This window comes from Engystomops pustulosus, chromosome 3 (genome assembly GCF_040894005.1).
Source record: "Engystomops pustulosus chromosome 3, aEngPut4.maternal, whole genome shotgun sequence".
In the NCBI taxonomy this organism is placed as follows: domain Eukaryota; kingdom Metazoa; phylum Chordata; class Amphibia; order Anura; family Leptodactylidae; genus Engystomops; species Engystomops pustulosus.
Window position 1 is genome coordinate 84,679,940 of NC_092413.1, and position 1,153,433 is coordinate 85,833,372.

At 41.0% G+C, this 1,153,433-nt stretch overlaps 2 protein-coding genes and 3 long non-coding RNA genes across 14 annotated transcripts; 3 read left to right on the forward strand and 2 right to left on the reverse strand.

Moving 5' to 3' along the window:
* Positions 1 to 100,645: 100,645 nt before the first annotated feature.
* On the reverse strand, positions 100,646 to 194,443 carry QKI (QKI, KH domain containing RNA binding). Of its 10 annotated transcripts, none has more exons than XR_011854127.1 (9): positions 193,862 to 194,442; positions 165,416 to 165,564; positions 153,144 to 153,260; positions 152,252 to 152,296; positions 134,471 to 134,614; positions 114,439 to 114,526; positions 110,553 to 110,852; positions 107,564 to 108,437; positions 100,646 to 104,207 (listed from the first exon to the last, which is right to left on the reverse strand). XR_011854127.1 is itself a non-coding variant. In XM_072141296.1 (9 exons), the coding sequence occupies exons 1-9, from the start codon at positions 194,001 to 194,003 to the stop codon at positions 104,191 to 104,193; spliced, it is 1,053 nt and encodes a 350-aa protein (XP_071997397.1). In that variant the 5' UTR covers positions 194,004 to 194,443; the 3' UTR covers positions 100,646 to 104,190. The 10 variants fall into 10 exon arrangements, 9 of the variants coding, with proteins under 9 accessions (XP_071997397.1, XP_071997396.1, XP_071997395.1 ...); XM_072141296.1 differs by having other exon boundaries at positions 107,564 to 107,638; positions 110,553 to 110,828; positions 193,862 to 194,443; XM_072141295.1 differs by having other exon boundaries at positions 107,564 to 107,638; positions 110,553 to 110,849; positions 193,862 to 194,443.
* On the forward strand, positions 128,460 to 134,476 carry LOC140121570 (uncharacterized). The gene is made up of 3 exons (XR_011854128.1): positions 128,460 to 128,790; positions 133,160 to 133,223; positions 134,315 to 134,476. It is a non-coding gene; the product is annotated as an uncharacterized lncRNA (long non-coding RNA).
* Positions 138,966 to 140,717, forward strand: LOC140121571 (uncharacterized). The gene is made up of 2 exons (XR_011854129.1): positions 138,966 to 139,126; positions 140,570 to 140,717. It is a non-coding gene; the product is annotated as an uncharacterized lncRNA (long non-coding RNA).
* A 9,156-nt stretch (positions 194,444 to 203,599) lies between the features above and the next one.
* Positions 203,600 to 241,028, forward strand: LOC140120494 (uncharacterized). Its single transcript, XR_011853824.1, has 4 exons — positions 203,600 to 203,717; positions 237,557 to 237,721; positions 239,461 to 239,555; positions 240,134 to 241,028. It is a non-coding gene; the product is annotated as an uncharacterized lncRNA (long non-coding RNA).
* A 229,908-nt stretch (positions 241,029 to 470,936) lies between these two features.
* Positions 470,937 to 953,540, reverse strand: PACRG (parkin coregulated). Its single transcript, XM_072141304.1, has 5 exons — positions 953,260 to 953,540; positions 858,962 to 859,096; positions 651,239 to 651,410; positions 639,143 to 639,292; positions 470,937 to 471,282 (listed from the first exon to the last, which is right to left on the reverse strand). The coding sequence occupies exons 1-5, from the start codon at positions 953,374 to 953,376 to the stop codon at positions 471,122 to 471,124; spliced, it is 735 nt and encodes a 244-aa protein (XP_071997405.1). The 5' UTR covers positions 953,377 to 953,540; the 3' UTR covers positions 470,937 to 471,121.
* Between the last annotated feature and the right edge of the window lie 199,893 nt (positions 953,541 to 1,153,433).

Sequence of the window (1,153,433 nt, forward strand, 5' to 3'; positions counted from 1 at the left end):
TTGGATTAATCTAACTGAGCCACTTTTGTGCAATCCTTTGCCTTGCTTGAGCTAGTATATGTGTTTGTTTGCACAAGCTGTTTTTACTATCATTTATTTTTTGATCATTTTTATTTTTTGGTTGTGCTAATCTGTCTTTATTACTATATGTAATCTCTTGATTACATGTGCTGAGATATACGTTCTGCTGAGAAGAATGTCAAGACTGATGCCCTCTCTCGTGCCTCTGATGTCAATGGGGAAGAACCGGCTCCTCGGCATATAATTTCTCCCAAGCAACTGGTTATTGCTGCTCCTCAGTGGATCCTCGACAGCTTCATCCCGGCAAGACTTATGTCCGACCTGCACTTTGAAATAGGATATTGACTTTGGGACATTGCTCTCGGGTGGCTGGGCACCCTGGAGTGCAACACTCTGTAGCCCTCATTTCCTGTTTCTATTGGTGGCCTGATCTTGTCAAAGATGTACAGGATTTTGTGGGTTCCTGCACTTCCTGGGCTCTTAATAATACATATTACCTCAACGCAGCTGGTCTACTACTGCTGTTACCAATACCCAGCAGCCCATGTTCTCACGTTGGCAATGAATTTCATCATGAATCTTCCATCTTCCTCTGGGAATACCATCATCTGGGTGGTAACTAACCGGTTCTCTAAGATGTCCCATTTTGTGTCTCTGCCTGGTCTGCTACCTGTTCTCCACACACATCTTCCGGCTACATGGACTTCCTGAGCACATCATCTCAGGTCCAGTATGTTTCCCGCTTCTGGCGTTCTCTCTGTATTCAACTGGAAGTAGAGCTGGATTTCTCCTCTGCGTACCACCCTCAGTCCAATGGACAAGTAGAGAGAGTTAACCAGACTCTGGATTGCTATGTCTGTCATTTTGTTTCTGCCCATCAGGACGACTGGTCCACACTGTTGCCATGGGCAGAGTTTTCTTATAACTCTCCAGATTCAGCGTCTGCCGACTCTGCTCCATTTTTTATCAACTGTCATAGTATCATAGTATCATAGTATATAAGGCTGGAAGGAGACGCAAGTCCATCAAGTCCAACCTTCAAGAATTAAATAAATGTTTTATCCCCATAACCTTTTTTCTCTCCAGAAAGTCATCCAGGCCTCTCTTGAACATGTACATAGAGTCGGCCATAACAACCTCCTGCGGCAGAGAGTTCCATAGTCTCACTGCTCTTACAGTAAAGAACCTTTGTCTATGGTGATGGTAAAATCGCCTCTCCTCTAGGCGTAGAGGATGCCCCCTTGTCCTGGTCACAGGCCTAGGTATAAAAAGATCTTTGGAGAGATCCTTGTACTGTCCGTTCAGGTATTTGTACATTGTAATGAGGTCTCCCCTCAGTCGTCTTTTTTCTAAACTGAATAATCCCAAATTTTGTAATCTGTCAGTGTATTCTAATCCCCCCATTCCCCTAATAATCCTGGTTGCTCTCCTCTGCACCCGTTCCAGCTCTATTATATCCTTTTTATACACTGGTGCCCAAAACTGTACACAATATTCCATGTGTGGTCTGACCAGGGATTTGTATAAGGGCAAAACTATGTCTTTATCATGAGAATCTATTCCTCTCTTGATACATCCCATTATTTTATTTGCTTTAGCAGCAGCCGCCTGGCTCTGGTCACTAAAATTAAGTTTACCATCCACCAATACCCCCAAGTCCTTTTCAGCTTCAGTTTTACTAAGTAATTGACCGTTTAGAACATAATTATACTTTTTGTTTCCATGGCCCAAGTGCATAACTTTACATTTATCTACATTAAACCTCATCAACCATTTCTCTGCCCATCCCTCAAGCTTCCACAAATCCCTCTGTAATGCTAAACTATCGACCTCAGTATTTATTACTTTACACAGCTTAGTATCATCTGCAAATATTGAAACTTGACTGTGTAAACCCACTACAAGGTCATTAATAAAAATATTAAAAAGAAGTGGCCCCAATACTGACCCCTGTGGCACTCCACTGGTAACATCAACCCAATCTGAGAATGTGCCATTAATGACCACCCTCTGTTTTCTATCACTAAGCCAATTACTTACCCAGATACACAGATTTTCTCCTATTCCCAGCAGTCTCATTTTATATACCAACCTTTTATGTGGCACGGTGTCAAATGCCTTTGAGAAGTCCAGATATACAACATCCACAGCGTCCCCCAGATCCAGTCTTGAACTTACCTCCTCGTAGAAACCAATCAGATTAGTCTGACAGGACCGATCTCTCATAAACCCATGCTGACGCTGGGTTATAAGGTTGTGCACAGTGAGATACTCCAGGATAGCATCTCTAATAAACCCCTCAAATATTTTCCCCACCACAGCAGTTAGACTTACGGGTCTGTAGTTTCCAGGATCGCTATCTGATCCTTTTTTGTATATTGGTACCACATTTGCTATGCGCCATTCCTGTGGAACATAACCAGTCCTTAGTGAATCTTCAAATATTAAAAATAATGGTCTGTCTATCACCGTACATAATTCATGCAGAACCCGGGGGTGTATGCCATCTGGCCCCGGTGATTTATCTATCTTAGTGGTTGCGAGGCGGCGCCGTACCTCTTCCTGGGTTAAACTGTTGACATTATAAAAATAATTAACATTATTCCTCATTGTGTCTTCCACCAGGGGATTTTCCTGGGTAAAGACAGTTGAGAAGGCGACATTCAGTAGATTGGCCCTTTCCTCATCTCCTTCCACCATGACCCCCATGTTATTTCTAAGGGGACCCACACTCTCTGTTTTTAGTTTCTTATCATTTATATACTTGAAAAATAATTTGGGATTATTTTTGCTCTCCCTGGCAATATTTCTCTCAGTCTCTATTTTTGCGGCCTTTATCTGCTTTTTACAGGATTTATTTTTCTCTCTATAATCCTGTAATGCCTCATCACTACCTTCACGTTTTAGCACCTTAAATGCTTTATCTTTCTCGCTTATTGCTTTCCTTACAAGACTAGTTAGCCACATAGGGTTTTTCTTGTTCCTTTTATGCTTTTTCCCATAAGGTATGTGTTTCTCACAGGACTTTTTCAGAATATATGAGAAAAAGTCCCATTTTTTGGGGGGGCTTTTGTCCTTGAGAGCATTATCCCAGTCTATGCCTTTAAGGTCTTCCCTTAGTTGCTGAAAATTTGCCCTCCTGAAGTTTAGAGTGTTGGTTGCCCCTTCACTAACGCTCTTAGTAAAGCGTAATACAAAATCAATGATATTATGATCACTATTCCCCAGGTTCCCCCCAACCTGTAGTTTTGATATCCTATCAGGTCTGTTGGTAAGGATAAGGTCCAGCAGTGCCCCCCCTCTTGTTGGCTCCAGGACTAGTTGCAACAGGTAATTGTCTTTTGTTGTTGACAAGAACCTGCTACCTTTGAAGGACCTGCAGGTTTCTGCCCCCCAGTCAATATCTGGGTAATTGAAGTCCCCCATGATAAGTACTTCACCATGCTTTGAAGCCGCATCCATTTCACTTATCAGCATTTCCTCTGCTGCCTCCATTATATTTGGAGCCTTATAACAAACCCCTAGTAATATTTTATTATTCTTTTTCCCTCCCCTTATCTCCACCCATAGGGACTCCACATTTGCATTTGCGTTACTGATGTCATCTCGCAGGACGGGCTTGAGGCAAGAATTCACATATAAACAAACCCCTCCCCCTTTTTTATTTATACGATCCTTTCTAAAAAGACTATAACCATCTCTAGTAACAGCCCAGTCATAGCTACTGTCCAGCCATGTCTCGCTGATACCCACTATATCATATTTCCGTTCCAACATCAAGAGTTCCAGTTAATCCATTTTGTTTGTGAGGCTTCTGGCATTTGTGTACATACACTTTATATGGTTTTCCCTCTCCCTATTCCTTTTGTCCTTATTCCCCAATCTCATTCCAGCCCCCCTTCCTCCCCCATGGACTATGACCCTTCCCAGCTCTCTATGTACACCGTCTATTTGCCCTGCACAAGTGTAATTGCCCTCCCCCCAGGTCTCTAGTTTAAACACTCCTCCAACCTTCTAGCCATTTTTTCCCCTAAAACAGCGGCCCCCTCCCCATTGAGGTGCAGCCCATCCCTACTGTAGAGCCTGTAGCCCACAGAAAAGTCATCCCAGTTCTCCATGAACCCAAACCCCTCCTTCCTACACCAACTTTTGAGCCACTTATTTACCTCCTTGATCTCCCGCTGCCTTTCTGGTGTGGCACGTGGTACAGGCAGTATTTCGGAGAAAATTACCTTTGAGGTCCTTGCCCTGAGCTTATGGCCTAAATCCCTGAAATCATTTTTAAGGACTTTCCACCTACCTGTTACTTTGTCATTAGTGCCAATGTGGACCATGACCGCTGGTTCCTCACCAGCCCCTCCCAGTAATCCGTCAACCCGATCCGCAACATGCCGAACCCGAGCACCCGGCAAACAACACACTGTTCGGTATGCACGGTCTTTGTGACAGATTGTCGATTACATCCATGCCCTCCTCTTCCTCTGCCTATGTCCTCAGACGTCCCTGCTGTTGAGGAGTTTGTATGGGATCTGAAGTCCATTTAGGAACAGACACGCCTTTCCTTCTTACAAGCTTCTGCCCAAACCAAGCTCCAGGCTGACAAGAAACTTAGGCCTCCTCCTAGCTTCTCTTCAGGTAACAAAGTCTAGTTGTCATCCAGGTATGTCTAACTAAAGATTCCTGGCTATAAACTTGGTCCACGATTCCTGGTTCCTTTCGAGGTGCTCAGCCGCATCAATCCTGTGGCCTACAAGCTGCGCCTTCCTCCCACCATGCAGCATCCAGCAAGTTCCTCCTCCTGCTCCTGATGCTTGACTCTACTCATGTCTTCAAGGTAAAGGAGAGCTAAGCGGTTCTTCTTGGTAGACTGGAAGGGGTTTGGGCCCGAGGAGAGATCTTGGGAGCCTGAGGACAATATCCTGGACCATGATCTCCTGCAGAGATTTCTTTGGTGCTAGTGTCCCTGCCTTGTGCCTGTGTATTTATTTCCCGTTGTGACCCCGGTGTTGTATTTGACTTTGATCCTGTTCCACCTCTCGCAACCTGTTGCTTCGCCTCCAACTCTGATCCCGAGCTGCTTGTTCTGACCTTCTGCCTGTCCCCAACTATGATCCTGCTTAAGGTCTGTTTACCTCGCCTTGGCTGCCACCAGGGACAAATTCGCATCTGTGGAACGACCTGGTGGTACCACGCCGCAGCACATCCAACCCGCTTTGCAGTGGGCTCTGGTGAAAACTGGGTGCAACTTAGATTCTGGTCCCAGGTGTCGGCTTACGTCATCGTCCGCTGTGGTCCAGTGGGTCAACTGCCCCTGGAGCCTGACAGTAATGGAAAAGGAAAATGACTATGGTGTTAATGGGTTTATGACCTAACGGTTTATACAAATGTTTTATTTTTTATTATCTTTATTTACAAGTGGAGAACAGAATTGTACTATACATGTGTTGTACAAAGTACAGACCAAAAGTTTGGACACACCTTCTCATTAAAAGAGTTTTCTGTATTTTCATGACTATAAAAATTGTAGATTCTCATTGAAGGCATCAAAACTATGAATTAATACATGTGGAATTATATCATATTATATACTGAAAATATGTCTTATATTCTAGGTTCTTCAAAGTAGCCACATTTTGCTTCGACTATTGCTTTGCACACTTCTGGCATTCTCTTGTTGAGCCTTAAGAGGTAGTCACCGAAAAAGGTTTACACATCACAGGTGTGCCCAGTCAAGTTTAATAAATAGGATTTCTTACCTTATAAATAGGGTTGGGACCATCAGTTGTGTTGTGCAGAAGTCAGGTGGATACACATCACGGGCGTACGTTCGCCGTGAAGGAGAGGAGGAGTGGTGACAACTTCTCTCTCCATTGCGATGCACTCCATGCGCCCATTGCCAGCCAGCAGCTTTCATGGCAAAATAGCTGCTAGGAAACTGTTAAGGACACTGCTAAGGACAGGCAACATGCAGGAGAGACTTGTTTGGGCTAAAGAACACAAGGAATGGAAATCTGTGCTTTGGGATCTCTGGTTCCAACCACCCAAGTCAGCTCTACTTACTCCAATTCCATAGACCGGTGAGTTGCAGACACCGAATGCCCCAAACAAGGGCAAGGTGCAATCCAATTAAGAAAGATTTCTAGCGCAAACTCTCCAACGATCTAAAAATGTTCTTTATTAGTCCATCAGTAAATCGGGCAGAGTGCAGTGAAGAAAACTATCGTTTCGGCTATTCAGCCTTAGTCATGATCTTTTGAGACAAATGAAATCTTGCACTTTATATAGAACTAACAAAGATGGTCACATGACAGAAACAAAGAGGGGAACAAAGGGGAAATGTGGAACAAAGAGGGGGGGGGTGAAGGCTTAACCCCTTGCATGAAGACGTACTACAGACTAATATGGTGAATATTCTAAGAAATCATGAAAGGCTTATCACAATGTATAATACATACATTAAATGCAGAGTTAAAGGGGTTATGCCGCAAAACAAATTACTCCAAAAAGCTCTCAAAGAAGTTAAAATATTTCAAAAATCTATATGAAATGGTTACCTGGAATTAAAGATACCTTTCTATGTGTTATTATGATGCTTGTTCAGCCTCTATTCTGCTCCACACAGAAGCAGATGTGGGAGGGGCCAGGCCAGGCACATGCACAGCACTGACAGCGGCTGTTATTGCACAACTCATTGGCCTCACCTTTGTGAATCATGGCAGATGTGTATTGTAGTCGGACAATGCACTTTTGGGGATCTCCAGCTACTTGGTTGCACTAACCTTGCTCTACTTGTATAAATTTATTGTACCATTGAGTCAGAGATCTTTCTGATTTCATGTATTTCTCATACCATTTATTCTGAAGGTCCAGTATCATGTTTGATTATATTTGACACTTGGCAGGAGTAAGGGGTGTTTTCAGGGAAACTGTTTTGTACTTCTCTATCCCTGAAATAAGGTGCATTAACATGGTTTTTATCATTTTTATTAATAAACATTTGCATTTTCGTATGTTACTTTGGGGCAGTTAATTGCTTCTCTTGTGTATTTTGTAAGGAATTGTGATTAAATCACAGCTTGTATGCCTGCTTTTTGGTGCACAAGCTGTAATAAATGTGTCCCTATCTATTGTGATAAGATTGCTAGATAGAAGCTAGATAGGAAAGGTGATAGATAGATATGATATAGATAAATAGATAGAAAGACAGATATGAGACAGATAGATAGATGATATATAAATAGGTAAGAGATGGATAGATAGAAGATAGATAGTAAATAGATGACAGATGATAGATAATAGGACTTAGATAGGACCTACTTCCCTGCTAGTCAGGCCCCTTTGCAGGACAGCAGTGTAGCATGGAGGGACAGTGAATGGTGGAGAGTACAGGAGGAGGACTGCATCAGGAGAGATCAGAGCTCAGCATGTTACTTGTGTTATCTCTGCAGCCTCCTGTGTGACCTGACTAATGGTGGAGGGAGGAGAGGGCTGCTACATTGCCATGATCCATGTTAGAAGACCTCTGTCCTCTGTGTATCAGATACCCAGGTCTGGCTGCATTTACCTGGCATGTGATGCAGGAAGCCCTGGTGGAGCAGAGGCTTGAAATAAGCAGTGGAGATCACAGGCATCACTCGTATCACTATACAGCTAAGCTCTCTGCCCCTCCTCCTCTCTCACCTCCTATTGGCTGGACTGTGTCAGCTGATCTCTCAGTGTGGAGAGGAGCTGTGAGCCTGTGGAGGAGTATGCAGCAGCTGGCTGACTCCTTGTGCGCAGACTCGGCCAGATCAGCTGTTGCTCAGGACGGGACACAGCTACCACTAGAGGGCGCCAGCAACCAGGACAAAAGGAGTTATCTCAGTAAGGCTGCAGATTTTGTAACAAGTGTAAATGGTGAAAGTACTTGTCACAATGCACTGGGCTCAATTACAGCCATTTGCTATGGTGACACAACCCCTTTAAACATACAGATAAGTTATAACATTCTGTCCTTCAATAAATGGTAATCAAAACTTGCCTGTGGTTCATACCTTTTGGTTGCCGTGTATCGGGAACGATAATCCAATAGGATTCTCTATTCAAGAGCTTTTTTTTGAAAATCTCTACCTCTCACTGGTTTGGATACCTTTTCTATGCCTATCTATCTGAGGCTAGAGACGTCACCTTTGTGAATATCTCTGAAGTGTCGAGTGAGGGAGGAAACATTAAAGGAGTCATTGACGACATCTGAGATGTGTCGTCTTATACGAACTTATACAAACTTGACCGGGCAAGTGGTGCATCCTACGTACTGGACATTACAAGAAACACAGAAATCCAAATAAATGATGTACGAAGTGTTGCAATTAATTTAGGATTTTATGTTATATGTACATTGTGTCTTGTACGAGGTAAATGAGTTGCCTCGCAGGATAAATTCACAAGCTTTGCAACTCTTATGTCCACATTTGTGGCAACCTGGAAAGTCCAACCAAGTTCTTTTTTCTACCTCAGGTCTATCACTGATAAAAAGGCTAGGAGACAGGCTGAATAGCCAAAACGCATTGATAGTTTTCTTCACTGTACTCTGCCCGATTTACTGATGCACTAATATAAAACATTTTTAGACCGTTGGAGAGTTTGCGCTGGAAATCTTTCTTAACCCCTTATCACCGACACTAGTTTTCAGCTCAATGACCAGACTCGATTTTTCAAATCTGACATGTCTCACGATAATTGGTTATAACTTCGTAACGCTTTAACATATCCTGGTGATTTTGAGAATGTTTTCTCGTGACACATTGTACTTCATGTTAGTTATAAAATTTAAGTGATAAGTTTTGCGTTTCGTTCTGAAAAAAAGTGAAAATTTGGCAAAAGTTTGTAAAAATTCTTCATTTTCCAAGTTTGAAATGTTCTGGTTTCCAGACAGGAAGTAAAACTACCCAAAAAGTTTGATAATTAACATTTACAGAATATCTGCTTTATGTTGGGATGATATTTTATGCTTCCGGTCATTTTTCTAGGATGTTATGAGGTGCAGAACTTTAGGTGCGATTTTTCTTATTTTCATGAAAATTGCCAAAACTCACATTTTGAGGGACAACTCAGCTTTCAAGTGACTTTGAGAGGCCTAAATAATAGTAAAACCCCATAAATTACCCCACTATAGAAAGTTCACCCCTCAACATATGTAAAACAACTTCTATTAAGTCCATTAACCCTTTAAGTGTTTCACATCGGTCAAAAAATATGGACCTGCAATTTAGAAACTATGGAATTTTTTTGGAAAATACATTCATTTAGGCCAAAACTGACATTTTCAGAATAAATTAAATGATGAAACGCACTGCAACGCTTGATGCCCAATTCCTCCCGAGTGTACTGATACCCCATATGTGGTGGTGTCCTGCTGTACGGGCGCACGGCCGAGTATAGAATGAATGGAGGCGCCATTCACAGCAGATTTGTATTGTCACATTGTACTACCTATACATTTTTATTTTTTTTGGTAATGCGAACATATGAGGGCTTATTTTTTATGGGATGAGATACAATGTATAAATAATTTATTTTGGGAGTCTAAAGCTTATTCATGAGATTTTATTAACTATTTCAAGGGGGACACAAATAAAATCATCAATTTTTATTTTGGATTTTTAGCATTTTTTCCCCCCCGCTCACCGTAACGTAAAAATAATATTTTATCTTTATTCTCTGGTTCACTACGATTGCGGTGATACCTCATTTATATAGTTTTTCTTATTTTTGCTCAATTTTCCTGAGCAAAACCAATATTGGAGAAAATCGCATTGTTTTTACTATTGACAACTTTTCAGGGCCATAACTTCTGTATTTTTCTGTTGTCAGATCTGGTTGAGGGCTTATTTTTTGCGAAAACAGTTGTTCTTTTCAGTCGTATCATATTAGGTAACGTAACTTTTTTTGATCACTTTTTAGAACATTTTTTGTGATGGTGTTTGATGAAAAATTGTATATTATGGGAAGTTTTTCGAGTTTTTTTTTTAGGTAGTTCACCGAGCGGGTTCAATATTGATTTAGATTTATTGTACAGATTAATACGGACGCGGTGATACCAAATATGTATGTGTTTTTGTGTTTTATTTACTTTATTTGCATTTTATGTGTTACTGGGGAGATTATGGGACTTTTATTTTATTTATTTATTTATTTAATTATATTCTAAAAAGATTTAATTTTTTTTCTTTACTTTTTTACATTTTCTACTTCTTGGCTTGAATAAGCGATCATCCGATCGCTTATTCAAGCCTTTACACTGCAATACACTTGTATTGCAGTGTATAGTGAAAGTAACCCGGGGCAGCGGCAGGAGGGATCGGATCCCCCGGTAAGCACACCGGGGGGGTCCGATCCACGGGGGACACACTTGCACGCCGCGGTCATGCTTGACCGCGGCGTGCAAGGGGTTAAACAGCCGGTATCGGAGTTTTTCCGATCCCGGGTGTTAGTGCCGGGTCTGGGCTGTGATATCACAGCCCGACACCGGCACCAGCGAGACCCGGTGTCCCGAAAACTTCTTCTGATGCGCCGCTGTAGAAAGGCGTCGCATCAGAAGAAGTACCCTTAATGACCGCCGTAAAAACCCGATAGGGCGGTCATTAAGGGGTTAATTGGATTGCACCTTGCCCGTGCCTGGGGCGTTCCGTGTCTGCAACTCACCGGTCTATGGAATTGGAGTAAGTAGAGGTGACTTGGACTTTTACTTTGTGCTCTAAAGCATTGTCGTGCTCCTTCTCCACACGTTATTTGTGACAATTTGTGCACAGTTCCTCTTTACTCGGCCATATTTAATGAAGATACAACAGTGTGTATTCCGTCTAAAGACTCTACAGCTTATAAAGAAGAATTGATGAAACTTCATGAACGGGAACTCAGAATCTGGTGGGATTCGAAAACATTGACCACATATGTTGACAAGCGAATGATTCCACTCGGTTTGCGGATTAAGAAAATCCCAACTACAATATACAGCGCTGATTTCTTAGGTGAGTGGAACGATTTACTCAGTGAATGTTCTACTAAATTGATGAATTTGATAATACAATATGAAAAAATGTAAAAACATTTTTAAAGAAATTGATAAGGACATTGACATTTAAAAAAAAATAAATTGTAGAAACAGAACCCTCTACTAACATGGACAACATCATGACGGACATTAGGAATAACTTGGCTAAATTAGAGAACACCAGCAGTATGGACTACAAAAACAATAGAGTGTATGATTGGAAGGACCGCACTAGTTTTTCCAGTACCTCTGGACCTAAATCTATCCTTAAGAAACGGCACCACAAAAAAAGATCCAACTCTAGGGTTGGTTTCTCTGATACAGATGACAGCTCGTCTATGGGTCTGGCAGAGGATACTGCCACTACAAGTGTATTCAACTTTAATTTGAATAAAACTACCTCCACACCCGATACACAAAAGACTAATTTTTCAAAAAACGGGGGAGACAGTCTGGCAAACAAGAACCCAAAGAAAAATCCAAAAAATGATTACCAGACAGGAAGGAAAGACCAACAGCAAAAAATTACTGTGACAAACATTTCCAGTTACATCCTAAATGAAGATGAAATATCGCTGCTAAGTAAGGGGCTAGGATTTGCTCCTACACAAGACTTTAACCTTTTTAATATGATTCTAGATGTAAATAAGTTTGTACACAATTTAACTATAAAGAAACACTTTGCAGATAAAGACTTTGTCTGTAATAATGATGATGATGACGACAATGGGGTAGGCTGTCAATGTGACTGCGTTAATGAAATAGATAGCCTGTGTGTGAACTATAGTGAATACAAACTAATGTTAACCCTTAGACAGTTGGAAACTGAATCAAAACCTATGTGCAACCAGGTTCCTAAGCCTTTCCAACCTGGAAATTCTGGATTTTACCCACTTACATCCAGAACAACAGAGTTGGATAGGTTTCAGGAACTGGTTGAGCAAGAGCTCACACAATTAAAGAACTCCATTCACAATACTAATATACATTCTAACTTGACACACAAGGAACAAAGAGCTCTTAACAACCTAAAAAATAGGAAAGATCTACTGGTGAGACTGGCAGATAAAGGGGTCTCAATCATAGTCATGAACGCGACACTTTATAAAACATTAAATCAAGAATTACTTAATGACCCCCTTACCTATCGTAAACTTCCTAACTGCTAGTGAGATCAAGTTACCTGGATAGGGGAACTCAGAGGAACTCCGGATGGCCCCGTTGGGAGAGAGTGAAGGAAGAAAGACGGAGGAACGCAACCTCGTGTAATACAGTAAATTCAGTTGAATGTGTGCACTACTACATCAGCAGACTCTCACCTGATGACTGATTCGGTACAGCATGTCATATATCTTATATATGAGGATCAGAGCAGCCGGTCTCGATGAACCACGCTTCCCATCACAGGACCAGGATCCTGGAAGCATGTATACGATAATGCTAGGCGGGTCCCGAGGGATGAGGGAATTGTAGACCGGCGCTTCTATTATAATAGTATTTTGCACAACTCAATGCGTTTTAAATAAATATCTTTTATTCCTAAAAAGTTAGCTAACTAGCTTTTTTATCAGTGATAGACCTGAGGTAGAAAGAAGAACTTGGTTGGACTTTCCAGGTTACCACAAATGTGGACATAAGAGTTGCAAAGCTTGTGAATTTATCCTGTGAGGCAACTCATTTACCTCGTACAAGACACAATGTACATATAACATAAAATCCTACATTAATTGCAACACTTCGTACATCATTTATTTGGCTTCCTGTGTTTCTTGTAATGTCCAGCACCACTTACCCGGTCAAAGTTGGTATAAGATGACACATCTCAGATGTAGTCAATGACTCCTTTAACCCCATAGCGCAATAAGACGTACCCTTACGTCTTGCTGCGCATGGGGGATCATGAAGAGGGCTCACGGGCTGAGCTCTCTTCATACTCACCGGGCATTTGCTTGTTAACCCTTTGATCGCCGCCAGCAAAGCTGCCCATGGCATTAAAGAGCCGGCAGCGCGGGGGCGCCGCCATCTTGGCTCCGATTGCCACTCCCCATGACGTCACCTAGGAGCGGCAATCTGTTGTCATGACAGCCTCGGATCACACAAAGGTCCGAGGCTATGATGCTTGAGGCTATCTATTAGAATGTGCGTAAAAAAAAAATTATATTAAAAAAAACATAAAAATTAAACTTACCCCCCTTCCTCTTTCCCTACTGTTTATTTTTAAATAAACAGTAAAAATCATAAACAAATTAGGTATCGCCGTGTCCGAAAATGCCCAATCTATCAAAATATAATGTAAATATAATTTTTCACTGCGTTTCACCCCGTAGCGGAAAATAGCGCCCGAAATCGCAAATGGCATTTTTTGCCTTTTTGAAAAATAGAAAAAATTCTATAAAAAGTGATCAAAAGGTCACACAGTTCTAAAAATACAAGCATTGAAAACGTCATCAGAAGTTGCAAAAAATGACACCACTCACAGCTCCGTACACTAAAGTATGAAAAAGTTATTAGCGCAAGAACACAGCAAAATGAAGAATTTTTTTTCCTGTACAGGAGGTTTTAAGTTTTGTAAATGTATGAAAACATTATAAAACCTATGCAAATTTGGTATCCCCGTGATCGTATTGACCCAGTGAATGAATAAGACCTGTCATTTGGGGCGCACAGTGAAAGCTGTAAAATCCAAGCCCACAAGAAATGGTGCAAATCATCATTTTCACTGCATTTAGAATTTTGTTCCCGCTTCCCAGTACATGGCATGGAATATTTAATACCATCACTACGAAGTGCAATTTGTTACGAAGAAAATAAGACATCACACAGCTCTGCACATGGGAAAATAAAAAAGTTATAGATTTTTGAAGGTGGGGAGTGAAAAATAAAAACGCAAAAACGAAAAAGGGCCTGGTCCTTAAGGGGTTAATGTTTCCTCCCTCACTCGCCACTTCAGAGATGTTCACAAAGGTGAAGTCTCTAGCCTCAGATAGGCATAGAAAAGGTATCCAAACCAGTGAGAGGTGGAGATTTTTAAAAAAAGCTCTTGAATAGAGAATCCTATTGGATTATCGTTCCCGATACAAGGCAACCGCAAGGTATGAACCACAGGCAAGATTTTATTACCATTTATTGAAGGACAGAATGTTATAGCTTACCTGTATGTTTAACTCTGCATTTAATATATGTATTATACATTGTGATAAGCCTTTTATTTCATGATTTCTTAGAATATTCACCATATTAGTCTGTAGTACGTCTTCATACAAGGGGTTAAGCCTTCACCCCTCCTCTTTGTTCTGCAATTTCAGTCATGTGACCGTCTTTGTTAGTTTTATATAAAGTGCAAGATTTCATTTGTCTCAAAAGATCATGACTAAGGCTGAATAGCCGAAACGCCTTGATAGTTTTCTTCACTGCACTCTGCCCGATTTACTGATGCACTAATAAAGAACATTTTTAGACTGTTGGAGAGTTAGCGCTGGAAATCTTTCTTATTTGGATTACACTTTTTTGTTAGGTATATAACTCCACATGTGTTAATTTATAATTTTGATGCCTTCATTGTGATTCTACATTCTTTATAGCCATGAAAATAAAGAAAACTCATTGAATGAGAAGATGTGTCTAAACTTTTGGTCTGTACTGTACTTGTTAACAGGTGCACTATATATAGCTGCTGTCACCTTCCAGGTCGCAAGCACATCCGTGCCCCTCTCCGCTGCTCCGGTCCCTCGACAGTTCACTTACGTCGTCATGAACCAGCGCTGACTCCGGCAGCATCGGCTTCCTAAAATTTAAAAGGGCAGCACACCGATAATTGGTGCTGGCCAGCCGGTCTATTTAAATTACAGCCCCTTGCTGTGTCACCTGCAGGATCTTCATGCCTTGTGCCATAGAGCCCATCTGCTGCCTGCCTTAACCCTTTGCTATGTCCCCGACTCTGATCTCCCCGACTCGAGCTGACAGTCCTGACCTCCTGCCTGTCCCCGACTATGATTTTGCTCAATGTCTTTGTTCCTCGCCTTGGCTCCCACCATGGACAAAGTCGCACCTGTGTACCTGCTTTGTGGCGGGCTCTGGTGAAAAGCGGGTGCCACTTAGATTCCAGTCCCAGGTGTTGGCTTACATCATCATCCGCGGTGGTCCAGTGTGTCCACTACCCCAGAAGCCTGACAGCTGCTTGTGATCACCATGACTGGTTCTTTACTGTAATCAATATTGGGTTGATTAAGGAAAGAACCAATCAGGTAATCACAGGGAAAGTATAGAGTAAGTAACATCATCAATCACAGCTCAGTCTCTGTCCTCAAGCACCCGGCCTGTCTCTCTATCCCTCCTGCAGGGGGGCCTACAGATGGGAATTTGTTACTCCAGGTCCCGATAAGACAGCAGCCTCCTCTCCTGTGCACTGCACTTTGCACTTTGTAGACTGGTGTCACAGTGTGTAAATGACATGTGTCCTTCTGCACTCTGGGTGAAAAATGCCATGCCACAGTCTTTGTGTGCTGAGTTCCTGGGCAGTAGCAGGCAAAGTTATGGCTATGGGCTGACCACTGCACCTTGCTACCCTCTTACATTTTCTGCAGGGTGATTGGGGCTTCCTGACCACCACCTCTTTGTCGAGACTATCACTGCCTTCAATCCATGTTGAGTCTAGGACCTCATCACTCCTAGCATCTTCTACCACTGAGCTCTCAGCTGCCCTCCTTCTCCATCTGCAGATTGCAGAAAGCCACAGCTGTTGGCAGTTTCGTCATCATCATAGATTTCTTGTGATGGTTCACCATCCATATCCTCATCCTTCAACACAACTTCTTGTGATTCTTGCAAATCTATGGCCCAGATTTATCAAAAGTAGTGCATCTGCACTAAGCAGATTGCTTTCCGATTGTGCAGGATGCACCTGATTATTGAATACTGGTGCAGGATCTTCAATTATCTGGCTTAGCCTGCACTGCTCTAGAAGTGTGCAGCATTTTATTTTTGGTGTACCTTTAACATACAAGTGACACAATTCACAAGTCACTGGTAAGGGGTAGACCTGGACCTATGTATGCAACTGGGATAGGTGAATGGGCCACTGAATCCCAGTTAGGAGAATCAACATGCAGTATGAGTGGCTGCTGCATGACATAGAAAAAAAAATAGTCCACACAACTTCCTTTTAATTTCATTGCACTTTTAGTAATTCCATAAACATATACAAAGACAACAGCATTCACCACTGTGGCTAGTTATACACATTGCACCGAAAATTCAAAATGCACAGCACACATCTTAATACAAAATCTAATCTTATATATATAAAGCTGAGTGTATGTGTGTATATATGTATGTATGTATGTATGTATGTCCGCTACAGGAATCTGTACCGTCACATTTACAATCACCATCAGGGAACGTCATAGAACAGGTTTTGAACCAAATTTTTCACCCCACAATTTTCAAAATCTTTACCCACCGTACACAGGAGCCATTTTCTGCTGCTGCTGTGGCAGTTAGAAGCTGAGCAGTGATTGGTTGCTATTCTGCCACAGGTCATTAATATGAACTTTGAGCTTTGATTGCTTACTACAGTAAATAAGACACTTATATGTGAAGTAAGCTGGATAGAGACAGAAAGACATGCAAGGAGAGTTAGTGACAGAGATACAGGCAGGGAGATTGAGTGACAGACAGAGAGTGAGTGACAAAGAGACAGACAGGGAGTGTGAGTGATAGAGAGAAAGACAGGTAGTGTGAGTGAGTGAGTGAGTGAGTGAGTGAGTGAGTGACAGAGACAGACAGGGTGTGTGAGTGATAGAGAGACAGACAGGCAGTGTGAGTGACAGAGAGACAGACAGGGAGAGTGAGTGACAGAGAGACAGGCAGGGAGAGTGAGTGACAATGAGACCAACAGGGAGAGTGAGTGTCAGAGAGACAGACAGGGAGTGTGAGTGATAGAGTGGACAGGAAAGTAGAGTGAGTGAGAGACAGACTGGGAGAGTGAATGAGAGACAGCCAGAGTGTGAGTGAGAGACAGAGAGACAGGCAGGGATACTGAATGAGTGACTGACAGACACAGATGTATATATAACGAATGGAAAAGGCAGGCAGCACTCCAAGGTTCAACTCAGTGATTTTTATTGAAACGGGTAGCGACGTTTCGTTGTTGGACACCTTTTTCAAGCAATTTGACAAGTGAACCACACAGGGTATATAAAGGAAACATGGTGTGCAATGCAGATAAGGGGGTGTGTCCTTAAAGTGCAAGTGCTGTTGAGATCATGAACATACATTGTTATTTCATCATAAAATTCATATACAATAAAGTGCATAAGTAGTACAAATGTATATAAACATCTCCATATGTTATACATACAATAATAAAGTGCATCATAGTTAGAACAAAGTGCAAGTGTTGTGCTACTGAGTGTACATAAAAGGGTTAAAATTACCCAGTATACTTGTGGGAGAGATCACCCGGGGTGGAAGTGTTGATTGGATATCCGGGTCAAGATCACACCGCACGTGCGCCAAAAACGGAGCGCATGCCCAGAAGTGACTGTGGACCCGCAAAAAAGTGGCTCATATGTATTAATGTTTGGCAAGTGCCAAACAAAAATGTTTGCAATGTTTACAAATATTTTGTTAACAAAAATGTAAAGAATTGAATAAAAAATATATAAGTAAGGAAATATGAATGAACAACAGAATGTCCGTGACAATGTTTGAGGAGTACTTGTATTTAGAGTGAGGCACCACGGTGTTGGTCCTCTGGCAGTCTATGCAACTGCTAGTGGTATCGTCGCCTCCCCAGCAACACGGAGTAAAGATGGTCAATTGATGTGCAAAATACATTAGGAGGTGTGTCCTTAAAGTGCAAGTGCATCTTATACAAAGGACATATATCTTCATCTTAGTACAAAACATGATATTTGATACAGTGCATACATAGTCTAAAAAAGCATATCTATATACATATATTGCGTGCATATATTACTTATGTGTCCCGTGTCTCAAAATGGATAAAACATCAGTGCAGAATTCAGTTGTGAAGAGGTTAAAATTACCCAGTGAGCTGCAGGACTCTCTCTCCAACATGAGGATATCACTATCCCATAGGTGGCTATGCGGCGTCTGAGCAATATCACCGCGCATTCGCCAGAATTTGGCGCACGCACCGTTCATCTCTATGACTACCGGGTGGCCATGTTTAGTTGGGGCCGCAGGACTTAGGAAAAAATGTGTAAAATTCTGGCGAATGCGCGGTGATATTGCTCAGACACCGCATAGCCACCTATTGGATAGTGAGATCCCCATGTAGGAGAGAGAGTCCGGCAGCTCACTGGGTAATTTTAACCTCTTCACAACTGAATTCTGCACTGATGTTTTATCCATTTTGAGACACGTGACACATAAGTAATATATGCACGCAATATAACCAATTCTACAGCTAGAATGTATATATTATTTGTGCAACATGCATAACATCAATCTTAATATTACACAACTAAAATACAAAGACAGCACTATCAGCTGACTAGATAATGATATATACATGGTTGTTATAGTAATAATAATATTCTTTATATAACAATATCATATTTTGTAGCACTTTAGCAAATAATAGGGGACATATACAAATAATAATAGAGACAGCTGGGAGGCAATCACTGAAGTAAGGCAGGGCTGATGTTATGTGTAAAAGTATTGAGTTGGGTATCATCAGCATAGAGATAATACCGGAAAACAAATCTGCTGAAGGCTTATCCAATGGGGCACTATAGATGGAAAAGAGAAGAGGACCTAGGACTGAGCCATGAGGAAGCCTGTCAATGAAAGAAAGATGAGAAAAGAGCGATCCAGAAAAGGAGACACTGAAAGTGCGGGCAGAAAGATAGGAAGAAAACCAAAAGGGTACAGCGTCCTTCAGGCCCAGGGAGTGAAGCTTACTGAGGAGCAGCTACTGGCCCACAATATCAAACACTGCAGAGAGATCCAGAATAATAAGGTCACCTTAAGAATAGCTACCTTGAGATTTAGCAGTATGGAGATTATTGGAGACTTTAGAAAGAGCAGTTTCAGTGAAGTGCATATTATGAATACAGGCGTACGGGTTACGTACAAGATAGGCTCTGTAGGTTTGTTGGTAAGTTGAATTTGTATTTTAGTCGGAGCTGGATATTTTATAATTGGAACACCAGCCAAATTTTTTTTGGTCTCTGTGACAATTGGATTTAAAAAATGTTGGATTGTCATAAGAACCAGGATTAACAATAATGCTTAAAGGGGTATTATCATCTGGGCATTTACATTCAGTTTCATTAATCTGCCATATATAAACATTTCTTCAATTGGATGTTATTTAAAAAAATGTTCCTGTGTGAATAAAATTTCTCATTAATGTAGCTATGTTGTCCCTTAGAAACGAGATGGCTTCCTCGGTTACGACCACCTCACACTCCAGGAGCAGTGGCCAGACATGTGCTTTTCATTACTGCCTGACCACCTGGCTTCAGCAATCATTACTACAGGACAGCTGCGGAACACGCAGTAACTCCCAGACATTTCATATACAAAACCTTTTTATTTATTTGTTCAATCCCTCCAGCAGAGGTGGCCGTATCTAGGGACACAGTCTTGTTTCTAAGGGACCATATTACTACACTTATGAGAAATTATCTTCACACAGGAACATTTTTTTTAATAACATCTAATTGAAGAAATGTTTATATATGGCAGATTAATTAATCTGGATGTGAATGCCCAGATGAGAATACCCCTTTAATTGCAGAGTCCTTTGATAACTGGTATAGCTCATCATTGTAGCCTGGGACTAAAGTACAGTAAATTAACAACTTCCAGAGGGCCGTTTGTAACTAGGGGTCGTCTGTAAGTTGGGTGACTGCCTGTACCAGATTGTAGTGGTTATGGAGGGAGTTAGCAGAGAGATGATAGATAAGTCGAAAATAGGCCTGGCATTCATGGAGTTTGGAGAATTTGGAATTTTTTTCCTGATGCTTTAAATGCAAATAGTACTAAGACTGGTCCATTAGGTATTTACTATATGATGGTGTAAATGGAAACTGTACTAAGACTGGTCCTATACTATAGATACCTATGATTAGCATTTCATCAGAGATCCCTAAAAAGTGTAATTGCATCAGATTTCCACCTGACCCAGGGTTCACAGCATGTTCGTTTCAGGCCCAAATTTGCAGTTCAGATCCACTCAACACTATTACTACTCAATATACCTTATAACCAGTAAATAAACACTGGTGAAATTTAGTTGATGGGTGCTAGGATTTATGCTTCCTTTGTCCAGGGCAAAATACAATACAGAATACAATATAGCCAATTCCTGGGATGGTTGGAATTTACAGTATATGCAGTCCAGACTATTTGCAATTCAAAGAGCTTAATCACACACTTTTCTAATCTGATCCTGTAATGGTGTCTAGTGACATAGTATTTTGAACTGAACTCTGTGGTGAACTTTGAAACCATAAATCCCACTACTCTTTCATTTAACCCTATGTAAAATCTCAGCACTGTGATTAATTAATCCTGTATTGTGTATTTTGTACAAAATAATGTAATATAAATTCTAGAACCCACTGGTTTATGTGAGCTTTCTAATCCTCTGATGTAGCCAGTTATATTTTCAATTTCTCTTGGAAAGAGACGCTATAATTCTATTAAGCCTCAATTTAATTTTGTATTGTAATTGACTACATTACATTTGTAAATGCATTTTAAATAGGACACAGCCATAAAAACCTCCTTACCTGCAAAAGAATCCTGGCATATCATATAATAAATCTTATATGATGTCAATAGAAACCTAAATGCTCTACACAGACAATGCAATAGGTCAATGACATTAATATCACATGACATTCACCCCTTATCTGTTGTCCATTTTTATGAACAAGCTATTTTTTTTTTTCATTAATGCCTTTTACAAGCTATGCCTTTTTTATTTTTTGGTCACTAAAGCTGTTTGGGGTCCTGTTTTTTTCAGGACAAAAACTATTTTTAAACAGCACAATTTTGGGTTTCATGTACACTACTGTTGAACTATTATATTTAAAATATATATAAAAGAACACTAATCTGAAGTTTTCTCTAATTACCGTATTTTCCGGGCCATTAGGCGCACCGGAATATTAGTCCGATGCGCCTTATATATGTAATAATTCCATATATAAGGCGCATCGGACTATAAGGCGCAGGGTCGGGGGCGTGGCGGAGGTCCGGGGGCGGAGCGGAGACCCGACGGGACGAGACGCGGCGCCGAGATGCGACGCGGAACGCGGGGAAGGTGAGCGGGGAAGGTGAGGGGGAGGTGGAGGATGGCAGCGGACCATACTTACATAGGTCCCCGCTACCGGAGACAGCAGATCTCCAGCGGGAACTGCAGACCGACGCGGCAGAAGTTGTTCGTGCCGCGTGGTCTGCAGTTCCCGCTGGAGATCTGCTGTCTCCGGTAGCGGGGACCTATGTAAGTAGGTCCGCTGCCCTCCTATAGGGCGCACCGGACTATAAGGCGCACTTTGGATTTCCAAGGAAATCCAAGGCTTTTATGTGCGCCTTATAGTCCGGAAAATACGGTAAAAGTTTCCGCATTTATTGTTCAACCTAAATAACATAAACCTTTTTTCTTAGGGTCAATACGCACATAATTGCAGCTCTGAAACCCAGAGTCTTACCAAAATGTTAGATTGAAAAGACTTAAAAGTTGTGGCTTTCTCCATAAACTTGCATGATCCACATAGATTACACCACATTTATATGACCCACTGTCCTTTAGCCAGTTGTTCATGCTATAATTATTTGTCGGAAATAATAAAGGAGAAACAGAGTTTCCCACGGTCTCTGGGAATTTTGGTTGCCCCTGGACCCAACCCTGGATCTCTCATCTCTGATCTGTCTCATCTCTCCTTTTATGTATCAGATACTAGTAGAATGTTCAGAACCTAAATGAAAGTGTATATAAACCTGTACCCTGATAATCTATCCACATTGTCAGCACACAGAACTAGATGGATCATAATGGGGCTTATTTACTTATTTATGCGGACTGCATTTTCGTTGGACTGTACGCCGTTTTCAGGGATTACACGGCCTGGACAGGTATTTAACAGGTACCAGTGCAGGTGTCTGCGCTGGGACGCTTGCCATCAGACGATCTGACTGATTCGAACTGAGTGCAGGATTTAAAAGGGTTGTCCACTTTTAGCAAATAATTTATATGGTTTGTGTAGGGGTATTATTCAATTTGCCAATATACTTTCTGTATAAATTCCTTCTAGATCTTTCTAGATCTTTGCTTGCTGGCCTTCTATAGAAAGTTTCTATGTTTGCTACAGTGGATAGAAATCTGTCCATGGTCATGTGATGGACAGGCAGGTGCACTGCTCATTATATCACAGGGAGTAATAGGAGCTGTGTGATACTAACAGCTCGTGCAACTGGTGTCCATCACATGACTATGGACAGATTTCTATTCACTGCAGTAAACATAGAAGCTAGGAGGATAGAAAGCAGAGATCTAGAAAACCATGAGGAACTGATATAGAAAGTATATTGGAAAATTGTATACATTTTCATTACACAAACCATATCAAATATTTGCAGAGAGTGGACAACCCCTTTAACTTTCGAATTGTATCGCAAGCCATACATGTACCTTGAAAAAGAAGGTGAACTCCGGTGGACATAAGCGGGAAGCAACATATGCAGTATATTGAGCGCATGATCTTAGTGAATCGTGGCACAGTGCATAATTGTTGGACAATGCACTTTTGGTGAACTCAGTCGATGGGTAAGTAAATGTGCCCTAAGGGGTTACAAATTATCTTTACTGTGTAAACATCACTAGGGGGTTAAAATTTGAGAATTTTCTTTCTAGGGCAAACCCCTTTAAAGCCTAATATGGCCTTCAGGACACATCACTTTTTTACATTTTTCCCTGTTCAAATTTTGAAAGATATAACTTTTTTATTTTTTATCTGACATGGGCATATGAGCACTTGTTTTTTTGCAGGTAGATTTGTATTTTCATTTTTATGGTAAAAATAGCATAGTGATTCAAATTTATTAACTATTTCCTGCAGCGAAAGAGAATAAAATAGCTGTTTTGCCACTTGTTTTTTTTTTATTAAATCTTTTGCACAGTTGATTTACACAGTAGTATAATAAACATGATAACATTATCCTGTAGGTTAGTACAATTAAGAAGACACCAAACATGTGCCAGGGCTTGATAAAGGCTCCCTAGAGCCGAAACGTCGCTGTTGTATCCTGCTGTACTCCTAAACATGGAATAAAATCACCTAATGCACCTTTTGACTTCTGACGTCCTGGAGTGCTGCTTACCTTTCGTATTACTTACCTGGAGGATCTGGAGCCCGATCCTAGTGAGCGTGCACCCATCCATCTCTTATTTCTGTGTGCTGTTTTGAAATTTCTACAAATATATATATATATATATATATATATATATATATATATATATATATATATATATATATATATCTATATATATATATATATATATATATATATATATATATATATACCGTATATACTCGAGTATAAGCCGACCCGAGTATAAGCCGAGGCCCCTAATTTTACCACAAAATACTGGGAAAACCTATTGACTCGAGTATAAGCCGAGGGTGGGAAATGCATTGGTCACAGCCTCCCCAGTATATAGCCAGCCAGCCCCTGCCCCAGTGTATATAGCCAGCCAGCCCCTGCCCCAGTGTATATAGCCAGCCAGCCCCTGCCCCAGTGTATATAGCCTGCCAGACCCTGCCCCAGTGTATATAGCCTGCCAGACCCTGCCCCAGTGTATATAGCCTGCCAGCCCCTGCCCCAGTATATATAGCCTGCCAGCCCCTGCCCCAGTGTATATAGCCTGCCAGCCCCTGCCCCAGTGTATATAGCCTGCCAGACCCTGCCCCAGTGTATATAGCCTGCCAGCCCCTGCCCCAGTGTATATAGCCTGCCAGCCCCTCCCCCAGTGTATATAGCCTGACAGGCCCTGTCCCAGTGTATATTGCCTGCCAGACCCTGCCCCAGTGTATATAGCCTGCCGCCGCTGCCGGACAGATCGCACAGAAGATATACAGGGGTCGCCGGAAAGGTGAGTTTAGATATATTTATTTTTTTGAATCGAGTATAAGCCGAGTTTGGGTTTTTCAGCACATTTTTTGTGCTGAAAAACTAGGCTTATAATCGAGTATATAAGGTATATAGATATATATTAATTTTTATAGAACTGGAATGCTACCACTGGTGTTTCTCCCACCTACAGGGGCTTATTTATTTACCGGTCTGGAGGAGTTCACAGAGGGTCACATTTACTTACCCGGTCCATTCGCAATCCCGCAGCGCGTTGCCGACGTTGATTTGGAGCTTGCCGGGATTCACTAAGGTCGTGCGCCCAATATCCACTAGGTGTCGCTGCTGCGCCGAGGTCCGCCGGAGTTCACCTTCTTCGTCCCGGTGTATGTGAGTGCTATTATTGCGACAAAAATTGTTTTTTTTAATTTTTAAATTAAATTGTTTTGGATAGCAGGCTCTATGAACAAGTTATTGTGGATATGTTAAGAGCTCAAGATGTAAATAAACATCTAGACCAGTGATGGCGAACCTTTTAGAGACAGAGTGCCCATACTACAACCAAAATCCACTTATTTACCGCAAAGTGCCAATGTGGCATTTTAAGCAGTAACTTATTGCTACCTGTTGTTCCACATCTTTTAATTGTATCGGCAACCTGAGGCCACCAATAAAGTTGAAAGAAAGAGGGCAAATTGAGACTATCATTGTAGCTCCTCTCCAGGGTATTTTGTACAGGAAGAATGGTGGGTCCAGCAGGATGACCTCCAAAGATAACTTCTTTCAACACCTTCACTTTTCAAGCAGTTCCAAACAGTCAAAGAAGTGTTGCTTTAAAATAGCGCTGAGAGCAGCATGTCTTAAAGGGGTATTCTCACCTCACCTACTACAGCTAATTCAATCCCTTACCCCCAAAAACTTTTCTTCAATTCATTGTTATTTTTCATAATATACTGTAAATAGGGATTATCTCCCCTAGTAAAAGCCTTTTGTTGACACTAGATGCAGCCACTGCCGCTCGCCAGCAGCGGTAGCTGCGCAGTCGCTTAGAATGAGGCTTCTCTGAATCTGCCGGGAATATATGAACATGCATAGCTAGTGCATGCGCAGTTTACATATACCTCGCTCACTAGATCAGGACGGCTGTAGTGCAGTAGCTTCACAGCTTTCATGCTTATTCAAGCCTTTCCGCAGGACAGCTGTAAAGCTACTGCGCATGCCTGGCAGTTTTCCTGATCTAGCGGATGCGGAGGCCAGGAATATGTGAACTGCGCATCCGCTAGCTATGTACGTTCACATATTCCCAGCAGGTTCAGAGAAGCCTCATTCTAAGCACCTGCGCAGCCACCGCTGCTGACGAGCGGAAGTGGCCGTATCTAGTTTCAACAGAGGGCCCATTTACAGTATATTATGGGAATATAGGTCATTTTAAAAAAAATAGCAATGAATTGAAAAAATGTTTTTGAGTGGTTAGGGATTGAATTAACTGTAGTAGGTGAGGTGGAAATACCCCTTAAAGTTGCCTGGGACTGCAGAAAGATTTGGTGGATTTGTTCCTGTTTGATGAACTCTGTCCTGGGGCAATGGCCTGAGTGCCCAAAGAAAGAGCTCTGAGTGCCACCTCTGGCACCTGCGCCATAGGTTTGCCACCACTGATCTAGATAATAACCCCCTAAAAAAGTATAAAGAAGAAATTATCAGATTTATTGAAGTGGGGTGGTGATTTGAATAGCATTAGTCAGAGAGAGAGCAAGGTTTTCAGCCAGAATTCCCATATGTCCAATTATGCATACCTTGCCAATGGTACATAAAGACAATGGGGCTCATTTACTAAGGGTCCGAACACTGCACTTTCGTCGGGTTTCCTGAATCTTTCAGTTTTGCGCCAAATTACCCCAGGATTTTGGCGCACGCGATGCTTGCACCGGGGGGGGGCGGGCCTTCAGACAACCCGATGGATTCAGACAAACCTCAGAATTTAAAAAAGGATTTGTGTTGCAAGATCAAGCACTCACCTGCAGGAAGAAGCAGGTGAACTCCGGCGGACCTCTGGCGCACCAGCGACACATGCAGGAACTGGTCCCAGCACATCTACCCCCCAGTAGATAGGTATCTACAGCACATACTCCCAGTAAATAGGAAGCCACAGCACATGCCCCCAAGTAAATAGGTAGCCACAGAACATGCCCCCAGTACATAGGTAGCCACAGCACATGCTTCCTAGGAAATAGGTAGTCACAGCACATGCCTCCCTGTATATAGGTAGCTCCAGCACATACCCCCAGTAGATGGGTAGCCATAGCACATACTCCCAGTAAATAGGTAGCCCCAGCACATGACCACAAATAGATAGGTAGCCATAGCAAATTTCCCCCAGTATATAGGGAGCCACAGCACATGCTCCCAAGTAGATAGGTAGCCACAGCACATGCCCCCAGTATATAGGTAGCCACAGCACATACTCCCATTAGATAGGTAGCCCCAGCACATACTCCCAGTAGATAGGTAGCCACAGCACATACTACCAGTAGATAGGCAGCCACAGCACATACTCCCATTAGATAGGTAGCAACAGCACAGGTTGCTCTCAGCTTGACTCCCACCTTCCGCCACCGGGATCCATAGAAAAAAAGCAGTGCAAATTCCTCATGCCCCTGATTGCACCACAGAAGCAGAGTCCATACTTCACTAGGGTCAAGCAAGAACTAAAGAATGAAGAGGGAGGGCCTTTTTTTTTAAATAAAACTCCCAAATTTTTTTGATTTTCACATAGGCAGAGTGTAACAGGTATTTTCTTTAATATCGTTACAACATTTCTTAACACAAAGCAGACCAACACAATTAATCATTGTTTTTTGATAATCGAAAGAAAATCTGAAAAGGGTTTATAACAATAATTTGTAACCATATAACAGAAATATAACTGTTATAGGACGCTGGTAGTTCTATAAATTGCTATGCACTATAACGATTAATATCACTACCTTCCTCGTTGTACTGTTTACTATATCTTATATCTTCTGTTTCTAGTCTCTGTATTGCACACTATAATTTACCACACTCAGGGTTAATACCAATAATATTTATTAACACGCTAGAAGTATACAATGTTAATCACAATACCCACAAACCCACAGAATCCAACCCACCACAATGCATATAAACACACACACACAATATAATAATCCTTACACCTAACTATCCCTATTATTACAGAGAACGAAAGGGGACAGGGAGATTGACAGGAAAGCAGGGGTACAGAGATAGGTTAATAGATGGAAACAGGGGAGCAGGGGTACAGAGATAGGTTAATAGATGGAAACAGGGAAGTAGGGGTACAGAGATAGGTTAATAGTTGGAAACAGGGAAGCTGGGGTACAGAGATAGGTTCTGGGGTACAGAGATAGGTTAATAGATGGAAACAGGGAAGCAGGGGTACAGAGATACAGGTACTCAGCCCAATCCGGGAAGGTGATATAGTCTGTGGGGTGATCCTCCTAGCTCCTTCTCCCTTCCTTGCTGGTATTCAGGGCAGATTCCTTCTCCTTTCCTAGTTGGTCTGTAGGGAAGATTTTCCTTCTTCCTTTCCTAGCTGGTCTCCATGGAAGATTTCCTCCTCTGTCCTCCACTATCATCCCCTTATAAGTCTCTCCTCTGTCCCTTCCCCCTAGATGGTGGACAACAGATGTATAACCCTTCCTATCCTGTATTTCCAATACAGGATGTGTATTTAGTCACCCATCCAGACCCCCTCAGGTAGGAATAACAGAGATCCTGGATTCCCATACTGGCATAGAGGTGTGAAGCATCTCTAGATAACTGGCCCTGGAGAGTTTGAGTGACATTCCCATAATAAAAGGGGGTTGACATCCTGCTGTCCAAGGATACAGATATGTGAGATTGCCCTCACCACATCCTGAGTAAGAAAGCAGCTGTGTTCTTTCCCAGGGGAATGGAATATGACAGATGGACATTTTATACATATATATATATATACACAAATACCTATGTACATGAATAGACACTTCCCTTTACAATCGCCCTGTTGTCGGGGACTCGACAATTAAAATTTGAGGGAAGTGTTGTGTTGAACCGTATTTGCCTATTCAACCATATTTATCCCTGGTAATGATTCAGGATGGAATGAAGTATAATTTTGCATTTAGGCACCAAGACATCACTTTCCCACAGAGCCACCTTCCTGCCCGTCACTGTAACCCAGTATCCTCTGCCCACAGAGAACGTCATCTGCTTCTTGTCTCTTCCTCTCTGAATCACAGTCCTTTACTATGGTATGAGTCTCTTTGGTTGACCTTGTCTGTGTTGCCAGTCTCTTTCTGTAGCCAATCTCAATTGTCATCCTGAGCAATATAGGACTTCTTTAATACTTCCCACAGGCAGGTTTGAGAGAAAGGCCATTTAGCACATGCAGCACCACCCTTGATCTGGTGTTATGGTCATGTAGAGTCATCATCCAATCTGTCACACAGGCAGCAACTTTTCATCAGAGGTGTTAAACGAAGAACAACGAAGAACCTTGATTGAAGTGGTATCCATGGACAGAGAACCTGGATCTTTACCAAGGCAAAACAGCTGACTAGAATGGGAGGCGATGTCTCAGAACCTAAGGTCAAATTGTGAGGAGGGGCATTGCCTCCCGTGTCCCCAATACCTGACATTCAATCCATCCTGTTATTAGTCATACCATATATAAGGTTAAAAGGCAATTACTCACCATCGTGTGGGGATACCTTACCTGTCCCTAAGGTCCCTACACATATAAATAACACAGGCACACTCTAAATATTGTGTCACCCTTATCCACAAAACACACAAATTCCCATCATTAAAATATAAAAATTAACCCGATTAGGGTAAGGACTGTAGTCTGTAGTCATCAAGTTATCTTAACGTCTGACCTCTTATGAGTCCATGATGCTCTTTCTGTCTCTGTTGTGAGCGTTGATCAGTCCTCTCTAATTTTAACTTGAAAATAGTCCATTATACATAACAGAGACCAGGAATAGAAGAATCACTGTCATTGGGCAAATTAGCATATCAAAGAACAAAGTTGCTTTGGAGCTGTATCCAAACAGTCTCTCCGAGCAGGACACCGCAGAGCCTTTTTTCCATGGCATGGACAATCCCTGCAATCTTTATCTGGTCAAAGTCCTTGATTTTCATTTGGACAGATATCCACACACTTTTCAGGGTTAATTGATGTTCTTTCCTTCAGATCTGCTACATCAATACCTAAAAATAAATAAAAGGAACAATGGCCTCCTGGGAGGAGTTCTCCTCCTTTTGAGCAGTTAGTTTCATCCTGTGTTACTAGGTTCCAAATTAGCTTACATTTGACAAGATAAATCCACTGAGTAAACATCCAGCACCCTTCTCAATGTCTGTAACAGCAATTTAAACAAACCATCTATATTGATGCTAAAGTTAATGTATCTGCCTCTGGGACACTTCCCACCAGGAGATTTATATCTACCACAGTATACCTCAGTCATAGTGGTCCCTACCATACAACAACTATTGGAGAATCCACTCCATTACATATTAGTATCTGCCATTACCATTACAGTATCTAATACCCATTGTGCATAGACGACAAAGTAGTGTTATGCCACCTCCTGTACACAACTGTCCCCATAATGATTAACATAAATAATTGTATGGAAGAAGATCCCTCTATTTAATACATCTGATCTAGTCCATCAGCCTGTACCTTCAAACTGCTGATTTATATAAGCTATCCAGTTTTACTAGGCTGCAGATCATTTCATAGTATTCTAGCAGAGTTGTTGCAGTTTAACTTTAACATTTTAATTGGTCTTTAAATTGTCTGAGGCCTACATCCCCCTGAATCCCTCGGCATACAATGTGCCTACAGGGTGCAGTTTACATATAAGGATCTATCACAAGAAAACAAACATTACACATACAAGTTACACATAAAACCAAAGACAACAGGTAATCACAAGCAGACACCACATAGACAGGACCACAGAATGTAATTTAGGGCCTACTTGTGATTGTCCTACTCAGTTTTAATTGGTCACTTTGAATCATCAGCACATGGTGGGGCACATGTGGCTGGGAAGAAACCCTTTTATAACCATTTTCTTTGTGCCACACAGATGAATTTTCTATGGTGATGTTGCTAGACACCTTACAGTTACTTGCACACGAGCAATGTCTAGCAAAATGACCAAAGCTGCCACATTTAAAACATTTCACACAGCAGTGTTTCTTCTGCCTTTCACTATTTGCCAATTTACAATCCTTAGCTATATGACCTAAGCCACCACAAGAAAAACATGTAATACCTTTCATGCTTGGCTTAGGACAGTTTAGATTGTCTCTACATCTTCTAAACTTCTCCATAGCTAGGGATGCACTTCTGACAATCCTACTTTTGCAGGTCCTTACTATACCAGAAAGCAATGTTTTACCTTTACCTTTCTGGCTAGGATCACTGTTGGGGATGTTTAATCTGTTGCCAGCTCTACTCCCCCCTTTTTGCCCTGCAGAGGGCAAAACTTCTGAGGACTCTAGCCTTGACTTTAAGGTATAAGACAAGGCTGGCACAATTTTGGAAAAATTACTAATGATGTCTTGCAAGCTAGATATCAGTTGAGACCTGGCTGCAAGTTCATCATTGAGCTTAGCAATCACTACATCAGTAGATGCTGCCTGATCCTTAAATCTTTTGACCTCAGTATAGGACTGAGTCAACTGTGCCTCAATATCAGCATTGTGCTTTCCAATTTCTATCAGTTTTGACTCCAGATTCACACTCTCTGCCAGTTGTGTCTGTAAAGCACAAACCTGCTCAGCGTTATAGACACAACATTTGCAGTGAGAGTCTGGGCATTTATTACTTGACACCAGAACCCTATGTTCTGGCCTCTGCAGCGTCTCATTATAAACATAAATAAGTTTCGCCAGCATGTGGAGCCGTTTAGTAGCCTTATTTAATATTGACTGCTTCTTCATATATTCCTTATCATAATTCTGCATTTGTTCAAACAAATCAGACCACAGCGTTTCAGCTGACTTGTATGATGTGGGTGGCTCTGGGTTAAATTTACTATTCTTAGATAACTTCAACAATGTGGAAAGATCCATACTTACTTGTTCCATGGCCATCTCCGCTGTTGGTGCTGTCCTCTTTGTCTGTGCTGCTTGAAAAAGGTCCTTTATCTTCCGGAACACCTTTTCCCGACCAGCTGGACTTCAACCGTATAAGATGAACACCAACATTGATGCAGTGGAACGACACCCTGATGGATTTCTCTTCCAACTACTCCTTGTCAAAGAGCCTCACACAGATTTGCAAAGAAAACAGAAAATTATTAATAATCATAAAACAGTACACAAAAAAATTAAAATAGGTTCTCTGTTATTAATTCTTCCTTGTCCTCTCAAGCACAGCTGTGATACCTGTCCGAACTTCAAGGCCTTGCACACAGTATAACACGACACTACACCGTGTACCAATGTTACCTGTCCGTGCTTCTACCTATCTTAGTTCACAGTATAAAACAGCTTAACTTAATGAACACATAAGAACAAATTAATTAACAGTTGGGCCTGGCTCGCCAATGTTATAGGACGCTGGTAGTTCTATAAATTGCTATGCACTATAACGATTAATATCACTACCTTCCTCGTTGTACTGTTTACTATATCTTATATCTTCTGTTTCTAGTCTCTGTATTGCACACTATAATTTACCACACTCAGGGTTAATACCAATAATATTTATTAACACGCTAGAAGTATACAATGTTAATCACAATACCCACAAACCCACAGAATCCAACCCACCACAATGCATATAAACACACACACACAATATAATAATCCTTACACCTAACTATCCCTATTATTACAGAGAACGAAGGGGGACAGGGAGATTGACAGGAAAGCAGGGGTACAGAGATAGGTTAATAGATGGAAACAGGGGAGCAGGGGTACAGAGATAGGTTAATAGATGGAAACAGGGAAGTAGGGGTACAGAGATAGGTTAATAGTTGGAAACAGGGAAGCTGGGGTACAGAGATAGGTTCTGGGGTACAGAGATAGGTTAATAGATGGAAACAGGGAAGCAGGGGTACAGAGATACAGGTACTCCGCCCAATCCGGGAAGGTGATATAGTCTGTGGGGTGATCCTCCTAGCTCCTTCTCCCTTCCTTGCTGGTATTCAGGGCAGATTCCTTCTCCTTTCCTAGTTGGTCTGTAGGGAAGATTTTCCTTCTTCCTTTCCTAGCTGGTCTCCATGGAAGATTTCCTCCTCTGTCCTCCACTATCATCCCCTTATAAGTCTCTCCTCTGTCCCTTCCCCCTAGATGGTGGACAACAGATGTATAACCCTTCCTATCCTGTATTTCCAATACAGGATGTGTATTTAGTCACCCATCCAGACCCCCTCAGGTAGGAATAACAGAGATCCTGGATTCCCATACTGGCATAGAGGTGTGAAGCATCTCTAGATAACTGGCCCTGGAGAGTTTGAGTGACATTCCCATAATAAAAGGGGGTTGACATCCTGCTGTCCAAGGATACAGATATGTGAGATTGCCCTCACCACATCCTGAGTAAGAAAGCAGCTGTGTTCTTTCCCAGGGGAATGGAATATGACAGATGGACATTTTATACATATATATATATATACACAAATACCTATGTACATGAATAGACACTTCCCTTTACAATAACAATACAAGAGAATATAAAAAGAGCACTTCTAACAGCATCTAGATTTCAGAATGGAGGATAGTGAACTTATCTTCTTTTTTTGCTACCTCAGCCTCTAACACTTATTTTCTTTTTCCTTTTGACAAAAGCCATATCTACTACAATAAACTTGCAAATCACTTTAGTTATTATTTTTCAATTCATACCTCCAATATACTACAATGTGCAGTATAAAGGATCAGCAACTCTGGGGGAGGAGACGTTAGACCTTTTTCATTTCTATGATAATCTTCACTTGTGGCAGAAATCCTATCACATTGCATTTTCTATATAAATGTTTCACATTACCCCTCAATGCTACTTGCCTTTTATGGTCTCCATGGTATTGCTGGAATCCCAGGGATATGTCACAGATTGTAAAAATCTGTATTTTGCTTTGTATGTATGATTGAAGAGAATCATATGCATTTGTATGATTCACTGTAGGATTAGCCGGCTGCTTCAGATTATAGAGGTTTTTCTACGGGGAAATGCAGTAGTTGTAGTATGTTGTCATTTGGACTTGAATAGGTTATTTTACAAAAAATTGGAAACAACTAGCGTTTTGTTGTCCTCCGGATTTAAAGTAGTATCCGAACAGCAGAATAAAATTTGCTCTCAGATGCTGAGAGATGCTAATCGTTTGCTTTGTCATGACTATCCTGACACTGTACAACTACTACACCTAAACTACAATTAAAGAAAATCTACCAGACAGTGTAACAGTATGTAAAGCCAGATCATAGTGGGGCTAAGGTAGCCCTTCAGGCTCATTAGCATAATTTTTAAATGGAATAAGGCCATGGATTAAAAATATTAGAAGATTATTATTGTAATACCATTCTATTAATCTTATATAGAGAATGCTGTAATAAAAAGAACCTGTGTTTTTTTTAAACCTGAAAATAACAAGAATGAATCATTAACAAATTCATCCTTACTGGTCTGTATGTTATATGTACTCCAAAATGGCAATATGCTCCTAGCTCCAGTACCAGGCCCAGCAACCATGTCAAACAGATAATCATATACCATATATTATTCATATTATAATCATCATTTTAAAAAAATTATCACAAGAGAGGGGTGAGATGGTCAAAATTCTGGTTCGTTGGTGTTTGACGACAAAATTCAGTTTGGGACCCAGACTTCAGGCCAAACTTTGACCCGAACAGGAAAGCCATTGGTCAATGTCAATGGATACCCGAATTTTAATACCCTAAAATGGCTGTTAAATGGGGCTTGAAGGGGCTAGAGGGCTGAAAAATGGTAGGAATAACAGGGCTTCTGGGAGTACTTAACCTCTTAATGACCGCCCAATCGGCTTTTTACGGTGGTCATAAAGGGTACTTCTTCTGATGCGGCGACCTAGAAAGAAGATTGCAGGACATCGGGTCCTCCACGAGTCGTTGTCCGGCTGTGACATTACACCCCAGACCTGGCACTAACACCCTGGATCGAAAAAACTCAGATACCAGGTGTTTAACCCCTTACACGCTGCAATACAATCCCTCCCACCGCAGCCCCGGGGTTCGGCGTGTGCCCCAAGGCTGCTGACTCCTCTCCACTACGGGTTCCGCCTCCTGACAGGACCCAGCTGTAAGTAACTGAGCATGCTTAGTTGCTTACAATGTACACTGTAATACATGTGTAAGAGCTTAAACAAGCGATCGGATGAACGTTTGTTCAAACTCAAGTCTGGAAAAATTAAAAAAAAGTCCCATAATTATTCCAATTACATATAAAATCCAAATAAAGTACTGCATATAAAACACAAAAAAGTACATATTTGGTATCACCGCGTCCGTATCAATCTGTACAATAAATCTAAAACAATATTGAGCCCACTCGGTGAGCGACATAAAAATAAACATGAAAAACTTCCCAGTATTTTAATCAAATACCCTCATAAAAATGTTGTAAAATGTTATGTAATATGATATGCCTGATGCCCCTAAAGTTCTGCCCCTTAAAAGTTGTCAATAGTAAAAAAAAAATAGATTTTCTCCAATATAGGTTTTGCTCAGTAAAATTGAGCAAAGATAAAAAAAAAACATATAAATAGGGTGTCATCGTAATCATTGTCAACCATAGAATAAACATAAAATAATAATAATTTTGTTTGTATCCCCCCTGAAATAGTTAATAAAATCTGAGCTATAGACCCTCAAAATTAAATATCTGAACATTGTATCTCACCCCGCAAATAATAAGCCCTCATATGTTTGCATTACCAAAACATTTTTAATTTTATAGCCTGTATAATGTGACATTACAAATCTGCTCTTAATGGCGCTAATCTCATTCTATGCCCGGCCATGCGCCTATACAGAAGTTTACCACCACATATGGGGTATTGATACACTCGGGAGAAATTGGGCATCAAACTTTGCAGAGCATTCCATCATTTTATTTATTATAAAAGTGTTATTTGTGGCCTAAATGAATGTATTCTTTCCAACATAATGCAGATATTCCGGAAATGTTAGTTATCTAGCTGAACACTAAACTTATCACTTCAATTTAACAACTAACATGAAGTACAAATTGTCTCGATAAAGTGTCTGGTTAAGTGTCTGGATATGTTGAAGCAATCCAAAGTTATAAACAATTATTATGACACATGTCAGATTTGAAAAATCGAGTCTGGTCATTAACCCCTTCCCGAGTCCCGGTGCAAGCCAGGTCCCGGTGCATGGAGAAGGCTCACGGGCCGAGCCCTCTCCATAGCCATTAAGTCTTTGCTGTATATTGCAGCAAAGGCTTACCAGTAAGGCCCGTTCCACACTTGCGAGTGTGATGCGATGAACTCGCATCACACTCGCAACACAAGCTGTTGCGGTGCAGCGTTCGGGCCATGCGTTCCCGGCAGCTTGTGTTGCAAGTGTGATGCGAGTTCATCGAATCACACTCGCAAGTGTGGAACGGGCCTAACACCGATCAGTGTTTTCCTGACGATCGCTGCCGGCTATGGTGCCAGAGGCTTCAAAAAGATGGTGGCGCATGGGCATCATCGGGGAGCGGCGATCCATCGCCATGGTAGCCTCGGGTCTTCCAAAGAACCGAGTCTACTTCGTTTTAACTCATCCAATACAATACTGTAGTATGGCAGGATATGATAGGGTCGATCAGACAAACTAGGGTTAATGTACCCTAAGGAGTCTGAAAAATAGTAAAAGTAAAAATAAAAAAAGGTTAAAAAAAAAATAAAAAATAAATAAAAAACCCTAAAAATTCAAATCACCCCCCTTTCCCTAGAACTGATATAAATATAAATAAACAGTAAAAATCATAAACACATTAGGTATCGCCGCAGCCAAAAATGCCCAATCTATCAAAATATAATAATCTTTTTCACTGCATTTTACCCCATAGCAGAAAATAGCGCCCAAAGTAAAAAATTGCACTCTTTTGCCAAAATTTGGAAAAATTCGCAATTTTCGAAATTGAAAATGTTCTACTTTTTTCACACATCAGTCATAACACCAAAAAACGTAATAACTAACATTCACCGGATGTCTACTTTATGCCTCCGTGGTTTTTTGTACATACTATCATTTTTGTAAGATGTTAAGGGGCTTTGAACACCAGGTGCAATTTTTCACATTTTCATAAAAAAAGCAAAATCCTGCTATTGAGGGACCTGCTCAGGTTTGAAGTCACTTTGAGAGGCCTAAATAAAAGTAAAACTCCATAAATTACTCCATTATAGAAACTACACCCCTCAACAACTTTTATGAAGTTTGTTAACCCTTTTGGTATGCAGGGGTTAAAACAAAATCGGATGTAATTTTGAAATTGCATTTTTTTTGGATAAATTAATGTGTTTTTTGTAAAATGTACAAATTCTCAGTGGATAAAATACCAAAACAATCCACAAAATTTGATACCCTATCCCTCCCGCGTATAACAATACCCCATATGTGGTGGTAACCTGCTGTATGGGCACACGCCAGGGCATTGATGGGGGAGCTGCGCCGTTCAGAGCAGATTATGCATTGTCACTTTATAATGGCTATACAATCTTTATTTTTTTGGCAATTTGGACATATAAGGGCTTATTTTTTGCGACATGAGATGCACTTTACAAATACTTCATTTTAGTGGGTCTGTAGCTTTTTGATGAGATTTTATTAACTCTTTAATGGATGGAGGAAAAGAAAATTGTCAATTTGGGGTTTCTTTTTTTTTGTATATTTTGGGGGTCATACACTGTACACTAAAAATACTATAATATTTTTATTCTATAGATCACTACGATTACGCTGATACCTCATTTATATAGTTTTTTAAATATATTTTACAATTTTACAGGAAAAAAAGAATATAAAGAAAATCTTATTTCTTTTTGCATCTTTTCGGAGATATAACTTTAATATTTTTTGGTTGACAGAGCTGGTTTAAGGCTTATTTTTTACGTGTTGAGTTGTCCTTTTTGGTGGTACCATTTTGGTGCACATAACTTTTTTTTGATCACTTTTCGGAACATTTTTATGAAGGGATTTTAATGAAAATCGCGTTTTGTTTTTACGGCGTTCACCATACGGGTCCAATAATGTTTCTGACTTAATGTACAGATTGTTACGGACGCGGCGATACCAAATATGTGGGGTATTGGTGATTTTCAGGGTTTTTTTTACTTTATTAGATGTGTATAGGGATTGTTTGTGTTTAGGGGACTTTAACTTTATTAAATTAATTCTTTTTATTAAAAAGTGTGTTTATTTAGTGTTTTTCACTTTTTTCTTTACTTTAACAGGTTAGCTTGAACAAGCAATCCACTGATCGCTTGTTCAAGCTATTCTTCACCTAATACAGTGTAATACAGGTGTATTACACTGCATTATGTGACACACTGAGCTGCGCATGCTCAGTGTGTTACACCCGGGTCCTTTCAAAAGGCAGGACCCAGCTCCTGGAGAAGGATCGCGCAGCCCCGGGTACCGGCAGTCCCAGGGCTGCGATCGGAGCAGCCCCCCCCGGTAAGCACCACGGGGGTGGGGTGCGGCTTCCAATTCCAGCTAAATGCCCCTTGCACGCAGTGGTCAGCGCGACTGCGGCATGTTAGGGGTTAACACCCGCGATCGGAGAAATCTCCGATCGCGGGTGTTAGAGACGGGTGTTGGCTATAGTATATATCATTTAGATTTTTTCTTAAATGTTTTGGTTGCGTTTTGGTTGCTTTTTGAAACAAATTACAAAAGCCGAGTGATTTTCCTAATTACATTACTGTTAACATTTGCATTTATAAAACGCAATGTAAACGTGACATTAACGTATACATTAACATCACCTTTACTATGCGTTTTGTAAATTAGGCAAATCACCTCTCCTCAGCTGTTGTAATGTGTTTCAAAACGCAATCAAAACGCAACGTGTGACCTCACCCTTAACATCATGGGGCACATTTACTTACCTGGTCCTGCGCATTGCCCGATCCCGAGTGTCCGACGAGAAGGAACTCTGCCGTGATTCACTAAGATCGTGTGCCCGATTTCCTGCATGTGTGCCTTCTCCGCTCAGGTCCCCGGAGTTCACCTTCTTCTTCCTGGTGCATGTAAGTGCTCGATGTTGCAACACAATTTTAAAGTTAAATCCCTTGTTCGGTTCAAATCCGTCGGATCGTCCGACGGTCCTCCCCCGATTTCTGTTGCATGAAAGCCAGCGGCGATGCGCCAAAATCCGAAAAGTCAGAAAACCCAACGGAAATGCGGCCGAGGGACCCTTAGTAAATAAGCCCCTTTGTGTGACCGCAGCCTCATATGTCATAATCTCCCTGGGGTGTGAATACAATGCTTAAAAATGCAAGACACTGCCTCAAATCCCAAATTAACAGTAGTGTCCACTCCTGCATATAACCCCCTCATGTGGCTTGTGTCCATGTGGATTTGAGATATTTGCAACAAAAAGTCTCAAAAAGAAGCAAAAATTTGTGCCTGCCAGGATAGGAAAAACTGTACATGTATCACAAGTAAAAAGACATGATCATACATAATGTGGCTTATTTACTAAGGGTCGTGTATTGCACTTTTGTCATACTGTTCGCCGGTTTTGGGATTTGCGCAGCTTTGACAGGTATTTAACAGGGGTTTGCGCTGGAATTGTGTCACACGCGATCAGATTTTGGCGCACCTGCGCTGGCTTTTGTGCGACAGGAATGGGTGGGATGGGCCGTCGGACAATCCGTCTGATTCGGACTGAGTAGGGGATGTAAGATTCAATTAGTCTCGCAAGACAGTGCACTTACATGCACCAGGAAGACGGTGAACTCTGTGGGACCTGAGCGGGGAAGCAACACATGCAGGATATCGGGCGTACAATCTTAGTGAATCGTGGCAGAGTGCATTATTGGCAGACATTGGGCTCTCTGTGAGCTCCACGTGACTGGGTAAGTAAATGTGCCCCAATGTGCAAAAAAGAGCTGCCAAATGTCTCAAAAATTCACCAAAGAAAGAAAAAACTATGTTACATGTCAACCAATGATTCCCTAAATTCTATTATAGACATGTAGTAAGATTGCAGATACTAAAATATTAAGCATTTACATCAGTTTTATTTCTTGGTACTGACGTGGAGTTAGGGAGAATCTAAATATTAGGTAGACTGCTGCCATCTTGTGTGTTTTTTTGGAAATGCAAAATTCTAGAAAAGTGAAAATTATTTCTTTAATCAAGATTTCTTTAACAGAGATATACACATGTTATCAGGGGTGTAACAATGCAAAGGGGAGAGGCCTGCATCTGCCTATAGCCCTCTGTAGAAGTCGGGAAAGAAGAGGAAGCCGTGGAATTATCGATATCGAGGAGGTAAGTACTGATTTACATTTTTTCACTGCCCACCAATGGAGGGAGCTGCTATGAAGTGACCGTGCTACTATTAAAAATGAGGGGAGCTACTATAAAATATATGAGGGGTTATGCTACGAAATATAGAAGGAGTGACTCTATCAAATATATTACGGATGCTACTATGAAATATACATATGAGTGGTGCTGCTGTGGTATTTATATAAAATACTTTATATAAAATAGTGGCTATGGTATAAATATTTTTAGTGGGTAAAATATATATTTATGCATGGGGTACTATATCATGGAATATAGTATTTACTATTATATATTAAGGTGGTAACAGCGTATTATTTAATAAGTATAATTTACCGTATATACTCAAGTATAACCCAAGTTTTTCAGCACAAAGAATGTGCTGAAAAATCCTAACTCTGCTTATACTTTAGTCAATAAAAAAACAAACACCTTTCTAAAGCCCTGGCTATATAGTGGTGGCAGGGGCCCAGTATAAAGCTATTCAGCCACAGTATATAGTCATACTGTGGCTGAATGGCTATATACTGGGGGCAGGGGCTGCTGGCTATATATTTGGGGGCAGGGGCATCTGGCTATATACTGAAGGCAAGGGGCTACTGGCTGTTTACTAGGCTGTCAGGGTAAATACTGGAAGGGGGGCATGTACTAGCTGGCTGTATATTGGGGGCATAGACTAGATGGCTGCACTGCGGGCAGGGAGACAGTGGCTTCTGGCTATATACTGGGAGACAGGGGGTTGGCTGACTATATACTGGAGGCAGGGGCTTACTGGCTATACTGGGGAACAGGGGGCTGGCTATATACTGGGGACAGTGGCTGCTGGCTATATACTGGGGAACAGGGGGCTGGCTGGAGGCTGTGACAAATGCATTTCCCACTCGAATCCTATACTAGGCTTATGCAGTCAATGGGTTTTCCCAGTTTTGGAGTTAAAATTAGGGACACGGCTTATACTCGGGTCGGCTTATACTTGACGATATAAGTATAAGTATAGTATTATAAGTAAGGTGCAGCATTTTCAGTTGTTCTTTCTATCCAGGAGACATTATAATGTGAGTAACTGGGATATTTTTAGAGGATGTATAGTTGTGCGACAAGGAACTGATAACACCTTGCTGGCAAATCCTGCATCGAAGGCCTCAAAAAGTCATAGTAAGGTACTATATGTGATGGAGCCCATCTGGATACAGACTAGGAGGGACCAGGCCAGCACAGAGAGAGAAGGCTGCTCCTGTCACTACTGAAGTCAGAGCTATTGTGCATGTGCAGAGCTCCAAAGAAGCCAAGGATGACGTGCAGGTAGAGAGGCTTTGCTGCAGTTGCTTTTGATCCCGTTCCCTTGAGAGGCTACTCCACAGTTCAGTAACCCCTTGGCGAAATTGAGCATATTTGTTAAAGTGTAATTTAGCATGGAAACTATAATAGGATTAGGTAAAAGACTGGGGTTTAGAAGGTTACAAGGTTCTTTTAATTGCATTTTCCCTTCATGAAAGGTGGCCCCACAGGTAAGAGTAGCCCCTCCTGCATAAGCGCCAAGTGTCAGCATCTGCCAGGGCTTCACTTCCAGGCTTGCGCAGAAGCTCAGAATATAACAAGCATGCACAGTAGATAGGGCTACACACCAGTTTATTTTCTTATGGATTCCTGATCCCGAGTGGGGTAATTATAACAAACATATGAATTGTACACTGTCTCTCTTCGAATTGTAGAAATATGTATATGCACTTTGAGTCTCTATTTAGTTAAAGATGAGATATAATGGGGCTCATTTACTAAAGGCTGTAGTATATAGCCAACCTGCCCCCTGTAGTATATAGCCAGCCTGCCTCTCAGTAGTGTAAAGTCTTCCTGTCCCCATAGTATGTAGCCTGCCCCCTCCTCTGTACTGAACTTGGAGAAGTAGGTTTTGTTTTGGGTTGTGGTGAAGAAAGGTTGTGTTTTGTGAATTTTTTATAAATACAGGCGGTCCCCTACTTAAGAACACTCGACTTACATACGACCCATAGTTACAAACGGACCACTGGATATTGGTAATTTATTGTACTTTAGTCCTAGACTACAATAAACAACTGTAACAGTTATCAAATGTGTCTGTAATGAAGCTTTATTATCAATCTTGATTCTTATGATAACCCAACATTTTTGAAAACCAATAGTCACAGAGACCAAAAAAGTTCTGGCTGGGATTACAATGATAAAATATACAGTTCGACTTACATTTAACTTAAAGGGGTATTCTCATCTGGGCACTTACATTCAGTTTGATAAATCTGACATATATAAACATTTCTTCAATTGGATGTTATTAAAAAAAATGTTCCTGTGTGAAGATAATTTCTCATAAATGTAACCATGTCGTCCCTTAGAAACGAGATGGCTTCCTCGGATACGGCCACGTCTGCTGGAGAGATTGCACAAAGAAACAAAAGGTTATTGTATATAAAATGTTCAGGAGTTACTACATGTCGCACAGCTGTCCTGTGGTAATGATCGCTGAATCCTGGTGGTTTGGCAGGACTCAAAACTGCATGTCTGGCCACCGCTGCCAGAGTGTGACGTGGTCGTATCCGAGGAAAGTATCTCGTTTCTAAGGGACAGAATAACTACATTTTATGAGAAATTATCTTCACACAGGAACATTTTTTTAATAACATCCAATTGAAGAAATGTTTACATATGGCAAATGAATTTAATTAAATGTAAATGCCCTGATGAGAATACCCCTTTAAGAACACACCTACAGACACTATCTTGTATGTAACCCGGGGACTGCCTGTAGTCCTATTTTTGGAATATTTTGATGTCTGTATCCCTGTTTCAATCTGTTAACCCCTTAAGGAGGCAGCCATTTTACAGCTTAAGGCTCAGCCCGATTTTCTGGATTCTGACATGCGTTGCTTTATATGGTTATAACTTTTGAACACTGTTACTTATCAAAACGATTTTGTTTTGTTTTTCCCCCACATGTTGTACTTCATTTTAGTGGTAAATTTTGGCTGATAGGTTATTCGTTTATTTACAAAAAGAAAAAATGATGAATTTTTTGAAAATCTTGCCATTTTCGAAATTCTAAATCATTGTGTTATCAGGCAGATAGATTTACCACCTAAATAAATTTCCCATATGTCTACTTTACATTTTCATCATTTTTGAAATGTCTGGATAATTTATTTTGATGTCACGCGGCTTACAAATTGAATATTGCTTTTCCGGATTTAAATAATTGACTATTTTGCGGATAAATACAGTTTTGAATGAAATTTTACATATTTAGAATTAAAACCACCCTATATAACCAACCCATTTTCAAATCTGCACCCCTCAAGCTATCAGAAACAGCTTTTAGGAAGATTGTTAACCCCTTGAGATAATAATTGAATCAAAATGTTGTCAAAATTTTGTCGGTTATACGCTCATTTAGCCCTAAAATTGACACATTTCCAAAAGATAAAAAGAGAAAAACCACCATACAATTTGTTCTATAATTTCTCCTGAGTACAGAGACCCACCACATGTGGACGTTACTTGTTTTATGGGGGCACAGCGAGGTGCAGAAAGGAAGGAGGGACCTGCAGCTGCCAGGATTTTAGTTTCCTCATTGGCCCCTTTTGAAGGCTATAAAATTTTCGCTTATTGGTTTATGCAATGTGATGGCATTTTTGGTGGGGGGGTGAGATGCTTTTTCCAGTGTTACAATTTTGGGGTTGGTCTCACCTATTGTTGAAAATTTAGGAACTTGTTTTTGAGGGCAGGAGTAGAAAAGCATAAATTCTGTACCGGATTTTGTACTTTTTTGTTTTGGTGTTCACCGTTTATCCCAATAATCATGTTATCTTTATTTTAAGGGTCGATACGATTACAAGGATACCATACATGAATATTTTTTCTTACGTTTTACTAAATTTGTCAAATAAAACCGTAATGTGGGGAAAAATCTATCATTTTTGTATTGTTGTCTTCCACGTGGCATAACATTGTAACCTTTTTGGCTACGGAGCTGATTGATGGCTTGTTTTTTGCGGGACATGTTGTACTTTGCACCAGTATAATTCTGGAGTACCTAGGTTTTTTTTATCACTTTTTATAGCATTTTTTGTGGGATTGAATAGGTAAAAATCATAATTTTTGGAGGATTTATAACAGTTTTTTTACAGCGTTTATCGTGCGGGTTCAATAATTATTTACTTTTATTCTACGGGTTGTTACAGACGTGGTGATACTATATATGTAGGGTTTGTGTTATGATTTAGACTTTTTTTTTGTTATATGTCTCTTTATATGTTTTGGGGCTTTTGGGCATTTTTATTGATTTCTTTTTTTATTTTTTATTGAATAACTTTTTTTTTTTTTTTACTTTTTCACTTCTTCCACCATGGGACATGAACAAGCAATCATTTGATTGCTTGTTCATGATAATATTCTGCAATAATCATGTATTGCAGAGTATTAGCAGTGTTAGCCTATGCACTTGCATAGGCTGGCACTCTGCCATTAAGATGACATCTTAGATACCATCTTACCGGCAGTTCTTTCAGGCAACACTGGGGTCCAGATCGGACCCCAGTGATGCCACAGAAACGATCGGCGCCCCCCAAAAACGGTTTTGGGGGGGGCCAATTGTGGGGGAAAGATCCCCCACCGCGGCATTAAACGGGTTAAGCACCCGCAATCGGAGCCCACACCGATCGTGGGTGTTACACTGGGGTGCCGGCTATTAGTTACAGCCAGAACCCTGTGTTTCCCGATGCTGGTTCGGCTCAGATCTTGAGCTGAACTGGCATCGGGTCAGCATCCAATATATCAGACGCTGAGCGCTAAGTCACTGCTGAGCCTTCAGAGTTTAAAGTCCATTTACCTGCCTCTACTTAAAGGGGTTATCCGGGTGTTAAAAATTACTTAGGGCAGGGTTGGGGTGGGCAATTTAAAAATAATAAACATGTACTTACCTCCTCCGGCGCCGCCGATGGCCCACGCGCGGTCCGTTCATCAGTGCACCTTTTTGCTTACAGGGGCACAGAAGGCGCGCACAAGGAGCTTCCGGCCGGCGATGTGGCCGGCTCCTCCCATCCATCCCTATCTCTCAGCGTTGTAAGCGCTGGGAGATGGTGTCAGATGGGAGCTTCCCTGTGCGCCCTTGTAATCAAATCGGCACACAGAGGAGACGGACCGCGGCGTGGGACATCAGCAGCGCCGGACAAGGTAAGTACATGTCTATTATTTTTAAATAGCCCGCCCCAGCCTGAAACTAAGTAATTTTTAACACCCGGATAACCCCTTTAAGATAATCCATGTGGTATTTGAATACAGGAAACAGCTTTAACCCCTTAACGACTTGGCCTTTTTTAGTTTTTTCCCTTCCATTTGTCTCTCCCCACCTTCAAAAATCTTTTTTATTTTTCCACATAAAGAGCTCTGTTATGGCTTATTTTCTGCGTAACAAATTGCACTTCGTAGTGACGGTATTTAATATTCCATGGTGTGTACTGGGAAGCGGGAAAAAAATTCCGAATGCAGTGAAAATGGTGAAAAAACACATTTGCGACGTTTTCTTGTGGGCTTGGATTTTACAGCTTTCACTGTGTGCCCCAAATGACATGTCTACTTTATTCTTTGGGTTGCTATGATTATGTGGATATCAAATTTGTATAGGTTTTATAATGTTTTCATACATTTAAAAAAATTAAAACCTCCTGTACAAAATTTTTTTTTTTGATTTTGCCATCTTCTGGCGGCAATAACTTTTTCATACTTTGGTGTACGGAGCTGTGGGTGGTGTCATTTTTTGCGACTTTTGATGTCGTTTTCATTGCTATCATTTTTAGGACTGTGAAACCTTTTGATCACTTTTTATTCTTTTTTTTATATTTTCCAAAATGGCAAAAAAAATGTCATTTTTGACTTTGTACGCTATTTTCCGTTACGGGGTTAAACGCAGTGAAAAACCATTATTATATTTTGATAGATCGGACATTTTCGGATGCGGCGATACCTAATGTGTTTATGATTTTTACTGTTTATTAATATTAATATCAGTTCTAGGGAAAGGGGGTGATTTGAATTTTTTTTACCTTTTTTAACTTTTACTTTTACCATTTTTCAGACTCCCCAGGGTACTTTAACCCTAGGTTGTCTGATCGATCCTACCATATACTGCCATACTGCAATATGGCAGTATATGGGGATTTTACTCCTCATTCATTACAATGTGCTGATAGCACATTGTAATGAATGGGTTGAAACGAGACAGCTTCGGGCCTTCGCGAGACCCGAAGCTGTCATGGCAATGGATCACCGCTCCCCGTGACGTCATCGGGGAGCGTCGATCCGCGGCAAGATGGCGGCGCCCATGCGGCGCCATCTTTTTGAAGCCTCCGGCAGCATTGCCATGAAAGCACCTGCGATCGGTGCTAGCACCGATCGCGGGTGTTACTGGTAAGCCTTTGCTGCAATATGCAGCAAAGACTTACCGGCTATGGAGAGGGCTCGGCCCGCGAGCCCTCTCCATGCACCGGGACCCGGCGCGCGTCGGGAAGGGGTTAAAGAGACATACACATTTAAAAGACTGTGCTGTAGTGTACTAAAATGTGCAAATTTTCTGAGTTATGAAAAGACCAGAGAGTGCATATTACAGTCCTGACCAGAATGGCACCTCACTGCTCCTATGACACATTTTGGTGATCCTCTGGTCCCATTGCCTTATAATCAGATCACTATTGAACACATTGAAATGGATCTTAAATCTGCAAGAGGGTACCAGTACATCATAGTAGTGCTGGATTATGTATATATATATAAACACATGTATGTATTTAAACACTATCCTGAGGCCATCCCTTTAAGGAATACTGCAAACAAGACCATTACAAAAGTTATTAAACATATTCACTCACATTGGCATACCTAAAGAAATCCTAACAGACTAGGGAACACCTCTCATGTCAAGACCTTAAAGAGCATGTTAAAGAGGTTTGTGAGATGGAACAGATGGAAAAGATTGGATCTGTCTATTTCCCTACCTTATGTTTGCTAAACATGAAGTTCCCCAATTGTCAAAGGAGTTCTCTCTTGTTGAGCTAGTATATGGTAGACACCCACGTTGTTAGAAAAATTGGAGGATATTTATCAGGGTCTTTGCGCCACGTCAGTGAAGGGGGGGGCACTACCAGGTGTGCGGAGGGCATGACATGCCGGGGTGTTATCGGGGTGGGCCAGCGACGGGAGCAGGAGTCCAGTAGTCAGGTAAGGCAGAGGGGGCTGCAGAAGCAGTCTTGAACAGGAGTGTAGAGACCAGAGTAATAGTCTGTTGTATCTCAGGAGCTGAAGGCGCAGTATAGACAACTTGCAGTGAGAAAAACACATTTACCCTCCAATTGGAGAGAGAAAAGAGGACAAACTAGAAGAATATATACAAATTGTGAGTCTTTATTTATAGCACACATGCACAGTAACATAGGCGATGCCACCACCAGGTGGCACCGTCATAAAAATGACAAAAACAAACAGTAAAATGATGTTAAGAACATGGGTGGTATGGTACAGAACAGAAGGAGCGGCTGACTCCAGACAGATGGGATGATAGGTAAGTAGAAACCTGTTTGGTTTAAACAATAGACTGGGTAGGTGTGAGCCTGAGCACTGCTATAGAAACATGTGTTCTAAACAGGACTAGTACCAGTGATAGCTTTAAGAAAGAGTAAGTTTTTTATGAATAGTGATAACGCTATCTTGTGAGCTGCATAGCCAGAATGGCTATGATGTGTGAAGGCAAGGTCTTACCCAGTCATCTGTAGAATCACTGTCCTGGAGTAGCCGTGTCCCCGACGTACGTTTCGGCTCAGAGCGAGCCTTCGAAGGCTCGTCAGGATATAATGGGGCACATTTACTTACCCGGTCCCTGCGTGATCCCCAATCCGGATGAACTCTGCAGCGATTCATGAAGATCATGTGCTCAATTTCCTGCATGTGTCGCTTCCCCGATCAGGTCCGTCGGAGTTCACCTTTTTCTTCCTGGTGCATGTAAGTGCATGGCTTCCAGCCATGTATACAGCCACTTACCCTTCTCTACGTGTAGTTTTTTATCACAGCACAGCTTCTCTACTTCCTTCCAGCTGGTGGGGGCCCCAGGATCCCCACCTATAATCCGGCCCTGTATAACACTACATATACAGCAAACTGAACAGTCTGTTACACACATGGACAAAGTATTGTGCAGGATATACTGTAACACTGTGTACACGGCACACTTAAAAGTGGTTTTGGGGGGCATTGGATGATGGGAGTGATTACAAAGGTTGAGACACAGGATCATGAAAGTTATCACACAGGAGAGAGGACAGAGAGTAATGGTATTATAGGCATGGTCAGCCACACAGTCCCATGTAACATACACCTCAGCCCGCTCCGGACACACAGTCCCTTGTAACATTCACCTCAGCCCGCCCCAGACACACAGTCCCATGTAACATACACCTCAGCCCACACCAGCCATACAGTCCCATGTAACATACACCTCAGCCCACACCAGCCACAGATATTTGTTGCACACCCTCTGTTGAACGTGCACCAAAAAAAAGTGGTGCACTATGACGGAGCAGTGCAGACGGCACCAGATTCATGAAGAATGTGCACCAGAAATCCTGAATTTGGCACCCTCTGCACAGTACACAGGCAAACTGCACATAGTACCGACTGCACTATTCTTAGAAAATGTGGGCCAATATCTTGTGTCTGACCTCACTATGCAGTGCCACAATAACATTTCAAACTCATTTTTATCTATATCTCTGTCTTTTGCTGTAAACAATTATCAACAAATCCTGAGCTCTGGTGATTGTTACTTTTCTCATCTACACATTAGAGCATTTTCCGGAGGTTTCCATTTATTTCTTTTATTAATGAGCCATTTAATGATCCTAAGAAACTCAAACTGTGACACAGTGATATTAATTATCATCTTTATCACATACTGTTTTATGACTCTGCAGAGATTTATGGAAGATGTTAATGTAAAGGCAACAAATGTAAAAACATCAGGAGCCTTATTTCAGGTGCACAATGAAAGTGAATATGAGAAATGTGTTCATATGCAAAATAGATGAACACAACTAATAACAGATGAAATGACAATGAATGATTATATATTGCAAACCTAGTCACAAAAGGGGATAATACATTGCAATAAATAAGTATTGCAGGGTATTATAATGAATAAGCAATGCTTTTAAATAAAAAAAATAAACAAAATGAATTGCCTCCCCCCCAAAAAAAAAATGCCATCAAAGCCACACACAATATAAAATCTACATATAACATAAAAAAGGGGAAAACACCAATTGGCCGTTAATTGGCCCATACAAACATCTTTAAAGACCCATACAGTAAAACAAAGTCATTATTGAACCCACATGAAGAGCGGCTTAAACATTTTAAAACCCGTTAAAAGATATGCTTACATCCAAAACAAAATGCAATAAAACGCGATCAAAAAAACGTATCGATATGAAAATTGTACTGTTGTAAAGCACAACATGTCCGGCAAAAAAAAGCTCTTAAGCAGCTATATAGACTAAAAATGAAAAGTGTTATGCCACTTGGAAAACGGCATTGCAAAAGTTATAGATTTTTCCCACATTAGGTTTTATTGCACAAAATAAATAAAATGTGAGCAAAAATATAGAAATTTGGTATTAAAGCAATTATAAGAGCCAATGAATAACATGTTACTTGGGGTATACGGTGAGCAACAAAAAAAAAAAGAAAAAAATCTATCAAAGAATTGAATTTTTTCTACAACCCCCTCACAAAAAAGTTAATAAATTGTAATCAATAGGGTATAGCCACCCCATAATATTATCACTGAAAAATGCATCTAAACCATTCCAAACATCAACGGAAAAAAGACATTTTATAGCTCACAAAAGCTCCCATGAACCAAATAAAAACACTAAATTCCAAAGGGCAAACTGGCTAAAGCATGACCCTCTTTCCCTTCTGCTGCCTGCTGTGCACCCATACAACAACTAACGTCCACCTGTGGGGTGTCTCCGTAGTCAGGGGAAATTGCATTAGAAATTTTCTCTTTATCTTTTGAGAATGTGAAAATTTTAGGGATAAATGAATGTATTACTGACAAAATCAGACTATGCAAAATTTTACCTCCATTTTCTTACTATGAAAATCTCAAAGGGTTAACAATTTTTCCAAAAGTTGTTTCTACTAGTTTGAGGGGTACAAAATTTAAAATGAAGTGATATATAGGGGCTTTTTTAATATATATTATAAAGGACAAAAAATTGCCATTTTTTAAACTTTTTTTTCTATAAATAAGACGTAAAATAGCTTGTGTATTGGTCCAGCCATTCTTTATAAGGGAACAATATAAAACAATTTAACAAATAATTTAATAAGTTCAAATTCTGCTGCTTGAACCAGCCATCAGCCACCATCTTATTTACAGAGTTCAAGTTGAAAGTGACTGCAGAGAAGCCTGGAGCTTGGTAAATATCTGCTGTTTGCCAGATGACAGAATGGGAGATAGGACATAGGATGGATTAGTAAAGGGAGTTGATGTTTCATGCAGTTAGCGAGTGTGATAGGCCTGTCTAAAGAGATGGGTTCTAAGAGTATGTTGGAAACTTTGGAGGTTAAAGTGTTAATGTTAGTTACATGATACCCTGGCATATACAGTATAATGCCTATTACAAACAAAATATTAGCAGTGTTGCTTTTCCTTTTTGTGACCGTATATAATAAACACATTTATTAACATGCACCCACCCTTGCTTTTACATATTAGACATTAGGTCTTTCATATTGATGAACAAACCCCCAGGAGCTCTACATTCATTTAGGGGCTGATCTGAAGTGTAACTAGAAGAGGCTGGGCTCCATAGCAGACTTCTTTATGGTGCCACCTTTCCCTTTAACCCCATAATTCAATAAGACATACCCTTAAGTCTTGTTGCACATGGGGGAGAATGAAGAGGGCTCACGGGCTGAGTCCTCATCATACTCACCGGGCGTTTGCTTCAAAATGAAGCAAACACCCGTAGCTAACACTCGCGGTCGGTGCTAGCACTGTAGTATGGCAGTATATGGTAGGACCAATCAGACAAACTAGGGTTAAAGTACCCTAGGGAGTCTGAAAAATAGTAAAAAATAAAAATAAAATAAAAAAGTTAAAAAAAATTATATTAAAAAACCAAAAAATTCAAATCACCTCTCTTTTCCTAGAAGTCATCAAATAAATATAAATAAACAGTAAAAATCATAAACACATTACGTATTGCCGCGTCGCGAAAATGCCCGATCTATCAAAATATAATAAAAAGTGATTGAAAGGTCGTGCAGTCCTAAAAGTAGAAGCATTGAAAACGGGGCGCACAGTGAGAACCGTAAAATCCAAACCCACAAGAAATGGCGCAAATGTGTTTTTTCATCATTTTCACTGCATTCAGAATTTTTTTACCACTTTCCAGTATACAGCATATACAGCATATACAGTATACAGAATATTAAATATCACCACTATGAAGTGCAATTTGTTAAACAGAAAACAAGCCCATACACAGCTCTTTACATGGAAAAATAAAAAAGTTATAGCTTTTTTAGCTAAATGGGCATGAGCACAGCATGTTACATGGGGCAGAGAACTCTGGGAAGGAGAAAGGGACACCCTTGATGTCCTCTGCAGAGCTGTTAGCCAATCAGCGACCGGCAGGCTCATGTGATGTCACACAGCGTGTCAAATCCACGTAGTTTATAGAGTGATTTTCGCTCCAATTACACGTTGTCCATTGTGGGGTATCTGTATAACCCAAATTACAATTCTTTTTTGTTGCTAAAGTTAAGAGAAAAATACGTGTCAAATTCACATAGTTTATAGAGTGATTTTCGCTCCAATTACAGGGTGTCCGTTGTGGGGTATCTGTATAAAGCAAATTCCAATACTTTTTTGTTGCTAAAGTTGAAAGCAAGAAATATGTGTCAGTTAATTAACCACTATGTCAGACAGAAAGGTGGCAGGTGGAGCAGGCAGAGGTTGCAGCACAGTAATGGGACGTCGCAGCAGGGGAAACTCTGTGAGGCCAGAACTGCCGTTGTCATCTAGCGGCAGTGTGTTGATCAACAACCCAAAGGTTGATACCTCAAATATAACATCTGACAACCCCAACCAAGAGTCCGTGGGTTCGTCAGATACAACAATTAGTTGACATGGCCCAGGAGCAGGTCAGCAGCCCTCATCCTTCCTCAATCAGCCCCTGTCCTGTTAATTTTCCTCAGCCAGAGAACTACTAGGTGGTCTGGGCTCAGCGCCACTATTCAGCGAGGACGAAGTGTTTGAGGACAGTCAGCAGCTGCTTGGAAGTGAAGAGGTGGGGCAGACATCCGCTGTTTTCTGCAGTTGGCAGGCTCTTCATACTGACACCGTTGAGGAGAATAAAAAGAGAAAGAGAAGCGCAAATTGATGATGATGTAGCTGATCACACTTGGGAGCCGGGTGTAGCAAGGGATTCATCATCGTCGGGCGAAGAGAGTGTCAGCTTGCGCGTCAGGCAGCGGAGCAGGCAGCATGTTGATACTGTGGCAGTCAGCAGGGTGGTAGCAGTGCAAGGATGGGAGCCAAACAGAGGCACAGGTGCTCTGTGAGGCAGCGGCGGTAGTAGTCACTCAGTTGGCTGTAAAATTACCATCTCGGCAGTGTGGCAGTTTTTTGTTAAGACACCAGAGGAGCTGAGCGTGTGTATATATCGAATCTGCGGGCAGAAAGTGAAGCGTGGGTACGGAGCTAACCTTGGCACCATGGCCCTGCGTCAACACATGCAGCGTCACCATCTAATGGCCTGGGAGAAACAGGTCTCACATGTGGTCCATCCTGCTAGAAGAATATAGTGGCACACATGCCGTTTCAGCAAGTCAAGGCTCCAGCACCTCGGCTGAAGAGAGCTGTTTGTCTTTGACATGATCTCCCAGTCCAGATGCTCCTGTTCCTCGCTACGCATGGCATTAGTAGTCATTGAGCGAGGCGATTATAAAGAGACAACTGTATGTGTCCGGCCATTCTAAGGTGCAGAATCTGACCATGCTCCTGTCCAAGTTGTTGGTACTACTGTCCCTCCATTTCCAAGTTGTGGACTCTGCACCCTTCATAGAACTAATGGCTTGTGACGAACAGAGGTGGAGAGTTCCAAGCTGAAATTTCTTTTCCAAAAAGGCAGTACCAGCCCTTCACAAATATGTACAACAGAAGGTAGGCCAGTCCTCGAGCTTATCTTTTTCTTCCAAGGTGCATGGCAGCGCAGATGTGTGGAGCTGTAACTACGGTCAGGGCCAGTACATGTCTTTTACAAAAGAAAAGTCTATGCGGCAAGTGTGTTTTGAAGGAAATCCTTACACCCGTGAGCATTTGGTGATCCTCCCCGTCCTCTCGAAAATGCAAAAGGATACACCCTTTGGTTGCGGGATTTTGCAGACAATGAAAAAGATTCAAATGATCCAGCACTTTCTAAATCAAAACTTCTTGCTTCTTTATTGAATCATCATATAAAATTGATCAGCACATAGTGGTATCCACAAACAGCAACATGTCCTTTACGAACCACTGGGTGAATGTACTTCCCGCTGAGCCACACCAACAACTTGAACAGGAGATGCTGCTTTCTCCTCCATGTTGTCAAACTGCTGCTCCTGCGCCAATGTCCACCTCTTCTTCCCCCTTCTCTACAACCAACTCAGCCTCCACAAGTCTAAGTGCTGCTCCATCATACCACATGTGCATGGCACAGCGGTGTCTCGCAAATTCTACACCTGGTTTGTCTGGGCGAATGAGGTCACACAGGGGAGGAACTGCTCAGCGTCATGCAATTGAAAAGAAATCAATGTGTGGCTTTCTCCACGACAACTGCAAATCGGAACCATGGTGACAGACAATGGGAGGAACAGGGTGTCCACACTGCACTGAAGAGGGATGGTCCATGCGCCCTTCATGGCGCACGTCTTCAATCTGGTAGTCAACAGGTTACTGAAGTCTTCCACCCATCTGCAAGACATTCTAAAAATGGCCAGGAAGCTGTGCATTCATTTCAGCCATTCTTACAAAGCCAAGCACACCCTCCTCAAGTTGCAGCCACTGGCAGCTCATGCATGACACCTGCCGTTTGCTCAGGCCCTTTGAAGAGGCCACGTTATTTGTCAGTCACCAGGACTGCGGGATGAATAACGGCATTACACTGCTTCATATTCTGTAACCGATGCTGCAAAATCTGTCTGGTCAGGGCACTGTAGAAGTGGCGACTACATCCCATGACCACATGAGTCCGGTGGGGGTTGAACTGGAGGAGGACATTGGAGCACAAGCAGAGTCTGGTGCAATTTGTGGATTTTCTACTCAGGTGACAGGAGTGGAGGAGCAGGAGCATCCGAAGGAGGTAGAAGATGAGGCAGATGACCCAGAAGCACTGTGGCAGTGTACAGTGGAGATGGAGGCTGGGAGTCCCTCAGGGTCACTTGTGCAGATTGCCCGCAGCATGCTTCTTCGCCTAACTAGTGACAGCCGAATAGTCAACATCTGGCATAGGGATGACTTTTGGCTCTCAACCCTCTTGGGCCCTCACTACCAGTCAAAAATGGGTGCCTTTTATCCAGCTGGGGAGGAATAACTGGTATACTATAGAGATATACTGTGCAGACAGTTGGCCACTGCCTATGTGTGCCATTGTCCATCCTCTGTCAGGTCTGACCGGGGGATTCCTGGCAGTCATCACTCTACTACTGCCACGGCTGCTGTGGGGAGATTGGGGGGTAGGAGCAGTAGCAGCTCCATCAGCAGCAGCTTAAGTCTGGAGTCCTTAATGAGCAGCTTCCTTCATTCATCTAGTGAGGAGGGCAGCTGCCACCAGCAGCAGTAGGACATGGAACAGACCCTGCTGCTGTTGCTGCCACTGCTGCATCCACGCTCTAACATTGTGCCACACTGTAGCCTACCATGTTGCTGCCATCTGCCAAATTTTTCATTGTGCCACTCTCTGACCTCATGCTGCTCCTGCCACTGCCGCCTCCACACTCTCACATTGTGCCACACTGTGGCCTACCATGTTGCTGCCCCCTCCCGAATTTTTCATTGTGCCACTCTCTGACCTCATGCTGCTGCTGCTACTGCCACTGCTGCCTCCATGCTCTAACATTGTGCCACACTCCCACCTAAAGAATTGGTCATCATGCCACTCTCTGACCTCATGCCGATGCTGTTGCCACTGCCACCTTTGAAGTTTATTTTTTGCAAAGAAATTGTAATGGATGATGCATTTGGCATCTCTAATTTTCAAATTTCAAATTAAAAATTTCCACTTCAAATTCATTTCAAACTTCAAATTCATTGTGCCACTCTGTGGCCAACGATGTTGCTGCCACCTCCATAATTTGTCAATGTGCCACTTTGTGGCCTACTCATGCAGCTGCCAACTGACCGCTGTCTCCCTGGAACACTCTGTGATTTCCATAATGCTGTTTTCACCCTCCACCACTCTATGACATTGCCACTATGTTTGGTTTTCCCCTTCATTTCATTTGTCAAAAGGAATGAAAAGTTTCAGGATTGAAAGCCAAAAGCATGAGTGGATACAGAACACAGAGGACATGCAAATATCCCATGTACTGCTCATCTCTATTCTGGATTAACTCATGTTTGTTTTTGGCTTTAGCAATACTGATGGATTAATGAGCGATTGAAAGTGGACACTGTGGGGAATTGCTCAGGTAGATGCCTGGTAGTAGTGCAGGAAGCAAGGACACATGCAGGGTTAAAGTCCAAATAAAGTGTTTTATTCACACTTCAAAAACAACATAAATTCAGCCATGGTTTTGGCACATATAAAGCAACACAAAATAAACCCTTCTAGGCACTGCCTAATACAATAGCAGATCCTTGTGTAGCATGTACTCTCCTTAGTTTAAAGAGCTGCATGACAATGGGGCAGATTTACTTACCCGTCCTGTTGCGATCCCCCGGTGCGTTGTCCAATTCAGGTCTGCCGCTATTCACTAAGATCCCGAGTTCCTGCACCGGAGTTCACCTGCTTATTCCTGGTACTTGTAAGTGCGTGTCTTGTGACACAATTCTAAATGTTAAATCTTGGGCGTTGTCCAAATCCGTCGGGTTGTCCGACGGCTATGCCCCCCCGATTTCTGCCGCGTGTAAGCCGACATCGATGCGCCAAAATCTGATCGCATGCACCAAAATCCCGGGGCAATTTGGCGCAAAATGGAAAGCGTTGGGAAACCCAACGAAAATGTGCTCCACGGACACTTCACCATCCAGAATTTGCTGGAAGCATCTACACACTGTGCCCCTAAAAACCCATAGGCACCTGGATAACACTGCACCCCTAATCTATATATGCCCCTCACAAAATAAGTAACTATACTGTGCCCCTTACTTGTATCACATACAATAATGTATACCCCCACAGAACATGTCCATTCACTATGCCTCTGCAGTATAAAAAAAATGCTATTCTATTCTATATATAATGCAATCATCTATATTCCACTATATTGTATGGATATGAAATATTCAATAAAAGTAATAATGTAATCCCCCAATTAATAACATGAATTCAAGTGCCTCCATGCAAACAATAAGTGATATACAGGGCCAGAATATTAATATATCATACCCCCAACTAATGATTGAAGTACTGCCCTCTAATAAATTATTTATTGTCCTCCCCACAATAATTGGTCCCCCATCACTAAATATAAACAGGGACCCCCCATACAAATTATATACAGGGCACAATTAATAATAAAAATGGATATAGATAGTCACATCCTTAAAGGAAACCTACCACTATCGCGGTTTAAACACATTTTGATTTACAGCCCCGAGGTAGCTTCGGCGCTGCGCGCGGCCATGTGTTTTAAACAACGATATAGCGGTTTAAAACACTAGCTAAGGTAACATCCGGCACCAGCTCACCCTGAGCTGGTGCCCGGTGTTTACATCTAATACCTACCATCAGAAGGGGTAGGTTTCCTTTAATGATAAATTACACACAGGGGCCCGTTAATAAATTATATACAGGACCCCCTAAATAATTACAATATAACATTAGTTATAATTATAGTAATATTTATTAAGGGGGTGGTTGCACAATTGATTGAACGGGGGTATTAGTAAATAATTTACTTTGACGTAGATTCATCTGTTGGTTAAAATGAAAATATTCTCTTAATAAAGTGGATTTCATGTGAGACTTGTAAGTGCTGGTGCATTTTTCATTTCTGGTGGACGGTGGAGATGTCCTTGCCATGTACTCCCAGTGAGCTGATATTCTCATTGTTTATTACCCTCTCCTTTTACTATACACTGTAGGAAACTGTACTACTTAGGAACATAATGGATAAAACAACTGCACATATTTGCAATGTTTATTACTTTAACATTATGGCTCACGGAATAACCACATTTGTTAGCCTTGCTCTTAGATTCTCACATTCAAAAAAATGGCAATTTTTAACTAATACAATTCAAAGATACTGATAGAATATTTGAAACTGCACTCTAGACAGCACTGAGGGGCTATCCATTACTTCCTAAGATATTTAATAAAATCTGACTAAGCACACAAAACAGGTAAATTGAAATGTCAAAGAAACCGATAAACATCTCTATCTCTCAGTTGTTTAATGAATAGACTTTAACATATATGATCTCTATATCTGCTTACAGCAAAAATTTGCATGCAATGCATGTATAAATTATTTCTAAAGATTTCTACATCACAAGTAAATTAATAATGGTTTCCAATATCTTACATAAGGAAGAAATGCAAGCTGCTGCAAACCCAGGTTACTTTCTACTTATTAAATATACACTAACTGTCATAAATTATGGATTTGAGTGCCCCCTCTTTGCCAGTCATCTATTATGGGGAGATCAACTTGGCCCTATGAGATAACGTTATTAGCACCTGGTCCATAGATGAACTTCTCCCACCCCCCTCTGTGATTCCCATGTCCCTTAGAAATGGTAATTGGTTTTCTCTGTCCCTTCAATAGAATTGACCCAGACATCATGACTCCAATGTCCATGAGTTTGCGCCATGTGTCTTAAATGGCTACTTAAGGATATGGAAAAATTGAAATCAAATATATTTCAATTTCTGGTCAACAAATCTGTGATCCTGTGATGTCGAGCACCTAGGATTTCTGAGATTGGGAGCCAAGAAAATGGCTATTAGACAATTGGACCAACATTTCATATTGGTATTGTTACTGTATATTTGTTAATACATGTTGGGAAATGTGGTGGGTATCTTCTTCTCAGGAGACCCATGTGAGAAGATAATACATGATTTGGAAATATGTCCCCAACTTTCCACCTTGATACAGGTGTAGCCACACCCCTCTCACATGACCAAGGAGGCGGATTAGGTGGTTAGTTAAAAGTAACATGCCACTATCAATTCTTGTTAGTCTACGGAGATGCATTAAGCTTCCAGGAGTTTCCATGGTTTCTCCGCCGCGGATCTCTATGCCAATCCAATTAGTAAGAGGTCTGTCATTTCGTTTTTTTTATCCATTTTTATTGTACTTTTTGCTTTTATGTATTTCTGTTATTTCACCATTTTTGTAACTAGTAAGTATTGTGCCTATTTTGCATATTAAATAGTCCTTTAATAAGTTTTTCCTGATGTGCGCCTCTCGTGAGCCATAATTACAAGTGGTGGAAGCTGTAAAAAGGGTGAATGGGTGACGGTGCAGAGTGGCTCCATTCAGTAGCCTTCCATAGGCATATAAGTTGTAGGGGGGGATACATAGTGTGGTTTGCACTCCCTTGGTTGTGCGTGCTTGGGGTGTAGTGTCTGGGATTCGGATGCGTTTGGTTTCTCTGACATGAGAATTGAGTTGACTGGGTGTACTGTGTGCAAGGGGAGTAGGAATTAGCGTAAAGATGCCATTTTGTGTGAGTGGGCAAAGCTTAAGGGCTAATTTGAGTGGTTCCCTGGCATAAGTGCACCCCGTGTTTGGGATCTGAAGTAGGGTTCGTGACAGTACCTCTTATTTACAAACTGAACTTAAAGGAAACCTACCACTTTAAAATGCCAGTTATAACCCTCAAATACCTTGTACCAGCTCAGGGTGAGCTGATGCCAGAGCATTTCTTCATTATTTGCAGAAACCGCCGTATCCCTTTCTAAACTGTTTTATTCTTTATATCCCAACCATGCTTTAGCGCACCATGATATGTGCTCAGCGCACCATGCGCGCGACCATGCATCCACCTGATTAGGAAGTGCCGGAGAGCCGGTGACGTCACCGAGCTCTCGGCACACTCACACCTGCGCAACTTCAAATTTTTATACTGGCCGGCTTCGCACGCAAAGTTGCGCAGGCGCAAGTGTGCTCGAGTACTCAATGATGTCACCGGCTCTCCGGCAATTCCTATTCAGACGCACGCGTGGTCGTGCGCATGGTACGCCGAGGGCATATCGTGTTTAAGAATAAAACAGTTTAAAAAGCAATACGGTGGTTTCTGCAAATAATGAAGATATGCTCCAGCATGAGCTCACCCTGAGCTGGTGCAAAGTATTTGAGGGTTATAACTGGCATTTTAAAGTGGTAGGTTTTAGAGATGAGCGAGTATACTCGTCCGAGCTTGATGCTCGTTCGAGTATTAAGGTACTCGAAACGGCTAGTTGCTCGGACGAGTATTTCCCCTGCTCGAGTTCGAGCATTTAATTAAAAAAACACAGTGAAGAACAATGAAGAATAGAATAAAAACAGTGAACACAGTGAACACAGGATCATTTAAGTGAAAAAGACAGTGAAGAACACAGTGAAGAATAGATTACAGATGTTCGGCACATCTGCTTACTTGTCGGAAGATACGCGCGGAACGGCAGCAGGGAGACATCAAGCAGCAGGGAGACATCAAGCAGCACGGGGGAGACATCGGGCAGCACAGGGAGACATCGGGCAGCACGGGGGAGACATCGGGCAGCACGGGGGAGACATCGGGCAGCACGGGGAGACATCGGTCAGCACGGGGGAGACATCGGGCAGCACGGAGAGACATCGGGCAGCACGGGGAGACTTCAGTGGAAGAAGAGGAGCGGATCCCGGGACAGCGTATCACCCCGACAAGTAAGCAGATGTGCCGAACATCTGTAATCTATTCTTCACTGTGTTTTTCACTGCGTTTTTCACTTAAATGATCCTGTGTTCACTGTTTTTATTCTATTCTTCACTGTTCTTCACATCTGTTAACTTGTCGGGAGATAATATACGCGCGGAACAGTGAAGAATAGATTGCAGATGTTTGCATACATCTGCTAACTTATCAGAAGACATTCTTTTTCAATTAAATAACACATTTTATTCCTGAACCATGGTCCCTTTGAAAAATGCTCGGGTCTCCCATTGACTTCAATGGGGCTCGTTATTCGAGACGAGCACTCGAGCATCTGGAAAAGTTCGTCTCGAATAACGAGCACCCGAGCATTTTAGTGCTCGCTCATCTCTAGTAGGTTTCCTTTAAGAACAAACCTGACTGTATATATCTGGCAGACATACAGTGCAAGTTTTTTTGTATTGTAACAATAGGGCACATGTGTCAAACTTTTCGCTTGCCTTTTTCTTTAATTTTTGAGACCTTTCATGGTGTTTGTGCTTATTGCCCCTAAAACAGTCTCCTTTCAAAGTTCCTGTTTGCTTTGTATTCTGTAGTGTTTCCTGAGTTATCACCAAAATCCAGATGTGAAAGTTTGGCGTGTTAAAAGTCGCAAATTTTGTAGCAATTCTATCCCTGCCCCTGACCAGACGTAGAAATTAGCTTTGAACTGTTTTGTGACTTTTGGAAACATTTTGTGACTTTTGTTTTAAAAAGACCAAATGCCACATCATCAATAAGGAAAAACCACTAAGATGACCAGCAGAAAAGCCAAGAAAAGTCCCAAAAAGCAAAGTCAGACTTATGACACATGTTCCCCATAGACTTATACTTTCTTATGTGATTCACATGCGCGAAGAAATAGAACATGTTTTATAATTTTTTTCCATGGTCAACGGATTAGTGAAAAAATAAGCCGATGTGAAAGCACCCATTGAAAACAAAGACTTTGTGAGTCCTCTATGGAAATCACTGAACAATGGATGAGAAAAACAAGAACAATGTGAAAGAGCCCTTAGTATTCCTAAGTGTGTGTATGGTTTTTCTTTTATTTTGCATATAGAATAGTTGATTATTTTTACTAAATTATATCTGAATAACACAATTAATTAAGTATACTTAACAAAAATAGTACAAAAAAGTATCATCTGAAGATCCGAAGCACAACTTAATCATGCATGACTGAGGTTTCTTCTCAGAGCTTATTACAAAAAGAGTTTCTTGTTTGAATTGCAGATAAAGGAGTCAATAAATATTTCAGGAAAAACAAGTGGCACAAACCAGATCTAAAATTTATGAACATCCACTTGGGATAGTCACAAGTTTTTAAACTTGAAGAGATAAAAATATCAGCCTTTGTATTTAAAGTAAAGTGGAAATACCACCCAGATGTTTTCGTGTTGATGCTCATTAAAATCCCAGTTCATCACTGGTATTGCAGCCTGGGGAAAAACAGCCATCTGGGTTAGAAAAAAAATCACTTAGTTTTGTGGGCCTTAAAATGCTTTCTTTGCAGACTGGAAATAAATGTTGCAGGAGAGATTCCATTGACTGCAGCACAGTAACATGACACAGATTTACTTTAGCTTATTAATGGCTATTCATGACTCTATCTTTGAAATCCTTATGGTATTTTATTCTAGTTTTGGTCCATAGATTTACATAAAGACATTTGGGTATTCAAAAGGAAAAGGCATTTATGTATGTAAGAACAATTCACTGATCTGTTCTTTTACGTTGTATGCAAAATCCGCAATAAAGTGACAGTCCCTGGCAGATGGGTGGAGCATGTGAGTCTGTAGGGGATCCTGCTCTCCCGTGGGCATGATAACTGCCATAAACAATGACGCATTGATGGCCTGGAAAATGCATTCCTGACTGGCGACTTACTGACTACTTACAGGACTTGGGGGAAAAGTGAATAGGAAATTTGGGTTTAACATCCCTCCTGTGAAAGTTGGCTGATATGGAGCGGTGCAGACAGCTGAGTGTGCAGTACCCATTGGGTAAAAGTGTTGGCTTTCAGCCTGTGCTGGAGGAGATTGCCCTTTTTTGTGGAGAGCATGGTGTATGAGCAAATTGAGGTGCTAGGCTTCTGTGGAGGCAACACCGTTTTAAACAAAGACCAGAGGGCAGGGAAATGCTGTACCTGTGCGCTTGTGGATACCCTTAGAAAATTTAATTGGGAACATTCCACCACAATAATCCTCACCACCACAAATTTGCACAGTGAGGCTCATTTACTGAGGGTCAAGCGCCAGTTTCCTGTCAGACTTTGCACAATCTTTTTTGCTGTTTTTACTGATTTATTAAACAAGAAAACCTGAAATATAACATGACCATAAGTATTCAGACCCTTTGCTCAGTATTGAGTACCTTTTGAGGTAGTAGAGCCATGAGTCTAATTGGGAATGATGCAACAAGTTTTTCACATCTGGATTTGGGGATCCTCTGCCACACATACCATTTACAATTAATACCAAAAACTTCAATCTCATCAGCCCAGGGAATCTTATTTCTCATAGTCTAGGAGTCCTGCATGTGTTTTTTTGCAAATTGTACACAGGATTTCAAATGCCTTGCTTTGAGGAGAGGCTTCTGTAGGTACACTCTTCCAAAGAGCACCAACTGGTGGAGGGCTGCATTGATAGTTGACATTGTGGAACTTTCTCCCTACTGCATTTATGGAGCTCGGCCACAGTAATCTTGGGGTTTTTCTTTACCTCTGTCACCAAGCCCCCTGTACTCCTAGGAACCTTGAGTATTGCAGAAATTCTTTTGTAACCTTGCCCAGATGTGTGCCTTGCCACAATTCTGTCTGAGCTCCTTTGGCAGTTTCTTAGACCTCATGATTCTCATGTTCTCCTACATGCACAGTGAGCAGTGAGGTGTGTGCCTTTCCTAATCAAGTTTTATCAGTTTAATCAGATGCAACTGGACTCTATTGAAGGAGTAGAACCATTTCAAGTAGGATCAGAAGGAAATGGACAGCATATTAGTTAAATAGAGTGTCACAGCAAAGGGTGTGAATACATATGACCATGTGAAATTTCCAGTCTTCTAAATATCTAAATTTCATTTTTTTCTGTCAAGATGGGATGCAGAGAGTGTACATTAATGGGCACTTGACCTTACAAATTGGCTGCAATGAAACAAAGAGTGAAAAAGTTAAAGGAGTCTGAATACTTTCCCGTTATATGTATATCATGATTCTATGTTCAATTTCTTCTTTATAGAGAAGGCTCATTGGATTCCTTTTAGCCTTCCCTCAGCTGTTTATAAGATGAAACCTGAGCACTGACCTGTTGCCATGGGCAACTAAAACATGTCTGCTCTCTGAAACTTCTGATAAATCTCACCCAACGTACTAAGGAAAACAAGAAAGATGGTAGAAATTAAATTTCCAGATGCAATTATACCTATTTTCCAAGACCTCCCTATGGAGACTAGAAAAGAAGACACAAATTCTGGTATATAAGATAGGTTAAGATCTGCAAAAGTACAATATTCAATGCTGTTCCTAGCAAAATTAAGAATTTTGTTTCAGGGCAAAGTAATTTATTTTCACAGATCCTAAAGAGGCACAGGAGTGGCTAGAAGGTTCTATGAATAACATTATTAGCACTAAGGGTCAGCTACCACCTGCATGGGTGGGGAGGAAGTTATGCTAGTAGAATAGTTAGGTTCTTTTATTTAGGGACCTGACATCTAGGGGTTCTAGGGGGATGGCAGAGGACAGGGGGCATGGAAGCACTACAAAATAACTTTTTTCCTTTTTATTAAGTTTATACATGCCCAAGTAGAATGTCTGAAATAAGATTTTTTTTTTCATGAAATGTCTGAGTATTGCTTTACCAGTAGTAATATGTCTACAAGAGACCCATTTCAGACACATTAAGCATTATTCATAAAAGGTGGATAGGGAAATCAATACACTGTGTTTTCTCAATTTTACTCCATAAACGTATAGAAATAGATATTCTCAATGAACAGATCGATAGGATTGGGAGATGTATATTTCTATATTGCATATTAAAAAATTCACTTGCATACTGTACAAGCAGGGAGTCATATACCACCTCACTGGAGGTGTTGACAAAACTTAATGGATTTTGTTTAGGTCACCTGAGGTGTCTTTTGATTGCACAGAGGAACAATCAATGCCATTTTAGTGAACACTGGGATAGCTCTAGAATCAGAACATCATATGTTATATCTCATATTAAAAGTACCTCAAATTTTTGACATAGTTTGGATGGTGTGAAATTTGGAGAGGGAAGCACCCACTTGATAGATCACCAATACATGTACACTTTTAATGGTTTCAGAAATTAAAAAAACACTAGGCATAGAATAAATTCTGGAATTGATAGAAAGATCTTGATTGGAGATGAGCAAGCACTAAAATGTTATTCGAGACAAACTTTTCCAGATGCTCGAGTGCTCGTCTCGAATATCGAGCCCCATTGAAGTCAATGGGAGACTCGAGCATTTTTCAAGGGGACCAAGGGTCTGCACAGGGAAGCTTGGCCAAACACCTGGAAACCTCAGAAAATGATGTAAACACCACGGAAATGGACAGGAAACAGCAGGGGCAGCATGCATGGATGTCTCTGAGGCTGCTTAATCGCACCATTATGCCAAAATTATGGGCAACAGCATGGCGATGACAGAGTGACAGAATGAGGCTAGATAGCATCTAAAACATCCAATACTTGACCCTGACACTATAGAAGACGGCATGCAGAGGCAGCGGCAGCACCGGCAGGCTAGAGAGTGGCATGGCAACATACCCCAAATGGACTCAGGCTTCAAACCAATTTAAAAAATTCCTTTTGGCGAGGATAACGTGTAGCACTGTATGTATGAGTATTTTGCCTGGTTAAGGCGGCAGAGAGGAACCAAAGGAGGTGAGCAAGAAGCGCTGAAATGATTTCCTATGTGAACAAAAGGTTGATGGTATATTTAGTCGATAACACAGCATGGTGGGGACATAGTGACCAAGTTCCATAACGTATCTGGTGAAACACCCAAAAAATGAGCCTGACACAGCTCGTTTGATAAGGGTACAACATGTGGAGGCAGCCATGGAGACGACTTCCATGATTAAGAGCGACAGTATGGGGCATCCATATTGCGCTGCTATGATTGAAACTTCAGGTATCCAGCATGGCGGGGACAGATGGGCTGAGTTCCATTATGTATCTGGTGAAACACCCGAAAATTCTGCCTGACACAGCTCGTTTGATAAGGGGATGATGTGCTGTATTTCCTCTCGCACTCCAGTGTCTGGGGTATAGACAGTTGAAAGTTGCGCATGGAGACATTGGTGGACGCTGTGGAGGATCGTGGAGGCGAAATGGACAGGAAACAGCAGGGGCAGCATGCATGGATGCCTCTGAGGCTGCCTAATCTTGGGATGGAGCTGGCGGTCCGCTGCCAGGCGAGCTTTCGCCTGTCCAAGCCCCTGTCTCTCAGCTCCTCCCCACCCAAAATTGGCCTGGGGGCCAGAAGCGTTTACTTTGAAAAAATTATAATTTTCAAAGCAGGCGGGGTCGTTTGAATATTTCATCTAGGAATAATGGAATAGCATAGCGGTTCTATTTTTAATTGTTTTTTCGGAAATGGTTCCATGATTAAGAGCGAAAGTATGGGGCATGCATATTGCGCTGCTATGATTGAAACTTCAGGTCTCCAGCATGGCGGCACCAGATGGCCGAGTTCTATTATGTATCTGGTGAAACACCCGAAAATTCTGCCTGACACAGCTCGTTTGCTAAGGGGAAGATGTATGGAGGCAGTAAGCTAGTAGTAGATTAAAGGTGCTGCAGTTAAAACTATGTTAGTTGGATCTTGGGATGGAGCTGGCTGTCCGCTGCCAGGCGAGCTTTTTCCTGTCCAAGCCCCTGCCTCTCGGGTCCTCCCCACCCAAAATGTTCCTGGTGGCCAGAAGCGTTTACTTTTTTTTTTTTTTTTCATTTTTAAAATATCTTTATTCTTTTTTTCCAAATTCATAGTACAATAATTTCTTCTACAATCATTTCATTGAAAACAATAGGATATCTTAGTCAGCATTATTATTACATTTCCATTCCCCCCACCCCCCATTTCTTAGTACTTAATCCATTATCATAATGCTTTTTAGTAACCGATAGCATGACAAAAACATATGATCCAGCCAAATTGTGGTCTCCCACCCAGCCCCAGCCCCTTAAATAATAATCAATTATTAAATCCTCATACTTATGCAGTGTTAATCAACCACCTATATAACATAAATACCCCCCCCCTCTAATACCCCTCCCACCCATATAACCCATGAACCATTCTGGGAATACCATCATTTTATTACAGACATTAAAGTATATGATCAAGATTATTATTATTACATAACCACCCCTCACCCCCCTCATAGTACCTATGCAAAGGTAATCCGACACATATATAACAAAAAGCAAAAAAAAAAAACATCCTGTCCAATACCCCCCTTCTCCCACCCATATAGCCCATTAACCCATGCTGGAGATAGTCAGGTAGAAAAGAAAAGAGAGAAAAAAGAAAAGAAGAAAAAGAAGAAAAAAAAAAAAACCTTTATTCAACTCCTCTATCCTATATTCCCCTCCTTCCTCATAAATTCCATTGATTCCACAGTTCCTTTAGACCTCTTCCCCTTCTGTAACGTTTTTCATATGCACATTCATATACCTTAACCTGTTCCACTGTATTATGCCACTGCTTTACTGCTGGAGCTTTATCGTCTTTCCAATGTTTAATCAGGACCAGTCTCGCCAAAAACAAAACCTTTAACACCAAATCTATTTTATATCTCGAGCCTATATTAGTTGGAGTTGCTCCCAGAACACCTAGGGTAGCTGTACGTGGTAGAGAACATACTACCCCTGCTTCAACACACCCAAAAACCTCACTCCAGTATTCCCCGATCCTCGGGCAATCCCAAAGGACATGGAGAATGTCCGCATTATGTGTCTTACACCTCATACAATTATTCTTCAACCCGATCTTAAACATAAGTTGTGGAGAAAATAGTGTCCTGTATAATATATTTAATTGTGTACATCTATGATTTAGATTAATAGTGCTCCTAATAACATTCTTATAAACCTCCCCCCATTTTAGTTCAGTAATCACTCCAATCTGATTGGACCACCTAACTTGGCTAATGTGACCTATTGTCTTATCGATATTATTACGGAAAAAACGATATATCCTAGCCAAATTTTTCGACATTACTCCTAACTCTATCAGTGATGTAAAGTTACTACTACCCTCCACCTTAAATACGACCCGATTTTTTTCACTTCTATATGCGTGTGCAAACTGCCAATATCTGAATAAGTCCCCTTCTTTAAGAATACCTTTATCCACCCAATATTGAAACAACGGTAATTCCCCATTTAGTCCCAAGTGCTCCAAGTACATAATATTCCTCTTTTCCCAGAATACGATATCCTCGATTTTATGTAACTCTGGCATATTGAGGTTACCCCATAAGGGTGTAAAATTGAAACCACCCTCAATCCCTAGGATCCTCTTAGCCTCTTTCCAAGTATTCACCATCAATGCTACTATTGGGAGTTCCTTCTTAATGAGGATCTTTAACTGTCCTGACTCTAATAAGGCAAAAATAGATTTATATCTCTTCCCTACAATACTCGAGAGTAGCCCAAACAATGTACTATTTTTATTTTCAATTAGAAACTGAATCTGAGCGGCCAAAAAATAATGAAAAAAAGACGGGATAAAGAGTCCTTCTTTACCGTTATCCCTCATCAGATTTTCTTGTTTGATACATACTTTTTTCCTCCCCCATAATAGTTTATTAATAATGGCGCGTATAAATCCAAACCATTTCTTATCAATCCAGCATGGGCAGTTACACAGCCCATATAGCAATTGTGGCAATAGAATACTTTTTGTTAAAACCACCCTCTCTGCTCGATTCAATGGCAGGGAGCTCCACGTATTAACTTTGCACTTCAGCTTAGTCAATAAGGGGACTAAGTTCAGTACTATGTAATCGCCCACTTTGGAACTGGTCTTTAAACCTAAATACTCCAGTGTTGGGGAGACCTTCAGCTCTATTTGTCCTAAATTAATTAGTGAATCTTTATCAAGGGGCATCAATATAAATTTTTGTACATTAATCTCAATGCCGACGGAACGGACTCCCCAGAGTCTTTAAGACAGAGAAGAATATCGTCAGCATAGAGCATAATCTTATCTTCTGGGCCTCCTGCTCCTGCCCCTCCGATCTCTCTACTAGTCCTGATTTTAATTGCCAGAGGTTCAATGAACATGGCAAATAATAAGGGGGACAGGGGACACCCCTGTCTAGTACCTCTTGTTAAGGAAAAAAAGGAGGAATAGTCTCTATTTACTTTAATACAGGCTCTGGGGTCAATATAGAACAGTTTAACCCACTCCACAAATTGATCACCCAGTCCAAACCTATCCAATACTTCCCAGAGGAAGTCCCACTCCACCCTGTCGAAGGCCTTAGACGCGTCCAACGACAGGATGGAGCGGGAACCCCCTTTACTCATCTGCAAGCTCATAAAGAGCCGCCTAATATTTGTACTAATGTGGCGCCCTCCCACAAAACCACATTGATCTTGATGTACTAAAAATGGGACCACCATTTTCAATCTATTGGACAGCAATTTGGCCATCAATTTTGTATCAACGTTCAATAGCGATATTGGACAGTAAGATTCTCTTTCCACTGGATCTTTATTCTTTTTACCAATCAGGGCAATACCTGCCTCATACCTCAGGGAGTCGTCCCACAACCTGTGCATTCTCCCATACCTCTACCATAAGAGGAAGGAGTATAGCACCAAATCTTTCATATATTTCTAATGGTAACCCGTCTAAACCTGGTAAGGCACGTCTTGTGGAGGATATTGTCTCTTCTAACTCTTTAACCGAGATTGGGGAGGAGAGTTGGTCTTTCTTATCCAATTGCAATTTAGGGACATCAATGCTGTCCAGGTATGTCTTTATGTTAGCCGTAGTAGCCTCCAGATCCGAAGTATATACTCCTTGAAAGAATTGTAAAAAAGCCTCTTTAATCTCACTCTGACTAAGTACTGTTTCCCCAGCATTATTCTTAATTGTCTGTATTCTATTTACCTCCTGCTGTTTTTTAACTTTCTGTAGAAGCCTTTTAGAAGATAGCCCGCTATCGCAGTGTGCTGTTTGCTTCAAAAAAAAAAGTTTTTGCATTGCTTTATCAGAAATAAGTTTGCTATACTGCTCTTGTACCTGCTTATAAATGTCTAGGGTACTTTGTGATCTATCCCCCTTCTCACACTTTCTAATCTGTTCCTTCAGTAGCCTTTCCTGTTTTGCAAATTGTTTTCGTAAAAATATCGTTTCTGAATTAAGAACACCCCTCAAAAAAGATTTTAGTGAGTCCCACAACAGACCAAGATTATTAACAGTTTTATTCACTTCAATAAAATGGCCCATTTCTTTCTGAATTTTATCTTCGTTCGATATCAGAGTTAGCCAGTGTGGATTAAGTTTCCAAAATCGACACGGTGGAATCATAGAGCCAAATAACTCCAGAACCATCGGCGAATGATCTGAGATCGAACGATTATCGTATCTCATTTTTTTTATCCAGGCCACTGCTGATTCATTCGCAAGGGCAAGGTCTATCCTAGACAGAGAGTCATGAGAACGATTGAAGCAAGAGTAGGCAGGTGGAAAACCTGGAAATCGGTAAAGAGCTCAGCACCAACCAGACAAGTGGTTTGGGAAGGGTCCAGAAAACAGTTCCTCAGAGTATGCCGGTTCAAATGCCAAATTTTCCTGGGAAGGGGCAGACTGGGGGGAAGGAGGCTGAGGTGGAGGAGCTGGAGGAGTGCTAAGTGGTGGACTGTGTGGAAGACTGACTGGTGGACAAATGGCTAGAAGCATTGTCCGCAATCCACGACATCACCTGTTTGCACTGTTCTGGCCTCAACAGTGCTCTACCACGAGTCCCAGTAACTTGAGACATGAACCTGCTATGGCTATGGCTATGCTATGGCTAGTTTCTAACCTACACTGACAGCACACAACAGGATTTTGTGCTGTGCCTGTGATGACTTTCAGTTTTTAAAAAAATAAATAAATCGCAGACTGTGCCTAATTCAATCAAACCCCTAATAAATTGTCCCACTTAGGTGTTTTCCAGCAAGGCCAGCCACAAGCAAATAAAAAAAATATATATATAACGCTATTGTACCCCTAAGAAGACCTGTTGGGTTCTTGTATGGCTAGTTTCTAACCTACACTGACAGCACACAACTGGATTTTGTGCTGTGACTGTGACTTTCAGTTTTGAAAAAAAACTGAAAAAAAGCGGCAGACTGTGCCTAATTCAATCAAACCCCTAATAAATTGTCCCACTTAGGTGTTTGAGATGGATATGTGTGTCACTAAGAGCTAAATAGAACGTTCGCAAGTCTCCCTGCAAATTTGTCACAATATGGTACTAGCTGCACTACTAGTGCCAGCAAGCCCAGCCACAAGCAGACTCACTCCTGCCTAACAGTAAGCTAATATAACACCCTAATGCTATTGATAACCCCATCCCTCTATCAATGCAACTAGAAATAGACAGGGAATAATTATAATGCAAAATCCTTTCACCCAATACACTTAATAAACTAGAACATTAAATCGGTAGCCAAAGTTTTGACAGAAAGCTAAAATGTTGAATGTGTTGCAAGTGTTTGGCATCTATAGCAGATTAAAAATAACTTGAAAAGTATCTTTGATTCTAACACTGAATGATACCATAAATTTTCTAGATCATCTATTCTCCTGACTAATGTTTTATTTAAATATTTCAGTATTAGAATAGCTGGTGAAGTCTATAGTTTTAAGGTTCTAAACTTGATCTCTTCATCCTAACATTATGAAAAAAAAAACCACCCTTTGCAGTTTAATGCTAGAATTAGCTTGATAAATATGGTTATCTTGCCCTAGGTTCTGTACTTCCATGTAAATACACTAGTTTAGATACAACTTGTTTTTACATATGATCGAACAACTCATTAATGAGTTTATATGGTCACGTAAACAAGTTAGACTCAAACTAAAAATTGTACAATTTCCTCAGCTCTGTGCAGCATCTCCATCCAGCGTCCCTAAATATACCACTGTCAGTTACAGTATGAAGTCTCCTGGATAACAACACTGTGTTCCTAAATATTATATACCCCTCACAATACAACTGACCTCACACTCCACACATATAAAACACCCCTTCATTATATATATTCTACTGTAATTATAGCATGCACAGCACCAATCAATATACAACACCTCTAATTTATTAATACAGACCCCCCAACATTTGGTTTGCATGATGCAGAGTAATCTATTGTATACTATAACTAATATATCCTACCATTATTATGTTACATGATTTTACATTCAGTGCTACCCTGACCAAATATATAGCACCCCCTAATGAATATATACTATATATATATATATATATATATACATATATATATATATATATATATATATATATATATATATATATATATATACACACCGGCCACTTTATCACACAGAATCAGTGTTACTGCTTGTACATAGTTCTAGCGTAGAGCAAGGCAGAGAAGCACATAGCGTTGGAGCTCTGCATCATAGTAAGAAATGATCATGCAGTAATCTATACCACAAAGAAATATATATTAAAACATGTCCACCTACACTATAAAACACCCATATAGGAATAAAAAGATGAACACATGGCAACATCACAGTATGTGTACATATAAATATGTACATAGTGAAAGACAACCTCTATAAGAAGTCCCCTCTCTAAAACACTTTTTTTTATTTCTTTGAATTTTCATTTTTATTTTTTTGCTATTATACTCACTGGAAGCTGCCCCCTACCTGCAGACCACCCCTTTCCTGTGCAAAGAGGTTTTACTGTATATACCATGGTGTGTGTGTGCATGATCTGGTAGCCATGCATTAGAATTGATGGGTATCCTGAGCTTTGTCTTTATTTGTGCATGCATTCAAACTTTCACACACAAGCAGCTCGGCTACCATTCCTGAGGAAGTATGCAGAGATTCCTCCTTGTAATTGGATGGATACTAAGGACTGATATTCTCCTGCACTAATCGGCAGTACATCTCTCCTAAAATCCAAAATCCACCGACCCTACTCTTATCTCCAGTGTACGGATACAGATGCCCATGGCAACCAATCCAAACAAAGGCAGGGAGAGCAGTTGGGGAACAAGGCAAAACCCCTGCTAGGAGGCAAACGGCTGCAGATTGCTTATATTAGCTTACTGCAGAGTTTTTATACTTAACAGTTTTTCTTTAACATTGGAAGCTAACATTTGACTTTATATGGTAACAAGATCTAATGAAATGTTCTGCGGTTACCTCTGATTTGGCAACTGTTCCAATGCCTGCAAAATATCTTCCTGGGAATATTTTTCGTTTATGTGGTGAATGCAATAAATATGAATGTGAAAGGAAGAACTGTCGAGCATTCTATGGTTCTATGCTTCCAAATGAGCTATGCACATAATAAAAAGTAATAGATACGACATATTAGACACTTGAAGACTACAAAGTTATGTTTTATTGTATAACAGATAATGAAAGCAGGAAGAATAATAGTCATGTCCTCCAACATTTAGTCTAGTGTCTGACCTTACAAGGTGAGAAGCTTCTAGTACATTGAACAATTAGCAGATGCAGAGCAATACTGGCTTAGGAAGAAATAGAAAATGGATATTGACACACAGAAATGAAACTAACACTCTACTAAAAATAAAAAATAGCCATTATATCCTTTATATATGTTCCAGGCCAGTAATTGTGTCAGCAGTATGTAAATTACCTATAATTACATAACTATCGATGGATGAGGCAAATAACTAGGCCCCTCCCGAATTTGTAAAAAATTGAAAAGTTCATGGATCACATCAGACTGATTAAGCTGAGGTAATTTAACATTATCCAAGCCTCATCTGTCTTGTTACTATCCCACTGGAGGGTAATCTATAAATACTGTGGGTGTATATTTTTTATAAGGACCCACAAGTGGCTAGGGACATCACTGCTCTGGTGTTATGGCATCAGAAATGTCCTCTCAGTAAAAGGAAGAATGACACTGAATAAGTTTTCAAACTAACAAAAAACACTGCCTTGAAGAATCAGGAAACTGGGGTCAACACTTCTGATCCAGAAGATCAGATAGAATCTTTCAGAATGATCATACAACCAGCATGATGGAAACAGGAAGTTGGTTCACTTGAGCTTAGGGAAAGTAGATAATGTGCTGCTTAAAGATTTTTTTGATGGTAGTATTGTTATCTTTAAAAGTAGAAGCCAACTTCAGACATTCAGGTGACATTCAGACATTAGGAATCCACTCCACGTAGTGGACTGCACAGCCAACATATGTTGATCCACTTCTTTAGCAGACATTAAACCATGGAAGGTTCTAGCTACTGTTAAAGGGAACCTGCCAGCAGAAATTGACCTAATGAAGACTTAGCAGTATTTTGTCAAGCAGCCTAACACCTTTCAGATCATGTCTCAGCATGTGTTTAGCACTGATGTAAAGCTCACACCACTTAAAATTCCTTTCTACTGTATTTAAAACCTTTATTTTCAGGATCTCCGCTAACTGACTCTTTGTATCATTCTGCGACAAAGAAAACTTAGAGGTTGGTCACTTTACCTCATGTTTTATGTATTGAGATATCAGGTAATATCATAGTATCATAGTAAAAATAGTTAGAAAAAGACATCAATCCATCAAGTCCAACCTATACATTACATAGTGTAAAAACCCTGCAAGGCTGATGTCAACTGGCCAAAAGCAGGGAAAAATTCCTTCCCGAACCCTAGTATGGTAGTCAGAATAGCTCCCTGGATCAATAGCGCACTAGTAACAAAAACTTTTATTCCCATATGATGTGATATTATTGCTCTCCCGAAAAGGCATCCAGGCCCCTCTTTTGAACATATTCAAATTATCAGCCATTACCACATCTTGTGGCAGAGAGTTCTATAGTCTCACTGCTCGCACAGTAAAGAGCCATCTATACATCTATTAAAAGTTATGCACCTCTTTTTTGATATGTAAAGTGAAGTCTTTTGTCTTTTACTTCATCATTCAGGCATTCCTGTCAATAAAATGGCTGCAGATGGAGGGTCATGTGATCTCTAACTGTCCAATCGCCTTGCCAGGACATTATGACAGTATTCATGAATATAAGATTAAGGTCTTGGCAATGTGATGCCTCATTGACACCCCTTTTTTCTTCCTCATCCAGCCGCATGCTCGCCTGGGTTACAGCCTGGGCGACCACACGTCCAGCACAAGGGCAATACACACACATTACAAAAACATGAGTTAAAGTGGCCAATCCCTTTGCCTTCAGTACTGATCTCTTCATTTTCGCTACTTTATACAACCAATTTAAAGTGCACATCAATGTTGATTTTCTGGATAATGCCATGCTTGGCCGTGAAAGAAACAATGGGGCTCATTTACTAACGGTCCGTCGGACGCATTTTCATCAGGTTTCCCGCTGATTTCCATTTTGTGCCGAATTGGTCCGGGATTTTGGCTCACACGATCGGATTTTGGCGCATTTGCACCGGCTTGCACGCAACAGAAATCGGGGGGCGTGGCCGCCGGACAACCCGACGGATTCAGACAAAGTGAAGAATTTAACATTTAGAACTGCGTTGCAAGACACGCACTTACAAGCACCAGGAAGAAGAAGGCGAACTCAGGCGCGCCTTGGCGCAGAAGCGGCAGATGCAGGAACTCTGGCGCACAATCTTAGTGAATTACGGCAGACCCAGATCCTCGTCGGAAAACGCACGGCGGGATCGCGACAGGACATGGTAAGTAAATCTGCCCCATTATCTTAAAGGTGTTTGGGCATAACGGAAGTGATTTTATTATGGGAGTGATTTATTAGGTCAATTTCTGCTGGCAGGTTCCCTTCCAATATTAGACATGATGTATGTCACAAGCAGTCGTCATGGTCCTGGATTCTATTGGGTTAGCTGAAGGACTGTGAGACCTTCATATTGTTGGCTTCTTTGAAATACATGTTTGGTAAGTCGTATGCATATTTTTTATTTTTAATTCTTACTTAGTCCTTGTTTTGAGAGCAGTTGTGTGTTGTTGTATGCCTTACCTGATAAATAAGAGAATTTGTTGCTGTAGACATTGAGGTTAGCAATTTATTTATGTGACATGTGATCAGCAGTTTCAGACTAGTAAGTGGCTGCCTGATGTGTACTTATTCTTGAAAAAAAGTGTTTTTTTCCAAGATTACTATCCTATTTTAAATAAAACCCAAGATATAAAGGGACACTCTCCATTCAGCTGTGGAGCAGATTTTTTTTATAGGTAAACTGGTGAGATTTCACATAAAAGAGGGAATTCTAGAGAGGACATACCCTACCTGAGGGTGCTGGTGGATTAGTGGGGTAAAACTTGCTAAAAGTTTCCCTTTAAAGGCACATCATTTAGACACAGCTGACAAAAAACAACTTTAAGGGCAGCAAAGCATTTCCCATGTGTATACTTTGTAGTAAAGATAGCACTGTCCAATTGGGAAAGAACTCTGTTAGTAAGATGTGTGTACTTGTACTAAGCACAAATTTACACCAGGGGGGGATGATGATCTGTTTGAATATGTAACAATCAATATCATCAGTTCTTGTTATAGACTTACATTAATAAGCAAAAAAACATGTAAAAGTAGGAAAGTAACGTAGATATAAGAAACCATATTGTTACATTAAAGAGGGGAAGTTCATCTTTTCAGTTACTTGATCCTACAAAACACATACAGCATAAATTGGTGAAATCATTTGCAGCTCAAAAATGACTAAACCAATGAGATAATACTCTAAGTTGTTTTCATGCTGTTTATTATAATACAGTAGAATACTGTTTTACTGTCACTTTTAAGTGGCAATGGTTACATTAATCACATTTATAACATGACACCTCTGCCTGTAGCACATACAAATAATTGAAGTGACACATAGGGGAAGTGCCAACGTATGACAATAGCCACGACCCACCAGAAACCACAAGAGGCTTAGGCCGATAACTTGCAGGTGGCCACAGGGAAAAACTACACCAGGTCCGACCATATGTAGTTTTGCATAAAAATTACTAACCTGCGCATGCTTGGTGCGGAACGCCCACTCTGCCAGCCGACAACCCTCTGCGCCCCCATGAATTACAAATTCACAAGAATCGGAAGAATTAGCAATTCTTTCTATGCTTCTTCGCCAGATAACTGCAGGGTCTGCTCCAGGGTCTGCTCCATGTCCTGCTGCTACTGGTGGCAGCTACCCTCCTCACTGGGCGGGTGAAGGAAGATGCTCATTAAAGATTAGACACAGATTTATTGATATCTACTTTAGCAATAAGAAAGGTTTGAAATTTGGGGAATACAGAACCCCAGAAACTGACACTCTAGACTTTGAGCAAAAATCACTCCATCAACTAAATGGATTTGACACAGATTTCTTGATATCAACTTTAGCAACAAAAAAGAATTGAAATTTGGGGTATGCAGATCCCCTAAAAGGTTTAAACAAGGGGAACGGACCAGCACTACCCAATATAACAAGAAAAAGGCCACAACATGCCAAAAACATGCAACATTATATTATGAAAAGAACAGAGGCATGCAATCAAGGCAAAATAATCAAAATGCTTTATTGGAAAAATATATATCACAACAAAAAAGACACACAATAAAAACATTTTAAAATGTGACCCATTTCACAAATACAGTAATCCTCAGGGCAGTGCAAGGCGCATGATGATACCCACTGTCCTGATACTCCAGCTCCCCATACTGACCAAACTTAGATATTACAAGGTGAACCACAAAGTGTGAATGGCATAAACAGGTGAAAATACTTAACACAATACCTAAATAAATAAATAAATAAAAGCCCATATAACTACCATGCCAAAAAATAAATCAAAACATTACATGTTTCTACCTGTCAAAAAAGGCCCAAGAAAGAAGGGGAGCTGGGGATGAAGGCCCCATGCGTATCGCTACCCGCCAGTAGCTTCCTCAGGGGTAATGTATTTGTGTGATATGTCCATATAAATACCCCCCTCTCTACAAGCAAAAATCACTCCAGCAACTATGTGGATTTGACACGGATTTCCTGATTTCTACTTTAGCACCAAAAAGAATTGAAAATTGGGGAATACAGAACCCCAAAAACTGACACCCTGGACTTTGAGCAAAAATCACTCCAGCAACTATGTTGATTTGAAACGGATTTCTTGATATCAACTTTAACAACAAAAAAATAATTGAAATTTGGGGTATACAGATCCCCAAAATGGACACCCTGGACTTTGAGCAAAAATCACTCCATCAGCTACTGATTACAAGCAGCTAGACACTAGAGACCGCACATGAAGTGTGAAATAACGGGATTGCAAATGGCCGTCTGTTTTTTTTAGGGCTGTGACATGGTCCAATCTAGGACCCCATGGCTGTACATAGTAAATACCTGTAAGATTATGTCACAGATAGACTGACACAGTGCCTGTGAGGTCCTATGTAATTGCATATTCATTAGGCTATATGGTAAACGCTAAAGAAAAATTGTCAAAAATCCATTCGAGTATTAATTTTTTTTCTACTCCCCCCATAAAAAGTTAATAAACCTTTATCAATAGAGCATAGCCAGCCCAAAATACTAAAAAAAATGCATTTCTTTCCACAGAATGTTTCCTTACATGACAACATTAACTAAAAAAAACAAATACTTTATAGCTCACAAAAATGATCCATTGAAGAAACTAAAAACCACTGAATCTTGTGGAGAGAGACTAGCTAATAAATGGCCCTTCCGTACCTTGATGTGCGCCCATACATATCTATATGTGGGTTGTCTTTCTACTTGGCAGAAATTGCATAACAACTTGTTGAATGTGTAAATTTTAGGGCTAAATGAACATATTACTGATAAAATAGACCATTCTAAATTGCACCTCCATTTTTGTTTTAATTGCTTTGAAGTTCTCAATTGCTTTAATTGCTATGAAGTTTATCTTCCTAATCTCATTAAAAACAAAAATGATCCCCAAAAACTTATATTACAAAATTTTGATTTGCAAGCTGTCTAGTAATATTTTTTTAAAAAGCACATTTTAAAAATTATGAAAATATAAAGCAGATATGTGGGAAACATTACTTAGCTAATTTGTGGTTCAAAAAATTGCAGAAATTTCTGTTCTTTTATAAATGAATACAAAACATAACCAAAATTTCCGTACTTCGTTGTACGGAGCTGTGGGTGGTGCCATTTTTTGAGAATTTTGATAACATTTCCAATGCAATTATTTCTGGAACTGTGTGACTGTTTGATCACTTTGTATAGAATTTTTTTATTTTACAAAATGGCAAAAAAAGTGCCATTTTCGTCATTGGGCGCTATTTTCCGTTAAATGCAGTGAAAAACCGTTATTATATTTTGATAGATCGGGCATTTTTGGAGACGGCAGTACCTAATGTGTTTTTTATTTATATCAGTTCTAGGGAAAGGGAGGTGATTACAATTTTTATGTTTTAATAGTAGAATTTTTTTTAACTTTTTTTTATTTTAATTTTTACTATTTTTCAGACTCCCTACGATACTTTAAAACTAGGTTTTCTGATGGATCTTACCATATACTGCCATACTACATTGTAATGAATGGGTTAAAAGGACACAGTCTCGGGTCTTCGGAAGACCCAAGGCTGTCATAGCAACGGATTGCTGCTCCCCGGTGACGGCGTGGGGGGTGACGATCCTCGGCAAGATTGCGGCGCCCATATGCTGCCATCTTTTTGATCGACGGGATAATAGCAATATGCAGCAAAAGCAGCAATATGCAGCAAAGACTTACAGGCTATAGAGAAGGCTCAGCCCGTCAGCCCTCTCCATGTACCCGACGCATGCCGTACTATTACAGTACACGTCGGTAAAGGGTTAAAGTGTTCAAAAGCTAAACTCTTTAAATTCGCATGTCATATTACAAAAAAAAGAGGCTGAGCCTTAAGTCAAAAAGTGGCTGCGTTCTTAAGGGGTTAAGTGACAAAAGCAGCATTAACCACTGGCCTACCACTGTACAACTTTATGTTACAGTGATAGGTATCTAACTGTGAGCCACTGTTTATATATATATATAGGGCAGCTCATTAAGACCTGCACATGTGCTAAGGAAGGAGAACTGCAGTGTGATTGTGATGTCTACAAACAGCTCAGGCTGCACATCTCCCGATGTTATAGGGCAGTGGTGACGAACCTATGGCACGCGTGCCACAGAGGGCACGCAGAGCCTTCTCTGTGGGAACGCGTGCTGTTGCTACCATGAGGTCCAGATTTATTACTGGAGGAGCTCCAGCCTGGCAGGAGTAGCTGCTGCAGGTCGGGAGCTCCAGTGATTCATCAGCGTCCCTGCAGGCTGAGCTGCACTCAGACTAGTTTCTGAAGCAGCAGCAAAACAGTGCCAGCCCCTCGGCTCACTCCCCCTCAGTCTCACAGATCAGTTTGCAGTCTTGGAAGAGAGATTCAGCAGCTATCCAGGGTATACAACAGTGCATGCAGTTCCTGTGTATGGGCGAAGAAAGGTCAGTATGGGTGAAGGAAGGTCACTGATGCCGATGTCCGATGCTTCCTATAGCAGCCCCGGGGTCTAGTGGCTTTCCCAGAGGGCTGCCGCTGCCTCTGTCCGTGTGTGAGCTGGGTCTGCTTAATGCAGGACCCGGCTGTAAGTGACTGAGCATGGGTCAGCATGTTGAGTCACTTACATTACACTCTGTAATACATGTGTACTTCAGTGTGTAGAGGCATGAACAAGTGTTCCAATGAACGTTTGTACATGCCCAAGTCAAATTTTTTTTTAAAAAAAGTTAAAAATAAAGTTAAAAGCATTTTTTAATATTAAATAAATAAATAAAACCCTCTCCAAAACATGACATTTTACATTACATAACTTAATAAAGTTTAAAAAAAACACATATTTGGTATCACTGCATCCGCAGCAAGCAGTACAGTAAGAATGAAGCATTATTTGACCCCACACTGAACGCTGTAAAAAAAAAAACACCAAAAAATAGATTTTTCATTAACGCCCTTCACCAAAATTGTTATAAAAAGTGATCCAAAAAAACCTATGTGCCCCAAAATGATTGCAGTAAAAAGAACAAATTGTCTCGCAAAAAATAACCCCTCAAACATCTTTCAAAAAAAAAAATTATGCCTCATGCCTCTGAAAATATGACTGCTAAAAAAATAAGATTTTTTCAAATACATTTCTTTTTAGCAAAATAGGGAAAAATAAAAATAATATATGTAAATTAGGCATCCCCATAGTCGCATTGACCCAAGAGATAATGATTAAAAAAAATTATGGTACAATAAACACAAAAACCTAAAAAAAAAAAAAAAAAAAACTAAAAAAAATTGTATACTGTTCAACATGACAAAGCAATTCTGCTCTTAATGGCGCACCCTCCCTTCAATGCCCTGTCGTGTGCCCATATAGCAGCTGACCACCACATGTGAGATATTGGCAAACTTTGTGGTGCATATTGGCATTAAATCCATTGTAAATGTGTAATGTTGGGGCCAAAATCAATGTATTTTCCAAAAATAATTAAATTCCTAGATCGCACAAACTTCTTAAAAGTTCTATAAAGGGGTAATTAATGAAGTTTTACTATTATTTCAGCATATTTAAGTCACTTGAAAGCTAAGCAGGACCTTCAAAACTTAAGATTTGGCGTTTTCATGAAAATGTGAAAAATCGCACCAAAAGTTAGAAGGCTCATAACATCGTAGAAAAATGAGAGGATGTTTAAAAAACCATGCCAACATGAAGCAGACATTTGGTAAATGTTTCTTATTAAATTGTTTGGGGTATATAACTATCTGTTTGGAAAGAAGAACATTTTGAAATTTGAAAATGGCCAATTTTAAACCTTTTTTGCCAAATTTCTTTTTTTTTCACAAATGATCATAAAACATATCGCCCAAATTTTTCATTTTACTTGAAGAACAATGTGTCATGATAAAACAATCTTAAAATCACCTACAAATGTGAAAGCGTTCCAAAGTTATAACGAATTATAGTGACACATGTCAGATTCTAAAAAATATGGCTGTGTCTGGAAGGTGAAAAGTGGTTTTGGCTGCAAGGGACAGTGCCCCTAATTTTTTATATAATTGCTCTCACAAAGTCTTCTGATGTAGGGTTTACAACTAACGTGCAGTTTCTTTAGTTAAAGAGGACCTGTCAGGGTGATTTGGGACACTAAACCTCCCACAGATCTTTATGCACCAATGTTTTAGTGTCCCAAATTGCCGTTTATTAAGTCCCACCATGGAAACAATGAAAATAAAAGACTTTATACTTACCTAATGAGTGTGTCTCATCGGACCTCTCGCTGTACAGCTGGTGTGTGTACAGTAGTGCGATGGAAGCCGGTGTACTACACCCTGGCTTCCCTGCGCATGCGTCATTGTACTGCTTACTGCACAGGCATGGGGAGCACCAGACATGGGTCTGATATGCCTCATCTGACCCATCTTTGGGTTTTATTTTTTTTATTGCAGCCACGGAGGGACTTGCCGTGAGGACCTGTGGGTGGTCTAGGTCCACCTTACGATACATAAAAATGTATATAGGTGGGTTTAACCTTCTTCAGTTGTTCTTTCCAGACTTAAATATAGAGTTCAATGGTGTCTGCAGTATTGTTTGGCCTTATTTACCACATTGGCACTTTGCAAAAGATAAATGGGTCTTGGTTCGCAGTTTGGGCACTTGGTCTCTAAAAGGTTGGCGATCACTGTTATAGGGAATCCCCGTTCTGACTTCAAGCTGCTAGGTTCCCTTAATCACTGAGCTAGGGTTCCCCAGTGATTTAGATATAGAATTCCCGTTACAACTGTTTAAAGGAATTCCTCTCCTTCGATGTCAGCTGCTGGGGTTTTCTAGCCAGAGGGGAACCCTTCATCAGTCCTAATATAGTCACTGTCCATGTAAGTGAGGGTTTCCTCTGAAACAAGGTTATTTATTATAATTTAATTTGTCTTAGATGGGATTCAAATCCTCCAGTTTGAACTCACAGACATGTGATTTGTAAAGCACTACAGAATTTGATGGTGCTGTATAAATAAAGATTATTATTATCTACTCTATTGGCTATGGAAGGATTTAGTAACTCAGAGCTTCATTACAGTTCACTACTACAAGTTGGATAGTACTATGAACCCCTTTGGGTGTCAACCTTTTTGAAATTAGTCACTTTGAGGATGAGTCTAATGTTTTGTTGCACTACAACATGTGCACTGGCAGTGTAGTGCCAGAAAACCAGCAATAGGAAAAGCCTCCAAAATCAAAAATGTGCTCCTGTCATTTCACATCATTTCACTGACATGGTTCAGAGGCCCTGATAAATGTGCCCCAATAGATCTTTTTTAGACATACTTTTATTTATTGCTGTGCATCTGCCTTGCTTTGCGTCCAAAGTAAAGCATGTCCTACTTTGATGCAAGTCTGAGTAAAGTCTATGGAAGAGTGAAAAAAAAATTGACAGTCTTAGTTTGCATACTAGTGCTGTAAGTTGTCCCTTTGTTAAGTTCCAGGAAGTAGCTGAGAGCAGAGAGAATCTGACCCAGGTAAAAGGTGACTTGTGCTACAAAAGAAAAAAGAAACTCTGAACACATTCTGATGAAACTCGCACTATTTTCACTGAGCAAAGTCATGATAGGATGAACAGTTGAGGGAAGCAGTCAGTCCGACAAATTTTTCTTAGTGTGTGTAGACTTACAGCCATTGATGCTCCACTAGATGATTTTGGGAAATATGCTAATAAGTTTTACAGGATGGGACAAGGAAGACCACACCTCTTTTTGCTACCTTCCAAGGCAGCCCTCTAGCCATCAAGCATGATTTTTAGGAAGCCTAATGACATATGGTGGGATTAAAGCCACACCAGTACAGGCTGTCCCCTACTTAAGAAAACCTGACTTACATACGACCGCTAGTTACAAACGGACCTATGGATTTTGGTAATTTCTGTACTTTAGTGCTAGGCTACAATAAACAGCTATAACAGTTCAATGGTGCCTGTAATTAAGATTTATTGTTTATCCTGGTTCCATTTTTTAAATCCAATTGTCACAGATCCCAAAAATTTTTTGACTGGGGTTACAATAATAAAGTATATGGTTCCGACGTACATACAAACTCAACTTAAGAACAAACCTACATAACCTATCTTGTATGTTGAATTCAATGCCTGCCGAAGCAATCCGTTATAGTCTGTGCTAGGATCCTGGAACACACTATAGCAAATAGGTCAGACCGGTGCATCCCCCACCTCGCATGGGGATGTAATATGGGTAAAAAAAAAAAACGGTGCTGACACAGGAAAGAGAGAAAAATACATTATACATTCTGGTATTTTTCTATTTAGTTATGAAAACGTATGTTAAGAAATTGTACATTAGGCTTGGAAAGTACGCCCACCTGAGAGTACTTTCTCTGTGTATGCATTTTATAGAACATTTTACTGTAATAATGCAGTGGGTGCGAAGGGAAAGAAATAACTCACAATTGCCGCAAAACTGATTGCTTTTAGATCAGTGGCGTAACTACCGACATATCAACCATTGCGGCAGCCACGGATCCCAGGTGGAGAGGCGTCCGGCAGGCTGTTCTGTGACTACCAACTCCCAAAGTTTAGTTTATTTCTAAAGTTGAAGATGCTGAGCGTGGGGCAGTTTATATATGTGCATATGTAAATATATATGCAGGGCACATTACTGGGGCCCAGCAGAGCCCCTGCATGTAGCCAGCCACTTACACATATTGGGGCAGATTTATCAAGCAGTCTGAAAGTCAGAATATTTCCAATTGCCCATGGCAACCAATCACAGCTCCCCTTTAAAATATTCATGAGCACTGGTGAAATGAAAGCTGAGCTGTGATTGGTTGCCATGGGCAACTGGAAATATTCTGACTTTCAGACTGCTTGATAAATCTGCCCCATTATCTACAGCACGGTTACCTTCTTCAGTGATTCGTCTGCCTCTGGAGCAGTACTGAGCCCGTCCTCACAGCTTCCTGTTTCTGTGTTCCCAGCTGCTGTGAGAACCTCCCACTCACCCTGTTTAGCCAGAGGAGGGAGAGAACAGGTAGATTAAAGGAAATCTAGTATCAAGTATCAATCCCTTACTCACAGATCCAGGCACTGTGACTGTGGGATATCTTCTCATATTTATTATCCATCAGTCAACTTTTAAATGTATTCTATTTAGGCTGAGGGGCTTCTGGGGGTGTTACCAGAGCCACTTCATGCTGTAACTTCACTGGCTGTTACACTGTGCAAGAACACTTTGCCCTCCCACTGTGTACTCCTCTGTTGCTGTGAGATTACATCAGAAAGAGGGTGGGGGAAGTGCCAAGGGAACAGGAGGGATGGGAGACAGAGTAACAGCCTGTGAAGCTGCAGCATATGTAATGTTAACAGCAATGTAATTATGGAAATCTCCTCTTCTCCAAGGTGTGTGTAAGTCACAAATGAAGGATCCAAGGAAGCAGCACTCCACTGAAGTATAAATGGTTTATTCACCAAGAGAGACATACAATGTTTCAGTCCCTCCATGGAGCCATTTTAAAAATGCAATGTAAACGGAAAGTGTGAACATAGCCTAAGCCATTAAACTTAAATAGCATTTCAAATGCATCAGCAATAACGCCTCCCAAATGTATATGTGCTCTAACCTAAATGCTTTCCTTCAAGAAGTTTACCATTTAACACAACTAAATAGATGTTGCTACGTCCAGAAAACTATTATATAGGGTTAAATGCAATTACTATCGATGTGCTTGAAATGCCTTTTAAGACACCGGGCACATTTACTAAAGTCCGTGCACCAGTTTTCTGGCGGACTTTGCAAACTGCTTTTTTATTTAAGAAGTGCCTGCACTACATTTGTGTCGATTGCAAATGTTTTGTTGCAAGGCTGCACTATGCTTCACGCAAAACAAAGTTTGGCACTGAAGATAGCACCGATTGCGTGTGTTACCAGTGGATGCTTGCTGTAATATGCAGCAAACGCCACCGGCTATGGAGAGGCCTCAGGTCGTGAGCCCTCTTTAAACTCCTGTAGCCAACGCATGAAGTAAGGAGTTAAAAACAAAAATTATCCCCAAAAAAATGTAACTCAGAAATCTAGGGTACTTTATCGTGATCCTACCATATACTGCCAGACATAGTATGGCGGTACATGGGAATTTTCACCCTCATACATTACAGTGGGTTAAAATGAGACAGCTTCGGGTCTTCAGAAGACCGAGGCTTTCATAGCAATGGATCGCAGCTCCCCGATGACATCACGGGAAGTGGTGACCTTTGGCAAGATGGCGGTGCCATCTTTTTTAAGCTGTCGGTAGCTTTGCCGGCGGCGATTGACAAGATAACACCGGTTGTTACCGGTAAGTCTTTGCTGCAATATGCAGCAAAAACTTACTGGCTATGGAGAGGGTGCCGGTGAACCCCCTTTCACCGGCACCCAACGGTCGCCGTACTATTACATATGGGGTTAAGGTCCTGTTACATCTGCAACATCTACCCCATGTGTGTATCTGATCACATGAAATCACAGCATACCTCCAGGGAGGCATGGGGTGGTGTAGAGGCCCATGGAGGCATGGAGAGGAGTATAAATACATGAATGCATGCTGCGATTTCATGTGATCAGATACATAAATGGGGTAGATATTGCAAATCCAACAGGACCTTAGATAACATCACTCTGGCCACATGACTTTAAGTGCCCAATGATATAACAGAGCACTCTCTTAAGCGTTTCTATTGTTTGGTGCATTTTTGTAGCATTGTGGCTTTAATAAAGATTCAGATTAAGTATTTTACATCCATCTCTTTGTTTTTTTGTGTGCATCATTCTTTTTCCTGTTTCTTGAATACATTATTACTTATTACAGAATACATTAAATTGAGAACGTATATTAAAAAGGTTGATTTTGTTTGCTTAACACAGGTGGGTTTCGCTGCATATTGCAGCAAACACCCCGCTAATACCCGCGGTATGTGCTAATACCCGCGGTATGTGCTAATACCCGGTGGCATTTAAAAGATGGTGGCATGTGGTGATTGGTTGTCAGGTTGTTGTAGTATTGCAGTATATGGTAACAGTCAGACCCTCTAGGTTAATGTACCCTAGAGGGTCTAAGAAATAAAAAAAAAAAAAAGGTAAAAAAAAGGTAAAAAAATGATAAAAGTTCAAATCATCCCGCTTTCCCTAGAACAGATATAAAACATAATAAACAGTACAAATCATGAACACGTTAAGTATTGGCGCGTCTCAAAAGGCCTGATCTATCAAAATGTAAAAATGATTATTGCCAGCGGTGAACCCCATAACAGAAAATAGCGCTCAAATGTCGGAAACTCAACATTTACACCATTTTACATCACATAAAAAATGTAATAAAAAGTGATCAAAATGTTGCACTGTCCTCAAAATGGTAGCAATGAAAATTTCAGCTCATTTTGCAAAAAATTACCCATAGACCATACACCATAGTATGAAAAAGTTATTAGCTCCAGAAGTTTAATTTTTGAAAATGTATTTAAACACAATAAAACTTGTGTTTTATACCAAAATAAATTTGGTATAACTGTAACCGTATTGAACCAAAGAATAAAGCAGTTATTTGGAGTGTTATTTGGAGCACTCAGTAAAAGTCGTAAAACTGAGCCCACAAGAAAGTGACGACAATGCATATTTTTTGCCAATTTTACCACATTTGGAATTTTTTTTCAGCTTCCCAGTACACGGCATGGAATAATAAATAATGTCACTGAGCAGTAAAAAATTTTTACGCACAAAATAAGACCTCACACAGCTCCATATAAGAACAAATTTAAAAGTTATGGCTTTTTGAAGGTGGAGAGCGAGAAATGAGAGAAAAAACCCTCTGCCCTTATGGAGTTAACTGAACACCTGAACACAAGTACAACCGCAACATATTTTAAAACAATAGATGAATACATATATTCATAATGATGCTGATTAGGTTACTGCTTGTCAACACAACTTCTCTATTATACTTAGGATCAAGAAGGCATACTTGGGAATATTTACTATTAGCTGTAGTCCTACTGTAAACATCACCATGCAGAGGAGTGCCATGACTGTTTGCCACCCATAGATGTTGACTGTGTCTGCCCTCACTGCAGTTCTGATATTCTATTTATAAATTACTAAGCTTGGAATAAATACTCCCTATCAACTTCTCATTCTTTAGCAAGGAATTGTGGGAAAGAATTCAACAAGTACTTGGAGATGTGACTATAGTATCAGACATGATATAATGATAGATCGATACGCCAGTCACATCCTGAACTGCAGTCATCTGAGATGATATAACAATAGAAATATGATATGACTGTAGTATCAAAAATGATCTGATAGCAAGGATAAATCTATTGCTTTTAAGATGACTGGATTATCAAGGTTAAGACTGCAGCTCTGGATGTTAGTGGAGTATCAGGGATGATATAATGGCAAGGATAACTCTGCAGCTTTGCATATGACTGAACCTATTTTCCACCTTAATGCCCAGGCCATTTTTCATGTTTTTCCATCAATGCATTCTACAAGCTACAACTTATTGATTTTTGCGATCACCATAGATGCATGGTGTTTTTTTTTTCGGGATGAAATGTAGTCTTTCTTTCTGTGCAGTACAGTATTTTTCGGACTATAAGGCGCACTAAAAATCCTTTTATTTTCTCAGAAATCAAAGGTGCGCCTTATAGTCTAGTGTGCCTTATATATAAACCGTACTTACAGACAACAGCTGCCTTGAACTGTGCACAGGTCTGCCACCTGCTGGTCATTCATTATAACCTGGTCATAATGTCCTTATAACCAGGTGCGCCTTATAATCCGGTGTGCCTTATATGTGATCCTAGACGTTTTAGCAGGCATTTATTGATGGTGCACCTTATAGTCCAGTCCAAAAAATACTGTATATTAAAAAAAATCTGACATTGCTTTTTCTAATAAATATTTTCTGCATTTATTGTGGAACCTACATAACATAAAACTTTTTTCATACAGAGATAATTTATAGCGTTTTTTGCATAATGAAATACTTTTCCATCTTCGCCTTTCAAGTGCCATTTAGGTTGCCCACAGTTCCCATGCCTTGTGTTTTCTCATTAAGGCATTTAGAAGTTAATCAGGTGAGATTCCTACAGGTAAATCCTCTGAACACTGCATGGTGTACATGAAGGATTTAAATGGACAAGCCTGGTACGTTTCTTCACATGGAGGACCATGCAGCATGTAATACATAATAAAGACCAGCAATGAAAACGTTATATGAAGTGAATTGTTCAGAACAAGTCTTTATATCCCTGAAAATAACTATTTGGAAGGGCAACTAAAACAAGGTCCACTCTCAAAAAAATCCTTTTCCATCATCGCCTTCCAAGTGCCATTACTTTTGAAATTTGTTGTCAATGTGGCTTGTGGAGAGAACTTAATTTTTGCATAAAGACCGGTAGTTTTTGTTCACATTTGGAGTTCACAAAATTTTTTAATAGCGTTTAATATACTTTTTTGTGTGATTAATTAAAAAATGTCAATTTGGAAATAATTGTTCATTTATTTGAATTCATAGATACTACAGGCAGCCTAGAATGCCTGTGATGCAATCAGTGGGGTGACGCTGGGTCAGAGAGAGCGCATTCCCTTTGTTCCTACTTACACATGCTGGTCCATGTTTAACTGTTGTGTCTAAGGGGTGAAAAACCCAGGATCGAAACTGTTCCAATCCTGGGTGTTAGTGCCAGATCTGGGAGAATATTAATGGTTAGCTGCTAGGCTCCAGGGCAGTTATTCCCTGTACAAAAAGTAAGTTACAGATGACCTTGAAACCCATGAAATACATGTCGGAAGGTATGCAATAATTGCATGTAGGTATAGATATATGTATATAACTTATACAGTACTGTACATACTAATGTTTGCTCCAAGAGCTTTGTATTTAATGTGATAAGGGGAGAAATTGCATCTTCTTTTATATCCTTTGGAGTCATTGGTGGTTATTTTCAAACTTATATAAATTAATTTCTATTTTCCTCATTTGGTACCAAAATAAACATTTTAGGGCTATTTAATTAACATTATTACATATATTTCAATACTATTAATAAAATAAAAACTGAAACACACAACAGTATTTCAGACGGCCTTTAGCTGCAGCATAGCTTATCAGTATACCACACCTTTACATTGAATTTAGTATCATTGCTACAATATTTACCAGTGCATGAAGCATAAATAATATTATGTGTTCCTATTACTTATGAAATCATAGTTATATTTCATATCGCAGTACAGTTTTATTTCTAGTATATCTAAGTCCATAACATTTTAATTACAAATGAAGTATGGAGAGTTACGCTTCTGGAAATGAAGCTGTAATTGGCTGCAAAAATTTTATGTGCGTGTGTGTTGTTTATTGAACAATGCACATAGCTGGGTGGAAATTCATCACATACCAACTACAGCAGAGCTTGCTGAATAACATATTAAAGGAGAAGTCAACACTTTTTGCCTATTTGATTTTATAGGCAAGCGAGGATTATTATGCTGTACATTACCAGCATGTGAGTAGTTGTATTGTTCCACAGTATAGCCAGAGGTAAAGGTCACCCTGTCAAACACAATTTATTTGTTTCTTCCTTGTGTATTCACACATATTAAAATGTTTTCCTTCACAAGGTGCTAGCCTCTTGTTTGCTCTAAATAATGAAACGCATGTTTGCCTAAACTATTACTGAAACTGCAAGGAGAATAATTTCTCTTCAGAAACAGGAGTAATTTACATAACACATACAGATTAATTTGATAAAGTACCATTTCTACAACACTTTAATAATTGTCCAATAACAAAATTTATAGTATTTTTACACCTTAAAGTATTATATTATAATGATTTTACCAAAGTGTAATATGTGAGTCCCTCAAACACAATGATACCTATATTGTGCTATTTTTCAGCAGCCGTGAAGTAGGTGGAAACTGACATGTTTCTTTTAGGTTGCCAACAGTTTCCATGCCTTGTATTTTCTCATTAAGCAATATAGCAGTTAGGTGAGATTTCTACAGGAAAATCCACTGAACACTGCGTGGTGTACATAATGGATCTATATGTTGAGGTGACTAGCCAGTTTCATCACATGCGGCATGTAATAAGTAGTAGAAACCAGCAGTGAAACAGATTCATGAAGTGTATAGTGCTAAACCTGTGTATTGCTGGAGGAGCACCTAATGCAAGGTCTGCTCTCAAAGAACCAAAACCATGTACAAACAAGATAAAATGCTAGTGCTCACTCCTACAAGTCTCCAGAGCATGATTTTAAAAAAAGTCTACTTCACCAGTTCTATTTTTACTAGGAGAACTAATACATTGTTTTTAACTTCTTATCTAAGAGATTTTTGTGGGATTATTGGAAGTTTCAGTTGAGTTCAATCGAATATTGATTTTTCCGTATATTCAGAACTTGCTATTTTGCAGATAGATACAGTTTTGAATGAAACAGCTTTTAGGAAGATTGTTAACCCCTTGAGATCTTCATAGTAATTGAATCAAAATTGGAGGTGAAATTTATATAGTTATACGTTTATTTATTCCTAAAATGTACACATTTCCAAAAGATAAAAAGAGAAAACCCACCATACAATTTGTTCTGCAATTTCATCCTTAGTACAGCGACCCCCCCACATGTGGCTGTTACTTGTTTTATGGGGGCACAGCGAGGCTCAAAAGGGAAGGAGGGACCTGCAGCTGCTAGGATTTTAGTTTCCTTATTGGCCCCTTTTGTAGGCTATAAAATTTTCGCTTTTTCGTTATTTGGGGCCATGTTATGGCATTTTTTTAGGGGATGAGATGCTTTTTCTAGTGTTACCATTTTGGGGTTGGTATTCCCTATTGATGAAAATTTAGCCCTTTTTTGAGGGCAAGAGTAGAAAAGCATCAATTCTTTACTGGATTTTTTACTTTTTTGTTGTTGTGTTATCTTTATTCTATGGGTCAATACGATTACAGGGATACCATACATGAATATTTTTTCTTACGTTTTACTAAATTTCTCAAATAAAACCCTAATGTGGGAAAAATCTATAATTTTTGCATTGCCGTCTTCCAATTGTCATAACATTTTTAATTTTTTGGCTATGGAGCTGGTTGATGGCTTGTTTTTTTTGCGGGACATGTTGTACTTTGCAACAGTATCATTTTGGAGTACATATTTTTGATCACTTTTTATTGCATTTTTTGTGGGATTGAATAGGTAAAAATCATAATTTTTGGGCGGTTTTTAACAGTTTTTTTTACGGCATTTATCGTGAGGGTTCAATAATTACTGACATTTATTCTACGGATTGTTACAGATGCGGTGATGCTATATATGTGGGGTTTTTGTTATGATTTAGACCTTTTTTGTGTTATATGTCTCTTTATATGTTCTGGGGCTTATGGGCATTTTATTGATTTATTACTTCATTTTTTATTGAATAACTTTTTTTTTTTTTTTTTTTTTTTTTTTTTTTACTTTTTTACTTTTTCCACCATGAGACATGAAGAAGCAGTCATCTGATCGCTTGTTCATGATAATACTCTACAATACTTATGTATTGCAGGGCATTAGCAGTGTCAGAATAAGCACTTGATCGTAGGTGAAAGACCTCCCAAAGGCAGATTAAATGCAGTGGTTGCATTGACCGTGACATCTAATGGGTTAAACTCCCGCGATTGGAGCCCACTCCGACCGCGGGTGTTACACTGGCGTGTCGGCTATTAGTTACAGCCGGCACCCTGTGTTTCCCGATGCCGGTTCGGCTCCGATCCAGATATATCCGCCACCGGACGCTAAGGGGTTAATCTACCTCCAAAGAGTTATTGATTCATGAAAAACAAAATATTGGATCACACCTTTAAGGATACAGCCTAAAATGGCCTTCTGGACAGGCATATGAAGGCTTGTTTTTTGCAGTAAAAGTTGTAAAATAACAGTTTAATTGATAATGTTTTGAGGTACATCCAGTTTTATTAGATCTTTGTGGAGGTAAAAAGAACTAAAATTGCAATTTTTAAAGTTTTTTAGTTTCATTGTTTATACCCTTCACTGTATGGGTATAATGACATAATATATACTTAGACAAGGTCACTATAGACACAGGAATATCCATATTGTTTTTTCAGAATATATGTATACTTGTGAGGAAAAAGGCTACTTTATTATATTTTTTTAACGTTTAACTCTGTTTTACTGTCACACTGTGGGATGTAGAGAATGGGTAGAAGCGTGTTCACACTATACAGAGCAAACACCCACGATGTGCACCACCAAAGGATTAAAGTGTATATGAAGGGGGATTTTAGGGGAAGAGGGAAAAGTTGTGAGTGTATCACTTTAAAATGTAACTTTTATTTGTTCTTATATTAAAATAACCAAGACTCGTGTGCGTCTACATACACCATGAGGTTCTGTGTGGCAATACAAACCACACTTAATCAATGTCACCTTGGCTATATACTGTAAGCCTGGGAGAGTAATACAGGAGGAGGTCCCGTTAGTTTGAACAGTCCTCCTGTAGTCCAATGTCACGTCCTCTTAATAAGAGGACAAGAGGAGACAGTGGTATATTGTTTGCATCATCCAGCGGCAGTTGCCAATATTCTGCAGGCCGCCTGAGAGCACAATGCTTCTATGTGTGAATAGAGACACAGTGCCGCGCTGTGTCAGATTCCTTGCTGGTATCGATGCGCTGTGCCGCATGTGTCAAGACACAGTGCGGCAGCAGCTTGCTGTAGCTAGTCTCCGTGCACACACACGGTATGAATTGTATCAGCCGCAGGAACCCAGCGCTGCACTGGATCACTATTGGTATGTATGCTAGCACTGTCCCTCAGTTAATTGTCCCTATTCTGTGAGCATTGATTAGTGAAGAGTGTCCCGACACGTATTTCGCCAGGTCACCCTGGCTTCTTCCCACACTGTGGGATGTACTCTGGAAACCGAAAGTATACAGACCAATTCAAATTTTTTACTCTTTGTTTCATTACAGCCAATAGGTAAGATCATCTTTCTGCATGTAGATATTTTTCTAATTTATTGAACAAGAAAAACTGAAATATAACATGGTCATAAGTATTGGCAGAGGATCCCCCAGGTATGAAAAACTTGTTGACGACTCATGGCTCTACTAGCTCAAAAGGTGCTTCTACTCAATACTGAGCAAAGGGTCTAAATACTTATGACCATGTGATATTTCAGGTTTTCTCGCTTAATAAATTAGCAAACATATCCACATTTCTGTTTTCCTCACGTGTTCATAAATGAGCAAAAAAAAACAAAAACATTTTTGATCTTACCAATTGACTGCAATGAAACAAATGTAAAGAGGTCTGAATACTTTCCCACTGTATACCTGCAATACCATGATTCCTCATGTAACACACTGCAGTACTTCTGTAGCTTCAGTCTCTTAATGACATTCTTACAAATATTAACTGTGCATATATTATTTTTGGAGAGGAATACATTAGCCTTTAGAGGAAATACATAAAATGTACCCAGGATTTTCCACTCCTTGAAATTCAGTTTTACTTTTATAAAGTAAGTATATGTATATAATGTAACCCCTTTTCTCATAGTAGCTAATGAGTGTTAACCAAATTATTTACATTACAGGTAATTAACTGTAACAGGATAAATGCCTCCTTTACAAATATGTAATTTAGGCTATTTTTCATTATGTACAGATTTTGACATCTCATTTCAAAGGTTGAGGTTCTCAGATGCTTCATTGTACTGCAGCAATCTTGCTGTATGGCATCTACGGCTCCCAGCTTGCCCTTTCCTAGCAGGATCATCCATCTATAAAACTGGACATGTGGTGACAAATCAAAGGCGTGTGAAAGAAATCAACACAATAGGCCTGTGAAACAAGCACTCAACAAATTCCTAGAGAAAGAAAGTGGACTGCAAATGGATATATTATGTATGAATTACAATCGCTTTACTCACATTCCTCTTTTTGAGCTGAGGACTGAACATGAATGAATTTCAATGGCTACACAGACTATCACTTGTTGTCCTAAATAAATAACGGTGAACATTTTTTTTAATCTAGATCTTTGGTGGGGCAGATTTCTCTATTCATTGGTACAAAATGAGATCAAATGTTTCACGACCAGCCTAGTTTTGGGAAAAGCATTTTTATTTTACATTTTTTTCATTGTCACCATCTCAACATAACTTACATTTTATCGTTGCCATCACTGTATGAGGGATTTTCTTTTTTTCTTTTTGATGGACCAGTTAAAGGACATGTACCACCAGGATGAAGGATTGTAAACCAAGCACACTGATATTCTGGTGTGTGCCCGCTCTGGCAGGATCTGCTCTTCTCTTAGCTTCTTATGCCCTGGATTTTTTTTAAAAAAAAGGGCTTTTAAATTATGCGAATGAGCTTTAGGGGTTTTATAGATGTTAATGGAGCCTGGTGTCCCTCAGGCTCATTCGCATAATTTTTGAAGCCTATGCTTCTTAAAAACAAGGGCATAGGAAGTTTAAAGTGGAGCAGATTTTGCCAGAGGGGGCACACACCAGCATGTCAGTGGTTTGGTTTGTCCCCTCTTTGGGGACAGAAAAGGCGATTTTTTTTTACTGTTTTTGTGTTTTAAATGTTGTTACAAAAATTACCCATATTACCATTTGTCTATATGTCACTAAAATTTCAGTGATTCAAAATACACAAGTTGTATAACATTTTGATTTTATGTAACTACCTTTTGAGTCCCAATATATTTTACATATTTTAATATTAAAAGGATTACTCCAGTCCAAGTTAATTCATTCAATAATACATGGTGCCTGAAGGGAGGAGCATGGGTTATTTTAATTGTATTCCTAGAACCTAGAGTCATGCTCCTCCCTTCAGAGGAAGGTATAACTCAACGAATCAGCTTTGAATGGATTGTTCCTTTAAAACTGATGACTGTATACTTATAAGAGGAACATCGCCCAACAGGAGAAAGTCCAGCAATTCATTCAAATACAGTCTGTGCTGAACTCCTTAATTTTCCAAAGAATAAGAAATGTAGGGAATAGTGGAAACAGAAGATATCCCTGTGTTCACACCCTCCGAAGTTTTTTTCAGATGCCCAGGAAGGGCTTTAGGATCCCCGTGTAGATGGTAACATTAGATTTAATTCATTGAGTGTTTGGGAAGCAGTATTGGCGTCTTCTATGTAGTGTAAAGGCGATCCGGATACAGATTCATTTATGCAATGCTTTGGTAGATTTGACTTTTGATCAAGAAATATTAGAAATGCTATACTTTGTGGTAGAAAGTGAGCAAGAAAATATTATAGATGCCACACCAAACCCTCATTCCTAATCAAATGAATTCAATAAAAAGAATCCGTGTTAAACTCAACAATTTGTAAAATGTCACCACTTGTATAAATTAAAAAAAAATTTAAAAAGTGTAAATCTATATCTGCTCCATTGACCCAGGCGTCGGTTATTTCATAACATTAGGTAGCTGTTGGACTCTAGTAGCAGGGAACTCTACCTCAACCAACACTCACCTTAGCCAGTTTTCTATAGATACAACTGGCTGTAAGCTCCAGCAAGTCCAGATGTATGGAGCACTGCAGTTCCCAGCAGCACCATTTGCAATGTCTGATATATTTTACTTATTTAGGGGCATAATGTATTTTATATTTTAATCAAGGACTACTGTATATGTTATACCGGGGGTCACAGTGCATGCTTTATATGCAGAGGGAACAGCATGGTCATTGTGTTGAAATGAGGCATAGAATGGAAAATTCTGTGCAAGGAACATTGAACTGTGACTAGTATTTTTGGGGGCACAGTGTGCTTCTAAAGAAAGTAGTGTGGAGAATTCTGGGTGTCAAATTGTTCCAAAAAAAAAAAAAAAAGGCAATGACCTGTATTAATCCCATACATTCCAGGTCAACAGTTTCATGGGGAAACAGTCAAACAACCTGTGTCCAGTCACATTGTCCACACGAGAGCCATTATGGATGAGGGAAGATTATTTGTAGACTGATAATTAGGCAGTTTAAGTCAAATGCTCAAGACACACAATGGGCCGCAAAATGAAATAAAGTACAAACCAACCTGTTTCTGAAAAGGATGCTTTATTCTTTGTTACACTAATAGAAAATAAAAGTTCAAAAGATATTTCTTTAAAAAAATGTGTCCATGTTTCTCAAAAGTCTTTGGGGTGTCAGCTAAATAAAAACTTTGTGAAATGATAGAATTTTTCTCCAATTTTTTCTTCACCTGGTTTGCAGATGTCTTATTACAAAACTATTGTAACAGCTGAGACCGTGGCATTTAGCAAAAAGCAGAGGTTCCCAACCTTTCATACTTTAAACTCAAAAATAGAAACTATTAAATATATAAAAACCTCAAGCATAAATTTGCAAACATTATCTGAAACGTCAGTGTGTTAGTTGACAGTAGAATTGTACCATTACACTATATTTCCAGTGTCCTATGTATTTGTAATAGTGCTGGAGAATGTTATGCTTCTTTGGTGGGAGGGCACATGTGGCTCTTGATCTATACATTGGAGATCGGAGGCATAGACAGTGGGAGGGGTGGTGAGGTTGATGGGGTTTAATAGAAGTATTTCAAACAACTCAATTGAAAAATTATTTTAAATACTATTATTTTTTTCAGGTGTGATTGTTTATTCTCAATTTTCTATTTGAATCCCTTCCCCAAAAACACTACAAAGAAATAAGCCATAGCGTATCCATTATAAAATCACAGCATTTGCCATTTTACAGCTGCAAATAGCACACCTATACAGGTTGTAGTGGATGTACTTTCTTTCCTTACATTTATAGTAATAAATACAAAAAAATTACATACTGGGCTCTGACAATTTATGATTAAACCAGAATGAAGCCAGAATGTCCTGTAGTAACTTGATGAGAGTAAAGATATATCCACAAATGGAATTACAAACACTCTGCATACATGACATGCAGTATTGATGGTGTATAATTTTACAATGCTATTACTTTGTAGAAATGTAACTACAATGACAGAAATGTTAAAATGCAGCTATCACATCTTAAATGTGGTGTACTCTGTAGGCAGCATCTCACAGAACATGAAGGCTAAACTGATACTTAACATTATGAGAAATGTGTCAATACAACTTATTTTTGCTTTCTTATTCTTTATAGGTCTTGTCCTTTACCATTGCATACTGACTGATACAGGGAAGACTCTAATCACCGAGTAGAACTAGTCACATCACCTTATTGGTACACATGAAGGACTTGAAAGTCCTATTGCATCTTTTCACATGAAACTATTTTCAAGCTTCCTTTATTTTCAGCAGTACTCCAATTTTCACCATGAAATGTGCTACTGGTATATGATAAGAGACGCTCCGGATGTAACCAGCTTTTTTGGTGTATACTCTTTGGTTTGATGCAGATGCCAACAAGGTTTCAAAACATGTGTCCTTGAGCACTTTAGAAATTGTGTTGCATCCAATAACCCATTTGTTATGTTACTGGTCTCTAACCTGCACCAGCTTCTATAAAAACTGCCTTTTGGTTCCTTCACTCCCATTCTACTATAGATTACAAAATTTGGGGTTACTCATCTAAGAACAAAAGACAGCTAACAAGGATCTCTCCAAAGATCTTTTTATACCTCGGCCTGTGACCAGGACAAGGGTGCATCCTCTATGCCTAGAGGAGAGGCGATTCTACCATCAACATAGACAAAGGCTCTTTACTGTATGAGCAGTGAGACTGTGGAACTCTGCCGCAGGAGGTTGTTATGGCGGACTCTATGTACATGTTCAAGAGAGGCCTGGGTGACTTTCTAGAGAACAAATGGTAACAATTGTGTTTAATCTCACAGTAGATAAGATTGGAAAAAGACGTAGGTCCATTAAATCCAACCTATAAGATATATTCTGTTCATCAAATATCCTCAAAGTATGTTGGAAGATATATGAAAGGGCTTCCTTCCACTTTTTGTTAATAGTAAATGATACCCTTTGATAATTGATTAGGGAGAATCATGGCAACATAACCTCTTCTTGTGCAGGTAACCTTCAACAACTAGGTCAGAGAAAACGGAAAGTCAGATAAATCAGAGCGGGGAAACTACATACAAGCCATACAACTGCCAAATATATTGATGCTCCACATGGACAAAAGTGTACCTTATATCCTAAAATGTGAAATGAAATCTTAGCATCAACTCCTAAATAGAGCTTTTAGTTTTTAGAGGAGAATGCTTTTGAAAGTATATTATATGTATAAAATATATATATGTTAAAATGGCAATTGAAAATGTGATTAAAACAGCGTAAAAACAGGTTTTATAACCCAATGTAATTTTGAAAACTCTTGTACCGGTTTGGGTATTTGGCCCACTGCAAAAGGTGTTTACCAGCTGGATGGAAAAGCTTTTATTCCTTTGCTTCCTTAACTCTTTTTTATTAACAAAACTCAGCATCACATCAACATTTTGGTAATGAAACAAGGCAACATTTTTGTTTTATTTTTGACCATTTTCATACAATATAGTCCAGTAACAGCAGGCTCATGACCATGTAAAACACTTTCCCCCCTTGAAAAATGTGTGCATTACACAAAAGGAAACCATACAATTTATGTAATACTTACAGTACACGCAAATAAGGAGCACATTATATTAGTTCATACTTGCTGCTTGGTAGGTAAATGAATATTATGGCTCCTCTTCTGAGGCAGCTAGGGAGCCATATAGCGGGTTGTATCTGTGGGTGCTTTCTTAGAGTTACAGCCTAGGAGACCTCTAATGGTGGTTATTACTGGATAAAGTTAGAGCGGTATTTAGGGGGGAACTGCACGTTATAAAGCTGGCAAATGTCAGAATACACAAAAGTGCTGGGATTTGCAGATATGTGAAGTTTGAATGCTGCTCAATTTTTATACATTGATCAAAGGTAAACGATGGACAAACATTTGAAACAAATGAGGATCTGTGTCACATTTGTACACTAGAAAACACTTAAATTGTCTCCTGCTGATTTGCCCAAAAATGTGCTGCTTTCTTTGCAACATTTCCCAACCTACTCCACTTTCTACCTTATCCTACTTATGCCAGATTTATCAAGTGCCAATACATAAATATGGTAGTCTTCACTCTGACATCTTGGATCTCAAATACATGGCAAAACTATCAGATTTTTTTTATTTATTGGAACGGTCTGAAGCATTGTGGGACTGCTGCTGCTATAGTTCCCCAGCTCAGTTTAATATGCTGACACTGCTGATGCATTGACTTGATTGTCAGCCCATTTAAATTTGATTCATCAAGTGATTTAGTCCTCTCCTGCTATAAGAAATATAGGAATTAGTTTTGTGACATCCATATCGTAGCCAAAAAGTCTCCAACTCAATGCAGACATTAACAACTCCAATGCTACATTTATCCAGATGTCTACGCTAACCGGAGCAGCCAAATGTGTATGCGTCAGCTGCTCTATTAATGTATATGGTGCAGGTGGATAGCACAGAGCACAAATAAAGCAGAGACAAATAAAGCAGCATGCGCCACAGGCTGCTTTATTCATTTGGGGTACAGTGTGATCCCATAACTGAGCCCCCCCCCCCCTCCCGAAAAGGAAGTAAGCTCCCTTTTCTCATTTAGACAAAGTTGGAAACAACTTTGTATTTTTAGCCCAGCTACATCCCTGATGTATTTGCTATTAGGGTATAGAATCCTGTGGATACAAAAGGTCTCTGTAGTTGGATCCAGTAGAAACCACCCCCTTTCATTTCCCAGCCAAAGACTTTTCTTACAGCTGCTGCCTCTTCTCTCCGAGCTCAGAGGAGTAGACTATAGTGACTGAGAGCCATCTTAGCAGCAAGATGAAAAGTAGAAGCGAGAAGATGCCATCAGCTAGGTAGCCTTCATGAGCAGTGTTAGGAAGAAGAGGTTTCCATGTACCTTGATAGAGCAAACTCACAGCAGAGGAGGTGAAGAGACAATGAAAGCAAGAGAGAGGGAAGTGTTTGACCTATTAGTGTGATTTTTAACAGATCTAGGTTTGAAATTGAAAGTTTTCACAATGCATCAGATTGCCTTTCCATTGTGCTGCTCCTATATAGGAACGTAAGGATGGTGCTCTAGGATCTAACCAGGAATAGCAACACCCATATCCATGGACAGTGTTTGAACTAGCAGCTTATTCCTAGTCATGTGAAAAGACCAGGGCTCCAATACCAGAAACAGCTTGTGGACTTCTTCATGAAGGAAATAATGATCCATGTAATTTAGGTCTTCTCACAATTGCACTGTAAAACCTTGAAGAATTGTCTAAGGACCAAGTAGTTAAGAGTCCCTCCAAATGTTGCAGTTATCGTAGTACAGAATTGTAAATTGAAATAATATAGCTTAAATATTTTGATAATGATAAATGCAACCACAATTTCTTCTTTATGTCATATTCCAGTTTTTTTTCCAATAATTTAAAAAAGAAAAACTATCCTGAGCAAACCTGAATTTGTGGAAACACAAGGTCACTTTATATTTTGCAGATATGGACAAATGGTTGTACATGAAAATTATGATTAATTCCCTAGTTGTGATCTAGGGAGAGAACAATATTTCAGGTATATGTTTTTGAGAGAACATACATGTAAGTGCATACAGATGACAAAACCCAAATGATTACCGAATACAACAGGGATGTGACAACCATGTTTATGCCATGGAGAGAAATTTTTATATGTAGTGTACAGTAAAAGTTATCCTTGACCTTTAAAATCATTTTTTTCATGGACTTTGAGAGTTTACATGTTTTTATCACCATTAAAGATTCCAGTTAGTAAAAGTATTCAGGTCAAGTACCACAATAATCATTAGCTAAAATAAAACATATGAATACGTATGGAAAGACAAGTCTTCAGTGACTGGAAGTGTGCAATATATTAGGGCCAAGCAGAATGATTCCAGTGTCAGCTATCACTTATATGAAAAATAAAACCTAGTTTCAGGAGCTAGAAAGTACTACAGTGAGTGTGTTATTTGGAAGGAAACACAAATCCTTACTGTATACTGGCAGAGAGCTGAGTATTTAGAGAACAAGGAAGGAGAGTGTGGCATTAGTAATGCAGAGGCTGGAAAGGCAAGTGGCAAGACACTATGCCCAGTGACAAACATTTTGTTCCCATCTCTACTGGCACATAAGGCTTAAGGCCATGTTGAAAAAGCTAAAATTTAAAGTAATGTGCAGAATTTCAGCCGACAAACAATATTAAAACAAGTAACGCAGAGTTATGTGTGGTCACGCTCTTCAGTGTTAGTGTTTAACTCAAGACTTTACATTCTTGTTGTTTCTAGATCTTATAATAAAACATACAATGTTAATAAACAGACAAAGTCCAGAGTTAGTATCTTGGTATTATAACATTTATTAAAATAATGCTATGAGGTTAATAGAAACAGCAAAGAACCAAAGAATTAAAATGCAAGCCATGTAAAAACCCAACTAAAACCCAAGATGTCTAATGTCATCCAGTCGCTAACTAGAAGCCAAAAGAGACAACACTCCCAATATAATAAAGTACTGCAAAACAATTGGCAATTTTCGTTATCAAAATGTGGGTTTTGCATTTTGTATCCTTTTTCTCAATCAGGAAAAAATCCATTTGAATGTTATATAACATACATATAAAACAAGATAGAAAAATACATTATAAACTTGTAACAATGGCTGTAAATACATTATTTTACATTTTTTTAGGCAATAGGTTGGTTATGATACATACATAGCATGAAACTACTAAGGTTATAAAGAATAGACAAATACGTTTCATCTGTACGGTTACATATCAGCGACACTCCCATCTAAAACATTCTAAAAAATAAAATATATAATACTGTCAAAGAAAAAAAACCTACCTAATTATAAAGAATAAAAACATAAAAATCATAATACTGAGATCAAAGGCATTCAGAGATTTCAAAGTCATGCTTTTTTCTTAAAGTTGACCCATTTGTTCTAAGTTTGTTCATAGCAAATCATATCTTACATATGTCTATTCAATAGACCTGCATTTCATCCACCACATCAGGAGAAAAAAAAAAAAAATCATTGAAAAATAAAAAGGTCCAGGTTTATCACAACTGAGATGAATCTGGATCAAATACTGTTTTTTTCTAAACGGTTTGATCTCTCTAAATGCAAAAGTGTTTTAAAACGATTCAAAACCCCAACCCTATAAAGGGAGGAAACTAAAACTAAACTTCTCTACTGTATAAACCAGGAAGACAAAGCTGGTGGCATGGGATGCTGACTAGGAAAGCATGAATGTCTGTTGCATAGTAAATCAACTGATAATTTGTTCCAGTGAGTCGGCATGGCAGACAAGCTCACCATAAAGGTGCTTACACTCCAAGAGCTCTGACCAGGCCTACGTAACACGCTGCACACTGGGCAGACTAGACTGGCAAGAAAGCCCAGGACATTGCCACAAGAAAAACAAAGGTTCTATACGCAGCAAATTTATAATAAAACTGCTCATTGTACACACAAGTTGGCAATATGCTGGCAAAAGATAGTTGGCATGATGTAACAATGTTCAGGGAAAAAGTCGTGACTCCTACTAAAGCTATTTTAGTGGCAACCACACATGATAATACTGGGCTGGGCGACTGACTTCTAGAGCTTAACGGATACTAGAATTTCTCGTACTGCTAAGAAACTTGAGGCCTATCAAAACTTGCTTGGCAACATGCTGCAGGCCATGTGACCTTGACATACATAAAAGGAACAAACTTATACAAAACCACGGGGGACTAATGATCGTGGAGAAAAATAAGGCACTTTCTTTTCTTTAGACTTACACCGATATTGAAACTAAAGAAAGAAAACAGGTGAAAGGGGAAAAAAAGAAGACAAAAAGGCTCTTTTTTGGTCTTATTCCTTGACAACCACCAAAACAAAAGCAATTCAATGAAAGAAGGGTTTTTTTTTTTGATTTTCCTTTTTTTTTTTATAACACTTGAAAGTATAAAATGCTACATTTCCAAAAATATATTTTTTTTCTGCACCAGCACCCTTGTATAGTAAAAGTTTCTACTTTTTGTTCATGTTTTCAATGCACTACACTTGTATCTACAATTTCAATACAATTATACAGCAAATAGGCAAGCATGGCTTTTACATCCTTAAATGTTTTTTTTTCTATACAGGGAGGTCTAAAACATATTTGAACAGTTTGCCCAGTAATGTGATACATAATGCATGTACCTTGTTCCAATATTTCAATACGTGAGGCTTTGCGTCTACCATTTTACTATCTGCGTCACAATATCTGTGTGCAGAGAACGCTGTTGCAGTAACAATTTGTGTAGCGGGGTAAAGGATTAATACTCAGAATGTCATGGCACCCTTATCAATGTAACCAATTTGGCAGGAGAAATCACAAATAAAACAGATTGTTGACGTGGACCCTGGGAGGGTACTGTAGTGACTAAAGTCAATTCTAATTTTAATATTTGTTCGTTTCAATATATAAACTCACTTCACCAGTGAAATCCCTGACTGATCAGGTTCATGCATGATGCATCATCACAACACAGTACATTCAAGCTTTTTACTTCACTATACGAGAGGAAAAAACAAAAAACAAAAAAGAGTTCCCTAGAAGTCTCTCACAGTAACTGCCTCTGTCATTGGTAGTTGAGGATCAGCTGTCTTGCCAGTACTGTAGGTGAAGCCTTTATACCGTTCGTTTGGTTAGGACACTAGAATATGATCAGTGCGAAGGGTTGAATTGGACCTTATTGCTTTACTACAATTCAGTGCAGATACTAAAATCACTTTCACCCAGTCAGGGAAAGAAAAACAAATGCAAAAAATGTTGAGTTGGAAGATAACCATTTCTCTGTGTCTTTTGTTAGATGGTAAGACGAACGGACAAGTGCCTCAGCTCGCTGCACTGAAGACAGGCAAGCAGAGGCGTTTACCAGTTAACTGATCAGCAGGCAGGCATGGTCAGGTCATCATTGGGTGAAGAATTCAGAGGTCAGAAGGTCATAGGTTAGTTGCCGGTGGCGGCTGGGTGGTTAGAAACAAAAAAAAAAAAAAAAAAAAAAAAAAATGAAAAAAAAAAAAAGAAAGAAAAGATAGAGAAGAGATTAGTTTCAGCTAGTGACTGCTTAATGACAACATGAAAAACTAATCACAACTAATAAAAAAAACAAGCATGTTTAATACTGACATACTGATTGACACCATCTACAGAATGCAACAAAATCATGACACCAGGTATCATGATTCGAATGTGTGAAGGAGGAGCCCACGCCCAAAAAACTGGTTAACAAATAGAAAAAAATGGAAATAAAACACGACTAAGGGCTAATGGTTAGTAGCAGTCGGAAATTGAAGACAATAATGAATCAGCTTAGAACTCAGGAAGAAATTCTCACAGTCAGTGCACACAATCAGTATCTGACTGCTATTAAGCATTAGTACTCCCCAATGGTGCAAGCATTGAAGCATCTAATATTAATGATGATGTGATTATTAACTTGGATTAGAGTAATGGATCTAAAGGTTTGGAATTTTTTTAAAGCAAAAATTGGAGTGGAAAAAAAAACATCAATGTTTTAATATAAACTATGGGCCAAACAAGATCGTTTTTGTTCAATAAAATTTTATTGCTCATTTCTATTTACAAACACAAAATATCTTGGCCTCATAATACAAAGCAATAATAAACTCTGGTCTAGCACAGTAAGCGTCATCATGTGAACCAGGAATGGCTAACACTATAGCTACTGGCAGCATTTCCAGTTGAAAATACTAATTTACACAATATAGGACACATATAAAATGCATTTGTATGTAAACACTGTAAAAGTCCTGGCTTTTTTATATCTAGACTCAAAAATTTTGAAGTACATAAAAAAACCAAAACAATATAATCTAATATGCCAATAAAGCATTTATAACTACAAACCGCCCTCTACTTTCAAAGCTAATACTCTGCAAATACAATAAATTCTGACATTTCATATACATTCCTGCATTATATTTTTATATTTCTTACGCCATCTGTAAATACTATTTTCTTTTTTTTTCAGAAAAAAATTAAAATAAAAATACAGTAAAACATAAAAAGTTCTCAAGTGGAAAGTTAACATTCCCAATGTTCTTGAGCTCTTCCTTCCTCAGTAACTCACAATCTCCTTCACTAAACTTGGTCCACTTAACAGTAGTATGTTTTAAGACTCTTTCAACAGCTTTACTATATATATTATGAGGTTCCATATGCGTATACTGTACTGCTGCCATCATGACTAAAGCAGAGGAGATGTTGATGAGAAGTTTTCAGTGCAAAGTCAGATTTGTGGCATTTCGTAAAATGAAATCCAGTAGATTCACAGATAGCTTAGCCATAAAGACGATATATCGCTTGGTCAACTTCAGAAATGGAAATACATAAGATTTGGTGTTTAGGAGATTCCCCATTGCTTAGGGAAATTAAAACCTAACCGTGTTCTCAACTATGGCGCTTACTTAAAAAGTTGTTTCTATTAAAGGACATCTACCATCAGGATGAAGGACGGTATGCAAATAAGCCTGAAGGGTTCCAGGCTCCATAGGTGTTAATGGAGCCTGGGGCCCCTAGGCTCATTTGCATACAGTATTTGATCATGGTGGTAGATGTCCTTAAAGCAGATTTGTACATTGATCAAGAGACGTGGTTACGAAGTTATACTGTGATATCAGTCGGTGCGACTTACTGGCATAGTTGGGACACATCCTCTGCCAAGTCTATGGCCAAATGCAGTACACACAGGTTTAATAACTGTGCAACATTATTAACAGATTATAACAAGTATTTCAGGCGCTCTGTTACAACAATGAAAGAACATTATATAGGATACAAATGTAGCCATGGAAAAATCATTGAAATGACTGCCCTTCAAGTCAAGAATGCTTAACCACAAAAGAGATCTTTTCAGGACTGAAACAAGTCACATTTGTAACTCCAGCCAGAGAGGAATCTGGAAAATCTGAAATTCACTTGTCTAAACCGTATAAAGACCATTTTTGCTGATGCCAGGATGGTTACTAATGTTTTGTCCATTACCCAAACATCTTTGGGATAAAAATCTAGCATTCTTGATATACTACAACAAGGTGTTGTGCTAAATCAGAGTCAACTAGAGACAACAGGCCCTAAAGACCAAGTTTCCCTTCTGGTAGTTCCAATGTTAGGAGAATACCCTGTGCAATGGAGAGTAAATGAGGCAGAATACTGCATATTTCCCCTTTCATGAACGTGTGCATTCCTGGTCCCTAAACACAAGTCATGTCCCGCCCACTGCTATTGACAACTTTTAAAAAAATAATTTCTACTGTAGGAAATGCCATCCGATCTCTATTAAGCTTGTTCCCCTTTTTACAAGTTAAAGGTTTTGTGTTCCTGTCATCTCTGCAAAGTCGAATTTGGGTCAGCCGAACATTGAACATGCATACATCTTAGCCTCAGACTGTTGTGAAAATGTGAAAGTGACAGAAGATGCAGACATAGAACCTGAAGACAAAAAAAAAAACACCTAAAAACTAGCCCCATTACTGATGCCTTTTAATTTGCCTAGAGGGCCCAGTTTCTGTGCCAAGAGGGAGTCCATTATGCCTAGCAGAAGGTTTTACCATCCCAAAGACAGGGGATTCTATGGAATTTTCTGCCACAAGATATTGTACAAATTCTAGAGGGATCTAAAAACCTTTCTTGGAAATAAAATGATCATATTATTTATGAGATTTATGAGATTTATTCAGAGATTTAAGGCCCCGAAGGTCTTTTTTCTTTACTATGGACCAATTGGCCTTAGCCTTATGGTTGTTTTTAAGCTGTCTTTGAATCTACACTATAAGTTGTACCAGTGTCTTTATTATCCCCCCCCCCCTCCCCAAGGGGGATCTTGGTAATACCACCATTCAGGATAGAGAAACTCTAGGATATAAATAGAAAGGTTCATTTATAAAACCATGAATTTAGCACATCATGCTAGAGATGTTACAATGATTCAATCACCAAAAATGGCATCTGCAAAAATGAGTCACAGTAAGAGTTAAAAAGCCTGTATATTCTACTTTTATATTTAAGCATTCATTTGTCCTGCTTTGCAACACCAACATAAATTCTGCATACCAACATAGAGCAGGGCATCCCCCTTGTAAGCTTACTGATAAAGTACAGTATAAAAAAAAAAGTTTTCTGGACCCCTTTGAAGGAAGTGATAAACAACCAATGGGAGACCAGCATGTTCTAACCATCTGCTGTACGTAGTTGGGCTGCATATTAGGTGTGGTGTTGAAAAGCAAATCTACAGACATCGTAACAAGAGGAAAAAAAAAAACAAAAAAAAAGAAAAAACAAACTACACAGCTAAACTAACCTCTGTCTGCGGTCACAATCCTTTGGTAAGGATGGACTCGCATATCATGCCTTCGAACTTTAGTTGCCACCGCACCTAGTTAAATTGCAATTACCAAAACAACGTTAGAAACACAACATTCATGTAAAAGTACACACAATACATTAACAGGCTTCATCAAAACGGGATTTTACAGGAGGGTTTGCTACAAAAAAAGACTTATAATTAAGAAAGCAACACGTTAAGGCACAGTAGTTTGGAGTCATTGTTATATAAAAGATACATGTGCAGATTAATATTGCATTTAATATCATCACACGCCTGGCCTTAACCTGCTCAGCCCTGTGAGTTCACTTGGTGTCTGCAAGCACCCGTGACACTGAAGGGCATCATAATGCATTTACTTCCAGTGGATCTTGAAATCTGTTAGACCCAAGAATAACAAAGCTTTACTAGTCACGTAATTATTGAAGTGCTTTAACGTAATAGTTTTATTTGCCTTTAATACTGATATGAGTTGTATTATAAAAATCCAGTTGTCAGGGTATTGAGTATCCATTCTAGGTAGAAACCACATGAATTAGGTGATTAGTAAAGCGCACAGAGTAGGTAACTTAGCAGTCAGCATTCTACTACACACTCACTCACTGCTACGTAAAACGTTTAGACTAAATCAAATATTGATCAACATTAAAAAAAAAAGTTTATTTTATCTATGTGCAAAATAAAAAATAAGTGCAAGTAAGTCACTGACTGCTAGGCAAACTGTATTTCCTTATATATCTAATGTTCAAGAATGCTGAAACTAGGCAATGGCTACATTTCAATCTGATGATCAGTGAAGGGTCATATAAGATTTTCTTGTATTCTTAGCCTTTCGTGGGGAAAGCCATACCTGAAGATAAAAGGAAGGGAATTGAAAAGTAATTAGCATATTTACTACTTTGTGCGATTTTACAGTTTGACTTAATTTCAGGGCCCCATCTTACACCTTAAAAATCTGCAAAAGGTCTTATGTATAAGGTCTGATTGGGGGGCGGCTGTGCCCCCAATTTAGGTTAGGGGTTAACAGTTTTGTTGCAGATTTTTGAAGGAAAGTTGGAAGGTTATTCAGGAGGATGGAGAAGTACAAGTCTTCCACTATTTCCTTCATTCCCATGCTACCCAGGGAAACTGCCTTTAGTGCAGTTGGCACAATGTTTTAAAGCTCCACTGCCGCTTCAGTTTAGTAACTGTGAGCAGAAGGAATGGTGAAAGGTGCATATGCCTTTATGAGAGGACAACAATTCAGTTCACATGGAAACTATTAATATGTAACCTTCCATGGTTACACAGTTTAAAAGAGGATCCAAATGTTTTGGGTAGGCTGCATGGACATCAGGTTTTTTTATATGAAAGAGCATCTACTGCTAAGGTCATTCATATAAATAGATACTTATCATCCAAAAGATACTTAACAAAAATTTATGTCATAATACCAATCTTTGTTTGGAAAGTAGTAGTCCATAGCTCATAATCGCAGTGCATTATCGGCTTCACTGAAACCACGAATGCTCAAGCTGTGTGACGTTTTGGAGTTAACTCCTCCTTCATGTCCAAATGAAGATTGGCGATGTACCAATATTATATTACATATAAATGATTTTTTTGCAAGTATCTTTTGGATGGTCTTCAATATTTTCTAGACTTCATATAAATAATTAAGATTGAGAGTCTTCAATCTTAGACCAGCGTTTACACTGCATTACAAATGGAGCAGATTTCTCTTTTTAATAATTGAAGGTCATTGAAGGGAACATAACTTCTATACAAGGCCAGTGCCAGAGTTGGGTGTGCATGGCAACCAGAGTTATTAAATCTAGTAGTGTTATGTATTTTATTTATTCTGCATAGACAAATTTTGCTATAAAATTTTAAATTCTAATCAGATTGCTTGAGACATTGAGGCCCTCTGTTCAGAGTTCCACCTTGTGCTGTTCCTCTGTTATTTCTGACAAATTGATGTTACCAATTGAGCAGGTCTCCTTACAGAGTTCAACACTGTCCAATCAGCATAGAGATCATACTTTGTAACAACAAAGTAAAGTATGCGGCACAGTAGAGGTATGGATACAGATATTATTCCACTGGTATTCTTAGGGTACATTCCTGTAAATAATCTTCATGGATTTAAATAAAGGAAAACCTTTTTTTAACCCCTTCATGACAGATGGTCATTGGTGCCTGAATATCCAAGTCAATTTCTGACGTTCTGCTATGCGCTTCTTCAAATGATACTCTCTCTGGAAAAGCTTTACATATCATAACAATTTTTACTTTACAGTTTTTTTTTCATGACTAAATTCAATATTTCTACTACAAATGTGAAAAAGCTTGTCATTTTTCCAAGCTTTTAAATAAGTAGTAACTTTTACTAAAAGAGGTTATAAATATGTACAGCATTATTCCATTAACCTTTCCCAGCTTCAGCTACAGATGCAGAGGGTGCATGTACTTCTGCAAAGTGATTCTCCAGCAGCTTCTTCTATATTCTGCCTTCAGCTGATAGGCTGAAGGGGGCTCACTTCAAACGCCTATATCTCCTGAACCCTTGCTCGTAGACAATTCTTGTGTAATATTAAATAGGAGAGTATCATATGATGTATGGATGCTTAAGAGATATTCACTCTTCAAGTTACAGTCGGGACTACAAAGCTGTACAAAAAAATAATTTTTTGTAGTACAGCTTTAAGGGTGGATATCTCCGGTTCTGTTAAGCATCCAGACACAACCCTTACATCCTATTAAAGGGTATAAAAGGGAGATTCTTTTGTTTAAAATAACATAAAAGTATGTTTCTATGTGCCAGGGTTCAGGAGATATGGTTGTTTGAAGTGTGTCACTTAGTAGGTTTGGTTCACTAACTAACATAACTTTATCCTTACCAAAGTTCCTATAAAGAAGCAACAAACATTTTAAGGAAATACAAAGTGAGCATAAGCCAAATGTTTCGAACATGCTTCAAGCTTACCTAATACCCCGCTTGTTTCAATAGGATACTCAAGAATTGACGTTGCTGGGGCCAGTGCATAAGGGTATTCATACGGTGTGTAGATCAAGCCAGCTTCCGGTGCCTGTTGGACTAGTGTAGCAGTCGGATGAGGGGTTCCATTTGGCATGACAGCAGCTGTCTGTATTTGTCTGATCAAAGGCATTAAGGTAGGGCCAGCTGGCGTAGGTGTACGCAGAGCAGCTGGTGGCAGTACAGGCGCAGGCCCGGTTATAATCCGTGGGGCCTGAGCTGTTGCTGCAAGAGAAAAGGCAAGGGCTGCTACAGTAAGCAAAGAAAAATTAGAAAGAAGTGTAGAGGTGGCAGTATGAAAATAGGATAAAGAACAGATAAAAGGAAAGGATGGAGGAGTAGAAAAAAAGCAGGAAGGAAGGAAGGAAAGGGGAAAAAAGGAGAATCATTAGTTCATGCGCTAATCACGTAAAGTGCCAAAGCACACCAATCAGAAGCTACCCCCAAGTACTAGTGTGATTAAATGCCAACATGCTTCAAATCAAAGCAAACACCCTAAGAGGAGGGCAGTACATTACTCAAATCAAAGCTTCACAAAGAAAATAAATGAGAGCATAGACTGATTTTTAAAAAGTAAATGTCCAAAATGCACAGGACAAAGCAGCATTTTTATTTCTTGTAATTATCACAAAGAAACAAAAAACAGTGAACAAGCATAAGGAGGAGCAGTGCAGTATACCATAGCTAAATGTGTGGCCTGAAGAAAGGCTTATACTGCCACTAACTAGCAAGATTTTCAGTTCTCAATTCCTATTGTTCTGCTCAAGGACCCATTCTGTAGGAACTCTGCAGTTGTGTCAATGTGAAATAGCTGTAAGGACAACTTACAAATCTCAAATGAACATTGTGATGTTATATGTGGAAAGTGACATGCATGCGCCAATGTGTGTGGTACATATAGAATCCTGCAGCACAAGCAAATCATTAATTATCGTATTGGTGAGCTGTATACTGTAGTAAGCGGCTTGCACACAGATTACACAATGAATACAAAGCATGCAACAAAAAGATGGAGAAACAGCATGGTATATTACATGTAAAAGCATGAGGGACATAAATGATGGAAAACCTAACATTCACATGACCTGCAAATATCTGACAATGCTTGGACCTGGAGGGTTAAAAGAAAACCCCAGGAAAAACAAATCTAATGTATTGATTGATTATGGAGTTCTTTTAACTGCATGCCCAGAAGAATGTCTGCATGTGCTGACATCACTAGCAGTGCCAGTCCTATCCAACAGGGGTATGTCATTTTATAGGGGTATGAGTGAGAGGCACCAGCAAGGGAACTGTTGAGTCCTTGTCAGCAGAGGTCGCACTAACATTTTTCCAGAAGGGTAAAAATACTCCTCTCACCATTTTTGAGGAGTATTTTTACCCGAGGAGGAGTATGAAAATTTCGGTAAAACACAGCACGCACAACACTACACACAGCACGCACACCACTACACTACACTCACACAGCACGCACACCACTACACTACACTCACACAGCACGCACACCACTACACTACACTCACACAGCACACACACCACTACACTATACTCACACAGCACGCACACCACTACACTCCACTCACACAGCACGCACACCACTACACTCCACTCACACAGCACGCACACCACTACACTACACTCCACTCACACAGCACGCACACCACTACACTACACTCACACAGCACGCACACCACTACACTACACTCACACAGCACGCACACCACTACACTACACTCCACTCACACAGCACGCACACCACTACACTACACTCCACTCACACAGCACGCACACCACTACACTACACTCACACAGCACGCACACAACACTACACTACACTCACACAGCACACACACCACTACACTCCACTCACACAGCACGCACAACACTACACTCCACTCACACAGCACGCACAACACTACACTACACTACACTCACACAGCGCACACACACCACTACACTACACTCACACAGCACACACAGCACACACACCACTACACTCCACTCACACAGCACACACACCACTACACTCCACTCCACTCACACAGCACGCACACCACTACACTCCACTCACACAGCACGCACACCACTACACTCCACTCACACAGCACGCACACCACTACACTACACTCACACAGCACGCACACCACTACACTACACTCACACAGCACGCACACCACTACACTACACTCACACAGCACGCACACCACTACACTACACTCACACAGCACGCACACCACTACACTACACTCACACAGCACGCACACCACTACACTACACTCCACTCACACAGCACGCACACCACTACACTACACTCCACTCACACAGCACGCACACCACTACACTACACTCCACTCACACAGCACGCACACCACTACACTACACTCCACTCACACAGCACGCACAACACTACACTACACTCCACTCCACTCACACAGCACGCACAACACTACACTACACTCACACAGCACGCACAACACTACACTACACTCACACAGCACGCACAACACTACACTACACTCACACAGCACGCACAACACTACACTACACTCACACAGCACGCACAACACTACACTACACTCACACAGCACGCACAACACTACACTACACTCACACAGCACGCACAACACTACACTCCACTCACACAGCACGCACAACACTACACTACACTCACACAGCACGCACAACACTACACTACACTCCACTCACACAGCACGCACAACACTACACTCCACTCCACTCACACAGCACGCACAACACTACACTCCACTCACACAGCACGCACAACACTACACTACACTCCACTCACACAGCACGCACAACACTACACTCCACTCACACAGCACGCACAACACTACACTACACTCCACTCACACAGCACGCACAACACTACAGTACACTCAGCACGCACAACACTACAGTACACTACTCACACAGCACACACAAGACTACACTGACACAGCACACTACACTCACCCGGCCTTGATCTTAAGTCCCGTCGCGGGGACAGCCCCTCTGTCCACATGTCTCCCCTGTGGCCGGTGCTCTCACTCCGGGTCTCTCCGGCACGCCCCTTAGTCACGTGCCCCGCTGAGCGGCCCGGCACGCGCTGCGATCGCGCTAGTGGCATTTCCCTCTTTTGCAGCGCGCGCCGGGCCACTCAGCCTGTGCGCTACAGGGAATAATTGCCATGCGTTCTTTTACGCATGGCAATTATTTTGGGGGGTAATGGCGCCTCATCACGCGTCTATGACGCGTGGTGAGGCGTTAATGCGACCTCTGCTTGTCAGGTTTTTTTTCTATAAACATTTTAAAATGTATATTAAAATTAGTGAAAAAAATTGCAATTCTTCTAGGGCTGCAACTATGGAGATTTATTCAATAGGTTGTAGGATGAACCAAGCAGTGACATATACACGCAGTCCCCGGGTTACATACAAGATAGGTTCTTCAGGTGTTCTGAAGCTAAATTTGTATGCAAGTCAGAACAGGTATACTTTATATTTGTAAGGCTACATTCACACAATGTATGCCCGTAATACGGCGGGCATACATTGGCGCTGGGGAGAGGAGGTGGGGTCCCCTACTTAAGAACACCTGACTTACATGCGACCCCTGGTTACAAACGGACCTCTGGATTTGGGTAATTTACTGTACTTTAGTCCTAGGCTACAATAAACAGCTTTAACAGTTATCAATGGTGCCTGTTAAGTCGGGTGTCCTTAAGTTGGGGACTGCCTGTATTTGTATAGAGCCTCTAAAACAGAGTGATTTTAGTATATGTCCACCTCAAACAAGCATCATAAATACAAAGCAAAAATGAAGACTAGAAGCTTACGTGATTTTAAGTTGGCGTCTCTGTACGTGCCGTTCAGGATGGCCAGTTCCATCAACTGCATTTTTTTTAAACTGTCTTCTCCTTCAGCCTGAAAGAAGAAAAAGCATTAAATGACAATTTCTAACAAGCAGAAAATAAGATATGTACAAAAAAGTATCAGATATTGAGGGGGTTTCCCCATTAAGTGCTTGGATTAAGAGGCTAAGGCTAGTAAAGTTCCTTCAACATGATGGATCCGCGACTTTCTTCTGGATGATTAAGCAGCATTAGGAAGGGTAGATCCATGCTATAACATTTTCTGATAGATTTACACCTTCACAGGTGGTTTCCCTATTAGGAGGATGTCCCGTTTCCTTCCTTTCACAGTGTCCATATGCAAGTTTAAGCATGTGGTAAGGAGAGGTCTAATCACATAACAGCCTGCAGGCTGATCTTGGACCAAGTGTCAAAATCCGCAGGGGGCATGCTAAAGTGTAAAGGCCTGTTATAAAGAGGTCCTATTAAGTAGAATAGGAAGGACTGTCTGGGTGTTGTTGGCCTAGCAGCTGCAGAATCTCACACAAATGTTATATAGTATCTGAATAATTTGGTTTGACCAGCATTTATGGCTTTAAAAGACTAAAATGTTATTAAATGTTTTGGTTGGAATAGTGAAAAGTTATACAGAAAGTACAGTACATTGGAAAACTATAAGTTCCTCACGGTTTTCTAGATTTCTGCTTGTTGTCCAGTGGGTAGAAATCTGTTGCTGGTCATGTGATGTCACACAGGTGCACAAGCAGTAATCAGAGCCGTGTGTTATAATGAGCTGTGCACCTGTGTGACATCACTGATTTAGAAAACCATAAGGAATGGATAGCAATAGTATAATGAAAAACTGTACCGTTTTCAATATACAGACATTATTTGTGAAAACTGCACAACCCCTTTAAATTGTAATAAATCAACTATTCCCAGATAGATACATACACATGACAAAAAGTTCTAAAAGCAGATCCCCCCCCATTGTGTATAAGAAAATTTTAAGCAAATGTACCAACAGAAGACTCCTTTTCAACATGCTGGAAAGTGAAAACAATAGCGAACATGAAGTTTCAATTAGAAGTACAATGGTTCAACTAAAATATTGTATTCCCAGCAAACATGTAAACAAATTATACAGCTTAAAAATTACCACAATAAAGTGACATTTATCTCACAGAAGCTACAAGAATATGAAATGGAATATAATTTCTAAAAAGTGCTGTTATTTCCCTTCAGGGAACGTGAAATGGTAAGCAGATGGCTTACTTGGAGTGCACTATTATTCTCCTAAATGCAGTGCCGAGCGCTGTGCTCTGCCTATAAATCACTGACGATAATACACTGCTGGACCAGTTGTTCACTTGTGGTTTTTTCCACGCGCTTGTCTTAACACCCGCTTCATTATTTTAATCAATTGCTGTCAAGTCCCAGCAAGTCATGAGCTGTACATTAAGTGTGTAAAAATCTGCACTGCAAGATGACAGTATTTACATGACGCGCTGCCGTGGCGTTGTCACTTTTTCATTAACCCTTGTATTTTATGTTATGTCTAGAATTGAGGGGTGTTGGTTCACCATTACATTGTTCAAATGACGCAACCAGAACAGGACAGACACTTCCGGAGCCAAGTCCACCGACAATCTGGTACTCAGCAACCTTGTATCAGCACCAGCATTACAGCACCTACTGCTGAGGTTTATAATGGTAGTAAGCACCTTGGGACTTCTCAAACGCCTACTGACCGCAACCTTCTGGTCGAAGTTGGTCACAGATTGGCTTTAAACTTTGGGCAATAACTCAGAATCCATTGAGGTGCTATTTTACTTGCTCTTGCAGTCATTCAGCATCCACAATGGGATTGCAGGACCCCAATGGTCTAAACTTCTCCCCTGATGAGCCCTTATTCTCAAGGGCGAAAGACGTCATGTAGGGACATCTGGCCTAGCTTTACCTTGCATAACTTGAGTTAGGAATACATACCTGATACTTTCTACGTTGTGGGGACTGTCTGCATGGCACACAATATCTGTTCCTTGGACCAATGAACACTGTTAGTAGTCCCACCAGCGTTTCCCTCTCCCCATTCCTGAATAGCACAGGGCCAGCTGCCCTACAGTAGGGAAAGGTTCCAGTCGGGGTCATGTAGGGCTGCGGCCCTGAGTAAAGGCTCTATAGGGTGAAATAGTGCCCTATCCCAGCCCTGACAGGGCGCAATAGGGACTCCTGTACTCCACCCCTCAGAGTGCTATATACCTCTCCCTCCTGCTCATTCCTCTCCTTGCACATCTGCCAAGCCCACCGAGAGGACTTCTCTACACCCAGAATATTGGAAGAAACGGTTCACAATGTCCACTTGATGCATTGCAGTTACCTACCATCACGACTTTCTGATCATCCGGTCAGGTACGCGGCCTCTGCTTATGTGGACTTGCGACATTTCCCATGAGGGTGTAGGACGCTTAGGGAGCCCTTTGGTATGAATGTAGTCTCCTGGTGACGGTATGCCGCTTTTTATAGAATTTGTAGTTGGCCTTTGACTACGCATTTTAATAGTATTTATTAAAGGTTATATTTTATATTTGGTCTATCCGCCAATTGTACTTCACGCTCACAACCAGAACAGGAGCTGTAAGTTCAGTTTTTTTTTTTTTAAGCTGGAAAATGGGAGATCATCGACTCACTTGAGTCATGACTCATTAACTCACAGTGCGTGGCCCATTGCCGACTAACCGTAGAAGTAACATGCCACTTAGAGATGACCACAATATCACGGCCCAGCTTTGGGTATGAACCAGAAGCTAAAATGTGTAAGTTTATTTTTACATATTTGTATGTACTTGAAAGGATAAACTAAGGGTTATGTCAGGTCTAGGAAGCAATACCGTAAGAAACAAGACAACCAACCATTTCCAAGTCCTCAACTAGGATTGTCAAGTAGAGAAGTTTAGACTACACGGCTTTTGGGTAGTGAGTGAATAACACCACTGTCAGCATGCAATGGCTGATGGACAATGAGAGATGATCTGGAATGATGGCCAGAGATTACCAATAAAAAAGGTCAATGTTAATATCAAGTTGATAAAGAGACACAAAGCATGAGCAGAGCGCTCCTTTTGCACATGATAAATGTGTAATTATTGCACATTGAGCTATGCTTTATTGTTTAGGAAGTAGTAGGATGGATCTGAAAAGTAACCTAGCAACTAAGATTGTGCTCTGAAATATAATAATCCCCTGTCCTATAGACTCCTCAGTGAGGGGTTTTTCATCTGAGGAAATTGCTAGCACTGCCGAGTCTAGGATCCTGGAAGATGGCTCGATACCATGGAGTGGTTCTTTAATAAGAGTGCTGCTGGTGTCCAGTAATTGGTACTACTCCATGCACTTAGCCATCACTGCATTGAGATACCTGAAGCAACAAGGTAGGAAAACACTGGCAAAGAGCATCAATTCAGCAACATTTCTTCCAAGTGATAAAAAATTCTTTTGATTCTTAGCCTGAGCGCAGCATATACTTAGTATCAACAAATTCATACTCTATGGTTTCACAACAAGGTTTGTGAAAGGTCCAGCGTTCAGGAGATGAGCTATTTTACGTCTGACCAGAAGATGGTGCTACTCTCACAGCAGGATAAATGAGAGAGAATTGTTGTGCAGCTCCTTATCTTCTATTACAAGATGCCAACTATAACCAGCAGAAGACTGTAAAAGTAGCCATCCATGCCACTGACCCATTTAGATGTAGGAAGCCATTTTGGACAGGTTGTTATTTGACCTGTCCTCTGGCCAGCTGACAGCACATAAAACAGGTGCCGTTCAGGGAATCTCGCCTAGCTGCAGGCATTTCTGGAGGCTTTTGCTGTCTAAGTGCGGATGCACATGGGATACATAGGCAGTCTGCAGCGGGACACATCACTACCTGTACAGAACTGCAACAAAGCTCCGTCATTTGTACTAGGAGGAAGCTGCTTTAAGCAAACATCAATAGGGTCACTTAAAGCCGGATTTGCATTGCTTAGTTTAAGCCCGAGCGATTGACTCAAGCCTTTCATCCTCTTAATTCTTCAACGTTCCCCTTGTATTCTGTATGTACACTATAAAAAACAGATTAATAAAAAGAAAACCCTGTGCTGTAACAAGTGCCTAGACAAATGTGACGTTACACCACGGAGAGCGCATGGTCTTAGAGGAGAAGCAGAAAATGCAATGTTCACATCATGCTAGTTCCTCTTTGTAGAAGCAAACAGGAGCCAAAATATCTACTGCTGACACAATCAGTGCACACCAGCCAGGCCTGAGGGCCCTGAGGGATGCATAGGCCCGCACATTCAATGCACAGCCGACTTTTCTTCCTCCCTCTAGGGCCCCCAAAGGATGTCATGCATGGCAACAGCTGCAACCTCCAGGCCCTGCCCTGACAGAGCATGCTGTGGAATGCTTTTATCCTGCTGACAATGAAGAAACCTTCCCCATTCCACATATACTATGCGCCAGTCACATATCCTTTACACATGAATGTCCCTATTCACTGCCGGGAAGCTCTCATTCATAACTAATGGAGAAATGTCCTCACTGCAAGCACAGATTCCTAGACACCCACGTAGGGATGGGAAGCACTTCATGCAGACTGAAGGGCTCTGCAGTAGTCACCAGGTGCCATCACTACCCAGCCCTGGTCTCCCATTAAGCAGAGTGTGTGAGGTTTTACCAATTACTGACATAGCAATGTGTGGTTACTCTGTGCCATTTTCTATACATACATGAAACATGTGACCACCATTTAGCAGGAAAGACCTAGTCAATCATTCTCTTGATTCACTATTCAGATTAAAGAAAGCCCTTTCACTTTAAGAATCCTGCACTCCAGGCGCCATACTGGACAAGAAAACAGGATGTGACCTGCACGGAGACCAGGCGTTCATCCAGAAACCTTCAAGAGAATGGTATTTATATCCACAAGCTAACAAGATGTATAGAAACATCTACATGACACTTCCAGCAAACGTCCAAAGGCAGAATGCTAGACATAACATGAAAGAAACTATGTGGAATATGTATGGAAAAATGATAGAGGCCGCGAAAACAGGACACCACTTGGCTGTAAATCGCCTTGAGGGCCAATTTACAATAGTTCTCCCCACAGCAGAAGGCGGCCCTCACCCTGATATGCACAATGTTACAAAACTAGACACGTATTGGTCCTAGATGAAAACCATGAACTGTATTTACCCAGGATTTCTATACGAGAGGCCTCAGAAACAGGAAACGTTCTAATTCCTGTGACTGCTTCACATGACTGCTCAGAAGATAGCAGACAAATAACCTGCAGAGAGCTCTATACAGCAAACTGTAGTAACAATCACAGCCAATTATACAAGAATAATGCATTAAAAGGTGATAGCATGAGATCCACCCCTGCCCAGGGATTGTGCAGCAATACACATCAGCTCATGACTAGAATATTTACAGGAGGTATTATTTCTTTTCCCACCTAAAACATGTCAAGTCTAAAAGGGGGTCCGCCTCTCATACCTGCAGCGCTATATAGTCAGAGATCAGGCTGAGCTTATGGAACTAGGTCTCATGGAGGTACAGCCTAGAAGGCTTTATATCCAATTTGTACAATATTTACAGAACTATTTTTTTTTTTTCTCCCGACGACCCCATCAATGTTGATCCTAAAAAGCAAGCAACGATCCCAGCTGACAGCCATTTTAGAGTTTTGAAAACCATAGCGGAAAAATAAAGTGAAAGAAATTGCACAGCATGGCTCAGTTATTTCTCAATTTCCTTTCCGAATGCCTTGCCGTGCTTTTTCCTCTCCTAGGTGGACTGGCAAAGATAAATTAGCATCATTATTTCTCTGGAGCAACATAGCCTGCTTATCTTCTTCAAAGTACAGCCGCGGTTCAAATGATATGCAAAGATGACTCTGCTATTTCACTTGACAAATTTGTGGGTCATAATGTTAAAGATACACTGGGGAAACATCTTGGCATTATCTTTTTACATTGCCCATCACCCTATCCGACATGATCCCATTTAATCATGATACTCTCCAAGTAGCGCCTTTTACATTCAGGTGTTTGCTTTATTTCTGTCATGTGGTACCGAGGCGAGAGGAAAAATACTGAGCGGAGCGGTCTTCAGTGAGAAACACACAAGACACTGGGAAGAATGTGCTGGAGGTTGGAGTAAAGGAATATAGTTCCCCCATTGTTAGGCTACATGCACACAAATGTCATTTTCCTCAACGCGCGCTGTTTATTTAACCAGTGGCTCAACGACACCTTCATTACAATGGACCCATGAACATGTTTTTTGGAGATCCACGTGGAGAGACGCTTATTTTCTGCCCAAATTTGCGGCTCGAGTCTATCCATAAAATTGTATGGGATTGTGAAAAATACAGATGCCACAAGGATGCCGTCCATATTTGTGGAGCAGTTGCTAGGTAGCGCAATCGTGTGGCCCTTCCAGAGGCAAGTGAACCCTTACTTTTTTATTTTGTGGATCCTTTTGTTTTCTGAATCTGGCTGACTAGAAGAGGGTGAGGCTTAATGCATTGTCCTACTGCAGACACTACACAGAGTGAGGCCCCTGCTCCAGCTGGTTATCTTACAGCTAGACACAGAACATTACAAGGGGTGGACTGTACATTTATTGAAACGGATGACCTATCCACAGGACATGCATGGTGATCAGCTTAGGTTCATTAGAATAAGAGAAAAAATAAAACCAAGGCAAATAAGGGGATGGAGGGAGAAAGGTCTTTAATATTGTTTTGTCCCAGCGTCTACCTAAAATATCATTGGTATAACTTGGTGGGGAATTAGTAGTGAATTTTGATGCAAGAGCAAGTTTGTCTATTCCAGTGTGTCTTGTGGCTTGAGTACATTGTGTAGCTTCTGGCTGTGTTGCTGTTCCAAGACAGAATACTGCAAGATTAGCTTCCAAACATGGCTCTACCACCTGGCATCAAACTGGGCGAGAGGGTAGGAAGGGGAAACCTTGGTGCAAGCAAAGAGGTTTTTTTATCACACACATTTTATCAGTAAGAATATAATTACAATTGATTTTTACGCAATTTACAGGGGGGGAAAAAATGCAGTTTCCAGTTAATTTTTAAATGCATTTTCCCCCACATTTATTTCGGTTGTGAATCTTGTGACATTGGCACTACAATAAATTTTTCTGCTTGATAGAAACAAATGTGAAGAGAGCCCATTTAGAAATAGGACTGTTTAGGCTAGCCAGTCACAGCTTGTCTTACAGCCAGCTCAGCCCTGCATTCATTCTTGAAAGACTGGAATGAATTGAAAGAGCCCTCTATGGGGACAAATGTGTCAATCACATGACCTATTTAGAAGCCGGAGGCACAGCGTTGCCTGGGAGAAAGCTCTACTGTTTACTGTGCTCGCTTCTAGGCCCCTTCTCTCCAGCCAGTGGTTATTTTTCATAGCACGGAGAAGTACTTTAGTGTGGAGCATGGAGCTGCTAGGCTGAGACGGCAAACAAAAAGCCTTTGACTGAGAAGTCTTTGAAAATGACTGCAGAACATGTGAGCGGCTACCTAATACTCAGCTACATTTGGATAGATTGTTACATGCACATATTTACAAGCCAGTTAAAGATTTGCTATACAACAACTCATTGCAATTAACTTTCTAATAAGAGACTACATCTCTGCTTAATAACCATTGACTTGCTGTACGCAGAGGAAGACCACTAAATGTAATCATATCAAGTGGATCAACCATTGCTAATTTTTTTTTTGTATGTTGCCAATAATCGCCACATTTCCATTCATATTGATCACTACCTTAGGATCATTACCAGCATCAAAGTGACACGTACAGTAGCTACAGCACCTATGCTGCAAGTCAGAATTTAGGTTCAGAATGGTACCATAGCATATCCATAGTTAAATCCATATAGTTAAAACGTGTGCCTTAAAAAACTCAACAGTAAATAAACAAATATGAAATGGGGCACACAAGACCATAACACAGGACTGATCTGAAATAACTAAACTGACTTGTAGAAACTGTATATTTTAGGAAGCAAGGGCATGACCATCTGAAGGCATCAGACATCCTCGCTGCCACTTATGTGTGAATAGATATGTGGTTTCAAAGATTAATGCTTCAGGGGCAAACCAAAACCTGTTTGGAGATATGGCATTAGTAATTCAGCAAAAAGCAATTAAATACCGATAATGTATGAAAGGAAGACGAGCCCTAACCACAGAGGAATGCAATGACAATATATCCTTGCTGTGCTTCTAAAGGAACAATTATCCGCACCTCCTTCCGACTATACACCGCTTCCATAGGGGGAATAATGACCTAAGGATTCTCACTCTCATCCAGGTAACCGTATGCATATCCAGTTACTGGACTGATAACAGTTGTTTCCAGTCATTCTTATATTACCCTAAGGGCAAAATTTATCATTTTAGTAGCAGAGGAGCCTTTTCCGCAATATTATTTTAGACGGGAAGAGGGGGTGAAAGTAAGTAGCTGGTGACCTTTTTAGTTTTGTTTGGTACAGACCAAAACTTATCTTCATGGACAATTATGACGAGGGCGGCCGCGGCCTGGCAGTAACTATGTGCAGTACAAACTGATAGTTTTTAAGAAGGCCCAGAAAGTGGTAAAAAAAAAAAACACCCATAAGGAACATGGATTTCATACCAATATCAGTGCAATACAATTCCTATTGCGGGACGTTGAAACATTCTAGTGTACAATAACTTAACCTATCCAAATGCTCCACGAAAATGAACAAGCTGACAGGCCTACACAAACGTCTACAGCTACTTACACTGCGTGACAACTCATGTAACTAAATAAGTTGTCTGCAAAATACAGTACTTCATTCTCAGCAGAAAATAAAACCACTTATTGAGAGCCGACAGGAAATCTGTAATTTTGGGAGAGAAAAACAAATGAAAGTGGAATGAGAAGAAGGAATCACACTTCCTCTTTGAGCTGTGGGAATGCAGCGTCTACTGTAAGTAAATAGGGCCAAAGCCAAGATGTGACCGTTTCCATATATCTGAAACACATAGCACCAACCTTACAGGCTAGCAATTACGCTCTTATTAAGATCAAACACATCAATTTACATCCTTTCCTGTACAACATATTTTCTAATTTATTGTTCCTACATTGGCTTCTATCATCGGAGACACCTGCTAGGAAGTGAATGGCTTTTACACTAAAGATAAGACAGGGCATTACAGGAGACTGCTAGTTTGGGCAGTGTCTTGTGGCTTCAGTTGTTGGGTTTTGTCCACCCCGTCCATTACAGCTGGCCGCTTACCACTGAGCTTTATCACATTTTAATGGAATCTTTTCCACCAGCTGTTCCCACATGCTCCAACCTCTCAAATCTTGAATGCAAGTGAAAAAAAGAACTAAACAACAGACCGGACCAGTTGTAAAAAGAAGAGCTGAAGACACCAGAACGTTAAAATATAAAAACAAACTTGAACGTAAAAACATCTGAAAATCATAAAGTAGGTTCTGCACCTACTCTCAACAAGGAGAGAGGATAAGGTTCTCCAACAGTGGCTTAACTCCTTCTACAACACAAGGTTTCGGTGAGGATATGAGGTTACCCATTATCTGCCATTAGGGTAAGCTCTAGATTGATAGACAGATAGATATATCTATATATCTCTATCTATCCATCTATCTATATCTGGATACATTAGATGGTAGGCCAACACTCAACTAAACTGCATTTTTACAATAAAAACAATGCCACCAAAAGTGCCAGCTGGTGCTTTGCTCACTTGATTGGTCACGGGAGGGGTTCTTGTAAGGAGGGGGTTCTAGTAATAAAAGTACAACCAAGTTATTAGATTTGTTACAATTATGAATTAAGTGCTGCATCACAATACATCTTTCATGTGTGCATATGAGGAGCTATCACCTAATAAACATGTGATAGTTGCCATGTAGAAAGCACCAGAACATCGGTATGGATCGCTACATTGTACTCCTTGAAGGTTAAACAAGCATAAGTGATGTTCATCACTTTAGGCATTTGTGAAAGCACAGAGTCCATTTTCTCACATTTCATCAGCATCCGAGTCGGAGAACAAGTCAGCAGGTCAGTGCTCTGACTCCTCAAAATCCAACGTGTGTTTCAATTGATACCATATTACTGCATGACCTAACTGAACCCAAGTCCGGAAGCCACCAACCTCACAAATTCTTGTTTTATTTAAGCTGATTCCTGGCACATTGTGCGCGTAGCACTCTGCTCCGTCAAGCATAGCGCTTAACATTGCATACACACGAGTTCCAAATCAATACCAGCATAATGTATACCGAGACAATACAAGGCACCCATGTTTAGCAGGATTACTCCAAAACAGATCTAATCTACCAAAAGGGTATTCAATCTGTGCTCGGAACAATGCCCTTGTTATTTCATCTTCTCAAACTCTGGAGATTTCATGCAAACTGTCTCCTGAAATGTGCTTACTGTACTGTACTTAGCCTTAATAAGCGGGAGCATGGATGAACTCCTCCTCATTAGGAATGGAAGCAGCTTCCTGGCTGCTCAGCCTGGGCCACATGAAGAAGGAATCTTACCTTTCAGACCCGTAATTTATAGCTTTATGCAAACTCACCAAACTGCTTTCAAGAAACGCCTCTTAGGTTTAGAAATTCCCTTGGTAACTCATTTAGCGTGGAAGACAGGCAGGTCTATAGCAAGGCTTCTTATCCTACGGCTAAAGCATCATAATGACAATTCTGCTCTGACAGTCAGGAGAGATCGCTAATTACTCGAGTCTTAGTCCCCAGACAGATTGCTCCTTCATGAGGGAAAACGCAGGCAACACCTTCCTGCGTTCTTATAGCGCACTTCATTACTGCGGATAATGAAGGAATCTGAGAACCAAACATACAGTCTTTACTCGTAATACTTTACAAATGGTTTAACCAACACCATGTGTATACTTATGGCTCCCAGTAATGTACCCCGCACCAGTGCACCCACTATAACACCATTTACTGTGACTTGTGAGGCTAGAACAAGACAGAACAGAAGACCGTGCAGGGAAAGATGGTACCAAATCATTTTTACCTTTTGCTGGAACAACCTTTTAACAAAAAAACAAAACAAAACATTAGATTGTATAAGAAAAAAATGACATAACTTCAGGAGACTTCTGTTAAATACATAGTTCAGACTATTCACTATGTCATTACAAGACAGAAGCCAGCGGCTTATACACTATTGTGATCCCTTTATAAAAGGTACAACTAACAGTTTGCTCTATTCTTAGCTTAGGAGAAGATACTGGAATTAGGAGAAGTAATTCTTGGAGCCCTGGGCATACGCATAGGATATGCTGGAGAGAGACTAGGAAAAGAGATTCAGCCTAATGCACTGGCAATGTGTTTCATGGTGCAATACAAATGCTTATAGCATGCAGCAGATTGCTGTAAGATTGTAAATCTGTGCCAGATTAGCCATTGCCATCTAGATCGTAATTACATATTGCTATAAACAAAAGCTCAAAATTTGTAGCTAAACCTGGAAGTAACAGCTTTCCATATAGCTGGTCCAGACTATTCCTACCCATGGCTTAATCCATAGCCTCTCTCTACATGGTAATTTAGCCGACAATTCGGCATCAATCTATTTTACGAGCCCTGTGCCATTAGACCTGCTGAACACACACAAGCTTAATTAAAAAAAAGATGACCGTATTGCTGTATCCGAGAGAGAGAGAGAGAGAGAGGAGCTGCCGACCTTCTCTAGAGGCCAGAAACTGCTCATATACATATATATGTGACCACAGTCCAGATCAGACTAGCTTAAATAGGGCAGGCTATGTTCATCATTGTAGAGGTAAAGCGGTCACCAGTGTCAAGCCTCACTGCCAGGGTTATTAATAGGGCCCAATAAGAGCAGACACAGAGGCTGCCAGTCTTCCTACAATCCATGGAAGCCTACCCTGGAGATAGCTCCGCTTCCCTCTCCCCACCTCCACATGCCGCTCTTATATTGCACTAAATTCTCATTATGACACTTAGAACAGATTATAGGAAGCAGAAGTCCAAATGCCTGTTATAGTCTCAGTCTTGTGATTGACTGGATTAGGACGACTGCCACAGGCATTTGAAAGACAGTGTGTAAAATAATTATTGAACTTGGGAAGATTACAATCATCTAAGGATTCAATGTTCCCTTTTACACAAATCCTCAAAGTTTGGGCTTATTTGCTTAGTATTGTATTTTAAAGTACTTCCCAAACTCAAACAGTGACGTCTGAGGTAAGTATTTGTACAATCTAATAGCTTCAGCGACAGTATGTATTTAGCGCCTCTGCACATAAAACACATGGTAAACAGGCCAAAGACCCTTCCATACATTTACACAAAAGTCCAAGTAATTTATTAGGTGGCCCAATGTGCTTCCCACTTTAAATCTGGGCACAGAATGATTTAAAGGATCACTCCGGGCACGTAGTAGGTACTCATGAAATGAGGCTTATATCTGGCCACATTACCACAACAATTACCAAAAAAAATAATGTTTCAATATTCAATTTACCTCGACATATCAAATTACTTTGATTTTAGCTGCATCCTTATAGTTCTCTGGGGAGCGAAACTGGGCGGACCATATGTAATGACAATGGGGGTAATGGAGATTAAGGGCATTCACTTTACATGTACGCCCTACAAGGAGCACTGACCCGGAAGTTGTTTGCAAGGATATTGTAGTGGAGTATGTACAACCCTGAGCCCTTATATGATTGGCTAGTTTGAGAGAGAAGATTTATGGGAGGTCTCAGGTACAATGACACATCAGTAGACACCGCCCTCTGGGCCAGTGGATGGCAGGACAATGACTCAATTTTGCTCTGAAGCCATCGGAAATATCAACTCATGGACAAGCAGGAACGGTTATGCCATAAAGGCCTGGTTTCAATTTTGAGAACAGTGTAAGCAAGTCTCTAGATTAGCGTGCATCGAGACGCAATATTAGTTTCGCTTTAGGACCAGAGTAACCCTTTAAAGGACAATCTTTCAGGGGTTACCCCTTAAAGGGAACATCTGATCGCAGGCAGGTAAGGAAATGAAGTTCATAAACTCCTGTCACAATCACCATAACTGGGGACGTAAGGCCTAAGAGGAAACCCCAGGATATATCAGTGCAAAACATGATATGAAAATTACCAAGCATATAAAAAGAAACATTTTCTCCTACAAAATATGATGCAAAAAAAGAAGACAAGCTGCATTAAAAATCCTTAGAAGAAATGGCAGCGGCTATAAAAAGTCTTCAAGACTGATAAGGCTGAAGATAGGGAACAGCAGCATGCACTGAAGTGGAGAAGTCATGTGCAGTTTTGTCTTAATGGATTATATTATCCATCCATACGACAGCAATAAACAGGACAATATTTTAACACAATGTTCTTTTAAAAGACAAAACTATGATTTTAGAGAACACAGCACTGGTACTCCAAACCAGAAGGCTGATAAGACTGCATGCCCAGCCTCCAGTAAGGACCACACAATATCTGCAGATGAAGTCAATTCACTACAGGGAGGAAGTGGATCTTGGCTTCCCAACTCTTTTGCCTTAGGCCTTTTGTATTAAAGTGCCTGGAGCAGTGGATTTCACTTCAGCTGACTTCACCGCTCTTGACAATAAGGCCCTGAGGGGCTAGAGACTGGGTCTTCCATTCTCCTCCATGCTTCAGCTGCACAGCATCCATGTAAATCAGTGCTGCTCCTGGAGGAGCAAGCTGGAACATGCAAAACATGTCCCTTCCAGAATTAATCCGTGTTAAATTGAATAATGTTATAAATAAGTCAGAGCACCGGCAACAAATTTACTGTCAAAAATCAATTCCATCCAGAAATCTCATTTTCATGCTTAGTTTCTGTTGGTTTCCTGATGGACAGGGTCGCCTCACACACTGCTGACCTGCGAGACTATTCCACTATGTCAGCACAGAAGGTGCAGTGTCGAGCTGTAAAGAACATCATGTAACATTTCCGAGAAATGCAGATGACCATGCCATGCTACAGTCTAGCTGTGTTATCAATGTGCCCAGGATTGTGACACAGAGGGGACCTTGTACTGCGCTGCAGAATGTGCTGCCGTTATAGTAACCGCCTCTTACTAATCCCAGCACATCCAATACCCAGACTGATATTTACCAGTCCGCTCAACATTGCAAGGCAGCACCTTCAAGGTCAAGTGTATTTATGAGTGAACAAACCTTTCTCCAAGCAGTCATAGCTGAGTGAAAGCAGAGCTGAAGCCATTTTTTCTACACTACAGGTCAGACAGCTGTGTCCTTGTTGTCCCGTGATAGTTGCTCTGGAAATATCACATGCATAGGGCTTGTACAACCTCTAAACTGGCAAAAATAGATCATAAACTGGTACAGTTTGATCAATACAGAATTGCTAAATAATTTTTCATAAGAATTTGGGAAAAATATGAAATTTTCTTTAAATGTTTATTCTAATCCTGATCTAAGGATTTAAGTCTGGGGGAACATCTTTTATTGGTCCGAGGGTCATATTGTCATACAGCTCAAATTTTAAAGGGGTCCGCACAACTAGCACCTTAGATGCACAAACAACCACAGTATAATCACAAAATGTCACCACAGAAATGATAAATACCACACTACATTAACAAATATCATCCCAGTAACCAAAGACTGCAGAGTGAAGTCCGCAGAGCAGGTAACACTGGGGACCCAAGAGCAGACAACGAGAATAATTAACGAGAGTAGACCATAATAATAATAATAATAATAATAATAATAATAATAATAAAAGGTGTCTTCAAAATTCACATTTTGACCAATTAATTTATAACCAGTCTTGTCTGCATTGTACAGAGCAAATGCTATTCAACCCTGTCAAAAAGAAGCAGATTCTGGATGTGTGAAGGGGTGGGGGCCGTGCAAAATAGTCAGCAGGTGATGGATTCCCAGAATTCTGACGACCTCATTCGGAATTCTACAAGGCCTAGACACACATACAAATAAATAAATAAATATATCATATTATATTATATAATATGACTGTATGAGTAATCTGTATGTAGAGGAAGATGATGAAAGAAAGATTTATCTACGCTACAAAACATAGAAAAGACCAAATGAGCGAAGGTTACACTAAGGTTGTCCTATAAATCAAGAGTGCCACCCTGCTGTGCTCATGATGCACCTCAGCCTGCTTCATGCTGTGTTCGGGTGATGTCGATCTTGTACATTTTTAGCATAATGCCATTTAAGTAAAGAAAATTAGAATATAAGAGGCCATTTCCCACACTCAGGATTTACTTGTGCCAGGACGAATCTCGTATCTTCACTGGAGGTATGAAGCAAACGCATTGACAAGATGAAATACAAGGCTTCTGTAGACTTCCAGATAACAACACATCATTTAGACATGTTGTCATCTGTATTAAAGACACAACCAATCCCCTACACAACAAAATATACCAGCTTATTTCCTCCCAAAAACGATGGCAGACGTATCTTGTTTTAGCCAAAAGCAGAGCAGACGCCCACTTCCCAGATTCCAGCTCCAGGGGCAATTGAAGATTTTTATATTTATAAACATACACTATTTACCTCTATAAAAAGAAGGCTCCAGCCATCATACAAGCCCAAACTTGTAGCAGTCTAGAGGAATGTGTATGGACGTGGTACGAAGAGGTTTACAGGTTCCAATAAAAATGTGATCAATGATCAGTAGTAATCCATATATAGCATTACAAAAAGCCTTTCAATAGTTGCCAAACAGATATGTGTGACAGATGCCGGCGGCCCAGGAAACAAAAAGATCCCGCATAATATTTCCACACACCTGGTACTTCATCATGCACTGAACGAACATCGGGGGAGTTGGGAAGATGTTAAACTACATATAGACACTTTAAAAAGGTAGAGAATAGGAGGAGCTACATATTTAGGGGACATGATTAAGTTTAACTTGTCTGTTGGGAGTCCAGAAAGGTGGTCCTACTTAATAACTGACAACAAACTCTGTATGCACATTGATGTAAGGAAGTAATAGACAATAACTACAACTAACATAGTCTAAATAATAGATCTAAATAAAAACTAAATATTTTCCCACTAACTTTTTTTTTTATTGCTAAAATGGTCAATTTCAGTTAAAAAGGAGTTATCCATTTTACACAACTAATATCAATTATGTGCTGAATGAAAAGTTATACAATTTTCCAATCTACTTTCTGTATCAATGCCCCATGGATCTCTACTTGCTTCAGCAGGAAGCTTAATTGTTTACTTCCATGTCATGTGGAGCACACAGGAGCATGGCTCGTTACAACACACAGCTCTGATTACTATAATGAGCCGTGCACCTGTGTGACATCACATGAATTAAACTAAAAAGCCAGCTCATGCACTCTCAAATGCCTGGTTCTCATTCAGCACTGAAACCCCCCTGTTGGGGTGTAAATGCCAGTCAAAGAGTCATGAGCTGGAAAACATTATTTTTGGGCGATATCAAATGACCATGTACAGATATACGTCCAGAGGAAGTAAACATAGAAGATTCCTGTTGAATATCAGAAATGTGTGAAAACCGGCAAGCGAGAGATCTAGAACACAGTGATGAATTGATACAGAATGTAAATTTGTACAACTTTTCATTACACAAACAATTTATTAATAATACTGCCCTTGTGATCTGGCCCCAGCATTGCCATTGTCCTTGGTTCATCAGATTAGGGATCTGGCGTCCATTTCTTCTTAAATTTGAGAACATTCATTTCATGGTGATTTGCAATTTTAGTGTCTTCTTGCTCCTCCTGAAGTAACGGTTATAATAGGAAAGTAATGGGTAAGAAGATGGGCTGTGGTAACCCAAGTGTTAAAAAATACCTAATGAATAGTGCGCTGATCACGCACAACGTTTAATGTAATCCAGTAAAGTGATCCGATCAGACTAAATGTAGAACAGTCCAACAGTGCAGAAAATGCCAGAGTATAAACTCCTGCATTCCCTCCCACGTATATATTTTGCTGGCAGGCACACAATATGCCCAAGCGTTTGAGCGGTGGCGCTCCTAGACAGAAAATCATATGCTTCAGCTTAGGGTAAACAGCAAAGCATTCAGCTTCTAATCACCCTTCACCAGGACCAGGTGGATGAGATAAGTCATGATCAAGGCAAATCACAAGACGGGGAGGGGGTCAATCACTTCCCTCCACCCCCATTATATTACCAATATGTTATCCTAGTTAGAAACACCTACACATAGTATATGCATAATATACAAACACACTGCTATAGAAAACTATACAATTATACCCATTATTTCTCACAACATGACAACTATGTCTGCCAAGAATCCAAAATCGACACAAAATCATAGTCGAAACGCACAGAAATTAATACTTTGTGCCGCTCTGTGTGATGAGATATTGGGCACCACGAACAGTTAACTACATTTGAGCAACGGCAAAGGAAATACTATGCCATTATCCTTGATATTTTTGCAGCCTAAATCTCTTCAAAGAATACTCTTTCAGCCCGGCAAAGCAGCGGCTCAATCTCACTGTGTTGATACATTAATCTGTAGGTGTGTGAGCTCTAATTTCACATTTCTACTATCGGTGAAATACCAGTGTGTCATGTCTATATTGCTGGGATAGAAAAAGAAATTGCCTTTCTTTCTCACACTCTGAAAAAGAAAAGCTGAAAAGAAAAAAACAATTTAGCAGATGTCACCGTCTTGGGCTTATGGACAAAGTATAGCATTAGAACCTGTGAGATTGAATATACGTTGCAATGAAAATGGCTGTCATTTGAAACGTCTACATAGTTTCTCCATAAAAGTGGCTTTTAGGTTTTTCTGGTACACCCTATAACAAAGACGCTAAAGCCTTCTAAAAAGGGGGAAAATATAAAAATCAATATAAAATTAACTGAAGCACATGTACATAAGTAATATTAAAAAATATGTGGTAAACAAAAAAACACGGATTTCAAAACCCTAAAAACGTAGCAAAGTTTGATAAAAGTATATATAATAAAAGATGACATTGAGTGCATAATCCTGATCCTAGTAGAAATTCTCAGAAGTAAATCTACTGCACATCCAGTGGCAGCTTAGATCTTTTGCAATGTACAATTTCAGGTGGTGGTTATACGTTCATAACAGGGGGCGGGGGAGGTTGGGAATAGAAAAACATGGTTGAAGATCTTTAACAACCAAATAAACATGACAAAGCTGTAGTACTGCATACAACCCGTGGACTCATGAGGTGCCATTTGTGTGCTCTACTCTACCTACTCTCACAGAAGATAGTCTGCCAAATTATCATTTGTGGGGTAAGTGGGAAGGTCCAAAACACATTATAAAGTTAACCGAAGGAAAAGCTTAAAAAAAAAAAAAAAGGGGGGGGGGGGGGGGACTAACATATGGGGGAAAGGGCCCTAAATGGAAATTACCACTAACTATAAGTATAATTACACTGAACACACTCTCCTATTGTCCCATTCATCTTGATTCTAGCACTTCAAACATGACACGCCAGGACCAACTGAAGAAAACAACCCGAAGCAAGGGCCGCAATGTCCAGTGCTCCGGGCTGCTAAATATTCAGTGTGTCCCTGTGCTCTAGGCCGCTTTTTATAAAGGTTTTTTTTTCCAGGAAATTCCATCGAGTAAAGCTCGATGACAAGAGCAGAGATCAAGATGAAGAGGACAATGGGCGAGTGTGTTCAGTGTAATTTTACTTCTAGGTAGTGGTAGATTTCCTTTAAGAATCATATTAATAACCTTTGTAATCTACTAGAGTGAAGTGCTTCCTTGCCCACTTAATCTTATCCCCCTCCTAATCTGCTTTTTAATAGATCAAACTGCGTTCTATCCTGCTAGCAAGAGGACAGAAGGTCACTGAGGTGTCAGATTACATTTACTTCTATGGAGGTGGGAGGCAGAACAGGTCGGGTAATATGGCCAGCTGTATAATAAAGAACAGATAGAATAAAAACTGAAAAACAAGTTTCAGTATCTTGTTTTGATTAAGCGCAGCTTTTTTTTTTTTTTTTACAAATTATCAGCTACACTAGTCAAACTTCCCGAGTTGTTGGGCAGACTAGGGGAAAAAAAAATCTGAAAAGAGATAAAAAAAACTCTTAGGATTCCATGTTAAGTGATAGTGCCAAGTGTACAGTTTTTGAAGACAGAACTGCTTACATAAACATTACACAGAATTGGTTGATAGGCCTGGGGCCCATGAGACACTTTACACCACACTGTAGGAAAAAATAGCACCTGAAGCTCCTGTTAGCTGATATATATCCACTGAACCTGAACATGCTGCTTCAAAAATGTAGCATTACTTTAACGGCTTGCTCCAGGCCCCTTGGAATTTCTCCATCATCCTTCACACCGCTCTTTAAAGGGTGTTTAGTTTGCAAAAGGCTGCAGGAACGTACACACACAGACAGAGGCTGAATGGACAATCAATAAAATCTGACTTGCGAGCTGCTCTGTAGTGGCTCGCCACATAACATGACCTTTGTATTCCAGTAACACAGCCGTTACTTAATTCTATAACCCCGATTATGTATGAAAGGGTAGCAAAGGTATATAGAGAGAAAACAATGTACGTCCAGAAGAATGGGCTATGCACAGGATATAGTAATGCCCATACACCTTTATGTTATATAGAAAAGCCTATAGTACTGAAAAACAGCAACAATTTCCAAAATACAATATTGTAACACCTTTTAATAAGCCACAGAAACAAGAAGAGAGTTCTAGGTGAACAGAAGATCCATTCTGCATTGTATTTTTACAGAACACCAGCAGTCCTATCCAGTGAGCCAACCTAATCAGAACCCGATCTAAAGCCAAGATATCAAGGACCACACATGCACAGACTGGGCACCAATAATGCTGAAAAAGGGGGCAGCTTTGTTATACATGTGTATAATAAAAACTATTGCCTACTTACTGCTGGGACCAGCAATTTTTTCACTTCTTCCACTGCTCTTCTTAATTTAATTTCTGCTCGGTTTTGGGAATCTTCCACTGTGATCAGTACATGAAGGTCTTCGTTCAGATGCTCCCAGTTTGGTTTTCCTCTATTTTGTTCCTCCTGTAAGAAAAAAAATAAAAAACACTTTAAAAAAAAAAGGTTCTTTTAAATCAGCTCTCCAGAACATATTGCACATGTTAAGATAGAACTGAAAACAAAAAAAAAAAAAAAAAAAAAAACAGGTAAATTCCTGAAGCGAAGGCTAACCCCCTTACCGGGCCTTTACGATTACTGTAGGCTCGAGCATGGAGAAAAAAAAACCACAGCTTCACTAATAAGAAATTTTAAAAACATGAATTTGCTCATTCTATTCATTGATACAAGGTCTGTTAAAATATTTACCATTTTATGGTAAGAGGAAGCAAATAATTAGAAAACAGGTGCAATATAATCCTCCCTCCATCTATGACCACAAACAAACAGAACAGCCATGTAGTCTTCTCACCACTAGAAGCTAGTGATCCACGCATTGGCAGTGTGCACTGTATCCACCGACAGGCTTCGGTTTATTTGTATACAGAAAGAATTGTATTCAGTAGAATCACCGGAGAGCCGCCGTCATCCATAACCTCAGCGGACATAAGATGAGGCGTCTAAACAAGACATGCTTTATTTGATGTAAAGTGATCACTATTGATCGGTACCGTGAGCCCCGCTCATTCATTTATTATTACAAATGTCTGTCTGTCCCTGGAGAGTCCCTTGTGAAGGCTATTACTTGTATCCCCTGTGTCCTGAAGCCGGACAATGCAATTTGATAAGAAAAGCAAGAGTTTTAGTCTGTTTACCAGAAGTGGTAAAGAGAATGGATTAGGCATGCTAAATAGTAAGTAATGTGCACACAGTCACAAGTTAATCTTCTGCTATGAAACATTTCTTAGACACATTCACGTACTCAGCTTATCTTTTGTGGTTGAATGCAGAATTACCTCTATTGGTGTAGGAGTTATCAATCTAAGGAACATATTTAAGAAAAAAAAAAGCTGACCCACCAGCTCATCCAATCCCATCTCTTCCTTGGTTGAACTTGATGGACAGGAGTCTTTTTTTAACCGTATTAACTATGAAACTAACTATGAAACCACCCCTGTAGTTCTGATCCTCCAAGAGCACCCCACTGTACCTCGTGTGTGCTCCAGACACAGTCATGTGACTACATAAGGCAATCCCTTGCAACGCTGCTGACCTGATATAGCCAGTCATTGGGTTGTGTGGAGGGGAAGCAGGGGACACAGGAAACATCAGTGAGGAGAGGACGGCACTTGTTACTTTAGAACAAGCTCAGCGGGGTGTTTTTTTGTTTGTTTTTTTTAATTAAATACTCTACTTTATGTTAAACCTTTTATGGAAAATAGAATCCCTAGAATACAAAAGATACATAACATCATGTTTAGACTTCTAATAAATGCATAAAATTAAACAATTGGTCCATGAAGTAACCTGCCTTCTGTCCCCCTGCTGAACTCTTGCATAATGTATCACCAGGCATACAAGCCACATTTTTGAGAAAATGATGAAAAAGCAGATTTGTCTCTTATCGCAGCACTTCAGACGTCCTACATGGAGCTGGGTTTTGCAATCTTTGGTGTACAATGGCTGAAAAAGGTTACACTTGGCGACAGAAAAGAGGCTGGATAGCTTGACTGTAGCCACGGCCAAATGTGGGATAGTGAGTGGAGGCACACAGGCTGCCGGTGCTGCAGTATTATCTTTCTGTGCCTCAGGCTGGATTCACACGGCCGGTGCACGCCGTACCATAGCACGGCGGGCATACAGCAGTGCGCGGGGAGAGGAGGAGGGGGAGAGCGCTGCTCACCCCGCCCCTCTCCATAAGGATACATGGCGCACGGCGCTGTATGCCCTGAAAAAATAGGACGGGTGCGGCACCGTACCGCTCCCGTAGGGCGCCGCGCGCCCATTGCTGTCTATGGGGGACGTATATCGGCCGTATATACGTCGACCGTATATATATGTCCCCCTTGCGGTAGTGTGAATGCAGCCTCAGTATGGTTTCCAATGGTTTGTCCAAGATGGAACAATTTTCTTTTATTTAACAGCATCAGAATCAGACATAAAGGAGGTATTAGGACTCCTGCACACAACCATACTTCAGGGCACCCAATGACTTCTATCATGCAGGCTCACAATGAGGTGAGAAAGCTAAATATGGACCAGGACCTATTCGTGCTCGGATTTGCAGTGCGTCGTTTGCAGCCCAGATATTGCACATGGTGGTGTGCATCGGCATAAGAATGTATGGATCTCTGATTTATCCATGTATAGGCGGTCTAATGAAGGTTTGTTTGAAGTCAATTTTTAAGAATTTTAAAGGATTAGGAAAAAAAATTAGTGTTTCACCCAAAACAGTGTTACTCCAGTGGATAGGTTGTGTAAGCAATTATAGTTCAGCCACTAACTAAAATCGAGTTGAGTTTTTTTTTTCTACAAAAAAGGAGCCTGGTTTTTGTAACCTTAAAGGGGTGTTCTCATTTCAGCAAAAAAAGTAATTGTTTGAATAATGAAAGGTTATGAGGAATTGATGTAAAAGATATTAGAAAATTGTATGATTCTCTAGATCTCTGCTTGCTGTCATTCTATAGAAAGCTTCATTGTTTATTTCCAGTGGAGAGAAATTTGACCTTGGTCACACAGCTGCACGGCTCGTTATAACACATGGCTCTAAATACTCTCTCTGATACTAACGAGCTGCAAGTAAACAGAATCTTTCTATAGAATGACAGAAAGCACAGAGAAAAAAAAACAAAACTGTGGAATTGATACAAAAAGTACATTGGAAATTTGTGCAATTTTTAATAATACAAACAACATTACTTTGCAAAATGGGAATACCCCTTTAAACAACCTCTTCAACTCAAATCTGCTTGGTCAAAATAACACCTTGAAAGGTAACAAATCATGGGCTTTAAAGCAGTTATCCATCATTACAATGATGTCCTATATTCTAGGAGACATCTGCTTTATGCTGAAAGATTACATATCATTTGCATGCAGTCCTCAAGTTAAGAGTCATGGGGGTGGAGAAGTGTCACACGGTCCCAAAGAGCTTAGAGCAGTCTACATGAGCTACCTTGTGCATTCATCAGCCTGAATTGTGGCGATATACTTGGCCATGGGTGATGGCCACGATATGCCAGCGAGACTCTACTTACATTATGCCTCATTACTCCTAAAAGTAGAGTGTTCACAATTACAAATCCCCCAGAAACCAAAAAAAAGACAAACTGTGATCCTGTCACTACTGTGGATAACAGGCTGGTAGGGTTTGTAGGTCTAAATCCTCAGCACAGGTCCCCTTGAAATATTCATGTGGTCACCAGCTTGACTGATCAATAAAGTTTATGCCAAGTTGACAAACTTGTAAATGCTAATGTGCATTTAGGTAAAGCACACACAAAAAAAAGTTTTAGGTTTCTTAAATCCATTTAACCTAAGCTATAGGGTGATCTGGGTAAAAATATTTTAAATATTTAGATTTTGACATGTAAGAGAAATGCCTCGTACAACCAACAATAAATGTCAATACAAAGCACGAGGAAGGTGTAAAGACACATTTTAAAATTTTGGGGGGGGGGGCGGTAGCAGGGCTCATTTTTAAACTTGCATTAAAACATTATTTGATGTTGCCAACGGAGGACTGAATAGTTGCAAGTTGCTTCTTTGATGGAGCATTGCAATCTGAGAAAACATCAAACAACAGGTAATCGGACCAAGCTTCGCTCAGCAGAGCTGGTGACATTGGAGAATTCCAGGTAAATTCCCAGAATAACTCAATGACAGAGGCAAATACGATTATCACTAGCAGGTAGTTCCCTGCACATAAGGGAATATTGAAGAATTATTAACCTAATTAACAGGAGTTAAGGAGAGAGTGGAGCTGCCTAATTGCCTGCCAGTGTGATGTGTCCAGCACAGGGGACCAGAAATCATGGATGAGGAAATGGAAAATTGAAAAGTGATTTCTTTACAGCTCATAGAGATGTAGTCTAAGCTGAACACAGATCCTTCCATACCCAGGATTTCTTATATACAATCAGGCCGTTTATGTTCATCTCTACTCACTATCTGGATAAGTTTCACTTTCTATTCTAGATTTGCTTTTGGGTAACATGCAGCTGGATTTGTCCATAGCATTCCATGGAAAGATGACAGATCACGTATTCTGATATGTTTTCTTTGAGAGTTGTGGATCTGGCGTTAGCAATGGCGTAGGAAGAACCAGTCACTGGTCGGCGCTGGAAATAGGTTTAGAATGACACTAATTATCTATGTGAACAGCAGCAGCAATTCTAGAAGAACTCAGTGATTGTCCTGACCCCTGCTGATGCACAGTTTTAATTGTACATTTATAGCCAGGGAAATTAGCAAAGACTTTTGCTCCCACTGTGTTTCTAATAGCAAGAGTTCACACAGAAGAAGCTGTGTAGCAAAGAATGCCCAGGAAAGAAAATCAGGGCAAGTTTGCAAACATGTTACAGTGTATGGAATGGCTACTGTGGAGCAACAAAACGAGATAAAACAAAGCCATGAAACTTTAGGAAAGCGAAGGCACAGGTAACTCACAGAATTTATGATCCACAGGGGATCTTTGGCTTAGTTTACATATGAATAAATATGTGAGGCACATGTAGCGCAGAATGTATATCGTACTAATCGCACAATGTGAACCAAGATGCACTAAAGGTTATATGGGTTTACCAAGGCCTGCTCTCCTTACACTTCCCGTCCTTCTGCCTTCTGTAATCTCACTGAGGGGGAAGAGGGTGGACGAGACACTAAAAAGCATGTGAAGCTACAGCATGGATGAACTCTGGTAAAGCCCCCAGAACGCTTCTGGCTTATTAGCATAATTTCAAAAGCCGAGTTTCGAAGGAAGAAAGTCATACATGACAAATTTAAGAAGAGTACCACGGTCACAAAGTGTCTGGATCTTTTTGTAAGTATCCTGGGTTTATCATGCTTGATTTTGATGTAAGATTTCCTTTATCAATGAAGGGGTTTTATCAGAATTCATTAAATATATTTCTGTTCAAGCCATTATAACCCATCATGGCTCTATAACAATAACAAGAGGGCAATAGCCAGAAGTAAGGGGCATTATAATACCACCAAGGGAATTCCAGCAATTGTCTACCAGAGCACATGGACATCAAAGGCTGGTCCACTCACCACCCTTCCCCATCACTCAGAAGTTACAGACAAAGCACTTCATGACTGGATCTTAAAGCTAAATGTATACAAATATATGGTCAGGTACAGGAATGCCTGGTGATGATACACAAGATGGACTAACAGCAGTGTACTCATTGGCAGGTAGCTTCTGTTGGGACATCTACAAAATGCATACTGGTCTTTCCCACTAGATAAAGATTTATACAAAATATAAAGGTAATAACAGGGCCCAATACTGTATTATTTTCCTATGCTGTAGTTTATCCAGGTCCTCATTAGTAGACAACGGAAATTTAGAGAATTTCCTCTATGTATTATACCAAATTTTATTTTGTACATGCAAAGCAAAATGGTGTCTAAATAAAGGTCCATTATTCCATAAGATCTACACGTCAGAGTCCAATATTTATAATAAATATTTCATAAAAAGTGAAAAACTGAAGAATTAACACATTCCTACAGATAGACAGTAAGTTCTTGGAAGTAGAGTCCTCCCCTCCCATTGTTTCAACAGTTTTTACTCTAATGTCAGATTGTTTGTATATGTCCCCCATAATCTGTAAAGTGCTGTATTTTATGATGGCGTTATACAACTTTAGTTTTATTATTAATAAAGAAAATAGATATTTGGTAGTTTGCCTATACACAGCAGGCACACTACATTTTGAAGGATAAGAACACAAGCAGAGCCATGATACAAGTCTGTGATAGTAAATAGTTCACCCTGTGCCATCTTTCATTAGTATTCTCCATATGTTACACTGAGAGCTACAGAGAGATTGATGCTTTCTTTAAATGTTATCCATTTTATTTTAATCTTTATAGTGTACAACCCTGACCTGAGGATTCATCTGCATCTGTCAAAACTGTAGTCATCACTCAGGGATACAAGACCGAAATCAAAAACGGCACACTATTGAAAAAAAGTTACTTGTAGACACAGCTGAAGAATTATAAAACAAAGGGAAATTTATAGTCTGAATCTGTGCATTATTCTCTCCTGTCCAAGTTAACTGTTCATATTGGCTCCAGACAAGACATCGCTGCCTGGAGACTTTTATCCTTCCTAGTCAGAGGTGTTGTCTGGAATATAAAAATTATTAATAATGCAACAAGTACAATTATTTATCTAACAGTTACCAGACAAGAAAAATAAATATATCTAAAAGAGCACAGATCACAATGTACCAAGAAAAACCTACTAGCACTATACTGACAATAGCAACTACCAAAAGACCTCTGACCACACTGCCATATGCATTCCCTAGGCTCCCAGAAGACAAAAACTACTATGAGATCTTCCAGAACCTACATATGTGATTGGACGGCAAGGTAATAACCTTGTTCTGCCAGTGATAATAGATGGTATAGGCCCTGACAAAGTCATGCACATCATGGGATTGATAAACACAAGATGGTGTGTTATCAGAGGCTGCACTGCAGGGCAATGAGCGTTTCTCATACTTTGCTCCTATATTATGTAGGGGTGCAGGAATGGATGATGTCCCGGCCGGGCGGGCATACATTAGTGTGAATGTAGCCCAACTATAAGCAGTTGTGTAGATGTGTATATTATCTGCTCCCAAGCAAAGACACAGTCACGGCCTCATTGCTTCTAGAATGAAACAAAAGGGTTTCATTTTAGTTTATAATGTAAAAAAATATTACTGACCAGATTTATTACAGCTGGGAAGCACATAAGCCATTAAAATACTGCAGGGTGTATCTCCTCATGAGACTACATCAATTATGAAGTGCGCTTCAGCTTTGTTAAAATGCTACATGAAGATCCCTCGGAGATGTACTTAACCTACATGATAGTAGAGAAGGGGTTTGGGAAAGATAAAGAAATGTGTGAAAGGCTACCTGCTGAAATATAGCAATCCTGAGCTCTGAATTGCTACAAGTGAATTGCCTCCACATGATATCACTATGCAGCCACAATAAGAGGAAATTAATTACGGAATATAATGGTGAACTAACAGCTAGTGATCTGCAGTCTGCATCTACTTCAATGAAAGGAACGACACGTCTACATTATTTAGGGTCAGTCCAGCCGATTAACTGGCACAGCACGAGACCTGCAGTTACGAGATGGACAATATTACCACACACAGATAATGGCCTCATAAGGAAATATATGCCGGGGACTAATGTAAAACTCTGTTGTAAAAGGAAAACTATGGTAAGTGCCGGGATATTTTCTTAGATTAGGTCACATGTACCCTCTATAGACTGCCAAAGTCCCTGGATAACATCCTATGCTGGTAAGTTATTACCTAAAAAAAGTAATGGGGCACAACTTTTCCATTATCTTCCTATTTCCATGAATATATTTCCACTGGATGCTACTAGGAAAGACCTGCTGACAAGTAATAAGGAAAGTATTAAACTTCTAATACTAATGACAGACTAGTAAAATATCTAGGTCATCAATGACATGACCTGGGACCTGAGCCATCAGATGTTAAGTTTGGTACAAAAAGCAGTTAAACACCCAAAATGTGAAAATTGCATCCAATAAAGATTTTTTTTTTTATTTAAATCAAAACACAATGTTAATGTAGCAGACAATTTCCATGCATCACAGTAGTCTCATCAGGTAGCAGGATGGGAAAAGGCAGCAATTCATTCCATCATACCCTCCTCTCTCATATTGTATCTGAAGATGCAGTAGTCACTGACCTGTAATAAACAGATGAGGAATTCTTCTACATGTGTACCAGAAAGCTAACAGTTCCCCTTCTGTCCCCCACACTGCAGAAATACATAGAATAAGGCTGACTGCATAAGAATGCACTCACTGCATGGAAACAAACCCGTGTGCAGGTAAGCTCTCATGTACCAGGCACAGTAATGTGGATGGGGGTCCTTGCATCATGGTAATTTATAAAACAAGGAATCCCTGCCTGAGGAACAGCAGCGCTGGCTATGTTAGATTGTATGAAAGACAGTGACTCCTTGCATCATTTTCTATGATGCAAGGATTCCCATTCCCTGGGCTCGCTCTGTGGGTTCTGTTTAACACACAAGTCCTTTCATGAACTGAGTGCAAGAAGGATTTCCCTTTAATATCCAACATTTCCTGTTCAGAAAAATGAAAGCTGCCTGTATGGAAATGAGCCCGAATGTGCTGGGGACTGGAATCTTTATTAGCACTATGCATTAGCATTTGCAGCACATCTCTCCCCACAAGCACTGGATTGAGGAAGGAGTATCACTTGACAATACAAGTTTGAACTGAATCTGGAAACTGGTGGAGAAGAGAACGGATCCATTTTTTTCCTACATCAAACAAAAGTAGCTAATTAACAGCTATTCTGGCACCAACCATTATCACTGAAACGCACAATGCAGCTAAGTTCTCTCAACGCCAGTACTTAACAACAACAAAGCCCGGCTGATATTTCAGGGTCACTTTCAGAAATTCTGTGCTCAGCCAGCCACCTATAATTAAACACAGAAAGGAAAATAATTCCAATATTCGAGGATGCTTACATGTGAACGCATTTCCCGCTTTTTGTTTAGATGATTGCCTTTCATTTTATGGCTTCAAGTAGTTACAGTGTTTTTGATTGCGTAGCAATTATACATGCCAAGAACCCAGATGGGAGAAAAAAAAAAGGAAAAAAACAATGCCCCAAAATCATCAAATTGCAAGCAATCAGGGCTACTGTCTTCCCTACACAAGCGGCTCATTACCAGCCATTGTCTAGATGTGGCTGGAACAGGATTGGTTCTTACATGTTGATACAACAACACTATTAGATCCAATTTCCCTTCATACTTTCTCAGTGTTTTACCAGGTGAGCAAGTGAATGCAAAAGTTTAGGAATTTTATAGAAAAATGGAAATTCTGAATCCTAGAAATGCCAAACTATTTATATATTGTGCACGGATGTGAGATTTTGTTCGATGATCTCCAAATATGCTGATCACCAGAGCACAGGCAAGATGGAAGCCCCCATAATCATGTACAGAGACATGGATCTACAATCAGAAGTTACAGATTAGGAAAGTGATATTTTGTTATCTGGTTGTCATGAGCAACAGACTTTATAATTCAGAACAATGACAAGATTTCTACATCTAAAAAACAGTCCTTCCTTCAGCACAAACATTGCTAAAATATCCCATCAGTTTCCATTGCCTGAAGATCCAAGGACCTCTGCAAATTGCTAAAGTGACATGACGGCAGCTGTAGGAAGGAGGTTATGTAGATTTTTCTGGAGGCCTCTAACTACCGGCCCTGATGTAGAACATTTCCACTAGGCACATATACTAGCCAGCTGCAAAGACAGTCGGTCATTCTGGAGAAGCAGCGACGCAGCATTTTCACTTCCTCTCACAGGCATCTGTGCACTGTTACACAATGATACCTCTCCTTCCCAAATTCTTTCACATGTATTTGTAAAATACAATAAAATTGCTTACTTCAGCATTATGTAGCCCGACAGCATCAGAAATCAGCAACCAGCGTTAGACAATCTGCACTGTCTGGCCTACAGTCCACCATACAGCTCAATAACTACCCCCATAGGGTGAAAACAAAACAAATGCTGCAAGTAATTCTTGTGGAAAGCAGAGAGATGGACCCCCTTACTCCACACAAACAATATCACCTCATGGAGGAAAGGGATCAATGGGAGCAGTGAACTCAGTTTTGCCCTGCTCCCTAGTCTCCTAAATTTTTGAGCGATTCGCCTCGTATGCCTGAAGCAAATAGCATAGTTATTTTACGTCAGCGCAAACTAATGTGCTCCATGCCATACAGGGCTTCTACAGCACAATAGGTGCCATCGCACTATAGCTAAAAAATATCCACTATCCAGGGAAACGCATTCACCCATCCACTGCTTCCTCTGGCTGTCCTGTGCCTTCCTTCAGTGCTCACACATGAGATACCTGGGTGGACAGTGACCCTCAAATGTAGAGGGGAAGTTACTTTTAAGCTCAAATGTAGAGGTATCTACATTAACACAACATTTCACAATATAATCATTTTTTTATTACGGTTTATGAGGGACTTGGCACATAGTGTATGTCTAAATGGAGGCAGAAGGATAGGTGGGATGGCACTACTTCATATAATTAAATGTCCATTTTTATAAATGTCAGATTTATGTACAGGATAAGCCAGACTCAGTGGATAAGCAGGTGGTGCTCTTATTCAACAGAAACAGTAAACTCTTCAAAATGGAAACAACAGTAGAATGGCACTCACCACGGTTCTTCCTTATTTCATTTGAACATTTAGTGTGTAACTTCACTACCATAGATCAGCTACTGCCAATCTTGCCCTGAGCTCAGGAACTTTTATAGCAATCAGCAGGGCACAGGAGCTCACCCCTTACTCCTACCACCTCATCCATTAAAGCATGTGGTTTAATATAGTTATATCTCTGGTAGACCACATAGCATTCTGAAGATGAAAGAAAAGCCACTTTAGAATGTAAAAAAACATTCAACTGTATTTTTAAAAAAAAGCCTCAGTAAAACCGTTTAACTTGAGAACCAACTCTGCAGTGGGGGCAAAGAACAGGGCATGTTAAGATCTGCCATTAACAGCACATTAAAGGGCTCCAAAAACATCGGGTAGTTCCACAAGCCTATGCAGTAAGCTGTTTTGAAGAATTATGCCCATGGTGTGCCTTAAAGGGGCTGGCCTCATGTTTTTTTTATAATGTGTATATAGGTGTGCAGGGCAGGATATTAGGTAATTTACCAATACTGTATTCATTAATAGTTCTGCATCGCTTTATGAATATGCAGGCTTCCATCTTTTACCTCAGTCAGTCATTCTTGTATACAAAATGGCTGCAGATGGATGGTCATGTGATCTCTAACAGGCGATTGGTCATGGACAGATCACATTTTATGGTCAGGAATGTCTGGCTGATGAGTTAAAACACTGGAGGCTTCACTTCACATATCCAGAAAGCAGTGCCAAACTATTAATAAATGTATATTGGTAAATCAGCCCCACATGTGCACACATATTACAGAAAAACATGAGGTAAAGCGGCCGGCCCCTTTAAAACCCCTTAACTTTGGCTTTGAAGGAGGAGCCATCAGAAATCTGTGCCAAAAGTGCCAAAAGAAAACATCTTCATAGTATGAAGAAAAAGGTACATTTACAGTGATAAAGGAGGGTACTATACATCTGTACTTATATTGAGTTTATGACTACTCTCAGGGCTGCTTACAGGTAAACCGGGCCTGGTTTCTATCTATATCTATATCTATTAATAGAAAGCTGCAAAATCTCTCACTATGAGGTTTCCAACAAATGCTGAGAGTATAAGTCAAAAGAAATGCAGTGGCACTGATTGAGAAGTCAATATTCAGTGGGACAAGAATGGTTTCTCTCAGTTGCTACAACATCAGACGGCCTCTCATATTTGTATACACTGCAGAACCGGAGCACATCGTCCATGCATTACCACTCCCCCCGGAATTACAATGCCAGATTCATGAATTATTCCAAGCTAAAGGAATGACAAAAGGCACATACTATCTACATACTATGCAAAGAAAGAAACCATTATCTGGTGGCATCCCCAGTTATTTGTAGCAAAAATGATCCATTTATAGAGGTTATCTCACAAATAAAAGGTCAGCAAGATATAAATACACACACGGTCACATGGAGAGGGACACCATCTCTGGTAACTATTTTAAGAACCAAATCATAAGGATAAGCAGTAAGTCCCAATACAGAGATAGTATTGGGAACAAAGGCATGCATTATGTAGAATTGAGGTCTAAGTACACGACAATTGCGACATCACAGAAGACCCGCATTTTGGCAGTATGGGGCCATAGCAGTATAGTGCATGCCCATTTTTCTAACAAAGTATTATTCTTGAAAAGATTACTTGAACACAGACTGGTGAAGATAGCAATTTTTCATTATGCTTTCTGCAGCCTGAAACGTAATATATATATGAAAGGGTGTGATGTCATAGTTCTGCTGTTGATCTCTGTACAAGTCAAAAATGGTCATAAAATGTGACATTAGGTTATAAACATTTGCCTGCTCCAAAGCACCAGACCATGCCAGCATAGTAAGTGCCTAAGATTTCCAAATTCAGGGCTGCATCTGCCATGAGGCGAGATGAAAATCTCTCCTCTGGCGGCAGAATGCGGATCCCTTTAAAGAGCGGCGAAATTTGCCGCTCTAAAGTGGGCGATTTGGGCACCCATTCATGCCCGAATTGCCCACCAGCTAAATAAATAGCGCCTGTCTCTAAGACACAGGCACGATTTATATGCAGAGCGACGCAGCACCTTCCCGGCCGCTGGCGTCACTCCATTCTAGGTAGTGACACAGGCGTCATGAAGTCACGCCGCCTGTGTCAATGTGCGGAGCCGCGGCTCACAGAAGAGCCGCGCAACAAGGAAGTAGCTGCCTGCAAGCGAGTATGATTTTTATTATTTCTCATATACTTTCATTAATTACATGTGGCTCATAAGTGGGTGTGGAGGTGTCATGTTATACTGGGAGGGGGGTACTGTATGTATTATATGGGGCTAGAAAACGTTTAATACTGGGGGGGGGAATACTGTATATATTATATGGGACCATAATTATTTTATACTGGGGGGGGGGGGGGATACTATATATATTATTTGGGGCCAGAATCATTTTATACCAGGGGGGGTGTTGTATATATTATATGGGGCCAGAAATGTTTTGTAGATATATATATACAGTATATTACCAAGCTGGGGGGCTGTATATGGGATACAGTATATTACCAAGCTGGGGGGCTGTATATGGGATACAGTATATTACCAAGCTGTGGGGCTGTATATGGGATACAGTATATTACTAAGCTGGGGGCTGTATATGGGATACAGTATATTACCAAGCTGGGGGGCTGTATATGGGATACAGTATATTACTAAGCTGGCGGGGGGGGGCTGTATATGGGATACAGTATATTACTAAGCTGGGGGGGGGCTGTATATGGGATACAGTATATTACTAAGCTGGGGGGGGGCTGTATATGGGATACAGTATATTACTAAGCTGGGGGGGCTGTATATGGGATACAGTATATTACTAAGCTGGGGGGGCTGTATATGGGATACAGTATATTACTAAGCAGGGGGGCTGTATATGTGGGGCAAGGTTTTATTTAAGCTGTAGGGGATCTGTATATAATTAAATTTGGGGGGGGGGGGTGTGAAATATAATACTCACCTCAGGCAGCAAATATGCTAGAATGGGCCCTGTCCAAATCACTCCATTGGGGTGTGTGCTCAATGCCATGAGTTTCCTGGATCAGTTTAAAGTAAACGTTTTACTGGGGGGCCAAAGTAGATTCCTTATGTCAGAAATCAATGGTGTGGGTGATTAACCCCTTAACGCTCTGCGCCGTAGCTCTATGGCGCAGGGGTATAAGGGATGTATGAAGAGGGCTCACGGGCTGAGTCCTCTTCATACAGAGGTGGGGGTTGTTGCATATTGCAGCAAACCACCACCACTAATAACCGCGGTCGGTGCTTGCACCCAAAATGCTCGATCTATCAAAATATAAAACCGGTTACGGGTGGCGGTGACCTCCGAGGCGGGAAATGGCGCCCAAATGTCCGAAATGCGACTTTTACACCTTTTTACATAACATAAAAAATGAAATAAAAAATGATCAAAATGTCGTACAGACCTCAAAATGGGAGCAATGAAAACGTCGCCTCATTTCGCAAAAAATGACCCTCACACATCTCCGTGCGCCAAAGTATGAAAAAGTTATTAGCGTCAGAAGATGGCAAAAAAATTTTTTTCTTTTTTGTACACATTAGTTTAATTTTTGAAAATGTATTAAAACAATAAAACCTATATAAATTTGGTATCACCGCGATCGCACCAAACCAAAGAATAAAGTAGGCGTGTTATTTGGAGCGAAGAGTGAAAGTCGTAAAAACTGAGCCCACAACAACGTGAAATTTTTTAAATTTTTCCACATTTTGAATTTTTTTTCAGCTTCGCAGTACACGGCATGTTAAAATAGATAACATTACGGGAAAGTAAAATTTGTTACGCACAAAATAAGCCCTCACACACATCTGTACACGGAAAAATGAAAAAGTTATGGATTTTTGAAGTTGGAGAGCGAGAAATGAGCCAGAAAACCCTGCGTCCTTAAGGGGTTATAGTAAACTTTGTGAGATGCTTCATTAAGTAAAAGCAGCTTTATTTTTTCTGCTTTTTCTCCTGTAGTGAACAGTGTGTGAAAAACCTTATAAGATCCATTCACTTTAAGAGTGATTAGGAGGCAAATGATTATCTCCATAAATATCTAGAGAATAATATAGTGTCTGTATAGAGTTGTTATTTATCTCAGCCAACAGTGGACAGAAAGCTGCTTAAATAAGGAAGAAAGGCAGGGGAAAATGGTGACAAAAACACACTTTTCTCCACAGCGCCGTATTCCGTATAAACATAGGATCCGTCCTAACTTTCTACAGGCTATGGAACGGTCGCCATGAGGTCATTGTGATGTAGGGGGGACTTGTATACGCCATATACATGCCGCCCATACCTTCGTGTGAATGTAGCCTACACATAGTATAAATGAAAAGTACTATTCTGAAAGCAAAAACCAGGCTAAAAAGGGAAAGAAGGGAAAAACAAGCAATGACTTGTCACCGTTATCTCTTCACACCTGACATTTAAATGTCAGATAACATGAAAATACTTTGTGGAGTTCAGGAGTTATTTGAGCCAGCCGGGAAGACCTCAAAGAGTGGCTGTTTGTAAGTAAGATATCACAGCTGCACCACACGCTCTGGCATTTTTTGCTAACTGGGGGCAATGAAGACTGTCTGAATTAAGACACTCATCGTCTGTTTTTCTGGGCCTTAAGGTTCCATCTCATCTTTAGCATACAGCTTGTGGCCACATATTTTTCCCTTTCATCACTTCCAAAATACTTCATCAGCTCACATTACTTCTGCCCCAACTTCTCCCTGATTGCCATTTGTCTTTCAAGCTCCATGTGGCAGGAGAATCAATGAATGCAGGGCAGCCATTTTTACTCAGCTAAATGAGGTTATGCCAGGTGTTTCTTAGACGCTGTGCACATTAACATTCCATCATGTCTCGTCTCTTCTACATGGCTGTCTGGGGATCATACAATATTAAAAGACAAGTCAGATTTCACTTACAATACAACGCTATAATAGCTAATAATCTGGATTGCTTTCTTCTTATTCCCCGTGGTCTCCAAAACTCTGTGTCCATGTTCTTTCTGGCAGAGTTTAATGCACAGAAAACAAAATTGTGCATACAAATGGACAATGTCTTACAATCCCTGAAGAGATACTGCAGGTCCTTAACTGACTGATATAACACTGGCATGAAGCACAAAGGACTGTATTTTTGGACTCTCTCAGAAATCAAAAGGTGCGTTTTATATATAAACCGTACTTACAGACAACACGTACTGTATAATGTTTTAGAGCTCCGCGCCAGCAATATTCTGCACCAGCCCACACTGTACACTCGGCACAATACCCCACACTGGCAGGGCCGGCAGTACCAGCGCTATAGTGCCAGCCACATAGCAATCCTCATTGGCCGCCTGAGTAAGCAATTTTTCTTCTATACCTGCCAGCCCTGTAACAGGGGAAAGAGGGAGCCACAGGGAACCCCACAGGACTAACACCCTGCCTGAGGAGGGAAAGAGAAGGGGCAGAGGGAGACAGCTTAACCCCTGCAGCATCACCCTTGCAACATCAACACCTAACAGCCCATACCTCTGAGATCCAAGCTCTGTGCACTTGAGACACGTTTAGCCTGGAACTGCAGCTGCCTTGGACTTTCACAGGTCTGCCACCTGCTTGTCATTCATCGTTATAATCCGGTGCACTCAATATATGAACCTAGACGTTCTAGCAGGCATTTATTGATGGTGCGCCTTATAATCCAGTGCGCCTTATAGTCCAAAAAAACATGGTAATCCAGGACCACGCGACTACCATCAAACAGTTCACACTGTCTACACCGTTAAGTTCCTGTGTCATTCCTCTTGGGTGGTACTAGTTGGGCTGTGTCACTGTACTAGTTGCTGATTTAGGCCACTTGCCCAGGAGCAAGTGCAGTCAGAGAAAAACACTATGCACCAGAGAGTTTTCCCATATTACTGGACTGAATGGTCATTTCAATGTTCAGTGCTAAGAGGTTCAGGCTGGGAAATCCCTACAGAACACGGAGCGGTTTTCTCTGAGTGCACACTCGAGTGAGCAAAAGGCTTTATTCAAATGATAAAAAAAATGTTATTAGAAAAGTATTCTCCATACTTTATTGCATGTGGACTACATGAATGTTATGTACCAAAAAATATTGCTGTGTTAGTAACCAGTGATTTAACATTACCAATTCATAGTTTATTTTGATTTATACAATTAAGTTTATTTGCTCAGTTTTTGAAGCAAAAGCCATAAGTGCATTAAAAAAAGAAGAAGCAACCCCATCTGCGCTTAAAAGGGGTTAAGAGGTTGAAAACCATGGCTGCTTTCTTTAAAAAACAGTGCCACACCTGCCCATGATGTGTCCCTACATTGCAAATTGGTTCTAAAGAAATGAGTGGAGCCTAGTTGTAATACAATGCACAATCCACAGTCAAGAGGAGTTGTTTTTGGAATGCAGGTTTTAACACTTAACCCCTTATCGGATGCCAGAAATCGGAGCTAGGTCGGCATCGGAATACACTGGGTGTCAGCTGTAACAAATAGCTGACATCACAGTGTAACAACCACGATCGGAGCGTGACCGCAGCATTCAACTGTCCAACAGGGGCCTTTCCCTCACGATCTGGGGGTACGTCGATCGCTGTCATGGCAGCCCCGAGGTCCGATCAGAAGCCCTGGGCTGTCCTCAGGCAGTGCCTGTAAGATCCCATCATTATTGCAGGGTGATGAACACCAAAAAAAAAAAAAAAAATTTAAAAACTTTGACCAATTTCATCCCTCAAAAAAATGCAATAAAAAGTGATCATAAAACATATGTACTCCAGAATGATGTTGCAAAATACAACACGTCCCGCAAAAACAAGCCATCAACCAGCTCCATAGCCAAAAAAGTAAAAATGTATTGCCACTTGGAAGATGGCGTAAGAAAAAAAATTATCTTAAAAAAAAAAAAAAAAAAGTAGAATCCAGTACAGAATTCTACTCCTGCCTTAAAACAAAGTTCTTAAATTTTCAACAATAGGGGATACCAACCCCAAGATTATAACATTGGAAAAAACATTTCCAACCAAAAAAAAATGCAGTCAAAGGACATTTTTGATCTTTATCTGGTGAAAAAGGCAGACAAAGTTCACGTGCAGTCTGCACCTAGCTTTATAGGATTAATAAGCTTATGTAAATAGTCTTGAGAACTATACAATACAGGTTTTCTATGGCACAATATAAGTCAATGGACTTTATCTAATCATCACCAAGACAATCTTAATAAATAAGAAAGCTTTATGCAAGGATGTTATTTGGTTTGCTTACCTTGTTAAGAGCCAACATACTGCATTCCAGTATATTGGTAACAGCCTGAGTGCAGCATGTGAAAACAGTAATAATGGCTGGTTAGGAAGGAATATTACCAAGAACACACATACATTAGAAGGTAAGTGACAATTGACCTCAGATATATATTCCCTTAAAGAGTACCAGAGTTCCATTTGGGACCCTAAACCAACTAGAGGTCCTTATAGACCTGTAGTGAAGAGTCCCAAATCATCCTGTAGAAAGAAAAACTTTTACACGCACAGAGATGCAGATCCAAAGCTGGCACCTCCTCTCACATTGTGGCTTCATAACCTGGCTTCATTGTGCATGCGCCATGCCTACAGTGCTTGCGCAGTGAAACTGGGGTGCACTACTCTACTTTTACTAGCAGGAAAGGGTTTTTCTTAAGTGTCCCACATTACCCTGTAGGAATTTTCTAAATGAGCTGCACATAAGGGCCTGTGAGTGGTTTAGTGTCCTAAATCGCCACAATCTTAAACCTATACACATATTTCCCAAGATTATGGACAAGGATGATGATGAAAATGATGACAAGAAGTATTCAGCCTAATGCTTGTTCACAGATGTCTCTTATTTCCATTTTAAAGGGATACTGACTATTCCAAGTAATGGAATATTGCATTTTTGCAGTATTAATTACATGCATTATGACATTTTCTTTTCATTTCTAGATGGAACTTTCTCTTACTACGTGCTACAGTGACAATTACTGGCTGCACCAATTTTCATGTAGAGGTGCACGAGGCCCGCAGAAATGCTAGGCACATGCATGCACAAAGGCAAACTCTGTTTTTAAGTCCTGGAGGTGGTTCTACGAATGACTGACATTTTCATAGTGTTGGGGCCCCTTTAATGAAGGGAGACGTACCTTTTTCTTATCTCTCATTGAGCCTTTGCCTCGAACCATAATCTTGCATCCAGTTTCTGCTTCCAATTGCTTAGCAGTTAGTCCTCGGGGTCCCAGGATACGTCCAACAAAATTGAACTAAAAGAAGAGAAAGCCACTGTAAGTCTGGGCAGTTATCTTAAATTCTCAGCTAAAGAGAGTCACAATAGTAACAAGTTACTCAGACTTATTATAAATTTACAAACAATAAAACATAATTTAAGGCATCCAGGTGAATTTCACTGCTCCACAGCTTACATGACCATACAAGTAAACTGGTTTGGTAAGGAGTGGCAGTGAAATACAATAGAAGCACACTAAAATACTAGCAAAAAATCTGAGGAATGGGAGCACAAGAACCCCATCTAGATTGCACTGGTTATCAGGGTCTCTATAGAGTTAGGGGCCCCAGAGAGTAAATGAGTGGCACATAGCCTACACAGGAATTACTTGCTGGTGGAAAACTTGTTGCAGAAATATGCAATATCTGTACTAAACATATGGCAGCTTGCAGTCAGTCGCCGGGTTACATATAAGATAAGAACGAACCTGCAGAGCCTAAGTTGAATTTGTATAACTTGGAACTGTATACTTTATAATTGTAACCCCAGTCAAATTTTTTTTGGTCTCTGTGACAATTGGATTTTAAAAAAGTTGAATTGTCATCAGAAACGGTATTAAACAATAAAGCTTATTTGCAGACATCTGTGATAACTGTTAAAGCTGTTTATTGTAGACTAGGGCCAATGTACAGAACATTACCAATATCCAGAGGTCCGTTCTTAACTTGGGGTCGTCTGTTAGTTGGGTGTTCTTAAGTAGGGGACCGTCTGTACATGGCTAGGAATATTTATACATATCCTACACAATGATCTTACTGCATGAATAAGTTGCACAGGAAGCAGACTCGCTATTCTGTAACCTCTGCTTTGTGCAGACTGTGTGAGCAGCGTCTAAATATAAGTCAATATTGTATGACCATTTTGGTTTTTAATTACACACGGGATATAGTCATCATTAACACTGTGAACCTGTAGTGTCCCTCAGACAAGGGCACTCAGACCACATCCTTCTCTTCTCAAGAGATTGACTGGTTCTAGACAAAGAACGATGATAACTAGGATATATTGCTACATAAGCTTTTCATGTTTATGTTTGGACAAGGAATGCTAATTTCACAGCCTCAATAGACCTGGACACGGATTTACTTAGACAAGGCCAGATCAAAAGATTTTGTCCTAAAACAGAAGTGCACTTCAAGAAGTTTTTATCCTTGTGCCATTGTCTACTGTCATTTTCACATAACTTTACTTTGATTGCCATCTAGTTTTACCAAAAACAGATGTCACCATCTATATGGATGCCTTAAGCTATTGCACATTTTGCCCTGAACATTCAGCTCATCACTCCCTCCCCTCTGGATAGCCTGAGCGTACAACGATCACTGCCCAATGATTCCACGTATGATGGTGGTTAAGCCCTCACAGAGATCCTCCGTTTACAACCCACAATGATGAGCCACAAGGATGTGGATTGTGTCCCTTTCTGCTCTATTCAATACTGACCGATGTGTCCATTAGACCCACGGAAGGTCATCATAATATCTGGATTTTCACAACTATGGGAATCCCAGTATTCAGTCCACCTCCCTGATCCAACATTTATGGAATACCCCTTTAACTCCTGAACTGGTCATCAGCCTAAAATGTCAAAGCTATCTTTTTTCCCTGATGTTTGGGATTAAGTGAACAAAAACTTGGGCATTTTGGACTACATATGTAGAATGTTTTTATATAATACCATTTATTATTCAAGAATAAAATACTAAAGAAATCCACACGCTGCAAGAGAAAAATTACATTTCTAAATAAAAGTTGAAAAAGATTTCTGTAAGCAGAGACACAAATGAACAGAATATCACGTAGATGGAAAATATTATAAGCAAATTGCAAACATGTACATGATGAGCAGTCACATAAAAGCATATAATCTTTTCCTTTATTATGGCAATGCTTCAGTAAATATTCATAGGGTGGAATAGATGTAAAAGAGCATGCTTATTCCCTGCGTGGCTTAGGAAGGAACTGTCTGATTGCTGAAGAGCCGGCACGTAAATCAACACTGATCAGAATCAATCAAGACGAGGTGAACACAGACAGAGTCCTCCAATCCAAGTCACACTCACAAAGCGAGTGCTTAACATTTAAGGGTGACCCACGAAATACAGACCAGGCTCCTGCTATTCCAAGTCATTATTCCGTCAACCAGGGACACTGATTCCTTAGGACAAAACAACGGAAGCGAGCGACTCATCTATAACGTGACATTACTCCACATGATTTAATGCTGAGCATAACGAGACAGTGCAGGGTGTAACGCTCAATATCCGAGTCAGTGAAATCAGAAATATTACAGGCTATAAACCTCTGCTGGGAAGGACGCACTATCTGCTACATTGTATGTAGCCATAGCTGATGCTGCAGTACATGACAGATCCAGCTGCAGAAATAAAACCAGCTCATGAAGAGGGATCCATTGCATTTACATAGCGATTGCAAAGCCTAATCTGTATTGAACAATGGCTAAAGCCCTGCCTTGCGTCTGTTGCTGAATGTGAATAATGTAGATTTAGGGGATTTAAGAGGCTTGTCTGATCAGGGCTGCATTATTGTTAGATGCATTTTTATTTCTAAAGCCTCCATGCACCTGTTCGGTACTGTCGCCGTGGCCGGCATTGGCCCGTTTTGGCCAGATTATCTGCGTGTTGATAAGACAATCATTCCGAGCCTCAGAAACAGACTGGGTGACCTTTCAACAAGAGTGTAATACGAATGAAAATTATTTTTCTAATCCTTAGGGATTCTGTACAATTATTTGCAGGCGTTTGACTCTAGAATATAAAAGGGATACAGAAAAAAAAAGATGAAACTGTAAATGCAATATCAGGGATTCTTTTTCGGTCTGCTCTGATCCTACAGCAAATTGTGACTGCTCTTGACCTTCCCAATCATCAGAAATTGAACTCATTACAGCCTCATAGACTGGGGACTCCTCGTGCTTTCAGTTTTTACTACTACTGCTGCAGTGTCTATGTATGCAAGGTGTGTATATAAGGTATACAAGTAAATGCATAGAATGTAGCAAATGCATGTATAGAATGGGGGAAGGTACAGACAGATAAACAGAGTACTTTTGTACACACGCAACTAGAATCCAATACACAAACAACTGCAGATTGTAACGCGCAAGAAACCAACTACAGATTTGGATACACAATTACAGACTAAAAGAGATAGCAAGCACTGCTGTTCTGTACACCTGATATTGTGCTTCACAACTGAACCCTTCCTTTAGTGCACACTCTAGAACAGTGATGGCGAACCTTTTAGAGACGGAGTGCCCAAACTACAACCAAGACCCACTTATTTATCGCAAAGTGCCAACACAGAAATTTTATTTGTGATTTACTCCCTGCTCTGTCACAGTTTTCATTGATACCAGCCCCTGAGGACACCAATAAAGCCGAAAATAGAAGAAATTTGGATGATCATTGTAGATTCCCTCCAGGGTTCCATAAAAAGGAAGAATTGCCAGGGCCAGAGCAGGAGCTACAATGATAATTCAGATCTGTCCACACCTTCCCACTCCTCCAGTAGTCCCAGGTAGAGCTGTCACTATAAAATAGCTCTGTGCACAGCAAGTCCTGGGCTGTCTGGGACTGCAGGAAGATACCTGGAGTCCTCTCGGGTGATTGCCTGGGTGCCCACTGAAAGGGCTCCGAGTGCCACCTCTGGCACCAATGCCATAAGTTCGCCACCACTGCTCTAGAACTTCAGTGATTAAGACATTTATGCGTCACTCCCACATAGATCAAATTAAGGAAATCTACCAACACTTATACGTGTGTATGATCAATTGCAGTCCTGTTCTTTGTTTTTTATATCCTGGAATGCCTGCAATTTATAGTCGAGTGAGTTTTAGAACATATGTAAACGAATCTGAGGGGCTCTGTGGGAGTCTACTCCTCTAGTCGCTGGCCAGCCACCTTACCCCCTATTGAAGGGTTTCCTTGCACAGCTGCAGTACTAGCCAACCGGTTGTGCAAGGAAGATTATAAACGCTCATGTGCGAGATTTGCAGAGAGCGAGGTGACGTCACCGGATCTCTACATAGGGTAGGGTCGGTAAGGAGGCGGCCAGCCAAGGACTAGAGGAACGAACGAGTAAATTAAAAAATGAAATTAATGCATAGGGGCTCTGGAAAGAGCCCTAAGTATAAGAGGTCTACCATGAGTGATGCTGATGGTAAATTTCCTTTAAGCACATTCTTTCAGATGAATCCTTCAAAAGGGTTATCCCCAAAAATGAAGGTTATAATGAAAAAAAAACACTACTCATTTACCATTCCTGGTATGTGCAAATGCTTTTACCAACCTTTGATTGGCTGCAAGGGTCACCTGCTGACAGTTTTTTTTTAACAAACGAGGTAAGCACTAGTTTTCATATTTTTATAAAACAATTTACCCCTTTAAGTTTAGTTCATTGTAATTCTAGGCATATAGGAATGGTGTGTTAGGATCAAAGGACCTTTAGCTAGGGTGCCATTTGCTGGCCTAGAAGTAATGGCTGCAATCTTTTCTGATAGCATTCTCAAGGCATCTCTAAACTAATAATGTGATCATGCAAATAAAGGAACAAAGAGCAGAGACAATTATGGTAAATTCATTTGCATGTGTTATCTACACTGTCAATACTTGGAATGCTTGGAAGTCTTAGAGAAGCAGGTAAACATTTGCATTTCAATGAGAAGAAAGAAAGGCAGGTCTCTGTATCAGCCAATTACCATTAACAAATTTCCCTTTAAGAAACCAAATCCAGAGTAAATACAGAAGTGGTGGATGGATTAATGCTTGAGCAGGGCAAATAAAGAGGATGGTAGCCATCTAAGAGATAAGGAAATGCCTCCCTCAAAGCCAGCGGTCCAGGCCCTGGAAACACTGAGTAAGAGCATTGTCTTTCTGAGCAAATGCTTGTCCTTCCAAACATGTGACCTTCGCTGTCAGCGGCCAGTGATGAGACCACCAGCTGCTTGTTTTTCTCCTACAGCTACAATACATTCTCTTCCTTTTTTAGGGCACTGCACCCCAGCAACAAACAGAAGAGCTCACAACAGCTGCTAGAATGTCACAAACCTATATATTTAGCTCTGAGGTCATTTCTCGCCATGCTCAGAGACAAACGCCTAATGTCCCCTATTTACTTCCCTCTGTAAACATTTCTGCCTAAACAGATAAAAAGTGAATAAGCAAGTAGCCATCAGAATAAGCCATCCAGAAAGAGCAAACATAAAAAGGTCCATCCATTCTCACTGATCTGCAGACGTGTGAACTGGAAAGAGTCGTGTTGACACACGAGTTTCTGTATCCACAGATTTATGCCTGACAATTGCTTCTGTCACTATGTCTAAGACCTACTCAATATTTGTCATCAGCACCAGAGCATTAAACAGAGGGGGCTGGGGACGCAGCGTGAATGTGGAAGGAAACAGTTACAGGTCACCAATGAAGGGCACAAGTTATACTACACATTACAATAATCAGCTGATCATTCCCATGCACAACCAGCTCTAAAATTTACCTCCTGGGCAAGATCCCACAGACAGAGCCTATCCAGGCTCAGGCACATGGCATCACCACATGAAGAAAGTGTGGTATTAATTCATTGTCGTGTAAAGCGGTGGTAAATTAGAGGCCATAACAAGGCTTTGTGACCAGGACTCATTTGTTAGGCCATTTTAGTATAATGTATAAGTTCAGTATGTGTATTGGGAAAGCTAGCAGGGAAAATATTGGACAGAATTCTTAAAAGTACTATAATCTGCATATATGGAAACTCAGAGCCCTCCATCACAGGTATATACTCTCAATATATCCCTCTGATAAAAGCCTCTAACACAATTTACAGTCTTAAATGGAAATGGCCATCTAAAGCATTTATGGCAAGTCCACATGGTGTGTCATAAAACCAGATTTCAAGGCATATTAGATCCAAAGAAATTTACTACCAATTTGCCATGTTCCTTGTTTTGTCCTCTTTGGAAATTCTTACTACAAGAGTCACTTACATTCTGACACTTTTTGTGTAAGTCTCACCCTGGAGCACATCTACCTTAGGGCATATTCAATCAGAGAATAGATCACCAGCAGCCACGCAAAACGTGGAAACCTATGTATGCGACTCCTTTGACCTTGCTTTGTTTTATCCTCTAACTCTCCATCCTTATAGGGCTTTCAGCCATTTGTGAACCTCAGGAGAAACAGACATAAATTCCTTACGTTTCGACAAGTGATGACAAATTTGCTCAGGTCATTTACATGTGCAACACAAGTAAAATGTAAGGAATTAGAGATATGTATAAACAAGTAGAGCACGGAAGAGAGCCTACGGGGGCAAGCAAACATTAACCGTGTCATAGCATAAGGGGGAGGGGGAATTCAGTTTCTCATTTTTTTGCTTTTTGTCCCCAGTCATAAATTGAGTAGCCTAATTTTTATTCTTCCCATCTTTATGCCTGTGAAATTCCTCATTCTCAGTAAGTGACTGTCATGGAGCAGGCCTAGAAATCCATGTCTAAAGTCTACAGTAGTTTGCTCTAAAGCTGTTAAGAATACTGAAGAAAAAAAATATATAATTATATTCCATACATTCAAATGTACTGCTCAAAATAAATAGAATAAGAGTCCAAGTTTAAATGACGCCCCTCCAAAAATTATAATAATATATTGGAGTGGGATATTTTCCCCCTTATGTTAACCAGAGCACAGCTTGTATTCTGTCAGCTCTATAGAGGCAACGCCATAACAAAGCAGTAAACTTCTCTCCTGGATGAGATTTCTGCAGCTAAACCAGTATAGTAACAGGGAGCCCTGTGTAATTTCTATAACACTGGCAGAAAAATTCTGAATTGTACAAAATAACAATCTCCGTCGTGGCAGCAAATTATATAGTGAGAGCAGTCAGGCGTTAAGACCTTCAACACTGGCATTTCACAATCTGCCAACAATCAAGGCTGGCAAGGCAGTTTCTTCCAATTGTATATATAAAGGTGGGTGGATGTGCTCCTATCAGCTGCTTTGTCTACTGTATCGGAAATTTCCTGCGTGTTGATTTATTATGCCAGTGTTGTTCCACTTAATTAAAATGATGTCACACAAAACGCGCTGGCAAAATGATTTCAAACAGTATTAGCTACAGGACACTGGAAAGGCCAAGAGGAAGAGGGGAGAATACATTCATTAACCCCGCTGTTCAGCTGCCGCCCTTCACTACCCGCCGCAATTATAAATCTGTCAAGTAAGACTTGTTTATGGGAATTAACTTTAGGGGTCGCATGCTGGAGGATATGAATTGCAACGTATAAAATGTCATAGGACTCTGCAACCATAACATTGTACAAATCATCAATCTACAGGAAAACATGGCCGCCACACACTATAGACAGCTGTCGGAAAACACATGCTGGGGATAGTGTGGACCCAAGATGCAGCCCCCACCCATATTCCACTGGGAGACAGAAGGTCTCTATTGTTTAATTGTGCAATAAAAATAAAAACTTATTTAGAAGCATATTTTTAAATAATAAAGGAGCAGTGTCAGCAGTAAACAGTTTTAAATACTTCTTTAAATAAAAGTAGGCCTCCACTTTCTCTACTTTCTTCTCCTTTAGAGAGCAGTGTACCGTAACTGAAAGCTTCCCAATGGGAGCAAAAAACTGGATAAAGAAAGGTTTCTGTTTAAAAAGGTATTGTACTTCTCATCAGCATTACTGAGAGAGAATCAGCCGATTGTGCCTGGGTCGGACCCCTGAGGAAGCCAGTTGGTTGGCGATACACGTGGGGCTTTGTGCCCCAGCTTCCCCTACCCTCTCCTTTGTTTGGATCCTTTACATGACAGGTAGATACCCTTATTGACCTATCAGCATTTTTTCATGCTATTTATTTTCAAATAGCGATTTGGCTCTATTGTCAATTGAGTACTTCATACCTTCATACAGTTGTTTGTTTGGGTTTTGCCATCTTGGTTTTATGTATTGCCATCATTTTTCAGTTTATACTGTTATGATATACATGTAGTTAGGAGAGGTCGCTGAGAGTAGGGGGAGCTGGCGGCTGTCAGGAGGACCAGCATCACCATATGCTAGGTCTTCCTGCTGCATTGTGTTTGTGTGTTTTCCACACTTTTTAATTGTTTTTATATGTGTTTTTGTGTTGTGGTGTACCACAGTACAAATAAATTTGTTTATACTTTGAATTTGGGTCTTATAGCATACTTCTTTCGAATATATTATTGGTTTGTTTGTGTATGACTTTTGACCCTGACCATATATATTTAAGGAGTGCTATTCCCACCCCTTTTGTTTCTCAGGTGACCTGGATATGCACCACTCACTTAGATGGTGTTCGTTAACCTGAAAAAAAAAAAACCTCACTTAAGAGCTGTAGACACACTGCCAATATAGAAGCAGGTCTAGCTGCTCTCCAAATGACAGATGACAAACACAAGAGAACCAATGAATTTGCATAGTGGTTATGGTTTGCAAACATGGAAGGCAACTAACAGTTCTGACTTGTGACCATGCTACAAAGGTTTCCCTGTTTAACCTCAAACCTGAGCCACAATTCTTTCATATAATGCTGCTCACACATGTATTCCCACCACAACATCTGATGTTGCTAATATTCTGGTATCTGATAGTATACGTGGAAAGATTAGGTTTAATGTTTTTGGTTAGTTTATACCATTTGCAGCCTCACATTGCCTTGAACACAATAGGAAAAGCACAGCTTCACAAGCGTTGACCATGGATTGCATCCACATACTTCACCTTACACCACTACGTCTTACACCTTACGTCAATATAGTAAAATAGGTTTAAAAATATTCATTTTAGATTTTGTAGGAATATGGATATTGTAGATCAATTTGATGACAATGGAAACATACGGTATGTTCTTAATATTCCACCTACATCCAGCACACAGTCTACTAGCACCTCTCACATGGAAATAAACCTATCTATATCATTGCAGCATTTTAATATTCGGTGATGATGAGATGTTATTTAGTTAGTAAGCTCCCTTAAGTACAATTAATCCCCAGGTTCATCATTTTGTTGCACTAATTAAACATTTTAACGAAAATGGTCAAAAAGTAGGCACAGGCTGTTTATCACTGCTGCCCTTTGAGCTCAGCAATCCTCCGAGGACACAATGCTTTAGATGTGATAATTATTGAGTTCTCGAGTTTGACTAAGAAGCCACAGAGGAAAACCAGTAGTGAATTTCACATTAATCAGAGTTAACATTTTTTTTTTCATATTAAAGCTGGAATTATAATTTAAAAACATTTATTCATTTGGAGGATAAGGGAGAGCAGTTTTACAGTGAAGTACATTCAGATGAAAGACGTCGATTAAGTCAATTTTGTTAAATACTCTTCAATTAACAATTCAACAGAGGTTTTCCAAAAGAGAAAAGGAAGTGGTAACAGAAAACTTTGTCAAGTGAAGAGTTGGTTTTTTTTTAAAATTTCATTAAGCCTTCAATAAGCTGAATGCGACATGATTTCAAGGGAAGAAAATGAAAAAAAAAAAAAAAAAAAAAAAAAATCGGAATTTAAGACTTTCGTGGGTCACAAGTTCCAAAAGGTCAACTCTATACATTGCAGGGAAATTTTAAAGATGTTTCCAGAGCATTCCGACATGGACTTAATGTAAGGAAATATAGTGCAAGACTTGTTGAATCCTTTGGAGGTCATAAATCCAGGATAGGTACAGGTCCCATTGTTGGGACCAGGTGAATGGAGAGTTTGCTGCTCAAGCCTAGCCACTCCTTCCTCTTAAGTACGACTGTGCCGCACTCCTCCCTACGGAGGCTGCAAGCTCACCCGCATAGGATTGTGTGAAAGAAGCCTAACTGGATGAACACCACTTATGGGATCCCACCTTCTAAATTCCCTGTTTACAGTGACAAAAAGACAACTACTCCATTCATCCCTATGGAACCGAGTAAGAAAGCATACCCCAATAGTACTATACAAGTGAACCCAAGGGAAATGGTATGTAAGCTTCAGGCCAGTGCAAAATGACTCCTATGGTCACTACATCAGGCCAGACCGCAGATGGTCATCAAAATTTATAATGGGTGATAATTAGTGCAATGTCACTATTTAGGGGAGTAGACTAAACAATCACTGTATATTTTTTATATCATCCTTTTCTTTTTATTTTCAGTCACAGCAGGAAAAAAAAATTCCAGGTTTAAGAATTCTCATATTGCATATAAATTTAAAAATGAATTCCAACAACAGAAACCTATTTCATGCTTGGAAAATTCTATCCCAAATCTATTTTGGGGAAGCTTTAAATGGACACATTATCGCAGGGATGCAATTCTGTCGCCTTTCCTGAAATATTATTTGTCAATGTCAAGAGCCGGCAGTAACCTTTAGCTGCTAGGTTCAGTGATTGCAGTGTCCCAGTGATTGCCACTTTTGTACGAATATAATTTATATTATGTACTAATATAATGGGAATCATATTAATGAAATCCTTGTACTTAGTACACAAACACACTCATATATTACAGGACATCACAGGCCCTCAAACCAACCAATAAAATTCAATGGCAGATCGACACAAAAAAAAATAATAGAAACTTTCAAACATCAGACATTAGTCAACAATATCTGATTGGTCCTGGCCCTCCAGCTTAGGGCTCCCCTTTAGATGAGTGGCAAGCCAACATAAGGACTAGGCAGAATACAGACACTAAAAATCTACCAAAAAAGGGTCAGTTTTCCTATGGAAGAACCACAAGGGGCTCGTCAATGAAAAGTAAAAGGGTTCTAACAGTGATTTTATTCCTATAAGGAGCAGAAGGCAACAATCTGCAGAATCTTAGCATCTTATCACAGACTGAAGTATCCAGTGGAGCAGAGAAAAGACTGTCAGGCAGTTTTGATAGCAGAGGCCCCCCACTGACTCCTTATAAGATGAACCAAGAGCCCTGCACTGGTGATCTGTCATTCAGAACCACCGTTTGACATCATTCATTGACGACTGTCACCCATTTTACTTGGGCATTGACCATGGCAACAAGACTTCTGTTAAAAATCTCAAATGTATTGTGACTTTTTCCAGGCATTAGTAATATTTGTCAAGTTGTTAGTGCCCATTCTGTTCAGCAGCAAAGCAGAAGTACAGGTCACCAATTTCTCTTTTTTAAAAAGGAAATATACCATCAAAATTCATATTAGATCTCATAGATCTAGGCATAGTGACTGTGTTAAACATATATCTTCATTCTAATTTAACTTTTCAAATTATGCTAATTGGACCAGAAGGGGGCGTTAGCAGAGCTACTCCATGCTGCAACTTCACAGGCTGTTGAACCATCTCTCCCTCTACTCCCTCAGCACTTCATACCTCCCTGTGCCTGATGTAATCTCACAGCTGCAGCGGAAGTTTCAGCACACTAAAAGCCTATGAAGCTGCAGCACTGAGGGGCTCTGTTAACACCCCCCAGAACCCTTCGGGCTCATTGCCATAATTTTAAATGTTGATTTTGGAATGAAGGACACCATGGATAACAAATATAAGATTACCACATCCACAGTAATTGGGTTTATGAGTAAGTGTCCCTGGTTTATCCTGTTTGATTACCTTTAAGGAATTTTTCAAGAAACATTTATTTATATAGATTATGAGATATATATTTTAATATTCTTTGGATATGTAATACATGGGGTGCTTTGATAGAACACCCACTTTAACTTAGAGTTAACATCCATGTGTACTGTGGATGAAAAGGTCAGAACACTAAAATCTGTAGTGTAAGGCCAGTTTAAGGCATTTTGACCTACCCCTGACCTGTCAACAACTTACCAGTAGTTCCTGATCTACTGGTTCAATTGAATGATCTTTTAAGGTTGAGACACAAAGTTAGGGAAAGGTGAGACAGACACTAAAAAAAAGAACATTTACTTCAGTGCCTGAATATTATTCTTAAAATAAACAAGATTAAACCAGAAATACATCCAATATGCCTCCATAGAGCACCATTATTACTACACATAGCATATATGATTATAGATGAAATGTAGTTATACATCATGAGATACATCGCGTATCCCTCCATAGAGTGCTACACATTACTACACCTAGCATATATGATTATAGATGAAACATATACTTACATCTGGATATTCTTTTACAGGCACATATAGTTTTTCTTGTAACTGGACAATAGGTCCAATTCCATCTGGCAGTTCTGCACTTCGCCTTTCAAGGTTGCCACTGCCATTTAATGTGTCGTTGTACATGTCTTTCCGTACTCTGCTGATCTCTGCTCGGAAACAAAAGAAAATTACAATAAATAACTGATCTCTCTATAGTTGGTACAGTTCTTACAATATAGAATGAATGGGAACTGACAGGTGAGTGTTCAAAACCACAGAATCCTATAGCTATGGTTATAGTTGTAGTTAGTGTGATCTGCAATACTTTAATATTTTGTGTTGAACTAGGAGGCTTCAGACTTCTTGGACAAGTAGGGAAATGTATATGCGCCTTTTGCATTGACTACTTGACTTCCATCTTTACATTGGAGGCAGAATGTAACCACATAGCTGGGATTGTATGACAGAGCTGAGCATCTTTTAACGCCCCTCGTGCCTGGTAGGAGGCTTTTATCAGCAGGCAGCAGCTTACAATGCCTCAGCTATCCCTCAGAGCAGAGGGGGAGGTACAATGGAAGTGTTCAGGGCACATGAATGCACCTCCTGCTGGGCAGTAGCATTGAAGGACTCTCCTATTTACTTCTAATTGTGTTTTATATAAACCCAGTCTTTATATTTGTGTAAGGATAAGAAGATAATAGAAATATAAATGTACTAAATTGCCAGTTATAAGTGTACCTTTATTATATTTAGTATGAAAACTAAGAATTGTGCACGCTGCAGTAATGATCCATCAACACAATGAAACAGCTGGGCTGGAAAAAAATGGTTAACCTCCCAAAGTCAGCCTTCACTGTTTTTACATGGCCTAATAATGATTGTTAATGTAATACAAGTGGTCAAGGCTTCATAGCCACTTTGGAGTTGCTGCACATACAACTTGGGCTCTACATCGATCGCACATATTGTTCTCTCTCTCTCTCTCAAGGCATTTCTGTGCTGGGAAAGTGCACAGGTCAAGGGTCTCCTAGAGAAACCAATAAGATGGTGCAAAGTTTTAGTAGCAATAAAAAAAAAAAAAGAAAACCTATAAATAAAAAGAAACTTTTTTTATGTTCTCAGTTGTGTTTCAAGGATTGAAAAATGTTAAGAGCACCCGTGTTTGGGGTCTATACATGAAAGAGTGATGGATAGCAGCTAAAATAGAAATGCTAAAGAAAAAAGAGCAGCAAGCACCTAACATGCTCTTTTAATTTGAAAGGTCATTCTAATAAAACACTGTAAGAAATATATCAAGTGTGTCAAGTAAATTGAAAGGGCAACAACATAATGGACCTGAGAGACCAGGGAAAAATGCTGCCCCAAGCATGTAAGCAAAAGCGGCTCCCAGGGTAGAAGGCACATATTCGGCCTAGTTTGTTTTACATAATCAGCTGGTTGATGGTAAAAATGATAAGCAAATCCCTAGCAATGCAGGAGATTACTCAGGATTAGGGGGTTGTACTCACTGGCTATTGTATCAGTCTTTACATTATTATGTTTCCTCTCTGGCCACAAGGTTATATTCAGCCGACATAGGCGAAATGTGGAGATTACTGTACCCTTGGCAAAACGCTCATCTATTTCACTTCGCTTGTAAAAAAGTTCAGCCTACAACAGGAACCTCACAAAGTAAATAGATACAATTACCGTGAACACCACAGGAAAACAAGGACAAAAGGAAAATTTAAAGAATACTAGACACAGGCAACATACTAACAAATAAAATGGCCTTGATCCTAGTTTATTAAAAAAAAAGTTCTTTTTGTGGGTCCAGGCACTCGGCCGCATCTCTCCTCATCATCACTGTGCTGTGTTTGGCTGTAAGACAACTGTCTGTAGTCATTACCTCCTGCTGTGCCCCTTCTACAGCAGGACAAATTCGATGCTAAACTCCAACCCCTGACTAAGCCCCTCCCTTTTCACTACCTCTCCAGCCAAAGCGTGAGCAGATCAGACCGGGATTAATCCTTGTCATCTGTGTGGGCTTTCGACAAGTATGTTTTTGTTGGGATATTACCATTTATAGAGCACCAATAATTCAATGCAATACTTGCAGGAAACAACACTTGACTGAACTGGAAGGATGGCTCACTACCTGGGATCAAGTAACAACAATGCTGCCGACTAGCAAACCATGAGGACAACTATTTCCAGTTTATTTTTGTCACAGAGTTCTAGATTTAGTGTTCCTAACAGCAAGTTATTGACAAAATTTTCCACAAGTGTCAGAGATAGATGGGCAAGATATAGATACACATATATGTTCTGTATCTTCATTAAGTCCATGAAGGATTAGTACATCACTAATGTCAAGTGGGTTTCGGCATGTCAGCTGCAGGGGAGAGCGGTGGTGCTGGGGTGATGGAAGCCCTGCAGCAGAACCAGGGAGGTAGGACTACTCCAGGCCTGCAGGCTTCTCTCTCCACACAAAAGAAAATGATTGAATTCTGAAATTGAGAGAGCTGACAAATCAGCAAAAGCTCTGTCCATTAATCACTAGCGTGACAGTTTAATCATCCTAAGTACTTTTATAAATAGTGCTCACAGGAGAAAACCACATTTCATTTTAACCCCATGTGAACAGGGCCGGCTAGCCAACTGTTGAGAAATGAGCTACACGTCATCCATCTGAGCCCGGCCAGCTCACAGCTCCTCTCTGCATCCTACTCCGCACTGACCTGTGACACTGAGTCAAGTGTTTTGCATGTAGATTGTAATTGCTGGGCGTATGTGTATCCACAAAATCATAGAAAGCTTCCAAAATGTTAAAAAAAAAAGTCTATAAATCCAAAAATGACCCATCGTGTCTACAAAATGTCTCAGACTGACACCCTCATCATGAGTAATCTGGGAGTATAGCGGAAGCAAAGGAGTAACCAATGGAAAAAAAAAAAAAAAAATCAGGAAGCAAAATCCCACAACAAAGACTAGTCTAATCCAATATCTGACCAAATAAACAACATTTTAGAAAAACTGTTTGTAAACAGATGTTTCAGTCAAAAACAGATGGTTGGAAAGGGTTTCTGGGAATAGTTGCCTGTATCTCTGCGTGACACAAAGACAGAAAAAAAATTCCCTATAATGGAAGCAGTCACGTAGCAAACCCACACATTCATTGCTTGTACAGCTACAGAGGGTTAAAAATAATCCAGCATTTAATGTAAAGAGCTGGACTAGGGAGGCAACAATGTGCAGAGAGCAGGGCTGAACCAGGCCCTGTATTAACCATTACTTGTCTGGTGTACATGCTGGGAATAACGCCTCCATGTGACTTACATCACATGACAACAGGAAAGGCTTCAGAAGTAATAAATGACAATGTATCATGACTTACACACAACCCATATTCACCTATGTGGCAACTCCAGTACCCAGATCACAAGAACATAAGGGCATGATGGGAGCTCTCGTCTATACCTCCATATGTTGTAGTAGCTATAGATTACACTAGGCCCCGGGTTACGCTGTAATGAGGGTGGGATTGACAAGGAAGCATCACAGTCCTCGCCAATTCCATGGCTGACATGTATGCTATTTTTATTTTTCTGCCAGCTCCCTCAGACAAAGAGTGACCTTGAGAGCGGGAAGCCTTGAAGCAGACAGCAGCAAATGCTGGATTATTTTACAATGTTCAGCAACAAAAGCTTTGCTGTTGTTTCTAAATAGACTGGTAAAGCTCATGCGCCACTTCATATTTTCCACAGAATAAAATCCCAGGTCACAATGGAGTCTGGGACAATACCCCTCACACAGAGGTCGCATTAACGCCTCACCACGCGTCATAGACGCGTGATGAGGCGCCATTACCCCCCAAAATAATTGCCATGCGTAAAAGAACGCATGGCAATTATTCCCTGTAGCGCACAGGCTGAGCGGCCTGGCGCGCGCTGCAAAAGAGGGAAATGTCACTAGCGCGATCGCAGCGCGCGCCGGGCCGCTCAGCGGGGCACGTGACTAAGGGGCGTGCCGGAGAGACCCGGAGTGAGAGCACCGGCCACAGGGGAGACATGTGGACAGAGGGGCGACTGGACTTAAGATCAAGGCCGGGTGAGTGTAGTGTGCTGTGTGAGTGTAGTCTTGTGTGTGCTGTGTGAGTGTAGTGTTGTGTGAGTAGTGTACTGTAGTGTTGTGCGTGCTGAGTGTACTGTAGTGTTGTGCGTGCTGTGTATTGTGTGAGTGTAGTGTTGTGTGAGTAGTGTACTGTAGTGTTGTGCGTGCTGTGTGTAGTGTTGTGCGTGCTGTGTGTTGTGTTGTGTAGTGTAGTGTTGTGTGTGCATACCTCCCAACATTTGGGAAAAGGAAAGAGGGACAAAATGGCGGCACGCGTAGCGTGCCGAGGCGAACCCCCTAAGCCACACCCCCAATCACTCCCTGGCCACGCCCCAAATTTTAGCCATATTAAAAATAATAAAAATCATAATTTAAAAAAAAAAAAAAATATTATCCTCATTGGGATTTGAACCCAGAACCTGCAGTGTCCATGTACAATAATAACACAGCGCCTCAACCCACTGAGCTATAACCTCTGTGATTAACAAGAGGAGAATTTTGGTAACTAAGAACTATATACTGCCTTGGTATATAGGGAGGGATCTTCTCAGATTATTGTAATTATTGAGACTATTATTATTATTATTATTATTATTATTATTATTATTATTATTGAGATGATTATTATTATTTTTACCATTATTAATAATCATCTCCATAATAATAAAATTTATAATAATATTATTATTATTATTATTATTATTATTATTAATAGTCTCAATAATTACAATAATAATCTCTGAGAAGATCCCTCTCTATATATCAGTGCATTAGTCTGTGTCACAGTGTAAATGGCAGATAACACTTCTTACTTACCAGAAATCCTCAGCTCTGTATCACTGGGCTTATAGCTCAGTTAGTTAAGCTCCTGTCTATGGTGCAGAGGGTCCCAGGTTCGAATCTCAGCCTGGCCAAAACTTTATTTAATTTAATTATATAAAGAGCTTGTGTCTGGGGAAGACCTGGAGACCATATATGGACAGATAGAGATCTGAGCTGATGACGTGGTCCCTGCTCTCTCCACTAAGCCGACACTTCTCTGAAAAGGATTCCCTGCCCGATGTCTGCTCTGGGGAACCCTAGGAGATACAGTGACCATATATGGACAGATCTGAAGCTGATGACGTGGTCCCTGCTCTGCGCTAAGCCCGACACTTCTCTGAAAAGGATTCCCTCCCGATGTCTGTAGAAGCCATTCTGTACTGTGAGTTCAGACTTTCAAAGTATTTACTATGCGGACACAGCAGCGGGACACAGCGGGACCTGGGGGGAGAATCCGTGACAATATCATAGCTGCCCGTGACGCGGGGCAGAGGTACGAAAAACGGGAAAGTCCCGTCAAAATCGGGACGGTTGGGAGCTATGTGTGTGCTGTGTGAGTGTAGTGTAGTGTAGTGTTGTGTGTGCTGTGTGAGTGTAGTGTAGTGTAGTGTTGTGTGTGCTGTGTGAGTGTAGTGTAGTGTAGTGTTGTGCGTGCTGTGTGAGTGTAGTGTAGTGTAGTGTTGTGCGTGCTGTGTGAGTGTAGTGTAGTGTAGTGTTGTGCGTGCTGTGTGAGTGTAGTGTAGTGTAGTGTTGTGCGTGCTGTGTGAGTGTAGTGTAGTGTAGTGTTGTGCGTGCTGTGTGAGTGTAGTGTTGTGCGTGTTGTGTGAGTGTAGTGTTGTGCGTGCTGTGTGTTGTGTGAGTGTAGTGTAGTGTTGTGCGTGCTGTGTGTTGTGTGAGTGTAGTGTAGTGTTGTGCGTGCTGTGTGTTGTGTGAGTGTAGTGTAGTGTAGTGTTGTGTGTGCTGTGTGAGTGTAGTGTAGTGGTGTGCGTGCTGTGTGAGTGTAGTGTAGTGTAGTGTAGTGTTGTGTGAGTGTAGTGTAGTGTAGTGTTGTGTGTGCTTTGTGAGTGTAGTGTAGTGTAGTGGTGTGCGTGCTGTGTGAGTGTAGTGTAGTGGTGTGCGTGCTGTGTGAGTGTAGTGTAGTGTAGTGGTGTGCGTAGTGTAGTGTAGTGTAGTGGTGTGCGTAGTGTAGTGTAGTGTAGTGGTGTGCGTGCTGTGTGAGTGTAGTGTAGTGTAGTGGTGTGCGTGCTGTGTGAGTGTAGTGTAGTGTAGTGGTGTGCGTGCTGTGTGAGTGTAGTGTAGTGTAGTGGTGTGAGTGTAGTGTAGTGTAGTGGTGTGCGTGCTGTGTGAGTGTAGTGTAGTGTAGTGGTGTGCGTGCTGTGTAGTGTAGTGGTGTGCGTGCTGTGTAGTGTAGTGGTGTGCGTGCTGTGTAGTGTAGTGGTGTGCGTGCTGTGTAGTGTAGTGGTGTGCGTGCTGTGTAGTGTAGTGGTGTGCGTGCTGTGTAGTGTAGTGTATTGTAGTGGTGTGCGTGCTGTGTGAGTGTAGTGTATTGTAGTGTAGTGGTGTGCGTGCTGTGTGAGTGTAGTGTAGTGGTGTGCGTGCTGTGTGAGTGTAGTGTAGTGGTGTGCGTGCTGTGTGAGTGTAGTGTAGTGGTGTGCGTGCTGTGTGAGTGTAGTGTAGTGTAGTGGTGTGCGTAGTGTAGTGTAGTGTAGTGGTGTGCGTAGTGTAGTGTAGTGTAGTGGTGTGCGTGCTGTGTGAGTGTAGTGTAGTGTAGTGGTGTGCGTGCTGTGTGAGTGTAGTGTAGTGTAGTGGTGTGCGTGCTGTGTGAGTGTAGTGTAGTGTAGTGGTGTGCGTGCTGTGTGAGTGTAGTGTAGTGTAGTGGTGTGCGTGCTGTGTGAGTGTAGTGTAGTGTAGTGGTGTGCGTGCTGTGTGAGTGTAGTGTAGTGTAGTGGTGTGCGTGCTGTGTGAGTGTAGTGTAGTGGTGTGCGTGCTGTGTGAGTGTAGTGTAGTGTAGTGGTGTGCGTGCTGTGTAGTGTAGTGGTGTGCGTGCTGTGTAGTGTAGTGGTGTGCGTGCTGTGTGAGTGTAGTGTAGTGTAGTGGTGTGCGTGCTGTGTGAGTGTAGTGTATTGTAGTGTAGTGGTGTGCGTGCTGTGTGAGTGTAGTGTATTGTAGTGTAGTGGTGTGCGTGCTGTGTGAGTGTAGTGTAGTGGTGTGCGTGCTGTGTGAGTGTAGTGTAGTGGTGTGCGTGCTGTGTGAGTGTAGTGTAGTGTAGTGGTGTGCGTGCTGTGTGAGTGTAGTGTAGTGGTGTGCGTGCTGTGTGAGTGTAGTGTAGTGTAGTGGTGTGCGTGCTGTGTGAGTGTAGTGTAGTGTTGTGTGTGTGCTGTGTGAGTGTAGTGTAGTGTAGTGGTGTGCGTGCTGTGTGAGTGTAGTGTAGTGTAGTGGTGTGCGTGCTGTGTGAGTGTAGTGTAGTGGTGTGCGTGCTGTGTGAGTGTAGAGTAGTGTAGTGGTGTGCGTGCTGTGTGAGTGTAGTGTACTGTAGTGTTGTGTGTAGTGGTGTGCGTGCTGTGTGAGTGTAGTGTAGTGTAGTGTTGTGTGTGCGTGCTGTGTGAGTGTAGTGTAGTGTAGTGGTGTGTGAGTGTAGAGTAGTGTAGTGGTGTGCGTGCTGTGTGAGTGTAGTGTACTGTAGTGTTGTGTGTAGTGGTGTGCGTGCTGTGTGAGTGTAGTGTAGTGTTGTGTGTGCGTGCTGTGTGAGTGTAGTGTAGTGGTGTGCGTGCTGTGTGAGTGTAGTGTAGTGTAGTGGTGTGTGAGTGTAGTGTAGTGTAGTGGTGTGTGAGTGTAGTGTAGTGTAGTGGTGTGCGTGCTGTGTGAGTGTAGTGTAGTGTAGTGGTGTGCGTGCTGTGTGAGTGTAGTGTAGTGTAGTGGTGTGTGTGCTGTGTGAGTGTAGTGTAGTGGTGTGCGTGCTGTGTGAGTGTAGTGTAGTGTAGTGGTGTGCGTGCTGTGTGAGTGTAGTGTAGTGTAGTGGTGTGAGTGTAGTGTAGTGTAGTGGTGTGCGTGCTGTGTGAGTGTAGTGTAGTGTAGTGGTGTGCGTGCTGTGTGAGTGTAGTGTAGTGTAGTGTAGTGGTGTGCGTGCTGTGTGAGTGTAGTGTAGTGGTGTGCGTGCTGTGTGAGTGTAGTGTAGTGGTGTGCGTGCTGTGTGAGTGTAGTGTAGTGTAGTGGTGTGCGTGCATGCTGTGTGAGTGTAGTGTAGTGGTGTGCGTGCGTGCTGTGTGAGTGTAGTGTAGTGGTGTGCGTGCGTGCTGTGTGAGTGTAGTGTAGTGTAGTGGTGTGTGTGCGTGCTGTGTGAGTGTAGTGTAGTGTAGTGGTGTGCGTGCGTGTAGTGTAGTGGTGTGCGTGCTGTGTTTTACCGAAATTTTCATACTCCTCCTCGGGTAAAAATACTCCTCAAAAATGGTGAGAGGAGTATTTTTACCCTTCTGGAAAAATGTTAGTGCGACCTCTGCCCTCACATCACTACAATATCAGCGTGCCTGCCACATACAGCAGCGGTGCTCAGGCCTGCCACACAAGGCTACCCAGCAAGTATAACTCACACAGAGTAGCCATTTATCACAACTCATGTCACCGCACAAACAAATCAGAAATTCAGACACTACACGTTTGTTTGCCTCCAGTCTTTCATTGGAGGGCAGAGGTAAAATACTGGATGGCCGGGAATGACGGTACCCACACTGTTTTCAGAGAGGTGAGGCATTTTATCTTCCCTCATGTTCTTGCAATTCTCTTTAAAGAGAACCTATCAGCAGGTTTTATAGGTTTCTGAATTCGCTCTTCAGAAAATTGCCACCTGTTTACATCTGTCTATAAAACCAAAAAACTCCCATAAAGAATAGCAAAATATGACTCTTCTCATCCCATTTTCACATGAGTCAAATTTAGTAGTTAGTAGGGGTGGTGTCCTTTGGGAAGCTCTGAACTTCTGTTCTATGGGACCTATAAAGAGGCTATCATATTAAAAAAAAAATCATATCTCATCTTTCAGATCACATCAAGTTCTGTGAACTGCAGAACTGGACATACAGGTATTTAAAAGATAAGCGGGAACTGGATCTTCATCTCAGGCTTATATTTCTAACCATGTATTTAACCACCTGCATCTCTGGTTCAGTAGCTCACAGAACCATAAGCCTGATCTAAAAGATTAGATCTGGATATTGAATATATTACACCAGGGGCATGTTTCGAGGTACTTTAGAACAGAACTTTGGGGCTTCTCAAATGACACTATCCCTGCAAGCACTTGACTGAGCTCATGTGAAAGTGGGAGAAGAGTCATTTTTGCCTGACATATGTAAATGGGTGAGATTCCACATGAAAGAGGAAATTCTAGGAAGGACATTTCATACCCTACTTGAGGGGCTAGTAGTTTAGCAGGGTAAAACCTGGTGCACAGAATTATTTTGACACAGTTAAAATGTTTTTTTTTTTAAAGAAAATTTTAGAACCCTATGAAAATACAGGTAAATACTGTATACAAGGGGATTGTGAGAAGAGTGTGAATACAGGTTCTGCGACATCTTCTGTGGCTTTCTGTGATTTAGGGGAGTCATTGCTGCACTGTAGCACACAAATTATTCTCCTGTGGTATATTACCACAACCATGTAACTAGACACCAGACTTCTGGTCTTGAAAACCAAAACAACCACAAGTGCCTGTGGGTCCAGATTATCCTACTAGATGAGTTATCCATAGGTGCTGATAGAAGCTTAAATACCATCAGCATACAAGTAATCAGGCCGCAGACTGCCAGGTGGTGTATATGGGGTATGCCCGACTCCTTGGACTAAAAATCGTATATCTCCATGCCAAGCGGTGGGCCTTTCCCTTCTTCCAGCTCATGTTATCAATAGGGAACATCACTCATGTTCCACGCTCCCCCATTTCTCGAATATCTGACCATACAAAGGGCGCCACTTCCGCAAAGCAGCAGAACATTTTGCATATTCTTACAAGTCCAATTTATATTCCGCATTTGTTGAGATCTCTATGAAAGCTAATTTATTAGCATCATTATGATCGCTCAACTTGCTGCGCGGATGCCATAGATATGCAAAGCTGAATCTCTGCGTCCATCTGTTTTCTCTTTGTGCATCACTAGTCATCTAAAGCTGCAGTCAAGATCAGTCACACACACATACACTCACAAAATATCATAATTATACTACAACTGGATGGGGGAGGGGAGCCGCTACACAGCAAGTCCATAAGAGAGAATTCACCAAAATGTTCTATATCCTCTATGTGCAGGGCAAGGCAGGCTGACAGCTCCTAATGTCTCACATCTCACCATCCTAATCCATTTACCAAACACATTTTATTCTGAATCTAATCCCACTCTATACAGACACAGGATTAATAATCTACTTACTGTACAGTGTAGTTATACAGTATGCATGATTACACTATACATTGCTGTTTGCCTGAGTTGTGTGTGTAAAGCATTAGCCAGGCACTTGTCAGAAAGCTGACAGACATTACACTGTTCTGAGACATCTACGTTTCATTAGACGGAGCCTGACAATTCTCAACTATGCAGCGCTTTGACTCCTCAAAGACACAGTATGTGTATGACAGGGCTGCCAGCAAACCACACAGCGGCTGCTCCATCTATGAGGAGAGGAATAGGAGGAGACAGCCAAGTACATGAGCACCTTACATCAAACAGCAGCCAGTCCGTGACAAACAGCAAGATCCGGACGTGTCATCATTAGGGACAACGTCTCCCCATGACACATCATAGCTCAAGGAGGAGTCATACAACAAGATAAGAATGGCCACAATGACGCAGGGGGAATAATAAAGAGACAAGACCACATTGAGGGACAAATTATTAATCTAGAATTGGAAAGCACCGCACCATTATCTGGTCAGATATAGAAAGATTTAAAATCCCATCCCATCATTAAGACAACAAATATGGTCTAAGGTCCGGAAATAAGACGACCAAAATGTAAAAAGGTAAAAATACTAATACATACTGATCTACGCTCAGACTCCTTCCAAAACAGGTACTGATCCTTAAGCTCCCCCATACACATTCAATAGAAAGTGCCAGGGTCTAGGGATTTTGACAGGCAAATTCTCTCTCCTATTCTATTTCCTAGAATTCAGTGAGAACACTAGTGTAAGAGGGGAGGGAGAACGAGCTGTCAGACCTTCTCATGGTGGGGTAGGAGGTCTAATATAATATTTAACAATACAAAGCAGATCTGAGGATCTGCCCCTGGAAATTTAGTATGAACAAGGGGCCGGGAGAAGTTGCTGCATTATATAATTACTGGAATGCCTGGATGTAATAGCACATGGGTGATTGCCTTTACTAGTACTACATGAGAAGAGTGGAGACCTAGCTGGTCTGAGCAGGTGCAGACCCCACAGCAGGTAAAGTACAAAGATACTTAGAGACTAGTAAAGCGCCTAAGGTGATGAATAACAGCTCAGCGCCTGCCTGCCGTCCATGAGAGAAGTGATTTATGTAGTAGGTGATTATTATCTCACAAGGTGCTACAGAGTCTTGTGATATACGTCCAGGAGAGATAACCTCTGCACCAGTTAACTAGACAAGAAGCACATATCTCTTTAGGAGTAGAACATTCATCTTCCCTTTTCTGCAGGTTCCAACTCATTGAGACCAAATCAAAATGTAAATCTCACAAGAAATCTGCAGGCTGAGGGAAAAGCATGAGAAGCCAGCAACTGCTTATACATAGACAGGAAGCCTAGGAGCATGTGCACACTGTACTTCATGTACCACGCTGTGCCAGCTCAGCAAACATTTCCTCTGTCACATGGCTACTGTCCTCTAGTTCTCCTTGTAAAGCTGGGTCAATGGCCAGTGCTAGGAAGTTGTCATATCCTTGCACACGTTACAGGAAATGTCAGCTTGCTCTTGTAGTTTAAAAAAAAAAAACTGCCCTATACTACATGCAATGGTTAAAGACCTGTTCACATGCGGCAGACTGTATTGAGTGAGTGCCCTGACAATGCTGCTATTCAATGGATACAGTGGACGGTACTAACCACAAGAATCAAGGATAAAGAATAATGACACATCAGGGAAGTATTAGTACAACCAGTTATGTGGGATCATCTTAAATAGGAATGGATCACAAGAGAATATCCCAAAAAAGTTTTTCCTGTTAAAACATATGATTTTCCCATTCAGAATGAATGAAAATGAACACTATAGCCTACAATTTCTCCTCTGCACTTGTGTCTACTGGCCCCAAAACAAGCAGAATTCACAATACAACATCACCACAACTACTGACAATAGACAAGCTTATACCCCATCTGTACACCATGCCTAAAAAAAACTCTCCATAGACCTCAATGAGTACTACCGTACTGCACAAGGCCATGAGTCTCCCATAAAGCACATCACTAAATGCTGTTAATAGAGCCAAGATGGCAGCATCATTGACAAAAGAAAATCTATACAAGTACGAGTTGGAAAAAGCTGTAAAAATGCAGCCATAGACAGAGGGTACTTGCTGCCTTGAATGGCAGTGATATGCCCACAATATAATACAGTTGTAACAGGCTTTATATGAGGTTTTATCAGGGAGAAAATTCTAAAATTCAGGAATGCATAGTGAGTGTACAGTGTGACTTCTTGTACCATGGCTTTCCAGGTGTAGTTCACTGGTACCCATGGACAGATGGATATTTGTTTTACATCCAATGCCACCCCCCCCCCCCCATTTTGTGCTTATTCTTCCATCTAAATTCATTAGCGTCTCCCGATCCATCATGCTGTTGTGATCGCTCCTAACAGCTGGCTGGAGTTAATTTTAATGCATTCCTCCCAGCCAGGTAAATTAAAGACTAGAGGTTTCCTTCCCCCTCACACATATAATCAAATGTAATTACTACAGTTTTAACAATTCTTTCCTCAATCACATTCTACAAGTAAGCAGAATGAAGAGGAGATAAACAACTAGGTAGCACAGCGGGTTCATCTGCACATCAACATTAATTAACAAATGTATTAACGCCAAGTGACACTCACAGGTGCCGCATCCACCACCGGAAGCATCTAGATACTGCGCTAGGAATCGCAACGGCCAATACAAGACAGTGGGAGCAGAAACAAGGCATGTCATTATGCCAGCTTCTCTATGCCCAGATGTTACATAGGTGCGCCTCCATCACAGAACGGAAATACAGGCAGGCAGTGTGAGGAATGGTCCATGTGACTATATACACACATACTCTTCTTACATCACTACATACGTATCTTGATACCAATACAGATTTACTGCTGTTGGCACACAATGTTTATTTCTCAACTACCCAGACATGCCATGTTAAGAGATGGGTACAACAAGCCAACATAAGATAGGACCTTTACTAAGCTACTTCTACAGCATGGATGCATGATGAAAAAGGATCAGGTGGGTGAGAAGAAGGATTAAGGTGGAAGACCGATGTATCCGATACTCACAGTATGGACCTTCCTACTCAAATATTGGGCATCACCAAGATACTATTGAAGCTTGGATACTGGGAAGGGGTTTAATGCCTCCTACCCTTACAAAAACTTTGATATTCCATCCTAAGGGTATCTGCACACGTTGCGGATTGAAAGGTGGGAAATCTGCACAGTTTTTAATCTGCGTCTTAAAAGAGAACCGGTCTTCAGAAATTGGCCCAATAAACCCCAACCAGCACGTCGTCAAGCTATTTAATATCTTCTAGATGAGGTTTCTTTCATGACCCAGCATGGTGACAACTTTGAAGTTAGATGTATAAGGTCAGGGAGGTGGAGAGTTTAACATTGAAGTCAAGCTGAAGTTCTACTGCAGGGAAAGCTTGACTTCAGTGTTAACCCCACTACCTCCTTTATTTCATAAAACAATTTTACATCTAAACGCAAAGTTGACTTTCTGGATGATGCCACCACACCAGGCCATGAAAGAAACAACATAGAAGCTGCTTGACAACATACTGCTAGTGGTATATTATTTCTAATGACAGGTTCCCTTTAATGATTATTTGTAGTATGTGTAGTGCTTTTTACCCAATATAATTTCAAGCAATAATCTACATGAAATCTGCAGATCCAGATTGGATACAGGTTATCCCTATTCCATAAACTCCACTGCAAAAATGTGCAAAGACTAAGAAAAGTGACATGATAATTATCTTATTTTCTGTATTGAGCAACTATTTCCATGGAGAAAAAAAGGACATGGTCTACATTATTTTCTCCAAATACCATTCATTTTAATGCTAATATTTTACGCTGAAGATTTTCTGCAACAAAATTCACATGGAATGTGCCAAATGTGCAGGTGCCCTAATAGTCCACATTATGTGTCACATTTCAGCCCCATATCCAACCTACTTACTGGCGAAATTACACTATACACACACACACCAATATATAAATGGGCAGGTCCTAGATTAGCAAAGAAATTGGTTTTACCTGAAAGTTCAGCTACATAAAATAATTTCTGTTCTGTATAGAAGAGTGTTGTATTACTCCCCTAAATAATTCTTACATTGCCGTATATGGTCAAATCCTTAGCTATCCGGTGAGAATTGCTCCAGAATGCAGTGTATTGGACGGTAGATAGAATGCCCTACTGTACTGGCAAAAAAAAAAAAAAAATGAGGGGAAAAAAAATGTATTTCTATTTGTTATTGGAACAGTACAGTGTACAGATGGCATCCATCGTACATGAGCTTTCAGGAATGCACAAATCTCTTCTTCATATGCTAAATAAGGGATCTGTGTGGTATGAAGGGCTCATGCACAATACCATCTGTATACAATTTTGCTGTTGGCCCAATAGGAAGAAATAAAATCAACCAAAACGAATGTAAAAACAACAATCATTCAAGAATCTGATAATATGAGAGAAGATAAATGTGTGCACCAGAATGCTTGTATCCTTCATATAACACCATATGTACATCACAGACAGTATACATAGGAGGAGATTTATCACTATATCTGAAACTTTCTAAATTTTTTCCCCTATGGTGAAGACAAATCTCCAAGACTTCACATAATTAGAAACAGTCGCTTACCTAGACTTAATATAACCCTTTTGGGGGACAACCTTATTGAAGACCCAAACCTCCTGTACTGTCCATATAGACAGTGCCGCATGGTGTGCATGCCTAATAGCAGCAGAAAGTAATGGGGTACATGCCACTTGCACTTGTGCCAAAAAAGGATTGTAAAACCACGCCTGGTCCAAGGCATTTAACCATGTGTTACCTCATTGCTGCTTACAAATTCTTATAAGTGAGAAGTACCTGTACCTGAATACGGTATACCCCTGGTCCTTGCATTAAAGCATTCTGGTTTTATCTGACAAAAACAAAACATGATGTTCTGTACAAGGAGTTAATAGCGGATTTCTTTTATGCTCCATACTCCAGGGATGCTGCTTTTATATAAATAAAAAACCTCTTTAAGGCCATTCATCTGAACTAAGTAGGCCAAAATATCCTCCTATTCCCGTGTTCTTCTCAATGTCGAAATGGGTGGATAAATTTAAAGCCTGCTCTCTGAAGAGTTGCTTTATAGGCAATTTTCTACCAGTATCAAGGTCTGCAATTTCCATTTGGCTGCCAGTTTGCGATTAAATTCATCACCTTTATTATAAAAATGCGCTTCACTCCATGGCCTGCTGCACAAGCATTGTAAGGAAGACATTTTTCACTGCTAACGGCTGCATCATTCTCCGGCAGCCACCACATCCATTCAGGCATTAGCTGCTCCAACTTGATGCAGGAGGCCTATCACTCATAGCAGACAAATCCTTAACAATTGTATACCCTGGAGAAACCAAATTCTGCACAGGCGGCATCTTTCAGCTCAGCCTTTTGGAGCCCAGCCACAAACAAGCCTCTCCTAAAAAAATAAAACTGGAAAAAGCATTTGCATCAGGCACCACTACACACAAAAACATGATAAAATTAATATTCACTCATTAAGCCTTACAGATCTATCCTGTACTCATCGTAAGTCCCACGTCAGTCATGAGGTGACATCAAATTAGGAAAAAAAAAAAAATCTTCTCAAGATGTGGATTTGCTTCATAAAACGCCCACTTGGGGTCATTCAAGAATGCTGGACAATCCTGAATAACCCAAAAATCAGTACATGAAAGCTGAAGGTCCTCATCCTACAATCAGCATGGCAATACAGTATCTTTACAATTTATCCTCCACCTAAAACATTCTACATCACTGCTAACTGCAGGGAATGGCACCCAAGCCCAATTCACTTCAGATGAATAGATTATGAATCAGTTGGTATGCAAGAAAACAAAAAAAGGAATGGGGCTCCTATGTTGTCTTTCCACTGCCTGTGGTGTCAGAGGGCTCTAAACAATTAAGTGCTGCTGACATCTTGGATCACTATATAAAGATTAATATTTCCCACTTTATTTTCGGTACTAAATAGAAATGGTTATTTTTAGTTTAATTTCCTGGTGAATTCTCTATAGGCTTTTCCAATGTTCCTTACCATAAATAAATCAATGCTTTAAAAAAAAAATAAAAAAAAAAAGCAGCATCAGGTCTGATGAACATATCGGCACTAATATCTACAAGTTGATATGTTAAATGTCAAATTTGTCACAGATGGATAAAATATTAGCACCACACAGCAAGAAATCAACAACTTTACACAGAACCTTCTGAAAAGTATTCCACAACTTGTGACTCAACTTCTTGGAAGACATTACAACCGGATACATGGATGGTGAAAAGGTATTTATACACCACAAGTAGTGACATCACAAGAAAGACATCATATGCTCTGGTCTTGTGAGATATCTGTGCCAGAGGTTCTGATATGTCACAACTGAATTATGTGTTAATAGGGAAACATTATGTATGCTGTGTACAATAACCAAGCAGAGACAATCCATTTCCTACTATTGAATTGAGACGCAGGATAGAACCATTCATGTACAATGTCTTGGTCTCCCAAGACAGACTGCAGATCTCCATAGAAGTCTGTAAGGATAGACACATGCACATGCAGATGAGCTCAACTTTTTTCAGATTAGTACTATATATAACCTCCATTATATAATATCAAGCGAGGGAGAAATCTACAGCTGATCCCCAGGCTATTTTTTTATCAATCATCTACCCTTAAAATTCATACAGGGCTCCTGTCAGGATACCATAAGATGGCAACAGAAAAATAAGAACTGGGCACATACATGTAGCCCTACACTGCTCTATTGTGCAAGTTAAAACTGTATTTTTTTTTTCCCCATGAGAACTGCAATTTTTTTTGTCCCAGTGACAATTGGATTTTCAAAATTTTGTGCTGCCATGGGAACAAGGACTATCAACAAAGCTTCATCTTACAGCTGATCATTGCAGCCTGGCACTATAAAACATCCGTCACAGAGAGGTCCGTCTGTAAGTAGGGGTTGTCTGTAAGTCCGGTGTCCTGAAGTCAGGACCACCTGTACTGTTGATTCCTGCTGTCTTATCAAACACCGATTGTAGTATCATGGTTCCATACGTAGAACTTCCCTTTGTATTTATACAATGCTAAATTCTTTATTAAGAGGATGAATTATGCTGGAACAAATCCATCTAGTCTTGTATATTACATGGAATAGAAATTTACATACAGCATGATAATATATGCGTTGGAAAGAGCACAATTCACTTCCTACATATTGCACAATCCAGTGCAAGTCGGGAACAGAGTAAATAGTTTCATTCCTTAACACCACACAGGTAGAACGAAATAGGTCTTCATAACTTTCTCACTAGCAAAAGTGGAAGAAGGTCCATAAAAACTCCTGTCAGGAGCCAGAGGCTTATCTGAGTGAGGTGTATATGATAGCCTGGAAGTGTTTGCACAGTGAATCAGGAGATAAGAATTTATGGCGGTAATTCCTCGGCTGAGCGCAGCTTCACGCCAAAGGAGAGCATAGACGCTTTACCGTACAATACAGTGTACACTACGCAGTCTTGCATCTTCTTCTATGTAAATCAGGTATTACGGCTTATCATCCAGCCTACTATTCAACTCCATTCACATGTGGCAGATAAGTTGAAAACCAGTTTCATACATGTGAATGGGGTTTTCTACAAGTTACATTCTGATGAATAACACAGCATCGGTTCAGCAACAAATCATTGATGTGTAAATATGCCACTATAGAGCTTTACGCATGCAGTCTTGCCCTCCAAACAAAAATCACATGTAAGCTAGTTGTCTGCAGCAGGATTTTAAAACCAAAAACCGATCCTTCAGGGAAGGCATCAATAGTAGATTGGTGGGGCTCTCAGTCCCGTGATCAGATGCTGGAAGAGATTGTAGACACTCCCATGTCAATGGTGCTCCATGGCCAACAAATAGTCTCTTTTACATATTTTCCAATTCATACGCCCAGTGGTTATTTGAGGAAAATAAAGGTGCCTACTATTTCCATCCAAGTAACTGGCAGCATCGGGAGAAGTACAACAAAGGAACATTCACCAAAGCGGTTACATATCAGGATGTGCCCAAATTAAAACCAAGAGTACAACCTCCTCTGCTATACAGCCAGGATACACACCAGACATTTCCAGCACGTTTGGGGTTTGTTTTTTTTTGTTTTTTTAATCCAGGATGCCATCCCGTTCTTTTGTGGCACTAAGTGCACTGCATAGGCTGGCAAAAAAAATCTGTAACTCACCGACTGAGGTCACCAGAGAATGGAAACCAGAAAATGATTTACGGCATTTTGGGGGAAGGGAGACACTTGCACAAAGAGGTACTGTTAAAAAAAAAAAACTAATATTTTGTATTTGTGGATTTTATTGCCTGAAGAATATTAGATTTATTTATTCCAAGCACATCCACCTGCCCCAAGGGAAGAGAAACACACAGCGCTTTATTACCAGTCATGTTTAGATCCACAATATCGCTGGGGATAATTAATCGCCTACATACCAATAGGAAGACATGAAGGGGAAACACGCTTAACGTTTCTGAAGGAAAACATGTGAAAGGTTTTGTCATGTGTCACAATCTATTAAATGGAACAATGCTGTGCACATTGGGTAAAGGTATGTTCCCATACAACTTCATTACAAGCGATCTGCACAGGCTTTACTAAAGAACACCAAGTTGCAAATGTTACATTGATTTTTTTTTTTTTCTATATGCAAGATGATCACATCTACATCCCTTGGATCAAGAGCTGCCAATTGGGAAGACATTATCCCAGTAACTCTCCCAGAATGATTTTGGAACATGGAACACTTGACATATGTGTATTATGGATAGATGATTAGCCTGACTTCACATGCCTTACACAGCATAGCACTGCCTCTGCCTACAGGCATGTTGCCTTGGTAGATGCCAGTTCATTTGCGTTATTTATGGGTTAAATACTTACAATTTTTGACTCCACATACAAAGAGGTCAAGTCTCACCGAAGGCTATGCCTTTAAACACATCACTAATGAGAGCCAATATTCCACTAGACCTAGATAGAAAAGTTAACCATTTAAAGAAGTGAAGCAGAGGAAGGGTCAAAGTGTAATGATGAGGGCAATTATTATTATTATGAATGTTACTGCAGGTACATGGGATGATGCAGCATGCAGTACTAGGCACAGCCACTGATAGATGTATAGCACTGTGTCTTACTGCAGAGTACCTTGACTTCCACAAGCAGCTGATAAGGAGAGGAGTGCTTACCGAGGGTAGGTGTGATCACAGAACCGCACGTATAAACTATATGTTATACTGGGAAAAACTACCACAACCAACTCATGGACATGTGTGGCGCTCTTTTTTTTTTTTAAAGAAAGCAGTCCTTTTCTTCTGCCTCTTGCCAACCTAATTATATTTAGAGATAACAGCCATCATAATGATAATTGTGGGAAGAATAAAAAAAAAAAAAAAGACTACAGCAACATTATATAGCAACAAATGTGACTCTGATATCATAACCAGGGTGTCAACATGGCATTAACCACTTAAATCTCTGTACCATGGAAATAGTGGGGTCAAGGACAAGTGAAAAAACCTCCTGAAGGAAGTGAGGCAGAAAAGCATTTGCAGGGGGCTGATGAGATCCTTGCACCTTTGGTAGCGCAGTGACATCTGCACACAGCCCCCCTTCCATGTAACATGCTTCTACTGTCCATCTGCTGGTTAAATCTGTTAAAGTCACTAAAATTTGTGAAGTGGAAAGGGACTGGCGCCTCTCTCCAGCTCTTCCTCCTCACTTAATTACCCTGCGTCTAACCTAAATATCAGCTGCCACCCAGAAGCACCTCCAGCCTAAGTGGTGGGACACTGCGGCCCCCTACTCGCCAGCCCATTCCCCTCCAATTTATCATAGTCAGCCTTCTTGCTGACACTCTTCAGGGCTGCCTGCTTGATAAATGGCTCTGTTATTCACCCTATGTTAATCAGAGGCTGAGGCAAGTCTACCTTCTCCACTCTAGACACTTGGCTATATGAAAGCACAGCACTAGCAGTCTGCCACACTGTGCATTAAACCTCCCACTTGGAACAAACCACTTTCCTCATGAATAGTTATGAAAAGTGTACAGTCAGTAAATCAATAGGCAGTAGGTTTACGCACCCCATTATCCAAGTAGCACGGGTTCAATTTTTTCCCTCCCTAGAAGTCTCACTTGAATGGTAAGGAGCTATTACAAGTACAAGCGATAAATGCACATAAGAAGCCATAACCTGAGACCAAGTTTGGGTTTCCATGTACATAGTAACAATTGCTATATTATACTCATCACAGTACAACCCAATCATATATATAGTGCCTGGATATTACACATGAAGAAACAATTATGCTACCATTGTACTGAAGAACAGACATGTAAAGATCAGCTGCTGTATAGGAAACATTTCCTGGCCAGACGTGGTGTAATGTTCATCCAGGTCCTATAGCTGTAATACACAGAGCTGCCAGTATTGGGGGAATGTGCACTTCTACTCCCAGGACATGTGTAACAATGTAATCTGCCACTAGTAGACACATTGCAAGGAAGGAAGAGAAACAATGCAGGACAAGCTTCAAAGTATCTCCATCCACGATCTGTCTCATATTCAGGGCTCTTCACACCAACAAGTACAATGGTTCCTATAAAGAGCCTGCAGCATTTTTCAACATTAGACATTTGTGTAAAGGCAAGACTTTAGAACACACAACACAGGAAAGGATTGGACTGATTGGATTTCAACATGCACAATCAAATCTTAGAAGCCCACAACTGCTAGAAATCTGGTCTCTTCCTGTGTGTACTTATGTAAAGTATTGAACAACAAAGCCCTACACAGGAAAAAAACCTGATGATTCTTGAGTCATCCGCTATTAGGCTATTTTATAAGCCTTGTGGTGTGACATGTTTAGCAGGGCTGTAACAGAGAGGCAGGGCCCCATAGCAGGCTTCTGAAAGGGGCCCCCTTAAAAATGTACACACACATACACTTATAAACATACAGTTCTTCAATTATACAATCATTTATACACACACAGAGCATAAACACATCACATACAATGCCATATACCCCCCCCCCCCCCCGACACTGCAGTTACTCCCTGATGTTCAATGTACCGTAATGCATATGTCCTGTGCCACACATGTGCAGAAGGAAAAATTGTCATCTATGCATTACCTAAAAGCATGTCAGGGCTTGATTCTGCATGTGGGGCTTTATGTTTTTCTCCATGGGTCTCTCTAGAAACTTTATAAATTATATGACCAATTTAAAAAAAACCCTGTTTTAAGAAAAACCACTTTAAAACAAAAGGCTTGTATTTTGTTTTAAAGGATTGTATACATACATGTTAGGAAGGTTTAGTCAGTATGGGTCCTTGCACATACAAATACAGTAACACAGAATAATAAAGCCCAGGCTTAGTGTAGCAGCATAGGGGATGGTAATTAAACAAAGGTTATCCACAAACCAAGTGAAAAATATAACATCACTCAACAGACTTTTCAGTATTTGTACAAGCTGTGTATTATTAGGCACTTTTTAAGCCTTTGTACTGCATAGTTCGAGCTATCATTTTTGGAGAGGCCTAAGCAAATCTAACTTGTACCGGGCATAAAGCATTGGACGTAATGGCCAAACATGCCAGCAAGCCATCTGCTGCAGTGTACAGTTATTGTGCCATGGTTAAAAATATCAAAGTGGACATTTTCAAAGGGTTTCCCCTTTGATAATGCATCTTCTTTCCTGTAGATAAGTGTTATCACTAACTGCTCAGACCCTCACAAGTCTGTGTGTGGATGCCTGGCCCCCATTTCCTTTCCGCATGGGATGTAGAGAACTGCCAGGTAAAATCTAAATTTCCAATTGAGGTATGTGGCAGAGGGACCCAGTGAACCCTCTTTTCAACAGAAGCCACACAAAACCTTTTAAGCAATGCAAAAGGTCTGCAATAAGTAAGGTTGGTATTTACAACTTCACATTTTTTGCAAACCTATGGGACACAGTGTAACAGAAAAAGAATATATATATACCATACGCAGCTAGTTAGGGTTACGGTTTTGCCATTTTCATCCACAGTAGTAATCTGTGAAAGTTGAAAGGAAACTGATGTCTGCTCTAAGTAAACATGTTTAGATCTAAATACTGCCACCATATGAAGCAAACACACCGCTGATCTGACTCATGTTATAAAAACAATACATATACCTTATGCTCCAACATATCCCTTAGAAAACAATACAAGGAAACGAGAGCAGGAAAAGACCCCCTTCCTGTCAGTTTGCTCCCAGCTGATAAGACCAGCAGCTTCCTGGTTCTCCTACTGTCTCTTGTGACAACCCCTTTAACAGTGATTAAGAGCAAACTAGAATACAAAAGCCAAGTATGGCCACCTTCACGCATGGCTGTTGTGTTGATTTGGTTGCAGTTTCCACAATTTTGTAGTCATAATTTACATTAGAAACTGCACTTCAGACTACAAGTAGGCCTTGTCGGCTTTTGTAGAAGTTACATAGCGTATTTACATACAACCAACAAACCAGAAATTAACGGAATACAATGACAAATCGCCAGATCCTGAGAACCCAAATCTTACCACTATCGTCATGCCAGATACTTGGTGTAGTAATAAACGTTATAGACTACAACTACATGCAGCAAACCTAACACCCTGCTCACTACACAATGACACCCCAACTTCTCTACTGAGCATAGATGGGACACTGGAGGGTCTCCATTACTACTAGGTTAGCGATATCACAGTGCACACAAGCAGCATAGCTTTCACACTGCCAATAGATTTCTCCAAGGGAATGGTGGTCATTGTAGATGGGTAGGATACATTAGATTGTAAGGAGCTTTGGAGTTAGGCACTTCAGCAGTAATGTGGCATAGTGTGCAAAAATCTTATAGTGCTAAGGTCTTAGGTACTTACTGTTCAATACAGCTTAGTATTGAATTATTTGCATCTCTGAAGTACTGAAATTGTATCGAAAATAGGATATTTTGTGCAACCCTGCTGAACACCATAATATGCGGACACAGAAGCATCTGGTTCGCGGCCTGGGGACTGATTTTGTGTATCTCCTCCATATAAAATCATTAATAGAGATGGCCAGAGCCAAAAACAATATCACCCCAAGGCCTTATTGGCACATCTACTTTTAACAGACTGCAGCATGCTGTGTTTTGCCCTTTCTGGAAGACTACTAGCCTCCCAAAGCACCTCTCAAGTAAGAACTTTATAGACTGTAAGCTCTTGTGAGCAGGACCCTCACTGCTGTCATTTAAATTCTATACATTTTCCCACTTAGTAAATCTGCTTCATAGTGCACCAGAGGCAGGGCTAAACTTCCAGGTGCACCCATTTTCTTCTAAATGAAATCATTTTATGGTAAAGTAAGTTCTAGAGGGTGTAAAAGAAAGACTATGGGTGCACCCAGTTGCTTGCATACACCATATACAGAAAAAAATGGAGTACCCTCTAGAACAGATCGCTGTATGGAAAGCTTTTAAAGTGCTTTATACAATGGTGGTTATACTTGTGGGTTGATTAGGGAGCTGGTAAGGCAATGGACATCACAAGGCTCATTCCGGTGCTTAAGGGTACAGTAGTTCCTTATATAGATTGGAAATTATTACCTTACATTCCTGATGATCTGTAAGGTTCCAGAGAATATGTTACATGAACTAGTGGAATGTACAACCCATATCGCGAATTCTCTATATAGGCCTTTATCTGGCAACTGTAACACTAGAGATTACCCCAACAGCAACACTAGTGTCACAGGCCCTTATGGCAGATCTATGGCACCTCCAGTCTGAGCTCCATACACAAGCAGCCAGCACTCAATGCATTAGCATAAGAAAGCCTGTTATTTTATGAGCATCTTCCCGAGCAAATGGGGGCACAAAGAGACAAAGGTGGTGGTGTTCTTTATATATCAGCATAAATTCCAATTCTCTTGTGACTGGATTGCTTTAACATTTCTTCTAGTAGGGGTTATTGAAACCGGTTCATGTCCCAAAACCTGCTCATCTAAATTACAATTGCTGGTCATTAATGCCAACAGATAATGCCCAGCAGAGAGTGGATCCTAAATGAAGTACTGTGCCAAGGCTGATGCATTAATCTAAAACCCACGACGACCAACGCCCATGCTGCTGTGATCAGGACAGACAAAAAAAACTAAAATCTCAACATTACGTAGAAAAACGAAGGGATCGTAAAATCACTTAGTCACAAAACATTGCAAGGAGAAAACAGCCGCTCAGCGGGAGGAGTCCATGTCTTACAGCAGGATATAAGTTTTACCTTATATTTCAATTCCCAGTTGATGCAAGTTGTTGCTCCCTGTCACCATCCATGTCATATGTCTGCTTTTCCTTCTTTTCAATGCCAAATGCTCGTATCCACGGTCAACATTTTTCCCCATAGTCTTTTATACAGGAGGAATCTTCCCAAATATTAACAGCAAAGCATGGGAAGGGTTTTAGTGTACCCCATTCATGCGGAATAACAACTGCCGCTCAGATGGCGTCATTTACATCAGGTCTATTAACCCTGCAGCGCCCAAACTGAAAAGCCAAATATTGGCATTTGTGAACTTGGCAGAAATCCCCATATTGCGCTGGGATTATGTAACAATTTCAGGTCTTAGAATTAGTAGGTCTCTACAGACAAAGCACATCTGGGTTCAGGCCTAGTCTTCTATCAGACGTATCCCATAAACCAGCTTTCCCTTGGTTTTCCTCCCATATGCCTCTTCATATTTTGAGTATTACGATCACAGCGACAGCTACAAATTTGGAGAAATTTGGAGAATCCAAGAAGTAAATCTTTAAAAAGAGAATTTTGGGCTCCCTGTCCTGAACTGTAGCGTTCCCCAGTCCTTCTACGAATTTCACTTTCTTTAAAAAATGTCATAGTCTTTACTATGGATCTCTGCGAGCATCAAATAATAAAAATAAACAAAAACCAGAGAAAAACGGGTAAAGCCAATTCTCCTGAGTGAGGCGTTTAGAGAAGCTGCTCGCTGCCTGAATAATTCACCAGGCAGGAGGAACAAGGCTGTGTTGTTGTTTTTTGTTTGTTTTATCATTTTGATTCCAAGATGAAATGAGCGTTTAAAGCCTTTGAAAATTCCACAGCGTTTCAGAACATCATGGATCTAGGAGGCTTTAGGGGCTTTGTCTTCTGTTTTTTTTTTTTTTTTTTTAATAGAACAATTTTCTTTTAATGAACATTCAGCAAACCTGGCTGGTATAATATTCTAGATTTTTTATGTGTGCATATTTTACAGCTCAAGTGTTACTTGCTTTCAGCAGTGCCCAATTCGCTCTTAACCACCACAGGGAAACAGAACTAGCCAGCATAATGTGTCTTTGTATGAGCTACAGTCAGTCAGTGTTTTTTTCCCACAACAAAAATCACATTGATGTGAACTGGTAGAGAAGTAGGGGCGCCCCTTAGTGGTTTAGAACCCAAAGCTTTTAAATAAAGTTGAGTTCCATGCAGGGATTTTTCCTGCCTCCATCCAGCAGTGTTATTGTTGCACATTCCTGGAAGTTTTAAGTTCCCCCTCCTTTTACACATACAGATTCCTCCAGCCTGCACAGGCCAAATGCGCAAAAACAGGAAGAGCAACCAAGCCCTTTAAACAGAGCTAGCCTGAAGCATCAGGTTACAGGGACTACGGCAACAGCTGATCCCTACACTGTAAGGAAGTTACTACTACACTGCAAAAGAATCCGGACCATATTACTCCCCGAGAGGGGGCTATATACACTCTGCACAACACTGTCCTGTTACAACATTATCTGCTGTCCAGGCCCAGTGATATAACGATAGACAATTGCCAGTGACTAGCACTCGTCTCTGGTATACCCACTCAGCATGCCATCACACTGATGAATCTAGCTGTAGCAGAAGCTAAGAACACCATACGGCTCCTCTGCCCACGTTCAGGCCTTGTGTAACAGTACAGTCCAATGTGTTCTGTTTGCTCACAACATTTGCTTTGTTGGATCAATAGGCTCCTGAATACAAAGCCTGGAGTGGTAGCATCTCTGGAAAGACAGCTGTAAATCCACGGAGAGAAGAATTCCTCCCCAGGCCATGTCTACTTCCTTGTAAAGTAGCACAATGGAGGTAACTGCTCATTTAGTTTACAGCATTTCTAATATCCAGGCGGCTCTCTCCTTGATTCCTGCCTCCATGGGGCAGTGACATGAAAGCTCTAATGCAATGTTTGCCAGGCAAATATTTACACACTGGCATTTGTCTGTCCAACAGCTGCAACAACAACAAAGTGCCCACCCCCTGCTCAGGCGGTAAGTGCCTGCTAGAGGAAATAGCAAGAAGAAATAAAAGTCCGGTTATGTGAAGGAATTCCTACTTCCCTGCACTTGTAGTTATACCCAGTGACCCCTGAATGTCGCTACTTACACCCTCTTATCTACTGGGAGCAGGACACAGTGGACAGATCTGCCTGCTGCTTATTACGCTGTAACCCTTCATGGACTGAACTGTTTACAGCTACAACCAAAAAGGAGCGAGGAGGAAACTGGAAACGCACAATCCAACTACTGAAATGGAATCAATAGAGGAAGCAAGAGCCTCATCACATCCATAGATTTAGCCACTACAGACATGTGTGCTGCTCTAACCTCCCCAAGTACATCACAAGCTCTGCCCCCTGCCTGTCTGCCGGATCAATACCAATCCTCTATTTCTATACATCCATAAACCAATACAAAGGCTGTCCTCAGAAGACATGTGGAAGCGGCTGCTCTCACTAATAATGTTATCGCATAGCTGTAGAGCCCCTTCATATGCCACATGTTCTGATGCCAACTAAGGGCAGACAAATCACACATGGGCTATAGTTAGTCCTCCATCCTATTTTGCTAGCAAAGCTATGTGCCTGAACTGCAATCCAGGCTCAGCTATGGCATCTAGAGGGGCTCAGATGTGGGCACTATCCTGCTGCCACCCAGCTATTTGTAAATAATACTGGATTAAGAGATTCCTGGTATAGAGCTCTCATCCTGGGAACAGATATAGCCCTGACATATAATACCAGACAGAAGAGAGCTGCCTCCCCCCACCCTCATGTGTGTACAGGCCACTGTACTGAGGTCCCACCGGCACCTACATACATGCAGGTCACAGAACTGAGATCACCCCAGTCACCTACATACACGCCACTGTACTGAGGACCCCCGTGATTCACCGACATACACACAGGCCACTGCACCGAGGTCGCCCCAGTCACCTACATACAGGCCACTGCACTGAGGACCCCCCCGATTCACTGACATACACATCAGCCACTGTACTGTGGTCGCCCCAGTAAACCTACATACAGGCCACTGTACTGAGGTCTCCCCCGATTCACCAATATGCACACAGGCCACTGCACTGAGGACCCCCCCCGATTCACTGACATACACATCGGCCACTGTACTGTGGTCGCCCCAGTCACCTACATACACACAGGCCACTGTACTGAGGTTGCCCCAGTCCCCTACATACACACAGGCCACTGCCCTAAGGTCCCTACAGTCACCTACGTACATACAGGCCACTGTCCTAAGGTCCCCGCAGTCACCTACATACAAAACAGGCCACTGTACTGAGGTCCCCGCAGTCACCTACGTACACATGGGCTACTGTCCTATATAGACGCCCCTCTATAAAGCACCCTTAGCGTCCTCACCCCCTACTAGTATACAGGTCACTGCTCAGGGAGCACATATCCCTAATCCACTTCAAGGCCTCTATAAAGTCCATTAAGCCAGCAGAGTCCCATAAACTTCCCCTCTATATGGAGGCCTTGTGTACACATTCCAGTAAGGAGAACCCTAACCTATATACCATCCACAGGAAAAGTTCCCCCACCTTATCCCATATATACATAGACCTATATATAGTGCTCTCACCCTAACCAGCCCCCTATGTGTCCCCCTGATTACATCACAAGTTTGGTGCGGGTCACATGGCAGCCCCCGGGGTGCTCTATGGGTGGGGGGCCTGATGTACCTTCGTCCAGGAGCCGCTCCAGGTGGTTGAATATCCCGCAGAAGTTGGGCAGGCTGCTCATGAGCTTCTTGTCGTTCATCAGCTGCATCAGATAGTCTGGGGTCGGCTTGGGCTTCTCCTTTGTTTCCATTTCCCCCACCATTATCCAATCTCTCCGGAGCGCAGGGCACTAATCACAAGAAGGAGAGGACGAGGCTGCAGCCCCAGCACAAAGCCCAAACTTCAGCGGAGCCCAGAGCCCGAGAGCCGCACTTTCCTTCTGCCGCCCCCGGGTGTCCACACACATGAAGGGCAGGGGCCGTGCTCCCCCTGGTGCGCTCTCCCGCGCAGTCTATGGGCAATGGGAGGGCACAGGCTGCGGAGCACACTGGCCGGGCTGCCGTCTGCTCACCACCACCGCCGCCGTCTCCTCCGCCTCCCGCCGCTGGGCTCCCGCCTCTGCCCGGTAAGCACAATGCCGCCTCTCTTCTCCCTGTGTGGATACGTCCCTATAGCCGGCTCTCAGGCTGCGCTCTGTCTGCCGCTTCTCCTCTATACGAGTTTGCTTCAGTTGAGGCAACAGAGAGAGGAAGAGGCGGCGGGGCGGGGAGTGCAGGGGATAGGAGGACACGAGGGGGAGGAGCTGGGGAGGAGTCACAGGCGGAGGAAGGGGGAGCCCGCCACGGTCACCGGGAGGAGGAGGGCGCCCCGGCGCCTGCCCGGAGCGGTGTGCTTATAGCCCCTCCGTGCTCACATGTATACCTCACATCACAGGTGCCCAGGAGGTGGCAGGAATGGCACCGCCACCCTCCTTATTACCGGGGAATGACGGCGTTACACGGCGTCTCCTTCCCTCAGCCGTCACATGATTCCGTTATCGGGGTTTATGCTTTTAACGATGGAATTTGGGGGGGGGGGGATAAAACTTCAAATTCTATTAACCCCTACAGAGCAGATTAAAGAAGAATGCGAATAGGAAGCATCTCTGCGACATTTCTAAGCTGAGCCCTTCTCGACAAGAATTTCATGTTTGTTAAAGAGAAAACCTTAACATGTTGACTGCACTTTTTCCATGACACATGGGATAGTCACAAATTTAAGGACCTTTTTGTTCATTTTTTGTGGGTTAAAGTTACAAAAAACTGAGAAATGTTATATTTTTTATATAATGTATAGTGTATATACAGTTTCCCCTAATGTATGAAGGTCGTTTTGATATATATTATATGTAAAGTCGACTATCGCAATGTTTTTTGTAGTGTAAAGAGGGGTTCTTTTTTAGTTTATTGGGAAATATTCATGTTTATTTTTGAATATTTATTCATTTTTTTTTAACTTTATATGTCCCCCATGAGGTCATAAACAACCCCTGGGAGACATTTCCACAGATTTTTTTTTTTTTAATCTTTGTTTTCTTTTAGGTGGCTAGGAGAAACTACCCCTGAGTTTGATGAGAGCTGTACTGGACATGATTAACCCCTGCAGACCCACAATCGCATGACCGTCCGGTCCCATAGTGCCGGCAGCACCGCTGGGCCCTGCATTTACTACATAGTGCTACTTCAATGCAGTGAAGAAAGGAAGAGGCAGAGGTGGAGACCTGGCCCTGCTTCTGCACTAGTCGCTGCAACTGCCCCCCACCCCCCGACATCTTTTTTTCCAGTGTGGGTACAGGGAAGAGTCAAAGTAAATGAGAAATGTAAACAAAAAAAATCTGATATTCTGACATTTGTTTTTTGTTATCCATAATTCCATTTTTATATAACTTTTTGTAATGTTCCATTATTTTTTTTACACTATTTCTATGTCTACAGAAGGGCCAGATGCATCTTCTGAGCACTTGTATAATTTACCACAATACACATTATTAGATCCCGTCGCTTTTGGCCCAGGACCTATACAGCCATTGTAAGGAGGCATCAGCACCCAGTAGTCCTGAAATCATGACACCTTGCTCTGATGGTACTGACCCAGCTGTTGGTGCCACCTTCATGATGCAATGGCAATGGTGATGGCAATGAGATAAGCAGCACTCTTATCTGACCTAATAACTACTTCGCTATGTGAAGTAATACTATGTAGAATTGATCCATTTAACAAGAGCTTTAAGACTATGTTCACATGCAGCAGGTTTGATGCAGAGAGTCAGGCATATACAGCAGCTACAGTCTCCTTTCTTTGCATGGAAATCATTTTCTCAAGCTGACATTCTCTAACAATCCTGCCACGTGTGGAAATGCTTCCTTACAAGTTACCACAAGAAGTAGGCTAACATCTCCAAGCAATCTATTAAAAAAACAGTTTACTGTATCCAATATTATTTGGAAAAATAGCATTATACGAAATCCTGTAGGGAAGATACATTGCTTGGCATCCATTATGGGTATATTAAACATAAAATAGTCATAACGAGTGGATGTTTGGTCTTACAGAAGTTCTGCCTAGGGCAGGTTTTTGCATCTGGTCTCTTGGGAAACCTGTCTATAGAAATCAGTGCCTACCATAAAGCACATTCAAATAGGGGTTGGCCACAGAGCCATGGTGTTGTCTGACCACTGGGCACCCACTGGCCATCAGATTAGAGGCTTATTTCTCAATGGAGCAGCAGATCAAGCATGTGCACTGCTACTTCATTCTTTGCGAGACATGTGGGGAGAGCCATCCACTGCACTAGCAGTCCCTATGATGGTGAATAGACTAGCAGAGAGAAGTTTTTTATTGTTTATATTAAAGGGGTTGTCCAATACAGCGCCGGGAATAGGGACGGCTGGCCGGAACCTGAACTCCACACAGCTTCCGTGCTGCGTGAAGCAAACAGGGACACGGACCAGAGTGACGGTAGTGCGGGATGACCAGGGTGACTGCAGAGGTAAATCCAGGCAGTCCCAGGATTACATACAAGGTTCCATAGGTTTGTTCTTAAGTTGAATTTGTATGTAAGTCGAAACTGTATATTTTATAATTGTTGATCCAGACAAAATATTTTTTGCCCCAGTGAGAATTTTTTGCTGTAATGGGAACAAGAATTATCAATAAAGCTTCATTACAGACACCTTACAGCTGATTATTGCAGTCTAGAACTAAAGTACAGCATCCAGAGAGCTTCACCAGAGGTCACAGTGGGCACAGGGGTTTGTCTTTAACTAGGGGTCATCTGTAAGTCCTTAAGTAGGGGACCGCCTGTAAATGTTTATTTTGTTAAGCAGCCCCCTACTCTTGGACTACCCCTATAAAGAAGTGATATGGTATAATGATTTTACTCTCCCTTTCATTACTTCCATCAGACACCCAGTGGATTTTTTACTGTTTTGGAGATGCATGTGCCTGCTTGGACTGGACATCTTGTCCACACAAACAGAGAAGCTATGGGTAGTTTACATCTGCCCTAAACAATTCAGTCTTTGTATCAGCTGGCACACTATAAACACGAGAATCAGACCTAAATGTTGCACATTGCTGATGATTTGATCTACTAACGAGTTAGAAACAAAGATTTGACAATTTTCCAGCAATCACATTGATATTCAGCATTAATTCTCTGCATTCACATCTCTAAAACTTGATGCCTGAGACAGCTGTCTCAGTGTGACTTATTATGAGCACACAACTGTTTGAGTGTAGCATAGCAGTGTCAATATGGTGTCAGTTCTTCACTAACCTCTTTTTCTTCTTGTAAGGGCCTAGCTTTTGTTTTTAGTATAAACTTGTTTGACACAATTTTTTTTTAATCAAGTAATTTTTATTGACATTTACATTTTTTTTAAACATATACAACAAGTAACAGTGTACCTACGTATATAAAACCCAACTCAGATGAAAGGTTCCCTGTAAAAAAAAAAAAACTTTGGACATAAGATTTCCTTTCAATGTCTACCACATTGGGGCACATTTACTTACCCGTCCCGTTGAGGCCGCCGATCTGGAATGTCCGACGAGGATTCGGAGTTGCCGCGATTCACTAACATCGTGCGTCCAATTTCCTGCATGTGTCGCTGGTCCGCCGGAGTTCACCATTCCCGGTGCATGTAAGTGCTGATCTTGCGAAACAATTTTGAAAGTTAAATTCTGCGGTTTGTCCGAATCAGTCGGATCACGCCCCTGATTTGTGTCGCATGAAAGCGGACGCTGATGCGCCACAATCTGATCGCGTGCGCCAAAAACCCAGGGCAATTAAGGGCAAATCGGAAAAAATTGCAAAACCCAACAGAAATACGTCCGACGGATCCTTAGTAAATGTGCCCCATTGTGTATGATCAATATCATACAGAAGCATGATGCATCCCTCCCCCGCTTTATAGATGTTATCTGTCTGTAGCTTTTAGATTTAGTTTCCTCCTGATGCTGCTTGCCGGCAGGACATGGACAATGGACATGTGAGCGTCTGTGTTTGAGCTTGTTTTGGAATGCAGGGGTGGGGGCCGCTGCATGGAGCAGACAGGAGAAACTATTCATGAGAAGAATCTGCCATGCCTGACCCTAGTCATCAGACGATTGGGGGTCGGATCCAGGGGCAACCAAAATTGTGGAATTATATATGTGAAATGATGTATTTTTGTCAATAACAATATAATATAATCTTTTTTTGTTTACAACAAAAGCATGGGGCACAGTATGACTATACTATCTTTAGGTTTAATGGGGAAAACCTGCTGACCAGGTTCCCTTTAAGGCAATTTTGTTTTAATAGTAAACATTTTTTTATTTTTGCTATGCTGACTTATTCTTGAGGGTGAATGATTTTAAAGGCAGAATAGTTAAGGCTACAACACCAATGGTTTCAAGGAGATTGGATGACAATCCCATGTGTATAGTGCCTCCTAACAATTTTTTGTCAGACATCAGAGAATAAGGATCAGACAGTTTGGTATTTAACTCTTATTCTGGCATCGACACATAGGAGAGTTGTTGCTCAAATGAGACAGTGTTGATTGGGGGATGAAGATTAATTCTGCTGATGTATTTTGGCTGGTCCAATGTGTACATATGCGTCATATTACAAAGTGAAGAATCACCAGAAGTGCTAGAAGACTTTACTAGATCCATTCCTGAATATTGGTTCGTTTGCAAGAGCTATTTGTGTTTGTAGAGTTTCACAGTATCTAGGGAAGGCATCAATAAAAAAAGAATATTTGCATGAATAATTCCCTCCCACTCTCCTTAGAATGAAGAGAGCACCATACACATTGAAGAGAAAGAGTTTTCTCGCTATAATTTTCCAGCACACTGATCATTTTATTAAAAGATTTTTTTTTTGCAAAATTGCAGCATATACAAGTTTAAAGGAAATCCAAAATAATTGACAGAAAAATAATCTTTATTTAAAGTTGGATAGCTGTAGTAACCAGTTCTGCTGGTGTCCCACGTATGTTATAAAAATTCAGGCTTAGGCCGGTTACACATGTACGTGTGCAGCCCATGTATTTGTGCCGTATGGTGGCACAATCCCATTGGCTGCACACAGTACAGGGGACAGGAATCCCTGCATTATACAGAAATATAATGCAGGGACGTTCCCTCTGCCGGCCGAGCAGCTGCCCTGGAACTGTAATATTTCATACTGTTCAGGGAACGTCCCTGCATTATATTCCTATATAACGCAGGGAATCCCAGCCCCTGGGATTGTGCCACCATACAGCAAGTATACACAGGCTGCACACGTTCATGTGAAATAGACCTTACTAATTAACTAAATATTTTGTACTGGAACCTGTAGTGTTTGTGACTGTGGAGAGAAAGGCTGTATCTCATGTAGTGTGATTGACAGCCCTGTTATAGAACCTGTTATACCACAGTCCTGTGCTGAGAGCAATCTGTACCTCTGTTACCTTTCCTTTACATACTGGCCTTTTAACCTGCTATATTCCTCAAAATAAATTACCATGTTCTTCTGGTAAAACTGATAATATTATCTATGACCTGCCTTTTACATAGCACGGTAGCACAGTAGCACATTATTTTTACATGATGGAAAGTAGTTTTTCAATACAATACAAGTTTATACCCCCAAAAAGGAGAGAATTTTTTTTTTTTAAAAAAACTGATTTTTCATACAAAGCACTCACTTGTTACATTTTCCTTACGATCCTTGTTGATTACATAATTTCCTATCACATTGCACAATACCATCCGCTCTTACTACTCAATCTACTACTGTTGGAAAAGAAGTTGAAATCTATTTTCCAAATATCAAGTCTTGCTAGAAATATATTCCCTTTGCAACAGGGTTAATCTCAAATTATTTTTTTAATATCTAGGAATAATTATTTTTGATTCCATTGCAAAGTTAAAAATAAATAACCCAATATCTAACCAATTTAGGACACTTCCACAGAAGGCAGAGATGGCCTGCATTATGGATACGACTAAGGTACCCAATAGAGCCTAAATCCCAGATTCTGTATGAAATGCTGGAATATTTTGTCTAGTTACATTAATTTGAAACCTAATAAACCCCACTGTATGGTAGTTAGTTGAGTCTTTTGCACACTTTCGGGTGTTATGCCATCTGGAAATATAACCTCCTATATGGACAACACACATGCTTTTATTTGGATACTATTTATTCAATATTGAGCTGATACTGGGAGAGCAGATATTTGAAGACTAATATTTAAAATTTTAAAATGTTATGTTAAATTGTACTCCAGTACCATTCTAAATCTCCAGTTTGCACAATTTTGATTCCTCTTTCACTAAGGCTCAGTTGTAGGAAATAGGAGGTTGCAGTATTGTGAATTCAGGTTACAGATTTACTGTGCCGTTAAATAATCATAATCCTTTAATACTCAAGTGTTCACCCCTCTAGTACCATCAGCTTGTGGTTACCCATTGAGACATGTTTTGGTTGAGACATGTCCATAATAACGTAATGTTGGAGAAGGTTATCATTGCTTTGTGGATTATAAATCTTTAACATCTCTCAGCACTTATTGAAGTATGACAAAGCTGGTGATGCTGGAGTGGATGAAAAGGTACATATATTTACCCCTTACCGATATGTGACATAGTATTACGCCACATGCCAACTGGGGGTATGGAGAGGGCTCACGGGCTGAGCCCTCTCCATACAAGGTGGGCGTTTTCTGCATATTAGGGGGCCATCTTGGATCCGATCTTGGACCTGTTAAAGAGGTTTTCCTGGGATTGCTTTTATTAAAATAAAGAATGCATAATACAGACAACTAAAACTTTGCAGTATGCACCTGTATTAGTATACTTTACCTACAGGTAGATTAAAATAGAGCTGATGGGACACTTTTAGGTTTCTTCTACTGATGCTAGTGATCATTTGACATACATTGTGCACGTTTCACCAGCAGTGGCTTCATGTGAAGTGCTATTCATCACTTCATATACAAAGCTCTATCCAATATGTAAGAGACTTTTATAAGCCTTTCACAGATATTGCTATTAAATGCGCAAGAGTTGTACTTCACAAATTTGTCATGTACAGTGTAATGCAATGAAATATTTAGTGTTTAATCTACAAATATGTAAGGCAGTGTACATACAGTATTCCTCCCACATATGAATATATAGGTTGTAACCGTTCCACTTGTCTAAGGGATGTTTTGGCACTTGGAGTATATTCATACAGAGACTGACAAAGGACAAGTTTTAACACCCACTTTATTTGTACTCTTCTGTGAGCAGTAGTAAAGGAAGGACACAATGTGACATTCAAATCAAACAATGCTACTGCCTTACAATTTCATGAAGAATGAGAGTAAGTTTACAGATATGTTAGGAGAAGATGCAAGTCCTCCTCAACTGTACAAACACCTTAACATTCAGTTTTCAAGCCTCAACAAGATATTGAATTGTTGAATGATTCCAGCACCTTAACTTTACAATGAACTGCTACTGTGATTCCATATCAGATAATAATCCTCCGTCTATGTTGACACTTATATCCTTGCTATTATTGAGAAATAAGAGAGTGAAAACCCTTATGTGATGCCTGCTCACTTTAAAGAGCTCTTTTTGTGTCATAGTAGAATACCATCATGATTAATAATGTTCCTCTTCCGCAATGATCACTGCTAGACATGCATGCTGGTATTCTTTGGTGCGCCCAAAGCAAATCTCAAGTGTGGCTATGTCTGTGAACATTGTGATGTGCAGCGAGATGACTGGAAGAAACTGGTGAGCCTCTCTGTGTGCCAGACTGACTAATTGTGACTGTTGTAATACAGACAAAGGGAGAAGACAAGATGAGGACTAAAATCCCAAGCATATTGTCTATCAGCTATGACGGTATTTGCCGCTTTACAGGTTGAACATACAGAGATCATTTGCTTGGGTGTCCTCTGTGATTAATTTCTTGTTCTATGATTAATTGTATAATAGTGATATATGTATTTAGTTCATGACATATGTCTATTTATAAAACATCTTAGCAATTTATCTTATCTTTAGATGGTAGATTGGGCAGACTTTATATCAAAGAAATCTTTACCCAAATTTCTGTAAAATGATGATATTACTGGGACATACTGACACGACTGTTTATCTAGTATTACAAGGGGAAAATGTCACCTTCAATGTCTGTGAATGAAAGATTCTTGATGCAGGGATCATTTACCTGTCATAATTCTCAACTAATTATATTTAATGGAATCAATTTGCATTAATTGTATTTATTCTTGTGTAACATATGCTTACTGTACTATATAAAGAACTCTGGATTACACCAAATAGCTTCTTTCAATTTGAAGAAACAAAGTCCTTCACTTGAAAACTACTTGACAGGACAATGGATTATATTTGTAATATTTTTGTACAGACTAAAGATTCTTTGGATTTTATGATGAAACTTTTAATTACCACATATAAAACTAGCTGCCATATACCAAACTATTAGTGATAGATATCAACCAGCAAGGTAGCGGAAGCATGGGGCAATCTTTCATGCCTCTCAAATGTCCGCCACCAGCATTGCCTGTAAACAACATGAGAGATTCAGCTAGTGATTGTGCAAAAAATCCATTCCCTACCTTATTTTCCACCCCTCCCCTTAGTTGTTACCTTCATTCCTGCTGTGATTATATGTCATGATGAAGAATGTGCAGTGACATGTGTGGTCAGAAGGAAAAAGATATGTGGCATGATCTAGAGCCCTCTACACGGCCTATGGTTGACACTGGTGATCTCTGTCATAAGGTGAGTTAATAGGTACTGTAGCAAAACTATGAATTATCTAACAGAAAATATATGTAAAGATCCATATATGAAATACACGGGGGGAATGATGAAACTAAGAAAAAACTGACTTTGTTGCCAATTGCAACCATGCACAATTTTTTTTAAAAGAGCGCTATAAAGAATAAAAGGTGTGCTGCGATTGGTTACTATGAGTAATAATATCAATGTTCATTTCAGAGCGAAATATTTATCTCATCATGGAAGACTTTTGTATCGCCTTTATGGATATAAGGGGAATTTATTGCCACCAAAGTACCATTTAATGGCGATTACTTTTGTGCAAATATTTTGCTCATGGTCATTTATGTGCCAGATAAGTGACTTGGAGGCAAGTGGACATGTCAAGGGTGGCACTTAGCAGAAGTGTTTGGCCCTTTCATTGTCAGATTTAATATAACTTACTTCAGATATTGCCATAAATTATATCTCAAATTGATCCCAGCATCTCCATAGAGAGGTGTTTTTGAGTTTTTCACATTTCCATTTTTTGCTTCCCTTGTTCCAATAGTATTAACTTTTTATTTTTATTTATTTTTATTTTTTGTGATGTACAGGGAAACTGGAAAACAATCCAAATAGAATTGACAGAAAAACACAGTTGCGCCATTTTCTAGCTAGCTTTTCGGCTTACACTGTGTGGCGCAGATGGCATCTCCACTTCTTTATTCTTTATGTAAGTACTATCATGGAGTTATCATTGTTTTGTTATGCCTGACTAGCTGTAGAAAGCATTAAAAAAACTCAACAAAAAATTATTTTATTTTCTTATGTATACAGAGATAGAAAAAAGGCTGATTGGAGTCTACTGTTTAACAAAATGTTATATATCTTTTTTTTTTTTTAATTGTATTCTTTTTCTGTACTACATTTTTTTAGGCCACATAAGGTGGGAGGATCTAAAGTGGCAGTCTTCATAAATCTCGCCCATTATGTTCTTGGGCCTGTATGTGTTGTGCCATTCAAGTTGAACAATAGACAAAAGCATCTAGTGTGCATAGGACTGTATGCATTACTAGAATTTACATTAAACTTAGATTTCTTTTTTCAGGCTGCATTTTCAAAACTTTCGTTTTTCTGACAAATGAAAAAGTTGTTGACATTTTTTCTTTTTGATTTGTCCTTATTGATTTTTTTTGACTACCTACAAAGGCTTTTTTTCGTTCATCCTTGAAATCTCGCCTTTGTTTGTTATTTGATGAAAGGAAAATGGCACATAGATGCAGAATGTAGGGTTCAGGAGAGAACGATCTGTACTTTCGTAGGCGAGGGAAAAGGAAATAAGTCCATCTTTTATTTGTGAGCAATAGATTGCTGTTTTAATTTCACTCAGCTACCAGTAGAGAATCTAATTTCAGCTTGCAGTTTACAAGTATTGCTGGGCCTTACAGATCCATGTTACTTTGTTTGTATTCGCATGGCAAGATATTATAATCTTTGTTTATATAGCGCTATCATATTCCATAACCCTTTACACATTTTTTGTTGTTGTTTCTTTAGTACTATTACTTTGTTTTTAATTGAAAATTAAAAAAAAAAAATTAAAATTAAATTTAAAAAAATTCCCTATTTGGGATAAAAACTGGATTTTGTATTTAAAAACTGATCTATTTCTAGGACATATCTGCAAATTCCCAATACCCCTGTTGAACTGTTGTTTAAAGCTGACCTGTCACCAGGATTGTGAATCTGACATGATTCAGAATGCTGATAAAGGCATTTTTAAAATCAGCATAGCATACGCTATTGGAACCTGTCACCAGCTGAAAATGACATTCCTGGTGACAAGTTCTCTTTAAATCATTGTGGTGCTCTAGTGATCAATGCATCTGCTTTACAGGAGAAGGACTTCAGTTCTTTTTTTTAGCACTTGTCAAGGGTGCAACTACCCAGGGAGGGGAAAATATGAACTTATGCCCACCTCAATAGTAGTCCATGTGGCCAGTACAGAACACTAGTATTATTGCATTTAGTTTAAAACTCACCAGTGTTGACATCTTTCAAGAAAATATACCATTAAAATAGAGCATGATGAACCAGGGACACTTGCTCATAGATCCGAACATCCGAATATTTGTTATCCATGGCCTCCTTTCTATCTACTTTTAGGCAACCCTAGCCCCTCTGTGATCTGGCTTTACAGACGGTTACACTGTCTCACCCTCCCTTCTACACGGTCAGCACAGTGTTGAGTCATGTGAACATCAAACAGTAGAATAATGAATACATTATATAATACTAGATGTACTTTAGGATCAGTGTCATTTACATAGTAACAACTAGTAATTACCAAAGTAAATTAACATTATATGTAGATAGCATCTAGATGAAAATGCTAAATAGTTGTCAAAGGTGATCATTTTGTTGAAGTTCTCATTTTACAAATGCATCTCCAAGCAGCCTAAATAACTTTAACTCTTACTACAAATATGTCTGAAAAAAGCCAAAAGTCTCTCCAAGGTTTTTTTTTGTAAATTTCCTCCGATTCTCTTTGTTACGATCCACATATTCATTAAATATAATGCTGTGCCCCTTTTATTATCATGTTATCAACTGACCTGGATTAGGAAATGATATGACTCTTGCTAATACACTGGTTGAGTTCATGTCTTTGACCTGTTAAAGTTACAAAACTGCACCTAAAAGCACTTCAAAACTGATTTAAGGAAATGTATTAACTAGTTTTCTCTCATTAACTGGAACATTTTCCACATTTTTATTGATTTTTTTAATGATCAATTAATAGTAGTCGGGGCAAAGTAACTGGAGAACAAGAAATGGCCTCTATCCCAAATAAACCAACCTACATTAATTAAAAATTGTTATACGCAAATCTAGAGTAAAATGTAATGTTATTGAAATCAAATAAAAGGTGGTACAGAGAGAGAAAGGGAAAGAACACACTCACCACCCATAGTCCCTTATGCCAATTCATAGTATTGCACAAAAGCCAATAATTACCCAGAAAAAAAGGTTATAACCAAGATTATGGACACCAGGAACAGGGTGAAATCCATCATGTGTTTTGCTCTAAGGCTATCTCCTGTGGTATATGCTGATATTAGTACACGTGTGTTTTTATATACTGATGGACCAATCGTAGGAGATATATACACTCACCGGCCACTTTATTAGGTACACCATGCTAGTAACGGGTTGGACACCCGTTTGCCTTCAGAACTGCCTCAATTCTTTGTGGCATAGATTCAACAAGGTGCTGGAAGCATTCCTCAGAGATTTTGGTCCATATTGACATGATGGCATCACACAATTGCCGCAGATTTGTTGGCCACACATCCATGATGCGAATCTCCCGTTCCACCACATCCCAGAGATGCTCTATTGGATTGAGATCTGGTGACTGTGGAGGCCATTTGAGTACAGTGAACTCATTGTCATGTTCAAGAAACCAGTCTGAGATGATTCCAGCTTTATGACATGGCGCATTATCCTGCTGAAAGTAGCCATCAGATGTTGGGTACATTATGGTCATAAAGGGATGGACATGGTCAGCAACAATACTCAGGTAGGCTGTGGTGTTGCAACAATGCTCAATTGGTACCAAGGGGCCCAAAGAGTGCCAAGAAAATATTCCCCACACCATGACAACACCACCACCAGCCTGAACCGTTTATACAAGGCAGGATGGATCCATGCTTTCATGTTGTTGATGCCAAATTCTGACCCTACCATCCGAATGTCGCAGCAGAAATCGAGACTCATCAGACCGGGCAACGTTTTTCCAATCTTCTACTGTCCAATTTCGATGAGCTTGTGCAAATTGTAGCCTCAGTTTCCTGTTCTTAGCTGAAAGGAGTGGCACCCGGTGTGGTCTTCTGCTGCTGTAGCCCATCTGCCTCAAAGTTCGACGTACTGTGCATTCAGAGATGCTCTTCGGCCTACCTTGGTTGTAACGGGTGGCGATTAGAGTCACTGTTGCCTTTCTATCAGTCAAACCAGTCTGCCCATTCTCCTCTGACCTCTGGCATCAACAAGGCATTTCCGCCCACAGAACTGCCGCTCACTGGATGTTTTTTCTTTTTCGGACCATTCTCTGTAAACCCTAGAGATGGTTGTGCGTGAAAATCCCAGTAGATCAGCAGTTTCTGAAATACTCAGACCAGCCCTTCTGGCACCAACAACCATGCCACGTTCAAAGGCACTCAAATCACTTTTCTTCCCCATACTGATGCTCGGTTTGAACTGCAGGAGATTGTCTTGACCATGTCTACTTGCCTAAATGCACTGAGTTGCCGCCATGTGATTGGCTGATTAGAAATTAAGTGTTAACGAGCAGTTGGACAGGTGTACCTAATAAAGTGGCCGGTGAGTGTACACCTGAGAGTGCACTATTAACCTCATATGAGTACATTATGGGACTAGAATCATCCTGTGTTAGGGGCAGTACTATCCGCTTTTGTGCTACGACTTTATAGTGCACATGCGCATGCGAGTTCCCACCTGGCAGTCACATAACAACTGACCAGAAGCCCCAGCGAAAGGCCATGAGAGCCTTTGCATAAGCGCCAGCTTGTGTCATGGTTACGTCGGTCACATGACAGCTGGTCAGAGTCTCCATCGTGTAACCATTGACTAATCATGTTAATGTCTTTGAATAAAAAATACAGAAAAGTAAGTTGGTACAAATGGCAAATGGTTGCAGACACAATTTTTGGTGGTACAGCAGGATGAGGGGATGATCCACAGACCAAAACTGGACATGAGATGAATGACACTTTAAAGAATATGCTCCACCGCAGAAATCAAAACCAAAAATGTCAAACTGCAAGTGGCTTGACATGAATCCAATGGGCAGGAGTGGCACCTCCATATCCTACTCATCAGGGGGAACGAGATCGGTAACATTGAATAGTGGCAAAGAAAGCTGCTTTTCCAGATCACAGAAAGGGAAATTTTAACCACATTGACATCCTGATTCAAAGAGACATACTGGGAATATGGAGAGAAGAGAAAAGAATACTTCTTCTCTGAAGATAATTAACCTGTCTATTACCCAGCTGTCTAAAGCACAAATTGAAGTATTGTAATTGGGAATGAATTTTGTTCTGACAGATATTATTGCTTTACAGTAATAAAGGATCTTCACTTATCTGCTCATAAGTTCACTTTGAAGAAAATTTACCATAGAGATTGACAGTTTTTATAGCACATCATGAACAGGAAGCAATACAGGTGGTCCCCAAATAAAGGACACCCGACTTACAGATGATCCCTAGTTACAGATGACCTCTCTGTCCACTGTGACCTCTGGTGAAACTCTCTGGAAGCTTTACTAAAGTCCCAGGCTTCAATGGTCAGCTGTAAGGTGTCTGTAATGAAGCTTTATTGCTAATCTTTGAAATTGTCTCCGTGAAAAAAATGTTTTGCCTTTTGTTCCCCCGGGACTACCTGGCGGGAAGAGATGGGCACGGGTGAGCCCACAACAAAATATTTTATAAGGTAAGAGTATTATCACTAAAAAACAACTATATGGCTTACTGCCTATATGCCTGAATATATATATATATATATATATATACACTAGCTGTAGCTCCTCGCATTGCCCAGGATAGTAAATAACTTATCTTAGCTGTAATAAAATAGAATGAGGCCTCCTTTGCCTCCTTTGCCCCCATGGTTAAATGTTGGAGCCTCTAGCCAACTGTCATGTGACCACTGGCTGGAGACTCTGACATAACCATAAAACGACTTGGCTTGTCCACAAAGGGCACCCTGCTCTTTTACTGGAGGTTCCGGTTGTCTATCAGGTGGTCACTGGGTGGGAACTGTAGTGCGGCCATAACATACTCATATGAGATAGAGATTACAATCTCAGGTGTGTATGTCTCCTGCCATTGGTCTATCTGCATTTTAAAACATCTCTGAGCCACTATCAGCCTATCCCCCTGACAGAAGCCTAAAAGCGAAACACGTGGTGGGTGTTTGTACCCCTTTCCTCCCCGTTCTCCATACTCTGCCGTTTTAAACTGGTATTGTTCATGCCTCACTGTTCTATCTGTATATGGCTATGCATATGGCTGTTGTATGCTATGTAATATTATGTGGGTTATTTTGGGGCCAGTATTTGCTTTTATGCAATATCATGAATTAGGATAAGGGACTATGGGATGTTGAACGATCTTTCCCTTTATCTGTTTGTACCCCCTTTTTTTTTACAAATAATTTCCATACATTTAAGTTTTAACATTAGATTTGTGTTTTGCGATTTCTAATCAATGTATATTGGTTTAGGAGAGCCATCTTAAACTGCACTTTACAATAGCCTTTACAAAAGATTTAGGAGTTTCTGTCTAGGTTACTCATTTTCTTCTGTAGGAGAGTATTCTAGATGCTTTATCGTATCCAGGGTCACCTCCAGTTTTCAGTGAGCTCCTGGGTGACAGAGCATCAGTGGGCTATACGGTGGCTTAGTGGTTAACATTACAGCCTTCTAGTGCTGGGGACCTGGGTTCAAGTCAACATATGCAAAGAGTTTGTATGTTCTCTCCGTGTTTGCGTGGGGGTCCTCTGGTTTCCTCCCACATTCACTGATTACATTGTGAGAATTATTGGGGACAGGGACCGAATTGGCAATGCTGCGTAATCTGTATGTACTATATAAATAAAGAATTTTTATTATTATTAGGCCCAGCCTCACATGGCGGCATAAAAAAGTTGGAAACTTAAAGGGAACCTACCACCACGATTCTACCTATAAAGGTAGGTGGATGAATGGGACGTGAGGATAGCCCTTTTTTGGGTTATCTTTAAGAAAACTTTAATCGACGGATATGTAAATATTTTTAAGCGGCTACTGGGCGTGGAGTAGCCGGACATGAGGCTACAAGTCGCAGCTACTACACGCCCCAGTAGCCACTTAAAAAAATGTACATATCCGCCGATTAAAGTTTTCTTAAAGATAGCTGAGACGTGAGGATTAGCCCAAAAAAGGTCTATCCTCACGTCCCATTCATCCACCTACCACCTGATCTACCTTTATAGGTAGAATCGTGGTGGTAGGTTCGCTTTAAACAGTCTTCTGTCCCATAAAATATTCTCTAGGTTTTTTTTATACCAATCAGCCCTCCCATGATTATTTTATATAAAGCCCCCTCACCCCCTATGGAATCATTGATTGCAGCCCCCCTCACCCACATGGACTCCTCATGTACAGCCCTACGTGGGCCCCCCCTGCAGCTCTTGCCAGGCACGCCCAGTGCTAGTGCCAGCCCTAGCTATATCCTATGTGCAAAGTTTACTATAAGTAGGAGGGCAGAGTGAGCTCTAACCATCACCTATTGTTACGTGTGAGTCTGTCTTCTCTGCCTCCAGCTTGATAATAACAGTAACATTTTATTTAAATGACTGCAGAAAAATGATTTCTACAGAACAGTAAGGCTTTATTGTTAGACTCATTAGGGAATGCTAAGAGTTTTGACTGTAAGATTTTTGTAGCTTACTTGTTTACTTTGGATTTAACCTGCATCTTTTGCTTCTGTTTGATACGTTGTTCAGAACTCTAATGTAGCCATTAAACATTAGCCATTAGGTTACTTAAAGGACACCTGTCATCAGGTCTGTGTCACTTGTCCTGTCACCTCTACCTGTTGGAGCTGCTCACATGGATCCCATCCCAGCCTTTATCTAGTTATTTCATACATTAATCATTATAAAATCATCTATTTTTTATCATGTAAATGAGGCTGGTCACATGGTCAGAGGCAGTGATGTCACCCCTGTTACCCCTCCCCTCTCCTCCCCCTGCTCATGTCTGTGTGTAATGTATAGTAAAGCATGGCTAGTGTGTGTGCTGCATCTGCTGACATGCTGCATCCTCCTAATACACAGAGACACAGACAGTGGCGTAACTAGGAGAGACAGGGCCCCCTAGCAGGCTACTGCTAGGGGGCCCCCCTTCCCACTTATAAAATATATATATATATATATTAGTATACTCACATATGCAAGATACAATCACATATAAATACACATGTGCATATACACACACATACAGTGCCATATTCAACATTCACATACAGTGTATACAGACACCATATATACATCCCAGATACTACATATATACATCACAGTATATGTTATATACATATTATGCTGGACATGTGCAGTACAATATAGATATAATGGTGCACATCCTCCATTCTTTATTGTGTCAAGTCAGATGACGGGGCCCCCTGACACTGCGGGCCCCATAGCGGCTGCTATGGCTGCTACCGCTGTAGTTACGCCCCTGGACACAGACATCAGCTACACATGAATCTGACATGTTCTGCTGTAACATGGCTGCAGCCTGGAGCTGCTGTATCTCTCCTAAACACACATGCATGCACACACAGGCTGCAGGGGGTGCCAGTACCAGGAAGCACATCATTATACAGCCTCACACCATTATACAGGCTGTCAGTCAAGCACTGGGGGTGTGGCTGTGCCTCCCACTCATGAATAGAGTGGACAGCTTGAATATGCTAATGCTTCATTGGACATTTCACAGGTCATTTGCATACAGCTTTCGGACCTCATTGTTAGGTTTACAGGCATGTAGAGGGACAATGAAGGGATAGAGGCAATGCTCTCTAATGGCAGTTTATGAAAATATATTTAGTTTAGGGGGGTTATTTTGCCTGACGGGTTCTCTTTAAGAATTTGTATATGTTTCACATCCATAGTGAGCATCATTTGTAAATATTTAGTGAGAAACATGCACTTTAACACCTTGCTTCAAACCAACTTAATACTATGCTTGCGTGCATTAAGGGGTGTGTGAAGAGGGCTCACGGACTGAGCCCTCCATACAGACTTGTTTTTTTCTGCATATTGCAGCAAACACAAAGCATTAACACCTGTGATCGATGCTAGCTAAATCTTCCATATGCTGAAATACAACCTCCTTTATTAAGGGCAATTTTATTTCTCAAGAATCCCCATTTGAGAAACTACACCCCTTAAATGATTCAAAACATATTTTAGGAGCTTTATTAACCCTATGTGAGCTGTGTCCCCTATCTGCAAAAACTCTCGAGCACTGGATGTAGTGTGATGTTTACACCTGTGATGCACTTTAGCTCCCCCCACTGCCCTCTCCATCTTTCAAGCAGGTCACGGTGACACTGGAGACAAAACCATAGGGGCTCTGCTTACACCCCTGGAGCACTTTAGTTTCATTGCATATTTGTTAAGATACATATTTTCATGGAAAACTGGCCTTTTAACAGTGATATAAAGGTATGGCTGCACTATGTATGCCACAGGTTACAAGGCAGTGCTTACTGTGGTGCCATGAAATTTTGCCTTTAAAGGAAACCTACCACTTGTAGTGGCAGGTTTCCGATGGAAATACCGGGCACCAGCTCAGGGTGAGCTGGTGCCGGAGTTTATTTTAGTTAGTGTTTTAAACCGCGGTATCGAATTCACTTCCTATGTAGCCGCGCGCACGGTAAGCGCCGAGCGCGTACCTGCCTGCGCCGGCTATAACGTTTAAAAAGTGTTTTAAACCGCGATACCGCGATAAAATAAGCTCCGGCACCAGCTCACCCTGAGCTGGTGCCCGGTATTTCCATCGGAAACCTGCCACTACAAGTGGTAGGTTTCCTTTAAGACTAGGTTTGCACCAGATTCTTAGTATAGTGTTGAGAGATGCTTTTTATATTAAAAAAAAAAAAAATAAGGACAATAGGATGTAACTGTACAGGCAGCCTGTTGCATCATATATTCCCATTTGTGCTATACAATTTTTACCCAGTTTACCTCAAATTTACAGTAAAGACTACTGATATGTAAATTAATTGACAGCACATATTATTTGTCATTTTACTGCTCAACATTTGTGAATGGGGTTATATACTAAACTTAGCTCACAAATATGGAATTGGTTAACATATTTGCATGGGGCAATAATGATGAAAGACCATTTACTTGACTAGTGAAGAAGAGATATTACAGTCCTATTGAAATCAGTGGGACTGTAATAAGATAGCAGTCCTTTGTTGTGGTTATCTAGGGGGTGGGTTACAGCTCATAGACACGATAGATAACATCTTCTGACATGTCTCACTTACTTGTCAGAATATGTTTTGAGCTTTATATTCTATTTCAACAAGCTTAGAAACATAGTTGGTAAATCTGGAATAAAGGAGCTTTACTGTAAAAATATTTTTTACATGTTTTATTTATAATAAGAACTTTTGCGGCAGCAGTACATTGGGCTGCAGTATAAAAATAACCCATTTACATAATTACTTATTATTTGCAGTATCCCTCTGATGCATTCGTATGGTTACTTGTGGTTTTCCATCATATTGTTCATTCTCTGGGCTGCCCATTCATCTACTCCTATCTAAAACATGAGTAACTGGAAATGACTTATCTTATTTGAATGAATTACAACTTAGAATGAATGCATGCATTTACTATTGTTAGTAAGTTGTAGCTGATTTAAAACATATACTTGTGCTTTCTAAATACATTGTGAACACTGACATTGCACTGGGTGTTTAGTATTCTATCTAATATATACAGATCAGTGTATTTGTGTGTGTGTGTGTTTGTATGTCTGCTAAAGGAATCTGCACCTTTGCATTTACAATCACCAAATTTTGCACTGCCGCCCTCTGTTACTCAGGGAACCTCATAGACTAGATATAGAGTTAAAATTTTCACCCCACGTATTGGTGCAGAAAAGGCACAAAATGCATCAAAAGTGGCACCACATACAACAACAGGGGGCTGGAGTGACTATGCAACTTTTTTAAGCTTGCTTCATGAATTTGGCTTTACACAGCATTGCACTAGCAGTAGTTCTACGTTTACGCCAGAATAGTGAAGTGGCGGGAATAGTCCTGTGCGACTCTTGAGGAATGAAAAGTCCTCTATGCTACTTTTATACTTCAAAAAAGCCCAGCAAAACTAATGATGAATCTCCCCCAATAAGTATAAGACAGCGCATGTGTGAGGTAATATGGATAGGGAAACAGAGATATTGATAATACAGAGAAGTGTCTGAGGTAAATCTCTTCCAGTTGCACATGGAAACCAATCAGAGATCAGTTGAAATTTTATAAACAGCTATGGGAAAATAAAACTTGAGCACTAAATGGTTGCCACGGGCAACTAGATCAGTTCTACTCTCAGCCACTTCTGATAAATCTCCCCACAGAAAAAGTGACAGTCAGAGACAAATACAGAGACAGTCACAGTTAGAGACAGTCTGAGACAGATAGACATAGAAAAACAGATTCAGATACTGAGATAGACAAAGGCAGTCAGAGACAGAGAGAGACAAAGACAGTCAGAGTAAAAAAACTGGAGTCAGGGACAGTTAGCGACAGGCAGAGACAGTCAGGGACAGACAAAGACAGAGATTGTCTCTTACTGTCTTTGTTTCTGACTATCAGAGTAGGAGACAGGCAGATATAGTCAGAGAAAGACAGATATAGTTAGGGACAGACAGTCAGAGACATACAGAGATAGTCAGAGACAGACTTAGACAGCCAGAGATAGAAAGAAAGAAAGTCAGATGCAGACAGAAGCACTCAGAGACAGAAACGGTCTGAGAAAGACAGAGACAGCAAAGACAGACAGAAACGGTCAGAGACAGAAACGGTTACAGAGACAGTCGGAGACACAGAGACAGTCAGAGAGAGAGATACATTTAAAATATTTTTTGTTAACCCATTCTATTATGTTAAAGCAAAGAACAGTTATTTACTATCCTGGGCAGCGCCGGGAGCTACAGCTAGTTTATATATATATATGTTTGTTCCAAAATGCTTCTGTAACCAGGCAAGAAGCACATTGGCCTTACAAAACATGAATCTTAACAATGTGACTTTTCTTATTTTTTTTGTCTTTCATTCTCCATCCGCACCATGCTTGCCCCAGGTTAACCAACTATGTTAAAGATTATAGTGGGGACCAGAACCCAACAATCAAATGGTAAATTTGTAGAAATTAAAGAGGTATTCCCATTGCAGGCATTCACAGTGTGTGCCATGCTCATATAGTTAAATCTGGCTGTTCTACACTGTTTTTGTCATTTGCTTAGTGGGGAATAGGATTCAAAGAACAGGTGTAGCACAATGAAATGCTGGTTCTGTAACTCCCAAAGAAATGGAAACTTAATGGCTTGAGCTGCAACACTGTTTTGTTAGTCCAGTGAACCTCTATGGGAGCTAAGGAAATAGCAACAGCTGTGTTTGTCTGTTTCCACAACCACAAAATTGTTATTCCTCAAATCGTATCTCAGTGTGTGAACAGGGCTGTTCTCGTCTCAGCCTCAAATGCCTGAGATGGGAATACCGTGTGAAATTTGAAAGATATAACGATTCCTCAGGTTCTTAATCCCTTACCGACATGTGACGTACACACTTCGGGTTTGGGTGCATGGAGAGGGCTCATGGGCTGTGCCCTCTCCATAGCCAGTAAGTCTTTGCTGTATATTGCACCAAAGGATTACCGTTAACACCGGCGATCAGTTCTAGCACTGAATTTGGGTGTTAACCCGCCGATTGACGCTGACAAAGCGTGGGTGTTTCTTAAATTTTATTACCTAAAAACAATAATAGTAAAAATGGTCTAAAGAGATCAGACATATTTATACAACCTAACTAGCTTCTAATGCATTATGCATTTAATTCACCTTTTTCGAATTAATAATAATAATAGCAGTATTGCAAATAATGATAATAGTGATGAACGGACCGGAACCGAAAAGTTTGACTTCATACTGAACTTTGTAGGTCTGGGTTGCCCGGACCTGATCCCAAACTTCACTGCCATTAACACCCGCGGTGTGTTCATATACGTTGACACTGGAAGCCAGTGGCATGTAATTGGAATATTGGGAAATATTGTCACTCCTCGATGATCTCATAGGGAGTGACGATCCTCCCCAAAATGGCAGCGCACAGATCTGCCACAATGTGTGGTGTGTGTGGCCAGAGTTATTTTTAGTGGCGCTTGCCTAAATCTTCTAATATTAACGCTCTTTGTAAAAAAAAAACTAATACATTTAGCTCTATGTCAGTGTCTGTTTTTATTGTCTATATTTAACAATGTATGTTTCTTTCTGAAGGATGTATATTACAAAAATAGTAGCAGAAAAGAAGATACTGTATGCTTATAACCTACTGATTCATATGGAGGCCAAGTTGATTTAGATTTTGCTATGTTGCCAATGAATGCAGCTGCAGTCATGGCACCAATACAATTGAAAAATTGTACAAAAGGTCACGAGGCCCTGCCTGTACAACCAATGCATCTGTTCTCTTTTTTGCCATCACAGCTGGGTACAACAGTGAATTTAACTGCATTAAATATCAAGCATGATCTTCTTATTCACAGTAAGTCAGCTGTCTTAATCATTAAATACAAATAGCAATGCAATATATTTCTTATCTCTTCATCAAGCAATTGCTCAAAGATGAGGTTTGAAAGTACCTAACACATGCACTTACTATATGTAACTCCTTTAACTGGTTCAGGACCAGGGCAATTCACACCTTCATAAATACTTTATGCCACAAATTTTTTAATATGTTATTCCTGTTTAAGGGTAACTTGGTGTCACATAGGGTGAGATTTGTGACTAAAGGTGTGAACATATTTTGGGGTATATCTTTTAATGCATTTTTTAATTTATGCATTTTTTTCTTTTCTTTTTTACTTTTAATTTATATCTTTCTGATCTGATATTAAACCTTTGGAGACTTTATTTTTTCAATTAGATTTTTTTTTACCATAGTGGTCCATATTTACTAAGCAATCTGAGCCAGTATGTGCGTTCCGGTGCGGTCTTCTCATGAATAGCTTATCTTGTTTGCACATTGCAGTGCTCTCTGCCTTCTGCCCCTATCCCTTGCATTACAAGACCAGCTCAGACACAGGCAGTTCCCGCCAACAAGCAACAGTGTGCAGAGACTAGCTGCAGACAGACAAGGTCTTTATCCGGTAGGAAGGCTAATAACAGGCTGAATCTGTGTGTGTTATAGGTGAGTTAGCAGAGCTGACAGTGTCATTGTGTTTAATATCCATTTAATGGATCTCATCATCTCTCTTTTTCTGTGTCAGATACTAGTAGAATGTTCAGAAGCTAAATAAAAGTGTAGATAAACCCTACATCTTGATAATGTAGGCACATTTTGAGCACACAGCATTTTATAGCACAGAGAGACCATGAAGTGTCTGCTTATAGAGTCTCTGCCCACACTCTAAAATTTTACAATGACCATCACTATGACCATCACTGAGAGAACTTTCTTCCATAGGAAAACCCCTTTAAGGCCATGTTCACAAGATTTGACTGAAACGCACCTCAAGCACTTCCAGTATAACTTCTTTTTTAGTGACGAGGTATTTAAATCTAAACACTTGTGCTTGGTAAGCAGCGACATGTTTTAGCATGTTGAAGAAACCATATCAATATGGTAAAATGTATCCCAGAATTACAACTGCTTATACCTACGTTCTGTCTAGCAGATGATGCATGTAATGTTATATTTTCAAATCCAGGTGTCTACCATTAGGGTACAAAGAGGCCCGGGTCAATCACCCCTTAAGGAAGATAAATCAGATGTAACTTAGTGCATTTTACTTTTTGTGTGCTACATCTAACTAAAGATGTCTTAAGTTAGCTCAGGTTTATGTTTTTACAGCTCCGAAGTAATGATTCAACCTATTGGTCAGGTAAAATACAAAGATTTTATGCTTTCACTATAGATTTTTAGTGCTTACTTCTTGTAATAATTGAAGGCAGAAGAAAGTTGCTTTTACTGTACCCAGAGTCTTAATTTAATAAAAGTAGAAATTCATTCAATATCACTTCTGATAAAATTTTTCCAGGGTCGTCTTGAATAGAACTGACACATGACAGACCAAGACATGACTTTGCATCAGGCATTTTCATTGATGCTCCACATTTGACTTGGTGCTATTTCGGAACAATAAATTCATATTGATTTATTGTACAGATTTTCAACACACTCATTTTTTCAAGACAATGAGCACATGTTCACCTGGTGGCATGAGAAAACAATATATGTTCTAGCTTATTGTACACTTGTCATATCATAGAAATAGATGAATTATTTTATGGATTTTTTGAGAGAAAATTCTACAATGGGTAGAAAAAAGTTGTTTTTATGTAGCGTTTTTCCTACAATTTTGTCTATGGGTTTGATGTTGTGGCTCATTTGAATGGAGCTGAGACACTATACTGTACTCTCACCATTAACAAGACTGAAAAGTGGGGGGAAATAATTAAAATTGCAATTTTTAATGCTAATTTTAAAATCCCCCCTGCCGTCGGTCCTGCGTCAGTAATCACTAAGAGGCTCTGGCCTTTTAGTAAATGCGGGCCCAAACTCCCCCAGTTTGGAACTGTAGACCAGATCTGAATTGACAGTATGGTGTACCGTCTCAGCAGGTTTTTCAGCATAGACCAAAGTAAATGTGCCCATCTGCCCGCCCCACTCCCCTCCTTCTCTGCACACTGACACGCCCAAAGTGGTGTGCGGGTTGGAGAAGCCATAAAACTGTCCGGGAGAGGGAGATTAACGTGCTGTCTCTGCCAGAAGAAAGGCATGGCGCGGAAGGCATAAATCTCTCATAGTGTGTTTAGTTGGAAATAATTAACAAATTGTACAAATGCTGTAACAATAAAGGTTAGTTGTAGAGTAGAAATGCATGAAACATTAACATTTCTGCATGCAGGCCTACACACAGTTGAGAATGTCTACTTTCCAAAATCTTGCTGGGGTTTTCTTATCTCATGCATTTATGTCATATCCTGTCTTAAAGATTTATAATACATGATGGACCCCCAATCTCGAGCCAGGTATTGAAAAATAATATTTGGCTGATCCTTGGACCCTTGAAATGAAACCCACCCCCAAGTTAGCATAAATCAACCTTTCCTCATGTAAACTGTCATAAGCTTATAAGGAAAATATCAGTATGAGAAACAAATCAAGTTAATTATTTCTTGAGTGAATTATTCAGATATGTAATCCTTTAATAACTCATTTATGCATATAATGGGTGTTGACATCCATCTGCAGTTCTAATGCATAAAAAAAGTCAGGGAGGCAGCTAGTGAACAGGTTATTTTTAGTAGCATGTTCTGTGAATAAACTTTCTTATAATCAGAACTATGATTCACTTTTTATGAGATGACTTGGTACTACATTCTACATGCCTTTCTAGAGAGATAATACTGATATATTTCATTGATATCTTGTGTCTTGGACTACTGTGTCCCAGTGACATATGGATAATAGGTGTAAAATGTCACTGGCAGCAGTAATGAATGGAATCCAGCTGACTATCTGTCCAAAAACGGATGTGTTAGACATTTTTGTCAATGTTGCTTGCAAAAAAAAGAATGGTAGAAGCGACCATTTACAGCCATTTGACTAACATATACAACATTCAAGGTATCATAAATGCAGTATTTTTTGTGTATGCACTTTGCATCTCCTGACTATTCAAGTAGGAGGGAACATGTCAGGGAGACTCTACTCATTCAGTCAAAAGTCACTATGGAAGATATAGAAAGGGGGACATTATAAGTCTAAGCATTATAAGGAAGGGCTAAAGAAAAGGGGCATTATATGTGGGGATGTCACAGGAGGAATGGGGAAATACATAGAGTGGGCTCCCGTAACAGGGGGTGTTACTATACACTGTGAGTACATTAAGGGGTGGGGTTAGGTATATGAGGCGTCGTTAATTAGAAAAAACTCAGGGAGAAAAAAATTTGATTGTAGTTGGACCCTGGTTAAAAAATAATTCAGGGACTATGCTAAAGAATTATATATGTTTGCATACAATTTTTATTAGATATAACAGCCCTATGCTAGTATAGCAAAGGGTTGTGTCTGTCCATTTCATACAAGGTCCAATGCCTTTAACCCTCATTTTGAGGGCTCCTTGAGGTATACAGATTAATGTTCATACAGGATAGATAAAATGAAGTATACATAATGTGATAGTGTATGACCAAAGTTCTTCATAAATATCCCAAAAGCATGACTGTTGCAGTTAGGGGGGTTGTTAAGTTAATTTGGAGAAGAAAGTAATTCAGATCTTACAAATTCTTATATTTCCAGACTGTGTAAATACACTCATATCATTACTCTTACACACGTGTTTAATGGAAACAATGTGACTTTTATGGAAAAATTGGTGAACCATTTGATGGCTGTATTTGGCATCTTCTTATATTCTTATGTTCGACTTGCTGTCTGGGTTCTTTTTGAAAATATGCAAAGAACGTTCTAGCACATACGCCAGCAGGGGACTGGATTGACTTTGCATCTTTTTATGCAATCTTTTTAAAAAGTTGCAAATCATGAATCTGGCTTTGCACGCTTTGCACTAGCATTAGTTCTGTGTTTACGCCAGTTAAAAAGTTGCATAAAACCTCAATGCAATGTTTTTGAGACTTTCTTATGCCAAAAGCCAAGCAAAACCAATGATAAATAACTCCATATGACTATAGGGATATGTGTCTAAATATAGAGACATGTTGGCAACGAGTAGCAGGCCTCCAGCCCTGCTCTGGCTGTGCACACATATATGCGCTTGGGGCACTACAAGGGTTTACCCTATCAATCAGAGGTCAAATGCCCTCACAAGTCAGTGTTTATTAGGCTCACGGGCTGTGAGACTTGGCTGCAAAATATAGAGCATGTGACTCCTTGCATTATATGATACAATGCATTCCATCTGCAGCCATGTAATCTTGTCTGCGCATTGTCCTTTTCTAATAATGGAATGGAAAATTCTAAATCCGAACAAGACAGAAAAGGTTGCCTAGTTGACTAACTCACTTTTCAAGTCAAGAAAAATACATCCAAAAATCGGTAAGAAATATACTAGTACCATAAGTAAAATGTAACTTTAAATAATTACTGATAAAATAAGTTCACAGTGAACCACAATAGTATGCACATCAACCATCTAGTCAGCAAAAACACATCAAAAAGGGAGCTCGTTCAGACCTCCAATAAGTCTCGTATGACACGGTCCCCATTAATACCTCACCGTGTCTTAGTGCATTCCTGTATAACATATGACAGGGTGCATCATCTCAAAACCACGGACCAACATTAAACCGGACAGTAAGGAATAATAGGGTGGATCTCAACACTCTTCGATGCGCAGTCTCCTGGCCCATGCCAATACATCTAGCCACCATACTAGTATAACTTGTATTATACGTGCCACTGCTCGTTTTTGATTCATTTTAACCCCTTGATGTGGAGCTTTTGCAGCCATACTTAGCATCAAGACTGCAGAGTCCATTACATTACTTTATTCCCCTGATGAGTGCGTCAAACGACGTATGAAACGCGTAGGGATTACATATTAGGGACTAACAGGGTATGTAAGGGACAGTACTGGGACCGTCCTTGTCAGGGTGGGAGCAATATTGTGGGGTCAGGATACTAATCGATCGTAGGGCTTAGTAGGTCCTGTACCTCCGGACCAGTCCCGCTCGACCAGGAGACTGCGCATCGAAGACTGGTGAGATCCACCCTATTATTCCTTACTGTCCGGATTAATGTTGGTCCGTGGTTTTGAGATGATGCACCCTGTCATATGCTATACAGGAATGCACTAAGGCACAGTAAGGTATTAATGGGGACCGTGTCAGACGAGACTTATTGGAGGTCTGAACGAGCTCCCTTTCTGATGTGTTTTTGCTGCCTAGATGGTTGATGTGCATACTATTGTGATTCACTGTGAATAATGGAATGGACAATAATTAAAAGCTAACCCCACTCTAGGGTTGTAGGTAAAGAGGTTGTCAGTGGATAAACTGGCGCTTAAAAAAAACAATAAGCTACTTAATCGCACCCATTCTCCTGGGTCTCTGTTTGTATACAAAGGCCATCGGTGCTGTCCCGACCACTTCCAGGCACCTACTACTGCCTGAATTCCAGTGATGGGTAACACTGCAGGAGACCAGAATCACTGGAGTATTTTTTTAAGCCCCACATCCAGCCACATATCAATTTTTAATTTGCAAAAAACAGGAATGAAATCCAGCATCCAGGCATAGAAAAAATTATTTTCTTTGTATATAAAATTCCACTTTATTAACCCCTTCCCGACATTTGACGTAATAGTACTGCATGGCGGGAGGTGACTTCCCGCAAAATGCAGTACTATTACGTCAAGCTTCTGGCGCCGGCTCCTGAACGGAGCCGGCGCCAGAAGCTGCGGGTGTCGGCTATATATTATAGCTGACACCCGCCTCTAACACCCGCGATCGGAGATTTCTCCGATCGCGGGTGTTAACCCCTAACACGCCGCGGTCGCGCTGACCGTGGCGTGTTAGAGGCATTTAAATTCAATTACATGTCAATCGGACCCCCCCGCGGCGCTTACCGGGGGGGTCCGCAGCTCCGATCGCAGCCCCGGGACTGCCGGTGCCCGGGGCTGCGCGATCTTCATCCGGAAGCCGGGTCCCTGCCTTCTGGCAGGACCCGGCTGTAAGACACTGAGCATGCGCAGCATGCTCAGTGTCTTACATTACACAGTGCAATACATCTGTATTGCACTGTGTAAGCTGTAAAAGAGCTTGAACAAGTGATCAGAAGATCACTTGTTCAAGCTAAAATGTTAGTAACTGTAAAAAAAGTAAAAAAAATAAATAAAGCTTTTTTTTAAATAAAAAGAAATAATAAAAGAAAGTGAAAGTCCCTCCAAACACCACATTTCCCTTTACACAAGTAATAAACTATAAAAACACTAAATCACAAAAAAAAACCACTTATTTGGTATCGCTGCGTCCGTAACAATCTGTACAATAAATCCTAATCATAATTGGACCCGCTCGGTGAACGTGGTAAAAAAAAAAACCCAAAAACTTGCCAAAAATTAAAACTTTTTATCAAATTGCTTTACAAAAAATGTTCTAAAAAGTGATCCGAAAAAGTTACAATCACAAAAATGATACCAAATGGCAATACTAAAACAAATGCAATTTTTTCTATTCTAGTTTTCCTTCAATAAAATTGGACAAATATAAAATAAACTATATAAATGAGGTATCACCGTAATCGTAGTGATCCGTAGAATAAAGATAATATATTATTGTTATGCTACAGTGAACACCCCCCCAAAAAAATGCTAAAAATCCAAAACAAGAATTGATGATTTTATTTTCCTCCACACGTAAAAAGTTAATAAAATTGCTTCAATAAGCTAAATACCCACTAAAATGAAGTTTTTTTACAGTGCATCTCGTCTCGCAAAAAATAAGCCCTTATTTGTCTAAATTGCTTAAAGGGGTTATCCGGGTTTAATTTTTTTTTTATGGCCGGGCTGGGGAGGGATAGTTAAACATAATAAACATGGACTTACCTCCTCCGGCGCCGCCGATGTCCCGCGCCGCGGTCACTTCGTTCCGTGCCCCTGTAAACAAACAGGGGCACGGAACCCGCGCACAGGGAGCTTCCGGTCCGCGTTGTGGACGGCTCCTCCCATCCGTCCCTATCTCTCAGCGTTGTAAGCGCTGGGAGATGGTGCGCATGGGAGCTTCCGGCCGGCCGGAAGCTCCCTGTGCGCACTGTTAGTGAAGCCGGCGCACGGAGAAGACGGGCCGCGGCGCGGGACATCGGCAGCACCGGAGGAGGTAAGTACATGTTTATTATGTTTAAATAGCCCTCCCCAGCCTGGCCATAAAAAAAAAATTATACCCGGATAACCCCTTTAAAAAATAAAGATTGAAAAGCCTATTCCCAACGTGCGTTATAGAACGGTGCGGCGGGTAGTGACTTGCCAACACGGTTCAGACACAGTGATCGGGGCAAGATGGCGGCTGTTCCTGACGGCCATCCATCCTGCCCCATGGAACAGAAGGGTTACGTCCCACCCACATGATCGCTGCTATTGGCTCATCAATTCAGACCAGCCAATAGCAGCGAATTTACTTATGACGTCAGTAATACCGATCACCATGTCTGTAGACACGGTGATCGGGGCAGGGTGGCGACTGTTCCTGACAGCCACCAATTGTGCTTTGCGGTCCAGAGGGGTTTTGTTTCCCCCCTCTGTCCATGTTTGCCGCTATTGGCTGGTCGATTTGGTCCAGCCAAAAGCAGCAGTATTCGTCACAATGGGCATCGCTAGGGTGAATAAGAGCAACACTTGGCGATAATTTCCCTACGAAAAACGAAGATTTGGTACAAAAGTGCTGGCCGTACACATTGTAGAGATGATGCTGTACAACTCTTACGAGCTGTTCCAATGTGCAGGTCCTGCCTTATCATTTCTCCGTTTTCAAGAGGAAGATATTAGGAAACTAATATTGGGACAAGAAGATCGGGGCCCCAGTACCTCTGGTTTAGATGTTCCTGTGTTTTGCCAGGACAGCATTTTCCCGGTGAATTCTGCTGCTTGTAAAGGTAGGACTCACTAAAGAGTCTGTTCCAAAAGAGGAGTTAGGATGGACACTACATACTACTAAGAGACCTGCGACACCTCCAGAGTGACAAAAGTTTAGTTGGTCCCCTGGTATATTCTACCTCCTTATACGCAACACATTCACAATTCACGCCCAACCTGTTGTGAATTAATTTTCGGTAAAATTAATAATTGTAACAACTGTTAGGTCCCATTGCTCCCTATACCCCTCCATTATTTCATAAGGGGCGCCATATAACGGGCACTGAACTCTCCAGAAATAATTGCAATTTCCATCTTGGACTGCATTGCACATCATATTTGGAAACCACCTATATGTTCAAATGCTCATTTCACCACGTGTATTACCCTACACCACATATTACACCTTGCTAAATTCCCCAAGGGGTGTACATTCAACAATTAGGGTCACTTTTTGGGTTTTCCTCTCTTTTGGTACCACTACGGCTCTCCAAATGTATCCTGACACATGTGAAGGATTTCTGTCAAATTTGGCCTCTAAAAGACAAACATCCCTCTTTTCCTCTACTGTGCGCCCATAAAGCATTTTATATGCACATGTGGGGTACTTCTACACTCGGGAGAAATAGTTTTACACCTTTTTTGGGGTTATTTAATATATTATCCCTTGTGGCTTACAAAAATTAGGGGTAAAGTGACATTTATAGGAAAATTTTCACCTTTTTAATGTTTAGGGCCTAATTGGATCATTTACCTGTATGGGCAAATACATATATAACACATTGCAAAATTCTCTAAGGGGTGTACATTCAAAAATTAGGGACACTTTTTCGGATTCTTATCCGTCTTATACCACTAGGGTTCTCCAAATGCATGTCAAACATTTGTCAAATTTGGCTTCTAAAAGGCAAACATCCCCCTTTCCTTTTACTGTGCGCCCATACAACATTTTATATACACATGTGGGGTACTTCTACACTCGAGAGAAATAGGTTTACACATTTTGAGGGGTTATTATATTTTTTTATCCCTTGTGGCTTACAAAAATTAGGGGTAAAATGACCTTTATAGGAAAATTTTTACCTTTTTCCTATTTAAGTCCTAATGAAATTAAACACCTTTACGGACAAATACACATATTACACCTTGCTAAATTCTCTAAGGGGTGTGTCTTCCAAAATGGTGACACTTGTTTGGGTTCCCCTCTGTCTTGGTACCACTACAGCTCTCTAAATGCATCCTGACACATGTAAAGGATGTCTGTCAAATTTGGCTTCTAAAAGGCCAACGCCCCTCTTTCCCTTCTGAGCCTCACTGCGTACCCATACAACATTTTATTTGCATGTGTGGGGCAATTTTATACTCGGGAGAAATGCTAGTACACATTTTTGGGGGTTGTTTCATCTTTAATGCCTTATGGGATACAAAAATTAGCCGTAAAAGTGACTTTTTTGGGAAAATGTTCATCTTTTTCCTTTTAGGGACCTAATTGAAACAAACACCTGTAGGGGAAAATACACATATTACACCTTGCTAAATTCTCCAAAGGGTGCACTTTCCAAAATGGTGACACTTGTTGGGGTTCCCCTCTGTTTTGGTACCACTAGGGCTTTCCAAATGCCTCCTGACACATGTAAAGGATGATTGTCAAATCTGGCTTCTAAAAGGCCAAAGCCCCTCTTTCCCTTCTGAGCTTCACTGTGTACCCATACAACACTTTATATGCAAAAGTGGTGCAGTTCTGTGCTTAGGAGAAATAGTTTTACACATTTATGGGGGTTGTTTCATCTTTTATCCCTTGTGGCTTACAAAAATTTGGGGTAAAAGTGACTTTTTTGAGAAAATTTTCACCTTTTTTCCCTTTTGGGGCCTAATTGAATCAAACACCTGTTGGGGGAAATACACAAATTACACCTTGCTAAACTCTCCAAGGGGTGTACTTTCCAAAATGGTGTCTCATGTTGGGGCTTTCCTCTGTTTTGGTACCATTATGGCTCTCCAAATGCATCCTGTCACATGAAAACTTTTTCAGCCATATTTGCCCTCCAAAAACGAAACAACGCTCTTTCCATTCCAAGTGCCCCCCTGTGCCCGTACAGCAGGGTACAGTGACAAAATGGGTATTGGCATGCTCAGGAGGAATTGCCCTAAACATTGTAAAATGCATTTTCCTTTTTAACCCATTGTGAAGGTGCAAATTTTAGTGTTCAATGAATCTATAGTAAGATAAAATTACATTTCTGTAATTTCACTTTCATTTATCTTTCACCCTCATGAAACGTTCATAGGGTTAACAAAATTCCCAAAGGTTGTTTTGAATATTTTGAGGGGTGTAGTTTCTAAAATGGTGTCATTTGTGGGGGTTTCTTGTCATGTGGGCCTTATAAAGTCACTTCTAACTAAATTGACCCTCCAAAAGTAGGTTTTGATGATTTTCGTGAAAATCTGAAAAATTGCACCTAAAGTTATAAGCCTCCTAACATCCTAAAAAAAGGAAAAGATTTTTGAAAAATGATGCCAAGTTAAAGCAGACATATGGAAAATGTTAGTTATCAAGTTATTTTAGTGATATGACCAACTTTCCAAAAAGTAGAAAATTTTGAATTTGGAAAACATTGTTTTTTTCAAAATTTTTGCCAAATTTCCATTTATTTCATAAATAAATACTAAACATATTGATTAAATTTCTCAACCAACATGAAGTACAATGTGTCACGAAAAAACAATCTCAAAATCAACTGGATATGTTAAAGTTTTCCAAAGTTATAACCACTTAAATAGACACATGTCAGATTTTAAAAAATGGGCCGTGTCAGGAAGGTGAAAAGTGGCTTCACCGTTAAGGGGTTAAAGCATATTTAAAAATGATAGGACATCTCTATTGTTTTTAAATATGCTTTAATAAAGTGGAATTTTATATACAAAGAAAATAATTTTTTCTATCCCTGGATGTTGGATTTCATTCCTGTTTTTTGCAAGTTATTCCTGGTCCCAGCACAGCACGTCCGAGCACCGGCTGAGAAATCAAGGCAGTCATCTAAGAGTGGTCAGATAAAAATTCAAATTTTTATCTATATATCAATTTTTAATATCCACAGAAAACCCCTTTAATCATAAGCTTACCCTATCCTAAAGTATACACAAGCACACACAAAAGCACACGCATGGAATATAATATTTACTGCAACAGGCATCCAGGATTGGTGACAAGTTCTCTTGCAAGTCCTTTTACTAAAAACTCTGTTTTTACCAATGTTTCTTGTGGTAAAGAAGAGTTTCAGCTTTGAGTATTAATTCCAGCCTCAAGAACTCATTCATATATTCAGTTACTGCTGATGGGATGCAGAAATTCTCCAGGCACAGTATCAGAGAATGATGGCAGGACCATGGTAGATATACTGTAAGTATGGAGTTATTATTATGATTGGAATATTCAGTGTAAAGCGAGGTGATACCTATACATAATTGCTGACACCATGAATTGAGCTCACCAGCAATTAGATGTCTTATGTATTTATCGAATTTCATAGATTTTATTTGTTAAACCATTAAATACATTCAGTTAAAAGAGACACAGACTGACCACCCTGTCCCTTTTATTTTTGTTCAGTGCAGTAAAGACTAGCAGGTCTATAATTAGGAACATGTTTTTATAGTATTTCTCAGACATACCATGTGCAGGATGTCAGCTGAAATATTTTAACTTTGAAATAGAGGAAGAAAAATTATAAACGGTGATAGCTGCTTTAGATATTCGGTAATATAAAGAATAAAATATGATTTTATTATCCTGCATTACCCTGATTATAAGTGAGAAAAAAAATCAATATGCGTATGATCGACACTAGACCTAATATTTCATGAAATATAAAGGTCTGAGAATATGAGGTAGTAAGCTTTTCCCTACATCACTCTAAGATGTATCTCTATCTGACATGTCGATACTTCCGAGTCAAGTACGTAAACTGGTGGATCTCAATGGTGGCTTCCAAACACACTCGTCCAGATTTATCAATAGTGACTAGTGAGGCAATATATGTACATATGTGCAGGGTGCGCCAGGTTATTGTAATACAGCCACATGCTCTTCAATTATAAGACACACCTTGCACTGCTTAGGAAGTGTGCAATTCAATTCTATGGAGTCGCTGTATTAAATGTATCACAAACTCTGACTAAGCACTAAGACGCCCCTTTTTTTTCTTGTCGGACACAGTACAGCCGCGACACAGAATTTGTGCAGACACTTTATAAATACATGTGCAAGCTCCAAAGACGTTCTTACCAGCGCAGAATACAACAGAAAACTGGCACAGCCAGAATAGTAGATCTGGCCCTCTATTTGCAGAAACCCAAAGCATCAGTGAAGAGTGTCCAATTTTTTATCTGCGGTCTGTATATGGCAGTCTGAACCAATAGCAGATTCTTATCGGTGGGCTATAAACTCATCTCCATTAAAGGACAATCTTTTTAAATGCTAAAGAAGTCAGTATGATATCTAGGCGATTGCTAGTTTTTGCCCATTCTGCTTTGAAATCATTCCTCATAAATGTCATGTGGGTTAACCTAAAGTAATTTTACACATGGCTTAAGCTAACCTTAAGTGTATCATATTGTATCATATAGTGTATCATATTGTACTCCATTTAGTTTTTGTGCTGCATTCTGCATTACAACTACCTACAGAAAAATGTATATACTTTGCTCACCAATGACACAGTATAAGATCCGGATTCAGCCCTATATGTTTTAAGACTGGCGTGTTGCGTGCCAGTGTTCATGAAAGAGGAACCTGGTAAGCAACATTTGATTTGTTAAGCACTAAGGCATTTGATGGCGCTATTTAAATAAAGATTATTATTATGCCAGAATAACCAAGAGGTTCTGACTTCCAATGATTCCAGTGCAGTAGTCCTATGCCAGAATTGAGATCTATTCTAGGTAAGACCCTTTGGTGTAGGTTATAGTCAATTTGGCTGAGTAGGGCATAAAAGGGGCAACTTGGGGCAACTTGTCGAGATTTGCTACCTTTTCATGTTTTGTTCTCCAGAAAACTCAATGGATGATATGTTAGGCGTATTTGCCTAAGATTCTGAGATGGAAAACCCTGATGTTTATACGCTCAACTGTCACTGTAACGTCAGCATTTCTTCTATAAATTTTCGGAATAAATGTTTTCATTTGTATTCTTTGGTGACTTAAGTGTTTGACTCTTGTTCTTGACATTAACTTATAACATTAGCTAGCTCATGACTATGTTAGCTAGAAACGTCCAGATATTTCTATAGAGATTGAAGAGTAAATACCAGGAAATCCTTAAAGGGGTTCTTCCCACAAACTAAAGTTAGGCCCTACCCACGGGATAGAGCCTAACTTGCTAATCAGTGCTGAGACCCCTACTGATCTCAAGAACAAGGGGTCCGCCAGCTCCATAAACATTAATTGAGCGGAACTTTCATGTGTGGACGTCTGCTCCATTAATCTGATGGAGCGACAAGGGGACACCTCATTCTCGCGATCTGTGGGGGTCTTAGCACTGAGACCCCTACTGATCAGCAAGTTAGGCCCTATCCTGTGGATAGGTCGTAACTTTAGTTTGTGGAAAATCCCCTTTAAAGGGGTTCTTCTACAAAACAAGTTAGGCCCTATCCTGTGGATAGGGCCTAACTTGTTGATCAGTGGTGGTCTCAGCGATGAGACCCCCACCGATAAGCAAGTTAGTGTGGATAACCTGTGGAACATGTTTTGTGGGAACACCCTTTTAATGCTCTGTCCAATGATTTAGTTATTGTTGCTTAGAGGATCTGTTTCCAAATCTTTACTTTAACTGTATCAGCAGGTCAGGGGTCCCAGAAGTATGGCAGCTTCTATACTGTTATCATTAAATATTTGTTAATAAGTTGGTGTCATAATGTCAGACTCAGCTTACCCAAGACCTAGGCATTATGTGACTATGTTATGACCTTTGGACAAGGATTCCAGTTGGAAATCTTCCTTTCCTTCTGCATTTTTCTGCTATTTTAAAAGGAAGAATGAATCATTACAACATATGGTGACATGGATAAAGGAACAGCAGTAAATATCTCCATCTATTACAGAATTGTTCAAACCATCCATGGGGCCCAATACTTTCCCATGCATGATCTTTGTAGAGTGTATAATTGAATCTGGATAAAGCATGGGTAAAAATGAAAGGCCTCTTTCAATACCTGGGATAGCTCTTGGTCTATGTAATTCTCCAGCTGTCTTCCTTAATGATATTTTCCTATAGTAGTACACCTTGATGACATCTGGATTTTTTTCAAAATTGTGTCAGCTAATGGGCTGCACATTCATTCTGTCATGCTCAGTCTTATGAAAATCATTTGACAAAGTGCCAATTTAAGCAAAACTGTTTTTACAGTGGCCTATGGATAATATCTGCTCAATGGTCATATGATGTCACACAATAGCTTTCACAAATTTCTAGTGGCAGTTCAGCCAAAACTACTGTGGTTGCGCCTCAGGACTCAGTTTTGACTGGCTTTGGCATAGGTATTTAAAGGAGTTTAAGTCCCCCCAGAAGTAAAAACATAGAGTAAGGCATTATTATTTCAAGCATACCATTCCGGTTTCTACTGCTATGTACTTCACGCTATGTTCACGCTATGTTTTTAATATGTGAGTTACGCTACCCAGCTCATCTGCTTCAGATGAAATGACATGCTTTTCCTATCCCACGACAAAACACTTATGTCAGATAGGCGTATGTCTGTTTTCCATTGAGACACCTTTTATTTCATATACCACACATTCCCTGTAGATTGACCTGTAATAAAAACAAACCTTTATATAGTGGTCATCGTGTTCCACAGCGCTTTTTAACCCCTTATCACCGACATTAGTTTTCAGCTCAATGACCAGACTCGATTTTTCAAATCTGACATGTCTCACGATAATTGGTTATAACTTCGGAACGCTTTAACATATCCTGGTGATTTTGAGAATGTTTTCTCGTGACACATTGTACTTCATGTTAGTTATAAAATTTAAGTGATAAGTTTTGTGTTTCGTTCTGAAAAAAAGTGAAAATTTGGCAAAAGTTTGTAAAAATTCTTCATTTTCCAAGTTTGAAATGTTCTGGTTTCCAGACAGGAAGAAAAACTACCCAAAAAGTTTGATAATTAACATTTACAGAATATCTGCTTTATGTTGTGATGATATTTTATGCTTCCGGTCATTTTTCTAGGATGTTATGAGGTGCAGAACTTTAGGTGCGATTTTTATTTTCATGAAAATTGCCATAACTCACATTTTGAGGGACAACTCAGCTTTCAAGTGACTTTGAGAGGCCTAAATAATAGTAAAACCCCATAAATTACCCCACTATAGAAACTTCACCCCTCAACATATGTAAAACAACTTCTATTAAGTCCATTAACCCTTTAAGTGTTTCACATGGGTTAAAAAATATGGACCTGCGATTTAGAAACTATGGAATTTTTTTGGAAATACATTCATTTAGGCCAAAACTGACATTTTCAGAATAAATTAAATGATGAAACGCACTGCAACGCTTGATGCCCAATTCCTCCCGAGTGTACTGATACCACATATGTGGTGGTAAACTGCTGTACGGGTGCACGGTCGAGCATAGAATGAATGGAGACGCCATGTACAGCAGATTTGTATTGTCACATTGTACGACCTATAAATTTTTATTTTTTTTGGTAATGCGATCATATGAGGGCTTATTTTTTATGGGATGAGATACAATGTATAAATAATTTATTTTGGGAGTCTAAAGCTTATTCATGAGATTTTATTAACTATTTCAAGGGGGACACAAACAAAATCATCAATTTTTATTTTGGATTGTGAGCATTCCCCCCCCCCCCCCCCGCTCACCGTAACGTAAAAATAATATTTTATCTTTATTCTCTGGTTCACTACGATTGCGGTGATACCTCATTTATATAGTTTTTCTTATTTTGCTCAATTTTCCTGAGCAAAACCAATATTGGAGAAAATCGCATTGTTTTTACTATTGACAACTTTTCAGGGCCATAACTTCTGTATTTTTCTGTTGTCAGATCTGGTTGAGGGCTTATTTTTTGCAAAAACAGTTGTTCTTTTCAGTCGTATCATATTAGGTACCGTAACTTTTTTTGATCACTTTTTAGAACATTTTTTGTGATGGTGTTTGATGAAAAATTGTATATTATGGGAAGTTTTTCGAGTTTTTTTTTTACGTAGTTCACCGAGCGGGTTCAATATTGATTTAGATTTATTGTACAGATTAATACGGACGCGTTGATACCAAATATGTACGTGTTTTGTGTTTTATATACTTTATTTGCATTTTATGTGTTACTGGGGAGATTATGGGTCTTTTATTTTATTTATTTATTTAATTATATTATAAAAAGATTTAATTTTTTTTTTTTTACTTTTTTACATTTTCTACTTCTTGGCTTGAATAAGCGATCATCCGATCGCTTATTCAAGCCTTTACACTGCAATACACTTGTATTGCAGTGTATAGTGAAAGTAACTGAGCATGCTGCGCATGCTCAGTTACTTACAGCCGGGTCCTGCCAGGAAGGCAGGACCCGGTGAGAAGAGGAGCCGACAGCCCCGGGTCACTCGTCGGAACCCGGGGCAGCGGCAGGAGGGATCGGATCCCCCGGTAAGCACACCGGGGGGGTCCGATCCACGGGGGACACACTTGCACGCCGCGGTCATGCTTGACCGCGGCGTGCAAGGGGTTAAACACCCGGGATCTGAGTTTTTCCGATCCCGGGTGTTAGTGCCGGGTGCCGGTGATTTGCTTGTGGAACTTGTGGTAAGCTGGGTTAATATTTCTTCAGAGTCTATCTACAATGGGCCCACGGGCCATTTGTTAACCCTTTAGTGCTTGTTAAAATATAACTTTTAAATTCTCATCTAAAATTAAATAAATTGCGTGCTCTTTCTTTGACTCAGTGTCTATTTTAAAATTATCAGGGATCCGTGGTCAGTCCTCTTATTTGTCTATCTTTCCTCTGTCAGTTCTAGCTGTATTTCTTAGTGCTATCCACTATTGTTCAATTTTAACCTATAGTTGCACATTCAGCAGTCTGACATGGGATGTTTATAGGGTTGGGGAAGATTTAGGATTGGGGTAGGGTAACTCTCATCATTCATTCCATCAATTCATTCATTCCCTTCACCTCCTCTATTCCCTTAGAAAAGTCTATTTTTCCTTCTAGTCCTCTTTGTCTTGAACTAGACTGATTCACTGATCGGCTGATCTCGTTCCCTGTTCTAAAATCCTAGCGTCGCCCCCCGACATGTTTCGCCACCTAACGTGGCGTCCTCAGGGGTTCGGGGCAATGGTGATATCACAGCCCGACACCGGCACCAGCGAGACCCGGTGACCCGAAAACTTCTTCTGATGCGCCGCCGTAGAAAGGCGTCGCATCAGAAGAAGTACCCTTAATGACCGCCGTAAAAACCCGATAGGGCGGTCATTAAGGGGTTAATATTATGGAGTACATATACAAAACAAATAAATTATTGTATATGTAAATATTACTGCCTGAATGTAAAGAACGTTTAAAATCAACTTTTATTAATTTTGTTGAAAAGTGGGCCTAATATATCCCAAAAACACACTTAGATCGAAATTTATTTTTATTTTATTTAAATGTATTTATTTATTGTATCTGTAAACAATCAATACTCATTTCCCCCAAAATAGGTCTCTTTCCCCTGGTAACTTAGTCATAACAATTAAAGTGTAACTCCGATTTCATAATAATTTTTACCAGATTGTTATATGTGATATTCCTCTTTCAAAACCAAAAAACATATTGTGTTGCTCTCCTTTAGAGGTTGGTTCAGGTCCCAGAGGTGGGACCCCATCTAACCCCAACCCTTCATGAGCCCTCTCTATACTACTCTTCACGACCGCCAAGCGTATATTTACGGTGGGCGGACGTGAATGGGTTAAGCATGTAGATAGCTTTGATAAAGCTATCTACATGAGGAATATAGTGACTATAGATCACTGCATGCTTTTCTGAATAATGTCTCATAAAAATTGACTGGTCACAATAATTGTTACATTATTTTTTATTGATTGTTAATTGCTGTGTTAAAGATGTTTCATTGTGAGCTACATTAAAGATACAGGCATTGATTCCGAATCAATTTTCAACTTGATAATCATTCTTATTGTTATAAAAAACATTTTTCCCCAGGACTGTCTGATCTACATTTACCTAGATATACAGTAGATATTTGTTCTTGGTGCCATGAAAGCTAGGTGGATGTGCTTCAATGTGAATATTGAATGTGAATCAAAGGGGTTATACTATCTTGCAAAATACTTTCTGTAAGAATTCTGCGCTGTTTTCTAGATCTCTGCTTGCTGACATCCATACATGGTCATGTGATGTCAAATGGGTGTACAAATTATTATATCACACAGCTCTGATGACCCTCTGTGATACTAACCAGTCATGCACCCATGTGACATCACATGACCATGGACTGTTTATTATCCTCGGGAAGTAAACAATGATAGCTAGTGGAGATAACAGTGAGGAAATGATACAGAAAGAATATTGGATAATTTGCTGAAAGTGGACAATCCCTTTAAAGATGTAACCAAGCTCATTAAAATATGAAGAGAAAGGTATGAAGATGCATCGCAATACTGATAATATGCTTTATGGAAAACATGCAGTCTTTATAGATATTGATAATATCTTCATATTTTAATGAGCTTGGTTATATCTTTAAAGGGATTGTCCACTTTTAGGACATTTTCCAATATACTTTCTGTATTATTCCCTCACTATTATCTAGATCTCTACTAGCTATCGTTACATACTTCCCGTGGATAATAACCAGTCCATGGTCATGTGATAGCCTCAGTTCACCCACAGAAAAATCATTTTTTGGCAAACTATGAAAAATCAAAATCTCTTTGAAAATCTCCTTTGAAATAATGACATTTTATTCATTGTATTTTGTAACTGTCAACATAGTGCCACTAAAAAGTGACCTGGGGTGTATAAGACATAAATCCAAGGCATAGACAGACAAATAAAAGTTGGTTATCAGTGTCTGAGATGTTTGACTAGCAGGGTTTCACAGCTATGCAGACAGCACAATAAGCACAGCTGTCAGCTCTGCATGCCATTAAAACTGATGACATTTTTGTGCACAATGTTAAAAGTCCCTAATTCTCACATCAATTATGTGGTAAGAAAAAAGTGATTAAAGAAGGAAATGATCTTATTTGCTACTTAACAGATTTCCCATAACCTAATTATGTTTCAGTGTCTTGGTTACTGAATAGTTACAATGAATTCCTAGAATATACATTCATAACTTGACTGTGCACATTCTTCTTATTGTAGAAAATATCAACATAAAGAAATGTTTCCTGTTTACATTGTCATGTTCCAGGTCATTGGACACTTGCTATTTTCCTTGATAGTGAAATGTTGTATATTGATGTCACCATAGAGGGATATGAACACATATATACTTGGTATAATTACGGCATATTTCTTTTAACTTTCTTATTACAGTATTTGCTTATCCTTATGTGCAGTCTACTTGCTTTCCTCAGTTTTTTTCTTGGAGAAATGTGAAGAATGTGTATACCACTAAAATCCTTTAGATTTGTTACACTGTGAACAATTTATGGTACAAACTTGAACGGGGAAAATGTTAATACCCTTAGCATTAATGCTCGCTGTGACCTTTCTGCCGTGGGAATCATACTCAAGTTATCTGCTTATCGAAGTCCACAACCTCATCCGCACACACACAAAAATCAGAACAAACTGCTATATTTTCAAGTTAATGCAAAGGAAATAGTCACTGGTCACATAGGCGGCTGTTCTGTACACAATAAATATTTATCCCTATGAAGGCTTCTTTCTGCCCAAGGCAGCTGCAATCTGCAATGGAATCCACTCCTCCTTCTCCACCCCCAACATTCTTCCCAGCATTTCTTTAATCATCCATACTCTAGTAATGGAAACACAGGAGCCTTGTATACAGGCGGTTATGAATCCTTCTTTATGTTTAGAAGTTCAAGTTTTTTTTTTCTAGAAGAAGCAAACCGCAGTGAAACATACAAAATGATTATTTGCAATGCTTTTGTTGAATACTGAACAGAATGCATGATTATTCTTGTTTACCAAACATTAGTAATGAGTCTATAAAAAATATAACAAAAAAATCCATCATGATAAACCAGGGACACTTACTGATAGATCCAGGCACTGTGACTGTGAGTATGCTAATGAGTCTGAGGGGTTCTGGGGGGTGTTACCAGAGACCCTCAGTGCTGCAGATTCACAGGCTGCTAAAATGAGCAGAACATGTCTCTCCCTCCCCCAGCTTTTTCCTCCCTCTGCCTTTGTAATCTATCAGCAGCAGGACGTGCAGGCAGAGGGGAGGCCTGCTCTGCTTATTGTAGCACCATGTGAAATTACAGCCCTCAGGGGCTCTGAAATGCCCACCCAAATCCCTTAAAAGAATACTCCAGTCAAAGGTAATTCATTGAATAATGCATGGTGCATGACCTTAAGCAGTGTCGGACTTGGTTTCCTGGGCCCACCAAAGAAAATCAATTTGGGGGCCCACTCTTCATTATACCCCAGGAAATATACTCCAAATTGTGATATTTCCGGGGTTCAGTATTGAGTTGAGGCAGGGCGCACCAGAGGATCCTCTGGTACTCTGGTGGGCTAGTCCAACACTGGCCTTAAGGGAGGAGCATGTCTCATTTTCATTGCATTCCTAGAATCTTGCTAGAACCTAGAGTCATGCTCCTGCACAAGGTATAATTCAATAAATCAGAAGGAAGGAGGCCATGGATAAGAAATATAAGAAGATTACCTTAGTCACGGTGCCTGGATCTTTGATGAAGTGTCCCTGGTTTATCATGATAGATTTTGGTTGAAGATTTTCTTTAAATATTGGTTTTGGATCTCTCAATACTTCTATTATTCTGTGTGCTGGTGAATGCTGCCATTTATTAGAAATGGAGAAAGAATGTTTATATTTATTTTATACCAGGCAGGATCATTAATTTTATGATGTTTCTTTTTATTCTTCAAGGACAACTTAGTTCCAGCAAGATAATAATTTAAGAAAATCACCAACATTATCTCTATGATCTCCAGGAAAATGAGATGCAACTGTAAATGAGAAAAATGCATTAAGAACACACATTGACTGTAGTAAATCAGAGATAGTACGGGAGTTCTGAAGGTGATTCTGTCCGTAAGTATGAAGTCATGTTCTTAATAAAATGTTGTTTCCTTGTCTATAGGACATATTAAAATCTTGCCTCCAAGGCTCATGCCAGGAGCTAGGAAAAAAGATCTACTTTCAAAAGTGCAGAGTTAAAGAGGACCTGTCACCCTGAAAAACGGCACTAGGAGCTACTTACTAAAGTAAGCAGCTGCGAGTGCTAAAACAAACGATGCAGTGTTACAATGAAAGCGTTATCGGAAACCTCCGGTAACACTAACAAACACTGCTGCGCTGTACACTACAAACTGCGCGTCATGCGGCAGTCACCACCCTTAATCCCGCCCCCTCATGAATAATGTTTGTAATTTACAGCACAGCAGTGTTAGCGTAATCAGAGGTTTCCGATAACGCTATCATTGTAACACTGCTGCGTCTGTTTTAGCACTTTAGTAAGCAGCTCCTAGGGCCGATTTTCACGGTGACAGGTCCTCTTTAAGGATTTGAAGCTTTTTATTTTACTGTTCCTCTTTCTGCCCCGATGATGAATGCAATATGTATTTGTAGGTCTGACCCATCACATAGTTTAGTGTTAGTCACACAGATATGACTGTACAGTAGGTTACATAGTTATTGTGAAGTAACCCGCAGTTGACTTTGTGTACATATGTTTTCCTAACCTCTAGAAACTGTCTTAATGATATAACATAGCTATTTAATTACTGAGGAATTAAGAAGCAAGCAACAGAGGTGTAAATAAGACAATCTAGTTGAATAGATCTGTCTTTAGAGGGCACTCAGGAAAAATGTGAAATGTAAGTAAAAGATAACTCTATTCTGCACAAATCCATGACATGTTTATTAAACCAAATAGCAAAATGGGATAGGACAGACATTCTGAAGTACAGCTGAAGAAAAATTGAGCCATATTTTATTTTGTACATTGTTATACTTTTAAAATAGCAATTTTAATAAAATGACAACAAACTAGGCACAAAAATCCTTGAATTTTATTATTTAACATAGATCTTCGTTAAGAAATACAAAATCTCTGATACAGAATACAGGCTCTCATAAACATTGTCTATATTCTGCTGTTAATGGCCCAGATTTACTTTTAGTGAGGCAAACTATGCTACGTGTGCTACGTGCAGTGTGACTCACTTGTGTGCAGAGTGTACAAGACTAATGAAGACCTGTGCACAGTCGCACCCTGCAAGCGCCAATAACGGTTAGAGTGCACCAGATAAAATCTGGTAAAATCTACTAGAATTTAATGTGCTTGTGCCACAATTATAACGCACTTGCCGACATAAATGAGGCGGCCGGTTGCGAATATGCACCGGAACGCCCTTTTAGGTGCACAGTGTGGTGTCATGGCGCATATAGTGCAGCCGCGATACAGTAGTGGCGGAAATGCTGAATAAGTACATGTTCAAGCAGTTTTCACATGTATTTATGTGCAAACTTTGTGAGACTACTCGCGCAAACAGATTAATACATCTGAGCCAATGTGTTCAGGGTTAAAAAGGGGAACTTTATTTTCTACAGCCATGCTGTGTACCACTGTAGAGGGATCATAACCCATAGGTATCTAACTGATGCATCCAATAAAAATGATTGAGTGAATTATTTCATATTTTTAAAATACACTGAATATAAAAAAAATGTATGTCACTCAAGTCTATCACTGTATATAAAAAAATGTATGTCACTCAAGTCTATCAATTAAATTAACTCTGTACTCACCTTTCTGACGCCACCTGCAGGTCCTCTTCTTTCTTCGGCTACTTTGGTTCTGTCTCCATTACCCTATGACGCCAGCCGCTTGCTGACATCGGCAATGCACAGGGGCATCGGAAAGGTGAATACAGACTTCATATTTTTTATAGGGGGTTGGGGGGTGAATAGCTATATACTGGGTGGAGGCTATGACCTATGCGTTTCCCACCCTAGGCTTATAGTTTGAGAGTGTCAGAAAACACCAATATTGGGGCACCTATACTTATAAATTAAGGCGTAGGTGGTGCAAAAAGGAATAAAATAAACAACGTCAGTTTTCCGTTTGAAAACGATAATAAATGACCCCCATTGTTTTTAACTCACTAACCTCTTCTAATAAGCTTGGTGTAAAGAACACTACATGATACACTAAGCATTTGATATAGAGCCTTTATTTAAATATAGAGTAATCATTTGTCTTTTGACAAAGTGTAAATATAAAACCTATATGACATGGTACAAATGTTCCCAATAGCCAGCAGATTACAAGAGAAAGAATTCTGGATATTCCTCTGTAAGTGTAAGGAAGTGCTCCTCCCACCTCAAAGAGAAGTGGTAGGGCAGTGGACACTTTGCTCCATGGTTATTGGGAATACTACTCTTGAGTAAATTTTGGTCTGAAGTATGACATAACTCCTATATGTCATATTTTTTTGCTAGATTTTCCAGTTATGCATGCTGTCAGGATTCGGGATGTGTGATTCCACTGGACCACCGCGGGAGGCGGTACTTGCCAACACGTGGAACCAGGTCTTCACCAGAGCCCGTTGCAAAGAGGGATGGACCGAGGTCGAGGCACCTTAGCAGAAGACTCGTGGTCAGGTCCAGGCACAGGGTCAGGGCAGGCAGCAGAGATGCAATGTCAAGTTCAATCCGGGGTCAGCAACGGGAGGTCCAGGCAGATGGGAACAGGAACACAGGCACACGGGACACAGGAACACAGCAACGCAGGAACACAGAAACACGGAGGAACTCTGGTAACATAGGAACACGGAGGGACTCTGGCAACACGGCAACACAGGACTCAGGAGAAGGAACACACGGGAGCAGGAACACATGATACACAGGAACACACAGGAACGCTGGAGGCACAGTAATGCAGGAGACACAGGAACGCAGGAGACACAGTAATGCAGGATAATCGCTAGGGAGCTTTTTCTAAGGCTGTGAGGCACGAAGATCCATCAGGGGACATAGGAAGGGGCTGTGAATTTAACTGGGAAGGTGGCAGGTCAGCGCCAATTATTGGGTGCCACAGTGACCGCCGCTGGAACCAGGAGAGGTGAGTTCTTTTGTGGATAGCGTCCGGGGGCACAAAGAGGTACACGGGTGCGCCTGCGACGCATATGGGTTGCAGGGGCACCCGTGACACATGTGTATAAGTGCTCCGTGGTCCACCATGTGATTTTTGTGGTAGATGCCTACCCTTTGGAGATAGACACAGCAGATTATGACCTCTCAAATCAAAGAGGATATTAGTCATATATGACACATATTTGATACACGAGGTCCCTAACAAGGTCAAAGTTTTTCTTGAGAAAGTTATTGCCCTGAATAAGAGGAGAAAGTTACTGCACAAGGCTTAATTGTAAGACTGTATAAATGTAACTCCTTAAAGGGGTTTTCCACTTTCAGAAAATAATTGATATGGTTTGTGTAATTAAAAGTTATACAATTTTCCAATTTACTTTCGGTATCTATTCCACATGGTTTTCTAGATCTCTGCTTGCAGCCCTTTTCCCCACTCTCTGTTTCATTCCTTCCATTTTTTAATGCCTGATTATAAATGTGTCCCCTCTTGTTTTGATAGTTCTGTTAGACATTTCCTTGACACAGACACAGAGAATGTGCATACAAATACACAGATGGTTTTTCTCATGGAATTTGGGGTGATCCATCGCAAGATGATAAAGGCAGATTCCATCATATGTTTTATTTGTATATTTTTTTTTTTATAAAAGAAAGATCACAACATGTCATAAGGCACCATGTAGTAATTCTGTGTGCCCTTATACCGGCTCTGTATACATGGAACCATAAAGCTAAATAACCCACCAGAATGAGGCTATCCAGTTCTAATGCTTGAATAGAGATAGCTTTTAGACATCATGACATTAACCTGGAAGAGATTTCTATCAGTCTACCTATACCCTGTTATAATGGAGTATATTGTTAGGCAATCAATTTCTTTTTAATATGTATGATGTGCAATATATTTGTGTAATGTAGGTAATAATTTTCTTACCATAGATTTATTTTTTTACTTGATGTCTTAACACAGTGGTATTTAATGTGTCAGATTTGAAATATTTTAGGGTCTGTCATGACATAGAATATTGCTGTAGTGAAAAACTACAGTTGTTGCTATAGGAACTCTCAGTTTAAACATAATCACCATATTCCAACAGAAACATTCTATTGTCCTAGAGGACTAAAAAGTGGTCCTTTTGTGCCGGGGAGCCCTGTGCCAACAGCTCTTTGTGAAACGAAGAGCATGTGGTGCTAATTTGTTTCCATGGAGGCTCAAACTATTAATCTTTCGAGGGTGTAAAGATGTGAATTTTCTACACAGTGTTTCAAAAATCTTTAAAGAGGTTGAATCTCTCTCAGGGACTATCTTTGTAAGGGTAGACATTTGTTTATTAATTCTGAAGTTGTTCACTATTTCTTCCGCTGCCATTATACCGAATCCTTTTTTATTTGGTTGAATGGAAACACTATAATTAACATCACTGACTTTTAGTAATACAATGTAAATGATGCTATTAAAGTTGCTTTTATATTGTAATATTTTCTAGAATATTGCACTTGACAAATCTAAAATAAAATGCATGAAGTAAGTATTTGTATATTCTTAAACACTTTTTAATGTATTTTCAGCTGCAATATACCTGGCTGCATTTAGTGGGTTATCTTGACAACAAGCACTTCCCCTGCTGCACCTCCAGTGAGAAAGCATTACATAATTACAATAAAAATCAATGGGCCATGATGGCTGTGAAGAATCTGTACTCATTACAACCAGTTATGATCAGATTAGATCTGTTGTTTTCTCCATAGACATATAATAGAGTCTGCCACCCAATAGCTAATGCAAGCGTGAACTGAGCAAAAAGATGCTCTTTGTAGTCTAATCTCGTGTCTTGACCATAATAGTTTCATACATAAAATATTAAATTTTTTTGCTCATAACTTCATAGTAGGGGGAACCTAAACCAGACAACCCCTTTAAACAAAACTTATGACCGTAGAATTGCTGTCATTTAGACACCTTGGGAGCCTTGATGTAGCTATGGTTATTCCTGGACCCCCAACAGATTGTTGGATATTTTCCAGATGTGGATTAATAAGATTGAAACCATGAGAACATCCAGCATAATTTTATACTTATAGGATCTATCAATAGATTTTCCATCCAGTAGAATTCCATCATTGACTGTTCAACCACAGCCTGATTTGCAGAAGCAGTAAGTTAAATCAACACCTGTCATAGTCAGGAGAGTAGTAAGTTACATACACAGAGATGATGGATCACTGCACAGTCAAGAGGGCTTGTCCACAATGTATCAACTCTTGTTTGCTAACGAAAAAAAGAAAAGAACTTTGTGTTAGTTTTATTGTGATTATTTAAATTTAAATTTATTACATTATATTCTTTTTAATTGTAGATTAAATGCATTTTCATAGTGACAGGCTGGGATTGACCATGACCTAAAACCATGTCCCGGTAAAGTTTAAAAATATAAATTGGTGAAGGTGGTGAGGCTTCTTTGCAGTCAGTCAATGGCCTCAGCAGTCAGACATGCGAGAACGCTGATGTCACTGCTGATACCGCAATGTTCTTGTACATGTGACTGCTGAGGTCAACAATTATCCACAGGGGTCATGGGAGCTGTGCCTCTTCTGGTCCTGCAGAGACTAGAGGCTAAGGAAATGGATATGTTTTAGAGAAATGGAGTGCTGTGAGTATGAGTATATGCCTTATTTTTTTAAAATGTGCTCCCACCTAAGCCAACGTATCTGGATAGTCTGAAAAAACTATTTAACACTTCATAATGAGGGGCTTGAAATTTGTTGAAGATTTTTTAATGCAGAATCTATGTCCTTTATGGGCATATCCTGTAAAAAGGGGATTCCCATTACAGCAAATTAATGTTATTGAATGTACAATTTTGTAAGTTATACAATTTTCCAATATACTTTCTGTATCAATTCCTGATTGTTTTCTTGATCTGTACTTGCTGTCCTTCTATAGAAAGCTTCTATGTTTACCTCGAGTGGACAAAAATCTGACCACGGTCACGCAGGTGCATGGCTCGTTAGTATTATAGAGTAATCAGAGCAGTGGGATATAATGAGCAGCGCACCTGTGTGACCATGGTCAGATTTCTGTCCACTGGAAGTAAACACAGAAGCTTTCTATTTTTCTAGGTTTTTAACCCCTTAATGACCGCCCTATCGGGATTCTACGGCGGTCATTAAGGGTACTTCTTCTGATGCGACGCCTTTCTACGGCGGCGCATCAGAAGAAGATTTCGGGACATCGGGTTATTATAGTGCCGGTGTCGGGCTGTGATATTACAGCCCAGACCCGGCACTAACACCCGGGATCGGAAAAACTCCGATCCCGGGTGTTTAACCCCTTGCACGCCGCGGTCAAGCATGACCGCGGCGTGCAAGTGTGTCCCCCGTGGATCGGACCCCCCCGGTGTGCTTACCGGGGGATCCGATCCCTCCTGCCGCTGCCCCGGGTTCCGACGAGTGACCCGGGGCTGTCGGCTCCTCTTCTCACCGGGTCCTGCCTTCCTGGCAGGACCCGGCTGTAAGTAACTGAGCATGCGCGGCATGCTCAGTTACTTACACTATACACTGCAATACAAGTGTATTGCAGTGTAAAGGCTTGAATAAGCGATCGGATGATCGCTTATTCAAGCCAAGAAGTAGAAAATGTAAAAAAGTAAAAAAAAAAAAAAAAATCTTTTTATAATATAATTAAATAAATAAATAAAATAAAAGTCCCATAATCTCCCCAGTAACACATAAAATGCAAATAAAGTATATAAAACACAAAACACGTACATATTTGGTATCACCGCGTCCGTATTAATCTGTACAATAAATCTAAATCAATATTGAACCCGCTCGGTGAACTACGTAAAAAAAAAACTCGAAAAACTTCCCATAATATACAATTTTTCATCAAACACCGTCACAAAAAATGTTCTAAAAAGTGATCAAAAAAAGTTACGGTACCTAATATGATACGACTGAAAAGAACAACTGTTTTCGCAAAAAATAAGCCCTCAACCAGATCTGACAAAAGAAAAATACAGAAGTTATGGCCCTGAAAAGTTGTCAATAGTAAAAACAATGCGATTTTCTCCAATATTGGTTTTGCTCAGGAAAATTGAGCAAAATAAGAAAAACTATATAAATGAGGTATCACCGCGTCCGTATTAATCTGTACAATATATCTAAATCAATATTGAACCCGCTCGGTGAACTACGTAAAAAAAAAACTCGAAAAACTTCCCATAATATACAATTTTTCATCAAACACCATCACAAAAAATGTTCTAAAAAGTGATCAAAAAAAGTTACGGTACCTAATATGATACGACTGAAAAGAACAACTGTTTTCGCAAAAAATAAGCCCTCAACCAGATCTGACAACAGAAAAATACAGAAGTTATGGCCCTGAAAAGTTGTCAATAGTAAAAACAATGCGATTTTCTCCAATATTGGTTTTGCTCAGGAAAATTGAGCAAAATAAGAAAAACTATATAAATGAGGTATCACCGCAATCGTAGTGAACCAGAGAATAAAGATAAAATATTATTTTTACGTTACGGTGAGCGGGGGGGGGGGGGATGCTCACAATCCAAAATAAAAATTGATGATTTTGTTTGTGTCCCCCTTGAAATAGTTAATAAAATCTCATGAATAAGCTTTAGACTCCCAAAATAAATTATTTATACATTGTATCTCATCCCATAAAAAATAAGCCCTCATATGATCGCATTATCAAAAAAAATAAAAATTTATAGGTCGTACAATGTGACAATATAAATCTGCTGTGGACGGCGCCTCCATTCATTCTATGCTCGGCCGTGCGCCCGTACAGCAGTTTACCACCACATATGGGGTATCAGTAAACTCGGGAGGAATTGGGCATCAAGCGTTGCAGTGCGTTTCATCATTTAATTTATTCTGAAAATGTCAGTTTTGGCCTAAATGAATGTATTTCCAAAAAAATTCCATAGTTTCTAAATCGCAGGTCCATATTTTTTAACCCATGTGAAACACTTAAAGGGTTAATGAGCTTAATAGAAGTTGTTTTACATATGTTGAGGGGTGAAGTTTCTATAGTGGGGTAATTTATGAGGTTTTACTATTATTTAGGCCTCTCAAAGTCACTTGGAAGCCGAGTTGTCCCTCAAAATGTGAGTTATGGCAATTTTCATGAAAATAAGAAAAATCGCACCTAAAGTTCTGCGCCTCATAACATCCTAGAAAAATGACCGGAAGCATAAAATATCATCCCAACATAAAGCAGATATTCTGTAAATGTTAATTATCAAACTTTTTGGGTAGTTTTACTTCCTGTCTGGAAACCAGAACATTTCAAACTTGGAAAATGAAGAATTTTTACAAACTTTTGCCAAATTTTCACTTTTTTTCAGAACGAAACGCAAAACTTATCACTTAAATTTTATAACTAACATGAAGTACAATGTGTCACGAGAAAACATTCTCAAAATCACCAGGATATGTTAAAGCGTTCCGAAGTTATAACCAATTATCGTGAGACATGTCAGATTTGAAAAATCGAGTCTGGTCATTGAGCTGAAAACTAGTGTCGGTGATAAGGGGTTAATGACAGCAAGCAGAGATCTGAAAACTGAGGAGTTGATACAGAAAGTATATTAGAAAATTGTAGAACTTTTTATTATACAAACAATAACATTAATTTGCTGTAATGGGAATACCCCTTTAAGAAAAGAGAAGCTGTTTCAAATCCACAGATATAGGATTCATAATGTGAATTATACATTTTCAGCAAATTAAACTGTTACAAAAGGAGCATAATTCACTATGCAAACGTACAAAAGCAAAGTCACTGAAAATAGTTATGCCACCCAGATTTTCCAGTAGTGCACCTGTGCATGTCATTTCATTAGTAATGATCATCCTTTCCCGGCCCAGTTGTGCTTTCCATTTTTTGATATTTTTGCTGATAGCCTGAGAATTGTGTTGGTTTTTTAAATACATTTTCTCACGAGCGTCAGGACTCCAATACATTTAATGAATGATTAATGATATTGCCTCTGAAGAAACAAATGGCTACACACCAGGTGCATTATAAGAGTGGAAATTTCTCTCTTATCTTAGCATAAACTAACACATAGCAGTGTATGTCTATGTTGTACTGCATAAGCCCAGCATCCAGAATGAAATATAATTATGCCTTTTGGATTCTCTATGCATTAAAATGCTAAATTGCTATTCATCTTGCATATATAAAACAAATAGCTGCAGAGATTTTCCGTAATGAATTGTATGCAACACAGGAATGCATATGTAACAAGATTACAAGTGTGGATTGTTCTTGCGGGCTTCTTATGAATATGCTGAGTCTATCACTGCATTGTGCTGCAGCTATATTTCAGAGGCTACGTTATTACAGCGTCTGTGAGGTTGTTGCTTTAAAAATAAGATCTTCATAAGCAATCACGAATCTCAGACATTAAGCTGCAATTTAGTTACAAAGCTTACTGATTACATTTGGGTTCTGCCTTCCTGCGGTGTACAGAAACACTTTAAAAGCAGTTGTACACCACTTGCAGGCACTGATTTTATAGCAGCTCCCCCTGGCAACCAATGTGCCTTGAAAACTTATGAATATGATAGTTTAGAAAAGGGAAAGTTACTCCTGATGAGTATTAGATACTTTGTAGGTATCCAACTCTAGTGAATATATCTTAATTCAGTGTACACATATCAAAAACATCTGATCTATAGCAGTGTCCAGAATGACCCTTCATTAGATAAGAACAGGTCTTGCAATCCTCTGTCTATCTTGCTATTACCATTGCTATTACTATATTGGTTTCAGAAAGAATTAGGTTTCAACAATTAGAAATGAATCTGGAACTGCGGCTAGTTGTTGGAAACCATGGTGTTTGGGAGTTATGCAGTAAGCAAGCACGGATTTCGCCAGCATTAAGAAATGTCTTTCAGAGCTTGGGACAGGATGGCCGCTCCTGATTGGATAATGATGATCTCATGCCCATGCCAATTACGTCCAGCACAGACAGCTCATTTACATCTAAAAGTGGCAGAACATTCAGAGGCCCAATCAATTGAAAATCCATGCTTAAAAAATGACCGTGATTCATGCAAAGTTATTTCCTACAAGCAGTGGAACAATCCTGACAGTGTTTTCACCCAAACATTTGAACTTCTCGCTTTTGGCAGAGATCCCCAAGAAACAAAGAAGTGATCTGTCAAAAAATATCTTTCACTGTATTATGCTTCAAAATGACAAATTTGAGCACAGTGTGATGGGTTTTAGAAGTTTATATAAAATAGACACTTTGTATACAGTGTTTACAAGGCTTTAACATGCTTATACCTCACCACTGCTGATATCATCATTTTTTGCATGGCTATATTTTTGATGTATTACAATGTAGATAATACAATTAGTGTATCTTAATGTGAAATATTTCACATTCTCATGTCTGTTCAGTGAAGACTGAAATGTAGAAGATAAATGGCCATAAACCTGAATTGCATGGATTTAAAGGGAGATTAGCTGCTTTGGTTATTGATTTTTTTTTTACATCACAAAAACTTTATTAAGCAGACTCATCATTATACAAAATGCATCCCCCATAGACGGCTATAGTGCACGGGCTCGGTATGGTGAGCGCAACAAGCCTGCTCTATCTTTGGCCATATCCACAGCTTCTACTTTCTAAGAAGAGGGGCGGGGTGAGTAGCACTCACCCCTCCATCTCTCCTGCGCGCCGTCGTGTGCCCGTCATGGTGGGCATGCGTTAGTGTGCTTGAGCCCTAAGTGTTCTATATTGATCATAGCATTGTCATGTATTAGCATGTTTCTATTCAGCTATGAAGATAGGATAACATTTTATAAAGAGTTTTGTGATGTGAAAGTCTTAACTTCTTGCTTATTATTTTGTATCTACTTTATACATTATCCACCGTTTTAGTAGTGATTTTAAAGCATATCAATAAATTTGGCTACTAAGTACCTGCATTTACAGTATACATATAGTTACATTAGATGTTCTGAACTTTTTATAGTGCTTAAAGGGAACCTATTACCACCTTTTTCCTGCCTCACTCCCTTACACTCCATCTCATTGTCGACGCCATCTGGTTGGCTGGAGAATGGGGTGGAGTGTATCTGAGTGAGGACAGGAGGGGTTGCCGGCCTTGGCCGAGAAAGCCATGCCTTCCCTGACTTGCTGCTGGATCTAGTTGTATGCCAGGTAAGAGTACAAAGTTACTTTTATGGGGTTGTGAGGCAAACATATTTCAGCTGAAAGAAAAGTTCCATTGTGTGAAAGGGCTCTATAGGAGTCTGTCTCTAGGTGGTGAGTACATAGTACACATTGGTCAATTCTCTTTGGATATTAATACAAGTAGTGATAAAGAATATTCTACCACTGGAATGTCCTATAAAGAATATAATTACCCCCTTGGTTGCTATAGTCCAGAAGCATGTCCATCACTTCAAATTTGTATTTTGGATCCACTAATGACTTAAGTGCATGTAACTATGTAACATGCAGTAGAACATAACTCATTGACCACAATGTTAAAAACTATACGTAATCTTTTTTTCTAGGTATTGGCTGACTTTGTAACAAAACACAGCCTTAAAAAGGTTTGGCAGTGGGGAATGAATAGGAGACTGACCTATGGCTATGTTTGGGATATGTACTAGAACCTTGTCCGAAACTTGTCTTAAAAATATGTGAACAAACCCTACCCAGTACTTTTACACTGTGCGATATGGACCCCATCTATTCTTCATTTCAAATAACATATGCATATATTTTAAAAATACAGCATATGATATTTATATCCATTTGTCAGGTACATCCTAGGGTTTCACTTACATCACAGACAAGATTAAAATGGATGAAAAGTAATGATGAACAGATTTGAAAATTCTGAACCTGGATCTAAACCCCCTCCAGTAATATCCGTGATTGATGCTGACACTGATCTTGTGTGTTAACTCTTTAAATAGTGGCGGCTGAGTTGCAGCATTCAATGTATAACATCTGTGTTGGCACTTGCATGGATGCGGCCCGTGCACCCTGCCGTGTGGGGTAAATGTGCACATGCCAGTGGAATTTAAAGAGTTTATACCTGCAATTGGTGTCAATCCTGATCACAGGTGTTATTGGCAGGTGTTAAAAATAAAACCTCTTTCATTGCATGCACTACTAACAATAGATTATGTTACAACTAGAGATGAGCGAACACTAAAATGCTCGGGTACTCGTTATTCGAGACGAACTTTTCCCGATGCTCGAGTGCTCGTCTCGAATAACGAACCCCATTGAAGTCAATGGGAGACTCGAGCATTTTTCAAGGGGACCAAGGCTCTGCACAGGGAAGCTTGGCCAAACACCTGGGAACCTCAGAAAAGGATGGAAACACCACGGAAATGGACAGGAAACAGCAGGGGCAGCATGCATGGATGCCTCTGAGGCTGCTTAATCGCACCATTATGCCGAAATTATGGGCAACAGCATGGCCATGACAGAGTGACAGAATGAAGCTAGATAGCATGTAAAACATCCAATAATTGACCCTGACACTATAGGGGACGGCATGCAGAGGCAGAGGCAGCGGCAGCAGGCTAGAGAGTGGCATGGCGACATACCCTAATTGGACTCAGGCTTCAAACCAATGGGTGTCAGAGAGGAACCAAAGGAGGTGAGCAAGAAGCGCTCAAATAATATCGGTACATGATAAAAGTTTGCCAGTATATTTTGTGGATTACACAGCAGGGTGGCGACAAAGTTAACATGGAAGCCATGAAAACAACCCAAAATTCTGCCTGACACAGCTCGTTTGATAAGGGGACCATGTATGCTTACAGTTCATGCCAGTCGCTGCACTGGCTGCCAGTCTCCTTTCGAATACAGTTTAAAATAATAATAACCCTCATCCATAAAGCTCTGTATAATGCTGCACCCCCCTACCTCTCCTCTCTTATCTCAGTCTATCGCCCAACCCGTGCTCTTAGATCCGCCAGTGATCTTAGATTAACCTCTACCTTAGTGCGGACCTCCCACTCGCGTCTCCAAGACTTCTCTAGAGCTGCACCAATTCTATGGAATGCTCTGCCCTGGACTATCAGACTAATACCTAACCTCCAAAGTTTCAAACGTGCTCTTAAAACCCATTTCTTTAGGCAAGCCTATAACACTCATTAACTGCATGAAGTTTTAACTTTTCTACTAACCCGTCCTGTGTCGTCCTCCCATCTGTTATCCAGCAACCAACAGGCACCAGACTTCTCTGCAGTCCCATTCACCCTGGACCTGGTATATAAGATGACGGCTGAGTGGTTCAAGCGACAGCAATTCCATTTATTATATTTTTTTCTATTCCCTAAGAAGAATGGCTTGACCATTAAATATTCTTTTACCTCGTGTTACCCCATCATCTTCATAAACCGTAAGCTCTGGCGAGCAGGGACCTCACTCCTGTTGTTCCATACAAATGTTGTGCTCTGTTACATTACATTTGTATTTGTTTCCTATGATTTGTAAAGCGCTACAGAATATGATGACGCTATATAAATAAAGATTATTATTATTATTATTATGGAGGCAGTGAACTAGTAGTAGATTAAAGGTGCTGCAACTATGTTAGTTGGATCTTGGGATGGAGCTGGCGCTCTGCAGCCAGGCGAGCTTTTGCCAATCCAAGCCCCTGTCTCTAGGCTACTCCCCAAACAGCACTTCTAAGAACCTTTTGTATAAGATCAAGTGTAGTAGCGTTCTTATAAGTTTAGGATATGGCGGGTGAGGGGAATGTAAACAGATGCGCAAGAAGCGCTGAAATAATATCCCTAAATGGTAAAAGTTTGCAAGTATATTTTGTGGATTACACAGCAGGGTGGCGACAAAGTTAACAACTTTGATGTGGAATGCCCTGTAATAGCTCTTGGGCGGTGTGCCTTTTATCGCTTAGGCTCAGCAGTTTCAGCACCGCCTGCTGTCGCTTAGCGACGGCACTGCTGCTGTGCCTAGAGCTACCGACTGATGGCGCCATGCCCACGGATGGTAATTCGGAGGAGGAGGAGGTGGAGGAGGGGTGGGAGGAGGTATAGTAGGCCTTTGAGACCTGGACCGAGGTAGGCCCCGCAATTCTCTGCGTCGGCAGTATATGACCAGCCCCAGGGTCAGACTCGGTCCCAGCCTGCACCAAGTTAAGTGTAGTAGCGTTCTTATAAGTTTGGGATATGGCGGGTGAGGGGAATGTAAACAGATGCGCAAGAAGCGCATGATGCGCATGGAGCTGGCGCTCCGCTGCCAGGCGAGCTTTCGCCAATTCAAGCCCCTGTCTCTAGGCTACTCCCCAAACAGCACTTCTAAGAACCTTTTGTATAAGATCAAGTGTAGTAGCGTTCTTATAAGTTTAGGATATGCCGGGTGAGGGGAATGTAAACAGATGCGCAAGAAGCGCATGATGCGCATGGAGCTGGCGCTCCGCTGCCAGGCGAGCTTTCGCCAATTCAAGCCCCTGTCTCTAGGCTACTCCCCAAACAGCACTTCTAAGAACCTTTTGTATAAGATCAAGTGTAGTAGCGTTCTTATAAGTTTAGGATATGCCGGGTGAGGGGAATGTAAACAGATGCGCAAGAAGCGCTGAAATAATATCCCTAAATGGTAAAAGTTTGCCAGTATATTTTGTGGATAACACAGCAGGGTGGCGACAAAGTTAACAACTTTGATGTGGAATCCATGAAAACAACCCAAATTTCTGCCTGACACACCTCGTTTGATAAAGGGACGATGTATGGAGGCAGCTATATGGACGACTTTTGGAGGTAGCAATGGAGACAACGTGTGGAGGCTGCTATGGAGACAATTTAATTTGGATAGTGCCTGTATGTGGCAGTCCCAAACATTTTTCAAACCAGAGGAGCAGGTAGGTGGCCCTCCAGTAAAATGGAATAGATTGAGTGCCTGTATGTGGCAGTCCCAAAAATGTTTCAAACCAGAGGAGCAGGTAGGTGGCCCTGCAGTAAAATGGAATAGATTGAGTGCCTGTATGTGGCAGTCCCAAAAATTTTTCAAACCAGAGGAGCAGGTAGGTGGCCCTCCAGTAAAATGGAATAGATTGAGTGCCTGTATGTGGCAGTCCCAAAAATGTTTCAAACCAGAGGAGCAGGTAGGTGGCCCTGCAGTAAAATGGAATAGATTGAGTGCCTGTATGTGGCACTCCCAAAAATTGTTTCAAACAGAGGACCGGGTAGGTGGCCCTCCAGAAAAATTAAATGCATGAAGTACTATAGCAAGAGCCAGTGGGCCCTGTCAAAAAATAGCCATTTTCCTCTGCTTTACTGTACAAAGAGGAGGAGAAGGAGGAAAATGAGGAGGAGGAGGAGTGGATCAATTATTCAGGTTGAGCTTCCTTCACCTGGTGGAGATTGGAAATTCTGAGAAATCCAGCCTTTATTCATTTTAATAAGCGTCAGCCTGTCAGCGCTGTCAGTCGACAGGCGTGTACGCTTATCGGTGATGATGCCACCAGCTGCACTGAAAACCCGCTCGGACAAGACGCTAGCGGCAGGGCAGGCAAGAACCTCCAAGGCGTACAGCGCCAGTTCGTGCCACATGTCCAGCTTTGAAACCCAGTAGTTGTAGGGAGCTGTGTGATCATTTAGGACGATGGTATGGTCAGCTACGTACTCCCTCACCATCTTTCTGTAAAGATCAGCCCTACTCTGCCGAGACTGGGGACAGGTGACAGTGTCTTGCTGGGGTGACATAAAGCTGGCAAAAGCCTTGTAAAGCGTACCCTTGCCAGTGCTGGACAAGCTGCCTGCTCGCCTACTCTCCCTCGCTACTTGTCCCGCAGAACTACGCACTCTGCCGCTAGCGCTGTCAGAAGGGAAATACTGTTTCAGCTTGTGCACCAGGGCCTGCTGGTATTCATGCATTCTCACACTCCTTTCCTCTGCAGGGATGAGAGTGGAAAGATTTTGCTTGTACCGTGGGTCCAGGAGAGTGAACACCCAGTAATCGGTGCTGGAATAAATTCTTTGAACGCGAGGGTCACGGGATAGGCAGCCTAGCATGAAATCTGCCATATGCGCCAGAGTACCAACGCGTAAGAATTCACTCCCCTCACTGGCCTGACTGTCCATTTCCTCCTCCTCCAACTCCTCCAACTCCTCTTCTTCTGCCCATACACGCTGAACAGTAAAGGACTCAACAATGGTCCCCTCTTGTGTCTCACCAACATTCTCCTCCTCTTCCTCCTCATCCTCCTCCACCTCCACCTCCTCCGATATGCGCTGAGAAACAGACCTGAGGGTGCTTTGGCTATCAACAAGGGAATATTCTTCCCCTGTCTCTTGTGACGAGCGCAAAGCTTCCGACTTCATGCTGACCAGAGAGTTTTTCAACAGGCCAAGCAGCGGGATGGTGAGGCTGATGATGGCGGCATCGCCACTGACCATCTGTGTTGACTCCTCAAAGTTACTCAGCACCTGACAGATATCAGACATCCACGTCCACTCCTCATTGTAGACTTGAGGAAGCTGACTGACCTGACTACCAGTTCTGGTGGAAGTTGACATCTGGCAGTCTACAATCGCTCTGCGCTGCTGGTAAACTCTGGATAACATGGTCAGTGTTGAATTCCACCTCGTGGGCACGTCGCACAACAGTCGGTGAGCGGGCAGTTGGAGGCGGCGCTGCGCTGCCCTGAGAGTGGCAGCATCTGGGCTGGACTTCCTGAAATGCGCACAGATGCGGCGCACCTTCGTGAGCAAATCAGACAGATTGGGGTATGTCTTGAGGAAACGCTGAACTATCAGATTTAACACATGGGCCAGGCATGGCACATGTGTCAGTCTGCCGAGTTGCAGAGCCGCCACCAGGTTACGGCCGTTGTCACACACAACCATTCCCGGCTTGAGGTTCAGCGGTGCCAGCCACAGATCAGTCTGCGCCGTGATGCCCTGTAATAGCTCTTGGGCGGTGTGCCTTTTGTCGCCTAGGCTCAGCAGTTTGAGCACCGCCTGCTGTCGCTTAGCGACGGCACTGCTGCTGTGCCTAGAGCTACCGACTGATGGCGCCGTGCCCACGGATGGTAGTTCGGAGGAGGAGGTGGAGGAGGGGTGGGAGGAGGAGGAGGCATAGTAGGCCTGAAACACCTGGACCGAGGTAGGCCCCGCAATCCTCGGCGTCGGCAGTATATGAGCAGCCCCAGTGTCAGACTCGGTCCCAGCCTCCACCAAGTTAACCCAATGTGCCGTCAGCGATATATAGTGGCCCTGCCCGGCAGCACTCGTCCACGTGTCCGTGGTCAGGTGGACCTTGTCAGAAACGGCGTTGGTCAGGGCACGGATGATGTTGTCTGACACGTGCTGGTGCAGGGCTGGGACGGCACATCGGGAAAAGTAGTGGCGGCTGGGGACCGAATACCGAGGGGCGGCCGCCGCCATGAGGTTGCGAAAGGCCTCGGTCTCTACTAGCCTATAGGGCAGCATCTCCAGGCTAAGCAATCTGGAGATGTGCACATTAAGGGCTTGGGCGTGCGGGTGGGTTGCACTATATTTGCGTTTCCGCTCCAGCGTCTGGGGTATGGAGAGCTGAACGCTGGTGGATGCTGTGGAGGATCGTGGAGGCGACGATGGGGTTTTTGTGGCAGGGTCCTGGGCAGGGGGCTGACTAGCAGCTGACACAGGGGAAGTAGCAGTGGTGTGCACGGCCGGAGGTGAACGGGCTTGTTGCCACTGAGTGGGGTGTTTAGCATTCATATGCCTGCGCATACTGGTGGTAGTTAAGCTAGTAGTGGTGGAACCCCTGCTGAGCCTGGTTTGGCAAATGTTGCACACCACAGTCCGTCGGTCATCCGGTGTTTCCTTAAAGAACCTCCAGACTTCTGAAGATCTAGCCCTCGCCGCAGGAGCCCTCGCCACGGGAGCTTCACTAGTTGACACATTTGGCGCTGATGCACCAGCTCTGGCCCTGCCTCTCCGTCTGGCCCCACCACTGCCTCTTCCAACCTGTTCTGGTCGAGGACTCTCCTCCGTCTCAGAAGCACTGTGTTCACCCGGCCTCTCAACCCAGCTTGGGTCTGTCACCTCATCATCCTCCGATCCCTCAGTCTGCTCCCCCCTCGGACTTCCTGCCCTGACAACAACTTCCCCACTGTCTGACAACCGTGTCTCCTCATCGTCGGACACCTCTTTACACACTTCCACTACGTCAAGAAGGTCATCATCACCCACAGACTGTGACTGTTGGAAAACCTGGGCATCGGAAAATTGCTCAGCAGCAACCGGACAAGTGGTTTGTGACTGTGGGAAGGGTCCAGAAAACAGTTCCTCAGAGTATGCCGGTTCAAATGCCAAATTTTCCTGGGAGGGGGCAGACTGGGGGGGAGGAGGCTGAGGTGCAGGAGCTGGAGGAGTGGCGATTTCGGTGACATGGGTGGACTGCGTGGAAGACTGACTGGTGGTGGACAAATTGCTCGAAGCATTGTCAGCAATCCACGACATCACCTGTTCGCACTGTTCTGGCCTCAACAGTGCTCTACCACGAGTCCCAGTAACTTCAGACATGAACCTAGGGAGTGTAGCTCTGCGGCGTTCCCCTGCTCCCTCATCAGCAGGTGGTGTCTCACCCCGCCCAGGACCACGGCCTCTGACCCCTGCAGTAGTTGGACGCCCACGTCCCCGCCCTCGTCCTCTACCCCTAGCCCTCGGGTTAAACATTTTTAAAATGAGAGTTATAACTTTATTTTTTTTTTTACTTTTTTTTGGTTTTTTTTGTGTTTTTTTTTTTTTTTGTGTTTTTTTTTTTTTTTTGAGTTTTTAAAACCAAACAATGCTATCCTATTGCTATGGCTATTTTCTAGCCAAGTATCAAAGCACACTACTATGCCAGATGAGATGACACTGAGTTAGTGCCTAATTGAAATCCAACCCCTACTAAATTTTCCCACTTCGGTCTTTGCTATGGATATGTGCGTCACTAAGCGCAGAACACAGCGGTCGCAAGTCTCACTACAAATTGCTCAGAATTGGCTAGTACATGCACTGCAGAAAGTACAGCCACCAGCAGATCAACCAGAAATCAAATATATAGAACGCTACTGTATGCGTAAGTAAGCTCTTTGTATTCTCCTATGGCTATTTTCTAGCCAAGTATCAAAGCACACTACTATGCCAGATGAGATGACACTGAGTTAGTGCCTAATTGAAATCCAACCCCTACTAAATTTTCCCACTTCGGTCTTTGCTATGGATATGTGCGTCACTAAGCGCAGAACACAGCGGTCGCAAGTCTCACTACAAATTGCTCAGAATTGGCTAGTACATGCACTGCAGAAAGTACAGCCACCAGCAGATCAACCAGAAATCAAATATATAGAACGCTACTGTATGCGTAAGTAAGCTCTTTGTATTCTCCTATGGCTATTTTCTAGCCAAGTATCAAAGCACACTACTATGCCAGATGAGATGACACTGAGTTAGTGCCTAATTGAAATCCAACCCCTACTAAATTTTCCCACTTCGGTCTTTGCTATGGATATGTGCGTCACTAAGCGCAGAACACAGCGGTCGCAAGTCTCACTACAAATTGCTCAGAATTGGCTAGTACATGCACTGCAGAAAGTACAGCCACCAGCAGATCAACCAGAAATCAAATATATAGAACGCTACTGTATGCGTAAGTAAGCTCTTTGTATTCTCCTATGGCTATTTTCTAGCCAAGTATCAAAGCACACTACTATGCCAGATGAGATGACACTGAGTTAGTGCCTAATTGAAATCCAACCCCTACTAAATTTTCCCACTTCGGTCTTTGCTATGGATATGTGCGTCACTAAGCGCAGAACACAGCGGTCGCAAGTCTCACTACAAATTGCTCAGAATTGGCTAGTACATGCACTGCAGAAAGTACAGCCACCAGCAGATCAACCAGAAATCAAATATATAGAACGCTACTGTATGCGTAAGTAAGCTCTTTGTATTCTCCTATGGCTATTTTCTAGCCAAGTATCAAAGCACACTACTATGCCAGATGAGATGACACTGAGTTAGTGCCTAATTGAAATCCAACCCCTACTAAATTTTCCCACTTCGGTCTTTGCTATGGATATGTGCGTCACTAAGCGCAGAACACAGCGGTCGCAAGTCTCACTACAAATTGCTCAGAATTGGCTAGTACATGCACTGCAGAAAGTACAGCCACCAGCAGATCAACCAGAAATCAAATATATAGAACGCTACTGTATGCGTAAGTAAGCTCTTTGTATTCTCCTATGGCTATTTTCTAGCCAAGTATCAAAGCACACTACTATGCCAGATGAGATGACACTGAGTTAGTGCCTAATTGAAATCCAACCCCTACTAAATTTTCCCACTTCGGTCTTTGCTATGGATATGTGCGTCACTAAGCGCAGAACACAGCGGTCGCAAGTCTCACTACAAATTGCTCAGAATTGGCTAGTACATGCACTGCAGAAAGTACAGCCACCAGCAGATCAACCAGAAATCAAATATATAGAACGCTACTGTATGCGTAAGTAAGCTCTTTGTATTCTCCTATGGCTATTTTCTAGCCAAGTATCAAAGCACACTACTATGCCAGATGAGATGACACTGAGTTAGTGCCTAATTGAAATCCAACCCCTACTAAATTTTCCCACTTCGGTCTTTGCTATGGATATGTGCGTCACTAAGCGCAGAACACAGCGGTCGCAAGTCTCACTACAAATTGCTCAGAATTGGCTAGTACATGCACTGCAGAAAGTACAGCCACCAGCAGATCAACCAGAAATCAAATATATAGAACGCTACTGTATGCGTAAGTAAGCTCTTTGTATTCTCCTATGGCTATTTTCTAGCCAAGTATCAAAGCACACTACTATGCCAGATGAGATGACACTGAGTTAGTGCCTAATTGAAATCCAACCCCTACTAAATTTTCCCACTTCGGTCTTTGCTATGGATATGTGTGCCACTAAGAGCTAAACACAACGGTAGCAAGTCCCCCTGCTAATTCCTCACAAAATGGTACTAGATGCAAATTAAAATAAAAAAAGTAGAACGTTATTGTAGCCCTAAGAAGGGCTGTTGGGTTCTTTGAGAATCACTCCTGCCTAACAGTAAGCTAATAGAACACCCTAACGCTTTCCCTGACCAGCAGCAGCTCTCTCCCTAGCGGCATCCAGACACAGAATGATCCGAGCAGCGCGGGCAGCGGCTAGTCTATCCCAGGGTCACCTGATCTGGCCAGCCAACCACTGCTATCGACGTGTAAGGGTACCACGTCATGCTGGGTGGAGTGCAGAGTCTCCTGGCTTGTGATTGGCTCTGTTTCTGGCCGCCAAAAAGCAAAACGGCGGGAGCTGCCATTTTCTCGAGCGGGCGAAGTATTCGTCCGAGCAACGAGCAGTTTCGAGTACCCTAATGCTCGACCGAGCATCAAGCTCGGACGAGCATGTTCGCTCATCTCTAGTTACAACCTATTTGCTCATCCTAACTACAAAGTTACTAGTCTAGAGAACTCTAAATAGACATAAGTGAGTTGGCTCCAGAATACTGCTACCTATGCCCATGAGGCTGCAGAAGAGCATATTGCTAAATACTATTGCTAGATGACAGACCCCATAATCATTTTAAGAAAATTCAAGAAAAAAAATCTACAGTCGGGAATTTAGATGACATTGCAAAAAGTTTCAAATTTCACTGTTTTAAGGAAAAACAACGGTAATACATTATCTTTAATAGAAGTGAAATGCAATGCAACCCATTTTTGTTATGTCTTTTTCTATGATTATATATTTACCATAAATAGGGGTAAGCTGTAGTACCAGACATGGCCCATGCCCAAGCAAAGTCTGATATCTGCAAAAAAGGCAAAATATTTTTCTGGTTATAAAGATCCCTTTACAATTTGCGCCTAAAAGAGAGCAATGTAACCAGTTTTAGTAGACAAACATTGCAGGACATGGAAGAACAGCAATTTTAGAGCTGTTTGGAGACCTATTTTGGGAAATAAATTTTTATAGCTTGAGAGGGTGTATGCGGCATTATTTGGAGAAAAGGAAATGTGGTCAAAATGATGGATGTACAAAATCAAAATCAAGGTGAACTTGAGTTTCTGTCTCTGTCACTTTGTCTTAAATGCTTATTAGAGTGTTTCCTATTTGAATAAAACATGGAAATGTAAATCAGGAAGCAACCCCTTATGTGACACAGAACACATTTAATAGCTTTTGACGTCTGGATGAGAAGCAGCGTATTCCAGAGCCTTGCACTGTCTTCTGCACTCCCTTTATTTTCCCTCCTTTTCCCATTGCTAACATTAGTTTCTTATTTAGAGAACACTTCTTTGTGAGCAACTGATCTGAAACATTTCTTTATCATAAAATTAGGTCATATACAGATCTGGCGAATATGGACTTTTAATGAGTTTTGCCTGATATTTCTTAGTAACATAAGGTAATTATCGTGCAGGATAAGGATCCTAAGCTCCATAATTTTTACTGTTTTCCATTAAGGATGCAAAATAATACAGCAACATGCAAAGAAAGTGAAGATAATGCAATGAGAGGCGCCTTTTTGTTTACTTGAAATTATTATTTAACTAAAATAGGTTACTTAAAATGTACATGTAAATTATACATATAATGTGTAGTAAACATCAGCTCTCATGTGTAGTGATTCCACCAGTAATGCGTTACAATTAGAGATGAGCGAACACTAAAATGCTCGGGTACTCGTTATTCGAGACGAACTTTTCCCGATGCTCGAGTGCTCGTCTCGAATAACGAACCCCATTGAAGTCAATGGGAGACTCGAGCATTTTTCAAGGGGACCAAGGCTCTGCACAGGGAAGCTTGGCCAAACACCTGGGAACCTCAGAAAAGGATGGAAACACCACGGAAATGGACAGGAAACAGCAGGGGCAGCATGCATGGATGCCTCTGAGGCTGCATAATCGCACCATTATGCCAAAATTATGGGCAACAGCATGGCCATGACAGAGTGACAGAATGAAGCTAGATAGCATCTAAAACATCCAATAATTGACCCTGACACTATAGGGGACGGCATGCAGAGGCAGCGGCAGCAGGCTAGAGAGTGGCATGGCGACATACCCTAAATGGACTCAGGCTTCAAACCAATGGGTGGCAGAGAGGAACCAAAGGAGGTGAGCAAGAAGCGCTCAAATAATATCGGTACATGATAAAAGTTTGCCAGTATATTTTGTGGATTACACAGCAGGGTGGCGACAAAGTTAACATGGAAGCCATGAAAACAACCCAAAATTCTGCCTGACACAGCTCGTTTGATAAGGGGACCATGTATGGAGGCAGTGAACTAGTAGTAGATTAAAGGTGCTGCAGTTAAAACTATGTTAGTTGGATCTTGGCATGGAGCTGGCGCTCCGCTGCCAGGCGAGCTTTCGCCAATCCAAGCCCCTGTCTCTAGGCTACTCCCCAAACAGCACTTCTAAGAACCTTTTGTATAAGATCAAGTGTAGTAGCGTTCTTATAAGTTTAGGATATGCCGGGTGAGGGGAATGTAAACAGATGCGCAAGAAGCGCTGAAATAATATCCCTAAATGGTAAAAGTTTGCAAGTATATTTTGGGGATTACACAGCAGGGTGGCGACAAAGTTAACAACTTTGATGTGGAATGCCCTGTAATAGCTCTTGGGCGGTGTGCCTTTTATCGCCTAGGCTCAGCAGTTTCAGCACCGCCTGCTGTCGCTTAGCGACGGCACTGCTGCTGTGCCTAGAGCTACCGACTGATGGCGCCATGCCCACGGATGGTAATTCGGAGGAGGAGGAGGTGGAGGAGGGGTGGGAGGAGGTATAGTAGGCCTTTGAGACCTGGACCGAGGTAGGCCCCGCAATTCTCTGCGTCGGCAGTATATGACCAGCCCCAGGGTCAGACTCGGTCCCAGCCTGCACCAAGTTAAGTGTAGTAGCGTTCTTATAAGTTTGGGATATGGCGGGTGAGGGGAATGTAAACAGATGCGCAAGAAGCGCATGATGCGCATGGAGCTGGCGTTCCGCTGCCAGGCGAGCTTTCGCCAATCCAAGCCCCTGTCTCTAGGCTACTCCCCAAACAGCACTTCTAAGAACCTTTTGTATAAGATCAAGTGTAGTAGCGTTCTTATAAGTTTAGGATATGCCGGGTGAGGGGAATGTAAACAGATGCGCAAGAAGCGCTGAAATAATATCCCTAAATGGTAAAAGTTTGCCAGTATATTTTGGGGATTACACAGCAGGGTGGTGACAAAGTTAACAACTTTGATGTGGAATCCATGAAAACAACCCAAATTTCTGCCTGACACACCTCGTTTGATAAAGGGACGATGTATGGAGGCAGCTATATGGACGACTTTTGGAGGTAGCAATGGAGACAACGTGTGGAGGCTGCTATGGAGACAATTTAATTTGGATAGTGCCTGTATGTGGCAGTCCCAAACATTTTTCAAACCAGAGGAGCAGGTAGGTGGCCCTCCAGTAAAATGGGATAGATTGAGTGCCTGTATGTGGCAGTCCCAAAAATGTTTCAAACCAGAGGAGCAGGTAGGTGGCCCTCCAGTAAAATGGAATAGATTGAGTGCCTGTATGTGGCAGTCCCAAAAATTGTTCAAACCAGAGGAGCAGGTAGGTGGCCCTGCAGTAAAATGGAATAGATTGAGTGCCTGTATGTGGCAGTCCCAAAAATGTTTCAAACCAGAGGAGCAGGTAGGTGGCCCTCCAGTAAAATGGAATAGATTGAGTGCCTGTATGTGGCAGTCCCAAAAATTGTTCAAACCAGAGGAGCAGGTAGGTGGCCCTGCAGTAAAATGGAATAGATTGAGTGCCTGTATGTGGCAGTCCCAAAAATTTTTTAAAACAGAGGACCGGGTAGGTGGCCCTCCAGAAAAATGGAATAGATTGAGTGCCTGTATGTGGCACTCACAAAAATTGTTTCAAACAGAGGACCGGGTAGGTGGCCCTCCAGAAAAATTAAATGCATGAAGTACTATAGCAAGAGCCAGTGGGCCCTGTCAAAAAATAGCCATTTTCCTCTGCTTTACTGTACAAAGAGGAGGAGAAGGAGGAAAATGAGGAGGAGGAGGAGGAGTGGATCAATTATTCAGGTTGAGCTTCCTTCACCTGGTGGAGATTGGAAATTCTGAGAAATCCAGCCTTTATTCATTTTAATAAGCGTCAGCCTGTCAGCGCTGTCAGTCGACAGGCGTGTACGCTTATCGGTGATGATGCCACCAGCTGCACTGAAAACCCGCTCGGACAAGACGCTAGCGGCAGGGCAGGCAAGAACCTCCAAGGCGTACAGCGCCAGTTCGTGCCACATGTCCAGCTTTGAAACCCAGTAGTTGTAGGGAGCTGTGTGATCATTTAGGACGATGGTATGGTCAGCTACGTACTCCCTCACCATCTTTCTGTAAAGATCAGCCCTACTCTGCCGAGACTGGGGACAGGTGACAGTGTCTTGCTGGGGTGACATAAAGCTGGCAAAAGCCTTGTAAAGCGTACCCTTGCCAGTGCTGGACAAGCTGCCTGCTCGCCTACTCTCCCTCGCTACTTGTCCCGCAGAACTACGCACTCTGCCGCTAGCGCTGTCAGAAGGGAAATACTGTTTCAGCTTGTGCACCAGGGCCTGCTGGTATTCATGCATTCTCACACTCCTTTCCTCTCCAGGGATGAGAGTGGGAAGATTTTGCTTGTACCGTGGGTCCAGGAGAGTGAACACCCAGTAATCGGTGCTGGAATAAATTCTTTGAACGCGAGGGTCACGGGATAGGCAGCCTAGCATGAAATCTGCCATATGCGCCAGAGTACCAACGCGTAAGAATTCACTCCCCTCACTGGCCTGACTGTCCATTTCCTCCTCCTCCAACTCCTCCAACTCCTCTTCTTCTGCCCATACACGCTGAACAGTGAAGGACTCAACAATGGTCCCCTCTTGTGTCTCGCCAACATTCTCCTCCTCTTCCTCCTCATCCTCCTCCACCTCCACCTCCTCCGATATGCGCTGAGAAACAGACCTCAGGGTGCTTTGGCTATCAACAAGGGAATATTCTTCCCCCGTCTCTTGTGACGAGCGCAAAGCTTCCGACTTCATGCTGACCAGAGAGTTTTTCAACAGGCCAAGCAGCGGGATGGTGAGGCTGATGATGGCGGCATCGCCACTGACCATCTGTGTTGACTCCTCAAAGTTACTCAGCACCTGACAGATATCAGACATCCACGTCCACTCCTCATTGTAGACTTGAGGAAGCTGACTGACCTGACTACCAGTTCTGGTGGAAGTTGACATCTGGCAGTCTACAATCGCTCTGCGCTGCTGGTAAACTCTGGATAACATGGTCAGTGTTGAATTCCACCTCGTGGGCACGTCGCACAACAGTCGGTGAGCGGGCAGTTGGAGGCGGCGCTGCGCTGCCCTGAGAGTGGCAGCATCTGGGCTGGACTTCCTGAAATGCGCACAGATGCGGCGCACCTTCGTGAGCAAATCAGACAGATTGGGGTATGTCTTGAGGAAACGCTGCACTATCAGATTTAACACATGGGCCAGGCATGGCACATGTGTCAGTCTGCCGAGTTGCAGAGCCGCCACCAGGTTACGGCCGTTGTCACACACAACCATTCCCGGCTTGAGGTTCAGCGGTGCCAGCCACAGATCAGTCTGCGCCGTGATGCCCTGTAATAGCTCTTGGGCGGTGTGCCTTTTGTCGCCTAGGCTCAGCAGTTTGAGCACCGCCTGCTGTCGCTTAGCGACGGCACTGCTGCTGTGCCTAGAGCTACCGACTGATGGCGCCGTGCCCACGGATGGTAGTTCGGAGGAGGAGGTGGAGGAGGGGTGGGAGGAGGAGGAGGCATAGTAGGCCTGAAACACCTGGACCGAGGTAGGCCCCGCAATCCTCGGCGTCGGCAGTATATGAGCAGCCCCAGGGTCAGACTCGGTCCCAGCCTCCACCAAGTTAACCCAATGTGCCGTCAGCGATATATAGTGGCCCTGCCCGGCAGCACTCGTCCACGTGTCCGTGGTCAGGTGGACCTTGTCAGAAACGGCGTTGGTCAGGGCACGGATGATGTTGTCTGACACGTGCTGGTGCAGGGCTGGGACGGCACATCGGGAAAAGTAGTGGCGGCTGGGGACCGAATACCGAGGGGCGGCCGCCGCCATGAGGTTGCGAAAGGCCTCGGTCTCTACTAGCCTATAGGGCAGCATCTCCAGGCTAAGCAATCTGGAGATGTGCACATTAAGGGCTTGGGCGTGCGGGTGGGTTGCACTATATTTGCGTTTCCGCTCCAGCGTCTGGGGTATGGAGAGCTGAACGCTGGTGGATGCTGTGGAGGATCGTGGAGGCGACGATGGGGTTTTTGTGCCAGGGTCCTGGGCAGGGGGCTGACTAGCAGCTGACACAGGGGAAGGAGCAGTGGTGTGCACGGCCGGAGGTGAACGGGCTTGTTGCCACTGAGTGGGGTGCTTAGCATTCATATGCCTGCGCATACTGGTGGTAGTTAAGCTAGTAGTGGTGGAACCCCTGCTGAGCCTGGTTTGGCAAATGTTGCACACCACAGTCCGTCGGTCATCCGGTGTTTCCTTAAAGAACCTCCACACTTCTGAAGATCTAGCCCTCGCCGCAAGAGCCCTCACCACGGGAGCTTCACTAGTTGACAGTGGCGCTGATGCACCAGCTCTGGCCCTGCCTCTCCGTCTGGCCCCACCACTGCCTCTTCCAACCTGTTCAGGTCGAGGACTCTCCTCCGTCTCAGAAGCACTGTGTTCACCCGGCCTCTCAACCCAGCTTGGGTCTGTCACCTCATCATCCTCCGATCCCTCAGTCTGCTCCCCCCTCGGACTTCCTGCCCTGACAACAACTTCCCCACTGTCTGACAACCGTGTCTCCTCATCGTCGGACACCTCTTTACACACTTCCACTACGTCAAGAAGGTCATCATCACCCACAGACTGTGACTGGTGGAAAACCTGGGCATCGGAAAATTGCTCAGCAGCAACCGGACAAGTGGTTTGTGACTGTGGGAAGGGTCCAGAAAACAGTTCCTCAGAGTATGCCGGTTCAAATGCCAAATTTTCCTGGGAGGGGGCAGACTGGGGGGGAGGAGGCTGAGGTGCAGGAGCTGGAGGAGTGGCGATTTCGGTGACATGGGTGGACTGCGTGGAAGACTGACTGGTGGTGGACAAATTGCTCGAAGCATTGTCAGCAATCCACGACATCACCTGTTCGCACTGTTCTGGCCTCAACAGTGCTCTACCACGAGTCCCAGTAACTTCAGACATGAACCTAGGGAGTGTAGCTCTGCGGCGTTCCCCTGCTCCCTCATCAGCAGGTGGTGTCTCACCCCGCCCAGGACCACGGCCTCTGACCCCTGCCGTAGTTGGACGCCCACGTCCCCGCCCTCGTCCTCTACCCCTAGCCCTCGGGTTAAACATTTTTAAAATGAGAGTTATAACTTTATTTTTTTTTTTACTTTTTTTTTTTTTTTTTGTGTTTTTTTTTTTTTTTGTGTTTTTTGTTTTTTTTTGAGTTTTTAAAACCAAACAATGCTATCCTATTGCTATGGCTATTTTCTAGCCAAGTATCAAAGGAAGCACAGTGCCAGATGAGATGACACTGAGTTATTGCCTAATAGAAATCCAACCCCTACTGAATTTTGCCACTTCGGCCTTTGCTATGGATATGTGCGCCACTAAGCGCAGAACACAGCGGTCGCAAGTCCCACTACAAATTGCTCAGAATTGGCAAGTACATGCACTGCAGAAACTACAGCCACCAGCAGATCAACCAGAAATCAAATATATAGAACGCTACTGTAGGCTTCAAGATCAAGAAGCTGTTTGTATTCTCCTATGGCTATTTTCTAGCCAAGTATCAAAGGAAGCACAGTACTATGCCGGATGAGATGACACTGAGTTATTGCCTAATAGAAATCCAACCCCTACTGAATTTTGCCACTTCGGCCTTTGCTATGGATATGTGCGCCACTAAGCGCAGAACACAGCGGTCGCAAGTCCCACTACAAATTGCTCAGAATTGGCAAGTACATGCACTGCAGAAACTACAGCCACCAGCAGATCAACCAGAAATCAAATATATAGAACGCTACTGTAGGCTTCAAGATCAAGAAGCTGTTTGTATTCTCCTATGGCTATTTTCTAGCCAAGTATCAAAGGAAGCACAGTACTATGCCGGATGAGATGACACTGAGTTATTGCCTAATAGAAATCCAACCCCTACTGAATTTTGCCACTTCAGCCTTTGCTATGGATATGTGCGCCACTAAGCGCAGAACACAGCGGTCGCAAGTCTCACTACAAATTGCTCAGAATTGGCAAGTACATGCACTGCAGAAACTACAGCCACCAGCAGATCAACCAGAAATCAAATATATAGAACGCTACTGTAGGCTTCAAGAAGCTGTTTGTATTCTCCTATGGCTATTTTCTAGCCAAGTATCAAAGGAAGCACAGTACTATGCCAGATGAGATGACACTGAGTTATTGCCTAATAGAAATCCAACCCCTACTGAATTTTCCCACTTCGGTCTTTGCTATGGATATGTGTGCCACTAAGAGCTAAACACAACGGTAGCAAGTCCCCCTGCTAATTCCTCACAAAATGGTAAAAGATGCAAATTAAAATAAAAAAAGTAGAACGTTATTGTAGCCCTAAGAAGGGCTGTTGGGTTCTTTGAGAATCACTCCTGCCTAACAGTAAGCTAATAGAACACCCTAACGCTTTCCCTGAGCAGCAGCAGCTCTCTCCCTAGCGGCATCCAGAGACAAAATGATCCGAGCAGCGCGGCCAGCGGCTAGTCTATCCCAGGGTCACCTGATCTGGCCAGCCAACCACTGCTATCGACGTGTAAGGGTACCACGTCATGCTGGGTGGAGTGCAGAGTCTCCTGGCTTGTGATTGGCTCTGTTTCTGGCCGCCAAAAAGCAAAACGGCGGGAGCTGCCATTTTCTCGAGCGGGCGAAGTATTCGTCCGAGTAACGAGCAGTTTCGAGTACCCTAATGCTCGACCGAGCATCAAGCTCGGACGAGCATGTTCGCTCATCTCTAGTTACAATACATTGCATACTTCCTTTATCCATGGTGGTAGTGGTTTTGTACGTCTTATTCATCATTCATTTTTGGCATTTATTTTTGGCATTCATTTTTATGGCATTAGTTACCCTTGCCATTCTGGCATTAAAAGGGCATGAAGTGCCTTTATACGATCTATTGCCCCTATCAAGCCATTTTAGTTGTTGATAATAAATTGGATAGCGATTTGCACGCCACACATGTACCCTGGAGATGACACTGAACCAAATAAAAATAAAATAGGCAGCGATAAATAAAAGATATTTCATGACGTCATAGTAAAAGGCATTTCCTTATCTTCCTTTTTGTAACTTAAAAATATAACAGTGGTGAAATTTGAAAAAGGCAACATGTAGATACAAGTTCATTGTTGCGCTAGAAAACTAAACTTTGTGGTTGGATTCCGCCATAGTTTTTAGACCGATTTTCAATGAGGCTTACCATCTTTTACCATGTGCATTTCAGTGATTGAATTCCATGCCTCAAAGAGTGCCTCAAAGATCAGCATGGGTATCTTTACTTTCACCATATCAATACCAATATCAATATCATATCAATATCAGCATGAGTATGTTTACTTTCACTTCAAAACGACTGTTCCCCTGATATACTTGATTTTCATTTATTCACACCAGTGCCATAATACAGATGAATTATAAACACATTTTATTTCTCCGTATGCACGTTGCTTATCGCAGTATATATTTATTTAATTATTCAATTATTTAAGTGCATGTGAGCTCCAACCCTCCGCATGACAAAGTAAGCCTGTCATCAGTCAGGTCATTTTTATATGATGACCAGTTCCAATAGCCTCTGGCATGTTGATTTACAAATGCCATTGTCGTGCATCTGGATAATTCCAGTGATTTTTAATAGTATCTTTAACATTACCTGACTCCTGGCTGTCCCAGTGAGGGGGGGGGGGGTTGGATTAGTTCAAGTGGCTTGAGTAATCTTTTCCTCCAAGCCTCGCCCATCATCACTTTCTGACAGAGGGGAAAAGTAAAATGGAAAGATGTACACTAACGTCATTCCTGGTTTTGGCTTGTATGTTGATACAAAATGATGACCAGAATCCATGGAACAGGTGACAAGTACTAATTCTTTAAGGTATTGGTCAAACGTCTGTGCATCAGGGATGTGTGATGTTTGTGTTCAACACCAAAAAAATTGGTCCTGGTAATATCATGAACATGTATGGCTTAGGCCGCATTTACACGAACACAAGGGGAACATATGCCTCCCATAGACAGCAATGGAGCATGGAGCGATGTGGTGCCACACGTGTGGCACTGTACCTCTCTGTACACAAAGAAAGGATAGGACATGTCTTATCTTTCCCTGTGTTCACGGCCGTTTGCTGTGCATCTCTATGGAGAGGGGTTTCTGCTACTCTTCTCCAGCACGCCGGACGTATGCCCACCCGGCTATTGCTGGGCGAGCTTACATCCTTGTAAATGCAGCCTAACAATGCTGTAAATGCTTGTTTTTTTTGTATATTGTGTTCCTGAAATTCATCACTGTTTCATGGAGGTTTTTCCTAAACTATGAAAAATAATTAAAATCTGAAAATGCCACCAGAGGTCATATTGTCAATGGTGATCACAGATTTAACAAATAGCGTTCTGTCTTTATAATGGTTAATGCAAGGTCTTCATCCTTTAGACCACAAAAAGAAAAGTAAGATGTGTGCCAGACGGAAATAACACTTGTGTCTATATAATTATACTTCCAGTTTCTCTTTTCAACTGAATGTCAACCTCTGCAAAGTGTTTGAAAATGATGAGTTTGCATGATGCCAAATGTCTCTGCATGTTTGCGAGTACAAATTAAGAATCTTACATTAGTCTTCTAAAGAATGACAAATCTAATAAACTGAAGATTTCCTTGACATAAAAAGTGCCAGGAACACACAGGACTTTTAAAAATGAACTGCAGGTATAACATAAAACACATTTTTTATTACCCTTGGAAAAATGTATGCTATTAAAGCTGTTTAATGGAACCCTGCATAGCAGAATTAAGCAGCAACAAACTGAGATCATCATTTGCAACACTGCACAGTGTTTCTATTTGGCCATGCGCAGAAAATAGCCAAGAGTAAGACTGAGATTGTATTGACAAGAACAAGATGAATGACCCCCTAGAGAATATAGGATTTGTATTCTACTTTGCACCACCTTTTCATCCTTTTGAACCCCCCCCCTCCCTTGAATTCACATGCAGATGAAGTTAGAGCGAGGCCCTAGTAAATACTGCCTTTTTCCCACTTTGGTTTGAAAGGTAGGTCGGGGAATCTAAATATTTATGAGGGTTTTCTCCCCTCTCCTCCATGGTTTATGATACGTTCTTTTTGAATGTTGAGGAATTACATTAATGAATGCATGCCTGCACACACAGACACAGAAACCAGGCAGGAAAAAACACACACAAAGCTTTGTCAGCTCTGATGTCGGCACTTACCAAACAGTTCCCATGAAAAAAAGACAGGCAAAGAGATTTAAAATCTGTTGCCAGGATGAAAATAAATTGTACAGCTGAGCTGAAAAGAAAGAACAAAGTTGAATCTTTTCTTCTTTTAACAGCAGAGCAGTTCCTGTTTTATAATGCTCACATTTCAAATGGAATAAAGCAAGTTCATTTTCACAACCGAGATGGAGAGTTATAGATGTCACTTATCTACGAGGTTCTTTAAGGACACAGTAAACAAACAGATATTAATCCATGTTAAAACTGTGAAATGCCTTTAGAAGGTGTGGCTACCGGGGCTCTATGTGGACAAAATCGTGTGTAGAACTAAAAATGGAGTCCTTTTTATAAAACTTTTGTTTCAGGCCAGAACTATACACTAAAAATCACCACCATACTGGTGGTGAAGAGCAATCTCAAGCTATATGTGGTACAACAGACTAGAATGAAAATAGAAGCATTATTCCACTAAGCAGAAGTCTATGAATAAACCAGGCCATGATCAAATCTCACCATCCAGCTCTAATAATGGGAGGACTAACTGCAGCCTACTGCCATTTCAGTAATACATACATGTTCAGTCTGAAACATGACTTACAAAGCTGTCCATAACCTGTCCTCTCCATAAATCTCTGAACTAATCAGCCAGTACTGTCCTACACATGCCCCGTAAATACTCGTGTATAAGCCAAGTTTTTCAGCACAAAAAATGGACAAAAAAGGCTCATATTTATTTGAGCAAAAATAAACAAAACCTAAACAACAAAATGGTGAAAACATAGGGGACCGTTGCAGCTACCTTTCAACAAGCTGCTTCCATATGGCCAACTCAGAAACTGTGAACTAGAGCCAATCTATTTGGGACATGTATCTTAGTTTGTTTTTTCTTGGTATAATTGATACTTTTGGTAGGTCTTTTTTGCACCCCTATGTACACAAATGTGTCATTAAATACTGAACCCATTAAATCCCATAATCTTAAAGGGATAGACCAGGAAAGCCACTGCTTGCCAACTCCTTGCATTGCTCAGAAAAATGGCATAGAAGCACTGGTAAATGTCCCTCATATAGTTTGGCTAACCTCAACACACTCAGGTAATATGCAGGTAATGTTTAGTGATAAATGCTGAATCAGTTTGTTTGTAGAAATAATAGTGGGTATAGACAAAGGTTTATATGTCCAGCAGAAGAAGAGAAGCAGAGAAAGATAAAGGGAACCTGTCACCACATTTACACATATACAGCCAGTGATAGGTTCCTAAAGAGCTCTAATAACTAACTGACCCCTTCTTTTAGCTAAAGATAGTTTAGCTTACATCCACATAAATCACCTTTTTATCTTATATTACCAAGGGGTCGTGTCCTCCTTGGTCAGTCTCTCCCATCTACTCCTCCCCATGCCTTATGCCTTCTTACTGGTCACAGATCATGTCATGTGACCGGAGTGACATCATCCCGGCTCCTTTTGACTCTTAATAATAGCAAACTGTACCCCATGCATGTATCTGAGCGCATGAAGTCACAGTATTTTATGTAATCACATACACGGTGTACAGTTTGCTATTCACATGTCATGACTGCAACATAAGGCACAGTGTAAAAAGAAAAAATTACACAATATTGCCCATTTGCACATTGGGGAACATTTACTTACCTGTCCGAGTCGTGTTCCCGGACGATCCTGCACTGTGCCGCAATCCAGGTAGATCCACTTGTGCCCGATATCCTGCACGTGTCACTTCCCCGCTTAGGTCTGCCGGAGTTCACCTTCTTCTCCTGGTGCATGTAACTGCTTGGCTTGCGACACAAATTTGAATGCTAAATCCTGCGCTTGGTCCGATTCTGTCCCATCGTCCGACGGCCCGCCCCCGATTTCTGTCACATGAAAGCCGGCGACGAAGCGCCAAAATCCGATTGCGTGCAGCAAAAACCCTTCTAAATGCGGCGCATTTTGGAAATCATCGGATATTCCCGACGATAGTGTGGTCCGCGGCCCCTTAGTAAATAAGCCCCATAGAGTTTTATATGTCTGTAGTTGAATATTAACAGACAGTCACTAAGTACAAGGAGGCAGAGCAGGGATTTGAAGAGACACAGAGCTGTCAGTCACAATAATGGGATGTAGTTCCCAGGTATCTCTGACTCTTCTCCTCTCTCAGGCTGCTAGAGATGAGTAAGAAAAGCTAATATGCATATTAGAAAAATGGCTGTAATTAAGGTAAAGTGCCCCACTGGCAGCTAATTTTAGGTGATATAGGGAGGACTTTTAATTCCTCAGCAGGCATTGTTAGTCAGGGGCATCAAAATCTGCTGACAAGTCCTCTTTAACCCTTTAACAATCTGTGACATAATAGCACATCACTGGTCAGCTGCGGGTGCATGAAGAGGGCTCACAGGCTGAGCCCTCTCCATAACTGGTAAGTATTTGCTGCATATCGCAGCAAAGACTTACTGGTAACACCCGCGATTGGTGTTATCCCACACATCGTCACCTGCAAAGCTGCCGGCGGCTTCAAGGATCTTATTGTTGAAGAGCGTCGCTCCCCGTGACGTCATCGGGGAGCGGAGATGGGTTGATATGACAGCCTTGGGTCTTCCGAAGACCCGATGCCGTCTTGTTTTAACCCATTGATTGTATATATATGTTAAAGAGTTACAAATGTATAACCTCCTATAATGACAAAGGGCAAATCTAAAAAATCAGGCTTGGTCCTAAAGCCCTAAAATGGCTTAGATCTGAAGGGGTTAAAGTGTCTACTTCTAGGTCTTACCACTCATCAGGAGTGCCCCTTTTCGTTTGAAAATATGTTTTGTGCCTACATTGTCTAAAGAAAATTCTCAAAATTCAATCCCCTAGTGATGGTTACACAATAAAGATCTTTAATCTCTAAAGATATTTAATCCCTTACTTTACAATTTTACCCAGTTCTATTCCTGCTTTAGCTCCTATCATTTACAGAGATGGTCAGTGTAAAATCCCAGGGTCTGGGCGGGGACTTTCTAAGCAGACACTTCATGATCCCTCTAGTGCTGTGTGCTGACAATGTGGATAGATTATCAGGTTACAGGTTTATGTACACTTTAATTTAGCTTCTGAACATTCTATTAGTATCTGACACATAGAAAGAGAGATTAGACTGATCAGAGTTGAGAGATGGTGAGATCCATGATATGCATATTATTCATGACTACTATCACAGCCATAACATACACAGCTCAGCTATATTTCAGCTATAACACATACTGTTAGATCTGCTGTGCCCCCCCCACCCTACCCCCCGGATAAAGATCTTATCTGTCTGTAGCTTTACTCTCCTCATCAGCTGACGGCAGGAAGTATCTGTTTCTGTGTGAGCTTGTCCTGAAATGCAAGGGTGGGGGCTAGAGGCAGAGGGCAGCTCAGCGTCAGACAGGAGAGCAAGATGTCTACCTGTCTCTAAACTCAGGAGATACAGGATTGGGTCTAGGGGCTACCCACATTGTGTACACCAGGATTGATAGAGACAGGTTGGAATTATATCTGTGAAATACTGTATTTTTAATAACATGGAATTAGAGAATGTGTTATTTTGTCATCCTGAGTTCATTTAAGAAACTTGTCTTTGTAGAAATATCTCTTTAATCTTTATTATTTGAACCAGGCTGTATAGGTTTGTTTTTGAGTTGAATTTGAATGCAAGTCAGAAAAGTTACAATTGTTTTTTTCTGCCTGTGAACAAAAGATTTTAAAAATTTTGGGTTGTCATGGGAATAAGGTTTAGCTATAAAGCTGCATTATAGTCAATCATTGTAGCCTGGGGTCTGAAGTTTTGTAAATTACCAGTGTCACGGGTGCTCCCGCGATCCCTGTCTCGGATCGCAGACGCATCCGTGCTCTTCCGTGTGCCCCCGCTGCTGCCCGGTCTCACTCACCTCTTCCGGCTCCTGCTCTTGCCCGGACTGCCGTGCGCGCACGTCACCCGCCTCCTAGGGCGCGCGTGCAGCTCCTTCCGAAAATTTAAAGGGCCAGCGCACCGCTAATTGGTGCACTGGCTGAACACCTCACCTTTAAGAATCCTGCCTCTTCCTGTGTTCCCTGCCGGATCTTTGTGCCTCACAGCCTAAGAGAAAGCTTCCTGGTGATTATCTGTGTTCCTGTGTATTCCTGCGTTCCTGTGTAGTCCTGCGTTCCTGTGTATTCCTGCGTTCCTGTGTGTCTCCGCTCTCGAGTCCTGTGTTCCCGTGTTACCCGAGTTTCTCTGTGTTGCTGTTTTCCGTGTGCCTGTGTTCCCGTTCCCACCTTCCAGGACCTCTTGTTGCTGACCCCGGATTTGGATTTGACCTCGCATCTCTGACACCTGCCCTGACCCCGAGTCTGGACCTGACCCGAGTCCCGGCAGATTGCAGCACAGCGGAACCAGCTAGAGCAAGTCACCGCCATGCTACAACAGCTACTAGCTGCCCAGCATCAGCAACAGTCTCCTGAAGCGGCCGCTGCGACTCCTGCTACCCCGGCTTATCTTCCTGCTGCTGGACCAAGGCTACGCCTCTCATTGCCCGGCAAGTATGATGGAGATCCCAAGATGTGCAGGGGCTTCATAACCCAGTGCTCCTTGCACATAGAACTCATGCTGTCGCAATTTGCCACAGAGCGGTCCAAGGTGGCATTTGTCCTCAGCTTTCTTATATAAATAAAGAATTATTATTATTATTATTTCCGGGAAAGCCCTGGCCTGGGCTACTCCGCTTTGGGACAGAGACAACCCAGTTATGTCTAGCCTCACCGCGTTTCTGTCAGAGTTCCGGTCAGTCTTCGAGGAACCAGCACGAGCCTCCTCTGCGGAGTCTACATTGTTTTTTTAAAAGTATTTATTTTTGCAAATTTTTTGGAAAAATTTTTTTTTAACAATTGCAATAAACAAACCAAAGAACAAGATTGTCTGTTACATACTTTCTTCCCCACAATACAGAATTATTGAATAGCATCCGTGGTAATGAACAGGATCTTATTGCGTTCCAATATTAACTAAGGGATATACCGCGATAAGTGACAGCAGATATTGTAACCAGACATCTTGATACAACACAAATAACTATTGACACAGGGACAATCAGTCACACACACACACACACCAGCACGCTCAGTCTCCGTCATCATGGAGAGGAGTATATATCACATGTGATTATAAGGCTGTATGGGGAGTCTCACACCATCTGGACCAGATGCGGTCAAACTTCTGGGGACACTTCCTGTTGACATACAGGGACCGGTAGTGGGGAATGACGCTGTTAATAAGTAATATCCATCTTTTTAATGGAGGGGGCTCCTGGTCCTTCCAGGTCATCACCACCACTTTTCGGGCGTAGTATAATACAAACCTAAAGAAGATTTTGTCATAGTGGCCATTGATGACTTCATTTATGATACCGAGGAGACACACAGAGGGAGACAGTAATCGTGGGAAATCAAAGTGTACATTTAGGAACTCCAGCACTTCGGACCAGAAGACATGAACCCTAGGGCAGGACCAGACACAATGCAGGAAGGATCCGACTTCAGCCTGACAGCGAAAGCAAAGATCATTGGGCATTGCTCCCATGCGGAATAGTCTAGCAGGGGTGAAGTATACTCGATGAAGGAATTTAGATTGGATCAGGAACGGAGTCTACATTGTTGAACTTGCATTAGGGCAACTCATCTGCGGGAGAGTACGCAGTTCAATTCCGCACCCAGGCTTCCGAACTTGCTTGGAACAATGCAGCCGTCATCGCTACATTTAAGAAAGGGCTCTCTGCGCAGGTCAACGACGCACTGGCAGCTCGGGACCTTCCATCTACCCTGAGTGACCTCATCACCTTGGCTACTCGAGTTGACGTTCGAGGAGCGCGCTGAGGAACTGCGCTCTGAGTATCCCCAAGGCCGTGTTAGACGCTTTCCTCGCCTGGCACCAGTCTTCCAAAGGCCGCTCCAGCTCCCGCCTGAATCTTCTGCTGAGGTATGCAGGTTGACCGAAGCCGGCTCACTCTACAAGAGCGTTCCAGACGATGTCAGGAGAACTTGTGCATGTATTGTGCCAGCCCACAGCACTTCGTCGGGACTTGTCCTGTACATCCCCAACGCCCGGGAAACGCCAGCACCTAGGCTTCTCAGGAGAAGCGTCCCTAGGTGTGAATAAAGCTTCTCCACGCTTGATTCTCCCCGTGCTCCTCAGCATTGGCACCGGTACTCCGGTCCAGGTTTCCGCTTTCCTGGATTCGGGCTCCACAGCGAACTTTGTAGATGCTGCACTGGTCACCCTGCATCACTTCCCGGTGGTTCGCCTTGAGAAGCCCTTGTCCATTGCCTCAGTCAGTGGCCAGATTCTCTCCGTGCCCATCTGGTTTCGCACTGAACCCCTGCTCCTTCAAGTTGGTGCATTACATAAAGAGAGACTCTCATTTTTTGTGCTGCCACAGTGCACTTCCACTCTCCTGCTGGGTCTCCCCTGGTTGCAGCATCATGCCCCTGTTCTGGACTGGTCTTCTGGGGACATTCTCCGTTGGGGTCCGGATTGTTCCTCACGCTGCATGACGGTTCCACTTCCGCTCCCTGTCAGGACTGCTACCTTGTCTCCCAAGCCTCTGGAGGGACTTCCAGCTGCGTACCGGGACTTTGCAGATGTGTTTTCTAAAAAACAAGCCGAGACCCTTCCTCCACATCGTCCCTATGATTGCCCCATTGACCTGCTGCCTGGATCTTCTCCACCACGGGGTCGGGTGTATCCGCTCTCGGTTCCTGATACAGCCGCCATATCCGAATATGTTAAGGAAAATCTGCAAAGAGGTTTCATCCGCAAATCCTCCTCACCAGCTGGCGCTGGTTTCTTTTTTGTCTCCAAAAAGGATGGCTCTCTCCGCCCCTGTATAGACTATTGCGGTCTTAACAAGGTCACCGTTAAGAATCGCTATCCTCTGCCGCTTATCATGGAGCTATTTGATTGTCTGCGGGGTGCAAGAATTTTTTCCAAATTGGATCTTCGTGGGGCCTACAACCTCATCCGCATCAGGAAGGGTGACGAGTGGAAGACCGCCTTTAACTAGATATTCAAAATGATGGGCATTTTGAATATCTAGTTATGCCCTTCGGACTTTGTAATGCGCCAGCCGTTTTCCAGGACTTTGTGAATGATATTTTCCGGGACTTATTGTACAGTTGTGTTGTGGTTTATCTGGATGACATCCTCGGCCTCCTCTTCCGTTACCCATGTCTGCAGATGTTCCTGCGGTGGAGGACCTGGTACGTGATCTGAAAGCCATCTGGGAGCAAGTCCACACCTCATTGCTCCAAGCTACAGCTCAGTCCAAGCGTCAAGCAGACAAAAGACGCCGACCATTTCCTGTTTTAGCTCCTGGTGACAGGGTCTGCCTGTCCGCCAAGTATGTTCGGCTGAAGATCCCGAGCTACAAATTGGGACCACGGTTCTTGGGTCCATTTGAAATTCTCAGCCGCATCAACCCGGTGGCTTACAAGTTGCGTCTGCCTCCCAGCATGCGCATTCCTAACTCTTTTCACGTTTCTCTCCTTAAGCTAGTCATCTTCAACCGCTTCAACCGACAAATTACTCCTCCTCCGGCACCACAAGCTGATTCCACCGATGTCTTCGAGGTGAAGGAGATCCTGGATACTAAGACAGTGAGAGGTAGGCGTTTTTTTCTGGTAGACTGGAAAGGATTTGGTCCTGAGGAGAGATCTTGGGAGCCAGAGAATAACATCCTGGACAAGAGCCTTCTCCAACGTTTTCTTGGGCCCAAGAAGAGAGGGAGGCGGAAAGGGGGGGGGGTACTGTCACGGGTGCTCCCGCGATCCCTGTCTCGGATCGCGGTTTCATCCGTGCTCCTCCGTGTGCCCCCGCTGCTGCCCGGTCTCACTTACCTCTCCCAGCTCCTGCTCTTGCCCGGACTGCGCGCACCCTAGGAGGCGGGGACGCGCGCGCACGGCTCCTTCCGAAAATTTAAGGGCCAGCGCACCGCTAATTGGTGCACTGGCTGAACACCTCTTTTGTTGGCTGGCTGATCACTGCCATGTTAACACAGACATCTTCTAGAATAAAAACATTTTTGTGCTTTTGTAAAGGTCCATTTGATAACTGCTAATCTTAAAAAAAAAGTAGTTAATAGGTTAAGACTGCTGAAATGTAGGAAAAGTTAGGGCAATGGCGATGGCAGGATGCTGATAATTAGTGACGTAGCTAAGATCCAGGGCTGGGAACACAAATAGTATAGCTGAAGCTCTGCCTATAACTAAATTTTTTATTAAGTTTATTGCCTTACATTAAATTGATAGAGTACATATTAGATCAGGATTGTTTTTAAATATTTAATAATAGGCGTCTATTATTGTACAACACAGAGAATATTTTCATAGTCCTGTAAACAACATAAATATTTTAGCTACAGTAATATGAGAGTGAGAAAAACTTATGGTGAGAACTTCATATACGCTATATGAATACTGTAAATTCAAAAAGATGTACACCTTGTGCTAGACATAAGTGACAGGCATCATGAGTACCATGTGGCAATAAACTACTCAGTAAATAAGGCTTCAGGAATCTGAATACATTCACATCATAAATAATTAATGCAATTTTTAAAACCAAATATAAATGTTATCTCTCAGTGTTAATCAACAATGTGGTGATTGAAAGTATTCCGTTTCTGCAATAAATCTTTCCTTAATTCAAGGTTTGCTATATCTTTCAGTGAATGGTAGACTTGCATAAGTCATGAGAATCCTAATCAATGCCGTTATGTGTTTTTCATATTTGGATGGTTTTGATGAAAAAGACATCGGCAATGGCCAGAATGACTCATTCATCAGTATAATTTATATGTGCACTGTGAAGGTCACTTCTAATGTCAAGTTGTGATTTAGCTTTCTTTTCTAAATAGTTGTAAAATTATTTATGAAATTTCATGTAAAATAAGGTTGTTATTTTATTTTTATTAGTAAAATCAGAAAAAAAAATCAGGGAAAAAAATCACTGTATTGACTGATGCACACGACATGGAAATGAGTTATTTTATAAAGCTAACATGTTCCTGTGCATAAACCAACGGCCAGAGATGCAAAATATAGATATCTCCCCTGTACTAAACTCATTGAGGCACATTTACTTACCCGGTCCAGTCGCGATCCAGCGGCGGGTTCTCCGTCGCTGATTCGGGTTCTGCCGGGATTCACTAAGGTCCGTGCACCGATATTCACCATGTTTCGCTGCTGCGCCGAGGTCCGCTGGAGTTCACCTGCTTTTTTCTGGTGTATGTGAGTGCTTGATCTTGCGACACAAATGGCTTTTTAAATTCCGCGGTTTTTCCGAATCCTTCGGGTTGTCCGGCGGCCACGCCCCCCGATTTCTGTCGCGTGAAAATCGGCGCAATTGCGCCAAAAATCGATCGCGTGCGCCACAATCCCGTGAAATACAGCGCAAAGCAGAAATATTCGGGAAAAACCCAACGGATTTACGGCTGCGGACCCTTAGTAAATGTGCCCCATTGTGTGCAGGTAGCCTACATATGAGGTGTCATCTAGTATTAAACTTAAAGTGACATGCTGTTTCTTAGGGTGCACCCCACTTCTAGGGTTTCCAGTATGCCAAGTACACATCCATTATAGAGGTTACCAGGCTAACTAGTGCTTACACAGATACGATAGGTAGAGAAAAAGGGAAAACAACACCGGACGGCGCCTCGGGTAATAACGTCAGGAATCAGCGGGTAGATGCAAAGATTAAAGATGCTCACCTTCGTTCTTCTTGGTGTCAAGGCATATAGTGAAAGTCCACGTCCACGTTGGGTAGGTACAAGGCTCCTGGATTAATGTGGGTTGAGTGGAAGGGCAGGCAACTGATCAGCAGCTCACACAAACTCCAAAATAACCCGGATTCCCACAGGGGCCGGTAACAATATAGAAGAGGAAAAAGGAGACCGGAGTGCACGCGGAGCGCTTGTAGTGCCAGTGCCCAAAGAAATCCACAAACCCAATGTAGTATGAGTTTTTAGAAATAGCAATCTTTTAATGCTTGAAGAAGAATTAAAATAATTAAAAAATGTCCAATATGACGCGTTTCGGGTTCAACACCCTTTCTCAAATAGCGGACAGAATGGTAAAATAACAATACAGTACAGTACATTTGTCATATAAATAGGAGAATGATAAGGACTTACATGTGAGCAGGTATGTTGCCTCTCTGTTGGGCGCGCGCCTTCTCAGCGTTTCGGAAGAGTCGCAAGTGCCGGAGAGGTCATGCGCATGCGCAATGGCTTCAGTGGTATTACGCGCATGCGCAGAAGGCACATAGTTCGTCCGAGGTTTTTCGCGCATGCGCTGTAGTCCCGACGGGCCGTACGGAACTGGCGCATGCGTGATGGACACTAGACAGTGAACAGATACGATCCTAGAGATGGTATACCTGTGTATCGTTATGAAATAACTGGATCGCAAATATGCGCGCTTTGTTACGGGGAACATTAGTCTGGGACTGGCACAGTACGCCCTGATCATATCATAGATTTTAAAATACAGGCTACTGGATAAGAATTCATTAGGAAAAGAATAAAATATAAATATAAATATAAATATAAATATAAATGGATGTAAATATGACAATAAATAGATATGATACTGGAGGCACATAAGAACAATAACACTTGGTTAAAACGTTAAATAATAAATGATAGATAATAGTGCAATAGAATAAAACATACTGACATAATTACAGAATAAATGGGGGCTTATAAAACGGGAGAGGGGGGAGGGGGGGGGGGAAAGAGACATCAGAACACATTTTCTAAACTTTCATTCAAACCTAGAGGAGTCAGGCATTGCAGTTTAAAAATCCAAAACATTTCTCTTCTTTTTAAATGAGCAAATCTTTGCGGTGTTGATGGAGGGATACATTCTATCGGTATGATATTAAAATCTTTCATGTTGCAGTTGTGATGAGTCGCCGCATGACGAGAGACACTATGCAGGGCATAACCATTTTCTATATTGTGCCTATGTTTATTTAATCTCTCTCGAAGTGGTAAAATTGTGCGACCAATGTACTGTAACATACACTTACACTCCATCAGATAGATAATATACTTAGAGCTACAATTCATAAAACTTTTTATTTGGAAGGTCTCTCTAGTTGTATGAGACATGAATGTGCTCTGTCTATGCCTGATGGAGTCACAACATTTGCAACGATGGTGCCCACATTTAAAGCTTCCTATCATTTTAGGGAAAAATGAAGAAGAGGGTTGGTTGTTTTTCATTTTGATTGAACGTAATCTGCTAGGCGCTAAGATGTTTTTAAGTGTTTGGGACCTTCGGAATGTAAGTCTTGGATTTTTGGGAATGATCTCCCTTAGGTAAGGATCATGTAATAATACCTCCCAATGTTTTTTCAGGATGCTCCGTATTTGTGGATTATCCGAGGAGAAGGTAGTTATGAAGTTGACATCAAACTCCTCTTTATTAGTTTCTCTTATACTGGGTTGGAGACATGCTTCTTGTGACAGAGCCCCTGCTCTTTTAGCTGCCTCCTGAATAAGATTAGAGGGGTATTTTTTAGCTTTGAATCTTTTGGTTAGGATGTCACTTTGTTGTAAGTATTCTGAGTCATCGGTGCAATTTCTCCGAATCCTTTTGTATTGCCCGTATGGCACATTTGTTAGCCATTTCTTATAGTGGCTACTACCAAAATCTAGATAGCTATTGCTATCGACCGGTTTGAAGTATGTTTTTGTCTTGATGGTGCCATCTAAGGTATGGTAGATTATTACATCCAAGAATTCAGCATGATTTTTAGTGATATTACACGTGAATGTAAGGCCCCATTCGTTTTCGTTAATGTCTTTCACAAATCTATTGGCTTCAAGTTCGCTACCTTCCCAAATTATGAAAATGTCATCTATAAACCTCTTGTAAAAGTGACATTGCTTGAATCCCTCATGTTTATAGATAATCTGTTCCTCAAAGAGGCCCACAAATAAGTTCGCAAAGCTGGGTGCAAATTTGCTACCCATAGCGGTACCTCTTTTTTGCAAGAAAATGTTATTTAGAAATGAGAAATAATTGTGTTGTAGGATGAATTTTATTGCTCTTAGGAGGAAATTGGTTTGGTGATCACCAATATTGGGGTCTTTATTGAGGAAATGTGACACAGCATGTATTCCAAGGTCATGTGGGATGTTAGTGTATAATGCGGTGATGTCCATAGTAATGAACATAAAGGATTCCTCCCACTTATGTGTAATGACCTGTCTAATTAAATCCGCAGTATCTAGAAGGAAGGCGTCTAAAGATCTCACGTATTTCTGGAGGAATACGTCCACATAATGGGATAAATTAGATGTCAGGGAGTTTATCCCGGAAATAATGGGTCTACCCGGTGGGTTGGTTGAGCTTTTATGGATTTTCGGTAGGTGGTAGTATAATGCTGTTGCTGGTTCCTCGATTTTTAGATACAAGTACTCTTTTTTGTTAAGTATTCCCAACCTGAGTCCCTCTTCCAACAGCGTATATAGTTCTGTCTTAAACTTGTTGGTTGGGTCAGAGTCTAATTTTAAATAGAATTCTGTGTCTGATAATAGGCGGTTCGCTTCTAGGATATAGTCAGCCCTATTTTGAATGACTATACCCCCCCCCTTGTCGGCTGATTTGATAATTATATCTTCTTTAGTAGTCAAGTTTTTTAGTGCTATTCTCTCCTTCATATTGAGGTTATTTTTCTTAGCCGTATTAAGCTTAGTATGATTTTGTGAGAACATATTATGAAATTCAGTTGACACTAAGGTGTAGAACGTTTCTACAAAATTTCCTTTGTGGTGTGATGGATAAAATGTTGATTTTGGCTTTAAATGGGTATGCGTCTGAACCAGCTCTGGCTTGTCTTGGCCCAGGTCTAGAGTAACATCATTAGGAGTAACATCATTATGAGCCCCTAAGTTTTTAGATCCAGTCGTGTCTAAAAGGTTGAAATGTCTTTTGAGAGTTATTTTCCTGATGAATTTATTTAAATCTATAAATAAATCAAACTCATTGGAACGTTTCGTCGGACAATAAGATAGTCCTTTTTCAAGGAGCTTGATTTCATAAGGGGAAAGGGTATGGGATGATAAATTAAAAATTTTCACCAGGTTATTGTTATTAGATTCTGTTTCTACTCTAGATGCCTTGGTGGATATTCTCGCTGGATTATCTTGGGTGCTCTTTATTTGGTTCTCTTGTTCCTTGGTGTTTCTATTAGAGAGTCCTCCTGTGAGGATGGTGTGTCTGAATCTTTTTCTACCACTTCTTTTTCCTCTCTTGTGATGTTTTTTCTTTTTAAGCTTAAGGGGGGAGCTGGAAACACTGTCTCTTTCAGAACTGGGTTGAAGGTGTATTGTTGTATAGGATGATTTGATATCTCCCCGGGTAACCCTAAAAAAGACACAGAGTCGTTGAAGGATGGTGCCTCTGGATTGCGTGTATATTCAATGGGGGCTTCCTTTGGTATGTTATTATGCGTGTTTAATGGTGTAAAGAATTGGAGGATTGTTTCTTCATAAGGACTTGAGGATGTGTGACTGGTATTGTGTACTGTAAAGATAGATGTGTTTGGGTCTGAATCAACAAATTTGCCTGAGGGGAGTGGTGGTGGGGGTCCAACCGCCCCTCGCAGCTCCAGTTCCACCTCCAAAGGTGGGGGTGATTTTGGAGGAGCAGAGCGAAATGAGCTAGAAGCATTCGCCCCAGTTTTCCCAGTGGCTGCTGGATTGTTATTTTTGGGAAGGTAGCGAACTTGAAGCCAATAGATTTGTGAAAGACATTAACGAAAACGAATGGGGCCTTACATTCACGTGTAATATCACTAAAAATCATGCTGAATTCTTGGATGTAATAATCTACCATACCTTAGATGGCACCATCAAGACAAAAACATACTTCAAACCGGTCGATAGCAATAGCTATCTAGATTTTGGTAGTAGCCACTATAAGAAATGGCTAACAAATGTGCCATACGGGCAATACAAAAGGATTCGGAGAAATTGCACCGATGACTCAGAATACTTACAACAAAGTGACATCCTAACCAAAAGATTCAAAGCTAAAAAATACCCCTCTAATCTTATTCAGGAGGCAGCTAAAAGAGCAGGGGCTCTGTCACAAGAAGCATGTCTCCAACCCAGTATAAGAGAAACTAATAAAGAGGAGTTTGATGTCAACTTCATAACTACCTTCTCCTCGGATAATCCACAAATACGGAGCATCCTGAAAAAACATTGGGAGGTATTATTACATGATCCTTACCTAAGGGAGATCATTCCCAAAAATCCAAGACTTACATTCCGAAGGTCCCAAACACTTAAAAACATCTTAGCGCCTAGCAGATTACGTTCAATCAAAATGAAAAACAACCAACCCTCTTCTTCATTTTTCCCTAAAATGATAGGAAGCTTTAAATGTGGGCACCATCGTTGCAAATGTTGTGACTCCATCAGGCATAGACAGAGCACATTCATGTCTCATACAACTAGAGAGACCTTCCAAATAAAAAGTTTTATGAATTGTAGCTCTAAGTATATTATCTATCTGATGGAGTGTAAGTGTATGTTACAGTACATTGGTCGCACAATTTTACCACTTCGAGAGAGATTAAATAAACATAGGCACAATATAGAAAATGGTTATGCCCTGCATAGTGTCTCTCGTCATGCGGCGACTCATCACAACTGCAACATGAAAGATTTTAATATCATACCGATAGAATGTATCCCTCCATCAACACCGCAAAGATTTGCTCATTTAAAAAGAAGAGAAATGTTTTGGATTTTTAAACTGCAATGCCTGACTCCTCTAGGTTTGAATGAAAGTTTAGAAAATGTGTTCTGATGTCTCTTTCCCCCCCCCCCTCCCCCCTCTCCCGTTTTATAAGCCCCCATTTATTCTGTAATTATGTCAGTATGTTTTATTCTATTGCACTATTATCTATCATTTATTATTTAACGTTTTAACCAAGTGTTATTGTTCTTATGTGCCTCCAGTATCATATCTATTTATTGTCATATTTACATCCATTTATATTTATATTTATATTTATATTTATATTTTATTCTTTTCCTAATGAATTCTTATCCAGTAGCCTGTATTTTAAAATCTATGATATGATCAGGGCGTACTGTGCCAGTCCCAGACTAATGTTCCCCGTAACAAAGCGCGCATATTTGCGATCCAGTTATTTCATAACGATACACAGGTATACCATCTCTAGGATCGTATCTGTTCACTGTCTAGTGTCCATCACGCATGCGCCAGTTCCGTACGGCCCGTCGGGACTACAGCGCATGCGCGAAAAACCTCGGACGAACTATGTGCCTTCTGCGCATGCGCGTAATACCACTGAAGCCATTGCGCATGCGCATGACCTCTCCGGCACTTGCGACTCTTCCGAAACGCTGAGAAGGCGCGCGCCCAACAGAGAGGCAACATACCTGCTCACATGTAAGTCCTTATCATTCTCCTATTTATATGACAAATGTACTGTACTGTATTGTTATTTTACCATTCTGTCCGCTATTTGAGAAAGGGTGTTGAACCCGAAACGCGTCATATTGGACATTTTTTAATTATTTTAATTCTTCTTCAAGCATTAAAAGATTGCTATTTCTAAAAACTCATACTACATTGGGTTTGTGGATTTCTTTGGGCACTGGCACTACAAGCGCTCCGCGTGCACTCCGGTCTCCTTTTTCCTCTTCTATAGTGCTTACACAGTCAGGAAAAGTCAGCCCCTATTTGTATTCTACAGTTTAAATTATCAATACTTATAAAAAAAACCCAACAAATTAGGGAAATAAAACCTCAGATGATCAACACCATGTTAGAAATTACACCATGTTATAATCTGTTTTGTTTTCCATTTATCTGAGGTCTATTTCTCATTTTAAGGTTTGTTGAAATCTTCTTTATGCATTCTTTAAGAACAGAAGTGGATTCCAGAAAAAGAAAAAAAAAATAAGTTTCCGATATATTCTCTCTGTTTTTAAGGTCCAATTCTGGCTTTACCTTAAAAAATGGTTGTGTGAAGCCTCAAGAACTAAGGAAGCCATATATTTACGACCAGACACGGCCTTTATTTGATCTGTAGTTTATGGACTGAAGCTAATATTGGGGCAGATGCACATGACTTTGTGTCATCCTTTTTCTGAGCACACAGCTACATTAAATGCAATACTTTTCAATGAATCCACATGCCCATGGACTGTGTGACCTATCCGGTAGAGAATTCAGTGGAGAATTCCCTAGTCAGAACTATTTTTATGTGGATCACTCAGATTATAGTTGATGAGGATCTGTGAAACGCAGGTGCCAGAAGGATTGTTGCCAGGAATGTTAAAGTCGTGAGCAGGTAATTTTTTTTATCATGCACTTCTGATTGTCACTGAAAAATTTTAAAAATGTTTATTTCCTATAACTGAGCTATAGTAAATACTGTAGATCTGTAATGTAATTTTGCCCTGGCTCAACAAGAAAAATGGAGACTTCTAATGCCTGTAGAGAATTTCGACACTGACAGAATTTTACTTCATAGCCTGCTAAATGCTATGTGATTTCATTACTGAATCATATATATCATTTATAATGTGTCTATCAGGAGTTTGGAACACATTACTTTAATAAATACATTCCGCTTCTTATAATCCTTTGTTTTCCGGATGTTCAATTTGAGATGTAATTGAATCCAATAAAGCCATCTCGCCTTCATTTATTCAAGCCCCATCATTTATGTCCATAGCTAAATTGACACTGCTATTTCTAGTGACCTGCCATATATGTACGACCAGCTTGAATACTAATTTATATTTCAGTTTGATCTTTGACCAATCACTTGTTAGGATATGTTTGCTAGCTCGCCTTCTCATTACCGAATGGATGGAGATGGAAAGTCAGCTCTATTAATATGGGAGAAGTGAAGTGACATTCATCAAAAAATATTCCTACCACAAAAACAAAAAGTCATAGTTTATTACTGCTGCTGTCTGGCGCCATTTTCATTTTAGTTAGGGCTTTAATTGAAATTGCATTCTGCTGTGGATGGAGCCACCTAATTTTTCGAGGTATTCTAGAATTATTGAACAGGGAGCAAACATAGAAGTAAGCTTTAATCAGATGACAATGTTCTGTATAATTTTCCCAAAAATCATCCCTGTATCCTAAATGATGGGAATTGAATTAGTTTGCATAAATGTAGTGCACATACATTTTCCTACAGTGGAGGGTTATTGAAATAACGCAATCTCATTCCGGTGTCTCTCTTAAGCCACTGCTTGAATGCATTCGTCTTTGTTTCTATTCTCTCCTCTATTTTTTCTAAAGACCTGTTCTTTTTCCTTTTTCACTCCATGGCGTCAAAATAGGAGCAGACTTGTTATTATGTAGTAACATTCTGGGACAGAGTAAATTATACAGGTGTTCATTTAGAAAAGCAGTGCTTGCCTCAAGGATTTCAGAATATGGATATTTTATATGCATGAAGCAAATTTGAATGGAATGCATATTACATGTGTCTACTTCTGTTGCAGATCTAAAATTGGTCCAGTTTTGTCATTTTTACCTATAGGAGAAAATATCTATCTATTTATCTATCTAATCCTTCTTTTACTGTTAACCTAAAATGTTGTAATTTTTTAAATTTACTTGTGCACCCTGCTTCTTCAGTCAACTGGTGCCCCTGGTAATTTTTCCAATTTCTATCTATCTGTCTGTCTATCTATCTCGAGCAAGATATCCAAGGCAGCAACGTGTGAGGTTACCCGGTAATATCAGGAGGTTTTGGCTAAACCTCTTCAATGAGCATTGGAAAAGCAGGCAGCACTCCAGACTTTGAAATATGATCCAAGGTGAAATTTATTTCAAGAGGCAACGTTTCGGTGGCATACACCTTTCTCAAGAAACAAGTGAGTGATTCCAACACACATCCAAATGCATCATGGAAGATTAGCATCTCATTAAATATCCAAAACGTGAGAAAGTGCATGAATCTTTTCATCATAGATATCAACTTCAATCATAATATGCAGTGAAATGCAATGTATTAATGTATAAGAAAGTTATTTAAAAATTTACATTTACACATTGGGGGGCATTCATCAGTGCTTCTATGTCAGAAACTGGCGTAGGGGCACTGAAATAATCCCAATTTTTTGCACGATTATTTTTGTGGCTATGCCACCTCCACGCCGTGTGGCATCCCTACAGATACATCAAGAGGCCTATGCCGATAGATGCATCTATCCATGCCTATATATCTGTCTTTATTTTAACATTTAAAGGTGTTTTAGATGTTTAGATTTTTTCCATTTTTTTTATTTTACTTTTACTATTTAAAAGTGAATTTTTAATTTTTAGTTTACATAGCTGAATAAGGCATTTTTGTAAATATTAAAAACCCTATTTAATATTCCACATAATGCATTGGTAAGCAGAATTGGAATTGGCAAATAGCACATAGCACCATTGTTTAACCCCTTAAGGACGGAGGGTTTTTCGTCTCATTTCTCGCTCTCCAACTTCAAAAATCCATAACTTTTTCATTTTTCCGTGTACAGACCTGTGTGAGGGCTTATTTTGTGCGTAACAAATTTTACTTTCCCGTAATGATATTTATTTTAACATGCCATGTACTGCAAAGCTGAAAAAAAATTCCAAATGTGGAAAAATTGAAAAAAAACCGCACGTGCGTCACGTTCTTGTGGGCTCAGTTTTTACGACTTTCACTCTTCGCTCCAAATAACACGCCTACTTTATTCTTTGGTTCGGTGCGATCGCGGTGATACCAAATTTATACAGGTTTTATTGTGTTTTAATACATTTTCAAAAATTAAACGAATGTGTACAAAAAAGAAAAAAATTTTTTTGCCATCTTCTGACGCTAATAACTTTTTCATACTTTGGCGCACGGAGATGTGTGAGGGGTCATTTTTTGCAAAATGAGGCGACGTTTTCATTGCTACCATTTTGAGGTCTGTGCGACATTTTGATCATTTTTTATTTCATTTTTTATGTTATGTAAAAAGGTGTAAAAGTCGCATTTCGGACATTTGGGCGCCATTTCCCGCCTCGGAGGTCACCGCCGGCCGTAACCGTTTTTATATTTTGATAGATCGGGCATTTTGGGACGCGGCGATACCTAATATGTCTGTGATTTTTACTGTTTGTTATGTTTTATATCCGTTCTAGGGAAAGGGGGGTGATTTGAACTTTTAATATTTTATTAATTTTTTTTATTTTTTAAACTTTTTTTTTTCTTTTTTTTTTCACTATCTTTTAGACCATCTAGGGTACATTAACCCTAGATAGTCAGATCGCTGCTACCATATACTGCAATACTTCTGTATTGCAATATATGGCATTTTTGCAGCACATTCATTACAATGAGCCACTGGCTCATTGTAACGAATATGCAGCTGCCAGATAGCCTCGTGTCAAAAGAAGACACGAGGCTACCATAGCAACTGATCGCCGCCCCCCGATGACGTTCGGGGGCGTGGCGATCGAAAAAAAGATGGCGGCGCCCACGCGCCGCCGTCTTTTAAACGCCGCCGGCGACTTTGCCGGCGGCGTTTAGGGGGTTAATAGCCGCGATCGGTGCAAGCACCGACCGCGGTTATTAGCGGTGGGGGTTTTGTGCAAAATGCAAAAACCCCCACCTTTGTATGAAGAGGACTCAGCCCGTGAGCCCTCTTCATACATCCCTTATACCTCTGCGCCGTAGAGCTACGGCGCAGAGCGTTAAGGGGTTAACAAGTTACATTTTTACAGAATTAACTGTACACTAAAATTGACATTACCTGGCTGGCCAGTATGAGAACAAGCAATGATTGATATCTACTTTTAAAACTCATGTGCGTCACCAGTAATGTCTAAATAGCCACAGGGCCCCCCACCCTGCATTCACATCCAAGTTGCAGGACTAGGTAAATATGTTATACTGTATTTGTTACTATTGACTTCTTGGTGTAGGGTGTACTGAACAAAGTGCAACAGTAAGAAAAATGTAATTTGAAAGCCTTTAACCACTTAACTATTTTGTACCTTCCTGACACAAACCATCTTTGCAAATCTGAGGTATCACTTTGGGACACGTTGAGATAGTTTTTTTTAGATCTTTTTTTTAAGACACATGGCACTTTAAGACACATGTCTTAATTGATAAGTTTGGGTAATATGTTTGAGTTTGTTTATGAAATAAATGTGTATTTGACGAAAATTCTCAAAAATTAAATATTTTCAAAATTCAAAATTTTTTGCTTTCCTGACTGATAGTCATACAACCAAAATAACTTGATAACTAACATACACCCAATGTCTGCTGTATGTTGACATTGTTTGTTATGTGTTCTTTCATTTTTGAAGGATGTTATGAGGCTTAGAACTTTAGGTGCAATTTTTCACATTTTCGTGAAACTTACTTTGAGAGGTCTAAATAATGGGAAAAGCTCCAAAATTACCCCATTATAGAAATTATATGCCTAAATGTATGTAAAACCAGTTCAATGAAGATTGCTAACCCGTAAAGTGTTTCATGGGGTAGAACAAAAAGGAGGTGCGATTTTAAAAATTTTCATTTTTTTTTGGCTAAATGAAAGTATTTTTCAAATTACATATATATTTACAATGGACAAATATACCAGAACACTCCACAAAGTTTAATACAAAGTTTCTCCAGAGTATGCCAAAATGTCATACTTGGTGGTAAACTGCTGTATAAGTAGATATAAGGTATTGAAGGGAAGCTGTGGCATTTAAAGCAGATTTGCATTGTATAAAGGCTATACAATCTTTATTTCTTTGGCAATTTGGACCTCCGAGGGCTTATTTTTTGAGGGATTAGATATATTTTAAAAATACTACATTTTCTGGTTTGTTTTTTTGGCCATTCATCATACCATAGAAAAAATATGTTTTCTTTATTCTATGGATCACTTTGATTATGGCAATATCTTATTTATAGTGGTGGAAATATGGCCAATTTTGCAAATTTTCCCAGCTACAAAGAATGTAGAAATCTGTCTTTTTTATTGTTGTTACACTAAAACTAGGGGAGACAGAATCTAAAAAAATTCAATGCATTAAATAAGTATTTGATACCATATAGAAACAGAACATAATATTTGGTACAGAAATAAATTACAGAGGTCAGATGTTTCTTGTATTTCTTGATTGAGTTTGCACACATTGCAGCAGGGGTTTTGTCCATCCATGTCCTCCATACAGATTTTCTCCGGGTCTTTCAGGTTTCGAGGCTGTCGTTGGGCAACATTGAGATTCATCTCCTTCCAAAGATTTCTGATTGGGATTAGGTCTGGAGATTGGCTAGACCATTCTAGGACCTTGAAATGCTCCTTACTGAGCCACTCCTTAGTTGCCCTTGTTATGTGTTTTTGGTCATTTTCATTCTGACCCATCTTCAATGCTCTTTCTAGGAGAAGGAGGTTTTTTTCCAAAATCAGTCCCCTTTGCAGAAAACCACCCCCAAAGTATGATGTTTCCACCCACATGCTTCATGTTTGAGACATGTTCTTAGGGTTGTGCTCATTCTTCTTCCTCTAAACCCAGCAAGTAGAGTAGATACTAAAAAGTTTGCATTGCATTGACCACATGGCCATACCATGACAACCCCCTGATATCCTGCAATCCCTCTGTATAAATTCTTAGCAGTTAAGGTGTAAATCTGCCCTGCAGACACAGCCTGTCTCCTTATGCTGATCACACTGGCACTTTGACAGGACCAATGCAATCAACAGGACAAGAATGCTTCAGGATTCTTGGAAAACCCCTTTAAGAGAATGTTTAATTAGTTATATTCCAGACCTAAACAAAACCTCTTAAGCAGCTTTTATTAATGGTATACCATGTTTTTACATATGACCCTTAATCAAGCATGAATGAATTAGAAAAAAAAGGATCGAAGTGAAGGTTTGACATTTGGGCTTTCACTTCTCATCCACTCATCTCCAATTAGACTAGAATGTTTAAAAATGACGCATTATTAGATAGATTATTAAAAATTGGGTCTATCCATTAAAAAATGCCAAAAAATACTTTGTTTTCAAGCTACCAATGTTTTCCACTAATTACGATGCGATACCAATTTATTTGTATGGGGGGAAATTATTTTTACATAGTGTTCCGGTGATTGTTACACAGCTAGAGAAAGGCTTAACGATACAAATACATAAATACTTTGAGTGGCGCGTTCTTATATGTTGCCAGTTCCTTGGCTGCATAAAAACAGTTACAGGACTTTGCAATACCGCGAAAAACAGGTTGCATTAACACATTACAATTCCTATAGGGAAGCAATTACAGTATGAAAACATACCAGTCACATTAACAAATACACACAGACTAGATAGACATGTATAGGGGATACAACAGTGGGGGTGGGGGTGCGGTGCTAACAGTGTTTTGGTGAACTAGTAGTGTGCTGCTGGTGTTGGTTTGGCAAAAGAAACACTGTCCATAGCTCCAATTTTGCCAGGTACTGGCATTTCAAGACAAGATAGGGTTTATCTAGGCAAGTATGGCTGCACAGTGAAACTAGCAAAGTCTTAGGATGAGCTGGTGTGTTCTGGCGCTAGTGTGGCCATGACTAATTTTCATCCCAATTTTTAACAATGTATGTAATAAAGTGTGATTTGTAAACATTCTAATAATATAATAATAATAATAATTCCTTTATTTATACAGCACACACAGATTACCAGCACTGTACAGAGTTTGCCAAATTAGTTCCATTCTTAAGCAGTTTCATTTTATTTGATACTTGTAAGATACACATTATCCATCTATGGAAAATTCCTTTCATAAATGAGTTTTATTCTTTTTTAATGAAAAAGAAAACAGTTTGTGGAATAATCCTGCATAACAATAGTCCTATTTTACCTGATGTTATATCCCAAACCGTGTAAACATGCATTAGAGGAGTGGTGCATAAAGTTATATTACTTTCATTTAGAGAACATGGTGATTAATTCTGTTTCTTGCTTTATCAAATAATGTTTTAATGATGTTCTGCCAGTTTATCCATCTATGCAATACAAAAAGGTGTGCTTGCTAGTTCAACAATATGTAGTACGTAGACTTTAGGTTAATAATGACTAACTGGAAATAAATTAGCATGTGAGAAAATTAAGAGAGAGACCGATCCAGAAGCTGAAAGCACTGATTTAGCCAAATTGAATACTGATTAAATAAATTATCCCTCAGAGACCTTTACACAAACATAACATTTTATGCTGTATAGCAGGTAAACTGTAAATGCCTTGTGGAAGAAAAGAATAAATAACACTTGAAACAAATTGATCATTTATTTTCCAAACAATAATGGAACAAATTGAATGTGTGTTCTTTGATAGAAGCTAAAAAATTTAGCTTTTATTGCTTTTACTAGTCCTTAAAATGGCTAGTACCTTATAAAACTGTAAAAATCCCCCAGTGTAAATCACTCCAAACAACTGCAAACTTTGATCTTGATGAATTGAGCAGAGACACAAAGGTGGTTAGGGGTCCTTGTAGCACAGATTAAAATTAATATCTGCTTATTAAAATAAGATAGGCATTCACAGCTTGAAATCATGGGTTGTGGGCCTTTAGTTAGGTTAAAAGCTTTTGAGAAGGGTTTGGTAGGTTGAATAATAGGATGTTGTCTGGAGAAGGCCAGCTAAGACCAGACCTCTGTTTGCTCCACTGTAAGAAGGCCCCTTGGATCAGGTAATATTCATGTCTACAGGGCAAAAAAGTGTTTTTTCAGATGTTGACTGGAACCAAATGTTCTGTCAACTTGCCCGTGGTTGAACTGTTTTAAAGATTGCTTCATATTTAGAAGGTAGAGACAGGACACTCCAAAGTCAAATTCACAGCAATGTTGTTCAAGAAATTGAAGAGTTAAAGGCACATTAGGAAACCTGTATGTAAGCTGTTAGTCTATGTGTGCTCGTGGGGAGGGAGTATCTAAGCAGACAGGAAAGTATGCTGTTTATAATGTTACAGTTTTTGTGTAACCTGATATTCCAAAAGGCTCTCGTTTTTTTCAGGAGACAATTTTTGGGGTCAAATGCTATATAGACACTAATATTGCTGGAACTCTGTCAAGAATATTTGCATGTTTTTCTGTGGTGCTCAAGAAATGTGACATATGTGCAAGCTTGCATGTCAAAACATAGTTTTTTCTCCTCTGAAGATGGTGTGTGATAGATTGTGAAATAAAATCAATCATGGTAAAAAAAAATTGTCACCAAAATATGGCCCATAAATACTGTAGATGTATGGCATATACACCTATCAAGCAAATCACAATATACACAATATACAAAATATATACACAAATCAAGCATGTTCTACAGTTGCAGTATGTGCAATTTAAACTCTGCTACTTGCAGGGTAAAGGAAACATTTGTTGAACTTATGTAAAGAAAATATGGCATCAAAATCCATCATGATAAACCAAGGACACTTAAATTATCAATGGCTTCCTTCCTTTAAAATTGTTCTAATGAGCCTGAAGCCAGAACCCTTGTTTCCCCTACCCCTCTGATCCCTTCACCCTTTCATCTACCTGATGTAATCCCACTGCAGCAGAGGAAGTTTCAGCACACAATGGGAGGGAGGAAGTGCTCCTTGCTCATTGTACTAGCCTATGAAGCTTCAGCAAGGAGTTGCTCTAGTAGTGCCCCAGGAACCATTCAGGCTTGTTAGCATAATTGTAAAAGTTGATTTTAGAAGGAGGCCATGGATAACAATATTACCACAAGCTTGATAATAGCTCTATGGTTGAGCTGAAACGTTGCACCTTATTTTGCCATGGGTGATTAAAGATCACCCTTATACTTAGTGGAGTGCTGCCTCATTGCATTTTTTTGAATATCTGATCTTACAAAACGGTGGATCGGGTTTGTTGGAGGTGTGCACCCACCATTGGACTTGATCCATTACACTTGCTGTGTTGCTCCACAATTGGACTGTTTGAGAATATTACCACAGTCACAGTGCCCAAATCTATGGGTAAGTGTCCCCAGTTCATCATGCTTGATTTTGATAGTAGATTAATTTAAACTTTACTGGAAATAACCCTAAATCCATAGGCTAATTTAAAGCGTAACTGCAAAGTTATAATAATTTTACTCAATTCTCATGTGTGATCTCCCCCCTTTTCCTATTTTGTGCTGATCGCCTTTTTCTTTCCAAAGATATGGCATTTCTCACCAGAGGTGAAGTGGGTGCAGACTAACCTCTTCCTGTATCTTCCCTAAAGAGTCCAATTTACTTTTCACACAGATCCCATGATGCCTTGTGTTCTATCTCAAAGTAATTTAGCAGAAAATCCAGTGAGATGCCAAAGGTAAATCCACTGTACACTGCACAGTGCACATACAGGATGTATATGGTGACCAGCCTGGCAGCTTTCATTACATGGAGGAGGATGAAACATGTAATAAATGGTAATAAAACAGTTAGATGAAGTGTATAGTCTGTGCTATGTGAGCACAGTGCATAGAGTATAAAGTGGGGGAGGAGTGCAGCGTGAGGTGAAGAGAAAGTTCTGTAGAATCACAGACATCTCAGTCTGTGATTCTACAGAAGGGATTGATACGGAACAAGGGAGATCTTGTACCTCACTATTCTGTGCAGGAGATATCTGTATCTACAGCACTGAACATGCTGAGCTCTGCTACACACAAAGAGAGCACTGTGATATGACCTCATCCTCTGTGAGCAGGGAGCAGCAGCCCTTCCTATGAGTCCATAGAGTTGTTGTAGAGTTGTTTATAGTACAGCCTCCAGGGCTTATCAGCACAAGCAGGGGAAGGAGCTACTGCAGCACTAAAACAATCTGAAGAGTAATAAAACTAAAAGGCAAAGTTGTTCTATACCACAAGAGCTATTGATCTGTGGAAAAAAAAATGTACAGTTATTCTTTAAATTGGCCTCAAATGTATGACAATTATGTAACGGACAAACACTAAGCCATACCAAAAAATGCCTTAGTATTAATTCAGACCTCACACCAGATTCCAAAGTAAATTGATCGTGCAGACTCCAAAATGCAGTCAGATCTCAGACCAGTCATTTTGCTTGATAGAACCTAGAACTGACCCCCAGATTTATCAGACGCAAGATCAGGCACAAAAATAAAGTTCCAAAAATAAAAATAAAGACCAAAACCTAAAATTAATTCAGACACTCCAATTGATTCAGACCAAACCATGAAATAGTTTAGGATTTAATATTTAATTCAGTGCTTCTTCTAGTTGGCCAGGTCAACCAAAGACTGCTGTGACCACTCCTCATTCCGGAGAACCATTTAACTACGCCAACAGACATCAGGACATCTGGAGTTGTGGAACTTACTGGTTTGTCCGAGACACTGTAGCGTGGAGAGACTTGTGTTTCTTCCATAATCTAACCATAATCTAAAAATCAATAGATCACTCAAGTGGTATACTATGTTAATAAGGTTATATAACAGTGAATAAAATTAGCATACTGTGACAAATTACATTTAAAGATTCAATGTCCAACAAACCATAGCAAGATACTGATATCTTCAATCCAATCAGTGGATTTTCTGATAACCAAATGTCGATGGGAACATGGAAATTTTCTGTACTAATTTAAACATGTATCTAATACGCTTGGTTTAAAGTGGATGTCTGAGCCCTTATGTATTTTTGATACTGTATGTTTAGTGTACAATGATGGTATAGCATTCTTCTTCTGGTACTGTCCCCTATCTCTCTTGTTATTCTAATACTAGGGGCTGATGGAATTAGCTGATCATTATGGATTCCGAGTGTTAGATCCCCACTGATCTATTACTATCAACTATCAACTATCAATAATTATTGGTGCTAAAGCCTCTAAGAAAGCTGTAAAAAAATATTGTATGCCTTAGTGTGTATTCAAAACCATTTATAGGCCCAGTACCATGGATTCCTTTATTGCTATTGTAATACTGGTAATTACGTAAAGGACACAGTCCATATTCATATCACATCCTTGTCTAAGATCTTAAAGGGGCATTAACTAGAAGACAAGATTCTTAAATAAATATACTCAGGATAACAAAATAACACATTCTCTAATTCATTGTTATTAATGGCAATACAGCATTTCACAGATATAATTCCATCTTCTCTTTATCAGTCCTGGTCTACAAAATTCCAGTTGCCCCCGGTTTCTGACACTTTATCTCCTGACTTTGGGGTTGCCTTGTCTGATGCTGTGTTGTCTGATGCTGTGGAGCTAAGCTATTCTCTGCTCCCTAGAGCACACCCCCCTGCCTCCCGCTTCACAGGACGAGCTCACACTGATACACACTAACTTTCTACCAGCAAACAACAGCAGCAGCAGCAGCGAGAGGAGAGCTACGAGCAACAGGCAGATAAATTCCGGGGAGGGGGAGGGAGGGACATCAGATCTAACAGTACAATAGAGCAGGTATTTAGCAAAGCTGACTGTGTCATTATGTGTAATATGCATCTGATGGTTCTCATTATCTCATTTCTGATCTGTCTCATCTCTCTTTATATGTGTCAGAGACTAGTAAAATATTCAGAAGGAAAATGAAAGTGTATATAAACCTTTACCCTGATAATCTAACAACATTGTCAGCACAAAATGATCTTTATTGTGTAAACACCACTAAGGGATTTAAATTTGAGAATTTTCTTTCATGGGCAAACCCCTTTAAGTAAAATTTTAAAGCCTATAACTTCAGATGTTTACCAAGCTTAATTTTATATTCCCCTTTAAAAATAGGTAACTTAGGAGGGAAACAGAGTTGTAAATTAGTTGGTTTAACTGTTGTGCTGTGGAATACTATCATGATGATTGGCCCAAGATAACAAAAAAATGAAAGTATAGAGAAATTACACATATTGCGACTATGTTTAGTTACTGTTTCCTGAAAACAAAAACTTCTTTTGATGGCATATGCTTTATTTTGGAGAAATTCACTTTAATGCAAATAAAATTTGATTCAAATTGTATCATTTTAATTATTGATCATCTGTTTCAAGGCAATCATTACATTTTTGTGTTTCGCTTTTCACATTTGAAAATGCAATTAGGAGTATTAAATAAAGCAATAGAAGCAGTTAAACAACCTCCCAGATAATGGACTAATTCTACAACAGGAAAACCTGTACAAAGTCAAGTTTAATTAACGCTCAGTGTTAATATTTTAAAGCTTTGGAGGTTGAGTATTAGTCTGATAGACCGGGGTAGAATTCCAGAGAATTGGTGCAGCTTAGAAGAAGTTTTGGAGATGTGAGTTGGAGGTTTGAATAAGGGAAAAGAATGATCTAAGATCACTGGCAGATCAAAGAGCACAGGTTGTGCGATAAACTTAGATGAGAGAGGAAAGGTAGGGAGGCTCTGCATTTTGCAGAGGAGGGTGATTCATTTAAAGGAAACCTACCATTTGATTTGATGCATTATGAACCAAACATACTTTGAGACTGCTATAGTTACACTGATGCCGAATCATATCTTGTTTAATCCCTGGGCTGAGTGGTTTTGCTTATAAAACAATTATAAAATTATGATAATAATGAAGCTGACTCGCTTCTGTGGCTTGCTCTGCGCTTCTCCTTTCACATTAGTTATGCACTGCTCACAGGATGATGTAATCCCTGGGTTGTGCTTGAAGACAGAAAAATAAATTGCGGCACCATCCCTCTGCTGCTGTGCATGAGTCAACCAGTTCAGGTTGATTAGTCATGTCTTGACTAATACAAGCTCTGTGTGTAATGTAGACAGCTAGCCTAACCCAGCGTTCCCAAGGTCCTGAATATTATAATTTTTTCAGCATAACCACTCAACTCAGGGATGAACCAAGATTTGATCCTGCATCGGTGTAGCTACAGCATTCTCAAGGTATGTTTGGTTCATAATGCATCAAATCGAATGGTAGATTTTCTTTAAACTGCTTTACGGAAGCAACCAATTAGAGTTAATGAAAGTAACAATTAGCATTTTAAACAGCCCCGTTGCCGCAGCTTGTACCCTCCCTGCTTGTATCACTGACAATAAAGGATATAATTTTGCATGTTTATCTGTGAGTGCTGCAATTTTATCTTTACATTATTACATGAACTGACTTATTTCTACTGAGCAACACCGATAGTGCTACTGCCTGATCAATGCATTGTGCCTGCCCTGGAAGGCACTTTCTTCTATGTTTTAGATAGTGTGCATAGTTTCACCCATTTGTACACAGCCCCCCCAGTATGCAAAGCCTCGCAGTATGCACAGCCTTCTCCAGTATGCACAACCTACCCCAGTATACACAGCCTCCCCCAGTAATACACCGGCCCTCAGTATGCGCAGCCACCCCAGTAATGCACAGTCTTCTCCAGCCAAGAGGCCAACAGGCTTGCACCACTATGTATATTTATGGTGTCGGTGTTCTTAAACAAACAGACACAATTAATTTCATGGTGGGTGATTTGGGCGGCAATGGGCACCAGAATCGCCCACATTATATTCACCCAGGCTGTCTCCCCCATCAGACCTCAAACATCTGCCGCCTGGGACATGATTCTCATCTCGCCTCATGGCAGATGCGCCCTGGCAGGTTAGTTTTTTTCTCTTATACTACACATACTGAAAAGAATTTAAATAATGAATCCTACAGGAGACATCTGTAAACTGATCTGGAGTATCTCAGCACTATACAAGAAAGATAAATAAGGTTCTGTTTATACAAAAAATAGTAATTTAATAAGAAAAGTGTTACCATTTTTTAAGCAAAAAGTGATGGTTCATTTTAACCTTTAGACAATTTTACACTAGTTTTACAGGTCTACGTTCATAGATACCTGTACTTCACATACCGTCTTGATACTGTAGTTTTTATTTGAGCTGTGCTCCAACAGATAACACACATACTCTTTGCGCGTTTGCATGTAGCCTAATTTATGTGTTGCTCCTCACATCTTTTCTCCATGTGCAGGGAAATTAGAAATGCTACAGGATCTAGCCTTGAAGTTGTCGACAAAAACTGGGCAGTATCTGGTAAATATAGAGAGAGGACACACTTCAAATAAGGGAAGCATGATAATATCTTTATTTTTAGATGAACAACTTCAATGTTGTCTGAGAATTTTCCCATTGTCCTTAGCAGAGGACAAATGTCTAAAAGGGAAGCAGTATTTCATGCATGTCATTTAAGACATATCCACAGGTTAAGTCATACATGATTGATGGCTGCAATACCCTCTTGTCTGATTATTTAAACCTATATCAAGAATTGTGCCCCAACCCTACTAATTGGGTGGCTGCTGGCCACCACATTCAAGTGGAAAATGAGTACAGAGATGGCTGTACATGTGGAAATAATTTATGCTCAGCCAGAATGTGGTAGCTAGTAGCCACCTGAGGAGGTGAGACGGGTGCCTGCGGATCGTTACTATCAACAAAGGTCCTGGAGGTGTAGTTTCCACTTCGTCTTTCTAGTCCTTATGCTGTTATCAATCTGCAGTATATTTTCATACTGAGTTTATAATATTAAATAAGTTAGTGTAATCAGCTAATACATTTTACTCTTCGCAGCCATGTCAATTCCATTAATAAACAAATTAAAAAGCATTGGACCAATAAATGAACTTTCAGATAGAAACACTCACAACAGTCTTGTATTTCCCATATTTGCACCATTTTTTCTAGTTTTTTATTTAGAGTTGATAAATTGTCTAAAATATATTTCCAATATTAAAACAAAAGCAAAACAACCTCCGGAAATGTATTTTTCATTTACTAGTGTTATTATAATGTGTATAACAGAGAATATTATTTTACACCCATGTTTTATTTACTATAGCTCTGTGTTTGTTATATCTATGTAGTTCTTAAGAAATGTATTCTGATATATTATGAGTTATACTGTTATTCTATCCTTTATAATTATACTAATATTTGAAATTAAATCTTAAAATGATATAATGCAGTGATCAAAACTCCTTTCTATTTGTATTTTTGAAATAATTTTTCAGCCAAGGGATGAAGAATGAGAGTAATGTGCATAAGGTGACACTTACATACTGCATATTAAACAGTTGTGTGTAAAAAGTCTATTTCAGTAAACTAAAGGGGCTGTCTTAGTTAAGAAGAAAGGCCTCTCCTTTTTTTGTTTAATATGGCCTATAGCATGTTTCGCACATATATCCTTATTCACCTAAATACCGTATATACTAGAGTAAAAGCCGACCCAAGTATAAGTCGAGAACCCTAATTTTTCCACCAAAAACTGGGAAAACCTATTGACTCAAGTATACAACCAGCCAGCCCCCTGTAGTATATAGCCAGCCCCCAGTAGTATAAAGCCAGCTCCCATTAGTATACAGCCAGGCCCCATTAGTATACAGCCAGCCCCCAGTAGTATACAGCCAGCCTGCCCCAAGTAGTATACAGCCAGCCAGCCCCAGTGAAGTGAAAGCCCTCTGTGTTCCTGTGTTCCAGTTCCCTCTCCTGTGTTCCTGTGATTCTGCTCCTGTGTTCCTGTTCCTGTGTTCCAGTGATCCTGCTCCTGTGTTCCGTTCCTGTGTTCCTGTTCCCGTGTTCCTGTCTGTTCCTGTGTTCCTGCTCTTTGTTCCTGCCATGAGTTCCAGTGTTTTTTCTTATGCTGTACTCCCGCTGTCACCCCAGGCTTGGACTGTGTTCCACCAAGCCTAGTACCATCTCCCGGAGTGGTCCAGAGGGTCCACAGACCCAGAACCCTGACAGTAATCACACGATCTGTATCTTCTGCATCCCAGATAGCGGCACGGTCAGAGCTGAGAAGACCTGCTGCACCATCCTGATCTTAAAGGCATGGATATAATTCATTATGTTGGGCACCAGAAGCATGATAATTCAGTGGCCAGTTCTTGCTGCCGAGAGGGGCGAGAAATTGTGAGCTCTGTAATATAGCTACACCATAGCTCCCCCACTGTGCTGATGTGCTGTTTGATTTTCATCAAATGTGGCCCTGTGTGTTAAGGTTAAAAATCGTCACTTTGATCACAGCTTCCCACAGTATATTGTTACAGAAAAATTGTTGTTTGTTGAAATGAAACTTACTGACCATCCCAAGCTGGTTTTCTGCTTCAACTGGGCCCTGGCCAAGTTGCCAATTAACAATGCACCCAATATGCGAAAACCAGTTTTACCTTTTATTTTTGAGAGAAACTAAAAGTCATTCTAATGGGGCGAATGAGGAAACATGCTTACAGTTCAAAGTTTTGTTTTTTTAACTTCTTTAAGGATTGCACAGTATGAACTTGGAGTGAACATACTATGAGTATTCCTGGAAATATTATCAACTGCCTTGAATATTTCTCACTTCCCACAAAAATTTTCATTGTAGAATGATGCGCATGGAAATGGCCTTATAATCCATAACTCCTCCCAGATTAATGGGGAGCATTTCCTTCAGTCAGACCATTGCTGATATCTTCACTCTGTGGCCTTGTGTAAACACACACCATGAAGGTGAAAAAAACCATAAAATGTGATAATTTAAAATCTTCTGCTGGTCACATTTTCTGATGGTCGGTCCAGTCAATTTGATTTAAAGCCTATAGAATTAGTGAACATCTGCTTTATTTTTAACACTGTATGGTGCAGAATCTCAGAACGGACATATGACACAGATAGATACAATGGGCCCTGGAACTAAACCCCCATCCAGCTGTCAACGCTCTGTGCCTGCACCAAGATGCAAAACACAGAGACAAAGGAAAGACAATACAAATACACAAGTATGGTCTCCAAAACTGGGTCAGAACCAAGAGGACAAACACAGTACAAATTTACAGGGAAACAAGCGGTAGCTAGCATTTGGATAACGTCCACAAAAACTTTGGAGATCTGGAAGGTACCCTCCCCCATCACAAATATCGGAGGCATAGATGACACACATTGGCTCCTACCGCAATTAACAATGGGTAATAAAACAGTTTGTGACATTTCACTGGATGATTCCTTCCCACTCTTCGCTGACTTCCATAAAGTATTCGCCAGGTCCAACAGAAGAATTTCTGTCCACTACCTCATCGCTCCCCAAACTCACATCCACAATTTACAAAAAACTAATAGCCATGGGCAACACTACCAACCCACAATAAATTGTAGCATGGAAAAAGGAGCTCCAGAAGAAATCAAACACATCCTTAAAACGAGCTGTGGCCCCTCAAAGTGCATCATGCAAGAAACAATCTTTAAATTCACATCAATATGGTACAAAACACTGTGCACCATTCACAAGTTCAAATGTGACATCCCAGACACTTGCTGGAGATGTGACTCGGATTTGGGTCATGCTCATATCTAGTGGGAGTGCGAAAAAATAAAACCTTTCTGGTCTGCAGTGGAATCTATAATACATAAAATGTGTCAAAAGGCTCCACACATCACTCCCAAGCTTATCTTCCTCAATATCAGCCTGAACACACACCCCAAAAATCATCCAGTAAAGCTTTTCCACTTTCTTCTGCTAACGGCCCAATCCTTTATCCCACTCTTCTGGAAACACACACTCCAAAAATCATCCAGTAAAGCTTTTCCACTTTCTTCTGCTAATGGCCCAATCCCTTATCCCACTCTTCTGGAAACACATACCCCAAAAATCATCCAGGAATGCTTTCTCACTTTCTTCTGCTAATGCCCAATCCTTTATCCCACTCTTCTGGAAACAACCTAGGCCCCCTTCTTTAAAACAATGGATTAACAAAATTGCCCAACTAGCTAGATTGGAACTAAGAACTAAGTGCCTATGACTGTAGAAAACACGGCAATTACAAAAAACTTTGGGTCCCCTGGTTTTCATTCTATGAATCTGATCTATGAATCAAATTTCACCTGAGAGAGGATTTGGGAGAAGATGCTGAGACCCTCCATGACCACTAAAGCAACCCCGCTCCCTTATCCTACTCATCCGATATGTTTACCAGTTGCAAGGTAAAACAAATAATGAAAAATGCCTTCAGGGGAGTCCATTTCTTTTCTCATTACTCCAGGCATCTCCCCCTCCCCCCTTCCCTTTTCTTCTCTAGAGATAAGGTCAACCCCCACCCGCCCATCCTCCCTACCCAATACATTGCACCTGGCTGAGGCCGTATAGGTCACTCTCAGGCCCCTTACCCCCATTACCCTCATTCCACACCTGTTTTCTTATTGTTATGTTATTGATCTCTGTACTTCCTCGCAAATGATTCCCCTGTTTGTAGCCATTTTTCTCTAGAAAATGGTAATTGACTTGGATGGTTTTCATACGATGTCTGTAATTCATTCAACTGTTATATGGATACCATGTTAAAGCCTGTGATATGCTTTTTAAAATGAACAAATCATTAAAAATAATTTACAAACAAATTCACAGGGAAAAAAATATAGTCGGAATACAAGCAAAGGATTAAAATACGAGGATACAGAGTTCAGAATAATAGGAGGTTACCAAGTACCAATACTATAGTGGACAAAGAATCTAGAGCAGGTAGACCTCTTATCTGAGTCCTGGGCCCAGGAAGTGATTGGACCAGAACTCTGAAATCTAGGCAAGACTGAACAGCATGGAATAATGTAATTAGAGGGAGTTTCACTCAGTAACTATGGGTTAACTAATAATGAGCTGGAGCATAGCTGCCGGAGACTGCTGGTTGTTGTCTACATCAATCAAGACTGTAAGGGAAAGGAATACACCAGTGTTCACACAAAACAAAAATACAGCATGAACATACTGACATATTAGTGCTGACAGAGGATGACATAGGCACAGATGTAATACACTGCTTATGCATTTATCTAAGATTATATTTACTTAGTTTCAAGTACTTGCAAGGGACCAATGTTTTTTTTTATATTGTCCTGAGATATAAAAACTGGGAATTCAAAAGGTGTCATTTCTTTTTTCCATGACTGTATATCAGCTATGTCAGTTAAGAATCCAAAAAGTAACCTATTATATTTATGAGACTAATCAATTAATCATACTAAACAGATTTAGAATTAGGAGGGGTATTTACAGGCTTTGTATTGTAAATGTCATCACCTGTTGACTCCTTATATCTCAATGTAGTGCAGTGATCTCTGATAATATTGATATCCGCATATGTTGCATGAAACAGATGTTATTTATAATAATTAGACCTAGAATTTCCTTTCTGCGTTTTTTTGCCATAAACTTGAACTTTAGAAATTAAACTGTTACAGATTATATCACTAATGACATGTTTTTCTAACTAGTGATATTTATTTCAAAAGTAATGAAATGCAATGTAGATTAACTTCACTGATGCTAGGAAATGTGTGAGGCAAATGATGTACAACAAATAATAATTTTGCTTAACATATATATGATGTGAAGTTTTTCTTCCATAATTTTAATGAACTTTTCAGGATTCAATCATGTTTAAGAATTTGAGATCAATTGTACATCAATAATTCAATTATTTAAAACCCTCGATATAATTTACCATTAGATAGCCCTTTTTCATGGCACTATAGTATCTGGTATTACTCCCTATCTGTAAAGAATAGAGATGAGCGAACATACTCGTCCGAGCTTGATGCTCGATCGAGCATTAGCGTACTCGTAACTGCTCGTTGCTCGGACGAGTATTTCGCCCGCTCGAGAAAATGGCAGCTCCCGCCGTTTTGCTTTTTGGCGGCCAGAAACAGAGCCAATCACAAGCCAGGAGACTCTGCACTCCACCCAGCATGACGTGGTACCCTTACACGTCGATAGCAGTGGTTGGCTGGCCAGATCAGGTGACCCTGGGATAGACTAGCCGCTGCCCGCGCTGCTCGGATCATTCTCTGTCTGGATGCCGCTAGGGAGAGAGCTGCTGCTGGTCAGGGAAAGCGTTAGGGTGTTCTATTAGCTTACTGTTAGGCAGGAGTGATTCTACAACAACCCAACAGCCCTTCTTAGGGCTACAATAACGTTATACTTTTTTTTTTTATTTGCTTGTGGCTGGGCTTGCTGGCACTAGTAGTGCAGCTAGTACCATATTGTGAGGAATTAGCAGGGGGACTTGCTACCGTTGTGTTTAGCTCTTAGTGACACACATATCCACCTCAAACACCAAAGTGGGAAAATTTATTAGGGGTTTGATTTCAATTAGGCACATTCTGCCAGTTTCTTTTTATTTTACGTTTATTTTTTTAATAACTCAGTGTCATCTCATCTGGCATAGTAGTGTGCTTTAATACTTGGCTAGAAAATAGCCATAGGAGAATCCAAACGGCTTACTTACGCCTACAGTAGCGTTATATATATTTGATTTCTGGTTGATCTGCTGGTGGCTGTAGTTGCTGCAGTGCATCTACTAGCAAATTGTGAGCAATTTGGAGTGAGACTTGCGACCACTGTGTTTTGCGCTTAGTGACGCACATATCCATCGCAAAGACCGAAGTGGGAAAATTTATTAGGGCCCGGGGTTGGATTTCAATTAGGCACAGTCTGCCATTTCCTTTTTTATTTTACGTTTATTTTTTTCATAACTCAGCGTCATCTCATCTGGCATAGTAGTGTGCTTTAATACTTGGCTAGAAAATAGCCATAGGAGAATCCAAACGGCTTACTTACGCCTACAGTAGCGTTATATATATTTGATTTCTGGTTGATCTGCTGGTGGCTGTAGTTGCTGCAGTGCATCTACTAGCAAATTGTGAGCAATTTGGAGTGAGACTTGCGACCACTGTGTTTTGCGCTTAGTGACACACATATCCATCGCAAAGACCGAAGTGGGAAAATTTATTAGGGCCCGGGGTTGGATTTCAATTAGGCACAGTCTGCCATTTCCTTTTTTATTTTACGTTTATTTTTTTCATAACTCAGCGTCATCTCATCTGGCATAGTAGTGTGCTTTAATACTTGGCTAGAAAATAGCCATAGGAGAATCCAAACGGCTTACTTACGCCTACAGTAGCGTTATATATATTTGATTTCTGGTTGATCTGCTGGTGGCTGTAGTTGCTGCAGTGCATCTACTAGCAAATTGTGAGCAATTTGGAGTGAGACTTGCGACCACTGTGTTTTGCGCTTAGTGACGCACATATCCATCGCAAAGACCGAAGTGGGAAAATTTATTAGGGCCCGGGGTTGGATTTCAATTAGGCACAGTCTGCCATTTCCTTTTTTATTTTACGTTTATTTTTTTCATAACTCAGCGTCATCTCATCTGGCATAGTAGTGTGCTTTAATACTTGGCTAGAAAATAGCCATAGGAGAATCCAAACGGCTTACTTACGCCTACAGTAGCGTTATATATATTTGATTTCTGGTTGATCTGCTGGTGGCTGTAGTTGCTGCAGTGCATCTACTAGCAAATTGTGAGCAATTTGGAGTGAGACTTGCGACCACTGTGTTTTGCACTTAGTGACGCACATATCCATCGCAAAGACCGAAGTGGGAAAATTTATTAGGGCCCGGGGTTGGATTTCAATTAGGCACAGTCTGCCATTTCCTTTTTTATTTTACGTTTATTTTTTTCATAACTCAGCGTCATCTCATCTGGCATAGTAGTGTGCTTTAATACTTGGCTAGAAAATAGCCATAGGAGAATCCAAACGGCTTACTTACGCCTACAGTAGCGTTATATATATTTGATTTCTGGTTGATCTGCTGGTGGCTGTAGTTGCTGCAGTGCATCTACTAGCAAATTGTGAGCAATTTGGAGTGAGACTTGCGACCACTGTGTTTTGCGCTTAGTGACGCACATATCCATCGCAAAGACCGAAGTGGGAAAATTTATTAGGGCCCGGGGTTGGATTTCAATTAGGCACAGTCTGCCATTTCCTTTTTTATTTTACGTTTATTTTTTTCATAACTCAGCGTCATCTCATCTGGCATAGTAGTGTGCTTTAATACTTGGCTAGAAAATAGCCATAGGAGAATCCAAACGGCTTACTTACGCCTACAGTAGCGTTATATATATTTGATTTCTGGTTGATCTGCTGGTGGCTGTAGTTGCTGCAGTGCATCTACTAGCAAATTGTGAGCAATTTGGAGTGAGACTTGCGACCACTGTGTTTTGCGCTTAGTGACGCACATATCCATCGCAAAGACCGAAGTGGGAAAATTTATTAGGGCCCGGGGTTGGATTTCAATTAGGCACAGTCTGCCATTTCCTTTTTTATTTTACGTTTATTTTTTTCATAACTCAGCGTCATCTCATCTGGCATAGTAGTGTGCTTTAATACTTGGCTAGAAAATAGCCATAGGAGAATCCAAACGGCTTACTTACGCCTACAGTAGCGTTATATATATTTGATTTCTGGTTGATCTGCTGGTGGCTGTAGTTGCTGCAGTGCATCTACTAGCAAATTGTGAGCAATTTGGAGTGAGACTTGCGACCACTGTGTTTTGCGCTTAGTGACGCACATATCCATCGCAAAGACCGAAGTGGGAAAATTTATTAGGGCCCGGGGTTGGATTTCAATTAGGCACAGTCTGCCATTTCCTTTTTTATTTTACGTTTATTTTTTTCATAACTCAGCGTCATCTCATCTGGCATAGTAGTGTGCTTTAATACTTGGCTAGAAAATAGCCATAGGAGAATCCAAACGGCTTACTTACGCCTACAGTAGCGTTATATATATTTGATTTCTGGTTGATCTGCTGGTGGCTGTAGTTGCTGCAGTGCATCTACTAGCAAATTGTGAGCAATTTGGAGTGAGACTTGCGACCACTGTGTTTTGCGCTTAGTGACGCACATATCCATCGCAAAGACCGAAGTGGGAAAATTTATTAGGGCCCGGGGTTGGATTTCAATTAGGCACAGTCTGCCATTTCCTTTTTTTATTTTACGTTTATTTTTTTCATAACTCAGCGTCATCTCATCTGGCATAGTAGTGTGCTTTAATACTTGGCTAGAAAATAGCCATAGGAGAATCCAAACGGCTTACTTACGCCTACAGTAGCGTTATATATATTTGATTTCTGGTTGATCTGCTGGTGGCTGTAGTTGCTGCAGTGCATCTACTAGCAAATTGTGAGCAATTTGGAGTGAGACTTGCGACCACTGTGTTTTGCGCTTAGTGACGCACATATCCATCGCAAAGACCGAAGTGGGAAAATTTATTAGGGCCCGGGGTTGGATTTCAATTAGGCACAGTCTGCCATTTCCTTTTTTATTTTACGTTTATTTTTTTCATAACTCAGCGTCATCTCATCTGGCATTATAGTGTGCTTTAATACTTGGCTAGAAAATATCCATAGCAATAGGATAGCATCGTTTGGTTTTAAAAACTAAAAAACACACAAAAAAAAAAAACAAAAAAAAGTTAAAAAAAAAATTAAAGTTATAACTCTCATTTTCAAAATGTTTAACCCGAGGGCTAGGGGTAGAGGACGAGGGCGGGGACGTGGGCGTCCAACTACTGCAGGGGTCAGAGGCCGTGGTCCTGGGTGGGGTGAGACACCACCTGCTTATGAGGGAGCAGGGGAACGCCGCAGAGCTACACTCCCTAGGTTCATGTCTGAAGTTACTGGGACTCGTGGTAGAGCACTGTTGAGGCCAGAACAGTGCGAACAGGTGATGTCGTGGATTGCCGACAATGCTTCGAGCAATTTGTCCACCAGTCAGTCTTCCACGCAGTCCACCCATGTCACCGAAATCGGCACTCCTCCAGCTCCTGCACCTCAGCCTCCTCCCCCCCAGTCTGCCCCCTCCCAGCAAAATTTGCCATTTGAACCGGCATACTCTGAGGAACTGTTTTCTGGACCCTTCCCACAGTCACAAACCACTTGTCCGGTTGCTGATGAGCAATTTTCCGATGCCCAGGTTTTCCACCAGTCGCAGTCTGTGGGTGATGATGACCTTGTTGACGTACTGGAAGAAGTGTGTAAAGAGGTGTCCGACGATGAGGAGACATGGTTGTGAGACAGTGGGGAAGTTGTTGTCAGGGCAGGAAGTCCGAGGGGGGAGCAGACTGAGGGATCGGAGGATGATGAGGTGACAGACCCAAGCTGGGTTGAGAGGCCGGGTGAAAACAGTGCTTCTGAGACGGAGGAGAGTCCTCGACCAGAACAGGTTGGAAGAGGCAGTGGTGGGGCCAGACGGAGAGGCAGGGCCAGAGCTGGTGCATCAGCGCCAAATGTGTCAACTAGTGAAGCTCCCGTGGCGAGGGCTCCTGCGGCGAGGGCTAGATTTTCAGAAGTCTGGAGGTTCTTTAAGGAAACACCGGATGACCGACGGACTGTGGTGTGCCACATTTGCCAAACCAGGATCAGCAGGGGTTCCACCACTAATAGCTTAACTACCACCAGTATGCGCAGGCATATGAATGCTAAACACCCCACTCAGTGGCAACAAGCGCGTTCACCTCCGGCCGTGCACACCACTGCTCCTTCCCCTGTGTCAGCTGATAGTCAGCCCCCTGCCCAGGACCCTGCCACAAAAACCCCATCGTCGCCTCCACGATCCTCCACAGCATCCACCAGCGTTCAGCTCTCCATACCCCAGACGCTGGAGCGGAAACGCAAATATAGTGCAACCCACCCGCACGCCCAAGCCCTTAATGTGCACATCTCCAGATTGCTAAGCCTGGAGATGCTGCCCTATAGGCTAGTAGAGACCGAGGCCTTTCGCAGCCTCATGGCGGCGGCCGCCCCTCGGTATTCGGTCCCCAGCCGCCACTACTTTTCCCGATGTGCCGTCCCAGCCCTGCACCAGCACGTGTCAGACAACATAATCCGTGCCCTGACCAACGCCGTTTCTGACAAGGTCCACCTGACCACGGACACGTGGACGAGTGCTGCCGGGCAGGGCCACTATATATCGCTGTCGGCACATTGGGTTAACTTGGTGGAGGCTGGGACCGAGTCTGACCCTGCGGCTGGTCATATACTGCCGACGCCGAGGATTGCGGGGCCTACCTCGGTCCAGGTGTTTCAGGCCTACTATGCCTCCTCCTCCTCCCACCCCTCCTCCACCTCCTCCTCCGAACGACCATCCGTGGGCATGGCGCCATCAGTCGGTAGCTCTAGGCACAGCAGCAGTGCCGTCGCTAAGCGACAGCAGGCGGTGCTCAAACTGCTGAGCCTAGGCGATAAAAGGCACACCGCCCAAGAACTATTACAGGGCATCACGGCGCAGGCTGATCTGTGGCTGGCACCTCTGAACCTGAAGCCAGGCATGGTTGTGTGTGACAACGGCCGTAACCTGGTGGCGGCTCTGCAACTCGGCAGACTGACACATGTGCCATGCCTGGCCCATGTGTTAAATCTGATAGTTCAGCGTTTCCTCAAGACATACCCCAATCTGTCTGATTTGCTCACGAAGGTGCGCCGCATCTGTGCGCATTTCAGGAAGTCCAGCACAGATGCTGCCACTCTCAGGGCAGCGCAGCGCCGCCTCCAACTGCCCGCTCACCGACTGTTGTGCGACGTGCCCACGAGGTGGAATTCAACACTGACCATGTTATCCAGAGTTTACCAGCAGCGCCGAGCGATTGTAGACTGCCAGATGTCAACTTCCACCAGAACTGGTAGTCAGGTCAGTCAGCTTCCTCAAGTCTACAATGAGGAGTGGACGTGGATGTCTGATATCTGTCAGGTGCTGAGTAACTTTGAGGAGTCAACACAGATGGTCAGTGGCGATGCCGCCATCATCAGCCTCACCATCCCGCTGCTTGGCCTGTTGAAAAACTCTCTGGTCAGCATGAAGTCGGAAGCTTTGCGCTCCTCACAAGAGACGGGGGAAGAAGATTCCCTTGTTGATAGCCAAAGCAACCTTAGGTCTGTTTCTCAGCGCATATCGGAGGAGGTGGAGGTGGAGGAGGATGAGGAGGAAGAGGAGGAGAATGTTGGCGAGACACAAGAGGGGACCATTGTTGAGTCCTTCACTGTTGAGCGTGTATGGGCAGAAGAAGAGGAGTTGGAGGAGTTGGAGGAGGAGGAAATGGACAGTCAGGCCAGTGAGGGGAGTGAATTCTTACGCGTTGGTACTCTGGCGCATATGGCAGATTTCATGCTAGGCTGCCTATCCCGTGACCCTCGCGTTCAAAGAATTTATTCCAGCACCGATTACTGGGTGTTCACTCTCCTGGACCCACGGTACAAGCAAAATCTTTCCACTCTCATCCCTGGAGAGGAAAGGAGTGTGAGAATGCATGAATACCAGCAGGCCCTGGTGCACAAGCTGAAACAGTATTTCCCTTCTGACAGCGCTAGCGGCAGAGTGCGTAGTTCTGCGGGACAAGTAGCGAGGGAGAGTAGGCGAGCAGGCAGCTTGTCCAGCACTGGCAAGGGTACGCTTTACAAGGCTTTTGCCAGCTTTATGTCACCCCAGCAAGACACTGTCACCTGTCCCCAGTCTCGGCAGGGTAGGGCTGATCTTTACAGAAAGATGGTGAGGGAGTACGTAGCTGACCATACCATCGTCCTAAATGATCACACAGCTCCCTACAACTACTGGGTTTCAAAGCTGGACATGTCGCACGAACTGGCGCTGTACGCCTTGGAGGTTCTTGCCTGCCCTGCCGCTAGCGTCTTGTCCGAGCTGGTTTTCAGTGCAGCTGGTGGCATCATCACCGATAAGCGTACACGCCTGTCGACTGACAGCGCTGACAGGCTGACGCTTATCAAGATGAATAAAGCCTGGATTTCTCCTAATTTCCAATCTCCACCAGGTGAAGGAAGCTCAACCTGAATAATTTATCCACTCCTCCTCCTCCTCATTTTCCTCCTTCTCCTCCTCTTTGTACAGTAAAGCAGAGGAAACTGGCTATTTTTTGACAGGGCCCACTGGCTCTAGCTATAGTACTTTATGCATTTAATTTTTATGGAGGGCCATCGACCCGGTCCTCTGTTTTAAACAATTTTTGGGAGTGCCACATACAGGCACTCAATCTATTCAATTTTTCTGGAGGGCCACCTACCTGCTCCTCTGGTTTGAAAACTTTTTTGGACTGCCACATACAGGCACTCAATCTATTCCATTTTTCTGGAGGGCCACCTACCTGCTCCTCTGGTTTGAAAACTTTTTTGGACTGCCACATACAGGCACTCAATCTATTCCATTTTTCTGGAGGGCCACCTACCTGCTCCTCTGGTTTGAAAACTTTTTTGGACTGCCACATACAGGCACTCAATCTATTCCATTTTTCTGGAGGGCCACCTACCTGCTCCTCTGGTTTGAAAACTTTTTTGGACTGCCACATACAGGCACTAAATCTATTCCATTTTTCTGGAGGGCCACCTACCTGCTCCTCTGGTTTGAAAACTTTTTTGGACTGCCACATACAGGCACTCAATCTATTCCATTTTTCTGGAGGGCCACCTACCTGCTCCTCTGGTTTGAAAACTTTTTTGGACTGCCACATACAGGCACTCAATCTATTCCATTTTTCTGGAGGGCCACCTACCTGCTCCTCTGGTTTGAAAACTTTTTTGGACTGCCACATACAGGCACTCAATCTATTCCATTTTTCTGGAGGGCCACCTACCTGTTCCTCTGGTTTGAAAACTTTTTTGGACTGCCACATACAGGCACTATCCAAATTGAATTGTCTCCATAGCAGCCTCCACACGTTGTCTCCATTGCTACCTCCAAAAGTCGTCCATATAGCTGCCTCCATACATCGTCCCTTTATCAAACGAGGTGTGTCAGGCCGAAATTTGGGTTGTTTTCATGGATTCCACATCAAAGTTGTTAACTTTGTCGCCACCCTGCTGTGTTATCCACAAAATACACTGGCAAACTTTTACCATTTACGGATATTATTTCAGCGCTTCTTGCGCATCTGTTTACATTCCCCTCACCCGCCATATCCTAAACTTATAAGAACGCTACTACACTTGATCTTATACAAAAGGTTCTTAGAAGTGCTGTTTGGGGAGTAGCCTAGAGACAGGGCCTTGGATTGGCGAAAGCTCGCCTGGCAGCGGAGCGCCAGCTCCATGCCAAGAACCAACTAACATAGTTTTAACTGCAGCACCTTTAATCTACTACTAGTTCACTGCCTCCATACATGGCCGCCTTATCAAACGTGCTGTGTCAGGCAGAATTTTGGGTTGTTTTCATGGCTTCCACAACAAACTTGTTAACTTTGTCGCCACCCTGCTGTGTAATCCTCAAAATATACTGGCAAACTTTTACCATTTACGGATATTATTTCAGCGCTTCTTGCGCATCTGTTTACATTCCCCTCACCCGCCATATTCCAAACTTATAAGAACGCTACTACACTTAACTTGGTGCAGGCTGGGACCGAGTCTGACCCTGGGGCTGGTCATATACTGCCGACGCAGAGGATTGCGGGGCCTACCTCGGTCCAGGTGTTTCAGGCCTACTATGCCTCCTCCCACCCCTCCTCCACCTCCTCCGAATTACCATCCGTGGGCATGGCGCCATCAGTCGGTAGCTCTAGGCACAGCAGCAGTGCCGTCGCTAAGCGACAGCAGGCGGTGCTCAAACTGCTGAGCCTAGGTGATAAAAGGCACACCGCCCAAGAGCTATTACAGGGCATTCCACATCAAACTTGTTAACTTTGTCGCCACCGTGCTGTGTAAGCCACAAAATATACTGGAAAACTTTTTTCATTTACGGATATTATTTCAGCGCTTCTTGCGCAGATGTTTACATTCCCCTCACCCGCCATATCCCAAACTTATAAGAACGCTACTACACTTGATCTTATACAAAAGGTTCTTAGAAGTGCTGTTTGGGGAGTAGCCTAGAGACAGGGGCTTGGATTGGCGAAAGCTCGCCTGGCAGCGGAGCGCCAGCTCCATGCCAAGATCCAACTAACATAGTTTTAACTGCAGCACCTTTAATCTACTACTAGTTCACTGCCTCCATACATGGTCCCCTTATCAAACGAGCTGTGTCAGGCAGAATTTTGGATTGTTTTCATGGCTTCCATGTTAACTTTGTCGCCACCCTGCTGTGTAATCCACAAAATATACTGGCAAACTTTTATCATGTACCGATATTATTTGAGCGCTTCTTGCTCACCTCCTTTGGTTCCTCTCTGCCACCCATTGGTTTGAAGCCTGAGTCCATTTAGGGTATGTTGCCATGACACTCTCTAGCCTGCCGCTGCTGCCGCTGCCTCTGCATGCCGTCCCCTATAGTGTCAGGGTCAATTATTTGATGTTTTAGATGCTATCTAGCCTCATTCGGTCACTCTGTCATGGCCATGCTGTTGCCCATAATTTTGGCATAATGGTGCGATTAAGCAGCCTCAGAGGCATCCATGCATGCTGCCCCTGCTGTTTCCTGTCCATTTCCGTGGTGTTTCCATCCTTTTCTGAGGTTCCCAGGTGTTTGGCCAAGCTTCCCTGTGCAGAGCCTTGGTCCCCTTGAAAAATGCTCGAGTCTCCCATTGACTTCAATGGGGCTCGTTACTCGAAACGAGCACTCGAGCATCGGGAAAAGTTCGTCTCGAATAACGAGTACCCGAGCATTTTAGTGCTTGCTCATCTCTAGTAAAGAACCCTCTGTTTTATTGATGGCTGTATTTCGTACACTGAATGCCCCATGGTCTTTTGTGTATTCTTTGTATATGTGCTAGTTTCTGATAACTCTGAACATTGATTACAAATTTTCCTTTTAACTTCCAGTAGTTATTGTAATGTACATTGTTATACATGCTATAGTTCAAAGTGATGTGTCTTTAGACATATCCATTATAATTCTTTTAGGATTATCCAACATCTTAGTAGTTTTCTTACTAAACATAAAGGGTATTTCTGTCCGTAGCATCCAGTATCTTGTGGGGTCCTATAATGTTATTATGAAACACCCTCTGATTGAAAGAGTACCTGAAAAATGTGCTTATTCTAACTGTTGTAAACTGTGTGGGCACTCATACCTACACTTCTTTCCTCAAAGAAGTCAATTGAAAAAAATAATACTACAGGACCCCCCTTCCCCCACCACCACCATAAGGCTTTCACCTGGAAGGTTGGAATTCTTATATGTAAGCCTACATATAAATTAAAAAACATTTTATTCAAACAAGTCAGATTGTCAAAACAAACCTGTCATCAAGATTACCACCTATTGACAGTTTCCTATCAATTTTTTATACTAATTCCCAATCTGCTTTTATAATTAACATTACTGTTTCCACTTAATTTTAAAAGTTGCATTGAGTCAATTTCTCTCTGTATAGGGCATGATGTATCATACATACTCATGTATAAGCCAAGTATAAGTGTACCTAATTAAAAAATAAAACTGGGACTCGAGTATAAGCCTAGGGTGGTAAATGCATTGGTCAAAGCCCTCTCCCAATACATAGCCTGTCAGCCCCGTGACATCATCAAGCCAGCCGCTTGCTGACATCATAATGTGTGCCGATGGTGACGCACACACTACGATGTCAGCAAGTGGCTGACGTCATAGTATTTGAGATGGCAGCGTGCAGGGACATGGAGACAGAGTGGGAGCATTGGAAGAAATGAAAGGACATGCAGGCTGAGGAGGGGCGTCGGAAAGGTGAGTACAGAGTTTCTTTTTATCAGCACATTTGTTGTGCTGAAAAACTTGTCTTATACTCGAGTATACATTGTTATCTTCAGGTGGCAGTTGCATTAGCAACCTATCATCAAAAAGCTTCCAAAATAAGAGGTGGATCCCAATACTGAAGGGCCACTGTGAGATCTGATTCCAAAGCAAGGACAGGGGAAACAACTGTCTACCAGACAAGAAGTTTGCCTGCAGGAACTGTTTCTGCTCACCAAGGACAGTGCTGCAACCGTTTGTAGAGTGTAACAAATAATGTAATCTCAATGTCTAGATTCTGGTTGACTTTCCAGAAGTACATTAAACAATACAGCAAAAGAAAAAAACAATAGTTTATAGAAGGCATTGAGGAACAGATAAACAAAGTGAACTGTACTGTAGTTAGGGGTTAACTTGGCCATTTGAAGTTGAATTTAATTCTTCTGAATTAGCAGGCTATATACCACAGGGGGATATCTGGCTATATACCAAAGGGGTCTGGCTGGCGATTTACCTCAGAAGCCCGGCTATGTACAACAGCTGGCTGGTTGGCTGTATACCACAGGAGGTTGGCAGGCTATATACTACAGGGGGCTGGCTGGCTATATACTGGGAGGCTGTGACCAATGCATTTCCCACTCTCAGCTTATACTCAAGTCAATAGGTTTTCCCAGTTTTTTGGTGGTAAAATTAGGGGCCTCGGCTTATACTCGGGTCAGCTTATACTCGAGTATATAAGGTAGATATGTGAATATAGTCCAGGTTTCCAGTAAGTTACACATTGCCATTTTTAGTTAAATCAGACAATAGACTACTGGTGTAGTTGCACCTGATGAATGCAAATGAACCGTAAAGCTTCTGGTTCAATAACAACAAATAAGCATAAATTACATTACAATAGAAGAAAACCTTTCTGGTGTGTATTATTTATTTATTTATCTATTTAATTATTGTAATTATTAAAATATCAAGGCTGTAGAAGGTCACATCCGAGAAAAGGAGCTGAGTTTATTATGAATTTTCCAGAATATATTTAGGGACATTTCTAGCAATAACATCAGAACTGAGTGCAATCAAAATTAGATTTGAAAAATATCAAACTTTCCAATTTTACCTAGCATAGTGTGTCTTTTTCCAGTTCTTATGTGTAGATCAACATATCATACAGATCGACTTATTGAGATGAAAAATGTATTTCTGTCTTCATGGCATGTGTTACTGTTCATTAGCATACACTTAAGAAATATTTTAACATTAGAGTGGCCTCAGACCTTATAACATCTTCTGTGTGTGACAGAATTGTACATGTACTTGTGCTTTAAAATACAGGGGGTCCCCTACTTAAGGACACCTGACTTACAGACAACCCATAGCTACAGACGGACCCCTCTGCCCACTGTGACCCCTGGTGAAGCTCTCTGTATGTTTTACTATAGTCCCAGATTGCAATAATCAGCTGTAAGGTGTCTGTAATGAAGCTTTATTGATAACCCTTGGTCCCATTACAGCAAAAAATGTTTAAACTCCAATAGTCACTGGGAGCCAAAACATTTTTTTGTCTGGATCTACAATTATAAAATATACAGTTTCGACTTACATACAAATTCAACTTAAGAACAAACCTCCGGACCCTATCTTGTACATAACCCGAGGACTGCCTGTATTTTCCAATTTAAATAAATCCTTAGGGTAAGTCATCAGTATCAGATCAGTCCAACAACTGGCATTCTTACAGTGTAGTATATGTGCTGGGTAACTGCAGCTTAACTCCATTCATTAAAGGTCTCATGCACATGACAATTTGTTTTAAATGGTCACCGCATGTTTTATCTGGTCAGACCGAAACTTAAAAAAGAGAACATATCCTATTTTTTGTACTTTCCATAGATGTCTATGGGAGTACAAAAGTATTACAGAAAGTGGTGTCCACCATATAGTGCCCTTTTTACAGTGAGTTCCCTAGGAGACCAGGTCACGTTCATGTCAGCCTACCTTTTTTTGGCAGATATAGCCAGTTTAGGGTCACAAAAAATGGCCACAAAAAAGGGACCTCAAAATGCATATGGTAGTGTGCATTAGGCCTACATGGGTTTGAAATGCAAATAGCCAGCCTGGAACACTATATAGAGAACAGTGGTGTTCTTCTGGATGTGTTCTAACTATTGTCTCTGGAGCCGATCAGTAACTATGGTAAGTTTTCGACCTCCAAATTGTAGCCTGCTTATGTGCATAACCCCATTTTTATTGAAGTGGCATCAATCAACAGTTATCAATTGTTGGTTATCATTATTCTGAGCATCAGTCTCCTCTTTCCTTTTATTTATGAAGCTCTTATATACAGAATAAATAAGACCTTGGACACAGACCAGTTTATTATCATACAGCAGTCTTCTTCTATGCAGTGTTTAGAACTGATTATGAGTTTGGGAGTTTGAGATTCTTACACAACCTGTGATAAATGGACTCTAAGCTCAGTCATATATTTTCATTTACAAATGATGAAACTCATTGCATGCAGTATATTTTCTACTTATTTTCTACATATTTGCACAATTACGGCTGGCTTTAGTTTCTGCTCTTAGTTGCGGCACCATTTTGGCAGGGTATACTGTACAAAGGTCTGAACCATACAGAAAATGCTTGTTTATTTCAAATCTGAACACCATTATGTATTGGGCATCTACCACAATCCTAACACGTTTACATGTTGGCCAAAATATGCATGTCAAAGGTAACTTATAGTCAATCACTGGCCTCAGCTGTCAAATGCCATATGTATTTATTGTACATTTTATATTCAGATTCTGTACATAATTATTGTGGTAGGCATCTTGCCTGAACTGTTGTTTAGAGCATTAGAGAAAACAATAGGAATGAGAGTTTAAAGTCTATGGGGATGAAGAGATAAAATAATTAAAGAAATAAATGGATAAATAATGATGAAGAACCAGTCACAGTTAACGATATTTATAGAAACCAGGGTGCATTGGTCTGCAGGGAAACCTATTTAATGGTATCAAATGCGAGATTATGTAGACAGTTTAAGTGAAAAGAAAGGGAAGTAAGAGTATCACATTCCACATTAGGGAATGTGAGAGGCCTGCCTGAAAAGATGGACTTTTAGCACATGTTTGAAAGTTTGGTAGTTGGGTATTAACCTAATAGTTTGAGGTAGTGCATTCCAGAGAATAGGTACAGCTCGGGATAAGTCCTGGAGATGTGAGTGGGAGGTTTAAGGTTTAAGGATGATAGACTAAGATGAGGGCAGTAAAGGAAAGAGGTGCAGCACTGTGCAAAGCTTTGGGGATGGGGGTGATTTATTAGAATTGAATACAGAAGGTGATGGGTAGCCGTGAAGTGAATGGCACAGACTGTGTCTGGACTGAAAGACCATTCTGGCTAATGCATACAAAATAAAATGTAGAGGAGTTAGTTTAGTAAGTGGAAGACCGATTAGTAGGGAGTTATAGTAGTCCAACCGAAAGTGAATCAGTGCAACAATTAGAAATGTTTTAGAGGTGCAAGTAGCAGTACCCTGCAAGTGATTGTATGTAAGGTTGCATGTATCTTTATTCTGAATGGAAAATCTTTATTCTCCGAACAGTGGCATCCATCTGGAGCAGCAAAATAGTTAACTTGCTAAGACTTTCCCACTGCTGCCTTAATTTTCTCATTTGTATATGTCAGTTTTACAATTTGAGCAATCCATTCCAGACTCTGTCAATACCCTGTTTTCATATGGAAAGCCAGTTATTAAATAGCTGTCTTTGTTTGCAACATAGAAGAAACAGATTGTGTAATTTACAGAGAAAAAAAGATGATGAAGTACTTTGCCTGCATTCTGTTTTGATAATTGAAATAAGGTCCCAAGACCAATAGACTTCACTGTAAACACATGCACAGAGATACACAAAGGATGAAAAAGCATGATACTAAAATGATAAATTACAGCAAAATCTTCAGTGGCTACATAACAGGAAAAATGGTTTGTGCATAAAAAACATAAATAAACTAAAAATATTCATTCACTTCCCAAGCACAGCAGGAAGAGCATCTGTCATAGTATGTGCTGCCATGAACAAAGGCAATTACATGCATAGTAAAAGATACCATATGTACAACATAAATAGGCAAAATTAGGTAATAGATTACTGTATATTCTTTTGTTTTTGGTAAACTGGTGTCATAACTATGCCACTAACAAAGACCCAAGCTTCAATATACTTAAATGGAAATGAAGGAATACATAATACACTCCTCAATAAAATAATGGGAACACTTAAACAGCACACTATAGCATAAAGTAAATCAAACTTCTGTGAAATCAAACTGTCAACTCAATAATCAATCTCACAGGCAATTAACAAGATACGCTCAATAAAGTAGTGGCTCTGTAGGTAGGGCCCACAGGCCACTTCTCAGTACCAATGTTTTCTGGCTAATGTTTTGGTCAACTTTGAATGTTGGTTGTGCATTCACACTCTTGGTAGCAAGAGATAGACTCTACAGCCCACACATGTGCCTCAGTTAATGCAGCTCATCCAGGATGGCACATAAATGCGAGCTGTGGCCAGAAGGTTTGCAGTGTCAGAGTAGTGTCCAGAGGCTGGAGGCGCTACCATGAGACATGCCAGTACACCTGGAGACGTGGAGGGGGTTTTAAGAGGCCAATAACCCAGCAGCAGAACTGCTACCTCTGCCTTTGTTCAACGACAAACAGGAGGACCACTGTCAGAGCCCTGCACAAATGTGCATGTGTCTGCACAAATGATTAGAAACTGCCTCCATGAGGATGGTATGAGGGCCCGACATACACAGATGGGGGTTGTGCTCACAGCCCAAAACCATGCAGGACTTTTGGCATTTGCCAGAAATGGTGATTGATAAATGTACCACTGGCACCCTGTGCTCTTCACAGATGAAATCAAGTTTAGACGGAGGACATTTGACAGAGGTGTGAGTCTGGAGATGCCGTGAACCTGCAGCATCCTGGAGCATGGTGACAGAAAACTCATTTACACAAGCTGCTTAAATAAGGAAGAAGAGCAGGGGGAAAAAGAAGGAGACAGGAGCATATTTATTTAAGGTATATTACAAAGTTTAGTATTTTACCTGCACTATGCAATTTTGTAAAAGTTTCATTACGCTTTGAAAATAAAAAGCAACATCATCTATCTTTACATGGACTCCCATTACACTACATTCAACTGGCAAAATCTGCTTAGAAAAAGTCATTTCTAGTTTCCTGACAATTTTTATTTATTAAAAAAATCCTTTTTCTTTTCTTAATATAAAAGAAAAATTACCATCAAAACTCATCCTGATAAATCAGGGAGACTTACTCAGACTTTGACTGTGGTAATCTTCTTATATTTGTTTTCCATGACCTCCTTCCTTCTAAAATCAACTTTTATAATTATACTAAGTAACATGACATCAATAACATCAATAGAGGGGCTCTGAAAACACCTAGCAGAGCCCCTCTATTGATGTTTTTTCACTTGCTGTTACAAGGAGCAGAGCCGGTCTCCCTGCAGTTCCTGCTGCTGCTACATTACAAGGGCAGAGGGAGGAGGGTGAGAGCAACCTGTGACAACATTGATCTCTGGAAACACCATCCAAAGCTCCTCAGGCTCATTAGCGTAATTTTAAAAGTTTATATAAGAAGGAAGGAGGATCTATGAGTAAGTGTCCCTGGTCTATCATGCTTGAATTTGATTGTAGCAAAGTGGGTGGATAGAAAACAAATATCATAGAATTGCAGAGCAAAAACCTGCAACCTCAATGTTAACAAATTCTCAATAAATCAAATGCACCTGGAATATACAGGCAGTCCCCAGGTTACATACAAGATAGGTTCTGTAGGTGTGTTCTTAAGTTTGTATGTAAGTTGGAACCGTATACTTAATTATTGTAACCCCAGTCAAAATGTTTTTGGTCTCTGTGACAATTGGAATTTAAAATTGTTCGATTGTCATAAGAATCGGGATTAACAATAAAGCTTAATTGCCAACATCTGTGATAACTGTTATAGCTGATTATTGTAGCCTAGGACTAAAGTACAATAAATTACCAATATCCAGAGGTCCGTTTGTAACTAGGGGTCATATGTAAGTCAGCTGTTCTTAAGTAGGGGACTGCCTGTATTAAATGGTATAAACAATTACTGGTGCTTACAATTAAAGAGCCAGCGGTCCCTGGGAAAGACATGCAAATGAGCTCTCCTCCAAGAGGAAGGAAACTGTGTCTCAAGCTTCCTATAGGTGGTAAAAGAGACGCTTTTCTTTGGTCAAAATGAGAGATAATTTACATATTCCTATCTTTGGAATGCATATATTATAAATGAACACATGTGCTGTAGGCTGTGGTTATTATTTCCTTTACAATATAGCCATTGTCTATGATGAAGAGACTTAACAAAGGAAAACAATGAATCAGAAGGAGTAAGAATTTCTGAATAGTCATTTTTAAGCCTTATTATCTTCATAAGTGAATACCACATACCGCTCAATGAGACAAGACCAAGACAGATTAAATAAACAACATTTTGAAGAATTTGACAAAGGATACGTCCATAGGTAAAGTAGTTTCATGGAGGATTTGAAGTGCAAATGCATTATACAGAGACAGAATAACATCCTCTATTGCAATATCTAGATGTTAATCGAATACAAACATCACTGCTAGTTTTGCATGCGGTTTCAATGTAGGGGAATTTTCTCATAGCTTCCCAGGTCTCTCTGTTCAGGTAGAATGTATCTATATTCTCATGGGTAATGCTCTTAAAGGTCAATTGGATGCCAATTAATTAGATGCTTAGTCCCTGAGCTCTAATCCCATCTCTTAGCTGTACTAATACACTGAAGTGTGTCTACTAAGGAAATAGAATGACTTGTACATGTTTTAAGCATTTCCTTAACTTTTTATGGTTTGTCCACTGAGACATGAATATGTAAATGTATGTCAGTGGATTGGAAGCACACAATTGTATCTAAGCCAAGAATATTTAGGGTGGTTCCACTGTATTATCATAGTACACAAAAAATGTTGCTCAAGAATAAATTAATCTTCTGGATTAAGCATCATATGTCCTTGAAAAGGAGTCTGCTACTTCCCCGCTCTCTATTGTTTTTATTAAATTGCCAAAATAAAGAAATGACAAATTGGTGAGTACTGTGGACTACTTATTTCTTTATGCTTGAGAAACATTAATGTAATTATTGAAGAGGAAGTACTGTATATCCTTGAGTATAAGCCAAGTTTTTCAGCAAAAAATTTGTGCTGAGAAACCCTAACTCGGCTTGGGTTCCCTCACGATGCCTGCCGATCACAAACAATGATGTCAGCAAGCGGCTGACGTCATTCGTGTGCCGGCCGAGCACGAAGACCCGAAGTGAATTGGAACATCCCAAAGTGGAGCCGAAGAGGAGCAGAAGAACATGAAAAAGACCAAAGGACTTAAAGCAGCACCAGAAGCAGAAGAGGACCTACGGGGGATGTCAGAAAGGTGAGTACAGTGCTATTTTTTTTTTTTACCACAGGGGCTGGATGGCTATATATAACAGGGGCTGGCAGGCTGTATACTACAGGGGCTGGCAGGCTATATACTACGGGGGCTGGCTGGCTATATACTACAGAGGCTGGCAGGCTATATACTACAGGGGGCTGGCACACTAAATACTGGGAGGCTGTGACCAATGCATTTTCCACCCTCAGCTTATACTCAAGTATATACAGTAGTCACAGACATGACCCCAACTCTAGGGAACCTATGGATTTCCTAGGTTGGAAACATTTTATAGTAACATCTTAAGTAAACATACATACACTGGAGATCAAAATTGGCCATTTTATAGTCCTATGTGACTATATCCTAACATGAGTAAAATAGCTGAATTTTAAGCTTATTTTATACATTGTATATTTTCTAAAGCACACAAAATAAAAATGTAAACCAGATAATTGTAAAAGAAGACTAAACTAAATTAGAGAACAATTTCAGATACCTGCAAGTTATTGGTTTTATTCTGGCATCTAGTTCTAATTTCCTGGTCACCTAACAAACTCTATTTACCTGGCAGCCCGATTTTCCAGTTTTATCTGATTTTACAAAAATGGTGTGCCATTCCAAAGTGATTGAAGGTTGTCCAGATGAAGGGCAAAGAGGGGACCCTGTCAGCCATAACAAGAGAAGTTGATACGTCCAAGCCTGTAATCTCTAGAATATTTCATCTTTACACATCACAAACTCATTCGACTCCGTCAAGAAGGCTGATTACCATTGAAAGACAAATTCAAGAGGAAAGGACAATGCAGAGAATCTCCATGGGTAATAGTTTCAGAGCTGGCGCCAGTACACGGCATACAAGGGACCAGAGCTGCTGGGGGGGGGGGGGCACATAAGGCTGTACATAGGAAATCCATGGGGGTGAGAGACTGTATCTAATGCATCCATAGGGGATGAGAGGGGCTTTTTATAAAATTACCATAAGGGGGCTGGTATGATAAGCTAGGGAATATTTTAGGAAACAGGAGACTGTTTTAATTTCTTAATTTTTCGGACTTTTATGTAAGTTCACTGTGAAGGGTCTTACTGAGACTCTGTCAACCAGGGGCCTATTGAAACCTGGAGCCAACCCTGAATTGGTTCAACACTGCAGCTGGAATTGCTTGTCAGTTCAGCAATAAAGAGGGTAAGGATGTGTCTTGTCTCTCTTGTCTTGATGTTTAAGAGGGTCTGGACTGAAAGCCCACTCTGTAGTGTCAAAACCTCTAATAAACAGAGAGAATTAAATGGCTCATGGCTCATCGCATGGGAAACATTATGTTTGCCAACAAACTGGAGAAAAATGAATCCAAAATATGTAAAGAAAACAGTGAAATGTGATGGAGGAAATGTCGTAGTTTGGGAAATGTTTTCTGCGGCAGGATTTTGGCCTCTCATACAGCTGCATGTTAGATACAGTATTTTTCGTACTATAAGGCGCACCGGAGAATAAGACGCACCATCAATAAATGCCTGCTAAAATGTCTAGGTTCATATATAAGGCACACTGGACTATAAGGCGCACCTGATTATAAAAATGAATGACGAGCAGGTGGCAGACCTGTGCACAGTTCAAGGCAGCTGTTGTCTGTAAGTAAGGTTTGTATATAAGGCGCACTGGACTATAAGGCGCACTTTTGATTTCTGAGAAAATCAAAGGATTTTTTGTGCGCCTTATAGTCCAAAAAAATATGGTACATGCAATTGTGTATAAGTGTCTTCTTCAATAACACATGGTTCTTTCCTTGCATTATTCACTCAATGAAACAGCAATGCCCTCCATTAGTGTTAGAAACTAGTGTTTTCCTGTGGCCAGAGATGTGTCAGAGTCATTCAAAGCAAAGGTCTGTACACTTCCTAATGATTGGCGACTGTTGTAACCTTCAGAAAATGTAATTGTAATCATTCTCTAAAATCCATCAAATGTTGATCAGTGAAGATAACATTATTTCTAAAAAAAATCAAATAATCATACATTGTTCTCTCATTTTGATTTCCAGTGTAGATATTTATGATGTGTCTTCTGGAAAGCAAATGGATGTGTTTCACCAGTGTGTCTTATTTTTTATTTGGGTTTCTCAATGATACGTCAGAAGAGATACTAAGACATTTATACTACCACAGCTTTTATAGATTTCTGCTTAAAATGTGAATTTCATTTATTAATCTGTATTTTGCTATACGTTCACATTCCCTACGTGGCATCTTCAGCAGCCAGATAGCCAGATGGTTTTAATCCATCTGCATCAAGCACACCAGCTGTACTTCCTTAGGAATCCTTAGATGTTCTTCAGTATTAAATATAGTACCTTCCATCTAAAGAAACAGAGCTTAAGATTTTTATTCAATAAGTATGGCATGTTGATATGATGTTCAAAGTATAATCTCAGAGGTTATACGTCGGCTTCATAATTTTGAAGTGTTGTACATACTGATTGATAGAAACATATGGACAGTTTTGTTTACATTGCATTTATAATGTGAGTTCTATTTTTTGATGGGGCATTTGACTTTTATAGTAAATCGGGGCCACTTTCGAACTTCAGTTTTGCACAAATATATTACATGTTTAGTCTTGCACCATTTTCAAATCAACAAACCTAAAAGATAGAAGAAAAGAATTGGTTAAACCCCTTTACACACACATACGCATATTGTGCCTGTACCAACTGCAACTGCATTATGTACCTTTTATATCGCCAAGAATTTTATACAACAGTCATATATGAAACACAATAAGGGTCATTTATATTATCTCTGTTTGTTTTGGCTAGTTTTTGCCTGTCTTTTTTCCATCTGCTTCTTTTATAATTTATCATTCTCACTTTATCCTTGCGTTAAATTTTTTTTTCAGATCTCTTTTTGCAACATTTGTTATAAATGTCTTTTAAAACTGTCGCACAAATGTCTAGAGCAGTGATGGCAAACCTTTTAGAGACCGAGTGCCCAAACTACAACAAAGACCCACTTATTTATCGCAAAGTGCCAACACAGAAATTTCATTTGTGATTTATGCTCCCTTCTCTGTCACAGTTTTCATTGATAGCAGCACACTGAGGACACCAATAAAGCAGAAAGTAGTCCCAGGTACAGCTGTCACTTTAAAATGGCTCTGTGCACAGCAAGTCCTGGGCTGTCTGGGGCTGCAGGAAGATACCTGGAGTCCTCTCTGGTGATGGCCTGGGTGCCCACAGAAAGGGCTCTGAGTGCCACCTCTGGCACCAGTGCCATAGGTTAGCCATCACTGGTCTAGAGTAACTTCTTTCAATTTTCTACATTTTCCTTATGGTATGATTTCATCTGGAGTTTTTTGCATAAATAAATGTTGTAAATTTGAGACGATTTGAAAAGATAAATGTCATTTGCGACATTTAGAACATCTGGAATATAAGATAAATGAGCCTTACTGACAATAAACTAATGTCTGACGGACTTTTCAAAAAGTTGAGCACACGCTGTATGTGCTAACACAATACAGTCAAAAAGGGCAAACAAATTATTATTTAATACCTGAAAAGAGCAGGGGTCAAAAGTTACCTACACCAAGGTAAGTGAAAAGGAAAAGGGAATGGCAGGAAGAAGGGGGGATTAGATGAAGGGACTAGGTGTGCAAACACACCAGAGAGGCATCTACTCATGGAAATCTCTGCTCACTTTTTTCTTTAATTTCAACTTTCCCTAAGACTCCTTGAATCTTTAGTAAAAACAGAGAACTCTAAATGGAAAAAAAAATCCTTTACATTGTTTATTTTAATGTGCAATCATGAGGTTATTTAGTGTTAAACCCTAACATTCCTGATATTTCTTTCCCTTAACATCTCCCATTAATGGATGATTCAGGCACACTAATAAACACTGGATTGTTGGAAAGTCCTCCTCTAATCAGGTGGTTGAACCAACAATTTTTGAAAGCCATTCATTTTTAAACTCAATCCTTTGTCAAGTTATGTCTGCGTTTTATTTTAATTAACAGAAATCATAATCTTTAACTACATAACTGAAAAACACAACACTATTCATGATCTTAAGAGAGTAAAATAATGTTTTCCTTTGTTCAATTACTTTATAGATTATCTTTACAGTACTAATCTGAAAGAGTTATCTGGTTCTTGTCAGCTTATTCAAGCTGGATAAGACCCATTAGAAATGCTTTCCAAGTAGAAATTGCCTAATTCAATTAAGAATGGGTAAAGCCTTTTATTTGATCAATAACTAGCAGCTCAACTGATAAGCAGAGTAACCCATGTCCTGCATTTCAGCTGTAGACAATAGGAGGTTGTCAGCTGTCACTTATATGCTAAACTATGGGTTGCTATTGTTAGCCCTGAGCTTTAAATATCTGTCATTAATGAAGTAAAGTTTAGATAGAGGTTACATAGAAGAAAATATATTCTGCTTAGAGATATTTTCCTATTGGATAAGTGATGTGTGTAACCAAATACATTTATAAACATATTATTTCATATAAAGTTTATGTATTAATTTGTATTATATTAATCTTAAAAGTTTTGATTAATTTTCAGGTAGTTTTTCTTTCTTCCTGTTCTCATTTCATGGTATTAAAGGCAGTATAACATCACTTATCCTCTATTCACAGAGGAGACTCTGTTCTCATTCTTGAATGGATTGTAGCAGTTGGATCTCAACAGTTATCGGACACAGCCTTTTCCTCATTGCTTCTCTCTCTGTCTGGGACCAAATGCTACTAGAGCTGTTAGGAGTGGGAAGAAGTAACTTACTGTGCCATAACCCCTTTAATTAGATGTCCATCATAAATAAAAAACTATAGGATTTTAAGGTCCAACATTCTACACAATTTTCACTGTAAAATAACATATTGGCTATGACATATTTTCTTTTCTGAAACTACCACAGCTGCAAGAAGAGGATAGGGATTAATTCTCATCTTTGCCCTAGTGCGGAATCCTTTATATATTACCTTCACTTCTTCTAATGCCTGTTATCATCCAATGAAGGAGCTCATTATCTTATTGTAACACTAGCCTTGGTAACAGACAGGGACACAGACAGTGGGACCTGATGCTAAACCCACTTCCCCATTACATATCCTTCCTAAGTAAGGGGTAATTAATTAACTAAGAGACACTCCCTCTCTATGCCAAAGTGAAACATGAAACAAGACCAGCTAGGTCACAAATTGTCCAATAGGGGCACACAAACCCATTGGTCACTAAAATGTAACAGATAGCAGATGGCAAGTACTTTTTCAGATAACTAAATATACTAAACAGGGTTAACACCTATCTTAAGGTGGAGTGAGTGTGCACTTGATTTTTGATTTCTTTAGTGTGTTTAACATCATGAAACCTGAACTCCTATGTCATCCTTGCCAGGATGATCAGCTGATTTAATAAATTGGATTTGTAATTATTTGATTGGTCACCTGCAATGTGTAAAAACTTGGGTCAAGTCTATCAGAGGCTGTTGTAAGTAATGTTGTTTTTTTAGGGGTTCTCAGTGAGTCATGTCATTTGCAGAAATTTTCTGATGAGACTGGTGGTTGGTCAGGTGAAGATGAATATTGAGGAGTTATTTAAAAGTTTGTTTAGTGGAGTGAAAATAATGGTTTAAAATTAAACATATTTAAGACTAAGGAGATGATTGTAAGATCAGGTAAAAATAATAAGTCAATTGATGTTGTGAAAATTGGAGGTAAAGTGGTTGAGTTTGTAAGTACTTATTAAGTATTTGGGTGTTCATTTATATAGCAACCTAAACTGGAAATGTCATGCGGAAAATGTAAGAAGGAAGAAACTATCTAGATAATTTTTGTTCAGGAAATTGAAATTGTTGAATGTCTTCAATAAAATGTTAATTATGTTTTAAGAGACAATGATTGCTAGCACAATTTATTTTGGGGCAACCTGTTTTGGGGCTGCAATAAGTGTATGGGATAGGCAAGGTATTGAAAAAGTTATCCATTAATCAAGTAGGATAGTTGGAGTAGAAGTTGCAAATTTAGTATCAGTGGTTGAAAAACGATCGGAAGTGCCGCGATCTCTCCTGTTCACTGGTTGAAAAACGGTGTACGTTTAGCTCTATAGCTAAAAAGTCGAATCATCCTCTCTATGAGCATATAAGCAATCAGAAGAGAACTTTCAGTGGGAGGTATTTACAGTTGAAAATTAACAAGGAGACATACAGACTTTCATTTATCCCTATGACAATCCACTTGTACAATAATAAATTAAATGTTTAGTATGTATCTATCATGTACAGTTTGTTTCTTTTACCTTTTGATGTTCTGTTAAGTATGTATTTTGTTGGACTATTGCAACCAAGTAATTTTCCCTTGGGGATAAACAAAGTTTTATTGTTATCATATTATCTGATGAGAAGTTAAAAAGCAAAACTACTGCTCTCCATATAATCTTTAATACAGGATCTATATAGTGTACTAGCCTGACAGCTTTTATCATGTGGAAGAGCAGCTTCACTACATGGTATTGGGCAACTGTGAACACCAGCAGGGAAATAATTACATTGCATGTAATCTAAAGCTTAACAGCTTCAATGTGTAGATAAAGTGTAGGGGAGCGGGCTGCCAATGGTGAAGCAGTTTAGGTGCAGGCCAAGTGTGAAACACAAAAAGTTTCTACTATTCTATGAAAGAGACTTCTGGACTCACAGAACTTCTCAGACTCAAGGCTTTCTTTTTATTTATACAGAGGGCAGCTGTCAAATGGAATGAGAACCCATGTCAAATGTTGCAACATGTCCAACACGTTGCCCTGGAACAAGCATGCAGACATGTCAACAAAGTTTCGAGGGACCTTCCCCCTTCCTCGAGCACTGGCATGTCTGTGGGCTTGTTTTGAGTTAATGTTTTTGTTGAACTAATAATGGATTTTGTCTGATCGGACTTCATTTAAAAGGTAATCCTGTACCTAATTTATGGTGTTTGTTCCATAATGAAAAGGACTGGAGAAATATACCGTATATTGTTGCAATACAATTATTTTCAGCATCATTTTTCTATAGCTACAAGTATTTTTGTTGGATCCAAGAAGTAACAATAACCTGGTGCTCTTTATATCAATAAAATTCATAAACTAATCCTATAAGAAATTTTGTTTAAATGCTTTGACCATAGAAGGAATTTGAGAAAAAATTTGTGGAATTTATTTTGCTTTATTGGCTGTTTGAAGTAGAAATGTAGTCTTCATCTACATGAATATTATTTTTCAAGACTGTGTACTTCAAGTCTATATTGCATAAAACAATACCCAGACAGATGGCATTTAATGTGTACAAATTATTTGTACAGAAGTTGATCAAAAATAAACAACCAAGGAAAATGTGATCAGAAACCACATCTTCATTCTGCCTTCGCAATGGGACCGATCCGGATGATGGCGCATGCGCATTAGACGTCTCTGGCTGGCTGGCATCCCCCGATGTCTTGGGCGCACTGCGCATGACCGGAATTCCGATAGCGCTGTCGGGTTCCGAGCGTGCGCACTAGCTCCCGGGCACCGGAAGTGGGGCATGTTGACACGCCGGAGATTGGTCCGAGGCGCATGCGCACTAAAACTCATCCGGTCAGGGAAAACATTTAAATTCCGGCTCCCCAGCGTTTGTTTCGTACCCCCTGAGGAAGCGTGGGCGAAACGCGCGTTGGGGTGTCTGATAGCTGTCCCTACCTACACCACATTATGGGTAAGACACTGCTCTTATACTTAAAGTTTCACCAAGATTAAGCATTAGACTTAGTAGATGTTTTTCTAGGCAAATCTGCACTTTATTAAAATACTGAGGAAACAAGTAAATAACTGTGATATGTCTATGGTGAATATACCCTTTGTGCTAGTAGGGAGGACTGCTTATTCAGACCATTAGTATTGGATATCCTCCATTTAACATCCAATGTAATTAATTTTAAATATGTTAATGAAATAAAATTTCTATATAATTTTATTGGAGAATTGAGTGACTCCTTATTTTTCCTGTGGTATTGAATCAAGGAAAATGTGAGCTGCTGAAATTCAGTTTCTATTCTCATTGTACCCGGCTCTTAAAGTTTTTATAACTTATTGTTTATTGGTACATACGCTTTTTGGCCACACACAGCTGTTTTCTACATTTGTAGAGGAACCAAATAAATGACTAAAGCATTTTACCTCCTGCATATCTAACTATATTATGCAAAGACATGTATATTATATGACAGGTTTTATTTGTCTTTTTTTTATGTAAAGTAATTATTGCTGATGCATAATGCAGATTTACATATATATTTATACAAGAATGAAATGTAAATATGGTCAAGTCAAGTATTACTGCAGAAAAGAATCTACAATAATTCATTTTCTTTTCTTTACATTGTATGCTAGGAGATAGTACAATATGATTTTTTTAGAATTCAAAAGGTACGTTCCATAAATTTAAGATAACTTAAATTATATATCAAAATATAGAAAAAAAGCACTGCTATTGTATTTCATATATTTTTTGGTAAGTTATCAATTTTCTGAATATGGTTTTTTAGTTTTTTTTTCTTATTTTTGGGTAGAGGCTAAGGGTCTTTCAGGACTATTTTTCTTACTTGGCTTATTCCAAAAGCCATAACTTTTTTAATTTTTCATTTAAAGAGATGTATGAGATGTATTCCTTACTCTTGTAGTACTTTCTTGTGGGTTCTGTTTGTATGGATTTCATTGTGCTCTCCAAATGACACCTCCCCTTGATTCATTGGGTCAGTACGATCACAGTATGATCACTGGGGGGGCTGTATATATTTATTAATGGGGGGAGTGTATTTACTTATTGTTGTCAACATCTACTTTATTGTAAAAAAAATTATGTGGAGAGCCCCCACCAGTCGCACCAAGGGGCCTCGGCCTCAATCCGACAGGGCACCTCATTGCTATTTTTTTTTAATAAGCCCCTTTCTATGAATTAGTCATTTACACGGAATAAGTGCCATGTGTGTCCCTAATATTGGTTTCTTAGAGAAACTTGGACATTCTAGATTAAGTTAGGATAAGCACTAAGGGATGGTCTTGCTGAGGCTGGATGCCACCAGGTCGTTCCACATGTGCGACCAGCCCATGGTGGCAGCCAATGTAGGTATGCATGACACAGTCCGAGCTTAGGATGACAGCATGAGAACAGCGCTGAAAGGATAACTGGAACTCACGGCAGGAACAAGAGAGCAGGCACATGGAACAGGAACGCAGGAACAGACTGGAACTCAGGAACAGGAACACAGGAGTGGGAACTGGAATGCAGGAACAGGAACACGGGAAGACTCAGGAGCACAGGAACACTGAAATGCAGGAGGGCTTTCACAGGGAATGGCTTGAAGATCCGGGAATGATGGGAGCCCCTGGATTATATAGCAGACCCGTAAGTGGCCGGCGCCAATCACCTGTGTGCTTGCCCTTTAAATCTGTCACTAGTGGTAGCGTGGAGAAGTAAGTTAGAAGAGGGGCCCGGGGCAGCGCCACAGAGAGGGGCACGGGGGCACTTGTGACAGCCATTGTTTTTAATGGATGTTTTCCCATTGGCTTGTTGTTTCACTGATCCGTTGTCCATGGAAAAACTAATGAAATGTTAAACCTTCAGGGTTTTTTGCAGAGACAAAACGGAAGCAGAACAGAGACACAAATTAGACAAAATGAAACAAATGCTAATATGAAAGAGCCCTCACATGGGGTAATTGATGCCTACTTCATAAAGGGTCCTGCCTTTGTCTGGGTCAACACTGCAGAATTGTAGGTTGACCATCATATTTTTTTTACTGTCAGAATGGAAAAAGCAAGATCACTCAAGTGTTCCTCTTGATACCCTAATTTCTGTTGTAGGCGTACGGTACATTCCCCTTTTATGGGTTAAATTTTTGTCAAAAACAATCTTTGAAACATGCTATTGAGCCAGATGTGCTTTGGGGGTTGTCACCAGAGCCAGAACCTCTGCCAGAAGACGATTGGATCAGTTCTCTGACATCAGATAGGGCAGCGTGGTGATATTAGGGCACAATTACTTACATTGCTGCTGGAGCTCACTGAAAGTGCATTGCCCGTCTATAATGCTGCGATCAGCGATTCACTACGATTGTGCACCTGAAATCATGAATCTGTTGCTTCCCCTCTTAGGTCAGACAGAGATCACCATCTTTTTTGTGGTGCATCATTAACATAAGGCATGAAACACAATTTCAAAGTACGGCGTCAGTCCGAATCAGTCACAAAGACCAACAGCATGCCCCCTAATTTGTGACGCATGGAGGCCAGCGCAGCTGCGCCACAAAAGGATTGCGTGTGCCACAATCGCAGTGCACACACTTCTTAAATACCTGTACAAGCCCTTTTAGCCATGAAGAACAGGAACAGTCCAACCAAGGTGCAGTGCAAGGTCATTAGTAAATGTGCCCCATTGTGTCCATTACAGTGGAATTAATTGTTAGTAAATGAGAGCAGAGTTCGCAGTAGAAAGAAGGGTGAGGTGGAAACCAATCATGACAGCTAGGAAATACACCAATGTTCAGACTAGTAAAAACATAATGGAATAAAATGACTTATAAACGCATCCTCAGACGTACTTTATGGTACAGGCACAGATATTACGTCACACGTGAACAAATGGCACATGGCCACAGTGGCTAACAGTTATCTAAAGACATGATCTCATCACTTCTGACTTAATTGCACCAGAAGCCCCAGGCACCAAAGAGTCAGCAGTGGAACCAGAGGACTTTAACCGCGGTCGCGTCGCGCTGCATGGAGAGGGCTCACGGGCTGAGCCCTTTCCATAGCCGGTAAGTCTTTGCTGCATATTGCAGCAAAGGCTTACCGGTAACATCCGCGATCGGTGCTAGCACCGATCGCGGGTGTTTTCACAGCGTGGGCTGCCGGCAAAGCTGCCGGCAGCCTCAAACAGATAGCGGCGCATGGGCGCCGCCATCTTACCTGGGATCGCCGCTCCCCGTGATCCGTCTCCATGGTAGCCTCAGGTCTTCGGAAGACCCAAGGCTATTTCGTTTTAACCCCTTCCTTACAATGTGCTGATAGCACATTGTAATGATGAGGAAGAAAATCCCCATATACTGCCATACTGTAGGATCGATCAGACAACCTAGGGTTAAAGTACCCTAGGGAGTCTGAAAAATAGTATAAATAAAAATAAAAAAAAGTTTTCAAATCACCCCCCTTTCCCTAGAACTGACATAAATATAAATAAACAGTAAAAATCATAAATACATCAGGTATCGACGCATCCGAAAATGCCCAATCTATCAAAATGTGATAACGGTTTTGCAATGCGTTTAACCCCGTAACGGAAAATAGCGCCCAAAGTCGAAAATGGCACTTTTTTGCCATTTTGAAAAATCTAAAAAAATCTATAAAAAGTGATCAAAAGGTCGTACAGTCCTAAAAATGATATCATTGAAAAGATTATCAAATTTCGCAAAAAATGACACCACCCACAGCTTCGTACACCAAAGTCTAAAAAGGTTATTAGCGCCAGAAGTTGGCAAAGTCAAAAAAATTATTTTTGTACAGGAGGTTTTAATTTTTGTAAATGTATGAAAACATTATAAAACCTATACAAATTTGGTATCTCCTTAATCGTACCGACCCAAAGAATAAAGTAGACATGTCATTTGGGGCGCTCAGTGAAAGACGTAATATCCAAGCCCACAAGAAAATGGCGCAAATGCGTTTTTTCACCATTTTCATTGCATTTGGAATTTTTTTCCCGCTTCCGAGTACATGGCATGGAATATTTAATACCATCATTATGAAGTGCAATTTGTTACGCAGAAAACAAGCCGTCACACAGCTCTTTACGTGTAAAAATAAAAAAGTTATAGATTTTTGAAGGTGGGGAGTGAAAAATGGACATAAAAAAAACAGGAAAGGGCCCGGTCCTTAACCGGTTAAAGAGGTGAGCATGTTTTTCTTTATTCTAAATCCATCCATGGACAGTTTTCAATAACATGTGTAGGGATTCACTCAAATGGTAGCCTTTAGAGAAGCGCCAGGCAGCAGTCTTTCAGGTGAACAAAACAGGTGTCTTTATTTAGACATAAAAATAACAGGGAAAAGGGCTTGCTCCAGCCGGCAAAACAAAATGCATAGTCCATATGATAAATCTCAGTCCATGTTATCAAGCACAGTTCACATTCACAGACACAGTACCGTACTTCACCCTCCTGTGTTAGGAGCACCTTTTCAGTCCTCAGACTTCCCCACACAGCAAGGCTCAGCTCTTGCTCTGCTATTCCCTGTGTTCCACTCAGCTACACACAGGTAGGGAACCACCCACCCTTCTCCTGACACAGGTGGCTTTACATAGGGCTGTAGGCCCTGGCCTGGAACGTGGGAGCAGCCATCCCACCAAGCACTGTGACTGCTCCAGAAAAAACCCGTCCCGGATTGCAGCTATGCTAAAATAACAAAAGTGTGTCAGTGGCCGAACGCCGCTGACACCAGCAATACTGGTTTTTACTTCACCGAGGCCAGGCACCACGGTGACACGTCCACCACAACACTACAACACCTTGTGCCTTTCTACATATGGTAAAAAAAAATCTTTTAAACATAATGTGGGCTAAAATAACAGGGATATTTTCATAACATTTGAAGTTTGTTCATAATGTATTTTGTCAATATGAACAATGAAGTTCTCTTGTTTCTTCTCCTCTAAGGATTTTTTAGATCAAAATAAATCAGTTTGTAAAAATGTAAATATTTGAATGAGCCCCAGGGAGCAACAAGGCTCTTATCAACAGCCCTCTTTCTTGATTGAAGGATGGCTTGACAAAGATAGCAGAAACAATCGAAGATTTATTGTTAGAGAACATGTGACCTGAAGAACCAGGGTTTGCTTGAGAGATACGATAATATGGAAAGTAATAGAGTGAATAAATTGGTCAAGAATGCAGTGTAGAAAATACAACACGCAGGACACACTGTTATCTCACTTCATTTTCTTTATCTTAGATAAACCAGATAATTACATTGCTCTTCTTGTCTTTTTTGTGACCACAATAAATAAATAATGGTTTTCTGCAATGTAATGATATAATGCTATATATGTGTATATATATATATATATATATATATATATATATATATATATATATGTATATATATATATATATATATATATATATATATATATATATATATATATATATATATTAAAATCTTTAACCTCTTGCTGCTCATCAACTGTTCTGACTGATACTTCACTGAGTTACATATTCACATAGTTAGTTACATAATTAGTACGGTTGATAAAAGACATTTATCCATTATGTTCAACCAAGAAAGAAAAGGAATGTAAGGAAAACAATTTTATAACATAACCATCAATGTTATTTTGATGTAAAAAGGCATCTTGACCCTTTTTGAAGCTCACTGCATTTCCTACTGTGACCAGCTCTTGAGGCAGGCTATTCCACATATTTACAGTTTTTACAGTAAAGAAGCATTGTCTCCTCTGGCGATTAAACCTTGTTTTCTGATACAGTGCCCTCTTGTCTTGTGATCTGGAACAACTTTGCTTTGCTTCTTTTTTGTATTAATCATTCATATATGTAAATAAATGATTTGCGCCAAATATCCTTCATGTGTCGTTTCCCCACTTAGGTTCACCTTCTTCTTCCTGGTGCATGTAAGTGCTTGATCTTGTGACACAATTTGAAAGTTAAATTCCGTGCTCAGTCCGAATCAGTCAGATCGTCCGACGGCCCGCCCCCACCCCGTTACTGTCGCATGAAAGACAGCGCAGCTGCCCCAAAATCCGATTGGGTGCAACACAATCCCCTGTTAAAAACCTGTCACAGCCGTTCAAAACACAAAAGCGTTGGAAATTCTGACGAAAGTCCGGCTGCGGACCCCTAGTAAATAAGCCGCAATAAATCTAATTCTTTTAATCTTTCCTCATAACTGAGATCCTCCATAACCCTTATTATTTTTTGGCTATTCATTGTACCCTCTCCAGCTCCAGGGCATCTTTTTTATGGACTGGTGCCCAGAACTGGATGGCAAATTCCAGGGGAAGCCGAACCACGGCTTTGTACAGTGGTAATATTGCATCCCTATTCTTAGAGTCAATACCACTTTTGATATATGACAAGATCAGGCTGGCTTTAGAGGCAGCGGATTGACATTGCGTGCTGTTATTTAATCTATGATCTACTATTACACCCAGGTCCTTCTCAATAAGGGACTCTCCCAGATTTACTGGATCTCCCTTCTCTGTATTGTGATATTATACATTAGTATTAGAGTATTATTAACATTTTACCTTCACTTTTACATGTATTTATTTTATATTTTCTTCCACTTGAAAGACAAGAACATAACAGAGGTGGTGGCCATTCTACAGTCTTTTCAGCACAATGTAGGCTCTAAAGATAGTAGCTTTATAGGATTCTTTCTTCTGCAATAGCTACTGCACAGTAGCATAATTGATCTTGACGTGTAGACACCAGAGCAATAACAGCATCTAATTTCTATACTGAAATGAAAGCAAACTTCTAAGGTAAATGCACTTCTGCTTCTTCAATGGCGTTATTTGTATTCCAGAAGAGTTGTGTCTGATGCAAACAGCAGGCCATTTATTTACTATTCCTAGAACGTAAGAGGTGATATTTAATAATCAAAGACATGATTATACATGACTGTGTTTTATTATCAGGCTTCTCACTCTATGATTTTCCATTCGGGGACTCTGTTCTTTAAATATGTTCATTTGGTTTGAAGCAAGTAGAGAATTCATCTGTGTCCTCATTTTTTTTTCAACCTTAGTGCAGAAAAAAAAACCCAAGCAAATGGAAGATTTTTTTAAAGCAGGAAGTTATGCTTAGCATATTTTATTTTTAGGCTTTACTCTGTTTTTCATTATATATTACCTGTTTAAACACCACTTGTATTCAGCTGTATACCGTACATTTAAGAAGTGCTATCTTATATCAACAATATTCCAACCTTATTATCATGCCGGAATCCCTGAAGGTTTTTTCACACCCTATTTACATTTCCAATTGCAAAGATGTTTTGTATACAGGCTAAACAACAAGCTTTCTCTCATACTTTGCAATACAGGTGACAAATTTCAGTCAAAGCATAGCATTTGACAACATCTTTCAGTAGATTGAGATAATTTCAACATCCCCACATTACTCTAAAAGGTTTAGGATGTCTTCATTTTTCCTAGGAGGATTCATTCTCCTACTAATATAACTGCAAGCAATGTTTAGTTGAATGTAGAAGATGAAAAAAAAATCTAAAAAACTGTGAGAAACAACAGGGTTTGAGGAGATTCTTATGTAGATTGGTATGAGTAAAATCTGTAAAATCAAAGCAACTTGTACTACATGCCATGTCATGTGCATTTTCCCTTGGACATCTGGTAATGCACTTACTTAAAAAGTTCATATATTCTCACTTCCAGCACATACAGGGGGCATTTATCAATTTGGTGGTGCGCAGGGTGGTGCAGAAAGTATGCTATAATTTTCAGTGGGATATAAGTTACTGGCACGAGGGATTAATGATAAGGTGCATAGACAAAAAGATTCAGGAGAGTCTGCACATTCATGACGGTGAAATAGAGTTCCATAGACTTGCTTTAGCTGCTCTCTTTTTGCACCACAAATTACGGCACAATACTGTAGAGGCTATACTATACTTTACTATATAAAATAGAGACAGCAGAAAGGTCTCAGATTCACAGACGGCAACACAATTTTGTGCTCAAAATCAGAAAAAGTCGTTAGTGATGGAAAAGCACCAATATTGTGGCACTGCCTCTTCATAAATAACCCATATGCAAGAGGCGCACCAAGAGAAAAATAAATTATCGCCAGTTTTCCAAAGAAAGTCGATAATAAATTCCCCCCACAGTATTCAAACATCAACAACAGGAATCCATATTCTGGGACAGTGAATGGAGAAATATTTTATTATGTACCTTTCTGCTATAAGTATGCACAGGGCTCCAATGGTCACACCTGTTTCGTGCCATTAGCAATCCAAATTCAGGAAACCATGGCTCTGTGGAGTTGCAGCTTTGGATTGTACCATTCCTAGGTGCACTACAAGGGTAAGAAATAATAAAGTGTGCATGTCCATAGCATAATGTTTATGGAGGACCACCCCAGTATGTGGGCATATAGAGATTTGTTATGTAGTCAACAAAAATGGCACTTAGTTTTCAAGGTTAAGACTTCCATAAATAAGTAAAAGCAGCAATAGACTGTAGTTATAGGATATAGCAGTTGGTTAAATGTGGTACCTGATGCAACCCTTAGGTGATTGATTTCTCTTTCTAAGGCTGCATTATAAGTCTAATGTATTTTAAGACTGCCCAGTCTAACTTTGGGCTACAGTTGGCAACATTTACTCCAATTTTGACCCATTTTCATTATTTTTGGATCACATCTCTATTTCAATGAAACAACACACCCATGCCTCTTTTTTGTACTAAGGTGTCTGAAACAACCTAAACCCTTTGATAAAGTGTAATAATCACATTGAAAATGCTGCAACCAAACTTTCTTACAATTCTTGTACTGTTCATAATGGGAGGAGGACACAACACTAGGACATGACAAAACTATTCCATCTTCCAAAGATAATGTGAATGTACCAGAAGTAAAAACTGAAACTACTATCTAGGACTTTGCTCACACTTGCCCTTGTTGCTGATGAATCCATAAGAAACATTTTTTTATAAAGTTATATCAGAAGCATAATTAATTCTAACCATATCTACTATGAGTCAGAACCAGGGGCGCACCAGCCATGAGGCGAGTTGAGACTTTCACCTCAGGGCGGTGCGCCTCCTGCTGGTGGAGAGGCGGCATTTTGCAGGCTGCTATGCTGCGCCGCTACTACTAACAATAGTACTTGCATCATTCAGATGCAAGTACCATTGCTGACAGCACCGCGCAGGACTTCCTGTGCGGTGCTGCTGTGACATAGGAAGCGCTTACTAGCGCTTCCTGTGTCACTAGCACAGAGGCAGCCTGGAGGAGCGAGGGGGAGGAGCCAGGGGGAGGAGGAGGAGGGGGAGTGGGAGCGCCACATTCAAAGATGTGGCTGATCTCCCTGGAGGTGCAGCCCGGGCAGAGCTGACAGGAGAGGCCCCGCCCACCAGCCCGGGCCTGCAGCACAGAGGAGACAGCTCCATAGGCCTCCCTGATGTATCCACTGCCTGACCTGGACCTGCTGCTGTATACCAGGTAACTGTAATGTATATGTGTGTGTGTTCTCTGTTTATATGTGTTTTGTCATATGTATATGTGTGTAAAACATGTCATGTGTGTGTATTTAGAGGTATAACATGTAAACATGTAACAGGTATGACATGTAATAGCTGTATATATAGGTGTAATCCGTATGTATGTAGAGGTATGACATGTAATAGCTGTATATATATAGATGTAATGCATGTATATATAGAGGTATGACATGTAATAGCTGTGTGTGTATATATATATATATGTAATGCTTGTGTATATAGAGGTTTAACATGTAATAGCTGTATATATAGGTGTAATGTGTATGACATGTAATAGCTGTATATATAGGTGTAATGTGTATGACATGTAATAGCTGTATGTATATAGGTGTAATGCGTGTGTATATAGAAGTATGACTTGTAATAGCTGTATATATAGGTGTAATGTATTATATGTATGTGTGTATATAGTGGTATAACATGTAATAGGTGTGTGTATATATAGGTGCCATGTATGTGTATATGCAGGTATACCATGTAAAGGGTGTAGATATAGGTGTAATGCGTGTATACTGTATATACAGGTATAACATGAAATAGGTTTATGTATATGTGTGTGTAATTTGTGATGTGTGTGTGATATATATATGTATACAGTAATTGCTTTCTTTTGGGGGGAGCTGTATACAGTCATTGCTGGCGTGGGGGGTATATTACTCTTCCCTGTCTGGACTACATTCAATGGGGGCCCTGGCTGTTTATGTTTTCTACTACATGACGGTACTCTATGAATTTTATACTACATGGCTGTACACTGTATCTATCTTGTACTACATGGCGGTACTCTGTATGTATTTGCACACCAAACCAATATGATGGATCTGGTCCTGACATTCCCTTATAAATGGCGGGGGGGGGGGGCGTCTCTCTATGGCTCGCCTCAGGCAGCAGACAGGCTTGGTACACCCCTGGTCAGAACTATCTTATAACTTTCCATCTTCCCGGAATTGACATAACAGGATAACATGGTTAGATTTGCAACATCTCAACTAACTATGCACACAGCTCAACTAACATACAAAACATGTCATTTACAGGGGTCTGTCATAGGGAATCCATATTAAGGTGTTTCCCATGACTGATTTCGTTGGACACCAGCAATTGTATTGATGGAGCTAAGCTTCAATACCATGTACAACTGCCATTCAGTGCTTACTCTGCTTGGTAAGCAGTGAGAAAGGCTATAGAACCCATTAAAACCCAGAGGTCTTTTCAAACAACTGAACTGTGGGTGCATTGTTGCTAATTTGATATTAATGGCATATCCCAATAATAGAGCATCAGTCCTTTACTCCCAGTAAACCATTTTAAGGTAACAGCTGTGAACCTTTAAAATAAACTTGCACTTTTTAACTTATTTTACACAATTTTATAGAAGAATAAAAAAGCTTTGATGCACGTTTGTTCCATGTATGTATTGCATGGTTAGAAATGTTCACCATTATGTTATGTAAAGGGACTCCCAATTTTACACCACCAAGCTAACAGCACTCTCAGTAGGTTACAGTATAGTGTGAAATATCCTTTTTGGAATTCCTGCTTACCTTATATACTCGAATATAAGCCTAGTTTTTCACCCAATAAAATTTGCTGAAAACCCAAACTCGGCTTATACTCGAGTAAAAATATATAGGTTTTATCGGGTTTTTGTGGTAAAATTAGGGGCCTCGGCTTATACTTGGGTCGGCTTATACTCGAGTATATACAGTAATTTTTTTATAAAACATCTTAGCACCTAGAATAATGTTTTTACAAGATAAGAATCTTATTAAACCATCATGTTTGTCACTGTGAATGCTGCTGGTTTGGAGATCAGATCTTTAACTGCAGCTCACTTTATAAACTGCGTTGTGTATCGATAAAGGCCACACCATCTGCTGTAGTGGAGGATACATCAAGAGGCATAAGCCACTTGATGTATCCCTGGGGAGGCTGCGCTGCAAGGCAACATTACACCCGGTCTGAGCTTGTGTAGTTTTGTTTATAAACTGCAAACAAATTTCAAGTTTTTTTAAAAGCATGCAAGTATGGGCCAGGAATGCCCCGTGCCTCCCCACTCTGCCGGCTCCCTACACCTCCACATCTCCTCCACGCTCAGATGAGTTTACCTGCACATAATTGGTTGCTATTCTTAGGCTTAGGCTGCAAACAATGAACTGGTTTAATGATTTAAGTGTATGGGGGATATTTATCAGGACCTCTGCACAACGACAGTAGCGCAGAGGCCCTGAAATAATCGTAAATGCTAGCTTATTGCTAGCTTTTGGGATTATTTTCCCCGATCCGCCACCTTCATGCCAGTGGGGCATGAAGGGGCGTGAAGGGTGGGCGCGGCCCGCCGAGCGGAGGGCACGGCTGGACAGGAGTGGGCCGGCACGGGGCGTTACTGTCCCCGCACCTGCGCACTTGCTGCTGCCGGTGATTTTTCATACGTGAAAAGTCACCGGCTGTGGTTTTTTCTACGAAAGGCCCTGCATGGCGTAGGATAAGCGCTTCGCAGCCGCCCACTCCAATACTTCAACAGGTAGAAGTGTCAGCGTATGATAAATATCCCCCTATGTCTGCATAAATAGTCAGTGTATCATCCAATATTGTAAATATGAAGAGATTATGCTTATAGGGGTATTTCCACAGAGACAAGATTCTTTAATATACTCAAGATAACAAAATAATACATTCTCTAATTCACTGTTATTAACAAAAACTGATATAATTTCAACCTCTCTCTATTAGACCTGTTTTTTACAATTTTGGTTGTCCCTGGATACAGCCGTAAATCTTCTGACTATGGTTGGATTCTTCTCATAAATAGCTTTTATTCTCTGCACAGTACAGTGCTCTCTGCCTCCTGCCCTCCCTGCATTACATGTCCAGCTCAGACACAGGCACTTCCTGTCAGCAAGTGTGAAGTGAGACTTACTCTACACGCTACAGACAGATAAGGTCTTTATAGCAGAGCTGGCTGTGTATTTTATTGATTAGGTGAGGGAGTGGTGCTGACTCTGATTAGGTTAGCTAGCAGAGCTGAGAGGGTCAGTATGTTTTATGTCCATCTCATGGATCTCATCATCTTTTATCTGTCTAATGTCTCTTTCTATTTATCAGCTGCTAGTAGAATGCTCATAAGTTAAATCAATGTGTAGCTAAACCCTAAACCTAATAATCTAAGCATATTGTCAGCACACAGCATCTCATAGAACAGATGGATTTTGAAGTGTCTGCTTAGAGAGTCCCTGCCCACACTCACTACCACTCATTTATAGGAGCTAAAACAGCAATGAAACTGTATTAAATTGTAATGGGAAGGGGTTAAAATTATATTTATCATGTAAACTTTACTAGAGGGTTAAAATAATAACTTTCTTTCATAGGCAAACCCCTATACAGGCAGTCCCCGGGTTACATACAAGATAGGGTCCGGAGGATTGTTCTTAAGTTGAATTTGTATGTAAGTCGAAACTGTATATTTTATAATGGAAGTTCTAGACAATCTTTTTTCTTTTGCCCCAGTGACAATTGGAGTTTCAAAATTTTTGGTGTAATTGGACCAAGAATTATCAATAAAGCTTCATTTCAGACATCTTACAGCTGATCATTACAGTATGGCACTAAAGTAACATCCAGAGAGCTTCACCAGAGGTCACAGTGGGCAGAGGGGTCCGTCTGTAACTATGGGTTGTCTGTAAGTTGGGTGTCCTTAAGTAGGGGACCGCCTGTAAAATAGTATTTAATATGCTTCCAGCTGCTATTTTCATGGTGTAAAAGAAAGAAAACAAAATAAACACTGAAATTAATTTATTATTAAAGAGATTTACCAAATCATGTTATCCACTATTGAGTAACTGTTAAGGTCTTGGGTTTCAACAACTGCAGGCAAAAATAATAAGTTGGTAAAGTGCTTTAAGTTCTAATTGAAAAGAATATGAAAATGAACAATAAAATGTCATTTGAGTTAGCTCGCGATTTTTTAAATTTATTTCCATGTGTTTGCTATTGAGAGTTTTTAAAAAATTTTTACAATACAATAAAGTTATGATAAGATGACAATAAACATGAAGCTTCAGGCCTGGCAAGTACCGGCTTGGGAAACTGGCTGTGAATCCCAGGTATAATATACAATAGACCATAGCTCTTGTGAGCAGGGCCCTCAATTCTATTGTTCCAAGTTTTTACTCTATATTGTCTTATTGTATTTGTATATGTCACTCATCATTTATAAAGAATATGTTGAAATCCCTGTTGCTAAAATGTACAAATGTGTCATCATAGCAAATAAAATGCCCATGAGACTTGGCTTGTACAAAGTATCAAAATAACCTTACCATTAAAAGATGTTTATTGATTTCATGAAATTATTTGTTTAAACCAGTGGAAAAAATCCCAAATGTAGATACAGGTAGGTGCTAATTTAACATGGTGATGAGGTAAAAGCTGTACACATGCTAGTTCCAACATCAGAGGATTGGAATGCATTCTATTTAGCATGGAAGTCAAACAATCCATTGGCAATAGATTGCTTTTCACTTCAAGATCTGCTAAATAAATAGAAAACTAATTAACAGTGTGGTACGACTGATGTCACTGAGTTGAATTTCATTAGAGCAAATCCAGGAACTGAAGACTCAAGAAACAATTTTCAAATAAAACATCTTTGATTTATTTTTTCCATATCCTCCTTTTAACTTGTAGAAAAAAACATTGTACTCTGACACTTATTTTATAAATTATTTGCATGGTTTTACTTCCTTTTCAAAGACTTTTGCCTCTCTGTAAAAGTAGCTTAAAATCACACAAAACCAAGCTCTTGAAATAATTCCAATATAAAGAATTCCTTTCATTTTTCAGTTGTATTTTTTTTTTAGCTGACGGCTTAAGCAGTTCTAGTAACTGTTAAAGATTTCTTAGAATTAATCCGATTTCTTTCATTGTTATGTCCCACATTGCGAATGTGTTTTAATAAAAAAAATAGTTGTGTTCCTTTTCTACAAAAAAAAAAGGATTATAAAATAATACAGACATAACATCAAATATTGCTAATTGCTTTGGAAAAATGTATTTATGTCACTAAATTATTTTAAGATAATATTATTTTTCAATCCACTTACAGACCACACAGCTTTTACAGACATCAAACATATCCATTTCTCTCAGTGTCTGATTCACCTGTCCGCATCAGGCAAAATGTAATAATAATAATAGCATTCTATTCAGCACAGTTGCTTCATATTCTATTAACCCTTTTCCATTCATATTAATCAGCTTCATTATCTATTTATACTGTAAAATTTTAGCAAAGTAAACAAATTGTGATTTATCTTCTGCCCCAAAAATTATCTAGTTAAACCAATTGTTGGCTCAAGTTCAGGATGCCAATTCATTATTATAGCTACTGTTGCTTTATACCACTTGGTTTCCATCTTAAAGGAAATCTACCACCAGGATGAAGGATTGAAAACCAAGCACACTGACATACTGGTGTGTGCATCCTCTTGCAGGATCTGCTCTTCTTTAAGCTTCTTATGCCCTGCTTTTAAAGAAAAAAATGGATTTAAAATGATGCAAAAGAGCCTAAGGGGCTCCAGGCTCTATTAACACATATGGAGCCCGGAACCCCACAGACTCATTAGCAAAATTTTGAAAGCCTTTTTTTGTGAAAACCAGGGTATAAAAAGCTGAAAAGCAGATCATGTCAGCGGGGGCACCCAACAGTATATTAGTGTGCTTGGTTTATAATCCTTCATCCTGGTGGTAGATGTCCTTTAATATTATGCATTGTACTATGTGGCAGAATCCCAATTGGCAGGCCTGGAGGTCTTCAGAAAGCTTCTAGCCACCAAAGCAACTAAATGACTAGTGCCATCACCCCAAGGGAGAGCCATTCCATAATAGTCAAATGTTACCACGGTCTCATATGAGCATTAATATAGAGAAGCCAGTTTTGTTATGCTGCTTGATCCCTGTAAAACATAAACTAAAAAATCCTCATTAGACTTTTCACCCTCAAATAGCTTAATTATGTAAAAGAAATCTATCTATAAAGAGATCTACAAATATGATGAAAACATTCCTTATCCCACATGATGAATGCCATTAAAACATACCCAAAAAGTAGAAAAGCACCTCAAACATAATGGAATAAAAGATAATCAAAAATGAATATTTGCAAATGGAAAGTAAATCTTGCCTCAAATAAACAAGCTCTGTCGAGAAAAAGTAATTAAAAAGACATAAAATGTTTATTTGAGGTATTTAAAAATAAATACAAAGTTTCCATTTTAATGAAAAAAGGTTTTATTGGGAGTACAAAGATAAAAAATAAAGGACATTTAGTTTTGTGTTAATCGTACTGACCCAGATAATAAACTACATGATTTCTAGATGGAGATTCCTTGACCATAACTTCACTGAGAGTCAACTGGAAATAACCCCTCATACTTCTGTTGAAAATGTGTTTCGTTGTCTTTGGAGAGAGTTCATCCAACCATGTCAAACCTTTCAAACGTGTATTACTACTTGTTGTAGAATGTACTTTTTATTGGTTTGACATTGCTTTTTACAGAGTACCTGTCACTAAATGCAAAATGCTGAATGGCTTGGCATTTAATTGCCTCGGTGTCCCTCATCAATTTTGTGTTGTTTTTAATCTTTCCACCTGTTAAAAAGATACGGTCCTGGAATTCAATGTTTTAGTTAACTCACACAAGCCAAGGGGACTGTAAATTTACATTTTCACTGGGAAGTGTATCTGTGCCCTGTAGGAAAATAAAAGTTATTGCCACCTTGGTTACTATGATCTCATTCATATAAACTTTGGGAGCCATAATGGTGAACAGATTTAAATAAAATAATGGCAAACTAATCAAGGGCGTATTGACAATAAAATTAACTATGTACATTAGCATCTTGTGTTACATGACAGGTCCTCTTTAACCTCTTAATGACAAGGCCTTTAAGAGGCAGCACATTTATTGAAGTTTCAGACGTAGGGCCACAACTTTACATTACAGCTTTTTTCCCCCTGCCATAATGGCTATATGCATAATATTTTTACATACCCTATGCAGAAAGGAGATATATAAACTTCCTGGCAGGGGCCACATTCATTGTGCTCAAGAGATATAGGGGTTTGAAGTGTGTCCCCTCCAGCCCGTCAGCTGGAGGCAAAATGTTGAAGCTGCCGGAAAGACTTAGCTTAAAGTTTTTCACTGTACTTATAGAGGTAAATGAACCCCTGGGAGCAGATGTCTAGGACAGAGCTGTAGTGGGTCTGATCAGACCCAGCTGGTTTGCTTAAACCTTTCAGAAAAGGCGATCACGTGGTTCTATAGAGATGCTGGATCTATGTCTATAACTATGGTGCCTCTACCAACTACATAGCACTACTTTGGTCCTATGTAATGTTGACAGAAAAATACAGAAATGGTAATAAACTGCTTCTACCTTTTACCCAGGATCTCCTGCTGTCTTTGCCACAAATCTCTGCAAAAAAAACTGGTGTAGGAGAAAGTGACAAGAGAAACATCTAAAGTCTGTGGCAGCCATAAATGCGTTAAAAGGGTTGTCCCATCGTAGCAATTTAGGCCCTATCCACAGAAAAGGGCCTAATTTGCTGATCGGTGGAGGTCTCAGTGATTGGCCCCCCACTGATCACGAGAATAGGGGTCCACTGCCGGTCGCACATTCGTGGGCTACCTATTCATCTCTATGGAGCTGACGGAGATAGCCGAGCCCGTTCATCCTCATTGATACCTTCACAGATCAGCAAGCTTGCCCCTATCCTGTGGATAGGGCCTAACTTGCTATGATGGGACAACCTCTTTAAGGGAGCCACGAAAGATTTGCAAAGAAAACACTTTGCCTTTTATTGCCACTTTTATGCCAAACAGTCAATGATATGGCAATAAAATATATCTACCTCAAATCTGGCTTCATGTAAGATATATATGATATAAGATATATAATAATTATTAAGCTTTATTAAATATAAGCACATTTGAAAGTAATTTATTAAAATAATATTTTTTTTTAGCTTTGCAGCAAACCTACAAACATATCTAAGGAAGCATTCTTTGAGAACTTTAATATGTGTTTTTCATTTTATTCTACTATGAATGTGATAAATAAAATGGAGGAGGTAAGTAACTTCCAAGTTGTAGTCAGATTATCTCTAAAACTATACTAAGTGCTCCATATTTCAGCTGCATTTGGAGGATTCAATAACTTGCAGAGGAATTTTATCTAGTCTGCATTCCATGGCTGGTACGTGTTTTACAAGTTATATGTACATTAGGCTGCACATAATTTAGCAATGCATATTAGAATGTGGCCATTTGTGTATGTAAAAAAAATATTTACATTTATGAGAATTTGACATTCCAGCCTCCTTACTTTATGCCATTGGAAGTGCTGTAAGAACAGTTTTATCTTGGATGGCATCTTTCTTTCATGCGGGTACATAACAATCTACAAAATGGTCTATTGAAAAGTAGGAATTTGCTGACTCTGTTGGTGGTGTGGGTACAATGCTAGCAATTACATTGATTTAATGGTTACATTAAACAATACAATATTACAAGTATTATATGGATGCTTACTGTAGCTCACTGTCTACGGAAGACTACAGAGGTCTTTATTAGAGATGAGCGAGCACTAAAATGCTCGGGTACTCGTTATTCGAGACGAACTTTTCCCGATGCTCGAGTGCTCGTTTCGAGTAACGAGCCCCATTGAAGTCAATGGGAGACTCGAGCATTTTTCAAGGGGACCAAGGCTCTGCACAGGGAAGCTTGGCCAAACACCTGGGAACCTCAGAAAAGGATGGAAACACTACGGAAATGGACAGGAAACAGCAGGGGCAGCATGCATGGATGCCTCTGAGGCTGCTTAAATGCACCATTATGCCAAAATTATGGGCAACAGCATGGCCATGACAGAGTGACAGAATGAAGCTAGATAGCATCTAAAACATCCAATAATTGACCCTGACACTATAGGGGACGGCATGCAGAGGCAGCGGCAGCAGCGGAAGGCTAGAGAGTGGCATGGCGACATACCCTAAATGGACTCAGGCTTCAAACCAATGGGTAGCAGAGAGGAACCAAAGGAGGTGAGCAAGAAGCGCTCAAATAATATTGGTACATGATAAAAGTTTGCCAGTATATTTTGTGGATTACACAGCAGGGTGGCGACAAAGTTAACATGGAAGCCATGAAAACAATCCAAAATTCTGCCTGACACAGCTCGTTTGATAAGGGGACGATGTATGGAGGCAGTGAACTAGTAGTAGATTAAAGGTGCTGCAGTTAAAACTATGTTAGTTGGTTCTTGGCATGGAGCTGGCGCTCCGCTGCCAGGCGAGCTTTCGCCAATCCAAGCCCCTGTCTCTAGGCTACTCCCCAAACAGCACTTCTAAGAACCTTTCGGATAAGATCAAGTGTAGTAGCGTTCTTATAAGTTTGGGATATGGCGGGTGAGGGGAATGTAAACATCTGCGCAAGAAGCGCTGAAATAATATCCGTAAATGAAAAAAGTTTTCCAGTATATTTTGTGGCTTACACAGCAGGGTGGCGACAAAGTTAACAAGTTTGATGTGGAATGCCCTGCAATAGCTCTTGGGCGGTGTGCCTTTTATCACCTAGGCTCAGCAGTTTGAGCACCGCCTGCTGTCGCTTAGCAACGGCACTGCTGCTGTGCCTAGAGCTACCGACTGATGGCGCCATGCCCACGGATGGTAATTCGGAGGAGGAGGAGGTGGAGGAGGGGTGGGAGGATTTGGAGGTATAGTAGGCCTTTGAGACCTGGACGGAGGTAGGCCCCGCAATCCTCTGCGTCGGCAGTATATGACCAGCCCCAGGGTCAGACTCGGTCCCAGCCTGCACCAAGTTAAGTGTAGTAGCGTTCTTATAAGTTTGGGATATGGCGGGTGAGGGGAATGTAAACAGATGCGCAAGAAGCGCATGATGCGCATGGAGCTGGCGCTCCGCTGCTAGGCGAGCTTTCGCCAATCCAAGCCCCTGTCTCTAGGCTACTCCCCAAACAGCACTTCTAAGAACCTTTTGTATAAGATCAAGTGTAGTAGCGTTCTTATAAGTTTAGGATATGGCGGGTGAGGGGAATGTAAACAGATGCGCAAGAAGCGCTGAAATAATATCCGTAAATGGTAAAAGTTTGCCAGTGTATTTTGTGGATAACACAGCAGGGTGGCGACAAAGTTAACAACTTTGATGTGGAATCCATGAAAACAACCCAAATTTCGGCCTGACAAACCTCGTTTGATAAAGGGACGATGTATGGAGGCAGCTATATGGACGACTTTTGGAGGTAGCAATGGAGACAACGTGTGGAGGCTGCTATGGAGACAATTCAATTTGGATAGTGCCTGTATGTGGCAGTCCAAAAAATTTTTCAAACCAGAGGAGCAGGTAGGTGGCCCTCCAGAAAAATGGAATAGATTGAGTGCCTGTATGTGGCAGTCCAAAAAATTTTTCAAACCAGAGGAGCAGGTAGGTGGCCCTCCAGAAAAATGGAATAGATTGAGTGCCTGTATGTGGCAGTCCAAAAAATTTTTCAAACCAGAGGAGCAGGTAGGTGGCCCTCCAGAAAAATGGAATAGATTGAGTGCCTGTATGTGGCAGTCCAAAAAAGTTTTTAAACCAGAGGAGCAGGTAGGTGGCCCTCCAGAAAAATGGAATAGATTGAGTGCCTGTATGTGGCAGTCCAAAAAAGTTTTTAAACCAGAGGAGCAGGTAGGTGGCCCTCCAGAAAAATGGAATAGATTGAGTGCCTGTATGTGGCAGTCCCAAAAAATTGTTTAAAACAGAGGACCGGAAAGGTGGCCCTCCAGAAAAATTGAATAGATTGAGTGCCTGTATGTGGCACTCCCAAAAATTGTTTAAAACAGAGGACCGTGTCGGTGGCCCTCCAGAAAAATTAAATGCATAAAGTACTATACCTAGAGCCAGTGGGCCCTGTCAAAAAACAGCCAGTTTCCTCTGCTTTACTGTAGAAAGAGGAGGAGAAGGAGGAAAATGAGGAGGAGGAGGAGTGGATAAATTATTCAGGTTGAGCTTCCTTCACCTGCTGGAGATTTGAAATTAGGAGAAATCCATGCTTTATTCATCTTGATAAGCGTCAGCCTGTCAGCGCTGTCAGTCGACAGGCGTGTACGCTTATCGGTGATGATGCCACCAGCTGCACTGAAAACCCGCTCTGACAAGACGCTAGCGGCAGGGCAGGCAAGAACCTCCAAGGCGTAGAGCGCCAGTTCGTGCCACATGTCCAGCTTTGAAACCCAGTAGTTGTAGGGAGCTGTGTGATCATTTAGGACGATGGTATGGTCAGCTACGTACTCCCTCACCATCTTTCTGTAAAGATCAGCCCTACTCTGCCGAGACTGGGGACAGGTGACAGTGTCTTGCTGGGGTGACATAAAGCTGGCAAAAGCCTTGTAAAGCGTACCCTTGCCAGTGCTGGACAAGCTGCCTGCTCGCCTACTCTCCCTCGCTACTTGTCCCGCAGAACTACGCACTCTGCCGCTAGCGCTGTCAGAAGGGAAATACTGTTTCAGCTTGTGCACCAGGGCCTGCTGGTATTCATGCATTCTCACACTCCTTTCCTCTCCAGGGATGAGAGTGGAAAGATTTTGCTTGTACCGTGGGTCCAGGAGAGTGAACACCCAGTAATCGGTGCTGGAATAAATTCTTTGAACGCGAGGGTCACGGGATAGGCAGCCTAGCATGAAATCTGCCATATGCGCCAGAGTACCAACGCGTAAGAATTCACTCCCCTCACTGGCCTGACTGTCCATTTCCTCCTCCTCCAACTCCTCCAACTCCTCTTCTTCTGCCCATACACGCTCAACAGTGTAGGACTCAACAATGGTCCCCTCTTGTGTCTCGCCAACATTCTCCTCCTCTTCCTCCTCATCCTCCTCCACCTCCACCTCCTCCGATATGCGCTGAGAAACAGACCTAAGGGTGCTTTGGCTATCAACAAGGGAATCTTCTTCCCCTGTCTCTTGTGAGGAGCGCAAAGCTTCCAACTTCATGCTGACCAGAGAGTTTTTCAACAGGCCAAGCAGCGGGATGGTGAGGCTGATGATGGCGGCATCGCCACTGACCATCTGTGTTGACTCCTCAAAGTTACTCAGCACCTGACAGATATCAGACATCCACGTCCACTCCTCATTGTAGACTTGAGGAAGCTGACTGACCTGACTACCAGTTCTGGTGGAAGTTGACATCTGGCAGTCTACAATCGCTCGGCGCTGCTGGTAAACTCTGGATAACATGGTCAGTGTTGAATTCCACCTCGTGGGCACGTCGCACAACAGTCGGTGAGTGGGCAGTTGGAGGCGGCGCTGCGCTGCCCTGAGAGTGGCAGCATTTGTGCTGGACTTCCTGAAATGCGCACAGATGCGGCGCACCTTCGTGAGCAAATCAGACAGATTGGGGTATGTCTTGAGGAAACGCTGAACTATCAGATTTAACACATGGGCCAGGCATGGCACATGTGTCAGTCTGCCGAGTTGCAGAGCCGCCACCAGGTTACGGCCGTTGTCACACACAACCATGCCTGGCTTCAGGTTCAGCGGTGCCAGCCACAGATCAGTCTGCGCCGTGATGCCCTGTAATAGTTCTTGGGCGGCGTGCCTTTTATCGCCTAGGCTCAGCAGTTTGAGCACCGCCTGCTGTCGCTTAGCGACGGCACTGCTGCTGTGCCTAGAGCTACCGACTGATGGCGCCATGCCCACGGATGGTCGTTCGGAGGAGGAGGTGGAGGAGGGGTGGGAGGAGGAGGAGGCATAGTAGGCCTTAAACACCTGGACCGAGGTAGGCCCCGCAATCCTCGGCGTCGGCAGTATATGACCAGCCGCAGGGTCACACTCGGTCCCAGCCTCCACCAAGTTAACCCAATGTGCCGTCAGAGATATATAGTGGCCCTGCCCGGCAGCACTCGTCCACGTGTCCGTGGTCAGGTGGACCTTGTCAGAAACGGCGTTGGTCAGGGCACGGATTATGTTGTCTGACACGTGCTGGTGCAGGGCTGGGACGGCACATCGGGAAAAGTAGTGGCGGCTGGGGACCGAATACCGAGGGGCGGCCGCCGCCATGAGGCTGCGAAAGGCCTCGGTCTCTACTAGCCTATAGGGCAGCATCTCCAGGCTTAGCAATCTGGAGATGTGCACATTAAGGGCTTGGGCGTGCGGGTGGGTTGCACTATATTTGCGTTTCCGCTCCAGCGTCTGGGGTATGGAGAGCTGAACGCTGGTGGATGCTGTGGAGGATCGTGGAGGTGACGATGGGGTTTTTGTGGCAGGGTCCTGGGCAGGGGGCTGACTATCAGCTGACACAGGGGAAGGAGCAGTGGTGTGCACGGCCGGAGGTGAACGCGCTTGTTGCCACTGAGTGGGGTGTTTAGCATTCATATGCCTGCGCATACTGGTGGTAGTTAAGCTAGTAGTGGTGGAACCCCTGCTGATCCTGGTTTGGCAAATGTGGCACACCACAGTCCGTCGGTCATCCGGTGTTTCCTTAAAGAACCTCCAGACTTCTGAAAATCTAGCCCTCGCCGCAGGAGCCCTCGCCACGGGAGCTTCACTAGTTGACACATTTGGCGCTGATGCACCAGCTCTGGCCCTGCCTCTCCGTCTGGCCCCACCACTGCCTCTTCCAACCTGTTCTGGTCGAGGACTCTCCTCCGTCTCAGAAGCACTGTGTTCACCCGGCCTCTCAACCCAGCTTGGGTCTGTCACCTCATCATCCTCCGATCCCTCAGTCTGCTCCCCCCTCGGACTTCCTGCCCTGACAACAACTTCCCCACTGTCTGACAACCGTGTCTCCTCATCGTCGGACACCTCTTTACACACTTCTTCCACTACGTCAACAAGGTCATCATCACCCACAGACTGCGACTGGTGGAAAACCTGGGCATCGGAAAATTGCTCATCAGCAACCGGACAAGTGGTTTGTGACTGTGGGAAGGGTCCAGAAAACAGTTCCTCAGAGTATGCCGGTTCAAATGGCAAATTTTGCTGGGAGGGGGCAGACTGGGGGGGAGGAGGCTGAGGTGCAGGAGCTGGAGGAGTGCCGATTTCGGTGACATGGGTGGACTGCGTGGAAGACTGACTGGTGGACAAATTGCTCGAAGCATTGTCGGCAATCCACGACATCACCTGTTCGCACTGTTCTGGCCTCAACAGTGCTCTACCACGATTCCCAGTAACTTCAGACATGAACCTAGGGAGTGTAGCTCTGCGGCGTTCCCCTGCTCCCTCATAAGCAGGTGGTGTCTCACCCCGCCCAGGACCACGGCCTCTGACCCCTGCAGTAGTTGGACGCCCACGTCCCCGCCCTCGTCCTCTACCCCTAGCCCTCGGGTTAAACATTTTGAAAATGAGAGTTATAACTTGTATTTTTTTTTTAACTTTTTTTTTTTTTTTTGTTTTTTAGTTTTTAAAACCAAACGATGCTATCCTATTGCTATGGCTATTTTCTAGCCAAGTATTACAGCACACTACTATGCCAGATGAGATGACGCTGAGTTATGAAAAAAATAAACGTAAAATAAAAAAGGAAATGGCAGACTGTGCCTAGTTGAAATACAACCCTGGGCCCTAATAAATTTTCCCACTTCGGTCTTTGCGATGGATATGTGCGTCACTAAAACACAGTGGTCGCAAGTCTGACTCCAAATTGCTCCCAATTTGATAGTAGATGCACTGCAGCAAGTACAGCCACCAGCAGATCAACCAGAAATCAAATATATATAACGCTACTGTAGGCGTAATTAAGACGTTTGTATTCTCCTATGGCTATTTTCTAGCCAAGTATTACAGCACACTACTATGCCAGATGAGATGACGCTGAGTTATGAAAAAAATAAACGTAAAATAAAAAGAAACTGGCAGACTGTGCCTAATTGAAATACAACCCCGGGCCCTAATAAATTTTCCCACTTCGGTCTTTGCGATGGATATGTGCGTCACTAAAACACAGTGGTCGCAAGTCTGACTCCAAATTGCTCCCAATTTGATAGTAGATGCACTGCAGCAAGTACAGCCACCAGCAGATCAACCAGAAATCAAATATATATAACGCTACTGTAGGCGTAATTAAGACGTTTGTATTCTCCTATGGCTATTTTCTAGCCAAGTATTACAGCACACTACTATGCCAGATGAGATGACGCTGAGTTATGAAAAAAATAAACGTAAAATAAAAAGAAACTGGCAGACTGTGCCTAATTGAAATACAACCCCGGGCCCTAATAAATTTTCCCACTTCGGTCTTTGCGATGGATATGTGCGTCACTAAAACACAGTGGTCGCAAGTCTGACTCCAAATTGCTCCCAATTTGATAGTAGATGCACTGCAGCAAGTACAGCCACCAGCAGATCAACCAGAAATCAAATATATATAACGCTACTGTAGGCGTAATTAAGCCGTTTGTATTCTCCTATGGCTATTTTCTAGCCAAGTATTACAGCACACTACTATGCCAGATGAGATGACGCTGAGTTATGAAAAAAATAAACGTAAAATAAAAAGAAACTGGCAGACTGTGCCTAATTGAAATACAACCCCGGGCCCTAATAGATTTTCCCACTTCGGTCTTTGCGATGGATATGTGCGTCACTAAAACACAGTGGTCGCAAGTCTGACTCCAAATTGCTCCCAATTTGATAGTAGATGCACTGCAGCAAGTACAGCCACCAGCAGATCAACCAGAAATCAAATATATATAACGCTACTGTAGGCGTAATTAAGACGTTTGTATTCTCCTATGGCTATTTTCTAGCCAAGTATTACAGCACACTACTATGAAAAAAATAAACGTAAAATAAAAAGAAACTGGCAGACTGTGCCTAATTGAAATACAACCCCGGGCCCTAATAAATTTTCCCACTTCGGTCTTTGCGATGGATATGTGCGTCACTAAAACACAGTGGTCGCAAGTCTGACTCCAAATTGCTCCCAATTTGATAGTAGATGCACTGCAGCAAGTACAGCCACCAGCAGATCAACCAGAAATCAAATATATATAACGCTACTGTAGGCGTAATTAAGACGTTTGTATTCTCCTATGGCTATTTTCTAGCCAAGTATTACAGCACACTACTATGCCAGATGAGATGACGCTGAGTTATGAAAAAAATAAACGTAAAATAAAAAGAAACTGGCAGACTGTGCCTAATTGAAATACAACCCCGGGCCCTAATAAATTTTCCCACTTCGGTCTTTGCGATGGATATGTGCGTCACTAAAACACAGTGGTCGCAAGTCTGACTCCAAATTGCTCCCAATTTGATAGTAGATGCACTGCAGCAAGTACAGCCACCAGCAGATCAACCAGAAATCAAATATATATAACGCTACTGTAGGCGTAATTAAGACGTTTGTATTCTCCTATGGCTATTTTCTAGCCAAGTATTACAGCACACTACTATGCCAGATGAGATGACGCTGAGTTATGAAAAAAATAAACGTAAAATAAAAAGAAACTGGCAGACTGTGCCTAATTGAAATACAACCCCGGGCCCTAATAAATTTTCCCACTTCGGTCTTTGCGATGGATATGTGCGTCACTAAAACACAGTGGTCGCAAGTCTGACTCCAAATTGCTCCCAATTTGATAGTAGATGCACTGCAGCAAGTACAGCCACCAGCAGATCAACCAGAAATCAAATATATATAACGCTACTGTAGGCGTAATTAAGACGTTTGTATTCTCCTATGGCTATTTTCTAGCCAAGTATTACAGCACACTACTATGCCAGATGAGATGACGCTGAGTTATGAAAAAAATAAACGTAAAATAAAAAGAAACTGGCAGACTGTGCCTAATTGAAATACAACCCCGGGCCCTAATAAATTTTCCCACTTCGGTCTTTGCGATGGATATGTGCGTCACTAAAACACAGTGGTCGCAAGTCTGACTCCAAATTGCTCCCAATTTGATAGTAGATGCACTGCAGCAAGTACAGCCACCAGCAGATCAACCAGAAATCAAATATATATAACGCTACTGTAGGCGTAATTAAGACGTTTGTATTCTCCTATGGCTATTTTCTAGCCAAGTATTACAGCACACTACTATGCCAGATGAGATGACGCTGAGTTATGAAAAAAATAAACGTAAAATAAAAAGAAACTGGCAGACTGTGCCTAATTCTACTCAAACCCCTAATAAATTTTCCCACTTTGGTGTTTGAGGTGGATATGTGTGTCACTAAGAGCTAAACACAACGGTAGCAAGTCCCCCTGCTAATTCCTCACAATATGGTACTAGCTGCAAATAAAAAAAAAAAAAAATTATAACGTTATTGTAGCCCTAAGAAGGGCTGTTGGGTTCTTTTAGAATCACTCCTGCCTAACAGTAAGCTAATAGAACACCCTAACGCTTTCCCTGAGCAGCAGCAGCTCTCTCCCTAGCGGCATCCAGACAGAGAATGATCCGAGCAGCGCGGGCAGCGGCTAGTCTATCCCAGGGTCACCTGATCTGGCCAGCCAACCACTGCTATCTACGTGTAAGGGTACCACGTCATGCTGGGTGGAGTGCAGAGTCTCCTGGCTTGTGATTGGCTCTGTTTCTGGCCGCCAAAAAGCAAAACGGCGGGAGCTGCCATTTTCTCGAGCAGGCAAAATACTCGTCCGAGCAACGAGCAGTTACGAGTACGCTAATGCTCGATCGAGCATCAAGCTCGGACGAGTATGTTCGCTCATCTCTAGTCTTTATCATAGCCTGTTCTGCACTTATAATGTGCTGTGCCATTATTTTCTAGGGCAGGGCTGTCCACATTCCTAAACAGTCACATACTGAGCTGTGAACATATTTTCACCATGATATGAACTGTATTTCTAGATTTGCTTTTTCCTGATGTGACTGCTTAGCATTCCTTCATGGAGCACTTTTTCTCTACTTAGCTCTGTTCACTAGGGTACAATCTATCAACAGAACAAAAATTGTACGCTGCTATCTTCAAGGCACTGGTTTCAATGGCCAATCAGCTACAAGTAAACCTTAAAGAACAATGTCCACCATCACTGGATTCAGGATGAAGAATCTTTCTAAGGAAATAGAAAGTTAAGAGGAAGGGAGATAATGGTATAGGGTTGTCTTTAACAGTTTGACCTAGGTGCCATAGTTCACTTAAATGAAATCTACCATTAGGATCAAGGATTTTAAACCCAGCACATTTACATGCTTGTTTTTGCCCTATCTGTCAGAATTTGCTGTTCTTTTAGCTTTTTATGCCCTTTTTTTTTTCCAAAAAAGGCTTTAAAAATTATGCAAATGAGCCTTAAGGGCTCCAGGCTCCATAGATGTTAATGGAGCCCCGGAGCCCCTGATGCTCATTTACATATATTTTAAAGCCTTGTTTTTGTAAAGGGCATATGAAGCTAAAAAAAGAGCAGATCCCTCCAACGGGGGCACATACCAGTATGTAAGTATGCTGTGTTTAAAATCCTTGATCCTAACGGTAGATTTCCTTTAAATGAAATCTTACAAGGAATCTATCATTTTTTAAAATTTATTACTAGCAAAACAATTGTTTTTTAATGTTTTTATTTCACAATTTTAGCCTCTGTTTTTTATTTTATATATATGATTATATGAGCTGCCATCTTACCTGGGCATTTCCTCTGCTCTAGTAAGCATAATATGTGAATACGTTTTCTAGGATGGGATAAGGAAAACCACAGCTCTTGTAAGGCAGCTCCCTCGATATCAGGCCTGACCCTTAGGAAGCCTTATGACAAGATGCAGGATTAAAACCAAACCAGAATACCCTTACATAGACTTACTTCCTGACCCAAGTCAAAAGCCTCTCACTCCAGTTCCAAACCAAACCAGTCCTCAGCGCTATACTGAGGACACCCAACCAAGTTGAAACAGTGCTGTCTAAAGTTGGGAATCTGTTCCTTCTGGAATAGATATACTGCTTTGATTCAAATCCCACATCATGTCTTAAGGCTTCCTTAAGGTCATGCTTGATCTCAAAAAGCTGCCTTATAAGAGCTAAAAGAGACCTGTTTTTCCGTATCCCATCCTAGAAAACTTATTTGCATATTTCCCCAGAATCCCCCTAGGCTATAAGTCTCATAGAAGTTTATTACTCTTAAAGGGGCAGAATGACATTTAAAGATGTTAAATTCCCATACAGATTAAACTAGTCATGGATGAACTAATTAGGAAATAGCATGACAATGGTTCTGTTACCTGGGCACAACATGGAAAGTCCTGTCATTTAAAGGAAAACTACCAGCATAATCAAGCATCAAGGGGAACTTACTGAAAGAACCAAGCACCATGACTGTGGTAATCTTGTTATATTTTTTATCCATGGCCAATGAGCCAGAAGGGTTTAGGGGAGCTTTACCAGAGTTGCAGCTTCACAGGATGTTACACAGGTTGCACCTGCTGTAATCTCACACAGTGGGAGCGAGAAGTGCCATTTCACCAGATGAAACTGTCTTAAGGCAGCAAAATGGCCGTAGGTTTTACTAGGCCATAATCTACAAATGTTTTTGCGGAGGGAAAGTTTAGGAAACTGAAGGTAGCTTGCTACATCCATAACAAAAGTTAATACCTTACTATTAATTTACTAATCAGCCTTGCACTTGGTCATATCGATTGGAGAGTAAGTTCAATTTACACTGCAGCACGGCAGAGTTGCGAGACGCTGCACCCTGCTGCTAATGACAGACAGTGTTGTGTAAAGCAAGAGGATAGCTGAATACCACAGTAGACTAGTATCTAAAGCATAACTAATTCCCTAGTGTGTGACGGTTGTATATAATATGTAAAGTCTTGGGGAAAAAGGGCAACTATGGTGATTTCTTTGTTATAGTGTAGTGGGGGATTTTTTATTTTATTGGTGAATATTAATGTTTATTTTTAAATATTTATTAATATGTAATGTGTCTGTGTGTCTTCTTTATATGTCCCCCATGAGGTCATAGAAGGTTTTACCTTTTATAATAGCCCTAGATACAGGGGGAAACCGCCCCCTGGGGGGGCTGATGTTTGATCAGAGCTGGACTGAGTCAATCCAGCCCCAGCAGCTCTGATTAACTCCTACAGACCCACGATCACATGACAGCTGGGTCTGTAGAGCACCATGATGTGAGAATTGGATAAGGAAAAAGTGGTAATAAACCGCATTTCCCTCCCCCTTAGGGTTTACAGCTTTCACAGAGACCCATCCTGCTCCCGCGATTATCGTGGAAGCAAAAAAAACCAGCAGCGACGTTGCTGCAAACTCGAGACTCACGCTGCTGATGTTTAACATCAGTGGGCAGTCAGGATTGAGTTAATCTTGTTACTCCATATGCTTCAAGGACATGATTTCATTCATTCTGTGCTACAAATGATAACGAAGAATGATACATTGTTGGAGTTTTATATTTGATGGTTTATATGGATGAATTATTTCATCACCTGTAACAACTACATGATAAGTATAGTTTACAAACATTTTAACACCTTACAAGTTGAGAATTGACTGCACACTATAAAGTGATTTGTGCATTTCCATCTCTTTTTTATCTGATATGCATTCAGTATACTGTGAGCAAGGGCCCACCACACTATAGTTGATTTATGAATCCCAGATCTTTGATGATTTTTTCTATAAATTATGTGATGCCTTTTATATATTTAATTTTAATTTTGCATTGATTAGAATTTTACTAGTGGGAACTAGTATGAACACTGGTCTATCTCAGTATTCCGATTACCTGTTCGCTCCACTATCCAGCAGCTGCCATACAAAGTAAGTCTTTCCTGTCACCTTGTGTGGTCACTCAAGGACTGTGAGTTAGGTTCCAGATAGCGGGTTTTCCCTTGTCAGGGCGGTCATATCTGCTGCAGGCAGGGCCTTAGCCCGCAGGGATGTTTCAGGGTCAGTTTGCCACCACTTATCCGATCTGACAGCTAGGGCACTGACCTGTCTAACTTCACTACCTTAAAAAAAATAAAAATTCTAGTTAAATTTAAAAAACAAACAAATATATTTTGGATATAAAATGCTTTATTACGACACATCAAAAGTTTAGTAAATTTAGACAAACAACTGTCTTTTGGCTGCATTATGCAGACAATATAACCAAAATCATTATATAAAGAAAGGGGGAGATTTATTGGACAAAAATGTGCAAGTTTTAAAAAAAAAACGCATCCTCCACACCAGGGAGTAATGCTAGACTAACTGGCACAGGTGCAATTTAATACAAGGGGAATCCACAAATAAGACTAAGAAACTAGACAAAAAGGAACTAGACAACTAGAAAACTAGAAATAAAAGATAAAGTTCCCCCCATGCTTCACTAGAAGCAATGTTTTTAGGAGAGAATACCTTCATAATATGATGTAATTATACATATGTATGCACATTTTGTGGCAGAAATTTCTGCAACTGGAAATCAGTTTCATTTATCAGAATGAGGATTGGAGAAATCCAAGTTCTAGCCACCAAAGTAACATCAGATAAAGTTTAGATAAAAGTGCTCATTTTCAGTCACTGATATTCCTACAACAAAATCTGTGTGTGAACCTAAAAGAGAATAGCAAAATGCTTTAACGGAAGAAAAAACAGTGAATGCCTTCAAGTATTTATTTGCATCGTGTCTGAAGTTTCAAGTAAAATGAATCCTTTTTTTCGAACCTAGCTTGATGGTCAAGAATAACTGCGTTTATGAAAAATACATACATCTCCAAGAAAACAGATACCACAAATTTAAAAAAGATTGGGACTTATGGATAGCGAGCCCTTACCACCAAGAGTAAATTTTGAGTTTTCTCAGGTCACTGTTGTTATGGTTACTGTTTTTGTGTTTTTACGACGGTTTACATGTTAACCTATGTCCAATATGCCTTTGAATGATATGCAATAAAATATTCGATTGTATTATTAATGCCAGCTTTAACATACAGAACATATCTATGCAAACTAAACCTGTACCAAAGCAGAAAGAAATCAAGCCACAAGACTCAAGGTGATGGACTGTAAATAAAATTAAAACAACCTGCTTTGGCTAAGACAACAATCCCAATGTACACATTTTTATGTTGGAATATTATATGTATGTTTATGAAAAAAAAAATAAAAAAAAAATAAATAAAAAAAAAAAAAAAGAATATTTAGCTTTGAACATACCCCCCCCCCATAGACGGCAATGGCCGCATGGAGAAACACGTGCCGCTCTGTACACGGGAAAAAGATAGGGCATGTCCTGTGTTTACCGTGTTACAGCCCGTACGCAGTGCATTGCTATGGATAGGGGAGAAGTCACTCCTCCTCATCTCCATCGCATGTAGACGTATGCCCGCTCGGCCGTAGCCGTGGGGGCTTACGTCAGTGTGCCTGCAGCCTTAGGATGATCAGAGAAGGGCTTAGAGGTTGGAACCAAGAACAGACCTTTATTGTCTTCTTATTAAATCTTTTTTCATATAGATTACTAGCCCAAATAAGAGAAATAGTATGCCTACATAAAAGGTCTAAGATATAAGTAATAAGTAATTGTGTCAACCCTAACTGGGTGTATTTGATAATGTGACGCCTAATGTCTTTCTCTAGACTGTTAGGAATGATGAATAACAAACCTAACTAAACTAAAAATAACCCGGTATTTATATAATTCTACAATTATCAAGTGAATTGGAACTGTGATCCACCACATCACATGGAGAGGGGTTGTCATGGATATAAAATTCCAACTAGAAATTTATTTTAATGTTCAAAAAATTCCAAATAATTTTTAAAAAATGTATAGCTAAGAATTTTTTTTATAAAAGATGAAACATTGTACATGTTAAAATCTAATATTAGACTTTTCTCCCAGCAATGACTGTTGTAGTGAATATGCATGAGAAGGAACGAATGAAACAGAAATATCTCTTGTAGAATTTAAATTAGAATCTTCATGTTATAAAATTCCTGTTACAATCTTATTTATTACTCTCCATAATTGCATATCTTGCAATTTGGGTGGGACCTGCAGTATGACACTGTTGACTCCAAGCCTCCTGGTTCATCAATATTATACCGGTTGTTAGAAGCCAATTAAATCCTAGTTTTATGCCCAAATTATATGCCTTTCCCCTAGAACTGTGATTCTAATGACCCAAACTAATAGCACTCAAAGGGGGTCATTTATCTTAGTTTTTCTTTATTTCTTTTATATTTGCATCTTTTTGGGGCACAAGATTTGCACTCAACCAGCAAAGTTTGCTGCAACAGTTTTTCAGATTTAACATTAGAATTTAGTTTGGCATGTTTAAAAAAGTTTACATTTTTACAATTTTCCCAAAATCCGATGGCGTGTGGCACAATCCCAGCGCAGACCCCTGCTAAATACCTTTAGGAAGGAACGTAGCACTCATCCTGTGTTGAGTTTTACATTTTCATTTATTTCATATATATTTTATAGTTACAGCTCCACCACTAGGTTTATGGAAATCAAATATTTTACAACAACAGATCATAGAGTTTCCTTGGCGACGTTTCGGTCTTAATCAACCTTTGTCAAGCACGATCTGAAACTAATGTAAAGAGTCGAGCAAAAATTAGCATATGTTATATTGCTATATATAATATAATATATTAAACAATATTTGTGGACACGAAAGTGTCAAAACAGACCTTTTTAGCAACTCCCAGAAAAGAAACTTTTCCGTGTCTAGAATGCAACCAGTGCTCTTCAGTGATTAAGGGTGAACACTTCAACCACCCCAGAACTGGACAACGTTACCCTATCAAGGGTTACTATACATGTAAATTCCAATTTGTGGTATATTTGTTGAAGTGCCCATGTGGACTAGGGTATGTGGGTGAAACAATTACCCCAATTAAAGACAGAATAAGCAAACATAAGTCCACCATTCGTACGAACCAAAATCTACTCCCTGTACCAGCTCACTTCAACTCCCACCACCACCATCCGTCACAGTTACGATTTCAGGTAATTGAAGAAGTCGAGTTGCCAAGAAGAGGAGGTAATCAGGCGGCCTTACTATGCCAAAGAGAAGCCTACTACACTCTTGAACCGAAGGGACTTAATCGTGACTATGATAGATCATTTTCGTAAAATAATGCTTTGTAATGTTATGTATATCTGTTGACTATTTTGAAGGATTCTGTTTCTAATTCACCTTATTTTTTGCTTTACAGAAAAAATAGATTATTACGTGGATATGATTTTATGGGACTGAACCCTACACATAGACTCGCGGTTTATGGTAACTGTATACACAAATTATAGCTATGCTAACTTCATTCATTACTCATCCACCGTACAAAACTGTTTTTTACATGTCCTTAACTATCTCCTAAGAGGTTTTTCCCTCATAATAATTCTACATCTCCTTATCTATACATCTCTGTATATAATTCCCCTATACGACTTACATATTCCATACCAGATACACATACTATTACACTGTCTCATTATCCCTCAACTTAGTCCCATCACAACACACTCATTCCTCATCTATTATTCACACATAATCCATACTATGTCATGCTCCCGATTGGCCAACGCAGATACATAACACTTCAACCTTACACTTCTTCTACACAGTCGGGCCAAGCAGGGGACGCGGTTATGCAAATACCCCGATGCTAGGGGCGCTGACCGCGGCTCCTGTGCTGCGCATGCGCGCCTTTTGGCTCGTCCCCACAGCAACCCGATGCTTCGGGTGGTGGATCGCCCCCTCGGCGCGCGTGCGCGGTATAGCTGACCTTCCGGTCTTGCGGCCGCTCACTGGCTCGACCACAATCAGTCCGTGCTTATAAGCACGCGACCTACAGGCACTGGCCCTCCTCTCTCCACCAGAGAAAGAACACAGCTACCCTCAATAGTAAGTATCCTTCCACGTTACCTCCCTCCTCACTGTGTTTGTATTTTCCTTTACTAGACTACCTCATCCCTCCTACCTTCTACCTACCCTACGGACATTGGATATTATGTGACTACACCTCTTGGACTCTCAGAATCACTTATTCACATGCATATTCATTCTACCATACACGTCTATTATAGATTCATACCTCTTGTCACACTTATGAAAAAATTTCTTTCCCCTAGATATGATTACTTATGATGTCCACAAATATTGTTTAATGTATTATATTATATATAGCAATATAACATATGCTAATTTTTGCTATACTCTCTAAATTAGTTTCAGATCGTGCTTGACAAAGGTTGATTAAGACCGAAACGTCACCAAGGAAACTCTATGATCTGTTGTTGTAAAATATTTGATTTCCATAAACCTAGTGGTGGAGCTGTAACTATAAAATATATGATATGAAATAACACAGGATGAGTGCTACGTTCCTTCCTACTGTCTATTGGGGCTGAGTACCCGACGTAAGCACCATCCGTATTTTATAAGGAGTGCGGTACCCCTGTTTCCTGGACTAAACCCTGCTAAATACCTGTCACAGCCATGCAAAACCCGAATCTGTCGGAAAGTCTGATGAAAGTGTGCACGCAGACCCTTAGTAAATAAGCCCCAATGTGATACTCTCTGTGTAGCTTGCAGATTATGCTCGAGTCTGTGCAGCTCTGTGGTCTACTGCAAAGAATCAGTTGTCATTTTCTATCACCTCCTTCACCCCAATCTGTGATGTCTGCATTTCAGGATGCACTACAGACAATTTCCCTCCTCTCCAGCCCTCTTTCCAAGGCTTTCTCTCCAGACATTACTACATTTAGAGGACAATTTACATGATGTACATCAATAGAAACAGCAAGCATAAAGGGGGAGCAGAAACACAGCTAATATAGTATTCTTAATGGTGGCAAGTCCAAATGCCAACGCTAACACCTTTCACCCCACAATGGGAAATAAGCATACAACATATTTCTAAATGAAAAGCAAAAGAAAGGCATTAGATATCAAGAATACATCATATAATATTTCCAGAACTGTGTCTTATGCATTACCATATATATACAAATTGTAGGAATGACTTGTATTTTCTACTGTATCTTAATATTAATACATTCTATTCTGTTTGTGCTCTTGTAATGACCATGATCTAATCCCGTTCTGGTGCTCCTCTAATGTAGATGTGCTTTTTTTCAAGGATAACTGCGAAGCTGTCAAGTGTCTTATTCTTTGTACATGAGGACGTCTCACCTACTGTGTTACCTTGCTGCCAACAAGGAAATAAGAGCTTGGCGGATATAATTAGTTAATTATAAACACTTCAGTTATGTTGTGTATATGATTTATCTAAGTGGTACACACAGCCTTTGAAATACCTTAATGCCAACCAGTGCCTTCACGGGAGCTGTGATATTATCTAAACTTTATCTGGGTTATATCCTCATTATCCACTTATTAGATATAAAAGGAAACCATTTAGTATCACTAACTCGCATAGATGCTGTGATCACACATATTTAGAAAAGGGTTTGCTTTGAAAAGCCATGGAAGTGGAATTCTGGAAGATATTGCACACATTTATCTGTTCTCACTAAGCTATGTTGTGCATTGTGTTTAATATTCAGTGTTAAAATGTCCCTTGAGCCAAAAAAAAATTCCTGAAGATGAAATAACAAAACTTTGTACAAAACAAAATATGTACAATGAAATAAAATATAAGGAGAACAGAAGGTAAAAATGCTGTAACTCCAGGGAGTGTCTTCTTCACTGGGAAACATAAACCATATGTCCAATGATATTTCACTGCAGGACTCCTGCTGCTTTCTTTTGTGTTGTATCGGAAAGGACTGAGCTGATAATAACAGCACCACCCAAAGTAAGAGCCATAGCCAATAACAAGGAAGCGATGATGTCACCTTTATTACACACAACTTGTATGTCAATTGCTTAAACTCTTTATATCTTTCTAGTCTTATGTATATGCTTAATGTGTACTATGTTGTTCCTTAATATATGTATACCTTTTACTATGAGTACTGAGTTAAGAGTAAAAGAGCACTGTATACCTTAAAGGGGCTTTCCAGATGAAATGGTAATGCAAAGGGTTCAGTTGGGGGCTAGTAATGTAATAAAACTGTGCATACCAATGCCCCAGTTGAACCCTTTCCAGTCTCTGCAGCACTGCACCGCCTGGATGTCTATTGATTAGTGATTGGCTGTGCAGCCTCCTCTAGTATAGTACAGTAGGGTTTACTACTGTACTGACCCCCGGATGGTGGCTAACCCACAGCCATTTATGTTAGCACTAATATAACTACAAATTAATGCTATTATTTACTTCCAGGTGCAGAGTTCAATCCAATGTAGAGCTTTGCCTTATCAATGAGTGTCATGGACCTTTATGTAGAACGCCAGGAATCTCCTCTTATGTTTGTAAAATCTTGTGAATAGTAGTACAGGCAATAATTAACAGGTAATGTAATACAGAAGTAGATCATGGAGCACATAATTCAGAAGTTTAGCACTCAACAGGATTATTGCCTCTACTACATTTTACAAAATGTACTTAATATAAGTAACATGTGTGTACAAAAAGGCCAATAAAACTAACTACCATAAATCAGGTGCACTGGCAAAATTTTTACATTTCTGAATGTATTTTCAATGAATTAGATAAAGATGTATTTATTAGGGTTTTTTTTATATTAGAACTCTTGTTGTTTTTTAATTTAATAATATTTTATAGATCCCCCATAACCCCATTAGAACTGTCACTTTAGAAATTTCTATAATAAAGTAACCATTAAAAAAGACACATTAAGACACATTCATTTTGAACAGGAAAGTAAACTTGTACAAATTGTCATACCAATTATCTAAAGGGATTTTTCAGGATTCTTGGAAAAAATCCTGGGGAGGGGTCCAATGTAAGCAAACTTACCCAGCTCTAGTTCCCGGTTCCAGTGGTCTCAGGTTGTATAGCACTGCTGGCAATGGCAGGTCAGCCAATAAGTGGCCTCAACGGGTCCTCTAACTCTCGGCACTTCTGGCCCACAAGGCCACAAAGCTGGAAACAGGAGGGCAAGTACACATTTTTTTTTTTATAAAGTGGAAAACCCTTTTAATGATATAGCATGGCACCCTAAAAGACTTTCTGTGGAAATACTCACAGAACAAGAAAAAAAGTGTCTGTTTAAAGTTTTTGAAAAAAATCATTAATACGTATAGTATTGGTCACCAGTAATCTATGGTCTCTGTACAAGATATACAACAAAGTTTAATAAATTCACATTTATTACTGATTGATATGATTTATGTAGGGCTCTATGAATGCTACAAACTGTACTAGCTTCATTAATACACATGACAGCTTCATTGATGTCTATGTACAACGTACAGTATATATAGGTGCATGTGCATATACAGCTACAAATTCCTTACAAAATAATACTTGGACACAGTAGTCAGATTTTGCTGGCAATCTGTTTTTTCCATATTACATGCTTTGGGACTGCTTTATAGATTTATTCAGATTTTAAACATTTCCAAAATGCAGTCCCTGAAAATAAAATGTGCTCATTGATCTGGCAGGGCATGCATTGATTTCCATGAAATGTTGCCCATTGGCAACAAGTAAATTCCCACTAAGAAAATTCCCTTGCTTTTTCTTTATGTCTTTATTTTACAAAGCCAAAGGCGGATGAAATGGAAACCAGAAATAACACCTCTCTTCACAGCGAGTATGTTACGCTATTTCTCAGATGAGCTGCGCATTGAAAAAAGACGACCTTTTCTGCACATGCAAAAATGTAAAAATGTGAGGGAAAAGAATATTTTCATCAACTATGAGATTGCTTCTTGGAACATGAAAATAAGCAGTAACAAATAAGCACAAACAAGTGCAAGAAAGCTGTAAATATTGTTGCTCCTGATCTGCACCCTAGTAAATTGAAAATCACATTTCATATATAGAAAATAGAGGAGCAGCTAAAGTTGAAAACTGTGAATTAGATGAAAGGGGAAAGGCGAACTCTGTATGGGGAAATATGTGATGCAAAAATGGAGCTTACTTTCTGAAACGTGAAAGACACAGGCAGCAGTGTATCTTTTACTTGGGATGAAAATTATCTTAAGACCCCAAAGTCACTTTTGCGTGTCTATTCAGGATCTGAATTTATAGCAGTTTTCCAATATACCTGAGTTATCCATCTCTTTCATAGATTAAAAGTAAGTCAATTATGGCAGGTTCAGCACAGTATATCAGTAGTAGTCAGTGAGCAGATTCCGGGTGCTTCCTGTCCTAACGTCATTTTTAATGTACAAGTGTTCATTATTATGCCTCCTGTGTTGTGTCACTGCTAAAGGGATTTCAGATACAGTGAGGGGAATTTATAGAGCGCAGGCATATAGTGGTAGCCCAGCCCTCCTGCAAAAACCAGCAAGCATTCAATGGGGAGCGTTCGCAGGCTATAGAGAGTGCACGGACATGGGGCAGGAACACCCTGTATTTTCCCACTTTGCCGCCGACCGCGCAGCCTTCATGCACATCCTCTTAAAAAGTAATCACAGTCACTGGTGATTCGCAAGTAATTGCGATTATTTCAGGGCTTGTACACCAGAAACACATATGTACAAGTCCTAATAATTCTCACCCAGTGAAACTATTGCTACTGCATTGTATTACTATATGACTAAAATTTGCTTGGATATGGAGTGATTTTGGTCTAAATAATAATAATTCATCCATTTATTTCCCATTATTTCACTATGAAATCTATGATAAGTGCTTTCCACCTTCCATCAAGTGGATACTTTTTAATCAATTCCATCCTATTGTATACATTTCGGATGATGTGAATTTTTTTCATACTGTGATAAGTTTTTAGAATAAATGTATATTTTTCCTTTTTCCATCAGCACCAGGCCAACAGCAGCAGGTAGGTATAAGCTGACTCAAAATCAAGTGAACCGAAGGAAATTGCCAAAAAATTTAACAAAAACAGCAAGAAAACAAAATGCTTGCCTGTCCGACGCTGACTATACACTGTCCAGCACTGACTATACACAGTATGGCACTAACAGCTGTAGGGTTTCTCCCTGATAGCCAACAAAACAGCCACACTTGTATATGGCTCCCATTCAGACAGGTGGGAGCCACTTTACGTCCTCAAAAAACAACTTCTTAATCAGTTCTATCTTAACTCTATAGGGGATCCTATAGATCTAGGATGGAATTGATAAAAAAGTTGTTTTTTGGGCACAGAAAGTAATTTTATGTAAATGGATTAAGACTGAGCCATCATATTAAGTGAGTGGGAGAAGTATGTAAAGAAAGTATAAACCCTCTTCATACAGAGATGGGCTTTGCAGCATATTGCAGCAAAAGACCTCTCGCTAACAACCGCAGTCGGTGCTTGCACCAATTGCGGGTGTTAACCTCCTGTATGCCATCGGCAAAGACGCCGCCGGCATGGGCGCCGCCATCTTTCTTGCGATCGTCGCTCCCCCGAACGCCATCAGCTGACATCATAGTTTGTGAGCCAGCAATGACAGGTGATGGTGGCACACGCATTATAATGTTAGCAGGCGGCTGATGTCATAGTGTATGTGCGGCCGATGTGCAAAGGGGGTGTCACACACAGTTCTAATAGGATCACAGTTAGCCTACATGCACACTGCCGTGTGCCCGCCTCAAAGTAGCACGGAGGTCACACGGCAGAGCGCGGGGAGAGGAGGTGAGCGCTGCTCACCCCCGCCCCACTCCATAGCGATGTGTGGCCGCGGCGCCGTAATACGGGAAAAGATAAGACATGTCCTATCTTTTCCTGCGCTACGGAGCGGTATGGTGCCGCATGTGTGCAGCACCGTACCGCTCCCGTATGGTGCCGTGAGCCCATAGAAGTGTATGGGGGACGTATATCGGCCGCATATATGTCGGCCGTATATATGTCCCCCATACATGTGTGTGAATGCATCCTTACAGTGCTGAAATCTACTCTCAGTGTAGATCTTCTCATTTACTCTCCTGTCTATTTAATCTCTGTATAGATCCTTTCATTATCTTGAGTGTTTGGTGTTAGGTCTCTGTGTCTAAGAGTCCCATCTGCATCTCAGCCTCTCGCTGACAAATGAGGCTACCAGGCAACTTTATATATAGGTTACAACTCATGGTCTTTTCTTTATTGTTAATAGTTTGCTATTGCTTTCTATCATCCTGTGTCCTGTTGTCTGTTACTGTTCTGTTTATTCTGTCATGACACCTGCTTGGGACTTTTGAGTGATGGCTTGGTTAGACTCCTGGTAGCTCTGTCCTTTTAACCCATACCCTGCATGAATTCTATTATTTTTCCCCCTAGGCTAACTAAACATAATAGGAGACAAGACTGGTAGTAAGACTGGTGCTTTGTGAAAATGTTTCCTGCCCCACTACTTGTTTAAAAAGTGCTATGAATGCCACAAAAGGAGCCACAATTGTGTGATCAAGGCCTGCACAACCTTGCAGCGCTGGGGACCTGGGTTCAAGTCCCATGGTCCTCCGGTTTCCTCCCACACTCCAAAGCATACTGACTGGTAGGTTGATTAGATTGTGAGCCCCATTGGGGACAGGGACCAATTTGACAAGCTATGTGCAGTGCTGCGTAATCTGTGTGCGCTATATAAATAAAGAATTATCATATACATCAGCACCTGTGTGTTTTTATCTGGCTGGAGAGTTCTGCTAACTAGTGATTAAGATGATACCTATGATGAAAAATTAGTTTTATTCATAATTCTTAGTAATTCCACTTCCGGATTATAAGGGGGAGCTGGATTAGCCAGCACCAATCAGAGGGACAGTGGCCCTTTAAATCCTAATAGACAACGCGTGCGCGCCCTTGAGACCGGGTACGCGCGCGGCCAGAAGCACTGGGAAGCAGGCTAGTAAACAGGTTAGTCTGAGTCCGGGGTAGGCACACCACAGCGGAGCACGGGTGTACCCGAGATCCGAGACATGGATTGTTAGCTGTGACAATGGGACAGTAGTGCTATGAGGAAGTGGTGACCCCAATCATTATAGATTGCCATGGTGCTGTATGTTTAGCACCCTGCACAGGGTTTGGGAATATGGCTGGCACACATGTTTTATAGAAAGTAATTCTAGTGTGGGTTGTGAAAATGTTGCTGTATACAATGTAAAAAAATCGTATGGTCGTATTTTTTTCACATTTTCTAAATTCATATTGACATTATATTAAAAAAATCAATAGTGGAAACAGAATAAATTGAAAAAGATCTGATAAATAATAAATGGGGGATTCCTCCTCCAAGCATTCAACTCTATACTGAATGAATCATGTTTCTGCAACTTGGAGAAGTATTCCAGGGTAAACCATACTATTCATATGGGTATCTTTTTTATTTAAAGGGAATCCTCCACTTTAAATACAATTTTTATGTACTACATATAAATCTGAAGGGAATTACTTTGTAAATACTTGATCCAAATCTGTGATCAAACCTATATTATAGCCTACAGCTGCATTCATAATTTGATTTTCTTTTCCTGTTTTGCCTCGTGGACAATAATAAATGATCAGGATGGAAATAAGTCTTTAAATTAAAAACATTAACCCCTTAATGCAGCAAAAATCCACCACTAACACCCATGGTAGGTGGTGGCACCAATGACGGTTGTGAACCTTTTACATGCCACCTGCAAACCTTCCAGTGGCATATAACACTTGACAGCTAGTGGGCACTGCCAACTTGGTTGTGATTGTCGCTCCCCATGACGTCATTGGGGAGCAACAATGACGTTGCCATTTTTGAAGATCTTTTACAATGTACCAGTGGTGCATTGTAACAGATCATGTGCAAAGTACAGTGTCCTTTAGGCCAATATAGTGAAGCATCCTGAGGAGGAGCTGGTTGTCCACAGTATCAAACATTGGTCAGTAGTTAGTACTACTGGATGGTTCCATGGAGGGTTTTGTTAGTAATGGGGTAACAACCATATATTTGAAAGAGGGAATGACACCAGAAGAGAGAGGTTGAATATTCCACGCAATCAATTTTATTTATAGAGTAGGTGGCCAGATCTGCAGCCTCAAGGCCTATGACCGGTGGCTGCACCTTTAGTGTTACTAAAGAGTGAAGAGTATTGAAAAGCCTTTTGGTATTGTTAGAGGGAAAGGATATTAGATTAGTAAAATAGACCTGTTTAGCAAGTTTTTAGCATAAATCTTGCACATGTGCAAGATTTTCTCCACAGACGTTCAGCAATCCTGGAGCACTGCCAAAGGAAATGGGTTTTGTCCATGTGCCAAGGTTACCTGCATATTTGTTGAAAATTTTGGATAGAAAGTGGTGCATTCTTATCTAAGGCACCTCTGACAGTATGATTATAATGGTTAGTAGCCAGGTTTGATGTTTTTTTTTTACTGCCTACCCAGCCACCAAGAAGGTTATACATTTTCATTGATAGGGAATAGCCACCCCAAAGTACTGAAAAATGCATCTCATCTTGCAAAATGTAAGCCCCCACATTAACTGAAAAACAAATATTTTACAGCTTACTAAAAACTGTTACATGTGAGGTGTCTTTGTACTCGTGAGAAATAGTTCACCAAATAGTTCACAATCCTTGTGCAAAAATCAAGGGGATATTTCACCATAACCGTGTTTCTAGGTACAAGAAGAGCCATTGTAATTAGAATTTATTTTTAAATATAGTTCGTTATCACCTGTATTTGTGATTGAAACACATAAACAAATCGGTAATAGTGAGGAGGGTTGTATATAGCCAAAAGTGATATTGAATATGGATGTAGAGAATTCCAGGTACATATAATACATCAATTAAGGCTGTAAAATCTAAGATTGCATTATAATACATTACATCGCACATGAAATAAATAGTGCCAATAAATACCTGCTGCAATGACAAACAAAGTTGATGTGTAATGTATATTTTAAATGTAAAATAACCAATAAATATGTGTTTATACATTTTTTCACTGGACACATTCTTTAGAGGCTAATAAAAGATAGATGTCGGTTATCACTGAAAGATCATGTAAAGGACATACTAGAACCGAAAGCCTCTTGTTAAACCTAAGCAAAATAAAAGAACCGACAGCTGCCATTAGTTATAATCCTCCCCCCTCCAGCTTTGGTGACATTCCATAATCCACAAGAGCAAAGCACTGCATGTCACTGGTTCTCTTGATGGAATGGTAGCATTGTAATATGCAGCTGCCCATCTATTATTCTATTTATACTGTAGACCCCTGGCACCAACACTGATCAGAAGCTGCTGAATACCTCTCACTAACACATTGTATCTGACATATCTGGACCACAAGTCACAGAAGTCTAATACTGTGTCAGAAGATTAAGGAATTTTATGCATTGCAATTGTAGACAAATGCTTCTGTTACTTATAACCATAACCAAAATGTTTAAAAGAAAACTATATTTAGAATAAATTAGTGTGTGAGTTTATTATACTGTATACGTTTTATCAAATCTATTACTCTGTTTTTTCAAGACTCTTAAATATCACTTGCTATAACTTTCAGTAGAATAAAAATAATGATACAGTTTGGGAAAGGCCTTTTACTTCCCCTTCCTGCTTGATCCACTTCTTTCATAATTTTTCCTGGGGTGAGTTTAAGGGAAAATAGAAGGGTACTATAGAAGGAAGACTTTAATTTTCAACCCCATGCGGTGTGACCCTGTTGTGTCTGGTTCCAGATCAACTAAAAGGGAATACATTTACAGTGGGTACGGAAAGTATTCAGACCCCTTCACATTTTCACTCTTTATTTTATTTCAGCCAATTGGTAAGATCAAAAAATGTCTTTATTTTTTGCTCATTAGTGTATACTCTGCTCCCCAGTCAAGGACCAGTCAAGAATGATCACAGAGTTGATCTGAAGCCACTGCTTTGTTATTTTAGCTGTGTGCTTAGGGTCATTACATTGTTGGAAGGTGAACCATCGGCCCAGTCTGAGGTCCAGAGTACTCTGGAAGAGGTTTTCATCTAAGATCCATCTCTGTACTTGGTCTCATTCATCTTTTCTTCAATTGCAACCAGTCGTCCTGTCCCTGTGGCTGATAAACACCCCCATAGCATGATGCTGCCACCCTTACGGTTCACTGTTGGGATTGTATTTGGCAGGTGATATTTCAGTTTTTCTTGTGTTATAAATTTGCAAATATATCAACATTTTAGTTTTTCTGTCAAGATGGGATGCAAAGTGTACATTAATGATAAAAAAAGAACTTTTATGATCCTACAATTGGCTGCAGTGAAACAAAGAGTGAAATATTTAAAGGGGTCTGAATGCCTGTTGTACCCACTATATAGGTTACCTTGCATGTGGGTTCAGTGGGTTTTCTTTGGCTTGACAGTCTGGTGGAGGACTATGATCTAATAATCATAATTCCTGACTAGCACAAGGCATTACTTCTTTCTGGCATAGAAACCCTGATGTCTCCCCTGGAATGTGGTACATACTTAATTTTTTGTTGCCCCAATCCAGCCACCCAAGGGTCTCTCGATATAATGGTAAATCCTTTATATCCATGTGTGTAACATTTATATGATAGGGAACATTTAAAAACACACTGTAAACGCCAAGTAAATTACAATTCTGTGAAATCAACCTGGACCAGTTATGAATCAACACTGATCCATTTCTCCTGCTGCTGTTGGGAAAATAGATCAGACAACAGGTGATTGATAAAGGAGTGCTTCTGTAGGTGGTGACCACAGACAATTTCTCTATTCTTATTATTATTTTGCTCACTTTTGAATTTTGCAATTGCTCTGATCCCTACAGATATCATACAGAAGGTATTGCAGCTCCTCCAGGATAGCATATCAATGTGAGCTGTGGCAAGAAAATTAATTGTGTCCAGCATAGAGTCCAGAGCATGGAATGTTCTGCTTCCTGCAACATGCTCCAGCATCACCAGTTTGGCAGTAATGGTGTGAGAAGGCATCTCTTGATATGCCAGAGGTGCTCTGCCATTAGGTGCCATTATGAGATTCTCAAAGCCATCGTGAGACCATATACAGGTGGATGTCATTTCTAGGCCTGATGTGGCCTGTCCATTCCCCAGTCCTGGATCCAATCAAACACCTCTGGGACATTATGTCTTGTTCCATCCACCAACACCACATTGCACATCATAACTGTCCAATTATTGGCTGATGCTGTAATCCAGGTCTGGTAGGCAATCCCTAAGGAGAACATCCACTGCCTCATCAGGAGAATGCCCTTACATTGTAGGGAGGTCATACATGCACATGGACACAGCACACACTACTGAGCCTAATTTCTTTGTCTGGTTGCATTGCCACTGAAATTGGATCAGCTAGAGTGTTCCCTGTACTTTTTGTGCAGCGTATATAGTTTCAGCGCCACAATCTAGAGCACTTTATTGGGCGTTTAATATATGGGCAGATCAGATAAGTCAGACCCTTTCCTTAGCGCTGGGGCCAGGCCCTTCACTGCAGTACTGCTGGTATTACCCTGAAGGCGGTCCAGCTTATGAGTGAATGTTTTAAATACAAGGTGAAAAAGAATAATGATTATGCAGCCTGGTAATTTTAACAATGTTTTTTTTTCTGTTTATGTGATTAATTCTTTTTGGCAAGTCTGGAAATAAAATCATCTTTCTCAAATGATTAATTAGAGGTTGTTTGTAATCATTTGTCAAATAATTAATAATTTAACACTGACAGTATCTAGGTCATTTTCAATATGAGTTTCTTATTGTCTGTTCCTTACATGTACTGTAGCTGATCCTGTCATACTTAAAGGAAATCTACCACCAAGGACTCATAGATCCAGGTACTGTAACTGTGGTAATCTTCTTATATTTGTTCCTTCTAAAATCAATTTTTTAAATTATGCTATGGTGTCTGAAAGGCTCCTGGAGGTGTTACCAGAGTCCCCCTGTGCTGCAGATTCATAGGCTGTTACAGTGAGTAACTGAGTGCTGAACCTTCCTCTGCTGCAGTGAGATTACATCAGGCAGAGAGAGGGGGGTGTGCTGAGGGAGTAGGGCAGAGGAGTAGACAGTATAACAGCCTATGAAGTTATAGTATGGATTGGCACTGGTAATGCCCCTGGATTGTTCATTAGCATATTTTTAAAAGTTGATTTTAGAAGAAAGGAGGCCATGGATAACCACAGAGGATAAGCACAGTTGCAGTACCTGGCTCTATGAGTAAGTGTCCCTGGTTTGTCATGTATAATTGTATGATGGTATACTTCCTTTAAAAGGAATCTACCAACCTTGAAGATCTCTGTATTAATAATGTTCTGTGTGTTGTTAGTTGCAGAAGGAAGAAATTCACATTCCAGGATTGAAGCTGGAATTGGTACACTTTGGTGCACAATGCAGCCCTTCCTTTCTGCTCTAAGTAAGAGCAGTCTCGGGTTTACATATTAATACATATACTGCGTCATGAACTCTCCTTGTCTTCTCCAATTTGGCAATATGGGTTATATATTTGGCAATATAAGTCAGTTTGCCATCTTCATGCTAAACTCTGCCTCATTCTGCTCTTTTCAATTAGTCAGTGGGAAAGAGAATAGACAGAGAGGAAAGAAATTGGATTGACATCAGGAGGAGGAGGATAGTGTCATATAATAAGAGGGGAATAGGGAGGATCCATGTTTTTATCCCACTCCTCCCTGGTCTGGTGAGCTGCAATCTCATTACTTTGTGCAGACCCCTAGTCTATAAAGTCCCAAGTAGTTGTGGGGGATGGATTACAGCAATATCTGCCCCTTTCTGCCGCACTGTAAATGTGTGTGTTTTGGGAGAGGCAGCACATGTATGAAATCTTGTTGTGATCTTGTTGAATAAGGGAGTAGAAAAAACCAAACACTAGAGGGAACATTACTTAATAAAAGCAGCCGAGAGGAAGGGTCTGGGGGTAAGGCCTGTGACCTGGGTCAACACATCGGTTATACCAGGCTGTATATCTGCTTTAGTGAATAAAGGTTATTTTTCCATTTACACTATTACTGTAACAAGCTATAACTTCATCATATCATATCTGCAACAGCCTGTAAGTCACCACTATATCAACAGGTAGAAATGGAGCTTGTAGTCTGTTGCCAAGGAGCATCCGAAATGTTTAAGATGACCACAGCCAAGCTGTAATGCTGTCTAGTGTAGTTACAGGCAATCTTGTCGCCCATAATTATAGACCGTTCTATCATTAAAGTTAATTACGGTTGCATACTAGATAAAACTAGTTTATTGCAGAAGCAGATTTCAATTTCCCATGGTAATTTTTTTTCATCTTTTCAGCTAAGTTGTATTTATATCATATAATTCTTGTATTACTTTGGGGAACTGGTTTACTTAGAACTAAATGGAAGTTTTCTTTCCAGGGCATCTGTAAAACAGAATAAGCCAGACCAATTAATCTATATTGCATTACTGGGTGTTATTGTCTGTCCAATATTTCATCTTTCTCATATTGATTCAGCGTGGATATATTTTAGACAGAAATCTCCCAGTCCCATGTTCTTTTAATACTGTGCACGGAATAGATTCTCATTATTTCTTTTTATGTTTTTATTTTGTGCCAAAAATGACTCAAGGATCACAGCACATTACAGCCTGTAGCTACTTTATGAGGTAATGCTTTCTGCATCATTATACAGTCTGGAACTTGTACGTTTGGCTGGAATATCATTATAGACTAAGTCTGAAAACTCTAATGCTACATTTTAACTACTTCATGACTCAAGGGTTTCAACTCTGCAATGTTAACGGCAATTCAAACCATTTCTACAGGTCAAGACAGTATTTATCTAGGTATTTGACAGAGCATAGCATATTTGTTTGATTCATTAGTGTCATCTACACCAAATTTGAAATTCAAAATTAGACCTTTTTGTAAATATATTCCAAGGGTTTGTCCAGTTTCAGCAAATTATTTATATTATTTGCACAGTGTAAAGTTATACAATTTTCCAGTATAGTTTATCAATCAATTTCTCACAGTTTTCTAGATCTCTGCTCCATGTTTTAAGCACAGGAAGTAAACAATGAATCTTCCTATAGAACGACAGCAAGCAGAGATATAAAAAACTTGAAAGTACATTGGAAAACTGTATAACTCATTTAATATATAAATAATGACATATATTTGCTGAAACTGAAACTCCCCTTTAAATGAGTTACATCAAGGTCTCTTTTTTGTGATACAGAACTGCACAAAATGCAACAAAATCCAATGAAGATTTTAACAGGAAGATCTCTAATAGAAAATTTGTGATCCATGATTACTTCTCCCATCCAGTTGCCTATCAAGCTCTGGACTTTTAGGTATACCTGTATTTTATATGCTTCCTGTAACTTAATACTCTTTTTCTCAAAACTAACTCATGATGTTGTAGCATAGCATCATATGAGCAGGGGGAGCCAGTACAGTTATTCTCGTAGGTATTGTATAGGTTTTATAGGTATGGAGAACCGGAGAAAGAATTAACAAACTGCTCAATGTAACTGGGTGAAATTAGTAAATCTAATTCACAGCAGTAACTATAGAAGTTTGGGTTCTATTCTGGGGATCAATTCATATAACTATATTTCACAGAAATGTTTATGTGCAAGATGTTATAAGATGGGGGGGGCAAAATGTAATATAAACATGTAATTCCGTGTTGGATATGTATAGAAGAGTCTTAGTTAAGACCCTGTTTCCCTATAAGACTATGGTGCTCATTTACTAAGGGTCGCATGCTGCTCTTTTGTCGGACTCTGTACCGACAAAAAAACAGCTTGCACAGGTATTTAAGAAGTGTCTGCACTGGCATTGTGGTTCAGCTGCGCTGGCCTCCGTGCGACACAAACTATCGGACAGTCCGACTGATTCAAACCAAGCACCGTATTTAACTTTTACATTGTGTTGCGCTCCCTATGTTTTTTTTACAAAAAAGATGGTGAACTCTGTCGGACCTGTGTGGGGAAGCAACACATTCATGATTCCAGGCGCACAATCTTAGTGAATCGTTGCACCAAGCATTATAGTCGGACAATGCACTTTTTGTGTACTCTGGTGACCCTGTAAGTAAATGTGCCCCAATGTAGTTTTACTGCTGTCAGTTTCTGTATCTTCTTTAAATAGGCAAACTTTTCATTGTACTGTGGGTAGCATCCTCCCCATAGCATATATTGCAATTCTTATTTAAAGACATATGGAGACAAACCATAAATATGGAACATATAGGACGCGCTGTGATTTTTTTTCAAACAAGTAACAGTGTCAATCTCCAAAAACATCATGTTTTCGGCATGCAAAGTGTAATATTTTCCCCTGCTGTTATTTACATTGGTGTCTGGCATTTCCCTACTGTAGTATTTCCAATGCAAATACATGTAGTGGAACTGAATGAATGAAAGAGAAACACAAATTGTTAAAATCTTAATAGGATCGAGATGGGCAGACACAATATGGACACAATTTTTGGTAGATTTAAAGTGTAGTGTATGTGTAGTCTGTTTGACAAAGCTACATTTTTTTTTACATTGATTATCAGCAAGTTTATTGCTTTGGTTTTAAGGGATATTTTTTTTAAAGCACATGTACAATTATTCTACACACATAACAATCTATTCTATACACTGTTAAAAAATATCTTCATTCTATTCATTGATATCTAGGATGTGCTATTTTAATGTTCCCTTAATTTTTGTTGCAATGTAGTATGATTTCCTTAATGCAATATCTGAAATCTCAGTACATGTCAAATTAAATCTTAAATATCTGTATATTCAGTATTCATGATAGAAATAGACAATCCTGATGTTTGCAGTCCATATCTGGGACATGATATAGACTGCTATACAGGCGGTCCCCTACTTAAGAACACTCGACTTACATACGACCCCTAGTTACAAACGGACCTCTGGATTTTGGTATTTTGCTGTACTGTAGTCCTAGGCTACAATAAACAATCTGTAACAGTTATCAGAGGTGTCTGCAATTAAGATTTATTGTTAATCCTGGTTCTTATGAGAACCCAACATTTTTAAAATCCAATTGTCACAGAGACCAAAAAAGTTCTGGCTGGGATTACAATTATAAAATATACAGTTCCCACTTACATACAAATTCGACTTAAGAACAAACCCACAGACCCTATCTTGTATGTAACCCGCAGGACTGCCTGTATTTCTAAAGATCAGAAGTTATACTTTTTATATATATTAACAACAGTTATAGAATGTTTCATGCAGCTAAGATCAAGGTCTATCCCATTTAATAATAATAATAATCATAATTCCTTTATTTATATAGTGCACACAGATTATGCAGTGCTGCACAGAGCTAGCCAAATCAGTCCTTATTCCCCACGAGGACCCCACACAAACATGGAAAGAACATACAAACTTTTTGCAGATGTTGACCTGGATGGGACTTGAGCCCAGGACCCCAGCCCTGCAAGGCTGTAGTGCTAACCACTGAGCCACTATGCTGCTCCATATGCCCCATAACAACTACTCATTTGATTCTGTGCACTAGCGATCCTTACTAATAATTTCAATTGTCATAGGTGGAAAAAGTCCAATATTCACAAAGTGCTAGACAGCAAACAAGATGATGTTTTTATCTTCCAGCCATCTATACACCATGGTTGAATAAAAGCAATAAACAATTAATATTCTAGGAAAATAATAATAATCTAATGCATGTCCTGTACAGTCTGATCATGAATTATTTGGACTATCATTGAAGAATTCTCTACAAAATATATTTCAGGTTTTGGGTTGACCACAATAGAGATGTACCATATATACACTCACCGGCCACTTTATTAGGTACACCATGCTAGTAACGGGTTGGACCCCCTTTTGCCTTCAGAACTGCCTCAATTCTTCGTGGCATAGATTCAACAAGGTGCTGGAAGCATTCCTCAGAGATTTTGACATGATGGCATCACACAGTTGCCGCAGATTTGACGGCTGCGAATCTCCCGTTGCACCACATCCCAAAGATGCTTTATTGGATTGAGATCTGGTGACTGTGGAGGCCATTTGAGTACAGTGAACTCATTGTCATGTTCAAGAAACCAGTCTGAGATGATTCCAACTTTATGACATGGCGCATTATCCTGCTGAAAGTAGCCATCAGATGTTGGGTACATTGTGGTCATAAAGGGATGGACATGGTCAGCAACAATACTTAGGTAGGCTGTGGCGTTGCAACGATGCTTAATTGGTACCAAGGGACCCAAAGAGTGCCAAGAAAATATTCCCCACACCATGACACCACCACCACCAGCCTGAACCCTTGATACAAGGCAGGATGGATCCATGCTTTCATGTTGTTGACGCCCAATTCTGACCCTACCATCCGAATGTCGCAGCAGAAATCGAGACTCATCAGACCAGGCAACGTTTTTCCAATCTTCTACTGTCCAATTTCGATGAGCTTGTGCAAATTGTAGCAACAGTTTCCTGTTCTTAGCTGAAAGGAGTGGCACCCGGTGTGGTCTTCTGCTGCTGTAGCCCATCTGCCTCAAAGTTCGACGTACTGTGCGTCCAGAGATGCTCTTCTGCCTACCTTGGTTGTAACGGGTGGTGATTTGATTCACTGTTGCCTTTCTATCAGCTCGAACCAGTCTGCCCATTCTCCTCTGACCTCTGGCATCAACAAGGCATTTCTGCCCACAGAACTGCTGCTCCCTGGATGTTTTTTCTTTTTCAGACCATTCTCTGTAAACCCTAGAGATGGTTATGCGTGAAAATCCCAGTAGATCAGCGGTTTCTGAAATACTCAGACCAGCCCTTCTGGCACCAACAACCATGCCATGTTCAAAGGCACTCAAATCACCTTTCTTCCCCATACTGATGCTCGGTTTGAACTGCAGGAGATTGTCTTGATCATGTCTACATGCCTAAATGCACTGAGTTGCCGCCATGTGATTAGCTGATTTGAAATTAAGTGTTAACGAGCAGTTGGACAGGTGTATCTAATAAAGTGGCCGGTGAGTGTATATGTATATATATATATATATATATATATATATATATATATATATATCCTATATAAGGTATGTAAAGCATAGCTCATGCGACTTCAAAGTTTTTCATATTATACATGTAAGAGATTAAACCTCAAGCATAGAAATCTACTTTGTAAGGTTAGGGAATCTTTACTGCAGGAGCAGTGAGACTGTGGAACCCTCTTTTAGCAGGTTGTTATGGCGGACTCTATGTCCATGTTCAAGAGAGGCATGGACTCCTCTTTTGACAACAGAAACATCACTGGTTATGGAGGAAAAACATTGACAGCAACATCCAGGGATAAATTCTGACTGGCTAATTTGGATTTTTATACTAAGGCCCCATTGGTATATATCTTAATTTTTTGTCTTCCTCTTTATCAATACTGGAGGATTACTGGTTGGACTAAACAAAAGTTCATCTTTATTTAAGCAAATTATTTTGATACATAAAGGTCATTTAAGGTATTAGAAATACCTCAATAGGAAAATGAATGGAGTTTGTGTAGTAGCTGCCGGGGGATATTTAAAGCTAACACTGCCCTGGGCATTGAGTTTGGGGAGGTCCCATTAAGAGTTCCTTTATACTTAACCATTATCACAATTATTGTTTCCATAATTATATTATTATAATACTTTTTGGGGCACTTTTCTTTTAGTTTATAATACCTTCAGTCAGTGGCAGTAATCTGGCCATGTATAAATAAAAATAAATGAAAGCCCTTAGGCCTCTTCTACACTTTTGTTTTTCACATGCATTATATGCACGTGGAAAACACTTGAAAATGCATTGAAAAAGCGCTTGAAAAACTGAGACATTGAACAAACTGACTGAAAACTGATTGAACTGATTCAAAATGTCAGTTTTTCACTGACCAAACCCTGATCGCACCCTGATCAGACTCTGACGTGATATGCAACGCAAGTGTGGAAGGGGCCTTAACTTAGTTGGTCACTTTACCATGCTTGTTGTAATGTGTGTGTAAGGCCCCTTTCACACTTGCGTTGCAGATCACATCAGAGTCTGATCAGGGAGCGATCAGTGTTTGGTCAGTGAAAAACTGACATCAGAGTTCAGTCAGTTTTCAGTCAGAGTTTGTTCAGTGTCTCAGGAAAAGGACTCAGGACTGCGGTTTATCTTTTGTATGGCAATTGATGCAAAAAACGATGCATCTCCATAGACTTGTATGGTGCGCATGTGACTTGCAAAAGTAGAGCATACTGAGATTTAAACATGCACTAAAAAAAACGTGCATGTGTGCGTGAAAAAAAAATGCAAGTCTGAAAAAACCCATTGATTACAATGGGTCAGAGGGCAATGCAAGTTCTGCGCGTCAAAAGCACGCACAGAACATCTATTAATAGTTCTGCACTGCTTTCTTGATATGTAAAGGGAAGTCTCCTGTGTTTTACCTTATCATCCAGACAGTCTTGTCCATAAAATGGCCGCAGATGGAGGATCACGTGATCTCTATCTGTCTTTGAGCAAAGGTCCTGCCAGCACCTTATGATAGTATTCATAAATACAGGCAGTCCCCGGGTTACGTACAAGATAGGGTCTGTAGGTTTGTTCTTAAGTTGAATTTGTATGTAAGTCGGAACTGTATACTTTATAATTGTAAACCCAGCCAATATTTTTTGGGTCTCTGTGACAATTGAATTTTAAAAATGTTGGACTGCCATAAGAATCAGGATTAACAATAAAGCTTCATTGCAGACATCATTTATAACTGTTACAGCTGTTTATTTTAGCCTAGGACTAAAGTATAGTAAATTACCAAATTCCAGGGGTCCGTTTGTAACTAGGGGTTGTCTGTAAGTCGGGTGTTCTTAAGTAGGGGACCGCCTGTATAAGATAAAGGTCCTGGCAGGTCCATCACATGACCCTCCATCTGAGGCTTCACTTAACACAGCAGGAAAGCAAAGCAAAACTATTAATAGATGTATATTGGTAAATTACTTTCTGTCCCCCACACTTACACACTCATTACAAAAACATGAGGTAAAGTAGCCAACCCCTTTGCCTAAAGGCAGTGGCGTAACTGGAAGCTGATGGGCCCCAGTGCTAAGTCTGCCGGGCCCCCCGACTCTAATGTATGGTTTAGAGTGATAGTCTTCTCATATGGGAAAGTGACACCATAAGGGCCTCCTAAACCTCTTGGGCCCGGCTGCGATCGCAACCTCTGCACCCCCCAAAGTTACACCCCTGCCTAAAGTTAAAAACGCCCCTGCAGTTAAGAGCTATTCCTTCTCTCCATCTGTGCTGCATCCTATATGGTAGAACTATATCTTGCCAGCAGCATTTCATTGCACATTATAGGTTTTACAGGTTTATACTTATTTCTGGCTTCAACAATTCTCAAATGCTCCAGATATTCTTTAGCAGGTTCTAAATATATTAAGAATGTAGATGTGTGATATAATATCTACTTTAGTCTATATTATTTAAAACAAGCGGTGACTCATCTTTAGATTCTATAAAAGGAAGAAGGAAAATGTCAACCATATCAAAAGAAGGCCATCCTGATTATGTTCATGGAAAGAAAATGTACAGTATCCAATGCATCTATATAAACTCCAGTATGGAGTTAGAGAAGTGTATTAACTAAACTATAGCACTGCAGAATATTAAACCAAGCGCTGTGCTGCATTTGGAGACAGAATGAGTCTGCTTGTTTCTGAATTACAAGGACAGATGTAATAGCAGATTTGGCATTTTCTGAAACATTCTACAATTTATAGAATTTCGAATCAGCAATCGTTGAATTAGAAATTCATGCAAAACATGTTTCATTAAGACTCTTCTGACACCTGCTTTTAAAAATTCAAGACATGTGCCATGCATACTGGTTTGCTTTATTCCACCAAATGATATCTTATTCAATCACCGACATAATCAAGTTTAGTTTATTTTATTTATTTATTTATTTCTGCTCGGAATAATGTCGCTTTCTGTTTATCAGTGATGTGAAACTACCTAAATACACTTCAACATTCAGCAACGGGAGAAGCAGCACAATTACTCAGCTTAATGTACTTGGAGAGTGTTGTTTTATGATGATATAGTAAAAGCTTCCAACAGATCACATTCTCTAATAAATCAACATATAGTATTATCCATAAAAGATACTGTTTCCAAGTGAGGTAATACTTGATGTACTTTTTTCACAAAGCAAACAAGAGATGCAGAGGCTGCGTTATAGTGTATGGATGATATTCACTCTTACTTTGAATGTCACTAGAAGTGTTCTCTAAGCTGTAACAGGACACACATATCAGCTAATGACATGACCCCATTATTTATACTGATGACTTTCACAGCACTAAAAAAAGGAAATCCGGATTGTGCGAAACATTCCATATCTGAAAGATCTATGCATCTTTTTGTTTTTGTGTCTCAATGAAGGGTTTATTGACAAGGATGCGTCCTGAATTCTAATCCCTGTTTTACATTATTCCTTACACCATAAGTGGCTGAAATTTATGAAGCTGTGACATAAACTGTAAAATGTGTGTGCTAATGGCTTAATACTAAGGTCTAAATGCACAGGCAGTGTTTGGTGCTGATGGGTTGATATGGAGGAAACCTTGGTCTGCACTGATTTATAAAGATGTTTGCGCCTCATTCAGGAGAAAATTTGAGCCCATATATTAAGACAGGTGCTTTGTGCCTGAGATGAAAGGGATCCTGTCACCAGGGACCTCATTTTAACTAAAGACAGATTGTAAAAACCCATGACACCTGTAGTGCAAAAGTGCCTCTCTGCCTTTACTAAGCATTTGCATTACAATATAATTTTGTGTTATAACTTACTCTTGCATCCTGACAAAATCCTGGGGTAGTCACAGGGGCTGGGCTTTGGTTTGGATGCATTTAAAAAAACAAGATGGGGCTAAGCTCTGAGGAATGAGTAACACCGACAAGGCACATGTTGTTTTCTAAAATGCATCCATATATCCAGACCCTGGGACTACCCCAGGATTTTGTTATAACACACAATTATACTGTAATGCAAATGCTTATAAAAGGCAGAAAGGCATATTTGCTCTGCAGGTGTAATACGCTTATGCAACCTGTGAAAATGAGGTCCCTGGTGACAGGTTCCCTTTAAAAATTATTTCCTCTTAATTTTGTCTCATTATGAGCACCAGAATTGTAAACTATAACTGCCAGGTTTTCTGGTATAACCTCTTCCAGTTTTATGGGGAAAGTAATAATTTTCTTGGGTTCAGCTTTCAGTTTCCTGGCCCCCTTGTTCTCCACCCTGCTCAAATGACTTTTTGAAAAGTGGTGAGAAGGGCACAAAATTAAACCAAGACAAGATACTGTATATTGTCACTTATGGGCATTATATATATTGAAAACAAAGTACCCAAACTTCACTTATCTTTTGCAGACAACTATTGTGTGTTTCACAGAAGTATTCTGGTCATTTTGTTTGCATTAGTATTTAGAAGCCAAGACCAATTGTAGTTCCTATAGAGAAAAAGTAGAAAGGAAATCCATGTACCTCTTCTGTGTTTAGGATCCATTTCTGAGTTTGACTTCTAGATATTAGTGTAAGCAGAATAATGGTGTGTACAACTGGTTTAAAAGAAATTACAAGCATCATTTTAATTTGTATTCAATTTGCTACAAAAAGTTACCAATATAAACTCGAAGAGTAAATAGTCCATTTTGACATGGAAGTATTCTGCTCAGTAGTTTGTCAAAGTGGGTGTAAGTTATCATAAGCTGACCTGATGTTCTCCCTGCCCCTCTGGCAAACCAGATATATTAGGAGGCTCCGGCCCCTTTATGTATCTGGTGGGTCCATGTGCATGCGGTTGCACCCGCCACCTCTCCTGCACCACTATCATATAGATCCCTTAATGTAATTTTCCAGAACATGTCCCAAGGGTAATAGCTTACTACTGGACAGTGCAACATACTGGAATAATGGGGCACATTTACTATGGGCTTTGCACCAGTTTTCTGGTGGATTTTGCACATTCTTTTAGGTGTAAACTGCTTGCACAGGTATTTAAGAAGTGTCCGTGCCGCAAATATGTCGCACACTCTGTTTTGTGGTGCAGCTACACTAGGCACCCCTATGTTAATGGAGCAAAAAAAAAGTTGGACCAGTGCAGAGAAGCGCCAGATTCATGATTTCTGGTGCACGTTCTTAATGATTCTGGCGCACCAAGCATTATATAAAGGCAGAGCACTTTTAGTGCAGTTTCCTACATTCTTAGTACATGTGCCCCAATATATTGCTTATTCTAGTGTTCCACTGTTTACACTGGATAAAGTGTGAACTCTACAGAGTGTTAAGTTCTGCCCTACCAGCATGCTTACTCTACTTATTTTAAGGAATTAGTTATCCGGCTGGTCTTCCAAATGAAATGTCCTTCAACAGACCTCACTGTCCAAGCAATGGCTCTAAAAGTTCTTCAATCTCTGATTACTCCTCTGAATATGTCCTGCTATTTGCCAATTCATTCATGGCAATGATGTGGCAAACTGTTTAGTGAATTGGTTAAAGCCCTGCAAAAAACTGTGCAGATACCTGGCTTCTCCTGCTGTAACTTTTTTTTCCCATAACCAATGACTAAGTACATGCGACTAAGACATGCGACTTTAATGATGGGGATAAAGAGAGGGAAACAGACACACTGACTAATTTGGAAGACATTTAGATAAGATCAGTCTTGACTCCTACCCCCAAATTGACAGTACTCCCTCCTCCCCTTGTGTCAGTTTTAGTTTAATCCAGATTCAATAGGTGTTATTGTTTGTATTGTACTGTATTAGCCGGTATACCGGCAATGGCACTATTCTGTAAATATGTTATTATTGTGTGTTACAGTTACTCTTGGCTACTAACTGTCTTATCATTCATGCTGTTTTCATTAGAGGAAATAAATGAATATTCCCCATGGATAAGTAAAACCTTCAATTATGCTATTAATGCATGATGAGCTTTAATTATATTCATTTTCAGGAGTATTTGGACCACCTAAAGGAAATGGAGAGTGTTTCCATGTGCATGATTGCATCATTCAGTGAGTCACCCTGCATTTGTTTTTATTTTAAAGGCTATAAAGTACAGCACAACATTTCCAGCTGCTTGATAAAAGATAGAAATTGACCATCATGGAGATTATTATTCAGCTCCATATTATGTGTTTAGTAGCAAGTTTTGGCTGCAATGGATGCAATGCAGTGGATGCTATTCTTACTTTCATAATGAGGTGATAAACACATAACACATAACAACATGTAAATACATTCCTTTCAACAAAGGAGCGGGCTAATAAGGAAGTGTATAATAATATGTCTGATAATGGCTTTTGCTGGCTGACTATAGTAATGGTCTAAAAAGGTTTACAATAAATTCATATGCATGACGTCCCTGGACCTGATGATTTATATCCTTGTGTTCTCAAATAACTAAGCTATAAGATAGCCAATCATTCCCTACATTCCAACTAGGGTCAGCTTGACGGGCAAAAGGTAAATTTTTTACATATATTCAGAAATGGGTCAACAGCAAATATAATCTGGTTAATTTAATGGCTGGAAATGGATAAATATAAAACTGTATGCTATGGATAACAGTATTACTAATGGTAAGCAGCATGTCAAACAAATGTGCTTGTTTTTCATGAAAGAGCAGGAAGCTGGAAAAAGTGTTTAGGGAATTTCATATAGTTCGATATTTTTATTGTTTTTCACTTGTGGTTATCATACAAGTATAATTCTAATACTTTGGAAACTAACACTGGTGTTTGGATCCCAAAACTCTTTGAAGACTATATAACCCAACACAGTCACCAATAGGTAACCAATAGTAAAGCCAGCTCACCCCAAATAGAATCACCAATCAGTAGATCCACCGACATCTGTGGTGTATAAAATCCTCAATCCACAGCCGTTGGACCCACAATGACTAATGATAAAACACTCTGTACATGAAGTACATTCGATCAACTAGTTTAGATGCAAAGGGTCTTACTCATGAGTCCAGAACTGTAGCGTCTTCCTCATGGACCATGAGTAAGACTCCACTTATTTTTATAGTGGAATAAAGTAGTTGCATCAAATGATCCCCGATTTGTCCTGCGAGTGCTGAGCATTTTTTCTTTTACTTTTAAAGACTGTATAACAGAGAATAGTCTTAGAATCCCAATGATCTGGACTAGGCCTACTACTGTTTAATTTGTTAAAGTTGCACAAAATAGAACTTTCTCAGTGTCTGCAGATAACACAAAGCCCTCCGATACAATATACTGTAGATCTAGGCCAGCCTCAATGACTCTCAAACACTGTCCCAGTGGGCAGTAGATTTGTAGAAGAAGCTCAGAGTTGATAAATGTAAGGTTATACATTTTGAGTAAAAAATAAATATGCCATATTTGTACCGCAGATAAATCACCAGTGTAGAAGTATACAATGGGTTAAGATTTGGCAGTAGTAATTGATGATAAACTAAATTATAGAAACAAATGCCAGTCTTCTGCAGCAAAAGTCAACAAAATGTTGTCCTGTGTAAGGCAAGGCTTCAAGAGAAGAATGTACAGTATTATTTTCCTCTTTATAAAGCACTTGTGAAATCGCATTAGGTTGTGGGTACCAGTCCTCAAAAACAGATTGACTAATGCAAATACATTTAATCTTATCCAATTTACTGTAAGAAAACCGTATTGCAGTATATTGCATGCTGTAAAAGATTGAGCTCCCAGTCTTGTCATTCTGCACAGAGAGACAACTGATCGGCTACCCCAGCTGATGTCACAGGGGCACTGACTGGTTATATGGCAGCGCCCATGCGCCACTGTTGTTTAGGTTTTATGGTTGGGTTTGACTGACCTAACAACTTACTGCGAATGGTGCCAGCGCTGATTGATTCCGTTTATTGCAGTTTTCTTCTGTATAATACAGCAGACACCAGCACTTCAGTCTATTTCTACAAATCCTTAGCCACACAATGACATAAAAAGTTATATGGCGGTAATAATTCCACTGCAATAATTGATTTGTTCTTCGGAGAGAATAGAGAACATTGAGGCTCATTTACTAAGGAACCGCACTATTGTTGGAATATCCCACGATTTCCGATGTGTGCTACAATTAGAAGGGTTTTTGGCACAAGCAATCGGATTTTGGCACATTGGCACCGGCTTTCATGCGACAGAAAAAGGGGGGCGGGCCGTCGGACGATCCCACGGATTCAGACTAAGCGAGGGACTTAACATTCAAATTTGTGTTGCAGGCCAAGCACATACATGCACCAGGAAGAAGAAGGTGAACTCCGGCGGACCTGAGCATGGAGCGACACATGTAGTATATCAGGTGCAGGATCTACGTGGATTGTGGCACAGTGCAGAATCATCGGGGAACGCACCTCAAGGATTGGGACTAGGACCGGAAGTAAATGTGCCCCATTGAGTTATTTTCAAAAACTACACCGTATTACTCCACAGTGTGAACTGTCAAATATATACTAGAATATTATTAGCAGTACTAGCAGTATAAATACTAGCAGTATTTGGTAATGTGTGGTGAGGGTTAAATATCCGCCATCCATTTCAGATTTTCAGATTTTGTTGCTTTGGATTTTGCTGCAGAAAAATCCTCAATATATGGTCTTACATTTATACAACGATTTCTTTCACACAATTCAGTTCTGTGAATTTTTCAACATTTGTATGGAGCCTTCGTTAGGATCAGTATAATGAAATATCATCATAATTACAAGTAATTTGCTTCTTACAACTCACTAGCTGCTATCTAAAAAGAGGCTCTCAGAGACTGAAAAGGTCAGCTAGTGACATCACCAATTTGCCCTTGAGTTTGTGGAATATTTTTGTCACAGAACGCTATCACATGCGTCTACTTTGTCCCTCTGTGATAGTCAATGCTGCTGTTATATGACAGTGATAGTTGCTTGCATAACATGGTTTACCTTCTTGCACACTATTAAACATGACAGCTTTCTTGATTCTAAGTAGCAATTTGAAATATTTTTTTTTCAACTATACTTTAGCAACAAATCTTTTGACTTGTACATAGGCGATCAGTATATAACAGTCATCAAATGCATCGGTTCTGTATATTCTTGTTTGCTACTGTGTGAGGCTTTAATAGGCTCTCTAATTGAAAGTACAATGTCTTGCAATGAAAGCAAAATAGATGTGGAGATTTGATGTAGTCTGCACACACATCGTTCACCATTTCCATGCTTCGGGCAGGATACGCTTGATTGAGAAACCTAGTAGAAGACTGTACAAGATGAGTATTGTATACATAAAAGTATGTTACCTGCCAAAAGGGCTATTTCATCCTGACACAATATACCCTCATTAATGTCATGTTTTGATATAATTTAATACATCTCACTTCCAGCAATCATATTAAATAGATGGACTACCTTATGTATAATGGTCACACATGATTGCCCATGCACAATTTGCTGTGTAGCAGGATGACTTATCTAAAGAGAAACACATTACCTTTCCCTTGCAGAGACCACTTAGAAATTGATATTTGGTCGAGCAACAATAACAAAGAAAATAGATCACTTTTCTTTCCAATACGGAGTAGTGTTTTACAGTTTGGTTTATTTGGCCAGAGAGGAGATTCTTAAGGTTGGTATTAAACAGTATGTTTCATTACTGCAACAAGCTCACACTGACCCAGACTTCTCTCTGTAGCAGATAGATAAAAATGACATATCTTTAGGCACAGTCTTCTTTCTGCTAAGGCAAAGGAAAAAAAAAACTTTGTCTCTTTCTGCAAATTGTTGCGATGTGTTTCTCAATATAATATTTTTTGACCTGTGAAAGCCCTTGAATTGTGTCTAAACTACTAAGAGACGGTTTTGCAACAAACAAGACACTTGGGATTACAGTTTTACTGTTTATTTCAAGTGATATCTGTCTGCGTTTTATGGTTCATATAAACCCTGATCCAGTACTTATTATATTCTCAGCATTAGTCAAATCTGATCTTTCAGTACATACATTTATGGTTCATTCTATTTGAGAGGGCAGCACTATGACAAAACACAGAGTGAACCTGTCAAAGGAAAGAATATGCAAGTGTTGTGATCATTGACCCGAGTGGCTGAACACTTTTACCTGCTCATAAAAAAAGCACTGCAGTGTAACGGATAAGTTCTGCTATATAAAACCAAAGACATCCGGATAACCAGTAAAGTGAGTGGGGGAAACTGGAAAGTACAGAATTGTATTTACATCTCTATCACACTTTTATCAAAACTTCCTAATTATTCTGGTATAACAACACTATTGAATACTCTTTTATCTAGTGGAAGAAATAGCTATTCTATACCAGGGTACCCTAGGCCAACAACCTATTTCTATTACCAACATGGGGAGAGAAAAAAACACGGGGACCCGGTGCCACGGGGCTATGCCTGCCAGTGTGGGTGCTGGGGGGGCAACCGGGTCTTGGTCCCTGCTATTGCTCTGCTGCAGCCACGGTGGATGCCATGTGATGCTGCACACAGTAGCGTAGGGACCCTGCAATGAGGTCACTGTGAAGTGTTTAATGGGCTTATACAATTTGATCAAAATGTAACTAAGAACCTTGAGTTTGTTGGACATGGATATAAATTAATAATATAGCAAAGCAGGGAGCCACCAGTTTCTTGTCTTACTATTTACCCTCATGGTACAATGAACACTTGGTTGCAGCCTACAAGTTTCTTGAACCTTATAATTGTAATGTCATCACACCTATCTGCAATATGTCACGGACAGTATCCTAATTATTGAAGATTACTTGGGGTACCCTATTTCTAAATGAGGTGCTTGAAAGGGATGATCATGTTTTGGGTCAGAAGACATTATAAGGTGGTGGGTATTTTCACATAGAATAGATTTTACTTATAAGTGGAAAACAAAGACTAGCAAGATGGAGCACTATTTGGCAGTATTTTTGAACGGCCACAAAATGAAGCTATGGTTTTTGGAGTACAGTGTTTGGGGACTTTTTTTTGGGGGGGGGGGGGGAACTTTGCTAGTCATCCATCATCAAGAACTGTAGACTACGGCCCCTCAGTAGGTCTACTATTATCAGAATATGCAGTTTACACAGTGCAATACAGATGTATTGTACTGTGTAATGTAAGACACTGAGCATGCTGGCAGGGACCTGGCATCGGGAGGAAGATCGTGCAGCCCCAGGCACTGGCAGTCCTGGGGCTGCGATCGGAGCTGCACCCCCCCCCCCCGGTAAGCGCCGCGGGGGGAGGGGGGGCTGGCGATTGACTTTAAATGCCTCTAACACGCTGTTAGGGGTTAACACCCGCAATCGGAGAAATCTCCGATCGTGGGTGTTAGAGGCGGGTGTCGGATAGCCGACACCCACAGCTTCTGGCGCTAGCTCCGTTCAGGAGCCGGCGCCAGAAGCTTGACATAATAATACTGCATTACGCATCTCCCGCCATGCAGTACTATTACGTCAAATGTCGGGAAGGGGTTAAACTATTTATTTCACTTGTGTTACAGTGACACTGCAGTGATTCACCTCCATGCATTACATTCCAAATTCCTGATAGAAACAAGTCAGTGATTACCTTAATTAGTTAACTTAAACTTGTGATCACATTGTGACCTGCTCAGAATAGCGTATTTTTCTTTACTCAGCCAGAGCTTTGTAACTGTCTGGACCACATAGGCTCTCTCGCCAGGGGGTTAACATACTCCTATACCTGCTATTGTTTATGGTTAGACTGTAAGTTATAATGATGGAAAGTACAATGTAGGCCTCTTACACATTGGGGCACATTTACTAAGAACAGGGCAAACTGCACGAAATGCAGTTTGCCTGTGTGATAATCAGGGTGCACTTTTATGTGATGTAAAATGGTATAAAAGTGGTGTTTCGGGAATTTGGGCCCTATTTTCTGTTGTGGGCTTCACCGTCAGCAATAACTGTTTATATATTTTTAGAGATCTGGCATTTTGAGATGCGGCAATAGCTAACTTACTTGTGATTCTTACTGTTTACGTTTTATATCAGTTCTAGGGAAAGGGGGGTGATTTGAACTTTTAGGTTCTCTAAATTTTTTATTTTTTTTTAAACTTTTTTTTGTTTGATGGTCTGGTCTGATCGTTTTTTGCACAGTATTCATTACAATGAAAACCAGAAAGAAAAACCAGGAAGAAGCCAGACAGCTTCGGGTCTGACAAAGACCTGCGGCTGTCATGACAACCAATTTCCCATGCGCCGTTGTCTTTTAAATGCTGCTGGCGGTTCTGCCGCCGGCATCAGCTGGTTTAATACCCATGATCAGCACTGGCCGCGGGTATTAGCAGTGGGTGTTTGGTGCAATATGCAGCAAAACCCACCTCTGTATGAAGAGGATTCAGCCTGTGAGCCCTCTTCATACACCCCGGACCTCTGCGCCGTACATGCGGAGTGTATCAAAGCGTGAAGGGATTTAGGATAAAATAAACTGTATCCAACAGGAATTTCCCAATCCAGTAACTCCATTAATCCACTTACTTCCAGTCCCTCACCCTGTTTACTCTCTTCCTGTGTCCAGGCTGCTTTCATCGCCCCACTACCTGCATCTATTACCCAATCCCCTCACATCTTGTTCATTCCCTCTCCCCAGCAGTCACTTCTCTCTTCACTAAAATGTTCAGCCTTTCTTTCTTCTGGTGTCCTTCCCTCTCCTTTTAAGCATGCTGGTGTAACCCCATTATTAAAGAAACCTGCCCTGGACCCGTCCAGTGCTGTTAACTTCCTATCTTCTGTATCTCTTATCTCCCTTTCATCTCCAAACTCCTGAAATGTCTAGTCTATTCTGGTCTGACCTGTTTTCTCTCTGTTATCTCCTTCCTTGACCCTGTAAAATCTGGCTTTTGCACCATGTACATATACCATGAATATTCTTTCCTCATTCTTATGTGCTCTCTTGGTTCTATTCCTATCTCTCTGAGAAATATATCTCTCAGTGTCTCCTTTTCTGGATTTCTCTCTTTCCTTTTCTGGGTCCTCTTCTCTTTGACCTCTATCCTGCTCCCATTAGTCAAACCATCAGCAGATTTGGTTTTCAGTATCATCTTTATGCTGATAATACCCAACTTTATAAACTTTTCCACCATCTACTAAAAGACCCGACCCTTACCTTTCCATTTCTGTCTGTGGTGTCACCATAACCCAGAGGCAGCAGGCCTGCTGCAACGGGTTGTGCCGGACTCTGACCTCTTTTTTGCATCATATATTCAGTCTGTTGCTCATTTTTGTTGCATGCATATCAGAAACATCTCCATATCTGCCCATTTCTTACAATTGAAATCTGTCAAACAATAATTGTTGCCCTGATTTATTCTTGTCTATACTACTACAACTCCATACTAATCAGTCTTCCACTCACTAAGCTGTCTCATCTACAATATATTCATGATTCCGCATACCCCAATCAATCAGACTAATACCTAAGACGCAAAGCTTCAGATGTGCTCTTAACACCCATCTCTTTATTAACCCCTTCCCGACATTTGACGTAATAGTACTGCATCGCAGGAGGTGCGTTCCCACAAAATGCAGTACTATTACGTCATGCTTCTGGCACCAGAAGCTGTGGGTGTCAGCTATATATATATTATAGCCGACACCTGCCTCTAACACCCACGATCGGAGATTTTAAATGCAGGGGGCATTTAAGAAGAATCTGACCCCCCCGCGGTGCTTACCGGAGGGGGTCCGTGGCTCCGATCGCAGCCCTGGGACTGCCAGTGCCCGGGGCTGCACGATCCTCCTCCGTGTGTCCCGGGTCCTTCCTTCTGGCAGGACCCGGCTGTAACACACTGAGCATGCACAGTGTTTTACACTACACAGTGTAATACATCTGTACTACACTGTGTAATGTGAAGAAGAGCTTGAACAAGTGATCAGTGGATCGCTTGTTCAAGCTAACCTGTAAAAGTTAATAAAAAAGTTAAAAACATTAAATAAAATCATTTTTTAATAAAAATAATTAATTAAATAAAGTTAAAGGTCCCTAAACACAAATATTCCCTATACACATGCAATAAAGTGAAAAAAAGCACAAAATCGCCAAAAAAGCCCACATATTTGGTTTTGCCGCGTCCATAACAATCCGTACAATAACTCAGAGCCATTATTGGACCTGCTTGGTGAACGCCGTAAAAACAAAACCCGAAAAACACGCCAAAAATTTACATTTTTCGTAAAATCTGTACACAAAAATGTTCTAAAAAGTGATCAAAAAGAGTTATGTGCACCAAAATAGTACCACTGAAAAGAACAACTCAACATGTAAAAAATAAGCCCAAAACTAGCTCTGTCTACCAAAAATATTACAGTTACATCTCCGAAAAGATGGCGATGCAAAAACAAATGAGATTTCCTCTATATTAGTTTTTATCCAGTAAAATTGTAAAAATAAATGAAAAACTATATAAGTGAGGTATTACTGTAATCATAGTGATCTGTAGAATAAAGATAATATAGTATTTTTAGTGAACGGTGTACGACCCCCAAAAAATGCGAAAAGAAAGTAAACCAGAATTGACAATTTTCTTTTCACCCATACATTCAAGAGTTAATAAAATCTCATCAATTAGATAATGACCCACTAAAGTGAAGTATTTGTAAAGTGCATCTCATGTTGCAAAAAATAAGCCCTTATATGTCCAAATTGCCAAAAAAATAAAGATTGTATAGCCAATTAAAAGTAACAATGCATAATCTGCTCTGAATGGCGCAGCTTCCCTTTGATGCCCTGGCGTGTGCCCATACAGCAGGTTACCGCCACATATGGGGTATTGTTATACGCGGGAGGGATTGGGTATCAAATTTTGTGGAGCGTTTTGGTATTTTATCCACTGAGAATTTGTACATTTTTTGAAAAACACATTCATTTAGCCAAAAAAATTTTACTTTCAAAATGGCATCCGATTTTGTTTCAACCCCTGTAAAACAATTAAAGGGTTAACAAACTTCATAAAAGTTGTTTTACGCACATTGAGGGGTGTAGTTTCTATAATGGGGTAATTTATGGGGTTTTACTTTTATATAGGCCTCTCAAAGCGATTTGAAACCTGAGCAGGTCCCTCAATAGAAGGATTTTGCGTTTTTTATGAAAATGTGAATAATCGCACCTAACATTCAAAGGCCCATAGCATCCTACAAAAATAAGAGTATGCATAAAAAAACCATGCCCACATAAAGAAGACATTCGGTGAATGTTAGTTATTAAGTTTTTTTGCGGTTATGACTATGTATGGAAAAAGTAGAATATTTTGAAGTTCGAAAATCAAGAATTTTCCCAAATTTTCACCAAATATCTGATTTTCTCATAAATAAATGCAAAACATACCACCAACATTTTTCAACTAACATGAAGTACAAAGTGTCACGAGAAAACAATTTTAAAATCACTTGGATATGTTAAAGCGTTCCGGAGTTACCACTTGTAGTGACACAGGGCAGATTTGAAAAAATGGTCCGTGTCAGGAAGGTGAAAAGTGGCTTCGGCGTTAAGGGGTTAAACCTATCATATTCCCTAACTGCATGAAACTTCAACTCTCTTTATTAACCTATCCTTTGTCCTCCTCCCATCTGTCATCCGGTAGACACCAAACAAGCTCCAGGCTTCTCTGCACTCCCATTGACCTGTGTACAAGATGATGGCTGATGACTGGTTTAAGAAGCAGCATTTTTAAATTATTACATTATTTTTTCTTGTATAGAATGGCTAGACCACATTTTGGCCCACATTTTGATAAATGTGGGCCTATATATTCTTCAACTATAATACTCTATGCAGTTGGCTGGTGGCTAGTCCTGTGTTATGTCATTTTGTGTTGTACATAGATAATGGGACACATTTACTTACCCAGTCACTGAAAGTGCATTGTCCGTCTATAATGTTGTGTGTGGCCTGAAATCATGAATGTTGCTTCCCCTCTCAGTTCCGACAGAGTTCATCATCTTTTTTGTGGTGCATCTTAAACATAGTGCTTGCGACAAAATTTAAAAGTTAAATACGGCGCTCAGTCCGAATCAGTCGTACCATCCGACGGTACACCCCCTAATTTATGTTGCATGGAAGCCAGTGCAGCTGCACCACAAAAAGAGTCGCGTGCGATACAATCCAAGCACACACACTTCTTAAATACCTGTGCAAGCCGTTTTAGCCCCGAAAAAGGTGCACAGTCCGACAAAATAGTGCAGCACAACCCTTAGTAAATGTGCCCCAATAACGTGTTCCTTTGGCACATGGGCTGGGAAGATACAATGTAATGTGTTTGGAAACCAACATAAGTGCCACACTTCTTCTGTACAAGACAGAAAGTTCAATGGGTGGAGTGTTGCATTGTAGCATTACATGTCCTGAGTTTCCTGAGTTGCAATAGCAAGCTTATCACTCCTGATACCATGGACCTGTTCTAGACTGCTGCATTGCATTGGTCTAGCTCAGGGGTCCCCAAACTTTTTACATAGGGGGCCGCTCACTGTCCCCCTCAGACCGTTGGAGGGCCGGACTAAAGTCTAAAAATAAATAGCGGTACATGTGACCGCATCCGTAATACACTGGCACCCCCCCCTCAATTAATTATTTAATATACCGGTACTGCACCCCCTTGTGAACTATTTTATATATTGGCCCAATTAATTAATTAATATACTGGGACCTCTCTCCATTAATTATTGAATATGCCTCCCCCCCATTAATTACTAAACTGCCCCTCATAATTAATTATTTCCTATACCCGCACCATTAATTATTTCCTATACTGCGCCTCATAATTAATTATTTCCTATTCTACCCCTCATAATTAATTATTTCCTGTGCTGCCCCTCATAATTAATTATTTCCTAAGCTGCCCCTCATAATTAATTATTTCCTATACTGCCCCTCATAATTAATTATTTCCTGTGCTGCCCCTCATAATTAATTATTTCCTAAGCTGCCCCTCATAATTAATTATTTCCTAAGCTGCCCCTCATAATTAATTATTTCCTATTCTACCCCTCATTATTAATTATTTCCTATACTGCCCCTCATAATTAATTATTTCCTATGCTGCCCCTTATAATTAATTATTTCCTATACTGCCCCTTATAATTAATTATTTCCTATACTGCCCCTCATAATTAATTATTTCCTATACTGCCCCTTATAATTAATTATTTCCTATTCTACCCCTCATAATTAATTATTTCCTATACTGCCCCTTATAATTAATTATTTCCTATACTGCCCCTCATAATTAATTATTTCCTATACTGCCCCTTATAATTAATTATTTCCTATTCTACCCCTCATAATTAATTATTTCCTATACTGCCCCTCATAATTAATTATTTCCTAAGCTGCCCCTCATAATTAATTATTTCCTATTCTACCCCTCATAATTAATTATTTCCTATGCTGCCCCTCATAATTAATTATTTCCTATTCTACCCCTCATAATTAATTATTGCCTATGCTGCCCCTCATAATTAATTATTTCCTATACTGCCCCTCATAATTAATTATTTCCTATGCTGACCCTCATAATTAATTATTTCCTATACTGCCCCTTATAATTAATTATTTCCTATTCTACCCCTCATAATTAATTATTTCCTATGCTGCCCCTCATAATTAATTATTTCCTATTCTACCCCTCATAATTATTTCCTATTCTACCCCTCATAATTAATTATTTCCTAAGCTGCCCTTTATAATTAATTATTTCTTATTCTGCCCCTCATAACTAACTATGCTAGTCCCCAGTCACCACAATCTTTTTACTGCCCTTTAATAAAAAAAAAATAAAACCCTGTACTCACCTAAGTCTTCTATCTTCTTGCCGCGTCCGGGCAGGAAGGGGTGCGCGGCCGCGTGATGACGTCATCGCGCGGCCGCGCAGCCTAGTTCATGGAGCGATGTGCGCCGGGGTTGTATTCCGGCCACATCGCTCCAATAATAGTGCTCGAGCGGCCGTTTCCGGCCGCATCGAGCACTATACAGTGACGGGCAGGAGCTTCCTGTCCGGACGGACGGAGGCTCCTGCCCGACTGTTGCAGGCCGCGAGGGCCCGGCGCTGGCGCGCAAAGTGTCGGGGGACGGCCCGCATGTGGCCCGCGGGCCGTAGTTTGGGGAACCCTGGTCTAGCTAGTGTGACCTTACTTATTTTGCATAAATATTTGTAAGCCAAAACCAGAACTAACACATAAATAGAGACAAATGCAACTTTTCCATCTTTTGGATTTACTTATAGTTTAGCTAATGGACCTTAAGGACCTTAAGGCAACACAAAAATCTGGGAAAACGGGCTTCTTATAGTTATGATGGGTTCCTTTTAAATCATTACAATACATGTGAAGAATGAAAGTCTCATCAAAATGCAGGTGTTCCATGCTCATTTGTAATTCAAGACACTTAATATAATACACAGCAATTTTGAGTTCTTTCATATCTTTCATTTTCTAAGTAAGAGACACAAATGCATGTTACTGTCATCTGCTTAAAATTAGGAAAGATAATTAAAACTGAAGAAGGTTATTTATCCGGATATCAAGATCTTGGTGAGAAGAAAGGAAAATTAAAAGTATGCAGAAGTTTTTAATTAAAAGTTGTGAAGTTGGTAATGTAGCTATTGTAATTGTAGACTTGTAAAAATAGGTCATTCTTTTATTTGGCATAGTGTAAGTACATACCGTTGTGTCAAAATGTATTCTTATGATAATGTAATGTAACATAACTGGTTTTATCGATTGAAGATGCTCACAATGAAAAGGTTAGGTGTTATGTACACCAAAGAAAACTGTATAGAATTATACTGAATTGGGATAGCTCGCCTAAAAACAATTCTTCTAGGGAGAAATACCTTTCTGATACAAAACACAATCATAACTGTCATGACTGACAATGTGATAAACAAATACTTTTAATATACTTTTAATATATTGGGGCAAATTTGGCAGGTTTTATGCCTGAAATCTGGTGTATGAACCCTGAAATATGCGCAATACCTTGCATGTGGCCTGTATTTGCATATGTTCTCCAAATTATGCAACCTCCAAGTCAAGTGGGTGGGAAGGGGCATGCTGGGGGCCTGCTTGGCGGATGAGTGCCCGCCAAACTCTTTAGTGGTCGTAATAAACTTGGTAAATACGACAGGGTGCAGGCATCATTGTTTATTTCCAGTGGGCAGAAATCTGATCATGGTCACACAGGTGCACAGTTCATCATTATTATTATTATTATTATTATTATTTTTATAACCCACAGCACTGATTACTGTCTATGATATTAACAAGCCGTGCACCTGTGTGAAAATGGTCAGATTTCTGTCCACTGGAAGTAAACATAGAAGCTTTCTATAGCAGGACAGCAAGCAGAGATCTATTAATATGTGAGGAATTGATACAGAAAGTATATTGGAAAATTTTATAATTTTTCATTATACAAACAATTACATTGATTTGCTGAAATGGAAATACCCCTTTAAAAAATGGTGACATGTTCATTATGTATGTTTAATGTATATGTACGATTTTCTATCTGTCCATAATCTAGAAAATATTGATTTCTGCTATGTTCATATTTCAAGCATTATATTAAGCTGTTTGTTACAACATTCTGGTTCACTCTGAGGTTTTAGTAAAACCTGGAGGACCTGAGTAGAAATTTATGATTCAACAAGCTCCTTCTTTTTGAGTATTTTACAAATGGACATTGTGCAATGAGTTTAAAATGAAACCCTTAAATAATATATGCTTAGTTGTGGTTTCTTTGGTGGTCTTGCAAGTGGAGTACATTTTGCCCTCAGTCTAAAAGAAATAAAAATATAGATCTTGATTTTAACCAAGAAAGTTTAGGTAGACGCTTTTACCCTATTAACTAACCTATGTGACCATGTCACTACAACAAATCCACTGTGTTAAAATACATAGGAAACATAATTGCTCTATAAGGCCAGCTGCAGACAAATGTTTCAACCCATGGAAAGGGTACCATGTGCTGGTCCAATCCCACAGACTGAACACATTGCACCATACAGAATCCATGCATCATACAGAAATATGGCCTGTTTACTGGCCAAAAAGCAGCAGCAGAACTGTGACATTTCATATTTTTGAATGATGCAAGAATGACCGTCCTTTGAAATGTGTTAAGTCTATGGGATGGGACCAGGACACATATCACTTTCCACAGGTTGAACATATATATTTTCAGCTTAACGTTTTTTATGTCTGCCATTTTTGCAAAAAAAATAGGCACTTTTTGGCATTTTTTTCCGCAATGTTTCATGTTGTAAATGGTGGGCCAAGCTGGTGTTGGATCAAGGTGTGCCTAACTTACCAGATTTGCTATAACTTGTGCCAGAAAGTTAAATTAAAGCTGAAATATATACCAGTTTCAGAAAACAATTCTGGTGCACAGAGCTTCTCAAGACAATCCTGAAAATATAACCAGCAAAGAGCATAGCACACACAGAGTAGTTAGGCTCGGATTGGCCCACAGGTGAACAGGTGGATCCACCGGTGGGCCCCCAGGCCCTGCATAGGTAGTGCTGGACAAGGTAATGTAATTGTTTTTTACATATATTTAGCATAGAGCATCTCAACTATCCTATGTATTTATATGATTATAAAAATAGATTATGTAACAAACTTATAACTGTGTTGGTTCCCAAGGTCAGATTTTACTGGTGGGCCCAGGTTATCCCAGTCGACACTGAGAGGAGTTTTCAGAGTTGGACATCTGCTCCAGGTGAAATGGGCAGAGCTCTGAAAGTCAGAGCATGTTAACCCTTGCTGGACCAAGGCAAAGCTTACAGAGAGCTGGGTGTGGTAGATTCAATCAGTTGCTCAGCCACGAGAGAACGGTTCAGACTTTTGACTGAAGTGATCCATAAGAATTCAGGTCAAAAGTTTAAGAGGCATATGGATTTGTAGGATATAGTAGTTGAGAAGTGAGTGAACCAGAGCAACCATTTGAATTTAGAGGTTTCATGGACATTTCAGAAATTGTAGATTCTGAAAATATGACTCTCAAACTGCCACTTAACACTCTACTGTAACAATTTACTTTACTTTGTGGCGATGAATGTTTCTGAGGGTTCCATAATGTTCCCTTCTAATTGCTGTAAAAAATATACTCTTTCTTAACAATTGATTTCCCTATAGGTAAAAAAGTCGCAAATAATGCCAGCTTCTTTTATTAATGAAATATTGCAATATATGGTGTTTTTGCATGTAAAGGGTTAACGCTTCGGGTTACGATCGTGGGTATTAACGCTGGGTTTTTGCTGCAGTATGCAGCATGCCAACGTACTATTACATCAGTCTGCTGCAAGAGATTATGAAAAGTCATATTTCATTTTTATGGAATATACTAGATCATACATTAAATAGACCATTTCTGACAAATATGTTGAAATATAGTAGAAATATGTGTGACCATTGCCTAATTAAAAAGTCAAACTAATTTATTCTTTTCTATCACTGCCTTCTACAAGCTATAACTTTTATTTTTTTCTCTCACTATAGTTCTAATAGAGCACTTTAGGTTTCATATATGCTACTAATGATTTTTTGTTATAATTCATTTTTTGCTAATAAAAAATTTCCTATATTTATGGTGTAACTTAAATAACATAAAAACAATTATCTTTGTGTCAGTACGAACACAGGGATACAACATTTATAGGGTTTTATTTTTTAAATGACCCCCATTTGCATACTGAAATCCTTGTTTTGTTAAAAAAATTAGGGAAAAATTGCATTGTAGCCTATCAGGAGGTGAATTTTCTTGTCAATGTAGATGTTTTTTGTGACCTGTAGCTTTCATGTGTACAACCGTTTTGGTCACTTTTAATGTGAATGATGATTTAAAAATGTCAATTTGGGCATTGTTTTTCCTACATTTTTTTAAAAAAGGTTTATTGTCATACAGGATGAATAACATTATAGTTGTCAAGGGTTGGTACAGATGTGGAAGTACAAACTTAATCTTTTGTTTCATACACTGCACCACTCAAGTACAGCAGTGTTATTATACTTTCAGATACTGAAAGGCATTCTTTTAGGCCGTGCCTATAGTATGGCCCAATAGATAGTTAGTGCAGGCAGCCCTTTGGGCTTTCAGAGCTTCAATGTGACATCATCAGCATCCAGTGATCTATTCTGCAGGACCTCCTCCCTATGAATCTACTTAGGCACTGCAGTCCATGCTTGACAGCAGTGGCTAAGGGGTTAAACACTTGGAATGAGACATTTTTCCAATCCCAGTTAGTGCCAGTGTTGGGATGTTATAACACAGACACCAGGAGTAGCAGGACCAGATGTCCTGCAATCTTCTTCTGATGTGGCATTGTGGAAGCCAAGCTAAGCAGATGTACCCTCAATGACTACCTTAAAAAGCTAAAGGTAATCTGTCAGTGGTAGCTGCCGGAGGAAGCTTGTGATAACATACTCAATCTATACAACATTAATTAATCCAGGACAGTCAAGCCAACATGACTGTTTTCTGCCCTTGTGTATCCCCAGGTTTTTTTTTCCTGTGCAATGATTGTAGCCTAAATTCCTATGATGGATTCCCCTTACATTTTCTATATTTAAGTTGCTGCTTTATTCTGCTTACAGCTATCTCTGTATGCACATTTTTCATTAATCATTGATAAGACAAATTCTATGACTACATGGCATGAAAAGATATTTATTTATAAACTACAAGTTATACAAAATATTTTTTCATTAACTATATATCTACCCCACTTCATCCGGCCCTACACCATTCTGACTGCCGATTGCTCTGTATTTTAATACTGAAAGGTTCAGTCCAATTCAAATAATATAAGGTAATAAAACCATTTCAATTAAAAAGCTATTTTTCAAGTTGAAAATGATGTTTTTTCTAAATTAGAGAGAGAAGAAAGAGAAAATAGTGGGGGATTTTTTAGAGCCAGGCGCCAAAATGTGTGCACTAAAAAAGGGGGGGGGGGGAACAGGAGGGGGGTGTGTATATTAGGGTGGAGTTGCAGCGTCAGACCCCAGAGCTGGATGGGGATCCAGATAAAATGTGCAGTGATACGGAAAAAACGGGGTCGAAGTAGTGAGACGCGCTACATCCAAAATGAAATATTGAGGGTTTTTATTTTAGTTTTAATTTTTCTAAATTAAGTATGCTTAAAATAGATTGATGTGAGCCCCATGAACACACTTTTAAACATGTAATGCATTGCTCAATAGAGAAATATTCATGTATCCTTCACAGGTAATGTGGATGCTTTCCTACTAGCTTTTAGAAAATGTCTATTCTTACTGAAGTGGACTTGTCATGGTCACAAAAAAAACATGCATGCCTTTAAAACATGAAATAAGAATTTGTCATGATGACTCTGTGCAAAATGTACTTTTCTTATTCCATCTCCATTCATTTGCCCAAAGCTACATTGGAAGAGGCCATTATTCTTTAGAAACAACTGAATGTCTTCAGAATTCCTGGCAGTCTCTTGAAATCACTGGAATTTTTGCATTATAGTGAAACTGCTTGCAAGGATGAGTGGGAAGGGGGGAAACATACAATAAAACAATCCGTCTACTTCTACTGCACTAATGTGAATCCCAATGTATACTGGACTTCTTTGCTTACTCCTTGTGTCTTCCTTTAAGGAAATCTGTCCTCATGTTTTCCTCATGTTTTCCTCATGTTTTCCTCATGTTTTCCTCATCATGCCTTTTGCCTATTACTATTCAGCTGTTTGTGTCATGTGACCAGCGTGATGTGATTTAAGGTCCTATACACTTTACATTTGCATAATGTACCCCATGTATGTATCTGATTACATGAAAACACAGCAGACTCCATGGACTTTTACTGCTCTCCATGCATCCATGGACACATGCTGTGATTTCATGTGATCAGATACATACATGGGGTATATTATGCAAATATAAAGGGTACATGACTTTAGATCATATGAACACAGTAGAACTACTGTCTGTAGTTGAATATTGGCAAATGGTCTCTAAGTACAAGGGCAGTGATTCATAGCTGTCAGTCAAAATAAGTGTGGATGGTTCACTGGCAGCCCGGCAGAGGAGAAGAGTCAAACTCAGGAGATAAGAGTCAAGAAGGCTAATTTGCATATCAGACAAATGGCTGTAATTAAGGTACAGTGTCTCACTGGCAGCTAATTTTAGATGATATGGGTAGGAGTTGTAACTTTAGCAGTAAGCATTGTTGGTTTGTGGTGACAGGTCTTCTTAAAGTATATGAACTTCATTACATTTTTATATTACTGGCGGTCCTGACTTAAGGGCACCTGATTTACAGATGACCCCTAGTTACAGACTGACCTCTTTGCGACCACAAAAAAGACAAAGATGGTTGCGTATATCGGATAAGACAATAGTAACAATATTTATTAATTAATCAAAAGACAATACATACAGGACAATCAGAATTAAAAACACTTAAAAATACATCCAGCGGATGTATGTGACTACCAAGGGCAAGTAGTGCCCTGAACTCCTTATCCCAGACTAATCGTTCAGATGTCTGCATACAGGTTATAAGTACAATAGGCATACACATGTAAACAGTATAATGGTAATAAAGTACACAAAGTGACCTGTGCAGAATAAGTAAGTTGGTTATGGCGTCCCTGAGCCTGGTCATACAATACCCAAATGATCACAAGGTATAAAGGGTGGAGGAAGGATGCAAGCAGCCAGACGGGGAGGGAGTGAGGCAGACCCCACGTGTATCGTCACCCGACCAGTGACTTCCTCAGGGGTAAGTGCGTCCTAGAGTCAGATTTCCTGTTTAAATATCCCTCTGGGAAGGCTCGCCCACAAAAATAAGGGCCATGATTGGCCAGAAAGAGTTACCTGCAGCACCGATAGATGCTGGGCATTCACAGCGTGTGAAAATGTCTATTGCGCATGTGCGGAAATAGACCTGTCACGTGGGTGGTCACATGATTGGTCACAAGACATAGCAGAATTGCAACAGAGCAAGCCTGTCACACGATCGGGAGTCCGACCACAACATAGAAGTAAGAAAAATAAGTAGTCCAGTTCATTATTAAACTCACATGGTAACTTATGTCGTCATGCGCTAGCGCTGAGTAGCCATGTCTCAAACTTGCAAAATTATATCATAAAAACGCTGAGTTATCATAGAATAAGAAATATGCATATATGAATCTAAAATAATACAACTGTGCTCAAACAAGAAGACACTCCCACACCGATGCTGAGTGAATTAAATTCAAGGGAATATAGTCGTAAATTTATAGAGCTATGATATAATAGTTGAACATATTATTTATTAATTCACTTTGAATATGAGTCGCTGCACTACAGACACACCAAGCATGTATAGAACGGCGCTGTACGAAATCGAGCATTAAATATAAATAATGAAGTAACCGAAAGTTGTGCAAATACGCTAAAGTTTACAAAAGACCCATAGAAATTAAAGCAACATACATTAGTTAAATTGTGAAATGGCTGCCCAAGTCTATAATACAAAGGGTATCATAGAAGTAGTGTCATACATGACTGGCCTCTTTGCCCACTGTATGGTATCTGTAATTAAGTTATGTTGATAATCCTTGTTCCCAGGACTAAGCAAAAAGTTTGAAAATGTAATTGTAGCTGGGACAAAACAAACTTTTGTCTGGAGCTACAATTGTAAAATGTATGTGTTCCGACTATATAGCTGACTATATAGCTTCTATACTGTTATGGGCTAGATGGACTGGAAGGACAGACAAGGACAGTGAGCCCAAAGGCTAAAATCCCCTTCCCAGCTGTCACTACCTAATACCCAGTTTACCCTAAGCAGAAGGTCACAAATGGCCGTCCATCCCTTCTCACAGCAAAATGAAAACACTAAGACAAAGACAGGACAAAACAAATACCTAAAAGTTGTTGAAAAGATATGGGTCAGAACTAAGAGCACAATTGGAGTGCAGTACCGGCAGAACAGAATCTGCAAAACAGATGGTCAGAAAACAGACAAAAGGTCAAGGAATACAAAATACAGAATTCGAGATAAACATCAGCAAGCTCAAAATAAGACCAAAACAAACAAAGATTAACTAAACAGCAAACATTTTATGAGAATGTTCGGTTTCTAGATCCAATAAAATGATTGGATCAGTTCTCTGACTTACAGACAGGGCTGCTATACAGGGAAGAAATTTGAGTGGATAAAGAATCTGTCCATCTCAGCAAAATTTACAGGACAGAGATAGGTATGTTGGAAATCAATTAGACAGATAGGGAAGGAATAAACCAGTGTTCAGACTAGGACAGAATGACATCAAATCACACTTATCAGCGCATTCTCAGCCACACTCGATGGACAGATGATGGGACTGATGTTACAATTACATAATTACTCCCTCATACTGTATAAAAGAGAGTCAATTCCATAACAACAATTGAAAATGACATTGCTATTTAACACTTTACCACCACAGTCAGTTTTCACATGTGTTTCTTTCACTTTTGGCAGATTACAGGCAGAATACAGATACCAAGCGGGAATACACTTAAGATTTACAATGGAGGTTTCATATGCACAAGTACCTTTTGTAATTTTTATTATTTTTTTCTGTTTGGCTAATTTTGCATAACATGAACAGTTTTTTTAACTATCTGTTTTGCATCACCAACTTTGAAACAAGGTATTTTATTATTATTTTTTTTTGTGGATAAAGCAATTAATTATTTTTGTGGGACAAGCCATTCTACTGACACAAGCTGAGCTAGACAAATTACAAGTTAGTTTTATATAATGAGTTAGTACTGATTCGGGAATACAAAATAAATATTTTAATGGTTTTTCATTTTGTTTAACATTTTATGGCTTTTTAATTCCCAGTTTTTGATCACAGATGTGATAAACTGCCATATTAGTGCAGTTCTGTGGTGTATTACCACTGTCAGCATAAACACTGACAGCCAGGTTATTACATCTGTGACACTGGCAGGACCTATTACAGGATACAGGATGGAATTCAGGGGGTTGAAACCTATGACATGCACAGGGGATGGTGCACAGGATTTTAGTGTTAAGACCCTGATATATATGTTCCTGTCGCTGCTAAGCACAGGATCTAAAGAGTTAATAAATAGTTTATTGACTAATGAGAACAGTAGGATCACCAGATACCCACCAATCTGATATTGAGCACCTAATATTCGGCTACTACACCAATATATTTAGCCTATAAAAGCTCTTTACTAACATCTCTATAAGGCTACATTCACACTGCCATAAGGGGGGCGTATATACGGCCAACGTATATACGGCCGATATATACGTCCCCCATAGACAGCAATGGGTGCACATGTGCGGCACCGTACCGCACATGTCCTATCTTTCTCTGGAATATGGCGCAGTGCACCATATATTCCTGTGGAGAGAGGCGCTCTCCCCCTCCTCCTCTGCCCGGGACCGCCGTGTGCCCACCATGCTACGGTACGGCGTTCAATGGCAGTGTGAATGGAGCCTAAAGGGAAGTTACACCATTATATAGTTTCCAGTAAATATAATACAATAGCAATAAGCGTATATTATTGCAGCAGTAGAGTGTCCTAATGAAAGAGTCGGGGTGCTAGTTCTAATGTTGTGCATGAGGAAATTCTTAATAGAAATGAAAACTATGCTACATGAGGGTTTACATCAGTACACATTCACTTTCCTTTATTAGGCAATAAGAACATTAATGTATTACTGTATTGCTATAGTTGTTGGATATTTACCAATGGTTTTCACTTTCACTAGTACTGAAAACTTGTAATGTGATTACAGTCATGGCAGGACAGAGGTCACAGAGTCACTGTTGGGAAAGGCAGGGAGGAGAAGTAATGTCAGTGAGGAGTTTTGTTTTGCAGCCAGAAAGACCATTTATTTAATTAAGTCTGGAACACTGAGGTCAGTAGATGTATGGAATATTGCAGATACAGCACAAAGAGGCAATTACATGAGCACAAGCAAACACATAAGCTGAAATGAAGCTGCACTTACTATACAAAACCACATCATGCATGGACGCATTTGAAGGGGTACAGTATACAAGATCGTACACTGGCTGTGCTGTGACCTCCTTTTAATAATACTGAATAATATTAGAGTGGACAGTGCATACACAGGGTTGCACCAATATTATTCAGTGGAGAACCCTAATGGATGGTTGTGGTCACATGACACTTCATTTGATATTATGTTGGGACAGAAAAATTGCAGCAACACACTGCATGGCCAGAATATTGGGGAACATAAACTTTTAGATTATAGTTATAAAACCAAGCCATCTAAATTACCCCTTTCCAGTTCCTTACAAAGTCGCCCGTGGCAGTGCCATACCAACACTTTGGGAAACTGAGCATACTGTAAATTCTTAAAAGGATTGTCCAGTCTCGTAGTCAGCCTATTTAACGACTTCCTTATCATTTTTGCGTTTTGTTTTTTACCCCTCTCTTCCACAAGCCTTGTCTTTATGATTTTTCCATTTACAGAGCCATTTAAACCATTATCTGTATTTATTTTCTTTTCAGTGTACAGGGAAGCAGGAAAACATAGAATTGACAAAAAATACAGAGCCTACAATGTTTGATTAATTGAAAGATATTGTGGTTGAGTGGTTAGTACTATGTATGACCCCTTCTGTATTAAATAAAGTCTCCCATTTTTACCCACACAAGCAGCTAATGGAGGCCATATCCACAAGGAAATATGGTACCCCTTGTTAAACTTGACGGTGTCAGAAGTGGGAGGCAGTGGGAGGCAGATGCAGTCTGTACCCTTCTCCATCCAGGGAAAGTTATTAGTGAATCCCTTACCAGAAGTCTTACTGGAGGATGCATGATGTCCACATGTTCTCCACATGGAGTCATGCTATCCCTCTTACCTGTGTACTATCCAGGATATCACAGATCATGTGCAACCCCTACCATCTCCCTACAATGTGAGCCTCTATCATACCTGCTAAAGCTTCTTCATGCTTCATTTTATTACATCTTTTCTTTCCAAGCAAATGCCAAAAGTGCATTTTCCTAATTTTTTTTCACCACATAAAAAAATTGTTTGAAAGTCACTTTTGCTGTATTTAAAATGTTCAATGTCCTCTACATAAGATGAAAATAGACACGCTAAAAAATGTGCAACTTTGTTTTCATGTTACATTCTTTAAGAAGAACTGGAAGAAATCACAGGCAAAATGTTGTTTTTTGCTTTAACGACAAAAGCATTTCATTTATAAAGGCATAAAGCATAGCATAATACACAGTGATATATGCTTATTTTCAGCGGCTTAAGCTTGGTGCTGTCTTTTTTGTATGTGGAATAGGCAATGGCTAATGAACCGTTTCCATACAATATAATTGTGCTATTAATAAACAATGGTGCAAAAGAGGGGAAAGAGCTTTTAGAGAAAGAATTACAGTTCTAAAGCAGTAAGCAGTGAGTGGGAGCAGGCTATCTGTGTATGTTTCACAGAGTGCAGAAAATGAAATGGGTCATTTAAGTAACAAGAAATAAAAGAAAGAACAGTAGAAACTTCTCTGAGTAATATGTGGTCAAAGTTTAATGGTATGGATGAAGTTATAAACTAAAGGAAAGCACTGCAATCAGAAACAACAATAAAAAGCACCAAAACAGTTGTGAGCCAATTACCAATTCTGAATGCATGAATGCTTACAAATATAGTAATCCACATCTATCATCATTTTACCAGCTCAAGACTAGTCTGGCCAGCGCATCTTGTAACTATAATATCCAAAAAAAAATGCAATGAGGCAGCACTCCAGTAAGTATAAAGGTGATCTTTATTCATCCATGGCAATATAAGGTGCAACGTTTCAGCTCATCCATAGAGCCATTATCAAGCATACTTGATAACTTTATATGCTTTATAATGGCTCTATGGATGAGCTGAAACGTTGCACCTTATATTGCCATGGGTGAATAAAGATCACCTTTATACTTACTGGAGTGCTGCCTCATTGCATTTTTTTGGATATTTGATCTTACGAACTGGTGTATCGGGTTTGTTGGAGGCGCGTACCCACCATTGGACTTAATCCATTATACTCGCTGTGCTGTTATATATTGGCTCTCCATATTCTATAATCAATGCGTATACAGAAAATGGACGATTCATGCGCAAAAGTAAGACCTTATTTCTAACTGGAACATCTGACTAATTCAAATTCTCCATGGACACCTTGATTTCTTTAAATTAAGCAAATGGATTATTGAATGTCATGTAACTGTCCTGGCTGAATTTACTAATATTACTTAAGAAATCTACCATTTGATTTCATGTATTATGAAGCAAACATACCTTGAGAATGCTGTAGCTACACTGATGCAGAAGTATGTTTTGTTTAATCCCTGAACTCAGTGGTTTTTCTGAGACGTGGACCAGAAAGCAATGTCCCTCGGGTATAGACTTGATGGCAGAACTGCAGGTGCAGCACGATTAAGAGCCGTACCCGCAGCACCGCAAACCTGTCTGATTCCTGCTACAACTGTATTATAACAGTATAACAGGCTGGCTATATACTGGGGAACATGGGCTGGCAGGCTATATACTGGGGGGCAGGTGCTGGGTATATACAATGGGGCAGGGTCCGGGAAGGCTATATAATCGGGATTCTGTGACCAATGCATTTCCCACCCTCGGCTTATACTCAAGCCAATAGGGTTTTCCTGTATTTTGTGGTAAAATTAGGGGCCTCTGCTTATACTTGGGTCGGCTATCCTCCAGTATATAAAGTAACTATAAAAGCAAGAAAGAGAAAAGCATTCTGATCTTTTCTATAAGATATATTAGAACATAAATAAATTCAATACATTTATGAAAAGTTATTTAATAATTACAATTTTAAGTTATGTTGCCTTTGTGTCACAATTCCTTTTCCATCCTATAAAGGTTAGATTTTTAACTTGGATACTCTGAGTCTGTTTTCTTTTTGGTATCCTTTTATTGCTATGGGTGACCGACTATGGGTCATCTTTGTTTAACTGTGAATTTAGAACATGTATAAAGACTAAGGTTTGATTACCATAAATGTGGATGAGTTCAACATGTGGCCATAACAGTGGTGCACCATCCATGAGTCAATGTGAAACATTTTGTCACAGGGAGCATGCTTGTCTGACTACAGGGGCATCTATTTCGACTTTCCTTTCTCATATTTGCAAGGGACATTTCACTTTGTGCTGCAGAGGTCAAAAGAACAGGAACACCCCTGGATCATGGGGATATAGCACTTGGTTGCATTCTGGTACTGGCATATAGGGTATTGTCTACATGATATTTGAAAACCTTATAATGGTAAGAACACATCCGATTTCAATTAGTTTTCTACATATAAGTTATAATTATCGGAACAGAGCCATTTCTTCTAAAGTCTTGACAAGGATCACATGCAGACAGTGAACCAGCTATGTGAATAATAGGTCTATAAATAGAAAGAGCAGAAGGTGGAAAGTAATGAGCTAGGACCTACCCAAAGGGAATCTCCAGTTTGCTATCCCAGAATAGTCACCATTATCAGCAGGTGACAAGAAGACATGATGGAAATATGTAGCCTAGAGAAAAATAGGCTAAGATAAGATGTCAGCACTGGCAGTAGAGGAGTACTTATAGTAAGAGCAACTGGATACAGGGTCAGGGTTGGTAACATATAGAAGGTTAAGCAAAGTCCAACCAAAGAGATCTAGCAAAAATATACACCTTTGCCAAATATTAACAATTAAGGGCCATTGCTCATGCATTGAAATTTGCTATAACACCTTTTCGAGGTGCCTGGGAGAACTGTACAAACAACACAGTGGAAGCCTATTAACATACAAGAGACCAGTTTTAAGGATCATATTTATCACAATGTTTGGAATCTAGAATGGAAAAGAGATATGCACATATAGGAATTCCAAAGGCTAATATTTAGGGATACGTTACAATTAAACAGTGACAGCCCCATTACTCCATTACAGTGTCCAATCCTGTTGTCTAACCAAAATAATTACCAAAAATTGACAGAACAATACAAAGTCTGTGAAATACAGTCAAGCATTGAGATGTCTTGTTTGTTTAATGGAGAAGGTTGTGTTACACTGCTCCTTTCCACTGGTCTCACAGTCATGCAGCCAGCCTACAAGAGATTTCATAAATTAAAGGCTTGGTGTGCCAACATCAAATTGGGGGCCTATATCATCAGTTAAAGGGGTTGTCCGCTTCCCCAGAATGTCAGGTGATGTACTACGTTTTTTCTCAATTCTTTTTATTTAATCAAACTAATATTTTTGTATTGTATGCATATTTTTCATTTATGTTACCTACATTTTAATAATATCAATTGAAAGCAAAAATGTCCAGGAATATACCTTCAAAAAATTAAGGCCATGATTAAGGATACATTTCGAAACCTGTAGGACATGTGTGTTCTGCCTGTGTTTGCTACATGCTGGATTGTATTGTTTTAACATACCAAGAAGAAATAAGATGTTATAAGAATTTACGTGGATTGTTTTTGTGAAACTGGATGTACCTGCCTTTTCTTTTTCATTGTTGACTTTGTTTATAATGGGTCCATGCTATAGCCACATTTACTTCGGTTGAGCTGATTTTTTAGTTTAATTATAAATATTATTTATACTTATGTACAAAATTGGTGATCTGTTCAATACTTATTTCACACACGTATATATATATATATATGTGTGTGTGTATGTATGTGTTTTATTATCTAAGTACAGGTGGTTCTCGACATAAGGACACCTGACTTACAGACAACCCCTAGTTGCAGATGGATCTCTCTGTTCACTGTGACCTCTGGTGAAGATCTCTGGATGCTTTACTTTAGTCCCAGGCTGTAATGATCAGCTGTAAGGTGTCGATAATGAAGTTTTATTGATAATACTCATTCCCATAATAGCACATAATGGTGAAAGTCAATAGTCCAATTGTCATTGGGACAAAAAAAAAAGATTATAAAATATACCAGTTCTGACTTACATACAAATTTGACCTAAGAACAAATCTAAAGAACCTATCTTGTACGTAAACTGCACACTGCCTATAGTAAATTTGGGATATAGCATTGATGAATGGAGGATTTCTTGTATATCCAGAACTCATTGGGAGTATATGTTTAGTTATCTGAAATGCTTCAGGCAACCAGATAGGAAGATCTCCAATAAAAGATAACCGGGATTTCATGCACTTGTATCAGGAAGATAAATCCAATCATTTGCTATCATGTAGTACATTGCTTCACAGAAGCTTTTTCCTATACTATATTTGTCCTTGCTGCTACTCTAGCTGTGGATAGATAACACTAATTATTTCCTTACATTATGTGGCAATAATATATTCACCTGTGTGACTATCTGTGTATACTAGACTATCTGTGTATGGCACTGTATTCTAAATCCAAGTCCATAGTGGAGAATGAAATATGCTGAAACATGACACTATATTGTATGGGAAGCATGTTAAAGGAAACCTACCACTTCTGATGGTAGGTATGAGATGTAAACTCCGGGCACCAGCTCAGGGTGAGCTGGTGCCGGAGCTTACCTTAGCGAGTGTTTTAAACCGCTATATCGTGGTTTAAACACATTTTGATTTACCTCTCCGAGGTAGCTTCGGCGCTGCGCGCGGCCGTGCGCGCGCGCGCCTCCATACGGAGTGCCGGAGGCGTCACGCGCGCATGGCCGCGCGCAGCGCCGAAGCTACCTCAGAGAGGTAAATCAAAATGAAGTGGTAGGTTTCCTTTAAGTAGATTGGCCAGTTGCCATGTATTGTGAGTAATTACATATTATTAGATACACATTTGGTTTAGTAAATATTGTTATGATTGTAGTATTGGGAAAAAAAGCCTTCTTTTTGATTTTACAAATGCTAATTGGTCAGGCGAGTTCCATCTATGAGCAAACCTTTGGAGTATGAAAAACATAACACAGTCATTATTATATGTTTTGAATAAATCACTTTAAGGCTGTGAAAAGAACTAAAAGTAGGAATAAAGAAATCTTGGAGGGGAAAATTGCTGCCATCTGGCAAGCTTTATGGAATTGTACATTGATACACCCAGTCAAAGCTGTGTTCTAGGAAATAACAGACAGAAATATGTTCTGTTCATCATGAAATATAATTGTGTGAAAACAAACAGCGATGTAAAAGCAAAATGTCAAAGGTTTAATATGGAGTGGAAATGTTTTAGGGATTGGCGTTCAGGCAGCTCCTAAAGAACACAAGGCGTGTAAGCAGTGCAGAACAAGAAAACAGCAAACATACAATTTGGTTTTTACTGTATCAACTATATCTTGTATGCAATATTTTATAATATATCTATGGCTCTACAAAATAATAACAAAATAGTATCATACAGGTTGTAAGCTCTTGCTTTGGTACATAATGGACATGCAAACCAAAAGTGTCTCATAGTCTGGTTCCAATCTGGTCACATCTGTATTGCACATCTTCATCAGTTTTTTCTTAAAATCACACCAGGATCCTGCAGGGAAGTTGTCAAACATACACATATCTTTTCTTTACAAACACTGGCTCATGCATTAATGTGTAATGTTATTCCCAATTTTTTTAAGGTGTCATTTTAAGCCAAGTTTATATTTTTGTGGTGGTGTAACACTTAAAGTCCAAACAAATAGCACACCTGTGCTCAAAATTATAGGTTAACGTGTGAACACCGGTCTACTTTTTACAAGGCTCTCAATCCTTGCAACACTGCAACATTTTTCAATAGATCCAAGAGACCGACAGTATATATCAATCCATCTTTATAATTTCATCATTTTAGCAAGACATAAAGGCATCAGTACATCATCAAACTTCGGAGTGCGTTGCCAAAGTCCAAAAAAAAATTCACACGTTCTCAGCGGTGGCTCCTTACTGAGACAACAAACGTGTCTTGCTAAAATGATGAAATTATAAAGATGGATTGATATATACTGTCGGTCTCTTGGATCTATTGAAAATTGGTGTAACACTTAAAAACACTTTAAATATGGTAAAATAATCACCTTCAAGCTTTTGTAGCATACTAGGGTATTCATTATTTCTTCTCCATCAGTTTTCTGGTTGAGAAAGCAGATGACTCTTCCAATCGCCAACAGTTTTCTGGCTTTTTCGATCCACCTGCCACTTCGGGCATGTTAGAGTGGAGAGCGGGTGGGGGGTTACAAATGCCAGTCTTAATAAATTTCCCACTTTGTCAACTGTATATGTTCTTGCCAGTTGTCATACCATTTTTTGGTATACATGATTATCTGACTTCATGCCAATCTTTAAGTTTTTTTATGAAAAACATAAAGATGAACAAAAAAAGATGCAATACACATATTCAATGAACATGATGTGTGGATAGATACTTACATTATAAATAACTTTACAATGGTATTAGTTCAATTTCTTGACTCCCCTTTTTCTACAACTATAAATATCCTATACTTTCATTAAAGGGCTTTGCTTTTTTATTGTAATAGAAAACAGTGTAGCATAAAATCAAAATGTCACTTCTGGATTCATATGATCCATAAAACAATTTTATCTTCTGCATGCTTAATAACATGCATGTTTTACTGATCAGTCATTCACATGAGGTTCTGCTGGTTTCTATAAATTAAATCACCTCTATGCATATTCATACATATGGAGTCTTGTAAGATCATTGTCTTTCAGGCATACATTTATTTATAGAGGTGTATACAGTTTAGGCTAAACCAATTTATTGGTTTGGGTAAAATATTTCCCATCTGAGGTCCTAAAAACAAAGATTTACCTTGCCAAATTAAGAGATCAAAGCAATTGTGATCCCTTCATGAAATGCTTTCTTCTTAAACAGGAAACCTTAAGAGGTCGACAGTGGCGGAATAAATTGTGTATCACACAAAGCGTTGTAGCAGTATCTGTTCACATGATGGGTAAAAAGCCGGTGACTTCCTGCTATTGTTCTTCATTCATTGCATTTCAATATAAGATTCTGTAACCTCATTACCGAGGAGTCTTGAAAGGAAATTATAAGAACTACCATGGGATTTACTCTCAGAGAATTGTGGGCTAGATGACCTGGATTGGTGGCTTTTTAGGTCAATCATTTTGCATGCTATTGTTAAGCATTTGCTCTTATGTTCAGTTTGAAATTATTTACTGAATCAAATGAAGGTAATTCTTGAAGACACCAGCTGGAAGAGTCTTAATCTATCCAGATCTCTCTGTAATAAGAATTCTTGGTAAATCTGTGCTGATTATTGATATCCAGGTAATTGCTTATCTATTTTTATTATGCTCCACAATAAATATGTATTATGTACAAAAAGAAAGTTTACCAATATCTTGCATATAAATGGCACACAGGTTAATCTGGGGAGTGCCCACTCTTGGCCTCGTGTACAGTTGTGTATTCCACTGTCTAATCACCAAACCTTCCCAGCTCTCATATCTATGAGCGCACTTATCTTGGCTTGGTTTTAAGTTGGGTTATTTTTGCCCAGTGCTGACATCATTGTTTAAAGCTTTTATAGATAAAAGTAAAAGCTTTTATAGATAGAAGGAAATAATGCAGCTGAAGAAGTCTGCTTATACAGAAGGTTTCTGCTACTTCCTGGCATGTGTAATCAGGGTTCATCTTCATCATGTATAAGGCACTGTTCACATCACCATGAGTTTTTTTAGCTTTTTGTTCTATTATCAACTAAGTAAACCAAATGAGTCAGATCTGTCACATGGCAGACACCAATTGCAGCTAATAAACCACATTGAATTCACCAACAATGGACAAGCAGCGGTTATTACGGTGGCCATCATTTAAGCAGGGAATATAGCATTGCTTGTTGTGCATTTTTTCCTGCAAATGACAAAATTCATGACAGAAGTTCTGAATAGAGGACAGTGTTAGGATGTAAAAGTGAATATAGCACAAAGAGACTAACAACAGATTGCTTGTAACCTTTCTGTCATTAAAACATAGGAAGGCTTCAAACATACTGACTTTTTAATAATACATTTGGGCAAACAACATTATTGACATCTCAGCCAAGTGAAATCATTTTCCTCTCGGTCAAATATAGAAATTCCATAAAATTCTTAGTTGGTTAAACATTTCTGTAAATAAGTTGTGATTTTTACAAGTTTCCACATTTTGTTTATTCCCATTCCTCTTGCTCCCTTCACTTCCACCAGATTGGATAGATTAGGATGTGCAGGACTGCACAGCAATTTGACAGCATGACAGCAAGTCACCACCTGGAAAATACTGCTGGGACTTTTTTTAGAGTTATTTTGCCAACACTATTTAATTTTAAATAAACTTTAACTTTGTTTCTGAAATGTATTCTTATCAAATCTCTTCTTTACATGCTTAATTTCTAGCAAGCTCAGATGTAAAGGGGTGGATAGGAGCACAAGAACACAGCACAGACAGGACAGTCAGCCCTAAACTGAGCCCCCCAAAGCTGTCATCTGCCTACTTGCCTCACTTATCCGATGTGGATATGGGACAACCACGGAGACAGTCCCTCCCTAAGCCACAGTGCAGACACAAAACAAGAGAAACAAAAAAAATAACACAATGTTATCAAGACAGGTCTTGGTCACCACAAGATAACAGATATACTACCAAATACATTACCGTAACCCCATTTTACAATGCACCACTGGACCCTCACTACACCCTCCCAGCTTGGAAGAATTTTGGAGGTGGTACTATTTGAGGAGACATGGAGCATGGAGATCTTTACCAAAGACCCATGTCCTGTTCTCAGGACCATAGCTTTTCCAATGAGGGCATCCATAACAGACTTGGAAAGGCCTCTTTTTAAGAAGGCTTTCAGGGAAGGTTCACACTAGTTTATACTGCTTGCGTAATTCCATACAAGAACCCTTAGTGGAGCAGGTCCCTTGCATGAGAAACAACTGGCACCCAAGGATTGAAAAAATTGCTCCAAAGATGACGATTCCTCTGCAGCTTGGGGTAATTTTAAAGCCCATGACTGGGGGTCGCCCTGGAGTAAGAAGACCACTACACCTACCATATGGACTTGGGAGGCTAGAGGATTTACACCAAAATACAGCAAACAGGGCTCCCAGAACGTTTCAAACTTCACGTGATCCCCTGTGAAGTGATCCGAGAGGAATATCTTCACCTTGTGAAAACTAGGGGGAGGAGGTTGCTCCAAGAAATATTACAGCAGCCCCGACCTGAAGCTGTGTTAAAGCATGTACTAGAAGCACAGAGCAGACAGACGGGACAATGAACTCTAAACTGAGCCCTCCAAAGCCATCACCTGCCTATTTGCCTACCTTGTATCCTAAGTCAATACGGGACAACTAAGGATACAATCCCTCCCTAAGCCACAGACATAAAACAAGATGAACAAACACAAGAGAATCATAAGCAGTCCAGGTCACAACAAGATAGCAGATACAGTGCCAAAATCTGAATCCAAAAGTGGAAGTCACAATAACAAAAACAAGAGGTAACAGGAGAATCAAATACTATCACAGACAGAGAGCTGAATGTATCAATATATCCAACAGGATATGATGGAACTGGGCACGTATCTAAAGGAGTTCCCGGAAATGCCGCCAGTGGCAAACTGGTCAGCTGCCCATCAAAGTAGTAACCCTTTCCTGGACAGGGCTAAGCTGCAGGGAGCTGGGTTTGGGTGAACAAAAAAAACACATAGGAAACTTAAACCACAGTTCACAAACAGGTCCTGTGCTTCCTCCTGAATTTTTGAAGTATTTTCTAAAGACAGTTTTGAGGGGAACAACATTTATATATGTACAACACAAAGAGTATTTCCATAGTAAAGACATTAGAGTGGTATAATTTGGCATAGATACTTTCGAAAAAGCAATAACATTTTGCAGACACCACAAAGTCATATGGTGGGACAAATCATCAAGCTGCACTTCTAAGTTTATGAAAAAGAAAACTAAGAAGCTAATTTGACATTCCACATGGAGAGTCAATATTAGCACTGACATACTATAAATCTTTGTCACATGCTTAGGAACAAGAATGTGTTTTAGCAAACTCTTATGATTATTAGCCATGCATTCAGAAATTGAAGCCTTCTACCTTATGTCATATGCTGTCCTGTCTTATATACTAATGATATACTGTCTTTTGTTATTCTTTTGGTGATGTGGTACATAACTGTATAATTACCCTTGTTTAATAGCTGTATGTTTTGAGAACTTAAAGCATAGCTAAACTTTAAAAAAAAAATCATGAATTAATAGTGCAGATTAGAATAGTTAATATTCCTGGTCCTTCTTTTCCCCTGCCTTTCTTCCTCATTGAAGCAGTTTATGTAAATCAGATTTCTGTTTTTTACTCCAACCTAGTTTATACTAATGCACTGCAATAACCATGTTAGCCTATACACGTGCATAGGCTGACAGGCAGACTGCTCGGTCCAGCCAGGGGCTGGATCTAGCAGGCTCTGCCTTGGACAGACCTGGTGATGTTCATTAGATACCCGTCTGTCTGGCAAAAATGAGGGCACCCTGCAACTGTATTGCAGAGTGCCAGGAGGAGGGGGGAGGAAGTTGGTACATAGATCCCGAACCGAGTCGAACCGAAGCACATTCCAATCTGTACTGTTAGGATGTTCCCGGCTGTCATTATTCTTCCACATGCAGATCTTGGATTAGGCTGACGAAAAACCCGGTCGGCCTAGCCGAAGGAACCTTATTGACCGACATAAAAACCGGTATGGGTGGTCACTAAGGGGTTAAAGTATTATCCACTGCACTATTCATTTCTGCAATATAAATATCTTCAATGCTTTAGTTATGCTTTAAGAGGGTTTTAGGGTTATATATAATGATGATCCATCCTTAAGGCTTCAGGTTGAGTGCTATATCACTTGTTTTGTTTATTTTGATATATCAAGGAGCTTATTCTACTATATTCAAATCTGAGTACCCTACAAGGGGCTTGACTCCCTTTTCACAGTGCCACCGCATCTAATTTACTTTGTAAAATCTTATTCTTATTTAGGTTGTTGATCTCAATAGAGGAAATTCTGGAAGTTTCCATGGCTTCTCTGATACACAAATAGGCCATTTATTCTCCACTGCTTGAGTTGCAAGATAGTCTTTAACTAGAAATGGTATATGTCCTAAATGTCTTTGGAAAATCTTCTTAGATTTAAAGGGTTGTCCAAATAACTAAGCTGGATGTAGAAAAAAAGGCTTAATAGACTGAAGAGAGAGTTTTGATTATGAAGACTGCTTGTCACACAGCTTTAGCAGACTTTCGTAGGTTATGAGTATTCTATTATGCTATATGCAAAGGATTTTTTTCTAAAAAGAGAACATTTTTGCAATGACATTGTGCAATAAGATGGTAATGGTAAACTGTTAAAGAGAAAATCAGTCTAGAATTCTTAGTAGTTTTGATAAGGAGATGACATCTTCTTTTTATGTCTCAAACCTTTTATGCAAGAAAAAAATCTCTGCAGATTTCACCGAACAAACCTAGAAGCCTGGAAATAAGGCCACTAAGATGCCTGAAAAATAACCTTAACAGCAACCTCAAAAGCTTTCTCATGGTGAATAAACACATTAAGAGGCATATCCTTTGCTTGGAGCAGTACAGAAAAACAACTCTTATCAACTGTAAACCTCAAGACTCAAAAGTGTTGTGAAAATGAATTGCATGTGAGCAATCACTTTCCCCACAGAGTCTTGAAATGAAACGCAGAAAGTCTGCTTCACAATCCTAAGTAATGCAATTTAACTGTTTACCCAAATTCATCAGATTCCAGAATATGATGCAAATAAAATAATAGGAAGCAAAAGTAATTTCATGTTTCCTATGCCAAAACTGTATATTGAAGGACAACTTAAAGTCATCTGAAAGAGATGTTGCATCTCAAAATTAAATAATAGGTATGAAACAATATGTGTTTCCCTATACAATTCACGCCATGCTTAGGTAAAAATAAATTTCATCAATACTTGTGAAACTTTATAGAAAAAACAGACCGGCACCCCACCAATAGAGGTCATCTTATCACGTTTTTTTTTTTATTAATCATAGTCACAATAGAGATACAATTCAGGCGTAGGGAGGAATGCACAGAACATAAACTGTTCAACAACCAATTTGCACCGTGGGGTCTTTTTCGGCTTATTTAACCCGTTCATGACCAGTGACGTAATAGCACGTCACGGGTCAGTCGCGGGTGCATGGAGAGGGCTCACGCACTGAGCCCTCTCCATAGCCGGTAAGTTTTTGCTGCTTGTTGCAGCAAAGGCTTACAGGTAACACCCACGATCGGTGCCAGAGGGTGTTTTCTTCAAAAAGATGGGGAGCAGCAATCGGTCGCCGTGGTAGCCTCGGGTCTCACGAATACCCGAGGCTACTTCGGGTTAACCCATGCATTACAATGTGCTATTAGCACATTGTAATGTATGAGGAGTAAAATCCCCATATACTGCCATACTGTACTCTGTACACCAAAGTATAAAAAAGTTATTAGCCCCAGACGATGGCAAAATCCCCAAAATAAAAAAGTTATGGATTTTTGATCATGGGGAGTGAAAAATGAAAATGAAAAAACAAAAAAGGGCCAGGTCCTGAAAGGGTTAAGTCAATACCTATGCTGTGTACACATACACAGGTATAAAAGATAAGCACACTTTTATTTTACTTATTTTTCACTCTGTTCATATTCCTCCACTAATCAAAACTACTCTGATCAAAGGTCTCAGAACATCTCGACTGGTTATTAGGTTCAAATGTTTCAGTCACACCCAGGTATCCTGTAAATAAACTGACTCTTGGGACGTCCTACTATCAATGGAAAACTTACATTCTAATAAGCAATGAGAGTCCTAGTGTTTGGGCATCCACAGAATATAGTGCTTCTCTTATTTTGTATTCTTCTTCCCAATCTCTCCCATTGTGTGAAACAAAAAAGGCAAGTGTAAGGACAGAGTATGAAAGGAAAAGCATGTCCCAGCAATAACCCCACCAAACTGTCCCTGCCTACTCGACGACCTATCTAAATGAAGGTTCCCAATTGGGCAAAGTTTCCTACATGAAGTAATGTGTAGAGGATGGGAAAAGGAGCATGACAAGAGTCTGAAAGCACAGAATCACAAGTCAAGAGACAAGTCAGATCAACATAATTAGTCACAAAACAACAGTTCATTCTGCCCTTGGCACCAAGCCATGTTCCAAATTAAGGTCCATTTATACAGTACACTGATGGTTCACTCATGTCTAAGTAATAACAATTGTATTTGTCCAGTGATAACAGAGGAGGTAAAGTGATATTATAATCAAATAGATAACATCCCAACTAAAAATGCTTAGTGCCTCTAGTGTTGAATCTTCTATTCTCCACCTAGTGTACCTATTAAAATAGACAGGGTGGGTCTGCACTGGGCATGACCAATGTAAAAGGCTACAAAAAAGTCAAGTGTACGCCTTAGCTTTTAGTTAGTATTTATGTGTGACTAACACTGCATTGCAGAGGTAAAAACTGCAATCAACAGCACTAATGGAAATTATGGCGATTAATATCCACTTGAACCATTGTGCGCTACTTGTTTGTTTGCAAAGCATGCGCCTTTTTTGTGCTCACTGGTGGAACGTCCGGAGAGAAGACAGATTTGATTGGGATAATGTACATTGAAGCACAGTGTATTAATTGATGTATTAACAATGCTGACATCAATGAGTATTCTTTGTCATTTTTTGTCATTATCTATCTGAATTTTGACTTCTTTTTATTGTATTTTATACAATGTAATTCACAATTTATCTGCTATCATATGCTACCATATACCTGACTTTTTGAGCAAAGTTTTTCCAACTTGCCTTCACTCTCTACTAATTAGGTTTAGCATCTCAATGGTCTCTTTCATGACCATAGATATTTTCTCCAAGGCTTTGAAGTCTAATTATTTTGCTAATTTAATTTTCAGCTTACAAATAAGATCTTGTTTTTTGCTGTAAATATTGAGTTCTACCACAATTTGGCACAGACCATGTAGTTTAATTAGATTTAGTAAATACCAAGGTGTAACACCGTTTTAAAGAATGTATGGGCAATAAAAAGAGCTTTATACACAAAAAGGCAAATTAGTTTTGTTTTGTTTCAACTTTACATGCAGACCATGTTGTTGGGCTGTAACTCCTTATATCTCAATTCCCAGCTTGCATTCCACTCTTTTCCAGACAACCTTGGTTAAAGATTTGGGAAATTCAGTCTGCTTTTATATTTTATTTCTGATATCCACTTCAAATATGTATTGGGTGACTGTTGGAATAATGTTGGTTTCATGATCTGTCACAAAGATTAGTTGTACGTATTCCAGGTTATGTCAGCTGGCAACATTGTTAGGCAGGCTCACACATCAAGACATAATGGTAGGAGGGTAAGACATGTATGGCTCCTTCATGGCTCCATCATGTATATTTTTATAATAAATTTTAATACTTACCTTTTTAAGCTTTTTTGTTTAAAGTTACTGTCACCTATTTGCACTTATTGTACACGGACTCCCAATATTTCTCAAATCTTGGATAAAGGTTTCCAACACAGACACCGTTTTTTCTGCTACTCTGGTTGGGTAATGGATTCCAGTAAAAAATATTTCAGTTCTGAAAATTATTTGAGGAGAAAACCACAAAAATCTGATGTAATATGTAACATAGGCTCCATTATCTCTTTAGTAATAAGGAATTGAGGTTTTTTTTATTGCCCATACATTCTTTTCAGAGATAAGACTTTGAGAAATTTCGCCCTATTCCCAATTTTGGCATACAATGACCCACATTTATTAAGCAGGGAAAAAATCCAAAAAGATACAATGATCCAGAGCGGGATGGTGGAAAAATCGTAAGCACTTTTTATTGGCTCCAGTGGTAACAGATATACAATCACATGCGCTCAAGCACTGCGTCCACAGCGAGGGCTATGGTTCCTTGCCTACACGTTTCTACACTGGAGCCAATAAAAAGTGCTTGAGATTTTTCCACCATCCCGCGCTCGATCATTGTATCTTTTTGGATTTTTTCCCTGTTGAACACACCAATCACGTGGAGATCTGAGTCGCAGAAGTGGAAGTCAGGGCTGGAAGCGCCCATCGGGTGAGCGTTGTTGGCTTTTTCTTACAATGACTTTTGTTCTGCTTTAACATTTATTAAGCAGCCTGTGCCAGTATTCTGTCGTAGATTGCACATACAGTATTTTTCGGACTATAAGGCACACTGGAGTATAAGGCGCACCATCAATAAATGCCTGCTAAAATGTCTAGGTTCATATATAAGGCGCACTGGACTATAAGGCGCACCTGATTATAAGGATGCATGACCAGAAGGTGGCAGACCTTTGCACAATTCAAGGCAGCTGTTGTCTGTAATTACGGTTCATATATAGGGCGCACTGGACTATAAGGCGCACCTTTGATTTCTGAGATAATCAAAGGATTTTTTGTGCGCCTTATAGTCCGAAAAATATGGTAAATACATAAGCAAACTATGCACACATATGTATGAAGTGTTTCAGAAGTACTGTCATGGCTACAATGTGTCCGCCACAACACAATACTGTGCACCTAAAGTGGCGTTCCGGTGCACATGTGCACCGTGCACCACATTAGTTGGCAAGTCAGACAAAATTGTTGGGCATGCCTGTTAAACGGAGTGCACCTGAAAACAAGTAGTGCACTCAGTTTAAAGGGAACCTGTCAGGAGAAATTGACCTTATAAACCACTATCAGTATATTGCCAAGAAGCTTAACACCTCCCAGATAGTGTTTTTTAAATGGCCCTGTGTGGTGGCATCATCTAAAATATCAACTTTGAAGTGAGATATAAACGGGTTGTATAAAGTCAAGGAGGTGGAGAGTTTAACACTGAAATCAAGCTCTTTCTTTCTTCAGAAAGTCCCCTTCACTATAATTAGTGGTCCTGCATCCAGAGAAATCACTAACCAGATATCTTACAATATCTGATGCATGACGGCAGTCACAGAGGAAGAGGCGTTCAATGTTAAAATCTCTGCCTCCTTGACTTTATACAACCAATTTACATCTCACATCAAAGTAGATTTTCTGGATGATGCCACCACCCTGAGGCATTAAAACAGAAGGTGTTACGCAGTTTGACAATATACTGGTAGTGGTTTATTAGGCCAGTCTCAGGTGACTGGTTCCCTTTAAGCATTTTGGGCGTGAGCAGGGTGCGCACACCTCATTATTAGTTAATGTGGGCCAATATCTTTTAGAAAACAATTACTTTTGAATAAGGCTTTATAGTTGATGGGGAATGCCTGCAAAACAGTGTTTAGAAACTGAAACTGAATCCAGAATAACAAATATTATCACACACATTCTTTTACCCTATGAATTATGGGCCATTTTAGAAGATGGCAAAAAAAATGTAATTGTCGCTATAAAGCAACACAATGTAATGACCCATGCATTGTAACTAGTATTTAGCTTAGTTTATTTCTACTGTAATTTCAGGATTGTAAAGTGTATTGTAAAGTTACAATACATTAAAAATAAAAACAAACTGAATAATTGATATAAGTATTGGGTTGACATTATTACATGACATTAGGCATTTCCTTGACCAGATGAGATCACTGTGGACTTTAATCTTTTGTTAGTATGCAAATGTAACCTATCCATGTGCATTAAGACACAGTACTGCACTGTATGTATAGTGATGTCTACCATGGCCATTAACATGTTATTATGTTGGGCATTTTATAAAGCAAGTAATAAATAATAATAACTATGTTAATGTCCGTTTTCTGCATTACTATAAGTAATAGTTTAATGTGCAGTAATGTATTACTTGGTAATGTAACAAGCCATTGAGCACAGAGATTACAGAATGCTGAATAGTTCAGTCATTTCTTAATAGCCATTTTTTGCTTTTTTAATGAAATTTCATCCTGAGATTCTCCAGTAGAAAGAATACATATTAGTGAATTCCTTTTATTTCAGCATAAAATAAGTAAGAAAATTGTATTAAAAAACCCCCCACACAATTGGTATTTTACGTACTGCACGTAACATGCTTAATACTTGTAAGCACATACTAGCAGTCCATGGGTTACATACAAGATAGGTTCAGCAGGTTTGTTCTTAAGTTGAATTTGTATAAGTCGAAACTGTATACGTTATTATTATAACACCAGTCAAAAATTTTTGGGTCTCTGTGACAATTGGATTTTAAAAATGTTGGATTGTCATAAGAACCAGAATTAACAATAAATCTTAATTGCAGATACCTGTGATAACTGTTATAGCTGCCAATCGTAGGTGTTTAAGGTGTTTAAGGTGGGTGTCTGCTGTATAGAAATCAGACACCTTTGTCCATGAGCATTCTCTGTAGAGGTTTAATGACTGTTCACCTCATCTGTATGGCACCACACTGAATCAATCAGTACAAGTGAAAAAAAAAGAAACTTTTATGAATCTCTTCTGAATTCCATATTGCTAGATGGACAGAGGACCACTGAGGCGTTAGACTACATAGAAGCTCTATGCAGAGAGGACGGTCAAGGATAAGTCACAGCAGCTAGGTCGGCACTCACCAGGTTTGAGAAGAATGCAAATTACAGATACAGTCAGAAAGTCAGCTAGACAAGATTATTAGTCATATAATGACCAGAAATGCTGTTATTCCTCATGTACACACACTCCTATACTGATTTTTCTAAAGTTAGTTGAGGAGAGGCAAACAGAAGGGGGAGATTTATCATATGCCAGGACATGGTGCAAATCATATGATTAAAACCAAACCCCTCACACGCACTGGGTATATCAGAAGGCTCCGGCCTGGCATACAATTGCAGTTTACTGTACACCTTTCCAATGTCCTTAAAATGCAGCATGTTCTTAATATATTAGTGCAATAATCTTCATTACAGTCATGACACTTCCCATGAGACCACGTCATTAACCCTTATAGGTGTAAATCAATTAGCACTAGACTCCACTTCCTTGTTGTGTAATGACATCCAGGCTACCACAGGTTTCCTAGACCTAGTGCAGATAATTTCTTGTCAGAGCAGATGAAATATGCCTGTTCTGAGGAGTCGTGGTATTGAAGGGAGCACACAGACAATTTATGTTTAATGGAAATATATGAACAATAGGAGACTTTAAACATTTCAGCCTCTAGTTGATTACAACTGCTACTCTGCAGTGCAAGGGATAATCTATTGCCACATAGAATATGGAAAATGCCGCGCTTAACGACTGCCTGTAACCACCATTCTATAAATCATATTGAATGATTGCTTGAATAATTCAGCTTGCTGAATGTCTTGTTTGTAATTGATATTGCTATTGCACTTTGCAGACATGGGTCTTTCTGTGAAGATAAGACAAGGCAGGACAAGAAAACTCTGTTTTAATGCTTCTGGGCAATGTTACCCACAATTCCGTAATCACATTAAATGTAATTTGTAATCAAAAGGGAAAAAAATAATGTCATATTTTCTGCAGATTCTTTCCATGACCTTGAGAATTTTACTTATCATCACAGTTCATTGTAAAAGAAAAATATGGAATTCAATTAGGAACCTGAATAAAAATGCTGCATGTAATTTGTGAGCATTGGATAAAAATTTATGGTGTACCAAAATGGGTTTCCATTGTGCAGAATTAAATGACATGAACCAATCACACTGTGGCATTTGGTTAGAGCCGGTGAATTGTTAGAGTTGGTAAATTGACAAAGTCAGCAAAGTGATGGAAAGCATTTCAATGGGGGTATCCGGTCTGAGCTTATTGAAAAGTCACGTAACAATGTGCAAATTCATATGTGGTTCATATCTACTAACAATGGACATGCTTAATTAAGGATGTCATTTTGACATCAGCACATGGTGAGGATAGAGAGAGGCTGCAAACTACAAGCTACAAAGAGATAAGTGATCTGGGGGAAGGGGAGGCAGGCACATGTCTGTGAGATGTAGCAGGGCTTACAGTGGAACAGTGTAATGGTCTATCGGCCTCTATGTAATCATCTCATGCATCTCTGATCTGTCTCATCCCTCTCTCTATGTGTCAGTGTGTTAGTACAATGTCAAAAGCCAGATGAAAGTGCATATACACCTGTACTCTGATAATCTAACCACATTGTCACCCCACAAAACTAGAGTCATAATGTGTCTGCTTAGAGAGGGCCCGTCCACACTGAACAGCATAGAGAGTGATAAGAGCAATAAAACTCAGTACAATTATAAAGTAAGGGGTTTAAATGATGTTTATTGTGTTAACATCACTAGGAGATTGAGATGTGAGAATTTTATTTCATTGGATAACCCCTTTAAGAAATGTGATATGCAGACCTTTTTGCAGTCTAGACACAAGAGCACATATGCTTGGATGAGATGCCAGCATTGCTCGGCCATTATTAAGGGGGAGACAATCAGTCTTCCATCGAAAAGCTATTCTGTCTCAGTGCAGGGCTTTTTCATGTGCAATTGTAGCAATGTTGTATATTTGTTATGATGTCGGTGTGGTCAAACTTCTCGCCCAGTGAAGTTGAGATTGAACGAACATCGTTCTGCTGTTAAGACAATTGATGCCAAATGAAGAAAGGTGATGCACATGGAAATAAAAAGAAACAGTATGTGGAGACAGTGGAGAAACACTGTTTTGAGCAAATCATAGAACTTATGATTTACTATGCTGCATTTTACAAGAATGCCGAACAGGTTAAGTGCCGCTTATTACAACAAGAGACATTTTGGATACATTCTCTTAACGCTATAAGTCCGAGTGGGTTAAATGAATTTTTCTGTGTTCCTGTAACTTTTAAAGTTTGTGTAATTCATATAACTTTTTGTAATTGTGACTTGTGAAAGTATAATATGTGTGCATGATGCCGTTCTGATAATATTATAGAACATTTGTTCTCTGCAGATAAAAAATGTATTGTAATCATCTTGTTTGAACCTGGATGTCTTTCTCTTAAAGAGGCTGTATGCATTTAAGCTTACCTGCTTACCTGCCTGAGAAAGGGGTAGGCCCCTGAAACATAGCGGGTGTGAGCACACGCCGTCCTCATCCACGAGACTAGGACTCTTCTTATTGTTTGGAGTGGATATCTTTAGTGCAGTAGGACTATTGACGGACTTTGTGCTTTTGCACAATATCAGTGTATGGTATATGGTAATATCTGTAAGACAATTTATATAAAGAAAGTAATTTTGCTTGAAGCTGCAGTCGGATATTTGATTGTTTGCAAGTTACATAACAGCCCTAAAGTGGAGAAAAGTTGAGAGGGAACTTAGAGTACACAGCAGGAAATCTAGAATCTATATAGATCTATACATTAAATATATGAGAGATTTAACAGCAAAGGAAGACGAATGATATAACAGGAAATAACACAAACTGTACATTAGAAGATCACTCAAATAAACTCTGCACTGAGCATGTGACAATGGGGATGCAATGGGGATGCTCCCCAATACCCCACATTTTGTCTGTACATGAAATGTATAAAAAATTCTCATATGTCAAAAAGATTCTTGTAAATGTAACCACAAAACGGTTTAGTTCTGTGGTATAATGCAATCTTTATTATTCAATTAATAGAAAACAACACACTGTAGCTAACATTTCCGTCACCAGATAAAAGACATATAGCATACAAGACAATGAATGAGGAAGAGAAGCAAAACCCTAAAAATATTATGATAAATGAATCATATGCATATAAAGTAATACATAGGTGTATCAAAAACGTATATCACAATTCATGTCAAAAGATAAGTATAAAGTCAATGCATTACAGACCTGATAAAATGTGGGCAGGAGTGCAGGGCTGGATCCCATCACTTCACCAGCCAGCGTGCGTTTCACATTTCTTTTTCATGGATAGAATTCTTTGTGCATAAATCGCATGATTGTAAACTGTTGAGGAAAATTTTACTTCTATTTACAATTGTCAGTTGGCACTTGTAGATTTTTGGAAAATATGAGCACAAACTTACTTTTAAGTCACTGGTTTCTAACGTGATAAACTGAGACATCATTTATTTTCAATAAGGGCTAATGCTATGAGGGTGCTTTCTATAAAGGTGTTACCTTTTGTAAGTGGGTATTAAGAGGACTGTGGGGACACGCCATGTCGGCACACTAGCCCACCATTTCCTGATGCAGGTTATAGCTCAGTTCTGTGCCAAGCAGGGTGGTTGTGCACCTGATGTACTAAGAGGCCAGAATCTTTTGGTACATCCGGGACCCACCATTGCGTGATAACCTTGCTTCAGAAATCTTTTTGTAAAAAATAATGATTAGCAAATTCCAAAGTTAGTTGTTAAGCATGACACAATATTAAACTCGGCATTCTACACCAGTATTTGCAATCCAATACCAGGACTGGACCAGAAACACAGGTACAAGGGGTTAGCATAATTCTATATTGCTGTTTAGTCTTGTGGTCTTGGCATATATAGAAGCGAAATACTGAGCAAAATGCTGCAGAGTGAATTTACCTTAAGACGTAGCCTGTGTGTGGGTGCTCAGCTTGTGCATGTACACTGGAAGGTTTCTGTTGGACAGTCAGCAGCGATAATTTGGAATGGTGTAATACTGAATGGTTTTGCAACTGGATAGAGCAGGATACAGTTGTCAGCATTCCTTCTGATGGAACAGTCTGAAAAAAGTTGTCAACATTCTTTCTGATGGAACAGTCTGAAAGAAGTTGTCAGCATTCCTCCTGATGGAGCAGTCTGAAAGAAGTCTTCAGCATATCTCCTGATGAAACAGTCTGAAAGAAGTTGCATCTGCAACGTCCCTGCCAATGCGCATGGCAGGGGAGTAGATGCGAATAAGCCCTTTTACTACCCAATATATATAGAGCTAATTGAGCAGCGGTAGATTCTGCCTGGATAGGCAAGGGCTAAGAATGTTAATGTTATCATCCTTTGATATGCCTCAATGCACTTAAATGTGAACTGGAGTGTGATTGGAGGAGGAGTCCACCTGACCAGGGATTAACTAAACCCTTAGTAAGGGGAGGAGTTAGCTGTCTTAGGACCCAGCTTCTGACAGAGTTCCAGAAACTTCAGAGAGAGCAGATCTCTCAGGCCCAGCTCTCACCACATGAGAAGCTCCTATGCCTTAGCAACTACAGACAGAGTAACAAAGGACAAACAGGACAAAGCTGCAGCTTCCAGCATTGGACACAGCTACATCCCAGCCTGCACCTGCATCCAGGCTGGTGACCAAACTCCTGAGGTTCCTTCTCCAAGATCACTCCAGAACTGCACTTGTACAGAATCGTTTGGCGTGTTGTTACCGTTGGTTCGAATAAAGAATTGTAAGTTACTTTTATGCACAACATTGCCTCTGTCTGGTCCCTGCTACGGCTGTATCACCATCAAGGGCACTCCATCTATCTACCAGGGACACCTACTACAGACTCTAAGGGCTGCCCCAGGGAGAACCAGTACATCAGCCTCTCTCTATATATAATTTCTTGCATATACCACCTGCTGGAGACCTGCCAGTCTGTGGGACAGCCCTCCAGTCCCCATACCAAGCACCGTGACACTAGCGTGCCTAGGCCGCAACCACCAGCCACTCCGGTGTTCCGGGCCCCGGCTTCCTCCACGCCCCAGGAGAGGGTTAGGCCCTGGTGGGGGATGTTGCACATCATTCCTCCTGATGGAACAGTCTGAAAGGAGTTGTCAGCATTCCTCCTGATGGAACAGTCTGAAAGAAGTTGTCAGCATACCTCCTGAAGGAACAGTCTGAAGGAAGTTGTCAACATATCCCTGGAGGAGCAGTCTGAAAGAGGTTTTCGGCATACCTCCTGAATGAACAGTCTGAAAGAGGTTTTCAGCATACCTCCTGAAGGAACAGTCTGAAGGAAGTTGTCAGCATATCCCCGGAGGAACAGTCTGAAAGAGGTTTTCAGCATATTTCCTGAAGAAACAGTCTGGAAGAAGTTTTCACCATACCTCCTGAAGGAAACCATGTTTTCAATTATTAGTTTGTATAATAAATACTAATCTGAATATTTGGAACAGAATTGTATGGAAACATATGCTGGAGGATTAGAGCCACTCTTGCCATGTTCAGCTTAGATGCTTAAATAAATAAAGAAATAGAGATTAAACCCTTGAAAATGTACAGGAAAAGACATACAACAGTCACATTGTAGCTGTGAAATTGTTCCATCGTTTTCTCGACTTTTTATTCTAGATTGTTTTGTAGCTAACATGAGATGTCTCTCCATATACCAAAGGCAAAGCAATAGATATTAGATGCCTGCGTATTGATTTTTGGTTTAGTCCATTGAAATGTTGGTCTATAATAAATCATTTTGTAATTGAGGCATTTTCTGAACATTGCTGTTTTCTGCAACAAGGTGTGATTCTTCATTTGATATAAAACTTGTGGATCATTCCAATGACTCTAAAATACATCTTTCTCAATACAATTTCAGACAGTGCAAGACACCAGAGTAAAATATCTCATTTTAGAAATGAAAAATTGGTTACTATTGACATTGTTATAGATTTTAAGTTACAGTTGCCAATCTTTTGCTTAATGGAAAAGCTTAATCTAACATGCATGTATGTATGACTCTTTGCTGGTTTACCTAAAGTGGAATGTCATTTTTAGCTGGTGTCAGGTTCCAATAGTCTATGCTACACTGATTTTAAAATGTCAGCATTCTAAATAATTTCAGTACTTTATAATAGTTTATTTCACATTACCTGTCTCCCTGCCAGCAGCGTGTGGTGAGTCCCAGAAAGGGGGGCATCTGCAGCCTTTGTGTGCCTCATGAATTCTTCCTCTATTGTACACCATCCCAACCATAAAACTTTTACAAACAGTTCGGAAAATGCCCATATTTAGGCTATACTAAAACATCACTTTTATTTGATATAAATTTACTATTATTTAATATGTTTGTATTATAAGATCAATAAGTTATCAAAGGTAAGATTAAAAATACAGATGTTGAGATTGATACAATGTAGTTAATATCAAGAACCATAATCTGGTATAATTCTGTCGGTATATACTAAGTCCAGTGTTCCCCCTACAAAATGTGATATTTTATTTTTCATATCACATTTCTAGAGAGGTAGGTCACAAATATAGAGCTACTTTTAGAGGACAGTAGTAAAAGTATCGAGTGGGTATGGTAGCATCAGCATTTTTTTTTACTTTACTTCCTTTTCACTCCTATTGACAACCCTATACACCCATTGCAACAGAACCCCCAGCTCACACCAATCGGATCTCTGACATGGAACACACCTCTGGAATTTCCTCACTCTATTTTGGAGGATCTTTAGAAGTCATATAACTCTGGAACTGGGGTGTCGCATATCATTACTGCTTGTACCCCTGATGAAGCTGGTATACCCAATGAAACATGTTTAAGTGGGGCTGTTTAAGTGTAGCAGAAATGATGTTGAAGTAAAAAACTCTAGTTACTAACCAATACTACACAGTGGGGTACATGTATCACACTTTTGGTTTGCCCTTTTCTTTAATTTTTGAGACTTTTTATGGTTCTTGTGCTCTTTTTTTGCAACAAAGTAAGCCTTTGTCTAGTTTCCTGCAGTATTTCCTGAGTTAGCACCTGAATCCAGATATGAAAGTTGCGACTTTTTTTAAAAAGTTGCAAAAAAGTCACAAATCTATGGCTGTCTCTGGCCAGGCGTAGAAATTAGCTGGAGAACTGTTTGCTATTTTCGGAGACTTTTTGCGACTTTTGTATTAAAAATAGCATTCCCAATAGCAAAGAAAAGTCTCAAAAACAGAGAGAAAAAGCAAGACTTATGATACATGTGCCCCAGTATCTATTTAGCTGTTAGGCCACAAGCTACTATGTAAAGAGTGTATGCAAGTAATTGTTCTACCTAACGAAGCGGCGAACAGTGTAGCTGCTGTTAATAGTTGTGGACTATGTGGTGTCTGTTCAATCATTGATTCGGGCGCTAATAATGTGTACACCGATTCTAGCAGTGAGCGCTTTGAGCTACTACACTCTATTGTTGCCATAGATTGCTAAGCAATTGTACGTGCTTAGTACACATCAGATGCTACTATACCCATTAGATACTACTAGTAAATAGTGTGGCAGCCGTCACCAGCTGTTAGACTACAGAGCATTTGCTTAACCACTGCTGCAGGCGCAGTCAGCGTGAACACTGCTGACAGTTGTGAGAGTCTTAATAATTGTTGTACACAGATAAAACGATATTTGTGTCATGACTGGGTGTGACACGATACTCTATTGTTGCCATATTGGCCAGGCTAAGCAGCTACATGACTGTAGCACACTTCTGATGCTACTATACTCACTCGATACTATTACTACTGTCCTCTTAGGCCCCTTCCACAGTAGCGTTGCATTTCACGTCAGGATGCAATGCGTGAAAAACTGACGTTTTTGGCTGCTTTTTGTTCCATTTTTCCTTGGAGTCATTAGCGTTTTTGCGTTTTTCACGCGCATGTTGTTCGCCTTTTTTTTGCGTTTTCGTTGTGTTTTTCAAGCGCATTTTTTAAGTCAATGGGAGACTTGAACATTTTTCAAAGGTACCATGGTTCGGGAATAAAATGTTTTATTTAATTGAAAAGAATGTCTTTTGATAAGTTAGAAGATGTATGCAAACATCTGCAATCTATTCTTCACTGTTCCGCGCGTATATTATCTCCCGACAAGTTAGCAGATGTGAAGAACAGTGAAGAATAGATTAAAAACAGTGAACACAGTGAACACAGGATCATTTAAGTGAAAAACACAGTGAAGAACACAGTGAAGAATAGATTACAGATGTTGGGCACATCTGCTTACTTGTCGGGAGATACGCGCGTAACGGTGCAAACAAAATAGTATGTGAAGAACACTATATATGGGAAGAACACATTGCAGATGTATGGAAATGTGTGGAAGGGGCCTAAGAGTAGCTTTATTAGCTTTATATTTGTGACCTACCTCTCTAGATATAGTGATTTGAAAACTAAAGTATCACATTTTGTAGGGTGAACACTGGACTTAGTACATATACCTATAGGGAGCTATAGGGTCCGCTTGTTTTTGTGTGATAAAGGAGAGAGGACACAGGAACACAGGCTGCTGCAGCACTGTTAACAGACAGAAACAGTGATATGAGATTCTGTGGGTGAATGGGAGAGCAAGAGGAAATAAGTATAAGATGTGTATTGTTTTAATAACCCCCAAAGTAATTTATAGCTCTTTTTATATCAAGAGCAACCCCTTTAAAGCTACGTCTCAGTGCACATACTACGAGCAACAAAACCCAATTTATCACATGTAGCAACTAAAACACATACCGTAATAGTTTCAAACTTTCTTTTGATAGATACTTATTTTTAAATGTTATTTACAGTTTCTCACATTAATATTAGCAATTTACAGTCAATAAATATTTGAAAACTGTTTCTTTCATTCCTCTCAGAACTTTTTTTTATATCAAGTGAATTCCCTGATTTTGTAAAATTTTCAAACATTTATGAACTTCTGTCCACAAGCCATTCCCACAAAAGACAGTTTCTGATGGCACCATGAAATGTTTTACCATATGTCAAGCAGTTATGGAAGAGGGTAGAAAATGGAACACTGTCATAAATATTAAAGAGCCTTCATATTTTCCTTCTAAAACCTTTCTGATATGATAAATAAATAAGATGTTCTCCCTTTTAAATTTGATAAAGGAACTTCCAAGAAAAAATGTATGAACATTGTTTGTGACCTACCAAATAGCAAATCACATGTTATGTTTTTCTACAGGAAAAAAAAGAAGCACAATCTATCCAGGATTATGATTGATAGTACTAGTGCCACAAGGCTGTTATCTTAGCAGGAGGTACAAAGATTGAATAGGCATTGTACATTGAAGACAGCGTATTCTGCTATTTTAAGCTTAAAAAACTGAACAAAAGAAAAATCTGATAAACTGCAGACACAATATGAATTGTTGCTTAGACTAAAGGGGGAGCAGTAAAGTAGATACAATGGTTGCTTATTCTTCATTGTAAATGAAACACGAGAACGTTCATCTCTGGAGATGCATTGTTCCTGGTAGTGATAACTTTGTATTAATAAAATGGAAGCACAGATCAATAGAAGTTACATTGATAATCCCTACTTAAAGGGAACCCGTCACCACTATTTTCACAAATACAGGTAGTGGCAGGTTCCCATAGAGCTCTAATAACTATCTGACACCCTGCTTTTAGCTAAAAATTGTTCCCCTCAGATCCCCATAAAATCAGAGTTATAATCTTGCCTGGTATCTATGCAGCTTTGGAGCTAGTCCACGGGGGCGTGGCCTAATGTCATGTGACCAGGGTGACATCATCAAAGGTCCTTGAGCTACTTAATATGAAAACTATACCCCATGTACATATCTGACCACATAAAACCATCACAGCAGCCTCCATGGACTTCTACTCCTCTCCATGCAGGCTGCTGTGATTTCATGTGATAAAATATGCTGTGATTTCATGACATATATGCTTAGTGTACAGCTCCTAATGCTACAAAAGCTATAGGACCTGCGATGATGTCACCCTGGTCACATGACATTATAGCAGCATACAGAGATAGGGATGGGGAGGAGCTGCTGGATTCAGCCCGAGGAGGCCACGCCCACCTGGACTACATGTAGCCATGCTTAGTTACCAGATAAAACTATAAAGTTGAATATATGGGAATCTCAGGGGCATAATTTTTAGCTACAAGCAGGGTGTCAAATAGTTATTAGAGCTCTATAGGAACCTGTCACTACCTGTATTTGTGAAAATAGTTGTGACGGGTTCCCTTTAACACTTTCTAATGAGAAAATCAACCTGACATATGAAAAGAAAGAACACCTAAATAGGTTATGGATTGTATAATGCTCAGCATACAGATTGTTGACGTGTTTGCATCACTCTTGAAACTTTCAAAGTTCTTGTAGTATCGTACAAGACTACCAGCTTTAACTTATAATAATTGGAAGGTTATTTATTAATCATAGTATCATAGTATATAAAGCTGGAAAAAGACACAAGTCCATCCTCCTGCGGCAGTTCATGCATATGTTCCTGCATAAGTTACATTAAATAGTAGAGCATATGGGGCTTATTTATCGTGCCGGCATGTGATAGCCCTGCCAATGCTCCGGCACAGCTCTAGCCTCTTGATGTATCCAGCGGGAATCACCAGTCCATGGGCCTTGCAGGAATAAAACCTGGTCCTCTATCCATGAGATAATACATAGCAAATCTAAAAAGGCAAAAAGTACATAAGTCTTCTGACTACATATTGGAGTCTTGATTGATTGGAGTGTTGGAGGTGTGAAAACAGCTGAACGCTATTGTGCTACGCTATATTACTGGTAGTTACTACTAGACTTATAATTCACGCTGTAATAAATTAATAATTTTTTTTGCCTTTTGATATGGTACTACATTATGTATAGTATTTCAAAGTATCTTCCTAGGTTTTGAAATGATGTAATACTAGAAATTTTCTTGTCATGGTCTGAAAGCAAGTTTGTGAAATCGAAGCTAAGAACAATCTGCAGGTTATGAAACAAGCATGGCCAAGTAAAAGTCCATGCTCGGCACACAAATATGCAAGGCTTGGCAGTGTAAGGCCATTAATGTTTGATTAGATTGTGAGCCCCATGGGGACAAGGACTCATTTGGATACTTTTTGCATTATCTGTGTGCGCTATATAAATAAAGGAATTATTATTATTGTTATTATTATTATTATTATTATTATTATGTTTCATACGTAGATAAATCACAATGGTTTATAGCATTAAGTCCTTTTTACCTTTTTATATTGTCAATCAGATTTCATCAATCCTTTCATCAGACTCTACAAAGCATATGGAAATCGCAGCACTCTAGAATCAAGTGAACAGTAAGAGGAAAAGGAAAATTCAGCACTCACCTTATTCTATGCCCATCATCTATCTACCTTCTATCTAGCTACAATTTAAATATTGCAATGCAGACATCTCATCAGGTTTTCCAAGCTACCAAGGCCAGGGCAAGGCCTACACATGAAGTCGAAGGCCCCTTCTACACTTGCGTTTTTCAAGTGCGTTTTCTTCGCATGCGTTTGACGCGCAGAACTTGCATTGCACTCTGACCCATTGTAATCAATGGGCTTTTTTAGACTTGCATTTTTTTTCACGCACGTTTAAATCTCGACATGCTCTACTTTTGCAAGCCATGAGCCTGAAAGACGCACCATACAAGTCTATGGAGACGCATCAAAAAGTTTGTTCAGTGTCTCAGTTTTTCACGCACATTTTCAATACATTTTAAATGCAATTTCAATGCATTTTTCACGCACAGATAACACATGTGAAAAGGACTCAGGACTGAGCTCTATCTTTTCTATGTCAATTGATGCCTGAAAAACACATTGGACTTGCATGTGTCTCAGAGTGCAATGCGTTTTTCACGCATCAATTGCCATAGAAAAGATAGAGCTCAGTCCTGAGCCTTTTCATGTGCATTATCTGCGTGTGAAAAATGCATTGAAAACGCGCATGAAAAACTTAGACACTGAACAAACTCTGACTGAAAACTGATTGAACTCTGATGCAAAATGTCAGTTTGTCACTGACCAAACCCTGATCGCACCCTGATCAGACTCATCTGGAACTGTCTATAATGAACACTATGGGAGATATATTTTTGGGAGTAAGAGAAAGGACACAATGTTGAAGGAAGTACAATAATTACATGGATATATTTTACATGCATTGATAGGTGGATATCATGTATTACTATGTAACAGATGTTGTAAGTGTATATCTTTGCTTACATTAAATCCATTTAATAGTGCTTAATATACAGCAGGTGCAATCCACTAATAATGATGCCTTGCAAGTAAATTGATTTAATCAAGCACGGAGTATATAAATGTCAATTTTTAATGTTACTGTGAAAGCAGCATTAAAGGTGGTAGATATTAGTATTTTTTCTTCATATTCTGTTTATCTCTGTACAGTAGGGTCCCAAAATAGACAATTTTTAGTACTTTTTTAAACCAGACTTTGATCAAATATGCAGATTTTTTCACACTTTTTTAGATACTTAAGCCCTTAATGACCTGCCCTTTTTTTCATTTCTATTTTTCACTCCCCACCTTCAAAAATCTATAACTTTTTTATTTTTCCATATACAGAGCTGTGTGACGGCTTATTTTCTGCATAACAAATTGCACTTCATTTTCTTGTAGGCTTAGATTTTACAGCTTTCACTTTGCGCCACACATGACATGTCTACTTTATTCTTTGGGTCGTTGCGATTATGGGGATACCAGACTTGTATAGGTTTTATAATGTTTTCATACATTTACAAAAATTAAAACCTCCTGTACAAAATTTTTTATTTTTATTTTGCCATCTTCTGGTGCCAATAACTTTTTCATACTTTGCTGTACAGAGCTCTGGGTGGTATCATTTTTTTGCGATTTTGGTGACATTTTTATTGCTATTATTTTTAGGACTGTATGACCTTTTGATCACTTTTTATTTAGTTTTTTATATTTTTCAAAATGGTAAAAAAGTGCCATTTTCGACTTTGGGCGCTATTTTACAGTACAGGGTTAAACGTAGTGAAAACCTTTATTATATTTTGATAGATCTGGCATTTTCGGACGCGGTGATACCTAATGTGTTTATGATTTTTACTGTTCATTTATATTTATATCAGTTCTAGGGAAAGGGAGGTGATTTGAATTTTTAGGTATTTTTTATTGTAATTTTTTTTACTTTTTTTTATTTTTACTTTCACTATTTTTCAGACTACCTAGGGTAATTTAATCCTAGGTTGTCTGATGGATCCTATCATATACTGCCATACTACAGGGTTAAGTATACGGGGATTTTTCTCCTCATTTATTACAATGTGCTGATAGCACATTGTATTGAAGGGGTTAAAACGAGACAGCCTCAGGTCTTCGGAAAACCCGAGGCTGTCGTGGCGATGGATCGTCGCTCCTGGATGACGTCACGTGCAGCATTGCCAGAGGCAATTGGTGGGAAAACACCCGCGATATGCAATATGCAATATGCAGCAAAGACTTACTGGCTATGGAGAGGGCTCAGCCCGTGAGCCCTCTCCATGCACCTGGACCCGACGGGCGCCTTACTAGGGGTTTTAATATTATATTTTTTATTCTATATATACATTCAATTAGTCCTGTTTAGATTTATTTTTAGCATTTTCTTTTATCTACTTTTCTGCTTTCATGTCCCCAGAGTATATTGACAGGTAATAAGAGGCAGAGAGTACGAAGAGTGGCAGAATATAACTGGATCCTACAAGTACAGATTTTTTTAAATAATTAATACAAACTACAATTGAATTTCTATACTTTTAATATATATATATATATATATATATTTATATATACCAGTCTACAGCCATACCCCACAGTACCCCTTGAGAAAGCAATGGCGAAATGCGTGTCAGGGTTTTGTGGTGGTGTGGTGGCACCTCTGGTCCAATATAACATGCAGTCTGGTTGGTATGCTTTATGAATACGCACATGCATTTACATTTTTGATACTATGTTATCTTGAAGTGACCAGCTGTTAATATTTATATTGATGCTGTCGTATTATGTGGTGACAGTAGATACTTTATGATTTTATGTAGGACCATGATATGCAACACCTTGAGTTTACCACCTTTGTGATACTGTTTTTAATTAGTGTTTTTAAGTCATAGTGATGATGAAATTGTTACTGTATACATAATAAAATGTAGATGTGGAAGACTGACAAAGGAACCAGTAGCCAGAGTAGAGCAAGTTCACTTTGTTTGGTTTTTTTTGCCACTGTTTCCTTAGTCCCTAATGGGTTTTCTAGAATTTATTAATTAAAGGTGTGTCCTGAGTGTTACCTTCTGTAGGGTAGGCTCTAGTAGAAAAAAAACACGCCTGGAAAAATCTCTTAGTATATCATTGATTAGGCGATAACAAGCCTGTGAACTATTGGGAAATATGGCTACATAGGAAAATGTTTTGCCTACATACACATGAACGATGTTATTGGTCGTGTGTCAGCCGATGTTTCGAAGGCTAGCACATAGCTCCATGCACAGAACCCACATGCAGATGACTTATAGGCCACAAACAACGGACCATTTATGTGGCATTCAACTTGTGAAATAAAACTGGCCAAGGTCCAAAAAAAAATCCTCTCTGTCACACTCAACTATTTGCTTTACCATTTCATTAACCCTGTGAGCTCATTCACCTAAAATGTAATTATATATAAATAAATGACATCTTCCAAAGGTACAGCACTCTAATCTTCACTACTTTAAGATTAGATTAGAGAAATATGAAGATAAATAATTGTGTCAACAGCAATTGAATACATTGAGATGTAGAGACAGATAGCTAGACTATATAGCTCTAGAGATTTTCATTTCATTTTGCAATAAGTTAGCCTGAAACAAACTTTTATAATGAAGAAGCAGGGAAGAGCTGGACATTTTGTGTTCTAGAGTACAATGAAGATAAGAAAGATATTTCAGAGAAAAGATTCAATTCTATAGATAATGTTGAACTCACTTTGTGTAATGTTGTGAGATGTGTGGCCTTTGCCTTACACATGATGCTGTTAAGCTTCGGAGCATCCAAGTTCAAGACTGCTTTTAGATGAATAGAAAGTTTCAACCAATTAGGTTAGTTAGAAAGAGAGTTCTAGGAGAATGGGAAACTTCCAACAAAAGAATCCACAAATAAAAAACTTTCTTGAATGTACAAAGTGTAGTATAACCATATATATATATATCTTGTTTAAGCTGTAAACCTAAAGGAAATTTACCACCAGGATGAAGGATTGTAAACTAAGCACATTGCCATACTGGTGTGTGTCCCCACTGGCAGGATCCACTCTTCATTCAGCTTCTTATGCCCTGGTTTTCACAAAAAAAAGGCTTAAAAGGAGCTCCTTGGCCTCATTTGCATAATTTTGAAAAACAATTTTTGTAATAAGGGCATAAGAAGCTAAAAGAAGAGTGGATCCTGCCAGAGGGAGCACAACCCAGTATGTAAGTGTGCTTGGTTTACAAACCGTGATTCTGGTGGTAGCTGGCACAGGAAGGTTAAAAAGCTGACTGTCCTGCTGCCCAAAGAAAGGAAATCTGTTAAGAAAAATATTGCAAGAAGCGGTACAACTTGTATCCTGTAGAAGAAAAATGGGAAATGGCAAATCTTGTTCCTGACCATCCTTGTATTTCAATGTATTACCCAGATCACATCAGAATTATTTCCTTCCACCTTCATGTCCTATTATATCTAGTTCTTTAAGGAAAAGATTTTCTGTTTGGTTACACTACATATTTTAACTTTTTATTTAAAAAAATACTTGACCTTCATTAACCACTTAATTTTTTTACAACTTTCAGTGCTTAATGCAGCTATTCTATTGTATAAAACTACGAATGGACAACGTGTTACATGGGGCAGAGAACTCTGGGAAGAAGAAAGGAACATGGCGGTACTGTTCCTTACTGTATGGTGGTACTGTTCCTCCCTGTATGGCGGTATTCTTCACTGTATGGAGGTAGCATTCCTCACTGTATGAGGGTAGTGTCCCTCATTGTATGGGGGTAGTCTACCTCACTGTATGGCTGTAGTGTTCCTTACTGTATGGGGGTAGTGTTCCTCACTGTATGGGGGTAGTGTCCTTCACTGTATGGAGGTAGTGTTCCTCACTGTATGGCGGAAGTGTTCCTCACTGTATGGAGGTAGTTTTCCTCACTGTATGGTGGTAGTGTCCCTCACTGTATGGTGGTATTCCTCACTGTATGGGGGTAGTGCCCTCACTGTATAGCTGTAGTATTCCTCACTGTATGGGGTAGTGTTCCTCACTGTATGGAGGTAGTGTTCCTGCCAGTATGGTGGCAGCGTTTCTCACTGTATGGCGCTAGTGTTCCTCACTATATGGCAGTAGTGTTCCTCACAGTATGGCGGTAGTGTTCCTCACTGTATGGCGGTAGTGTTCCTCACTGTATGGCGCTAGTGTTCCTCACTGTGTGTCGGTAGTGTTCCTCACTGTATGGGGGTAGTGTTCCTCACTATATCGCGGTAGTGTTCCTCACTGTATGGCTGTAGTGTTCCTCACTGTGTGTCGGTAGTGTTCCTCACTGTATGGGGGTAGTGTTCCTCACTGTATGGCGGTAGTGTTCCTCACTGTGTGTCGGTAGTCTTCTTCACTGTATGGCGGTAGTGTTCCTCACTGTGTGGCGGTAGTGTTCCTCAATGTGTGGCGGCAGTGTTCCTCACTGTATGGGGGTAGTGTTCCTCACTGTATGGGGGTAGTGTCCCTCACTGTATGGCAGTATTCTCCACTGTATGGAGGTAGCATTCCTCACTGTATGAGGGTAGTGTCCCTCACTGTATGGGGGTAGTGTACCTCACTGTATGGCTGTAGTGTTCCTTACTGTATGGGGGTAGTGTTCCTCACTGTATGGGGTAGTGTCCCTCACTGTATGGGGGTAGTTTTCCTCACTGTATAGTGGTAGTGTCCCTCACTGTATGGTGGTATTCCTCACTGTATGGGGGTAGTGTCCCTCACTGTATAGCTGTAGTGTTCCTCACTGTATGGGGTAGTGTTCCTCACTGTATGGACGTAGTGTTCCTCCCTGTATGGTGGCAGCGTTTCTCATTGTATGGCGGTAGTGCTCCTCACTGTATGGCAGTAGTGTTCCTCACTGTATGGTGGTAGTGTTCCTCACTGTATGGCGGTAGTGTTCCTAACTGTGTGTTGGTAGTGTTTCTCACTGTATGGGGTTAGTGTCCCTCACTGTGTGGCGGTAGTGTACCTCACTGTATGGGGGTAGTGTTCCTCGCTGTATGGCGGTAGTGTTCCTCACTGTATGGCGGTAGTGTTCCTAACTGTGTGTCGGTAGTGTTCCTCACTGTATGGAGGTAGTGTTCCTCACTGTATGGTGGTAGTGTCCCTCACTGTATGGCGGTAGTGTTCCTCACTGTGTGGCGGTAGTGTTCCTCACTGTATGGGGATAGTGTTCCTCAATGACCCGAGGCTGTCATGGCGATGGATCGCCACTCCCCGTTGAAGTCACAGGGGCGCTGCCATCTTTTTGAACCCGCCGGCCACCGGAAGGAAAACACCCACGATCGGTGCTAGAACCGATCATGGGTGTTATGGTAAGGCTTTGCGGCCCGTGAGCCATCTCCATGCACCCGGCATGTGACGTACCGTTACATCACATGACGTGATTTGATTCGATTTGATTCAGTTCGAATTGAATTTTCTCTGAAAATTCGGCGAACCTGGTCGATTCGAATTTTGATAGATTCGTCCATTTCTAGTCTTACCTCTAAAGCCATTCACTATAGGTCAGAAATAATTCCATATAAAAAAAATAGGTAACAGGTCTGCAGTTTACTCAACCTTAATAAAATCATCTAGAAATGTCACAGGCTACCATTCATCCCTTTAAACGTTTTTTGGGGGGCAACTGTGAGGGTGCAACACTCTAATCACACTAATGGCTGCAATTTTGCTACAGTAAGAACTGAACCAGATCCTGAAAATGTGGCCTGTAGTGTATTAGGCATCAATACTCACTGCAGGCTCAATTCCAATTGAATGGGATTCAATCCTGCAGTAAGCACATACAGCCACTAGACTGCAAATGGAGCTGTCTGCTTCTGGCTCTTTCCAATGTGTACATTTCCCAGAGGTACACTTAGCTTATGGTGGGTCGCCAGGTATCATACATCCAACTGTCACCTATAAATGACCTATCCAATGGATAGGTTACTAGTGGCTTAAAACCTCATTATATGATCAAGCTACTTATTAGGAATGTTTATTCATTCACGATAATCGGTAAATTGACCTGCGAATCAGGTCAATGTCTCATACGAGTCATATCTACAACAGTTTTCTTATGATAACATCTAAGATGCCATAGCTATGCCATAGTTAATATATTATAGAACGTCTAAACAATACTCAGTGGACTCTTAAGACATTCAGGCCAAAGTTGTTTACACAATGTAACAGAAATGCTGACATAGGCACAGACCCATCATACTTTCCATTGAAACTGATCCATAGTTACATTTTTATTCTTTGCAAATTTGATTCAGTCTGACAGTTATTTTAGCTTGATTCTCATTATATTATGGCATCCTGTACAAATTAATTGAATTTGCATGGAATTACTGTCTGGAGGTGTCCATTTTGTGGGAGGTCAGGTGATAGGTTAACTCAGGCATTTCAAATAAGTGTCTCTATTGTGTTTTTAATTGCATTACAATGTGCGTAGGTCTTCCTCTATACAAATATAGCTTTTCCTGGAGGTGGTGGGTCTTTACAGCTTCATATTTTTCAGCCTAACATAATTCCCAGGCTTTAATTGAACCCTCCGTACTATGCTAAATAGTAATGTTGTGCTAGCAGTAAATAGATGCATTCACTTTAGAGCAGATGGTTTACTTGTTTTGACTTAAAAGGCAAAGCTACATCATTTTCTGCCTTACTAATGCAAATGATCCATCGTTATGAAGAACCCTAATTAGTGGAAAGGGCTGTGTTACTGTACTATATCTATACATTTAACTACATATTAAAAAAGGTAACTCCACAGATACAATTTTGGCTCAATAAGTACCCTTGTTGGAAATGAGACATCATTTTTTAAAACATATTTTTTTTATTTTTCAACATAGTCCCCTTTTAGAAAGATAAACTTCTCCCAATGTACTGCTATTTTTTTAACCCCTCCAAAAAATAGGATTTGTCAAACTCTCCAAAATACACCTCTGTCCCGGTGATGACTTCCTCGTTTGAGCTAAATTTTTTTGCCGCAAGCCATTTCTTCATGTTAGGGAACAAGAAAAAGTCACAGGGAGACGTGTCTCCTTCAATTTTGTGTCGAAGTGGTCCAATAACTCACTGTAGCATTGTCCAAAGATCGTTCTTCCTTTTTCTAAAAAATCCATGAGAATGAAACCATTCGCATCCTAAAATATCATCGCCATGACCTTTCCGGCTGGTGGGACCGTCTTCGCCTTCTTTGGAGCAGATTCACCATGAGAAATCCATTGTTTTGAGCGTTGCTTAGTTTCATCAACGGTGACAACTCGACACAAAAACTCTTTTGGATCTCGCTTAAATTGCTCCAAACACTGCACTTAACAGCTGCATCCGCTTGTTGTCCACCGAGAGCAATCGCGGCACCCATCGGGTCGATAGTTTTTTCATCGCCAACTTATCATGTAAAATTTTACATGCCATTCCGTTCAACACACCAACAGCCTCTGCTACTTCACGCACTTTCGTTCGTCGATCAGCGAGTATCATGTCGTGGACTTTTTGAATGATTTCCTCGGTAACCACATCTGCCGGGCGTCCTCATCAAAAACGGATGTTCACCCATGTTTAAATTCGTTGAACCAATATCTACCTGTGGTCATAGATGGTGAAGTGTCCTCATAAACAGCATCCAACTTTGCTTTTATCTCTTCGCATTTTTTCCCATCTAAAAACAAAAAGCGAAATACCGAACGATACTGCTCTTTTTCTATCTTAGCGATAATCATGAAACACTTCTTACTCAAATGGCTGCAAAATCCAAACTAACCAATAAATCAGTCTTTGTTTTGCCGTCGTTTGATAGATGGTAGCACACAATGATAACAACAATTTCCCTCAGGAACGCCCTCTGTCATCAAACATGGGTACTTATTTAACCGCCCTCATATATGGATACATGTCAGCTATACAAGATACTGTACCTAGAAAGCTCACCGGCTGCAGAATAATCTTTTTTATATTTTGATAGAAATGCCATTTTGGGACAAGGCGATTCCTAACATGTTTATGATTTTCTACTGTTTATTTTTATATGTGTTCTAGGGAATGGAGGGTGATTTAAACTTTTAAGCTAAGAGAAGAGAAGATCCTACCAGAGGGGGCACACACTAATACGGTTCCAATCCTTTATGCTGGTGGTAGATGTCTTTTAATGGCTATAAGTCTCCACAAGCCTGCAAATCGCCTTAATTGGCAAAGTCTCCATAAGGAAAGTGTCTTGTAGTCACTTGTACTATTGATTTCTTATTAAATTAAATTTTAATATGAAATAAGTTTTTGTGCCAGATGTATCACAGTTGAGATGCTCTCGTTTAGATTTTGCACTTAAAGATGTTGCGCCTGAATTATCACAAGCTACAACCATCTGTGATAAAATAAGTTTATGTCTCCTATTAATTGCTTGTGAGTCTCAGGATGATTTGCACTACACTTTACTTTAGGCATAAGATAGGTACAATCTTTAATTCGGACACTTACATGTAAACCTCCCACACCCCAGCATGAAAATAACTCTCACAGCAGAGCCCAGGTGTGTGTCTAGCTGCACCCAGCGTTGCTCCTCAGCAGTGGATTCTCCTGGAGGGGATCCTCCTTTCCTGATCTTCTGCTGCCCTCCTGTAATTCTGGCCTGTATTAATCCTCAGTGCAGTGAGCGCCTTCACCACTAGCGGGAGTCCCCGCTCTTCTTGCTACCTACCAGTGTTGCAGTGGTCACAGCACCGCATATTTACTTTTACCTATTTATATATCTGGCAATCCCTGCCTGATGAATAGAGATGAGCGAACATACTCGTCCGAGCTTGATGCTCGTTCGAGCATTAGCGTACTCGAAACTGCTCGTTGCTCGGTCGAATACTTCGCCTGCTCGAGAAAATGGCATCTCCCGCCGTTTTGCTTTTTGGCGGCCAGAAACAGAGCCAATCACAAGCCAGGAGACTCTGCACTCCACCCAGCATGACGTGGTACACTTACACGTCGATAGCAGTGGTTGGCTGGCCAGATCAGGTGACCCTGGAATAGACTAGCCCCTGCCTGCGCTGCTCGGATCATTCTGTGTCTGGATGCCGCTAGGGAGAGAGCTGCTGCTGGTCAGGGAAAGCGTTAGGCTGTTCTATTAGAATAGTGTTAGGCAGGAGTGATTCTACAAGAACCCAACAGCCCTTCATAGGGCTACAATAACGTTATACATTTTTTTTTTTTTATTTGCAGCTAGTACCATATTGTGAGGAATTTGCAGGGGGACTTGCTACCGTTGTGTTTAGCTCTTAGTGACACACATATCCACCTCAAACACCAAAGTGGGAAAATTTATTAGGGGTTTGATTTCAATTAGGCACAGTCTGCCATTTACTTTTTATTTTACGTTTATTTTTTCATAACTCAGCGTCATCTCATCTGGCATAGTAGGGTGCTTTCATACTTGGCTAGAAAATAGCCATAGGAGAATCCAAACGGCTTACTTAGGCCTACAATAGCGTTATATATTTTATTTCTGGTTGATCTGCTGGTGGCTGTCCTTGCTGTAGTGCATCTATTACCATATTGTGAGGAATTTGTAGTGAGACTTGCGACCGTTGTGTTTAGCGCTTAGTGATGCACATATCCATCGCAAAGACCGAAGTGGGAAAATTTATTAGGGGTTTGATTTCAATTAGGCACAGTCTGCCATTTACTTTTTATTTTACGTTTATTTTTTCATAACTCAGCGTCATCTCATCTGGCATAGCAGTGTGCTTTCATACTTGGCTAGAAAATAGCCATAGGAGAATCCAAACGGCTTACTTAGGCCTACAATAGCGTTATATATTTTATTTCTGGTTGATCTGCTGGTGGCTGTCCTTGCTGTAGTGCATCTACTACCATATTGTGAGGAATTTGTAGTGAGACTTGCGACCGTTGTGTTTAGCGCTTAGTGACGCACATATCCATCGCAAAGACCGAAGTGGGAAAATTTATTAGGGGTTTGATTTCAATTAGGCACAGTCTGCCAGTTTCTTTTTATTTTACGTTTATTTTTTTAATAACTCAGCGTCATCTCATCTGGCATAGCAGTGTGCTTTCATACTTGGCTAGAAAATAGCCATAGGAGAATCCAAACGGCTTACTTAGGCCTACAATAGCGTTATATATTTTATTTCTGGTTGATCTGCTGGTGGCTGTCCTTGCTGTAGTGCATCTATTACCATATTGTGAGGAATTTGTAGTGAGACTTGCGACCGTTGTGTTTAGCGCTTAGTGATGCACATATCCATCGCAAAGACCGAAGTGGGAAAATTTATTAGGGGTTTGATTTCAATTAGGCACAGTCTGCCATTTACTTTTTATTTTACGTTTATTTTTTCATAACTCAGCGTCATCTCATCTGGCATAGCAGTGTGCTTTCATACTTGGCTAGAAAATAGCCATAGGAGAATCCAAACGGCTTACTTAGGCCTACAATAGCGTTATATATTTTATTTCTGGTTGATCTGCTGGTGGCTGTCCTTGCTGTAGTGCATCTACTACCATATTGTGAGGAATTTGTAGTGAGACTTGCGACAGTTGTGTTTAGCGCTTAGTGACGCACATATCCATCGCAAAGACCGAAGTGGGAAAATTTATTAGGGGTTTGATTTCAATTAGGCACAGTCTGCCATTTACTTTTTATTTTACGTTTATTTTTTCGTAACTCAGCGTCATCTCATCTGGCATAGCAGTGTGCTTTCATACTTGGCTAGAAAATAGCCATAGCAATAGGATAGCATTGTTTGGTTTTAAAAACTAAAAAACACAAAAAAAAAAAAAACACAAAAAAACACAAAAAAAAGTTAAAAAAAAAATTAAAGTTATAACTTTAATTTTCAAAATGTTTAACCCGAGGGCTAGGGGTAGAGGACGAGGGCGGGGACGTGGGCGTCCAACTACTGCAGGGGTCAGAGGCCGTGGTCCTGGGCGGGGTGAGACACCACCTGCTGATGAGGGAGCAGGGGAACGCCGCAGAGCTTCACTCCCTAGGTTCATGTCTGAAGTTACTGGGACTCGTGGTAGAGCACTGTTGAGGCCAGAACAGTGCGAACAGGTGATGTCGTGGATTGCCGACAATGCTTCGAGCAATTTGTCCACCAGTCAGTCTTCCACGCAGTCCACCCATGTCACCGAAATCGGCACTCCTCCAGCTCCTGCACCTCAGCCTCCTCCCCCCCAGTCTGCCCCCTCCCAAGAAAATTTGGCATGTGAACCGGCATACTCTGAGGAACTGTTTTCTGGACCCTTCCCACAGTCACAAACCACTTGTCCGGTTGCTGCTGAGCAATTTTCCGATGCCCAGGTTTTCCACCAGTCACAGTCTGTGGGTGATGATGACCTTCTTGACGTAGTGGAAGAAGTGTGTAAAGAGGTGTCCGACGATGAGGAGACACGGTTGTCAGACAGTGGTGAAGTTGTTGTCAGGGCAGGAAGTCCAAGGGGGGAGCAGACTGAGGGATCGGAGGATGATGAGGTGACAGACCCAAGCTGGGTTGAGAGGCCGGGTGAACACAGTGCTTCTGAGACGGAGGAGAGTCCTCGACCAGAACAGGTTGGAAGAGGCAGTGGTGGGGCCAGACGGAGAGGCAGGGCCAGAGCAGGTGCATCAGCGCCAAATGTGTCACGTAGTGAAGCTCCCGTGGCGAGGGCTTCCGCGGCGAGGGCTAGATTTTCAGAAGTCTGGAGGTTCTTTAAGGAAACACCGGATGACCGACGGACTGTGGTGTGCAAACTTTGCCAAACCAGGATCAGCAGGGGTTCCACCACTACTAGCTTAACTACCACCAGTATGCGCAGGCATATGAATGCTAAACACCCCACTCAGTGGCACCAAGCCCGTTCATCTCCGGCCGTGCACACCACTGCTCCTTCCCCTGTGTCAGCTGATAGTCAGCCCCCTGCCCAGGACCCTGCCACAAAAACCCCATCGTCGCCTCCACGATCCTCCACAGCATCCACCAGCGTTCAGCTCTCCATACCCCAGACGCTGGAGCGGAAACGGAAATATAGTGCAACCCACCCGCACGCCCAAGCCCTTAATGTCCACATCTCCAGATTGCTTAGCCTGGAGATGCTGCCCTATAGGCTAGTAGAGACCGAGGCCTTTCGCAACCTCATGGCGGCGGCCGCACCTCGGTATTCGGTCCCCAGCCGCCACTACTTTTCCCGATGTGCCGTCCCAGCCCTGCACCAGCACGTGTCAGACAACATCATCCGTGCCCTGACCAACGCCGTTTCTGACAAGGTCCACCTGGCCACGGACACGTGGACGAGTGCTGCCGGGCAGGGCCACTATATATCGCTGACGGCACATTGGGTTAACTTGGTGGAGGCTGGGACCCAGTCTGACCCTGCGGCTGGTCATATACTGCCGACGCCGAGGATTGCGGGGCCTACCTCGGTCCAGGTCTTTCAGGCCTACTATGCCTCCTCCTCCTCCCACCCCTCCTCCACCTCCTCCTCCGAACTACCATCCGTGGGCATGGCGCCATCAGTCGCTAGCTCTAGGCACAGTAGCAGTGCCGTCGCTAAGCGACAGCAGGCGGTGCTCAAACTGCTGAGCCTAGGCGATAAAAGGCACACCGCCCAAGAACTATTACAGGGCATCACGGCGCAGACTGATCTGTGGCTGGCACCGCTGAACCTGAAGCCAGGCATGGTAGTGTGTGACAACGGCCGTAACCTGGTGGCGGCTCTGCAACTCGGCAGACTGACACATGTGCCATGCCTGGCCCATGTGTTAAATCTGATAGTTCAGCGTTTCCTCAAGACATACCCCAATCTGTCTGATTTGCTCACGAAGGTGCGCCGCATCTGTGCGCATTTCAGGAAGTCCAGCACAGATGCTGCCACTCTCAGGGCAGCGCAGCGCCGCCTCCAACTGCCCGCTCACCGACTGTTGTGCGACGTGCCCACGAGGTGGAATTCAACATTAACCATGTTATCCAGAGTTTACCAGCAGCGCAGAGCGATTGTAGACTGCCAGATGTCAACTTCCACCAGAACTGGTAGTCAGGTCAGTCAGCTTCCTCAAGTCTACAATGAGGAGTGGACGTGGATGTCTGATATCTGTCAGGTGCTGAGTAACTTCGAGGAGTCAACACAGATGGTCAGTGGCGATGCCGCCATCATCAGCCTCACCATCCCGCTGCTTGGCCTGTTGAAAAACTCTCTGATCAGCATGAAGTCCGAAGCTTTGCGCTCGTCACAAGAGACGGGGGAAGAAGATTCCCTTGTTGATAGCCAAAGCACCCTTAGGTCTGTTTCTCAGCGCATATCGGAGGAGGTGGAGGTGGAGGAGGATGAGGAGGAAGAGGAGGAGAATGTTGGCGAGACACAAGAGGGGACCATTGTTCAGTCCTTCACTGTTCAGCGTGTATGGGCAGAAGAAGAGGAGTTGGAGGAGTTGGAGGAGGAGGAAATGGACAGTCAGGCCAGTGAGGGGAGTGAATTCTTGCGCGTTGGGACTCTGGCGCATATGGCAGATTTCATGCTAGGCTGCCTATCCCGTGACCCTCGCGTTCAAAGAATTTATTCCAGCACCGATTACTGGGTATTCACTCTCCTGGACCCACGGTACAAGCAAAATCTTTCCACTTTCATCCCTGGAGAGGAAAGGAGTGTGAGAATGCATGAATACCAGCAGGCCCTGGTGCACAAGCTGAAACAGTATTTCCCTTCTGACAGCGCTAGCGGCAGAGTGCGTAGTTCTGCGGGACAAGTAGCGAGGGAGAGTAGGCGAGCAGGCAGCTTGTCCAGCACTGGCAAGGGTACACTTTACAAGGCTTTTGCCAGCTTTATGTCACCCCAGCAAGACACTGTCACCTGTCCCCAGTCTCGGCAGAGTAGGGCTGATCTTTACAGAAAGATGGTGAGGGAGTACGTAGCTGACCATACCATCGTCCTAAATGATCACACAGCTCCCTACAACTACTGGGTTTCAAAGCTGGACATGTGGCACGAACTGGCGCTGTACGCCTTGGAGGTTCTTGCCTGCCCTGCCGCTAGCGTCTTGTCCGAGCGGGTTTTCAGTGCAGCTGGTGGCATCATCACCGATAAGCGTACACGCCTGTCGACTGACAGCGCTGACAGGCTGACGCTTATTAAGATGAATAAAGCCTGGATTTCTCATAATTTCCAATCTCCACCAGGTGAAGGAAGCTCAACCTGAATAATTTATGCACTCCTCCTCCTCATTTTCCTCCTTCTCCTCCTCTTTGTACACTAAAGCAGAGGAAACTGGCTATTTTTTGATAGAGCCCACTGGCTCTAGCTATAGTACTTTATGCATTTAATTTTTCTGGAGGGCCACCTACCCGGTCCTCTGTTTTAAACAATTTTTGGGAGTGCCACATACAGGCACTCAATCTATTCAATTTTTCTGGAGGGCCACCTACCTGCTCCTCTGGTTTGAAAACTTTTTTGGACTGCCACATACAGGCACTCAATCTATTTCATTTTTCTGCAGGGCCACCTACCTGCTCCTCTGGTTTGAAAACTTTTTTGGACTGCCACATACAGGCACTCAATCTATTTCATTTTTCTGGAGGGCCACCTACCTGCTCCTCTGGTTTGAAAACTTTTTTGGACTGCCACATACAGGCACTATCCAAATTAAATTGTCTCCATAGCAGCCTCCACACGTTGTCTCCATTGCTACCTCCAAAAGTCGTCCATATAGCTGCCTCCATACATCGTCCCCTTATCAAACGAGGTGTGTCAGGCAGAAATTTGGGTTGTTTTCATGGATTCCACATCAAAGTTGTTAACTTTGTCGCCACCCTGCTGTGTAATCCACAAAATATACTGGCAAACTTTTACCATTTACGGATATTATTTCAGCGCTTCTTGCGCATCTGTTTACATTCCCCTCACCCGCCATATCCCAAACTTATAAGAACGCTACTACACTTAACTTGGTGGAGGCTGGGACCGAGTCTGACCATGGGGCTGGTCATATACTGCCGACGCAGAGGATTGCGGGGCCTACCTCGGTCCAGGTCTCAAAGGCCTACTATACCTCCTCCTCCTCCCACCCCTCCTTCACCTCCTCCTCCGAATTACCATCCGTGGGCATGGCGCCATCAGTCGGTAGCTCTAGGCACAGCAGCAGTGCCGTCGCTAAGCGACAGCAGGCGGTGCTCAAACTGCTGAGCCTAGGCGATAAAAGGCACACCGCCCAAGAGCTATTACAGGGCATTCCACACCAAACTTGTTAACTTTGTCGCCACCCTGCTGTGTAATCCACAAAATATACTGCCAAACTTTTATCATTTACCGATATTATTTCAGCGCTTCTTGCGCATCTGTTTACATTCCCCTCACCCGCCATATCCCAAACTTATAAGAACGCTACTACACTTGATCTTATACAAAAGGTTCTTAGAAGTGCTGTTTGGGGAGTAGCCTAGAGACAGGGGCTTGGATTGGCGAAAGCTCGCCTGGAAGCGGAGCGCCAGCTCCATCCCAAGATCCAACTAACATAGTTTTAACTGCAGCACCTTTAATCTACTACTAGTTCACTGCCTCCATAATAATAATAATAATAATAATAATAATAATCTTTATTTATATAGCGCCATCATATTCCGTAGCGCTTTACAAATCATAGGAAACAAATACAAATGTAATGTAACAGAGCACAACATTTGTATGGAACAACAGGAGTGAGGTCCCTGCTCGCCAGAGCTTACGGTTTATGAAGATGATGGGGTAACACGAGGTAAAAGAATATTTAATGGTCAAGCCATTCTTCTTAGGGAATAGAACAAAATATAATAAATGGAATTGCTGTCGCTTGAACCACTCAGCCGTCATCTTATATACCAGGTCCAGGGTGAATGGGACTGCAGAGAATTCTGGTGCCTTTTGGTTGCTGGATAACAGATGGAAGGACGACACAGGACGGGTTAGTAGAAGAGTTAAAACTTCATGCAGTTAATGAGTGTTATAGGCTTGCCTAAAGAAATGGGTTTTAAGAGCACGTTTGAAACTTTGGAGGTTAGGTATTAATCTGATAGTCCGGGGCAGAGCATTCCATAGAATTGGTGCAGCTCTAGAGAAGTCTTGGAGACGCGAGTGGAAGGTCCGCACTAGGGTAGAGGTTAATCTAAGATCACTGGCGGATCTAAGAGCACGGGTTGGGCGATAGACTGAGATAAGAGAGGAGAGGTAGGGGGGTGCAGCATTATACAGAGCTTTATGGATGAGGGTTATTATTTTAAACTGTATTCGAAAGGAGACTGGCAGCCAGTGCAGCGACTGGCATGAACTGTAGGCATACATGGTCCCCTTATCAAACGAGCTGTGTCAGGCAGAATTTTGGGTTGTTTTCATGGCTTCCACATCAAACTTGTTAACTTTGTCGCCACCCTGCTGTGTAATCCACAAAATATACTGGCAAACTTTTATCATTTACCGATATTATTTCAGCGCTTCTTGCGCATCTGTTTACATTCCCCTCACCCGCCATATCCTAAACTTATAAGAACGCTACTACACTTGATCTTATACAAAAGGTTCTTAGAAGTGCTGTTTGGGGAGTAGCCTAGAGACAGGGGCTTGGATTGGCGAAAGCTCGCCTGGCAGCGGAGCGCCAGCTCCATCCCAAGATCCAACTAACATAGTTTTAACTGCAGCACCTTTAATCTACTACTAGTTCACTGCCTCCATACATGGTCCCCTTATCAAACGAGCTGTGTCAGGCAGAATTTTGGGTTGTTTTCATGGCTTCCACATCAAACTTGTTAACTTTGTCGCCACCCTGCTGTGCAATCCACAAAATATACTGGCAAACTTTTATCATTTACCGATATTATTTCAGCGCTTCTTGCTCACCTCCTTTGGTTCCTCTCTGCCACCCATTGGTTTTAAGCCTGAGTCCATTTGGGGTATGTTGCCAAGACACTCTCTAGCCTGCCGCTGCTGCCGCTGCCTCTGCATGCCGTCCCCTATAGTGTCAGGGTCAATTATTGGATGTTTTAGATGCTATCTAGCTTCATTCTGTCACTCTGTCATGGCCATGCTGTTGCCCATAATTTTGGCATAATGGTGCGTTTAAGCAGCCTCAGAGGCATCCATGCATGCTGCCCCTGCTGTTTCCTGTCCATTTCCGTGGTGTTTCCATCCTTTTCTGAGGTTTCCAGGTGTTTGGCCAAGCTTCCCTGTGCAGAGCCTTGGTCCCCTTGAAAAATGCTCGAGTCTCCCATTGACTTCAATGGGGCTCGTTATTCGAGACGAGCACTCGAGCATCGGGAAAAGTTCGTCTCGAATAACGAGTACCCGAGCATTTTAGTGCTCGCTCATCTCTACTGATGAAGGTCTGAATTACTAAGACTGAAACGTTGCAAAAATTGTTATTGGATTGCTTTTCTCATACCACTGGGATAAAAATAAAATTTCCTTATCTTTCTTCAAAAGCCAAGACATGCCCAGTTTTTCCTCATTTAGTATTCCTCCTGAGACACCAGTTTGTCATCCTCACATTCTATGTCTCTACCCCACACCACACTTCTCTTTAATGTCTCCCCCCTCCCCAGTTACTTCTCTTCTATCCTGCTCTGAGCTGCTTATTTTGAAGATTATTTGTAAATAGAAGCTTCTGAACTATAAACAGAGGCTGCATATAGTGTGAACACTGGTTGAGCTCTGCTGCTGTACTATACAGGTGCTACACTGTTTTGCACAAGAACTCAGTGCTTGCTTCTCATCCACTCCAGATTCAGGCTGGAGTGTTTTTGCACCTAAATTGCGCCTAAATGAAAAAAAAAACGCTAATGATAAATCGTTAGTAGGCGCATCAAAACATCTGTATTGTTAGGAAAATGAGGGAAACATGGTTATTTTTGGCACAAAACTTTGACCCAAAATTGGCGTCAACAAAACACTGCAACAATAGTCGCGAAAGCAACCTTTGTTTTTCAATTTTGCAGACCCTATTGTTATTTTCTTCTTCATTATCTAAACTTCCCTTTGTTCAAAGAGGAGGATATTTTATTCACATAATGGATGTCATTTACTTTTCCTTTATGTGTATTATAATTCCAGGCGATGAATTTATGAATACATCATAAGTTTAAACTTAACTTAGCAGAAGACAAATATACTCTGTCACCGCTATTTCACAATAGAAGGGTTTACTTTATGAATGAATAAAACAAATGTTAGGGAAAATTGCAAGAGAAATATTAATATATGCAGTCTACTCTGTAGAAGATTACACATATTAGTTATTCATCGCAAGATAGAATAGGTGAACATAAAAAAATTCTAATATCCTGAAACATTTAATAAAATAGGATAATGGCATTTCACAACAGAAGAAACCCACTTTTAATAAGTTATCTGTCTATCAAATTAACAGATGAGAGTTGTATTGGCTTTGTGATTAATAATAATGTACAGTATGAATAAATGATAACAAGTATAGCAATATGATGATGCCGGGATCACGATAACACTCATCCTCCTTATATCATTAAAATGCTATTTTCACTGCCTGGCATAATTTGTTGGATTTTATATCATCAAAGAAGGACGTGATGAATCATGGGAGAGAAAATAAGTCAAGCGGCTGCCTGCATTGCAGTTATTTCCACTGCATTATTTTAGTAGGATTATATTTATTAATAGTATTCCTGACCATTTAATCTTTGTCATGTGCATTTTATTTCAATGTTCACACAAAAATTAATTCAGTGGCTTCACTACATAGTTCTTTTTCTTCTGTTCTTCCAGATTATGAAGCTGCTTAATTCTCTACTATGCTGTTTTTGTGAAAAGCAATTGGTGGGTCTAAAATGTTACTTAGAATACAAATGTTACCAAAACCATTTATGAAGCCATACTGTATAATGGCTTACTGCACACACAGAACCACACTCCGGAGCAAATCTTCTGGGGCAGAAAACCCTTGTGCAAAATTGTTGGAATACAGAGGTAGAGCACTATAGAAGTCTACAGGAGGCTATGTGCCAGAACCACACAACACAGAGGTTGTAAGGAGAGAGCTTCAATAAATAATTGGGGGGAATTTATCAAAAGCTGGTGCATGCTCCCCGCCCCCGGTGCATTTCTCCACAGGTGTACAGAACCCAGATTAACTATATGCAAGGCTACAGCTAATGCGCCGGAAAATAGCCAATGCATCACAGTGGTAGCCCTGCAAGCACGTCAATCCTTGCACACCTTTAAATAAAACTGGTACTGGTATCTTATAGATATCCTGTTACCATCCTGACCAATAGCTGCCAGTATGAGTCCAACCACTTACCCAATACCTACCCACCTGGCATGGAGGAGATGTATGGAAAAAATACCCAAAAACCCTGTTTATACAACAGAAAAGTGGCATCCAAGTCGTAGTAAATTGCTACAAGAACTAATCAACACAGTTAATTATGTTGTTTGATCACAGGCACCTCATAGTTTAAGGGGTTCAGCTCTTTGAATAATACCTACTGATAAAAAGGTTGAAGCATAGAGCCCCATAACAAGCAATCATCTAACTATAGAAGTTTGATTCCCCTTCAGCACAACATCAGAGTTTCTTTTATAGTAGGCAATGCTTATTCATACCAATAGGCTGTCTGTGTAATGTAAGACAGGTATTACCACTCTCCATGTAGCAAAGACATACCTATCTAAAATTCAGTGCCCCACACTGTTGTCTTTCTAATTACAGAATTTGAAAATAGGATTGGGAAATGCTATTGCCCATGTAATTACAATCCAGCCTTTGTTTATATGTAGGAATAGTCATTGGAGGAACCTTTGATAATGAATACTATATTCCTTTTTGCAAATATTTGGCGAGTATATAAAACATGTCAACAAAGGAAAATAAAGACACCTGCAGGCTATCTTGTAAACAAGTATCCACAGAAACCAGACACATGTTAGAAAATCTAATGATACCCTCACCCATTAGATAGGTCAGAAAAAGGTGGTGTCCAGTGGAGCTGCGGTCACATCTTTAAAAAACATCTTCCTATATGCATCAAGGAAAAATCTGGCATAATTCATTTTTCGGCCGTATGCTTCTCCCTTATAATTCCATCCAGGTCTCTGCTGTTACTATATCAAAGGCAAATAAATGGCCACCAAGCAGGAGGGAGGAAATAATTACAACTGTTATCATCTTGTTTTTTGTGGGACATTATGATAGAAAAGACATAAGACCAAGATGCCCACATGGCAAGATATCATCATTTAACCCCTTAAGGACCAGGCCCTTTTTCGTTTTTGCGTTTTTATTTTACACTCCCCACCTTCAAAAATCTATAACTTTTTTATTTTTCCGTGTACAGAGCTATGTGATGGCTTATTTTCTGCGTAACATATTGCACTTCGTAGTGATGGTATTAAATATTCCATGCCATGTACTGGGAAGCGGGAAAGAAATTCTAAATGCAGTGAAAATGATGAAAAAACACATTTGCGCCATTTCTTGTGGGCTTGGTTTTTACAGCTTTCACTGTGCACCCCAAATGACAGGTCTATTTCATTCATTGGGTCAATACGATCACGAGGATACCAAATTTGGATAGGTTTTATAATGTTTTCATACATTTACAAAAATTAAAACCTCCTGTACAGAAAAAAAATTCTTCATTTTGCCGTGTTCTTGCGCTAATAACTTTTTCATACTTTGGTGTATGGAGCTGTGAGTGGTGTCATTTTTTGCGACTTCTGATGACGTTTTCAATGCTTCTATTTTTAGGACTGTGCGACCTTTTGATCACTTTTTATAGAATTTTTTCCATTTTTCAAAATGGCAAAAAAATGCCATTTGCGACTTTGGGCGCTATTTTCCGCTACGGGGTTAAACGCAGTGAAAAACGGTTATTATATTTTGATAGATCGGGCATTTTTGGACGCGGCGATACCTAATGTGTTTATGATTTTTATGGTTTATTTATATTTATATCAGTTGTAGGGAAAGGGGGGTGATTTGAATTTTTATGTTTTTTTAATATAATTTTTTTTTTTACTTTTTTTATTTATTTTTTTTACTATTTTTCAGACTCCCTAGGGTACTTTAACCCTAGGTTGTCTGATTGATCCTACCATATACTGCCATACTACAGTAGCAGATCGCCATACTGTAGCAGATTGCACATTGTAATAAATAGCCTCGATCATGACAGCCTCGGATCTTTGTGTGATCCCAGGCTGTCATGGCAACGGATCGCCGCTCCCCGGTGATGTCACGGGGAGTGACGATCGGAGCCAAGATGGCGGCGCCCACGCGCCGCCGGCTCTTTAATGCCGCCGGCAGCTTTGCCGGCGGCGATCAAAGGGTTAACACCCGCGATCGGTGCAAGCACCGATCGCAGGTGTTAGCGACGGGCGTTTGCTTCATTATGAAGCAAATGCCCGGTGAGTATGAAGAGGGCTCAGCCCGTGAGCCCTCTTCATACTCCCCCATGCGCAGTAAGACGTAAGGGTACGTCTTATTGCGCTATGGGGTTAAAGATTTTGAGGCACAAAGGTGTTGTAAAATCCTTGTTTAAAGAAAAGGACATTAACATACATCAAACCTTCTTCATATTATCACAGGCAGGGGGCTATGGGGAAATTTGGAATACTTTATAGGTGGAAGGGTTTCTATAGAAGTTGATTGCTTATTTATACTATCCAAGGCACCAAACTTATAACATTACATAATGTAATATCATAATGATAACCCCTTTGTTTGTATGCACTGTCCTTTTTTATATTAAAACTTCACATTAATAAGAGTCTTCTTGTGTTCTTACGCTTCCATGAACTTAAAAGAGGCGCTACCTAAATTGAATAATGAAGTATTGAGTGTAATATTGTATTTGCAGATAGTCTATGCAAGGTGTCTCATGAACCTTATGTGAGTGGTGGCAGCTAAAACCGCTTCAGTTTTGGAAGGCGTATAACTGTCAGAGGGCGGGTCAGTGTGACCAGGCAGGGGCTCCCTTTCTGAACCTAATTCAGTGATTCTGACAGATATATATGATTTTTGAAATGAAAAGCTGCTTTAGTCATACATATTTCTATATCGATCTCATGAATCCTGATATACAGAATGCTTGCTCTTTTCTATCTGGTAACATCTCCAACCTCTATGTTTATATACACAGAGCAGATTTACTGTAGTGAAGCTGCTGCCGCTTAATTCACAAATGTAAGTAGTTTGGTCAATATACCTTGATTTAAATCCATTATTTAAATTAGTCTGTTTTCCAGTGATTTAGGTACAGCCTCGCTGGGTATTTCGAGCCACTGATTACTTTGTTCACCGGTAGCCAAGTAAAAATTATTGTCACTGCAATCAAGTCCAGAATTCTATAGATTTCTACTGACTCCGCAGCAGCACTATGTGCAGCATGAAACTGTCTGCAATACAGAACAGAATGCAATTAGAAATAGCCAGGTTTTTGATACTTTTTATAGAGCCTTTTGTAAAATATTTTAATATGTAAGGAATTTTGAATAACTCAACTCCTCGCTTATATTTATACAAGCAAAGTATGAGCATGTTGTCAAAATGTTTCATATGTACTCTGTCTAGGCTGGCTCACATTTTACATTATAAGATCACTTAGCCCATGGTAACATGTCATAAATTTTCATGAATAGAATATATGTAGATAAGCCAAACTTGTAATTGTAACACCCCATAAGATAGATGTCTATTGGCCCATAGCAAAGAAAATTATTTGTTATGGACTCCAAATATGAGTCAGAATAAATCCCTGACCAGAAATCTAATTCCCCTATTTTCTGCTATTTTAAGTATCACGAAAAGCATCCCTCTTGAACTTGTAACTTGTGAATGTAAAAACCATCACAGTTTCATCTATGACAAAGGAGAAACTATCTTCCTCTAGTTTTAGAGCTCGCTCCATTGTCAGCCTTACAGGTCTAGGTGTAGAAAAAGACTAATAGAACGAACACTGTATTGTCCATGCTGACAATTACATTCTTAGCATGGTTGAAACACACTAGTGAGGGGGAGATTCATCAGAAGTGTCTGAGAGCAGAACTGCTCTAATTGCCCAGGGTAACCAATCAGAGTTCAGCTTTCATTTTCCCACAGTCGATTATAAAATTAAAGCTGTGCTCTGATTGGTTTCCATGGGCACCTAGAACAGTTTTACTTCAGACTCTTCTGATTAATTTCCCCCTCTGTTTAAAGAAGATATCCAAACCTTGAAGCAAGCCACAGTTTGTGCTTAAGCATGACAGATACATTGCTATATAAAAAAATTGACCACATTCATACATCAGTTTTTGTTGATGCCCGTGAAAAAAAATCTGACAGAAAACTCATTGATATTTGATGGAAAATTGTCAGAAGTAGTAACAATTTGTGTTTATGCAATTAGGCTGTTCTAGATGTTCCCATACTTTTGTCCATGTTCTGTACGTGTCAAAGGGGCACATTTCTATTATAGAAAACATACAACATGTAGCGGTGTTGCCTCATGCGAAATACAAGTATAAGAATTATGTAGAAAAGCATGCTGATTCCAAATCTTATATTATAAAAAGTAAAGCTATCATCGAGAATTAAAAAGAGATGTACTGGCAGTCCACGGGTTACGTATAAGATAGGGTCCATAGGTTTGTTCTTAAGTTGAATTTGTATGTAAGTCGAAACTGTATATTTTATCATTGGTGTTCTAGACATATTTTTTTTATTGCCCCAGTGACAATCAGAGTTTAAATTTTTTTTGCTGTAATGGGACCAAGGATTATCAATAAATCTTCATTATAGACACCTTACAGCTGATGATTGCAATCTAGGACTATAGTAAAGCATCCTGAGAGCTTCACCAGAGATCATAGGGGCAGAGGGGTCCATCTTTAACTAGGGGTCATCTGTAAGTCCGGTGTCCTTAAGTAGGGGACCTCCTGTATACATATAGTTAATGAAGTAATTACTTGCTCTCTTGCTGATTTTGTAAGAAAATTACATTGTGTGAATTATAGAAAAGAACTTGCATTTTGCTGAGAGAAATAAGTATTTGATCCCCTACCAACCATTAAGAGTTCTGTCTCTTAAGGGCCAGTTAGACACCTCCTAATCACCTTGCATTGTAGACAGTCTTATATAGTCATCTATATAACAGACTCCTGTCCACAGACTCAATTATCAGTCAGACAACATGGGCAAGACCAAAGAGCTTTCTAAGGGTGTCAGGGACAAGATCATTGACCTGCACAAGGCAGGAATGGGCTACAAAACCAGAACAAAGAAGCTGGGTGAGACAAGAAATACACAATGTTAATGACTTCAAGGCAGCTGGGACCACAGTCACCACGTAAACCATTAGTAACAGATTACGTAATGTTTTAAAATCCTGCAGGGCCTGCAAGGTCCCCCTACTCAATACACATGTGCAGGCCCATCTGAAATTTGTCAATGTACCCCTTGGATAATTCTGTGAGTGATTGGGTGAAGGCATTGTGGTCAGATGAAACAAAAATTGAGCATTAACTGAACTCCCTGTGTTTGGAGGAGGGAAATGCAGCCTATGACCTGAAGAGCACCATCAACACTTTCAAAGCATCAAGGTGGAAACATTATGTTTTGGGGGGTGTTTCTCCTTTCCTCTGCCAGGGCATCAAAAAATGGGTCTTGGCCGGGTCTTCCAGCAAGACAATGCCCCAAAACATACAGGCAAGTCAAAATAAGCACATTAAGGTCTCACTGTGTGGCCTAGCCAATCTCCAGAGCTAAATCCCATAGAAAACTTGCGGAGGAAGCTGAAGCTCTGATTTGCCAAGCTACAACCTCTAAATCTTTATGATTTAGAGATGATTTGCAAAGAGGAGTGAAGCAAAATTCCTACTGAGTTGTGCAGAAACCTCATCATCTACAAAAAACGTCTGACTGCTGTGCCTGCCAACAAGGGTTTTGCCACCAATAATAATAATCTTTTATTTATATAGTGGCATCATATTCCACAGCACTTTACAAATCATACCAAGTATTAAAGGGAACCTCTCATCAGAAATTTACCTAATAAACTATAACCAGTATGTTGTCAAGCAGCTGAACAGCTTCTAGGTCATGTTTCTTTCATGGCTCATCTTGGTGACATCATCCAGAAAATCAAATTTGAAGTGAGATATAAGTTGGATGTAGTCAGAGAGATGGAGAGTTTAAAACCAAAGTCAAACTCTCCCTGCCTCTGAATATTTTCTCTTATGTGACTGACATTAGTTGACAAACTTCTGGAGATCTGATCAATGATCTCCCAATTGGTTTAGTGAAGTCAAGGAGTTTAACACTGAAGTCGATTTTCCCTTAAGTGTCATAAACAGGAGGCTGTGTATATAAGCAGAGGGCAGGGAAAGGCAGAAGCTCTCAAAGAAGGTAAAGTTATCGGTCTGTATATATACATGAAGAGATATGTCTAAGGAAACAGATTTTTTAAGAACTACAAATTTGTGTAAATCAATAGTGCAGAACAGTAAATGATGTAATATACTTAATTTAAGCAAACCTTAAAGGACACCTGTCATCAGGTCTGTGTCACTAGTCCTGTCACCTCTTCCTGTTGGAGCAGCTCACAAGGATCCCATCCCAGCCTTTATCTAGTCATTTCATACATTAACCATTGTAAAATCATCAATTTTTATTATGTAAATGAGGTCACATGGTCAGAGGCAGTGATGTCACCCCTGTTCCCCCTCCCCTTTCCTCCCCCTGCTCATGTCTGTGTCTAATGTATAGTAAAGCATTGCTAGTGTCTGTATCTGCTGACATGCTGCATCCTCCTAATACACAGAGACACAGACATCAGCTACACATGTACCTGACATGTTCTGCTATAACATGGCTGCCTGGAGCTGCTGTATCTCTCCTAAACACACACACATGCACACACAGGCAGCAGGGGGCGTGGCCACCAGCACCAGGAAGCACATCATTATACAGCCTCACTCCATTATACAGGCTGTCAGTCATGCACTGGGGATGTGGCTGTGCCTCCCACTCATGACTAGAGTGGACAGCTTGAATATGCTAATGCTTCATTGGACATTTCACAGGTCATTTGCATACAGCTTTAGGACCTCATTGCTTAGGTTTACAGGCATGTAGAGGGACAATGAAGGGATAGAGGCAATGCTCTCTAATGGCAGTTTATGAAAATATATTTAGTTTAGGGGGGTTATTTTGCCTGACGGGCTCTCTTTAACTGTGTCCTTCTTTTTCCCCTGCTTATTTAATGCATTTTGTGTAAATCAGATCCATCATTTCATATACTGGCAAACAATCTGCACCCTCCAATGAGGGTTAGGTGCTGAGATCGGGTTGACTGCAACACTTAACAGGTTGACTGCTGCTATCCATGTCAGCACCATCTACAGCAGTTAGAGCAGCCATGTATAGAGAGAGCTCAGGCTGTGAGCTCTCTCCATACATCTCCTGGAGCACTATGACGTTATAGTACGTCATGGTGTGCAAAGGGGTTAAAATGTACCAAATGTGTATTGCCCAAGTGCAAAGTCAGCCTTGAATATATGGTAACTAGATTTATGTTTTTAACTGTGTGAAACAGATATGGTAAAGAGTCAGCCAGATTTTCTAGGTTATATTCTAACATCATAGTGGGGTAGTTGCAGGCACATTTCTACAGCAACCTTTGCTCTAAAAACTTAGGACGTATGAAAATGAAACCACTCATTATTGCCCTGATGGAAGCCCTACATTATAGATACATTGATGGTTCCTGCCACACAGTTAGCAATTCCATGCGTTTCCACATAGATAATATAGATAGGCAGTCTGTACATATTTGGGCACATTTACTTACAAGGTCACTAGAGCATTGTCCGACTATAATCCTGCATGCGGCGATTCCCTATGATCGTGCGCCAGAAATCTTGAATTTGTCGCTTCCCCGCTCAGGTCCGACAGAGTTCACCATCTTTTTTGTGGTGCACCTTTAACATATGGCATGTAACACAATCGCTGCACAGACACTTCTTAAATACCTGTGCAAGCCATTTTTCCTAGAAGAACGCTCACGGTCCAACAAAAGTGCACCACGCGACCCTTAGTAAATGTACCCCATTATGTTGATGCATGTGCTATTACGAAACATAACTGCAATATGTTCTATTAAAGTATTTGTAATGTAAAATATGCTCCTTATACACTGTATATAATGAAATAACATACTATGCAACAGGACACTATATTGCACAGCTGCAGCAAAGTCACAGCTGAACCGCTAGTTCTTTTCCATGACAAACACCTATTAAGCAGTCAGAGCAAACCCTCATTAAAACCTCTGACATCACCCGTAGGGCAACAGAAGACAGAGCAGCAATTGCTGAACTGCATATGAAAATTATAGTTTTATTGTCTGTACAAGTGAAGTCTTAACTGCGCGCCTCTTTTTAGGCAGCTCGACCATAAAGAGGGTATTCTTTCATGGTACAAAAAAGCACAGTACACCATTGTGATGTATGAAACAGTCAGTGTTTATGTATTCCATAGCCTGGTGCACAATAGTACCAACAGTCAAATGGCCACAAGATCCCTTTTTAGCAGCTGTGAAGAAAGAAAGTCATAAATAACAGAAGAAATGTATACAGTTTTGGGGGCACACAGCAGACGTTCCTGGCCAATTGCTTATGACATTTTAGTTTAGCAAACAGGATTCATAGGTGGGGACCATGTATTTTATATTGATGAAAGCATCTTCTCCTCCATGACGCTCAAAGGCTTCTAGAGTCTCTTGAATCAAGTCTCCAATGTTTTCCCGTTTTTGCTGGCTGTAGTCAATGCCATCTCCAGAGTTCACTGCATGGAGAAGAGATCACTTTTAGTTCACAGTCTTTTGTTATTTCTCATGTACAGTGCAGGAAAACATAACAGTACTTTATTACAAATTGCCACAGTAATTTCTACTCCTATGATGAAGCGCAAAAGTAAACATATTAATGCTGATGACATTACATTTACCCAAATAGTAGTCTTTTTAATCTTTCTGACATATAAGTTACTAGAAGGGCTGTAGAAAATCTAACAAAATGTATAGGTTGTTGCACGTACAAAGAAATGCAAGCTCTTGAGCCCTAATGCTTCCCCCTCCCCCAACAATCACACTTAGGGGCTCATTTGCTAAGGGTTGCTCTACTCACTTTCGTCGGACTTTGCACCTTTTTCGGGGTTTGCATGGCTTGGACTGTTATTTAACAGGTGTCTGTGCTGAGAATGTGTCGAAAGCGATCGGTTTTTGGCGTAGCTGCGGTGGCTTCGACGTGACACAAATAGGGGGGCGTGCCATCAAACGATCCGACTGATTCGGACTGGGCACGGGATTTAACTTTCAAATTGTGTCTCAAGACAATGCACTTACATGCACCAAGAAGAGGATGGTGAACTCTGTTGGACTTGAGCGGAGAAGCGACACATTCATGATATCGGGGGCACGAGCTTAGTGAAACGCGGCAGAGTGAATGTAAGTAAATGTGCCCCATAATATACAGTTCTGATTTACTTAAATAAGCAATTTTTGGGACTCATTTGGCTTCAGGGTCCACACATAACTATTACAATCCATCTGTCTGTAGATTAATGTCAGGATACAAGAAATTCCTGTTTGCAGTTATAAAATGATGCCCACCACTATAGAGACAGTATCACTAATAACATTATACCATAACTTTATATGCAAGAAAAAAATCATCAATACCACATGGAGCTAATGAGAACTGCGATTATTCCTTAAAGGGAATAGAAATTCCTTTCCATGTTCCTGCATACTATTAAAATCATATATAACATTTCTTAAAAGCAGAATTCACTTTTGCTCATTGAGGAACTTAACGGATATTAAAAGGTCTTCCATAAATCTGAGTTATGTAGGGAATTTATAGACTTAATACAATGCCCGCTTCTGTTCTGTTTAATTTACTTCACATTGTTGAACAAAAATTTGCAAGGGGAATAGCAGATAAAAGTTAAGAAGGAAAACTTTATGAGTGTAAACTATTGATTTACTTTAACAAGTGACTCTTGTCAGTTTAGTCTACAGGACTAAAGTCTGCATAATTTACAAGAACTATTTATTATTTAAAGTGCTTTAGCAAAGTTTTTCAAAGTGACCTGCAACTAAAAATGGCAACCAGGGGATCAATACTAATCATATAGAGAAAACAATTGAGCTATGAAGCATATTCTGCCTTTAATTTGCATTTACTTTTATTTATTGTGTAGATTTTACATCCACAAACTCTGTCCATGCATTGCCATGTACAATGGTGACTATAAATAATGTCAAACTGTACTACTTCTTTATTATATATTGCTTCAAAAACTTTCTACTGGAGGCAAAAATTGTTCGGAACATATAAAAAACACGCAAAATACAGTAACCACTTACAAGTACTTGCCCCATCATATCAGTGCACTTCTATGATTTTGTTCTAATATGCATGAAAAACGCTGTCTGAAGGAAGCTTACTCTGAACAGCACTACAACTCCTCCTACCTCTTATGCTCTGCTCCCAGTGATGATATAACAGGTTTTCTTGCTCTGTTACCATAGTAATGATGTGCAACAGCCATCACCACAACACTGGCCATACTGGATGCACTGCAACCAACCGACTACAGCCAAAAAGTGGTGATCACATGACCTGCCCAGGCAGGTGCAGGACATGTGATGTGGACATGTGACCAGCGGCCATCTTCTGTCCTGTGTCTGCTCTGCAACGGACCGCACGGAGGGAATTAACGGACTGATTAAAGGGCCAGTAGCATTTTAATTCTTCATTACAGTCTATGTCATCAGCTTTTTCTGCTAAGGGGAGCAAAATTTTAAATAACTAATTACATATATGCTTATATTTTGAGTACCCATTTGTATATGAATTATGCGGATTCCTGGAATACCCCTTTAACTCTAACCCCATGTGAAAAAAGTTGCACTGACAAGTATACTTTTCAATCATATTATATAGAGATTGTTTTCATTAGGTTTTCTATTTTATAGAATGATTGAGATGCTATGGGTTATCTAGCATGTTCTTAGCATAGGTTGCTAATATAATATTTGATGTGATGCCAAAATCTGGTGCCCAGACCGATAAACTGATAGAGAATGGAGCAATGGGCCAATATTCAATAGCGGCCAAGGCTGCGGCTGGTGTTGGGACCCTGTGTAATCCTCCAGGGATCAAATATTGATGGTTTATCCTAAGGTGAATGCTTGCACCTGATGTGGCATACACAACTTGTTTCAGAAATTTCAAAAATACAATACAAAGTCTTATTTTATTACAGCGTGAATCTTAGTTATTGAGTGTTAGGTCTATGCCAAAATATAGACGGCCTGAAATGTGCATCAATAAAGATTTGAAAATTTGGTAATATATCCTGCGGAAGGAAATGTACTTATTATTCAGGTTTTTTAATGGAATGAGACAAAGGGAAAATAAGGGAAGTTTAAGCAAGCGTATAACTATATATACTGTATGCAAATTTTCTCCTGTTCAGGTTTTGAGCTTAAGAGGGCTGCAACACAACTACTATTTTAGAGTGCCTATATAATGTCTTGTACAATGTAGAAAAGTGCAATAACTGAGTGAGATGATCACTCAACTCAACGATAGGATAGAGTAATGCGGTAAGTATAAATGGTGTGTATAAAATATAACTTTTAATCTTATTTAGATAAAAACAAGGGAATACTAAAGGAGTATGGATGATTAGCACAAAAGTGCTAATTAATGTTTGACGAAAGAATAAAATCAAAATAATGCCCAATCAATCTAAGAGATAACTAAAGGGTTTTTCTTACCATCAATAATTGCTTGTGATGGTTAAGAGCAAAGGCATACTTTCCCTATGCTGTTTGTTGTACAAAAAGCTAGAAGTAAAAGTATGGTGGTGTAAATGACAAGACAAAGAGAGTGACACCTCAAGACATTAAGAGGCTGAAAATGAAGCCACAGTTCACCATGGGACCTTAAAAACTGTCTCTGGTAAAGCTTATCCCACCAAGGAAAAAGAGGCTAGTATGCCCTAAGACCTCAACTCGGGGCAGAAGCCCTAAACAGCTGCAGCAGGAACTCACTGACCACGCTGTGCCGTGGTCTTTCTTCATGTGACCAATGTAGTACAATGTATATATAAAATCCTGTTCAGAATAACCATATACTAAGAGGTTAAAATACTGATGCAGTAACAAGTGACACATCATCGGTCATTATTCTATTTGTTGCAGCAAGCAGCCTTTATTTTTAGCCCTAGCAGTTAGCTTAATAAGGGGTATGTTAAATCCCACGCTACTTCTTGGCCAAATCTATCCACTGCCAATGCAGGTTTTTACTTCTCTATAATTCCTTATAATCACATTGCTGAGGTTTCTTAACAAAGTAGGCTGGATAGCAGCTTTTGTTAAAACAAGTTAACACATCACAATGACAGGATAATTCTCCTCTGGCAGAAACGAATAAAGACGTTTTCATTAAGAAATACGTAATATCAGCATTTCAGTGGGAAGGTCATCACCCTAAAAATATATTTAAATGTATTATTAGGCCATTAAATAGCTATACTGCCTATAGGGCCACAAACAATATAAAAGATCAACCATTATGTTAAGCTACTGACAGGCGAAGTGAAAACATTCAACTGCTGCCTGCCAAGGGGAGAATCTACGTACAGCAGTAAGGGAAGACTCATTTCTTATACTGTAGATAACATGCTGAAAACTGGAAAAATGGGCAACTGTAAGGATATTTGTGAATGGCAGTGCAGTCACAGCTGCTACATGCAAACATAGCTGTTGTTAGGTATATTTTTGTAAGTAACTTCAGACAAATAATTTTTTGGTCCCTGTGACAATTGGATTTTTGTAAAGGTTGGGTTACCAAAGGAATAAGTATTTACAAAACGTCTTCACAGGCGACACTGTACAGTTGTACCTGGGCACCATTGATAAATTATCAGCATTCAGAGAGCATCACCAGAGGCTACATTGGGCAAAGAGGTCCACCTAGGAGTTGTTTGTAAGCTCGGTGTTCTTAAAACAGGGACTTCCTGCACACGGGTATAATACTATATAACATATACATTATTTATCATTAGGCAGGCTCCTTTGGTGCTCCGCTGCCCATCAGATTCATAAAAATGGATTTGCCCTTTAATATATGTTCTTATACTCTAATTTCTGTCTAAATTTTTTTTTTTTTAATTTACAAAATGCATCAAAAAAATCCCTGGGCTGGAATTACTATGTCAGGCATAAATCTTGCTTTGCACGGCATTGCACTAGCCGTAGTTCTATGTTCAAGCCAGATTAATGAAGTTGTGGAAATAGTGAAAAGTCCCAAGAAACCTCAATGCAACATTTTCAAGATTTTTTTAAGCCAAAAAGCCTAACAAAACCAATGCTAAATAACCCCCATTGCATCTGTGCATTGAAATACACAGTGCACACTGGTAAGGGGATACTACTGATATGCCCTCAGAGGCTTTTACAAGTGACAGAGCTCAATCTGGTCCCAGACTGTCTCCATAGTTTCCTTCTGCTCTTAGTCATGGCTACATATTATCAAGCATGCTATTTTTTATAGGGTTGTTTAGCAGTCAGAAAATAATGGTTATCTGAGGATGTATAAAAGAACAGTCAACAGACATGGGCTTAGCTATAAGGCTCACAAGCTTTGGGGCAATTACTGTTATACTTTACAATACTGCATATTTTATTTTCACACATAATATATGGCATTATTATACTTTCCTACTACCCATTGTATTATGCATTATGCATCTACAATGTATAGAAATCCAACCGGTCCTATGTAACCTGCCATTTGATCCTGCACAAAGCCATGAAAAGAAATTGTCTGATGAGGATGAATATGATTTTATATTTTTCATTCATTGTTGAATGAATTGCTGCGGATGCTTCATCTGAGCTAGAGTCAGAGTGAATAATATGTATTAAAGGCTCACACCATACCAAGCCGTGCTATTACCAACTCAATAACTGATAAAAGAAATATTTGTAAATCCTCCACTAAATATGATCGGGCAGATAAATTATATAACCTTATACAAAGAAAGCTACATTCTATATAGAAGCAATTCAGTAGGGCTGTTATTATGGATTTTCTCAGGGCTCTATGAAACAACTATCCACTACAAATCCTCCTTTTCTCTGCCTTCAAGTATAAAACGATCTCTAAGATGTGATTTGACTAAAATGATCATCTTCACACCAAAGTCACCTGCCAAGTACAATAACTGCTTATTCCTCACTCTAGCAAAATTAGCAAATATTCCAGCTCAAAGATAATTAGGGGTGAATTCAGTGAAAGTAGACAATGACTGTCTCGACAAGAAAGATGAATCACATTGATTTGTTCAGAACACCTAATGTTAAGTATGCAGTCATCATCTGTACTTTGAAGCAAATTGATACTGATACATAAGGTTTTCCTGAGACTTTGGTCGAGCTGTAACTTTATATTGGTGCTCCATGCCGAGACAGGGGCTCTCAAATGCAAAAATCTGCTTAGTACGGCTTACAAACATTGATTGTGTGTGTAAACGCACCCAGTGGTGCCCGATTGTAGCCATAGCAATTAATGAAAGGAAACTGGAAATGTATTCGTTTTACATAAGACATCGGAGCCACCGGTATGTCCCTATTAAGGCTTTATTCAATGTTCGCGTATATTCCCTATTGAATAATGTTTGATGCCAATCCAGAGACGGAATGGTTTCTGTGTAATGCACAGATACTCTCTGTAATATACCTGCCCTCTGAATGTGGTTACATTACTTATCCCGAAATAATGAGCTGCATTTGAAGCCTGAACTCCTTTCATAGTAGAAATGCAACAAGAGATATTTTTAATGTAACAAGACATATTCTTTCTTGTATTACATGAAACACTTACATTGGGATCTTTAACACTAAGGTGCATCTATTGCCTACTGATTCGGAAGCAGCCAATGAGATATGTCAGTGATGGCGACCTTTTAAAGGCTGGGTGCCCAAACTAAAACCAAAACCCACTTATTTACCATCAAGTGCCAACTTGACAATTTAAACAGTAACTTATTTCTCCCTGTTCTTCCACAACATTCAATCGTATTGGCCAATATAGTTGAAAGCAGGAGGGCAAATAACAGACATCATTATAGCTTCTCTCCAGGGTATCTCTGTACTGGAAGAATCATGGGGCCAGCAAGGGGACCTCTAAAGATAATCTGGCCCTGTTCACACCTTCTCACTCTTTCTGCCGTTCTAATCAGTCAAGGACGTGTCATCTTAAAAGAGCATTGAGAGCAGCAGGAAGATTCCAGTCCTATCTGCTAAACTCTGTCCTGGGGCAACAACCTGGGTGCCCACAGAAAGGGCTCTGAGTGCCACCTCTGGCACCCGTGCCATAGGTCCGCCATCACTGTGATATGTGAAACAATATTTGTTAGAATAAGGTGAAGGGATTTAGGTTGCAACCACTTACACTGGAAATATGCATCCATGGAAAAAGTTGCAGCAATAACTTCAAACTACCACACATACTACAAAGCATATAACAGGGGCACTGGGAAACATCAAATAGATCAATATGGGGAGCCTATGATGGTGACACAAGGGCATAGGTCTTGTTGCACCTATGCCCTACAATATTTTGACAATTTCCTTTATGATTATGAGCAGAGTGCTATATATATATATAGAACAAGTAGTATCATATCATAGGATTAGATAGATAGATTAGATTCCCAAGAATCTAGCAGCTTGTCTAATAAAGTTTGGATCGCCTGATTCTCCAATACTTTCTAGTAATTCTTCCCAAACCGTTCTTACAAAATTTTAGCTGCCAAAACAATGGCATTTAGAACCACCAGAGAATACTCACTTTTTGGTGGGGTTTGCACAAACCCTCAAATCCTTTTCTCTAGCAAAGGAATCCAGGTACATTCAGGACTTAGCAATCATGCCATGGATCTACAGTTACTGTATCTGTCAGGTAAAAACTACAGAATAGAATGTGTATATTTTCCATCTGCTATTACTGAATAGGTAGAGTCAAGCAGATAACCCGGAACAGTTGCCAGAGAGATCAAATCTGTGTATAGACCACATACCCCCAATGAGTTATTTGTTTGAATTGGGTTACTGTACCAATTCCTCTAGTGTAGATATATATAACTTATGAAATTCGAAATCAGTTATTGTAGGTGTGGTTTCTAAATACGGGTAGAAAAATATTCATAGAGACTGAATTGTTAGGATGTGGGGTGGGTTTATGTATATTTATGGTCATTTATGTTTATTTGTTGGTGTGGCTTGTCTTTGTTTATTGGTTTGGTGTGAAGGTGTGAATGTGGCTGGACCAACAGGTAAGATATTGTATATATTTTGTATATATTGTATATTATGTTTGGTTTGTGTTATGTTTTTTACTTTTATATAAAATAAAAGATATACAGGTATGGTTATGAAAGTGAACGATTTTCCATCTCTCCCATGGAAATTATAACACATGTCCTGCCTACATGACCATACTCAATCAGAGATCTGAAGTTGTCCACGGCCAAATAAATAACTGATAAAGGCAACATTTGTGGGGCACCCTGTACACTCCACAGACAAACTGCACATAGTACAGACTGCACTGTTTTGATAAATGGGGACCTAAATGTGAGGCTGCATGAAATGTTTCTACTTAGGAAAGTGTCTTTATCGGATAAGAAGCTCGAGACAAAAACAGGACATATAAAAGTCTATATTTCTCCTTTAACTATTGTCACAGTTACATTTCCTGCAGTCAGTACATCTATACAGAATCACAAAGAGAGGTTGAGAACATGGCATAAATAAATATATAGACGCTGGTTAAAAACTACTGTGTCATGTCCCTATAAACTACCGCAAGACACAATGCTATTTGCAGAAACATTTCTGAAAATCCCTGTCAGATGTCAGCGTGACGGTGGAACACATGGACAAGTTTTACGAATGATGCAAGTCAAGTACAAATACACTTGTGATTTGCTCCTGAAACAAATACATTGAAATCAAGCCAGTATGACAGCTGTTATCACTATTTTCCATTCCCTGGAAATACTAGCCAGGATCAAACAGAATCCTCGCCTACTTCACATTTTTATTGAAGTCCTAATAAGAAAACAAAGGCATTGTGTGTGTGTGTTTTCCCTGACAAATAACAGCTGATGATATATTAAATCATTGTAAAAGGGATTGATATTTTTATCTGAGTTGCTGAGCAGTTTTATTGCTGTAATAATAAGGTAAAACTTTCAAAATTGCTTGTGTAGCTACGAAGGATCAATAATGAAACAAAGTAGGGCTGAATAATGTTACACGCACAAACCCTGCTGGCTCTTCTACAAGTAAACCAAGCTGATTTCAGTATAACCTGAATGCACAGACCGTATACTGCATACCCAGACTCTGCCTGGTGGAGTAACCGGGTATCTAAGAAGGCACCAAGAATGGGAAGGGAAGCCATACATTGCAACTGTGCAAAAAAGCACTCTATCCACTATAATGTCTGATTACCGGGGGACCAACACCTGGGACCCCAGTAACCAGAGAATGGGAGCCAAGAAGTGCCACCAAGTTTAGTGGACAACCAGTTTACTTCTATTATTGACATGTAACCCTTGTATTGCATCTCAGCCAACTATTTGCTCGCTGTGCTATTTTACTCTGAGATAATCCCTTTCTCAGCTGGTCTATCCCAAATCATCGATTGGAAGACCCTCTAAAGCACAGGATATGTACAATAGCCAAAGAAAATTCATTCATTAACTCATGGAAAAATCTGACCATGGTCACACAGGTGCCGGCTCCTTATATCACAATAACATTCATTTCCCAAAATGGGAATACCGCTTTAAGCTTATAAGGAACCTGTCAGGTTGATTTGGGACACTAAACCAATTACCGGTTTAAATTGTCCCATATGATCTTGGTCAGTGGGTGCTTTGAAAAAAAAAAAAACGGTGGGGTTAATTTATCTTATCTCTATTTGTTTTGGCTAGTTTTTATCTTTTTTGTCTGCTACTTTAGAAATTGATCAATCTCACTTTTCCTTGTGTTTAATGTGTTTTTTTTTCCAGACCTCTTATTGAGACATTTGTTACAAAGGTCTCAAGTAATTTCTTTCCATTTTCTAAATTTTCCTTAAGTAAACGTCTCAAATATTGAACAATTTGAAGTGATAAATGTCATTTGCGACATTTAGTACCTCTGGAATAGAAGATAAATGTGTCTTAGTGACGATAAACAAATGTCCGGCAGACAATTCAAAATGTTGCCAAAGAGGGGCAAAAATAACAATGCACCAAAGGTCTCAAAAAAGACAGAAATAAAGGAAGAAAAATACATTACCCCCAATGAGTCACAATGGAATCACATCTGGAGCTATTCGCACTGCACTGCCACCTCTCAGAGTGCTTAAATAAAGCAGGCATAACACCTCACCTTTATTGAACCGGAACTGGAGGTGACTTGATCTGCTGGCTGCAGGACTTAGGACTTCCTCTGATGTCCCTTGTTGTGCTAGCTTCTAGTGGATCTAGGGGGCCATGCACTCATTACTGTATGGACATTCAGTTCCCATGGACTATAGAGAACATTTAGGGTAAGGGTAAGGGCAAGTACAATATGGGTGACCCTGAAACAGTCTGGTACGTTCTATTACTCACCAGCCTTTTAAGGATGTAAGACCTCAAATGTAAAGCATAGGGAAACTGCAGGTACACATAATAACCTGTTAGATTACTGCCCTAGATCTTTAACTTCGACAAAATTATTAAAATTATTTGTGCACAATATTTCAAAACTATACATCATTATTGCAAAATTGTTGGGAGCTATGACTTCAGCACTGTATGGCTGAACAACCTGGTAAAATTGTATGGTAGCGGTATGGTGCTGTTATTTAGGTTATGTCAATGACAGAAATGGAGCTTTACTTTAAACTATGTTCAGTTTATCTCAGGACCCTTGTTTTACATCAATGAGACTGGAAAGTTCAACCTTTCAAATGGTGTGAAAACAAAAAAGAAATCTTTACATGGAAATGTATGTACTACTAGATGGGGCCTCTTGCCGCTGTTTTCGGGGATTGCACGGCTTGGACGGGTATTTAACAGGTGTCTGTGCTGGGATTCTGTTGCACGCGATCAGATTGTGGCGCGGCTGTGCTGGCTTTCATGCGACACAAATTGTGGGGAATGCCATTAGACGATCAGACTGATTCGGACTGAGCGTAGGATTTAACTTTCAAATTGTGTCACAATTGTGCAGTTACATGCACCAGGAAGAAGAAGGTGAACTCCGTCGGACCTGAGCGGGGAAGCGACACATGCAGGATATCAGGTGCACGATCTTAGTGAATCGCAGCAGATGGGCATTATTGTCGTACAATGCACTTTCGGTGAACTCCTCGAATGGGTAAATGTGCCCCATAGCCCTTAAATTGATGGTGGGGCCCCCACAGAAGCCTGATCTCAACACAGATACGCACAATGAGGAATGATGCATGTAATATGCATACAAATATAAATACACCTTATGTTAAACTGGTCCTAATGATCAGCACTTGAGGCCAAAGTTTTAATATAGCATATCGTACATAAGGTGGTATTACATACTCATATACTGAAAAAACTTTCCTTTTGAAGCTCGCAAACAAAGAAGTCATATCCCCACTTGACACACAGGGAGTGACTCGGCCAATCAGTGACTCGGCCAATCAGGGACCTGACTTATCCAAAGCACTGGAAGTCGAGAAGCAGCAAGAAATAGGACGTTGCAAGGAACATGGAAATGAAACGAGGTGTAATTTTAGAGGGATAGCCTATTTTTAATATTCTACACCATTTTAGCCTTTTTTTATTTTCCTAATTTAGATATTATAACTTCTGCAAAGTCAGCCTATAACCATATTGATTTATGACAAAGTAATCCATTACATATCAATACTGACGGCTTTGGTTAAATGACACATTACCTATGAGAAATGTGGAAACACTGTGCATTTGCATTGCTATGAGCTGCAGTTTTCTAATTCCTTAGTGCTATGGCAATCTCAAATAGCTACTGACTAAACACACTTCTAAAACATCTAATATTTGTTCTGTCTTTTTTCCTGTTAGTACCTTTTGTTAGCTGAAAGAGAAGGGTCACTTCTCCAATCAGAATATTTAATAGGAACATGAAGTTGCATGCGGTCGGAATGCTTTCCAGTCCACAGATGAAAGAGCTGAAATGGCTGATGGATTGTGTAAGTCTCTAGAGATGGGCTTTGTGAATGCAGAGACCCTAGACTGAACACTTGTGCTCATGAAGGTTAAAGTACTGGCAGCACTGGAAACATAAGTCCTCTATTTATCTAAGAGCCAGGTATAGTGCAGACAGCTGCAATCTGAGCCTTGCTTCAAAGAAGATCTCTCTATAACCTTACTCATGACCTCTGATGTACGGAGATCCCCATTCAGTATATCTTTCATTAAGAGATTATATATATATATATATATATATAATAAAAAGGGTTGTAGCAGCACTCTGAATAAAGGATATAGGTTGGGTGCACGTCCCTCTCAATGCAGGATGAAGAAAAGTGGCAGCACTCCAAAGTTGTGAAGCAAAGTACCTGTTTATTCCAACATGTGCCAAACAGCTACGTTACGGCTCCTATGGCCTGGAGCCTGCTTGAGGAAGCCTGCTTTGGCACATGTTGGAATAAACCGGTACTTTGCTTCACAACTTTGGAGTGCTGCCAATTTTCTTCATTATATATATATATATATATATATATATATATATATATATATATATATATATATATATATATATAGGCACTAGGTATTTTTAATACCCAATCATGTACTCAAGTTTACCTCTGCTGCTAGTACTCCAGCTCTCAATAAACTGCATAAATATGACTATTTGTATATGCACTTACCTAACATTCCAAACATTGCAGTGCAACGATAGACAGTGGTCCATTTATTATATATATAAATATATATATATTTTTTTTAATATTTTTTTTTAATTACTCTAACCAATGCGTCTTTTTTTAAATGTTTTTACTTTTTTGCAGCATGACTCATAATCATTTTTTCATTGTTTCTTTTTCACACACTACTTTATTTTTCACTTTTTTTTATTATTGCTCACACATTCTTTTTTTACACGTCTGACTCCAATTTCACACGTTACAATATTTTTTCTTAAAGCCAGCGCATGTTTTTTAGAGCATCTCCCATTCATCTCTCACACACTTCCCTTCACATCACCATCATGAATATGTATTGTCCCCTCCCTTACATTCCACACACAGTCATTTTCACTTTTCATGCATCGTTATTATTATTATTATTTATTTTCACATTAACCCCATATTGTTTTTCCCTCACATATCTCCCTTCATACCGCTGCATCTTTTAGGCATCCTGCTAAAAAATGATTTCCACTATGGGCAATTGCCCTCTTCCTTGTTGGCATTTGCATATTCTCACATCCTGTGCAATGATGTGTCAGTCTGGTTGACGTGCGGAAGGAAGGTTGCAGCAAACTGCTGCCGCTTTGCTCCTCCTGCCCTACCCTCACTTCGGACTCATCAATGTACCCCTGCCAACTCTTTTATGAATGTGGTGCGCATCTTCTGCCCTATGGCTTTAATTGGTTGTATAGCTTTTTCTGTATTTTTGGTACCGCAGGATAAGTATATGACCAGTGGGGATCTGACAACTGGACTGCTACCTTTTCCTTTAAAAAATGCTTAAGTGGCCAGTCAGCACCTCTTGATAATAGAAAAGAATATTTCAGAATGAATGTATGCAATATATATATATATATATATATATATATATATATATATATATATAACAAATCTTTAATAAAAGAAAAAATAATATTACTAGTCATGCTTCAATCTAATTTTAAAGGATTTTCTAGGGCTTAAATGGTGATAGCCTATGACTTGGATAGGCCCTCAACAGTTGACCAGGAGCTGTTCAACCCTGTTACATTGCCCGGGTTAGGGGTGGCTACACTTTCTATGTTTGGTCTAGCTGCTCATCATGGTCTTTGGCAGAGTATCCCCATATTAGCATCTTCTTTTGGTCACTCAGTCAATCTGGAAACAATATTGAAACAGGAAAAATGGGATCATCCCAATTCTATTGTCAACAGATATAGATCCCCAGTTAGTGCACCCTAGACAGTGGCTAGACAATTCTACTATATGTGTATGTATTTCTCTAGTCTGCCTTTATTTCCTTTAAGGAGTTCCCTTGAGGTACAATAGGTTATATATACTCAGTCAATCTGGCAGAGTATCCTCTTCCAAGCTATGTCCCCCAACTGCAGGACATTAGGGACTGTAACTGTTCTCTTTAAATACATACTAGGGGGATATCTACTGGATAGGGGACTGGATACATTTTAGCACAAACAATGACAAAACATTCTCCCATAGACTTATTTTAAGCCCCCATAATATTTTAGCAGCAGTTTTATAAAGAGGTTAACAACTTTCAAGACAACACCTGTCAGGCCGTCTGCTTTTGTGGTAAACATGTCTGGCCTTTTCCTCCAAAACAACTTCTACTATAGCTGAGCAAAATTACTAGCTTCTCTTTAGTTAGAGATATGCAATCAGAAATGTTTCTCAATGTTCATTTACCCTTTAAACAGGTCTATACAAATACAGTAGTTTGGTAATAAACAGAATGTTTGAAAGTATATCACTAAACACTATAGATTCATTCTGTAAGAAGAGATGCATTTGTATAGCTGAAATATTCAAATGTCCACTAATGGCCACAGCATAATGCCCTCTGCTCCAGCGCACTATTTTGCCCTGATCAGTACAATTAAGGGTTCATACTAATTTTCATTACTGTTTACGTGGCCATGGCAGCTTACTTACAGTATACAGGTGGAAGTATGTAGGGCAGAAAATAATATAAGCAATAATCAAATAGAATCACTATATGATTACTACATTTTATAGAAATGCCGATTTCTATAATGTTTATGCAGATACGGTAATAGAAGCAAACAATACTGCCACTAATAAACTTGATATTTACATTCAGTATTACAGATGTAACCTGCCATGATATGATATTCCCCTCAAGAGAAGCAGAAAAGACCCTAATAATATTTTCCTAGACTGATCTTTATTAAGAGCTGTAACATTGTGGTCATTAGAAAAAAAATATTACACTAATGAGGGAATTGCCAGGATGCTCAGAATTGTATGTTATGTATGCAAAGCAGGAAAACCTGAGATGCCATATTATACAAGGTTGGAAAAAGATTAAGGTCCATCAAGTCCAAATATAAGAATATACAGGCAGTCCCCAGGTTACATACAAGATAGGTTCTGTAGGTTTGTTCTTAAGTTGAGTTTGTATGTAAGTCGGAACCGTATACTTTATTATTGCAACCCCAGTCAAAATTTTTTTGGTCTCTGTGGCAATTGGATTTTAAAAATGTTGGATTGTCATAAGAACCGGGATTAACTATAAATCTTAATAACAGGCACCATTGATAACTGTTACAGCTGTTTATTGTAGCCTAGGACTAAAGTACAGTAAATGACCAAAATCCAGAGGTCTGTTTGTAACTAGGGGTCGTATGTAAGTCAGGTGTTCTTAAGTAGGGGGCCGCCTGTATATTCTAATCAGCATATATGTGAAAGCGTATAATGAATGTTTAACAACAATGTATCTCAGGCACTTATACTGTTTGGTATGGAAAAGGGACAACAAAATACTCTGAAACCACTGCCACTTTTATTCTTCCAAGACTGGTTAAGAGAGCTGCTATTGGAGTACAGTTCCTGCGTCCATCAATGTAAAGGATTCTTAAGGTCCATCTTCCACACGTGCAGAATTTTATTTGTGGAACACCCAGGAAAGAGCAGGTAAGTCTAATAAAAGTCATTTGTTGTTCAGCCACTAAAAAGTAGGCGTGTGGAGACGTATTGCCATTAATGCTCCACCAGAGGATTCAGGAAAATATGGACTTTTCCAGGATGGGACAAGGAAGACCACACCTTGTAAGGCATCCCTTGATCAGCTTCATACTCAGCTCTACATAGGATTGTCTGCTTCATAGACTTCCCTATTACAACAGGAAGATAGCTCTAACATTGGGCATGCAAGAACTCTCAAGGAAAAAAATTGTTTTAAATGTAGCGATGCGGCAAAAGTGACAATAATAATATCTTATAATTATCAAGATGTCAATCCAATGTCAGCATTAGATGTTGCACAAAAATACCAAACATTTTTTTAACAAAAGAGATACTCAAAACTCATCACAGATAGCTATGGAATTCTATCATATTTGCCATGTTGTGAAATAGTACTTGGCACATAATTCACTGATTTTGAGTGTTCTCAACATGGAGGTCTTTGGAATTTAACACTCATCTAAATGTTTCAGTATGTGACAGATTTAGGTATTACACTTGCTTGTTTGATAATGCTTTATTATACTAGAGAAAATTTCACATACCGTACATAAGCTGTGTCATCATTAGATGAGCTAATCCCAATGCTAGAAGTGATGTTTAGTATAAGATGTCCAATTTATCTATGGAAGTTTGCTGAGGCCGTTTCTAAAAACTGAGTTTACAATTTATGTGTAATGAATACATACATACAAAGAGGTTTTAAATACTTGTTCACTTCTAATATTTACCAAATACTGACGGTTCCCTACTTTAGGACACCGACTTACAGGTGACCCCTAGTTAAAGACGGACCCACTGTGACCTCTGGTGAAGTTCTCTGATTGCTTTACTGTAGTCCTAGACTGCAAAGATCAGCTGTAAAGTGTCTGTTATGAAGATTTATTGATAATCCTTGCTTCAATTACAGCAAAAAAATGTGAAACTCCAATTTTCCCTGGGGCAAAAAAAAATTCGTCTGGAGCTACAATTATAAAATATACAGATTCGACTTACATACAAATTCAACTTGAGTGCAAACCCAGGGGACTACCTGTAGTTGGTTAAAAATCATTTTTGCCTTTTTAAAGAATAAAAATGAACTATATAATGGATAAACTGTACAGAGTCAGCCAGTTTTATATCTAATATATATCTAGATTAATTGCATCCATACATGGGGGGTGTATATTTAGACTGGAGTTTTAAATGCTAGGCTTGATATTCTGGATATACTGGATCTACTAAGTAGATCCAGACTCGATGTCTGCCAGGCCAGGACAGACCTCTTTAGACCAGGTCTGACTTGGTAGAGATTTAAGCTTTAGTCTCTGGCAGTTCTCTGCTCTTTTCACATGCCTTCGTCACCTGACAACTTCCTGCCCCAATATATATAAATGGAAGATACTGTATAAAGTAAATAATATTAAAATCACCAGCTTAAAATACGGTAGTAATACAATAATAATAATACAATAGTATAATACAAGGCTACATAACCTCATATGGAGCAAAGTGCAATTTACATCTTTCATCTTTCCATTGAATAGTGCAGTAACATTTTCAGCTCTTCTCTGCACTTCATTTGGTGGTACATCCATTTAGGGTCTAGGGCACTAGCTAACTTTTCTCTGACAACTCTGGGATGAAATAACCTCTGTTAAATGTGAGAACCAGACCAGACCTAGTTTGGAGTTACTACTCGATCAGAATATCTTCAATCTCATATTATAGCACAATGAACAGTGTATAAAATGAAGAGAAATCATTAAGACAAATTCCAAGAAAAAGACATTATGGCTTGTCAGACAGCGTATTCCTGTATAGCATACTGCTATGAGCGAGTGGGAGAATTGGCATGTGGATATAGTAAAATCTAAGAAAGAGGGTTTTATTTCATATAAAATAATTCAGCACAGACTGTGTAAACTCCCTGCAGTTTATCATAAAACTCAGAAAGATGAATATTTGCCTTTTTTTCTGTTTAAATTTATAATTATTTGCTCTTAATCTTCTGGGAGATCAAACAAACAGTTCCTGTATCTTATTCACTCGACATATAACATTTTAGGTCTATATATAAATTACGATATATAACGTTAATAATGCGACATTACAGTATACCAGATGAATATTCACCACCAGCGGCTTGTATCAAACCAATTGTCACCCGTTACCAGACAGACATTGGTTTACTCCTATATTAATGTGGTACCGTTGTGGATTTCACACCACCTTCATCTGTCTATAATCAATTGGTAGTAGAACCATACTGCGCCTGCAATCATTTACCTTGGATTAAGCTGTAGAAATGTCAGACTTTGGTCTAAACAAGTGAAAGAAATGTCCTTTTTTTAACAATTTATGTAGCATTTGTTCTACTTGGTAAAGTAATACATTTGTATTACCATGGTTTAATAGGCAATTTAGCAACTATAATGTGACATTTTGATTCTTTTAGAAGAACTGAAATAATTATAGTAATATAAATGAAATAACAGTTACAAATCAGGCCTAATAAAGTGTCCTCAGGATATTATAACATGTATAAGAAACTTTTTTTCTGTTGTGCCTCATTCCCTTGCTCTCTACATGCCGTAGTAAGGCAAACAGTGCAGATTTCCAAGGCTTTATGTAGCTTAAAGGGAAAAGCAGGGGAAAAGTGGCTAGAAAGACTCCACATGCTACAATATATGAAGGTGATCTATGGCAGGGTTCCACCAGGACACACTAGCTGAAGCGTGGCTGACGTGGACCTGACAACTAATCTCTTGAGATGTTTAGTAACAGCAAATTGGATGAAAGTTAACCAACGATTTATCCATTATATGTTTTCTATCATATATATCTGCAATATCGATTTGATATGTATCTATCGATCTGTATCCATCTCTTTATTAATAATAATAATCTTTATTTATTTAGCGCCATCAAATTCTGTAGCGCTTTACAACTATCTATCTATATGATGACTAAATCTATAACTCCCCATTTTAAAATCTACAATATTACTTTCTGTATACACACACAGAACTTTCTCTTTTACTGTATCTTCCTATTTCCATATACTTGTCATAAAATAAGAAGCTCTGAGACAGTTTTTAAAGGTTGGTGCAAAGCTGGTAATATTTCATTGTAATGGGTACAGTTTTATGAAATTTCAACATAGAATCATATTTCATCTAGATATTATAGTGAGCGCTAAAGTTAAAAAGTGAAAAACAGTAGGTTAAAAAGGTTATAGTTTACTTTTAAAGCCCAGACTATTTTAATTGAAGAGAAAGAATTAACTGATAACTTTTCATGTAAAAACAGTGAATGCCTTTACTTTTCAAAGCTTTGAAAGTTTGAAAACCACATCCCTATGCTCTAGCATACATGCTGAGATAATTTGTAGGATATATATATATATATATATATATATATATATATATATATATATATACACTCACCTGCCACTTTATTAGGTACACCTGTCCAACTGCTCATTAACACTTAATTTCTAATCAGTCAATCACATGGCGGCAACTCAGTGCATTTAGGCATGTAGACATAGTCAAGACAATTTCCTGCAGTTCAAACCGAGCATCAGTGTGGGGAAGAAAGGTGATTTGAGTCCCTTTGAATGTGGCATGGTTGTTGGTGCCAGAAGGGCTGGTCTGAGTATTTCAGAAACTGCTGATCTACTAGGATTTTCACGCACAACCATCTCTAGGGTTTACAGAGAATGGTTCGAAAAAGAAAAAACATCCAGTGAGCGGCAGTTCTGTGGGCGGAAATGCCTTGTTGATGCCAGAGGTCAGAGGAGAATGGGCAGACTAATTCGAGCTGATAGAAAGGCAACAGTGACTCAAATCGCCACCCGTTACAACCAAGGTAGGCAGAAGAGCATCTCTGAACGCACAGTACGTCGAACTTTGAGGCAGATGGGCTACAGCAGCAGAAGACCACACCGGGTGCCACTCCTTTCAGCTAAGAACAGGAAACTGAGGCTACAATTTGCACAAGCTCATCGAAATTGGACAGTAGAAGATTGGAAAAACGTTGCCTGGTCTGATGAGTCTCGATTTCTGCTGCGACATTCGGATGGTAGGGTCAGAATTTGGCATCAACAACATGAAAGCATGGATCCATCCTGCCTTGTATCAACGGTTCAGGCTGGTGGTGGTGGTGTCATGGAGTGGGGAATATTTTCTTGGCACTCTTTGGGCCCCTTGGTACCAATTGAGCATCGTTGCAACGCCACAGCCTACCTGAGTATTGTTGCTGACCATGTCCATCCCTTTATGACCACAATGTACCCAACATCTGATGGCTACTTTCAGCAGGATAATGTGCCATGTCATAAAGCTGGAATCATCTCAGATGGCCTCCACAGTCACCAGATCTCAATCCAATAGAGCATCTTTGGGATGTGGTGGAACGGGAGATTCACATCATGGATGTGCAGCCGACAAATCTGCGGCAACTGTGTGATGCCATCATGTCAATATGGACCAAAATCTCTGAGAAATGCTTCCAGCACCTTGTTGAATCTCTGCCACGAAGAATTGAGGAAGTTCTGAAGGCAAAAGGGGGTCCAACCCGTTACTAGCATGGTGTACCTAATAAAGTGGCCGGTGAGTGTATATATATATATGTTTTAACTGTTCCAGCACACTGTTTATTTCTTGCAGTGTTTATGAGCTGAAACTGCATTTCCCATGAAGGCTTGCTCAGTAAGCTATGTAGAGTGTGCTCTCCCTTCCTGTCTCTCAGTCCTTGCAGTGTAGCCCAGTCGAACCAGTTGACTGGTTCATTTTCCTTCCTTCACCCCTTTAAAGGGAACCTTTCACAACATTTCCACAAATAAAGCTATTGACAAGTTCCCAGAGATCCCTATTAATTAACTGAAGCCTTTCTTTTAGCTAAAAATTGTATCCCTTACATCCCCATAAATCAACTTTATCATATATTACCTAGCATCAGAAGGGGTGTGTCCTGCTCCCTCCCATCTACTCCACCCCATGCTTATGACTCTCCTCATCATGTCATGTGAACAGGGTGATGTCATCCTTTACCCAGTTACATTTGCAATGTATTTGGGGTAGGCTGTCCAAATGTAACAGGACCTTAGATGACATCACCCTGGTCACATGATATGAAGTGGCCAATGATGTAACATAGCTCTAGTTCAATGTTCTACAAACCAGCATGTTCTATAGCAGTGAATGGCTCAGTTATATGCTTAGAGCCCTGTACATATCCCTTTTTTCCAAACACTCCAAACATTAGTGTTAGATACTACCGGTTAGCCTTAAAGGGGTATTTCTCATCTATCTGTGTGATAATAATTTCCCATAAATGTAGCCATGTTGTCCCTTAGAAACAAGAAGGTTGACTCTGGATATGTCCACTTATTCAGAAAATGTTTGAAAAGGCATGCACAGACTAATGTGATAACACATTAAAGATAACCAAATATAATAGAAACTAGACAACTGAATGTGCTAGATATGGTTCTCTGGTATCAAAAAGAATCTAACAATCTTTATTGAAGACAATGGATACGTCCACTCCCATATCCTGGCAGCAGGGACCAGATATGCATTATTGAGCCCCGCCGGACCACCTGGATTCGGTATCTGCTATTACAGGATGGCTGTGGGACATACAGTAACTCCCGGGCATTTCATATGTTTCTTGGTGCAATGACTCCAATAGCAGTGGTCATATCCAAGGACTAAAATCTTAAGGGACCATATGACTACATTTATGGGAAAATATCTTCAACCAGGTATATTTTGTAACTACATCCAATGGAAGAAATGTATGTATATAGCAGATTAATTAAATTAATTGTGATTGTCCAGATGAGAATCCCCCTTTAGCCTATAGTCAGAGCCACCCACAATAAGGATCCATCACGGTGTATGGTATAGTGTATATATCCTATTTCATATATGTAGAAGTCAGCATTACCTTCTCAAATGAACAATAAGTCACTGATGAACATTATGAATGTATAGAATTGTATTTTATTTTTGTGATCATGCATTGCTTATCATATTTTATACATTAATTAGCTGTCATAAAGAATCACTGAAAACTGCCTTATGGGTCAAGACTCCAGAAATGTTTCTGTATAAATACTACAGAGTGGCTTATTTAATGATAACCCGTCAGCACTATTATGCCAGGCTTGATGTACAAAGTGAGAAAATGTAAAAACATAGCCACTAAAGGTAATCCCATATACTGTATGTTTATTTATAGAAAGATTTATATTAATTAAGGAAAATAAAAATCCCATGTCAAATACTGATAATTAGATCACCTTAGATAATTAGAAATCTGCCAACAACCGCAGTTCTCAGCTGGGTAAATATACAATTTAACCAGCCTAAAGGTTTATTACATCCATGTGTTATAGCTTTATTTTGTACTGTGTGGTCACATGGCTGCTACAGATGTCCATGGTTCCTCTATGTAACCTCTGTATACAGTAGTGGATTATAATATAGGCAGTTTGGGTGGAAGCCTTATGGATGGCAGGCAGTTTTTATCTGCACCTATCTGTAGAGAGACAGTCATATCAGTGTCTGTATGCATGCTGATCTTAGGACTACCCCTGACTACTCATTTTAGAATAAACAATAATATAGATTTAAAAAAATAAAGTTATACTAAATCTTTCCTACAAAACAATATATAACAGCTCAGTTCCCCCTGCTCTATGATATGGCTGCTTTTGGATTACACTGCATTTTCATGGTGACAGGTTCCATTTAAGTGATATATATTAATTGAGATTTCCCTAAAAAATAACATAATATTGATATATATTCCTCACCTTGCTTTATACTTCTTTAACCCCTTAAGGACGGAGGGTTTTTCGGCTCATTTCTCGCTCTCCAACTTCAAAAATCCATAACTTTTTCATTTTTCCGTGTACAGACCTGTGTGAGGGCTTATTTTGTGCGTAACAAATTTTACTTTCCCGTAATGTTATTTATTTTAACATGCCGTGTACTGCGAAGCTGAAAAAAAATTCCAAATGTGGAAAAATTGAAAAAAAAAACGCACCTGCGTCACGTTCTTGTGAGCTCAGTTTTTACGACTTTCACTCTTCGCTCCAAATAACACACCTACTTTATTCTTTGGTTCGGTGCGATCGCGGTGATACCAAATTTATATAGGTTTTATTGTGTTTTAATGCATTTTCAAAAATTAAATGAATGTGTACAAAAAAGAAAAAAAATTTTTTGCCATATTCTGACGCTAATAACTTTTTCATACTTTGGCGCACGGAAAAGTGTGAGTGGTCATTTTTTGCGAAATGAAGCGACGTTTTCATTGCTACCATTTTGAGGTCTGTGCGACATTTTGATCATTTTTTATTTCATTTTTTATGTTATGTAAAAAGGTGTAAAAGTCGCATTTCGGACATTTGGGCGCCATTTCCCGCCTCGGAGGTCACCGCCGGCCGTAACCGTTTTTATATTTTGATAGATCGGGCATTTTGGGACGCGGCGATACCTAATATGTTTGTGATTTTTACTGTTTATTATGTTTTATATCAGTTCTAGGGAAAGGGGGGTGATTAGAATTTTTAATATTTTATTAATTTTTTTTATTTTTTAAACTTTTTTTTTCTTTTTTTTTTCACTATCTTTTAGACCATCTAGGGTACATTAACCCTAGATGGTCAGATCGCTGCTACCATATACTGCAATACTTCTGTATTGCAATATATGGCATTTTTGCAGCACATTCATTACAATGAGCCACTGGCTCATTGTAACGAATCTGCAGCTGCCAGATAGCCTCGTGTCAAAAGAAGACACGAGGCTACCATGGCAACCGATCGCCGCCCCCGATGACGTTCGGGGGCGTGGCGATTGAAAAAAAGATGGCGGCGCCCGCGCGCCGCTGTCTTTTAAATGCCGCCGGCGACTTTGCCGGCGGCAACGGGGGGGTTAATTGCTAGCACCGATCGCGGTTATTAGCGGTGGGGGTTTTATGCATTATGCAAAAACCCCCACCTTTGTATGAAGAGGACTCAGCCCGTGAGCCCTCTTCATACATCCCTTATACCTCTGCGCCGTAGAGCTACGGCGCAGAGCGTTAAGGGGTTAAAACTGGCCATAAACATACAGTTTGATCACTACAATGAAGGGTACATTTTGGGTATAAATGTGGCTATGTATGGTTGTATGAAAATATCAAAATATGGATATTTAGCTTTAGAGCAAAGGTTACATTTGGTAGATATTTAGATATCTAGATATTTTGACAAATTTTAAGCTATGTTGAAATTTACAATATACCCTGGTTGCTATAAGTCCAAACAAAGTATGCTGTAGTGAATTGTAACTCTAAAGCCCACATTCTCAATTTGTCAATTTTTCTTTATTCCTTTAATATTATTTCTTTACTATTCTTTATTAGAATTATTATTCTTTATTATTATTCTTTACCTCTTTATTACTTTAACAAAGAAGAAGGTGTTTCCAGATACATGGAGTCATACTCCAGTCTCATATGTGTGTATAAGGATGAACAGTTTTTTCTCCTGCATTTGAGATTCATTGGGAGGTTATAATAAGGTTTGTACTGGTGTACAATTCCTGCCTTTATTTCCCTTTATGCCACATCTATCCTAAGAGGCCGTGGAGGGGTTGTCCAGGCCGTACTAGCTATATCCTGTGCCCGTTCCGGTTATAGCACAAGTCTATGTCAGGCAGGGCCTGACATACCACTGGGCGAGGCAAGAGCCTCTCAATATATCCAGCAGGATGCAAAGGACAGGGGGGACATCAAGTGCTGGTGCACGACAATGTGCCAACCTCTGAGAAATCACCTCCAGTGCATTAAGCCATGAGTTTCCAGGCATAAGAATGCATATGAGATTAGTTCTAAAGCTTTGAGAACTTTGCTAAATTCATTAGAATAATCGGTGAACTGATTCTCCATTTCTTGGTTTGACAAATTTGGCATATGGGCAACAAAAAGGGCTAAATAATTCTGTCATCTTTATTCATTGTAAAGGTGGCCGACATTAGAAAAGTCTTCTAAACACAAAATGATCATTACAGTCACGGACAGACTGTATCACAGCATCAGTCTCAGCCCCACTTTTTAGTCTCCGTCTGCAATTATATAATCTTCTTTGTAAAAGTTCATCTTATCTGAGAATTAGGAAAATGAGAATATGCCAGAGAGCAATAGATGGAATTAATTTTGCAGATTTTATAGTTGCATAGTCTAATTAGTGTAATATGAAAATGAGCTTAGAACAAATTCAGGATCACTTTTTGTCTACAGTCACAGGCCTTGTATGCTCTGTACGAATTTAAGAAATGCATTCTGATGACCAGAACGTGTCTCAGAAGCTCAAAGGCATGCCTAAGAAGTTTTATCGTTATATTTACATAAGACCAAAAAAAATGGAAATGAAATGCAAAATCCAATTAACAATTTAATGGCATTAAATGAAAATGTCACTAATTTCTCTGATGGCACTTTTGTGCTGCTTAGAAGCACTATTTCCTCTTGCTCACGTATATTCCAAATACTTAGAAAAGCATAAAATTGGGAAATATGACTGTATATTCTAATGCACTTCAGCCTTTATATCTGAACGGCTGTTTATGTCTTTTTTTATTGTGCCTGTACTTGAGTTATATGCACAACCCCCTAAGCTTCAGAGAATTTTGAGTCAAACAATAGAAGACTTTATTTCCATAGGCCAATTACCAAAAGAACCAGGTTAACACCTTTCATATCGCTGTAATAAAATTAACGATAATAAAACACAACATATAATTACTTGTATAATAAACCTTTCACAACAAATTGAGGATGTCACATGTGACCTTTTTACCTCAAAGGATGCATTGTTACAGATACTGCAATACCAAGGCAGGACAATTTCCAGTAATATGCATTTATGTAACATATTAAATTTGCAGAAATTATGTTTGTATATTGCAGTATGTGGTGTTACGATTTGCAATTGTACATAATTTTTTTCATTGGCCTTATGAAACGCAATGAGGGACATGTATCATAGTTTGGTCTCTCTGAGGTGAATTTTAGATACATTTGGTGGCTCTTTTTTGCCCTTATGAATGATCATGTCTTTTTACTTGTGATACATGTTCAGTTTTTCCTATCCTGGCAGGCGCAAATTTTGGCATTTTTTTGACACATTTTGTTGCAAATGTCTCAAATCCACATTGACACAGGCCATGTGAGGGGATTATAAACAGGAGTTGCACAAGCCACGTGAGGGGTTATATATAGGGGTGGACATTACTGTTAATTTGGGATTTGAGCCGGTGTCCTGCATTTTTAACAACTCTAGTCACCCACCCCTGTGGCTGTGGTCACTAGTTGTGTTTTGATTGCATTTTGAAACCTATTACAACAGCTGAGGTGAGGTGATTTGTCTAATTACATTACTGTTAATATTTGCATTTACAAAACACATAGTAAACGCTATGTAAACACATGCGTTTACATGTCGCACTTATATTGCATTTTGTAAACGCAAATGTTAACAGTAATGTAATAAGGCAAATCACCTCTCCTCAGCTGTTGATTTCTCCATATGAGTAGATGAGACAGTAAATTAGGCATAACTAAAATAGGATCTAAGAGTTGAAGAAACAGGCAAAATCGAAGGACAGACCTTCAAGACAAGAATAGTGAATATATTGTACATTACAAAGAAAATATCTTGAGAACCTTTTAGTAATTCCAACATGTCACAGGCAGATTGCAGCGCACAATGTGCCAGCCTTATTATATCTGCCCACTAAGTCTTGAAAAGTACCCTAGTGTGTAGCTATTACTTTCTCTACACTTTAGATCAGGTAGGAATGAATGCTGGAAAAACACTTAAATAGAGATGAGCGAACATGCTCGTCCGAGCTTGATGCTCGGTCGAGCATTAGGGTACTCGAAACTGCTCGTTACTCGGACGAATACTTCGCCCGCTCGAGAAAATGGCAGCTCCCGCCGTTTTGCTTTTTGGCGGCCAGAAACAGAGCCAATCACAAGCCAGGAGACTCTGCACTCCACCCAGCATGACGTGGTACCCTTACACGTCGATAGCAGTGGTTGGCTGGCCAGATCAGGTGACCCTGGGATAGACTAGCCGCTGGCCGCGCTGCTCGGATCATTCTGTCTCTGGATGCCGCTAGGGAGAGAGCTGCTGCTGCTCAGGGAAAGCGTTAGGGTGTTCTATTAGCTTACTGTTAGGCAGGAGTGATTCTCAAAGAACCCAACAGCCCTTCTTAGGGCTACAATAACGTTCTACTTTTTTTATTTTAATTTGCATCTTTTACCATTTTGTGAGGAATTAGCAGGGGGACTTGCTACCGTTGTGTTTAGCTCTTAGTGGCACACATATCCATAGCAAAGACCGAAGTGGGAAAATTCAGTAGGGGTTGGATTTCTATTAGGCAATAACTCAGTGTCATCTCATCTGGCATAGTAGTGTGCTTCCTTTGATACTTGGCTAGAAAATAGCCATAGGAGAATACAAACAGCTTCTTGAAGCCTACAGTAGCGTTCTATATATTTGATTTCTGGTTGATCTGCTGGTGGCTGTAGTTTCTGCAGTGCATGTACTTGCCAATTCTGAGCAATTTGTAGTGAGACTTGCGACCGCTGTGTTCTGCGCTTAGTGGCGCACATATCCATAGCAAAGGCTGAAGTGGCAAAATTCAGTAGGGGTTGGATTTCTATTAGGCAATAACTCAGTGTCATCTCATCTGGCATAGTACTGTGCTTCCTTTGATACTTGGCTAGAAAATAGCCATAGGAGAATACAAACAGCTTCTTGAAGCCTACAGTAGCGTTCTATATATTTGATTTCTGGTTGATCTGCTGGTGGCTGTAGTTTCTGCAGTGCATGTACTTGCCAATTCTGAGCAATTTGTAGTGGGACTTGCGACCGCTGTGTTCTGCGCTTAGTGGCGCACATATCCATAGCAAAGGCCGAAGTGGCAAAATTCAGTAGGGGTTGGATTTCTATTAGGCAATAACTCAGTGTCATCTCATCCGGCATAGTACTGTGCTTCCTTTGATACTTGGCTAGAAAATAGTAATAGGAGAATACAAACAGCTTCTTGATCTTGAAGCCTACAGTAGCGTTCTATATATTTGATTTCTGGTTGATCTGCTGGTGGCTGTAGTTTCTGCAGTGCATGTACTTGCCAATTCTGAGCAATTTGTAGTGAGACTTGCGACCGCTGTGTTCTGCGCTTAGTGGCGCACATATCCATAGCAAAGGCCGAAGTGGCAAAATTCAGTAGGGGTTGGATTTCTATTAGGCAATAACTCAGTGTCATCTCATCCGGCATAGTACTGTGCTTCCTTTGATACTTGGCTAGAAAATAGCCATAGGAGAATACAAACAGCTTCTTGATCTTGAAGCCTACAGTAGCGTTCTATATATTTGATTTCTGGTTGATCTGCTGGTGGCTGTAGTTTCTGCAGTGCATGTACTTGCCAATTCTGAGCAATTTGTAGTGGGACTTGCGACCGCTGTGTTCTGCGCTTAGTGGCGCACATATCCATAGCAAAGGCCGAAGTGGCAAAATTCAGTAGGGGTTGGATTTCTATTAGGCAATAACTCAGTGTCATCTCATCTGGCATAGTACTGTGCTTCCTTTGATACTTGGCTAGAAAATAGCCATAGGAGAATACAAACAGCTTCTTGAAGCCTACAGTAGCGTTCTATATATTTGATTTCTGGTTGATCTGCTGGTGGCTGTAGTTTCTGCAGTGCATGTACTTGCCAATTCTGAGCAATTTGTAGTGGGACTTGCGACCGCTGTGTTCTGCGCTTAGTGGCGCACATATCCATAGCAAAGGCCGAAGTGGCAAAATTCAGTAGGGGTTGGATTTCTATTAGGCAATAACTCAGTGTCATCTCATCCGGCATAGTACTGTGCTTCCTTTGATACTTGGCTAGAAAATAGTAATAGGAGAATACAAACAGCTTCTTGATCTTGAAGCCTACAGTAGCGTTCTATATATTTGATTTCTGGTTGATCTGCTGGTGGCTGTAGTTTCTGCAGTGCATGTACTTGCCAATTCTGAGCAATTTGTAGTGAGACTTGCGACCGCTGTGTTCTGCGCTTAGTGGCGCACATATCCATAGCAAAGGCCGAAGTGGCAAAATTCAGTAGGGGTTGGATTTCTATTAGGCAATAACTCAGTGTCATCTCATCCGGCATAGTACTGTGCTTCCTTTGATACTTGGCTAGAAAATAGCCATAGGAGAATACAAACAGCTTCTTGATCTTGAAGCCTACAGTAGCGTTCTATATATTTGATTTCTGGTTGATCTGCTGGTGGCTGTAGTTTCTGCAGTGCATGTACTTGCCAATTCTGAGCAATTTGTAGTGGGACTTGCGACCGCTGTGTTCTGCGCTTAGTGGCGCACATATCCATAGCAAAGGCCGAAGTGGCAAAATTCAGTAGGGGTTGGATTTCTATTAGGCAATAACTCAGTGTCATCTCATCTGGCATAGTACTGTGCTTCCTTTGATACTTGGCTAGAAAATAGCCATAGCAATAGGATAGCATTGTTTGGTTTTAAAAACTCAAAAAAAAACAAAAAACACAAAAAAAAAAAAACACAAAAAAAAACAAAAAAAAGTAAATAAAAAAATAAAGTTATAACTCTCATTTTAAAAATGTTTAACCCGAGGGCTAGGGGTAGAGGACGAGGGCGGGGACGTGGGCGTCCAACTACTGCAGGGGTCAGAGGCCGTGGTCCTGGGCGGGGTGAGACACCACCTGCTGATGAGGGAGCAGGGGAACGCCGCAGAGCTACACTCCCTAGGTTCATGTCTGAAGTTACTGGGACTCGTGGTAGAGCACTGTTGAGGCCAGAACAGTGCGAACAGGTGATGTCGTGGATTGCTGACAATGCTTCGAGCAATTTGTCCACCACCAGTCAGTCTTCCACGCAGTCCACCCATGTCACCGAAATCGCCACTCCTCCAGCTCCTGCACCTCAGCCTCCTCCCCCCCAGTCTGCCCCCTCCCAGGAAAATTTGGCATTTGAACCGGCATACTCTGAGGAACTGTTTTCTGGACCCTTCCCACAGTCACAAACCACTTGTCCGGTTGCTGCTGAGCAATTTTCCGATGCCCAGGTTTTCCACCAGTCACAGTCTGTGGGTGATGATGACCTTCTTGACGTAGTGGAAGTGTGTAAAGAGGTGTCCGACGATGAGGAGACACGGTTGTCAGACAGTGGGGAAGTTGTTGTCAGGGCAGGAAGTCCGAGGGGGGAGCAGACTGAGGGATCGGAGGATGATGAGGTGACAGACCCAAGCTGGGTTGAGAGGCCGGGTGAACACAGTGCTTCTGAGACGGAGGAGAGTCCTCGACCTGAACAGGTTGGAAGAGGCAGTGGTGGGGCCAGACGGAGAGGCAGGGCCAGAGCTGGTGCATCAGCGCCACTGTCAACTAGTGAAGCTCCCGTGGTGAGGGCTCTTGCGGCGAGGGCTAGATCTTCAGAAGTGTGGAGGTTCTTTAAGGAAACACCGGATGACCGACGGACTGTGGTGTGCAACATTTGCCAAACCAGGCTCAGCAGGGGTTCCACCACTACTAGCTTAACTACCACCAGTATGCGCAGGCATATGAATGCTAAGCACCCCACTCAGTGGCAACAAGCCCGTTCACCTCCGGCCGTGCACACCACTGCTCCTTCCCCTGTGTCAGCTGCTAGTCAGCCCCCTGCCCAGGACCCTGCCACAAAAACCCCATCGTCGCCTCCACGATCCTCCACAGCATCCACCAGCGTTCAGCTCTCCATACCCCAGACGCTGGAGCGGAAACGCAAATATAGTGCAACCCACCCGCACGCCCAAGCCCTTAATGTGCACATCTCCAGATTGCTTAGCCTGGAGATGCTGCCCTATAGGCTAGTAGAGACCGAGGCCTTTCGCAACCTCATGGCGGCGGCCGCCCCTCGGTATTCGGTCCCCAGCCGCCACTACTTTTCCCGATGTGCCGTCCCAGCCCTGCACCAGCACGTGTCAGACAACATCATCCGTGCCCTGACCAACGCCGTTTCTGACAAGGTCCACCTGACCACGGACACGTGGACGAGTGCTGCCGGGCAGGGCCACTATATATCGCTGACGGCACATTGGGTTAACTTGGTGGAGGCTGGGACCGAGTCTGACCCTGGGGCTGCTCATATACTGCCGACGCCGAGGATTGCGGGGCCTACCTCGGTCCAGGTGTTTCAGGCCTACTATGCCTCCTCCTCCTCCCACCCCTCCTCCACCTCCTCCTCCGAACTACCATCCGTGGGCACGGCGCCATCAGTCGGTAGCTCTAGGCACAGCAGCAGTGCCGTCGCTAAGCGACAGCAGGCGGTGCTCAAACTGCTGAGCCTAGGCGACAAAAGGCACACCGCCCAAGAGCTATTACAGGGCATCACGGCGCAGACTGATCTGTGGCTGGCACCGCTGAACCTCAAGCCGGGAATGGTTGTGTGTGACAACGGCCGTAACCTGGTGGCGGCTCTGCAACTCGGCAGACTGACACATGTGCCATGCCTGGCCCATGTGTTAAATCTGATAGTGCAGCGTTTCCTCAAGACATACCCCAATCTGTCTGATTTGCCCACGAAGGTGCGCCGCATCTGTGCGCATTTCAGGAAGTCCAGCCCAGATGCTGCCACTCTCAGGGCAGCGCAGCGCCGCCTCCAACTGCCCGCTCACCGACTGTTGTGCGACGTGCCCACGAGGTGGAATTCAACACTGACCATGTTATCCAGAGTTTACCAGCAGCGCAGAGCGATTGTAGACTGCCAGATGTCAACTTCCACCAGAACTGGTAGTCAGGTCAGTCAGCTTCCTCAAGTCTACAATGAGGAGTGGACGTGGATGTCTGATATCTGTCAGGTGCTGAGTAACTTTGAGGAGTCAACACAGATGGTCAGTGGCGATGCCGCCATCATCAGCCTCACCATCCCGCTGCTTGGCCTGTTGAAAAACTCTCTGGTCAGCATGAAGTCGGAAGCTTTGCGCTCGTCACAAGAGACGGGGGAAGAATATTCCCTTGTTGATAGCCAAAGCACCCTGAGGTCTGTTTCTCAGCGCATATCGGAGGAGGTGGAGGTGGAGGAGGATGAGGAGGAAGAGGAGGAGAATGTTGGCGAGACACAAGAGGGGACCATTGTTGAGTCCTTCACTGTTCAGCGTGTATGGGCAGAAGAAGAGGAGTTGGAGGAGTTGGAGGAGGAGGAAATGGACAGTCAGGCCAGTGAGGGGAGTGAATTCTTACGCGTTGGTACTCTGGCGCATATGGCAGATTTCATGCTAGGCTGCCTATCCCGTGACCCTCGCGTTCAAAGAATTTATTCCAGCACCGATTACTGGGTGTTCACTCTCCTGGACCCACGGTACAAGCAAAATCTTCCCACTCTCATCCCTGGAGAGGAAAGGAGTGTGAGAATGCATGAATACCAGCAGGCCCTGGTGCACAAGCTGAAACAGTATTTCCCTTCTGACAGCGCTAGCGGCAGAGTGCGTAGTTCTGCGGGACAAGTAGCGAGGGAGAGTAGGCGAGCAGGCAGCTTGTCCAGCACTGGCAAGGGTACGCTTTACAAGGCTTTTGCCAGCTTTATGTCACCCCAGCAAGACACTGTCACCTGTCCCCAGTCTCGGCAGAGTAGGGCTGATCTTTACAGAAAGATGGTGAGGGAGTACGTAGCTGACCATACCATCGTCCTAAATGATCACACAGCTCCCTACAACTACTGGGTTTCAAAGCTGGACATGTGGCACGAACTGGCGCTCTACGCCTTGGAGGTTCTTGCCTGCCCTGCCGCTAGCGTCTTGTCCGAGCGGGTTTTCAGTGCAGCTGGTGGCATCATCACCGATAAGCGTACACGCCTGTCGACTGACAGCGCTGACAGGCTGACGCTTATTAAAATGAATAAAGGCTGGATTTCTCAGAATTTCCAATCTCCACCAGGTGAAGGAAGCTCAACCTGAATAATTGATCCACTCCTCCTCCTCCTCCTCATTTTCCTCCTTCTCCTCCTCTTTGTACAGTAAAGCAGAGGAAAATGGCTATTTTTTGACAGGGCCCACTGGCTCTTGCTATAGTACTTCATGCATTTAATTTTTCTGGAGGGCCACCTACCCGGTCCTCTGTTTGAAACAATTTTTGTGAGTGCCACATACAGGCACTCAATCTATTCCATTTTTCTGGAGGGCCACCTACCCGGTCCTCTGTTTTAAAAAATTTTTGGGACTGCCACATACAGGCACTCAATCTATTCCATTTTACTGGAGGGCCACCTACCTGCTCCTCTGGTTTGAAACATTTTTGGGACTGCCACATACAGGCACTCAATCTATTCCATTTTACTGCAGGGCCACCTACCTGCTCCTCTGGTTTGAACAATTTTTGGGACTGCCACATACAGGCACTCAATCTATTCCATTTTACTGGAGGGACACCTACCTGCTCCTCTGGTTTGAAACATTTTTGGGACTGCCACATACAGGCACTCAATCTATTCCATTTTACTGCAGGGCCACCTACCTGCTCCTCTGGTTTGAACAATTTTTGGGACTGCCACATACAGGCACTCAATCTATTCCATTTTACTGGAGGGCCACCTACCTGCTCCTCTGGTTTGAAACATTTTTGGGACTGCCACATACAGGCACTCAATCTATTCCATTTTACTGCAGGGCCACCTACCTGCTCCTCTGGTTTGAACAATTTTTGGGACTGCCACATACAGGCACTCAATCTATTCCATTTTACTGCAGGGCCACCTACCTGCTCCTCTGGTTTGAACAATTTTTGGGACTGCCACATACAGGCACTCAATCTATTCCATTTTACTGGAGGGCCACCTACCTGCTCCTCTGGTTTGAAACATTTTTGGGACTGCCACATACAGGCACTCAATCTATTCCATTTTACTGCAGGGCCACCTACCTGCTCCTCTGGTTTGAACAATTTTTGGGACTGCCACATACAGGCACTCAATCTATTCCATTTTACTGGAGGGCCACCTACCTGCTCCTCTGGTTTGAAACATTTTTGGGACTGCCACATACAGGCACTCAATCTATTCCATTTTACTGCAGGGCCACCTACCTGCTCCTCTGGTTTGAACAATTTTTGGGACTGCCACATACAGGCACTCAATCTATTCCATTTTACTGCAGGGCCACCTACCTGCTCCTCTGGTTTGAACAATTTTTGGGACTGCCACATACAGGCACTCAATCTATTCCATTTTACTGGAGGGCCACCTACCTGCTCCTCTGGTTTGAAACATTTTTGGGACTGCCACATACAGGCACTCAATCTATTCCATTTTACTGCAGGGCCACCTACCTGCTCCTCTGGTTTGAACAATTTTTGGGACTGCCACATACAGGCACTCAATCTATTCCATTTTACTGGAGGGCCACCTACCTGCTCCTCTGGTTTGAAACATTTTTGGGACTGCCACATACAGGCACTCAATCTATTCCATTTTACTGCAGGGCCACCTACCCGGTCCTCTGGTTTGAACAATTTTTGGGACTGCCACATACAGGCACTCAATCTATTCCATTTTACTGCAGGGCCACCTACCTGCTCCTCTGGTTTGAACAATTTTTGGGACTGCCACATACAGGCACTCAATCTATTCCATTTTACTGCAGGGCCACCTACCTGCTCCTCTGGTTTGAACAATTTTTGGGACTGCCACATACAGGCACTCAATCTATTCCATTTTACTGGAGGGCCACCTACCTGCTCCTCTGGTTTGAAACATTTTTGGGACTGCCACATACAGGCACTCAATCTATCCCATTTTACTGGAGGGCCACCTACCTGCTCCTCTGGTTTGAAAAATGTTTGGGACTGCCACATACAGGCACTATCCAAATTAAATTGTCTCCATAGCAGCCTCCACACGTTGTCTCCATTGCTACCTCCAAAAGTCGTCCATATAGCTGCCTCCATACATCGTCCCTTTATCAAACGAGGTGTGTCAGGCAGAAATTTGGGTTGTTTTCATGGATTCCACATCAAAGTTGTTAACTTTGTCGCCACCCTGCTGTGTAATCCCCAAAATATACTGGCAAACTTTTACCATTTAGGGATATTATTTCAGCGCTTCTTGCGCATCTGTTTACATTCCCCTCACCCGGCATATCCTAAACTTATAAGAACGCTACTACACTTGATCTTATACAAAAGGTTCTTAGAAGTGCTGTTTGGGGAGTAGCCTAGAGACAGGGGCTTGGATTGGCGAAAGCTCGCCTGGCAGCGGAACGCCAGCTCCATGCGCATCATGCGCTTCTTGCGCATCTGTTTACATTCCCCTCACCCGCCATATCCCAAACTTATAAGAACGCTACTACACTTAACTTGGTGCAGGCTGGGACCGAGTCTGACCCTGGGGCTGGTCATATACTGCCGACGCAGAGAATTGCGGGGCCTACCTCGGTCCAGGTCTCAAAGGCCTACTATACCTCCTCCCACCCCTCCTCCACCTCCTCCTCCTCCTCCGAATTACCATCCGTGGGCATGGCGCCATCAGTCGGTAGCTCTAGGCACAGCAGCAGTGCCGTCGCTAAGCGACAGCAGGTGGTGCTGAAACTGCTGAGCCTAGGCGATAAAAGGCACACCGCCCAAGAGCTATTACAGGGCATTCCACATCAAAGTTGTTAACTTTGTCGCCACCCTGCTGTGTAATCCCCAAAATATACTTGCAAACTTTTACCATTTAGGGATATTATTTCAGCGCTTCTTGCGCATCTGTTTACATTCCCCTCACCCGGCATATCCTAAACTTATAAGAACGCTACTACACTTGATCTTATACAAAAGGTTCTTAGAAGTGCTGTTTGGGGAGTAGCCTAGAGACAGGGGCTTGGATTGGCGAAAGCTCGCCTGGCAGCGGAGCGCCAGCTCCATGCCAAGATCCAACTAACATAGTTTTAACTGCAGCACCTTTAATCTACTACTAGTTCACTGCCTCCATACATCGTCCCCTTATCAAACGAGCTGTGTCAGGCAGAATTTTGGGTTGTTTTCATGGCTTCCATGTTAACTTTGTCGCCACCCTGCTGTGTAATCCACAAAATATACTGGCAAACTTTTATCATGTACCGATATTATTTGAGCGCTTCTTGCTCACCTCCTTTGGTTCCTCTCTGCCACCCATTGGTTTGAAGCCTGAGTCCATTTAGGGTATGTCGCCATGACACTCTCTAGCCTGCTGCCGCTGCCTCTGCATGCCGTCCCCTATAGTGTCAGGGTCAATTATTGGATGTTTTAGATGCTATCTAGCTTCATTCTGTCACTCTGTCATGGCCATGCTGTTGCCCATAATTTTGGCATAATGGTGCGATTATGCAGCCTCAGAGGCATCCATGCATGCTGCCCCTGCTGTTTCCTGTCCATTTCCGTGGTGTTTCCATCCTTTTCTGAGGTTCCCAGGTGTTTGGCCAAGCTTCCCTGTGCAGAGCCTTGGTCCCCTTGAAAAATGCTCGAGTCTCCCATTGACTTCAATGGGGTTCGTTATTCGAGACGAGCACTCGAGCATCGGGAAAAGTTCGTCTCGAATAACGAGTACCCGAGCATTTTAGTGTTCGCTCATCTCTACACTTAAACCTTTCACTTGGTTTTTGTTTTGTTATTTGTAGTTCAAATCCATTTGCTTGTGTTTTGTAGGAGCAGTGTTTATGTAGTTTAGTTATATTTTATATCAAGTGTTGCCATCTCTGTCCCACTTTTTATAAGATTTATGCGTTATCTAAATTCATCCATTCATTTTTTTTCTATACTCAGGTAAGATCTAGGACACAATTCACATTCAAATCTGCACCCCCTCTCTATTTGTTGGAAAGCTGCTAAATACATAAGGGCAAGCCATTACTGAAGCTTGCCAGATTACATTACAGCATCTCTTCTTTGTATCTGGCCTCTTTCTATCTGTCTTGTGACTCACAGCATGGCTGACTTTATTTCTAGTGATTAACTTGCCCCGCTGTGAGTCTTACTGAAATTTAGTTGGCAGCTACTGAAATATATTTCTGTGTCTGATAACTATCCCTTATAAAAGAAAGCTACTGTCAACATGTTCTAAAAGATTTCAACGTACAGCATGGCACTGGTGGTCTGGAATTTAGAGGACCTGTTTATTTCCTTTGAAAGGAATACAAGTGATCCAATATTAATGCTCAAGAAGCTTTTGGATACCTTGTTGACTATTTTAACTCTATGTGAAATTTCTCTGCAGCTTTAGGTCACAGTATATGTATTCTAGGCCATCAAAAATGTGTCTGTTTCAAGTTATATTGCAGTCATGTCAAGCTACCACTGAGTTAGGAGATAGCTACATGGAAATGAAATTTTTACAGAGGGTCGAGGAAATGCTACATCATTTATTACATCCTCATTACTGATTTATTTGGTTCTCTATTTACTACATATCACAGCATGGCCCTCCCATCTTATATGCTACATTAAAGGAAACCGACTGCAGAGAAGGAGCAAAAGGGTATTCAGTTTGGTTTTTACAAGGCTATTAGATATCAGAAAAACAGTTGTGCATCACGGAAGATCAAAATGTGGCACTCACCATCGTCTCTTTAAAAACTCCAAAGCTTTATTCAGAGCATACAGGATGATCAAGACGCCACCATGCGGCTCAAGCGACAGGCTGTTTGGCGCTATGGAGAGCTTTCACATTACCCAAGCAAGCGCTATATAAGCGGAACTCAAGATCACATACTATATCAAATACTTAAAAACACGCAAGGGGATGCAGAAAAACCTATATAACAGATGAGGAGAAGGAGAAAAAAGGATATCATATTAAAGACACACGCTTAAGTCATTTCGGTCATTCAAAACGAGAGCAGCTCTCTCAGTCTGTTTGGCTTTTCGGCATAAGATATACTTTGCACAATCTCCACCTCTGGATTTTCTTTCCACCCATGCAATACTTGAGAAACGGAAAGAGGACAGGTCCCCTAAATGGCATGTCTTGATACACTCAATGAATCTGGAGCATCCATTCCTTGAAGAGAGAGAATTAAAATGATCTCTAAAGCCGATGAATATACTATAAATCAGGTACTACAGCTGATTAAATCCTTGACATCCTATCAACAAGATTTTCATTTGTATAATGTATCTGCAAAAGTTGCAATTTCCATACCTATGGTTACCCCACTCAGCCAAGTCTGTGTGTGTGTGTGTAAGAGTGTGTATGTGTGTGTATGTGTGTGTGTGTGGGGGGGTATAATGTCTGATATTCACAAAATGCATCTTCTAAACTTCTAAATGTAATTAAGAGACTAAATTGGGTTAAATCAGACAATTTAGGTTAATGGCACAAAAGATGACAGTGCTTGTGAATAGTCCTTCATGTGGACTATAATCAAATGCAAATCTTCTTTTACTGTCTTTATTCTTGGAACCTTTTTCAACATTAATACCCTTTCCATGGGAACCTCCATAGCCTTCCTAAGAGCATCTTGTATAACATTGTTCAGGTAGTCTTGATTTCGTAAGCATGTCGCCAACTCCCTGGCCTGCTCTTGAAAAATATGTCCCCATTGTGCCTTCTCAAATGCAAAAACTGGCTGTAAAAAGACTATCTTTTACATGAGTTGGGTGGAAGCTTTTATGGTGCAGGAAGGCGTTTTTGTGGCTGTTGGTTTTGTATAACCCTCAGTACAAAAACCTCCCTCTATCTCCCTGATCCAAAAAGTCTAACACTTTTCCTCCAAAATTAGCAGGGAAATATGTATTCATGTCATTTGTATCATTGAGTTAAGTAATAAAGCCCATGAATTCTTCCTGTGAACCATCCCAGACAATAAAAATGTCATCCACATAATATAAAAAGTATGTATATGCTTGTTGAAGAAGTTGTACAGAGAGTAGACATAGCAGGACTCAAAAACTGCTGAAAAGATGTTGGCTAGGGTACATGCCACTGACATACCCATGACTTTGCCGACTCCCTGTGCATGCCACCTGTCATCAAACATAAATGCTTTGTGGGACAGGACAAACTTTAGGGCATCACAAAGAAAAGCAATATACTTTTCCTCTGTATTTGCACTCTAAATATTGTGATATAGGTTCTATAAGGGAGCCCATACCAGCCACAATTGGGCATTCTGGTGGGAAAATAAGGGTCTTATGAATTTTTTGAAACAACCATTCAGTGACTGTTGGTAACTATCCAATACATTTCCTGAGTACGAATTGCAATTTTTTCCCACAAAAGTTGCAGAAAAAGCAACAGAATCGATCACAAAATGCGTAAATCGCCCTGTCCATGATTTGCAAAACACCCAACAGGGACAAAACAGTCAAACAAAATGGGGCTCATTTACTAAGGGTCGCACTGCACTTTCGTCAGACTTAGCACTGTTTTCAGAATTTGCACGGCTTTGACAGGTGCTGGGATTGTGTCGCACGTGATTGGTCTCTGTCGCAGCTGCGCTGGCTTCCATGCGACACAAATTCGGGGGTGTGCAATTGGACGATCCGACGGATTCAGACTGAGCGCAGGATTTAACTTTCAAATTGTGTCACACTTACATGCATCAGGAAGAAGAAGGTGAACTCTGTCGGACCTGAGCGTGGAAGCGGCAAATGCAGAATATCAGGTGCCGTGATCCTAGTGAATCACGGCAGAGTGCATTATCGTTGGACAATGCACTTTTGGGGGAACTTCGTCGGACAGGTAAATGTGCCCCGTTATGTTAAAAAAACAGCCATACACAATGATAAATCTGCAACTATGCTGCACTCTAAAAGGATAAAAATCAGAGCAAGTTTCTCCGGCTTCTAACACATCAATTTTGCATTAATGCACACTGGACAAGGGCTCGCTTGTATTATAAACTGTGATTGTTGGAATAGCTTGTATTCTACACCCCTGAAGAGTGTTTTTAGAATAGGGAAATGTAGCGTCACTTCTATACGTGGAAGGACACAGAACAATAAGTAAATATAGATATTAACATATATAAATATAACAAACAATAAAAGTATAAGAACAAAGAGTACACAGTCCTATCGCTGTAATATGTGGCTGCAGTAAGAAAGAACTTGGCAAGGACAACCCTTGTAATAACCAAGCTAAAACTTAGTTGTGAAAGCTGTTGTATATAGGTCTGTATAAAAGGATTAAAGTAGAGGGGTGGATGCAGTACTTCCCATAGCTTCCACTTCAGCCATCATGCTCTTTCATGGCCATTTGTACTATAGAAATTCTATAAAATGCAGTAATGTTCTCTACAGATGAACACTTAACCAGATTTCATGTGACTGAACTGCTCGTAGGAAAGGGAAGTAATGCTGTTTCATTTCAACTGGAACATTTTAAGTGTTTTGTATTTAACAGCAGCCATGATTTCCCCCCAAGAAGAACAAAAGGGCTTCTACCTGCCATTACTGCCTTCCTTTTCACTTGAAGTTAGCATGACAAAAATCCTCATCATTTTCATTTTATGTTAGATTCTTCTATCTGCAGGACACTTTTTTATCAGACAGAAGTCACAGTGTTTTAAATGGCTTATTTTATGTGTTCTGTGTTGAAAGGGATAGGTCATTTTTAGAACATAAATGTGTACAATAATCACACATTTAAATATAACAGTAATAAAACACAATAGAGGGAACCTGTGTTTACGCAATGCATGCACAGATTTTTTAAGAAAAAGTCACAAAAATCCAAAAGGCTCAGATGGCAGATTTATCCCCTTCTAAGATAAAGCAAACAATCCCAAACCTGAATTCCCAAAAAACACAAAAGATAAAAGACGCCCATTAATATCTACCCCTTAGTGACAGGCCTATTTTGAGCCTAAATGATCAAACCATGCAAGGAGCAATAACTATTATGCTTTTTCATCATGTATTCATATTAAGTCTTGTTTTTGTGGGATAACAACTCGATTTGAATGGCACCGTTTTTTTGCAATGTAATGACTGAATGAAGGAGCTATTTGATATTGATATATTTGAAATGTGATATTGTTAATGGATTTTTACACTTAACAAATTTTGCAGTGTTCACTGAGGAGCATAAAAAACAAGAAATCATTATTCTGTTTTGATACAATTACAGGTATAACCAAACATTTACACTTTATTTTTTAGTTTTACATGTTATGCATACTAACCCCTCAGTGACCATTAGTATGCATAAGTTTTTACGTCTGCCATTGAGGCTACTTCTTCAGAAGTGTCAGAAGAAGATTGCAGGACCTAATGTTTCATCAAAGCCCACTTCAGGCTTGGAAAAACTCTGATCCCAGGTATTTAAACCCTTACACACTGTTGTCAAGCATGAACTCAGCATGCAAGTGTAAGGCTGCATTCACACTGCCGCAAGGGGGACGTATATACGGCCGATATACGCCCCCCATAGACGGCAATGGGCGCCCAGCACCCTACGGGTGCGGTACGGCACCATACTCGGGTAAAAAGATAGGCGCAGTGCGCATATGTTCCTATGGAGAGGGGCAGGGGTGAGCTGCGCTCACATCCTCCTTCTCTCCCCACGCGGCGCTGTTGCCCGCCATGCTACGGTACCGCAGGCAATGGCCGTCTGAATGTAGTCTAAAGGCCCTGGATTGTTCCCCGACTTGTGAGATTACTGGGTGATCTGATCCATCCTGCTGCTGTCCTGAGGTCCTGCATGTGTCCCGAGGCTGGCAAGTCCTAGCTGTAACTAACTGAGCATGCGTCAGTTAATAAATGAATTCACTTTATGATTTACTCCCCCAGTTTGTTCATGACTTTTTGTAAATTAAACTGACAAAAATTACAGGACCCGCACTTAAAGTTACCTGTGGGGATGCATTTCTGGATCCAATTGGAATTTGTTGTTGAAAAACTACTTGAGACTAAGTGTGTACGGATGGATGAACTGCATCTAAAGGTGATAAGTGGTCTATGTTTTGTGATGTCAGTCAGTTGGTTATCTCGCTCTAAGATCTTCCAGTTTTTATGGATAGCATTGCGGATGGCTCGCTCGTGGGGGCTAAATCCAAAGGAGAAGGCCTTACGCTCCTCACTCTTATCTTGTTGCTGTCTACTGCTGTGTCTATTTTTTCGACCTGATGTGTGTCTGTCTGTGGGGGTATCTCGTGCTCTGGTCAGAGCTTTATCTAAGAGTGGAATGGGGTAACCCCGGTGTGCTAGCCTTTGTTTGAGATTGGCTGCCTGAGTTTCAAAGTTTCACACGATTATTGTGCCTGGACATTCTGTGTGCACCCCGGGAACGAGCGGGTTAACGAGTCGGCAAGATTGTGGAGCTGTGAGTGATCGATAGGAGCGCTGGAAAAGTGTTACACTATATTGTTGGTGCCGGTCTTCTGTGTCCATTTTTTTACTTGAACATTTGAACAAGTAGAAATCTTATTTTATTTTTACATTACGGTGAGCGGGCAAAAAAAAAAAAAAAAAAAAAAGATAAGAATTCTGAATAAACATTGATGATTTTGTTTGTGTTTCCTTTGAAGTTTTTAATAGTCTCATGAATAAGCTATAGACCCCCAACATGAAATACAGTATTTTTTGGACTATAAGACACATTTTGTAGCAAGAAAAATTCTCCCAGAGAGGAGAGACTCAGCACTGCTCTCTCCCTCTGCCTACAGGACCCTCTGCCTACAGGATTTGACTGATCAAATGCTCCTTACATCACCTCATACTGGTGAAGAAGGAGGGAAAGGGGGGGGGGGTTCTGTGTATGTAGAGCAGTTCCCAGTGTGTTTCTTATTTGTGTATAGTAGAGCTGTTTATGTATTCATGTGTAGAGTAGCTCCCAGAGTGTTTCTTATATGTGTATAACTGATCTGTGTGTGTGAATGTATGGATGAAGCAAAGCTGTGTATGTAAATGTATGGAGGTATCAGAGCTGTGTGTGTAAATGTATGGATGTAGCAGATCTGTGTGTGTAAATGTATGGATGTAGCAGATCTTTGTGTACGGTGCTTTAGTGTGACCAACAGGGCTATTTTAATTGGTGTAAAATATATTTTTTCCTTTTTTTGGAGGCCTAAATCTGGGATGCATCCTATAGTAAGCAGCGCCTTATAGTTCGAAAAATATGGTATCTATACATGTATATTCCCCAAAAATTCTAAAGTTTCTAAACCGCACTTCCATTTTGTTTTAACCCTTTGAAACACTTAAAGGGATAATAGACTAAATAGAAGTTGTTTTTGTATAGGTATATAGTTTCTATAGTGTGGTAATTTATGAGGTTTCTCTATTATTTAGGCTTTTAAAAGTCAAGTGAAAGCTGGGTTGTCATTGGCAATTTTCAAGAAAATGAGAAAAATCTCATATAACAATAATTCTTTATATAGTGCATACAGATTACACTGCGTAGAGCTTGCCAAATTGGTCTAAGTCTAATCAACCTATATGTATGTTTTGGAGTGTGGGAGGAAACCGGAGGATCCAGAGGACCCGGAGGAAACCCACATATAAAGTTCTAAGCCTCATAACATCCTAAAAAAATGAGAGGACGTATAAAAAAATGTGTCTACATAAAGCAGACATTCTAGAAATGGTAGTTATTACTAGTGATATTTTTTGGGTCGTTTATCTCCCTGGAAAGTAGAACATTTCAAATTTTGAAAATGAAGAACTTTTTCCAAATTTACCACTTGGGGTCCATGCAGGGTGGGACTGGCCCACCGGTGTACCGGTGAAATCACTGGTGGGCCCTGACAACTCTTGGCTCCGCGCCCTCATAATATGTTAGTAACAGTGCCTGTGCCATGTGCAGGCTCCCAGGTTGCTAGGGCTAAACCAGTTTCTGCTACTAAGAACATACAGTAGGACTGTCAGGTATTTCACCTACTGGATCGCTGAGACCTAGAGCCAGGAGTCTCTCATCTGCCTCCAGCACTCGGGCAGTTACCAACAGCACTTACTGTGAGCACATTACTCCTGATCGCCTATACGCTGTAGGAAGATGAGAGACCCCTCCTGTCTCTGCTTGCTAAGTTGTGCCACCAGCACTGAGCTGACAGGCAGTTGTAAGTTGGACCAGAGGGCTGTGCTGTCCTGGAGCGCTCTGCATGTGTACTGCACCAGGTTTCTACACACTACAGCTTCAGAGTCCAGTGGGACCTGGAGGCAGCAATCACTATAAAAACAGAGATGTGCTGCTCTACATTATCTATAGAACACTCTCCTCAAGGCTTTTTGAGGCTGCAACAAAGTTCCCGGTCAGTGAAGAAGACGGGTCAATGAGGAGGAGTGGGGAGGGCCCCCCTGCATAGCATTCAGAGCAGCATAAGAAGATGAGGTCCATGGCCTGCAACATGTGCTGTGCCATGTCCTCCTCATCTACAGCTTGATAGAAGCTGTTTTCCTCCATGTGCTCAAGTCCTGACCCTTCACTGTTGTCCTGGGACTGAGAAGTGGGAGGACATGTTACATCTGCCTGCATGTCACAGCTAGGTACATGTATGAGTGCACCTGTACATAACTTTCCACAAGTCACATCAATTGTGCAGAAGCTGACAGACCTTTTTCCTCTCTAAACAAACAGCAACATACTGTATATCATTTCTTTTTTTTTTTTAAAGCAGCCTGGATGTTACTAACATGTCTGTAGTCACCTAGCATTTAGATGACAAAGTGTAAGGACTCATGCACATGAGCTTGTGTTGCCGCTGTGAGCTAGTTTTTGACTGGCTCTGTCACAGGGGAGCGCATTCACGGCCCCAGGTTTGCTAGAGCAGTTTCTAGTCGTATTTGCAGCACAGTCAGTCACTTCCTATTGGCGGCCCACAAAAAGGGATAACGTACTCCTGCTTGCGGTCCGCAAAGTGCCTAGGGGTGGTGACACATGGGGCAAGGCTCCTGCGGGTTGGCCACAGCACAAAGTCCGACAGAAATTTATAGTAACAACATAGTGGATGTCCACAGCACAACTTTTTGTGAATGAGATGTTTCCATTGAAACCATTTTGAGAAACATATAACTATTTGATCACTTTTTCTTCATATATTTGTGTGTTGAATAATGGAAAGTATGCATTTTGTAAAAACTGTGTGTACAGTAAATCTAAGCTCTTTCAACTGCTGGGAGTTGTAGTTCTCACATGGGAAGATACTAATGTGAAATGTAATGCACTTTTATTTATACAACTAACCTGTTTCTCTGTGTAGCAGGTCACCACATAAGCCTACTTCCCAACTTATGCAGAAAAAGTGATCAAACACTTAGAAATTTTACTATGTGATATCAATGCAACATCAGCTTATCCCACAAAAAGTAACACCTTACCAAACTCTGTAAACTGAACTATAAAAAAGAAACAGGTATTAGAAAATGGCAGTCCCCGGATTACATAAAAGATAGGGATTATAGGTTTGTTCTTAAGTTGAATTTGTATGCAAGTCGGATCTGGTATATTTTGTAATTGTACAGAAGCAGAACACACTTTCACATACATTACACAAACTGCTGCTATTCTAAAATGGTGACCAGTGGTGTGTACTGTAATTGCTGTATCTATAGTATGTACAGTAACCAAGGTAACTTAGGACGCCTGTGCTGGTGAGATCCCCATTCGTAACTATGGGTCATTTGACGTGACGTAATTCAGGGCTATCCGCAAAAAAAAAAAAAAAAACTATTGAAAACTTGTGCATGCTTGAGAAGTTTTTCTGAATACTAGTCCTGGTTGAAAAATTCAAGAGCTGCCTGAGAAACTGCCTGAAAGTGGACAATTCAGGATGGGTTGGTCTGGTGCAAGGATATTACCTAAATACATGAAGTATACATGATCCTACAAAACATTTTAGATTAAAACAAAGTCCACTTCATGTCAGCTCTAGCAGAGAGCCTCTAACTCTAGACGACCTGGCAATTTTGTAATTCTCCAGTTCTGTGACTTTTAGCCTACCTGTACATGTGTGCAAGTCTCGGTCCCATAGTCCGTTGTTTGTCCCCATACAGTGCCAAAGAAGAGACTGGGGACATGTGCTAGCCTTAGAAAGTAAGTACCATACATACTCATGTATAAGCCCAAAAATGTGCTGCAAAACCCTAACTTGGCTTATATATGAGTGTATATAAAATAAACTTGCATACTCACCTTCTGGTGCTCCCCACGACTCCCTGTTGCTCTGTACAGGTCCTCTTTTCTTTTCTCTTTGCATGTAACAGCAGATATAGGAGTTCCCATGTGCTCTGCCCTCCGGCTAACACTGATGCAGCGGTGTCAGTGCTGATGACATCATAGTGTGAACCACCAGGCAGAGTGCATGGAAGCGCCTCTGCCTGTTCTTACTCGCAAGAGAGGTGGGGGGTTGACTGCATTCAACATCATTAGCGAGCTGACTGCTTGGGGCATTTTATCAGTAGGGGTGTCTCGCTGCATGGGGCATTTCATCATCAGTGGGGGGCTGGCTGCATGGGGCATTTCATTACCGGGGGAGGCTGTGACCAATGAATTTCCCACTCTAGGCTTATACTGCCAGTTATTTTTGCCAAAATTAGCGACCTCAGCTTATACTTGGGTAGACTTTTACTCAAGTATATACGGTACTTGCAACCTTTTCTACAGATAATCACTAGGTGATCCACCAATGATACCTGACATCCATTATGAATAGTGATAATCTGAAATTTGTTTTTTAATTATATTAGGTGCCGTTCTGTGGAGGGATAGGGAGAGACTAGTGGACATGTAGATACTAGAATCTCTCATCTGGGCAGCCATAGCCTTCAGCCCTGAATCATAAAAAAATGACTTTTGTATGAAAGTAAGCTATCTTGTGTAATAAAGCTCAATTTACATACTTCTAAATGTTGATCCGTCCGATCCCTGCCACAGAAAAATGTTTTTTTAGATTAGGATTGGTAGACTAGTGATACTTGTTGGGTTTTATAGACATGTAGGGCTGGTGCTTTGAGCTTCGTAAGAAAAACTAATTAACCATTTAGAGGAAACATTCACCTTTTGGCTTCTACCATAAAAACTATTATGTTTCTCTTTTGATTAAGTCTGTTGATTACAAATGCAGGCCTGCAATTATCTGTGTTCCCAATTATCTGCGTAAGACAATTACACTGTAATGAATAGAACAGAAAACTATACAGTTAGAACAGGTTGATTCAGCAAATCAGCTGCAAACAAAACTGTAAACTTAAAGCCTAAGCGCTGATTTATTCAATTGCCATTTACTGACATTAATATTCAGAGATACATTTATGACCATTCTGACACATTTTTTGGGATTGCATAGAGCACTTTATATTATAGATAATGAGTCCTATAAGCTCCACAACAATATTAGTGTAGAAAACACAGTGCCGTGATATATTCTATAGAAAAAGGTCACAATATAAAACAATACAAATAACAAAAGGCCCTTTCATGGCATATTTGTAGAATTATATGCTTTCTTAGATATCCACTATAAGATAGGAGGCGACTTACTAATCCACCTTCACCAAGTAATGAATTGGCCTCTCTCATTAATTGACACAAATCATAGGAGTGGTTGTGCTTATAAAACATGCACTTAACACACAAGGTAATAATAATGTTGTCATTTTGGAATATTTTGTAGATGATGTATTGCAAAACTTTCAACAAGTAAATAAATGTTTGTGTTTCCTACCAGTGAGTCATTGCTAAACTCGCGTAATGATTTATAGACTCATGTAGCAACTGCTATAACCTGCTTAATAATAGGAATATATAGGTGTTTTATTGGGTCTCCACACACAAAATACATATAGCCTCAGGAGGTTTATGAAGAAAAGGAAGCTATCTAATATTTTAATTATTATTTAATGTAAAGTTAATCAATTAGACATTATGGGTGTCAATTATCTTATCTCTGTTTTGGCTAGTATTTGCTTTTATCTCTTTTCCATCTGCTACTTTGGTAATTTAGCACACTGCAAAGTTTTCCCTAAGTATGATTTTGTACAAAAAAAATGTTGCAAACTTTAGACAATTTGGAAAGATAAACGTCATTTGCAAAATGTCCGGTGGACTTCAGTGCACATTTCAAAAAGTGTCCAAAAAGCACCAGAAAAAGTCCCAAAAAAGAAAAAGAAAAAAAAAAGAAAAAGAGGAAGAAAAATAAAGATAAATGACCCCTATGTTTGTACAATGATACAACGGCAACACACACATAAACAAATACATTAAAGCATAAAATGATACATAAGTTATCAGATTTACTGTGTAATAGGAATATAATGTAGACACAGAACTACATCCATTGCATTCCAAGGTTATTTATCTGATGCACAATATGGTGGTGTTCCAATAACCTATTGTGTGTAATATGGCATATAGTAAAGAATGCAGGAGTGCATTTCTTATGAGATATCTGAAATACATATTAACATTAACGCATCCCTGCACGTGGAGTCTGGATGGAGGGATCCTGCATGTAATCCCAAAGCGAATCATCATTGTAACATCAGGACTGACCTGGGGACACACCGTTGACCCAGACAGGGCCTGCAGCAGCCTCGGTGCCTGATTCTGGAGCACGTGGAGCTAGTACATGCCCGCACTGTCCCCGTGGTGTGTGGAGCCCGCAGCAACGCGGCTGCCACTTCACCGTACAGGGATGTCACCAAACGGTCACACGTCGGCCTGCCAACAGCACCCCGCCAGCACCATGACGGCATTGGTGAGCCCCTAGACCACCACTAGGCCGCCAGCTTGCAGCAATATACCACCTGATGCTGCCATGCTGTGGTTTGGCCTTTGTAAGCACACTGCAGCCGAGGAACTACACGTTCAGCATACCAAAGTCACAGGTACTGCCAACCCACTCTTTAGCTCCTGTCTCCATTGTGCAAGGACCCCTTAAATAGGACTAAAACACCCCTCCACATGTGGCCCACTTTGGCAACAGGCCTGTGGATCCCATGCCAACATTTTGTCTCTCCCAATAGGTTACTGCACAAGGGACATTACGTCTGCCCACAAGGCGGTCTGTACCTTCTACCAGTATTTTAACCCGGGCACCCCACCCTTACAACCAGTCCCCATCTCCAACCCATTACCAACCTGGCCCCCCTATCCCACATTACCAACTCATGCCAGCACCCAACAAGTCAGCAACACTGGGCAGCTAGGGGTTACCACACTGAGTGCAACAGAGCGCCAGCTTTGCCCAGGCAGCCAAGAGTGCTGGAGATCCTGAAACCCCCCACCACCACCCTTGTACCTCATTTCCACAAATCTGCTATCTTGTACCCGCTAACCGTAACTTTCCAGCTTTTGTATCTTGCAACCACTGTGCTAGCTCCTGAAGGGGACACTACACACTGTACCTTGCTGGTACACACTGGTAAACTACACTGCACCACTGGAACAGTGGACAGAGGCCCTGGACAGTGTTAGTCCTACTGCAAGACCACTAAGCTTAAGTACAAGTACTAGAATTACGCAGTACCAGTTTGTATTGTGTTTGTATGTATGTAACCATGTAACTAGCAACACTAAGAGAGCAACCATAAGCATAAAATTATTTATAGATATTGTCTGTTTGTACTGTTTTGACTATAATTGAACATAATTGTTTTGTCTGTTTGTAACCTATCCCTAATTTTATGTAACAATAAACCTGAGCACTATGCACAAATTAATATCTCCACCAAGGGCTCTAGGAGTCTTTCAGTTCATTGTGTCATCTCCGGTACCAGGTGCCCTAGGAGCATAGAAACATGTATAAAGGGGATACACTTTGAAAGCCTGAGTCTAGTCAAGCGGATATGGCTCTGTCAGGGTCGCTAGGGAGAATGCTGGGACTTCTGGTTCTTCTGCTGGTGCCAGCAGCGTTCTCCGACCCCTGGCGCGTATCCGTGCAAACTCCACCTCTCGTCCCGGGCAGCGGCTGCTAAGATCTCTAGGAGTTGTGTTCGGAACTGCTGGGACTTGTGGTACCTCTGCATGATTCCTGGTTGTTCTGCACCATGAGGGGTTAATTCCCAGAAGCTGTCCAGCTCCTATCAGGTTCTGGAGGTGGAGTTCTGGCTGCATAAATTGCAGCTTCACTAGTCACCTGTGCCAGTGTTTGAAATCCCTTCTTCACTCGCTTGCTGCATTAGGTTGTATTGCTCTGTATCTGTATTGCTGTGACCTTGGCTAGTTTTTTGACATTGACTCTTTTCTTACTGATTTTGCTCTTGACGTACCCTCTCGTTGTGACTCCGGCTAGTTTACCATTGTGTTTTATGTTTGTCAGTCTGTTTGTGTTTCCCTTCCCACGTTTATCCAGTGTATTTCGAGTCTTCAAGTAGTCGCCCCACGGTTTAGCGTGGGGGGCTATAGGAAGGGACAGAGGTTGGGACAAGCTCAGGGCACACTTTCCCCTGTCTTCTGTGTTACCTAACCCTAACAGGCTCATATTAGGTAATTTTTTTTTATCAAGTACTGAGTAAATATTATGATTTTAAACATTCTTTTCAGGCAGATAATCTTTTTAAATTTTTGATTGTAAAAAGAGCGTAAACTCAATATCCGAAGAATTAGTTTTTCAAAGCTTACTTTTTTGGAACAATGAATGGATAAATAACTGGAGTTCATTGGTCAGTTAAAGTAGATGGAAAATCCTCTTGATGCAGTGGCCATCTGTTTCTTAGTTATTAAATTTAAAGAATGAGAGCTAGAATGTTTAATTAGAATTGAAGAGCAACAAGGTCCAGGGTTCACAACCCATACACACACCTGCCTATGGTACCTACAGTACTACAAATAATTGTTTCCAATCTAACTACCTCATATTCCAGCTGAGACACAGATATAGAGTGTTCATTTTCAAATGTCCCTTATTACCTTTTATTAAAAAAAACTATAGAGAGGATTATGTAAATATACTTTAGATGAAGCCTCTGTATTAAGATGAATTTAAAGGATGCAATTTCACTACACATTTCAGAAATTAAACAATTGGACAAATTGATCATACTTTCAACCTGGGAATACTTTCGTTAAATTAGTTAAAGGTCAATCTTTTCAATATTATAATTCCCTATAATTTCGGCATACTTTTTACTTTTGCTCTGAAACTATAGAAAATGAACGTGTCACTATGAGTTTATGGTAAAACAGACTCCTTCTATAGTATTAGCAATATGTCTTATTAAAGCTTTATAGAAAATCCTTGAATAACTTTCTTTTATTAGCCCTCTTCTGGGTTCTCGATTCTTTAATCCAAAAATGGAACTAAAGAGAACCTGTCATCATAGGGCCATTTTTGGCTGGTGACAGGTTCAGGATACAGATACAGTATATTTCTCACATGTTTTTAAAATAGCTGTGCGTTTTATCATTATTGAAATAATCAATTTCAAACTTTACCTGACTCCCTGTACACAGGCTCAGGGGAGCTGCAATGCGTATTATATCTGTACACTTGATATATAATTAAAAGGGAAAATCATCACTACCTAAAGGTGTCCGGATCTTCTTTCTTTTTGTCCTGGGTCCCTGCCAGATTGAGCGGCTGAGTCCCAGGACCGGTGGCAAGGGGGGTTTACTTAGCATGGCTCCTTCTGCCTTTCCCACATCCTCTTTCTCTTCACCACTTTCCCCCTGATGTCAGCTAACCATAGCAAGCTATTCTAGCCCTTGCATGATGAGCCCCCTCCCTCCGGCATGTGCAGTGAGATGTTTTTAGTGTGCATGCGTTTCGTCCCGCAGCCGAGTTGCTAGGCACTACAGAATTTGTGTACCAGCAATGCCTCACTGGGCTTACCACGCAAGCACAAAAATACATTCCTGCTACAGTGAACCGACATTTGGAGGTGGAAAAGAGAGCGAGTATGTGGCTGAGGTTTGTGGGAGCAGATGTTATGATTGGAAATGCCCTTTTCAAACAGTCCTGCTGCTGCAGGAGGCACACGCAATGTTATGGTGACACAGATCTGCAGTGCCAATAACTGCTTTTTCTTACAGAAATGCGGGACGGCCATGGGGTCGAACGTGGCCCCGCCCTATGCAAACTGTTATATGGCAATATTTGAGGAAGATTATGTTTATTCCCATCACCTGTTTCAGAAATATGTTAAATTATGGCGTTGTTTCATCGACGATATTGTTTGCATATGGGCGGGGCCACGTGAGGCCCTTGATGAGTTTATTATTTTTCTTAACTCAATACGAGAAGAATTACAGTTCACTACTACCTCTGATTTGGCTCAAGTGAGCTTTCTTGACACATTATTGATGAAAGATGCTGGGAGTCTACTAACTACTGACTTATACCGCAAAGTGACAGATAGGAACAGCATTCTTCATTTTAGAAGTAGTCACCCATACTACTACTAAAAATCTATTCCCAAATCTCAGTTTCAAAGAATTAACAGGATTGTGGTAGATCCGGAATTAAAAAAGGTGAGACTAAAAGAAATGGAATGTAGGTTTAGACAACGGGGCTATCCTGATAGGGTTTTAGAACAAGCTAGATTGTCAATGGATGTACCTCGTAGCAGTAGGACCGATGTAGAGAAAAGGATTGTTTTCTCACATCGTTTTCATCCCTTCAATTGGAGAATTGACACGATTGTTAGAAAACATTGGAAACTTTTAGGAACTTCGTTCCCTGATGTAGAAGAATTTAAAAACCCTCCACTAATCTGCAACAAGAAAGCGCCTAATTTGCGCACGAAATTAGTGAAAGCAGATATTGGTAGCACATTGAGGGTTCCACGGCAAACCTTTCTTGCTTCTAGGAAGAATGGGACATTCCCCTGCTTAAATTGTGCACAATGCTCTAACATAATAAGAGGTGACACATTTTACCACCCCCGTTCAGGTCACCCATTTAAAGTAAAAGGTTTTTTTACCTGTAATTCCACTAATGTGGTTTACCTGATCAGGTGTCCTTGTGGCTATTTCTATATTGGAGAGACGATGCAGCGGATTTCTGAACGCATCGGTAAACATAAATCTACAATCCGATGCAAAGATATGTTTCAACCTATTCCCTCTCACTATCAGAAATGTGGACATACTATTGCACAACTTAAATTTATGATAATTGAGAAAATTGAACAGCCGAGACGAGGAGGTAATGTGAAACAACTCCTGCTGCGCAGGAAAGCGTTCTGGATTTATACGTTGAACACCCTGGAACCACAGGGGTTAAATCGTGACTTTAATGTAACTAGGATGTGACTATGTTTAATTATATATATGAGTTTATTCTTTTCTATTTACTCTGTTCTCTCACCCATAGAAACGTTTGGTGAAATGATGATGTTTTGAAGTACCGCCTCCTGATGGTTTCACACCTCGATCTGGATTTGCCGAGGATGTGACGTCAACAGTAGGGGACCTATTCACAACTAAGATAAATAGTGTCTGTAGCATGTACATTTAGCAGTTGATAAAGGCTTTGTAAGCCGAAACGCGTTCTAAGCATATCGTGAGTGCTGGGATATTTCTTTCTGTGCCAATAACTAACACTGTAGAGCTTTGTTACTGGTGATGGTAGACATCACTAGACTTTGTTTAAATAAGCTTAAAAACCTTAAATAAAGAAGTTGAATGTAAGAGGATCATTGAAAGTCATACTAGAAAACAAAATATCAGTATGGCCAGCTTCTCCTGTTCATATCCATTGAAGAGCTATGAAACCTGAAATCTACATAGGCCAGCACTTCTTTCAAGCCCTGAATTGCATTGAATTGCATTGTACACTTATTTAGAGGCATTATGGGAGCTCTGCATTTCCATATAAATTAGTGATAGGAAATTATGATTTGCAAGTTGTCCAAACATGAATAAATATTGCTGTGTGCTTCCTGCCATTTCACTACTGCTTATTGACAACTAGCAAATGCCAAAAGGTTTCATCTGCCAACCTGTCAGATAATACTTGATTAATGGAACGCATAGAATGTATCTATTAATATATGCTTAAATATAAGTGATGAATGTCTACTATCAGCTCTTACCAGTCCAGAGGTCATTAGAAACATAGGTAGTGAGTCAACATACATTCATAAAATTCATTGGTGTGAAAATCTTCTTTGGTGTGCAAACAGAGGTAACCTAAACCCTTTACTATTTTAAAAAATGTCTTTGTCGTGCATGTGACTGAATGTAACCTGGCTCCCTGCCAGCAGTGTGTGGTGAGTCTCCATGGTTTCTGATGAAACACTAACTGGCTTGGCACCTCATTGACACATATCTTACATCATGAATGGCCCCTTGTGCATTCTCAAATACCTCCCCCCCCCTTCCCAAAGGCGAGGATTTTGGTACCTTTAGCTGTCAGACTGGGGAAATCTTGTAGAGCCAGGAACCAATGGGTGACCCAGACATTATTCTCCATCTTGTCCCACATACATTTTACTGGGGCATGGTCTGACTCTAGCCTGGCCAGATATTGCTTCTCAATGATGGTGTCATTTCTCTCTACTGGAGACAGTTTTCTGTAAATTACCAGATTCACTCTGTATTTGGCTGCATTCATTTTTCCAATTGCAACATGTTGTCCTGTCCCTGCAGATGAAAACCCCACACACAGTATAATGCTGCCACCTCCATGTGTCACTGTTGGGATTGTATTTGGCAGGTGATGAACAGTGCCTGGTTTTCTCCAAACATGCCACTTAGAATTAACATCAAAATGTTCAATCTTTGTCTCATCAGACCAAAGAATATTATTTTTCATAGTCTGGGAGTCCTTAATGTGTTTTTTTTTGCAAACTATATGCAAGCGTTCATATGTCTTGCACTGAGGAGAGGCTTCCATCAGCAAACTCTGCCATAAAGCCCTTTCTTCCATCTTCCCACTGCATCTCTGGAGTTCAGCCACAATGATCTTGAGGTTCTTCTTTACCTCTCTCCCACAATTGCTTAGATTGGCTGGACGGCCAGGTCGAGGAAGAATGGTGGTCATCCCAATCTTCTTCCATTTAAGGATTAAGTTTTGTTTGAGCTCATTGGGTAGTTTCTTAGACCTCGTGATTCTTATGTGCTCTGACATGCACTGTGAGCTCTAATAAAGACAGGTGTGTGCCTTTCTTATCAGGTCCAATCAGTTAATTAAATTAGTTTAATTTAATTAATCAGCTGGACTCCAATAAAGAAGTAGAACCATCTTAAGGAGGATCAGAAGGAAATGGACAGCATGTGAGTTAAACATGAGTGTCACAGCAAAGGGTTGAATACTTATGACCATGTGATATTTCAGTTTTTCTTTTTTAATTAATTAGCAAAAATGTTCAAATTTCTTGTTTTTTTCTTTCAAGGTGGGGTGCAGAGTGTACAGTAATGAACAAAAGAGTTAAAAAATTAAAGGGGTCTAAATACTTTCCATACCCACTGTAAATTGTGGAGACAGATTCCCTATAACTCCTGAGTTCAGCAAAATATCACCGTCCAAAGAAAATTCACAGCAATATGGATCATATGGATAAATTGTGTAATTTGTGCTATATACACCTTCAAGTACATATAAGAAAGTAGGATTCTATGGGGTCTGTCAATAACTTTGCTCCTCTAATTACAAAACTAACCCACCTCCCTTTCTGTCTATTCGCATGATTTTCTTTATTCCTTTTTCCAAACTGCTTAAACTTCTGCTACTTATGAATTTTAGTCTGAATTGTAATAGAATGAAATATATTCATGAAGCGCATTTGCCTGTACGCTACAACTGCATGAGACCAATTTCACTTGTTTTCAGTATAAATAGGTTTTTTTGCTCTGCTGTTTATATTTGACCTTACCTGCTGGACTTTCATAAAAAAATATATATAAAAAAATACCATAAAATACAACATAACCTCATATTGTTTATAATACAAGTCTCACATTGAAATTGTATTACCATCAAAATGATAGCAACAGTGATTAGGCTTTATGCTTTCTAATACATCCCCTTGTTTTACTTTTTTTTTGTACAAAAGCCCTAATTATAATGAGTAACGATAATCAAAATAGTCATTTATTCTGAAATGTGTCCATTTTTCCGACTGATCTGTATAAATATAAATCTTTTTAAAAATCAAAACAAAGAGCCACTCAATCCAGCGCACACACAATTCTAAGACAATTATGCTTTAAACAAGCTATCAAAAACGCTATGTTCAATTCTGTAGCAATTTGCAATTCATGATTGGGTCCAATTTGAATGTTGGTTTGGATCTGAACTAATTTTAACAGAAATGAAACCTTTCCCCAAATGTTGGCAGGCATCCATACTCTAGGAAGCAATTACAAAAAGAAAAAAGGTCTGAAAGTAATTGAAGATTGCATAGTCACAAATGCAAATCCAAGTCTGCATTTTGCCACTACATTAAATAGTCATCAAATACACAAGGTGCAGTTAAAGCTGAACCAACCACAAAAAGAGGAAATATTTATTCAACATAAAAAAAAGTTCATTTTCATATAACATGTCATCTTTTTAGAAATACCAAGAATATATCATTCATCTTGACTGAAAGAATATTTCATCTATATTCATATATTCATTCATGCACATTTTGCATATAGCATCAAAGCCAAATACCAAGTGGGTGAAGTAGTCACTTCTGTCCCAGAAATTTAACAAGCAGGGGAAAAGGACAAACAGGGGAAAGTGGTGGTAATATGTTATGGTGACAAGGTAGGCAGGAGCACAGATGGGACAAACTGGGTTCAGGACAGGTATAGGGTTCCAAAAACAGGCAGTAGTATAAACGTGAAAAAGCATCAGGTACAGGTTTGAGGTACACAAGGTCCTAGACAGTTTGACGGCACACAGAGTTCCAGACAGGTTACAGGGTACAGAGGTTTGGACAGGTTCAGTGTACACAGAGTTACATAAAGGTTAAGGGTACGGGGTTCCAGAAACAGGTTCAGGATACAGGATTCCAGCTTGGTTAATGTAGAAATGGGCAAGAGTGCCACAAGTCACAGAAATACTGGACCACGTAGAGCTGCACAGAGTCAGGAACAGGTAGCAAGGAGGAGAACCACAGGTCACAGAAGAAACAAATAACCAGCCCTGATTGAACTGAGCAGCAGCCATTTATCCAGCCCCTAAAAGCCACCCTCAGTAGCTGACACAGCTGAGACTAGCACTGAGCTCCACTACCCAGCTTTCCAGGAATTCTAAAAGGCAGCTTACAATCGCAGCATCCATTAGGACAGGGTGTGACTCATATGCTCAGAATTCATCGGCCAGAGTCCATTAGGAGCATTCTGACAAATGGACAGAATTGTTGCTGCAAAGTGTAAGAGCCTGTGAAGCTACACCAAGGATGGGCTATGGTAAAACCCCCAAGAATCATTCTGACTCATTAGCATAATTTTAAAAGTTGATTTAAGAAGAACAGAGGTCATGGATAATAAATATAAAAGTAGATTACCTTGGTGGCAGTACCTGTATCTATATGCAAGTAAGTCTTGGTTTATAATATATGGCTTAGATGGTAAATTTCCTTCAAAGGGGTTGTCCAGGATAATTTTTTAAATATAAAAATAACAAACAAGCCATACTTGCCTATCTCCAGAGTTCTGATTCAGCCGAAATCCTCCTAACACTGCCAGCCTCTTGTCAACATACAGAGACTCAGTGTTGGCAGCACATATCCGCTACAGTTTATAATTGTTATAGTAAAGAGATGTGTTAGGGTTATACCTTTCTTGTACTGTATTAGACGCTAGGACACTTCTCATATGTATGATGCAAGCCCCGCCCCTCTGTTTATTGCCGGATACATCAGGCGATGCCAGTGTGCATACATCATTTTTAAACACAAGACCTAGTCTCACCACAATGATTTTCCTATGACAGATGTGTATTGTACTCCAGCTTCATTATATGTAGCATGTAATAACTAGCTCATACATAAACCCCATGTTATCCATCTTGGTCGTTTTTAACTATAATGATAAATATTTATGCAGAACTCATCTTTAGTTCAGTGAAGTGTAAGCATTTTTTCAGGTACTATATATTTGCAACTCAACCATAACGTTTTATCTACTTTAATTAGCTGTTTTGTTTCTCTATTTAGTTTACAGCGTTTGATTTTTTTATTACTTACAAGATCATTAAAATATAAGACTTTTTTTTATAGCTTCAAAATGTTGGCATTGATGTATTCTGCATGTGAAAGTGACTTTGAAAAATAAAAACTCCAAATGTATACTGTAATTATAGAAGCACAAATTAATAATCCAAATTATTCATTCCATTGTGTGAAGATAGAGTGCAATCTGTTCCGCATAAAACCTAAGTAGAAAGAAGAAGATATAAAAATATAAAACATCCCTCCATTTACCATACTGTAACTAACAATATCACCAAACCTTTGTCACCCGACAAGAAAACATTCCTATCAAATAGCTAATTTTCTCGGGCTAGAAAGCAGGTGGCTTTCAGAGATATCTCATTTTATATTTGATATAGATAAGAGAATCAAATGAATGGAAAGCGGTTAAGCAGAGGTCAGAGGTGGTTATGGATAATATGTGTGGAGACTGGAAAAAAGGTACAAGGTGACAATTTACAATAGCAAGGTCACAGCTCAAGGACAATAAATTAGCCAATGTATGTATCTACATAGTATTATTACAAATAATAAATGAGTACGGTAACTAAAACATAATTGAAGGAGTGGCCGGGGAAAAAGGTTAAAGTTTCTATCCTAACAAAGTGGACTAATAAATATTGATATTTTAACTGTTGTAGTAGCCTGAATGGACCATTACTGTTTCATGTAGGTAACAGGCAACTACTCTAGAAAGCACAAATTACTTTAACAGTATTTCCTTCAAAACTGTTACTACACATTGATATTGACAAAAAGTGCATTTCTTACAGGAGAGGCTGACTATGGAATATCTAAGGGGTTATGGTTTGAGCACATATTTTGTTTGCTTTGATATTATGGAATTTCAAGAGTCATTGCATTTTTTGATTTCTCTGAATGGAGGCTTGTTTTTTGTGGGATGAGTTCAATTATTAGCTTTTTAATTAGCTTTTATTATTTTGCATACCACTTAGATAAGTTCTTCCTACTTTCGCCTGCAAACAGAAATTTTATTAAAGAGAGAGCTGGATTCAGAAGTTGTTGGGAAATTTAGCTTCTATTCATTTGAATGCAAAATGAAAGGGGACTAGAAACTACTTTAATCTAAATCTGCACCTTGAAGACATTAAAATAACATCAGAAGGGGGACCATCGGGGAATAGGACTAGCTTTTTTCCCCCGGAGGTCTGCACAGGTTTGCAATCTATCTTTCTTGTCTTGTCTGCAGTTTCATATATGCCAAGCAAGTCCATTTCTATTTCTTATAGCCACCCTTGTTATGCTGCTGTATGAGCTATTTACCTGGGATTGTATTTAATCCTTTCCATACTGTAGGTAACATTACACAATATAGGGTTCACTCAATTGGAACCAAAATCTCCAGCTATCTCCAGCTACATGGGACCACATATGAAGTATATCTAAACACTATGATTACAACAAGCTAACCTACAGTCACTGTGGCTCCATGAAGCCTTACCCAACAGGCCTCAACAACTTAAATAGTTATAACAAACTCAGGCAGCCAAAACTGATGGACCTAACTTATAGCAACAGAATGGGGCAGATTTACTTACTCGGTCCTGTTGCGATCCGCGAGGTGCGTTCTCCGACGACTTGTGTCGCATGCAAGTCGGCGCAATTGCACCAGAAAATCCCACTTAAATGCGGCAGATCCGAAATAGTCGGGAAAACCCTGCGAAAATGCGCCGTGCGGACCCTTAATAAATGTGCCCCAATGAGTCCATAGGTTTTATATCAGGGATGGTATTCTCAAAAAGATCGTCTTCATCAGATATTTTCCCAAAAACTGCCAGCCTGACCATATATTTATGGCATTCTATTTACCATATATTGGTTTCTTTTTACACAGAAATCAAATAAAAACATAATTCAGATGTTGTATATATACGACATACTAGTAAGCATTATCGCAGAAACAATATTTAAAAATGAGTAGTGACACAAATTAACAGGGTGCGCACTATGCATGAGAACGTAATTACCTTCCTTTATAAAGTAGATTCCTGGGACTCATCTGCAATCATAGATAACTAGGAAATTTGGATGGACTTTGTTGCCAGAGGCTACATTTCATATTTATTAAGAAGCTCATGAAGTGCTAGGTTCTAATTCTTTTATGACATTGCAATGTATATTTTAATGTATATTGCTGCAATAGCGGTTAGTACATGTATAATACGGAGTAACACATATTTTGGCTTTTTTTTTTTTTTTACCATCAGGGATAGTATACAATGGGTTATATTAAACTGTGGTATTTGTTTACAGAAAAAAAAATATTTTATTTCTACAATGCATGTATTCTTATCAGGAATAAAAAGAATAAAACAATCACTAACGGGGTGTTTCCATGCAAAAACTTTTGATGGACAATTATTAGGATATTTAATCAATAACAGATTGGTGGGGGACAAAGAAGCAGGACCCCAACTTGAACACAGTTGTGTTTCCATTTAAAGGGCATCTACCACCAGGATGAAGGACTGTATACATATGAGACTGAGGGGCTCCAGGCTCCATTATCCCCTATGAAGTCTAGAGCCCCTAAAGCTCATTTGCATACATTCTATCATCCTGGTGGTAGATGTCCTTTAGACACATGAACAAGCTGAAATTGCAAACATAGAAACACTTTTGAGATTGTCTCAAGCTCCTACCCCACAGTCTTTTATTTGTATTTCAAAAGTAACTCAAACACTGTGTACGAGCAAAGCCTGATAAATAAGATGTTTTTTTGTCTCTAATACGATATTCTTAAAGGAGCACAGGAAAAGCCTAAATAACTTCCTATTGAATTATTTTGTTTAAAGTACATACTAAATATGTAATATATCTATATTAGACAATTTAATTTTTCTCCAGTTGCTCTAGTGATAATGTCGATGATTATTATTGACTTTTACACCCACATTTCACCCATTCAGCACTAGACAGGAAGATCTATGCCTACTAGAATAAAACAAACACAATTCCTTGAGAATATTGATGATGCATAATACAAGGATCTGAGAAAATAGATATTTGAAATTTGCATATTTTGTGCTTGTCACTCTTTCCAATATGTATATGAAGTGCAAACTGACCCTACACAAATAATCGAGCAAAGCGTACAATGGACCAGTGCGCATCGACTAGGGATTAGAAGGGTTATTTAAAAGAAGGGTCAGATGAGAAGATTATTTCTGCAATTTTTCTTTAAATTGATGGATTATAAATTGTAATGCATGCTCAGGTCTATCCATTATCCAATGGTTTCACTGACAAGAAAAGCTTGTGAAGATTAATCACTTCATCAGAGTGATAGCCTGTCAATATCCTTTACCGGCATATCACAAATGCAAAGCGGAAAGCATTCAATGGAGCTATTAATTTAATACAGCAGACACCACGAGTACATTTCTATTAAACTAAAACACATTGGACTGTGGCACTAAGCATGCATGCATGGTAAACACCGCTTTTATATCATCCACATTATTTATTATAATACTAGAAATAAAATGCACCAAGGCAATGCATACAATGCCATTACATTACCTTAATACTGTCCCTGTGTGTTAACCTAGAATACATTCTTCACATTTCTAAATACAAACATAAAATAACAATCTCATATAATATAATATGAGATTATGTAAGGATGATGACATATTCAATACCGTCTCCACAGCTACAGGCACAATGAGATAATGCTATTTGAGGTCATAAGTACCTATGTTCAATACACACTCAAGTAGGCAATTACACCTGATTTAAAGACAATGGCATTATTATTGTACTGATGAATAAATAATAGCAAGCAGACATAGATCTACAACCTCATGGATAAAATTTATAGGACATGCTAATTCCTTATGCTTATTTATACCTCTGGGCAATGTCACCTCATTGCTTCTAGCTAATGTAAATACAGGGACGTTTCCACAAAAAGTTATTCCAAGAAGAGCCTGGTAAAATGTTGTAAAATAGCAAATACTGTATAGTCATTTGGCTCTCGCAAATTTCTAATCTGTCAAGTCCCTTGATGGCCTCTTTTTACCAAACCAGCAATGACATGTTCATATGGGACATTACACCAATCCAGAAAATACTAGCAGTTTTAAATTATTTTTACTCTCTAGACAACCACTATAAAGGTTAACTTTATATAAATTTGGGTGAGGTGTGCTGCTTGCAGGCATTGGTGAGTAAGCACAAATGGCGGATCTCCATTGGGGCATTATAAGTGTTCGCTGGGGGCCCCACGGTCTTGGGGGCCCATATCCGTCCAACTTTCTGACCGAGTTACAGAATCTGCCTGACACTGTTTTATGAGAGCAACATCAGGCAGAATTATCATCACAAACTCCGGCAAAGCAGGAGAATGGGGGCGGGATTCAAAGCAGAAGTTCTAAGTGTCACTTGGATCTTCTTCCCTCCACTTCCTGCATGTTGGGACTTGATGCTGGGGGGAGGCCTCACAGACACCAAGAAAGTAAGGAGTTGTCTATACAACCCTAAACTGTGATCCCCTATCTATCCCCTCCCTGCGTGTTTGCATCTGTAAACTATATGATGTGTGTTATGATAAGGGGTATGGAGGGTCTCAGTTATGAGGAATATGTATATGTAAATGCGTGATGTGTGTTTGTGTTTGCATGTGTTAGGATATGCATATGAGAAGATACAGTATGTGTATATAGAATATTATATGTGTTACATGTATGTGTAAACTGTAACTGCAGGATGTCTGTTGTATGCATCTGCCTGTGTATAGACAAGTCTATGTATGTGTATGGGAATATTTTTAACGCAGATTATGCCTTTACACTGCTGTTATGGTTACTAACACCAGGCACAGCAGACCCTTAATGACTTATAAAGGGCCAGTCTGGACTCTATTGTGATGTCTATTGTTTTGATAGAAAAAATCGTGGCACATGATGCTTACATCATGTATGCACACTGGTTATATACTCACTGGGGGAATATCAGCATTTGTCGCACTGGTCTTAATACTTCCCATCTCTAGTGCAACATTTGCCTATTATAAGACAAGACAAAGACCTCGTCATAGATAAGGCGCACAACTTGGCTGCAATTGTCTCCATTAGAGAACTGGAGTTAATTGTAGTGCCAGAAAACTGGAGTAAAAGTTTGGATATCCAGGCAGCTTTTCATGTAGCCCAGGGCCCGGGACCCTTAATCCGCCCCTGTTTATCACCACTCATGTTCTAATTCCAATAGAATAAGACTGCCCAGGCCACAAACTAGGGGAGAAATAAGTCTTGCTCTGTCATTTGCGGCCCAGACGGTCAGCTAGTGCACTTGGCCATGAAATCCATGGCTGTGATAATGAGCCAACTGAAATACATAGGGCCATGAGCTAGCTGTTTTTTGAGCTAGGATAGGTCATCAGTAGAAGGTCAGGAATGGAAAGTTGGGTAGCGACAACTAGAACATCCACTTATGATTTTCTCTCATGTATCTTTGGCATTTGAATAAACTTGAAGCAAATATCAGTAATCATTGTGGTGGCCAATCTGGGTTACTGCTCTGGAGGAGAAAAGGTGAAGATACTAGATGTCAGAATCAAAGTCATCCAATACTGTTAACCTATCTAAAGAATGGGTCGTTAATATCAATAATCTCCACCATAAGAAGTAACAAGGGGAAGCTTCTCAGCCAATCAACAGCTGAGGTAAGCACCATTACAACCAGTAGCTACAAGTAGCCTTGCCTAGTGATTCCTGTGGTGTACACGGGGAGTACATGGCAGTGGGAAGCAGTAAGTACAGTTCATGTTACCAGCACCCAATGTCCCATTTAGCAATATTTTTACAGAAAACACCTGTAAAACACCTTTAGGGTGTCTTATTTATATCGATCTAATCTGCAGGTACATGTTTACATGAGCAAATAAAGAGTCTTTACAGATCCCAACAGCAAGATATTACGTAAGAGTGATCATGTCACAAACCCATGACCCCAGAGTCATTGTGGTGTAAAGCTCTAGTGGAAACTGTTACCGCCTGTGTTGATGTATTCGTCCTATGACACAGCCCAAGCCCACATTCTAGATGTTACCGCGCACTTTCTTCCAGCTTTCTAAAAATAAGATGCAATTGAAATCTGTGCTGTTTTCTTTTTTTTTTTTAACACGTTCATATTTTGATCTATATTATTCATTGACATAATCTGTTCCCATGACAACATCTGTTGTGTGAATAGCAACAGCCATTTTAATTTTGCTTCAAGTCTGACAAAACAAAGACAGAAGGAAGGGTCATTCCAGTAGGGGTCACAGATTTTCAGTGACAATAGTGCAATATTTGTCCCTTCATTCATAGAGTGCCGATATCCACAGGCAGGTTTATCTGAGGTTACCATGTTACAATGCAATTATGAACAAGTGCTTCACTGTATTTATTTCATGGATTAACCATTACAGTAAAGTAATAAGTTGGCTTTTGTATGAACACTATGTTATATATTAAAATATATCGTCAGTACATTGTTTTTCTTGAAAATGCAGTTGAAAATGAGAAAACATTTGTTACATGAAAATTAGAGTTCATAAGAGTTATAGCAAAAGCCAACAACACTGACAATTTAAAGAGTCACTAACTCTTCATCAAAGTTTGAATAAATCAATAAATCAAGATGAATATAATAAACTTAGTAATATTGCTTTCTATATATAAAAACTGCCTCTTTCTCTCTATAAGAGGCTCTCTTCTGGCTCTACTCCACCACCACTAACAAGATACGGTAAGCCGTCTCCAAATATAGATTGTATCTCACTGAAGTATCAAGCTATATCTTACAATAGAAGTCTATAGAGAGGAGAGAGACGGAGCCCAATGTGAGCGATCCTACAGCAACCAATAACCACATCCATTGAATTCACATCAATAATGATCAGTACGTTTCTGTAGGGTCCTATAGGTATGGTACCCCCTGTATGGATGTCATCATTGAGGTAGCAGAGTCTTCTGTTTTCTCCATGTGCACTACAAAGCAAACATCATAGAAGCTAGTGCTGGCTCATAGACATCTGAGAATAAGAGATAGTGCCTGTGAAAAAGGGGCTACAAATATAGAAAACAAGTCCTACTGTATCTAGACATTGTGTTAAGAGTTAATCCTTGTTAATTGTTTTTCAAAAAGTTAGATACTCTGGGGTCTTTTCATTAGTTTTTTTCTCTTATTTTTCTCTTCTTTTAGTCTGCATAGACAGCATTTGCAAAAAGATTTGTGACTTTTTCACTTGCCCAGCAAAGTTCTCAGAGTTTCTAAGTGTTTTGTCTGATTTATCCAAATGTGGATGTTAAAAAAGTCACTTATTTACAGTAGCTAATGTATGCACAATAAAACTACTTCCCTGCTGGCGTAGGAAAAAGTTATCACCCTTTAAGATAAATCAGGCGCAAATTTCCAGAATAAAGATAAATGACCACCTGTGTGCTTCTCAGGGCTTGTACACTTTAAGCACATTCCAGCAAATAATTGATTGTTTAAAGAAAAGTTATCCAATTTTCCAATACATATTCTGTATCAATTCCTCACTGTTTTCTGCATCTCTGCTTGCTGTCTTCTTGCTGTCATACAACAGGAAGTTTCATTGTTTACTTCCTGTAGATATACACTGGTCCATGGTCATGTGATGTCACACTGGTGTGTGGTGCGGTATAACACACAGTTTAATCAGAGCTGTGTGATGTTAATAAGCCATGCACCTGAGTTAAATCACATGACCATGGACAGGTGTTTATCTACAGGAAGTAAACAATGAATCTTCTTGTTGCCTGACAGCAAGAAGACAGCAAGCAGAGATCTAGCAAACCATGAAGAATTGATACTTTTTGTTACACAAACCATCTCAATTATTTGCTGTACTATGCTTAAAGGAAACCCACCATGAGGAATCTGCTGTAGAAGTATATCTGATGGTAGATTCCCCCTTGCTTCCTCTGCCCAAATCTCTAATTCAATAATCTGGGAACCTAATCTAACCTAAAACTATATTTTAGTAATATGTAAATTAACTGCAGAGGCTACTACTTGGGCGTGCACTAGCCTGGACGGGCACTGGGGACTAAGGCTACTCCATGCCCCAGTGGTCTCTGTAGTTGATTTACATATTACTAAAATAAATGTTAGGATAGGGTCCAGGATTATTAAATTACAGATTAGGGCAGAGGCAGGCAGGAGGAATCTACCATCAGACCTACCTCTGATGGTAGATTGCTCATGGTAAGTTTCCTTTAAAGTGTATAACCCCTTTAAATGTATGATAGGTAAGTTTGTGACAGTGTGTGTGGGGTTTACTGACTCCTGGGAAAGACCACAGTAATAGTAGATGTACTTTAATGAGCTCTTATAATCAATAGCATAACTTGGGAGGGTTGGAAAGATGGAGTAACACCTGGACCCTGTAGCTGTAGGAAGCCTGGGTGCTATTATAAAATATTATAGTTAGGGTGCCTGATCAAATTGCATTGGGACCCATAATCTTTGTGTTATGCCACTGCTCTTCAGTCATGCTGAAAATAAATAAGAATGTAAAAGCTGGATAAATAATTTGAATGTTGTTCTGTACTCATAGTGTGATCGTCCTCCCTGCCATTATGTGTGTTAATAAAAGACTTGTCAGGGACACTCATCAGCTACTATTAAAATGCCAACAATAGTCTTCCCTGCCATTGGCTGTAGCTGTCACACAGGGTTATCTGGAAGAATTTCCACTATACCAAGAGCCCTCCCTTATATAGTAAGCTGATCTCCGTCCAGGGCTGATATGGATTATGTGTGACTCCTGTTACTATTTGTAGCTGATATCTGTGTAACCGAAGTTCCACTCATTAGACAGGGTCACAACTAAATGATTCTCTGCAGTCAACTTTACATGGAAAGGGACACTTTGGTACATTGATCCTTAATGCAATTAAATGCAACTTTATCTACACTGAACAATATTTACAAACAAAAAGCTTAAAAGGTCATTTTTATTGTAATATAATTTGCTGACACCCAGCTCCTGGTTGGTGAAACCAGTGATGTTGCTGAGGCCACTGATTCCATGCTGGAAGGTGGGAGCCGCAACCCTGTAATGGGGATCCAAAGCTGGGTAAACATATTAGATTTTTTTATGTTTGCATAAAATAATAGTACTATTAAAAATATGTTACTGAAAAAGTACAACTATGATACTGAAAAAGTTATGAAAAGTACCACTTTTTACATTTACTTTGACTCTTATCCTACACTTCATAATCTGCAATTCACTAAGAAATTTCTGGTGAATTCCATCTTGCTCTTAAAATGTCAGATTACATAAAAGCCCTATGCAGTGAGTAAAAGCCTTTCAGTCAGATTTATTGTTAGTGAGGGTGGGGTTGTGGGTCCCTTCTAGTCCCAATTTAGAGGTCGTATCAGACAATGAAGTTGTATCTAATTGACTGAAGTATGAGCTCTAACGGTGCAACTATATTTGAATATCTATACCATAAAATAAATTGTCCATGGAAGCAGCACTGCACTTTTAAAGAAGACCTGCAGTCTGATGTACAATTCCACGTTTCAGCTCCTCATTGGGGCCAGTGATATTTGTATCTATATCCGTCTATATGTAAACACTGTTCTCTTGTCATTGCTATTACAAGTATATATTTATAGTGCTGCCAGGTGTAAAACTCTTAGTTTCTTGCCAGCTTGATTTTATTTTAATAACAGAAAAAATCTTGAAACAGCTAAAATCAGATGTTTAAATTTTACAATCCATCCTAGGCTGCAAACAAACCAGGTTTCAGTATATCGCAGCATGAGACTAATTTGAATAGTTTAGTTCTGATTACATTAGGCTTATATGATGCACACCGAGGCACATACATCTTTCCTGTTTGTTATCCTGCGGGAACAGTTGGGGAGCAAAACACAAATGTGAATATGTGAGATGTGAATAATGGCAATTATAGTGTAATCCATTTGTTTACTCAATTCTAAATATATTAAAGACAACTGAGACAACAGTTATTTATGGATATATTGTGTAGCACATGAATAACCGGAAACAAAACTCTCGGACTGAGACTATAGAGATCCTTACCATATACATTGATTATGGAGATTGCATATAGGGAGAGGCAAGCCACAAAATCATTGGTATAGCCCGAGAGGTCCTATATCAACCCACTGGTAAAAAAAAAAAGCATTGTATATAACGAAACTTTATAAGACCATAGGAAACTTCCTATTCCCTATGACATTTTACAGACAATGCTGTTATTATACTTGTATGCAAATAATTGTTACTGTCTAACAGAGGCGTAGCTATGCATATTGGTGCACCCATTATTTCTTTTTACACTTGCCTGTACCAGCCAGGACCACCCGTTTGACTGACATCACCCATAAAAAATGCATTTTTGAATGAAAATATTTTTGGGAAACAGGAAAAGGTAGTGTATGATTAGAAATCTTAAAATGTGTTGTACGCTATGGGTGACATTTATCAGTGCTTTTACGCCAGTTTTATGCAATTATTTTGCGATTCCACCATCTCCACGCTATGTAGGTGTGAAGGGAGCGTGGTGCACATAGTAGGCCAGCACAGCATGTTCCTGCCCTATACCTACACACTTTCTAGAAGGTTGCAAATATTTGTTCATGGCAATTTACACAAGAACTTATTGCTTACTGTTTTGTCAAATCTTTCAATCGCATTGGAGTCATGAGGACATCAATACAGCAGAAAGAGGGGAAATTAAGAATATTATTGTAACTTCCCTCCAGGGTCCACTGTACAGGAAGAATTGCAGGGCCCATGGCAGGAGCTATAATCCAGCCCTGTCCACATCTTCTCAATTGCCGGCAGCCAAGTATGTGTTGCTTTAAAATAGTAGTGAGTGCATAATGTCCTTTGTGGCCTTGGGCTGCAGAAGGAGTCTATAAAAATTTCTTATAAATTTCTTATAGATTTCTTATAAAATCTATGCTGAGGGTGCCTGGAGACCTGGGTGCCCACAGAGGGCTCTGAGTGCCACCTCTGGCACCCTTGCCATAGGTTCGCCACCACCACTGGCCTATACTCTAATGTTCTTGGAGTATTTTGTAGTGCTACATAAGTTTCCATCTCCCCACACAGTTAGCATAGCTTTGTGCATGGAGACTTTGCCCTACAGACATGCAGGCACACCATGTGTCCCTGTGAAGAAACATTACTCACTAGAATTCAACCATACTGCAATATCCAATGGAATGCAACAATATAGAATCTGAAAAAAATACTGAACTGTGAATTTATGTATGAAATCAGTGACAAACCGAAGAACAGCTCCATAGACTTCCCTGGCTGCCAGATGAAGAATCCATCAAATACAAAAGTTCTATGTAGTCATGAAACAGTACTGTGCATAATCCCTAAAATTTATTAGAATTCTGGAATACTATCTGGCTCTTATTTCTAGGGTCATCATCTCAGACCCGGGTGATTATATTGTTTTGCATTCAATTATTTTTTCTCAATTTTATTCATAGAGCAAAATATATTAGTCATGTGTTCAGTTAACCAGCTGCCATAAGAAGCTGATGTAAAGAAAAAACTAAATCAACAAAAAAAAGGTAAAACGGTGTGAAAAAAGTTTACATTATGCAAATGTATTGAATCTCATAATATAGAAAATGATGTTTTCTACATAGCAACACAAGTTCCAGAAGAAAGATTCCTGTACCTGTCACTGATTTGCTGTAAACCAGTCTCTAGACAACAATAATGTCCTGATCACAGATGCATCATCACCAAGGAGCCATAATGGTGTCTGATGATCAGTTAGACACACATTCTAGCTGTACACCCTTTCACTGTATACCTCAAGGGGTGACACCTACCCACCATGCTGGGGCACCTGTACACTTCTGTAATGCTACATCATCATTGGACCTCACTTTGCCCAATCCATTGCACACAAATAAACCTTATTGCCTGTATATAACTGTACAAGTTTTCTTTTTTCCTTATAAATAACTTTGTTGCCCTCAGTATGAAGTATAACAGCTGGAATACTTGTTCGCTATAGTTGAAACACATCTCCTGTCTACACACTGATCAATTTCTAACAATAACAAGCTCCTTGTCCTTCTTCTGTATGTCTTACCAACCATCGAACCCCTTTAAAATAACTTGTTCTGAACTGCATGTTACCAAGCTACATTCCATAAAAGAAAATTCCCATGCTGAGCTTCTACGCCATAGATTGTGTTTTTGAATGGTCTAACTGGCTACCGAAATTCACAACATTTTAACATCCTCCACCCAATTATTTAGAATTTCTGACCTTAACATTTTAAGAAATTGGTGAGAGGTCAGTGGGTTATGTGTATAGCAGGGGCTGGCTGAAGTACAGGGCCAGCTGAAGAAGGGAGGGGGAGTGAGCACTCCTTGCCTCTCCCCTTTCCATTGAAAGACGAGCTTCTGCAGCGGGTTGCCATAGACCTCATTGGGGTTGTGTGAATGTGGCCGTACTATGGAATACAGGTACATAAAATTACACATTTATCTGGATGCCTTTTTTTTGTAATTCCAAGATAAAATGGGTACATTTACTAGTTCTCTATTAATTCTGCAACATTTCAAACTTTCACACATCCTATAATCTCAGAATTTCACCAAAATCCTATTGGTAAAATTAACTCCTCAAAAGAGCAATTGATGTAAATTTAATTTACACATGAAATTGTTCTTTAGTTTTTCATTTGAGATGCATATTATTTTTATGTAATAGATGTATTATCCCCGAATATGACTACTATTAGGGTAAAATGCAGGAAAAGTGATGTCATTTTATTCTTAAACTTATTCTTTTTAGATGTAATTAAAAATTCTCTCCTGCTAGCCCTTTGTAAAGCATTGACTACAGCATTGTATTTTCCTGCACACATAATTGTGCAAGAACAAAATGCTTCTCATGAAAACTGGTCATAAATATTAATTCTATATGCATTTTAAATTAGTTAGAAGTCAAGAAAGTTACTTCAGAAACTAGAAATTTACATTAAAAACAATGCATTCACTATGGTCATGCGTTCTTCTCTCACAAATACATAAGGTCATTCAAAATAAATAACTTAAAGGGGTTGTCCACTTTCAGCAAATAATTTATATTGTTTGTGTAATAAAAAGTTATACCATTTTCAAATATACTTTCAGCATCAGTTCCTAATGCTATAAAAAGCTGCTTATTTACTTCCATCTGTCCATGGTCCATGTGATTGACAAGCCGATGCAGGAACCATTATTATCACACGGCTCTGCTAACTCTCTGTGATAATAATGGGTAATGCATCGGCGTGTCCATCACATCAGCATGGACAGATGTCTATCCAGTGGAGGTAAGCACAGAAACTTTCAATAGAAAGACAGCAAGCAGAGATCTAGAAAACCATGAGGAATTGATGCAGAAAATATATTGGTAAATTGAATAACTTTTCATTACAGAAACAATATGAATTATTTGCTGAAAGTGGACAACCCCTTTAAAGAAATTGACCACTAATGCAAAAGTTTATCAGGGTTAGTACAAGACCCTAGTAGGGCATTACCCTGGTATATCTCATCTGAAGTCAGCAAGAGCCCTTGGTAATGTGACCTGCCGACAGTAGTACTCAGGACTCCTGTGATGTTCTGGGTCCTGCAGACTTCAAACAGATGAAGGGGGCCATGCTCTCATTACTGAATGCACTCCACCTCTGTGAACATACAGTGGTCATAGGGATGTGCTTAGGACATCCCAGTTGTGCATACAGTAATTAACGCATTTCCCCCTTCATCTACCGGAAGTCCATCGCTCCCGGGACATCACAGGAAGTCCTGAGTCCTGCTGCCAGCAGTTCACATGGCTTCCCCAGACTGCAGAAAATTTTTACAAAGGTAACTACATTATGGGTCATCCTATTAGGGTCCTAAATTTACTTATGTCAATCTTTTAAAGGGTTTCCCAGGTTTGGGATGATCTATCAATCGATTGATGATGAGTGAGGGTCTAACACCAATAAACTGATTCTGGCGCTGAAAAGAAAACAGCAAAGGGAGCCAAAAGTACATCCCCATTCTCTGTGTTGTGGCCAGTCTGGGGAACTGAAGCTCAGGTCTTTATCAAGATAACAGGAGCTAAGATGAAGATAAATCATGACATGTTCTACAGGAGCTCTTAAACCAATTATCATTTGTATGTGGAAAATGTATACAATATACTTAAATTGCTAATGACTAAAAGTCATTATGAAAAGATATACACTTTTAAGATAATTTTGGAAGGTCTACAGTGCTAGACAGACACATTCAAAGTATTGTTTATTAGGCCTTAACTTATATCTACTACAGATATTTTATTCCAACTGTCTCAGATTAGATTCTGAAATCTGTACATTTTTTCTGTTTTCCGCAGAATTTAGATGAAATATATCTGTTTTTAATAGGACTGACAGAAAATATAACCTTATACTACTTCTATATGGAACAGCGGTGGAGATATGTGGAATTGTACTCCACTTAAAACATTTTATTATCTCTTTAACCCTGTCAGGGGTGTAGTGTGTGCATCATGTAATGGTTTTCCCAGTCAAGAAATCCTGGGTGGCAGTCATGTATTAAAGCTTGCCTCTGGGTCTTCTCAATTCACTAGACTTCAGATAAGAAATGATGAATGAGGGCAGTGAGAAAACTGTAATCAGTAGCTGCTGAGTTCTGTGCCAGCAGTAACCAGCCACACAACAAAAGCAATATTATTGTGGTTCCAAACAAAAATCTTACTGTTGTCCTATCTCTGTCCCCAGTATATTTCTAGAATATATAGTCATATTTACATCATTGCAATTAACAGACATTGGAAGCAAGAGAAAATAGAATTTGACTGTTGAGCTTTGAGGACCTGATCTTAAAGAGGTTTTCACATCTTCGGTTGGTATGACATAACCTCTGTGGAGATCAGGTGTCCCATGGCCAGGCTGGATGGAGAAGAGGCCACACATGCACAGTGCTCCCCTCTCAGGTCTATAGAAGAGCTAAAAATTACCAAGCAATTTTATGGATATGAGCAAGAGATGTTTTTCAGGCACTAGAACTCACTTGCTTTCTATTGATAATAGTATGTATATTTTTGTTTTATTTAAGACACGTAGGGAAAAGGAAGAAAAAGGGGATATGGTGGTATTCCTAATAACTGTCAAGTAAAGGTGAACACATCTGTAAAACTTCAGGAACCCCACTGATGAGCAGAACAAAGGGCCCAAGGTGGTCACTGCAGCAATGACATAGACATGTGGCTAAGTTTTAGGCCATTCAAGTAGAGAGAAAACTTGAAATGCAGATGTTACGTATATTCAGTGCTGATTACTTTCTCTACTTACGACATGTCTCTTACACAAGGATAATTCCCATGTGTGCAACATCTGCTGAGCATGTAATGTTTAGGCCAGTGTTTGGACCTTGCACAAAGGTGACACACAAGGCACAAACAATGTTTGCGGCCCAAGAATGTATACGTTTGTGTTCAGGTAGGGTTAGGCAGATAAACTATAGCATAACGCCTTCCTCTATCACAGCATGAGTGTTAACATGGAAATTTTAACCTCCAATTGTTGGTTTGTAGATATTACTTACAACTGGAGGGCAAAGAAGATGCCACTTTTACTTCTAAAATATATTACACGATTTCATATATTCCCAAAAATTCTGCTATGGAGAAAAAAGCTATGTGGGCTTTAAATCTAGCTGAAATCTACAGACAGATATGTGAAAAAACACTTGATTAGACACACTATCTTTTAGATCCATTTTAACCGCAAATCCTTAAAAGTAAGTCAATCTTCTGGAGCAGTAAAATGCTCAGGTTTCTCCTTCAAAGTGATCTTGATGACAATATTTATAGTTACAAAATTTCCCCTTAGAAAATATGATTAACAGTGTGATTTTTTTTTCTTCCACAGATATATATCAAGGATCAGTTTCTTCGAATACAAGATTGTGGTCGGCATCATGAGCCCATATTCAGCCGTACTTTCACAGCTTCCTAACAGTTCTTTCTTTATGAAAATAAATCTTCAGGCAATAAATTTCCCTGTGTCACTCCATGCTCCTATTGCTATGGAAATACAATGAAGTTGGTAGATTGTCACAGATGAAAGAGCCTTTCAGTTTATTGTATGCAGTTTAAAGACATCACATGAATAGGTTTTATAATAATATGAACTGAGAATTATATTTTTCAAATTAGTTTTCAGAGTGTAGACTTAAGTAATTGGTTATTTGCTTCCTTGCACATTGTGAATTTCCAAAGAAATGAAAGTAAAATGAAACACTACAAACACAATCAATTAACCTTTAAGATAACATACATGGAGTTATTCTCTATCTCCAATCACTCATTCATAGTGTAATCTTTTCCTGATAGATTGTCACATACCTAATGACTTGGTCATGATAGTAAAATGATAGTACAGACATCTAGAGGAAATGTCCACTCTGCTTTAACAGGACTTGACAAGTTGGAGACTGTGTACGAGCTGCCCGCATTCACCCCTTTCAGAAAACATGCAAATTCCATTGAGTTACGGTATATACCATTAATTTTAATGCTACGCTATGGGTAAAATATCAAGTTAGATGGGTTTTACAGCTTAGAAATATATTGATGACTATTTTTTGCAATATTTTAGTGTAGGCTTGGAGGCCTATGATGACCTATGAACTACCTATAAGTAGGGGGTCTGTCACAAAGAACTACCATCACCAATTAGCTAATTTTGGTAGCAGTGGCCTAACAATCGTGGTCGCAGGGTGGGAAAGGGCCCATGTCTACCTGGAGGCAGATGTCTCCTGGACAGTATATTATGAGAGGGGAATGGGCTCCCGGAGAGTATGTACTGGAGAGTTGTAATAGGAGGAGAGTTGTAATAGTATATTGTTAGGGTAGACAACTCCTGTCTAGTATATTATTGGGGGGGGGGGGCTCTCCTTGATGGTATATTAATAGGATATTCCTGGACAGTATATTATTAAGGGGAGCACCTCAACAGTATATTATAAAGGTGGAGCCTCCTGGACCCTATATAATAATAGAAAACTACTGTACAGTTGGACTATGTGCAACTTGATTCATGAATTGTGGTGCACAGTCTCCATGAATCTGGCGCCTTCTGCACTGCTCTGGAAGTGTGCACCATTTTTTTTTCTGGTGCACTTTGTTCATGCTGCAGAATTGTGGTGCACACTGAACAGAATTGTGGTGCACGGTACGACTACACACTAACACGCCTCTTTAGGTGCACATTTTTTCTCTCTTGTCAGATACAGTGCAGCCACGACACAAAACTGGTGCAGACACTTTATAAATACATGTGCAAGCAGTTTACACATTTTTTTAGTGCAAAGTCAGACAGAAAACTGCTGCAAACACTTTAATAAACGTGGGCCAGTATATTTATAACTGGGGACTGCTGAATAGTGTATTTATTAACTGAATGAACTATTTAGAGGGAATTCTATGCTATATATTAATTAATGCCAAGCAAAGAATACATGAGTGAAACTCAGTCCTCATACAATTCATCACTATGTAGTTAAAAATATAATTCATTTTATTGAAAAATAATCTATGAGACCATTACAACATTAGAATACTGTACAATATAAAGTAAATGGTTCTCAACAGTCCATCTAATGCCTCTGCATATCACAATATATGGGCATCATAATATGTAGAAACTGCTATAATTTCATAATAAAGTGCCAGTGCCAATGCAGATCTATAGCAGCTTGACATACAGTCTCATATTAATTAATGGCAGCATTGATCACCACATTTGGGTTTCTAAAGGGAGGCTTGCTCTGCTACTTTAATAAATGATGGGGTGCAGGGTTATATATAAATTAATGGGGGTAATGCTTTTCAAAATATTAATGAATAGGAGTAAACATAAATTAATAAGATGATGTCAGTGTTGTATAAAAATTAGTGGGCGCTGTATATAAATTAAGACATAGGACACAATTTTTATCCACGTGACATTATCCGCTTTCAATTTCCATTTTCTAAAACTTAACATGGACAAAACGGTACTCATAATCTTTCCTCCATACTATTTCCATACCCTACCCTCTAATGCCTGCCAGTTACCTGCCATTCAAACAGGACTTAACGATTGCAGAATTCCTGCAGAAAGTATCACACCCATTGGATCCAACTTTAATTACCAAATTGCAAGGCCGTGGCCAGTTACAATTTATCACATTACATTTACAATCATCCTGTTGGGCATATGTGATGAACACCTAGAACCCCTTTTGACATTGCCATTGAGGCAGGAGCAGTGAAGGCTACTAATTGTAGGCTACTGACCCCCTATACCTGTCGGACCTGAACATCTTCCTGTCAGATAGGGACAAATTGTGGATTCTTAAGCACTGGGGCATTCACATTTCTGGTAAATGCTGGTGTTGCAAAGGTGTAAAAGGCTCTTTTGAACATATCTGATGGTTGTGTCCTTTGATACCCCTTTTCTGGTCCATAGAAGATAGGATCAGAACCATTTGCTGTCAAAGGTCTACCCTTAACTCTGCTGCCTGGCTAATTTGACGGTGCTAAAGATTATTATAATCCATCTGTCCTCTCATTTCTCCTCTGCCTCTCCTCTCTGCCAGTCGCTCCACTGGTTACTCATTGCACAGCAAATTAAATTAAAAATACAAACCATGACCTACAAAGCTGTCTACAAGTTGTCCCCTCCATATATCTCTGAACTAATCAGCCAATACTGCCCCACACCGCCCCGCATATGTCTGTGGAGTGTAGCGTATATATGATATATATATATATATATGTATATATATATATATTCTGAAACAAAACATGTGAAATGGGGGTGGCAGCGGAGGTTAAGGTATTGTGGGGGCCCCAATTCTAAGTCTACACCGGAGCTCACTGGGGTTTTATCACGCAACTGTTCGGTACCAACACATTGTCATTCTCAGTGTTGATTTTAGCATCAGAGGCAGTCAAATCAGTTGAATGGATCAATATTTAGAACTTGGGAAACCACTATGATTATTATGAGGTGTGACAGACACTTGATGACCTATCCATAGGAAAAACTGAGTGACATCTGCCACCCCTGTTTATCAGCTGCCTGTAGTTCTGCCATATGGCCAAAACACAGAGCTAAGTATACAGAGCTTATGTAGTTTTGTATCATATTAGAACCGATGCGTGCAACTGACCAACAGGGGTGCTAGGTATCACACCCACCCCAAGCTAGTAGTGACCTAAACTATAATTAGGTCATTAGTAGATTTTTTTTCCAGGGCCTGGAAACACCTTACAGGAAACCTAGCATCACAGATTTACCTACTAGGGTAGATCCAGTGGCAGGTTCTTTTAATCTAGCTAAGCCCTATACTTTTTTTAGCTAGTGGCACAGAACATAATAAATGTTTTATTTGTTGTATATGCAAATTTTATTATTATTGGGGCATGGAGTAGACGCACCGTGGATTGGGAGCTACGGCTACTCCACGCCCAGTAGCCTCTTTGAATCCCTCCTACCCTCCTGTCTTCAGCGTACAGTTCACAGCAGCAGTGCACACTCATCTGAAAATCCAAAAACTTTTAGCTAAATAAAGAATAGGGCTACACCAGCCCCAAGACCTACCTTATTAGGTAGATCCATGATGGTAGGTTTCCTTTAAGAACAAACTATAATGCAAAGGGTGTTTGCCCTTGTGAGAATACTGTCCAGAGCTCAGACCATTCTTTTATGATATTTTATTCTTTTCATTTACCTCTCTCACTTGTTTTTTCTGTTTTATTACTGCAGTTTAAGATTTTGTTGTCAGTGCATTTTCTAGGAATTATAAAACTAATGTCAAGATTAAGATTAATACACAAATCCAGTATCTTCCCTCAATGTCAGAAGGAGATTCATTTTATGATTACCACTCCCCCTGGAAGAAGAATGATAGTCCTGGGTGATGGCCATATTTAAATCTGGAGAAATGAAAGCCCTTCAGCACACAAGTGATTCGGGTATAACATCTCTCATTTTCAGTTACTGCATGCAGGTCATATATCTTTGCCGGTATATCTGTAGACTGCGATATCTCTTACATGACAATATCATAGAAATGCTGCATATTCTCAGCCTGATGAACAGAGACGGTGCGTCACAGTGTCAGCAGCATACACAAAATGTGACACGGGTGCTTTGTGAAATAATCTATTTTCCTGGTAGTTTTTCTTATGGAGCTCAGCACTTTCATGTTCACCTGTGCTGATCTACATAGGTAATATTATCTGTGCTAGGTTTATCTTTCCAGATTTGCTGACACATTTGACATAGCAATGGTACATTTGGTACTCTGTGTCCCAGTATTGGACAACTGTGCATCTCATTGTAACACAATCACTCATATCTGCATATAGTTTCATCGCCAACTCATCCGCTGAAATGAAATATATTCTTCAGTAATCTAAACTCTTACAACATCATATAAAAGCCAATGAGGAAAACATTTATCATTCAGATACTGAAGTTATAACTAATCATAAATACAGTAGAAAATTCAGATCTTTATTAGCCATTTGATATACTGTATACTGTTGTTTTGGCTACCTTCACATTGATGTATGCTCACCCAGCCATAGCCTGGGCGAGCATATGGCAGCGTACTGGAGAGCAGCGCTTTCCCTTTTCCTATCCATAGGGACGCCTGGCACCTGGACATAAACACATCTTTTTCCTTTGCATGGCAGTATAGCACATGTGTGTGATCACCATACCACCGCCAGGCGCCATAGACGAATATACGTTCCCACCACAACCATGTCTGTATTTGGAATATTTCTGCATATGGATAACTTTTGCTGGCACAGCCAGTTATGTATGGGGAATTAGTTATCCCTACTTGAATATAACATACATTACAAGAGCATAGGTGGTTAACTTTATTACTCTATAACAGACAAAATGGCCTTGTTGTTCATCACAACAATAGTAAAGCTTCAAGGAAAACTACCATGAGTAATTTACCATCACAAGTAGATCTGATGGTAGATTCCTCCTGCCTGACTCTGCCCTAATCTGTAATTTAATAATCGTGGAACCTAACCTATTTTGTTGTAAACTTTACTTTAATATTAGTACAGTAAATTAACTTCAGTTAATTTACATGTTTCTAAAATAAAGTTTTTAAAAAGTTAGGTTAGTTGCATGATGTCAATCACAGAGTAGGCGGCGTTCAGAGTTCACCTTGACTTCAGTTTTAAACTTTCCGCCTCCTTGATTTTTTTAAACCAATTTATGTCTCATTTCAAAATCGATTTTTATAGATGATGCCATCACACTGGATCATGAAAGAAATAAAAATTATAAGGTACAATGCTGTTTAATTATATATGGTTTATAATGGTTTATTAGGCCAATTGCTGATGACAGGTTTCCTTTAAGTTAGGGATTGTCTGTACTGCCACCCTGACTAGAACCAAAAACTGGCAGCAAAAGATGGCACTGTAAAGCATGTATGGCAGTATGGATGGTTTGGGCAAGTTTAAAGAAGAAAGGGAATGGAAAATATCTAAAATATTTAATCCATGTTCTGAAAATATACATTACAGGCAGCCCCCGGGTTACATACAAGATAGGGTCTGTAGGTTTGTTCTTAAGTTGAATTTGTATGTAAGTCGGAACTGTATATTTTATCATTGTAATCCCAGCCAGAACTTTTTTGGTCTCTGTAACAATTGGATTTTAAAAATGTTGGATTGTCACAAGAATTAAGATTAACAATAAAGCTTCATTACAGGCACCTGTGATAACTGTTATAGCTGATTATTGTATCCTAGGGCCAAAGTACAACAAATTACCAATATCCACAGGTCCATTTGTAACTAGGGGTTGTATGTAAGTCGAGTGTTCTTAAGTAGGGGACCGCCTGTACAGTGTTGTAGGAGGCTTATTTTCTAGATGTGCTATCACTAATATGAGACTTCATTGCAAACATTCCTGCATGGCCAACACTTATATTGGAAATAATAATTTCATTAACATCCATAATTCATTGTTTGGATTCGGTGTAGCGGGTATATATGGAGGGAGATGACATCAAGGAAAACAAATCGCTCACTCTAAACAAAAGACTAATCTGGCTGCTAAGCAACAGCAATGAGGCCAGCTATAAAGGTGAAATCCAAGGGTTTGGGTGTGGGGCGAGGAATCTAACTTTCCTACATACACTATGGGATGAAATACTTTACAATGTGAAAGCGGCTGCAACAATGTCATGCTGTCTATGTGCTATATATTTGATACCCTGCGATAAGGAACCCCCTTCAACAAGCTTTGGGCTGCTCCAGAGATTAATATCTCGGAATACATCAATCAATCTACAAGCAGACTTGGAAACGCCTTGTTGTTGGCCATGGTATTTGTGGTGTGATTTGAAAGCATTCATGCGCTTATAAAAATGTAACACATATATGAACAGCCCTGAGCTCACAGACTTGACATTTGAAGCTCAAGGTTATTCCACGGCTTGTTTGGTTGTGGACTAAGAGCTATTAAAACATTTCCTTCCCATGACAATTCATTGTGATAGAAAGCTATAGAATGGTCTTTGTGACAAACTATTTGCATACCTGGGGCCAGGACGGCTTCTTCTGGGGTTTTTAAGATGTTCCAAAAATTTGTCTGAACCTTTCTCAGGCACTAACTAAGAGGAATAATCCTAGGGGTATATCTTCAATCAGGCACTTGTAATATATGCAAATGATATGTAAAACATGCAAATGTTGTTAAGCTCTCTTCTCTAACCTCTTGTTCAAACATCTCACATTGTTGTCACTATTTGTGCGATATATTACTAAACAGATGAATACAATGTCAGACGGTAAAGCAAAATTTTCTATTCATATAAATGTGACAAATTCAAACAATGTCACAAATATTAAAGGCAGCCAAATATCCTTGTGTCTGTACTAGATGGATGTGCCCTTGGGATCTTTAATGGTTACTGGAATATTCTTAACCTATTTTTTTCCCAACAAAGCTCTCGAGTGCAATCACAAAATGCACTTGTTCAATGGATTTTTCATTTCTTTGTCTCATTGAAATGCAGTTTCCGAAGCTACGTTAAAACAGACAACCTAATGAATTAAGCTGTAGTTGAAACCATGCTTATCATTGCGGGACTGCTTTACAGTTAAAATGTGTCAACATCACTCAAGTGCTTAGCGGACTATACGAAAATCATGTTACTCGGAAAGAAATTCTACGGCCTAAAATAGCAGATGGAATCCTAGAAATAATGGTATGAAAACTCCCTGGAAAGAACTACTTATGTCTAATAGGAAATCTACCATCAAAATCAAGCATGATAAACTAGGGACACTTACTCATAGATCCGAACACTGTGACTGTAGTAATCTTCTTGTATTTGTTAAAAGGCCTCCTTCCTTTTAAGATTATGCTGATGAGCCAGAGGGGCAAGCTCTTTTGGCTTTACAGGCTGTTACACTGTCACCCTCCAAGGAAAAGTAAGGATGGTCCAACTCCAGATAAACCAGTAAAATCACTTCTTTATTCAGATCCATAAAATCATGCAAAATATGTGGTACAAAAAGCAACACCAGGAAAAAAAAACGGATGTGTTTCACCTTATGGCTCAATTATAGTCTATGATTAAGCCGTGAGGTGAAACGCGTCAGTCTATTTGATCATAGTCTATGATTAAGATGGGGGTGAGGGTGAGTGAGTCTTTTTGTCCTGGTGTTCCTTTTTGTATTGCATATATTGCATGATTTTATGCATCTGATTAAAGAAGTGATTTTATGGGTTTATCTGGAGCTGGACCATACATTCTTTTCCTTGCATTGTACACCTGTGGCCTTTGTGGCTTAGAGTCCCTGCTCAGACTAAGTCGACACTCTTATTTTTGGACAAGGTTGTGAGCAGGACATTTTCTTCTCTTTGATGCAAAACTGTCACCCTCCCCTGCTCCCTCAGCACTTGTGCAGTGAGCACTTCCTGCTGTATCCTCAACACTGTGCCCCTTATAAGGGCTGTGATTTTGGCCACAAATTGTGCAGCTGGATTTCGGCCCCCAAATATGGTCATGTGCATTGGCCTTAGAATTTTGAGCACTGTGCTTGACAATTTCCAGATCTTCCATTGTATTGGACAAAGCCACAGGATAGATGCTCAGCCTGCAGCTTCATTCAATTCTGAAAAGGGGCCTCCTGTTCTTGTGATCAGCTAGAATCCATCCTCATGATGAGTGGGCAGTTGGTACAACCCCTTTGACATATAAACCTCCAGATATATGACCATGTTTTCTCACATACCTGCATGATAGTGCTTACAAAACCCAGAGTAGGATCAGAGACACCATCTAACTAATATTATAGGAGTAGCATTAACAAACAACACATACAGTAGACAGGCAGACCCAGGTAAAAGTGAATTTTACAGAGATGGCCAGGTACCAGAGGAAAGATTGCAAAATCTTTGATGCCATGTAGAAAGATACTGTAAATCGTCTTTATAGTTCCCAAACATCCTGATCACCTAATTTTGTAACAAAATCACACAAGATATATTTCTGTATATTGCCAATGTAATACATTCTCATTTTATAGAGGTCTAATAAAAAAGAAATACACAGCATTCCATCCCTCATTTGGTGGCTTGCCAGGTGTATTCATATATTTATTTTATAACACGGCCACTGTGTATCTTTCCAGAGAGACAATGACAGGAGTGGGTGAAAACAGCGGCATGTTCTGTATTCCCACTCTTTCAACTATGCTCCTCCAGCAATTACCATCACAACATGAAGCCCTGAAAACAAACAGCCTTTCTGTTTAGCTAAATCCATGTAGGATATGAATGTAAAGATGCAGACAAGAAGTACAATGCTTTCTTCAGTCAGTTCTTATGGATACACCACATTTTTTCTGCATTCATAGACTCAGGCTTTTATAACTCACTTTATGAATATGGACATAAGAAAAGCACATATGTATGTATGTATGTATGTATGTATTTACTGTGGAAATGTATTCTATGTCCAAGTGCCTATGAAACATCATGAAGAAGGAATGGCTGTATGCTTTGCAATTGTTCAAAGGCTGCTGTATTTTAATCAGATATGACAAAGAGATTAGAGTGCTTTCTTTATACATGCATATATTCTCTTTGTTCTTAAGGGCGTATATCATCCATAGAGCTCTTATATGGAGACTATATTTATATTTAGCTTAGATACATTTTATTACTTTGGGGTTTGTACAAAACAAACTTGTTTAAAAAAAATATCACATAGTCATAAGTATTCAGACCCTTTGCTGTGACACTCATATTTAATTCACATGATGTCCATTTTCTTCTGGTCCTTCTTGAGATGATTCTACCCCTTCATTGGAGTCCAGTTGTGTTTTATTAAACTGATTGGACTTGATTAGGAAAGGCACACACCTGTACAACTGTCTATATAAGACCTCACAGTGTATGTCAGAGCACATGAGAATAATGAGGTCTAAGTAACTGCCCAAGACTGCCACAGATCTGTCCAAGGTTACAAAATGATTTTCACAGCACTTGAGGTTCCTAAGAGCACAGTGGCCTCCATAATACTTAAATAGAAGAAGTTTGGGATGACCACAACTCTTCCTCGACCTGGCCACCCAGCCAAACTCAGCAATTGTTGGAGAAGAGCCTTGGTAAGAGAGGTAAAGAAGAACTCGAAGGTCACTGTGGCTGAGCTTCAGTAGGAAGAAGGGAGAAAGTTCCACAAAGTCAACTGCAGCCCTCCACATTCCAGAGTCTGCCAATGGAAGACTCTCCTCAGTGCAAGACATATGTAAGCTTGCATACAGTTTGCAAAAAAAACCACATTAAGGACTCCCAGACTATAAGAAATAAGATTCATTGGTCTGATGAGGCGAAGATGGAATGTTTTGGTGTTAATTCTAAGTGGTATGTGTGGAGAAAACCAGGCACTGCTCATCACCTGCCAAATACAATCCCAACAGTGACACATGGGGGCGACATCATGTTATGGGGTTGTTTTTCAGCTGCAGGGACAGGAAAACTGGTTGCAGTTGAAGGAAAGATGAAGGAGAGATATCCCGGATAGAAACCCTCTTTCAAAGCGCTCTGGACCACAGACTGGGCTTAAGATTCACCTTCCAACAAGACAATGACCTAAGCACACAGCTAAAATAACGAAGCAGTGCCTTCAGAACAACTTTGTGACCATTCTTGACTGGCCCAGCCAGAGCCCTGACCTAAACCCAATTGGAGTGACTTGAAAATTGCTGTCCACCAACGCTCACCATCCAACATGAGGGAACTGGAGAGGGCCTGCAAGGAAGAATGGCAGAGGATCCCCAAATCCAGGTGTCAAAAGTTCCCGAAAACACTCATGGCTCTACTAACTCAAAAGGTAGTTCTATTCAATACTGAGCAAAGTGCCCTAATGTGATATTTCAGTTTTTCTTGTTTAATAAATTAGCAAAAATATCTTTATTTCTGTTTTTTTCTGACAAGATGAGGTACAAAATGTGCAAAAAATGAGCAAAAATTATTAACCAATTGACTGCAATGAAACAAAGAATAACACAATTTAAAATTGTCTAAATACTTTCTGTACCCACTGTATTTAACTAACAAAAGCATGATACACACTGGATAAAAGTGGAAGGCTATCTGTAAAGAAACCTTGAATTATTATATGCATCTTATTTGCAAGTCGAAACCGGGCCAAAAACTCTAAAAATAAAAAAAAAGCTGCAACTCCTCCAAACACTAACTCCTTCTTCTCCAGCCTACCATCCTTCAGATTTGATACCAAAACCTACAATACAAGTGCAAAGCCTCAGCGGAGCTTTGAGATTGGGTCACATTTTGTTTGAGGCTGACTTTCCAGTGACAGCAGACAACAAGGGGGAAAAGGAAAATACTCAGGGTACATAAGCTACTATGTACTAAGCACTGAACGCATACTGGTCATTGTAAACCTGACTAAGGCTATATCTCCATTTTCAGTGTGCATTCTGCTATTCTGCCCCATTACAAGTCAATCAAAGAAAGTGAAATGTGAAAATAACAGCCACAGTGACTGCAATGACTACTGACTACAATTGAGTTTGTCTCTGTTGTTTTACCAAAAGGGCATCCTACCACATAAGACACCTGTTTTATAAATGACACATATATCAGAGTTGTTTTTTGCTGGATAAACATGGATTTTTGAAAGCTCTATAATAATATTTCTTTATTTATATAGCACCTACAGCTTATGTAGCGCTGCACAAAGCATGCCAAATTGGTCCTATTCAAATTAACAGTGTAATAAGATGGAATTTACAGGGAACTTGTCATCAGCAATTGGCATAATTAACAACTACCAGTATATTGTCAAACAGCATAACACCTTCTAGTTTTTGTTTCTTTCATGGCCCAGTGTGATGGCATCAACCTGAAAATCAACTTTGAAGTGAGATGTAAATTGATTGCATAAAGTCAAGGAGGCGGAGAATTTAACACTGAAGTCAAGGTGGGGAGCTCTGTATGCCTCCTCCTCTGTGACATCATGCATCGGATGTCAGAAGATCTGGATAGTGATGTCTCTGGATGCAGTACCATCAATTACAGTGAAAAGGGCTTTCTGAGGAAGAAAGAGCTTGACTTCAGTGTTAGAATCCCCTCCTCCTTGACTTTATACAACCAGTTTACATATCACTTCAAAGTTTATTTTCTGGTGGATGCCACCACACTGGGTCATGAAGGTGTTCAGCTGCTTGGCAACATACTGGTATTGGTTTATTCCTTCTGCTGACAGGTTCCCTTTAAGGTGATTTGTCATTTGCAGTTCAGAAATTACATTTTTTTTTCAAAGCTGAAAACATGTCCCCATCATTTTATGATCCCTTTGTAGAGTGTCACAGTATCACACTATGACCATCTCTGAAGAGATAACATTACATCTATTGAAGCTGATTTGTAGATTATAGGAAAAACACATCTCTTACTACACATGTTCCTTTTTCTTTATTGATCTTTATGTTTGCAAGTTAGCTTTTGTCAATGCACTTTTATTAAAAGACATGTCCCAATGGCAAAGAAATGTGATAGCATCAACATAACAAAGGTATCACGTTATTGAAACATGATGCACATAAAATACCCATGGTGATGTTTAAAGATAATATCTGTTCCTCACGAAAACCTCTGGACATATAGTAACTATCTGTAATAAATTATGTGGGGAACATAACATGGGTATTTCGGACCTGATACCTTCAGTATTTTCTGCCTTAAATACTGGCGTATAGTGAATTGTTGATACATAACAGGTTGGTGGTTGTTTGTTGATCTATACACTCCTGACAATTTCCTTTTAATTTGTGACTATTGTCTTAAAACTAAACCTAAAACACAATGGAGGAGATTTATCTTTATTTTTTCATTTCTATTTTTTATGGAAAAAAGCCATTTTTGCTCAGTTTGTTTTTGCACATTTTTCTATGGAGCACAGCTTTTGGATGGAATCCAGCTGTTTATACTAAATTTAGTTGTATTGGCCATCTGCAGCTTTTGAAAAAGCGGTGAACTTGGCAGAAAGAAGGAGCACAACTAGCCTTGCAACTCTTGTCGAATTCTCCACATCGGGGTGCAATGTTAGATTAACAGGCACAGGGGCAAAATAACACAAGGAAAATCCACCTAAAACAAATTAGCCTAAAGAACAAGATAAAAAGGAACTAAACTGACAGGAAAACTAGAAAGAAAAAAGATAAATCTCCTCCAATTTTTTTGCACACCTTGCACAAAGAGATCTGACCCATTTTACTTAGTAAATATTCCCCTAATATCAGTGACCAGGTCTTCTGATATCACCTAACTGGTGGCGGTCATAGGGGAGAACATATTTGAGGTAATTTAGCTTTATATATTCTATGGAGGAGATTTATCATCAAGTTTCTGAGGTAAAACTGTTCTAGTTGCCCATGGAAACCAATTAGATCTCAGCTTTAATTTAATTAACAGCTGTGGGGAAATGAAAGCTGAGCTCTGATTGGTTGCCATGAGCAACTAGAACAGTTCTGCCCTAAGAGACTTATGATAAATCTTCCCCTATATGTTTGAGCATTTGTGCATGTCTTTTTTTGTTTTTTTTTTCCAGGTTTTGGACTTTTGTGATTTTTTTTTTTTAGAAAAAGTAGCACAAAAGTGACAAATTTTCCTGCAATCAATTAACCATTATCCAACAAGTGCTCGGGACGGGAGATCAAACTGCACTTTTTTATATGTCCACATCTGGATTCCAAAGATATATTAGGCTCAATACTAAAAATCTTTGTCACAAAAAACTTTGCTGGGCGGGTGGAAAGGTCCAAAATTTTGTCGCAAGTATGCACCAAAAAAGTAACACATAAAAGGGAAAAAATGGGATTGAGGTAAATGATCTAATTCAAATCAGTTATCAATACAATTCCACAGTCATGTTTACTGAGACAAGATTTCATGTTTCTTATAACTGAACCATCCAGTGTGACTACTGAGGTGAATTGTCTTTGGTTTACAGTGTATTATTACCTATTTACTTTTAGTCAGTGAACTTAAGGAATATCTACTGCGATACAGGCTATAACGCATCTAGAAAACCGAAAAGCAGCAGTCAGTTCTTGTTGATCCATGTTCCTGGACCCAAACCACATTGTATTCCCCTTCTTGGACTCAGTCAATACTGTCTAAACCCAGGAGACCCAGTAAAATTATGTATACATTGGTTATTAAACTTATTTTACACTTTCAATGTGAGATAGAGCTGCTATGAGACATTGCATAGCTAATCTGTTCATCAAAAATGAAGCTAAACCTCATTTACAAGTAAAAGACTAAACACATTTGCTTTATGCCCCACTCTCTCCAGTCCCTGCACCTTAAGGCTGTTTGGGATTGGGAATTATGTGCTATGGGCACAAACTAGTGAATCCTTTTTTAAAAAAAAAAAAAAAACACTTGCTTAAGTCAGAAGATATACACTAGTAACATTCTGTCCATAATTCTTTCTGCAACAGTAAATTGAAGTATTTTTATTGTTCCAGGGGTATGCACCGTGGTTAGTATCTTCACGGAGAGCACTTGTGAAAAAAGTTCAATAATTATTCGAGGCAGATGGGTTCAAGCTAAATACTTGAAGGAGCAAACAGAACAAAGCACCTGTGATTGCTGAACATACCAGGGGACGGCTTTGAAGTGCGGTACAAGCTTTTAATCAGCTGAGTGTCAGTCCGCATTGGCCCTAGCTTCACTCCACACAAGCAGACAGGCGGATCGCTGTGCTAATCATTCCATATCAATATTGTCCTTTATTTCACATTCTAACTGTAACCTGGTAACTTTTACTATTTCCAAAGGGAAAATGGAACCTTATCTAGATAAAAATCTTTCTTTATCTGTAGATATAACATGACGTATACAAGAGCAAAAGACGAGATAGGGGTTTGATCCTTGTTATCATGCTAATGAAAAACCTAAAGTCATTCAAGTCACGTATAAAGAAGATGTTGGAAGTGGCCCTTATGTCTTTCTAAACAAACATTAACATGTTATATTTTGTTGATATAAAAGACAATGTTCCCATCCATAACATTCAAATGTGTAGTGGTGTTTTGCTCCATATATATATATATATGACATATAAGCGCTGTTTTTGCAAATTTGGTGAGAATATAGTATAAAAGACACAAATACTCTCATTACCTACTGGTTGAATTCCTGTATAAACTCGAGTATAAGCCGGCCCAAGTAAAAAACTGGGAAAATTTATTGACTATTGACTATAGGGTGAAAAATGCAGCAACTACTCTCTAATAAAGTGTCCAGTAGCAGCCTCCCCTTATCAATAAAATGTCCAGCAGAGACCCCCATTTTGAAAAAAAAGGCCAGCAAAGCCCCCCTTTAAAAAGAAATGTCCAGCAGAGCCCTACTTTAAAGAAATGCCAAAGTCCTCCTTAAAGTAAATGTCCAGCAGTGCCCCCTTTAAATAGAATGTCCAGCAGTTCCCCCTTTAAATATAATGTTCAGCAGTTCCCCCTTTAAATATAATGTCCAGCACTGCGCCCTTTAAATAAAATTTAAATACTGGCAGATTACAATGTATGTTTGCACAAAGATCCCATCTGGTGAGGCAACCTTTGACTGTCACATCTTGAGTATTTATAGACAGACGCTTAATCTTCAATTTATTACTCCTCTATTATTCTACCGCAACCACTGGAATCCAGATGTCCCTACCTTATTGTGCAGCCTAACTTAAGTCGTAGGTTAGAACAGGTCAATCTTCCCTTCCAAAGTGCGAACACAGAGACAAAGACTGAACAATACAAACAGATATGTGTCAAAAGGACAAGGCAACATAGAATACAGAAGTCAAGATATCAAAATACAGAGCAAAATCAAAAGGAGACAGACAGGTGGGGTAAGATTCAAATAAGTGAGCCAGGAATGAAATAAAGGTGTGTTCAGACTAGTGAGAGCTGAATGTAACTTAAGAAAGCTTCAGTGCATCCTAAGCTGTACATTAGGGACAAAGGATAGCACTAAAGCCTGAACAGGCACAAATGTTACACCCACATTGTGAAACCTAAGACAAAGGAGTAGGAGTTCCTGTGGTGGGACTGCCATCTCTCAGACATGAAGATCTATTAGAATACTCCTATAACAATGGTATACTATATATGTCAGTGTACAAGATGGATAAATTATGGAAGTTTTCCTAAAATACAATATATTTGGATGTGCCATCTTCAGTGTAAATTTAAACCTTGTTAGTAACTAATCATGGAACTGAAAAGAATAATTTGGTACAGAAACACTGAAGATATATATTTTACACACTGTGCTAAAGTTGGGCAATGGGAAAGAGTTCATCTGAAATGTTATCCAATCAAAGGCAATGAATACTAACTGTGATTGAATGCTGCAAACTGCAGACCTGACAGTTCTTCCTAAATTGTGTTATACCGTACAGTGGGAACTGCAATACATTAGTTGGAAAACTTATCAGAAAGAAAAGCAATCCACCATTGACTGCCAGAGTCATGATAACAAGGATGTTACCTTTGGGTGCAGTTTGGAGACCAGGAAGGAAAAGTAAAGTCAGAATAATTTCTTTCTTAATAAAGAAAAGTCTATTTTACTAAGATGAAAATAGGTGGCCAGAGAGTACACTTCTGTGAGCATTAAAGGTGAAATCTTTACATTAACTGTTGTTTCCCTTAGAAGTAACATCGGAGAAGAAACACAATTGTCTTTATATGTGATTGTGAGTTAGTGCTGGGAATGTCAGTCCACATTAGTGATGGCTCTACTTTGGTTAGGTTTAGAGCACTTTATTACCAATGCTGTATTACAGAATTTGATAAAAGTCATACATAAGGAGAGAAGTGGTCCTATGTGGGAAGGATGGGAGCGTGAATCTCAATTCCAACAAAGTAAGGCATTTATTAGCCAGGGATTAGATTAAAGTAGATAAAATATTTTATTTTCTATGCAAGTTTCTTCTGAAATTACAAGGAAATTTTGTGCTTTACCTCTCTGTGCAGTGATCACAGCTTGTTATCAAACTTCCTTCCAACCATAGCCTGCTGTTAAGAATGCTTTTAGACTCAAACAGACCTCCTGCGGTGGCCTTAAATGCATAGGCTACAAGAGATACAGCTAATACAGTAGTAGATAAGTCCCATGGAAGTTAGACGATTCGGAAAGATCTAATTGGTTAACTGTGCTGCTGTCCTGTGCTGCTGTCCCATAAACATCACATAGCGGGTGGCGGAGAGCTATGTTGCCCTCCCTCTTCCTCCTGATGTATATACGCAGTGGGGGTAATCTATCATTACACCGGCTCCTTATGACAGTCTATCTTTGGAGTTCCGCTGCAGTCACATGCAATAAAGTGGCCTTAGCCCTTGATAAATCTGCTGGCAGTGTTTTTTGCTACATGAAACATTGCAAAAAAAAAACACCAAAATTAGCAACATAGACCAGTTGGAGACTGGCGTAAATTTGCACCAAAACTTGCGCATAAACAGACATTGAGCTAAATCGCAATCATGAATTCAGTCATTTTGTGAAAACTAGTCTCTACAAATAAAGAATTGATTTTGCACTGTCCTGTATTGATTTTGCACAGGTAGTGGTGGGTTTTTCCAGCGTTCAAATGAAGTATTTGACCCGGTGCATAAGGTCTCTTTAAGACCTAATGGGGGACATGTATTTCTGCTAGTCAAATTGTTTCATTTTTGCGACTATTCACTGCAATTTTTGCTGTCGTTTTTCAAGTGCACCTTGGTCTGCACTTTGTGCAGTGCCTTATGTATCTTTAGTTTTTGGATGTTCTGTGTGACTTTTCACTTATGTATCACTTTTTTTGCTTATTTTTGAAACTTTTTAGGTGCAAATCTGCACTTGGTCCAAGGCAGGTGCAAAGGAAGGATTTTTTCATGGACCCTGTTTTAACATGTAAATTGGAATTATTTCACAAGCTTTAAATGTCTAAAATTTTGCACAGTAACCTTGGTTTTGAAAATTTATAAATTTTTTCACATACATTTTTTAAAAATGTATTGGTTACTTCTAAGGGTGAGGTCACACGTTGCATTTTGATTGCGTTTTAATTGCATTTTGAAACACATTACAACAGCTGAGGAGTGATGATTTGCCTAATTACATAACTTTTAACATTTGTGATTACAAAACGCATTGTAAATATGACGTTAACACATATGTCGTCATATCCCTGGGGTGTGAGAAGACTGCTTAAAGTACATCTGATCAAAGTGCAAGTGCATGTAACAGTCAGGGTTGGACTGGGGTGCCAAGGGCCCACCAGTGAAATTAATTCTGGGGGCCCACCAGCTGCTTCATGGATACGTGCGAGCCACCCACATGTATATTTTCATTGCGTTTCTGAACGTGCTGCAAATGCAAGGTGTGAATGCAGCTTGTGGCCATGTTCACACATTCCGTTTTTTGTTGCTTTTTCAACGCTTTAGAAAGACGATCTGTTCCTCTTCCATTCAGCAGACAAACTTTAAATTTTTGCAACAAAAAAAACATAATGGGGGTCATTTACTAAGGGCCCGATTCGTGTTTTCCCGATGTGTTACCTGAATATTTCCGATTTGCACCGATTTCCCCTGAATTGCCCCGGGATTGTGGCACACGCGATCGGATTGTGGCGCATTGGCGCTGGCATGCACGCAACGGAAATCGGGGGAGTGGCCAAACGAAAACATGACGGATTCGGAAAAACCACCACATTTAAAACAAAAAATGTGTCGCGGAGCTTGCACTTACCTTCACTAGGAATAGGCCGGTGAACTTGAGCGCGTTCCGATGCTTTTCAGCACAGTAGCGCCTGGTGGACGTCAGAGGTACTGCCTTAATAAATCCCAGCTGGACCCGAATCCAGCGCAGAGAACGCGCCGCTGGATCGCGAATGGACCGGGTAAGTAAATCTGTCCCAATGTGTGAACGCAGCCCAGGCTTTCTGCACACTACACTTGTGCAGCTTTTGGGATGCAAACAATGGTCCCATGGAATGTTGTATGAGGGTTGCTTGTCATCGGCAGGTAAGTACATAATAATAGCCTGAACCGCAAACATGGTTAGGACCTGCTCTGTCTATTGCAGCTCAGGTATAATCACAGCCATGTGCATGAGCCCATAGAAGTGAATAAGGACGTTTAAAACAATCCTGCAGAAAACAGGCCTCAGGCCCCGTGCACACTTTTTGTTTTTTGATGAGTTTTTACTGCTTTGGAAACCGCAAAAGGCATTGTCAGAGCACATGTGTCTTTATACTGAAACACTTTTGTTCTGGAAAGAGCCCCTCCCTGTTGCGTTTTTAAATGGAATTAAAACAGATCAAGAACTACAACGTGTGAATGGGGCCTCAGGCTTGTTATCTGCCGTACTGTTTAACTTCCTGGAATCAGTATTTAACATTTATCACCAGGATGAAGGATTGTAAACCAAACATACTGGTGTTTGCCCCCTCTGACAGGATCTTCTCTTCTTTAAGGTGGTTATGTCCTTGTTTTTAATAAAAAGGGCTTTGTAAAAATTATGCAAATTAATCTGAGGGGCTCCAGGTTCCATTAACTCCTATAAAGCCTGAGCCCTTTTTTTTAAAACCAGGGAATAAGAAGCTAAAAGAAGAGCAGATCCTGCCAGAGGGAGCGCACACCAGCATGTAAGTGTGCTTGGTTTACAATCTTTCATCCTGGTGATAGATGTCCTTTAAGGACTGCACATGGTACATGTATGTCCTTAACAGGTTTCAGGTACAGGTGGTCCCCTACTAAAAGACACCCGACTTACAGACAACCCCTAGTTACAGACATACCCCTCTGCCCACTGTGACCTCTGGTGACCTCTCTGGATGTTACTTTAGTGCCAGACTGTAATGATCATCTGTAAGGTGTCTGTAATGAAGCTTTATTGGTAATCTTCGGTTTCATTACAGCAAAAAATGTAGAAAATCTAATTGTCACTGGGACAAAAAATTTTTTTGTCTGGATCTACAATTATAAAATATACAATTCCTACTTACATACAACTTAAGTACAAACCTAAGGAACCTATCTGGTAAATAACCCAGGGACTGCCTGTATATGAAGAAGGTTCACAGGCTGAGTCCTCTTCATACACACTGGGGGGGTGTATGAAGAATTTGCGATTATAAAAGCAAGTATGCCACCTCCATGACATGTGGGCGTGAAGGGTTGGGCATGGGGCATGCCTGAATTATTTTGAAAAACCTACAAACTTTTGCCCGGCGGCTGCTTTTTCAGCAGATACATCAAGAGGCCTCAGGGCGCTGTCACATGTTAGGGTTTTGATTCCGATTTGTAACCCATTGCATATTTGTTTGTATAGAAACAGATGTGATCGGCAATCAGCGCCGTTGTCTTGTATTGTGTAAATGCAAGACACCGGGTGCGGATTGTCGATCGCATGTGTTTTCATACAAACGAATTCTGTATGCAATTGGTCACGGCACAACACAGTGCATTTTGAATGAGTTACAAAACACAATTAAAAGGCTAACATGTGTCAACATGAGACCCTAAGTCTCCCCAGGTATCCGGCAGGACATGGGGGCATGGTCGATGAATATCCCCCTAAATGGATTGCTGGTACCAATCACAGGTATTAACCTACAAAATGCCACTGTGAGCATTAAAAGGTCATCTACCACCAGGATGAAGGACTGTAAGCAAATAAGCCTGAGGGGCTCCAGGCTCTATTAACAACTGTGGAGGAGCCTGGAGCCCCTCGGGCTCATTTGCATACAGGCTTTCATTCAGATGGCCACATATTGCGATGTTGCTGTAATTGGTAGGAACGAGAAGCCTGTATGGTCTGCAAAAACAGTAAAAAAAAAGGTCAGTGGGACCACTCGTTTTTGCAATCTGTACTGAGACCCCACTGATCAGTAAGTTAGGCCCTATCCTGTTGATAGGGCCAAACTAATCTTCGTGGGAAAACCACTTGAAGACATTTTTTTTTGTACCAAAGGTTCATTTTTTATATAAAAATTGAATAAAAGCTTTATGAATTTGGTGTCCCTGTGATCACACTTACCCAAGGAATTAAGGGGAGGTATGATTTGGAGCATACAGTGAAAGCCATACATATGTAGCCCACAAAAAAATGGCATAAGTATGTTTTTTTTCTCAATTTTACCCCATTGGGATTTTTTCCCGCTTTCCAGTACATGGCATAGAATATTAAATACCATCACTATGAAGTACAATTTGTTATGCAGAAAACAAGCCTCATACAGCTCTGTACATGGAAATAACACAGTTATGGATTTTTAAAGACACAGAAGTAAAAATGGAAAATCAAAGATGAAAATGGTCTGGCCTTTAACCCTTTAAGGGTTAATATGCCGTGCACTAGCTGGAGAAAAATTCCAAATGTGGTATAAATGACAAAAAAAGTTGCATTATTTTTATTACAGGCTCGCTTTCACACAACTCTTACTTTTTTAAACTTTAATGTACGGAGCTGGAGAAGCTGACGTTTTCAGTGATATCAGTTTGTGAAGTGAAGAAACTTTTTCATCACTTTTTATTCAAATGTTTGTGCATTGAAATGGTGATGAATCTGCAATTTGGACATCATGACGAGTGGGGGTGGAGGGTTGTTGCGAAAACTAAGGCTGCGGTCACACGTAACGCAGGGTATACTGGTAATGCTGAGGCTTTGGTCACACATAACGCGGGGTATGCTGGTAATACTGAGGCTGCGGTCACACGTAACGCGGGGTATGCTGGTAATACTGAGGCTGCGGTCACATGTAACGCGGGGTATGCTGGCAATACTGAGGCTGCGGTCACACGTAATGCGGGGTATGCTGGTAATACTGAGGCTGCGTTCACACGTAACGCGGGGTATGCTGGTAATACTGAGGCTTTGGTCACACGTAACGCTGGGTATGCTGATAATACTGAGGCTGCGGTCACACGTAACGCGGGGTATGCTGGTAATACTGAGGCTGCGTTCACACGTAACGCGGGGTATGCTGGTAATACTGAGGCTGCGGTCACACGTAACGTGTGGTATGCTGGTAATCCTGAGGCTGCGGTCACACGTAACGTGGGGTATGCTGGTAATACTGAGGCTGCGTTCACACATAACGCGGGGTATGCTGGTAATACTGAGGCTGCGTTGATTCCTTCAGCCCTTGGATTTGGACAATACAAGACACTGGGTGCCGTTACCCCATCGTCTGCATAGAAGCCCACCCCATCCCTGTGCGCTTTGATTCCATTTCTAAACAGAGTCAGCGCATTACGTGTGACATTAATCCTTATTCTACAGCAATACTTAATACAGTCAATCAAAGTAGTACAACTTTCAGCATCTCATTCAACTGCTGGGAGTTGTAGTTCTTGAGTCCACTGTTATTCTATATTTATGTACACATTGCAGGGATGTAATGAGGTGCACTGTGTGTGTGTAAATGTGATGCACTTTTATTTTGTACCTTTTTCTTGTGCTGGAAGCCATCAGCAGTTCCTCCTCCATCCTGAGCTCCTGCACATGAGTGCAGCCTGTGCTGTGCCAGGGGGAGGACACTCCAGCAGCTGCTGCTAGCTGATTGGTGGCGCCTGATGTCTGTAATGACGAGGAGAAAGGGGGCCCACTGTGACAACTAGGGGGCCCACGTCCTCTGGTCTCTAATTAGTGACAGCTCACTGTCTGCTCCTCCAATGAGTCAGGGGCCATGTTCTCCTGCACTGACTCTGGGGCTGAGGTGCTCAGTGCAGTGAGGAGGAAATGTCTTACTCCCTGCCCCAGCGCTGCTGTGAGAAGAGCAGAGAACCTGTCTCTCCCTCCTGCAGGACGTCATAGTCCCCCCTGCTGCCCCCCTCCTCCAGCCTCAGCTGAATGTGCCTGCACAGACACAGGCAGGAGATGGTGACTTATGATAAGGGCCCACCAGGGTTTTGACTGGTATCCTGGCAGGCCAGTCAGAGCCTGGTAGCAGTCATATTTTGTAATGAGTGAGCACCCAATATAGCGTGTCTATAAAGTGACGAGTGCAAACAGCAGAATATAGTATGCAAGCAATATATATAATCAGCAAAGTATAGTAAAGGGTTAAAATAGCGGGGATCTCACCAACTATTCCACAAATCGTGCGAAGTATACAATGTATTCAAATGCGCGCCAGTAGTCCAATAGATGTGGAACGCATAGATTAAACGCAAGCCTCCTAGTGGCTTATTGCGCATGTCAGTAGCTGGGTTGTCCAGGAGACCTCTATGTCATGTATACACACACAGCTACGGCAGATCTCGGAGGTCCAAAGCTGTCAACTTATGGATCGTTCTGCGAAGGGCAACTATCAACCAGCTATCTTTGATCAGATGTACTTATGTATTTTTATGTATTTTGATGCAATTAAATGATACACTATTAGATACAATGCACATTAGATATCCACACGATGATGTCATATGTGATATATGTTTGAAGGACCTGAAGCCCGGTTCCAGTAAGGTGCACCTGCCTTTGCCCTATGTGTTCGTGTGCTGTTTGGACTATATATATATATATATATATATATATATATATATATATATATATATTATATATATTAGAAACTTAGAGGATTGAGTGTTGTGAAACTAAACAGGTTTGTATACTGCTCCTCTGCACACTACTGTAGATTAATATTTTCCATGGAAATATCTTGTATATGGTAGGAAGTATTATTGTAGTTATATTCATGTACATAGGGGCAGTATTATAGTAGTTAGATTCTTGATCATGAAAGGGCACAATGATGCTTGTGATGGCAAGCCCATAATGTAGCTCTTACTAACGGAGGCATCAGTTTCAGCGCTCTGCCCTCCATTAAGCCGCTGCCATACGATAGCACAGGTAACCAAGGATGATTGTCCTTAGTTACCCACAAGCTTTATAGCACTTCTGTCTTGTAGGGCAGGCAGTGGTTTCAGCACTGCTTCCTCCAGCAAGCCGATGCCATGTGCAATTGTGGGTATCCAAGGGCGCTTGCGCGATCTTACCAGCAAAGCATCCTTGGGTACCCACGATCGCTTGTAGGAGGATATAGTGCTGAACCCGCTGCCTGCAAGAAAAAATAACCTATAAAGATTTGCCCTGCTTATTAGCAACACATTGTTTGAATTAAGACCAACTTGTGACTACGAGTATTATTTTGCAAATTCCACCCACATCACATGACCCCGCCTACTACATTTGACTCCACCCACAAAATAGGGCCATTCTTAGAATTTTTTCCAGGGCCTCTTAAATCTTCCAGTCTGAACATTGTAACAAAAAGTCTCAAAAAGAAGCCAAAATTTGCGCCTGCCAGGATACGCAAAACTGAACATGTATCATAAGAAAAAAGACAGGATCATGCATAAGGCGCAAAAAAGAGCTACCAAACGTCCCAAAAATTCACCACAGAAAGACAAAACTATGTGCCCCAATGTGTGGTTTTATATTAACCTATTTAACACAGCTTATTCTAAAATCTTAGATCCAAGCTATGTAAACTGGATTTCCAGGTCTGTGCAAATAAAGGAAAAGTGAGTGGAAATTATGCAATGTTTCACCAAAGGATGACACCTAATTAAAGCACAGAAGATAGACGTCAAACCCCTTATGACACATTTTAGTAAATAACACCTTAAATCTAGAAGACTCCTTAGGGTAGACTAGCGTGACATATGTGGGATCTTCACACCATCGTGTAAGGAGAAGAAGATGATCATTAATGGAGCTGTGCATTTCTTTTTCATATAAACCATGTGGTATGTATAAGCAGGCACACATACAGAGTAAACTAGAAGATGAAGGCCGCTGTATTACTATTGTTAGCTCAGCAATGTAAATCATAATGAAAGGAACAATGTTTTGACTCTCCGAAGCCTGGAAATGCCATAATTGTATTTAAAATTCCTTTTCTCTTTATTTTTTGTCTTCCCATGTGTGTATGCACGTATATGAGCTTTTCGTTTTCCTGGGGTATGTACATACTGGCAGCAATCATAAGTACTCTAAGCTGCCTTCAGGTAGGTTCACAGCAGATCAGTGATTTGTACTGTCTATTCAAGTACTAGTACACACTAACACTTTCCTAAATGACTGATCCTCCATAAATAATAGGGAGGTAATGGTGCCGCAAGCAGCTGAAGTACTACCTTTATTATGTATAGCAAAAACTGTATTTTATGTGCTTCCAGCAGCATTCATGCAACAACGAATGAACCTCAAAGCGATATTGTAAGTGTATTGCTAACTATTGCTAAGAATACTACAAAATAAGAAGAATGGCATAAGTTCTACTGATGCTGAACAGGTCAGTTTCTGCCCCTAACACTCTCTAAATGGTTGGAAAATGCAAGTTTTCTCTAAGTGAAGACCAACATGTATTTTGAGGAGGTCAATGTTTTATTGGTTCAACTTGTGAGGAGAAGCAATATTTCACCTTTCTTTGAGCAAATATGGTAAATATATGAGCAAATATGGTACTTACTCTCTATGCCTTTGATTTCACCTAATCATTTCTTAAGTAATTTGCCCGGACTCTAAGACCAAGACTACGATCATGTGAATGTTTTATATATTTTTTTATCATAGTAAGGGACTACTGAAAATAATACCATGCAGAAATCATTTAAAACACTGTGTGGTATGGCAGTAGGGACACCTACCTCAATTGGTGTAGCACTATGTAAATTTGAGGGCCTTTATCAGGCTGATACGTCAATGCATATATTAGAGGGGTAACTGTGGCTTTATACCTCTTGGAAGTTTTAATTGTGGTGCATGCTACTTCCAACTATAGAAAGTATTCTAAATATGTAAAAAATGAAACATGTTGGAAACAGATATCATAGTATAAATTAAAACAAGAATCATGTGAAAGTTACACAATTGTAAATGTATTTACTGCTTAAACAGATGGCAGAATTGATTGTACTTTCTTCTTGAAGCTCTCGCTCCTACTGTGAAAAGATGCTTAGTCTGGAGAAAGTTTCTTTCTTACGAAGGTTCTCTTTTTACTTGATGGTTTAATTACATATTATTTTATAGTAAAATATTTAACTGTATTATACAAACATAAAGTGATACATTCTACAGTTAACCCTATCAATACTGTACAGAATAAATTATTCCCTGTTGAGACCCAAATAAGTACTATAGCTCTATAAAGGAATTTGCACATTGTAATAATTAATGAGGCGATTTTCCATACACACTGATCAGGATAAATCATGGACTTTGGAGCTGAACCCTATTCTCAGACTGCGTTTTACACATTAGGCCTAATTTTTATGATAAATAATGGAAAATTAAACAAAACCTGCCAAACTCAGGTATGAACTTATATAGTAATAAAGAAACAATACTGATATCATTTGTGCACCAGCCAGTCTCTGCAACTATACACAGGCCAACAGAGGCTAGTGGAGACAGGTGGTGCAATGCTAGACAGGAGTGCTGGAGAGGGTGAGTATTACTTTAATATTTTATAGAATAGAATTAACATTAAAGGAAATCGAGCACTTGGATAACCATGATTTTAACCATCCATATTTCCAGGTTGGCGATTTCACCAGGATTTTGGACATTATTTCTATCCCTAAAATCAAGCAATTTAGTCTCCGGCGCTCATGTGTAGTCACACAGGGTCCTCAATGCAGATACAGGTGGTCCCCTACTTAAGAACAACCGACTTACAGACAACCCCTAGTTACAAACGGACCTCTGGATATTAGTAATTTACTGTACTTTAGCCTTAGGCTACAATAAACAGCTATAACAGTTATCACAGGTGTCTGTAATGAAGCTTTATTGTTAATCCTGGTTCTTATGACAACCCAACATTTGTAAAATCCAATTGTCACCAATTGAGATTTGAGACCAAAAAAATTCTGGCTGGGGCTACAATTATAAAATATACATTTCTGACTTACATACAAATTCAACTTAAGAACAAACCTACAGACCCTATCTTGTACGTAACCCGGGAACTGCCTGTATCCACTTGCTCTGTTGATAATCATGCACGCCTCCTGCATGCTCTTGCATACTACAGTAAGCAGAAGGGAGTGCCGGGCCCTCTAGAAGACGTACACAGGAGCGCTGAAGCCAATTTTCTGTGATTGTAGGGCATAAGCAGATTTGATCCTACATCAGTGCGAAAACACAGGCCAGTACAGATACTTAAAATCATGACTATCCAAGTGGTTGAGTTCCTTTAGCAAAGCAGGGCACCTGCTTCAACTATGCACAGCACCTACATATAAAATACATGTCACACATGTTACAACAAAAATCATACATAAACATTTTTTATTCAGTATTTACACACAAAAGTATGCGTTATACAGACCTCCATAAAATATACATACATTACACATTCAAATGTAAGCATGTTGTATATACTGTCTACATACAGTATATAAACACATGTACACTTTATATAAGCACATTTGCACACACACAGACACACATATAGTGTATAAAAAGGACATGGTAGAATTGGGACGGTTGCAGAGGAGAGCAACCAGGATTATTAGGGGAATGGGGGGATTAGAATACACTGACAGATTACAAAATTTGTGATTATTCATTTTAGAAAAAAGACGGCTGAGGGGAGACCTCATTACAATGTACAAATACCTGAACGGACAGTACAAGGATCTCTCCAAAGATCTTTTTATACCTAGGCCTGTGACCAGGACAAGGGGGCATCCTCTAAGCCAGTGATGGCAAACCTTTTTTACACCGAGTGCCCAAACTACAACCAAAACCCACATTTTTTTGGCAAAGTGCCAATGCGACAATTTAAGCAGTACCTTATTACTCCCTGCTGTGTCACAGGTTTAAATTGTATAGGCACCTGAGGAGACCAATACGATAGATAGAAAGAAGGAGAAGTAGTTTGGATTATCATTGTAGTTTCCTTTTAGGGTCCTAGGCTGCCTGGGACTGCAAGAGAAGTTGAGTCCTATCTGGCGAACCCTGCCCTGGGTTGATGGCCTAGGTGCCCATATAGTGGGCTCTGAGTGCCACCTCTGGCACCCGTGCCATAGGTTCGCCACCACTGCTCTACGCCTAGAGGAGAGACGATTCTACCATCACCATAGACAAAGGTTCTTTACTGTAAGAGCAGTGAGACTATGGAACTCTCTGCCGCAGGAGATTGTTATGGCGGACTCTATGTACATGTTCAAGAAAGGCCTGGATGACTTTCTGGGGAGCAAAAATATCATGGGTTATGGGGATAAAACATTTATTTAATTCTTAAAGGTTGTACTTGATGGACTTGCGTCTTTATCCAGCCTTTCATACTAAAGGCTGTGAAATGTCCAGAGCTTAGGACAGGGCATAAGACCAGCAGCACAGCTCTCTTGCCTCAGCACCACCGCGCCACCAGGCAGCAGGACATGGGACGAGATGGATAAGAAGTATTAATTCAATATATATTAGCTACTGAATCTATTTTTGCAGTATGTGTTACAAGAAATGATATAACCACTACATAATTTGTATCCACCCCTCCACAGAAGCAAGTTTGTGCTCATTTTTACATTTTCCCTAACTTTTGGCAGTTGGCAATAATAACACATAATGTTTAGTTCCCCATTAAGTGCGGCGCTGTCACTGAACAAAGGGCGCTTGGGTTTAATCTTCCCCACTAACATACCTATAAAGTATGATAAACAATTCCAAGTGCTCTGGAACGTCTTTGAACGGCAGCAGAATAAAAAGGCTCATTGTGATCCATGCCTACTGTTTGTAAAGTAGAAATAAAGGATTTCCAGACAACAATAAGAAACGGAGAGTAGCGGGTGGGATAATTATGACAACAAAGAATCGTGGTGGGTACATATAATAGAGGGAACAGGCAGAGAAGACAAGCCATTAAGTAGTCACTCATCATGGAACCACCGGGGTGAAGTTTCTGGAAGCTGATATATAAATTTAAAGGCGCCCACCCACATTTATTGTCCCTTCTTTTCTTGTTGTGATTACAGAATGCAAATTCATACTCCAATTCTCTGCATATGTCAGAAAGACACATGAAGCAGTGGAGATAGGTATTGCTCCAGGCAGCGCAATGACTAAATATGCTAAAAGTAGCAATTAAGTTTAATCATTATGACTTTAGAATGGTTATACACTGCAGTACATTAATGTGAAAAATGTCACTCTTAACTAAATGTATGAAAAATAAAACACTTCCCATTTTTATTATTGCAATTTATACAATAAATGTGTTTGGATTTTACAGAAAAACGCTAGCTTGTGCTGAAAATGAGGCTCCTACTAGTAACCAGATGAGTACGAAGGTGAAGACATATTGCCTCCGCCTTTTCAAAAAGGTTGGAAAAAAACCCATAGACGCACAAATATTCTTACAAAACTGGTGGTTAAAAAGTGGTTTAAAAGGTTAAACAAAATAAAGTGTCTTTAAATGTACTCCAATGAGTTTCTCAATGGGAAGGAACTACACTGATGTTTTTTTCAGTCCCCGACACTTGCTTGTGTATGCCCAGTGCTGGCGCCTACCCTGGGGGTACTATACCACACACAGGTCGTCATGAGAAATGTCTGTGGCAGGTTTCCATGTTGTGTGCTGCCTGGGCCCTTTGTGAGGCATTAATCGACGAAGTGATTGGTTTCATTTTGTAATGCAAATGTTCTACCATGACTTTTCTTAATTACCTCTGGGCACCAGTACCGGCAGTTCCCGGGGTTACGCACAAGATAGGTTTTTTAAGTTCAATTAGTATGTAAGTCGGAACAGGTATATTTAGTGTAACTCAAGCCAAATTATTTTTTTTGGACCTGTGACAATAAGGTTAAAAAATGTTTGGGTTGATATGGGAACAAGGGTTAACAATAAAGCCACAGTCCTTACCATAGCACCAGGGACTAAAGTAAAGTAAATTAACAGCATCCAGAGAGCTTCGCCAGAGGTCACAATAGTCAAGGAGGTCAATTTATAACCATGACTCGTCTGTAAGTCTGGCCTGCCCGCATTTGATTATAAAGCAGTAAAAAGCAGTAGTATGACGGACATACATCGGCGCTCATCCCTGTCCCTCTCCATAGGAATATACAGCCCACAGCGACTTATTCCATCGAAAGATAGGACATGTCCTATCTTTCTACGGGCTATGGAACAGTACGGTGCCACACGTGGGCAGCACCATACCTGTGAGGCCATAGAAGTGTATGGGGAACGTATACACGCCGTATATATGGCCCCCATACTTTGTGTGAATGTAACCTAAGGCTACATTCACACGGACGTATGAAAACGTCCGTATCCGTACCTTTTTTTTACGGGTTACATACGGCCACATTCATTTCAATGGACAATACGTCTAACAATTTATATTGCTGTTTTTGACACTGGAGCGTACTGTACCGTATACCAGCCGTATAAAAATATAGAGCATTTCCTATTTTCGCCCGTATTTCTGTTCCGTATGCCCTAGAAGTCTATGGGTACGTATAAAATACGGGTCACATACGTGCTTCATACGGATGAAAAACGTCACGTATATACGGCCTGTAAATACGGGACTGGAGAAATCATACGGTCGTGTGAATGTAGCCTAATTCTGAGTTTTCTACAGGTCCTCCAGATTATAATTTCATAGATATACATACATACATGTAACAAGAATACAATCACAAATATTCTATAATATTCTAGAATGTAAATGTTCTATAATGTACTATAATGCTGCATGGGCAGTTTACCTAGCTGTAGCATAGCTGTCAGACAATATGTCAGTCTTGTATAGGCTGAATATCCAGCATAGTTATGCCTGTCTAATTATAAGCCATGATCAGCAGCATGGAAATAGTGGATCATTGGATCTGTCAGGACCTAATTAAACAGTGAAACTGTCAATCATGGCGGGATATTGCTTCAGGAGCTGGAGTGTCCTTCTAGCTAAATTTATGCAAAATTCATCTGTAAGTTGTATAATCAGAGAACCATATGCCACGCTGAGCTCTTCCAGCTATATCTGTCATAAAAATGACTCTGTTTTCAAAGGTGGTTTCCCTTATATTTCACAAATATGAGATTATCATTCACAGATGCTGCTGTATATGATCTAGCATGCATTAGCTAAATTACCTTGTAAATTACTGCACAAAACCATCCAAACACAATACCTTCCCTCAAAACAAAGCAGACATCTCTTTGTTATAGTGTGAAAACATGCACATAGTCACACGCCATATCCTCACTTGATTTTTCTTCTTATTCCCAACAGTATTTAGCTTCATTTGTATTATTATTTTCCTCTCAAGTCATGCAATTTCATATAGTCCTTGAATTGTCCTCTTGTATAAAGTATTAGTATATCAGCCACTTATAGTTTATTTAAGTTTAGTAGATGCTGGATGGTAACAGACTATGCAGCCACCACATTACATTTAAAGGTCCAGCGCATATAGGTCCAACCTATACATGCTCAACCTCTTCCTGTGACCCCTGCGAGATCTTTCTGCTTCTATGCCTAAGAGAAAGCTGTATTCCAAGCGCTTTGAGATTATCCTGATTTCCTGTTGTGACCTCGATTCCGTTCCTGACTCCGATACCGTGCTGCCTGTCCTGACCTACCGCTACGTCCCCGACTCTGATCCTGTGCTGCCAGTCTCAACCTCCTGCCTGTCTCGACCTCCTGCCTGTCCCCAACCACGAGCCTTACGATTCTGTACTATTCCTTGACTGCCACTGCAGACAAAGTCGCACCTGTAGAATGACCTGGTGGTGCCAGTGCCCCCACAAGTCTAACCTGCTTTGCGGCAGGCTCTGGTGAAAACTGGGTACCACTTAGACTCCGGTCCCAGGTGTCAGCTTACGTCATCATCCGCGATGGTACAGAGGATCCACTAACACTGATCCTGACAGTAGCTGCCACATCTCATATCCTGGTCATCAGTCATATATCACCAGCATTTCACTACTGAAATGCCCATGGGCCAATCTTAAGGACTTCCTATAGGGGTAGTTGGGATAAGCCTACTGGGATTGTCCTTTATTATTTCTATAGCATCCTTCAGTTATACTAGTGGCCAGCAGTTATATATAAGCAGTATCTCATTACTAGGAGCACAACACATTTTCCACAATACATACTGATGCATATTCATCATTGGTTAAGTATCTGTAAGAACCAAGAAAAGAGGCAAATGAAAGTGAAAACCAGGCTTATCTGTGCTGGCTCCTAACTCCCTCCTACCATCCAATTAAAAATAAATATGGTTGGTTAAACACAAAACAAAGCACAGCGGAGGCATCCATGTTTAATAGGAAAATCAAATTTCACACACTGATGATATTGCTGTTTTAAGCATGAATAGGTCAGATAACCGGGCAAAGCAGGCCAGAGAGCTGACATTCTTAGAACCATCATTTTCTGATTTAATTTCAGCAAAGAAAACAATCTTCTGATGCACTTGAAGGCAATAATTGGGAGCTGTTTGGCAAGTGGCTGTTATGATTAGAATGATCCTCTGTATTGAACCGCTTGGCACGGTGGAGACTTGCCAGATCATCATTATGGTATGGTTGACTGAAAGCACGTTGTAGATAGAAATCCAGTCTATTAATGTAAGGACAAGTTAAAATATTGGCTTTCAAGTGTCTACAAAGTTCATAAACAGAAATAACAAATAATCTCAGCATTTGCGGAAATCTTATTGTTAGGAGGTCACACTGTATATCCACTTGATCACTCCAGCCAAGCCAGCTATTAAATTTCATGAAGCTGCGCTTTCCACTGTGGTAAATGTAATAAATAATATCTCTTTAGCCCTCATATACCTAACTCATGTACTGTACGCATATGGTAGAGGGATCCAAAGGACAGGACTTAACACATCTTAGGCTTGCAGATGGCCATTCAAAATCAGTGACCAACTTTATTAGTGTTTTCTGCAATAGGTTAACCAAACCAACTTACAACTCTAAATATTTAGAACTGCCAACAAAAGGAGGATAAGTCATTTTACTATTGGGAAACTACTTTTTGAAGTTGTTCCTGATGTATATTCCCCCTCAGTGCAGCATCTGCACACCTTTTTTTATCTAATTATTGTATGCAGCTATTACTGAAATTACTTTTATGCTTTCTTTCTGCAAATTAATTGCTACTGTGGGCATGGAGCAGCCTCAGACAGCCCCGGGAGCAAAGCAAAGGTTTTTCTTAGCCCCTAGTCACCCCTGCATACCTGCCTACCCCCTCATCGCGTGCTCTACATGGCACATCTCTGACAGCAGCCAAGTTCTGCGCAAGTGCAGGAGCTCCGATTCATCTGTTGGCAACTAAACAGCAGCAGGCGCATCTCTGGTAGCTAAACAAGTGCTACTAGAACAGAGCTCGTCTGCTCCAGACATTCCGTGAAGAGGATAAGTAAGTAGGCGGGTATGTAGTGATGACTGGAATAGCCTTCACCCCCAAAGCTGTCTGAGGCTACTTCATGCCCCCTTAACCTCTGGAATTAATTTACATAAGAAAAGAATAAGGGCTCATTCACACTAACATCAGTGCGTGAGAGAGGACAAAGATAGAGCACGCTTGCAGCGCTCACTGTACTGAGCCCATGCGCCATAGATGTCTATGGGGGACATATGTATGGTCTCCAAGCTTGCTGCGGTACATAAGTCCCTCTGATGGTCATATGCATCAGCCCTAAAAAGTATTTCAGTAATGACTACAAGAATTAGATTAAAAAACATGTGCAGATGCTGCATTGATGGGGAATCTACATGGGGAACGACTTCAGACAGTAGATTCCCAATGGTAGATTTCCTTTAAGACATTTGCACTCCATTATTTGGGCACATTTTTCTATCCTGCACTAAGCCAACTGAAAAAAAATTAAAGATAGATTAGACAGTCTAATAATTTGATTAGACATTAATAAATCTAACGCATTTTTAGACTGTATTAGCAGATCTGCCTCTATCTTTTTATGCATTTGGCAGACATCTAGAGGGAAATTCTAATTAATTTAATCTAAAGGGTTTGATGAATTACATGAAAAAGTTAAAGTTTCTAGAGAAAACAGACAAACATACACAAACAAATTGCAGCAATGGCACGTTCAAGTAATAATTACAGTTATACATGAAATAATATGTATTATCATACTGTCATGTTTCTATTTAATGTCTCAGACTCTTGCAGGAAGATTTAATTAAGGTTAATCACAAAAAAAGTGTCTAAACTATCATACCAGATGGTTTCCAATTTATGGAAATCCATGTTGAAGTTTTACTCTACTATGTGGAGACAGTAGAAGGCACGCTGTAGGTGATATACACCATCTCTAGGGAAATTAGATACATCCTAACTTTGCTTTTTCAGAACTTCTGATCCAAACTGCTGAGTGTTTTTTTTAATAAATCTGGCATTTCTTTCATAGTAGTGAGACAGTCCTCTGGAATATTGCCAAAATGTTTTAAAAAGCATATTCCTTCAAACGATGGAAAGCAAATTAAATCTATGGTAAGTGATTTAGGGAATGGAGCATGGACAATAAACCTGGGTAGAGGAAAAGCTGAACATCAACACAATTCTGTCTATGTCAGACTATCCTATATCAAATATTAAACAACTATAGGCTTGATGCCATAAATAGTAATATCCATTTACTGTCATCGTTACAATCTGTCAAACACAAGTGTTACAGTGCTAGAGCAGACTGCAATGCTTATGAAACAAGGGTAACTGGTATAATAAAAAATAAGCAAAAATCTTTGAAGTAAATGTGTACACGACCCTTAGTCAAGATATCCATCATTCTAGACAACAGTTCAGAAACCTACTTGAGATGGAAGTGCATAGCAACCAAAGGAGGCCAGCTTTTAAAAATGACCAAGAAATGCTCATCTTTTCTGCCAAAATAACTCACTATATAAACTACTTCAGAACCTCTTAACTGCAAGTTATTTTACTGCAAAAATATAACAAGAAAACCACATTTTTTTTCTCCCTCCCCTTTGTGGTTTTCAGGTAAATAAGGAAAAGTTGCATAAGAAGGAGATACAAGTTGGTCATGTATATTCTGTTATGGTCTAATGGTGGACACATGTTTAAATGCTTAATAAATATTTGTTGGTGTACATGCAGTAAGTCTTCACGGTTTTATGTTTTTCATTGATATAAATGTGTATAAAGCTGGCGTACACCAGAAGGAGGTTGGATTTCAATGCGGCTTCTTTATATGGCACTGGTTAAACAATCTGCAATCATTAGGCTGGGTACAATGCAGTCTTGTGGACACCAGGTCCAGACTGATAATCTGGACAACTGGTGACACCTTAGCAAAGGCACTGAGTGATAGCCCTGTGTTATCCATACAGTTTCTGAAGCTATAAAGGTTGAAGTACCTGAGATGATATCATCACTGTTCCTTCAGCAATTGTAAGTGAGGATGCGTGATTGTTTGAGACGAGTTACTATAGGCAACAAGATCTTGTTTTTAGACAGCTTCATAAACATGTCTACACGGATTCTGGCAGGTAGTAAATAACAGTAAAACCATAATACATCCAAAAACTCTATAATAAGAATACATTTCAGTATTTTCTGCAATATACACATACATACATTAGGGGGGGGTAGGGGGTGTGAGACAGTGTAACAGGCCGTGAAGGTTCAACATAGAAGGGCACTGGTAAATGAGCACTACTAACTCATTAGTTGAAACAGTTGATTTTATAAGGAAAGGAGAAACAAATATAAGACTATTACCACAGTCACAGTGGCTGGATATAAGAGCAAGTGTCCCTGGTTTATCATGATGTATTATGATGGGTGAGGATATACAAGGCATTATCTTACATATAACCTGCATCCAGATAAATTTTAAGTGATATCTCAAGCCAGTCATAAAATCACTTCTGCAGAACGTCCATTATGGACTTTTGTATATGGTGGTCTGATCATTTAAGTGGCTTTATTCTTGAGAAATGATTGTCCAGTTGAGTAGGCCTCTATACAGCTGGGAATGTATGATGGATTGAATGGTGCGATTCTTACAATTATATCTAACATACTTATGTCTTTCAGTATTTTGTGTAAATTCTAAGATGCATATTATGTGTGTTATGCATATAGGATATGCTGTTCCTCTACATAACTGCTTTGGTGATTGACAATTCCTGGTTTTTAGACTGTGAATAGATCATTCATTCCATGACAATAATGGAATGATTGTTATTAAATTGTTAATAAATAAAACAAATAACAAAGAAGCAGACATTATCCCGACCCACAATCCTAACCATTTGCAAATGCATTTTACCATGAGAACCTTGAAGGACAATATGTTTAGAAACTCTAACTAAAATGTAATCTTAAACTGAAAAGTTACAAAACACAAACAAACTTGGCATTGTTGGTCTGAGGAAGCAAAATAACATTTAGAGCGTTGATAGTGTTATCAAGTCTGAATCCCACTGATTCCATTACAACTGAATATATTGTTCTCATAAAACCTGTAGCATAGAAGAAAGGATGGAATTCACTGGTTTCTAGTCCTTTTATAACAAGAATAGCATATTCTACATTAACTGCATTGATCCACATTTCCTTTCGAGCACTAAAAAAGCAAGAAATTCTGTTAAGTATCGGTCACTAGAGTTCATCTCTCGGGCAGTGCTATTAAAATTCGTACAGTGCACAAATTATTCCAAAGTGCCTAAGGCATCCTAAGACTGTTTGAATTGATTTCTTCTTAAAATCAATTAATAAAATGGGTTATAATATAAGTTATTGCCCATGGACATTAGGGGACCTGAAACTGAACACTGTTCAATTTCTGAACCATTGCTGGGAAATATAATGGTTTCCATTGACACTACTCTAAGAATAATGTCATTAAACTAATTAAAAGAAACATGTATTGTACAGTATGTTTACACATACAGCCCACAATTTAAGGGCCTCACTTCCTGTAATTATAGGCAAGCTCAAACTGCGGGGGGGGGGGGGGGGGGGATAAACTTTCATTTTGCAGTATGTGATTCCCACTAAATGAACCAAGGTTACAGTAAAATAAAGTTCAGATAGAGGGTTTAGATCGGATGCCCCAATGTTCTTCAGACCCCATGGTCTGTCTGAAAATGGCTGCTCACTTTTGCAAGTCATAGGAAAAGGGGGAGGTGTTTATTACCATGTTATCTGGTGTCTTGTACTACTTTTTGAGACTTTTATGTTTATGTCTTTTATACTGAGACAAAAGATGTCTACACTCCAACAAAAAGTCTCAAAAAGTAGTAGAAGAAACCAGACAACATGGTGATTAATCCCCCATGGGCACACCATCACTGAAACAAGAACATGTCTGTGACTTACAAAAAGTTTATATACGGTACTCTTTTATAGAAAATTCCCACCTGGGGCCCTGAAAAGAGCAAATTGGGTACCATGAAAAGAATAGAGGCCACCATGTACGTTGACTGTTCATGACTATTGAATAGTCAAATGTTGACTTTTGGGTAGAAGACGGTCACTCTGACATGATAATGTGATTTTAGCATTGTTATGTGGAAATCCCTATACCTCGTTGTGGATAACTGGAGAGGGGTTTACAATTCATACTTCATAAGTGCAAAATGCTAATGGCACCACCAACCCTATATAAAGTACTAGAGAAATGTAAGCGCTGCTTTTGTAGTTTTATTGAGCATTTATCTTTTACGTATACTATTTTTAATAAGAGATAGGTAAGGGTACTGCTGAACAAAATTCAAGGTAGTTTGTAAGATGGACATGCCCCGTGACACTTGGCCAGTCAGTATATCTTGTAACATAACTGAATGGGTCATAGTTCAGTACTATGGAGATCTGGAAACTTTTTTATTTCATGTACAATGCATAATACCGTAACTATGTACCCAGCATTATTCCGACATACTTAAGAAAGACTACACAAATATCTTCAAAGATATTTCCCAATGTCTTCAGAAAGAAAAATGTATAAGTGCTTAATTTTTTTTTACTGTCTTGACATTTAACAGCAGCGTAACACATTGTTCTACATTCTGCTTACTCATTGAAAGGCATCAGGAAGTGTAATAATTATGATAATTTTCTTTTTATTACACCTCATCTTACTACACCGGATGAGGAGCATTGGCATTTTAGACCTTGTGATCTCCAGTCTAATGTCAATCTAATATTCATAGACTCTGCTTTGCTTCATGTGTTTCTGCAGTGTATGATGCAGCTGTTGACTAAATATGGTGAACAAATAGTTAGATGTTTCTAAGCTCTGAATGAACTCAAAATCCTTCATTAATATTTAATGTTAAAGAGAAAACACTGTAACTGGTTCATCAAGTTTAGCGCTCTATAATAAAGGATGGGAAGAACGCGGGTCCCCAGAGCTTGGAAGATTTAACAAGCATTATACTTCATCTTATTAATGACACAGTTTAATTTCTCTAAAAAGAATAATACAAACATGGAAAACAGGAAAGCATAAATATATCCAGTTCAACATGCTAACGGAAAGTGCAAATGTAGAACACTCCACGGGTTGAAAGTATTTGAAAGAGTTAAGGTAACCTCCTGTCACCCTAATGCCACTTCCCACTGTCTATAATATTGGGGCTCATTTACTAAGGGTCCGAATGCCGCACTTTCGTCGGGTTTCCTGAATATTTCTGATTTGCCCTGAATTGCACAGAGGTTTTTGGCGCACGCAATCGGATTGTGGCGCATCGGCATGCACACAAAAGAAATCGGGGGGCGTGGCCGTCGGACAACCCGACTGAGTCGGAAATTAAAACCGGGGAATTTTAAAAACTAATTGTGTTGCAAGATCAAGCACTCACATACACCAGGAAGAAGAAGGTGAACTTCGGCAGACCTCGGCGCAGCAGCGACACACGCAGGAACTCGGGCGCACGATCTTAGTGAATCACAGCAGACCTTAGCAAATCCTCATCGGACAACGCACGCAGGATCGCGACAGGACCGGGTAAGTAAATCTGCCCCATTGTATGCAAATACCTGAGTTACTAATAGATTGTTAGACAGACAAAGGGATGCTCTATGATAAAAATGAGAGTCTTGGGGTCCACATACAAGTCCTTTACAGTTCTTATACTGTTTGTGTGTATCCAATTTCTGGTGTCCCCACCAATAATAAGAATTGGATTCACTGTTGTATCATAGACCTATCATATGTATGTATTTTTCAAAGAAAAGAGAATACTCAGTAATATGACACATGGAGAAAGGAAAACTCTACCAGTCTAATCTGCAGATATCAAGCTATGGAACAGAAGGGGTTGAGTAGATTGATATCCATCCTCTGCTGAGAACAGTGTAGAAACAGCTGCTGCTGGACAGAAAGTGCCTGTGTCTGTACTGTCCTCTCTCCCCCTTCTCCTGCAATACAAAGAAGCTAGAAGAATCTGTCAGACCATTGATTTGGGATCCTATTATGGTTTTTTTAATATATAGATATTAAAAGTGAAGTTTTACTATGACTACTATCCCCACCTTTTTCTGGCCCAGTAGTAATATATCAGGTTATTATTAGTACATGGGTTATCCATGCAGTGTCTCACACCCATGCTGACATCTGTTGTGAAGAAACACTATTTTTAAATGTCAAGTTCTGCTTTGAAGTAGGTCACTGCACCCCTGATGCTGCCCCTCATCTTGCTGCAGGTGGTGCTGCCTAAGGCAAGAGGTTCAACTTGCCTCATGGCCCCCGGCTTTCTAACAGAAAAAACTCAACATTTTGTACTAAGGCTAACAGTGATTTACATCTTATTTTCATTCAGCTATACTAGGCTGGGCCATTGGCGGGAGGGTTACTGTAGGAAATCAGCCATGCTTGAATCATTCTCTACAACACTTTTGTTGACATCTTTTGTTGAAAAACATTTCTCCAGAAGGCCAAAACATGCATATCAATAGACTAAAAATAGCTCCTATACATATGCTGTACTACATCAAAAAGACCAAATGTTAATCCAGGCATTATAACCTGCTTAAAGATTGATGAAAAACCACAGTGAAGTAATTGTCACTTGTTATACTGAGGAGACCCTTATGATTAAAGGTCACTCGCTTTGGGTCAGTCTATTGATTCTGTGACTATAAGTAAGAAAGGTAAAATGTGACTTGCAGCTTTTTATTCACCATAGCAACTGCCATGCAAAGATGGTTTCCGGCAAGGAAAATATTGACTTATTTAACTAGCAGCAAATCTTCTGATATCTAGTATCAATCCATTAAAGTTAAGTGGTGTTTATTGTGTAGAATATGTAACAAAATATATATATTTTTTTAATTAAAGGTTCAATATATTGGAATGCATTCCCTGTTCTTATGTCACTCAGGCACATGATGCCATAAGAATTTAAAGGGGTATACCCATTTCCGCAAGGAAAATATTATTTGTATGATGAAAAAGTTATACAAATTTTCCAATATACTTTCTGTTGGTACATAAAATGAGACTGCTGGGACTAGGGGAAAATCTGTGTACAGGCGGTCCCCTACTTAAGAACACCTGACATACTGACGACCCCTACTTACAAGCGGACCTCTGGTAATTGGTAATTTACTGTACTTTAGCCCTAGGTTACAATAAACAGCTATAACTGTTACCAAAGGTGTCTGTAATGAAGCTTTATTGTTAATCCTGGTTCTTATGATAATCCAACATTTTCAAAATCCAATTGTCACAGAGACCAAAAAAATTTGTCTGGAGCTACAATTATTAAATATACAGTTATGTCTTACATACAAATTTAACTTAAGAACAAACCTACAGAATCTACCTTGTACATTACGTTTTGCCTGTACTCGGGTAAGTGAAAGAAAACACTTGGCTTAGTGAAAGAAAACAGAGGGTGGTCATTAATGGCACATTCTCAGATTGGGTTGACGTTACCAGTGGAGTGCCACCAGGGTCAGTCCTGGGGCCACTTCTTTTTAATATCTTTATAAACGACCTTGTAGAGGGTTTACACAGTCATGTTTCAGTATTTGTAGATGATACTAAGCTGTGTAAAATAATTAATACTGAGGCTGATGGTATAGCATTACAAAGGGATTTGTGGAAGCTGGAGGAGTGGGCAGAGAAATGGTTGATGAGGTTTAATGTAGATAAAAAAGTTATACACTTGGGCCATGGACACAAAAAGTATAATTATGTTCTAAACAGTTAATTACTTGGTAAAACTGGAGCTGAAAAAGATTGGCGGTATTGGTGGCGATTGGTAAACTTAATTTTAGTGTCCAGAGCTGTTGCTAAAGCAAATAAAATTATGGGATGTATCAAGAGAGGAATAGATTCTTATGATAAAGACATAGGGGGTCATTTACTAAGGGCCCGATTCGCGTTTTCCCGACGTGTTACTCGAATATTTCCAATTTGCGCCGATTTCCGCGACGGAAAACGGGGGGCGTGGCCGTACGAAAACCCGACGGATTCGGAAATACCACCGCATTTAAAACTGTGTCGCGGAGCTTGCACTTACCTTCACTCAGCCCGGCTCGGTGTATCCCAGTGCGTTGCGGGGAACTTCAGCGCAGCAGCGCCACCTGGTGGACGTCGGAGGAACTGCCTTAATAAATCCTGGCCGAACCCGAATCCAGCACAGAGAACGCGCCGCTGGATCGCGAATGGACCGGGTAAGTAAATCTGCCCCATAGTTTTGCCCTTATACAAATCACTGGTCAGACCACACATGGAATATTGTGTACAGTTTTGGGCACCAGTGTATTAAAAGGACATAGTAGAACTGGAACGGGTGCAGAGGAGAGCAACCAAGATTATTAGGGGAATGGGGGTACTAGAATACAATGACAGATTACAAAATGTGGGGCTATTTAGAAAAAAGACGACTGAGGGGAGGGAGACCTCATTACAATGTACAAATACCTGAACGGGAAGCACAATGATCTCCCCAAAGATCTTTTTATACCTCGGCCTGTGACCAGGACAAGGGGGCATCCTCTACGCCTAGAGGAGAGGCGATTTTACCATCAGCATAGACAAAGGCTTTTTACTGTAAGAGCAGTGAGACTATGGAACTCTCTGCCGCAGGAGGTGGTTATGGCAGATTCTTTGTACTTGTTCAAGAGAGGCCTGGATGACTTTCTGGAGAGAAAAATATCACGGGTTATGGGGATAAAACATTTATTTAATTCTTAAAGGTTGGACTTGATGGCTTGCAGCTTTTTCCAGCCTTTTAAACAATGATTCTATGATACTATGATCAATTCTTTAAAGTTTTCTAGCTCTCTGCTTCCTGTCATTCTATAGAAAGCTTCCAGTAAACGGAAATCTTCCCATATTCACACAGATGCAGAGCTCTTATAGCACATTCTCTGTGATAATAACGGCCTGTGTACCTGTGTGACATCACATGATCACAGCAGATTTCTATCTACTTGAAGAAAGTATGTTGTTGATAGAATGACATGCAAGCAGAGATCTAAAAAAAATGTAAAAAAACTGATACAGAAAGTATATTGGAAAATAGTATAACTTTTCTTTATAAAGACAATAATATTTATTTGTTGAAGCGTGAACACGCCATAATGTAGATTGAAATCCCCATCAACTTAACTCTCCATTCATATGCGTATATATGTAAATACTGACATGGTACTGTGTCAGCTCACTGCAACAGGATTGTTCACAAACCTGGAGATGTGGGCAATCATACATTCAATACAACTGTGTCATGTACAGGCAGTCCCCGGGTTATGTACAAGATAGGGTCTGTAGGTTTGTTCTTAAGTTGAATTTGTATGTAAGTCGGAACTGTATACTTTATAATTGTAAACCCAGCCAAAATTTTTTTGGTCTCTGTGACAATTGAATTTTAAAAATGTTGGATTGCCATAAGAATCAGGATTAACAATAAAGCTTCATTGCAGACATAATTTACAACTGTTACAGCTGTTTATTTTAGCCTAGGACTAAAGTATAGTAAATTACCAAATTCCATGGGGTCCGTTTGTAACTAGGGGTCGTCTGTAAGTCGGGTGTTCTTAAGTAGGGGACCGCCTGTACATAAAACTATTGTTACTCAAATGACGGGTAATCCCACCAATCACCTGTTATTGTTCATGGAAGGTCATACAGTTCCTCTGTCTTACACACCACCTATTGCAATTCATAAAAATTAACCATTCTACGTGTATAGGCTACAGTACCATGCATTACACATCATTTTCACATATGATCATCAGTCACACATTCAGGTTGTGTTCATTATGTAAGCGGTTTTCTGATATACACAGCCTATGTATTACAAAACAGAAATCTTTAGCTGCAATTGAATGTGTAATTGCTACAATATGCTTTTCTTGGTCCGGAAAGGCAGCTAATGGGATGTTCTGCATTGTTTGGAGGGAAAAATGTTGAGCTCCATCAGCACTGGGTAATGAGCAGGAGATCTGCAACATTTAACGACTATCATTTGCAGTTTTTTCCATGAAGTTACTTTGAAATATCCTGAACCAACACAGACGATACACTTATTAGCATCAAAGAAGTTATAAAGAAAAGTAAAAAAGAATGTGCTTTGTAAAGACTAGGGTGTATCCAAGAGACAGACATTGTAGCTTTGTTTCATAGTGTACAAGGGTGCACCAGCCATGTGGTGAGTTGAGCCTCTCGCCTCCGGCAGCACCACCTGCGGCAAGGTAGGGGACAGCATCAAGGGTGCAGTCACCTGCTTCAAAGCAGGTATTGACACTTAAAAATAGTGTCTCTTCACACCCAATGTCAAGACCGGTGTACTATTTTTATATTTGTATTGCATGGGGTGGAATGGGGCACCATTATATAGCTCGCCCCTGATAGTGTTGAAGAGCTAAGTTTTTTGTTGCACAATGTAAAATTACTTTCTGATTTCTTTATAACAACAGCAACTCAGCTACAGTAACTTAGCATTGTTCCCCCAGAGCACTGGGGTCCTGGGTTCATATCCAACCCATGAAACATCTACATGGAGTTTGCATTGCTTCTTCAAGTGGAGGATTCTTTCCTACCACACTCCAAAGGCATATAAAGGAAGGTAGATTGTAAGTCTTACTAAGAACAGTAAGTAATGACTACATCTGTAAAGCACTGTAGAATTGTCAGCACTATGGAAGCAAGTTCAATCTTCAATTTTTGCGAAGGGGATCAAAGATTGCCTACTATGATGTAGCTCAGTGACCCATAACTTTCACCAGAATTATTTCCACTACATGGATTTCCAGACCAACATGAAGGCGCTTTCTGAAGATTTTGGACAAGAAAATAAGTATGTATAAATAGTGGCTTGAATTTTCGGAGTCGTGCCTTTTAAAGTGAAAACAGTTGTCCCATTAGGTAATACTTTGTATTTATCAAAAATAAAACCTTTTTAATGTGAATGTACAGTATAAGAGAAAATGACAGTCGAATAAAGCAACTCTCATATTGGTTTTGCTATTTAACATACTAGAGAGATCCACTTAGGTTTGTGGTCCACCACAGACTACTCCAATAAATGAAATGACCAGGATGAGCCTCAGGAGAGACGCAGAGAAATTTGCTGACAAGGATTTCATCTATTTAAATCATCATTAGAAAAAACATTGCGGTGGTATATGAAAGCAATGGAGGATTCTCATCTCCGTGAACTGCAGATTCCTCTAACTTGTCGAATAAATTGTCATTATCGTGAGGCTTGAAGTCAAATACTTGTGTGAGTAGGTATTGTAGACGAAACGTGATGTTTCCTGCCCACTGTGTTCCATCTAATGAACCCACTCAGCCTTGTAACAATGTAATAAGCAGCCATTCTGTAAACATAACAGATCTAGTCATTGTCAAGGAACAGAGCTGACATTGTTTGCACATTTTTTACAGCGGGGGTTCCTAAGCAGAATCCTATTTACACAAACATTTAAAATTGAAATAAATACCATCTGCATTGTTTCTCTCATAATTAAAATGTTTTCTAAATGGTCTAAAATTTGTTGAACAAAAGTCACCGTAAAACTGATGATTCAAGGCTTCATGGATTATGTTTGGACCGACATCAAGAGTATGCCAAATCACTTAAATCGCCACAAAGTATTTTGAGAAATATACACATATGTTTGACTGAATGCTTTGACTTAAAAGGCAGTCTTGCCAACTGCACTGTTTTGATGGTTTTTCACAGTCTAGGGAACTGTTTTGGCTAGGTGAGAACTAATGGATGTAGGTCAGAAGATTTTGCCTTTCAAGACACCTTTACAAGTATGCAGAGACTTATTTCCCAGAATCCCCAGTGGACATGTATGGCTATTAAATCTCTATACACTCGTAAAGGTGGCCTGCAAAATCCCCACATGGAGTTTATTTCTTCCCTTGGCAGCTATGACATCTAAAGGAAATCTACCGACGGGCATGTCCTGGCTGTGGAGGAAGATGGCCGCCCTTTGGTAGTCATCCCCCAGGGGAGCCGTATCACCTGCTCCTCACTCCCCGGCGTTGTGGTCTGAAGCGGGGGATGACTGGCCAGTAACACCCTTGGCCCATAGCCCGGCCCTCTGTTCTCGACCCTCACAGGGCATAAATCCGCTCCCTGTATCCTCCATAGGGCACAGTATAGTGGCTGCAGCATTCTCCCCAGAAGGGCCTCTTACCACACAACAGAACATGTGGTCCCAAGAATTTGGTGCCCTAGCTGAATTACGTGCAGTAAGCTCGCACCTCCGCACCATACCCACTAGAGATGATATGGAAAGTTATGTGGCCAGATTGGAGCAATCTTATACTGCAGAGCTAAATATAGTGCGGGAAGAGGTTCAACAATTGGGAGCCAGAGTCTCCTCGGCAGAGGAAGCCAACAATACACTTGCAGAGCGTCTAAATACTCATGATGCTGCTATATCCACCCACACCTTCCAACTACAATATCTAGCAGATCAGTTAGATGTCGCTGAGAACAGAGGTTGTCGCAACAACATCAGAGTGCGAGGCCTCCCAGAGACCGTGGAAACTCCTTCGCTACACGATACTCTGTGACAAATATTCAACTCCTTACTGGAAGTGCCGGCAGACACGCCTCTGGAGTTAGACCGAGCCGCTCACCGCTCACTGAAGGCCCGACCCTCAGCGAGTGACCAACCTAGAGATTTTATATGCCGGGTGCACTAGTACCAACTTAAAGATGCCATTATGTCTAAAGCACGTCTAGCTGGTGATACTATCTAGCAAGGGGCCTGCCTTCAGCTGCTGCCTGATCTATCTCGGTTAACCCTGCTCAAAAGAAGGGCTCTTAAACCTCTGCTGGATGAACTCCGTCAAAGGGACATACCATACACCTGGTGATTTCCGTTTCACCTACAGATAAGACGGGCGGACCAAAGATATGTTGTGTGCCACCCCAAGGACGTCTCTGCTCTAGCTGCAGCACTAGATCTTCCGGTCCCAGCCATCACGGATTAGCCCATCTTACCTTTGCCTGGGCGCCCGGGAAACCTTCCTCCTTTAGGGGGGCCACCCAGGTGTAGAGCACGTCATGGCCCTGGATGTGGTGGAGCCCGCCAGGGGCAGGATCCTGGGCCTCAGCTAATGATCTGATACACCCTGTGCCATTACTTCTGACACTGGTACTATGCTAGTACTCTGAGTGTCAAATGCCTAATAATGAAGTTGAAGGGTTTGCACTTATTATTAGTATCATGGGCTCTCACTGGGCTGCAGTTTTGAAGCAGGCATCAAGCCAAGTTGAGTCGAGTTAAGTGAGCCTTGCTACCTAGAGCCGACTTAGTTATCAAGACCCTTTGATCAGTTATCCCACCTATCCCCCATCCCCAATTTCCTTCACCCACACCCCTTAATGCTGGATACGTTCAGAAGTTGATATTTCTACTCTTGTGTAAGATTCGGTTGCGGCAGGGGATGGCGGTGTCCTCCACAGTTAGTTTACTACCCACAGAGGAATCCGTGGCCAGCTGGTCTGTCTGCGGTATAGTAGCTGCTGTTTCCCCAACGCAATTCTTGTACTTCTTTGTTTGTTTCTCTTCCCTTCCCCGTACCCTTTCTTCTGGCCTCCTATACTTTCAGTTTACCTACTCTCTTATAACTTCTATCCTCTTTACCCTTTTTCAGGGGGGCCCTTGCATCCTCATTACCACTTCTCTAACAGATTCCCAGATGGATGCCCTGAAATTGTGCTCCTTCAATGTAAGAGGGCTGAATGTTCCTCAAAAACACTCACAAATTTTCTATGATATGCATAAGCACCGGGTTAACATTCTGGTTTTACAGGAGACACATTTCAAGTCCACAAGCATGCCAAATATTCGAGATCGGAATTTCCCACATTGGTTCCACAGTGCCAACCCGGAGGCAAAGTCTAGGGGAGTATCGATAGCTCTCCACAGGTCGCTACCTCACAAAGTGATCGCCTCACAGACAGATGACTCTGGTCGATATGTTTTTCTGAAGGTAAAAATCATGGGACTCAAGTGTTAACTCTCGCCAACTGGTACCTACCTAATCATAACCCTGTCTCAGCATGTAAGAAACTCTTGGCAGCGCTCTCAGAATTTGCTGAAGGTCATTTAGTCGAAGGGGGTGATTTTAATTTCCCACTGGATCCCTTGGTTGATACTTCGGGGGTTGGAATTATTCTCCACGGAACCAAATCTGGTCCCTTAAATGCGACATACGAGCCCTCCAGTTACTAGATATATGGCACATCCTACATCCCCAGGACAGGGACTACTTGTACTTTTCTCCCGCACATGGCTTATAGCCGAATTGATTTCTTTCTTATAAGTCATAATGCTTTTACCTGGGCCCCTAAAGCTGAAATAGGGAACATACTATTTTCAGATCATGCCCCAGTGTCCATGACACTACCCCAAAACTCCCGTCCTCCATGGACATGGCGGTTGAATGATAACCTTCTGAGAGACTCCTTATGTGTAGCAGACATTAGGGAACACATCAATACCTACATCCAAGTACAAGCCACAAACAATCGGATCCCTTTGCCGCAACAGTGGGAACACCTCAAATACTCCCTGAGAAATATCTTCATTCGACATGGAACCCGCCTTAAAAAAGAAAATCTTGCCCGGATAGAGTCCCTTACCTCTCAAATACAGAGCCTTGAAATTCGTCATAAAGCTTCCTTATCCCATGAGGTTCTAGCGGAATTAACGGATCTCTGAGATCTCTTCTGGACTAGAAGAACCTCCAGCATAGGGCAAGATTTCAAAGTTACTTATATGACCATGCAGACAAATGCGGCCGTCCCTTGTCCTGCCTACTACATCCCCGGTCCCTCACCTCCTACATACCTAAGATCAAAGTCCCGGGAGGGAATGAGGTTTACCATCCATCAGAAATGTGCGATAGCTTCTCCTCGTACTACTCTTCCCTGTACGCCCTAAAAGGTCCCAACACATTTAGGTCTGCTCCCTTACATGAAGCTCAGATAGAATCATACATTTCAGAAACTAGCCTACCGCCCTTGTCTAGAGAAGTTGTTGCTGGACTAGAGCAGGAGATTGAGCCTACAGAGGTTTCTGTAGTCATTAAAAACACCCCTGCTGATAAGAGCCCAGGCCCCGATGGTTTTACTCCAGCCTTCTACAAGCAATTCAGCTGTTGTCCCCTTTATTGGCCAAGGGTTTTAGCGCTGTCTCTGCAGAGTCTGGTTTCTCGGATCGGGCCTTAGAGGCTCATATTAGTGTACTGCCCAAGCCAGGGAAGGACCCGTCTCTTCCAGCCAGCTACCGTCCCATTTCTCTGATTAATGTGGATGCTTGGAGCTGGGGGGGTTTCACACTCGTTGTCGGAGAATTAGTGCGTGGTGGTGGGAGAGAAGAGAAGAAACAGCTCTACCTCGTGAAGAAAGTAATGCCACGGGGGAAAGGGTATTGGTGGATAGGTCACTCACCTATTCACATATGCATTTGCACATGTAGGATGCAATTCCAGCAGCCAGTGGTCTCCTGTGGATCGACAGTGCCTGGGCCAGATCCCGGGGCTGAAAAAAATCAGTATACAAAACCCAAGGGAGGACAGGAGTATTGGCGCTCAGAAAATCCTCACGGATCCAATGGAGTTGGCTCATTCAGAGCGATGAATTTATTTCTTACAAATTTAAAAAACAAAAAACTGTTTTTTGTTTTTTAAATTTGTAAGAAATAAATTCATCGCTCTGAATGAGCCAACTCCATTGGAGCCGTGAGGATTTTCTGAGCGCCGATACTCCTGTCCTCCCTTGGGTTTTGCATTCTGATTAATGTGGACGTCAAATTGTTCGCCAAAGTCTTAGCAGAGAGACTGGCCCTTCACCTGCCCTCAGTCATCCACACTGACCAAGTGGGATTTGTCCAGGGAAGAGAGGCTAGAGACAATCTGATTAAGACCTTCCTGCTGATGTCTCAGGCAAAGGCAGGTCTAATCCCAGCCTGTTTATTGTTGATCGATGCAGAAAAGGCCTACGTCAATTTGCTCCTTCAGTCTTTTTTCCAATGTGTCAAGATTCACCCTCTCCTCATCTAGTAGTATTTGCATGAAATGCAGGGAGCTAGCAGTGGCTTCTTGCTCCCATTTGTTAATAAGACTGCTGCTCTTGAACCTATTACCTGGGGTGAGGGTGATTCTGAGACCTCTCGGAACAATCTTGTTTTTTATGTAGTTCTCTAGGCTTTGCACCTCCCACCAGGATGTACATTGATCTTTGTATGTTTTAGTCAATTCTTTGAAAGCAGAGTTGTAGGTAGGGGTGTATTTTTAGGGGTAAAGGCTTTGTCAGAGAACACCTCATTTACTTCAGAAAGCCATTGTTGCTTGTCAATACCGGTCGCAAGGAAACCAGCCATACCGTGTGTATAACAATCAACAAGACACAAAGCATGTATTATTACGGCCCAATTAGAGGACGTTTTTCTTCTGGTTCACTAAATAACCAAATATAATTATCAGCATGGCTGTGAACTTAAACCTATAACGTTTATTAGGTATGCCTTAAAACAATTAAAGTCACAAATTATAAATTATAAAATCAACAATCCGTACTATAGAAGCCAACCTAGGCAACTATACTAGTCACCACAACCCCCAGTGGTTGTGAATCAAACAATGGGGATACACATGTACCCGTTACATTCAAGGTGCCATGCACGATGCCATCTAACAAACACCTTGAAGATAGGACAAAAAGGATGGTTCTTACCACATCTGATAGCGGTCTACTGTATTGTCTGAAAGTCAGCTGGACTGTCTCCAGGGTACGTGCATGGACGGGAGCATTGGGATGATGAAGGACATACCTGTATATGTTGGAACCAGAGTATCAGGATCTGCACTGAAACTACAGCTGTCCCTGTCCCCCAGGTATAGTTAGCTCCCGCCCAGACAAGAGCAGTCCCACAATCTTGCCCTAATCTAGAAGAACACCCTGCATTCCCCTTCCCTGATGCGTTTCTTCCTGCTGTAGGTTCTTCAGAGGGACTGCAGTGGAATTAGTCATAAAAACGGGACCTCCAGGGTACAGGAGTATCCCTCGGAGTGTCAAATAGTACTAAGATGAACCCAAGTGTAGGGTCATCTACTGGGTACCCGTTGCGGAGCCCCAGACGCTGATCCCTATCTGATGGTGTAGGGATAAATGTCCCCATAAGTAATAGCTGATACTTCCCCCCTATGGATCTCTCACCAAATTGGGGGTCCTGTAGCAAAATTTCCATCCGTGGTGGCAGCCATGTCCTGTGATTGCTGCGCGGGCCGCCATCACACGCCGGCGGAACTTCCGGTCACGTGATCGAGTCACGTGGTCCGTGGTCACGTGATCCGGTCACATGACCGCACGGGGGTGTATCTTACATGGTTGTCATGAGTGCATGACGCTATCATCAGTGAGAGCAGTGGCTCTCTGCTGATGATGAAACACAGCTTAAAAAAGTAAACCCGCTGATCAGAGTAACAAAACAACAGGTATCCAACTAAACGGATGTATAAAAGTATATTTATTTGTTTAGTGAAGGTTATTCCGATTAACCAGCAATGGCTATAGAAAGTTTACGCCAGACCTAAAAGGAATGGGCTAGTAGCCAATCTTCGCGATATATCAGGGGGCACCAATCCGGGAGACAGGAACATGTTTTCCCAATTATCCCCCTTAGATTACATCTAGGTAGTACCGAGTGCCGACAGTGCTCCACCTGGCTTTTCCTTCTGTTTCAGATTTGTGTTGGCACTGTGGAAAGGAGAAGGGGGACTTGCTACACATCTGGTGGACTTGTGATGCTCTCAGATGATTCTGGGACCAGGTATTTGCTACATACCAACAAATAACAGGTAAACAAGTGACAGCCTCCCTGGAAATATCACTGCTATCGATACTCCCAAGGTCCATCAGCCTTCAAAAGAAAAACATTTTGAGGTTCTGCTTGATAGCAGCAAGAGCGGTGATCCCCAGACACTGGCGCTCCGCGGTCTGCGCGTCCATGGCACAATGGGCCCAAGAGATGTTGGCGCTGTCCCACATGGAGGAGCTGGCAAATGTGCTCTTAAAACCCATCTCTTTAGGCAAGCCTATCACACTCACTAACTGCATGAAACGTCAGCTCTCCCTTTACTAACCCATCCTGTGTCCTATCTCTCGTCTGTCATCTGGCAAACATATAAATAATATATAATAGATATAAACCAAGTTCCGGGCTTCTCTGCAGTCACTTTCAACTTGTAAATAAGATTGCGGCTGATGGCTGGTTCAAGCAGCAGAATTTTTATCTATTAAATTATTTATTTAATTATTTTATATTGTTCCCTTATAAATAATGGCTGGTCAGTTATACAAGCTCTTATACTGCTTTTGTCAACCCCCTCATCCTCATAGTCAGTAAGTTCTTGTTTCCACCCCTCATCCTCATAGACTGTAAGCTCTTGTGTTACTCCCTCATCCTCATAGACTAAAAGCTCTTGTGAGCAGGACCCTCACTCCTGATGTTCCATATGACTGTTTGTTCTGTGTAATGACATATTATATTTGTATATGTCCCCTATGATTTGTAAAGCGCTACGGAATTCGATGGCGCTATATAAATAAAGATTATTATTATTATTATTCCTGTATGGACAGTTCAGGAAGCTCCGTGAAACAAAGCAGCCAGCCTGCACCCAGCTTTTCCAAGGTCCTGAATATTATAATTGTTTTTTGAGCAAAACCACTCAGATCAGGGATTAAACAAGATATGTTTCTGCATCAGTGTGGCTGCAGCATTCTCAATGTATTTTTGGTTCACAATGCATAAAAATCAAATGGTAGATTTCCTTTAACCATATCTGGCTTTGAGGGTGTGCAACCTGTATTATTACACTGGGGGTCTCAGCCGAAGCTAGTAATGTTGGCGCCCAAATCTTGTATCCCAGATGATCACAACTATTTAAGCTCAGCTGCACAGTGATTAGCTACAATGCCTTGTAAACTGACAGGGGCATTTTATGTGAGCAACCTTTGGCAATGTTATTTGGCCATTTTAATATTTGGGAGATGTATAACATATATTTGAAGGGGGTGCTAGGAAAAAGTTCTCCACCTAAGGAAAGTACTCAAGAAACCAAAAGCAATGTAAATTATGGAAATACATCACTAGAAAAAAAGGTGTACAATGTATCAATGGAAGAAACACAGTCAATCTTTCGGTACATAAAGCTGCATTTGTCTCTGCGAATTAGACATTTCAATATTTACCTGACACACAGAACATATTCCTCCTAGATCCATGCAATCAACAAACATTCAATTAGACAAAGGTTTGTATTATCATACTCACTGTAATTTCCATCAATATAATCACCATGATTAGACAACCAGACACTGCTTTCCAAAAGTCTTGCTGCTAGACATTAGTTTTCTAGGCAGTTTCAACAACACGTTCAATGTACATAAAGGCAATATTTTAAATATTGTCCCTAGTTATAGATTCACCTACGAGAAACATGTTATTTGTACGTTGATCTATAAAACAAATTGCCATTGAGACATTTCGATGTGATCCTCTAGTCTTGTATGTGTTTCTGCAGGCGCCAATACAATTTATAGCTGTGGCAGAGCAGGAAGCAATAGATTCACTACTCTGCCATTAAAGGGGTTGTCCACTTTTACCAATTAATAAATATGGTTTGTGAAATGAAAATTTATACAATTTTCCAACATACTCTATGAATCAATTCCTTATGGTTTTCAAGATCTCTGCTTGCTGTCATTCTATAGAAAACTTCTAGTGTGCAAATATCGGTCCTCCGTCATGTGATGGACACGCAGATGCACAAGCCATTATATCACAGACCTCTGATTATTCTCTGTGATACTAATGTCTTGTAGACATGCATGTCCATCACATGACTATGAACAGATATCTATCCATTGGAAGTAAACATAGAAGCTTCATATCAGGACAGCAAGCAGAGATCTAGAAAACTTTGAGGAATTTATAGAGAAAGTATATTGGAAAGTTGTAGAATTTTTCATTACACAAATAATATTAATTATTTGCTGAAAGTGGACAACACCTTTAAGAACAGACCTCTGTTTATATAGCAGGTTTTTGTTGGCTTATAATTGTCACTAGATTATGTGAATAAAGTATATGTCCAGCTGTGTTAAAGTTGATGGACGTATGACACACCATGCTAGAGCCATTAATCCCAGTTAGCGGCTCTAGCACAGTCTGTATATGTCTTATGAATTGTCTAATACTTTGTGTTCCAAAAATACGTATCCAAGTTCTAATTCATTGCTGTAGTGATTCCTATATTGAAGTCATAGAAAGGGTTAAATTTTTGCCTGTCTTTACAACTGTTTGGAGTACAATTTCATATAGTGTATTATCCATGTTTTTTAAGCTACTTTTTCAGGACTCCTATGTACCTAGATTACATTTTTAGGTATTATAATTCATAAACATGCATATGATTTATGTCAAACACTTTTTAATGTCTCTTTGTAGGTATACAATTTCTGCGTGTTATATATAGGTCTTCAGTATCCTTCACCATATATTTTTCTAATCTTGGAAGCTTTAGTTCTGAGGGTGTCTATGTTCCTCTGCCTTGTCAAAATGGCAGACAGCTAGAAAAGCCTGTCAGTCAATCACTGGCTAGCTTGACTCATCTCTGCAGTAAGTGACAAGCGGGCATTTCCAGTCATTGCCTGGTAGTTGGCACTGGCAGGGGATCAACAAACTAAGTCTAAACTCTTTTGTCTCATAAGCGGCAGACTGTCCAATTATTTTATGGTTTGGAAGAGAAGCCGGCATCAACTAGAAAATGCAAAATTATACATCCCAGTCCAAGGGCCAGGTAACTATTTATTCCCCCTGGGGGGTTGTCTCCATTTGCTCTTTAAGAATAAAAGGTTATTGCCCCTTGGCTCGTAAAATAGATTTCACAAATAAATCTGGAAGAATTTTAAAGAATAAATGCCAAATTGATCAACAATATGGAATTAATGAAATTGTGTTATTTGGCGTTTTGTACTTGCTGACCTATCCACTTTAATGTATAGGAATAGGAATACATCAGCTGCATTGGAGGATGTACAGAAAAAAATGCAACCATCTTAGAACAAATAATTGTATGAAATCTCTCTCAATGTTCAATGTCGATAAAGTCAGAAAGAACAAGAAATGGTATACAATGGCTGGAACTCTCTACATTTGTTGGCCTGTGAACAACATAAATGTGAGCAAGTAATATGACAAGTCTTAAGAGTGCGTGGGTTTGCTTTATCAGAATAAATAATGTCCCAGACACCATATTCAGCATTGTTACAGCTCACCACCTACAGTATCTCAGCTCTATCTACAATGCACATCTTTGTTAATGCTCTGTTCATTCACACTAATAGCCAGTCAGCAATCCCATTCACTTCCAGCTTCTTATCTGGCTACAAATGCAGTTTATTTCCAGGAGATTAATAGTAGAAAGAGAGAATGCATTTGGAGTCTATAAGAGGTTGAAATAATAACTCCAGTGAAGAGGTTAGTGAAATATCTCCGTGAGGATGTTATATTGCAATCTTCCAAGTGAATTACATATTGTATGGATAGCAAAAGAATAGTATGTATTTCTATGTAAATGTCTCCCTTTCAAGAGTGCAATGTGTTGGCAACAATCTTATTACTCGAGTTCAATTTGAAAGCAATAATTGGAAGCTAAAGCACCCGCCTGCCGAGACCTTTCCCTCCGCAAGTGATGAGGGTTTACAATAAATTTCCGAAATCTAGCTCACAATGAGACGTTGTAAAATGTGATACGACCAGAGTCAAATATTAGAAGTGACACATTTAACACACAAAAAGATGTATTTTTAGGATGTTGAGTCGGTGTGACAAATGTCTGATGAAAGGCATACATTAGGCCAGGCTCTTAATAAAGGAATGTGCTTACTCCCAAGAATGTCACCTAACAATACTTCTATCTTCAAAGTAAAGCTGCATATTAGCAAACACTAAAGCAGAGGACTACTTCTGCCTTTCATGCACAAAACACATCTTCATTCATTGGCGAGGATCTCTGCTTGCCAAAGCTGGCGTTCCCATGCTGCACCTGCCTTCCTTCTGTCTGGCCATGAAGGAACATGAAAATGAATTCTCCAAGGCTCCCCATATCTTCCTCCCGTTCTAACACTATGATACTATTATCCTGAAAAATGATCTGTGACAAATGAAGTTGAGCAGGAAAAATACTAATGGAACTCCGGAAAGTGCTATTAAAATAAAGGCAGTGTGGCTCCTGATAACATTTCATTTCTTACGGCCTCAGTGTCTCCATTTATCTGTGTAGAGATGCCAGGCCTGGAAACGCGTCTCTCCAGCCCCCCTGTCCTGCCTCGCATCTTCCATGCTGCATTTGTGTCATTCTATTCTAGAATTCAACCTCCAAACCAAAATGAATTCCTCCCGTAATGGGGCCAGCAGATAAAATTGCCACAGTGCAGGATTTTAAATTGAGTTATACAATAAGCTAAGAACGATGAATCAATAAGACATTAAATTATTAGAATCTCAAAGGGAATAATGGCAGAAATGCGGTGTGGCTGATTAAATTCTCTAAGCAAACTACTCCAGCTTCACATTTCAAAAGCACAGCCCCAACCAAATCAGTCCCTGGGCTGTCATACCGATTATCTTTGTTTGTCTTCATTTTACACAGCTATTCATTTACACAAACTCGCCTGTTTCTGCCTATTGAAGATTTGAAGCACCCATCACTGGTCTGTAAAATATTCATATCCTGAAACAATAATGCCACAAATGAGAAAACACACAATTACTGCAGCGCATGACACTGCTGCCATTTACAGAACAGACTCTTTATGTCTTGCCGGAGCATAAGAGAGATATCATGTCTATCAAGCCCCCCACCCAAGCACATTACATTATATTCACATAAAACCAAAGGAAGGGTTGTTCTACATACAGTGAAATAACATATAATAACCAATTACGTTGTAGATGGAATTGTATTACTTTCTATAAGATAAAAATAAACTCTGAAAACTCTGCATGCATCAATCACATGACCATGGACAGATTCTATCCACTGGAAGTAAACTTAGAAGCTTTATATAGAAGCAAAGCAAGCAAATATAAATTATGGACAATCCCTTTAAATGGGTAGGCTGACAGCAGTAATATGAGTTGTCTATTTAAAAGCTTCTTTAGCTGTCCCCCGGATCATTGCACTTACGCATATATAGTATGAAAAATTTGTTGTATCTCCACATATAAAGAAGTGGGCATAGTCTGGCCAAAGAAGTAAAATCACTTATGACAGATTTAAAAGTCATCAATGCACAGCAGTATACACCCTACTATCATAGTGACCACACATGTATGGAAATTTGTATGAGTTAGATAAAGAAGCATATACTTGAGCACTATGTATGATTAATATATTTGGATTATCCTTGTAATCAATGTTCAGGGTCCCATATGCAAGAATGGAGAGCCTGAGGTCACGTTGACACATTGGGGCAGATTTACTTACCTGGTCTCTGCGCTGGATTCGGGTCCGGCCGGGATTCATGAAAGCAGTTCCTCCGACGTCCACCAGGCTGCTGCGCTGAAGTCCGCTGGAATGCCTCGAAATTCACCAGCCTATCCAGGATGAAGGTGAGTGAAATTTTCGCGACACAATTTTTTTTTTAAATGCGGCGGTTTTTCCGAATACGTCGGGTTTTCGTTCGGCCACGCCCCCCAAAAACCCGGGGCAATTCAGGTACAATCGGCGCAAATCGGAAATATTCGGGTAACACGTCGGAAAAACGCGAATCGGGCCCTTAGTAAATGACCCCCATTGTGCTTGAATTGCATTTTGAAATCCAATTTAAGTGCATCCAGATGAAGTTACTCCAAAAACAGATGCGATGAAGACTTAAATTCTTGCATTCAGTTAATAGCCTAAAACATAGCAAACATGTGTTGCTAGTTTTCAAACGCAAGAGTTTAGATCTAAACTTATCTGTGTTTAGGATTCTGGGAAATAAGCAAATAAGATTTTCAGAATTGGACAAAGGAAACCACTCCTCTTTTCTACCTTATAATTGCTACATTACCATCATCAGGAAGCTTAATGATGTGGGAGTAAAGATAAACCAGTACAGACAGTCTCTAACTTAAGAACAAACGACTTAGAGGCTACCCCTAGTTACAAACAGACCTCTGGATGTTGATAATTTACTGTACTTTAGCCCTAGGCTACAATAAACACAGTTATAAAAGTTGTCTGCAATTAAGCTTTATCGTTAATCCTGGTTCTGATGACAATCCAACATTTTTAAAATCCAATTATCACAGAGACCAAAAAAATTGGCTGTGGTTACAATTATAAAATATACAGTTCCGACTTACATACAAATTCAACTTAAGACCAAGCCTACAGAACTTATCTTGTATGTAACCCAAGGACTACCTGTATATCTAATCCAGAAGGAACAGATTCTCAACTGTAAACAGCACTGTTTCAATGTGGTTGTGTCTCTTCAGAATTTGTTTAACTGAGTGAGAGGCTTTTGACTAGGGTCAAAGAGTAAGTATATCCTGATGCACTGGTGTTTCAAATGCAATTTAAGCACCACAAACTACAGTGATCTTTGCTGAAGACATCCATTACATTCAGATGTAATAGTGGCCACAAGTGGGGAAATGTGTAAAAGGCAAATTCCTCCGGAAGAGAGCTGTTTGGCAGAGGTCAGTGGGTTTCCATGGTGGCTTTTCTGTAATGGGTTCATAGCAACACTTTATGCCAAATTTTGTATTCTTCTTTTTTATTTCACCCTTATTATTAAACAGCTTGCACTCACCTTCAGCACTATTAATAAACCTGCCATTTCTTTCTTCAGTCTGATGTTTTAAACGTACAAACATCAATTCTTCTACTAAGGAAATAAGTTATTCAAACTTAAGTAACAGTGATTTAATGTACTGAGAACAGATGGCGTGCAATGTGGGATGTAGGTACATTATATTCTATCAAAGCTTCAAGGTGATTTTTTTTGTGTTGATTTGCTCATGGTTACTCTTCACTAAATATGTGCATGTCTCAAAAGAAGTCTTGTAAGGAAGTCAGAAACTAATAGTAAAGCAGCACACAAAATACGATATAGATAAATCTATTATTCTGTTTGGTAACAATATTGGTTATTTCTAAAAATATAACTTTTCTGCTGTAGAAAATCAGGAAAAGCCACATGAGTAATACTCCAGCTGTAGGCCATTTACCTGCACTTTAGATGTGCGAGTAGATAATATTATTAATATGACATGATCTACATACTACCATCTCATGTCATCAGTCAATAACACATAACAGATTATTGTGGATACTACTTGTAATCTCATTTTACAAAAATGTACATTATTATCTTTATACAAATTAGGATCTCAGTGCGATGGGGGCACCTGTTTCCTTCGTTGTATTTTGTCCATCATGCCTAGGACCACCCTTTACACATTAACTTACTTCTCTCATAAAAAGAGAAATAGGTCCATAGGGAAGATAGAGTGAAATTTGCATAAAAATAAAGATACTGGCAAACAGGAAAGGTATGTGCTAAAAGCTAAGGCAATACCCCAAACCACTGTTTTTATGTGGGTGATTTTGAGAGCTGAAAGACTTAAATAAACTGCATTATACTTATAATTCATTTTAAAACCCAAAACAAACTTCTGAGGTTTTTCAGTAATATGTAATTAACACAAACGTACTAAAATGTAAATGTAACAAATGATATACATGAAACAAATTATATACATAAAAAACATTACCTATATTCCAGTAGTAAAATGTTAAGTATGTAAATATGAAACATTAAACATGATTCACTTGATGTCGGAAATCTCGACAACCCAATAACCCATTTCCCTGACATTGCTGCTAGGCAATGAGTCATATAACTGTAGGGGCAGTGGGGTAACAAGATACTACTTAACACATATTTATCACTTCTTGAAACTTGTTAATTATATATTCTGACCTTCCTGGGCTTTTTGTACAACTGTGCAAATTCTATGCATTTGTTGCTGCATATATGACAATATCAATGTATATTTATCAATATATTGTTTCATCCATTTCCAAAACCGACAGCTAAATACTGAACTATGTCAGTTATTTGCCCCAAAAAACACATCCAAAAGACTAGGTCTGTCATGTAATCTTTCTCTTCTGTCATATAAGTTTCCTTTTCAAACAGCGGCAACTTCTGAAATGCCAAGCAACATTTCTAAAACATATTTCAGATGGTGGCATTTCACACAGAAGACTAAAGTGTCGGATAGAGGACATGTTTGATCCATGACCTTTATAGCCTCTAGTCATTCTAGTCATGGACATATGTGTGTGCTGCCTTTTGCTTTATTCTAGCATGATTTAGGCATTTCAAAGCATTGCGGCTGTCACTCCAAATATTCAGTGTATAAACAAATCGATATCCATGAAAACCACAGATTGCACTGTGATCACCTGCTTCAAACAATACTAATTAAGGTTCTTGTACTTGAATTAATCAATTGTGATGTCAGGTCACCCTTATGAAGTTGGTATTGGCTGTGTGGGCTGCTTGTGCTGGGAATACAATATTCTTTAGAAATCCTATTTCATAATTTCATTTATTGTAAAATGCCTTAACACATGGAAATACAAAAAAAAGATTAATTTCATTCAAATAAATTGATGACATAAAAGAAAATTTTGATTTTTTTTGGAAAATTTGGAGACTACATGTTTAAATATTCACTTATTTTGGAACTTTGAGTAACACAACAATCTTAGGACTCTTAAAGGACATCTACCACAGGATGAAGAATTGTAAACCAATCATACTGACATCCTGGTGTGTGCCCCTTCTGGCAGGATCCGCTCTTCTTTAGCTTCTTACGCCCTGGTTTATATTCGTTGATCCTGATGGTAGATGTCCTTTAACATCCATTTTTAATGGCCGATTGCATCAGATTGGCTTCTTTTTTGGATTCATTGGTTCATTTCTAATGGACCAGCTGCCCCTTTTTTTCCTGGACCCATTGGGGCACATTTAATATACATATAATGTTGCCACTCATCCCCCCTCCTCTTGGCAGATTTATAAGGAAGCTCTGGCCTCCTAATACATTCACTGGACGGCAACCGCACACAGTGTTGTGGGACACTTCTACACCAGGTCTGGTCTGCTGTAGAACTGTGCCATAGCCGGTGCCTAATCAGGAGGCAAGAACGCCCATTCCCCTGGCAGCTACACTCCCCTCCACGTAAAGTCTCAGCATAATGTATCATGAACTAATGTTTTGTCACCATGAAAAATAGCCTTTACAGATATTGTTACAGTGAATGCTAACTGCTTCTGATCTTGAGGGCCTTGAATAAGTCCCCTAGGTGTCAGGAAGGGATCTTTGCAATTTCAAGGTCAAACATAATATAATAACATAAAACAATCACTTCACAAAAATACCTATATTCCCTGTTCATCCTGGGAAGGAAAGAGAAAAATATTATCAACACAACTCTGCTGGTTTCTAGGATTTCTGCTTCATGTATAAAAAGCTACCAGTGATTAGAGAAACTCGGGCATGTCAAAGGATGTAGAAGAATTATTTTGGACTCTATTCTACTTGATTGAACTGGAAAGACTACAAAATAAAATCACAGTTATAAAATAATACAACTGCAATAAATATTTATAGGGCAATTTTGTTTATTCAATTACATGGTCCATGTATTATTTCTTCTACAAAGCATTTATTTTTATTCTAGAGAAAGAAAACCAAGACTATCATTATTGTTACTGAATTGTTTTCATATACTTTGTATATGGCTTCTGTGTTATGCCTGGGCTAAAATCCTTATTAAAAAGGTATGTACTCGATACACTCCGCCAATGAGGGCGGCCATGAAATTCTACAGAACAGAACATGCACATCAATTCCCTGCACAGATTTTAAACAAATCTGACATAAAACAGAAATACGTGAAAATGGTCTATTAATCTTTTATATAATGACTAGAAGAATGTTTGTTATGCTAGGGCTTTAACACAGCTCACAGGTTGCACTGCTTCCCAGCATCTACATACTGATTTTTTTTTTATCACCAAGGCTCTGAAAATATTATAGCAACTCCTATAGATGAAGAATTACTAAAATTATAAATATTACTGTAGACCACTGAATTAAGGTTATTCTGTGAGGTACATAGCATAACTCTTAAAGGTGTCTTTGTTTTTCTGTATACCTTATCATTTGTGTGACAAGAGTAATGCCAAACTAATGGATCGTGGGGATCATTTCTGATCTAATCAATAAATTACTAATAGTAACTTGTTTTATCCTGCTGGTCATCTCCAGAGCAGGCACACATGGCTCTTGAGGGGTGACAGGCCAACATTTATCCTCAAGATATGAATGTAAATGTGTGGTGATAGTATCCTTGAAAGCAGTTTATCTACTTTACTGGTTATCTCCAGACCAGGTCATCTCCAGGACTACTGGAGGTTATCATGTGGTTCTACATCCACATTTAGTGATTCACCATTCTGCACCACTTTCTCAAGAAAAAGTCAGTCTGGCAATTTTTGAGGAAATTATGAACTAAAAACTGGGTCATTTATATGTAGATGTGAAATTCTATGTCAAATCTAACAAAGTTAACAAAAGTTGCTATCGAACAGCTTCTGTTGTACACAAGCCATACTTGTACATGAATACAGACGGTACCTACTTAAGAACAACCAACTTACAGACAACCCCTAGTTACAAACGGCCCTCTGTTAATTGGCCATTTACAGTACCTTAGCCCCACACTACAATGATCAGCTATAACAGTTATCAAAGATGTGTACCATTACGATTAGAGATGAGCGAACACTAAAATGCTCGGGTACTCGTTATTCGAGACGAACTTTTCCCGATGCTCGAGTGCTCGTCTCGAATAACGAACCCCATTGAAGTCAATGGGAGACTCGAGCATTTTTCAAGGGGACCAAGGCTCTGCACAGGGAAGCTTGGCCAAACACCTGGGAACCTCAGAAAAGGATGGAAACACCACGGAAATGGACAGGAAACAGCAGGGGCAGCATGCATGGATGCCTCTGAGGCTGCTTAATCGCACCATTATGCCGAAATTATGGGCAACAGCATGGCCATGACAGAGTGACAGAATGAAGCTAGATAGCATGTAAAACATCCAATAATTGACCCTGACACTATAGGGGACGGCATGCAGAGGCAGAGGCAGCGGCAGCAGGCTAGAGAGTGGCATGGCGACATACCCTAATTGGACTCAGGCTTCAAACCAATGGGTGTCAGAGAGGAACCAAAGGAGGTGAGCAAGAAGCGCTCAAATAATATCGGTACATGATAAAAGTTTGCCAGTATATTTTGTGGATTACACAGCAGGGTGGCGACAAAGTTAACATGGAAGCCATGAAAACAACCCAAAATTCTGCCTGACACAGCTCGTTTGATAAGGGGACCATGTATGCTTACAGTTCATGCCAGTCGCTGCACTGGCTGCCAGTCTCCTTTCGAATACAGTTTAAAATAATAATAACCCTCATCCATAAAGCTCTGTATAATGCTGCACCCCCCTACCTCTCCTCTCTTATCTCAGTCTATCGCCCAACCCGTGCTCTTAGATCCGCCAGTGATCTTAGATTAACCTCTACCCTAGTGCGGACCTCCCACTCGCGTCTCCAAGACTTCTCTAGAGCTGCACCAATTCTATGGAATGCTCTGCCCTGGACTATCAGACTAATACCTAACCTCCAAAGTTTCAAACGTGCTCTTAAAACCCATTTCTTTAGGCAAGCCTATAACACTCATTAACTGCATGAAGTTTTAACTCTTCTACTAACCCGTCCTGTGTCGTCCTCCCATCTGTTATCCAGCAACCAACAGGCACCAGACTTCTCTGCAGTCCCATTCACCCTGGACCTGGTATATAAGATGACGGCTGAGTGGTTCAAGCGACAGCAATTCCATTTATTATATTTTTTTCTATTCCCTAAGAAGAATGGCTTGACCATTAAATATTCTTTTACCTCGTGTTACCCCATCATCTTCATAAACCGTAAGCTCTGGCGAGCAGGGACCTCACTCCTGTTGTTCCATACAAATGTTGTGCTCTGTTACATTACATTTGTATTTGTTTCCTATGATTTGTAAAGCGCTACAGAATATGATGACGCTATATAAATAAAGATTATTATTATTATTATTATGGAGGCAGTGAACTAGTAGTAGATTAAAGGTGCTGCAACTATGTTAGTTGGATCTTGGGATGGAGCTGGCGCTCTGCAGCCAGGCGAGCTTTTGCCAATCCAAGCCCCTGTCTCTAGGCTACTCCCCAAACAGCACTTCTAAGAACCTTTTGTATAAGATCAAGTGTAGTAGCGTTCTTATAAGTTTAGGATATGGCGGGTGAGGGGAATGTAAACAGATGCGCAAGAAGCGCTGAAATAATATCCCTAAATGGTAAAAGTTTGCAAGTATATTTTGTGGATTACACAGCAGGGTGGCGACAAAGTTAACAACTTTGATGTGGAATGCCCTGTAATAGCTCTTGGGCGGTGTGCCTTTTATCGCCTAGGCTCAGCAGTTTCAGCACCGCCTGCTGTCGCTTAGCGACGGCACTGCTGCTGTGCCTAGAGCTACCGACTGATGGCGCCATGCCCACGGATGGTAATTCGGAGGAGGAGGAGGTGGAGGAGGGGTGGGAGGAGGTATAGTAGGCCTTTGAGACCTGGACCGAGGTAGGCCCCGCAATTCTCTGCGTCGGCAGTATATGACCAGCCCCAGTGTCAGACTCGGTCCCAGCCTCCACCAAGTTAACCCAATGTGCCGTCAGCGATATATAGTGGCCCTGCCCGGCAGCACTCGTCCACGTGTCCGTGGTCAGGTGGACCTTGTCAGAAACGGCGTTGGTCAGGGCACGGATGATGTTGTCTGACACGTGCTGGTGCAGGGCTGGGACGGCACATCGGGAAAAGTAGTGGCGGCTGGGGACCGAATACCGAGGGGCGGCCGCCGCCATGAGGTTGCGAAAGGCCTCGGTCTCTACTAGCCTATAGGGCAGCATCTCCAGGCTAAGCAATCTGGAGATGTGCACATTAAGGGCTTGGGCGTGCGGGTGGGTTGCACTATATTTGCGTTTCCGCTCCAGCGTCTGGGGTATGGAGAGCTGAACGCTGGTGGATGCTGTGGAGGATCGTGGAGGCGACGATGGGGTTTTTGTGGCAGGGTCCTGGGCAGGGGGCTGACTAGCAGCTGACACAGGGGAAGGAGCAGTGGTGTGCACGGCCGGAGGTGAACGGGCTTGTTGCCACTGAGTGCGGTGTTTAGCATTCATATGCCTGCGCATACTGGTGGTAGTTAAGCTAGTAGTGGTGGAACCCCTGCTGAGCCTGGTTTGGCAAATGTTGCACACCACAGTCCGTCGGTCATCCGGTGTTTCCTTAAAGAACCTCCAGACTTCTGAAGATCTAGCCCTCGCCGCAGGAGCCCTCGCCACGGGAGCTTCACTAGTTGACACATTTGGCGCTGATGCACCAGCTCTGGCCCTGCCTCTCCTTCTGGCCCCACCACTGCCTCTTCCAACCTGTTCTGGTCGAGGACTCTCCTCCGTCTCAGAAGCACTGTGTTCACCCGGCCTCTCAACCCAGCTTGGGTCTGTCACCTCATCATCCTCCGATCCCTCAGTCTGCTCCCCCCTCGGACTTCCTGCCCTGACAACAACTTCCCCACTGTCTGACAACCGTGTCTCCTCATCGTCGGACACCTCTTTACACACTTCCACTACGTCAAGAAGGTCATCATCACCCACAGACTGTGACTGTTGGAAAACCTGGGCATCGGAAAATTGCTCAGCAGCAACCGGACAAGTGGTTTGTGACTGTGGGAAGGGTCCAGAAAACAGTTCCTCAGAGTATGCCGGTTCAAATGCCAAATTTTCCTGGGAGGGGGCAGACTGGGGGGGAGGAGGCTGAGGTGCAGGAGCTGGAGGAGTGGCGATTTCGGTGACATGGGTGGACTGCGTGGAAGACTGACTGGTGGTGGACAAATTGCTCGAAGCATTGTCAGCAATCCACGACATCACCTGTTCGCACTGTTCTGGCCTCAACAGTGCTCTACCACGAGTCCCAGTAACTTCAGACATTAACCTAGGGAGTGTAGCTCTGCGGCGTTCCCCTGCTCCCTCATCAGCAGGTGGTGTCTCACCCCGCCCAGGACCACGGCCTCTGACCCCTGCAGTAGTTGGACGCCCACGTCCCCGCCCTCGTCCTCTACCCCTAGCCCTCGGGTTAAACATTTTTAAAATGAGAGTTATAACTTTATTTTTTTTTTTACTTTTTTTTGTTTTTTTTTGTGTTTTTTTTTTTTTTTGTTTTTTTTTGAGTTTTTAAAACCAAACAATGCTATCCTATTGCTATGGCTATTTTCTAGCCAAGTATCAAAGCACACTACTATGCCAGATGAGATGACACTGAGTTAGTGCCTAATTGAAATCCAACCCCTACTAAATTTTCCCACTTCGGTCTTTGCTATGGATATGTGCGTCACTAAGCGCAGAACACAGCGGTCGCAAGTCTCACTACAAATTGCTCAGAATTGGCTAGTACATGCACTGCAGAAAGTACAGCCACCAGCAGATCAACCAGAAATCAAATATATAGAACGCTACTGTATGCGTAAGTAAGCTCTTTGTATTCTCCTATGGCTATTTTCTAGCCAAGTATCAAAGCACACTACTATGCCAGATGAGATGACACTGAGTTAGTGCCTAATTGAAATCCAACCCCTACTAAATTTTCCCACTTCGGTCTTTGCTATGGATATGTGCGTCACTAAGCGCAGAACACAGCGGTCGCAAGTCTCACTACAAATTGCTCAGAATTGGCTAGTACATGCACTGCAGAAAGTACAGCCACCAGCAGATCAACCAGAAATCAAATATATAGAACGCTACTGTATGCGTAAGTAAGCTCTTTGTATTCTCCTATGGCTATTTTCTAGCCAAGTATCAAAGCACACTACTATGCCAGATGAGATGACACTGAGTTAGTGCCTAATTGAAATCCAACCCCTACTAAATTTTCCCACTTCGGTCTTTGCTATGGATATGTGCGTCACTAAGCGCAGAACACAGCGGTCGCAAGTCTCACTACAAATTGCTCAGAATTGGCTAGTACATGCACTGCAGAAAGTACAGCCACCAGCAGATCAACCAGAAATCAAATATATAGAACGCTACTGTATGCGTAAGTAAGCTCTTTGTATTCTCCTATGGCTATTTTCTAGCCAAGTATCAAAGCACACTACTATGCCAGATGAGATGACACTGAGTTAGTGCCTAATTGAAATCCAACCCCTACTAAATTTTCCCACTTCGGTCTTTGCTATGGATATGTGCGTCACTAAGCGCAGAACACAGCGGTCGCAAGTCTCACTACAAATTGCTCAGAATTGGCTAGTACATGCACTGCAGAAAGTACAGCCACCAGCAGATCAACCAGAAATCAAATATATAGAACGCTACTGTATGCGTAAGTAAGCTCTTTGTATTCTCCTATGGCTATTTTCTAGCCAAGTATCAAAGCACACTACTATGCCAGATGAGATGACACTGAGTTAGTGCCTAATTGAAATCCAACCCCTACTAAATTTTCCCACTTCGGTCTTTGCTATGGATATGTGCGTCACTAAGCGCAGAACACAGCGGTCGCAAGTCTCACTACAAATTGCTCAGAATTGGCTAGTACATGCACTGCAGAAAGTACAGCCACCAGCAGATCAACCAGAAATCAAATATATAGAACGCTACTGTATGCGTAAGTAAGCTCTTTGTATTCTCCTATGGCTATTTTCTAGCCAAGTATCAAAGCACACTACTATGCCAGATGAGATGACACTGAGTTAGTGCCTAATTGAAATCCAACCCCTACTAAATTTTCCCACTTCGGTCTTTGCTATGGATATGTGTGCCACTAAGAGCTAAACACAACGGTAGCAAGTCCCCCTGCTAATTCCTCACAAAATGGTACTAGATGCAAATTAAAATAAAAAAGTAGAACGTTATTGTAGCCCTAAGAAGGGCTGTTGGGTTCTTTGAGAATCACTCCTGCCTAACAGTAAGCTAATAGAACACCCTAACGCTTTCCCTGACCAGCAGCAGCTCTCTCCCTAGCGGCATCCAGACACAGAATGATCCGAGCAGCGCGGGCAGCGGCTAGTCTATCCCAGGGTCACCTGATCTGGCCAGCCAACCACTGCTATCGACGTGTAAGGGTACCACGTCATGCTGGGTGGAGTGCAGAGTCTCCTGGCTTGTGATTGGCTCTGTTTCTGGCCGCCAAAAAGCAAAACGGCGGGAGCTGCCATTTTCTCGAGCGGGCGAAGTATTCGTCCGAGCAACGAGCAGTTTCGAGTACCCTAATGCTCGACCGAGCATCAAGCTCGGACGAGCATGTTCGCTCATCTCTAATTACGATGTATTGTTAATCCTGATCTTTGTTTTAACATAGTTAAAATCCAATTGTCACAGAGACCACAAAAAATTTGTCTGGGGTTACAATTATAAAATATACAGTTCTGATTTACATACAAATTCCACTTAAGAACAAACCTACAGAACTTATCTTGTACGTAACCCGTGTACTGCCTGTACTGTATATACTTGTATAGTTTTTTTTTATCCATGAAACACTTGTAGTTTTGCAGATAATTTCAATTTCTCACTTTCTTGTGATATGCATCTCTATGTCCAGCTACAATATATGTGATGATCATTAACCCTTTAACAACCCATAGCATACTATACTATCATAGGGTCGTTAAAGAGGTATGAAGAGGTCACAAAATGCCCAATCTATTCAAAAATAAAAACTTTTATTCCCAGCAAACTTTAAAACATAAAAAGGGGCCAAATGTTTGCAAAACATACAAATTTAAATAGTTATTAAAAGGCCATGCAATCCTCAATATGGTAGTAATGAAAACATCAGGTTGTCCTGCAAAAATAACACCTTACTCAGTTTTGTAAACTGAAGTATGAAAAAATTATTGGTGTAAAACCATTGATATGATCAGACAGAGACTTTTTTTTGTAACTAAGATTTTCATTTTTTAAAAAGCTTTTAGAAACATAAAACCTAAATACAAATTCGGTATCCTCATAATCATACTGATCCAAAAAATAAAGGGAAGATGTCATTTGGCGTACAAAGTGAAAGGCATAAATGCAGAACCCATAAGAAAATGCCAAAATTGTGTTTTTTTGCCAATACCACCGCATTAGAATTTTTTTCCAACCTTTTAGTAGATGGCATGGAATATTAAATACTGATACTACTTATAACCTAACATAAGTTCATACAGTTAAAAGGTGTTTGCTCCAGTATTTCCAAATTTCTCAAAAAACTTTGTAAAGTATTTTTTTCTTTAAGTGTCGTAAATGCAGGTTTTAGAAAATGTCTCCTAACTTCTCTAAATGCAAGGAATGCGTTAAGGCACCATAGTTACTTTCCATTGAAACTTGTCACTTCAGCTTGGAAATACCAGTATTTTACAGCTAAGAAAATATAGGCATTCTTCTGAACAATCTAAGAATGTATTTGAGTGATGGCATGTCAACTGCAATGACAGGTAAAATTACATTCCCTTTGCTACTGTATGAGTAGCGGGGCAAATAGGAAAGGCAGGTGAAATGCACTTTTCAGGTTTTTTGGTGAGTAATCATACTTTTCCACTTACAATTTTACTTTTAACTTTGCCTTTTTATGACCTGCCAATGACTTTCTAGCAGAAATAAGTGTGTGCAGACAGCGTAAGGACTTTCAGTTCCAGGCAAGCATTGTTCTTTATTTCTTAAAGTTGTTTTTCTAATAGTATGTAATTTTAGAAAGAACAACTGCAATCACCGAGTAGCAGAAACCTAAATCAATGGCGGTAATCAAATGTAATAATGTAGAGTGTATTTTATTGTACTTTAGTATGACATTTTATGGAAAGAGGAAATATGGCTCTCCTGGATCCTTACAGACTGATAAGTGACTTTGTGACTTTAATTGTGTTTTTCTATCTGTAGAAATAGTTGCCTTCTTCACAGTTTATAAAATGCAATTAAACTATCAATAATATATATCAACTTATTTATACAGGCGGTCCCCTACTTAAGAACACCCGACTTACAGATGACCCCTAGTTACAAACGGACCTCTGGCTGTAGGTAACTTACTGTGCTTTAGCCTTAGGCTACAATAATCAACTATAACAGTGTCTGTAATGAAGCTTTATTGTTAATCCTGGTTCTTATGACAACCCAACATTTTTAAAATCCAATTGTCACAGAGACCACAAAAACTTGGCTGGGGTTATAATTATAAAATATACAATTCCAACTTGTATAGAAATTCAACTTAAGAGCAAACCTACAGAACGTACAAACGTTTCGTATGTAACCCGTGGACTGCCTGTATATACATATTAGAATAAGAGTAACTCTCACTGTTCTACAGTTTCTTGTAGTCATTTATGGTACACTAATGATTTCTGCACAGTGTTGGGTAGTAAGGGACTTTATATAATGTATGAATAATATAGCCCATTCTCTTCCCATTGTTTGTACAGTAAAGTGTATAAAGTACCAATCTCTTTTTAGCAGATAGGTAGCTCTTGATAGCTCTGTGTAACATACATCCTACAGGAACATAATCATTCACTTCAATTATCACTTTCCTCATACATACATACCATTATACTTAAAAAAGCTACACACTAACAAATATAAACACAACATTAATGAGAAAATGCTGATTCTAAAGCTATCTTTCAATGCAATTTTACATGAACCTTACTAATGTGTTACTTTATGGTGAGGAAAATGCAATAGCTGTAAATTAATGTGAATATTCAGATTACAAGTCATATTTTTACTTGAAAGTATTTGCTCATTATTATTACTTTTTTTCACAGCAGGAAATAGATATTTGAAGTTAGCAACAAAAATAGTATTACAATGCAATGATACAGTGAGTGGCTGCATATACTGTATTCTGTATCAATATCATTACTAAGGAATGAATACAGAAAGTCAGGAGGTGAGTAAAGTCACTGGCAAGAATTTTCTATTTTTTTCTATCAACACAGACAAGACAATCTCTGGTTTAACAGTTCAAGATGGGGTAATTAGGGCCTTCAGGACCAGACACATTTTTCAGTTTTTTGCACACGTTCTTTTAATAAACCTTTTCATTTTTTTGGGCTATTATTTTTTTTTTGTACAGATTTTTAAGTTTAAACAAAATTTTAGCCTAAAAATCTGATAAAATTGGAAAAAAGGTATTTTTTTTACATTTTAGCTATTTTATTTTATTTCATTGTTATTATATTATTACTACTATTGTATTATTAACAATATGTTACCCTCAAACATAGTTAATAATAGTGTTTGGTATGCTGATACCATACACTGGGTGTCGTATAGGGTGATGTTAGTGACTGGAGGAACAAACACATTTTTTCACATAAATGAAAATGTAATTTTTTTTACATTTATTAATTAAAAAAAAATATTACATTTTTACAGTATATTCCTCTTAGGTCATACTAGGTACTAGATTTTTTGATGCGCTATCATCTTCTGCAGCTCCCTAAAGCCTGTGGCTTCAATAAATGTAATTATTGTAAAATAAATATGAATATTTAGGGTAGGGTAGTAAGGGTAGGTTCACATATTACAACAATATCTTTTTTTGTTATTTAACGCAAGAAATGATAAAAAAAAGCCATCAATTCTGAATGATACTACATTTTCCATTTAATTACATTATACTGTTATTGTGCTGGGACTAGATTGATGCGGATGCTGACATGTGTAGTCCTACAAACATTTGTTATAATGTACATACACAAGCCAAGATTAACTACTTTTACTTGCAGAAAAGCGCGCATATTGTTTCTCTCTATATAGATATTTTAAATTGGATCTGTAAAAGCTTCATAATGTAGTACTTTCTCAATGAAGTATTGATTTTTCTATATACAGGCAAAACTATTTGCAATTAAAAGCAACCTTTCTCTTAAGGTCATAAATCAAGTCCTTCCTGGAACTATGCTAAACTCAAAATCACCATTTGTATGAAAGCTAATTTCTGCTGACAACGTAATATCCTCTTCTGATAAATTCCCATTTACTGTTGTAGGAAAATGCATAATATTCTCAATATTATAATACTGTTCGATGTAAAGGGAGTGATTGATTTGCACTACAGAAGTGTAAGAGTTTACCAGAACTTATGAATTTTTGCTATGAAAGCAGAATTGGAATTTTAAAATGCATTGTTCATTATTTTGACCTGCTTCATGTACAGTATATTGTGATTGAGAGAACATAAGTTCCATCTAATCCCAGACATGAAAAGCGACTCTCTGCTTTATACAAATGAGTCTAATAAAAAAAATTACATTTTTGTTTCTGTCTAGAGTATATATTGGGAGTATTCTGCAACGTACAGTGCCTTGCGAAAGTATTCGGCCCTGTGGAACTTTTCTACATCGTGCCACATTTCAGGCTTCAAACATAAAGATATAAAATTGTAATTTTTTTGTGAAGAATAAACAACAAGTTGGACACAATTTTGAAGTGGAACGAAATTTATTGGAGATTTTAAACTTAAAAAAAAAAAAACGGAATAGTTAGATGTGCAATATAATTTGCCCCCTTTACTTTCAGTGCAGCAAACTTATTCCAGAAGTTCAATGAGGATCTCTGAATGATCCAATGTTGTCCTAATTGACTGATGATGATAATATAATCCACCTGTGTATAATCAAGTCTCCCTATAAATACACCTGCTCTGTGATAGTCTGAGTGTTCTGCATCATAAAGACCAAGGAACACACCAGGCAGGTCCGTGATACTGTTGTGGAGAAGTTTAAAGCCGGATTTGGATACAAAAAGATTTCAAAAACTTGAATGCTAAAAGGACACAAAATTGGGTCCACCTTGTAGTAAATGGCATCTATATTCTACTTACATCTCCAGAATTTTATTCCAGTCTGTTATGAAAGTGAATGGATCTTGTACAACAACAGACTGGGCCTGTGTATTAGCCAGATTAACTAGCCCAAACCATGTAAAGGTAGATGATGTACAGTGTTTGGCCCAGTACATCTGTCTTACACACAGAGCAAGTTTGTCAGACCACTTAGGATAAAAACACACCACTTGTATCCACATTAAGAGCCCAGGCACCTTACAGTTGGTTATTGTGGCTGCCAGGTTTTTAGCTGTGCGTTGTAGCCACAGTATGTTTTCTTGACTTAAAGGTCAGAGGCATAACTAGAATTGATTGGGCTCCATAGAAATCTTTTATCTGTGGCCCTCCCTTAACTGTGGATTGTTCTGTGCTTATATATTGAGCACCAAGTCAGACAGATACTCCTCCAGGATGTGTGAACATCTGCTGCTGGCTATCTCCCGAGTGACCCTATATGGACAGTGACATCACTGGGAAAACACCCTGAACATCAGCAGCATCCATTGTTCGTCTTGCTCTCACTTTCAGGGAGAGGGAGTGGAACACTTAGGCTGCATTCACACACATGTATGGGGGACGTATATATGGCCAACGTATATACTGCCGATATACGGCACCCATATACTTCTATGGGCTCACGGCATGGTACGGGAGTGATACGGTGTAGCACACGTGTGGCACCGTACCGCTCCGTAGCCCGGGAAAAGATAGGACATGTCCTATCTTTTCCCGTATTACGGCTCTGTGGCCCATATGTTCCTATGGGGAGGGGTGGGGATGAGTGGCGCTCACCTCCTCCTCCTCTCCCCGCACTGCCGTGTGCCTGCCGTGCTACCGTGCGGCGGGCACATGGCAGTGTGCATGTAGCCTAAGATATATGAGCATACAGTGGGGTACACTCTAGTCCCTGTTGTAAGGGTATATTGGCAAACTTCCCAGCAGAGGAGAAAATGAGATGTGAATTTAGCCTTACACACACATATATGATCACACAAAATAATTTTAACCCATTACACGCCAGTATACAATTCCAGTACAATTTTAGATTTTAATAATAATAATAATAATAATCTTTATTTATATAGCACCATCAAATTCCACTGCTCTTTACAAATCAAGAATTGGTAGGATGTTCTGTAATAATTAGTAATAATTTATAATGAAGACAGCAGCATGGGGAGGCCTATATTACAATCCATTGTAAGGCACTGTATCAATATATTTTTAACTGAATTTATGGTGGATGCGCTATAATACAATTTATTCAGGCACTATATTATAATTAACTTGGTGGGTACTGTACATAATTTAAATGAAGGTACAGTCACTATACTAACGCTGCATGTACTATTAATAAATAACTGGAACTGTATTTAATATAATGCAATTTGGGGGCCACTGTTTACGTTATAATTGGCTTAGAGGGGAAGCTAGAGAGTCTTAAACATAAAAACAATCTGACAATTTAATTTGGGTTTCTTTATTTTGTAAGCAGTGATAAAAGTATGACTTGCTAGATTTTATGCTGTCATTTATCACAGCTAGTAAGCTGGTTTTGCTTTTAAGTGGTCAGATAGGGACTTTGTACATTGCATGAGTTATTGTATAGTCAAGTGGAGAAAAACCCAAAAGGTTAAAAAGGAGAAAAAACAGGAATTGAATGGCTCAATGCATTGCACAGGGATACTAAGCGACTTTGCTCTAGGCTCAGATCTAGCTCAGGTTAGTAGTAACTGAAAATCAATGCTATCTGAAAGCTTTTCAGTTTCAGTTTTTGTTCCAGTGCCCCCCATTACAAATCATCATGTGAAGGGTTTTAAAAAAAGCAGTGCATTATGAATAAAAGCAATCCAGCTAGGAAGAATAAGCTTAAGTATAAATCAGGTTCAGGTACAATAATGACAAGCAAAGATCTTAAGAACTATGGGAGACTAATGGAGAGTATATTAAAATTGTATTTGTTTTCATTACACAAAGAATACTTTACAGGTGGTCCCCTATTTAAGAACACCTGACTGACATACGACCCATAGTTACAAACGAACCTCTGGATTTTGGTAATTTACTGTACTTTAGTCCTCAGCTACAATAAACAGCTATAACAGTAATCAATGGTGCCTGTAATTAAGATTTATTGTTTATCCTGGTTCTCCAACATTTTTAAATTCCAATTGTCACAGAGATCAAAAAAATTTTGACTGGGGTTAATAATAAAGTATACGGTTCCAACTTACATACAAATTCAACTTAAGAACAAACCTACAGACCCTATCTTGTATGTAACCTGGGGACTGCCTGTATTTACTGAAACTTTTAGATCCTTTATGTGATAACATTTAAATTGAATCTCAGTCCTTCTCACTACAGGGTTTATCTAGGTTTCTAAAAATGGTGGACTTTAATCATAATAGCCCATCAATATTTGATGGGTGAACATCCAAGTCTTGGGACACCTGCAGATTAGCTGTTTGGTGCTTTCTATATTCCTGTGGCCTCTTCATTGTTTACTGTAAATGGATGAGGAACTCTACTACTGAACCTCATTTTTTATGGTAAGGACAGCTTTGTCCCAATGAGACCTTTAACTTTGAAAAAACTTCTATCTTGTACTTTAAACTTATTCTTTTTTTTAGCTGTTGACTAGTAGAGTTCTATAGGTTAATCACAATAGAGTAAAGCTATGGAGCTAATACTGTCCATGAAAAACATAGATTATAGAAGTTGTCCTGGAATAAACATTCTGTTATATATTGCTGGGGGTGCTATAAAATATTAGACCTCTTATACTCACTTCTGACCCTTGGCCTTTGTATACAAACAGAGACCTGGCAGTGACAGGCAGCGCCACGGCTGAACTCGAATGCAGAGAGAGATAATTAGAAGAGGTCCATTTTTATTTTTATTTTTGGACAACCCTTTTAAGTTATAGTTTTTGCAAAACCTGTAACCAATAGAACAGGAACCTGATCAAAAATTCCTTATTTTATATAATCATATACAAAAACATTATTTTGATAGGCAGCTTATTTTTCAGAAACTACCTTAAATGTAAGTAAATCAATTAAAGTTGACAAACATGATGTTTAGCTAAACATACTGGAAAACATATGTCTTCTAAAATGTAACATCTTTATTTTCCCTTACAAATATGAAGTGTAGAAAAATAAGGAAGCATTCCAATTTAGACTGTAAGCCTACTTTTTGTCCCTCTATTTGTCTCTCTGAAATTGACCCTCCAGTGTCCTTGGACACCTGTGATTTATAACACTCACTTTCTAGGATAGTTCACACAACATGTCCTGTAATTGGTTATTGAAGAAACTGATATTATTTCATTAACAAGTAAATCCCTATTGCACACAAATATACATCTCTTTCTTATTACATGATCAAATTAATGGGAAGAAAGAAAACGTAGATCATTATCTAAGGCACTGATGCCTAACTAGTGGCCTTCCAGTACTTTTCATCTTCACATGAAAGAGAAGCAGCACAAACGAAAAAAGTCAGCTCTGGCAGCAGAGATAGAAGGTGCTGGCAATGTAGAAGAAAAATATAGGGATAATACTTGTGTGCAGTCCTTTCGTGCTTAGTAAACCAAATTATTGAAAAAGGGAAAAGGGATATTGAAACCCAAATTAAAACCTGCCTGTATATTATGACACATTTATCAATACACTGTCCATATCGAACTGAAGAAGAGCATACATAGTCAACGACATACCGAAGAAGTCACCGGAGCCCATTTATATAAAACAGTGCAGTGTGCAGAGGGCGCCAGATTCATGAATTATCATGCCCTTTCTTTATGAATCTGGCACTCCCTGCACTGCCCCAACTTTTTTTGTTGCACAACATATTTCTGCCGACTTTGCATGTGCACCGGTACACCCATTTCAGTGATGAAAATTGTGAAGAATAATGCAGCGGTGACACAAAAGGTTAATGTGTACCACATATATGAAAAGCAGGTTGCATAAAAAAGAACGTGCAGGTCCATAGTAAATGTACCACACTGAGTTTCTTTCTCTGATGAAGCTGACAAATCTTTATTTCTTTCGTGACAACATTGTTGGAAACTATGCATGGAGCTATGGAGTCCCTCAGTGCTGTTAAAATAGTTTTACAAGTTTTCATTTCATTTGCTTTGCAAAAAGTTCATCAGCCTTGCTTTTTATGGTCTAGCATTAGGCTACATTCACGTGATGTATGCCCGCCATACCATAGTATTGCAGGCATACATTGGAGCAGGGGAGAGGCTGCACACCCCAGCCCCTCACCATAGTAATATATGGTGCATGGTGCCGTGCACCCATTGCCGTGTATGGGGACGCATATACGCCGTATATGTGTCAGCCGTATATATGCCCCAATACATTTGTGTGAATGTAGCCTTACACTAGCTTCTCCTACAACTAATATATTGTAACAAATGGCGGTTCACACATACATGTAAATACCTATGTAAACACTACATATCAAATTATCTTGATAGGCTCTCAAATACCCAAAATCCAATCCAAATAACCAATAATAGACAGCACTCCAACTTTAGAAAAGTGAAAATGTGTAGGTTTTATTCACCCATATATAAACGTTTTGGTGAACAATACAACCTTTCTCAAGCCTGTTGTATTGCACAACAGAAATGTTGCTATATGGGTCAACAAAACCTACAAGTTTTCACTTTCTTAATGTAAGAGTGCTGCCTATTTTTTGTTGACCTGTTATGGCAATGCTGCTTTTTCCAATTTTTGTATAATCCCATATAGCTAAAATCTGCAGGAAATAATACCATTATTGGCAAGGGTCTTTACATGGGCAGATTTACAAGCACCGATAAATGAAAGGCAAGTCAACCAGCACTTTAGATATGGCAATAAGGCTCGGCCTGGCCGACAGGTGAACCGGTCCACCAGCGGGCCCCTGAGTTAGGTGGGCCCCCAGGCCCTGCATAAGTAGTGCTGAACAAGGTACCCTCTCTGTACTCTATACATATATTTAGCATAGAGCATCTCAAATATCCTATGTATTTCTATGACTTTATTAATAAATAATGTAAAAAGCTTTGGTGGGCCACAATCAGATTTTACTGGTGGGCCCAAGACATCCCAGTCTGACACTGATGACAATCATTATACTGTATGGGAATTATTACCGGTCCTTATACAGTTTATGTTTGTTACTAGTTGACATTGATAACTTTTGTGCCAAATTGAAGGATGCAATATTTGTTCATTGATCAAAGGGCATATTTACATGGGGCAATGCTTGACGATTTGTTCATCCATCATCAGGGACTAAAATTGAAAAGATGACAACAAAAGGAGTCAATCAGTGACAATGTTTTATCTTCTCTGCTAAAAAACTACAAAGTATGCTTATCTTTAACCAAATTTTTGAGGTAGCCATCACTAATCTAAATTAATTTGTGTACTCAATATGATACAACAATTTCTTGCTGAGTAATGGTTTGTCAACCGTTGACCACAAAAGCTTAGCAAAAGTAAATTTTTTTTTATCTATGTTCAAACCAATATGGTTCTGCAGCAAGCACAAATTCATGGGCCTTGATACAAAGGAAATGTCTGACCTTCAAATAATTATTAGTGTAGAATCCCGACTGCACACATAATGATGATATACTATTTTTAATGAACTACTGTATCACTGTGCTTGGCATGCCAGTCAATAACATGTGGAAAAGAGTTCGCTTCAGCATTCAGTTATTCCTCCGTGAGCACAGAATGGCAGGTGAGACGATCACAGTAGCAGTGAAAAATTAGCATTGTAATTAGAGGCTTGGGAGGGTCATTAAGTACACAGTTTCCTTGAGTTTGAGACTAGAATTCCTATGTGGGTTTAATAATCGCACATTTATAAACAGGTATATTATCCAAAGGGGATAAGTTAATAGTGTTTAAGTACAGGACTTACAAAGGACAATACTAACCCCTCAGGCATGTACAATTTGCTGCTAAGGCAAATGTGCAAAAGGTTAGTAAAAACAATAAAGTGCTTCTATGTAGGATTATGCTAAAACAAAATGTCATATTATCTTGTCTGAATGCTAATCTTAGCTGTTAAAAACTATATAAAGTCATGGGGGCAAGCTGCTGATAAGGGAGGCGAGTTATGGTATATGAATCAAAAGGGGGGTGCTGCTCTTTATATTAATTTATAAAAGGGGGCTACTTTAATGTTTAAGGAGGGTGCTAAATCAGGGGGAGAGAGTGCTACATGTAGTTAATGAGGGGTTACTGTGCTACCTATGAAAGGGGATGTCCAGATTTAAATTTTATTGTACTATGGGCCCCAGGTGGCATGAAATGAATAAACATTCAGTACTTGCCTTTCTCTAGCGTTGCATTGCAGCTCTTCTGTGATGGGCAGGCCTGTGCTGCACTGGAGCACCAGAGGGAGGTACATATAGCCTATTTTATTATTTTCATACCACTTGGAGCCAATAATATAATTATTATTATATTATTAATATAATCCTGGACATCCCTTTTATTAAAGTTACTGCTGTGCTACATATTAATATAAGGCTAAACCAACTTAAGATTGCAAAACAGAGGAAAACCCATGCTCCCAATCATATAAAACATGTATTTTATTAAAATAATATATTAAAAATTGTAATTCCTATGATAAAACTAAGATAGCTGACCACAAATATAGATGCTAACAATGACACTACATCAAAGGGTTATCCAGATGATAATATCATATAAAATACTGTGAATAAATATTTGTGGTGCTAAAAGACATTGGACAAATTTGTACAAGAAATTATAACAGAACAGCTAAGAAGCAATTTCCATACATACAATGAGGCAGAAAATACCTTAGGAGTTCTAGCACACTGTTGCACCCAGGGACACATTAACTAAAAATATATTATGGGGTTTTTTTAAGCATATTTATCAGGACCTCTGCGCCACTTGCGATTGTTTTGCCCTCTCTGCCACCTTCACGCCAGTAGTGCATGAAGGGGCGTGATGGGGGGGGGAACGCGGCTGTATCAGATGTTTGTCAGTCAAGCCTATATGTGTGGCCCTCCCACTTTCCAAGATGTTTGGGAAGATCTGAATATCAACTGCCTGATACTTTATTTCCCAGGAGTCTAGCAGTAGCTCCTATCATTAGAAAACATGCACACATTGTTGCCACTGTAAAACTTCTAGTTTTTTTAAAGGGTTTTCTTAAAGGAAATCTACCATTTGCTTTTATGCATTGTGAACCAAACATACCTTGAGAATGCTGTAACGAAACTGATGCAGAAACATATCCTGTTTAATCCCTGAACTGAGTGGTTTTGACCACTGACTGTCATACATTATACACATATTACTTCTACATACACAGGAGCTGCCTGAGCTGTCCAGACAGGACAAATCAATCTGATCTGGATGACTCATACATAGCAGTTTGGGGGTGGTGCAGTAATTGATTACGTCTGCCTGTCATGGATAACACAGTGATGGTGTATTCGGCTTATGCTGTGCAGGACAAGGCTAAAGCAGTGCATAATTAGGGTAATAGGAGAGTGCTGGGGCAGCTACAAGAGCAACAGAGCCTCATTATCATAGGTGTATAGTAGTTTTTTCAGCAAGTCCACTCAGTTCAGGGATTAAATTAGTTATATTTCTGCATCAGTGTAGCTACTGAATTCTAATGATATGTTTTGTTCACAATACATAAAAACAAATGGTAGATTTCCTTTAAGTAAAATATCATCAAAAATGTAAGTTTCTTAAGATACATTCCCTTTAAACATTATTGAACTTCTTTTACATATAGCCAATGTATTTAGTAGTCATGGTCACTAGATGTATAGACGGTAGACACCAGTCAGCCCATAATTCTTTACACTGGCCACTGAATACAGCCTTGTTCCAGCCTCAGTAGAAGTATTTCTGGCTCCGAGTAGCAGTTCTCACTTTATTTGTCCCCTTGCAGTCATGAGCCAGCATTTAGACATGCAGCATAATCAGAAACAATTTGTGGTTCAAAGTTGATAGTTTAGAGAATTTATTTGTGAAGTGATAGGAACAGGTTGTCCGCTGTTTGCAAAGGCTGCTCAATGATAAATTTGAACACTTCAGCAGAATTATTTGTATATACAGCTGGAAAAGAAAAATTTCAGGCAGATCAATCAGAAAGGTTATTACATTGATCTAGATTAATGATTATTGTGGTCAAGTAAATAAACACTGTTTATGGCCTTATTAAATGAGAAAGGGAACATTTAATTCTATCAATATTACTTTAACCTTTTTCTTAGTTGCACATAAATATTTCATATTACATTTTACTGCCTACTCTGTAGACCATGACTACAAGTAGACTTGCTATAGAAAGTAATCCAAACTGTAACCAGTGAAAGGATTGATTTTCAGCAACCACCAAATATATGTGGTCCCGAGCTCTAAACCTGCCTCAAATTTAGAGCGTGGTTTAAAGTAAAGGACAGTGATGACCTAACCATAGGAATTGTCATCCATTACAATAGTATAAGTAGAAGTGGAAACCTGAAAATAATACAATTAACATGTGAGTGTGTGTGTTTGGGGGGGGGGGGGGAGATCAAGGCCCACAAGGTGCCTTTTTTATTCAGGCCAGACCAAAAAAAGTATATGTCGAAATAACCAAGATAAAATGCTGAACCCCTTATGATCCCCTGTGCAGTGGTGGGACACGATGCATCAACAGAATGGGGTCCACTCTACCCCAAATGAATGGAACGGTAGGTGGACCATGCCTTCTCTTGCTTTTCACTTTCGAGAAAGGAACTACCTCGTGGCCACAGAACAGCTCTCATGGGTCTTGTCTTCACTCTCTTTAGGAGAGGATAACCTCTTTGTAAGCAAAAATGAAATGACATCCAAAGGGGTATTCTATTATGACAAAAAGAGACTGCAGTAATCAGATGGATAGTGACACCATATTCCAGAGCACTTTACAGATCATGTCTTTATATACACACAAAATAAGACATTACAGGCTAATAACCTGAAAGAATAGGAGTGAGGACCCTGCTCACGTGAACTTGCAATCAATAAGGAACAAGGGAAACAGGAGGGGTAAGGCTAAGCGCACCATTGTATATAGCACATAGGCTACTTAGTAGTACTAAGGAGTAGTAGTAGTACTCAGGAGTAGTAGTAGTACTCAGGAGCTCAGTGCATCTCTCACATGTGGCAGGTGCCACTTTGCCTATATTTAGCACTAGCTGGTGCTATATCCAAACTGTGTCTGAACAAGATCCATGACATTATTACTTCTTTTTTGGTATATAATATGTATTAAGGGAGGTCCTATTATTACGGTAGATTACTCTGTGTTGTATATTTTATAAGGGTAAATTCATACGGAGGGGATCTGTTGTAAAAATAATTGCAGTTTCCTAATACACTAAATAGGGCTTTCATAAATCCATATCGTTGACCCTAAAACATTTTAAATATTTGAAAATTATAGTCACTTACAAAAATGTTTTCTATCACTAAATCAGGTTGGGCTCCAGGTTTCAGTAGGCCCCTGGGCGACAGAGCCTCAGTGGGCCCCTTTGCAATAAACTCACATGGTGGCATTAAAAATTCAGAAACTAAAACAGTCTCCTGTTCCTTAAACTCTTCCCTATTTTATCATATCAAACAGCCCCCTTTGTATTTTATATACAAATGCCTTATACTTTTGTAAACAGTATAAAGCCTCACCTCCTACGGATTCATTAGATACAGCCCCTCGCCATTATGAATTCCTTATCTACACTTGCCGGGGAATATGCCCAGTACTGGCCCCGGCTGTGCACTGAATATACACTTATAACGGCTATCCACTAGTGCCGACTACAATCTTATTTTTCTGTTTGTATAAAGCGGTACATATAAGGCGGTAGAGTAGGACTGCATAATATCAATGCATTTGTTTGTCTTTTTCTGGACACATTCAGCATATTCATCAGTAGAGCTCCTGACTTATATGCTGAATGTGTCTATTGCTGAGAGATGGAGGCCTCCTTTTGGACTTCATCTGCTCAGTATACTTCACACCCCACAGGAATCTTTGGATGACAAAGCACAGTAGACTAAGCTTATTCTTCCTTCTTCCTGCTGTGAAACAAGTACACATTCAGTCATTATCACCTATTGCAGATATTTATTACCTGTGTCATGGAATACTAGATGTTGGCTTTTACACTATAATAGATTAATGTGGTGCACAGACGTAACTTATTTGTCACATTGCAGTACTGTATGTGCACCAAAAAATAAAAACAATATTTTGATGGAGAGTGATAATAAATGAAGCAGAAGTTCTGGATTGTTGGAGTTTATTTTAGAGTTGGGTCAGTAAGCCATATTGGATTTCCCTTATACTGTGGGTGTTCCCTCAGTGATGTAGGGCAGAACAGGAAGCTGTATGCCACTGTATAAGAATACATTGATATACACATCTGCACTTCTGCCCTCCTTTGTAAGTATATACTGGGAATCTTCCAAACATATTCTTACAAAGGAGGGCAGAACCAAGATGGGAACATAGTCTAAGACTTGCCACAGTGTTATAAAAATAGGCTAAACTTATTATGGTGGTAGGTAAATAGGCTAAACTTGTAACAGTTGTTTAAAAATAGGGTAAACTTTTTATTGGTGGTAGGAAAATAGCCTAAACTTATCACTGCAGTAGAAAAATAGGCTAAACTTGTTATGGTGGTAGGAAAATAGGCAAAACGTATTATGGTGGTAGGAAAATAACCTAAACTTAGCACTGTAGTAAGAAAATAGGCTACACTTACTGCCTTTTTCCTGTAAAATTCCACCCACTGCAGAAACTATATTGCATCCAATAAGTTGTCAATAGTGGAGCAGTGTCAAATCCTTATCTGCTGCTTTTTTATAACTAGAGTCTCTGGCCCAAAGGGCATAATTAATGGTGATTCAGAGCATTTTCACTGATATTTAGAGCTAATTTAGCCTTCCAGCCATCATAAAGAGTATTTGCCATCTGTGGACTCCTATAGACATAGATATGCAGGTAAACAATAAGTAATTAGGTAAACTAGCTAAAACAGAATGTATATTTAACCCTGACTGGTAATAAATCCATTCACAGTCACACAATTGCCCTACTTCTGAATCTCTAACGCCCGCACCTTCTCCGCTTTTACCAGGATACAGTACATTAGCAGCATTGGATTAGTGAGACTGAGATCTATCATAATGAAGTGAAATTAAACATTCATAGATACATGCAAGGATACATTTACATTTCTCAGATTTAGAAAATATATTATATTTAATCCTCTATAATGACAGTTCTACTAAAATAATGAAAAACATCAGTAAGAACAAATCTTTCGCCACAGGAGATATTCTGATAAGCTCCCGTTAAGAAAGGCAAAGGAAAATCTCCTGGAAACATGGGAAGTCTCTGTAGTCGAGATTTCTTTAGTTCTCTTCTAGTTGAAAACATGTCAGAATCCTCTATATTTTCTCCAATTGCGCTTTCAGTCTCCAGCCTGTGTAATGAACACCACTTAGAAATGCTTTATGCTTTCTGCAGGCGAATGTCACTAGATATATGAGCAACAAAACACAATTGCCAAATGTGCAGCTAAAATTAATACGGGTGCTATTTACCATTCCATTTACAATAAAGATGCTCTCATTTGCTTTTCCCTTCTAGAATACAAAGACTAATAGGTTCAGTATTAGCGGGGATTTAGATCTGACAGGTCAAAACAGTCGGTGGCTTGCATCCAAGCCCCAGCGCTATCTTGCATAAATAGCACTTTTTGCCATTGTTTCAACGATAAAACTCATTCATTGTCAATACTTAGAACACTCTGATTTCCTTTGAGATAATTATACATGCTGTTCAAATTACACATTACGCCTTAACCCTTTCATGGCTGCCAGCCTTATCACCTACTGTTCAGAATCTCTCCGCATTTCAAGCTCACTATGGTACTGCTCATACCAAAATAACTATAATTTTCTTGTAAGAAACCAATACTAAATTATGTGCTGCTTTTCTTGGCAGATCTCACAGCATACAAAGAAATCCATAGCTTATAGATATTTAGTGACACATTACAAAAACATTTTGCAGCGTCCTACAAAAAGGGATGTAATCATCCCAATGGAATCTTAGGCTTTCTCTAGCATTTTCTTTCACACCCCGGTGCGGAAACACGGCCCCCTTCTCGGAGCAATTAGAGAGGATGTTCAACCTCTTCAGATTTAGAAATCTGCAATTCACTTTTAAATTTCCTGCAGCTGTCACTTGATGCTGCAGCGAGACCCTGGGAAGCAATAGACTCATTCTCCTCTAGGGATGCCGAAAGCCTGGGACACTATGTACAAATCATCGGATAATGGGCTTCCATTTCTATATATATAAATGCTCTAGAAAATTTACAATCCATAAAATACAATAATGCCAAATGTCAGATCGCTTTATATAGTAGGTAAGTGGAACTCATTGCTTGTAGATTGTTTGCACATTAAGCCTGTATGGTGCATTCAAACAGACATACCAAAACATATTCTTTATCTAATTTACATAGGATTAGTAACCCTACATTACTTATCTCATATCTGTAGCAGCAAGCCAAATGCTGCTCTCATATGACAGTACAATTCAGCTTCTATAATGTCATTTCTGTAGGGCTTCCTAACCCTTCCCAATAGTTGATATTGGTGTTAAGGAAGGATGACACATGATGGTAGATAATCCACCGGAAGAGATTTTGGGCTGTGTCTTTTTTAGAATAATGCATGCCCAGGAGGAATAGATGTCAATTTCAGCCAACAGCATATTTACTGCAGAGTAGTACCAAAATGCAAATGCATTCTTACCAAAATGCAAATGCAAATTTGCGTCACATCTCAATTTTCAAAACTAATTATTACAGCCCTGAACAACTGAAAAACCGACCACATGAGGATGGCATCAATATGAAGGTTTTTTAAAATTAATGCTGTCACACGTAGCATCGTGTTTTAGTCAATACAAGACATTGGGTGCTGGTTATCAACTGCATGTGTTTCCATAGAAACGCATATGTGATCGGCTTTGGCACGCCCCCATGCACTTTGATTCTGTTTATAATCAGAGTCTATGCGCTACATGTAACAGAACCCTTAACTCTCATGACTGGCCAATGTAAATATATGTCAGCCGGTGGTGAAGTGATCACAGACTGAGCCCTCTCTATATGGGGTAAGTCTCAGCTGTATAATACTAACTGCCATGGTTGATGCTGCACATGGGCGCCCCCATATATAAATGGCCATCAGTGCCCCCTAGAGTGTAATAGAGAAACAGTGGGGGTCATTTACTAAGTGCCCGAATCGCGTTTTTCCATTGGGTTACCCGAATATTTCCATTTTGCGCTGATTTTACCTGAATTGCCCCACGCGATCGGATTGTGGAGCATCGGCACTGGCATGAACACTATGGAAATCGGGGGCGTGGTCATAAGAAAACCCGGAATAAACGCCGTATTTAAAACAAAAAAAAATGTCGCTTGACACGCGCACCCACGATAGCTTGGTGAACTCCAGTGAGCTCCGATGGACTTCAGCGCAGCAGCGACACCTAGTGGACATCGGGCGCACTACCTTAGTGAATTGCTGGAAGATACGAATCCTCCACAGAGAACGTGCTGCTGGATCGCAACAGGACGGGTAAGTAAATCTGCCCCAGTATGTTCACAATATACTGCAATACAGTTGTATTTTATCATACTGTATAAGTGATCAGACTGCTAGGGGGCTAACAAATAATAATTTAAAAAATGTAAAATAGTTTTCAAAACTATGAAAAAAACAGAACACAAAATAAATCAGAATCATGTTAGGTATCCCCACATCCAAAAATATTGAATCTATCAAACTATAAAAGTAATTAATCGCAGCGGCAAACCCACAACGAAATATACCTGGGGATTAAAACATAACTTATACTTTTTGATAAAAATGAACAAGCAATCACAATGCAAGCTTCAATAAGCATGCCCCAGTATGACCAAAAGGAGAGGCCATGACCTTTTCACAATGTGGTGAAAAGGAGATCTCACCTTTCTCATGCTTGTACAATACCCAAATCTGGCTCAATAGACTTGTGATATTCTGAAACTTGGGTTCAAGATGGTCTCACAGCAAATGCATTGTGAAGAACGTCAAATAGAGTGCACACATTAGATACAGACAGCGGCAAACCTAGTAACAGAAAATAGCAATAGAAAATTTCCAAACTGCCACTTTTTTCCCCATAAAATTTTTTCTAAAAAGTGCTCAAAAAGTTGTACAGGTGTCAATACGGTATCATGCAAACATCCTCTCATGACAATGACATCTTTCCCAGCTCCATACACTGAAGTATAACAAAGTTAGGTGTGTCAGAATATGGCAAGAAAGGCATTTTTTTTAATGCAACATTTATGACTTTTGTTTAATGGTTATTATTAAGACATAATCAAACTACATAAATTTGGCATCTCTGTGATCGTACTGACCCAAAGAATAAAGCAGATTTTTCATCTGGACCTTTACAAACTGTAAAAATAAATGCCATCAGAATATTCTGCAACTGTTGGTTTATTGCCAATTCCACCATATTTGGAATTTATTTGGAAGTACATGACACAGAATATTAAATGTTACTACTAGGAAATACAATTTGTCTTGCAAACAACAAGCCCTCATAAAGATTTGTAAACTGCAAAATTAAAAAAAACATGACTTAAGGAATGATTAGAGTGAAAAATGGAAATGCAGACACTTGAAAAAAATGGTTCAGAAGAGGTAAATTTAAACCCAGAACTATCAATATCAAATATTCCTTTTACCTCAATCTGCTATATAAGTCCTTGAGGATCCCAAATGTCGCTCATGACCCTGGCCCTTTACTCGAAGCCTAAACTCCCTGAGCATTTTGTAGATACAGCATAGTATGGTGTTCGCATAGAGATCATGCACAATTATGGTACCTGGTGCACCCTAACTGCTCATTAATATAGTTCATATGTGCATATATACAAAATCTAAACACACACACAAGGGTAGTACGGGCAATGGATGCAAGAGATAATGGATGCTGGCACTAAAAATAGAACTTGTCAATCATCGGGCGAGATAGCTGTTGCTTGTTGCTATAGTAGGAAGCTAATTGGAGCAGATCCGATACATTGCCTCACAACATCCAATACATTAAAATGAATCCATTGAATGATAATCAAATTCTATTCACATACAACTTCTCGGGTCATTGCTATAAACATAAATGGAATATATAAAGTAATAATGTAGTAAAGAAATTGAATCTATAATTGCATTCAAGGTACCTTTATAAATATAGATAGCCATATAAAACTAGATTTTTACTTCAAATTCTGCACTAAAATGTTAAAATAAGTCACTTTTATGTAGGAATAGAAATTTATCAAGCACTACCCATAAGACATGTCTCCATTCTAAGTTCACAGTATCATAGTATAGAATACCTTAATACAACAATCCGAGTCCTTCAAAATATTTTACATCCACTAAAAGAAACACGAAGCATTGACCCATCAATCTAAAAACGGTCAATGTTTATTACAAAATTCTTAACACATATAATGAAAATGTAGAAAAATTGGAATGGACAGCACTCTTAGAAAGCCACACTTGTACTGTGTTAAGAAAGCTTCATCCTTTATTTCATTCCAATTGGGGTGCAACACAGGAACAGCAAAATCAACGATGGACATGTTTCAAAGCTAGTGCGGCCTACTTATGACCTCACACCATTCACCGTACTGTCATGCATTTATGCATCAAGGAATAGACACACTCTCCAACCTACCCCCATCCGGGCCACATAAACCAAAAGTAATGCAAAACAATCTCTCAACAAACACCAAAGAAACTATAAAAACCCATAATCCCTCTACCTTGCTGCCAGTGAGATACTCATGGGGGGGGGGCGGAGCTACAGATCACATGACAGATCACTTGACTACCGGCATGCTCTTTACAGGGGGTGGGGCTAAAGGGCACATGATTAAATCAAGTGACTAATGACGAGACTTGTTTATAAATCACCATGGAAACCATGGGAAACCAAGCACAGACATGGGAGGCGTGTCTAAGTATGTCATTCATGCATGACAGTGCCTGAAACATATCAAGTGTGTATATAAGCATAAAAACAGCTAAAAACACATTTTTTTTGTCTTATTATTTAAAACACTCCATTTAGATAGCGGGCCATATTAAACTATTATGAAAACCAAGTAAAAATAGCCCCACAATGCTATGGATTGTATATTGCAATCCGGAAAAACACGCATGAAACATGTAAACATCAATAGATAAGTATTAACACAGTACAAGTGTGGCTTTCTAAGAGTGTTGTCCATTGCTATTTTTCTGAATAGTCGGTTTCTGGAGTTGAGGACCTATAGGCGTGCACAACAACACGGAGATACTGCTGGAGTCTATTTACAAGTGATTGGGTAAGCAAACCAGATTTTCTTTGCTTTTTACAAAATAATGAAAATATTACCATATAATAGCAAGAAGAATTAATAGCTACATATAGCCAATGAAGGGGCCACCTATGTAGTGTTTCTCAATCACTTCAGGATAATCACAGTTATAACATATCCAAAAGTGAAAAACGATAAGAGACAGAGTCTATGGAGTCCTAATTCAAATACGAAGCAGTACACAGTTATAACAAACCTTTGTGCAATAGGCCTCTCTTGAACATGTACATAGAGTCCGCCATAACAACCTCCTGCGGCAGAGAGTTTCATAGTCTCACTGCTCCTACAGTAAAGAACCTTTGTCTATGGCAATGGTAGAATCGCCTCTCCTCTTGGTGTGGAGGATACCCCCTTGTCCTGGTCACAGGCCTAGGTATACAAAGATCCTTGTACTGCCCATCCAGGTATTTGTACATCATAATGAGGTCTCCCCCAAGCCGTCTTTTTTCTAAACTGAATAACCCCAAATTTTGTAATCTGTCATTGCATTTTAGCCCCTGATGCCCCCAATAATCATGGTTGTTCTACTCTGCACCCGTTCCAGTTCTACTATGTCCTTTTTTCTTAGACTGATGCCCAAAACGGTTAACAATATTTAATGTGTGGCCTGAGCAGTGATTTGTATAAGGGCAAAACGATATCCTTATCATAAGAATCTTTTCTTCTCTTGATACATCCCTTTATTTTATCTCCTGTAGCAGCAGCCGCCTGGCTCTGGACACTAAAATTAAGTTAACCATCCACCAATATCCCCAAGTATTTTTCAGCTCCAGTCTTACCAAGTAATTGACTTGTTTCCACAGCCCAAGTGCATAACTTTACATTTATCTACATTAAACCTCATCAGCCATTTATCTGTCCACTCCTCAAGCTTACACAAATCTCTCTGCAATGCTATACTATTGGCCTCAGTATTTATTACTTTACACAGCTTAGTATCACATGAAAATATTGAAACTTGACTCTATAAACCCACTACAAAGTCATTTATAAAAATATTAAAAAGAAGTGGCCCCAAAAGTAACCCCTCTGGCACTCCACTGGTAACGTCATCCCAATCTGAGAATGTGCCATTAATGACACTCCTCTGTTTTCTATCACTAAGACAATTACTTACCCAAATACAGAGATTTTCCCCTAGTTCCAGCAGTCTCATTTTATGTACCAAGCTTTTATGCTGCATTGTATCAACTACCTTGGAAAAGGCCAGATATACAACATCCACAGCCTTCAGGGTGGAACTTACCTCCTCATAGAAGCCATTCAGATTAGTCTGACAGGACCGATTCCTCATAAACCCATACTGATGCTGTGTTATAAGGTTATGAACAGTGAGATACTCCAGGAAAGCATCTCTAACAAACCCCTCAACTATTTTCCCCACAGCAAAAGTTAGGCTAACAGGTTTGTAGTTTCCAGGATCACTTTTGATACTTTTTTGTATATTGGTACCACATTTGCTATGCGCCAGTCCTGTGGAACAGAACCAGTTCTAAAGGAATCTTCAAATATTAAAAATAATGGTCTTTCTATCTCAGTACATAGTTCAGGCAGTCCCAGGGGTGTACACCATCTGGGCCAGGTGATTCATATCTTTTATTGGTTGTGAGGCAATGCCGTACCTCTTCCTGTATTAAACTGAGAATTTACATTATTTTTCATCATGTCTTCCCCCAGGGGATTTTCATCCCCTGCAACATTCAGTAGATTGACCCTTTCCTAATCTCCCTCCACCATGACCCTCAGGTTATTCTTCAGAAGGCCCACAATCTCCATTTTTAGTTTCTTATCATTTATATATATCTTAAAAATTATTTGGGATTATTTTCACCTTCCTTGGCAATAATTCTTTCAGTCTCCAATTTTGCTGCCTTCATCTGTTTTTTTTTTTACCTTCACGTTCTAGCACCTTAAACGCCTTATCTTTCTCACTTACTGCTCGCCTTACAGTACTAGTTAACCACATTGGCTTTTTCTTTTTTCTCTTATGCTTTTTCCCATATGGTATGTGTTTCTCACATTCCTTATTTAGAATATTTGTGAAAATATCCCATTTTTTTGGTGCTTTTGTTTTTGAGAACATTGTTTTTGACTATAAGGTCCCAACATGTGCTTTTTTTTTGTGCATTCATGATCAGTAAGTGAGATCGTATATTATAGACACTAGTGAATGGATTATTTAGAGTGGCTTTTGGATCATAATGATTGGTAGACTTTTCAAATTACTACTGTATATATTTTTTAATATACAGGCAGTCCCCGGGTTACATACAAGATAGGGTCTGGAGGTTTGTTCTTAAGTTGAATTTGTATGTAAGTCGAAACTGTATATTTTATAATGGAAGTTCTAGACAATTTTTTTTCTTTTGCCCCAGTGATAATTGGAGTTTCAAAATTTTTGGTGTAATTGGACCAAGAATTATCAATAAAGCTTCATTACAGACATCTTACAGCTGATTATTGCAGTCTGGGACTATAGTAAAGCATCCAGAGAGCTTCACCAGAGGTCACAGTGGGCAGAGGGGTCCGTCTGTAACTATGGGTTGTCTGTAAGTCGGGTGTCCTTAAGTAGGGGACTGCCTGTACAATGGCACATACTTTATGAATTACTATTTATGTATGGCAGTTGATTCTTACTGTTTATTGTTCACTTTATTATAAATGTGTCACGTTATTTGACAGTATAACTGATGTGAATAATGATGAATAAATTACTGGTTATATATATGATATATATATATATATATATATATATATATATATATATATGGAATGCTTAAAGGAAGATAGTAAATTACACTAGTATAAAACAAATACCAAGAACTGTGTCTGCAGCTGGAACGTACAAGAGATTTATCTTGTCAGAAGATGGTTAGATATCTGGAAGTAACTCATTGAATCATCATCATTAGACTGGCTTTTTTTGTTCATTACCTGCAAGATTAGGCGGCTGCTTCTAATTATGTACACAGGAGACAAATATTGCAGCCTATCTTACACAAACACATCAATAACAACATTATCAAGAAATCTCTAGGCCTTTGTTGATCATTAGAAATGCCAAGATCACAGAACGTACAAGAGCTCTAATTCCAAATACCTATTTTTTTTATCTGTGTGAAAATGAAGTTTCCTAGTTAAGAACACTTAATGAGGCAATTCCATAACTGACAGTGTGCTGGCCGGAGAGTGGGGAATGCAGCAGCATTGTAAAATTCTAATTATACAATATACAGGAAAAACGGTAAAGCGAGAGAGTGCCCCCTCTCCAACATGTTAATGTGAACGGTTCAATGAGTTCATAGCATAGACGGCATTTGCAATAAGAAATGCAGCCAATACTATTACCATTGGAAACACTAACCTTTTTACACACATCTACTCACTGTTCTTTCTCCCTCAATCTCATCAAACATTTATGAACAGTGGCAATGCCTCTGTGGGAAGTTGACGCTAGATATTGATACACAGAAGTGGCTAGAAAGCTCCTTCATAGAAATGAGAGATTATGACTTTCTTATTATACAGCCATGGCCCCTGCTTGTTAAATTTCACTCATTAAGAAGTACCCTCACTCTGCGCAGTGGCATCATTCTTTTTAGTGCTACTCGTTTCATAGACTTCAATAGAAGTATGTTCTTTGAAGTGGAATTATTCTATTAAAATGATAGTTTTGATCCAGAAGACGGAGGACTCATTCAATCAAGCTATTGTACTTCGACAGCTTTGTTTTCGAGGTCTAGGACGCTGAACAATATACATAGACAAACATAATTATCAAAGGCATAGGAAGTAAACATCAGGGCAATAGAAGCGAAGGACAGGAAATGCAGCTTTATGTTGGTAGAAACATAGTCATTTTAGCAAAGCACTCGTAGGAATATATAGAAATAATCCACAACTGGAACATCTGGAGACTTATAAATTATGATTCTGCAATCACAGACACTTCCTCCTTGCATTTCTAATGATCTTCTGTGTTACACTCAAAAGGGGCTCACAGCTTCTGCATTTCTGCAGTTTATTATTTTTTTTCTTACATTTTTCTCTCAGACAAACTAAGGGCAGATAAGAATCTACAATATACATAGAGGCAGTGGATCCGCTGTATCCTTTCATCTCTCTGTAATATCCCACATGCAAATATTTACATCTGTGCACTTGCAAACAGATATCTCACACTGGTTATATGATGGCGGCAGACAGATTTTAAGGGAGATCTAAATCAGGCAGAAGGATGCCATTGCCTATTTTACAGAGATTCAATTTATCTTGCATAAGTACTGTCTACTGTGTATAAAGTAGCTGAAGCTCCTACTGCAAGGAAGAGACTCGCTATTCATTTCTTGTGGTGTCTTAAAGGGATTTGTTATTTTTAATCCCTCTGGGACCCATATAAAAACTGGAACCTGGACAACCATTTAAATCTACAGAACCATCTAATGTATATGAGGACGTGACACTGTTGGACTTCCAATTCTCAAATTCAAGACAAAATTAACCAACTCTAAGGTGTCTATCAATTGCATAATACCCTCATTATGAAGAGAATGTCGGGTGCAATGAGCATACATCTATATGAGGAATTAATGAGTAATATTAAAATTGTAAGGCCAACTTGTATCGGTCATTTAACTTTGCAAGTTATCCTCTATCCACAGGGGTTCCAACGGCAGAGACCCCCACTGATCTCAGGAAAAGGGACACCCAGGAATCTGGAGAATGAGGGTCCCGTTCTCACTAATGTGTGGATCAGCAGGATGAGTGTGGCTCTCTCTGTCACTCACAGTAATTGGGATTGCTAGACGAGCTGGCCTGTAGCTCGTGCCAATAGTCAGAACAGCGGCCCTTTTCTTTGGACTGCTGGGGGTCCCATTCTTATAAATGGTGGGGTTCCGAGCAGTCGAATCCTTCCAATCAACCTCTACAGCCCATTTAAATGAAGAACAACATCAACATTTCTTTCGCAAGACTGAATTAATACTAATCTTCAAAACTGTAAAAGTGAATCTTCATAAGAGTACTGAGTATTCGAAATGTAGCACTATGCTCTTAACATATCACAACACATGGTGTCATTTATCATTTCTTACTGGAGGTCTCATTTACATAATATCAGTCTAGATGTTACTGAAGGAAGCACATTCTGGCTCATTTTTCACTTTTTGTACTTACAATAGGGAGACAGATCAGTGGAGTATTATATAAGAAATTGCCTTCCATTATACATGGATTACATCACAGGGAAGAAAGTGAACAGTTAAATTAGCAGTAATTGATTCTATCAGAAGTTGTGGAGAAAGAATCCATGGTGACTGTGTGCTAAATAGAATGTGGAATACCAAGCTGTTAATACACTTAAAGGAACAAGTTTTCTTTGTTACAGAAATGAAGAAACTGCCATTATCACTTAAGTCTGGCTATGAATCAAATGAAGCAGTGACAATGGCTGTCAATTGGAATTTGGTTTTTTCGAGAGCCCATCCAAATTATAAGCTCATGTTTATAGCACATGAGCTGACAACAGAATGCACTCATCTATTGCAAAGCAGCAACAGAACTTTAAGATGTAATTATTAGAAGATTAGACAAAGGCGCCAGCGCTTCTGTACTGTGTTTAATAAGCTGGACGTGAGATGTGTCATAAATGAAAAAGTAATTTTATTACAGCCCCGCACTGGGAAATGTTCTCCAATGATCTCCAAATGGATCTAGGTTTAGCAGTGAAAATATATTATCCAAGCCTTGTTACCATACCACGTGATTCATTTTACTCTAAACTAAATGGAATCACTTTACAAGACAATATACATTTTCCTGATGACATTATATATGAATGTAAAATATCAGGCCTACCATTCATGTTTTTGAAGATGTTGAGGATTGGGAGAATTTGGCGGTAGTAAGGCACGAGAGCTTCTCCCACCATTTCAGCAGAGATGACAAGGTGTTGGAGTACTTTCAGGGTGGTGCACATCACTTGCCTATTGCGGATATTCAAAGCATCTAAAATAAAATGAAAGCATTGATATTGCAAACTTGAATAAATCTGCCTATTGACATTATATACATGAATGCCTGAGACTGTCCTTCATCTTTAACCACACATTGACCATATGTTGTATAGTTCCTATTAACAAAATATAATTTGCTCAAGAGCTCATCAAAGAGCTCCCTCACTTACAGTCAAGAGTGATATAACCCATAAGAAAACCCCTGAAATAGGGCCTCAAAGATCAGAGCAGCCTCACACAATGGGGTGCAGCCAATGCTCTCATATCAGATGTTAAAAAAAACATCTAGGTTAGGGGAAAAGGGAAAAGCAGGATGTCAATAAAGCTACGGCAAACTAGGAAGTATAAATTCCCTGTGATGCCATTTGGAGTGGAGCTGTTCATTAAAGGAATCCCAGAAAAAAACATTACTATGTACCCTCTACTTGGGAACTCTTACCTACTGAACATTTACACAGCTTTTTACAGAAGCTTCCACCTTCGCTCTTGTGAAATTAATGCTTAGTACTTATGTACGGTTACAAATTTAGTGCACCACCGAAAGGCTACATACCACATCACAAGCATAAACATACAACAGAAAAAAACACCCAATAAGTAGAGTAAAACCATGTTTTTCTCACACGATTGTGAGAAAAGGACTGCAACCAAGATGATCATAGGTTTTCGTATATGTGCCCAATTATTATATTTTTATGGTTAACCAGAAATATTGCACTGAGTCACTGTGTTGAAAATGGCCAATGACAAATGCAAACCTTTCCATAAAACTGCTGTATGATAGACATATAGCTAGCCAATTAGGTAACACCAAATGATATCACGCTGATTAAACTTGCATATGCAGTAGCACACAGCATCCCTTTTTATAATACCAACACCAAAGAAAAAATAACAAAGTTACAATAATTCATATCAAAGTTTATTTAGAATATCATGATAAAACACAGTGTTAAAAAATATTAGATAAAGAGGTTCTCCAGGGGCAGTCACAGGATAGGGTCTAACTTGCTGAGGTCTTAGTGATGGGATCCCTATGGATCTTAAGAATGGGGATCTGTTGTACCCCCGGTGAACGGAGCAGTCTGTTTCGCATGTGCCAGCTGCTTTATTCATCTTATTAACAATGATATTTCTTTTGAACATTTAACATTCATCCTCATTATCAATGATATTTCCCTTGAATATTTCTAAACACACAAATCCAAAAAAGCAATATCTATCTCATTCACTTTAGAAATCAGAGCCATTGATCCTACTAAATAATTGGTTTGTTCACACGGCATTTTGTCTTCAATAACAATACAATGGAGCCATGGCAGCACTGCCAGATCTATGATTGGATACTGATGTATCCTGAAGAAGCCCATTGACTTAAAATGAGTCTGTAAAGTTTCCTTGGGTCTTTAAGTATTTTTATAATGGTGCTGCAGTATGAAATCTCAATCACTTAGACCTAGCTCAAGGCACACATTGACTTCTATTATGCACATTCACAATGCAGTGCATATGTGGCGTCTCACTGCACCATGAATGTGCCGTGCAGCCACTCCCCAGATTATAGACCAGGTCCTATATTTGCCTGGATTTGCGGTGTGGTTGGTCATTTTCAATGGACAAGGTGGGGTGCCAATATCCTACGGAGCGCAATCAACGAGTCGGAAATTGCACACTGCCTCGAATTCTGACAGATTGGATAGATGCCACTACGAGGGTTTCACAACTGAAAGAAGCGGCCAACTCAATAGCCTTAAAATCATCTCTAATACAGACATAGCTGCATTTAACATCTCTTGATAGGTAGAATGTATAAGCAGAAAAGCATTTCTCCTAGAATGAAAGAACAGATGTGTAACTTTAATGCAGACAATGTCTGTTTTCATAGGATATTTTATTAATATAAATGGTTTTATAAAGCAACACAAAAGACGCAGCAGATTCCATGCTGCAGTAAATGAATGATGCATTACATTAAGCATCTTGCTTTAAGTGGGACAAGCCATGAATTAATTATAGGTAATACTGTATAATTAAAGTACTAACTGTACAATGAAAAATATGCACAATTATTCTTGTCTTGGTGGGCCCTTAACTCTCCAATGTTATGTGCATTTACCTGACAAAGAAGATTTTCTTATCACATTAAGATTTATCAACTGCTTGACATATGATCAAAAACCTTCTTAGTCAAAATAAGTGTCCAGCCTTAACAAAGGCATAACTAAACCTTTATAGTACAAACAGTCCCCCAACTTACATCACCAGTACATAGCTAAAGGGTGAATTGCAAATGTTATGTATAAATCCTAAAAACTATAAAACCTTTAAATATCCTTTTAAAAATGAAAACAGTAAAAACCGTAATTAGTATTATAATAGGCACAGAAGGAATGGTGGAATCCACCTAGCCCAGTGATGGCTAACCTATGACACGCGTGTCAGTGCTGACACACGTAACCATTTTCACTGACACACGGCTGCCTGAGAGTTAAGTTTCAACCTACATGACCAGGTGCAGGCTGAGAGATTGCACTGAGCTTCCGGCACTCCTCCCTCCTCCTCCTCCCCCGGGCCGGCCCCTTCCCATGTGTGAGCTTTGCCTAGTGTCTCCAGTCAGCACAGGTATCAGCATGGGGCACAGCAGGAGAGGTGACCCGGCCATACACCCAGGAGGCTCCTCTGCAGCTCCTGATTGTTGTGGTGGGGGGAAGATGGCATCACAGTCAGAGGTCACATCGCTGCTGCCTTGTGTGATGTCCCAGCAGCTGCCACCTCTACACTGACCATCTCCACAGCAGGGGCAAGGGAGGACAACCACTCTCATCATATAGTAAGTAAGGTCAGTGCACTGTATGATAGAAGACAGTCATCAGGGCTTGTGTGTCAGTTTTGTGATGTACAAGCCCAGACATTGCGAATCTTTTGCTCCTCACACCTTCTCCATGCCAAGAGGGCATGAGGGAGATGCAGACAGCGGCGCCTGCGCCCTCGCTATAACCTGTGAACTTTCATGATAGAAAGTTCACAGGTTACTAAGCATTTCCACACCTGTCTGATTGTAACCGATCTATTACAATGTGCGATTTGCACATAGTAATAGATGATTGGGAAAATCCCCATATACTGCCATAATGTAGTATGGCAGTACATGGTAGGATCAATCAGACAACCTACGGTTAAAGTACCCTAGAAGTTAAATAGTATACATATTTGTTATTTAAACTATAAATATCACAAAATTATGTTTTTTTTGTCAAGGTGACACACCACCCGAGTTATGCTCGGTTTTTTGGCGAATTTTGACACACCAAGCTCAAAAGGTTGCCCATCACTGACCTAGCCAGAGTAAAAACCAATCAATTCATTTACATTGAATGTTTGTCAGGAACTCAAGGGAAATATTACTGAGGCCTCTTTCACATTGCTGTATGCAAGTCTGGGCTACATACAGCGGTGCACTGGAGAGGAGGAGGGATGAACGCTGCTCAACCCTCCCCTCTCCAAAGTGGTGCAGTGTGCCCGGCCGTAAACAAGGGAGAAGATAGAGCATGTTCTATTTTTTTCCAGTGAATGGTACATTATGGTGCCACACATGTGTGTGCGCTGTACCGCATCCAGGCGCCATAGACATCTGTGGGGACATATATCAGGGCCGCAAATTTCCGGCCTGATGTACGTCCCCACAATGTCTAAGTGAAAGGGGCCTTAGTGTGAGACCTACCACAGCCAAGCCACAATTTATTATTATCACCATCCGACCTATCTTTGTGGTTTTCTATCAATAAGCATGCAAATAGACAATGGGGCTTATTTATCTTAGGCTTTTCTCTCTATTTTTTCCGCAAAGTGCAACTTTTCCACTCGCCTGGCAAAGTTAGATTTACAAGAAGGCTAAAAGATTTAAGCTAAAAGAGTCAACAAGTGTTATAAACTTTCTTCTTAATGCTGGGACATTTGTACTGCATTGTGTACTATACTCTGCACCACGGTAAAAGGAGAACATCCGTATATTGTAGACTGTGGATATGTGCAAACTTATCGCTACTAACCCCTTTTTGAATTTATAACATATATCAATAGAAACACTGCTACCTACAGTGAATAGCAATGGCTTCCTGTTATATTTATTATTTTGTTATGTATGTAAACTTGTGTTATGCATCTATGATGATTTTATATACAGTACAGACCAAAAGTTTGAACACACCTCCTCATTGAAAGAGTTTTCTGTATTTTCATTACCATAAAATTAGTAGATTCACACTGAAAGCATCAAAACTATGAATTAACACATGTGCAACTATTTACTTAACAAATAAGTGTGAAACAACAGAAAATATGTCTTATAGTTTAGGTTCTTCAAAGTAGCCACCTTTTGCTTTAATTACTGCTTTGCACACTCTTGGCATTCTCTTGATGAGCTTCAAGAGGTAGTCACTTGAAATGGTCTTCCAACAGTCTTGAAGGAGTTCCCAGAGATGCTCGGCACTTGTTGGCCCTTTTGCCTTCACTCTGTGGTCCAGCTCACCGCAAACCATCTTGATTAGGTTCATGTCTGGTGACTGTGGAGGCCAGGGCATCTAGTATAGCATGCCACCACTCTCCTTCTTGGTCAAATAGCCCTTACACAGCCTGAAAGAGTGTTTGGGGTCATTGTCCTGTTGAAAAATAAATGATGGTGCAACTAAACGCAAACCGGATGGAATAGTATGCCACTGCAAGAAGCTATGTTAACCATGCTGGTCCAGTACACCTTCAATTTTGAATAAATCCCCAAAGCACCAGCAAAGCACCCCCATGCCATCACACTTCCTCCTCCATGCTTCATGGTGGGAACCAAGCATGTAGAGTCCGTTCGTTCACCTTTTCTGCAGTGGTTGGAACCAAAAATCTCAAATTTGGACTCATCAGCCTAAATTACAGATTTCCACTGATCTAATGTCCATTCCTTGTGTTCTTTAGCCCAAACAAGTCTCTTGTGTTTGTTACCTGTCTTTCGCAGCGGTTTCCTAGCAGCTATTTTACCATGAAGGCTGCTGCACGCGCAGTCTCCTCTTACCAGTTGTTTTAGAGATCTGTCTGCTGATACAACTCTATGTGGCAGTGACCTGGTCTCTAATCTGAGATGCTGTTAACCTGCTGTTAATCTGAGGCTGGTGACTTGGATGATCTTATCCTCCGCAGCAGAGGTGACTCTTGGTCTTCCTTTCACATGAGCCAGTTTCTTTGTAGTGCTTGGTTGATTTTGCAACTGCACTAGCCATAATACATATTCTAACAGTCTATTCAGGATAGGACTATCAGCCATGTATCCACATGACTTCTGCACAACACAACTGATGGTCCCAGCCCCATTTATAAGGCAAGAAATCCAACTTATTAAACCTCATAGGGAACACCTGTGATGTGAAAACATTTTCTGGTGACTACCTCTTGAAGCTCATCAAGAGAAGGTGCAAAGCAGTAAACAAAGCAAAAGGTGGCTACTTTAGAGAACCTAGAATATAAGACATATTTTCAGTTGTTTCACAATTTTTGGGTATATAATTATAGTTTAGTATATAATTCCACATGTGCTAATTCATAGTTTTGATGCCTTCCGTGTCAATCTACAATTTTTATAGTCATGAAAATACAGAAAACTCTTTGAATGAGAAGGTGTGTCCAAAATTTTGGTCTGTACTGTATGTATATATATTTATAATTTATTTTTTAAATCTTTTCATGTTATCTCCTATCCAATGTTATTTTAATATTTTTAATTTAAGTATGTGTCTGAAAAACAAAAGGATAAACTACCAACAAGCAAGTCATATACACATATATTTATACATATATTTATTTTGCATATTTTGAGGGTCAGAAGGAGGCAATATTGTATTGTGATCCAGAATGACCATTTTAGACATGTATAATTATATTATTACTGTCTCTGAGTGGGGACATGAAACAAGATGCACAAACAAATAACACAAAAACAAGGTAAGAGGTCTGAGTCACAATGGGGATAGCAAATATGGTACAAAAGGGAATTCCTTTGTAAGGCTAAATTCACACTGCTGTGAGCCCGCCGCACCGTAGCACGGCGGGCACACGGCAGCGCGGGGAGAGGAGGAGGAGGTGAGCGCAGCTCACCCCCGCCCCTCTCCATAGGAATTAATGGCACACGGCGCCGTAATTACGGGCAAGATAGGACATGCCCTATCTTTCCCCGGGCTACGGAGCGGTACGGTGCCGCACGTGTGCTGCACCGTACTGCTCCCGTACAGGGCCGTGAGCCCATAGAAGTGTATGGGGGACGTATATCGGCCGTATATACGTCGGCCGTATATACGTCCCCCATACTGTAGTCTGAATGTAGCAGGAATTCCCTTCAAATAGGGTTTAGGAGTAATTTAATAGGATAATATGGTTTGAGAAAATAAAACATGAAGGGGCATTCCCACAGCAAACGTGCCAACAGAATTCCTGGAATCTGCACCTATTTACTAAATGGATGGTTCCTTAATAAAATTCCTGGAGGATGACAACCCTCATATCTGTCACCTCCAGGAGTATATAACTGACCATGAATGTGTACAGCTCTTTCAATCAATGTTCCCATGAATTTCCACTGCTGATTTGTCCTGAATTGGGAAGTGCCAAAATCTATCATGTAAACATACCCTTACAGGATCTGAGAAAATATTGTCCTCCCTCACATAAATGCATTTTCTGTAGTATATAGGGAGAACATTTCAGAATAATGTTTGGATCCATGCTGCATATTACATAGTAGTCCTTGTAAGTGCTGCATTAACTTATTTAATATAATGTGGATCTTTCAGATTTACAGGATAACTAGTCGTGTTGGTAAAACCTTTTCTTACATATATATTTAGTATATATTTTCTACCTCCAGGACACTGAGAGTTTCCGCCCAATAGCCAGGGGGCTTAAGGAATTCTCACTGGATTCAAGTCAGGGCTAAAATGTCATATGTTGGTACAGAGCCCTTAACCCTTTGTTATGTGAGCCAGTTATAAAAACACTGATTATGCTTTTTACGCTTTCATTTTTTCCCCTTTTTTATTTCTACAAAGCAACGTATTTCAGGCCCCTGAGGCACTGTAGGGAATTAAGCAGGACTCTGCTGGGAATTGTAAAAAGGCCTTTATTAGTCAAAGCCTTCAATGTACTAAAAGATGGATTGCACTCCTGATGTTATAAAACGCTGCCTTGTGTGACTGTTATTTGTTCCCACAGTTTCTGCTGACACCTCACTAGCCCCCAAGAAGCAGGCTATTCTTCCTTCACATTGGCTCCGTTATTAGTGTATTCAATTAAAAAGTATAAAGAAATCACAGTTACGTATTTTGGACATTCTGACAACAGGAAGTCAACCTGTGAAGGAACAGATGAGCTTGTCTGTTTGCTTATGTGGAAATTCTGCAAAGTTAACAATTTCTCTCAGAAGCCCTTGAAAGGATTGATAGCACAGTCAAGTGAGAGTTCCTTTCAAATTGCTTGCCACATAGAGCACTTTGTTATATACATGTAAAAGTTCACCTTTAAGTTTAAATGAAATCTACCATCAAAATCAAGCATGATGAACCAGGGACACTTATGTAGGTGCTTGTACAGGCAGTTGTACTCCTCTAAAAAAGTCCCACACGGATAAATCTGCATAGAACTTTTCTCCCTCTGCCGGGCCATGCTCCTCACTGCTGCAGCTCACTGTCCAGATAGAAAGTCATTCAGCAGAGCTTAAGTGACCTGCAGCAAAGAACTGTGCTCCGGTCACATGACTGCTATATGCCGCAAGCTTCAGCAGATGCGCCCTGCCTTTCAAGTGTGTCCCCATGGCAGTGTGTGCTCCTGCACACAATGCCATCAGCAGGATCAGGTTGTCACACAGAAAGCCTGATTCAGTAAATCCACTCTGCATGTCTTTATGCAGATTACTGATAACAGTTAAAGGGAACCTGTCCCCAGGAACCTCATTTTCACTAAAGACAGATTGCAGGATCCCATCACACCTGCATTTCAAATATGTCTTTCTCCCTCTGCCTGCTGTGAAATTACAGCAGGCAGAGGGAGGGGGGAGTACTTTGGGACTAGAGGGGCGGTTGAGACATTGTAACGTACTAGTAACACCCTCAAGAGCCGTTATTTACATCATTTCAGAAGGAAGGAGCCATGGTTAATAAATATAAGCAGATTACCACAGTCTGGATCATTGAACAAGTGTCCCTGGTTTATCATGATGGATTTTGATGGTAGGAATTTAAAGATGTAAGGGGTTGTCCAGAGTTTGGAAAGAGGGACAATTTTTTCCATTAACCCCACCACACCTTCCCATTGGTTGTGTGCGCCATTGTAGCTTGGCTACATTTACTTTAACCACGTTAGGCTTGGGTTGTTTTTTGCAGTTATTCAATTAATGGCTCTAACTTTTATATTTTTTGTCCTAGTGACCTATTTCTGCATTTTTGTGGAAAAATTCTGGATTGTTATTTTAGAATTTTTACATTCTTTATTGTTACTCTTGAACAACATTTTAGACTGAATACATTTATCAAGCTTTCTGAAAGTCAGAATATTTCTAGTTGCCCATGGCAACCAATCACAGCTCAGCTTTCATTTTACCAGTGCTCATGAATATTTTAAAGGGAAGCTGTGATTGGTTGCCATGGGCAACTAGAAATATTCTGACTTTCAGAAAGCTTGATAAATCTTCCCCATTAAGTTTAAACGTATGTAGCTATTTTTGTTTGTAACCCTAAAATAGACAATCTAACAGTATGTGGCATTATATGCCACAAACTCTGATATATTATTTGAAATACCATATACACTCGAGTATAACCCGAGTTTTTCAGCACAAAAAATTTGATTTGCAAAAAAAACTTAACTCTGCTTATATTCGAGTCAAGAAAAAAAACAAAAATTGTACTCACCTTCCGACACCTGTCCTCTTTTATTCACACACCATGTAGCACGTCCATAGCACGCACCTTGACGTCAGCCGCAAGCTGACATTCTAGTGTGTGTGCCGGCATCCGCACACACTATGAAGTCAGGGAGCAGCTGCCCCCAATATAAAAGCATTATATTGGGGTCAGGGGCTGGGCAGGCAATATACTACAGGGGCTGGCAGTCTATATACTGGGGGGCAGGCTATATACTACAGGGGATGACAGGCTATTTACTATAGGGACTGGCAATCTATATACTGGGGGGCAGGCTATATACTACAGGGGCTGGCAGGCTATATACAATAGGGGGATGGCAGGCTACATACTACAGGGGCTGGAAGGCTATATGCTACAGGAGAAGGCAGGCTATATGCTACAGGGGCTGGCAGGCTATATACTTGGGGGGCCTGGCAGGCTGTATAATACAGAAGACTGGCTGGCTATATATTACAGGGGCTGGAAGGCTACATACTACAGGGGCTGGCAGGCTATTTACTACCGGTGCGGGCAGGCTATATACTACTGGTGGCTGGCTGGCTACACACTGGGGCTATATACCCCTTGAGAAAGACCAGCAGGTTGAAACGCGCGTTGGGGATTTTGTAGACCCGGTAATTATGGTTACAGGTTTCTGGCTTACAGCTATCTACACTATATACTTTTATATTTATTAATAGTCTCTTGACTGTGGTGACTTGGTGGTAACGCTGTAAACCGGTCGGGCACATATAATGCTACAACATACTATTGATTTTATATGAGCATGCCCTTTATTGTGAATTATTGATTTCCTGTAAACCACATGTCCTGGTCTTTGTAGACTTCTGTCTCTACTGCAGCCATCCTTTTATTCGTATATGTTTTGAATACACATTGTAACCAATAAAGCTTATGTATTCACTTTTTCAATACATTGTCAGTCTGCACCTTATTCCTCTGTTTTCTCTGTTGTTCAGTATATATATTGTTATGTATGAGGAGGATTTAGAGTTTCTTGGTACAACCTTTTCCACATGGGCATAGGTTAATTTTAACCTTTTGGCACATTGATACCGAAGGTCATCAATTTTTCTTATATGATTTACTATATACTGGGGGGCTGTGGCCAATGCATTTCCCACCCTCGGCTTATACTCGAATCAATAGGTTTTCCAGTTTTTATTGTGCTAAAATTAGGGGTCTTGGCTTATATGTATATTATAGTGTAACTAGGTTTCACTGTGGAGGCTTGTGAACATATTTTTGGGGATATATTTTTATGTATCTTTAAAATTTATAAAGTTTTTTTAATTTTATCTTTACTTTCTATCTTTAGAAACTCAATACTGATGTTTGAGAACTCTATATTTTCCATTTAATACTGTCAGTGTCTTGGTTGTGCTCAGTCTATAAAAACTCAGAAGCAGCTTCTCTGTACCAGCATTAGACTAATCACGTGTTTCATCACATGATCAATAAAAGAAGAGCTAAGAGTCATTGCTACAAGCTTGTTAGTTTGCTCAAGGAAAGACTGGATACCCTGACAGTGGTCTCTGTTTTACAAAATAGAGCTACAATCTCATCCCTTCCCTTTGCTTAGCAATGTTGCTGATCTTTCTGTTCCCTGCACCACTACTAATGAATTGATTTTACATTACTACTACTTCTGCTAGTCAATTTTTGAATGTATTATCCACTAATGTTGATTGACTCCTCATAAGTACCTATAGTACCATTACTGGAGCTTCTTCTCATGTGAACAACTTGTATAATGAACTGTAAAGCAGAATCCACATACAATGTACATATGTACATGTCAATGGGAAATGAGCAACCGCATGGCACAATCACTTTGTGGTGAAACATGCTGACCGCACCTTGACCATGCACGATAGAAGGCAATGGGGGCCATAAAGTAGCTGTCGTTTTTCAGCTGGCTTACTCCCCCCATTTATGGTTGTGTGCATGAAGCCTAAAAGTTGTAAAGAATACATACTTTATACATAATTTCCGGTCCGTCCTATCTAAATTGACCCACACTGATATTCAAATCCAGCACTGTCCCAAGGTATGAATACATTCTCTGTATCTCAGTACACAGATTGCTGGTCTTGGAATGCTGTTTTTCCTTCAATCCATGGTATACTGTACATTGCTAGAATTTTAAAAATAGGGTGTGAATAGATCCTTATAATGACTATTGTTTGCATCATATGCAATGTAACATAAACAGTGCTTACTAAAGCTGTGGTGTGATTGTAGAGACCCCAGACCCATTCATCCAAACTCAATTCATTTTAAGTCAATCTCTTGAGGCACAAAGCATCTTCCGACCATTCCTTATACACTCCTAATGAGTGTTACTGATGCATATTGCTGCCTCTGCTATATAGAATACTGAATGTGTATAAATATGGGTTACATTACTGCACATCCTTTAATGCCAGGTGCATTTTTGTGTAGGATCAGCACCCTTTTATGGAGCCTAATTTTGTTTTCCTGTTTTAAATTGAAGTTTTATGTTTTTTAATAAATCCTTTAGTAAAAAGAGCTCAACTCCTTTTCTGATCATTTAGAAAGCCTCGTATCACTCCCAGGTTTATGACTTAATGGAGACCTGGGGAAATACATTACATTACCAATTGCAATAAAATGAGAAGTTGTTAATAATTGTGCCTGCATTTAGAAACATCACGTTACACAATATCATTTCACAGTCGATGTCTTTATAAAAGATGGTTCCATGGAGACAATATTCAGAACTTCTATATCTAGTGGCAGCAATGTCATCACACCACTGTGCTTTAAGATAAAGCGATGGCCGTTACTAAAGTAATATTTTATATCAAAAAGAGGAAGATTGAAACTCACCAACATTCACTAAACTAGTTTTACATTACTCTCTACTGTCTATTAAAGTTTTGGTGGCTCACTCATAGCAGAGTACAGTATAAAATTAGAACAAGACATACATTTCCATTCTGCCTAACTCACATACTTACTTTTTATGGGTATAATGAGCTGCGGGATGACAGGAAGAATCTTTGGTCCTCCATGCTCCAGCATGTCATGGATTCCTTGACGTGCAAAAAACTCATAGGGATGTGCTATTTCACAAAGACCATCAAAGAAAAGAGGCAAGTAGTGATGATAATCCAATTTCTCAATCTCCACCTAAAACAAGTCAAGAAATAAAAGAAGATATAATTAACATTCAGTGAAGCAAATGGGAAAAAAACAAGGCTTTAATGAAAGAGATGCTTAGCCTTAAACCATACTTCCACCAGCAGCAATACTGTAGATATAAACTATTAAAGACACATTGTGGGAAATACATATTCCAAATGAAGGTAATTGACTGGCTATGAGCTGTTGAGCGCCTAAGGGGTTTCACAACACTGGGATGCTAATGCTACTACTATGACAGTCAGTCTGAAGTTTCCTGTGGATTTCTAGTAAAATGAATAAAGAAAAGTGTACATCTTTACATTTTTATTTATTTAAATATTACTAAAATTGTCTTACAACATTCTAATTTTGTTTATGGCAGTATTATTATATTACAATACGATACAAAAGAACTTTATTCATCCCTCAGGAAACTGTGGTGTACATTCGTAGTGTACAATAATGAATGCCACATAAATAGACAGAAAATACAAGAAAATGAGAAAAATAACATACATAAAAAACGAACACCAAATGAAATGGCTTAACTGGGGGAGGGAGGTGGAGGGTTACTAGGTTGATACTAGATCTGCTGATACTGGGCGCTTATCGTGCACCTATTGTTGGAGTAATAATAAATATATTTGCTACGACTCCTCACCTGCCAAATGCTGACAATGAGACAATGCATTGTGACCTCCTGGTGATATTGGTGAGCCTGGTATATTCCTTTTTTTTTGACCCCTTACCAGCAGACACTAGCAAAGCATACGATGCTTACGATAGTGGATATGTTGAGCATTTTTAGGAATTTTTTTTTACAGATGCAGAATGACTTGAGTTTCCAGCGGAAGTACATTCAAGATAAAGTGTTTTTGAGTGCTATGGTGCTGTTAGCCATCCATTGTAGCTTATCATCAATTAAGACACCAAGATATACTAGATAGTATGGACCTGGTCGATTGCCCTGCCTTTCATTAAGATCGGTTTTTGGGATGTTTTTTTCTTCGCAGGTCTAAGACCATTTATTTTGTTTTATCCACATTTAGTAGGAGGTTGTTACTATTGCTTCCCTCCACAAAATTGCTTCCCTACACAGGCAACGATGACTGAATCCTCCAAACAGTTCTGAAGGTGTCAGGAGTGGTAGTGGATGTGAGATGTATATAGAGTGAACAGGAATGAGAGAGTGCATTGAAGCAGCATCCGATACGTGAATTGACAGTGTTGTGCCTGCCCGCACAACCACCGAAGGTGAGCAAAATATTTCTATATTTTGACAACATCGGAAAACCACATTTATTTGCACCAGAGAGCGCCTGTTTACTTTTTCTCACTTTTTCTCTGTCCTTTAGAGAGTGGTTGGCTTGGGGTGCACCTTACATGCTAACTAGTGTATTTGATTGTATGTTGCCCATTTGGACATACTGGGGTCTTTAAGTTAGGTAGTCATATATCCAAGTCGCTGTTAAAAATTGAACAATTCATCTCTTATTAGAGCCAGATCGATGGTATTGAACACACTTGAGAAATTGAAATAGGTGATCCTCACTGCAGTACCAATATGCTCTAAGTAGGAGTACGTCTTGTGTAGAAGGAAAATAATGGAATCATCCACACTCATCTTGCAATTATATGCAAACTGCTCCCACTTACAGCCTACTTCAGGTGAGGTAGAAGGACCCTTTATGGACTTGATTTTGTGGGATGTTAAAGCAATTGTTCTGTCTCTATAGTCATTTGGTCTTTTTGTAGGGGGTGTATGCATGAAACTTTCCAGTTATTATTACTTATTGGACATCGAAGACATCCACTGTTTATGTTGCTGCACACTCTGTATCTGTAGCTCAAGTTAAGGTATCACATTTTATGAATAAAGTGTTATTATATTTAAAGCATCTCAAAGAAGAACAGAACAGAACTGCAAAAACTGTCCGGGGACATTCAGGTACCAATGACCATGGTCACGAAAGTGTTAAAGGGAACCTGTCACCACATTTGCACATATACAGCCAGTGACAGGTTACTATAGAGTACTATAGAGCTCTATAAACTATATGACTACATAGAGCTTTAAATGTCTCTAATTGAATATTAGCAGACAGTCCCTAAGTAAAAGGAGACAGAGCAGTGATTTGAAGAGACACAGAGCTGTCAGTAAGAATAATGGGGTGTGGCTCACTGCCAGCCTGACAGAGAGCTAAGTCTGAGATACCAGAAATGAGTCAGAAAACCTAATATGCATATTAAAAAAACGTCTGTAATTAAGGTACAGTGTCTCACTGGGAGCTAATTTAAGGTAATATGGGGAGGACTTGTAACCCTTTATCGGCAGGCAGTGTTAGTCAGGGGGGTAAAAATCTGTTGACAGGTCCTCTTTAAAAAATAAATGTCCACTACTATCATATTGTAATGGTTTTGTTATACAGCCTAACATGAAAAAGATCTGAGATGGAAACCTTAGATTGATATCCAACATTTACAGTTTTATACAATCCGATAGTAGAAATATAAGAAATACACAGCAGAATGCCCGTGAGAAGGCAACAACCTGAAGAAGCGCAAAATCGTGTGAAACGGACGTCGCCTTCTCACGGGCATTCTGCCCTCACCTCCCTCCCTTGCATGTCCTTTCTGTGAGTATGTATATCTATGCACTTCAATAAAAGAAGATAAACTGAGTACTACTGAAGATTGGTGAGTGCCATTCATTTTTCATATTTCTAGGATTGTCTATATCATCTTAATCAAAGGACTGGGAACCGTCAGTCATGTTTTGTTCCTACATTCAGGTGTATTGCTCAACTTAGGCACTTTTTCCGGAGCACATATTTCGTGTGATATTTTTGGTGACACAAGGTGGTGCCGTTGTTACCTCTTGATATTAGTGTATTTACAGTTTTATGTGTGCCCTTAAAACACATTTTTATAGACAGTGCTATCACATTATTTATTATTATTATTATTATTAATAAATATTATAATTATTATTACAGTGCCCATAACTTAAATTGCTTGAACCCTTATGAATACAGATACCGTATATACTCGAGTATAAGCCGACCCAAGTATAAGCCGAGACCCCTAATTTCAACACAAAAAACTGGGAAAACCTATTGACTCGAGTATAAGCCGAGGGTGGGAAATGCATTGGTTACAGCCTCCCAGTATATAGTCTGCCAGCCGCTGTAGCATACAGCCTGTCCAACCCCTGTAGCATACAGCCTGCCCAGCCCTTGTAGTAGGAAAAAAAATAACACTGTACTCATCTTTCCGACGTCCCCCATAGGTCCTCTTCTGTCTCAGACTGTCTCAGACAGAAGAGGACCTATGGGTGACGTCAGAAAGGTGAGTTTTGTCTTTATGTTTTTAGTTGACTCGAGTATAAGCCGAGTTAGGGTTTTTGAGCACAAATTTTGTGCTGAAAACCTAGGCTTATACTCGAGTATATAAGGTATATTAACTTGAACTGGACGGAACAACCATATCTTCAGTTTAAAAAATAGATAGGAGATCACATAACACTTTTAGTGCATGTTAATGATAACATGAAGTAGTTTGCTTGAGGCCTAAATGCACAAATATGTGTTGTAGAGCCCACACATTATTACCGATATTGCTACCCATGGGGCCTAATATGTTTTCCTAAAATAAGTGTTAGTTTTCAACATTCAATAACCCTTATTACCACATGCTACAATGCCCATGCAAGACAATATATTTGTTTATTTTGAACCGAAAATACTCATTTTTACATAAAAGGGAAAGTAAAGTAAGTTTATATATTTAATCTAATTTTAATGAATCTACTGAGAAATTGAACTAAATTAAACCATAAAATCTTATTTTGAACAACTACAACTACTCTAGTGGCAGCAATAAAAACTTTGCTCTAGCTTCTCCTTTAAGTATGTTAGTTTCCGTATAGCATATTTTGCCAGTAGCACATAATTTGTAGGACACCACAAACAGGAATAATGAATAATGTTTGTTTTAATTAGCCATATGTTAATAGTTTACTGTAAAGGTTGCAGAACCTGTTTTATGAGCTGCAAAAATGTTCATTTCTGCTGTGTTCTGCCAAAAATATCTAAAATGTACTTGTAGTAAATTGCTGTATTCAGGGTATTGGTTGGTTAAACTCATTCTTCATTCCGCAGAGATTAAATTCACCCGTATGGCACTAAAGTCCACATGTTATATATGAAATCATAGCTCTGCTTGAAATGCCTTTTCTTTATTTCAATTCACAGGGTGAAATGTGATAAATAGAATTAGGCCTCTTCATATATTTCTAAGAAAGGTGTTGTTACTTGTTTATGGGCTATATTGTAGTTTTACAAAATAGTCTTACAAAATATCATACTCTTTAGCATAATATACTCTTTGGCATATACCCATATAGGTTTTCAAGGGTTTACCAATTCAGGCAGTTAATTTGTTTCTCTTCTACAAACATATAGGGGGTCATTTATCTTTTTTAGGGGGTCTTTTTTTCTCTTATAATTGAAACCTTATTTGGTGCATTTGCAAATCGCAGTAAATTGGCAAACAAATTCAGACAGGCAGAGGCAAAAATTTAGAAAAGGGTTGCAGAAGAATTTACACATACATATGCATATGCCTGATATATCACCCTCGAAGATAATTAAACAAGTACCAAAGCAAGAAAAAACAAAAAGAGAAACACACAAATGTCCTGACTAAAGATAAATGACCCCCCTAAACTATATATAGGTAAAGCTTTTTTTTATGAATTATTCTGACTACTCAACCAGTGTATGGTTGTAGTATTAAAATTTCTCCAAACATAAGATAAAAGTCTTCTAAGATGTCAACGGATCTTAGTTGTAAAAGTTAACGCCAATGATTGCAGTACACCAATGAAACTACCAGTGTATGGAATGGCTGGTGTTATTAAGTTATTAAGCAGTATTCCAGAATTACTATTGGTGTTGGCCATGACTGATTGAATAATCAGTGGTACATCGGTGAAAATACCAGTGTAAGGCATGACTGGCAGTATTTGGCTAATTCCCAGTGCATCACTGATACTAGCAGTGTAGGCCATGCCTGGCAGTATTGGGTTAATGGTGGTACATCAATGATACTACCAGTGCTGGGCATGACTAGCAGTATTGTGCTACAGTAATTGGTGGTACATCAGCAGTTCTAGCAGTGTAGGGCATGGCTGGCAGTATTGGGCTAACTGGTGGTACATTAGCGATACTACCAGTGTAAGGCATGTCAGGCAGTATTTGGCTAATTCGCGGTGCATCAGTGATACTACCAGTGTAGGGAATGGCTGGCAATATTGGGCTAATTGTTGGTACATTAGCGATACTAGCAGTGTAGGGGATGACTGGCAGTATTGGGTTGATTGGTGGTACATCAGAAATACTAGCAGTCTACGGCATGGCTGACAGTATTGGGATAATCGGAGGTACATCAGCGATAATGCCAGTGTAGGGAATGACTGGTGGCATTTGGCTGATTGCTGGTGCAGCAGAGATACAACAGTATAGGCTATGACTAACTGACTTCGGGTGAACAGTCTAAGTATAACAATTATGTTCTGACAGTCATGCCATTATTATTGTTATGTCTCACCACTATGCCAATCAATTAATTTGGCTGATCCATTCAAAAAATGGAGTATCGCTCAGTTCTTATGTCAGGTGTATACCTATGGAGTATTTATGATAATAGCACACAAGAATAAATGAAGTGAAGGCTGAGAGGACAAGGTGACTGTGTCAGAAGGAATGATGAGCGTCAATATAATATGGAAACCTTCAAAACAGCCCTTATACTGTGCCCAGCAACAAGCTTCAGTATTACAGTGAGCTATATCTTATGTGTGTAAAGATATCAACTCTAAAAGTACAAGAGGAAAGCATTAACTATTTATTTATTTAAAGGACTGTCACCGAGCTCCTCATTTACTGAAAATTCAATATAAGATGCTAAGTGTGACTTCAACCTCTAAACTCTTATTCATTTTAGCCCGTATTACTCACTTTATATAGGACTTTTTCAATTAAGAAATTGATCATTTGGCTCAGTTTCAAGGCCTTACTTCTGAGCTATTTCAATTTCTGTAATAAGTATTCCTATAACGTGACCTTTCAAGGTTATATAAGCAGCTCGTTTAATTAACTACTTTAGTGCTGGAGGGAGGAATGGATAGATGAGAGCATAATCCATGGAAAAGGGCAATACATTTTTGTCCTTTCAATATAAATTAAGTCTATGCTATGTTTTTCTAATCTGTTTGGCTTCCACATATGTACAGTTTCACATGTTTATCCACTTTACAGAGAAGCTGGGCAGAATAAATTCATCATTAGACATACCGTACATTAGCAATCTCTTAGATGTGGCCTGCTGATCTTATTTTCCTTAATTGCTTTATGTCTAAGAAGCTCAGTTCTGTAACAAATTTTCCTGCCTTATGGCTACTAAAGAAACATATCTTTATTAAGCCTAAACAGTTTAAACTTTTTGGAGAGAGGAAAATGTTAAAATTGCCAAGTCAACTTACTTTTGGTTGACATTGTGCTATTATATATATAGTATACTTATTAAAGTCGTTGAGTAATAATTGAGTTGTCTTTTTCAATATAAATGAGTTGTCTTTTTTTTTAAACACATTTATAGTGTTTATCCCGAGATAGGAAGTTATCACCAATCCACAGTAGAGAGGACAATTTCCTAATAGGCTAAGAACCCAAACCATGGGGACAATGGGGATCCTGTTCTCAGTAATGGGTGGGTCCTGTTCTCACTAATGGGTGGATACTGTTCTAACTAATGGGTGAAGCACAGCACTCAGCTATCTTTGGCTGATCCCATAGAACTGAATAGAGTGGCAGGACACTGGCTCGCACTGTTGATCCAACCATTAGTGAGATCAAGATCTCCATTCTAGTAATTGCTAGGGAGTCACATTCTCTTGATTGGTGGGAGTCACAACAATCAGACACTAACCATTTAGAAAGTTATTCCCTATTCTATGTATTGGGGATAACTTCCTTATTAGGGACAACACCTTTAAAAAATATAAACTGCTGCAAATGTAAAAAAAGGTAAATAACACTATTCACCGATTGAGGAACTCCAACAGTTCTCTCGGACAATTACACAACATTTCATTTTACATGCAGCCAGATATTTATCGTCTTCACATACACAATTATAATAGTATTATAAAATGGTTTTCCACTCTTTAATAGATTTTGACTGTTCCCGGAAAGGCTTTTACTCAACAACCACTTGAGTAGTGATATCATTTGATGGCTTAAGTTAATTAAACACTCTTTTAAACAGAAATCTATTTAGCAGAGCATAGCATTTTATTTTTTGCTAGGAGGTCTGTTTTGTTCAGTAATGGATAGATAGAATGGTCATGGTTTATTTTGTTTCCAAGTAGATTTTTTTTCCCTAATGAAGAATCCTTAGAGGGAGAAAATAATGGAAGACTGTGGTAAGGAAATATATGATCTGTAGAAAGAAATGTTGGTTACCTATAATTGCCACTGGTAAAACAATAGTCTACTAGCACTAAAACCAATTGAATACACATTTGGGATTTTTATTCTAATTCAATGAAAAACCTGACTATAAAGAAAAACTAATTTTGTTCTATTTCGACAATACCTGTGATTACACTGAAATGAGAAGCTCAAATAGCATGTTAATGTGTTCCTCTGTAGACATGTATTTCCAGTGATTAGGTGAAGGGGAAGGAAGATGGTCATATGAATTAGATGAATGAGGCAGATTTTGCAATCTATTCTATACAGTAGTCAGAATTCTTAATTTAATAATAATAATAAATCTTTATTTATACTACACCATCATATCATTACAAATCATGTGGTACATATACAAACAAAATAAGACAAACAAATAAGAGTAAAAACAAGGTCATATGAAACTATAGGAGCGAGAGCCCTGCTAACAAAAGCTAAAAATCTATGAAATTTGTGCAAAAGACCATTTTTGGACATTTTGACGACTTGTGTAAATTTGTAGGTACAAAGCAATGTCAAGTCTTTAAATAAATCTGATATTGGAGGCCTAATTTTCAAGGGGTCCAGTCCATAGTACATAGATCTTTATGTTGGGCCATCTTCTCAGTGAAAGGGTTTGCCCATGAAAGAAAGTTCTAAATTTTTAATCCCCTAGTGATGTTTGCAAGATAATTTTTAACCCATTACAATTTTACTCAGTTTTAGCTCCTATAACTCAGTGATGATTCCAGAGTGTGTCTAAGCAGACACTTCATGATCCCTCTAGTGCTATGAGATGCTGTGTGCTATACTTTCATTTAGCTTCTGAACATTTACTAGTGTCTGGCTAGTAGAAAAAGAGAGATGAGACAGATCAAAGATGAGAGACATTGAAATCCATGAGATGGATTTAAAACTCAATAACACTCTTAGCTATGCTATAACACACACCGTCAGCCCTGTTATACCTCCTTTACTTATTATAAAGATCTTATATGTAGTTTGTAGAGTAAATGTTTGCACACTATTTGCTGGCAGGAAGTGTCTGTTAGTATAGGAGCTGGTATAGGAGCTGGTAGAAGAGGGGCGGAGAGCACTGCATGGGGCAGACAGGAGAAGCAATTTATGAGAAAAATCTGTCCTGCCAGAAAATTTATGCTCGGATCCCCGGGCAACCAAAATACTTTACACCAGGATTGATAGAGACAGGTCGTAATTATATCTGGAAATGCTATATTTTTGTTAATAACAGTGAATAAGAGAATGCGTTATTTTGTTATCCTGAGTATATTTAAAGGAAACCTACCATTTAATTTAATGCATTATGAAGCAATTATACCTTGAGAATGCTGTAGTTACACTGATGCAGGATCATATCTTGGTTAATCCCTGAGCTGAGTGGTTTTGCTGAAAAAACAATTATAACATTCAGGACCTTGGGAAAGCTGGGTAAGGCTGGCTGACATTAAAACATTACACACAGGTGCTTGTAATTAGGTTAGTCAAGACATGACTAATCAACCTGAGCTGGATCACTCATGCACAGCAACTGGGGGATGGTGCAGCAATTGATTATTCTGCCTTTAGACACAACCCAGTGATTACATCATACTCCCCTGCAGAGAATAACTCAGTGCTAGGAGAAGCGCTAAAGCAGTCATAGAAGCGACAGAGCTTCATTATCATAATGTTATTTCTGTTTTACCAGCAAAACCACTCAGCTTAGGGATCAACCAAGATATGACCCTGCATCAGTGTAGCTACAGCATCAAATCAAATGGTAAGTTTTCTTTAATAATCTTTTCTTTGTGGGGATACCCCTTTAAGGGACTTTGGGGAAGGGGAACAGCAAGACCTGCACACATTATGTGGACATGTATAGGTGTGTATGTACTTCATGTGTGCATACTGAATGTAGATGTAAATTAATGTATATACTATATGTATATGCATGATACAATGTATGTATGTGTATATGGATATATAGTGAATATATGTTTATAAGAGTGTATGTGAATTTGTTATATTCCTACAGTATGCATGTGTATATAAACTGTATTCAAAGTATATGTATATAAGTCTATATAACGCATGTATGTGTATATGTGTATATACTGTATGCATGTATAATATGTATATATATATATATATATATATATATATATATATACATTATGTGTATATGAATGCATAAATGTACGGTATGTCTTTGTACATACTTCTATGGGGCCCAGCCTCTTCCAGTTATGACCCTGCATGGCATATTAACATGGGGATAATGCTGTAATAAGACTATTCCCATTTTCCTAGTGTAAACACTTACATTACTTGACAGATGTGGTGTCAGTGCATAGGAAAATACCCAGTGCATGGCAATTTTTTAATTTTACAGCTATCATAAAGAATTGACTTTCAGCAAAAACACATACAAAGAACGTGTAATTTGTGATAACAATAGGGTGTGTGTTTACTTTGCTGATTGAGGGAATATTAACACAGAAACATCCCTAATTTAATGGGTGGCTAAATAGAGAGCAGTGATAGGAAGCGGCAGCACATGCCAGATCCATACTAATTAAAGTGTCCACTAGACAGGGCTGATAAATGTGGAATGCACTCAGAAACTGTCTGTACAAGGTAAATAACAGACTCTTATCTAGCCACCAGTCAAATGGCTTCCTCTATGTAGAATCCATCAGAAATCACTTGTACTGGCTAAAAGGTGTCAATCACACATCATACAAAGGTTCTTGGATAAATAAGCACAAAAGACAGTAAAGGGAAAGTAAGGTCAGAGACTACTTCACTTCCTAGATTCCACTTTTACTGATACAGGCAGATGTTTAGCCTTAGTAAATAGCAACATTTACAAATGAAAAAAGTGAATATATTAGCATTTGTTATAGCTAGAAATATCAATACATTATTAACACTTTAATAACAAAACACAATTGTTTGAAAGGTTTGATAATGGGGATGATGTATTAGGACTGGCGCGACATGCCGGATTACTAACATGTTCTTAGCTTGCAATCATTCCACTGCAGCATTCCTGAGCCAAATTACAATGTATGTCCCATGTGGGGACAAGGGAAACAAAGTCACAAATTCCATGATGTGCATCAGCCCCAATGTCTAAATGTATTAAAATTTAAAAAAAATTATGCCCCTTTCTGTTGGATTTGTACCCCTCATTCTAATTTTCTGAAAAGTCCATGCTGAGACCTGGTAACATCACCAGCTCCCTGCACTAGTGGAAAGAGGAAAGCATTGAATACATTTCAATATTGTAAGAACCTTTCTTTCTTATAAATACGGCCGTTCCTGTCTATACTGAAATCAGATTACTGCAAAGGGAGACAGGTCGGGCAGGAGAGTAGTAATCATTCACCATCAGGGAATCCGATGGTAGATGTCCTTTAACAGACTAAAAAATAAAAATAAAAATTATGTCTGAAGTGTAGAGCATCTACTAGCTAGTTAACAAACTTGAAATACTTCCAAAGAGAGAAAGGAAAGTCATATCAGTATATATTTAGAGTGTTATCTAAAGAATTCCTCCATCATATATGAGCCAAATTAAACTGGAAATAAGCCAACATTGAAATATATATTTTTTACACAACAATTTTTTTTTTCTTTCAACACCATCTACACTTTAACATGCTAATATGAGCTTTGTCATTATTCACATTTGAGTTTTTTTTGGCATATTAGCATAACATTTTCAGAGTCACTCTCACAGTTATATAGCTACAAAAATAGTGGGCACTAGAGATTGGCGAATTTGTTGAAATTCTATTTGACACAATTCGCCGAATTTGATTCGAATCATGATGAATCACGTAAAAAAAACTGGTATTTCCCGGGTGCAGAGAGCTTGTAGGGTGTTGTAGAACATTGTACCATGCTCAAATATGTATAGGGCACGTGGTTTGGTCTTCAAACAATGCTGTGTTTTAGTATGACACGCACATGACAGCCTGACAAAGTAATGCCTATGCCAGATAGAAAGAACTGAGTTAAGGGCAAGGATCCCAATGTAAGATCAAAGAGTACACTCTTTTTACACTGACATCAGATGATTCCATAGATTACAACAGAACCTGTTCTGTTAAACGCTGATACATGTAGACCCCCCCAAAAGAGTGGAGAGGACATCGGCAGTAATTTTGCAATGACATCACTGATCATTTTGCCCTTCTTTTCATCCATCAGTGTCTGCTTTCAATTGGTCAATAATCCATCATCAGTATTGCTAAAGTCAAAAACAAACAGGAGTGGATCCAAAACAGATATGACCGGTAAATGGGATATTTGCATGTCCTCTGTGTTCTGTATCCACTTTTGGCTATCAATCCTGAAGCTTTTCATTCCTTCTGACAGGTGAAATGAAGGGGAAAACCAAACATAGTGGCAATGTCATATAGTGGTGGAGGGTGGAAACAGTATTATGGAAATCATAGGGTGTTCCAGGGAGACAGCGGTCAGTTGGCAGCAGCATGAGTAGGCCGCAGAGTGGCACAATGGCAAATCATGGAGGTGGCAGCAACAAGGTAGGCCACAGAGTGGCACAATGACAGAGTGTGGAGGTGGCAGCGATATGGTAGGCCACAGAGTGGCACAATGATATAGCAAGGTGGGGGCAACATGGGTCCGAGAGTGGCAAAAGCACAAATTCTGGAGGTGGCAGCAGCAGCATGAGGCCGCATAGTAGCACAATGGCAAAGTGTGGAGGTGGCAGCAGCATTAGGTAAGAGAGTGGCACAATGACAAATTCTGGAGGTAGCAGCAGCAGCATGAGGCCACATACTGGCACAATGACAAAGTGTGGAGGTGGCAGCAACATGGTAGGCCACAGAGTGGCACAATGACAGAGTGTGGAGGTGGCAGCAGCAACATGAGGTCAGAGAGTGGCAAAAAGACAAAGTGTGGAGATGGCAGCAGCATTAGGTAAGAGAGTGGCACAATGACAAATTCTGGAGGTAGCAGCAGCAGCATGAGGCCACATATTGGCATAATGACAAAGTGTGGAGGTGGCAGCAACATGGTAGGCCACAGAGTGGCACAATGACAGAGTGTGGAGGTGGCAGCAGCAACATGAGGTCAGAGAGTGGCAAAAAGACAAAGTGTTGAGATGGCAGCAGCATTAGGTAAGAGAGTGGCACAATGACAAATTCTGGAGGTGGCAGCAGCAGCATAAGGCCATATAGTGGCACAATGACAAAGTGTGGAAATGGCCGCAGCAGCGGCATGAGATCAGAGGGTGGTACAATGACAGAGTGTGGAGGTGGCAGCAACCTGGTAGGCCACAGAGTGGCACAATGGCAGAGTGTGGAGTTGGCAGCAACATGGTAGGCCACAGAGTGGCACAATGACAGAGTATGGAGGTAGCAGCAGCAGCATGAGGCCACATATTGGCACAATGACAAAGTGTGGAGGTGGCAGCAACATGGTAGGCCACAGAGTGGCACAATGACAGAGTGTGGAGGTGGCAGCAGCAACATGAGGTCAGAGAGTGGCAAAAAGACAAAGTGTGGAGGTGGCAGCAGCATTAGGTCAGAGAGTGGCACAATGACAAAATCTGGAGGTGGCAGCAGCAACAGCATCATGAGGCTACATAGTGGCACAATGACAAAGTGTGGAGGTGGCAGCAGCAGCATGAGGTCAGAGAGTGGCAGAATGACACCCGCGCTGATGCCACACTACTGGCTGGGCAGGACAGCTTCTCTAATGCAAACTCTGCAAGTTGCGGCCACGCATCAAGTTTGAGTGCTGTCCACGTAGGTCTGCTGCATGGCCTGCTGCTGCTGGTGGTGGCTATCCTCCTCACTAGGCGGGTGAAGGAAGCTGCTCATTAAGGACTCCAGACTTAAGCTGCTGCTGATGGAGCTGCTATCGCTCCTACCCCCCCCCCCCCCATCTCCCCACAGCAGCCATGGCAGTAGTACATAAACGATAACTGCCAGGAATCCCCTGGTCAGATCTGACAGAGGATAGACAATGATGCACATAGGCAGAGGCCAACTGTCTTTGTAGTATTTCTCTATAGCACACCAGTTGTTCCTCCCTCTCGGCAGCTGTAAAAAAAGTCACACATTTTTGACCGGTAGCGAGGGTACAAGAGGGTGGAGAGCCAAAAGTCATCCCTTTGCCGGATGTTCACTATTTGGCTGTCTAGTTAGGCAAAGCAGCATGCTGTGGGCCACCTGCGCAAGTGACTCTGAAGGATGCCCGGCCTCCATCTCCACTGTATACTGCCACGGTGCTTCTGGGTCGTCTGCCTCATCTTCTGCCTCCTCCGGATTCTCCTGCTCCTCCTCTCTTGTCACCTGAGTGGAAAAACCACTGATTTCACCAGACTTTGCTTGTCTGGTCCAATGTCCTCCTCCTCCACCTCCAGTTCAGCCCCCACAGGACTCATGTGGCCATGAGATGTAGTTGCCACTTCTCCAGTGCCCTGACCAGACAGATTTTGCTGAATGAGTTCCAGGACATGAAGCAGTGGAATGACATTATTCATCCCGCAGTCCTGGCGACTGACAAATAACGTGGCCTCTTCAAAGGGCCTGAGAAAAAGGCAGGTGTCACTCATGAGCTGCCAATGGCTGACATCAAAGTTAGACAGGGGAGCACTCTGGTCCGCTTGCATAATCAAAAAATCATTAATGGCTTTTCTCTTTTCATATGGAGGCTGGAATTCCAAAGGGTTGAAACATTGCATATCAGACTATCTTGGGGGAGGCCGTTCTGCTGCTGCAACTCAAGGAGGTTGTGCTTGGCTTTGTAAGAATGGCTGATATGCATGTATAATTTCCTGGCCATTTTCAGAATGTCTTGGGTGGATGTGTGGAAGACTTGAGGAACCATTGACAACCAAATTGAACACGTGCGCCATACAGGGGGCATGGACCATCCCTCCTCACACCATGTTCCTACCATTGTCTGTCAACATGGTTCCGATTTGCAGTTGTCGCGGAGAAAGCCACAGATTGATTTCTTCTTGCATAACCCGGAGCAGTTCCTCCCCTGTGTTACTACGTTCGCCCAGGCAAACCAGGTGTAGAACTGCGTGACACTGCTGTGCTCTGCACATGTGGTATGATGGAGCAGCACTTGTAGAGGCTGAGGTGGTGGTGGTGGAGAAGGAGGAGGCGGACACTGGCGCAGGAGCAGCAGTTTGACAACATGGAGGAGAAATCGGCATCTCCTGTTCAAGTTGTTGGTGTGGCTGGGCGGGTAGCACATTCACTCAGTGGGCCCTAAAGGACATGTACTGGCCCTGACCGTAGTTACAGCTCCCCACATTCGCACTGCCATGCACTTAACATGTGCTTCATTTGTATTTGCAACTGATTTTTACTCTATGGGGGACATGAATATTTATTTCTGCTAGTCAAATTGTCTCATTTTTGCTATTTTTTTTTAAGTACACCGCACCTTGTGCAGTACCTCATGTATCTTTAGTTTTCAGATGTTCCGCATGACTTTTCACTTATTTATCACCTATTTTTTGCGACTTTTTAGGTGTAAATCTGCACCTTGTCCAGGGCAGGAGCAAAGGAAGGATTCTTTTCATGGATCCTGTTTTTTGAAAATTCATACATTTTTGCATTTACACTTTTTTAAATTTATTGTTTTGCCTAATTACATTACTGTTAACATTTGATACTGTACTACACAGTTACAAATAAAAGAACTAACAACTTGTGTAGGTTGGGAAATATGAAATGATGTATTTGTACATAGATGAAATTGTTGTATTTATAATATATGTTGCTTTATTAGTGTCAGCGTCAGCCGGATGGTTCTGGTGTTCTTCTCCAGTAGGGTGTATTTGTGTCAGACTACTCATTTAAAATGTGTATATGAACTAATAAAAGTCTTTTCATATTCTTGTAACAAATTGCTTGTAACCTGGCATTTTTTGTAGGAGTAACATCGACTAGCTGGTGCAGATTTCTGTTTCTGGCACTGTAAATATGCCCAGCTGATTAAGAGGTATACAACTTAATGAATTGGGCTCAATTATCTCCAATACAGGGCGATCAAGACTCCCCCTACTGTTTCTATCAAAAAAGGAGCAGGTCTTTCTTTAGGACTATTTTTAAATAAAAAGCACTTTCTTAGAACTCTGACAGGTGATCAATAGACAACAATAAATAATGACCAATAAATATAGTACGCAGTCTAAGAAGATAAAAGTGGCTTTATCCAGCTGGATGACCCCTTTTCATATGCCCTATAAGTATAAGGACCTCATTAGTGACATCATGTCACAGGCCTCTAGCTTCTAATATTATATGATTTATGTTATAGCATGTAAGTATTCTAATCTGTGACTACAGCAGTAATGGAGTACTCCACCAGATGAGCCGGGCATAGTTAAATGGACATAAATTATATGTAATGCATCAAAATTACTGGAGGGATCCCATACTTGCCAGTTCCATCTATTAGTGTCATCCTGCTGACATATTATTAGGGGAATGCACTATTGTTTTCCTGATGAAAGATAATGGAGACATTTATCAAACAGCAAGAGTTGACCCAAAGGCAAAAATTCTTATAAAAGTTTCACGCCCTTCTATCACCACAGCAAAATTAGAAAGGTAATGTTTTATTAGCTACATTTATCTGTACCACATTCTAAATGCAGTGTAAAAGTTTAATAAACCCCGCAGCTAAATGCAAAACAAGTTTAACTTACATTATTGCCTTTATATACTGTACCACTAAATCGTATGGATGAATATTGCATGCAGCAAATTCCCCTGCACTCGCCGCCGTGATAACACTCCATAATTAGAGCAGGTCTTTGCCCTGTGCTATCATATATAACAATGCAGTGTTCTCATGGCTAGTACTCATCTATGAATAGCAGTAGTCAAGTTAGTGTTAACTTTTCTTTTCAGGTAGATTGGATAAGGTGCTTGCTGTTAGCCTCCTACACATGAAAGTAAAGCAGCTAAATAAATATTTTCTAACACTTTTTTCTCACTTGTTCTAGAAAAATGAAAATCCATTTATGACAGTAACTTCTGTTTTGATGATAAATTTCAGAACTATGTCCTTGTTCTTCTGCTGCTGACACATTTTCAAATGTATTAAAACTGCAATAAGTTAACATCCTGCTTGTGAATTCTAGGCATTTTAGTCATACAGAGGTTTTACATCTATCTAGTTTGTATGTTTCTTTGCTTAAATACAGTGAAGAATTAGTAGAGTATCCTTAGGCAAGACACCACACACCCCAGTACCCTGACATTTTAGCACATGGCATTTACATTACATTTTGAAACCCAATACAACAGCTGTGAAGAGGAGATTTGCCTCATTACATTGTTGTTACCATTTACAAAACACATTTACTTACCTATCCCGCTGACGCCGCCGATCCGCACTGTCCGACGAGGATTCGGAGCTGCCGCGATTCACTATGATCGTGCTTCCAATTTCCTGCATGCGTCACTTCCCCGCTGAGGTCCGCCGGAGTTCACCTTCTTCTTCCCGGTGCATGTAAGTGCTGATCTTGCGACACAATTTAATTTTTACATTCCGCAGTTTGTCCGACGCCGCGCCCCCCCCCATTTGTGTTGCATGAAAGCCGGCGCCAATGCGCCACAACCCGATCGTGTGGGCCAACAACCTGGGGCAATTCAGCACAAAATGGAAAAATTTGGGAAACCCGACAGAAATGCGTCCAATGGACCCTTAGTAAATGTGCCCCAATGTGAACAGTGCATCGATGCATGTGTTTTGGTTTACATTGTGTTAACAAATATGTTTGTAGTGTCTTGACTGTTGCTTTTTGTAAACACAAATGTTAACAACAAGGCAATTAGGAATATCTCCTCTCCTTAGCTGTTTTATTGCATTTCAAAATGAAAGACAGCTGTACTTGGATATGGCCACTGCTGCTGGAGTTAGTGCACAAGGAAAAATATAGTATTGCATGTTAAATGGTTGGAAGTTACTGCATGTCCCACAGCCATTTCTGAGGTATCAAATGCTGAATTTAGGCAGTCCAGCAGGCCTCAATAGTGCATGTCTGGTCAGAGGTGGTCGTTTCCAAGGGACAATGTGGCTACATTTATGGGAAATTATCTTCACACATATTTTTCATAACATGCAATTAAAGAAATGTATATTTATGGCAGATCAATTAAATTTAATGTGCATAGCCAGGTGACAATACTTCTTTAAGGATAGGTCCTCAATATAAGATTGGTGGAGTTTCAACAACTTGCACGCCACAGTTCAGGCAGCAGCAGATAAACAGAGAATGTATCAGGATGCAAAAATATGTGTTCTCTATGTATAAGTTTGTACAGACTTACTGCAACTTAGGTCCCATTGCAACTGAATGGGAGGTGATATGCAGTAACCTGGTCTGACTACTATATCGAGAAAGGTGCTCTGATTCCTGATTCATTCTCTGAGAACAACTGAATTGTGGGGGTGTAAGGTGTTGGACCTCCATCAATCTTATATTGAGGACCTAGTTTATGGCTATGTATCAATATCTTTACCACAGAAAATGCCACTAATGCTCAGAGCTACAGTATTGGACTGCCCTTATGTACAATAAAACATGTTTTTATGAGATCCCATATTCAGTACACTAATATGTAAACTGGCATGCCTCAAGTGCACCTCACATCGTCCACCACAGGACAGTACATTTCCCAAAAAAGAAAATCTAAAAGCAGCACAAAATCCTGAAGACCTTCTACTGTACCTTCCATGTTAACAGATTTAATTACAGCGGCAAGGAATAAATGTAACATTGTGTCTGCGGCACCAGTCAAAGACAGAAACATGAAGCGGATAACTACACACAGATTTACCGAATGACAGGTGCTGAGTGCTGACTAATAATAGTGCCCCTAAGCTTTCCAAAATCTATGATCAACTACTGTGTACTGTGTCTGTAAGTCACTTCTAAAATTACTCATGACATCTAACTGATATTTGACCTACAAATCCTAAAATAGATTACAAGCCAAAGAAAAACTGCTGCACATGGAGAGAAAAACAAACCAATTGAACAGTACAAGAGTCTGTCTATCCATCTATTTATCTATCCATCCTGTTCTATTTCTTCTATTACATATTTTTCCTATTTTACTTCACATACGGTACAGTGCAAAAGTATTCGTCACCCTTGAACTTTTCCACCTTTTGCCACATTTCGGGCGTCAAACATAAAGATATAAAATTGTAATATTTTGGTGAAGAATCAATAACAAGTGGGACACAAATGCGAAGTGGAACGAAAATGAATGGGTATTTTAAACTTTTCTAAAAAAATAATAAACTGAAAAGTGGGGTGTGTAATAATATTCGGCCCCTTTACCTTCTGTGCAGTAAACTCACTCTAGATGTTGTCCTAAATGACTGATGATGATAAATATAATCCACCTGTATTTAATCAAGTATCCGTATAAATACACCTGCTCTGTGATAGTCTCAGCATCTCTCTGCATCATGAAGACCAAGGAACACACCAGGTAGGTTCCTGGTACTGTTGTGGAGAAGTTTAAAGCCGGATTTGGATACGGAAAGATTTCACAAACTTTAAACATCTCAAGGAGAAATGTGCAAGCGATTGTATTGAAATGGAAGGAGTATAAGATTACTGCAAATCTACCAAGACCCGGCCGTCCCTCCAAACTTTATCTCAATCAAGGAGAAGACTAATCAGAGATACAGCCAAGATGCCCATGATCTCTGCAGAAATCTACAGCTGAGGTTGGAGAGTCTGTCCATAGGACAACAGTCAGTCATGTACTGCACACATCTGGCCCTTATGGAAGAATGGCAAGAAGAAAGCAATTTCTCAACTTTTCAGACAACGCCCGGGATTTACCATTTAAAATTGTATCGCAAGCCAGTAAATGTGCCCCAATATGTTTGGTGTAAACATGTAAATATGTTTTGGTGCAACACAGTTCACCCCCCTGAACACAGTATCCCCACAGTCACACATGGTGGTGGCAGCATCTTGGTCTGGGCTTTTCTTCAGTAGGAACAGGGAAGATGTGTAAAATTGATGGGAAAATGGATGGAGCCAAATACAGGACCATTCTGGAAGAAAACCTGTTTGAGTTTGCAAAAGACCTGAAACTGGGAAGGAGATTTATCTTCCAACAATGATCCCAAACAAAACCAAATCTACAATGGAAGGTTTACAAATAAATTTATCCAGGTGTTATAATGGCCAAGTCACAGTCCAGACCTGAATCCAATTGAGAATCTGTGGAAAGAGCTGAAAACTGCTCACAAACGCTCTCCATCCAACCTCACTGTGTTCCAGCTGTTTTCCAAGAATGGGCAATAATTTCAGTCTCTTGATGTGCAAAGCTGATAGACATACCCCAAGTGACAGATGTAATCGCAGCAAAAGGTGGCGCTACAAAGTATTAACTTAAGGGGGGGGGCAAATAATATTGCACGCCCACTTTTCAGTTTATACATTCTTACAAAAGTTTAAAATATCCAACAAATTTTGTTCCACTTCACAACTGTGCCCCACTTGTTGTTGACTCTTCACCAAAAAAAAAAAAGTTATATCTTTATGTTTGAAGTCTGAAATGTGTCAAAAGGTAAAAAACTTCAAGAGGGCTGAATACTTTTGCAAGGCACTGTATGTATCTTATATCTATTCTATATTCTGTCTATCTTATTCTATTTCATAATTATCTATCTTCTTTATCCTACCTATGAATATTTTCAGCAACACAGTGTGACTGCCCCAGCAGACCTGACTGAAAGCAGAAAATGGCAGCACTCCAAAGAGAATGTGAAGTTTAATTCATGTGCAAAGTTTCTCCAGTCATTCTATGTATCATCTATTACTGTACTTCACATCTGTCTCATCCCATCTAATCTATTCTGCATAGCCATCCATCTTGTTATATCTCGTATCCATCTATTTTTTCTAGCTCGTCTATCTAATTGAATTGATTTCTTCTTTTTAATCATTCTATTTATCTATCTGTCTCATTATCTATCTCAGCTAATGCAAACATGTATATCTGCCTCCTAGAACAAAGATCCTCTTTTGACCATAAAGACAAGGTCATGTGAATGCTGACATGGTAGACTGCTATCTGCTATTATGTGCAAGCTGTGTTTATTAACAAAAAGCAGCTTAATTAATCCAGGGAACAGATGCTCCAAAGGTTTGGCAGGAAACACTTACTGCCTCCGGATAACAGCGTTCCCTGGACTGGTGGTAACTGGGAGTATTGCATAATTTGCTCTTCTTCCTTAAACCCTCAAGGCAGTAACAGAAGGTAAGTGACCTCTGAGCATTCATAGAAAAAAGAAGAGAAAACTTTTATTATGCAGTTTAGGAAGACCTTCATCGCTACAATGATCCATGATCCATCAAAGCACGGTGTATAGGAAACTGCAGAATGACTGAGGATACACTGCTAACTATTGTGTCCTTATAGGTGACCCATAGTACACACATCGTATGCTAATGTCATGGAAGATTCTTCATATAAAGCCCAAGATTTCCTCTACCCTCTCGAGTACCAGGCCTGCATAGCCTTTAAACATGTCCCCGCTTTTCTGTCAGCGTAAGGGTCAGGACACAGGTTACAGTAAGTCATGTGCTGAATGAGTGTCTGCCTTATAATGAGATGCAATTTAAATGAGTGACATTTGGCAGATCTCCAAGGATTATGTTAGCTTAGCCTCAAGTTAGTGTTACTCTATTATTATCGCTTATTTATATGGCATCAACATATTCAACATAACTGGAAGAGGCATGAAGCATGTCGATTATTAAAGAAATTGTTAGACTTATTCCCTGTCCCATTGAGAAAATAGCACTTCTATGAATCCATCATTAATGAGGAAGAAAAGACAGTCTGTTTTTAGGATTATATAACAGTATAATGAAGGGGATTAAGGTGCAGAACCCAGATGTTAAGTAATTGATAATCTGTTCGGCTGTAAACACTCAATGGGATTAGATGCTGTTACATGGAACTAGGATGTCAGTCATCGAGACAATAACTGTCTCCAATTATTTTTTAAACCATGAAAATGAGCCTTTAATTGGTTGTATTGTAGTGTTTCAGTAAAAAAGTACACCAATGATTGTTATCAAATAGTATAACTTCCTAAAAGATAGAAAGTGCTTAGGTAGATAGTCTAATACTTATGTATTGTCTAGTAAAGCACCTATTATTCCACAAAATGCAAATGAAAACATTTTCACAACCTAGGCCACACCCACAATTTGCTAGTAGTTACTACTACTAGTGGGAGCCCAGTCTATAGGATTTATTACACATCCACTAAACTCAGTGGAAACTGTAAAAATCTGTTTGCATTGAGATCCCCTAATAGTGACTACCTGAAAATGCACAATTAGTGTGTACAAGCAGGAGAAGATCAGGACAGGGCCCCTCTTCCCCCATGAGCCCCATAGCAGCTGCATGGTCTACCTACATTGTACTCATGCTCATGGTACACCTTAGCATCTATCAGACAGATCTCTTTTATTCATACATTGGCATAGTTACTTGTTGTTCCAATAAAATATATTCATTATTTTGTACATACATGAATGCCTATATAACATAGTTCTCCAAGTATTGATAATTTGTTTACTGCAGGTCAGTATATGTATTTGGGCTCTCTTAGACAGGTCCTGAGGACAAGACTCTGATGATCATAGTGATATTTGATTCAAGAAGTCCCTACATTAATCATCCAAGACACTGTGCTCAGTCTATAAAATCCATGGACCGACCATTGCTGTCTAAAAGATCCCTTAGTCTGTGGATTACTCATTGTTATGTATAATTTGTGTATTTAATGTCTTTTATGAGTTTCAACAATATATTGTTCTATAATTTGTTGATAAGTTGTTGTTTCACTTTAAATAGCACAATATTGTGTGTGTGTGTATATATATATATATATATATATATATATATATATATATATATATATATATATATATATATACTGTGTTCCAAATTATTATGCAAATAATATTTTCTCATATTTTCCAAAATTACCTATATGAATAGCAGTCATTGTCATTTTCCAGTCAACTCTTCAAGTACAATTGAAATATTTTTTAACAAACTGCCTATAATAACAGTATATTTAAAAAAAAAAATAAAGACTCAAAATGTATGGTCTAAATTATTATGCACAGCAGAGTTTTCAACCTTTTTATTTTTATTCAGAACAAAAAAAATGGTCATTTGTGACATTATAAGCATTAGCAGGTTATTACAAACTGAAATCAAACAGTTTTCAAGTCAAGAATTTATTCTAGGTGTTGTTACATTTGCACATAGGATCCCTTGTTTGAAAGGAGCTTCTGAACATTTTCGGACATTGAATTTGGATGGTTTCTGCTTTAATTGTTTTGCAATACTCTCCCAGAGCTGTTCCTTAGATGTGAACTGCTTCCTGCCATCATAGACACTCCATTTGATGATGCTCCAGAGGTTCTCAATGGGGTTGAGGTCAGGAGAGCATGGGGGCCATACCATAAGTTTGTCTCCTTTTATGCCCATAGCAGCCAGAGATGCAGATGTGTTATTTGCAGCATGAGACGGTGCATTATCATTCATGAAAATTATCTTGCTGTGGAATGCACAGTTCTTCTTCTCAAACTATGGCAGGAAGTGCTGTTTGAGAAACTCTACATACATTATGGAGTTCACCTTTACCCCTCCAGGGATCCCAAAGGGGCCGATAATCTCACTCCCCATGATTGCAGCCCAAAACATTACTCCACATCCTCCTTGTTGGCGCTGTAGCCATGGGGTAGCATGGGGTGTCCATCAACCATCTATCCTCCACTCCATCCATCTGGACCATCAAGCGTTTCATGGCACTCATCAGTGAACAAAACAGTTTTGAAGTAACTCTTCATGTATTATTTGGCCCTCTGGAGCAGTTTCTGCTTGTGTGCAGTGGATAGAGGAGGTCGACATGATGGCTTATGCACAGCTGCAAACCTCTGAAGGACCCTGCACCTTGTTGTTTGGGGGACGTTGGAGGCACAGCAGTTTCAAAAACTTGTCTGCTGCTATGAATAGGCATTTTGCAGCTGCTCTTTTAACCTGACATAATTGCCTGTTGGAAAGAGTCCTCAGTGTTCCCTTATCAGCACGCACACGTGTGTGTGCTGTGAATCAGCTACATACTTCTTGATTGTGCGATGATCCCAATGAAGTGTCTTGGCAATGTTGATTGTAGTCATGCCTTGACCTAAACACTCCACAATTTGTTGCTTCTCAGCAGCCGACACATCCTTTTCCTTTTCCATTTTGGCTGAAAATGTAGGCTGCTTAATAATGTGGGACAGACTTCTTAAGTATTCTTGCCTTTAATTGTCCTGCCAATCTAATCAGCACCGGTGTCTGCAATTTATTTCAGTGATATAAAGAGCCCTGACACATCACCATCAATGAGTTTAACTGACAAACAAAATATTCTTACCAAATCTCTCCTAAACACTTTTTGCGTATGTATATATATATGTATATATATATATTATATAGCTATAGTGGGGGTAACATACTTTTAGAGGATTTTAAGTAGGATTGTGCTAATTTCAGTGCTTGTCCAATAAGCATTTCTGTATTTATTTTAAAACACCCAATAATCTTTAATTTCCCCCTTTCTGTGTCTGTAACGTGACAGTAAGAGGTTTGGTTTCTGGCTCAAATCAGTTGCAAAGTAATCCCACTTTCTTATCTGTGTATCAGTCACAATGGATAAGGGAAATGGAGTTTAGCTAATGAATGGAGCCAGATATCCAAAGCCTTTCTGTAATGAGAGGAAGAAGATCTCTGATGTGTTGATAAAACTGAGCTTCCAGGACCACATGGTTGGCACATTTTTTTATTGTGTCTGTGACCGATATCTGATGTATGAACACACTTGTAGCACTATATTTTGTACCTTTGTGACAAATAAGACCATTTCAAATTTCAAAAACTCACCCTCATTCCTTCCTACTTATCATAACACAGGTCATAGCACTAAATTAGACACAAGAAGTGAGTAGTGGATTAATATAGGCAATTTGGGTTAAAGCCCGGGACCCAAACCTTGTAAACCTATGGCCTCCCAAACCACCTACCAAATTTAATACTGAAAAGGAACTTAACCCATTCAATCCTTGTACATCTATTCCTGCTCTCGATACAAATGTACACAAGAGATATTTCGGGACTTTTGACGGTCCGCCAAAAGGTGCTGAAACCACAGATTGAAAGCAGACAGGAGGGACGCATCCTCCATTCCCAAGAATATTGATTCAAGTACCATAAGTAGACAGTGATTTCCAGACATGTAGGGCACTAATATTCACCCAGCCCAGTGCCCTTGGCAGTCTTAGTCTGCCCCTGCAAGAAGTTATAATATATTAAGAGTTATTGACTACTGTATATACTCGAGTATAAGCCGACCCGAGTATAAGCCAAGACCCCTAATTTTACCACCAAAAACTGGGAAAACCTATTGACCCGAATATAAGCCGAGGGTGGGAAATGCATTGGTCACAGACCCCCCCAGTATATAGCCAACCAGCCCCCTATAGTATACAGCTGCCCCCTGTAGTATACAGCCAGCCCAGCTTGCCCCCAGCAGTATACAGCCAGCCCAGCCTGCCCCCAGTAGTTTAAAGCCAGCCCAGCCTGCCCCCAGTAGTATACAGCTTGCCCCCAGTAGTATACAGCTTGCCCCCAGTAGTGTACAGCCAGTCCCCAGTAGTATACAGCCTGCCCCCAGTAGTATACAGCTTGCCCCCAGTAGTATACAGCTTGCCCCCAGTAGTATACAGCCTGCCCCAGTAGTATACAGCTTGCCCCCAGTAGTATACAGCTAGCCCCCAGTAGTATACAGCCTGGCAGCCCCCAGTAGTATACAGCTTGCCCCCAGTAGTATACAGCCTGCCCCCAGTAGTATACAGCCTGCGCCCAGTAGTATACAGCTTGCCCCCAGTAGTATGCAGCTTGCCCCCAGTAGTATACAGCTTGCCCCCAGTAGAATACAGCCTGCCCCAAGTAGTATACAGCTTGCCCCCAGTAGAATACAGCCCAGCCCAGCATTAAAAAAAAAAAACTTATATACTCACCCTCTGGTGGCCCCGATGTGCAGCGCTGCTCCCCCGCGCGGCTCGTCTTCAGGCTTCCGCACCTGTCTTCTTTCTTCTGCAGGGTGCCGCCTTTGCTCTCCCCCGGGCCGCTGCTGACGTCATACTAGGTGCCGCCCGGGGGAAAAACATAGCGTCACCCAGCAGAAGAAAGAAGACGGCGCAGAAGCCTGAAGACGAGCCGCGCGGACATCGGGGGAGCAGCGCTGCACATCGGGGCCACCGGAGGGAGAGTATATAAGTTTATTATTTTTTTTAAGTATTTTTTACTCTCTATTGACTCGTGTTTAAGCCGAGGGGACGTTTTTCAGCACATTTTTTGTGCTGAAAAACTCGGCTTTTACACGAGTATATACGGTATTCCTAATTTGTTTGGATAAGTATACGATTTTGACCATTTTTCCTTGTGAGAATATAAGTAAGGCCTCATTTATAAATAAACGAATAAAGTAATGTATACCCATATACTTTGTATTCAAAATAAAATCTAATATATAGTAATCAGTGAAAACATGGGGTATTTATTTCCATTTCTATGCAGGAAAATACAATTAGAAAAGCAAGTGGTAAAAAAATGGACCCTTATTTTCAAGCAAATCAGAATCTTGGCGATAATGGCCAGAGATTATCTCCTCAGTTTGCAATTAGCTTCCCCACTGATTTTGTGAATGTGTTTTTGTTCAGCTTTTGCTATTTTCTGCATGTACATGATGAGACAACTAAGGTATAATTGTGTTGGGCGTCACAGATCAAAAAAGCCATTAAGCTTCATATTTCATCTCTAAAACACCTTCATTTACATTTAAACTTTAATCTCTAATCATTTTCATTCAGCTGAGTGATGAAATGGTCAACTTTGGTGTAAAATGTTCAAAGGGAAAGCACAAATGAAAAAGAGGAAAAACACTGAAAAATGAAATTATATGACTTTTTATGCCTCTGTAGCTCATGATCATGCTACATTTACTCCAAATACATTCACTGATATTAAAGATTCCCTGCACTCTCCAGCAGGTATAGCATTATTTTTTTGTCCATATATCTGCATTTTGCCTCATGGAAACTCATTAGACTAGATATGAGACAGATTTCTGCATATTTCTATACCTTCCTATAAATAAGCCCCTCAACTAGTTATTGCAAAACATAAGTATTTTGATAAAACGATTACTTAAACCCACCATAAAACTACTGTACTGTAACCTCTTAAGATCTTCCAATAGAAAAAGAGCCCCAAATCTTGTCAAGTAGCGATAACTGATTTAGTAGGGTTGCACCGATACCAGAATTTTGAGCGCGATATGATACCCAGAAAAGTATTGCGATACTCGATATATCGATACGATACTTTCAAGAAAAGTAAAAAAATATTATCTGAATGTTTAAGGTGCAATCACACGCAGCATTTACATTATGTTTTGAAATGCAATGCAAATGTCTGGGGGCGGGGCTCAGCCTGATCGCATTTGTATTTCCATTGAAACCCATGCAATCAGTAATGGTCATCCAGTGATTTGCGAGAAGAAGATGGTTGTCCTGGTAATGATAATATAAAATACTTTACTAAATAGTATAATTTAGGGCTCATGTAGACGGGTGCTTTTGATGTCCGTGTGCTATCTTTTTTTTGTGGATGGCAAATGGACCCACTGTTTCCAATGGGTCTGTTCACATGTCCATTTTTTTCACGGATGGGCAAACAGTGAGAAAAAAATTTTGCATGTGATATTGTGTTTCGCATGTGGACCATGTACGCCACATGCATGATATCCATTTGCAGAGTGTTTTTTCTTCAAATGTTTCTAGGCAGCCAACTGGGCAAGGCAAGAAGTAGATTCAAAACCAGCTTTTTTGGTATATGTCAAAAATAACGGATGGTGTACGGATACAATATAGATTGATCACAGACCGGAAACGCCCGTCGGAATGAGCCCTTATATTTTTTTTATTAATTTAACTGTATTGTATGCTTAAAATATTATAACTCCATAATAATAATAATCACCTCCAAAATAATAATCTCAATAATAATAATAATAATCTCTGATAAGATCCCTCTCTATATACCAGTATATTCAGCCAGTGTCACATTGTAACAGTGTAGCTGTTAGTTACATACATTTCTCCCATAGATAACTACTAAGTCCATAGTCTAGTGCAGTGGTGGCGAACCTATGGCACGGGTGCCAGAGGCGGCACTCCGAGCCCTTTCTGTGGGCACCCGGGCCATCACCCCAGAACACCAGACAGGAATTAAATAATTATCCTGCAGTTCCAAGCAACTTGGAAGCAAAGATGCTGCTTTCAGTGATATATTAAAGTGATACTTACTTCACTACTTGGGACTGTAGAAAGAGGGAGAATGAGTAGACAGGGCCAAATTATCTCTGAAGGACTTCCTGCCGGCCCCATGATTCTCTGTGTACAGAGGGACACTGGAAAGAAGCTACAATGATGCAAATTTTCCTTCTTTCTACTGTGTTGGTGTCTGCAGGAGGCCAGTATGATTGAATATTGTTGAAGGACAGGGAGCAATATGTTACTGCTTTAATTTTTGGTTGGCATCCTGCAATAAATGAGGGTGTGCGGTTGCAGTTTGGGCACTCGGTCGCTAAAAGGTTCGCCATCACTGGTCTAGTGGAATGTGGAGGTTGTGGCTTCAATTCCTGGGTTGGGCAAAAAATTATTAATTACATAATTTAGAGTCTTTTTTCTGGGCAAGCCTTAGGAGATGTAAAGACCCATATATACAGATGGTGATATTGCCCTGATGACATAGTCCCTGCTCTGCCGCTATCCTGACACATCTACACAAAGGATTCCCTGCCAGATGTCTGCTCTGGGGAAGCCCTGGGAGATGTAGCCACAATATATGGACAATTCTGATATCTCCCTGATGACATAGTCCCTGCTCTACTGCTTACCCGACACATCTCTCACAAAATTCCCTGCCGATGTCTGCTCTGCAGACAGATACAAGGAGTCTGTGGAAGTCATTCAGTGACGCACGTAACAGAAACCTGCTATTGAACCATTCTGGTTTTTAAAGTATCATATAAGTACCGAGATTTTGATGCATCGTGCAACCCTACGTTCTAGTACTTATTTCCATTCCTTATCAAGGAAAGCAAACTGTGGGTGACAACACATAACCTGCATCCAGCTAAACAGTTTCAAGTTTTGTGCTAACTTTTGTAATAAGAAACATCTGCTGTAAAAATATATTGTAAATATTGTAAATATAGGGTGCATTCACATGGCAGTATACCCACCGGAGGGGGGCATACCGCCGAGCACTGGAGAGGAGGAGGAGGTGAGCCCCCCCCTCCATGGAAAATAGCGGCATGCCGTGCCACCATTGCCGTGTATGGGGACGTATATGCAGCTGCAAATTTATACATATACATCTCCACAGACGGGCGTCTGAATGAGCCCATAGACTGTTAGCACTTGTGAGTTGGGCCCTTATTCCTGTTGTTTTATCTGACAATGTTATTGCTCTGTAATGTCTTATTTTTTTGTATATGAACTGTAAAGCTCTGCAAAATATGATGGCGATCTATAAAGATTTTATTATTATTATTGTTATTTCTATTATAATTATTCACATGATATTATTTCTTCCCTTAAATTTAACATCTTTGCAGAAATAAAATAAAACCAAACTGTGAGAAAAAAAATCATGATAACTAATACACACTATAACTGTTTGCACTCAAAAATCTATCCTAAATGCTGTATATATATCTACACTAGTTGCAAAACAGACAGACAAGCTGGTAGTGTACATATAAAATTACCATAATTGCCATTAATTTACTGTATATAATTCTGCATTTTACAGTAAAAAAATAAACAGGGTTAGTGACTACATATTTTCAGCCAAATTACACATCTCACAAAAATACTAGATATCCTACATAGAGAGGAAGATTCACAGAGACAGACCTCATTTTATACAAAATCCATAGTAACTTTATTAGATATTCGCTTTATAAAATATGACTCAATGTCTACTCCAGAATCCATATGTTGGTTCACCCAGTGCATATATAAAAGCATGTAATCAATACATCAAAGAAAGCTCTATGACTAATAAGATGACTCCACATGGGGAGTAATGAAAAAGCAGGACTATATTATTGGAAAAAACACCATGTTCATTTTATGAGCATTTTTTTAAATAAAATACATGTATTTTTGGCTAAAAATTTTTTTTTGCCAATTGGTTTTATTGAACATTGCAGCAGCCAGCAGATATTCTCTTACAGTGCAGGCTGCATGGTCTCCTGTCCATCAGATGAATTCTCTGCTAGGTTGTCCTTTTACACACTACTGGCCATAAACTATGCAGGGAAGCAGTGTCCATAGAACACTTACACTATGCTTCCAATGAAGTACTACAGCACTGCTCACACAAATATATTATAGAAGTCCCCCTAATAATATCATGAATCATTTCATAATCAACTTTACACCAATAAAAATGGTGATATCATGACTATATATTATCCTACATAACTTTACGACCCATGGTTGTACTATTTTGAATATTTTAAAACACAACACCAAATATGAATAATGTATATACATACATACAAGAAGATGTTTTTTTTTTACTGAAAAAAGGGGTGATGTACAGTGGGTTCGGAAAGTATTCAGAACTCTAATTGTTCACTCTTTGTTTCATTGCAAGTAATTGGTAAGAAAAAAAGTTTTTTTTTACTCATTAATGTGCACTCTGCACCCGATCTTGACAGACAAAAAACAGACATGTAGATATTTTTGCTAATTTATTAAACAAGAAAAACTGAAATATCATAGTCATATGTATTCAGACCCTTTGCTGTGACACCCATATTTAACTCACATGCTGTGCATTTCCTTCTGATCCTCCTTAAGATGGTTCTACTCCTTCATTGTAGTCTGTGTTTAATTAAGCTAATTGGACCTGATTAGAAAGGCACACACCTGTCTATATGAGACCTCACAACACACAGTGCATGGAAGAGCACATAAGAATCATGAGGTCTAAGGAACTGCCCAAGGAGCTGAGACAGAATTGTGGCAAGACACACATCCTGCAATGGTTAGACAATTATTTTTTCAGCACTTATGGTTCCTAAGAGCACAGTGGTCTCTATAATCCTTAAATGGAATGAGTTTGGGACAACCACAACTCTTCGTAGACCTGGACGTCCAGCCAAACTTAGAAATCGTAGGAGAAGTGCCTTGGTGAGAGAGGTAAAGAAAAACCCTCACTGCTCATCACCTGTCAAATAAAATCCAAACTATGAAACATGGTGGTGGCAGCATCATGTTGTGAGGGTGTTTTTCAGCTGCAGGGACAGATCGACTGGATGCAATTGAAGGAAAGATAAATGCAGCCAAGTACAGAGATATCCGGGATGAAAACGTCTTTCAGAGTGCTCAGGACCTCAGAATGGGCAAAAGGCTCACCTCCCAACAGGAAAATGACCCTAAATACACAGCTAAAATAAAAAAGCAGTGGCTTCAGTACAACTCTGTGACCATTCTTGACTGGCCCAGCCAGAGCCCTGATCTAAACCCAATTGAGTAACTCTGGAGAGACTTGAAAATTGCTGTTTACCCATTTTCATCATCCAACCTGAGGAAACTGGAGATGATCTGCAAGGAAAAATGGCAGAGGATCCCCAAATCATGGTTTGAAAAACTTCTTGCATGATTCCGAAGAAAACTCATGGTTGTACTAGCTCAAAGAGTCCTTCTACTGAATACTGAGCAAAGGCTCTAAATACTTATGACATGTGATATTTCAGTTTTTCTTGTTTAATAAATTAGCAAAAATATCTACATTTTTTGTTTTTTTTCTGTCAACATATGGAGCAGTGTATACATTAATGAGCAAAAACACTTTTTTGATCTTACCAATTGGCTGCAATGAAACAAAGAGTGAAACATTTAAAGAGGTCTGAATACAAAGACGCGTTTCTTGTATGAACTCAGCACAACAAAATAACACATTTTCTAATTCACAATTAACAGTTCACTATTAGCAAAAATGCAGCATTTCACAGATATAAGTACAACCTGTCTCTTTCAGTTCTGCTGTACACAATTTCAGTTGCCCCTAGATCCAACCCTGTAACTTCAGACTTAGGGTCAGCAGCCATCTTGATTTTTGTGTGAGATTGTGCTGCTGAGATTACTGTGTCTTGTGCCTGTAGCCACGCCCCCTACAGTCCTCGCATGGAACTCACAGACACTGATCACTTCCTGGCAGGAGATTGTCAGCAGAGAGAGAGGCTACAAACTACAAGCTACGAGGAGATAAGTGATCGGGGGGAAGGGGAATGCAGGCACCTAGCTGTGAGACTGAGAACAGAGATGTAGCAGAGCTGACAGAGCAGATGTAGCTCTGACTGTAATAGGCATCTAATGGATCTCATGCATCTGTGATCTGTCTCATCTCTTTCTTTAAGTGTGTTAGTACAGAAGCCAGATGAAAGTGCATATACACCTGTACCCTGATAATTTAACCATAGTGTAACCCCACAAAACAAGATGGGTCATAATGGGGCTAATTTACTAAAGGTCGCGGATCTCACTCGCACTGTTCATGGTTTTCAGGATTTGTGTAGCTAAGACAGGTATTTAACAGGGGTTTGTGCTGTGATTTTTTAATGCGATCAAATTGTGGCACAGCTGGCTTTCATGTGACAGAAAGCCATGAAATGATTCGGACTGAGCGTGGGATTTAAGATTAAAATTGTGTCACAAGACAATGCACTTACATACACCAGGAAGAAGGTGAACTCTGGCGAACCTGAGCCAGGAAGCGACACATGCACAATATCGGGCGCACAATCTTCGGACACTCCGTACCTTGTGAACTCCACCGGCCGGGTTAGTAAATGTGCCCCAATGTGTCTGCTTAGACAGAGCCCGCTCACACCTTTGGATTCTGCACCATAGATAACCCCTTACCGATGTGTGATGTAATCATACATCACACGTCGGTTCCTGCTGTATGAAGAGGGTTCACTGGCTGCATCCCCTCCATGCAACGTTGGCGTTTACCGCATAATGCAGCAAACTCCCACCAATAAGACCTATGGTCATCCTTGGCACTAATCGTGGGTATTAACTATGTAAATGCCTTTGGCAAAGCTGCTGGAGGCATTCAAATCCTGGAGGTGAGTAGGCGCCGCCATATTGGTTGTCACCATATTGGATCCAATCGCCCCCCCCCCCCCACTGTGAGGTCATTGGGGCAATAGGTTACTATGACATACTCGGGTCATACCCGAGCCCCAAGGCTGTCTCGTTTTACACCATCAATTACAGTGTCCGCTTTGAACATTGCAATAGATTGTGTGGAAAATACCCATGTACTGCCATATGGCAGTATATGAAAGTATCAATCAGGAAACCTAGGGTTAAAGTATCCCAGGAGGTATAAAAAATAGTAAAACAATAAATAAATAAAAGTTATAAAAAATTAAATAAAAAAAAAAAATAATAATTCAAATCACCCCCCTTTCCCCAGAAATGACACCATACACAGCTTCATATACTGAAGTATGAAAAAGTTATTAGCACCAGAAGAAATGATAAAATGTCAAAATGAAGATTTTTTTTGTACAGAAGGTTTTAATTTTTGTAAATGTATGAAAACCTATATGAAGTTGGTATCCCTGTGATCACACCGACCCAAAGAATAAAGTAGACTTGTTATCAGGGACACACAGTGAAGTCTGTAAAATCCAAGCCCACAAGAAAATGGTGCTGCATTTTTTCACCAATTTTACAGCCTTTGGAATTTTTTTCCCACTTACCAGTACATGCCATGGAATACTACATATGTCACTACTGTATGAAGTGCAATTTGTTACACAGAAAACAAGCCATCATACTGCTCTTTACATGGAAAAATAAAAAAAAAAGGTAAAGATTTTTGAATGTGGGGAGTAAAAAATGGAAACGAAAAAGGGCCTGGTTGTTAAGTGGTTAATTATGTAAGAAGTTATATATATGATCAGTAAAGCATATAACAGTTACTAATTTACCATTGAAAATAAGACAAGAAAAAATATTGTTCTACCACGCTTACACCTTACCATTTTTTTCCACTAACTTTTCATGGCATCTTGTTTAGAATTCAGTCATGACATATTAGGTAACATATTGCCAAATGACAAATGACTTCAACTCAAGATGGGGCACAATGTAGATTGATCATCTTATTTGAAAAACATGCTTATGTTTCAAGGTGAACAGATCAATGTATGACCTCTTTAATCAATGGAGCCCTACAGAAAATCTACTGTGACCTGCAGCAAACACCTCACACTTATATTTATCAAAAATGAATGCATAGATAGATGGAAAGAGAGGTAGTTCAATTTCTTCCACTATTTATGCTATATCATGCAATTGTTAGTTTTGCCACTAAGCTTAATATTGAAGGGGTTGTCCACTTTCAGCAAATAATTAATATTGTTTTTGTAATGAAAAGTTATACAATTTTCAGTATTCTTTCTGTATCAATTCCGTGTGGTTTTCTAGATCTCTGCTATCTGACATTCAACAGGAAGCTTCATTGTTTACTTCCTGTGGATAGAAATCTGTCCATGGTCATGTGATGTCACACAGGTGCACGGCTCATTAGTATCACAGAGAGTAATCAGAGCTGTGTGATATAACGAGCCGTGCACCTGTGTCACATCACATGAGAATGGATCCGTTTTATCCATAGCCAGTTAACATTGAAGCTTCCTTCTGAATGACAGTAAGACGAGATCTAGAAAACTGTGAGGAATGAATACATAAAGTATATTGAAAAAATGTATAATAAACAATAGCAATTATTCACTGAAAATGTACAGTCCCTGCTGATACTTGTTATACCTGTAGTGGTATACTTTGCAGAGTAACTTCATTTACATCACAGATAAAACAGACAGCATTAGAAAAGAAGGAAACACCTATATAGGTTATCATCCATTAGTGACAAAAGATGGTGTTAAATCTTCTCTACAACCCCTCACTGCACAAACCATGTCTAGAAAACTATTCATAGACCTCAATGAGTCAGCTCCAAACTACTGCTGCCTATATCCATGAGGGTGTCATAAAGAATATCACTAAATGCTGTTTATGAAGCTCAGGTAAGATGGCAGCCCTGCATGAAAATGGAGAGAAAGATCTACAATAATTAAAGATTAACCCCCAAAACTAAATATATTTTCATAAGCATTGCCCCTATCCCTACATTGTCCCTCTACATGCCTGCAAACTTAAACAATCAGGTCCTAAAGCTGTATGCAAACGACCTGAAAGATATCCAGTGAGTCATTATTATATTCAGCTGTCCAGTTTATTCATGAGTGGGAGGTACAGACACATCCTCAGTGCTTGACTGACAGCCTGTATAATGGTGTGACCCTCCTGGTGCTGCCTCTCTATACTTCCTGGTGCTGGCACCCTCTGGAGCCTATGTGTATATGAGATACAACTGCTCAAGGAGGAACACATGTGTATAGCAGAACACAGCATGTCAGGCACTCATGTAGCTGATGTCAGTGTCTTACACATGTGTATTGGAGAACAAAGCAACTATGCAGATAAAGCACAAGCATTAGCAATGCTTTACTATACATTACACACAGACAAGAGCCCAGCCTCATTTACATAATAAAGAATATATGATTTTACAATGATTAATGTATGAAATGACTAGATAAAGGCTGGGATGGGATCCTTGTGAGCTGCTCCAACAGGTAGTGGTGACAGGACAAGTGACACAGACCTGATGACAGGTGTCCTTTAAATAAAACTCATTAGGAAAAAGGAACATGATTAATAAGTAAAAAATTTAAATTTCTTAATTAATTTCTTGAGGAGTATCTTTTAACTGGTAATGATACAATAAGAATTAATCAGTAGACCAATGCACTGATCCATGTATTGAAAAAGAAACAAGTGGCATCAATCTCCGAACAGCAAAATGTACAGTCTATATCTAGACAACATGGCCTTGTATTCGGGACAACAGACTGAACTCATATCTCGACATTACACTTTTTTATTGCTAACATGGTTTAGTATTTTATTAGTACTCTAATACTATTATATAATCATTATACCATTATGTTGCATTTATTATGACATATCACACAATAAACATTAATCGAATCAAGAACAAAACAGAATTATTAATTTCAGAAAGTTGATACAACAATATTACATTTTCATCTTTCAGTAAGAAGGGCTTGAGAGTTTTTCTTCATGACAGTAGCTAAACGTCAGACTAAGTTTTTTTTTTTTTTTACATTAGCAAGTATTGACTCGAAGTAGGCCAGTGGTTGGAAACCAAAGAAGTGATCATTAATGAAAAGCTGCCTGCTCTTGACCTGTTCGCTTTGATTATGATAGGAAGCTTTGTGAAAAGATTCAGCACGCTCGAAAAGGCTTATGATGATGAAGAAACGTACAAAAATTTGAAAGTGGTAGGTGGCTTTTTGATATAAAGGCTTGCAGCTGCAGGCACGGCACATAGGTCAACATCATGACTAAGTTCCAGTGAAGTCTTTCTTGTTGGATTTGTATTGAATTATATCATTTCCAACTTTTAACCAGTTCTTTTTCAATGCATTTTATACATCACAGAAGCGGGTTTTGAATTTGCTATTGATCACATTGGTCCACATTTATTAAGGTGTTTTCACCAGTTTTTTGCCTGACTATGCACTAGAAAGATAGTGCAAACTGCTTGCACTTGTATTTATAAAGTGTTTGCACCTGTTTCTGACTGACTTTGCACGGAAAGATGTGTTGTATTTATAAAGTGTCTGTTTTTTATCACAGATGTACTGTGTCCGACAAGACAGAAAAAATGTACACCTAAAGGGGTGTGTTAGTGCTTAGTCGTACTGCGCACCACAATTCTGTCTGCACTATTTCTGCAGCATGAACAAAGTGGCCCAATAAATTGATGCATTCTGCCAGATTCACGAAAAAGTGCACCACAATTCATGAATCTGGAACACCCCGCACACTTCACAGGCAAACTGCACATAGTTTAAGTTGCACTGTTTTCGATAAATGTGATCCATTGTTTTTATTTATTGAAATGTAGAACCTATAAGGAAGATCCCATTTTGGGGTGTGTGACACATAAAACATTACAATTTTCACACAGCATTTAGCATAATATAATGCTAGAGAATTGCACCGTCTTTATTTTTTGTATTATTAACAGCTGTTTTGCAAGTATTTGAGCAGTCATTGTGGCACATTTACTGAGAGCATGGCAAACAGTACTATGTGCAGTAGCCTGTGTATAGTGCAGTGCACTTTCTTCATGAATCTGGCGCCATCTGCACTGCCCTGACAGAATTAACTTTTTTTGGGTGCCTTTTAACATAGGGCATGAAACACACTTCTATCGGACTTTGCATGTTAAATGAGGAGAAATTTGTTACACATGAAGAATAGTACAAGGTGTGCCACAAAGTGACTTGTGCGCCAGAAAGGTGTCTTGGACACTTCTTAAATACATGTGTAAGAAGTTTGTACTGAAAAGAATGTGCAAAGTCCGACAGAAAACTGGTGCAGGGACCTTAGTAAATGTGTTCCATTAGGTTACATACAGTCAAAAACATGTGTAAGCTATATGGATCATATTTAGTCATTACAAATAACCATATATTTATTTTATGCTCCAAATTATAACGCCATAAAAAAATTCCCACATGACTTTTAAACTGCCAAACCTTGCTTTTCCACAATATATGATCATTGTTCTTTATGACTCAATTGCTTGGTAACACTTTAATTTATCTGCCAAATCCTTGCTAGAAATAGCTTTGTTCTTGGCCTTGCTAACATTTGTATCTCCCAAGGTACATTTTGACTTCTAAAAATGCTGCACCAACCTATTAAGACAATCTGTGCTTCAACTACTAAACGACTCTCCTACCTGCTATTTAATGTAGTAAAGCTATAACTGGAATAAAGAGAAACAAATAACCAAAATACAATCTGAAAATACACATAGAAAGTGGAGTCTAATCCATATGAAAATCACTTTAACTTTAGGTGTCAACAATACAATCTATGGGTCACGTGATCATTGACATAAATTTACATACAGATATAAAATAACCATAGAATCATAGGGGGCACTGAAAAAGGCTTGTTGTGTTGGAGAGCTGGCTGCCAGACCTTCACCAATCTGATATTGATTACCTGTTTTAAGGAAAGGTAATCAATATGAAAATATCAGGAAACCACAGTATAAAGAAGCAGACAAAAGAGAAGGTCAAAGAAAAGCAAAAATGCCAAAAAGAGGAATGATTCCTCAAAAGTCATATTTTTGCATAAAGTATCTACATAATGTAAAAAACTCTAAGTTAAATTACCTATAAACCATACACAACCAGCACTACAGTATCTTTAAGTGTATGTAAACTGACAGCTGAGAGATAAAGGAACCTAATATAGAGCCAAATTATTTAACTCTTTACAGACATTCCCTGAATAGTCCAATCTTCTTACATAGCTTACATACTTACATAGCTTCTTACATAAATTTTATTATATAAATGACCCAAAAACCATATCATCACGTGTATTTATGTGAGACTATTTAGTATCTTATGTTTTATTTCTGTTTACTTATAAATGTTTTTGTTGTAAATGTGTTTTGTATGCATTTTATATATATATAACATTAGAATTTACAAATTGGAGATAAATAAAGTTTTATTGTATATTATCAATAGAAAATGCATAAGAAAATGAACATTTCTTAATTCTGTCTACCACATCTGGATTCACATGATAAATCTGGAGCAGTATGAAGTGAAAAGTGGAGAGGGCTGGCAAAAAATCACCAGAACAGTCACACATTTGGCACAAATAGGCAAATGTGACAATAGTAAATCATTTTTGGTGACAGAAAACTGAGGTAATCTCAATAATATACCAATACTAATAAATATGCTAATTCTATACTTAATTCTATCAATTTATTTTAAAGAAACTATAATATATGGTTGATTATTCTATATTATTCTATTCTACTTCTGTATACAAAAGTACAAACTTAGCATAAAGTTCTGATACAAAGGTTAGCAGAGGTAGATGACAGCTAGAGGGATTGGGGCACATTTACTAAGAATGGTGCAAACTGCACTAAGTGTGGCTTTCCTGTGCATAATGCAGGGAGCACCAGATTCAGCTCTTCCTGAACTGGCCCGAAAGAGTGCACCACTTTTTTTCTGGTCTATCTTTAACATGGGGTGTGCGACACACTTCTGTCGGACTTGCATGTAAAATCTGGCGTACGGTCCGACTGAGCACCAGAACGCACCCTAATTTGTGTCACATGATGCCTGGGCCACAAAACAGTAGTGTGCGACACATTTGTGGTTCAGACACGTCTTAAATGCAAGCAGTTTGCACTAGAAAGAATGTGCAAAGTCCACCAGAAAACTACCGCAAAGCCCTTAGTAAATGTATAATGTACCTAATAATGTATATTTTATAATATACATTCCTTTGTTCAAGTGTAAAATTTATATAAAGCAGATAATGATGTACTAATTGTAAAATAAAAAATAGATATTAGAAGTGAAGTTAATTATATTATTTAAGTCCAAAAGTCCAATTAGTCCAAAACATATTAAACAGGATTTCTAGAGAATTCATTTTATATTAGAATGTACAAAAAGCAGTGCCATTCTGTAAATTAGGTTTTCACTATAAAAGGAACATAAGTACAGTAAGCACTTTATATACTTCATGAGAACATTTAAATCCATCAGTTGTATAAGTTTTAATAGGATGATTCAGTGTCTGCTATAGCTGATGATTTTTAACTCTAATTTCCCTTAATCCTTAGAAGATATTGTCTCACATATCAGTGAAGACAGTGTATCCAGACAGCAGCAATTTAATGGGATGTAATACCAAATCATTATGCAATTACACTGCTGTTTCTTCTATTGGTCTCTGATAAAGACGCATTACAAGTCATAATATGCAACACTGTTTGTATGATTATATCGGGCTCTTTATCTTTTATCATTTTCGAGAACTGTTTGTATGTTGCCTTTTTAATGCAACTTGGAATAACAACCCACAGCAGATAAAGTATTGAAGCTATTTCATCTTAAACCTAATGCATCAATTTAGAACATGTATTTAGTCATTAGTGAGAAAGAAAATATACAGTATAATTGTAAGTTGTGACAAATTACAATTGTTACAGGGCAAGTAACTGACAATAGCAAAAATAAAAAATTGTTTATAAAGGGAAAAATATCTTTAGGGTACAAATTTTGCCTGGCATTCAGCCTGTAAAAAAATGATTTGAGCAGGAAGGGGCCATAGGAACATGTATTGAGAACATAAAGATTGGTGGCTTAATGGTACATGTCTTATAATGAAGTTACATGTACCTTGGGTTTAAGTTTCATTAATATAACAAGATAATTGGTCAAATGATTGTTCACACTAACATTAGTTCCTGATAGTTGTCCCTTGTAAACACCTCAATTCATTTTACAGTAAGGTGCACATTTATTAGTGGTCTAATAGTTTATAACTTCGTAAAAATGTTGTCAGGACAGGGAAGAAGTGCAAGCCCTGCAACCCCACAACTTCTCTCCCAGCCTCCCGTGCCGGTCTTACACAAAATTTCAATTGACCATTGGGCCACAGTCCCTACTCTGTTTTTGTGCACAAAGCAGAAAGACAAACATGAGACAGACAGACAAATAACAAATCAGGCAAACCATGTCAAAACCAATACCAAAGGAGAAAACGGAGCCCACTGTTCATAAAAACAACATGAAATTCATGTATTTTTATTTAATAATCACATTTAAAAAAATCACATAGATGTAAGTAATCATGGCCAGTGCAACATCAGAGGAAAAAACAGTAATTGCGGTCCAAAGCCACTATCAAAACCGCAAACACCACTCGGGTACTGTCCGAGCCCAATTCTCTGGACAGATAGAAATAGACCTATGGTGAACGATGTGCACAATGGACCCCCCAATGCACGTTTCACCCACACTTCTTCAGGGGGTGGCAAGGTACAAAATAATATGGTAAAGAATAATCAAAGGTTTAAGCAAAGGGTCAGATTCACAGCACTAGCACAGAGAGTATACAGATAACCAGAGCAAAACACTTGTTACTTAATTCAGTGTTTGTTAGACAAGCGAGTTTAAATGGAATGCCTAGCCACCGCCCCAACTGATTAGTTCAGCTATCCATCACTCAAATTGGCACCTGTGACCTACCCCTAGCTTCAAAGAGCAGCAAGATGGAAATCTCTCAATTTTTTGCACAGTATACACTTAAATATGGTACTCATCCAAGATAACTCAAAATGTAGAGCTAAAACATGACAAATGTGCATGTTAGCAACACAGACTCTCAGGTAAACTGGGGGTGTTCTACTGACCCTAATAGAGGCAAAAGAATAAAATATAATTCATAAAACATTCCTTTTTTTGTAACATATGCATATAAATACGTAAAAAACATTAACTTGCTATATTATTATTATTATTATTATCTTATTAACTTGCTCATAACAGCAATGTATATGCCCATTGTTATACAGGGTTAGGGAATGCATTGGAGACACAGAAAAGAGACTAAACCCCTTCTTAGATGTTCCTGCCCAGTCCACCCTAGGTGGTGGCTAGACAACTAGTCCATGGTCCCTTCCTGCATCAAAGTAAAAACATGGAGACAAAGACAGGACAATACAAACAGAAATATGGTCACCAAATATGGGTCAAAGCCTAGAGGCCATATGCAGTATAAAATAAATCAGATAATCAGAATACATGCAAAGGGTCTGAGATATAAGAATACAAAACATAGTGATAACAGGAGCTAGCTAAGTATAAATTATCACAGGCAAAGTGTACAGAAACAGATGGGTGAGGTGCAAATCAATCAAGGTAGAAAGCAAGTACAAATCAGAGTTCACACGAGCAATGCCAGAGTGAAAAATAATGACACAATCAACGCATCCTCTGAACTCTACTGACAGAGGATAATGGGGGCACATATTACACCAATCTTATCAGACCTGTACTCTTAGGGGTCTTACTTTAGGATCCCCCTTAGAAGTAGAGGTTATTTGGTAAGCTTACAAGAAATATCTTTGCTCTTTTCCAGTGATGCTTTATGGGCATGACCATGCTTATGTTGGGAGAAGATTTTTATACAAACAGGGTAAAGAATTTACACAATGTCCTGAGTTTCGTGAAACAATATAATTTTGTCATGGAACAAGGTTTGAAAGGCAGGTGCCACTATGTACACATATATCCAGTCTGAAATTCATGACAGTGAACTGAAAACAAGAAAAATGTTGTGTCTAACTCCAGCTTAAGATGTTTGTTTTTGTACAGAGCTCATATCTGTACAAGACGAGTCACATTTATTCTCACTCAACCTTTAAGATCAATATCACCTTTACACACATCTTAAGATCTTCCTCACAGAGTCCAATAGCAAGTGGCATCTGTCTGATGCTCATACAATCCCAAACACCAGTTTTAAATTAGGAGACAGGAGAAAAAAGCAGATTACAATAGGTCAGTTGACCACTGTCTCAAGAGGGAATAGAGAGCAACTAGATGTTTGTTGCTAACATGAAAATTGGTAGCACTCACACTGTACAAGTACGGTTGAGACTATACACAGCATTTGGATCAATAGTGACATTTTGCTATAGTTTTATTTCTTTCTTGAATTTATAAAGGGATCAATATTTATTGCTATCAATTGGATGTGGCCAAATTCTCTACCAAGCTACAGATTGAGGATTAAAATAAAATCCCGCTCCACAACTGATAAATCTCATGCCTTGAGATCTCACGCCTCATCTTCTCTGTGTTCTTTTAAAGAATGAATCCTGCAAAATTGTACATTCTATTGCCATTTTAAGCATAAATATGCCAATCAGAATCCTTCTATGTTTACTTATCTTTGATGTTTATGTTTTTTTGCAGATTTATTCCACATTTCTAACAATGTCTCTTGGAATGACTGTAATGGCTGGTATGGATTCAGTTGTGTATAATTAGATCCATAAAACGACCACTCACCAGACGACTGTTCAACCATCCACCCAACTCTGCCCAATACATATGAGCAATTTAGTATTTACTAGACAGCAAATTAAATTGAAATTTATGTTCTCTCCGTGTTTGCATGGGTTTCCTCCCGGTCCTCCGATTTCCTCCCATACAAAACATACTGGTAGGTTGATTGTGAGCCCCATCTGGCACAGGGACTGATTTGGCAAACTCTGTGCAGTTCAGCGTAATCTGTGTGCTATATAAATAAAGGAATTATTATTATTATTATTATTAAATAATCACTGAAATCAACATAGGATGCCACCTCTCTGAGAAGTGGAATCCTAGAGTGTGCAATAGTGATCCCACGGGTAAAGACTGCCATTGGCCTTGGGCTGTATGGTCCCTTACAAGTCTAGATTTAGTCATGGACATTTACTGCCTACATATGGTACCAGAACAAAGCTTCTTGGGAAAGGAGGGCGTTTCCATCTGTCCATTTACAGTTTTGCGGGAGTTTGGAGGACATACTTGTCTGCCAAGAGCTTACAGGTTCCTTTCTTTATTAACTCTACATAGAAGTATCAAACTTAGTGAGTGGTGGTCATCTAGAAGCCATAGCCCCCACGCTGCTACCCATGTTTCTCCAATTTTTACTTTAGTTATAGGCACCCTGTAACCCTATAACAGACAACTATTGGAATTATTGTGATTTGCAGTAATTCAAACATAAAGTACAATAAAATAAACAGTTTAGAAGCAAAAACAAAAGCCTATGTTTTGCAGTTAAGCATTGAAAAACATCAATTTTGTGTAAAGCAAGGATATTTTCGGCAAGCATAATCTCATACAAATAAGTAAAAGCTGGATTTGTGCTTCTCATTTTAAATATACAGTTTAGGCTTCTTTATCTCCCAAGATAAAACCTTTATTTAGTCTGGAAATCCAAAAGACACAAAATAAACCTCAGCAATACAGTTCATAAATGAAAGCAGCACTACTCATTTCATTTCATCTTGCTTTCTATGTCTTCCCTGGCCATAAGGAAGATTTTAACTATTTATTAAAGGGATATTACACTTTCAACAAATAAAGGTTATTCGTTGTATTATAAAACAACATTGAATTTTCCCACACTCACACATTCAATTCCCTACAGGAATCTCTGCTTGCTGTCATTTAATAAGAGCCTTTATTGTTTACTTCCAGTGGATAGAAATCTGTATGGGTCATGTTATTGCTCTGATCACTTCTGTAACTAGTCCCGCATCTATGTGATCCCATGACTGTAAAACCATAAAACCTGTTATAGTGGACCAGCTCCTAAATTCCTGCACAACCAGTTTCTCATTGACCTATCATTTTAATAAATAATACATTTTTATCTACCTACATCATATTCCGTAACACTGTACAGATCATGGTGAGATAACACAACAGTGCTTGTACAACGGTCAAATCATTCTTCATACACGATAAAATACATAAAGAAATAAATAATACAGCTTGAGCCAGTAACCAGCCACCATTTGTATTTCGGGAGTCCAGGCTGCCTGGGCCTATAGATTAACCTGTTTTATGGTAACAGGTTGAGGGATTACATAGAGGGAAGGAGTAAATAATGGGGATCAATATAAAAGTGAAATGTGCTTAAGGAATCTGTTTTCTTATTTAAAGGAGCTACTTTATTGAGCAGGGGCATGGTCACACTGGCTGGTTACACCACCCAGCACTACCTGTTTACTCGATAATCGACATGACAATTTACACGTCTGAATTTCCATATTTTGTTTGCTTGTTCAATCCATTGATATGAGAAATGTTGGACGTAGCTAGGTACAGGAATGTAACAAATGACATGATAGAAAATGTCAGCATTTAAGTTGAAGTTTCTAGCTTTTCACGCATAAATTATGATGTATTTAACCAGAAGTACATATAATGCTTAGAGCCTTTCCTTAGAACAAAGGAAAGTGCAGAAGTAATGGCGTTCATTAGTAAATGAAATGAGATTACTGTACTCATGTTTTATTGTTAAGTAATAACTTAAGTATACTATTTTGTACCACTACAGTCAAGAGTAATAAGAAAATCTATCTGCCGCGTGTCTAAATATAATGGAGTTATCAAAGAGAAACCTTTCTTAATTGTCAGAACAGAACAACTTCAAAAGACATCCCGAAGCATCTAGTAATATAATTCCGACAAGCCTCTTATCTATTCCGAGTTGTCGAATTAAACTATCTTGTCATGAATTCTAGTCTCCACCATTATAAATCAAAGAGCTGACATACTTCTGATCATTGAGCTGTTACTGTTAACAACAGCATAACAGGTACAAGACGGATCACATACAGCATCTACCTCTTTATTATCTAAGTAATACAGTGTCAGCTTGTGCATGGATATCATTCACTGCTGCATCTTGTCATTAAAACAGAACCCTTCAGCCTTCAGACTATAGTATTATATCTCCATGGTATTGCTATTTAACTTTGCTAAAACCATAAAGATGTCTTTTTGCATAGTGAAAGAGCAAGGCCTCATGCACGTGGAAGCGTTACTGACCCATACTTCACTGAAAATGTCAATCATAGACCACAATGTACTCTCATGTCCCTCGTATAGCTAAATGTTTGAAACATATAATGGTAGCATTTAAAGGCAATGCTCAGAGATGTGTCCATTTGTTCTGTTATACATATGCAACATCCCCCACCGGGGCCTAGCCTTTTCTCGGGGCCTGGAGTCAGCCGGGGCCCGCAGTACCTGAGTGGCTGGCGGTTGCGGCCTAGGCACGCTAGTGTCACGGTGCTTGGTATGGGGAACCGGAGGGCTTTCCTACAGCCTGGCAGGTCTCCAGCAGGGTGGTGTTGGCAAGAAATGATGAGGGAGAGGCTGATATAGCGGATCTCCCTGGGGCAACCCTTTGGTCTCTAGAGGATGAGTCTCTGTGTGGTGGACAGGGTGCCGGTGATGATGGCAGCTGTAGTAGCAGGGACGAGACGGAGGCAGAGGTTGAACAAAAACAACTTACAGTTCTTTATTGGAACCAACAGGAACTTCAGCAACGTGCCTTTAACAGAGTAATGGAGTACTGAGATGCTTTTGGAGGAAGCCACAGGAGATAGGTCGCCAGCCTGGATGCAGAGGGCAGGCTGGGAGGTAGCTGTGTCCTAATAGGAAGCTTCAGCTCGTCCTGGAGTGCTTCAGGTATCACCCTTGAAGGTAGGATGATACCCCTTTCCTCACTATACTAGCTAATCTATTAGCTCCACTCTTCAGAGGCAGGGGCTAGGCTCTTCCTGCTCTTATCTGGTATGCTGGCTGAATAGATTCTGGACTGGAGTTCCCAGTCTGCTTCTCTTCTCATCTAAGCTAGGCTAAACTAATCTCTAGCTGATGTCCTGCAGACCCTCAGGTCTGACCAGGACTGGTCTCTTCTCCCTCCTGGGATAGACTGCTCTCCTCTCTCTCCTGAGAGAGACTCCTCTCAGAGTGTTCTCTAGAACATTCCTGGCCAGGGGTTTTGTAACTCCTCTGGTCAGGTGGTGGCTGCTCCTCCAATCACATCTCAGCTTACAGAGGACAGGATGTAACACAAGACATTGGATGATAGGTTTATACACATCTTGCATCATACACAAATTTAACTTCTGCCTTGCCAGGCAGGATTCACCACTGCAATATCCCCTTATTCGCAAGCACTCCTTCGCCATTGCATCGGCGAGGGTGTTGCATACCCCCGGGGCAATTGAAAGAGCCGCCCTCGGCTCGACTACAGATGGTTTGGGGCGCAGAGGTGGATAAGGGCACTTCTGGGAAGTGCAGGCTATGTGAGGTGTAGGGACAAACCGCCCATGGTCCTGGAGACAGGCACCTGGGTTGGTGTCGGACTAAGACAAAAATATGTAAGTGCTTGACAGTTGGTCGCTGACGCCATTAAACCGAACTGTACAGTAGGAAAGGTGTGGTGTCATGTCCTGTAATCCACTCCTTGCACCAAGGCCTGTATATTTGTTATATCAACACTTCTTCCCTGGCGGCAATTATATAGTGTGTTTATCTGCATTGCGTTAGCATATGCGACACGAGTACATCCTGACTGACATCCTTACCCATAGTATGAGCGGCATCCAGGTGCTATCTTTGTAACACCCCCGGTCCCCTAAAGACCCGCAGTTTACGGACTACCCCCATGTGCAAACCTCGGTTTGAGGGATAAGGTAGCGGTCAGTGTTTTACAAAAAGACGGTCCGACACAGCCACACTACAACCTGTAAAGCCTATGAAAGGGTTAATGCAGACTACTGACATAAATGACAGTGTGCAAACATGTTGTAAACTCACATTGGCTTAGAAGCCCAATGGGTACACATCTTGAACGTTACAAACGTTACAGAGGTAGGCTACTCAAGGTAGCAGGATAAATGTCTCTTTACCTGAAAAGGAAAAGGCATAAAAAAGTGCAAGCATAATGTCCGTACCTAAAAGGAAAGGCATTAAGTGCAAAATAATAATAAATTACATGGCAACTTTTCCTTGGAGTTGGCAAAAGTCTCACAGAAGGTCTTTAAAGACAAAGTCCATCTTCAGGGTACAGCCCTTGAGGTGGGGAAAAGTGCACTGAGATGCGAAGGGTCTCCTCTATATGTAGAGGGACAGAGTCCTTTGAAGAAATCTCTGCGGTGGCAGAGGAAAGGGTGCTATCATAGCACATGACAGTGGATAATCTCTTGACTGAGATAAATAAGGGTAAGAGTCTCAGGACAGTTTCTGGCTCTATAGGGTAAGGACAGAAATAAATATTTACAATGGACATAGTACCTGGAGAGGGCTACAGCCCTTCAGGGGTTACTCTGCATCGCTGGGTTCAGCAGAGACAGGATCCAGCTCCAGCAGGGAATCCTGTGCATCCTCAGTGGGATTAGGTGTCGGCTGGGGACACCCGGTGGCAGTAGCGGGTACTGCAGGTGGAGCAACATCCTCCAGACCTTCAGGGGGAGGAGCGCTGTCGCCCGGGGTGTCGGCTGTTCCAGCCGGGGGCTCGACTGAGCCAGGGACCACGGAGGGGTCCAGAAAGACATAAATAGGAACCTGCGGCAGCGCCGCGGCTCCTTCCAGCTCTGGTTCTTCTGGGGCCGGGTCATCACCCCATTGGTAACCGGCAAGCGGAGAAGTGGGCCTCGTTGGGACCTTCGGACAAGGTTCACTAACCGGGATGTCATCTCCCACAGAAGAGCCGCGGGACCTGGCAATACTCCCAGCAGGGGAAACGGTGGGGGTGGAGCCCTGGATCATGCCCGGCCCATGGATGGCAATGGGGCCCGTACTCACGATCACCGTGGATGGAGCATTCACGTGGGTCACCGCCCGGGGACTCGCAGCCGAGGAAGACGAGGTGTTCGGGGATTCCGGCCACTCGTCGTCCTCATACAGGTCGTCGTACGATGGGTAGCGGTCCTCGTCGGAGTCCAGGATCCGGATCACACCAGCCGCCCAGGGTCCTCGGGGCCCCTCCTGCAGGGAGAACTCGATGCACTCGCCTGGTGTAATGATGGCTCGGGGATTCAGGGGCAACTAACCAGACAGTGAGCCCTAAGTCTGAGCCCCCCAATGCTGTCACCTGCCTACTTGCCTCCGGTATCCTATTGATACGGGACAACCACGAAGACGATCCCTTCCTAGGCTACAGTGCAGACAAAAAACGCAAAAAAGCAGAATCAGAAAGCGAAAGCCGAGGTCAGTAACGAAAGCCAAAGTCAGAATGCCAGAGAAGTCAATATCAAAACAAAACGCAGAAAGGACTGGGGAGCTGAAAAATACGAATATTACCAGCGCTGGGGAACCTGTGCTGGGAAGTATTATAGGTGACTGGGGAACCTCCCCTCAAGGTGACTGGAGGAGAGATCTGTCATTCACAGCAGGTTAACTGTTGCTAGACTGCAGGGAAGCAGGTGTGGTGCAACAATCAACCCTGCAGCAATCTCAGTCCCAGTTCACACACAGGAAGACTGAACAACCTCAACGCCTTCTAAGCCGCATACCGCGGACAGAAGACGATACAGGCAAAGACGTAACAGTACCCCCCCTTTTACGAGGGGCCACTGGACCCTCATTATTCCCACCTGGTTTAGAAGGATTTCGGCAGTGGTATATGTTGAGGAGACGTGGAGCATGGAGATCTTTACCAGAAACCCAGGTACGATGTTCCGGGCCATAACCTTTCCAATGGACCAGATATTGGACAGAGTTTTGTACCCTGCGGGAATCCAAAATCTTTTCTACCTCAAACTCTAGTTCACCTTGGACCACCACAGGAGCTGGTGGTTTAGTCACGGGTAACACGGGAGGGATATATTTTTTCAGAAGAGATTTGTGAAAAACATTATGAATGCGAAGAGAGCTAGGTAATTGTAACCTAAAAGAGACGGGATTAATAATTTCGTTAATCGTGTATGGCCCAATAAATCGAGGAGCAAATTTCCCAGATGGCACTCTGAGACGCAAATTTCTTGTAGATAGCCACACTCGTTCCCCCACAGTATATTCAGGACCGGGAGATCGTTTTTTATTAGCCTGACGCCGTTGGGTATCTTGGGCTTTCACCAGGTTCGACAGAACCCGTGCCCAGACTGAGCTCAGCCTTTGGAACGTTGCTTCGGCGGAAGGGTTAACAGACTCAATGTCTTGGCAGGACGAAAACTTTGGGTTGAACCCGTAATTACAAAAGAATGGCGACATTTTAGATGAGGTACTAACCCTGTTGTTTAAGGCAAATTCGGCGAGCGGGAGAAAGGATCTCCATTTCTCCTGGTTATCGGAAATAAAGCATCTTAAAAACTGTTCAAGCGATTGGTTAAGTCTCTCTGTCTGCCCATTAGTCTCAGGATGGAAAGCGGAAGAAAACGAAAGAGAGATTCCCAATTTACCACAAAATTCTCTCCAGAATTTAGAGACAAACTGTACCCCCCGATCAGAGACAATATTTTCTGGTATACCATGAAGACGCAAAATATTGTTTATGAACAATGAGGCCAATAATTTAGCACTGGGTAATTTCCTGAGGGGTACTAAATGACACATTTTCGAGAATCGGTCACAAACCACCCAAATGACAGTTCTCCCTTGAGAAACAGGTAAGTCAGTTATAAAGTCCATGGAGATATGAGTCCAGGGTTTTTTAGGCAGAGGGAGAGGTTGGAGAAGTCCCTCTGGTACTCTTCTGGGCACCTTAGACCTGGCACATATATCACATGCTGCTACGAACTCCTGAACGTCACGTGACCACGAGGGCCACCAGTACAACCTTTCTAAGAGATACTTAGTGCCGGCAATACCAGGATGTCCGGCGAGCACAGAGCAATGGATCTCCTCTAAGACCCGGAGACGAAGATTATGTGGCACAAATAATTTACCCATAGGAAGATTACTAGGCGCAAGATCTTGAGAGTTCGAGATAGCGGTGGCGAGGTCATGGTCAATGGCAGATAACACAATACCAGGTGATAGGATCTTATCTGGGACAACCTCTGGGGTATTGTCGTTACCAAAGCTACGTGAAAGAGCATCTGCTTTGATATTCTTAGTGCCTGGACGGTAAGTAACAACAAAATTAAAACAAGTAAAGAAGAGTGCCCAGCGAGCTTGTCTGGGGGACAGTCGTTTAGCATTATCTAAGTATAACAGGTTCTTATGGTCAGTAATCACAGTTATGCAATGTTTAGCTCCTTCTAGGAAGTGTCTCCATTCCTCGAATGCCCATTTTATGGCCAAAAGCTCTCTGTTACCCACATCATAATTATGTTCGGCAGAGGAGAACTTCCTGGAGAAGAAAGCTACAGGTTTTAGGTTAGTGAGAGACTTTGATCCCTGAGATAACACTGCTCCCACCCCTACTTCGGATGCATCAACTTCAACTACAAAAGGGTGATTCAAATCAGGTTGAGTCAAAACTGGCGCGGTTACAAAACATCTTTTAAGCTGTGCAAATGCTTGCTCCGCCTCTGGAGTCCAATTGGTCAGATCAGCACCCTTTTTAGTGAGATCCGTCAACGGCTTAGCCACAACAGAAAAATTCTTAATAAATTTGCGATAATAGTTGGCAAACCCTAAAAACCGCTGAAGGGCTTTAAGAGTGTTGGGATGTTCCCATTTCTCGATAGCCGTGACCTTAAGTGGATCCATACAAAAAGATTTAGGGGTGATAATATAACCCAAAAAAGTAATCTTTTGGACCCCGAACAGACATTTAGACAACTTAGCACATAAGGAATTCTTACGTAATCTAGAGAGAACATCCCTGATCTGTCGGATATGAGTTGACCAGTCAGGGGAAAAAATCAGAATATCATCCAGATAGACTACCACATATTGACCCAGGATATCACGAAAAATATCATTCACAAATTCTTGAAATACTGCTGGTGCATTACACAACCCGAAGGGCATCACACAATATTCAAAGTGTCCTTCGGGGGTATTAAAAGCAGTTTTCCACTCGTCCCCCCTTTTGATGCGAATCAGGTTGTAGGCACCACGGAGGTCAATTTTGGAGAACCAGCGGGCACCCACCACCTGGTTAAGCAAATCAGGGATAAGAGGAAGTGGGTATTGGTTTTTGACAGTGATGTTATTCAGTTCACGGTAATCAATACAGGGTCTAAGTCCACCATCTTTTTTCCCAACAAAGAAAAAACCAGCCCCCATAGGGGAATTCGAGGGTCGTATATGACCCTTTTGAAGGCTCTCTTGTATATACTCTCGCATAGCCTCTCGTTCTGGGGAAGACAAATTAAAAATCCTTCCCTTGGGATACTTAGACCCGGGAATGAGATCGATCCCACAATCATAAGGCCTATGTGGAGGCAGGGACTCGGCAGTCTTTTTATCAAAAACATCAGAGAAATCAGAGATAAATTCAGGCAGAGTTTCCTCCTCTGACTGACATTCAGAGAGGAACAGCGTATTACAATGGGAGGAACACAGCGGATCCCATTTAACCAGTTCACCAGTGGTCCAATTAAATACAGGATTGTGTACAGATAACCATGGAAACCCCAAAATGACATCAGCGGACAAGTTTTTTAAAACAAAAAACACTACCCGTTCGGTGTGAATAGCACCAACCTGCATGGTTATCTGTGGAGTTCTGAAACAAACTCTACCCCCCCTTAAAGGGGTAGAATCTGCCCCCACAACCAGGACAGGAGGATTCTGGTTAACCAACTCCAGCCCTAGGGCTGAAACAAAAGCAAAGTCAATAAAATTAGCAACGGATCCAGAATCAACCATAGCTTGTCCAGATATAGACTTATCTTTAGCAAACAGAGACACTGGCAACAAAATTTTAGATACCGAGTCGGAAGATACCTGTGCGCCTGAGTGACACTCCCGATTACCACTCAGGCGCTGAAGTTTTCCGCCTGTGGCCTGGGTCTGGTATGGCAGCCTCTCAAGAAGTGTTCAGATTCACCGCAGTAAAAGCAAAGACGATTCTTCTGGCGATGCTCTTTCCGGGTTTTGGCTCTCGCCGTGCCCAACTGCATAGGTTCTTGTTCAGAAATAGGAGAGACAGAGTTTTTAGGAGAAAGTAAAGGTGACCCGGAGGAGTGACTCGCACCTACTCTATCTTTTCATCTGTCCCGTAGGCGACGATCAATGCGGACTGCTAAGGCCATGGTTTGCTCCAGTGAGTTTGGATCAGGTTGACCAATCCAGGCATCCTTTACAGGTTCTGACAGGCCTTTTCTGAAGAGGGCTTTCAGGGACGGTTCACACCAGTTCAAGGTTACGCAGTGCTTGCGGAATTCCATGCAGTATTCCTCCACAGAGCGGGTACCCTGCGAAAGAGACAGCAAACTGGATTCCGCAAGCCCAACATGATCGGGTTCTGAGTATATGGCCCCCAAGGATCGAAAAAAGCGTTCCAAAGAGGACCACTCCTCTGCGGCTGGAGGTAGTTTCAGGGCCCATGCCTGGGGATCCCCCTGGAGTAAGGAAATAACCACCCCTACCATTTGAGTCTGGGAGTATAACGGGTTAACCCGAAAATAAAGCAAACAGGATTCCCTGAAAGTCTCAAATTTCTCTCTATCACCTGAGAATCGATCCGGGAGTAACATTTTTACCTTGTTAAAACTGGGGAGTGGAGGTTGTGGAGCAGCAGGAGACGTGGCAGGGGTCTCTGCTCTAAACTGAGTTAGAACATGGACCTGGTTAGCCAGATCAGCCACAATGCCTGCTAGGCCTTCCATGCGATGCACAAGATCCGGGATGGAGCTCATCCTGACGGGTCCGGAAGACGTAGCAAACTAAGGATTTAAAGGGCTGGTAATAATGTAATGATGGCTCGGGGATTCAGGGGCAACTAACCAGACAGTGAGCCCTAAGTCTGAGCCCCCCAATGCTGTCACCTGCCTACTTGCCTCCGGTATCCTATTGATACGGGACAACCACGAAGACGATCCCTTCCTAGGCTACAGTGCAGACAAAAAACACGACAAACAAACAATACACACAGGTAGCGAAGTCAGGTAAACCGGGTCACAACGGAGAGAGCAATATATAAGCAGAATCAGAAAGCGAAAGCCGAGGTCAGTAACGAAAGCCAAAGTCAGAATGCCAGAGAAGTCAATATCAAAACAAAACGCAGAAAGGACTGGGGAGCTGAAAAATACGAATATTACCAGCGCTGGGGAACCTGTGCTGGGAAGTATTATAGGTGACTGGGGAACCTCCCCTCAAGGTGACTGGAGGAGAGATCTGTCATTCACAGCAGGTTAACTGTTGCTAGACTGCAGGGAAGCGGGTGTGGTGCAACAATCAACCCTGCAGCAATCTCAGTCCCAGTTCACACACAGGAAGACTGAACAACCTCAACGCCTTCTAAGCTGCATACCGCGGACAGAAGACGATACAGGCAAAGACGTAACACCTGGCTTCAGATTGTGCAGGCTCTCTGGCAAGTCAGGCCTCTTGACAGACCGGCGGGGAATAAATACCTCCCGTCCGGTGTAGTCTTGGGTGGCGAAGCCATAGCCACGTTGCTTGTCGAAGAACCGGACCATACCGGTGGTGCGGTTCTTTTCCACCCAGGCTCCAGCTGCAGACCGGCCGGCCATGTAACGTTGAGCCTCCTTCTCGCGGCGTCGCTGCTCCGAGACAGCGTCTCGGAGTCTCTGGCGGACGGCCTCACCTCGGCCTCGAGGCTGCGGAGGTGCCGGTGCTGGGGTTCGTGGCTCCGGTGCAGGCTCGGATCTCCGTGGTGGTCGGGCAGGTGCCGGAACAGGAGCAGGAGCAGCCGGAGGATCAGGAACCGTCACAGCCGGGCTAGCAGGCCAAACAGTAGGGACAGTAGGCCTCGGAGCAGGTGGCACGGCAGCAGTAGGCCCAGGCGCTGGCTCAACAGGAGTCGGGGCCTCCCCACGTGGCGCCTCCACGTGGGCCCGCGGTACCGGCATGGTAACCGGGATACCTCGATGCAGCCTGTGCCCAGCAAAGGGCCTCCGGACCGGCTGCGCAGAGACCACAACCATGGTCTCCAACACTTCGAAAAACTCGGGACGCTCCACAGAAGGGAATGGCGGAGGACCCCACATGATGCTGACCTCACTGTCCAAGATCGGCACAAGTTCTGGCGTTTCGTTGAGGCGGGGCAGGAAGTCCGCTTCGCGCCAGAGGGAGGAGTCCAAGTCCTTCCCGCCAAGAGCTGTGGCGGGCTCAAATTTTTCCTGCGCCACAGGAGGCGGGGTTCGCGCCCTTCGCGCGTGGGTGGAGCTTGGCGTGTCGTCTGGGTTTCCCGCCAGTGAAGGTTTTGGCGGGCTGGAATTACTTGCTGCGCCACAGTTTCTGAGGTAAAATCTTCAGGCGCGGCAGCGCCGGATGTAGCAGAGCTGGTACAGTTCTTGCAGGGATTAACCTCTTGAGTGCTGGAGCGGCGCTCGACAGCACGTGGCAGCATTAACACAGTTCAATCCAGAAACACACAATCACTTGGGCCTAAACCCGGATGGCAGCAGGGTTAGGCAGCACAGTCTTTTCAATAAAGGAAAGTCTTTAATGCCGGAATAAGACACAGAAGTATCAATCCTGTTCGTGACGCCACTTGCAACATCCCCCACCGGGGCCTAGCCTTTTCTCGGGGCCTGGAGTCAGCCGGGGCCCGCAGTACCTGAGTGGCTGGCGGTTGCGGCCTAGGCACGCTAGTGTCACGGTGCTTGGTATGGGGGAACCGGAGGGCTGTCCTACAGCCTGGCAGGTCTCCAGCAGGGTGGTGTTGGCAAGAAATGATGAGGGAGAGGCTGCTATAGCGGATCTCCCTGGGGCAACCCTTTGGTCTCTAGAGGATGAGTCTCTGTGTGGTGGACAGGGTGCCGGTGATGATGGCAGCTGTAGTAGCAGGGACGAGACGGAGGCAGAGGTTGAACAAAAACAACTTACAGTTCTTTATTGGAACCGACAGGAACTTCAGCAACGTGCCTTTAACAGAGTGATGGAGTGCTGAGATGCTTTTGGAGGAAGCCACAGGAGATAGGTCGCCAGCCTGGATGCAGAGGGCAGGCTGGGAGGTAGCTGTGTCCTAATAGGAAGCTTCAGCTCGTCCTGGAGTGCTTCAGGTATCACCCTTGAAGATAGGATGATACCCCTTTCCTCACTATACTAGCTAATCTATTAGCTCCACTCTTCAGAGGCAGGGGCTAGGCTCTTCCTGCTCTTATCTGGTATGCTGGCTGAATAGATTCTGGACTGGAGTTCCCAGTCTGCTTCTCTTCTCATCTAAGCTAGGCTAAACTAATCTCTAGCTCAGTGATGGCTAACCTATGGCACTGGTGCCAGAGGTGGCACTCAGAGCCCTTTCTGTGGGCACTCAGGCCATAACCAGAGATGAATCCAGGTATCTTCCTGCAGTCCCAGACAGCCCAGGACTTGCTGTGCACAGAGCTATTTTAAAGTGACAGCACTGCCTTGGACTATTTTCTGCTTTATTGGTGTCCTCAGGGTGCTGGTATCAATGAAAACTGTGACACAGAAGGGAGCATAAATCATAAATCAAATTTCTGTGTTGGCACTTTGCGATAAATAAGCGGGTCTTTGTTGTAGTTTGGGCACTCGGTCTCTAAAAGGTTCGCCATCACTGCTCTAGCTGATGTCCTGCAGACCCTCAGGTCTGACCAGGACTGGTCTCTTCTCCCTCCTGGGAGAGACTGCTCTCCTCTCTCTCCTGAGAGAGACTCCTCTCAGAGTGTTCTCTAGAACATTCCTGGCCAGGGGTTTTGTAACTCCTCTGGTCAGGTGGTGGCTGCTCCTCCAATCACATCTCAGCTTACAGAGGACAGGATGTAACACAAGACATTGGATGATAGGTTTATACACATCTTGCATCATACACAAATTTAACTTCTGCCTTGCCAGGCAGGATTCACCACTGCAATATCCCCTGTGTGATGTGATGACATGCTGTGGGGCTTATTCGCAAGCACTCCTTTGCCATTGCATCGGCGAGGGTGTTGCACATAGCTTAAAAAATAGCAAAGCAGACCATATTTTCTTCTTGCTATAAGTAATGAATGCACAATGGAAAGTCCATCGGGAATGGAAGGTAAACAGGTCGCTTTCCATTTTTGTTTCTGTAACACTTTCCTTACAAGGAGTGTGAAACAGAAACCCCATGCACAGGTATGAACTGGACCTCAGCTTGAATTATGTCTCTGATTTGACAGGTCTTTGGATGCAGATTTTGAAACAGATTTAAAGCTACCATTTATTTCAGTGGGAGTCAAGTACAAGTTCAGCCTAAACATATGACGTGTTAGCAACAGGTTAACATTACACTGCATGGGAGGCAGATTTTTCCACATCAAAATCCACTGTATAAACTAACCCTTACAAGATCATGAAAAAGGCTATTCTTCATGCCACAGCTATACATTGAGACACAAAAATAAATGCTAAAAAAAAATAGTTTTGTCTTGAAATCCCAGCAACCAACATTTCCTGATTTCTGCAGCCAAGAAGAAAATGAAGGCGTAACTAGGAGAGGCAGGGCCCCATGCAGGCTTCTGAGTGGGGCCCTCTTCACCCTCAGAAAACATACATATTTTTATGCTCACACTTTACACATATGGACTGATTTATACATTTATACACTTATACAGATCTATCTCAGTAGCAGCTGACAACATGGGGGAAGTAGATGGCAGGAATTACAGATGAGAGATCTTTAGGCCTGTCATTCTGCTGTCCCCTCCATCTCCCCAGACATATCATGCTGTGTACCGTCTAAGATGTGCACTGTTATTTACATATTTTGCGGTATAATGTACAGTATAACATGTTTATAATGGTGCAAATCCACCATTCTTTATTGCTTCAGGTGGGATGATGGGACCCCCTGACACTGCGGGCCCCATAGCAGCCGCTATGGCTGCTACCACTGTAGTTACGCCTCTCCATACGTACATAAAGGATGTAATATTTCTTATTATTCATATGTGACTTTGTAATCAATCATTGTAGATCCGGATGTAACTACAGGTATTCTGGTTATTAATTCTGCCTTACAACAAGTCTCTGTTTCATCAATATGAGTAAAAGGGTGTCACAATCATATCATACCCTTCTGTATAGATTTCAGGGAATCATGTCACATTCATAATTAATGAAACATATTCTTATGATATGGTGATCACACTAGTCTATATATTCAGTTTAAGCTGCAATGATCTCTTCATGGGGAATAACTATTGTAAAATAACAGAGTTGCTTGAAAGAAGAAAACCCTACAGCCAAATACAAGGCTGCTGAAAAAGTGATCTCCCATCCCCAGCTATCCTTCATGGTGTATGTTATATTCCCAGGAATACAACTAATTGCCTCTGTCACAAGTAGTGGCCCTTGGCTCCATAATACATCAGTAATTCAATGGACTATATTTTACCTCTCAGCATAGCAGAAAATATGATACATGAGAATTAGGGTATATAGTGCATGACTCTGGAGTAGACATTTCTGAGACACTGCCAAACATCGCTACAAAAAACATTTTTTTATACTGCTAGAAAATGCACATTTGATAAAAGCTAACAAATACAAGACATTATACCAAAAATGTCTCATTAATATAATTGTCTAATAGTTTTGAATTAGTATATTGTTCCATCAGCAGAATGATTTTGTTCTGTGTAATGTGAATGAATTCCTTCTACGCAATGTCAAATAGACACAGGGGACACAGCCCGTTCTGGATGGTCACTCTTTCCTCTTTTTCATCAATCCAATTGTGACTAGGATCATTTAATTTGCTTTACCAGATGGGCATCTAAATGTCCTAACATGCTACCATTTCAAACCATATGGTCACATCTGCTCATCACTTGCAATATTTAGCTACAGATCCTATCACTTACTTAGCAAAAATTGTATTTCTTTCCAAGTTCACTTACAGGAAATACCACAGAAGCATTTTACTCATGCCAAAACAATTTTACTTTGCACTGAAAATAGAATAATCATAAAAAATATGATAGCACTACACAATCAAGTAAAGAATTTTCCAAGCTCGTATATGACTGCATGGAACACATTTGGTCACTGAACTTCATTTAAACTAAATTGAAGTATCTGATGGCGGGTATTATGGGTTTTATTATAATGCCTCGGTATTTTATTAACCTAAAGTATTATATTTTTTCAGATTTTTTGATTAGGAGAATGTTTATTATTAGAGATGAGCGAACATACTCGTCCGAGCTTGATGCTCGTTCGAGCATTAGCGTACTCGAAACTGCTCGACGAATACTTCGCCCGCTCGAGAAAATGGCAGCTCCCGCCGTTTTGCTTTTTGGCGGCCAGAAACAGAGCCAATCACAAACCAGGAGACTCTGCACTCCACCCAGCATGACGTGGTACCCTTACACGTCGATAGCAGTGGTTGGCTGGCCAGATCAGGTGACCCTGGGATAGACTAGCCGCTGCCTGCGCTGCTCGGATCATTCTGTGTCTGGATGCCGCTAGGGAGAGAGCTGCTGCTGGTCAGGGAAAGCGTTAGGGTGTTCTATTAGAATAGTGTTAGGCAGGAGTGATTCAACAAGAACCCAACAGCCCTTCTTAGGGCTACAATAACGTTATACTTTTTTTTTTTGTTTGCTTGTGGCTGGGCTTGCTGGCATTAGTAGTGCAGCTAGTACCATATTGTGAGGAATTTGCAGGGGGACTTGCTACCGTTGTGTTTAGCTCTTAGTGACACACATATCCACCTCAAACACCAAAGTGGGAAAATTTATTAGGGGTTTGATTTCAATTAGGCACAGTCTGCCATTTACTTTTTATTTTACGTTTATTTTTTCATAACTCAGCGTCATCTCATCAGTGTGCTTTCATACTTGGCTAGAAAATAGCCATAGGAGAATCCAAACGGCTTACTTACGCCTACAGTAGCGTTATATATATTTGATTTCTGGTTGATCTGCTGGTGGCTGTCCTTGCTGCAGTGCATCTACTAGCAAATTGTGAGCAATTTCTAGTGAGAGTTGCGACCGCTGTGTTTTGCGCTTAGTGACGCACATATCCATCGCAAAGACCGAAGTGGGAAAATCTATTAGGGGTTGGATTTCAATTAGGCACAGTCTGCCATTTCCTTTTTATTTTACGTTTATTTTTTCATAACTCAGCGTCATCTCATCAGTGTGCTTTCATACTTGGCTAGAAAATAGCCATAGGAGAATCCAAACGGCTTACTTACACCTACAGTAGCGTTATATATATTTGATTTCTGGTTGATCTGCTGGTGGCTGTAGTTGCTGCAGTGCATCTACTAGCAAATTGTGAGCAATTTGTAGTGAGAGTTGCGACCGCTGTGTTTTGCGCTTAGTGACGCACATATCCATCGCAAAGACCGAAGTGGGAAAATTTATTAGGGGTTGGATTTCAATTAGGCACAGTCTGGCAGTTTCTTTTTATTTTACGTTTATTTTTCATAACTCAGCGTCATCTCATCAGTGTGCTTTCATACTTGGCTAGAAAATAGCCATAGGAGAATCCAAACGGCTTACTTACGCCTACAGTAGCGTTATATATATTTGATTTCTGGTTGATCTGCTGGTGGCTGTCCTTGCTGCAGTGCATCTACTAGCAAATTGTGAGCAATTTGTAGTGAGACTTGCGACCGCTGTGTTTTGCGCTTAGTGACGCACATATCCATCGCAAAGACCGAAGTGGGAAAATTTATTAGGGGTTGGATTTCAATTAGGCACAGTCTGGCAGTTTCTTTTTATTTTACGTTTATTTTTTCATAACTCAGCGTCATCTCATCAGTGTGCTTTCATACTTGGCTAGAAAATAGCCATAGGAGAATCCAAACGGCTTACTTACGCCTACAATAGCGTTATATATATTTGATTTCTGGTTGATCTGCTGGTGGCTGTCCTTGCTGCAGTGCATCTACTAGCAAATTGTGAGCAATTTGTAGTGAGACTTGCGACCGCTGTGTTTTGCGCTTAGTGACGCACATATCCATCGCAAAGACCGAAGTGGGAAAATTTATTAGGGGTTGGATTTCAATTAGGCACAGTCTGCCATTTCCTTTTTTATTTTACGTTTATTTTTTTAATAACTCAGCGTCATCTCATCTGGCATAGCAGTGTGCTTTCATACTTGGCTAGAAAATAGCCATAGGAGAATCCAAACGGCTTACTTACGCCTACAGTAGCGTTATATATATTTGATTTCTGGTTGATCTGCTGGTGGCTGTCCTTTCTGCAGTGCATCTACTAGCAAATTGTGAGCAATTTGTAGTGAGACTTGCGACCGCTGTGTTTTGCGCTTAGTGACGCACATATCCATCGCAAAGACCGAAGTGGGAAAATTTATTAGGGGTTGGATTTCAATTAGGCACAGTCTGGCAGTTTCTTTTTATTTTACGTTTATTTTTTCATAACTCAGCGTCATCTCATCAGTGTGCTTTCATACTTGGCTAGAAAATAGCCATCGGAGAATCCAAACGGCTTACTTACGCCTACAGTAGCGTTATATATATTTGATTTCTGGTTGATCTGCTGGTGGCTGTCCTTGCTGCAGTGCATCTACTAGCAAATTGTGAGCAATTTGTAGTGAGACTTGCGACCGCTGTGTTTTGCGCTTAGTGACGCACATATCCATCGCAAAGACCGAAGTGGGAAAATTTATTAGGGGTTGGATTTCAATTAGGCACAGTCTGCCATTTCCTTTTTTATTTTACGTTTATTTTTTTAATAACTCAGCGTCATCTCATCTGGCATAGCAGTGTGCTTTTATACTTGGCTAGAAAATAGCCATAGGAGAATCCAAACGGCTTACTTACGCCTACAGTAGCGTTATATATATTTGATTTCTGGTTGATCTGCTGGTGGCTGCCCTTGCTGCAGTGCATCTACTAGCAAATTGTGAGCAATTTGTAGTGAGACTTGCGACCGCTGTGTTTTGCGCTTAGTGACGCACATATCCATCGCAAAGACCGAAGTGGGAAAATTTATTAGGGGTTGGATTTCAATTAGGCACAGTCTGCCAATTTCCTTTTTATTTTACGTTTATTTTTTCATAACTCAGCGTCATCTCATCTGGCATAGCAGTGTGCTTTCATACTTGGCTAGAAAATAGCCATAGCAATAGGATAGCATTGTTTGGTTTTAAAAACTAAAAAACACAAAAAAAACTAAAAAACACAAAAAAACACAAAAAAAAGTAAAAAAAAAAATTAAAGTTATAACTTTCATTTTCAAAATGTTTAACCCGAGGGCTAGGGGTAGAGGACGAGGGCGGGGACGTGGGCGTCCAACTACTGCAGGAATCAGAGGCCGTGGTCCTGGGCGGGGTGAGACACCACCTGCTGATGAGGGAGCAGGGGAACGCCGCAGAGCTACACTCCCTAGGTTCATGTCTGAAGTTACTGGGACTCGTGGTAGAGCACTGTTGAGGCCAGAACAGTGCGAACAGGTGATGTCGTGGATTGCCGACAATGCTTCGAGCAATTTGTCCACCAGTCAGTCTTCCACGCAGTCCACCCATGTCACCGAAATCGGCACTCCTCCAGCTCCTGCACCTCAGCCTCCTCCCCCCCAGTCTGCCCCCTCCCAGGAAAATTTGGCATTTCAACCGGCATACTCTGAGGAACTGTTTTCTGGACCCTTCCCACAGTCACAAACCACTTGTCCGGTTGCTGCTGAGCAATTTTCCGATGCCCAGGTTTTCCACCAGTCGCAGTCTGTGGGTGATGATGACCTTCTTGACGTAGTGGAAGAAGTGTGTAAAGAGGTGTCCGACGATGAGGAGACACGGTTGTCAGACAGTGGGGAAGTTGTTGTCAGGGCAGGAAGTCCGAGGGGGGAGCAGACTGAGGGATCGGAGGATGATGAGGTGACAGACCCAAGCTGGGTTGATAGGCCGGGTGAACACAGTGCTTCTGAGACGGAGGAGAGTCCTCGACCAGAACAGGTTGGAAGAGGCAGTGGTGGGGCCAGACGGAGAGGCAGGGCCAGACCTGGTGCATCAGCGCCAAATGTGTCAACTAGTGAAGCTCCCGTGGCGAGGGCTCCTGCGGCGAGGGCTAGATTTTCAGAAGTCTGGAGGTTCTTTAAGGAAACACCGGATGACCGACGGACTGTGGTGTGCAACATTTGCCAAACCAGGATCAGCAGGGGTTCCACCGCTAATAGCTTAACTACCACCAGTATGCGCAGGCATATGAATGCTAAACACCCCCCTCAATGGCAACAAGCCCGTTCACCTCCGGACGTGCACACCACTGCTCCTTCCCCTGTGTCAGCTGATAGTCAGCCCCCTGCCCAGGACCCTGCCACAAAAACCCCATCGTCGCCTCCACGATCCTCCACAGCATCCACCAGCGTTCAGCTCTCCATACCCCAGACGCTGGAGTGGAAACGCAAATATAGTGCAACCCACCCGCACGCCCAAGCCCTTAATGTCCACATCTCCAGATTGCTCAGCCTGGAGATGCTGCCCTATAGGCTAGTAGAGACCGAGGCCTTTCGCAACCTCATGTCGGCGGCCGCCCCTCGGTATTCGGTCCCCAGCCGCCACTACTTTTCCCGATGTGCCGTCCCAGCCCTACACCAGCACGTGTCAGACAACATCATCCGTGCCCTGACCAACGCCGTTTCTGACAAAGTCCACCTGACCACGGACACGTGGACGAGTGCTGCCGGGCAGGGCCACTATATATCGCACATTGGGTTAACTTGGTGGAGGCTGGGACCGAGTCTGACCCTGCGGCTGGTCATATACTGCCGACGCCAAGGATTGCGGAGCCTACCTCGGTCCAGGTGTTTCAGGCCTACTATGCCTCCTCCTCCTCCCACCCCTCCTCCACCTCCTCCTCCGAACTACCATCCGTGGGCATGGCGCCATCAGTCTGTAGCTCTAGGCACAGCAGCAGTGCCGTCGCTAAGCGACAGCAGGCGGCGCTAAAACTGCTGAGCCTAGGCGATAAAAGGCACACCGCCCAAGAACTATTACAGGGCATCACGGCGCAGACTGATCTGTGGCTGGCACCGCTGAACCTGAAGCCAGGCATGGTTGTGTGTGACAACGGCCGTAACCTGGTGGCGGCTCTGCAACTCGGCAGACTGACACATGTGCCATGCCTGGCCCATGTGTTAAATCTGATAGTTCAGCGTTTCCTCAAGACATACCCCAATCTGTCTGATTTGCTCACGAAGGTGCGCCGCATCTGTGCGCATTTCAGGAAGTCCAGCACAGATGCTGCCACTCTCAGGGCAGCGCAGCGCCGCCTCCAACTGCCCGCTCACCGACTGTTGTGCGACGTGCCCACGAGGTGGAATTCAACACTGACCATGTTATCCAGAGTTTACCAGCAGCGCAGAGCGATTGTAGACTGCCAGATGTCAACTTCCACCAGAACTGGTAGTCAGGTCAGTCAGCTTCCTCAAGTCTACAATGAGGAGTGGACGTGGATGTCTGATATCTGTCAGGTGCTGAGTAACTTTGAGGAGTCAACACAGATGGTCAGTGGCGATGCCGCCATCATCAGCCTCACCATCCCGCTGCTTGGCCTGTTGAAAAAATCTCTGATCAGCATGAAGTCGGAAGCTTTGCGCTCGTCACAAGAGACGGGGGAAGAAGATTCCCTTGTTGATAGCCAAAGCACCCTTAGGTCTGTTTCTCAGCGCATATCGGAGGAGGTGGAGGTGGAGGAGGATGAGCAGGAAGAGGAGGAGAATGTTGGCGAGACACAAGAGGGGACCATTGTTGAGTCCTTCACTGTTCAGCGTGTATGGGCAGAAGAAGAGGAGTTGGAGGAGTTGGAGGAGGAGGAAATGGACAGTCAGGCCAGTGAGGGGAGTGAATTCTTACGCGTTGGTACTCTGGCGCATATGGCAGATTTCATGCTAGGCTGCCTATCCCGTGACCCTCGCGTTCAAAGAATTTATTCCAGCACTGATTACTGGGTGTTCACTCTCCTGGACCCACGGTACAAGCAAAATCTTTCCACTCTCATCCCTGGAGAGGAAAGGAGTGTGAGAATGCATGAATACCAGCAGGCCCTGGTGCACAAGCTGAAACAGTATTTCCCTTCTGACAGCGCTAGCGGCAGAGTGCGTAGACTGCGGGACAAGTAGCGAGGGAGAGTAGGCGAGCAGGCAGCTTGTCCAGCACTGGCAAGGGTACGCTTTACAAGGCTTTTGCCAGCCTTATGTCACCCCAGCAAGACACTGTCACCTGTCCCCAGTCTCGGCAGAGTAGGGCTGATCTTTACAGAAAGATGGTGAGGGAGTACGTAGCTGACCATACCATCGTCCTAAATGATCACACAGCTCCCTACAACTACTGGGTTTCAAAGCTGGACATGTGGCACGAACTGGCCTTAGAGGTTCTTGCCTGCCCTGCCGCTAGCGTCTTGTCCGAGCGGGTTTTCAGTGCAGCTGGTGGCATCATCACCGATAAGCGTACACGCCTGTCGACTGACAGCGATGACAGGCTGACGCTTATTAAGATGAATAAAGCCTGGATTTCTCATAATTTCCAATCTCCACCAGGTGAAGGAAGCTCAACCTGAATAATTTATCCACTCCTCCTCCTCCTCATTTTCCTCCTTCTCCTCCTCTTTGTACAGTAAAGCAGAGGAAACTGGCTATTTTTTGACAGGGCCCACTGGCTCTAGCTATAGTACTTTATTTAATTTTTCTGGAGGGCCACCGACCCGGTCCTCTGTTTTAAACAATTTTTGGGAGTGCCACATACAGGCACTCAATCTATTCAATTTTTCTGGAGGGCCACCTACCTGCTCCTCTGGTTTGAAAACTTTTTTGGACTGCCACATACAGGCACTCAATCTATTCCATTTTTCTGGAGGGCCACCTACCTGCTCCTCTGGTTTGAAAACTTTTTTGGACTGCCACATACAGGCACTCAATCTATTCCATTTTTCTGGAGGGCCACCTACCTGCTCCTCTGGTTTGAAAACTTTTTTGGACTGCCACATACAGGCACTCAATCTATTCCATTTTACTGGAGGGCCACCTACCTGCTCCTCTGGTTTGAAAACTTTTTTGGACTGCCACATACAGGCACTCAATCTATTCCATTTTTCTGGAGGGCCACCTACCTGCTCCTCTGGTTTGAAAACTTTTTTGGACTGCCACATACAGGCACTCAATCTATTCCATTTTTCTGGAGGGCCACCTACCTGCTCCTCTGGTTTGAAAACTTTTTTAGACTGCCACATACAGGCACTCAATCTATTCCATTTTTCTGGAGGGCCACCTACCTGCTCCTCTGGTTTGAAAACTTTTTTGGACTGCCACATACAGGCACTCAATCTATTCCATTTTTCTGGAGGGCCACCTACCTGCTCCTCTGGTTTGAAAACTTTTTTAGACTGCCACATACAGGCACTATCCAAATTAAATTGTCTCCATAGCAGCCTCCACACGTTGTCTCCATTGCTACCTCCAAAAGTCGTCCATATAGCTGGCTCCATACATCGTCCCTTTATCAAACGAGGTGTCAGGCAGAAATTTGGGTTGTTTTCATGGATTCCACATCAAAGTTGTTAACTTTGTCGCCACCCAGCTGTGTTATCCACAAAATATACTGGCAACTTTTATCATTTACCAATATTATTTCAGCGCTTCTTGCGCTTCTGTTTACATTCCCCTCACCCGCCATATCCTAAACTTATAAGAACCCTACTACACTTGATCTTATACAAAAGGTTCTTAGAAGTGCTGTTTGGGGAGTAGCCTAGAGACACGGGCTTGGATTGGCGAAAGCTCGCCTGGCAGCGGAGCACCAGCTCCATGCCAAGTTCCAACTAACATAGTTTTAACTGCAGCACCTTTAATCTACTACTAGTTCACTGCCTCCATACATGGTCCCCTTATCAAACGAGCTTTGTCAGGCAGAATTTTGGGTTGTTTTCATGGCTTCCACAACAAACTTGTTAACTTTGTCGCCACCCTGCTGTGTTATCCACAAAATATACTGGCAAACTTTTATCATTTACCAATATTATTTCAGCGCTTCTTGCGCATCTGTTTACATTCCCCTCACCCACCATATCCCAAACTTATAAGAACGCTACTACACTTAACTTGGTGCACGCTGGGACCGAGTCTGACCTTGGGGCTGGTGATATACTGCCGACGCAGAGGATTGCGGGGCCTACCTCGGTCCAGGTCTCAAAGGCCTACTATACCTCCTCCTCCTCCCACCCCTCCTCCACCTCCTCCTCCTCCGAATTACCATCCGTGGCCATGGCGCCATCAGTCGGGAGCTCTAGGCACAGCAGCAGTGCCGTCGCTAAGCGACAGCAGGCGGTGCTCAAACTGCTGAGCCTAGCCGATAAAAGGCACACCGCCCAAGAGCTATTACAGGGCATTCCACATCAAACTTGTTAACTTTCTCGCCACCCTGCTGTGTAATCCACAAAAGATACTGGCAAACTTTTATCATTTACCGATATTATTTCAGCGCTTCTTGCGCATCTGTTTACATTCCCCTCTCTCGCCATATCCCAAACTTATAAGAACGCTACTACACTTGATCTTATACAAAAGGTTCTTAGAAGTGCTGTTTGGGGAGTAGCCTAGAGACAGGGGCTTGGATTGGCGAAAGCTCGCCTGGAAGCGGAGCGCCAGCTCCATCCCAAGATACAACTAACATAGTTTTAAGTGCAGCACCTTTAATCTACTACTAGTTCACTGCCTCCATAATAATAATAATAATAATCTTTATTTATATAGCGCCATCATATTCCGTAGCGCTTTACAAATCATAGGAAACAAATACAAATGTAATGTAACAGAGCACAACATTTGTATGGAACAACAGGAGTGAGGTCCCTGCTCGCCAGAGCTTACGGTTTATGAAGATGATGGGGTAACACGAGGTAAAAGAATTTTTAATGGTCAAGCCATTCTTCTTAGGGAATAGAACAAAATATAATAAATGGAATTGCTGTCGCTTGAACCACTCAGCCGTCACCAGGTCCAGGGTGAATGGGACTGCATAGAAGTCTGGTGCCTGTTGGTTGCTGGATAACAGATGGGAGGACGACACAGGACGGGTTAGTAGAAGAGTTAAAACTTCATGCAGTTAATGAGTGTTATAGGCTTGCCTAAAGAAATGGGTTTTAAGAGCACGTTTGAAACTTTGGAGGTTAGGTATTAGTCTGATAGTCCGGGGCAGAGCATTCCATAAAATTGGTGCAGCTCTAGAGAAGTCTTGGAGACGCGAGTGGGAGGTCCGCACTAGGGTAGAGGTTGATCTAAGATCACTGGCGGATCTAAGAGCACGGGTTGGGCGATAGACTGAGATAAGAGAGGAGAGGTAGGGGGGGTGCAGCATTATACAGAGCTTTATGGATGAGGGTTATTATTTTAAACTGTATTCGAAAGGAGACTGGCAGCCAGAGCAGCGACTGGCATGAACTGTAGGCATACATGGTCCCCTTATCAAACGAGCTGTGTCAGGCATAATTTTGGGTTGTTTTCATGGCTTCAACAACAAACTTGTTAACTTTGTCGCCACCCTGCTGTGTAATCCACAAAATATACTGGCAAACTTTTATCATTTACCAATATTATTTCAGCGCTTCTTGCGCATCTGTTTCCATTCCCCTCACCCGCCAAATCCTAAACTTATAAGAACGCTATTACACTTGATCTTATACAAAAGGTTCTTAGAAGTGCTGTTTGGGGAGTAGCCTAGAGACAGGGGCTTGGATTGGCGAAAGCTCGCCTGGCAGCGGAGCGCCAGCTCCATGCCAAGATCCAACTAACATAGTTTTAACTGCAGCACCTTTAATCTACTACTAGTTCACTACCTCCATACATGGTCCCCTTATCAAACGAGCTGTGTCAGGCAGAATTTTGGGTTGTTTTCATGGCTTCCATGTTAACTTTGTCGCCACCCTGCTGTGTAATCCACAAAATATACTGGCAAACTTTTATCATGTACCGATATTATTTGAGCGCTTCTTGCTCACCTCCTTTGGTTCCTCTCTGCCACCCATTGGTTTGAAGCCTGAGTCCATTTAGGGTATGTCGCCATGCCACTCTCTAGCCTGCCGCTGCTGCCGCTGCCTCTGCATGAAGTCCCCTATAGTGTCAGGGTCAATTATTGGATGTTTTAGATGCTATCTAGCTTCATTCTGTCACTCTGTCATGGCCATGCTGTTGCCCATAATTTTGGCATAATGGTGCGATTAAGCAGCCTCAGAGGCATCCATGCATGCTGCCCCTGCTGTTTCCTGTCCATTTCCGTGGTGTTTCCATCCTTTTCTGAGGTTCCCAGGTGTTTGGCCAAGCTTCCCTGTGCAGAGCCTTGGTCCCCTTGAAAAATGCTCTAGTCTCCCATTGACTTCAATGGGGCTCGTTATTCGAGACGAGCACTCGAGCATCGGGAAAAGTTCGTCTCGAATAACGAGTACCCGAGCATTTTAGTGCTCGCTCATCTCTATTTATTATATATTAAAGTTATAAAGTTTATTATATCAAAAAGAGTGTTTCTCAAAAAACTGTCCAGAAGTCAACAGTCTAGTGTGCAAAAAAAGAAACAAGAGTGTTTCTATTTATCACATGACCAAATCTTCATTTTCTTGCAGCTCTTATATGAGAAATCTCTATCTTTAAGTTGCAGCATTTGGATGGAGATCTAGCTGCTGTGACTCACTGCTACCCATTAGAACTTCTGTAATTTGACGCGTCAATGAGCTCTGCCCTTGCTAATAAGATGGAGTTTAACAGAGATTCCAGAGTGAACAGCAGATTAACCGCTTGCAGAGACAGGATGAAAATGTATGTTCAAGTCGCCAGGTAGCTACCTGCACTGAAACTATAAATGGTGGCAGCGTGAAGGAACAGCTGGGATCACAATATTCACAATCGCAGCTGTTTAACCCATGTTTAACCCCATGGTCTGATGTAGGACCCAAGGGCTGCCTACAATAGCTGCCTGACAGATCCTGTCTCCCATTTATCATTTAAATACACTGCCATAGATCAGTATGGCAATGTATTAGTTTGAACAAGCAATTCGATGTCCTAGAGTGAGACAATAAGAAAATGTAAAATAAAGTGAAAAAAATGTTTACAAATAAAAAAAATATGATAAAAACCAAGATTATATAATTCCCCAGACACAGTATTATAAAACTCCTATATATTAGAAAAATAAGTGAAAATAAGCACACAAACTGCATATCATAGTATCCATAACAACCCATACACTAAAAAAAGATCTGCACTGTAAAAAAAAAAAAATTACACCCTAAAAATTCGGATTTTTGCAAATCTAACCAAAATGCAATAAAACGTGATCAAAAAGTCACATTTAACTGACAACGATTCCAATAAAAAGTGCCACGCATCCCACAAAAAATAAGCCCTAAAGCAGCGCAATCAACAACAAAAAAAATCTAAATGTCATGCCTCTCACAAGACGGCAATGCAAAAACAAGTTATCTTTCTCTCTAAATACGTTTTAATTCAGCAAAATTATTAAAACTTAAAAAGCTATATAAATGGGATATCACTGTAATTGCATTAACCCATAGAACATAAATAACCTAATATTTGCTATATGATGTTTAAAATGAAATAGATTTTTTTCACATTTTTTTTGTCCTTCAAAAAGCACAATGGCCATCCTTTCTTTCTGCGCTCTGTTGTGGGCCCATAAAGTGGTTTACATCCACATGTGGGATATTTCTATACTCGATAGAAACTGCACAACAAAATCTGAGAACGTGTAATTTTTAGAGCAAATAAACATTTTATTGTTCGTGTTCAGTTCGTGTTCATGTCCAATGCTTAAAGGTGGTCACTGGAGTAGTACTTAGAAGATAAAATATAACTTTTAATAAAGCTGATTAAATAATACCCCAATGTTAAATTTTTTTTGTAAAACTGATACATGTGAACCCTGTTTGTATGTCCACATACACACTAGGGAAATGATCACATGGGAAAATCACTTGTAAGTACAGGCAGTCCCTGGGTTATGTACAAGATTCTGTAGGTTTGTTCTTAAGTTGAGTTTGTATGTAAGTTGGAACTTTTAAAAGAAAAATTGTAACAGCAGTCCATATTTTCTTTTAGTCTAAAGTACAGCAAATTACCAACATCCAGAGGTCCGTTTGTAACTAGGGGTCCCCTGTAAGTTGGGAATTCTTAAGTCAGGGACTGCCTGTATATCAATTAAGTGAAGCACAACTCTCAGTAATGAGATCCCACATTAGACCAGCAGAGGAAACCAGGTGCAAAAATGCATATGATTTAGACCTGTTATGATAACAACAGGGATACTGTCTATTACACCAACCAGCAATTCTCTCATCATCTCTACACTTTTCATCCACCATCTATGGCAGTGATGGCGAACCTATGGCACTGGTGCCAGAGGTGGCACACAGAGCCCTTTCTGTGGGCACTCAGGACAGAGTTCACAAACAGGAACAAATCCATTAAATCTTCCTGCTCAGCACTATTTTACAGTGACACTTCATTGACTGTTTGGAACTGCTTGAAAATTGAGAAGGTGTTGAAAGAAGTGCATTATCTTATCCTCCTGCTGGACCCACCATTCTTCCTAAACAGAGAGACCCTGGAGTGATGCTACAATGATAGTCGGAATTTGCCCACCTTCTTTCAACTGTATTGGTGGCTTCAGGGGGCCGATACAATTAAATAAGTGGAAGAACAGGTAGCAATAAGTTACTGTTTAAAATGGCACGTTGACACATCAGGGTAATAAATGGGTTTTGGTTGTGGTTTGGGCACTCTGTCTCTAAAAGGTTCCCCATCACTGATCTATGGGCTCACCAGGAGAAAGTACAAGAGATACATCAAACTATAGTGTATATTGATGGTCACACTTATAGCAAAATAACAAAGAGAAGAAACAGCAGCGTCCTATATCGTAGTATATCGTATACTAGTAGCCGCCAGCGGCGCAACAGCTGTGATTTAAAGACAGAAAGCTCCGCCCATTGATCTGGAGGTGAAACAAACACTGGAAGATAAACTTACTTCCACTCTAAAGGAGGACTCTTCACATAATCACGCCTCCTTAGCTTCCAATGGTTAGACTGACCTGGGAGAAGGAGTCTGTGACAAATCATGCGAGACTTGCTGCATGACCCTTTCCGTATGTGTGATTGTACTATCAATGGGTCTGCAGCCAGATATAGCAGGAACAGTCTACACCATGTGCATTGACCACTGTGCATATGACTGGCTCACGCTGCCTGACTCGTGAATACAGTGTTTCCAATATATAGCCACAATATTCATTTTTATTTTATCATGAGTGTGGCATAAATATTCATGGATGGATCTTACATCAAGGCATCCAGGCATGGGCTCAGCCACCATCTGCCTCAGACTCCTCCTCCCAGGTTCTGACTTATAGCAAAGAAAATCCCAAAAGTCATTGGCCCACATTTACTAAAAACAGTGTAAACAGTGCGATGTGCCTGGGTAGTGTGCAGAGGGTGCCAGATTCAGGATTTTTGCTCTGCTCCGACAGAGTCCACTTTTTGTTTTGGTGCACCTTTAACATGGGCAATGCGACACACGTCTGTCAGACTTTGCATGATAAATGTGGCACACGGTCCAACTGAGCACCGGAACACACAGCATTTCAATGCAGTATAGTGCAGTATAGTGCAGCTGTGACACAAATGTGTCTTGGACACTTCTTAAATACTTGTGTAGTTTGTGCTGAAAAGAACGTGCAAAGACTACAGAAAACTTGTGCATGGCTGTTAGTAAATGTGGGCCATTTTCTCAGAAAAGGCTTCCCAAACAATTTTAAAGGGCCATTTAAAGATTTAAGGGGATTCACAGGGAGTAGACTGCTGCTAGAGTTGGTGCTTCAAGAGCCACCACACACAGAAGTTTTGAGAACACAGGCTACAGGTGACACATTCCGTGTCAAGGCCCTAAAATGCCAATGCCAAAAGCGTCTTACCTGTGTCAAGGAGAAAAAGAACTGGACTGTTGCTCAGCGGTCCAAGGTGTTGTTTTCAGATGAAAGTAAATTTTTCATTTCATTTTAAAAACAAGGTCCCAGAATCTGGAGGAAGAGTGTAGAGGCACAATACAAGCTGCTTGAGGTCTAGTGTGAAGTCTCCACAAACAGTGAGGGTTTGGGGAGCCATGTCACCTGTGGTCCACTGTGTTTTATCAAGAGCAAAGTCAGCACAGCTGTGCACCAAGAAATTTTAGAGCACTTCATCTTCATCTTTTCTTCTACCAACAACTTTTTTTGTGGATGGAACTTTCATTTTCCAACAAGGCTTGGCACCTGCCAAAAAGTACCAATACCTGTTTTGATAACCATATATAAACATAGAGAAAGATGACGGCACTCACCGGTTCCAAAAACATGAAAAGCTTCCTTTATTGGTGTGGAAGCATGCAGGGGGGTAAACAGACAGGTTCCGGCAACGGAGCCGTTTCGTGCACTGTAGCGCTTTCTCAAGGTCAATGCAGGCAAAAGAGTTTATGTTTAACATAGGACCTAAGAGCAGCAAGACAAAAATTGCTGGATATGGATATATATATATATATATATATATATATATGCACCTATAAAGTTTAAATATTCTGTGTAGAATCTGCAGGTACTTCTTGTTTCCTGAGGTCTAAACTAAAAACGCCTTTATTCCAGATGAAGAGTCACAGATAATTTAGAAAATAAAATAGAATATTTTTTTTCCTGAGCTGACATTAGACAGCCACTTGACGATCAACCTTCACCTCAGTATGTGCCTTTGGGTTGAACCTGTAGTTCCTGATATATTGCTCACATATTTCATCCCTCCAGTACAGTGATAGTTTGCAGCAAATAAAATTGAAATAAATTCTTGGTTAGATAGTGTTGCTACGTTAAATTATAGCCTGTGCAGTCGATTTACCTTTCCGCAAGATAAAATGGTTGTTGGCAATTTCACCAATGGGCTAGGCAATGAGACGTATCACACTATATACTTTTATTACTGATACAATGACATTATTGAAGCTATAAACAACGCGCTTGCTTGTGATATCTTGGATACATGTATTTTTATTCTGTTTAGGAAACAGTAAACAATACTGAAGTGAGAATTGTTAGCTTAGGTTTGACGCGTTTCATTAGACAGAGACTTTGCATGTGTATTCAGGTAAATAAGATACATTAGATGTTCTTTACTTGTACATAAGCACTTAAAGTATATAAATTGCTTTCTAAAAACTACTGTGGAACTGTAAACATACACAGAATCCCCACAAAAAGAAAATTCCAAAAAATATTTTAGGTGGAGGACACACTGGATTATTTTGCCATACAATAGCTGGCAGATACCCTGCTGTGAACTAAAGTTGTAGAAAAATGTATTGCAGCGCATTGCACATTGCAAATACTGCTATGGATTTTACTAAAATGTTTAACCTCTGAAAGCTGCAGGTGGACGGGGGTTGGGCTTTTTGGATGGTTTTTGCAGTTTGTCTTCAGTGAAGATTACACTCTAAATTTACCCTTTGTGTCCCAACACTTTAGGAATATAGGCAGTCCCCGGGTTACATACAAGATAGGGTCTGCAGGTTTGTTCTTAAGTTGAATTTGTGGAACTGTATATTTTATCATTGTAATCCCAGCCAGAACTTTTTTGGTCTCTGTGACAATTGGATTTTAAAAATGTTGGGTTGTCATAAGAATCAGGATTAACACTAAAACTTCATTAAAGACACCTTTGATAACTGTTACAGCTGATCATTGTAGCCTAGGACAAAGCAGAAAAAAGTGAAAAGCAGATGACAAGGAAATGAAGGGGCATGATGACAGTCAAGGCAAGTGTAGCAAGAGGTACTTTACTCCGATAAGATATATGTAAAAGTTTATTTTGCTCATTTGTACAATTGATTTAGGCAAAGTCCATTGAAAGTCATAAACTGATTGATAAATCTTAGCGGAGCTCTTCATTAAACTTGGTCTCCTTCTTTATTGTGTCTCCATCAATTCCAATTCCAATAGGTAAAAGACACCATTCAGACTGGAAACGCTAGCTCCTTATCCTCCTCAGACTTCATATCCGTTCTTCAACAGTGTTTGCTATAGAGGAAATTGAAGTACACATAGCGTAGTCTGTTGCATCCAATAAAATACTTTTTATTTTCTTATACTTACAAACAAAAGTATTAAAATGTGCACATAAAAGATTCCATGAGGACACCAATCTCTCGGGCCCGACCCTTAGTTTCGCCCAGACGGCTTCTTGTGGTGCATCATCGGCGTCCATCCAAATCCTCTATTTATACCCCATAGTATTTCCAAATACCCCATAGTATTTCCAAATAAATTTCCATAATATATATATATATATATATATATATATATATATATATATATATATTAAAATATTAAATACATATATCTATATATTTCCATTAGGAGGTCCGTAACCATTAAAGTCTCTGACTTTTATTGACCTCAAATTTGGTTGTTTTCTAGAAATGAAAATCACAAAAAGTGGATACTACAAAAGTCGGTTTACATCCTGTATGTTCTCGGCTAAATCTCTGCCAACGTAAAGCCACATATTCAACAATTTTAAGGTACTGTATAATTGTAAATTCATACCATAATCAGACACCCTCTTGAAAGGAACTTAGATGAAAAAGAGAGGAATTTATCAAAATGAATAGAAATAGTTCTCAAATATTTAAATCATACTTTTAACTGTGTCAAATCTATTTCATGACTATCTTTGCAGAAATCATTCAATGTAAAACTAACTCAGGAAAGAAAGGCAAAAAGAAATTAGATTTATCTTTTTGGAACAATAATGACACTGTCAATCAGAACTCAAACTCACGAGTAGCCCTGGGATGGGTCACTTCAAACTGATGATATGTTTGCCTTGCTGTCAGTCAAAACAGAATTTGAAGGTTATCCAAACCTAAAAGTACTTGAAAGTCACAAGGAGTTTTAAGGAGTCATAAATATCATATTTGCTATAAGGCACATTAGTGAACTGAAAAAGATAGAATATTGAAAGAATCCAATACCCCTATAGGTTAAATTTAACTTAAAGATAGCAAATGTACTGAGATGCCATTAAAATCTCATTCATAAGCAACCGTACCTTAGACAATGATAGCATAAGCTAGAGGGGTTATAATGAATGTTACTTGAATTAATTCAGAATGCTCTTATCAACTGAATTCATAGATTCAATATCCTGTGCCTTGTGTGTCATAAATATCTCGAGGGAATTGTACAATAGATGTAGAATCGTAAGTCATAAATGCATCATTAGAAGATCATATCAGAATATATCTGTGGGCTCTTAAAAATGTAACAGGGATTATAAGAAGAATTGACATTACATAATCCAAAAATTGCACCAACGCTTCAAAATGATGTCCAAGTGGTTTAGAGTAAATCTAAAATATACTTGTACAAGTGTTCAGGGAAAAAGTGACCTTGTAATCTACACCACCAGTCACACTACAACAAAATGTAATATATGTTGTTAGATGAACAATTAAAATAGTAAATTAATAAGACCAGCATTTGATGATTCTCCCATCCTTTTGGATATATCAAGAGGCTTAGCTGCCTGACTTGGAATTGCGCTATAAGTGGTGCAAACTATAACTAGTGGGCCAGGAATTGTGACTTTATCAAGGCTTGTGTCAGTACCAGCCATGATAAATGTATGGCAATATTGTATAAATAATAAAGCAGTTTGGTATAAAAAATAGTAAAATCTAAAGGCTTAACTGAATGTGAAAAAACTTCTGAATTACTTTCTGAATGTCACATTAGTTACTGACAGTTTACTTGCTTTATATTTTAACTGGTAGGTAAGCTATAACTGAGGCAGTAACGCAGTTAGAGAATCACAGGAAAATAGAATTTATTTGTGTGTCTCTATAGATAAAATGTGACGATTCAACTAATGTGCTTTGTAGCAAAGCTCTTTCTATCTCAGCAGGAAGTAAGTAAGTAGCAAAAGGCTATAATATGAGTTCATCAAGTAATATAACCCTGATCTGCAGGGATCATGTTCTTCAGTGGTGTGATGCAATTTGGTCGGTATGTTAGTTCACTTTCAGTCTCCTCCTAAACAAAGGCCATCAATCATGTCTAACTGTGGAATTATTCCTCCAGCTCAAACCTGTAGTGCACACTGGAGACCATGCTGATACTATCAAACTCATTTCATTTAGGACTTCAGGCTACATCCCCAAAGAGAACACACTCGCCTTATCGCTCATGCCACCCAGTTTTTCTTGTTGCTGGAATGGATAGAAAAAAAAAAATGATAGCTACGTTTTTAACATGTAGTGGAAAAGACATTGTCTCATTTTGAATTACGGAGATAACACAGGAGACATCAAGTGTGCGGTATTGGATCTTTCAAACTTTCAATATGTGGGAAACCAAATGTCAGAGCACTAAATAAGTAGCATAATTGGTCTCTGGAGAATGAAAAAGTGGCCTCTGTAACAATTGATTTGTGTGATGAGGTTGAACATCCTTCTGGGAATTGTAATTCTTTCTCCCTATCTAAAATGCAAGTACTTGAGGCATAATATATACTGGTTAGCGCAGTACACACGTACAAACATATATCAGGAGTGTACACTGGGCATAGTACAACAACAGTTGATGACTCCATTTTTAATCCATAAAAGAACATTTTTGCATTTTATACTTTTTTCAGAGAATTTTAATACATAACACTATTCCTGCTCCAGCTCCCAATTAGATTTTTCGGTGGTCTTACAATTTTTGGCACTATTACAACTATAGTGATATTAAAATGTAGATTTGCTCTAATTTAACCCCCTTTACCTGTGCTATGAAATATCTATCACATACATTTACATCATTTGGTGAATCAAAGAAACAATGTTTAGGGTGGTATTCCAGAAATACAAATACTTGATACAAAAAAAACCATAATGCTATAAATAAATGAGTACAACAATACTCAACGTGGTGAGCTTAAATAGTTTCATTTTAGGATCTACAAAATTTTATTGGAATTCTAAAATATGGTCACCACAGGATACTACAACTCCCATGAGCCCTATGTTCTCAGTAACAGTACTTCCCTTCTGTTCTGTTCTGCTCCCTGTGGTGATCTAACAGACTGACCTGCTCTGTTACCATAGTAATGATATGTGTAACTGCCATCCCTGCACATTGCCCTACTGAGATAACATCTCACCACAACACTGACCATACTGGATGTGTCACATACTGGCATACCATGTGCAAGCATATGATAACTCCCCCCATGTCAGTATGACCTGTCATGTGCTGACTACCTCCATGTACATAATCATCCACAGTTTGTGCTTTAGAAAATGTTATGTAGTTGAGCTGCAATTCCATGTATTACCTGTTTATGGAAGGAAGTTTTTCAAATCTGGGAAATCCCCTTTGAAGCCACCAACAAGCACAGTTAAAAATAGTGTTCACCTGCCCAACATACAGTGTTACATATAAGGCACTCTCTGAATCCTTCCAACATAGTCAAATGTAAATGCATCCCTCTTGTCCTCCCAGCCTCCTATCGTGCAGTCCCATGTAAATGCCTCCCAACCTCTTAACATGCAGTCCCATGTAAATGCATCCCTTTTGTCTCTCCAACTTTCTATATAACTATATTACTCATAGTAATGATCACATGAGCTGCTCAAGTAGGTGCAGGACATCTGATGTGGACATGTGACCAGTGGCCATCTTTAGTATTGTGTCTGGTCTGATGAAGGGGCCCGTAGCATTTTAATTCTTCTTTACAGTGTGTCAACAACATTTTTGTGAGGTGAGCAAAATCTTAAATAACAAGTTATTATTTATTAGCTTACATGTTAATAATCTATTTAAATTATACTTATTCCTGGAATAACCCTTTAACTTATCTCTATTTTTTCCCCATTTTTATGGCTTTTTTGCCATGTAACAGTAAATCCTTGTAGCCTAATTTGGTAATTAGTTATGGAATTGCAAGCAAGTTACTTGGAAACAGTGGAGAATATAGCAGGGATTCCAACTGAGCTGAATCAGAGGTGTGGCACCAATTACTGGAAAGGCACAGAGATGAGTTGGAAGAAAAGTCTTCTTTAATCTGACATCCATAAAAAAAATCTAGACATACGGTACATATGTTTTATTAATATAATAAGGTTAATGCTACCAATTCCAGTCTTTATGAAAAAGATGAATGTCATTACCAACAATAAAAACTATTTGTAATACTGCATCTTAGGCTCATTATTGCACTTGCCTACAAGCAGCGGCATAGAGCCAAGTTTCCATTATGCCTGATATGTAAGGGCTGGCAGATAAGGTTAAGGCTTGACTCTGGTCTTTGGAACAGTGCCGACTTACAATTTGAAAAACTATTTAAAAGTTGTTAGAAAAACAAAATAAAATGCCTATTGCCGGCAACATAAAACAGCACTTGTGATGTTACATTTTACTTTGATCACCTGGTGATTTTCTTCCTTCAGCAGAGAAATGACTTCAAAGTGTATGTATTTACCCTAGGTATCTGGGTGGTGTATGCTGGATGGGTTTCACTAACTGAACACATTCCAGTCATAGCTTACGACAGGAATTACTCAATGTTCACAGATATTGCTATTTTTAAGAATGTATATTGCCCTTTTTTGGAGTTCTCAAACCAGATCTTAGATATATACATAACCACCCCTGTAACTAAAGGTCACAACATTTCATTGGTATTTGCTTCAGTTCTGACGTAGAAACTACCATGTTCCTTTTCTTAACTGTTAATACAAACAAACCACTGAATAATACAAGAGTCCAACAATCTACCAAATCAAATCAAACACATTATTATTACACTATAAGGGCACACAGCATAATCAGCCAATGATCCTGAGTCATCGGCTGACCACACTGCAGGAATGGGATTCCTTGCATCATATAAATCTATGATGTAAGCGATCCCTGCACCCCAAACTAAACAGCAGCACAGACACTGTACAATTGATTACACTACTGTGCTACCGTCTTCCCAACTGTATGGTCAGCCAGTGTCACAGGACTTCGCACAATCAGTGATGACAGGCTAATCATGTTACATGTGAAACAGACCTAAGACACTAATTTCAATAACCCAGAGTAATTCAGGTGGTGCCTATTTTAGGAAGCAAACAGTTGGAGCTGCTGGACCAGGTCATAGGTCATCTTTATTGTAAACAGAGCAAGAAAAATCCCACATACTGTGAGATATACAACTTGTTCCAGCCTATGAAAAAATAAATGTATTTTTGTTTTTTTAATGAATAAGTAATAGAGTAGGCAAAATAAGTAAACCAGGAAAATGTCTTCTCTGCATATATTTCCATACTGTTAAGAGTAAACCTTTTCCAGCTCTTAGGGATTATTTGATTAATAATTGATTTTGTATTCATTTAACAATATGCATAGTAATGAGCTCATTTGTTATTTATGTGGATGTCATATGAATGTGCAGAGGTGTTAAGATGCAATTTAGTATTTAGAAGACGGTATAAAAAAGTAATATATTCTATGAAGAATGATGGATAGCTACTTTATAATCCTTGATGATGATGCCACTCACCATAATAATAATATGGGTAGTAATTAAACTTCTGCTTATTACAATTTTTGTATTAAAATGTTGAAAAAAATTATTCATGGTTTCCTGCTGTAAAATTTCTGCACAGACAAATGTTACATTTTTCATTTCATTTATAATCTGCTCCTTTTGCACCAATGCAGAGTGCAATGAACAAAAAAATGTAAGTCAGTGATATATAGAAAACTGTTCAGCATGAAATCTTTAATGATACATGCATCATGCACAACAAAATGCCTGCTTCCTGTGGAGAATTCATGGTATTTTTGTGATCCTTGATATGCTTATATCTATCTATCTATCTATCCATCTATCTATTTATCTTGGATGACATGTTTTTTTTTACTTTTACAGTTGCACGCAAAAAAGCAAGATTATATGGGCCTAACAGAAAACAAGTTCTATATATAAAAATTTGGAAAAACCAAAGCGGCATACTTATAAAAGGAGCACCAGGAAGAGGTCCCAAAATACAGTCTGTTCTCAACTCCTTGATCTCCCATGCAATCAAGTTGAATAATAATGGATCAAGTCCACTCATACACAACACGGGAATTTGGGAAAATAACATATGTCCGTATTCCAACCAAGACCTTCAGATGTCCGGAAAAACCACCTTCCACCTGGGCCAGGGTTCCTCCTCATTATAAATATCCTACACTCAGCTCATTCCCCGGTAGTTAAAGTCATTTGCTAGCTCCATTATTTTCTCTGCTATTCCTATATTTCTAGTAATTCCATTATTTTGTTTTGAGACTATGCGCATTCAGTTGAGACCTAGATTGTTTGCCACTAGAGATGAGCGAACATGCTCGTCCGAGCTTGATGCTCGGTCGAGCATTAGGGTACTCGAAACTGCTCGTTACTCGGACGAATACTTCGCCCGCTCGAGAAAATGGCAGCTCCCGCCGTTTTGCTTTTTGGCGGCCAGAAACAGAGCCAATCACAAGCCAGGAGACTCTGCACTCCACCCAGCATGACGTGGTACCCTTACACGTCGATAGCAGTGGTTGGCTGGCCAGATCAGGTGACCCTGGGATAGACTAGCCGCTGGCCGCGCTGCTCGGATCATTCTGTCTCTGGATGCCGCTAGGGAGAGAGCTGCTGCTGGTCAGGGAAAGCGTTAGGGTGTTCTATTAGCTTACTGTTAGGCAGGAGTGATTCTCAAAGAACCCAACAGCCCTTCTTAGGGCTACAATAACGTTCTACTTTTTTTATTTTAATTTGCATCTTTTACCATTTTGTGAGGAATTAGCAGGGGGACTTGCTACCGTTGTGTTTAGCTCTTAGTGGCACACATATCCATAGCAAAGACCGAAGTGGGAAAATTCAGTAGGGGTTGGATTTCTATTAGGCAATAACTCAGTGTCATCTCATCTGGCATAGTACTGTGCTTCCTTTGATACTTGGCTAGAAAATAGCCATAGGAGAATACAAACAGCTTCTTGAAGCCTACAGTAGCGTTCTATATATTTGATTTCTGGTTGATCTGCTGGTGGCTGTAGTTTCTGCAGTGCATGTACTTGCCAATTCTGAGCAATTTGTAGTGAGACTTGCGACCGCTGTGTTCTGCGCTTAGTGGCGCACATATCCATAGCAAAGGCCGAAGTGGCAAAATTCAGTAGGGGTTGGATTTCTATTAGGCAATAACTCAGTGTCATCTCATCTGGCATAGTACTGTGCTTCCTTTGATACTTGGCTAGAAAATAGCCATAGGAGAATACAAACAGCTTCTTGAAGCCTACAGTAGCGTTCTATATATTTGATTTCTGGTTGATCTGCTGGTGGCTGTAGTTTCTGCAGTGCATGTACTTGCCAATTCTGAGCAATTTGTAGTGAGACTTGCGACCGCTGTGTTCTGCGCTTAGTGGCGCACATATCCATAGCAAAGGCCGAAGTGGCAAAATTCAGTAGGGGTTGGATTTCTATTAGGCAATAACTCAGTGTCATCTCATCTGGCATAGTACTGTGCTTCCTTTGATACTTGGCTAGAAAATAGCCATAGGAGAATACAAACAGCTTCTTGAAGCCTACAGTAGCGTTCTATATATTTGATTTCTGGTTGATCTGCTGGTGGCTGTAGTTTCTGCAGTGCATGTACTTGCCAATTCTGAGCAATTTGTAGTGAGACGCGACCGCTGTGTTCTGCGCTTAGTGGCGCACATATCCATAGCAAAGGCCGAAGTGGCAAAATTCAGTAGGGGTTGGATTTCTATTAGGCAATAACTCAGTGTCATCTCATCTGGCATAGTACTGTGCTTCCTTTGATACTTGGCTAGAAAATAGCCATAGGAGAATACAAACAGCTTCTTGAAGCCTACAGTAGCGTTCTATATATTTGATTTCTGGTTGATCTGCTGGTGGCTGTAGTTTCTGCAGTGCATGTACTTGCCAATTCTGAGCAATTTGTAGTGAGACTTGCGACCGCTGTGTTCTGCGCTTAGTGGCGCACATATCCATAGCAAAGGCCAAAGTGGCAAAATTCAGTAGGGGTTGGATTTCTATTAGGCAATAACTCAGTGTCATCTCATCTGGCATAGTACTGTGCTTCCTTTGATACTTGGCTAGAAAATAGCCATAGGAGAATACAAACAGCTTCTTGAAGCCTACAGTAGCGTTCTATATATTTGATTTCTGGTTGATCTGCTGGTGGCTGTAGTTTCTGCAGTGCATGTACTTGCCAATTCTGAGCAATTTGTAGTGAGACTTGCGACCGCTGTGTTCTGCGCTTAGTGGCGCACATATCCATAGCAAAGGCCAAAGTGGCAAAATTCAGTAGGGGTTGGATTTCTATTAGGCAATAACTCAGTGTCATCTCATCTGGCATAGTACTGTGCTTCCTTTGATACTTGGCTAGAAAATAGCCATAGGAGAATACAAACAGCTTCTTGAAGCCTACAGTAGCGTTCTATATATTTGATTTCTGGTTGATCTGCTGGTGGCTGTAGTTTCTGCAGTGCATGTACTTGCCAATTCTGAGCAATTTGTAGTGAGACTTGCGACCGCTGTGTTCTGCGCTTAGTGGCGCACATATCCATAGCAAAGGCCGAAGTGGCAAAATTCAGTAGGGGTTGGATTTCTATTAGCCAATAACTCAGTGTCATCTCATCTGGCATAGTAGTGTGCTTTGATACTTGGCTAGAAAATAGCCATAGCAATAGGATAGCATTGTTTGGTTTTAAAAACTCAAAAAAAAAAAAAAAACACAAAAAAAAAAAAAAAACACAAAAAAAACAAAAAAAAGTAAAAAAAAAAAAATAAAGTTATAACTCTCATTTTAAAAATGTTTAACCCGAGGGCTAGGGGTAGAGGACGAGGGCGGGGACGTGGGCGTCCAACTACTGCAGGGGTCAGAGGCCGTGGTCCTGGGCGGGGTGAGACACCACCTGCTGATGAGGGAGCAGGGGAACGCCGCAGAGCTACACTCCCTAGGTTCATGTCTGAAGTTACTGGGACTCGTGGTAGAGCACTGTTGAGGCCAGAACAGTGCGAACAGGTGATGTCGTGGATTGCTGACAATGCTTCGAGCAATTTGTCCACCACCAGTCAGTCTTCCACGCAGTCCACCCATGTCACCGAAATCGCCACTCCTCCAGCTCCTGCACCTCAGCCTCCTCCCCCCCAGTCTGCCCCCTCCCAGGAAAATTTGGCATTTGAACCGGCATACTCTGAGGAACTGTTTTCTGGACCCTTCCCACAGTCACAAACCACTTGTCCGGTTGCTGCTGAGCAATTTTCCGATGCCCAGGTTTTCCACCAGTCACAGTCTGTGGGTGATGATGACCTTCTTGACGTAGTGGAAGTGTGTAAAGAGGTGTCCGACGATGAGGAGACACGGTTGTCAGACAGTGGGGAAGTTGTTGTCAGGGCAGGAAGTCCGAGGGGGGAGCAGACTGAGGGATCGGAGGATGATGAGGTGACAGACCCAAGCTGGGTTGAGAGGCCGGGTGAACACAGTGCTTCTGAGACGGAGGAGAGTCCTCGACCTGAACAGGTTGGAAGAGGCAGTGGTGGGGCCAGACGGAGAGGCAGGGCCAGAGCTGGTGCATCAGCGCCACTGTCAACTAGTGAAGCTCCCGTGGTGAGGGCTCTTGCGGCGAGGGCTAGATCTTCAGAAGTGTGGAGGTTCTTTAAGGAAACACCGGATGACCGACGGACTGTGGTGTGCAACATTTGCCAAACCAGGCTCAGCAGGGGTTCCACCACTACTAGCTTAACTACCACCAGTATGCGCAGGCATATGAATGCTAAGCACCCCACTCAGTGGCAACAAGCCCGTTCACCTCCGGCCGTGCACACCACTGCTCCTTCCCCTGTGTCAGCTGCTAGTCAGCCCCCTGCCCAGGACCCTGGCACAAAAACCCCATCGTCGCCTCCACGATCCTCCACAGCATCCACCAGCGTTCAGCTCTCCATACCCCAGACGCTGGAGCGGAAACGCAAATATAGTGCAACCCACCCGCACGCCCAAGCCCTTAATGTGCCCATCTCCAGATTGCTTAGCCTGGAGATGCTGCCCTATAGGCTAGTAGAGACCGAGGCCTTTCGCAACCTCATGGCGGCGGCCGCCCCTCGGTATTCGGTCCCCAGCCGCCACTACTTTTCCCGATGTGCCGTCCCAGCCCTGCACCAGCACGTGTCAGACAACATCATCCGTGCCCTGACCAACGCCGTTTCTGACAAGGTCCACCTGACCACGGACACGTGGACGAGTGCTGCCGGGCAGGGCCACTATATATCGCTGACGGCACATTGGGTTAACTTGGTGGAGGCTGGGACCGAGTCTGACCCTGGGGCTGCTCATATACTGCCGACGCCGAGGATTGCGGGGCCTACCTCGGTCCAGGTGTTTCAGGCCTACTATGCCTCCTCCTCCTCCCACCCCTCCTCCACCTCCTCCTCCGAACTACCATCCGTGGGCACGGCGCCATCAGTCGGTAGCTCTAGGCACAGCAGCAGTGCCGTCGCTAAGCGACAGCAGGCGGTGCTCAAACTGCTGAGCCTAGGCGACAAAAGGCACACCGCCCAAGAGCTATTACAGGGCATCACGGCGCAGACTGATCTGTGGCTGGCACCGCTGAACCTCAAGCCGGGAATGGTTGTGTGTGACAACGGCCGTAACCTGGTGGCGGCTCTGCAACTCGGCAGACTGACACATGTGCCATGCCTGGCCCATGTGTTAAATCTGATAGTGCAGCGTTTCCTCAAGACATACCCCAATCTGTCTGATTTGCTCACGAAGGTGCGCCGCATCTGTGCGCATTTCAGGAAGTCCAGCCCAGATGCTGCCACTCTCAGGGCAGCGCAGCGCCGCCTCCAACTGCCCGCTCACCGACTGTTGTGCGACGTGCCCACGAGGTGGAATTCAACACTGACCATGTTATCCAGAGTTTACCAGCAGCGCAGAGCGATTGTAGACTGCCAGATGTCAACTTCCACCAGAACTGGTAGTCAGGTCAGTCAGCTTCCTCAAGTCTACAATGAGGAGTGGACGTGGATGTCTGATATCTGTCAGGTGCTGAGTAACTTTGAGGAGTCAACACAGATGGTCAGTGGCGATGCCGCCATCATCAGCCTCACCATCCCGCTGCTTGGCCTGTTGAAAAACTCTCTGGTCAGCATGAAGTCGGAAGCTTTGCGCTCGTCACAAGAGACGGGGGAAGAATATTCCCTTGTTGATAGCCAAAGCACCCTGAGGTCTGTTTCTCAGCGCATATCGGAGGAGGTGGAGGTGGAGGAGGATGAGGAGGAAGAGGAGGAGAATGTTGGCGAGACACAAGAGGGGACCATTGTTGAGTCCTTCACTGTTCAGCGTGTATGGGCAGAAGAAGAGGAGTTGGAGGAGTTGGAGGAGGAGGAAATGGACAGTCAGGCCAGTGAGGGGAGTGAATTCTTACGCGTTGGTACTCTGGCGCATATGGCAGATTTCATGCTAGGCTGCCTATCCCGTGACCCTCGCGTTCAAAGAATTTATTCCAGCACCGATTACTGGGTGTTCACTCTCCTGGACCCACGGTACAAGCAAAATCTTCCCACTCTCATCCCTGGAGAGGAAAGGAGTGTGAGAATGCATGAATACCAGCAGGCCCTGGTGCACAAGCTGAAACAGTATTTCCCTTCTGACAGCGCTAGCGGCAGAGTGCGTAGTTCTGCGGGACAAGTAGCGAGGGAGAGTAGGCGAGCAGGCAGCTTGTCCAGCACTGGCAAGGGTACGCTTTACAAGGCTTTTGCCAGCTTTATGTCACCCCAGCAAGACACTGTCACCTGTCCCCAGTCTCGGCAGAGTAGGGCTGATCTTTACAGAAAGATGGTGAGGGAGTACGTAGCTGACCATACCATCGTCCTAAATGATCACACAGCTCCCTACAACTACTGGGTTTCAAAGCTGGACATGTGGCACGAACTGGCGCTCTACGCCTTGGAGGTTCTTGCCTGCCCTGCCGCTAGCGTCTTGTCCGAGCGGGTTTTCAGTGCAGCTGGTGGCATCATCACCGATAAGCGTACACGCCTGTCGACTGACAGCGCTGACAGGCTGACGCTTATTAAAATGAATAAAGGCTGGATTTCTCAGAATTTCCAATCTCCACCAGGTGAAGGAAGCTCAACCTGAATAATTGATCCACTCCTCCTCCTCCTCCTCATTTTCCTCCTTCTCCTCCTCTTTGTACAGTAAAGCAGAGGAAACTGGCTATTTTTTGACAGGGCCCACTGGCTCTTGCTATAGTACTTCATGCATTTAATTTTTCTGGAGGGCCACCTACCCGGTCCTCTGTTTGAAACAATTTTTGTGAGTGCCACATACAGGCACTCAATCTATTCCATTTTACTGCAGGGCCACCTACCTGCTCCTCTGGTTTGAAACATTTTTGGGACTGCCACATACAGGCACTCAATCTATTCCATTTTACTGCAGGGCCACCTACCTGCTCCTCTGGTTTGAACAATTTTTGGGACTGCCACATACAGGCACTCAATCTATTCCATTTTACTGCAGGGCCACCTACCTGCTCCTCTGGTTTGAACAATTTTTGGGACTGCCACATACAGGCACTCAATCTATTCCATTTTACTGCAGGGCCACCTACCTGCTCCTCTGGTTTGAACAATTTTTGGGACTGCCACATACAGGCACTCAATCTATTCCATTTTACTGCAGGGCCACCTACCTGCTCCTCTGGTTTGAACAATTTTTGGGACTGCCACATACAGGCACTCAATCTATTCCATTTTACTGCAGGGCCACCTACCTGCTCCTCTGGTTTGAACAATTTTTGGGACTGCCACATACAGGCACTCAATCTATTCCATTTTACTGGAGGGCCACCTACCTGCTCCTCTGGTTTGAAACATTTTTGGGACTGCCACATACAGGCACTCAATCTATCCCATTTTACTGGAGGGCCACCTACCTGCTCCTCTGGTTTGAAAAATGTTTGGGACTGCCACATACAGGCACTATCCAAATTAAATTGTCTCCATAGCAGCCTCCACACGTTGTCTCCATTGCTACCTCCAAAAGTCGTCCATATAGCTGCCTCCATACATCGTCCCTTTATCAAACGAGGTGTGTCAGGCAGAAATTTGGGTTGTTTTCATGGATTCCACATCAAAGTTGTTAACTTTGTCGCCACCCTGCTGTGTTATCCACAAAATATACTGGCAAACTTTTACCATTTAGGGATATTATTTCAGCGCTTCTTGCGCATCTGTTTACATTCCCCTCACCCGGCATATCCCAAACTTATGAGAACGCTACTACACTTAACTTGGTGCAGGCTGGGACCGAGTCTGACCCTGGGGCTGGTCATATACTGCCGACGCAGAGAATTGCGGGGCCTACCTCGGTCCAGGTCTCAAAGGCCTACTATACCTCCTCCCACCCCTCCTCCACCTCCTCCTCCTCCGAATTACCATCCGTGGGCATGGCGCCATCAGTCGGTAGCTCTAGGCACAGCAGCAGTGCCGTCGCTAAGCGACAGCAGGCGGTGCTGAAACTGCTGAGCCTAGGCGATAAAAGGCACACCGCCCAAGAGCTATTACAGGGCATTCCACATCAAAGTTGTTAACTTTGTCGCCACCCTGCTGTGTAATCCCCAAAATATACTTGCAAACTTTTACCATTTAGGGATATTATTTCAGCGCTTCTTGCGCATCTGTTTACATTCCCCTCACCCGCCATATCCTAAACTTATAAGAACGCTACTACACTTGATCTTATACAAAAGGTTCTTAGAAGTGCTGTTTGGGGAGTAGCCTATAGACAGGGGCTTGGATTGGCGAAAGCTCGCCTGGCAGCGGAGCGCCAGCTCCATGCCAAGATCCAACTAACATAGTTTTAACTGCAGCACCTTTAATCTACTACTAGTTCACTGCCTCCATACATCGTCCCCTTATCAAACGAGCTGTGTCAGGCAGAATTTTGGGTTGTTTTCATGGCTTCCATGTTAACTTTGTCGCCACCCTGCTGTGTAATCCACAAAATATACTGGCAAACTTTTATCATGTACCGATATTATTTGAGCGCTTCTTGCTCACCTCCTTTGGTTCCTCTCTGCCACCCATTGGTTTGAAGCCTGAGTCCATTTAGGGTATGTCGCCATGACACTCTCTAGCCTGCTGCCGCTGCCTCTGCATGCCGTCCCCTATAGTGTCAGGGTCAATTATTGGATGTTTTAGATGCTATCTAGCTTCATTCTGTCACTCTGTCATGGCCATGCTGTTGCCCATAATTTTGGCATAATGGTGCGATTATGCAGCCTCAGAGGCATCCATGCATGCTGCCCCTGCTGTTTCCTGTCCATTTCCGTGGTGTTTCCATCCTTTTCTGAGGTTCCCAGGTGTTTGGCCAAGCTTCCCTGTGCAGAGCCTTGGTCCCCTTGAAAAATGCTCGAGTCTCCCATTGACTTCAATGGGGTTCGTTATTCGAGACGAGCACTCGAGCATCGGGAAAAGTTCGTCTCGAATAACGAGTACCCGAGCATTTTAGTGTTCGCTCATCTCTATTTGCCACCCCTTATTGTGTTTTTCTGTTTGTCTACACTGTAGACTAGGGAGGGATTGTCTTTGTGGTTGTCCCGTATCATATAGAGTACGGAGAGTGGGATGGCACAATGCACAAGAGTCTAAATCTAACAATATAGGTGTAGCATAGTGGATGGTCACTTTACTTTGTGTTTTTGTAATGTATGCAGGTCAAGATATTAGGTAATTTACCAATATACATCTATTCAAAGCTCTGCACCACTTTCTTGAAATGTAAAGTGAAGCCTTTGGTTCATTAAAGTCTTTTATCAGCTGCCTTTGCACAACCAGTTGCATGGTCAGCTGGTCCACGACGAGTTTACCTTCCAGGACCTTATGATACTATTCAAGAACACAAAGTTAAGGTAGACATACACAGTTCAGATCACATTACCCTCCATCTCCTGCCATTTAATGGAAAGTAATCGAAGTTGATGAGTTAAAAGCATTTCTAAACATTGCAGTATTTTTAATAGCTAAATATTGGTAAATTATATTCAGATTTCCTATATTCATAAAGGTGTACTTGCAAGCTATATTTTTCAATGCAATATTCCATGATTATCAGTTGTTTTCTATAGTTGGCCATGAGCATATGTAACGTGTGTCCTATCATTCTCAGCTAATAAAATATTTACTTTTTAATTTTCAGTTTCAATTTTTCTGGTGCCAGTAGTATGAGTGCTGTCAAATTTATAGCAGGTCAAAGCAAGGACTGATTTTCTGAAATGTACTACAGGAAATACTGTTTTATTTCCATGCTACTTAGCTTTGGTAATGATGCATAAAGCAGATCTTATTTGCATGGAAATTCTAGCAACAGAAAGAGAGCAACATTATCTAGTAAAAAGATGTTTTCCTGACAAGAACACGGCAGCAGAATAGACAGACTCCTCAAATTTTTGTTTTTATAGAGATCGTTATTATTCTGCAGTTTAGGATATGCAGACGTCTCATCACGCTACATGACAATAACGGAATTGCTCCTAATAACAACAATCATAAATGTTATTCCATGATACGCTGAATATGTCTGGAGTTTCCTCAAATTCAAGCTTAGAAAGATGCATGCACATCCAAATCTTCGAAAATTGCAAACATGAGATGTTTACTAATAACTCTTTACAAAATATAAGAAAAAGAAAATCACAATAAGCTCCCCGCATAGTTAGTGGTTAATTTGCAATCACTAAATGTGGGGGACTTATCAACACAATGTCAGGTTTCTTTTACTAGTTTTTTAGACATATTTGTCCCAGTTGATACTTATTTGTCCCAGTGCAGACGTATTTGACCCAGTTGAGACTTATTTTTCAGAATTGAGACTTATTTGTCCAAGTTGAGATCTACTTGTCCCATTCTCAACTGAGACAAATATGTCTCAAAGAGCAGTCAAGGAAACCAGATAATGTGGTGTTATATCACCCCCATGGACTACTTACAAATATGAGCTATTTTATATTGGAATTATAATGTAAAAAATGTACAATATATTCACTTTAGACCTTTACTTGAATTCAGTATTGTATTTTTTTATTAGTTGGAACAATTTAGACACATCAAGGTTAATTGTGTAACCTAAGGTGATTAAGAAGTCCAATCATTGAACCAAAGATCTTGAGAAAGTGGAGGCAATTTAGCAGTTGCCATTTCTGGTGTTCTCCCGTCTGTCTTCTCATCTTCTTCTTCCTCATTGGAGAGTTGCAGAAAGAAGAAAGATAAGCTTGCTGAAGACTGCTTTGGTGGTGGAAAAGTTACATGATGGGTGGATTAAGACACCAGATTGTTCATCTAATCTTGAGCTGTGCTGCAGTATTCTATTTTAACAATCATTGGAGAGGTGGTTTGTTTTACAATTATAGAATGGCTGCTGGGTGATGCTGGACCAAAGGGGGCATTCCGAAGCTAGATCCTCCCAGTTAGGCCCCTTTCACAGGAATGTGTGATTTCTCCAGTCCTTTATTTCAATGTGACGTTTTTCATCCGTATGTGCACATATTTCACTGTATCTGTGCTGTATTCCTATTAAAGTATATGATGGGCTGGCAAATGATGGATGGCAGAATATTGGCTGGATGACAGAATGCACCTTCCATTGGTCCTGGTCTCCCAAGATATTGCACATATATAGGGCAGCATTCAACATGTATTTTAAACATTCCCATAGACTTTTATGGGCCATATGGAATGGAATTATTTTATGTTGTCATGGGTACAAGGATTGTCAATAAATCTTTAATACAGACACCTTACATCTGATCATTGCAGACTGAAACTAAAGTAAAGCTTCCAGAAAGCTTCAACAAAGGTCACAGTAGGCAGAGAAGTCTCACAGAAAGTAGGGGTCAGATGTAAATCACGTGTTCTTAAGTAGGGGACTACCTGTATAGTGAAATTACTGAAATTAGAGCAGATAGTGAACAGAACAAAATGCACTTCCAAGGTACATTGTAATTACTGTACATACTTGAGTTTAAACCGACCCGAGTATAAGCCGAGACCCCTGATTTTACCACCAGAAACTGGGAAAACCTATTTACTTGAGTATAAGTCGAGGGTGGGAAATGCATTGGTCACAGCATCCCAGTATATAGCCAGCAAGCCCCCAGCAGTATACAGCCAGCCCCCAGTAGTATATAGCCAGCCAGCCCCCAGTAGTATACAGCCATCCCCCTTTAGTATACAGCCATCTCCCCAGTAGTATACTGCCAGCCAGCCCCCTTAAGTAGCCAGCTAGACTCCTTTATTAGCCAGCCAGCCTTCTTTATTAGCTAGTGATCCCCCAGTTTGCCCAGCACTTAAAAAAAATGAACTTACATACTATGATACGGCCGCTGATGACGTCATAGTTTGCGCCGGCCATCAAAGCACATGGACACGTCTGTGCCGGCTGTTACAGCAGACAGAAGAGGAGCCGGGGGTACCGGAGTATTGCGGAGAAGACAGAAGAGGAGCCGCACCGAGCATTGGGGAGCCGCGCCGAGCATCAGGGGTGCCGGAAGGTGAGTATGTCAATTTATTTTTTAATTGACTCGTGTATAAGCCGAGGTGAGGTTTTTCAGCACATTTTTTGTGTTGAAAAACTCGGCTTGTACATGAGTACACGGTAAATATTAAACAGGTAGAATATCCCAAAATATCTATAAAATGTATTGCTGTAAATTTTGGACCAATTTGACATGCTTTGTGCAGCGCTGCGTAATCTGTGTGCGCTATATAAATAAAGAATTATTATTATTCTTGGTTGTGGTTTGGTGAAGTAAAATGACGTAAAGCATGCAGTAGAATACCTTTCTTATATTGTTAAAATGTATAGATTGTGAATATGCGCTTTATGGTGTAATGTTTGTTCAACAGTAATATCTTCTTATGTGTGAAAGAATGAAGAAACCTAAAAAAATGCAATTTCTATTTTCCATTGATGATCTAGTTTTGCATCATATTTCTAACAAGACTTTAATTTTAACAAAGAAAGTGACAATGAAATCTATTTTCTTCAAATGTATATACAGTTCAACAGAAGCATTGAACTGAAAATTGCAATAGTCTATGGCATTTACATGAAAAATGTAATAACTTCAGCTGCCTACAAAATGTTAGTCTTGATATTGCCAATAGGTTGAGAATGGAATAGGACAGGGCATAGCTGCTACAGTTTCCAATGCCTTTGAAAGCTTCTTTGAAGTTGAAAGAAAAATCCTTTCAACAAAGTCACAGAAAATAAAAAGAAAACAAAATCTTGGTTAACATACCAAGCAGGACTATTTTGTGCCAATTTCCACAACAAATGTGAGGAACTTAGAAGTGGTGAACCATGAATGCAAATGTTGTACTAGCTATGGTCACATTTAACAAGTGAAGGGATTTCTAAGAATGTGCTTTTGATTATCTGTCAAAATGTTTATTATTTGGTTTAGTTATCCAAAAATTAATATTTATGTATGCCATTCATAGGTACAGAGCTTGCATAACGTGTGCAAACACACATAGTATTTGCTATATGTATAGTGTATTTTTAGATGTTTAATCTAGAAGATTATAAGGGGCACACTCTAGAGCAGGGGGTGCAGTGTTGTGATGTGCATTTACCAGTTCCAATTTTTTTCAATGTAGGCCATCCTTGTTTAGGCCATACTTTTCGGTAGGCCATAGGTTCTGTTAAGGTCTGATCTCTTGTTAACCTATTTCACTCAAGTATCACACAGTAGAATATTGTACTACTACTGCAAGTTGCATGAAAAATGGTAGAAATTGTATTTGGTAGAAATGACTTACTGTTGGCCTCTGTAATGTTGTTTAGCCTAGGACAAGCTTTTTGGATACTGTACCTTCTTCATTTTACTCTTCTTGCACTGATTCTCAGTGGTGGAGAACCTATGGCACGGGTGCCAGAGGCGGCACTCCAAGCTCTTTCAGTAGGCACCCGGGCCATTGCCCAAGCACACCAGACAGGAGTCAAAGAATTTTCCTGCAGTTCCAAACAACTTAAAAAATGCTGCTTTAAGTGATATTTTAAAGTGATACAGGGAAAAAGGGAATGTGTAGACAGTGCCAAATTATCTTTAGAGGACCTCCTGCTGGCCCCATGATTCATGATTCTCTGTGTACAGAGGGACACTGGAATAAAGCTACAATGACTATGTTGGTGTCCTCAGGAGGCCAATATGATTGAACGTTGTTGAAGAACACGGAGCAATAAGTTACTGCTTTATTTTTGGTTGGCACCTCGCAATAAATGAGGGGGCTTTGGGGTTGCAGTTTGGGCACTCTGTCCCTAAAAGGTTCGCCATCACTGCCCTAGGCCATGCATTAGTAGTACTTTTTTTTTTTTTAGCATTGAATGTGTTTTATATGTTTTATTCTATTTTGTTATCTTCAACCTGACGAAGGCGCTTGTCCAGTGCCAAAACGCATAGTTCCTCTATACAACAATAAAAAGGATATGATTTTAACGGAGATGCACTACTACTGTGGATTTCTCTGACTTGCAAAAGGGTACCGTAATGTTTCTTCAGATACTCAGCATGAAGCCATCCTATGGATCCATATAATTTATGGATAAATTATGTAACAAATTGTACATGTAGCTGTACAGAGATAGGTCCTAGGCACCCACCACTGTTCACTGATGCATTCCATTTTCTGTTGGTTTTACTGAGACCGTACAGAAACTGAACAAGCAGGGATTGATGGAAAAATGTTGGCTAGAGTTTAGAAGACTCCAGAAAAATGTTTAAAAAGAGAACAGGCTAAAAACATGCTGTATATGAATACATTACAGATTTAATCTGAGTGTTGTTGTAAAATCTAATCCAATTTAATCTGATCTAGTTGTAAAAATTAGACAACTCATTTGATGTAAATGAAGCATCGGAAATAGAGAACTGAGACAACTATTGTCATAAGAAATATTAGGTAATTTATATTTTTAGAATATTTTGATTATTAACTTTTTCTACAGCATGATGCAGATAACTAAAAAAAAATTTCTTATCTTACAGTGATTTAGCTTGTGGAACATTTACATCAATGTTATTTTCCTTATTCTTTCAGAGAATAACCTTGTACTTCTGAACCCCACTATGGAAAAATAACCAGATGCAGACTCTTGGAAAATTGTTTTCTTGTTTTGTACAATACTGCTGAATACACAGAATGCTTCGGCACCAATGTAAAATACGGTTCTAATACATTAGGTTGCTAATGGACCATTTACCAGACACTGCTCTCAGTCCCTTTTCTAAAAGCAAACATTTCTGAGTTTCATGAAAGCATTTAAATGTCAGCTTCTTTTACAAGCTAAAATTCGAGAAATAAATAGAAACTGAAGCAGTACTGATTTATTTTACTGGTGAGATGAAAAATATGACACAGGATAAACTGTTGTGAAACACGCTTGTTTTTGTGATACAGTTCTATTTATTTAGTAGCAAAGTCTCAAGGTTGGATACATTTCCATGGACAATTTTGATAACACTGAGTTAAATTTCCCATTAGAGGCATCATGGTTGCTGTGGACTAGTAACATCTGGCAAGACTTTCTGCTTCTAGGGACAGATGTACGTAACATTGGGTGATACGTATTGTACCAGTATAAGTGTTGTTTTGTCTATTGAATCCTATTTGAGAAATCTGTCTGAAGCGCTATTGTAAAGTGCTTGAATTGACACTGAAGACATATTATAGTAGAGAAGTATTGACAAAAGTCTGTCTGAAATGCTAACAAGAAAAAATGTATACATCTACTTGTATACTCAGTATTGTCACAAAACAGAACTGTGGCACTGGTTGTACAAAACAGAAATCACTTAGTGCAACATAAACAGGATAGCGCTGGAATGTATCGATGACCCACTGACCTGAATATCTTTAATACATTTATGCAGGAAATGATGATGATACAACTGTGTATATTAGTATAAAAGGCCCACATTTTCCTGTTTTATTTGGTAAGGACTTAAACAATTCATAGCTTGTTTGATTCAACTAAACTTTTTTAGATGAAAAGCTAATGGTACGTTATGTTGAAGCAAATACAACTATAATGAAAATGTACTGCCATTTCTCCAGTCCAGATTTTGGTTAGTTCTGGTTCTAGTATATAATACAAAATATGTTGCCATTATTAAAACCAATAATCTTCAATAAAATACCCCTTAGTGGTTATCACAAATATGTTTTTTAGATTACATTGATTAGCATTGGCCAAATTTTGATTATGTTGTTCAGCCAAACACACAATTCAAGTTGACCTCATCTCAGTTCCATGTGAGGTTTGAAATTGTGCCCTCTCCACAATCTGCTACGAGGGCGGTTCAATAAGCACACGTGTTAGAAATGAAGACACCATCTTTTAAAAATTTTTTTTTATTTTTCAACATAGTCCCACTTAGAATACACTTCTCTCAACGTTCCTGCCATTTTTTTTAAACCTTCCAAAAAATATGATTTGTCGAACACTCCAAAATATGCTTTGGAGCAGATTCACCGGGAGAAATCCATTGTTTTGATTGTTGCTTAGTTTCTGGTGTGTAATGATGAATCCAGGTTTCATCAACGGTGACAACTGGATGCAAAACTCCTTCGGATCTCGCTCGAATTGCTCCAAACACTGCTACAAAGTTAACAGCCGCATACGCTTGTTGTCCACCGTGAGCAAACGAGGCACCCATCGGGCCAACAATTTTTTCATCGCCAACTTATCATGTAAAATATTAATTGCCGTTCCAGTTGACACACCTACGGCCTCTGCTACTTCGCGCACTTTCGTTCATCGATCAGCGAGTATCAAGTCGTGCACTTTTTGAATGATTTCCTTGGTAACCATGTCTGCCAGATGTCCTGGTCGCTCCACATCAAAAACTGATGTTTGCCTACATTTAAATTCGTTGAACCAATATCTAACTGTGGTCATAGATGTGGTCATATGGTGTCCCCATAATCAGCATCCAACTTTGCTTTTATCTCCTCGCATTTTTACGCATCCAAAAACAAAAAAGCGAATTACCGAACGATACTGCTCTTTTTTCATTTTAGCGAAAATCACGAAACACGTCTTACTTAAATGGCTACCAAATCCAAACTAACCTAACAATTAGTCTGTAATTTGTTTTGGTGTCGTTTGATAGATGGCAGCACACGATGATAAAACCACAGCCATCGGGAACGACCGCTGTCGTCAAACACGAGTACTTATTGAACCGCCCTCTGTTTACTGAATCAAGGAAGCGAATAGAGATGAGCGAACATGCTCGTCCGAGCTTGATGCTCGGTCGAGCATTAGGGTACTCGAAACTGCTCGTTACTCGGACGAATACTTCGCCCGCTCGAGAAAATGGCAGCTCCCGCCGTTTTGCTTTTTGGCGGCCAGAAACAGAGCCAATCACAAGCCAGGAGACTCTGCACTCCACCCAGCATGACGTGGTACCCTTACACGTCGATAGCAGTGGTTGGCTGGCCAGATCAGGTGACCCTGGGATAGACTAGCCGCTGGCCGCGCTGCTCGGATCATTCTGTCTCTGGATGCCGCTAGGGAGAGAGCTGCTGCTGCTCAGGGAAAGCGTTAGGGTGTTCTATTAGCTTACTGTTAGGCAGGAGTGATTCTCAAAGAACCCAACAGCCCTTCTTAGGGCTACAATAACGTTCTACTTTTTTTATTTTAATTTGCATCTTTTACCATTTTGTGAGGAATTAGCAGGGGGACTTGCTACCGTTGTGTTTAGCTCTTAGTGGCACACATATCCATAGCAAAGACCGAAGTGGGAAAATTCAGTAGGGGTTGGATTTCTATTAGGCAATAACTCAGTGTCATCTCATCTGGCATAGTACTGTGCTTCCTTTGATACTTGGCTAGAAAATAGCCATAGGAGAATACAAACAGCTTCTTGAAGCCTACAGTAGCGTTCTATATATTTGATTTCTGGTTGATCTGCTGGTGGCTGTAGTTTCTGCAGTGCATGTACTTGCCAATTCTGAGCAATTTGTAGTGAGACTTGCGACCGCTGTGTTCTGCGCTTAGTGGCGCACATATCCATAGCAAAGGCTGAAGTGGCAAAATTCAGTAGGGGTTGGATTTCTATTAGGCAATAACTCAGTGTCATCTCATCTGGCATAGTACTGTGCTTCCTTTGATACTTGGCTAGAAAATAGCCATAGGAGAATACAAACAGCTTCTTGAAGCCTACAGTAGCGTTCTATATATTTGATTTCTGGTTGATCTGCTGGTGGCTGTAGTTTCTGCAGTGCATGTACTTGCCAATTCTGAGCAATTTGTAGTGAGACTTGCGACCGCTGTGTTCTGCGCTTAGTGGCGCACATATCCATAGCAAAGGCTGAAGTGGCAAAATTAAGTAGGGGTTGGATTTCTATTAGGCAATAACTCAGTGTCATCTCATCTGGCATAGTACTGTGCTTCCTTTGATACTTGGCTAGAAAATAGCCATAGGAGAATACAAACAGCTTCTTGAAGCCTACAGTAGCGTTCTATATATTTGATTTCTGGTTGATCTGCTGGTGGCTGTAGTTTCTGCAGTGCATGTACTTGCCAATTCTGAGCAATTTGTAGTGAGACTTGCGACCGCTGTGTTCTGCGCTTAGTGGCGCACATATCCATAGCAAAGGCCGAAGTGGCAAAATTCAGTAGGGGTTGGATTTCTATTAGGCAATAACTCAGTGTCATCTCATCTGGCATAGTACTGTGCTTCCTTTGATACTTGGCTAGAAAATAGCCATAGGAGAATACAAACAGCTTCTTGAAGCCTACAGTAGCGTTCTATATATTTGATTTCTGGTTGATCTGCTGGTGGCTGTAGTTTCTGCAGTGCATGTACTTGCCAATTCTGAGCAATTTGTAGTGGGACTTGCGACCGCTGTGTTCTGCGCTTAGTGGCGCACATATCCATAGCAAAGGCCGAAGTGGCAAAATTCAGTAGGGGTTGGATTTCTATTAGGCAATAACTCAGTGTCATCTCATCCGGCATAGTACTGTGCTTCCTTTGATACTTGGCTAGAAAATAGCCATAGGAGAATACAAACAGCTTCTTGATCTTGAAGCCTACAGTAGCGTTCTATATATTTGATTTCTGGTTGATCTGCTGGTGGCTGTAGTTTCTGCAGTGCATGTACTTGCCAATTCTGAGCAATTTGTAGTGAGACTTGCGACCGCTGTGTTCTGCGCTTAGTGGCGCACATATCCATAGCAAAGGCCGAAGTGGCAAAATTCAGTAGGGGTTGGATTTCTATTAGGCAATAACTCAGTGTCATCTCATCCGGCATAGTACTGTGCTTCCTTTGATACTTGGCTAGAAAATAGCCATAGGAGAATACAAACAGCTTCTTGATCTTGAAGCCTACAGTAGCGTTCTATATATTTGATTTCTGGTTGATCTGCTGGTGGCTGTAGTTTCTGCAGTGCATGTACTTGCCAATTCTGAGCAATTTGTAGTGGGACTTGCGACCGCTGTGTTCTGCGCTTAGTGGCGCACATATCCATAGCAAAGGCCGAAGTGGCAAAATTCAGTAGGGGTTGGATTTCTATTAGGCAATAACTCAGTGTCATCTCATCCGGCATAGTACTGTGCTTCCTTTGATACTTGGCTAGAAAATAGCCATAGGAGAATACAAACAGCTTCTTGATCTTGAAGCCTACAGTAGCGTTCTATATATTTGATTTCTGGTTGATCTGCTGGTGGCTGTAGTTTCTGCAGTGCATGTACTTGCCAATTCTGAGCAATTTGTAGTGGGACTTGCGACCGCTGTGTTCTGCGCTTAGTGGCGCACATATCCATAGCAAAGGCCGAAGTGGCAAAATTCAGTAGGGGTTGGATTTCTATTAGGCAATAACTCAGTGTCATCTCATCCGGCATAGTACTGTGCTTCCTTTGATACTTGGCTAGAAAATAGCCATAGGAGAATACAAACAGCTTCTTGATCTTGAAGCCTACAGTAGCGTTCTATATATTTGATTTCTGGTTGATCTGCTGGTGGCTGTAGTTTCTGCAGTGCATGTACTTGCCAATTCTGAGCAATTTGTAGTGGGACTTGCGACCGCTGTGTTCTGCGCTTAGTGGCGCACATATCCATAGCAAAGGCCGAAGTGGCAAAATTCAGTAGGGGTTGGATTTCTATTAGGCAATAACTCAGTGTCATCTCATCTGGCATAGTACTGTGCTTCCTTTGATACTTGGCTAGAAAATAGCCATAGCAATAGGATAGCATTGTTTGGTTTTAAAAACTCAAAAAAAAACAAAAAACACAAAAAAAAAAAAAAACACACAAAAAAAAACAAAAAAAAGTAAAAAAAAAAATAAAGTTATAACTCTCATTTTAAAAATGTTTAACCCGAGGGCTAGGGGTAGAGGACGAGGGCGGGGACGTGGGCGTCCAACTACTGCAGGGGTCAGAGGCCGTGGTCCTGGGCGGGGTGAGACACCACCTGCTGATGAGGGAGCAGGGGAACGCCGCAGAGCTACACTCCCTAGGTTCATGTCTGAAGTTACTGGGACTCGTGGTAGAGCACTGTTGAGGCCAGAACAGTGCGAACAGGTGATGTCGTGGATTGCTGACAATGCTTCGAGCAATTTGTCCACCACCAGTCAGTCTTCCACGCAGTCCACCCATGTCACCGAAATCGCCACTCCTCCAGCTCCTGCACCTCAGCCTCCTCCCCCCCAGTCTGCCCCCTCCCAGGAAAATTTGGCATTTGAACCGGCATACTCTGAGGAACTGTTTTCTGGACCCTTCCCACAGTCACAAACCACTTGTCCGGTTGCTGCTGAGCAATTTTCCGATGCCCAGGTTTTCCACCAGTCACAGTCTGTGGGTGATGATGACCTTCTTGACGTAGTGGAAGTGTGTAAAGAGGTGTCCGACGATGAGGAGACACGGTTGTCAGACAGTGGGGAAGTTGTTGTCAGGGCAGGAAGTCCGAGGGGGGAGCAGACTGAGGGATCGGAGGATGATGAGGTGACAGACCCAAGCTGGGTTGAGAGGCCGGGTGAACACAGTGCTTCTGAGACGGAGGAGAGTCCTCGACCTGAACAGGTTGGAAGAGGCAGTGGTGGGGCCAGACGGAGAGGCAGGGCCAGAGCTGGTGCATCAGCGCCACTGTCAACTAGTGAAGCTCCCGTGGTGAGGGCTCTTGCGGCGAGGGCTAGATCTTCAGAAGTGTGGAGGTTCTTTAAGGAAACACCGGATGACCGACGGACTGTGGTGTGCAACATTTGCCAAACCAGGCTCAGCAGGGGTTCCACCACTACTAGCTTAACTACCACCAGTATGCGCAGGCATATGAATGCTAAGCACCCCACTCAGTGGCAACAAGCCCGTTCACCTCCGGCCGTGCACACCACTGCTCCTTCCCCTGTGTCAGCTGCTAGTCAGCCCCCTGCCCAGGACCCTGCCACAAAAACCCCATCGTCGCCTCCACGATCCTCCACAGCATCCACCAGCGTTCAGCTCTCCATACCCCAGACGCTGGAGCGGAAACGCAAATATAGTGCAACCCACCCGCACGCCCAAGCCCTTAATGTGCACATCTCCAGATTGCTTAGCCTGGAGATGCTGCCCTATAGGCTAGTAGAGACCGAGGCCTTTCGCAACCTCATGGCGGCGGCCGCCCCTCGGTATTCGGTCCCCAGCCGCCACTACTTTTCCCGATGTGCCGTCCCAGCCCTGCACCAGCACGTGTCAGACAACATCATCCGTGCCCTGACCAACGCCGTTTCTGACAAGGTCCACCTGACCACGGACACGTGGACGAGTGCTGCCGGGCAGGGCCACTATATATCGCTGACGGCACATTGGGTTAACTTGGTGGAGGCTGGGACCGAGTCTGACCCTGGGGCTGCTCATATACTGCCGACGCCGAGGATTGCGGGGCCTACCTCGGTCCAGGTGTTTCAGGCCTACTATGCCTCCTCCTCCTCCCACCCCTCCTCCACCTCCTCCTCCGAACTACCATCCGTGGGCACGGCGCCATCAGTCGGTAGCTCTAGGCACAGCAGCAGTGCCGTCGCTAAGCGACAGCAGGCGGTGCTCAAACTGCTGAGCCTAGGCGACAAAAGGCACACCGCCCAAGAGCTATTACAGGGCATCACGGCGCAGACTGATCTGTGGCTGGCACCGCTGAACCTCAAGCCGGGAATGGTTGTGTGTGACAACGGCCGTAACCTGGTGGCGGCTCTGCAACTCGGCAGACTGACACATGTGCCATGCCTGGCCCATGTGTTAAATCTGATAGTGCAGCGTTTCCTCAAGACATACCCCAATCTGTCTGATTTGCTCACGAAGGTGCGCCGCATCTGTGCGCATTTCAGGAAGTCCAGCCCAGATGCTGCCACTCTCAGGGCAGCGCAGCGCCGCCTCCAACTGCCCGCTCACCGACTGTTGTGCGACGTGCCCACGAGGTGGAATTCAACACTGACCATGTTATCCAGAGTTTACCAGCAGCGCAGAGCGATTGTAGACTGCCAGATGTCAACTTCCACCAGAACTGGTAGTCAGGTCAGTCAGCTTCCTCAAGTCTACAATGAGGAGTGGACGTGGATGTCTGATATCTGTCAGGTGCTGAGTAACTTTGAGGAGTCAACACAGATGGTCAGTGGCGATGCCGCCATCATCAGCCTCACCATCCCGCTGCTTGGCCTGTTGAAAAACTCTCTGGTCAGCATGAAGTCGGAAGCTTTGCGCTCGTCACAAGAGACGGGGGAAGAATATTCCCTTGTTGATAGCCAAAGCACCCTGAGGTCTGTTTCTCAGCGCATATCGGAGGAGGTGGAGGTGGAGGAGGATGAGGAGGAAGAGGAGGAGAATGTTGGCGAGACACAAGAGGGGACCATTGTTGAGTCCTTCACTGTTCAGCGTGTATGGGCAGAAGAAGAGGAGTTGGAGGAGTTGGAGGAGGAGGAAATGGACAGTCAGGCCAGTGAGGGGAGTGAATTCTTACGCGTTGGTACTCTGGCGCATATGGCAGATTTCATGCTAGGCTGCCTATCCCGTGACCCTCGCGTTCAAAGAATTTATTCCAGCACCGATTACTGGGTGTTCACTCTCCTGGACCCACGGTACAAGCAAAATCTTCCCACTCTCATCCCTGGAGAGGAAAGGAGTGTGAGAATGCATGAATACCAGCAGGCCCTGGTGCACAAGCTGAAACAGTATTTCCCTTCTGACAGCGCTAGCGGCAGAGTGCGTAGTTCTGCGGGACAAGTAGCGAGGGAGAGTAGGCGAGCAGGCAGCTTGTCCAGCACTGGCAAGGGTACGCTTTACAAGGCTTTTGCCAGCTTTATGTCACCCCAGCAAGACACTGTCACCTGTCCCCAGTCTCGGCAGAGTAGGGCTGATCTTTACAGAAAGATGGTGAGGGAGTACGTAGCTGACCATACCATCGTCCTAAATGATCACACAGCTCCCTACAACTACTGGGTTTCAAAGCTGGACATGTGGCACGAACTGGCGCTCTACGCCTTGGAGGTTCTTGCCTGCCCTGCCGCTAGCGTCTTGTCCGAGCGGGTTTTCAGTGCAGCTGGTGGCATCATCACCGATAAGCGTACACGCCTGTCGACTGACAGCGCTGACAGGCTGACGCTTATCAAGATGAATAAAGCATGGATTTCTCCTAATTTCCAATCTCCAGCAGGTGAAGGAAGCTCAACCTGAATAATTTATCCACTCCTCCTCCTCCTCCTCATTTTCCTCCTTCTCCTGCTCTTTGTACAGTAAAGCAGAGGAAACTGGCTATTTTTTGACAGGGCCCACTGGCTCTACCTATAGTACTTTATGCATTTAATTTTTCTGGAGGGCCACCTACCCGGTCCTCTGTTTGAAACAATTTTTGTGAGTGCCACATACAGGCACTCAATCTATTCCATTTTTCTGGAGGGCCACCTACCCGGTCCTCTGTTTTAAAAAATTTTTGGGACTGCCACATACAGGCACTCAATCTATTCCATTTTACTGCAGGGCCACCTACCTGCTCCTCTGGTTTGAACAATTTTTGGGACTGCCACATACAGGCACTCAATCTATTCCATTTTACTGGAGGGCCACCTACCTGCTCCTCTGGTTTGAAACATTTTTGGGACTGCCACATACAGGCACTCAATCTATTCCATTTTACTGCAGGGCCACCTACCTGCTCCTCTGGTTTGAACAATTTTTGGGACTGCCACATACAGGCACTCAATCTATTCCATTTTACTGCAGGGCCACCTACCTGCTCCTCTGGTTTGAACAATTTTTGGGACTGCCACATACAGGCACTCAATCTATTCCATTTTACTGGAGGGCCACCTACCTGCTCCTCTGGTTTGAACAATTTTTGGGACTGCCACATACAGGCACTCAATCTATTCCATTTTACTGCAGGGCCACCTACCTGCTCCTCTGGTTTGAACAATTTTTGGGACTGCCACATACAGGCACTCAATCTATTCCATTTTACTGGAGGGCCACCTACCTGCTCCTCTGGTTTGAAACATTTTTGGGACTGCCACATACAGGCACTCAATCTATCCCATTTTACTGGAGGGCCACCTACCTGCTCCTCTGGTTTGAAAAATGTTTGGGACTGCCACATACAGGCACTATCCAAATTAAATTGTCTCCATAGCAGCCTCCACACGTTGTCTCCATTGCTACCTCCAAAAGTCGTCCATATAGCTGCCTCCATACATCGTCCCTTTATCAAACGAGGTGTGTCAGGCAGAAATTTGGGTTGTTTTCATGGATTCCACATCAAAGTTGTTAACTTTGTCGCCACCCTGCTGTGTAATCCCCAAAATATACTGGCAAACTTTTACCATTTAGGGATATTATTTCAGCGCTTCTTGCGCATCTGTTTACATTCCCCTCACCCGGCATATCCTAAACTTATAAGAACGCTACTACACTTGATCTTATACAAAAGGTTCTTAGAAGTGCTGTTTGGGGAGTAGCCTAGAGACAGGGGCTTGGATTGGCGAAAGCTCGCCTGGCAGCGGAACGCCAGCTCCATGCGCATCATGCGCTTCTTGCGCATCTGTTTACATTCCCCTCACCCGCCATATCCCAAACTTATAAGAACGCTACTACACTTAACTTGGTGCAGGCTGGGACCGAGTCTGACCCTGGGGCTGGTCATATACTGCCGACGCAGAGAATTGCGGGGCCTACCTCGGTCCAGGTCTCAAAGGCCTACTATACCTCCTCCCACCCCTCCTCCACCTCCTCCTCCTCCGAATTACCATCCGTGGGCATGGCGCCATCAGTCGGTAGCTCTAGGCACAGCAGCAGTGCCGTCGCTAAGCGACAGCAGGCGGTGCTGAAACTGCTGAGCCTAGGCGATAAAAGGCACACCGCCCAAGAGCTATTACAGGGCATTCCACATCAAAGTTGTTAACTTTGTCGCCACCCTGCTGTGTAATCCCCAAAATATACTTGCAAACTTTTACCATTTAGGGATATTATTTCAGCGCTTCTTGCGCATCTGTTTACATTCCCCTCACCCGCCATATCCTAAACTTATAAGAACGCTACTACACTTGATCTTATACAAAAGGTTCTTAGAAGTGCTGTTTGGGGAGTAGCCTAGAGACAGGGGCTTGGATTGGCGAAAGCTCGCCTGGCAGCGGAGCGCCAGCTCCATGCCAAGATCCAACTAACATAGTTTTAACTGCAGCACCTTTAATCTACTACTAGTTCACTGCCTCCATACATCGTCCCCTTATCAAACGAGCTGTGTCAGGCAGAATTTTGGGTTGTTTTCATGGCTTCCATGTTAACTTTGTCGCCACCCTGCTGTGTAATCCACAAAATATACTGGCAAACTTTTATCATGTACCGATATTATTTGAGCGCTTCTTGCTCACCTCCTTTGGTTCCTCTCTGCCACCCATTGGTTTGAAGCCTGAGTCCATTTAGGGTATGTCGCCATGACACTCTCTAGCCTGCTGCCGCTGCCTCTGCATGCCGTCCCCTATAGTGTCAGGGTCAATTATTGGATGTTTTAGATGCTATCTAGCTTCATTCTGTCACTCTGTCATGGCCATGCTGTTGCCCATAATTTTGGCATAATGGTGCGATTATGCAGCCTCAGAGGCATCCATGCATGCTGCCCCTGCTGTTTCCTGTCCATTTCCGTGGTGTTTCCATCCTTTTCTGAGGTTCCCAGGTGTTTGGCCAAGCTTCCCTGTGCAGAGCCTTGGTCCCCTTGAAAAATGCTCGAGTCTCCCATTGACTTCAATGGGGTTCGTTATTCGAGACGAGCACTCGAGCATCGGGAAAAGTTCGTCTCGAATAACGAGTACCCGAGCATTTTAGTGTTCGCTCATCTCTAGAAGCGAACTATCTAAGGTTATGGGGAACAGCCACAAGCAAGGACACATTTTTATTTTGACTATATCACCTCTCCTTTCAGTACTGTGTGTAAATAATATTGACATGTGTATTACTATAACCTTAGAAAATGTGAATATAACCTGGACAAGATGGTTCCAAATGAAGTGGGCTTTCCAATGATAAAGAAGATATCTACTTCTAACATATGTAGATTGAAATTCCCTAAGTAGAATATCTTACGTATGCTTCAATGAGCAGTAATAGAAAATTATGCAAGAATATTGTTTCTTTGTTTAGTTTTATGCTTGTTCACTTACAAGTGGTATTTATTTCCAAATGAGGGCAATTAAAGGCATCCTTATGGAGAGGTGATATCCCAGTATAATCCATTTTATACAAACAATTTGCTGGTTTGTCTCAAAATAAGAGGATTAGGATTTATTTCCATTATGAAGAAAGACAGACCTGTACTTCTACAACATAAAATAATGTGTTCTTATTGGAATTTCTACAAGCCATCTTTTGCAATTCCCTGCAGAATGCGGCCCAGTGGATGAATTGGCGTGTGTTCTATTACTTATTCTTCATGTTTTTTGTAAGTCACTATTTGCTGACTGGTTCCCCTGTGGTTCAATATCACTTGTTCCTAAGAATGACTAGAGTCTGTTGCATTGGTGCAGCATCTGCCTTGTCTCTACTCATTATGAGTGCTTTGGGCAGCCGATAGAATGTTAAAATATAAGCAACAGATGTACATGGAGAGCTACAGTAAATTCATAATAAGAGGATAACAGAAAGTTGCTGTGTTCTTAAACTTGATTGCATCATGCCTCCAAGTGTAAAATCACAAAGTTTTTACCATTTTACTAAGGTTTTGAAGCTCCCTCCATGTACCATCATGTATTAATGAGTGATGGGTTCTTTGGATAAGTATCAAATTCTTAGCACCTAAAATATTTTGTTTCATCGTGTTTTCTTCTTCATGATGTTCAATATGTCTGGCATGCAGCACGAGTTTGTCTCCTTTGCTATATATTTTTAGAACATGAAAAGCTTTTAAAAGACAGGTTGACAGTATACTAGCAATGCTTTGCTTTTATGATACAATAGTCTGTTTAAGATCAATAACTTTAGGCAGGGTTACAGAGCACTGGTAAAGAAAAAAGGCAAAATGTATAAAGGAATTTCAGAACTCTAAATTTGTACAACTTGTGTAGAAGTCAAAGAAGGTGTAACCATTAACGCAACCTATGTCCCATCTATTCTTGGCCCTCTTCAAGAAAACGAATCATGGTATTGAAGAAATGCTTTAAGCCTCCTTTAGAAATGCATTTTATTTCCTTAGCTGTCTAATATCATAACCCAGATTGTCTATTCTTAAAAGTTACAGCTTATCACTGAATCTTCAATGCAAAGAGAAGCAACTTTTTGAATAGACTTTTTTTTTAAATAAAATACTTATTGTTTGTGTCCACAGCAACTATTTAGACTTATGTGCCTCTATGATAATAAAAAAAGTATGTTTTTATTTGTTTTTGACCAAGTTGCATCAGTATTTTCGATCCTCCTAAACTATTGTGATATGATACAATAATCTATGCTATGATAACATATGATCTCAATTGTACATGCCACCTCTTACTGATAATAGAGGTTCAACTGCTTAGGCCCCTTCTACACTAGCGAGTGTGATGCGATGAACTCGCATCACACTCGCAACGCAAGCTGCCGGGAACGCACGGCCCGAACGCTGCACCGCGGGAGTGAACTCAGCATGTCAGTTCACTCCCGCGGTGCAGCGTTCGGGCCGTGCGTTCCCGGCAGCTTGCGTTGCGAGTGTGATGCGAGTTCATCGCATCACACTCGCTAGTGTAGAAGGGGCCTTAGACTGCTTAGCCATTACCACTCCTAGATGAGTATCAGTTTTGCTTTTTGTCACTTCAAAATGCAGAAAGCTCACAAAAGCAAATTGACCAAGTTGTAAATGCTACTAGGGGTTTCTGTTTATTGGATCTAAGGAACTACATTTCAAAACAAAAATAATAATAAAAATATGAATGGATCCTACTGGAAACAACATGTTAATAATAAATAATTGGCTTGGGTGCCTTATTAACTGTTACATTTAGTTCAGTACAAAACACCCAAAATGAATAGAGTGAGAGATGCATACAGTAGACTGACACTGACCAAAGGCAGAGGTGTACATGTTGTCGTGGTGATACTTCTTGAGACTTCTCTTTTTTCTAAATAAAACATAAGTACAGCACAACACAAATTCATGGAATTCACCTGAATTACCTATAGTGTGTTAAAAATATAGGATGAAAAAATGTATTTACTGTTTATCCCATATTTACAATCAAGCATTGTCCTGAAGTGTTAAATCATCTGGAAAAATCTAAAAGTCTAACAAGCCTAATTATATCATCATAATCAAAGTACATTTTTCTATTAAATGTATTATATAAAGCAGATGGATAAATTAACTTGCAAGTAATATAGAACTATCTTTAAATAACATTTCTTATAAGTGACAAGGTAACAAACGTAACAGAACTTCTTTTTTTAACTCCCCCTAGTTGCTTAGCAACTCTTGATGAAAAGTGCTTATTAACCACTGGTATGCTAAAACAAAATTCATAAATATCAGCTTTAACACTCTTTCTAAACTGTAGTCTTTTATATACTCATAGAGACTCTGCTTCCACTGGAGGTGTTACCTTAGTGATAGTGGCAAGCCTTATGATTAACTCATGCTCTGAATTAATTAGGTGGGCAGCTCCGAATGGTGAAGACAACCTGGTTCTCAAGTTTATAAAGACAAAGGGGCAGTCAGTGGCGTAGAAGCCCTGAAATAATCGCAAATGCTAGCACTTGCGATTATTTCGCGCATTCCCCCACTTTCATGCCAGTAGAGAGTGAAGGTCGCGCGCGACTAGCCGTGTGGAGGGCCCGGTTGGCCAGGAGTTGGCCAACAATCAATTGCTGCTCCTGCACCTGCACACTCGCTGCAGCTGACAACTTTTCACATGTGATAAGTTGCCGGCTGTGTTTATTTCTACACCAGGCAGGGCGGAGCTATCATACGCTGGCACACGAACACTGGCAAATGAGAAATATCCCCCTAAAGGTCTTGCTTTATACACCAAATTCCTCTATTTTGATAGAAAAAACACAAGGAGAAGCCACATCACTATGTTAGTTAAATGTGTATTCTGGTTTCTGGAAAAAATTTTATTGTTTAGATTATGAAAATATATTTAATTTTACCATATACTGTACTTTCTTTATCTATTCCTAATGGTTTTCTAGATCTCTGCTTCCTGCCATTCTGTAGAAAATGTATATTTTTACTTGCTGTGGATAGAAAACTGTCCCTGGTCATGTTATGTCATACAGGTGCATAGATCATTATAGTAATCAGAGGTGTGTGATAATCTGCATGTCCATCACACGACCATGGACAGATTTTTGTCCACTGGAGGTAAACATAGAGGCTTTCTATAGCAAGCAAGCAGAGATCTAGAAAACTGTGAGGAAGTGATACAGGAAGAATTTTGGAAAATTGTAAAACTTTTTCCAAACACAAAAAATAATACTTTCCTAAAATTGTGGTATACCGTATTTTTCCTGTCTGAGGTATTAGGCATGGATTGTTGGAATCCCTACTCTTTGTGAAAGAGCACCTTTAACATGGGATGTGCAACACATTTCTGTCGGACATTGCATGATAAATGTGGCACACAGTCTGACTGAACACCGGAAGGCAGCTTTCAGTGCAGAAGTTTGTGTCGGGTATAGTGCAGCTGTGACACAAAAGAATCACGTGCAACACATTTATGGTGCGGACACTTCTTAAATACATGTACAAGCAGGAAGAACGTCCAAAGTCTGACAGAAAACTTGTGCAGGGGTTTTAACAAATCTGGGCCTGTATCTTTCCATCAAAATGTTATTAGAGCTATTTCAGTGCTGAATTTGGAAAGCTTAACAAAAAGTTCTTCCTTTTTTGTCTGTTTTCTCTAAGCTTGATTTCAATAGCCTGGTTTGAAGGTTTCAGGGATATGCCAGGCTGACTACACTAAGAGTAGTAAACAACATCAGATAAGATTTTTCTTGTATTAGAGTGGATATAAATGAAACTATGACCACTACTTTATGAGCATAGCACAATTTATCACTGACCTGACAAAATACAGATAAGGTAATCTTTAACCATTTAATTACCAAAGTGTTTACCCCCCTCCTTTCCAGGCCTTTTTTGCAATTTTAGCAATGGACCTATTTCACTGCAAGTAACTATTACATTTCTCAACATACATATACCATATATACTCGAGTATAACCAAAGCTTTTCAGCACTATTTTTGTTTATTTTATTATGTGCTGGGCATGCTGGGGCTGACAGGCTATATACTACACAGGGCTGGTGCACAGGCTATATACTTAAGGGGGCTGACAGGCTATATGCTAAAGGGGGCTGGCAGGATATATACTAAAGGGGGCTGGTGCGCAGGCTATATACTTAAGGGGGCTGGCTTTATAATAAAGGGGGCTGGCTTCCTATATACTTAAAGGGGTAGGCTATATACTACAGGGGGCAGGTTATATACTACAGGGGGCTGGCTATATACTACAGGGTGCTGGCAGGCTATATACTACAGGGGGCTGGCAAGCTATATACTACAGGAGGCTGGCTATATACTACAGGGGGGGTGGCTTTATACCACAGGGGGCTGGCTTTATACTACAGGGAGCTGGCTGTATACTACAAGGGGCTAGCTATATACTACAAGGGGCTGATTGGGTATGTACAACTGAGAGCTGGCTATTTACTACTGGGGGCTGGCTGGCCATATACAGGTGCTGGCCGGCTATATACTGGGGAGGCTGTGACCAATTCACTTCCTACCTTAGGCTTATACTCAAGTCAATCAAGTTTTCACAGTTTTTGATGGTAAAATTAGTTACCACTGCTTATACTTGGGCTTATACTCGAGTATATACTCGAATATATTATATTTTCTTTCAGGATACATGAGACTATTGTTTTATGCAATTAGATGATGGATATAATATTTTTTTAAGGAAAAAGGGGAAATTTTTGGAAAAAACATATTACCATTTTTAAATACTATGCTTAAGAGGCAAAAAAAGATTCTGAGACAAAATTTTGGAAAACATACTATTATACTTATACCGTGTAAATCAATTATTTGCACAAGACATGAAATGACTGGAGCACATGAAGGCCATTTTTCATATTGATGGTTTTCTGGCACAATGACATTACACATGTTCTGCCATTACACATGTTGTAGGGCCCCAAAACACCCTCAAAGTACCTACTTTTAAAATGTGGGCACCCAAAGGTCTCCAATGAGGGGACATGTGGACTTTTTTAATTTCATATTTGTTTAGTGGAATTGAATGAAATTTTGAGAAAAAAATGAGAATTCAGTTTTTACAAATAAGCCTTTTTTCACCGCTGGTATGTGCTCTTGGAAATAAATCATCTTACCAGAAGTCCCCTACTTCTGCCATTTTCAGGGATACCCTTTGTGTGCTTCTTACATATTGTTTGGGCTCAGCACAAGATGTGAAATGATGGGAGCACATTTTTGATTTTGGAGGCTTTTCCTATTGCTGGTTTTCTGGCACTACACTGCCAGTGCACATGTTGTAGTACAACAAAACATTAGAAACACTCTTAGGATACATTCACACAACTGTATGGGAGACGTATGTACAGCCTCAAGCTTGCATGGAGCGATACGGTGCCACACACGTGCTGCACGTCCTATCTTTCCCCATGTGTAAAGCCCATGTGCTTTGCATTTCTATAGAGAGGGGAGGGGTCACCCCTCCTCCTCTCCAGCACGCTGGACGTATGCACGAACGGCCAATAACCGTGTGGGCATACGTACGTTTAAATGCAGCCTCAAAGTAATTAATTTTGAAAAGGTTGATACCCAAAGGGATTCATTTTGGAAATTGTGCTATCCTAGTTCTATCCGTCTTGTAGTCTAAGTATCAAAAGAGTGGTTTTATACTAACATCCAAGCTCCTTGCAACACATGCATAAACTTGAACATGTGCTGTTATTTTTTTATGCACCCATTGAATTATATAAAAAACTTCTCATATATTTACACACACTAGTAGAGTAGCTGCTGGATATACTCCATGGTTAATCCCACAAATATTACTCATGTAATATCAGCTAAAATCAGCTAGTTCCTGACGTGTAAAGCAATTTTGCTGTGCCACAATGGAATAAATGACAAATGACAATGGCAAGTATCTGCTGCAGATAAAAAATCTGCAGTAGTAAGAATTTTCTGCTGCTGTTTTTTTTTGTCTGTATGTAATATCTATCACTAAAATGCTACTCTGTATGCTGTGGATTTCATATGTGGCAAATCCACACACAATATGCAAATGTGCAGATGTTGTTTTGCACAAGTATTTCTTTTATTGATAACATTTACTGTATAAATTATAGATTTTAGGAAGAAAAAGAAATAAAAATGTACTAATATACAGAAAAATCTCTTAAAGGTACCTCTCTATGTATCTGTATATTGGGTTTGTAATGCAGAACAACTATAATACAGTTCTTAGTTACTATATTTTCTCCTTTTATCAAATTCTCCTATTCTCCTATATGCTCAGACTGGTGCGTTGGACATAGGACAGCCTTAAATAATGCGATAATAAATAGCCTTGCGTCTGGTTGGACAGTCAACGGGTTCCCCTCTGGATAGGGATTCCCCAGCTGCCGACATCAAAGCAGAAAAATCATCTAAAGCAGTTAGAACAGGAATTCCCTAGCTAGGTCAACCCTTACTAAGTGATTGGAGGACCCTAGTAGCCTCAGTCAGAATGGGGGATCCTATAACATTGGGAGGTGTGCAGTGTTATCTCAGCTGTCTGGAGACTTCACAATCACACTGCAGTTCTCCTTCCTCGGCACATGTGAAGTGCTTAATGTGCTGCTGTATATATACAAAGGCTCACAGATTGATGCCTTGTACAGTGGTAGGCAAGTGGTTAAAGAGTAACTCAACCTTTCCAAGTTAATTTTTTTATTTCCAAAATTAATAGTACAGTGCTGTGTAATATACTTCATTATAAAAAAAAGTATATTTCTCTCATGTTCTGCCACTTTCTTCTATTGCAGTGAGCAGTGTTTCTAAAAGCTGTCTTAAAGGGGTATTCTCGTCTGGGCACTCACATTCAGTTTCACTAATCTTCCATATATAAACATTTTTTCAATTGGATGTTATTAAAAAAAATGTTCCTGTGTGAAGATAATTTCTCATAAATGTAGCCATGTTGTCCCTTAGAAAGGAGATAGCTTCCTTGGTTACGACCACGTCACACTCTGGCAGTGGTGGCCAGATTTGGGCTATAGAGTCCTGCCTGACCTCTTGGATTCAGCGATCATTACCACAGGACGGCTGCGGGACATGCAGTAACTCCCGGACATTTCATATACAAAACCTTTTTGTTTATTTGTGCAATCTCTCGGGCAGAGGTGGCCGTATCCGAGGAAGCCATCTCGTTTCTAAGGAACAAAATGACTACATTTATGAGAAATTATCTTCACACAGGAACATTTTTTTTTAATAACATCTAATTGAAGAAATGTTTATATATGGCAGATTTATCAAACTGAATGTGAGTGCCCAGACGAGAATTCCCCTTTAAATCAGTCCAAGAATACTGATAATGACAGGAGGTAAAAGAATAACTCTTTCCATACCTAGAGCATATTTCTCTTCACAAATCAGCCAGTAAAAAAATTAAACTATCCAAAAACGATCTTCTAAACTGCTAAAAGGAGGACGGTTTCTCAATGAATGCAGAAAACCCCCAGGTGCTTCTCAGTTCCTGCATTGCTTTGTTACTTCTGGTTTTCAAGCTGCATGTGGCTAGAAGTTCAAGGGAGGGGGCAAGTAATCTGCTTCATCCTTAGTCTGGAGAGCACAGGACATCATTTCCATCTTCTAGGGGACTTCATTTCCTGTGATGTCCCTCCGGCCATGGAGGCCACTAATTGGATGAAGTAGGTCCTATGACCATCCAGGACTCTCTGTTGGGGGCAGGCTTGAAAAACAATTACTGAAGAAATACAGAAACTGGAAACTAGAACAGGGTAAATATGTTACACAATCTATGGGGGACAATCTCTTTAACCCCTTAACGCTCTGCACCGTAGCTCTACGGCGCAGAGGTATAGGGAATGTATGAAGAGGGCTCACGGGCTGAGTCCTCTTCATACAAAGGTGGGGGTTGTTGCATATTGCAGCAAACCCCCACCGCTAATAACCGCGGTCAGTGCTTGCACCAATCGCGGCTATTAACCCTTTCATTGCCGCCGGCAAAGTCGCCGGCGGCATTTAAAAGACGGTGGCGCGCGGGCGTTGCCATCTTTGTTACGATCGCTGCGCCCCCGAATGTCATCGGGGGGTGCCGATCGGTTGCCATGGTAGCCTCGGGTCTCCATTTGGCTTCTGCAGATTTGTTACAATGAGCCAGTGGCTCATTGTAATGAATGAGCTGCAAAAATGCCATATATTGCAATACAGAAGTATTGCAGTATATGGTAGGAACGATCTGACCACCTAGGGTTAATGTACCCTAGATGGTCTAAGAATTAGTGAAAAATAAAGAGAAAAAAAAGTTTAAAAAATAAAAAAAATTAATAAAATATTAAAAATTCAAATCACCCCCCTTTCGCTAGAACTGATATAGCCTGCCACTGCTGCCGCTGCCTCTGCATGCCGTCTTCTATAGTGTCAGGGTCAATTATTGGATGTTTTAGATGCTATCTAGCCTCATTCTGTCACTCTGTCATCACCATGCTGTTGCCCATAATTTTGGCATAATGGTGCGATTAAGCAGCCTCAGAGGCATCCATGCGTGCTGCCCCTTCTGTTTCCTGTCCATTTCCGTGGTTTTTCCATCCTTTTCTGAGGTTCTCAGGTGTTTGGCCAAGCTTCCCTGTGCAGACCCTTGGTCCCCTTGAAAAATGCTCGAGTCTCCCATTGACTTCAATGGGGCTCGTTATTCGAAACGAGCACTCGAGCATCGGGAAAAGTTTGTCTCGAATAACGAGCACCCGAGCATTTTAATACTCGCTCATCTCCAATGCTGATGCATCCTAGACCCTGTGATGTTTGCATTTTATACTGATGACAGCCATGAAGATGAAAAGTAATTAAACAAGACACTGTTCAGGATATGTTTCGGTAGCAGTAACACAATTAAATGATCCAAATTGGAAATGTAAAGCTTGGTTCACACTACTTATTGGGTAAATCAACCCTGCTGTTATTTTTGACAGTTAGAATATGGCAAGCCTAGACTTTTTTTGCTGGGAAGATATTTGCATTTCTGCAAAAAAAAAAAGAAACAAATAAAAAACAAATAAAATATAATAAATGTTGCAGTAAAACATCCCTATATTGTTTCAATGCTAATGTTTTGAGAAGACTACATGAAGGTAGAATGTTCCTGATAAAATAGGAAGACATTTTTCCGAAGAGGGACTATTAAATGATTTTTAACATTTTAGCTTGGCTTAATTTCCCATTAATCAAATCACAAAAAAAATTACAACATTTGCAGTGGATATAACCAATGAATGAACTATGCAGCTTTGTTAAGTCAATGTCCTTTCTTAGTGGCCATGCAGAGATTTAGGAGATCTGTGCACACAAATAAATAACAAGGCCTAAGATTGCCATTGTTCTAACATTTTCTTGTTAGTATCTTTACTGACATAAGGTACTTCAGTTTCTGCTCTAAATAAAGCAACCAAGTCTCAAACCTAAGTCTACAACGACTGAACAAGCTTAATTTTAAACTTTCCCAGCCACAGCACTGAAGTGGTTTGTAGATCACTTCACAGTCTTATGTGAAGATGAAAGCAACAAGAAAATCCAAACATGTATTTTGCACGGGACAGAATTGAGGAGTGTGAATCTGCTTTTTAAAATGATTCTAAAGGATCTAAGCACAATCGCTTACAATGTAACTTTAAAAAATGAAAATTAATGCAAAATTAAAATTCAATTAAAAAAAACAAAAGTCACTCAAAGGAGTTATTACTAGAGATGAGCGAACATGCTCGTCCGAGCTTGATGCTCGGTCGAGCATTAGGGTACTCGAAACTGCTCGTTACTCGGACGAATACTTCGCCCGCTCGAGAAAATGGCAGCTCCCGCCGTTTTGCTTTTTGGCGGCCAGAAACAGAGCCAATCACAAGCCAGGAGACTCTGCACTCCACCCAGCATGACGTGGTACCCTTACACGTCGATAGCAGTGGTTGGCTGGCCAGATCAGGTGACCCTGGGATAGACTAGCCGCTGGCCGCGCTGCTCGGATCATTCTGTCTCTGGATGCCGCTAGGGAGAGAGCTGCTGCTGCTCAGGGAAAGCGTTAGGGTGTTCTATTAGCTTACTGTTAGGCAGGAGTGATTCTCAAAGAACCCAACAGCCCTTCTTAGGGCTACAATAACGTTCTACTTTTTTTATTTTAATTTGCATCTTTTACCATTTTGTGAGGAATTAGCAGGGGGACTTGCTACCGTTGTGTTTAGCTCTTAGTGGCACACATATCCATAGCAAAGACCGAAGTGGGAAAATTCAGTAGGGGTTGGATTTCTATTAGGCAATAACTCAGTGTCATCTCATCTGGCATAGTACTGTGCTTCCTTTGATACTTGGCTAGAAAATAGCCATAGGAGAATACAAACAGCTTCTTGAAGCCTACAGTAGCGTTCTATATATTTGATTTCTGGTTGATCTGCTGGTGACTGTAGTTTCTGCAGTGCATGTACTTGCCAATTCTGAGCAATTTGTAGTGGGACTTGCGACCGCTGTGTTCTGCGCTTAGTGGCGCACATATCCATAGCAAAGGCTGAAGTGGCAAAATTCAGTAGGGGTTGGATTTCTATTAGGCAATAACTCAGTGTCATCTCATCTGGCATAGTACTGTGCTTCCTTTGATACTTGGCTAGAAAATAGCCATAGGAGAATACAAACAGCTTCTTGAAGCCTACAGTAGCGTTCTATATATTTGATTTCTGGTTGATCTGCTGGTGACTGTAGTTTCTGCAGTGCATGTACTTGCCAATTCTGAGCAATTTGTAGTGGGACTTGCGACCGCTGTGTTCTGCGCTTAGTGGCGCACATATCCATAGCAAAGGCTGAAGTGGCAAAATTCAGTAGGGGTTGGATTTCTATTAGGCAATAACTCAGTGTCATCTCATCTGGCATAGTACTGTGCTTCCTTTGATACTTGGCTAGAAAATAGCCATAGGAGAATACAAACAGCTTCTTGAAGCCTACAGTAGCGTTCTATATATTTGATTTCTGGTTGATCTGCTGGTGACTGTAGTTTCTGCAGTGCATGTACTTGCCAATTCTGAGCAATTTGTAGTGGGACTTGCGACCGCTGTGTTCTGCGCTTAGTGGCGCACATATCCATAGCAAAGGCCGAAGTGGCAAAATTCAGTAGGGGTTGGATTTCTATTAGGCAATAACTCAGTGTCATCTCATCTGGCATAGTACTGTGCTTCCTTTGATACTTGGCTAGAAAATAGCCATAGGAGAATACAAACAGCTTCTTGAAGCCTACAGTAGCGTTCTATATATTTGATTTCTGGTTGATCTGCTGGTGACTGTAGTTTCTGCAGTGCATGTACTTGCCAATTCTGAGCAATTTGTAGTGGGACTTGCGACCGCTGTGTTCTGCGCTTAGTGGCGCACATATCCATAGCAAAGGCTGAAGTGGCAAAATTCAGTAGGGGTTGGATTTCTATTAGGCAATAACTCAGTGTCATCTCATCTGGCATAGTACTGTGCTTCCTTTGATACTTGGCTAGAAAATAGCCATAGCAATAGGATAGCATTGTTTGGTTTTAAAAACTCAAAAAAAAACAAAAAACACAAAAAAAAAAAAAAAAACACAAAAAAAAACAAAAAAAAGTAAAAAAAAAAATAAAGTTATAACTCTCATTTTAAAAATGTTTAACCCGAGGGCTAGGGGTAGAGGACGAGGGCGGGGACGTGGGCGTCCAACTACTGCAGGGGTCAGAGGCCGTGGTCCTGGGCGGGGTGAGACACCACCTGCTGATGAGGGAGCAGGGGAACGCCGCAGAGCTACACTCCCTAGGTTCATGTCTGAAGTTACTGGGACTCGTGGTAGAGCACTGTTGAGGCCAGAACAGTGCGAACAGGTGATGTCGTGGATTGCTGACAATGCTTCGAGCAATTTGTCCACCACCAGTCAGTCTTCCACGCAGTCCACCCATGTCACCGAAATCGCCACTCCTCCAGCTCCTGCACCTCAGCCTCCTCCCCCCCAGTCTGCCCCCTCCCAGGAAAATTTGGCATTTGAACCGGCATACTCTGAGGAACTGTTTTCTGGACCCTTCCCACAGTCACAAACCACTTGTCCGGTTGCTGCTGAGCAATTTTCCGATGCCCAGGTTTTCCACCAGTCACAGTCTGTGGGTGATGATGACCTTCTTGACGTAGTGGAAGTGTGTAAAGAGGTGTCCGACGATGAGGAGACACGGTTGTCAGACAGTGGGGAAGTTGTTGTCAGGGCAGGAAGTCCGAGGGGGGAGCAGACTGAGGGATCGGAGGATGATGAGGTGACAGACCCAAGCTGGGTTGAGAGGCCGGGTGAACACAGTGCTTCTGAGACGGAGGAGAGTCCTCGACCTGAACAGGTTGGAAGAGGCAGTGGTGGGGCCAGACGGAGAGGCAGGGCCAGAGCTGGTGCATCAGCGCCACTGTCAACTAGTGAAGCTCCCGTGGTGAGGGCTCTTGCGGCGAGGGCTAGATCTTCAGAAGTGTGGAGGTTCTTTAAGGAAACACCGGATGACCGACGGACTGTGGTGTGCAACATTTGCCAAACCAGGCTCAGCAGGGGTTCCACCACTACTAGCTTAACTACCACCAGTATGCGCAGGCATATGAATGCTAAGCACCCCACTCAGTGGCAACAAGCCCGTTCACCTCCGGCCGTGCACACCACTGCTCCTTCCCCTGTGTCAGCTGCTAGTCAGCCCCCTGCCCAGGACCCTGCCACAAAAACCCCATCGTCGCCTCCACGATCCTCCACAGCATCCACCAGCGTTCAGCTCTCCATACCCCAGACGCTGGAGCGGAAACGCAAATATAGTGCAACCCACCCGCACGCCCAAGCCCTTAATGTGCACATCTCCAGATTGCTTAGCCTGGAGATGCTGCCCTATAGGCTAGTAGAGACCGAGGCCTTTCGCAACCTCATGGCGGCGGCCGCCCCTCGGTATTCGGTCCCCAGCCGCCACTACTTTTCCCGATGTGCCGTCCCAGCCCTGCACCAGCACGTGTCAGACAACATCATCCGTGCCCTGACCAACGCCGTTTCTGACAAGGTCCACCTGACCACGGACACGTGGACGAGTGCTGCCGGGCAGGGCCACTATATATCGCTGACGGCACATTGGGTTAACTTGGTGGAGGCTGGGACCGAGTCTGACCCTGGGGCTGCTCATATACTGCCGACGCCGAGGATTGCGGGGCCTACCTCGGTCCAGGTGTTTCAGGCCTACTATGCCTCCTCCTCCTCCCACCCCTCCTCCACCTCCTCCTCCGAACTACCATCCGTGGGCACGGCGCCATCAGTCGGTAGCTCTAGGCACAGCAGCAGTGCCGTCGCTAAGCGACAGCAGGCGGTGCTCAAACTGCTGAGCCTAGGCGACAAAAGGCACACCGCCCAAGAGCTATTACAGGGCATCACGGCGCAGACTGATCTGTGGCTGGCACCGCTGAACCTCAAGCCGGGAATGGTTGTGTGTGACAACGGCCGTAACCTGGTGGCGGCTCTGCAACTCGGCAGACTGACACATGTGCCATGCCTGGCCCATGTGTTAAATCTGATAGTGCAGCGTTTCCTCAAGACATACCCCAATCTGTCTGATTTGCTCACGAAGGTGCGCCGCATCTGTGCGCATTTCAGGAAGTCCAGCCCAGATGCTGCCACTCTCAGGGCAGCGCAGCGCCGCCTCCAACTGCCCGCTCACCGACTGTTGTGCGACGTGCCCACGAGGTGGAATTCAACACTGACCATGTTATCCAGAGTTTACCAGCAGCGCAGAGCGATTGTAGACTGCCAGATGTCAACTTCCACCAGAACTGGTAGTCAGGTCAGTCAGCTTCCTCAAGTCTACAATGAGGAGTGGACGTGGATGTCTGATATCTGTCAGGTGCTGAGTAACTTTGAGGAGTCAACACAGATGGTCAGTGGCGATGCCGCCATCATCAGCCTCACCATCCCGCTGCTTGGCCTGTTGAAAAACTCTCTGGTCAGCATGAAGTCGGAAGCTTTGCGCTCGTCACAAGAGACGGGGGAAGAATATTCCCTTGTTGATAGCCAAAGCACCCTGAGGTCTGTTTCTCAGCGCATATCGGAGGAGGTGGAGGTGGAGGAGGATGAGGAGGAAGAGGAGGAGAATGTTGGCGAGACACAAGAGGGGACCATTGTTGAGTCCTTCACTGTTCAGCGTGTATGGGCAGAAGAAGAGGAGTTGGAGGAGTTGGAGGAGGAGGAAATGGACAGTCAGGCCAGTGAGGGGAGTGAATTCTTACGCGTTGGTACTCTGGCGCATATGGCAGATTTCATGCTAGGCTGCCTATCCCGTGACCCTCGCGTTCAAAGAATTTATTCCAGCACCGATTACTGGGTGTTCACTCTCCTGGACCCACGGTACAAGCAAAATCTTCCCACTCTCATCCCTGGAGAGGAAAGGAGTGTGAGAATGCATGAATACCAGCAGGCCCTGGTGCACAAGCTGAAACAGTATTTCCCTTCTGACAGCGCTAGCGGCAGAGTGCGTAGTTCTGCGGGACAAGTAGCGAGGGAGAGTAGGCGAGCAGGCAGCTTGTCCAGCACTGGCAAGGGTACGCTTTACAAGGCTTTTGCCAGCTTTATGTCACCCCAGCAAGACACTGTCACCTGTCCCCAGTCTCGGCAGAGTAGGGCTGATCTTTACAGAAAGATGGTGAGGGAGTACGTAGCTGACCATACCATCGTCCTAAATGATCACACAGCTCCCTACAACTACTGGGTTTCAAAGCTGGACATGTGGCACGAACTGGCGCTGTACGCCTTGGAGGTTCTTGCCTGCCCTGCCGCTAGCGTCTTGTCCGAGCGGGTTTTCAGTGCAGCTGGTGGCATCATCACCGATAAGCGTACACGCCTGTCGACTGACAGCGCTGACAGGCTGACGCTTATTAAAATGAATAAAGGCTGGATTTCTCAGAATTTCCAATCTCCACCAGGTGAAGGAAGCTCAACCTGAATAATTGATCCACTCCTCCTCCTCCTCCTCATTTTCCTCCTTCTCCTCCTCTTTGTACAGTAAAGCAGAGGAAAATGGCTATTTTTTGACAGGGCCCACTGGCTCTTGCTATAGTACTTCATGCATTTAATTTTTCTGGAGGGCCACCTACCCGGTCCTCTGTTTGAAACAATTTTTGTGAGTGCCACATACAGGCACTCAATCTATTCCATTTTTCTGGAGGGCCACCTACCCGGTCCTCTGTTTTAAAAAATTTTTGGGACTGCCACATACAGGCACTCAATCTATTCCATTTTACTGGAGGGCCACCTACCTGCTCCTCTGGTTTGAAACATTTTTGGGACTGCCACATACAGGCACTCAATCTATTCCATTTTACTGCAGGGCCACCTACCTGCTCCTCTGGTTTGAAACATTTTTGGGACTGCCACATACAGGCACTCAATCTATTCCATTTTACTGGAGGGCCACCTACCTGCTCCTCTGGTTTGAAACATTTTTGGGACTGCCACATACAGGCACTCAATCTATTCCATTTTACTGCAGGGCCACCTACCTGCTCCTCTGGTTTGAACAATTTTTGGGACTGCCACATACAGGCACTCAATCTATTCCATTTTACTGCAGGGCCACCTACCTGCTCCTCTGGTTTGAAAAATGTTTGGGACTGCCACATACAGGCACTATCCAAATTAAATTGTCTCCATAGCAGCCTCCACACGTTGTCTCCATTGCTACCTCCAAAAGTCGTCCATATAGCTGCCTCCATACATCGTCCCTTTATCAAACGAGGTGTGTCAGGCAGAAATTTGGGTTGTTTTCATGGATTCCACATCAAAGTTGTTAACTTTGTCGCCACCCTGCTGTGTAATCCCCAAAATATACTGGCAAACTTTTACCATTTAGGGATATTATTTCAGCGCTTCTTGCGCATCTGTTTACATTCCCCTCACCCGGCATATCCTAAACTTATAAGAACGCTACTACACTTGATCTTATACAAAAGGTTCTTAGAAGTGCTGTTTGGGGAGTAGCCTAGAGACAGGGGCTTGGATTGGCGAAAGCTCGCCTGGCAGCGGAACGCCAGCTCCATGCGCATCATGCGCTTCTTGCGCATCTGTTTACATTCCCCTCACCCGCCATATCCCAAACTTATGAGAACGCTACTACACTTAACTTGGTGCAGGCTGGGACCGAGTCTGACCCTGGGGCTGGTCATATACTGCCGACGCAGAGAATTGCGGGGCCTACCTCGGTCCAGGTCTCAAAGGCCTACTATACCTCCTCCCACCCCTCCTCCACCTCCTCCTCCTCCGAATTACCATCCGTGGGCATGGCGCCATCAGTCGGTAGCTCTAGGCACAGCAGCAGTGCCGTTGCTAAGCGACAGCAGGCGGTGCTGAAACTGCTGAGCCTAGGCGATAAAAGGCACACCGCCCAAGAGCTATTACAGGGCATTCCACATCAAAGTTGTTAACTTTGTCGCCACCCTGCTGTGTAATCCCCAAAATATACTTGCAAACTTTTACCATTTAGGGATATTATTTCAGCGCTTCTTGCGCATCTGTTTACATTCCCCTCACCCGGCATATCCTAAACTTATAAGAACGCTACTACACTTGATCTTATACAAAAGGTTCTTAGAAGTGCTGTTTGGGGAGTAGCCTAGAGACAGGGGCTTGGATTGGCGAAAGCTCGCCTGGCAGCGGAGCGCCAGCTCCATGCCAAGATCCAACTAACATAGTTTTAACTGCAGCACCTTTAATCTACTACTAGTTCACTGCCTCCATACATGGTCCCCTTATCAAACGAGCTGTGTCAGGCAGAATTTTGGGTTGTTTTCATGGCTTCCATGTTAACTTTGTCGCCACCCTGCTGTGTAATCCACAAAATATACTGGCAAACTTTTATCATGTACCGATATTATTTGAGCGCTTCTTGCTCACCTCCTTTGGTTCCTCTCTGCTACCCATTGGTTTGAAGCCTGAGTCCATTTAGGGTATGTTGCCATGCCTGCCGCTGCTGCCGCTGCCTCTGCATGCCGTCCCCTATAGTGTCAGGGTCAATTATTGGATGTTTTAGATGCTATCTAGCTTCATTCTGTCACTCTGTCATGGCCATGCTGTTGCCCATAATTTTGGCATAATGGTGCGATTATGCAGCCTCAGAGGCATCCATGCATGCTGCCCCTGCTGTTTCCTGTCCATTTCCGTGGTGTTTCCATCCTTTTCTGAGGTTCCCAGGTGTTTGGCCAAGCTTCCCTGTGCAGAGCCTTGGTCCCCTTGAAAAATGCTCGAGTCTCCCATTGACTTCAATGGGGTTCGTTATTCGAGACGAGCACTCGAGCATCGGGAAAAGTTCGTCTCGAATAACGAGTACCCGAGCATTTTAGTGTTCGCTCATCTCTAGTTATTACATAAAAAATAGGTCACATGGTTATTATATGGTCACAGGAGGCATCACTGGGACCTCCACCTATCATTAAGGCTCCTAAACTTCAGTTCCATTCCCTTTACAATCTAAGAAATTGATTGATTGAAATCGATAACCAAGTTTTAATTGTGTAACTAAACCTTCAAAGCAATTTCTTATATTTTAGAAATGAATGAGACAGGTGTTAATAGTAAAATTTTTATATACTTATTTAAAGCTTCTTTGTGCCTGTTTCTGTTCCTGTAGTGAGCAACATTTATGAATTGCTGTACACAACATAGCAATAAGGAAAGTAGGCTAAATATTCACTCTTTCCACCGTGTGTGCGCCTGAATAGGAAGTGGTCGCGCGCATGGTGTGCCGAGCGCGGACCACGGTACAGGGAAGCTTCTTCGGATATAAAGATGAATAAAGTGTTTAAATGCCTTAAAACTGTTAGAACATAACAAAGATAAGCGCCGGAACCAGCTCACCCTGAGCTGGTGCACGGCATTTGCTGCTTAGAAGCCCTATCCCAAGTGGTAGGTTTCCTTTAAAGTGTAACTAAAATTTTGCTAACTCAAAAAATTTCATAAATCATTAAAACAGATTATAGTAGTAAACTTTGTAATATACTTTATTAATCATTTATGATCCAGTGTTCTTTTTCATCTGACTTCCTTATATAAGCATTTTGTGCATATCAGCTTTCTGTTCCTTTACACCATTGACAGCTTTTAGACAATAGAACTTGACACTGTTCAAGTGAAATGTTCTCTAGGCAAAGAGAACATTTCGCCTACTTTCCTTATTGCTATGTTGTGGTAGGTTTCCTTTAAGTGCTGTTTCAGACAAGGTTAAAGGTGTCTGTGTATTCCAAAAGAAATCAGGCATACAATTAAAAATGCATCTATTTTAATAGTGAGTGGATGAGAACACTATGTGACTTTATGCCTGATATCTCAGGTCTCACATAAAAAATGCTAGGTTGATTTGCATACACCAAACACAGTCCAAATACTACAACATACAACCACAAAAACTGATATGCTTTAAAAACCAGAGCATACATGAACTTAGAGCATACAAAAATCTAGGTCTGATACAACATATCCTGTCCTATCTCCCCTCCCACACATATTATATGAAACACTGTCATCCAGCAGAACTGGGAGGGGGAGGACCCAGAGCTGGCGTTAGGCATTTGCCAAGGGCCTCCATGAATGTGGACTATTGTGGGCAGAGGATATATTGCTCCTTTAATATCCCTTCATTGAATGCCCGGGTGATGATGCTTATTATTTATCTCCTGTTTAGATATATTATCTATCCGACTATCTGTCTCCTACAATTTATCTATTTCCTATCTATCTATACATCTGTTTATCTAACCATTTGTCTAGATTTTTGTCTATTTATCTATGTATCCTCTATCTACCTATTATATATCTATCCATCCAGGGTCGGACTGGGGTGCCTGGGGCCCACCAGAGAAATTGATTCTGGGGGCCCACCATGCCGCTACCTAGAAATATTCCCTAATTCACAGTGTTTCATCACTATTTCATCATTGGTGATTTTATACCAGGGCAAAAATATTAGGGATGTAAGCGTCAGTGCGTGGCACTAACTTACCAATAAGAATAACGAACAATAACCCTTCATCTCCTGCGTATTCTCACTGCACCACATAAAGAAGACTAGCAACTGACATTATCGAAATCGTCTAGATAGTCGGGTAATTACAGTTACCAGACTCAGAAGTGGGATTCAGTACCTCACATGTCACACGTCTTCTCCTTTGGGTGCTGAACTGCACAACGACTTCTCCTTGTTTTTACTCATCACTGGAGAATTTTCCTCCAGATATCTTCATCTGTGTGTGGCACATCTCCACACTGTGCAACTAAAAATATCACCGTCACTACAGCACAATGTCACCTGGATAACAATATACAATATATCCTAAATAATATTTACCCATCACAACTGACCAAATTGTGCCCCCCACAAATATCAAATATACCCCCATAACAAAACCATATTGCGCCCTCTCCAGAAATCAAATATTACATTGTGACTTTTCAGTATATTACATATACACTATAGCCATTATACACCTAATAATTTAAATTGGACATCATTCATTCCCATAAGTTATTACATTATAGAGCATATAATTTCTGATTAATCATTTTAACTACAAAGTCTTACAGTGCTCCTACTTATTATGTTTTATATAATGCTCTCCCTAGTTATTCCTCTTATATTTAGTGCCCCTCTTATCAAATATTTTATATAAAGGTTTTAATAAATGTTATACTCCTTTTGTGTATATATGGGTAGAGAACAGTACTACTACTCCTATCCTGTATATATGAGCACAGCACAATACTACTACTCCTATCCTGTATATATGAGCACAGCACAGTACTACTACTCCTATCCTGTATATATGGTCACAGTACTACTACTCCTATCCTGTATATATGAGCACAGCACAATACTACTACTCCTATCCTGTATATATGAGCACAGCACAGTACTACTACTCCTATCCTGTATATATGGTCACAGTACTACTACTCCTATCCTGTATGTATGGGCACAGCACAGTACTACTACTCCTCTCCTGTATATATGGGCACAGCACAGTACTACTACTCCTATCCTGTATATATGGGCACATCACAGTACTATTACTCCTATCCTGTATATATGGGCACAGCACAGTACTACTACTCCTATCCTGTATATATGGGTACAGCACAGTACTACTACTGCTATCCTGTATATATGGGTACAGCACAGTACTACTACCCCTATCCTGTATATATGGGTAGAGAACAGAACTACTACTCCTATCCTGTATATATGAGCACAGCACAATACTACTACTCCTATCCTGTATATATGAGCACAGCACAGTACTACTACTCCTATCCTGTATATATGGGCACAGCACAGTACTACTACTCCTCTCCTGTATATATGGGCATAGCAAAGTACTACTACTCCTATCCTGTATATATGGGCACATCACAGTACTACTACTCCTATCCTGTATATATGGTCACAGCACAGTACTACTACTCCTATCCTGTATATATGGGTACAGCACAGTACTACTACTCCTATCCTGTATGTATGGGTACAGCACAGTACTACTACTCCTATCCTGTATATATGGGCACAGCACAGTACTACTACTCTTATCCTGTATATATGAGCACAGTACTACTACTCCTATTCTGTATATATGGGCACAGCACAGTACTACTACTCCTATCCTGTATATATGGGTACAGCACAGTACTACTACTCCTATCTGTATATATGGGCACAGCACAGTACTACTACTCTTATCCTGTATATATGGGCACAGCACAGTACTACTACTCCTATCCTGTGTGTATGGATACAGCACAGTACTACTACTCCTATCCTGTATAGATGGGCACATCACAGTACTACTACTCCTATCCTGTATAGATGGGCACATCACAGTACTACTAAACCTATACTTTACATATATATTCCTTTAATGACCCCTTATTGTAAACAGTCCTGTAATGGCTTCTCTTATAATGTAAAGTACTGCAATGCCACCCCCATCTCCTTAATATTTAGTCCTGTAGTGACCCTTTACTATTCTATATACAATCCTACTGTACAATTGGCCCCCTTATTATAGATATTCAGTCTAGTAGTGACCCCCTTCTAATTTTTAGTCCTCACATACACTGCTCCACCGGAGTGTGAATAGTTAAAATAAAATAATAAACCTCACTCACCTGTAGCAGTGCTCCCGCGTCCTCCGCTTTTCTTCTCTCCTCTGGACTGGGACTGACAGGATCTAGACGCTGTGCGGCAGCGCGAGTGCATCACCAGGCTGCCGCGCACCAGGGGTCAGGGTGCAACGTGCGCTGGGAAAAGTTCCCGGCTGCATGCACAGCCTGTGCTCAGCGGTCGCCGGTCAAAGTAAATGGCATCACCATTGACCGCTGAGTTGCATCAGTGATGGTACTCGAGCGGCCGCATATGGCCGCATCGAGTACCAATGCTGTCCCTGGCAGGGGCCTCAGGTGGGGATGGAGGCCCCTGCCGTAGCAGTGGTATCGGGGACCCACCGGAGGATTCACTGGTCCTCCGGTGCCCCAGTCCGAGCCTGTATCCATCTATCAATCAATCAATCATCTACATAATCTACTTTATATTTCTGCATCAATAAATCAATCATCTATTTTAAATCTATATTATCTTTCATATTTATCTTCTATCATCAATCTACCTATCATCTGTCTATCTCCTATAAAATTCTCCTACAGTCCCATATTACAGATTGCCATACCATACTACTGTGTGTAACTACAACATGTTATTATTGTGCAGAGCTAAAGGAGCCTCTTTCTGACTGTGACTGTTCATAAAACAGTTTCATTTTGGGGCCCCACTTTTAGTTTTGTCACGGTCCCCACTTTGTCTAAAACCAGCCCTGGGAGGACCAAACCTCCTTGTGTATCGCCAATACTCATTGGCTTCTTCAGGGGTGAAAAATCCACGGTGTAAAACTTATCTTAAAGTTGGCAGCAGAAATGCAACATTGAAGTAGATGACAGTACTGCTCCTATAGCAAAATACATAACAAATTACTAAATGATCAGTACATTTAAGATGATGGATATATTGACATACAATTTTATCAGCAGGTTTTTTCTTGACAAATAAAGTAATAAATGCATCTTAAGGAACTTGAGTGTGAAGTAAATATGGTTTCAAACAGCAAATGTATTGCAATGAAATGAATAATGCAGGTAAACAGAGAATGTATGATTTCCGCTCATCATTATGCCATATTTAGGATGTATTACAAGAAAAACACCAGACTATTCCAACAGGTACAGCAATATGTATAATCCTCATGGGGGTGTGTATTAAAAGCTACAAATGCTTAAGATGCTGCAAATTGGCAAGCCATTTTCATTGATTTGCATCCACAATAGTTGTTGCTAAGTGGGTCTACACTTTTTTACAAAGGAAAACGAAGATCTAGGCTTTGGCAAGGGAAGCAAAGCGAGCTCTAATCTTACCATTAGGGACAAAAATTCAATCGCTCGACAACGGAACAAAATGGATCAGCGTATTAGCAACTGAGTGCTTAAAAACCTTGGAGCTTGGAGGCTGTAATCCCATTTCTTTAAAATTAAATAAATACCGCGGCAGAAAAAAGCCGAGACATGCAAATCCCCAGCTAAAAGTGATTGGCTGTAAAACATTTCACTTCTGCTTTTGCCATTTCATTTACTTGTTCATTTATTTTATCTTTTCACAGCAGAACTATAGTTTTATCGCACAACTTGTAGATATTATCTTGTTATTTACATACAGTACATGTATAAACCCAGGAAGAAAAGAACAAAAGAAGATAAGTGTCAAGAAACAGACACCCCAAGGCCATAAAGGGGTTGTCCCATCTTAGGTACCTAAAATATACGCTTCATCAGTTGCCTTCTGAAGAAGCAAAAGTGAAACAACCGTCAGGAAATCAGCTTTGTATCTAAGGATAAGTTATATTCATCTTGTTCTATATGGCTTCATACTTTGTTCCTTGTCATCATAAGTTTAGGTTAAACATTATTCACATGGCTAGCCATTGCACTGGATAATCTGTGTCTATTGGAACACAGGTTTCAGGCAGACACCCTTTATTTATGTCAGGGAAACTCTCCTCTACTTCAGTAACATGTGGTTGCGCTTGTTGCTTGTGTCTGTATTTTATAAAAATCAATTTTCACTCCTCTCCTTCCACCAGCCATTTAATATTCTGTGCAAAAATGTATCTTTTTGGATATGCAAGCACTATTTTTTATTACAGGGTTCATCCCCGGGAATAATTGTTTTTATATTTTAATAGATCAGACCTTTTGGGACGAGGCAATACCTAATGGGGCACATTTACTAAGAACAGTGCAAACTGCACTATGTGCACCTTTAACATAGGGCGTGTGACACATTTCTATCAGACTTTGCATGTTAAATCTGGCACACGGTCCGACTGAGCACCGGAACTTCAGTGCAGAAATTTGTGTCTCATGTAGCATAGTGCAGCTGTGCCATAGATGGGTTGCGTGTAACACAAATGTGACGGAAGCAATTGTTAAATATCTGTGCAAGCAGTTTGCACCTAAAAGAAAGTGCAAAGTCCAACAGAACAGTGGTGCAATATGGTTATGATTTTACTTGTTTATTTTTATAAGTGTGCTAGGGAAAGGGTGGTGATTTGGATAATATTTTTTTCATAATTTTCAAAACTTTTAAAAAATGTTTATTTACTATAATTTCAGCCCCCCTACGGTACTCGAAACCTGGGGAGTCTGATCACTTACACTATATACTTCAATACAACTGTATTCTATATAACTGCTTTTATATTACAGTCTGTCTTACACAGACTGTAATACAGAATTACTAATGACAGATATGGGAGCCTTTAATAGCAATGACGTCATGGAGGGTACCGACCGCCATTTCAAGATATATATATATATATATATATATATATATATACGGCCGCCTGTCGTATATATTTATGGTGGCCTGGAAGGGGATAAGTTAGCCAGCAGGCCATTCCCTCACTACAGGTATTTTGCCTCTTGCTTTTTAAGCTTTGTCTATGTGCATTTTCTGAGACTGACAAAAGCTTTTGTATGTTAAATTTTAAAGGTGTAATAAAGATGTATTCTTTTATTTTGTTGTAAGAATGATGGCCTTCATGGTTTGGCTAGACCCTGGTAATAATTATTGTGTAAGCGGTAGGCCAGAAACTCAGCAGCAGCTTCCAATAAAATGAATGAAAAACTGAAATAGTTAGTTCTCCAAAGCATTTTTAATCAGTCAAATACACTTAGCTAACGTAACAAATTGTGATGACATCAGTAGCGCATTACAGGTCTCTGTTAAGTATGATGCACACGACCGTTACAGAAAATATTCTGAAGTGAAGCATGAAGCAAGTTGCTGCAAAACTTCAATGCCCTACCACTGTCAGAATATTAGTCTAAAAGGTTTTTATGTATGTGCATTTAAAAAATATGTAAAAAAAAAATGGAATATGTTTCAAAATTAGAAACTCCTGTCAAGAAAACACTGTTCGCTGTATGTCTGATTACTTTATACTGAATTGTTTAGGCATCCTACTATGGCCTGACATGTGTATTAGGGTTGTAACTAATGCAGTTTGCAGTCTGAGAGTATATAAAGAAGACCGGAGCACTTGAATAAAACCCAACAAAATTTTATTGAGAATCCATTCTAAAATTCAGCACAAGTCCTGTGCATTTGTCAGTGCAGATACATAGGCAGACAGACCTACGCGTTTCAGCTCAACACCGAGCCGTGATATTTTTTCTCTTTAGAAAGTCATCCAGGCCCGGTTGTGACCCCGGACCTGTTCTCGACTTTGCTCCTCCGCTGCCACCTGACCTCTTGCTTCGTCGCTGACCTTGAACCACTGCAACCTGCATCGACCTACTGCCTGTTCCTGACCATAAGATTGCCTGTTGATTGTGTACCTAGAACTTGGCTGCAATGGCGAAAAAGTCGCAGCTGTGGAACGACCTGGTGGTACCACACCGCGGCAAGACCATCCTGCTTTGCAGCAGGCTCTGGTGAAGACCGGGTGACACTTATATTCTGGTCCCAGGTATCGGCTTATGTCAGCATCTGCGGTGGTCCAGGGGGTTCACTACCCCAGAAGACTGACAATTATTTTATCTCAGTATTTGGAATTATCCATTAAATTCTGCCAAACCCCTTTGTTCACATTTCATATCATCTTCAATGAAACCTTCAATCTCGCTTTGCACTAATATTAATGCTTACATCCTTTTTCATACTAGACATGTTCTTTGTACTTTGGATTTGCAGAACAAAGATTTGCATTCAGCAAAATACTGCTGCCCAACAACAAAGTCTTTCATTTCCTTTTTCAAAATTGATATGAAAAATAACACATCAGAACCTGTAGGGGAAGGGATGCATTGTTCTTGTGTCATTCGATTATGAGCGGTTCTATATAAAATACATTATGGTTTATGTCAGACCAATAAAAGGAATTACATCCTCCAAGGTGTCCAATTTTGTACGAAAGGATTACATCAACTTAGAATCTGGGCTATCCGCCTCCGGATTTAATAAATGCACTCTTATGTGTGCAATTCTTAATACTAGGTTTTATGTTGTTGTCACGATCTGGTAATTCTTTCTATATGATCTTGTATTATTACTTTGTACTTTAAGGAACTACAGTAGTTATGCTCTTAGCGTTTATAGACAGTGTGAATGGCTGCAGTAGGGAAAAAATAATAAACTATATTAAAGGTAGATACCTACAGTAAAAACAAATAGAAATCAAGACAGTGGTTAAAATCACATAGTGACATCTGCTGAACCTCCTTGCACCCAGAAACACAATTCACAATGGGAGAATTTCCCCTTTAATATCATATCAGTTGTGTTCCTGTGATTCTAGGTGACATAGATCCAGAGATACAATATCCACTGTTAAAGTTGCTGTAAAAAAAGTAATTTTTATTTACAACTTTCAATTCCCAACTGCAACTTTAACAGTGGATATCTTTGGTTCCGTGTCACCTAGAAACAAAATACTGACATAATATTAAAAGATGAGATTCTGCTCTTTAATAGGGCACCTGCACTTTGCAAAGTACATGCACCCTTTGTGTCTGTCTATGAATCTGGGAAAGGGTGACATATTGACAATGTACATATTAAAAGCATATATTGGTAAAGGTTTAAACAATTTTATTGCTCATGATAAAATTTTCATGAGAATGGCAAATATTTTTAGCTGTCTGCTATTTTCCATATTTTAGATCTGATTTTACATTACAGGCGGTCCCCTACTTAAGAACACTCGACTTACATACGACCCCTATTTACAAACAGACATCTGGATATTGGTAATTTATTGTACTTTAGTCCTAGGCTACAATAAACAGCTATAACAGTTATAAAATGTGTCTGTAATGAGGCTTTAGTGTTAATATTGATTCTTATGACAAACCCAACATTTTAAAATCCAAATGTCACAGAGACCAAAAAAGTTCTGTCTGGGATTACAATGATAAAATATACAGTTCCGACTTACATACAAATTCAACTTAAGAACAAACCTACAGACCCTATCTTGTATGTAACCCGGGGACTGCCTGTACATGTACATTTGTATTTTAAAATTCTTATTCCAGGAATAAGCATAATTTATGTTCAATTGGATCATTAAATATGAGCTTATATGTCAAATTTTGCTCTCCATAGCAGAAAAATGTTGTGGAAATACACTATAATTAAGAATTACAATGCCCCTTAAATCCGTCCATTGATTTTCTCCCAATGGAGGAGACACAGGACTGATGTCCACATCACATGTTATGCAGCTGGCTGGGCTGGTCATCTTCATTAGGTTTGGCTGTAGTTTGTTGCTTGCAGTGGGTTTGATGTAGCTGAGGGGGCAGGGCCTAGCGCGATTAGGGGGTGGAGCCATCATCAAGGAGCAAGAAGCCTCAGTACTTCTGTGCTGAGGGGTCAGTTCATGGAGGAGAAAAATGAAGGTGTGTGAGACAGGACAAGATTGAAAATGCAGGGGAAAGGACAAAGGCCCGATGTAAGGCGTATTCACACTGGGCTGCATGTTAGTGGTGGCAGGGAGTTAGTTACACGTCACTGCAGTAGGAAATGTTATGAGTCTGTGGGATCAGGCTCATTTATCACAGTAAAATGTATATAGTGTATTTATGATGAATTAAATGTTAGCTTCATTGAAAGAAATGAAGGACAAAAATAAGGACATTTCTACGTGATCTCAAACTTTTGAGCAGTAGTGTATAAATCTGCTCACTTTATTTTTACATCCCTATTTGTGCATAAACCTCCACTTTGATGTAAATTTTATACATTTTAAAAAGTTCAAAGTTGCATGATGGTTGTACAGGTTGTCAACTGTTTATCAAGAAAAATACACTCACTAGGTTGTCTGCATTCTAAAACTATGTAGATTTTAAGGGTGCCTTTACTTTATAATCCGTTGACTTGCAATATTCTGGAGGTTAAATTTTATTTTTACCTGAAAAGCAGAATTTTGGTTATTTCATGTTTAGGGATTTTATGATGATTTATTTACGTGAACATATGACTATCATGTATCTGCAAACTTTACACATGTTCATCTTTTACATTTTGGAATTGTGAAGCAAATTATTTTTTGATTGGGGCACATTTTTTGCCAACATGTCGATTTTTACGCATTTTTTATAAAATATTTCACTTTGGTTCAAAATTGCATGAAGGTGCCTATGTCTTCAAACTCCATAATGCAATTTTTTAAATGGGGCAAGTGTCTGTTTTCAGATAATATATGGTTTATTGGGGTTTAGTGTAATTCTTTATGCTTTAATTTTGGTTCTAGTTACACGTCAAATTTTCCAGAAATGCCAGTAAGGGTAAGGGTTAATATACTATATTAAAATTGCACTTTTATAATATTGTTTGTATGTTTATTACACAGGTACATCTATACTATACAGAAACAACATATCTGCAAATTCTGTGAATGTTGTAAAATCCCCAAAATATGATTTACGAGTCTAACGCAATATTCAATGGAAAGTTAAAGCTTCCGTGCAATGAATGTGAAAGGGTCCAAGCAATTTATATAGGAACTAAAAAGGTGCCAAGCAAATGATTCTTTAATAGCAAGAGAGGCCTTTGATCTCCCTGATTGTAAGAAGCCAATTGTGTGGTTGATGTCATTGATAAGTAGCCCTACTGTCTACTGTCAGGTCACAAATGTATTGTTTAACATTCAGAAAAAAACTGATATTAACATTACATGATTGAGATCCCTGACATATTTTCAATTGCAAGTAGAGGGCAGACGAAGGGAGTTATTCATTAATTCTGAGTGCTGATAAAAATCTATTATTCGCAAACTGACTTTGAGATTCTTAGTGAAATAGACAAAGTCATTTAAACATACTGTAGATACATACTTGGCTGCTGTACAATGACTGTAAAAGCTATGATTGTGCTTGGTAATACATATATAAATAAACTGTTTGTGGATGGTTTGATTCTTGAGTAATAAACAAAGACTTACTAAGACTAGTGTAAACTGCACTATGTACAGTTTGCCTCTGTATAGTGCAGTGGGGACCAAATCCATAAATTGTGGCGCATGTTCTTCATGAATCTGGCACCTTCTGACAGAGTGCACCACTTTTTTTGGTGCTCCTTTAACACAGGGTGTGAGGTACATTTCTGTTGGACTTTGCATGTTAAATGTTACGTTCGGTCTGACTGCACCGGAACGCCCCTTCAGTGCAGAAATTTGTGTTGCATGATGACTAATGCATCCGTGAAACAATAGGGTCGCGTGCAAAACAAATGTGGCACAGACACTTCTTAAATACTTGTGCAAGCAGTTTGTACTAGAAAGAACGTGCAAAGTCCGAAAGAAACCTGGTGCACGTCCCTTAGTAAAAGTGCCCCTGTATTTTTCTCTGAAAGTGACGCTTCTAAAGATGTTTTGAGAAATTAGTCTTTCAGAAAATATATTGGAAGAAAAAACAGAATGAACATTGTTGTGTCTATGGGACTCATTTTGGATAGCACAGACTTTTATTACATTGACGGAGGACAAAATGGTGTCCTTATGGCCTCCAGCAGTTATGTGTGCATAAACATGACATAAGAGCCTAAGGGCAACCTTTTTCTTACAACATATACTGCAAATGCAGTATGAATGCACTCTTATAGGAACAGTATAAAGCATTTCAAATGTCACAGAAACTGGAAAAGGAATCAAACCATGTCCATAAATTGAGTTGTGTGTAATAATAAAAAATGAAAACAATATATTTAACACATGAAGTAAGAGGTACAAAAAGGCATAGGCAGTGATTATAAAGCAATCCCACTACTTAGTGAAAAATAATATTAACTGGTTCAACTTGGCCTATAAAATCCAAAATTGGGAAGAGCATCATTTAATCATAAACTGGACAAATAGTGTGTTAAAGTTAGCTTGATGACGTTAATACGAGCCAGTGAAATACTGGGATAATAAAGTCTGGTCAGATGAGACCATAAACTCTTTGGATGTCATAATACACACCATGTTTGGAGGCCATTGCATATCACCCCCAAAACACAGTACCAACAGTGAAGTCTGGAGGTGGGGACATTATGGTGTGTGGCTGTTTATTAGCATAAAGTATAGGCAAACTTCACGTGAATCAACAATTTCAGCAAAATTCCAACAAAGTCATGGAAACATTTTTTAAGGCCTTAAAGAAAGTAAAATTTGAGACTTCGTACATTTTGATTGGGATATTGATTGGTAAGTGTGGTTAACTTATTTCAAGAAAGCCCAACTATCTCAAGCAATAGTTTTTTATTTACAACTTTTTTCTATTGGAACGTGTGCATGCATATCTAATTCCCTGCTGTTTCTGGAGACTTCATGACTCCTTCTTAGTTTTCTCTCCACCGACTTGTTGACATCTGGTAGTTTTAACTGATTTATCCTGGGTCTATAAATTGCAGACTTGACTTACTAGACTTTGGTCTTGCACTACATAAGTGCAACTCTTAAGTGCACAAAAGGAATTATGCCAGAATTAAACCTAGAAGTGAACAAAGGACTCTTTCTGGAAGTAATTGTCTACATAAAATTACTTATCACTTACCATGCACTTTCAAAATGTTATCTAAAAAACAAAGTCACAGTATTGTCTCTGTCGCCGACATACCTATTCTAAATGTGGTGGACTTGCAGTTGCAAGTAGGAGAATGCATTGTCAAAATAGTGCCACCATAGGCAGCTGCCTGTCCACCATCTTCGCCTACCCTCCCATTTTGCCCTGTTGCACCAACTTGGCACTCTCACCATATCACCCCCCCTTTCAGTACCAAGCAGATGATCGGCAGTATCGCAAGTACTTGGCAAAAGTGGAGTTACGGGCATGTCTGTCTACTCTGTGTTTATTTGTTATTTTCACTAGTGTATTTTGTACTTTTGTTTACCTTATGTGGTTTAATTTGGTCATGTTAACCTGTACCTTGCGCTGTATCGCAATGTCCTGTGACTTTGTATGCTACTAAGGAACTAGCAACATGTAAGACTGATGTCTATCACATTAAGGTCTCTCTCTAAAATATGGGAAAACTGCTCTAACACTATGTATAAAAGAATTTCCCGGTGGGGATCAATAAGATACTATTGTATCGTATTGGAATTAAAGAATATTTCATTAAAAAAAAATGCAGATAATGTCACCACTCCATTGGATATAAATATATAAGTATAAAGAAAGAAAGGCATGTACTTTTACTGCAGTATAGTACCATATGAGGATAAAGATTAAATAAGTCATTGGCCCTGTATCATCGCAGCATATCAATATACATATGCAGTTGTTCAGACTGCCCTACAATAATCCATCATCCATGACTAACCTTATTTCCAGTAACGTCTTCTCCCTAGCTCTGTCCTGGCCATATTATGTCCACCTATGGACAAAATAGTTGGTAGCCCAAGTTGTGTCCACTAAATAGCATCAAAGGTGTCTACAATCTTGTAATCAGTCAGTTGCCTGTATATAGGACTACAGCTACTCACTGTGCACTTGACATATGGACATGGTGGAGCTTAGAAAAAAATTATAGACAAGCATGTTAAAATTAAGCTTATAAAACCATTTCCTAGCAGTTTGATGTTCCTGTGACTACAGCTACACATATTATTCAGAAAATTAAGATCTATGGAACTATAGACAACCTGCCTTGTGGTCGGAGGACGAAAAATGATGTCAAATCAAAGAGACAAGTCAAAGTGGACTTAAAGAGAACCTGCCATGCAAATGAATCCACCCAAAATAAATATTCCATTAAAAACTATGGTTAAAAAGCATTGCTCCTATCCCTCCTATCCATGGCTGCAATCTTACAAAAATCAGTTTGTAAACTTATAAGCTGAAACATGTGCAACGCCCCTGCCAACACATAGGCAAGGTTGTAGTTGCGAATAGAGCCCACTCCATGTCAGGAGCTGGTAGGGACTGATCAACTCTCTGGAAGAGTGTCTAAGTACCGAAGGACTTTGTAATTGCAGCTGTACCCACTGCCTGGTTAGGCAAGAGTTAACAACAAGAGCTAAATGTGATTGTCCAATAATGTTTTTTTTGTGATACTGTAAAGTAAGCTGGAAACTCAGGCTGCAGGTCAGCCCTCTGGTCCCCATACTAAGCAGTGTGACCACAGCATGCGCAAGGCTACACTAGCCAGCCACTCCAGTATTCTGGGCCCCAGCTGCCTCTACGCCACAAGAAAAGGCTAGGCCCAGGTGGGGGATGTTGCACATGCCGCCTGAAAAAGTCACCCTTCACACCCCAGCCAACTGGAGCAGTTTGCTCATGAGGAGTGCTTAAAATACTCATTGAGAGGTTCAGAAGTCTCATTGACAGTTACAGAAATTTTATGATTACAGTGATTGCCACAAAAAGGTTGTGCATAAAAAAAATATAAATGTGGAATAAATAGTATTGCCCGATTTCTTCACTCTTCTTCGAATCCTGAAGAACAATAAAGAAACACATGGATGCAGTTAAACATGAACCAAAAGCTTGTACAGCAGCGCCTTGTGGGGGTTGTGGGTGCTGAATACGCTACATTCGGTACGGGCCCGTATTTGGTGATTCAGACCTGCTCATTACATACAACCACTTCCTATTAAAATTTGTAAAAAAAAATGCACCAACAATAAAGGAAAAGGAATAGGTATAAATGAATGGTACATCTTGCAGATGTAATGTATGCCCTTCAACAGTTGTCAACCTCATGGTATTGTTGCCGGGTGATTTAGCATACACTTTAAAATAAGTGTCTATTAAAAACCATCCAGCGTTTTTTTATGAAACACCTGTTTCTGTCTACTCCATATGCCAGGTGGAGGTCACACTCCAGCGATTACCAGGAAGAGTGGGCAGCCTGAGGAGTTCCGAATCACAAGTGACACACTGCAGAGTCTGCAAAGCTCTGCCACTAATCCCAGATATCCATGCAAATGCTGTATCAAATGTTATCTTTCAGGACCAGGGAAAGGTTTGAAGCCTAAGGACATTGGAACAATAGAAGATGATTGCTTCCTTCAAGTGTAGCTAAGAACTCAACAAGTTAGCTTGGCAACTTTCATGAGGAGAAATTATTCCTAAACAATGACAAACAATTTATCAAACATTAATTGCCTTCAAATAAGAAGACAAGTCTCTACTATATGGAAAAACTATATATTTGCTAAGTAGAAAAACTATTTTCTGTATATACAGGCAGTTCCTTACTTAAGGACACTCGACTTACAGACGAGACATAGTTAAAGACGGACCCCTCTGCCCCCTGTGACCTCTGGTGAAGCTCTCTGGATGCTTTCCTATAGTCCCAGACTGCAATGATCAGCTGTAACGTGTCAGTTATGAAGCTTTAGTGATAATCCTTGGTCAAATTACAACAAAAAATTTTGAAACACCAATTGTCACTGGGGCAAAAAAATGTTTTGTCAGGATCTACCATTATAAAATATACAGTTTCGACTTACATACAAATTCAACTTAAGAACAAACCTCCGGATCTGTATATAGATCTGTATATAGTCAAAGCTTTAAGGGGTTATACCACAAAATCAAGTTCTTATTAATGATTCCTGGTGGTGTTCAGTGAGGCATGCTCAGCTGGATCTATCCTGGTCTAGTGATGCACAGTGCTGAGATCTGATCTCTCTTCTTTTATGCTATAGAGAGCATTATATAATATTCTATAGAGAGCTCTGTATTAGATTCTATAGAGAGCTCGGTATAATATTCTATAGAGAGCTCTGTATAAGATTCTATAGAGAGTGTTGTATAAGATTCTATAGAGAGCTCGGTATAATATTCTATAGAGTGCTGTATAATATTCTATAGAGAGCTCTGTATAATATTCTATAGAGAGCTCTGTATAATATTCTATAGAGAGTGTTGTATAATATTCTATAGAGAGCTCGGTATAACATTCTATAGAGAGCTCGGTATAACATTCTATAGAGAGCTCTGTATAATATTCTACAGAGAGTGTTGTATAATATTCTATAGAGAGCGCTGTATAATATTCTATAGAGTGCTGTATAATATTCTATAGAGAGCTCTGTATAATATTCTATAGAGAGCTCTGTATAATATTCTATAGAGAGTGCTGTATAATATTCTATAGAGAGCGCTGTATAATATTCTATAGAGTGCTGTATAATATTCTATAGAGAGCTCGGTATAATATTCTATAGAGAGCTCTGTATAATATTCTATAGAGAGTGCTGTATAATATTCTATAGAGAGCTGGGAATAATATTCTATAGGGAGCTGGGAATAATATTCTATAGAGGGTGCTGTATAATATTCTATATAGAGCTCTGTATAATATTCTATAGAGAGTGCTGTATAATATTCTATAGAGAGCTGTATAATATTCTATAGAGAGCTCGGTATAATATTCTATAGAGAGCTCTGTATAATATTCTATAGAGGGCTCTGTATAATATTCTGTAGAGTGCTGTATAATATTCTATAGAGAGTGCTGTATAATATTCTATAGAGAGCTCGGTATAATATTCTATAGACAGCTCTTTATAATATTCTATAGAGAGCTCGGTATAATATTCTATAGAGAGCTCTGTATAATATTCTATAGAGAGCTTGATATAATATTCTATAGAGAGCTCTGTATAATATTCTATAGAGAGCTCTGTATAATATTCTATAGAGAGAGCTCGGTATAATATTCTATAGAGAGCTCGGTATAATATTCTATAGAGAGAGCTCGGTATAATATTCTGTACAGAGCTCTGTATAATATTCTATAGAGAGCTCTGTATAATATTCTATAGAGAGCTCAGTATAATATTCTATAGAGAGCTGGGAATAATATTCTATAGAGAGTGCTGTATAATATTCTATAGAGAGCTCTGTATAATATTCTATAGAGAGCTGGGAATAATATTCTATAGGGAGCTGGGAATAATATTCTCTAGGGAGCTGGGAATAATATTCTATAGAGGGTGCTGTATAATATTCTATAGAGAGCTCTGTATAATATTCTATAGAGAGTGCTGTATAATATTCTATAGAGAGCTGTATAATATTCTATAGAGAGCTCGGTATAATATTCTATAGAGAACTCTGTATAATATTCTATAGAGAGCTCGGTATAATATTCTATAGAGGGCTCTGTATAATATTCTGTAGAGTGCTGTATAATATTCTATAGAGAGCTCGGTATAATATTCTATAGAAAGCTGGGAATAATATTCTATAGAGAGTGCTGTATAATATTCTATAGAGAGCTCTGTATAATATTCTATAGAGAGCTGGGAATAATATTCTATAGGGAGCTGGGAATAATATTCTATAGAGGGTGCTGTATAATATTCTATAGAGAGCTCTGTATAATATTCTATAGAGAGTGCTGTATAATATTCTATAGAGAGCTGTATAATATTCTATAGAGAGCTCGGTATAATATTCTATAGAGAGCTCTGTATAATATTCTATAGAGAGCTCGGTATAATATTCTATAGAGGGCTCTGTATAATATTCTGTAGAGTGCTGTATAATATTCTATAGAGAGTGCTGTATAATATTCTATAGAGAGCTCGGTATAATATTCTATAGACAGCTCTTTATAATATTCTATAGAGAGCTCGGTATAATATTCTATAGAGAGCTCTGTATAATATTCTATAGAGAGCTTGATATAATATTCTATAAAGAGCTCTGTATAATATTCTATAGAGAGCTCTGTATAATATTCTATAGAGAGAGCTAGGTATAATATTCTATAGAGAGCTCGGTATAATATTCTATAGAGAGAGCTCGGTATAATATACTGTACAGAGCTCGGTATAATATTCTATAGAGAGCTCGGTATAATATTCTATAGAGAGCTCGGTATAATATTCTATAGAGAGCTGGGAATAATATTCTATAGAGAGTGCTGTATAATATTCTATAGAGAGCTCTGTATAATATTCTATAGAGAGTGCTGTATAATATTCTATAGAGAGCTCTGTATAATATTCTATAGAGAGCTGTATAATATTCTATACAGAGCTCGGTATAATATTCTATAGAGAGCTCTGTATAATATTCTATCGAGAGCTCTGTATAATATTCTATAGAGAGTGCTGTATAATATTCTATAGAGAGCTGGGAATAATATTCTATAGGGAGCTGGGAATAATATTCTATAGAGGGTGCAGTATAATATTCTATAGAGAGCTCTGTATAATATTCTATAGAAATTGCTGTATAATATTCTATAGAGAGCTCTGTATAATATTCTATAGAGAGCTCTGTATAATATTCTATAGAGAGCTCTGTATAATATTCTATAGAGAGCTCTGTATAATATTCTATAGAGAGCTCGGTATAATATTCTATAGAGAGCTCGGAATAATATTCTATAGAGTGCTGTATAATATTCTATAGAGAGCTCTGTATAATATTCTAGAGAGAGATCTGTATAATATACTATTGAGAGCAACGTATAATATTCTATATAATATATACTATAACCCCCTTCTTTATATCAGCAGTAAGGTCAGGTGACTGCTAAACTATGTGGTACAATGGCGGATTAGAAAGTGGGTGACTCAGATAGCATCCAGGGGCCCAAGTGTTCCAATTCCGTTGCTGTCAGAAACACATCAATTGCATCTGTATCTGCTTGTCTTGTTTCTAAATTATAAAGGTATTTGGTCAGTGTCAAGTATAAATCCATTGCAAAGTGATATTCATCTATTAGGATCCCAGAGAACAATTTGCGTGTGTGGCTCCAGTCATATAGATTATTTCCCCCTTGTGCCAACATGACATACATTTAGATTTCCATTCATACATTTTATGACATACTGTAAGTCTGTGGCTGCATTTCTGCCAAGTTGAAATTTACATAAAAAACAATTCTGAACATGAATCCCCCCCCCTCTGTGGCTGGATGCCCTAGGCACACACCCCAAGTTACTAATGACAATGTAATTAAGGCCTGCAAAAGGCTTTAATGACAAGGTATTTTTAGTAAACTTGCAGATGTAATGACGTAAGGGCCACAACTACCGTATATACGCGAGTATAAGCCGACCCGAGTATAAGCCGAGACCCCTAATTTTACCACCAAAAACTGGGAAAACCTATTGACTTGAGTATAAGCCGAGGGTGGGAAATGCATTGGTCACAGACCCAGCCAAGTATATAGTATATAGCCAGCCAGTCCCCTATAATATACAGCTTGCCCCCAGTAGTATACAGCCTGCCCCCAGTAGTATACAGCCTGCCCCCAGTAGCATACAGCCTGCCCCCAGTAGTATACAGCCACCCCAGCCTGCCCCCAGTAGTATACAGCCACCCGAGCCTGCCCCAGTATTATACAGCCACCCCAGCCTGCCCCCAGTAGTATACAGCATGCCCCCAGTAGTATACAGCATGCCCCCAGTAGTATACAGCATGCCCCCAGTAGTATACAGCGTCCTCCCAGTAGTATACAGCATGCCCCCAGTAGTATACAGCGTGCCCTCAGTAGTATACAGCCACCCCAGCCTGTCCCCAGTAGTATACAGTCAGCCCAGAATAAAAAAAAACGTATTTACTCACCCTGATGCACAGCGCTGCTCCCCGATGTCATCGCGGCTCCTCTTCTGGCTTCCCGGCTCCTCTTCTTGCTTCCGCGCCGTCTTCTGTCTTCCTTAACATCGCGTTGGGTGCCGCAACTGTTTTCTCCCGTGCGGCGCCTAGTATGACACTCCACTGCTGACGTCATACTAGCGAAGCATGGGAGAAGAACAATGGCGGTGCACTGATAAATCTCCCCCATCACGTTAATTCCCTGTCGTCTAAAAACAGGACATTTACCACCAGGATCACACTGACATACTGGTGTGAGCCCCCATGGCAGGACCTGATTTTCTTTTAGCTAATTATGTCCAGTTTTTTTTAAAGACTTTAAAATTATGCAAATGAGCCTGAGGGAATCCAGGCTCCACAGGCTTAATTTGCATAATTTTAAAAGATTTTTTTCTAAAAAAAACAAGGGCACACAAAGCTTAAAGAAGAATGGATCCTGCTGGGTTTACAATCCTTGATCTTGGTGGTAGATGTCCTTTAAGGCGTTAAAGGTTAGGTGATATAATTTTTGAAGCAAAAAAAGTATAAAGGACAACTTCTAATTCTATTTTCATCTAATGTACTACTTTTGGCTTCAAAAACTTACATGAACAAATTCTACAAGTCCAATATCGCTGCCAGAAAGGTGAAAAATTGATGGAAGATCATACAGATCAGGGCTGAAAATAAACTTTATCACTGCTGTTAGTGAGCATTCACCAAAAGCTCCCAATATGCCAATCTCTGCCTGAATGAGTTCTCAGTTCCCTGTATATATTCTTCTCTGTTGGCAGGCGATAACATGCAATTATAACTGCAATCAGAGTCACTTTCACACATTAGCAGGTTCTCATACTAACAGGGTGAAGACCTTGTAACAGTAACCATCCACATGACAAGCATGAATGAGGGCTAATACTGTCTCTAAGGTTAAATGTCACATAGAGGACAATGAATATTTGGCTATATTTAAGGAATGTTATTTGCTGGTGACGTACCAAGAGGGAGAATCATCTTATTTCTTGGACTAATGTTATCTTTAAATGGTGCAATAGGTGAAAAAAATAAATCTATACAAACATATAATGAGCTGATTCAGTACTCAGTATCATCATCTCCCTCCTGTTTAGACAATAATAGAGATGAACCTGTTAGCGCTCCTTGAAGTACATGTTCTGCGGATATTTCAGCGGGACTGCAGCATTAAAATGCCTGTCGAGGGATTCCCCCCACAATCGTCAGCCCTCCAAGAATGCTGTGGGGGAAATCCCCAGACAGGTTTTCAAATACTAGATCCAGGCACTGTGAATGTGGCAATCTTCTTATTTTTGTTGTACGTGCCCTCCTTCCTTCTAAAATCAACTTTTAAAATTATGCTTATAAGCCTGACGTTCTAGAAATTAACAGACTGTTACAATGAGCAGAACATGTTTCACCCAACCCTCTGCTCTCTCCTTCCTCACTCTGCCTGTGTAATCAAGCAGCAGCAGGAAGTGCAGGGGGAGGGAGATCTGCTCTGCTCATTGTAACAGACTGTAAAGCTACCGCAGATATGGGTTCTGGAAACACCTACCAGAGCCCTTCAGGCTCCTTAGCATAATGGCAAAACTAGTTTTAGAAAGAAGGTGACCGTGGATAACAAATATAAGAAGATTACCACAGTCACAGTGCCTGGATCTATGAGTAAGTGTCCATGGTTTATCATGATGGATTCTAATGGTAGATTACCTTTAAGGAAAGGCTTCATCTTCTGATACAGGGGTTCTCTCAACTAGTTATTCTTCTAGACATTGAATTAATTTACAATAACAGAGATTAACAGTTATTATGCTTTTCCTATGTTTATAAATAATTGAATATAGAAATAACGGTAGACTTTAGCATTTTCTATAATTTCCTATATTTTTTTCTTTTGTTTTGCTTATAAATTATTATAACACTGCTTATAAAAACTATTCACTATTTGCTATTTGGGTGGCATTGTGACTGGCTATTATGGTAAAATAATAATAATAATTCTTTATTTATATAGCGCACACAGATTACGCAGCGCTGCACAAAGCATGTCAAATTGGTCCCTGCCCCATGGGGCTCACAATCTAAACAACCTAACAGTATGTTTTGGAGTGTGGGAGGAAACCGGAGGACCCGGAGGAAACCCACGCAAACACAGAGAGAACATACAAACTCTTTGCAGATGTTGACCTGGGTGGGATTTGAACCCAGGACCCCAGTGGTGCAAGGCAGAAGTGCTACTCACTCAGCCACCGTGCCACCCCAAAAAAATATATGGGGTGGCGAGATCATATAAAATGGTGAGATCATATGGGGTGGTGAGATCGTATGGTGGGTAGGTGGGATGATATTGAATGGTGAGATGATAGGGAGTGGTGAGATCATATGGGATGGGGAGATCATATGGGATGGGGAGATCATACGGGGGGTGGGGAGGTGAGATGATATTAAATGGTGAAATTATATGGGGTGGTGAGATGATATGGGATGGTGAGTTAATTTGAGGTGGTGAAATCATATTGGGAGGTGAGATCGTATGGGGAGGTGAGATCATATGGGCTGGTGAGATCATATGGGGAGGTGAGATCATATGGGCTGGTGAGATCATATGGGGTGGTGAGATCATATGGGGTGGTGAGATGATGTGGGGAGGTGAGATAATATTGAATGGTGAAATATGAGGTAGTGAGATCATATGGGATGGTATAATGATATGGGGTGGTGAGATCTTATGGGATAATGAGATGATAAGGGGTGGATGAGATCTTATGGGATGGTGAGATCATATGGGGTGTTGAGATCATATGGGGTGGTGAGATCAATGTGGGTGTTGAGATCATATGGGGTGGTGAGATCATATGGGGAGGTGAGATAATATTGAATAGTGAAATATGAAGTGATGAGATAAAATGGGATGGTAAAATGTTATGGGTGGTGAGATAATATGGGATGGTGAGATGATATGGGGTGGTGAGATGATATGGGGAGGTGAGATCATATGGGGTGGTGAGTAGAGATGAGCGAACATACTCGTCCGAGCTTGATGCTCGATCGAGCATTAGTGTACTCGTAACTGCTCGTTGCTCGGACGAGTATTTCGCCCGCTCGAGAAAATGGCAGCTCCCGCCGTTTTGCTTTTTGGCGGCCAGAAACAGAGCCAATCCCAAGCCAGGAGACTCTGCACTCCACCCAGCATGACGTGGTACCCTTACACGTAGATAGCAGTGGTTGGCTGGCCAGATCAGGTGACCCTGGGATAGACTAGCCGCTGCCCGCACTGCTCGGATCATTCTCTGTCTGGATGCCGCTAGGGAGAGAGCTGCTGCTGGTCAGGGAAAGCGTTAGGGTGTTCTATTAGCTTACTGTTAGGCAGGAGTGATTCTAAAAGAACCCAACAGCCCTTCTTAGGGCTACAATAACGTTATAATTTTTTTTTTTTTTTTATTTGCAGCTAGTACCATATTGTGAGGAATTAGCAGGGGGACTTGCTACCGTTGTGTTTAGCTCTTAGTGACACACATATCCACCTCAAACACCAAAGTGGGAAAATTTATTAGGGGTTTGAGTAGAATTAGTCTGCCAGTTTCTTTTTATTTTACGTTTATTGTTTTATAAACTCAGTGTCATCTCATCTTGCATAGTAGTGTGCTGTAATACTTGGCTAGAAAATAGCCATAGGAGAATACAAACGGCTTAATTACGCCTACAGTAGCGTTATATATATTTGTTTTCTGGTTGATCTGCTGGTGGCTGTAGTTGTTGCAGTGCATCTACTAGTAAATTGTGAGCAATTTGGAGTCAGACTTGCGACCACTGTGTTTTAGTGCCGCACATATCCATCGCAAAGACCGAAGTGGGAAAATTTATTAGGGCCCGGGGTTGTATTTCAATTAGGCACAGTCTGCCATTTCCTTTTTTATTTTACGTTTATTTTTTTCATAACTCAGCGTCATCTCATCTGGCATAGTAGTGTGCTGTAATACTTGGCTAGAAAATAGCCATAGGAGAATACAAACGGCTTAATTACGCCTACAGTAGCGTTATATATATTTGATTTCTGGTTGATCTGCTGGTGGCTGTAGTTGTTGCAGTGCATCTACTAGTAAATTGTGAGCAATTTAGAGTCAGACTTGCGACCACTGTGTTTTAGTGACGCACATATCCATCGCAAAGACCGAAGTGGGAAAATTTATTAGGGCCCGGGGTTGTATTTCAATTAGGCACAGTCTGCCATTTCCTTTTTTATTTTACGTTTATTTTTTTCATAACTCAGCGTCATCTCATCTGGCATAGTAGTGTGCTGTAATACTTGGCTAGAAAATAGCCATAGGAGAATACAAACGGCTTAATTACGCCTACAGTAGCGTTATATATATTTGTTTTCTGGTTGATCTGCTGGTGGCTGTAGTTGTTGCAGTGCATCTACTAGTAAATTGTGAGCAATTTGGAGTCAGACTTGCGACCACTGTGTTTTAGTGACGCACATATCCATCGCAAAGACCGAAGTGGGAAAATTTATTAGGGCCCGGGGTTGTATTTCAATTAGGCACAGTCTGCCATTTCCTTTTTTATTTTACGTTTATTTTTTTCATAACTCAGCGTCATCTCATCTGGCATAGTAGTGTGCTGTAATACTTGGCTAGAAAATAGCCATAGGAGAATACAAACGGCTTAATTACGCCTACAGTAGCGTTATATATATTTGATTTCTGGTTGATCTGCTGGTGGCTGTAGTTGTTGCAGTGCATCTACTAGTAAATTGTGAGCAATTTGGAGTCAGACTTGCGACCACTGTGTTTTAGTGACGCACATATCCATCGCAAAGACCGAAGTGAGAAAATTTATTAGGGCCCGGGGTTGTATTTCAATTAGGCACAGTCTGCCATTTCCTTTTTTATTTTACGTTTATTTTTTTCATAACTCAGCGTCATCTCATCTGGCATAGCAGTGTGCTTTCATACTTGGCTATAAAATAGCCATAGCAATAGGATAGCATCGTTTGGTTTTAAAAACTAAAAAACACAAAAAAAAAAAAAAAAAAAAAAAAAAGTAAAAAAAAAAATTCAAGTTATAACTCTCATTTTCAAAATGTTTAACCCGAGGGCTAGGGGTAGAGGACGAGGGTGGGGACGTGGGCTTCCAACTACTGCAGGGGTCAGAGGCCGTGGTCCTGGGCGGGGTGAGACACCACCTGCTTATGAGGGAGCAGGGGAACGCCGCAGAGCTACACTTCCTAGGTTCATGTCTGAAGTTACTGGGAATCGTGGTAGAGCACTGTTGAGGCCAGAACAGTGCGAACAGGTGATGTCGTGGATTGCCGACAATGCTTCGAGCAATTTGTCCACCAGTCAGTCTTCCACGCAGTCCACCCATGTCACCGAAATCGGCACTCCTCCAGCTCCTGCACCTCAGCCTCCTCCCCCCCAGTCTGCCCCCTCCCAGCAAAATTTGCCATTTGAACCGGCATACTCTGAGGAACTGTTTTCTGGACCATTCCCACAGTCACAAACCACTTGTCCGGTTGCTGATGAGCAATTTTCCGATGCCCAGGTTTTCCACCAGTCGCAGTCTGTGGGTGATGATGACCTTGTTGACGTACTGGAAGAAGTGTGTAAAGAGGTGTCCGACGATGAGGAGACACGGTTGTCAGACAGTGGGGAAGTTGTTGTCAGGGCAGGAAGTCCGAGGGGGGAGCAGACTGAGGGATCGGAGGATGATGAGGTGACAGACCCAAGCTGGGTTGAGAGGCCGGGTGAACACAGTGCTTCTGAGACGGAGGAGAGTCCTGGACCAGAACAGGTTGGAAGAGGCAGTGGTGGGGCCAGACGGAGAGGCAGGGCCAGAGCTGGTGCATCAGCGCCAAATGTGTCAACTAGTGAAGCTCCCGTGGCAAGGGCTCCTGCGGCGAGGGCTAGATTTTCAGAAGTCTGGAGGTTCTTTAAGGAAACACCGGATGACCGACGGACTGTGGTGTGCCACATTTGCCAAACCAGGATCAGCAGGGGTTCCACCACTACTAGCTTAACTACCACCAGTATGCGCAGGCATATGAATGCTAAACACCCCACTCAGTGGCAACAAGCGCGTTCACCTCCGGCCGTGCACACCACTGCTCCTTCCCCTGTGTCAGCTGATAGTCAGCCCCCTGCCCAGGACCCTGCCACAAAAACCCCATCGTCGCCTCCACGATCCTCCACAGCATCCACCAGCGTTCAGCTCTCCATACCCCAGACGCTGGAGCGGAAACGCAAATATAGTGCAACCCACCCGAACGCCCAAGCCCTTAATGTGCACATCTCCAGATTGCTAAGCCTGGAGATGCTGCCCTATAGGCTAGTAGAGACCGAGGCCTTTCGCAGCCTCATGGCGGCGGCCGCCCCTCGGTATTCGGTCCCCAGCCGCCACTACTTTTCCCGATGTGCCGTCCCAGCCCTGCACCAGCACGTGTCAGACAACATAATCCGTGCCCTGACCAACGCCGTTTCTGACAAGGTCCACCTGACCACGGACACGTGGACGAGTGCTGCCAGGCAGAACCACTATATATCTCTGACGGCACATTGGGTTAACTTGGTGGAGGCTGGGACCGAGTCTGACCCTGCGGCTGGTCATATACTGCCGACGCCGAGGATTGCGGGGCCTACCTCGGTCCAGGTGTTTGAGGCCTACTATGCCTCCTCCTCCTCCCACCCCTCCTCCACCTCCTCCTCCGAACGACCATCCGTGGGCATGGCGCCATCAGTCGGTAGCTCTAGGCACAGCAGCAGTGCCGTCGCTAAGCGACAGCAGGCGGTGCTCAAACTGCTGAGCCTAGGCGATAAAAGGCACACCGCCCAAGAACTATTACAGGGCATCACGGCGCAGACTGATCTGTGGCTGGCACCGCTGAACCTGAAGCCAGGCATGGTTGTGTGTGACAACGGCCGTAACCTGGTGGCGGCTCTGCAACTCGGCAGACTGACACATGTGCCATGCCTGGCCCATGTGTTAAATCTGATAGTTCAGCGTTTCCTCAAGACATACCCCAATCTGTCTGATTTGCTCACGAAGGTGCGCCGCATCTGTGCGCATTTCAGGAAGTCCAGCACAGATGCTGCCACTCTCAGGGCAGCGCAGCGCCGCCTCCAACTGCCCGCTCACCGACTGTTATGCGACGTGCCCACGAGGTGGAATTCAACACTGACCATGTTATCCAGAGTTTACCAGCAGCGCAGAGCCATTGTAGACTGCCAGATGTCAACTTCCACCAGAACTGGTAGTCAGGTCAGTCAGCTTCCTCAAGTCTACAATGAGGAGTGGACGTGGATGTCTGATATCTGTCAGGTGCTGAGTAACTTTGAGGAGTCAACACAGATGGTCAGTGGCGATGCCGCCATCATCAGCCTCACCATCCCGCTGCTTGGCCTGTTGAAAAACTCTCTGGTCAGCATGAAGTCGGAAGCTTTGCGCTCCTCACAAGAGACGGGGGAAGAAGATTCCCTTGTTGATAGCCAAAGCACCCTTAGGTCTGTTTCTCAGCGCATATCGGAGGAGGTGGAGGTGGAGGAGGATGAGGAGGAAGAGGAGGAGAATGTTGGCGAGACACAAGAGGGGACCATTGTTGAGTCCTTAACTGTTGAGCGTGTATGGGCAGAAGAAGAGGAATTGGAGGAGTTGGAGGAGGAGGAAATGGACAGTCAGGCCAGTGAGGGGAGCGAATTCTTACGCGTTGGTACTCTGGCGCATATGGCAGATTTCATGCTAGGCTGCCTATCCCGTGACCCTCGCGTTCAAAGAATTTATTCCAGCACCGATTACTGGGTGTTCACTCTCCTGGACCCACGGTACAAGCAAAATCTTTCCACTCTCATCCCTGGAGAGGAAAGGAGTGTGAGAATGCATGAATACCAGCAGGCCCTGGTGCACAAGCTGAAACAGTATTTCCCTTCTGACAGCGCTAGCGGCAGAGTGCGTAGTTCTGCGGGACAAGTAGCGAGGGAGAGTAGGCGAGCAGGCAGCTTGTCCAGCACTGGCATGGGTACGCTTTACAAGGCTTTTGCCAGCTTTATGTCACCCCAGCAAGACACTGTCACCTGTCCCCAGTCTCGGCAGAGTAGGGCTGATCTTTACAGAAAGATGGTGAGGGAGTACGTAGCTGACCATACCATCGTCCTAAATGATCACACAGCTCCCTACAACTACTGGGTTTCAAAGCTGGACATGTGGCACGAACTGGCGCTGTACGCCTTGGAGGTTCTTGCCTGCCCTGCCGCTAGCGTCTTGTCCGAGCGGGTTTTCAGTGCAGCTGGTGGCATCATCACTGATAAGCGTACACGCCTGTCGACTGACAGCGCTGACAGGCTGACGCTTATCAAGATGAATAAAGTATGGATTTCTCCTAATTTCCAATCTCCAGCAGGTGAAGGAAGCTCAACCTGAATAATTTATCCACTCCTCCTCCTCCTCCTCCTCATTTTCCTCCTTCTCCTGCTCTTTGTACAGTAAAGCAGAGGAAACTGGCTATTTTTTGACAGGGCCCACTGGCTCTACCTATAGTACTTTATGCATTTAATTTTTCTGGAGGGCCACCGACCCGGTCCTCTGTTTTAAACAATTTTTGGGAGTGCCACATACAGGCACTCAATCTATTCAATTTTTCTGGAGCTCCACCTACCTGCTCCTCTGGTTTGAAAAATTTTTTGGACTGCCACATACAGGCACTCAATCTATTCCATTTTTCTGGAGGGCCACCTACCTGCTCCTCTGGTTTGAAAACTTTTTTGGACTGCCACATACAGGCACTCAATCTATTCAATTTTTCTGGAGGGCCACCTACCTGCTCCTCTGGTTTAAAAACTTTTTTGGACTGCCACATACAGGCACTCAATCTATTCCATTTTTCTGGAGGGCCACCTACCTGCTCCTCTGGTTTAAAAACTTTTTTGGACTGCCACATACAGGCACTCAATCTATTCAATTTTTCTGGAGCTCCACCTACCTGCTCCTCTGGTTTGAAAAATTTTTTGGACTGCCACATACAGGCACTCAATCTATTCCATTTTTCTGGAGGGCCACCTACCTGCTCCTCTGGTTTGAAAACTTTTTTGGACTGCCACATACAGGCACTCAATCTATTCAATTTTTCTGGAGGGCCACCTACCTGCTCCTCTGGTTTAAAAACTTTTTTGGACTGCCACATACAGGCACTCAATCTATTCCATTTTTCTGGAGGGCCACCTACCTGCTCCTCTGGTTTAAAAACTTTTTTGGACTGCCACATACAGGCACTCAATCTATTCCATTTTTCTGGAGGGCCACCTACCTGCTCCTCTGGTTTAAAAACATTTTTGGACTGCCACATACAGGCACTCAATCTATTCAATTTTTCTGGAGGGCCACCTACCTGCTCCTCTGGTTTAAAAACTTTTTTGGACTGCCACATACAGGCACTATCCAAATTGAATTGTCTCCATAGCAGCCTCCACACGTTGTCTCCATTGCTACCTCCAAAAGTCGTCCATATAGCTGCCTCCATACATCGTCCCTTTATCAAACGAGGTTTGTCAGGCCGAAATTTGGGTTGTTTTCATGGATTCCACATCAAAGTTGTTAACTTTGTCGCCACCCTGCTGTGTAATCCTCAAAATATACTGGCAAACTTTTACCATTTACGGATATTATTTCAGCGCTTCTTGCGCATCTGTTTACATTCCCCTCACCCGCCATATCCCAAACTTATAAGAACGCTACTACACTTGATCTTATACAAAAGGTTCTTAGAAGTGCTGTTTGGGGAGTAGCCTAGAGACAGGGGCTTGGATTGGCGAAAGCTCGCCTGGCAGCGGAGCGGCAGCTCCATGCCAAGAACCAACTAACATAGTTTTAACTGCAGCACCTTTAATCTACTACTAGTTCACTGCCTCCATACATGCCCGCCTTATCAAACGTGCTGTGTCAGGCAGAATTTTGGGTTGTTTTCATGGCTTCCACAACAAACTTGTTAACTTTGTCGCCACCCTGCTGTGTAATCCACAAAATATACTGGCAAACTTTTACCATTTACGGATATTATTTCAGCGCTTCTTGCGCATCTGTTTACATTCCCCTCACCCGCCATATCCTAAACTTATAAGAACGCTACTACACTTGATCTTATACAAAAGGTTCTTAGAAGTGTTGTTTGGGGAGTAGCCTAGAGACAGGGGCTTGGATTGGCGAAAGCTCGCCTGGCAGCGGAGCGGCAGCTCCATGCCAAGAACCAACTAACATAGTTTTAACTGCAGCACCTTTAATCTACTACTAGTTCACTGCCTCCATACATGCCCGCCTTATCAAACGTGCTGTGTCAGGCAGAATTTTGGGTTGTTTTCATGGCTTCCACAACAAACTTGTTAACTTTGTCGCCACCCTGCTGTGTAATCCACAAAATATACTGGCAAACTTTTACCATTTACGGATATTATTTCAGCGCTTCTTGCGCATCTGTTTACATTCCACTCACCCGCCATATCCTAAACTTATAAGAACGCTACTACACTTGATCTTATACAAAAGGTTCTTAGAAGTGCTGTTTGGGGAGTAGCCTAGAGACAGGGGCTTGGATTGGCGAAAGCTCGCCTGGCAGCGGAGCGGCAGCTCCATGCCAAGAACCAACTAACATAGTTTTAACTGCAGCACCTTTAATCTACTACTAGTTCACTGCCTCCATACATCGTCCCCTTATCAAACGAGCTGTGTCAGGCAGAATTTTGGATTGTTTTCATGGCTTCCATGTTAACTTTGTCGCCACCCTGCTGTGTAATCCACAAAATATACTGGCAAACTTTTATCATGTACCGATATTATTTGAGCGCTTCTTGCTCACCTCCTTTGGTTCCTCTCTGCTACCCATTGGTTTGAAGCCTGAGTCCATTTAGGGTATGTCGCCATGCCACTCTCTAGCCTTCCGCTGCTGCCGCTGCCTCTGCATGCCGTCCCCTATAGTGTCAGGGTCAATTATTGGATGTTTTAGATGCTATCTAGCTTCATTCTGTCACTCTGTCATGGCCATGCTGTTGCCCATAATTTTGGCATAATGGTGCATTTAAGCAGCCTCAGAGGCATCCATGCATGCTGCCCCTGCTGTTTCCTGTCCATTTCTGTGGTGTTTCCATCCTTTTCTGAGGTTCCCAGGTGTTTGGCCAAGCTTCCCTGTGCAGAGCCTTGGTCCCCTTGAAAAATGCTCGAGTCTCCCATTGACTTCAATGGGGCTCGTTACTCGAAACGAGCACTCGAGCATCGGGAAAAGTTCGTCTCGAATAACGAGTACCCGAGCATTTTAGTGCTCGCTCATCTCTAGTGGTGAGATAATATTGAATGGTCAAATATGAGGTGGTGAAATGATATGGGGTGGTGAGATGATATGGTGTGGTGAGATCATATGGGATGGTGAGATGATATGGGGTGGTGAGATGATATGGGGAGGTGAGATGATATGGGGTGGTGAGATGATATGGGGAGGTGAGATGATATGGGGTGGTGAGATCTTATGGGATGGTGAGATGATATGGGGTGGTGACATCATATGGGGTGGTGAGATGATGTGGGGAGGTGAGATTATATGGGGAGGTGAGATTATATGAGACAAAGTAAATTAGGGATGTTTTTCTTTCAATCTTGAAGGTCTCTAAATTTTAAAATCATTATAACCAGGTGCAGACAAAAGACTGTCCATAACATTCAGTGAAATATAAATGCATTCAGAAGTCCCTGTAATACTTCTGTTCCAAGACACAATTATGCTGGGAACATTTTAATGTTGAAGCTGAGATCTATAGAATGAGACTAAATAAAAGACACAATTATCACAAAAATACTGTACACTTTACATCATAGTGGAAGGAATACTGGCAACATCTGTGGAACACAAAGGGTTATGGATATCTTGTAACATATAAATATACATATAACATAATATAAAATGATATGTAACATATAAATATACATATGTAATATAAATGTAATATACATTTACATGTAACATGTAACATATAAATATACATAAAACATATATATATATATATATATTATATAAATACTTCAATAGCTACAAGAGTATACTATGTACTGTTACATATCCATTATGGAGCCATAATTATTTGCTTTTACTCATTTCCATAGATAAATGATTTGAAAGGATAATGGATAGGCCCATAGTATTTTCATTAAGAAAATTGATTGTGACTTGGGGAGATCCACTAGAAGCTGGTCATGTTTACTTCTCCTTCATTCTGGGCGGTCAGGAAAGAAGTAATGAGGACAACTGTGTATTCTTTTCTAACATTCCCGGAATGCAGCATTTCTTGTGAGTGCAGGTAGTTACCCAGAACATATGGTGCATGGCTTTGTATACAGTATATCACAACTTAATATCCAGCAGGAGAAACAAACAGGGTATGAAGAAAGATATCACTATAAAATGGATATGTCATTTGGGAATATGTAATTTTAGCTGGACAACTGCATTCAAAAATAACATCTACCACCCACCAAATATTCTTTCCATTTTTATTTGCCTATTTTGTATTTATTTTCAATAAGGGTTCCTTCACTTTTATTGCTCTGGCTCTGGTTAGAAGGTAAGATAATTTTTACCCACGAAACCACCCTCAAACTTTAAAAAGGGGCTAATCACATGTGGACCACAAGATGCTTTAAATTTTCCTGCCGTCTGCAAGTAGGATGATAAGGGAAGTCACATTTTCCTGTGGTGTTTAGAAAAAAAAAAGCTGCTAAAGCTCTAAGTATAAATACAGGTCAAAATGCTGTTGGGAATGACAATTCTTTTGCTTACTTCCAGGAAATGCAATAGATTTTTGAATAGCAAAGATCTGACAGTGTAAGGGTACATTCACACGGCCACCATGCTGGGCGTGATCTGGTTGCGAACAGATCACGGCCCCCGTAGATTGCAATGGCTTTTAGTCATGGCACGGTGGTGGTCAGCACACAATGCACTTCTGCCTGTGGATATGGGGGGGGGGGGGGGGGGTTAGTCGGGGTGAGCACACGGTCGTGTGAAGGAGGCCTTAGGTTTCCTGCACATAAAGGCGTGCATTTAACAAAATGGGCACAGGGTGGCACAAGAAGCGTGCTATAATTTTCAGTGAGATGTAAATTTGTGGCTCAAGGAATTAATGGATTGGCGCACAAACAAAGAGGTATAGAACTATTTTCCCATTCAAAAGCTTAAAATAGAACTCCCTATACCACTTTTCATCTAAAATGGTCTAATTGTGCTCCAAAAATTGAGCCAAAAAACTAATTGGAAAATTAGATGCGTCAGATTCAAAAGCGGAGGCACAATTTTGCACCTCAAAAAAAAGAAATTGTGAGTCTTGGAAAAGCACCAATATTGTGGTGCCGACACTTCATAAATAGGGCGCCACAGGCGCAGCAAGGGGAACAAGAAGTGTCCACCAGTTTTCCGACTGAAAGTCAATAATAAATGCCCCCCAAGTTTGCAATTCCTCAGGCCTCAAACAAGGTTCCAGTGGATTGTTGTTTAAAGCCCGACTGTCATTGGCTGGTGAGCACCGCTCATGTACTGAGGACAATAGAAAAAAAGCTGCTTATCTTTCACACATTTTATCAAAGTTTAAGAATACATAAGATTATCACTCAACGGGCACATCAACTTACATTTACAGAATACACAAAATCTGTAAATAGGCAAAATTCCTACAGTAAATCAGAAATGTCCTTTTGCTCACTAAGATTATAGACACAATTGTCTAGACAGAGCAGAGGGCAAAAGAACCAGAGCAGCGAAATCCAGCAGCAGCTGTCTCAATATTTTGACCGGAGACTGACCAACCAGATCAGAATACAACTCCCTTCTGACGTTGCATCTTTTGTTGTTACAGAGCTGAAACATAATAATTACTCACGAAAATCAGAACATGTGTTCACTTCCTGCCCCAATCTAATATGACACATTACCTTAAGGTAATACGTTTTAAGACACTCCATCACACACAAGCCTAACACTGTTGTAAGGCAGCTGGGATTGTGCACAGCTGTTCCTATGACTGGCTGCACCTGCCACATATGTGCCAACAGATAAAGAAAATAATTCATCAGAGGTTAGCACCTTCCTTTTTAAGAGGTTCTACACTGCATTTGTCACATTTCACTCATCACGATATCCGCTTTCATAATATGACCTGCAACAGTTGTCTCGGTAATACAATGGGTCTACACATGAAAGGTGAATGTACTCGCCGCTCCTGCTATATAACAGATTTATTTCTTATTAAATACATTAAGAAATAAACACTAAGCCTTGTATGTTATTTTACAGAGGATATGGAAGGATATTATACACAAGTATGTGCTATGCACAGAGCTGGCACTGCAGCACATGCTGTCCTTTTGTTTCTTTATGGTGCTTTTGTGCATTATTGTGCCCTAGGAGAAACACCTGTTGATGGAAAATGTTATATTTTCATTCTCACAGTTTCCCCTATCAGGGTGCGTCCACACATTGCTGTGAAAACTGCATTGTTAGCAGTTTTGTTAATTTAATAGGTGAAAGACATGAGATGTAAAGGTGAATATAATTATGAAGGGGAAACTTGTTCAACAAATGGGATTCACCTGTTCAGTTGTTGTCTTGTTAAAACGTGTGTGTTTTTGTATGCTTACCATGCGTTTAGCTGTTTTGAATCCGTTTTCATTCATTGTTAGCGGCTGTGGAAATGTAATGGAACCATGTGGCTGCGCTAAAATACCAAACTGTACCTAAAACCACCTGAAAACTGCTAACAATGCAGTTTTAAAGGACATCTACCACCAGGATGAAAGACCGTATGCAAGTGAGCCTGAGCGGCTCCAGGCTCCATTAACACTTATGGAGCCTAGAACCCATCAGGCTCATTTGTAAACAGTCCCTTTAACTGCAAGATGTGGATGCGCCCTCAGCATTCATGAGAAAAAAGCTCAGTGGGTCGCAATGTCCAGCATCCAATTGGCCAGAAAACCTAGTACAATTTTTTTGCGGCCCCATCGATTTCTATGGGATTGTCTGAGGCACAAACACAGGTTGAACAGGACATGAGTTTTTCCTCACAGCACAGGGTTCATTTAAGGTGCGGAGCAGTGTGCAGGAACCCATAGGCCCCTTCCACACTAGCGAGTGTGATGCGATGAACTCGCATCACACTCGCAACGCAAGCTGCCGGGAACGCACGGCCCGAACGCTGCACCGCGGGAGTGAACTCAGCATGTCAGTTCACTCCCGCGGTGCAGCGTTCGGGCCGTGCGTTCCCGGCAGCTTGCGTTGCGAGTGTGATGCGAGTTCATCGCATCACACTCGCTAGTGTGGAAGGGGCCATAGAAATACATGGAGGCATGAGACAGGCGCAAAAAGACGGCCGTAAGCACCTGGGAAAAAAACACTGCCCCATATTTATTAAAGTGTTTGCGCCAATTTTCTGTCTGACTTTGCACTGAAAAGAACATGCAATTTGCTTGTACTTGTATTTATAAAGCGTCTGCACCAGATTTCTGTCGCGGCTGGACTGTGTCCTCTGCCTCTTAAAATTCTGCACCTAAATGGGCAATCCTGTGCCGATACGGACCGAAATCAACAAAATTGTGTCACACATTCTATGTTAAAGGTGAACCAAAAAAAAGTTGGTGCATACTTCCCAAGCAGAGCAGGGTGCACCAGATTAATGAAGATCGTGCCCCAGTATTCAATAAACTGGCGCACTCTGCACATCAATGAGCCAACTGCACAAAGGGGGTCCTCCGTGGATTCATTGCCCTTCTCTTTCCAGATTCGGATGGACACTGGGTACAGAATTTCCTTACAGTCTATATAACTGTGCCATTTTTACAATCCAGTAAGGTTACAGAGTGGCAGCTGGCGCGGTGCAGGATGTGTAATCCACATATCATAAATACACACATCATTTCTTGCTTCAGTAAGGATGATTAGGTCAGAAGTTAAATGATGTGCATATGTCAGTCCTGTGCCTGTGGCTCTGCTTACGTTTCTGTGTCACTTGATTAGATGAGTTCTGCTTTTGCATTTCTCTTATTCCTCACATACTGTAATCCTGTTATTTGATCAGAAAAATGTAAAATGTTCATTGTACGGAAGAAAGCGTCAGCCATAACGAAGTTTACTTGACTGTCATTCAGCAGCCATCTTTATGGTGACCTTTAGTGGTATAAGGAGCTGCATTGTGACTCAGGGATTAATGGAAGGGTTCAGGCTGCTCCTGTCATTTATTCTCTCTTCTGCATTTTTTGGGGAATTCTTGGAAAACCAGGACTAGTTAATGTGGATGACCTATTCTAGTCATGTGCGAGCCATCTTTTTAGGTTGGTATACAGCAATTAATCAGAGCCTTAAGTCAATTTTCCACGCTTCAGACAGTTCCATTGTTTGTAATAACTAAAATCACACCTCCGTTGGCTGCCCACTGCTTTGTCATGCTAGAACAACAATCTGATTGAGCGCTGCAGTACGTAGTCCATTCCTCATTGTAATTAGCCATAATCATAGCCTTCCTGAGTGCATGAGAATGTTCTGGCCACTCATTCACAACCCTAACCTATTTGAATATGAATCTTCCCAGTAAGTAGCAATAAAATAGTGGAAACAAAGCCGTTTCTCTAGGGAATTTTGTAAAGCATTCTTACTAATTCTTCCTCTTCAACATGTTCCTCTTTCACTATCTGGGATTTGTTTGCTAAAACAAGGGTTGCTTAATGAATACAATGGTTTATTATTTCCCTTAAGTGACACAGCAGGGCCCAAGTAATACAGACCCGGCTCTTTCAGAGCGCGCCAAGAACATAAGAAACAAAGGAGCAGTAGTTCCATACAACAAATAGACCTCTCGGCTTGGTCTCCGGTTTGAACAGTCCACAGAGCAAGACCTCAGCTCTGCTATTCTAGATTTCCTAGCCCGTATTTTCCCCTCTGTTTTATTCTTCTCAATGACTCACACACAGGGCTGAGACTGTGCTGTCATGGAAAAGCACATAGCAACAGCAGAATGATGGCTGGAGGAGGGGCAGCTCGACTTTCTCTCATGTGCATTCATAGTGAGCCACCTAATGGTGACAGCGTTCTCTCTGCCTGCTATGTAACCGGCAATGCTTTTCAGCTAATTTCCTTATGGTACACTGAGGTATTCTGATGCCAGACAAAATATAGCTAACAGAAGCTGACAGGTTGTAATACAAAGCAATGCAGAGCAATCATTGTCAGGGCGGAATTTTATCTGATTGCAATATACTTTGTTCATTGATTAATTATAAGATGTAACTGATATGTGACGTCTATTGAATCTAACCTAAGCTTTATGAAATGTACAAGTAACCCACCGACAAAAACACTTCCATTTTTGCCTTTTAGCTGCAAAATTTAGTTATTTATATTGTTTCCTATATATTTACATGATCGAAATATAAGTTATTTATATTGTTTCCCACATCTTTACATCAGGCATTTATGAAGTTCATTACATTTATAGTGTAGTCACTTCTAATAATAAAAATTTCACAATGCACTTGCTTATGGGCACAACTAGAAATAATACAGAACATGTTGCTATGTTTATCAGTCCTTCCCTGGTGTAGTGCAGCAGCAAGACAAATGATGTCTCTGTATGGAACTGGAATAGATATTTTCATGCTTTTGGCAACATATGACACTAAAATAAACACATAAATAGATGTCATCATCCAAATTTTAGTTTTTCTAATAGGTAAATAGGTGAGATTTCACAAACAAAAGAGAATGATGAAAAGGATATTTCATACTCTATCTTAGGGGCTTCTAGTGATGTATAAGTTGATGATAGTGTCCCTTAATGGATTTAAATACTAAAAATGCATTTTAGTACTTCTATAAAGGTGCATGGTGGTCATAAAGTTATCAGGGGTAAAGTAACAGTACTGTCATAGTATTCTTTTTTAATGGTAATCATGAAACAATCTAACATGATAAACTAACAGGGGCACTAACTCATAGATACAGGCACCGTGACTGTGGTAATATTTCTATATTTTTTATCCATGCCTCCTTCCTTTTAAAATCAACAATTATGCTTATGAACCAGGAGGGCTATTTGGGTTGTATCGGAGCCCTTCCGTGATGCAGCTTCACTGTGGAGAAGCACTTCCCAACTCCCACTGATACTTTCACTACTTCAGTGAGATTACATTGGGCAGACGGAAAGGGGGCAAGTAAAACAGCCTGTGAAGATGCAGTACAGAAGGGCTCTGATAACACCCCCAGAACCCTTCTGGTTCATTAGCATAGTGTATAAATTGATTTCAGAAGGAAGGAGGCCATAGATAACAAATATAAGAAGATCACTACAGTTACGGTGCCTGGATCTATGAGTAAGTGCCCCTGGTTTATCATGATAGATTTTGATGGTAGATTCCCTTTAAGTAAAAAAGGAGCCTAATGAAGTATGGGATGTCCCTCTTAGGAAGCCCTTCTACTGTTCCAAACAAAGCCAGGTCATAGCAGAGATACCAAATGTGCATGGGACCTCGGGTCATAGCTGTATGGTAGTAAACACATTTTAATTACGTTTACAAAAATACAACACAGCATTGTTTTAGTGTAGATTTCTAAACACCTATAACTACAGTTTCATGCACTTCACAACAATTTATGTGTTCAATAAAGGAAATGCTGTCACATATGAGAAATTACCATTTCAATTTCTGATCCCCAACAGAACGGTGAAATGTTTTCCTCCATTTAATAATATATATTAAAAATACGTACATAAAATATGACACTATTTTCAGGGAAATGGGGTTATATACGGCGCATGTAAATATGTTCTAGTGCACTCTCAAATTATTTCATTATATTAATGGTTCTTTTTTTATAGCACTTACGAGAAAGCCAGGATTTTATTTTAATACATTAGCAAGATGAAGAGCATACATTAGCTTCAAAGTTTGCACTGTTAAGCAAAGTTATGACAAAGGCATGCCGAATGTGAACTTGTGTCCTGCTAAAAAACTTTCTTTCATTCACAAAAAGTTTATTTTTTAGTGTCACAGCTGAATACCGGCTTACATACAGGTGATTCCTATTTATTGAAATTATATGGCATCAGAGTAATCTAGAACATAAAAATCTATTCATGTAGTATTTTTGGTAGCAAATATGCCTCAAAGTATAATGTAGCTTTCATTTCAGGTTTCATTTCAGGTTTAGCACCATTGGTTAAAAAGATGAATTAAGTACAGGCAGTTCTTAAGTTGAATTTGTATGTAAGTCAAAACTGTATATTTTATAATTGTAGTTCCAGACAAAAAAAAATTACATAGTGAATGTTGGACCTTCAAATCTTTTTGCTGTACTGGGACCAAGGATTATCAATAAAGCTTCAGTACATACACCTTACAGCTGATCATTGCCATCTTGGACTATAGTAAAGAGCTAGTAAAGATCCAGAGAGCTTCAACAAAGGTCACAGTGGGCAGAGGGGTCCGTCTGTAACTAGGGGTCGTCTGAAATTCGGGTGTCCTTAATAGGGGACCGCCTGTAGTTTGTTTCTTATAGAATAAATCTATATACAGCTACATGTACACTTTAACCTCCTCTAGAGCATTCCTTGCTGGCTTAAAAAAAAAAGGTTAAATTGTATAGAATTCTCATCCTTCTTCAAAGAGTCATAAGCCTATTGTTACAATACATTGACGCAACGAGTAATAAAAGTGTGGAAAACACCATATAGGATTTAGAAATAAAGCAGTCTATTATTCCCAAGGGGATTAAAAAACGGTAGTAGACTTCAAGTTAACAAAAATTGCATTAAATCTAATTTTTCTTGTACCAACCATTTCAAGATAATTTATAGAGCAATAAAGATGTGGACTCCCTAAGAGGTAATATATAGGTAACCAATGACTTCAAAATTCCCATGCTATAAACATAAAAGACACATATCACGATGAATAGCTTATGTGGTGAATGGCAGGGCAAACAAAAGCTTCTCTTGGGTATTTCGTTTATGGCCAGGCCAAATATACCATGGCGGAGAAAATAAATAGAGCACTTCTAATGAGGCCAGCGAAACAGGCCAATGATCCAGGCCTGAATGGCTGCAGCAGTCAACCAATAATGCATCTATCAATCAGCTTTTATGGTGATATTTATAAAGGTCAATAGTGCAGTAAAACTGATCTACAATCCAATGCAAGGAAATGTTAAGAGCTTTTTTCTTCCTACTGACCACTACATCACCATTGTTGCTGTAGACATTTCAATAATTATATTCTACAGGAATCAGGCTCATAGTAGTAACAACAACCAAAAGTAATTATTTATCAAGGACACCTGTTAAGGCATAAACAAATGATCTATCCATATTAAGAGTCTTCAAATGGAAGTTGGACCTCTGTGAATGAACCACATATCATTGTGCTTAAATAAGTGGAGATGGATTATTCTGCTCCCTGAAGTGTCACAACCCCTTTATTCTACTGTACACTGGAGAGGGTTACCCTGTAGATATTGGAAACATCATGGAGACCTCTTTAAGTAATGTGTAGAACTATACATATATCATAAAATAATTTAGTCTATTAATCTGGTGGGCACAGAAAAGAATAAAAAAATAACTTCGTATTTCACCGCAGTCTTACTGATATCCCACTGACTCTATAAAGCCCACTAGGGTTGATGGGTTATCAGTATTACTTATTACTACCGCAATTCATATGAAATAAGAAGGACATAGTAGAGTCACTGATTGTTATACAGGTAGATATGAGATAGATAGATAGATAGATAGATAGATAGATAGATAGATAGATAGATATCCAGCAACGTTTCGGCTGTTAACTCAGCCTTTGTCAAGCAATGTGTGTCAAGTTTTGTACAGATATATATAGTCGCAGTGCAGTGACATCATACATACAAGTAAACAAAAACGCATGATGCATATAGTACAATGTTACAGTGATCCAATAATCAACAATCAATGATTGGTGCATACATAAAATAGCATTTCATGAAAATCTATATTTGTGATCAAGTGATCATTTATATACAAAGTTATACATAACATTATATTGTTACAAATAAGTGTGTCGTTCACCTGTTGTGGGGCCTCCTCCTGGCTGTGGATTGAAGCAAATCGGACGCTGTCCACGTCTCGTGGTCATCATTGCGCATGTCAAAAAAATGTAAACAAATCAGACGCTACATGCGTCCCGAAAATGTAATTGCGCATGTCAGAGAATGTAATGGAGAGCAGATCACCAACTGCGCATGTCGCGCATGCGCATAATCGATTATGACTACGTCAGGCGCCATCTTGAGTAAGGATTCCCTTACATCTCCTTTGTTAAGGGAAACTAGCTCTGGCTGGCGTGCGCCCAATCTATGTATCTAGAGAGTGCCATATTTAGTAAGGGAATAAGTATTCCTGGCAAAGGTCTATACGGGATATATCGGAAGATGTCAAAATGTAGGCTATCATAGGTAAAAAGAATAGGTCTTATGTATATATTTATAACATTGACAGGTATAGTGCCACAGTGTAATGGAACTTGTAATTCCAAAAGTACGGTACCGCAAGGATACTCAAATATGGTACCATAGAGGATACCTGAATGTAACACACTCACCACAAATTGTGGCCTATTAATGAAAAAGGTCCCAAAATATGTGGGTAACACTGCACGGTGTACACTGGTGTGTGTACATGATAGAAAGCACATTGGTCCGTAGTGGAAATGGTATCATCTCCGACCGCAGATCCTGCATTTCCCCACTAGAGGACTCACTGGAAAGTTTTGCCCTAATGGTGAGTGTGTACTGTAAGGGCAAGTAATGGTATCTGTCAAAAGATAGACTATGTCACAAGGACCAACATAGATGTCGACCACCTCCTGTCATAAAGGGCTCAAGAGTGGCTCTAATTATAGCCAAAATTAGAAGACTAGATCAACATATCACTGATTGTAGCCTAAAAGAGACTAGAGACCCGTATATCCTAAGGTTTGATGAGAACTGATTAAAGGGTTGTAGATCTGCTACTCCAGTACAATAAATGAAGGGAAAAAAGTTAAGGAGAAAAAATTAAAGTGAGTGAATAATTTTATTGATCCCACAAAAGACAGATATATGTGGTCACAAAAGACATTTGGAAGCCACAGGAGGGGTCCACAGACGGTGTACACTTTAGTGTGACAGTGAATAAGTGCACTGGGTGATCTAAAAAAGAAGAAGAAAAATAAGATTAATATCATATGGTACAAACACCATAACCTACACAGAAGATTATGATCCGCAAGAATCAGAGCAATACAGTAAGGCAAGTCAGCTTTCAGAAAATTCCACTAGTTTTGAAATTCGACATTTAGCCCATTGGGCTTCAGGGTATTTAATTTGTAGATCCATTCTAGTTCGCGTCTTTTGAGTAATTTTGTCCTATCTCCTCCCCTTCTAAGGGGTGGGATTCTTTCAATAATACAGAATCTGAGCTGTCCCTCTCTGTGTTTGTGATCACGGAAATGTTTAGGGACTGGGAGGTCCTTCCTCCCAGCCCTAATAGTGTAATATCTCAACCCCCCCTGTCACAACATGAGGTCAGAAGATGACTCTTACCTTATATACAGAGTCTAAATTATTTGCTTTATTATCCAATCTAATTTGGAGATGTGGAGAAATGAACTAATAGATTATATGTTTGTGTAGTTATTTTAAATTTACTGCCTAAGTTACCTATTTTTAAATATTGCTTTTACAAGGAATAAGAAGTTTCTATATCTTGATATGTTACCATATATTGATATGCTACTAGGTATTGGAGAGCCTAAAATTGAACTTTAAATGATCTTAGCAACCTCTATCTGATCCCTTATTTACTAGAACGTCATCAGAAAGGAGTGATGTGCTCTGCATCCACTGTCAGGCTAAAATACTGCTATCAAGTAGCTTCTCTGGGGCCAGTGCATTATTACATAGACAACCACTTTATTCCAATGGCCACACAGAATCCTACATTTCTTGTGGATTCCCAAGCAAAATCATTTGTTTACCATGTATTTTGGGTGTCTCCAGGTCGGATGTTCAAGGATCTGAGCTGATTAAACAACACCAGTTATACCACTTTCAGAATAAATGTAGCATAGAACATGAGCAGTAACAATAGTTCCAATTTGGTGTAATTGATCTTAATTAGCTATAATTACCATGTCTTGTTAAGGTCACAGCACAATCCTGATTCATCTGCTCAGACAAAATTTTATTTTTCGGTATTCAGAAATAACAGCTCAAGAAGCTACGAACAGGCAAAAAATAAATAGATTAAAACATCTTGTTTTTAAGACATTAAAGTCGCAAATGACCAGTCTATTTCCAGCTTTTTTGAGTAGATGGTGTCGGCTAATAATTGTCCTTGACCTTCATTATGCACCTGTGCTTTTTATGTCCAGACATAACTTAAGTCACAGGCAATTATCTCCCAATAAAGTCCTCAACCATTGCAGCTATTAAACCCTGTCTGACCATTAATATGTTCTTTCTCAGTAACTTCTGTGTCACAAAAGCTTATTTATAAAACTAGCTTATTGCATTACCTCATCAGCTATTTCTAATCATGGCAGGTTGTGTCTGTCCACAGCATACTTCAAATATTGGAGCAGCAGCTTGTGCTCTGATGTGTTGTAGACTAATGAAACAGATGTCTGCGGTATTCTTTACCACAAAACAAATGCAAATAGTCTTTGCCATTCGTCGCAGTTGTCCCATGCAAAGGTGTATCCATCAAAACAAGAAGGACAAAATGTCCAGGTAATAAGGCGCTTTCAGTGATCATCTTAGGGGACAATGTTGATTGAGCTATTGCTTAAGTGCCCATCCCAGCCATGGTTTAAAGGAGGAACCTCTCTTATTTCTTTGTTCACAAGGTACAATATGTTTTATTGTTTTATCAGGATGGCAAACAGCTAGAAAATACACTTTCTATTGGTTGAGCTGGTTGTGAAAACAAAGACTATACTAATAAAAAAAAAAACTCCCATGTGTCCTCCCAGGGTTTACTGCATCAGTATAGTCCGTAAGTATTACTGCATGCATATCCACTTTAAAGGGAACCTGTCACCACATTTTCACAAATACAGCTGGTGACAGGTTCCGATAAAGTCCTATGAACTAACCAACACCCTTCTTTTAGCTAAAAATTGTTTACCTTACATCCCAATACCAATTTTGTTATATTCCCTGGCATCAGAGGGGGCTTGTCCTGCTCATCAGTCCCCTCCAAACTACTCCTCCCCTTGTTCCATGCCTCTTCTCATCCATGGCATGTGTCCAGGGTAACATCATCTAAGGTTTTGTTACATTTGCAACCCCATGTATGTATCTGATCACATGAAATCACAGCAGCCTCTTTGGACTTCTACTCCTGCCTATCCTCCATAGAAATCATGCTGTGATTTCATGTGATCAGATACATACATATATGGGGTAGACGTTGCATATGTAACAGCACCTTGGAAAATGTCACCTCAGTTACTTGACTTTAAGTGCCCAATGATGTAACAGAGCTTTCTCTCAATGTTTCAAACAGCAGTTATCATGGCCTATACTCTACTGCCTATATTATTTTTTACAAGCGACTGGTGATAACTGTGCGCAGTTCATAGGATCTGACAAGTACATGGGAAAGTTTCCACGGAGCAAGCACATTCATGTACAGCGAGCCTATTACATATCTTTACTGATCAAAGACACTAAAATTTATCATGATATTTGTAATTATCAAAGAGCAAGCCAGTGTGTATGGGCTAGATCGTCTATATTTGGTCATAACAGTTTAAATGTAAAAGGTTATCTATATTTTCTGATGGCAAATCTAATATGGTAAATGTAGTCAAACGGGTTTATCATGGCTTGTATGTATGTATCTTTGTGGTATGTATGTATCTTTGTGGTGCAGAAGACCTGAAATAATCCGAATTCCTGGCAGCTCATGATATATCTTGTGAACAGGAGGGGCAGGGAGAAACATGTGCCAGCGCATAATAAATGACCTCATAGGGTTTGACCAATTACTTTGCATTGATACTATCAACATTGTGAGATCCAGGCCTGGCTATTCATAAAGCATTTCCCAAGACTAGCCATTTAGCATGGCAACCAGAAAGTACAGTAGTTTATAAGTGCCTTTCAGTACTTTCTGTTTAATTCTTTTAATTTCCTCTATGCATACAGAGGTTGGAAGCAGTGACGTAATCAAATGCTATATTAGAATGCATCAAGTTGTCAATCTGGGAAGATTAAAACATTTTCCAATCTTTTTTTTTTTTGGTACAAAACTGAATGCTTTCTCAGTGCAATTACATTGTCTATCTAAGTAAAGTAAATACCATTGCTACTTATTCATAGAGTGAGAGTTGATAATGCAGTGTGTGGAGAGGCAACTGCTTGGCTGTACGTGACTCTGGTAGATAATGCTAATATTTACTGCTATGGGAGAGGAAGAAGCAGCTGCTTCATTTATTGCTGGTACACACAGGGGTTATGCAGCCAATCACTAGAAAATAAGTGCAAAATCGGACAGTGATCTAGATATATATAATTTGCAAGGATTTGTATTATATTATGCGACAGCTTTAGTGTTTAAAATGCCTTAAGGTTTCTCCACTTATCGAGTATAAAAAACAACTGCAGTTAAAAAGAAAAAAAATCACAATTTTGATGAATTGCCATTTCAGTATTTTATTGGAATCTGACTGCTCTGAGATTAATACCATTACCCCACATCAGTATTTATTAGACACTTACACAACTTACTTGATAATCAATAATAAATCTTAAGCAAGGCTATTCCCGTGGCTTTTACAAATCTCAACAATGAAAGTCACATATTATTGAAAGGAAATCTGAACAGAAACTTTTCAGTCTTGTCACTAAGCAAGGAATAGGCAACAGACTTAGAAAAATAGCCAAAAGACATTCTGTAAATTACAGTGCTTGATTTTTGCTTTCGTGACTGTGTTTCTGAGGATTGGGCCTTGAGGACTAGCCCATGGCGTCAAACTGAGCTTAATGTTTCAAATACAGATTGTTCGAAAAGACCTGAAAATAGTTTTAGAACATGCTGTAGCTATGATTTGTTCATGTTATACTGCTTCCTTGCTGTAGAAGTTTGACACAGATTAATATAAGAACATTTACAGATGTCAACAGAAATTTTTCATACTTAAATGGGCCACTTAGAGACCTTCAGCTATGCATTAGCCTCTGCTACACAAAGGCCTTCCACAGCGGTCCTAACACAGAACACAGGCAATTTATTTTTAACTCTAGAGAGTTTAAATCTTTATTTTAAATCTAGAGAATTAAAGGAAATAGCTCCGACTTTCTAAATGTACAGTTTTGTTGTATGAAAGAAGGCTAAGACACATATTTTATATTATACCAAATATAAAATAATTATCTACATTGGCTGAACTGTTGAGTGCTGAGCACCTATGAAGCTTGAATCTTTTTTATGTTTCATATCACAGATTAACATTATATCTTTGTACTATAACTGGAGCTAACATTTTTTATATAAACCAACGTTAAAGGTTTTTATACATGCCCCCACAAAGTATGTTTCCAACATAATAAACTGGACTCACATTAAAGGGAACTTGTCATCAGTTATTGTCCGTTTCCTGTCCAAGCCTGGTGGTATCATCCAGAAAATTAACTTTGAAGTGAGATGTAAATTGGTTGTGTAAAGTCAAGGAGGAGGAGAATTTAACAGTGAAGTCAAGGTGGGGAGCACTGAAAAGCCCCAGAGACAGGTCATGGATGAAAAAGTACAACCTGACCAATACAAAACATGACCCAAACATATAAAAAATTATGACTCTTTGAATACAAATACACATTCCTGCTTCTTAAATATGTTGTATGTTAGGCTCTCAATATGCTGTGACAATTTAAAGGGGTTGTCCAGGTATAAAAAGTTGCCGCAGCGCGGGACATCAGCGGCGCTAGTGGAGGTAAGTACACGTTTGTTATTTTTAAATAGCCCTCCCCAGCCCGGCCCTAAGTAAATTTTTATACCAGATAACCCCTTTAAAGCAAGAATCAATATAGATGAAAGATTCTTGTAATGTTAATGGTATGAGGGATCACAACTATTACATCAGTTCAAGGAGGAGTTTGGAGGATTTTGTTCCATACTGTGATGATACCAAGATTAGCAGGCATTGCACAAATGTCACAATACCTCAGAACTTTTGCACTGGAAATAACCTTGCTGCGCCAAAGGGGTTGTCCGGGAGGGGGCTGCATAAAAAATTAACATTAACTTTAACTTACTTTTCCGTGATCCGCTTGTTTACAGGGGCACAGAAGCCAAGTTCGGCTTCGGGCCGGCCACACCCATCCCTATTCCCAGCGCTTTATCATACGCTGAGTGGGTGGGTGGGTTTGGCCGGCCACATCAGCCAGCCAGAAACCAAACTCAGCAGATCTTTTGTGTCCCTGTAAACAAACAGGGCTACGGACCAGATAGATGGCAGTGCAGGACGCCGGGGAGGACCACGGATGTAAGTAAATGTTTATTTTTTATGTAGCCCACTCCTGGCAACATATGATTTTTTTATTACGTCTCGGACATCCGCTTTAACTTGAAAGGGAAATTGTATTCCAAAAACTCAGTTACCCAGTTAAGTCTAACATTATAGAATAAAAATTTAAAACATAAATAAAAAGTAAGTTATGCACAGCCTATTCATTACTTCCTAAACTATAAAAAGGAAGTAAATTTTATGGCATGTGTCACTATGTTAATATATTTAATGCAATGCAATGTTGGATGAAGTTCTTTCTATGATTCTTAATACCCTCTTGAGGACAAAGGAGTAGACAAGCTCCAGGGAATGACATGTGCAAACCAACATTACAGTTGTATGAATATCAATGTTGTATATAATAAAAAATACAGATACTACATTAGAATGGGAAGATGCTTGGCTCCCTTGCACTTTCTACATTTTATAAAGAAATGCATTTTTTAAGATTCTGTATCATTTATACTTTCATGGATTGACATAGCGGTTTTCTATTGTTATTATTATTGTTCTATTGTTAACTATTATATAGGTTTATATAGGTATAAAACTAGGTATAGCAATTTGTCTTTTTTTTTCCTTATCACTTGGCTCTCACTTTGAAAGACAATGGGGGAGATGAATCAATTAGCCTATGCCTGAATTCTTGAGTATTTGACCATTTTTAAAGGACACCTGTCATCAGGTCTGTGTCACTTGCCCTGTCACCTCTAACTGTTGGAGCAGCTCACAAGGATCCATCCCAGCCTTTATCTAGTTATTTCATACATTAATCATTGTAAAATCATCTATTCTTTATTATGTAAATGAGGCTGGTCACATGGTCAGAGGCAGTGATGTCACCCCTGTCACCCCTCCCCTCTCCTCCCCCTGCTCATGTCTGTGTGTAATGTATAGTAAAGCATGGCTAGTGTGTGTGCTGCATCTGCTGACATGCTGCATCCTCCAAATATACAGGTGAGAGACACAGACATCAGCTACAAATGAATCTGACATGTTCTGCTGTAACATGGCTGCCTGGAGCTGCTGTATCTCTCCTAAACACACACACATGCACACACAGGCTGCAGGGGGCGTGGGCACCAGCACCAGGAAGCACATCATTATACAGCCTCACATCATTATACAAGCTGTCAGTCATGCACTGGGGGTGTGTCTGTGCCTCCCACTCAAGAATAGAGTGGACAGCTTGAATATGCTAATGCTTCATTGGACATTTCACAGGTCATTTGCATACAGCTTTAGGACCTCATTGCTTAGGTTTACGGGCATGTAGAGGGACAATAAAGGGATAGAGGCAATGCTCTCTAATGGCAGTTTATGAAAATATATTTAGTTTAGGGGGGTTATTTTGCATGACGGGTTCTCTTTAAGGCATTTTTTTAACTTGTACAATTAAGGCTGTGGCTCTGGAAAAGGTTACACCAGAAAATTCTGTCCAAAATTGACCAATTAATAGTTGACTCCACAGTTGTAAAGCACCCAAAGTACATAATCGCTAGGGATGGGCGAACACACTCGTTCGAGCATTAGCGTACTCGAAACTGCTTGTTGCTCGGACGAATATTTGGCCAGCCCGAGAAAATGGCATCTTTGATTTTTGGTGGCCAGAAACAGCCAATCACAAGCTAGGAGACTCGGCACTCCACCCAGTATGACGTGGTACAATTACACGTCGATAGCAGTGGTTGGCTGGCCTGATCAGGTGACCCTGGAATAGCCCCTGAACGTGCTGTTCGCATCATTCTCTGTCTGGATGCCGTTAGGGAGAGAGCTGCTGCTGCTGCAGGGATAGCGTTAGGGTGTTATATTACCTTACTGTTAGGCAGGAGTGAGTCTACAATAACCCAACAGCCCTTGTTAGGGCTAGAATATTTTTTTTTTCTTTGCTTGTGGCTGGGCTTGCTGGCACTAGTAGTGCAGCTAATACCATATTGTGACGAATTTGCAGGGAGACTTGCGAACGTTCTATTTCACTCTTAGCGACACACATATCAATCTCAAACACGTAAGTGGGACAATTTATTAGGGGTTTGATTGAATTAGGCACAGTCTGACGATTTTTTTTTTTACTTTTATTTTTTTTTTCAAAACTAAAAGTCATTACAAGCACAGCACAAAATCCAGTTGTGTGCTGTCAGTGTAGGTCAGAAACTAGCGATAGCAATTATCATCATCTTCTGTGGTTGCTGTGTGATTTCTTCTGATCGTTTTGTTACAAAAAACCCCACCAAAAATAAAAAACCACAAAAAAAAAACACAAAAAAAATTTACAATTTACACTTTAATTTCGAAAATGTTGAACCCAAGGGCTAGGGGTAGGGGTAGAGGACGAGGGCGTGGGTGTCCAACTACTGCAGGGGTCAGAGGCCGTGGTCCTGGGCGGGGTGAGACACCACCTGCTGATGAGGGAGCAGGGGAACGCCGCTGAGCTACACTCCCTAGGTTCATGTCTCAAGTTACTGGGACTCGTGACTGTTGAGGCCAGAACAGTGCGAATAGGTGATGCCCTGGATTACGGACAATGCTTCTAGCCATTTGTCCACCAGTCAGTCTTCAATGCAGTCCACCCATGTCACCGAAATAAGCACTCCTCCAGCTCCTCCACCTCAGCCTCCTTCCCCCCAGTCTGCCCCCTCTCAGGAAAATTGGCATTTGAACCAGCATACTCTGAGGAACTGTTTTCTGGACCCTTGCCAGAGTCACAAACCACTTGTCCGGTTGCTGCTGAGCTCTTTCCCGATTTCCCGATCGCAGTCTGTGGGTGATGATGACATTGTTGACGTAGTGGAAGAAGTGTGTAAAGAGGTGTTGGACGATGAGGAGACACGGTTGTCAGACAGTGGTGAAGTTGTTGTCAGGGCAGCAAGTAAGAGGGGGGAGCAGACTGAGGGATCGGGGGATGATGAGGTGACAGACCCAAGCTGGGTTGAACACAGTGCTTCTGAGACGGAGGCGAGTCCTCGATGACAACAGGTTGGAAGAGGCAGTGGTGGGGCCAGACGGAGAGGCAGGGCCAGAGCTGGTGCATCAGCACCAAATGTTTCACGTAGTGAAGCTCCCGTGGCGAGGACTAGATTTTCGGAAGTCTGGAGGTTCTTAAAAAAAACACCGGATGACCGACGGACTGTGGTGTGCAACCTGTGCCACACCAGGATCAGCAGGGGTTCCACCACTACCAGCTTAACCACCACCAGTATGCGCAGGCATATGAATGCTAAACACCCCACTCAATGGAACCAAGGCCGTTCAACTCCGGCCGAGCACACCACTGCTCCTTCCCCTGTGTCATCTGCTGCCTGTGCTAGTCAGCCACTCTCAGGGCAGCGCAGTGCCGCCTCCAACTGCCCGCTCACCGAATGTTGTGCCACGTGCCCGCGAGGTGGAATTCAACAATAACCATGTTATCCAGAGTTTACCAGCAGCGCAGAGCCATTGTAGACTGCCAGATGTCAACTTCCACCAGAACTGGTAGTCAGGTCAGTCAGCTTCCTCAAGTCTACAATGAGGAGTGGACGTGGATGTCTGATATCTGTCAGGTGCTGAGTAACTTTGAGGAGTCAACACAGATGGTCAGTGGCGATGCCGCCATCATCAGCCTCACCATCCCGCTGCTTGGCCTGTTGAAAAACTCTCTGGTCAGCATGAAGTTGGAAGCTTTGCGCTCATCACAAGAAATGGGGGAAGAAGATTCCCTTGTTGACAGCCAAAGCACCCTCAGGTCTGTTTCTCAGCGCATATCGGAGGAGGTGGGGGAGGATGAGGAGGAAGAGGAGGAGAATGTTGGCGAGACAGAAGAGGGGAGCATTGCTCAGTACTTCACTATTCAGCCTGTATGGGCAGAAGAAGAGGAGTTGGAGGAGGAGGAACTGGAGAGTCAGGCCAGTGAGGGGAGTGAATTCTTGCGCGTTGGGACTCTGGCGCATATGGCAGATTTCATGCTAGGCTGCCTATCCCGTTACCCCTTGCGTTCAAGGAATTTATGCCAGCACCGATTACTTGGTATTTACTCTCCTGGACCCACGGTAAAAGCAAAATCTTTCCACTCTCATCCCTGGAGAGGAAAGGAGTGTTAGAATGCATGAATACCAGCAAGCCCTGGTGCACAAGCTGAAACAGTATTTCCCTTCTGACAGCGCTAGCGGCAGAGGGCATACTTCTGCGGGACAAGAAGCGAGGGAGAGTAGGCGAGCAGGCAGCTTGTCCAGCACTGGCAGGGGTACGCTTTACAAGGCCTTTGCCAGTTTTATGTCACCCCAGCAAGACACTGTCACCTGTCCCCAGTCTCGGCACAGTAGGGCTGATCTTTACAGAAAGATGGTGAGGGAGTACGTAGCTGACCATACCATCGTCCTAAATGATCACACATCTCCCTACAACTACTGGGTTTCAAAGCTGGACATGTGGCACGAACTGGCGCTGTACGTCTTGGAGGTTCTTGCCTGCCCTGCTGCCAGCGTGTTGCCTGAGCGGGTTTTTCAGTGCAGCTGTTGGCATCATCACCGATAAGCGTACACGCCTGTCGACTGACAGCGCTGACAGGCTGACGCTTATCAAGATGAATAAAGCCTGGATTTCTTAGGATTTCCATTCTCCACCAGGTGAAAGAAGCTCAACCTGAATAATGTATGCACTCCTCCTCCTCATTGTCCTCCTTCTCCTCCTCTTTGTACAATAAAGCAGAGGAAACTGGCTATTTTTTGCCAGGGCCAACTGGCTCTAGCTATAGTACTCTATGTATTTAATTTTTCTGGAGGGCCACCTACCCGGTCCTCTGTTTTAAACAATTTTTGGGAGTGCCACATACAGATACTCTATGTATTTAATTTTTCTGGAGGGCCACCTACCCGGTTCTCTGGTTTGAAAACTTTTTTGAACTGCCACATATAGGCACTATCCAAATTTAATTGTCTCCATAGCAGCCTCCATACGTTGTCTTTATAGCTGCCTCCACACGTTGTCTCCATTGCTACCTCCACACATCATCTCCATAGTTGCTTCCAAAAGTTGTCCATATAGCTGCCTCCATACATCGTCCCCTTAGCAAACGAGCTGTGTCAGGCAGAATTTTGGGTTGTTTTAACGGCTTCCACATGAAACTTGTTAACTTTGTCGCCACCCTATTGTGCTATCCACAAAATATACCGCCAATCTTTTATCATTGACCGATATTATTTCAGCGCATCTGTTTACATTCCCCTCACCCGCCATAACCAAGCCAATTACTTATATGAACAGTACTACACTTGATCTAATACAATTGTTCATAGAAGTGCTGTTTGTAGCCCCCGCCTGCTTTGAAAATTATAAGGGGTCGATGTATGGAGGCAGCTATATGGACAACTTTTGGAAGCAACTATGGAGATGATGTGTGGAGGTAGCAATGGAGACAACGTGTGGAGGCAGCTATAAAGACGACGTATGGAGGCTGCTATAGAGACAATTAAATTTGGATAGTACTACCTTACTGCCTCCATACATCGTCCCCTTTGCAAATGAGCTGTGTCAGGCAGAATTTTCTGGTGTGTCACCAGATACATAATGGAACTCGGCCCATCTGTCGCCACCATGCTGGAAACCTGAAGTTGCAATCATAGCAGCATAGAAGCTATGCTATTCCATTATTCCTAGATGAAATATTCAAACGACCCCGCCTGCTTTGAAAATTATAATTTTTTCAAAGTAAACGCTTCTGGCCCCCAGGCCCATTTTGGGTGGGGAGGAGCCAAGAGACAGGGGCTTGGACAGGCGAAAGCTCGCCTGGCAGCGGACCGCCAGCTCCATTCCAATATTAGGCAGCCTCAGAGGCATCCATGCATTATTACCTCTGCTGTTTCCTGTCCATTTCGCCTCCACGATCCTCCACAGCGTCCACCAATGTCTCCATGTGCAACTTTCAACTGTCTATACCCCAGACACTTGAGCACGAGAGGAAATACAGCACATCATCCCCTTATCAAATGAGCTGTGTCAGGCAGAATTTTCAGGTGTTTCACCAGATACATAATGGAACTCGGTGCATCTGTCGCCGCCATGCTGGAGACCTGAAGTTGCAATCATAGCAGCGCAATATGGATGCCCCATACTGTCGCTCTTAACGGAACTTGGTCACTATGTCTCCACCATACTGTGTTATCGACTAAATATACCGTCAACCTTTTGTTCACATAGGAAATCATTTCAGCGCTTCTTGCTCACCTCCTTTGGTTTCTCTCTGCCGACTTAACCAGGCAAAATACTGATACATACAGTGCTACACGTTATCCTCGCCAAAAGGAATTTTTTTAATTGGTTTGAGTCCATTTGGGGTATGTTGCCATGCCACACTCTAGCCTGCCGCTGCCTCTGCATGCCGTTTTCTATAGTGTCAGGGTCGATTATGGGATGTTTTAGATGCTATCTAGCCTCATTCGGTCACTCTGTCATGGCCATGCTGTTGCCCATAATTTTGGCATAATGGTGCGATTAAGCAGCCTCAGAGGCATCCATGCATGCTGCCCCTGCTGTTTCCTGTCCATTTCTGTGGTGTTTCCATTATTTTCTGAGGTTTCCAGGTGTTTGGCCAAGCTTCCCTGTGCAGACCCTTTGTCCCCTTGAAAAATGCTCGAGTCTCCCATTGACTTCAATGGGGTTTGTTATTCGAGACGAGCCCTCGAGCATCGGGAAAAGTTCATCTCGGATAACGAGCACCCGAGCCTTTTAGTGCTTGCTCTAATCATCGCTCATGATTTATCTGGTGCAGAATAACACTGTGGAGGCTACCTTATGTATATTGATTTATGCAGTGTGTTGAAAGGTTAAGTATCCTTCAAACTAAATATTAACTATGTTATACACTAGCTAATTTATGTTATCCATCAGAACTCGAAAAAACAAAAAGCATTGTGTTATACTGGCTGTGTGTAGGCTGTAGGATTATTAGTGTTGAGCCGTCCTGAACCGTAATGTCTGGATCTTCTGGAGTTTAGGTCCGGGTTCGGCACAGAGCGACCGCAGCTAATGTGTCTATAAATGTAGGTTCTAAAGAGTACAATAGTCTATTACATTTTGTCAGTCACAATACCATAAATAGCAATGCTGCATGCCTGCAGCCAGTACATGCTCGCACTCAGAGCAGTGGTGGTTAATTAGTACTAGTTGTTACACTGGAAACATTTTGTTTTCATCATTATAATACTTAATGTAAACAACATTTCCTTAGCAATCTACTAAAAGACAAAGTGCACAGAAAGAGTTACAAAGGATTGTATAGTTCATGATCATTACTTGTTCCCTTTCCTAAGCATCGCTCTTAATTCATTCATTAGAGAACAAAACAAAAACAGGTTCAGATTAGTCGCCCTGGTGTTCATCCCTATCAAATCAGCATATTGAAGTACTATGTATTTTGTTTTAATTAAACTCCTATTGGTAAATAGAAATAAATTAAATGGGTATTCCCACGAAGACAAAATTCCTAAATATACTTAAGATAACACAATAACACATTCTCTAATTCACTGTTCTCAACAAAAATACAGCATTTCACAGCTATAATTCCAACCTGTCTCTATCAGTCCTGGTGCACACAAATTTGGTTTCCCCTGGATCTGACCATAAATCTTCTATGATCAGATTCCTCTCATGAATAGCTTCTCTTGTCTGCACACTGCAGTGCTCTCTGCCTCCTTCCCCTCTCCCCTGCATTTCAAGACCAGCGCAGACACAGGCGCTTTGTGCCAGCAAGCAGCAGTGTGCAGGGACTTACAAGCTTACAGATAAGGTCTTTATCTAGTAGAGGGACAAAACCATTTAATAAATTATAAGGTATATACTTGTGTATAAGCAGAGTTTTTCAGCACAAAAAATGTTCTGAAAAACCAAACCCGGGCTTGTACACGAGTGTATAAAAAAGTAAACTTACATACACATCTGCTGATGATCCCCGCAGCTCCTGTTCCTTCTCTTCTTTACTCGCATCAGACAGCGATGCATCCATGCGCTCTCCCCGCTGGCCCACACTATGACGTCGGCAGTGGTGACATCTTCATAGTGTGTGCGGTGAGCAAAACGCATGGACGCGTAGCCGGCTATGCTACGAGTAAAAGAAAATAAGAAAGAGGACCTGCAGGGAACATCAGAAGTATGAGTATTTAAGTTTATTTTTTTCATACACCGCAGGGCTACAGAGCATTTCATTATTAGTGGGGCTGCATAGCATTTCATTAATAGTATGGCTGCAGAGCATTGCATTAGGGGGACTGCAGGCCATTTTATAATTGGGGGACTGAAGAGCATTTCATTAATGGGGACTGCAGGGCATTTCATTGGGGGGACTGCGGAGCATTTCTTTAATAAGGGTCCTTCAGGGCATTTCATTAATGGGGGGGGGGGGGTCGCAGGCCATTTCATTATTTAGGGGTTTTCAGGGTATTTCCTTAATAGGGGTGGTGCCGGACATTTCATTAATGGGGGCTGCTGTAGGGCATTTCATTACTGGAGGAGGCTGCTGAGTATTACATCACTCGAGGAGGCTGGGACCAAAGCATTTTCCACACTAGGCTTGTACTTGAGTCAATACGTTTTCCCAGTTATTTTTGGTAAAATTAGGGGCCTCAGCTTATGCTCGGGTGGCTTATACTCGAGGATATATACGGTAATCTATTACTGTGTAGATATTTTATATTGTAGAAAGAAATTATAATATAGATGGAACCCACTAAAGTGATTAGGGCCCAGTACTTGCAAGTTTCACCTTCAGCTCTTTAACCCATTAATGATGTGGAACAGATCTATACATCATTACTGTTGTATGGGGCGGGCTTTACATTGTGGGTGTTTCCTGCATTATTCAGTAAATACCCACTGCTCACATCAGGAATCTGTGTTGGGCTGATCACACGTGTTGAGCGTTTAAGTGGTACATAGACACTACTATCTTGGATTTAATCAACCTATGATGTCGGGGAGCAGCAATCAGTTGCTTTGAAAACTGGGACCCTTTCCAAGAATCCCACAGCTGACATAGTAGGATCTATTACAGAAGGGTCTATTAGAGATCCAGTATATTTCCAATATGCTGTACTCCAATACTGTAGTTTTGCAGTACGGTATATTGGATGTGCAATCAGAACCCTAAAGTTCAAGTACCCTAAGATGCCAAACCATAATAGAACAATACACTTTTAGAAAAGTTAACAAAAAAAAACAAAGAAACCCTAAAATTCCAAACCACCTCCCTTTGCCTAGGATGGAAATTAACAAACATAATAATGAACTTGCGGGGCATCCTCACATCCTAAAATACCCAATCTATCAGCATATAAAAATAACTATGCCCTGCTGAGAACCCCTTTGAAAAAAATAACGTCCAACATTCGAATTGCTAGGTTTTTGCGACACATAAAAATTTGAATAAAATTCATAAAGTCCTCAAATGGCAGAATATAGCGATAAGTCAAAAATGTTTTATTTTTGAAAGATTTGAATCTTTTTAAAGATATCAATACCTAACAAAAATGTTGTAAATATGTGATTGTGCTAACTTGAAGAATAAAAAAATGGTGTTATTTGGACCGCACACTGAAAGCAGCGAATATGAAGAACATAAGAAAAAGACACAATTGTGATTTTTTTCTAAGTTTTACAGTATTTGGAATTATCCTACTTAATAGTCTGCTGATATTAGAGGGGCCTACTGCACTGGTATAAGAATGGCATCTCTGCATAATTTTAAATGCATGTACGTCACAAAACTGTACAACTTGCTATTCTGTAAGTGAATAATATAAAGTTTAAAACTACTTTAACCCCTTCCCAGGCGGTGATGCTAGACTCCCAGGAATATATAAGAGGTGCCATTTGGAACAAAAAGTAAAAAGAATAAATTCAGAGCCCACAAAAAATGGTTCACATGTGCATTTGTTTCCAATTTCATCACATTTGGAATTTTTTTCCTGCTTCCCGATTTTTGAAGGTGAGGAGCAAAAAATGGAAACACAAAAATGAAAAATTGCCAAGTGGTTAAGCAAAAATTCATATATATCCTTTTTGTATGACTGGATCAGATGGACTATACCCCTTGCATCTATGAGCCTTGGGCACCAATGACTGTGTTGCCAGTATACTGTTCTTCTTTTACCACTTTTGGTAGGCACTGCATACCAGGAACTTCCCTATAGTTGTGGAAATGCTCTGACCTAGTCATTTAGTCATCAGAATTTGCCTCATGTATAAGTAATACAGATCCTTCCACTTGCCCATTTTTCCTGCTATCTACACATTACCCTTAGAAAGTTCCAAGATGATCAATGCTATTGTCTCCACCTGTAATGTTGTAACTGATTGATGTACAGTATTGAGTTGCTTTACGATGCGTTTTGGAGAGCAAAGAGAGCTTAAACAATGGAAGAGAATTTTGTATGATTCTTTTTTTAAACACAGAGACCTCACAAAAGTGCCACAAAGTAGGTAACTTATTCACCTTTTGATGTAGTGCATCATGCAAGTATGTACTTACTACAAACTGTGAAGTCTAACCTTTCTGGACACCTAACAGTGTAAGGAAATAAATATTTCAACTGCATTATGGACAAAAACAATTCACCTTTTAACGTTCAGATGTTCTCTAGAGTATCTTTGTGGCATAAAACACTTCCCTTGTTAGTGACTTGGGAATTGAAAATACCAAGTAACAGGTCTGTTAGAAAAAGATTCAATCTGAATTGCTGACTGGTGGTGTATAAGGTATGTTACTACAGGGAGTAGTAACTCAAGCCACACACCTAATGAATCTGCATATGGTGAGCAAAGCATGTGAATGCATGAATATCTGTAGTTATAGTATATACTAATAGCTCCATATGAATATTCAATATTAAATCTATATAGAAATACTACGTACTATAAAATGCATTCTCAGCAAATAATTTATATAGTTGTGCAACGAAAAAATTTTGCAATATACTTTCTGTATTCAGTTTTCTAGATATATGTTTGCTGTCATGCAACAGGAAGCCTCATTGTTTACTTCCTGTGGATAAACATTGGTCTATAGTCATGTGATATCACACAGGTGCACGGCTTGTAATAAAACACAGGTCTGTGCTGGAAGGAGGTTCTAACTTTGTTATCGTCAGTATTGGAAAAACCCATTCCACACACTCTAGACTTATGTATGTTTGGCATATTAGACGAAGAGGTCTGGACACACTATGAAAGGGTATTCCTGAGAGAAACTTTATTCTTAGCTAGGAAAGCCACTGTACTGCGGTGGATGGATCCTAGACCTGCAGCATGTGGAAGGGTTTGGTGAATACAATAATACCTTATGGAAAGGTGGTATACAAACATAGAAAATGTCCTGCAAAATTTCACAAAATATGGGATAGATGGTGCAACTCACAACCCCAGGGCCTGGTGACATGGCAGCTGCTACTGGGAACCGGGTTTAACTGATGTAGGATATACTTGTCAGGATACAGACCGAAGACACACTCAGCACAAACTCCCTAAGATGTGACCACATTATATAATCCAACGAGAAACTAGGTCTTCTCAATTGTTTTCCATATTTCATTGACTGGAATGCACATAACAACATTTGAAAGCAGCAAGTTTGTTAAGATGTTTTATTGTGATGTTTACTCAGTAAAAGGTACAAATCTCAATCAGTAGTATTGTTACATGTAACTGCATGTCATATGGCAAGCATACTTGTAAACACCTATTCTCTGTAACAAATGTATGACACTTTTTTTGTAATTGATTGCGAACTTTAATAAAAACACAGGTCTGATTACTCTCTGTGATACTAATGAGCCGTGCACCTGTGTGACATCACAGGACCATGGACTGCTTTTCACCAACATGAAGTAAAGCATGAAAGTAGACTGACGCCTTAACCACTTTGTTGTTGCTGTACCACTATATACCTCATTCAGCACTAAATGCTGTAGGGCAGTGATGGCGAACCTTTTTGAGACCGAGTGCCCAAACTATAGCTAAATTCCATAATTTTATTGTGAAGTGCCAACATGGCATTTTAATTAGAAACTTATTGCTACCTGTTGTTCCACATATTTCTATTGTATTAGCCTTTCCTCTCTTTAGAGGAAGAATAGTTGGTCCAGCAGGAGGACCTCCAAAGATATTGCATTTCTTTCAACAGCTATCACTTTTCCTGCAGTTCCAAACAGCCAATCAAGTGTCGCTGTAAAATAGCGCTGAGAGCAGCATTTCTTAAGTTGCCTGGGACTACAAGAAGATTTGGTGAATTTGATGGGCACTGGGATGATGGCCCGAGTGCCCACAGAAATGGTCTGAGTGCCACCTCTGGCACCCGTGCCATAGGTTCGCCACCAATGCTGTAGGGAGAGGGCTCACGGGCTGATCCATCTCCATACATGGTGGGTGTCAGCTGCATTATACATTTAGCATCTGCCAGTAATTGCTGAGGTCTGTGCTTGCACCAATCACATCAGTTAACCTGTTAGGTGACCATGCCAGCTAACAGCTCTGCAAATGCTGGTTGGCACCCCATGTGATGCCATTAAATGGTGTCACTTCGTTGCCATGACAACTGGGAGCATGGTAAAGGTTCACATAGCTGTCATTAGCTGTCACTGTCTGTATACAGCAACACAGTTGTATTGATCAGACTTCTTAGGGGTTAAAGTACACCTAGTAGTACCCCCTAATAGTAAGAAAAATGAAAACATTTTTACCCCTTTCCCTGCCAGGCTTTACTGGAAATTTTGCTGCGTTACTGGCAAAAGAAATTTTTGACATATATAAATAAAACCGAGAATACAGCATAAAGAATTATACTAAACCACAACAAACCATATATTTTTGAAAGCAGACACTTGCTACATTTATAAAATTGCATTAAGAAGTTTATAGACATAGGCACCTTCATGCAATTTTGATTAAAAATTGAATTTGATGGCAAAAATGTCCCCTGAACAGAAAATAATTCGCTTTACACCTCGTAAATGTAATAGATGAACATGTGCATCATTCATAAATAGATGAGTTTGTAGTTGCCAGGGATCCAAAGTTATGGCTCCTAGAATCCACAAAGTATCTCATACATACTTGGCTATAGAGATGCCTGTGAGGAGGTATGAAATACATCCTTGGCAGAGAAAGGGTTAAAAAATATTTATAAAAACATTACACACAAGTAAAATCATAAACATGGTAGGTATTCCTGTGTCCCAAATGTCTTATGTATCAGAATATAAAAACATTCATTTCTGGTGGTAGTGATGAGTGGTCCCAGGGGGATTCTGGGGCGACTGAACCTGGACCAAAAGTCTGTGTTTGTGTTCCCGGACCCGAATCCAAAAACCATTTTGCCTGGGATCTTGATGTTCCCCGTGATGTCATGGGGAGCGACAAGATCATCAGCAAAATGCTGGTGTGCATATGCTGGAGGATTTGCCCACAGTGTTTAAGAGATAATGGTATACTCGACATGGAAGATTCATCTGGGGATTCAAACTTGGCACGAACCCGTAACCCCATAGTGTAAAAAAGTGCCCAAATGTCTGGATTGCCACTTTCTCCCCCATTTGCAACACAAAAAATAATCCATGATTACACTGACCCAAGGAAAGGGTTACTTTAGCTCGAAGTTGGTCAGGGACTCCTGATAAGATGTTTATACAACAGCAGTTAACAACGCCACCATGGTGGTCACACATTAGCACACTTGTGACCAGCTGTACAAACCTCCCTTACTAGCTCTGGATGACAGTACATTACATGGTGAATAAGAACTATGTAGTTCATCTTCTTTTCTGATTAAAATCACTGTTAAAAAACAGTGCCTTGTACTTTTCTAACAACTTCATTCTGCAGTTCATTTGTATTGTATTCAGAACGCCTTTAGAAGTAGCTACGTTCTGTGAGATTGACACTGCTCTGACTTCTCTGTAACAGTATAGAAGCCACATATAATATCAGGCACAATAGAATTTCCGGTTACATTTCCAGTCTTCAATGTTCTATATTTACATAGAATATATCATTACATATCACTAGCTTTTTAATGTATTTCCAGAGAGACTTGTGGAACTTTTTTGTTCTTTGTATAAAGTATGTTTTCAGATACTGTTGAAAAAGTCTTTCAGAGAAATTCATACATGATAGTAAAATCCGTCTACAGGTTTCACATAATACATAATGATTAATAGAGGTGTATCGACTCTTCAGAGGCAATATGCAGGTTACTTTATGAGATTACAAACATATTTCCTGAATGCCAGTGATGTGTCCTTTCATAGAAAAGCCTATTTTCATATTTATGCAGATGAGCTTCTCAGTGCACCAGGGGTGGGGTCATGTACCAATTTTCTGATTTCTACACTGTGCACACCACCCAGTACTGCTTCTTTACAGATCTATTGAAATATTCCATAAAAAGAGGCAATATAACTGAAGAAAAAAGGCAAAATAATGAAAACTTTTCTCTAAAATAACAGATCTCTGGCAAACAGGAAAGGTATAGGATTGTAGAGGGAGATTTACCATTGCTTCTACATCAGTTTTCTGGTGTAGAAGCTGTGGAATAATTGCAGATTCATGCACAGAATACGCCACCTCCACACCGTGGAGCAGCCGACGGGGATAGCATGGGTCGTTCCCGCCTCATGCCTGCGTTCTTTTGCAAAATTAACAACTTTCAATTGATGGTTTTTACATAAAACTAGGCCAGGTCCAACCTGGCGTAGTTTTGCTCATTGATTTGATGTAACTGGCACGACAAGGGAGGGCATGGCCGACATCTCACCCATAATGTTTATGTGGATAGGAGGGGGGAACAAAACTTGAGGGGACATGAAACCAAGTGTGGAAGACCAATGCTATATATGATACATTATAATATAGTATGATACATGAAAAGTATTGGTAAGTGACTTTAATATAGTGCACAGAGAGAATACAATAATCTGCAGGATTTTGTGTACACTGTTCGCCTGTAGAAGAACAGCTACAGTGAAAGAGTTAATCACTTTTTAAAATGAGACAGAAGAAACAGAACCTGCAAAGAATAATAATGACCTGGCTCCATTCTGCAAAGCCTCTGCATAAAGTATATTTGCTCTGCTGATTATTACACTTGCATAGGAATATCAATGGGCACGCCGGTTTGCTGCAGTCTGCAGTGCTGCTCAGAGACGAATGTTCCAGCCTTAATTTTGGAGCTATATGTTCCTGTGGACCTATTTTCCTCAGTTAACTTTCAAAACTTGGATTTCTTGTCCAAAAGGGTAAAGTGAATTGCCTGTTCATAAGTAATTAACAGTAAAACAGATGTCATTGACATTTCTTATTTATCCATTTTTCACATCCTATAACTATAAAATGTTTTAGGATTTTTGGTGTAATGGTGGATTAGCATTTTTATTTGCACCTACAACTCACTCCCTGCAAAGTTCATCGGGCCTAAGTTATCCTGCTCCTTATTTCCAAAAAGAAGAGAAAAAGGACAGCAATCCTGGATATTCCTAGAAGGTTTGGTTGGTGCTCGCAGCTGGGGATCCGGTGCTCAGAGTCCCATAAACAGCATAAGAGTGGAGAGAGCCACAGCACTTGGTACGGTTCAATTCCAAGTCATCTTTATTATAACATTATCAGGCATAAAATAGCAACGTTTCGATTCCAAATGAATCTTTCTCAAGCTTGAGAAAGATTCATTTGGAATCGAAACGTTGCTATTTTATGCCTGATGATGTTATAATAAAGATGACTTGGAATTGAACCGTACCGAGTGCTGTGGCTCTCTCCACTCTTATCCTGCTCCTTATTTAACACTAGAATCTAGATCACTCAATTTCTTGCACGAAAATACTCCACTCCATTTCTCACATTAGGTGCTGGGATTGAGTTAAAAATTGGGGCTCATTTACTTACATTCCCACTGCAGTTCACAGGAAGTGTATTGTCCGACGATAATGCACTGTGCTGCGATTCACTATGATCGTGCACCCGATATCCTACATGTGTCGCTTCCCCGCTCAGGTCCGACAGAGTTCACCATCTTTTTGTGGTGCATCTAAGTGCTTGGGTTTGCAAAACAATTTGAAAGTTAAATCACGCGCTCAGTCTGAATCATCGGATTGTCCCCTAAATTGTGTCGCATGGAAACCACAAAAGGATCGCGTGCTCCAAAATCCCAGCACAGACAATTCTTAAATACCTGTGCAAACCATGTTATCCCTGAAAGGGGCACTGTCCGACAAAGGGGTCACCGCGACCCTTAGTAAATGAGCTCCATTGAGAAAGTCACAAAAAACACCAACTGCAAAGTAAGATTTAACACATGCAAAGATAAATTAAACAAGCCCAAAACTCTCAGGTACATAGTTGCATGGTGCAACAGCATATGATGATCCCCCCCTGCATGCCAGATATATCGGGAAACTCCGGCCTCCTGACAGCTTTGACTGTTGGCAAGTTTACAACAGGACCTGTTTGGCATAGAATTGCGCTTTAACTTGCACCCGTTCAAGCCTGTATACCACCAATATACTACATTACACTTTCTCTGGTAACAGCACTTATCTGTCTTGGGCTCTCTTCACACATGTGATCATCACAGATTCTGTCATATTTGGCTGTAAGGTCCATAACCTGACAGAGCCCTACATAAGTCAATTGAGACTGTCAGTATCATTGATGTTCATCCCCATTAAATTAGGTTTTCTGCCCCGATGAGAGAGCAGAATTCCTAAAGCATGTGGACTGGGATGTAATAGTTCTCGTATGGAGACTTTGCCAATAAATGCTCGACTAGGGGATTATGGGAAATATGCAAATCAGTTTTTCAGGATGGGACAAGGAAAACCACAACTCTTTTAATACTTTGTAAGGCAGCCCCTTTACCATCAAGCATGACTTTCAGGAAGCCTAATAACATGACGTGGGATTAAAACGAAACCAGTATATCTATTCCAGAAGGAATAGATACCCACCTGTCAAGGGCTTTGTTGGGTCTCTTCAGTACAGTGTATGAAACTGGTTTACTTGAATTAGAGGCATTTGACTAGGGTCGGGAAGTAACAGCTCTCCTTACAGAGACTTTGCCAGTTAAGGCAGAGTTGCAGGCGTTTTGAGACTTATAGCCATTGGCGCTCCACTGAGGGATTATGCAGGAAATATAAAAATAAGTTTTCCAGGATGGGACAAGGCAAACAATATACATACAATATATATACACACTCACCGGCCACTTTATTAGGTACACCTGTTCAACTGCTCGTTAACACTTAATTTCTAATCAGCCAATCAAATGGCGGCAACTCAATGCATTTAGGCATGTAGACATGGTCAAGACAATCTCCTGCAGTTCAAAGCAAGCATCAGTATGGGGAAGAAAGGTGATTTAAGTGCCTTTGAACGTGGCATGGTTGTTGGTGCCAGAAGGGCTGGTCTGAGTATTTCAGAAACTGCTGATCTACTGGGATTTTCACGCACAACCATCTCTAGGGTTTACAGAGAATGGTCCGAAAAAGAAAAAACACCCAGTGAGCAGCAGTTCTGTGGGCGGAAATGCCTTGTTGATGCCAGAGGTCAGAGGAGAATGGGCAGACTGTTTCGAGCTGATAGAAAGGCAACAGTGACTCAAATCGCCATCCGTTACAACCAAGGTAGGCAGAAGAGCATCTCTCAATGCACAGTACGTCGAACTTTGAGGCAGATGGGCTACAGCAGCAGGAGACCACACCGGGTGCCACTCCTTTCAGCTAAGAACAGGAAACTGAGGCTACAATTTGCACAAGCTCATCGAAATTGGACAGTAGAAGATTGGAAAAACGTTGCCTGGTCTTATGAGTCTCGATTTCTGCTGCAACATTCGGATGGTAGGGTCAGAATTTGGCATCAACAACATGAAAGCATGGATCCATCCTGCCTTGTATCAACGGTTCAGGCTGGTGGTGGTGGTGTCATGGTGTGGGGAATATTTTCTTGGCACTCTTTAGGCCCCTTGGTACAAATTGAGCATCGTTACAACGCCACAGCCTACCTGAGTATTGTTGCTGACCATGTCCATCCCTTTATGACCACAATGTACCCAACATCTGATGGCTACTTTCAGCAGGATAATGCGCCATGTCATTAAGCTGGAATCATCTCAGACTTCTTGAACATGACAATGAGTTCACTGTACTCAAATGGCCTCCCCAGTCACCAGATCTCAATCCAATAGAGCATCTTTGGGATGTGGTGGAACGGGAGATTCGCATCATGGATGTGCAGCCGACAAATCTGCGGCAACTGTGTGATGCCATCATGTCAATATGGACCAAAATCTCTGAGGAATGCTTCCAGCACCTTGTTGAATCTATGCCACGAAGAATTGAGGCAGTTCTGAAGGCAAAAGGGAGTCCAACCCGTTACTAGCATGGTGTACCTAATAAAGTGGCCGGTGAGTGTATATATATAAGGATCAGGCATAGAATCGTGATTTTAAACCTAGCCAAGCATGTCCGAGAGCAGCAGAGCAGGGAAAACGTAATATCCTGAGTCTGGTGGCCATGAAGTATGCTGAAGACTGGCACATCATGACTACAATACCTATTGCATCTAAAAGGCATGGTTATGTGTTAAGACGGGGTAATAATATATATTAGATATGTATATCTTATATATACGGTATTTATGTATGAATCTTATTTCAAGTGACTGTGGCCTCAAGATTTAACCCACCTTTGAAGTAAACTTTTCTTAGCGCTTCAGCTTGTTTTAGTAACTCTAAGTCCTTTGTGTCAGCTGAGGTCAGATCTTATTGAAGCGGTTTTATTTCCCCCTTGCTTCTAAACATATCTTTTTTTCCCTTTATGACTCTACAAGGCTTTGTTCAGTTTATATTTTTAGTACAGCATCTGTGTGGCTTTCTCTTTTACCATGCAATATAACCATTACAGTTGCGGTGTCTCTGATTCTTTCTTTGTGGCCATTAATGTGACGGATTTGTTACAATACCTTCTGCAGCAATTCATTTTATATCACAATACACAAATCAGTTTAGTGTCTTCACTGTTTTACGTTTGAGAAGTTTATAGTCATTTCCTACTTTTTGTTTTCAGTACTTGACTCAGATTCACTACTGTACTTTATAAATATAAGATTTCCACACTTGACCTTCATTGCAAAAAACGACAATAAATCTTCTGCTGCACTAAATAGTTAGACTATACAGGCAGTCCCCGGGTTAAGTACAAGATAGGTTCTGTAGGTTTGTTCTTAAATTGAATTTGTATGCAATTCGAAACTGTATATTTTATAAGTGTAATCCAAGCCAACATTTTTTTGGTCTCTGTGTCAATTGGATTTTAAAAATGTTGGTTTGTCATAAGAACCAGGATTAACACTAAAGCTTCATTACAGACACCTGTGATAAATGTTGCAGCTGTTGATTGTAGCCTGGTGCTAAAGTACAGTAAATTACCAAAATTCAGAGGTCCGTTTGTAACTAGGGGTTGTATGTAAGTCGGGTGTTCTTAAGTAGGGGACCGCCTGTACAGTGATTATTAAACTATATTATCAGACAAACAGGATATTTTTAAGCATAATGTCAGGCTCCAGGGGTAATGCACCCACTGGATCACCGCTTACGATGACGTAAGCTGACACCTGGGACCGAAGTCTAAGTGGGATGGACTTGCTGCGGCGTGGTACCACCAGGTCATTTAACAGGTGCACCTTTGTCCGCGGTGGCAGACAAGGCAAGGTACATAAAACAGAAGGCAGGTTCATGGTCGGGGACAGCAGGAGGTCAGGACAGGCGGCACGGGATCAACGTCAGAGGCTAAGCAGAAGGTCAGGGCTGGCAGTGGAGGAGCATAAACAGGAACAGGTCCGTGGTCACATCAGGAAATCAATACACGAGCACAAGGCAACAATACTAGCATTTAAAGGCATACAGCACAAAGATCCGGCAGGGAATGCTGGGAGAGGCTGGCTTTAAACAATTTCCTGGAAATGGACAGCATCAATCAGCAGTGCATTGGTCCCTTCAAATCCTTGCGAGCCGGCACGTGGTGCTCTAGGAGTCGGGAACGCCCGGACACAGCTGTGGGAGCCGGAACAGGAATGGGGACAGGTGAGTGGCGTAGGCGCTGTGCTGGTGGGGCACTGGTGAGCCTGTGACCCGCGATATAAAAAGATGCAAAAAGGAAAACACATGACTCTGTAGCATTTTACACAAGGGTTTTTATTTCTTTTATCTCTGTTGCACTTCCTTATTACTTGCAATTATTTCTAATTCTAGGGTTTTTTTATTACTTAAAAATAATGCTATGGAGAAACAATCGGCAGTAAATTAGCTGACGAAGGCTTGGGAAGAGCCGAAAAACGCGTTTACTAGATATGCTTTATATTATACTTGAAATTGCGTTAATTAAAAACCTTTCTAAGATTGACCTACCTCGGAGTGCTGGGATCATTTCTTCCATTAAAAATAATGACCAGAATATGAACTCCATCTTAAAGCATAGATAAACATTCGTAATATTTTTTTCTCTTTCAAAAATTATTAGTTTATGTGATTATAGTAAACTCTGAAATAATTTATCACAGGGAAATGCTACAATTATCTCCGACATGGGTGAGTTATTAAGTGATCTACTATTTTGCAAGGAGTTAAGGAGTTAAACTTTTGCCTCCTCTCTGCTGTGCATGAACGTCCTTAAAGAAAATATACCATCAAAATCCATCATAAAAAAACATAGATCCGGGCACGTAACTGTGGTAATCTTCTTATATTTATAATCCAAGCCTCTTTTCTTCTAAAAGGATATGGGAGTGTTATCAGAGTCCCTGAGTGCTGCAGATTCAAAGACTGTTACATTATGAAGGAGCATTTCCCCCTCCCACCATGTGCTCACTGCTGCCGTGATTTCAGGAAGTGCAGAGTAAAGAATGAAACTGAGACATGCTGCTGCAGTGTAACAATAGCTTGTGAAGCCGAAGCACAGGGGGCTTCTGTAACACGCCCGTAGCCCTTCTAGTTCATTAGCATAATTATAAAAGATGATGTTAGAAGGAAGGCCATGAATAGCAAATATAAAAAAATTAGCATGGTTACACTGCCTGGATCTATGAGTAAGTGTCCCTGGTTTATCATGCTTGATGTTGATGGTAGATTTCCTTTACAAATGCTGCTCACTACAGGGAAGATAGGTGGAAAAAGAGGACGAGGAATCATTTTACTTATATACCAAGTATAGTACAAAGTTTTCTGTTATCATTTTCTCTTTTGATTTCTGGATAAAGCTTCATGCGTGGGATGAAAGACACAGGAATATGTTATTGGAAGGTGTCAAAGAAAGGGTTGATTTAAGAGGATATATATAATGAGGTTGTGTGGCAGTGTATTTTAAAGCTGCATAGCAGCTGAGGTGTGTATAAAGATTTTCTGCAGCAGCAGAGGTATTTATGTAGAAGTTCTGGAGACAGGGAGACAGGGGGAGATCTGACACTGGCTAGGTGAATGTGAGGCTACAATCTCATATAAAATCCTTCTCCTTTGAACATGGTAAAAACATTTATTCTAAAAAGCAATCCATCTAGCAAAATGCACATGAAACAATGATGAGTTTCGATCAGTATCGCTCTTAATCATACCTGTGTGCTACCTGGCCTGTATAGCTCTAAATAACATAGATAAGGGAAGTGAGGGGCGTATATCCAGTAATGTCACTGGTGGACGGCGTCCTCCACCACTATATTGTGAATAAGTATACTTTGTATTGCGATATGTTGCTGCTATAGTATATTTAGAAGTTCTACAGCTACTAAAGTGTGTATGAGAAGGTTCTCAGGGCAGCAGAGGTATGTATAAGGAGGTTCTGCAGCAGCTGAGGTATGTATGTATTGCTTCCCAGGTGAGGTGTGGATGAACCAGTTCTGCATCAGCTGTGGTGTTTATGAAGAGGTTTTGTGGCAACCAATTTCTGTAGAAGTCTGTAGAACTATTCATTTTATTTACATTTTAAAAAAAAGGAAATTGATTTGGGGTCCCCACTAGTTTATTTAACCAAGGGCCTCCACGACCCTTAATCAGGCCAATGCTTGATACATTTGCCCCTTCAAGCAAAACAGTTACTTAACTACTTAACCTTAAATACTTAACCTTTCACTCCATCAATTAGGGAGAATAGAACCCCCATTTTCATAGTCTGTTGGGGTCCCCGCAGATGGACACCAACAATCAGAATACATTCCCCATTCTGTGTTAAAGGGCACCTACCACCACAAATCTACCTATAAAGGTAGATTGGGTGGTAGGTGCATCAATGGGACGTGAGGATAGCCCTTTTAAGGGCTAATCCTCACGTCCCCTCACTTTTTTGGTAACTTTTATTCCACATATATTTAAATTTACTTATGCGGCTACCGGGGCGTGGAGTAGCCGCATATGAGATTACATGAGGCGGCTACTCCACGCCCCGGTACCCACTTTACCCCTCCTACTCACCCATCTTCGGCACGCAGCTCCGCGTAGCTGCGCGCCCTCGTCCGGCGACCCTGCCGTCTGCGCATGCGCAGAAGAGCAGGCCCGCGCCTGCGCGGTCACTGCTCCGAAACAGGCGAGGGCCTGCTCTTCTGCGCATGCGCAGACGGCAGGGACTCCGGACGAGGGCGCGCAGCTACGCGGAGCTGCGCGCCGAAGATGGGTGAGTAGGAGGGGTAAAGTGGGTACCGGGGCGTGGAGTAGCCGCCTCATGTAATCTCATATGCGGCTACTCCACGCCCCGGTAGCCGCATAAGTAAATTTAAATATATGTGGAATAAAAGTTACCAAAAAAGTGAGGGGACGTGAGGATTAGCCCTTAAAAGGGCTATCCTCACGTCCCATTGATGCACCTACCACCCAATCTACCTTTATAGGTAGATTTGTGGTGGTAGGTTTCCTTTAAACATTTATTGATCTACTACATATAAATTGTTATCATGGTGTGGCACTCATCCAGAAGTCTGCTATGGGACCCGTGGCAGGGTCCCAGTTGCGGTTAGGAGCAGGGGTGTAACTAGAAGGGGCATCCTAGTTATGCCCCTGCTCCTAACCGCAACTAGAGTAATCCACCTGTCATGAAAACATAGATGCTTTGCCTTCCTCTATACTCTGCTACTATCTGTAACACTAAGAGAAGGGAGGAGGAAATCAGTGATCATAAGTAACAGAACAACCAGCTTGTTAAGGCATTTAGCAAGACTGTACAATAGCAAAATGTTGGAGATATATTCAAGGAAAACCACTTTGATTGTTGTTAAATTTTTCATTTATGAGGCAAATGAACAATTAACAAATCCATGGAAAGGTGTTAAAATCCATTAAACTGTCCTTCCAAACTCTAATGCTACAGAAATGCTTGTTCAAACCCTTTTGCTGCCTCGCTTGATATATTAAAGTCTTATTTGTAATGCGCTTAATACTTAGTGAAAGCTGTAATCATAGCAAAGACAAAGGGCTCTCTTCAGTGAATCATAAATGGAGTGCAGCTTGAGAGGATAGAGATAAAGCCAGTGTTTCTCCATTGCTTTTAAAAAACGTCTTTATGGATGGATATATCCAGAAAATATTATTCCCAATTAAAAATAATAAACAAGTTTAAATTTCCCACTCCCAGTTGCAACTTTATGGGGGACAAACCTTATAGCTCAAAAATTATGCATTACCTATGTATTAATTGTCATTTTAATGAATACTGTATATGCTTGAGTATAAGTCGAGTCTTTCTGCAAAAACCCTAACTCTGCTTATTCTCAAGTTTATGAAAAAAAACTTTCCAACGCCCCCTGCAGGTCCTCTTTTGCGGCTCCATCTTCGGGTCCCTGCGCACTGCATTGCACATACCATGACGTCCGCCGATTGCAGACATCATAGTGTGTACAGGGGGACATGGGCTGGCTGGCTATATACTGGGGGCTGGCTAGCTATATACTGGGTGGAGGCTGTGACCAATGCATAAGTGGAGGCTTATACTGGAGTCAATTGGTTTTCCCAATTGTTTGTGTTAAAATTAGGTACCTCTGCTTATACTCGGGTCAGCTTATACTTGAGTATATATGGTAACTGCACAATTTATATTTCAACATGATACCAACCCAAATCAATCCAAAGTCATTGGAGACTTCAGCAGGCAAACATTATGAAGGAATTAATGCATCACTATTCTTATAAAAATGTGAACCTAGACATGTACCTAGACAAAACCATTAGTAGTCAGACTTTTCATCAATAGCTCATGTAAGCAAAGCCCATAAACCAGTGCTGATTTCCATCCACTGCAAATCCATGGAATAACTTGATGCATACTAAAATATGTGGGATTTGGGGGGATTTATCTGATGTTTTTGCACCTAAAAAGTAGCATGTCCGTAATTGCGTAATTGCTCCACAAATGGTGCCTGCAATGCTGCAATTACAGACATGCTACTATTTAGGCACGAAAACATGAAAACAAAAAACCTGTTGGAGTTGTGATCCCTCGACAGCCCAATGTTATGTTATGTGTTATGCATGTCATAGAACAGGAGGAACTGAGCAGATTGATGTATGATTTTAGGGAAAATACTCAGTATATGTTGTCATTTATTCATCTAAACCTCTTCTCTTTCTGTTTGTGGTGTGCAGTAGAGACTACTTTGTGATTGACATCGCAAGACTAAAATTTAGCTTTTATCATATCTATTTTTAAAAGTTAGATTTTAATCTTGCCACTTTTCTGTCCTTTCCATTCCCTAAGTCAACTTTTGTTGGTGTAGTACACCTTGGCAAGAATATATAACGTCTTTGTGAAATATGGGGTACATTAACTTACCCAGTCCCTACACGATCCCCGAGGTGCATTGTCCGACGAGGATGATGTCTGCCGTGATTGAACAAGATTGTGCGCCCGATATCCTGCATGTGTCGCTTCCCCGCTCAGGTCAGCCAGAGTTCACCGTCTTCTTCCCGGTGTATATGAGTGCATGTCTTGCGACACAATTTGAATTTTAAATCCAGCGATTGCACCAAAATCTGATTGCGAGTGGCAAAAACCCCTGTTAAATGTGGCGCAAAGCGGAAATAGTCGGGAAACCCGGCGGAAATGCGGTCCATGGACCCTTAGTAAATGTGCTCCATTGTTTTGAATGATAGCAAGGGGTTAAAGACTGTGGATAAGAGGGTATAGACACAGTGGGGCACAATTACTAACGGTCCACGAACCGCATTTCCGTTGGGTTTCCTGACTATTTCCGTTTTGTGGCGCTTTTAACAGGGGTTTTTGGTGCACGCAATCGGATTTTGGCTCAATTGCGCCCAATTTCACGCAACACGAATCAGGGTCTGGATTCGGAAAAACTGCGGGATTTAACATTCAAATTGTGTCGCATACAATGCACTTATATGCACCGGGAAGAACATGGCGAACTCCGGCGGACACCCGGCAGACACATGGAGGATATCGGGCACACGATGTAAGTGAATCGCGGAAGCTGTGCATTCTCCTCGGAGATCACACCTCGGGGATCGCGCAGGGACAGGTAAGTAAATGTGCCCCAGTGAGGTTTAATGCTGCAACTTCCCCACTGTAACTAAATAATACATATATTTTGTCATATTTTGGGAGGGTTGTCATGAAGCTACTCATATTTTTGTTTTGTCCCCTGTGTAGTGTGGTGTCATCTGTTTATTAGATGGTGAGTTATTAGTATAGACTGGTAATTTTTAGAATATATTTTGCATATTTATCACGAGTATCTGTCCGTGATATTTCTATTGTTATAAAAGCAGCAATTAAAAGCAATGAATAATTTCCTGCATTTCACAAAACCCTGATTGAAGGTGAAAATGTGAAATGAATCTCAGCTTCCGATGAAAACATCAAAACACACATTGATTTTTTTTTTTCTTTTATGGACAGCTCGTCAATGTGATTTGGTTTGCCTCCTAACAGACGGTTTATTACTTTGTAGTGCAGAAGTAATATTGGGGGGTGGGAGAAGGTGGAGGAAAGAATTAAAGTGATGGAAGCGAGCATCAAACATTCATTAAATTACTAATTGGGCCTGGACAGAGGATTCACCTTCAGGGCAGCCTCAGAAAACTCATCATCGCCCTGTTTGTGATGTTGAGCGGAACTTTCTGACAAGCAGTGAGCAGCACTTTTAAGACTGATGTTTCAGCTTACAGTTAAAAGATTAAAGTGTAACAAGCTCTGACACTTTTAGATGGCAACCTTTACCGCCCAGCAAAGAAACCTTATTCTGCCTGAAACAAATTGATAACAATATAATTTTAGCTTTGTTGCACTACATCCCACCCTTAACCCCTGCATTGTAAAAGGAGAAAACGGTCAACAATAGATTTTTTTTAACTCAATCCTGTTTTCTCCTAGTTGTCAATCTAGCAAGTTTTGAAGCTTACAGCATCGCTGGTTTTCCCTCGGGTCCATAGTAATGTGAATTGTCTTTATCCAAGTGCCTAACAAATCACTGTCATATAACGGCAGTCGACCTTTCTTTTCAATCTATGCACTTTTCAGGAGTTATAAATCAGTTGACTTTCAAGCTCGATGAGATGGCATATGCCCTGGTTTTGAAGAACAGATGGAAGCTTGGGGGAAAATGGTTTCTGCAGGCCTGCTACAAGCAGCACTTCTCCATAAAAGTGAACCATTCGCACTAATTTCCCACATAAATTATACAGGCATGGTGCGTCAGCCCATTCAGCAGAAAATCTTTCATCTAGCTTTCGGAGGTCATTTAGCAAATTTAAATTAAAGTTATTTCTAATACATGACTGCATTTTCATTCTGTATGTTTCCAAGAGTTTGCAATTTATATCAAATAAAAAGACGTCTTTAATTGTGTCTGGATCCAAAAAAGGAGAGCAATAAATTACATGCTGCACTATTCAAGATTTCAGAAAATTTGTGATAAGCCCCTGCTATTAATTGATGACAGGGAAATTTGCAATTCTATTGTGGCTGCAGCATAGGAGGTAGCGAGCTTCTCACTGTCTTTTTCAGCTTACAGTTACAATAGGGTGAAAATATATCTGTATATACATATGAGCAAATTATTCAAGGAACTGTAGACTCAGGGAGGATTTGCTGCATTGTACTACTGAAATACAGTATACAAGGTGAATGCATATTTATGTTCTAAGTCTTGGGGGATTGGAAAAAAATGGTGGTAGCTCTGTCACATATGTTCTCTGTATACAGTCACCATTATATGTCATCATAATTTTACCCTCCTGTGCAGTGTACCTGTAACCTTGGCATACTTAAAGCTTCTAATCCGACTTAGACTATAAAATATGGTTCCCCGTGGGAGGGACAGAGTAGTGCTTGAGAATAGAACTGAGTTCCATGTTTGCCTTAAAGGAAACCTACCACCACAAATCTACCTATAAAGGTAGATCGGGTGGTAGGTGGATCAATGGGACGTGAGGATGGCCCTTTTAAGGGCTAATCCTCGCGTCCCCGCACTTTTTTGGAAAATTTTATTACCCTAATATGTAATTTTTTTTATGCGGCTACTGGGGCGTGGAGTAGCTGCATCTGAGGTTACACGAGGCGGCTACTCCACACCCCGGTAGCCACTTTACCCCTCCTACTCACCATCTTCGGCGCGCAGCTGCTCATAGCTGCTCGCCCTCGTCCGACGATCCTGCCGTCTGCACATGCTTAGAACAGCAGGCCCGCGCCTGCGCAGTCACTGCTCCGAAGCCGGGGCTGCACAGGCGCGGGCCTGCTGTTCTGCGCATGCGCAGATGGCAGGATCGTCGGACGAGGGCGCGCAGCTACGAGCAGCTGCGCGCCGAAGATGGTGAGTAGGAGGGGTAAAGTGGCTACCGGGGCATGGAGTAGCCGCCTCGTGTAACCTCAGATGCGGCTACTCCACGCCCAAGTAGCCGCATAAAAAAATTTACATATTAGGGTAATAAAAGTTTCCAAAAAAGTGCGGGGACGCGAGGATTAGCCCTTAAAAGGGCTATCCTCACGTCCCATTGATCCACCTACCACCCGATCTACCTTTATAGGTAGATTTGTGGTGGTAGGTGCCCTTTAAAGAAGACCTTCAGCAGAAACTTACCTTGCATACATAAATTATTTCTTTCAGTTAATCCCATGTTGTCTCAGCGCAGCATTACATTTGGCAAGATTTGTGCAGCGCTGCGTAATCTTTGGGCGCTATATAAATAAAGTAGTTATTAATTATTATTATTATTATTATTATTATTATTATTATTATTATTATGTCCAACTGACTTACATTTTGCCTATGCTTCCCTCTGTCTTTTCTAAATAATCTAAGTGGCCATAAGTATACAGTTAGGAAGGCTGAGCTGTCACCTGTGTGAGACACAAACATAAAGAAAGTATATGTGATATCTACAAATGAGAATTGCAAGAGAATGGACAGTTGTATGACACATGGGATACCATAAAAGAGCACACTGAAAACTTAAAAGGGTTGGTTAGGATTTTTAGATTTATCAGTGTGGGGGGCGGAGAGTTGAACTGGCCCCCTCCCCTTACCTTGATAAGCTGTTTTGCCCATGATTAATATGGAGTCAGAAGCAGTTGGCTCTGTGTTCTTATAGTGGCCATAACAAAAAGCCTGGCCCCCACTGAACATGAATAAAATCTGTGCCAGTAGTTAGGGGCTCTGTGCTACTGCAGGGACACGTAACCAACAGCTTATGGCTCAGTGTCCAGTCTTAAAATGGTTCCTAACAAGTGAAGAGCTCATTGTCCACCCCCACTGATTATATTGCCAACAAGTCATTTTTAAATATGAGAATAAGGATATTGACAATTGGGTATTACTATCATGTTATTACAGGGGCATCTTCCCACAAACCATGGCACTAACTGGTAAGTGGCAGACTATGCAGAGACACATCCCAACCTGGTAGCAACCAGATATCAAACTGTGCCAGTTACTAGGTTATCTGATTGAAAAGAAGTGACATCTGAAAATGTTGCTTTACCCTTTACTGGTCATAATCCTGTGTATCTCATATACACACATATAGAGATATATTAAGCGTATTTCAGCAAGTGTGGTCTTTGCTTTCCCCAAATATTCCATATCACTGCATCTAGAAGCATCATATTGTGCTTGCAGTTGATACATCAGGGGAAATATGCTTCCAAGCAATTATGGAAAGTACAACTTGGTTTGTTATGAAGGGAAAAATAGCTGCATAATCATCCCTTCAACTTTGCTGGAGGGTTTAGATTACATCCAAGACTAGTGTGTAAAACACTTTACATTACTCACTGCTCTATCCCTCCATGTAGGTTGCTTAATGAACTCCTAAAGCCTTGCTTGAGAGGTTTGTTAGGAAATTTAGTACCTTAGGCATGTGTAAAAAATCCATCCTCATTGAAAACATCACTATCTGCAATATTCTTTAAATGTTTCCCTTCAGTAGGATGTAGTTAGACTACTAAATGGGAGCGCGGTTCTTGAGATGTGCTGCTCTGGTGCCTTCCATCGGCCGCTCTTTCCACAGTCATTTGGATGGCAAGAATCCCGCTATTTTGTACGTACCTTATATAAACAGATGGATGATTAAGAGTTGCTAATTTCCAAACATTTATAAATTTTAGTAATTTCCCGATTGATGACAGGCATTAACAAAACATGTAATGGATGATAATGATTGAATGCTAAGCCGCTTCTGTGCTCGCAGGTTTAATCAGCCTCTTAGCACCGCAAATAGTGTAATTACATGCAATATACAGTATGTGCTCACACACAGATAGAAAATGAGCTCCACACTATCCAAGAGCAGGACTTGGAATTCTACCCAGCATGCCGTTCTGATAACCTGTGAAAATTCCCAGAAAAACCCTGTACATTTTATGCTGCACAGATGACTAGTAAAGTAATAACAGCACTTAGGGAGTTGGGCTATAACTTTTAGCAGTTTTCATGCTGCTGAATATTAGGCAGGCTATTTACTGTAGAGCAAACAAAGAAGTAGTTTATATAATCAGTGAACTGCTATATTGTACGACTACAACTCTCACCATATCAAGGGGATAAATAGATTTGGTGAAGATCCCCTAGTCTTGCAAAGAAATCTGACCAGAAAGTTACTATGGACAAATCTGCTATTGATTTAAAAAGCAAATAGATATAGAAAATATGGAAAATAGATTGATACAGTTCATTATAGACACTTTCTTAAAGGTTGAGTTCTTGAACGTATGACCTTTACAAAGCATAAGTAATAAGTGTCTGATCATTGGCCTTCCACCACTCAAATCATGAGAAATAAGGCATGTTTATATTTAGAAAGGTGCATGATTTACTGACGAATACAAGAAACAGCGACAAGCCTACGCAATATGACATATGAGCAAATATGATATGATGATGGATGATCTAATATGATGGGGCTCATTTACTTACTAAAAGTGCATTGTCCGTTTATAATGCTGCGTGCGGAGATTCACTACGATCGTGCACCAGAAATCATGAATGTGTTGCTTCTCCACTCAGGTCTGACAGAGTTCACCATCTTTTTTGTGGTGCACCTTTAACATAAGTCGTGCAACACAATTTGCAAGTTAAATATGGCACTCAGTCACAATCAGATGGACCGACCGATGGCATACCCCTTAATTTGTGTCATATGGAAGCCAGCACAGTTGCACAACAAAAGGGTCGCGTGTGACACAATAGTGGCGCGCCGCAGACGCTTCTTAAATACAGCAGTTTTAGCCTAAAAGAACGTGCACATTCTGACAAAGGTGCATGACAAAGCCCTTAGTAAATGAGCCCCAATGTTTTGTGTTATACAAAGGAGATAAACATCAAGATTTGGTGTAAATTTCTCTAAATTTTCCCATTTTCGTGCCATTATTCCCTTACAGGAAATGTCATTTTTTTCTTCTACTTATTTCAACTTATAGTGAGATATATCTCTTTTTCTAATTCATTTTTATTTTCTTATTTTACTTTTTTTTCTTCATGATTTTGGTGCCTGTCACCTTGGTCTATCATTGAGGTCTGTGGAAGAGTTTTCTAGACGTGCTCTTCACAGGTAATGTATTAACAAAATGGAATACTCCCAAATTGGAGGATGACAGGTGAAAAAGTACAATGTGTTAGGTGATTTCTCCATCCATATTGGAGTAAACGACTTGCAAAAACAACAACTACATCCTACAAGAAAAGATGGCAGACTTCAACAACACAACACATTTATCCAAAAATATACGTAAATTTTATGGGGAACACAGACAACATGTGCACTGCATTAAAGGAACACACAAAAACATCAGGATGACACTAGCGTAGTCTGTAGTATAAAATTCAATTCATATATACAGATTCACAAGTCCAAACCCAAAGTGTATTAAGCAATCTGTAGGGCCTGAAGCACAATACAGGCAGTCCCCGGGTTACATACAGGATAGTTTCCGTAGGTTTGTTCTTAAGTTAAATTTGAATGTAAGTCGGAACTGTATATTTTATAATTGTAACTCCAGCTAGAGTTTTTGTTGGTCTCTGTGACAATTGGATTTTAAAAATGTTGAGTTGTCATAAGAACCAGGATTAACAATAAAGTTTAATTGCAGACACCTTTTATAACTCCTACAGTTGATTATTGTACCTAAGGCTAAAGTACAGTAAATTACAAATATGCAGAGGTCCGTTTGTAACTAGGGGTCGTCTGTAAGTCTGGTGTTCTTAAGTATGGGACCGCCTGTAAATGCAATATCAGGGGTGCTAGATTATTTATACCATTCATAATATAGTAAATGCTGGAACAACTAAAGTACAATAGCTATGGAAAAGATACAGATTGCTTTTATCATACATACTGTGCATATCTAATAAAGGGAACCACATTTCACATTCCTAAAAGATATACCATGCCAGGACTGGGCTAAAAATGGAAAAAAAGGGTCGGAGAGTCTCTCAACCATGTATGAAATTGTCCTAATTAGGACATATTACCTGTGTCTGTGCTGCCAGTGTTTACCCGGGTGACTGACAGGAATTGTACCAGAGAAATTACCATCAGTAATGGATGTGATAAAGGTATTGATAGCAGTGCAAAAGCTGATCCACTCAGGGAGTGAATATAATAGTTAAAATTGTTTCACTTTTATTTCATTATTAAAAACTGGAAAATATAGAGATGGCAATGAAATCAATGCATTATGAAAAGTGTGGTCTTACTCGCATTTCGACCATTTCTATATGTTCATGTTTTTAATAATGAAATAAAAATGAAGCAAGTTTTACTATTATATTCACTCCCTGAATGGTGGATTCATTTTTCCATTGCTACCAATAAAATCCTTCTACCCGGATGTATACGGCACACCAGGAAAAAACCCCAAGTGGTGAGCTAACTTACATTTGCTATTCCGATTCACTGATTAAGGTGTTATATGGTAATCCTGTTTCTGTTATCAAACACTATAGAATTAGCATGTTAGTCTATTATTATATGGAATCTACAATCAAAATCATGCATGATTAACCAAGGACACTTACTCATAGAAACAGTCTCCATGACTGTGGTTATTTTTGTTTTCCATGTCTTCCTTTCTTAAAAAGGTCAACTTGTAAAATTATGCAAATGAGCCATAATGGCTCTGGTGTTACCAGAGTCTCGCCATGCTGCTACTTCACAGGCTGTTAAAGTGTGCAAAAAGCACTTCCAACTGTGAGCTGAAACTTTCTCTGCTGCAGAGGGAGAGGGAAGTGCTGAGGGAGCAAGAGGGAAGGTGAGACAGACTAGTAGCCTGTGAAGCTACAGCACAAAGGAACTCTGGCAACGCCCCCTCAGAGCCGTTCTGGATCATTAGCATAATTTAAAAGTTGATTTTTAGAAAGAAGGAAGCCATGGATAACAGATATAAGATTACCACAGTCATGGTGCCTGGAACTATGAGTAAGTTCCTGGTTTATAATGCTTGATTTTGATGGTAGATTTCCTTTAAGCTCAGTGGACAGAGTGAAGTTGCATGAGGCACAATATAACTATGCAGACAACCTAATTAATTTGAAGCAGAAAATCCCAGATTCTTAAAAAGCGACCCCTAATGGGTGCATGGCAATGACGAAACACATAGATTGCGATAGGGAGTTTTTTAAGACAATCGCAACAACCAGCGGCCAATACAGGCTAGCCAGAGAGGGTTGATACGTGAGATAGATACAAGCTAATCATCCTACAGTAGAATTTAGGCAGCCATAAGTGCACAGATACTTGGGAGGTAGATTGTCAGAAAGCGCTAACTCTTCCTACTCAGGGAATTGACACAATTCTTTTAACATATCTTCATAGTATTTAGACCTCTATTGGCTTCAGAAATACATATCTACTGAATAGACAGTTCAGTGGATTGTGTTCAAAATGTCAGGCATCTTACTTTTCCAGCTGCGTACCTCTGTAACCAAGTGAAACAGCTGGGTCCCTTTGAGCTCCAGGGTTGAGTGATGCCCACAGGACTACCCAATCTGTATATGAGAGCCGAGCACTGGCCAGCTCTTATCATTGTGGGATCTTTTGAGTACTATTCTTTGAGGAGTCTGCTTTCCATGGGGGAGAGTCTACTGTAACTGTCCAGCTTAATCCTATTAACTTTTTCACATATGTAGCTGCCTTGACACTTTCCTTTTAAATGAACTGCAACTAGTGCTTATTTTTGGATAGGGATCATATTTTAAGCACACTCCAAAAATCCTCAGAAATGGTTTTGCTTTATGGGAAGGCATTGGATGCCTGCTCCCCTGTTTCCTCATCCTGATCCCATAAGAAACACTAGGAGAGGCCACCCAAACAATCACTGTTTGGAGTGAGGAAACACCACCATCAGATATAAGATGAGTGGCCTCTGCTGGTGTTTCTGTGATGTTGGCAGACACCTAGGAAATCAAGTGTAGCGGAAAGAGGGAACATAAAAGTGTAATGCTGAACACCACCTTTAATGCTTTGACTCCTTCACAATCTCTCTCACCTTTCACAATCTGAATTTCAATAATCCCGCTTAGATTTTAAATCTGATGAGAGGTGCCAAGTCATTGGGAAGCCATACATTGTTAGGTAGGTAGTAGTTGTCTGTATCACATTGGGGTGTAGGCCAGTGGTATTGGGAATTATTGTGCATATAATGTATGAATAAGCTGTAAGGATACAGAATCTAGAGGGTAAGTGAGTGTATTATACTTTTAATAGGCTTTGTTTTCTTTTCTATACATATTAGAATGATGTGTTATTGGGAGCTGGTTATATTCATTTTTTTACAGTTTGCACACTAAAACACCATCTCCAACATCTCATATCAATTCTCTCCCCTCTTGTGACCAACAATCTAATTCATTGTCAGTAGACTTGAAACGACAGCTAAGTAATATGTTATACAGCAAGATCTATTGGAGCTGATAAGCATCTTAGGACCTGAACGCCTGAAATGATGTGCCTATAGTTAAACCATTTATATCCTACAGGTAGGAGCATCTAGCAAATATATTTATACAAACAATTGTTTTTCACAATGCCCAAGACTCATGTAATAAGAATAGTATAATCGGCAGTTCCATCTATACGGATGCCATCCTGTGCTGTATTCAGCTCCAGGATATAACAGCTCCATGATCTGCTTAGCTTTCCTATTTGCAAATAACCATATCAGCCATTATCCTTGTACAGATACATAATCTGCTTATGTTCAGATCACAAGCTGTCAAATAAAGGACAAAACATTTTTACTCAAAGTTTTAAAACATCAGAAAACTTTGAATGCTTTTCTTCCAGACAGACCTTCTACACCAAAGAATACCTATGAATACTATGAACCGACTTACGAAGAAACCTTGCACATCTTCTAAGGAATTTTACACGTGGTTAGATAAAATATAATTTTTTCACAAAAGGTGTATTTTAAAAGGTTGGGGAAATTTATCATGCCTGCTATACCAGAAAACTGGCACATAAACGGCACAATTTCTGGCAGTTTGCAAGAAAATTTGCAACTTTGTGATTTTATGTCCTGCCCCTACCATTTGTTTTTATGCATTGTGATTCAAACATACCTTGAAAATCCTGTAGCTACACTGATGCATAAACATATCTTGTTAAATCCTTGAGCTGAGTGGTTTTGCTGGAAAAACAATCATAAAATTATGATAATGAGGATCTGTCACTCCTGTGGCTGCCTGAGCGCTCTCCTCACCCTAATTATGCACTGCTTCTGCACTGTATTCACTGTGTTGTCCCTGAAAGGCAGAAGTAATCAATTGCTGCACCTTCCCCTAGCTGCAGGCAGCTCCTGTGTATGTGGAAGTAATGTGTTCATTTACAACAGCCAGGGCACCCAGGTTTCCCACGGTCCTGAAATATTGAACTTTCTTCATCAATGTCTCTACAGCATTTCAAAGGTATGTTTGGTTCACAATGCATAAAAACAAATGGTAGATTTCCTTTAAAAAAATGACAAAATGAGGTAGGTATCAATGTGGGCCGAGGCTGGGAGACAAACTACAACATGAGGCAGAACTAGATTTTTGATCTGTTGATGCACCAGAATTTTAGAAGCCATAATCTAAATTCCAGTATGTATCCTGCCAGCAGGCCAGAAGATTAGCCCCAATCCTTATAAACATACGTGGTTTCTGCCGTCTATCCATTCCGCACACAGAGATCTGTAATCTTGATTATCCTCATACTGAGCAAGTGGCTGCATTAAACAGGATTTGTATTAAAAGTTATTAGATGTAACTAGTGTCCTTCTTTAATATGCTTAACTGAATCTGTGTGGCTTTAATGTTCCAATAAAGATTTCTCGCTTGTTTTGCCTTTCAGAAATTTATGATTGTGAGTAAAAGAAATAAAGGAAGAAGAAAGGATTCCGGGAATACACATAATTAAATGGCCGGGGCAGGGAAAAGATCAGCATTGCTTTTTTTCAAATTAAATTTAAAAGCTTGCCCTGGTGAGTTAAAGAGATTGGCAAGTTTTTACAAATAACATCAGTGGGCCACTCGGAGACAGAAGCCCGGCCGTACTGGAATGGAGTCATTAGGCAATACATTTATTTTGAAGCCAATTAACCTTTTGTCAGAGAAATGTCGGCGCTGTAATGATTTCAGCAGTGGAGGTCAGCCTCTAACAGAGGCATGTATGACAGCGATTACGTTGCTTGACATATGCTGCAGACTAAAAGCACAGTCTCAGAATGAGAATCTGCCTTCGTTTATATTCTGCTCTGCATTTCCTAGGGAGCAGCCAATTCTGACCTATCCATTTAGGTAATTAAAGCTTCCATTTGGATGTGTCCTGCAGGAAGGTGAAATTTGGGGGAGATAAATGGCTACTGCTAGCAATATGCAATCACTTGATGGACTGTCTGTAACGGCCAGGGTTGCCAGGTCCTCATAAAAATAGAGATGAATTGATGTAGGAGATAATTCTCAGAGGCAAAGAGGCTCTGTCATCTTCCTCTCTTCCAGACGATAATTTAATTGTTAGCCAAGGTGGACGGCTGGCTCTGGGGGCTGCCTCTGAACAGCTTCCACCAAAAACTTTCATTTGTGCAGAAACGTCTCAGCTTTATTTACTTATAAGCCAACTTTGTTTGGCAATAGAACATGTCACTTCAATAAGCACAGCTGGCAGTCACAGCTGCGCTCTCACTTACCTTCCAGGCTATTTTGTTTCCTTTCGTATCATGCTCAAGGGCAATCGGGAAGTCTCCTCGCTCATAAAACTTGCGAAAAGCCGTGGGCTTTGCAGGTCGCTCTTTGTATGCTCCCGCTGCTGGGGGGCCTCTCACCTACAAAGTAATACATAGGTTAGTGAGATGCTAGAGCCCAGCCTGCCTCATACATCAGATCTCTACACATATTCAATTTTACAGTACACAGCTTTCAGGGGGAAATTATAATTAAGTCAACATGATAATGTTTCTTCTATTGGGATTCTGACAAGCAATTTTTTAATGGAAGGCCATAATCACTGTGTCCTCTATATATTGATCATGATAAATAGCCTTCAGTGCTTTCAATTTAATCTTATCAGTAAATAATCATTCAGAGGCATTGTTCAGGATTAGAAATATATGCCAGCCTTTTTATAGAGGTAGCGCCCTATTTGTCCTTAGCAAGGGTGCATAATCTGTAGAGGCTGGGCCCCATAGTAGATTTCTGCATGGGGTCCCCCTTCACCTTAAACTTTTATACACACATGTTTATACGATCTCACAGCAGCGGCTATGGCTGCTACCGCTGTAGTCATGTTCCTGTCCTTACCTTGTGTGTGATTTATAGCTGAAACTTACTCACTTCAATTGAGCTGCAACACACAACCCATGTGCAGGTGTGGTTCCATTTCTAAAAGAAAGTAGCCATATCTTCCTTATCTTGGATAATATTTTCTAAAAGTTATAAAGAGTTTAAATTGACCTAATAAATCACTACCAGTACAATGTCAAGCAGATCATGTTTCTTTCATGACCCAGTGTGATGGTCTCATCCAGAAAATCAACTTTGAAGTAAACTAGTTGTATAAAGTCAAGGAGGCTGAGATTTTAAGACTTAAGGTCATGCTCTCTCTTCCTCAGAAAACCCCCATTCACTGTAATTGATGGTCCTGCATGGGTCTTGACATCAGTGTTAAACTCTACGCCTCCTTGACATTATACAACCAATTTAAATCTCACTTCAAAGTTGATTTTCTAGATGATGCCATCACACTGGACTTTGAAAGATACAAAAATTAGAAGGTATTATGCAGTTTGATAGTATACTGGTAGTGTTATATTAGGCCAACTGCTGATGACAGGTTACCTTTAAGGCTCCATGAATAATAACTGTGTTACAGAATACCCATTAATATATCATACTTGAATTTGGCACAGGATGTTTTATATATAGTCAAATGGGTGTTCCTGCCAGAGAGGATGGTGCACAATTGGCTACTATCTCGATTTGTCCAATGTATACCATTCACTTTGTACAACTGTTGTCTATGAAAATGTTTGTTTCTCCTCCTATGCAAGCATTAAGCACATACTTATTGTGCCTATAGGCTATAGGTATGTTGCCTGGGGCTTGTATATGCTTGTGTAGGGGTTGTATAAAATTTGCACTAAGAGACATATTTACTATCATAAATGGCGCCTAAATATGTATATATACAGTATATAGTTCATTTATTTAACATTTTGCCATCTCTCTAAGCAGGGATGGTCTAAAGCATGTCCATTAGTATAGAAGTGCTACAATTCTTCTTTGAGTGTTCTCTCTGGTGTCCCCATTCTATTTGATTCTATATATGGTCTAGTGCAGTGGTGGCAAACCTATGGCACTGGTGCCAGAGGTGGCACTCTGAGCCCTCTCAGTGGACACTTAGGCTGTTGCCCCAAGGCAGAATTCACCAGATAGGAGATTAAGGGATCCTTGTGCAGGCCCAGGTAGCCCAGGACGTGACACGCTGAGCGTTATTTTAAAGTGAAGCATCCGAGTCTACCTGAGACTGCAGGGATAAAAGGTACAGACAGGGTCAGATTATCATCGAAGCTCCTGCTCTTGGTTGTCAAGGGAAGCTCCAAAGGCAATCAGAATTTTATCTCTTGTCAACAATATTGGTTTCCTCAGTAACATTGAAGACTGTGGTATAGCACGGAGCAAAAAGATTGCAATAAGTTACTGTCTAAATTGCTGTTTTGGCACTTTGCGATAAATAAGTAGGTTTGGATTGCAGTTTGGGCACTCGGTCTCAAAAAGGTTCGCCCTCACTGGTCTAGTGCATAAAAATGGATACAAGTGCTGCCTGGAAATAATTGTTGAAGGTGATGGCATCTTTCTATGTTTTTCCATGTGTCAGTTTTCCATGTAAGGACAATATAAGCTAAGTTTGCGACCCTGCAGGAGGTAAAGAGCATCAAACACACAACAGAATGGTCAGGCAGTTACGTTTTTTTCCTATGGGCTCCAATAATCAGAAACCTGTATACAATACTGTATAATTTATTGCCAGATCCCATCTTAATCTGATATCAGTGTGACCCTTTAGCCTCCATGAAGTTAACCCTTTATCCCTCTGCTGTTTACTTCATATGTGCATCTAATAAATTGTATTTACTATGAAAGGTGCCAACAAAGGCTTCCTTTTTGAACCTGGTAAAATGATCCCAGACATATGAGTACATATCTGTAAGAGAACAGAATACATCCACATCTTTTCAATGATTTCAGATTCCTCCCATTAATATGTGAGTAGTGAAGCTGTCCATCAATCTAGCTGCCACTCTCAGTTTAATAGACCTTTAATTTCATTAACAAAACTACAAGGCAAAAGCAATCTTATTGTTTGACCTCTTCAGATTCATTAATACAGCCACTTTCTGAGATTTAGCCAATGACAAGGAAAATGGCATGTCTAATACTTATGACAGTCAGAATGGAATGGAACTTTATCGAAGCAGAAAGAAATAACATTAATGGGGCTTTTTATGGACAGCCTCCTTAAAATATGAATTTTTTGGCACATGTAAAAGTTTTTTAAAAGTCTTTCATTGTTGTACCTTTCTTGTACATGATTGTATTATCCTATTTCTATACACCTGTAAACATATGTGTATATGTATACATGTACCAATTACAATATATATAATTTTTTTTATACTTCAGAGCATGTACATAATATACAATTATTGTATACATTATGGGTCTCAATTTAAACTGCTGGTGGTTGTATGATTAACCCCTTAAGGACGCAGGGTTTTTTCGCTCATTTCTTGCTCTCGACCTTCAAAAATCCATTACTTTTTCATTTTTCCATGTATAGAGCTGTACGAGGGCTTATTTTATGCGTAACAAATTTTACTTCTCAATCACATTATTTATTATTCCATGTCGTGTATTGGGAAGCTGAAAAAAATTTCCAAATGTGGAAAAATTGGAAAAAAATGAAGTTCACGTCATGTTCTTGTGGGCTCAGTTTTTGCGCACTCCAAATAACACCTGTACTTTATTCTTAAGTTCGGTCCGATCGCGGTGATACCAAATTTATATAGGTTTTATTGTTTTTTAATACATTTTCAAAAATTAAACGAATGTGTACAAAAAAGGACAAATGTTTTTGACATCTTCTGACACTAATAACTTGTTCATACTTTGGTGTACGGAGCTGTGTGCTATGTCATTTTTTGTGAAATGAGCCGACGTTTTCATTGCTATCATTTTGAGGACTGTGCGACATTTTGGTCACTTTTTATTCCATTTTTTATGTGAAGTAAAATAGTGTAAAAGTTGCATTTCGGACATTTGGGCGCCATTTTCCATTATGGGGGTCACCTCCGTCAACAACGATTTTTTTATTTGAATAGATCGGGCATTTTGGGATGCGGCGATACCTATTGTGTCTGAGACTTTTACTGTTTGTTACGGTTTATGTCAGTTATAGGGAAAGGGGGGTGATTTGAACTTTTTAACAGGTTGAGGCTTTTAACATTTTTTTATTATTTTTAAAACTTGTTTAAAATTTTTTTTTTTTTTTTACAGTTTTTTTATACCCTCTAGGGTACATTAACCCTAGATGGTCTGATCATTCCTACCATACGCTGCAATACTACTGTATTGTAGCATATGGCATTTCTGCACAGTATATGTTACAATGAGCCACTGGCCCATTGTAATGAAACTGCAGAAACCATGCAGCCTCAAGTCTGACAAAGACCCGAGGCTCTCATGGCAACTGATCGCCATCCCCCGATGATGTTTGGGGGAGCGACAATCGGATCCAAGACGGCGGTGCCCATGTGCCGCCACGTTTTAAGTGCCACCGGCAGCTTTGCAAGCAAGCACCGACCACGGTTATTAGTGGTGGAGGTTTGCTGCAATATGCAACAACCCCCACCCTTGTATGAAGAGGACTCAGCCCGTGAGCTCTCTTCATACACCCGGTGCACCTCTGCGCCGTAGAGCTACAGCGAAGAGCGCTAAGGGGTTAATATCTGCTTAAACAGGTTAAAACGTGTCAGTCCTCTTATGGGATAAGTAGTGGTTGCTGTATGGCTTTTTTATCCACAAAAAAGAAGATATGGTTATGCTGAATACCATGTGGTGCTGGCCTTCTACTTATTTTTCTGTGATCAACGTACTTCGGGTCTGTGTCTCTGCACCGCAGGTACAAGAATAAGTGGATTCATTTATGGACTGAAGGGTGAGTGGGATAACTTGGTTTTTATACTGTGCTGTCATGATAGTTATGATGGCCCCTCTATTATGTCACAAAATGTGGCTGCTGTTTATTCAGGCTCAATGGAGGTTATTTTTCACTGGTTTTCCAGGGTGTAAAAATTTTTGGTGTAAAAAAGTCTCAAAGCAGTTGCATTGTTTTCTTTAGACTTTTCACTTCAAAAAAGCCTTACAGGACCATTTCCACCTCTTCATTAATCCGGCTTAAACATAGAACTACTGCTAGTGTCAGCACATAGAGATCTAGAAAACTATGAGGAATTGACACAGAAAGTATGTTTGAAAATATCATTGTTTTCCATCATACAAACAATAACATTAATTTGCTGAAGTGGGAATCACCCTAATGGGATCACATCTCATGGGTTCAGGAAATACTTTACCATAAAGGAAGATTCTTTCTTGAGCTTAAAAGATATATAAAAAATAAAGCTTGCACTCCTATAGAGTAGTAGTTTCCTGAACTTAAAAAAATTGGATGAGATCAAGTCATTGGCCTAGTTGTGTACCCAAATCCTATAAATGCCTTTTTTTGGTATAAGGGGCTTTAAAGCTGAAAAATATAGATCATTCTATCCACTACATCCTATTATCCTCCAATATTGATCAAAAGCCAACTATCCTCATCTGAGAGAAGCAATTGCTTGACGACTAAATATTACTTCAAAATACACATTATCCCAGGCTTAACCCATCTTTAAAGATCAGCTCATTCTTATGCACCATTGTTGAAAACCATAAATAAAATTTCATGTGTGGTTATTTGCATCCATGATTCATGGATGCATGGAGGAGGGGCTATCATAACAATGCTGGGCATTTTATCACTGGGATGCTGCAAGGGTGTTTAATTACTGGGAGAGGCTGCAGTGGTATTTTATTACTAAGGGAGGCTACATGGCCATTTTATTATTGGGGAAGGCTTCTTGGCATTCCATTACTGAGGGGGGCTGCAGGACATTTCATTACTGGGGGAGGCTGCTGGACATCTCATTACTGGCTGAGACTGCTGGAGATTTCATTCCTGTGACAGGCTGCTAGGCATTTCATTACTAGGGGAGAGTGTTACCATTTTTCATCCTAGGCTTATACTCGAGTGCAATTTCACACAAGGAATCATTTCCGATGGTAAATGATCAACCAATAACTTATGAAAAAGTAAACTTTGCAGATATGATCTGGCTATTCCTGCCAATTTTAATCAACTAATGTATGTGGGGGCTCTATTCTCTTTCCAGATGAGAAAATCTAGTAAGCTAATAATTAGCATCTTATGGATATAGCGAGGTCAAGAGCACATCGAAAAATAGATAATGGTACGGGTTTTGTATAAAGATAAAAGATTGTACCCTGTTAGTGCTTTCAGAGTGAGAATACAAAAAATATTTCGATATTTAGCTGTATGTTGCTTATTAACATGAGGTTAGCTTTTGTAGAAATGAAAAAAGGACAAATGTGAAAGCTCTAGAGCTTCAGCAGTCAATCCTGTGAAAGGTCTAGAGGGCTGGATTTAATGATTTTTACTTCCCACAACAAAATGAATCCAAACAATAGAATTTATAACATTGTTCACTTCTTAAACTATCTGTGTGTCTTTTACCAAAGAGTAGGAGAATATGTTCGTACAGCAGCATTAATTCCTATTATGATCCAACCACACATGAAGCCATCACTAACACCACGAGATCAGATAAGAAAAATGTTTCCTAATGAAAATATTGATTTCATATTGTAAACTTTGTTAGACTTTAATTTAAGCCCATCAGAAAAGAGTGGCGCTCCTACGAGCCCATCACACGTTGATGCTTCCAGCTCAATAATGACAACACAAATTTGGAGATGCAAAGAGCCGCCTCATACTGCGCGAGTATCCTCAACTGAAGCGAGTACAATTATCGCTTGTAAAACCACTTTGGCAGTGTATAAGAAAGAAGTGTCAAATCTCATTTTAATTCTCTCTCTTTTGATAGATTAAGACACAAGAGGAAGTGGAAGTATTCAGCATTCAATTGAAAGGTCTTAAATATTTTTTAACGGGTAGAACTTATTATAAAGGGAGTCATGCTTTGTGAAATATTTATACAGTGAGAAAACACTGATCTAATTCTAAAGCCTATATACAGTATAAAGTTCATACGAGAGTAGGTTCCTTATTTTGGATGCTTTTAAAAATACACAGCAGTCCTTTACTGAAAGTGTGAATATACAGCCCAATCTTGCCTTATGACTAGCCAAGAACAGCCAGTGGATCTGTTTACACAATCATTTCAGCACTTCCATGACTCCAAAAAAGGAATGAGCAGGCCCAAACCCGCAAAGGGTCAACATTTGAACACTTACAGCACTAGTTCCTGTATGAGGTAAGTATAGTCCTGATGTCAGTAAAGTGTTTGCTGCAGTGTGAGGTAAGTATGGTCCTAGCTGCAGTGTAATGTAATTAAAGTGCTTGCTGCAGTGTGAGGTAAGTATTGTCCAAGCTGCAGTGTAATGTAAGTAAAGCGCTTGTTCCTGTATGAGGTAAGTAGAGTCCTAGCTGCAGTGTAATGTAAGTAAAGTGTTTGCTGCAGTGTGAGGTAAGTATAGTTCTAGCTGCAGTGTAATGTAAGTAAAGCGCTCGCTGCAGTATAAGGTAAGTATACTCCTAGCTGCAGTGTAATGTAAATAACGTGCGTTCTGCAATGAGATGTAAGTAAAGTGCTTGCTGCAATGTGAGGTAAGTATAGTCCTAGCTGCAGTGTAATGAAAGTAAAGTGCTTGCTGCAGTGTGATGTAAGTAAAGTGCTTGCTCCTGTATGAGGTAAGTATAGTCCTAGCTGCAGTGTAATGTAAGTAAAGCGCTTGCTGCAGTATAAGGTAAGTATAGTCCTAGCTGCAGTGTAATGTAAGTAAAGCACTTGCTGCAGTATAAGGTAAGTATAGTCCTAGCTGCAGTGTAATGTAAGTAAAGTGCTTGCTCCTGTATGAGGTAAGTATAGTCCTAGCTGCAGTGTAATGTAAGTAAAGTGCTTGCTCCTGTATGAGGTAAGTATAGTCCTAGCTGCAGTGTAATGTAAGTAAAGCGCTTGCTCCTGTATGAGGTAAGTAAAGTGCTTGCTGCAGTGTGATGTAAGTAAAGTGCTTTCTGCAGTGTGAGGTAAGTATAGTTCTATCTGCAGTGTAATGTAAGTAAAGTGCTTTCTGCAATGTGATGTAAGTAAAGTGCTTGCTGCAATGTAAGGTAAGTATAGTCCTAGCTGCAGTGTAATGTAAGTAAAGTGCTTGCTGCAGTGTGATGTAAGTAAAGTGCTTGCTCCTGTATGAGGTAAGTATAGTCCTAGCTATACTATGCAGAGTCTGCAGAGTGATGTAAGCATACTACTATCTGCAGAGTGATGTAAGCATACTACTACAGTATCTGCAGTGATGAAAGCATACTACTATCTGCAGAGTGATGTAAGTTTATTGCTAACTGCATTGTGTGATTAGTAAAAAATACTATATAAAAACCTATGTTTTTAATAACTTTATCATCACATTTCCAGTATACTTTATGCCTTTGAACGTCTGGCACAACCTGCATTACAATGTCCTTCGATCTAAATCTTACTGTCTGGCTATGGCTTTAAACACTTCATGTCTTCTATTAAGTGGTTACTGTAATAAATGTTAGATGATGCAATCTGCCATAAATCAGCATGCAGATCTGAGTACTTGCTTTAGTGCTAGAAGTTGGCATGAAATGTTGAGGAACTTTCACCTAATTAGCTGGAATAGATGGTACAAGGAGATTATTGTAATTAAATAAATGGGGGATAAAATGCTGAGGAGCGAGACAAAATGCAATACCTTGTCTTTCTTTAGCCATCATAAACCTTGCTAGCAGTCTACTGTCTGGCAATGGTGTTCTCTCCGAATATTAGTATGAAGGTAATAAGTGAGATCTAGAATACCTCATACGTTCACAGATATGATGTTAGATAAAAAAAACAACCCCCCCGAAAAAATCAACAATCTATCCTGAGGCCAGGATCCTGAAGATACAGGCACAGTCCTCAAACCCAACACTGCTGATTTAGAAAAAAGCTAGTTAAACTTTAAAGGGGTTGTGCTAATCCTAACGATATTGATTCTAATGATTCCCCTGGACTCAGGACCATTAATTACATTGAATGGGGTATTCCGAGGCAGGGAAAGCCGACTTCGATATTAAACTCTCTGCCTCCTTGACTTCGTTTAACCAATTTACATTGCACTTCAAAGTTGATTTTCTGAATGATGCCACCACACTGGACCATGAAAGAAACATCATCTCGAAGCTGCTCAGCTGCTTGACAACATACCGTATATACTCGTGTATAAGCCGAGTTTTTCAGCACAAAAATGTGCTGAAAAACCTCACTTCGGCTTATACACGAGTTAATTAAAAAAAATAAATGTTAATACTCACCCTCCGGTGCCCGGATCCACCGGCGGCGGCGGCTCCCGAAGTTCAGCACATTAAATAAATAAACTTAGCTCTCAGCTTCCGGCGATACTCACCCCCGATCCACGGCGCCGGCTTCCGATCCTCGGTGGTGGCTCTCAATCCCCGGCTGCAGCTGTCTTCTTTCTTCTTTTGCCGGCGGAGTCGCGTCCATGCGATCTCCCCGCCGGCGCTTGCTATGATGCGGCGGTGTGACGTCATCAGGGACGACACCGCCTCATAGTGAGTGCCGCCGGGGAGATCGCATGGACGCGTCTCCGCCGGCAAGAGAAGACAGAAGACGCTGCCGGGGATCGAGAGCCACCGCAGAGGATCGGGGGTGAGTATCGCCGGAAGGTGAGAATTAAGTTTATTTTTTTTAAATGTGCTCAACATACATGGGGGCAGGCTGGCAGTATACCTGAGGGGGCAGACTGGCTGTATACCTGAGGGGGCAGGCTGGCTGTATACCTGAGGGGGAAGGCTGGCTGTATACCTGAGGGGGCAGGCTGGCTGTATACATGAGGGGGCAGGCTGGCTGTATACCTGAGGGGGCAGGCTGGCTGTATACCTGAGGGGGCAGGCTGGCTGTATACCTGAGGGGGCAGGCTGGCTGTATACCCCTTGGGGCTGGCTGTATACTACACCCTCGGCTTATACTTGAGTCAATAGGTTTTCCCAGTTTTTGGTGGTAAAATTAGGGGTCTCGGCTTATACTCGGGTCGGCTTATACTCGAGTATATACGGTACTGTTAGTGGTTTATTAGGCCAACTTCTAATGACAGGTTCCCTTTTAAAGGGGATGGGGTCATGGAAGAAACCTGAACTAGATGAAATTTAGCTGCTTGACAACATACTGGTATAAGTTTTTTCGTTTTTGATGACAGGTTCCCTCTAATCCAGATAACATATAGAAAAAATGAAAGAGAGCCAGTGGAACCAAATTTTCTACAATACTCAATGAGGAAGTGCATTCAGAAGACACTCCATGGCGTACAGTTCATTGACCCTTTCCAACCACTGGGACAAAGACAGGCTTTGGTGCACACCTACTTGGGATTTATTGGGGCAGATTTACTTACCCGATCCTGTCGCGATCCCGCGTTGCTTTGTCCGACGAGGATTCGGGTCTGCCGCGATTCACTAAGCTCGTGCGCCCAAGTTCCTGAATCCGCCGCTTCTGCGCCGAGGTCTGCCAGAGTTCACCTGCTTCTTCCCGGTGTTTGCGACACAATTCTAAATGTTAAATCCTGCGCATTGTCCGAATCCGTCGGGTTGCCCGATGGCCCGTCCCCCGATTTCTGTTGCGTGCAAGCCGGCGCCGATACGACAAAATCCGATTGCGTGCGCCAAAATCCCGGGGCAATTCGGCACAAAACGGAAATTGTCGGGAAACCCTAGGGACCCTTAGTAGATGAGCCCCATTGTATCCGATTTCATTTTTCTGGGAAAAGTGAATGGACATAGTCAGTAAAATTGCTATTTAATTTAGTTAGACTTGTTATGGTCATAACAATACCAGATATGTGAGCGTACAGTTACATAAAGATGTGTCCTAACAATGTACAATACTAGAGCCTTGGGGGAGACGGCTTTTATATTTATAATTGTGTGCCACAAACGCTATTACATGTTTCTGGTTTGATACTTATAATTACTTCTAAGTCAATTTTTTACTAAACATACTGGTCCTTGGTTCTCAAAAGACCTTTTATTTCAGCAGCACTTGATGCTAAAAAATCTACTCTAGCCGTGTGACTGCACAGTAACTGACAGGCTGAAGAAGGCAGGAAGCAGACAAAACATCAATATTTGCGGTTCTAAAGGTACCTTGCTGTTACCTGAAACAATTTTCTCCTTAGTTGCCTGAAAAAAAGACAAAACAAAGCTAGCAGGTGAGGCCATTAGTATTTGTCTCTAATTCTTGGAAGGATTAGAGTCTAGTCGATGTAATTGGAAAGTGCGATGCTATACAGTAAAGCCAAAGGCATAGTTGTGTGAAATATGCTTCTGCTAGCTATTTCTAATAGACCTTACTACAATAGCGCCAAAATGAAATGGTATGCAAATGTATACAATAACTGCAGTCCTATGCAAATAGAGGAAATACTTTCAATCCTATGCAAATCTAAATGATAACAAAGCTTCTTTTTGATTTAGTCTTTAAAGGGAACCTGCAATATTTTACTTGCTATGCAGCAATAGATAACGATAGGCGGAGATAGGTAGATACGTGGTTAAATAGTCAGAATTATCCAGGGTTGACTCATTGGCTTACATTTATGAAAACCAGTGGAGTTTGTACTATGTGCAGTTTGCCTGTGTGCAGGGGGCGCCCGATTTATGAAAACATGGTCTTCATTAATCTTGCGCCCCTGCACTGCTCAGGAAGAATTTATCTTTTTTTTTTGGTGCACTTTGTTCATGTCACGGAATTATGACGCAGACAGAATTGTGGTGCACATCAATAATAAATCTGACACAGACTCCAACTATGCACCCTTTAGGTGCACATTTTTTCTGTCTTGTCGGACACAGTGCAGCCACAACACAAAACTTTCTAAATACAGGCAGTCCCCTACTTAAGAACACAGACTAACATATGACCCCTAGTTACAAACGGACCACTGGATATTGGTAATTTATTGTACTTTAGCCTTAGGCTACAATAAACAGCTATAACAGTTATCACAGGTGTCTGTAATGAAGCTTTATTGTTAATCCTGGTTCTTATGACAACCCAACATTTTTAAAATCCAATTGTCACAAAGATCAAAAAAGTTCTGGCTGGGGTTACAATGATAAAATATACAGTTCCGACTTACATACAAATTCAACTTTAGAACAAACCTACAGACCCTATCTTGTATGTAACCCGGGGACTGCCAGTACATGTGCAAGCAGTTTGCACTTTCTATTCAGTAAAAAGTCAGACAGAAAACTGGCTCAAATAATAAATATGGGCCAATATTTTATTTTCCACAGATTGGACAAACAGTTAAAAACCATTGAGATAGGACTCCGATCTCAATAGTTGTGTGTATTCTAGACTTTTGAGTCTTTATTCACATAATCAAGCCTATTCTTAGGTGTAACAAACTGTTGTTTTCTTCTGTTTTTCACAGCCAAGTTAATCTTTTTGACATCCATTTTTCTCAGATTTTCATAAACTATAATCTACGAGTGCTCGGTGAAAAATGGTTCCGACTAGCACATGCTCTACTCCTTAACTGAACAGGTTTGTTAAAATCTCAGGAATGAGAATTGTTCCAATAAAAAGTATTGCATTTGGTATAGCCATGTTGTGTGAATAAGGCCTTAGGGCACAAGCACACTAAAACAAATTATTTTAATGGAAGAATGCCCACGTTCGTTGTTTTAATGCTTCATTGAAAAGTAGGGCATATGCTAATCACGTTTTCATGGACCCGTTGTTCAACAGAAGTTGATAATAAGCACTTGAATAGCATCATAGTTGTTAGGATACGCTCTTGAGCATCAGTAAAAATCATCCATTTAAACTTATTTAGTTGTCCTTAAAAAATGGAAGGATGGATTCAAAAATGTATCCAATCTAATAAAATTCGGTTTTATCACTGACAATTTTGCCAATGTTCAAGTGCAGGTAGCCCTAGTCTTGTAAGTGACTAATAATTGACTTGACTTGACTCGCATAAAAGGTGCCCTATATTCATGAATGGTCCATATCTATGATACAAATCTTCAGTAAAGGTATATAATTCAGTACAGAAGCAATGGACATATTTGTATGCAGATGATCATTATTGTTTGAATGACAATTTCTCTCCTTGGTATATTTCAACTAAAAAGAGAAGCAGTAAAGGCAAAGTAAAATTAAGAGAAGGAAAATACATTATGTGGGCAACACTGTGTATGCAGAGACAGCTGTTAATCACTAAGTAGGACTTGCTTGCTACATCTTGCTCTATAACATGCTGCCTGCACATAAGACTGTACATACAGACAACAGATTCCTTTTCAGACGATGGGATAAAGGATATACTGTACTTTGCGCCTCTTCTTCTCCCCTGAAGACATTGCCATCCATGTTAGTATTGCTGTGGTTTTAACAATGGCACATGAGACCCAGATAAGCCTGTTTACACAAACAACATGGAGTGGGACATTTACTATGGGGTTTCTGCCTTTTGTGGCGCTCACACTGCCTTTTGTCCTTTCTGACCCATTTATTAGTGGTCAGTGCCAAGAAAAAATATATCTTCTGAATCCAATCCGAAAAGGGGTGCGCCTTTCTTGGCGTGGAAACTCTCACACAGTAATATGGAAAGTAGATTAGTGGCGGAGAGTAGAACAAAAGAAAGATGGTCTAGCAGAATAGAAACTGGTGCTCGGGACAGAAAATTGTCCACGGGACACAAATATTAACTATGTACCTCATTACCGACAGCTAGTCAGAAACCAAGCCAGCAGAGGTAAGGACACTTTATATAAATGTCCCCATTGTCATAAACGTGTGAGATAAGTGAAGCCCAATGTGACAAAATCATCTCTACTTCACTTGGACAAAATAAATTAAAATGATCTTTATCAACATGTTTGCTAGTGTTATTTTACATTTACTACTTCTGTAAGCACAAGAGGGACTCTACAACTCATTGGATTTTATGTCTCCAACATCTCCAATACGAGGATTATCTGCTTTAAAAGCAACACCAGCTACAGATCAAAATTTCACTACCAAGCAGGATAACAAAGAGTAGAAAATCACTCTCCAGCCATGTATCCGATGACATTTACTGTGGTATTTTAAAGAACAGTATGTGATAAGGCTGGTCAACAAGGCTAATAGAAAACCAACATCAAACAGCCAAATATAGAAATAAATATCCTCAACAGCTTCAGAACTCGCAACATGGCTTCTCTTCTGCTTCATTTTATGCCCTTTTTAAAGTTCCAAGCAAACATGGTAACTGGAACGTAAGAAAAGACCGAGCATGGGAAAAGCCCAGCAAAATGATTCCATGCTTTCTGCTGGGTTTATGTTATATCACGTCTGATTAAAATGTTGTGTTGTCTGTTTGTGTAGGATTTTTTGAGCCTGAAGAAATCTGAAGGAACAGGAAAACACCAGGAGGTTGAGCAAATAAACCAGACCTCTACTCAGCGAGATGCAGAGTTCCTGCGGTGATTTAAATGTAGCATCGTGAAGTGAGAAATTGTTTTATCTGTCCAGCAATGTATCACTCATGACCAAATGCATAGAAATAATACATGCAGTATGGACCTCATTAGGCTGTAATGCACACCTAAACAGTGGGATATTACATGCCACTAGTAAATCATCTCACTCTTATACTGTGAGGTAAGTCAATTTCACTGCTTTATAATCCGTGCTTCAGATACACCTTGTATTATTAATACTAATATTATTATAATGAGTATTCTTTTATTCATTGTCTCAGTGTGTCTGCAGCTGTTGAATGCAATAAGAACAAACTTGTGTTTTCATGATGTATCTTCAATAAAAGAATTAATGAGTTGCAGAATATTTTTTTCTCTATACAGTATCTATCTTTATAAGGCATGATATTTTAGAGAGAAATAGAGATGAGTGAATCTCTTGTTTGTAGATTTGGTACATCCAAAACTTCTCTGTTTTACTTTGGACACATCTTTTAAAATGTTCACTAGCTACTCCTGCCATTCACTCAAGAAGGGGTGTTGCATGAAAGAAAATGAAAAAAAAAAAAATTGGATGAGAGGATGCGAGGGGGTTATATATGGATTTCCACAATTGGAGCAACATCAGATTGAATAGATGTGGACCCGAACTGAAACTTTTGAAAAACTCTGGGAAACTTCAGCAAAGCGAATCATGAATGATTTACTTATGTGAAAGGGTTCATGCACACTAACATGTGTACCAAGGAAATATAATCCCTTGTGTGTAGCCCATCTGTCATCGGTCAGTCTCGATTACACTGTCAATGACAACAAAAATATATTGCCCAGGTCACAAGTACAGGTGAGAATAAGACCTGCTCTACATTTTGTGGCACGGGCAGTAGGCTTAGCCATAACGTGGTGCCTTGGGCATGATCCCATAGAAAGTAATGGGGATATGTGCAAGCCATTTTTTTAAGCAGCTAGCACGTAGCTCCATTACCTTCGATGGGAACATGCCCACAGGTGTGGTCAGTTTTGGTAAATGAGGTCCAATGAGCCAGCTGGTCTGTGCAAGCATCTGAATGGCCATTGAGTACCTCTACAGCTGCTGTAAGCATGCTTGGCTGGCCACATCTTTCCCTTGGAGGGACAGCTTTTTACTAAAGCTTTTTCTGAAAAGTTATGTCCTATGGCCTATCAGCTTTATTATGGTTGCATGCACCATGACGTCAGCTGCTTGCTAACATCATAGCGTGTGTGTCGCTGTCGGGGCACATAGCTGGAACATCACCTAAGACTTTTTTCAAAATGCTTAGCATACTCGGGACAGGGGCTGTCTGGCTTTATGCTAGGGCCAAGGGCTGCCGGCTATATATTGGGGCCAGGGGGCTGTCAGGCTATATACTAAGGCCAAGTGGCTATTGGGGACAGGGGGCTGCCAGGCTATATGATGGGGACTGGGGGCTGTCAGGCTATATACTGGGGACAGGGGGATGAAGGCTATATCCTGGGGACAGGGGGCTGCCAGGTTATAAACTGGGAACAGGGGGCTGCTGGCTATATCCTGGCGACAGGGGCTACTGGCTATTTACTGAGGGAAGGGGCTGGATGGCTTTATATTAGGGGCCAGGGGACTGACTAGTTATACACTGGCTGTGACTAATGCATTTCACACCCTAGGCTTATACTCAATTCAATTGGTTTTCCCAGTTTTTTTGTGTGTTAAAATTAGGTAGCTCTGCTTATATTTGGGTCGGCTTATACTACAGTATATACGGTAAATGATGAAGAAACATATGCATACACAGGTGTACATAGCATACTGATCGTCTCATAGATCATATCCCTACAAAATAAATATAAAAAATAACAACCAAACAATGTTGTGAACATTCAACATAGGTCGGAACAGCCTACTACAATCCTGTTTTTGTATTGATAAATTACTATTACTATCTTTAACATGAATGATGTTATGATATTACTAAACCATCTTTTACTAATTTCTTGATCTTCCTCAGAAGCAGTGGGTTATTGATTGTCTCCGATCATAGATGAGCTTTATCTAAATGATGTGGACAATTCAGCAGGTTAATTAGTTCCATGTGACCGGCTGCAAGGATCACAGATTTCAAATTGAATTTTCCTGAGCAAACAAATTTCACATTTTATACTATGTAGAAATTTTCCATAACCAACACTAGCTTTCATAATAAAATAGAAACAGTGCTCCAGCCATTCTATTAAGAAGGCTAATTTTACATATCTCGCTGCTAATGGAAAATAAAAATGAAATGATTAATTTCTTATTGTTTCTGTAAACATTCAAGATACAAATTAGTTAAAATGAAACAAATGTATTGTATTTCCCACATATGGATGAAAATCATTATAACTGGCCATGGAGGCAAATTTTACTGCGGACTCTGCTGCAATTGTTCTGTTCCTGGATAATAACTGTAAACAAATAACACTTAAGATAATACTGGTGCTAGAAAAATGATTACAACTCTTCTTTAGCTCCAAATTGCACGCTTCTCCTAAGCAGTAGTTTTTAGTTTTTAGTTTTTATTTTAAGATTTATGGAAATTTGCATCGGGCATTGTAGCATATTTAAGAAACTAATGGAAAATGTTTTTTTTTCCCATAGAAAATAAATAAATAAAAAATATGAAAAGACATGGATGAGAAAATTTGGGATGGATCTTCATTATGGTTGAACCACCTTATTTGACAATATTTGTCAAAATCTGTCTGTAATCTGTCTTTCATTGATTTCCATTGGGAGGCAACTGAAACAGAAGAACTTGTTTGCAGAAAAAAAGTTTTACAACCTATTTTCTAGTGAAGAACCACTTAAAGAGGACCTTTCACCACCTCACACATGTAGAGATTATAATACCATCCTGTAGGGGCGGCTACACAGATTCAGGGGCACTTTGAATTCTCCTTCTAGCCCCCACGGTTGCGGAGATATTTTTCCCAGTTTCTGACTATTGTCATCTGTGTTTGGTCAGAGAGGAGGAGCTGGGGCTGGAGGCGTGTGTTATGCTAATCTTCTCTCATACTGTCCAATCAGTGGCAGGCAATGCCAGAGAAGCTATTATGAATATTGAGCTGTGAGTTTTTTCTATGTTCATCTAATGGTTGTGTTCACACACATTCTGTTAATATTCTGTTGACATTGTGTTAACATAATCAGTTTATTCAGTTTTGCTTGCAGTTGCATTTACGCTGCGTTTGCATCATGCTTACTCTGCGTTTGCGCCACGGTTATGCTTATGCGCCGTTTGCGACACAGTTACTTTTACGTGGTGTTTGAATTACGTTTACTTTTACACAATGTTTGTGTAACATTTACGCTTACACAGCGATTGCATCACGTTTACGCTTACGCAGCATTTTCATCACGTTTACACGCCGCTTGCATAACATTTACAAGGCATTTGCATCACATTTACGCTTACACGCTGCTTGCGGCACGTTTGCGCTCATGTGGCTTTTGCATCACGTTTGCGCTTATGTGGCATTTCTGTTATGGATACTCTTACGTGGTGTTTACGTCACGGTTACGCTTACGAAGTATTTGCATCACGTTTATGCGCCGTTTGCATCACATTTACGAGGCGTTTGCGTCACATTTACGCTTACACGCCACTTGCGGCACGTTTGCACTTATGCAGCGTTTGCGCACGTTTAGGCTTACGTAGCATTTGCATCACGTTTACGCTCACGCAGCGTTTGCATCATATTTATGAGGCCTTTAGATACACATAGAGAAATTACATCTCACCACTGACAGTATGAGAGAAGATTAGCATAAGACACACCCCCAGCTCCTGCCCCAGCTCCTCCTCTCTGACCAAACACAGATTATAATGGTCGCATCTCCGGACTAATAACTCTGCAACCGTGGGGGCTAGAAGGGTAATTCAAAGTGCCCGTGAATCTATGTAGCAGCCCCTACAGAATGGCATGCTAATCTCCATATAAGTGAGATGGTGAAAGGTCCACTTTAACAACAGAGCCATGCAATGCCTTCAAAAAGTTATTAAGAAAGCAGCACTCATAAAAAACATATTTTTCAATTAATGCTGCTTGGGTCTATCCAGCAGCGTTAATATTTAATCTACCACAAACAAAGTGATAAATATCCATCAAAACCTTAGGGAAATAACAAGGGCAAGCTGCCATGTTGTAGGCAATTGCTTATGGGCAGCCACTAAAATAGCCAAACAGCACCTTTTTCACAGGCTTCTCCCTTATATCCTAAAAAGCATATAGAATTTTATTACACTCAAAAAACTGTCACTCATCGACATGAAAAAAGAGTTATTTTAAATTTCTTTACTATAGAAGGATTTTTTCGGTTTAAAAGTTGGGGTCATGTCTGCTTTACGAAACCAAGCAGCGAGGGCCAATTTTTATAGCCCCAACCAGTCTCTGGGGTATTCTACCTCTTTGCATGGCATCAGGTTTAAGGGCAATGCTGAAAACTATATACTAGCAGGAATTGTTGATACAGGGGCAAAGGTTGGTTCTACAGCAGCAAAACTAAAATAACTCTTAAAATGTCAGCGCTTACTGCTGTGTACCATTTATTGAAATGTGAAGAAAACACATAATATGGATAGAAAAATGCCAACATCTTCTAACCTGCAGAGGTTTATTCACTGTATGGAGTCATAAACATGTAGAATGTACACAAAATGTTATATGGTACATTATACGCAATTGAGTTTTTTAACTTTTTTTTAAAAAAAAATAATAGACAATTAATAGTGCTAAAGGCTTTTAACCTTTTGCTATAAATTGCAAAAAAACCCAAACAATGCAAACAGCCTAAGCCTAAGGCTACATTCACACACATGTATGGGGGACGTATATACGGCCGACATACGTCCCACATACACTTCTATGGGCTCACGGCATGGTACGGGAGCGGTACGGAGATATGTCCTATCTTTTCCCCCTATTACGGCGCCGTGGCCCATATGTTCCATATGATGTGATGCCGGTAAATGATGACATCATCACTCCGCGCCTGCTGGCATCACAGCCTTAGCAGGAAAACATTGATGATATAAAGAGCTAATAGATCCCTGCACCATCCGGTTATTCTGCTCTATCTGACTTTTCTGTGGACACAGATAGAGTTGAAGTCCTGACATGGGCGTCAGGGGAAGAGTCAGTGGCGGTGTAGCCAGCACATAAAGAAGCAGAGATAAAAGACGAAGGAGCCCACCGGTGCTTTCAACAGCAAACCCGACCCTGACTTTCTGTGAAGAACGTAAGCAAATTGGTCATGAAAAATGGAAGAAAAATACAGACACAATGGTTAAAGTCAAAAGAGTCTCTCAACTTCACGGTCAAGCTGAATGTATCTAATTATAAGCAGTATATTATTTATAGGTGTACTGAGTAAATACTGCACATAGATACATATTTTATATGCTGAATTTCCGAAACAAGTTTGCAATTTGCATTACAATCCATTTCCACCATAAACAGTCACCATGACTTCATCAATCCCTCATGCTTGCCTTTGGATCTTAACTGTATGTACGGAACCATACTGTTTGGCTGTACAATATGTCAGACCACCATGATGTGGCTAGGTCAAGCATAAGTGACGGCTGCCTCTCTAATGGCACCAATGTACAGCTTTCTAGGAGCCCATTATCTCAGGAGAGTCATCAAAGATTCAATTTAGTGCATGCTATTTTGTCTTAGTTGAGTTGATAAAATGCTTGAATATCCAAGACAGCTTGGCTAATGCACTGTCAAGCAATAGTACTAAGCTGAATGAATGTAGCAGAAGGTAAGAAAAATATACATGACAGTATTGTATCAATTTTCTTGCCTAGAAAACATTTACATAGAAATTGGCAATGTTTCATAATATGTTTACATTTATAATGGGATCCTAAAATAATATTACAGTACAAGCAGGTCATCAGTGCAAATATCTTAAAATAAAGAAGAAATTAAAAAGATGTTTTAGTAGTTTTAGCAGAGCTGGAGAGAGCCATTGATAACAATTCTAATGTTTTATGTATCATGCTGCTGGCTTCTTCCTAGCCTGAGATATATCTGGTATATTTAAAGGGGTTTACCCACAAAAGAAAATCCTCACATCTCAATCCCCTAGTGATGTTAACACAATAAAGATCATTTAACCCCTTATTTACAATTTACTCATTTTTATTGCTTTTTTAGCTCCTATCACTCTCTATGCTGCCCATGTAAAATCCCAGGGTGTGGGCAGGGCCTCACCAAAGGAGGATCTTCATATAGGCGGTATGGGTGGGCATCCAGGCCCTTTGACTTGGGAGGGGTCCACACCTGACCATACTGGGTCCCTATATATTAAGATCCGCCATCAGTCTTAAAAAAAAACAAAAAAACAACTATGCTCACCTCTCCTCGGCCTCACGGCTCCATCTTCTGCTCTTCCGGCCCATGCGCATCACTATTACGTGGCGGTGCCGCGGCTGTGTGACGTCATACATTATGCGCCGAGCAGGCCCTTACACTATGACGTCACGCGGCTGCGACACCGCCGCATCATAGTGATGCGCCCAGGCCGGAAGATGGAGCTGCGGGGCCAGAGGAGAAGAGAGCCCGACTGTGGACATAACAGTAATGATGGTGGGAGAATCTGGGGTGGACTCTTCATTAATAGGCGGCATCTGGGGTGGACATTTCATTAATAGGCAGCATTTGGGGTGGACATTTCATTAAAAGGGGCATGTGGAGTGGACATTTCATTGAAGGGGGGCATCAGGAGTGGACATTTCAGTAAAGGGGGCTCTGCTGATTTCATTAATGAGTAGCGTCTGCATTTCCTACCCTAGGAGTTGTCCTCCAGTCAATAACTTTTCCCTGTTTTTTAATTTTTTTTTTATTATTTGACTAAAGTCACTGGATCTGTCACAGGTTAGATATAAGCTATAACCTGCTCCATTTTTCTGGCCCTGCCTGGCCGACGAATGCTAGAACAAATTGATTGCATTACTCTGCTTCTTTTCTTCTGTCCAATCTGCATTTTTGAGTAGTCAAATTGATGGCCATTATACTTAGTGAGTTATGCACCACAACCGGGGCAGTATGGTAGAGGTGTGGATTTTGGAGGGTTCACAGAAGTTGAACCTCTCTTAGTTATGCAGTGCTGTCACATCATAGCCATGAGTTTAGTATTTTTGTTTTGGCGCCGGCCAACCTTGCTCCCCATTCTGCTCCACCTTGTTCCCTACTCTGCCCTCTTTCGTGAAAAGTGGAATGCCTGGCACAAAAGGGACAAAACATTAGAAATTCTATGGTGTGCACCAGGAACTAAGACTTTTTCATACCTTGTACATCAGATAAATTGTGCACAAGGCATTATACATTGGCACCATTGATACAAAACACATAGCTCTGATGTGACAGAAATGCCTAGCTACCAGATGTTCAACTTCGATGAACCCTGCAAAATCCACACCTCTACCATACTACTCCGGTTGTGGTGCACAACTCATTAAGTATAATGACCATCACTATGACTACTCAAAAATGCAGGATAATGCTATCAATTTGTTCTAGATTCATCGGAGGTCACACAAATAGTTTGAAATTTGCCGACAAGATTTGTCTTGGGAAAATGCATTACTTTTAGATATAGATACTAGATATGACATGGATACTACAATAGATATTATATCTAATCTTCAAAACATTAGCATTTGAAAATGCATTGCAATAACAATGTAATGTAAAATATTTTACAACACAGTTCTGCATAAAATAATGGTAGAAGATCTCAAATCTCTGAATACAGCTGTAATAAATACAGGTCATTTCATTTATATATCCATAGTATTAAATCACATAATGAAAAGAAAAATCATCCTACCTGGGTGTTAGTGATAAATGTCAGCTAACACCAAGTAATTTACATTGTCAAGATGAATTTTTATGGACAGTTACTTGATAAGTCCCTATTAGGGAACACTTATATTATATACTGCGGCACTCAACAGCACATCACACTGTAAAGTGATTCCTGGAAACAAAAGAGGGCGTTCAGCTCTGCACTCCAGCCAGTTTAAGCATGCTCCAAGTAAAATTAGCACTTCACAATCATATCGAAAAGCCCAGCAGAAACCTATCAATCTGCAAGAGAATATTAATCCTGACAAAAGGAATCACTATATCTCTTCTATTAGGAATGGTTCTCTGACAAATTTTTACGATTTGACGATTCTAAGATGACCAGGACCTGGACGATGGGAAGGCGGGAGATGGCCACTTAGAACACCACTCTGCCACTCATCCTGGGGGGTGTACCAGCTCTCAAAAGTAATCAATGGTATTTGCGTCTTTAAGACCATGGATTACAGACTGCTGCATGTGCCCTCTGTATGACACAGACGGTGCAAGCGATCACATGATGGCTTCATCGGCGCTATGTGTGTCATAGAGGATGCAGGCAGCATGATGACACTATGACACAGACAATACCAACAACGTCATTATGTAGTCATCTGTGCCCCCTGTGTCATACAGGTGAGAAGAATGGGGCTGCAGACGGAGAAAGAAGCTGGAGGAGACAATTCTTTTTTGGGGGGCCACAGTGCTGGGGCTGTGCTTCAAAGAGGGGGCTGCTCGGCTTCTTTACTAAGGTGGAAGCTGTGTTACAGAGATTGGTCACCTGGTATACTTTACTAAGGGGGTTGCTGAGCTACATTTATAATAGGAGTGCTGTGCTACATTTTAAAGGTGGTGCTGTGCCATATTTCTAAGGGGAGTGGTGTGCGACTTATGTAAGGGATTACATTATAATGGAAGTGCTGAGCTAACTACATATACGGTAGTATAGCCCTGGAAGAAGCTGTTGTGAGATGAAGCTCTGGCTTGGGTTGCTATTTTATTAAACATTTAAATAAACAGAGAAATGTTAATGAAATAAACTTCACTATGTATTGTATATCATTTCTCTTAGAACAGGCCTTGTGGGTAGATTAACTTGGTTGCTGTCTGGTGTTTAACCTAATCTTGTAATTTACTTGTGAGTGACCTAATGGAAAAACTACTGTACACCAAAAAAAGCTGGATACTGGAGAAAAATATGGGTGGAGCCTCGGGACGACTAGTGCATAGATAACGACCGGATATGTCAGACTTCTAGATGAGGAACAGAGGTCCAGTGACCTCATACCTGGAGGCGGCTGAATGGAGAAAGTGTCAAGCATGCGTGGGCATTCACCATTCAGCTCTATGGGAGCACAGAGTGTATAGTCTTGGCTCTTGTCTGCACTGCTATAACGCTGAATGGAGAATAGCTATGGATGTGCGGCATAGCCTCACCCACTAATTCAGTGGTCCCAAGATACTGTATGTAGGGGTCACAGAAGTAGGACCCACAGCTATCATTTATTCCTGGCATATCCCATGAAATGGGAATACCCCTTTAACTTATTATATCACTTCACAGCTTATGCAGTTAAGTTGTTACCGTACAAACAGGTATCAATGGCAGCAGTGTATTTTTCAAACGATAAAAATCTTTACTGACTATAAAAATTACCATTTGAAGCACCTGCCTTGACTTCTAAATTTCCCGCATGATCTCAATGTGTATGTTTGTAGGTCAAAGGTTCTCTAAAATAAAGTAGATTTGCATTATTCCATATAATGAAACTCTAGAGCGCAACCAAAATAGTTTATTAAAGTACAATTGAGACATGTGAGGCATATAAATAAAATCATTTACATTGTGTTCTTTTTGCCACACTATGCACGAACTTACTTCTTAAACTCTTTATTGTTTTAGTTTATAATTTAACTTATGAACCAGGTTCCAAACACAAAGAACCGCGCATATGGGTGCACATGCCATCCTGTCAAGTTTGTGTTATGCACATGAATGCATGGATCATGGACTATGCAGTTTCTCATGAAATTCATAAGATATTATTAATAGTGTCTAGATATTTCCAACTAGTCACGTATATAGCTGAATCATAAAGGATCATTTAGAGTAGAAATTGTTCTTACTAATCAATGAATAACATTAAAAGCCTCTTTTAAGATTTTTCATTTTTGTTAAAAATATTTTTTGGGAATACAGGTAAAATGTAAGTACTTTTCTATTGAAGAGGCATTTGGAATCACCTTTCTGTCATAGCCCCATTAACAGAAGGATACACTTTCCCTTACATCTTTTTAAACCTCCATAAGTGTAGCAGAGACTAGCCTTGGAAAAAGAAAACTGCTCTCAAGGGAATGTCTACAGTTTAACCCCTTAACGACCTGGCCCTTTTTAGTTTTTTCACTTCCATTTTTAACTCACCACCTTCAAAAATCTATAACTTTTTTACTTTTCCTCATAAAGAGCTGTGTGATGGCTTATTTTTTGCATAAAAAATTGCAATTCATAGTGACGGTATTTAATATTCCATGCCATATACTGGGAAGCGGGAAAAAATTCCAAATGCAGTGAAAATAGTGAAAAAACGCATTTGCACCGTTTTCTTGTGGGCTTGGATTTTACAGCTTTCACTCTGCGTCCCAAATGACATGATTACTTTATTCTTCGGGTTGTGCGATCACGGAGATAACAAATTTGTATAGATTTTATAATGTTTTCATACATTTACAAAAATTAAAACCTCCTGTACAATTTTTTTTTAAATTTTGCCATCTTCTGTCTCCAATAACTTTTTCACACTTTGGTGTAAGCAGCTGTGTTTGTTGTAATTTTTTGCGACATTTGATGGCGTTTTCATTGCTATAATTTTTAGGACTGTGCGATCTTTTGATGACATTTTATTGATTTTTTTATGTTTTTCAAAATGGCAAAAAAGTGCCATTTTCGACTTTGGGCGCTATTTTCCGTTAAAACGTAGTGAAAAAACATTATTATATTTTGATAGATCGGGCATTTTCGGACGCGACGATTCCTAATGTGTTTATGAATTTTACTGTTTATAAATATTTATATACTAGTGCGGCGCAAGTCGGGAAGGGGTTAATATACTGATAACTATCCTTTTAGTTATGCTTAGTTTGGTGTAAATTAAATATGGTGTAAATAATATAAAACAATTGTTATTATGAAAATGAATATTAAATAATTCCTCTTTTGAACATTTTCATAATAGAAATGCAAACTTTGTGAAGCACTGATTTCCGGCTGTGCAGCTTTCTGTCTGCTCAGATATCTTGATTGCTTCATTTTAGAATCTCTGTGCTGTGCATTGTCAATACCATGATGCCTTAGCACAGTATTACATGGGCAGCTAGAGTGTGTACCCTCTCTGTCTGCTGGGATGACAGTGTAATTATCTGCTTGATATCTTTCTAAGGATCTAAGAGCCTTACAGCATAACTGTCATTTCAGATGATTTTTTTATATTATGGGGGGTTGTGAAAATTTTTTTAATAAACTTGGCAGAGAAGAAGTATATAGCAGAAATTCAGCTTAGTTTGTAAAGAAACTGACAATAAAGTGCTCCTTAGTTACAGTGTTAGGCATGCCGTAGCACGGTGGGCACGTGTCGGCGCACAAGAGAAGGAGGAGGGGGTGAGTGCTGCTCGCCCTCGCCCTTTTCCATATAAAATACTAGACGTATGGCCGTAGATACCGTCAAAGATAGAGCAGACTCTATCTTTTTGCGGGTATGACTCAGAGCGGTGAGCGCTTGCTGCGCTCGCCGTACCGAGCCCTTGCAACATAGCTATTTATGGTGGACGTATGTATGGTCGCAAGCTTGCAGCTGTACATACAGCGGTGTTCATGATATGGCAAATCTGTGTACAGCAGTGGTTCTCAACCTTTGTAATGCTGTGACCCCGCAATACAGTTACTCATGTTGCGGTGACCCCAAACCATGTGATTTGCAGTAAAAACACTTTAGGCGACCCCTGTGTTTTGGTCGTTCGACCCCTGCTGGGGTCACGACCCACAGGTTGAGAACCACTGTTCTACAGGATGTAAGATGGGTCTCTCTCCTTTCTTCCTCAAACAGCTGTAAGTGAATGTCCATGTCTGTAGTATGCTAATATCTATGACAGGAGAGTGTTTAATCATCAATAGTAAGTTTTGGAGACCTGGTGAAGTACATACAGTTGTTTCATCCAGAAAAGTTGGTGCCTTTGATAAGAAAGCTGCCAAGAAGAAGTAAAATTACTAAATACGGTCATACTGGCCAAATTAAATAAATTGGAAGAATAGGGAAATAATTCAATAATTTAACAAATTCTTAAATTATTGAAATGCTTTAACCCCCTAGCGGCCAGTCTGTTTTGGGTTTCAATGTTCAAGAACATGTTTTGCACTTGTTTTGCACTTTGTTATTGTGGGCTGAATAAAAACTTTTTAATGCCACATTTCTTTTCAATGTTTAGAATTGAACAGGTAGGTGGAAGGTCCTTAAAAATGATTTCAGGGATTTAGGCCATAAGCTCAGGGCAAGGACCTCAAAGGTAGTTTTCTCTGAAATACTGCCTGTACCACGTGCCACACCAGAAAGGCAGCGGGAGATCAGGGAGGTAAATAAGTGGCTTAAAAGTTGGTGTAGGAAGGAGGGTTTTGGGTTCATGGAGAACTGGGCTGACTTTTCTGTCGGCTACAGGCTCTACAGTAGGGATGGGCTGCACCTCAATGGGGAGGGTGCAGCTGTTTTGGGGGAAAAAATGGCTAGAAGGTTGGAGGAGTGTTTAAACTAGAGACCTGGGGGGAGGGCAACTACACTTGTGCAGGGCAAATAGACAGTGTAGATAGAGAGCTGGGAAGAGTCATAGTCCATGGGGGAGGAAGGGGGGCTGGAATGAGATTGAGGAATAAGAACAAAAGGAATACGGACAGGGAAAACCATATAAAGTGTATGTACACAAATGCCAGAAGCCTCACAAACAAAATGGAGGAACTGGAACTCTTGATATTGGAGCGGAAATATGATATAGTGGGTATCAGCGAGACATGGCTGGACAGTAGCTATGACTGGGCTGTTGCTATAGATGGTTATAGTCTTTTTAGAAAGGATCGTATAAATAAAAAAGGGGGAGGGGGTTGTTTATATGTGAATTCTTGCCTCAAGCCTGTCTTGCGAGATGACATCAGTAACGCAAATGCAAATGTGGAGTCCCTATGGGTGGAGATAAGGGGAGGGAAAAAGAATAATAAAATATTACTAGGGGTTTGTTATAAGGCTCCAAATATAATGGAGGCAACAGAGGAAATGCTGATAAGTGAAATGGATGCGGCTTCAAAGCATGGTGAAGTACTTTTAATGGGGGACTTCAATTACCCAGATATTGACTGGGGGGCAGAAACATGCAGGTACTTCATAGGTAGCAGGTTCTTGTCAACAACAAAAGACAATTACCTGTCGCAAATAGTCCTGGAGCCAACAAGAGTGGGGGCACTGCTGGACCTTATCCTAACCAACAGACCTGATAGGGTATAAAAACTACAGGTCGGGGGGAACCTGGGAAATAGTGATCATAACATCATTGATTTTGTACTACGGTTTACTAAGAACGTTAGGGAAGGGGCAACCAACACTCTAAACTTTCTGGAGGGCAAATTTTCAGCAACTAAGGAAAGACCTTAAAGGCAGAGACTGGGATAATGTTCTCAAAGACAAAAGCCCCACCCAAAAATGGGAATTTTTCTCATATATTCTGAAAAAGTCCTGTGAGAAACACATACCTTATGGGAAAAAGCATAAAAGGAACAAGAAACAGCCAATGTGGCTAACTAGTCTTGTAAGGAAAGTAATAAGCGAGAAAGATAAGGCGTTTAAGGTGCTAAAACGTGAAGGTAGCGATGAGGCATTACAGGATTATAGAGAGAAAAATAATTCCTGTAAAAAGCAGATAAAGGCTGCAAAAATAGAGACTGAGAGAAATATTGCCAGAGAGAGCAAAAATAATCCCAAATTATTTTTCAAGTATATAAAAGATAAGAAACTAAAAACAGAGAGTGTGGGTCCCCTTAGAAATAACATGGGGGTCATGGTGGAAGGAGATGAGGAAAGGGCCAGTCTACTGAATGTCGCCTTCTCAACTGTCTTTACCCAGGAAGATCCCCTGGTGGAAGACACAATAAGGAATAATGTAAATTCTTTTTGGAATGTCAACAGTTTAACCCAGGAAGAGGTACGGCGCCGCCTCGCAAGCACTAAGATAGATAAATCACCGGGGCCAGATGGCATACACCCCCGGGTTCTGCATGCACAATGTACCGTGATAGACAGACCGTTATTTTTAATATTTGAAGATTCACTGAGGACTGGTTATGTTCCACAGGACTGGCGCATAGCAAATGTGGTACCAATATACAAAAAAGGATCAAATAGCGATCCTGGAAACTACAGACCCGTGAGTCTAACTGCTGTGGTGGGGAAAATATTTGAGGGGTTTGTTAGAGATGCTATCCTGGAGTATCTCACTGTGCACAACCTTATAACCCAGCGTCAGCATGGGTTTATGAGAGATCGGTCCTGTCAGACTAATCTGATTGGTTTCTACGAGGAGGTAAGTTCAAGACTGGATCTGGGGGACGCTGTGGATGTTGTATATCTGGACTTTTCAAAGGCATTTGACACCGTGCCACATAAAAGGTTGGTATATAAAATGAGACTGCTGGGAATAGGAGAAAATCTGTGTATTTGGGTAAGTAATTGGCTTAGTGATAGAAAACAGAGGGTGGTCATTAATGGCACATTCTCAGATTGGGTTGAGGTTACTAGTGGAGTGCCACAGGGGTCAGTATTGGGGCCACTTCTTTTTAATATTTTTATTAATGACCTTGTAGTGGGTTTACACAGTCAAGTTTCAATATTTGCAGATGATACTAAGCTGTGTAAAGTAATAAATACTGAGTTCGATAGTTTAGCATTACAGAGGGATTTGTGGAAGCTTGAGGAGTGGGCAGAGAAATGGTTGATGATATTTAATGTAGATAAATGTAAAGTTATGCATTTGGGCCATGGAAACAAAAAGTATAATTATGTTCTAAACGGTCAATTACTTGGTAAAACTGGAGCTGAAAAGGACTTGGGGGTATTGGTGGATGGTAAACTAAATTTTAGTGACCAGAGCCAGGCAGCTGCTGCCAAAGCAAATAAAATTATGGGATGTATCAAGAGAGGAATAGATTCTCATGATAAAGACATAGTTTTGCCCTTATACAAATCGCTGGTCAGACCACACATGGAATATTGTGTACAGTTTTGGGCACCAGTGTATAAAAAGGATATAGTAGAGCTGGAACGGGTGCAGAGGAGAGCAACCAGGATTATTAGGGGAATGGAGGGATTAGAATACACTGACAGATTACAAAATTTCGGATTATTCAGTTTAGAAAAAAGACGACTGAGGGGAGACCTCATTACAATGTACAAATACCTGAACGGACAGTACAAGGATCTCTCCAAAGATCTTTTTATACCTAGGCCTGTGACCAGGACAAGGGTGCATCCTCTACGCCTAGAGGAGAGGAGGTTCTACCATCAACATAGACAAAGGTTCTTTACTGTAAGAGCAGTGAGACTATGGAACTCTCTGCCGCAGGAGGTTGTTATTGCGGACTCTATGTACATGTTCAAGAGAGGCATGGATGCTTTCTGGAGAGCAAAAATATCACAGGTTATGGGGATAAAACATTTATTTAATTCTTAAAGGTTGGACTTGCGTCTTTTTCCAGCCTTATATACTATGATACTATGATACTATGAAGGGGTCCAAAATGTGTGTAAAACAAAAAGAGGTGAATAGGGTTCTGATCAGTTCACCCAAGACACCCCATTTCCATGCAGCCCTGTTCGCTTGCAGCTCAGATCTACATGTGACCCACGTTTAACCACAGAAGACATATTCAGAAGACGCAATCCAGTCCTCGGATAAAAATACTTCAATCAATGATTTGTTCAAAATGTGTATAACTAACATGATAACTTTGTTGTCCAGGTCAGTACAAAAAAAAGGCTTCCAGCCACCACACCATAACAATTTTATCTTTACACTTATGAGAATGTTTTTGGCCTTTTATTTTGCAAGTTGTACGTTAAATTGTTATCATTACGAAGTCATTTTATTTTCTTCTTTGCATGGTGGTTACATTAAAATCAGCATTTTTTCTGTTTGGTACTATATATTGTGCCTTTTAAAAAAAATGATTTCACAGTTATTTCATGTTTTTTAGAAGTTTCGCATGGGGAAATTCAGGCAGAGGTAAGCATAGCATTTACCTCTGCAATGTACCGTATTTTTCGGACTATAAGACGCACTGGACCATAAGACGCACCTAGGTTTTAGAGGAGGAAAAATAAGAAAAAATGTTTTTTCCCCAAATAGTATGCTAAAATATTTAATAAAGTAACAGTAAAGTAACGGCACTGTGCAGCCATGTTTCTCTTTGTAAAGGGGCAGGGGCGAGCAGCGCTCACCACCTCCTCCTCTCCTGGACAACGACGTGTGCCCGCCATGAATGTAGCCTAAGGGACTGTGTAGGGGATACTTTTATTAGGGGTCATTGTGTGACATTTGGTGAAGTTTTAATAGTGTACTTTGTGTGGGGAGAATAAATGGGGAGACTTTATTAGGGGAGAGTATATGGGACACTGTTACCTGGTGCTGAAGGATGATTCCCGTGCCGACAGTACAAGTGTTCTGTGAGATTCCGCTCTATACAGAACACGGTGGTCGGGGGAGTGTTGTTACTTTGACCCAACACGGATTGGCTACGGCTTGGCTAGCAGCAAGCTCAGCCAACCATTGTTGGGGGCAGAATAGTCCAGTCAGCATGCACTGCATGCTGCCGTAAGTTTTCACGGGCTGCGCTTACTGCTAATAGCTTTCACTGGTAGAGCCAGATTAAGGTTGGTGGGGGCCCCTGGGCACAAAATCTTGTGTAGGCCCCCACTGAATGTGGCATACATACACATACTCCTGCTCACTATCGACTTTCTGACCAGTGCTACATCCACATACCGCCGCCAACCCCCCAGTAATACATCCGCATACAGCCGCCGCACCCCCAGTAACACATCCGCATACATCCGCCGCACCCCCAGTAACACATCCGCATACAGCCGCCGCACCCCCAGTAACACATCCGCATACAGCCGCCTCACCACCAGTAACACATCCGCATACAGCCGCCGCACCACCAGTAACACATCCGCATACAGCCGCCGCACCACCAGTAACACATCCGCATACAGCCGCCGCACCCCCAGTAACACATCCGCATACAGCCGCCGCACCCCCAGTAACACAGCTACATACAGCCGCCGCACCACCAGTAACACATCCGCATACAGCCGCCGCACCACCAGTAACACATCCGCATACAGCCGCCGCACCACCAGTAACACATCCGCATACAGCCGCCGCACCACCAGTAACACATCCGCATACAGCCGCCGCACCCCCAGTAACACATCCGCATACAGCCGCCGCACCCCCAGTAACACATCCGCATACAGCCGCCGCACCCCCAGTAACACATCCGCATATAGCCGCCGCACCCCCAGTAACACAGCTACATACAGCCGCCGCACCCCCAGTAACACAGCTACATACAGCCGCCGCACCCCCAGTAACACATCCGCATACAGCCGCCGCACCCCCAGTAACACATCCGCATACAGTCGACCTCCCACCAATAATACATATATATACAGCCACCAACCCCTCAGTAATACATCTATATAGACTTCAGTCCCCCACCAGACACACAGTCCCATTTAACATACACCTCAGGGACAGCAGCCATGCAGTCGCACAAAACATACATATCTTGTTCCAGATGAGCTCCCCTGATACTAAGCAATCAGTATTTTCCTCCTTCCTGTCAGGACCTCACCTCCATACACATGAATAACGCTGCTCCTGGGAGGTTTCTGTTCTCCACTTGCAGTCACACATGAAAGCTCACTTACTTCCTGCTTTTTCCGGGAGGCCCCGCCCCTTTCCGTGACATCACAGGGTCATGTGATATCCACACACCGGAGGATCTGGGAGATGTCTGTGTCCCTCTTGTTTATGCTGTGAGCTGAGTGTCTCCGATGTGGAGCAATACTCTGCAGCAGTGCTGCAGAGCATTGCTCCAGCCAGAGACACTCACCTCACAGCTGACTATAAGAGACTCGGTGCAGCGCTGTGCAGCCAGCCAGCTCACTGCCTGCCGACTGGGAGCCGCGGGCTGCGCACATACAAGAGAGGAGGAGAGGAGGAGAGGAGCAGAGGAGCACAGCGAGCCGCTGTGCATTTACTGTGAAGGGCTGTGCTCTGCCAGCATTAGCTGGCTGAGCGCAGCCAGGTGCCCTCCGTTCCCTCCTGCAGTACATCCGGACTATAAGACGCACCACTGTTTTTTCCCCATTTTCTGGGGAAAAAAAGTGCGTCGTATAGTCCAAAAAATACGGTAACTCATTTTTATGCCATGACAACGCATTTAGATGCTGCAAACCTCTGTCTTGGTGCCATTACCACTACCTATTCAAGTCCAATTGGATTTTGACACAAAATTAGGACATGAATAGACAGTGGAGTTTTGGCACACAGTTAATGGTGATTTCACATGGGTTAATTTTTTTCAGCATTTGAACTGTTATAGAGATCGCACTGGTTTCGGACGCCATCTTGACTACTGTCCACCATTTTAAGTATTAGCCAGGGGTCACGCCGGGGGTCAAGCACTGTCCAGTTAATGTCATGATTCAAACTTCATTTTATTATGTAACCGGTTTGCTCGCCTGCCAGCTAATTCCCTTTGACATTTGATGAGAATCCAGTCTGTCCTTCATCTTTAATTCTATATCTTGGTTCTAGCGCCAGCTTATCTCTTTCTTCCCAGGGAAATTAGTATAAACATGTCTGTGAACAAGGCATATTAACCTTTTCCAAGAATTTGCTGGTAAATTCATTATGACCAATAGCATTACAGTATTCTATTTACGCCTCTTTGATGATTTTCTGTCTGTGATATTATGCAGCTGAGATAAATAAACTGGGAGAAGATTTTTACATACACTAAGAGACTGACGTGTGTCTTCGTTTGTGTTCAAGTCCTGGTACCGGGGCAGCCATGAAATATTTAATTTGAAAGTCACCTGTACAACTGAAGTAAGGACTGTTTTGAGTCCTAGATAAAAAAAACTCTAACAGAACTTTATTCTTGTTTTTACATGCAGCCTTATGTTCCTTGAAAGAGCATTATTACTGTTAATACTATTTAAGAGCACAGTGCATGGTGTACATATTGTAGTTTACAGTTGTCCATGGAACACTTACCTTTTATTATCCACTATTTTAAAAATATAAGGCATTGTTTTGGTATAGCAGTAAGAGTAGTAAGCAGTAAGAGCAATGAAAATTAAAAGACACTATTAGAATCAGGCAAAGTACCTGTCAATGGACAATGACACCGGAGTTCAAATGAAAGTTTCATTGATTTTGCAAATGAAAGCAAATATTATGTATTCAGAATGAACAGGGTAGATTTATATTATGGCATTTACCGTATATACAAAAAATGTGCTGAAAAACACTAACTCGGCTTATACTCGAGTCAAAAAGCTAAAAAAAAAAAAGACTAAAAAAAAAAATCTAAACTCACCTTTTCAGCGGCCGCGCGAGTCTTCTATGCGATCCCTCTGGCTGCGGCACCAGGTCCGAGTCACTGACTTCAGCCGCCGCCGCGATCGTATTGTGTGTGCCAGCAGCCGGCACACACTGTGATGTCAGCGCTGCGGCTGACGTCAGAGCTGCGCGCCGCACGGACCTGGCGCCGCAGCCAGAGGGATCGCATAGAAGAGTTGCGCGGCCGCCGAAAAGGTGAGTTTAGATTTTTTATTTTTTTAAATTAACTGTCTGGCTCCATAACGGGCCGGGGACCCGGCTCCATAACGGGCCGGGGGCCCGGCTCTTTAAGAGGGCACAGGGGCTGGTGGCTACATATTGGGGGCAGGGGCTGACAGGTTACATATAGGGGGCAGGGGCTGACAGGCTATATATTGGGGCAGGGGCTGACAGGCTATATATTGGGGCAGGGGCTGGCAGACTATACTGGGGCAGCGGCTGGCAGGCTATGTACTACTGGGGGCTGGCTGGCAGCTATATACTACAAGGGGCTGCTGTCTATATACTACTGGGGGCTATATACTACCTTTTCCAAGAATTTGCTGGTAAATTCATTATGACCAATAGCATTACAGTATTCTATTTACGCCTCTTTGATGATTTTCTGTCTGTGATATTATGCAGCTGAGATAAATAAACTGGGAGAAGATTTTTACATACACTAAGAGACTGACGTGTGTCTTCGTTTGTGTTCAAGTCCTGGTACCGGGGCAGCCATGAAATATTTAATTTGAAAGTCACCTGTACAACTGAAGTAAGGACTGTTTTGAGTCCTAGATAAAAAAAACTCTAACAGAACTTTATTCTTGTTTTTACATGCAGCCTTATGTTCCTTGAAAGAGCATTATTACTGTTAATACTATTTAAGAGCACAGTGCATGGTGTACATATTGTAGTTTACAGTTGTCCATGGAACACTTACCTTTTATTATCCACTATTTTAAAAATATAAGGCATTGTTTTGGTATAGCAGTAAGAGTAGTAAGCAGTAAGAGCAATGAAAATTAAAAGACACTATTAGAATCAGGCAAAGTACCTGTCAATGGACAATGACACCGGAGTTCAAATGAAAGTTTCATTGATTTTGCAAATGAAAGCAAATATTATGTATTCAGAATGAACAGGGTAGATTTATATTATGGCATTTACCGTATATACAAAAAATGTGCTGAAAAACACTAACTCGGCTTATACTCGAGTCAAAAAGCTAAAAAAAAAAAAGACTAAAAAAAAAAATCTAAACTCACCTTTTCAGCGGCCGCGCGAGTCTTCTATGCGATCCCTCTGGCTGCGGCACCAGGTCCGAGTCACTGACTTCAGCCGCCGCCGCGATCGTATTGTGTGTGCCAGCAGCCGGCACACACTGTGATGTCAGCGCTGCGGCTGACGTCAGAGCTGCGCGCCGCACGGACCTGGCGCCGCAGCCAGAGGGATCGCATAGAAGAGTTGCGCGGCCGCCGAAAAGGTGAGTTTAGATTTTTTATTTTTTTAAATTAACTGTCTGGCTCCATAACGGGCCGGGGACCCGGCTCCATAACGGGCCGGGGGCCCGGCTCTTTAAGAGGGCACAGGGGCTGGTGGCTACATATTGGGGGCAGGGGCTGACAGGTTACATATAGGGGGCAGGGGCTGACAGGCTATATATTGGGGCAGGGGCTGACAGGCTATATATTGGGGCAGGGGCTGGCAGACTATACTGGGGCAGCGGCTGGCAGGCTATGTACTACTGGGGGCTGGCTGGCAGCTATATACTACAAGGGGCTGCTGTCTATATACTACTGGGGGCTTGGTGGCTATATACTTGGGGGGGCTGTGACCAATGCATTTCCCACCCTCGGCTTATACTCGAGTCAATAGGTTTTCCCAGTTTTTTGTGGTAAAATTAGGGGCCTCGGCTTATACTCGGGTCGGCTTATACTCGAGTATATACGGTAAGTCTTCTTTGAGTCCTTAGTATCTTTGAAATGGTTATTAACTAAATACACATGTTTGAAACAATGTGTAAAATGTCATGAAATAAGAATTCTTGTATAGCTAGCAGAAAAATGTAACCATTTCCAAATAAGTAACACTTCACAATATAAACCAGTGGAAGAGACCATGAAAGGCTGCAAATGTGGTCATCTATACTGTATTTTCTCTATATGTGTAATTTATGTCCTCTTTTATTCCAAGAGACATGAAAATGAAAGCTCTTCACAGTAAGCAGAATTGATGAAAATTACCTTCAAATATGTGAATTCCAAGTAGTTGCTAAGCAATAAGACCTTTCTGAAAAGTCGATTTAGAAATGTTCTGCAATTGATATCCCTGTCTGAAACATTTTAAAAATACAATGGTACACTAGGGCGGGCAGAAGAGGAAGAAAGCTGGCAATTCAGCTGGCAATTCAGGTGCTACAATTATTTGCTATAATATATTATTGAAAATTCACAGCCATTATCTCACAAAAAAAAAACATTTTTTCAAAAGCATTTAGTCGTGTGTGTTCGGGATACTTACTGTAAATCACTTCTAGTCTGCGGGTGTGATGCTTTTTAAGATTTTCTTTATTTGGGTATGCAGAAAAATGGTGTAAAGTAGAAGAAAAGGATGCATTGCATTGCATTGTGCACAATTTTAGACAAGCAGAACTATTCTTAATTACATTATTTTTTTCTATATAGTTTTGGAATATTCAGAAATGTTCTTCACTTGGTCTCTCTACAATATGCTAATAAAGTGTCATCCATAGCATATTAGAGGCCTGGGTGGCATTATTACTACTACTGTATTGCAGTATTTAATAATTTTACTGTTGATCTTAAATAGAGCCTGTCATGCTAATGAATGGTTCGTAAATGGTTCCTTTACATAGCTGCAATGTTACAAAAATCAGTTTGTAAACTTATAGGCAACTCACCTGATGTAAGACCATCACACTAAGTGAATCACTCATATTAAAATTTACTTGCATTGCCCTGCCTCTTTGTTCCTGATTGATGGTCTATGTCATGTGACCAGAATGACATCACCAAAGGTCTTGTTACATCTGCAACATCTAACCCATGTATGTATCTGATCACATTAAATCACAGCATGCCTCCTTGGAGGGCAGAAGTAGAAATCCATGGAGAATGGGGAGGGGTAGAAGTCCATGTGAAGTCCATGTGATCAGATGTATACATGGTGTACAGTTTGCTAATGTTAGGGCCAAAGGACCTGTTCTGATGTTGCTTTGTTCACAGGACAAGCTGAGAAGAGACATGGGACATGGGGAGGAGTAGATGGAAGTAGCCAGTCCAGCAGAACAAGCTTTCCCTGATGCCAGGGAATAAAATATAAAGTTGATTTATGTGGATGAAAGAGAAACTGTTTTTATCTAAAAGGCTATCAGTTAGTTAATAGGGCTCTAGAGGAAACTGTCACTAGCTGTATATGTGGAAAATGTGGTGACAGGTTCTGACAATTTTTTTTTTTGTAATAAGTATTAACATGAATAAACCTTTATCAAAATAGGTTATACATATGTAAAGTGTCATTTCATCACTCTTTCCCCATGTTCAGCTACAAATGCAGAGGGTGCATGCACTTCTACAATTTTGCAAACTGCAAGATAATTATTACCTGCAGCTCCTTCTACATTCTGCCTATAGCTTACAGGGTGAAAGTGGAACACTTCAAATACCTACTGTATATCTCCTGAACACTGGCACCTAAAAACAGAATTCTGTGCTTCTAGGTGCCAGGGTTCAGGATATATAGCTGTTTGAATGCGGCCACTGGCATGATGCTTATAAACATGCTATCTGCACAGGGTATGAAAAAGTATGACGTATACTGCCTTATAGCAGCCGTGAAGAGGATTTGTCACAAACTTTATTTTTCAGCTAACCACAGGGAGTCTTGGCTGTCGGACCTCCTGCATTCGACAGAATGGGAGATTGCAACTTCCCCTTATCTGCTCCATAGTATATGGACTTCTGGGTTTCAGGGGGTGTCGCTAAGCCATGTGATGGGTGTTTTCATATATTTAAAAAGGTCACATGCAGTAGCTGCTCCCCAAGGGTGTGGGGGAACTGCTCCTTTCCAGACCCATTTGGCAACTGCCTAGTCACACAGCAGATGCTAATGAAAGGTACAATATAACATATCTTTTTTTCTGTAAAACCAATTTTTAATACAAAAACACTTTGGCAGTGTATGTACTATGCTATGTGGGGACTGGAGGAGTACTAAAAAATCGTTATTATCTGATTATTATCTTATTTTTACTGTTTAGATTTATATCAGTTCTAGGGAAAGGGGTTTTATTTTAATTTTAATTTTTTTTTATTATAATTTTTTGAAACTTTTTTTTTTTCTTTTTACTATTTTTCAGACTCCCTGGGGTACTTTAACACTAGGTTGTCTGATCAATCCTATCATATACTGCCAATAGCACATTGTAATGAAAGGGTTAAAGCCTGGGGTTTCAGAAGACCTGGCGCTGTCATGGCAATGGATCGCCACTCCCGATGACGTCACTGGGAGCGACGATCCTCGACAATATGCAGCAAAGACTTACCGGCTATGGAGAGGGCTCAGCCTGTGAAGTATGTGGAGTTATCACCGAGATGGCCGCCAACTGAAACTCCAACTACCATGAACCCATGATTTAGTTCTCAGTAACTCCTCCAGCCTCTTATGCTCTGCTCCCAGTGATGATGTAACAGACTTGCTCTGTTACCATATTAATAATGATGTGTAACTGCCATCACTGCACATTACCCCAACACTGGCCATACTAATTGCACTGCAACCAACCGACTACAGCCTAACATAGTGGTGATCACATGACCTGCCCAGGCAGGTGCAGGACGTGATGTGGACATGTGACCAGTGGCCCTCTTCTGTCCTGTGTACGCTCCACACAGAGGAAATCCACAGACTGATTAAAGGGCCAGTATCATTTTATTTCTTCATTACAGTGTATGTCCACAGCATTTTTATGCTTAGCTAAGCAAAATATTAAATAACAACTAATTACATATTAGCTTATATTTTAGGGATCCATTTGTATATGAATTATGCTGATTCCTGAAATGCCCCTTTAACTTTCAAATTGTGTCGCAAGCTAATGCACTTACATGCACCAGTAAAAAGATGTTGAACTCTGTCAGATCTGAGCGGGGAAGCGACACATTCATGATATTGGGCGCACGATCTTAGTGAATCGCGGCAGAGTGCGTTATAGTCGGACAGTGAACTCCAGGAGATGGGTAAGTAAATGTGCCCCAATGTATCTCTAAATCATGTTGGTTAAAGCATTCAAAAGTTATAACTGGCTGCGACTTGAAGGGGTTAAAATGTACTATAAATGCATAGTCTGTACCAATGGGATATTTTGTAATAATTATAATTTTTATACACTATAACCTAACAATATTGCTGAAAACAGAACCAAATTGGGGAAAAACATTCACAGAGACTGCGTTCACACATTTCTAGTTCAATAACCAAACTGTTTTGCAACAAACATAAACATGCTTTGCCTGTTAAATTCCAGAATTTTATTAATTAGGGACAAACATTCAAAAGAATACATTGTAAAGTATCAAGTGGGGAAAAATAATGCTTTCTGTATATCTTGTCAGCATCAATTCTATCATCAGTGGTGTCAGCTCCCATATATTCTTTGTTTACTAATCACAGGAAGCCTGTCAGCAACTGAGATATGTAAAATGAAAACAATGTGAATTTAATGAATTTCTGTGATGAAAAATCACACTGGAGTAGGTAGCAAGATGCAAATATGAATTTTAATAGAATTCAAACATAAGACCTCAGTCTCTGTGAGCAGATAAGCAAATTTAAAGGCTCCCTCAGTTATTATCATTGCTTCCTGAGGCTGTTAACAAGGTGAACAAAGTATTTTCAGTTTATATGGAATCAGCCTCATTATATGTTATATTAACACATTCTGCTAACTGTTGTAGGATAAATTCTTTTAAAGGGAATCAATAACCTTGAAGCCCCCCAAATGTTATATATATATATATATATATATATATATATAATATTGTAAGGCAGTGGCTGGAAAGGTCATCAATGGCATCTATATTCCAGCTAGGTTTTTCTCCTATGCTTGGTAAAGGGATGGCCATTGATGAATAATCCAGGTTCTGGGGCTTGTGTTAATGGTGCACGTTAGCCCGCACCTGGTCCAGGGCTTTAGAAACCCGAGCTGCATCATGAGTGCTGTCTCTGACCAGAGCTAGAGGTGATGCTGTGTCTGAAGCAAGCCTAAAGGTAAAGACTGCCATTGCGTTTATTTTGTATCCTTAGCTAGAGAGGGAAAAAGCTATTGTAGTAGCTAGCGCCTAGACGGGCAGGTCTTTTTGTTTTGTATGTACAAGTTGGACTTGTGACTACATCTGACAATAAAGACTGGAAGTCAAACCAGTGTTTGGAACTAAAAGTCAGACTAAGCGCCTCTGTGAACTGTCTTGGCTCTCACCAGTGTGCCGAACCCCTACAATATATATATATATATATATATATCTCAGATCGTGGGCATATCCATGTCCTACGATGTGGTGCCATCCCCCCTGAGCCCATACTCACCTCTCCTTGTTCTGGATTCTGTGGCCATCCCGGTCTGGTCCCACGCCAGCTTCCTATGTAGGCCGTGCTTCTCCTGCTTGCCGTGGCCGCGCGCTCCCGCTGCTAGGGCGCGCCGACTCTCCAGGAACTTAAAAAGGGCAGGGGCCTCCTAATTGGCACTGGCATTCCCGGCTTTGCTACATAATCCGGCAGCTCCCAGCATCCTCTGCCGGATCTTCAAGTCCTTCCACTGAAGAGAAAGCCCTCCGTGTTTCCTGAGCGTTTCCAGATGCCTCTGTGTTTTCCGTGGTCCTGTGGCATTCCTGTGTTCCTGTGGCGGTCCTGTATCCCAGTGGCCATCCCAAGGTCCTGCCATCCCGAGGTCCTGCCTACCCGTGGTTCAGCCTACCCGTGGTCCTGCCTACCCTGGCTGCCACTGCGGGCCTAGGCACACTCGTGGAGCGACCTGGTGGCTCCCCTCTGCAGCAAAACCATCCCACTTTGAGGTTGGCTCTGGCGAAGACCAGGGGTCCACTTAGACTCTGCTCCCAGGTTGAGGCTAGTACCATAATCCCCTGCGGTGGTCCAGGGAGTCCACTGACTTTAGCCTCAAGAGACTCTTCCCACAACCCCGTGTGTGACAGTAAGATCCGACCATGGACTCCGCCAAGGTCATGTATCCTGCTAAAGCCATGGACTGTGCTAAGGATCCACATCAGCTACTGGCAGATGTGCCCTACAAATATGATGGCAACCCCGAATTGTGCAGAGACTTTGTTTTCCACTGTTCACTGCACATTGAACTGATGTCCACCGAGCTCACCACTGAATGCTCTAAGGTAGCGTTTGTCTTCTGTTTGCTCTCTGGAGAGGCCCTGGCCTGGGCCGCTCCAGAGTCTCCTCGGGCCTTCCCAGGGGCCGCTCCAGAGTCTCCTCGGGCCTTCCCAGGGGCCGCTCCAGAGTCTCCTCGGGCCTTCCCAGGGGCCGCTCCAGAGTCTCCTCGGGCCTTCCCAGGGGCCGCTCCAGAGTCTCCTCGGGCCTTCCCAGGGGCCGCTCCAGAGTCTCCTCGGGCCTTCCCAGGGGCCGCTCCAGAGTCTCCTCGGGCCTTCCCTGGGGCCGCTCCAGAGTCTCCTCGGGCCTTCCCAGGGGCCGCTCCAGAGTCTCCTCGGGCCTTCCCAGGGGCCGCTCCAGAGTCTCCTCGGGCCTTCCCAGGGGCCGCTCCAGAGTCTCCTCGGGCCTTCCCAGGGGCCGCTCCAGAGTCTCCTCGGGCCTTCCCAGGGGCCGCTCCAGAGTCTCCTCGGGCCTTCCCAGGGGCCTCTCCAGAGTCTCCTCGGGGCTTCCCAGGGGCCGCTCCAGGGTCTCCTCGGGCCTTCCCAGGGGCCGCTCCAGAGTCTCCTGCCTTGTCTCTGTCCCTACCTTGGCTGCCACTGCGGGCCTAGTCGCACCCGTGGAGAGACCTGGTGGCTCCCCACCACAGCAAGACCATCCCGCTTTGTATTGGGGAACACGCCCAATACAAAGATCAGTGTTCACAAATTGGTCTTGATATAAAATAATGGCACCTTACACAGCTCTATACACTGAAGTATAAAAATAGTGTTAGTATATGGCAAGATGAAAATTGTTTTTAAACTAAAGATGACTATTTTTAAAATGATATTTAAAAATAACAAAATTGAGTAGAAAGCATAAAAAGGATCTGTAATTTGGACCACACAGTGATAGCTGTATGAATAGAGAATGGAGAAAATCATATGTAATGAGTTAAGAGACATGGGATATGGACAGGGAGCCTTAAGGTTAAACCTGCTTCCAGCTGTTCCTGCCCAGCCTACCCTAAGCAGAGGGTGACATATATACTGGGGTAGGGGCTGGCTATATACTGGGTGCTGAGAGGCTATATACTAGGGGCTGTCCAGCTAAATACTGGAGGCTGGCAGGCTATATACTAGGGGCATGTGTGGGCTATATAATGGGAGGCATGGGCTGGTAATATACTGGGAGGCATGGGATGGCTAAATACTGGGGCATGGCTGGCTATATACTGGGAGGCATGGGCTATCTATATACTGGAGCATGGGCTGGCTATATACTTGGGCCAGAGTTGGCTATATACGGGGGCTGGCTATATACCAGGGGCATGGCCTGGCTATATACTGGGGCATGGCCTGGCTATATACTGGGGCATGGACTGGCTATATACTAGGGCATGGACTAGATATATACTGGGGCATGAAATGACTATATACTGGGGGATGGGCTGGCTATATGCTGGGGCAGGGGCTGGCTTTATACTGAGGGCTGGCTATATACCAGGGGCATGGCCTGGCTATATACTGGAGCATCAAACGTGGGTGATTTTTATTGGAAAAAATGGCGACGTTTCGGTGTAATACACCTTTCTCAAGCCGAAACGTCCCCACATGTTTCCATTTCCATTTTGCATAGAAGTAAGGACCTGGCCAAGATCCTTGGGGGGCGCTGCACCTCTCCTTCTGAGGAGTTTTCTACTGTGCTGACTTGAATTATATATATATACACACAAATTTATATGCCCATAAGTACCTGCTCACTACTTTGACTACAGACTACAGCATCTTATTAAAACACCTTCAAGTCAATTTAGTAAATTACCAATCACAGTATAGTAATGATTTAGTTTAATTGCACATTTATTATAGTGTGCACAGGCATTATAAAAAAACAGAGTAAGATACCGAGGATTTCATCTGTAATAAGAGAATAGTGCTATCCATCAAATGTAGCTCTCCAAAGCTTGTCTTCTTCTATTAATCTTCTCATCCTATTTAGTTGTCATAATCCAATAATCTTTCTCACCTCCCACAGCATCCATTGTGTGTGCTCACTTTTCTCACTGGAAGCGGCTGGCTGTTGACAACACCTTCATAAAGAATATATCACTTTCCATATACTATCTTGATTTGCAAGTGAATTTGAAAGAAAAACAAGTTTTGTTAAAATTGTTTTCATTATTCTGCTTTGTGGATAGATGTGGAACAGAGTGCCATGCTTGTGATCAATGGATGTGTTTGATGTAATCTCCCCTCCACACTATTATATAATATTTGCTCCCTTCTTTCTTATGGAAGAATTTTTATATTATTGATTTACATGTATTTTGGTGTAACATCAATTTTGTCATACGTTTTCTTATTTCTTCCCAGTTTTCACCATTTGATTACCTCACAAACCCTAAAAGGGACACCAACGTTCCTTCCCTGTGCCAAAGTGCAAAACAAGGAGACAAAGACCAGATGAAACAAAAAAAAAAAAAATTGCCAGAGCTGGATCACAACCAAGAGGGCAGCGCACTACAAAATTGAACGGCAGAAACAGAAGTAAAGTCAAAATACAGACAGAAGGTTAGAATACCAGAAAACAGGTCAGATAAATCAACACAGCCGACACAGGTGTTACACCCATGATACAAAATATGAGTCAAACTTATTAAATAGGGGAGCCCTGTAAAACGAAAGACTGTAGAAAAAAGCGCAAATTCCACAACAGAAGTGGCACAGAATATTAAATTACTTCAAATAGGAAGTACAAGTTGTCCAGCGGATAACCAGAATTCATATATCTTTGAGAACGGAATAATAAAAAGGTTATGGCTTTTGGAATGCAAGAAGTATAAAATGGAATTGTAAAGCTGGAAGGGCATGGTCCCAAATGGGTTAAGAAAATAAGAATAAGAAAAAACTTATTTTTTTTTATAAATAAAAAAAAGCAAATGTGATTATCTTCCCAATGATATTTAACGTTCTCACATTTGCACATTTTTTTTCCTTGTGGAATATGACCCCATTTACTAAGCCTTTCCTCCTAACTATTGCAAATACATAAAATACAACTTCATTCTTCTATTGATCTCACTACATTGCCAGCGTTACTTAGCTAAAAGGAAAACTGCTTTCAGAACGCAAGGAAAACGGAAGCAATTGACATTGTAATCTGACTTTTATTTATAGTCTCTTATTTCTAATGTGTAAAATGATAGCATTTTTATACTATCAACTAATATAATACAATAATGTTTTAGGTGTCAAGTGATATGCAAAATACCTTTCAACTCATTATTTTACTGTAAAAGACAAAAATGTGTACAATATCCTCTGATTTCTTTGTGGTTTTTTTTTAAAGAATACCATACATAGCTATGCTAAGGGAATTACATTCTTTCACTTCAATGGTGCCTGGAAAATAGTGATATCCATTAGAAAACCTGCCATTTATGGTAGTCTTTAAAGTCCAAATGGAAAGGTGGTTTAGAACAAATTAATGTTTAGATTAGACCAATGACAACTCCAGATCCTTGCCTAATCACGACTCAGCTTACATGAGTAGTTCATTAGATGGGTGATATGTGCCTTAATTGTGCGTGTCTAAGAATGGTCTATAAACAGAAGGGTTGTGTGTCTACGGGCAGTATTCCGTAGAAAGATAGGACATGTCCTATCTTTCTACAGGGTGCGGAACCGTACGGTGTCGCACGTGTGCTGCACCTTACCGCTCCCGTATGGCGCTGCAATATACAAATGGGTGCTTAAAATATAAGCTAATATATAATTACCATAATTTTTAGACAATAAGACGCACTTTTTAGCAAGAAAAAATTTTGCTTAAAAGTGCCTGTGTATTATTGACCGAAGGTCAGGAGGATCCAACACTGCCAAACCCTCCTGACCTCTGTAATGGAGATCAGGTGATGCCCTGATATAGAGCTGCACCCGATCTCCCAGAAAGGAGAGCCTCTGCACTGCTCTCCTCTCTCCTGGGTGTCCTACAGGACCTGGGGTGATGTCAGAATCATGTAACTGATCACATGCTTCTTACATCCCCACATACTGCTGACAATGGGGACATGCTGCCCTGGGACAGGGTAAGGAGAAGAGGGAAATAGTGGAGAAGTGTGGGGGGGAGGTTCTGTGTGTATAGCTGAGCTGTGTGTGTAACTGTTTGAATGATGCAGAGATGTGTGTGTAACTGTATGGATGATGGAGTGGTGTGTGTAAATGTATCTATGATGCAGAGCTGTGTGTAACTGTATGGATGATGCAGAGATGTGTGTAACTGTATGGATGATGCAGAGCTGTGTGTGTAAATGTATGGATGATGCAGAGCTGTGTGTGTAAATGTATGGATGATGCAGAGCTGTGTGTGTAACTGTATGGATGATGCAGATCTGTGTGTAACTGTATGGATGATGCATAGCTGTGTGTGTAAATGTATGGATGGAGCAGAGCTGTGTGTGTAACTGTATGGATGGAGCAGATCTGTGTGTGCTGTACTTTAGTGAGGCCAACAGGGATATTTTAATTAGTGTAAAATATAATTTTTCCTTTTTGGAAGCCTAAATCTGGGGTGCATCCCATAGTAAGAAGCGTCTTATAGTCCAAAAAATACGGTAGTTGTTATTTAAAATGTTGCTCTCCTTAGCGGAAAAATGCTGTTGACACTATGATACAGAGTTAAAATGCTACTCAGTCCGTTGATTTTCTCTGCACAAGACAGAAGATGGTCATTGGTCACATGCTGACATCACATGTCCTGTACCTGTCATGTGATCATCACTATATTTGGCTGTAGCTGGTTGGTTGCAATGCATCCAATATGGCCATTGTTGTGGTGAGACATCATCTCAGTGGGGCAGTGTTCAGTGATGGCAGTTACACACATCATCACTATGGTAACAGAGCAAGAAAGTCTTTTAGATTACAATTAAAGTATCATGGAACTTGTAGTTTTTAGTGGTGGCCATCTTGGTGATACTTTATAAAGCCAATAACATTTTGAAAATCATAAAACCAAGTTACTTAAGCTTTATTTTGTGATTAATGACAAGTTTTGTTGCATTCATTTATTTATAGCATTATGGGTTTTTGTATCAGGCGTTCATATTTAAGTTCTGTTTGTATCCCTTTTTATTTTAATCAAACTGTGATTTTTGCATTGTATGTATTTGTTTAACTTGTCACCCTTTTGTATGGTGGCAGCTAAAATAACTCAGGTTCTGGAAGGCGGAGAGCTGTCCAGCATGACCCAATACTCTCCCTCCCTGAAGGAGAGAAACTGGAGATGTTTGCAAAGCCTAAGAACACCATCCCAACTGTGTACTTGGTGTACTTCACAAAATACATGGCTTCATGAGGAAAGAACATTATGAGGCAATACTGAAGGAACATCTCAAAATATCAGGTAGGAAAATAAAAACTTGGGGTAGAATGATATCCATACACCCAAGTCATAGATTTTAAAGGAAATCTACAATTTGCTTTTATGCATTATGAACCAAACAGACCTTGAGAATGCTGTAGCTATACTGATGCAGAAACATATCTTGTTTAATACCTGAACTGAGTAGTTTTGCTGATAGAATTATGATAATGAGGCTCTGTCCATAGTTCTGGAATCTCTGTGTACTGCAGCCAGTCTGCACCCAGCTTTCCCAAAGTCCAAAATTTTATAATTGTTTTTTTTAGCAAAACCACTGGGATCAGGGATTAAACAAGATATGTTTCTGCATCAGTGTTGCTACAGCATTCTCAAGGTATGTTTAGTTCACAATGCATAAAAACAAATGTTAGATTTCCTTTAAGGGTAATGGTACAAACCTCTCTCATTATTCTGGCATTTGCCAAATATAAATATTTTTAGTAATCCTAAGAAACCTAAAACAGATAAGGTTTATTCTGATTTCATGTCATGAGTCTTTTTTATAGTGTACTTTATGTAAACTTCTGGTTTCATCTGTATTTTAAAATTAAAGTTTCTAATATTCACCCAAACTATTTTGAGACCTATCCAGGCAAAGACTCTAGTAATTGTCTTATAGTTGTTATCCATGGCCTAATTTCTTCTAAGATTAACTTTTAAAACTATGCTAATGACCCTTAAAGGCTACTGGGGCAGTCCCTTGAGCCCCTCCATGCTGCAGATTCAATGAATATTAGAAGTTTCCCATAGTCACGGTGCCTTGATCTGTGGGTAAGTGCCCCTAGTTGACCATGCTTAATTTTGATGGTAGGATCTACGCCATTCGCAAGAAACAGGCACAGAGTAGTCTCACAAAGCATTTTGACTTCCCATCATGAAAAGTCAATATATGGCAGATTTTGCATCACTGGTTACATCTAGAAATGTATGAGACCTTTATCGAACAGAGTTGATCATCTGCATGCTATCATTTTAATAATTCCAGACCAATGAATTTGAAGCTCTGCTAGATATCTCATGAACTGGCTATATACGTGCATTTCATCTCACTCTATAAAACTCACCCACATTTAAGCATGGAATATAAATCACTGTGATCCTTCATACCGTAAGCCTAAATGTATGGCTAAATCTAAATGCAATTTATTAGGTCATGCAAGCTACTGCACATCCCGTTAAACATTACTAAGTAAAGCGGCGAATAAAACAAAACATAATTAAGTAGCATATTTATAACATATGAGTGAACTGTTTTTACATTCTGCGGGAAGGGAGAAACAGCAATATATTTCATCTAATGGCTGTTGCTGGATATATTTGGATGAGCAATTCATTTTCTGTGGTGCTAAGCACTTGTATGAAATATGAAGAAAGAAGAATGTTATTAAGGTTTAACGTAATTTGAATCAGTAATATGCAAAAAACTTTCCAGTATGACATAGTCCTTGACTTTCATAATTCTTAAGCACTTTCTTTTATCATTTTGCTGATGTATGTTCTATTTTAAAATCAGGAGGATAATGGATGTGCTTCTTATACAGTAAATTGGGTTTTATATCAGAGACCTGTCAGAGCCACGACAGGTTGACCTGACAGTGGTCCCGTATTTGCAGCTCTCCTTCATGTCTGCTTTCTCAAGGTGAGAGGGTCAGTTTTAAGAAAAGTGCAGAAGATTGCTTGATCCCTCAGGAAACATCTCCGATCCGTAATAACATTTACTGCAAGCTATAATCATTTTATGTTCTTCTTAACAGCTTAAAAGCAGAGCTATACTTTGCAACCACATGTATTTTTATTAATCAAGGGCATTTACGCCTACAATTGATATCACACTTCCAGAAAAATATTTATATTCTATCTTCCTTCAGTAAATGCAACTCAAGACAAAAACATCTTGTCTCCAAACCTAAAAGCCCCAAACAAGGTGCATGTTAACATTTAATAATGTATTTCTATTATACTCCTATATTGTAGGGTTTTTGCATAAAATGCAGTGGGATTTGCATTCGAGAAATACCAATCTCACTGAAGGACAATGGATGTTAATTAAGCACTTCATTACAAGAAGCCAAATTAATTTGTTCATTAAATTGATTACCAAGTATAGCTCTATGCATGAAAACTTCCTATTGTGGTTTCGGAGCCATGGGGATCATTTATCAAAGGCTAAGAAGGTTTTTGTGTTAATGAAGTAAGTTGAGTGATTTTTGTGTAACAAGCGTTGATTAATTCACAAGGTTGGGTCACTGATAAGGGCCAGAATACAAGATGTGTAAAAAAAAATTAAAATTTAACTAAAAACTATGTAGGTGGGTCATAAAATCCATTCAATTCATTTTAAAGGCTTACTACTTTATGTATTAAAATAAATTATAAACTGGCAACATTATACATAAAGTTTAAACTTTTAAATTCTTCCTGATAAATCTTACCTGCAATTTCAGACATACGCTAGGTACCGGCATAAAGCTGCATTCACAGGAACTGTGATTTTTTTCGATTCCTGTATTTCAGTGCTTTATGAATCTGTATATAAGTGACGATTTTCATCTGTATATGCACATATGTCACCATATCCATATAAAATATGGCAAGTTAGCAAATGATGGTTGGCTGATTATTGCCCAACAGAATCCAAATTGTACAGTGCGGTGGGGCAATACAGCTAAGTAAATGGATGGCCATATTGCCCACTGAAATGAATGGGGCCACATGCTACTCGTATATACGGCTGTATATACAACCTTTTTCATACGTTTGTGAATGCAGCCTAAGGGCTTATTCCCATGACGTGTGCTCACCCAGACTGGATCTTGGGCAAGCACAGGACTGGGAGCAAAGGGGAGAGGGGTGAGCGCTTGTCACCCCTCATAGGAAAAGGAGAGGCCAGACATGGTCACAGAGTAGTGTTAACCGTTCTGTGCAATGTGTTAACCATGCCGTGACCTGAGTCATAGGAGCAAATCATGCGACTAGATCACGGCCCCCAAAGCGGACTAAATGAGGCCTAACTGTGAATAGAGCAGATGGAGATCTATTAAGTGTGTATGTTTTTTAAGTTTGTTTTGAAAAATTCCTTTGCTGCAAGGACTGGGAATCTACAATGACATAATAAAAATCACAGTTTTTCACTATGCTTAAAATTTTACTGTGATCTTGCCAAAACATTCTTGCACATATTGGGGCATATTCATAAAGCTAAATGCATCACCGTTCTGAATTCACTTGTGAGCCTGGCACTCTGCAATTTCCGTCTGCTCCATTACTCTGACAGAGCATCGACAGAGGTGTGTGGGACCCCATTGGACCCCTTGTTTTCGTGATCTGTGGGGGTCTCATTGCTGAGACCCCCATTGATCAGCAAGTTGGATAGGGCCTAACTTTTGTTTGTGGGAAAACCCCTTTAATGCACCACATTGATTTTGTGCTTTAGCAACTTTTATGACCTTTCTGCCAAGTAGTCAAAGCTTATGAGAAAACAGACATGTCTTGCCAGAAAGGGGCAGGAATTATTAAGCAATATTGGGGCAGATTTTAAAAAGTGTCCTGAGGTTAGGCAGTGCAGAGTTAGACTAGATGGTCTTATTCTGCACCAGATTCATATAAGTGTCAGGTGCTTTATGATAAATCTGGTGCAGTATAGGCAGGGCCGATTCTAGCCTTTTTGCTGCCTGAGGCGAAATTTGAAAATGCTGCCCCCCCCCTCCCGCCACACGCGCACGTGCGTGCCCCTGCTGATGCTACCTTACACACTAGTAGTCATTAGACACAGATATTAGTGACCTCTAGTACCTTACAGGTGACCATTTACTCCATCCAGAAGGGTATTTCTTTACGCTTTCTTATGGCCTTGGTTTTCCTCTGAATTCACAAAGAAATGTCTTCAACTCCATGCAGCACAACTCACCATGGCGCCCCTAAAAATACCACAGTCACTTACAGTATAATGGATTGTGATTCTAAAATATATTATCCTCACAACATGACTGAACAAACTATTCCCAACATAAAACATTCTTTAGTCACCCAAATTAGAGCATATATAGTAATTCAATTAGGTGCCCTAATTTAGCCTCCCCCTATATTGAACAGCCACCCCCCTGTATACACAGCCTCGTCCCCAGCCCCCCCCCCACTAAGTAATGTGCCTCACACACAGCCCCCCACTAAGTAATGTGCCTCACACAGCCCCCCCAGTAAGTAATGTGCCTCACACACAGCCCCCCAGTAAGAAATGTGCCTCACACAGCCCCCCACTAAGTAATGTGCCTCACACAGCCCCCACCAGTAAGTAATGTGCCTCACACACAGCCCCCCAGTAAGTAATGTGCCTCACACAGCCCCCCACTAAGTAATGTGCCTCACACACAGCCCCCCAGTAAGTAATGTGCCTCACACACAGCCCCCCAGTAAGTAATGTGTCTCACACACAGCCCCCCAGTAAGTGATGTGCCTCACCCAGCCCCCACAGTAAGTAATGTGCCTCACACAGCCCCCCAGTAAGTAATGTGCCTCACACAGCCCCCCAGTAAGTAATGTGCCTCACACACAGCCCCCCAGTAAGTAATGTGTCTCACACACAGCCCCCCAGTAAGTAATGTGCCTCACACAGCCCCCCCAGTAAGTAATGTGCCTCACACAGCCCCCCCAGTAAGTAATGTGCCTCACACAGCCCCCCAGTAAGTAATGTGCCTCACACAGCCCCCCCAGTAAGTAATGTGCCTCACACAGCCCCCCACTAAGTAATGTGCCTCACACACAGCCCCCCAGTAAGAAATGTGCCTCACACAGCCCCCCACTAAGTAATGTGCCTCACACAGCCCCCACCACTAAGTAATGTGCCTCACACACAGCCCCCCAGTAAGAAATGTGCCTCACACACAGCCCCCCAGTAAGTAATGTGCCTCACACACAGCCCCCCAGTAAGTAATGTGCCTCACACACAGCCCCCCAGTAAGTAATGTGCCTCACACACAGCCCCCCAGTAAGTAATGTGTCTCACACACAGCCCCCCAGTAAGTAATGTGCCTCACACAGCCCCCCCAGTAAGTTATGTGCCTCACACAGCCCCCAGTAAGTAATGTGCCTCACACAGCCCCCCAGTAAGTAATGTGCCTCACACAGCCCCCCAGTGAGTAATGTGCCTCACACACAGCCCCCCAGTAAGTCATGTGTCTCACACACAGCCCCCCAGTAAGTAATGTGCCTCACACACAGCCCCCCAGTAAGTAATGTGCCTCACACACAGCCCCCCAGTAAGTAATGTGTCTCACACACAGCCCCCCAGTAAGTAATGTGTCTCACACACAGCCCCCCAGTAAGTAATGTGCCTCACACAGCCCCCCCAGTAAGCAATGTGCCTCACACAGCCCCCCCAGTAAGTAATGTGCCTCACACAGCCCCCCAGTAAGTAATGTGCCTCACACAGCCCCCTCCCAGTAAGTAATGTGCCTCACACAGCCCCCCCAGTAAGTAATGTGCCTCCCACAGCCCCCCCCAGTAAGTAATGTGCCTCACACAGCCCCCCCAGTAAGTAATGTGCCTCACACAGCCCCCCCAGTAAGTAATGTGCCTCACACAGCCCCCCCCCCAGTAAGTAATGTGCCTCACACAGCCCCCCCAGTAAGTAATGTGCCTCACACAGCCCCCCCAGTAAGTAATGTGCTCACACAGTCCCACATGTTCTCCCCCTCCCCTGTCATGTCTCCCCCCTCACCTCACAGATGCAGCTCTCGCTGTGTGGTCACTGCTTTCCCCGGCAGGTCATGTGACCATGACATCACCAAAGGTCCTTCAGCCTTCAGCCTCCGGGGGACTTATACTCCCGGAGGGTGAAGCTACTGCTGGGGAAAGCAGTGACTACACATGGTCTCATCACGATGTGTGTCCTGAGGATACACATCGTGATGAGAGGATGTTCTACCGATCTCCCTACTGCACTCACCATTCAGTGCTCCCACGCAGCTCCCTCGTCATCTCCAGCCAGCAGCCTCTCTGTGAAGGGACACAGGTCGGCACGTGGTGACGTCATCACGCCAACCTGTGTCCTGCAGAGCGGTGCGCACAGGCGGTATGTGCTGCACCGCTCTGCCTATAAATTATGTCGCCGCCTTAAAGGCGGCGATGTAATTTATTTTACAGGTGGCACGGACCTGCCAGCCATTGGCAAGTCCGTGCTACCAGCGGCAAAATGCCGCTCTTAAATGCGGTCCGTTATCTGCCGCCTGAGGCGGGGACTTCACCTCGCCTCATGGCAGAAGCGGCCCTGAGTATAGGACTGTCTAACCTTACTCTGCACCTCCTATTAGTTGGCTTAATTTACACCAGAAAGTTTATTAGTATTTTTGGCGCACTGACTTTTTTGGTGTAAGACCATGCCCCCTTTTAAAGCACCCTTTGTCGAGCTAGTCGTAGGAGAGCCAGAAAACTGTCTGAACCCCAGACACTTCCTCTTCAATGCCCCGTCGTGTGCCCACATAGAAGGTTACCACCACATATGGGGTGCTGGCAAACACAGGATAACAAATTTTGAAGGGGTAACAAATTTTGCTGTGCATTTTGTCCTTTTTTTACTTTATGACTGTAGACATTCTTTGAAAAATACATTATTTTAGTCTAAAAGATTACAATTGCAAACATCGAACATAAAATTAAGAAAACAAATTACTAAATATACTGTAGACATTGGGAATATATTTTCCATAAATAAATCTTAAATAGGCAAAGGCAAAGATGCATTACTCATCACAGATGTATGGAGATATAACTATATATATGCAAGTACAAACCGTCCCGAGTATAAACCGAAGTGTCTACGTGGGTGCCATCGCACGCACTATGATGTCGGGCCACTCACTGACTTCATAGTGTGTGACGATGGCAGCGCACACACTACAAGCAGCTGACGTCATAACGTGAGTGACGGACCACATGGGGACACGGAGCCGGAACATCGATGGAAAGAAGAGGACCTGCCGGGTTTTGGGGGGGGGGGGGGGTGACGTCGGAAGGGGAATACACTTTTTTTAGAGACTTGAGTAAAATCTGAGTTAGGGTATTTTCAGCACATTTTTTGTTCTGGAAAACTCGACTTATACTCAAGAACATACAGTAATTTTACATTGCATTATGAGGAAAGATAGAGTGATTTCTTAGTTTTAAAGGTTAAATAAAATCTATAAAAAGTTTGGTCAAGGAGAATAGTGTAATATGAGTTTGTTAAGAAAATGTCTCATGATAAAACATAAACCTACCAAAGAAATCCACTCTTGTGAGCTTTACTTAAAAGTTGACAAGAACAAACAGGTCTTTTTGAAGTTCTCATGAATAGAATGAGAATGACAGTATTTAAACTCGTTCATTTTCCTCACAGATGTGATGCCGTATAATGAATGTGATTATAAAAGATAATAATTACAATGATACTTTGGGGGAAAACATATTCCCTTGTTTAAAACTACAAAGTAACTATTCCGATTCCAGATAATTAGCAGGACTAGAAAACAATGTATGGAAATTACACTGTCTACTCCTATAGCAGTTTAAACTAAATCTAAATGTTAAAAGGGTTATTCACTTTAAGCACATTCCACCAAATGATTGATATGGTTTGTGTCATGAGAAGTTATACAAATTTCCAATGCACTTTCTCTATTAATTCTTAACGTTTTTTAACTTGCTGTCAAGTAAAAGGAAACTTCATTCTTTACTTCCTGTAGAAAACCACCGTTCCATGTTCATGTGATGTCACACAGGTGCATGGCTCGTTATATCAAAGCTGTGTGATACTAACGAGTTGGCCACCTGTGGATATGGCCATGGACTGGTGTTTAGCTACAGGAAGAAAAGAATTAAGTTTTCTCTTAGGCCCCTATCACTCTTGCGTTTTTCATGCGCGTGTTTTGCGCATGCTTTTGACCCGCAGAACTTGCATTGCACTCTGACCCATTGTAATCAATGGGTTTTTTCACACTTGCATTTTTTTTCATGAACACACGCGCGGTTTTTTTATGCACGTTTAAATCTCGACATGCTCTACTTTTGCAAGTCACATGTGTGAAAAACGCACCATACAAGTCTATGGAGATGCATCAAAAACGCATTGCACTCTGAGACACTTGCAAGTGCAATGCAAGTGCAATACTTTTTTCACGCATCAATTGCCATAGAAAAGATAGAGCTCAGTCCTGAGTCCATTTCACGCGCATTATCTGCGTGTGAAAAACACATTGAAATTGCGTTGAAAACGCGCGTGAAAAACAGAGACACTGAACAAACTGACAGAAAACTGATTGAACTCTGATGCAAAATGTCAGTTTTTCACTGACCAAACCCTGATCAAACTCTGACGTGATCTGCAACGCAAGTGGGGAAGGGGCCTTACATGACATCAAGCATAGATCTAGAAAAAACGTTAAAAATGGATAGAGAAAGTATTGGAAATTTGCATAATTATTCATTACACAAACATTATCAATTATTTGCTAGAATGTGCTTAAAGTGGACAACCCCTTTAAGCATTATAATAAAATGAAACTCTATGGTCTAAATGTAGAGAAATCTTTATCTTTATATGTAAATTAGTGTACTGTTGTTTTATTAGTGTGGCCACTAGCTGTGCTGGATCCCATCTTGTCCAGGGGCTCAGAGTGCACTCAACCTCGGACCTCACTGCCATGTCCATGAAATGGTCACTTGTCTATCTATTCATCTACATATCAGAAGAGTCCTTTGGAATCAGGCCACAGATTTTCTTATAAAAGGCAAACTTATGATGCCTTACAAGGACATATGTTTGGTTTATGTATGGAAGGAGTTGACAGATCCCCTTTAATTTAGGAATAATCATGATGTACTTGCTTTATTTAATGCATACACAAAGTATAATGATAAACAATTAATAAATAATCTGCATGCAACATTTACATGTAAAATGCAATAGTTACTCAAGGTATTTCATTATTTTTCTCACTGGAATTAGATACATTAAATGTACCAGTGAGACAGGTCTAAATATTTACTGTAGAGAAAAGCTTTTATCCCTGATTTATTAATTTGGATTTGTCTGACTGAGTAGCATTATTCTATTCCTGTTTTGGTGACTTCCTGACATCACCAAAAGATCTCCTGCCATGAAGCAGAACTGTGCTTGGCAATTGGAAAGTGCTTTTGAGCTGTGTAAATGGCTTCCTCTGTTGGCTCCGAGGCATTTAGTTCCACTTGTCTGAAAGGAAAACAATCCAGATTCTTAGCACTGCTTTCAAAGGATCCATCCAGAGAAAACCAGTGTTAAAACAGAACCTACAGTGCATAACCATTAAAATAGCAAGGGGATGATATTGAAATGCAGATCTTTATGGCTGTGCCAGTTGGCTTCACCGAGCTATTGAGGATTGAAAACAGACTACAATGGGGCTCCGAGTTTTGTGTTCTTTCCCATGAAATCTGTTCATCTTCTAGTTTATACTGATTCTGCTTATTGAGATGTGCAAAGTGTTTCAATGGGATCCGAGTCCATTACATAATGCATGAATGCTCTACAAATGTTAAGGTCATAAAGTAAGAGCAGTTCAAATTCTGTTTTATCATTTCTTGTAACTCTACAGATTTATTTTTTTATACAGGAGCTTCTGACTATGACTACAGCATCTAACTAGATTGGTAAAACAGTCTCCAAATAGGTATCAAAATATGCTTTCAATAGAAATACGAGGTAATCCCTATAGGACTATAAGATGCACTTTCAAGCAAAAAAAAAGACCCTTTTCCTGAAGAACAGTTCAAGCGCAGACAGAGTTTTACCCCATCTCAAGAGAGATGGACCTATGCACAGGTGTCTCCCTCTTCCTGTGTGAACCCACACTGACAATACAGACAGGAACATGAGGAAACAATCCACACCCTTCATCATGGACTCCAATGAGGAGCAGAGCCTGAAGTTTGAAGGACCTTTGGTGATATCATAAGTGTACACTGAACCATGACTGTGTGTAGCAGCTCTGTGTGCATGTTTATGTAAGTAGCAGAGTTGTGTGTGTATATAAGTTGGTGTGAGTAGATGTTGCAGAGCTTTATAGTATAGTGCATTTTAGTGAATTTAGAATGAAGCAACCTTATTTTCCTTTGCTTACGACAATGTGTTCTCAGTTGCTTAATCATGGTTTGCACCTATGTCATATTATAAATATAATACATACAGTAATTGTACTACATAGCATTTTTTTCCTTCCACCTCTGGGAGCTTACAACTCCGTGGTCATGTTATTTTATCTTGGAGCCACAGCAGTCAGAATCGGATGTGTGTGTAAATGTTTGCTATAAAGCAAACTCTGCCCTGACTCCAGTTCTCACAGCAAAGGTTTGACAGATCTGAGGTTGTTATTGGAAACTAAAATTCAGCTTCTGGAACTCTTATCACACAGTTGTCCAGAAGTTAGATTTCATTAAAAAAAAAAAAAAGAATGCATTCACCACTTAATAAATGTAATACACAACTAACACTACATAAGTATGGACCTCGTAATAAATTTTGCCAATGGTACCCAGATTGGTGGGGTCTACAGCACACTGCATGGGACTAGTAATCCCTGTGAATAATCCTGAGGGATAGTTTCAATTCACTGCTGCAATTTTGCTACAAATCAGAACTTATTTTTAGTTTTTACTGTGCCACCGCCACTGGTAAAAAATATAGAAACCCAGTTAGTTCCTTTAACCCCTTGGCACCAATGGACTTTTTTTTTATTTTCTGTTTCTGTTTTGGCTCCCTAGCTTCTAAAATCCATTTTCTTGTGACGGTATCTTATATTCCATGCTGTGTAATAGGAAGCTGAAAAAAAATTTCCAAATGCAGTAAAATTGACAAAAAAATGCATTTTGGGCTTCCTGTTTATGGTTTACAGTGTGCACTCCAAATAGAGGAATACTAAGCAGGACCAGAGTGGGAGGGGAGACAGTCTAACAGCCTATGAATCTGCAGCATGGAGGGTCTCTGGGAACTGCCCCATTAGCCTTTAGTTCTTATTAGCATAATTTTGAAAGTTGGATGATAAATATAAGAAGATTACCACAGCCACAGTATTACAGTCACAGTGCCTAAGAGAGACACTTATCTTTTTGTTTGATTTAGATCTGTTATAATCTGAATTTGCATAAATAATATTTTAGATTAGATAACTTTGAAATGTGCATAGTTTTCCTTAAAAATTATTTTATCCTTACCCTTTATTATGTTTGATAAAAGGTGCAGGCCTTCACTGTAGACTACATCTTCTCCAGCTGTTCCATGATTTCAGATTTATTATACGTACAACTGAAATGACTTTCTACATATTGTGTAATGAGCACCGGCCATCTACATCTTTAATCCACTGCATTAATTAGTCCTTTGGGGCATAATGAAAGAACATTTGTATGATATAATTTTTTTTTTTTTTATTTTAGTCCAGGAGATGCTTGATATAACATTTGTGTGACTTCATAACACAGCACAGTCACAATGAAAACCAATGGGACTAATTATTTTTGACACTTTTTGGAAACAGTTGCAGCAGTTCTTTATGTATCTCAAAACTGAGAACAAAACACAATTTTTCGACAGAAAGACATTTGGGAATGGTAATGGATTTCACTCAACTGGCAATTTACATCTGTACATTTGTTGTTCTCTCAAAAGAATCTAGATCTTTTTTTTTCAATCTATATATTTGTTAATACATATTTGCTTTTATGTTAATAATTTTAGATAAAATATAGTTTTTACAAATTTTTATGTACAATGCAAATATCATGGGTGTTATTTAAACAGCAATTTTGATTTGGATTTACTTATTTCCATGTCACAAGCATAAATCTTTTGCACGGTAAGTATCTCTAAGAAAAATATATAAGATAATAGTCAGAATGCATTTACAAGGTAAACCTGAGATATCTCCCTTAGGCTTTTGGTGTTTCTGTTCCATCATAGAAACAGAAATACTAAAGTCTGGAAGGAATCTTCCATATGACAAACACAAACGCATTCAGACAGTACATTTTACTATAATTGAGTCCATAATTTTTAATTAAGGGATTTTATATTACAGTTTATGTTAGATTTGAGAAAATGCCAGAATGCAGTTTGTTTCTTGATTCTGAATTCATTCTGGATGAATTTGCACTAGAAAAACAAGTATGACTTGTACCACATTATTTAGACACTTACTGCCTAACTCTATGAGGAGTTAGGGGAGTAAGTGTCTATGAGGGAAAGGGCACTGCTGTAACATTTGGCAACGTGAGCAAAAGTTATGAACTAGTAAGAGGTATTGGGATAAATGTGATTAGAGGAAATATATAACAACATATAACAAATGTGACAATGCTGTAAATACTCTTGACCTTGTGTCTGCAGGTAGCTGCTAGATGGTGAAAGATAAAGGCAAGCTGGAGTTAAGATGAAGCCAGAGACAGACCAGTGATCACATATGGACACATAGGAACAAACATCAGATGAGAAAAACGAGCAGACAGAACCGCGTCAAAACCAAGGTGCTGGAATTGAATTACTAGTGAGAGGTTGGGTAAAACATAGCAGAGGTTGGATACACTAAATAGACTGAATACACTGAAAGTAATAACCTGCAGTAATTAGGAAAAGGTATGAGGATACTGTCAGGATTTGGGATGAGTGGATCCTCTGGACCACAGCGGCAGGTGGTTCTAGCCAACACCCGGGACTGGAGTCTAATTGGTACCTGGACTCCACTAGAGCCCGCTGCAAAGCAGGATGGTCTTGCTGTGGCAGGGTACCACCAGGTCGTTCCACAGGTGCGACTAGCCCGCAGTGGCAGTCAAGGTACCTTAGCGGAAGACAGTCTCGTGGTAATGTCCAGGCACCAGGCCAGGGCAGGCAGCAGGGATGCAATGTCATGTCCAACGGGAGGTCCAGGCAGATGGGAACGGGAACACAGGCACACAGGAAAACGGGAACACACAGGGCACAGGAATGCTGGAGACACAGGAATGCTGGACATGGGAACTCAGGAGCAGGAACACACAGGAGCAGGAACGCAGGATACACGGGAACGCACAAGAATGCAGGAGACACAGGAATGCAGGAATATCACTGGCAAGCTTTCTCTCAGGCACAAAGATCCGTCAGGGTTTGCAGGAAGAGGCAGGTTTAAATAGGTTTCCTGAAAATGTCCAGCACCAATTAGTGGTGCTCTGGCCCTTTAAATCCTAGAGTTAGGGTGAGCGCACGCCCTAGGAAGCGGGAACGCGTGTGGCCAGCTGCCGGCACGTGGATGAGTAACTTATTTAGGGGAGCCGGGGCTGCGGGGAGACACGGATGCACCCATAGTAGTAGTAGTAGCAAGGGGCAATAGAACTGGCTAGGTATTTTAAAAAGTCCCTAGATACCGCCCTCAGCAGCTGACTGGACCCGTTATCCATTCTAGTAACCCAAAAAGAAACCTAGTGTCCCAAAAGAAACCTAGTCCCAGTTCACTCACACAAAATACAGAGGAGGATCAAAACCTTATAAGCCACAATGCTGTTATGGATGTTATAGTACTCCCCTTATACAAGAGGCCCTTGACCCTCACCCTGCCCGCCTGGCTTCAAAGCGTTTTGGTATCGGTTTACTTTGAGGATACATGGAGCATGGAGATCTTTGCCCACGACCCATGTCTGATCCTCAGGACCATAACCCTTCCCAACCAGGTATTGGATGGAAGTTTGGACTTTGTGGTAACCCAAAATCTTTTCTACCTCAAATTTCAATTCTCCTTGCACCACAATTAAAGCTGGCAGGTTATTCATTGGTAGCACATGAGGGATGTACTTTTTCAGAAGGGACTTGTGAAAAACATTATGAATATGAATAGATTTAGGCAATTGCAGGATGAAAGTTACAAGATTAATGATTTCACTGACAACGTATGGACTATCAAATCGAGGAGAACATTTCCCAGATGGAACTTTGACACACAAATTTTTGATAGATAGCCTCACTTGTTCCCCCAAAAGATACTCTGGACCGGAAACCATCTTTCATTGGCCTGGCATCGTTGACTATTCTTGGGCTTAAGGCACGTTCAAGAGAACACAGACAAAGACTAAGCTTGGCCTTTGGAAAGTTTTTTGGGCAGAAGTGTTAACTGATGTCCCTCCAAGATAAGAACTTGGGGTTAAATCCATAATTACAGAAAAACAGTGATATTTTAGTTGTGGTGCTATCCCTGTTGTTCAGGGAAAACTTGGCAAGCAAGAGATAAGAATTCCATTTATCGTGAGTATCGGAAAAAAACACTTTAAGGACTGCTGTGCCATTTAATTGAGTCTCACTGTCTGCCCATTGGTATCACGGTGGAATGCAGAAGAAAAAGACAAAGAGATTCCCAATCGGCCACAAATTTCTCTCTAGAACTCAGAGACAAACTGAACAATATTTTTAAAATATACTGAAACACAATAAGACCTGTATAAATTTGGTATTTCTGTGATCGTACCGACCCAAAGAATAAATAAGATAAATAAGAACTGAATCTACAGGTTAAAGACAATTTCCTGGTCTGTTTCACCTTCACATTCAACAGGTAAAAAGTTATTGGGGCTTATTTACTAATGGTCTGCAAATCGCATTTCCGTCCGGTTTTCCAACCTTTTCTGGGATCGCTTTGCTGGAACAAGTATTTAGAAGGGGATTGAGTCGCACGCGATCAGATTGTGGCGCAGCTGCGCAGGCTTTCATGCGGCAGAAATTGCTGGGAGGGCCGACGGTCGAGCCGACAAATTCGGACTGAGTGTGGGATTTAAATTTAAAATTGTGTCACAAGACATGCACTCACATGCACCGGGAAGGAGAAGGTGAACTCTGGCGGACCTGATTGGGGAAGCGACACATGCAGGATATCGGGCTAATGATCTTAGTGAATAATCCCAGAGTGCATGATCATCGAACACTCCGTATTGCGGGAACTCTGTCGGCTGGGTAAGTAAATGTGCCCCATTGTGTATCTTGTATCTTGAAGTTGTCAATTGTACTACAGTTCAGTAATTCAATAGTGCTTTCTTTTGTAAGGATTGCTACAATTGTTCATTACAGTATTTACAGAAAATCTAATTTATAATAGAATGCTGGCAGTACATTTTACATTTTTCTGTTATCCGCTTAAGCCCTGGAATAGTTATCTCATTACAGCATTTGCTTATATGAACTCATGTGGCTCCACAATTTCCCCACAGTTACCAGTCATGCTGGTCTCAAAGAAAAGGGACTTCATTGAAAGCTTTCAGTCTTTCATCTACCCAAGATCTAATTACAGAGCCATTATTGTGCAAGTCCCTGTGCTTGGTAAGCAATGAAAAATCTAAATATACCAAGATACCAAGTGGCTGTTGAAAGGATTTTAGCAATAATGTTTAATGTGCACAATTCCTCTCCGCTACCGCATGTTTATAAGTGCTTACTCTGAAGATTACATTCACCAATTACTCAAATGGTCCCATTAGCAAATATCAGATGATTTATTTTTATTTAGCTATATTTAAAAAAATGAATATAATATTATATATTCCATTGTTCCCACTTGCAGAATACCATATGGGCAGATTGAGTGGCTCCAGAGGTCCTCAGCATCCGTGAGGGCTTGTGCTCACCCAAACCCGCCCCACTGAAGGGATTCTAAAAATTACCAGAATCCATTGTATCTGTGTCAATAAGATCGGTGTGCTTCCTCTCTATGACATGGGCTATCTCTATATCACAACAGAAGAAGGAGACAGAAGTATCATGGAAAGACTGGGAGGCAAATCACTATTTTTATTTCGATATTGGCCACAGTTAATGGGGGTCTGGAAAATATCGGGAAAGGGGGGCTGGTCAAATACTCGATTTACTATATTTGATTTAAAAAAAATTGAGGGGAAAATGTATGGGGTCTGCATACAATTGAATACACGGAGGGACTGCATCATGTCTTTACAGGAATCATTACAGGAAATCAACCATTTGAAGAAAAAACAAAAAAAAAACACCTAGAAATACTCACCCTCGCTTCTCTTCATCTTGATCATGGCAATGTCATCTGCTAGTCTTGACAGGTTGGGATCACCTATTTAAGAAATAATTAGCAGCCTGGAGCGCAGGGACAAAATGTCCGATGCTCAAGGCTGCTAATTATGCTCGCCCCGCGCCTTTTCAAGCGAGAGGGGTGAATTCAAGAGGTGTGAGGGAGTGCATAATTGTCAGCAAACAGCATCTCATAGCACATAGGATTCATGAAGTCTCTGCTTAGAAAGTCCCCACCCAAACTCTTTATGAGTTATAGGAGCTAAAACAGCAATAAAACTGAGTGAGATTGGTTTAAAATGATCTTTATTGTGTAAACATCAATAGGGGATTAAAATCTGAGAACTTTCTTTCATGTACTATCCCCTTCATGCCGAGTAAGAGCAAAGGCTCGGATCAAAGGCCAGGATCAACACCCCTTGACACTATGGTCAAACATGGACAAGAGTGTCTGAGTGGCTGCAGAGGGAGGGACTCCATCTGTCATCCATTGTCACTGTACAGCTGCAATTGTGGGGTGCTGATGTCATATGGCGGCCAGCAGTCCTCTATAGGACCTCAGGGGTGCCTATACCAACTTTCTATGAGTTAGATTAGTCCCGAGAGATAATGGATTGTTGAGCCGGCGCTTCCTACGTCTTAGTTCACACAACGTAATGTGTTAATCAATAGGTTACTTTATTGTTAAAAATGCGACGCGTTTCTGCTCCGGACTGGAGCCTTCATCATGCCTGTATCTCGGGATCTCTCGAGCCCCCTCCTCTCCAGGTATCCTCTAACTTTCTATGAGGTCATGTCTCTAAAAGAATTCCTGTAAGTGATGTAATGCTCCATGCTCTGTTATTTAAGAATTATTTGTGTTATTTTATAGAATTTTTTGAACAGCAAAGAAATGGCAAAGGTAGTACACACTATAATAAAGTATAGCACAAAACCTTTCAAATGTTCTTATACATTCATAGAAATATTTTTTCCTCTGCATGGATTGTCAACAAACATCTTATTTCTATTATACTTAGCTTTTTTTGCATAAAAAAATCTTTTCTGTTTTATTTTGCCAGCAGGGGGGCTACAAAACACAATAAAACTCATTTGAATCAATCACAGTACCGAGCGTACCCTCAGTATTTACAACACAGGCAAATGGCAGCTGGCTAATATTTATCATTTACTGGCACATTATGGAGGCAATGCACAAAGATTCATCACCATAAAGACGTCAAAGAATGTTAGAAAGTGTAAAAGAAATACAACGACGGTATATGTTTTGTATTTGGAGTGAGATAATACAGATGCGGTATGCTGTAATAGTAACATATTCTATAAAATGCTGTTAATAATGGATGAGATGCATTTGGATATGGTAAACAAGGTGAACGAAATAGGCCGCTGTGTGCTTCACACTTGATTTTAATGCACCTTATGAGGCCGGAGTAAAGGTAAAGTCTCTCCGAGACTTGCAGTGTTTTCATCACAATTGCCTGACAGAAAAAGCTCACAAAGGTTCACTAAAGATCATATTATTATAGGCTAATGAATGTTTTTAGCTGCCGGCTTTCATGACCACTTAGCTTCCTTCCTCAGGCAATGGCACCAGCTCACAGATCATTTATTTGAAGGGTGGTGGTGAAATTCAAGGTTGAGCCCAATTATAACACCATAGGTCACACGGAAAATAATTTCATGAGTTCTGTGGTGGTGATTATGAATCCTCTCTAGGCTCTATTATCTTAGGTATAAATCTGTGCTGCTAAAAAAGCAGAATGACTCACAAGCTGTAGCAACCTATTCAAAGGATTTAGTATATAGCACCATGAAGGACCGACTGAATCACACAAAATAAGACAAGTATTTTAGAAAATACTGTGCAATACACAAAGAGACAATAAAGAGAATGGGGCTCATTTACTAAGGGTCTGCGGACCACATTTTCGGCAGGTTTCCCGGCGATTTCTGTGTTGTGCCGCATTTAACAGGAGTTTATTGTGCACGAGATCATATTTTGGCGCATCGGTGCCGGCTTTCACACGAAAAAAATGGGAGGGGGGGGCAGGCCGTCGGACGATCCGACGGATTCAGAGAATGCACAGGATTTAATATCGCAAATTGTGTCGCAAGACATGCACTCACATTCACCAGGAAGAAGGTGTTGAACTCCGGCGGACCTCAGCGGGGAAGTGACACATGCAGGATCTCGGGCGCACGATGTTGGTGAATCGTGCTGGACTTCATCCTCGTCGGACCGCCCACACCGGGGATCGCGACAGGACCGGGTAAGTAAATGTGCCCCACTGTGTCACTAGAAAATTAACTATCAATATGTTTTTACTAAATACAATTATAGGAAGTTTTGTGATTTTCAAATGTTTTTTAGTGCTATCACTAGAGATTAGGTAAGAAGAGAGTTCCATAATCATGGACAGACAATAGTAGAGAAAAATGTAAAAATCAAAACAGATTAGAAAATAAGTGTTATATTTCAAATGAGTCAAAAAGAAAATTGGTTACAGAATTCTCTGTAAAGGGGTGTTCCAAGAACCTGGGAGATTCGGGCCACTAAACTGCCCACTGATCCCCAAATTACCCTGTATGAAGTTCCTATGTGGGCACAGTTAAAAAAAAAAAAAACTTGCCTTCCCCCGCTGTGCTGCAAGTGAAGCCAAAGTAGTACAGAGTAGTTTTGCCCTCACTGTTTTGCCCTGTGGGTATGGCTCATGTGCAATAAAGCTGTTTTCACACAGAATCAGAGAGGTGCAAGGCAGGCTGCAGTAGTAGTTTTTTTTTTTACATGGGGCCCACGTAGAGACCTGATACAGGTTGATTTGGGACCCTAAATCCCAGGTCCAAATGGACCTGTAGTTAGTTTAGGGTCCCAAATTGGCATAAAAGGTTCTCTTCAAGTTATGGATAGGGGGTTGGGGAGGATTATCTGAACTTCTGAGATCCCCACCAATTATTAAAATGTGACCCTCCAGTTGTACTCTCTAAAGAATGCAACCCATTCTCATTAATTGGTACATGTACCCTACTGCTCCATTCAGTTGTATGGGAATGACAGAAATAGACAAGCTATCTCCGCCTACTCACATAAACAGGGTATCTGCAAATGCTGCTCCACAACTACACAAATAAAATGTGGCAATAGAGGTGATTAGATTCAAGTTTCAATGACTATTGAAGTAGACTAGAACTATAAGATATAACGGTAGGATCCAACACACTGCAAACCCCACCCCACACACCACAACAATGGCTGTTCTCAATGAACAGGGAATGGAATGGGAAGCGAATAGGACTATTCTCTGCATTGGCTGAACATAGTACCTGCAGGATTTGCAGTAACCTTGGTTGCATGTTCAATTCTCTGTGGAAAAGCTGCTGAGAGGACCTGGTTGATGGAGTAGTACCCCTATTAATCTAATATTTTGCCTGGAGAACATCTTTAACATAAGGATGTGGCTGTAATAGCGGCAAGCCCAGGCACTGTGTGACTTTTCAAATTTGCCAAACACCTAACAATCAAACTTACATGATTTTTTAGGCATTCCATGCCAAGACCTTGGGCCAGGAAGAGTACTGTGGACCTAGAACAGACACTGGCGGCCACAGCCATACAGTGCTACAGTCTATCATATCTGTATGACCTTATAACGTTTTATGTAATTAGTATGTTGTATACTTTACCACAAGATCAACAACCGTGTTTACTGATGTCCTTGGTAAATTTTAAGCTAATTCATCAAATTAATTAATTGACATTATACCTACATTTTTTTCTAAATTTTATTCTAAAATAAAAACTGATTATTTCTTTTATGATATAAAGTTGGAAAATAATCAAACATTTTGTCATATATTTATTTTTCAAGCTAAAATAAGTATTTTTCTTATGGAAGTTTTCCAGCTTATGTGTCTTTTTGACTACTCAAGGTGGAATTGTGCTGTTGGGTTCTAGCTGAGTCCTATGACAAGTTGATATGTATTCTCATGAGGCACAGAGTAGAAGAGCAGCACTGAACAGGAACGGCTGAATGCTTTCCTGATTGTCTGGTAATAAAGTGAAGTTCAAATGTTTCTTTTTTATGCATACTATAAAAACAGGATCACTACTTTATGAAATGAAATCTCATATCTGTTGCTTGTCTGTGGCAATCATATAAGCAAACATAAAGTAAATGGGGTTGTCCAGGATTAAAAACTTTTCACATAGGGCTCCGGGATAAGAAAATAATAAAGAGCATATACGGTACTCACCTCTTCCGGCAATCCCTTTCAGCCACTACGTGCAGTTTGCCTTTGGAGTGTGCAGAGTGCGCCAGATTAATCAAAACTGGTCTTCATGAATCTGGTGCCCCCTGCACTGCTCTGGAAGTGTGCACCATTTATTTTTTGGTGCACTTTGTTCAGGATGCCGAATTGTGGCACATGGTACGACTAAGCACTAAGACTTAGGTGCACATTTTTTCTGTTTTGTCGGACACAATATATATATATATATATATATATATATATGATAAGAGTGGTACTGTGCACTGCCCATATAGGAGTTGTAGTATTATTGTGCACTGCCTATATATGAGTAGTAGTACTACTGTGCACCGCCCATATAGGAGTAGTAGTACTACTATGCACTGCCCATATATGATTAGTAGTACTATTGTGCACTGCCCATGTATGAGTAGTAGTACTACTGTGCATTCCCATATATGAGTAGTAGTACTACTGTGCACTGCCCATATATGAGTAGTAGTACTACTGTGCACCACCCATATAGGAGTAGTAGTACTACTATGCACTGCCCATATATGATTAGTAGTACTATTGTGCACTTCCCATGTATGAGTAGTAGTACTACTGTGCAATGCCCATATATGAGTAGTAGTACTACTGTGCACTGCCCATATATGAGTAGTAGTACTACTGTGCACTGCCCATATAGGAGTTGTAGTACTACTCTGCACTGCCTATATTTGAGTAGTAGTACTACTCTGCACTGCCTATACAGGCAGTCCCCGGGTTACATACAAGATAGGTTCTGTAGGTTTGTTCTTAAGTTGAGTTTGTATGCATGTCGAACTTATTACTTATTATTGTAACCCCAGTCCAAATTTTTTTTGGTCTCTGTGACAATTGGATTTTAAAAATGTTGGATTGTCACAAGAACCAGGATTAACAATAAATCTTAATTGCAGAAACCCTTGATAACTGTTATAGCTGATTATTGTAGCCTAGGACTAAAGTACAGTAAATTGCCAAAATCCAGAGGTCTGTTTGTAACTAGGGGTCGTATGTAAGTCAGGTGTTCTTAAGTAGGGGACGCCTGTATATGAGTAGTAGTACTACTACTGTGCACTGCCTATATAACAGTATTAGAACTACTGTGCACTGCCCATATATGAGTAGTAGTACTACTGTGCACTGCCCATATAGGAATAGTAGTACTGTGGAGTACTCATATAAACAGCAAAAGAGTACAGGCAGTCCCCGGGTTACGGGTTACGTACAAGACAGGTTTTTAAGTTGAATTTGTATGTAAGTCGGAACTGTATATTTTATCATTGTAATCCCATGCAGAACTTTTTTGGTCTCTCTGAGACTATTGTATTTTAAAAATGTTGGGTTGTCATAAGAACCAGGATTAACAATAAAGCTTCATTACATACACCTGTGATAACTGTTACAGCTGTTTATTGTAGCCTAAGGCTAAAGTACAATAAATTACCAACATACAGAGGTTAATTTGTAACTAGGGGTCGTATGTTAGTCTGGTGTTCTTAGGTAGGGGACCCCCAGGAGTAGTAATGTGCAGCACCAATATATGCAGGGTATATACAATTTTTTACACCGCAATGCATTTATTTGTAGGATAACAATGAAAGAACTATGCTGTTCCAGGGCTGGAGTGTAGCATTGCTACATGGTATACAACCTTCTATTGTCAAATACTTGATTGAAAGTCAAGAAAAAATATTTATTTCCAGGATCAAATAGTTTATCCAGAAAGACTTTAATTGGGTAAATCCTCTGCCCTTTTGGTTATATGTGTATCATAAAATCTGAATGTCTTATTGACTTTTTATTTTTCACATGCATGTTTGTATTTCAACTTAAAGGTCATGTTTGTATTATAAAACCATCCTTTCGGATACTGGGGTAGGCTTGTATGATATACTGTACTTTAACTAAATAATAACTTGATTATGAATAGCCTTTGCAATACTGTAGTTATAAGTTACTACTTTGATGTGTAGACCTTGTACACATAAAGATAATTTGTGTCCATATTAGTTCCAGATGTGAAAATCTTGATACTTTTTATACCTATATTTGTGGCTAGGCAACGGGTGAAAAAATAACTGAAACTCTAACTGAATGTGAACATTAACAATGTAATATGAACACAATAGTGTTTAATATCAACTAACTATATAAATAACACTATACTGTATGTACATATTTATCTTCCCATTTTACCTATACAGGCGGTCCCCTACTTAAGAACACTCGACTTACATACGACCCCTAGTTACAAACGGACCTCTGGATATTGGTCATTAATTATACTTTAGTCCTAGGCTACAATAAACAACTGTAACAGTTATCAGAGGTGTCTGTAATGAAGCTTTAGTGTTAATCTTGATTCTTGTGACAACCCAACATTTTTAAAATCTAATTGTCATTGAGACCAAAAAAGTTCTGGATGGGATTACAATGATAAAATATACAGTTTCGACTTACATACAAATTCACCTTAAGAACAAACCTGCAGACCCTATCTTGTATGTAACCCGGGGACTGCCTGTACTTCAATATAGACATGTATTATTCAAGTGACCAATGAAATCCCCACCATTACCCTTATGATACCACCAAGACTAAAAGAAATGGGGGATAGAAGAGACAGAGGGGCGCTCCTGTGGTGTATTACCTTTGTGATAAATGGTCAAAAATGTGATACTTCAAGCTACTAACCTTATGGGGTTGTGCATCTAGGGCACAACTCCCAAATCATGCTTCCTTAGATGGACCTTTATCTCTGCTGCCGCGTTCGTGGTCCTGCTTACTCCCCCTTGACGTGGATAGGCAGTTCCAAATGGATATCTTTTTCTCCAAGATTGGAGTGGGTTTTTTCTGCGAAACGCGTTGTTCTATTTTAATTATTTTACTTTATTTTACGTTCAATGAAATAAATCATTTTTACGGGACCAGCCAGCGCCATTCTTTCAGCGTTCAAGAAAAAACCCACTCCAATCTTGGAGAAAATGATACCACCAAGGACCTTGCTGGTCTCTGTTACCTGGTCCTGTCTCAAAATAAAGGAAATGCCCATTCAGCCAATTCCATAACAAATGCCTAATGCAATCTGCAGACGCAAGCAATGGGTATATCATTGTAGCCAGTGATACATCCACAAAATCCATAAGAAATGAATGCCCAGGCAATAAAGACGGGCAGGAATAGGACCTGCCCTATGTTTTGCGGCACCTTCATGGCAATGGTGATGTGCGCACCATGCACTGTGCCATTACTGATCCCAATAGCAAAGGCCATGAGATAGCCACTGCTTGTGTGGCTAGTTCACAGAAAAAACACACAGTTGTATGAATGAGGCCTAAGGCCGCATCTGTTGTTTGGAAACTAAATGTCATACAATAATTCAACCACATAACTGCTAAAAGGAAATAACTGATCAAAGCAATTACTAACCAACCTTAGAGATGATCTGTCACATTGCTTGCTCCCTTTTCAATGTGGTCATAACAGATAACCACTTTTCTTGTCCATATTTATAACCTGTACAACTCCTTTAACCATGTAACTTGGGAATTTTCATACATTCCATAAACGGGAAAGACTAGTAATGCAGAATGACAGAACCTTCACTCCATTCAATAATTCACACATATAGATATACCTTTCCTTTATTCTCCCTTTTTGAGGGTCAAATCAGATTGACCTTTGCTTTACTGGAAAAAAGCTGCATCTCATTGTGTGTGTAGGTGGTGCTAAGCCTTTGATGGAGGACATACAGGTTGTTCTACAATCTATTCAATACATGGCAGCAAGTCTGATGAAAGATATCTGTATGCAGACAGCAGAAATTCAAAATCAATTTATTTGAGCTAATGTTTTATTCTGTGATATCCATCAATTTGTGGCTTTACACTGAAATGTTAAAATATGTGTCATTTCTGACACTGACAGACAGAAGCATATTGAGATTGATTTATTAGCTTTGTCACTTCGGCTTCTTTCAAAGTGGTACAATTCTGTCAATTCCCTACAATACTTTCTGCTTGATGCATATGACAGCAGTAAGGACAAAGAGAGACTTGTATTGTTTCACAAGTCATTGACATCTGCAATTGGTCAATAAGATTTTGAGATAATTGTCCATTATGAGATATTTTATATCCTAACATTAGAATTTTCTATGGCAATGAGAATAAAGCTTATATGTAATGGTCTTACTGTGTACTCTATTACAAAATTGGAGGGAGAAACAGCAACTTCAACTAAAAATAAAAAAAAACAGCTCCGCAGAGTTAGATACACATCATGTGCAAGAAAACCATGAATGCAAGAAGACGGTGCCTTGTGTAATACAGCAGTGGTCCTAAATATGTGGGAAGATTAGGGGAGAGAGTGGTTCTCCACAGAGGGAAAATTGCAGCATTGGGGGAGATTTATCAGAAGTGTCTGAGAGCAGAACTGTTCTAGTTTCCCATGGCAACCAGTCAGAGCTGAGCTTTCTTTATACCACAGCTGTATATAAAATGAAAGCTGAGCTCTGATTGGTTTCCATTGGCAACTAGAACAGTTTTACCATAGACACTTTTGGTAAATCTCCTCTAAAAGGTAAAAAACGAGTTGGAAGTTTACTGCCAGACGAAATTGTTAGTATTAAAAAGGATTTATTAAATAAAATACACTAAAATCTGTCAACCATGCATTTCAGGAAAATACCCCCTTTCTCCCTTTCTCAAACAAACAGAAATCATGACATACAGGTACAATTGTTCAAGTCATATACGGCAGTATTAGAGTAAAAACATATGTGACAAATACAAGAGTTGCAAGCAAAACTTGCAATTGCATTCTTACTCTGAAGTAACAAACTGTTACATAAAATACATCTTTCATAAAACATAACATAATTATTCTTGAATTCAATGCAAACTGCAAATTGTTTGCACATGCATTTATAAATTGTCTGCACCAGTTTTGCACTGTCCGCCGCACCACAAAATTCTGCACATAAAGGAGTGTTCCGGGGGTGATTTGGACTGTGCGCCACATTTATAGTGGAGTAATAGTAATGAAAAACACATAGTGGAGTAATAGTAATGAAAAACACATTGTGCAGTAATAGAAGGGGGCAAAAGCGGGGCCGTAGGTGCCTCAAAACTTAGGAGGTATAGCAAAGGTCTGACGCCCAGGGGCCTACTGGAACATGGAGCCAGCCCTGCCTGAGCAGCTACCTGTATGTCAGCCAATCTCTTTGTTTGAGAAAGGGCTATATCCCAGAAACTAGCAAAATATGAAAAAATACAAAAAACTTTTTTTATTCAAAAAAAATCACCCACATCTCCACATATCCTGGGCATGGCTGGACAAAAGTCTCCAAAGAGACACTTGGTCTGGATGCAAGGTAAATACACTGAAGAAATATATGGAAAGTCCGCAAGTGTAGATAAAATATCAACATTTATTAAAGATGCATGTTAAAAAACAAATGACATCACTCAAAAATAGAAAAAGCATTTCGGACATACGGTAACTGTATCATAGTTTATATTTCTTCAGTATATATCTGAAACGCATTGTTGGCAGATGTTACAGTATTTAATTCAATGAATTATTTTTAATGCCAGAGCCATTTCATCTCCCTATTACCTTTTTAAAGTTGAGATATACAGAATTGCTCCAGGAATGTACAAAAAGGCTGGTCTGACTGTCTCTTAGATTATTACACATTTAAGTCTTACAGAAACTCAAAATGATATTGTATTTGCCCTCAATGTCTGTAATATTGTAGGTAACATAATTTTAATAATAAAAGAGAATAAAGGTCCATTACTATAATTATGTATTTCACCTGTTTACCCTTGTTCTTCACAGACAATAAGATCTACAGTTGAACACTAATATGAGGTGATCATCTTCTGCTTCTCTCATGATCTTAGCTCAAAAGGTGCTTCTATTCAATACTGAGCAAAGGATCTGAATACTTATGACCATGTGATATTTCAGTTTTTCTTGTTTCTTTAACAATAATACTTTTTATTAAATATTTCACATACTACTTTAATGAAAAGAACACTTGATTATGAGCACAATATACAATGTCATTGCAGCATTGGCATAAATTAGGTACTATTTACCTCCAGCGAATTTAAAGAGATAACATCAAAACATAAAATCATTCTATACTATTTCCCTCCAAACCCAACCCACAGCAGAGAGAGGTAAAAAAGAAAGAAAAAAAAATCTTAATGCCATATGGACTAAATGCTGTCCCATTTGGATATCTGCCCTGTCAACCTATAATAAATTTTTTCATACTGAGCCACTCTCAAAGTTAGGTTGTACCATAATTCCTTTGAAGGAGGTTCTTTATCACTCCACTTACGTGCCACACAAACTAATGCAAGGTTCATCATTCTTAATATTAAAACATTGAAATCTAGATACCCCCTCATTCTCAATTAAACCAAAAATAGCAATTTTCACTGATGGAGTGCAATCCAAACCCAAAATACCAGACATGTACCCAAACACTTCCCTCCAAAAGTTTGCCATAGGCGAACATTCCCATACAACGTGTAGGAAACCCGCCTCCATCTTGTTACATTTATAACATCCTGAGTCGTACCTAATTTTCATTCTAAATAACAAAGCTGGAGTGTAATAAATTCTGTTTACCATATTAAAATGTACAACCCTGTAATTCCAATTGAGTAAGCAACGCTTAATATTCTCAATTGAGTAAGCAACGTGAGTTTCGTTTTTTAACTTAAAAAAAAATGTCATCTATCCAAATGGGACAAGCTGATATAGTGTGAATAAGGTAACAAAATCATTTTAATTAACTGGTTAAGGACCGGGCCCTTTCCTGTTTTTTTCATTTCCATTTTTCATTCCCCACCTTCAAAAATCTATAACTTTTTTAATTTTTACACGTAAAGAGCTTGTTTTCTGCGTAACAAATTGCACTTCATAGTGATGGTATTGAATATTCCATGCCAAGTACTGGGAAGCGGGAAAAAAATTCCAAATGCAGTTAAAATGGTGAAAAACGTATTTGCGCCATTTTCTTGTGGGCTTGGATATTATGGCTTTCACTGAGTGCCCCAAATGACATGTCTACTTTATTCTTTGGGGGTTTTTTTCAATGTGCCCACTGTTATAGCTCCTGCCAAATGACATGTCCTGGAAATGATACTGTCATGGAAAAGGATTGTTGCACCCAAATTACGTGACGTGGGAACAATAACCCGAACCAAAGTAGTGTCTCCCACATACCACTGGCATTTACCTGCTGTTGATGGCTTTGCAGCCAACATCCACCATGTAATGCATTATGGGGTTAATTTATAATCAACCTTCAAACCCTTCAGTTTCAATGTTCCAAAATCAACTCCAACTCTCTTTTTTTAAAATAATCGTTCCCTATCACCACCCCTGCACAAAGGGGGAATATAATCAATGATAGAACACCTAACATACTTTTTCAAATGAACTGCGTCAAAAAAATCAGTTTATCAGTTTATCTTGTATTGTATAAAGGTATTGATTAAATTCAGAAGTTGTCTTGCCTACCTAATAAGGTCCACGTGGATAATTTAATAAATAAATGACACATGAACTATCAAAGTCAAATGACGTTTAATATTGTATTGAACTCCATTACAAGTAAATTTAGGGCCATTGTTCATGTGTTTGTACTAAATGTATATGATAGTAGATTGAATTGCAATGATTTCAGTTTTCATTGCTGCCATGAACGCCTCAATATGTGGGACGTCCACTTCAAGAGTGAATACATTTTTATTACATAATTGTAATCTTTTAAATGACAATTCATATGTGTCACATGTGTCATATGTCTCAGACACAGGATTAATAGCACGATTATGAAAATAAGTTTAATAGTATGAAAAAAAATTGTAAATCTATTTCCACTTCTAACAAACCTGGTTTGGAACTAATACAAAATGAAAGGCCCTTGAAAAAGGACAAACAATTGATCATGAGTTAGAGTTTTTTAGGAAATGTTTACCCCAAGTTCCTTTAATTCCTCTTGCGTAGTGCCATCTTGCCTAATGCCACTTTGCTCTTGGAATTTACTTATATGAAGTTGCCTTCGGCCACCTCTCCAAGGCCTTGATTGCCTGTTTTACAGTGCCTTGTAGGTCTAGAAAGAAATGATCATCATTCAGGTTAGGGTTGGAATTAGTACTCAACTCTCTAGTAGTTTCCCTTTAGGGGCTCTTTGAAGTTTTGATTTCCTTGCCAACTGTAGATTTGGTCCATCTTGTAATCCGCAGAGTCTCTGAGCCACGTATTTCTTTCCGTCTCCTCTTGTTCAGATTTGGCACTCCGTACATGGGTGTTGAACTACTCTAAGAATTTCAAAAAAATCAATTAGCATTTAACAAGTAAAACTTCAGTCCCTTGTTTCTTAATCTTCACATCCAAAATCTCTTTTTTTGAGATACTCTACATTTAAAAGGATCAAATCCATGGAATACTTGTTCAATATTTGTGCAAGTATTATGTGAAAAAAAAAGAGTTGGTGTAACCTTCGATCTCATTCCCCTTGGGATCATATGTGCTCTGTAATATTCATTTAAGGTCACTAGTTGTAATTGTAAGGTTACCAACCTTTTAGATTCATTTTCATAATTACGTTTCAGATCAGGTAGTGCTGGAGTAGTCAGAAACACGTTGTCCCCTTCCAGATCCTCTAGAATTCTCTCTCCATCCTTAGCGGTTTAAGCTAAAGTATGAATAAGGTCCACACCCTTAATTGGTTCCATCCTTTATAAAAGATTAAGAAAACAAAACAGGAAAAAAAGAAAAAACACTTGTGTGTAAGCTATTAGAGCCAAAAAATTCTTAACATATTAGTAACCATTAGTAATAAATACATGGGTACACGCTAATCAGGGTCAGATCCAGGTTTCAGTACGTACCTGGGTGACAGAGCCTCAGTGGGCCCTTTGCAGTGAACTCACGTGTGGCGCATTAATAATAAAGAAACTAAATCAGTCTTCTGTTCCCCAAAATATTCCCTAATTTATCATCCCAAACAGCCCCCTCATGGTTATTTTATATAAAGCCCCCTCACCCGCTATGGATTCATTTGATAAAGCCCTCCTCAACCCCATGGATTTCTTATGTACAGCTCTATGTGGGGCCCCCTAGCATTTCTGGGCCCCAGCACTTGCCCAAGTATGTCTAGTGCTGGCCCTGACGCTAGTAAGGGACAGGCTTCGGGTCCTCCAGCAGAGCTCCATAAAAAAGCAGGCTTGAATCTGTTAATTCCGTTATCGTCACAGAGAGCTGCACGAACCATGGACCTGTATGAGGCATCAGTTGTTGATCCTTACTTAAATCATGTGGCTCAATCTATCCTCCTACGTCCTCTATGTAAAAAAGGATGAAGAATCGCCCCTTATGGGATGGATTAAAATTTAAAGGAAAACATAGCAAATACAATGCTGTGCTATTTTATCAACCTACACTCACCGGCCACTTTATTAGGTACAGCATGCTAGTAACGGGTTGGACCCCCTTTTGCCTTCAGAACTGCCTCAATTCTTCGTGGCATAGATTCAACAAGGTTCTGGAAGCATTCCTCAGAGATTTTGGTCCATATTGACATGATGGCATCACACAGTTGCCGCAGATTTGTCAACTGCACATCCATGATGCGAATCTCCCGTTCCACCACATCCCAAAGATGCTCTATTGGATTGAGATCTGGTGACTGTGGAGGCCATTTGAGTACAGTGAACTCATTGTCATGTTCAAGAAACCAGTCTGAGATGATTCCAGCTTTATGACATGGCGCATTATCCTGCTGAAAGTAGCCATCAGATGTTGGGTACATTGTGGTCATAAAGGGATGGACATTGTCAGCAACAATACTCAGGTAGGCTGTGGCGTTGCAACGATGCTCAATTGGTACCAAGGGGTCCAAAGAGTGCCAAGAAAATATTCCCCACACCATGACACCACCAGCCTGAACCGTTGTATACAAGGCAGGATGGATCCATGCTTTCATGTTTCATGATGCCAAATTCTGACCATCCGAATGTCGCAGCAGAAATCGAGACTCATCAGACCAGGCAACGTTTTTCCAATCTTCTACTGTCCAATTTCGATGAGCTTGTGCAAATTGTAGCCTCAGTTTCCTGTTCTTAGCTGAAAGGAGTGGCACCCGGTGTGGTCTTCTGCTGCTGTAGCCCATCTGCCTCAAAGTTCGACATACTGTGCGTTCAGGGATGCTCTTCTGCCTACCTTGGTTGTAACGGGTGGCGATTTGAGTCACTGTTGCATTTCTTTCAGCTCGAACTAGTCTTCCCATTCTCCTCTGACCTCTGGCATCAACAAGGCATTTCCGCCCACAGAACTGCCGCTCACTGCATGTTTTTTCTTTTTCGGACCATTCTCTGTAAACCCTAGAGATGGTTATGCGTGAAAATCCCAGTAGATCAGCAGTTTCTGAAATACTCAGACCAGCCCTTCTGGCACCAACAACCATGCCACGTTCAAAGGCACTCAAATCACCTTTCTTCCCCATACTGATGCTCAGTTTGAACCGCAGAAGATTGTCTTGACCATGTCTACATGCCTAAATGCACTGAGTTGCCGCCATGTGATTGGCTGATTAGAAATTAAGTGTTAACGAGCAGTTGGACAGGTGTACCTAATAAAGTGGCCGGTGAGTGTATATAAGATTATAAATAGAGATGAGCGAGTATACTCGTCCGAGTATTAGAGTACTCGGAACGGCTCGTTGCTCGGACGAGTATTTCCCCTGCTTAAGAAAAGACAGTGAAGGACAGTGAAGAATACAATTAAAACAGTGAACACAGGATCATTTAAGTGAGGAGCACAGTGAAGAACACATTGCAGATGTTCCGAACATCTGCTAACTTAGCCGAAGACACGAGCGGCGAGCATCACGGAGCGGAGGCTGGATCAGGCATGCAGGAGCGGAGGCTGAAGTGGAGCGAGAGCTGGAGCGGGCATGGAGGAGCGGAGCGGGGGCTGGAGCGGGCATGGGGGAGAGGAGCGGGGGCTGAAGTGGAGGCTGGAGCGGAGCGGGCTGGAGCAGGACCAACAGTCCGACCCAGTGAAGAACACATTGCAGATGTTCCGAACATCTGCTAACTTATCGGAAGACACGCGTGTCGAACAGTGTTCTTCACAATAGTATGGAAACATCTGCAATGTGTTCTGCGCTCAGTCTGATTCAGTCCGATCATCAGACGCCCCCCCCCCCATTTCTGTTGCAGGAAAGTCACGAAAGTGCGATCTGCGGACCCTTAGTAAATAAGTCCCATTATCTTATAGTTCTATTACTCTGCCTTATGTTTTACCAGGATGAGTGACAAACAATAATTTTAACCCTTGTTTGCATCAGTCTATTGTTGATTGGCAGAGCATATATAAGAGCTAAAATCAGGAAAAAGTATTTAAATGAATATATGTTCCCAATAATCTGCCTAATAATAATTTTGCAATGTCATGACCACTCAGTCCTTGAATCCTATATGTTACTAGTAACTTGTTTCTATATCAGAGTTTTATGTGATATTATTACATTAATGTCATTATTATCATTATCTCCAATCTCTGTGAATAGAATTGCACATTATGCTTCTGCCTAGAAAATAGAACAATCTTCATTGATAAAATTGATTTTGCTCCTCATACAGATGACCTTCACAGAGCAAATAACCTGCACATCCCAGAATAGTCTGTTTGTGTTGTACAGTTAGTGATATTATTGTACTTATTCTATCCACTTCTACCTTAGATTTCTAGGTTGCTGCTATCAAATTAAATGAGTAACATAAAAATGAAATTATACATATGAACATGAAATACCACACTGAGTTATCTTAAGGTCAGCTCAATTTTTTTTCCTTTAGCTGAGCTGTAAAGGCACTGGTTGCATACTAAAATCTTACAGAAAAATGTCAAAATGACAATAATTTCCAATTTGTATGTGTGCTCTAGCTGCACATAATAGTTATGTACCCTCCATTCTCAGACTAGTGTGGATAGACTAGTGACTCTTAAAACACTGCTGCTGACTATATACTGGGGGCAGGGGGCTACTGGCTATATACTAAGGGGGCTGGATATATACTAGGGGGCAGGTGCTGACTATATACTAGGGGCAGGGGCTGGCTACATACTGGGGGGCTGCTGGCTATATACTGGAGGGCATGTGCTTGCTGGCTATAGACTCGGTAGACTCTGATCAATGCATTTCCCACCCTAGGTTTATACTCCAGTCAATAGGTTTTCCCAGTTTTTTGTGTTAAAATTAGGTGACTCAGCATATACTCGGGTCGGCTGATACTCGAGTATATGCAGTAATTAAAATTTACATAAGAAATTTTTCAAGCTTTTAGACAATGTTTCATTTGCCTGTAGGAGGTCTGATCAAGTTCCACAGCTGTAGGAAAAACATTCCTTAAACAGGGCAGCTTTCTGGTCTGCAATTGTGAATAAGGCTAATGGTAAAGCACCTCCCTACACCTCCCCAGGCATAAGCCCTTCAAACCCTACATTACATTTGCTGTGCTCATGTCATGTTTACAATCGTACTACATTTTGACATTTGTTGACTTGAATTCATTTTGGTAGGTTTGGCATAACTAAGGTCATATTGGTGGTAAAAGTGTGTAAAACATTTTAACCCCTTTTTGACCTGAACCTTTTTTGTTTATTGTGTTTTCTTATGTCACCCCCAATCTTCCAAAAATCTGTCATAAAACAAAAAAACTGTCATAACTTTTTGGTTTTTCTGTTTACAGAGCTTTATGAGGGCCTGTTATTTGCGGGCAAATTGTACTTTCTAGTGTCATTATTATATATTCTGGAAAAAAATCCAAATCAAGTACAAATGGCAAATAAAATGCCATTGCACCATTTTCTTCTTATGTTTTAAAGGGAACCTGTCACATTTTGAGCTATTATATCTACTGACAGGTTCCCATTGCACCTTATAAAGTAATGGCTATGAAATACTTCGAAATGTGGTGACAGGTATGTAAATCGTAAAAAAATTTAAATCTTTAAAAAAAGAAAGTGACAGGTATGTAAATCGTAAAAAAAATAAATTTAAAAGCAAAAATATATTCCTGTGTAGTTATATTATGACACCAATAACTTTTTCAAACTTCCGTGTACAGAACTGGGTTCTGGTGTGTTTTTGTGTGTTAGTGGCGATTATACATGATCCCTCTTCACTGTGACCTACAATTCCATCCATGTCGATTAGAGGTTAAAACCTTTGATAAATGTGGGCTATGGCATTTTTTAATTTTTTTTTAGCAAATGAATGCAAAAACAGATTGAGAAGTCTGTCCCAATGATTTGGGATTTAGAGACCCCTAGAATCAGCAGTTATGGCAGCATGAAGCCGGACAGATGTTTCTATTGCATAGACAAAATTGTGAAGGATCTCTACATCAATGGCCAGTGTTTGTTGGCAGGTGAAAACAGTGATATGACAGCTAAGCTTTGCCACGCTTGAAAAAGATTTTCCATTTGCTAATTGTGTCCCCCAATTACAATAAATGATAATAGGTTTATCCATTTCAATTCTATCAGTATTGCTGCCATCAATGATAACTGGAGTTTTCCTTGAACAAGCAGAGCCATACCTTTATAGATGTCATATATAATGGAATAGATTCTGCACACTGAAACACGTGTTCCTTAAAAGATTAATCTCTGCACCCACTAATGAGGTTTCGGATGTTTCGGCCCACCAGTAAGAGAGAAAACAGAGCAACAATTCATCAACCAAGGTCAAACATACCTCACTCAAATTTATTAATGCAAGACAAGGTGTATTGTAGCAGTATTTATAGAAGCACTCTGATAAATTTGACTGAATGTCTGTGGATTTATGGCAGCTTTTGGCAAGCGACATCTTGAAGGGAAAATTCATTGAACAGTTTTAGTGACTTAGAGTGCAAAAAAAAAAAAAGCTATTTGCAAATGAAACATTGGTATTGTAAAGCGACTTCTTACAAATGACAGCTGCATAAATAACCAGCTATACCTACTTCTTGCGGAAACTATGGAATATGTAAATGATGTATTCCTAAGTCATGATTCTTTTTTATTTACTCAGTAGTATTAATTACCCTTTCAGAACGCTGTTCAATAGACGTATTACAATACATGTTCAGTGCTGCAGGTAGCATCTCCAAATTAAACTTTACGTAGGACAGTATAATTTTACTACATGGAAACAAATTCTATTTCTATTATTTACTAGATTGCAGCAATTTTATTTACTATGTTGCAGAATGGGTGATTAAATGTGTCTGAGCCCTAATTGAACGTCTCATCATGTATGGATATTTATCCTGGTGTCCTGAAAAGTAGGAATGTGTGTTGTAAATATCACTGTTCATTTCATTCCCTTGTATAACGCCTGCTTTAAATTTACTAATGTCTATTTCTCATGCAATGATATTTTTGTTACATGATATTTTACCCACATAATATGTGCCACACTGCATATGTCTTCCATATAATTATAACACTAACAACAAAACCCCATTTTTCTACCTAAACTACTAGCTCCGACAAGAGGCATCTCTTTTTTTGCTATTAATCAAGAGATGGCACCAAGGAGAAAAGCTGAGGCATAATTCGAAAACAAAACAAAGTCAGAACAGACACGCTGGGCTGATTTATCACGCCTTGAAATTTTTTGGCATACCAGTTTTGAAAAAGCTGCAGTTCCTGGCACATGTCATGGAATTTGTGGTTCTTCTTGACTTTTGTGTCGCCTATAAAAAAATGCCTTGGCCGACCAAATGATCTAGAAGATTTAAAAAAAAAAATAGTATAGTACATAGATGAAAGTTACACTAGGTCAGACCTGGCTTAGATTAAAAACCTGTGCGGTGCTGGAATTACAAAAAGCCACATGTATACACAGAATGTCGCACACTTTAAGTGTCTTAAAACATCAGCCTCACTACGCTTATACATGAGAACCTTATTGCTCAGGCACCTTCACATGGAAGAAGATGCCTTAAATAATACAACGTCCCTCTATATAGGTTAGTTAACCAGCAGGGAACAACATAATGGTGCTAGCAGAGTGAGCTAAAAGGTAAGTGCTGGTACCACAAACATTCATATGCAGACCAACCCAATTTCTTAAGATACTTGTAAATAATTAATTAAGTAATATTTTATTGGTTAACAACCAAACCTGTCTTAGCGTTTAACCCTAAGCTCTTCTATTTGTGTGTATTGAGATCAGCAGTGTAGCTACCTCTTACTTACAAGATTCCAGGGAAACTAGGAAACAATTTAGTGTTCTAAAGAAGGAAAAAAAACTTATTAGCAGGCAGGTTTCTCTACTCTACCCAGTATTAAAAAAGAGAAATCTGAACATTTAATAAAACAATAGACATATAACATATGTATATAAATATGCTTAAAATTATTTAAAGCAGATTTATCAGTTGACAAAAAAGATCTAACTTAAGTAAGTTTTAGTAAATTTTGAAACTTTTATGACAAGTATGATAAAGGGAGGCGTGTCTTAAAGAAAATGGGCACAGCTCTGCAGGAAAGTAGGGGTGCACCAAATATTATGCATACGTGTATAAACTTTTAATGCATTTAAAGGTGTACAGTAAGCCAACAAATATGATGAACAACATTAGACCAGACAGATCATTGAGCATCCAGATAAATCTGGAATGCTTTCATAAAATTTTCCTATACGTGTTAAAACTCTTCGGGGAATATTATTTTTTAGCATACTGTTACATGTGTCTTACTGATGTTGTTCATGTTTATTTACTTGCATTGCTGAATATCAAGGATTAAAAGCAAGGTTAGAAATGCAGGAGGTGGAAAATGGGGAAATTCCTAGTTTAAGCCCCCCACCAAGCCCTGTTCTTCTAATCAGTGGTGAAGGACATCTGATGGTGATGTCCAAAGGTGAAGATCCCTTTTCTGATGATTACTGCATTTCAAAGAGCCATAGCACTCATGCTAATTTTAGGAGAGGATGTTAAGTAGCGTTGAGACTGCCACTATCAATCAGATGCTGCCATCTAATGCACTAAGTGCTTTCCTTTGCCATCCAAATATCATTAAAGTAGAAACGTGTGAATGTTAGACAAAGAAGTACAATAACAACAACAACAACAACATAACAACATTAGTATTTTATCAATGTGCTTAAGTGTTATCCAATGTTAAATACATTTAGAAATCTGACAAATAAATCTGTAAGAGCTCCTAGGCAAAAATGGTGGTGATCTCCTTGAGGAAGGAAGGGAAATTAAAAATATTACTGTGATATTACTGTTCAAATAATCATATATACTGGAGTTTACCTATTATTAGTTCATTTTGCCCTAATATAGACAAGCACCATCATGAGACAATTACACACAAACCCAGTTTCCTGGCCCAAACCCTGAACCGAAATGCCATACAGCATACAGACCGACTTGCCCTCGTGCAACACCTTTCTTCTGAAACACTGTGGCATTTTAATAGCACCAAGTAACACTTAAATACATTTTTGCATACTACATCTCAGTAACAATTTTTTTGAATTGCAGGGAATGTAGTAAATGACCCTCAGGCCTTATGCCCACTTATATTTAGAATTTGAATAAAATAACTGAATACCAAAACAATGTAAAAACATCTAAAATCAGATGTATCCAGGGATCGCACTAACATTTTTCCAGGAGGGTAATAATGCTCCTCTCACCATTTTTAAGGACATTTTTTAGCCGTTGAGGTGTATGAAATTTTCAGTTATACAAATATATAACTCCTAGATGTATAGAGTGTTAATAGACGTCTATTTATAAAATAATATCATTACAGACGTTTTCTGTGCTTAAGTAGCCAATTGAGATAACTATAGTAATATTTCATCATGTATTAAACAAGTGGTGCACAATCTTTTTATTGTTTCCTCAGAATTTTCAACCCACTGATGTGGGCTGGGGCTGACAACCGCCCCAGAACCCCCAGAGTGAGCTAGGGCTGATGTGGGCTGGGGATGACAACGGCTACAGACGCTCCAGCCTGCGGCCTCTATAGAGTGTCATGTAGAGTGAGGTATATACATAGTACAGAAGTGCAGGGTCCCATCTAAGTCCTTTCCCACTACAGGCAATCCCCAGGTTACAAAGAAGATAGGTTCTTCTAGATTCATTCTCAAGTTGAATTTCTATGCAAGTCGGAACTGTATATTTATAATTGTAGGTCCAGAAAAAGGAAATTTTTCCCAGTGACAAATGTATTTTCAGAATTTTGTGCTGCCATGGGAAGGAGAATTATTAATAAAGCCTCATTACAGACACCTTACAGCTGATCATTGCAGCCTGGGACTATAAAGCAACCTGAGCGCTTCACTAGAGGTCACAGTGGGCAGAGGGGTCCGTCTGTAACTAGGGGTCATCTGTAAGTCATGTCTTTAAGTCATGAACTGCCTGTATATCTACTTCAATTTATACTGTATCGCTGCTTGCCTTGTACCGTTACTGCATTGGGGTCGTCCAACTTAAACAAGTTAAACTTCTGGGGTGAGGGATTTATGTTGATCTCAGTTTTAACTGTGACCCATTATAGAGAAGATTAAATGCATCTTTTCGAAAATGCGCAATCCTGCACTCTTACAACGACAGAAGTAAAGTACAAGCTTATCAGCAATATAAATCTTACAATATACAAGTCACAGTTTTGACTGTGATTCAGATTGAACAATTTATTCATACGCAGACATCAATGAACATTCAAAATCTCCTGTTTTGCTTTTCTTCTTTGACATTTTAGTGATGTGATCAATATCTCTACAGTCTCTCTGGCTGCCATCAAGTCTGCAGTGGATATAAATACCTGACGTTTTATTATGAGCATTGGTGATCGATTGCTGCCTTCTTCTTTGGCAATGATCCTGATTGCTGGCGCACCACTAATTAAGTGCGCAATATATGAGCTATAACATCGCTACTGGTGTATTAATTGTGTCTGGAATCCTCTGCTTCACTGCGCTGCTATTATTTTCATTAGGTTTTCCGCTGCATGAGTGGCAGGGAAATTGTTACACAGACCAATCTGCATTCATCTGTTTCAAAGCAATATGTCTGACCAGTTGTGTTGTACAGGAAAAAACATTCTGTGACCTCAAGTGATATGTTCATTTATTTTACATGAGAATCAGTCAATAGAGACCATCCTCAGAGTAGTCAGACGAGGAGGGTGGTTCTCCTCCTATATATAAAGAATATATATAGCAGGTAAATAACAAAGAGTTGTAGATGGTATAAAGTGGTTATTACGCACATTCTGAGGATAGATCATTGGGAGATGTACCAAGCGAGTGAATACGTTTTATTAGAAGAGTGAATAAAACTTTACATCCCGATACAACCATAATAATAACATGAAAAAATAAAAAGGACTGGAAAATGCTTATTAAATACTGGTTCTGATAACTTGTATGAGCAAACATATTTAGAGGTAAATTCCAATTATTTCTACTTATCTCCTTTTATATCCATTCATTTGAAGGTTACAGGATCCTTGTTTACATGATAGATAGGGGTCTGCTCTCTGAGACTTCACTTGTTGAGGGGTCACTTGAAATAACTGTGCACAAATAAATTAAATCATAGACATATAATAAGGAATTGGAAAGGCAAAATGTTCCCCAATATAGTATAAAAGAATTGCCATGTTTTTCTTGAAAACTGCTTATTATTTACTGCATAGGGGGAAGTGTCATGAGACATGGTAGCCATTCAGAGAGGAGCCACTCTTATACAGCGCTTCTCATTTCCTTTTCGGTGGGTTGACTGGCAGGTCTGGTGAGATTTGGACCCCAGCCAATATGATATTGGCTACACTTATGGTAATCTCATTGATTAACTTAAACTTAGTAACTACAAGACATACCTTTTCTTAGACACTATTCACACATATCACATTGACTTACCTTAACCCCTTAACAACCTGGCCCTTTTTTGTTTTTTTTCATTTCCATTTTTCACTCCCCAAAAATGTATAACTTTTTTATTTTTACACGTAAAGAGCTCTGTGATGGCTTTTTTTCTGCGTAACAAATTGCACTTCATAATTTGTGCCGCTTTCTTGTGGGCTTGTATTATACGGCTTTCACTGTGCGCCACAAATGACATGTCTACTTTATTCTTTGGGTCGGTACGATAACAGGGATAACAAATTTGTATAGGTTTTATAATGTTTTCATACATTTACAAATATTGAAACCTGTACAAAAGGATTATTTTGCCATCTTCTGGCGCCAATAACTTTTTCATATTTTGGTGTACGGAGCTGTGGGTGGTGTCATGTTGTGTGACTTTTGATGACGTTTCAATGCTACAATATTTAGGACTGTACGACCTTTTGATCACTTTTCATAGAGTTTTTTATGTTTTTCAAAATGGCAAAAAAGTGGCATTTTCAACTTTGGGCGCTATTTTCCATTATTATATTTTGATATTATATATTTGATATTATATTTCGGACGCAGTGATACCTTATGATTTTTACTGTTTATTTATATCAGTTCTAGGGAAAAGGGGGGTGATTTGAATTTTTTATTATAATTTTTTTTATTTTTACCATTTTTCAGACCCCTTAAAAAAATAACCCTAGGTTGTCTGATCGTTCCTACCATAAACTACCATACTACAGTATGGCAGTATATGGAGATTTTCCACCTCATTCCTTACAGTATGCAAATCGCACATTGTAATGAATGGGTTAAAACGAGACGGCGACCGATTGCCGCTCCCTGTTGATGTCATGGGGAGCGACGATTGCTAGCACCGATCGCAGGTCTTACTGGTAAGTCTTTGCTGCAATGTGCAGCAAAGACTTACCAGCTATGGAGAGGGCTCAGCCCGTGAGCCGTACTATTGCGGTGCACGTTAGGAAGGGGTTAACTTTGCACCCATATACACTTAGATGCAAGTGATCTCATTTTACTTACTAACTGCTTATACTCAGTGACCTATCTTAAAGGACATCAACCATCAGTTTACTGATGGCAGATGTGTCCTAATAAGGCGCACCAAAGCAATGATGTTCCTCAGGACTTCTTTTATTAAAACTCTATATGCCGCGATTGTGGAAATATGGGGGCACATTTTCTTATCCGGTTTGGAGGAAATCCCGAAAGTGCATTGTCAGTGCACAATGCACTGTGCCGCGATTCCAGGAGATTGTGCGCCCGATATCCTACATGTGTCGCTTCCCCGCTTAGGTCCGCAGCAGTTCACCATATTCCTCCCGGTGCATATAAGTGCATAGTTTGTGACACAATTTTTAAGTTAAATCCTGCGGTTTGTCCAAATCCGTCATCCGATGCCCCCCACATGTAAGCCTGCACGATTGTGACTAAATCCGATCGCGTGCAACACAATCGCCTACTAAATACCTGTCCCAGCAGCGCGATCCCCGAAAATGTTGACGGAAATGTGGCCACGGGACCCTTAGTAAACAAGCCCCATAGAGTTTTAAATGTTATGTTAATTACCCTGGGACATTCTGGCCATATGCGCTGTGAGAAAGAGGCAGGACCTCTAGCACAACGGAAGGAGTGCATAAATTAAAATATTTGGGAAACTTTATTGACCGAATATGTAAATGTAGTTATGCGGCTACTGGGGCGTGGCGTAGCCAGCACGAGGCTACATGGCGCGGTTACTCCACGCCCCAGTAGCCACATTACTCCTCCTACCCTGTTGTGTGCGGCGCGCAGTACCCTGTTGTGTGCGGCGCGCAGTAGCTCCGGCCTCAGAGCTGGGACTGCTCAGCCGGCGTTCTGCGCATGCGCAGAACGCCATCATGACGGACGAGGGCGCGCAGCTACGAGGAGCTGCACGCCACACACAACAGGGTAGGAGGAGTAATATGGCTACTGGGGCGTGGAGTAGCCGCGCTGTGTAGCCTCATGCCGGCTACTCCACGCCCCAGTAGCCGCATAACTACATTTACATATTCGGTCAATAAAGTTTCCCAAAAGTTAGCGGGGACGTGAGGATTAGCTCTAAAAAGAGCTCTCCTCACGTCCCTTACATCCACCTACCACCCGATCTACCTTTATAGGTAGATTCGTGGTGGTAGGTTCCCTTTAAGTTATCACCTTTGCTTTATGGCAAGGTGCTCCATCATTCTGGAAAAGGCATTTTTGATCACCAAACTGCTCTTAGACAGTTGGGAGAAGTTGCTCTTGGAGGACATTCTGGTACCATTCTTTATTCATGGATGTGTTTTTAGGCAAGACTGTGAGAGAGACGATTCTCTTGGCTGAGAAGCAACCCCACAAATGAATGGTTGCAGGATGCTTTACAGTTGGCATGAGACAAGACTGGTGGTATCGCTCACCTTGTCTTCTCCAAACAAGCTTTTTTCCAGATGTTCCAAACAATCGTAAAGGGGATTCATTAGAAAAAAATGACTTTAAACCAGTCCTCAATAGTCCACTCCCTGTACCTTTTGCATAATATCAGTCTGTCCCTGATGTTTTTTTCTGGAGAGAAGTGGCTTCTTTGCTGCCCTCCTTAACACCAGGTCTTGCTCCAAGAGTCTCTGCCTCACAGTGTGTGCAGATGCACTCACACCTGCCTGCTGCCATTCCTGAGCAGGCTCTGCACTGCTGGTAGTCCGATCCTGAAGCTGAAACACTTTTAAGAGACGGTCCTGGCACTTGCTGGTCCTTCTTGGGTGCCCTGGAGCCTTTTTGGCAACAATTGAACCTTTCTCCTTGATGATGCGATAGATTGTTGACTGAGGTGCAATCTTTCTAGCTGCGATACTCTTCCCTGTTAGGCCAGTTTTGTGCAGTGCAATGATGACTGCAAATGTTTCTTTAGAGATAACCATGGTTGACAGAAGAGAAACAATGATGCCAAGAACCAGCCTCCTTTTAAAGTGTCCATGTCCTCATCAACAAGCACACCTGTGTTAATGGAGCAATCATTAAAACAATGTTAGCTGCTCCTTTTAAGGCAGGCCTGCAATGAATTTGAAATGTGTTTGGGGGAAAAAGTTCATTTTCTAGGCAAATATTGACTTTGTTAAGCTGATCAATCTTTATAACATTCTGGAGTATATGCAAATTACCATTATAAAACCTGATGCAGTAGACTTTGTAAAAATGTTATCATTTTCAAAACTTTTAGCCATGACTGCTATTATACTTTTTGTTTCCATGGCCCAAGTGCAGAACTTTACATTTATGTACATTAAACCTTATCAACCATTTCTCTGCCCACTAGAAGTCGGAAGAAGCCATGCTAGGCGAAACCCAGGGTCAAGCAGTAACGCGAAGCTGGCGTCCCATGTTGTGACTTTACATGCGCATTTTTAACATTGTCTTGTGAGTATATTTTATTGAAATAAATCCTGAGTGCCAAAATTGTACTACGCTATCTGCGTGTGAATTTCTTCAAGCAATCCGCCATGATATATAGTGTGAACGAAGGAGGTCACAGGAAAACCGCATTAGTGGTCGTCTGAACAGGGGTATATTCCTATCGGAGGATTCGGAAATTTGTGACGGAGGAGTGTGGATCGAGTTGGCATGAAAATGGATTGATTTGCTGACTAGAAAAATAAAGAAACAGGGGAGAAAAAAAAATCAGGAGCTCTGGTCAGAATATACTTTTTATCATCTGCAAATTTTGAAAATGTCAAGGTCATTAATAAAAATATTAAAAAGAAGTGGCCCCATATACTGACCCCTGTGGCACTCCATTGGTAACGTCAACCCAATCTGAGAATGTCCATTAATGACAACCCTCTGTTTTCTATCACTAAGCCAAATACACAGATTTTCCCCTAGTCTCAGCAGTCTCATTTTATGTACCAACCTTTTATGTGGCACTGTGTCAAATGCCTTTGAAAAGTCCAGATATACAACATCCACAGCGTCCCCCAGATCCAGTTTGGAACTTACTTCCTCATAGAAGCCAATCAGACATAGAAGCCAGTCTGACAGAACTGATCTCTCATAAACCCATGCTGATACTGGGTTATAAGATTAAAGAAAAAAGGTAATGAAGCAGCACTCCGTAGTTGAAGTGAAGTGAATTTTATTCCACCATCATGATGCGACGTTTCGTCTATTCAATCAAGACATTCTCAAGGCTTTTTGATCCTTATTTGTATATTGGTACCACATTTACTATGCATTACTATGGAACATAAACAGTGCTTAGGGAATATTCAAATATTAAAAATAATGGTCTGTCTATCGCGGTACATGTTAATGTAGAACCCGGGGATGTATGCCATCTGGCCCCGGTGATTTATCTATCTTAGTAGTTGTGAGGCGGTGCCGTACCTCTTCCTGGGTTAGTCGACAGTCGAGAAGGCGGAATTCAATAGATTAACCTTTTCCTCATCTCCTTCCACCATGACTCCCATGTTATTCCTCAGGGGGCCCACACTCTCCCCTTTTAGTTTGTTATCATTTATATACTTGAAAAATTATTTCAAAACAGTATTTATTTTTCTCTCTATAATACTGTAACGCCTTATAACTACCTTTGCATTTTAGCACCTTAAAGGCCTTATCTTTCTCGCTTATTGCTGAAGAGAGCCCTCCTTCCTACACCAACTTTTAAGCCACTTATTTACCTCCCTGATCTCCCGCTGCCTTTCTGGTGTGGCATATTGCACAGGCAGTATGGCGAGAAAACTACCTTTGAGGTCCTTGCCCTGAGCTTATGGCCTAAATCCCTGAAATCATTTTTAAGGACCTTCCACCTACCTCTTATTTTGTCATTGGGGCCAAAGTGGACCATGACCCCTGGTTCTTCACCAGCCGCTCCCAGTAATATGTCAACCCGATTCGCAACATGCCGAACCCGAGCACCCGGCAAACAACACACTGTTCGGTATGCACGTTCTTTGTGACAGTTTGCCCTGTGTGTTCCCCTAATAATCGAATCTCCCACTACCAGCACCTGTCTGGCCTTGCCTGTGCTCCCATTACCCTTCTTACTGGAGCAGACAGTCCCCTGGTTGCTAAAGGACATGTCTTGCTACTCTAGATCTGACTCCCTGCAACTCTTCCCTCTATCCCGCCTTCTACATGTTACCCAACTAGTTGCCCCCTTACTTTGCTCCATATTGTCAATTGTCCGCAGCCTTGAAACTTGCTCATTTAGATCCAGAATCTGGGCTTTTTTTTCACACATCCAACACAGCAGTATTCCCCCTCGATTGGCTGTTCAAGGAAAGCATACATGGTGCAGGATGTACACTGTGTAGCATTGCCACTTATGAAGTCCATTGTGCTAATAGGGAATACAAGAGAAATAAGTAAGCAAAGAAGAATTCACAGAAAAAGTAACACAAAAATACAGCAGTTACCTGCTAAAGTCCCTCAAACTTAAGTCCTTTAATCCTAAGTCCCTTTTTGGACACTGCACCATTTAGGATCAATGCACACTCGCTTTTCTGGTTGATCTTAAATAGATTATTTGCCACACTAAGCCGCTGTGTACACTGCAACAAGATCTGGCTGCAAACCACCAAACAAACTGACCACAGAAGTATAAAAAGGCTGATAATTAGATGGCCACACCCACTATTAATTAGGCAGCACCTTTGCTATCCTGTCTAGATAAGCAAGGTGAATGCCTCCCTATACCCCCCTTCCCCCACACACAATATACAGATTATGCAAGTAAAATACCTTCAGCTCTACTTGGTTGCAATAAAACCCACACAAAAGAATATCAGAAAAAAATGTATATGCACTTATCTATTTTTTGCTGGATCCAAAAAAGTACTCCTTCCCTTAATTTTTAAGTCCCATTTTGGACACTGCACCACTCGCCAAAACGCTTGCACACTCGCTTTATTTGCCACACTAAGCCGCTGTGTTCACTGCAACAAGATCTGGCTGCAAACCTATCACATGATAATGTCTTACAGATTCAGGTCCCACCTGTGTATAGAGCCGGGGTGTACAATGTTGGCTTTACTGGTGCAAGACGCAGGGGCTTGGAGCACCAAAGTTCGTTGTGCCTTATTGCCGATCTCTGTAAAAACAAGGAACAATACTCACCTTCCACATTCCCCTACATCAGTCTTCTCTTCCTGTACCTAATTTACACGTTAATGCGCTGCTCTATTGACGGCACATGTGATGATGTCATCACATTGTGTCTCCTGACAATACAGCCATACACTAATGCAGAAGAGAAGTGAACGAAGAGAAGACTGCTGCAGGGGAACGAGTAAGGATTGGATTGAGTATTGGATTTTCTTTTTTTTTTTTACAGCGTTTGGTGGGAAAAGGGGACATTGGAAGGAGATGGTGGGCTCAACTAAAGGAAATGAGACATGGGAGGGGGCATGCTGTAGCAAAGGGGACAATATAAGTGGGGGCTGGGGAGGCTTCTTCAGGAAATGGGATAATATAAGCTAGGCACAGTGTGTTTTGGTGTAGCATGGCTATGAAACTACGACGACAGACTGCATCCCCCCACCCACCAGTCACTGGAGAAAATATATGTTTACATCCAGTCCCTGGGAAAAGAAAGGTTGGGGACCACTGCCTTATTGGATTTATCTCTAGGATTTATTTTTGATCCTGACAGGTTCCCTTTAATGCCTCACTAGTCTAACTAGTGAGGCACTGGAGCAAATAATGGGATATGCAAATATATTTTTCACGTTTTTGTATGGTTTCCTTAACCACACTTTCTTGCATTGTACTGTACCAAAATGCGCACAAAACTGCTTAAACAACTTTCAGCGAAGGCCCTGTGCTTCTTCTCTATTGAGAGATGCCAAACCAACAGCACTCATCACTCCTCCGTGCCAGCACACCTACAGTTGGTCTGAATGAGCCCTTAAAGGTAACCTGTCACCAGGAGACCAATTTTTAGCACTCCCCCAGTCCCCACAGAGAATAGTACATACGCTGCCAAAGTGTTTTTGTATAAAAAATAGGTTTTACAGAAAAAAAGATATGTTATATTGTACCTTTCATTAGCATCTGCTGTGTGACTAGGCAGTTGCCTAATGGGAGGGGCTGGAAAGGAGTAGTTGCCCCCCACCCTTGGGAAACATGTGACCTTTTCAAATATATGAATAACTCCCATCCATCGTGATTGGCTGTAGAGTAGCAGGGGGCGTCGCTAAGAAAGTGATGGGTGTTTTCATATATTTGAAAAGGTCACATGTTTCCCAAGGGGGGGGGAGAGAGACTGCTCCTTTCCAGACCCTCCCAATTGCCAACTGCCTAGTCACACAGCAGATGCTAATGAAAGGTGCAATATAACATATCTTTTTTTCTGTAAAACCAATTTTTAATACAAAAACACTTTGGCAGTGTATGTACTATGCTCTGTGGGGACTGGGGGAGTGCTAAAAATGGGTCTCCTGGTGACAGGTTCCCTTTAATAGACTACACAGGGTACTTAGATAAAGTGGCTTTAATGCATCTGTAAGGCTGATGTGCTATGAAATACCATTCAAACCCTGTCACTGCTCCAACCAGTGCACAGTCTGTTTCACGGAGCCACTGCTGCTGAACAATTCTATCTTAGGCCTCATGCACACAAATGTGTGTTCTACATTATCCAATAAATTGCCTCTTTAGTACAACAGTCTCTATTGGGGAGGGATGTTGTGGTCCTTGGATGAAGAATTCGATGACATTAATGTTGGATAGATTTTTCTATAGCAGTTCCTCAGTTATTCCTCAAGTTAATCGTATCCTGCACACTGGATTTTAGATTTACTGTGGTAGTCATTTTTTTAATTACACCTTAGGAATTTACATATTTATATTTGTAGCCCTGTATTACCTATATAGCAAGATTACCCAAACAAGTCAAAACAGAATTGTCTAACAGCAAAATCAGATCACAATCTGATTTAACTCTGAGGCCATTGTTAAGAAAAGTAGTGGATAATTTTCTAGGATCTGATGGGGTTACCATCCATAGGTATAAAATACAAAGAGGAGAACACTCCTCCATCCCCAACAAATCAGCCGTGACTGCTGAAAAGTGTAGGACATCGCGCAATCATCTCTCACTTCAGGTTGGGAGTGCTTGCACATCACCTGCCTTTTGGTTAGTTTAATGCAATTGTTACATATTTAACATTTGTGAAAGAACAAGACAAGTAATATCTTATATGATAAATTTAGTCTTGTGTGCCACTTATGGAAATCACGAATGGAACTTTTATGCCATATGATGATCAGAAGTGAAAGGCAGCACATACTGTGCCCATGATGCACATCTAGTAGCACATATGGAATCATTGTTTTGGGAGATCAGTGACACATAGTAAAGAGGTGAATGCAGGCTTCTTACACATGTCAGGCAGCCACATTATGTTTCTCTTACTATTGAATTCTTCATCAAGGCTTGGACAGTGAAGCCCTCAGTGGAAGCAGAAGCTTTGCTCTTGGTCTTGGAGCTCTCTCTCTGCGTTGTCTTGCTGCTAGTGCCTTCGATCACCATCTTCCCAATGCTACGCTGATCAGATCGGGGGTGATTGCTGTGAAGCCTATACAAGCAGTGCTCCTGTTTATTACTGCACACGCTGACCCTTGTTGCTAGGCAACGTGTCAACTCTGCTCGTGAAGTATCACGTGACACTGAGAGCTCCACAGACCGGAAGTGAAATCTCCTTCCCTGAGCTAGACTGCTGCTGGGCTGCACCACCCGGAAGAAGAAGGAGGCAGACTGTGGCCAATCAGGGCGATTGCTAGGAGACCATGCTGGCGTGCTGTGTTTCCCCTGAGGAAAGCACACATGTACCAAACAGCGTGTAATAGGAGATAGGGAGGGCTATGTACATCACACAGCCGGATCTATATACTGATGGCCAATGTATAAAATAGAGTGAATACCAAGATAAATGTAATAGTTAAGGCTGTGAGCTGCTGCAGTCTAACATTCCACAGCATCTCTCCTTGTTTCACATGTTTAACCCTCACAGCACTCGGCCCTTTTGCATTTTTGCATTTCTGTCTTAAAGGGGTTGTCCGAGAGTTCTGAAAAAAACTAAAGGTGGCCGGGAGAGGGCTGCTTACAAAAATTAAGTCCTACTTACCTTCCGGTGCCCACTATTTTACTATTCCACGCAATGTACTGGAAATGCAGTAAAATTGCAGCTCTTTTCGCAGCTGTAATCAAAGTGTTTTCCTGTGAGCTCTGCTATGGCATTTATTGTGGGGTCCAAATGACGACTCCCCTTTATTCTTTGGGTCGGTACAAACATGGACATACCAAATTTATATAGGTTTTAACAGTGGCGTAACTAGAAGCTGATGGGCCCCAGTGCAAAGTCTGTGCCAGGCCCCCGACTATAATGTATGGTGTATAGTAATAGTCTTCTCATATGGGAAAGTGACATCATAAGGGCCCCAAAACCTCTTGGGCCCAGGTGCGATCGCAGCCTCTGCACCCCCCAATTTACACATATGGGTTTTAATAGATTTTTTTTTTTTTAATCTTTTGTACAAAATAAACTTTGAATTTTGCATATTCTGACAAAAAGAAAAATTATACTTTGGTGTACAAGATTTATCCTAATTTGGAACCTATATGACCTTTTGGTTACTTTGTATTCAAATATTTATGCAAAAAAGTGGTGATTCAGACATTTTACATTATGACATTCAGGGTAAGGCATAATTGTTTTTATATTTTGATGGAACGGCATTTTGGGATGTGAGGAAAACTAACAGTTCCAATGTTGTAGATGTGTTTTAGTGGGTGATTTTCAAGGGATTATCTGCGATTAATAAATTAGGGCAGTGCTGGGGCAGGCTTTTTAAAAATAACAAACGTACTCACCTGCTGTGCAACCAAAAATTTTGCTTCTCAGTAAAGTTTTTTTATTATTCCATGCTGTGTACTGCACTGGGAAAATGGAGAAAATGTGTATTATGATGAAATTGGCAAAAAAAAAAAACGCATTTGCATCACTTTCTTGTAGGCTCAGTTTTTACGACTTTCACTCTGTGCTAACAACTCTGTTTTATTCTTTGGTTCAGTAAGATCACGATGATACCAAATTTACACAGATTTTATTGCGTTTTAATACATCTTCAAAAATTTAACGAATGTGTACTAAAAAATAAATACATTTTCGCAATTTTCTTCTGGTGTACGGAGCTGTCATTTTCTTGAGAAATGAGCTGACTTTTTCATTGCTACCATTTTGAGGACTGTGTGACATTTTGATCACTTTTTATAAAAAAATTTTATGTGATGTAAAATAGTGTAAAAGTAACTTTTCGGACATTTGGCCGCTATTTTCCCTTATGGGGTTCAACACCAGCAATAACCGGTTTTATATTTTGTTAGATTGGGCATTTTGAGACGTGGCTATACCTAATATGTTCGTGTTTTTTTACTGTTAATTACATTTTATATCAGTTCTTGGGAAAGAGTGGTGATTTAAACTTTTTGGTTTTTAAAAAATGTTTTAACTTTTTTAAAAAAAAAAATTTAACTTTTTTTTTTTATCTTTTACTATTTCTTAGACCCTCAAGGGTAAATTAACCCTAAATGGTCTGATCGTTCCTGCCATATACTGCAATACTTCTGTATTGGGGTTAGGGTTAGGGTATACCATATACTGTGTTGCAGTATATGGTATTTTTACTCAGTATTAATTACAATGAGCCACTTTAAACACACAGGGACACGGCTCAGCGAGACATTGGCGCAGGATGCCGGAGGGACAGAGAAGGTGAGTACAGGTTTTTTTTTAAAAAATCCCTCCCAGCCTTCCTGCAGAATTTTAAAAACACTTGGACAACTCCTTTAATAATGAAAAGGTAGGTGCCTAGACTAGCTTTCTCAGGCTGTTGGATAGACCCTTATATGAGTAAAATGCTCCCTTCTCTGCCAAACACCTTCACGTAGTAACTTATTAGAGACCAACACGTTTGACAGTGACTGTACAGTAAGTTCAAAAGATCCTCCGATAACTTAGTGCTAGCAACAAATATTTGTTCTTTTTCTGCATGGACCTATCAATTCTCTGTCACACTCTATAGGCAATGGCGCATGGATGCGCATTGATGCCTGGTTACACCAAATGGACACCATAGTCTGCCGTATTCCTATAATCATAGCTTCAAATGCTGCTTTAACTGGAACGAGGGCTGTGGAGTTGGTGACAATTTTGGTGGAGTCATAGTGGTAGTCGGAGTGGTAATAAAATAGACTGACTCTGACTCCACAAACATATATTTAATTATGAAAAATTTAACATTTTGTTTAAATGTCTGTTCTATTCCTGATATAATAATCTAGGCCTGGGGTGCACAACATTTATTGTCCAAGGGCCATACTTTCATACTGCTAAAATTTACGGGGCTGCTTCAGTAACCAGTACCCTGCACCAACAACCACAGTACAGTACAAAATGCCACCCCAGAAATTATAAATGCCCCTGTACAGCAATAAATACCACCCCAGAAACCAAATCCCAGATAATAGTATATAACCCAGCAGAGAATATAATAATACTGGAGACCCCATGCAAAAATAACAATACTGGAGACCTCCAGAGCAGACTGATACTGAAGACCCCCATTATTATAATACTGGAATCCCCATAGAAGATAATACTGGAGACCCCTAGAGCATAAAACTAATAATGCTGGAGACCCAGATCAGACAAAATAAATAAATCCTTCTCCTTTCCTACCTCTTCGTCTCCTCCCTGCACCACACAGCAGATTCTTCTCTTCTCCATGTTCTGCTCTGCTCCGAGTCCCATTCTGGTTGTATGCAGCAGCATAAGGACACGGGAACAGTGCAGTACAGCAGACAGGTACAGGTCCGCTCCTGCAACGTTCTGTTCTGGGTCCTAACCTAGATGCATACAACCAGTGTCAGGAGTCAGAGCACAGAGCGGAGTAGCAGGTGAGGTCCTGGGAACAGTGAGAACTTTTTAGCTGCAGTCACAGCTAGCGGCCTCCTGCACCAATTATCTGCCTTCAGTTATGTTACATCAGTTATGGAAGTGCTCTTTGGACTATCAGCAGACCACAACTCGTGGCTTGACAAGCTGCATGTGGCCTGTCTGCACGGGTTGTGCACCCCTGATCCCCCTTTTAAGATGAAATGAATGTGCCTGTGTCACGCCCCTTCTCCTAAATCGAGCTTCTCTATACAGTGATCAAAAGTGGGGAAAGGAATTGTAGGTATAGTTTGTGATGCCAGTCGAGATGTTCAACCGGGATGTGGTCGACTTGGGCCCCTGGGAGATAGGTGTTGAAGGTCAGTGTGATGTTTAACCCTTCCCGGCTAGGTCTGGCTCCCAGTGGATGGATAGAAGAGTAAGTCACTTGCCTGGTCCTGATGGTGCCCAAAGAATTGACTCACACTTGAACTTTAACTGCAAAGACACCGGCCACCTTGGTGAGCTAACCTCCTAACTGTGCTCCTTATAGGCACTCCACTTTCCGATCAGTGCTAACTCACTATGGTTCTGCTTCTGCCTGGTTCCTCAGAGCCCCAGGCTCTTCTGCCTGTCTTCTCTAGATCATCGTAACATCCAGCTCTAACTATTCCCTTCTTCTTCCCATATGCTGCTCTGGTCACCTTGGCTACCTTCCTTTATTAACATATAGCAATTAAAGATACGTTCACAGTACACTGGCATTGCTGCAGGACCCGACAATTTATACAAAGTGAAGGGTGCTACATTCCCCTTTCCTTAAAATGTAGCATGTCCTAGTACGACTTTTACACATTCATATACATTGGCAGAAATTACAAGTTACAAAAATATTGTTCAGTCTTCAATTAAAAAGCTGGTGGGTTTAACCTCGCATAAAACTTAGCAACTGTGTAAGGTAGGATAGGTTATCCCTGCTGCACATTAACACATCACATGGTTCCTGCGTTCTAAAAATGCCAACGGAACCTTACCTGGATTCAATATCCCTTCCAGAGGGTAGGCATCCAGAAATCCTGTCTGGAGTGGCTTCTAACAACACTATATCCCAAATTCTCTATGATTGCTGAACCCCTGGGCATTAGGTTTGGGGTTGTTCGTCATTGAGGCCAAACACACTACTCAGTTTTCCACAGGCTATAAAAGCTACTGAGGCTTTGGGACTGATACTCTGTTCCCGCATTTCGTCCCGGTAAGAACATCCCATGCCTATACTAGCGACCCACCTACTTATCACTCTCAAGACAATATTTTGTTCCTTTAAAGTAACCAGCCTTTACATTTAGATAGTTGGTGGAGGGACTACTCCCCTTTACACATGAGGATATAAAATACACTTAGCTTAATATACATTTTATGTCAATAATACATTCACATGGGTACATGGCAATAGTAGTTTCAACAAATTTCCTACATCTTGGTCCGAGGTGTGGATGACAGCCACAAACCACCTAACTAAGTTGGTCTCTGGGAACAGTTCATAGCGCACAGAACATATTTTGTTGCTGTGCCAGCTGTTTTTGAAATACTGTTGTGGTTGGTAGAGCAGACAAGTCTTACCACCAGATTTTGTGAACAGTCATCAAAGAGGTGGACTCTCTTTTAATCCAACATGGCATGAGGAGCGGGTCACTGGCTCCCAGAATGAGAACAGTCACTTAGCGGAAGACATAGTCCTTCTCACTCTGCTGAGGGCAAAGTTTTTTAACCGTTGCAAACATATTATAGTCCAATAAACTTAGTCCATATCTAAGGAACATTAATTGTAATAAATTATACGCTACACCGTAATCATTACTTGGTTACTACTATATCATAACTACGCTGGGATCTGCGCAATAATGGAATGCCAGAAGACCTTCTACAACTTTTTGGACTCAACACATGATAGAACAACTAGATCAGGGGTTGTTGGCCTGGGAAGACATATTTTGAAACCTTTGGATACAGCAACAAAGACATTAATGCTTGTCCTTATCAGCATCATATTAACCCTTCATGACCCCTTCATAGTTGAGTACCTGCCACACTAGTGAAGAATCAGTATACAACGCTCCTCCCTCTTTGTATTGTGGATACAGCTCGATTGTTTGGCAGTTTATAATCAAAAATGATCCATATGATAAACAAACTGCAGAACTGAATGAATATAATTGGTCACTAAGTAATACAATTATGGCACAGAAAATGGCATGCAAAAATGTAATCTAGGTATTACTGCACACTATTTACTGACAACAGTACCTTTATCTATAATAATAATAATCTTTATTTATATAGTGCCATCAAATTCCGTAGTGCTTTACAAATCATAGGGGACATATACAACTCTATTACATTACAAAGAACAAACAGTCATATGGAACAATAGGAGTGAGGGGCCCTGCTCACAAGAGCTTACAGACTGTGAGGATGAGGAGGTGACACAAGAGGTTGTATAATGGTCCAGCCATTCTATATAAGGGAGCAATATAAAATAATTTAATAAATAATTTAATAAATAAAAAGTTTGCTGCTTGAACCAGCCATCAGCCGCCATCTTATTTACAGCATCCTAGGTGAAAAAGACTGCAGAAAAGCCTGGAGCTTGGTAAATATCTGCTGTTCGCCAAATAACAGATTGGAGGAGGACATAGGATGGATTAGTAAAGGGAGAGTCCACGTTTCATCCAGTTAGCGAGTATGATAGGCTTGCCTAAAGAGATGGATTTTAAGAGCACGTTTGAAACTTTGAAGGGTGGGTATTAGTCTGAGAGTCCGGAGAAGGGCATTCCAGAGAATTGGAGGTACTCGGGAGAAGTCCTGGAGATGTGCATGAGAGGTTTGAATTAAGGTAGAGATTAATCTAATGTCACTGGCAGATCGAAGAGCACGGGAAGGGCGATAGACTGAGATGAGAGAAGAGAGATAGGGAGGTGCAGCATTATTCAGAGCTTTGTGGATTAGGGTTATTATTTAAAAGTGAATACGGAAGGAGACAGGCAGCCAGTGCAGTGATTGGCATAAACTGGAAGCATCTGTGTAGCGTTTGGCCTGAAAGACGAGCCTGGCTGCTGCATTAAGAATAGATTGAAGAGGAGAGAGATTAGTGAGTGGAAGACCGATTAGTAGGGAGTTACAGTAGTCTAGTCAAGAGTGAATAAGTGAAACAATTAGCATTTTAGAAGTTTCAAATATCAGAAACGGTCAGATTCTGGAGATGTTTCTGAGATGCATCCGGCAAGAGCAAGCAAGAGATTGAATATATGGTGAAAAGGAGAGGTCAGAGTCCAGCACAAACCCAAGACAGCGGGCCTGCTGCCTCGGTGCTATAGTGATCCCACAGACCGAGATGGAGAGGTCAGGGTTGGGTTGGTTAGTAGATGATGAAAAGAAAAGAAGTTCAGTCTTAGAAAGATTAAGTTTCAAGAAGAGAGAGGACATGATGTTAGAGACAGCATAGAGACAGTCACTAGTGTTCTGGATTAAGGCAGGGGTGATGTTACGTGCAGAATTCCTAATCTAGGTATTAATGCAAGCTATTCACTGACAAGATCACCTTTACGTTCTAGCTATTAGTGCGCACTATTCACTTACAACAGCACCTTTAAAATATAGATAGTACTGCTAAGTATTCCGTGATAGGGCCTTCAAGATATAATCAGTACTGCAAAGTATTCACTGATAGCACCTTTATTATATATTTAGCACTGCAAATAATTCACTGATAGCACCTTTTTTTTTATAAACGTAGCACTGCAAAGTATTTACTATCAGCACCTTTGGTATATACGTAGCGTTGCAATTTATTTTCTGACAAGGCCTTCAAGATATAAGCACTACTGCAAAGTATTCCCTGACCAAGCATTGAAGATGAAAGCAGTACTTCAAAGCATTCACTGACAGCACGTTTGAAGGGGTTTTCCATCAAACAAAAGTTAGCCCCTGACCACAGGATAGGTCCTAACGAGGGGTCCGATGGTGTCCCACGTACCTCCGTCCGACCCCTCGTTGCTCCGTCATACTAATGGAGCAGTTGACCATGCATGACCGTTCTGCTCCATTAATCTCTATGGAGCTGGCGGAGATCCCCGAGCGACGTGATACAAAACTGAGAGAACATGGACCCTTCTATTTACTAAAATACAGATTTAGTGAAAATGAAATATAGAAATATAGGGATTTTTCAAACACTAGCACTACTATTTTTTAAAAAAAGGATGCAGTGAATACATTCTCAGCAATTTAGGTAAGTATGGTTGAATCTAACTGTAGCACTGCTATTTTGTAAAAACAGACTCGTCTCCATGGGTATTGACCCCAAATTTGGGGGTTCTGATTCGCTAATCACTAGAGCCAACACAACATCAAAAATAATTAATTATTTTGGAGCATTGCATGCAATAAATAAACTGCTGCAAGCTTCTCATAGCTGTTTCATTTTCGGTGACACCGCTGATGGCAATAGAAGAACACTTCCCAGGCTGAAAATATGGAATGAAATAGAACCTGCCCCATCTCTTCCTTCATAGGCAGTTGTCTTATGCACAGGTCACAGAGTCTACAGCCATATGCATGAGCTCATAGGGGACAGGCAGGAGGTCAAGACAGGTGGCAAAGGTTCAGGGTAGGCAGAGCAGAAGGTCAAGGCTGGCAGCAGAGGAAGCTTAAACGAGAACAGGTCCAGGGTCACAACGGGAAATCACACTTATCGCAAAAGTCATGGAAAACAAGCTTTTTCTAAGGCTGTGAGGCAAAAAGATCTGGCAGGGAGTGCAGGAAGAGGAGCATTCTGGGAAATGGCGATCGCCAATTAAGGTGCTGGCCCTTTAAATCTGCTGAAGCTGGTGTGCGCACGCCCTAGAAGCTGGGGATGCGCGCACACGGCCAACGGGCTGGAGGCAGGAGGTAGGTGAGACGCCATATGGGACAGTACCCCCTTCCTTCAGCCTCCCCCTTTTCTTGGGCTGGAGAAATCTCTGAAGGAGATCATGGTCCAAGATATTGTCCTCAGGCTCCCAAGATCTCTCCTCTGGCCTGAACCCCTTCCAGGCAACCAAAAAGAACCGCTTACCTATTACCTTCAAATCTTCATATCTAGGATCTCTTTTAACTCGGAGATGATAGTGGAGTCAGCCTCAGGAGGAGGCACTTGTTGGGAGAAGTAATTCATGATTACAGGCTTGAGCACCAAGGAGTTCGGGAAGCACATGGTGGGAGGAAGGAGCAGCTTGTAGGACACCAGATTGATGCGACTCAGCACCTCGAAGGGACCAAGGAAACGAGGACGAAGCTTGTTGCCAGGGATCTTTAGCCGGACATACCTGGAGGACAACCAGATTTTGTCATCTGGAGAGAAGAAAGGAGGAGGCCTGCGTTTTTTATCAGCCTGGAGCTTGGTTCAGGCAGAAGCCTGTAACATGGAAAGGTGAGTCTGCTCCCAAATGGACTACAGGTCCTGTATCAATTCCTCAACAGCAGGAACATCCGATGACACTGGCAGAGGAAGAGGAGGGCGTGGATGCAGTCCATAATTGATAAAAATTGGAGCGGAGCATGCGGATGCTGAGTTCAAGAAGTTGTAAGAAAACTCTGCCAATGGCAAGAGAGTAGACTAATCGTACTGACGGGCAGAAACAAAAGGCAGAGATAGCAGCTCAGGGTCTGGTTAACTCTTTCCACCTGCCAATTAGACCGAGGATGATAGGCGGACGAAAAGTCCAATTTCACTTGAAGTTGGTGCAGAGGGATCGCCAGATTTTAGAGACAAATTGAACGCCTCGGTCAGAGACCATGTGCTGGGGAAGTCCATGGAGTTGGAAGATATGATGGAAGAACTGGCTAACAAGACGTGGAGCAGACCTGGCAGAGGCACAAAATGGGACATTTTGGAAAAACGGTCGGTTACCACCAAGGTGACGGTGTCGCCTGATGAAGGCGACAGATCCATGATGAAGTCCATATCCACTTGAGTCCATGGGCAGCTGGGTATCATCAACGGTAGAAGAACAGCAGGTTTGAGACAGGAAGCACAGGAACCCACAAAGTCCTAAACATCCTTGACCAGATCTGGCCACCAATAGAATCTGGAAATGAGGGCGACAGAGTGCTGCACCCCAGGGTGCCCAGCCACACATGAGCAGTGTCGAAGATCCACAGGAGAGGCCAGTACCAGTCGCTCAGGAGGGATGACATGCCAAGGAGCTGGTTCTTCCCCAATGACATCCGAGGCACCAGCCGGGAAGAGGACTTACGTATGAACCCCCTCTGCAGGTTCTCTTCGATGTAGTCCGACATCGGGTTGCTGCGGGTTTTGGCACTGAGAGTGGGTACAACTGACCCCGAGGAGGAGACATACCCGGCAAAGTCTCAGCTTGGTTCTTCAAAAAGATGTTAACAAAGTCCTGATAGCAAGCTGGAAGACCCTCCAGAGGCTTGGGAGCCACAGAAGAAACCATGACTGGTACTGGATGAGGAATCTTCATACAGAGAGACTGCCAATAAGGACCCCAATGAAGGATCTTCCCTGTCTTCCAGTTAAGAACGGGTGCATGGAGCTGCAACCAAGGTAGACTTAACAGGATTGAAGACGTGGACTGTGGTAGCACATAATAAGTCTCTCTTTGTGCAACACACTGACCTGCAAAGACAGAGGATTTTGCCACTTACAGAGTAGATGATCAAAGGCTTCTCGAGGCGAACCACGGGAAGGTAATGCCGGGAGACCAAGAAGGCCAAATGTGGAACTGAGCAGTGAGCTTACTGCATGGATACATTTAAAGAACCAATCTTACTACATAGATACAGTGTAAGAACCAAGCTTACTAAATAAATACAGGACCAGAACAAGATTACTACATAGAAACAGCACCAGAACCAAGACTAATACATAAATACAGACCAAGATTACTTTATCCTTATACTGCCTTATATTTCCAAAGATTTAACATAATGTCTAATGCAGGGTTATAAATCTGCCACAATATTAGGTTGTCTCTATGTAGGTCACCCTCAGAAGAAGATAACAGACAGTCACAGAACAGGGGAGATGATGCATAATTGTCAGTTCATGGGTAATGCCAGCACTTACTGTTAATCTGGTTATAGTGCCTTTGAATTTCTCTTCTCTATACCCTCCATGTCAACACAAACTTGAAAATGTTCTGCTCACAGTAGCCAATATTGTCACAATAGTCATTAGTTACATTTCCCCCATAGTAGGCAAGTCAAAGTGCCTCATGACAGCTAATATAGTAACACATGCCTTACCATAGCCAATATAATTATAAGTAGCCAATGTATTTTCAGTGCCCCCACAGTAGTAAGATAGTCACAGGGGCCCATAGTAGCTAATATGGTCACAGTGGTCTCATAGTAGCCGAGTATAAGTGACCCCCAGAATAGCCAATTCACAATGTTCACCAAAGTAGCCAATTCAAAATTTTAGAGAAGGTCAAAATCAGTTCATGGTAAAGAGAAAAAAAAACTCTCTGCTCACCCAACCACTCTTGCAAACCACCGAAATTTGTGCTCATGTGGCGGTGCACGCTGCCAAATCACTGACCTGATGATCCACTGTGCAAACAAACACTGGCTTGGGCCACTCAAGGATCATCCACAGGAATTATGCACATAAAGGAGCACATTTATTTCCCCTTGCCCTGCGGAGTTCACGAAAGTGCACTGTCCAACGATCATGCCATGTGCCGCGATTCACTAAGATCGTGTGCCCGAGTTCACCTTATTCTACCCGGTGTATGTAAGTGCTTGATCTTGCAACACAATTTTAAAATTATATCCTGCGATCAGTCCGAATCAGTCGGATCGTCCGACGGCCCGCCCCCTGATTTCTGTTGCAATGAAAGCCAGCGCAGCCGTGCCACAATCCCATCATGTGCAACACAATCCCCAGTTAAATACCTGTCCCAGTGGTGCAAATCCCGGGAAGGTCGGAAAAAACTACGAAATTGCAGCCAAGGACCCTTAGTAAATAAGCCCCAAAATCTATCTTTATTGATTGCTATGAGTGCATTACAGATGGATAAAAAATATAAAGATCAACCTGTTTCGATGCTACATCATTTTAATCAGGATCAAGGATCAAGATTTTACGTGCATAATTCCTTGATGTTCCTTGAGTGCCGTAAAGCCAGTGTTTGTTTGCTTAGTCACAATCAATTCATCTGTAAAGGCCAAATATCCTTAACTTTTTGGGACTATTGTATATTGTGATTTTACCAGTTTTAATGAGTCAGTTAGAAGGTGGCATGCTCCCTCTGCAGTCTCAGCTAGGGGCACTCCAAATTTATTAACATAGTACTGAACTAAAATATTACATGTTGTTAACATTACCTTTGCAGAAGTGTACCTCTAGCAGCATCAGTTAAATAACTTAAATAATCATTCAAATTAAATTAAATTCTTTATGTTTTTATCTTGCTTCTAGATGTTTTTCATGCTATATTCTGTACATCATTTAATTCCTTCTCTACTACCAAAGAAAATGCTGAAGAATTATACGATTTCCAAACTTTTTTTTTCACAAAAAGTACATTACTTCATTTAATGAAATTGATTACTTCCATGATAAGAATCAGTCAGAGAACAAAAAGTTAAGGCAAAAACAAGGAACACACAATGTGATCTTATCTCTTATCTAAATGGTTGTCTCGAATGGTGTTTGGAGATTGCTTTTGGCTTCTTGCTGTCCTAGAGTGTTTTATTTACTTTTAATCTGACAATAAATTGAGCAAAATGGACCTTGCACCCATGTGCAACACTTATAGTGGCATTTTGATGCATTAAATATATCACAATGTATTATTTTAAACAAAACGTACCATTTGATTTGATGCATTATGAACCAAAAATACCTTGAGAATGCTGTAGCTACACTGATGCAGGATCATATTTTGGTTAATGCTTGTGTTGAGTGGTTTTGCTGAAAAAAATATTCTAACATTCAGGACCTTGGGAAATCTGGGTCAGGCTGGCTGCCTACATAAACACTTTACACCTGGAGCTTTTCAATAGACATGGAGGTTAGTCAAGACATGACAAATCAGCCTGAGCTGGATCACTCATACACAGCAGCTGCAGTGAATAACTAATGTATTAGGAGAAGCGCTGAACCAGCCATAGAAGTGATTTTATAATTGTTTTATCAGCAAAACCACTCAGCACAGGGAGTAACTGTCACGGGTGGTCCCCTGACCCATATCGCGGGTCGCGGGCTCACCCGTGCTCCACTGCCCTCGCAAGCGCGCCGCCAGCGCATCTCACCTGTCTCGGCTCCTAGCTCGCTCCCCTCCGCTGTGCGCGCACGTCCCCAGCTGTTAGGACGTGCGCGGCAGCTTCTCCAGATTTAAAGGGCCAGCGTGCCATTAATTGGCGCTGGCCATATTGCCTAATTCTACATAAGCCTGCCTCTTCCTGCAAGCCCTGCCGGATCTTTGTGCCTCACAGACCTTAGAGAAAGCTCTTCTGCGATTCACCTGGGTTCCTGTGTCTCCTGCGTTCCTGTGTCTCCTGCGTTCCCGAGTCCCTCCGTGTTCCTGTGTTACCTGAGCTCCTCCGTGTTCCCGTGTACCAGTGTTCCTCCATGCTGCTGTCCTGTGTACCAGTGTTCCTCCATGATGCTGTCCTGTGTGCTGTTTTCCCGTAACCCTCTGCTTGGACCTCCTGTTGCTGACCCCGGATTGCTGACATTGCATCTCTGCCACCTGTCCTGACCCTGTGCCTGGACCTTACCTCGAGATTGACTGCCGTTCCTGTACCTCAACCGTGGCTGCCACTGCAGGCAAGTCACGCCTGAGGAACGACCTGGTGGTACCACGCCACAGCAAGTCCAACCTTTTTTTTGCGGCGGGCTCTGGTGAAAACCGGGTACCACTTAGACTCTGGTCCCAGGTAGTGGCTTTAGTCATCATCTGCAGTGGTCCAGAGGATCCACAACCCTCTAGCCTGATAGTAACCAAGACATGATCCTGCATCAGCGTAGCTACAGCATTCTCAAATCAAATGGTAGGTTTCCACTAAATTACATTATTATAAATATGTATAGAAGTATGAGTTTATTATATATTCATTGTAAAGATAAACTGAAGAATGTATATTATGTATAGCCTGCGGAAGGCTAAACTTTGTATATATTATTTATTTGTAGTAGAATTATTATTTTTTATTATTTGACCTTGCGTACCCCTCAGGGGGTCAGAAACGTCATGGTTTTCTTCACAATAGGTCATCAGTCAGCACCTAGCATGGAGTGAGACCTTCAAAAACATCCTTATTTTAATTTGTTAAGCTTACATAGAGGCCGCTTCCTAAGAGCGGGATAAGGAAGGGTGGACATCATAAGAGAACCTACTCCAGTTGTGACGACCCAATCTCAGGTAGGGAAATACCGATAGCTGAGCTGTCCCTATTACAAAAAGGTCTGCCATTTTGTCTCTCTAATAAATTTTATACCTTTTGTTTAGATGTGCACTTATTTTCTATAGAAATCTTTGTTTAAACACACATTTTTTAGACATATGTCCATGAAAGAGGAAGAGGAAAGGATGCAAAGAAACACAATTCTATATTAAATAATCATCAATGCTATTTTGATGTAAATAGGTATGCCAATGATGAGTGGACATGAACCACAATATTCGGGTCCATGCCAAATATTGCAGGTTTGTGTTCCGGACAAGAACTTCAGTGAGTAGATTGAGTGCAGAGTTGAGATATCTATTCATTAGTGAGACCTGGATACCCATTCTCTGGAGAGCTAGGGGTTCAGTTCTTGTGAATGGTGTAGGTCTCCATGGTGTCGACCTTGTGCCAGTCTTCTTGGCTATTTTTAGATAAAGCCCCATCACTTCAGGCTAGTTCCATGATAATGACAATAAATCACTAGAACTCAAATCACCTTTGGGACATAGGGGGTGAATGAATATGCAGCATATAATTCTAGAGTATGTAAGAGACACTCCTAGTAGATTTTGGAACAAAGCCATGAAAAATAAATTATAAAAATACAACAATTCTCTAACCAGTTACAAGAAATATGAACATTTTAAAAGGGTTTAAAGTGTTGCCCATTTATATGTGGTTATTACATATGTCTTGTTCTGGAATTATAGTGTACTGAAAAAAAAAGCATAAAAATAGTAATCACATCACTGTTTCTGTACATACTGTATATATATATGGAGAAACTAAGTAATCCTAATGGTATTGGAAGTAACTGTTGGGTAGTTGGAATGTTTCTCATTGATGAGAAAAAAATGTAATTCCAAGTTTGCTTACATAGCATAGACTATACAAACAACACTAAAGGAAATATATGGACAAGCTGGTCCAAAATAAATTAAATACCTCAGCTCATTCCACATCTGGTACGCAAGAGATTTCCACTTTTATTGACAAAAGTTGTCTGGTTGGTTGTGATAAGAGAACAAACACAAAATTAATAGGCCCAGATAGTCAATACTTTAAAAAGAGGTGACTTGCATTGTCCGTTTTCTGCTTGCTGCATGAGGTTCCAATGTTTTCTTGTCTGAGAGATTAGTTTAGATTTCATGAAAAGTCAGCTCTGTACACCACTAGATATAACTCCTTCAAGTTATCTTTACAGAAACATTTTTACAAAGATTTTTAAAATATAAGTGGACTATACTGTATGTTTGTACTATTTTGTTATGTAGTAAATATGACTTTTAAACTGAATGAACTGTTGAAACTAGTTTCTGGTTGCACTGCACTTTTGTGTTGAGAATTTATTAAACATTTTTCAACAATGTTTTCAGAGAGAAATATTTTAAAATGAAATATTGGGTAAAATGCAGCAAAGTCTGCTGCAATCATCACATCTAGAACAATGTGATCAGATCAACAGTGTCTAATGCTGTATAATAAGTCTAGTTTAGTGTATAGTGTTTATTGTAGTATATTAACCATTTAAGTTACAAAATGTGGCCATTTTGTAACTTAAAGGGTTTTTCCACTTTCAGCAAATATTTGATATGGTTTGTGTACAGAAAAGTTATCCAATTTTCCAATATACTTTCCGTATCAGTTCCTCACGGTTTTCTAGATCTCTGCTTGCTGGCCTGCTATAGAAGCTTTACTTCCAGTGGATGGATTATCACACAACTCTTATTACTGCCTGTGATAATAACGATTTCTATCCACTGGAAGTAAACAACAACACTTTCTATAGCAGGACAGCAATAGAGATCTAGAAAACCATGAGGAATTGATTCAGAAAGTATTTAGATAACTTTTCCTTACACAAACTATATCAAACATTTGCTGAAAGTGGACAACCCCTTAAGGCTCAGACTCATTTTTTTCTTTTGATAGTTTTTTCCCCACATGTTGTACTTCAATTTATTAGCAATTGTCAGGGGGGCGACAATAAGTTTTAGCACAGAGACAGAGAGGAACCTAATGGAATAGAGAGTTAGGTCAGGCTCTAATACGGAAGACAAACACCTAAGAGAGGTAGCTCAGAGAGAGGAGGGGAAAAACAGCAGGTATAGGATACCGCAGTGGGATGTATGCATGGTGTGAACTACCCTACCCCAATCCTAAATTTTCCCCTACCCTACTAATACCCTCTGTTTGAAAGCTGACCAGAATGAAAGACTCTAATACTAATCAAAGCATCCTGAAAGGAATGTGATAGATCAACAAGCCAAAACAGGTTAACCTCCAGATCTCTGATAATTTTAGACAACGGGTCAGAAACATCGTTCATTCACGCATTTTTTGTCTTTTCACTCTATATTTTTAAATGCATGAGAATTAAAAGTTAAATTTTAAAGAGCAAAAAAAGGGTTTAAGCGGCCGAGTGGCCCTATTCTGTCTTATATTTAAAAGTAAGTAAACCCAGCTCACCACTGGTTCAATGAAAACAAACATAGCAAAGAGAAAGGAGCACGCTGCAGCTGCCAGGATTTTAATTTCCTCATTGGCCCCTTTTGTAGGCTATAAAATTTAAGTTTTTCCATTAGTGGGACCATGTGATGGCATTTCTTTCTGGGATGAGATGCATTTTCCAGTGTTACCATTTTGGGGTTGGTATCCCTTGTTGAATAGCATAATAAATATGTTATCTTTATTCTATTTGTCAATACGATTAATGGGATACCATACTTTCTACTAAATTTTCCAAATAAAACCTAATGTGGGGAAAAAATCTATCATGTTTATTGCCGTCTTCCAAGTGGCATAACATTTTTACTTTTTTTACTTCATAGCTGGTTGATGACTTGTTTTTTGCAGGACGTGCTTTACGTTTCAACAGTATCATTCTGGAGTAAATATATTTTTTTATCACTTTTTATTGCATTTTTTGTGGGATGAAATAGGTAAAAATCATAATTTTTGGTGAATTTTTAACAGTTTTTATGGTGTGCAGGAAGCAGGTTAAATAAAGATCTTTTTTAATTCTACAGGTTGTTACAGATGCGGTGTAATATATACGTGGGGTTTGTGTTATGATTTTGACTTTTTTTGTTTATGGGGCATATGGCCATTTCTATTCATTTATAAAAAAATTTTTATTTAAGAACTTTTTTTTTTTACTTTATTATTTCTTTCAACATGGGACATGAACAAGCAATCATCTGATTGCTTGTCCATGATAATAGTTTGGAATGCTGATGTGTTGCAGGTTACTAGCTGTATCAGCCTATGCACATGCATAGGGATTTTGCAAGTAATGCCTGCAGACATTGGAATGGAACTCAGGGCTTCCATGACCGTGAACAGCGCCCACCCCCCAAAGACGGCACAGGGGGCGATCCTGGGGGGGGACCCCTGACCGTGGCATTTAACGGGTTATACACCTGTATTCAGAGCCAACACTGGGAAGTCAAATGTTAGTTTCAGCTGACATCCAGAACATTACGATTCCAGCCCAGCTCTAATTTCGAGCTGCGCCAGCATCAGCTTTGCATCTGATATATTGGATACTGAGATACCAAGTTACAGTGCTCAGCATCCGACATATCAGACTCAAAGCATTAAGAGGTTAAGGATAGTTAATTTTACCTATTTATGGCACATGCATGCTTTTTATACAGAAGTTACACCCATTTCACCCCATGTTTTGTACATTCATGGCCATAACTTTTGAAAATGACACAAATATTATATTTTCACATGATCTGTTGCCCCCTGGTTTTTGTGTGTGTTTGGCAGATGTTTTTATCACATACAAAAATACAAGTGCAATCATATTATGAGTAACAAAAGCTTTTATTGACAGAATGAGTTAATGCAGCAAGTCAATATTTGCAGTGTTGCCCCTTCTTCCTCAGGACCTCTGCAATTCTCCCTGGGATGTTCTCAATCAACTTCTGGACCAAATCCTGACTGATAGCAGTCCATTCTTGCACAAGTTGACCACAAGTTCTCAATGGGATTAAGATTTTAATCTGGGGAGTTTCCAGGCAATGGACCCAAAATCTCTATGTTTTGTTCCCTGAGCCATTAAGTTATCACCTTTGCTTTATGGCAAGGTGCTCCATCATGCTGGAAAAGGCATTGTTGATCACCAAACTGCTCTTGGACGGTTGGGAGAAGTTTCTCTTGGAGGACATTCTGGTACCATTCTTTATTCATGGATGTGTTTTAGGCAAGACTGTGAGAGAGCCGATTCCCTTGGCAGAGAAGCAACCCCACACATGAATGGTTGCAGGATGCTTTACAGTTGGCATGAGACAAGACTGGTGGTATCGCTCACCTTGTCAACTCCAAACAAGCTGTTTTCCAGATGTTCCAAACAATCAGAAAGGGGGTTCATCAGAGAAAATGAATTTACCCCAGTCCTCAGCAGTTCACTCCCTATACCTTTTTCAGAATATCAGTCTGTCCCTGATGTTGTGTTTGGAGAGAAGTGACTTCTTTGCTGCCCTCCTTGACACCAAGCCTTGCTCCAAGAGTCTCTGCCTCACAGTGCATGCAGATGCACTCACACCTGCCTGCTGCCAATCCTGAGCAAGCTCTGCACTGCTAGTAGCCCGATTCCGAAGCTGAAACACTTTTAAGAGACGGTCCTGGCACTTGCTGGTCCTTTTTGGACGCCTTTTTGGCAACAATGGAACCTCTCACCTTGAATTCCTTGATGATGCAATATATTGTTGACTGAGGTGCAATCTTTCTAGATGCGATACTCTTCCCTGTTAGGCTAGTTTTGTGCAGTGCATTGATGACTGCACATGTTTCTTTAGAGATAACCATGGTTGACAGAAGAGAAACAATGATGCCAAGCACCAGCCTCCTTTTAAAGTGTCCAGTGGTGTGATTCTTACTTAATCATGACAGATTGAGCTCCAGCCCTGTCCTCATCAACACACACACACACCTGTGTTAATGGAGCAATGGAGCCTGCAATGAGGTTGAAATGTGTTTCTAGGCAAATATTGACTTTGCAATTAACTGCTGATCACTCTTTATAACATTATGGAGTATATACAAATTGCATAAAACCTGATGAAGTAGACTTTGTAAAAATGAACATTTGTACCATTCTCAAAACTTTTGGCCATGACTGTAATAGTCAAAAATTTGTATAAATCTCTTGGTAAATCTTGATTTTGCATTTCCATTTTCTTCTCCCCTTCTTTAACAATCCATGACATTTATATTTGACCTTATGTAGAGCTTTATATGGGCTCATTTTCTGTGCCACAAATTGTACTTCAAGGTGGCACTATTTAATTTTCCATGCCATGTACTAGGCAGCAAGAAAAAAAATTCCAAATGCAATGAACTTGACAAAAAAATTTTTGAGGGATATGATGATGTTTTCATTGCTACCATTTTGGGGACTGTATGACCTTTCATCACTTTATTACAATTTTTATGTGTTGCAAAATGACAAAAAAGACGCCTTTTGGCGCTATTTTCAGTTAAGGGGTTCACCCCCAGGAATTACAGTTTTTATCTATTCACAGATCAGGTATTTTAAGACATGGAGATACTCAACATGTTTATGATTTATATGTTTTTTTTTACTGTTAGTACTTTAACTACTTAGCCATTTTACAGCTTAAGGCTCAGCCCCATTTTTTGGATTCTGATATGTTGTATTTTTGTATTTCCTCACATGTTGTACTTCATTTGAGTGGTAAATTTTGGCTGCTAAGCTTTACGTTCATTTACAAAGAAAAAAGAAAAAATTATACATTTTTGGAAAAATTTGCCATTTTCGAAAATCATTGCGTTTTTAGGCAGATAGATTTACCACTTAAATAAGTTCCTGAATAACATTTCCCATATGTCTAATTTCATCGCATTTTCATCATTTTTGAAATGTCTGGATAATTTATTTTGATGTCACGTGGCTTACAAATAGAATATCGATTTTCCGTATTTTCAGAATTGACTATTTTGGGGATGAATACTGTTTTGAATTACATTTTGAATGACATTGATATTTAGCATTAAAAACACCCTACATAATCACCCATTTTCAAATCTGTACCCCTCAAACTATCAGAAACAGCATTAAGGAAGATTGGTAACCCCTTGAGATCTTCATAGTAATTAAATCAAAATGGAGGAGTAATTTAGAATGGTCAAATTTTGTCGGTTATATGTTCATTTAGCCCTAACATTTACACATTTCCAAAAGATAAAAAGAGAAAACCCATCTTAAAATGCGTTATGCAATTTCTCTTGAGTAAAAAAATTATGAACTTTTTTTTGAGGTCAGGAGTAGAAAAGCATCAATTCTGTACTGTATTTTTTACTTTTTTTTTTTTCTTGTTCACCGTATAGCCTAATAATCATGTTATCTTTATTCTATGGGTCGATACGATTACAGGGATACCATATTTGAATATTTTTTCTTATGTTTTACTATATTTGCCAAATAAAACCCTTATGTGGGGAAACATCTATCATTTTTGCATCGCCGTCTTCCAAGTAGCATAACATTTTTACTTTTTTGGGTACATAGCTGGCTTGTTTTTTGCGGGACATGTTGTACTTTGCAACACTATCATTCTGAAGTACATATGTTTTTTGATCACTTTTTATTGCATTTTTTGTGGGATTAAATAGGTAAAAATCATAATGTTTGCAGGCAGCTCTGGGGTCTTGGGCTCAGGGGAGGGGGGCCATCGTGGGGGAAAGACCCCTTAAGGACCCAAAAGCCCACTCCAACCACAAGTGTTACGCCGTACTAGTATGGTGCTGAGCCAATGCCTGTTCGACTCTGCACCGGAGCCGAGCTGGCATCGGGGGTCGCGGGGTGTCAGTGGTAATCTACCACTGACACCCCGCGACCCCCGATGCCAGCTCGGCTCCGGTGCAGAGTCGAACAGGCATTGGCTCAGCACCATACTAGTACGGCACTGAGCGCTAATTTCGGGAGCTCACACAGAGCGCTAAGGGGTTAACCCTAGGGGGCCTGATCACTTATACAATATACTACAACACTACAATATTGCAGTATATTGTAAATTTATTGGATCTGCAATATAGCCTGCTGACACCAGTCTCCTTTACAGATCCTGATATGACAACCATAGGACCATGCGTTAAGGTTGCAACTAGCATATCAACTGGCCGATGCTCACCAATGACATCAGTGGGGGAGCCGGCTGGATCCAAGATGGTGGCACCCATTTGGCACCGTCACTTAATTGCCACCATTGTGTTCATAATGGTACTAACACTTGCTGTGTATGGAGCTGGCTCACCCTGTGAGCCTGCTCCATACATCCTTAATCGACACGTGACAGACACTTACTTTACATGTTTGTAAAGGTTTAATCATTTCTTTTTCTTACAGTAGAAATCAATCTGTTCCATATTCCAAGTGTAAATTGCTATGGATTAGCTTAACCCTTTATCTACACACCTCTTTCCCTCCATAATAACCAGGACATTTTTCTGTTTTTTTTGTTCTGCTCCATTCACCCAGTACTTTGTATTACAAAATGTATAGGGCTTTTGCTTTTAAAATGATCTTCAGTTGCATACTAAAATATTTTTAAGGGAAAAAAAATTGCCATAACTTTTAAAATTTGTTTTTACATCTCTAAAAATGTAAGGGAAACTAACATGTTAGAATGTTAGTAAAACTAGCTCGAGGGTCATTTAGTGGAACCATGGACTACTGTGAGATTCCATCGTCAATCGCAGCTTACCCCCTCTGCACACACTTTGACAGCAGGGTCCATGTTTTACCACAAAGGAATTAAACACCATGTGATTACACAGCCCAATGCCGGCAGCAGCAATTTTTTTCTAAGGCATTGCTTAAGAAGAAGTACCCTTAATGACCGCTATCAAAATTGATAGGGCAGTCATTAACCACTTAAAGATTTGGCCATTTTGTACCCTAACAACGCAGATTTTTTTCAAATCTAACATGTGTCACTTTATGTGGTTAGAATTTTGGAACACTTTAAAGGAAACCTACCATCTACCATAAAGGGCAGCTGTAATTGGTTGCCATGGGCAACTAGAAATATTCTGACTTTCAGACAGCTTGATAAATCTGCCCCAATATTTTGTGCAGGATGAGATGCGCTTAATCTATTAGTCTATATCTTGTTGATCAGATTTTATTACCTTATACTATGGGTCACTCACTACCTCATTTATATAGTATTTTTATTAAATTTTCCAATTTCACTAAATGGAGATTTTATGAAATGGAGGAAAACTGTATTAGCTTTAACATTTTTTCAGAGATATAACTTTTGTTATATAATGTTTTTTCTGTTGACAGACCTGGTTGAGGGATTAATTTTTTGTGAGAAAGTTATTTTCATTTGTAACATTTTGGGCCAATTTTCTTACAGTATAAATTGTGCAGGTCCAATTATGTTGAATATTTATTGTACAGATTGTTACAGATATGGCGATACCAAATTTATGGAGTATTTTTTGTGTATTTTATACTTTATTATGTATTTCTATGAAAGGAAGGTCTTTCTGGGAATTTAACTTTGTTTATTTATTTTTTATTTTTATAAACATGTTTTTCACTTATTACCGTATATTCCGGCGTATAAGACGACTTTTGAAGACAGAAAAATCTTCTGTCTTCTCTGGGGGCGTCTTATACGCCGGTAATCCCAACCGCCCGCCGTGTATTCACGGCGGCGGTCGGGTCCCGGTGCATGGAGAGGGCTCACGGGCTGAGCCCTCTCCATAGCCGGTAAGTCTTTGCTGCATATTGCGGGTGCTTTCACAGCGCGGGCTGCCGGCAAAGCTGCCGGCAGCCTCAAAAACATAGTGGCGCATGGGCGCCGCCATCTTACCTGGGATCGCCGCTCCCCGTGAAGTCATCGGGGCGGCAATCCGTCTCCATGGTAGCCTCGGGTCTTCCGAAGACCCAAGGCTGTTTCGTTTTAACCCCTTCATTACAATGTGCTGATAGCACATTGTAATGAATGAGGAAAATCCCCATATACTGCCATACTGTAGTATGGCAATATATGCTAGGATCGATCAGACAACCTAGGGTTAAAGTACCCTAGGGAGTCTGAAAAATAGTATAAATAAAAATAAAAAAGTTACAAAAATAATAATAATAAAAAAACAAAAATTTCAAATCACCCCCCCTTTCCCTAGAACTTACATAAATATAAATAAACAGTAAAAATCATAAACACATTAGGTATCGACGCGTCCGAAAATGCCCGATCTATCAAAATATGATAACGGTTTTTCAATGCGTTTAACTCCGTAACGGAAAATAGCGCTCAAAGTCGAAAATGGCACTTTTTTGCCATTTTGAAAAATATAAAAAAATCTATAAAAAGTGATCAAAGGGTCGTACAGTCCTAAAAATTATATCATTGAAGATATTATCAAATTTCGCAAAAAATGACACCACTCACAGCTCCGTACACCAAAGTATAAAAAAGTTATTAGCGCCAGAAGTTGGCAAAATCAAAAAAATAATTTTTGTACAGGAGGTTTTCATTTTTGTAAATGTATGAAAACATTATAAAACCTTTAGAAATTTGGTATCCCCTTAATCGTACCGACCCAAAGAATAAAGTAGACCTGTCATTTGGGGAGCTCAGTGAAAGACGTAATATCCAAGCCCACAAGAAAATGGCGCAAATGCGTTTTTTCACCATTTTCATTGCATTTGGAATTTTTTCACGCTTCTGAGTACATGGCATGGAATATTTAATAAAATAAAAATTTAAGGTACAGTATGGTAACATTTACAGTAAAATGGACGATGGTAATGTTGTTGTTGTATGCCTTATGTTTATGAGCGACAGTTTTCCTGCTATATACCTGCATGTCATAAGAATTTAAATTAAAAAAAGGACCATGTTAAATTCAAATCTGTTTTTTTTTTTTTTACCGGTGTTTTGTATGCGTTGGAAAAGGGGTAGTCTTATACGGCAAATATATCTTTAACTCTATATTTTAAACAGGAAAGTAGGGGATGTCGTCTTATACACCGGAATATACGGTACTTTACTTTTTTCTAGTTTTTTATACTTGGACTTGAACAAGCAATGTGAGTACCAACAAGGAACGACCAAGTAATGAACAATTGTGCCGCATGATAGCGACCTTGATAATGGAGCTGACACAGTGGAGGACATTTTACAATGACATTGGTCTTTCTTAACAATGGATGATGACATCAGGGATATGGTTGCCTCTCAGTCACTGATAACTTTTAAAAGAGATTGCTCCATAAAGGATAGACTGGTGCACAGTCACTTCAACCCACTAAGCCAAAGTGTACCTTGCTGGACCATAAACCACTGGCCTGCTTCAGATGTGTTTGTGGGATGGGGGTGTATTGCATATCCATATGTCCAGGTAACTAAAACTTTCCAGAATTATGTAGCAAGCGACACATATACTATCAGGGACTTTATAATTTGTCTGACTCAAAGAGTCATCTATAAGGCCACACATGTTGGAAAAACCAAGAGAGAGATTCGCAGGAGAGTGGGTAATCATCTGGGGGATATCGAACATGCACATGATACCCCAGACAAATGCATCAAATGCATGGGGGAGATGCAAAAGCACTAAAATTCACTGTTATTGTGAGGATACCTTAACCGAAGAGAGGGGGTTACTGGAATTAGAGAATTCTTCAGACAGAGGCCAAAGGGATATAAAGACTGGGTACGGTTAACCCAAATAGCCTTAGTGAACAGTTACAGTGTGAATGTTTTATTTGAATATAAAACATTACCCTCTGCCTCGTTACCAGAAATTGTCCTTTTCTAGTATATGTATTGACTCTGCTTTGGTACCTTTTTACAGGTTGATATGAGTACATCAGAATAGGGAGACCAATGCAGGGTCCTCAGGGGTGAAATGTAACATTAAACATTCTGCTTTACCCCTGGACACAAGAGGTGAATTTGGGGGCAATTGTCCTCCGAGATTATGGTGGTACCATGATCTCTACTTTCCACTGCTATACTTGAAGCACAATTTCTTTAACCCTTCTGCCCCCTGGTGTGGGACAGTAACAGTGGTAGAGATTTCAAAAAAGGGAGTTATGTGGGTAAATTAACTTGTTTTACCCCATATATTAGGTACTGCCCAATCCACCCTTCTGCCCTGCATTACCTTTCATGCAACAATTGGCCACTTCTGTATCTGTGCAAACTAAAGATAGCTGTTTAGAACCACTTGATGCCTTTGATTTGTCTTAAAATGGTCAATAATGAACTACATACTGCTCGCTGTGGAGCCGTTGTCCACAGCGGCAGTGTTTCATATGTCCCAACCGTCCCAGATTCTGCAAGACAGTGCCAGTTTTTTACTGCTGTCCTGGCACCCTGGGGGCTGTGGAGATTGTTTCTCTGTGACCCGCATTGTTCCGGACTAAGAGATGGAGTGCCGTCCCCTGGTACAGGTACACACTAGCTTCAGAGACACAGGGGACAGTGGGGCTGCAGGTCAATGAGCTCACAGCATGGCACCTTCTCCTCCCCCGAGCCGGACCCTCCCCCTGTGTGAGCTGTGCCTCATGTTTCCCAGTCAGAGTTGGAATCATCACAGGGGCACACCACCAGGAGAGGTGACCTGGCTATACACCCAGGAAACTCCTCTGCTCCTTTTCCTGATAGTTGTATAGGTACAGAGAGGAGGGTGGCAGCACAGCAGCATAGACAGAGGCTAGATCACTTCCTTGTGTGATGTTCCCCCTCACACTGACCATCTCCACAGCAGGTATGGGGTAGGCCTGCCGTTCAAATCATACAGTGATTAAGGTCAGTTTACTGCATGATAGAAGACATTAATCAGGGCTTGTATGTCAGTTTTGCAGTTTGCCAGGCATTGCGATTATTTTGGCCAGAATATGGAGATACGCTCTCGCTATAATCTGTGAACTTTCATGACTTAAAATCTGTAGGTTGTATCCCCCATGTGTGTAAATAAGATTGTACATATATGTTTTTGTGTGTGTATCTTGCAGGAATTGGTGCTTGAGAACAGTAATTAAAGGCAACCTGTCAGGGTGATTTACCAATTAATGCATTATGTATCATAATTTTGTTAACTCCTTACTGACGTGAGATGCATTAGTATGTCACACGTCGCCTGCGGTTGAGCCCTCTTCATACAAAGTGAGTGTTTGCTGCATATTGCAGAAAACAACCACCAGCAGCACTCTGTAAAGCTGCCGGTAGTGATAAAAAGCATTGGCATATTTGCTTAGATCATCGCTCCCTGTGATGTCAACGGGGAGTGGCAATCTATTATTATGACAGCCTCGGGCCATACAAAGATGATGTGGAAAATACCCATACACTCCCATACATAAATACATAAATATGGTGGGACAACCCAGGGTTAAAGTACCCTATCGGGGCTGAAAAATAGTAAAAAAATTAAATTTCAAAAACCATAAAAATTCAGATCCCCCTCCTTTTCCCAGAACTGATATAAATAAACAGTTAAAATAATAAACATGTTAGGCATCACCAAGTCCCAAAATTTTCCAAATAGCAAAGTATATTATTGGTTATTCCAGGTGTTTAACCCCGTAACAGAAAGTAGCACCCAAAGTGATTGCAATTACAAGGGATGCAAGGTGTATATTTATAGGGTACAGTCTGTGCCACTGCCTTTGTCAGGTGGGCCGGATCTCCCTGTGTCAGGATGACATTTGTCCCGCTGCCTAGGCATTCCTCCTCACTCTGTATGTATAAGATACAGTCAAAATACTTGTCAGAATAAAAGTACATTAAATCAGACCTTTTGACCCTTTTGGGTACCTAGTGCCTTATTCCATTATCCACTATGCTTCTCCATTTAAAAGGGCTTTTCTCAAGTTTCCCCTTCTGTTGGGATGATTCACCCACTCTATAATGGTTATTTGCATACTACTCAGACCCTGTAGGCAAATTTTTACATGTATGTGTTCTGAGATGCTTTTTTTTTTTAGCTTTTCCGATGGTACTATATTGATATTCCGTGCATGCAACCTGGTATACAACATTGGTGCTGTTACAATTTAAATATCTCTTTATATTATACTGCTTCTGGCTAATGCTAGATCTAAAAATTTCAGTTTTATTGATGTATTTGCATATAATACATTGATTTTCTCCACATTCCCAATGCCTTTGTGAGATAGCCGCGTGGAGCTTAAAACATTTTGGGAGACAGTAACTGTCCCAATGATTTGCACTGTTTGACTACACAATGATAACTCTTCTTTAAAATATGGAACAGGTCTTGATACAAGATAGGAGTATTATCCATAAAGATTTTACTTATTTTATCAAAGTCCTCACTAAAAGAATTGGAGAACACAAGTAATGGTGTCAGGCACCAGGGGTAGTGGCCCCACTGGACCACTGCGGATGATGATGTAAGCTGATACCTGGGACCAGAGTCTAAGTGGTACCCGGTTTTCACCAGAGCCCACCGCAAATCAGTTTGGACTTGTTGCGGTGTGGTACCACCAGGTCGTTCCACAGGCGCAACTTTGTCCACAGTGTCGGCCAAGGCGAGGTACAGAGACGTTGAGCAGAATCGTAGTCAGGGACAGACAGGAGGTCAGGACGGGCAGCACAGGATCAGAGTCAGGGACATAGCGGTAGGTCTGGGCAGGTAGCATGGGATAAGAGTCAATAACGGAACTTGGGTCACAACAGGAAATCGCAGAGGAAACACAGGACATCAAAGAACAAGCTTTGACAATGGCTATATGGCACAAAGATTCAACGGGTTGTGCAGAAAGAGGCTGGCTTATGAGGAATCCCGGGAATATCCACCACCAATCAAAGGTTTGCTGGCCCTTTAAATTTTTTGGAGCCAGCGCACGAGTACCCTAGGAGGCAGGGACAAGCGTGCCTGACCACCGGACCGGGAACAGGAGCGTGGACAGGTGAGTTGGAGCTGCAGGGCGCTGGAGCATGGAGAAGCGAGCCCGTACGGGTGAGCCCAAAACCCGAGATGTGGGTTGCGGAAACACCTGCGACAGATGGACTAGATGTTTCAGTACCATATTCTCTTTGGGCAAATAAATATGTTGATTGCTGATTGTGTGTATCTGGTAAAGAGGATGCTCTTTTAGCTCTAATAAATTTGCAAATGGGCCTTACTCTGTGTACAATGGTCTGGACTTTGCTATAATGAGAACACAACAAGGACTTTTCTGGCAGTAGTCTCAGTGTATGTAAAAGATGGAAAAGATAGGTCAGAGGAGGAGCAAAGTTCCTATAGAAATATAAATTGTATTTCTTCAAAATAATACTTACTGAATTTTATCAAATATACAGCAAAGAATAGTCAAAGTCTGGACAGGCACTGGTCTAGTGGAAGTGAAAAGCCACATGATTGAGCAGGCAGTAGAGAGAGGAAATGCAAGATAAATGTCAGAGGTCGGGGCATGGAACAGAGTCAGAGCAGAATCAGAACTCAGATGCCGAGAATTATTACAGATAAAGTTCAGCCAGTCTATTGTGGAAGAGGTTATCTAAAATAGCCCAGAGGTTCAGGACTTTTACCTGAAAACTTTTTTACATTTTACACTGAAAAGCAAAAGGGTCACTCGGGGCAGGCTGGCTATATAATGGGGGGGGCATGAGCTGGCTATATACTGGAGGGGCTGGCTAACTTTATACTGGGGGGCTGGCTAGCTTTATACTGGGGGGCATGGCCTAGCTATATTCTGCAGGGGCTGGAAGGCTATATACTGGGGGCATCAGGGGCTGGCAGGCTTTATACTGGGGGGCAGGGGGCTGTCAAGTAACATATTGGGGGAGGGGGGAAGAGTACTGGCTAGCTATATACTAGGGGAAAGGGGCTGGTCAGCTTTTTACTGGCTGGAGGCTTTGAACCCTTGGCTATTACTCGAGTCAATAGGTTTTCCGTTTTTTTTTTGTGTTAAAATTAGGCACCTCGGTTTATTCTCGGTTCCGCTTACACTCGAATATATATGGTATATATTGGTACTAACTTTTTGTAAGCAGTATCAAGTACAAAAACATATTTCCTAATGTGTTAAATTGATAAAAAAAATAATGAGTTGCTATGGTTTCCAAGGTTAAGAACTCAGAAGCGAAGCAGTGATGGAGGGATGGATGTAAAAGACAATACTTCTAATGATTTAATTCTGAAACTGCCTATGGTATGTTCCAACTATAGTGTTAGCCCACGGAATATCTCAATATCACTGTGCAGAGTTGGTTTAAGTTCTGAGAGATTATAAGTATTTACAGAGAGAGAGGTTTGATGCTATCAGAGGAATTCATTCAAAACACCAGTCTTAAAATTCCGCCTAACAGTGCTCCAGCACCTACACTCACCGGCCACTTTATTAGGTACGCCTGTCCAACTGCTTGTTAACACTTAATTTCTAATCAGCCAATCACATGGCGGCAACTCAGTGCATTTAGGCATGTAGACATGGTCAAGACAATCTCCTGCAGTTCAAACCGAGCATCAGTATGGGGAAGAAAGGTGATTTGAGTGTCTTTGAACGTGGCATGGTTGTTGGTGCCAGAAGGGCTGGTCTGAGTATTTCAGAAACTGCTGATCTACTGGGATTTTCACGCACAACCATCTCTAGGGTTTACAGAGAATGGTCCGAAAAAGAAAAAACATCCAGTGAGCGGCAGTTCTGTGGGTGGAAATGCCTTGTTGATGCCAGAGGTCAGAGGAGAATGGGCAGACTGGTTCGAGCTGATAGAAAGGCAACAGTGACTCAAATCGCCACCCGTTACAACCAAGGTAGGCAGAAGGGCATCTCTGAACGCACAGTACGTCGAACTTTGAGGCAGATGGGCTACAGCAGCAGAAGACCTCACCTGGTGCCACTCCTTTCAGCTAAGAACAGGAAACTGAGGCTACAATTTGCACAAGCCTAGTCTGATGAGTCTCGATTTCTGCTGCGACATTTGGATGGTAGGGTCAGAATTTGGCATCAACAACATGAAAGCATGGATCCATCCTGCCTTGTATCAGCGGTTCAGGCTGGTGGTGGTGGTGTCATGGTGTGGGGAATATTTTCTTGGCACTCTTTGGGCCCCTTGGTACCAATTGAGCATTGTTGCAACGCCACAGCCTACCTGAGTATTGTTGCTGACCATGTCCATCCCTTTATGACCACAATGTACCCAACATCTGATGGCTACTTTCAGCAGGATAATGCTCCATGTCAAAAAGATGGAATCATCTCAGACTGGTTTCTTGAACATGACAATGAGTTCACTGTACTCAAATGGCCTCCACAGTCACCAGATCTCAATCCAATAGAGCACCTTTGGGATGTGGTGGAACGGGAGATTCGCATCATGGATGTGCAGCCGACAAATCTGCGGCAACTGTGTGATGCCATCATGTCAATATGGACCAAAATCTCTGAGGAATTCTTCCAGCACCTTGTTGAATCTATGCCACGAAGAATTGAGGCAGTTCTGAAGGCAAAAGGGGGTCCAACCCGTTACTAGCATGGTGTACCTAATAAAGAGGCCGGTGAGTGTATATCTACTAAGAGGCTTTTCCACAGCACAAAACAGCTTTTTTTGCTATAGTCTCTGCTGCTTTTTTGTTCCCCACAATGAAACGCCCAAACTGTAGTGTGGTTCGGGGAAACTGGTGGGGAGGATAGATAAATGTGCTTTTTTTTCGAACAGCCCATTTAGAGGCACTCTACTCCCTGTGTACTCTACGGCCCGGAAGGTGTGGAGGGCGGCCAAAAAATATCACCTCCAGTGGACATACCTGCAGAGACATCCCTATGGGGAAATACCACACTCCCACACTTATGATCTCAGAGATTCAATCATAATTTAAACTTGTTTTCTATCTATGGCTTGGAAAGAAGCAAACATGTCTGCCTCATCAGATGCTTCAGCATGGGCTGATGTTTGGTCTCTCACCACAGTAAGATGTGTGGAATCTTGACACTTGAGCTTTTACTTTCCTGGGTTGCTGGTCGGTGAACTTGTATTTCCGAACCATGTGAGTCAATAAATGAGGAAGTTTTTAAGAGCTGCTGCCAATCATCTTCCATGTGAACAAGTGAGGACTGTGGTGGCTCAAAGGACAGGTGGGAGCTAGTGCTCCATCTATCAGACACCTTGGATGCTGGTATAGGGGATGCAGAAGGCTTTTCAGTGGGTTTGTTAAAGGTGAGGTGTTCAGTTGCTGCTGGCCTTTTGTTAGTGGAACGGGAAGCACTGTCATTGCCCTCTTTGTGCCTCTCTTACTTTTGTGGTTCACTAAATTAATTTTACACATAAATATTGGGAACTTTATTTGTTGTGAACATTCTTATTCATATTTCAGGTATCATCTATGTTATGTAAACCCTTGAACATATGCACTAATTTTTACTTGCAGCTGATGTTGGGTAAAAGACAATTAACTACTTTAAATTTAAAATAGATTCCTACATTATCCTCTTTAATCACTGGATTATAAAATAGCTCAGACATTTAATAGAGTTCTTAATCTTGATTTGCAAAAGAGACAGATTCTGGAACAAGAATAAATTGTCTCCGCTTGTTGTGATGTTAGGTCATTTTTATCTTAAACATTTTTTAAAGCTGGATTACAGCTGTGTTATTCATACTTACCGTAAATATGCTATTTGCATTCAAGCTGCTTTTGGATTATAGCTGTAATGCAATTGGCTAAACCTTTGTCTCTCTTTCATAAAAATGGTTTAATATTTTACTGATTTACAACTCTTTAACAGCACAATTACAAAATAAAACTGCTGCCTTTTCACATATTGCATTAAAGCTGAATTTGCCATTCAGCATTTATTATCTTATAACTGAAAAAGTAGCATTTCTAATTTGTATGCAGATTCAGAATATTTATTATTATATTAAAATTTTTATAGTAAATTAATGAAATCTGTAATGAAATATGTACAATAATTTAAATACTTATCAAGCACTTCAGATGCACAATAGAGTATTCCATGTATAAATATCCAAGTAACATTGATTTTACCGTGCCACTGCTATATCTTTTTAAAAGGGTTGTCCAGTCACATAGGCAGACATGGGTCCAATGGATCACGAGAATGGGGGTAGCAAGACACTTCAATCACTGTCTATGGAATTGACACAAATTGCAGAGAATGGAACTTGGCTATCTCCGTCAGCACAATAGAGATGAATAGAGCTCTGTACACAATGGGTGTACAAACCCCCGTTCACGTGATCCATGGGAATCCCACCACTGAAACCCCCACCAGTCTAACTTACTGTGACAGGACAAATCCTTTTAGATTTTGGTTTGTTGTCACAAAATATAGCATTCCTAATCTAATCTTCAGGTGTAAAATATGTACTAATGAGGTATTCCAGCCATAAAAAGGAAGAACTTCTGTATAGCATGTAATGATCCTTGCTGTTTGATTGGCCAGAGGGATCAGTAAGGAACCTTTCACACAAGTATTGCAGAAATCATGAGTGCAATCAGTGAAAAACTGATTTAACCCTAGAAGTATAATCATTTTTGTAAGATTCAGTAGCATTTTTTCACACACCCATTAGCTATATTTTCACCACATTTTTCTTGTTTGTTTTAAAACACATGACTAGCCAATTAGTACTTAATGAACCAGAATCTCATAAAAGCCCTTTTGAAGGTCACACGACTTTGTTCTTTGAATTTTGCATAGTGCTTGTGGTGTTTGCACCATGTCAGATTCTAATACTTTTCTGCATGGTAAAGTGCAATGAGTTTTGTTTTGCCTACCCAGTATATAATCCGGGAGGAAGCATAGGTGGTGTGTTAATCCCAGCACCCTGAGTTTTGTCGGCTTTTGTTGACAAAATGATAGAGGAGCTGCAACCTGTCTTCATGTTACTAGATGTGTTAATGCAGCAATGTACACTCACCGGCCACTTTATTAGGTACACCATGCTAGTAACGGGTTGGACCCCCTTTTGCCTTCAGAACTGCCTCAATTCTTTGTGGCATAGATTCAACAAGGTGCTGGAAGCATTCCTCAGAGATTTTGGTCCATATTGACATGATGGCATCACACAGTTTCCGCAGATTTGTCGGCTGCACATCCATGATGCGAATCTCCCGTTCCACCACATCCCAAAGATGCTCTATTGGATTGAGATCTGGTGACTGTGGAGGCCATTTGAGTACAGTGAACTCATTGTCATGTTCAAGAAACCAGTCTGAGATGATTCCAGCTTTATGATATGGCGCATTATCCTGCTGAAAGTAGCCTTCAGATGTTGGGTACATTGTGGTCATAAAGGGATGGACATGATCAGCAACAATACTCAGGTAGGCTGTGGCGTTGCAACGATGCTCAATTGGTACCAAGTGGCCCAAAGAGTGCCAAGAAAATATTCCCCACACCATGACACCACCACCACCAGCCTGAACCGTTGATACAAGGCAGGATGGATCCATGCTTTCATGTTGTTGACGCCAAATTCTGACCCTACCATCCGAATGTCGCAGCAGAAATCGAGACTCATCAGACCAGGCAACGTTTTTCCAATCTTCTACTGTCCAATTTTGATGAGCTTGTGCAAACTGTAGCCTCAGTTTCCTGTTCTTAGCTGAAAGGAGTGGCACCCGGTGTGGTCTTCTGCTGCTGTAGCCCATCTGCCTCAAAGTTCGACGTACTGTGCGTTCAGAGATGCTCTTCTGCCTACCTTGGTTGTAACAGGTGGCGATTTGAGTCACTGTTGCCTTTCTATCAGCTCGAACCAGTCTGCCCATTCTCTTCTGACCTCTGGCATCAACAAGGCATTTCTGCCCACAGAACTGCCGCTCACTGGATGTTTTTTCCTTTTTGGACCATTCTCTGTAAACCCTAGAGATGGTTGTGTGTGAAAATCCCAGTAGCTCAGCAGTTTCTGAAATACTCAGACCAGCCCTTCTGGCACCAACAACCATGCCACATTCAAAGGCACTCAAATCACCTTTCTTCCCCATACTGATGCTCGGTTTGAACTGCAGGAGATTGTCTTGACCATGTGTACATGCCTAAATGCACTGAGTTGCCGCCATGGGATTGGCTGATTAGAAATTAAGTGTTAACGAGCAGTTGGACAGGTGTACCTAATAAAGTGGCCGGTGAGTGTATATCTGCTGAGGACAGACTTCAGGTAGCAATTTTCCTAGTATTTTTGGTAATTTTGTCCAATTGCTTAGACTTACATCCTGGTGTGCTAAGAGGTTTGATTAAAAAGTTGTACCTTGGGCATTCCCTTAGAAGATGTAACAGGTTACATCAATCAGATTTACATCTGCAAAATTCTGTGGGCCCCGAATGTTTAATTTTGATCTTGAAGTCTCTGTGCCTACGTACTTGTTCTGCCAAATATAGGATCTAAGTATGGTATTTATGGTTTATTGGGGACCCAAAATCAGGGCCGATTCTAACCTTTTTGCCGCCTGAAACGAAAATTAAAATGCTGCTCCCCCGCATAAGAGATAAAAAAAAAGTTCTTGTAGCCTAGTACTGAATCATCCACAGTTAAATTAAACATTTAAATATAATGATGCATGATATCACAGTTACCGTATATTCCGGCGTATAAGACGACCTGGTGTATAAGACGACCCCCCTACTTTCCTGTTTAAAATATAGAGTTTAAGATATATTCGCCGTATAAGACTACCCCTTTTCCAACGCATAGAAAACACCGGTAAAAAATACAGATTTGAATTTAACATGGTCCTTTTTTAAATGTAAATTCTTATGACATGCAGGTATATAGCAGGAAAACTGTCGCTCATAAACATAAGGCATACAACAACAACATTACCATTACAGCACAGCCCCCAGTAGTATACAGCACAGCCCCCAGTAGTATACAGCACAGCCCCCAGTAGTATACAGCCTGCCCCCAGTAATATACAGCCTGCCCCCAGTAGACTACAGCCTGCCCCCAGTAGTATACAGCACTGCCCCCAGTAGTATACAGCACAGCCCCCAGTAGTACACAGCACAACCCCCAGTAGTATACAGCACAGCCCCCAGTAGTATACAGCACAGCCCCCAGTAGTATACAGCACAGCCCCCAGTAGTATACAGCACAGCCCCCAGTAGTATACAGCACTGCCCCCAGTAGTATACAGCACAGCCCCCAGTAGTATACAGCACAGCCCCCAGTAGTATACAGCACAGCCCCCAGTAGTATACAGCACAGCCCCCAGTTGTATACAGCCTGCCCCTAGTAGTATACAGCACTGCCCCCAGTAGTATACAGCACAGCCCCCAGTAGTATACAGCACAGCCCCCAGTAGTACAGAGACCAGCATTAAAAAAAAAAAAAAAAAACATATACTCACCCCGATGCTCCCCCGATGTCCGCGCCGTCTTCTTTCTTCTGCCGGGCGCCGCCATTGATCTTCCCCGGCAGGCGCCTAGTATGACGCGCCACTGCTGATGTCATACTAGGCGCCGACCCGGGGAAAGACATGGCGGTGCCCAGCAGAAGAAAGAAGACTGCGCGGAAGACTGAAGACAGCACAGCGCGGACATCGGGGCCAACGGAGGGTGAGTATGCACCCCGATGTCTTTTTGAGGCTGCCGGCAGCTTTTTGAGGCTGCCGGCAGCCATCGCTGTGCAAACACCCGCGATCGGTGCTAGCACCGATTGCGGGTGTTACCGGTAAGCCTTTGCTGCAATATGCAGCAAAGACTTACCGGCTATGGAGAGGGCTCAGCCCGTGAGCCCTCTCCATGCCGCCGTATAAGACGATTACCGGCGTATAAGACGACCCCAGAGAAGACAGAAGATTTTTCGGTCTTCAAAAGTCGTCTTATACGCCGGTATATACGGTAAATGTGAATATTGACACAGCTATAAGTAGAAAAATTATAACTTACCAGAAAAATGAATATCCAGCTTCTTTCAGCAAATTTCTCGTCAGAAAATATTTCACTTGTACAGACATATAACTATAATAAAAGCGTAGAAACATTTGATATTACCATTTCCTGTATACTAGGCAAAATTTGAAACTGCAAATAAATAGAATTTAAATAGTAAAACAGTAACTTGCCAGGATATCTGGATGAAACTTTCAGTAATCAAACACTTGAAACTATAATAAAGACAAAAAACAGAGACAAATTATTAGGAATTTGATCTTGAAAAGAAAAATGCATTGCATATTCATACACTAAAAAGTAACAGGTATTTCTGTGAATTTCAGTAAGCAAGTTTAGAAAAACTTTAGATAAAGTTTCTGTCGTTATTTGTGCTAACATTGACTTACCAGGAAGACTGAATGGTTACTCTCTCTCTGGATCAGAAAAACTAAAAAGCAAAAAATTGATAACTTTAAAACTTGCTTAACTTGAAACACAAACCAGAACTTGAAACTTCAACAATATGTTGCTTCTCTTGCCTTTTGAGAAGCAAATGCACATATTGCTTCATTCAGGTCCAATTCTTGGGCAAGTTCATGCTCAATGGATCTTATGACCAGGTCAAAGAGTTTTTCTTGTGTCATAGTTGACCGCAAATATGATTTGATGAGCTTTAATTTTGAAAAGCTGCGCTCACCACTTGCAACGGTTACTGGAAGTGTAAGGAGAATGCGAAGGGCGATGCAGACATTAGGAAATATGCTGGTCATTTAGTACAATCAGTGGGAATGTATCTGGAGATTTTAGTTCATGGCATAAATCTGCTGCATCAATATCCCATTGATTGTCGTGTGCAAGAATTTCTCCTAACTTATTGCAATGGATGTTGATTTCTTCCACTATCCAACTTATTATTTGGGGTATTTTATACAGTTCCCCAAAGACATTACTGTGCTCTCAACGCTGCAAAAAACGTTCCTCTGCAGACTGGATTGCACATCTAAAATCTGATAGAAGAACTGAACTTTGAAAACTTCCTTTGGATCTGTGAGCTGTTCATCCTCTGCCTTATAATCAAATAGTCTTCTTCTGCAGAGTTTTCTTCCTTGGACTGTTGGGAAATCTCCATCAACATTCAATTCTTCTTCTAATTTCTTTGCATCCTTCAGAACATTTTCAAATTGTGCATCAGAACAATATTTTTGAAGGTGCAATTTGGTTTTCTCCAATTGTTCTATGGCCCCAGAAATGTCCATTTCAATGCCTTGGAGTCTCTTGCTAGTGAGGTTTATTTCAAATAAAATGTCAAACCACAGTACAAGGCCACAAAAAAATTTAAATTCTTCAACATTTTTCAGAATTACTCTAGCCTCTGCAACAGTCTTGTGCCTGTCAAGGTAGTATCCTCCATAACTACAGTCAAAGCATTATCTATTTTTGGCAACTGGTTTCTGACAGCCTTCACAGCATGTATTCGGCTTTCCCAGCGTGTAGTACTCAATGGTTTTAGGGTAGTTATTGTTGTGAAGCTGCCAAATTTTGCTTTTTTATGTTCCATCATTGGGTGGATGCAGAAAAAGCACATGTAAAGGCTTTGAATCAAATTAAAGAATTCCACAGCTTCCACACAAGTAGATGCAGCATCGCTGACAATGAATGTGAGCTGCAAGGTACAAAAAAAGCATGAGGATTTAGTTCCCGCACACCAGCCTGGACACCGCTGATTTTGCCTTTCATATTGGAGCCGTTACCGTAGCCCTGGCCTCGCATATCTTTGAAGTCAATTCCAAGTTTTTCGAGATGTTGAAGAAGGACACTTGTCATTTCGGCACCAGTTTTCTATTTCAATAAAACTCAAGAAGTGCTATTTGATGGTCACCACAATGGTATCACACTCCTGCAATCGAACAAAGCGCACCATTAAAGTCATCTGTTCTCTGTGGCTAATGTCAGGAGTGCAGTCTAAGATAACTGAGTAATATTTTGCCAAATGCAGCTGCGCTAGGATCTTCTGCCTTACTTGTTGTGCCAGTTATTGGATCATCTAATGCTGAATTCCACTTCCAAAATAATGATTGTGAGTTTCATGATTGGTTACCCTTCTAACTTCTGTTTCTCCATGACCTCATCAAATTTGCTTATTGCCTCCACAAACTTTGGGAAGTTTCCATTGTTTTTTTCAAATAATTTGTTGGATGTTCCACGGAAAGCTAAGTTTTGCACAGCCAGTGTTCTAACAAGCACAATAAATCTTTTTAAAACATTTTGCCAGTGATGTGTTTCAGCTTCAATAACTACTTTATTTTGATCTTCGATTGTTTGGTTCATCTGCAATCTTGTCTCAAGATCTTTCCATTTCTGGAATGCTCTTTTATGGTAGTTTTCGTGGGTCGCCAAATTTCGAACTAAGTTCTTCCAATCACTTGTTCCAGTAGAACACATGGCAGCTACAATAAATCGAGGAGGGAAAATTTTGCACCAAAGGCAATAAACAGCATCTTTGCTTGCTAAATACATGAGCCACTGCCTTTCTGTTATCTCCTAGTTGGGAAGTTCACAATTATAATGCTTGCGGTCAAAGTTTCTTTCACTTCCATCCTTGGGATATCTAAAATGTTTCACTTGCTGTGGACCATGCAATACAAGGAAATCCCTCAGGTTTCTGTTCATGTCCATCCAAAGACCCGGATCTCTTAATAGTATCGGCTCAAAGTCCAAACTGGATTCAGGCCACAGATCAAGCTCCACCTCAGTTGCACTAGGTTCTAGTTCAGCTTCTTCTTGAACCTAAATCAGGTCCATTTCTGATGTTGATGTAGTAGATAACACCTCTGCAAATACATCTTCAGAACTTTGTTCTTCAGGAACATGTAAAGATTTATGAGACATTGCTGATGTCTGTAAGGAACCAGAAAGTTCATCAGGTGCAAGGTTGCAAGAAGCACTTGTGCTAGGATCAACATTTCTAGACACGGTGATGTTTTCACTGTGTTCAGAAGAGGGTTCACGTTGTGGTTCTGATGACAAAAACTGCAACAGAGACCTTTTTTGTTTGGCAAGAGCAGCATTTTTAGCTTCACCCCTCTTTTTGTATGCCACTCCAGAGCGGCGCTTTCTTCCATCAGACATTCTTCTGTTCCTCTAAAAATAAGTATTTCATGTTATAATTTCTTAAATAGTGACAGGTCTCAATACACAGAGCAATTTTTAAACTCATCTACAGTGCTGACAAACATACTTCTGTCTATAGCATGCATTGTCTATTATGCATCGGTATTAAAACATGACAAAAACTTAAAGGGGTATTCCCATTTCAGCAAATAAATGTAATTGTATACTGAAAAGTTATACAATTTTCCAATATACTTTCTGAATTAATTCCTCATGGCTTTCTAGATCTCTGCTTGCTGTCATTCTATAGGAAGCTTCATTGTTTACTTCAAGTGTACAGAAATCTGACCATGGTCACACAGGTGCACGGCTCGTTATAACACATGGCTCTGATTACTCACTGTGATACTAAGGATCTGTGCACCTGTGTAACCAGGGTCAGATTTCTGCCCACTGGAAATAAACTGAAATGCAAAAGTGGAAAAGGGCCTGTTCTGAGAGTGGATGAAGAGATTATTTAGCAATTATACTATATTATCCTATACATCACTCCCACATTAATATATTCTCTACAGCACCCCATTCATTAAAATGCACTAAACCCTTGTGGGAGATTTGGCCCAGTAGAGACCGTGGTAGCGGGGTGCTGTGATGCAGTTCACGACAGTGACACCAAAGTACAGTCCAAAACAGGTCTAGCCTGTGTTTATTTCAGCAGGAACAAAATAAAACAGCCTTCACATTCAGGCATCAAAAAAAAAATAATATCCTACCCGTCAGGGTGCTAACTAAACAATGGTTCTCTGACTCACCACTAACAAAAATCATTTTTGCTGCTCCAGGCACAGAGGTCAAGGCTGCATGCTCTCCAGCCTCCTTCCAGAGAGACAACACTCTCAGCTCTGCTGAGCGGCTTTATGCAGGCTGATTGGGCTGTTCCCACCACCTGTGTCCAAGGTGCTGGACAACACAACCTCAGCACTAAGGCCTTGCATAATAGCAAAACCTAGGGGAAACATACCGCCCATCCGCAGTTAACCCCTTCAGTGTCTCACACCCTATATATTTCTGAAAGCAGACAATCCGGTGATTGCATCTGTCTTGTCAGTTGACACGCTCTGCCACCTTCATGCAACTTTGTGGCAAACACAGAATCTTTACACAAATGAGAAAATACAATTTCCCAATAAAACTCACGTCCAAACTGTCAAGGTGAGAAAAATTATATATATATGCCACTATATTCAACATTAACAATTATTTATAATCTACAATTTTTAGTTACAGATCTAGTTACAGCCCCCACCGGACTCATGTGGCCATGAGATGTAATCTCCACTTCTCCAGTGTCCTGACCAGACAGATTTTGCAGCATGAGTTCCAGGACATGAAGCAGTGGAATGACGTTATTCATCCCACAGTCCTGGCGACTGACAAATAACGTGGCCTCTTCAAAAGGCCTGAGCAAACGGCAGGTGTCACGCATGAGCTGCCAGTGGCTGACATCAAAGTTACACAGGGGAGTACTACGGTCCGCTTGCATCATCAAAAAAATCATTCATGGCTTTTCTCTGTTCATACAGGCGGTCTAACATATGGAGGCTGGAATTCCAACGGGTGGAAACATCGCATATCAGACTATGTTGGGGTAAATACCAAAAAAATAGACGAAAAAAGAGAAATCCATGCCAATAATAATCTTGTAAAATAGAGAAACTTTATTGATATTGTTGGGGTAGTCCGTTCTGGCGCTGCAACTCGAGGAGGGTGTGCTTGGCTCTGTAAGAATGGCTGAAGTGCGTGCACAGTGTCCTGGCAAATTTTAGAATGTCTTGCAGATGAGTGTAAGACTTTAGGAACTTGTTAACTACCCGATTGAACACGTGCGCCATGCAGGGTGCATGGACCATCCCTCCTCTGTCCAGCGCGGACACCATGTTCCTCCCATTGTCTATCACCATGGTTCCGATTTTTAGTTGTTGCGGAGAAAGCCAAACATTGATTTCTTCTTGCATGATGCGGAGCAGTACCTCCCTTGTGTGACTTCGTTCGCCCAGGCAAACCAGATGTAGAACTGCGTTACACCGCTGTGCCCTGCACATGTGGTATGATGGAGCAGTACTTGTGGAGGCTGAGGTGGTGGTGGAGGAGAAGGAGGAGGAGGAGGCGGACACTGGTGCAGGAGCAGCAGTTTGACAACGTGGAGGAGAAAGGGCCGTCTCTTGTGGAAGTTGTTGGTGTGGCTGGAGGGGAAGCACATTCACCCAGTGGGCCGTAAAGGACATATACTGGCCCTGACCATAATTACAGCTCCACACGTCCGCGCTGCCATGCACCTTGGAAGAAACTGATAAGCTCAAGGACTAGTCCACGACTTGCACCCTCCAGAAAGGGAGAGACTGCAGTACCAACAACTTTGACAAGAGCACGGTCAGCTTCTGCACCTAAGGACGGCTGGACGCATAGAGTTGTCTTTTTGTAATCACCTCGCTCAACGACTGCTGGCGCCCTGCATAGCGAGGAGCATGAGCATCTAGACTGGGAGATGATGTCAAAGACAAACAGCTCCCTTCGGTAGAGGTGCTGGAGCCTTCACTTGCTGAAACAGCATGTGTGCCACTAGGTGCTGCTTCTGTTGCTGCGCCTGCAGGATGGACCGCATCTGACACCCATTTCTCCCAGGCCACTGGATGGTGACGCTGCATGTGTTTGACACTTTCTGCCCACAGATATGGTGTCTTTACAAAAAACTGCCACACCGCTGAGGTGGTAATTTTACCGCCAACACTCTGCACTGAGCGACCTACTACCACCGCTGCCTCGCTGAGCCCCTGTGCCACTGCTTATTTGGGCCTGTGAATCGGGATTTGTACCCCATGGAAGTTTGGCTCCCGTCCTCGCACTGCTGCCACCCTGCTGACTCACAGCCACAGTAGCGACTTGCTGCCTGCTCCGTAAGCTGACACTCTCTTCGCCCGACGATGATGAATCCCCTGCTACACCCAGCTCCCAAGTGCGATCGGCTACATCATCGTCAATTTGCGATTCGCGGTCACTGCTACTCTCCTCACCGGTGTCAGTATGCACAGCCTGCCTGCTGGAGGAAGCAGCGGAAGTCTCTTCACTGCAAAGCAGCTGCTGACTGTCCTCAAACACTTCGTCCTCGCTGAATAGTGGCGCTGAGCCCAGACCACCTAGTAGCTCTCTGGCTGCAGGAAAGGAACAGGACAGAGCCTGATTGAGGACAGGTGAGGACCGTTGACCTGCTCCTGGGCCATGCCAACTAATTGTTGTATCAGAGGAACCTACGGACTCTTGGCTGGGGTTGTCAGATGTTATATTTGAGTAATTGGATGACCTAGTCAACCATTCAACAACCTTTGGGTTGTTGATCAACACACTGCCACTAGATGACGGCAGTTCTGGCCTTACAGAGTCACCCCTGCTGCGACATCCCCTTCCTGTGCTGCCACATCTGCCTGCTCCACCTGCCACCTTTCTGTCTGACATAGTGGTTTATAAACTACGTGGATTTGACACGTAAATCTGGCTGTAAACTAGAGCCCCCAAAAGGTATTGCAATGTGCCTTATACAGATACCCCACAACTGACAGTGTAATTTCAGTGAAAATCACTGTATAAACTATGTGGATTTAACACGTAAATCTGGCTGTAAACTAAAGCCCCCAAAAGGTATTGCAATGTGCGTTATACAGATACCCCACAACTGACAGTGTAATTTCAGCGAAAATCACTGTATAAACTACATGGATTTCACACGTGAATCTGGCTGTAAACTAGAGCCCCCAAAAGGTATTGCAATGTGCGTTATACAGATACCCAATAACTGACAGTGTAATTTCAGCGAAAATCACTGTATAAACTACGTGGATTTGACACGTAAATCTGGCTGTAAACTAGAGCCCCCAAAAGGTATTGCAATGTTCGTTATACAGATACCCCACAACTGACTGTGTAATTTCAGCGAAAATCACTGTATAAACTATGTGGATTTCATACGTAAATCTGGCTGTAAACTAGAGCCCCCAAAAGGTATTGCAATGTGCCTTATACAGATACCCCACAGCTGACAGTGTAATTTCAGCGAAAATCACTGTATAAACTACGTGGATTTGACACGTGAATCTGGCTGTAAACTAGAGCCCCCAAAAGGTATTGCAATGTGCGTTATACAGATACCCCACAACTGACAGCTCACTACTGCAGATGCATGAATGTCAAACAGATTTCTTCCTATTCGCTTTTGTCACTAAATAGAACTGCTATTTGGGGTATACAGATCCCCCTTAAAGAACAACCAGGGATTGGACCACCAATCGCCACTGCAGATGCATGAAAGTCAAACAGATTTCTCCCTATTCAATTTTGTCACTAAATAGAACTGCTATTTGGGGTATACAGATCTCCCTTAGAGAACAGCGAGGGATTGCAGCAAGAATCGCACAGCACAATAGCAGCAGCTGGACGCTACAACATGAAGTGTGAAGTCCTGAGATAGAAAATGGCTGGGTTTTATAGGGCTGTGTGACATCACATAAGCCTGCAGGTGGCTGATTGGCTTACAGGTCTGCAGATGTCATTGGAGGTGTTCCTTTCTCTTTCCCAGAGTTCTCTGCCCCATGTAACACATTGATCTCGCGCCCATTTAGCAGAAACATGAGGGGAAAAAACAACTTCGTTCCCGAGCGCAGGCCCGAGGATGCGCGATCTCGGGAACGAGACCGGAGTTACTGCGCATGCGCAGAACTCCGGCTTCTCGGACGAGGGCGCGCAGCTGCCAGGAGCTGCGCGCCGAAGATCACAGGGTAGGCGGGGAAAGCGGCTACTGGGGCGTGGAGTAGCCGCGCCGTGTAGCCTCGTGTCCGGCTACTCCACGCCCCAGTAGCCGCTTAATTAAATTTACATTTTAGGGCAATAAAGTTTATGCTACGCTAGCGGGGACGTGAGGATTAGCTCTAAAAAGGGCTATCCTCACGTCCCATACATCCACCTACCACCCGATCTACCTTTATAGGTAGATTCGTGGTGGTAGGTGCCCTTTAATGTGTTTATGATTTTTAATGTTTATTAATATTTATATCAGTTCAAGAGGAAAGGGGGATGATTTGAATTTTTAGTTTTTTCTTTTATTATTATAATTTTTTTTGTAAACTTTCTTTTATTTTTACTTTTAATTTTACTAGTTTGTAAAAATTCTTCATTTTCCAAGTTTGAAATGTTCTGCTTTGCAGACAGGAAGTAAAACTACCCAAAAAGCTTGAGAAGTAACATTTACGGAATGTCTGCTTTATGTTGAGATGATATTTTATGCGTCCTGTCATTTTTCTAGGATGTTATGGGGCACAGAACTTTAGGTGCGATTTTTCTCATTTTCATGAAAATTGCCAAAACTCACAATTTGAGGGACAACTCAGCTTCCAAGTGACTTTGAAAGGCCTAAATAATAGTCAAACCCCATAAATTACCCCACTATAGAAACTTCACCCCTCAATGTATGCAAAACAACTTCTATTAAGTCTATTAACCCTTTAAGTGTTTCACAAAACTATGGAACTTTTTTGGAAAATACATTCATTTAGGCCAAAACTGACATTTTTAGAATAAATTAAATGATGAAACGCACTGCAAGGTTTGATGCCCAATTCCTCCCAAATGTACTGATACCCCATATGTGGCGGTAAACTTCTGTACGGGCGCATGGCCGAGTGTAGAATGCATGGAAGCGCCATTCACAGCAGATTTTTAGACCTGTTCTATGGAAACCAAAATATTTTAGATGAATGAAAAAAGATTACTTGATTAGGAAAGGTTAAATGTTTGGAATAAAATCACTATGTGAGTGTTTTCTATCAGTATGGTGCAGGGTAAGGTGGGATTGGGATAGGAGGAAATCTGCTTTGGGAGTTTTGATTTTAATTATATTTATTTGTAACTTTCAAGTTACTTGTAATATTTCAAGTGTTTAATGATGTCTTATTTTGCTGTAAAAGAAATAAAGGAATTCAAAAAAACATTAAGCCATTTATATAGCATAGAGCACAATCGAAATAGCCATTGCTATCCACTTTTTTCTAACTACAGGGCTGATGGCAGCTGAAAACTGCAGATCAATGGGGTTCCATATTTTATAATTAGGTTATTGCTTTCACTTAACCAAAAAAACACAAATTTTATAAGTGGAAATGTTTACCACTAATTCTGAATCCTTTCCAATGTTATCTTGTTTGATCATTGGCAAATGTTTGATTATTGGCAAAACCAGGAAGAAGGATTGTAAGCCAAGTACACTTACATGCAAGTGTGTGCCTCCTCTGGCAGGATCTCCTCTTTTTTATCTTCTATTGTCCTGATTTTTTTTTTAAAAAAGGCTTTTTAAATTATGAAAATAAACCGAGGGACTCCAGGCTACATTAACATCTATGGAGCCTGGAACCTCTAAGACCCATTGCATCATTTTTAAAGCCTTTTTTTTCAAGGGCATAAGAAGCTTGAAAAATAGCAGATCCTGCCAGAACGGTAGACACCAGTACGTCAGTGTGCTTGGTTTACACTCCTTCATCCTTTGGTAGATGTCCTTTAAATATAAGAATCTGCATCTTAGTTTCATGGCCTTAAAATTGTTGTGAGTTTGACAATTGTTTACAGTATTCATTGTTACAAAGATGCTGGGGACTATTAACTTTTACAAATTTCAGAAATTCATGTTTCTTAGATTAAATGCAGTAATATTTCAGCTTTAGTGGTCATTTCAGCCAAATGCACTTTATGATGCCTTTAAAATCAGATTTAGTAGTCATCGTTAACTTTTATCACCAATTAGCTTTCCTATCAATTGAGACATATACATCTAATGATGCACATCATTCCACTTAGTATTCTAGTTCATATTTGCATTGTTAATCACCTAAGAACCCGGAATCTGCCGCTTATATATTTTGTAGAATTACAGCAAGCAAGAAAGCTTAGAACAAAGTTATACATTGTATTAGTTTTCAAAATTTTAAGAAATGTATGACTAGTCTTTGTTCATATTACCATGAGAGAATTACATAGTTTAACCTTTTAGGTGCAGCCTTTTGAGCCTGTAAAAGGACGCTGTTGTTCTATAAATTGTTATGCAATATAACGATTTATATCACTACCTTCCTCGTTGTACTGTTTACTATATTCTATATCTTCTGTTTCTAGTCTCTGTATTGTACGCTATAATTTACCACACTCAGGGTTAATACTAATAATATTTATTAACACACTAAAAGTATACAATGTTAATCACAATACCCACAAACTCACAGAATCCAACCCACAACAATGCATATAAACACACACACACACACATACACTCACCGGCCACTTTATTAGGTACACCTGTCCAACTGCTCTTTAACACTTAATTTCTAATCAGCCAATCACATGGCGGCAACTCAGTGCATTTAGGCATGTAGACATGGTCAAGACAATCTCCTGCAGTTCAAACCGAGCATCAGTATGGGGAAGAAAGGTGATTTGAGTGCCTTTGAACGTGGCATGGTTGTTGGTGCCAGAAGGGCTGGTCTGAGTATTTCAGAAACCTTGTTGATGCCAGAGGTCAAAGGAGAATGGGCAGACTGGTTCGAGCTGATAGAAAGGCAACAGTGACTCAAATCGCCACCCGTTACAACCAAGGTAGGCAGAAGAGCATCTCTGAACGCACAGTACGTCGAACTTTGAGGTAGATGGGCTACAGCAGCAGAAGACCACACCGGGTGCCACTCCTTTCAGCTAAGAACAGGAAACTGAGGCTACAATTTGCACAAGCTCATCGAAATTGGACAGTAGAAGTTTGGAAAAAGCGCTGCCTGGTCTGATGAGTCTCGATTTCTGCTGCGACATTCGGATGGTAGGGGCAGAATTTGGCGTCAACAACATGAAAGCATGGATCCATCCTGCCTTGTATCAACGGTTCAGGCTGGTGGTGGTGGTGTCATGGTGTGGGGAATATTTTCTTGGCACTCTTTGGGCCCCTTGGTACCAATTGAGCATCGTTGCAATGCCACAGCCTACCTGAGTATTGTTGCTGACCATGTCCATCCCTTTATGACCACAATGTACCCAACATCTGATGGCTACTTTCAGCAGGATAATGCGCCATGTCATAAAGCTGGAATCACTGTACTCAAATGGCCTCCACAGTCACCAGATCTCAATCCAATAGAGCATCTTTGGGATGTGGTGGAACGGGAGATTCGCATCATGGATGTGCAGCCGACAAATCTGCGGCAACTGTGTGATGCCATCATGTCAATATGGACCAAAATCTCTGAGGAATGCTTCCAGCACCTTGTTGAATCTATGCCACGAAGAATTGAGGCAGTTCTGAAGGCAAAAGGGGGTCCAACCCGTTACTAGCATGGTGTACCTAATAAAGTGGCCGGTGAGTATATATATATTAGAAATACCTACGATTCGAATAGATTTGAAATCCTGAAACGAAAAGAAATCTTTTGGATGTTCAGGGCTAAACGGAGTCACTGAAACCATTTTGGTATAATAAGCACACACTTTTTTTCATTCCCCCTCTATTATAACAACCTGATTTAGAAATTCTATACGATACATATACAGTACGCATACTGTGAACAACAGAACCATAATATCACATCCATACCAACGAGTCTCTATCAGCCGCAAGATACTTTCGCTTTGCGCCACATTAGTTTGGTCCACTCAGGCTTCCGTACATGTAGTTCCCTCAAATCATCCGGCGTCCATCTTAGTAGTCCTTTTATCTCCATACTCGTGATTAGAACGGAAAAGTACAGAGATTCATATGGTATTTGTATTCTTGGTTTGTATTACATTATTGGTATAATTAGAGGACTTGGAAACACCTCATTTATTTATAGTTATGTTTGTTATACAATTTTTTATATGAAATGACTTTTTAATCGATGTAATCAGCTCTCTATTAATGATCCTGCTCGGAATTCTCCGCCCTGGGGTGGATAACGCGCCAAAACATTGGTATATCTGTCATACACGTTCAGGTTATGTAACACAACTGATGAAGGATCCGGTCCGGGTCTGAAACGCGTCTTATTCTATATTTTTTAATGTACTTATTTTAATATTACATTACTCTTGGAACGAATTGCGCCCGGTCTTCCATTGGGAAGTTCATTGGGTCTCTAGGAATAGAGACCATCCATTGCTTGTATCTTTCTTACAGTTGAAGGATACCTACAATAAAATTAAAGACTATATTAACCCCTTAACGACTTGGCCATTTTGCACATTCCTGACACAGCCCTTTTTTTTTAAATCTGTCACTGTAAGTGGTCATAATTTTGGAAGTTGATTTTGAAATAGTTTTTTGTGACACATTGTACTTCATGTTGATTGAGAATTTATACAATAGGTTTAGTATTTATTTATGAAATAAACGGAAATTTAGCGGAAATTTGGAAAAAAACTAGATTTTCCAAATTCTAAATTTTCTACTTTTCGGAAAGTTAGTCCTATCACCAAAATAACTTGAAAACTAACATTTCCCATCTGTCTGCTTCAACTTGGCATCATTTTTCAAACATCCTTTACTTTTTTTAGAATGTTAAGAGGCTTATTACTTTAGGTGTGATTTTTTTCAGATTTTCACAAAAATCATCAAAACCTACTTTTGGAGGGCCAATTTAGATAAAAATTACTTTATAAGGCCTACATGACTGAAAACCCCCACAAATGACACCATTTAAGAAACTGCCCCCCTCAAAATATTCAAAACAACCTTTGGGAAGTTTGTTAACCCTATGAGCATTTCAGGAAGGTGAAAAATGGAAGTGAAATTACAGAAATGTAATTTTATCTTACAGTATATTCATTAAACACTAAAAATTGCACCTTCACAATGGGTTAAAAAGGAAAATACATTTTACATTATTTAATGCAATTCCAGAGTATGCCTATACCCATTTTGTCACTGTACCCTGCTGTACGGGCACAGGGGGCAATTGAAAGGGAAAGAGCATTGTTTTGTTTTTGGAGGACAAATATGGCTGAAAGCGTTTTCATGTTTTCATGCATTTAGAGAGCCCTAGTGGTACAAAACACAGGAAAGCCCCAACAAGTGACACCATTTTGGAAATTACACCCTTTGGAGAATTTAGCAAGGTGTAATTTGTGTAACAGGTGTTTGATTCACTTAGGCCCCAAAAAGATAAAAGATAAAAATTTTCTCAAAAAGTTACTTTTACCCAAAATTTTTTAATCCACAAGGGATAAAAGATGAAATAAGTCCCATAAATGTGTAAAACTATTTCAAATAAGTCTAGAATTGCCCCACATGTGCAGATAAAATGTTGTATGGGTACATAGTATGGCTCAGAAGGGAAAGAAGGATGTTTGGCTTTTCAAAGCCAAATTTGACAGAAATCCTTTACATGTGTCAGGATTAGAGATGAGCGAGCACTAAAATGCTCGGGTACTCGTTATTCGAGACGAACTTTTCCCGATGCTCGGGAAATTTTCAAGGGGACCAAGGCTCTGCACAGGGAAGCTTGGCCAAACACCTGGGAACCTCAGAAAAGGATGGAAACACCACGGAAATGGACAGGAAACAGCAGGGGCAGCATGCATGGATGCCTCTGAGGCTGCTTAAATGCACCATTATGCCAAAATTATGGCCAACAGCATGGCCATGACAGAGTGACAGAATGAAGCTAGATAGCATCTAAAACATCCAATAATTGACCCTGACACTATAGGGGACGGCATGCAGAGGCAGCGGCAGCAGCGGAAGGCTAGAGAGTGGCATGGCGACATACCCTAAATGGACTAAGGCTTCAAACCAATGGGTAGCAGAGAGGAACCAAAGGAGGTGAGCAAGAAGCGCTCAAATAATATTGGTACATGATAAAAGTTTGCCAGTATATTTTGTGGATTACACAGCAGGGTGGCGACAAAGTTAACATGGAAGCCATGAAAACAATCCAAAATTCTGCCTGACACAGCTCGTTTGATAAGGGGACGATGTATGGAGGCAGTGAACTAGTAGTAGATTAAAGGTGCTGCAGTTAAAACTATGTTAGTTGGTTCTTGGCATGGAGCTGGCGCTCCGCTGCCAGGCGAGCTTTCGCCAATCCAAGCCCCTGTCTCTAGGCTACTCCCCAAACAGCACTTCTAAGAACCTTTCGGATAAGATCAAGTGTAGTAGCGTTCTTATAAGTTTGGGATATGGCGGGTGAGGGGAATGTACACATCTGCGCAAGAAGCGCTGAAATAATATCCGTAAATGAAAAAAGTTTTCCAGTATATTTTGTGGCTTACACAGCAGGGTGGCGACAAAGTTAACAAGTTTGATGTGGAATGCCCTGCAATAGCTCTTGGGCGGTGTGCCTTTTATCACCTAGGCTCAGCAGTTTGAGCACCGCCTGCTGTCGCTTAGCAACGGCACTGCTGCTGTGCCTAGAGCTACCGACTGATGGCGCCATGCCCACGGATGGTAATTCGGAGGAGGAGGAGGTGGAGGAGGGGTGGGAGGATTTGGAGGTATAGTAGGCCTTTGAAACCTGGACCGAGGTAGGCCCCGCAATCCTCTGCGTCGGCAGTATATGACCAGCCCCAGGGTCAGACTCGGTCCCAGCCTGCACCAAGTTAAGTGTAGTAGCGTTCTTATAAGTTTGGGATATGGCGGGTGAGGGGAATGTAAACAGATGCGCAAGAAGCGCATGATGCGCATGGAGCTGGCGCTCCGCTGCCAGGCGAGCTTTCGCCAATCCAAGCCCCTGTCTCTAGGCTACTCCCCAAACAGCACTTCTAAGAACCTTCTGTATAAGATCAAGTGTAGTAGCGTTCTCATAAGTTTAGGATATGGCGGGTGAGGGGAATGTAAACAGATGCGCAAGAAGCGCTGAAATAATATCCGTAAATGGTAAAAGTTTGCCAGTGTATTTTGTGGATAACACAGCAGGGTGGCGACAAAGTTAACAACTTTGATGTGGAATCCATGAAAACAACCCAAATTTCGGCCTGACAAACCTCGTTTGATAAAGGGACGATGTATGGAGGCAGCTATATGGACGACTTTTGGAGGTAGCAATGGAGACAACGTGTGGAGGCTGCTATGGAGACAATTCAATTTGGATAGTGCCTGTATGTGGCAGTCCAAAAAATTTTTCAAACCAGAGCAGGTAGGTGGCCCTCCAGAAAAATGGAATAGATTGAGTGCCTGTATGTGGCAGTCCAAAAAAGTTTTTAAACCAGAGGAGCAGGTAGGTGGCCCTCCAGAAAAATGGAATAGATTGAGTGCCTGTATGTGGCAGTCCCAAAAAATTGTTTAAAACAGAGGACCGGAAAGGTGGCCCTCCAGAAAAATTGAATAGATTGAGTGCCTGTATGTGGCACTCCCAAAAATTGTTTAAAACAGAGGACCGTGTCGGTGGCCCTCCAGAAAAATTAAATGCATAAAGTACTATACCTAGAGCCAGTGGGCCCTGTCAAAAAACAGCCAGTTTCCTCTGCTTTACTGTAGAAAGAGGAGGAGAAGGAGGAAAATGAGGAGGAGGAGGAGTGGATAAATTATTCAGGTTGAGCTTCCTTCACCTGCTGGAGATTTGAAATTAGGAGAAATCCATGCTTTATTCATCTTGATAAGCGTCAGCCTGTCAGTGCTGTCAGTCGACAGGCGTGTACGCTTATCGGTGATGATGCCACCAGCTGCACTGAAAACCCGCTCTGACAAGACGCTAGCGGCAGGGCAGGCAAGAACCTCCAAGGCGTAGAGCGCCAGTTCGTGCCACATGTCCAGCTTTGAAACCCAGTAGTTGTAGGGAGCTGTGTGATCATTTAGGACGATGGTATGGTCAGCTACGTACTCCCTCACCATCTTTCTGTAAAGATCAGCCCTACTCTGCCGAGACTGGGGACAGGTGACAGTGTCTTGCTGGGGTGACATAAAGCTGGCAAAAGCCTTGTAAAGCGTACCCTTGCCAGTGCTGGACAAGCTGCCTGCTCGCCTACTCTCCCTCACTACTTGTCCCGCAGAACTACGCACTCTGCCGCTAGCGCTGTCAGAAGGGAAATACTGTTTCAGCTTGTGCACCAGGGCCTGCTGGTATTCATGCATTCTCACACTCCTTTCCTCTCCAGGGATGAGAGTGGAAAGATTTTGCTTGTACCGTGGGTCCAGGAGAGTGAACACCCAGTAATCGGTGCTGGAATAAATTCTTTGAACGCGAGGGTCACGGGATAGGCAGCCTAGCATGAAATCTGCCATATGCGCCAGAGTACCAACGCGTAAGAATTCACTCCCCTCACTGGCCTGACTGTCCATTTCCTCCTCCTCCAACTCCTCCAACTCCTCTTCTTCTGCCCATACACGCTCAACAGTGTAGGACTCAACAATGGTCCCCTCTTGTGTCTCGCCAACATTCTCCTCCTCTTCCTCCTCATCCTCCTCCACCTCCACCTCCTCCGATATGCGCTGAGAAACAGACCTAAGGGTGCTTTGGCTATCAACAAGGGAATCTTCTTCCCCTGTCTCTTGTGAGCAGCGCAAAGCTTCCGACTTCATGCTGACCAGAGAGTTTTTCAACAGGCCAAGCAGCGGGATGGTGAGGCTGATGATGGCGGCATCGCCACTGACCATCTGTGTTGACTCCTCAAAGTTACTCAGCACCTGACAGATATCAGACATCCACGTCCACTCCTCATTGTAGACTTGAGGAAGCTGACTGACCTGACTACCAGTTCTGGTGGAAGTTGACATCTGGCAGTCTACAATCGCTCGGCGCTGCTGGTAAACTCTGGATAACATGGTCAGTGTTGAATTCCACCTCGTGGGCACGTCGCACAACAGTCGGTGAGCGGGCAGTTGGAGGCGGCGCTGCGCTGCCCTGAGAGTGGCAGCATCTGTGCTGGACTTCCTGAAATGCGCACAGATGCGGCGCACCTTCGTGAGCAAATCAGACAGATTGGGGTATGTCTTGAGGAAACGCTGAACTATCAGATTTAACACATGGGCCAGGCATGGCACATGTGTCAGTCTGCCGAGTTGCAGAGCCGCCACCAGGTTACGGCCGTTGTCACACACAACCATGCCTGGCTTCAGGTTCAGCGGTGCCAGCCACAGATCAGTCTGCGCCGTGATGCCCTGTAATAGTTCTTGGGCGGTGTGCCTTTTATCGCCTAGGCTCAGCAGTTTGAGCACCGCCTGCTGTCGCTTAGCGACGGCACTGCTGCTGTGCCTAGAGCTACCGACTGATGGCGCCATGCCCACGGATGGTCGTTCGGAGGAGGAGGTGGAGGAGGGGTGGGAGGAGGAGGAGGCATAGTAGGCCTCAAACACCTGGACCGAGGTAGGCCCCGCAATCCTCGGCGTCGGCAGTATATGACCAGCCGCAGGGTCACACTCGGTCCCAGCCTCCACCAAGTTAACCCAATGTGCCGTCAGAGATATATAGTGGCCCTGCCCGGCAGCACTCGTCCACGTGTCCATGGTCAGGTGGACCTTGTCAGAAACGGCGTTGGTAAGGGCACGGATTATGTTGTCTGACACGTGCTGGTGCAGGGCTGGGACGGCACATCGGGAAAAGTAGTGGCGGCTGGGGACCGAATACCGAGGGGCGGCCGCCGCCATGAGGCTGCGAAAGGCCTCGGTCTCTACTAGCCTATAGGGCAGCATCTCCAGGCTTAGCAATCTGGAAATGTGCACATTAAGGGCTTGGGCGTGCGGGTGGGTTGCACTATATTTGCGTTTCCGCTCCAGCGTCTGGGGTATGGAGAGCTGAACGCTGGTGGATGCTGTGGAGGATCGTGGAGGTGACAATGGGGTTTTTGTGGCAGGGTCCTGGGCAGGGGGCTGACTATCAGCTGACACAGGGGAAGGAGCAGTGGTGTGCACGGCCGGAGGTGAAAGCGCTTGTTGCCACTGAGTGGGGTGTTTAGCATTCATATGCCTGCGCATACTGGTGGTAGTTAAGCTAGTAGTGGTGGAACCCCTGCTGATCCTGGTTTGGCAAATGTGGCACACCACAGTCCGTCGGTCATCCGGTGTTTCCTTAACCCCTTAAGGACGCAGCCATTTTACAGCTTAAGGCTCAGCCCGATTTTTTGGATTCTGACTTGCTTCGCTTTATATGGTTATAACTTTTGAACACTGTTACTTATCAAAACGATTCTGAGATTGTTTTTTCCCCACATGTTGTACTTCATTTTAGTGGTAAATGTTGGCTGATAAGTTTTGCGTTTATTTACAAAAAAAAGAAAATATGATAAATTTTTTGAAAAATTTGCCATTTTAGAAATTCTAAATCATTGCGTTTTCAGGCAGATAGATTTACCACCTAAATAAGTTGCTGAATAACATTTCCCATTTGTCTACTTTACATTTTCATAATTTCTGAAATGTCTGGATAATTTATTTTGATGTCACGCGGCTTACAAATAGAATAGCGATTTTCCGGATTTTCAGAATTGACTATTTTGGGGATAAATACAGTTTTGAATGAAATTTTACATATTTAGCATCAAACCCCCCTATATAATCTACCCATTTTCAAATCTGCACCCCTCAATCTATCAGAAACAGCTTTTACGAAGATTGTTAACCCCTTGAGATCTTCATAGTAATTGAATCAAAATGGAGGTGAAATTTAGAATGGTCATATTGTTCCCTTATACGTTCATTTAGCACTAAAATTTACACATTTCCAAAATATAAAAAGAGAAAACCCACCATACAATTTGTTCTGCAATTTCTCCTGAGTACAAAGACCCCCCACATGTGGCTGTGACTTGTTTTATGGGCGCACAGCGAGACGCAGAAGGGAAGGAGAGCCCTGCAGCTGCCAGGATTTTAGTTTCCTCATTGGCCCCTTTTGAAGGCTATAAAATTTTCGCTTTTTCGTTATTGGGGCCATGTGACGGCATTTTTTTTGCGGGATGAGATGCTTTTTCCATTGTTACCATTTTGGGGTTGGTATCACCTATTGTTGAAAATTTAGGAACTTTTTTTGAGGGCAGGAGTAGAAAAGCATCAATTCTGTACTGGATTTTTGACTTTTTTTTTTTTGGTGTTCACCGTATAGACTAATAATCATGTTAGCTTTATTCTATGGGTTGATACGATTACGGGGATACCAGACATGAATATATTTTCTTACGTTTTACTAAATTTGTCAAACAAAACCCTAATGTGGGGAAAAATCTATAATTTTTGTATTGCCGTCTTCCAAGTGGCATAACTTTGTTACGTTTTTGGCTACGGAGCTGGTTGATGGCTTGTTTTTTGCGGGACATGTTGTACTTTGCACCAGTATCATGTCTAAGTACATATGGTTTTTTGGTCGCATTTTATAGCATTTTTTGTGGGATTGAAAAGGTAAAAATCATAATTTTTGGAGGGTTTATAACAGTTTTTTTTTTACGGCGTTTATCGTGGGGGTTCAATAATGATTTACTTTTATTCTACGGGTTGTTACGGACGCGGTGATACTATATATGTGGGGTTTGTGTTATGATTTAGACTTTTTTTTGAGTTATATGTCTCTTTATATGTTTTGGGGGTTTGGGGCATTTTTAGTGATTTATGGCTTTATTTTTTTATTGAATAACTTTTTTTTTTACTTTTTTACTTTTATACCATGGTACATGAACAAGAAATCCTCTGATTGCTTGTTCATGATAATATTCTGCAATACTCATGTATTGCAGAGTATTATCAGTGTCAGCCTATGCACTTGCATAGGCTGGCACTTTGCCAGTAAGATGACGTCACAGACGCCATCTTACTGGCAATTCTTGCTAGTAACTCTGGGGTCCAGATCGGACTCCAGAGTTACTATAGCAACGATCGGCGCCCCCCGAAAACGGTTCGGGGGGGCCGATCGTGGGGGAAAGACACCCCAGATGCTTGTTAGATGCCGCGGTCGCGCTGACCGCGGCATCTAAAGGGTTAAGCACCCGCGATCGGAGACAACTCCGATCGCGGGTGTTACACTGGGGTGCCGGCTATTAGTTACAGCCGGCACCCCGTGTTTCCCGATGCCGGTTCGGCTCTGATCCAGAGCCGAGCCGGCATAGGCGCCGTGGCGGATATATCCGCCACTGAGCGCTAAGTCACTGCGCTCCGTGGCGGATATATCCGCCGCGGAGCGTGAAGGGGTTAAAGAACCTCCAGACTTCTGAAAATCTAGCCCTCGCCGCAGGAGCCCTCGCCACGGGAGCTTCACTAGTTGACACATTTGGCGCTGATGCACCAGCTCTGGCCCTGCCTCTCCGTCTGGCCCCACCACTGCCTCTTCCAACCTGTTCTGGTCGAGGACTCTCCTCCGTCTCAGAAGCACTGTGTTCACCCGGCCTCTCAACCCAGCTTGGGTCTGTCACCTCATCATCCTCCGATCCCTCAGTCTGCTCCCCCCTCGGACTTCCTGCCCTGACAACAACTTCCCCACTGTCTGACAACCGTGTCTCCTCATCGTCGGACACCTCTTTACACACTTCTTCCACTATGTCAACAAGGTCATCATCACCCACAGACTGCGACTGGTGGAAAACCTGGGCATCGGAAAATTGCTCATCAGCAACCGGACAAGTGGTTTGTGACTGTGGGAAGGGTCCAGAAAACAGTTCCTCAGAGTATGCCGGTTCAAATGGCAAATTTTGCTGGGAGGGGGCAGACTGGGGGGGAGGAGGCTGAGGTGCAGGAGCTGGAGGAGTGCCGATTTCGGTGACATGGGTGGACTGCGTGGAAGACTGACTGGTGGACAAATTGCTCGAAGCATTGTCGGCAATCCACGACATCACCTGTTCGCACTGTTCTGGCCTCAACAGTGCTCTACCACGAGTCCCAGTAACTTCAGACATGAACCTAGGGAGTGTAGCTCTGCGGCGTTCCCCTGCTCCCTCATAAGCAGGTGGTGTCTCACCCCGCCCAGGACCACGGCCTCTGACCCCTGCAGTAGTTGGACGCCCACGTCCCCGCCCTCGTCCTCTACCCCTAGCCCTCGGGTTAAACATTTTGAAAATGAGAGTTATAACTTGTATTTTTTTTTTAACTTTTTTTTTTTTTTTTTGTGTTTTTTAGTTTTTAAAACCAAACGATGCTATCCTATTGCTATGGCTATTTTCTAGCCAAGTATTACAGCACACTACTATGCCAGATGAGATGACGCTGAGTTATGAAAAAAATAAACGTAAAATAAAAAAGGAAATGGCAGACTGTGCCTAGTTGAAATACAACCCCGGGCCCTAATAAATTTTCCCACTTCGGTCTTTGCAATGGATATGTGCGTCACTAAAACACAGTGGTCGCAAGTCTGACTCCAAATTGCTCCCAATTTGATAGTAGATGCACTGCAGCAAGTACAGCCACCAGCAGATCAACCAGAAATCAAATATATATAACGCTACTGTAGGCGTAATTAAGACGTTTGTATTCTCCTATGGCTATTTTCTAGCCAAGTATTACAGCACACTACTATGCCAGATGAGATGACGCTGAGTTATGAAAAAAATAAACGTAAAATAAAAAAGGAAATGGCAGACTGTGCCTAGTTGAAATACAACCCCGGGCCCTAATAAATTTTCCCACTTCGGTCTTTGCGATGGATATGTGCGTCACTAAAACACAGTGGTCGCAAGTCTGACTCCAAATTGCTCCCAATTTGATAGTAGATGCACTGCAGCAAGTACAGCCACCAGCAGATCAACCAGAAATCAAATATATATAACGCTACTGTAGGCGTAATTAAGACGTTTGTATTCTCCTATGGCTATTTTCTAGCCAAGTATTACAGCACACTACTATGCCAGATGAGATGACGCTGAGTTATGAAAAAAATAAACGTAAAATAAAAAAGGAAATGGCAGACTGTGCCTAGTTGAAATACAACCCCGGGCCCTAATAAATTTTCCCACTTCGGTCTTTGCGATGGATATGTGCGTCACTAAAACACAGTGGTCGCAAGTCTGACTCCAAATTGCTCCCAATTTGATAGTAGATGCACTGCAGCAAGTACAGCCACCAGCAGATCAACCAGAAATCAAATATATATAACGCTACTGTAGGCGTAATTAAGACGTTTGTATTCTCCTATGGCTATTTTCTAGCCAAGTATTACAGCACACTACTATGCCAGATGAGATGACGCTGAGTTATGAAAAAAATAAACGTAAAATAAAAAGAAACTGGCAGACTGTGCCTAATTGAAATACAACCCCGGGCCCTAATAAATTTTCCCACTTCGGTCTTTGCGATGGATATGTGCGTCACTAAAACACAGTGGTCGCAAGTCTGACTCCAAATTGCTCCCAATTTGATAGTAGATGCACTGCAGCAAGTACAGCCACCAGCAGATCAACCAGAAATCAAATACAGGCAGTCCCCGGGTTACATACAAGATAGGGTCTGGAGGTTTGTTCTTAAGTTGAATTTGTATGTAAGTCGAAACTGTATATTTTATAATGGAAGTTCTAGACAATTTTTTTTCTTTTGCCCCAGTGACAATTGGAGTTTCAAAATTTTTGGTGTAATTGGACCAAGAATTATCAATAAAGCTTCATTACAGACATCATACAGCTGATTATTGCAGCTTGGGACTATAGTAAAGCATCCAGAGAGCTTCACCAGAGGTCACAGTGGGCAGAGGGGTCTGTCTGTAACTATGGGTTGTCTGTAAGTCGGGTGTCCTTAAGTAGGGGACCGCCTGTATATATAACGCTACTGTAGGCGTAATTAAGACGTTTGTATTCTCCTATGGCTATTTTCTAGCCAAGTATTACAGCACACTACTATGCCAGATGAGATGACGCTGAGTTATGAAAAAAATAAACGTAAAATAAAAAGAAACTGGCAGACTGTGCCTAATTGAAATACAACCCCGGGCCCTAATAAATTTTCCCACTTCGGTCTTTGCGATGGATATGTGCGTCACTAAAACACAGTGGTCGCAAGTCTGACTCCAAATTGCTCCCAATTTGATAGTAGATGCACTGCAGCAAGTACAGCCACCAGCAGATCAACCAGAAATCAAATATATATAACGCTACTGTAGGCGTAATTAAGACGTTTGTATTCTCCTATGGCTATTTTCTAGCCAAGTATAACAGCACACTACTATGCCAGATGAGATGACGCTGAGTTATGAAAAAAATAAACGTAAAATAAAAAGAAACTGTCAGACTGTGCCTAATTGAAATACAACCCCGGGCCCTAATAAATTTTCCCACTTCGGTCTTTGCGATGGATATGTGCGTCACTAAAACACAGTGGTCGCAAGTCTGACTCCAAATTGCTCCCAATTTGATAGTAGATGCACTGCAGCAAGTACAGCCACCAGCAGATCAACCAGAAATCAAATATATATAACGCTACTGCAGGCGTAATTAAGACGTTTGTATTCTCCTATGGCTATTTTCTAGCCAAGTATTACAGCACACTACTATGCCAGATGAGATGACGCTGAGTTATGAAAAAAATAAACGTAAAATAAAAAGAAACTGGCAGACTGTGCCTAATTCTACTCAAACCCCTAATAAATTTCCCCACTTTGGTGTTTGAGGTGGATATGTGTGTCACTAAGAGCTAAACACAACGGTAGCAAGTCCCCCTGCTAATTCCTCACAATATGGTACTAGCTGCAAATAAAAAAAAAAAAAATTATAACGTTATTGTAGCCCTAAGAAGGGCTGTTGGGTTCTTTAAGAATCACTCCTGCCTAACAGTAAGCTAATAGAACACCCTAACGCTTTCCCTGAGCAGCAGCAGCTCTCTCCCTAGCGGCATCCAGACAGAGAATGATCCGAGCAGCGCGGGCAGCGGCTAGTCTATCCCAGGGTCACCTGATCTGGCCAGCCAACCACTGCTATCTACGTGTAAGGGTACCACGTCATGCTGGGTGGAGTGCAGAGTCTCCTGGCTTGTGATTGGCTCTGTTTCTGGCCGCCAAAAAGCAAAACGGCGGGAGCTGCCATTTTCTCGAGCGGGCGAAATACTCGTCCGAGCAACGAGCAGTTACGAGTACGCTAATGCTCGATCGAGCATCAAGCTCGGACGAGTATGTTCGCTCATCTCTAGTCAGGATGCATTTGGAGAGCCCTAATGGTACAAAAAAGAGAACGCCAATAAGTGATACCATTTTAGCAAGGTGTAATATGTGTATTTGCTTCTACAGGTGTTGTAGGATACCATACAAAGGAAAAATATTAAAAATTTCCCCCCAAAAGTCAATTTTAGCCTTAATTTTAGTAAGCTACAAGGGATAATATATGAAACAACCCGCAGACATGTGTAAAACTATTTCTCCTGAGTGTGGAATTGTCTCACATGTAGAACAAGAAGAGAAAGAAGTGCAAGAAGTGGCTCAAAAATGCAAAACAATCATAAGTTTATTTCACATATGCAAAAAACAGACCAAATTGGAGACTTGCATTTAAAATAATTTAAAATAACAAATGTACACAAAATTTCATAGTAATGACCATGGTGTAGGTTAACAATGTCCCTGTCCTATCACCTGATAATGATATCCACACTCCCTATAATATCATGATTAGAGATGAGCGAGCACTAAAATGCTCGGGTACTCGTTATTCGAGACGAACTTTTCCCGATGCTCGAGTGCTCGTCTCAAATAACGAGCCCCATTGAAGTCAATGGGAGACTCGAGCATTTTTCAAGGGGACCAAGGCTCTGCACAGGGAAGCTTGGCCAAACACCTGGGAACCTCAGAAAAGGATGGAAACACCACGGAAATGGACAGGAAACAGCAGGGGCAGCATGCATGGATGCCTCTGAGGCTGCTTAAATGCACCATTATGCCAATATTATGGGCAACAGCATGGCCATGACAGAGTGACAGAATGAAGCTAGATAGCATCTAAAACATCCAATAATTGACCCTGACACTATAGGGGACGGCATGCAGAGGCAGCGGCAGCAGCGGCAGGCTAGAGAGTGGCATGGCGACATACCCTAAATGGACTCAGGCTTCAAACCAATGGGTGGCAGAGAGGAACCAAAGGAGGTGAGCAAGAAGCGCTCAAATAATATCGGTACATGATAAAAGTTTGCCAGTATATTTTGTGGATTACACAGCAGGGTGGCGACAAAGTTAACATGGAAGCCATGAAAACAACCCAAAATTCTGCCTGACACAGCTCGTTTGATAAGGGGACCATGTATGGAGGCAGTGAACTAGTAGTAGATTAAAGGTGCTGCAGTTAAAACTATGTTAGTTGGATCTTGGCATGGAGCTGGCGCTCCGCTGCCAGGCGAGCTTTCGCCAATCCAAGCCCCTGTCTCTAGGCTACTCCCCAAACAGCACTTCTAAGAACCTTTTGTATAAGATCAAGTGTAGTAGCGTTCTTATAAGTTTAGGATATGGCGGGTGAGGGGAATGTAAACAGATGCGCAAGAAGCGCTGAAATAATATCGGTAAATGATAAAAGTTTGCCAGTATATTTTGTGGATTACACAGCAGGGTGGCGACAAAGTTAACAAGTTTGATGTGGAATGCCCTGTAATAGCTCTTGGGCGGTGTGCCTTTTATCGCCTAGGCTCAGCAGTTTGAGCACCGCCTGCTGTCGCTTAGCGACGGCACTGCTGCTGTGCCTAGAGCTACCAACTGATGGCGCCATGGCCACGGATGGCAATTCGGAGGAGGAGGAGGTGGAGGAGGGGTGGGAGGAGGAGGAGGTATACTAGGCCTTTGAGACCTGGACCGAAGTAGGCCCCGCAATCCTCTGCGTCGGCAGTATATGACCAGCCCCAGGGTCAGACTCGGTCCCAGCCTGCACCAAGTTAAGTGTAGTAGCGTTCTTATAAGTTTGGGATATGGCGGGTGAGGGGAATGTAAACAGATGCGCAAGAAGCGCATGATGCGCATGGAGCTGGCACTCCGCTGCCAGACGAGCTTTCGCCAATCCAAGCCCCTGTCTCTAGGCTACTCCCCAAACAGCACTTCTAAGAACCTTTTGTATAAGATCAAGTGTAGTAGCGTTCTTATAAGTTTAGGATATGGCGGGTGAGGGGAATGTAAACAGATGCGCAAGAAGCGCTGAAATAATATTGGTAAATGATAAAAGTTTGCCAGTATATTTTGTGGATAACACAGCAGGGTGGTGACAAAGTTAACAACTTTGATGTGGAATTTATGAAAACAACCCAAATTTCTGCCTGACACACCTCGTTTGATAAGGGGACGATGTATGGAGGCAGCTATATGGACGACTTTTGGAGGTAGCAATGGAGACAACGTGTGGAGGCTGCTATGGAGACAATTTAATTTGGATAGTGCCTGTATGTGGCAGTCCAAAAAAGTTTTCAAACCAGAGGAGCAGGTAGGTGGCCCTCCAGAAAAATGAAATAGATTGAGTGCCTGTATGTGGCAGTCCAAAAAAGTTTTCAAACCAGAGGAGCAGGTAGGTGGCCCTCCAGAAAAATGAAATAGATTGAGTGCCTGTATGTGGCAGTCCAAAAAAGTTTTCAAACCAGAGGAGCAGGTAGGTGGCCCTCCAGAAAAATGAAATAGATTGAGTGCCTGTATGTGGCAGTCCAAAAAAGTTTTCAAACCAGAGGAGCAGGTAGGTGGCCCTCCAGAAAAATGAAATAGATTGAGTGCCTGTATGTGGCAGTCCAAAAAAGTTTTCAAACCAGAGGAGCAGGTAGGTGGCCCTCCAGAAAAATTGAATAGATTGAGTGCCTGTATGTGGCACTCCCAAAAATTGTTTAAAACAGAGGACCGGGTAGGTGGCCCTCCAGAAAAATTAAATGCATAAAGTACTATAGCTAGAGCCAGTGGGCCCTGTCAAAAAATAGCCAGTTTCCTCTGCTTTAGTGTACAAAGAGGAGGAGAAGGAGGAAAATGAGGAGGAGGAGGAGTGCATAAATTATTCAGGTTGAGCTTCCTTCACCTGGTGGAGATTAGAAATTATGAGAAATCCAGGCTTTATTCATCTTGATAAGCGTCAGCCTGTCAGCGCTGTCAGTCGACAGGCGTGTACGCTTATCGGTGATGATGCCACCAGCTGCACTGAAAACCCGCTCGGACAACACGCTAGCGGCAGGGCAGGCAAGAACCTCCAAGGCGTACAGCGCCAGTTCGTGCCACATGTCCAGCTTTGAAACCCAGTAGTTGTAGGGAGCTGTGGGATCATTTAGGACGATGGTATGGTCAGCTACGTACTCCCTCACCATCTTTCTGTAAAGATCAGCCCTACTCTGCCGAGACTGGGGACAGGTGACAGTGTCTTGCTGGGGTGACATAAAGCTGGCAAAAGCCTTGTAAAACGTACCCTTGCCAGTGCTGGACAAGCTGCCTGCTCGCCTACTCTCCCTCGCTACTTGTCCCGCAGAACTACGCACTCTGCCGCTAGCGCTGTCAGAAGGGAAATAGTGTTTCAGCTTGTGCACCAGGGCCTGCTGGTATTCATGCATTCTCACACTCCTTTCCTCTCCAGGGATGAGAGTGGAAAGATTTTGCTTGTACCGTGGGTCCAGGAGAGTGAATACCCAGTAATCGGTGCTGGAATAAATTCTTTGAACGCGAGGGTCACGGGATAGGCAGCCTAGCATGAAATCTGCCATATGCGCCAGAGTACCAACGCGTAAGAATTCACTCCCCTCACTGGCCTGACTGTCCATTTTCTCCTCCTCCAACTCCTCCAACTCCTCTTCTTCTGCCCATACACGTTGAACAGTGAAGGACTCAACAATGGTCCCCTCTTGTGTCTCGCCAACATTCTCCTCCTCTTCCTCCTCATCCTCCTCCACCTCCTCCGATATGCGCTGAGAAACAGACCTAAGGGTGCTTTGGCTATCAACAAGGGAATCTTCTTCCCCCGTCTCTTGTGACGAGCGCAAAGCTTCCGACTTCATGCTGACCAGAGAGTTTTTCAACAGGCCAAGCAGCGGGATGGTGAGGCTGATGATGGCGGCATCGCCACTGACCATCTGTGTTGACTCCTCAAAGTTACTCAGCACCTGACAGATATCAGACATCCACGTCCACTCCTCATTGTAGACCTGAGGAAGCTGACTGACCTGACTACCAGTTCTGGTGGAAGTTGACATCTGGCAGTCTACAATCGCTCTGCGCTGCTGGTAATCTCTGGATAACATGGTTAATGTTGAATTCCACCTCGTGGGCACGTCGCACAACAGTCGGTGAGCGGGCAGTTGGAGGCGGCGCTGCGCTGCCCTGAGAGTGGCAGCATCTGTGCTGGACTTCCTGTAATGCGCACAGATGCGGCGCACCTTCGTGAGCAAATCAGACAGTTTGGGGTATGTCTTGAGGAAACGCTGAACTATCAGATTTAACACATGGGCCAGGCATGGCACATGTGTCAGTCTGCCGAGTTGCAGAGCCGCCACCAGGTTACGGCCGTTGTCACACACAACCATGCCTGGCTTCAGGTTCAGCGGTGCCAGCCACAGATCAGTCTGCGCCATTATGCCCTGTAATAGTTCTTGGGCGGTGTGCCTTTTATCGCCTAGGCTCAGCAGTTTGAGCACCGCCTGCTGTCGCTTAGCGACGGCACTGCTGCTGTGCCTAGAGCTAGCGACTGATTGCGCCATGCCCACGGATGGTAGTTCGGAGGAGGAGGTGGAGGAGGGGTGGGAGGAGGAGGAGGCATAGTAGGCCTGAAAGACCTGGACCGAGGTAGGCCCCGCAATCCTCGGCGTCGGCAGTATATGACCAGCCGCAGGGTCAGACTCGGTCCCAGCCTCCACCAAGTTAACCCAATGTGCCGTCAGCGATATATAGTGGCCCTGCCCGGCAGCACTCGTCCACGTGTCCGTGGTCAGGTGGACCTTGTCAGAAACGGCGTTGGTCAGGGCACGGATGATGTTGTCTGACACGTGCTGGTGCAGGGCTGGGACGGCACATCGGGAAAAGTAGTGGCGGCTGGGGACCGAATACCGAGGGGCGGCCGCCATGAGGTTGCGAAAGGCCTCGGTGTCTACTAGCCTATAGGGCAGCATCTCCAGGCTAAGCAATCTGGAGATGTGGACATTAAGGGCTTGGGCGTGCGGGTGGGTTGCACTATATTTCCGTTTCCGCTCCAGCGTCTGGGGTATGGAGAGCTGAACGCTGGTGGATGCTGTGGAGGATCGTGGAGGCGACGATGGGGTTTTTGTGCCAGGGTCCTGGGCAGGGGGCTGACTATCAGCTGACACAGGGGAAGGAGCAGTGGTGTGCACGGCCGGAGGTGAACGGGCTTGGTGCCACTGAGTGGGGTGTTTAGCATTCATATGCCTGCGCATACTGTGGTAGTTAAGCTAGTAGTGGTGGAACCCCTGCTGATCCTGGTTTGGCAAAGGTTGCACACCACAGTCCGTCGGTCATCCGGTGTTTCCTTAAAGAACCTCCAGACTTCTGAAAATCTAGCCCTCGCCGCGGGAGCCCTCGCCATGGGAGCTTCACTACGTGACACATTTGGCGCTGATGCACCTGCTCTGGCCCTGCCTCTCCGTCTGGCCCCACCACTGCCTCTTCCAACCTGTTCTGGTCGAGGACTCTCCTCCGTCTCAGAAGCACTGTGTTCACCCGGCCTCTCAACCCAGCTTGGGTCTGTCACCTCATCATCCTCCGATCCCTCAGTCTGCTCCCCCCTCGGACTTCCTGCCCTGACAACAACTTCACCACTGTCTGACAACCGTGTCTCCTCATCGTCGGACACCTCTTTACACACTTCTTCCACTACGTCAAGAAGGTCATCATCACCCACAGACTGCGACTGGTGGAAAACCTGGGCATCGGAAAATTGCTCATCAGCAACCGGACAAGTGGTTTGTGACTGTGGGAAGGGTCCAGAAAAAAGTTCCTCAGAGTATGCCGGTTCAAATGCCAAATTTTCATGGGAGGGGGCAGACTGGGGGGGAGGAGGCTGAGGTGCAGGAGCTGGAGGAGTGCTGATTTCGGTGACATGGGTGGACTGCGTGGAAGACTGACTGGTGGACAAATTGCTCGAAGCATTGTCAGCAATCCACGACATCACCTGTTCGCACTGTTCTGGCCTCAACAGTGCTCTACCACGAGTCCCAGTAACTTCAGACATGAACCTAGGGAGTGTAGCGTTCCCCTGCTCCCTCATAAGCAGGTGGTGTCTCACCCCGCCCAGGACCACGGCCTCTGACCCCTGCAGTAGTTGGACGCCCACGTCCCCGCCCTCGTCCTCTACCCCTAGCCCTCGGGTTAAACATTTTGAAAATGAAAGTTATAACTTTAATTTTTTTTAAACTTTTTTTTGTGTTTTTTTGTGTTTTTTAGTTTTTTATTTTTTTTTGTGTTTTTTAGTTTTTAAAACCAAACGATGCTATTCTATTGCTATGGCTATTTTCTAGCCAAGTATGAAAGCACACTTCTATGCCAGATGAGATGACGCTGAGTTATGAAAAAATAAACGTAAAATAAAAAGAAACTGGCAGACTGTGCCTAAGTGAAATCCAACCCCTAATAAATTTTCCCACTTCGGTCTTTGCGATGGATATGTGCGTCACTAAGCGCTAAACACAGCGGTCGCAAGTCTCACTACAAATTCCTCACAATTGGCTAGTAGATGCACTGCAGCAAGGACAGCCACCAGCAGATCAACCAGAAATAAAATATATATAACGCTATTGTAGGCGTAAGTAAGCCGTTTGGATTCTCCTTTGGCTATTTTCTAGCCAAGTATGAAAGCACACTGATGAGATGACGCTGAGTTATGAAAAAATAAACGTAAAATAAAAAGGAAATGGCAGACTGTGCCTAATTGAAATCCAACCCCTAATAAATTTCCCCACTTCGGTCTTTGCGATGGATATGTGCGTCACTAAGCGCTAAACACAGCGGTCGCAAGTCTCACTACAAATTCCTCACAATTGGCTAGTAGATGCACTGCAGCAAGGACAGCCACCAGCAGATCAACCAGAAATAAAATATATATAACGCTATTGTAGGCGTAAGTAAGCCGTTTGGATTCTCCTTTGGCTATTTTCTAGCCAAGTATGAAAGCACACTGATGAGATGACGCTGAGTTATGACAAAATAAACGTAAAATAAAAAGAAACTGCCAGACTGTGCCTAATTGAAATCCAACCCCTAATAAATTTTCCCACTTCGGTCTTTGCGATGGATATGTGCGTCACTAAGCGCTAAACACAGCGGTCGCAAGTCTCACTCCAAATTCCTCACAATTGGCTAGTAGATGCACTGCAGCAAGGACAGCCACCAGCAGATCAACCAGAAATAAAATATATATAACGCTATTGTAGGCGTAAATAAGCCGTTTGGATTCTCCTTTGGCTATTTTCTAGCCAAGTATGAAAGCACACTGATGAGATGACGCTGAGTTATGACAAAATAAACGTAAAATAAAAAGAAACTGCCAGACTGTGCCTAATTGAAATCCAACCCCTAATAAATTTTCCCACTTCGGTCTTTACGATGGATATGTGCGTCACTAAGCGCTAAACACAGCGGTCGCAAGTCTCACTACAAATTCCTCACAATTGGCTAGTAGATGCACTGCAGCAAGGACAGCCACCAGCAGATCAACCAGAAATAAAATATATATAACGCTATTGTAGGCGTAAGTAAGCCGTTTGGATTCTCCTTTGGCTATTTTCTAGCCAAGTATGAAAGCACACTGATGAGATGACGCTGAGTTATGACAAAATAAACGTAAAATAAAAAGAAACTGCCAGACTGTGACTAATTGAAATCCAACCCCTAATAAATTTTCCCACTTCGGTCTTTGCGATGGATATGTGCGTCACTAAGCGCTAAACACAGCGGTCGCAAGTCTCACTACAAATTCCTCACAATTGGCTAGTAGATGCACTGCAGCAAGGACAGCCACCAGCAGATCAACCAGAAATAAAATATATATAACGCTATTGTAGGCGTAAGTAAGCCGTTTGGATTCTCCTTTGGCTATTTTCTAGCCAAGTATGAAAGCACACTGATGAGATGACGCTGAGTTATGAAAAAATAAACGTAAAATAAAAAGGAAATGGCAGACTGTGCCTAATTGAAATCCAACCCCTAATAAATTTTCCCACTTCGGTCTTTGCGATGGATATGTGCGTCACTAAGCGCTAAACACAGCGGTCGCAAGTCTCACTACAAATTCCTCACAATTGGCTAGTAGATGCACTGCAGCAAGGACAGCCACCAGCAGATCAACCAGAAATAAAATATATATAACGCTATTGTAGGCGTAAGTAAGCCGTTTGGATTCTCCTATGGCTATTTTCTAGCCAAGTATGAAAGCACACTGCTATGCCAGATGAGATGACGCTGAGTTATGAAAAAATAAACGTAAAATAAAAAGTAAATGGCAGACTGTGCCTAATTGAAATCAAACCCCTAATAAATTTTCCCACTTTGGTGTTTGAGGTGGATTTGTGTGTCACTAAGAGCTAAACACAACGGTAGCAAGTCCCCCTGCAAATTCCTCACAATATGGTACTAGCTGCACTACTAGTGCCAGCAAGCCCAGCCACAAGCAAACAAAAAAAAAAAAGTATAACGTTATTGTAGCCCTAAGAAGGGCTGTTGGGTTCTTGTTGAATCACTCCTGCCTAACACTATTCTAATAGAACACCCTAACGCTTTCCCTGACCAGCAGCAGCTCTCTCCCTAGCGGCATCCAGACACAGAATGATCCGAGCAGCGCGGGCAGCGGCTAGTCTATCCCAGGGTCACCTGATCTGGCCAGCCAACCACTGCTATCGACGTGTAAGGGTACCACGTCATGCTGGGTGGAGTGCAGAGTCTCCTGGCTTGTGATTGGCTCTGTTTCTGGCCGCCAAAAAGCAAAACGGCGGGAGCTGCCATTTTCTCGAGCGGGCGAAGTATTCGTCCGAGCAACGAGCAGTTTCGAGTACGCTAATGCTCGAACGAGCATCAAGCTCGGACGAGTATGTTCGCTCATCTCTAATCATGATGTTAAAAAAGTTTAGTATCAGTATTCCAAGCCAATTGGTAATCACTACCCTGTAAACAACGTACAACCACTGGTACGCCTAATTGCACTAAGCCAAAAACGGGAATGACAAAGTTTGTGCTGATAAAGCAAGAATATGCCAAAGTGCATGTGCCAAAGAAAGATACAAATGAATAATGGCACATAGTAAGTGAATAGTTCTGATCAAGTGAATGATCCACATAATTACCAAAGGCGCTACACACTGTAGGTAGGTAGGTAATTATAGGTAAGTTGAATGGCGCAGGTCCGGAAATTAAACCCATGACAACCGAATACAAACAGGTTTTCACGCATGCTCCACCCCGGCCAGAGTGAGATTTTTACAGGTAACTAGGCAACAAAACATGTCTCACATGTGTATATAAAATGTTGTATGGGTGCACAGTAGGGCTCAGAACGGAAAGAGGGGCGTTGGCCTTTTAGAAGCCAAATTTGACAGAAATCCTTTACATGTGTTAGGATGCATTTAGAGAGCCCTAGTGGTATCAAAACAGAGGGGAACCTGAAAAGTGACCCTAAATGTTGAATGCACACCCCTTGGAGAATTTAGCAAGGTATAATATGTGGTGTTGTGCAATACACATTGCCCATTATGTAACTCCCGTTATGTGATGCCCAGCTTGTGCCACTGTGAAATGTCAGCTCCCTGATTTAGGAAGCCATGTTTCCTGATGCGAGAAAGACCCTCCATGTGATCCTAAACTATGGCCAGAAAATACAGCATGGCTCCGGGATGATAAAGCACTTGGAATAAAAATAATTAATAACAAAAAATAAAGAACTTGCAGAATTATGAAGGATCTGCTAACAAATCCAGAGGCTTGGATGGGAAATAGAAAGCCTATTCCCGCAATGATATAATCGAGGGGTATAGGGAGATATGTGACCTAGCAATTGTTACAATTATTCATTTTACCGTAATGAATTCACAACAAAGGTTGGACGTGAATTGAGAATGGGTTGCGTATAAGGAGGTGGAATATACCAAGGAACCAACAAAATTGTTGTCACTCTGGAGTTGTCACAGGTCTCTTAGTAGGATGTAGTGTCCATCCTAACTGTTCTTTTGGAGCAGACTGTTTTCTGAGTCCTTCCTCTAGAAGCAGCGGAATTCACCAGGAAAATGCTGTCCTGACAAAACAAGGGGACATCTAATCCAGAGGTACTGGGCCCGTCCTTCTTGTCTAAATATTAGTTCCCTAATATCTGTAGGGTGTTCCTAATTTTTTATAGTCATTACAATTCAGGAGTGCTGATTTAACGTAGTAAGCTGATTCTTTTTAACCACAAACATTTGGACAATTTGGCAAATAACAGATTCTGAGTGTCCCAATCTGGAGAAAAATTAAGATAGCATCCAAGTAAACCACAATGTACTAGCCCAGAAGATCTCACAAAAAATAATTTTGGTTGGTAACTGTTGGTATACTGAATTACACAACCCAAAGTCCATTAACAGGTATTAAAAATGCCCTTCTGGTGTATTGAATGTGGTTTCCCACTCATCCCCCTATCCAACTCCATTGAGATTTAAGACCCAACAGAGATCAGTTTTAGAGAACCAATGGGCACCCACTACCTGATTAAACAAATCAGGGATCAGTGGAAGTGGATACTGTTTTTTCACAGTAATATTATTAAGTTCATGAGTCCACCATCTTTTTCTCGTCCAAAAAGAAACCAGCCCTCATAGTAGCGTTAGAGGAATGGATGCGCCCTTTTTGGAGATTGTCCCAGATGTATTCCTACATAGCATCAAGTTCAGGAAGAGATAAATTGAAGATCTTTCTCCTGGGATACTTCAACCCTGTAAGAATATATATACCACAGTAGTAAGGTCTATACAGGGGATATAAGGAAGCAGAGTGATGAGAACATCTTGAGCCCTATTTTAAGCAAATCTGTTACCACATTTTTCACAAATACAGCTAGAGACAGCCATAGAGCTCTGTTAACTAACTGCCACCCTTCTTTTAGCTGATTTTTTTCCCCTCACATCCTGATAAAATCACTTTATCTTTCCTTTATCTTATGTAATCTGACCTTGCATTCAGCTTGATTCAGCAGTGAGTCAGAGGGGAACTGTGCATGCCTTCCTGGACTTCTACTCCTCTCCATTGCTCCATGGTGGCATGCTGTGATTTCATATTATCCGATACATACATGGAGTAGATTTAGCAAATGTTAGTGGGTAAAGGACCTTATATTACATCACCATGGTCAAATGACAACAAAGGACACCTCTCCAAACACCTCTTCAGCACCTCAGGATGCCTTCGATCTCCTCCCAGCATCGGACAAGGTACTTACTGAATCTATGATGAAAAATATGCTGATAGCACGGTGGCAATCTTTTTTACCCCTTCCCGACGCGCGCCGTACTAGTACGGCGCGCGCCGGGTCCCGGTGCATGGAGAGGGCTCGCGGGCCGAGCCCTCTCCATAGCCGGTAAGTCTTTGCTGCATATTGCAGCAAAGGCTTACCGGTAACACCCACGATCGGTGCTAGCACCGATCGCGGTTGCTTTCACCGCGATCGCCTCCGGCAATGCTGCCGGAGGCTTCAAAAAGACGGCGCCGCATGGGCGCCGCCATCTTGGCGCGGATCTTCGCTCCCCGATGACGTCACGGGGAGCGGTGATCCGTTGCCATGACAGCATCGGGCCTCACGAAGGCCCGAAGCTGTCTCGTTTTAACCTATTCATTACAATGTGCTATCAGCACATTGTAATGAATGAGGAGTAAAATCCCCATATACTGCCATATTGCAGTATGGCAGTATATGGTAGGATCGATCAGGCAACCTAGGGTTAAAGTACCCTAGGGAGTCTGAAAAATAGTTAAAGTAAAAGTAAAAAAAAGTCCAAAGTCAAAAATGACATTTTTTTGCCATTTTGGAAAATATAAAAAAATTAATAAAAAGTGATCAAAAGGTATCACAGTCCTAACAATGATAGCAATGAAAACGCCATCAAAAGTCGCAAAAAAATGACACCACCCACAGCTTCGTACACCAAAGTATGAAAAAGTTATTAGCGCCAGAAGATGGCAAAATCAAAAAAAAAAATTTTGTACAGGAGGTTTTAATTTTTTTAAATGTATGAAAACATTATAAAACCTGTACAAATGTGGTATCCCTGTGATCGTAGCAACCCAAAGAATAAAGTAGACCTATCATTTGGGGCACACAGTGAAAGCTGTAAAATCCAAGCCCACAAGAAAACGTCGCAAATGTGTTTTTTCACCATTTTCACTGCATTTGGAATTTTTTTCCCGCTTCCCAGTACGCGCCATGGAACATTAAATACCGTCACTACGAAGTGCAATTTGTTACGCAGAAAATAAGCCATAACAGAGCTCTTTATGTGGAAAAATAAAAAAGTTATAGATTTTTGAAGGTGGGGTGTGAAAAATGGAAGTGAAAAAACTAAAAAAGGCCAAGTCGTTAAGGGGTTAAAGTCATATCCATAACATGCTGACCCCCTTCAAAGCTGATGTCCAAGCATTAGGACAAAGAACACCATACAGAAAAAAAATGGGAGAGATGGTTCAATCCCACAATGACCTCATTGATGCCCATTAGAGTTTAGAAGAGGAAGTCACTCAGTTACAAGCAAAAGTGGCAGACTTAGAAGACCGGTCACGCCGGCATAACGTTAAATTCTGGGGTATTCCTGATCTAGTCCCACACAGTGAACTTACCCCTTACCTGCAAAGACTAATGCAGGCCTTGTTACCTGACTGCTCCACACAAGATCTATGCATAGACCGAGCCCTCAGACTACCCCGTCCAAAAGACCTTGATGAGACGATCCCCCGAGTTGTGCTGGCTCATATCCATTTCTATACAGTCAAAGACCGATTGATGATAGCAGCTAAGAAGAAAGGAATCCTTCCCCAGCCATTCCAGGACATTACCTTATATACCGATCTGTCGGCATCTACGCTTAAGCTTAGGAAACAATTCCAACCTATTACAGCTATAGCCGACACCTGCCTCTAACACCCGCGATCCGAGATTTCTCCGATCCCTAACACGGCACAATAGTATTGTAGAGCAGTGTATTGAACTTAAACCAGCGATCAGAGCATCGCTGGTTTAAGTTCAAGTATTTAGAAGTAAAAATATGCAAAAACACTTAACACTACACATTATAATAAATAAAAAATAAATACATAAAAATATAAGCCCCTAAAATGTCACTTTCCCATAAAAACACTTAATAAAGTATTAAAAAACATAAAAACACAAAAAAAACCCGCATATTTGGTATTGACGCCGGAGGAAAAAAACGCAAAAAACGTTCCGAAAAAAGATAATTTTTAATTAATACCCTATAAAAAATGCTCTAAAAAGTGATTTAAAAAATTTTATGCACTCTAAAATAAGCCCACTAAACAGAACAACTGTTGTCGCAAAAAATAAGCCCCTAACCAGATTTGTCAGTCAAAAAATAAAAAAGTTATGCATATGAAAAGATGGTGAAAAGATCCGCAAAGTGAACCCCGTAAAAAACAACCTCAAAAAACTCTCTCTGAAAAAAAGATGATTTTTTATTAATGCCCTTTAAAAATGCTCTAAAAAGTGATTTAAAAAAGTTACACAATCTAAAATAAGACCACTAAAAAGAACAATCATTCTCGCATAAAATAAGCCCTTAAACAGATTTGTGAGGTGAAAAATAAAAAAGTTATGCATATGGAAGACGGTGATGCTAAAATTAACAACAATTTCGCCAAATTACTTTTTATTCAGTAAAAATGGGAAAAAATTAAAAATATATATAAATGAAGTATTTTTGTAATCGTGGCGACTCATAGAATAAAAATAATATACTATTTTTATGGTATGGTTAACGGCCAAAAAAAAACCACATAAAAATTTTCCTAAAAATTGACGATTTTCATTTCCTTCACCAACAAAGAGTTCATTAAATCTCACCAATTAGCTATAGATGCCCCAAAATTACATACCAGAAAAGTGCATCTCACGTGGCAAAAGAAATAAGCCCCTATAGGTCCTCAATAAAAAAAAGAAAAAAATTATAGCCTGTACAATGTGACATAGCAAATCTGATCTGGATGGCGCCCCCTTCCCTTCTATGCCCGGCCGTGCGCCCATACTGCAGGTTACCACCACATATGGGGTATCAGTGTACTTGGGAGAAATTGGGTATCAAACTTTGTGGAGCCTTTTTTCATTTAATCCATTGTAAATGTTTAATTTTCCACCCAAAATGAGTGTATTGTGAAAAAATATTACAATTTGCAGACTGCACCTCCGTTTTGTTTTAACCCCTATAAAACACCTAAAGGGTTAACAAACTTCTTAAAAGTGGTTTTTCATACGTTGAGGGGTGTAGTTTCCACAATGGGGTAATTTATGAGTCTAGCTATTATTTAGGCCTCTCAGTGTCAATTAGAAGTTGAGCAGGTCCATCTAAATACGGGTTTTGGTGATTTTACAAAAAATGTGAAAAATGATACCTAAATTCTGAGCCTCATAACATTCTAGTAAAATATGTGGAATCTTAAAAAACCATGCCAACATAAAGCAGACATTTGGGAAATGTAAGTTATGAATTTATTTGGGTGCTATGACTATCTGCATCAAAAGTAGAGAATTTAGAACGTTGAAAATATAGAATTTTTCGAATTTTTTGCCAAATTTTGTTTTTTTCATAACTAAACGCAAAAGATTTCATCCAAATTTTTAAACTAATTTGAAGTACCATGTGTCACGAGAAAACAATCTCAAAATCCCCTGGATTTCTCATAGCGTTCCCACGCTATAACCACTTATAGTGACACAGGGCAGATTTGAAAAATGGGTCCGCGTCCTTTAGGCCAGAAGATGCTGAGTCCCGTAGGGGTTAAATAAAGTTAAAGTCTCCTAAACACAAATATTCCCTATACACATGCAATAAAGTGAAAAAAACACAAAATCGCTAAAAAAAAGCCCACATATTTGGTATCGCCGCATCCATAACAATCCGTACAATAACTCAGAAACACTACAGGACCTGCTCGGTGAACGCCGTAAAAACAAAACCCGAAAAATTCGCCAAAAATATACATTTTTCATAAAATCTCTACACAAAAATGTTCTAAAAAGTAATCAAAAAAAGTTATGTGCGCCAAAATGGTACCAATGAAAAGAACAACTCAACACGTAAATAAGCCCTAATCTAGCTCTGTCAACCAAAAAATATTAAAGTTACGTCAAATGAGATTTCCTCTATATTAGTTTTTTTCCAGTAAAATTGTAAAAATAAATGAAAAACTATATAAATGAGGTATCACCGTAATCGTAGGGTCCTATTGAATAAAGATAATATAGTATTTTTAGGGTACGGTATACGACCCCCAAAAGATACTAAAAGAAAGTAAAGCAAAATTGACAATTTTCTTTTCACCCATACATTCAAGAGTTAATAAAATCTCATCAATAAGCTAATGACCCACTACGATGAAGTATTTGTAAAATGCATCTCATGTTGCAAAAAATAAGCCCTTATATGTCCAAATTGCCAAAAAAATAAAGATTGTATAGCCAATAAAAAGTGACAATGCATAATCTGCTCTGAATGGCCCAGCTTCCCTTTGATGCCCTGGCGTGTGCCCATACAGCAGGTTACCACCACATATCGGGTATAGTTATACGCGGGAGGGATTGGATATCAAATTTTGTGAGCGTTTTGGTATTTTATCCACTGAGAATTTGTACATTTTTTGAAAAACACATTAACTTAGCCAAAAAAATTTTACTTTCAAAATTGCATCCGATTTTGTTTTAACCCCGTAAAACAGTTAAAGGGTTAAAAAACTTCATAAAAATTGTTTTACGTACGTTGAGGGGTGTAGTTTCTATAATGGGGTAATTTATGGGGTTTTACTTTTACTTAGGTCTCTCAAAGTGATTTGAAACCTGAGCAGGTTCCTCAATAGCAGGACTTTGCGTTTTTTATGAAAATGTGAAAAATCGCACCTAACGTTCAAAGCCCAATAACATCTTACAAAAATAAGAGTTTGCATAAAAATCCATGTCCACATAAAGAAGACATTTAGTGAATGTTAGTTATTATTTGCGGTTATGACTATGTATGGAAAAAGTATAACATTTTGAAGTTCGAAAATCAAGATTTTTTCCAAATTTTCACCAAATATCTGATTTTCTCATAAATAAATGCAAAACATACCACCAAAATTTTTCAACTAACATGAAGTACAAAGTGTTATGAGAAAACAATTTTAAAATCACTTGGATATGTTAAAGCTTTTCAAAGTTATAACCATTTAAAGTGACACAGGACAGATTTGAAAAAATGGGCCATTTCAGGAAGGTGAAAAGTGGCTTCAGCGTTAAGGGGTTAATGTTTAGATAGCACTGTTGTTTGCCATGTTTGTTTTGCATTGTTTGTACGGGCCTTAAGATAAGTAACTTGAGTATCAGAGGATATGGAGGTGGTGTCAAGATATGGAGAGATGCGCACATATACATGCGATATACTTTACATTCAAGAGACACACCTAAAAAAAATAGATCAATGGCGTTTCCGGAGATTAAGGTGGTAGGAGGACATAAGGTAGATATGTCATGATTGTTTGTATGCTTAATAATGAGCTTTATACTTTAGCATCAGTATATGCACCCAATACATGCCAATTGCATTTCTTTCACAAAATAAAGAGATTGGGGGACATTTATCATACGCTGGCACTCGTGCATGGTCGCAGCGGTATACATCAAGAGACGGAAGCAGGTGCCAGCGGCAGAGCCTGGCGTAGAAATAAATGCAGCCAGCGACTTAAAAGTCGCTGGCGGCAACGAGTACAGTAATGGGGACAGTAATGCCCCAGGCTGGACCACTCTTGGCCGGCCGCGCCCTACGCTCGGGCTAGTGAAGGGGGCATAGAGGGCCTGATAAATATGCCTCATTGTTGCAAAAACATGCACAGTGAGAAATCATTCTAGGAGGGGACTTTAACATCACCCGGGACCCTGAGATGGTCTACTCCTCCACTCCTATGAGACGCCTGCAACATCTGAGTTATGAGCTTTGGCAGGTAGACATATACGACATATGGCGAGCGCAGCAAAGAACAGATAGAGACTTTACCTTTCACTCTAGCGTCCATAACTTGTACTCTAAGATTGACTTATTCCTTGCAAACAGACCCTTGCTCACAAAAGTGGAAGACTCATCCATAGAAAGAATCATGTGGTCTGACCACATAGCCATAACCCTCTCCATTTCAGATGCACACGATCAAACGCCTGCATATATTTGGAGATGCAATAACTACATATTAAATCAACCCAAGTATAAACAGGTATTACTGGGGGGCTGTGTGTGGCACATTACTTACTGGGGGGCTGCGTATGGCACATTACTTACTGGGGGACTGTGTGGGGCACATTACTTACTGGGGGCCAGTGTGGGGCACATTACTTACTGGGGGCCAGTGTGGGGCACATTACTTACTGGGGGGCTGTGTAGGGCATATTACTTACTGGGGGCCTCTGTGGCGCACATTACTTGCTAGAGGGCTGTGTGGGGATCATTACTTACTGGGGGGCTGTGTGGGCACATTACTTACTGGGGGGCTGTGTGAGGACATTACTTACTGGGGGGCTGTGAGCACATTACTTACTGGGGGCATGTATGGGGCACATTACTTAATGGGGGCAAGTGTGGGGCACATTACTTACTGGGGGGCTGTGTGGGGCACATTACTTACTGGGGGCCTGTGTGGGGCACATTACTTACTGGGGGCCTCTGTGGCGCACATTACTTACTGGGGGCCTCTGTGGCACACATTACTTGCTAGGGGGCTGTGTGAGGAATTACTTACTGGGGGGCTGTGTGGGGCACACTACTTATTGGGGGGCTGTGTGGGGCACATTACTTATTGGGGGGCTGTGTGGGGCACATTACTTATTGGGGGGCTGTGTGGGGCACATTACTTACGGGGGGCTGTGTGGGGCACATTACTTACTGGGGGGGCTGTGTGGGCACATTACTTACTGGGGGGCTGTGTGGGGGACATTACTTACTGGGGGGCTGTGTGGGGGACATTACTTACTGGGGGGCTGTGTGGGGGACATTACTTACTGGGGGGCTGTGTGGGGGACATTACTTACTGGGGGGCTGTGTGGGGGACATTACTTACTGGGGGGCTGGGTGGAGGACATTACTTACTGGGGGGCTGGGTGGAGGACATTGCTTACGGGGGGCTGTGTGGGCACATTACTAACAGGTCTGTGTGGGCACATTACTTACTGGGGGGCTGTGTGAGCTCATTTCTTCCTGGGGGGCTGTGTGGGCACCTTACTTCCTGGGGGCTGTGTGGGCACATTACTTACTGAGGTCTGTGTAGGCACCTTACTTACTGGGGGGCTGTGTGAGCTCATTTCTTCCTGGGGAGCTGTGTGAGCTCATTTCTTCCTGGGGGGGCTGTGTGGGGGACATTACTTAGTGGGGGGGGCTGTGTGGGGACATTACTTACTGGGGGGTTGTGTGTGGACATTACTTACTGGGGGGCTGTGTGGGGACATTATTTACTGGGGGGCTGTGTGGGGACATTATTTACTGGGGGTTGTGTGAGGACATTACTTACTGGGGGGTTGTGTGGGCACATTACTTACTGGGGGGCTGTGTGAGGACATTACTTACTGGGGGCTGTGTGAGGCACATTACTTACTGGGGGGGCTGTGTAAGGACATTACTTACTGGGGGGCGGTGTGGGGACATTATTTACTGGGGGGCGGTGTGGGGACATAACTTACTGGGGGGCTGTGTGAGGGCATAACTTACTGGGGGGCTGTGTTGGGCACATTACTTACTGGGGGGCTGTGTGGGCACATTACTTACTGGGGGGCTGTGTGAGGACATTACTTACTGGAGGGATGTGTGGGGGAAATTACTTACTGGGGGGGCTGTGTGGGCACATTACTTACTGGGGGGGCCGTGTGGGCACATTACTTACTGGGGGGCTGTGTTGGGGACATTACTTACTGGGGGCTGTGTGGGGGACATTACTTACTGGGGGGCTGTGTGGGGGACATTACTTACTGGGGGGCTGTGTGGGGGACATTACTTACTGGGGGGCTGGGTGGGGGACATAACTAACAGGTCTGTGTGGGCACATTACTTACTGGGGGGCTGTGTGAGCTCATTTCTTCCTGGGGGGCTGTGTGGGCACCTTACTTACTGGGGGGCTCTGTGAGCTCATTTCTTCCTGGGGGGGCTTTGTGGGCACCTTACTTACTGGGGGGCTGTGTGGGCACATTACTTACTGGGGGCTTTGTTGCCACATTACTTACTAGGGGACTGTGTGGGAACATTACTTACTGGGGGGCTGTGTGGGTGCACATTACTTACTGGGGGGGCTGTGTGGGGGCATATTACTTACTGGGGGGGCTGTGTGGGGGCACATTACTTACTGGGGGGGGCTGTGTGGGGCACAATACTTACTGGGCGGCTGTGTGGGGGCACATTACTTACTGGGGGACTGTGTGAGCACATTACTTACTGGGGGGATGCGTGAGGACATAACTTACTGGAGGGCTGTGTGTGGACATTACTTACTGGGGGGCTGTGTGAGAACATTACTTACTGGGGGGCTGTGTGGGGGACATTACCTGGGGTAATGGGCACATTTCTTGGGGCGTATTCACATGTGACACTTGGACAGGCCTTGGTTTGATCTCATTTGCATTTCCAGTAATACACATGTGATGGGTAATGAGCTCCTGGTGTTGTTTAAATGCAAGACAAACTTGTGAGCACAGACTTACAGTATTTGGGGAGATTGTTAGGGGCAGCAGCAGGATGACACTGTCAGGGAATCAAGATGTGGGACAATGAGAAACATAAGATGTAGTGATTTATAATGGAGAAGATGGAGGACACGTCACCTGCAGTCACTGGAGGTAGAAAGTAGGGATTTTTCCTGTTTGTAAAGTTGTTATTGGCACAACCACATGTGAGGGGGTTATGTACAGGAGGGGGCATTACTGTAAGAGCGCTACATATACATTGGGGCCAGTGCCCCTTTTACAACCCTTGCAACGCCCCTGCTTGAAAGAATATTTCAAGCTCAACCCTACCTCTGTCAACAACCCCATGTTGCTATGGGATGCTCATAAGACCTATATTAGAGGTACCTTCATTAAACAAGGGATTCAAGATAGGAAACAGAGAACTAGAGAGATTAGGAATGTCATGGATGAGATTGCTAGGCTAGATAAAGACAATAAAAAAACCCTATCACCCACCATTGCAGCATATCTACGATAAAAGGTTGCAAAAAACGGGAGCCATGTACTATGCAAAAGGGGACAAAGCTGGAAAACTCCTGGCCAAAAGATTTAAGTCCAAACAGATAAAAGCCAAGATCCCCTATTTATATACAGCTGACAACAACGGAAAGCTTCTCACTCCTAGGGACATAGTTAACAGATTTAAAGCGGACCTGTCACCCATAAATCGGACACTAGGAGCTGCTTACTATAGTAAGCAGCTCCTAGTGCTTGAACAAACGCTGCAGTGTTAGAGTGATAGCGTTACTGGAAACGCTATCTAACACTGCAGCGGAGTACAATGTAATCGTTGAACAGCTTGCCAAGCGGTCCGATGTATTCATGAGGGGGCGGAGTTGGGGCGTGGTTAGGGGCGGTGACTACCGCATAACTCGCGGCAGTCACCACCGGCCTATGGAGCGAGCGGGGCAGTCCGGGGAAGAGTCAGCATCTCGGACTGCCCCCTCATGAATACGTCGGACTGCTTTGCGAGTGGTCTTACGATTACATTGTACTCCTCCGCAGTGTTAGATAGCTATCCTTCTAACACTGCGGCGTTTGTTCAAGCAATAGGAGCTGCTTATTCTAGTAAGCAGCTCCTAGTGCCTGATTTATGGGTGACAGAGATGTAAAGGTTTGAAAAAACCGGGTTGGTATAAGACGCGCTGCCCCAATTGAGTTGTATCCGACACGGTAGTGGGGTGCAAGATATTATTTATTTAGAGGATAAAAAGGACTACGCGTTTCGGGGGTGGTCTACCCCCTTCCTCAGGTCCGTGATAATTGCTAGGCAAAACAACATGATAAAAACTAGTTTAGAGTATATATACATATAAAAGATGATGTTTGTTTTTTTCGAAAAGATTATATAAAGAATAAAAACGTGTCTATAAAGTACAGGTCATTTCGTCGTTTCTTGGTGGAATAAATTCATATCATACAAGTACTGACAAAAATAATTCATAATTGATAATTGATAGTATCAAAGGAAATACATAAACAGGAAATTCATAGTAATGCGTAAAAGAAAATTCATAAAAAGAAAATACATGTGGTTCATGTAGGGACGTCTGAATATAAATAATATAAAATATGGTAATAGGGTAAACTGTATAGAATATATAAAATATAATATATAAAAATGTAATATATAAAATATCATGCAGGTATGGGGTGGTGGAGAAAAAGATAGTGTAGAGCAGGCGGGATTCCATACTATAGTGGATGCGTGGAACAGATGGGTTTGTGATGCAGATGAATTGGGTAATAGGGAGATGGGTTAATGATATAATCTGGTGTACAAATTAATTATGTAGTTACCTTGAGCGCCAGGGTTCAGGGTAAACACAGGACGACTGTTGAAGAGTGAGAGGGGGATTAGGTGCCTTGAATGAGAGCATCTGTATGATAGCGGGGGTATGAGGGGGGAGATAACTTACTGTTCCCGGTGTTCAGGGTGAACACAGGATCGCCGGGGTTCAGGGTAAACACAGGACGGCTGTAGCCACAGCTACCGGAGAACAAAAAGTATCTACTCTAGACGCATAAGACACAAGGTGTCTTCAGGTGAGCAGATACTCTCTAATACCTCATCTCACTTATAAGTGACCTATTGCACTAGGGGCGCCGCCCGTGTCTCGTTCTATTTTTATGGGTGACAGGTCCTCTTTAAAGACTATTATGCAGATTTATACAACCTGCAAGACGACGCCTGCACATATCAGCCAACCCACAATGAAATTAAAACCTTTCTAAAAAACTAAAGTTGAAGGCCCTAATAGTTGAACAACTGGAGAATATGTCACAACCAATCTCAACTATAAAGGTTTCTAGGGCCCTTAAATAACTTCCACCTGGGGCCTGACCGCATCATAGGAGAGTACTATAAACTCTATGCTAATGTGCTATCAGCACATATGGCTTCTGCTTTTAATCAAATGATAGCCGCAGGAGCACTTCCCAGGGAAAACCAGGAGGCGTTGATGGTTACAATCCCTAAGCCTGGTAAACCAGCAGTTATCCCCCAGAACTTCAGGCCAATTTTGCTCTTGAACACAAACACCAAGGTGTATGCAAAAGTACTACCAACCCAGCCTGATTAGTGACAATCAAGTGGGCTTTATTACGCACAAACAGGCCTCGGATAATACCAGGAAAATTATTCACCTAGTACATTACTTAGAATGCCAACAATTGCTCTGCATGTTTTTGGTGTTTGATGCCAAGAATGTGTTCGACCGTATACACTGGTCATACGCCTTCTTGGCCCTCAGCATGATGGGCTTAGGGGGTAACATCTTAAGTGCCATTAAGGCCTTGCATACAGCTCCATCGGCAAGAGTCTACATTAATGGTACCCTATCTGACCTGTTCGACATAACAAATGGGACCCGGCAGGGGTGCCCCCTTATCCCCGCTGATCTTTATACTATCCTTAGAACCCCTAGCTTGGGCATTACAGAACACCACATCCATACAAGGGGTGAGGGTGGGAGATCTGGAACACGTTATCTCTCTATATGCGGATGACAAAATCCTCTCCTTAACGCAACTGGATGGCTCCCTAGAGTCGGCTATGGAGCTGATGCAAAAGTTTAATAGGGTATCTTACTATAAGCTCAATACGTCTAAGACCCAGGCATTACCTATATTTGTAAAACCAGATTAAATGCAATTTAATGCAATTAAATTGATGATGAGATGGTACTATATTCTGGACAAAGTACATATGGCTAACCCCTGCACCCCCCCCTTTGTTAGAGAGGATGTGGAAGGAAACGCACACTCATGCACACATTTTAGGAATGTCCTAACATACGCCCTTTCTGGGATGAAATTTACAAAGTCCTAAACTGGAACATTGGTCATAATTAGAGATGAGCGAGTATACTCGTCCGAGCTTGATGCTCGTTCGAGTATTAAGGTACTCGAAACGGCTCGTTGCTCGGACGAGTATTTCCCCTGCTCGAGATCGAGCATTTAATTAAAAAAACACAGTGAAGAACAATGAAGAATAGAATAAAAACAGTGAACACAGGATCATTTAAGTGAAAAACACAGTGAAAAACACAGTGAAGAATAGATTACAGATGTTCGGCACATCTGCTTACTTGTCGGAAGATACGCGCGGAACGGTGCGAACAAAATAGTATGTGAAGAACACATTGAAGAACATGGTGAGCAGGACAGAGACACCGGGGAGCAGCACAGAGACACCGGGGAGCAGCACGGAGACATGGGGCAGCGGCAGCACGGAGACATGGGGCAGCGGCAGCACGGAGACATGGGGCAGCGGCAGCACGGAGACATGGGGCAGCGGCAGCACGGAGACATCGGGCAGCGGCAGCACGGAGACATCGGGCAGCGGCACAGAGCGGCACGGAGACATCGGGGAGCGGCACGGAGACATCGGGGAGCGGCACGGAGACATCGGGCAGCGGCACGGAGACATCGAGGAGCGGCACGGAGACATCGGGGAGCGGCACGGAGACATCAGGGCACGGAGACATCGGGGAGCGGCACGGAGACATCGGGGAGCGGCACGGAGACATCGGGGCACGGAGACATCGGGGAGCGGCACGGAGACATCGGGGAGCGGCACGGAGACATCGGGGAGCGGCACGGAGACATCGGGGAGACTTCAGTGGAAGAAGAGGGGGGGGGATCCCGGGACAGCGTATCTCCCGACAAGTAAGCAGATGTGCCGAACATCTGCAATCTATTCTTCACTGTGTTTTTCACTTAAATGATCCTGTGTTCACTGTTTTTATTCTATTCTTCACTGTTCTTCACATCTGCTAACTTGTCGGGAGATAATATACACGTGGAACAGTGAAGAATAGATTGCAGATGTTTGCATACATCTGCTAACTTATCAGAAGACATTCTTTTTCAATTAATTAACACATTTTATTCCCGAACCATGGTCCCTTTGAAAAATGCTCGAGTCTCCCATTGACTTCAATGGGGCTCGTTATTCAAGACGAGCACTCGAGCATCTGGAAAAGTTTGTCTCGAATAACGAGCACTCGAGCATTTTAGTGCTTGCTCATCTCTAGTCATAATATAAGCAACTACCCCAGTCAGACAGTGTTAAGTTTGGGACTTCAGGTTTTCCCTTGGACACAAAGAATGCTAGATCTTAGCAATAGCTAGAATTAATATTGCTAAATACTGGGAAACACCAAGCTGCCCACCAATAACTGAATGGCTCGCAAAAGTGGATACAACACCCATCGAAAAGATTTGAATCCGTGGAAATCATACAGAAACCTGTAATAACAGGCACACTGGGGCTCTGGTGGGGGGACCTTTCTAAGGGGCAAATATCACAAGAGGCCTCACTCTAAAGAAGACACCATACTTGGTACCAAAATAATAAATGTTACTGTCTTAATAACGTCTCATACCTCTATACTTGTTTTATGTTGGTTTATGATCTTGTTAATTGTTATAGTTTGTCTACACAATTAAAAGGTGCAAAACCTTGGGGCAAATATTCAAAGAAAAAAGGCAAACGTGACGGAGTTCAGACAAACGAGATTATTGGTGAACTGTTTTTATTAACTTGTCATACAGCAACATTGCCGTTTTTAAGGGTGACAGGTCCTTTTTAAGCAGTGGACCCTCCTGGCTTTAGTATCTTTAGTCCCCAGCAACATAGGTCAGACACAGCAATGGAATAGACAGACTTATTTTCAAGATAGAATGGATAATACAGATAAAGGAATAGGCCTAGCCTTGCTGCTATCTCCACCAGGGCCATAATCTGCTCTAGAGAACTAGGGTCTGGGGGACAACAAAGGCATCTTTAACAAAGTCACACATATAAACATCGTTGTAAATGGGACTTTGGGGAAATTTTTATTAAATTTATTACTCCTTTTGTTTTTAACTTTTTACTCTTCTCTTATGGGACTTGAACAACTTTGATCATTTGTACACATTAGTACACTGCAATATTCATGAATTGCAGTCTTTTAATATTGTCATCCTATACAGCTGCATGTGACATTAACATGTATTTCTGTAATGTATTGGAGGTGTTACCTGCTATTGTATCTCAACAAATTCCATGGCATATAAATATTAGAGAGAGGTTTGCTAACGTGCTTTTATTTAATTTTATTTGAATAATTTTTTAGCTATTTAATGCCTATTTTATTCTGAAGTTCGTAGAAGTAGGATATTTCATTTATTTATGTACTTTAAAGCAAATGTTTAATAAAAATGTGTTAGTTTTGAATTCCATCTGTTCCCACTTCTATATTATGTTAGAGGCAGAGTTCTAATAATTAACATAACTCTATTTGTGATAATTAGATCATAGATGATATATGAAGTTATTATGCAATGTCTCAAACAATGTGAGTGTGATCCTCATGGGTGTTTTCAATCTCAACCCTTGAATGTATACAGTAAACAAAAGGAAAATTATAACCTTGTATGTCTTTCATCAATGAAATCATATTCATACATAATACTCAGAGTTTTTTCTCTAACTGTCACTAGTCACAAAACTTGTTAATTTGGCACACAGATCTGATGCTGTTTACAAAATAGAAGAATTAATTGGCGCACTGTAAATGTATTTATTTAAAAGAAACTGAAACTGGCACAAAACATCATTCACCATTATTTAGATAGTTCTCACTAATAGTCTCCCTGCCTGCTGTTTAACTATTTTATACTTCAGTCTACAGGACTGTGTAATGTGTCATTTTGTGCAGAAGAAGCTGACATTTTGGGGACCCTTTGACCTTCTGATCACATTTTAATCATATTTTTGTGAAGTGCAAAATGGAAAAAAAAGTGTCAACACATTGCTGTACTGCCTCCGATAGGGTCTTTGATAACAACTGATCATCACCGCCTGCATCCAGCAGGGTCTATTACAGCAATGTCATAGCAACTGATTCGTGTACCGTGATGACATCACAGGGGATGCGGATCACATCCAGCCCATGTGTAGGTGTCATTTACATGCCGCTATCGTGTTAGCTACATAATGCATCAAACTCCCTGTATATATGGAGAGGGCTCATTAATATACACTCTGCAACCTATCTTGACAGAAAAAAACTGAAATGCAGATATTTTTGCTAATTAATTAAGCAAAAAAAAACAGTAATATCACATGGTCATAAGTATTCAGGCCCTTTGATGTGCCACTAATATTTGGCTTGCATGCCGTCCATTTCCTTCTGATCCTCCTTGAGATGGTTCTACTTCTTCATTGGAGTCTTGCTGTGTTTAATTAAACTGGTTGGACTTGATTAGGAAAGGCACAAACCTGTCTATATACAACCTCACAGCTTACATTGCATGTTAAAGCAAATGAGAATCATGAGGTCTAAGGAACTGCCCAAGGAGCACAAAATTGTGACAAGGCACAGAACTGGCCAAGGTTACAAAATAATTAATGCAGCACTTCAGATTCCAAAAGGCACAGTGGCCCCTTTAATCCTGAAATGGAAGAAGTTTGGGATAACCACAACTCTTCCTTGACTTGGTATCAATGCCTTGTATCATTCCCAAGAAGACTCATGGCTTTACTAACTCAAATGTTTAAATAAACCACAAAAAAGTGGTGAAACTGGTCAGAAAAGGGCCATAACCAGTCACCACCAAGGAGACTAAACACCTAATGATTTCATACGCAAAGCCGATAAATCAGAATAAAAATATACATTAAAATATGGTAAACTTTATTACTGATAATCAATGTTACATAAAATACAGTAAAACTGCAGGCAGTGTAAAGGGACAGACAGACAAAAAAAGAGTACACACAATTCAGTCAAGGTAACACTAGACACTAAGTATTCCCAGGTAAGTAGTGCTACGGAAAGTAAATGGTGGACACAAATAACGCCACCCACACCTAAATCCATAGTAAAATAACATAAATCCAAAGTGGAAGGCTTAGGGAAAACAAATATGCAATACAGACCAAGAGCGTGTACACTGCCTGCTGTTTTACTGTATTTTATGTAACACTGATTATCAGTAATAAAGTTTACCATGTTTTATTGTGTATTTTTATTCTGATTTATCGGCTTTGCATATGAAGTCATTAGGTGTTTAACTCAAATGTTTCTTCTACTCAATGCTGAGCAAAGTGTCTGGCTGGCCATGTGATATTTCAGTTTTTCTTGTTTTCAAAAAAATTAGCAAAAATATTTACATTTCTTTTTTTTCTGTTAAGAAAGGGTGCAGAGTGTACATTAATGAGCAATAAAAGGACTTTCATATTACCAATTGGCTGAAATGAAACAAAGAATGAAATATTTAAAATATTATTTTATCGAAAATAAATGTCTACATTCACTAATCACTGTCACTAAAGAAATAAGTAAAATTTTACTAATGAGGTTTCCCAATAAAATTACTTCAATACATGTGAATTCTTCTGACTCCTTTCATTTTTCAAAATATTTTTCAAACATGGAAAAAATTTCAGGGATCTATGATTGCTTTATTTGAGAATTGCAAATTCTTTGATCATTGACATTTGTTTTTCACCTGCTGTTCCATATACCTCTAATTTGGCCCACTTCTTGTTGAGCAAGAGTCTTTTAACTTTTGCCTAATGAGCATACCTTCACACTCTAGACTATCCAAGAAAAGGAAAAAGCAATGTTTCTGAACATGCCATTAAATGTTACCAACTATAAAAGCAGTGGTCAAAGATACAACTTATTGCAATATATTTTTTTCTTCTTTTTTTCATCCTAGATTCAGAAGATGAAGAGGAACGTGTCTATTTTCACACCTTTTAGAAATAGCTCCCAAAATAATCTCTTAAATATTGTATATACTAAATGAAACCTGTGATTTATTTGCCTCGAATGACACATATTTAAGATTGTACAGTGTTTTTCATGTTTATCAGAAAAGGATTTTACTGTTATGCATTAACATAATGAGGACATTTGGCGTTGATTTAGAATTATAAATTGAACCATTGCAAGGAACTACTTTCAAATACTTTTCAAATACTCTGAATTCCATAAAATGGATGTAAGGTGGAAACATCATTATTTCATAAAAATACAAAATTTCTTCTATGGGTTTGAAGCCACCGGCACTGTTTTTCTCAAAAAATAAGACAGGACCTTATATTATTTTTTGCTCCGAAAAATGGGTTAATTCTTATTTTAATGGGATGCCTTATTTGTTGCTATGAACAAAAATACACATTTATTCTTGAATGAAAAATTCTGCATTTATTCATTATAACCATATCTTCATAATTTGGAACATCATAACTATCCAACCCTGAATTCCACTAGAAATATTATATTATATTATATTATAATATATATTATATTATTATTATATGAGGTCATCTTGTTAATGTAGCCATTGAATCTGTCAGCTCCCTCCAGAGGTCGCATTAACGTCTCAACACGCGTCATAGACGCGCGATGAGGCACCATTACCCCCCAAAATAATTGCCATGCGTAAAGTTACGCTTGGCAATTATTCCCTGTAGCGTGCAGGCTGAGCGGTTCAGCGCGCGCTGCAAAGGAGGGAAATGTCAGTAGCGCGATCGCCGGAGAGCGAGAGCACCAGCCCTGGGGGAGACATGTGGGCCGCGAAGATGCTGCTCCCCATCCTGCTCCAACTCTCCCTGCCCACAGATGCCTGCGTTTATGTGATCGACGGGACCGGGTGAGTGTGAGCGCAGTGTTCTGTGAGTGTAGTGTGTGAGTGTGCAGTGTTCTGTGAGTGTAGTGTGTGTGTGTGTGCAGTGTTCTGTGAGTGTAGTGTGTGTGTGTTCAGTGTTCTGTGAGTGTAGTGTGTGCAGTGTTCTCTGAGTGCTGTGAGTGTAGTATGTGCTGTGAGTGTAGTGTGTGCTGTGAGTGTAGTGTGTGCTGTGTGCTGTGAGTGTAGTGTGTGCCGTGTATTGTGAGTGTAGTGTGTGCTGTGAGTGGTGAATGTGTGTGCTGTGCTGTGAGCGGTGAGTGTGTGTGCTGTGCTGTGAGCGGTGAGTGTGTGTGCTGTGCTGTGCTGTGAGCGGTGAGTGTGTGTGCTGTGCTGTGAGCGGTGAGTGTGTGTGCTGTGAGCGGTGAGTGTGTGTGCTATGCTGTGAGCGGTGAGTGTGTGTGCTATGTGTGCGCTGTGTTCTGTGTGAGTGTGCTATGTGTGCGCTGTGTTCTGTGTGAGTGTGCTATGTGTGCGGTGTATTACCGAAATTTTTATACTACTCCAAAAATGGTGAGAGGAGTATTTTTACCCTTCTTGGAAAATATTAGTGCGACCTCTGGCTCCCTCCATGCTGGAGGGGCAGACTTAAAACAGCAATATCTCCTGAACCATGGCACCTAGCAAACCAGTTTTTTCATCACTTAAATGATGAAAATCAGTTTTTTAAATATTGCATGATAATTGTGTTCCTAGGTGCCAAAATATTCATAAAATATAACCATTATTAAAATTCATTACAAAAGTATATCTTCATTGTGCTCAAACACTAAACAAAGGGTTAAAATTTATCGCAAGGGGGTTCTGTGATGCAATTTTGAATTTCAGGCCATGCTGACACTGATTAGGGATAGTTCCACTCAATTCCAAATGTCAATGCCTTACATATATCCATCACTGCCTAATATAAAACCTATTACAGCTTCCCCCCTGACATGTTTCCCCAACTAACGTGGAGTCCTCAGTGGTTTCAGTGCTAGACCCGAGGTTGCCAAACATGTTAGGAGGGCTGTAATAGGGCTCTAAAGAGGCACTGTGTTTCTAGGTGCCACGGACAGAAGATATAGATGTTTATTTTCAGTGTATGGCTTGTACTTCAGCCCTACAATGAAAAAACTGAAACATCATGCTAGGGCTAATTTTCAGGAAAAAAAAAACTATTACATACATTTTTTTAATGTAATTTCTGATTGTATACCATTAAGCGTTAAGAGTCAGATCTATCATACAAAAGCACTGGAATGTACTGAAGGGGGACCCTGCAATAGGGGATAAACTAATTGATAAACCAAGAGTGATTTTCCGTAGGGCTCCATGTTTGAAGGATATACTTACTAACAGTTACATTAAAAATTAAAATCTTAGACATGGTCCAGATAGAGTCAATAAGTTTGCACACTGTAAAATGTGCAAGGCATATAAAGAGACAAAACAAGTAAAAATAAAAAATAGAAACTTCACTGAGGTAAATGGGCACAAAATTAAATTGAATATGGATATGAATTGTGACACAACAAATGTAATCTATATTTTAATGTGTCCCTGCAACTTGGGGTATGTAGGGAGAACAGGCCGGAAGATCAAAACAAGAATTGCCGAACATTGCCGAAATATTAAGAAGGGAGTTACTAGCCATAGAGTCTCTGCACACTTTAAAAAGGTACATAATTCAGACCCTAGTGGTCTGCGTTTTATGGCAGTAGAAAAGGTAAAAACACACTGGTGGGGGGAACAAATGAACGTTAAATTAAGTCGAAGGGAGGGACATTGGATATATAATTTAGGAACTTTGACACTGGGTGGATTAAACATAGACTTTGAGTTAAAATGTTTTCTGAAGGAGAGTTAGAGTTTATAATAGATAGCCGTGATACTAGTCACAATGACTCCAATTTTGGGGAGACACTTATTTAATGGGGACTGACATATTGGTGATGTTATGTGTATTTTTTTTTTTATATAACATATAGGTATGTGGAAACACCACTCTAGTTGGATATAGGAATTTTATTTACATTTCCTCTGCTGGTGATAGACAAATCTCTTGGTCATTTACATACTTATAGTGTAACATATACCCCTCTATAAAACATGCAATTATGTGGAAATACCACTTTTTTGTTCGATATAGATGTTGAAACACATACCCTTTATTAAGGATGAACGAACCTCTTGAAGTGGGGATTCTTTTGCTTAGACTGATCAATTTTTCCCTGCAGTAGTGTGAACAGGGATTTAAGAATTGGCGTCTACATATTGTTTATTATGGGAGAGAAGATAGGAGGGGTTAAACATCCCATTCTAAACAGCCCATGGGCTGTGAACCCACATTGACGATCAGCTCCCGAGATCGAGTGACGCGTGACATCATATAGAGGGTGTGAACTATTCAGACCTCCCGAATACACGTCACATAGAGGGTGTGAATTACTTAGACCTCCTGATTGGAACATTTGTATTTCCCGCATCCACACGAATGGGGAACGGCACAAGAACTATGAATGAATGAAACCATAGGGGGTGTGTCTACAATATGGAGGAGAGGGTGGAATGTTTTGAGATATATCAGATTGGGGAAAGGTGTGCAGCAATAGGGGTTATACATTTATTGTCCTGGTAGAATATTTTGTTAGCTGTATGTATACTACTATATTATGTTTACATGTAATAGTTGTAAAATGGTCCGATATACTTAATTTGCATTAGAATAAAAGATAGTAATTGTGCTATAAGAAAGGTATAAAAGGATTGAAAGGACATTAGCCAGCAACGCCCCGGAAGAAGCCGTGGTACCGAAACCCTGGGTCGGGCAAACTAGCGAGACTGGCGTCCGCATGGTGGATTTTGTATGCACATTTTTTACTTTTCCTTTGTGAGTATGTTTTATCTGAATAAATTTTATTATGTGTTTGAACATACTGCACTATTGCTGCTTAAATCTTTTCTGTAGTAGCCCTACATTTATTAAGTGGTTACAAGATATAAGAAAACGCAGCTGGACTGTCTGAACAGTGGTCTATCCTCATCCAAATATCACTTGTGTGGAACTGCACTAGAAAAGTTTCCAAGAGGGAACGTAATTGTGGATTCGCTAAAGGATATACAAGAAGACATAAAAGGAGCTCCGGTCAGACTTTTTTTTTATTTTTACCATACAAACTATGTGCTCCTTGCAATAGGTTTCTACATTTTAATAGTTAGTGGCAGTACATCCCAAAATGCAGTTTTCCCATATCAAAAATGTGATTTCTGGGTAACAATTTTTTTAACAGTGGGACCTTTTCTCAAACAAAAGAGAAGAGGAGATGCTAACGAGTTGAATTTATATCTGTGTCTTAGACTATGAACTGCCTGACAGGATCCTTGTGAAAAATGTTACATGAAAGTTTGTCTGCCTCTACTGCATGGAGACCACAAGGGACTATGCACAGTAGAGACATAAAGGGGTTGTCCACTTTCAGCAGTGGACAAGCCATTTAAAGATTGCAAGTGACAGCTAATAAGTCAAGAGTTTCAGCAAACTTTTACCTTGCCTTTTATTTTATAGATTTAGATGGCTTTTGTTGTGTTATTTATGATAAAGATTGGGGAATCTGAAGATAATGGGATTATTGCTAAAGGACATGGAGTACCATTACATTAATTTCAATAAGACAACTCAGAGTTACATTTTCACACTTTTCTGCTAAATCACCTTTCAATACTTCCTTATGTCATTATGTTTAGCAAGTATGATTATGAATTTAAAATGAGCTCATTTGAAGACAACCTTTTACATTTCCTTTTGGGCCCACAATCTTCAAAGGACATAGTAATAGTCATTTAGAATTTGATATATTGGGAATATGGTTAAGGTAAAGGATTAATAAAGATAAAAGTGAAACATTTTTATTGAGTGGAAAATGATGAGATTTGGTCTCTACTCAGCAACTAACTGATGTGAATAAGTTTATTGAGTTAAGTAGAGTGCTATAAAGAAGTACAGGTGGTAACTGAGTTATACCAGTTGAAATCATTATCCACACCTATTCCTGATGAATTTTTAATATGTGAGAGGCTAATGAGACTATATAGGAAAAACATGCTGGGGCACAGTTATGGCTAAATAAAATGGGAACACAACTGTATTAGTATGAAGTGTTGGGTTGGATTTAAGAAGGCAACAACAAAGTAAGGTAGGCTACAGTGTCAGAAAATTGGAGGGAAATGCATTTCAATAGTCAGTAGGAATTTATATGACTTTAGTGTGCCCCAGGATAGATATAACAGGAACTATAAACAGCAGTGACCTAAGTGTAAAAAAAAAAGCCACATTACTACACGGCGTTTGACTCCAAGAATACTACAGAACTGGAGCTGGTATGGTGGATTTGGTCAAGATAAGGTGCAGGTGTGTGAATAGCTTTCCACAAATTAAAGATATCAAAAAATGAGATGGACCTGTTTCTCTTGGTCCTGTTGGTCACCACAAAACAAGCTATATTAATAAATATTTCGTTAAGGAAAACAGTAATTGAATTTATGGAACTGGATAGAAACAGGACATAGTTGAAACATGAAAGACAAAAAAGGATGGTCAGCTCACTAACGATTATACCGGTATGCAGGATCAAACTGTGGTGTTGGGTGCACGGAAGAAAAGCGCTGTGTTGACCAGCTATAGCAATCAGAAATTCAGGAAATAAGGAACAAGTCCAGCACTCCAAAATCTTAGATATTTTATAATTTACACATTTTATATATCATATACATATAAAAAAAAATCACAATATACCCACAATATCTTACCCCATTGTTCAACCACCTGATTTCTTGGGCATTATTACTGTTTGTTTATATTCTTCATTTTTATTCCTTATCTTTCTATCTTATCTGCTGATAAGATGTAAAATTGATTTTACAAACCGACCCTCAAAAAAGTTCCAAAAAGAGTTCCCATTTTTTTCAAATTAATCATGTTTCAACTGTCAGAAATTCTGGAAGAAAGGAACAAGTCCAGCACTCCAAAATCTTCTTTAGTTTTCTAAAAATTCATGACGTTTATTTTATCAGAAAGACATACGGTCCTATACACGCCCTATGCATTTTTAATCGTCATATTGAGTTCTTCATCTTGGTCTGAATAGTACACGAATAACAAACACATTTAAAAGCAGGGAAAGGCACATACAAGTTTCCCAGCGCGCATGCATATCCCAAAGTGAACGGCTGTGATTGAAACATGTAACATTTACAAAAGAGAAAAGATGTATATAAATATATTTCTGATTATCGTAATGATATTCTATCAATAACGATGCCTAAGATCTGTTCTGTTATTTAGACCCTTCGGATTCCTGGTCATAAGGTTCAGGATCCACAAAGCTTTGTGATTGTGAAGCTTCTGTTCCATACCGCCACCCGTAACTGAGGTCATAATTTTTCTATTCCTATCACCAAAAAATGAGACATATCACCCCCATGCACTTGCAAAAAATGTTTCGATAGACTAGACATATGTTTATCACTGGAATTTGATCCATCAGAAATGTGTTCACTAATGCGTTTTTTCAAAGGGCGAATGGTACTGCCGACGTATTGTATGTTACAAGAAGTACATGTGACAAGATATACTATGTATTTCATATTGCAATTAATAAAAGAATGAATATTATTTATCTTATTGTTATGTATTGATGAAAAACTTTTAGTGTTTTTCATGAATTTGCAATTATTGCACCTATTTGCCCCGCATTTATATGAACCTTTGACGCTCAACCAAGTTTCTCTTTCTTTATTTTCTGGTGTTAAATATAGTGAGGGGGATACAATATTACGAATCGTACATGCTCTTCTCGACACAAATTGACAACCCTGCTGTAATATTTTGTTTGTTTTATCATCAACTGTCAATATTGGCAGGTATTTTTTGATAATATTAGTAACCTGATGATAGTCACTATTATAAGCAGTGGAAAAAATTAACTTATTTGAGCTGTTATTGGAAATAACACAACATTCTCTGTCGAATGACTGAAGATCACTACAGCTCCTGCGGGCGCGTATAAACTCACCCACAGGTAAGTTATCTACCACATGTTTGGGGTGACAGCTTTAAGTCTGTAGAATGGAATTCCCACTGATAGATTTAAGGTAAAGGGATAGATTTACGGAAAAGAGATGTATCAATTGAATTAGTAACAGCATTACCCCCCAAATTAATATCCAAGTTATTCTCTATTTGATACGTAAACCTGAGGTTAGAATCATTCTGGTTGATATAGGACAGGGAATCAATGACACCATGCTCACTGCCACTATATACACTCACCGGCCACTTTATTAGGTACACCATGCTTGGACCCCCTTTTGCCTTCAGAACTGCGTCAATTCTTCGTGGCATAGATTCAAGAAGGTGCTGGAAGCATTCCTCAGAGATTTTGACATGATGGCATCACACAGTTGCCGCAGATTTATCGGCTGCACATCCATGATGCGAATCTCCTGTTCCACCACATCCCAAAGATGCTCTATTGGATTGAGATCTGGTGACTGTGGAGGCCATTTGAGTACAGTGAACTCATTGTCATGTTCAAGAAACCAGTCTGAGATGATTCCAGCTTTATGACATGGCGCATTATCCTGCTGAAAGTAGCCATCAGATGTTGGGTACATTGCGGTCATAAAGGGATGGACATGGTCAGCAACAATACTCAGGTAGGCTGTGGCGTTGCAACGATGCTCAATTGGTACCAAGGAATCAAATAGAAAAGGTACTGCCTGTAATTGGGAACACTTAAAAACAAATAACTTTATTGGTTATAATAATAAAATCTAGGCCAATAATAAATAGCCAAAAAAATATGTAACGTTGCACTGGTTGTGTGCATATACAGGCTTGGGTTTCTCTCAGAGGTGGGATATAGTACAACATCCAGCCACTAGGGGATATTGTGCAATATTAGGTGAAGACCGTGCATTGCAATGCTGATCCTCTCCCTATTAATAAGTCCCACTCAAGTGATGCTGGTTAGGAAATATTAAATCTCCCATTCCTTGGACCAGAGAGAGACCCACTAAGGTGCATGAGTGGAGACAGACATAGCATGTCCCTACATTCTTTATGTGTACATATAGGATCGTGCAGTTCCGTGTTGCCACCTGAAGACCTGGCTTACGGATAGCACCTATATGTCCAAACAAGGCTCAATTGTAAAAAACACTGTGGGTCACGTGTCACTATATTTCATGTGTGGACACGGCTCACAGTATAACACCTAACGCGTTTCCCTGCTAGTGGTCAACATAGCAGTTCATCAGAGGTGTATATTGGCTAGAGCCATAGATAGAGCGCATTGTAACTAAGTGCTATATATTGTCACTCGCACCAGTCACTCTGCCATGCGCTCCATATTGACTAGATCAGCTATTGTCATATTAAATTACATGACTTGAGGAGTCTGGGTGTATGGTACACTTTCACACCCTAACTAACTAACTCATTGTCATGCCATATGACACTCACTAGCTGTCTAGAGAACACGCCGGCACTGGTTAGACCGCGCGTCCCACGTGCACGCGCGGCTATTTATAGCCTAAGCTCCGCCCATCAGTCAGTGAGACCGGCCAATGAGGTTTCCCTCCACCCCCATCTTTACTCCGTGTGTAGGCGGAGAAGCGATGACGTCACCAGTAGGTGTGTCCCGTTCCTCCAATCACGTGAGTCGCGGTGGAGTCTCCACCTCCCTGATTGCAGGCCAATGCATCACTTAATGCCATTATGATGCGGTACAAGGAGTTGTTGCTAGGAGACATTTATGTAGCAGATCCGGCTGGTAAGATCAATCGATCCAACTAATGAGGCTTTTTATATCGGACTTTTTGAAATGGCCGGCAGCCCAGACGTGCCAAAGACAGCACATGCGCACAGATCGACATAAAGCGAAGGATGAACGATAGACCAGAAAATCCATACTTTGTTCAACAGCACAGTCCTGATTATATAGTTTGTATGTCCATTATCCAGAACAACAGTGCAATATGAATTAATGTTTTTGTCTGTCTGAGACCAGATAGACAGAGGGGGTGAGAGGAATGAGAGGGATACACATCTTCTTTAGGGTGTCTTTAACTAACATAGAATGGAATTTTAGTCCATTAGGCTGCATCGTTCTTAGCATAAAAATCCATCTGCACTCTAGCTGCATGATTTTCTGTCTAAAGTCACCCCCTCTTGGAGATGGTTCCACAATCTCAATGACCTGGAACTGCAGCACTCTATGGTCACCCTCATGGTATTGAGCTATATGACGTGCTATAGCCGTATCCTCATCATTCTTCGTGTCATTCACGTGATCCCTTATTCTTCTCCGGAATTCACAGCTCGTTTGCCCCACATACTGCATCCCACAAATGCAGGTCATACGATAGATGACCCCAGTGGTTTTACAGTTGGCAAAGCTCTTTATCCAAAAAAGTTTTCCCTGTACTTGTACTCTGAAAGGATTTCCCAAATTGGATATATTCACAGGCCTTACAGCCACCACATTTGAATGTGCCCTTGGGCTTATCCGGGAGCCAAGTGCCCTTGCCTGTGAGAGGTTTCAAATGGCTATGGACAACTGTGTCCTTGATGTTGCATCCCCTCTTATATGTAATCGAGGGATAATCCTCAATTGCATCAGCAATATCACTGTCCATCTTAAGGATACCCCAGTTATTGCTGAGGATCCTCCGTATCTCCTTATGACACCCATCGAAGGTGCCAATCACCCGGATCTTCTGGTCATTGTCCATCCGTTCCTTAGGTTTTAGGAGCTCATTTCTCTGTCTGGTAAGGGCAAGATGGTGTGCATCCTTTAGGATCTGTGTAGGATAACCCTTATCCACAAACCTCCTTTGGAGATCTCTTGCTGCTGTCAAATAATCCCCAGTCGATGAGCAGTTCCTACGCATCCTAAGATACTGACTAGAGATGAGCGAACATACTCGTCCGAGCTTGATGCTCGTTCGAGCATTAGCATACTCGAAACTGCTCGTTGCTCGGACGAATACTTCGCCCGCTCGAGAAAATGGCAGCTCCCGCCGTTTTGCTTTTTGGCGGCCTGAAACAGAGCCAATCACAAGCCAGGAGACTCTGCACTCCACCCAGCATGACGTGGTACCCTTACACGTCGATAGCAGTGGTTGGCTGGCCAGATCAGGTGACCCTGGAATAGACGAGCCCCTGCCTGCGCTGCTCGGATCATTCTGTGTCTGGATGCCGCTAGGGAGAGAGCTGCTGCTGGTCAGGGAAAGCGTTAGGCTATTCAATTAGAATAGTGTTAGGCAGGAGTGATTCTACAAGAACCCAACAGCCCTTCTTAGGGCTACAATAACGTTATACTTTTTTTTTTTTTTATTTGCAGCTAGTACCATATTGTGAGGAATTTGCAGGGGGACTTGCTACCGTTGTGTTTAGCTCTTAGTGACACACATATCCACCTCAAACACCAAAGTGGGAAAATTTATTAGGGGTTTGATTTCAATTAGGCACAGTCTGCCATTTACTTTTTATTTTACGTTTATTTTTTCATAACTCAGCATCATCTCATCTGGCATAGCAGTGTGCTTTCATACTTGGCTAGAAAATAGCCATAGGAGAATCCAAACGGCTTACTTACGCCTACAATAGCGTTATATATATTTTATTTCTGGTTGATCTGCTGGTGGCTGTCCTTGCTGCAGTGCATCTACTACCAAATTGTGAGGAATTTGTAGTGAGACTTGCGACCTTTGTGTTTAGCGCTTAGTGACGCACATATCCATCGCAAAGACCGAAGTGGGAAAATTTATTAGGGGTTTGATTTCAATTAGGCACAGTCTGCCAGTTTCTTTTTATTTTACGTTTATTTTTTTAATAACTCAGCGTCATCTCATCTGGCATAGCAGTGTGCTTTCATACTTGGCTAGAAAATAGCCATTGGAGAATCCAAACGGCTTACTTACGCCTACAATAGCGTTATATATATTTTATTTCTGGTTGATCTGCTGGTGGCTGTCCTTGCTGCAGTGCATCTACTACCAAATTGTGAGGAATTTGTAGTGAGACTTGCGACCGTTGTGTTTAGCGCTTAGTGACGCACATATCCATCGCAAAGACCGAAGTGGGAAAATTTATTAGGGGTTGGATTTCAATTAGGCACAGTCTGCCATTTCCTTTTTATTTTACGTTTATTTTTTCATAACTCAGCGTCATCTCATCTGGCATAGCAGTGTGCTTTCATACTTGGCTAGAAAATAGCCAAAGGAGAATCCAAAAGGCTTACTTACGCCTACAGTAGCGTTATATATATTTTATTTCTGGTTGATCTGCTGGTGGCTGTCCTTGCTGCAGTGCATCTACTACCAAATTGTGAGGAATTTTTAGTGAGACTTGCGACCGTTGTGTTTAGCGCTTAGTGACGCACATATCCATCGCAAATACCGAAGTGGGAACATTTATTAGGGGTTGGATTTCAATTAGGCACAGTCTGCCATTTCCTTTTTATTTTACGTTTATTTTTTCATAACTCAGCGTCATCTCATCTGGCATAGCAGTGTGCTTTCATACTTGGCTAGAAAATAGCCAAAGGAGAATCCAAACGGCTTACTTACGCCTACAATAGCGTTATATATATTTTATTTCTGGTTGATCTGCTGGTGGCTGTCCTTGCTGCAGTGCATCTACTACCAAATTGTGAGGAATTTGTAGTGAGACTTGCGACCTTTGTGTTTAGCGCTTAGTGACGCACATATCCATCGCAAAGACCGAAGTGGGAAAATTTATTAGGGGTTTGATTTCAATTAGGCACAGTCTGCCAGTTTCTTTTTATTTTACGTTTATTTTTTTAATAACTCAGCGTCATCTCATCTGGCATAGCAGTGTGCTTTCATACTTGGCTAGAAAATAGCCATAGGAGAATCCAAACGGCTTACTTACGCCTACAATAGCGTTATATATATTTTATTTCTGGTTGATCTGCTGGTGGCTGTCCTTGCTGCAGTGCATCTACTACCAAATTGTGAGGAATTTGTAGTGAGACTTGCGACCTTTGTGTTTAGCGCTTAGTGACGCACATATCCATTGCAAAGACCGAAGTGGGAAAATTTATTAGGGGTTTGATTTCAATTAGGCACAGTCTGCCAGTTTCTTTTTATTTTACGTTTATTTTTTTAATAACTCAGCGTCATCTCATCTGGCATAGCAGTGTGCTTTCATACTTGGCTAGAAAATAGCCAAAGGAGAATCCAAACGGCTTACTTACGCCTACAATAGCGTTATATATATTTTATTTCTGGTTGATCTGCTGGTGGCTGTCCTTGCTGCAGTGCATCTACTACCAAATTGTGAGGAATTTGTAGTGAGACTTGCGACCTTTGTGTTTAGCGCTTAGTGACGCACATATCCATCGCAAAGACCGAAGTGGGAAAATTTATTAGGGGTTTGATTTCAATTAGGCACAGTCTGCCAGTTTCTTTTTATTTTACGTTTATTTTTTTAATAACTCAGCGTCATCTCATCTGGCATAGCAGTGTGCTTTCATACTTGGCTAGAAAATAGCCATAGGAGAATCCAAACGGCTTACTTACGCCTACAATAGCGTTATATATATTTTATTTCTGGTTGATCTGCTGGTGGCTGTCCTTGCTGCAGTGCATCTACTACCAAATTGTGAGGAATTTGTAGTGAGACTTGCGACCTTTGTGTTTAGCGCTTAGTGACCCACATATCCATCGCAAAGACCGAAGTGGGAAAATTTATTAGGGGTTTGATTTCAATTAGGCACAGTCTGCCAGTTTCTTTTTATTTTACGTTTATTTTTTTAATAACTCAGCGTCATCTCATCTGGCATAGCAGTGTGCTTTCATACTTGGCTAGAAAATAGCCATAGGAGAATCCAAACGGCTTACTTACACCTACAATAGCGTTATATATATTTTATTTCTGGTTGATCTGCTGGTGGCTGTCCTTGCTGCAGTGCATCTACTACCAAATTGTGAGGAATTTGTAGTGAGACTTGCGACCGTTGTGTTTAGCGCTTAGTGACGCACATATCCATCGCAAAGACCGAAGTGGGAAAATTTATTAGGGGTTGGATTTCAATTAGGCACAGTCTGCCATTTACTTTTTATTTTACGTTTATTTTTTCATAACTCAGCGTCATCTCATCTGGCATAGCAGTGTGCTTTCATACTTGGCTAGAAAATAGCCAAAGGAGAATCCAAACGGCTTACTTACGCCTACAATAGCGTTATATATATTTTATTTCTGGTTGATCTGCTGGTGGCTGTCCTTGCTGCAGTGCATCTACTACCAAATTGTGAGGAATTTGTAGTGAGACTTGCGACCTTTGTGTTTAGCGCTTAGTGACGCACATATCCATCGCAAAGACCGAAGTGGGAAAATTTATTAGGGGTTTGATTTCAATTAGGCACAGTCTGCCAGTTTCTTTTTATTTTACGTTTATTTTTTTAATAACTCAGCGTCATCTCATCTGGCATAGCAGTGTGCTTTCATACTTGGCTAGAAAATAGCCATAGGAGAATCCAAACGGCTTACTTACGCCTACAATAGCGTTATATATATTTTATTTCTGGTTGATCTGCTGGTGGCTGTCCTTGCTGCAGTGCATCTACTACCAAATTGTGAGGAATTTGTAGTGAGACTTGCGACCTTTGTGTTTAGCGCTTAGTGACGCACATATCCATCGCAAAGACCGAAGTGGGAAAATTTATTAGGGGTTTGATTTCAATTAGGCACAGTCTGCCAGTTTCTTTTTATTTTACGTTTATTTTTTTAATAACTCAGCGTCATCTCATCTGGCATAGCAGTGTGCTTTCATACTTGGCTAGAAAATAGCCATAGGAGAATCCAAACGGCTTACTTACGCCTACAGTAGCGTTATATATATTTGATTTCTGGTTGATCTGCTGGTGGCTGTCCTTGCTGCAGTGCATCTACTACCAAATTGTGAGGAATTTGTAGTGAGACTTGCGACCTTTGTGTTTAGTGCTTAGTGACGCACATATCCATCGCAAAGACCGAAGTGGGAAAATTTATTAGGGGTTTGATTTCAATTAGGCACAGTCTGCCAGTTTCTTTTTATTTTACGTTTATTTTTTTAATAACTCAGCGTCATCTCATCTGGCATAGCAGTGTGCTTTCATACTTGGCTAGAAAATAGCCATAGGAGAATCCAAACGGCTTACTTACGCCTACAATAGCGTTATATATATTTTATTTCTGGTTGATCTGCTGGTGGCTGTCCTTGCTGCAGTGCATTTACTACCAAATTATGAGGAATTTGTAGTGAGACTTGCGACCGTTGTGTTTAGCGCTTAGTGACGCACATATCCATCGCAAAGACCGAAGTGGGAAAATTTATTAGGGGTTTGATTTCAATTAGGCACAGTCTGCCAGTTTCTTTTTATTTTACGTTTATTTTTTCATAACTCAGCGTCATCTCATCTGGCATAGCAGTGTGCTTTCATACTTGGCTAGAAAATAGCCATAGCAATAGGATAGCATCGTTTGGTTTTAAAAACTAAAAAACACAAAAAAAAGTTAAAAAAAAATTAAAGTTATAACTTTCATTTTCAAAATGTTTAACCCGAGGGCTAGGGGTAGAGGACGAGGACGGGGACGTGGGCGTCCAACTACTGCAGGGGTCAGAGGCCGTGGTCCTGGGCGGGGTGAGACACCACCTGCTGATGAGGGAGCAGGGGAACGCCGCAGAGCTACACTCCCTAGGTTCATGTCTGAAGTTACTGGGACTCGTGGTAGAGCACTGTTGAGGCCAGAACAGTGCGAACAGGTGATGTCGTGGATTGCCGACAATGCTTCGAGCAATTTGTCCACCAGTCAGTCTTCCACGCAGTCCACCCATGTCACCGAAATCGGCACTCCTCCAGCTCCTGCACCTCAACCTCCTCCCCCCCAGTCTGCCCCCTCCCAGGAAAATTTGGCATTTGAACCGGCATACTCTGAGGAACTGTTTTCTGGACCCTTCCCACAGTCACAAACCACTTGTCCGGTTGCTGCTGAGCAATTTTCCGATGCCCAGGTTTTCCACCAGTCGCAGTCTGTGGGTGATGATGACCTTCTTGACGTAGTGGAAGAAGTGTGTAAAGAGGTGTCCGACGATGAGGAGACACGGTTGTCAGACAGTGGTGAAGTTGTTGTCAGGGCAGGAAGTCCGAGGGGGGAGCAGACTGAGGGATCGGAGGATGATGAGGTGACAGACCCAAGCTGGGTTGAGAGGCCCTGGTGAACACAGTGCTTCTGAGACGGAGGAGAGTCCTCGACCAGAACAGGTTGGAAGAGGCAGTGGTGGGGCCAGACGGAGAGGCAGGGGCAGAGCAGGTGCATCAGCGCCAAATGTGTCACGTAATGAAGCTCCCGTGGCGAGGGCTCGATTTTCAGAAGTCTGGAGGTTCTTTAAGGAAACACCGGATGACCGACGGACTGTGGTGTGCAACCTTTGCCAAACCAGGATCAGCAGGGGTTCCACCACTACTAGCTTAACTACCACCAGTATGCGCAGGCATATGAATGCTAAACACCCCACTCAGTGGCACCAAGCCCGTTCACCTCCGGCCGTGCACACCACTGCTCCTTCCCCTGTGTCAGCCCCCTGCCCAGGACCCTGGCACAAAAACCCCATCGTCGCCTCCACGATCCTCCACAGCATCCACCAGCGTTCAGCTCTCCATACCCCAGACGCTGGAGCGGAAACGGAAATATAGTGCAACCCACCCGCACGCCCAAGCCCTTAATGTCCACATCTCCAGATTGCTTAGCCTGGAGATGCTGCCCTATAGGCTAGTAGAGACCGAGGCCTTTCGCAACCTCATGGCGGCGGCCGCCCCTCGGTATTCGGTCCCCAGCTGCCACTACTTTTCCTGATGTGCCGTCCCAGCCCTGCACCAGCACGTGTCAGACAACATCATCCGTGCCCTGACCAACGCCGTTTCTGACACCTGACCACGGACACGTGAACGAGTGCTGCCAGGCAGGGCCACTAAATATCGCTGACGGCACATTGGGTTAACTTGGTGGAGGCTGGGACCGAGTCTGACCCTGCGGCTGGTCATATACTGCCGACGCCGAGGATTGCGGGGCCTACCTCGGTCCAGGTGTTTCAGGCCTACTATGCCTCCTCCTCCTTCCACCCCTCCTCCGAACTACCATCCGTGGGCATGGCGCCATCAGTCGCTAGCTCTAGGCACAGCAGCAGTGCCGTCGCTAAGCGACAGCAGGCGGTGCTCAAACTGCTGAGCCTAGGCGATAAAAGGCACACCGCCCAAGAACTATTACAGGGCATCACGGCGCAGACTGATCTGTGGCTGGCACCGCTGAACCTGAAGCCAGGCATGGTTGTGTGTGACAACGGCCGTAACCTGGTGGCAGCTCTGCAACTCGGCAGACTGACACATGTGCCATGCCTGGCCCATGTGTTAAATCTGATAGTTCAGCGTTTCCTCAAGACATACCCCAATCTGTCTGATTTGCTCACGAAGGTGCGCCGCATCTGTGCGCATTTCAGGAAGTCCAGCACAGATGCTGCCACTCTCAGGGCAGCGCAGCGCCGCCTCCAACTGCCCGCTCACCGACTGTTGTGTGACGTGCCCACGAGGTGGAATTCAACATTAACCATGTTATCCAGAGTTTACCAGCAGCGCAGAGCGATTGTAGACTGCCAGATGTCAACTTCCACCAGAACTGGTAGTCAGGTCAGTCAGCTTCCTCAAGTCTACAATGAGGAGTGTACGTGGATGTCTGATATCTGTCAGGTGCTGAGTAACTTTGAGGAGTCAACACAGATGGTCAGTGGCGATGCCGCCATCATCAGCCTCACCATCCCGCTGCTTGGCCTGTTGAAAAACTCTCTGATCAGCATGAAGTCGGAAGCTTTGCGCTCGTCACAAGAGACGGGGGAAGAAGATTCCCTTGTTGATAGCCAAAGCACCCTTAGGTCTGTTTCTCAGCGCATATCGGAGGAGGTGGAGGTGGAGGAGGATGAGGAGGAAGAGGAGGAGAATGTTGGCGAGACAGAAGAGGGGACCATTGTTCAGTCCTTCACTGTTCAGCGTGTATGGGCAGAAGAAGAGGAGTTGGAGGAGTTGGAGGAGGAGGAAATGGACAGTCAGGCCAGTGAGGGGAGTGAATTCTTACGCGTTGGTACTCTGGCGCATGTGGCAGATTTCATGCTAGGCTGCCTATCCTGTGACCCTCGCGTTCAAAGAATTTATTCCAGCACCGATTACTGGGTATTCACTCTCCTGGACCCACGGTACAAGCAAAATCTTTCCACTCTCATCCCTGGAGAGGAAAGGAGTGTGAGAATGCATGAATACCAGCAGGCCCTGGTGCACAAGCTGAAACACTATTTCCCTTCTGACAGCGCTAGCGGCAGAGTGCGTAGTTCTGCGGGACAAGTAGCGAGGGAGAGTAGGCGAGCAGGCAGCTTGTCCAGCACTGGCAAGGGTACGCTTTACAAGGCTTTTGCCAGCTTTATGTCACCCCAGCAAGACACTGTCACCTGTCCCCAGTCTCGGCAGAGTAGGGCTGATCTTTACAGAAAGATGGTGAGGGAGTACGTAGCTGACCATACCATCGTCCTAAATGATCACACAGCTCCCTACAACTACTGGGTTTCAAAGCTGGACATGTGGCACGAACTGGCGCTGTACGCCTTGGAGGTTCTTGCCTGCCCTGCCGCTAGCGTGTTGTCCGAGCGGGTTTTCAGTGCAGCTGGTGGCATCATCACCGATAAGCGTACACGCCTGTCGACTGACAGCGCTGACAGGCTGACGCTTATTAAGATGAATAAAGCCTGGATTTCTCATAATTTCCAATCTCCACCAGGTGAAGGAAGCTCAACCTGAATAATTTATCCACTCCTCCTCCTCCTCATTTTCCTCCTTCTCCTCCTCTTTGTACACTAAAGCAGAGGAAACTGGCTATTTTTTGACAGGGCCCACTGGCTCTAGCTATAGTACTTTATGCATTCAATTTTTCTGGAGGGCCACCTACCCGGTCCTCTGTTTTAAACAATTTTTGGGAGTGCCACATACAGGCACTCAATCTATTCAATTTTTCTGGAGGCCCACCTACCTGCTCCTCTGGTTTGAAAACTTTTTTGGACTGCCACATACAGGCACTCAATCTATTCCATTTTTCTGGAGGGCCACCTACCTGCTCCTCTGGTTTGAAAACTTTTTTGGACTGCCACATACAGGCACTCAATCTATTTCATTTTTCTGGAGGGCCACCTACCTGCTCCTCTGGTTTGAAAACTTTTTTGGACTGCCACATACAGGCACTATCCAAATTAAATTGTCTCCATAGCAGCCTCCACACGTTGTCTCCATTGCTACCTCCAAAAGTCGTCCATATAGCTGCCTCCATACATCGTCCCCTTATCAAACGAGGTGTGTCAGGCAGAAATTTGGGTTGTTTTCATGGATTCCACATCAAAGTTGTTAACTTTGTCGCCACCCTGCTGTGTTATCCACAAAATATACTGGCAAACTTTTACCATTTACGGATATTATTTCAGCGCTTCTTGCGCATCTGTTTACATTCCCCTCACCCGCCATATCCCAAACTTATAAGAACGCTACTACACTTAACTTGGTGCAGGACCGAGTCTGACCCTGGGGCTGGTCATATACTGCCGACGCAGAGGATTGCGGGGCCTACCTCGGTCCAGGTCTCAAAGGCCTACTATACCTCCTCCTCCTCCCACCCTTCCTCCACCTCCTCCTCCTCCGAATTACCATCCGTGGGCATGGCGCCATCAGTCGGTAGCTCTAGGCACAGCAGCAGTGCCGTCGCTAAGCGACAGCAGGCGGTGCTCAAACTGCTGAGCCTAGGCGATAAAAGGCACACCGCCCAAGAGCTATTACAGGGCATTCCACATCAAACTTGTTAACTTTGTCGCTACCCAGCTGTGTAATCCACAAAATATACTGGCAAACTTTTATCATTTACCGATATTATTTCAGCGCTTCTTGCGCATCTGTTTACATTCCCCTCACCCGCCATATCCTAAACTTATAAGAACGCTACTACACTTGATCTTATACAAAAGGTTCTTAGAAGTGCTGTTTGGGGAGTAGCCTAGAGACAGGGGCTTGGATTGGCGAAAGCTCGCCTGGCAGCGGAGCGCCAGCTCCATGCCAAGATCCAACGAACATAGTTTTAACTGCAGCACCTTTAATCTACTACTAGTTCACTGCCTCCATACATGGTCCCCTTATCAAACGAGCTGTGTCAGGTAGAATTTTGGGTTGTTTTCATGGCTTCCACATCAAACTTGTTAACTTTGTCGCCACCCTGCTGTGTAATCCACAAAATATACTGGCAAACTTTTATCATTTACCAATATTATTTCAGCGCTTCTTGCGCATCTGTTTACATTCCCCTCACCCGCCATATCCTAAACTTATAAGAACGCTACTACACTTGATCTTATACAAAAGGTTCTTAGAAGTGCTGTTTGGGGTGTAGCCTAGAGACAGGGGCTTGGATTGGCGAAAGCTCGCCTGGCAGCGGAGCGCCAGCTCCATGCCAAGATCCAACTAACATAGTTTTAACTGCAGCACCTTTAATCTACTACTAGTTCACTGCCTCCATACATGGTCCCCTTATCAAACGAGCTGTGTCAGGCAGAATTTTGGGTTGTTTTCATGGCTTCCACATCAAACTTGTTAACTTTGTCGCCACCCTGCTGTGTAATCCACAAAATATACTGGCAAACTTTTATCATGTACCGATATTATTTGAGTGCTTCTTGCTCACCTCCTTTGGTTCCTCTCTGCCACCCATTGGTTTGAAGCCTGAGTCCATTTAGGGTATGTCGCCATGCCACTCTCTAGCCTGCCACTGCTGCCGCTGCCTCTGCATGCCATCCCCTATAGTGTCAGGGTCAATTATTGGATGTTTTAGATGCTATCTAGCTTCATTCTGTCACTCTGTCATGGCCATGCTGTTGCCCATAATTTTGGCATAATGGTGCATTTAAGCAGCCTCAGAGGCATCCATGCATGCTGCCCCTGCTGTTTCCTGTCCATTTCCGTGGTGTTTCCATCCTTTTCTGAGGTTCCCAGGTGTTTGGCCAAGCTTCCCTGTGCAGAGCCTTGGTCCCCTTGAAAAATGCTCGAGTCTCCCATTGACTTCAATGGGGCTCGTTATTTGAGACGAGCACTCGAGCATCGGGAAAAATTTGTCTCGAATAACGAGTACCCGAGCATTTTAGTGCTCGCTCATCTCTAATACTGACCCTTTGGTATACCCCTTTTTAGGGGGACAGGGTGCCAGCTCTGCCATCAAAGCAGACTATTTGTTGCGGTGGGTTTTCTAAATAGTTTAGTCTTGAGATCCCCCGAGGGAGAGACAGAGATAATGACATCCAAAAACGTAATCTCCACCGGACTGATAGGTGAAGAACAGACCCAGTTGGTTCACGTTCAACCTCTGGACAAATTCCACAAAGGACTCCTCTGTGCCCGTCCAGAAGATAAGGATGTCATCAATGAACCTCAGCCATAAAAGTATGGCCGAGGTCCATTGTTCAAGAGGTTCTTGGAAGACGACTTCCCTCTCCCACCAGCCCAGGTAGAGGTTAGCATATGTGGGAGCACATGGGCTCCCCATTGCAACCCCCCTGAGCTGGTGGAAGAATTTACCCTCAAACATAAAGAAATTTCTCCTTAAAATAAAATCAAGTAATTTTAAAACAAGGGTGTTATGCGCCATGTGATGCGTACCCCTTGTTCGCAGGAAGTCCCCCACAGCCTCACACCCTTTTGTATGTGGTATGGAGCTGTATAGGGCCTCCACATCAAGACTGGCAAGTAAAGTACCAGCTGGGAGCACCACATCATCAATCCTCCTTAACACGTCCATTGTGTCCCTCACATAGGAAGGGAGTGATGTGACAAATGGACGTAGGAGGGTGTCTAGATAAATGCTCACATTCTGTGTGAGAGAGTCCACACCTGATACGATAGGTCTCCCTTTCAAAGGAGAAATCCCCTTATGGATTTTGGGGAGGGAGTAAAACGTGGCCGTGCTGGGGTTTTCAGGAAGCATAAAATCAAACTCCTTTTTAGTCACGAGTCTGTCTATTAGAGCCTGATTGAGGATACAAGCAAGTTCATGTCGAAAGGTTCCCAATGGATTTTCCGGTAGCTTTTTATAACACTTATCGACCATTATGATTGTTAAACAAATTTCGACATACTGTTTCCTCCCCAGCACGACCACGTTCCCTCCTTTGTCTGAAGGTTTAATGACAATTGAAGACTCATTGCCCAGGTCCCTTAATGCCTGCTGTTCACCATATGAAAGATTAGAATGGGTGCTATCACCAGACCGTACAGATAGCAGTTGGTCCGTCACCATCTTCAAGAATACATCAATGGGCGAGTTATCACCCAGAGGTGCACTCTTTCTAGATCTAGGTCTTAGATCCGTATATGGTCCTTCACCTGGTATTCTGTCACCCTCCTCCATAAGTGATCGAAGGTTATGGAAATCTGGCATGTCCTCCTCAGATAAACCTAGTTCAATGCATTGTCTTCTATCATGGATCTTGAAAAATTTTTTCCACTTGAGGCGTCTACAGAACAAATTGATATCCTTCACCCATCCAAAGATATCACATCTGGGGACTGGGACAAAAGATAACCCCTTGGAGAGGACACTCATCTCATCCCTTGATAGGGTTCTCTCAGATAGATTGAGAACTTGCATACTATCCGGGATGGTGTGCTGATGTTGGGTCAGGTCTTCTGAGGTTCCTTCCTGCCCGTCAGAAGGTATTCTGTTATTGAAGGCTCCTGGCCTAAAAAACCTTCTCTGTTTGGGGTTCCAGGTAACGTGCCCCTCGTGCCTCTTTGACCCCTGTTACCTCTAGCACCTCTACCCCCTCTGGATCTCCCTCTTGATGTATTCGGGCTCTTGGAACCTCTTTTGGGGCCCCCTCTCGGGTTCTGGGACTGAGAACCCTCAGAGTCTGAGCGGTTCCAGTCAGATGAGGATTGTTCTGTATCACCCACTGCTTGTGTTTTACCCAAGAAGTCCAGAACCTTTCCTTCCTTAAAATCCAAAGTATCCCTACAGAATTGGAAGTGTATACGTTCTTTTATATGTGAGATGAATCTCTCGATATTTTGCTGTAGGTTATTTTCTTTTTTCCCAAATACGGGATGGTTAGAGAATTTTTTAATATTCTCGATACCCTCTTCCAGTAACCTGGTGTTCTCGGTTAGCAGATTCTTCTCTTCCTCCAATAGTAGAGTCATTAACCGCAGGGAAGAGTCAATAGATTCCTTTTCCCATTTGGTCATTAGTGCAGGTGACCTCACTCTATTTGCTGGCAATAGACAAATTCTTAGTCCCCTAGGTACAATTTTGTTCTGTATATATGTTTCAAGTGTCTGAACCTCCCAAAAAGAACTGACCTGGTTTTTGTAAATCCGAGTGAGCCTCCTAAATGATGCCGATATGCTCATATGCTGACCCTGGGACGCTAGGTCGCCCTCCGAGAAGACCTCCCTTACATCCTCAAGCCATCCATCAGTGTTCACTTTACCAGCCAGAAAACCTGCCATCCCTTACGAAAACAGAAATCAATCAATATATTATGGTATTGGAGATGACATCCAAGGATGTGCGTTTATGTTCCTAAATATACAAATAATCAAATAGGTACTGCCTGTAATTGGGAACACTTAAAAACAAATAACTTTATTGGTTATAATAATAAAATCTAGGCCAATAATAAATAGCCAAAAAAATATATAACCTTGCACTGGTTGTGTGCATATACAGGCTTGGGTTTCTCTCAGAGGTGGGATATAGTACAACACCCAGCCACTAGGGGATATTGTACAATATTAGGTGAAGACCGTGCATTGCAATGCTGATCCTCTCCCTATTAATAAGTCCCACTCAAGTGATGCTGGTTAGGAAATATTAAATCTCCCATTCCTTGGACCAGAGAGAGACCCACTAAGGTGCATGAGTGGAGACAAAGAGTGGCAAGAAAATATTCCCCACACCATGACACCACCAGCACCAGCCTGAACCGTTGATACAAGGCAGGATGGATCCATGCTTTCATGTTGTTGATGCCAAATTCTGACCCTACCATCCGAATTTCGCAGCAGAAATTGAGACTCATCAGACCAGGCAACGTTTTTCCAATCTTCTACTGTCCAATTTCGATGAGCTTGTGCAAATTGTAGCCTCAGTTTCCTGTTCTTAGCTGAAAGGAGTGGCCGGGTGTGGTCTTCTGCTGCTGTAGCCCATCTGCCACAAAGTTTGACGTACTGTGTGCTCTTCTGCCTACCTTGGTTGTAACGGGTGGCGATTTGTGTCACTGTTGCCTTTCTATTAGCTCGAACCAGTCTGCCCATTCTCCTCTGACCTCTGGCATCAACAAGGCATTTCCGCCCACAGAACTGCCGCTCACTGGATGTTTTTTCTATTTCGGACCATTCTCTGTAAACCCTAGAGATGGTTGTGCGTGAAAATCCCAGTAGATCAGCAGTTTCTGAAATACTCAGACCAGCCCTTCTGGCACCAACAACCATGCCACGTTCAAAGGCACTCAAATCACCTTTCTTCCCCATACTGATGCTCGGTTTGAACTGCAGGAGATTGTCTTGACCATGTCTACATGCCTAAATGCACTGAGTTGCCGCTATGTGATTGGCTGATTAGAAATTAAGTGTTAACGAGCAGTTGGACAGGTGTACCTAATAAAGTGGCCGGTGAGTGTAGGTATTTTTCTTTCCACCATGAAACATATATGTTTGCCAGGGAGGGTCAGAAACATGAGCCCATAGGACATCCCTGTATTTTCTTTATTAAAGTAGAAGCAGTTGTTAGATGTAAATCTATGCATGTGGCTCTTGAATGCAATTAGTGCCTTATCATGCGGTATGTTAGTGTAAAGTTATCACAAGACACCCATTTATACTGCTGATGCCACTCCATTTTTGTCATTATTTTTAGGACTTCCTTAGCATCCTGTAAATATCCAGGTTTTTCTTTTTAACAATCGGTTGGAGAAATGCATCCAGCCAATTACTGAAACGTTCCCTTAATGAACCTATCCCAGAGATGATTGGGCAGTTTTGGGGCAAAGGGGGGGAGTTGGTATTAACCCCTTAACGCCGCAGCCCTTTTTTTCGTTTTTGCGTTTTCATTTTTCACTCCCCACCTTCAAAAATCTATAAATTTTTTATTTTTCCATATAAAGAGCTGTGTGATGGCTTATTTTCTGCGTAACAAATTACACTTCAAAATGGTGCTATTATATTAATATGCTAATAATTTTTTGGTGTACGGAGCTGTGGGTGGTGTCATTTTTTGCAGATTTTGATGACGTTTACAATGTTATCATTTTTAGGACTGTGCAACCTTTTGATCACTTTTTATAGAATTTTTTTTTTTTTAAATGGCAAAAACGTGGCGTTTTCGACTTTGTGCACGATTTTCTGCTACAGGGTTAAATGCAGTTAAAAACCGTTATCATATTTTGATAGATCGGGCATACCTAATGTGTTTATGTTTATTTATATTTACATCAGTTGTAGTGAAAGGGGCGTGATTTGAGTTTTTAGTTTTTTTTATTATATTTTTTTTTACTTTTTTCTCATTTTATTTTACTATTTTTCAGACTCCCTAGGGTACTTTAACCCTAGGTTGTCTGTAAGATTCTACCATATTCTGCCATACTACAGTATGGTAGTATATGGGGATTTTACTCTTCATACATTACAATGTGCTGATAGCTACCATAGCTACCATGACGACGGATAGCCGCTACCCAATGACGTCACCGGGAGTGATGATCCTCAGAAAGATGGCGGTGCCACGCCGGTGATCAGCAGGAAAAAACCTGCCATTGGTGCTGGCACTGATCGCGGGTGTTACTGGTAAGCCTTACCGCTATGGAGAGGGCTCAGCCCTTGCGCCCTGTCCATGCACCTGCACCCAGTATGTGACGTAATACTATGTCACATTTCGGTAAGGGGTTAAAAAGTCTACCTCCTTATCTGAAAATATACCCAAAGCTTTTCCCCATTGGATGAGGTCTCCAAGTTTGGTATTCACAATATTTGTTGGATCACTTGATCACTTGATCGCTTTTTATATATTTTATCATCATTCAACATATCATAAAATAATTCCTCATATAAACCACTCTCAATTATGACAATTGCCCCCCCCCCCCACAGATGTATGGATTATTTTTTATATTCTTCAAGGCTTTCTGTTGTTTTCTAATTATGTTACAATTCTTATGAGTTTTCACTGTCACGGGTGCTCCCGCGATCCATGTCATGGATCGCAGGTACACCCGTGCTCCGCTCGTTGCCTGTCCCCATCATCCAGCCTGCACTTACCTCTCCTGGCTCCTTTCTGTGCTTCAGGTCCCGGCATGCAGGCTGCACGTGTTCTGCCTCCAGGAACTTAAAGGGCCAGTCCCATTGGCACTGGTAACTTCCGGGTTTTCTATATAAACCGGCAGCTCCCTTCACTCCCATTCGGATCTTCAAGTCTTCCCACTGAAGTGAAAGTCTTCTGTATGTATCCCGAGGTCCAGTTCCAGTGTGTTTCCCGAGGTCCCGTTTCCTGTGCGTTTCCAGACGCATCCTGTGGTCCATATCCTGTGGTTCGTGTCCAGTGGTCCATGTCCTGTGGTCCATGTCCTGTGGTCCATGTCGGTGGTCCATATCCTGTGGTCCGTGTCCAGTGGTCCATATCCTGTGGTCTGTGTCGGGTGGTCCGTATCCTGTGGTCCATATCCTGTGATCGTGTCTGGTGGTCCATTGCCTGTGGTCCGTGTCCGGTGGTCCATATCCTGTGGCCTGTGTCCTGTGGTCCATATCCTGTTGTCCGCATCCGGTGGTCTGTAGCCTCTGGTCCATGTCCGGTGGTCCGTATCCTGTGGTCCATATCCATATCCTGTGTTCCATAGCCTGTGGTCCGTGTCTGGTGGTTTGTATCCTGTGGTCCATATCCTGTGGTCCATAGCCTGTGGTCCATGTCCTGTGGTCTGTATCCTGTGGTCCGTGCCCTGTGGTCCATATCATGTGGTTCGTGTCCAGTGCTCCGTCTCCTGTGGTCTGTATCCTGTGGTCCGTTACCGTGCTCCTGCTGTGCTGTCCAGGGTTCCAGCCCAGTGGTGACCTCCTGCCTTCCTGTGCTTCTGACGTGCCTTCCAGGGTTCCAGCCCAGCAGTGTCTTCACTCTGTGCCAGCGTTACCAGTGCTCCTCTGCGTTCCTGCTGTCATCTCAGGTTGTGACTGTTTCCTGCATTTGTTGCCTTGGCTGCCACCGCGGGCCTCATACCATCCCCCGCAGTGGTCCAGAGGGTCCACAGACTCTTAGACGGTTCGCCTCTCACAAACCGTGACACTAACATCTGGAACAATTCCATTTCATCCGATCTGGATGACAAGGGGTAAAACTTGGGATTTTTAGTCATCTTTGGTGAAATATCGGTAGATTGAATTTTATTAATGGCTTCATGGTCCGATAGGTCCTGTAACATCATGAAAGCACATTGTTCCTCGAACATGAGATCCTTAAATTCGTTCTGATGTTCCATCTGTCCAGTAACAATATGATCTCTGATAAAGGGGTTTTTGGGGATTGGGTTTTTCCTCAGTTCCTGTGGGTTTCAGTGGTTCTGTCCAGCCCCTTAGTCTGTGCTATTTACCTTAAGCACCTACTCCAGTCCTTCATATATCACAAGAGTAACATACAACCCTCGCAGATATACAAGAAGACTTTACTAACAACATACATGTGACAGAGTAACTACATAAAATACAATACAAAATGCATAGAGAACACAACTACGCACAAACCTCCTTTCCTAACTCCTCCTGGACTCCCAGTAATGTGTATGTATATTCAATATATTCTATTACTACATATATCCTGAAGCAGGAGTCACATCCAGTACCTGACCATATACATGTACGTATAGAGACTCATGCACATTAGCATCTATATATTTACTCGGCCAATACACGTGCAGAGCACTGATCCACATGTGAATGGGGTACAGCTACAGGTTGTACATGTGGTTACACTAATATATACACACTCACTGTAAACACTTAGTTATGTATATATGGTAAAACATATAACACATGGAATATCTATAGGTACACGTATAACATCTACTATATTATAATAAGTACTATGTTATAATTACTCTTATAAAGTTATATACATACACAGAAAGCACACACACTATATTTCCTTAAGTGCTGGTCATCCAGGGGGGCTCAGGAAGCAAGAGAGCAAAGAGAGACTGAATTCTGGTTTTACCTGCTTTAAATATCCCTGTGTGTAGTCCCTGCCCACCCCCTTATAACTCCACCCTAAGACCCTCTTAGGATAGACCCCAGTGTGTGCAGGGAAGCTCACACCTGGTTCATAGTGGCTTCTTTCTGTTCAAAGCCTTTTGATATGTTAATGACCCAGTACACACAGATCTCACCACAGAATATCAGTGGCTGCTATCAGTATATACTGTATCCATTTACACTAAATGTAATATATATAATTATAGAGTAGAGGGTCCAGTTTAGGAAGAATGTTCCCCTGGCTGGCTTCTTCTTCTGTTAGAAAGTATCTTTTGAGTGTTAATCAACAAACAAACTTATTAACATCTAGCACTGTGTTGTACAAATCGAAGCCCACTGTTGTAACAAATACTCAATACTTGTATTTGTTTAGCCATTAGATAACAGTAATAAACCTGTCTGCATGCTAAGTCTTCTGTTTCTTGCTTGCGGTATTCGCCCTCGTGGTGTATTGTGTTGGTTCTGCATTTGTGTTCGCAGCCCGCTTTCCTCTTACCTTTTTTTCCGGTGGCTGTTTTGTGTTTTTCGTAGTTTTGCAGTTTTTTTGCTGTTGTTGATGTCCTTTATTTTTATTGTTCTGTCGATTCTGAACAGAGGCACATGCACCTTCTACACTGTCAATGTCGGAATCCTCAGAGATAGTATCCGTGGATTCTTGTTCCAAAAAATAAACTTTTCTCTTCTGTATTGTTTTTCTGTTACATTTTGTGCTATTCTTTTTCAAAATAGAATGTAAAGTGCGTTTGTGTCTTCTCTCATTACACCATGTATATACACAATTTCGTTCATAATCCAACAGATCACGATTGAATTTCATTTGTTTATTTTGTGTGATCAAATTCTCCAATTCCACAATATTGTTTTTTAATTAAGATTCAAATCCAATCCAAATCCTTAAATTCAGGTTTTCCAATGTGAATCACAGCTGTTCACTTTGGGATACGCTTACGCGCTGGGAAACTTTCCCTAACGCGCGTGACGCAATTACTGGAATGTCCATCAGTTGGTATGTGTCTTTTTCTGCTTTTAAATGTGTTTGTGAACATGATAGTTCAAAACGTGTAGGTCGTGTATAGGTCTATGGACTGTATGGCTTTCTTCTTTTTATATTTGATGAAATAAACATGAATTTTTTGAAAACTAAAGAATATTTTGGAGTGCTGGACTTGTTCCTTTCTTCCAGAATTTCTGACAGTTGAAACATGATTAATTTGAAAAAAATGGGAACTCTTTTTGGAACTTTTTTGAGGGTTGGTTTGTAAAATCAATTTAGCAGATAAGATAGAAAGATAAGGAATAAAAATGAAGAATGTAAACAAACAGTAATAATGTCCAAGAAATCAGGTGGTAGAACAATGGGGTAAGATATTGTGGGTATATTGTGATTTTTTTAATATGTATATGATATATGAAATGTGTAAATTATAAAATATCTAAGATTTGATGTGTATAATAAAAGCAAAACAATAAATATTTAGAAATGGATTCTGACATTTTTTTTTTCTCTTTTGAATCTATTATTCAGTAGTTCATAGTATGTTTACAAAAGTAAAACATCAAGTAGAGGTGACAACTGTAATTTGTTGAGAATGTTAGGCTGTTGACTCTATAACTTTGTGACAAGGTATGGCTGAGTTTCTGCTTACCAAACTATTATTATTGTCATTATGAATACTATATTTATTCTAGGCCACATTTTATTTACCATGAATTTAATAAAGCTGAGTCTAGCCCATCAGTGTTTATGAACGGGAAAAAAAAATCTTTGACATTGTAATTCTTCAACTAAAGAGAAAAACATGTATCTTAAATGCTACCAAAAGTAAAACTTAAAACTTTAGTTTGCATCAATTTTACTTTGAAATAACGACATAATGGGGGTCATTTACTAAGGGCCCAATTCGTGTTTTCCCGACGTGTTACCCGAATATTTCCGATTTGCAACTATTTTCCATGAATTCCCCCGGGTTTTTGGCGCACGCGATCGGATTGTGGCACATTGGCGCTGGCATGCACGCGACGGAAATCGGGGGCGTGGCCGAACGAAAACCCGACAGATTTGGAAAAAACGCCACATTTAAAACAAAAAATTGGTCGCACGGGCCATACTCACATGCACCAGGAAGAGATCAGTGAACTCCGACGCAACTCGGCGGACCTTGGCACAGCAGCGACACCTGGTGGACATCGGGCGCAGGACCTTCATGAATCGCTGAAAGACCCGAACGCTCGTCCGCGAAGCCGCCGCTGGAACGCGAATGAACCGGGTAAGTAAATGTGCCCCAATGTGGTCGCCATCAGGGAACAGCCCAATTTGTGATGAAAACTGAATGCCCAAATGCATCAACATTTTACTACGTCTATATTTCAAACAGTTTCTTCTTGTTCATTTACTATAGTAAAAACTTACTTTTCCCCATAATTTACAGATAGTTACTTGTGTTTGTTTGTATTGGTAAATATTTGTTTTACTTTTCTTACTGTAAAAAAAGGACACTTATTCTTATCTATGATTTATACTAAATCTTTGAAGCTCACTAGATGCACGCCGAATAATCATTCTAAAAAGTATCTACAAACACATATTCATTGCTTTTCACATCCCCACACCAGGGATGGAAAGCTGCAGCTTGTCAGAAAAAAAGCTGTTAAGGACTCTGAGCTCTTTCATAAATCCAAAGTGTCTGACTTTGATATTGCAGTTTACTGAAGTAAGCCTTTATCCTATAAATCATGTTCCCTAAATTCAGTACAGAATTGCTATTCAGTGGGTAGTCTAGGCCTTCCTACAATATTTAGTGACAATTGCCTGTGTAGTTTTATGTACTAGTTTTATCATATAAGAAAATTATGGATGTCATGCAGTGTTATAGCTGGCTATCAAATCTTTATGTTATCATTAATAAATTATTTGGAAACATTTTTAACAGAATTTTTAAAATACTTGCAAAGGTAACTTTGCCCACAGCAGGTTGTTTGAGGTTGTCCTATTTGCCTGAAAGTGGCTTGCAGAAATCCATGTGCTTGTTTACCAAACTGAATGAGCTGAATTCAACTTATTTTCAGCTGCAGAAATTTTTGGAACGAATTTGCTGTATTTAAACATTTGTTGAGACAAAGGCACTGTTTAATTCAATTAACCAATTAGTCAACAACACAATGTAGAAAAACATTTTAGTCTGTCGATAGATTGAAGACATTTATCTTATTAGGTGTATTTTTTGGTATTTTCCTAATGTATTTCTGAACATAAATAAATAGATCATGGTGGTCATGTGAACGACAGGTATCCAAGGCAGCACAGAGTTGCTGGACCCCCTCGGTCCAAGTACAGCTCTGCTGATGGCACTCACTCCCAGCAGTGGTTTGATTTCCCCCAACATAGCAACATAGCAAAAATAAATAACCTAACTGCTAACAGGTATTTGAGAAGTGTCTACACTGCTTTTGTGTTGCATGGACCCTTTTGAAGCGCAGCTGCACTAGCTTTCAAGTGACACAAATTAGGGGGTATGCCATTGGTTGGTCCGACTGATTCAGACTGAGCGCCAGATTTAACTTTCAAATGGTGTCCGACTTTAAAAGTAATTGTGCCCCAATGTGAAAATAGTCATTACATTTGGCCCCAAATTATTCATATTATAAATTAAAATGACACAGCGGTGATACCATTTTTTAATATTTATTAATAATTTGAAACTTTAAAAACCCTAAGTGAAGTAATTTTTTTTCTTTACTTTTACTGTTGATGAAATTTTGTTAATAATCTGAACAGCTTCTTTATCAAGTTGAATCATGTATTGACAGCCATTTAATAAGAAACCGAGAAATGTTGAGGAATGCATAAAGCATTACAAGGCCGCAAATTTTCCCCACCTTACAACACCTCCATGCCAAATTGACATGAAGGGGCACAGAGTGGGCTATTAGCTGCATCTGCTGTGCAATTTATGGAGCCACACAGTCACTTTCTGGATATACTAAGATGCCGGAGTCTCTTGGTATAGCCAGCACAAATTGTTGGGTGGGGAGGATCATCAAGAACTGGTGAATAATGGGCTAGCTCTTGATAAACCATCCCCCTCCTCCTTAATATTTAATACTATTTAAAAAAAACATCACTTTATCAGACACAAGAAAGTAAAGTGTTAGTATGCAGTGGTTGTCCATCAATGACTTTTCGAACCTAATCAATAAGGGGTTAAATGAAACTTATTAACTGCTTTTAATCGCTAAATTAACTGTGCTCAAATAAAGCATTTGATAACGGTATTTATTGCTTACAGGCTTCAAAAGAAAGCAGTTCTGTCTATAGAATGCACAATAGTTCAAATATCTTGAAAATAAAGTTGTATGCAAAACTGTGCAAAACACATGTAAAACATAAAACAATATACAAAAAAATGCATTCAAGTACATGTAATCTTGTTAACTTTAAAAAGGGGTCAGGAACTTGTAGGAACACAACTTACAGTAAGGGTTCATAGTGGTGGCAGAGCTTATGCTGTCTATTATTGTGGAGAATGCCATTTTTAATCTTTACAGAGGTATACAGTTATCTCATGGTGAAAAGATTGTTCCTGAAAACACAAAGATGTCTTTCCCTTAAAAGTGTAGATGTCGTTTCCTTAAAGAATAGGTTATATTATACCTATATGTTACATTGATCTTTTCTAAAAAAGATTCCTTTAAATTTTCTGAATTGTATGTTTTCGAATGAACTTTGTAATGTTCTACTTTATATTTAAAATCTGCCTTTTGTAACATTTCAGAGGGGCTTGCTCTTAATTGAATCTCTCAGTGGAATACTTAAGGCAGAAACATATGCTCAGAATTTCTAAGTAATTGCAATATCACTAAAAGCTCTGCAATGAAATTATAGAGACTAAATGTTACAGAAATTAGATTTTTGTTGATCTAATTATGTCAATTTGATTTTAATATCTTTGATTGATTCTAGTTTATTCTGCAATACAATGCCAAAATCTGTTTAAGTCAAACAAAGCAAACACCAGGCAATTTATTTAGTGAATTTTCTTTCAGATAAATTAATAGGCTTTAGCCAACTTGTGTACATCTTACTGTTTAGTTTTATACATTTTTATTTTTTTGGCTTTTCTTGTTTATAAAACCATAAAATATATATATATTTTAAACTTAAACTTTATTATCCTCAAGAAGATACACAATGAGTGCATAACAACAAATTATACAGCTGTTGAAGGCGCAGAGATCTGGAGGCTGTATGAAGAGGGCTCACGGCGCGGGGTTTGCTGCATATTGCAGCAAACACCCACCGCTAGTACCCACTGTCAGTGCTAGCCTATGTATGGTTCATATGGATCATAGCGAAACAAAGAATAAAGCAGAGGCGTTATTTGGAGCCCTCAGTGAAAGTCGTAAAAACGGAGCCAACAAGAAAGTGACGCAAATTAAGTTTTTTTGCCAATTTCACCATATTTGGAATTTTTTTCCAGCTTCCCAGTGCACGGTATGGAATAATAACATCACTGAGACCAAAAAATGTTACACAGAGCCCTAATACAGCTCTGTACACAAAAAAATGAAAAAGCTGTGGATTTTTGAAAGTAGATAGCGAAAAATTTACAAAAAAATCCTGCAACCTTAAAATTTTATCAAAAGGATGAACAGTCCCCTAAATGGTTGTATTTACATTTCTATGTACACCCAGGTATTAAATATGAAAAATTATTGATGGCAGAATAAGGCAGTACGGCAAAAGCTTATTTTTCTCAAAAGGTTACATAAGAAAAATTGATATATAAATAAATGTAAATTTGATAACTATGGAATCATACCAATCCAAAGAATAAAGGATACATACATTTCCACAGATAACAGGCCATCACACAGCTCTGTACATTAAAAAATATGGCTTTTGGAAGGTGAAGAGTGAAAATGGAGATGCAGAAATGAAGAAGGGCATCAGCCCCAAGGGGCTAAGTAAAACAGCTTCTCTGTGCCTCTATGCGCTTTCTTTTTCCTTGAATGAGCAGTCTACAGTATCTAAAGTCCTGTATACAGCATACAGCTTTCAACTTTTTCCATATTTAACTTGATTAAGCTTTCTTAGGAGATACAACTGTCCAGTGACTGTCTGTCAATAGTAAATTCATTAGAAAGCAGGTTATTATCAGCTGTAGGTGGAGTATGGCACAGCATACTGATTTACAGAAACTTCTTATGCCAATAAACAAATTACCGTATTTTTCGGCCTATAAGGCGCACCAAAAATCCTTTAATTTTCTCAGAAATCAAAGGTGCACTTATAGGCCAGTGTGCCTTATATATGAGCTTATACAGAAATGTACTACAGACAAGATGTACTGTACATTTACCAGTGTTTAATAGCTCCATCCCCAGAAATTTCCTGCACCTTCCCACACAGTATACAGGGTCCCTAGCTCCTGAAGTGCCCTGGCACCACAACTAACATTGTGCCCATCCTGCCCTCCCCTAGAGACCGAAGCTGCCATAGTGCCGACCACGAGACAATCATCATCAGTAAACAATCCCCCATACCTGACAGTCCACAGGGGAAAGAGAAGGAGCCACAGGGAACCCCACAGGAATAACACCCTGGCTGAGGAGGGAAGGAGAAGGGGCAGAGGGAGACCGCTTAACCCCTGCTGCATCACCCTGCATTAACCCCCAGCAACCATACCTCTGAGATCGGAGCTCTCTGACACGCTGAAGACAAGTTTCCCGGGAAGTGTAGCTGGCTTGAACTGTGCACAGGTCTGCCACCTGCTGGTCATTTTTAGGTACTGCATTTGATCCTGAGCCTTATACTCCAGTGCGCCTTAGATGTCTTACCAGGCATTTATTAGAGGTGCGCCTTATAGTCCAGTGTGCCTTATAGTCCGGTGCGCCTTATAGGCCGAAAAATACGGTACTTCAAAAAGCTCCCAAAGACAGAAAAATTATAATTAGTTTTTTATGTGTTATTTTGATGCTTGTTCAGCATCTATTCCGTGCGCCTCATAGAGGCAGCTTTATCGCAAGTCCCATAATTCTTTTCAGGTGCCACTCTTATTGGCCTTTCCTCAGCGCTACATATCTGCTTTCAGAGTCTGCTTTCACCTGCTGTGTTCAAGAATTCCTTGCACTTACTGTTTCCCAGCACAGCAGGATTCTGCTATAGAAATGCTATATATCTAATAATAATAATATTCAATAATATTTACAAATAAAACTTTCAAATCTGCTTTATTTACAAAATTCTAAAACCCTATAAAAATTAAAGCTAAACTAGAATTGGCTCCTAGGAGCAGTATAGACCAGTTTACCATAAAAGTTTTTATAAATGAGGCATTTTTATCATAAAATGTAACATATAATATACAGTATGACAACTGACTGGTGATGTATATACTGTGGAGGGGATTTATTATACAATGGCGCATTATGCCCCAGTGTATGATATAATCTCTGATCACCAGCACACCGGGTGTATTAGGAGTCTTAAGGCTACTGTTAACCCCTTAGCGCTCCACGTCCGATATATCGGACGCAGAGCGAAGTGACTTAACGCTCAGCGTCCGATATATCAGACGCGAGCGCTACCTGCATTCAGGACGTCACCCTGTCGCGAGACAGGGTGACACGTCGGTGGGAGGTGTTAGCATCGCTAGCTGGCAACCCACCGATGACATTATAGGACCTATTTGATTGGTCCTTTGATGTCGATCGCCGCCATTGGCCAATCGATCGCGATTGGCCAATGACAGCGATCCGTTCGTTCCCGGGCTCACACAGCGGTGGGAGGTGTCGGCATCACTTGCCATCACCCCACCGATGACATCACAGGACCGATTTGATTGGTCCTGTGATGTTGATCGCTGCCATTGGTCAATCGATCGCGATTGGCCAATAACAGCGATCTGTGACGCTGGGGGGCTGATCTAGCTCACACAACCCTCTCTAACAGCTCATGATTTTTGGGGTGTTTATCTTCCGTGGCAGGAGCTGGGCACAAGATGACATAATGGATAATTTGTACTATGCACTACCCATTATGCATCATCCTTGGGGTCCACCTGTGGGGTTAAAATGCTTACTACACCCCCAGATTTATTCATGGAGGGGTGTAGTTTTCAAATAGGATCAGTTCTCAGGGGTTTCTACTTTTCTGATCCCTAAGGGCATCCACAATTGTTTTATGATGGCAAAAAAATTTACATGTCTGCTCCAAATACCATTCTCTTCCGAGCCCTGCCGTGTCTCCATCTTGTAGCCTATTGCCACACATGGGGTATTGCCATACCCGTATAACCCATACATATAACCCTATATCAATTCTTTGAGGTGCGCCCTTTCCAAAAATGGGGTCACTACTCGGGGGTTTCTATTGCACTGGTACCTCAAAGGCACCCCAACATCAGTCTATTGAAAAGGTGCTCCGAAAGCTATATTTTGCTTGTCCCTTCTAAGCCCTGCCGTGTCCCCAGCCGGTAGATTATTGCCACACATGGGGTATTGCCATACCCGTAATAACCCGCAGAATGATTTTTGGGGTGCTTATCCACAGTGGCATGAGTTGGGCTGATTTCATTTGTCACTACAATGACACATTTGAGAAAACAATGCAATTTTTACACTGACTCATTCACTTTGTATTACATTTGGGCCAGCATTTCAGGGGTTAAACTGCTCATACAACCCTATATCAATTCTTTGAGGTGTGCCCTTTCCAAAAAATTGGGGTCACTACTCGGGGGTTTCTATTGCACTGGTACCTCAGGGGCGCCCCAACATCAGTCTATTGAAAAGGTGCTCCAAAAGCTAGATTTTGCTTGTCCCTTCTCTGCCCTGCTGTGTCCCCAGCCTGTAGATTATTGCAACACATTGCCATACCCGTAATAACCCGCATAATGATTTTTGAGGTGTTCATTTAAAGTGGCATGGGTTGGGCACAATATATTAGGCACTAAAATTCCAAAATGGTCTAATTTCTTATGGGTTTCTATTGCACTGGTACCTCACGGGCCCTGCAAACATGACATGGCACTCCAAATCCAAACGTGTGAAAACAGAGCTGAAAAATCTAAATTTCACTCCTTCCCTTCTCAGTCCTACCGTGTGCCCAGCCTGTCAACTATTGGCACATGTGTGATATTGCTGTACTCGGGACAACCCGCAGAATGATTTTTGGGGTGTTTGTCTAAATTGCCATGGGTTGGTCACGATATATTAGGCACTAAAATGACATTTTTGTGATAAAAACACCATTTTTACTATGCACCATTTACTTTGCTTTCAATTTTGACCTGCATTTTGGGGGTTAAAATTCTCACCACAACCCTAGATGAATTCTCTGAGAGGTCTAGTTTCCAAAATGATGACATCTTTGGGGGTTTTCTATTGTACTGTTACTTCAGGGTCTCTTTAATTACAATGTGGCACCACAAAACATTTGCAGCCAAATTGGCCTTCCAAAAACGCAATAGTACGAAAGCAGCAGTTAACATACACATGTCTGGTATTGCCGTACTCGGAAGAAGAAGGGCAATAATTTTGGGATGTATATTTACCTCAAATTTCTTCTGAATGTGTCCATTTTAGGGCTAAATGAGAAAAATCGTAATCAGAAATTGAAATTTCAAATCCATTTTTGTTTGCTTCCAGAAAAATAATAAAAGGGTTAACAGACTTCCAAAATGCTCAATTGAATAGGTTGAGATGTTAAGTTCATAAAATGGTGTTACTTGTGGTGGTATATAGTACAGAAGCCTTTATAGGGCACTTCCAAACTGAATTGGTCACCAAAAATTTCATGTTTTTCAAATTTCAAGAAAATCTGAGAATTTGCTACTAAAATTTCAAACCTTCTCACATCCGTTAAAAAAATGGAAACGTAAAACAAATAATGGAAATAAAAAGACAAATGGCAAAAAGTTTCTATCAAAAAAAAATTTGTGGTGTCACTTTTTGTCTAAAAAGTATAACATTTGAAACTTTGAAAATTGTAATTTTTTCAAATTTTTCCTAAAATTGTGAATTTTTACCCCCCCAAAAAGGAATGGATGACCAAAATGATATTACTAACATAAACTACAATATCTCACGAGAAAACAATCTCAAAATCACAAGGATATCTTAAAGCGTTAAAAAGTTATTACCACAGGAAGAGACACTGCTCAAATTTCTAAAAAAAGGACCAAGCCTTAATGTACAAACAGGCGGCGTCCTTAAGGGGTTAAAACTTAAATTAATTAATGAATGAATAAAATGAATAAATGAATGAAAATGCCCATAAGCACCATAACATGTAAAAAGGCATATAATGCAAAAAAGTCTAAATCAGAACACAAACCCCACATATATAGCATCACCGCATCTGTAATAACCCGTAGACTTAAAAAGCATCATTATTCAAACCACACGATGAACGCCGTAAAAAACATTAAAAACATACCAAAATTTAGATTTTTACCTATTTTATCCCACAAAGAAACATATGTACTCCAGGAATAATACTGTTGCAAAGTACAACAAGTCCCACAAAAAAACAAGCCATCAACCAGCTCCGTAGCGAAAAAAGTAAAAATATAATTCAACTTGGAAGGCGGCGATGCAAAAATGATAGATTTTTACCCCCACATTTGGTTTTATTTGGCAAATTTAATAAAACATAAGAAAAATATCTAAGTATGGTATCCCTGTAATCATATTAACCCATAGAATAAAGATAACATGATTGTTAGGCTATACGGTGAACACCAAAAAAATCCAGTACAGAATTGATGCTTTTCAACTACAGCCCTCAAAAAAATAAAAGTTAATAAGTTTTCAACAATAGGGGATCCCAACCCAAAAATGGTAACCCTGGAAAATGCATCTCATCCCACAAAAAATGTGTCATCACATTACCCCAATAACGAAAAAGCTAAGGTTTGGTAGCCTAGAAAAGCCTAGTAAGAAAAGTCTAGTATTTCCTTTGAAAATATGTAAATTTTAGGGCTAAATGAATGTATCACGGACAAAATTTGACCATTCAAAACTTCACCTCCATTTTGATTTCATTACTATGAAGATCTCAAAGCGTTAACAATTATCCTAAAAGCTGTTTCTGATTTAAAAATGAGTTGATATATAGGGGGTTTTTTAATGTTATATATTTAAAATTTCATTAAAAACTGTAATTATCCCCAAAATAGTCAATTCTGAAAATACACAAAAAACAATGTTCAACTTGTTAGCCATGTGACATCGAAATAAATTTCAAAAATTCTGAAAATGTAAAGCAGACATATGGGAAATGTTATTCAGCATGTTATTTAGGTGGTAAATCTACCTGCCTTAAAAATGCCAATTTTTTTTTAAAAATCGTTTTTTAAATAACTAAATGCAATACTTATCAACTAGAGATGAGCGAGCACTAAAATGCTCGGGTACTCGTTATTCGAGACGAACTTTTCCCGATGCTCGAGTGCTCGTCTCGAATAACGAGCCCCATTGAAGTCAATGGGAGACTCGAGCATTTTTCAAGGGGACCAAGGCTCTGCACAGGGAAGCTTGGCCAAACACCTGGAAACCTCATAAAAGGATGGAAACACCACGGAAATGGACAGGAAACAGCAGGGGCAGCATGCATGGATGCCTCTGAGGCTGCTTAAACGCACCATTATGCCAAAATTATGGGCAACAGCATGGCCTTGACAGTGTGACAGAATGAAGCTAGATAGCATCTAAAACATCCAATTGACCCTGACACTATAGGGGACGGCATGCAGAGGCAGCGGCAGCAGCGGCAGGCTAGAGAGTGGCATGGCGACATACCCTAAATGGACTCAGGCTTCAAACCAATGGGTGGCAGAGAGGAACCAAAGGAGGTGAGCAAGAAGCGCTCAAATAATATCGGTACATGATAAAAGTTTGCCAGTATATTTTGTGGATTACACAGCAGGGTGGCGACAAAGTTAACATGGAAGCTATGAAAACAATCCAAAATTCTGCCTGACACAGCTCGTTTGATAAGGGGACCATGTATGGAGGCAGTGAACTAGTAGTAGATTAAAGGTGCTGCAGTTAAAACTATGTTAGTTGGATCTTGGGATGGAGCTGGCGCTCCGCTGCCAGGCGAGCTTTCGCCAATCCAAGCCCCTGTCTCTAGGCTACTCCCCAAACAGCACTTCTAAGAACCTTTTGTATAAGATCAAGTGTAGCAGCGTTCTTATAAGTTTGGGATAAGGCGGGTGAGGGGAATGTAAACAGATGCGCAAGAAGCGCTGAAATAATATCGGTAAATGATAAAAGTTTGCCAGTATATTTTGTGGATTACACAGCAGGGTGGCGACAAAGTTAACAAGTTTGATGTGGAATGGCCTGTAATAGCTCTTGGGCGGTGTGCCTTTTATCACCTAGGCTCAGCAGTTTGAGCACCGCCTGCTGTCGCTTAGCGACGGCACTGCTGCTTGTGCCTAGAGCTACCGACTGATGGCGCCATGGCCACGGATGGTAATTCGGAGGAGGAGGAGGTGGAGGAGGGGTGGGAGGAGGAGGAGGTATAGTAGGCCTTTGAGACCTGGACCGAGGTAGGCCCCGCAATCCTCTGCGTCGGCAGTATATGACCAGCCCCATGGTCAGACTCGGTCCCAGCCTCCACCAAGTTAAGTGTAGTAGCGTTCTTATAAGTTTGGGATATGGCGGGTGAGGGGAATGTAAACAGATGCGCAAGAAGCGCTGAAATAATATCCGTAAATGGTAAAAGTTTGCCAGTATATTTTGTGGATTACACAGCAGGGTGGCGACAAAGTTAACAACTTTGATGTGGAATCCATGAAAACAACCCAAATTTCTGCCTGACACACCTCGTTTGATAAGGGGACGATGTATGGAGGCAGCTATATGGACGACTTTTGGAGGTAGCAATGGAGACAACGTGTGGAGGCTGCTATGGAGACAATTTAATTTGGATAGTGCCTGTATGTGGCAGTCCAAAAAAGTTTTCAAACCAGAGGAGCAGGTAGGTGGCCCTCCAGAGAAATGAAATAGATTGAGTGCCTGTATGTGGCAGTCCAAAAAAGTTTTCAAACCAGAGGAGCAGGTAGGTGGCCCTCCAGAAAAATGAAATAGATTGAGTGCCTGTATGTGGCAGTCCAAAAAAGTTTTCAAACCAGAGGAGCAGGTAGGTGGCCCTCCAGAAAAATGAAATAGATTGAGTGCCTGTATGTGGCAGTCCAAAAAAGTTTTCAAACCAGAGGGGCAGGTAGGTGGCCCTCCAGAAAAATTGAATAGATTGAGTGCCTGTATGTGGCAGTCCAAAAAGTTTTCAAACCAAAGGAGCAGGTAGGTGGCCCTCCAGAAAAATTTAATAGATTGAGTGCCTGTATGTGGCAGTCCAAAAAAGTTTTCAAACCAGAGGAGCAGGTAGGTGGCCCTCCAGAAAAATGAAATAGATTGAGTGCCTGTATGTGGCAGTCCAAAAAAGTTTTCAAACCAGAGGAGCAGGTAGGTGGCCCTCCAGAAAAATTGAATAGATTGAGTGCCTGTATGTGGCAGTCCAAAAAAGTTTTCAAACCAGAGGGGCAGGTAGGTGGCCCTCCAGAAAAATTGAATAGATTGAGTGCCTGTATGTGGCAGTCCAAAAAGTTTTCAAACCAAAGGAGCAGGTAGGTGGCCCTCCAGAAAAATTGAATAGATTGAGTGCCTGTATGTGGCAGTCCCAAAAATTGTTTAAAACAGAGGACCGGGTAGGTGGCCCTCCAGAAAAATTAAATGCATAAAGTACTATAGCTAGAGCCAGTGGGCCCTGTCAAAAAATAGCCAGTTCCCTCTGCTTTAGTGTACAAAGAGGAGGAGAAGGAGGAAATGAGGAGGAGGAGTGCATAAATTATTCAGGTTGAGCTTCCTTCACCTGGTGGAGATTGGAAATTATGAGAAATCCAGGCTTTATTCATCTTAATAAGCGTCAGCCTGTCAGCGCTGTCAGTCGACAGGCGTGTACGCTTATCGGTGATGATGCCACCAGCTGCACTGAAAACCCACTCGGACAACACGCTAGCGGCAGGGCAGGCAAGAACCTCCAAGGCGTACAGCGCCAGTTCGTGCCACATGTCCAGCTTTGAAACCCAGTAGTTGTAGGGAGCTGTGTGATCATTTAGGACGATGGTATGGTCAGCTACGTACTCCCTCACCATCTTTCTGTAAAGATCAGCCCTACTGTGCCGAGACTAGGGACAGGTGACAGTGTCTTGCTGGGGTGACATAAAGCTGGCAAAAGCCTTGTAAAGCGTACCCTTGCCAGTGGTGGACAAGCTGCCTGCTCGCCGCTAGCGCTGTCAGAAGGGAAATACTGTTTCAGCTTGTGCACCAGGGTCTGCTGGTATTCATGCATTCTCACACTCCTTTCCTCTTCAGGGGTGAGAGTGGAAAGATTTTGCTTGTACCGTGGGTCCAGGAGAGTGAATACCCAGTAATCGGTGCTGGAATAAATTCTTTGAACGCGAGGGTCACGGGATAGGCAGCCTAGCATGAAATCTGCCATATGCGCCAGAGTACCAACGCGCAAGAATTCACTCCCCTCACTGGCCTGACTGTCCATTTCCTCCTCCTCCAACTCCTCTTCTTCTGCCCATACACGCTGAACAGTGAAGGACTGAACAATGGTCCCCTCTTGTGTCTCGCCAACATTCTCCTCCTCTTCCTCCTCATCCTCCTCCACCTCCACCTCCTCCGATATGCGCTGAGAAACAGACCTAAGGGTGCTTTGGCTATCAACAAGGGAATCTTCTTCCCCCGTCTCTTGTGACGAGCGCAAAGCTTCCGACTTCATGCTGATCAGAGAGTTTTTCAACAGGCCAAGCAACGGGATGGTGAGGCTGATGATGGCGGCATCGCCACTGACCATCTGTGTTGACTCCTCGAAGTTACTCAGCACCTGACAGATATCAGACATCCACGTCCACTCCTCATTGTAGACTTGAGGAAGCTGACTGACCTGACTACCAGTTCTGGTGGAAGTTGACTTCTGGCAGTCTTCAATCGCTCTGCGCTGCTGGTAAACTCTGGATAACATGGTTAATGTTGAATTCCACCTCGTGGGCACGTCGCACAACAGTCGGTGAGCGGGCAGTTGGAGGCGGCGCTGCGCTGCCCTGAGAGTGGCAGCATCTGTGCTGGACTTCCTGAAATGCGCACAGATGCGGCGCACCTTCGTGAGCAAATCAGACAGATTGGGGTATGTCTTGAGGAAACGCTGAACTATCAGATTTAACACATGGGCCAGGCATTGCACATGTGTCAGTCTGCCGAGTTGCAGAGCCGCCACCAGGTTACGGCCGTTGTCACACACAACCATGCCTGGCTTCAGGTTCAGCGGTGCCAGCCACAGATCAGTCTGCGCCGTGATGCCCTGTAATAGTTCTTGGGCGGTGTGCCTTTTATCGCCTAGGCTCAGCAGTTTGAGCACCGCCTGCTGTCGCTTAGCGACGGCACTGCTGCTGTGCCTAGAGCTAGCGACTGATGGCGCCATGCGCACGGATGGTAGTTCGGAGGAGGAGGTGGAGGAGGGGTGGGAGGAGGAGGAGGCATAGTAGGCCTGAAAGACCTGGACCGAGGTAGGCCCCGCAATCCTCGGCGTCGGCAGTATATGACCAGCCGCAGGGTCAGACTCGGTCCCAGCCTCCACCAAGTTAACCCAATGTGCCGTCAGCGATATATAGTGGCCCTGCCTGGCAGCACTCGTCCACGTGTCCGTGGTCAGGTAGACCTTGTCAGAAACGGCGTTGGTCAGGGCACGGATGATGTTGTCTGACATGTGCTGGTGCAGGGCTGGGACGGCACATCGGGAAAAGTAGTGGCGGCTGGGGACCGAATACAGAGGGGCGGCCGCCGCCATGAGGTTGCGAAAGGCCTCGGTCTCTACTAGCCTATAGGGCAGCATCTCCAGGCTAAGCAATCTGGAGATGTGGACATTAAGGGCTTGGGCGTGCGGGTGGGTTGCACTATATTTCCACTGCTCCAGCGTCTGGGGTATGGAGAGCTGAACGCTGGTGGATGCTGTGGAGGATCGTGGAGGCGACGATGGGGTTTTTGTGCCAGGGTCCTGGGCAGGGGGCTGACTATCAGCTGACACAGGGGAAGGAGCAGTGGTGTGCACGGCCGGAGGTGAACGGGCTTGGTGCCACTGAGTGGGGTGTTTAGCATTCATATGCCTGCGCATACTGGTGGTAGTTAAGCTAGTAGTGGTGGAACCCCTGCTGATCCTGGTTTGGCAAAGGTTGCACACCACAGTCCGTCGGTCATCCGGTGTTTCCTTAAAGAACCTCCAGACTTCTGAAAATCTAGCCCTCGCCGCGGGAGCCCTCGCCACGGGAGCTTCACTACGTGACACATTTGGCGCTGATGCACCTGCTCTGGCCCTGCCTCTTTGTCTGGCCCCACCACTGCCTCTTCCAACCTGTTCTGGTCGAGGACTCTCCTCCGTCTCAGAAGCACTGTGTTCACCCGGCCTCTCAACCCAGCTTGGGTCTGTCACCTCATCATCCTCCGATCCCTTAGTCTGCTCCCCCCTCGGACTTCCTGCCCTGACAACAACTTCACCACTGTCTGACAACCGTGTCTCCTCATGGTCGGACACCTCTTTACACACTTCTTCCACTACGTCAAGAAGGTCATCATCACCCACAGACAGCGACTGGTGGAAAACCTGGGCATCGGAAAATTGCTCAGCAGCAACCGGACAAGTGGTTTGTGTCTGTGGGAAGGGTCCAGAAAACAGTTCCTCAGAGTATGCCGGTTCAAATGCCAAATTTTCCTGGGAGGGGGCAGACTGGGGGAGTGCCGATTTCGGTGACATGGGTGGACTGCGTGGAAGACTGACTGGTGGACAAATTGCTCGAAGCATTGTCGGCAATCCACGACATCACCTGTTCGCACTGTTCTGGCCTCAACAGTGCTCTACCACGAGTCCCAGTAACTTCAGACATGAACCTAGGGAGTGTAGCTCTGCGGCGTTCCCCTGCTCCCTCATCAGCAGGTGGTGTCTCACCCCGCCCAGGACCACGGCCTCTGACCCCTGCAGTAGTTGGACGCCCACGTCCCCGCCCTCGTCCTCTACCCCTAGCCCTCGGGTTAAGTTTTTAAAACCAAACGATGCTATCCTATTGCTATGGCTATTTTCTAGCCAAGTATGAAAGCACACTGCTATGCCAGATGAGATGACGCTGAGTTATGAAAAAATAAACGTAAAATAAAAAGTAAATGGCAGACTGTGCCTAATTGAAATCAAACCCCTAATAAATTTTCCCACTTCGGTCTTTGCGATGGATATGTGTGTCACTAAGCGCTAAACACAACGGTCGCAAGTCTCACTACAAATTCCTCACAATATGGTACTAGATGCACTGCAGCAAGGACAGCCACCAGCAGATCAACCAGAAATAAAATATATAACGCTATTGTAGGCCTAAGTAAGCCATTTGGATTCTCCTATGGCTATTTTCTAGCCAAGTATGAAAGCACACTGCTATGCCAGATGAGATGACGCTGAGTTATGAAAAAATAAACGTAAAATAAAAAGTAAATGGGAGACTGTGCCTAATTGAAATCAAACCCCTAATAAATTTTCCCACTTCGGTCTTTGTGATGGATATGTGTGTCACTAAGAGCTAAACACAACGGTAGCAAGTCCCCCTGCAAATTCCTCACAATATGGTACTAGCTGCAAATAAAAAAAAAAAAAATGTATAACGTTATTGTAGCCCTAAGAAGGGCTGTTGGGTTCTTGTAGAATCACTCCTGCCTAACACTATTCTAATAGAACAGCCTAACGCTTTCCCTGACCAGCAGAAGCTCTCTCCCTAGCGGCATCCAGACACAGAATGATCCGAGCAGCGCAGGCAGGGGCTAGTCTATTCCAGGGTCACCTGATCTGGCCAGCCAACCACTGCTATCGACGTGTAAGGGTACCACGTCATGCTGGGTGGAGTGCAGAGTCTCCTGGCTTGTGATTGGCTCTGTTTCTGGCCGCCAAAAAGCAAAACGGCGGGAGCTGCCATTTTCTAGAGCGGGCGAAGTATTCGTCCGAGCAACGAGCAGTTTCGAGTACGCTAATGCTCGAACGAGCATCAAGCTCGGACGAGTATGTTCGCTCATCTCTATTATCAACCAAAATTTACCACTATAATGAAGTACAACATGTGAAAAAAAAATTCACAATCAGTAACAGTGTAATAATCATATAAAGTGATGCATGTCAGAATACACAAAATTGGTCATTGGTGGGATATATAGTATACACTGTTGCATCGTCCACCAGCACATTATGTAAATTACCCCCCTTTATTTAAATATAAAGTAAAGATGGACAAATTAATGATATATAGAAGATATGTATGTATGTATGTATGTATGTATGTATGTATATACATGTTGTGAGAAAGTGAGAGGTGTTGTGTGGGAAAACCGCTATCTGTCCTACAGGCAGATGAAATGCTGGTGGTAAAAGCCCTGGGTTTGTCTGCAGTAACCCAAGGGTTAATGCAGACATGATAAGCAGGAATAGTCTGTTTTGTCTGTGTTGGCCTAGCTAACACAGACACATTGGTAATGTCCGTACTGGGCCTGCTTATTATGGAGTAGGGGTAGGCTGGTAGTGGGACTCCTACTCCACCCGGGCTTCGGTCCTGGGCTTTTGTATAGCCCACAGGTGCAGGTCACAGGCCTCGTTAGGGTCTGATTTAGTCTGCAGGCCAGAAGCAGTAGGGGAGGCCCTACCTGGAGAGCTGAAAGTGAGATTGCATTCTCACAGCAAAGGTAACTGAGGGTCTCCTGTCTTGCTGCTGGCCAAGAGCGTGTGCCAGGCAGCCTGGTACCCGGATAGCTAGGGTCTGTCAAGTGTATTAGACAGCGCCTAGCCGGGCAGGAATTACTTTTATAATGTTTTTGCATGTGCCTAAGCCAAGGCTGAATTTGTGTTCTGTTTTGCAAGTGTGAATAAACACTTAAGTTGGACTTTTAAACCTGCGTGTGTCACTGCTTCTTGCACTGCTACCTGTCAACTACCAGAGCAATTCCCCACATATGGTGGATTGGAGCGGGCAAAGTGCAGTGAAGTATACACTAGTGCATGTCCTGGAAGTTGACAGCACTGAAGCTGCAAGCCACAGCCATGGAGGAGTTAATCAAGCAGCTTGTCCAGTCCAGCAAGAGACAAACAGATTGCTGCTCCAGCAGATAACAGCCCTGACCGCTGCTCAGCAAAGGACTGTCCCAGCAATGACGGTGAAGGACGCCAGGAAAGAGGTCCGCAAAGCTATGACCAAGATGACCGCCGAGGATGATGTGGAGGCCTATCTGACAGGCTTTGAGAGGGTGGCCACCCGAGAGAGGTTGCCACAGCAACACTGGGCAGAGGTGTTGGCCCCCTTCCTCGTCGCTGATCCCCAGCAGGCATACTACGACCTGAGCGAGGAGTATGCCCGGGACTACTCCAAGGTAAAGGCAGAGATCTTGGCCCGACTAGGAGTGGATCAGCATCTACGCGCTCAAAGAGTGAATAGCTGGAGATACCAGGAGGCGCTACCACTGAGGGGGCAGATGCACCAACTTGTTCACTTGGTCCGCAAGTGGCTTCAGCCGGAGACATCAACCCCAGCCCAGATGGTCGAGAAGGTTGTTTTGGACCGTTTCCTGAGGGCCTTGCCGGGTGAGATCCAACAATGGGTGGGACACGGGGACCCGTCTGATGCCGATGCGCTGGTGGGGTTGGTGGAGAGGTTTTGTGCCACTCAGGCCCTAACAAAGAAAGCCCCTTATACCAAGACAGGCCTTAAGGAACGGAAGGTCTTGTCACCCACAAATTCCCGGGGCAGGACAACGCCCAATGTCCGGGAAGTACCCCAGGGGAGGAGGAGGGGGGAGGCTCCCACCTGTTGGACCTGCCATGAGCCAGGTCATATTGCAGCCCATTGCCCCAATTCCTCAGAGCCCATGGACTGCAGTTCCGCCAGAAGGGTTTCTCTCTATGCTGCCCCTGTCTACACAGCTACTAGCCCCGACTCTGCTGATGAGCGCCACCTGTGCCGGGTGACTGTGGCAGGGCATCCAGCGTTGGCCCTGCTGGACTCAGGCAGTCGGGTGACCTTGATTAATGGGTCCCTCACAGACCCCAAGGCAGTCACAGGGCGCACAATTGGAGTCCTGTGCATCCATGGGGACGTAAAGGACTACCCCACCACAGTTATTAACTTCCAGACCTCTTGTGGAGAGACACTACATGAGGCAGCGGTTGTCAAGAACTTGCCCCATGACCTTATCTTGGGACGGGACTTCCCCATGTTCTGGACTCTATGGCGGGGAAACCAAGAGTTGGGGGGTTGTTCTCCTGTGTTGTCTGGTCAGATCTCTGAAGCCAAGCCTGATGACCCAGACTCTGGAGTTCCTGCCGTAGGGGTGACCGCCACAGAAGATGGAAGTGTAATGTTTCCCCTAGATGTTATGGCAGGCGAAACTGAGGAGGTAGTGACAGGACCGCAGTTGTCTGATTTGGAGGTATCCCGTGACAACTTTGGTACTGCCCAACTCCAGGACCCCACTCTGGTCCGCGCCAGAGAAAATGTGGTAGAAATTAATGGCGTACCTCAGCACCCAGGTGCGGATAAGTTGTTCCCTCGTGTGGTGGTAAATCAGGAGTTGTTGTACCGCATTGATAAGGTCCACGGTGAAACCCGGGAGCAGTTAATGGTGCCTCAGCCATATCGTCAGATGGTGTTAGACCTTGCACATAAGCATGTGATGGGAGGGCACCTAGGTACCACAAAAACTCTGGAACGCATCTTGCAGCGTTTTTACTGGCCAGGAGTATATGATGGGGTAAAAAGGTATTGTAAAACTTGCCCTGATTGGCAATTGCATGCTCTCATGGTACACTTTCGAAGTCCGTTGGTACCTCTGCCCATTATTGAGGTACCCTTTGAAAGGGTCGCCATGGATTTGGTCGGTCCTTTAGTTAAATCTGCTCGGGGGCATCAGCATATCCTGGTAGTCATGGACTATGCTACCCGATATCCTGAGGCCATCCCACTGCGGCACACCTCTGCGAAACTAATTGCTAAAGAGTTGTTTGCCATGTTCTGTCGGGTGGGACTTCCCAAGGAGATCCTCACAGATCAGGGGACTCCTTTTATGTCAAAAGTCACCAAGGAGCTATGTCGGCTCTTTAATATTAAACAGTTACGCACCTCTGTGTACCATCCTCAGACGGATGGATTGGTAGAACGGTTTAACAAAACTTTAAAAAGTATGCTAAAAAAAGTGGTAAACAAGGATGGGAAGGACTGGGATGTACTATTGCCATATTTAATGTTCGCCATCCGAGAGGTCCCACAAGCCTCTACTGGGTTCTCACCGTTTGAGTTAGTGTATGGCAGACATCCCAGGGGTCTCCTGGACATAGCCAAGGAGACATGGGAACAAGAGCCCACCCCCCACAAAAGTGTAATAGACCATATCGCAGATATGCAGGACAGGGTGGCAGCCGTCATGCCCATTGTCAAGGAGCATATGGAGGAGGCACAAAGAACTCAAAGCCGGGTTTATAACAGGTCAGCAAAAGTAAGGAGCTTTAGTCCCGGTGATCGTGTGTTGGTGCTAGTCCCCACTGTAGAAAGTAAGTTTCTCGCTAAATGGCAAGGACCGTATGAGGTTATAGAGAAAATAGGAGAGGTGAACTACAGGATACGTCAGCCCGGACGGAGAAAACCCGAGCAGACTTATCATGTAAATCTGTTGAAGGCCTGGAAAGACAGAGAGAGTCTGCATACAGAGATGGTTCTGGCTAGTCCACCTCCTGCGCTACCCTCACAGGCTGCAGATAATCCTGTAGCAGATGCAGAGGTGCGAATAGCCGATACGCTTACCAAAGAGCAACAGCGAGAGGCTCGAGAGTTTGTAGCAAGAAATACAGATGTGTTCTCAGAGTTGCCTGGCTACACATCTGTAATTAAACATGATATTGTCACTGAGCCAGGGGTAAGGGTAAGATTAAGGCCGTACCGAGTCCCCGAAGCTCGTAGACAAGCCATATCAGAAGAAGTTCAGAAGATGCTGAAGCTGGGGGTTATTGAGGAGTCCAAAAGTGAGTGGGCCAGTCCAATTGTTCTAATTCCCAAACCGGATGGGACGTTGCGATTTTGCAACGATTTTAGAAAATTGAATAAGGTGTCTAAGTTTGATGCCTATCCCATGCCCCGGGTGGACGAGCTTATTGAGAGACTAGGGGGTGCTCGGTACTTCACCACCCTGGATCTAACTAAAGGATATTGGCAGGTACCCCTGACAGATAGGGCTAAAGAAAAGACAGCCTTTGTTACCCCTGAGGGCCTTTTTCACTATGTTGTATTACCGTTTGGGCTTCATGGGGCCCCCGCTACCTTTCAACGGTTAATGGACATAGTGTTAAAGCCACATAGGAGATACGCCTCCGCCTATCTAGATGACATTATCATCTACAGCAAAGACTGGGCGAGTCACTTGGCCAAGGTACAGGCCGTAGTGAACTCTCTAAGGGCAGCGGGCCTGACTGCAAACCCCAAGAAGTGTGCGCTGGGAATGGAGGAGACACACTATTTGGGGTATGTGATCAGTCGAGGTATAATTAAACCTCAGGTCAACAAGATTGACGCTATACAGGGTTGGCCTCAACCAGTGAGCACAAAGCAAGTCAGGGCATTCCTGGGCATTGTCGGGTACTACAGACGGTTTATACCAAACTTTGCCACCATGTCCGCTCCCCTGACAGACCTGCTGAAGGGTAAAAGGCCTGTCATGGTGCGGTGGAATGAACGAGCAGAAGGTGCTTTTCAGGCCTTGAAGTCTGCGTTGTGTGGATCTCCCGTCCTCATTGCGCCAAACTTCAAGAGAGAGTTTATTGTGCAGACGGATGCGTCAGATGTAGGACTGGGAGCTGTCCTGTCTCAGGAGGTGAATGGCGAGGAACACCCCATTACTTACCTGAGCAGCAAGCTCACGCCAGCTGAAAAAAATTACAGTATCGTAGAGAAGGAATGTCTGGCGATAAAGTGGGCATTAGAGTCCCTACGGTACTACTTGCTGGGACGACAGTTCCGTCTCATAACTGACCACTCTCCTCTCACGTGGATGAGTAGAACTAAGGAGAAGAATGCCAGGGTCACTAGGTGGTTCTTGTCCCTCCAAAATTTCAGTTTCATGGTGGAGCACAGAGCCGGGAAGCTACAGGGCAATGCGGATGCCTTGTCCCGAACGCATTGCTTAATGTCAGGAGTTCGCCCCGGTGGGTCTGAACTGAGGGGGAGGGTATGTGAGAAAGTGAGAGGTGTTGTGTGGGAAAACCGCTATCTGTCCTACAGGCAGATGAAATGCTGGTGGTAAAAGCCCTGGGTTTGTCTGCAGTAACCCAAGGGTTAATGCAGACATGATAAGCAGGAATAGTCTGTTTTGTCTGTGTTGGCCTAGCTAACACAGACACATTGGTAATGTCCGTACTGGGCCTGCTTATTATGGAGTAGGGGTAGGCTGGTAGTGGGACTCCTACTCCACCCGGGCTTCGGTCCTGGGCTTTTGTATAGCCCACAGGTGCAGGTCACAGGCCTCGTTAGGGTCTGATTTAGTCTGCAGGCCAGAAGCAGTAGGGGAGGCCCTACCTGGAGAGCTGAAAGCGAGATTGCATTCTGACAGCAAAGGTAACTGAGGGCCTCCTGTCTTGCTGCTGGCCAAGAGCGTGTGCCAGGCAGCCTGGTACCCGGATAGCTAGGGTCTGTCAGGTGTATTAGACAGCGCCTAGCCGGGCAGGAATTACTTTTATAATGTTTTTGCATGTGCCTAAGCCAAGGCTGAATTTGTGTTCTGTTTTGCAAGTGTGAATAAACACTTAAGTTGGACTTTTAAACCTGCGTGTGTCACTGCTTCTTGCACTGCTACCTGTCAACTACCAGAGCAATTCCCCACAATGTATATATATGTAAGGGGTTCAGCTCACTGGTGAAAACCGAGAAAAGTTCACAAAGACACGGAGACAGACTTGTAGTTCTAAACTGGTTCATCCTTCCAGTCTTTATTATCAGTTGTAGTCACAGACCCAACATGTATAGGCTCATTATGAGTAAACAAAACAAAATACTAACGAAATTACCTGCCCGGCTGACACAGCAGCTTTCCCTTGCAAGCTACTTGTCACAGAAAATAAACACAATGGCATTATGTACCTTCAGGTGTGCTTTACATAGCACAAACTCCAACTCTGGTCAGAGAAACCCCTCCCATGGTGCAGCTAGGGTTTATAAAGCCCTGTTCCTAACTGGATCATGCATGGCATTGATGGCCTTTCAGCCACTGCCTTACAATATACTAATATATATATAAATATATATATATATATATATATATACTTGAGTTTAAGCCGAGGCCTCTAATTTTACCACAAAAACCTGGTAAAACCTATATTTTTTTACTCGAGTATAAGCCGAGTTTGGGTTTTCAGATTCACATTTTTTGTGCTGAAAATATAGGCTTATACTCGAGTATATATGGTGTATATAAATATATATATATATATAATATATATATATATTAGAGATGAGCGAGCACTAAAATGCTCGAGTGCTCGTTACTCGAGTCAAACTTTTTCCGATGCTCAAGTGCTCGTTTCGAATAACGAACCCCATTGAAGTCAATAGGAGACTTGAGCATTTTTCAAGGGGACCAATATAATGTGTCATTTTATTGATAAATAAGGAAGTGAGTCCTGTTTCTTCGTTTTTTTTATTCAATGGAATATCCGTGGAACTTCAAAAAGGAAAATGACCCGTGTTAAACATCTAGCGAAAAAAAAACAAGGAAGTGTGTATAATGGCCAAAAACTATATACAAAATTTTTATTTCATTTCATAATGCAGTACCAAACAAAACATCTAAAAAGTACATAAGTACATATTAGAAAGACCACTGTATCAAACCCTGATAAGTAGACATTGCAAAAGTAATACTCAATAAATAAATATTGCCACAAGCCCCAACTGTAAACAGCAATTGTGCAAGAAAAGGTTTTTAGAGAGTCATAACATGTAATCACATGGAGTAAATGAAAAAAGAAAGATGGCACAACCTTAAAAGATCTGGCACTTTGCTGAAGTGTAGTTACCACATCAAAAAAGGAGAGTCCATGGAGCGTAAGGGCTAAATGGATATGAAGCAATGTGTAGGAATACCCCACGCGTTACGTCGCAAGCAGTGACTTCCTCAGGGGTCAATTAACTCAACAATATGTACATCTCCTATAAATACCTCCCTCAGGTGTCCACCCAGCCAATAGTAAATTAGTTACATACCCTCAATTCGGATCCACACACCTGTGTGCTATATTATCGGCGCGAGCTAGTAGATGGTATCTGGTCACATGGTTTTAGTCATGTGATATCAGTCTCATATCGCGAGAGAGCGACACAAAGTTGGCGCATGCGCAAGATCTAAAGATACACACGGTTTTTTGACGCATGCGCAAAAACTTAGTCTCAGAGATACAAGTTTGTAAGGTAAGTCATAATGTCCATTTTAGTTAGCGCATTCGCCAGAACAAAGTGAAACCAAAAATATTATCAGCGCAGACTGGTGGAAGGTATCTGGAAACAAGGTTTTCATTATGTGATGTCAGTCTAATATCGCGAGAGAGCGACACAAAGTTGGTGCATGCGCAAGATCTTATAATATTGACGACTCACACACACGGTTTTTAGGCGCATGCGCCAGAACTTAGTCTCAGAGATACAAGTTTGTAAGGTAAGTCATAATGTTCGTCTTAACTATGCGCGTGCGCCAGAACAAAGTGAAGCCAAAGATAGTGAATCGCCAGGCGGGGACACCGGACCGCCAACAATGCAGAAGTAAAACATAAATATCACGGTTGTACACAGGCAATATATCTGGAAACACCAGATCGCAAATAGAAGAATAATACGAGCATCGTAACTGTATAGGTGATGTACAAAAGCATTTACTAGTAAAGATGTTTTTTTTTTTTAATTCACTTTGTCTACAATGTGGAACAATTATTTGTGAGGGCTAGAAATGATATATAGGAGCTAAAGGTGGTGGACACCAATGGGGGAGGTAAAAATAACAACATTAAAAACATGGTTGTTTGGTACAAGAGATAACAATAATAAATCTATATACATAAATTCTTCAATAAATTCTTCAAATACATTATTAAGGTAAGGTGAACACTCATGAAACATGATCGTCCAAGTCCAGAAGGAGACGTAATATGTATCGTGAAATCCATGGAGGAAGAAAAAGGGAAAAGCGAAAAAAGGAAAGATTTTCTTGGGAGAATTCAAGTCCTTCCACAGCAGAGTGCCCCTTTAATGAAATGTCCACAGCAGATCCCTCCTTAGCAGATCCCTCCTTAACAGAAATGTCTACTGCAGAGCTTGCACCCCCTCCACATTTAATAAAATGTATACAGCAGATCCCTCTTAAAAATAAAAAACTTCTAAACTTACCTTTGGCTTCTTTTCCCTGCGTCTCCAGCTTCTTCTCTTCCTGCCCGCATGCATCACTATGATGTCACATGGCTGGGACACTGCCTCGCCATTGTAACAGGAGGTATATAAACTATTTTTCACCCTAGACAAAAGGGAACGTAGGGCATGACTAAGACATCAAAATGTGGTAAAATATAATGCAAGCTTTATTGACACAAATTATGACATAGGTACATGGTTAAAAAACATTAAATTCATGTAGGGTTACAGTGGTAGTACAGACAAAACACAGTCATGCCCGGGCATAAGAAGGGAGCTGCAGTAGCAAGTATTGTAAACGGGACTGGACTGTAGACAAACGTCCAACCTACAGTTTTAAATCAACAGCGTGTAATGGCACAGCGGAACTCTCGTGCCGCAAAAACAGTTTTTTGCAAGATAGTGCAGGTAATACAATATCAGTCCAGTCCTTACCAAGTAAATAAGGTATACAGGCTCCGGTGTCCGGGGATGACTGTGTGCCCCGACGCGGGTTTTGGCTCAGACTGAGCCTTCGTCTGGACCCCCTTATGTCCAGGCATGACTGTGTTTTGTCTGTACTACCTCTGTAACCCTACATGAATTTCATGTTTTTTAACCATGTACCTATGTCATAATTTGTGTCAATAAATTGCATTATATTTTAACACATTTTGATGTCTTAGTCTTGCCATTCCTCCCCTTTTGTCTAGGGTGAAAAATCGGTTATATAGTTTGTGTTAGTTTGGGGCAGTTGACAGTCGACTAGATTTTACAGGGATATACAGCAGGTTACAAGTAGGCTTTGCCTCCCCATGTCTCCCTGCTTTCTGGTTATTATTGTTGGTAATTAGTGACAGGGGGTGAAGAAGAGCTGGGGAAGAAGAAGCCGGAGAAGAGTACAGAGGTTTTTATTTTAAAATGAAGACCGTTGCTCTGATCAATGGTGGATCTTCATATAGGGCCCGGGTTTGGGCATACCACCTATATGAAGATCCTCTATTGAACATAAATGAGTAGCCTAAGCTACAATGTCATTTGAAATCAAAGCATATTTATGTGTTTAAAAAGCTGAGTCAAAATTAAGATCTAAATCCCATTGAGATTAATGTGGCAAGACTTGAAAATTGCTTATGGCAAACTTTCATAATTCAACTTTCTGAGTTATAGTTATTTTGAAGAAAGGGCAAACATTCCAGCCTTGAGATGAGCAAAGCTAGCAGAGACATAACTAAATAGACTAGAAACTGTCTTTGCTGATAAAAGTTGTCGCACTTTGGGTCGGGTAGGTACAGGTGCAACTCAGATCAAATAATTGTCTGCTTACAAAATATAAGCAGTGAACCTGATTAAAATGTAACTTTTAATATAGTAGAGTTAAAAAGTATTATTAAAATTTTTTTTTTTAACAAAAATCAAGCAACATAATTTTTAACTTTCAATTTATATGTCTGTAAGATAAATTCTGTTCCCTAAATTGACTTAAAGATAGAATACCAGATCATCTATAATTTTGCATACTCCCAGTCGATATACGGTCAGGGATGATGCAGGAATGGTTAGGGTAGCCAAGGGTACCTAAAACCTGACACTGCACACACAGTCCCTGTTATGGACCTATGAGTAGAGAGGGTGGTCCCCAAAGCAAGTTATAAGTAAAAGTGACATAGGTCAAATCATATATGTTTTTCTAATCACGAATATCTATTTAACGAATATCACCGTATAAAACAATATTAGTGATTACATACACCACTAGAGATTGCATACACTTTCCAAAAGGTCCTCCCTGAAGATCTGCAGTGGCATGTGTCAGCCAAAGGGTGGATGCAGGGTCACAGGAGAGAAACATGCCCACAGGTGGAAGGATTTCCTTTAGCAAAATCGATGGACTAAATTCTGGCCAAAGATGCCAACACTTAAAGACAAATGTAGCTTGGCCTGCTCCAGCCTGATTGAGGCACACCTCCCACACACCTGACGTCACCACCAAGGCCCTCTAATAACTACAGGGCTCGGAAAGATGGCATCTGATGGAGCATGCTTAGTAACATGTTGGCTTACAAACAGGGGAGGGGGATGCCCTACTAGTCTGTCCTGCCCAGCACCGACCCAGCTGACAGGCCAGGCACATACCCATGAGCGCCAATAAGGGAAGGCGACGCCATGCTCCCAGATAGGCTTGGGCCAATGGAGGGAGGAGAGAAGGTGAGGAGGGAAGGAAAGACAGAGCTTCTGTCTAGTTAACCCTTGTTGTGCCCTAGTTCATTGATACATACCGAGACCAGAAGGAAAAAGGTAGGGTAAAACCCCTCCATGTGATAATACACTTATTCACAATATGATTTTTCTGGTCTGCCTCTCTGATTTAAGTGTATGTTATGGGTAAGACACTTGTCTATTAGTTTATAAATACATTTTTTGTGCAATGCTCCTTGGTGTGAAACTTACATGCATAGTAACTATTAATTTTGCTACATTATGGACTTAATCTAATTACTGGAGGGCACATCTTGGACTTGTGTATACTGGTATGATCCATGTAGAGCTTGTTTTTACATTAATGAGACCTGTGACTCCTTTCTTTCTTTGGTCACTTTGGACACTTTGGTCACTTTGGACACTTTATGAAGGTTTGGCAGGACAACAGCCTTGCGATTTGAAGTACCATTTACGGATTGTATGATGGGACAATCCAAGCCTTTGGAAGAAGGTGTTCTGGTGAAATGTTACCAAAATATAACTTTGAGTCCTAAATTTTAAAGGGAACCTGTCATTAGAAATTGGTCTAATAAACTACTGTTAGTATATAGCCAGGTAGCGCTACACCTTCTAGGTTATGTTTCTTTTATGGCCCAGTGTGGTGGCATGATCCAGAAAATCAACTTTGAAGTGAGATGTTAATTGGTTGTATGAAGTCACGATTACAGAGGTGTGTGTGTGTGTGTGTGTGTGTGGGGGGGGGGGGGGGGGTCTGAATGCCTCCTCTTCTGTGATTGACATGCATCTGGTTAGTGATGTCTTTGGATGCAGAACCATTAATTACAGTGTAAAGGGTTTTCTGAGGTTTGAAGAGCTTGACTTCAGTGTTAAAATCTCTGCCCCCTTGACTTTATACAGCCAATTTACTTCTCACTTCAAAGTTGATTTTCTGAATCATGCCACCCCACTGGTTCATGAAAGAAACACGATCTGGACGGTGTTCAACTGCTTGGCAACATACTGTAGTTTATTAGGTCAATTTCGGATGACAGGTTCCATTTAAATACTTGCTGTGGAGCAAAGCCACCACTGCACATCATGCTGAACATACCATGCTGTTGGAATTCTTTCAGCAAGAGCTGGGAAACCAGGTAGAGTTGATGAAACGAAGTATGGAGCTAAATACTGAGCAATCCTGGAGGAAAAGTTTAGTTGTAATAGTTGAAATCAAAGCATATTTATGTTTTAAAAGTCAAAATCAATATCTAACTCCCCTTGAGATTAATGGGGGTTTACTCGAAAATTGGTTTTAACAAACTTTCTAGTAGTATTAGTAGTAGTATTTTGCAAAGAAAAAATGGCAAACTTTCCAGCCTCTAGATGAGCAAAGCCAGCAGAAACATATCGCAAAATCAACAGACTTAACGCTGATCATTATCATTGCTAATAAAAGTTGTCCTACAATTATGAATACAAACATTTGCAGCTTTCAATATGCTACACTTTTCAACTTTACCATGAAAAAAAAGCACATGGGCTACAAAAAGTTGCAAAAACAAAGCAACTTGTGCCCCATGTAAAATAATTTCTGGCCTCTATTTACACACATAGCTATTTGCTGTAAGTAAGACCTCATTTTACTTCTCACATGTGATTTATTTTGATAAAACTAAATACCTTTTACTTAACAATGTATCAAACTCATATTACGAATTTTTACATCATTAACTACATTACCTCACTTCTTACTACATTGACCAGGGACTATTAAACAGAAATAAAATGTAACATTTTAAAAAGTTCATTCTTTGTATCAGACCATTAAATCTTTACTAAAACGGAATTGCTAATTAGGAGAATGTAATGCACACTTAAATAAAAGATAGAATAGTGAATAAAATTCTTTTTTTTTAAATTAAAGGAATGAAAAGAACATATTTTACAATTTTAGATTTACATAAGTATTCCAAATTGCATAATAAAACAACCAGTTTATTTTAACAGATAACAAAAGATTGCAGTACATATAGTATGTTGAGTTTTTGTAACAATAGTTACATGCTGTATATAGTCAGTATACTAAAAATAAAAGTACATATCCATTAGTTGAGAATGTAATGAAGAAATGTAATTATTTTGTAATTATTTTACTCCTTATTCATAACTGAGATCCTTTATGCCCCTTCTCTTTTAAGTTGCTCTGGGTTGTAATTTTATTCCTTTATGGCATCCCTTCTAGAAACTGCTGCTTAGAATGCCTATTTAAGAAAATATTGCATTTATGCTTCATAAGTTGTTAGTAGTCTCATTGGTGGTCCTCCATTGTCAAAGGCAACCTGATGGACCATTGTCAGGCTCTGTATGCCATTGAATGGGGTAGGGGTAACCCCTCTCCTCTAACCACAGTCACCATTGAATTGGAACCCTAGTGATTTAATTGTCCTGGGCAGTTATTTCTATGATCAGGATAAATGCTGCAGGAGAAAGGATATATTTCACATATAAGGCCAATTTCACATCCCAGTTATGTCTGCTCATTTACATCAGTTATTGTGTGCCAACTAGACAGAAATAAGAAATAATGGAAAGACTTATGGAAATGGAAAGACAACTGCTTTGGCTCATAAACATTGATGCCCAAAAACACCAGTTGTTGAGAGAACTTCTGTAAGTTATTGCACTTTTTATAGATATCACTTTTAAAGAGAGCCAAGTTCATGAGATTTGTATTGATTTTCTCCCAACAGGGTCCCCCACAATCTTATATTTATTTCCAGTAGATAGGGGATAATTAGTGATTCAACCCTTTAAGTATTGTAATTTTTTCATAATGATTGCAGGTTCATATAAGTGGGATGGGGCTAAAAAAAGAAAACGTTTAAAGGAAAAAAATCAGTAAACATTCCCCTGTTCATAAACTTATGTGTAATTTGATACTACCTTTTCATGTTCTTCCTACTTAAAGGGGTATTCCGGGAATATGAACGTCTGACACAAAAACTCATGATGATATAAATAAATTAATACAACAATACTCAATGTCATTAGTCACAAAACGGAGCTAAAATAATATGATTTTATGATTTACAAAATTTATGGCCACTCTAAAGTAGGTGGAGTTATCACCAAGATGGCCGCCACTGGGAAACTACAAGTTCCATGATCCTTTAGTTCTCAGTAACTCCTCCTACCACTTATGCTCTGCTCCCAGTGATGATATAACAGGTTTTCTTGCTCTGTTACCATAGTAATGATGTATAACTGCCATCACCACAACACTGTCCATACTGGATGCACTGCAACCAACCGACTACAGTCAAACGTAGTGGTGATCACACGACCTGCCCAGGCAGGTACAGGACATGTGATGTGGACATGTGACCAGCGGCCATCCTCTGTCCTTCAACGGACCGCACAGAGGAAATTAACGGACTGATTAAAGGGCCAGAAGCATCTTAATTCTTCATTACAGTCTATGTCACCAGCATTTTCTGCTAAGGGGAGCAAAATTTTAAATAACAACTAATTACATTTTAGCTTATATTTTGAGTGCCCACTTGTATATGAATTATGCTGATTCCTGGAATACCCCTTTAAAGTCTACCTGCTATTTGCCATACCAAAGTCACAGAGGTCTTTAGTTTGCTGCACTTAGGCTACATGCACACAAGCCATGTTATTGTCAATGTGCTCACCATGGTCTTAAGCACATGGCCATGGCCATGGCCTCCATGGATCTGTGAGCAAGCAAACAGTTTGAGCCCTGGAACTCAGAACAGGTCCTATCCCTGTAAAAGAAGTCTGTAATATCACCTACCACATTCTCCTGTTGAGTATTACTGGGACCAATGGTTCCCCTATACGATATTACTTTATTGATCCCATAGGAGATTGTATGTACACAGTGTCCAGACATGATTTTACAGGTAATAAATAGTGATATATATTTGTACAGAGTTAGTCATAGCATAACATTGTGTCTGATGAAGAGAACTAGTATTCTTGAAAGCTCACCATAATAATAATAATAATAATCTTTATTTATATAGCGCCATCAAATTCCATAGCACTGTACAAATCATAGGGGACATATACCGTATATACTCGAGTATAAGCCGACCCGAGTATAAGCCGAGGCCCTTGAATTTTACCACTCAAACCTGGGAAAACCTATTGACTCGAGTATAAGCCGAGGGTGGAAAATACATTGGTCACAGCCTCCCAGTATATAGCCATCCAGCCCCCAGTAGTATACAGCCTGCCAGCCCCCCTGAATTATACAGCCTACCGGCCCCCTTGAAGTATACAGCCTGCCAGCTCCCCTGAAGTATACAGCCTGCCAGCTCCCCTGAAGTATACAGCCTGCCAGTCCCCTTGAAGTATACAGCCTGCCAGTCCCCTTGAAGCATACAGCCTGCCAGCCCCCTTGAAGCATACAGCCTGCCAGCCCCCTTGAAGCATAAAGGCTGCCAGCCCCCTTGAAGTATGCAGCCTGCCAGCCCCCTTAAAGTATGCAGCCAGCCATCCCTTAGTATACTGCCAGCCTCGTTCGCCAAGCACATTAAAAAAAAAACCTTCCATACTCACCTACAGGCGGCTTCCTGATGCTCCGTTTCCCGCGGCCGGTCTCCGGTCTTCTCTGTGTTGTATCAGCCGGCAGATACGCGTCCACGCGATCTGCCGGCTGATACAATACAGAGAAGACCGAAGACCGGCCGTGGGGAAGACAGAAGAGGAGCCGCCGAACATCGGGAGCCATGCGGACCATCGGGCCTCTGGAGAGTGAGTATGGAAGTTTTTTTGTTTGTTATTGACTCGTGTATAAGCCGAGGGGAGGTTTTTCAGCACATTTTTTGTGTCTAATGAAAAACTTGGCTTATACACGAATATATATGGTACAAATATAATATTGCATTACAAAGAGTTCAATTCATATAGGAATGAAGGATTTGTGGATTCTCACAGTACAAGAGGACATCTGATGGTAGTGATTGCTGATGACAGGTAGGATGTACAGAATATGGGGTGCTGTTTGTTATTGAAGATTTCCCTGAATTTTGGAGGTATCTTTTCTTCCATACATGATCGAATGAGCTCAGAGGTATCCCAATTGTACTCTGTTCCCATTTTAATGATTCCTACCACCTTATTGTTATTCCTTCCATTGTTAACACCTCCCAAAGACACAATTGTGAAGAAGATGCTTGCAATAGTGGACTCATGGAACATTTTTAGGATCATATTGCAGATATTGAAACATTTCTGTTTCTTAAAGAAGTGCATACCTTATTATCCAGGTATTTGTGTGAACCTGTTCTCTTACCTGGACCTTGACTTTAATTGGTCGTAATGTGATTTTATGTTTCCTCAGACCAATGTCCATCTTCTTGGTTTTGTTCAAATTTAGGATGAGTTTATTGTTCTCACTCCACTCAACAAACTTGTTGAATGGCCTCCCAATAGAGTTTGTCCTCCTAGTCCCTAATACAACCAACAATAACCGAGTCATCAGAGAATTTTTGTATATGACATAGTGGTGTCTGAAGTTTGACGCATAAATGGGGAAAAGTAATGGGGATAATACTGTACTCTGTGGTGGTCCACGGACAATAAATATCCTGTTTGAGCGTACTTGCCCATTTGTACAAATTGTGGCCTGTATACTGGTAGTCAAGGATCCAATTGATTACTATTGGATCCAAGTTAAGGTTCATCATTTTTTTCTCCTAATAGCTTAGGATCAATGGTATTAAATGAATTCTAGAAATCAAAATAGGTTGTCCTCACGGTGGAGCCCCTGTGTTCCCCCGTGTATAAAGGGTCATGCATTAGTATTATTTTATTTTTTGAGTACTTTTTATTCTTCTATTATATTTAATAAAACACTTGTGTTTTGCAAATCTGAAAAAAGTAAAATGAAGTTTCTGAGGGTATTGTTAAGTAATATTAGAAATGAAATATTCTTTTGACTTTTATGGAAATAAAGACTTGTCAAACTTGACGCAGAGGCAAAGTGTAGAAAAGTACATTTTAGTCTTCATTATTTAATTCCTGACAAAACCAAATCAATTCTATTCATTTAAGTACTTAATGTTAATCATCTGTCAGTTTTGTGCAATTATGTTCTGTTAATATCCTGATAACATTTCTGTGTAGTAGAATATTTTAAATAATTTAAAGCATCACGTAACCTTAAATAGTGTGAGATGTTGACCGGAAAAGGGGTTGAGGGAACACTATACAATCACTTTATTTCCCTAAGATTTCTCTCCTTGGTGTACTAAGCTCTAGGAAGTATCACTCCCAGGACAAGGTGTATGAGTTATAACAAATTCAGTATGCCTTCATCAGACACACTGTAGAATGGATAGGGAGGAGAGAGTTTCCGGGGATGGGTAAAAGCGTGACTGCACTGTTCTTAGCGCATTTCTATGAACAGTGCAGCCACACATTTACCCTGCCGGAAACTCTCTCCTCACTATCCATTCTACAGTATGTCTGATGAAGGCATAACTGCCAAAATGTAACTTTCACTGTAATTATAGAAATAAAAAGATTTACTTTGCATGAAACCGGTGTTCAGACTTCTGCTTATTATTATGATAAGAAATCCAGGTAAGTCAAATATCGGTAGCAAGTCAACAACACTGCTGTATACGCATTAGCAAGCAGTTTGTTGATGGTTTTGTTAAATCTTTTTTTGGGCCTGGATTTTTATGTAATGATTAACAGGTCAGTAATGGAGCTGACCCTTCAGGCTAAGTATAGTTTTTTGTCACCCCAGGTAACTCATGTTTAGCAGCTCAGCTTCTCATTAGGCTAAATACAATGGAGATCAAAATTAGATAACAATGTACGGTCACTTTTTAAAAATATGTAATCTACCCTGATCGACATTTGAAGGATTTTTTTTGTAAGGAATACATATTGTCACTGGATAATATTTTACAAAATAACCAAAGGATATCCACATAAAACCATTATTTAGAACGTGATGATCATAATTAGAGAACATCAATGGCTGTAACACAGAGAAAGGTTATAACTAAATTTTCAGAAGTTTACAACAGTCAGCAATCAGTAGAGGGTGTATAGGTCTTTACTTTGAATTACTATAGCTCGCCTGTGGCCACAGGATTTTACTGGTCTATCTGATGGCTGGTGTGATTTTGTTCCACTCTTCTTCCAATATTTTCCTTCAGTTCTGTGACTGTTGTGGGTTTCTTGGCTATAACTTTGTCTCCAAGGATTTCCTAGAGGTTTAGGCCATTTCATTGTTTCAATGTTTTCTGTTTCACGGAACTGCTTTACCCGTGTGACCATGAGCATTGTCCAACTTGACATTTGCTGAGTGATGAACCCAAGGAAGGAACCACATGTGGTGGAAGAACACTTTTAATAGACACTTACATTCACTCTGCCATGCGTCTGTATAAGAGGTCATACTCCTGCTGAAGAAAACAACCCCAAAGCCATGACACTTCCTTCAGCACCTTTCACTGACTTATTTACACACTTTGGGTGCAGTCTTTCCCCTGTTTGTCGATGAACATAATGTTTACCATCAGGCCCAAATAAATTAAACTTGCTTTCTTCACGTAAATGAACTGTGGACCACTTCTCCTCTGTCCACACAACATGCTTTTTGGTAAAGGTGAGTCTATCCTTTTTATTCTTTCTGCTTGTGTGAGGTTTGATCACTGCAGAGTGGGTTTTCAGTCCAAATGCTCTTTAACATAATGATACTGAATGACAAGATGGATCCTTACTAGAGATGAGCGAACATACTCGTCCGAGCTTGATGCTCGATCGAGCATTAGCGTACTCGTAACTGCTCGTTGCTCGGACGAGTATTTCGCCCGCTCGAGAAAATGGCAGCTCCCGCCGTTTTGCTTTTTGGCGGCCAGAAACAGAGCCAATCACAAGCCAGGAGACTCTGCACTCCACCCAGCATGACGTGGTACCCTTACACGTCGATAGCAGTGGTTGGCTGGCCAGATCAGGTGACCCTGGGATAGACTAGCCGCTGCCCGCGCTGCTCGGATCATTCTCTGTCTGGATGCCGCTAGGGAGAGAGCTGCTGCTGGTCAGGGAAAGCGTTAGGGTGTTCTATTAGCTTACTGTTAGGCAGGAGTGATTCTACAACAACCCAACAGCCCTTCTTAGGGCTACAATAACGTTATCCTTTTTTTTTTTTATTTGCTTGTGGCTGGGCTTGCTGGCACTAGTAGTGCAGCTAGTACCATATTGTGAGGAATTAGCAGGGGGACTTGCTACCGTTGTGTTTAGCTCTTAGTGACACACATATCCACCTCAAACACCAAAGTGGGACAATTTATTAGGGGTTTGATTTCAATTAGGCACAGTCTGCCAGTTTCTTTTTATTTTACGTTTATTTTTTTAATAACTCAGTGTCATCTCATCTTGCATAGTAGTGTGCTTTAATACTTGGCTAGAAAATAGCCATAGGAGAATCCAAACGGCTTACTTACGCCTACAGTAGTGTTATATATATTTGATTTCTGGTTGATCTGCTGGTGGCTGTAGTTGCTGCAGTGCATCTACTAGCAAATTGTGAGCAATTTGGAGTGAGACTTGCGACCACTGTGTTTTGCGCTTAGTGACGCACATATCCATCGCAAAGACCGAAGTGGGAAAATTTATTAGGGCCCGGGGTTGTATTTCAATTAGGCACAGTCTGCCATTTCCTTTTTTATTTTACGTTTATTTTTTTCATAACTCAGCGTCATCTCATCTGGCATAGTAGTGTGCTTTAATACTTGGCTAGAAAATAGCCATAGGAGAATCCAAACGGCTTACTTACGCCTACAGTAGCGTTATATATATTTGATTTCTGGTTGATCTGCTGGTGGCTGTAGTTGTTGCAGTGCATCTACTAGCAAATTGTGAGCAATTTGGAGTGAGACTTGCGACCACTGTGTTTTGCGCTTAGTGACGCACATATCCATCGCAAAGACCGAAGTGGGAAAATTTATTAGGGCCCGGGGTTGGATTTCAATTAGGCACAGTCTGCCATTTCCTTTTTTATTTTACGTTTATTTTTTTCATAACTCAGCGTCATCTCATCTGGCATAGTAGTGTGCTTTAATACATGGCTAGAAAATAGCCATAGGAGAATCCAAACGGCTTAGTTACGCCTACAGTAGCGTTATATATATTTGATTTCTGGTTGATCTGCTGGTGGCTGTAGTTGCTGCAGTGCATCTACTAGCAAATTGTGAGCAATTTGGAGTGAGACTTGCGACCACTGTGTTTTGCGCTTAGTGACGCACATATCCATCGCAAAGACCGAAGTGGGAAAATTTATTAGGGCCCGGGGTTGTATTTCAATTAGGCACAGTCTGCCATTTCCTTTTTTATTTTACGTTTATTTTTTTAATAACTCAGTGTCATCTCATCTGGCATAGCAGTGTGCTTTCATACTTGGCTAGAAAATAGCCATAGCAATAGGATAGCATCGTTTGGTTTTAAAAACTAAAAAACACACAAAAAAAAAAAAAACACAAAAAAAAGTTAAAAAAAAAATTAAAGTTATAACTCTCATTTTCAAAATGTTTAACCCGAGGGTTGGGGTAGAGGACGAGGGCGGGGACGTGGGCGTCCAACTACTGCAGGGGTCAGAGGCCGTGGTCCTGGGCGGGGTGAGACACCACCTGCTGATGAGGGAGCAGGGGAACGCCGCAGAGCTACACTCCCTAGGTTCATGTCTGAAGTTACTGGGACTCGTGGTAGAGCACTGTTGAGGCCAGAACAGTGCGAACAGGTGATGTCGTGGATTGCCGACAATGCTTCGAGCAATTTGTCCACCAGTCAGTCTTCCACGCAGTCCACCCATGTCACCGAAATCGGCACTCCTCCAGCTCCTTCACCTCAGCCTCCTCCCCCCCAGTCTGCCCCCTCCCAGCAAAATTTGCCATTTGAACCGGCATACTCTGAGGAACTGTTTTCTGGACCCTTCCCACAGTCACAAACCACTTGTCCGGTTGCTGATGAGCAATTTTCCGATGCCCAGGTTTTCCACCAGTCGCAGTCTGTGGGTGATGATGACCTTGTTGACGTAGTGGAAGAAGTGTGTAAAGAGGTGTCCGACGATGAGGAGACACGGTTGTCAGAAAGTGGGGAAGTTGTTGTCAGGGCAGGAAGTCCGAGGGGGGAGCAGACTGAGGGATCGGAGGATGATGAGGTGACAGACCCAAGCTGGGTTGAGAGGCCGGGTGAGCACAGTGCTTCTGAGACGGAGGAGAGTCCTCGACCAGAACAGGTTGGAAGAGGCAGTGGTGGGGCCAGACGGAGAGGCAGGGCCAGAGCTGGTGCATCAGCGCCAAATGTGTCAACTAGTGAAGCTCCCGTGGCGAGGGCTCCTGCGGCGAGGGCTAGATTTTCAGAAGTCTGGAGGTTCTTTAAGGAAACACCGGATGACCGACGGACTGTGGTGTGCCACATTTGCCAAACCAGGATCAGCAGGGGTTCCACCACTAATAGCTTAACTACCACCAGTATGCGCAGGCATATGAATGCTAAACACCCCACTCAGTGGCAACAAGCGTGTTCACCTCCGGCCGTGCACACCACTGCTCCTTCCCCTGTGTCAGCTGATAGTCAGCCCCCTGCCCAGGACCCTGCCACAAAAACCCCATCGTCGCCTCCACGATCCTCCACAGCATCCACCAGCGTTCAGCTCTCCATACCCCAGACGCTGGAGCGGAAACGCAAATATAGTGCAACCCACCCGCACGCCCAAGCCCTTAATGTGCACATCTCCAGATTGCTAAGCCTGGAGATGCTGCCCTATAGGCTAGTAGAGACCGAGGCCTTTCGCAGCCTCATGGCGGCGGCCGCCCCTCGGTATTCGGTCCCCAGCCGCCACTACTTTTCCCGATGTGCCGTCCCAGCCCTGCACCAGCACGTGTCAGACAACATAATCCGTGCCCTGACCAACGCCGTTTCTGACAAGGTCCACCTGACCACGGACACGTGGACGAGTGCTGCCGGGCAGGGCCACTATATATCGCTGACGGCACATTGGGTTAACTTGGTGGAGGCTTTGACCGAGTCTGACCCTGCGGCTGGTCATATACTGCCGACGCCGAGGATTGCGGGGCCTACCTCGGTCCAGGTGTTTCAGGCCTACTATGCCTCCTCCTCCTCCCACCCCTCCTCCACCTCCTCCTCCGAACGACCATCCGTGGGCATGGCGCCATCAGTCGGTAGCTCTAAGCACAGCAGCAGTGCCGTCGCTAAGCGACAGCAGGCGGTGCTGAAACTGCTGAGCCTAGGCGATAAAAGGCACACCGCCCAAGAACTATTACAGGGCATCACGGCGCAGACTGATCTGTGGCTGGCACCGCTGAACCTGAAGCCAGGCATGGTTGTGTGTGACAACGGCCGTAACCTGGTGGCGGCTCTGCAACTCGGCAGACTGACACATGTGCCATGCCTGGCCCATGTGTTAAATCTGATAGTTCAGCGTTTCCTCAAGACATACCCCAATCTGTCTGATTTGCTCACGAAGGTGCGCCGCATCTGTGCGCATTTCAGGAAGTCCAGCACAGACGCTGCCACTCTCAGGGCAGCGCAGCGCCGCCTCCAACTGCCCGCTCACCGACTGTTGTGCGACGTGCCCACGAGGTGGAATTTAACACTGACCATGTAATCCAGAGTTTACCAGCAGCGCCGAGCGATTGTAGACTGCCAGATGTCAACTTCCACCAGAACTGGTAGTCAGGTCAGTCAGCTTCCTCAAGTCTACAATGAGGAGTGGACGTGGATGTCTGATATCTGTCAGGTGCTGAGTAACTTTGAGGAGTCAACACAGATGGTCAGTGGCGATGCCGCCATCATCAGCCTCACCATCCCGCTGCTTGGCCTGTTGAAAAACTCTCTGGTCAGCATGAAGTCGGAAGCTTTGCGCTCCTCACAAGAGACGGGGGAAGAAGATTCCCTTGTTGATAGCCAAAGCACCCTTAGGTCTGTTTCTCAGCGCATATCGGAGGAGGTGGAGGTGGAGGAGGATGAGGAGGAAGAGGAGGAGAATGTTGGCGAGACACAAGAGGGGACCATTGTTGAGTCCTTCACTGTTGAGCGTGTATGGGCAGAAGAAGAGGAGTTGGAGGAGTTGGAGGAGGAGGAAATGGACAGTCAGGCCAGTGAGGGGAGTGAATTCTTACGCGTTGGTACTCTGGCGCATATGGCAGATTTCATGCTAGGCTGCCTATCCCGTGACCCTCGCGTTCAAAGAATTTATTCCAGCACCGATTACTGGGTGTTCACTCTCCTGGACCCACGGTACAAGCAAAATCTTTCCACTCTCATCCCTGGAGAGGAAAGGAGTGTGAGAATGCATGAATACCAGCAGGCCCTGGTGCGCAAGCTGAAACAGTATTTCCCTTCTGACAGCGCTAGCGGCAGAGTGCGTAGTTCTGCGGGACAAGTACCGAGGGAGAGTAGGCGAGCAGGCAGCTTGTCCAGCACTGGCAAGGGTACGCTTTACAAGGCTTTTGCCAGCTTTATGTCACCCCAGCAAGACACTGTCACCTGTCCCCAGTCTCGGCAGAGTAGGGCTGATCTTTACAGAAAGATGGTGAGGGAGTACGTAGCTGACCATACCATCGTCCTAAATGATCACACAGCTCCCTACAACTACTGGGTTTCAAAGCTGGACATGTGGCACGAACTGGCGCTGTACGCCTTGGAGGTTCTTGCCTGCCCTGCCGCTAGCGTCTTGTCCGAGCGGGTTTTCAGTGCAGCTGGTGGCATCATCACCGATAAGCGTACACGCCTGTCGACTGACTGCGCTGACAGGCTGACGCTTATCAAGATGAATAAAGCCTGGATTTCTCCTAATTTCCAATCTCCACCAGGTGAAGGACGCTCAACCTGAATAATTTATCCACTCCTCCTCATTTTCCTCCTTCTCCTCCTCTTTGTACAGTAAAGCAGAGGAAACTGGCTATTTTTTGACAGGGCCCACTGGCTCTAGCTATAGTACTTTATGCATTTAATTTTTATGGAGGGCCACCGACCCGGTCCTCTGTTTTAAACAATTTTTGGGACTGCCACATACAGGCACTCAATCTATTCCATTTTACTGCAGGGCCACCTACCTGCTCCTCTGGTTTGAACAATTTTTGGGACTGCCACATACAGGCACTCAATCTATTCAATTTTTCTGGAGGGCCACCTACCTGCTCCTCTGGTTTGAAAACTTTTTTGGACTGCCACATACAGGCACTCAATCTATTCCATTTTTCTGGAGGGCCACCTACCTGCTCCTCTGGTTTGAAAACTTTTTTGGACTGCCACATACAGGCACTCAATCTATTCCATTTTTATGGAGGACCACCTACCTGCTCCTCTGGTTTGAAAACTTTTTTGGACTGCCACATACAGGCACTCAATCTATTCTATTTTTATGGAGGGCCACCTACCTGCTCCTCTGGTTTGAAAACTTTTTTGGACTGCCACATACAGGCACTATCCAAATTGAATTGTCTCCATAGCAGCCTCCACACGTTGTCTCCATTGCTACCTCCAAAAGTCGTTTATATAGCTGCCTCCATACATCGTCCCTTTATCAAACGAGGTGTGTCAGGCCGAAATTTGGGTTGTTTTCATGGATTCCACATCAAAGTTGTTAACTTTGTCGCCACCCTGCTGTGTTATCCACAAAATACACTGGCAAACTTTTACCATTTACGGATATTATTTCAGCGCTTCTTGCGCATCTGTTTACATTCCCCTCACCCGCCATATCCTAAACTTATAAGAACGCTACTACACTTGATCTTATACAAAAGGTTCTTAGAAGTGCTGTTTGGGGAGTAGCCTAGAGACAGGGGCTTGGATTGGCGAAAGCTCGCCTGGCAGCGGAGCGCCAGCTCCATGCGCATCATGCGCTTCTTGCGCATCTGTTTACATTCCCCTCACCCGCCATATCCTAAACTTATAAGAACGCTACTACACTTGATCTTATACAAAAGGTTCTTAGAAGTGCTGTTTGGGGAGTAGCCTAGAGACAGGGGCTTGGATTGGCGAAAGCTCGCCTGGCAGCGGAGCGCCAGCTCCATGCGCATCATGCGCTTCTTGCGCATCTGTTTACATTCCCCTCACCCGCCATATCCTAAACTTATAAGAACGCTACTACACTTGATCTTATACAAAAGGTTCTCTTAGAAGTGCTGTTTGGGGAGTAGCCTAGAGACAGGGGCTTGGATTGGCGAAAGCTCGCCTGGCAGCGGAGCGCCAGCTCCATGCGCATCATGCGCTTCTTGCGCATCTGTTTACATTCCCTTCACCCGCCATATCCCAAACTTATAAGAACGCTACTACACTTAACTTGGTGCAGGCTGGGACCAAGTCTGACCCTGGGGCTGGTCATATACTGCCGACGCAGAGGATTGCGGGGCCTACCTCGGTCCAGGTCTAAAAAAGGCCTACTATACCTCTTCCTCCTCCCACCCCTCCTCCACCTCCTCCTCCTCCTCCGAATTACCATCCGTGGGCATGGCGCCATCAGTCGGTAGCTCTAGGCACAGCAGCAGTGCCGTCGCTAAGCGACAGCAGGCGGTGCTCAAACTGCTGAGCCTAGGCGATAAAAGGCACACCGCCCAAGAGCTATTACAGGGCATTCCACATCAAACTTGTTAACTTTGTCGCCACCCTGCTGTGTAATCCACAAAATATACTGGCAAACTTTTATCATTTACCGATATTATTTCAGCGCTTCTTGCGCATCTGTTTACATTCCCCTCACCCGCCATATCCCAAACTTATAAGAACGCTACTACACTTGATCTTATACAAAAGGTTCTTAGAAGTGCTGTTTGGGGAGTAGCCTAGAGACAGGGGCTTGGATTGGCGAAAGCTCGCCTGGCAGCGGAGCGCCAGCTCCATGCGCATCATGCGCTTCTTGCGCATCTGTTTACATTCCCCTCACCCGCCATATCCCAAACTTATAAGAACGCTACTACACTTGATCTTATACAAAAGGTTCTTAGAAGTGCTGTTTGGGGAGTAGCCTAGAGACAGGGGCTTGGATTGGCGAAAGCTTGCCTGCCAGCGGAGCGCCAGCTCCATGCCAAGGTCCAACTAACATAGTTTTAACTGCAGCACCTTTAATCTACTACTAGTTCACTGCCTCCATACATGGTCCCCTTATCAAACGAGCTGTGTCAGGCAGAATTTTGGATTGTTTTCATGGCTTCCATGTTAACTTTGTCGCCATTCTGCTGTGTAATCCACAAAATATACTGGCAAACTTTTATCATGTACCGATATTATTTGAGCGCTTCTTGCTCACCTCCTTTGGTTCCTCTCTGCCACCCATTGGTTTGAAGCCTGAGTCCATTTAGGGTATGCTGCCATGACACTCTCTAGCCTGCCGCTGCTGCCGCTGCCGCTGCCTCTGCATGCCGTCCCCTATAGTGTCAGGGTCAATTATTGGATGTTTTAGATGCTATCTAGCCTCATTCGGTCACTCTGTCATGGCCATGCTGTTGCCCATAATTTTGGCATAATGGTGCGATTAAGCAGCCTCAGAGGCATCCATGCATGCTGCCCCTGCTGTTTCCTGTCCATTTCCGTGGTGTTTCCATCCTTTTCTGAGGTTCCCAGGTGTTTGGCCAAGCTTCCCTGTGCAGAGCCTTGGTCCCCTTGAAAAATGCTCGAGTCTCCCATTGACTTCAATGGGGCTCGTTACTCGAAACGAGCACTCGAGCATCGGGAAAAGTTCGTCTCGAATAACGAGTACCCGAGCATTTTAGTGCTCGCTCATCTCTAATCCTTACCTTGTTTAGTGCTGAACTGGCAAGCAGTTTTAGCTGCAATGTTGAAATGATAACCCATGGAGATTCTCATCATTATCCAACCTCTCTTGCATTTGTCTTTTGAGGGTGACCAGCCTTCTTAGGAGAACGTCTTGAATGAGTTTGTGATGTTGTAAAGATGCTATATTCTAGAAATCACAGACTTGGAACAACAATTTTTTCTTGCTATGGCTGATAAGGTCACCCTTTGGCCTTCATCTGCACAACCTGCTGCAACTAAGTAACTTTGGAATGGCACATAAAAACTGGAAAGTTATATAGCCAGATAATTAGGGTTTGTCAGGTAATTAAGGAAATTAGCACCAGGTGCCATTTTAAAACCATTAAGCTACAATACAATATGATACAATCGTACTTTATTAATATGTTATTGAGCGTTCATCTTGACTTGCAGTAAAGCACTGGTTATGTTCACTTACATTTCAAGTGCTCCAATGACACCATAACTGGAGCTCTGGGCGGCCAGGTTCAGGTTCTGTGCTGCACCCAGTCATGCAACATGAGGCTCCTACCGCCAAAGAGCCACTAAGTGCTGAAGGGGTGTGATAGGGTGAGAATACCAAGTTTGTGCTGCAGGGCAGGAGTGGCATGGGTGGTGGCAAAAGCTGGAGCTGGTTTACTGGCAGCCACCTATAGCGGCATAGAGCATCTAAATTCAACTGCAAGTCCACAAGATTTAGAGTAAGTAGATGATAGAGGACAGAGGTAATGTTGAGACTTCGCTTTTTACATAACAATCGCCTGCCAGCCAGCCCCTGCAGTATGGAGCCAGCCCATCTTCCCCAAGTATATAGCCGTAACACTGTACTCCCAGAAGGTCCTTGTCTTGCTTTGGATGCTAGAGTGCCTCTTTCTGCGCTTCCGACATCACGCAGGGACCTGAAAAGGAGCCACAGGAGCCAAAGGACCTGAAGAGGACCTGAAGACCATTTGTGGTTTTAAATGGAAAAAATACTTGGCAAATAAATTTCCATACCAGCCTGTTTTATAATGATTACAATAATTTTGTTATGTATTTGATTAAATGCCCATGCGGCTTTTTGCACATGGCCGAAACCACTCAGAGCACTAAGAACGAATATATATCATACATCGCCTATACAAACAAAAAGTCTCCTCTTACCCATCCCTGCCCTTTTTCACAGCAGGCAACACAATATCTCGTAACTAAAGTATCAGGTCATTGAACATACAACATACCTGAAAAAAGGTGGCAATTGGTTAAAAAAATGCAAAGCCTTCTGGTTGCACATATTACAAACTTTAGAACCCCATGGACTCAATAGAGAATATGAGAAATTTTGCCTGAAGACTCATATAATTATGCTAACTATTTTGAAGCTTTTGCATGTCTTGGTATGTTAACATGTTCCATCTTCATCATCTCTTTACAGGTTTGTTATCTCCTCCATTTCCCTGATATCATTGTGGGTAAGAAATAACTCCACACATAATACTATTTTACATTGTTCATCAATTTTGCCATTTCTCTAATGCCGATCTTAAGACTACTGTTTTTTTTCAGCTAGTACACAGTGCGCAGGTGTGGTGTGCCATTTCAAAACCCATGTGGTCATTTCCATTTTGTGATTCTCTGGAACGCATATGACATGCACAATTAGAGGTATTTTTTAGAATAAAGAAAAGAGCGGATGTCCATGTACAAATAACTGTAACATTTTATTAGTTCATAAATACACAAAGTATAAACATAAAAACAATTAAAAAGCACTGAACGTGCATACAAAGTACCCTAGTCCCCAGTGCACAATAATAGATGGATATGAAGAGGTTAATACAGGTTATGAAGCCTAATAGTCAAACATGGTAATCTGAATAAATAGTATGAGACATAATATAGTTCATATAAAATCCATAATATATGACCTGTGAATTACCTCGGTAGGGAGTATCAAGTAGTGACACTGGGGGCACAAATCCCCACGCGTTTCGCCTGGACCTCCAGGCTTCCTCAGGGGTGAGGTGGTAATGTGGGGGCACAGTATAAATAGTTTGCCCAGCCCTCATAGCGGCATGAGGGGCAGCTGTGATCAAGCGCCAACCGGAAGTATGCGTTCCATATGGACGCGATGCGTGTCAAAGGGCCGGAAGTGATAATCAGTCACTTCCGGTATCATGAAAGGTAAGAGAAGCAATTTGTGGCGCACGCACAATTGTGGCGCACGCGCGGTTGGCAGAGCATTATTTGTGGCGCATGCGCGACTGACACAGCGCTGTCAGATATTATTAAGCCCATTCACACATACTCATACAGCAAGCGATTTTTGCAGTGGCAGAGATAATTTTAATCTATAAAGTGCTAGTGCAGTATATTAAAAACTGTGAGAGTGGGAGTATAAGGAGGACAATACAATAGTGTATAGGTAATGAGTGATGAGTAGATCTAGATGTATATATACAACCTTAAAGAATCCTTAAATATAAAAAGGGGAGTTACAAACAAAAGTGTATATGTGTGGTACTGGATAAGGTGAACAGGATGGGCATGTAGGGCAGGGGCTATGAGGGCTGGGCAAGAACGAGAGAGACATACTTAGTGCAATAATAATAATTATAATCAGTAGTATACTGTAACAAAACATATAAATATATATATAAGAATAAGTAATGAAACACTGAGTACATATAGCCATGAAGCTAAGAGGAAGAGGCTAGAGAATAGGAGCAGAGAAGCGGGAAGGGAAAGAAAATGGAGGGTAAGGGAACAGATCGAGGGGTAAAGGAAGAACAGCAGGTATCGGGAGTAGCTAATGAATATGGGTAAAAAACCTATATTGAGAGCAGTCCAATATGGAGAAGAGTACGGTATAAACCAGTTGAATCAGATCGTAATGACGTGGTGTTGACGTTCCAGTCCAGTGTCCATATTTAAGACTTGAGGTAAGGGGACGGGGGCCATCGCTTCCATGTGTAGCGGGGCAGGATGGTGTAATAGGAGACAATAGCGGTCAAAGTGATCAAGTCATGAGTGATATCAAAAATCTCAAATTGGATAAAAACCAAATGGAGAATTTATCCAGTGGGGAGCGGGTGGCAATAAGGGGATTACGGAACAACAAAGAATTTCTCATTAAAGAGGCCGACAAAGGCGGTAATATTGTCATCTGGCCAATACAACAATACATTACCGAAGCAAAACGACAACTGAACAATCGTGAATTTTATGTACCCCTTCCATCTGACCCCACACAGGTGTTTAAAAATAAAATTGATCGCACCCTACTGGCAGCCCTGACTCAGGGTATTATCAATAAGAAAGAGCACAGATTTCTGACTGTCGAGGACCCCAGGACCCCAACGTTTTACATGTTACCCAAAATTCACAAGTCACTACGGGAACCACCAGGTAGGCCAATCGTGTCTGGAATTGGGGGTCTTAATGAGAAGCTCTGCTCTTATATTGATTTTTTCTTACAGCCCATGGTCACTAAACTCCCTGCTTTTACACGAGACACAACCCATCTGATCCAACAGATCAAGGACCTACACATTCCGCCCAATACACTCCTGGTTACATTAGATGTTGAATCGCTCTACACCATCATTAATCATCAGGTGGGTATTGAGGCGATTGAATACTTCTTGGACAAAGAAGTCTCTCTAGATCGCCGACATGATTCATTCATTGTGGACCTGTTGTCCCTGGTTTTATACCAGAATTATTTCACCTTTGATGGAACTTATTACAAGCAGGTCTCAGGAACGGCCATGGGTGCGCGATGCGCTCCTTCCTACGCCAACCTATTTTTGGGTTGGTGGGAGGAGCGCATCGTGTACCAATCGGCCACCTATAAGACGCACGTTATGGGATGGCATAGATATATTGATGACATCCTCCTGATCTGGCGGGGGGACCGGGACACTTGTATTGACTTCATCCGGGATTTGAACTCGAACCCCTGGAGGATATTCTTGACTTGTTCAATATCGGAAACTCAAGTGGAATTCTTGGATCTGAAAATACAGATGGAAGGAACCCATCTCTCGACCTCACTTTACAGAAAACCCACTGCAACTAATAATCTGCTTTCTTTTTCTAGCTTCCACCCCAAACATCTTAGGGAAAGCATTCCCGTGGGTCAATTCCTTCGAGTCAGACGTAACTGCAGTAACATCATGGACTTTCGGGCCCAGGCGAAGGACCTCACTGATCGGTTCAGAACAAGAGGATACCCCAAGAAGGTAATCTCAAAAGCGTTCTTGAGAGCTAGGGATAGTGAACGTCAGAATCTACTACAGCCAGTTGCACGAGACACTGATTCCAAACCTTGTCTCGTCACCACCTACAACAATCAGTGGAGGGACATTTACCAAATCTTACAAAACAACTGGGATATCCTCCTTAGCGATAGTAGACTTCACCTACATATTCCAAAAAAACCGAAATTAATCTCCAGAAGAGCTCAAAATCTGAAGGATGCACTCACATCCAGCCATTTTCAGAGGCCCACAACATCCATCGGCACGGGCCTACGACTAAGAGGCTCGTTCCCCTGCGGGGACTGTTCTATCTGTCCCCGCATGGTGGCCTCCAAAGATTCATTTTTGCATCCAAAGAACCACTCTAAATTTAGGCTACGTGACTATATCAACTGCAGGACCAAAAATGTGATATATCTTTTACAATGTTCATGTCCGATGATATATGTGGGACAGACAGGACAGGAACTGAGAAGACGCATACAGCAGCACCTGTCATCCATTACAACGGCGTCAAATGATCTCGCCAGGGGCAAAAAACTGTCTTCTGTAGCCACCCATTTTTTGCAGGTACACCATGGTTCAAACCACAGCCTAAGGGTATATGGTCTGGAGAAGATCCGCTGGAACCCCAGGGGAGGAAACCAGACGAAGGAACTGTTAAAAGCTGAATCCAGATGGATCTATCACCTCGATGCACTTTCCCCACTGGGCCTCAACGAAGACCTACTTTACACAGGTTTCTATAAGGATTAAACTGGCCACCCTACACTCACTATCTTATTTTTAATTTTCACTGTGTATTTTGCTTCACTCCTTGGTCCCCTATAAGTATTATTCCTAACTGCATTTTCTCTGGACCTCCTACATCTATAGGTATACTCCTTTATACCTATTCTTAAGTCACCCCACCTTACAGCCACAATGTATGACCTTTTATATACCTTATGGACACCCACTGCACATGTTATTCCGATATATATGTTTGTGACGTTATCCCTAATACTCGATCTGTTTCTTCCATCTTACTAGATTTTGCTCCCACTTTGACCGCTATTGTCTCCTATTACACCATCCTGCCCCGCTACACATGGAAGCGATGGCCCCCGTCCCCTTACCTCAAGTCTTAAATATGGACACTGGACTGGAACGTCAACACCACGTCATTACGATCTGATTCAACTGGTTTATACCGTACTCTTCTCCATATTGGACTGCTCTCAATATAGGTTTTTTACCCATATTCATTAGCTACTCCCGATACCTGCTGTTCTTCCTTTACCCCTCGATCTGTTCCCTTACCCTCCATTTTCTTTCCCTTCCCGCTTCTCTGCTCCTATTCTCTAGCCTCTTCCTCTTAGCTTCATGGCTATATGTACTCAGTGTTTCATTACTTATTCTTATATATATATTTATATGTTTTGTTACAGTATACTACTGATTATAATTATTATTATTGCACTAAGTATGTCTCTCTCGTTCTTGCCCAGCCCTCATAGCCCCTGCCCTACATGCCCATCCTGTTCACCTTATCCAGTACCACACATATACACTTTTGTTTGTAACTCCCCTTTTTATATTTAAGGATTCTTTAAGGTTGTATATATACATCTAGATCTACTCATCACTCATTACCTATACACTATTGTATTGTCCTCCTTATACTCCCACTCTCACAGTTTTTAATATACTGCACTAGCACTTTATAGATTAAAATTATCTCTGCCACTGCAAAAATCGCTTGCTGTATGAGTATGTGTGAATGGGCTTAATAATATCTGACAGCGCTGTGTCAGTCGCGCATGCGCCACAAATAATGCTCTGCCAACCGCGCGTGCGCCACAATTGTGCGTGCGCCACAAATTGCTTCTCTTACCTTTCATGATACCGGAAGTGACTGATTATCACTTCCGGCCCTTTGACACGCATCGCGTCCATATGGAACGCATACTTCCGGTTGGCGCTTGATCACAGCTGCCCCTCATGCCGCTATGAGGGCTGGGCAAACTATTTATACTGTGCCCCCACATTACCACCTCACCCCTGAGGAAGCCTGGAGGTCCAGGCGAAACGCGTGGGGATTTGTGCCCCCAGTGTCACTACTTGATACTCCCTACCGAGGTAATTCACAGGTCATATATTATGGATTTTATATGAACTATATTATGTCTCATACTATTTATTCAGATTACCATGTTTGACTATTAGGCTTCATAACCTGTATTAACCTCTTCATATCCATCTATTATTGTGCACTGGGGACTAGGGTACTTTGTATGCACGTTCAGTGCTTTTTAATTGTTTTTATGTTTATACTTTGTGTATTTATGAACTAATAAAATGTTACAGTTATTTGTACATGGACATCCGCTCTTTTCTTTATTCTAAAACATATATAGTTTTGGATGTTCTCGCTAAGACTTCTGACCCTCAATTTTATGAATAAGCACAATTAGAGGTACTGGCAGCAGACGCACAACGCGCATTTGCGACGCTTCATTTCTGGCACCGTTTTTTCGATGCAGGTGACTCACACAAGGAGACTGTGAGGTCCTCCCATAAGGTGTAAATTTGAACAATACAACCACAAACACTAGATAAGTGCAGCCGCACATTACTCTTTGCCAGATACCCACTATGACATACAGTTTACATGTATGCCCCTCCCAAGTGTTCCTATGATCATACAGATATTATGGTGTTAATTATGATCTCTACATCTCTGACTTGGCATAGCGTTGCCCTCTCTTTCTATACATTTCAATCCAGAAGATATAAACATTTGAATGGACCACTGTTGGGACAGCTATACAAGTACTAGCTGCACAGAGTATTTTCAGTTAGGACACATAGTCGTATGGCAGTCGTGAATAAGGTAATATTCTCGACTGTTGTGTGTGCAATCTTTACAGCATACAACTTTTTATTAGGCTAATAACAAAATATCTTTACTTATTTACTAAAAAATGACCATTGAATTTTTTTTTCATACATTTTGTATTCATTTTAAACAATGTTTTACACAAAGTTTTAAAGCAATTAAGAATGTACTCTCCTAACGGGCCGCAGCAAACTGCAGTGATATTCAATATATAAGCTTTCTCAAATCCAAAGTTTAATTGGAGCACAACTGTCGAGTCTGGTAAAGTGATCTGTTCTTAATTGCTATTCTAATAATTACCAGGGGTATCTCCAAAGACACCCAGACTGTCTACATGCATTAAATGTTGACACTTTACTCAGTAATTTCCTGGATAAAGTTATTTACTTTGTAATGTGTGACCCTTGAATAGAAGAGACTTGAAGAAGTCATTATACTTTAACTGATCCTTCCTTGCCAAAGTATCATTTTCAAGCGTTTTATTTCTCAAGTGCATTTCTGCTGAAGCTGAAACAACTGAATATTTGGCTAATTAACAGTTTTTACAAAACTGTATGTACAAGGAAATAAGGTATTACTTTACTTTGTTGCCAATGTAATTTTTAGTTTGCTGCTGCTTATCTTTAAGGAAAAAATAAGGAAAGTGATGTATGCTTACATACAGTATAAAAACTTAAACTGGTGTAACCTTTATATCGACGCCTTAACTATTATAAAATGGGGGATATAGGATTTTGCTTCCATGACCCAAGGCGCATTCCGTATATTTAAAGAGGTTGGCCACTGATACCAAAACTTTTTGGATACATCGATTTGGCTAGCTCTGTGCAGTGCTGCATAATCTGTGTGCGCTATATAAAATACATTTTTATTAATTATTATTATTACATCCACATAGCCCTCCAGTCATTAATATGGGAATGGTTATAACAGAAGGGGTGTGCAGACAGTAATGGATGCATGGTCCCCTACATCTGTTAGAATCCAGCAGGACACAGGAGGTCACAAGAAGTCCAGATTCCTGCTGCCAATAGGTCACATGACCTGTGGCGCCTGGCAGCAAGAGTATGGGTAAAGGTGGCTTGGTAGAGGTGGCCAAACCCTATAAATGATTGTTTCAATTTATATATTTATTAAAACCATTGAAAATGTTTTAATCACCTTATTCTGAAAGACAAGACTTTTTTTGTAATTATTATTATCTACATAGCTCTTCAAGGGCTCATATTATTGATCACATTTAAAGGACATCTACCACCAGGATGAAGCACACTTACATGCTGTAATTCCCTCAGGCTCATTTGCATAATGTTTAAAACCTTTATTTTATAAATAACAAGATCATGGGAAGCTACAAGGAGAGTGGATCCTGCCAGAGGAGACAAATACCAGCATTTAAGTGTGTTTGGTTTACAATCCTTCACCCTGGTGGTAGATTTCCTTTAAGGCTGTGCATAAAGTGTTATCACTTTTATTTCATTTTTTTGAATGGCACATTAGGCTTTTAGATTAAATTTAGATTTTTCTCATAAGAGATTTGTCATGGTCCATCTGAGGTTAGGTACTGTCCTATGTCTTTTTTTAACCCCTTACCGACATGTGACGTAATATTACGTCACATGCCGGGTGCGGGTGCTAACGGGCTGAGCCCTTGAGCACAGCTAGTAAGTCTTTGCTGCATATTGCAGCAAAGGCTTACTGGTAAAACTCTTGGTCGGTGCTAGCAAAGCTACAGGCGGCTTAAAAAAAATGGTGGCGCTTGGGATCCATCTTGGAGAGGTTCATTGCTCCCCGTGGCTCATTGGGGAGCGGCAATCTGTTGCCATGACAGCCTCGGGTCTTCTGAAGACCGGAAGCTGCCTCGTTTTAACCCTTTCATTACAATGTGCAAAAACAATTTTTTAGTTGCAGCTCAGCTTTCATTTTACCAGTGCTCATGAATGTTTTAAAGGGGGGCTGTGATGGGTTGCCATGGGCAACTAAGAATATTCTGACTTTCTTGATAAATCTGCCCCATTGTAATGAATGAGGAGGAAAATCCCCATATACTGCCATACTATGGAAAGGCAGTATATGATTGGATCGCTCAGACAACCTAGGGCTAAAGTACCCTAATGAGTCTGAAAAATAGTAAAAATAAAAAAACACTCCCCTTTCCCTAGAACTGATATAAATATAAATAAACAGTAAAAATCATGAACACATTAGGTATCTCTGAATCCGAAAATGCTCAATCTATCAAATTATTATAAGGGTTTTAACCGTGTTTACCCCCGTAACATAAAAAAGCGCCCAAAGTCGAAAATGGCACTTTTTGGCCATTTTAAAAAAATTCTACAAACAGTGATCAAAAGTTCGTAAAGTCCTACAAATAGGACATTGAAAACATCATCAAAAGTTGCAAAAAATTACACCACCCACAGCTCCATACACCAAAGTATGAAAAAGTTAGTAGCGCCAGAAGAAGTAATTTTTTGAAATTTTTGTAAATGTATGAAAACATTATAAAACCTACCGTATATACCGGCGTATAAGACGACTTTTGAAGACAGAAAAATCTTCTGTCTTCTCTGGGGTCGTCTTATACGCCGGTAATCGTCTTATACGGCGGGTCCCGGTGCATGGAGAGGGCTCACGGGCTGAGCCCTCTCCATAGCCGGTAAGTCTTTGCTGCATATTGCAGCAAAGGCTTACCGGTAACACCCGCGATCGGTGCCTCAAAAAGCTGCCGGCAGCCTCAAAAAGACATCAGGTGCATACTCAGCCTCCGTTGGCCCCGATGTCCACACGGATCGTCTTCCGCGCAGTCTTCTCTCTTCCGCTGCCTCATACTAGGCGCCGTCCAGGGGAGAACAATGGCGGCGCCCGGCACGAAGTTAGTGAAGACGGGCGCCGAAGGCAGAAGAGGACCCACGCGGACATCGGGGGAGCAGCGCTGCAGGTCGGGGCCACCGGAGGGTGAGTATATAAGTTTATTATTTTCTATTAATGCTGGGCTGGCTGGATATTACTGGGGGCAGTGTGTATACTACTGGGGGCAGTGCTGTATACTACTGGGGGCAGTGCTGTATACTACTGGGGGCTGTGCTGTATACTACTGGGGGCTGTGCTGTATACTACTGGGGGCTGTGCTGTAATGGTAATGTTGTTGTTGTATGCCTTTTGTTTATGAGCGACAGTTTTCCTGCTATATACCTGCATGTCATAAGAATTTACATTAAAAAAAGGACCATGTTAAATTCAAATCAGTTTTTTTTTTTAATTTTTACCGGTGTTTTGTAAGCATTGGAAAAGGGGTAGTCTTATACGGCGAATATAACTTAAACTCTATATTTTAAACAGGAAAGTAGGGGGGTCGTCTTATACACCAAGTCGTCTTATACGCCGGAATATACGGTATTCAAATTTGATATTCCCATAATCGTACAGACCCAAAGAATGAAATAGACATGTCATTTGGGGCGTAGAGTGAAATCCGTAAAATCCAAGCTCACAAGAAAATGGCACAAATGCGTTTTTTCACCAATTTCACTGCATTTGGAATTTTTTTTCCTGCTTCCCAGTACACAGCATGGAATATTAAATACCACAATTTTGAAGTGCAATTTGTTACACAGAAAACAAGCCACCACACAGCTTTGTACATGGAAAATTTTTAAATTTATTGATTTTTGGAGGTGGGGAGTGAAAAATTTAATCACAAAAGTGAAAAAGGGCTGTGGCGGGAAGGGGTTAATATCTGATTTATAGTGATCTACACAAAAAAGGTGTTATTGTTAACCTATGTCCACACACAGGACTAGGCCATAATGGACCTTAAAGATTAGAGGACTTTTTTGTCTTTTGCATCCATTTTATTTAACCCCTATGTGCACCACAATGTTTTAGTGGGGCACTACTGCAGTAGTGTAATCTCCCTTAATTTTTTCACATAATACAGTGTCCTGGTTAAGAACGGGAAAGTTCTTTTATATTATTTTTAAAAGCATTAAATCGACTTTGACTTTAAATTGACTATACTGAATGTGAGAGAATTATTTGTCCGTGCCTAATAAATTCCTATGTTCTATAGATACAACTCTTTCTAGTTCCTTATTGAATAAAGGTTTTAAATATTCCCTATTCAACTGTTATACATTAGATTTTTTTCCGATTGTTCAAGAGAACTGTTATCATTGGAATCTATTGTGATTAGTCAAGTGTTTCTTTTTCTTTAAAATGCAAGCTTGTACCATGAGTAAGGCTTAGCTACAAGCCAAAAGGCATAGGTAATGTTTCCACAGCTACTACACATGATGTTAAGTGTTTTTAAAATGAATTACTAATGGTACCACAGCTTCTTTCCTGGTTTCTTTGGTTTATCTTGGCCAGACACTGATGTGCACCCTATTATTATGGACTATGCTTGTACTTCCAGTCTGGCATTTTTGCTCAATTGGGTTGATATCAAATGACTGACTTGGCCATTCCTGGGTTGCTTTGGCTTTTTTGTTTTGGAAACGCCACAAATCAGTTTTGCTGCATTTGCGTGATTAGAGCAGACCGTATTTTTCGGAATATATCAGAATTCATCCGACTGCTTCTTCTGTGTTACATCCTTGATAAACACTAGTGTCCCAGTGCCACTGGCTGCCATGTATATCCAAACCATCACACTCTTTTACTGATTTACTGTGTTACAGATGATGTGCTATGCTTTGAAACATGCACCGTACCACGTCTTCGCCATACTTTTTTATTTCCATCATTCTGGTAGAGGTTGATCTTAGTTTCGTCTTTCCAAAGAATGTTTTTTCAGAACTGTGATTGCTTTTTGTAGCTGTTTATTAACAAAGTCATTCTTCCTGACACTTATGAATGGCTTGCAATGTGCAGTGGACAGGCAGGACTCAATAGCTCATGTCTGGCCAACGCTGCCAAAATGTGAGGTGGTCGTATCCAAGAAAGCCATCTCATTTCTAAGGGACAACATGGCTACATTTATGAGAAATTATCTTCACACAGGAACATTTTTTTAATAACATCCAATTGAAGAAATGTTTACATATGGCAAATTATTTAAATTAAATTTTAATTCTCAGACGGGAATACCCCTTAAATGATCCAGTTGTATCCCATTTTATTTACATAACAGTTTGTATATTGTTTGTTACCTTTTTTATCTGACAAATTTATGTTTTTATCAGTGTATTCTATCTTCATGCATTAAAGTGTTAATGTTATCAATCCTCTGCTTGTAGCCTTAGAGAATCTAAGTTTATGAAGGGATTTACTTTATCAGGTTCTTTAGCATAACAGATGAAATCTGTAGTGAGTAGTGAGAAATCATGGGTGATGACAGTAGATTTAGCGTAAATATACCACTTTGCATAGGTAGGCAGAGCTAAAGTTGTGATGACTCCTTACCGTATGTGTACCCCGTGATTGAACCTGAGAGTGGGGGCTCATAACACCCACTTTATAGTTCCCTTTTATGTAGCCCTCTCCTGATAGTGCTCTTTTTTTCTGTAGCCCCCTTTTTCTGTTGTCTATCTTTATAAGAAGGGGCTACAGAAAAGGGGACATTATAATTGCCCTTCTTTCTATAGCCTCACACACACACACCTATAATAACGCCGGGTCTTTGGCCTTTTCAGTGCGAGGAAAAAAATTACATAAACAGTATTTACTGAAGTTTAAGCCAACCTGAGTAAAAGTTGCGGCATCGAATTTTACCACAAAATAAACTGCAAAAACGTATTGACTTGAGTACAGGCAGTCCCCGGGTTACATACAAGATAGAGTCTGTAGGTTTGTTCTTAAGTTGAATTTGAATGTAAGTCGGAACTGTATATTTTATCATTGTAATCCCAGCCAGAACTTTTTTGGTCTCTGTGACAATTGGATTTGAAAAATGTTAGATTGTCATAAGAACCAGGATTAATAATAAAGATTCATTGTAGACGCCTGTGATAACTGTTACAGCTGTTTATTGTAGCCTAGGGCTGAAGTATAGTAAATTAACAATATCCAGTGGTCCATTTGTAACTAGGGGTCGTATGTAAGTCGAGTGTTCTTAAGTAGGGGACCGCCTGTATAAGCCTAGGATGGGAAATTCAGAAATCACTCTTTAATAATATGTCCAGTAGCCTCCCCTCGTCAATGAAATGACAAGCAGTAGCTTCCTTTTAATAATACATTTTTCCAGTAGCTGCCTCCCCTTACTAATATTGTCCATAGCAGCCCTCCCTCATTAATAATGTCTGCAGCAGCCCCTCCTCATTCAAAAAAATGTCAACCTCCCCTCATTAATAACATATCTCTCCCTACATTAATGAAATGCCTAAAACGTAAGCCTCTTATTAATGTAATATCTCAAGCAGAGCCCTCTTAATGATGTAATGTCCAGCAGAGTCTCCATAATAATGTAGTGTCCACAGTAAAGCCCCCTTAATAACATAATGTCCCCAGCAGAGCCCCATTAATAATGTAATGTCCAGCAGATTCTTCATAATAATGTAATTTCCACAGCAGAGCCGCCATAAAGAGGACCTGTCACCCAGAAATTTGGCACTAGGAGCTGCTTACTAAAGTAAGCAGCTCCTAGTGCTAAAACAAATGCAGCAGTGTTACAATGATAGCATTATTTGAAACCGCCAATAACGCTATCTAACACCCCTGCGGAGTACAATTGAAACACTGTACCGTTCTCAAAGTGGTAAGGCGTATTCATTGTTTTAGCACTAGAAGCTGCTTACTTTAGTAAGCAGCTCCTAGTGTCAAATTTCTGGGTGACAGGTCCTCTTTAATAACATAATATTCCCAGCAGAGTCCCCATTATAATGATATGCCCCGCATAGGCCCCTTGAGTTCTCTTAACTCTTTTTTTTTTGGCTTCCTCTTCTCATACCGCCTTCTTGGCAGAGTGGGCAGAGGCATATTTTTGGGCACTGGTCACCGTACTGTGACAATAATATGTTATATTTCTCTATGGGTCACTAGGCCACTTTACGGTATATCCCAGGGTATAACCTGGCTTAGGCCACTTTAATCCCGTGTATAGTTAGGGCTGGGGGTTTACTCTGGCCTGTTACAACAGTGTTGCATTTAAGCCAGCAGACAGAGAGTGCTTGCATTGTATATCTGTATGTATATGCCCTGTGCAATGTATGCATGAACATGAACAAGTGCAATGTATGCATGAACATGAACATCCTCATCTTACCTTGACTGTGAGGCAAATCTGCAATCTTACACGGATTTGCAAATACCATTAAGGGTATCCCTTGTTGTTTAATATAATTTTAAATGTATGGGACAACTTGTTTTATAATAACAAAAAAATTGTATCTGGTGTACATGAACATGTACCATAATTGGTATTAAATCACATTAAACTATTTAAAGAAATAGACCATAATATACTTTATTTTTCTTATATTTTTTCAGTTTTAAATGCTGCTCAGTAAACCTGAAAAATTCCTATAATTTTGAACTTGAAAATTTATCGTTTTTCCTGCAGCACAGAACTTGACCTATTTGTGAATACTTCTGAAATATTTGTCCCTTATGAAAGCCAATACAATCAGCAAAGCTGGCGTAGATCTAGAGCCGCAGAGAGTTCTGTTATATTGGCAAGACTGTTTTGTGACCATGTTCTTCAGGCACACTTGAGGTGACAATATTATTTACTTTTGTTGCTTGGGGTCTAAAAAGAGGATAAATTGCTATTGATTTTTTAGACATTTCACTAGAGTGGCTGAAAGGATTTTAGAATAGCTATATGGCGGGATAGGCAAAAAAGTGTTTGGACACTGCTTCTCAAAATGAAAATTAATTCTATTGTTTATTGCACAACATTTTCTTTCACAATTCAATAACTCTTGGAATTTAGAACAACTTGGGCTATTATCCTGATTACTTACAGTATATCCAGCAATGTCTTTGCTATTCTCCTTAGTTTAGCCTGGCTCTATACTAGTTGGGTCTCCTGCCTTTTCTGGTTAATCTTATGGACTGTATATTTGTAATCCAGATACAGAGGGCAAGAAGAGAGGGGCTGCTGCTCCCTGCCCACAAAGAAGGAAAGAGGGGGAGGTCATGTGACAGAGCTCTCTGAGTTTAGCACAGCTAAATATGCTCAGAATAGTGAGGTACACTGTTTGTTAACAGTCCCTCCCTCAGTCTGTGATTCTACAGAACTTTCTCTCTGTGCACCTTATGCTGCTCCCCCTCCCCACCTTGCACTCAGCAATTTCTGCACCGCATAGAAAAGCTATTAACTCTTAGTGCTCACACTGTACAGAATATACACTTCATGTAACTGTTTTACTACTAAATTTAATTCTAAATCTGTATGTACACTACGCAGTGTTTAGTGTATTTGTAGCTAAATTACTGAATGATACAACACAAGGTATCATGGATACTGTGGGCAGAGTAAATTTTAGGGCAGATACAGGAAGAGGATAGTCTGTCTGCTTCACCACTTTCACAACAGAAACCTCCATAACGTGTGAGTAACACAATATGGGCATTTTCCGGTTTGTTTTTAAAGGTGGAATCACATGACTTCATTATGACTTTGGAGTTGCACTTTAAAGCTCCCTTTCCTCTCATTCTAGGACACAAATTGTGTATACATCTTTCAGAAGTGTTTTTCCTTGTTATCCTGGTTCTTAAAAGTTTATTTTTTAAAATGTATATACAGTTTACAGGATTTTGTGTAATTCCACACTAAATTATAAATAAATATTTAAATCCTTCCAGAGGAAATAAGAAAAATAGCCATTCTACCATTTATACTTATTTTATAAGTATACCATTTACCATTTATACTTAATTTATTTCCAAATATTGAATAGATGTTAAATTCAACTTTTCACAGCCTATTTGCATCAGTCTGATATCCATACCGTATTCTGCCCTGAACCCCTGAAGCCGAACAGCCACTGGGTAGAGCTGCCCTGCTCGTAGTCCCTTAGCAACCACAGGCATGTCCTCTGTGGGCATGGCTGTGATTGGCCAGAAAGGACATCTAACTCTGCTAGCAGGTGCCAAAGTGTGGACCTATATTGGCAGATCCCAATAGGCCACACAATGTTGAGGCATTGGTCAATTACATGGCAGACAGTGTCTCAACTTGGATTATTTTCACCCTTCTCAACCTCTGTTGAAGATGAAGATCTTCTCCTCACCCCCTTTAAAAACAGCCATGAATCTCATACAAAAGTCATGGAGCAGTCACTGATGCTGTCTGAAACTCTGCTAGCTTGGAATCTGTGGCACATCCACCTGCCCATGTCCCAGACATAGAGTTGCAAGATTCTCAAGACCTTGTGTTGTGGGATGATGCTGTGGGTGGCAGACAATCAGAAGAAATCTATGATGATGATGATGATGAAACCTATCTGCCAACTGCTGTGGCTTTCTGTAATGTGCAGACAGAGGGCAGGTCTTAAGCTTCACAGAGTGTTACAGTGTGCAAGCAGGGGAGGAGGAGACAGGTCATGGTGACATGATTGGATAAAACTGCATCCTGAAAGGGTTTCAGCAGGATTATACTTACCCAAACACAACAAGGAATTCCAAATGTATTGACATTAAAGCATCTATGGCATGCTGGTATGCCAACTTTGCCAGCCTTTGCCCACAAGTGATGGCAGATGTGCCATATAAAACCCTTTCCCAACTGTATCTCATCTTGTATTTGTTGTAAACTCACCAAGAATCCTAATGTGATACTTATGACGAATCCAACTGAAACCTCTAACTGCTTCTGATGGAAATGATAAATTCTTATTTAACCTTAAATGACAAGGACTGAAAAGGTTTTAAGGTTCATAAATTCTTTAAAAATAGTCATATCACCTAGATAACTTGATAACTAACATTTGACAAATGTTGCTTTATGAGGGAATGTTTTTTATGTGTCCTCTCTTTTTTTTCTGTTGTTATGGGATTTAGAACTTACTATCAAAACTTACGATTTATGGACCGTTGCAAGTGACTTTGAGAGGCCTAAATAATAGCATACCTCTCAATGAATAAAAAAAAAAAAACGTTTTTAAGAAAGTTTGTTAAACCTTTAGTTGTTTCACAGGAGTTAAAACAACATGACGGTGTGATTTAGAAATTGTAATTTTATACATTGATTTTGGACCAAAAATTACACATTCACAATTGAAGAAATGATGAAAAGCTCTGCAGCATCTAATTTCCCCTGAGTATGTGGATACCCTTAATGTGATGGTAAACTGCTGTATGGGCATACGGCAGGTTATAGAATGGAAGAAGCGCCATACAAAGTAGACTTGCATTGTCATATTGTACAGGTTATAAATGTTTATTTTTTTTATGTAGTGTGGACATCGCCTTTTTAGATACTTCATTTTGGACATCTAAATCTCATTGATGTGATTTCTTGGTGGAGAAAAAGGAAATCATCAATTCTTGGTTAGGATTTTTCGCTTTATATTTTTGTCCGTTCACTGTACTATAAAAATATGATGTTATATTTATTTTATGGTTCACTATGATGATTATGGTGATACCTCTTTTATATCATTTTTCTATTTTTGCCAAATTTTACTGAATAAAAACATATTAAAAGAAAATCAAATCACTGTTACAGAATAGGGGTAAACAGAAGACACATGTACTAAAGATACTGCTCCAGGACCAGACGTTCTTCCGTTTGGGTTCTATAGGAGGTACAAAACAGTGCTGACCCGATGGAAGAAACTTATAAGAGGGGGAGGGTGCCCTCTTCATTAAGCCATTGTCTATTAAGACCAGATCAGATATAGGGGTGAGGGGTGGGGGAAGTCTAGGAATTGAAGACAAGTTATGTTTATATGCTGATGATGTTTTGTTTTGTGTACAAGACTCCCTTGAGTCAGTGCCTAGGATAGTGGAGATTGTCAAGGAATTTGGCCAATATTCAGGGTTTGAAATCAACTGGAAAAAAACTGTCTGCTGCCTCTAGACGGGTACAAGGGGGAACAGCTGGACATGAGAGAAATAGTGCTGTGTAAAGATTCCCTCAAATACTTAGGAGTATAAGTATCTGCGAAAATTGGGGAATTTGACACTTTAAATTTAAAACCTTAAATTAGGGCATAGAGAAGTAGGATACAGGTATGGGATAAGTTGCCACTTTCCTTCACAGATAGAGTTGCTCTGATTAAAATGGTTCTTCTAACACAAATCCTCTTTTTTTCTGGCAGCCTGTCCCATTTGGATAGACAACTCATTTTTTAAAGCCATGGAATCCCTTTTTTGTGAACTTATCTGGGGCAGAAAAGAGTGGGAATCAAGCTCAGGTACTGGTGTAAGTCAATTGCAAGGGGAGGAATAGGGGTGCCTTTTCTCTTTCTCTTCAGAGAGGTAATCATTCGATATCGGTATATGAAGCACTGGAATAGAATAAAGATCACAAAGAAAGTAAGAAAGTTAGTATGAAAGGGGCTATGTTTAAGGGTTGGAAAGAGGTTAAGAAAATGTTGCACATTAATGGTATACTAGAATGCACTCCACTCCACATAAAGGATTAGATCTGTGCAAAACACAGGAAAAAGAAAAGGACAGATTGCTGGTATCTATAAATTTTTGGTTAGGGGTTTTTCTGTGGGTCTATTCACTAATCACAAGAGAGATGGGAACAATGGATAGGAGTGATACCAGGGGAGGAGTGGAGCCAGCTTTATAGATGGGATCAATGAATGAAAATCACAGAATGATACAGGTTAAGATTCTTTATAGGTTGTACTACTCCCCCAGTGATCTACACAAGATGAAAGTTAGGGAGTTGTCCAACTGTAATAAGTGTGGAGAGGCTGGAGCTGATTTTATTCATGTTATTTGGTATTGCCCAACAATTTATAAATTCTGTAGTGAAGTATTTCAACGGATGAACCTACTTTAGATCTCTCCCTCAATCCATCTATCTTGAAAGCCATCATTGGAAGAACTTGGCTAGAACCTGGGAAAAATGGAAAAAGATAATAATCGGTATATGATAATGCGAACTTCCTTAACATTTATTCTGGGAGTTGCTCTTCTTTTTTTTCTTCTTTTTTTCTGTTCTGTTTTGTTTTGTTTCCCCTTCTGCCAGGGGGGTAAGGGGACAGGGAGGGAGAGGGAATATTGGTATCACACATATGTGTTGGTGTTCTTATGATCTTATCTTTTTAATAGTTAAACATGACAATGTATGTACACACAAGTAAAGATGTTACATTTCAGTAATGTTGTTAGTTGCGTACAAATCATAATATGTTGTGTAGATTGAAATGTAAATTAAGATGCTTAGGAGATTTTACATATTGGATTTTGTATATCCAAGAGATGTTGGAGCAGCTCACAAAGATTCCATCCTAGCCTTTATCTGGTCAATTCATATATTAATCATTATAAAATAATAAACAGGGGCACCCCTGTTGCCCCTCCCCTCTCTTCCCCCTGTTCATGTCTGTGTGTGATGTATAGTAAAGCATTGCCAGTGTCTGTGCTTTACCTGCTGACAAGCTGCATCCTCCTAATACACAGAGACACACATCAGCTACACAAGTACCTGGCATTTTCTGCTATAACATGGCTGCCTAGAGCTGTTTTACCTCTCCTATACACACAGAGGCTGCAGGGGACGTGGCCACCAGCAAGCACATGGAGGAGCCATTACACCATTATACAGGCTGTCAGTCAAGCACTGGGGGGTGTGGCTGTGCCTCCCACTCATGAATAAGCCGGACAGCTTGAATATGATAATGACTCATTGGACATATCACAGGTCATTTGCATACAGCTTTAGGACCTCATTGCTTAAGTTTACAGGCATGTAGAGGGACAATGAAGGGATAGAGGCAATGCTTTCTTATTGCAGTTTATGAAAATATATTTAGTTTAGAGGGTTTTGCCTGACAGGTTCTCTTTAAAATTTGTAAAAATTAATAAAGCTTTTTCAAAATAAAAAAAACTATATAAAATTAATTGTCCACAGACCAGCAACAATGTATTATGTTTTGATTGCTACTGCCAATAAATCAGTTAACTGAGAAACATTAATTACATTGAATGTGTATATATGTGTATTAATTAGATGCATACAGATCTATGACATTTTATTGATCTATTTGTATTTCTTAATAGATTATATTCTCAACAGAATTAAATAATTGAAATTATTAAAGTAAATGGAAAAAAATTATTAGAAATGAATTTAAAAAAATTTAAAAATATTAATTAATTGAAAAAAAAACACTATCTCAAACTACACCTGCTTATACTCTGCTAACTATGGACAGGTAATAGATTTTTAAGATTTTTGGGTCTTTATTGAACTGTTTGCTGTCTGCGTGAGTGTATGTGCACACAGGTAGCAAGAAAGTTTGTTTTTACAACAAACTTTCATGTGAACACCATGATTTGTTAATAATGGTTTTCACATCATCGGGACTGCCTCTGATTACTTCCAGTACCTCTGCTGCTGATCGCGGCAAGTACTGAGAACTGAGGCAATGCAGGGAAGCGCTGTCAGTGCAGGAAGAGCGCCACATTAATTAACAGGCTGTAGGCACAAGGATCAGCTCTAAGGCACATTAATAAATGTGGAGTGAGCATTATTGGGTTAAAGAAAATTGTGGTGTGCCACTTATTGGGAAAGTAAACAAGGTATACAGTAATCTTTAATAGTATAATAATAATCTTTACATAGCAGCATCATATTTTGTCGCGCTTTACAGATTATGAGGGGACATAGAAACTCTGTAATGTCTTAGTTTATTGCTATATGAGAATAAGGGGTGACAAAAGAAGTAGAAGAGCTTGTATAATGGTTCTGACATTCTTTATAAGGGAACAGAATAAAAATAAATTAATAAATAAATATGCTGCTCAATGAACCATTCATCAGTCATCATCGAGGGTCAATGGGACTGCAGAGAATCCTGGAGCTTGGTATTTGTTTTTACCAGATAGCAGACAAGGTGGGTTAGGAAAAAGAAAGCTTCATTCCATTAGGGAATGTGATAGGACTGTCGCAGCGTGACAGGTGTATATACTTTCTGAATTTTGGTCTCTGAATGTACATTATTAGGTAAAGTATACTTTTTTGATGTAATCAATTATTTGGAGAAAAAAACTAATAAATGCTTCTAAATTGTTAAGACCTTGCTTGATTTATGCTCTGCATTAAATGCTATGATTATGTAAGTGACAAGCATTTCTGTTAATTATAGCATTTCATCTGTCATGCCTTTTGCACAATTTAACTGTAGACTTTTAGGACACTTTAAAGAATAACCAGGTAATTGTTGCTTTGAAATTTACCAGAAAGAAAGATAATAATCAGGTGCTATATTTGTCTGTCATTCCTTGTGTTCAGCTGAATTTGAATTTATCAACATAAAGTGTTTGCTGAGAAAAATTGAAGATGCTCTCCTGGATGTTTTGACATGCAGTTAAAAAATATACTTTAGCTTAATTAGCTTCAGAGCATAAAACCTGTAATATATTGTCTTGAAAGCTTCACTAATTCCACTAAATTGCTGTAGAAGCACAATGAAAGAACAGCTATTTTGAAGTCAACTTTTATGGAGAAGCTTAAGGTTTAATTTCCTTATATGTCATACTTTGGATGTGTTCATAGCAGGCATCGTTTACCCTATTTTAAGTAGCCTCATCAAACTTGAATATGTTTTCTTTATGGGATCACTGTACCTTGGCCAATAAGTCGACTTTATAGGACATCCAATATTTGAAGGCTTTGCAAAGTAAACAAAATAGTATTCACAACATACTATAGATATAGCATTTCTGGAGGCATTTTCTACTTGTAGATTGCAACTATGTAAACTGTTCTATGGTTTCTGATGCTTAGTTAAACATTTATGTAAAATAAACAAGTAATAGGGAGCATGGACACAATGTACCCACACCAGATTACATAGATTGTTCCCAAAAAATCAAATAGAGCCATGAAGAAGAGGAAACAAAACCAAAATGTAGAAAGCATAAAATAACACTTTATCAGAACAATTATAACAAATCTAGTTAAAAAGAGAACATACACAGAAAAGTCCACCAATGGTCAAAAATAACTAAATATACATGATAAGTAAATCAGAGGAAGCCTTTATAGAGCTATAGAAGAATGAGTCATGGTATTGTGGTGTTATTTCCGTAAAATAATTAAAAGATTCTGTAGGACAGTGGTGGTAAACCTATGGCACATGGTGCCAGAGGGGGCACTCTGAGCCAGCTCTGTAGGCACCCAGCCAACATCTAAGTACATAGTTTGCCAGACACATTAATTACTTCAAGGCATCCTTCTACAGTTCTGGGTAGCTAAAGATATGCCTCATTCAGAACTACTTTAAAGAAAATCTAACATCAAAATCAAGCTTGGATACACCAGGGTCACTTACTAGGCTGATCCACTAGAGCCATTTGTGACACATCATTGCATTATTGCACAATTTTGCTTGGGTGTTCAGAAGCCTACCCGCTCGTCGCTCCTCTTTGCTGCGTGTCACGGGAAGCCGGCGAGCTTTACACAAATGCAGTAGCACCTGTTTAGCTGCTGGAGATGAGCTTGTCACCTATCAGCTTCTGCGCATGCATAGTACCTCTGATTGCCCTCAGTAGCCTGCATAAAGAATAAATATAAATTATTTCAGTAAGGCTAAATAAAAGATTAAGATAAAAATCATGTTCAGATGTTTTACTAAGGGATAATCTCCACCAAGAACTACTGCAGAAAGTAGATTTTAGGTATATTTCCCTTAAACTCCACATATTTTCACAGGCCACTTGTAAATGAGCAAGCTGCAAAATTGAACTAGCTGAGGTGTCTGAGATGATTGTGCTTTCCAGTCATCAGTGTGAACTGGGCTCTAAGACTGGACTGCAACTTTCACTCTGGTCCAGGAAGGTTCTGCCTCTTTCATACCTGGATAACTGTGATTAAAGCTCTTTGTGCACCATCTTTCTTTGCTGGTCAAACAGTTTGCATTGCTAGCTCTATATGGCAAGGAGTATCCCGGCACTTTGAAGCTGCAGCAATGTTTTCTTTTATTCTCTAAAATCAAAATGAACATAAATCATAAATATTGCAGACACATAGTCACTTTTCATTACAAAAATCTACCTAAACAAGTATATTACGTAATGTAGTTAATTTCTTATGACATATTATTGGTGGTTCCTAAATTTGTTTTATGGTGGGATATGCCTCATGGATGATGCACTTTTTCACTATTTCTATTTTGTGCAGGGATGATATTATTGCACAAATGATAACCTGTTGGTGATTTGGATAAATAAACTGGTGTTTGAAAAATATATATATATATAAATAAAATAATATCTCTATAGGACTAATTCATTATTACTTATAATAATGTAATTATTATAAGGAAGGATATATTAACCCCTTAATGGCATGTGACATATCTATATGTGCCAGTGGCAAATTGTAATGCATGATCAGTAAAATCCATATAAACTGCCATATACTGTAGTATGGCAGTATATGGTATGATCAATGAGACAACCTAGGGTTAAAGTATTCTTGGGGTCTGAAAAAAATTAAAACAATAAAAAAGGAAAAAAAAAGCTAAAAATTCTAATTATCCTCCTTTCTCCCTTATTTAAATATAAAAATACAGTAAAAATAATAAACAAGTTAGGTATCATTGCGTCCCAAAATGTCTGATTTATCAAAATATAATAATGGTTATTCCCACATTGCAATTTGTTATGCAGAAAACAAGCCTTCACACAGCTTTTTACTTGGAAAAATAGGTGGGGAGTGAAAAATGAAAACTCAAAAATTAAAAAGGGCCTGGTAGTTAAGGGGTTAATGACGGGGGGCGGGGGAGTTGTAATAGTCTTCACTATCCTTCCTATGCCTAGAATGATGTTGCCCCTTTTTCCTGTGTTTTTTTTTACTATCCCCGTGGTCTGCCTGGTTGGGAAAAAAGACGATTGTCCTGCCTTGAACAAGAAAAATTGCTGCCCAAGTCTGATGATTTGTAGCCGCTCCCATATGGTACCCCACTGGTTGGATCTATTCACACTGAGTTGCTGGAACTTTACATTTTCTTTTTTTTTTTCCAACTTACAATTTTATTAAAATTTTTCAACGTTCACAGCAGTAGATATACATATATTAGTATCAGTAATAAACATTAGAAGTACACTTGTCATGTAACTTTCTTTAAGTCACGCAGGACCCTGAAAACAGTCAGACAGTGACAGAGATACAGAGTTTTCATTCTCTATTTCATTCTTTATTTCATTTTTTATTTGCTGTCAGACAGTGCCCCCATATATACGGGGGTATAAGTCTAAAAGTGATGGTGGAGCTGACCTTATCCAGAACAAGGAAATTAAAGTTTTTGCTGCACTTAGTATGTGGAGGAACAAACTAGACAGGGATTTCCCCATTCCAAGCGGCGGAACTCCCAAGAGAAGTGACACCAGATCTCTCTCTAGAGTTTCGAATAGGTAGAGAAATCGGGGAAGGATCGACATTTTTATAGCCGCGATCTTATCGAGCAACGACAAGTACAAGGAGTGCCAGCTCTGAATTTGCTTCCTTACTTCTTAAACTAAAGAAGGATAATTTTCCTTGTAGAGGGTGGAGCTAGTGGGGAATAGTCTTATACCCAGGTTTTTAAGAGAGGTTGAGTACCACATATATTTAAACTTACTTTGAAGGGTTGCTACCCATCTGGGGGGCAGGTTCAAGGGTAAGGCCTCTGACTTGGTGTGGTTTGTTTTGTATCCAGAGACTTCATTATAAGCTGCAATAACCCTAAGAAGGTAAGGAGATAATTGGATCAGTGAGAGTAACACGTCATTGCAAACAAAACAATTTTAAACAGTTTATCTCTTACTGTAATTCCTTTAATATCTGGGTTGTTACGGATGTACGCTGCTAATGGTTCTATACTTAATATGTAAAGTAGAAGGGACAAAATGTTTTATAGGGGGGGAGAAATGTTTTATAATAAAGATAGGTAAAGCCATCTGGCCCAGGGGCCCTAGCCCCCGGGAGAGCCTTTCTTATCTCTTCTATTTCCTCAGAGGTAATGTCCTGGTTCAGATGTGATATGGCTTCCCTGGAGAGCCGGGGGAGGGAACATTGGGAGAGATAGTGTTCTAGTTTGGTGTTGGAACTTTATGTTTTCAATAATTTGTCTGCTGATGTTGTCCCAGTGCTTATTAGCTAGCTATGCACAATCCTGTCTTTGAGTGAACCTCTGGTGAAATGGTATAGTGGGATTAAAAATTTCAACTTATGTCACCCCATAACTTAATTCTGCTTTTCAGGCTTTATTGCTGATTCTGCAGATGTGTTTCGCAAACTTTTTGATGACCCCTTACCTCCACATAGCCCTTACGATTATATCTAAATATCCTACAGGCAGGGCCGATTCTGGCCTTTTTGCTGCCTGAGGCGAAAATTTAAATGCTGCCCCCCCCCCATTTCTCAGCACCCTACTTCAAATCCATTTCTCACTGAAATTGCAGGGAAATCTTTAAAAAGTATCTACAACCTGATCCGAATATGCCCATGACATTAACAACAATTGATAACATACTCACACAGCGCTACCAGATCACTAGGACTACACACGTTGGTGCTGTTTCACATATTAGTAGTCAATAAGTAACACAGACATATACTGACAGAAACCCCTAACAGTATATATAGCCAAAGCCCTCTATAGATAGTATATTCTGCCAGAATCCTTTGTAGATGGTATGTACAGCCAGAACCCCCTCAGTAGATAGTATATACAGCCAGAACCCTCCATAAATAGCATATACAGCCAGACCACCACCTATAGATAGTGTATACAGCCAGACCGACAAACATAGATAGTATATACAGCCAGATCACCACCCATAGATAGTATATAAAACAGAGCACCATCCATAGATAGCATATACCGTCAGAACACCACCAATAGATAGTAAGATAGTATATACAGCCAAACTATCCCCCATAGATGGTATATACAGCCAGACTTGTGGATAACACAAATGGAAGCTTTTGGCACTGGTTGCAGCAAGTGATTTGGTTTAATCCTTGGTTAAAATCTCAAAAATCTTTATTAGGCTATGAAAAAGTTAAAATATCAAATTCATCAGCATGAAATACAAGCAATCTCATCCTGATGAATTTGATCTTTTAACTATTTGATACCCTAATAAAGATCTTGGATTTTAACTACTGATTAAAGCAAATAATTTGCTGCAGCCAGTAAGTAAGTAAAAGCAGTGAAGTCCAGTGGCGTAACAAGACCCCTGTCGGCCCTGGTGCGAACTTAGAATCAGGCCTAAACCCTTGCTGCCAGTCCTCACGTTATTCTTCAGATTAAACATATCCCATATGCTGCCATAAGGGAGATATAGACATCACTTACTGTATAAATCAGTCGTAGCTCTGATCTTCTACCTCTGATCTGTCGTGGGCTTCATCTTGGTGGCTACTTACAGATGACAATTCTTCTCCATCAGCTACACATTTTTGATAATTTCTCTGGCTGTGACTTCTCTCTGCAATTTAACACAAGACTAGAGATGAGCGAGCACTAAAATGCTCAAGTGCTCGTTATTGGAGACAAACTTTTCCTGATGCTCGAGTGCTCGTCTCGAATAACGAGCCCCATTGAAGTCAATGGGAGACTCGAGCATTTTTCAAAGGGACCATGGTTCGGGAATAAAATGTGTTATTTAATTGAAAAAGAATGTCTTCTGATAAGTTAGCAGATGTATGCAAACATCTGCAATCTATTCTTCACTGTTCCGCGCATATATTATCTCCCGACAAGTTAGCAGATGTGAAGAACAGTGAAGAATAGAATAAAAACAGTGAACACAGGATCATTTAAGTGAAAAACGCAGTGAAAAACACAGTGAAGAATAGATTGCAGATGTTCGGCACCGTGGTGTCTCCGTGCTGCTTCTCCGTGGTGTCTCCGTGCTACTGCTCCCCGGTGTCTCCGTTCTGCCCCTGCCCCGATGTCTCCGTGCTGCCCCGATGTCTCCGTGCTGCCCCGATATCTCCCTGCTGCCCCGATGTCTCCGTGCTGCACCGATGTCTCCGTGCTGCCCCTATGTCTCTGTGCTGTTCCTATGACTCTGTGCTGCCCCTATGTCTCTGTGCTGTTCCTATGACTCTGTGCTGCCCCTATGTCTCCGTGCTGTTCCTATGACTCCGTGCTGCCCCGATGTCTCCGTGCTGCCCCGATGTCTCCGTGCTGCCCCGATGTCTCCGCGCTGCTGTTCCCCCGATGTCTACCCGGTGTCTCTGTGCTGCTCACCGTGTTCTTCAATGTGTTCTTCACACATATATATATTGTTCTTCACATAGTATTTTGTTCGCACCGTTCCGCGCGTATCTCCCGACAAGTAAGCAGATGTGCCGAACATCTGTAATCTATTCTTCACTGTGTTCTTCACTGTGTTTTTCAGTTAAATGACCCTGTGTTAACTGTTTTTATTATATTCTGCACTGTTCTTCATTGTGTTTTTTTTAATTAAATGCTCGATCTCGAGCAGGGGAAATACTCGTCCGAGCAACGAGCCGTTTCGAGTACCTTAATACTCGAATGAGCATCAAGCTCGGACGAGTATACTCGCTCATCTCTACACAAGACGTCTTCAGCTTTGGACAGCACATCTCAAACTGCATCCCTAAAAACACCACAGTCACTTACATTATAATGTCACATAGAAAAGACGCTAGATAAAATGGTCGCCAACACCCAGTGTCTTCAATTTAAATAATCTAAAAAAACCTGCAGGTGCTTGTAACTGATTGCATGCACTTGAATGGAAACGCATGTGATTGGGTCAAGTAACGCCCACTGAGATTTGTCATACCACCACATGTGAATGCAGCCTTGTATTTCTTATATATACTGCATCCCTCATAAGCACCTGCAGCACCTCTTATACAACTCACTGCTGTCACCTCTGATAACTATGAGGTATCCCAGTTATTGTTATTGATCAACTTGCTATAGTTAATGACAGATGTACAGAAAACGGGAAGAAGTTATATTCAGACAAATTACAGCCATCCAGGAGACATGAGCCGCAAGGTTGATCAGCAAAGTGTGTACTGGGCTCTGTGTCTATGTAAGGGTCTTGTAATTTATGGTCTTCGGTGACAGCTTCTAACCTCTGCTCAGTGGTGTCACAGGTCTCTGGTGCTCACCTCCTCCTCCCTGCAGCCTCGTCCTTCATGACATGGAGTCGGCTGGCAGAGGCAGACTGCAGTCAGTACCAGAACCAGCTCTGTGCCCCCTTCCCCCACAGATAGTGGCAGTAACCAAAGGAGCCAGGACCCTGGCTCAAAGAGCTCCAGTCACTCTGGAACCTGGCCTCTGGACATGTCTGTCCTGCTACAGCAGGATTGCTCTGTAACTGGGGCACAGTGCTGCTCCTGGGTCGGGAAAAGGCTATGTGTGAGACTTTTTTCAAAGAGTATGCAGAGGAGTTATCACAATCTCTGGTCCAGCATTCTAAGGGTTAACAAAGCAGCAGGGGCTGTGTCTGCACTGAAGGTGCCTACTTTGTTAACCCTTAGAACACCAGGGCACAGCTCTCTTGTTGGTGTACTGGCCCTGATGCTTGTATATTGGGGTGCAGATAGATGGACTGTGCTGAAGTACCTTATCACACTTATGGCTCGCTCCTCTCTGCTCCTATCTGCAGAGCTCGTCTGCAGTCCTCTCTGTGCAGCTACACTCTGATTCTCTGCTTCGTTCTACCTCACTCCACTCTGCTCCTCTCTGCAGCACTCCTCTTTGCTCCTCTCTGCTCCTCTCTGCTCCCCTCTGCAGCGCTCCTCTTTGCTCTTCTCTGCAGCGCTCCACTTTGCTCCTCTCTGATTCTCTCTGCAGCGCTCCTCTTTGCTCCTCTTTGCTCCTCTCTGCTCCATTCTTCCTCACTTCTCTCACTGCTCCGGACCACTGCCTTCACTTCACCGCTCATTTCTTTACAGATCCTCTCCAATCCTCTTTTTACGGCTCCTCTCCAGTACCCACTGCACAGCTCCTCTCTTGTCACACCACTTCCGCAGCTGACAGGAAGTGTGGATGGGCATGGGTGATCCTGCGTAGGCACGCGCTTACAGTGAGTGCAGTGTTGTCATTGGGCTGCTGGCAGCAACACTAACAACGGTATGACAAAGCGAACAGTGATTCACCTGTTTGCTGCTGCCGCCCCCCCTAGGACACAGACATCTGCCGTCTGAGGCGAGATTTTCATCTTGCCTCATGGCAGATGCGGCCCTGCCTACAGGTTAATTTTTTTCAAGCCTTGGACCCATATTTTAATGGATTTTATTAAAGACCTACCTGAGACACAGTTATTTGGTTTATACGCAACTATGTTTTCTAAAATGTGCCATTTGATACTCTTGAAGAAGCTTCCCAGTGCCATAGTATTAGCCTCATATTTCGTGTATGCATGGAATTCCAGACACATCTCCAGGTATACACAGACCAAGGGTGGACACCACACAACACATTCAACCTCACTTCATCAGGGGCATGTGTGTTTGTGGACCTCTGTATGTCCTCTATTATTCTTCTGGGTAATGTGCAATACTTGTCTGTAAGCAAATATCTTGACTTGTTCTGAGGACTATATCTCTAAACGACTCTACTGTGATCTATTTATCATGTATATTTAATTATTTGACCATTGGTGGACTTTTTCTGTGTGTGTTGTGTGTTGTAAAGTGTTATTTTATGTTTTCTATATTTTGTTTTTTGTTTCCTTTACTTGTTGGGGTTATTTGGTTTTGGGAACAAACTCTTTAATCTAGTAGGGGTACATTGTGTCGGTTCCCCCTATTACTTGTATTGGTGTTCACTCTTCTCTAGTTGCAAAAGTTTTAATACTGAAACTTTTCTTGTCATTGAATACATTTTCACATTTGTATATTATTCTATGTTTTCAGTGGTCAGCAGTGTGCCCTTGTAATGATGTTACAGGAGGCAGGTTCAGCCCCTCCATCTTGCTGATTGTAGTTCTTTTCAGAACTGGAGACCATGGTTGTTATGGGCCAAAAACATACTAAATAGGGGCTAAAGGGCAAAACACTTTGAGGAATAATTCCTATGGAAGCTTATTTTTTTGCTCAGAATATCTCAGTTACCCTTTAAGAACCAGAGATCAGGGCAGTATACACACAGTAATGATATGAACCGCAATTTTGGAAATACTGTTATACCCCTCCCAGTATGGGTTATCCCAGTATATTTGCACATCCCTTATGGTTGATTTAACGAACATATGTCCAGTGACATATCACATCCATACAGTGTTTTGCTATACCCTATATTACTAAAGGGGGAACTAATTGGTTGTTATATACTCAATATAATACTCATCAGCATTTCCAAACTGGTTTTAATGTGCACGTCCATTTTTGTACCAATTTTGTCAGCATGTGAATAAAAGTTACGTTTTAATTACTTTTTTAGTATGCTACCCAGCTCAGTTGTTCAATGATATAGGTGTGAATATTTAAATACAGAATTCTAGAAAATATAGAAATGAACAATAAAGATTAGGTCACAGAACTTTTTCTCAAAGGAACCAAGTCATAATGCTGAATGCTACATTATCAAGCAAATATAATAGCAAGAAAAGATAATAATTCTCACATTTATCAATAATGACATTTGTTGTTTTACAAGATGTGTCAAAAGCAACAGAATGAGCTCATGTTAATGTAGAAATCAAACTACATCAGCTTAATTTCCTCACTTTGGCATATAATCATTGAAAAGTCAAGCTAATAGGAAATTCCTTATATGTACTCAGCTAATTCTCTTTAAAAAGTTTAGATAAATTATTTATAATTCATCTATAGCAGCAATTGTAATTTATTGACAGAACGATATCCTTTGAAAAAAGCTATGACAAGAAAATCGTAGTGATATGTAAATATTTTAAATTTGTCTTTGACACATATATTGCAATCTTTAAAAATGTTTATATAATGTTTACACTTTACAATAGTAGAATATACAGAAAATATGATTCATGGCCTAATGTTTTCTAATGCAGAAAGGTTCAGGGGTGAAATAGGTAAATTGGAAATTGAGCAAAAAATGTTTCATCCCCCTTGGCCTTTTCTTTTATGCATGTTATCTTCCATCAAGTCAGGCCAAGTTGACATCAGCACTAGAGATTTCCATTAAGGAGGAACAGAATAGAAATTAAGTTCTGGTAAATGGAAGCCCTAATGTTCAACAGCACTGCAACGGCCAAGCCTCCCCATCACACCACTCCACGCCCCTCTGACGGATTGGGGAAAATTAGTGCTAGCAATAAGCTTGCAATTATTTCAGGGTTTCTACGCCACTGATATATCCCTCGTGGTGATTAAATACCAACATCAATAATGTCATAAATAACTGACTTAAAGACAATAATATGTTTACAGCGCTGTATTTTATTTTTTTACTCTAATTTTTTTGTGTATAACAAACAGAATTACAATCACAAAAAATATATATTGTGGTTTATCTACACACTGTATCACCTGCAACCAAAAAACAAAAAGGGAGAGTTTTTTTTAAAGGAAACCGACCACTTGAAGTGGCAGGTTTCAGATGGAAATACCGAGCACCAGCTCAGGGTGAGCTGGTGCCGGAGCTTATTTTTGTTAATGTTTTAAACCGTGGTATCGCGGTTTAAAACACTTTTTAAACTTTATAGCCGGCGCAGGGAGGTACGCGCTCGGCGCTTACCATGCGCGTGACCGTGCGAGCGGCTACATAGGAAGTGAAGGAGAGCCGCGCGCATGGTAAGCGCTGAGCGCGTACCTCCCTGCGCCGGCTATAAAGTATAAAAAGTGTTTTAAACCGCGATACCGCGGTTTAAAACACTAACAAAAATAAGCTCCGGCACCAGCTCACACTGAGCTGGTGCTCGGTATTTCCATCTGAAACCTGCCACTTCAAGTGGTAGGTTTCCTTTAATGCCATGTATAAAGAGAAATATTCATACCAGGGATTCAATCCATGCCTTTTTAAATCATGCAGTTTGAATACTTAAAGGAAAACATTATTTACCATTCTCATCTATGAATCTAAAGAGGGAAGTGCTAAACTTGAAGCCAATGTGAAGCAATCTCTAGTCTTGATATAAATAGTAAGGGAGTATTGACCAGATATAATTAGCTGATTGACAGCTAATTGGTATTAGTGGTATTAGTGGTATGGATCGCGGGGGTGCCCGTGACAGTACGCCCCCCCCCCCCCCTTCGGCCTCCCCCTCTTCTTCTTGGTCCCAAGAAACCTCTGGAGGAGAGTCCGATCAAAAATATTCTCTTCAGGCTCCCAGGATCTCTCCTCAGGCCCGAACCCCTTCCAATCTACAAGGAAGAACCGCTTACCCCTTACGAACTTCATGTCCAGAGCCTCCTTGACTTCATATACATCTGGAGAATCAGCCTCAGGAGCCGGAGGAGGGGATTGCTGGGTGAAGCGGTTCAAGACGACTGGCTTCAGGAGGGATACTTGAAAGGAGTTCGGGATGCGCATAGATGGAGGAAAGCGGAGCTTGTATGCCACTTGATTAATGCGCTTGATTACCTCAAAGGGGCCAATGAACCGGGGCCCAAGTTTATAGCTGGGTATCTTAAGCCGGACGTATCTGGAGGATAGCCATACTCACCAGGAGAGAAGACAGGAGGAGCTCGACGTCTTTTATCAGCCTGGGTCTTGGTACGGTCTGAAGCTCGTAGAAGGGACTGGCGGGTCTGGTCCCAAACAGCCTTGAGATCCTGCACCAGATCCTCCACCGCAGGGACAACAGAGGGAGTAGACAGCGGGAGAGGTGGGCGAGGAATACGTCCATAGACCATGAAGAACGGAGCCGAACCAGTAGATCCCGAGTCCAGTGAATTGTAAGAGAACTCAGCCCAAGGTAGAAGATCAGTCCAATTGTCTTGACGGGCTGAGACGAAGTGGCGCAAGTAGCAGCCCAAAGTCTGGTTCCCCCTCTCTACTTGACCATTCGACTGAGGGTGGTAAGCAGAAGAAAAGTCAAGGATGACCTGCAGTTGGTTACATAAAGAACGCCAGAATTTTGACACAAACTGGACTCCTCGATCGGACACAATGTGAAGCGGAAGGCCATGCAGACGGAAGATATGTTTGAAGAACAAACTGGCAAGCTGTGGTGAAGACGGAAGACCTGGAAGGGGAACAAAATGGGACATTTTGGAAAACCGGTCCGTCACCACCCAGATGACAGTATTGCCCGAGGAGACAGGCAGATCAGTAACAAAGTCCATTGCCACGTGAGACCACGGGCGACTGGGTATCGGCAACGGGAGTAACAGTCCAGTCGGTTTGAGACGAGAGGCTTTATTGCGGGCACAGGAGGAGCAGGAACCCACACACTCCCGAACATCTTTGACCAGGTCTGGCCACCAGTAATAGCGGGAGATGAGGGCCAAGGAGCGTTGCACCCCAGCGTGCCCAGCCAGACGAGAAGAATGTCCCCAAGACAGAATCCTCTTCCTGAGAGCAGGTCTAACATACGTCTTGCCAGGAGGCAGCTGCCGAAGGTTCACTGGAGCTGCAACAACAAGCTGATCAGGAGAAATTATGTGCCGAGGAACTGGTTCATCTCCAACAACATCTGAAGAACGGGACAGAGCATCAGCCTTGACATTCTTGTCTGCCGGACGAAAATGAATCAGCAAGTCAAAGCGCGAGAAGAACAAAGACCACCGGGCTTGCCTGGGATTCAGGCGCTGGGCTGTCTGGAGGTACAGAAGATTCTTGTGGTCAGTGTACACACAAACAGGATGGAGAGCTCCCTCCAGAAGATACCGCCATTCTTCAAGAGCAAGTTTGATGGCTAATAGTTCTCTGTCTCCAATGGAATAATTTCTCTCAGCTGGGGAAAAAGTCTTGGAAAAGAAACCGCAAGTCAAAGTTCGGCCCTTGGGCCCTTTCTGAGTGAGCACCGCTCCAGCTCCTATGGAGGATGCGTCCACCTCCAGAAGAAAGGGTTTGTCCATACCTGGCCTAGAGAGTACGGGAGCCGAGGAGAAAGCAGACTTTAACTTGGAGAAGGCCATTTCAGCAGCTGGAGACCAGGCACGTGGATTGGCACCCTTCTTGGTGAGCGCCACGATGGGGGACACCAGAGTGGAGAAATGGGGAATAAACTGACGGTAATAGTTCGCAAACCCCAGGAACCTCTGTATGGCTCGGAGACCCTCTGGACGTGGCCACTGAAGAACTGCAGACAGCTTCGCGGGGTCCATCTGGAGGCCTCTGTCGGAAATTATGTAACCGAGGAAAGGAAGGCAGTGCTGGTGAAACAGGCATTTTTCTAACTTGGCATAGAGGTGATTGGCACAAAGTCGACCGAGAACTTGTCGTACGTGTGCCTGGTGGGACTCAAGGTCTGGAGAGTACACCAAGATGTCATCGAGGTAGACCACGACACAAGTATAAAGAAGGTCCCGAAAAATGTCGTTCACAAACTCCTGAAAAACAGCAGGGGCATTACACAGTCCAAAGGGCATTACTAGATACTCAAAGTGCCCGTCACGGGTGTTAAACGCCGTCTTCCACTCATCACCTTTGCGGATCCGGATGAGATTGTAAGCACCAAGGAGGTCCAACTTGGAGAACACCTTGGAACCACGTAGCTGATCAAAGAGTTCTGTAATCAACGGCAGGGGGTAACGTTTTTTTACCGTGATCTTATTCAGCCCACGATAGTCTATACAGGGACGTAGGGAGCCGTCCTTCTTGGTAACGAAGAAGAAACCTGCGCCAGCCAGAGAGGAGGACTTGCGTATAAAACCCCTCTGCAGATTCTCCTTGATGTAGTCGGACATGGCTAGAGACTCAGGTACAGAAAGAGGATAGACACGACCTCTGGGAGGAGTGGCGCCAGGAAGAAGATCCACACAGGTAGCGGATACAACGTGAAGCACAGTTCGGTCCCCAACGGAGGATATGCCCGGAGGACCAGTCCAGTACAGGGGCATGAAGCTGCAACCAGGGGAGACCCAGCAGTAGAGCAGATGTGCTCTGGGGCAGCACAAAAAAAGAAAGTCTCTCTTGATGTAGGGCACCAACTTGCAGAAGCAGGGGCTCCGTGCGAAACCAGATGGGCACGGAGAGAATCTGACCATTGACCGAGGCAATAGACAATGGCTTCTCGAGACGAACCACCGGGAAGTGATGCCGAGAGACCAAGGCTGCATCCACGAAGTTCGCTGTAGAGCCCGAGTCCAGGAAGGCAGTAACCTGGATCTGGGTACCGGTGCCAACGCTGAGGAGCACGGGAAGAGTCAGACGTGGAGAAGCTGTACTTACACCTAGGGACGCTTCTCCCAAGAAGCCTAGGTGCTGGCGTTTCCCGGACGTTGAGGACGGACAGGACAGGAACCGATGAAGTGCTCTGGGCTGGCACAGTACAGAAAGAGGTTCTCCTGTCGGCGTCTTGAACGCTCTTGTAGAGTGAGCCGGGTTCGGTCAACCTGCATGGGTTCCTCAGCACAAGATTCAGGCGGGACCTGGAGCGGCCTTTGGAAGACTGGCGCCAGGCGAGGAATGCGTCTAACACGGCCTTGGGGATACTCGGAGCGTAGTTCCTCAGCTCGCTCCTTAAACCGAACTTCAATTCGAGTGGCCAAGGTGATGAGGTCACTCAGAGTAGATGGAAGATCCCGAGCTGCCAGTGCGTCCTTGACCTGCGCAGAGAGCCCTTTCTTAAATGTAGCGATGAGGGCTGCATCGTTCCACGCAAGTTCAGAAGCCAGGGTGCGGAATTGAACTGCGTACTCTCCCACCGATGAGTTGCCCTGACGCAAGTTCAACAATGCAGACTCCGCAGAGGAGGCTCGTGCTGGTTCCTCGAAGACTGACCGGAACTCTGACAGAAACGCAGTGAGGCTAGACACAACCGGGTCATCTCTGTCCAAAAGCGGAGTAGCCCAGGCCAGGACTTTCCCGGAAAGAAGGCTGAGGACAAATGCCACCTTGGACCGCTCTGTGGCAAATTGCGACGGCATGAGTTCTATGTGCAAGGAGCACTGGGTTATGAAGCCCCTGCACATCTTTGGATCTCCATCATACTTGCCGGGCAAAGAGAGGCGTAGCCTGGGTTCAGCAGCAGGAAGATAAGCCGGGGTAGCAGGGGTCGCAGTGGCCGCTTCAGGAGACTGTTGCTGATGTTGGGTAGCAAGTAGTTGTTGTAGCATGGCGGTGACTTGCTCTAGCTGATACCGCTGTGCTGCAATCTGCCGGGACTGGTGGATCACGATGGTGGCGAGATCAGGCTGACTGGGAGAAGGAGCCTCGGCGGGATCCATGGCAGGATCTTACTGTTAGGTTCGGTGGGCCACCGCGGGAGATGTAACTAGCCAACACCCGGAACCGGAGCCTAGCGGCACCTGGTTTTCGCCAGAGCCCGCCGCAAAGCGGGTTGGACTTGCTGCGGCAGGATACCACTAGGTCGTTCCCAGGTGTGACTAGCCCACGGTGGCAGCCGAGGTCGAGGTACCTTAGCGGATGACAAACTCGTAGTCGGGTCCAGGCACAGGGTCAGGGCAAGCGGCAGAGATCCAACGTCAGGTTCAAGTCCGGGGTCAGCAACAGGAGGTCCAGGCAGATGGGAACGGGAACACAGGCACACAGGCACACAGCAACAGGGAGGAACACAGGTAACACGGCAACACAGGACTCAGGAACGGGAGCACACAGGAATACACTGGAACGCAGGAATACAGGAATACGCAGGAACACAGGAATACTCGCTAGGAAGCTTTCTCTAAGGCTAAGAGGCACAAAGATCCGTCAGGGAATGATGGGAAACAAAGGGTTATATACAAAACAGGAAATGACCAATACTAATCACCTGTGCGCTTGTCCTTTAAATCTTGAGACAGCGCCCTAGGGAGCGGGGCCGCGCGCGAGACCTAGTCCGGATGGGAGTGGGAGCCAGGAGAGGTGAGTGCACCGGAGCGGGACCGGGGCAGCAGAGGGAGGCACGGGTGCACCCGCGATCCGCGATATGGATCGCGGGGGTGCCCGCAACGGAGGCACGGGTGCACCCGCGATCCGTGGTATGGATCGCGGTGGTGCCCGTGACAATCAGGTAACACATTGTTGGGAAAATTAATTGTCTGTTTTATATAATTTATTGTTTTGAAATTATTGGAGATATGTGCATTGGCATAATATATGTAAAAAAGATCTCAGGAATCGTGTCCCTTTGAAACAAAAGAGAAGTTTTTATTTAGACCCTTAGAATCATTTTTGATGCTCTATAGAAAACTTTCCCCCAATGTTTCCAATATTTTCTATGTTTCCAAACTATGCTTTTCTTTGATAAGAAGACAAGTTTGAAGGGTACACAAGGTCACTTAGTTATCCTTTTATAGACACTCCCAGAACGCACAGGTTCTGAGAGGCGCAGGAAGTGATTTAAAGTTGCCCACACAACCTGCGGATATGGCAAAACAAAAAATTACAACCCTGAATGGCTATAAGACCCCTTTCACCTGCCTCAGTGAAACAGAATTTTAGCAACCCAAGGAGCTGCCACCAGTTCTCCTTTAATATAAACCCAGTCCGTAACAGGATGATGTAGCGGGACTTGGATGTGGGATTCTTGGATTGAGATAAAAGAGCAACACAGATTAGATTTTATATTTAAGTTCTTTAACTGCTGATCTACTGGGATTTTCACGCACAACCATCTCTAGGGTTTACAGAGAATGGTCCGAAAAAGAAAAAACATCCAGTGAGTGGCAGTTCTGTGGGCGGAAATGCCTTGTTAATGCCAGAAGTCAGAGGAGAATGGGCAGACTGGTTCAAGCTTATAGAAAGGCAGCAGTGACTCAAATCGCCACCCGTTACAACCAAGGTAGGCAGAAGAGCATCTCTGAACGCACAGTATGTCGAACTTTGAGGCAGATGGGCTACGGCAGCAGAAGCACAAGCTCATCGAAATTGGACAGTAGAAGATTGGAAAAATTTTGCCTGGTCTGATGAGTCTTGATTTCTGCTGCGACATTCAGATGGTAGGGGCAGAATTTGGCGTCAACAACATGAAAGCATGGATCCATCCTGCCTTGTATCAACGGTTCAGGCTGTGGTGGTGGTGTCATGGTGTGGGGAATATTTTCTTGGCACTTTTTGGGCCCCTTGGTACCAATTGAGCATCGTTGCAACGCCACAGCCTACCTGAGTATTGTTGCTGACCATGTCCATCCCTTTATGACCACAATGTACCCAACATCTGATGGCTACTTTCAGCAGGATAATGCGCCATGTCATAAAGCTGGAATCATCTCAGACTGGTTTCTTGAACATGACAATGAGTTCACTGTACTCAAATGGCCTCCACAGTCACCAGATCTCAATCCAATAGAGCATCTTTGGGATGTGGTGGAACGGGAGATTCGCATCATGGATGTGCAGCCGACAAATCTGCGGCAACTGTGTGATGCCATCATGTCAATATGGACCAAAATCTCTGAGGAATGCTTCCAGCACCTTGTTGAATATATGCCACGAAGAATTGAGGGGGCAGTTCTGAAGGCAAAAGGGGATCCAACCCGTTACTAGCATGGTGTATCTAATAAAGTGAGTGTATATATATATATATATATATATATATATATATATATATATATATATATATATACACAGTTAAACAGAGTACAAATACACAGGTACCACTTCAAGTATCAGCAGTTCAGTAAGTTAGTTACCGTGTGTGGGCCTAATGGAACCTGATAGTCCACACCTTAAGATCTTTTCCTGCACTTGATGTTAAATGGGTTCCCAGACAAAAGACAATGTGGCCTTAGAGGTGTCTGATTATATCAGAAAAGAAAGAGAAACAAAAAGACAACCAGAGAGGACAGCACCTTGTGTGATAACGTCAGGGTAGTTTGCAGCCAGGTAAGTATTGAAAAGTGCTCACCTTGTGGCCACTTGTAAGGTTGCAGAAACAAATGTGGGGGTATCGGTTACCCTTAATGGTAAATTCTCCTTAAGGCTACCTCAGCAGCTCCCAAGCGCTCCCATAACCGGTATCCAATGGAACTGTAAACATATAGGTATAGGCGGAAGAAAGAATATGGCGCTGTGGATAGGTGCCCTTGTAACCAAGAGTAAATGACCAAAGCACGGTTTTGTATAAGACTGATTCGTATTTATTATAAACGATTAAAAGTGTTTTGGATCATCATCAATGATCCAAAACACTTTTAATCGTTTATAAATCGTTTATATATCATCATCAATGATCCAAAACACTTTTAATCTTTTATAATAAATACGAATCAGTCTTATACCAAACCGTGCTTTGGTAATTTACATTTGGCTACAAGCGCACCCATCCGCAGCGCCATATTCTTTCTTACGCCCATACCTATTTGATTATATCAGGTACAGACACACCCCCAGGAGGGGTCATGGGTCCCTCTTACCTGGTATTATGTCAAGAACCCTGGAGAAGTCATAGCCTCTCAATGGGAAGTGGTAGGGTCTAGTTCTGGTATCATTGGATCTGGGTGAATCCCTGGATCGCATTAATACCAAACCTGTCCTATTTGCAATGGTCCTATCTAGAGATATCTACACTCACCGGCCATTTTATTAGGTACACCATGCTAGTTACGGGTTGGACTCCCTTTTGCCTTCAGAACTGCCTCAATTCTTCGTGGCATAGATTCAACAAGGTGCTGGAAGCATTCCTCAGAGATTTTGGTCCATATTGACATGATGGCATAACACAGTTGCCGCAGGTTTGTCGGCTGCACATCCATGATGCGAATCTCCCGTTCCACCACATCCCAAAGATGCTCTATTGGATTGAGATCTGGTTACTGTGGAGGCCATTTGAGTACAGTGAACTCATTGTCATGTTCAAGAAACTAGTCTGAGATGATTCCAGCTTTATGACATGGCGCATTATCCTGCTGAAAGTAGCCATCAGATGTTGGGTACATTGTGGTCATAAAGGGATGGACATGGTCAGCAACAATACTCATGTAGGCTGTGGCATTGCAACGATGCTCAATTGGTACTAAGGGGCCCAAAGAGTGGCAAGAAAATATTCCCCACACCATGACACCACCACCACCAGCCTGAACCGTTGATACAAGGCAGGATGG

Bases quoted from the DNA above. Each gene is read 5' to 3' on its own strand.
- PACRG (XM_072141304.1), bottom strand. From the start codon at position 953,376: ATGGTGATCGAAGGCACTAGCAGCAAGACAACGCAGAGAGAGAGCTCC. The intron at 639,293-651,238 runs GTAAGTATGTGA...ATTTTATTTTAG, and splicing joins GCTCATTATACCCATAAAAA to ATGCTTTGAATATCCGCAAT. The intron at 471,283-639,142 runs GTAGGCCTGATA...TTCTCCATGCAG, and splicing joins CATCTTCAAAAACATGAATG to TGAACTCTGGAGATGGCATT.
- QKI (XM_072141294.1), bottom strand. From the start codon at position 194,003: ATGGTGGGGGAAATGGAAACAAAGGAGAAGCCCAAGCCGACCCCAGAC. The intron at 153,261-165,415 runs GTAAGTATATGT...CTCTTCTTTTAG, and splicing joins CTGTAAAAGAATATCCAGAT to TTCAATTTTGTTGGACGTAT. The intron at 114,527-134,470 runs GTAAGTAGGCAA...TTCTTCTTTCAG, and splicing joins AAAAATTGCTGGTCCCAGCA to GCTGAAGGAGAAGACAGTTT.